The 980,518-nt window shown below is 33.7% G+C and overlaps 26 protein-coding genes and 1 long non-coding RNA gene across 65 annotated transcripts; 14 read left to right on the top strand and 13 right to left on the bottom strand.

Annotated features, from left to right (window-relative positions):
- The first annotated feature begins 45,854 nt into the window (after positions 1-45,854).
- LOC143342311 (neuroligin-1) lies at positions 45,855-134,964 on the top strand. The gene is made up of 8 exons (XM_076766038.1): positions 45,855-46,403; positions 55,008-56,732; positions 90,085-90,231; positions 110,364-110,552; positions 116,182-116,438; positions 117,647-117,793; positions 127,120-127,544; positions 133,867-134,964. Exons 2-8 carry the CDS (start codon positions 55,901-55,903, stop codon positions 134,954-134,956), a joined length of 3,087 nt encoding a protein of 1,028 aa, XP_076622153.1. The 5' UTR covers positions 45,855-46,403; positions 55,008-55,900; the 3' UTR covers positions 134,957-134,964.
- A 3,803-nt stretch (positions 134,965-138,767) lies between these two features.
- Nha1 (Na[+]/H[+] hydrogen antiporter 1) lies at positions 138,768-711,702 on the top strand. Of its 4 annotated transcripts, none has more exons than XM_076766050.1 (7): positions 144,091-144,151; positions 165,949-166,066; positions 261,712-262,086; positions 325,951-326,215; positions 347,908-348,108; positions 420,685-420,849; positions 458,633-460,550. In XM_076766050.1, the coding sequence occupies exons 2-7, from the start codon at positions 166,041-166,043 to the stop codon at positions 459,158-459,160; spliced, it is 1,560 nt and encodes a 519-aa protein (XP_076622165.1). In that variant the 5' UTR covers positions 144,091-144,151; positions 165,949-166,040; the 3' UTR covers positions 459,161-460,550. The 4 variants fall into 4 exon arrangements, 3 of the variants coding, with proteins under 3 accessions (XP_076622164.1, XP_076622165.1, XP_076622163.1); XR_013079781.1 differs by lacking the exons at positions 144,091-144,151; positions 165,949-166,066 and adding exons at positions 249,661-250,991; positions 711,693-711,702 and having other exon boundaries at positions 458,633-460,323; XM_076766049.1 differs by lacking the exons at positions 144,091-144,151; positions 165,949-166,066 and adding an exon at positions 138,768-138,899.
- On the bottom strand, positions 475,823-536,835 carry LOC143342312 (G-protein coupled receptor Mth2). Of its 3 annotated transcripts, none has more exons than XM_076766040.1 (10): positions 534,782-536,835; positions 531,790-532,251; positions 528,248-528,628; positions 505,438-505,726; positions 503,791-504,022; positions 497,177-497,412; positions 496,133-496,211; positions 481,540-481,718; positions 478,100-478,268; positions 475,823-477,136 (listed from the first exon to the last, which is right to left on the bottom strand). In XM_076766040.1, the coding sequence occupies exons 2-10, from the start codon at positions 532,045-532,047 to the stop codon at positions 476,800-476,802; spliced, it is 2,160 nt and encodes a 719-aa protein (XP_076622155.1). In that variant the 5' UTR covers positions 532,048-532,251; positions 534,782-536,835; the 3' UTR covers positions 475,823-476,799. The 3 variants fall into 3 exon arrangements, with proteins under 3 accessions (XP_076622155.1, XP_076622154.1, XP_076622156.1); XM_076766039.1 differs by having other exon boundaries at positions 531,790-532,181; XM_076766041.1 differs by having other exon boundaries at positions 528,248-528,625; positions 531,790-532,181.
- Positions 586,575-588,368, top strand: LOC143342513 (uncharacterized). Of its 2 annotated transcripts, none has more exons than XM_076766480.1 (4): positions 586,575-586,964; positions 587,230-587,411; positions 587,513-587,714; positions 587,884-588,368. In XM_076766480.1, the coding sequence occupies exons 1-4, from the start codon at positions 586,887-586,889 to the stop codon at positions 587,890-587,892; spliced, it is 471 nt and encodes a 156-aa protein (XP_076622595.1). In that variant the 5' UTR covers positions 586,575-586,886; the 3' UTR covers positions 587,893-588,368. The 2 variants fall into 2 exon arrangements, with proteins under 2 accessions (XP_076622595.1, XP_076622594.1); XM_076766479.1 differs by having other exon boundaries at positions 586,582-586,964; positions 587,513-587,693; positions 587,880-588,368.
- Positions 590,494-593,298, top strand: Cpr4 (cuticular protein 4). The gene is made up of 2 exons (XM_076766696.1): positions 590,494-590,840; positions 592,339-593,298. Exons 1-2 carry the CDS (start codon positions 590,829-590,831, stop codon positions 592,702-592,704), a joined length of 378 nt encoding a protein of 125 aa, XP_076622811.1. The 5' UTR covers positions 590,494-590,828; the 3' UTR covers positions 592,705-593,298.
- On the top strand, positions 599,247-601,267 carry Cpr3 (cuticular protein 3). Its single transcript, XM_076766695.1, has 2 exons — positions 599,247-599,314; positions 600,320-601,267. The coding sequence occupies exons 1-2, from the start codon at positions 599,303-599,305 to the stop codon at positions 601,265-601,267; spliced, it is 960 nt and encodes a 319-aa protein (XP_076622810.1). The 5' UTR covers positions 599,247-599,302.
- On the bottom strand, positions 610,830-611,747 carry Cpr2 (cuticular protein 2). Its single transcript, XM_076767586.1, has 2 exons — positions 611,710-611,747; positions 610,830-611,582 (listed from the first exon to the last, which is right to left on the bottom strand). Exons 1-2 carry the CDS (start codon positions 611,719-611,721, stop codon positions 610,830-610,832), a joined length of 765 nt encoding a protein of 254 aa, XP_076623701.1. The 5' UTR covers positions 611,722-611,747.
- Cpr1 (cuticular protein 1) lies at positions 615,316-616,371 on the top strand. Its single transcript, XM_076767587.1, has 2 exons — positions 615,316-615,364; positions 615,745-616,371. The coding sequence occupies exons 1-2, from the start codon at positions 615,353-615,355 to the stop codon at positions 616,369-616,371; spliced, it is 639 nt and encodes a 212-aa protein (XP_076623702.1). The 5' UTR covers positions 615,316-615,352.
- Positions 621,598-628,205, bottom strand: Smc6 (Structural maintenance of chromosomes 6). The gene is made up of 19 exons (XM_076767585.1): positions 627,828-628,205; positions 627,550-627,742; positions 627,299-627,451; positions 626,964-627,208; positions 626,775-626,894; positions 626,558-626,688; positions 625,531-625,731; positions 625,264-625,460; positions 625,013-625,159; positions 624,752-624,936; positions 624,372-624,682; positions 624,064-624,283; positions 623,808-623,978; positions 623,547-623,734; positions 623,144-623,309; positions 622,654-622,767; positions 622,374-622,571; positions 622,162-622,295; positions 621,598-622,068 (listed from the first exon to the last, which is right to left on the bottom strand). The coding sequence occupies exons 1-19, from the start codon at positions 627,933-627,935 to the stop codon at positions 622,026-622,028; spliced, it is 3,225 nt and encodes a 1,074-aa protein (XP_076623700.1). The 5' UTR covers positions 627,936-628,205; the 3' UTR covers positions 621,598-622,025.
- LOC143342961 (uncharacterized) lies at positions 628,977-633,666 on the top strand. The gene is made up of 3 exons (XR_013079885.1): positions 628,977-629,096; positions 631,486-632,025; positions 633,388-633,666. It is a non-coding gene; the product is annotated as an uncharacterized LOC143342961 (long non-coding RNA).
- On the bottom strand, positions 633,178-650,880 carry LOC143342958 (antitrypsin). Of its 6 annotated transcripts, XM_076767319.1 has the most exons (9): positions 647,004-647,076; positions 646,852-646,920; positions 642,319-642,437; positions 641,953-642,135; positions 641,631-641,841; positions 641,229-641,443; positions 640,934-641,119; positions 640,718-640,853; positions 634,945-635,155 (listed from the first exon to the last, which is right to left on the bottom strand). In XM_076767319.1, exons 2-9 carry the CDS (start codon positions 646,859-646,861, stop codon positions 635,001-635,003), a joined length of 1,215 nt encoding a protein of 404 aa, XP_076623434.1. In that variant the 5' UTR covers positions 646,862-646,920; positions 647,004-647,076; the 3' UTR covers positions 634,945-635,000. The 6 variants fall into 6 exon arrangements, with proteins under 6 accessions (XP_076623435.1, XP_076623434.1, XP_076623438.1 ...); XM_076767320.1 differs by lacking the exons at positions 634,945-635,155; positions 647,004-647,076 and adding an exon at positions 633,178-633,506 and having other exon boundaries at positions 646,852-646,987; XM_076767323.1 differs by lacking the exons at positions 646,852-646,920; positions 647,004-647,076 and adding an exon at positions 650,859-650,880.
- On the bottom strand, positions 651,899-657,415 carry LOC143342960 (uncharacterized). Of its 2 annotated transcripts, none has more exons than XM_076767326.1 (3): positions 652,791-653,011; positions 652,501-652,709; positions 651,899-652,255 (listed from the first exon to the last, which is right to left on the bottom strand). In XM_076767326.1, the coding sequence occupies exons 1-3, from the start codon at positions 652,840-652,842 to the stop codon at positions 652,058-652,060; spliced, it is 459 nt and encodes a 152-aa protein (XP_076623441.1). In that variant the 5' UTR covers positions 652,843-653,011; the 3' UTR covers positions 651,899-652,057. The 2 variants fall into 2 exon arrangements, 1 of the variants encoding a protein (XP_076623441.1); XR_013079884.1 differs by lacking the exons at positions 651,899-652,255; positions 652,791-653,011 and adding exons at positions 655,843-656,070; positions 657,284-657,415 and having other exon boundaries at positions 652,405-652,709.
- Positions 654,250-666,885, top strand: LOC143342957 (farnesyl pyrophosphate synthase-like). Its single transcript, XM_076767317.1, has 7 exons — positions 654,250-654,694; positions 662,985-663,153; positions 663,703-663,843; positions 665,092-665,295; positions 665,666-665,830; positions 665,953-666,165; positions 666,242-666,885. The coding sequence occupies exons 1-7, from the start codon at positions 654,525-654,527 to the stop codon at positions 666,440-666,442; spliced, it is 1,263 nt and encodes a 420-aa protein (XP_076623432.1). The 5' UTR covers positions 654,250-654,524; the 3' UTR covers positions 666,443-666,885.
- On the bottom strand, positions 666,775-668,771 carry LOC143342959 (putative RNA-binding protein CG14230). 2 transcript variants are annotated; one of them, XM_076767325.1, is made up of 6 exons: positions 668,492-668,771; positions 668,229-668,405; positions 667,927-668,156; positions 667,403-667,662; positions 667,112-667,318; positions 666,775-667,038 (listed from the first exon to the last, which is right to left on the bottom strand). In XM_076767325.1, exons 1-6 carry the CDS (start codon positions 668,630-668,632, stop codon positions 666,890-666,892), a joined length of 1,164 nt encoding a protein of 387 aa, XP_076623440.1. In that variant the 5' UTR covers positions 668,633-668,771; the 3' UTR covers positions 666,775-666,889. The 2 variants fall into 2 exon arrangements, with proteins under 2 accessions (XP_076623440.1, XP_076623439.1); XM_076767324.1 differs by having other exon boundaries at positions 667,112-667,321; positions 668,492-668,757.
- LOC143342338 (condensin complex subunit 3-like) lies at positions 671,386-675,658 on the top strand. 3 transcript variants are annotated; one of them, XM_076766109.1, is made up of 9 exons: positions 671,386-671,914; positions 672,004-672,178; positions 672,306-673,102; positions 673,185-673,728; positions 673,816-674,121; positions 674,188-674,226; positions 674,293-674,553; positions 674,628-675,140; positions 675,214-675,658. In XM_076766109.1, exons 2-9 carry the CDS (start codon positions 672,071-672,073, stop codon positions 675,325-675,327), a joined length of 2,682 nt encoding a protein of 893 aa, XP_076622224.1. In that variant the 5' UTR covers positions 671,386-671,914; positions 672,004-672,070; the 3' UTR covers positions 675,328-675,658. The 3 variants fall into 3 exon arrangements, with proteins under 3 accessions (XP_076622224.1, XP_076622222.1, XP_076622223.1); XM_076766107.1 differs by having other exon boundaries at positions 674,188-674,553; XM_076766108.1 differs by lacking the exon at positions 671,386-671,914 and having other exon boundaries at positions 671,922-672,178; positions 674,188-674,553.
- LOC143342314 (sodium-independent sulfate anion transporter) lies at positions 680,601-688,003 on the bottom strand. Its single transcript, XM_076766047.1, has 11 exons — positions 685,512-688,003; positions 684,900-685,095; positions 684,324-684,544; positions 684,080-684,260; positions 683,730-683,894; positions 683,348-683,509; positions 682,536-682,676; positions 681,756-681,901; positions 681,476-681,649; positions 680,969-681,122; positions 680,601-680,897 (listed from the first exon to the last, which is right to left on the bottom strand). Exons 1-11 carry the CDS (start codon positions 685,737-685,739, stop codon positions 680,713-680,715), a joined length of 1,953 nt encoding a protein of 650 aa, XP_076622162.1. The 5' UTR covers positions 685,740-688,003; the 3' UTR covers positions 680,601-680,712.
- Positions 688,146-712,243, bottom strand: LOC143342320 (uncharacterized). Of its 9 annotated transcripts, none has more exons than XM_076766061.1 (12): positions 712,103-712,243; positions 707,542-707,644; positions 701,547-701,638; positions 696,006-696,115; positions 695,813-695,935; positions 695,568-695,726; positions 695,308-695,489; positions 694,461-694,757; positions 694,204-694,394; positions 693,356-693,544; positions 690,317-690,373; positions 688,146-688,523 (listed from the first exon to the last, which is right to left on the bottom strand). In XM_076766061.1, the coding sequence occupies exons 2-12, from the start codon at positions 707,633-707,635 to the stop codon at positions 688,290-688,292; spliced, it is 1,728 nt and encodes a 575-aa protein (XP_076622176.1). In that variant the 5' UTR covers positions 707,636-707,644; positions 712,103-712,243; the 3' UTR covers positions 688,146-688,289. The 9 variants fall into 9 exon arrangements, with proteins under 9 accessions (XP_076622176.1, XP_076622174.1, XP_076622170.1 ...); XM_076766059.1 differs by lacking the exon at positions 712,103-712,243 and adding an exon at positions 709,893-710,049; XM_076766055.1 differs by lacking the exon at positions 712,103-712,243 and adding an exon at positions 709,189-709,422.
- Positions 711,795-725,317, top strand: Npl4 (nuclear protein localization 4). 5 transcript variants are annotated; one of them, XM_076766044.1, is made up of 14 exons: positions 711,795-711,908; positions 712,389-712,488; positions 713,110-713,190; positions 713,268-713,472; positions 713,550-713,691; positions 713,762-713,899; positions 713,959-714,262; positions 715,036-715,173; positions 715,264-715,411; positions 715,514-715,674; positions 722,831-722,982; positions 723,062-723,200; positions 723,284-723,600; positions 725,035-725,317. In XM_076766044.1, the coding sequence occupies exons 2-14, from the start codon at positions 712,468-712,470 to the stop codon at positions 725,123-725,125; spliced, it is 2,037 nt and encodes a 678-aa protein (XP_076622159.1). In that variant the 5' UTR covers positions 711,795-711,908; positions 712,389-712,467; the 3' UTR covers positions 725,126-725,317. The 5 variants fall into 5 exon arrangements, 4 of the variants coding, with proteins under 4 accessions (XP_076622159.1, XP_076622157.1, XP_076622160.1 ...); XR_013079780.1 differs by lacking the exons at positions 711,795-711,908; positions 725,035-725,317 and adding exons at positions 712,179-712,318; positions 723,954-724,229 and having other exon boundaries at positions 723,284-723,876; XM_076766042.1 differs by lacking the exon at positions 711,795-711,908 and adding an exon at positions 712,179-712,318.
- LOC143342319 (uncharacterized) lies at positions 715,876-722,693 on the bottom strand. 3 transcript variants are annotated; one of them, XM_076766052.1, is made up of 4 exons: positions 721,157-722,693; positions 719,903-720,220; positions 719,451-719,600; positions 715,876-719,322 (listed from the first exon to the last, which is right to left on the bottom strand). In XM_076766052.1, exons 1-4 carry the CDS (start codon positions 721,157-721,159, stop codon positions 717,991-717,993), a joined length of 1,803 nt encoding a protein of 600 aa, XP_076622167.1. In that variant the 5' UTR covers positions 721,160-722,693; the 3' UTR covers positions 715,876-717,990. The 3 variants fall into 3 exon arrangements, with proteins under 3 accessions (XP_076622167.1, XP_076622168.1, XP_076622169.1); XM_076766053.1 differs by having other exon boundaries at positions 721,823-722,692; XM_076766054.1 differs by lacking the exon at positions 721,157-722,693 and adding an exon at positions 720,440-721,124.
- On the bottom strand, positions 724,178-725,025 carry LOC143342324 (EKC/KEOPS complex subunit TPRKB). Its single transcript, XM_076766074.1, has one exon. The coding sequence runs from the start codon at positions 724,824-724,826 to the stop codon at positions 724,287-724,289; it is 540 nt and encodes a 179-aa protein (XP_076622189.1). The 5' UTR covers positions 724,827-725,025; the 3' UTR covers positions 724,178-724,286.
- Positions 725,318-726,170: 853 nt separating the features above from the next.
- LOC143342310 (uncharacterized) lies at positions 726,171-731,398 on the bottom strand. 4 transcript variants are annotated; one of them, XM_076766037.1, is made up of 5 exons: positions 730,697-731,398; positions 730,365-730,499; positions 728,924-729,930; positions 728,099-728,849; positions 726,171-728,011 (listed from the first exon to the last, which is right to left on the bottom strand). In XM_076766037.1, the coding sequence occupies exons 1-5, from the start codon at positions 731,031-731,033 to the stop codon at positions 727,128-727,130; spliced, it is 3,114 nt and encodes a 1,037-aa protein (XP_076622152.1). In that variant the 5' UTR covers positions 731,034-731,398; the 3' UTR covers positions 726,171-727,127. The 4 variants fall into 4 exon arrangements, with proteins under 4 accessions (XP_076622152.1, XP_076622150.1, XP_076622151.1 ...); XM_076766035.1 differs by having other exon boundaries at positions 726,171-728,849; positions 728,924-729,309; positions 729,373-729,930; XM_076766036.1 differs by having other exon boundaries at positions 726,171-728,849; positions 728,924-729,297; positions 729,373-729,930.
- Positions 731,399-732,194: 796 nt separating this feature from the next.
- On the top strand, positions 732,195-734,986 carry Car (vacuolar protein sorting-associated protein 33A). Its single transcript, XM_076766051.1, has 8 exons — positions 732,195-732,471; positions 732,669-732,865; positions 732,951-733,435; positions 733,519-733,639; positions 733,698-733,858; positions 733,950-734,495; positions 734,564-734,686; positions 734,769-734,986. Exons 1-8 carry the CDS (start codon positions 732,367-732,369, stop codon positions 734,855-734,857), a joined length of 1,827 nt encoding a protein of 608 aa, XP_076622166.1. The 5' UTR covers positions 732,195-732,366; the 3' UTR covers positions 734,858-734,986.
- A 1,705-nt stretch (positions 734,987-736,691) lies between these two features.
- Positions 736,692-742,924, top strand: Tao (Serine/threonine-protein kinase Tao). Of its 4 annotated transcripts, none has more exons than XM_076766449.1 (12): positions 736,692-736,998; positions 737,943-738,386; positions 738,497-738,845; positions 738,954-739,129; positions 739,262-739,424; positions 739,531-739,880; positions 740,260-740,505; positions 740,614-740,841; positions 740,956-741,195; positions 741,284-741,541; positions 741,785-742,041; positions 742,292-742,924. In XM_076766449.1, the coding sequence occupies exons 2-12, from the start codon at positions 738,081-738,083 to the stop codon at positions 742,410-742,412; spliced, it is 2,694 nt and encodes an 897-aa protein (XP_076622564.1). In that variant the 5' UTR covers positions 736,692-736,998; positions 737,943-738,080; the 3' UTR covers positions 742,413-742,924. The 4 variants fall into 4 exon arrangements, with proteins under 4 accessions (XP_076622564.1, XP_076622565.1, XP_076622566.1 ...); XM_076766450.1 differs by lacking the exon at positions 736,692-736,998 and adding an exon at positions 737,048-737,322; XM_076766451.1 differs by lacking the exon at positions 736,692-736,998 and adding an exon at positions 737,400-737,652.
- Positions 742,925-750,273: 7,349 nt separating this feature from the next.
- Nipsnap (protein nipsnap) lies at positions 750,274-752,128 on the bottom strand. Its single transcript, XM_076766953.1, has 5 exons — positions 751,826-752,128; positions 751,531-751,713; positions 751,132-751,300; positions 750,786-751,053; positions 750,274-750,623 (listed from the first exon to the last, which is right to left on the bottom strand). Exons 1-5 carry the CDS (start codon positions 751,906-751,908, stop codon positions 750,475-750,477), a joined length of 852 nt encoding a protein of 283 aa, XP_076623068.1. The 5' UTR covers positions 751,909-752,128; the 3' UTR covers positions 750,274-750,474.
- A 33-nt stretch (positions 752,129-752,161) lies between these two features.
- On the top strand, positions 752,162-754,267 carry Slx1 (structure-specific endonuclease subunit SLX1). The gene is made up of 3 exons (XM_076766959.1): positions 752,162-753,266; positions 753,366-753,417; positions 753,565-754,267. The coding sequence occupies exons 1-3, from the start codon at positions 753,088-753,090 to the stop codon at positions 754,105-754,107; spliced, it is 774 nt and encodes a 257-aa protein (XP_076623074.1). The 5' UTR covers positions 752,162-753,087; the 3' UTR covers positions 754,108-754,267.
- Positions 754,268-754,403: 136 nt separating this feature from the next.
- Positions 754,404-761,366, bottom strand: LOC143342749 (transmembrane protein 53). Its single transcript, XM_076766952.1, has 5 exons — positions 760,870-761,366; positions 759,617-759,824; positions 759,387-759,539; positions 757,073-757,198; positions 754,404-756,668 (listed from the first exon to the last, which is right to left on the bottom strand). Exons 1-5 carry the CDS (start codon positions 761,082-761,084, stop codon positions 756,399-756,401), a joined length of 972 nt encoding a protein of 323 aa, XP_076623067.1. The 5' UTR covers positions 761,085-761,366; the 3' UTR covers positions 754,404-756,398.
- Positions 761,367-763,547: 2,181 nt separating this feature from the next.
- On the top strand, positions 763,548-927,957 carry LOC143342733 (uncharacterized). 4 transcript variants are annotated; one of them, XR_013079855.1, is made up of 14 exons: positions 763,548-763,745; positions 817,681-817,792; positions 826,240-826,424; positions 833,046-834,123; positions 837,634-837,887; positions 841,507-841,629; positions 843,649-843,906; positions 849,465-849,644; positions 881,848-881,973; positions 903,537-903,770; positions 909,878-910,129; positions 915,351-915,481; positions 924,695-924,892; positions 924,980-927,956. XR_013079855.1 is itself a non-coding variant. In XM_076766912.1 (13 exons), the coding sequence occupies exons 1-13, from the start codon at positions 763,667-763,669 to the stop codon at positions 924,803-924,805; spliced, it is 3,123 nt and encodes a 1,040-aa protein (XP_076623027.1). In that variant the 5' UTR covers positions 763,548-763,666; the 3' UTR covers positions 924,806-927,956. The 4 variants fall into 4 exon arrangements, 3 of the variants coding, with proteins under 3 accessions (XP_076623027.1, XP_076623028.1, XP_076623029.1); XM_076766912.1 differs by having other exon boundaries at positions 924,695-927,956; XM_076766913.1 differs by lacking the exon at positions 841,507-841,629 and having other exon boundaries at positions 924,695-927,957.
- The last annotated feature ends 52,561 nt before the right edge of the window (positions 927,958-980,518 follow it).

The raw sequence follows: 980,518 nt of genomic DNA, 5'->3' as shown, positions 1-980,518 counted from the left end.
TATACAAATTGGCCTCTTTCCGAATCGATTAATTATGAAGACAAATAATTCGCCGGTCTGTTATATGAACGCGCCAAGTTTTTAAAATTGTAATCGTGTTCCCTATCGTTCACGATCCAGATGATTGTGGCTGACCTATGTCGACCAGGAAAACGGTTAATTAACACTATGCAAACGGTTTGTTTGACGAGAACGAGCAGATAGGGCACGGTCGTCGTTCGGTTCAGCGCGTGTCACCACAACAGGTGGGTACCTCGAGAGAATGGCATCGCAATTTCATGTAAATAGTCCTACTATTTTCGGTATAGTGCTATGCAATTAAACGTTGGTTGTATGATTTCCGGTTCCGCAGCATGGCGAAACAGTCGAAATTGTGAATTTTCAGCAGTAGTCAATTAGGACGTTGCGGAAATACACTGGACAGTCGTGCAAGCTATTCCACGAAACGTGAATATAATTTTAGAACCGCATTCGATATGAAAACTGATTTTAAAAGGATTTTAGACATTATCACATCTTTATAAATGCCATCGTGACCTAGTTGACACTCATAGTTATCGTTCAAATAATTCGAAGGGGATAAGAAACACACGTTTCTCAGCAATTTCACGAAGCTGTCGAAATCTCAAAGTCATTTCTTGAATCATTTCTTTCCATTGTCGTCTTCAACGAAAATAGATAAATCGCGCCTCTAGTTACGCTACTGCCGTAAACCTCCCTATCTTGTATCCCCCTTTGCGGTATTAAGCCATAAATTAAAATGGACGATCCACCGAGCGTCTCTCAATTAACTAAGGAGGACTGCGGAATTTAATACCGGTAGCAAGGGCGACGTTTGATGGAAAAAAATCAAAAGCAGGAGCAACGGATATGAGAATCTCTCGATGAAGAATGATGAAAAATAATACGATTATCGAGCATTCCCGTAGATCTAGAACAGCTACGAGCGGCTCGTCAAGGTGGAGGATCTTATAGAAGGAACGTGTCTGAGAACAAAGGGGGATGTTTCCCGGTAAATGGGCTGACGAGTAGACGACGAGGCGTAATACGCCGAGCAAAGTCGAGAGAGAACCTTACACGATGAAGGTTGCTGATACGGTTAATACCACGCGACATCCAGGAATGCGATTTTCCTCGAGACGAGAAGCCCGGGGAGCAGCTATTTCGAACAACGACGAAAGCGTAAGAGGCGAGAACGAACGATAACTCGATAGAACTAACGCGTGAATGCGCGGCTGACGTGCACCAGAAATAATTCGACGACGGCTTAATACGGATAATTGTAGCGCGAGCTTGTATTTTCTCCCTTGTGTGGCTCTAGGTGAATCTATACCCCTGGGATGACGCTTACAAGGGAAGGTCACAACCTGGACGGGCGATTTTTAAACAAGAATGGACCAAAAATGTCGGCTAGTAATTATGCAAATATCCTGCATACAAATTTAAATTCATTTTCAAATAATAAACAATTTATAATCCAGCTTTATCGTTCACCAGTCGTATAATCAATACGAATTGCTGAAACTTCTTCGCGCGCATAGAGTCAAAGCTGATTTCAAAATGAAGATAGAAGACAACATAAATAATAATAGTTGAGATATTCAATGGATAGAGGATAAAACCCCCTTTAAAATGAAACTCGTTTCAAGTCGATAGCGTAATTAGTTTCGGAGATATAAGGGTTTGAAGCATTTGTTTACTTTTCATTGTGATGTTTTCAAAAATGATTTGACTTCACTAATTTTTTCGCGCAAAAAATTCTCGATGGACCGATTGAACTATACGTTGGCCTTATTAGCCATCTATTATTCGAAGAAGGTTTTTATCCGCTTCTGTAGTTAGTACAGACGTATAAATCGATACGACTGTCGTTACAATTCGTACGATAAATCTGTATATGTATATCGACTTCGCGATGACAAAGTATCTATTCTATTGCGACTGACGCTTCTGTATTCAATGTAGCATTTCGACATTAGGAATTAATTTTATGATTGAGTTAGTATAGCGCCTGAATTGCCATTAAAATTTCATAGAAGATGGTATCAAATCAAAATTGATACATTATGGATATTCGATTAAAGTTTGTTTAATTAATGTTACGAGTACTTTGATTTCGAATGTGAAAAATAACTTTGCATCGTCTTTGAAACATCCGCTTTCCATCGATTCGCAGTATTTTCGAGTTAACCCTAGGACTAAACAAGTTTCTTGAAGCCCATTTACGTTGTTGTAATGTATTTTATAAGCAATATTAGTTTTTTATACTAGTAAAAAAATATTAACAAAATAGAAATAATAGAAATATCCTAATTTTTTAATAAATTTTATCTTATAAATAACTTGCAATTATTTAAAGTAAATTATGTAAAGTTATATTGTATAATATTAACAAATTTTGTTTAATATTTTTCCTGACAAATGGAAAACCAGAGTAGTATATTCCATATTCAAGTCTGGGAATCCTGCTGATATCAGAAACTATACACCTAGTTGCAAATTGGATATTATCCTAAGAATTTTTGAGATTCTTGTTGATGCTGTAACTCTGATCAATTTGGGCCTTTGTCTAAGTGGGACATAAATAACAGATTGAATAGGTGCAACATAGATTCCTAAGATTTACATCCCATAAGCTGGACTGTTACAAGAGTATTTACAACCCTGACTATGAGCCTGTTCAATGTATTCTAAATCTGAAATCTTTTGAATTTAAGAGATTTGTAGCTGACATTCTGTTTCTTTTTAAAAATATTAATGCTCTTGTACCCTGTCTACAACTGTTATCCTGTATAAATTTACACATCTCATCCAGAAATTTGAGAAATTCTTCCTTCCTGATCTGCATACTATCTTGACTTCTCTCTACCAACCTAATTAACAGGATTTGCACACCAGCTAATGAATATACAACAAGACTTGAATTATTTTCCATTAAAATTTTTTCATTAAAAAATCAGGTTTACAGAAAAAAGAACCTGGTTGCAGTACTATGGATCTACATCAATGATAGAAGTTATAATATTTATTCAATAGTTTTATGCATACTTTGAGTATTATAACCAAGTTTCTTAGATAGAGTGTACTATACGTTATTGTTAATTAATACATTCAAGTTTTATTTCTATCTTGATCATTATTAGTTTACTATTATTAAAGTTAATTGCTTAAAGCATGGGTTCCTAAACTTTCTTAACTATGTACTCTTTGCATTATTTAACTTGCTCAAAGTACGATGGGATTAATATAAATAATGGAGAAAACTATTTTGAAGAAATAAAATTGCTTTGTCTCAAATTTCTCCCAGAAAGTATTGCAGAGTATTTAGTTTACTGTGCCATCATCATCGATCATAAGAGTTTTCAAACATAGGTATTTGTACAAATACCTTATAAATACTGGAATTAGTTTTTAAACTTTAGGTTTTTATTGACTACTTTATAAATATTCTATTTTTATCCTTGACAATTTAATCTCAGTAGCAAATTTTCTAATCTTTATTGCATTTTAATTTGTAGACTTTATTATTGTACATAAAAGAATAGTACTCCAAAATTGGTATACCCATTGTTGTTATCACATCATATAATACACTATCATTGTACATACACACATTATGTAGCGATTAGCAAGAAAAACTGAGCAAGAGCTTTGTTGAATTTAATTGTTTTTCAACTTCTGCAGACTCTTCTATTGCTAATTTTTCATCATTGGAATATACTTACTTTAAATTGTGGTTTTAGTATTGTAGTAAAACTGTTAATTGTTCTCTCTTAACTAATTTGCATTGTTTTTAAGGGTCATTACTAGATCATGTTAAAAGTTTTGCAAATAATAAAATGCTAATTTGAAATTTTAACATTCTTACATTCGTTTTATCAATTTTATCAAATTTGATATCACTTACTAGAAGTGCTTCTTTATATAAAATTAAACAGGCGTGGAAAAGACATTTTGATGATGCTTTGTGGCTATTAAACCGTTTTACGAGGTACTTAAAATAATTTACATTACTCTATTTCGTTTCAAGAATATCAAAGAAACTTCCAAATTATCTTCAATGGAATACAACGTATTGAAAGTTGGTAGGTGGATAAAAATGTAGTTTTAACACAAAATATATATAATCCTGATTGTATTTACCACTTGCAATGCTGTTGAATTCACTTGTAAACGTAATCCTTTAAATAAAGCTATGCTTACTTAGTAAAATCCTATATAAAATTCCATTTTGCGCTTGGAACGTTACGCGGTTTATTCGTGTAAGCATAAAATTCGTACATATCAATGCAGATATTTTGTGGTAATACGTACTAATCCGTAATTTTGGAGGCGGATTCGCGGCAAAGCTGTTAACGTCATGCACTTAATCTCATTTCCTACATTTCGATGCTAAAAATACGTATTGCGCCAATTAAAAAGCATGCGAGCTCTTGGCGAGCCTACTCGTTTCTTGAATTCTGTACGCGTTTCGAGTTTTCTATAATCCGGAAAATAAAGACAACAGATTACAATAGAGCAAAGAAATCAATAGAGTATTAAATGCAAAATTATTATAAGGTAAAGTTATTCAAATTTAATGTATCGATCATTTTATTCTGGCCCTCTTCAGAAACAATATGTACAATCAATTTAAGAGAACAACATGGTATAATTTTAAGATTTTCATTGATCCTCCCTATTAGGAAGCGAACAAGAAGAAATTATTTTAGTTTAGTACTACAACTCAATTACTACCTTCAAATAAATTTTATATAATATATACTTTTATAATTTCTTCTCATTCCATTATACAATTCTTTTAATTTATTACTATCTTCATTTGTTTGATTAATTATATGTACAAAAAGAAAAGGAATTTCTAGTTAAATACGATTAATATTGGTAACAAGCAAGTAACTAGGTGGGGTCAAGCTTTTGAGACTGAAGTCCGTCCTAAAATCAAATCGTCCTTAATCTTGAACAAAAATTTGTGGTTTAAATATGTACAGACTATAGTCACTATAAAATTAGACCCCAGATTTTCAAGGACCTCCAAACTAATAAATACAAACAGTTTAAACACAAATTCATGCCTTGTATTTATTATACACCTCGTTGCGAAAGAGAGAATGATAGTTGAGCAAGAAGGAATAGGTCAAGGACCTGGTGGTGTTAAAAAAATCAGACTCGATCGGAATAAAAAGAACTAAGAGAAAACGTTCTTATAGACAATTTTTACGTGGAGTCAAAATGGATCGTCGAATATCTACCCTCGGTGCTATGAGAAACGTTGAGAGGTATAGTAATTCGGAGTCATGGCCCCTGGTAGATGTGTGGAGATAGGGGGTAGATGTTTATGAGGTCTTTGGATCATGGTGGTATAGGTGTATAACCCAAGGAACACCGAGAGTGTCGAGACGTGAAGCAACACTAACTGTAAGATGGCTTCTCATCAGTCCCCTTCTCGAAAATAAAATATTGGTTACGGATCTGCGTGATAATTTATTTATTTAGATACCCTACAGTGACCCAAAGTCACATGTCAATAGGATCAGGATTAAGTAAAATAAAAGTTAAAATTAAAATAACACAAACGTTCGATTGCAAATATATATTTCGAAAGAATCAGCAGCGATTTTGCTAGGTCTCGATTATATACCACGACGCATTTACCGAATGCAGCTGTACGAAGCCAAAGGGCGAAGGGGGGTGAGGGAGAGGTTGGAGCAGGACTAATTACTCCAACCCTCGAAAGAACCCGAGAGACTGTCGGATAGTTAGAAGACCATTCATCCGACCCACGCGCGAGTTAGGTATACAATACGTATAACAGCGCGTGATATAAAGCCTAGAGAGAGAAAGATAACGGGGGTTGATACAGCCTCGGAAAAGAGGCCCAGAATAATCGCGGCGACGTGTACCGAATACGAAGGGAGGGGGAAGGGTGGCAAGAGAACGTAGGGGATGCCTCTTTACTAGGCTCACGGGGTTGTTTTTCCATTCCGTTCCACGGTGTTCTACGGTACACGAACGCGTGATTAAGAATTAAATATTTACGGAAGATCGCGTCGCGTTGATGACGTCGCTCGTCGTGAATAGATGTCGGTAAAAATCGCGGGACAGAGACTTGAAAAGATGACGGAATTTCAAGGGACTTTCCTGTTTCCGAACTTTCAAAATTACGGAATTTTCAAGAAGTGTTTTAACTTTCATACTGCGAACACGGGTAAAGTTATTTCTATATTCTTCGTTCAAGTATGAGTGAATGTTTACTCGAAAAAGGGAGAAAGTTTTACGATTTTAAATCACTAAAGGGTAAGCCAATTTACAGTTTGCGACAGCATATTTTTTGTTATGCTTCGTTATAAATCGTTCTAACACTTTAGTTGAAGAAAATTCATTTTATTTCTATTTCACGATAAAGTTGAAACGTCAAACGGTTTTCATACACAACTACCAATCTTCAGAAACATAAATACATAGTCTAAACTCTGAATCATTCGGTAAAAAGGAGTGACTCGATACTAAGAACTTCTGTTTTATAACCAACTAGAACAGAATACAAGTATCACCGTAAATAATCATTTTCTCTTTATTACTAGCAATAGTTTTAACATGCTTAATTAAACATTATTTTATCCAAAACATAAAAGTGTCCCACGTTTTCTCGTACATCGTGAATACCGAGATTGTAACTTTATCAGCTCTATTTAAACGTCCTTCTGGTATAGCAAAAGTTACGTATGGCAATAGTAGAATCACCAACATTTGATTAATAATATATATTACTTTTCGTGCATCTACTTCCCTCTCGTGGTTGTTGATATAATGTACATTTTGTGCTTTAATTTGACTCGATTTGATTGGAATAAGACTGTATTTCTGTAAGCTTTTAGATCGTCTTTCCGTTTCGTTTTGGGGCGTTTGCCAGTGTACGAACGAGCCTCGTGATTAAAAATTAAATATTTATAGGGGATCGTGTTCGCGGCCCTTGGCGGGAATTTGAGTCGCGTTGATGACGTCGCTCGTCGTGAATAGGCGACGATGAAAACCGCGGGACAGAGGGCTGAAAAGGGGATGGAAATAGGTGTGGTTCTTCGAGGCGGTACGAAAGCGTCGACGTGTCTTTCACCCTTCTTTCTATAGCCACGCTGCCGGGAAACGATGCGTCGGACTGTCCTCGGTAAGACGATCCTTAAGAGATCCTTAATAATGAATTCCCTTCTGAATACTGGCCCGTAGCAACACCCTCTTACGCGAACCCGTATATTTACGTGGCTCTTTTTCTTCCCTGCCGCGGCGTATGAGCGGATTCAATGTATGAACAACTGCGAATATTAGTGCAGATGAGTACCGATGAATGATGGATATCTGGGGCTCTGAGCATACTTTTGGTTTGTTCTTGGTTCTCTTTTTCTTTTTCCTTCCTTTTACGAGAGCTTCTCGACGCTTAAAGAGGTACTGATAAAGCGACGACCTGCCGTGGAAAATTATATCGTTAGAAAATAGGTCTGGGACCATTTCGGGCGTCAAAATTCGTAGATTATTCCTCCTTTAAATCGTTCAAAATATAATTATCAATGACAGACGGTCGCCGAGCGTCGTTTATCTTTCAGGTAAAAATCACATGCAAACGATATCTATTGCTGCCTATCTTCAACAAAATTGTCAACTTAAAGCAACTCCTTCTGGTTGTAAAAGCAATTGACCGTAGTTTGTTGCCTCATATACAAAGAATGTTAATAAACTATCTATTGTTTTAAATGAGGAGATACTAATGTAATAAAAATCTTTTTTGGCAACTTTGTGTTACTCGTCGAGGTAATCTCCCAATACGATATCCTCAAGAGTTAATATTAATTGATTTCTCGTGTTTTCACGCGATCATAGGGACGCGGAATTTGTCCGGAATCCCGGAAGTTCATCATCGTTGGATGATTGTACGCGCCTTATACAAACGCGGTCGTGTAAACAAAGATCTAAGATCAAGGGTGATTGCAAAAACGAACGAAGAGGGCATCACCGAAATAAACGCGTTCTTTGCACGGCTCGTACATAGAGGACAGCGTTTCCGCTGCGTTTAATCAACATCTCACTTCGGTTCCTCCTATACGAAGACAATGTCAACAAGTCGACCGAGAATATAAGCGGTGCGGTCCTCGTTTCACGCGAGTTCCTACCGCCTACATAAATGATCGCTCCTATTTCTTTGCCCCTATCATTCCGCTTTTCATCGTGCTCCTTGTCCCTTTGATGCCTCGTCTCCCTTTCTGTTTGATCTCTTTCGTGCTATCCATGTGAGTCCATTCACGACTTTTAATCCTTTCGCGAGCATCTGTCCATCGTCTCAGTGACTATTCACGAGTCGGCAGAAAAAGAGACGGCATCGAATCGTCGAATTTAACGAACCAAAGGAATCCGTTTACTATCGAGTATTTATTTATTATACCGCGGTTAATGGCGAAGATTCAGCTCTCTTCTGGTTGTTCTTTTTCCATCGACCCTTTGGAAAATCGCTTTTCCTTTTTATCGAGAGCACTACGGCGAACCTTTTGTCTGGAAATAATTATCCTTTTCGACGGTAATTGCTCTGGAATTGTTGCATCTCGTTAGTTGCACGGTATCGGTCGTTCGGTGCTCCTGGTTGAATTGTTTCTTGACTGTCTCGATGTGCAGGACAAACTCTTTTTGTAGTACTAGGTTTATGAATAAATTCCTTCCTGATTTCAGTTATCAACTTGTGAATGAACATCGACTCTTCTCAGAACGAAGATTTTTAATTGAAACAAGCGTTAAGTTTTTTTTAAAGAGAATCTCTTCTTCTCTGCGTCGACTATTATTTATAAATTCCTCAGAAAGCACTCGTTATCTTTGTAACAGGACGACATTTTAGTTTCTTGATAATTAACATTAGTTTTTACTTGCAATTCTCATGTATAATTTCTAGTTACAAGGAGAGATTGCAACTGTGGGATCATCGATTTTATTTAAACATTTTCTGACAATTCTATAGCAAAAATAAGCAGACATATATCCAAGCTTTTTTTTAATGTTCGTTATTTACAAAAACACTTAATATTTAGTTTTCGTATTTATGTATATGTATATGTAGTCTCTTCAAGTAATTGCAATGGTTTTAACAGTGATGGTGAATAGTAGTAGATTTATACCCCAAGGTGTTCTGGTTTTGAATCTCACACGAAGTAAAAACACTTTTATCCTTTTTTTTGCTTTGTTCTTTTATTTTTGTTTCTAAATTTGTTTGTTTTCTTACTTATCTTCTACCATATCTCGAATGATATGTATCATAAAAACATGTGAAACATAAATTTTTTTGGAAATGTGAACATTTTGTGGAAGCTAAATGAATTATTATGTATACAGGGTGTTTAGCCGCTCCTGGGAAAACTTTTAATGGGAGATTCCATATGCCAAAATAAGACGAAAATCAAGGATACTAATTTGTTGATTGAGGCTTCGATAAAAAGTTATAGAAACATTTCCGGCCACACAGTATATTTTCGGTAAAGAATTTTTTTCTCGAAAGTGCGTAGGAATTCGGGGGTATATGTATTCATAAAAAATGATTGTAATTGACCCTTGTAACCAAAAATAATTTTTCCAGAACGATTTGAAATTTTTTAATTTTGTCGACTTTGTCCACCTACTCGAATTTTTTTCTCGAAAGTGCGTAGGATTTCGGAGGTATATGTATTCACCAAAAATGACTGTAATTGACCCCTGCAACCAAAAATAATTTTTCCAAAACGATATGAAATTTTTTAATTTTGTCGACTTCATCCACATACTCGAATTTTTTTCTTGTAAGTGCGTAGGATTTCCGAGGTATATGTATTCACCAAAAATGATTGTAATTGACTCCCGCAACCGAAAATAATTTTTTCGTGAATGATTTGAAATTTTTTAATTTAATTTTTTAATAACTTTTTAACGAAGCCTCAATCAACAAATTGATATTCTCGATCTTCGTGTTATTTTGGCCTCTAGAATCTCCCATTACAATTTTTCCCAGGGGTGGCCGAACACCCTGCATATAGTATAGCAATTCAAAAATTAAATTGAGCATTGAACGAATTTTTGAATAATTTCTGTCTATTTTTGTTATATAATTACCAGAAAAAGTTTGAATAAATTTGGTGGCACCACTGTTGCGACTTCTCTTTGTTAGCGTTTCTCAGATGTTCTAATTTTCTGTATGTTGGCATGCACATTGCTTGTAGGGGGTTCATAGCGCAATAAATACTAAAAATTATGTACAGAGAGAGACAGAGAGAGAGAGAGAGAGAGAGAGAGAGAGAGAGTTAACTGCAACAGGTGGCATCAAAAATTCATTCGCAATGCTCGCTATCGACTACGACGGACACCTGTTTCTGGGGATCGATTGGCGCTCTTAATTGTAATCTCGAATTGTCGACGACACTCACGTTATCGTTCCGTTAACTGTGCCCTGTTGTGGCAAATAGTCGATTATCCTCCTCAAGGGACATCTAACGTCAGATGGATGCGTTTGAAAATTTAGTAGTCAGTTTCAGGCTGCGGGGAATCACAGCTAACGCACCTAATTTAGCTGCTTCGTGATTCATGGATACTACCCTGAAAAGCAAACGCGAAAATATAATCGCAACACTAAAAGCAATCACGATCAAATTCATATTATTTGCAAAGGAAGATTAATATTTATACGCAACTCTACTCTGGAAATTATTTGTAACTTTAATTAGATAAAGAAACGCGAATAATTCGTACTTCGCAACGCTAATAGCAAACCGCTTTCAGTTCTTATACGCGACACTACTCTGAAAGAAAACGCGAAAAAATTCAGTTCGAAACGTTAAAAGTAATCGCGACAAGTTTATAATATTCGCAACGCTATCATGAAAGCAAACGCGATCATTCGTAATTCGAAACACTAACACAAAAAAATACTGAAAAATACTGGACGTTGTGGTACAAGTACCATCTGAAAAACTACAAATACTACAACTACAGACGAGTATAGCGACATAGTAACATAGAATGATTTTCCATCCTCATCCGAAGATGAAAATGAAGAGCCATTTGTTGCAGCCCATTTTTGAGACAATTTGTCAGGGCCTTTCTTCGGACGATCCTGTCCAAGCCTGAAACTTAATCCTATGAGCTCGAGATTCCATACAATACACAGTCCTTCAATGATTCTGAGAATCGTTATCGGACCAAGTGTGAAGAAACTCGAGCCCGACGAACGTTTCGAGGGGGGCTAACCACGACCGCGAGCGCGAAGAGCGACTTTAAGGTCGCGCGATTTCAAGAATCGAAAGTGAAACCAAAACAAACGGTACAATCCGTTTGGATCGGCTAACGTTTCGACTCTTCAAACCGAACTACAGATACAGGACTGTCGCGCGAAAACGCGCCTACCCGAGAAAAGACTGCAACAGCCCTGCTCTGGCCCTGCCTACTTAGATCTAATACACACACACCAGAAGTTAAGTGACCTACCTACCTAACCCTATATTTAAAAAATGGCAAAACGCATTCTCGCAAACAAACACTCCACGGTTCTCACACATAATGTTCGGGCGCGACCTAAACTAGGGAGGAAGTCCCGGGGTTCCTCCGACACCCAAACATTGCAAACATTCACACTCTAAGGTACGTACCAGACCCTGAAATCGACTGACAAAGGCTAATGACCTTTGCGTACTTATACTATAGTATTATGTTATTTTTATCTAATAAGAACTTTGATAAAATATATTATGCAGGGTGTTCAGTCACCCTTGGGAAACATTTTAATGAGAGATTCTAGAGGCCAAAATAAGGCGAAAATCAAGAATATCAATTTGTTGATCGATGCTTCGTTAATAAGTTATTAACGTTTAAAGTTCTGCCTGTAGAACAGCAATTAGCGAACAGCTGCGCACGCGTAATAGTGGTTCTCACTCATAAAACTGTAAGGCTGTCGATACGTCAGTAAGTAGAGTTTCTTATGCTGAGTGAGAACCACTATCGCCTGCACGCAGCTGTTTGCAGACTACCGTTCTACAGGCGGAACTTTAAACGTTAATAATTTTTTAACAAAGCCTCGATCAACAAATTGATATTCTTGATTTTCGCCTTATTTTGGCCTCTAGAATTTCCCATTAAAATTTTTTCCCAGGGGTGGCCAAACACTCTGTATAAATCATCATAAATCATCATCAAGAAGCTAATTAATTAGTTTTGTACTTTGATCTTGTGTATGCAAAAAGTATGTATTAAATTATAATGGATTTTTAAAACGATGCAATTCCACAGCCTAACCACACACACACATGTGGAAATTGCATCGTGCACGATTCACCAACTCAATGTCAGTCGTAGATATATATTATTAGAAATTCTTATAAACTAAATCATCGTGCCCATTGTCTTCGCTCATGCAAGTAGCACCTGGGCACTTGAATGAGTTTAGGCAATGAACACGGAAAGATACCCTGAAAATCCTGAACTAGAAAAATGGTTATAGTAAAAGCTAGCGAATAACGAAATAATACTTCTTTATTTCTTTTACTATACTTTCTATTTATGATAAATAATGAGCATGTTTAATATACATTAATAATGACAAATATTATTAGAAAAAGGAAATTATTCTGATTAAAATTGAGTTATTTAAAAAGAATGATTTTAATCGAGACTTTACTATAAAATAATTTACTTTGAAAATATAAGGGAAAATTATTGAAACAAAGTAATTAATATATTTTACCCTCGGGCAATTCTATTGTCAAAGCGTATTTTTTAAAGATGAAAATATTACACAATGCATGTTACTTTGACTCAAGACTTTATCCGTCGCGAAATGTCTTCTTGTACATGAATTTAAACATCATATTTTTCAATAAGTAAGGAAAGACTTTAGTATCTTTGATACAAAATCATCAAATTATATTTGAATGTGAGATATGAATAATATAAAAATCAATTACCATTCAACATCATATATTCAATAATCGTCATTTATAAATCAAGGATTTTTTTTATTTTTTAATTTATATTATAAGCATTACACTATGATTACTTTACACAATAATCGCGGAGTACAAAAAGACCCTAGCCTGAACTACAAGAGAAAACAATGTACATATGTATGCTCTTATTCACGAGTATAAAAAATACCCGCGGTCGCTATACTCGCTAAAAGTACTACGTATACAACTGGATACCCGTGTTGGTTCGGACCTTTCGTCCTACAACATGATTGGGTACCAGAGGAACGAAAATAACATGCGACTCACCAATGATGAAGTAGTACCTCTGCGACGAAACCATGACGATGTTTTTGTCCAACGAAATACATCAGCGAAATCACCTACATGGTCCTGCTGATTTCTAGGATATAGCGACGAGATTCACAAACTGTAAAGAAAAAGAAAATAATTATAATCTACCGTGAAAATTATAGATACATATTTCGTAATTTAATATAAAAGATACAACGTTCAAAACTAATCAGAGAGTTTTGAGAACTTAAAAAATTTTAATTCGTTAACAAAATTTGAAAACATTTTTTCTAGACGCGCATAGAATAAGGTAGGATGATACTTACATTTTTTATTCATAGACTTTTGCTCAATACACACTAATCTTCAGAGATGCACTGACTTTACACCGATAACGAGTATAGAATTTTATTTTTTTAAGAAAAAATAAAAAAAAAATAATAAACTAACGCGAATGAAAATCGACATCGGCGAACAAATGACTCTACGGTCGCGATTTGTAAAAGAAAGAGAGCCCCGATGCTCTGTAAGAAATTTACAGGTACGCAATATTTATACACTGACTCGGCCTTCGCGTGTGCTTAAAGTATAAACGAAACTCTACGAAGTCACTGCGCTTCGAAAAACAATAAACTATACTACGCAACAAGCACTGACTCTATCGACCGCATTGCACGCGGTTATCAAAATTTCTGAAAAAAAAAACTGGCGTTAGAAATGAGAAATAATTAAGTATTCATATAGACTTGTATATTTATCGATTTAGTATTAAATTTAATCGATAAAAAACAAAAATATATAAGCATATACAGGTACATACTCACTTGTTATAATGAAGTTGACTTCGCCAATATACAATTTCGAATTGAATGACGAATAAATATGGCGTCGATTGCATGTCGATAGCGTCACTTCCAGTCGAATTGAAACAACCAAAATCTCTAACAGCAAGAAAACACAAATTACGATCTAATACGTTAAAATAAATGTACCTACAACTTAATTAAACGTCGACTAAATACGAAATATGCTCTGAGTTGATAATTTCGTTTTGAAATATCATAATTGACAACGATTAAATGTGGAAGAAAAGGCGCGGAACAGATTGAACATTTTTCGCGATTTCGATTCAATGTATAATAGACACGAGTTTATATTAAACAAAAATACCAACACACAGTGACGGAGAGTAGTGATAGCGATTAGAAATATTTAAATGACAATAATTAAAACGTACGTATCTCATTAAACGCGAAGCTCGTCAATGTACCCCATCACACCAGTTTTCACAGCACGAATGACGAACACAGAGAGAGCCGTTAACCGATGCGAATTAATAGGTGGCGGTGGGGTGAGGTTTCAACGTTTCGATTTTCGATCTATATTTACAAAGGAAAGGTTAAACCCTATATTTCGTATAACTGAAACTAAATAAAGTAAATATATAAAATAAATAAAATAAATACAAAAAGATATCAGACAAACAATTAATTAATAATTTATTATCTTTGTACTCCTGTGACGTCATAATTCGAATCAGCCAATCACTGGCTCTGCTTGAACATTAAATTTCGATTTGCTACGGGATACATAAGTAACTAGATCGATTGAAATATATTAATTCTAACCATAGAAACATATAATGTATAAATATTGACTTTCAACGTAAATTTTAAGAAGTTTCTCGTATAAAAGGTTCTTATATTTATACTAAATCTCTTAAAGATATTTGTTTTAATTCTCACTAGATTTACGTACCAATCGTTTTTCCGCGGTGTCGATAACATTGAACTTGACACAGTTGTGGTAAGGAGTCTGGTCCAGGCATAGACGAAGTGTGCAGTAGATGTCACACGCTATAGATTTTACGTAACACACGGATTAAGGGCACAGACAATGCATAGTGAAGACGTGTAATGCAATACTTTTTCGTGTCAGGAATTCGTCAACCCAGTTGCAAGGTGAAGTCGAGCGGCCGGCAGCCGAGAACGTAAACACAGACTTCAAAAAACAGCAAGCGTATCGGATAACCGACCCTGGCGTAGGAATTCTACCCATCGTAAGGATAAAATTATTTTTAGAAAATACTATAGGATACACAAGATGCAGGTACAGACGAATAATAGACTAGGATATTATTTAGTGACAGTCAGTGTCTTACGACGCAAAGTAAAAATATCGTGAAAAATAAATGTTCTCGTGTATTCTAGAAATATTATTTGTCTGTTGTTGTTGCATTCATTAAATTTATATGAAAAGCATTGATTAAAATTTCGTTTAAAAATTAATGTATTCACATTTCATTACGTATAGATTTCGATCAGCCGAGTTACCTACGTTTCTATGGTTAGAATTAATATATTTCAATCGATCTAGTTACTTACGTATCTCGTAACAAATCGATATACAATGTTCAAGCAGAGCCAGTGATTGGCTGATTCGCATTATGACGTCACAGGAGTATAAAGACAATAAATTATTAAATAATTAATTGTTTGTCTGGTATCTTTTTGTATTTATTTTATTTATTTTATATATTTACTTTATTTAGTTTCAGATATTCGAAATATAAGGTTTAACCTTTCCGTTGTAAATACAGATCGAAAATCGAAACGTTGAAACCTTACCCCACCGCCACCTATTAATTCGAATCTGTTAACAGCTCCTCTCTGCGTTCGTCATTCGTGTTGTGGAAACTGATGTGATGGGGTACATTGGCGGGCTTCGCATCGAATGAGATACGTACGTTTTAATTATTGTCATTTAAATATTTCTAATCGCTATCACTACTCTCCGTCACTGTGTGTTGGTATTTTTGTTTAATATAAACTCGTGTCTATTATACATTGAATCGAAATCGCGAAAAATGTTCAATCTGTTCCGCGCCTTTTCTTCCACATTTAATCGTTGTCAATTATGATATTTCAAAACGAAATTATCAACTCAGACCATATTTCGTATTTAGTCGACGTTTAATTAAGTTGTAGATACATTTATTTTAACGTATTAGATCGTAATTTGTGTTTTCTTGCTGTTAGAGATTTTGGTTGTTTCAATTCGACTGGAAGTGACGCTATCGACATGCAATCGACGCCATATTTATTCGTCATTCAATTCGAAATTGTATATTGGCGAAGTCAACTTCATTATAACAAGTGAGTATGTACCTGTATATGCTTATATATTTTTGTTTTTTGTCGATTAAATTTAATACTAAATCAATAAATATACAAGTCTATATGAATACTTAATTATTTCTCATTTCTAACCCCAGTTTTTTTCCAGAAATTTTGATAACCGCGTGCAATGCGGTCGATAGAGTCAGTGCTTGTTGCGTAGTATAGTTTATTGTTTTTCGAAGCGCAGTGACTTCGTAGAGTTTCGTTTATACTTTAAGCACACGCGAAGGCCGAGTCAGTGTATAAATATTGCGTACCTGTAAATTTCTTACAGAGCATCGGGGCTCTCTTTCTTTTACAAATCGCGACTGTAGAGTCATTTGTTCGCCGATGTCGATTTTCATTCGCGTTAGTTTATTATTTTTTTTTATTTTTTCTTAAAACATTAAAATTCTATACTCGTTATCGGTGTAAAGTCAGTGCATCTCTGAAGATTAGTGTGTATTGAACAAAAGTCTATGAATAAAAAATGTAAGTATCATCCTACCTTATGCTATACGCGTCTAGAAAAAATAATGTTTTCAAATTTGGTTAACAAATTAAAATTTTTTAAGTTCTCAAAACTCTCTGATTAGTTTTGAACGTTGTATCTTTTATATTAAATTTCGAAATATGTATCTATAATTTTCACGGTAGATTATAATTATTTTCTTTTTCTTTACAGTTTGTGAATCTTGTCGCTATATCCTAGAAATCAGCAGGACCATGCAGACGATTTCGGTGCTGTTTTCGTTGCTGATTTCTACAATTGAGTGAGTTGCATATCATTGTTGTATTTGCGTTATAAACAATCGATGCTATTTGCATATTTTAAGACATGGTTTAAGGGACTGTTGCTACTAATGTTTTACGAACGTTGCTGATTAATAATTGTTAATCTTTATAAATGTTCAATGTATTTTATTCGGATGTGATTGTATTGTAAGAAGTTGTAGAAAATATATGATAACGTTTTTAACAATTGGTAATATATTGTCTGATAGCGAAGTGAGTGAAATTGTGCGGATTTATAGAAAAAGAATAAACATTTATCAATACATTAGTTTATTTAGAATACTGTTTCACTAATAATTGTAAGCATATACTAGACTATAATTATTAACAGAACATACGTTATATTAATCTTTTTTTCACATATACAGTTTACTATCTATAAATAAATTTATGTATGCGGTAATGATATTTTATGTATCATTAAGTTATACAAAATATAAAATATCACTATTTACAGATCAAACAATTACTAAAATTTGATATATGAATTAAAGTTACATCCTGAAAGGGTTAGCGGTTGAACTCATTCATATAAATGTCCCCAAAAAAATAAACGAAATCGAGGCACAATAATTTCTTATACTGACCTAAGTTATTTGCTGGCATCTTCTACACACATAAAGGACGTAAAAAGTAAAAATAGAATAGTTCAATTTTCGGTGTCCTTCCACACCAGAATCTTCCCTTAACAATGTATTTCATGAAGAACGAAATCCGTTTTGGACGTTTTGGTAGCGTCCCTTATTAGCTTAAGAATCTATCCATTGAACAGCTTTGCCCCACAAATAATCTTTGGTGCAGGCAAGCGCCGCGTTAGATTCTACGTAGTCTATAATTTGTCTACCCACTTGAACGAAAAATCCAAGGTTCCTTAAAAACACCATAAATGCCGTACGAAGATTGAATAGTGTGGCCATCGCCCTACCAAGTCCACGTGCTTCGACGACGTTATTCGAGGATCGTCGGCCTTGATCTTTAGCTTCTGACGATCGACTTGGTCTCGAATTCCGACTTGTTCCGCTCGTTGGGTTCCTATAATCCCCCATAAATCGTTGGTAGCTGACAGGAAGTAACGAGGGTCGTCCTAGGGGATCCCGAGTAGGATCCTTTCTTCCTGTTCCCTCAGGATCTGACTTTTTCAGAGGAAAATGCAGTTCTGTTTTTTGATAATCGTTATCGTCCGTGGTCAATAATTGCTTAGAATTGTCTTGATTTTGGTTTTCTATTGAAATTTTCAGGTACATATAGTTTTGCAACGGACGAAACGTCCAGTGATTACTTATAAGTGGCAATAGGACATTGTATAAGTTTTTGAATGTAACAGGTAATATCTGGGTATCTATAAATATGGACGATCGATGTGTGCTTCTCCGAGAAATATTCTCGTAATACTTTGAATAGAACGACGATGACTTTACTAGAGGTTCATACACGGGGTCAACGATTTCTGTCCCAGACGTGTGTCCAGTGTTGTTTTCTACCTTCCAAGTTCTTCTTCCATTGTTTCTGGAGCGAAATGTTCTCCGCGCAGTGCTCTTTGGCGTTGTGTACACCGACGACGCAAGAAATCTACCAGTTTTGTTGGAAGACGCCATAGCAGAGGAAGGTAATTTTGTTTTTGTCAGAGCCTGGAGCAGGTTTTCTATCTGATTATTTGTATCGCGTTTCCGACGTATACGTTGGTAATTCCTTTCTATTGGACGTTGTTTTGCTTTTTGGAACTTGGGATTCAACTTCTTCTTGCAACGAGGAATTTTTGTAATATTATCAAAATTTGTAATCGTATCATCGTCCTTAAATTGCAAATGAAGAGAAAGCAAACGGTTGTCGAGTAAATTTTGGCTTTTCGAAACGGATAAAACTTTACGACGCGCATTCACTTCGAGGCCCTTCGAATTCCCGCCAAGTTCCCGATCGCTTTCTGCTCTGTTTCCCTTAAGTTCAGAATCTAATAGGATTTCGAGGATCTTTCCGCCCTTCGAGAGCGTCGAACTACCGTTGAGGATGAAGATGTTCAACGACGATGGAAGGGAAGACAATCCCGCGACGTTATTGTCGTTTGAAAGATCGCTAAACCGTCGAAACGCGCGTTTGTGGGAGTCTATTAGATCGTGCCACGTTCTGATGGTTTTAGGATAGATCTCCAAACTTGCCGATCGTTGGATAGAAAGTTCTTCGTTGGCATTCTTTGTCGAGTTCTTCCTGAAACGAAACTCGTTTGGCAACGATGGAAGAAAAGACACATGATGCATGTGTTTGCGATGGTTTATCGATTGCAATTCGCCTCCATCTTCAGGCTTTTGAACAGAAACTTTCTCCTGATCGCATTCTCCCACTTGCTTCTTACAAATTGTCGAAATATCTCCTTTAGACGACAGTAATGATGACAATTTTTTAACACCCTCGAAACCTGTCCGAAACGCTTGTTTGTACCGACTTAGGAGTTTTAGATCGTACTTCGTCTTGAAATAGTTTAGGTAAACCTTCAAATTTTCCAACTCTTGTATAGAAAATATCCTGTTGCCGTTCTTCAAACGGATACTGTATAGCAAAGATGGAAGAGAATAGAAAGAAAAATGTCTACTTCTTTGATCACACAACATATGTATACGTTGGTTTGTCGATTCTAATTCATCGGGAGCTCCAAACTTTTGAACAGAAACCTTCTCTTGATTATGTCTACCCACTCTTTTCTTATAAATAGTCGAAATTTTGTCTCTAGATGCGTTTAATGAAGATGGGAATAATGTAAACAACTTTTTGACATCTTTGAAGCTCGTGTTTCTCCTTAAATCGTGCCACGTTCTAGACATTTTTGTGTGGATCCTCGAACTTGCAGACTTTTGAACGGAAAGTCTTCTGTTGTCATTCCTTGTCGAGTTTGTAGAAATCTTAAAAATCTTTGAAAGGGACCCGTCCAACAAGTATGGAAGAGAGTGGACAGATCCCTTGAGTTCCTCTACGCCTGTGAAGTTATTTCCCTTTCTTTGACGACGAAACACATGTTTCAGACGGTTTATTGATTGTACTTTATTTCCAGTCGCAGATTTTCGAATAGAAACTTCCCCCTGATCGTGTGTTCCAACTTCCATCTTATAAATCGTCGAATCTTCTTTAGACGACAGTAATGATGACAATTTCTTAACATCTTCAAAATCTGTCACCTGGTTGCTTACGTTCCTTCCAAACAAGAGTTCTTGCCAGTCTATCGATATTAAATCGTGCCATGTTCTGTCTTTTGGGTAAACTTCAAAACTTCCTGTCTTTTGAATAGAAATTATCTTGTTTTTATTCAATAAAAATGGAAGGAGATGGAAAGATCTTTTGGGGTTCTCGGTACCTGAAAACTGGTGACTTTTCTTTTTCCGTTGACGAAGCGTATGTTTGTGACGGTTTATCGATTCCAATTCGACTTCAGTTTGAGACTTTCGACCAAAAACTTTCTTCTCTTCGTGTCTTCTTACTCCTTTCTTAAAAATCATCGAGATTTCTTCTCTTGTTGCGTTTGATAAAGGTGGAAGAAAGGATTGCAAACTGAACACTTGGTCGTTCGTGGTTCTAAGCATGTGTTTCTTCTTGGAGATTTTTGGGTAGATCTTCAAACTTCCTGTGTTTTGGACAGAAAGCCTATTATTCGATGTAGTTCCATTCAACAAATACGGAAGAGGATAGAAAAATCCATTGCGTTCATCGATCCTTTGGTCCATCGATTCCAAATAATTTTTGAACGCGTTGAAGAGACGCGTGAGTATCGATGATAATTCCCTGTTATCTTGGAATATCGACACACGGGCGCTTCCGTTCTTCCGAAGCTCGCGTTTACGACGGTTGATCGTCTCGGGATTGCACCCATTTTCGGAGCACATCTTCGAAGTAGGCGATCTTTGCGCAGAATGTTTCCCCGCGCGATTCGTTATCGCGTCGTTCTCGGTGCTCGAAATTTCGTCCACGTCTCCGTCGGCTGGGTTCAATATTTCGTAGGAACGTTTGCGACGAGCGTGTTCACGGCGACTATCCGACGAATGAAGCCAGTCTTCTCGCGTCTCCGTGGGCAATTGGTCCTCCATGGGTTCGAAATTCGACCAATCGAGAACCAAGGAGCGCAACGTCTGCACATTGTTCGTGCCGTTCTCCGACCGCAGGAAATACTCTGTCCAGCAATAACCGAGAGCCACCTCCTCGTGGTACATCTCGTAGATTCTGCGCCAATATTTGAGCGTCTGTCGTATCAGCGCTAACGGATCCATCATTTTCTCGGTTTTCGCCAACGGCGGGAGTAGCAGGAACGACAGCACGAGAACCGGAGGAATAGTCGGCGACATTGATCCTTATGTAAATTCACCGACTGGTAGAAATAAATGGCCAGGAACGAGCCTCGTCAGCGTTCCTTTTTTCGTCACTTAAATCGCGAATCCCTCGGCTTTCGACCACCTTGTCTTCATCCTTTCCTCAGCTTCTCGTATCCGTTCCGTTTGGCGTCTCTAATGACTCACTGCCGCCGCGGATTCACGGTCAACTCCGAACCGATTCTCGTTCGAGAGCACTTTCATTTTAAACGTCGCGGACGTGTCGTTTCCCCGGCTTCGATATTTTATGGTAGCTTTCAGTTCTAACGCGAAACTTGCCCGTGGTACTTGTTCGAAATTGTTTCTTCAGCTTCTTGCGCCACGCCGTTACGTTTTCTTTCTCTCATATTTCCACGGCTCAACTTTCGTTGGTGCTCGGGTAGTTCGCGACTGTGAAAAAGAAAAGAATCGATAAAACTTCGATACGATGATTTAAACGATACTTCCTTGCAGAATTCTCGATAAGAGTTCTTTTTTAATAGAACCTTACGATTTTCAAAGACGCTTGCCAAGTTTACGGTACTCTGGACAGAGCGAACAGAAGTCTCCGCGTCTGTTGATATTTGTTTAATTGTTTCGTTTTCATTAATTGCTTCGAGACATGTCCGCGAGACTTTAAACGAAAACGCAACTGAAGGGATTATAATACTTTTACTATTTAAGAATGAATTTTTCAGTACTACCTTCGAGAAACGACTTACCAAATTTTGCTGTCATGTTGTTGGCTTACTTTCCTTGGCCAATTTTATGCTCGTCGTGACCTCGTTGCTGCAGAAGCAAAAAAAATAATTTAGGAAGCGAGGAAAAGTCTCGAGTTTTAAAGAAGAAATCAAAATAGACGCGTATCAGGATGCAGGATTCTATATTCGAAAAATAGTAAACAAGATTAATAGATCTACAATTACGTGACAAATATGGTAAAAATGAATCTGAATTAATAGCCAAAGTATTCTATTGACTATCAGTATACATTTTTTCACGTTTGGTATGCGATTGCCCCACTGTGCGACCCTTCGTAAACAGCTACTAGAAACTTTTACTTTCCTTCATAGTCGTTCCATTTATCAGAAGTGTACACTTTTTGAAATACTATCTAGGCTACGATTTAGTATTCGTATGCAATCAACGCGCGTCAACGAGCTTGTTTGGGCAACGACACTTGACAGAAGTAATCGAATAAAAAGGAAATTTATAAAATTACATACTATCGATGGCACGCGACGACAGAGAACACTATTGGAAAATAGATCACCATGTGTTGCTAGCGAAACGGGTCAAGTAGTCGTCTTTGCTGAACTGATCCCAGCGCGTGCAGAAGTATACGTTTCCAGCGGATTTTACTCTCTGGAGGTCGAACGAGGAACTGACTAGCTTTTGCGACAAGCCGCTAGTATACTTGTAACAGGTAATTAGTGTCCGTGCTAAAAGCACAGAAAGTGCATAACCTGCCTCGTAGAATTTCCTGTGTCGTGCAGTTTATTTTTTCAGCTCTGTTGGTATGCACAGTGTTAGGTACGAGGCATAGGTAACGGGATATCTTCGGCAGAAACGAGGATCAGGACAAGCTACATTCCTTTCTTAATCTCTAGGATCGTGAGTTACGACTCAATTTGGAGATCGGTTGAATAAATTTCCAATTTGGTTCAAAATGGTCCCCTCCCCTAAGAGAGTGTTGCTGTTCAAACTGTCATTTTGTTGGACTTTTTCATGATTTTTTTGTTTAATGGTTGGTAGGCTGCTTTGTATCGAGGTTTTGCAAATATATTTATTCATCTTACAAGTATACACAGTATCTTTTTCATTCAAAAATATTAAAAATTGTGAGAGTTGTAATTTTTTGTTTGATGATTTTTCTACAAATGGCTTGCATCAAATAAGGAGTTTGAGCACAAACAGACATTGCGACATCACAGCGACTCTATGTGTTTCCTTGGTTTCAAATTAAAACAAGGAAAACAGACAATATCGACGTTTTTATGTCTGTCTTGGTTGTTTTTAATCGCTGTGACGTTACAACGACAAAAGTCGCTCGTCTGTTTCCAGCCATAACTGATCTTCAAGAAAATATAGAGAAAAAAAGTCAATTTTTCGAAAGGTTTACAGTAGAATACACCTTTAGACAAAGAAAGTCCTTTTCTAGACAAGTAACACAGGCGTTTATGTTTATGAAAAAAAACTATCGAATACTTTTTGTTCTCTGTAGTCTATTCTGGGGAGAATTTTTTTTTACGTTTATAAAATATAAAATGTTACATCGTCCGCCGCGCTACTTTCCAAGATATTTCCGTTGCCAGTTTGAAAAATGCTGTTTTAAGAAAAACAGCTTTAAAGTTTCAAGTTAGATTACCGAGAACATAAAATGGATCTCTTAAAATAGCTCCGCAGGTCTCGATTTTTCGAAATTTTACTTAAAACTTTATAAACCCGTTCGTAAGCTTAATGCTTCAAATTTTTAGAAAATGTTAAAAGTATCGATTTTTTCCCCCAACATGGTAGAAGCGCAATGTTAAGGAGCAATGTGCGTCTAAAAATAAAGTTTGGGATTTATTTTCGTAATTAATTATTAAACGAAACGTTTAGATTTTTTCAGACAACGTTTTATTGAAATTGTAATTATTTGTTCCGATATTTAAATGAACTGTTCGCATTATCAAGATAATGTTGCACTTGTTAAAGGTACTAGCAACTGTATGTATATGCTGGCACGATAAATTCTATTTTTTCCTATTTAAAGCGATTATAATCTTTTTTGAGATTATTTTTCTTGTTCTACTTCGAAAATTTTTTTGCTTGCAAGCAGTGACACTCTGCATTTACTAATTACAATCTTCCAATTATGATTCCTCTTTTCAGGCGCGCACTTGTTTATTTTATTTCGTTTTAATTTCCAAAGATTCTAAACATATTAAAATTTACGAATATATTCTAGTTTCCGCTAAAATTACAATTTAAATAGCAAATGGTAACTAATTTTACGCATGATGGATATAGAGGTTATGACACAAAATACTGCCATTTCTCTATGACGGATATACATAGTCGTCAAACACAGCTGACTGGTTAAATGATATTTAGAATAGGATAAAGGTCTTCGTTGAATATTGCTGAAGCCAACTAGGAAGCGATTTCCTGTTTTGGAAATGTTTCGGAGCCAGATGCTAAATAGTCGAATTAAAACTTTCATTTGTATTCTGGGTATGCCCACCTTATCACAGGAAATCGACTCTTGATAAATCCTCAAAGATAATTCGAGAAATTTTCCTTTCGCTTCTGCCACTCACAATTTGCACCAGTTTATACATAGACAAGTCGACCGTTTGTCTCCTCGAACTCTGACGCATATCATATAAAAATAAAATTGCGCAGGACGTATTATGCTATCGATTTTTTTATACCTGTTACGCGAGATTCCTCTTTAAATTAGACGGACGGAACGATTCCTTTTAAAATCATCAGGCTTGTTCGCGTGTCTCATTTTCTATCCCTAAAACCCCAGACCTACTTCGTGATTCATCGTTCTCCGCGGGCTTCGTTCGTCGAAAGTCTGACGCCCTTCCCGCCGGAGTTTACGACGGCCAATCTTCTGCTTGGAAAATCCACACCGGGAAAACCGGGTGCTTCCTCGTTTTTTCTCTTCTTCTCGTCGGCGAGCAGAAGGAGCGGAGAGATGGTCGGAAAAACCGGGCCACGGAGAGCGCAACCACACTTGCCCCGATCCAGGGATCCCCCTTAACCTCGTGGAACGCCAGTGAAAACGATAGCTCACTCCCTTCTGCCATTCCACCGAGATCGTTTCTTCCTTCTTTATCGTCCACTCTCCGCGCTCGCCCTTCCCGCGGCCCTTTCTACACTTTGTCTTCGGCTCGACAGTTACACCGACACCCACTCGTCCGAACTCTCTGGGATGAGCCACCACCCAGCGTTCTCCCTCCCCGGCGATGGCGATTCCAGAACTAGCCCCCGGGCTTCGAAAAATAAAGAACTTTCATCCGTTTCCACGCGAACCGTTTCCCCCTGGTCAACAAACCGATGCCCAGCACCGTCATTACGGGGGTAAAATTACACCGCGCTGGGAACGAGAGGGACAGAAAGACCCGATGGACCACGGTCGAAACCGTGTCTTGTCTTTCGAATCGATTGGCCCCAAATCGACGATTAGGAGCGGTATTAAGCGGCATCGGAATTCGATTCGAACATGTTTTACGTACGTGATGACTCTACCAGATACCGGGTAATAGTGTGTGAGATAATAAAGTGATAAAGAACGTGCCCATAACGACGCACAGTGGGACAATCGCATACCAGACGCGGTAAATAGTTTTGTTATAGATCTAAGATAGCTACCTCTTTATCAATTTTTAAATATGTTACGAAGGACGTTATTTTTAACAACTTTTTCCTTTGATACGACGACCGAGTTTAGTTTTAGAGATATTAAGAAAATTTGTTTCTTGTTACTAGACTGCGGATGCTTATGTCAATAAAATATGTCAAAATATGTAAGTGACATATGTCAAACAATATCCACAGAAATCCACACATTTTCCGCAATATCTTCTGTAATATTATGTACTGCCAAATTATAACAATCATCAAGGTAATTCTTGCGTAGTCGATTCATCAGGAATCATCTGATTTATATATCTTGCTAGGAAACTTTGCCAGATTTCGTTACCAAGACTTCGCCAAGGTAAATTAATCACCACCATTGCTTTACACATGTCCATATAAAAATTGTTTTTTATTACTACTATCTGTTTACTCACCTTTTGATTGTGGAGATTCGTCTATATTATTATTTTGTTTAACTTTGCTTCTGTGTCCATTAGTATTTAAATGTTGTACTAACTGTGACTTTTTATTACAGTGAATTTCTTTGTCACATATTTGATACTTGATAATTTCTCCATCACTCATAAAATATTTTTTTACTATTGAAGAGATTCAATTCTGTACTTTTATACATTTACTGTTTTGTGCTTTAGGCATTTTGCGTATTTCGTTTCCGTAGAACCTATTTGCCAATAATACTTCAGAATAACTAATTAATACTATCTATAGCATCTATGAACTGTTACCATTCATGATTCATCACAAGTAAACACGACATGCATAAATAGCTATATTGAGATTTCTGTTACAACTATTGTACATAAATGTTGAATTAGTAAACTGAAATAAATATTCGGAAGCCCATATAAGCATTAATTTTATGAAAAGAAATGCGATAAATATATATGAGATATGCAGTATATTTCGACATATGTTTTTATAAAAGATATGTAAAACATATGCCATATGCAAAATATATTTTTAAAAACATCTAGTGATGAAACAAACTTTTATTTAGGTTTCACTCTTTTATCTATTTCCTACGAATATATGCATTTGCATAAACATCCGCAGTCTACTTATTACAGTGATAGTAAAGGAGATGTTCGAGAATTGTCGACTCTTATCTTTGTTAGGTTTGATCGTATTGTAGGTGAAAATGAGAAATACTGAGAATGAGTGGAATAGAAAGAAATGTTCTTGTTTGTTTTACAGATTCTAAAATCGTTTACAAATTAAACTACATATGTAGCTTTTTTACAAATTACATGGTTTTCGTATGGTAATTGAACTTAAAAATAACAAAGGCAGACGTGCTAATAACGTTACGCCTTATAACATTCGCTAGCGATTATCAGCCAATTCTTTTATTGAGTGCATTATTTTTGAACTTCGTTTTTCGTATTTTCGAGGAAGTTTGGTAATGACCAAGCTTGTAATATTCATCTCATCGATGGAGTTCCAGTAATTAGTGGGGATAACTTCGCGAACAATATCGAGGGAAAAAGTAGCGAACATTAACGAGGAACTACTGTATTATATTGATTTCAGGATCATACATTGAAAAGTATTCGAACGATATTAATACATAATTATAGCTAAAAATGGGACACAAATTTCTCAGTAATTTTAATGTTGGGACAAATGTATAAAAAAGTCTAATAATAAAAGAGTCAGTTCCAAGGTGAGGGTTATAACCAGTCAAGTTTCATGGCATCACTGTACTTAATCTAACATTTCTTGTAGTATTTATTTCTGTAATTTCAAATTCACGAGTTTTATCCAGATTTATTTTCATTAACATCTAAGTTTGAAAATTAATTTATTTACTTCCTTGGTGAAAAGTATTGTCACCCACGTCTGCATGATGTGGCAGTAAGTGTGTTAAAGGTGGCGCACAGTTTACTTCCAGGTCAACTTCTAGGGTTTTAATCCCTCGTACAATTTGATGTCGAAATCTAAGTAAAAATATCAAACGATTCTACCATAAACTCAGGTTTCGAAGTCCAAACAGCATCCTTTTTGTATTGGGTCCCAAAAGTATTTCAATTTTTTTAAATATTAATACTCTACCATTTCTGTTGTAATATTTCAAATAATTCGTTTCAATTTTTTAATTTTTTTGCTTTCAAATTGTATTTCAGATGTCTCCAAAGGTGTTCAATCGTATTTATGAAGTTTCTTTTGTAGTAACCAATTTTTGACAAGACTTCATTTTGATCTCAAATTCGTTATTAGTAAAACACCGAAAACTGAAAAACTTCGATTACCGATTTTCAAACGTATCGATTCTTTCGTGTTTTGTTCACGATTTCGGGAAAATTCACCGCTGGGAAACGTGTCGTCATATTAGATCGGATAAAGAAGTTTTACTCTACTTCGATAGTCCTTTCTACCTTTCCGTTCTTAAATTTGTTCACCGGTTGAATAGTTTCAAAGTCGTGGAAACAGTCGCTTGGAAGAATCCGTGGAAAGTTGAGCGGATGCGACATAATTCCAAACAGTAATTCTCTGTTTCTTATGCAGGTTCTTTTGCTGTGTGTACTCTAGCATTATCAAGGCACAGTAAAACCTGTTTCCACTATACGAGGTTTAATCTTTTTTATACATATGTATTTAACGATCATGCGATGACATTTTTAGGTCAGATAATAAGGTGTACTATTTTGTTGGTTCAAATAATTTCTATTACTAGTTCTGCGAATAGGAAATTAAACATAGAATCGCGAGCTAACGTGACAGTACGAATAATAATTTTATTATAATTTTTACTTACTGTATATTCGATGAAAATTTGTTTATTTTGTCATGTAGAAATATATGTTAGAAGTAGTAGACAATTTATGACAGAAAATATATAAGGAATTTTATCAAGTTTTCAGAAATTGTAGTTCAATTAAACGTGGACATTTTTAATTGTTTGAATTTCTTGTAGTTTTTAGAGAATTTGAAATTTTTGCATTTTTTATATTCCTTTTAAACATTTATTTCCTAAAAGAAATTATAATTTTACAGATAAAGTCTATAATTAGTAAGGTCATATCTAGTTATTAACAAAATCTCAACAATTTTAATACTTTGGTAAATTCGCTCTTTAATAATAGAATAATAACAATTAAATAACTATCTATCTAAAAAATAATCATCCGAAATTTGAATTTTAGCGAACAGTGTTTTAAATAAATATCATTTCGATGATATTAATAACTTTTCCTGCTGGTTTTTTCAGTAATTATTATCTTTGTCGAAATAATCTCAAACAGGAATAATACTTTTCATTATAGTGATGTAAGATCGAATCAGTTGTTTTAATACCTGTCGAAACTAATGAACGACCAGGAATTATTGGTAATAGCAATGTTAAAAAAGGTACATGGATATAAAAGTATGCGAGAAAATGGGAAAGTAACGAAGCATAGTAGGATAATGGAACATACAGAAGATAATGGATAGTGTCAGTTGCATCGCGTGAGGGATACCAAAGTAACATACTTAATTCAGAGATTTCTTCCGTTTTCTTCGTATTCTATGTCTTGTTTCGATAGTTACATCGAGGTACATATCCAGGACGAGTTTGACCGGCTTTGCAAGGCCTTGGATCCTTTAAATACATACAGATGAGGCTTACTCTTCATCTTTCAGCTTAGTAGTTGTTGAATCGCGTAGCATGTGTTGCTAGGATATAATTGTGCAAAGCACTTCGTAGATTCGTGCACTCACGCAGAGACGACTTCCATACTCATTCGATAGAATGTTAAGTGAACAGTAAATTATTTTCGACGTAGGTTTAATACGTGGGCTGCTCAGTGTGTAAAGATCAACGATTATAGTTAAGATTATAATTAACATCAAAACAAGTGTGAAACCATCTGGAATTTAATCTCGTACAAGTTGCATTATCTGTACAAATTTTTACAAGCGATTAATTCTCTAGACCAAGAAGAGCTATAATTCTTTAACAGTTAATCACAGTTTTATGAAAATTGAAATTACTTGCAATTGAATTTTCCGTTTTTAAATGCAATCGATTCTTCGACCGATCGAATAACTTACGAAATTTGTAAGAGACAAGGAAGAAATAAATTAATATATTTCTAATAACGTAAATCAGTTCAATGGTTATCGAAAGAATTTTGAACACTGTACATAGAATTCTACAGTTCTGCGTTTCACTTTGCTTACCATTAAGCCCTTGCAGCATCTGTCAGTGATCACCTCTGTTTCCGTTCGTTGAAACGGTGTCGATACGTTTCCGGAAACTATATCGAGTGGATAACGATCCATGGCTTATCGCTGGTGTTCGACTGAGTATTACGAGCACTTGCGAATTGCTGTGGATCAATGTGGTACAGTTGCTGCTGCAAATATCTATAGATTTCTATATATCAAATATATGTGAAACGTTTGAACGAGTGAAAATTGAAACATACGAGGATGGTCCCAGAAGTACGTGGCCTGAGATATAGATGGTGGTTATTGTTTAAAAAAAATGACTATGGTCGGAAGTACCTACCTTACAAAGCTTAAGTTTCAAGTTTGAAGACGCTACATTGTTTAGTATTTGTTTGACAGCCATTAATAGTGAACGCTCTCAGTGAGTTTGTAAACGTGGAAAAAATTGGTCATCGTTATGTGATACAATATTTTCATTTGAGAGGTCTCAGTCCAACCAATATTAAAATTGAGCTAGATTCTACTCTAGGGGAGGCTGTTCCTTCATTTACAACAATAAAATATTGGGTGGCAGAATTTAAACGAGGCCGTACGAGCTGCCAAGATGAACACTGTAGTGGTCGACCAAATGAAGTGACCACACCGGAAATGGTGAAGAAAATCCACAAAACGGTATTGGACGATCGTCGACTGAAAGAGCGCGAGCTTGCAGATATGGTAGATATTTCAAGAAGTGCTGTACAACGCATATTGACTGAAAATTTGGATATGAGAAAGCTGTGCGCAAGATGGGTACCGTGCTTGCTCACAATGGAACAAAAACAGCGTCGTGAGGATGTTTCAATCGAGTGTTTGGCGATGTTTCACAGGAATAAAGTCGAGTTTTTGCGTCGATTCATAACCATGGATGAAACCTGGGTCCATCACTTTACATCTGAGTCGAAGGAACAGTCGAAACAATGGACTGTAAGGGGAGAACCAGCTCCAAAGAAGGCGAAGACAGTTCCATCTGCTGACAAGGTCATGGCATCAGTTTTTTGGGATGCGCGTGGAATAATTTTCATTGATTATCTTGAAAAAGGAAAAACAATCAACGGCGAGTATTGCGCGAATTTATTGCAGCGTTTGAGTGACAAAATCAAGGAAAAACGGCCGTATTTGGCGAAAAAGAAAGTGTTGTTTTATCAAGGCAATGCACCAGTTCACACATCCGTTATCGCGATGGCCAAAATCCAGGAGTTAAAGTTCGAATTGCTCCCTCACGCACCCTATTCGCCAGATTTAGCCCCCTCGAATTATTTTCTCTTTCCAAACTTGAAAAAATGGCTCGATGGTAAAAGATTTTCCAATAATGAAGAGGTGGAGTCTGCAGTTAATGACTATTTTGAGGGGCTCGATGGTTCTCACTATAAACAGGGCATCGAAGCTATTAAACATCACTGGGAAAAGTGTACCCAGTTAAAAGAAGATTATGTTGAGAAATGAAGATACTTGTTCCCAAATTTCTTGTGTTTTTTATGTTAGGTCGGGTACTTCTGGGACCACCCTCGTATGTCTGACGTTTGAGTAACGAGTTTCCAGAGCGTAACAAAATAAGCCAGACGCCGAAATCTATGGGAAGACGATTCCAGGTTTATCGAAGACTATCCATGAAGTTTACACGGCTTTAGCTTGTCCTGCTCCAATAAGATAATTGTAATTCTTGGTTTAACGCTCATCTAAGGAGCAGCGTTTACCAGGCACACTCGAGAAGCTGCATAAAGGTAGTGTTCGGATCGATGCAGATTGCTTTAGAAACGGCTCGAAGGAACGTCTCGTCTCTATTGACGCATTGCTGACTGCTCTTATCTAGGAAGCCGTCTGCAGGTGAAGAAGGAAAGCACTCATCGATTCGAGGATGAAGCCACGATTTCACGAAATTTCTTAGCATTTGACTTGTCGGGGTACTCGTTCTCGTTTCTTGATCCAGCCCTTTTGGATTCTTCCTTCCCTCTTTGCAGGTTTCTTGTGGCAATTAACACTACATCTACTTCGACTGGTCAAATGATCGTTTTTAAAATTTTGTTTCGAATTTCTAACATCCAATGTTATTTTAGCGCCATTTAACTTCACGACTTTTCTTATAGTATACGTAGAATGAATTTTTCAATATTCACTTCTAATCTTATTGTTTGTTTTCTGAGAAAAGTAGGTAGTCTATTTTGCTTACTACAATCGGTTATCTGACCGGTTGAACGATTTATATTTTCTTGTAAAAAACCGCACAAAATTTGATATCAAATTCTAGTTAGCTTCCAATGTAACTACGAAATTTGTAGCGAAGATGAAAGGAGAGAATCTTCAGTTTCCATTGTCTTAGAGGAGTTTAACAACGCGTATTAAAAATAGTCAAACTTTACATGTGTGCAATTCTGAAATTACTAGTGTTTTCCCCATAATTGAACCACTGTTAGAAATGGCAAGGCCTCCCCTCTAAAGTGGTTTTTAGTTTATGGCGATCCGACTTTCCGTTTTGGAGATATTATAATTTAAATGAAGGGGGCATTTTTAAAATTCAACTATATCTATGTCCGTCTAACGCGTCGGGCCTCTCTCTCTCACATCGTGACAATCATGATCGAGTGACGTAGTATTTTCAAGAATTTACTATTAACTATTTACTACAAGTACGTGCGGTCAATGACTTCGCGCCGACGTCAACAATGAAAAGTAAACAAACGCTTCGAACCCTTATCTCTTCGGAACTAACCATACTATCGACTTGAAACAAAAATCGTTATTATCTCCGGAACTAATAAAGTTATCCACTTGAAACAAGTTACATTTTAAAGGGCTCTTTATCCTTTATCCGAAGAATACAACTATAGTAGACTTCCGATTATCCGGTACCTGGTTATTCGGAATGTCTGTATAACCGGCACATTTTCCTCGACTATTTTTCAGTAAATGTTACGGATTATATTTCACACAAACAAAGAAGTTATAGCCGCATACATTCAGCAGTGACGTCGATACTAAACAGTTAACGAATAAAGCGTACGAATTTTATATATTTTATTTTTTAGTAATAAATTTTATTATTACATTACCCATGGTTGTGTGAATCAAAAATTAAAAACGAATTTTTAAGAGAAATCGACAGGGGGTAACTGCTGAAATTTTTCGAGGAAAAAAAAAATTTCAAATCGTTCTGAAAAAAATATTTTCGATCACGAGGATCAATTACAATTATTTTTGGTGAATACACATACCTTCGAAATCCTACCCAGTTCCGAGAAAAAAATTCAATAAGAGGATAAAATTATCGATGAAATTAAAAAATTTTGTATCGTTTTAAAAAAATTATTTTTAGTTGCAGGGGTCAATTACAATCATTTTTAGTTATTAGACATACCCCCGAATTCCTACGCATTTTCGAGAAAAAAATTCCTTACCAAAAATATAATTTCTGGTCAAAAATGGTACCCTGAAATTTCATGCTTATCTTTAAAATGTCATAACTCCTGAACGGATTGGACGATTTTAAAGTTTAAAAAAGCAAACAACGCGTATTTTGGCGTAGAATATGTAGAAATTATAAAAATATTCGAAAAGTTGATCCTTGATCCTGCAAAATGAGAAAAACCCCATAAAAATGGTTCAATTTTCAAACAGTCATAACTCCTACAATAGTGAATATATTTCAATGAAACTTTTTTCTGAAGTAGAGCTCATGGGTACCTACAAAAAAGTATTAGACAACTTTTCTGTAGGGCGTCAAACAAAATTACTAAAAATGAAAAACGAATTTTTAAGAAAAATCGACAGGGGGTAGGTGCCTAAATTTTTCGGCGAAATTGAAAAGTTTCAAATCGTTCTGGAAAAATTATTTTCGATTGCGGGGGTCAATTACAATCATTTTTGGTGATTACACATACCTCTAAAATCCTAACCATTTTCGAGAAAAAAATTCTTTACCGAAAATATGATGTGTGGCCAGAAATGTTTCCGTAATTTCATTTTTTGTCCTACTTCCTTTTGTGTTCATTTCTATAATCTGTTGATAATGTTGCGAATAACACGAAAATGTTAATGAAAAGTTGGTCGAAAGAATACATTGGATATAAAATCATAGAGATACAAGCTGTGATATGTTGTCCAATATTTTTGTCGCATTTTTCATTTTTTCTACGCGGAAAATATTCTGTTGATTTCTTCGTTTCAAGCATATGAATTTCTTTGAAATCTTCTGTAAGTTTCAACCTCGTTCCGAAGGTATTTTATATTTCTAGAATCGTTTATCTTCGCGGTTATATCGGTTTCGTTACTGCATTTCTCACGGCGAGAGTGCCCGAAAACAACTGTCAAGACCAGACGACCTAGAAAATGATGATTGTCTTCATTCTGCAGCACACTGCAGCTGCGGAGAAATTTTATTGTAGGAAATTGCCACGTTGAAACTCACCGTGGAATCGTTGCCTCGTAACAATTTATAATTACAGTTCTGAAGATACATTTAACGTTCCCTGGAGTGGACCTATTTCCTTAACTTTTCTCAAGTATCAAAGTCTTTGCGTGGATAGTATTTTCTATCGAATGCAGCGATAACAAATTTATATTGTGAAAATTAATAATTTTTAAAATTTTATTACGAAGTGAAGCATAGAAATATATTCATCCTTTAATCCGTTTTATTTTAATCCTCTATCGTATGAAGTTTATTCTTTCCTTCGAAAAGAAAGTCCTTAGTCAATTTTCCTGAAATTCTGCTTTATTGAACCATAATATACTCTTTTCAATCAAGCATGATGGACGTTTAAAGATTGTATTGAGACATTCTCTTAAAAATTTATTGTTTTCTATTTTTTACATTTTTACGTAGACATTTACCTCGTCAAAGATGAAGCAAAGTTTAATTATTTGAACGTTATTCAGATGATATTACAATAGATTAAAGCTTTGTAACATGTAGAATGTACAACACAAGTGTCATTCGATAGAGAATTCTTTGAAACTAATTAGAGCGCGTGTACTCCGTTTGGTCCATTATTTCCATTAAATCATGTTTCCGTTACCGTTCATATTTTATCGTGCCTTTTATTTTTGTTAAGGCATGTCCTCGACTCCTCGTCGTTGACGTATCGAATCCTGAATGGACGAGCGGATGCACCGGGTTAGAAATAAATCTCGATCCATGCTGGTTGACTTTGACCATTTACCATTCGAATCAGACACGTTGTCTATACCGTGAAATATGCAGTTCGTTGGATAAACGTATAGGTGTACTCTGCTCTATTCTGGCACATTCCACTTTGAAACCTTTCCCAGATGCGATGAAATTAGATTGTAACGCGTGCACTTTGATTATAACCATGGGGCTTCTTGCAAACTAATTTCAAGAAGTATTTTTTGACGATGGAGAATCCTTTGTAATTTGTCCATGTGTTATCTCCACACATTTTAAACATAGGTTGTATGGAAATAATCTTTTCGGATATTGTAATTAACAAAATAAATTCAATTGTAATTTGAGGGAACTCTGTTGAAGCGAGAAGTGTTGGAATAACTCTTTTAGACACTGTAATTTGCAGAGGAAATGTCAAAGTTTTAAAAAATTGTTTTGTTATCGTAAATTTTACTTGACAATTTTTGAGAGATCGCTCCAAAAATAACGAGGCATATATTTGTTAAAAAGAAGTATAAATTCTGACATTTCAGTCGTTCGTTTCGAGTATTGTTTCGTAAATTTTAATGGAAGTGTTGAAATAACTCTTTTAGAGTGCGTAATTCGCAAGGGAAGTGTCAAAGTTTTAAAAAATTGTTTTGTTAGCATAAATTTTACTTGACAATCTTTGAGAGGTCACTCCAAAAATAACGAAGCATACATTTGTTAAAAAGAAGTATAAATTCTGATATTTCAGTGGTTTGTTTCGAGTATGCTGTTCAAACTACTCGATATTATTATAATTTTAAAAAAACAATTTTCATTCATTAAGAAAATTATTTTCTCTGTTTATCAAAGTATTCTTGAACACAATATACGCGTATAAACTAAACATCAATTTTGATCAAATAATTTGGTACTCAATGGGTCAACAAATTTTTAAATTTCATTTATTTCCAATTGATTCTCGTCTCATGAATTTCCTCGTTTCTCAAATTTGCTAATTAATTATTTGTGGTATGTGTTGAATCTACGTGAAAGAATTTTAATGTGTTAGAACAGGATCATCTTGAGAAATTTAAATTTAATCGGTTAAGGAACAAAAGTGACTATTCCTCTTCTAGCCATAAGAGTTTGAACTTCATGTCGTATAGAGTGGCTCAAAGGAGCACTGGACCCGCGAAATATTGATTTTGCGCTTACCGTGTTTTCCGTTCAAATATGGTCTTGTCGGAGGGAACGGAGAATGGATCGCGATTTCGTTAAATCGAATCGTGCGAGTTCACGTTTACCCTCGCGAACCGTATCCGGCACTTCTTCCGTGGTTCGATAGGATTCGTTGATTAGATCTATCGATTCTTCGCGTTTTACGCCACGTGATTCCAGAAATACCAATTAACTATGTTATTTCTGTTACTGAATTTTAAATTCTCATAATACTGTGGTAGAATACTGGCGATAAAAGTTCCGGGAAACGTGATAAAACTTCAAGTGTGATGTATACTTTATTTAATACGTGAATTTACTACCGTTATGTAATTAGAAAACCATTCGTGACAAGCAACGTTATATGTGTAGTATTATCCTTAAAAATATATTTAATAAACCAACATGACAATTATCGATAGTTTATATTTTATTTGTTCGTACTTAAATATAAATAGACAACCATTGCTGTTACAGTCGCAGTATAAAATTCCATAGCAACAACAGCATTTCATATGTTTAAAATTTTTTGAAATGTTTGTAAGAGATAGTCTTCAGAGAAAGTCGAATAAAAATAATTTCTATCCAAGTATAATAGTCAATATACACATATCAATAAACATATAAGGTACGAGTTGTGAGGTTGAAAGGTTGTCATGAATATTTACAAATAAATGATTTAAGCTCTTCAATTTTACAACAAAATTGTTTGTGAAAATACAAGTTCCTTATCATCATAATTAAACTGCGGAATAATTAAACGTCTATGCAAATTTTGATAGAATAAAGTTATTGTTTAATGACAGTTGACTTGTAGAAATGTGACGTTGCCCATCACCATCTTTCTTTGGCGCCAAATGCGCGCGCAGCATTCTGGTGCAATTCGGCAAAGTTTTTCTATGTCCTAACTATAATAATGTTTAAATAGAATTATCGAAAAGTCGATATCTGAAAGCTATACAGTCAGAAAGTTTTTCTGCCCTATTTGTGTGCTTGATTTTGATAATAAATCTCACTATCATCTGTACACAGAAATTGAGGTTTCGTCGTAACCCACGAGACTCATCAGTCGTGTTTCGTTCGTTGTTTTGACGACATCGTCACGTGTTCAGTCGTCGCGTAAGAGTGGACTATCGCGAATTTGTTGTTTTTTTTTCTACTAAATATTGTAGAAGCTTCCGTGTGAGATTTGTATCGAAGAATACTTGCTTTCTTACGATATTTTAAACGCATCTATCGTGGTTGTTAGAATGCATCGAAGTTATTTTGAAGATTCATCGAATAGTTCATAACGTTGGACTGTGCACTGAATGGTGAGCAATAATATTTTATTTGTTGTCCTTCCTTTTAACGACTGATTTTAATCGAATGTTATCCGTATTGCGTATGGTTTTTATGTTATTATTTCAGATTACGAATTTAACTAACTTTGTCAAACGGTGTCATTCATATTACAAAATTATCTGAATAATGGTTTAATATTTACTCAAGCCAAATGCATAAATTATTTGTATAATGAAGATTCTATTTTTATATAAATACAGAAGAAATATAATCGATCGCACAAACTTATACATATGAAGCATACGTAAAACAGTAATTTTTAACGAAAACTCTTAATCGTATAGGTCTCATAGATTTTCCAATCTGGATAAAAGAGAGTTTAAGAATCTCGACGCTGGAACAATCGTATATAGAAAGAATTCCGTGCGTCCATCCGGAACAAGACACGCTCGAATGTTATTAGTATTAAGCTAATGAAATGTAAATGAGACAGTCTTGTTCTAGAGCGACTTATTCCCCTCTACTAAATTTCTCTTCCGATAACTGTGCTCCGGATACACCTGCTTAATTAACGGAGCGTTTCCTTAGCGGGCAAACAAGGAACGGTCAATCTTTCCTTTTTCTCTCTTTTTTTTCCTTCGGGTTGGTTGCTTCATAAGTTACGGTTACTCTGGTGTCGGTTGGAAAAATTCGATCTATTTGTTTGCCAGAGAAGGATCCGCATTCTCTTGGATTGCACAGGATTGAGAGGATCTAATTAACTGCGACGGGAATCGATCGACCGCCTTTAAAACCGAGCTGCGCGGCTTAGAGGGTGAGATATTTTTTTTAAATTCCTCGCGCCACACCCCTCTTAGCCCGGTATTTGTTTCTTTGGCTTTATAGAGGCGAATTTACGCCAGGAAGAAGAAACTTACTGCATTAGTTTCTTCTCTCATTTTTAAGTGACAGCAGGGCAAATGATTCATTTATTGTCACCTTGGACCAGCGATTTTCAACCTCTTTTATTTCTCGGCACATTAATCACTGAATTTCTGCGACACGCCAAAAAATATACTAAATCTTTTTATCAATCACTGACGAGAAAAGTATATATTTTTACTCGATTAAAATCAAATAATGGTCTTATACCGTTTTTGTGAAATTGTTTATATTGTTTTCTTGAGGAAGGAAATTAAATACATTTAATCTTATATCAATGGGCCGAAACGGTTTCACTAGAAACCTACTCAAACAAGGAGAAAGCTTTTTAACCCCTTAATGTACGATTTAATGTAACTTTTCAACCGTATACTATTTAATTTGGCTTGTTTGTACAAGTAATGGCCACGAAAAAGAATATTTTACGACTACCTGGTGAATGTAAAAATGTGTTGATTTTAATTTATAAAACTTGATGACGAGTGAGTAGCCTCATAATTGTAAAACTTGACATCAAGAACTTGCGACGTGTCAGACTCGTCATTGTGTGGCAAGGGGTTAATAATAAAAGTTGCAACTCACGAGAGAAAACATGGCGATACAGCTGCCATTTCGTAGCGGTACAAACAGATGAGATAAGCATTTAATGAGCGAGAAATTCGATGAATTCGTCGGTGAGGAAAACAGAAATAGAATAACCAGAGCAAAAACATTGTCGATAGGGAACAGGGAATTAGGGCCGTTGACGTAATTAGTGGAAAAAAGGTGACGGGACATGAATACCAATTAACGGTTCGACAATTAAGAGGAGCGTGTAAATTATACTCGCGGAAAATGTCGATATTGAAAGCGCGCGAGTGGGATTTCATTTGTGCCATATAGAAGTTAATTGGAAACGGAACGGCGAACCTGAAAAAAATTTGGTAACATGGCGGAGAAAACGGCTCGGTATCCAAGTTTAGTTTAACGGGTATGATGGGGATCGAATGCAAGTATGTAAATGGAAACGTGATTTAAAAGTGTAAAAGGTATTACAGAAGCAAGTTCGATTTGCAATGGTGTGGAACGAAAATATTAGTTCTTCGCAGTATTATTCGCGATTAAAAGACACGCGAAAGAAATGATACGAAAAGTGGATATCGGTTAGCAATCGTTGACAGAATGGAATTAAGGCAGGGAAATTTTGTATTGACAAACTCACCGGCTAACTGGAGATAAAACTCGTCGGGGTTTGCAAATAGCGGACGCAAACATTTTGTTTTTGAAAATAAATACAACTTTCCAATTAGCCTTACCGACCAATTCAGAAATACCGTCAATCAAACAAATTCATTGTTTTTATAGATGGTACAAATAGCAATTACTCAAACGATTAATAGAGTCGAATGGTTGCAATACTTTCTGATGCGTCACTTAGCGTTATTTTCATTGAATAAGATAGAAATTTTTAAATGTAAATGAAGATAACGAAGAAATTAATGTAACGGTATTTGTTTCTTTCTCGATTACAATATCTTCCGTTCATATAGATCAGAAAATACAAAACAAAGAAAACGTAAGAAAAATTTAGATTAATGCGAAGTATGTTTGTAATGAAGCTTGAAAAAGGTGAAAGTGTATTAAGAGGATAAAAGCTTGATTTATTCGTCCATCATGGAGGAAGATTCGTATACACGCCGGCTGTACCGAATTGACTCATTGTAATTAACTTTTATCGATTTTATATAACGAAAATCGGAGTTACGAGTTGAAAGAGATTAAGTATCGTGACGAAATACGGTAGTGTGGATTGAATTCGTAGATAAAAATCAGCTTTCAGTATTTGGAATTTTTTTAGGACAAAGATACATGTAATATATACATACTATTCAAATTTTCAATGTTCAAAGTACAAATTTAACGAAATAAATGGTAATAACCATAATTCAATGAACCACTCACTCTGGTTTTTTAAGTGCAAATACGAACATTCATGATGACTGGGGGCATTTTCTGTTTATATTCGCGCCGACATTATTCAATTCTTTTGTTTTCGCATCGCTCCGCGTAAATTGAAAACCAATTATGTTATTTAGAGTATTATATTAGCAATAGAACGTGATTATGAATAAATTTTGATAGAAATACGTGCGCGATGGAAACGCGAAATCCATCGACCACGCATTATTCATCCGAGAACCGAAATTATTCGACGCTTTATAGAACGGAATATATCTTCGTTCTCGTTCGCGGTTCATTCGCGCCCGATTTCCTCGTCTATCGATTCAGAATGCTGATTTTTGCGTACGAAATCACAGAATGAATCAATTTTTACCCTATGCTATTCACTCACACGTGTCACCTTATAGAATTGGTTATAGAAGATTAAAATAATAATGGATTTTATTTTTCGAACGAATCTAAAATTTTTATTTGTCATTGGGAAACAAAATTTTCTCAATTCCGACCGGAGCAGAGTTTTCACATAATTTTGATTGGCTCATTTTGAAAAGGGAATGCAAAGATGGCGCGTGACGAGAACATAGAAGGGTCGCTCGTAACTCGTTGACTGGACATACCAGAGAGAAAGCGTAAGTTTTCGCTCGTTAAGACCCATAAATAATAGCGACGTCGAGGACAACGCGGCAATTTCCGGGCAGGCTGTCGCGGCCACGTTTGTATTTTGGCGGTGTGGTCCGTGGCGGCGATTTAAATATTCCATGGATTTTTACTGCCTTTTGGAATCAAGCACGAGAGAGGGTGTAAGTTTCAAATCATCAGCCGTGCCACTTGTCCTGAATTTTCGCATTTCAGCCTGATTGGAGATGAAGCTCCATTTGAAAGGGTACGAGCAGAGTTAGCTCTGCATGTATCGTGTTATGCAGCTATGCACAGCAATGTACAGTCGCTCACAAAATTGTTTCGACAGGTCATAAGATCACGACAAAGTGCAATATTAATAATTATAGCTTTAAGAGAATTCAGAGTGGCCATGAATTAATTCCTTCTTGGTACCTAAGTACAAATTCAGTCAAAATAGTTTGATTACTCGATTCTGACGTTTTGGTCACTTTTCAAGAATGATATTAGCAAAAATTATATGCATATATAATGACTTCTGAGAATTTAAAATCATAATGTTTTTAATCGAGTTACATTTTGTTATTTTATTTAATCCTTGCCACGTGAAACCAAATAAAACTAAATTAAATTTAGTTATAAATGATTTGAGTATTATTATTTATTTATTTTATTTAATCCTTGCTACGTGAAACCCAGATAGATAGAAATTGCTATAACACAACTAATGTTTATAAATTTCAAAATTGAAGAAGTGAACCCATGCACAGGGTCGAAATATCGAGGAAAAAGTTCAGTTTTTCTTAGCGCCGCTTCGGCGCTCTTATCCCCATTTGTTTATAAATGATGAAAGCTTAGCGAACGCTGAGACATTCTAGCCGTTCGCGATATCAATATTTTATCCGCTTCCATCGAGTAGCTTGTGTTTTATAGTTAACGGATTCACGGTTGATCTCCCGCAATCGTTAGTCTCACGAAGGGGAGGCAATGTTATAAATTTACCGAGTATGTTTCAAAACTTTTTCCATAAACGAAACGCGAAAATTGGTAGTGTTTACAGATCCATTTATTCAGCTCGACAGGAGCGGTTCTTCCTCGTTCAATCTCTTCTCCTTTAATAAACACATAATTCTTCAACAAATATTTGAACTACCGCGTTTGTCTATCCATTATCAAAAGATACCGCGAGTCAGGTTAACTCAATTTCTGTTAAAAGGGTTTCTTGGGTCGAACAATGGACAATAGTCGGATTTAGGAAACAAATATGTGTATGTGGCACTGTGAACTAGTGTTACAAATTAGTGGGTGCAACCTTTAGAAGAAGGTTTAATCACCTATTTGTATTAATGCATCATCGAATTTCAGCAATTGTAAGAGTGATTCATGCAATTGTAACAAGTTGTATCTTCATTATGGTTGGAATTAGAAAGAATTTTGGGAAAAAATTAGTGGTTTCGAAGAGGTCTTAAGATAATCTCAACAGTTTTCCACAAGTGGATACATAGTGGTCATTACCCAAATACTTTTTCGAGCTCAATTATATAAAATTTATGTTCTAACTAACAGAAATAAGTATTTTAATATATTAAAAGGCAACCCAATCGATAACTTTATTACAAAGAAATACGTAGGGTAATAATGTTTCGAAATCCTAGTCTCGAAATAGTAATTCGTTAAGAAGCTGAATTGGTGCCTCCCAACAGCATACTACGGTTAACAGGTTCATTTATTTCGAACGATTTCTTCGATGTTTACTAATTTCCGAGCTTTATTTATCCGAGCGTCGTGGTCGAAAACAATCGTGCACGGTATGTAGACCTCACGGTGGTCGGCTTTGAAAGTGCAATTGATCGCGAGGCAACCTCAGACGGTTGCAGCCGTACGATCTAAGGCGTACGTCGCGGAACGTTCCTCCCTTTCCAGCCAGAGGGTTGTCTGTTGCTGCCAACTTCGACAAAGAGAATGTCTCCCATCTCCGTTTCTATCCTCGTTCGTCGTAGATCCTTGTTCCTCCCGTCGTAGCCGCTGCGAAAGAGGCGAAGGTGCAGCGGCAACAGCGAGACCAGCATCTAGGACAGTGGTTCTTAACCTTTTTAAACTCACGGTACAGATTAGTAGAAGATTCTTAATTTTTCTGGACTCGCAGCACGTTTTAGAAAAAAAAGAATTGGCACAGTTTTGTAATCACGAGCAATTGTAATATTTACCAAGAAATGAATTTGATATACAATTAACCCTCGTATCGACAACGATCCTTGGTCGTTTATGATCCTCTATTAAAATTGTACGTTATTATATTGTACAATAAAAAATTATTCAGGAAAAATGTATTATAAAATTAATAAAGCAAATTATAGGTCAGTGTTAGTCACACATGATAGGCTAAAGTTATCTTACAAGTAGGCATTAAAAAGTAACAGTAGGGACATTGAAAAGTTTCTGAACCGATTCCATAAATAGTGACGGATTAAGCCGGGGTTTTAGTGGTCATAATCTCTCTCAAAGTAGCCCCTTTGGGAGTTGATGCAACAACCCCAACGTCCTCCTTTTTGCATGCTGTTCAGCGCTGCCCACGTTTGTTTCCGAATCTCCTCACTTGTGCCAGATCTTTGGCCTTTGAGCTTTGTCTTCATTTTAGGGTAGATGATACCCTCTCTATTCTCCTGATATGCCCATCCGTGATTATTTCATTTTCCCTAAAACGAAGACAAAGCTCAAAGGGCGGAGATTTGGGACAGTTGAACAGATGCAGGAAGAGGCCAGGCTTGTGCTAAACAGCGTAAAGAAAGAGTCTTCAGAAGACGTTTCAACAATGGCAGATTCGCGGGGACCGTTGCGTTGGCTCTCAAGGGTAATACTTTTGGGGTAATGGTGGTCACTAAAATTTCAGGTTAGTTTCTCAGTTTTTATAGAGGCTGATCGAAACTTTTCGAAACATTCACGAAACAGTAGCAATTACAGTGATAATAAATGTATAGATTATTGGTAGTTTTTACATTTTTGTTCTTTAATGACAAAACAAAATAAAAAATAATGGAAGTATGAATTTTTTTACTCAATGTCAAATATAGTTAACGTCGATCCAAATTTCCTTTTAATTAATTTATTTGCAATTTATTTTATTACCAAGTTGATTTGAAAGACACTTAGAAGATTAAGAGTATATTATTATTCTTTGTTTCCACAACTTCCAATCATTTTCTTATCTAATTAATTTTTGTCAACTATATTGAATATTTATAACGTTTGTTTCTTCTTTTATTTGACTCTGTAACAATTTCTAAGTAACGAAGTTCTACGTATATGTATACGTAAAGGATTGAATATTATTTGTAGGGTAAGTGCATGGTTATTGATTGTGTTGTGTTGGTCGCTTTTCAACTTTGGTAGTAAATTTCTCTATATTGAATAATTTGCTTGCTGTGGTCTAGTATCTGTGCGTCATTAATCCAATATATAGGTTCGTGTAATAACATTTACTGTATACGTATGAGGTACTACAACTATTTACACGTTTATCACTAATTAATTCTCACTATTACCTTTAAAGTATGTTTATATCGCAGGAATTATTTTATCCCTATATGAAAAATTAAAATTACGTACGTAGCGTTGAAAGATTGTATGAAAAGAATAAGAATGAAATTGTAAAATAGCGGAAAAGACATTTGTCAGAAATGAAATATTATAGGTAAAGACATATATTTACAGAGTGGTGATTTTAACATGGCAATGACAAATGGTCAAGTTGAATCATTTAAACATTTGTGGGATTACGTTGGACGTAAGCTGCGAAGTCGTTACTTTACCAATAAATGGAGTTAGTGCAAAAAATTACGAAAATGTAATAAAAAATAATATCCAAGTTTCATGTTCGATTAATCGAATCAATATCACGCAAATGTCATGCAGTCACAAAATCTAACGTTTAATTAACGTTTTATTTGATTATCACAAGAATTACAAATCATTCACGCAACATTATTTTTGTTAGAAGTGTTTATATAATTCAAAGTATGCTTCACAACTTTGGTTATAAACCATTTGCTTAGTTTAGGCTTTATACTGGTATATTTCAAAAAGAATTTATTGTAATTTGTATGCCACGATCGGTGATATCTATTTTGCTAGTTGGTAATTTTTTAAGAAAAACAAAAAAAAAATTGGGTTATGGAGAGTTAAGAATCACTGATCTAGGAGGATGAGGAGCACTGGAAGAGTTGCCGTAGGACGTGCTGGAATCGGAGGATGAGACGGTGAAAGAGGAGGAACGTTCGAGCGGAGGAAAGCGTAGCGCGATGAAAGGAAGAAGGTGGATCGAGGAGGAAAGACGGTGGATGGACAGGGCTCGGGAGAAAGAAGAGAAGCGGAAGAGGAACACAGGGGGATGAGAGAGGGAGAAAGTCGCGGAGAAGAGCGTCGGATAAGGTGAAAGAGGGAGAAAATCGTATAGAGAGAGGCAGAGGAGAGCCGGAACGACCCGGGGGTTGCCGTGGCGTTATCGACCGGACTGGTGGTCGGTACGAAACCAGGCGTCGGCGCCGTGGATGCCCCGGCTTCCTCGAGTGCCGGACCATCCTCCACCTCCATCGGTGCCTCCACCGCCGTCTCCACCACCACCGTCGGCAGCAGCACTAGCAGCACCAGCACCAGCACCAGCACCGCCACCTCCATGGAGGTCGCGCGGCTGGCCGTCAGTGGAGCCTGGGACAGACAGCCGATCGCACGCACGAAGGGTGCGAGTCGTCCTTGGGATTGCTCGGATCGGTTCTGGTCGGTTGGACGGTTGGTTGCACGTTGCTAGCGGTGGTATATGGTCGATTGACATGGGATTTACCTCATCCCCCATCGGTCCGTTCCCTCGTTAAACGCTCGCCGATGTTGGTGGCTGTTAGTCGACCGTTTGGAATTGCCGCCGCGACGCGGTGAAAAGATTCCCGAGCGTAGCGACCGGGAGGCGCGATCGCGAGATGAAGACACCTTGTGGGTAGTGGTGGTGAGGGTGCAGGTGGTGGAGTGGTGGACGAGTTTCTTCGCGAGCCGAGCAGACGGTGCCTGAGCTGCACGAGTGTCGTGTGAACTGGACCGGACGTGGATATGACAGCGGTCTGTCGTTGATTGGATTTCATTGCCGCGATGTGCCGGGTCTGTGCGACGCCTACGACACTGGACCAGTGGATGGAAACTCCCGACGTGCTTACGAATCGAACGGAGTCGGCTGTTCGCGTCGAAACTGGTACGGAAGCTTTCGTCGGGCTCGACGAACAACTTTTTTTTAACCGGGCACATCGGATGCTGTCGCGTCGCGCGACTGTTGTTGTTATCGTTCGCTGCGTTGACGGCGGATTTGTATCCGCGGCCGTATTATCGTCTCCTAATCGCGTAAATTGCGAACAAGTTGCTCCTCCGGGCTTACGGTTTAATAGTAAACTACTTAGCGAAGTGTTAACTTTGTTCCACGCCTGGAAGCCGTTTAAGTTAGGAAGATATGCAAATACCCGACGGATAGGGAGCTTTCGGTTTGCTTGTGGTTTGATCACACTCGTAAAGGTTTTCCCTCGTTCCGTTTCCTGGTACAGAACAAACATCTTGTACGATAAATTCTCTTAGAAAGCAACAGTTTTACCTGTTATCCTCCCAGGTATTTTCAGCAACTCGATTACGTCTATTTATTTTTGTTTAGTGATTCGAAACTGATTCCACAGTTTACCATTGACACGATTCGTATGCTCTGTCGACTATCAACCGTACAAATTTTTATCGGTCGAACGGTTATTCGAGCAACAATCGCATTTTCCAATAGGCATCGTGTATTGCCCTATTAGCACCCACTGGCGCGGCGCGGGAGCCGTCGAACGAGTTAATGCAGGGACGTGATTTTCGTTTTCCGGACCGTTCGAGATCCAATAATCCACAGCGGTTAATCGCGTTCGAGGAATTACTTTCGCAGTTTTCCACGGAACGTAGGTCGAGCGTCGCCGGGTCGTAGACGGGAACAGAAGTTCATAATTCCGCCCTAATCCGACTGTCGTATCCGTATCTCGATAATTCTCGGGGGATTGATCGCGGCGGTGTGGAAGTTTCAGCGGACAGCTTGGCTCGGCGAATTATTAATCGTTCTGTTCGTCCCCTGCAATTAGTGCGAGCTAGGAATTTAATTTCGCCGCGAGAGACTCTTCTTCTCCCTTTCTCCCGTTCCGTCTGTCTCGATGATGGCCTAGTTATCCATATTCGAATCGTCGGCGGGAGCGGCAGGGTTTGACGGACGCGGGGATGTACGTCATCGCGAATCTAACACGTAATCCGGCGACACTTTGATCCTCTTTTGAAGTTGCAAAGCCTTACCGACACCGGCCAATTCTCGCGTTGGAAGCCTTCGATAGGCGACGAATCACCAAGTAGTTATCCTCTCGCCGATCCGCGTTTGCACTTTGATCCAACTTGAGGATCGGGATCTTTCGCGGATAACTTTTCTTCGTACGCGAATGCGATCGTTGGTCGAACGGAATGTGACATAATCGACGACCGTCGCACGGTTGCTGAAAAATCATCGCGTTAACGTCTCGTCGCTTTTCGTTGGAAGAATTGTGGCTCGCGAGTATTTTAGGTCGCAGGATTCGAGTTTTTGGTTAAGATACTTGTTAGGCCAAAGTTAATCCTTCAGGAGCAACGATTCTTCGATCTCTTTTACTTTCTGAAACGAAAAGGATATATTTTCGGTTGATTGATTTTCATCTTCTAAACAATAATCCTCTTGCTAAAATATGTGAATTGATATATTATAATACCTCCATATACGCTATAAATGTTTTTCGTAGTTTTCGCCAGAACTGACTAACTCTGTTCCCGTTCATAATTTCCCACGTACATAAAATAATTCTCTAAGGATAATATACTTCTGTCAAGTCAAACCTAATAATTAGGCGATTACGTCAAAGTAAAATTAAAAAGTATCGATAATCGTCATTTAATCACAATAATAAATCGTCTTCAAACTTCGGTTCGAATTTTCGAGGAAACAGAAAGTTGCAACTAGTATCAGGCTTGAGACAAATTAGAATCATTATTACGATTAATATTGCAATATCTTACATCTATCAATTTTTATTTAAACGTATAGTTTATAGTATATTTTTGTAATTTATATCTGTCTGTTTGTTTGTTGTTCGATTAAATTACCAGTGTTCTATTTCGTATATAACAGGTAATAAAATAGAATATTTTATTTCATTTTCATCTCAAATGTTAAGAAACGGTCAGCAAAAACGACTTAAACGCGGGCAAATTTAAACGTAAAAGTATTCAGGAATATTAGTACACGTCTATGTACCGAATCTAGTCTTTATCACTGTTTTTAAGCAAACCATGTGATCAATTCTTTGCAAATCAGAATTTATCCATTCGAAAATCGAGATCTTTATTTATTGTTTTCGCAGTTCTTTCTTGCCTACTTTTTTCTTTTCTTCCTTTGCCTTTTCTTAAATTTTCTTCCATGAGATTGAATTTCATATTTTGCAGCAGTGAAAGTTAAATTATACTTTTACGAATGTCTATTGCTACTTTCTCCAACAAGATTGTAACAGAACAGCAAGGTTACTTTGTTTTTATAGTAATATTGTTGCAGAACTATGCTTAAAACAATACACAACAAATTACTAGGTTAGTTTTTTGGAAGTCAAAGATTATTCAATCAATGAAAATTGCTAACTTAGAATGTCAGCGTGAAAATGCAAATTTATTACGCACCGAAGCTTTTTGTTCATAACACAATTTTTTTTGTGACAATACAGTGTCTATCCAAGTTCCAACAAAACACTACTCCAGTCTGTGTTAGTCATTTATTATTTCTGTCTCTTTTATTCGTTTCATGAGCATAATGGAACTCCTGTGGCGTGGGACAAAAAAAAAGTATTATTTGGGATTCGCGATGTTTAAGGGCTCGCAATTAAATTTTCTTTGAAAGAAATTCAACAAACGTTCTTTTTGATAATGGAAAATAATATCGTATCAACATTCTTGAAAGTGTAAATTTGATTAAGAGTATAATTAATAATACTTATAAATAATCTTTCTTAGTTTTAAAACGAGTTATTTATGTAGCAGTTAGTGACTTCGTGTATAATAGCATCATTGATTTCGGAGGATGAAAGTTGGGAAGATGCAATTTTAATTATTATTAATGCTATTTTTATATGTTCTGCTGCATGAACCTTTTCATTTAATTTAAAAAATAGTGCTTTTTTGTTGTAATTTACAGTTATTTCCCAAATGATGCCATACTAAGGGTCGAACGTCAATGCAAGTTGGAATTTAAAATTGAAATCTTGGACCATAATGTAAAATTTGGCATTTTTAATTCATTCTGGATAAGTTGGACAATTATGTTTCATTTAATGCCATAGATTTTGTTCGTATAAATTTTCGTTCGAGCAGTAATTTAAACGCCCCTTAAATTTTATTCGCCTCAGAGGCACCGTGTCGAATATTAGCCGTATAAATTTTTATCAGTAAACAGTCATTCGTAAATTTTAACGGTCGAACAGTTATTTGGGCAACAATTGCACTTTATAATGGACGTCGTTTATTATCCTCTTGTTCCCTAATAGCATTCGCGAGAGTCGTTGAATGAGTGAATGCGCGAACGTGGAAAGGACCTCGTTGTATAGACCACTAAAGGCAAATATTACCTAGTAAACTTTACATTAGTATCGCCTAGGTTCAGGGGTTGTGTTAGTTTATTGCATCTTATGCTTAGGTGCCAAGATGGCTACTCCGGTACAACAGCCTATAATGGAAGAGTAATGCCTTTTTGTCGTAAGATTTTCCTGTGCTTCAAGAAAGAAAATTGCGACAAAAGCCAGTTACTAGTAGCTATTCGGACAAAATTTTGGAAATTTGTAGTTTTATGTAATTTTTGTTTAACCGAATGGTGTATATATTAATTGGATTTCTTGAGTATTACATTAAATTTTTGAAGATATATTTCAAATTCGCAATATTTTATCATAAAAAGTAATACCAGATTCTTGATATACAATGCAAGATAAACATTTTTGTTCGGTAAATATTTCAGTCAATGTTATATACATATGCTGTTTTTAATACCTTTGTTGGCATATGCAGGGTGTTCGTACTCCCCTGGGAAAAATTGTAATGGGAGATTCTAGAGACCAAAATAAGACGAAAATCAAGAATATCAATTTCTCGACTGAGGCCTCGTTAAAAAGTTATTAAAAAATTAAATTAAAATATTTCTAATCATTCTGGAAAAATTATTTTTGGTTGCAGGGGTCAATTACAATCATTATTGGTGAATAGACATACCCCCGAAATCCTAAGCATTTTCGAGAAAAAAATTCGAGGTGTGAAATTTTAAGATAAAATTAAAAAATTTCAAATCGTTCTAGAAAAATTATTTTTAATTGCTGGAGTCAATTACAATCATTTTTGGTGAATACACATACCCCCGAATTCCTACGCATTTTCGAGAAAAAGATTCGTTACCGAAAATATCATTTCTGGCCAGAAATGTCTGCCCGAATTTTCATGCGAATCTTTAAAACGTCATAACTTCTGAACGGATTGACGGATTTTAATGTTTAAAAACGCAAACGACGCGTATTTTAATGGGGAATATGTACAAATCGCAAATATATTCGAAAAGTTGGTCCTTGACCCCGCAAAATGAGAGAAACCCCATAAAAATGGTTCAATTTTCAAACAGCCATAACTCCTACAATAGTGAATATATTTCAATGAAACTTTTTTCTGAAGTAGAGCTCATAGATACCTACAAAAAAGTATTAGAGAACTTTTCTGTAGGGCGTCAAACAAAATTACTAGAAATGAAAAACGATTGTTTAAGAAAAATCGACAGAGGGTAGGTGCCTAAATTTTTCGGCGAAAATGAAAAGTTTCAAATCGTTCTGAAAAACTTATTTTCGATTACGAGGGTCAATTACAATCATTTTTGGTGAATACACATACCTTCGAAATCCTACCCACTTTTGAGAAAAAAATTCAATAAGAGAATAAATTTATCGACGAAATTAAATAATTTCAAATCGTTCTGGAAAAATTATTTTCGGTTGTGGGGGTCAATTACAATCATTTTTGATGAATAGACATATCCTCGAAATCCTGCGCATTTTCGAGAAAAAAATTCAGTACAGGCGGAATATTAAACGTTAATAACTTTTTAACGAAGCCTTCATCAACAAATCGGTGTTCTTGATTTCTTTTTTATTTTGGCCTCTAGAATCTTCCACTAAAATTTTTCCCATGGGTGGCCGAACACTCTGTATAAATGAAATGAAATGAAGATTCATCAACCTATCTAGTTCTGTTTAAAAAGGTACAATAATAGACAGAATAATAGAACCTACACTTAAATAAAAGCAATTAATTAGTGATATTCGATGATTCGATTTTGTAGATCCAAATTAAGTATCTTTTCATCTGCAAATGTAACCTTTTACTATTTTGCTCTCATATTTATATGCTTTTCTTCAAATTCTAAGCGGTACGCTTTATGCTGCTTGTTTAACCAATGTTCCTTTTGTAATTCTCTTCGTACTACGTGTTTGCATTTTTGTAAAACCACGATGTACGTTCTTTATATTAGTGTTTATACCAACATTTTTAACAATTTTAAAACAGACTTGCCTCGCAGACATCTTAAATTTTATATTGCTCTCAACATTTACACTCTCTCAACAACAACAGTGTTGTACGCATTGCATCATATGACATACACACTTAATGAGACATTTGCACACATTATATAACAGTATTATATCAAAGGGTGTAATAACCCGTAAATAAATAAATAAATAAATAAAACATTCTACGTTTGACGCAAGCAGTTTTCTTTTCATTCATAACTTTCTCGACTACTATTCACAACTTTTGATATTTCTATAGTCGCTGTACAACTGAAAACTTTACATTAGAATTTCATTGAAACAGCTTCGACTTAGAAATTAGAAAGATTCCCAAAGTCGTAGTCTCTTAATGGAAATGTTTTCGAAATCACTAGCAGTGGTAGGTTCGATAATCAAACAATAGTCTTACGCTATTTTGCAATTCAATCGTTGACAAATATTAGTCATGATTAGGTTCTGCACTATTTATACTTACTCGTTTATGCAACTTCAAATGTTTACGAATGCTTGATGAATGCGTTTGTAGGGTATGTATTGTTTAATAGACCCCCCTATTGAACTCGCAATATTAATTGTTTTCGTATTGGAGCTGGGCAAACGTACGTAGGGTAATTGCCTTCGACGAAACTGGTGTTTGGTAATTTGCGCTCGCTTCGATTCCCTTTGGCGAAGAGAGTTGTCGAACCAGCTTAGGTTACAGGACGAACTAAAGGATTGCGTTTAAAGTGGCCTGGCAACTTGGAAATTGGAAATTCTCACGTTGCCGTGGTCCGGTATTATTGGGTTTCGTGTCATTTATGGGCTGCAAACGGAGCATGTTACAAATTGAGTTGTCCGACGTAATGTTGGATAAACGGAAAAAGCACGCTAAACGTCTGCAAAAATACAAAACAAAAGCAACTTGTTGGCTTTTGGGGACAGATTATTGTTATTACTTCATTTATTTTCATGTAACTTAATTTTCAACACGCAACTCATTTGTTCGGTAGTGAACACAAGGGATTCGAAATTCAAATTATTATTAACCAACAGTTTACATACTTGAACATTTTTTATACATTCGTTTCTTCGGTTTCAATTTCCTTTGTACATTATTTCTGATGTATTTAATTTTTTTCCTGGAACATATCATTTGTCATAAAATTACTATACATAATAAATAATCATTCGGAGATGAAATAAATAAAAGAAACTAGTAACTATTATTTCTGTGTTTAAATTTCTTTTTTCAGTTTTTGTTTTCGAAGCGACACTTGTAGCTAATTGGCGATTATGGTAGCTAATCAGTTAAGATAGTTTTATCTTGTGAAGGCTGACTATGTCTGACCAATACTACTTGCATGAAGAATCGTTTTTTCTTTGTCAAATGCCCCGAAGTTTAGTAAGATTTATAACATTGAACAACTATAATATTATATATAATATGTAAAAACTTCTTTTCGATAATAATAATTTCGGAAAACGTAGATTTATTCGTCGATGTTTTGGCTTATATTAAAGGCTTCAGGGTATCATATCAAACATTTTTCAAACGTGGAAAAGTGAATTTAGGGAACATATTACACCTATCTTCTTCTATGTTCCCTAAATTTAATTTTCCACATTTTAAATATTTTTGATATATCTTGAAGCAGGCCTTTAATATAGACTGAAATGTCGACGAGTAAAATTACATTTTCCAAAATTGCTCGTACCACCAAAAAGGAATTACTGCATGTTTTTCTTCTACCTTCGGGACTTAATTTTATATTATCGAACATAACAATCATTTTCGATCGAGGCAGAATAATATTTTGCTCCAAACTGTAATAAAATTTGCCTGCGCACAAATTAAACAGAAGAAATTAATCGTATTGGAACAAATATTGTGTACGAGTAAATTTCCTAGTAATAATATTGAAAGATTAATAGCGAGCAACCGAGAAAATTCGTATTTCGGTATAATTTATATCGCTGTGCGTGTTTGAATCGTGAAATCATTTTTTATACACTTTACATTCGAATTTTTACTGGATTTTTACCCAGTACCTACTGCTTAGCTAATACAGGTAACCCTTCTATAACACGGTAGATAGGTTCCTAGAAAATGCCGTGTTGTGTGAAACCGTGTTATATGAGACCAAAAGCCAGTACAAAAAGGGGTTTACATTCCGAAAGCTTATTAAAAACAAATATTTTTTTTTAATTCTATATAAGCAACTTAATTTTTATGAAGAATATAAATGTATGCATAACACAAAACAAAAAAAAAGATTAAAAAATATTATTTTAATTTAATACAACCTTAATTTAATAAATTATAATTTGTTTATATATTTTCATGTAAAACCACTATAGTTCATTATTTTAAGGTAATTTAGTTTTTAAATATGTTAAGCAAAAATCATGTTATCCAGTGCTGCAGAAGTACAATGTTCTATAAAGGTTTTTGCAATTTTCTTATCGTGTTAGAGCGAAACCATGTTATAGGATGCCTTGTTGTAGGAGGGTTACCTGTATATCGCTTTGAAAATGACCAAAGTCGGCCATTTTCTCGAAATAGGTTTCATTAAAGTATAGGATAGCGTAATGCTTTCAACGATTGATGAACCATCAGTAGTGTGTTCTACAAGTGAAACTACTAAAATGTTATGTAACAAAAAATCTATAAATGCTTTGTTAAGAAATTATAAAAAGAATATGAATTGTGAAACTCGATTGAGATTCAGGACATTAAAATAAGAAAAAAAATTTATAATAAAATAAAATCAATCTTTTGCAAGCATTCGATATCGTGAGTTTCATTCCAAGTTACTGAATATAAACTTGAACAATAGTTTAAAATTTTATGACAACAAATAGTTATCGTAGAAAGAATACCTCAACACCCAAGATAAATGATAGAAACTAAACTCTGATAAAGAAATGTTTAAGTTATTAACATAATTCTACGTTAAAAATATGTTTTCGTGCCTCAACCAGCAGTTGCTCTCTTTAAACAAAATGTTAGTAAATAAAAAAACATTACATTTCATATTTTTGTCATAACTTCTTAACAAATCGTTTATGAATTTGTTGTTATATATTTTAGTTGTATTTTTACTTGTAGAACACACTGCTGAAGTGTGTATGAAAAAATGCGGAACATATGCATATTTTGATGTCCCATCTAACCGTCGAATTTATTTTTGTTTCAGAAAAGCGTGAATAAAGGAAACGTAAGAAGAAGACTGCTTAGTAAACAAACTAGGAACGTAGAAGCGAAGTCAAGGAATTGATTAATATCTTATTATTTTGCAACCTGAACGAATCACGGAAGAACAACCACCCTGGAAACTGTTGTCGAAACGTTTAGCTCTGCGCCACCGGAAACTAGAAGCAAAACTCTTTCTCTGAACTAGAAAACTAATCAGCGTTAGTCGTCGCTAGATTTTGAAACTCCGTTCGCGCACGAGGGGTGGAGACGTGTATCGTCGTACACTCGTCGCCGATGCTTCCCTCAAAATTACTCGCCTGCGTCGAGCCGAGCTCGTCGTTGATCGCGCAGACAACGAGTGCGAAAGGTTCAGGGAACGACGGCTACGTGGCAACGTTGAGGCTCGTTGCCGGCACAGCACGTCCTCGAGGATGGAACTGAGAGCCTTGCAGCCAATCAGCGCGCTAGCAGCGAGTTTTTGCGAGTTCACGGCGAATCGTTTGAGGATCGCGAAGAGAGAAACGCAGCGACGCGGGGAGAGTAGCGGGTTGTTGCACGCGTATCGGGATCCGAGCGTGGAGACGAACCGTGAAGAGGAACAATATTGGAAATTGGCTGAGAGACGGAAAAGGGTTAACGAAGAACCAACGGATAAGAGTTCCGGGGAAACGTTCTGTTCCGAGGAAGAAGGAACCGTGAACGAGAGTCCCGAGGGGGAAGTGCATTCGAAGGAAGAGAAGGCGTTGGAGGAAGTTCCGAAGGAAGTGAAATCCGCCGCGGAAGGAAAGGACACAGCCGCAGAGGGAGGAGAAGAGGAAGAAGAGGGTCGTCCCTTAGCAGGAGGGCCCCACAGATGCGGGGCCCGGAGGGGCCAGTCCGCGGCGGCGTGACGCGATGCGGACGTCCTCCTCCTCGTCCCCGAGGAAGAGGAAGAGGAAAGACCTCTCGCCTCTCGACCCTATCGAAAGTCTGCCTTCCTTGGACAATAGTTCCGGCCGATCGTCTGTCTTCCGCGATGCTAGTCGGCGACGCGGTGCGTGGTACGAGCGTCCCTATTCGCCGGAAGCCGCTAGCGCCGAGAAACGTCGCGCGACCGTCGTCCTCGAAGGTCGTTCATCGGCGAACCGTGACTCGGAGAACGAGAGGTTGTGCAAAGTCTGTGACGAGGGGGGGAACGCGAGGAAAAGGGGCGACGTTTGCCTGGGAAGAAGCGAACGAGGGTGCTTGGGAAAAAGAGGAGGGGAGGCAGCAGAGTGGACGGGAGGGGTTGTTCAGCGACATAGCGATAATAGAGCAGACGGCTCGAAGAAGCGTCTGGCGACGATCGTCGTGTTCCTTGGGCTTCTGTGCGGACATTGGTGCCCTGTCGGGGCGGAGGCTCTCCCGGGCAGCCAGAAGTACAGCACTAGGACGGTCAGAACCAGGTACGGCACTCTGCGCGGCGTCGAGGCCAGGTCGTCCACGTCCGTCGAGACATACTACGGAGTACCGTACGCCACGCCACCAGTCGGAGGGTTACGATACATGCCACCGGTCACGCCGACGCCGTGGCGTGGCACCAAATTGGCGGACGCCATGCCACCCGCGTGTCCACAGAAACCACCGGAACCGGATGCGAGTCTGCCACGGCCCAGGCGCGCCTACCTCGAGAGGCTAGCGCCGATGTTGGCCAACCAGAGCGAAGACTGTCTATATTTGAACCTCTATGTGCCCAAACCTCCTCACGGTGAGTTGATTATACTTTTATCATCATTAGCCATTTATTAACGGGAAGAGAAACCCTTTAGTGCAAAAGATGTGATATGTAAGGAACGACAAAATATACAGATAGTTCATCCTAATTGTCGCCACGATTTTTTAGGCATTTACGCCGATCTGATAAAAAAATGTTTCGAATAAAAGTTATTCGATACTATGATGAGAATAAGGTGCAATAATACCAATTTCGAAACATTTTTTGATTTGACAAAGAACTGAGATCATCTTGACTTTTTTTAAATAGCATTACGCGTTTTTGACTTTACGTTGTTATAGTTGATGAAAAAATGAATTCAGCGACTTGCCATACAATGGCCTTTGGATGGCCTTTAGTTCAGAAATTCACAGTAATTAAAAAAATAAATTTCCTACGCGTTAATGAAATGTAAACGTAACTCATAGTCAATGATACTTTCCAACTGTATGTAAACAGTTGTAATGTAAACACTCTTAACTTTGATTTGATCTTCTGCTGACATAGTATTCCTAAAGTCGCGATAAAGATGCGAGAATATCTATTTAATAATGAATCGCAATTCGCACTCTGAAAAGCCGAAGTTTCTCAACGAAAAATAAAAAGGTATTTAGTACAATAGATAAATAAATAAATTAAACAAGTTCGAAACCTACGAAATTAGAACTTAAACCCGTCCCAATTTTACGTCGACATATTTTAATTCGAAGTCTGTGGTGTCGAGAGCAGAAAGTAATCGGTTTCTATTAGATTTACACGATGATTATTAGATTGTGGATCTTTATGCAAATTCATATTTTCATTAATAAAACTAATGGAATCGAAGCTTTGCTCAACCCCTAAATATAATAATTCGTATCTTGCTTTAAGTATTTCTCACATTTTTGCATATTAAGTGCACTCTGTAGTTTTTTGAAAATTAATAATATCTTCTCTGTTCAAGCGTTCCGTCGTCGCATTGACCGTGAACTTGAACGCTAAATAACGTAGTGCACGTCATAGGCCGTACAATTTTGCACGATAACATATTACTCGGTCACACGCGAGCCTCGAGGTGGAATTTTATGAATAACAGATTCGTCTTTGCATGTCTGATTGCGGCCACGAATATCCTCGTCGTTCACTTTTCTGGGCGACCGTGTGTCGTTTATAACCGTGATCATTTTAACTTGTAACGTGGTCACGGTCGCGGCGTGCAACAACATTCTCATCTGTTTTCTATCGTTTGCATAATTTCTGTGACACAGTTGGCAAATTTGTTCCTTGATTTGTACGACGATACGCGACGAGAAAAAAAGAAACGTGTTTCCATGCGCAACGTGTTAGGTCTGTGGAATCGGACGCGAGCGGCGTTCGACGGGACGCAGAGATTAGGCGAAAATGGAAAGCAAATCGAGCGGAAACGAGGTGACGCGAATTGGCTTTACAAAATGCAGGGCAATTTAATTTCCCGTTTGCGCCGAATGTACACGTGCAGACTGTTTGATTTTTCACGATGTTTCGTTGTATAGTGACAGCTAGCGACCAGACAAATCCAATGACACACTTATTAACTTTTTTAACGACCGGAGTCACGAAACGAAAACTTCACCGCGAGGACGGGAACAAATAACTTGTTTCAGAAATTTAGATTTGTGTGCAGGGGTTGAGAAGGTTCCAAAAATAGCTGTTAATAACCGTTGTGTGAAGGTTTCGACTGAAACGGTTATGAAGAACCGAAATAATAACTGTTACGAGTGAAAATGGTCACAACCAATATCGATTCCGGTTATATTGATTCTGAAACGGTTTTATATCAATTCTAAAAGGGGTTTACAATATTATATCAGTAATATAAGAATTATGTTTAAATCGTTGGCAATTATTTTACCGCCAATGTTTACATTACACTCATTTCATCGATGATTTTAATACTCCATATTGGATTAATTGGATATTAATAATTGTTTTTTGGAGCACTCTGTACGAATTTGGGATAAACATTGTAAAAATGTTTCTTTTATCATATATATCTTTAAAATTTGTCATTCGCCATTTTGAATATGGTAATTTTAACTTCGGTTTCGTAATCATCAACCTGAAAATTCCTGGAATAATAACTTTCACCACAATATAATCAAAAGAATAATTTGTGCAACAAGAGGTTAAAGATATTTCCTGACATTTCGGGTCAAAAAGTGAGCAACATTTGGAATTTTTTCTGAGAGATGTACGAGACATAGAAAATAGATACTTCGTGTGTTAATTCGTATAATTATAAAGATACAATATGTATTGTTTCATGTAATTTACTACAGTAATAATTGAATTATTAATATATCAGCGTTGTATCTCGTATTGTATCTAGTTTACTAACTGAAAACGAAGAACGAAACATTGTTATTATCCATACGAGCCAGTATTATTATATGACTATACCTCTTGTATTCAATTTTACATATAAATTGGAGAACTCCAAACTTGATATACAGCCGGATACGAAAATTCGTTTCATAAGGATTTTCATACTTTATTTCTCCATTATAAAAATATGTTAATACTTTTACACCAACCATCTACCGTTTATTTTTCTTAACAGTAAATTTTTTTTAATTTTCGAAATGTTTAATCGTTTATACTGTGCTCACCGTCGATTGTCGCTATTTTGTCGAATTTTGCCTTTCGATAACGTAAACTTGCTACAATGTTTGTCAGCGTATTTACAAATTTTCTAACTTCTCGGAGGAGATAAATATTTCGCTTCGTAGTATGCAGGGGCAAACAAAGCAAGATTGAAATTTTCGGAAAATTTACTTTCAATTTTGTCGCTGGCGCCGTACCGGGAATACCGGAAGTTTGCAAATTAGAATGTGTCTTGCAGGCGAGTATATATGGCCACTTCGTTTTATAATATTATGCGCCGCGGTCCGAATAATACGCTCGAGAACGCCGGCTGACGCGTCGTTGGGTTATTTCGCGTAACGGATTAAAATCGATGCGGTTAAAATAAGTTTAATCGGATTACGTTCGTCGGGGGGTATCAATGATATCACGCTGGTAAGCAAATTTTTCAATCAGTCGGTACACCGGTGTACGGGGTGTACCGAATTTTCTGCATAGTCGACGGAAATGCACCGGCTGGCGAACGACGATGGAGTGTTTTCGGCAAAGGGCTGCCGAGTCGTCGATTGCAGTGTTGGCAATTCCACTACCTTCCTCAATTTTTCTACTCTTATACAATATTTGGAGCAAAAAAGAAATGTTCCTTCCGCGTCGATCGATCACGGAACCTCGAAACTCAGTTTCGTGGAAGAATAAATTTCGTATGGATTTTGTATTTTCTCATATAAAGAGAAACGTATTTCTACTTAACTTTTATTTTTGGCAGCATATTAAATAAATAGAACTTTGAAAAAATAAAAAATATATTTTGTGAAGTCGATTCAAAATGAAATACATTTTTATTTGTTATTTATTCTGAGGAAGTAAGATTGAAGGACCTTTCTACCTTTTGGGATTAAAAATTTTTTTTTTTTGCGTTTTCTTTTAATTGTCTTTTAATTAAATTGTTTTCTTTTAATTTCTAATTTAATTCAAATGCGTAATTTTCTTTTAATTGAAATGTACCACGCGCAGGTATAAAAACTGGACGTAAGACTTTAAAGCTGTTTTTCTTGAATTCTCGACACTGCGTAGACAATAGCATGAAAACTATTGAAGATATCAACATCAAATTTATAGAGTATCTTTAGAACTGGCCTCTCTATGGCACGAACTAGGATAATTGCGATATATGCAATACAAAAAGTACCTGAATACTTGAAAATATTCAGTACCTTGTCGTAAAATAACTACCATTGTGCCATTTTTCGTTTCTTTGAATATATCTTAGTTCGTGATAGAACCAAACTTATCTATATTAAGAATATCTTTGGTTTCTGGATTTCGAATAACTTGTTCACGAAATATTACCTACGCAATCGGGTGCTGTACGTAAAAACTGTTATTTGTTGATCAACAAAAACTGCATAATCAATAGATATTATGTGTTGCAAAAATTCGTAAATATAGTTAAATATATAATAAATATATTCACAAAACCCGGAATTAATCGCATTTTAATAGCCCGCAAAAAAAATCACAGGGAAACATCTCTTTTCCTTGACTGCAAGATAGAATGGTCCCTTAACGTTCATGCACGAGTCTGACTGCTTTGAAACACGATATTTGTTTAATCTAATGGTTTAAGTGATGATAATATTTGTTTTCATTCAAATTACACGTTGGATACAACATTGTAAGTAACAAAAACCGCATGTTTAGAAAGAAATCCAATAAAGAAAACTGATCATTCTTGGTTAACCCAAAAAATATGAGCGTTAAGAGGTTAAATGAAGATAAAATGTTTATAAAGTAGTTCTCTCTGGTAGAGAAATTTAGGCAGTTAGAAAATTCCGAACACTGATCGAAAAATGTGGGTAAAGTAGCGGTATAAGTTGCTCGCTCCAAAGACATTGCAAACGAGTTATGCGAATCGAAACGTAGTTTTTCCCTTAACGTTAGACAGAGGCCGATGAAAGTTTGATCAAAGGGGAGCCCGGATAAAACGTTTTGCACCGTAGACGAAAAATGAGTCGGTTGTTGACTAACGGGGGTGCATTTTGTAGCAAGGTCTCGGGGTGGCGATTGCCAAGCTCTTGATTCCCCGGCGCTGTTTCGACGTTGCGTTTCCTTTCTTCGTCACGCCCTTTTCTTCTTTCATTTTTTCGTTCTGATTCTGTCGGGTTTGGCGACAGAGAGAGAGAGAGAGAGAGAGAGCGGCGGCGGAAGAGAGAAGCTCTGAATGAATGAAAGAAAGCAGAAGAAAGGAGAGGAACGCCTACGACAAAAGAACGCATCGATCGGTCCGTCGCGACGCTTTTCTGATTGCGAGCCAAGCGAAACGAGGAGACGAAGCGAAAATCTAGACTACTATATCCGCCGTTAGGTTGGAACCTGCTCTTTAACCGATTCAAGGAAGAGAGTAGTCCTTGGAGATAGCAATTCTTATACCTGGAAAGTCCCTTTTGTACCGATTTTCCATTGTATATTAGTATAACACGCGTATAGGTCGTTACGTAACGGATTGATTTCCACATTGGAGAAATTATATCTGTCTGATTATTATGAAAAATTATGTATTAATCGGTAAAATAATAAACAGGGTGGTCCACGTAACTTATGCAGATCGATAACTTCCAAAATATGCACGAAAATATTTTGTGTAATGCATTTACTTTTTTTTATTGGTGGAAGCGTTTCGAAGATTTGGAGGTCAACTTTGTTTTTTTAAGTAGAATGCTATATTTTTTATATCAAAGTATGAAAGAATATCGAATTCTGAGTAAAAAAGTATTGACCTTTATTAACCCTAAACCTAATAGCTAACGAGTAATTTCACTTTATTCCTTGATTATTTTCACTGTTCTATAGAAATCTGTGGTAAGGTTGAGTCTCCAATTTGATATTACGTGAAGAAAATTGTCAAGAAATGAAGTGAAATTACAAGTTCGCTATTAGATTTTGTACTAATAAAGGTTAATACTTTTTTACTCAGAATTCGATATTCTTTTATATTTGCATACAAAAAATATAGCATTCTATTTAAAAAAACGAAGTTGACCTTCAAATCTCCGAAACGCCTCCACATATAAAAAAAATTAATGCACTACAAAATGTACCCCTTTAAACCATGCAACTTTTGTATGCAAAATTTTTTCGTGCAACACATAGTTTGGAAGTTATAGAGCTGCACAAGTTACGTGGACCACCCTGTATAATGATTGCATCTTTTTTTGGTTCAACCAAACCTGTTTTATTCATCGATAACATAGAAATTTCATGTTCGATCATTACGGTTTCGTACTACTTGCAACGATCAAACGTGCATGATAATTGTTGAGATTTTCACGCACTGGAGAAATTATATCTGTCAGATTATTATGAAAAATCATATTTTACTCGGCAAAATAGTATATAACGATTGCATTTATTTTTGGTTCAACCAAACCTGTTTTATTCATCGATAATATAGAAATTTCATGTCCGATCATTACGGGTTCGTACTACTTGCAACGATCAACCACGAATGATAATTGTTGAGATTGCATTAAACCAGATTCAATGTTTAAAGATAATGTTATTATTCTTTCACTGCGACAGATTTCTATTCTCCCAAAATCCTTTTGTTAGTCTTCGAGTGGATGAAGCATCCCTTTCGACCAAAATCCATCAAATTCCCAGGTAATTATCGTTTACAGCGTGGCCAGACAATTTGTCGTTTCTGGGGGCACGGGCGAAAAAGCGATCAATTAAAAGGGTAGTTTCTTCGTAGTTAATTTTTAGATACTATCGCCATTCAATTTATCGGTAATAATGATAGCATTCGTTTATGAGAGCGGACGCACTTGGGCTTCTTTCGAATTGCGGGGAGAAAGATAGATCAGTCCTAAAAGGAATTACGTTTTTAGTCGACTTCTATAAAAAGTGCAATTAAGCAAAAACAACTCGACGTTGTCCACGTTTTACTAGCTCGCGACACTAATACCATTAACTTGAGATTGATTCTTAACAGTGAGATGAATCCAATATTCATTGGTATCGAAATTACGTACAGGGAAGAAAACTATTCTCTTTTTTCGGTTCTCTAAGTACAATATATTAAAATAAATATAAACGTAATTAAATATATATACTACGAAAATAAAAATTCTGCAAATAAGTGTAGAAAGAAGAAGTATAGTTTGTATGATAGTTTTCAGTTGCATCTTTCGTTATTATTTAATTATATCAACAAACATATTTTTTAATAAATTGTAATTAATTAAAAATGATATCAATTAAATGATATTGTTACTTCGTTACTTTGATTTATAATACCATTATGGTTTATGTATGTAAATGATTAGTTTGCCATTCTTTCATTTTTCAGAAATTTTAGTGCGAAATTAAATAAAGTAATGGAGGAAAAGTTCATCTAGTATGTTTGTTAAAAATGATATTGAAGTTTCGCTAACAATGGTGTAGTAGTTTGAAAAAAATATCGCACTGATAATTAATTGGAAGCTGAACGATAATAAAAGACCGAACAAAGAACTCAGTTAAATTAAAATCAGCTATATTCCATTAAATTGGTCAGGTATTCGACTTTATAGCTCTATAGATCCGTTCAGAATCGTGTTATTACGGTACGCACACAGATTTACATTCGCGCATCGAAATATTTTCTTTTTTTTCATAATGTTTCCGGTGTATTTGTATATTGAATCGCACGAACAATAGTTTTATAGGTTTTGTTGCGGGCGAATTTTTCTAACGTAAAAAATTTCCCGGTGATTTACCAGCGAACGGTGCGCGCACATAAATCCGTATTTTATTATTATTTGAAAAACGAAATAGCACATTGTTCGCGCGAAATGAAATTGGCCGCGATCCAATATTTGAATCGCCATGGAAGGTGGAAAAAGGGAACGAACGCAAGAACGAAAATAATGCATATTTCATATATAACCGTTTGAAAATCAAAATAACGTATCATGCAAAGCTATTGAAGAAAGTATCGAGGCGATGAGGGTTGCTCGGAAAATTTATTCATGGAACGCATGAGCGAATTCGTTTGCCCGAGTCGAAGTAATTTAAAAAGTTTTCCAATGCCCGGGATTTTAATTACACGATTATGTCGTCGTAAAAATTTTGCATCAAATAAATACAACTTTCGTAATAATCGTAGGTTCTAAAATAAAATATAATAGTGTCATGCTAGTGTCACCAAATGTAATTTCGAACATTTTGTTTTAATTTATTTCAAACTTAAGCTCACTAAATTTTATGATCCTTTATAGCACCATAAATGTTTGGACATCAATCATATTGTTTGATAGATTGACGAAATTGACAAAATGTCAAATTATTTTTACACGTAATATCTTTTAAATTAAACGCGACAAATATACGTACAAGATCGATAATGCTTCAGTAGCAAGGTATTTATATATAAAGCTATAAAAAGGTCATTCTTAAAATAAAATAATTCTTTATTAACTTCTAACAAGTTAAAGAGATGGTAATCATCAGTTTATTTTACGTTGTTTCGATAAATTTAGCATCGTAGATCCATTTTCTACAGCCGTTTAACGCAGTATAGTACTAACGCGATTTACAAGAAAGGTCAACATCAACGTTATTGCACATTACAGTTAGAAATGTAACATTTTCTGGTATTTTCTCGTTTTTTTATCGAAAAAGATGATATGCAACAAAGCATATTTATCAGTAGAGGATTTATGAAACAATCTTTTGCCTTTCAATGCTTTGAAAAAATCATTGATCTACAATAATTTGTTGGATATTGGAAATTGCATGGAACATCTGCAAAATAGTATACAGAGCTTTCGGCTACCCTTGTTAAAATTTTAATGAGAAATTCTAGAGGCTAAAATAAGACGAAAATCAAGAGTACCAATTTGTTGATTGAAGCTTCGTTAAAAAGTTATTAACAAACTTATTAATAAAATTTGTCCACCCACACGAATTTTTTTATCGTAACTGCGTAGGAATTCGGGTGTATGTCTATTCACCAAAAATGATTGTAATTGACCCTCGCAACTAAAAATAATTTTTCCAGAACAATTTGAAACTTTTCAATTTCGCCGAAAAATTTAGGCACCTACCTACCCCCTGTCGATTTTCCTTAAAAATTCCATTTTCATTTTTAGTAATTTTGTTTGACACCCTACAGAAAAGTTGTCTAATACTTTTTTTTAGGTACTCGTAAGCTCCCCTTCAAAAAAGAGTTTCATTAAAATATATTCACTATTGTAGGAATTATGACTGTTTGTAAATTGGACCATTTTTATGGGGTTTTTCTTATTTTGCGAGGTCAGGGACCAACATTTCGAATATTTTTGCGATTTGTACATATTCTCCACCAAAATACGCGTAGTTTGCTTTTTTAAACATTAAAATCCGTCAATCCGTTCAGAAGTGATGACATTTTAAAGATTTGCATGAAATTTTGGAGTGATATTTCTGCCCTGAAATTATATTTTCGGTAATTAATTTTTTTCTCGTAACTGCGTAGGAATTCGGGTGTATGTCTATTCACCAAAAATGATTGTAATTGACCCTCGCAGCTTAAAATATTTTTTCCAGAACAATTTGAAATTTTTTTTTTCACCGAAAAATTTTCTGTAACTTAATTAAGTTCTTAACTTTAAACGTTAAGTTTTTAACGAAGTCTCAATCAACAAATTGGTATTCTTGATTTTCCCATTCAAATTTTTCCCAGAGGTGGCTGAAAATCCTATATAGTACAACGATCAGTTTGTTTATATCGTTGCTCTAATAAACTCCTTTCAAAGTGTCACGCGTTCGAATAAGTTTCATCGACGATTAATTTAACTTCCTAGTGAAACAAGGACACATAAGACCGCGTTATATAACGTGTGAAGAAATCTTGAGCACTATTCGCTGCAGGCAGCTTCTTCATGCTATGTTCTCTGCTTGCATTACCGATGCACCGGAGCATCTTGCAGCAATGCAATTGCCGCAGTGCAGGTTCTCGGAACAACCCCATTCGAAGGGACGCAGCAGTAAGATGAACTTTTTTTCGTTATAGAAGAAGTTTTCGATCGAAACTGTATCATTCATGTTATAAATTTATCGAAGGAGAATATAATTTACCGAGAAACAATTTTTGCAACGCTAAGATGTCTGTTTCGCTTTTACGGATATTGAGCCATCGGTCATTTTTAATATTCCGGAAAACATTCGAGTTATTAAAAAATTAATTAAAATACAGGAAAAAATCTCTGAGATTGTATCGTTGTATTAATATAAATTTTTAGGTTATGAAAATATGTTTGCACGCGCAGCGTAGAGCTTTTTTTTAGAAAATAGAAGGTTTGTGCTAACGAAAGGGTTTCATTACAATATTTAATTCCATGAAACTGACCACTGAATATTCATAGATCCCTTTTTTGTGAAATATAGCCATGCGTTTGGAAATGAATTTTGTATCGAACGAACACGATGGGTGTTATTTAAAAATGTTATGTTTGTAGTAGTAGTAGTATTTATTGTTTTCTTTCGTGTTATAAAGGTTCCATGTCAGTAATATTTTCTTATAAGCTATTATATGGTGTCTCAGCATCAATGGTTCAACCGGAGAGGGAGTGATTTTACATAAAGAAATAAATCGCAAATAAAGAATAAAAGTTTTTTATTTGAGGTTTCGTTGCCGAGTTCACCGAGTACGCGCGCATTTAATTTACTTAGATAAATAGATTTCGATGTAAGCTTTTATTACGTTTTTTGCACTTCTATACACTCATGTTGACACGATTTCTTCGATTTGAACTAACCATGGTCTCCAGATTTAACACCCCTTCATTTTTATGTATGCTGTCATGTTAAAACAAACGAATATTTATGCATTTCTCAATTAAAAACTACAATCATTTTGCATTTGAAGAATTAAAGATACAGAACAAATTAGAATGCGTTCATACAAATTTAATTCAGAGAGTACAGTTGTGTATGCAGCACAACGGGCAATTTTCAACAATTTTTGCATGAATTAAGTCAGTTTAATAAGTAAATTACATGTCTTATTTACATTTAAATCCACTCTAAATCTATAAACAGAGGAAACACAGCACATCATGTCGATACTAATGATATTGATGATATTTGTATCGAGATCAATTCAAAATTTCTCGACAACGAGATCTCAAATGAGAAAATTTTATTCTTTATTTTCGATTTGTTTTTTCACATAGAATCACATCTCTAGAACCTATATTAAAATTACGTATATTTATCTATAAATGTCATTTTATTAATCTCGAAATTGCAGAACTTGTAAAGGTATAAGTTAAACGATGTATCGTCGGTGTGAAGCGTTGGTGAAGCGTTAAGATTCTTAGGAACATGTTCCCTGAAAAACTTCGGTTGCCAGACAGGTCGACAATTGGCCAATTTCTACGACGATCCTTTCTCGGCTACTTAGTATCCGTTCACGCAAAGTAGATAACCTTGATACGCTTTACCCCGGGGGATTCTCATTTTGAGCGATATTTCAGCCTGGTTTTAGGCGGATGCGCGTTGCACCAAAACGAGTGCTGGCGTTGGGAGCTTCGGTTCTCTAGCAGGTCGTCTACACGTAAGAGGCTTACCATCCTGCGTTTCGTTTCCCGATATAGCCAAGGAAAAACCAGTCAGCCGTAGAGATTCTGGGCTACATTTCCGCCCGAGATAGTTTCTTTCCCTCTTTTGCTGGCATTCAACGGCCGAGACGGGATATTTAAATGAGATTCCTCGAGCAAAACGTATTTGACTTAACGCCCAGGGGATTCTTTTTCTTGCACGGCCGAGGCGTGACACTCTTGTAAATGGGCTTGGAAACGCGATTTAATGACAACAATTAACGAGCTGGCCAGTGACGCGTTGCTAACGACGCGCACCATCGGGGAAACGAGGATGTTGAAAAATGCCCATTTTTGGCATCGCTTGGAAATGAACATTTCACGCAGGCTCCTTCTCAGTGTTACAACGAACAGAAAATATTCCATTTTCCCGAAAAATGATGGAAAAGTTGTTAAAAACGAGTTCTCAGCTATATGTATTTTGTTTCATCGTCTTCTTCTTCGAATATCGAACTCAGCGGGCAGATGAATGGAGGCTTGAAATCGAGCAAACCTAAAGTACCATATAATTATTAACAACGCGTTCTCCGAGTTTGTTCGGTTTCACTTTTCTTAATACACGTACAAAATATTTGAAACTGTGTGAATATCGTGAATGTAGTTTCATTTTTAGTAAAAGTTGTCTAGTTCCTGTAAAACTACATTAATAATTCACCTTAATTTTTTCACAAGTTGTCATTATTTCGAAAATATAAAAATATATGTATTTTGTTTTACATATACAGACAATGTATCGCGAACAAATATTTTCGAAATGATTAAGTAGTGTTGCACACACCTTCGCGATTCTAAAAATATTTTTAAAAACTCTTTTTTTGTTAACCTTTAAAACTCGCGAGAGTTCTCCGCCGCAGTCTGTATAACAAGTTATTTTGAAATAGAGCTTTGGTTAAAAAATAGCTCGACCTAATATGTCGTTTCGACAATTTATTTACTTCTTAATGCTAGCCAGAAATACTTAACGGAAGAATCGATGGCTATTACGGTACGTTTTACGTCAACGAGTTTGACATTCGAGGCAGGGTGAAGCAGTTAATCAGCGAAGAGGTGGGATCCGGTTGAGTATGTACTCACGAATATAATTAATTCAACGCCTACGGTTCATTTCACGGTTCATGAATTTGCGAAGTGGTTGGTATCATTCAGTGATGGTTCTAAATCCACGATAGAGGGCGTCCAAAATGTTCTTGCTCATTTTGCCCAAACCGATTACAAAGAAATTTTCTAACGATTTGTTTATCTGTATATTTATACAGTGCTTCACACTCAGGAAAGAATAACACGTCTAGTAAAATTTTGGTAAATTTTAATCGTAAGTAAAATTATAGAAACAATCTTGATGCATTGCAAATATTTTTGTTCAACAAAGAAAGAATATTTCTTGCGTGAAAACGCGATGTGCCCTCGATGGGTCAGCACCCGAACATAAACATGAATTGAGAACTCGTAGAAAACTATACATCTACAAGGCTGTAGGGTACCATCTAAAAGAAGTCAAGGTGATCTTTTGTCGAGAACGAATTGTTTGAAAAATTTTTTACAATAATGCAAACTGATTAACGTTCGTTCGAAACAATTTTTGGCTTGTAACTATTATGAAACTATTTGTAGAAGTTGCGATAATTCGTTGAAAAGCACACGTACAAGGGCATTAATCGACACGGTCGAATGCGTTACCGCTAATGTCGGGGATTACGTAATTTTCCGTGTTCCTGCGGCCATGTATTAATCGCTTTGATGGATGAGATATTCAATATTTCATGAAAATCACTGTCACGCATAATGCACCGCATTTCGGTTTCCGACGCGATTACACGTGATATTCGGGGGAGCCTGTTTGCGGTTTACCGAGATCTTTCATGGTTACGGAATGATTATTCGCGTTCCACGAGACGGAAAAGCGACGGAAATAAGGAGATCTGTTTGAGTGGCTCGGCAATTTCGAAGGGGCAGCCGCTGATGTGTTCCAATTGAACGTCCTAATGAAATCATTCCTCGTGGATTGGTCTCACATGGTCTGCGTTCATCGGAATTAAGTAAAGAGAATTTCGAAACGTAAATCAAAGTGTCGGGCACGTTAAATATTTTTAATTTATCACCTTTTCCTTTCCATGTGGGCAGCTTCCATGCTGGCATAATGTATTTTCGTTCTTTTCTCATTACTTTATACATATCCGACAGGCTCGTTATTGTAGGAAGAAGCGAGTGAAATAGCTGGAGGAAAGAATAGGAAAGGAGAGTATAGAAATAGGTGGTCGGTCGAGTACTTGTGAGAAAGAAAGGTTTGAGCGTAACCCTCTGTTGGCGAGTGTGAGAAATGTCGTCACACATACAGGGTGTTCGGCCACCCCTGGAAAAAATTGTAATAGGGGCTTCTAGAGGCCAAAATAAGACGAAAATCGAGAATACCAATTTGTTGATGGAGGCTTCGTTAAAAAGTTATTAACGTTTAAAGTTCCACCCGTACTGAATTTTTTTCTCGAAAATGCGCAGGATTTCGGGGGTATGTCTATTCACCAAAAATGATTGTAATTGACCCCCGCAACCGAAAATAATTTTTCCAAAACGATTTAAAATTTTTTTTTCGCCGAAAAATTTCAGGGAAACATGTCAATAAATGGTCAGACATTTTCGGTAAGGAATTTTTTTCTCGAAAGTGCGTAGGATTTCGAGGGTATGTGTAATGACCAAAAATGATTTTAATTGACCCCCACAAGTGAAAATAATTTTTTTAGTATGATTTGAATAATTTTTTTTTTCATCAGTTTCGAAACAAATTTTAGGAAGATTGGGGCTGAAAGTAACAGATAGGCCATAATATTGTACTATAATTGTAATGGCAATTTATGTTGCTAGCTAATCGATTTTCATACGTCGATAAAACCAGTTTTATTCAGTTCGTAGTAGATTGATATTTATTGTAATGATTTCCAGTTTCTTTTTGAAACTGTAAAAGAAAGTGGATCTAAATAAGAAAAACACTTTCGCCTAATCAGAGAAGAATAGGTGCAATGTAGTCGATGTCTTAATTTTTCAAGAACTAAAATTTTTTTGTTTAATAACGATCCTTTGATTTCATAATCATCGTACAACTCTTTTTTATCAATGTTGATCCAATCGTTTAGGAACGTCGATAGTTTTTGATCCGACTAGAATCACTGTCGAGCGAGGTACCCTGGAATTAGGGCAATAAACCATCAGCTTGGCAATATACGATAACGATAAAATCCCTGAACTGAATGCTCATAAATTTCCCAAGTTCGAGATCATGAGCTCACTTTACGTAAAAGCACCGATAAAAGTTACTGCATCACAGGACGTCTCTCGAATACTTTTATAATCTTATTTTCTGTTGGCCGCGTTTACGTAATGATGATGTAAATTCGTGAGTTCCGGTATGGCTTTGCCCCGAACGGCCACCTTAAAATGATACTCCTGAAACCATAACCGTCTATCACGTGTACCTTTGTACGTGCGATACATCATACGTGATAGAGCTATCTCTGACCATTTCGTTCCTACTTGCCCCCGTTCTCGTCTATAATGTTTGCTACCTTACTCGATAAAAGTAGCTGGAGATGCGAACAAAATAATGGCAGAGATAAACTGGCCGCAAATAATAGCAGCAATGTTAATAAATAACGAGTTTATACACGGATCGCGCAAAATTTTCCGCGGCCCGGGATCGTTTAGCTTAGAACTTCTCGATGGCGGAAGCACCGTTGGCCGATTAACGTTTTAAGGCTGTATTAATGCGATATAATATTGGGTTGGTCTATAAACTCGTGCGGTTTCTATTTTATATCCAGTGTAAATGGTAACATTTGACCGTCGACTATTATATTATAGTACAGTAATGATTAGACTGTGGATCTTCATGCAAATTCATACTTTTTATTGATAGGATTAACGAAATGGGAGCTTTGTAGAGGGTTGTCTCAAGTATGTCTCATATTTTTACATATTAAGTGCATTCTGTAGGTTTTTGAGAATTATAATTTTCCATAAATGCACAAACATCCGCAGTCTGGTAATGATTCTTAAAATGAACATTGCTCCGGGGTTGGTATGTTTATCTTTCGTTCAGCGGAGGAGACAGATATTTATAATACAGAAATATCGTAAAAAAGCGTTGTCTTTTATATAAATCCCAATTGGGAGGGATAGAAATGTTCAACTTACGAATCAGTCTGGATTAGATGTTCATTTTAAGAATCACTGTACACCATTCGATAGCTTTCGGTTTCTTCTTTTAAGTTATTAAGAAGTTTCTTATTTATCTAATATATGTGTAATAGTATCAGAAATTAAAATAAGATACGTTGTCATAAGATTATTTATGTTTCCAGTAGTAGACCAACATAATATTAATTTTGTACTTATTAATCTATCCTTGTAATCAAGTTCGATAAATATTTTTGTCCTTTTTGAATATTTCTAACTTTAACCGGTAAATCTTGAATACCTATAGAGTTATCGAAATTTTAGTATTATCTATGATATTGCAAGTTTATAAACTTTAGAAACTGTAGACTTTAGTAATTGATCGTGGATAATAAAATTTTACAAGTCCATGCATAATTTACAAATGCTCACAAATTACATATTTGAATTTTTCGTTTCGAAATAATTTGCATACTTTGCCCGTGAGTTTAGGGTAAAATTTTTACTTAATTACGTTTAAAAGTTTTATAAATATTTCATCAGAAAATCATTATCTGTTGGTCGCTGTTCGAAAAGTAGAAGTAATTAGAAAAATTCAGAAACTAACACTTTTCTTGTGTTTTTAAGTTGTAATTACCTATTCTCTTTTAATATTTCCTAGTTTCATTTGCTGTATTCTACATTATCGTAGGAAAATCTTGCACGAACGCGGGACCAATTATACGATTCGAGATAGGAACGGCTACAAACGGTTCAGTGTCTCGTAACAACGGATATGTTCTCTGTAAAACTACTGTAAGACCATAGTAACAAGACAACAGTCATGACAATTATTATGAGCGTTGCTTGGCTTAGCCCGCCTAATCCCTAGGGCATCATTTGGCATCAGGATGCGTGCAGTAGTCGCAGATTCGAAATTAGTTCTGAAGTTTTGGTCATTGGAGGATTAAGTTTTCGTGCTGTCTAAATTATTGTGCCTTCGTTGAACTACACGCTGCCTCCCCTGAGTATGAATATTTGTTGTTAGTTAATTAGTATCTACAATTGCTAGGAAACGCGCACCAAATCTTGAAAATTAGCATACTCGACGGAATTTTCGATTCAAAAGTCTTTTCACACTTTTATAAGAATCTTTGCAAGCTGTTCTATGATTTTAACGGATTTAAACTGTTCTCTTAATAATTTACCTTTCCGAGTTCATATTTCTCGAATAAAGAATTTGAATGTACATACAGGGTGTTTCAGTTTTTATAAATTAAGACAAAACTGCTGTGTAAACGTAGGCTATTGATTGCTTTATTAAAAAGTTATAACAAAAATACAAAGGCATGAACACAATGTCCATATTTACTTGTTTCATATAAATTGCAATATTTACTTGCTGAGATCACTGATTTCGTCGTTGCGGATAGGTGTATCTAACAATAGAATACTTTTTACCCGAAAGATTGCAGAACAGTTTCATTTTCGATTTTCTACAAAATAAATTTGACACAGAAGTGGTGGATAGATCACAATGATGGATAGATAATCTCATGGCTTTCCAAGTTCACAAGTCCGTAACTACACTACCTTTTGTCATGTTCTATATGCATATATTATAAGCAGGTAAATTAAGATATCAAAGACTTGAGTAAGACCTTTATCTGTTACGATATCTTTAAAAATGGCAACACTAGATAAAACATTTCTTCGTACGGCTCTGACTATGGTCTAAGGCCCTTAGCTGCTCGTATGCCTGTCAATTCACTTGTTTCGAGGGCTGAAACGTGTAAATTTTGACACCTACTCAAGTTTACGACCTCGTCATATCGTGGTCCGGACTATAACGTTTCTTTTTTAGTTTCGCTTATAGTATAGCGGCCATTGTATAGCCACTACGTCCTTGCCAGTGTATGAATGGGAATGGAATGTAAGGATAGTTTTAAGCTGTCTATTTTTCCATTTTCCCAGGGTCTCGTGCGAGCCTGGTCGTCCTGTTAAACACTTGGCGACCAGAGCCGTGCGAGGCGCCTGTTTTCCTTCAAGGGTTCGCCTTTCCCTACGCTAAGTGTTTTCTAGTTTCGTTTTTCCGTCTTCCTGTACTGTCTCTTTTTCTCTCTCTTTGCTGTTAGGTTAAGGAAATGTACATATTGAGGAGAGGACGAAGGAACGAGGTTCAGTCTGGTAAAGACGTCGTGGCATTGTACAGTCTGCTAGAGACGCGTTACGTGCAGTCTGATCAAGACGTCGTCGTGATACAAGTCAGTCGATTAACGACGTAGTAGTGTCGCTGCAAGATTAACCTATGTGTGGCTACGTGTGACCCACAACCGCGGAAATAAACATTAAACAATTGTGGTGTAGATCGTGGGTTGTTATTTGAATTCCTCAGCCTCCTCAGTAGAATGTGCTGGCAATGTTTTGCAGGGGAAAAACTGAGACACCCTCTGTATGTCTATCCACGGTTGGAAATTATTTCCAATCCATTGATCGTGTTGCATGTTCTTGAACTATAATTTCGTCAATCGTGTTGCCGTCGAACGATTCAATTCCTGAACTTCCATTCTGCTTGGTCGCTTTCTAATATTCCCTTCGTCCGCATTGCCGCAGCAGGTAAGCGTGAATGGCTGGAATTGAAAGGGTTAATTCACTGTATGATTCATGAAATCAGTCTGTCATGAATTGACTTCGTATTCCAGACGCTACGCAAGAGATAATGTTGGATTCTGAAGGTACTTTGGAATAAGACCGCATAATAGATCGCATTCACAGCTATGCGGTGGTAAGCTGCAGCTACGCCATTAAGAACTTTCTCGACGCACTCGTCATTTTCTGCTGGAACAAATTCATGTCAAACAGAGCTTAAAAGTCGGTCTGATGCGCTAGTGTGAACAACAAAAGGCGTGCATGTTCAAGAAAGCTTAAATTGTTACAATCTTGAGATAGTCGGATGTCGAATGAAAATTAAAGGAAGTTTTCGGTCACGCAATATATGGGGTGGTCTATGCAACTTGTGCATCTCTATAACTTTCAAAGTATGCGTTGCTCAACAAAATTTTGTATAAAAAAGTAAAAGTATTCTATAGGTGAGGGCGTTTCGGAGATTTGTATACCAAAATATGGAAGAATGTCAAATTCTGAGTAAAAAAGTGTTGATCTGTATTAGGCCTAAATCTAATAATTAATGAGTAATTTCACTTTATTTCTTGACAATTTTCTTCATGTAATATCAAATATGAATAATAATAACTAATGAGTAATTTCACTGTATTTCTTGATAATTTTCACTGTTCTGCAGAAATCTGTGATAAGGTTGAGTCTCCAATTTGATATTACGCGAAGAAATTTGTCAAGAAATAAAGTGAAATCACAGTTATTAACACTTTTTTACTCAGAATTTGATATTGTTCCATATTTTGGTATAAAATGTATAGTATTCCATTTAAAAAGACAAAGTTGACTTTTAAATTTCCCAAATGCCTTCACCTACAAAAAAGACAAATGTACTATACAGTGTGCCTCTTTAAACAATGCAACTTTTTTACACAAAATTTTTTTGAACAACGTGTACTTTGGAAGTTATAGAATAAATTGTAAAATTTATTTCAGTAGCAGTTTATTATAGATTCTTAGATTAAATATAGGCAACATTAATCAAACTTGCGTGTCGTTTGAAGTTTCTTCAATTCTGGTGTTTTTGTAATTTTTCAAAACGTAAAATAAATGTAATCCGTGAAGTATACTGGAAACATCAATTACCACTACTTGCTATTTTTGAAGCATTTTAAATTAAAATATTCATTTCTTTAACGTTTTAGTTTATGATTTTTATAATGCGGAGAATTAATTTACGAGGGTTGATTAATTATATTGAGTACGCTTTTGAGATAGTATAAAAATATAAACAAATTCCAATTAGTAGCCAATTGACTGGCAGACCAAACCCCTGATATTATCCACGACATCGAAACTTTGTTTTTAGACAATTGAAAACTAGCATTCCCGTAATTTGTCATATAATTTATTTAGATTTATTTTCTTTAACATCTAATCTGGAGAATTAATTTTTCTATGTAAAAAAAACTCCTTATTAAGAGCAAGAAATACGATTATTTTTGCCTGTAAACAGAAACTTATTCAATATTTTTCTGTAGACAAATTCTTATTTTTCAAGCGAATCTGAAACAAGAAATAGCAGAACGAACAAACAAACAAAGGAAATAGGCAATGTATACGCGTGAAAATTTAATTTTCGATGGAGCAATCGAACAGTATGAACGCTGTTTTCGGCTATTACCGATTCGTTTAAAAAATCGTATCATGCGAACGGGCTGTTAGCGTTTAAGGTAGGGTTTGAGTTGATTACGCGAACAATATACGTAGTTTGCAAGCGTTCGACGGAGGGAAAAATTGGTTAAAAGCGAGCAATTAAAAGTGATATCGTTTTGTGCATACCGTTGTCGAAATAAAGTTTTTTTTTTTTTATCGCGGAGAATTAACTGTTGAGACGAGAGTGTGTCGTGAGTACGCGTATAACATGCTGGAAAAAGCGTGGCCGTCTAAAAATTTGGTAAATTAAGGGAGTTGTCGTCACAACGTTACATAGAACGCAGCGAATACAGCAAAAATGTTCTGAACCACAGATGACGTTACGCAAAGAAAATGAGAAAAAGTAATAACAACCGCAAATGTAATTGTACGAAACTTGTGGTAATTACACAAACGCATGTTTGAACATAGAAAATAGTTTGTAGTACGAGATTGTAATGGACGTTGCGTTTCAGCACGAAAGAACGAGTCGTGTAGAAGCAGTTTTTCGTTTCCCATGAGCTTTATTTCCTCTTCGGTTAATTTTATATTGCAACGTAGAATTTTTAATTGAAATTCTTATCTACCGCCGGAAAAGGGCCGTGGCTCGACAAATAAGTATGCGGAGCCTGTGTCGGAGCAATTTCCTTAAGCTAATGCTTTCTTTGACGCCGTTTTACGAAAAGAGAGGGAACTTGAGAATATTTCGCGCGCACGACCTTGTTATTGCTGAAACACGAGTGCCTTGTTATGAAGCGTAAGGAGAGTTTAGTGCGTTTTAATAAAGTAATTAGAGCACTAATGAGAGAGATATTTTATGAAAATATTATCGGGAATTTTGTTCCCAAATACGACGAAAATATTAGAAAAGATTGTTAGAAGTTGCAGAATTAAAAAACGAAACAGTTAAAAATTGTGGTTCTGTGAATTCATAGATAAGAAATGTACAATACTCCGTACGTAGTTTAATAGGTTAATAAAAAACTGACGAATACTATTAGGTCATTTTATCACTTTTTTTGCTTATGCCAAAATTCGTTTATATTAATTATCATCTACAAAATTCCGTCAACTTATAAGGGTTTCTATTTTGATTATAATTGTAATACACATTATATCCACTTATATTAACTAGTATTCATTTTTGTTTAAAATTGTTAATCTAAAAATAAAGGAAGGAAAGGAATCGTAATGCAAACAGTTAGAGAATTCATAATTTAAATAGTAATATAAATAGTAGATTGATGAACTGACCTGATATACAGGGCGTCCCAGGTTTTAACGTTCAAACTTTGTCAGTACATTCAACGGCATTAAATAAAAAAAAAATGTTTATAAACATAGATCATTATTAAAAAGTTATCGGTATCAGTAAATACATATTTTTGATTTTTAAATACTTGTGGCATTTCTATATGAACTCCAACAACTTGCTAATAGCTATTATTAATACTATTACTCGCAGTAACAGTAAGCATTTATGTTATAACTTTTTAATAAACCTTTAAATGACCTATGATTATAAACACTTGTTTTCTCATTTAATATCATAGAATATACCGACAAGATTTGAACATTAAAACCTGGGACAGGCTGCATAAGAAGTGTAGTCTCGTAAAAAGGTATAAAATTGGTAAATTCAATGCAATAAAGTAGTAGTTAAATATTGTCAGTATACAATAATGAAGGTAATCAAATCTAATAAAAACTACATACTATTGCCGACAAATCTGTACCACCTCTAGTCGCACCATTGGGCCACACTCTGCACATCTATAGTCATTAAGCAAAGTCTGTTTCGTTTAATTACGTCTATACTATATACTATATAAAATAGTTCCCAAAGCAAGTTGCGTAAGTTTAATCAATTCGAATTCGAATAATCTCTGTATCGCCGGAAGAAGACGAGAAACCAGTCTGGTCGAAACGTTCATAATTAACGTAAACGAACCAAACGTTCGAGCGGAGATTGTAGTTTAACGATTTTTCGAATCATGTCCCGAAAACAGAACATCGAAACGTCAAATTAAATTGGCTCGTTAAAGACGATTGAAGTACTTCACGGGACGTGTTATATTCCCGAATCTCTATTTTACTAGACTATTGAGAACGGTATTACGTAGTTACTTTGTTAAGGCCAACTTGTATACGCCGTTATTTGAGTTTGCTCTTGGCCCGAGCGTAGCCCAGGCTGGATTTGTCTTCTGCAAATGCGCGTGTCAAAATTCGCCGGCGTAAAATTTCCGTCTCGCGAACTTCGCGTTTAATGACTCGCGTGTTATTTGACTGCGGGTCCCTTTCCCCCTCTCTGTCTCTCTTTTTACAGATATTCCCCCGCGCGTAATCTCCCCGGCGACAATGCATGCATATCCTCTTTCGCGCCCGGGATATCGTTCAGCGACATCAAAGGGAACGAAGAAGATGGAAAAAAGAATGAAAGCGGATGAGAGGTCGGGCTTATCTGAAAAGCCGGCGAAAATTGCTGCCCTCTTCTCTCCATTTATAACGTCAGAATTGAACGTCACCGACCAAGAATGCCCCGGGTCATGGACGTGAAAGGAGACGCTAAACAGAGTGGCAAAAACGAAGAAAAGCTGAGGAACGCCGGCCTCTGAGAAGTAAATGCGCGTGGATACGTGGGCGGGCGTGTGTATGTGACCGCGTTGCTTCTTCAATTCCGTAGTGCATTGCAGTCGATTATTCGATTAACGAGAGAAAACCTGCAAGCACCGCGGGAGTGAGACAGCCTCGCGTCGAATCGACTTTACCCACGCCAACGGACGACGGATGATGACGCAGATCCCTGGAAACACTCAAGAGGAGAACGAGCAATACATGTATCAACGAACGCGCGTGTATTGCACGAGGAAAGAAAAATCAGCCCTACCCTTAAGGTTCCATCACCCAACAGAAGTAGCAAAATATATCATCAAGAGTTTCGTTTTAATCAAATATGGGGTAGAGTACTCAAATGTTTACACTTATGGTTAACGTACCCAGCAGTAACACCAAAAAAATATCACGATGAGTTTTTAACAACATATCAGAAATTGGTCAAGGAAGTTATTTAATAATACTAGTGTTCATACTTACGGTTTAGGCACTTATATGGCCCAGTAAAAGTCAATTGAAACGTAATTTATATTTTTCAATTTATTTGATAGGAAAAGAAAGAAAATTACGAGTAATACCACAAAAATATCACGATGAGTTTTGTTTTAATAAAATATCAGAAATTGGCTAAAGAACTTCTTTAATAATACTAGTGTTCATACTTACGGTGTAAGCACCTATATGGCCCAGCAAAAGTCAATTGAAACATAATTTATATTTTTCTATGCAAAATATTCTTCTTATGCTCGTTTGTTTTTAACATAGCAACATATATCAAAATGAAGGGGTGTCAAATCTAGCGACTATGGTTAGTCAAAATCGAAGACACTAACATATTAAGACGACAAATGAAATTGTAATACGTGTTCAGGAAATCATGTCAACATGAGTGTACAGAAATGCAAAAAACACAATAAAACTTTGTATCGAAATCTATTTATCCAAGCCATATTTAGAATATTCACAGTTGATTTTCTCGAGAATGTAACATCAAATGAAAAAATTTCATTCTTTATTTTCGATTTGTTTTTTCGTGTAGATGGAACCGGTTGTACCACCGACGCTGAGACACCCTATATAATGAAACGGAAATATGTATTCTGTAAGAAAGTGTAATGCAACTGTTGGGATTTATTAATTCCTTATACAGTCGAAATTAGTTAATTCCTCAGTTTCGGTGTGATGTAACGAAGTCTATGTAATTACTCAAGGAAAAACTGTTGGTTATTTAAGCCATTAACCTTGACCACTAAATTATCTTTAATATATCACAAACTAGACTGGAATTCACATCGTGACAACTATTATGATTAACCAACAATCTTTTTAAACTATCACAACTATATTTAATAAAATATACCTTTAATTTTCAAACCAGTATCACTACTTATCATAATATTTTCTTTAGTCGTCAAAGATAATTTAAATTGTAGAGGAGTTACTTAGAGTTCTATCTAACAAACTTACAAATTACAAATATAATATAAAAATCAGAAATAAAGAAACTTATACAGGGTGTTCGGCCAACTCTGGGAAAAATTTTAATGGGAACTTCTAGAGGCTAAAATAAGATGAAAATTAAGAATACTAATTTGTTGATGGAGGCATCGTTAAAAAGTTATTAACGTTTAAAGTTCCGCCCGTACTGAATTTTTTTCTCGAAAATGTGCAGGATTTCGGGGGTATGTGTATTCACCAAAAATGATTGTAATTGATCCCCGCAACTAAAAATAATTTTTCCAGAACAATTTGAAACTTTTCAATTTCGCCGAAAAATTTAGGCACCTACCCCCTGTCGATTTTCCTTAAAAATTCCATTTTCATTTTTAGTAATTTTGTTTGACACCCTACAGAAAAGTTGTCTAACACTTTTTTATAGGTACCCATGAGCTCTACTACAGAAAAAAGTTTCATTGAAATATATTCACAATTATAGGAGTTATGACTGTTTCAAAATTGGACCATTTTTATGGGGTTTTTCTAATATTCCGGGGCCAAGGAACAACCTTTCGAATATTTTTATAATTGCTACATATTCTACACTAAAATACGTGGCGTTTGGCTTTTTGAACATTAAAATCGTCCAATCCGTTCAGAAGTTATGGTGTTTTAAAGATTCGCATGAAATTTCGGGGAACGATTTCTGGCCTGATTTTAGATTTTCGGTAAGGAATTTTTTTCTCGAAAATGCGTTGAATTTCGGGGGTATGTATATTCACTAAAAATGCTTATAATTGACTCCTGAAACTAAAAATATTTTTTCCAGAACGATTTGAAATTTTTTTTTTTCGCCGAAAATTTGGGTACCTATACAAATTTTTTTCTCGAATGTGCGTAGGATTTCGGGGATATGTCTATTCACCAAAAATGTTTATAATTGATCCCCGCAATCAAACATAATTTTTTCAGAATGATTTGAAATTTTTTAATTTAATTTTTTAATAACTTTTTAACGAAACTTCAATCAAGAAATTGATATTCTTGATTTTCGTCTTATTTTGGTCTCTAGAATCTCCCATTAAAATTTTTCCCAGGGGTAGCCGAACATCCTGTATATTACAAGCTAGACTGGAATTCGCATCGCGAGAACTATTATGATTAACAATCGATCCCTTTAAATCAACCATTACAAGGTTGTGTTCAATCAAATATACCTTTACTCTTCATACCAGTACCACTATTTATCATAGTATCTTTTCCAGATATCAAACATAATCTGAATTATAAGTAGGTTACAATAACCTACAAATCTTTGTGTAAGGTTTAGCGATAGCATTTCAATTGATCGATAACGAATAAATACTCTAGGGAAACACGAACCAAATAATTTATACAGTTAAATACGTGATATACAAAATATGGTCTCAAACAACCGTATTCTATCGCAGTAAATTAATCGAGAAACTAGTTAGTGGGCCGTGTCTAAAAGAATATAATTCTCAAAGGAACGACGTTATACGTAATTTTTATTCGTAGGATGTAGTTTTACCCGGAAGGTTTCTTCCTTTCTGAAGGCAAGCAGCTCGATAAAATCCAGCAGACGTACATACGTACATGGAAGAGGTCAGGGGCTGGAAGGATTAATTTTTCCTGGAAAGCACTCTGTCCATTCTCTTCCGCTTCTGCTCTCTATTCTTTCCACCGGACGTTCTTTTTTCTTGCATAATACTGTGAAAGGTAATTAAGGGAGACCAAGGTGATATACTCTTTCCCTGAGCGAGCGTCCGACTCCTTTGGGATATTTTTAAATTCGAGCTGCGCCTTCTTTCCTGCTAACGACTTCGAGATCTCTCGTTAAGATCTCAAGACGACGAGACTTCCCCGGCGCAACTTTTCTTACTCTGATGGATACTAATCGTTCCGTTCGACTTTCCTCCTTCCTGCGTATCGCGGTAAATTCGGCGAATCGAATGCAAATTTACCGAATTAAAATTTCAAATTGTTTCGCGGATCGGCCAGCGATCAATAATGTTTTTGCGGCGTTCGGTAAAAGAAGATTCATTTTATAAACCGAGAGGAAACTTCAGTCTCTAGAAAACCTGGGTTTAATAAATGTTTACTTGGATCTGGAAAGATTACGGTTCAACGAGCAAATATTGTTAAACGAAACAATCATATTTTTGTCTAAATCGCCGTCTGTTGAGTTCTGAAGGTGACTCGTATCGCGTGTAATAATTTTCTTTTCTCTATTAGTCGGCTCTTTTAGCATTTTGTTTCTTTAACAATGCCTAATAATTTGGCGATCTATCTGTATGATTTTCCATTTTTGTGCAGTTTTATTATTAATTCCCTCTAATATCTGAATTTTTGATTTGCTGGAACTTACTGAAACTTGCTACGCGATGTTTTTATATCAATCGAATCCATCAATGTTTCAATGCATCTCTCAGTGAATATTTTATAACTTCAACGAATACTACCGACATAGTTTTACTATTTTCATACATGATTTTGTAAGATATTTTTCCTTTAACACTATACCTACCGCGACCGGTCAAATGACCGGTTGAACCATTTATGTTTTTTTGTAAAAAACTGGACATTTGATACCAAATTCTGGTTAGCTTCCGATGTAAATAGGAAATATATGTATAATAAAGACGAAAGGAGAGAATTTACAGTTCCCACTGTCTAAGAACAGTTTAACAACGCGTATTAAAAATAGTTAAACTTTAGACGCGTTTAGTTTCGAAACTGTTAGTGTTTTATTAATTATAGAGGCATTATTAGAAGCGGCAAAACCTCCCCTTTAAAATGGTTTTTGGTTTTTGTCGATCCGACTTTCCGTTTTCGAGATATCGTAATTTATGTAAATGGTAATTTTTTTTTAATTCGACTGTCTCACTGTCCGGTTCGCGTATAATAGCCTATTCACGCGCATTAAAAATAGTAAAAGTTTAGACGCGTGCAGTTTCGAAACCACTAGTGTTTTATTAATTATTGAGGCATTGTTAGAAGCGGCAAAGCCTTCCCTTTAAAATGGCTTTTGGTTTTTGTCGATCCGACTTTCCGTTTTCGAGATATCGTAATTTATGTAAATGGTAATTTTTTTAATTCGACTATCTCTGTCTTCGTCTAACGGAGTCGGACCTCTTTGTCGCACGTGCTTGGTGCTGACCTACCCTGCGTACGTGACTGTCGTGACCTAGTCTCGGCGTAGTATTTCCAAGAATTTACTACGCACTGTTTACTATCTACGCGCGCGGGGGATGAATGAACTCGCGCGAGCGGAACAAAAACGTAAATAAACCCTATCTCCGAAACTAGCCACCGCAGCGACTTGAAATTAAAATCGCTATATCTCCGGAACTAATGAAGCTATCGACTCGTACAAACGCTCATTTTAAAGGGGTTTTCATCCTCTACCTAATGATCATATCACCTACTACAATTTTTGCTATCTTCTATATTTATTTTGATATTTACTTTGACGCTACATACCCAAAGAAGTTTTAGCAATTCCTACTGATCGTGCGACTAGTGTACGATAAAACTGGACCATAAATTGTTTATTTAATTGAAAATTAATTTAAATACAGGATGTTTGCGTAATTACCAGCTAGCAATTTTTCTTAAATAGTTCTTTTCTCTAGAACTAACTACGGTATCGACTTAGAACAAAATTCGTTTTCAAGGGTGTTTTATCTTCTATCCGATGAATATTAAAAAATTTTTTCACATAAAAGAAAAGAACATTTTACGAATGAACATCAAAACATAACTTTCTATACATATGTAAAAATTAGAAGTACGTTGCCTCGTTAAAGAAAAAAAGAAAGATCGTGGTAGGAATGGGTATACATGAAGTGCCGGTAGGTTTAGTGTTAATATTTAAATACAATGGTTCATACGGACAGCTAACTCGGACGTTACTAACGAAATTATTATTAACAAGTGACTAACTAAATGAATAACTTTTAAATGCAAACTTCACGCGACATACACACACATACTCTGCAATATAATTTCACATGATATAACCGTACGCACTCATTACGGATCTAAAGGCTGCTTACAATTTCGACTTGTGTCTCATAGTAGTCGCAACGTAACCTCTAGAATTTAAATTTTCATTAAAGTTTCAGCGTAGATATAAATTCATTTGGAAAGCGCGAAAAGGCGATGGAAAATAGATTGAACGAACGTCGTTCGATCCAGGTAATCTTAATCAGGAAATGTAGCCGTGGCGTATCTGCGATCGCGAACCGTGATATGGGAAAGCTGGGTGGCTCGAGCGTTGGAGGTAACGCAAAATGTCGAATCACTCGTAAATTTCGGTTGGATAGGATCTCTGATTTGCAAGTGTCCATGATGGAGAGTCGAGACGTGCCACAGAGATGGAAGGCTGCTCTGCACACGCCTATACGTCTGTTCGGGGGCGATAGAACAGCGTCGTGTCAAAATTCGCAACAGGTGGACGTCTCGTCTGGTCTGGCGTTGCTTACAGCGGCGCCGTTGTGGCTCGTTCGCGGACGATTGTGATTTCATGAATCGCGGACGTGCCAATGCATCCCGCGGGAGAATAACTCAGACTCGAAGCAACGCGTTGTAATAATTTAGCGAGGTCTCCGGGCAATTCCTTCCGTGAGTTTTCGTTCAAGACAACGTAAATACACCACTGGACAAACGTACGCTGCGTATATTTCTATGTTTTTTAAAGGAAAATATTTTACAATTTGAACGAACGTCGAGGACACCTTTAGATATGGAAAACTCACGTGGCAGTTAACTTCTGTCATAATACAGAGTGTTTGGCTACCCCTGGGAAAAATTTTAATGGGCGATTCTAGAGGCCAAAATAAGACGAAAATCAAGAATACCAATTTGTTGATGGAGGCTTCGTTAAAAAGTTATTAACAATCAAATTAAAAAATTTCAAATCGTTCTGGAAAAATTATTTTCGGTTGCGAGGGTCAATTACAATCTCTTTTGATGAATGCACATATACTCGAAATTCTATCCTTCTTCAAGAAAAAAATTCGGGTAGGTGGTGAAATTTCTCAGCGAAAAAAAAGTTTTTCAAATCGTTCTAAAAAAATTATTTCCGATTGCAAGGGTCGATTATAATCATTTTTGATGAATAGATATACCCCCGAAATCGTACCCAGTTTCAAGAAAAAAATTCGAGACGGTGTGAAATTTTTCGACAAAATTAAAAAATTTCAAATTGTTCTAAAAAAATTATTTTTGATTGCAGGGACCAATTATAATCATTTTTGGTCAATAGACATATCCTAGAAATCCTAACCATTTTTGAGAAAAAAATTCCTTACCAAAAATATAATTTCAGCCCAAAAATGCTTCCCGTAAATTTTATGTGAATCTTTAAAACACCATAACTTCTGAATGGATTGGACGATTTTAATGTTCAAAAAGCCAAACGCTGCGTATTTTAGTGTAGAGTATGTAGCAATTATAAAAATATTAGAAAGGTTGTTCCTTGGCCCCGTAATATTACAAAAACCCCAGAAAAATGGTCCAATTTTCAAACAGCCATAACTCCTATAATAGTGAATATATTTCAATGAAACTTTTTTTTGAAGTAGAGCCCATAGGTACCTATAAAAAAGTATTAGACAACTTTTCTGTAGAGCGTTAAACAAAATTACTAAAAATCAGAAACGAATTTTTAAGAAAAATCGACGGGGGGTCGGTGCCTAAATTTTTCGACGAAAAAAAAAAATTTCAAATTGTTCTGGAAATATTATTTTCGGTTGCGGGGGTCAAGTACAATCCTTTTTGGTCATTAGACATACTCCCGAAATCTTACCCATTTTCGAGAAAAAAATTCAGTATTGTCGGAACTTTAAACGTTAATAACTTCTTAACGAAGCCACCATCAACAAATTGGTATTCTTGATTTTCGACTTATTTTGGCCTCTAGAATCTCCCATTAAAATTTTTCCCAAGGGTGGTCGAACACTCTGTATATTTTTAAAAATGAATTTGATATTTTATATCCGTATATACTCCCACTTTGATTCAAAACATGACCCAGAAATATTATTTTACTTTTTCATAAAGGGCGAGATTCAGTTATTAGAAGTGTCTTTAAGAGTTTATAGAATAGTCTTCCTATTGCATTTTCTCTTTGTATAGATTGAAACCACTTTCGTCGAAATCTAACACGTTTCTCGCTCCGTAAATTGTTAAGGTAGGCTTTACGATTTCAATGACATGATCGATTGTCATAGTTACGTATTCAGTATTCTGCCCGTGGGGGCGAAACACGGAATATTTTACACAAATTCATACCGCGTCCTTTATTAAAGTTGAACACCCCTCTACAGTATTGTCCGTTTATATGACATCGTGTTGGGTCCATACTATGAAATATCCGGAGAGGTGAATTTCTAAGCATTGTTCGCTCGATGTCATATAAGCGGTCACTACTATACGTCACGCTCTAAGTATGGAAAAATTGATATTTTCTTCTACTTTTAACGTCCATCTTCGAAAATCATGGATTACTTTGTAAGTAGAACAGTTTGAAGTAAATAATAATTTATCTCTCTCACTTCTGGTTTCTTCTACATATTTCTTCTCAATCGTACAATGATCTATGCGAGTGAAATTAATTATTTTATCAAGTATTTGTAACCCACACATTTTATCACTTAATTTCATTCTGTGTTCAAGTGTATTTTGTACAATTTGTCCAGTTTTGTATTACGAATTTCTTAATGTCGTGTAAAATTGAACTCTGGGTCCGTTTGTACATTATTCCATTTGTGGCATATTTTTTTTACAAATCACGAAACCTCAAAATTAAAAATGCGTATTATTAAATTAAAATATAATCTTTTCCGACCAGAATGAAAGATGACTTCGAACGCTGTCCGTTCCAAATATCGAGGGTAAAATTTTAAAAAATTTCGAAAGATTGCTTCGTGTCGAAGAGCAGTCAATTTTTTACGCGTCAGAAAAGCTCATGGATAAATGGATTTCGGGACGAAGTATTCAGCGAACGAGAATATCATTCTCGCAGTCACAGAATATGAAAGGTTAGCAGGATTTTATTTCAGCTGACGTTTACCTATCGGTTTAGATACGCTGCGTAACATTTTCTACGATTTGTGCACGCGGTATGTGCAACAATATACTCAATACGTAAATGTATACATTACTAAATAATAGTCTGCTCGCGCCATCCATTTATAAATTGGAAAGGCGGGACAATATTTGGTTGCTTGTGATGTGTTGCAGGAACGCAGAACCGTGTACGTTATTTGCAATTGCACCTGAGTGCTTCGCTTGCTTTTAAGTTAATTGCTGGCCCGTATTTTCTACGTTAAAGTTGTTGGTGTACATTTACGCGTGCAGTTATCAAGGACTATATAAAAAGCAAAAACTATCACGTGATGGAACATTCCTTTTGCCTTTCATTAATTTCTGATTTCCATTGCACTTTCTCTTTGATAATCTTCTATTTCTTATTCAGTTTTCATTGTTAACATTTGAATATTGCAACTGGGATTACGCTGTGAACGATGCCATTTTTGAGAATCTCAAAATATAATATAAAGTTATTACCTTATTGTACAAAATTGAGAGAGTTTTTAAACAAACTCCAAGTACAAACGTTTCACCAATGATCTACGAAGATAAACTATAACATGTCATATATATTAATTAATGATTTATATTCACGTCATTAATATATAAATTATAAATTTGGAGTGTGTCAAATGTTTATGGGACCCAGACATAAGATAAGTTCAACTTCAAAGTTTTCCTTTTACATGACGTTTATATATATTTTAAAAGATAAAAATAATATTGTTTGGTCATGTATATACGTTAAAATGGCACCGTACCAAGTTGATTTGAGGGCCATTTTTAAGACGTACTAAAATAAAACTTGTAAAATTCCGTTAGAGATAGTAATTTTTTATCGAATTTGTGAAAATAAAAGTAGAAGAGTATTATTAAAATAGCTACTATAAAGCAATGAAGTTTTGTTTTTTATGGAAAAATAAAAGTTTCTGATCTTTTTTCTACATTTGATCAGCTACTAATATATAAGATATTTAATACACAGATTGTTTTTATTGAACCTTTAATATTCAAGATTATTAATTTAAGACATTAAAATCCTTTGTGTGATTATATTATTCAAGATATGGAACTATTACAGGGAACTATCAGACATTAGTAGTATAATGCAAGTTTAGTCAGACATGGGAACGATTGGGAAACTAGAGTGTCGATTGCAATTAGCAGGAACATTTATATTTGTAATACTGTCAAACAGAGCAAACAAAGTGAGTTAGTATAAAACGAATTGTGTTAAATACATGAATAAGTATTACAAATCAATTTACGTTAATATCGATGCATGTAAAAATTAATATGGATATTGAACATATATTGTAACAACAGGATTTTCAACTACTAAAAGTAGCACTATAACATTTTCGTTGTTTAAAATATTATGAAGCGTTGTTTACAGAAAATGGTTAAAGGTAATATAACATGATCGTCATAGGGTTCTGTAGCTCGTTAGTTTAAATAGAATGTTTAATTTTAAAGGCATTGCATGTTCTACATATCTGTGTCACTTTTATGCATTCTTGCGCAAAGTGCAAATGCATCTTTTTTTAAATGGAACTAGGTAGTTTTTCATGCATGAAACAATTTCTTGGATCATTCCACGTGTAAAAGTGGTTTGTAGTATAAACGTGAAGTAAACATTTGGCTAGATATTTCAATTTTTCTTAGTAATATATGTGTTATGATAGTCAGCGTGAATAAAGTCGTAGAGATAAGGAAACGTTTAAAGGTGCGCGTTACTAAGAAAGTTGAAAGATCTCGTGAACTGTTCAGTTTACGATCGTATTATCATAAAACTTTTATACGTAGGATGACCCGAGGAGTCGATCCGTGTAGAAAGAATTATATAGTTTCGTTTAATAAAAGGGTACAGTTGCGTTTTGCAAGTGCACCAAAATGCATAAAAGTGGTACAGAAACGTAGAATGTATGTCATTCAATTTCGCGTCATTCCATAAGATAGATAAAATATTTAAAGATGCTAGTGTGAGTCAGGACATTATTTTAACATTATGACAGAGATTCAGTTACTGAAGAGGACACGTAGTATACAGTATTTAGAAGTATAATACATTTCATGATTTCTTTGATAAGTAGAGCACACGACGAGGTCGTAAAGATAGCAGTTATTGCAAATTGCGGAATATTGTTACGTAAAAGTTTCTGCAATTAAAAATTTCCATAACAGTATAACTGTGATTCTATAACACTATCTATTTAGCTTCATTTACGGGAAAATGAGAAATGGCGCCGCAACGAAACGATCGCTTAATTTTGATAATAGAAAAATTACTTTATAATATTTTTTCCTAAAATAACATTTGTTTGCAAGATGACAAGCAAACCTGCAAGCATCCACTTTCATGTGAGAAACTATAAATTAGTTATTATAAACATACTAAGGCGTTAAATTAAATTAAACTTAAAAACTGTAGATAATGACAAAGCAATGTCTAAGAAATTTAGAGAGTAACTATGAATTCTTATAATTGTGTAATGTTTCAGGTATTACTGCAGACTTGTTACCAGCCCTTCTTCTTATTCACGGTGATTCCTATTCATGGGGCGCTGGTAATTCCTTCGATGGAACCGCATTGGCTGCTTATGGACGCCTTATCGTCGTGTCTATTAATTTTCGTCTAGGCGTACTGGGTGAGTCAACGACTCTTATTGGTTTTCTTTATCACAAAATGTTAATTTTACGAGGGTACTTACCTAATAAATAAATAAACAATCTCTGAGTAAAAATAAGGGTAACTTAGGACCTCTTTTTTTAGTTATCTTCTTTTTTAACATCAGTTGTTTCACATATCGATTATAATACTTTCAAATATGTGTACACAGTGTCATAAACATTACCTCACGCTTCTTCCATTTTTCTATTCGGTTATCTCGGTCTCTTTAAAAATTTGCACACTGGATTAATACAGTGAACGTGAAAGGTTCGATGTAAATTTTAACTTTGTCGAGATTTAGTCACCCGGACGAAAGTAAACTATAAAGGAATTTATTTTAGAGACACAACGGACGAGAAATTACTATTTAGTATGGAAATAAACAATCTCTGGACCCAAACAATTTAAGAGAGTAAACACGTGGGAAATTTCACGCTCCGCGAAGCATTCCTCCTATTTTTACTTTCGTCGTTTTATACGCTCGGTTTGTTTCGTTCTACCAAATATGTGGCGCACGTGAACAATCTGATTGTTACGGTATAATTATTTTCTTTGAATGGGATATCTTTTATCCGGTCAACTTTTCCATTTAACTTGAAAAATAGCGCAACGCGCTAAATTAGAAAAGCGGCAAAAATAATCTTTGTACGTCGAAAGTCTTTTAAAGCTTCATTGTTTTGTTCGATAAAAGGTTCACGAGCCTCTAGGTTCATTCGAGCAATGGAGCTTAACAATTAAGAACTTGAACGAGTTGTGTAAATTTCGTAATGTTTGTAAATCAACGAATACACGTGCAAGTGTATTTATAAATTAATAGAAACTGCGTTCTTATTACAACTTCTAAGTTGTCAATTGTTTTTTTAACATTAACGATTCATGATTTTACTATTACACAAAATTCTAGAATTTTCTGAGTATTTCAAACGTTACATTCGCGTTTATCGTATTTTCTTCCACCAGCAACCGGATTTCTTTCTCGACTTATATTAAATTCGTAACAATGGTCTCAACTTCGAAGTCGGTCAGCGGCTAGTATGTTCTCGAGCAGAAAACGCTAATCGATGCGGAAGAAACTTCTGTATTCTTGCCGGGGAAAAATAAGACAACGAGAAACGAAGGCGCAGCTGTCTGAATTCTCGATGGAAGGAATAGTTCATTTTTTTTTGTTAACGTTTCTCCAACTGGGAACATTCGCAATGCGATAATGTTTGTCCGTTGTACGTATATTTCTTCGATTATACCGTGTTAATTCTTATTCAACTTCTAGTAACGTATTTCGTAGAAATCGTTAAAATTTTTTAACAGCTGTTCAAGTTAAAAAGAAATATTAGATACCTAAACCTTTAGTATTTTTACACGTTTTTTTACATGCATTTATAGGTATACTTATTAAAATAAATTTAGTTTAGAGGCTCTTCAACCACCGATTAAGTCAGCAATGAAAATCTTAACGAAGAACATTCTTATAAAATAACTTATTTTATTTTTGCGAATTTCGCGTACCAAGTACCGTTGAGGTTATAAAAGCGCATCCGGTCGCCTCTTTGTAACGTGTCTTTTCGTGCAAAAAGTTGAAACAAGCACAGAAAGGCAACGTTCTTTGCTCGAATCTCTTCTTGTGCTGGTCGGTGAAAAGGTTTTTGTTCTGAATTTGCATCGGTCGTTTAAGAGAAAATGAGAATTCCTTCTCTAGCACACGATTAAACTTCTAATTATCCACGGTCAGTACATTCTAAGTGGTCTCCACAGACCAGTTGAAAAGTTTCCTGTTCGTTCTTGAAAAACAGGAGGATGAAAATTACGAAACAGCCTTTTTGCCTGTTAACGAGCCCAGCACAAGATGGAAAACAAGATTTTAAATAGCTTACCCCTTCGTATACAATATTTCTGATTATATAATGTCCAACGTATTTCTATACAATTTTTATTTCCCTTTTCTCAGCCCAGTTTCCGTGTTCCTCTATCAGTTTCTCGACTATTCTATTTCTCTGCCTTTACACTTTTCTCTTTCTCCATGACTGTTGTATCTATTTCGATCATTGTATGCCTGAAACAAGGTTTATTGCCATACTGGTCTCGTTACTTTTTAATTCAACATAACAACAATAATAATAATTTTTTGAGAACAAAGACTGTTTGCTATGAATTTCGTCGCGCCGTGTGTAGTACTTTTTAATTAATTTGCATAGGAAAGGGCGGTAAACTAAATATTCCATGGCATGGTAAAAGTAAAGCAAACCGAGTGAGAAGTCTTTGAAGGCAAATTATTTTCTGAAAAGGAACTCGTCTCCGACCATCAATTCGCGTCCAAGCGCTCGTGCTCCATCCCGCGGTACGAATTTTCATTAAAAACACACGCTCGAGGAACGACGTATCATGGCCGTGGACATAACCGTTGCAATTTCCCAATCTGAGATCTCGAGTGAACCGCAGCGTCCAACACGCAGACGTATACATCATCAGCCAGGATGCCGTAACCGTCGGTTAATCGTCGTGTGAATATTTCACCGAGTAATTTTCCCATTGAATAAGAGCCAAAGGGAGGAATCTGTTGCCATCTATACGCGTGCACGTCGAGACTGCTTCAACGGAGAACGTGCTTTTCCCTCTCTTCGGAATCATAATCAAAGCATTCGGGGTACCAAAACCACCTCTTCAGGAAGGGTTTTCAGCGCGATAGGCATCTAAATTTCAAGGTGTACACGAACTCTTTGGTATGCAACGATGATACGTCTAGTACGTATCGGGACAAAGGGCTCTGATTACGGAGAAAAGGGAAAAAGAAAGTGGTCTCCTTTGAGGGAAAGACGGCTCGGGATAAACGACGATTTGAATAGCAGTTTTAGGAGCGTTCAACGCTGCAAATGAACCCGCGAATACGAAACGGAGGTGCTGGGTTAGAAATATTGACAAAGGGGATCTGTTAAATTGCACGTATTATTATCATTTATAGACTGCGGATGTTTATACATTTATGGGGAATTTTAATTCTCAAAAGACTACAGAATGTGTAAAATATAAGAAATACTTAAAGTAAGGTATGAATTATCATATTTAGGGGTTGAGATGATTCTCTACAAAGACTGCGGATGTTTATACATTTATGGGGAATTTTAATTCTTAAAAGACTACAGAATGCACTTAATATTCAAAATATAAGAAATACTTAAAGTAAGGTATGAATTATTATATTTAGGGGTTGAGATGACTCTCTACAAAGTTCCCATTTCATTAATTCTACTAATAAAGATATGAATTTGCACAGAGATCCGCAGTCTAATCGTTTATTATCGACGGGACAATATCCGCTAGTTCATAATATTTACGTTTATAAATATATAATTAGACGTCAATATAAATACAGTAAAATTCTGATTATCCGGCACACTCGGGACTGGGGCAATCCCGGAGAATCAAATATGCCGGATAATCGGATTATACTTATACATATGAAGTGATCAAAATGAGGAATATAATCAGAGACGAGAAATTCGAGTAGACTTTACATGTATTTTTTCGACCCCTTTTTCTGGAGCTCTAGAGCCCCCTTGCCATTTTTGAGTCACTTGCAACATTACCAATAGGTTACAGAATTGAACACAAGAGGAAGTGAGACAGAAAATAAAATTATATAAACATTTCTGGCTACACATTATATTTTTGGTAAAGAATTTTTTTCTCGAAAATACGTAGGATTTCGGGGGTATGTGTATTCACCAAAAATGATTTTAATTGACCCCGGCAACTAAAAATAATTTTTTTAGATCGATTTGAAATTTTTTGTTTTCGCCGAAAAATTTCAGCAGCTATCTGTCGATTTTTCTTAAAAATCCGTTTTCGATTTTTGATAAATTTGTTTGACGCATTACCGAAATGTTGTTTAATACTTTTTTGTATGTATCTATAAGCTCTACTACACAAATAAATTTCAATGCAGTACACTCACTATTGTAGGAGTTATGGTCATTTGAAACTTGGCCCATTTTTATGGGGCTTTTCTCACTTTACGGGGTTAAGGAACAACTTTTTCAAAATTGTTAGAATTTCTACATATTTTCCACTAAAATACGCGTTGTTTGCCTTTTTGAACATTAAAATCGTCCAATCCGTTCAGGAGTTATGATATTTTAAAGATTTGCATGAAATTTCGGGCAAACATTTCTGCCCAGAAATTATATTTTCAGTAACGAATTTTTTTCTCAAAAGTGCATAGGAATTCGGGGATATGGGTACTGAACAAAAATGATCATAATCGACCCCTACAACCGAAAATAATTTTTTTAAAACGATTTGAAATTTTTTAATTTCGCCCAAAAATTTCAGTACTTACTCGAATTTTTTTCTCGAAAGTGCGTAGGATTTTGAAGGTCTGTCTATTCATCAAAAATGATTGTAATTAACCCCCACACCTGAAAATAATTTTTCCAGAATGATTTGAAACTTTTCAATTTCGCCGAAAAATTTCAGCACCTACCCCCTGTCAATTTTTCTTAAAAAATTGGTTTTGATTTTTAATAAACATAATCATGGGTAGCGTAATAGTATACTTTATTAATAAAAAATAAAGTATGTAAAATTCCTACTGTCGTGTACGTCGCGACAACGTTGAAATAGTTGGCTCACGACGAAGTAAAAAATGCTGGTTGGTTTAATAACTTATTTATTTGTGAAGCGCGATTGAAATTAGTCCACGGCGAGGACCTTTACAATAATCTCGTTCGGAGTTTTTAGAGTAAATTCTCTGTCGGATTTTTGGAGTAATCTCTCGTCTCGTTGTTCGCAGTTACTTTATATATCTAATTTTAGTGGGTGGAGACGCCGAAATTGGAATGGAAAATTGGGAGTGGTTTATCAGGCATTGGCTAGTTGGGAAAAATGTAGGCTGGGACCTAGGGAAAGGAGTGGAGGTATGCATAAGGCTGTTTTGGAAAAGGAAAGTCGGTTAAGAGGACACCAGGGTGAATCTAAACATATTGGAAATACGGGTGGTCGAGCAGCGCCTCCAACCACCTAGCAGACGTCTGGTCTTAAGGGTACCACTTGCCCAGGCGACGAAAAATTCGTAATAAAGAGGCGAGCAAGTGGTTGGGCCTACCCTAACACTTGGGCCTTTCCTAAGTGTTATATTGCATCGCGACGGGACGCTCGAGGGTCTGCGACGCAACACCTACGCTTTATTCGTCAACTGTTTAGTATCGACATCACTGCTGGATGCTTTCGGTTGTGACTTCTTTGTTTGCGTGAAATATAATCCGTAAACAGTTTAATAACATGCACCGTTTTTACGAACAAGTCTCTCAAGTCAGTCGTTTATGATTGCAATTTGAACAGATTTCTTAAGTACAAGCTTCGTTGTCGAAGTAATTGATTTTGAACAAGAGTTGTTCAGGCACGTCCGACCATCGATCAGTATTTCTACTTGTGCTAGATTCCAAGCTAATAATTTATATTTTTGAGGTCATTGAACATACACGGTGTCCCAGTATAGGCAGTACAACCGAGAAGTGACGGATGTTACCTAAAAACAAAACAAATGTAAAATAGAGACTAAAAATTTTTCTATAACTTGAAATATTCTTCATTTCCCTTCAACTCGCATTTATCGAAGTTCGACGGCCGTTTTGAACACGAGGACAGTAATCGTTTTGTTTGTCCAACAGTGAACATTCGTCAATACTCGACTGTCCTTTCGTACACGCTGGGAACAACGACAAAATCGGCGGAAAGTTATTTTTCCGATTCGTGTCACGCGAACTGTAAACAACATTAACTGTATCCGTACTTTCCCTTTGCGTATCCAGTTTCAACCTTTCGCCCCCTGGAATCAAAGCGCTACGGTAGGAAAATCGAGCACAGTTTTCCCCGCGGTGACAATAACTTTCCACTCCCCCGAGGCTGTTTCTTCTTTTTATCCCATCTTTTCCTCTCGAGTTGAATCGCGCGGTCGCAAAAAGTGAGCGTACTTTCGTTCGAGAACCACAATTTCCAACCGTACCCTCGGCTCGATGTCGGTGGTTTTTGTTTTAAACGCGAAGTTGCCGGAGTAAAAGAGTAATCAGCAGCCGTGGGTTGAATAGGACCGCTATCGGTATCGGGTTGCCAGAGGACAGAAAACAAGGGAATCGTCACTTGTGTCGTCCGCTCTGTTGAAACATTCCGCGCGCGAAATTACGCTCAGGCTCGATTTCATCTGCAGCACGGAACCGTTTGCGTCTATGCGAGCCAGCTGATCGTGGTTTCCATTTCAATTTACTGTCCAACCTGGAATAACGTCTCGTTTTGTTACGCCTTGATAACCACCGCTCGCCTTACACAGTTATTTTTTCCTGTCTTCCTCTCCTTCCTGGAACGCAACCATAGCGGATCGGGTTGATAAAATGGTTGTTGCTGTCGCGTAATTAGTCATAGAACTCGCTCGCCAGCCACTGTATCATTACTTGTAGTAATCAAACTAGAAATGTGAAAAAGAAGGGTATTCAAAAATGGGCAAATTTTGTATGGTTCCTGAATTTACACTACTGATCAAACATCGTTATTCAGGACTCGAAGGTATGCATAGATTTACCGCACATATGATGGGAAATATTGATTAAGGAAAAGAAACTTCATGTTTTAAATACGAATTGTTTATTAAGTAAACTTAAAGGCATAGTGAAGTATATAATTGTACAAAAATGCAGCACACAAAAACATGTAATAATATAAGTATATATTTTGCTTAAAATCTCTATTTTTAATTTGCCATTCAGAATAAAAAATTCATTCGTAGCATGATTCTACACGTTACAAGGAAGTTATCTCAACCCTTAAATATAATAATTCGTATTTTACTTTAATTAATTTTTATATTCTTGATAATTAAGTGCATTTTATAGTTTTTTGAAAATTCAAGTTTCCTATAAATACATAAATTTCCGCAGTCTAATCATTATTATAGACATTGTTTTGTCTTTTTGAGGATGTTGGGAATTCCAACATTTTATCAGCGGACGCATCATTTAGTTAAAATGACATGATTGATAATTTGGCAAGTATTATTCAGAGATGACTTGTTGGCTAGGCACCTATAAACTAAACGGGGCAAGGGCAAGGCTTATTCCCACCATAGAGGCCCGCTCTGGCGTCATACTACATAATAGTAGGATCTCCATAACCACGAGAGATACATTCTTGTTCTATTCATGGCTAGTATTTTGAGCGTACGGTTACGCCAATGCCTCTCAGTCTTGTCTTATGTTACTCTGCCCCTATACGTTTCGTTCGCGTCCTTTGTCACGCGATGGAATTATAGTTGCGAGCAGCCCTATTACGCTACGGCCAATCGGTGTGCCTAGCCAACAAGTCATCACTGGACAGTACTTTATGTACAAAGGGAATTGACGTACCATTAAGCCATTAAGCACACCGTATTTTGGGACCATATCTGCCCCTTAGGACCGCAGACGCTCACCCCCGTACAACCCTCAGTGAATGGGATTTCGAATTGTCGGGAGGACTAGCCCACGAGGGACGGGAAAAGTTTTGATTGGTCAAATAGAATCTCCACCTATTTTAACATAAGTATGTCGGAATCCATTAAACAGTTTTTTTGTTCTCAAATTGAATGTTACTTCACATTGTGCAAATAAAGTTACGTTGGCTGTAATCGATATTTAAATGTAATCGATGCAAAGAATGTCACCGGAAACGCAAACGTGCGTCTGGTTGGCGTTGACGTTTGGATGTGGCCTTTGAAGGTAGTCGAGTTGGTTGTCTGGTTACCCGAACGTTTGAAAAAAGAAGGATTCGAAAAAGAAACGAACAGATTTAAAAGGGTTTCCAGACTGAAAAGATGTGTGGGAAAAATTAGAAAAAGAATCCCTGCAAAGGACTCATCGGTTATCGCTGTACATTCTTTCGTGTTGTTTAAGTGTTCGTGTTATAGTTATCAGTTATAAGTTTATTTAGTTAAAAGAGTTAAAAAAAAAACAAGAAATGCATAGAGCGACGAGACAAAGGTCGCCCGAGAGGACCTAATACAAGTCGCCCTAGAGAAATGGTCAACGATAATGTTTCTCCGACAAGTATATAATCACGAGACAGAACATTGAACAAGTTAGATTACGCACAATCGCAAGAACATTGCAACGTTACAGTTAGGACATTTCAAGTTATATTAGAACACTTAAGAGAACAGAATGCAGTTACATAAGAACATTTGAAACGTTAATTGTCAACACACGTGTATACAGCGTGTTCGGCCACCTCTGGGAAAAATTTTAATGGGGGATTCTAGAGGCCAAAATAAGACGAAAATAAAGAATACCAATTTGTTGATGGAGGCTTCGTTAAAAAGTTATTAACGTTTAAAGTTTCACCTGTTCTGAATTTTTTTCTCGAAAGTGCGTAAGATTTCGGGGGTATGTGTAATGACCAAAAATGATTGTAATTGACCCCCGCAACCGAAAATAATTTTTCCAAAACGATTTGAAATTTTTGTTTTTGTCAGTCACGTAATTAGATTTTTGGTAAGGAATTTTTTTGTCGAAAATGCGTAGGATTTCGGGGGTATGTATAATGACCAAAAATGATTGTAATTGACCCCCGCAGCCGAAAATAATTTTTCCAGAACGATTTGAAATTTTTTAATTTTGTCGGAAAATTTGTCCACCTATTCGAATTTTTTTCTCGAAAGTGCGTAGGAATTCGAGGGTGTGTCTATTCACCAAAAATGATTGTAATTGACCCCCGCAGCCGAAAATAATGTTTCCAGAACGATTTGAAATTTTTTAATTTTGTCGAAAAATTTGTCCACCTATTCGAATTTTTTTCTCGAAAGTGCGTAGGAATTCGAGGGTGTGTCTATTCACCAAAAATGATTGCAATTGACCCCCGCAATCGAAAATAATTTTTCCAGAACGATTTGAAATTTTTGAATTTAATTGTTAATAACTTTTTAACAAAGCCTCAGTCAAGAAATTTATATTCTTGATTTTCGTCTTATTTTAGCCTCTAGAATCTTCCATTAAAATTTTTCCCAGGGGTGGCCGAACACCCTGTATATTTGCAGATAAATTTAAAGTATTGATAATTAGGTATTAGATTTCTCTATTACTAAATATCACGGCTCCACGAATCTTGTGGGAGTCTACAGAGGATTTCCTAGTCACCTGCTCGACTGATCGTGTATCATACGGTTACGAAATTAAATCAAAATTGATAAATTCGATGAAAATCGAGTATTGAAAAGGACGTTCTCGTTGCCACTTCTTTGCCGGCCGGCGCACGTAATTGACCTATTGCGGCATTAACGCGATGCAGATAGGGGCGCTATAAATTCAGGGTAAATCGAGCGGGAACGTTCGCCGTGTCCTCCATTCAGAGCAACCCGTTTTCGCTGCACAATGCGCGGTTGTTTCGTCGACTCGTGTGCCGTGGTTTCGGGGACGTGCATGTGCGCAATCCGCGGGAGCATCCATTCGGCAGCACGCCCAGGGCGATTCGCGGACGAATTTTAAATATTGTGCTGTCGCATTTTCGCGACAAAAAAAAAGCAGCCGAGGACTCCGCCAAGCAGGAGGAAACCTCTGAAAACTACTGTCTTTCTTTCTTTTCAAATGTCTTCCTTTTCGCTTGCCCGTAGTCGAATGGATGCGGCAATTTTGCGAACGAGTACCTTCCTCTTTTTGTTTTTTTTTCTTTTTAACAAGGATTTCGTGCGTGGGACACGATTTCGTGCGCCTGTCCTCGCGTACGTGCTCGACGAATAGTATCTGCTCGCAAGCTTTTCAGCGAGTCAAGAATCCTGAATTCCTATTTGTTTTTGAATCGGGAATCTGATAAGAAGATTTTTACCAAGATAAATCGTCGATTTTAGAACCAGAAATTTGATAGAATCGAAATCGAAAATGTCTCTGGAGGTTCTGTTGTTTCGTGTAAGTTTATTTTTGTCTTACGGAACGATCTGTGCAATTTTTCACACTGTTTCGTGGGCAAAAATAATGCTAATTGTCATTTTTAGTTAGTATTACACTATTAAATTACAGTAAAATGTATAAAATACTCGGCACTGTTTGATAAAGTGTGACAATATTTCATTCATCTAAAAATTACTTCGATCTTAGTTTTTCATATGATTGTGTCTTTTGTCACATTACTTAGAAGGAACTTTCACGAACGGTCCGGCTTCGATTTTGATGAAACTTTGTACACTTATAAAGGGGTCAAAAATAATCGACACGTATTTTTTTTTAGCTGCGGTAACTCGAGTTTAAGGGGTCAAACCACCCCTTGAATCGCTCCACCTTTACCACGATATCATAAAAAGAATTAATCTTTTCATTGCTGTTTAGAAACTTGTTACTTGTTATTGTATAATTTAGTGCAAGCCTACAATGCTTCATTAAAATCAAAGTTAGAACGGCTATTATCATAGTGGATGTGCGCGCAAGATGTAAATCATCAAAATCTGCAAAACTGTAAGAGGCAATTTTAAAATATTACATAGCAATGAATTTGGAATAAAATTTCAATAAAATGAAAAATTAAGTTAATAAATTTTTTTTTGTTATAAACAAATTGTATTTTGTTAAATTTTTTAACACCATGTTATTGTACATAAGAAACCATTAACTTTGCCCATTAATAATTTTTTCATATGTCTTTCCGTTTTCAAGATAGCCGTTTCGAGCCAAAATTTCAAGAGGTGGTTTCACCCCTTAAACTCAAGTTACCGCAGCTAAAAAAGAATACGTGTCGATTACTTTTGGCTGCTTTATAAATGTACAAAGTTTCATCAAAATCGAAGCTGGACCGTTTGCGAAGGTTCCTTGTTAATCTTTTATAATTTGATGACCATGTCATATTTGTTATATTATGTTATATTATGTTTGTGCATGGATCCTTATTAATACATACAATATTTGCCTCTAACTCCTCAATAAAGCGTTTACAAAGAAGCTTCACTTAAAATTAATTCCTCAGTATCGTATGCTCCAAGAATATGATCGAAAAATCAAGGAACATTCCGCATAATTGCAATGGAAATGAATTTTGGAAAGTTTCGCGTACAATCAACACGTTTCTTCCAGACAACAGTGCCAAACTTTCCATTCATTCCGTACAGACGTTTCATACGGTGGAAAAACTACGCAGACTGATAACGCGAACACCATTTATATTATTCTGTTGTTTCACTTATCGCGGCAGTAAAAGAGAGCGTGAAAACGGCGTAGAAAAATTGTACGGTGCGAGCAGGAAGTTGGAAAGGAATCGAGATATCGTTCCTGAGCTTCACCGTACACACAGACACGCTGACTGTAACACAGTTCTCCAGCGGGGCTTGTTTCGTTGCCTTTGTTTGAATGGAAGCCGTCTCGTGCGTTTCGTTTGCCATCGTCGAAGCGAAACAATGCGCCGACGGCGTTATCCGATATACCAGCGGACGGTCGATTCGATTTCTTCCTGTTTCTTTTCTGACCCGTTTTCCACTCTCGTTTCCGCAACGATGTCCGCGGAATTTCAACCTATGTGTACTTATAGCGTTCTTTTTGGTGGTCATAACGCGTACGTTCCTCGCGAAACGTTGCCATTTCTTACACAGCTAATGAAATTATCACTTCTTTCACCCACAAGCAATTTATGAAATATGAGAGATCTTACCAAAATAATTCATACTCATTCTTTTTCTACAATAGTCCATAAAGAAGGGAAAATAGACCTTAAGTTGGGGGTCGAAAATATATTTTTAGCGTTCTTTTTGGTAATTATAGGCGTACATTCCTCAATAAAAGGATGGTACAATCATAAACATTGCCATTTCTCACACATCTCATAAAACTACCATTTCTTTCACCCACAAGGAATTTATGAAATTTATACGAGGGATCTTACCAAAATAATTCATACTCATTCTTTTTTTGCAATAGTCCATAAAGAAGGGAAAATAGACCTTAAGTTGAGGGTCGAAAATATATTCTTAGCATTCTTTCTGGTGATTATAAGGCGTGCGTTCCTCGATAAAAGGATGGTGCAATCGTAAACATTGCCATTTCTCACACATCTAATGAAACTACCATTTCTTTTACCCACAAGGAATTTATGAAATTTATACGAGGGATCTTACCAAAATAATTCATACTCATTCTTTTTTTGCAATAGTCCATAAAGAAGTGAAAATAGCCCCTAAGTTGGTGGTCGAAAATATATTCTTAGCATTATTTTTGGTGATTATAAGGCGTATATCCCTTGATAAAAGGATTGTACAATCATAAACATTGCCATTTCTCACACATCTAATGAAACTACCATTTCTTTCACCCACAAGGAATTTATGAAATTTATACGAGGGATCTTACCAAAATAATTCATACTCCTTCTTTTTTTGCAATAGTCCATAAAGAAGGGAAAATAGACCTTAAGTTGAGGGTCCAAAATATCTTCTTAGCATTCTTTTTGGTGATTATAAGGCGTGCGTTCCTCGATAAAGGGATGGTGCAATCGTAAACATTCCCATTTCTCACACATCTAATGAAACTACCATTTCTTTTACCCACAAGGAATTTATGAAATTTATACGAGGGATCTTACCAAAATAATTCATACCCATTCTTTTTTTGCAATAGTCCATAAAGAAGTGAAAATAGCCCCTAAGTTGGTGGTCGAAAATATATTCTTAGCATTATTTTTGGTGATTATAAGGTGTATGTCCCTTGATAAAAGGATGGTGCAATCGTAAACATTGCCATTTCTCACACATCTAATGAAACTACCATTTCTTTCACCCACAAGGAATTTATGAAATTTATACGAGGGATCTTACCAAAATAATTCATACTCCTTCTTTTTTTGCAATAGTCCATAAAGAAGGGAAAATAGACCTTAAGTTGAGGGTCCAAAATATCTTCTTAGCATTCTTTTTGGTGATTATAAGGCGTGCGTTCCTCGATAAAGGGATGGTGCAATCGTAAACATTCCCATTTCTCACACATCTAATGAAACTACCATTTCTTTTACCCACAAGGAATTTATGAAATTTATACGAGGGATCTTACCAAAATAATTCATACCCATTCTTTTTTTGCAATAGTCCATAAAGAAGTGAAAATAGCCCCTAAGTTGGTGGTCGAAAATATATTCTTAGCATTATTTTTGGTGATTATAAGGTGTATGTCCCTTGATAAAAGGATGGTGCAATCGTAAACATTGCCATTTCTCATACATCTAATGAAACTACCATTTCTTTTACCCACAAGGAATTTATGAAATTTATACGAGGGATCTTACCAAAATAATTCATACTCATTCTTTTTTTGCAATAGTCCATAAAGAAGTGAAAATAGCCCCTAAGTTGGTGGTCGAAAATATATTCTTAGCATTATTTTTGGTGATTATAAGGCGTATATCCCTTGATAAAAGGATTGTACAATCATAAACATTGCCATTTCTCACACATCTAATGAAACTACCATTTCTTTCACCCACAAGGAATTTATGAAATTTATACGAGGGATCTTACCAAAATAATTCATACTCCTTCTTTTTTTGCAATAGTCCATAAAGAAGGGAAAATAGACCTTAAGTTGAGGGTCCAAAATATCTTCTTAGCATTCTTTTTGGTGATTATAAGGCGTATGTCCCTTGATAAAAGGATGGTGCAATCGTAAACATTGCCATTTCTCACACATCTAATGAAACTACCATTTCTTTCACCCACAAGGAATTTATGAAATTTGTACGAGGGATCTTACCAAAATAATTCATACTCATTCTTTTTTTGCAATAGTCCATAAAGAAGGGAAAATAGACCTTAAGTTGAGGGTCGAAAATATATTCTTAGCATTATTTTTGGTGATTATAAGGCGCATGTCCCTTGATAAAAGGATGGTGCAATCGTAAACATTGCCATTTCTCACACATCAAATGAAACTACCATTTCTTTTACCCACAAGGAATTTATGAAATTTATACGAGGGATCTTACCAAAATAATTCATACCCATTCTTTTTCTGCTATCACCCATGAAGAGGTGAAAATAGCTCCTAAGTTGGGGGTCGAAAATATATTCTTAGCATTCTTTTTGGAGATTATAAGGCATATGTTCCTCGATAAACGGATGGTACAATCATAAACATTCCCATTTCTCACACATCTAATGAAACTACCATTTCTTTTACCCACAAGGAATTTATGAAATTTATACGAGGGATCTTACCAAAATAATTCATACTTATTCTTTTTCTGCAATTGTCCATGAAGAAGTGAAAATAGCTACTAAGCTGGGGGTCGAAAATATATTCTTAGCATTATTTTTGGTGATTATAAGGCGTATGTCCCTTGATAAAAGGATGGTGCAATCGTAAACATTGCCATTTCTCACACATCTAATGAAACTACCATTTCTTTCACCCACAAGGAATTTATGAAATTTATACGAGGGATCTTACCAAAATAATTCATACCCATTCTTTTTTTGCAATAGTCCATGAAGAGGTGAAAATAGCTCCTAACTTAGGGGTTGAAGATATATTTTGTGAAATATTTTAGGAAACAGGACACGAGAAATTTTCCTTTTAATATACGTTTTTGTACTGGAAATTCAACCATGCAAACATTCGTGGAAAGTAATTATTTATTTATATAGTATATTCGAAATGACAATTTTTGTGTTAATTTGTCCTACTCAAGGTTGATTCATATAAATCTGTAGATATGTGTAAAGTATAGGTGAAAATTGGGTAGATATGTTTTTAAAGTTTTCTATTTTTTTTTATCATCAAAAAACAACATCATACCATATACTAATCAGCATTAGTCAAAACGTTGAAACATTTGATTATACTTCTACATATCTGAATACTTCCTGATACAAATTTAGATTGAATGAAAAAGAAGAAAGAATAAAAATAATTTGTTTCAACAAAACGGAGTGTTTATTTTAACGTTTCTTTCTCGAATCTTACACTATAATATATTGTTTTTATCACTATCAAGAAACAACTAACGTCATACTATATACTAATCAGCATTAGTCAAAACGTTGAAACATTTCATTATACTCCTATATATCTGAATACTTCCTGATAAAAATTTAGATTGAATGAAAAAAGAAAAGAATAAAAGTAATTTGTTTCAACAAGATGGAGTGTTTATTTTAACGTTTCTTTCTCGAATCTCACACTATTACAGCCACGCTGGCATACAAAACACAGAGTCGTGAGCAACTAAGGGATAAAATAGATTGTCTGGACGAAAATGTTAAAGTGCTCGAAACACCGGTCTATTGCAATTCGAATTGATTGCACAGTCAAAGCGTAAATCACAGTCAGCAGTAAATCTAAATGAAAAGTTGTTCTTGTTGAAAGGAAAATTCGAACAATCGACTGGATAGAACGTAGACCGTGAATTCTCGTTTTCTTGTCACGTCTGTTCGTGCTAGTATTGAACTTCGAAACATGACCGATAAAATCAGATACATGAGACGTCGGGGTACCAAATTGTATAAATCCACGGAAATAATTCGCTAAGTAGACGGTCTTCCGTTTCTATCGAACAGAATCAATGTTTGAGCATGACTTTTAGACTCGCGAAACTTCATACTATCCATTGTACGAAGTCTTTGTACTTTTATTTCCTTGTGCAACCGTTTGATAAATTAGCTTATTTTAATTAGAATGAAATTGATGATTAAATACTAGCGATGAATCGTTTTTAGCGTACGGCCTGGTTCTTACAAAGTTTCTGAAGAATTTATTTTGCAGGTATTATTTATTGATTAGTGTTGAGAAGATCAGTTTAAAATGGTATGTAAGTTTTATTAATTTCTAGACATGTGTTTGGTACAAACAGAAAGAAGAAAAGTACTTGTAAAATGATCAAATGATAATAAAATTTGTATATATGCCTCTGTCGAGGCAGGAAAATGATCAATTACGTTAATAGAAAATACCGTTAGCTGCAATGGGAAACGATGAAAGATAATTGAAGTGTAAGTTCCAACGATACGAGAATTTCCATTTATATCGAAAAGTTTGCGTGTCAGCAATCAGTTTGGAAATCGACCGCGAAATACGTGAAGCAATATCTCCGCGTAACTCGAGCGTCAAAGTTTTTGATTGCCAAAGTCTGTGAATAACCTTAGCTAGCTGCTTTGGCGTATCGAGCTGCGGTTAAATATAACGAAACCAACGATAAGCTTTGAGTAATTACGGAAACAATGCTATATAACATTGTTTGGGCAAAGACTAGAAGTAGTCGTGCTCGTGTCTCTGCTATGCTCGTAATTAGAGCAGCTATGCTCCTGTGCTTTGTGGTATTTGCATAACACGTTAAGGAGGAACAGGAAAGTAGACGGAAGTGGCGAAAACATTACGTTATAATTTCACGAAGAATTTTTCCGTAAATTACTAAACTCATATTAAAAGCATTAGCATACTGTCATTTCAGTGTTCCTTTTGAATAAATTTTCCATTGTAAATTAATTTAAAATGAGTTTTCCAAACACATGGGTTAACATTACAATAAAATTAATGAAGATTTCCTATTTATAAGAAAAAAATACTATTGTGATTGAGAAGAATTAAAAAGAAATTTGTTTCATGGAAAAGACGAATGCTTTGAAGACATCTTCGTAGTATGATTATTTAAAAAAAATATATTTGAGAAGTTGCTTAGCGAGTCTGACTAGTTATAGTCTGATCTTCTTTCTGTGGATTTATTGTCTTAGGTTTGTGCAAAGTAGATTGTACTACAACTAGTCAGACTCGCTGCTAAAAAACATCTCTCAAACCAATTTTAAAGAGAATTAAATTTTTCATAAAAGAAATAAACGTTCTTTCTATTTTCCTTCAGTAAATAAAGAATCAATTGAAATCTTATTCATTGCATACTTAAATCACGTTATTAACATATATCATAAACGATTTAATTTATAATTTTTAAATCTTCAATTAAAATAGTATTAAAGTGATGTATCTGGAAGTATTGTGACGTATTCATTATTTGTAATTTCCTATAATCTCGAATCGTAATTAAAGATTATAACTATGAGTCTTTTTTGCATCTAAAAATATTTTCAGAATTGTAGTTTACGTTGCATTGATTGATAATGTTCATTTTCAATTTTCTTTTTCATTTCTACAACATTATATTATTATAAGCATTACGAAACTTTCAAACTACGAATTTATATTTTTTTCTGATCGACTCACAGGCGAAATTTTTAATTTAAATCTTTTAGATTAAAATTTTTAAAAGTAAAGTCTCGAACGTTGTTTCATAAACAATTAATCCATCACTATTATACGCTGAATTATTAAGTCACAGTATAGTAGAAATGTTAAAATTATACACCCCTCTATTATAAATGTATTTGTATTATATTTTAAAATAAAGATTAAATATAAAATGAACAATTTCTGTAGAAGAAAGCGAAAATAGCTTGAAAGAAAGTTATTACTTGCTTGATACGCGACGCAAATAAACCGTACAACGTTTATCATAAATACCATAAATTGACATTCATTTCCGTTAAATACAATGATCTTTGTGTAATCTAGTTCTATTAATAAATAAATGAACAATCGGGAGATTAAAGGATAAATTGGTAAATAGCAAGGCAGAATCGATGGTTGTTTATTTTCATCGAAATAAGAAGAGAATCGTATTACAGGAAACTCGTTCGACCAGATGCAGTCTATTTTCTCGATAAAGGTTTCCACGCTGTGACATTAAAGAACAGGAAGTACGACTAAGTAGCGTCGAAGAATTGAGCCTGTAAACCCCTTAGACAGTGAAAATACAGCGCACAGAGCATGCTGTAAAACATCTGTTGGTTACAGAGCGTAATTTGTTACTGAAACAAAGCCTTCCTCTTCTTTACTAAAGCAGTAATTCAATTAATTAATTTTCTAGTAGCATTTCTAAGAGTAAAGAGGAAAAATAAGTCAATGAACAATTAAACATCACTGTTACTTTATAATTATATACGAAGCAAAACTATGGTAGAAATTTGTACTTTGAATTCAATAAAGTCAATTTTAGGCGAATGCTGTGTGACTTGCAAATTTTCTTTCGTTTCAAAAATTATAATACGAAACTGTTTTCTTTACGCGGAAATTAATTTTTGTACAATTTCATTTTTATTTTGCATCTGTTTGTAGATGTCTTTGTTTCTCAATAATTATATTGCATTTGAAAATTTACTAATACAGTTAATTAATTATATTTTGCTATGACTGAATTCAGGGATTCAAGTATATTTAATTTAATTTAATTTGTTTACATTCTAAGTATAAATGATTCTCCATAAACACGATTATCTTTCACTGGCTTGTGTTTCTTGGTGTAAGACAGAAGAACTGCATTTCACGGCGAAAAGTTAGGGCTCGAGACTATTGTTTAACTGCCGCATCAAAACAATCCCAAGAACAATCGAATGAAGAACTGCTCGGGTTTATTTGAAGTCCCTCGTAAAAGATTCGCGTGAACGCGAGAAAAAGCATAAAGGATCGCTTTATGCCCCGCAATGAACTTTGCATTCATGGAATTCAGAATTAACCGACTCTTCAGGGTCTAACGATTCGAATGAAAATTACTGCCATCTAGTATTTGTGGATTTTTAAACGGAGCTTCGAAATGACTTTCTCCTCACCTCGATCTGCGGAGCTTTATTTACTTTTTTCCGCAGAAAAACCGAAGTTGTTCAACTTTCATGTTTTTATATCATAGTATTTTCGTACGAGCTTCTAAGATAGCAGTTATAAATCTTGTAGATTTCAATAGTCGTTGGGTCTTCCTCGAAAGATATAATCTTAAACGATAATACAAAATAGATATTCATAGTAATCTACAAAATTGTATGTGACCAAAGATGAATCGAAGTAAAAAATTACATGACTATTTATAGAGGGTGTTCGGCCACCCCTGGGAAAAATTTTAATGGGCGATTCTAGAAGCCGAAATAAGACCAAAATCAAGAATACCAATTTGTTGATTGAGGCTTCGTTAAAAAGTTATTAACATTTAAAGTTTCACCCGTACTGAATTTTTTTCTCGAAAGTGGGTAGGAATTCGGGGGTATGTGTAATGACCAAAAATGATTGTAATTGACCCTCGCAACCGAAAATAATTTTTCCAGAACGATTTGAAATTTTTTAATTTAATTGTTATTAATTATTCGAAATAAAATTATTCGTCTTATTTTGGCTTCTGAAATCTCTCATTAAAATTTTTCCCAGGGGTGGCTGAACACCCTGTATAAGTGGAAAGAAAATGGAAACATGATGCCTTTTAGTTTAATCTCAGTTTCAGTTTTTATTCTTAATGTTTCATGACACGACACATACTATTAAATAATGGAAGAATGACAGCATTGTAAACTTTGGCAGACTCCCTAACTTTTTCTTTATCAATTCATGTTAGGTTAAACCATGTTTGGATATTCTTACCCTTAAACTGGTAATCTGTGAATATATTTCATAAGAGCAGGTCGTCGTTCATTTTTAGTTTGACGTTTATGTTAGTTTTTCATAACAGAAAATCGAATGCTATTTTCCCTCTGCGATTATAAATAATCAAATCAAATAAAGATGATTCGAGTTATTTTTAACCGTCGTCTATATTTTCTCCGAATAAATATTTTCGCCCATTCATTATTCGTCAAATATAGATGACCAGTGTTATTTTTATTCAACGAATAGTAAATACAAATTTTGTATCTTCTGTTCGATGCTTGAGACTTTTATTCAGATCAAAATATTGCCCATATCTGGTTTTTCTGGTAAAGAATCCCACTTATTGCCCATTTCTCGACTCGAGACAACCTCTTAAATTGCAAATTGGTCGCGTCGATTTAGCCAATCGATAAATTCGTTGAAAATGACAATTTAATGGCACGTGCCCGATACGCGGGGATCTGGAAAGATTTAGGGGTTTCCGAAGCGTCTGGTTTTAATTCAGCGATGGAAGCTTTTTGAGTTATAGCTCGCTGGAGATTGCTCGGTGTCGCTTTATGGCCAGGCCGTAAATTCCGTGTTTTAAGAGCGGCAATTGTTTAATTCTCAATTGAACGAACGGCTGCAGTTTGCCCGCGGTTCCAAGGAACACGTACTAATGCGTACAAATTGCTTGCAGGCTTTCTTAAAACCGGGACGAAGGGGAGCGCGCTAGGAAATTACGGCTTGATGGATCTGGTGGCGGGCCTTCATTGGCTGCACGAGAATCTCGGCGCTTTTGGCGGCGACCCCGGTCGACTGACTCTCTTTGGCCACGGAACTGGAGCCGCGCTCGCCAATTTTTTAGCCGTCTCGCCCATGACAAAAGGTAATGTTAGTTTACACGGTTTTCGCAAACCCAATTATTTACCACCCAAAAACTGATAACGTCGTTGCGGAACTGTATTTTCTCGCTTTTAATAGTCAAAACTTCTGTACGGAAAATATCAGGACTAATTTTTTCTCGTCAAATAGCCTCGTACGTACTGTGCGTTCACGAGAAGTTGGTCAGCGGGGCGGCACAGGGGGCAGAGGAGTAAATCATTTGCTCCGCCCATCCCCACTTTCGTCGTTTCAGCCACTAGCGACAAACTCCAAGTTAGAATGGGGAACCAATCAGACCCGCATTCCTTTTACTAGCTAGCTTCTCGTTCATGCACAGTACAGCCAATTTTATTAGCAAACCACCTTAGATATAGAAAACAACACTTTCTTTTTCTATTAAACTTTATCAACTTCAAACGTCAAACTCATCTATTGTCATCCTTAGATTGACGCGCCGTCTGCCAGACCGAAATCGTAAAATTGTTTACAAGACCGAAATTTTGATTTTAGACACTTGTAAACTACGTCACTTAAAATTTGTCTTAGTACTTGTTTTTGTAACGCCACTAAAATTCATGAATCCTATTCAAATTTATTTCTTTTAATATTTAAACTTAGGAATTGATTGTTTTAGTTCCATAGTATACTTTGATTTTAGACAATTGTAAACTACATAATTTAAAATTTGTCTTAGCATTTATTTTCGTAACGTCTCTAAAATTCATGAATCCTATTCAAGTTTATTTCTTTTAACGTTTCAGTTTGAGAATTAATTGTTTTAGTTCCATAGTACTTTGATTTTAGACAATTGTAAACTACATAACTTAAATTTGTCTTAGTACCTATATTTGTAACACTACTAAAATTCATGAATCCTATTCAAATTTATTTCTTTTAATGTTTTAACTTGAAAATTAATTGTTTTAGTTTTATAGTGAAAAGTCCTGTCATCCATATACATTAAGGTGAACCTTATTTATATTTGATGAAAAATTTTTTTCCTAATTTTGTTTGTGATACCCCCTGAAATTGTGACATTAGAAGAAGAAATAACCTATGCAAAATCTGAAATTGAATACCAATTTCTTGTTTGAGGCTTCGTTAAAAAGTTATTAACGTTTAAAGTTCCATATCGGTCGGAAAATGTTTCAGCGAAAAAAAAATTTCAAATCGTTCTGGAAAAAATATTTTTAGCTACGAGGGTAAATTACAATCATTTTTGGTCAATAGACATACACCCGAATTCCTACGCAGTTTCGAGAAAAAAATTAATTACCGAAAATATAATATGTGGCCAGAAATGTTTACTCGAAATTTCATGCATATCTTTAAAACACCGTAACTCCTGAACGGATTGGTTGATTGTAATGTTTAAAAAAGCAAACTACGCGTATTTTGGCGGAGAATATGAGGAAATGGCAAAAATATTGGAAAATTTGATCCTTGACTCCGCAAAATGAGAAAAACCTTGTAAAAATGGTCCAATATTCAAATGTTCATAACTCCTACAATAGTGAACGTATCTCAATGAAATTTTGTTCTGAAGTAGAGCTCATAGGTACCTACAAAAAAGTATTAGACAACATTTCCGTACAGCGTTAAACAAATTTATTAGAAATGAAAAACAAATTGTTAAGAAAAATCGACAGGGGGTAGCTGCCTAAATTTTTCGGTGAAATTGAAAAGTTTCAAATCGTTCTGGGAAAAATATTTTTGGCTGCGGGGGTCAATTACGATCATTTTTGGTCAATAGATGTACCTCCGAAATCCTACGCACTTTCGAGAAAAAAATTCTTCTACCGAAAATACAATGTCTGACCATGAATGAATAATTCCCCTAAAATAGCATGCCTACGTTTCAAAAGTCATAACTCTTCAATGGATTGGTCGATTTTAATGTTTCGAAGTGCAACCAACGCGTATTCTAGTCAAAAATATGTAGAAGTTCAAAGAATATTCGAAAACTTGTTCCTTAACTCCGTAAATTGAGAAAAACCCCATAAAAGTGATCGAATTTTCAAACGCCCATAACTCCTACAATAGTGAATATATTTGTCCCCGAATTCCTACGCACTTTCGAGGAAAAGATTCGTATAGGTGGACAAATTTTATTAATAATTTTTAAAAATAATTTTGTTAATAACTGTTTAACGAAGCCACTATCAACAAATTGGTATTCTTGATTTTCGTCTTATTTTGGTCTCTGGAATCTCTTATTAGAATTTTTCTCAGGGGTGGCTGAACACCCTGAATATATATGGGAGTCAAAATATTAAGTATCTCACTGCGTTTAAGTTCGTGATATTTTCGTTCATTGGTCGAAGGGCGTTATCCCGTGTATAAATAAATAAAATTCAACCGTGTTTTGCGTATCACGTCGTATGCGTTGCTCGAGTCGAAGGTGTCAGGACACAGGGAGCAGTCGAGGGGATATTCTTCGAGGACGACGATGCCATCATCGTCTCTGTTGTCGACGGCCACTAGAGGCCGTAACAAGCTTCCTCGAGTGTAGCCTTCTTCTCTAACCCCGCGATAGAGAACACGGGGAATAGGGGCGACTAGAACGCAAGGGGGAAAAGACTCGCACCTTGTACCGCGTTTCTAAATTGCACCGCCATTCCGCTAACGAACCCACCTCGTGTCGTCCTTAATGCCCTTCCACAATACGTTTTAGCCTCTCACGCTTTCGGTCGGATTCGCTACCCTAATGGCAACCCTCTCACCCGCAAGTATTCTCCTCGCAAGGTGACGAGTCGAAAATTCTTGCACCACTTGCGAAAACTATCGCGCAACTACTATTTCTCGTTGATTATGCACGTGGGAATTTGCGATTCTACCTCCGCGGGAAGCTAATATCGCTCAACGAACGATCTGAGGAGCAATTTTTTAAGCGTTGGACGTTCGATAATTTAGAAGAGTTTCGCTTACAATTAATTGTGTTAAAGAAAAGAGATTTACGTTAGAATTCTCGTACGATGTAGGGTAGAACATCGATCATTCGAAATAATAGGGATTCCTGCCTGTTAGGGTTTATTTATTCGCTAGTTTTAAGTGGATACGAGTGTAAGTATTTACGAGGTTGCGATTGGAAAGCGAATTTAGATGCGTAAAAATAATAAATACAATTGTGAAAATTTTGTTTAATTTAAATTTAATTTATGCTCGTATACAAAGACTAGGAACACCCAAGTTACAATCGAATGTCAGGAAATAAAATAATTTTTAGAGATATATGTTTACTGTACGAAGGATCACGCGTACGAAAGAAAACGTGTACTAATAATTCTTGGATTTAGTTAGTTTTTCATTTCTTCTAAAAAGAATATTTGAAAGGCATTTATTTCTTTTTGAACTTTCGTTCATTCGAATGCAGCTTCTGCATTGGCTGGTGTAATTGGTGGCCGGTCTTTTTACAGTCCTTTGAGAATGATCATTAGCCTGATCACTCACCCTTTCTCTCAAATCTTTATAGTTCTGATTCATTACTTTTAATTCCAGTAACCATAGACTTTCCAACATATTTCAGGGCTGGATTAAAAACTTTCTCTAAAATTTTCCAATTCCAACACCAATATTTTCCTCATATTATTCGTAGTGTAAACAAAACATAACTTTAATTATGTGTTTATGTCTAATATTTGTGAGACAAATATACATTTCAAAGTGTGAGTAGTATTCTACTGTATTTCATATTTCTGTGATATTACTATTCTTAAGCAAACCAGATACAGAATTCTGATTAATTTTAAATTAAATTACAGTAAAAGATAAGTTGAAACATTTAACAAACAAATGTAAACCTATCTCCGGATTTGCTACATTCATTAAATTGTATTGAACAATTATAAGAAGCATTATTTTTATACTTCGAAATAAGTTTACAAAGTCCAGTTTTTAATATATTTAACTGCACGAGTTTGCATATCTTTCGTGTCTCGTATGTCTGTGGACGGTTTATATAGCTCTGTAGGTTTGTGCAGCATACACAAATAACTGACATGTATATATTTTTAGCTCCAGTAACTAAAGTTTAAAGGGTGAAACTACTCTCCGAAGTTTCACCCCTCTGATGCTATGTTTAAAATCGTTCGAGATACGAGCAAATTCTCGAAATAAATGTTGCACGACTTTTGACCGGAAATAACACGATACATACACCAGTGAAACAATTTTATTCCTTTAAAATTAGGAATTGATAATACAAGATGTAAAAGTAATTCTATGACTTTCTTATTAATTTTTTTTCCTCTACGTTTTAAATTGTTCCGAGAAAAAGCGAAATTTAAATTGTTTTGTACTTTTTCTGTACAGTTTTACCCGTCAGGCTTTTATGCACGTAGTCGTACGTGCTTCATGTTTCACAGCATTCACATTTGCACCCTCAGAGTTCGTACTTGAAGTTTTATGACGTTTTCGCTTGTATTTCCGGAACTTCTTCATTTTCGAATACGGTTCTTTTTCTTGTACAGACTAGGACTTTTTACTATTTAATAGCGCTTGTAATATTCGATCGAATTCTTCATTCTCACGGTCACATGACTATAACACGGTGTACATCATAAATTAAATTTTTTACAAATTGTAGGATTCTCGAATGCACATTTTCCACACGCATGCTTTTTACACTCGAAGCAGAGTGTAATTAACTTCATTGTCTCTGCAATATTTTATTTGACAAGCTTTCCGTCTATTTTCTTTGGCATTCCTCCAGGAATTTGATAAAAATCTCATTCTCTTTTGTCCTTTACGTCAAACAAATCATACTAATATCAGCAAAGATTATCTCACGAATGTAAATTTAATACAAACCTTGTGATACTTAAAAATAACAATTTCTTCATTGCCTATAAGTAATGTAGAAGAATTACGGTAGGAATCAATGATTCGTAGATGTGAGTTTTACAACCGAGGGAAGAAACATGGATCATTTACTGTAACAACCAAGATTTGTATTAAACTTGAATCTATGAAATAATCTCTACCGATATACAATAATAATCTTGTGTTGATAACCTTAAACGTTCTTCTGAATCAATTCCTATTATTTACATTCAATTTTGGTAATAGAAGTCGATGTTACGTCAAAATATTAACTTTAAGATCTATATTGATTTAATCCTCTCGTCGAGTACCATTACTTCTTAAAGTCTTAAACCTTTCTTTTAATATGCTGTATATTAAGGAATAATCAGAAATAATTATAAAACGCCATTAACAGGTGTAAATGAATTTTTGCAATGTACTGTGTATTTGTCAATTTTCTAGACGTTTGGTTTCTTTTGTATTACAGAGCTAATCGAGAGGGTAGTTGTCTTTAAAGTCTTGAACCCTTCTTTCAACATGCTGTATATTAAGGAATAATCAGAAATAATTATAAAACGCCATCAGCAGGTGTAAATGAATTTTTGCAATGTACTGTGTATTTGTCAATTTTCTAGACGTTTGGTTTTTTTTGTATTACAGAGCTAATCGAGAGGGTAGTTATCTTTAAAGTCTTGAACCTTTCTTCTAGTATGCTGTATATTAACGTATGATCAGAATTAATGATAAAACGGTATAAATGTGTGGGTGTAAATGGACTTTGACTGTGTATTTATCAAATTTCAAGACGTTTGGTTTCTTTTGTATTGTAGACCTAGTCAAGAGGGTAGTTTTACTGGGTGGCTCGGCCTTGTCACCCTGGGCCGTCCAACGAGATCCGTTGATGGTGAAGCGTCGCGTCGCTGAGCAGACCGGATGTCCTGGCGACGCCGAGGCAGATGATATCGCACCGTGCCTTCGTTTGAGGAACCTGGAACAACTTCTCGCGGTGGAGTTGGATATACCGAGATTCACTTCTGGGTTTGCACCCTTCATGGATGGGGCGGTCATGCCTCAGCCTGTTAATCAGGTATCAAAAGTCTCTCGATCTTTCTCTTCTTTTATATAAACACAGTAGAAACATAGAAAATAAACAAATAATAAACGAAATACTAGTACGTAAGATATTCATAGCGAACAGTACAAGTGCACTTCTTCTTTTAAGAAATTTAAACGATGCATTGACAAATTATTATAGATAATAAATTTGCACGTTGAAGATCGAGATTATGCACGATACATGACGATCCATTCGGAAGGAATTATATAATTTCTTTCGGGTTTGTATTTCAAACAAAAGAGTTCGCAAAAGTAATTACGAAATATAACCACACTTAGGATTAAAATTAAAAAAAATACCTAACAACTAAATTATTGTATTTGGAGTTTTGTTAACCGCGTCTTTTATCATTTTCCGTTTTTTGTAACGTGTAGAATCATGCTACAAACGAATTTTCGATTCTCGATGAATTACAAAATTCATTCATTTTAACCCTCGAACACTCAGTCCATTTTGATCCAAATCTGAATTTTATTATTCCGTATTCCAATACAAGATTTTTAAAAAGTCACTTATCTATCGAGACAGAAGTAAACAGTTCGCATGAGTCGAAAAGGACTCGGAGTTCGCCGGTCGAGGGTTAAACGTTTCGTTCGGACCGTTTTCTACGATTCTTCGAAATCGACGATGAATACCAACGTGAAAAAATTCTCCAGTACCGATCAAATATTTTCGGGACGGTACGTTGCCATCGGTTGCCGCGTCGCGTGGCCCTCTGAGCGCGGAAATCGTTCGAAGTTTCGATTTTGTCGGCACAGTGGACCAGACAACTGGTAAGCGATGAGTTTGCTAATTGACCCGACAACCGAGTGACAGACGTCGAGCGGTAGGATCCCGATGGCTGTGCTTCGAAGCCGGTATTAAGTTCTGAGCTATGGCCCCGTAGTTGCCGTTAATCACACTTCGCTCGTCGAACTGATGCGTCTTTTTCTGAAAACCGATCGAGAGTATCGGGGAGCAGAATTGCTTGTCGGGGAACTTTTAATTAAAAGCCATTAAGTATACGGTACAATTGCAATTACTGCAAGTTTCGCAATTGAACCCCTCGCTCGGAATCGATAGTTGCTCCCAACTTCTTCTCGCGTTTACTTAATTGCGCGACGAACGGTAGGCATCGATTCCGTCGCCTTTTCGCTACTCCTGGTTTAAATTGCGACCTTTTCTTCTGTTCTATGAAGAATTTTCAGCCCACTGCCGCCTCATCGGGACTGATGCCTCTCATGCCCGGCCCGGGCACCGAGTTCGCCGGATTCGGCGATCGCGATCTGCTGCTTGGTTTAACGTCCGAGGAAGCCTGGGTCACTCTCACCGACGACGATGTACAGGTAACGAGTTAAACGAACTATCAATAGACTATCATTCGCTTTCACCGTTTAAATTGATTAAAAAAACTATATTCAGTGTTGGCTCCCACAAAGTTCGTGGAGTCGATTTACATATACAGGGTGTTCGGCCACCCCTGGGAAAAATTTTAATGGGATATTCTAAAGGTCAAAATAAGACGAAAATCAAGAATACCAATTTGTTGATGGAGGCTTTGTTAAAAAGTTATTAACGTTTAAAGTTCCATCCGTACTGAATTTTTTTCTCGAAAATGCGCAGGATTTCGGGGGTAGGTCTATTCACCAAAAATGATTGTAATTGACCCCCATACCTAACAATATTTTTTTCAGAACGATTTGAAATTTTTTCATTTTGTTGAAAAATTTCACACATTCTCGAATTTTTTTCTCGAAAGTGGGTAGGATTTCGAAGGTATGTCTATTCACCAAAAATGATTGTAATTGACCCTTGCAAATAAAAATAATTTTTTCAGAACGATTTGAAATTTTTTAATTTCGTCGAAAAATTTGTCCATCTACTCAAATTTTTTTCTTGAAAGTGCGTAGGATTTCGAGGGTATGTCTATTCACCAAAAATGATTGTAATTGACCCCTGAAACCAAAAATAATTTTTCCAGAATGATTTGAAACTTTTTAATTGCGCCGAAAAATTTCAGCACCCCCCTACCCCCCGTCGATTTTTCTTAAAAATTCGTTTTTCATTTTTAGTAATTTGGTTTGACGCCCTACAGAAAAGTTGTCTAATACTTTTTTGTTGGTACCCATGAGCTCTACTTCAGAAAAAAGTTTCATTGAAATACATTTACTATTGTAGGAGTTATAGCTATTTGAAAATTGGACCATTTTTATGGGGTTTTTCTCATTTTGCGGAGTCAAGGATCAAATTTTCCAATATTTTTGCAATTTCCACATATTCTCCGTCAAAATACGTGTAGTTTGCTTTTTTAAACATTAAAATCGTCCAATCCGTTCAGGAGTTATGACGTTTTAAAGACTCGCACGAAATTTCGGGGTAACATTTCTGGCCAGAAATTATATTTTCGGCGAGGAATTTTTTTCTCGAAAATGGTTAGGATTTCGGGGGTATGTATAATAACCAAAAATGATTGTAATTCAGCCCCGCAACCAAAAATAATTTTTTCAGAATGATTTGAAATTTTCGAATTTAATTGTTAATAACTTTTTAACGAAGCCTCCATCAACAAATTGATACACTTGATTTTCGTCTTATTTTGGCCTCTAGAATCGCCTATTAAAATTTTTCCCAGGGGTGGCCGAACACCCTGTATAGCAAACAAATAATTACAATAACTATTTACAAACACATTAATTTATTAACAAGTATATAAAGATGCACGTGTCAACAGGAAAATGTAACAATGATATACATGGTTCGTAAAAGTTCTTGCAAATCTAGTCCGTTCAAACTTGCATTCTGGTACTCTTTCGCGCTCTATGTTCTGTTGTATACTCTCGTAACTCTGTTCCTTGATTAAATACGAAGTTCAAATATGGGAGGTGATTCAAGTCGCAAATCAGAATTTGCTCATTCCTCGTGGATCAGTCCTCCCGAAACTACAAATCCCACTCACTGAGGGTTTGTACAGGGGTAGTCAGCCGCGGTCCCAAGGGGTAGGTACTTAGCAGGGCCCACATTACCCCTTGAAACTAATTAAGAATGCGCCGGTTTAATGGCTTTATCGCTATGGCTATGGTTTTTAGCATATTGCAATTCCTATTGTCAAACTAGGTAGTAGAGGTACAGTTGCCAAATGACCAAATTATGTGCATTCAAGTAATTTAAGTAATATTGAAAATGAATGACGCGTCCTACAATATATCATGTTTGGAATTCCAAACATTTAGAGTGGTAAAAAAGGGTCCGTTTAACACTAGGTTTACGGACACTCGTTGCGCATATTTTTATTGTAATTCGCTCTGTTAACAGTTGCATTAAAATGCAATTTTTCTTTTAATTAGAGTGTATATTCATATCATTACATCAATTAAATCCAACATAAATTGCTAACAAATAATATTTATGAGTTCTGTAACGTTAGGTTTAGAATCTTAATGCGTCAAATGGACGTATTCCGTAAACCTAGTGTTAAAAGCGTGTGATACAGTAATGATTCGTAAATTGAACATTTCTGTCCCTCCCAACTTGGAAGAAACCCCTTGCAACACAGGAAAGTGGGAAATATACAGGGTGTTACCAGACGGGTGGTACTACCGGATAGAGGGTGATTCTACGTACGAAAATAAGTCGAGGAAAAGGAATAAAATTTTTTCGTTTGAAGTTTCATTTACGAGAAAGTCGAGTTTGAAGATCTTTGTCCTTTGTAATGTTTACATTCTGTCTTCAGTAGTACGATTACCGGTTACTTTTATTGTTAGTCTGTTTGTATCAGTCGAACAGCAATCGTGAATACGTTGACATGATGAAAGCTTTAAGAGCTATTAATGGGAGGGCAAAAGCAGGACCTACATAAGTATTACAAGCAACGATTTCGAAATCATCGCCATCCAAACAAAAGGGTGATACAGAAAACAGAGTAAAGATTAATTGAGTGCAGTGCATTTCATAATTACCATAAATCTGGTGGTCGTAAAAGATCTGTAAATTTTGATACAGCAGTTCTTAAGACCGAATAATAATAAACGTATTATCAACACATTTTCGAATTCGATTTTCTCGTAAACAAAGCTTCAAATGAACAAATTTTATTTCTTTTCTTTTGACTTATTTTTGTATGTAGAATGGTATCACCTATCCAGTAACACCCTGTATAATGCTTTTAAAGACCACAACTGGCATTTAAAGATCACAGTTTATTAAATTTAGAAAAGTATTCTTAAAAATGTGCTATTCATCATGTTAAATTATTTAATAATTTAGTAATATAACAGTATACGTCGAATGTGTATCATCAGATGAAATTTAAATAAATAATTGCAATAAAGTTGTTGCAATTTTATAAATTTTTACTAATACAAATTTATGGATTTTCCGGAAAGAAATATTGTTTTAATCCCTTTAGGAAGGAATGTGCAAACAGTGGTATAATCATCTGCTGTTGTACGAAATATGAACATGCTAACTCCGAAGCGATGTTTATTTTAAGAATCATTACTGTACTCGTCGAGAAAAGCAAAAAATGTCTATTGAACATAGGTCCTAAAACTAATCCTTTCGGTGCAAAATTAACTTTTAATATTTATTAACGTAAAAGTTACTTTTTACATGGAACTAACGAAAACAGTTGAAATTTTGTGGCCATCGCGAAAACCTAACACCATTTGACTTTTTCTTATGAAAATACTAGAAAGATAGAGCGTAACTAATGTTTGAAACAATTAACATCGTATTTGTTTAGAAATATTGAAAATTACAAAAAGAAACGTAACAAAAGTGTTTTCAGTTTTATTTATACAGATTTGTTAATGAGTTTAAGAATATGCGGAGGATATAATCGTGACCTGTTACGGATGATATAATGACCGTACTCTGAAGTACGCAATTATTGTGGTAGATATATGTTTATCGAAGTAACGTACGGCACAAGTGTCATCCATATTTTCATTAATTAGGTGAGGAAGTAAGAATTGTGTCATCCTACGGTACATCGATCATTTAGTACGGTCGATGTTAAGGATCTTGAAATTGAAGTTGACTTTATTAAGGGCCACGAAGAAACACTATTTTTTATGTGTTTTGTTATTATATATTATTGATCATCCGAAGAATCCTTATATTTTTAAAATTACTATTGGTAAAAGTGCTTGCACACAATTTTTTAAAATTTAAACATAGAAATTTATTTGTGCAGTCTGTTTTCATTTAAATTGGTAGAGATCACAAAATTAAAAGTTCTATGTTTTTTGAATAAATTCGAAACCAGCAAAATGATAGTTTTAACCCTCTCCCCTGAATTTTACATGGACTACATTATATTTGAATTCCAACAAAATCCTTGACATGGAGCGCAAGAAGTGATCGATTTGAAGCGAAATGACCCAATCTTAACTAGGTCGAACGAGTATCATTCAGTTAACGGGAAGCACTGTTCTCTCTTCGTATCTTCGAATTTCTTGTAACTTGTTCAGTTTAATGGAGTTTCCTTGGGACTCGGTTCAAACTTTCCGATGCGCTTAAGGAAGCAGTCTGCTATTTTGGGAGGAAAATTAAGAGTTTTTTTACGTCAGGTGCAAGAACGAGCTCTGTACTTTTTGAACAAAATTTAATTCTCGCTCTAAGAAAATTGTGTAACTTTGAAGCGGTTATTTTCGAATGAAGAATTCCTCATCAGTTAACAATGACAGTTTATTATATTTTTCTGCGATAACATGATTTTTCCTATATATTCTAATGTAAAAATTATGTTATTCCTATGGTCAAAAACGTTTGTTTTTACATTGTGACTTTTAATCGGAGATTACATCTATATTAAATATTTCTCGAATTTTTCGAATTCTACATCCAAAAATAAATCGATGATATAATATAATTTTTTCATTTAAGATTTTGTATCGATGACGATGCAGATCGCGTGTCATTTAAAATTAATAACAATCAATTCTTTTTTCAAAATTAAATTAAAATGATCGAGAGAATGTTACTTCTGTAGCCACTTGTTTGTGATTAAATATTAAACTGACACCGCGATATTATTTTTTATACATGCTAAATCATTCTCCAATCGCCTTATTAGCCTTACAAAGCACAGTGCGCTTTTTTCCTATTTTTGTACACGGGAATATCGAGTGAATCGAGGCGACGAAACAAAATTTATTACACAAGCCAAGAATTGTAAAAAATGATACTTCGAAGGCATTCAAATAGATATTGTTGAATAATTTTCGGCTACGTAACATGTTAATTTAGCGTCAACGGATTAATCGAGTACGATCAGAGATTGAGTTACGTAAACTATATATTTCACCTGGCGTTTGAACGAGGTCAAATTGGCCACCCTACCATTTATATAACAGGTATTACGCTCGACCAATTGAGAGTTTAGAGCACATCAGTTCCATGAATTTATGTTTAATTATTCTAGCTACCATTCTTTCGAGCAAATACGCAAGACTATGCGGACGATAAACGTGTAATACAGTAATTTGTTCGTACAAAATTTTTCTATTTACTCACGTAGTTCTTTTATTGTTTGCAGACTGTTCGTCTATGTATAGAAAATTCCCTAAAAGTTCTTCCACTGGAAAAAAGCGTTTCCACAACGTTAGAACACTTTATTCTATTTTTGTGTACATAATACTCAATGAATCCAAAAATAAACAGTAAAACCCAAGTTACGGTGTTAGGAAATGTCTGAAAATTGGCACAGACGTCAGTAACAAATGTTTTTACCGAATGTTCCTTACGTGAGAAATTAAGCAATTACATTTTTTGATCACATCGCGTATATGCAGTGAGAAAAAAAAGAAACCTAATCAAGAAAAATAATACGTATTTAAATGACAAAGTCACATTCGCAGGGGACATATCCAATTTCACATCTACATACGTACACTTACGTATTTTATTTCAGTAATAATATCTACGCGTAGTATATACAGGTGGAGGAATAACAGATAAACGATAAATATTCAAACGAAACACGATATTTCTCTCTATAAAATATTTTTCCGCGAGGTTAATATTTTATGTTGAGCACCTACTGTAAAACATGCGTTGTATTTCAGAATCGAATTCCATTGGAAATTGCGATTAATGACCAACATAATACCTACAAAACTAATATTTTACGTAGTTTTTACAACGATATACATATTTTTGATTTATACAATACATTTATTTAAACTCTTAATAAATATAGAAAACATTTCGTGCGTATATCTGTTAACACGAAGACAAAATTCGACTCTGATGAGAGATATAAGCGAGATCTTTATTTATTATACATATTATTATTATACTTATCCATTCACGCAAATCGATACGAGCAAATGGAATACACTTTATGCAATTAAACATACATACCATTGTGCTTACATCAACTAAATTATAATTAACTTATGAAACTGAATAATTGCAAACTTAACGCGTTGTCAACGAATACAAAACAGTTTATGCAATCAACGGACACATTTCTGTAATTTATGCTATAACAACTGTGCTGTGGTCGATGAACCTTCGTTTCTTTCTACAAATTTCACCGTGTTGTTCCGCTCGTTTTCGTTGGAAATTAAATCCGTACGTTTTAATCGCAAGTTGTAAAATTGATACATTCGAATGGTGCGGCACCGCGTTCTTCAAATTAGCCTGAATTATTTTTAATCGAGGCAACGAATTTAACGAGTCGCGAACAGTCTGCACGCAGCCGGCACACCGATAATTGACACGAAGCCAATAAATTACTAATTACCAGGTGCAGTGCTGCAAAACGTGTCCACTGATCGTGCCGGACATTATCGACAATCCGATGGTCACGGTAGGTGGACGCCTTGTAAAGCGTATTTCCGCAGCTCCTTGACAATTTGATAATGATCGGAGGTTTCGTGGTATCGTCTAAATTGTTCATTTACATGCGCAGCGTAGTTACCAGTCAAAACGAGGTTCGTTCCGTTTAGAAATTTCCACTAATTACTGGCTACCGAAAGATCTTCGATTATGTCCAACTCTTTGATCGAAGTGTGTCAGTCAGGTAAAGATATTGGAACATAAGATTTTATTTTATTAAACTAAGATTTTTAAAATTTTTTATAGAATACGGTATTTGATAGTAATTTTATATTCAAATCTTTGATCGAGGTGTATCAGTCAGGTAAAGATATTGCAACATAAGATTTTATTTCAGAAAATAAAAGAGATTTTATTTTATTAAACTAAAATTTTTTTAATTCTTTATAGAATACGGTATTTAATAGTAATTTTACTGTACGTGATCGTAAACTAATATTCAAATTAATTTTCGTTGGCCAATTGAAAATTAATCAAAATAAGAATTTCGTACCTGATTTTTTTTATTATTTAGTAATACTTTTTATCGAATACAGTATTTAATAGTAATTTTACTGTGCTTGCTCGTAAACTAAAATTCCAATTAATTTTCGTTGGCCAATTGAAAATTAATCAAGATAAAAATTATTTTGTTATATGTTGTAAATTAACCTCATGTGACTGTGATGCAGTAATGATTCTTAAAACAAATATCGCTCCGGGATTGGCACGTTCATCTTTAAAAATTTATAAACTATATAATATTGAAACAACTTTATTGCAGTTATTTATTTTAATTTAGGCAGAATTTAATGTATCTGATGATGTTCATCGTATTCTATATTATTCAATAATTTAACGTGATAAATGGCATATTTTCAAGAATATTTTTCTAAAGTTAGTAAGCTGTGGTCTTTAAATGCTTTTCACAAAGCATTGTGTTTCACGCTTCGCGGCTCTAAGAGGAATCCCTCAAGTTAGAAGGGATAGAAGTGTTCAGCTTACGAATCACGTCTGGGGTTTATTTTAAAAATCATTACTGTATTTATTATCTATGTTTTTGACGTTTGATTTGCATGACCTACAAACGATCTATTTACAATTACTATTTTACAATTTCTCGTCCTGGAATGGGTACAGTTGACAGTTTGCGTTTAATAAAATCTACCTAATCTCACTTCTGGCATCAATTGTAAAGGAACTATGAGCGTTACTTCGGCCTCGTCGCGACATCATCGGAATATAAGTTTTAATCGCAAGGAATGGATCGATGAAAACACGTGTATCTCTTTCAGTGACTCGAAAGCAACTGTCGTTAAACTTTCTTGTCGACAATCGACAAATGCCAAGCTCCATTTATTAACATACTCTATAACCTCAACGTGACTATAAAGTTATACAGTATCCAAAATATTTTTCAAAAATAGTTGTTCAAAATAATATATTTGGCAATGTATTTCTATCTTATAAAATTCGACGAGGTGGTTCATTTTCTAAACAACTACCCTCAATGTTTTCAATTTAAGTTTCGTTTCAATATCTTTCATGGTTTTAAAATTATAAAAAAAAGTAATAAAAAAGAAAAGTGTAGGAAACAGTTGTTCAAAATAATGCCCCTGACGATATATTTCGATCTTATAAAAATCGACGATGTGCTTAATTTTCTAAACAACTACCCTCAATGTTTTCAATTCAAGTTACGTTTCGATATATTTCATGGCTTTAAAATTATAAAAAAATGTCACTAAAATGTTCGATTATATTTTTGTGCAATGCGTTTAACACTATACCTACGGACACTTCGTGTATACCCATTCCTACTATGACTGGTCAAATGATCGATCTTTCTCTTTTTCTTTTACGAGGCAACGTACTTCTAATTTTTGCATTATATCTATAGAAAGTTGTGTTTTGATATTTATTCATAAGATATCTTTCTCTTTTATGTTGCATATTTTTTCTTAAAGCATGCATTTTTAAAATCTGTTTGTTTATGTTTCATTGTTGATATAGCGAGGTCAATGAACTACGGTCTTGGCAAGGTCGTTGACCACACGTGCTCGCAGTAAATAATAAAACTAGGTTATTCGGTCTCGTTTGTCCAGAGATACATTAAAACTACGATACTTCCAAAATGGAAAGTCGGATCGGCATAAATCAGAAATCAGTTTAAAGAGGAGGCCTTGTTGCTTCTAATAGTGGCTCAATTATGAAAAAAATAGTTTCGGAACTGTACGTATGTAAAGTTTAACTGTTCTAAGACAGTAGGAATTGAAGATTCTCTCCTTTCATCTTTGCTACATATTTCCTATTTACATCAGAAGCTAACCAGAATTTTATAGGCCTTTTGTCCCGGTTTCTACAAAAAAAGACAGGCTACCTACTTTTCTCAAAAAACAAGCAATACGAATAGAAGTGAATATCGAAAAAATCATTGCACATATAGTATAAGAAAAGTCATGAAGTTAAATGGCTCTAAAGTAACATTGTATGTTATAAATTCTATAAATTTTAAAAACGATCATTCGGTAGGTCTTGGCAGGTTTAGCGTTAATGGACGTTGTATTTCCCTCCGATAGGTAATGCCATTTTGCCGCGATGGCGTCGATTCGTATGATCGAATTTCGAACTTTTTACCATGTCGGGGACGCGGCGGTATCAAGAACGAAAGGTAAAGAAAGGATAACCATAACATTACCGACTTATCGTTCCACGGGGATCACGGTGGTCGATGTAGAGGCGAAGCTTTACGAGCACCGCGAACAATGCGGAATTTTTACTCGTCGTTCGCGAGACGAGCGGTATAGGTTATCGAACTAACAGAGAATTCCACTCGCTGTGATTGCAGAACGGCTTGAACGAGACCAGGAGGGATCGTATTCTACGCACCTATGTGCGAAACACCTACCGTTACCACCTTCACGAAATTTACTCGACCCTCCGTAACGAGTATACGGACTGGGAGAGAGGCGAGCAGAGTCCGTCGGTCATTTGCGAGGGCCTGCTATCCCTCCTTGGGGATGGTCAAGTTGCAGCACCGCTTCTGAGGCTGGCATTGCTACATTCGGCCTCTGGGGGCCGTGGCTACTTCCTCCATTTCCAGCTTGGTGATCGACCGAGCCAGAGGGGCGAGGAGATACCTTATCTCCTAGGGATACCTCTTCTCCGAGGAGAGGTCGTGTCCGTTTTGTCCGCCCCGATCAACTACACTTCGGCCGACGAGAACCTATCCAAACTGCTGGTCCACTACTTGGCTAACTTCGTGAAACGCGGGTGAGTCTCTTCGCCTTGTTCTTCGCTTCGTCCTTTTTACCCGTCAGGATTGCGTTCTCGTAGTCCCTGCAGAGTTGCAAGCAGAAACTCAGACTATCGTTTCGATAATTGGATTTCTCAACGAAATAATCCTCGATCGATCGTTCGGTTTCCTGGCTCCCTCCTCTTCGAAGACTCAAAGATACTAAATATTTCGTCCTTGCGCGTACAATTTGAGACTATTTGCTCAAATGAATATACTTAATATTTTCATCAACTAGTCTATAGGGGAACTAGTCTATAGTCAATCCTGGGAAAAATTTTAATGGGAGATTCTAAAGGCCAAAATAAGACGAAAATCAAGATTACCGATTTGTTGATCGAACCTTTGTTGAAAAGTTATTAACGTTTAAAGTTTTGCCTTTAAAACCGCAATCTGCGAACAGCTGTGTGCGCACGACAGTAGTTTACACTATAGACGAGGAATATATACGAGTAGATCTTACACTTTGTGGACTTTCGAGGCCCAATTTGACTGCCATACCGATTGGAAAAGTCGACGAAATTAAAAAATTTCAAATCATTCTGGAAAAATTATTTTCGATTGTAGGGGTTAATTACTATCATTTTCGGTCGATAGATATAACCTTGAAATCCTAACCATTTTCGAGAAAAAAATTCCTTACCGAAAAAATAATTTCTGGCCAGAAATGTTGCCCCCGAAATTTCATGCGTATCTTTAAAATGCCATAACTTCTGAACGGATTCGACGATTTTAATGTTTAAAAAAGCAAACTACGCGTATTTTGACGGAGAATATGTGGAAATTGCAAAAATATTGGAAAATTTGATCCTTGACTCTGCAAAATGAGAAAAACCAAATAAAAATGGTCCAATATTCAAATGTTCATAACTCCTACAATAGTGAATATATTCTAATGAATTTTTTTTCACAACTAGTGCTCATGGGTATCTACAAAAATGTATTAGATAACTTTTCTGTAGAGCGTCAAACAAAATTACTAAAAATGAAAAATGTATTTTTAAGAAAAATCGACAGGGGGTAGGTGGAGAAATTTTTCGACGAAAATGAAAAGTTTCAAATCATTCTGGAAAAATTATTTTCAGTTGCGGGAGTCGATTACAATCATTTTTTATGAATAGACATACCCCCAAAATCCTATCTATTTTCGAGAAAAAAATTCCTTGCTGAAAATATAATTTGAAGCTTGAAATGGTACCCCGAAATTTCATGAGAATCTTTAAAATGTCATAACTCCTGAACGGATTGGACGATTTTAATGTTTCAAAAAGCAAAATACGCGTATTTTGACGGAGAATATGTACAAATCGCAAAAATATTCGAAAAGTTGGTCCTTGACCCCGCAAAGTGAGAAAAACCCTATAAAAATGGTCCAATTTTCAAACAGCCATAACTCCTACAATTGTGAATATATTTCAATGAAACTTTTTTCTGAAGTAGAGCTCATGGGTACCTACAAAATAGTATTAGACAACTTTTCTGTAGAGCGTCAAACAAAATTACTAAAAATGAAAAACGAATTTTTAAGAAAAATCGGCAGGGTGTAGCTGCCTAAATTTTTTGGTGAAAAAAAAAAAATTTCAAATCGCTCTGGAAAAATTATTTTCGGTTTCAAGGGTCAATTACAATCATTTTTGGTGAATAGACATACCCTCGAAATCCTACGCACTTTCAAGAAAAAAATTTGAGTAGATGGACAAATTTTTCGACGAAATTAAAAAATTTCAAATCGTTCTGAAAAAATTATTTTTATTTGCAAGGGTCAATTACAATCATTTTTGGTGAATAGACATACTCTCGAAATCCTACGTAGTTTCGAAAAAAAAATTCATTACCGAAAATATAATGTGTGACCAGAAATGGTACCATGCGTATATTTAAAATATCATAACTTCTGAAAGGATTGGATGATTTTAATGTTTCAAAATACAAACAGTGTGTATTAATGGGGCTCTAGAGCTCCATAAAAATAAGCTCATAAAACTGTAAGACTGTAGATACGTGAGCAAGTAGAGTTTCTTGTGTTGAGCGAGAACCATTATCGCGCGAATTCAGCTGTTCGAAGATTGCCGTTATTTAAACGTTAATAACTTTTTAACGAAGCCTCAATCAACAAATTGGTATTTTTGATTTTCGTTTTATTTTGGCCTCTAGAGTTTGCCATTAAAATTTTTCCCAGGGGTGACTTTATTCTTTATTATCTATTCAATTGTAAAATGAGAAAATGTTGAGGTTTACAAAAAATAAACATAACAGAAATATTCTGAGCGAATCAAAGTATCAGAGATCATTTTTTAAAGTTATGAAATTTCTTTCCTATAAAAAATATCGAGCCAGCGTCATCGATTTCTGGACCGCGATAGAGTATCGAAGAGCGATGGAATGAAATTTAACTAGATTAATGTTAAAACGTATTGCAGCAGTGTTAAAAGTAGAAGTGAATATCAGTGAATATTTCTATATTTGCTACAAGAAAAGGAAAAAATGTTTGCAACATTAAAGAATTGGTTATAATACTGATCATGCTAAGTGTTGACGCTAATAATAACAAATTCTTTGTAAGAAATATATGCTGTTCATTGTACGTCAATCAAAATATCTTCCATCGTTTCTGTCAAAGAGACAGTATATCGTTTTAATCCCTTTTTAATGAATTTTTGTGTCCTACAATTAACAAAGTTTTCAAAAGCGTCGACGACCATAGCTCTTCGGATTATGCCTCGGAGCTTCATCGCGATTTAACCGCTGTGAAAGTTATAATGCAATTCAGAAAATTATCGTATTTGTGCCGAATAATCAGAGACGAGCAGACCTCCATACGCCGTTTTGTTGCTTTTCATTTCATTCATGCGACGCCCATTCAATCCATTTTTTTGTTCACTTCCTCTATAACTTTTAAATGGTCCAGAATAATTGAATTGCCCACTCAGAATTGTGATGCATACCCTCGAATTAATTTCCATGGGCTTTCTTCTACTATTATATTATATCTATATAATCTACTATTATATTTCTTTGAAAACGTCTTTATTTGGTTTCTATTCTCAACATTTTCTATCTTCGAGACTTGTGTTCCTCGAACGAAATTTCTTAATCTTTTGCGTGGTCGTCCTAAGATTTTTGTAGCTTGTAAATAACTTTTACAGTGTTATGACATGCTTTGAACTCACAAAGCATATTCGTAAATTGCAATTGTTCGTGCTCCAAGACTATTTCTGCAAACGATATATTAGAGTAGGGAAGATATTCTGCTCAGCGAGGACAATACTTTACTGCTACGTAAAAGCAGTATTACAATAATTGTTGCTATAGCAACGTTTCAATTGGCCATTCGTTTCTTACCAACCGGATGCACATGAATTTCCAGGCAATTAAAATAAATCGTTGTATTTAGCGATTAGGTTTCGCGACGAATTCTCTTCTCTCATTTAAAATGATTTCACTTAGTTAGTTTCTGAAAAAACAGTTCGTAATACTATTTTTTAATAAAAATGCATTAATTTCTATAGACTTATCTCTGTGTCCCTAATTCACAGTAATCTGAAACTTGTGAAATATACATATGTAAATAATAACAGTAACTAATGATCACTGCTACGACAAGAAGCATTAATATTAACCAACTCTGTTTATCACTGGAGCATAGTTTCAATTAGGTATCATCTTGCTTGATACGTATGTAATCAACAGCGTTCAATATAAATTGATAGTAAACGCGTTGACTAGGAAACACGAGTAAACTTGTAATTAACGATCTGTCAGTGTGGACAAGAAAGAGACTTAAATGAAGAAATCGATTAAAATCGTGATTTTTCTCATTTAAATGTTAATATATGTATCCACACGGAGCAGAAAATAATAGATTTGGTTTCCGCGTTCAAAAATGAACCAGTTTCTTCTCGAAAAATTCAGTTCATGGTCCTGTGTGTTATTTAACAATTAAAATTTATTTCTAGATCTAATAGATTACGTTTAATTAATCATTAAAGATCGCTGTTTGCTTCGATCGGAGAATGGTTTTCTTTTACCCTCGAATCGGTGAAATTAACGTTTTAGTCTTTTCTTTTTTCGTTTCCTTGTCTATTTTTTCTACCTTCACAACCGAGTGGTTGTTCGTTTTTCACGAAAGGAAAATCCCGAGTGTGCCTGGCGTGGGTGGACATAGAAAACACGTGAAACGGCTGCGCTAGCATCCTCACCATGTCGTAAGATACCTGCTGGTTCGATGAAAGTTGGCATCCCCGGTAAACTCAATTTCGAAACGCAATTTCCGTTCAAGTTTCTGGTTCTTCGTTTGGCATACAATGAAAGACCATCAGCGGACGCGAAGTAATTAAGGGAGCATTCCGATCTAAACAGACAGCTTTAAGGTCATTTCTGAGAATTTATTTTGTAGAAACTAGTAATTCTGCGATATTGATACTTTGTATACGGGGTGTATGGCCACCACTGGCAAACATTTTAATGGGAGATTCTAGAAACCAAAATAAGACGAAAATCAAGAATATCAATTTCTTGATTGAAGCTTCGTTAAAAAGTTATTCTAAAAATTACATTAAGAAATTTCAAATCATTCTGGAAAAAATTATTTTTGGTTACAGGGGTCAATGACAATCATTTTTTGTGAATACACATACCCCCGAAATCCTACGCAGTTTCGAGAAAAAAATTCGAGTAGGTGGACAAAAGTCGACAAAATTAAAAGATTTTAAATCGTTCTGGAAAAATTATTTTCGATTGCAGGGGTCAATTATAATAATTTTTGGTCAATAGATATACCCTCGAAATCCTAACCATTTTCAAGAAAAAAATTCCTGAACGAAAATATAATTACAGGCCAGAAATGTAACCCCGAAATTTCATGCGAATCTTTAAAATGCCATAACTCCTGAACGGATTGGACGATTCTAATGTTTCAAAAAGCGAACTACGCGTATTTTGACGGAGAATATGAGGAAATGGCAAAAATATTGGAAAATTTGATCCTTGACTCTGCAAAATGAGAAAAACCACATAAAAATGGTCCAATATTCAAACGTTCATAACTCCTACAATACTGAATATATTTCAATGAAACTTTTTTCTCAACTAGTGCTCATGGGTACCTATAAAAAAGTATTAGACAACTTTTCTGTAGAGCGTCAAACAAAATTACTAAAAATCTAAAACGAATTTTTACGAAAAATCGACAGGGGGTAGGTGGAGAAATTTTTCGACGAAAAAAAAAAATTTCAAATCGTTCTGAAAAAATTATTTTTAGTTGCAAGGGTCAATTACAATCATTTTTGGCCAATAGACATACTCCCGAAATCCTACGCATTTTCGAGAAAAAAATTCCTTACCGAAAATATACTGTGTGGCCAGAAATGTTTCCCCGAAAGATCGTAACTTCTGCTTGGATGGATGGATTGTAATCATTCCAAGTTAAAACAACGCGTAGCTTTTCGCAGACTAGTGTTCTACTGGCGGAATTTTAAATGTTAATAATTTTTTAACGAAGTCTCAATCAACAAATTGGTATTCTTGATTTTCGTCTTATTTTGACCTCTAGAATCGTCCATTAAAATTTTTCCCAGGGGTGGCCGAACATCCTGTCTATACTTACTAACGTTCTATTTATACGTATGCACAAACGTTTATCATCAATCGCAAATGTTGGGCAAAATGGTGGCTTCGTAATATCTGGAATTTTGCGTTAGTTTTGCAATTTTCTTCCATTATAAGAAACAATTTCTATTATATTTTTTGTTGGAAATGATGATCTCCAAAAATTACATTCTAGGTGTCCATCTATAGAAGAACTACTCACAACAGATTGTGTCTCCTAAAATCTATTAAATTCTCATGCAAACCTTATTTTATAATAGGTAGTTAACGAGTTACATTTATGGATTAAAATCGGAAGCCCTATAAAATAGCAATATTTAAGCGTGTGTCGGATTACACAATTCTAAGTGTCCATCTACAGAAAAACTACTCACAACAGATTGTGTCTCCTAAAATCTATTAAATTCTCATGCAAACCATTTTTTGTAGCACTTACAAGTTACATTTATGGATTCAAATCCGAAGTCCCATAAAATAACAATATTTAAACGCGTGTCGTATTTTTGTCCCGTTATGAACGTCGTTATAAATCTGAAAATAACAGAAACAAACATACGAAACACGAAGATACGCGTCCTTTAAATTCTATCTCTCGTGTATCGGAGCACGATTGGCCTCGAGTACGATTTCCAGCCCAAAATCGTATCATCCAGACGCGTATAGCGCGGCACGTCCGTGCAATGAATGTTTCAGGGACCCGAACGGCGCCAGCCCGCTGACATCGGGATCCGACGGGCTTCCGACCAGTCCGCCGTTCTGGGATTCGTACGATTCAATAAATCAACTTTACCTGGAGGCAGGTCGTAGCACGGAAATGCGGTCGCATTACAGAGGCCACAAGATGTCCCTGTGGTTGAATCTGTTGCCCCAGCTTCATCGACCGGGCTACGAGATCAGTATGCGTCACCATCACTTGTCCGAAAGTTCGAGTCTTTACGAAGGCGCGGTGCGTCCGCAAACTCTGGCTCTTCCGCTACCGGCGCCTCCGTTGCCGATGCCATCGCCGACGGAACCGTCGTCGGTGTCCAGCGTGATATCGACCACCGAGTGCACACCGAACGCGACGGTCGCGACCACGGTGACCACCACCTCCAGAACGTTGCAACATCCCAATCTGGGCCCGGGACCCAACAATCTTCTGAGGAAGTTGGCGTCGAGTCATTACCAGAGCTACACCACCGCGCTTACGGTCACCATAGCGGTCGGAGTGTTTCTGTTGCTGCTGAACATCTTGATCTTCGCTGGTATTTATCACCAGCGCGACAGGAACGTGTCGAACGCAGCTGGCGGTCTGTCGTCCGCGTTCGGGGACAAGAAGAAGGAGGAGTTCTTGGAAGCCGGTTGCTCGGGGATCGAGATGTCGTCCGGGAAACAGAGGCTGTCCTCTCTGAACCTGATGAACTCGCCGTCCGCGAGTCCGCCGCCTCACAAGACGAAACTGGCGCAGGAGCTCGAGCTGCAGCTGCAAGAATTCCAGTGTTCGCCGCCGCCAGGGGGCGGGAAGAGGATACTGGAGCCTCCGTTGTACACAATGAGCCCCTGCGTGCAGCGAACGCGAACGCCGTCGCCGTGCATCGACGCGACCACTGCCAGGATGGACGACGACGACGACGACGGGAACAGCAGCGACGACGACATCGACGACGATAATCTACCGGAACCGCCGCCGCCCCCGAAGGTACCGGCGCCAAACGTGGCGCTGTCCTGCCCGGGGATTCTCAGGCAGCCCGGCACGCCGGGCAGCGCCAAGAAACGTGTTCAAATTCAAGAGATCTCGGTTTGAGCGAGACAAGCCGCTTATCGAGCCGCTACTGCTGGCAGTAGACGATCCATTGATTCTGGCTGCGAGTCGGGGAGCTCGTTGGAGTAGAAATCGATAGAGATGAACCCGAAAACGGCGTCATCCAGTTGTTAGCAACGTAACGTGCCATGGATTTGAGAAATTGTTAAAAAAGTTTTTCGACGAAGACGCGCATAGGCCTACGGTGCACCCGACGAACACTCGAGCGATAGTCGAACGAAGAGTACAGCGCGCAAAAGTCTCGAAGATACGGCGTCTGTACTCGCGATTTCTTAGAATTTTATCGGAGAGAATCCGTAGCTGAAGATTATACCGTTAGCAAACGATAAGGAGAAACGCAACATCGTAGCGTGATTGAGAATTGTACGTTAACTGCGATTCATCGGGAGATTCGAGTGGCGGGTTAATGAAGACACAAGTGTACGACTGCAAACGAAAGCACAATGGTCTCGAGAGAATCTCGATACTCGGTGCTAGGGGCTCGATATACTGTTGAGAGACGATATGATGCCACACTACCAACAAACTGAGCGACGCAAGGGGCAAGGGGGATCCATTTAATCCCCTCCACTTGTTAGGTTCTTGGTTATTATTGGGTAAGTCGATCGTGAATCAAGGTCGAGTCAAGAACTTAACAGTGGAGGGGATTAGGTGGATTCCACTTGCCTCTTGTGCCTTTAGCTTGTGGGTAGTGTGTCAACGTTTCGTCTTCCAATAGTACAGCGATGTTCGTTTTAATAGCCCCGGATATACTATGTTATTTTATATGAACAATAAGAGGTTTTATAAGATGTTTTTATCTTGTAAGATAGATATGCCTCTGCTAGCAAATAGCAATGGCTCGTGTTGTCGTAAGTATTGCAAAAGAAGTTTCTAACGATCACATTGATAAGTAGACGAAAAAATTGTTTGCACGACTAACCTCGCTAGTTATAAAGTACAGTCTCTTAACAATTGACATGTTATTCTTGACAGATTGTTTTGAATATCACTATTATGGAAAGCAACAACTTCGACGGGAATAAAATATTACAAGAAAAATTGGTAGAAATGTTAAAGTTATTAATAGTTTGTATAGAAATGTTGACAATTGGGGGAAACTAATTTAATCGGAGATGGAAGTTTTACTAAAATTTTTAATTCGACGCATTCTGTTAAATGAATTTGATTTTAATCAAAAGGTGTATTGTATATAAATTATGGACAAAATAGGAAACGTACATCAACCTTAGAAAGACTAAGGGACAGGTGAAACGGAGAGGGGGTCATTTCTTCAAAATATTATTTATTTTTGTTCGTATTTCTAAGATTGATCGAAGGAGAATATTTATGTAAATATGGAAGTCAAAGGTAGCTTCCATCGATGTTTCATACATTAGTAAACATTGTTGCTGTAAATACGTATTATTTGTTTACGATAGCTCGAGGGAATGTTTCAAAGAACTGAATAGACGAGAAACGTGTTTACAAGAGCCTGTCAATGAATTAATTGAAAAAGAAAATCAATGGTAGAAGTTAAACTACGAAAACTAAACGGTGGAAGGAATTGATATTTTAACAAGGAAGAAAGTTTAATCATGAATCAAGATATTATTATCGTAATCTGCAGGAAAAATAAACATTTTATTCGTTGACTCTGTTATGGATTATAATTTTTTACTTATTGATTCAATAGAGATTCGGGAAACAAGACTCAGGAAAATATTGAGTTATAACACAAATAAGTTTAGTTACGTTCTATATTTTTATTTAATAACAAAGTGTATAATGTCTATTATTATTTATGACATTTTCCCGTTTTAAAAGCAATTAATTAATATCGCCAGAATAGCATTTTAAAATTAAAAAATTTTTATACTTGAACCGAACTTATTTGCGTTACAACTTAATATTTAAATATTCCTGGGTACATATTAGAAAATATTGAAAATATTACCGACACAATTATAACAAAGCTGCAGCAATTTACCGGGCATGCATATCGAAGGTTTCATAAAAGATATATTAAAGTCATCGTCTGTTTTTCGTTTCACCGAATTTAAATTTCGTCGACAATCCATGGAGATTGTTTTTTAGACAAATTTGCAGTGATGAAAGGCAATATGAAAATATTCTGCCTTTTATAAGTGTTATGAAGGCAGCTTGAATGAATATCACAGAATATTGGCATTTTATAAAGAACAAAGGGCAACGTATGAAATATATATTAATACACAACACAATTGAATAGCGAGTGTATTTTCAGTCATTTTTTGGACGAGGCTATTATTCAACCTATACGTGTCGCCATGTTTCGTTCGTAAATTTCCATTTTCTGTGAATTCGTCACAAGTATACTAAGGTGGTCCATGAGCTTTTCTGATTTTTAAATTGGAAAATACAAATCTAACCTTTGTCCAACAAAAAAAGCATTAGTATTCAAAAATGACTCCTACACACAATTTTATAATCATGTTTAATATTCTTTTTCCGCTGTAATTTACGATATTTCTTGATTCGAAGGTTGCCAAGGCTTTCAAAATGATATCTCAACGATAATAAACAAAAAAAAAAAAATGGAAAAAGTTATGAACCACTTTAGTGTGACAAATAATTAGACTGCGGGTCTTTATGCAAATTCATATTTTTATCGATAGAATTAACGAAATGGGAGCTTTGTAGAGTTGCCTCGACCCTTAAATATAACAATTCGTGTCTTACGTATTTCTTGTATTTTTGCATATTAAGTGAATTCTGTAGTTTTTTGAAAATTTAAATTTCCCATAAACGCATAAACATCTGCAGTCTGCAAATAACAATACTCGTTACTTTTCATATTCGTGCGTATAATTTCTTAATGAAAGTAATCCGCCGGGGCTATTGAAACGAACAGCGTTGTACTCGCGAGGAAACACTCGAGCGAACGCGTTACACCGTTCTTCGATGTTCGAAGGGAAATTCGATTAAAACATTTTTCAGTGTTTCTTACAGCGTGAAAAGGATCAGCCCGAGACGGGAGCGTCTCAGTGTTGGAAAGGATTCTAGCCAACGATGTTATCGTCGATCGTTAATCGCGCGCAAGTGTTTTGGTACCGTTCGACGGTTATCGTGAAAACGATACGGCCGATTTCAAGGTCCTCAGCTGCTCAGAGCTCTTCGGGATTAACGACATCGAGAACGTTGACCTTTATCGAGCTATTGGGATCCTTTAGAGAACTTCCCCCCGTTAAAGGACTGGGGATTGTACGAAAACCTCGACGGAAGCATCGACTCGTCGACTTCTTTCGACGCGCGAGCGACGGTGGGGTAGGGGTACGGGGAAGTTTCGTAGAAAACGGGATGTCGAGAACTACGAGTTCGGCTCGTCGAGCATCCATACAAGAAGTTCAATCGTCGGCGGAGGTCGTCGCGACGCTCGACGCTGTGAAACGAGGGGATTGATATAATCTCAGGAACCAAAAAGACAACGCGCTGGAGGCCTGGGCTTCCTCGGGCTTCCTTTATCCGGATTTGTCGGAGCACTAAGTGGAATTATTCGAGGAATTGTAAGGTCTGACCTCGACTTTTCGGGATCTCGTGACGCGCGAGAGAGGAAGTCGAACGGAGGACTGGACCTGATCAAGCGAAACCGCAGGTTAAGGAAGATGGAGCCTGCTAGCTAATGAATTTGGTGAATTGTCGAAGTTCTTGTCAGTGTAATCGCGCGTGTCCTTAGATTCGAGAGAGTGAGAGAGAATCGCGGAATGCGTGCGAGAAAATGGGGATCGAGCGAACGGAAGAATGACAGCGAGACGAAGAATGGCGTAAGACAGTGGACGAAATAAAATGTAAATTATATTCGATGTGGGAGACGCTTGGAACGCGGAGAGTGTCCGGGTCCATCCTAATTCTATTCTATCTTTCTTCTTTGGAGGATGCTTACAAGGACGATTCTCGTCAAGCTTAGGTGAGTCACATCACGTTTATTGACACATTACGTACGTCTGACATTTTCTTCCTACGGAAATTGTTCTTCTCTTATCGTGTAATTAATACCGTTTACGGCAGTGTTTCTCAAACCTCGTATTTTTAACATCCTCATAGTTTAATTCAAACTTTTTAAACGTGAATACAAAACGAATTCGCGCGGAATTTCGTTGTATTTGTCTTAGGTCAAAGTAGAATTAAATTATTACATTTTTGAACTATTTACAACAATTTTCGTGTGCTTTAACAATTTCTGATTTATTAAAATGATTTTATATTTTACCAAAAGTAAAGTAGAAGAGTAAATATGGAGTGGATTCTAATGGGTCTTGTTGAAATTGAATTATTAAATTCTTTATACGCTGTTTATTAAACCAATACATTAAAATAAATTGAAACAAAATTTGCAGGCTCGCATGTGTCTCGTTGGAATTTATTTAGTATTATTTAATAACAGAATAATTTATTTATCGAGTAGTATCAATTATCCATATTACTTGTATTTTATGTTTGTACTTCACACAAATTTTATTAACTATTCTTTTATTCCACTATACTGTTAAATAATTAGCGTTTGAGAAACACTATTGTATTTTAAATTACAGAAATTTATCAATGATTTTCTTGATAATCAAGTATTAAGTATTTATAAGTTAAAAATACTTAATTCTATGGATATTTCCATTTCGAACTTTATTTTATATCGACCAGTATAGTTTTAGTAAATTTTCTACATTTTTAACGAAAATTTGTTCGCTACACGGAATATAAAACGAATCGCTGTTGGCTGAAACGCGGTTTCTCATCGCGATTTCTTCGCAGCAGTTTGAGTTTGAAATCATCGAAGGGTTCAACGAGAATTAATTTGTAAACTTAGTTTTTGAACGCGAATGGAATTTCCAATCAGTGAATTCGACGGTGTTTTGTCTTTGTTTCGAGAGTCGCGCCACTCTTGTCGACAAATTTTGCCCTACACGAAAACTGTTCCTCATTGTCTTACTGTCTCTCGAGCAGTTAGCCTTGATTACGTTTTACTGAATGCAGGAACAGTGTTAGGCTCTTATCAAGCTGAAACAAAAATTCGTAACGCCTGACCTACATACGAAATGTATAGTTCCCAGGGAAGCGAAGCAAGTTTCTCTGTTGGATTAAATTTGCACAAGAAAACTCGAGCAATGAACTGTGCATTTTAAATTCGTACTTGGACGTTTCTTATTTATATGATTTTTTTTAACGGTTCGAAGGCTTCGCTGAATTTCAGGTTTAATATGGATTATTTCTTAATCGCTTGACTCGTTGGGATTATTTCATCTTGGAGGAAGTAGAAAAGGAAGGCGATGGTCAGACGCGAGGGAACTGAATCTCTCTAGTGATAATAGGAACCATTTAACGGAGGTTATTTTCCTTTTTCCGATAAAGTGGTATTCGTCACGGTGGAACGTCCGTGTTTTACATTTTGATTGCAAACTTTGATAAGAGAATAATATTGGAGAACAAGGAATAAATTGAAGAAAAGATGTATATTAAAATATTTGTCAAATTCGAGGGTGACGTTTTCATAATTTTCAAAGAATACGATAAATATTTACCAAACAACCATACGATTAAACGTAATTCTTATTGTCTAATTTGTTAAACTGCTGATTTTTCATTGAAGAAATATTACATTTGAAATTTCTTAATGGAGATTAAATTTCTAAAATTGGAAAGTCTTCATCGAAAAAGAATTATGTGGTTTCTTCTGTCGAATATAATTTTCGTCGAAGGATTTTAAATGTCTTTTAAATTTTTTGAAATACGAGAATATTGTTCCGGAAGCACTACTAAATCTATTATTATTATTTTCAGTAAACGATTTTTTATTCATTTAAAAATTTTTTAAACGATAAGATTCGAAAGGATGTTTTAGTACTTTTAAATTCGTTACAAGTTCCAGACTTTATTGTTCACACTAATGTTTCTATTATTTACTTACTTAGACGTTCTATTTCTAATTAATCGACGAACTATAATTTTTGTTTAAAATCTTATTAACGCACATGTTTGCAGAAACATTTCACATTGTCTTTATGAGCTTCTTAGAAGTTGCGCGTCCCTCATTTTTTATACAATTATAGTACCGGCGTAGAAATTGTTATAATTAAAAAATGCAAGGAAGAATACAACGGAATATCCGTTGTTCGAACTAATAAAGAGATTTGGGAACGAGAATTTTCAAACAACACATTCGCTATTCTGGTGTTGATTATTTAATATTTTAAAGAGAATAATAATTATTAATATCAGAAATACATGAATAACGTAAAAAGTACTTAAAACATAGTCTTTTACAATAAATTACAAATTATGTACATTTTTTCATGCCATGAATGCTTTGCAGATGTACTATTTTACATTTTTAAAATCTATGCTTCATTATTTAGTTATTTATTATGAATATTTGTTAAAATTCCAGTACTTTCATAAATGGAGCTTTAGATATAAAGGTTTGCTCGAACAAGTAATACAATTTTATAAATTCTCTGTTGAAATTTTTATTCGGATTTTCTAACAGTTCCCGAGATATTGAAAAGTTGTAGGCTGTTTTTTTTTTTACTTCGCGTTTGAAGTTGACATTTTTTCAATTGTACCGTTATGCATACATGTATACTAACAAATCTATGCAATTATATTTTTTAATATATTTACGATTGGCAAAATTCCTTTGAAAGGATTATTTTATTTTCCTGTACTGTATTATATAGGGTGATCGACCAACCCTGGGAAAAATTTTGGATTTTGGAGACCAAAATAAGACGAAAATCGAGAATACCAATTTGTTGATTTAGGCTTCGTTAAATAGTTATTAAAAAATTAAATTAGAAAAATTTCAAATCATTTTAAAAAAATTATTTTCGGTTGCGTGGGTCAATTACAATTATTTTTGGTGAGTAGACATACCCCCGAAATCCTATGCACTTTCGAGACAAAAATTCGAGTAAATGAACAAATGTCGACAAAATTAAAAAATTTCAAATCACTTTAAAAAAATTATCTTTGGTTGCAGGGATCAATTACAATCATTTTTTGTGAATAGACATACCTCCGAAATCCCACCCATTTTCGAGAAAAAAATTCTTTACCGAAAATCTAATATGAGGCCAGAAATGCTTCCCTGAAATTACATGCGAATCTTTAAAATGCCATAACTCCAGAACGGGTTGGACGATTTTAATGTTTCAAAAAGCAAACTATGCATATTTTAGTGTAGAATATGTAGAAATTGTAAAAATATTAGAAAATTTGATCTTTGACACCGCAAAATGAGGAAAACCACATAAAAATGGTCCAATATTCAAACTTTCATAACTCCTACAATAGTGAATATATTCTAATGAAATTTTTTTCTAAACTAGTGCTCATGGGTACCTACAAAAAAGTATTAGACAACTTTTCCGTAGAGCGTCAAACAAAATTACTAAAAATGAAAAACGAATTTTTAAGAAAAATCAACAGGGGGGTAGCTGCCTAAATTTTTCGACGAAAAAAACAATTTCAAATCATTCTAAAAAAATTATTTTCGGTTGTAAGGATCAATTACAATCATTTTTGGTGAATAGACATACCCTCGAAATTCTGTCCAGTTTCGAAAAAAAATTCAGGAAGGTGGACATATTTTTCTGCGAAATTAAAAAATTTCAAATCGTTCTGAAAAAATTATTTTTAGTTGCAGGGATCAATTATAATCATTTTTGGTGAATAGACATATTCTCGAAATCCTACTCACTTTGGAGAAAAAAAGTTTTTACCGAAAATATAATCTGAATCTTGAAATGGTACCCCGAAATTTCATGCGTATATTTAAAAAATCATAACTTCTGTACAGATTGAAGAATTTTAACGATTCAATATTCACACAATGAAAAAATACATCTGATGTGTGTATGTCTACTTGCGGAACTTTAAACGTTAATAACTTTTTACCGAATCCTCAATCAACAAATTAGTGTTCTTGATTTTTGTGTTATTTTGGTCTCCAGAATCTCCCATTAAAATTCTTCCCAGGGTTGGTCGAACATTCTGTATGCATACTTAAATAGGGTTAATAAATTATGAAATTATAAACGTGGTAAAAAATTTTACAGTGATAGGAAAATTCCTCGTATCTCGAGAAGCTCGATTGTTTAGTTCGAATAACAGAAGTTCCAGTGTAATCGATAGAGAAACAGAAGGAGGTAATGGGCAGTTTAAAGCGAACAAAGTTGTTGTAAGCATCCGTGCGAGTCTGAGTGTTGCGAAAGAGTGAGGAACCCGTGCGAGGGGCCAGCCGTAAGTAACCTAACTAATAAATTTAGTTTAGCCGAGGAACGCTCGCCATCGTAAAAGAATTCGTGCGTCTTAGCGCCTAAGGGAAGTGGGTCGATCGTCTCGGGACGTTTGTCGAATCAAGGCAATGGCTTGAATTTTCCACGGACGAGAGAAAGAGAGAAAGAAAGAAAGAGCCTGTGTGAAATGTTCGAAAAAAGTCTTGTCGTTGAAAATTCGTCAATTCATCGACGGATCCTCGATTCGTGCTATCGACGCGTTATCCGTTTCTTTTTCACATTTCTGTTTCCTTTGATTCGCGAACAATGATTTTAAGCGACGTGTACGTTCGTTTCGAATGAATCTCATTAGTTCTAAGATTCTCGATGAATTAACGCGCGAAACAGCGACGTCTTCAGCGTCATTTACATACAGAATTAAACAAGAACACGTACACGCGAACACACACATGCACACATACACATGCACACGTACAACTATCAATGTTTGGAATGTTGGGATTTGTTTAAATAAATACTTAAAGCATTTAAAGCGTACGTATTGGTGCATCGATTTCGCTCCTAGTTCCGAAGTTTAGATTTTTCATTTTGTTTCTTGCAAATAGCGTTTCGTGCGAGACAATTGATCTGTATTTAAATTTAATTTGATTTTATTCCTTGATTTTTGTTGTTTATTGTCGTATTCACCATTCGAATGGGTTATTACCGCGAGTTGGAGTTTTTTGAAAAAGTCTAGTATGGTTGAAAAATTTTTTAAATGTTATATTTTAGGATGTTTCAAATTATTTTCGATTGCAATTCATTAAATAATTTTTGTTCGAGTAGTTTCGTATGATTTCTGTAATTTGATTCTACAGCTCTGCTGATTCCTTACTTTCGAGTTCCTTGACGTAGTGACCTCTGAATTATCCGTCCTATGCCAGAAGAGGTAAGTTGTAATTTTATTTTATGAAACTACAAATGTCATTAACATTCCTCTTAATAACAGTTGAAATTAGTAACAATAAAATAGTATTATTAAGTAATATTAAGAAAATCACAATTACATCAAAATATTTAAAATAAAATTAAATATTCTTTTAATTTTCATCTGGAAAATCTTCTGCATCTTCTCTATATTCGAAATTTCTGTAACAATTTTTGTATTCTTCTGGTATCCATTGTAAGAGCTTCATTAAGTCATTGTATTTAGAAGTAGATATCTTTTCCTTGTGCATTCTAAGTTGTGGTAAGGTTTTAAGGACACTTATTTCCGGTTGTAAACAACTATTTGGACATTTTCTTCACCGAATGAATTTTTAAAACACAATTTTCCAATGCTACCTTTTCAAATTTAAAACTAAACAACGTTCGAAATTTTGAATGGCTCATTTTCTTCGGTCTTGTTTTGGAATACAAAAGGATTTAAATTTATTTATAGTTTTCGTTTTGTTCCACTAAAAACATCCTAAATATTATTATTAATAATAAATCTTTTATCTTTTTTAATATGGTAAAAACATCAATTTTTCTAATAATAATAACTATATTTATGTGGATATTACAAATTTTTTTAATAATGTTGTTAATCAGTAAATTAGTTAGATATAAATAAACTATATTATTACAAATTTGTCTAATAACCAGTTCTAAAGATACTGTATAAATTTGATGTTGACATCGTCTACGCTGTGTCGAAAAATGTAGTTTCGAGAAAAACAGTTTCAAAGTTTCACGTCCAGTTGTTATACCTGCGCGTGGTATATTTCATCTACAACTGCGTTAGTTTTCCAAATTTCAATTTAATATTTGCTAGATATATTTTCGAGACTACATACTAAAAGAAGATGCAAAAAAAATTCGATTTTTTAAATCCCACAAAGTAAAAAATCAACTTAAAGTTTTACGTCCAGTTATATCTGCGCGTGGTACATTTCAGCAGACTATAACTTCGTTACTTTTCCAAATTTCAATTTAATATTTGGTAGATATATTTTCGAGACTACATACTAAAAGAAGATGCAAAAAAAAGTTCGATTTTTTAAATCCCACAAAGTAGAAAGGCAACTTAAAGTTTTACGTCCAGTTATATCTACGCGTGGTACATTTCAGCAGTCTATAACTTCGTTACTTTTCCAAATTTCAATTTAATATTTGGTAGATATATTTTCGAGACTACATACTAAAAGAAGATGCAAAAAAAAGTTCGATTTTTTAAATCCCACGAAGTAGAAAAGCAACTTAAAGTTTTACGTCCAGTTATATCTGCGCGTGGTACATTTCAGCAGACTATAACTTCGTTACTTTTCCAAATTTCAATTTAATATTTGGTAGATATATTTTCGAGACTACATACTAAAAGAAGATGCAAAAAAAAGTTCGATTTTTTAAATCCCACAAAGTAGAAACGCCCCTTAAGGTGGTTAGCTCTGTTTGGCGCAATAATTGGACGTCGGATGAATTTGTTCCGCGACACACCCTGTAGGACGAATACAGGGCAGAATCGCGCGCGCACATTCACACATAGAAGGCTGTCGCACGTGCCACTTTGGCAGGCCAAGGAGTTGCGGTATATAGCTTACCCAGAAACGATCCTCGAGATTGCTCGTTCTCGAGGAGCCGCGAGGGGACCGGAATTTCCATTACCCTAAAACATCGAGTGTCTCCGTGGTTTTCACGGCATCTGGCATCGCCGACGGTGCCAGATCTTCAACGAGGAATGCTCCGCTTCTCTGTGATCGAAACAGAGCGAGTCTTGCGAGGGAAACGGAGCACTGCCTCGAGGATAGGATCTTCTCTAGCCCGTTTTCGTGCACCTTTTACGCGATGTACACAGTACTCGAGCTGCCTCGCGTGGGATTTTATTTGCTATACCGTCTCCGTATCGGCTCCGCCTAGTCGTGTAATTGTTTACCCACGTGAAATTACTGTTTACTCTGGTCGAAATAAAAACGTTAGATTTTTATCAAATTAAACTTCTGTTTTTATCCGGGGTTTAAAGTCAGTTACGACATTTATTGACGACTGTGCGGAGAAGTAAGACACATGACTCGTTCGATATTTTTTTGGTCACACGATTCTTGAATGATTTAATTTTTTTAAAAATTCGAATGGAATTTTATTAGTGTCTTTCGTATTAGAAAATAATCGTCCATCTTTGTAACGATCGATCAACTTTTAACAACTCTATAAGAATGTTTTGTAAACTCAAATTTTTTTGGATAATATTCAGCTTCTTCAAACTGCTAATCAGAGATTTGTGCATCTGATGAATTCAGTTCAATTTCTGATTCTGTACAACACTATTAATTTTTCTATCACCCATATATTAGGATTGAAATATCTATAATATTAATATGAGGATTACATGTTGAAGAAGCTTATGAATGTTAATTTCATGTACATATGTATTTATTTCAGTGTAGAAGTAATAATACTTGATAATGGTGTCTTAGGAAAAGATAATTGAATAGATTTGCATTTTTGGTATATTGTTCAAACCTATTATATTGTTTTCGTAGAATAATTAAGAAATATAGCCATACAACTTTTTATTCAAGATAAACAAGTGAATCACTATAGTGACGTATACACAGCTTGAATACACATCAATATACAACATAAATTCCTTTTAAACTTACTACCATTGGATACTCGTAAAACTATTGCAGACATTTTCTTTACAGTTTAATCAGAGACATAAGATATCTCTCTTAGAATTGCTAAATTTCTATTCACCTCAGAGATCTTTTCGTTTCACACGTATGTATTTTCATGCTACCAATTTATATTTTTAACACTAAACCTACTGCGACCGGTCAAATGACCGTTTTTAAAATTTCGTTGAAAATTTTCAACACACAATATTATTTTAGCGCCATTTAACTTCTCGACTTTTCTTATAGTATACGTACAATGAATTTTACAATATCCACTTTTATTCTCATTGTTTGTTTTCTGAGAAAAATATATAGTCTGTCTTGCCTACCACGACCGGTCATCTGACCGTTTGAATGATTTATGGTTTTTTGTAAAAAACTGGACAAAATTTAATACCAAATTCTGGTTAATTTCCGATGTAAATAGGAACTATATGTATAGCAAAAACGAAAGGAGAGAATTTTTAGTTTCCACTGTCCTAGAACAGTCTAACAACGCATATTAAAAATAGTGTAGTTCCAAAACTATTAGTGTTTTATTAATTATTGAAGCTGCAAAGCCTCCCCTTTAAAATGGCTTTTGGTTTTTGTCAATCCGACTTTCCGTTTTCGAGATATCGTAATTTATGTAAAAGGTAATTTTTTAAATTCCGCTGTCTCCCGCTATTAACGCGTATTAAAAAATCATAAAACTTTAGACGCATGTAGTTCCGAAACTACTAGTGTTTTATTAACAATTGAGCCACTGTTGGCAGCAGCAAAGCTTCTCCTTTAAAATGGTTTTTGGTTTTTGTCGATCCGACTTTCCGTTTTCGAGATATCGTAATTTATGTAAAAGGTAATTTTTTAAATTCCGCTGTCTCCCGCTATTAACGCGTATTAAAAATAGTAAAACTTTAATTACGTGTAGTTTCGAAATTATTAATATTTTCTTTATGATTGAGCCATCGTTGACAGCGACAAAGCTTCCTTTTTGAAATGGTTTTTGGTTTTTGTCGATCCGACTTTTCGTTTTCGAGATATCGTAATTTATGTAAAGGGGTATTTTTCTTAATTTGACTATCTCTGTCTCCGTCTGATGCGTTGCGTCGTACCTCCTTGTCGCGCGTAAGTCGAGACAGTCACGTGACCAGGAAGTCGTAGTATTTCCAAGAATTTACTACGTACTGTTTACTATTTTCATGCGCGCGAACTCATTGAGCTCAATGAAATGTAAACAAACACTTCGGACCCTTATATCTCCGGAACTAGCCACCGCATCGACTTGAAACTAAAATCGCTATATCTCCGGAACTAATAAAGCTATCGACTCGTACAAACGCTCATTTTAAAGGGGTTTTCATCCTTTACCTAATGATCATATCATCTACTACAATTTTTGCTATCTTCTATGTTTATTTTGATATTTACTCTGACGCTACATACCTAAAGAAGTTTCAGCAATTCCTATTGATCGTACGAGTAGTGTACGATAAAACTGGACTATAAATTGTTTATTTAATTGAAAATGAATTTAAATACAGGATGTTTGAGTAATTACTAGCCAGTACTTTTTCTTAAATAGGTATTTTCTTTAGAACTGACTACGGTATCAACTTGGAACAAAATTTGTTTTCAAGGGTGTTTTATCTTCTATCCGATGAAAATTAAAAATTTTTTTAACATAAATGAGAAAGATATCTTACGAGTAAACATCAAAACACAAGTTTCTATACATATAATACACAAATTATAAGTATGTTGCCTCGTAAAAGAGACAAAGAAAGACTGGTCATTTGACCGATTATGGTAGGAATGGGTATACATGAAGTGCCGTTAGGTTTAGTGTTAAACATGTAAATTCCAATCGAATAACCAGAATCTGCATAGCAGCATACATTAGACTTTTTTTCAAACTTGCCAATTGAGAAAAGATTCGTTAACCTTGTAATAAACCATACTATTTATAATTCTTATTGATTTATTTTTCTGCACTATATCAGACACAGGGTGTTCTGTTTAAGTTAAGATTGTAAAATATCTCGGAGACATGTGATTTAAAAGAAACAAACTGTCACATGTCCTTTAGTGTTTCGAGGACTCAAATGAAGCTACTAATTTTTTAATGCGTGGGCGTTTTCAAGGTTATTTCAAGGTCATTTCTTCTTTTTTATCATTAATCCATACCTTTTATTTCGAAATCGTATTCTACGAAAAAAACGCACAACTTGTGTTTGAAATATTCTTTTGTGAGATCATCAACTATTATTATTTATGCTGTGTTCTGTATTTGTTTTCAAATTTAATTGTCAAATAATTTTCAGTTAGATTTTATTTAACTTCAGAAATAGCTTTATTCTGTCATTTAAATTCTAATGTTTATTTAACGTTTGATGCAGAAAATGTTGCTTACAGTTTGCATATTATTTCAAATTTAGACTTTACAAAATATTATCGAGTACACTGTTCAACAAATCATGATATAGAAAGTTCAAAGAAGTAATGTTTATCCGTTTATTACAAAACTCAGTTCGAACTTATGGAGCGACCTATTTAGCTTCATACTTGACGATGCAAATTATTATTTATGCTATGTTCTATGTTTGTTTTCCAATTTAATTGTCAAATAATTTTCAGTTAGATTTTATTTAACTTCAGAAGTAAATTTATTCTGTCATTTAAATTCTAACGTTTATTTAACGTTTGATGCAGAAAATGTTGCTTACAGTTTGCATATTATTTCAAATTTAGACTTTACAAAATATTATCGAGTACACTGTTCAACAAATCATGATATAGAAAGTTCAAAGAAGTAATGTTTATCCGTTTACTACAAAACTCAGTTCGAACTTATGGAACAACCTATTTAGCTTAATACTTGATGCTACAAATTATTATTTATGCTATGTTCTATGTTTGTTTTCCAATTTAATTGTCAAATAATTTTCAGTTAGATTTTATTTAACTTCAGAAGTAACTTTATTCTATTATCTAAATTCTAATGTTTATTTAACGTTTGATACCTGTCGATACAATCATTTCAAGAATAATATCTTGATTTTCGTCTCATTTTGGCCTCTAGAATCTCCCATTAAAATTTCTCCTAGAGCGGGCCGAACACCCTGTATACTTATTTCTGACGAAAGACGAAGAAGTCGAGAGATAAAGCAAAGGAAATATGCCGTGTAAAAATAAGAAAAGGGTGACACGAAGGTTGTAAGATCGTATATCAAGATAGTGGAGTAGGTAGGTAGGTTGCAGAAGAAAAAGAATAACGTATGTTCGCAGCCTCTATCTCACCGTTCCTCTTCCGTGTTGCCTCCTCACCTTCTGCTCAGCGTCCTCGTCCTTCCAGCCGGTGGGCTCGTATCGGCGTCTCGTGGTCTTCCTTGTGGAGGAGGGTGGCCGAAGCTCGAGCTTTAATGGGGTGCTTCCCGCCTCTTGAGGGCCAAGCCAACGAGATCTGCCGCGGGCTGAAGTATAATTAGTCATGCCATACAGTCCATGGCATAGACCGAGTGTACCGACAAATATATACCGGCTATATTGCCGCTATAACACCGGTGACTCGAATGTAAATGAGCGCCGCATGTGCACCGGAAACGTTTCCCGCGTGCAACCGCGTTCCCTTCTATCGAATCCGTCTTAACAGGAACGTTTATTCCGCTCTCAGGATAATTGAATCGGGTCGCGCGATTTCGGACGAAATCAAATTCACAATGAACACCAACGGAACCGAGGAAACACGATTCATTCGGTTGGACATTCGTTGTTCGCTGAACTAGCGACTAATGTTGCCTTCCACGAACCTCCTGGTGCTGAACTCTGTATGTGAGAGTTACGCTAACACCAAGTCCATTTTTCTCGAAATTGAACTATACTTATCATTGCACTACCTTTTTCATAGTTTATCAGAACGATATAAACTCGTGTTACGTATTGAATAATAAAGTTTTAAAAGTATGGACAGCTTCGAGTCTAACGTTACCATAGAACCAAACAAACTCAGGTTTATTCATGTATTCCTAACTTATTTCAGTGTAATTTGTGTTTTTTTTATTGGATTATAAAAGACAAAGGATTTATTATAATAGTAATATTTAGGATGTGTTCAATGGAACGAAGTGAAAGTTATTCGTCGAATTTAAGTCATCTTGTATACCAAAAGAAGACTGAAGGAAATAAGTCATTACAAATTTCAAACGTTGTTTAGTTTTAAATTCATTTTAAATTCGTCTTAAGTGGATGTCATTTTTAGAGACGGATTAACCAAAGTTCACTTTAACACATTGACATTCATGTCACCCATATATGAGTTTACTAAGAAGCTAAGAGAATTAATTCTCAAGATCAGATGTTAAAGAAAATAGATCTGGATAAGACTCTTGAATTTTAACGAAGTTGTGAAAATAAGTTACTATGACAAACTGTGGGTATGCTACTTTTCAATTGTCTAAAAACAAAGTATCGTTTTCGTGGATAATTTGAGAGATTTGGTCTAACTCATAGCTTGTTACATATGACAGTAGTTTCAGCACTATTCAAAAATGTATTTTACTACATTTTAAATTACTAGTAGTAAGATTATTCAATTTTATACGAACAATGTATGTTTACTGCAGTTTTTCTGCTCTTCTTACAACTGACGAAAATTGATTTGGGTTATATTGGCTCTGAGGTATTATTAGTACACTTGATTGTAACGTTGTCAATATTTGGACTATTCTGACTTTATTCATCAGATATCTTTCTCTTTTATATCGCATATTTTTCTTAAAGCATGCATTTTAAAAATCTGTACAAAAATATTCAATACTTTTACTCTAAATGTGTATACTTAGTATTTTAACTTCATACTGAAAATTGACAAACTACATCTTTTTTAATTTTCATTGGATAGAAGATAAAACACCGAAAATGTATTTAGTTTCAAGTCGATACCGTAGTTAATTCTGGAGAAAACAATTATTTACGATAAAATGCTGGCTTCTGTATACAAATTATAATTCAGAAAACGAATTTTGTTCCATCTTCTATCCGATGAAAATTAACAAATATTTTAACATAAAAGAATATCTTACGAATATACATCAAAATACAACTTTCTATACATATAATGAAAAAATTAGAAGTACGTTGGTACGTAAAAGAGACAAAGAAAGACTGGTCAATAGACTGGTCATGGTAGGAATGGGTATACATGAAGTCGGTAGGTTTATTGTTAAGTTGAATTTCCTCATAGATCCATTTATACTAACAAGGAATATTCTTTAGGTGTCCACCTCTGATTGTTCTGAATTTTGAATATATTTTAAACGAACAAAAAATAAGATACACGTATTTTTCTATATCAACCCGTTTTCATATTTAGGGGGTGAAACGACCCCCTAAAGTTTCAGCTAGAATAGGCTATCTCAAAAACTATCATAAATAAAAGAAAACTTCTTAAAGAAAAATTTCATAGTTTTTTATGTACATATAAATTCTGGTCACAAATTTTGTAAAAAATAATTTCAGAATAAAATTCAGAATAATCGGAGGCGAACTTAAAATAACTTCCCTTTATTTTGGTTATAAAAGCTACGGTTTTTGATTTAAATAAGACTATAATTTACAAAATTTGTTATTAATTTACAAAAATAGGTGCGCCGTGGTATCCTCGGAAAGGTTGATTTTTCGAGCGTCATCGCGTGGTTCGACTTTTCCTGAGAAAAACGCGAATCTCGACGATACCGTGACACTCGTCGCATTCTCTGCATCTCTATTTGAACAGCGTTTCGGTTCCGTTGGTAGAAACAATCGGAAAGCCCGTCATGGGAAACAGGAGCAACGTACATAGGGAAGCGTTTCCGCGAAGGTATTCGTTTCACGTACACTGGCGTACAATTGCGAGGGCTGAAGCATTTGACAGTCGTTTACGAGCAACATACTGGGCGTACGGCGATAACGCCCTGCTATGGATATCACCAAGTTTTACGATCGCATGAAAGGCATTTTTTAAATAAAATCCTCGCGCTTTACGACCGTTAAAGACTACATAGTGATTTTTATATGGCCAGTCCGCCACGGTAGTCCCTTAAACAGAATTTCGCGCGATCATAAATAACTGAGAATAAACTAAAGGGCCGAAGACTATCATAATTCGCATAATGTTTAACATTAACGACCTGGTCGAACGTTTGCCATTTTATTTTTATTTTCTTGTAACTTTTACGACGACTGATTGCGATTCTCCCCGTGAAATTTAGATAATTACTTTGGAACGTTTCGCGGAGGCGAAGTAAATCCCAAAGTGTTGCAAATTGTTTTTATTCAATGGCGATCCGAACGGAGAATACGGCTTGCGACGAGGCTCGTTGCTCGTGCTTTAACGGCTTGAATAAACATTTCCTTCAAAGTATTCTCTCTCTTTTTGCGAACAGAGAGAGATGAGAAGCTGTAACGCTCTGCTAAGAACATAGACTCTTTTTACGATGGTGTAAAAAGCACTTTTGACACGAAGTTTTTATACTTTACGATTATGAAGCAGTAGAATACTGTGCTCGGAAGTTCATTTCATTTGAGGTTTTAAGAAAACATGAAAACGACTTTTCATGGTTGGATGTCTGGGACGAGGAAACTTGAATCGATTCTTGTAACAATTATGCGTGAATAAGCAAGTAGAAAGTGTAAAAAGTAGATTTCAAATGTTTTGAGAGGAGGAAAATCCTGTATCGAATATAGAATATGATTTCACTAATTATTCTGACGAATTTACTATTATTTGGTCTCATCACAATGAGATAAAATTTTTAGTTTCTGTACATATAAAATTTTATGCGTGAAATCTATTGGATTGTTTCATATTTTATGTCAGAATCAAGTTACAACCTACATTCAATTTTATACTGATTAAATTATTATATTTTCAAGGAAGGATCATAAACAGAAATACTTGTGTCGACTATTACCTGCATAATATTATTTTTTATTTACGCAATAAATACTTTTAACGCATGGTTTTAGTAAAATCTTGAATACAGAATTTTAAAGATTACAATATTTCTAAAATATTCAACTTTACGATCACAAATAATACACTTTTGACACTTTTGACATCTGATTTTGACACTTAATTCTGATAAAGATTACAATATTTCTGAAATATTTAACTTTACGATCACAAATAATACACTTTTGACATCTGATGCATATTTCGGGAAAATAGCAACATGTCCTCGTTTTATTCTATGCAAATTGTATTTCGAAGCAGCGGGGATGTTTCAACAACGTTGACAAACTGTGTGTGGAAGTTTGCTCAGAGATAGTTGGCAGCGAGGCTCGAAACACGTTCAATTCGTAGATTGCGGCTTCCTGTCGGTCGGTTTTGCAATTCAGGAGAATTATGTTTGGAGCATCGATTGTATAACTAGCCATTAGTAACGCAGTTGGGAATAATTAGACAATACATACACATATCGCATATTATAGAATGTAAACGAAGTTACATCGCGTTACGATATTTGTGTAAATGGTATTACAGTTGCGAGACTCGAACAGAATTCTTGGATCAAATATACACAAATTCCAACTCTTTTTTCGAATAATTTCTAAAGTTTATTCCAAAATTCTAGTTTACATTTTTGGCTATTCGTTTGTTTGGTAAATTCGTTGTGTAATGTTATGTGTCTGAATATTCTTTCGTCATCAAAATTGGGTTTGTAATTTATTATGTGTCAAACAATAAGAAACAAAGTAACTAATTTCACGTATGTATTTGAAAACTAGAATTTCGATCCATCACAGATCAGAAAATTCGATAACACAATTTCAAGAACAGTTACTCTGAGTCGTGTTCGTACAGTATAATGATGATTCACTATAAATGGGGAAAAACTTGTTTCTGATGAATTGAATCGTTGTTTTTGAAACTGGTACAAATTTATTTTGTCATGCATTGAGATATTTAAGGATTTGTGTTTGAATAAATTAACAACAAAACAAAAAAAGTACTTTGTAAATAGAATTAACACAGTAGTGTAACGAATAACACCAGTTCTCGTATTGTTTATATTATATCTCTCTATCGATTTTGTAATTAGGTATTATTTGTTTGTTAATATTAAAAAAACAAAACAAAAGGGACTACTTTGTAAATAGGAGTAACACACTTGTAATAAACAACGTCTAATAAAAATAAATGGGAAAGAATTCATAAGAAACAAGTGTGTCTGTCCATTTATAATGAATCACCATTATAGTATACGAATACGAAGTAACTATACAGGGTGTTTGATCACCCCTGGGGAAAATTTTAATGGAAGATTCTAGAGGCCAAAATAAAACGAAAATCAAGAATATCAATTTCTTGACTGAGGCTTCGTTAAAAAGTTATTAAAAAATTACATTAAAAAATTTTAAATCATTCTGAAAAAATTATCTTTGGTTGTGGGGCTCAATTACAATCATTTTTTATGAATACACATACCCCTGAAATCCTACCCAGTTTTGAAAAAAAAATTTAAGTAGGTACTGACATTTTTCGATGAAAAAAAAATCTCAAATCATTCTGGAAAAATTATTTTCAATTGCAGGGGTCAATTACAATCATTTTTGGTCAATAGGCATATCCTCGAAATCCTATTCACTTTCGAGAAAAAAATTCGAGAAGGTGTGAAATTTTTCGACAAAATTAAAAAATTTCAAATCGTTCTAAAAAAATTATTTTCGGTTGCAAGAGTCGATTGCAATCATTTTTGGTCATTACACATACCCCCGAAATCCTACGCATTTTCGAGAAAAAAATTCCTTACTGAAAATCTAAAGTGAGGGCAGAAATGCTTCCCCGAAATTTCATGTGAATCTTTAAAACACCATAACTCCTGAACGGATTGGACGATTTTTATGTTTAAAAAAGCAAACTACGCGTATTTTGACGGAGAATATGTGGAAAGTGCAAAAATATTGGAAAATTTGATCCTTGGCACCGCAAAATGAGAAAAACCCCATAAAAATGGTCCAATTTTCAAATAGCTATAACCCCTCGAATAGTGAATATATTTCAATGAAACTTTTTTCTCAAGTAGAGCCCATGGGTACCTTCAAAAAAGTATTAGACAACTTTTCTATAGGGTGCCAAACAAAATTACTAAAAATCAGAAACGAATTTTTAAGAAAAATCGACAGGGGGGTGCTGCTGAAATTTTTCGACGAAAAAAAAAAATTTCAAATCGTTCTCAAAAAATTATTTTTAGTTGCAGAGATCAATTACAATCATTTTTGGTCAATAGACATATTCTCGAAATCCTACTCAATTCCGAGAAAAAAATTCAGTAAGGGGACAAATTTTTCGACGAAATTAAAAAATTTTGAATCATTCTAAAAAAATTATTTTTAGTTGCAGGGGACAATTACAATCATATTTGGTTATTAGACATACCCTCGAAATCCTGCGCACTTTCTAGAAAAAAAATTCAGTACGGGCGGAACTTTAAACGTTAATAACTTTTTAACGAAGCCTTCATCAACAAATTAGTATTCTTGATTTTCGTTATATTTTGGCCTCTAGAATCTCCTATTAAAAATTTTCCCAAGGGTGGCCGAACACCCTGTACAGTAATACTGTTAGTGCCCAAATAATTAAATCGAATAACTGATATTCCTTTCGTTTAATACTTTGACTGTCACGTCAGCCATGTATGGATGACAGAATTTATCACTATGGAGCTAGAAAAATTAATTCTCAAGTTGCGACGTTCAGGGAAATGGATTTGGATAGGATTTGTGAATTTTATCAAGGTTACAAAAAATAAATACTAAAACAAATTTTGAGTTATGTAGTATGCAATATTCTAAAATCAAAATCTTAGTCTTGCAGAATATTATACAGTTTTGATCCAGCAGTGGATGTGTCAAAGTTTTAATAACAAGCGTTTGTATACTATCCTGACTGTACATTAGGGTGGTCCTTATTTTTCGACTTTCGATTATTTTTTGACGCACCACTTCAGATTCTGACGCTTGGTGAAAAAAAGTTCAGTGCAAAATTTCAGCGAGATTAGACAACAGGAACACGTGCAGCATTTAAATTAGAATTTTGAAATTTTTATTATTTTGTATAATTTTCATTGTTATATTTAGAATCCTATACAATGCAGCGTCTGGAATAGAAAAATATAGTACATATTAGGCTGTCCCCTATTTTTCGACTTTCGATTTTGTTCGATCTTACCCTGTTAAATTGTGACATTTAAAGAGAAAATAAATTCTGGCATAAATGATTTCTTCATCAAGTGTCACAATGTATGGGGGTGCGTCAAAAAAGAAGTAAAAACAAAATTTGGTCCTTATAGCTAAGGACCGCCCTACACAAAATTAGATACTTTTGCTCGTTGTTATTTTCGTGCCAGATAGCAAATATGCATAGAATTGAATATTAAAAAGAAACTTTAGCGTCGTAACTCAGCCCAGTAATAGTCTTATGGTACTTTTTAAAACTCACGCGGCCGTACTAACGGATGGACTGTGAATCCGGAAAATAACTAAATAATCGTAAAGTGGTTGGCGAACGTGAAGGGGGCTCATTGCCGGTGCTTGGGCGATTCGATAAAAGCTGAGAGTATAAACCGCGCCCCTCGTTAGAGCTAACAAAGTGGATTAACGCGACCGATGGCGCTCTCAGCCTTCCATCGAGCCAGTCTCACCCCCGCCGGGGGTTGGCTACGTTTCCCAGCTTCCATTCGATACTTGGCGCATAACCGGACAAACTTCTCAGAATGCTATTTTCAGTTACGTGGCATCTTCGTGCGGCTAATTCTGCTTAACGGAGTTCGAGGAGTTCGCGGCGAACCTTTGAGGTACGCGATTCGTGGCTTCAGAGAGTCGTTGCTCAAGCAAACGTTTCTTCACCTCGGCTTCCTTAATAATAAATTTTTGCTAGATTGGGTCCATCCATGTCGATATTCTTCAGGGCAGAAGGCTTTCAAACCTTTTGAAACGTGTATGACGTTAATAAACGGGCGAACAATCGTTTAACTTGTTGGATTCTTTCTTTTTTAAGCATTTGAAACCATACAGATTTATGTCCTCCACAATGGCGAGAAGAAACAGCACGACGAAGTTCTTAAATTTGTAGTTTAGATTCTTCGAGGAAGGGGAAAATAATTTTACGAGTCTTTATGTTGATCTGACATAGATCAATGCTTATTGGTAATTGGAAACCTAGAGCTATGAGAGTCATAAAGCTAATCATTCAATTCACAAAAATAGATTGTCTTCGTCTTGACTCTCATTCAATTGGATAATTTTTCGTAATTTTTTCTTCATACATGTGATTCTACGTGAAAAAATTCTTTGTATACATGTTAATTGCACTTTATATTAAATTTCCTTTCAACATTGTTAAATATTTTTTGCTTTTCAATGTGTCATTAATGGGAGCAAATTTTCACGCTCCACTGTTTGATATGGAACCTCGATTTACAGCATTTCAAAATTGACAGCTTTTTTTATTAAACTCGTTCATTAAAACAAGAAATGAAACGCTTTTCCTATTTGCTCGACTATTACATGGCCTCTAAATAGCAATGCAGATTCGGTCATATTTTTAGTACGAACGGTAACTCCCGTGCAAATCATTCATTGTAAGACTATCAATAAGCATCCTGAAACGCAGAATGACAACTTGTTTCAAGCACTGCTAGATATAGACTGCAATATATCCGCTTATCGAGAATGTGACTGACAAAGTTATGGACGTATCTAGAGTACATGCTTAAACACACGTACTTGAGTTCAGAAGTATTTGCAAGAAACACAAAGACACACTCGCGATTAAAACTTTAAAAATGTACACGTTCGACTTATGTTCTAAAGGCAATGTTGCAATTAATACAAGATACAATTACCGAGATTACTTACATGCAAGGTGTTCGGCCAACCCTGGGAATAATTTTAATGGGGGATTCTAGAGGCCAAAATAAGACGAAAATCGAGAATACCAATTTGTTGATTGAGGCTTCGTTAAAAAGTTATTAACGTTTAAAGTCTCGTCTGTAGAACGACAATTTGCGAACAGTTGCGTGCGTGAGATGGTAGTATTCGAATTTTTTTCTCACAAATACGTAGGATTTCGGGGGTGTGTCTATTCACCAAAAATGATTGTAATTAACCCCGTCAACCGAAAATAATTTTTTCAAAACGATTTGAAATTTTTTAATTGTTGTTAATAACTTTTTAACGAAGCTTCAATCAAGAAATTGATATTCTTGATTTTCGTCTTATTTTGGCCTCTAGACTCTCCTATTAAAATTTTTCCCAGGGGTGGCCGAACACCCCGTATATTTGAAACGAAATTTCTGCTGTATTTCTTTCCGAACGAACCCAATTAATTAAAAAACCGCGTTGTCAAGTAGTTTTTTGTCGTCGATGGGAATAGAACGGAACGATCGACGATGAAGAATAGAAACGTCAAACCGTTCGTCTACTTCACACGCAGAATGACGGAAGTTCGATGACGGCGGGCCGATATCGGCTATTCCCGCGATTTATATCGCGCGAAAATGAAAATTCTCTTTTCGGTTACGTTCTTTCACAGCCAGTCGTACTGTACCCAACGTTGGCCATTCGAATCCCAGGGCGAACGTCGATTTTTGGATCTGTGCACGAGGGAAAATGACTGATTACCAGAAATATATCAGGTGGAGCGCGCGTCCCCGGAATGGAACGCTTCATTCGTCAAACGGGGACAATATTGTTCCGAATCCGAAGGACTCGTGTGCTCCCCTTTTCCGCTCCAGATTTCAATCTGAAATACGACCAAGGGAAATTCGTTTGCCCCCTTTCTTTTTAACACAAATTTTCGAACCTTCGCTACTGATAATCGTTACTTCGGTCGAGCGTCCTTGTTTGCTCAACGGGCGAATCCGAAGTAACGGATTTTTCAACGAGGGCGACAGAACTTCGAATTGAAATAAAATGACTTATACAAAAAATAATTTGGTGCTCACGGTTTTACTTTGACGTACATTCGATGAAATTATACATGAAATATATTATTTAAACGACATGCACTTTCATACACTGCAATTTTAGAAAATCTTCTTCAATAAAAACGAGTGAACTTCGAAAAGTAAAATGACTTCTACGGAAGATAATCTAGTGCTCATGGTTTCATTTTGATGTACATTTGATGAAATTATAAACGAAATATAATATTATTTAAACGACATGCATTTTCATACACTGCAATTTTAGAAAATCTTTTTCAATACAGACGGGAGATCTTCGAATTGAAATAAAATGTCTTCTATGAAAGATAATCTAGTGTTCATGGTTTCATTTTGATGTACATGCATTGGACGAAATTATACATTATTTAAATATAATATTATTTAAACGACATGCACTTTTACACACTGCAATTTTTGAAAATTCACTTCAATGAAGACGATAGGACTTCGAGTTGAAATAAATTGACTCCTACGAAAAATAATTTGGTGCTCACTGTTTTATTTTGACGTACATTCGATGAAATTATACAAGTTTATTATTCATGGAGAACTGTAGGTTTTGCGTCGATGGAGTTTTCTCGTAAATATGACACCGAGAATTTGAGGCCAGATTTGTCAAACCATTTCAGAAAAGTATTTTTAGTCGACCGTAATAACTCCGTGATTCTATTCAAAGTTTTTTTTTTACCGCAAATTAAGATCATCCGTGAAAAAGTTAATGAATGATATCATTAATTTCTGTCTTGAGTAACGTGACGCCAATTACAGAACCTCGAGAGTTTCCAATTTCGATTTCAGTTGATTCGAAGAGGGTTCCATTAACTCTGACTTGGATCGATCTATTTTCAAGGTTTTTCATAAAGGCGCATTGAAATAAAATGTCTTCTATGAAAGATAATCTAGTGTTCATGGTTTCATTTTGATGTACATGCATTGGACGAAATTATACATTATTTAAATATAATATTATTTAAACGACATGCACTTTTACACACTGCAATTTTTGAAAATTCACTTCAATGAAGACGATAGGACTTCGAGTTGAAATAAATTGACTCTTACGAAAAATATTTTGGTGCTCACTGTTTTATTTTGACGTACATTCGATGAAATTATACAAGAAATATAATATTATTTAAACGACATGCACTTTCATATACTGCAATTTTAGAAAATCTTCTCCAATAAAGACGAGAGAACTTCGAAAAGTAAAATGACTTCTACGAAAGATAATTTAGTGCTCATGGTTTCATTTTGATGTACATTTAATGAAATTATACATGAAATATAATAATATTTAAACGACTACTACGTTGTTTGCTCTGAGCTCGTCAACAGTTTGTGATTTATTAGAATAAACGATCCAATGCACTTTCGTGCACTGGAATGGACATTTTTGAAAATGTTGAGAGAAAAAAATTCGGATTTGCACAATTTTAAACTAAAAATGGTTGGGTCGTATATTTTACCTTTGTCAGAAAGGCAGCGAAGTTTTATATAAAATACTTCACTCGTTAGCTGCTGTTCGATAAGTTTGTCTTAACGATGGGAATCTTGATACTTTTTTGCAGTTTATATTCTTCGTATCAGCATGTCATTAAAGTTTTATGCATTCTCACATTTTTCCCCCAATCGCGTTGTAAATCTTCGCTGCACGGATGGAGACTTAATAAATGGGAAAGAATATTATCCATCTGCGAAAGAATTTGCTACCTCTCTCTTGAGTAATTCCTTTCTTAGGAGATACTCCTTGAAGATAGACGGTTCTCACAATCGATTTTGCTTTACCGCAGAATTCACGAGTCATCAGTACCTACCGATAAAACCCCAACGACTTATCTGTTTTACGTGAAATCTCCAGTCTCTCGTTTACTTTCTCATCCCGTTTCTTTTCTTTTTCACTTTTCTCAAAGTGAAATTTAGCAAGAATTGAAAATATATTAATTAATTTACTCGTTCAGATCCTTTAATTAAATATATATTGTAACTTCTGTTGTCAAAACAATTTAACTCTCAATGCAAAGTCATTCTTGATTTTCGTTTTATTTCTACTAATTTTGGGTCTCTGTAAATTCATATCAAAGTTGGTCCAAAATTCCACTATACAAACTGTATAAAATTTTCACACCATCTGCATTTCTATAACATAAAATATTTGAAGTTTTTGTATTAAAACTTTGTTCGCAAACTTTTATTTTGAAAACGCAGATCAACGTAGAATCACCAAAAGAATTATCCAGATCGATTTGACCTTTCCAATGAGTACACCAAAAATAAGTAAATATTTTATTAAGGGTTAAAAGAATATTCTTTTTGAATATTAAAATGTCAAACAAAAAATTTCAATTATTTAATTACTGGTACCTATAAAATTATCGTGCATAAATAATTTGTATTTACAATTTTTACAAATATTTAAACGAAATAATATACCCAATGTATTTGAACGAAATATTCGATTTTTACCATAAGGATTAAAGAAGCAGTTTTTGATGTTTGCACCATTCTTTTCGAATATTAAAATATCAGATCAAAAATTTCAGTTATTTAACCAATGGTATCTATAAAATTATCGTGCACAGATATTTTGTATTTACAATTTTTATAAATATTTTATCGATGAAGAATTTATTCCGAACAAATACCACCATTTCTTCTTCTATCTTCGAGCAGAAGATACCGATTTTCCTTGCTCCTTTTCGTTTTTCCCTTTCTTTCCTTCCATGAGACCGAGTATCTCGGCAGTGCATCTTCTCGAACTGACATCACCTTCGACTATCTTGCCACCGTATCGTTGGGGGAGGGTATCGTTGGAATTTCTCGAACATCGCTGCGAATCTTATCGGTTTTCCTGGCCGGTGCCAGCGGTGCGATTTCCAGAAATTCCAGTAGAATGCAGAATGGCCTGCATCTTCGGCGTTCCTGCACCTGTTGAATTAGGACATCGATCCGGGGCTCCTTACGAGCAGATGAATACCAGCGAAGGAAGGTGGGTTGTCTTGCATCAACTCGAAGCCACTGAATAAAGTGATAAATTTAACAGAATACGAACTTTTCGACAGTTTTATCTGGTTCTTTCATAGCTCTCTGTTTAGGGGGTCCTGGAAAACGGCTAATGAGATTTTCTCACGCCATTTTAAAATAACAAAGTTAGAATTTGAAATGATACATTTAATACTAACTCCATGTTCTTATTTTTTAAAAAATAAATGAAAGAACCAGGCGTGCTTTGAATGCATCAACTGTTGAGTGGATACAAAATTTCAAAATGTATTGTCTCATGGAAAACGGCTAATGAGATTTTCTCGCGCTATTTTAGAATAACAAAGTTAGAAATTGAAATGATACATTTAATACTAACTCCATGTTCTTCTTATTTTTTCAAAAATAAATGAAAGAACAAGGCGTGCTTTGAATGCATCAGCTGTTGAATGGATAACAAATTTTAAGTTTTGATGTATTTGTAATGTTTACATTGAAGAACCATGGTGTTTGGATCTACGGGAGGAGGAACGAGTGAGTTTATGAAAAACCCAGAACAGGGAAAAAGTAAAAGAAAGACTGCGATGTAATGATAGAACACGTATAGTTCATTCATAATCCTCAGTGGTTAAATATTTATCGCGATTATGATCACGGTTTGTAAAGCTTGCATAAATAACAAGGCGTTACCGTAACGTGGATTTTGCATGTCAGACAACAAAGATCAAATATGTATCTTCCTATCATATTTAATCAACTGGATTGTTCAAATAGAGGGGTAAAGCGATCGAATTTACGTGCTCCATATGCAAATCTTAGACAGGAATTTCGCGTTAGTTGTGTACGAGTACAGAATCTCTTAGGCAAGGATAGTACATAACTTCAGCATAATCAAATACAGAAACGGTGGGAAACGGAGGAAGAAGTTTCTGTTGACGGGGTAGGAAATGGAAAAACTAACATAGACGAAGAATAGAATAAACAACTCCAAGTTTAGTAGTAATGTTAGATTCAAAATTCCAACATGTTGCTTCTCTAATGTCCAGTAAACTCTTGAAAAGATTTTGAAACATTGATCAAAATATTGAAATTACAAATTTCTATGCAATTTCATATCTACTCTGCATACGTTTGCTATCTTTGAGAAGTGCAATAACAAAAGTTTTTTAACAAAATTATTTTTAATGCATACCAGAGCAAAGAAACTCGATATTATTATTTTTTGCAGTTACAGTGGTACTTTAGTTTTGATAAGTTTATCGCAGTAAAACTTTTAACATCTCGTAAAGTGAAATACAGTTTCTTCTTCTCGAAACTTGTTTAAAATATTTTATGATAAAATTCTGCAAGTGGAAAAAGAATATAAAAGTACACGTTAACAGAACGTAAGCCAGAAGACCAGAAGACTCAAAAAAGACAGAACGTAGGTGACATTCTCATCTGAAATAGTGGTACTTAAAATATTAACAAAATCTATATCAATTATTTAAACGAATCCTGTTAAAAGTAAAGCCAGTTTGAAAATATCGACTTTTCTATTTTTGCCGAAGATTGTGACCCAGGCATTCTCTATTCATTGTGCATATGACAACAAAGGCGTTCTGCGGAACACATTTTTGTGGTTGGTCGCAGTACTTCCCATGTGTCGTTTTAATACCATTTTAATGAAAGGAAAAATTCGAAATTATTTTAATTAAACGATATGATATTGACGAAAACATTTATGACGTATAACTTTTTGCAAATGAAAGAAACCTATACAGGGTGTTCGGCCACCCCTGGGAAAAATTTTAATGGGGCATTCTAGAGGCCAAAATAAGACGAAAATCAAGAATACCAATTTGTTGATGAAAGTTTCGTTAAAAAGTTATTATCGGTTGCGGGGGTCAATTACAATCATTTCTTGTGAATACACATACCTCTGAAATCCTACCCACTTTCTCGAAAAAAATTCGAGAAGGTGTGAAATTTTTCGATGGGAAAAAAAAATTTCAAATCGTTTTGAAAAAATTATTTTCGGTTGCGGGGGTCAATTACAATCATTTTTGGTGAATACACATACCCCCGAAATCCTACCCACTTTCGAGAAAAAAATTCATTACGAGCGGAACTTTAAACGTTAATAACTTTTTAACGAAGCCTCCATCAACAAATTGGTATTCTTGATTTTCGTTTTATTTTGGCTTCTAGAATCCCCCATTAAAATTTTTCCCGGGTGGGCCCGACACCCTGTATAAAACGCGCGTAAAATTAGAATCGTAATTATTTGGTCGAGACAAAAGTTTTTATTTTGCAAATATGTTATACATTATAACTTATAATTTTATAAAGCTTACAAATATTTGTTGAGTCTTTCAACTTAATATTTATTACCAGATTTATATTTTTTTAAATTCTTCATAAACTATTTACGATTAAATACATGAAATAACTTTTAAATTTTTACTGATAGACTTGATTTATGTAATTTTTTACCATCTAAATCTACATATTTCGTCATAATAACAGTTTCTTTTTAATTCTTTCGAGATGACAATAATTTAATGACATAGAATAAATGACCAGGTAAAACCTGACGTGTAATATAAAGTCGTATGCTGTATTTTGCAAATGCAATGACTTTATACCTAATTGAAATTTTTAATTTCTATTCGAGAATGTCGATTACGAATTTTAGATTCATTTTTAAATAAATTTATTAACGAATGTTTTAAATTAACATCGAAGCAAACGAAGCAGCGAGGAAAAGCTATTTCGCGAAGGAGTCTAAACTTTTCGCTAGTTTTTCGTGAATAAAATTACCCCGACCCTGTCTCTGCCTATAGACAGGTAAAAAAAATTTTAAGACTGTTAAATGTTTACGGTCGAACATGACAAGCGTATTGATTGGTAGTTTCGCTCGTGTAACGCTCAAGTTGAATGGTTGTTAACGCGAAGAAATATTTCATTGGTCAGGGGAATCGATATAACCTAACGCCATAAGCTCGAACCGTGTACCGGTACGATCCGCGTCAGTGTAAATCGCGACAGCATGTCGACCGCTGTCGCTCTGTTACTCGTGCATCTGGAAATAAGTGTTTGACTCTATTTCCGATTCCCACGCGGTCGAAATAATGCGTCACGCTTCCTGTCTTCAGATCTCGTTGTTCAAGTGCGGCAGATTCGTCAGAAAACGCAGGAATCTCGGACTTAGTGCGCGCGTCTCGACGAGGCGAGCTGAAAAGAGGTTATGGTCTTCCTTTGGATAGCCGAAGAGTGAGTACTTTGACACCTTCTATCGACAATTGTTGTAGTTTGTTCTGCTCGTATGCTCGAAACAAGTTCGATAATACAGTACATTGTCGCGGAAGGGCAACAACCCGTCTCCGTGTATGACATTTGTGCATGTTTAGTCGCTTGGCGCGTGATATATTTGATAATTGGAACGCGTCGAGAAACTGAATTTGTCGCGAATCTCGAGTCGTTCGTTTCATCGTCGATTATTTCGACGATGGAAATGCGTTGGGGAATCGTGGTCAATAACGTTCATCGCGTATCTGTCGTCGCGAAATTGTCCGAAATAAATTTGTAATTTAGTCACGTCCGTCGAATTCAAAGTTCCGGGCAGATGGCGCGCCGGTCGCGGCGCTGAATTTAAAATCGTTCGTGGTGATGACAGCTTTATTGGAATTGAACACATAAATATTTCGTGTGTTCTTTAGCTCTAAATTGCTTCGACTTTCATATGTACACTTTTAAACCGTCTATACCTGTCAATGTCAATCAATCAATGTCAAGAATACACTCGCCGTTTATAGAAGCAAAGCACAATGTTAGGTATACCTGGTATTAATCTTCTTAAAATCAATATTAAATTACTCTATTAAAATGACGTATTATTACCCGGAACTGCGACGTAATTTCTGAAAATAGTCTGCAATTGGATGCTGAGGATGAAATAATGAAACTAATTAAAAATTCTTGGAGAAAAATTGAATTGCATTATTTTAACAAAATTGGATTACTGATTTTTTTGGCACTAACTTCCAATTTATTTGTAATCTGTTTTGACATTAAAATTGCACAGGTAATTTGTATTTTACAGATACAATTTGTTTGAGAATTATAGTACCTGCTAAATTAAATTGCTCTATTAAAATGACATATTATTACCCGGAACTGCGACGTAATTTCTGAAAATAGTCTGCAATTGGATGCTGAGGATGAAATAATGAAACTAATTAAAAATTCTTGGAGAAAAATTGAATTGCATTATTTTAATAAAATTGGATTACTGATTTTTTTGGCACTAACTTCCAATTTATTTGTAATCTGTTTTGACATTAAAATTGCACAGGTAATTTGTATTTTACAAATACAATTTGTTTGAGAATTATAGTACCTGGTTTACAATGTAATTAATAAATAGGTGTTAATAATGAAAATAATATTTTTAAAAGTGGAACACTGTAAATAATACGATAAAGGGAAATACATTGATAAAATTAATATGGAATTAGTGTAAGGAATCAACTGTAAGTAAATTTCTTGACAAATATCTTGGCGATTTTGTACGTTTTCGATCAATCGTCACACGATTTGACGAAAATATTCGAAGGTATTTGGCGAATCTGGCCCACGTGTTTGGGTCATGGTGTAGTTTATGCAGTAAGAGCTTACTATCTCAATCGTGTCACGTTTTCAGTTACCGAAACGATACTCCAAGTTCAAGTTATATCAACAACCACTTTGCTTCGAGTAAATTCGATTTGCTCCGAACCTCGCTACTCTTCGACGTAATACGATCACAGTATGTGAAAACGCATCGCGCTGTCCAATTTTTTCGAGGCTTTACATTTACCTATTCATTATTATTTCGTGCATGCCACTCAATTCCCCCAGTCGCTTTAGATTTAAATCCATTTTTCTTTATGTATTATTCATGGAGAACTGTAGGTTTTGCGTCGATGGAGTTTCCTCGTAAATATGACACCGAGAATTTGAGGCCAGATTTGTCGAACCATTTCAGAAAAGTATTTTTAGTCGACCGTAATAACTCCGTGATTCTATTCAAAGTTTTTTTTTTACCGCAAATTAAGATCATCCGTGAAAAAGTTAATGAATGATATCATTAATTTCTGTCTTGAGTAACGTGACGCCAATTACAGAACCTCGAGAGTTTCCAATTTCGACTTCAGTTGATTCGAAGAGGGTTCCATTAACTCTGACTTGGATCGATCTGTTTTCAAGGTTTTTCATAAAGGCGCACACGTGTCCATTAATTTTTAGTTTAACGTTTAATGATTGTTGGCCTCTATATCGTATTCTGTTATTTTCCAAGCATTAAGATGTTCCGAAAATCGTACGATATTTGCAAGCAAATTTACTTGAACTTAAGGACTTGGCCAAAGTTCTGTTTGTCAGCGAACATAGTACAGGCATTGTTGTTATGCATTGAGGGCATAGTGGAAGACAGGACCTCGATGCCCTGGGACAAACTTGGTTATTGGTCGGGAAATCAATTAGAAAATAGTTGTCAATCAACAGTGGAATGGAAAACATTCGGGCCCTCAAAGTGTTATTATCAATCAGTTTTTGATTAGAATCGTGGCATTAGGGTATTCAAAGATAAAATTTGAAGTAGGTATTCTGAGGCAAACTTGAAATCCATTAGATATCCAAAGAAGTTTTTTACATAAATTCTATATTTGTTTAACAAGAAATGTGTTTTAGGTATCCGCCTCCGATTGTTCTGAATTTTGGGTGTTTTAAAGAAGCAAAAAATAAGATATACGTATTTTTTAATAAAAAATACTCTAAAGTTAACTAAAATATCCTAAAGTTGCAGCTAGAATAGGCTACCTCAATAACTATCATAGATAGAAGAAACCTTCATAAGGAAAAGTTTCATGGTTTTTTATGTGTATATAAATGCTGACCATGAATTTTGTAAAAAATAATTTGTTTATAACAAAAAATTTGTGTATAACATTATTTTAAAAGCAATCACAATTTGCATAATAGCAAGAAAAAACACAATTTTTTTCTGAATTCATTGATATATCACATAGTATATTTGCCTCTTACAATTTTGCGTATTTCAATATTATTATACCGGTCATAGCAGATATGACGTGTGATCAATATCTCTCTTGGGACGATATTTTTTGGCAAACAACATATATGATCAACTACACATTATTTCTTTCTTTTTCTTGATTTTGTCACACTAGAATCTATACATGTATCATATGACCAGGGAAGTTCTGTGGACCGAGCATGAGACATATCATTTGACTCGAAATCGATATTAACGCAATAAAATTGTGTGATACACCTCCACAAAAAATCTCAAAATATTATATATTTATAATGGTATCAAGCTATTAAAATTATAACAATACGAACATGGTCACATCAAAAATTAAGGTAAAAATACAAGCAAATGTCGGTTTTTGATTTTTCAACATCGTTCCCCCACTTCTAAAAATCTGAGAAACTTACAGATTAATAATCATAACAAGACACTAACAGTGTAAAAATACAAACGTAGTCATTCAATAATTTCAATTAAAAAAAGATATTTTTAAACTTTTCGACTTTTTTAAAAATCCATTTTGCGATGAAACGTTCTGAAAGAATTCACAAACGCGTACGCAGTAGAGCAAAATACCCCCAATTCTTTACTGAATTTTTAAAAAATTCCTTACCGAAAATTTAATTTCTGGCCAGAAATATTTCAAAATTTCGTGCGTATCTTTAAAACCTCATAACTTCTGAACGGATTGGCGGATTTTAATGTTTCAAACGGCAAACAACGCGTATTTTAGTGAAGAATATATAGAAATTGCAAAAATATTGGAAAATTTGACCCTTGACTCCGCAAAATGAGAAAAACCCGATCAAAATGGTCCAATTTCGAAATAGCCATAACTCCTACAATACTGAATATATTTCAATGAAACTTTTTTCTGAAGTAGGGGTTGTGAGAACTTACAAAAAAGTATTAGATAATTTTTCTGTAGGGCGTCAAATAAAATTATTAAAAATGAAAAACGAATTTGAAAGAAAAATGAACAGGGGGTAGGTGCCTAAATATTTCGACGAAAAAAAAAAATTCCAAATCGTTCTGGAAAAATTATTTTTAGCTAGGAGAGTAAATCACAATAATTTTTGGTTATTAGACATATCCCCGAATTACTACGCATTTCCGAAAAAAAAATTGGAGCAGGTGTGAAATTTTTCGACAAAATTAAAAAATTTCAAGTCGTTTCAAAAAAATTATTTTTAGTTGCAGAGATCGATTACAATCATTTTCGGTCAATACACATACCCCCGAATTCCTACGCACTTTCGAGAAAAAAATTCTTTACCGAAAATATAATTTCTGGCCAGAAATGTTATCCCGAAATTTCATGCGAATCTTTAAAATGCCATAACTCCTGAACGGATTGGACGATTTTAATGTTTAAAAAAGCAAACTACGCGTATTTTGACGAAGAATGTATGGAAATTGCAAAAATATTGGAAAATTTGATCCTTGACTCCGCAAAATGAGAAAAACCTTGTAAAAATGGTCCAATATTCAAATGTTCATAACTCCTACAATAGTGAATATATTCTAATGAAATTTTGTTCACAACTAGTGCTCATGGTTATCTACAAAAAAGTATTAGACAACTTTTCTGTAGAGCGTCAAACAAAATGACTAAAAATCAAATACGAATTTTTAAGAAAAATCGACAGGGGGTAGGTAGAGAAATTTTTCGACGAAAAAAAAAATTTCAAATCATTCTAAAAAAATTATTTTCGGTTGCAAGGGTCAATTACAACCATTTTTGGTCATTAGACATACCCTCGAAATCCTACCTACTTTCGAAAAAAAAATTCGAGTAGGTGTGAGATTTTTCGGCGAAATTAAAAAATTGCAAATTATTCTGGAAAAATTATTTTCGACTGTGGGGGTTAATTACAATCATTTTTGGTCATTAGACATACCCTCGAAATCCTACCCAGTTTCGAGAAAAAAATCCAGTACGGACAGAGCTTTAAACGTTAATAACTATTTAACGAAGCCTCCATCAACAAATTAGTATTCTTGATTTTCGTCTTATTTTGATTTCTAGAATCTTCCACTAAAATTTTTCTCAGGGATAGCCAAACACCCTGTATCTCTGAAAAATTGAACTTCTATTTAAAAATATTTATTAATACTTCTAAAATAGCACAATACAATTATGTCCTCAACTGACGTGAAATCACCTATAATTTAAAAATTTTAATTCAAATGTTGCACAGGTTCGCGTTTTCCAAACACTCTCAAATTTTACACATGCTATTTTCTCTTTAAATGCCATAATTTAAAAGGGTAAGATCGAACAAAATCGTAAGTCAAAAAATAAGGCTCCAAACACTGCTTTATATAGGATTCTAAATATAACAATGAAAATCACACTCACGTAATTGTTTCAGACATAAGGAATTATAATTTCACTAAAAAATATCAGTCGAGAACTTTGGTATAAGATGGTACAAGTGCATCCGACTCTAACGCGAAATCCTAAAAATGTCAAAACTCTAATTTAAATGCGACACGTGTTCCTGTTATCTAATCTCGCTGAAATTGTAGAACTTTTTTCACCAAGTGCCAGAATCTGAGGTGGTGCGTCAAAAAGTAATCGAAAGTAGAAAGATAAGGACCACCTTAATGTTCAGTGAAGACAGTATACGAACGCTTGTTATTAAAACTTTAACACGCTCGCTGTTAGATCAAAAAGTAATCGAAATTTGAAAAATGAGGACCACCCTAATGACCACACTCTTACTATAATTCTGTTTACCCGCAGTCCCTACGTAGAGGGAGCAGCGAGAGTGAGTCCAGGCACCACTCGAGGGAACAGAAAGGAGCGAATAGGGGTGGAATGGTGCCTGAATAAAGGAGAGGAACGCGCGATATAGTGCGACGTCGAGGCTGCCGCGGAATATTACGATGGTAAATCCGACGTTAGATATCGGTAGCCCGATAAAATGGAAATACCGTAGACGGCGGTGAACGCTATAGGTCGCAGCGGGCTCAGTGCCGTACACAGCGAGTCATCCGTGTCTTTTCCGGAACACGGGAGACGTCTTGAAATTTTCTGAAAGGAACGTTTCGCTAAACGGCTCACCAAACAAATTCCAGATAAGCTAAATGTCCTACTGGTTGCCAGAGTCAAATTTCATTCGCAAATAACGAATCGGGGAATTTTAGATTCGTTCGTAAACTAGCTTCTCGCTCGATCGTCGGTTCAACCCTTCGACGTACGATTTAATTTCAAATAATCTTTCAAACTTATACATATTTTGTTTAAATTTGTTCGGGCAAGGAATGGCCACGGGAAAGAATACATTTGTTTTACGAATACCTCGCGAATGTAAAAATGTGTTGATTTTAATATAGAGGGTGTCCGGCCACCCCTGGAAAAAATTTTAATGGGAGATTCTAGAGGCCAAAATAAGACGAAAATTAAGAATATCAATTTCTTGAATGAGGCTTCGTTAAAAAGTTCTTAACAATTAAATTAAATAATTTCAAATCGCTCTGGAAAAATTATTTTTGATTGCGGGGGTCAATTACAATTATTTTTGGTCATTATACACACCCCTGAAATCCTATCCACTTTCGAGAAAAAAATTCGTTATCGAAAATATAATGTCTGATCTTGAATGAATGATTCCCTTGAAATTTCATGTGTTTCAAATCGTTCTGAAAAAATTATTTTCGGTTTCGGGGGTCAATTACAATCATTTTTTATCAATAGACATACCCCCGAAATCATGCGCATTTTCGAGAAAAAAATTCAGTACGTGTGGAACTTTACACGTTAATAACTTTTTAACGAAGCCTCAATCAACAAATTAGTATTCTTGATTTTCGTCTTATTTTGACCTCTAGAATCCCCCATTAAAATTTTTCCAAATCAGAACACTCTGTATAAGGCTCGATGACGAGTGAATAGTCTGATGATTGTGAAACTTGTTATGATTACAATTGAATTTTTATTAGTAGTTGAAAATTAAATACTTCTTAATGAGTAGTAAATTAGTTTATTGGATATGAAGTAATCCTTTGATATACTTTGGTCCTGTTAGGCTAGCATCTGTTATGTCAGGTCAGCATTTTCAAAATCGCATATTGAGAAGTCTTATCGACCAATAATAATTTCACATTATTTGATAACTCTTCTTTCAAGCAAACACGCCCTCTCAACAAACTGTTATAGATAAACATTTCTATTGAAATATATTTTATTATTTTTGTTTTCTGTTGGCCTAAAATTCATATTCCGTGTATGTCTACATTATTCAAGTACTAATTGAACCATCCATGAAAAGGTACGAAGAATACTCAGAACTTTTGACGATATTAAATTAAGCGTAACTTTCATTCGCCATTACACGCCGTAGAAAGAAATCCTAATGAAAATTAAATAGTTAGAAACGAACTCGTTCCGAAGGAAATGCTTCAAAGTAACCGTCCGTAATTTCTGCTAATTGTAAGATAAAAGTGTTTCCTTTTAGCCGTTATAAGTAGCTAAGGTAAAAGCTTTGTATTGACTTTAAGAAAAAGAACATCTCGCTGACTTGTTATAGAAGTTATAAATTGAAGAATTTTAATAGTTCTTAGCCACTTCGTCTGTATTAAGACGATTCTTCAGACCATTCGTTAACATTGTTGGATTTATCGTGCAATGGAATTTTAAGTAGCTCCTTTCTAGTTAAAAAAATACGCTATGCATAAGATTGTTAAATTTTAATAGCCTTTCTAGTATTTGTCAGTGAACCTATTATCTATTCATTTAGTAGTTACTTAATCGCATAAACTTTGACTATTAATATTTAATGTGTTTCATAAACATCAGATACTAAAACAGATGTCCACTGTAACATTTTAGTTGTTCGAGTAATTAGGGTAAAATACTACAGCCATTAAACGAACGAAAAACACACGTTTTCGTTGAGCAGATAAATATAAAAATATTTGCTTGAATACATATTCCGAACGATCCATTTTTAAACATAAATTTAGATTGTATCGTTCTAATAAAAGGCCATTAAAATCGTATCAGTAACGATACCTCACTATAAAAAATTAAAATTAAAATCACTCGTGGGATTCGTTTACGCGATCGGATTATTCAATGTATCAATGAACCGTACAGGATTTAATTATTACTCCAGGATGGCAAAATCAATTAATGGGCATTTCATTAATCGGTCGTTCCTATCGATCAATAACGTATAATTCACGGGCACGACTGCGTTCCAGCGTAATTAGTTCACCAAAAACTTGGAAATCGCTTCATTATTTCGGTTTTAAAGCGACGCGATAGTTTCTCTTTCGGGCGAAATAAATTCCGCTCGCTAATTTTAACGGCCACCGACTGTCGAGGATTTCATTGGCAACGATTAACGTTACAAAATGGTAGACGAAAGCAATTGAAGTAATTATGATGCACGGAAGCGGATCCGGGGATGCAATTTCGCAGAGATCGTGAACATTTAAAATATTTTAAATCCAAATCGCCGACACGAAACGAAAAGTAGGAATTTTCGATATCTTCGTTGATACGTCCATTTTACCATTGGACAACATTTTTGAAACAAAATTTACAACTAATTAAGGACCTTTTGATGGAGTTTAACTTTCCAGATAAATGTACGTGTGTACAGAGAATATTTAACAATTTAAATACGGTATAAGGGTCATTTGTTGCCCTTATACAGGGGTGGCCAGTATGTTCGGCCAACCCTCGGAAAAATTTTAATGGGAGATTCTAGAGGCCAAATAAGATAAAAAACAAGAATATCAAATTCTTGACTGGGGCTTCATTAAAAAGCTATTAAAAAATTTCAAATCTTTCTGAAAAAATTATTTTTGGTTGTGGGGCTCAATTACAATCACTTTTGGTGGATACATATACTTTCGAAATCCTACCCATTTTCGAGAAAAAAATTCGTTACCGAAAATATAATGTCTGATCATGAATGAATGATTCCCCTGAAATTTCATGTGTTTCAAATGGTTCTGAAAAAATTATTTTAGGTTGCAGGGGGCAATTACAATCATGTTTGGTCTATAGACATACCCTCGAAATCCTACCCACTTTTGAGAAAAAAATTCAAGTAGTTATTGAAATCTTTAGACGAAATTAAAAAATTTCAAACCATACTGAAAAAATTATATTTAATTACAGGGGTCAATTACAAGCATTTTTGGTGAATAGGCATACCCTTGAAATCCTAACCATTTTCAAGAAAAAAATTCCTCAACGAAAATATAATTATAGGCCAGAAATGTAGCCCCGAAATTTCATGCGTATCTTTAAAATATCATAACTCCTGAACGGATTGGACGATTTTAATGTTCAAAAACGCAAACAACGCGTATTTTGATGTAGAATATATTGACATTCCAAAAATAGTCGAAAAGTTGGTCCTTGACATCGTAAAATGTGAAAATCCCCCGTATAACTGGTCCAATTTTCAAACGACCATAATTCTTACAATAGTAAAGGTATCTCATTGAAATTTTTTTCTAAAGCAGAGACCATAGGTACCTACAAAAAAGTATTAGATAATTTTTCTGTAAGGTGTCAAACAAAATTATTAAAAATCAAAAACGAATTTTTAAGAAAAATCGACAAGGGGGTAGGTGCCTAAATTTTTCGACGAAAAAAAAATTTCAAATCGTTCTAAAAAAATTATTTTCCATTCCGGGAGTCAATTACAATCATTTTTTGTTAAGAGTCCTACCCCCGAAATCCTACTCACTTTCTAGAAAAAAATTTAATAACTTTTTAACGAAATCTCCATCACCAAATTAGTATTTTCGATTTTCGTCTTATTTTGGCCTCTAGAATCTCCCATTAAAATTTTTCTCAGGGGTGGCAGAACACCCTGTATTAAGTAGATAATGGTGGAAAAAAGTATATTGTAAAGTCTCAGAAAAAAATATAATCTCTAAAGCACTAAACATTTTCGATGGTATTGTTACGATTGGGGGCACTCATCCTTTCGTTTGCCATTTTATTGTACATAATAAAATATGCAACTCTGGATTTAACAACGTAATCTTTATTTTATAAAGAGTTATGACTCTTGGTAATGTGTCAATTGATCTTGCAATTGAGAGTCTTTGTAACGTGTCTTTCCTGTTGGAAGGTCGATCCAGTTTTGACAGTAAATCGATACCGATGTTCGTCGGTCAAAACCGGCCGCTTTCTTCTACCAACTGCGAGCACTAGCAGGCCACGAAGTTTGACACGGTGCTCGTAACAGTATTATCAAATTAGGGGAAGATAACACTGACTGACAAGCTCGATCGAATGGATGTTCTTCGCAAAACCAATTGCAACGATGCCAAAGTTCTTATATATGCCAGATAAACCGCCTGAAACTATCGAACAGACTAAATCAATCAGTCTGTAACAAAGGACCGATCATTTTTACAGTATAAATTGGTAGCAGATTCGAAACAAATTATCACACAAAATTATTATATATATTTCACGAAACATACAGAGTTCGTACAAACTTGTCACCTTTTTACCTCGTCCCATTTTTCATATTGCGTTAACAAATTTGAATCTTCTAAAATCACAAAATCACGTTAGATTTTTATTCTTGAAACAATTTTACGTTGATTTGTGACTACAAAATAAAAATTCACGGAGAAACTAATGAGTAGTTAGATTTGTTGTAAACAGTGGCATGAGAACGTTTTCTCAGTAAATTGTACGGTGTATAAAATTTTTGATTAAAATTATTTAATTAGCAAGAACAGCAGTAGCTCGCATTCCTTTTTTGTCAGTTTCTCTGAGCATTTTACCAAACTTTCGAAATGTATATAACCATTTTGTCATCATAGAATTTTCCTCGTTTGCATCATAGACGAGGATCGTATCTCGCTTTTCACTGTTACTAAATTTCATCGTTACGGTTACTGACTTCATTTGCCTCTACGATGAAACTAATATTAGGTTACGTAGCTGTAACTTCGGCCATAGTAGCCATGTTCATAAACACTTTGTATTTAGATTCGGGGATCGGTTGGAGGAGTGTTTCTTTCTGAGTATTTTTTAATTTAACAAATATAATATTGATATACGTTTTTGCTCCAAATTAAAACGTTACACAATACGGTAATTCTTTCGTTACGTAATAAACTAAAATTTTTTAAGAGTTTCTATAAACGTATACTTTTTATAAATATAAAAAAGAATGATTTTTAATGTAATTAAGTTTACTTTATCTCCTCTAAATCGTGCAACGATCGAAATGAAGAAATTATTTTTCATTGAGAAGCTAAAAAAATTAATTTTTTAAATTAGATGTTAAGAAAATATGTCTAGACGAGACACTCGATTGTAGAAATAAATTCTATGATAAATTGTGTCTATGCTAAGTATGCTAGTTTTCAGTTGTCTAAAAATAATGTTTCGTGGACAATTTCAGGGGTTTGTCTAGCAGTTAACGTGATAAAAATAAATCTGACATTCTAGTCTCGAATAAACGATCTAGGAAACGAAATATGCAATCGATTCGTGAACAATTGCATCTCATTAAGCGTTCAAATTGCGTTCCGAATTTGCGAGTCAAGAAGTCCGAAATCGTCGGGATTGCAGTCGATTCAATGGCGATGCAGTCCATCGGGGCGTTAAAATCGATAATTATTTGGCAGTCGTGTATCGTGGCATTTTAAAATTCGAATCGAATCAATAAATCAATAAATGTGGCGAAACGATACGAAGAAATTTTATTTCAGTAGCTGAATTGGTACAGTGTAATCATTGTTATTATTATTATTGTTAATATAGACGGGGGTGATCCTTTTAGACATAAAAGGTATAATATAAAATGGAAATACAGTGGTTGGAAAATTTAAAAAACAAGCTTTTAGTATTTAAACTAATTATTTTTCTACTCATGTACCAAAAGAACTATTTTATAAAGAATAGAAAAACACAATGGGGTGTACGATAAAGTAGGGGTAATTTAGATCGAAGAAATACTTTCATTTATAAAAATATTTCTATTCTCGAAGGAAATACGTACAAAATCATTATTCTGTTTTTTAAAGTTATGGTCGGTCAAGTTTCCGGGAACAGTGTGTACAATGCGCATTTTGCCTTTCCAGTGAAGCTCGTAATTTAAGAAACCGGAACTAGGGACGACTTCTGATTTCTGCCAAATTACACGAATTCCGAATTACGCGGAACCAACCACTGGGAACGATGCGAAACAGAGTTGGGGAATGCATCACGCCGTAATTCACAAATACTATTATACGTTCGCCGGGCGAATCGAGAATTATGCGATCGTAGGTGACCGACTGTGCGCCGAACGACTAAGAATCCACCAGTGCATTAGACTAACAAAGTGTAAAGCGAAACGATCGCGTAAGCCACGGCATTCCAGGACGGAATTCCCGAGAATTTGAACATAGCTGCGCACACGTGAATCGAGTGTCGATATTGGCAGAGACCAAGAACTGCGGAGACCGAGAAGAGAGGCAGTCAGGAGGGTAGCTCGCCATTTGTCACCCTAATGCTCGGGGACAGCGGGCGAGAACCGGACGAGAGGAGGGGGTGGGTTCGAGCCTGTCGCAAGGGCATTTGAATCGGATATATCCGTGTTTCCGATATGGGTCTATGGGTATTCGTGCCGCATTGAGTTCTCACCTCGCGTGTACATTCCCGCTATCCCGATAGAACGCTGCCAGTAGGGTCTTACCGGATGAAGAATATCCTGTGAAATATCATGGTGCGATCATAAACTGCGACACGGTCCCCTCCGGGGCTAAAAAATTGAATGTCGAAAGATTCGAGGCTCTGATATCGCTTTTTTGGGGGGGAGAGAAACTTGGTAAATCGATATACAGTGATCCCTCGTTATGGTTCGCTACCTCGCGAACGTTGTCGAAGGAGGTACTAGTGTTCCAAACATTGTTATTGTCGAACAGCTTAGGACGCGTTCTTTGTTCCTTTCAAATATTAATAGTACGAGGGTTTAAGTCCAAATTATTTAATAGCACAGAATTTACTGGACTTACTTAAGGAATTTGCTACTTTACCATCTTACTGGCTCACTCGACAATAGGAAATATACGTATACTAAAGCCATTTATGTGACGCACACGATAATTAATTTTCGAGGACATTTTCTAACTCGTTTTGTGTTTATACAGGTTGTTAAACCTGGGGGAAATTTTAATGGGAGATTCTAGAGGCCAAAATAAGACGAAAATAAAGAATATCATTTTGTTGATTGGGGCTTTGTTAAAAATTAATAAAAAAATTTCAAATCATTCACGGAGAAATTATTTTCGATTGCGGGTGTCAATTACAATCATTTTTGGTGAATAGACATACCCCAGAAATCCTATTCATTTTCGAGAAAAAAATTCGTTACCGAAAATATAATGTCTGATCATGAATGAATGATTCTCCTGAAATTTCATGTATTTCAAATCGTTCTGAAAAAATTATTTTAGGTTGTGAGGGCCAATTACAATCATTTTCTGTGAATAGACATACTCTCGAAATCCTAACCATCTTCGAGAAAAAAATTCTTTACCGAAAATCTAATGTGAGGCCAGAAATGCTTCCTCGAAATTTCGTGAAAATGTTTAAAATATCATAACTTCTGAACGGATTGGAAGATTTTAATGTTTCAAAAGACAAGCAACGCGTATTTTAGTGAAGAATATGTAGAAATTCCATGAATATTCGAGAAGTTGTTACTTAACCCCGTAAATTCAGAGAAACCCCATAAAAGTGGTCCAATCTTCAAACCTCCATAAATTCTACAATAGTGAACATATCTCAATGAAATTTAGTATGAAAGTAGAGCTTATGGATACATACAAAAAAGTACTAAACAAAATTTCCGTAGGATGTCAAACAAATTTATTAAAAATGAAAAACTAATTTTTAAGAATAATCGACAATGGGTAGGTGCCTTTTTCGGTGAAAATGGAAAGTTACAAATCATTCTGGAAAAATGATTTTCGATTGCATGGATCAATTACAATCATTTTTGGTGAATAGACATACCCCAGAAATCCTATTCATTTTCGAGAAAAAAATTCGTTACCGAAAATATAATGTCTGATCATGAATGAATGATTCTCCTGAAATTTCATGTATTTCAAATCGTTCTGAAAAAATTATTTTTGGTTGTGAGGGCCAATTACAATCATTTTTGGTGAATACGCATACCCTCAAAATCCTAACCATTTCTGAGAAAATAATTCCATTCCGAAAATATAATTTCTGGCCAGAAATGCTTCCTCGAAATTTCGTGAAAATGTTTAAAATATCATAACTTCTGAACGGATTGGAAGATTTTAATGTTTCAAAAGACAAGCAACGCGTATTTTAGTGAAGAATATGTAGAAATTCCGTGAATATTCGAGAAGTTGTTACTTAACCCCGTAAATTCAGAGAAACCCCATAAAAGTGGTCCAATCTTCAAACCTCCATAAATTCTACAATAGTGAACGTATCTCAATGAAATTTAGTATGAAAGTAGAGCTTATGGATACATACAAAAAAGTACTAAACAAAATTTCCGTAGGATGTCAAACAAATTTATTAAAAATGAGAAACTAATTTTTAAGAATAATCGACAATGGGTAGGTGCCTTTTTCGGTGAAAATGGAAAGTTACAAATCATTCTGGAAAAATTATTTTCGATTGCAGGGGTCAATTACAATCATTTTTGGTGAACAGACATACCCTCGAAATCCTAACCATTTTCGAGAAAAAAATTCCATACCGAAAATATAATTTCAGGCCAGAAATGTCACTAGACATGCGAATCTTATCTCTCTATACTATCTTTAATTGTGGATCCAATCTTATTTTTCTTACGGTAAACATTCTACTGTCTACTGAGGTTGGAATTTGGCATAATTCACTCATTATTATACTGGATGTTACCCTACTGGTGGCAAATAGTTTAGTTAAAATAAGACAAAATTGCGAGTTATTAATTTCATCTATTTAAGTACTTATTAGTTATATAACTTGCTTCTCCTGAAAGGGGCGAAATGTAGAGAGAAATTTTTCACGAAAAGTGAAAACCATTTCCATTATTTTTCTTTTTGCTTGCTCTTTTTACGATCAGATAGAGAGACACACTCGACGCGATACTATGACAAAATATTCTTTATTTTTCTGTTCCAAAGGTTGCGTTTTCGTGTCGAACTTGTTGGTCGAGTTCCTCTCTGAGCGAGTGTGAAAATTTCATTGACGTTTGAGTGGCGGAAAAATTGATCGTATTGAATACAAATCCTCGCTCTTTGAAACCCGTGTGACGAGTATCAGATCGATAAATGCAACACAATACGTTCGGAGACGGTTCAGGATTGCAAAATGTCTATTTTACGTTAACAAGTCATTACGTTATTCAAATGTTTTAATAAAACAGACTGTAATTTAAGTTGGATAATAACTGAGAGCTCGTTTCTCGTAATATCGATACTCCAAAGTGTTCCAGAGTTTCTTTTACTTCTTTAATAAAGAATTGTGAAATTTTCTTTAGAGAGAAGTGAAGTCTAGTTGTATTATTACGAATTATAGTTACCTTAAAAATTTTTCTATCCTATTTAGAAATAATCGATTCAAGGCCTTTTTTCTTTACAATTTTAGATCGTCAAGAATAATATTTGTTATCGTGTTGTGGCTATAATTTAATCAATTTCCTATATTTCGAAAGTTTTCTTTTCTCCTGGTAATAAATTATCGAGCATCTTAAGTTTCTTTCAGAAAGACAAGTTTTAAAGACGCGACTCCCGCCAAGTTGCATGAAACACTACGTATAAAAACTTTATTCCATGTCAATCGAATAAGTAGTCTACGAGAAAAGTTACCCACCACTTTAGGATACCTATTTCGAGAAAATTGCATTTAAAGTTTAAAGGATCGATTACTTATCGCTGGAGTGCGTTCTACGGGGAAGGTTATACCTTTGCTAATATTTGCGTTTTCTTAAAATCTAACATTTCATGGATACTGGCTTATAAACGTTAAGACTATGTTCGAAATATTTTTAAACAGTAAAAGTAGCGTTTCTTTGTTAATTATACGTATGTGGCAACCAGAAAATTGTGGTCTAGTGGGACTCACGCGTGAAGTAAACGTGGCACTCGATGCGTTAAAACCCAGCAATCAAACAAACATCTGGTATACAAATTATAATTCAGAATTATCGCACTCGTACGATCAGTAGGAATTGCTAAAACTTGATTGGGTGCATAGAGTCAAAAAAGATTTCAAAATAAACGTAGAAGACAGCACAAGTAATAACAGTTGATATATTCGTCGGATAGGGAATGAAGAGCTCTTAAAAATTAAATTGTATCTATTCGATAGCGTAATTAGTTCCTTTCGTAGATATAATAATTTTTGTTTCAAGTCGATATCTTTATTAGTTCCGGAGATGTAAGATTTCGAAGCTTTTGTTTACTTTTCATTGGTTACGTCGCGAGGTCATTGACCGCGCGTACTCGTAGTAAATAGTAAATTCTTGAAAATACCACCTCACTCGTTCACGACTGTCACGATCTTGGGGTAGGTCAGTACGATGCATTAGAAGGGACAGATCGTTCTAATACTGTGTGTGTTTCCATCTTGATAGTTTTGTTTCAATAATAGATCAAAGTACACCCGTGTTTGTGAGGCAAGATAATTATCGGCTCGTAGGTAATACTGTTTACGAGGGTCCCATTGAAACGTCCGACACAGATTTCGCCAATCAGAGTTTGCATTATTAACGGGGAGAATCCTTTAATACAAAAAGATGCAATGTGCAAGGAAGAACAGAATACAAATTATACAAGAGAGAATATTATTGCATATAAAATTTAATAAAATAATTAATGTACAATACGTTCCAAAGATAGTTTTAGACTTGTTAAGGATTATTCAGTTATATTTGTTTTTGTGATTACGGAATTTAGCATGTATAATTATTCTATTTATACAATTTTGAGATCCATGTGTATAAAATAGAATGTGGTACATGCAAGGGGAATTATTGAATAATTGTTGAACATGAAATATGACCAACAACAGTATTAACCTGTTCGTTATTATTATTGAAATAATTTGTGTTAGATAATATCTGCTATTACAGTGTCATTCCTCTTTAAGTTGTGTTTTCCATTCTTTTTTTGAAGTTATAACATGTTTCCTTGTTAATCCCATAACGATGAGTATTTAAAACGAAGCAACTACACAATATTCTAGCGAAAATTGTTGCAGAATGCTTTCGTTAACAAGTTCAGAGCTGCCATTTCTTTTCCTCAGTTCCAATTTTCGCCACCTCTAATTCTCCTCGTTACGTTTTCCATTTCGCGCGCGTTAAGACGCTGATAAAAAAGATGTTAAATGGACGACGAGTTCGTTAGTATAATGTTAGCCGGTTTTTCGATCGTACGTTTTACGTTGAGTGGAAGAGGAAATGGAGAGCATTTGGAATAGCGTGAAACCATTTAGCTAGTCTGTTTGCGAACGAACAGGTAGAGAAATGGATGCGTGATTCTTCGGTGTGTTTTACAGCGAAACTAATTGTTGCCCGATGGTCATCGATCATTCGAGACGAGAATTGCAGAAATTCTGAAAAATCGTATCTTCCTTATAATTGGAGATATCTTGTTTATTTTTGGCTTCGAAATTACTTTTGTTCCTAATTTGTCTTTTCTGTAATAGTTTTTCATAGGTTAAAAATATTCAAAAAGGTTCAGATCTAGTTTATACTACATATTACTGAGGTCAAATAGAGGAAAAGATATAAGCTTCCAAAGATATTTATGATTTATTGAGATAGTTATAAGAATATTTAAAATGCATTTATTATTATTTCCAATACAGATGGAATATTTGAAAAAGTTCGATGATCACTAATTCGACCAATAGAAGCCAGTATTTTTGCAGGGGGAGGCATTTTCGATCATTTCTTATAGCTGCTACAATAAATTGTAAATCTCTTTAAAAGCTTATATCTTTTCAATAAGGCATTTTCGAATATAAGTTTCTATGAACCTTTTTCATCTATTTGATCTGATTTCTGGACAATCTGTACAGACATATCATGTGTATTATGTCTCTGAGTATGAGTGGTTGGTCAGAAACTTTGCATTCCAAAATCCTCAGAGCAATTATAAAACACTCAACAATTCGGTGACATGAAATGTTTACGCCATCGGAGGATTTCGTTAAAGCTAATCGCAGTTTTTCTGGAACCACTTTTCCTGTAATTTTGAGGCCAGTATCGTAAAGAAATCGCTATAATTATAGCGAAAAATTCTCGCGATCGATCCTCGAATTAATTTTTTACGCCGTTCCATAAAGTCTAGCCGTTCGCGCTGGAAATTCAGCGATATCCTTTCTCGAAAGGTTCTGAAATTGCTTCTCGGGCGAATGTTTTTCGTGTAGGAGAGAAGATAGAACTGTCTACGTATCGTTAGCCGGATTCCGGGAATCGAGTCTCGGCTCTGCCCAGAACAGTCCTTTTACATTTTCTCCGCGAGACTTGGAAGTTCCCTTTGTGAGCGTACTTCTTTCTTTTAACCGTGTTCCTACTTTACAGCAGACGGATATCGGAAACTTATCTTCAGAGTTCGGTTGGCGCGCGTTTCGAGAAATAAAATGAAAGGGAAGCGCGAACTGGAAAGTTTAATTAACTGGCAAGCCCCGTCACATTTCACACTTTCGTTCGGTTTAACGAAGCACGACTAACAACTTTCGAGACGATTTTGATGTAAGGTAGTTGTCCGAGTAATCGGACATGTCCCAGTTATCGGACGCTTGGCACAGTTTCTTTTAATATACAGAAAACTGATTCCACTTGACGATATCTGTGAGCTTTTAATGTAATATTGTTCGTTCCATACCTTATCTTTGTTTGGAAATATTTTTCCATAGTTTTCAAATGTTTTTCAATAGTTTTCAAATAGTTTCTCCAAATGTCCAAGAAAACAGGTTGTATTTGAGGATATCTTTGTGCTTTTAATGTAATATTGTCCATTCCATATCTCATTTCTGTTTTCAAATGTTTTGCAATATTTTTCAAATATTTTTCACTAGTTTTCAGATAGCTTCTTTTAATGTCTAGAAAACAGGTTGTATTTGGGGATATCTGAGAGCTTTTAATGTAATATTGTTCATTCCATACCGAATCCCTGTTTCCAAATATTTTTCCATAGTTTTCAAATATTTTTCAATAGTTTTCAGATAGCTTCTTTTAATGTTTAGAAAACAGGTTGTATTTCACGATATCTGTGAGCTTTTAATATAATATTGTCCATTTCATACCTCATTTCTGTTTTCAAATGTCTTGCAATAGTTTTTAAATATTTTTCAATAGTTTTCAGATAGCTTCTTTTAATGTTTAGAAAACAGGTTGTATTTCACGATATCTGTGAGCTTTTAATGTAATATTGTTCATTCCATACCTCACCTCTGTTTTCAAATATTTTTCAATAGTTTTCAGATAGTTTCTTTTAATGTTTAGAAAACACGTTGTATTTTTGGATATCTGTGACCTTTTAATGTAATATTGTCCATTCCATACCTGACTCTTTTATTCAAATATTTTTCAACAGTTTTCGGATAGTTTCTTTTAACGTTTAAAGAACAGGTTCCTCTTGATGATATCTGTGAGCTTTTAATGTAATATTATTCATCCCATCACTTGTATTTTCAAATATTTTGAACCCCAGTGATTATTATAAATTTTGTTGTTCAATTTTACCGCGCCTGAGTATCGGTAAATATATCTTTGATGAATTTCTTTAATATCAGTATACTGAATTGTATTTTTTTTTTAATACTTTTACATAGTTTTCAAGTAGTTTCTTTTAATGCCCAGAAAACAGGTTCCACTTAACAATATCTGTAGTGTTCATTCCATACTTCACCTGTTTTCAAATATTTTTCAATAGTTTTCAAGTAGTTTCTTGCAATGTTTAGAAAACAGGTTGTATTTTGATCGATCAAGTCCAATAAATATAACTTAATTTTATGTGAATCGATAGTGAATTAATAGTGACCACGATTCGTTGTGTATAAAATATGGTAATTTTCGTTGAAATTCTTTCATTGTTTAGACGCACTGAAGAATAACAGCGTGGGTTTGAGTTTCTTGCAATGTTTAGAAAGCAGGTTGTATTTTGATCGATCAAGCCCAATAAAGGTAACTTAATTTTCTGTGAATCGAATTAATCGTGACCACGATTTGTTGTGTATAAAATATGGTAATTTTCGTTGAAATTCTTTCATTGTTTAGACGCACTGAAGAATAACAGCGTGGGTTTGAGTTTCTTGCAATGTTTAGAAAACAGGTTGTATTTTGAACGATCAAGTCCAATAAATATAACTTAATTTTCTGTGAATCGAATTAATCGTGACCACGATTTGTTGTGTATAAAATATGGTAATTTTCGTTGAAATTCTTTCATTGTTTAGACGCACTGAAGAATAACAGCGTGGGTTTGAGTTTCTTGCAATGTTTAGAAAACAGGTTGTATTTTGAACGATCAAGTCCAATAAATATAACTTAATTTTATGTGAATCGAATTAATAGTGACCACGATTCGTTGTGTATAAAATATGGGAATTTTCGTTGAAATTCTTTCATTGTTTAGACACATTGAAGAATAACAGTGTGGGTTTGAGTTTCTTGCAATGTTTGGAAAACAGGTCGTATTTTGATCGATCAAGTCCAATAAATATAACTTAATTTTATGTGAATCGAATTAATAGTGACCACGATTCGTTGTGTATAAAATATGGTAATTTTCGTTGAAATTCTTTCATTGTTTAGACGCATTGAAGAATAACAGTGTGGGTTTGAGTTTCTTACAATGTTTAGAAAACAGGTTGTATTTTGAACGATCAAGTCCAATAAATATAACTTAATTTTATGTGAATCGAATTAATAGTGACCACGATTCGTTGTGTATAAAATATGGGAATTTTCGTTGAAATTCTTTCATTGTTTAGACGCACTGAAGAATAACAGCGTGGGTTTGAGTTTCTTACAATGTTTGGAAAACAGGTCGTATTTTAATCGATCAAGCCCAATAAATATAACTTAATTTTCTGTGAATCGAATTAATCGTGACCACGATTTGTTGTGTATAAAATATGGTAATTTTCGTTGAAATTCTTTCATTGTTTAGACGCACTGAAGAATAACAGCGTGGGTTTGAAAACCACTGTTACGAGGGAATATCGAGCAGAAGTGTAAAATCTCTCTGTTTTCATTACGTTAAATTCGCAATATCTGCATCTCTGGGAAAAATATTTCCATCGACACCGGATGATTGAAATGTTATTCCAAGCAATGGCTTGTATTTCCGTTATAACCGCATTTTCCTCGCGACAGGGAGGGGAATGCGTTTCCCAATCCTACGCAAACTCTAAACGGAAAATTGCTGTCTGGTTGAATAAACCGGAAAAGATTTCGAAGCCCGCATCCGGAATATATTTTATATCTCGAAGGAGAACCTCGAAAAGTATTTAAATGAGAGTCTTGACTCGCGGTAAATCTCGCGCGGTAAGAAGCAGTTGCATAGAAGCGTAAACTTCCTTTTTTCCCTTCTGGTTTTTCTTCCCTCGCGTAATATAACTTTGAAACTGATTTCTTTTCTATCGTACGGTGGTACAAGACCCGTAAATATATACAGTCAATTATATTTCTGCCAACGATGTTAGAATTGTTGGTTTGCGAGTGCAAACTATGGATATTTCAGTTCACGTTCTATATCTGAAAATAAGACGAAAATTTGTTGGATAAATTTTCATTTAATATTTATTAACACGCAATTTCCTCTCAAAATTGTTCTATTCGATTCCATCGATCGCCGGTAGATCCACTGCTTGTTCAGTAGCTTAAGAAATAATTGGATATTTTCGAACCGGATACACTCGATGTCAGTTTTCCCCCTTCTAGTTTTCAGTTACTTTATATCGTAAAAAATGCGGTTCGCGCGAAAGTTAAATGGAAAGAGGGAAGTTAAGCTGTGCTTAAAAATTTAAATTACAAATTTCACTCGCCCCCTCGGTCAGAATTTTACGTAAACTCGATTTGCGTAAGTACGCTTAACGCGAGCAAACATGAAAAAAAAGAGGAAGAAATAACATGCACTTAAGTATCCAGTAATTATGCAGCCTGTTAATGGATGTTTCCAATGGCGTGATTACGCTTTATCGCCAAATTAAGGGGAGAATCTGCTAATTTCAGGCAATAACATCGATTTGCTTTTTTCTTCGTATTTTCTTAAATGGTTCCAAGAACGATGTTTCACAATTTTTTCTGGCTTCTAATTCGCTTTAAAGAATTTTCTTTTATCGAATACGGTATTTAACAATAATTTCGCTATACCTGATCGTAAATTCATATCCAGATTAATTTTCATCGAGCAATTGAAAATTATCGAAATAAGAATTTCGTACCTAATCTTTTTTATTATTCAGTTGTTGGCTCCCACAAGGTTCGTGGAGCTATTTATTTATGTGGAGATAATACTATTTACAAATACTTTGAATTTATTGACAAATATACAGGGTGTTTGGCCACCCCTGGGAAAAATTTTACTTGGGGATTCTAGAGGTCAAAATAAGACGGAAATCAAGAATACCAATTTGTTGATAAAGACTTCGTTAAACAGTTATTAACGTTTAAAGTTCCGACCGTACTGAATTTTTTTCTCGAAAATGCGCAAGATTTCGGGGGTATGTCTATTCACCCAAAATGATTGTAATTGACCCCCGCAAACGAAAATAATTTTTCCAAAACGATTTGAAATTTTTTTTTTCCGTCGAAAAATTTCACACCTTCTCCAATTTTTTTCTAGAAAGTGGGTAGGATTTCGGGGATATGTCTATTCACCAAAAATGATTGTAATTGACCCCCGCAACCGAAAATAATTTTTTCAGAATTAATTAAAAATTTCTTTTTTCGTCGAAAAATTTAGGCACCCCCTTGTCGATTTTTCTTAAAAATTCGTTTTTGATTTTTAGTAATTTTGTTTGACGCCCTACAGAAAAGTTGTCTAATACTTTTTTGTAGGTACCCATGGGCTCTACTAGAGAAAAAAGTTTCATTGAAATATATTCACAATTGTAGGAGTTACGGCTGTTTGAAAATTGGACCATTTTTATGGGGTTTTTCTCATTTTGCGGGGTCATGGACCAACTTTTCGAATATTTTTGCAATTTCCACATAGTCTCCGTCAAAATACGCGTAGTTTGCTTTTTTAAATATAAAAATCGTCCAATCCGTTCAGGAGTTATGGTGTTTTAAAGATTCGCATGAAATTTCGGGGAAGCATTTCTGGCCTCACATTAGATTTTCGGTAAAGAATTTTTTTCTCGAAAGCGGGTAGGATTTCGGGGGTATGTGTATTCACAAAAAATGCTTGTAATTGATCCCTGTAACTAAATATAATTTTTTTAGTATGATTTGAAATTTTTTAATTTTGTCGATAAATTTGTTCATCTACTTGAATTTTTTTCTCGAAAGTGAGTAGGATTTCAGGGGTATGTGTATTCACCAAAAATTACTGTAATTGACCCGTGCAATGGAAAATAATTTTTTCAGAACGATTTGGAACACATGAAATTTCAGGGGAATCATTCATTCATGATCAGACATTATATTTTCAGTAACGAATTTTTTTCTCGAACGCGGGTAGGATTTCGGGGGTATGTGTATTCACTAAAAATGCTTGTAATTGATCCCTGTAACTAAATATAATTTTTTTAGTATGATTTGAAATTTTCCGTCCGCGGTGGCTTTAGGGTATGTCAATTCCTTTTGTAAAATAAGGTACCTTGCCAGATGACCAAATCAAGTAACATTGAACTAAATAATGTGTCCTATAATATAAATTGGTGGAATTCCCAACATTAGTAATCATGAAATAAAATTAGTAGATTCCACCGTTAAAATAATTTTGTTTTAATGTAAGGAACGTGATCGGAGAAATATCGTTTGAAAATTTATCTTGGGCACGGCGCTTTCGTTCAATGCGTTAAACGTGACGTTGTGGCGATCGCGATTCCGTATTGGAAAATGAAATTTGTACACGGCTCGATACTTGGCGGGTTTCGAGCCGATCGTGCCTTGTTTGAAATCGCTGATGAAATATATCGCTCGGTTGACTTGAAACGTTGAGATACGCGGCGAACGCTCCGCGGAATTTTATCAGCTTCGTGAGAGGAGAGCAGAGAGTAACGCTTGGCCTGTAATGATTTAGGGGATAGTATCCAATAATACTCCGCCGTAACTGGATATATTACGCGAGCGAGAAATCGTTTGGAACATTTCGAATTTTCGAGGCCGTCGCGATTATATTCCGCGTCGAATTCGCGTTGCATTTTACGCGCGATGCGTTTTAGTTTAATGCGTATGAAAAAGTACGTTCGTTCGGGGCTGGCGAGTTTATAATACTTAGAATAAATGCGGCTCGTTTGGAATTCCAGTTTGTTTATGGGAACGACTAAAAGCTGGTTAATATCGTTGGGGAATTAATAAACTTTCGTATTTCAAACTGGCGGTTGTAATGAGAGGGGGGAAAATAATTTGGAACAGCAGTGTTTCAGTTTGCCTTTATTTTATAAAATTAAACAAACGGTAAAATTTTTCATGGTTGCGTGGGGAATGTTTGAAAATTATTATATCGCTAAAATGGTTCGTGAAAGTTACGTATATAAAATTAAACAAACTATATATATTTCATAAAATTAAACAAACGATTAAAAAGTTTTTTATGGTTGCGTGGGGAATGTTTGAAAATTATTATACCGATAAAATGGTTCGTGAAAGTTACCCTTCAGAATATTTCTTTTAAACATAAATATACTTCCAAGGCCTTTTTATGGTTTGGATAATATTAATACGTTTATGTCTACTGTATTTTGGTTCAGACTTTTATTTTTCAAGCTCTTCGGTAAAACTTGCTATATCAGAAAATAAATTTAATATTAGGGTCAGTTGCCCTAATACGGAATACTTTTTTTTTATGTTTCACTTGCTTGCAGAGCTTTTATAAAAATTTAAATATTATGAATTTATAGGAAATTTTATGCTCTTTTGATTGGTAACAGTCAAATTTAATATATAATAACGGTTTGGGAAATGTTTACTTTTTTTAGTGAGGTCCTCATTTTCCGTATTAGGTTCATAGTGCTCGTAATAGGGAATATTATATTTATATATTATATATTAATAAATAAATATATACAGGGTGTTCGGCCACTCTTGGGAAAACTTGCAATGGGAGATTCTAGAGACCAAAATAGGACAAAAATCAAGAATAGCAATTTGTTGATTGAGGCTTCGTTAAAAAGTTATAGAAACATTTCCGGCATATTTTCCAGTATATTTTCGGTAAAGAATTTTTTTCTCAAAAATACGTAGGATTTCGGGGGTATGTGTATTCACCAAAAATGATTATAATTGACACCTGCAATCGAAAATAATTTTTTCAGAACGATTTGAAACACATGAAATTTCAGGGGAATCATTCATTCATGTTCAGACATTATATTTTCGGTAAAGAATTTTTTTCCCAAAAATACGTAGGATTTCGAGGGTATGTCTATTCACCAAAAATGATTGTAATTGACACCCTCAACCAAAAATAATTTTTTCAGAATGATTTGAAATTTTTTAATAACTTTGTAACGAAGCCTCAGTCAAGAAATTGATATTCTTGATTTTCGTCTTATTTTGGCCTCTAGAATCTCCCATTAAAAGTTTTCTCAGGGGTGGTCAAACACTCTGTATAATTATATTAAATATATTTATAATTGAAGAAATAATCGAGCTAACATAAAGCTGATGCACTCACCTTATTATGTATAATATTAGGTCTAAAATCACCTTGCAAAAACTCAGATTGCGATATTTTCTTCAATATTCTTTTACAAACGTTGCTTTGGAATTCAGGCATGTACGCTAGTTGCAACAAATGACGATCGTAATCAATTGCATTCATCGCCAATAGCAATATTGTGATAATTGCTGTAATATTGCGGTGTTCCAAATTAGGAACGTATTCCATATTAGGGCAACTGACCCTATATTTTTGAAATATTTTTCTCACTCATGTTTCACACAATGCAAAACTTACTTAAAAACTTAATATTAATTTTTGTTTTTCTCTCAAGAAGCTATCGAATTCTTAATAAATCTAGATTTTGTCTTCAATTTTTGCGTAATCTTCGTAAGAAATCATTCAAGTTGACAGAACACGATAGATCAATGAAACAGAACAACTAAACGTCCGTGTTTATGCTCCTAAATCGCGCAATACTGTTTTTCGATCGCCAGCTATAAGTCGGGAATGAGAAACAGCCAGGCACATCAGTTTTAAAAAGCAATCATTTCTGTAAATAAATATTCATAACCGGATGAAATAAAGTGGTCGATTGGTAAATTTCAATCTCTGATCGTGCGATATCGGCTTTTTCCGAAATCTGATAAAACGTTTCAGTTCCGCAGCTGCATCGTTCGCAGGCTATTATCGATAATTTGTACGAACTAAAAAATCCCGACTTCACGTGATTAATTGCTACATGGCGTCGAGTTTTTGGTTCATACTTAAAAGGACAGACGAGGAAAGAATAGCGTACTTTTATGTCTATATTTCACAACAATGGCTGTATAATTTTTGAACATTCAACAGGAACAATAATATTTGATACAAGCAGTACGGCGTCCCCATTAATTTTATACTCAATTAACTCGATTTTGAAAAAGAAATTCCCGTTTTTTCGTAAAATATGTTCGTGACATCGATACGAAATAATAAATTAAAATGTTGTCATTTATTTGATGACTTATTCTACTCAGGTACATATACGACAGTTTTTGTTGTTTCTAACATTAAAAAAAAAGTTTTAAAAATTAAGTAAATTGTATTTTTAGGCTGGCAATATTTACAATCGTAATACCGGAATAATTCTGATATTTATTAAAAATTAAGTCCTTGATCTAAAATAGCATAAGTCAGTAGAAAAACATTTTTCGTTAGAAGTATTCTTGAATATTTGGATAGAATATTTTTTGAATGGTCGTTAAGCGTTTAATCCGCGCGCGAACGTGTTTATGTAGTTTGTGCTTTTGTTTTAGCGATTAATTTTAATGGTACGCGAATGCAGAGCGAACCTATGGGATGGCACGCACGTTTGACCAACAACGAACGATCTGTAGTTTGAATTGATTATCGTTAACAAACAATTATTGAGCTTTAGCTTTAATTATTAATATCAATGAAAACAAATTATACGCAATGGAGAGTAGCAAAATTCACAATCAATGAAGCTCCCACAAATTGTGTGGATCAATTCGTTCGATTGCGCCGGAGTTCTCGTTTCGTATAAATTTCCTATTCATCATCCCCCTTTTCTCCTATCTCCTCGAAGGAATGGTCGGAAAATCCGTCTGGCACGCGCGAAACAGAAGCTTTCGAATTCTTTTTCTCTTTCTTTTTGCCTTTTGTTATCCTTCGCGAGATACGAAAATTGCATATTAGGGGGAAGCTCCGATCCATCTTTGTTTTCGAAAGATTTCACGGAAAGATAAACCTGGAAAAGCAATGCTAGCCTGCGGTACGAACAACGTGACTGAATATTTTATTGGTTTGTATCCTGTGCAGAATATATTTTTTTTTTTAATTGAAAGTTTAAAGTCTCATCAACTGCAAAGATTATTAACGACTGTGCTTAGAATTGCGGGATGTTAGGGGTAGGTGATTGGGTGCTGTGCTGTCAAGAGAGTCTTCATAGGTTGTTTAGTAATCCAATGGTGTACAAATTTATCACTGCGTCTTAGTGTGATGACGATGCAAGTAGTTCCGTGAGGTTAGCCGTAATTGGTTGCTGTGCTGTCAAGAGAGTCTTCATAGATTGTTTAGTAATCCAATGGTCTTGCACCAATTTATCACTGCGTCTTGGTGTGATGACGATGGAAGTAGCAGTGATGTTCAGTTTTCTCCTTGTTTGCCTATATTTTCTGCATTCGATGATGACGTGGTCGATGGTTAGGTGTGTGTTGTATATTTCGCAGGTACTGAGAGGACTATTGTTCAAGAGGTGTGGATGGTGAAGTTTTGAATTAAGCTTGCTTTGTGGTTTTGTCATATCCGGTTCCAGGATTCTTTCCACAAGAATACGATGTGTCTATTGATATCTGCGGACGTGTTGAGTATCGGTCGGTTGTTGTTGTCTGGGGTTGATGCAATTTTCGCTTCCAGGTCGACCATTTCGATTCCAAATGTGTCTTTGTGAGATGGAATTCATGCTATTTTGTTGGATTTGACCAGTTGGTCGTAGGTTTCTTGGATTGCGGTGGTTTGTTTTGTGTTTTGTATTTTCACAATGCAGAAAAGGGAGTCGGAGAAGATGATTTTAGGTTCAGGGGAACTGTCTATAAGATTAAAAGCCGAGAGAAGTGTGTATGCTTCAGCTGTGCGTATACTGTTGATGGAGTTTAAGTATTTTGCATTTCTGCCCATTTTATCCAGTTTTTTACAATAAAAAACATAAACTACATATTTTTCTCCGAAACAATAAAAATACAAGTGAATATTGAAAAGTTCACTGTACCTATACTATAAGAAAATTCGTGAAGTTAAATGATGCTAGCATATCATTGTACGTTAGAAATTCTAAAGGAAATTTTAAAAAGGGTCATTTTTGCTATGTTTCATGAAAATCATGGTTACCGTTTTTGTTACATTGTTAGATGAATGACAACTTGAACGCAACACGAATAATGGAAACAAGGGAGTATTTAATTAAAACATTGGTAACGATCGTCACTGCGTTTCGTGAGCGTTAAAATATCATAATCGCTATAGGTGACAATGAATAGCCGTAAGAATTCAATCGGTTTGTACGAAAATATATGTGGAATTTAAATTTAAGGGATAAAACGAAATATACGTGCCGAGACATTAACATTCGCAAATATAACATCAATGTATCGTGAGTCTGAACTGTGCTGGAACAGAACCGGCAAATCAATGATTTATCTCTGACCTATTTCAAGTTTATAATCACGGCGGCCCGTCGCAAACGACGTGTTGCACTTTAATTCAAATACGTTATCAGGTGCAACGTTAGCGACGCGTATGATGTCATACAATTCGATATTTTGAATATATCCGCGGTCCATCCCATAATATTGGAATTGGAGTTTCACGTGGATTGGAATCACGAAGAGAGATATATTAGTGGCTTTAATCTAGTTGGATGTTTTTCGGTTTTAGATCAGGTATTAAGGTGTGGCCCGACAGTAATATAAAATGTAATTTATTCAAGACTAATAAACCATACAGCGAAATTACAAAGGTAGCGAAGAAGAGATGTTTCGTAAAACTGTTTCGCTAGTAATACACAAGCACGGGAAATCCCCGCGACCGACTGGCCAGCTTCACTTGGGGGTTCCCCTTTGACCAGTACTCCAACGTAAAGCGCCATCCTGCGGCCATAAGCGTGCCACATAAGAGGCCATTCTACCTTGTGGGCAAGAAAAAAAAAGATTTTTTATGATTTTTTTTTGCGGGCTATTAAAAAGCGATTAATTCCGGGTTTTGTGGATATATTTATTATATATTTAACTATATTTATGAATTTTTGCAATGCATAATATCTATTGATTATGCAGTTTTTGTTAATCAACGAACAACAGTTTTTACGAACGGCGCCTGACTGAGTAGGTGATATTTTGCAAACAAGTTATTCGAAATCCAAAAACCAAAGATACGTATACGTATACGTGACTTTGCGAGCTAACAGACGTTGGCCACTGTCACGTGTGCGTGATCTACTGTATCAGTCACCATTTCATCATAGATTCAACTTATTATGTTTGTTGAGGTTACATTTATCATTTCTTATAATAATATTCCTAGCATCTTCGTGTATTTCACTTTGGTCTACAATATCAGTGGTGACGGACAACGGTCTTCTTATAAGTTTACTTACAGCATGAACTAAGATTTTTTCGAAAAAACGAAAAATGGCACAGTGGTAGTTATTTTACAAAAAGGTTCTGAATATTTGCATATATTCGATTGCTTTTTTGTTAATAAAAGAAGTAGTATTGCATATATCGCAATCATCCTAGTTCGTGTCATAGAGAGGCCAGTTCTAAAGATACTGCATAAATTTGTTGTTGATATCTTGAATAGTTTTCATGCTATTGTCTACGCACTGTCGAAAAATGTAGTTTCGAGACAAACAGCTTTAAAGTTTTACTTACTTCGTTAGTTTTCCGAATTTCAGTTCAATATTTGAAAACGCAAAAAAAAATTCAATTTTTTTAATCCCACAAAGTAGAGAGATTCCTTAAGTATCGCGTTCTGCTATTTTTTTATACGATTACTCAAGTTTTGTAAAAAATCACGAAATCACAAAATTTTATTCTAATAATAGGTGATAGATAAAAACACCATAAAGTGATTCATTGTTTAACGTTACGTCACGTTTGTTTCATTGCATAGTTTTACAGATAATCGTCTCTATTTGTTCAACGTAAAATATACAACCGGAGCTGGCTAAAATTTATGAAGAAAATATTTTAAATAATAAACTATTTACGATTCATATACATATTTTAAACGAGGAGCAAAATTTCTGAGAATAACATATTTTTATTTCTGGGATCCACGACAAAATGTTTTATTTTAATAATTTAGATTGGGTATTCAGTAGATAAAATAATAACAGATGAAAAAATGCTGAACGTAGATAAATAACGAGTATTTAATTTGTATCGAAAAGCTATTATATCAATGTGACTTTAATAAACGAGATGTTAAACAAGCATTAAAATTAATATTATCAACGAATTGAAATAAACAGTATAATGAATTTTAGTACCGTTATTGAAGCGAAATATTCGTTTATTGTTTGCTAAAATTCTATTTCTTCGTGCTCGTTCTGTATTAGAAGTTCTGTAAAATATGGCGACAGTTTCTAAGAAGTTTTCTCATCGAAACTGAGATATATCTTAGTGCATTTCGTCAGATAATTATTCATTTTAGCCTTAGCTTCGCCGCGGCGTAAATTTCAATGAAAGTGCGTCGAAGATTATCCGAAAATTAAAATTAATGGTTCGCATTTGCATTTTCACGCCGATGGGAAAGTTTACCCACAGGAGAATCTAACGCGAAGGAAGCTTTCAAAGGTTTATCAATTTTTTACCTCGACGATGTAAACTAAAACAGTTTTTACGGTCGTAACGGTTTTTCAAACGTATTGCTACAGCTGTTAGGATTACCATAAATTTGTAATGCTCGAATAAATGGAAGGTAAATATAAACTTCGACGGTGTGAAATTCGAATGAAAATGAAATTGTACATATTATGATATAAAATCTTTTATATTAATACGATGAATTGCATAAAGTAATCAAATTTGTCATTGTTTTCATCGACTAACAAGAGTTAATTGGAAAACGGATTTTCATTAGATTAAATCCATTAAGAAAACGCGAGGAATATATTAAAGTTATAATATTTCTGTCATAAAATAGATTTGAAAAAACAATTATCAAACATAATTTTTAATTCTCATACATTTCTACTGGTATTTCTGTTTTTCGTACGCAGTTAATTATATAATTTCAAGTTGAATAATTAACGTAAAGAATAAATATTTTGGACGCTGTAATTTTCAAGCTTTATTATTCGATTTGACTCTGTGTTAAATTAGTAATTTATACGAATGAATGTTTATTGGTCGGACCGTTGCGGTTAAAGCTGTTTCGCATAAAACTCGCGCGAATTACAAACTTACCATCGCAATCTTTAAATTTAATGACGCCACTTGACACGATTTTAAATTAGTGCGAGTTTAAGCGCGATAATTTACGCTAGTGTTTCTGTAACTGTGGCCAGTGGAGGTCAGTGAACGTGTTTGAAAATTCTTATTCGTATAAAAATCTCAGCTACGCCCGTCGTAATATTAAAAACATTTAGAAAACACGTTTAAAAATAGATTAAGAAATTTGATAAAAGCAACGTTAGTTTTATTTACAATTTATACATTACTCCCAGCAATTAAGTGGTCTAAATTACGTTTGTTTGGTTGATTGTCGTTCAAAGAGGGCCGCAAAATTTTCTTCGTTCAGGTACTTCGCGGAATAATAATCACTGATTTTTCACAAACGAATATCCATTTGCTGGAGTGTCGTTTAATGTAAAGCAACGCGATTTTAACATTCGATTACGTCACTTTGCAGAACGTTAAGTGTAATTTGAAAAAATTTTCACGATCCACTCTCATCAAATCCGTCGAAGCAGCGAAGGAATTCGTGCTGGTGGAGAATGATGATTTGTTCGCGTCAGAGATTTCGTACGATCCCGGCTGCGTTCGCAAGTAGCCTCCGTCAGTGTCAATTAGCCGTCATTATCGCGGTTTCAGCGTAACTCGCAGGAAGAAGAGAACTCGAGACACGCATCGACGAAGGAAGGAAGGAATGACGTCGAAGCAAGTGTAACCGAGATTCTCTTCATCACGGACATCTGATATTACGAGAAGGTCGTCGCTTAGAACCTAAAAACTATCGAACGACACTTGTTTGTTTCTTCGATCCACTCTCGATCACCTTAAACCACCCCTCGATTAGATAAAAACAATTTTTACGGTAGAATAATCTAAGCTGATCGCGTTTAACCATCCACCTTTATCGATCTACGTTACTATCGATGTAAACTCCCGATCAAAATAATTATTTTCTAGTATTTTTTCCAATTAATACAATTTTAATATTGTTGTAATATTGCCCTACGAGTCCTTCGATTTCAAACGCGTTGATTTGCTTTCTCGTACAATTTTACTGAACAAATTTTAGATGAATTAAATAATAAAGAATTTATGGGCAGTAGTGTATATTCGTGTTACAAATTAGTAAAATCTCTGGATCTCTTTTCTTCCATAAATAGAAACTAATTTTGAAGAATTAAGAGTATTAAATTTTGTGATATTCGAAACTTAAATAAATAAATAAATATTCGAAAAATAATCTAAGCTGATCGCGTTTGACCATCCACCCTTATCGATCTACGTTACTATCGATGTAAACTCCCGATCAAAATAATTATTTTCTAGTATTTTTTCCAATTAATACAATTTTAATATTGTTGTAATATTGTCCTACGAGTCCTTCGATTTCAAACGCGTTGATTTGTTTTCTCGTACAATTTTACTTATTGTATATTTATTTTAATTTCATACAAACTTTGTGTTTACAGTAAAGTTAAAATCACTGAATATAAGAAAGCAAGATAATAAAGTAGATGAACTAAATAATAAAGAATTTATGGGCAGTAGTGTATATTCGTGTAACAAATTAATAAAATCTCTGGATCTATTTTCTTCCATAAATAGAAACTAATTTTGAAGAATTAGGAGTATCAAATTTTGCGATATTCGAAATTGCATTGAAATTGGTGACCAAAGCGGCCATCAGTAATAGTAACGCGAAACTGAAACCGCGTGATAACTCACCTGTGGATATTTTGGACTTCGTGCGTTATAATTGAAACACATGCGCTGAGAATAGGTGGTTTCATATTGTTGCGTATAATGTTGGGGAAATTATTACCTGGCGTCACAGCTGTATTTCTGTAATAAGTCAGAAATAAAATTTGAACGTCGACAACCAGACATTATTTGTTAATCACTACAATGTTTGTTCGTGAAATATATTTTGCTATTCTTGGATTACCTTGGGAAAAATGTATCGTTTAATCATTTTCAATGAAAAATAACATCCTTCACACTTAACTAAAATAAAATTAATATTAAAATATATTTTATTATTCTTGGACTACCTTGGAAAAAATATATCGTTTAATCATTTTCAATGAAAAATAACATTCTACAACACTTAACTAAAACAAAATTAATATTAATAGCTTCTTCGTCCAAAAAATTACATAGATTGCGCATTTTACTAACTGTCCATAAATTAGTTAATAAGATATATAAATATATAGATATTAGGTGATTATAATCGCTCCTGAAAATTTTCAAGTTGCTAAAGCAGCCAAAGATATTTATTACTTTTCGATTTTTAAGGGTGGAAAATATTGTAATCGAGCAAAATGTCAATTTTTATGGAAGGGAAACTAAAAAGTTCACTGAAATAGAGAATTTTATTGACATGCTAGAAACTGTATGTAAATAAACACGGTCCAAGTTTTTAAAAACAGATGTACTGTCGTTGGATCCCCATCGGTTAAGTGAAAAGGATCGTTTTCATTCTGCAATTTATACTGCAGCTGAAATAAATATAAATAATGCCGCACAGATAAATGTTGGAATTGTTAAAAGGCGATTAAAAGATTTCCATTTGAATGGTTGTATATCCCGTAAAATGTTAACGCTTAATTTCATAAATGAATAAAATGAAACTTCCATTTGTTTGAGCACGCGAAGACTGAATTCGTGCTTTTTATTTGCCATCGAGGAAACGATACACAAAATGCATAGTCGAAACCGAGAAAAATTTTATATAAATGGAAAATATTCGCTACCATGGCGGTTGCAATCGCCTGACCTAAATCCGATTGAAAATTTGTGGAGCATAGTACAGAAAAACGTGGAAAAATATAAACCAAACATTTTTAACGATCTCTAAGTGAACAAAATTAATAGATTTTAATGGCAATAAGATGCGCCGAGGCGATCAAAAATTGAAGATTTTTAACAAAATACTAATTTGTGACACGAATTATGTTTCATCTTCGTTAAAAATTGCTATTTTAGAGACGATTGTATATTACAATAGTAAAATAAGATTTGAATTTATTGTTCACATAATTCTTCGTATAAAACAGTCTAAATCCCGATTTTTTAATTTGCATGCACAAATGATTAATTAGTTACTACAAAAGAAAATTAATAATTGTTGTTTGTCTCGTGGCTTTTCATTTGAGATTTTTCAAGATTTCTTGTTTCTTATTTTTACATGATATAATCCTTTAATACTCTAAAACTAATGTGTATATTAGTTTACTTTTTTGATGACGACGAATAGATTGAACTTTCATAAAACAAGCAGTGTTATATCTAAACAGCTGCAAAGTGTGCTTCTCCCTTCTTAAAGTGTTTCAAGTAACTGCTAGTCTAGTAAAAAAGGAGAAGAAAAAGTGAATCCTCGAGTTGGAGAAAGTATGTGCGAGGTTCTCGCCTCGCATAACTTCTCGCTTAAGGGGTACGTAAACGCGTTTCCCATTTAAGAAGAATTCGTTAATTGCGACACGCGTTTTGTATGGAAGTTTAAGTGAAAGCATATTTAGGAAAAATTTGCAATTTTATCAGTGACATTAACCCAACAAGTTTCTGACAGAAACTAAATTAGTTTATATACATTTTTTTAAATATTAAAAACAAATTATAAGGAATACATTTTTTATTAAAATTAATTATTTCTAACTAAATTATAATAGTTATGTATTCACAAGACTAATTTTGCAAATTATTCATATCTAATTTAATAGAATAATGTTTTGTGATTTGAGAGTTCGATAATCAACATTCTGTTATTGGTAAAACAAGATCTTCACCTAATTGTTGCAAGAACACACGGCAATTATTTGTTTTTTATATTTTTCTTAACAATCTAGTGTCTATTTACAACAATAATGACCCATTCTATTTGCATCGATTATGTTCGTAGATAAAATTTTCTTGCCAAACAACGACGTAAGTAATTATTCTAAAACAATCCACTAAACGCGTCATTGCTCGTGACTAGTCGTTAGTCCATCTTTCAAAATTAGTAGTTCAAACGAGATCTCGCGAAGCTTGATAATAGATTCTATCGTGAAACGATAGTTTTTCCAATTTTCATGATTTTCCCATCGCGCGTTAACTTTTTCTGCAAAGTTCCGAGTTTTCGCGCGGAATTGCGTCACAAAGACGAATGGTTCGGAAAATAGGGGAACTTTTCTGTTTCGTAACAGATTTACGCAATAATACTATAAAATAGTGTTTTAATCTTAGAATTACGCACTGTCTTTTCGATTATATTACATAATATATAGTCTTTTAAGTTTAATCTGATTTTTCACAAAACTTTAATACAATATTTATGGAGCTCCTCAATTTTATGAATTTGAAATCCCATATACAGGGTGTTCGGCCACCCCTGGGCAAAATTTTAATAGAGGATTCGAGAGGCCAAAATAAAACGAAAATCAAGAATACCAATTTGTTGATGGAGGCTTCGTTAAAAAATTATTAACAATTCAATTCAAAAATTTCAAATCGTCTTGGAAAAATTGTTTTCGGTTGCGGGTATCAATTACAATCATTTTTGGTGAATAGACATACCCCCGAAATCCTACCCACTTTCGAGAAAAAAATTCGAGTAAGTGCTGAAAGTTTTGGATGAAAAAAAAGACTTTCGAATCGTCTTGGAAAAATTATTTTTAGTTGCAGGGGCCAATTGCAAGCATTTTTGGTTAACAGACATACCCCCGAAATCCTACTCAGTTTCGAGAAAAAAATTCCTTACCGAAAATATAATTTCTGGCCAGAAATGTCTGCCCGAATTTTCATGCGAATCTTTAAAACGTCATAACTTCTGAACGGATTGGACGATTTTAATGTTTAAAAAAGCAAAATACGCGTATTTTGATGGAGAATATGTACAAATCGTAAAAATATTCGAAAAGTTGGTCCTTGATCCCGCGAAATGAGAAAAACCCCATAAAAATGGTCCAATTTTCAAACAGCCATAACTCCTACAATTGTGAATATATTTCAATGAAACTTTTTTCTGAAGTAGAGCTCATGGGTACCTACAGAAAAGTATTAGGCAACTTTTCTGTAGGGCGTCAAACAGAAATACTAAAAACGAAAAAGGAATTTTTAAGAAAAATCGACAGGGGGTAGGTGACTAAATTTTTCGACGAAAAAAAAAAATTTCAAATCGTTCTGGAAAAATTATTTTCGGTTGCGGGGGTCAATTACAATCATTTTTTATCATTAGACATAGCCTGAAAATCCTACCCACTTTCTAGAAAAAAATTCGAGAAGGTGTGAAATTTTTCGACGGAAAAAAAAAAATTTCAAATCGTTTTGGAAAAATTATTGTCGGTTGCGGGGGTCAATTACAATCATTTTTGATGAATAGACATACCCCCGAAATCTTGCGCATTTTCGGGAAAAGAATTCAGTACGGTCGGAACTTAAACGTTAATAACTGTTTAACGAAGCCTTCATCAACAAATTGGTATTCTTGATTTTCGTCTTATTTCGACCTCTAGAATCCCCCATTAAAATTTTTCCCAGGGGTGGCCGAACACCCTGTATAGCGTAATACAACTCATAAATATTATTTGTTAATAATTTACGTTGAATTTAAGCATTGTAACATGTATGCTCTAATTAAAAGGAAAATTACGTATTAACGTAACTGTTTGCATGACGGATTTTAATCAAAATGCGTGCAATTAATATCAGTAAATCTAGAATCAAAACGTGTACTTTGAGAAAGTGTTTGTCATACACTGAAAAAATGGCTTCGAAAGTAAAAATTTTCCTTATTGTTTTTCGTTTTGCTTTATCCATTCTTTTTCCTCTTTTGCTGGGCCAAGTTTCGTTGAGTTCAAGACTCTGATCGATGCACAGTGGAGTATTTTTCCGGATAAACTGGTCAAAACTATTTTGACCACTTCGACGCAACGAATTACAATTAAAAATAACACAGTGTGTAATTGTGTTATTTAATTAGAAAATGAATAGGAAGAAAAACATATTAGAAATAGTTTATTTATTTAAATAATATTTTTATTATACATTGTCTTTTTATTGTCAATATATACAAGTCAAAGTTTTTAAAATTTGAGTGTATCATCTATTACTTCTGATGCTTCTTCATTTGAATCATCTATATTATCTCCATTTAGAGAAGACTGCGGCTAAAAGTTTCGATTTTGGGAATACATAAAAAATCACTAGGAAATAATGTAGTTACTTTTTTCACTCCTGACTAATTTCTTGTTAAATTTATTATATTTTAAGATTTTTAGCTCAAATTTAATAAATTGCAATTACTTACCCGTTGTGGGACAAGTTGTTACTAAGAAATAAGTTTTACTTTCTAATGGGACTAATTTTATTAATAAGGTTTGTTTATCAACTTCGAATTAACATAAATAACCTATTAATCGAAAAAAATGCAACGCGATACAGAATGTTCGATCCATACATTGCAATACAAAAAATAGTGTAAAAGTCGTATCTCACTTGGAAATCTAGAAATTTCTTCCATGAAAATTCTACAAATGGGAAATATCACACTAAATAAGAGATTATCTTCAAACTCGAATAATTGCAAGCAGATAAACAATAAGAAATTGAAAAATACTGGAAAATGTGATGTATACTTACCTAAAAAGTGTCTGTAAAGAAAAACTGATCATAACATCCTCATCACACATAAACTGTACTACAAAAGTGTTTAGTTTCGATGCAAAACAAAGCAAAAAGGTAATACTGATACAATGTTGCTCATATATTCCATCAGCTCAGACAACGAAAATTTTACATCTTACACAAGATTTGAAAAATCATATTTTGGCCAGTTTTTCGCCCCGAATGCTCCACTGCGCGATGGAGGAACAGCAGGGATGAATCGTGGAAAGTTAACCGTGCAATTTTTTCTTTCTATTGAGAAGACCATTTCACATGTTTCAGAATAAAATTTTGAATTTTCTTAGAAACTTGGTAAAGTTGCCCACTTTCTAAAAGTTGTTTTTTTACAACTCGTTCCGATGATCTATAGCGATCATTACGTTGTAGTCATAGCAAGTGTCGATTTTTCGAATTGAATGCCAGAGTAGTTTTCGTGTGTTGAATTCTTACCAAGAAAAAGTTAACCGTGCATTATTTTAATTCGTCAGAATCACAAAAATTATTGAAGTTTCTTTACTAGGAGCATATTCGATCGATATCTTTGAAATATTTCGAACGTTCGAGTACAGAAAAATTGGGCAAGCCTCAGCCCCGGCTCGTAATATGTATTTCGCCGTGGCGTGCCAACTTCTCCCTTCTTATTTCTCTTTTCCCTTTCTCTCGCGCGTTTCTATTTGCCCGCCACTCGAAGCTCGCGGTTCGGCAAACAAATCGCTGGCATATTTTTACGTCGCATTATCGCAAGAGAAATATAGGTTATTACCGCAAGAAGCGCGTTAACCGTGGCCGTGTTGTTCGGATTTGTCCGAGTGAAAAACAGTTCCCGCCGGGGCAATTTTCGTAGCCGCGATAATGAGAGGTAATAATTGGTAGTAGTCGTTAGCGGAAGTCTGCGACAGAACGATCGCGACGAGGAATAATTCTCTCTCGTGATTATTGGTGGGCCGCAGCTACGCGGTGTAACAATTTCGCTCGTTAAATTGCTCGTTTCATTGCGAGAACGTCGAACAGAGATTAATGACAATGATAAACGACGGTCCCGCCACGATTCTCGCTCTATTTCATTTTTTCTTTCCTTCAGTGATCTATCCGATCGCGAATAATCACTGTTGAAATTTCTCTATCGAATTTATGGCGATTCGAACGACGTTTAAGCTTCCACTTTTATTATACATTTTATAGTGAAATAATCGGATCGTCCTATATGTTCGTGTTTTGTATTACAACTTTAAGCAATATTTTAAACATATAATGGAATTTTATGAAAACAGTGAATCTCTTCTCCTTGGACGACTACCTCCCCTTCCTTTGAGAAACTCATTGTATCATTGCTACAAAATTTGTTTGATTTTTTACTAAAATGTAGTTCAGTTTTATTAAAGATTGACATTTTCAAATTGTTTACTCAGTTATGAATCTGGAGACTTGTATTTTATTTCTTACAAGAATCGGTTTTCTTATTTGCTAACAAAAATATTCATGAAATCTGGCTCAAGTACGGTCAAGAAAATTTCGTTCCAAAAGCCAGTGTGGAATCCAAACTTCGAGCTTTGTTTCAAATTTGTATTTTTATTAAACCATTGACCTTTTCAAATTATTTCCTCAGTTATGAACCTGAAGATTTGTATTTTATTTTTACAAGGTTCCGTTTTCTTATTTGCTAACGAAAATATTCATGAAATCTGACTCAAGTACGGTCAAGAAAATTTCATTCCAAAAGCCAGTGTAGAATCCAAACTTCGAGCTTTGTTTCAAATTTGTATTTTTATTAAACCTTTGACATTTTCAAATTGTTTGCTCAGTTATGAACCTGAAGACTTGTATTTTATTTTTTACAAGGTTCCGTTTTCTTATTTGCTAACGAAAATATTCATGAAATCTGACTCAAGTACGGTCAAGAAAATTTCGTTCCAAAAGCCAGTGTGGAATCCAAACTTGGAGCTTTGTTTCAAATTTGTATTTTTATTAAACCATTGACATTTTCAAATTGTTTACCCAGTTATGAATCTGGAGACTGTTGTATTTTATTTCTTACAAGGTTCGGTTTTCTTATTTGCTAACAAAAATATTCATGAAATCTGGCTCAAGTACGGTCAAGAAAATTTCATTCCAAAAGCCAGTGTGGAATCCAAACTTCGAGTTTTGTTTTAAATTTGTATTTTTATTAAATCATTGACATTTTCAAATTGTTTACTGAGTTATGAATCTGAAGACTGTTGTATTTTATTTCTTACAAGGTTCGGTTTTCTTATTTGTTAACAAAAATATTCATGAAATCTGACTCAAGTACGGTCAAGAAAATTTCGTTCCAAAAGCCAGTGTGGAATCCAAACTTCGAGCTTTGACACAATATCTATTTTTATTAAACCTTTGACATTTTCAAATTGTTTGGCCAGTTATGAACTTGGAGATTGTTGTATTTTATTTCTTACAAGGTTCGGTTTTCTTATTTGCTAACAAAAATATTCATGAAATCTGGCTCAAGTACGGTCAAGAAAATTTCATTCCAAAAGCCAGTGTGGAATCCAAACTTCGAGTTTTGTTTTAAATTTGTATTTTTATTAAATCATTGACATTTTCAAATTGTTTACTGAGTTATGAATCTGAAGACTGTTGTATTTTATTTCTTACATGGTTCAGTATTTGCTAACAAAAATATTAATGCAATCAGGCTCAAGTACGGTCAAGAAAATTTCGTTCCAAAAACCAGTGTGAAATCCAAACTTCGAGCTTTGACACAATATCTATTTTTATTAAATCATTGACATTTTTAAATTGTTTACCCAGTTATGAACCTGGAGACTTTTATTTTATTTCTTACAAAGTTCCGTTTTCTTATTTGCTACCAAAAATATTCATGCAATCTGGCTCAAGTACGGTCAAGAAAATTTCATTCCAAAAGTCAGTGTGGAATTCAAACTTCGAGCTTTGACACTAAATCTATTTGTTTCAAATTTGTACGAATCGTTGGCGTTAATATGTTTAAAATTTTAGAAACCTCCTAAACTGAGACATTTTGTTTGTTTTTTATTAAATTATACATTTTATCCTCGTCAAGTTCAGAATATCAAACGGCACAAACTTATGGGACGACCTAATATTATTTCCCTGTGCTCGATATCGATTATTACTTATTACACGATCGTATTTGGTCATTTTATTCTTCTACTCTTTTTTATCAAGGATTAATTTTTAGAAACGTCAAGATTTTCCACACTGTTTTTAAAAATAATTCCCAACGATTTAAACAGTTTTCTCCCTGAAAATACCGATCCAGATAATTTTGTTATAGCAAATTCAATAATTATACCAAAACGTATTAAACCAGAATGATATTTTTTATTTGCATATTCTATTTTACGTGCTATTCCAAATAAATTAGGTGAGGTATTAATATTATTTATATCTATTTTAATTTCATATTTTATACCAATTATTAATAATTATAAAATTACATCTAGTAAACTTTATTCAATTAATAAAATAATGTTCTGATTATTTGTTAATAAATTTGTTAATAAATAAATAAAAATTTAATATTATTTTAATAATGAATAAAATATATTAAAATAACATTTTATGAGCTTGAATAATAAGTATATATTTTGAAAATATAAGATTTTTAATCTATAAACTTTTAATAGAATTTAATTTATTATATATTATTAATTTTTTATTGTTCAAATTAATATTTATTATTTATTTAATTTATATATAACATTTTTATTAATATTAAAATAAATTGATTGAATTTACATTTATAATAATATATTAGAAAATTGTTTAAATAAAAAAATAAAACAAGATAAATTAAAGTTAAATATATTAATTCATCATATCGTATACGAGGTAAAACTCCTCGTATTCAAATAACAAATAATATATGAAAATAATAAATTAGTAAAAATTTTATCAAATCTCTTTACAGTTTAAGACTCAAACGAGACTGCTAATAAATTAATTAATCGTTTTTCTCTTCACAATACGCCGATCCAATTATGTTATTTGGACGCTGGTTTTGCATATTTTTAAAAATAATTCCCAACGATGTAAACAGTTTTCTCCCTGAAAATACCAGACGAATTTTTCCTTTAAGCAAAAAATACAAATTCCAACACAATTTTATTAACACTCGTCGCAGTTTAAGACTCAAACGATACTGCTAGTAAATCCATTAATCGTTTTTCTCTTCACAATACGTCGGGGGCCAATTATGTAATTTGCACGTTGGTTTTACAAACACTCGAATTTTTCGCAAAGTTCGTAACGAGTTCGAAGTTTTAATCGATTCAAAGTCTGTGAAGTTCGATAAAATTGAAGCACGTCGATGCGTTCGGTTCGGAAATTCAAAGTACTCGACAATTCCGGAGCTACAATAGTTCGTTTCGCGACGTTCCATCGATTCGAACTGTTCGAAAAGTTTTCGATTCCCGGCGCTGATTTTGTGCCAAGTTCCCGGCTTCTTCCGTGCAAACACAAAGGGATGTTTTTGGTGGAGATTCGCGGGGAACGCGAAACCGTGTGTCTTGCACGGGCAAGAACGTTCTGCACACCCTTAATTTTGGAAACTAGCCCGCAACTCTGCGGTCTTCGTCTTGGGTCTCGTGTTCTTGCAGATTTACGATAGGTAGACAAGTAATTAAAGCCTTAATTAGAATTCGAAATTCTCAACGCTTAAACAACTAAATTGCAAAATGTCAAAGCGACACGTGGATTCTAACTCGAAGAGACAGCTGCGATTTCGTGCAACAAAATTCAAAATTTAAAGACGCAAGTGTTTCTTCTTTTTTTGCTTCTACGTGAGCAACATATTTTCTGGAAATTATTTACAAAATCGCCGTCACGAGTCAACAGAATTTGTTTTTCTTTTAACTCAAATTTAGCAATATAAAAAAATTTATAACCATCAATAGGTTTATTCTACTTATTTTAATTCTTTCTAGAATTAAAAAAACAAAATTTTATTCGTGAATCCATAATAGCATATTTTTTAAAAAGAGACGATGAAATTTAGCAGCGTTTAGAGTAAACAGAAACTTTTTTTCTTTTTTAATTTAAATATAGCAATATTAAAAAATTTATAACCTCCAGTAGGTCTATTCTACTTATTTTAATTCTTCCTAGAGTTAAAAAAGTAAAATTTTATTCGTGACTTCATAATGGTATATTTTTTAAAAAGAGACGATGAAATTTAGCAGCGTTTAGAGTAAACAGAAACTGTTTTTCTTTTTTAATTTAAATATAGCAATATTAAAAAATTTATAACCACCAATAGGTCTATTCTACTTATTTGAATTCTTCCTAGAGTTAAAAAGTAAAATTTTATATTTTTTAAAAAGAAACAACGAAATTTATAGCAACGTTTAGAGTTTCGACGAAACCGTCGATTCCACGATCTTTCATCTTTCTCGCAAGACGAATCGAACTTTTAGGAGTCGAAAGCCGATAAAGTCGCGGGCCAACGCATTTCAGCCATAAATTTCGAAGCGCTATATTTGTTGCGCTCATTTCGCAGTATCCGCGAAAATTTATGGAACGATCTCTTCGCGGGCACATTTATGAATAATGCGGTGTAAATTGCATCCTCTTTCGCGCATAACAGAACAAACTGGCAGTGTAAATTTCCGGGCTGGATCTGTAAATTAGTGCCCAGGGGGCGGCATTAAAGATTACTTTATCGAAAACTCTTGAGTTAACGCCGTAGCTCGTAAGAAAGTCTTTTACGATAAATAATAACTTCTCTAATAACGAGGAAATTTACGATCGACGGGGGGTGGATCTGACGAGCGTCGATATCCTCCGCGCCAACCTTTCCCTTGAAAAAACGGTAACAACGAGAAATGCCTGCAGTTGAATTTCGAAAATCGTAAAGCACACCTGGTTGTGCTCGCGACTCAGAAGTTGCCAGATGTTCGGAGGGAATTTCGTAAAAATTTTTCCCTCGCAGCACGCAAACCTTCAGGTGGAGGTACAATGAGAGGGATCGTAGATTCTCTCCTCCGAGGAAACGACACGGTAACGGCGGAGTCGCGTAAAGGTAAAAATAAATTCGTGTGCTTAAGGTAAGGAAGACATTAAGGAAGTTTCGGGGGCTTTAAACGTCCTATTCTTTCCCGAACGAGACGAAAACGGGAGTGAAAATGCACTTTGTGTCTTTATACGAAGCAAAAGTGACTGAAACTTTCCATAATGGGCCTCTATTTTTCTAAAGACGTTTCTCATTCCCAAGGAATAAAATGGTTTAATATAGAGGGTGTTCGGCCACCCCTGGAGAAAATTTTAATGGGAGATTCTAGAGACCAAAATAAGACAAAAAACAAGAATATCAATTTCTTGACTGAGGCTTCATTAAAAATTTCAAATCATTTTGAAAAAATTATTTTTGGTTGCGAGGCTCAATTACAAGCATTTTTGGTGAATAGACATACCCCTGAAATCCTACCCACTTTTGAGAAAAAAATTCGAGCAGGTACTGAAATGTTTAGACGAAATTAAAAAATTTCAAATCATACTAAAAAAATTATATTTAGTTACAGGGGTCAATTACAAGCATTTCTGGTGAATAGACATATTCCAAAATCCTACGCACTTTCGAGAAAAAAATTCTTTACAGAAAATCTAATGTGAGGCCAGAAACACTTCCCTGAAATTTCATGCGAATCTTTAACACTAAACCTACCGGCACTGCATGTATACCCATTCCTACCACGACCGGTCAAATGACCAATCTTTCTTTTTTTCTTTTACGAGGCAACATATTTCTAATTTTTATATTATATGTATAGAAACTTGTGTTTTGATGTTTACTCGTAAGATGTTTTTTTCTTTTATGTGAAAAAATATTTTAATATTCATCGGAAAGAAGATAAAACACCCTTGAAAACGAATTTTGTTCCAGGTCGATACCGTAGTTAGTTCTAGAGAAAAGAACTATTTAAGAAAAAGTTCTGTCTAGTAATTACGCAAACATCCTGTATTTAAATTCATTTTCAATTAAATAAACAATTTATGGTCCAGTTTTATCTTACACTAGTCGTACGATCAGTAGAAATTGCTGAAACTTCTTTGGGTATGTAGCGTAAAAATAAATATCAAAATATACATGGAAGATAGCAAAAATTGTAGTAGGTGATATGATCATTAGGTAAAGGATGAAAAGCCCTTTAAAATGAGCGTTTGTACGAGTTGATAGCTTCATTAGTTCCGGAGATATAGCGATTTTAATTTCAAGTCGCTGCGGTGGCTAGTTTCGGAGATAGGGTTTGTTTACGTTTAGTTGTGCGCTCGCGAGTTCATTGATCTCGCGCGCGCGTAGATAGTAAACAGTGCGTAGTAAATTCTTAGAAATACTACGCCGACACTGGGTTACGAGAGTCACGTACGCGGGGTAGGTCAGCACCAAGCACGTGCGACAAAGAGGTCCGACTCCGTTAGACGAAGACAGAGATAGTCGAAGTAAAAAAATTACCATTTACATAAATTACGATACCTCCGAAACGGAAAGTCGGATCGAGAAAAACCAAACGCCATTTTAAAGGGGAGGCTTAGCCGCTTCTAACAGTGGTTCAATTATTAATAAAACACTAGTAGTTTCGGAACTGCACGCATCTAAAGTTTTTAGTATTTTTAATACGCGTGAATAGGCTTTCATAAGGCGGAGAGTCAGACGTAGCGGAATTTTAAAAATTACGATTGTCTTTACACGATGATACCTCCGAAACGGAAAGTCGGATCGAGAAAAAACAAACGCCATTTTAAAGGGGAGGCTTTGCCGCTTCTAACAGTGGTTCAATTATTAATAAAACACTAGTAGTTTCGGAACTGCACGCGTCTAAAGTTTTCAGTATTTTTAATGCGCGTTAATAGCCTTTTCTAAGGCCGAGAGCGGAATTTTAAAAATTACCTTTTACATAAATTACGATATCTTGAAAACGGAAAGTGGGATCGACAAAAACCAAAAGCCATTTTAAAGGGGAGATTTTGCCGCTTCTAATAATGCCTCAATAATTAATAAAACACTAACAGTTTCGAAACTAAACGCGTCTAAAGTTTAACTATTTTTAATACGCGTTGTTAAACTGTTCTAAGACAGTGGGAACTGTAAATTCTCTCCTTTCGTCTTTATTATACATATATTTCCTATTTACATCGGAAGCTAACCAGAATTTGGTATCAAATGTCCAGTTTTTTTACAAAAAAACATAAATCGTTCAACCGGACAGATGACCGGTCGTAGTAGGCAAGACAGACTACATATTTTTCTCAGAAAATAAACAATAAGATTAGAAGTGAATATTGTAAACTTCATTGTACGTATACTATAAGAAAAGTCATGAAATTAAGTGGTGCTAAAATAATATTGTGTGTTAGAAATTCTAAACGAAATTTTAAAAACGGTCATTTGACCGGTCGCGGTAGGTTTAGTGTTAAAACATCATAACTCCTGAACGGATTGGACGATTTTAATGTTTCAAGCGGCAAACAACGCGCATTTTTGCAAAGAATCTGTAGAAATTCCAAAAATATTGAAAAAGTTGTTCCTTGATACCGTAAAATGAGAAAAACTCCATAATAATGGTCCAATTTTTAAACGGCCATAACTCCTACAATAGTGAACATATTTCAATGAAACTTTTTTCTAAAGTACAGCTCTTAATTACCTACAACAAAGTATTAGACAACTTATCTGTAGGGTGTCAAATAAAATTATTAAAAATCAAAAACGAATTTTTAAGAAAAATCGACAGGGGTTAGGTGTCTAAATTTTTCAGCGAAAAAACAGATTTTCAAATCGTTCTGAAAAAATTATTTTTGGTTGCAAGGGTCAATTACAATAATTTTTAGTGAATAGAGCTACCCCCGAAATCCTATCTTCTTCCTAGAAAAAAATTCAGTACGGGGGGAAATTTAAACATCGATAACTGTTTAACGAAGCCTCCATCAACAAATTAGTATTCTTGATTTTCGTCTTATTTTAGCCTCTAGAATCTCCCATTAGAATTTTTCCTAGGGGTAGCTGAACACCCTGTATACAGAGTGAGAATCGTGGCACAATTAAATAGGAGGTAGTCCTTCGCACGAAAATAAATTGAAAATCTTTTATGGGTGGGTTTATTTTCGAGAAAATTAATCTTTTAAATTCCTCAAATGTCTCTTTATACCGTTGTATTTGTTAATTCTTTTTTTATTTTTATTTCATGACTGTGATTTCAAAGAGTACGAAGAAACATTTAGAATTCATGCTCAATAAATCAGAATCTATACGTGTATGTATACGTAAGAGTTATAACAGTTTGTTTGGTTCTCATAACTGTTTGAAGAACTGAAACCCATACTGTAATTGTTTCCAACTCTTGTTATAAACGACCACAGCAATTCTCTAATGTGTCGTTTAACAAATTGAGTCACAGTCGAGTGCTACATGTACACTCGACGAGCTCTGAAAACAAATTTTCTCGAAAATGAAACCTCGTAGTTTCGAATAAAATTTACCCAAACATGATTTCAAAATTGAATTCAAATCATAATGTTTGGACACCAAAGAACAGAAACAAGGGGTTGAAAGATAGAAACATTAGTATAAATTGAATGGTGTTGGAAGGAATGAAGATTTCATTCATTAAAATTTTAACCTCTGCAATATTATTGTTTATAAGCTGGTGTTGCTACACATTGTTATTATTTTAATCTAATATCTGAACGAGTATATTTTCTATATGCTACAGAAATTTCAAATGGAAAGCTTCATTAGTTTACAAAATTGGATTTGCCTGCTAGATAATGAATATACAACAAGGCTTGTCATTAAAATTTCCTTGTTCAAAAATTGGGTTTACAATTTATAATTAAATTACAAATCTCAATATTAATTCTATTTCGTTCTAAACGTACTTATATAATATACACGATACGTTATTGCCCACTAATGGGCTTTTATACGTATAATAAATAAATAAATAAAAAATATTACGTTTCCATCGAATCAGTAGTCGAACCAGAATGGTTTTGATATCTTTCATCCAGAATTTCCGACAGTTGAAATACATCAGGACCATTTCAGTCAGCAGACAATTGTCCCAACGTAACTACCAACTAGAAATAAATTTTGTTTATCTTGTAACGAAGCTGAATAAGGATTTCAACGCCTCTCAGCCCCTATTTCCAATCGTGCTGTCTGCTGAATAATTACGAAGCGCAACAGCTGCAACGCAAGATATCCCAACAGTGTCTCTATAACTGTGTAAAAATATAACGATAAAATAGTCTAAATTATCACTACGAATATTACGAAACTAATTAAATGGTACGAGAGTAACGCAAAATAATTTTAATTAAAGCTATTCGACGGGGGACGACGAATACTCGAAATACAAATATACCATTTCCATGTAATTTTTTTTTTTAAAACAGTTTATGAAAAAATATGAGACTCGAAAAGAAAATTTAATTAACGCGTGGCTGTGCGCGGAGGATGAGCCGCTTAACGTTGAACCTTTTACCTCTTAAATTCTGCCAAACGACCGTGAAACGGTCGGCTCTGTCCACGACGAATGTCGCATAAAAATTCTTTCCACTTCAGAATGATAAAACAATTGAGATACAAGCCTCGGGAGAATTGTTGTTTCCCACTTTCGGTTAATGAAAAGTGTTGCTTTCACGTTACTGCCTTGCTTAAACGGTTTTATCTTATCTATTGCGCGAAACATACCGCTCGAAGCAGAATACAATTTAATTCTTGGCGTAAATTCGCCGCCATTTTTTTTTTCTTTTTTTTGCTCCAAGTGTATCGCGCGAGTAAAAAAGTTCCGCGATATTCATTACCTCTTTATACCTAATACTGGCCACCATATAAAAAGTTCATTTGCGAAGATGATAAGGCGAATAAGAAGGAGAATTCTCGAGTGGTGCTATAATACTTCCTTGACCCAGTTAGGGTATTCTGTGAGAGGACTAAAAAATTGCGATATTAATACCAAGCTGTTATTTTTCTTAACCAAGTACTTCGTTGTTTTGAAACTTTATCGATATTTAGTTTTATTGCGAGCATGAACATTTCAAGAGATTTCTCTGAGTGAGAGTTGAGTTCGTTTCGACATCAGCTACAATACTATGAAGTTAAAAATATAAGAGTAATCTTAATTTTTTATCGAAAATCAATTTGTTTTTAAATTTAATTAACTGTAATTTCTTGTCTTAAATACTAATTAACTTCGATAGGAAACATTGTTTTGTCAGATTATCGAAAATGGCTGAAATACGTGGTTGATCGAGTACTTGTGAGAGAGAAAGGTTCGAGCGTAGCCCTCTGTTGGCGAGTGCAGGAAGTTCTATTAACGTAATGATCAAGGTTTTCGAAACAATTTGGATAAGTATTTTACAGTATTTAATAGTAACGACACGCTAAATTGTTATTTGGGAACGATATAAATAAAGCTGACGAATTTTCTCAAGATAGCGCAATAAGCTCCAGGAGTTTTGTTCCTTTTTGCCATTTTTTCTAGTTGTTTCGTATCATGGGATCTTCTTACTTTATTTATAGTAAACCTAGGCACGTTAGAACTTTACAAAACTGGGTTTATGTCTCATGATATACTTGAAACAATTACACTGAATCTTGTAAAAACTACAAGGACGTACTAAAAATTACAGTAGTGTGACGAACTTAGTCGTAAGAAGAAGTAAGCGAGATTGCAGGAAGAAAGAAAAGGAAATAGTGAGTACTTGTGAGAGAGCGTAGCCCTCTACTGGCGAGCGAGAAAAGCTTCGACAGAATATATCAGACTGTTTAAGCCTGTGTGAGCATTTTACCTGATTGCCAACTTACTAGCAACGCACCATACCTATGCAAACTATTTGGATATTTGTGTCTCTTCCGACCAGACAAAATGGCCACCTTCCAGAATTGTTTCTTTTCGTTCTCACGAAACAAGTAACGAATCAGGCGTCCAGTACTCTGTTCGTTATTCCGAATTTTGGTCCAGAGAACGGATTTTGGGCATCTTCGGTGGGAACGACGCTGGTCGTAGATTGGAACGGCCGAGAACCATGAGACAGGGTTTCCGGCGGTGGACAAAAAGGTGCGAGCAAGGTGACGAGAAGGGCTCGGTGCAGTTGCAGCTGGCGCGCCTCGAATTAGCTTAAAAGCCCGGGGCAACGAGCGCTGTAACGCGCGGAGAAAAGCGCGGCTCGCTCTCGTATATCACTCGGAGATAAAGGGCTGCCAGACGACGACGGAAAGTATAGTGGTTTCGGCGACAAGCTACCTATAGCTGGCATACCGCGCAGCTGCTGCACACCATAATCATTCAGTTCGCTCGCAAGATGGACACTAGGGTGGTCCTTAGCTACAGGGGTTACAATTTTTGTTTCAGTTCCTTTTTGACGCACCCCCATAGATTGTGACACTTGACGAAGAAATCATTTATGCCATGTTTTAGCCTGATTGACCAACTAGAACACGTGCCGCATTTGAATCGAAGTTTTGAAACTATAATGTACTTGTATCGTCTTATTCGAAATTTATTAACCGATATTTTTTGGTGAAATTGTTACTCTTATGTTTTTAAATGAAACTAGGTATTTTTAACTTCATAGTATTGTAGGTGATGTTGAAACGTATTCAACGATCTACTACTCGATGACTTTTAGATAACATTGAAGGAAAAATTGTCATGAATCGATTGTCAGAATATTTGAAATAATTCGACGATGGATCACACTAAGGCCTCGCATTTGGACGTAAACAAATGAACGTAAACATTACGAATCATTTTGAAAAATTATGTTTGGTTGCGGGGGTCTGTGATTGTACTTTGAAGTATTGATTATTGAGGATCACCCGACAGCTAGATGCAATTGGAAAACATTTTTGATCGACCAGCTTCACTATAATAAGTGTATGTTCACTTCAATTTCAAGTTCACAGATGAGTTGCTCGACGCGAAAGCTTTGTTAGTAACAGCTGCAATGTCGAGATCTCTGACGGTCTCGATAGTACAGTTTTTAGATCTCCAAATTCACTGTTGGTATCTACTATAAAAGCAACAAAATTGTAAAGCAGGTATCATATACAGAACAAAACTGCAATATTAATCAAAGATTAATAGTTATTATACAAAAGATAAAAACTAAAAACTAACAAATGCAAATTGTCCAGATTTTTAAAGCTGCAATGTCGAGATCTCTGACGATCTCGATAGCACAGTTTTTAGATCTCCAAATTCACTGTTAGTATCTACTATAAAAGCAACAAAATTGTAAAGCAGGTATCATATACAGAACAAAACTGCAATATTAATCAAAGATTAATAGTTATTATACAAAAGATAAAAACTAAAAACTAACAAATGTAATTTGTCCAGATTTTTAAAGCTGGAACTCGAAAACTGAACAGTGATACTCGTGTCCTTTCAATGATAAAAGTTACATCGGGAAATGGAAAAATGGTTTACGAAAAGTATATCCTGGACTTTTTCCCATTTATTAAATTGAAATTCCTTCGGGGAGAAGATAGGTTTCGTCTGGAACGGTTGTAGAAATAGTGAAATTCCGGAGTCCGTATTCTGCATTATTCTGCTAGATTTATCAAAATAAGTCGAACGTACTTCCTACGAGGAAATTCGGGAGTTTCCATCGTATGGGCGATTCTCTGCACTCGAGCGAATATTATTTCTATAATAAGCTTTTATTTTTCGAAAATTTGTTATATTATTAAAATATATCGAATGGAATATAATATGAGAATGTACTTGCGATTCTTTCATTAAGGAGGTATTGCTGTCTAGACTGTCAATTTCACGGCCCTTTTTGTGTTTTTTTTTTTTAATGATAGGTAGGCTGTTTTGTACTGAGACTTTGTAGATACAGGGTGTTCGGCTACCCCTGGGGAAAATTTTAACAGGAGATTCTAGAGGCCAAAATAAGACGAAAATCAAGAATACCAATTTGTTGATGGAGGCTTCGTTAAAAAGTTGTTGACGTTTAAAGTTCCGCCTGTACTGAATTTTTTTCTAGAAAATGGATAAGATTTTGGGAGTATGTCTATTCACCGAAAATGATTATAATTGACCCCCGCAACCGAAAATAATTTTTCCAGACCGATTTGAAACTTTTCAATTTCGCCGAAAATTTAGGCTACCCCTTGTCGATTTTTCTTAAAAATTCGTTTTGATTTTTAATAATTTCGTTTGACGTCCTACAGAAAAGTTGTTTAATACTTTTTTGTAGGTACCTATGGGCTCTACTTCAGAAAAAAGTTTCATTGAAATATATTCACTATTATAGGAGTTATGGCTGTTTAAAAATTGGACCATTTTTATGGGGTTTTTCTAACATTACGGGGCCAAGGAACAACCTTTCGAATATTTTTATAATTGCTACATATTCTACACTAAAATACGCGACATTTGGCTTTTTGAACATTAAATTCGTCCAATCCGTTCAGAAGTTATGGTGTTTTAAAGATTCGCATGAAATTTACGGGAAGCATTTTTGGCCTGAAATTAGATTTTCGGTAAGAAATTTTTTTCTCGAAACTGAGTAGGATTTCAAGGGTATGTTTATTGACCAAAAATGATTATAATTGGTCCTTGCAATCAAAAATAATTTTTTCAGAACGATTTGAAATTTTTTAATTTTGTCGAAAAATTTCACACCTTCTCGAATTTTTTTCTCGAAACTGGGTAGGATTTCGGGGATATATGTATTCATCAAAAATGATTGTAATTGATCCTTGTAATCGGAAATATTTTTTTTAGAACGATTTGAAAAATTTTTTTTACCGAGAAATTTCACCACCTACCCGAATTTTTTTCTCGGAGGGTAGGATTTCGGGGATATGTGTATTCATTAAAAATGATTGTAATTAACCCCCGCAATCGAAAATAATTTTTCCTTCATCTTATGAGCATGTACAATATTTTTTTCATGGAAAAATATTAAATATCGTGGGAATTATAACTTCTTGTTTAATGGCTCTTTTGGAAAAGGTGCTCCAATGACTTCCAGGATCCCAGATAATTTGAAACAGAGGGGGTTAAAGTATCTTCATAAGGAAGGTTGTAGTTATAGCAGGAATTAGGGAGAAGTCAAAATCCTGATAAATAAAGAAATGGCGACGCTTCAAGTTTCGAATTTCTATTTGTTAATCGTTCTTTTGTCTTTAGCGTATCAAAAAAAATAGTAAAACTCAATATTTTTTTAAATCTCTACTTCCAACGATAAATGCGTGTCTGCTGAATATTCTCTCCAAATTTGAAGTCAATCGGTCTGCTAGATCTTGAAATATCATGTAAGCCAGTTTAAATGCGTTTTTTTAAACAAGAAGCTATAACTCTCGCAATTTTTAATATTTTTTGATGAAAAAAATATTGTACATACTTATAAGACGAATAAATATATCTGCAAAATGTCATTACAAAACAATCTACCTGTCGTTAAAAAAAAAATCACAAAAAAAGGCCGAAGAAATGACAGCCTAGACAGCAATACTCCCTTCATGATTGCAATTTCCTTTTCGTGGTGGACAAAGAGAAATCAATCTTTGAACGTAATAATAGTGCTATCTAAAAGTGCAACGGGTGATCGAGGATTAAGAATCGTCAGATTTACGATCAAAGCACGAGTGTGAAATATATCTGCAAAAATTTTAATGGTATAATATATTACCTTAATGCCCCAAGGGTTAAGGATCGTACCGTGTGGTTCACTCATAAATCATACCTGATTTGACAAGATCATCGCGTTTTCCGAAGCACTCCGATCCATCAAGAGTTATTTCTCCAAACATGCCTGATCCTTTCAGATAATCTCCTCACGTAACTCGCGAATACAGGAGCGGAGGAAGTCGGTGAAATTATTTAGATTTAACTGGCTTTTCCTCTAAGTCTCCGTACATGATGGAACTTTCGTGATACTATTCGGGGGAGGAACTCGTTCGATCATACATGGAAAGAGGACAAGCATAGTTGGAAGTTGTTTCTATAGAGGCATGTGGCGGTGTATAACTGCAATCTTGAAATATATCCCTCCTCTTCGAAGTTGCATTGCCCCCAACTCTCGAAACTAAGTGTTAAATGTACTGTTCGCTTCGCAGAGAATATCAAATGCGATCTACAAATCAAGATTTCGTGGCATATTTTCGATGAAACTTTGTGCGTTCAAGCACGCTCAAAATTTGTTATGTAAAATGGCTTATTTTACAAAGATAAGTACAATTGAATACAACCATGAGGGATCGATACTGGTGAAGGGGTGCTTATACGCAAACGGGACATAAATTACGAAATTTTCATATAATCGATGGTATTGGGGATAAATGTTTATCTACAGTATGCGACAAAAAGATAGCACACATTGTAATTTAAGTAACAATTCTATATGTAGTTGAGAATTATTATTTCTGATGCGTACTAGCTGCAAATCTTTGCTGAAACTATTTCTGTCCAGATTGTAAATAGTAATCTTCGCAGATAGCTGAATACGTAAACAAAGCGGTCACTGCCGCGAAGAAAAGATAGCACAGTCTAAAGTTTTTCTATTTAAGTTGACTCTGTGAGTCGTGGAACGTAACATTACATCGTATTCACATTGTTACATTGTGTAATTTGTCTTTGCAGTATTTATCTAAAACATTAAGCGTGATTGGTCCCGGTAAAAAATTAAATGACGGAAAAATAAAAACTGTGGCGCTACTTTGCTGCAGTTAGGAACTGAGAATTGAACCATTGTTCATATAATTTCGAACAAATCTTGATTATTACTGCAGTCATGCAATTTTTTATTTTCAAAATTTAATTCTTTAATTTAGAATAAATACAATTGGAGCTCGTATCGTTATTGGTAAAACACAAAATCGCTGTGGTGGTAAAACAATGAGCAAAATTATAGTTGTAAGTAATTATAAAGCAGCGAAGAAATACAGTACAAATGGAAACGTATTCCAATAATTAATTTTCATGATATCAAATTATCCTTATTTACGAATCATTATTTTAACGCAAGTATTGTTGTGTTTACATGGAAACGCTTCATTATGAAAAATTTGACAATCCAACCTTCAGAAATTACTAATTATATTAATGTTAACTTCCATTCTTTATGAGTTGTAAATTTAATCAAACGGGTATCAATTTGGTAGATGTATGTCTCATTAATTTTCAAATAGTTTGATACAAATCGATCAATTTCGAGTTAGAAATATATCAATTGTATCGAAACATGTTTAATTTTTCTCACTATATATAGCAATTGCAGTGAAATTAAATTGATAAATAAAAATAAAAATTTTGAGAGTCGCGGTAAATTTTCTTAAATTAAAAATATCGAATAACAAACAAGAAGGCTACGCTTTCGATTTATAAATAAAAAATAATAATAATGCATTATTTAACACAGTAATTGGCTCTTTTAACCCAAATGTCCCATACTTAACGTGTATTTTTAAATTTTAAAACTGAATTTTCTTTCGATTTATTTTATCTCGTGCTTTCAAAAATTACCAAACGTCTTCAAGATATTTTAGCGAAAGAAACCTGATCCTTTGCAAGAATGTAATATACGATATACGTTTTGATTTACAGCTAATTATGTTGCTCTCGCGTGTTTCACACTAGTCATCGAGTTACTTAATTTATGATATCGTTACGCAGGTTTAATTAAAATCCGAGTACCTGTAGCGCGCAATAAATATTTAACGGTGAATTGTTTCTGGCTTCTATAGCCTTGCGTACGCGGAATAATTTTTGTCTAAGGTATCGTTAAAGTTGGATAGGAACAACGATATGGATTCACGAGATATTGAAAATTATGCAAGTTAGTTCAAATAGAGCAACGATCGATCGAGTGCTTTTCAGTTTTCGCAACGCTGCAGCTGCACGACACATCGCCTGATTTAAAGGGGGTTGATTAGAAACTCCATTCTGAGACGTTCTTAGAAAGTTTAATGTCGTGACGAGGAATATATCAGCGTCGATTAGTGATCGATTCTCCCGTTTGAACGGGTTTCCCGGATTTTGCGTCTTTCCAGCCGTCGAGCTGCACGTTTGTGGGCCATTGACGCACAAGTTGCGAGACGTTTGGACAAAACCGGTCCAAAGCGGTTAGTATTACTGAATTACTGACTCTGTCAATTCTAACGTGGGTCTACGACGTGTCTGTCGTTACTGAGAAGGAAAGAAGACTTTGGAACCGAACCTTTGACGGGCATTCTAAAGCCCCAATCAATTACAAAGAGAAAATTCTACAGAGGGTACAAAAATGATTGAATATATTAATATTGTACATACAGGGTGTTCGGTCATCGCTGGGAAAAATTTTAATGGGAGATTCTAGAGGCCAAAATAAGATGGAAATCAAGGATTCTAATTTGTTGATAGAGGCTTCATTAACTAATATTTATTTATTCATTATATTACGAAGGAAATGTAACTCATATTGCATGTCAAATAATTAAAAATTTTCGTTTTATCAGCCCTGTTTGAAAACGATCGTTTTAAACATAATTCAAATTCTAACATACACGGTGTTCGGCCATCCCTGGGAAAAATTTTAATTGAACATTCTAGAGGCCAAAATAGGACGAAAATCAAGAATACCAATTTGTTGATGGAGGCTTCGTTAAAAAGTTATTAACGTTTAAAGTTCCGCCGATACTGAATTTTTTTCTAGAAAGTGTGTAGGATTTCGAGGTTATGTGTATTGACCAAAAATGATTGTAATTAACCTCTACAACTGAAAATAATTTTTATTTGAATGATTTCAGCACCTACCCCCTGTCGATTTTTCTTACAAATTCGTTTTTGATTTTTAATAATTTTGTTTGTCGCCCGACAAAAAAGTTGTCTAATACTTTTTTGTAGGTACCTATGAGCCCTACTTCAGAAAAAAGTTTCATTGATAAATATTCACTATTGTAGGAGTTATGGCTGTTTGAAAATTGGACCACTTTTATGGGGTTTTTCTCACTTTACGGGGTTAAGGAGCAACTTTTCGAATATTTTTTCAATTTCTTCATAGTCTTCACGAAAATACGTGTTGTTTGCGTTTTTAAACATTAAAATCGTCCAATCCGTTCAGAAGTTATGACGTTTTAAAGATTCGCATGAAATTTCAGGGTACCATTTCAAGCTTCAGATTATATTTTCGGCAAGGAATTTTTTTCTCGAAAGTGGATAGATTTTTGGGGGTATGTCTATTGACCAGAAATGATTATAATTGATCCCTGCAACTAAAAATAATTTCTTTAGAACGATTTAAAATTTTTTAATTTTGTCAAATAGTTTCACACCTCCTTGAATTTTTTTCTCGAAAGTGCGTAGGATTTCGGAAGTATGTATATACAGCAAAAATTATTGTAATTGAGCCCCACAACCGAAAATAATTTTTCTATGAATGATTTGAAATTTTTAAATTTAATTTTTTAATAACTTTTTAACGAAGCCTCAATTATCAAATTGATATTCTTCATTTTCGACTTATTTTGGCTTGTAGAATCTCCGATTAAAATTTTTTCCAGGGGTGGCCGAACACCCTGTATGTTCCGATATCCTGAAACATACAAAGTATATTTTTTTTCGAATTCGAAATATTTCTGCGAAAAGGAATAAAAGAGGAACGGAAATTTTGTACATTTTCAATAATTACAATGTTAACGATGATATATGGTACAAAAGGGAACGCATCGGAATAATTAATTTTCGAAATATTAAATTATCTTTGGTTACGAATCATTATTTCAGCGGAGGTAGTATATTTGTTATATTTTTTCTCCGTCATTAAATCTGGGAAATTCGTCAGATTTTAATCTTAAAGAATGTTTTACAAAAACTGTCACGAAATATAAAATAGTTTGATAGAGAAGTATGTTTCATTTCTACCATTATATGCATCCGGGTAGCAATAATAAATATACGGAAAACATATAAATTATTAGATAACATATTTGAAGTGGGAGTTATATTGAAAACAAACTATACTTTTATATAAAAGGAAATAAGTAATTTGCTCAAAGTATATTCTAATATTATATTAACACTTTATCTCTTATTCTCTAAACAGTAAAACAATTCTCTTCTTTTAAAACACTATAATTTTATCGTGATTTATAATTGTGAAAATATAATTGAATCTTCATTTTGTCAAAATGAAAACCGATCGAATAAACACTGCCATTCAAAAGTCGATTGTTAGTAATAAATGTGAATTCTCCAATATTCACAGTGCTATTATTATAAATAAATTACTGATTTATTCTATAAAGCTACGTCTGTTGACATCTACATACATATTTAAAAATATTACTGTAATCAATACGTATAAACAACCGATATGAAAAGGGAGACAGTAACCATTATTTTATTCAAGAGTTACATATTTATTTATTTATTATTCTCCTCTCATTCAGTAATCATTAGACTGCGGATCTTTGTGTAAATTCATATTTATAATTATTATTAATAATTCGTATCTTTAAGTATTCCTTATATATTTTCATATCGAATGCATTACGTAGTTTTTTGAAAATTAATATTTCCCACAAATCCATAAACATCCCCAGTCTAATATATGGAAGGAATTAGGTCTGTTATAAATAATTCAAGTAGTTAACAACGAGATACATATATATATTTAATATTTTTGTAACACAATTCTCTCCGCGTGCACACTACACTCTCTAGACAAAAAAGGGACTGCCCCGCAGCTCGCCTCGCGTACCAGTGCTGCCACCATTCATTCTATTTCACACCACGTTCACATACCAGACATACAACTTAATAAAAATAACCCCACATAATAATCAGTCTCAATGATGTTATATTAATCGCGATCTTGAGTCGTCAATTACGTTTCGCCCAACTCTGAATATGTACCCCAAAATCGAGTCGTCCCCAAGCAGCGAAAAAGTTTCCCCAGTCGAAAGGGTTAATTTTCACAGCAAAATGGACGCCGCGGTTTCGCGTTACGTACCGTAACTTATCAATCATTGAAGCGTCGACTGATCTAAATACTTACGCGACCCGGTGTACGTGCGCGTACGTGTGCGTAAGGGTCAGCACGAGCGGACGAGAGGCAGAAAGATAGATCAGAGAGACCAGAGAAACGTGGGAGAGGGATATTTGCAATTCCAATCCCATCTTCGACCTCGTCTTTCTCTCTCTCTCTCGCCCCGAACCTCCATATTCATCCGTTCCCCCGCATGCACGATGAACGCGGACGATTCTCGCGTGACTGCGGCGGCTGCGGAATGCTCGATGAAGGACGGAAATTCGCGTGCTCGCGATCCGAAGCGTAACGCGGAAGATCACGGGCAACCTCTTACGAACTCCGTTTCTTTGCTACCGGGGAGAATTTGGAACTTTGCTGCTCACGTACTCTGGGCCTGGGCGAAGACGTGTGCACTCGGACGTGGCGGTTTCACGTTCCTGCGCGAAACGACGTCGCGAACTTGAACAAAAACTGCCGTCTGCAACGGAAAATCCAATTTCACCGGAAAGCATTTCTACGCAGTTCCTAACAAACGTCTTCTATTTCACTCTTAATTATTATTATTCACTGACACTTATGGATGTACAAATTTCATGTATTAGATCGATGCATATGGGATGAAGGACTTTGTAGAAACACTTCTTTTAGTTTGTTATGAACGTGTTTAATCAAAATTATTATTATTCACTGACACTTTTGGATGTACAAATTTCATGTGTTAGATCGATGCATATGGGATGAAAGACTTTGTAAGAAAACTTCTTTTAGTTTGTTATGAACGTGTTTATTCAAAATTATTAGTATTCACTGACACTTATATATGATGATGTATAATATGATTAACTTATACAGGGTGTTCGGCCACCCCTGGGAAAAATTTTAATGGGGGATTCTAGAGGCCAAAATAAGACGAAAATCAAGGATACCAATTTGTTGATGGAGGCTCCGTTAAAAAGTTATTAACAATTAAATTCAAAAATTTCTAATCGTTCTGGAAAAATTATTTTTGGTTGCGGGAGTCAATTATAAGCATTTTTGGTGAATAGACATATCCCTGAAATCCTACCCACTTTCGAGAAAAAAAATCAGGTAGGTGTTGAAATTTTTTAGCAGAAAAAAAAATTTTTCAAATCGTTTAAAAAAAATTATTTTCGGTTGCAAGAGTCGATCGCAATCATTTTTGATCATTACACATACCCCCGAAATCCTACGCATTTTCGAGAAAAAAATTTCTTACCGAAAATCTAATTTCAGGTCAGAAATCGTTCCTCGAAATTTCATGCGAATCTTTAAAACGTCATAACTTCTGAACGGATTGGACGATTTTAATGTTTGAAAAAGCAAACTACGCGTATTTTGATGGAAAATATGTACAAATCGCAAAAATATTCGAAAAGTTGGTCCTTGATTCCGCAAAATGAGAAAACCTCCATAAAAATGGTCCAATTTTCAAATAGCCATAATTCCTACAATAGTGAATATATTTCAATGAAACTTTTTTCTGAAGTAGAGCTCATGAGTACCTACAAAAAAGTATTACACAACTTTTCTGTAGGGCGTCAAATAAAATTACTAAAAATCAAAAACGAATTTTTAAGAAAAATCGATAGGGGGTAGGTGCCTAAATTTTTCGACAAAGATAAAAATTTCAAATCGTTCTAGAGAAATTATTTTTACCTAGAGGGGTCAATTACAATCATTTTTGCTCAATAGACATACCTCCGAAATCCTATCCACTTTGTAGAAAAAAATTCGAAAACGTGTGAAATTTTTCAATAAAATTAAAAAATTTCAAATCGTTCTGGAAAAATTATTTTCGGTTGCGGGGGTCAATTACAATAATTTTTATTGAACAGACCTACCCCCGAAATCCTACCCACTTCCTAGAAAAAAATTCAGTACGGGCGGAACTTCAAACGTTAATAACTTTATAATGAAGCATCAGTCAAGAAATTGATATTCTTGATTTTCGACTTATTTTGGCCTCTAGAATCTTCCATTAAAATTTTTCCCAAGAGTGGCCGAACACCCTGTATATATGATGTATACATTTCATGTATTGGATTGATGCATGTGGCATGAACGAATTTGTAGAAAAACTTCTTTTAGTTTGTTATGAACGTGTTTAATCAAAATTATTGTTATTCATTGACACTTATACGTAGATGTATAAATTTCATGTATTAAATTGATGCATATGGGATGAACGAATTTGTAGAAAAACTTCTTTCAGTTTGTTATGAACGTGTTTAATAAAACTTATTATTATTCACTGACACTTATGGATGTACAGATTTCATGTGTTAGATCGATGCATATGGGATGAAAGAATTTGTAGAAAAACTTCTTTTAGTTTGTTATAAATGTCTTTAATCTAAATAAAACGTTGACAAACTCAATTTACTTCTTCCAAGACACAAGTGAATTAATTTCGGTATAGTTAAAATGGTCCAAAAGTGGTTCGATTGTTTGAATAAGTAGTGGTTTGATTGATGCATTTGAAATGAACAATTTTGTAGAGAAACTTCTTTTAATGTATTATAAGTGTCTTTAATCAAAATTAAACGTTAACAAACTCGATTTACTTGTTCCAAGATACAAGTAAATTAATTTCATTACAGTTAAAATAGCACAAAATTGATTCGATTGTTCGAACAAGTAGTGGTTTGATTGATGCATCAGAGATGAAAGATTTTGTAGAGAAACTTCTTTTAATTTGTGATAAATGTGTTTAATCAAAATTAAACGTTGACAAATTCGATTTACTTCTTCCAATGAGATACAAGTAAATTAATTTCGTTACAGTTAAAATAGCACAAAATTGATTCGATTGTTCGAACAAGTAGTGGTTTGATTGATGCATCAGAGATGAACAATTTTGTAGACAAACTTCTTTTAATTTGTGATAAATGTGTTTAATCAAAATTAAACGTTGACAAATTCGATTTACTTCTTCCAAGACACAAGTAAATTAATTTCGGTATAGTTAAAACAAGTAGTGGTTTGATTGATGCATCAGAGATGAAAGATTTTGTAGAGAAACTTCTTTTAATTTGTGATAAATGTGTTTAATCAAAATTAAACGTTGACAAATTCGATTTACTTCTTCCAATGAGATACAAGTAAATTAATTTCGGTATAGTTAAAACAGTCTCAAAGTGGTTTGAATGTTCGAACAAGTAGTGGTTTGATTGATGCATCAGAGATGAAAGATTTTGTAGAGAAACTTCTTTTAATTTGTGATAAATGTGTTTAATCAAAGTTAAACGTTGACAAATTCGATTTATTTCTTTTGAGCCACAAGTAAATTGATTTCGGTATAGTTAAAACAGTCTCAAAGTGGTTTGAATGTTTGAACAAGTAGTGGTTTGATTGATGCATTTGAAATGAACAATTTTGTAGAGAAACTTCTTTTAATTTGTGATAAATATGTTTAATCAAAGTTAAACGTTGACAAATTCGATTTACTTCTTTTGAGCCACAAGTAAATTGATTTGAAAAATTAAACGTTGACAAACTCGATTTACTTGTTCCAAGATACAAGTAAATTAATTTCGTTACAGTTAAAATAGCACAAAATTGATTCGATTGTTCGAACAAGTAGTGGTTTGATTGATGCATCAGAGATGAAAGATTTTGTAGAGAAACTTCTTTTAATTTGTGATAAATGTGTTTAATCAAAGTTAAACGTTGACAAATTCGATTTATTTCTTTTGAGCCACAAGTAAATTGATTTGAAAAATTAAACGTTAACAAACTCGATTTACTTGTTCCAAGACACAAGTAAATTAATTTTGTTACAGTTAAAATAGCCTAAAAGTGATTCAATTGTTTGAACAACTAGTGGTTTGATTGATGCATAGGAAATGAATAATTTTGTAGAGAAACTTCTTTCACTTCGTTATTAACTTTTTTAATCAAACTTAAGAGTCAAAAAAGTTCGATTTACTTCTACCAAAGAAACACAGATAAATTAATTTCGGTATAATTAAAAAAGTCCAAAAGTGATTCGAATGTTTGAATAAGCTGTGGTTAGATTGATGCATATGTAATGAGTAATTTTATAGAGAAGCTTCTTTTACTTTGTTCTAAACGTCTTTAATCTAAAATAAGTTGACCAAAAGTAATTTGAATGTTTGAGTAAGTAATGGTTAGATTGATGCATAGAAAATGAACGATTTTGTGGAGAAGTTTTTTTAATTTTTTTGTAAATTTTTTAAATCAAAATTAATCATTGACAAATCCGATTTATTTTTTCTACAAAGACGCAAGTAAATTTATTTCGTTATAATTAAAATAGTCCAAAAATGATACGAATTTTAGAACAAGTACTGATTAAGTAATAACGATTAGTTTGATGTATATAAAATGAACGATTTTGTAGAGAAACTTCTACTTTGTTATAAAGTTTTTTAATCAAACTTAAGTGTCGATAAATTCGATTTACTTCTTCCAACGAGCCGCAAATAAATTCATTTCATTAAGTTAAAATAGTAAAAAGGTCATTCGGATGCTTGAACAAGTAGTGGTTAGATTGATGCATACAAAATGAACGATTTTGTAGAGAAACTTCTTTCACTTTGTTATAAACGCCTTCAATCAAAATTATATATCATAGAATTCGATTGAAAATTATACCTCGATACCGTATAAAATTTTGTCTGTTTTTCTTAATATTTTCAAGTAGAATAAAATTAAAAATACTAACGACGCTGTTCCAATGCTGTGGAATTTTACAGAATTTATTGGACAGAATTGCTAGTGGCGATTAAAATAAAATCTACTAAAAAACATTAATATATTCCCTTCTGTTTATATAATTGACGTAGAACTGCGTTTTTTCGCGAGGTAAATCGCTATAATTCCGAGGTTGCTTCTCGCATAGCAAAAAACACGCATATTGTTGAACAAAGCAAGGACGACACTTTGTGGCAATTATAAACAGTTGATCGCATGATTCACTGTTAATATGTGTCAATGCGCCAAAGTTGTCGGTCACTTGGTGCGTCGTACGATAACGTTAATTCGTTTACGCGTACTGTATCTTTCTGAAAGGTCCCTTATGGTAACTCCAGATTCGGTTCTGTTATAAAATTCAATAATTTCCAACTTTCGACATCTACGTACATTTGCATGGAATATAAATAAAGTGAAAAAATTTTTACATGATTTCGATGCTACCATTTCTTTTCTTTATTAATCCTCTTATATAAAAATTATATTTTTCTTTTTTCTTTGCTACAATCATTGATAGAATTAACACACGTATCTTAGTTATTCAACAACATTAAGTATTATGGTTATTGATATAAAAGTTAAGAATACAATTTTCAAGCAGATAATCTCGTTTTAAATGTTCATTATACTCGAATGTAACGTCATTTGCATACTAAATAAATGAGGGATGAATAAAATTCAATAATCTCCAACTTTCAACACGTACGTACATTTTCATGGAATATAAATAAAGTGAAAAAATTTTTACATGATTTCGATGCTACCATTTCCTTTCTTTATTAATCCTCTCATATAAAAATTATATTTTTCTTTTTTCTTTGCTACAATCATTGATAGAATTAACACATGTATCTTAGTTATTCAACAACATTAAGTATTATGGTTATTGATATAAAAGTTAAGAATACAATTTTCAAGCAGATAATCTCGTTTTAAATGTTCATTATACTCGAATGTAACGTCATTTGCATACTAAATAAATGAGGAATGAACAAAAACGACCCCGGCTAGTTATTTTTCGTTCTACAGAAAAATTGTCTGGTGTTCGAGAACGATGTGCGTTTAATTGCCAGCTAATTAATTAAAAATTTGTACGGGACCTTCGGTCGAAGCGCGAGATTAAACACGATTCAGTATACTAAATAGAATCAGTAATGAACGCGAATGCTCTGACCAGTGGTGCAGCCAGAAATTTTGCAAATGGGTTGCAATTATAATTGAAACAAATACGTCGAAATACTTTTTGACACTTCGAAAAATTTCATTCGGTATTATTGTATGAAATATCACGTCGACAAAACTGCAATTTTTTTGCGAAGTTTTCTTGCATTATTTGTGACAAAATTCACATTTAATTCAGAACATTTTCTTCAAAACTTAGTTTACTCTATATAAAAATGACACAAAGAAAAATCGAGAAGTGTATTTCGTAAAAGAATATATTTCGATTTCATTGATTTTTAGAAAAAGGAATTTGCAGATAAATGTTCCTCACTTCGATATTGATATTCAGAGATTATATGATAATTTTTCTCTAAAGTGTGTCAGATAACAAATTATAATATAAAATTTTATTATAATAGTAATAAAACGTTCATACAATAAATTTATTTGACCAAGAGCAGCGTCCAACCACTGTCGAATGAATGTATTCAATATTATAATATTGTTTATATTGTAAATGTCTAATTTTTTGTACAAATTCTATTAACGTTTATTGCAAATACTTTGTTAGAACTGTTTATGTTGATTTTGTTTTGAAACGTACTAAATTAAAATTAATATTTTATGATGTAAGTGACACTTTTCCTTAAAGTGCCAATCATCGTTCGCCCCTATTTCGTCCATAATTGCGAAACGGTCAAATCTAGTCGGGCAAAGTGTTCTGAAATATTTGATCTAAAAACGTCACAGCGGCGCGAAAGAATTCACGACTAACGAAGAATGAAAATTCGGTACTTTCGGGAGCTCGAGTCGCGTTGGTATGCGAAATCATGATTAGGAGAACAGCGATTCGCGGCGCGTGAGCTCGTCGCTCGATGAAAAATGCCTGTTCCGCGTGACAGTGATGGGAAAATATGGTTCGAAAAGGGACGTTGCCGTGGATTCGTCTCGGTTGGATCAAATTAATCCACTTATGTCCAAAGTAAAAATATGAAACCTTGAACAGAAGCTGCATTATGTGCTAGTGTTTGTTTTTAAACGTTATTACAGAAAAACGCAAGATTTTATTTATATTATCTAAACTCCCATTAACAGCTAAGGCCACGAGGGACTATCAATAACTTGCATATTTTTATTTTAATGTCCTTTAGAAAACTGATTTTCAATATGGTTTCAATTCAGTTCACTGCCTCGATCGTATCATTTTTAATCAAAGTGTAAGATGTAATGATTTTATTTTATCGATTCCACTATTTCGTGGAGATCGAGTGGCTGATAGGTGATCAGAGAAAAGTTTTCGAGTGCTAAGGATTAATCGCGTATTTAATTTCATTATGTTACCAAATAGCGAAACACTGATGAAGCAAAAATTTCGTTTGCAAATTTTTACGATACTCGTTTGGACCTCTTTATCTACGCAATTATTGAGTATACTAAAATATTCGTTGTAACAAATTGGCAATATTCGAGGGCCCGTTTCACAAAATTTTCATCGATATTTTGCTAGTATCGCGTGGTTACATTTTTTAACTTTTTCCTGCGGGTTTATTTCCATCTGATATTGACTCCACGACACGAAACGAGTTCCATTCGCCGTTTTATTTCTCGCAGTTTCGAATGTAACTGCGTTTTGCACTCATCGCTGGACGTATTTTTCACTGGCAACATCATCGTCAATAATGTATTCGATCGACCCGCGACAAACAAAATTTAGTGGTGTTGCTCCATATAAAACACGAATTGCCACGCTTTGCAACGTTTCTTTGACCGAAAAAATGGGAAACGTAAACGTTTCGAGTGATTCGCGTGTTCGTTCGGTTGGTTTGGAAATTTTACAAAACTATTTTCATCGGAATCGCGTTTCACGATAAAATGGCTTCCCTGGAAAGCTAATAAATTTACGATAGCGACGGTGAAAATTATTGAGAAAGTAAAATATGAGAATAAATATTTTAATCACCGATGTTCGTGCTAATTTTCACGTGAAATTTTATTATTCCATGTTACGGATTTACTTGCAATTCCTATAAAATGTATTTATGTTTTAATTGCCAATAGATTGTGAAGTAGAAAACTGCGATACTTGTAAATACTACAAATTTAAGGTGATATTGATCCGTGAATTGTGATTATTTACTTGCAATTGTATAAATATAAAGGTAAGCTTTAAGGATTGGTAGGTCGAAATTTATTCAATTACTATTGCAGTGGATATAGTGACTAATTAAAAATCCAAATTAATTTTAATCTAGTGATAACGCATGTCGAAAGATTTGTCAGATTTACCTTTAAAAATATTGATTAAACGAAAATAATATGAAATGAAAGTATGAGGAAACGTTAAATTACAATTTGCGACTTGAATGCTGTATAGCGGCAACAATCTACACGATTAAAAATCTATTTGAGATTCCAAGAGTATCGTTAGATATCTTAAGAAACAGTCTGACCGATAAATAAATGATTAATGCGGTCATATGATTCAAGTTATCTCGCTTTTGTATCTCTTCTCGAAATCAGTTATCAGACACAACTTATTCTAAAATGTTTTCTGTATATCATTAAAATAGTTTCTACGGACAACAGTTTACTTTATTCGTTTAGTTTTATATCTAAAGTTACATTTTTTTGCTTTTTTTTTAAACGATGTACCGTCAAGAATATACAGTTTAAATATTATTAAAAAAATTCGAGAAATTGGTAGTCACTATGCAAACTGAATTACAGAAATTTTAGATATGTTTTGAGAAAACTTTGAATTTGCTGTATTTTTTCTTTTTTTTGCATTGTAACATGAATTACCGTGTATTATTTTTATACAATTGTTACATACAATATTTCTTTATTTACTCGTACCCTTTTATCATCGATGATCGAATAATACAAATTAACACTTTGATGCTATTTTTAAATATTACTTATATTAACAAAACAATATTTATTTATATTTATATTGAACATTATTTCTATATATTTAAAACAGTTGTTATATGGATCATGAATATAAAGTTTCACCGAAATTTATTTAGTCATTTAGATACGATCGTGGTAAATTCACACACATATTAAAAACAAATTTGAAGCACTATCACGTGGTCTTTAAACGTCTGTTGTTCCTTCCTTATAAAAAATTGAAGACTCGTTAAAATTGTTCAAAGACTCTACATTTCCAATTATTTGTTCCGTTTTTGTTATCGAGAATTTCTTCGTATACTCTTCCATTTTGTTTAGGAAGAGAAGTATCTCGACAGAGTTTGTTTCATTGCTGAATTCCATGGATAATTTCTTCTCGCGATGCAGCGTTTGTTCTACTTTAATGTTTCAGAGTATCCAAGGCAAATGTAAGTGTCTTTCACCGTGTTGGAGAATAAAATTGTCCAGAGTAATACGCCCGGGAGTTTCGAGACTTTCAAGGTGTTGGAAATTTCTAAAATATTCGTATTGTTACATCCGGGGTGTGAAATTACGGGTTCTAAAAATGTTCCGCGTTAGTCTCGACGCTTCCGCGCGCAATTTTAAACCCAACGAATTACCTTCTCGACAGTTTGGTGCAAGACAGGGTCATTTTTTAGTCGACGCTAAAAAGAGAGTAAACTTTTTAAAAAAAACTCTTTGGTATCATTATATTTAGTTAACCATTATTGACGATCGAAAGGAAAGGAACACGAATGTATTTGTAAAGTGAGAATTAAATATAAATATTGAATTTATTTACAAAAGAGTACACAATGTTAGTATTAATGCGTCATTTAACTTTCTTCTTTACATTTACGGCGCCCGATAATTTTTTTCTATCATTGTCCGATTCAGAACAGAAGTTTGAGTTTCTAGTTACTCACAGAAGAGCACACCTAACCGTTGTTGCTCGATTTAACGATTTTAAATGTCCATAGGTGTCGGCGAATAACTTCGTTACTCATGTACCACGATATTTGCTGAATTTCAATATTTGAGTTACTGGCTCAGCCCTATAACTGCCTCGCCCATGTTCATACAAATTTCGGTAGCACTTCGCGTACGAATAGTGTGTTTGAAAGCTTTAACTATATTTACCAAAAACTCCACCCAGGTTTCTAATTTTTGTCTCAGTTAGTTGCGTTTGATTTTAGCGATTACTCACAGCGATATATCACCGTCTAAACGTTGTTAATCTTTGGATTGTTACAACTCCAAGAAGAGAAGTTGTCCTATAATCTTCCTGTGGTCATTTCAAGGGATGAACATTCCACTTTTGCACCTCTAAATCCAATTCTCTTGGAGACTATTTTGCTCTAAAAGATGTTTCTCGTCGCCATCTAAACTTTTGAGGGCTGTTTGAGTTTCAAATACTTTTTATACTACCTGCTAGAGCTACTCATGTTCATACAAATTTCGGTAGCACTTAGCGTACGAATAGTATGTTTGAAAGCTTTATTTATCAAAAACTCCAACTAGGTTTCTAATTTTTGTCACAGTTAATTGCGTTTGATTTTAGCGTTTACTCTCCGCGATATATCACCGCCTAAACGTTGTTAATCTTTGGATTGTTACAACTCCAAGAAGAGAAGTTGTCCTATAATCTTCCTGTGGTCATTTCAAGGGATGAACATTCCACTTTTGCACCTCTAAATCGAATTCTCTTGGAGACTATTTTACTCTAAAAGATGTTTCTCATCGCCATCTAAACTTTTGAGGGCTGTTTGAGTTTCAAATATTTTTTATACCACTTGCTAGAGCTACTCATGTTCATACAAATTTCGGTAGCACTTAGCCTACGAATAGTGTGTTTGAAAGCTTTATTTACCAAAAACTCCACCCAGGTTTCTAATTTTTGTCTCAGTTAGTTGCGTTTGATTTTAGCGATTACTCTCCGCGATATACCATCGTCTAAACGTTGTTAATCCTTGGATTGTTAGAACTCCAAGAAGAGAAGTTGTCCTATAATCTTCTTGTGGTCATTTCAAGGGATGAACATTCCACTTTTGCACTTCTAAATCCAATTCTCTTGGAGACTATTTTGCTCTAAAAGATGTTTCTCGTCGCCATCTAAACTTTTGAGGGCTGTTTGAGTTTCAAATATTTTTTATACTACCTGCTAGAGCTACTCATGTTCATACAAATTTCGGTAGCACTTAGCGTACGAATAGTATGTTTGAAAGCTTTATTTATCAAAAACTCCAACTAGGTTTCTAATTTTTGTCACAGTTAATTGCGTTTGATTTTAGCGTTTACTCTCCGCGAGATATCACCGCCTAAACGTTGTTAATCTTTGGATTGTTACAACTCCAAGAAGACAAGTTGTCCTATAATCTTCCTGTGGTCATTTCAAGGGATGAACATTCCACTTTTGCACCTCTAAATCGAATTCTCTTGGAGACTATTTTACTCTAAAAGATGTTTCTCATCGCCATCTAAACTTTTGAGGGCTGTTTGAGTTTCAAATATTTTTTATACCACTTGCTAGAGCTACCCATGTTCATACAAATTTCAATTGGACTTAGCGTAGGAATAGTGTGTTTTAAAGCTTTAATTATATTTACCAAAAACTCCGCCTAGGTTTCTAATTTTTGTCTCAGTTAGATGTGTTTGATTTTAGCGTTTACTCTCCGCGATATATCACCGCCTAAACGTTGTTAATCCTTGGATTGTTACAACTTCAAGAAGGAAAGTTGTCCTATAATCTTCCTGTTGGCATTTCAAGGGATGAACATTCCACTTTTGCACCTCTAAATCCAATTCTCTTGGAGAATATTTTACTCTAAAAGATGTTTCTCGTCGCCATCTAAGACTTTTGAGGGCTGTTTGAATTTCAAATACTTTTTATACTACCTGCAAGAGCTACTGAATACTTTTTTGGAAGATGTAGCTTGAAACTTTCGCGGGACACTAATGGATGGGGATGTGTCTCCCGTACACTGGCAGTACAAATTATACACACAGTTTTCAGAATTAATTTCACGACGCAAACTTGGAACAATTGTTACACTCGACAAAAGAAACATAAACTTGTCGGTATACTTGGCTCTGAATGTCGCTGGTTCCACACCGTAAAACAAAAACACATTTGGTGATGAGTTTTAATAGTTGAATCGAAGATCTCATCATTGATACTTGTAGATTCGAACACATTTCTTTACTTTTCAGCATCGATGAATGAGATTTACGTGGCTTCAAAATTAGTTTTGTATTTGAGCTTCCTCCTAACATTATTAATAAGCAAAGGTTCCACATTTGTTTCGATAACGTTATATTTTTCTTGCTTTCACGAAATTCGTTTGCGATTTGTTCCTCTTCGTGGCCAAAAAGAAATAAAGGAAACTTTTGTATTTCTTTTGTTTGATTTTTTAGACCGTCGAGTTTGATGGGATTTAATGAATTTAAGGATTCGATATAACCGAAAGGATAAACACAGCTTCTTGACCCGGGGCATGGTTCTCTATAGGGCGAAATTAAACGTAGAAATGGGTATAAAGTTTTAATTGCAAACGTTCGCAAATACTTTCGTGACTCGTTGCAGACACTCGTGCAGCGGCAGACGAGTAATTAATTCTCAACACTGACCGTAATACCGTGCAATCGAGCCGCGAACACGCATCGCGTTCCAGCGTGGCAGGAAGATGAATCGCGTCACCGGATTAGAGCCGACGACCGCCTACGACCACTTTCAGTAGTTCCGCTATCGTTTCGTGTCGCCTAGCCGCGAGCCGCTGTATCGGCCAAAAGCAATTAGATACGGAATTTAGGCAACGTTACCTCTTTAAATCGCCACGGAGTTTCTCTTTCGAATGAACACGTTTAACGTTAGTCGGCGATCAAACGCTAACAGACGCGAGACAGGTTGCTGTTTGTTACGATTTGTCTCACGAAATCTTATGAAATAGAATGGTCTAAGTCAAAATTGAAAAAAAAATAAGTTCGTCAGTTATTTCACGCCACGTTATTTTAAACTAAATTAGTTCAATGTAATTTTTACGATATAAAAATGAATCATTAGTAGTTTTAATTTCAACATTACATGGAATTCATTTAGTGTTAATTATGAAAGTGGTCTGAGTAAAAAATTTAAAGAAATTATATAAACATAACCTTAAAACGTGGCCCTCTCATTGCTCAGTCATCAAATAATAATATTGAAACGATAGACCACAAATTTTTGGTGTCTGGTCATTCCTTTCTACCGAATGACCGTGATTTTGATAGAAATGCAAATAAAAAGAGCAAATTACTTATACAACCCTGAGCATTGTTACGAATTGATGGAAGAAGAAATACATTTTCGGTAAAACGATGATCGCAGCCGGATCTGACTCTTGGCTGCAAATTCAATGGATGAGATTCTTGAAAGATGAGCCTTATGAAAAATGGTTTTTAAATACGAATAAGATGGTCTAGGAGCAAGGACGAGTAGTCGAGAATATACATTAAGAATGTAGGAACTTGCGAACTGCTCGATTCTTTTACAAATAGGTGGAATTCTGAAGGGATTGCCTCTAGTGTAGTGTGATGTTTTATCATCGGTGTGCTTTCTAAGTGAATTCCTCATCAGAAGGAAACACCCATGGGAGACCACTTTTTTCGGATGCTATGCTAGGAAGAGGTATAGAGAGGTCACTGCAACGGGGACGTCGATTTCAATCGACTCTTTTGGTTTTGGGTCACAGATCAAAGGTCACGTGTCTTACTGTAGCACAAGTGCAGTATTTACACAGGTATTTAAAGTCGATTTTGAATCATTACTTGGTATCGATTGGCCTATTCCATCACGATTCAAAGATCATAAGGGGAAAAACCTAGAATTACTAGCCCTTCCAACATTTATCATCGAAGAATACTTAAACGACCCAATCTTGACTTGGAATACTATTGTATCTAAGGACGTTTTCCCTGTGGTCTGTTTTATGTAATTAGAGTTTATAATATGTCAGAAATTCAACGAGGGATTATTTTCAAACCTCATTTAGAAGTGTCTTCATTTTTTGAAAAATCATCCATATTAATCCCACGAGAGTGGTCGGTCCTGATACTGCCACTAATAGGCCGCGCACCGTAGTTTGGGGGCAATTTATAGACTCACCCTCCTCCCAATCTGGGCTGTTAAACCAAAGCTCCCGTGCCTCCTGTTGTCACTTGCCACTCAAAATCAGAAAAATAATTGCGAGTGGGTCACTGTGACGACCAACAGGATGCTTACATCGCGATTGAATAATGAATTGAAGACTTGTTTGCCCATTTTGACTTTGGGGATCTGAGATATAAGAATTAAGGACAAATAGGTTAGCCATTTTTGCTAGTTTACGTCTACTATATCTACCAGGAGTCAAAGATCCTCGTTACAAGTTCCCCCACCACGACAAGTGTCCAAACAATGAGCCTGCTAGCTTCGGGGCCTCGTACGAGGTTTCCCCTACTCCTATCCCGTTAGTATGCGCGCGCCACATGCCATGCGCAGCTGTCTCGTTCTAACGACACGCAATCTGCGCAGTCTTGCTCTGTCAGCCATAGTGTGTAGAAGGGGCCTCATCCGTTGATATGTCCGGCTATTAAACGACATAGATTTACTAATCTTGGACTGTAACGATTTATTCTTTTCGTCTCAGAACAGTCCTAAAGGTAAGTCGCGGACCAACGCCTCATTTATCAATAAAGTTTTAAATTTTTACGAAAAGAAATTCATTTTAAATTTCTTCCAATCATATTTTTGTAAATTAATACCTTGAGAAGGTAATTTGTTTAACTTTACTTTTTAACCTTGCCTTGTATTCTGTCTTACGAATCTTTGACTTTTAAATATCGTACAAAGAGGACATAAACATTAGTTACACGAGCTATATTTCATTTGTTTTATTTACACGTTGAAATGCGACATTCTGTATAAGCATTCCTAAAATTGAACATTTGAATTGAAAATTTTACAGTGGATCACAAAGAATTATTACTATATTTTTGTGTTTTAAAAAGATTTCTACTGTCAACTTGTCAGGAAAGCACAGTATAATCAAAGAAAGTATCTACAGTAATGAATATTTAGTACAAATGGGTAGATTTCACATATTTTCCAAATGAAGGTTGTACCTAATCGACGATGTATGATAAAGTACACATAACAAAAAGCAATGGTTGCAGGACCAACTAGAATTATTCAAATAAAGTGTACTACAGTGCAAACCTGAGAAGTTGACAACATGATCGGATCTAAATTCCTCTCTATACACTTACTTCTACCACACGTGTTTCTTATTAATCGAACAACATGACAAATTTGGATCTTAAATAGAGTAATTGCGGTACTCATCTTGCTCCTATGACGATTCCAGTGTTGACTTTTCAGCTCTACACCAATGTTATCAATCATTAAACTATAGGTGATTATACAATCGTTCAAAAAGTATCTTACAAAGATCGAATATGTTTAACACAATTCTATGTTTGAACGATTTGCTACGTTTTCTAACAAAAGGCAATAGTTGCAGGACCAACTAGAATTACTCAAATAAAGTGTACTACAGTGTAAACCTGAGAAGTTGACAACATGATCGAATCTAAATTCCTCTCTATACACTTACTTCTAGCACACGTGTTTCTTATTGATCGAACAACGTAACAAACTTGGATCTTAAACAGAGTAATTGCGGTACTCATCTTGCTCCTATGACGATTCCAGTGTCAACTTTTCAGCTTTACACCAATGTTACCAATAATTAAACTATAGATGATTATACAATTGTTCAAAAAGAATCTTACAAAGATCGAATACGTTTAACATAATTCTATGTTCGAACGACTTGCTATGTTTTCCCTTCTTTTGTTTTGGTAAAAGGATTTATTTTGGCCCGCTAGCAATATGAGATCTATCAAATCAACCGTACAATACTGCCTTTTCAAAATTCATTTAATTTCTAACTTTCCGTACAACTGTCGAAGTTGCTCTGGCTTTTAATCCGGTACCGTTTCATTGCATCGTAATGAAGAGGACGTCGATTTAATTCACAATCGTTTCCGCGGTGCAAAAAAGAAAATGGAAGGAAGATTAATTATGCGAAAAGACAAACGTTTCCAGTTTGCCAAGTTTCTTCCAGCGATTCCGTTTATGCCGCATCATTTCGTTTGAAATATCTGCGGAAACAAGCAATTAACTGCAAAGCTCAGGTGATGCGGCGGAATGTAATTTGCGCTGAACTTTCTCATAATCGCTTTACGAACTCTTGCGCCCCTTCAGCGTTTCGCGTGATATTCCTTTTCGCTAACGGAACACGATACGTGACTTTCTAGCCGCCCAAAAGAGAAATTGGGGATCTCGAAGCTGCTTCGCGCAAACTTCTATGACAAATGAATCGCGCCCAAGTGTTTTACAATTACGCGATATTTAAACGTATCGCCAGACCTTCGTCGATAAAGTCAAATCGGGTATATTATTGAAACGGTACGTTGTTTATTTAACAATTTTATTCTCCATAACGAAAAAGAAACGTGACGAATTTAAATACGGTAGTAATAGTAATTGTTACTTGATTACATTTAAAGAAATCTAGTTTAAATAAATCTTGGGATTTGTTTTATCAAAGCTCGTATACAGGGTGAAACGTCTCAAACAGGCCACCTGAATAACTCGGTTGCTTGTAGTTGTAGAAAAAAGATAGTATCAAGGAAAAGTTGTCAACAATTTTTGTCTACGTGGACGCGTAGAGGAGATGTAAAAGTCAAATTTGTTTTTTTAAACGATATAAGTTTGTATGTTTGTTCTGATAGAGCTTTTCAAGACGAATACAATGACTTATAAATGAAGGTCATTCAAGGTCAACTGTAATGTCTTACTAATTTACTTACTGCTAGAACAATTATTCAAAATGATGAGTCATTACTCTCATACGCTCTATCATATCTTCTCTAGATGTTAACATTTCGTTGAATACTTGACGCTAGGACTTTCCCCATAAAATCCATCCAAAATAATATTTTCATATCAACGTACTTTGATCAATCGATAAATTCGAATTAATTAGTACGCACAGATAATGCTATGTGTGATTCAATATTTATTTACATTCAGTGATACGCCCCAACGATTACAAGAGCGATATCAACAAAGCAACAAGCAAAGAAGACACATGATTTAAGCATAGAAGTGACTTGAAAGGATTTATTTTCTATTACAGTTGACCTTGTGTAACCTTGAATAACCTTCATTTATATGTCATTGTATTTTTTGAAAAACTCTACCAGAACATACATAAAAACTTGTATCAATTAGAAAAACAATTTTTCCCTGATACTTGTTTTCCTATAATTCCAAACGAACGAGTTATTTAGGTAGTCTCTTTTAGGTGCCTCACCTTGTATATCGTTCCCTACAAAACTCACAAAATACGGTGCATGATAAACCTGCACAATAAATAATTGATTACCACGAAACTTGCAAATTGTAATTATTATTGAATATATTTCTTCAAAATACTTCTTCATTTTCTGGTTGTGAGACTAATATGATAAACGTGTCCGTACTGAAGGTTCCCTTCAAAATTCTTGGTACACATTCCAGAAGTTAATAAAAGTACAACATTCTTGCATCAGCTTCCACTGAAACTACCGTGCAAATGACAAATTGAAGTAGTAACTTGATACATAAGAGCACCGAAGATACTTACAAGTTAATTAAGCAACAATTATCGTGCAATTATTCGCATCTCTAAGGATGTTTAAGCTAATAGCTCATCTCTGAGCCTGTACTTTTTGCCAGGAGCGTGTATTTACACCGTTGAAACAGTATTTGGTTACTCAATTATGTTCGTTCGAGCACATGACAGGCAAGTAGAATGTCGTAGCTAATTCGCGCGCTGCAGCACGCGTAAGATTCCGCGCTTCAATAATTATCCCTTCGTAATCAGCGCGATTAATCTATCGAAGATATGTTGGCCGTGGTATACTTTGAAGATAGGTTATCGTTAACTTATTACGATATCCGTGATATCCGTATGCGATCGAAATAACGGGCGTGTGACACGCTTCGAAGTCTCCGTCGACTTGTTTCCCGAAAAATCATGTTCTCTTTGTCCGCGTGTAAAAATAAACTGAGAATTGAAACGGTATCCAAAGTTCACTGAAATTAAAGACAAGGACGTCCCGATCCGAAAGACGATATTAGTTTCGAATTTTAAGCCAGATTTTCGCTAGTGCTGCGTTGTTTTATTAAAATAAAAATGATTCGGGAATAAATTGTGTTCCTTATCAGCGTCAATATTTATTTGTTCTTCGTTGCTGGTATTCTTCTGGACAATAATGACAAAATTAGTCAGTGAGTAAGACAATATAAATTATTATTTATAAATCATTATTTATGTTGTCGTATTCACTGACTAATAATTAACTATTGGTCTTCTTCTGGACAATAATGACAAAATTAGTTAGTGTATACGACAATATAAATTATTATTTAATAATTAACTGTTGGTTAAAGATTGGTCCTGGACAATAATGACAAAATTAGTCAGTGAATAAGACAATATAAATTATTATTTATAAATTATTATTTATATTGTCGTATTCACAGACTAATAATTAACTGTTGGTCTTCTTCTGGACAATAATGATAAAATTAGTCAGTGAATAAGACAATGTAAATTATTATTTATATTGTCCAATAATGACAAAATTAGTCAGTGAATAAAATAATATAAATTATTATTTATATTGTCATATTCATTGATTAATTTTGTCATTATTATTCAGAAAAAGACCAGCAGTTGAAAATAAATAAATATTGACGCTGATAGGGAACACAATTTATTCCTGGACCATTTTTATTTTAATAAAACAACGTAGCATTAGCGAAAATCAGGCTTAAAATCCATGATATAAAATATGATATAAAATTATTTATTTTCATTTGAAGAGAAGTAGTATGCAGGCAAATTCAAAATCTTGATCATTTTTTTGTGCACTAGACACTCCTCCATCGTGTGATTAATCGTTAGTATTTTATTAAAATTTAAACGTTAGAAAAGTGTGTGTTTTGAAAATTTGTATGTTTGCTGTGTGACTATTATTCCATTGCACTAAACTTTTCAGATTCGAGAGTCGTCAGATGCTTTAATATTCAACGTTTACAGCGAATTACAGAATTATTATTGCATTAGCTACAGATTTCATTGTGCATTGTTGGGTAGGATATAATTCTTAGATTTGTTTAAAACTCGTATATCGTGTTCTGCGACGATCGAACATCGATATTTATGTATTATGTACTCATTCATACCGTGGAATATTAAACGATGCTGTAATTTGTATTGGACGCGTCGTTAAACATATTAAAAGACCATTTCCACTTCTCGATCCACGCGCTGTGAATATTTAAACAATGATTCTATTTTTCATAATTTGAACAATTGTCGGGGACACACCCACGCATGCAAAACTGGCACGGTGATAAAAGCGTTAATGCGTCGAGGATGGACAAAATTAATTTTAGAAAGTATATGAATTAGAAATAGCTTTCTAATTTGTATTCCGTTTGAATACGCAATTATCTTACAACTGTTAGCATTAAACGAAAAATAAATTATTTGCTTTTCCTAAACCAGTACATTTTAATCCAGATAACGAATAACGAATAAAAGTAATTAAATGTGTGTAGTAGTTCCGAGTGTATAATGCCAATATTGTTCTTTTAATTTAGTCTAAATAAACAATTTTATAATAGTATAGATTTACAAATTACATACACTGTTTACAAATTTTCCAGCTCCACTAAATATAATTTATACATGCATTTATAAATGCTGTATCGATTTGTAAATTACTTTGAAGTCTACCTTTCATCGTCATAAGCGTTTTAATTACCATGAATGTGAAAATATTATTCCGTGTAGCAATGAAGAGTATTAATTTTCTTGTAATGCTGGAATTGCTCGAATCGTGATATCATTAGAGAGTAAGTGTTTTGTAAACGATCTGTTTGCAGAGTACCTGCAAGTATTGGAAGCGAGGCAGCGCGATTGAATAGCTTTGACCCAAAGACTAACGCGATAACGATTGTTTTGTCGAGGAAAATTCTTCGAGGAGGTGTACTTAAGTTCTAACGTTTAATGCTCTAAAATATACATGTCCACTTCATTGAACAGTACAATACAGGAAGAAAATGTTTTGCTTCCCTGTTTCCTTAAATTCCTTTTGGTATTCGATGATACTTGATAATTAATCGTGTTAAATAATTGAAACACAATCGAACCAGTTCAGAAGATCGATAAAAACAATTAAATCGAATTAAATAAAATTTCCAAACGACATTTCTACGCCATCGTACAAATCGATCGAATTGAAAAATTTATAAGTAATTTTATCTGTAAAACAATGTCTCGATATGAACACAATTTATAAGTCAATCTCTCAAAATATAAATTGAATATTGAAAATACTTTTAAATCTGACAGATATGCATCATTTGCAAAATGTACGATGCATTGTTTAATATTACTATTTTTGTAATCCTCAGATTATTGGTAATGAAAAAAATGACCTAAAAGCGTTATTTCCGAAAGTATTAATGATTTGGTCTATTATTTTTTATCTTTCATATTTTGATAGCTTTATTTTAAGTAAAATTGGAAATTTCATCATATTTCGTTCGATTATTCTTGTTGATAGTATCGACTGGTTCGATTAATTTTTAGAATTTTTTGACATGAAGAATTCAATTTATACGTGGTAACAAAATTACTGATAATTCTTCGTTCGTGTTAAGGAATTAGATTTTTTACTCTTTGTATTGAGATGAGTCTTTGAAGAGGGACTGTACAACTAGAAAAATGATAAGATATTGATACTAATAGTGCTCTCATGAAACCATTGATACTTTTAATAACTAACAATATGGTCTTGTAATTTCTTTAGTGTTTCAATGATAATGATATCATATAACGATTACAATATCTCATAGAAATTATTAAAAATGCGAATGCTGTTAAAAAAAGCTTTACAATATTGAAATAAACTCGATTATTTTTATATTCGTAAAAAAGATTACTTATTTTTATTGCTCGATATTAAATATTTTTTGCGAAACTCAGGAGGCTCTGAACATTGCTTTTTTATAGAGCAAAATAAAAAGAGAGTAAATGCTCCTGGAGTCGTCTGTTCACTAATTTTCTTTCCAATATCGCTTTTTAATAGCAACTTCTGTTACTGTATATTCTATTGACTGTTCCTCCAAATACTTACATCGTCCGTGATTAGGCAATATAGCCGACATCCTCATACTAATCACGTAGCCTATTAGGCATCGATCGTGTCATTCGAATTCTGGTAACGTTGCAGTCATAGTTTAAGCAATGATTACCTCAAACATACAACTTCTACACAGTACACAAACTTCCACCCACTACACGATTCAATAGCAAACATTGCATACCCAGTTAAGCTTCAGAAACAATGATCAAGCGATTACAACGAAGAGATGGTACCTACGAGTGGAGATCGGATTATCGAGGAAAATGACAGAAAATCCCCGGCGCTCCGGAATCGCATAATCGTCGTTCTCTTTCGTGTCCAGTAGACACACAATTCTCGCAACAGAAGTGTACGATTTAATAGCGAACATTGTAGACGGAGTTAAGGGGTTAGGTAACTCTAGCGGTTTGGAAAACAAGGCAATTTTTTAAGCTACAATGAAGAAAAAGTAAGCAGTCAATTATCCTGAGACTTTGCACTGTATTTAGGTATAACAAGTATTGAAAAAAACTCTTGGCAATGTTTAAAAAATATTTATAATTAAGCCTACACAGCGCCATGTTCCCGAGCCACTAAATTTTTTGATGCCTAACTGGTGTGCAGGATTATGGTAAAATGGTTGTCGAAATATTCCATTAACTATGATAAAAGTCCTTAGCATTGACGATGAGACATTTCAATTTGTATAAAAATGAACAATATGGTAGATATTTGAAACCTGAAATCGAATTTTATCAAAAATCGAGTTTTTATTACTAATATTTTGCAGAATTATTAGACAATTTTTTAAAAAACGGATCGTCAATGCTTAGTAAATATAATAGTAAAGATAGCTATAAATTTTCAAAGCAATTGATTAATTAGAACTGGAGTAATTCTGCACACCGTTTTGTAGAACATAGTTTCGAGGAAAATGCATTTAAAGTTTGATATACGCAGATATAAGCAGATATACGTCATTGTTTGAGGCTCTAAATTTTCAGCAAAAACATTGTTCCGACACTGAGACTTTCGCATAATGAATTCAAACTATTATTTAAGCCAAAAAACAAAATATCGTATTTTTCAACATTTTAGAGTTACCTAATTCTTTAAATCACTGAAAAGAATAATTAATCGATTACAACGAAGAGACGTTACCTACGAACAAAGATCGGATTATCGAAGAAAATGAATGATAGAAAATCCTCGAAGGTCATCATTCGTCTTCGTTCGTCGATTATACACGTTCGATCTTCGTAATAGCTTGGACGTTTGTTTATATTTGCTACCAGTTCTTGATGAATAGAATATAATCAAATCCATTATATGATTCCCAGAAAAGGCGTGTACAATTTAATTGTGAGCATTGTACACAGATTCAAGTGTAAAAAATGATGATTAATCGATTAGAATAAAGAGATGGCACCTACGGACAAAGATGGAGCGATCGAGGAAAATGGACGATAGAAAATCTTGGAGTTTTATACTGCAGTGTGATTCACAAAAGCTTGATATTTGAGAAAGTAATAAGTACATTGTGCATCTTTGTGCAAATTCATATTTTTATTTGTAGAATTAATGAAATGGGAGCTTTGTAGAGGATTGTCTGAACCGCTAAATATAATAATTCGTATTTTACTTTAAGTATTTCTTATATTTTTGCATATTAAGTGTATTCTGGAGTTTTTAGAGAATTAAACTTTCCTATAAATGCATAAACATCAATAGTCTAATGATAAGTATTTTTGAAAAATTCAAAAATAGGTTTAAAGCACACATATGTGTGGACAATAAGTCTGATAACGAGTTGACATGTTTTTGACAAGCTTTTCCACGTAGTGTTAACTTGATAATAGCTCACACATTTTCTTGTGAGGGCTAATCTAAGATATTGATGCTTTGGAATGTTTTTGCGAAACGCTGAACGCACAAAGTTAAAAACATATGAAAACTGTTTATTAAAGTCTGCAAGAGTGTGATTTGATGAACACGTGGGTACTCCAAGAAGATAACGATCCAAAACATTGGAGTTATCTGTGTTCCACATAGAAAAAAGAACATCAGTGTCTTAGATTGTCTTTTACAGTCACCTGATGCAAATCCTATAGAAAATGTGTAGACTATTATGCAGTTAAAATTACGTGGAAGTCATATACATATTTTCATTGGAACAATTATGTCGAATAAGAAGGATGTGGAGAAAAGTTTGTCAGAAATATGCCAACTCGTTGTGAGGCTATACTCCAGAATAAAGGAGATTTTACATAATATTAGATAATTACGTTATATTAGGTCATCCTGTATGTTCGTGCCAAGTTTTGTACTACAACTTAAAGCAATATTTTAAACATATATTTTATGAAAAACAGTAAACCTCTTCTCTTCCCTTTCTTTGACAAAGTATCATTCCTACAAAATTTCTGTTATTTTTTAATAAAATGTAGTTCAATGCTTTTCATTAAAACGTTGACATTTTCAAATTGTTTATCCACTAATAAGCTTAGAGATCGTTGTATTTTATTTCTTAGAAGGTTTAGTAGGCCAGTGTTGATTCCAAATTTCGAGCTTTGAATGTATTCGTTTGTATGAATTGTGGACATTAATATGTTTACAATTTCAGAAATCCGCTGAACCGACCTATTAAAGTACAAATTTTATACATAATATTATTATATGTACACTCTAAACCTATTTTTTAATTTTTCAAACGAACTTATTACTTTCTTAGATATCAAGCTAAGGTTCTTACGAAACATACTGTACACCTGTCTTTCTCCTCCTGTGACTATGCACGCCCAATCTGTTTCATCGCTTGAGTATTTCTTTATATTTTCCACCAGTTCTCGCCGAATATAATCGTCAAATCCTTGTATACGATTCCCAGAAGATTGTCCAATTTAATGGTAAACATTGTACACATAGTCAAGTATAAAAAACAACGATTAATCGATCTATTACAATCGATCACAAGAAAGAGATGGCACCTAGGAAGAATAGAAAATCACCAATAGAAGGGAATGTCATAATCGCGTTCTTCTGTTATTCAGTGGACGAACATGCGTTCCTTGGCGTTTCTCGCGGTTCTTGCTAAATCAACGTGTCGACCTAGAGCACCGAGACGATCAGGGGCACAACAGGTCGGTGGGTTAGGCCCGAATGGACTGTCAATGAGGTTTCCAGCTGTGCCCATCCTGTGCAACGCGATAACAATTATTACCGCGGTCCCGTAACAGTCCCTCCTCGTGTCCGTGTTTCCAGCACTTTTTACCAGCCCCACCATTCGCATAAACACAGCTGAGAGCGATGCACAGTTTGCGGCGTTTAGTCGCTAGTTAACCGTGCTCGTTCGCCAGCGTCGACGGACGAAGCTTTCGACGGTATTTGCGAACCGCGGTGGACCGAGATGAACGCGACAGCTTCGTCGAGGCTCGATCCGTCGGGACTTGGCAGTCGCGACGATCGATGATCGTGAAAATGGCTCTGAGCTCGGGTTAGAGACGCGTACGGAAAGCGAGCGGAATCCGACAGAGGGAAGTGAGTTAGAACCGGGTAGAGTCAACCTTGATTCGCGCGCTAACGAGGTGAACAAAGCTCTCGGTGAGCGTCGCCGGTGAGGATCGTCGCGTGAAAAGCGGGTCAAGGTGTCAATAGACGTTAAGGCAGCCGTCAAGATATCGGCACAAGGTGTTAGCGCACCGATTCCCGTAGGAAAACAAACCGTCACGCGACACTGTTAACGATCGACGGGCCCCCTATCAGCCTCGTGATCGTTAATCAACGATCGGGGATCATCGTGTTTGGACTTTCACGGAGTCATCGTCACGCGACTCTGCTGTCAACGATCAACAGGGACCCGTCCGGGGCTACGATCGCGAACCGCCTCGATCCCATCGACAGTCAATCGCGGAAACCGATCGCTACACGACCTGGTGCCTCGAACGATCCAACGAATCGCGCTCCATTGTGCTTCTCCGCGGTTCTTTATCCAGTTTTTCAGTTTCGAAATTTTACTCAGACTTCTCGTACGACTACGGAGAATTCGAAACTCTGGTGGCTCGAAATCTTGTGATTATCTGTTGTTTGAATCGGCGAACGTGGGACACGTTTGATACTAATCGCGCGATTTCGCATGTCCCGTGTTACTTAATCGACAATCGAGGCATTTTGATACTTTGCGTTTCGTTAATTTTCCCCGGTCGCGATATCGGTCGTAAATTAATCGCCGGGTGAGTCAGACGAACTCGTTGCATGCGGCATTTCGGTGGTGTGTTCTCGCAGCAAACATCGTTCCCGTGACGCGGGAGTAGCTCGATATGGAGATCGACATGGGCGGCAGGACAAACAAATCGACGGAGGAATTAACTAAAAGACGCGTCTCCATCAGCGATCAGATCCTGGGGACGGATAATCCGACCTTTGATCATCATCGTCGCATAAGCGCCAGCTCGGAGCATAACTCCGATCAGGGTCGTGGGAAATCGATACTGGCCCACGGGGGCAGCAACCACGGAAGCGCGGAGAATATACCGCAGCACAAGTTCGATCTCGAGAATGGCAGGATCAATGGGAACAGGAAGAAGTCGGCTTACAGCCTGACGAGCTCCATCAGGGACAAGATCGAATTCTCGGAGGAACTCGAACGGTGAGAATCGCCGGGCTTTCTTAATTTTCGCTGGACGGTAAAGTGAAACGTGATCAAGTTTTGGAAGCACGCCACGGGGATAGGAATTGGTTCGGGATCGATCAGAACCGGCGAAATAATTAAAACTGTGCGTGCAATAACTGTTTGATCCCCGCGTGACTATAACTAGATCTTTTCTGACCCAATCTTGGGAGATTCAATTTCACGGTTGACGCATGGCAGAATGGATGGCCAGATTACTGGTTACCATATCGGATTATTAGTTAGACGAGCTTGAAGTATGTTTTTCAAGCTATCTTGCATATTAGAACGGTTAATGTATGTGGATTGTACCAAACGAAATTTAGTTCAGAAAAGATACGTGTTATATGTTTTTAGAAGAATTTATTACTATATATTTAGAACTACTTAGAATAGTAAATATATGCCTTTTACTGAATATAACTTATTTGAGGAAAGGGACATGTTAAACATTTTTAGAAGAACTTATTAGTATGTTTTTACAGGAATTTTATACATTTAGAAGAATTACATTTTAAAATAGTAAATAAATGGATTCTTACTGAACGTAATTTATTCGAGAAAGGATAGATGTTAAATATTTTTAGAAAAATTTATTAGTATATCTTTACACAAATTTTAAATATTTAGAAGAACTACAGTTTAGAATAGTAAAATATATGGAATTTAATAAACATAATTTATTTGAGGAATGATAGATGATAAATATTTTTAGAAGAATTTATTACTATATAATTAGAAAAAGTACTTAGAAATTATTTATTTGAGGAAAGATAGATGTCAAATATTTTTAGAAGAATTTATTAGTATATATTTAGAAGAACTGCAATTTAGAATAGCAAATGTATGGATTTTATTGAAAATAATTAATTTGAGGAAAGATAAATGTCAAATATTTTTAGAAGAATTTATTAGTATATATTTAGTGGAACTGCAATTTAGAATAGCAAATGTATGGATTTTATTGAAAATAATTAATTTGAGGAAAGATAAATGTCAAATATTTTTAGAAGAATTTATTTGTATATATTTGGAAGAACTACAATTTAGGATAGCAAATGTATGGATTTTACTGAAAATAATTAATTTGAGGAAAGATAGATGTTAAATATTTTTAGAAAAATTTATTAGTATATCTTTACACAAGCTATAAATATTTAGAAAAACTACAGTTTAGAATAGTAAAATATAGGCATTTTACTGAAAATAATTTATTTGAGGAAAGATAGATGTTAAATATTTTTAGAAAAATTTATTAGTATATCTTTACAAAAACTATAAATATTTAGAAAAACTACAGTTTATAATAGCAAAATATATGGATTTTATTAAACATAATTTATTTGAGGAAAGATAGATATTAAATATTTTTTAAACAATTTATCAATATATGTTTATAAGAACTTTGGTGTGAATCGCAACTTCGATCCCATTTGATCCATTCCAAACATATATTTTATAGTAACTTTTCAATTTTTTCGACAGTGTCATTGGTGACATTGTCTTTTAAAAGCTCGCAGGCAGCTCGTAGTTAGCTTACATAATTTTTACCCCATTTAGAATGTCTATGTTATAAATTTTTTATTATAATTTTATCGCATCTAACTATTAGAACGAATTTCTTTGTCGACATTTTTGTTTCGAACGATGAAGATCGTTCTTCGAACCAGTAAGGTAAATGTGCTAATTCTCGACACATTTTTTAACAACCGTTACTTCGAATGGCAACGAAAAATAGAAGAATGGAAAATTTTTTAGAGCACGAAAATTATTATTTTCTTTGTAAAAGTAACAGTTCGTGTTATGATTTAATCTTTAAGGAACATGCCTTTATCATATGTATATAAAATTGCACAACAATGTAATAAAAAGCATAGTAATTGTTTTGTTAACATTTATATAGAAACAAAATTGTGTATAATTTTTCTAAAAATCACTCACAAAGATCATTATTCTGATTTCACGTCAAAATTAGTCACTTTTTTCGCAAATTCTTGCATAATTTGTTGGTAATTTTGCTTCATTATCGCGTGTGTAATATTGCCATTATCAGTAAATTTAAAGTACACAATTTACCAAAAATAAGATCATAATGCTTTTACCACACTGATCCTGATCGTATTAATGAAATGAATTGAAAGCGTCAATGTCTGAGTGTAGTATTGAAATTAGGTGTATTTACCTAATACAAGCGTGGTATATTATTTTAGCCAGTGGAAAATTATACCAAAATCAAAAAATACAGTTGTTTAGAACTTAGAACACCATTGTTTATGGTGTTCAAGGTTCAACAAAAATTTTAAATAACATTTTTATAAATATAACCGAAAAAATGAAGAAATTTTATGAAGTTATCAGTAATTAAATACTTTATTTAGCTTCGACTCAATTATATTTTAAAACCATTGTTTATGATGTTCAAGGGTCAGGCTTTTCAACAAAAATTTTAAATAACATTTTTATAAATATAACCGAAAAAATGAAGAGATTTTATGAAGTTATCAGTAATTAAATACTTTATTTAGCTTCGATTCAATTATATTTTAAATCACTTCTGCCTCGTCATAAAAAAACTGGATTTTTTGATACTGAGGTCTAAGTGCCGACAATTATTACTTAATCACGATGATCGCTTAGTAGAATCCACATACCAAACTGGAGTTTTTCATTTTCCTTGATTGGGTATTCATGTATTATGTATTATTCTTACCTAGCGTTTAAAGTCAAATCGACTCCAAAGATTATTAGCGACTATTCAGTACAGTAAGAAACACTATACTCAAGACACTATACAAAACAATATATCATCTTACCTTTCTTTTTTCTGATTTTATTTCTCATTAATATTGTTCAATTTTTTGAATCGTTTACAGTTATTTCAAAATAATTTAAAACGAAAATATTCATCCCCCCAAACCATTCAATTAAACAAAATATATCTTCATTGGCTTCTGAGAAAACATTTGTAATATTTTATTACCACACGAAGAATTGCAATATTTCCACTAAACTAATAAGTAATTATCAAGAGAAGCTACAATTCGTATACTGTTTTTCACTATAGGGTAGTGCTTGATAAGAATCAATATTATAATGAAAAACGCGTATCGAAAATGATTTTCCCGTGTTTCCTGAATTGCTGATTTCTGCAAACACAAATTAAGACGTATTGGAAGTAGTTATTCCGGATCGATTCGATGACAACGAGTCGAAACTATTCGAGGTAGGCGATTCAAATAAAATTGATTGTAACGGATCTAGGAAGCGTTGCAGGGATTGTGATGTAACAGTGGCAGTTACAAAGCCTGTCATTTCGAATCGCCTTGATAAGATCATAAAGTCTAATGAGATTAAATCAACCGCGGTACCGCGTTTCCTATGGATTTCATTATGTCCGCATTTCAGAAAGTACGCGTTGTACGACTTTCTGAATCTCCAACGAAGTTTTTCCCCCGTTCGCTTCGGCCCGAGAAGCTTGCCCGTGCATGAAAAACTCATTCAACTGACATAAATCACGCAACTGAAAAAGACGGCGCGCGTGAACCGAAATCCCGGAAAATACGACGATCTTGCCAATTTCTTCGTCGTTTCGTAAATCCGTTGCCTCGGAGAACTTTGAAAATATAGTGTAGCGAATAATGCAACTGAAAACGGAACGATTGTTCCACCAACAGTCTAAATAAAACTACTTTTCTAATTCATGTGAAAACTCAACTCCTTGCGTACATATTTTTAAATTTCAATTTTTTTGTGATCATGATGGCCTAGAATCGATGGAAAATTAAATACGAAATATTTGTGTGTCTTCCAAGAAATTACAAAAGTTACCAAAAGTCTAAATAAAACTACTTTTCTAATTCATGTGAAAACTCAACTCCTTGCGTACATATTTTTAAATTTCAATTTTTTTGTGATCATGATGGTCTAGAATCGATGGAAAATTAAATACGAAATATTTGTGTGTCTTCCAAGAAATTACAAAAGTTACCAAAAGTCTAAGTAAAACTACTTTTCTAATTCCTGGAAAAATTCACCTCCTTGGGTATATATTTTTAAATATCAATTTTTCTTGTGATCATGATGATCCAGAAACGATGAAAAATTAAAGACAAAATATTTGTGTATTTTCCAAGAAATTACAAAAATTGCCAAAAGTCTAAATAAAATTACTTTTCTAATTTGTGAGAAAATTCACCTCTTTACATACATATTTTTAAATTTCAATTTTTTTTGCGATCATGATGGTCTAGAATCGATGGAAAATTAAATACGAAATATTTGTGTGTCTTCCAAGAAATTACAAAAGTTACCAAAAGTCTAAGTAAAACTACTTTTCTAATTCCTGGAAAAATTCACCTCCTTGGGTATATATTTTTAAATATCAATTTTTCTTGTGATCATGATGATCCAGAAACGATGAAAAATTAAAGACAAATTATTTGTGTATCTTCCAAGAAAATGCAAACGTTAACAAAAGTCTAAATAAAACTACTTTTCTATAGAGTTCCTGAGAAAATTCATCTTCTTGCGTGCATATTTTTAAATTTCATTTTTTTTGTGGTCGTTGTGATTTAGAATCGATGAAAAATTAAAAACAAAATATTTGTGTACCTTCCAAGAAATTACAAAAGTTCGAAATCACAATGTGAGTTATTATTAGTATCTGTATCTATGTCTGAATCATAGTTAGCATCAGTATCTATTTAAATAGTTTAATCAATTGTGAATCACATAGGTTTTATATTAAAAATTGTATGTTGCAAGGCGCCTCTAGAATCTGCCAAGAAATTTGAAAAATTCAACGTAAGTTACATCCACCTGGATTGTCAAAGGCTGCTACTGTATAGTCAATCATTTTTAAATGAACGGAGTATATTCAATATAAAAGTTCTTGTTACAAAAAAAAAAAAGAATAAGGGATAAGATCTAAGAGAAAGTTGAAAAATGCTTTAACGTCGGGTTGCAGCTTTTTCAATCAACAAACCCTTCTGTTGGGAACAGCCACCTATCTCTTAGATTAAAAGTTCCGCGGCAACGTAAACTTTCTGCAGAATCTGTCGGGCACGTAAGAAGAAAGAATATCACGCAAGAATATCGACAACCGTAATTACTACACAAAGCCAAGATACTAAAGCAAAAGATTTCTAAAGAATTTGCAACAATAGCGGGATGATTGAAGAACATTTACTACGCCTAGGTGTCGATCTATGCAGTCTGTTAAATCATCTCGAAGAGGCTGCAAGTAATATTTTCAAGGCGTCCACATTGTGTTTTTAAATAGGACTGATTGCGAGTTGGTAAAGTGTGCAATTCGTTTCGCGTATATTTAAGCACGCTGGCGTATTTCCAGACGATAAATTGTTAAACTGAAAAAGAAGCGCCGCTTCGAAATAAAAGGAATATTTGTTCGTCTTCCGTTGTTTTTCCTGGTTTAAATTTCATTTCATGTAAGGTTTTGCCTTGTAAATATAAAGTAAAGGGGGTGAGTCTGTGTCTAAAAGTGTTTTGAAAGTGTACAGTAACGTTTACCTGCGATAACAAATGTTTATTGATAATGGTAGTCAAAGTTTAGCGAATGGATCAAATTCACATTCAATTGCTACAATTTTTACTCGGTTTTTTTTTAATAAAAGCGAAAGAAAAGAATTGTTTGATTCTCTGTTTTTGATAGAATTGATCTTTAAGCATTTGTGCATAATACGAGCAATCAATTGTTCATAATCTTGTACATTTTGTTTGATATAAACTTGATCATTTAATACAGAGAATTCGGTGAAGTTATTTTTTTACATATTATAGTATTGCTTTTTTTTAGTTATATTGCTTATTAGAGAGAAAGGTCAATTTTCTAAATAATTGTTGTCAGACATTTTAGCCAGCCTCTGTGAGACCCGTGACTAATAAAAAATTAATAATTTTCTTTACTCGTGGTACCTTGATTTTTCAGACAATTACACATTGTGAAAAATCTTTGTTCTGTCGTAACAATTGAACTTTAATTCGTTTCAGCGAGTACTGTATTTCCGAATTCTAAAACTTCGACACTTTGTGTAATAATTTTTCCAGGACATAATTTTTAAGAGTTCTTTAAAAATTCTTTGATTTGTTGGTTAATCGTTATCAGCAATAAAACATAAACGTTTTCGATTGATATGATCAGGTCTTCTTCATACTCGTACGAGTAGTATAAAAAGCATATAAGAAGCGAATGAAATTAATTATAATGCACGAAGAAATTGCATAAAATTGGTTACTGATATTCTATGTTCTTCAAATAATTATTTTGGCATTTCTGATTGAATTCCTTTGTTGCTTTGTAAATGCAAAATAATTCTAGTGGAATTGTGCGATTACTACAGTTGCAGCATTAATTTAAGCAATAGTGATTAGATAACCCATACAACGACTCAATCATAAATGACAGAAACGTTTAATTGCTCGTGAAGACATACCAAGTACATTTTCTAAGAAACAAGCACAACACCAAATTCTTCTCAGTATTTTATAAATTTTATTAATCCCGAAAAAAATGAGTCGTACTAGGTCAGACGCTTTAACGTGAACTGATCTTTCTTTTTTCCAACAATAACTGTCCCGAAATGTTTGCATACCACTGTACATACTTGTCCAAAAGTTCACACTTAAAGCAGAAGGTGTTAAAGACGTCTTAATTTTAATAAACAGAAAAACCTTGTTTCTTTTATTTCACGAAGTTGATTGCAATACGAACTCGCGCTAGAATAAATATAGCATCGACGTAGCTATTTCACAGCAAACCACCGAATACATAATACTTTATTTACGGGCATCTGATCATTGAAAGATAGCTCGTCATGTAATTTTATTAATTTTATTGTTATTATTAATTAATTAATTCTTATTAATTAATTCTTTATACAGGGTGTTCGGTCACCCCTGGAAAAAATTTTAATGAGGGCTTCCAGAGGTCAAAATAAGATGAAAATCAAGAATATTAATTTCTTGACTAAGGATTCGTTAAAAAGTTATTAAAAGATTAAATTATACAATTTCAAATCAGGCTGAAAAAATTCTTTTCGGTTCTGACGGTTAATTACGATCATTTTGGTGAACAGACATACTCCTAAAATCCTACCCATTTTTAAGAAAAAAATTCGTTATCGAAAATGTAATGTCTGATCATGAATGAATGATTCCCCTAAAATTTTATGTGTTTCAAATCGTTTAGAAAAAATTATTTTCGGTTGCAGGGGTCGATTACAATCATTTTTGGTGAATAGATATACCCCCAAAATACTACGCACTTTTGAGAAAAAAATTCCCAAACGAAAATATAAAGCATGGCTAGAAGTGTACCCCGCAAATTTCATGGGAATCTTTAAAACGTCGTAACTTCTGAACGGATTGAAGGATTTTAATGTTTAAAAAGGCAAATAACGCGTATTTTGGCAAAGAATATGTAGAAATTCCAAAAATATTCGAAAAGTTGTTCCTTGACACCGTAAAGTAAGAAAAACCCCATAAAATTGGTTCAATTTTCAAACTGCCATAACTCCTACAATAGTGAACATATCTCATTGAAATTTAGCATGGAAGTAGAGCTCATGGATACCTATAAAAAAGTATTAGATAACTTTTCCGTACAACGTGAACCCAATTAGTTACACATGAAAAACGAATTTTTAAGAAAAATCGACAGGGGGTAGGTGCCTAAATTTTTCGACGAAAGAAAAAATTTCAAATCGTTCTGGAAAAATTATTTTCGCTTACGTGGATCAATTACAATCATTTTTGGTGAACATACATACCCTCGAAATCCTACCCACTTTCGAGAAAAAAATTCGTTACAGAAAATATGTCTGATTATGAATGAATGATTCCTCTGAAATTTCATGTGTTTCAAGTCGTTCTGAAAAAATTATTTTCGGTTGCAGGAGTCAATTACAATCATTTTTGGTGAATAGACATATCCCCGAAATCTTGCGCATTTTCGAGAAAAAAATTCAGAAGAGGCGGAACTTTAAACGTTAATAACTTTTTAACAAAACCTCCAACAACAAATTAATATTCTTGATTTTCATCTTATTTTGGCCTCTAGAATCCCCCATTAAAATTTTTCCTAGGGTTGGCCGAACATCCTGTATACAATGTAAGCTTCTATTTTATTCATTGGCTCCATTTGAAATTGAAACCATAAACAGTAGCCATCGCTGAAAATTGTTTCTGACATTCAAGAAAGTAAAGTATAGTTGAAGAAAATTTCAAAAAACTGATTTTAAAATAGTTTGAACTATTAAAAATAGAATTTTCTTTTCTTGAATGTTGGATACGAACTTTATATTTGATTTTGAGAAATGTCTAATAGGTTAATTGATAGTTACGATTGTCTTTTGTGAATGGAAACATTTCGAGAAATATGATATTCTTGCATTAGAGATTAATTTTGTAATAAAAACGTGGTATAACTATAATTTAGTGTAGGGTTTCGTTCTGAAAGTTATCGTTTCGCTCGTTGCGCTAGGCATATTGGCTTTGCTGCTTCGTTTTCTTTCCATCTTCTTCTTCCGCCGCGTCTTGCTTCGAACTTTTAAATCAGCACTCCACACTTCGCACAATTCATTTGTATTTCTTATTTCCGAGTCCTTCGTACACGTCTCTAATTTCGTGACTTATGATTTTGCGGTACTTTGGGCTGCAAAATTGTAAGACGCGACTCGAATGTCTGTAGTTTTCGTTATAACACTTGTTTTTTTTTACTATGCACTAGGATAAGAGACCCTAATCAATTGTAAACATTTTTGAAATGAAATTCAAGTGTTTCATTGCGTATGCAAATAAAAACTAAATCTATAATCCGTTTGCAAAATATGGAAAATAATATAGAAAAATAGGCATTTCACGTTTCCTAAAATTTGTCTGCTTCTACTGTTTATAAAATAGTAAATTTATTATTCTTATAATAAATGTTTCGAAAATAAAAAATCCTGTGTTTCTGCTTTAGTTTTGACGATACGAAAAGAAATATATCAATCATCGAATATATTACGTGTACGATAAGTTTTCTTTCTCACGTCACTTTCTTTTAAGTTTTTTAAGATCATCGATATTTAATTTGTGTATATTTTTATATTGAATTTAGAATGTCTCGAAAATTTCTGGCTTGACAATTAAAGGACATCTTGATGTTTCATAGTAAATCGAATAATCGTTTTATATTAGTCTATTGCACGAATAAAATTTTTCCAAACTCTGAAACAACCAATAACAGAGACCTAATAGCGAATATACATAAATATCTCTATAGTGAGACAATAAACGCGTCAGTTTAGGTTCACGAATATTGTCATTCGTTGTGGCTGAAATCTACAAGTCCGAGGAGAACGTTAAATATTTCACGTTTGATTTTATATTCTGACGTTTTAGGTCGTTTTCGGGTCACGTTTTAACTGCTGAATGCATATTAGTGTCAAGTACAACGTGCAAAAAAATATATGTTCTTACACGTAAAACGAATCGGTGATCTTGAAAACCGGGGAAAAAACACTGGAAAGAAAATTTTTCTTGCAACGTACTTCAGCAAGTATTCGCGGTTTGGTTTAGAAACAGCACTTCAGCTGCACCTTGCCTTCTTTGCACGCCTTACTTTATTGTCTTTGCTTCTCACGAAACGCTTACATTACTAGTTTAAGAGATTAAACGAGTAAAATATTTACTGGTTGTTCGAAACCATTCAAATTAAGCGTGAAATATTTTCTGAAAAATTAGAGCTTCTACGAGCAATGCTTGATGAAAATTATGTATACTTGTTTTAAAATGAAATTTTAATGGTAATGGGGGTAAATTTCTTTGAGATCTTGCTGATTCAAGTTCGATTGCTCAGCAAAATAGGAAAAGAGTTTACAGTCGAACTGGTGTAAATTCATTAAACTGAAAAATTAGAGTTTGTCGAGGATTATTTGAGAAAAGTCAAAAACACTGTATAAACGAAAATTTTAATGGCTGTGGGGTTAAATTTCTTCGTGATCCTCAAATTCGTAATCAACGACTCTAAAATCCTAGAATAGCAGGTATGATTTGAATATATTTGAGAAAAAATATTGTGCAACAAAGGATTAATATATACGTTGGATTTATACAAAGATTTGACAAATATTGATATTGGAATACTTAATTCAAATTTTATTTTGGTGGAAAGACTCGTCAAAAGAGGGTTCTTGTAATTTTTTTGGTCGAAATTTAATAACAGTGGGATTAAATTTCTTCGTGATCCTCAAATTCGTAATCAACGACTCTAAAATCTTAGAATAACAAGTATCACTTGAATATATTTAAAAAAAAATATTGCAACAAAGAATTAATAAATACGTTGAATTTATACAAAGATTTGACAAATATTGATATTGGAATACCTAATTCAAATTTTACTTTGGTAAAAAGAGGGTTCTTGTAATTTTTTGGTGTAAATTTAATGGCAGTGGGGGTTTCGAGATCCTCAAATTCGTAACCAATGACCCCAAAACTCTAAAATAACAATTAACTTGAATACATTTAAGAACGCTTAATTCAAATTTTGTTTTGGCGAAAAGACTCGCAGAAAGTTCTTATAATTTTATATCGAAAGCTTCTGTCTCACAACCGTGAAACGAGGAGAAAAGAACGCGAGCAACAGGTCAAAAGGAACGACAGCTGTAACACTACTTTTCCTTAATGTCCCTTTCAGGTCGTGGTTGTACGTATTTTGCTCGCGATGCCACGGTCGCGACGACACGCCATCGTGGGAGCCACCCGGCTGGAAAAGAGCCTGTCCGCAGCCATTTTGCCCCAGCTACAGAAAATTCGCCAGACTTTTGTGTCTCTTCCTGTTAGGGCTGTTACTCTGGGGTATCGTCTATTCGGTGATCGGCGACGACGCAGCCCCTGGTGGCCAGCTCTTCGGTCTTGCTGCTCTGTCTATAGTGGCACACTTCGGGGGATGGCTGTTCTCCTTAACCACCCTTCCTGCCCTGATCGGCATGCTGATCACCGGCATTATACTTCAGAACGTTGGCCTGGTCAGCATTGAGGGCAACTACACCGTCGTCATATCCAATCTGCGGTGAGTTTTTTTGTCATCTACTGTTTCATCCCTTTCTTAAAAGGGAAACTAGCGATAGTAGAACGTGGCAATTGCTCGATAGATGCACCGTTCATTCTGTAAAATTAGAAAACTTGCAAATAAATAGTGGATTTTTACTTTTGAATTATCAGTCGTCATATACAGGGTGTTCGACCACCCCTGGGAAAAATTTTAATGGGAGATTCTAGAGGCCAAAATAACACGAAAATCAAGAATACCAATTTGTTGGTTGAGGGTTCATTAAAAAGTTACTAAAAAATTGAATTAAAAATTTCAAATCATTCACAGAAAAATTATTTTTGGTTGTGGGGGTCAATTACAATCATTTTTGGTCATTAGACATACCCTCGAAATTCTACCCATTTTCAAGAAAAAAATTCGAGTAGGTACTGAAATTTTTAGACGAAATTAAAAAATTTCAAATCATGCAAAAAAAATTATATTTAATTACAGGGGTCAATTACAAGCATTTTTGGTCAATAGACATACCCTCGAAATCCTAACCATTTCCGAGAAAAAAATTCCTCACCGAAAATCTAATGTGAGGCCCAGAAATGCTTCCCTGAAATTTCACGCGAATCTTTAAAATGTCATAACTTCTCAACGGATTGGGCGATTTTAATGTTTAAAAAAGCAAACTACGTGTATTTTGGTGGAGAATATGTAGAAATTGCAAAAATATTTGAAAAGTTGGTCCTCGAACACGCAAAATGAGAAAAACCGCATAAAAATGGTCCAATTTTCAAATGTCCATAACTCCTACTATAGCGAATATATTTTAATGAAACTTTTTTCTGAAGTCGTGCTCATGGATACCTATAAAAAAGTATTACACAACTTTTCTGTAGTGCGCCAAACAAAATTACAAAAAATCAAAAACGAATTTTTAAGAAAAATCGACAGGGGGTAGGTGCCTAAATTTTTCGGCGAAAAAAAAAAATTTCAAATTTTTCTGGAAAAATTATTTTCCGTTGCGGGGGTCAATTGCAATCATTTTTGATCAATAGATATACCCTCGAAATCCTAACCATTTTCGAAAAAAAAATTCCTTACCGAAAATATAATTTCTGGCCAGAAATGTTTGCCCGAATTTTCATGCGAATCTTTAAAACGTCATAACTTCTGAATGGATTGGACGATTTTAATGTTTAAAAAAGCAAACTACGCGTATTTTGTTGGAGAATATGTACAAATCGTAAAAATATTCGAAAAGTTAGTCCTTGACCTCGCAAAATGAGAAAAACCGCATAAAAATGGTCCAATTTTCAAATGTCCATAACTCCTACTATAGCGAATATATTTTAATGAAACTTTTTTCTGAAGTAGTGCTCATGGATACCTATAAAAAAGTATTAAACAACTTTTCTGTATAATGTTAAACAAAATTACTAAAAATAAAAAACAAATTTTTAAGAAAAATCGACAGGGTGTGGTGCCTAAATTTTTCGACGAAAAAAAAAAATTTTAACTCGTTCTGAAAAAATTATTTTCGGTTTCGGGGGTTAATTACAATAATTTTTGGTGAATAGATCTACCCCCGAAATCCTACTCACTTTCTAGAAAAAAATTCAGTACGGGTGGAACTTTAAGCGTTAATAACTTTTTAACGAAGCCTCCATCAACAAATTTGTATTCTTGATTTTCATCTTATTTTGACCTCTAGAATCTCCCATTAAAATTTTTCCCAGGAGTGGCCGAACACCCTGTATAATCTGCGGTGAGTTCTTTTGTCATCTACTGTTTCATCCCTTTCTTAAAAGGAAAACTAGCGATAGTAGAACGTGGAAATTGCTCGATAGATGAATCGTTCATTCTGTGAAATTAGAAAACTTGCAAATAAATGGTGGATTTTTTATTTTGAATTATCTGTCGTCATATCCAATCTGCGGTGAGTTCTTTTGTCATCTACTGTTTCATCCCTTTCTTGAAAGGAAAACTCGCGATAGTAGAACGTGGAAATTGCTCGATAGATGCACCGTTCATTCTGTGAAATTAGAAAACTTGCAAATAAATAGTGCTTTTTTCATTTTGAATTATCAGAGAATCATCGTTTTCTTTAAAAAAAGAGTTTTAGTATCTTTAAAGTGTAAATATTGTGATTAAATGTCAATTGTTATGTAATTGACCCAAGTCACATCTTTCCTTCTTCGAAATATATATTACGTTGGACCATGTTAAGAAATACTTTTTCCAGCTTACATGAAATTAGAAAATTTACATATAAAGGATGCATTTTTCATTTTGAATTATCACAGTATTATTATTTTTTATTTTTTAAAGAATTCTAATAACTTTAAAGTAGAAATTCTGCGATTAAATGTCAACTATGTATTATGAAATTGGCCCAAGTCACATCTTTTTAAATGAATCATCATTTTTTTTTAAATCGAGTTCTAGTAATTTTAAAGTTCAAATTCTACGATTATATGTCCCAATTATTATGAAACTGGTCTAAATTACATCTTTCATTTTTCGAAATATATATTGCGTTTGACCATGTTAAAAAATATTTCTTCCAGCTTGATGCAAAATGTATCAATAAATAAATATTCTGCTAATGTAAAATTTATCCAAGATTGTTAAATTTCATGAATAACTTGAAAGTGCAAACTATCATTTTTCAAGGATGTTTTCATCGCGTTTCTGCCCGTTTGAGACTGTATTTCGGGTACAATAGCTCCAAAATGGATCTACTTACCGCGAACGTCCACAACGTCGATTTTTCAGCCATCTTGGTACTTGTTTTACTGTGCAAAAACTATTTTATAGCGTTCGAAAAAATTTGTATATATTTTTATACTATTTGATACTACAAAAAAACCGCGAAACGTAAAACAAAATCTCCCGATGGATGTTTACTTTATCGATGGACTTATTCATACTACGACAGTAGTTATTTATCTTTTACTTGACAGATACTACACTTTGAAAAAAATCTTTTCCGTATCTGACGTTATAAGTATCGTATGATAGATGGCTGTATTTCCGTGTTATTTTTTCCAAGAGATTAAAGAGAAACGTGCAACAATAAAATGTATAAATTTATAACATTATATTCAAGTAAAAAAGATTAGTTCTAACGACAAATCAGAAGATTATTTTGCAAGGATAAAATGTATAAATTTATAACATTATATTCAAGTAGAAAAGATTAGTTCTAACGACAAATCACAAAATTATTTTGCAAGGATAAAATGTATTTTATGATCTATATTCAAGTAAAAAAGATTAGGTCTAACGACAAATCAGAAAATTATTTTGCAAGGATAAAATATATAAAATAATATTATATTCAAGTAGAAAAGATTAGGTCTAACGACAAATCAGAAAATTATTTTGCAAGGAGAAAATATGTAAAATAACATTATATTCAAGTAAAAAAGATTTGGTCTAACGACAAATCACAAAATTATTTTGCAAGGATAAAATGTATTTTATGATCTATATTCAAGTAGAAAAGATTAGGTCTAATGACAAATCACAAAATTATTCGAATTATAAATATCTATAATCAACTATAAAGATTTCCTTTTTTAAAGCTATTTTTCATGACATTTAATATTTTGTTGATCTGTTAGTAGTAGAGATATTTTGTTTTCTGCAGTAGAGTGCACTTTCGAAGCGGTTCTGTTACGCTATATTCGATGAACGCGATTAATAATGCGACTTAAAAGCAACAGGAGCGCGTCGATATTATCGATGAGTACGATAGAATTTATATGTACCATTATCAGTTATAATTTACAAGTGTAAGACATTGAGGCGGAATGTCTCTACTTGGTTGAACGACACTGTTAACCCAAGCGAGCTAAAAGGTTAATTATTATGCTGTTGCGCGTGACTACAGTTAGACTTAACTGAACACGTGATTAAAATCATGTGCTCTTACGCACACATTACTTCTCATACTGAATTTGTAAATGGAACTCCATCATTTCCTAATTGAAATTTATTCCTCCGCGTCATGTGATGGTATTTATTTGTCATCGTCACGTGTGTTTCGCCGGTTCGAATTATTAGTTTGGTTTCCGTTTCGGGAGTGGCTCGAAACGTTGCCGGAGCATTAAACCAATCCCTATATAGAGTAGAATACTAAACGCTGGATGGAAAGAGCAATAAAATATGAAAAGTGATAACAAAATGGGAGCCAACGTGAAATTCTCGTAATAATATATCTTCGTGTAACGTATTTCAATATTTATCGTTATTTTTAATATTTTTACAAAACGTATTCTGTACTTGTACCCCTTGTGTTTGTTTTATCGTGATATAAACAAGTACTTTACTAAATTTTTCAGTATTGTTTAATATTCATTTTTCGAAATGAATATTGAATGAATACTAAAAAATCAGCCACGGAAAGTTTCCGGTAAATGGAATGGAAAGTTCAAAGGTATAAATCAAGCATTTTATGATATAAGAGAAAAAGTACTTTCAAACAATTCATTACTTTGAATAAAAAGAAACGAATCTTAATTTTCATTCCTTATTTTGTATTTCTTTTAGTAGAAATTGTGTGCACTTGATTTCTCGAGGGCATTTACTTCGTCTGTTGAAACGTTTGCATAATATTAGCCTAATTTTTCTGATACTCTTACATTTGTTTTATTATTTCGTTTCGAGAATAAAAGTTTGTTTTGACGGAGACAAACGGTGGGCCATACGAACGACCATTTTCATGGCGAAGTTAAAGATTGATCCGTCGGATAAACTGATGGATGGAAAGGGACAAACCCTCGGGTAAAAATATGAAGAAAACTGAATAAAACTCGCTTGTATCGCAGCAAACTCGTAGCACTCAGAGATAAGATATAATACAGAGATATTCATTCGTCAGCTATTTCGTTGGGATTGACAAATCACGCGAAAACGATATCGAAGTTTCAAATCACAGTTTTATGAGCAGCACTTCATCCCTCTTTCGTGACAACTATATAGTATCGCTTTTGCTCGATGGGAGCACCGATAATTATTAAAAGTTTCTCTATTCAAAGTAGTATACATAATCCTGTCACATAAAAATAACACAGAACAATCTTCCTCGAAGCTTTTTTTATTTTCGTAACCACCTCTGGGAAAAATTTTAATGGAAGATTCTAGAGGCCAAAATAAGACGAAAATCAAGAATACTAATTTGTTCATGGGGGATTCGTTAAAAAGTTATTAACGTTTAAAGTTCCGCCCCTACTGAATTTTTTTTTCGAAAGTGAATAGGATTTTGGGGGTAGGTCTATTCACCAAAAATTATTGCAATTGACCCCCGGAACCGAAAATATTTTTTTTAGAACGATTTGAAATTTTTTTTTTTCATCGAAAAATTTAGGCACCTACCCCCTGTCGATTTTTCATAAAAATTAGTTAGTGATTTTTAATAATTTTCTTTGACGCTCTACAGATAAGTTGCCTAATACTTTTTCGTAGATACCCATGAGCTCTACTTCAGACAAAAGTTTCATTGAAATATATTCACTATTGTAGGAGTTATGGCTGTTTGAAAATTGAACCAGTTTTATGGGGGTTTTCTCACTTTACGGGGTCAAGGAACAACTTTTTCAATATTGTTAGAATTTCTACATATTCATCACTAAAATACGCGCTGTTTGCCGTTTGAAACATTAAAATCCTCGAATCCGTTGAGGAGTTTTGATTTTTTAAACATACGCATGAAATTTAAGGGGATTAGGCATGAAGTTTCATTTATGCTCAGACATTGTATTTACGGTAAAGAATTTTTTTCTCGAAAGTGTGTAGGAATTTGAGGGTATGTCTATTCATCAAAAGTGATTGCAATTGATCTCTGCAACCAAAAATAATTTTTTCAGAATGATTTGGAATTTTATTTATATCTATTTCAAATTGTAACATTTTCTGGGCAAACCATTTGTACGACGAAGAAACCAAAAATTCACGATTTTTAATGATTAAACAAAGCGTTTAATTTATAATCATTATTTATTAAATAAAAATATATTACTGTGCTCATGTTCAAATTGTCTTCGTCCCAAAACAATGGTTTTCGATCAGAAATCTAGTAACTCTACCAATGTACGATTTTAAACAATATTCTATTCTCTCGTGAAACAAATAATCATAGTTGATCCTGAAGATACCAACGTAGATGAAATCATCTTGAATTAATAATCCCATTAAAATAGAAATATACCAAGAAACAAAAAAAAAAGTTGACCTTGAACGTCCTAATGTAGATGAAACCATTTTGAATTACTTTTTATTCCACGTCATCGTGTCGGAAGACTCGCCCAGTGTATTCGACGATAGAGCAATTTAAAGTGTCGTGGCCTTAATAGTTGTCGCTAAATAAAGTGTGAAATTCGTGGAAAAGAGCGACGTTCAGTAAACAGTCTCTGGTTAGTTTTGCCGCCGACAGCAAATTAAGGCTAGTAGCACACCTTCGTATGCTACGCTATGCTTTCAGCGCTGACAAAAGTTGGACCACATTATGACATTTCCGTTTACCATTGCGTAGCGCGCAATCGTAGTTTCCACTCACGCGTCAGCCATGGAAAGCGCTGGCGACAAGTAATGGAATGTCCCCAGAAAGTCCTCGAAGCAACGATCGATTCATCGCGATCGTAAGGTGGCCGCTTTTTAATGTCGAGGCCGGGCAATAACGATTCGTCGTAGGCACACACGGCAATGCCCGGCCAGCATAGTAATCGCGGTTTCAAGAGTAGAGAATTCAAGGTGCATCTTCCGCGACAACTTAATTCGACTATTTGTCAGAAAGTTTTACGTGCACGAATTTCGAATATTTCAACAGAAATAAACAATTTTTTAACGTTCCTTTCTTGGCTTCGTGGGTCCTTCTATCATTTATTTATACAGGCTCGAGTGTTGTTAAAATGATATATTGTTCTTATTTGGCTGGATGGTATTCACAGCAATTAGTTTATTGTAGTGGAATGACCTTTCTCTAGATCATTTCGTTGACTCTCAAATGAAATTATTCTTTATTTTATTCTTTACTTATTCTACGGCTTTCCAATCGTGTAGTGTCATAGTGTTGTAAAAGATTCTAAAAAAGATGACACTATTTTGGATTAATAATCCTATTAAAATAGAAATATAGCAGGGAATGAAAAGAAAGTTGATCTTGAAAGTCCTAAAGTAGATGAAACCACTTTGAATTAATAATTTCATTAAAATAAAAATATAACAAGAAATAAAAAAAAATTTTAACAAGAAAAAAAACTTTAATAAGAAACCATTTTGAATTAATAACTTCATTGAAACAAAAATGTAACCAGAAATAGTTTTATGTGAACGATCGTGGAAACAGGTAATATTGTTTTACAAGTAAAATGTTAATTTAATTCTGCTTTGTTTTCGAGAATGTATGTGTCCTTATAAAATGGCAGCCTTTTGCCTTTGTACGAAAGTAGAATATTTCAACCGTAATAAAAAATTTTGTGCATTCCTTGGCTCCCTTGGATCTTGTCACTTTTGTTATTTATACAGGTCTGAGCATTGTTAAAATAATATATTATTCTTATTTGCCTGTATGATATTTAAACTATTCTCTACATTGCTTCGTTATTTGACTCTTAAATGAAATCATTTTTTATTTTATTCTATAAAGTAACAATTTCAATACATTTTTTAAAAATAATTTCTCAAATAACTCGATCTTCTCAAACTTTGATCTTTTTCATCATTGAACATCGGATATTTTATCAATAATGTGTAACGTTTCTTTATGAGAAATATACATTTTTTTAAGATATGGGTAACTAAATATACGAAGTCTGAAATATTATAAATTATGCTGGAGTAAAATATTCAGAAAGAGATGTCTTCTTTTTATTTTTTTATTTTAATGCAGTTTCAACTTCTAATAGGGATTACTCTGTGACATAATTCATAGTACTGTCTACATTATATGATACAAAGGGTACATTCTTTTAGAAATGAATTAAAATTTAAATAAAATCAATGAAAGTTGAATAAATCCTAGAGGTTGAATCTAAGATTTACGTTAACTTATGTAATTAAATCTTAATTTTTAATCTAAATAAAACACCCTACTACGAATAATTGCCTTTAAATTTCTAGAGTAGAAAACTTAACTAATAAATAGAAACGATCCACCAAACCTTCGTTTAAGCCCCCGTATGCTTGTCACAAACGAATTATTTCAATATTAAAAGAATGAAATACCCCGTTTACAAAACAAAGATTATATTCTCGACTTAAGAAAAAAGATCCAAGAACGTTAATCGTTTTATTTTTTATTACAACTATTCGAATTTACTTTCCTCGAGTTAAAGTTTCAAAGCTTAAAATGTTTACAAAGTCTTCCTTTTCAAAATTTGTACCCAAACAAAAATCAAAAGAGTGCCGAATGCTCGTGGAAGAATTGAACCCGGTAAACGAAGTTCCAAAATAATGATTTATGGGAGTTTAGAAAATCGAGTCAAGTTCATTACTCGACCGAATGTTTCTCGCGCGCATCTTCGTCTTAATCACGGAGATGAACGGAAAATTAATTAATCTTCCTATTCAACCTCCAACGCGGCAAAGCTTGCGTGAACGGTTCTCTGTTCTCAATTTCTAAGCAACGTTGCACATCACTGACCAAACTGTCGGTTTAATCCGGCGAGCTTGACAATTTCCTCGAACTCGCGTGTTAGCCTCGATCTAATAACAGAGCTTCGTTACGCTCTATGATTAAAGTTGCTCTAATAAAGCGCGATACCTGGTGTAACGCGGCCGTCTGTTGCATTTACACGGAATGAACGTTCGAGTAGCACCTGTTCCGAAAACTCACGGTTGGACAATTCGAATGGTTCCTCCAACACTGCCAAACCAAATCCACGAGAGTTATCAACAGTCCAGAAGACAGCAATTTTTTGCATTTATTTTTAGAGGAATTACGCGAAATAGAATTATTCAACTACTTCTTATAACTTTTTTTCAGTTGTGTGAGTACGTATAGAAAGCTTTTTAAATTTAATTTTCATCGAATTGTGTCATTAACGCATAATTTTGTGACGTTGTGTAGTTGGTATTTTAAATTAGTCTGTTTTAGAAATGCATACGTTCTAAATTTCATACTTGCTTGATTAAATTTTATTTATAATTGTCTATTTTTTTTTTATTTAATTTTTACTGTTGCATCAACCTATTAGGGTAATTAGCAACCACAATGCCTTACAACCGTTAGATACAGAATTAGGTTAAATTAAATGACAAACTTTATATGCTTAACATAGAAATATAAGGTACGCTAGAAATACTGAAATAAAAGCTAGAACGATTCTTCGTGCAAAAATGAATCGAAAATTTTGAATTAAATTTTTGTCGTACAATGCGTTTCATTTTTGAGAATTTCGAAAATTTGTCGTATATACGTGTGCTTAACTACGGTTGAATTTGTTAAATAATACTTTAGAAAACTGTTGTAGTATCGAAGTATTATAGTTTCATGAAATGCAAATGCCTGAAGTTCATGCACAGAGTGATTCTCTAGTTTCCATAATTATCCTGAATTCCAATTTCATAAACTTCTGAGCGAGGTAAATTACATATACAAAGCACCGTAATCTATAAAGTGAATATACGTACTTTAATAATGGCGTAACGACAGAGTAATGATTATTGAAAAGTTTGTTCTGTTAAATTACCAAAATGCTGGCATAAAAATATTTTAGACTTTTCACAAGGTTAAATACAGACACTTTTCTCTGTCGAGGGAATATTTTTAACAAATATGACACTGTATTTGAATCATATTTTCAGTTTCAAGTGCGACGTCTTAAACGTTAAATGCAAATTTAACGTCGATTGTCTTCTTTGAAATATGGTACGCCGCAAGAACGAATTTATATCCTCCTTTACGTGATTTCATGATTATAAATCATCATTTACGCGCTTTCAGATATTGAACTACGCATTTTATGTACATATACACAGCTGTGCTCGAATGCCCACCATATATTAATCCTATTTAAATTGTAAATACATCATTGATCAATTCTGTGATAGAAAATCCCTAATGAAATTACATTTTGAATTTAGGATTAATTTCTACGTAATTGAATAATTTAAAAAAGAGATATCAAATATCAAATCGTTTATTCCTTTCGATAAAATGGTCAAACTATAAAAAATATATGGAGTATATAAATCATACACATTTATTTTATTTTACGGAAATCATGTGTCAAGAAATCTTGTTTCTTTAATCAAACGAAAATAATAAGTTTGCATACCGTTCATTAATTTGCAATATAATTTCCATAATCGTTAACGATCTGTTTCCATCTTGATGGCAAAAAGAGAAGACACTCTTGGTATAATACTTTTTCGAGTATCCTTTATAATACACGGTTAAAACCCTATGTCAACATAATCTATACAGGGTATTAGGTCATCCCTGGAAAAAACTGTAGTGGGAGATTCTAGAAGACGAAAATCAAGAATATTAATTTGTTGATGGAGGCTTCGTTAAAAAGTTATTAACGTTTAAAATTGTGACCGTTCTGAATTTTTTTCGCGAAAATACGTAGGATTTTGGGGGTATATCTATTTACCAAAGATGATTATAATTGACCCCTACAACTAAAAATAATTTTTTCTAAAACGATTTGAAATTTTTTAATTTTGTTGAAAACTTTCACACATTCTCGAATTTTTTTCTCGAAAGTGGGTAGGATTTCGGGGGTATGTGTATTCACCAAAAATGATTGTAATTGACCCCTGCAATCGAAAATAATTTTTTCAAAACGATTTGAAACACATAGAAATTTAGGGAAATCATTCATTCATGATCAGACATTATATTTTCGGTAACGAATTTTTTTCTCGAGAGTGGGTAGGATTTCGAGGGTATATATGTTCACCAAAAATGATTGTAATTGATCCCCGTAAGCGAAAATAATTTTTTCAGAATCAATTAAAAATTTTGTTTTTCGTCGAAAAATTTGGGCACCTACCCCCTGTCGATTTTTCTTAAAAATTCGTTTTTCATGTGTAATTAATTTGGTTCACATTGTACGGAAAAGTTGTCTAATACTTTTTTGTAGGTATCCACGAGTTCCACTTCCATGCTAAATTTCAATGGGGTACGTTCACTACTGTAAGAGTTATGGCAGTTTGAAAATTGGACCAGTTTTATGGGGTTTTTCTCACTTTACAGTGTCAAGGAACAACTTTTCAAATATTTTTAGAATTGCTACATATTTTTCATCAAAATACGCGTTGTTTGCTTTTTTAAACATTAAAATCCTTCAATCCGTTCAGAAGTTATGACGTTTTAAAGATTTCGATGTTTCCAAGCTACATTCCTAGTCATGCTTTATATTTTCGTTTGGGAATTTTTTTCTCAAAAGTGCGTAGGATTTTGAGAGTATGTCTATCCACCAAAAATGATTGTAATTGACCCCCGTAACCGAAAATAATTTTTTCAGAATTAATTAAAAATTTTTTTTTTCGTCGAAAAATTTAGGCACCTACCCCCTGTCGATTTTTCTTAAAAATTCCTTGTTCATTTTTAGTAATTTTGTTTGACGCCCTATAGAAAAGTTGTTTAATACTTTTTTGTAGGTACCCATGAGCTCTACTTCAAAAAAAAGTTTCATTGAAATATATTCACATTTGTGGGAGCTATGGCTGTTTGAAAATTGGACCATTTTTATGGGGTTTTTCTCATTTTGCGGGGTCAAGGACCAACTTTTCGAACATTTTTGCGATTCATACATATACTCCGTCAAAATACGCGTAATTTGCTTTTTTAAACATTAAAATCTTCCAATCCGTTCTAAAATTGTGACATTTTAAAGATTCGCATGAAAATTCGGGCAGACATTTCTGGCCAGAAATTATATTTTCGGTAAGGAATTTTTTTCTCGAAACTGAGTAGGATTTCGGGGGTATGTCTGTTGACCAAAAATGCTTGCAATTGACCCCTGCAACTAAAAATAATTTTTCCAAGACGATTCGAAAGTCTTTTTTTTCACCCAAAACTTTCAGCACCTAATCGAATTTTTTTCTGGAAAGTGGGTAGGATTTCGGGGGTATATATAATGACCAAAAATGATTGTAATTGACCCCTGCAACCGAAAAGAATTTTTTCAGATTGATTTGAAATTTTTTAATTTGATTTTTTAATAACTTTTTAACGAATCCTTAGTCAAGAAATTGATATTCTTGATTTTCATCTTATTTTGGCCTCCAGAGTCTCCCATTAAAATTTTTCCCAGGGGTGGCCGAACGCCCTGTATATTTGCAATTCAATAATGGACGAATAGATTTCTCCAAAACGATGCATTTTAAACATGTAGCTGGCAGTTTGCATGCGTCGGTCGTTCGTAGAGTAATTTTTCATTTATCACAAAGGAAGGGAATCCACGGGCACCATGCGGAAAGAAACGATACAAAAAATATTGTACTTCGCACATTTTAATGTACAAATATGACGATGCTCTCGTTCCACGATTCATGAAATATTAGCCGTCAAGAACGGAGAATTTATGTCTTTGACGCACGGTATTCGTATATCACTTCCCATTGGTGTATCGCTGCTCGAGCTTCGGCAGAGAAGCGTTGCATTGCGAGTTTATACACAGGGTGTCCCGATAACAGTGACATAATCATCGAGAAGTTCATTCTTTGTGCGAAGGAAAAAGAATAAATCGAAAAAGTCGATTGAAACTTTTTTCTACGACCTTCTTTCATCGACGAGAACAACTTTGCACGTATATACAGTTTCATCGACTGTTTAAAAAAGTATCGAACTCGCTATATTAGTAGTAGAACGTGTCTGAGTATTTTGGAGCAAAAAATAGTCGATTTTTCTTAGTTTTCGAGAAATAATTATTATTGTAAGGTTTAGCAAGAATTTACGCACCTTTGTTGTTATACAAAAGAGGAACAAACATTTTGTCGAGATACAAATTCCGAACGACAAATAAAACAGTAAAAATAGATATTTAAATTAATTTCGATTTTATTCGTTGTCTGTTATTTGAAATTTTTACTATTTCTGCTTCATAGTCGATGTTTTGACAGTTTGCCTGTTGCCAGGAACGCTTTAATAAAAAGCATGGATAAATATTTGTTATGTACTTTGAGCAAATAGTTTCCTAAACCCAAATCATTACGAGCGAAAAATAATGGTCTGGGTTGCTCTGATTTTGTTTCTAAGGCAAATTTTTGATAACTGATATATTTATTTTACTAGCGTCTATAGTTCTAATAGAAAGCAAAATAAATTTTTGAAAAATTGAAATCATAAAATACGTTAGATGTAAGTTTAAATTGTCAGTAAATTAATCCAGAAGTATAAATATTCTAAAACTTTTAAAAGGGTTGAGTTCGTCATTTTTGCGAACATTTTTACGAACAATTAAAGAATCTACGCGATAAACAAAGGACGTTGACGAATAAAAAAATTGAAAAAAATTGTCATACGACGCGTGGATGTAAAATAGTACGTCCATATCACAATACCATTTTTCGCAGAGCGAGATTGGTCTATAAAGCTGTCTATTTATTTATTCGCTAGTCCGTAACAAATATTTTCGATTTCCATCGGTCATTTTTAGATACAAAAGAAAATATAGAGAAAGGCACAACTTTTGTTAAAATGTTTTTCAATGTTATTCATGGCTCCAGATATATTCCACGAGAAGGAAACATCTGTATTTTTTCGAGGGACGATTTTTATATTTTCAAACCGTATTATAGCGTCAACGAAAAATAGTTTTGTTTTATGGAAGAACCACTCTGCTTACGCACGTTTCTAAATTTTCTAGTTTCGCGAAAGTCCCTTATGAATAAACCATGGATCGAGAAAGACAGTTAACTTTTATCTTTTTTTAAAGTCTTTTCAAACTTTTTCTTTAAAGAAATATTTGTTCTTAGGATACTTTTACAAGAAAAGCTTTTACTTTAAGTACTTCTACGAAAACTGTTCTTACGGGACCGACATTTTAGGGCTCGGAATAAAGGTTTTGTGAAAATAGTTTCAGTGCTTTTATTAGGAAACGTTTCATGAAATGAATGAAATTCCATGTATGTAGTACATGATAGTTTCGATGACAATTTATTACATTATTTCCTGAAGGAGGCCATCGATATAGACCGAAACGTCGAGTAATAAATCTACGTTTGCAGACATTGCACTTACTGCCATAAAAGGAATCTAATTACTATAGCAACTTGTCGGTACAGTATACACGTTCCCATTTGTAATTGAAAATATTTCAAAAGGTTCTAATTTTTTATATAATATTATAATAATTAAGGAAGTATTCGAACGTTTTTCTCCAAAACGAGAAATCGCATAGAAATATTTTGTTCCACATTGACGGTTAATTTTTCCACGGAAAAGTCTTCTCTTTCCATTCGTTGCTGTTCGTGATTTCCAATACACCCAGTATGTACTCTGAAACCGAGCTGTACCCGACTCCCCAGCAATGATATTCGTATCGATATTCACGTAACTATTCTCGAACTCGCGAAAGTTACGAGTGGTTGGAAACGTAACAAGAATCTAGAATTCTGATAATAGAAATGGGCGTGGTCGGGGTGAAAAAATTGAGAAGGTTTGTATTATGGAAGAAAATTGATATAAAAAACGTATCGCAAGCTTCTTGGTCCCCGAGTGCATCGATAGATTAAATTAAAGTCTTCGAAAGACTGTAATTGTGCAATAATAATTCGAAAAATACAAATAGAAGCTTGTATTCGTATGTTTTGTTTTGATTCAAATTATCTGTTACTTGTTAATAGGTAATAATGTTATAACAGATAATTTGAAACAGAATAAAATGTACGAATACTTGAGAGCTCAAAAGAATCCAAGAATTGACCATTTAGAAGTGATAAAAAAAGTACTTGTCTGTCTCTCGTGCATATTAAATGACGAACAAGTGATTTATGAAAATAAATTTACATCCTGAAAACGTTTAAATTTGCATCGTGAAGTTTTTATATGTAATAAAAAGGCTTTGTCATGCCTTTGGTTCATAAATCCACGTGAAATATTTTAAATATGTAATAATTTTCAAGATTCAAACAAGAATGCATCATCGAAAGACGGATGAATTTTTTGTATCATTATTTAGAAAAAATCTGTAACTTATCCTAGTTTTTTTATATGAAGAAGGTATTGTTTTTACACTATCTTTTAATCGTTACTGAGAAGAGCAAAAATTCTACCGTTTTAAGCTTCGAAAATAAAGAGTTGCTGCGTCAGGTTAACAAACTAGACAAAAAAGTAGAATCTCCTTTGTGCAACCTGCTGGCGTCTACAAAGACAGAGAAATATTAACACCAAAGAAAGAACAACAGATTCTGGTACGCTTCCTGTTCTCTCGTATCAAACTCGCGTTAAAAGTGTAGTTTACAAGTAACAAGAATTTGATGAAGAAACATTGATATCTAACGTCGAACTGATACCCCTAAATTGTTACTGCAACTCTGTACTAATCATTCCACCATTATGAACATTAACCCCAAGACGTACGATTTAATTTCAAATAATTAGTCAAACGTATACTATTTAATTTTGTTTAAATTTCTTCGTACGAAGAATGACCACGAAAAAGAATAAATTTGTTTTATGAATACTTTGTAAATGTACAAATGTGTTGATTTTAATATACAGGGTGTTCCGCCACACCTGGGAAAAATTTTAATGGGAGACCCTAGAGGCCAAAATAAGATGAAAATCAAGAATATTAATTTCTTGATTGAGGCTTCATTAAAAAGTTATTAAAAAATTTCAAATCATTCTGAAAAAATTCTTTTTGGTTGCGACGGTCAATTACAATCATTTTTGGTGAATACACATACCCTTGAAATCCTATCCACTTTCGAGAAAAAAATTCGTTATCGAAAATATTATGTCTGATTATGAATGAATGATACCCCTGAAATTTCATGTGTTTCAAATCGTTCTGCAAAATTATTTTCGGATGCAGGGGCCAATTACAATCATTTTTGGTGAATAGGCATACCCCTGAAATCCTACGCACTTTCGAGAAAAAAATTCTGGAAGATGGACTTTTCGTCGAAATTCAAAAATTTCAAATCGTGCTAAGAAAATTATTTTTAGTTGCAGGGGTCGATTACAATCATTTTTGGTGAATAGACATACCCCCAAAATCCTACGCACTTTTGAGAAAAAAATTCCCAAACGAAAATATAAAGCATGGCTAGGAATGTACACCGCAAATTTCATGGGAATCTTTAAAACGTCCTAACTCCTGAACGGATTGAAGGATTTTAATGTTTAAAAAAGTAAACAACGCATATTTTGATGAAGAATATGTAGAAATTCTAACAATATTGAAAAAGTTGCTCCTTGACCTCGCAAAATGAGAAAACCCCCATTAAAGTGGTCCAATTTTCAAACAGCCATAACTCCTGCAATAGTGAACGTATCTCATTGAAATTTAGCATGGAAGTAGAGCTCATGGATACATACAAAAAAGTATTAGACAACTTTTCGGTAGAGCGTGAACCAAATTAGTTACACATAAAAAACGAATTCTTAAGAAAAATCGACCAGGGGCAGGTGCCCAAATTTTTCGACGAAAGAAAAAATTCCAAATCGTTCTGGAAAAATTATTTTTGGTTGCGACGGTCAATTACAATCACTTTTGGTGAATACACATACCCCCGAAATCCTACCCATTTTCGAGAAAAAAATTCGTTCCGGAAAATATAATGTCTGATCATGAATGAATGATTCCTGAAATTTCATGTGTTTCAAATCCTTCTGAAAAAATTATTTTCGGTTGCAGGGGTCAATTACAATCATTTTTGATGAATAGACCTATCCCCGAAATCCTACCCACTTTCTAGAAAAAAATTTTGTTCGAGCGGTACGTGAAACGTTAATAACTTGTTAACAAAGCCTCCATCAACAAATTAATATTCTTGATTTTCGTCTTATTTTGACTTCTAGAATCTCTCATTAAAATTTTTCACAGGGTTGGCGGAACACTCTGTATAATACTTGATGACAAGTGAGTAGCCTTATGATTGTGAAACTTGAAATCAAGAACTTATAACAAGTCAGACTCGTCATTATATGCTAAGGGGTTAACGTAACCTTATGATCGAGAAAAGTCTAAAGAAAATCTTTTACCAGCCATTTTTGGGCAGGATAGTGACACGAGGTGAAAAATGGATATTATATATGAACATTAAGCGCAGGGGATAATAGCTAAATCCGGGAGAACCATGGGCAAAACCATCATGGAATCCAAGAGAAATGGAATCCTCGTCCATTTGGACAATGTACGACCACACGTGGCAAAGTGGACATTGCAAAAACTGAGACGAATTTGCTCGTGAAAGGATGATTCACCCAAAATATTTCTGGAATGTTACTTCAACCAGCCAGCGTCTTTCTAAAAGTTAATAACAGTACATAGAAGAAGAAAAATGATTAATTTCTTTTTTAATAACATTAACGAAAACGAGTAGGTCGCTGCAATTCTATTTTGAGATAATAATTGTTTAAACGAAAGAATTTTTTGGTCTTTTCTTCGCGTAGATCATCTGACTTATATTTAAAGTCAAGTCACGTACCACTTTGTAGATGGTCTCTATTTGTACCCACGAAAGCACTTGTTATTAGAAAATGTTGCATGCAGAATACAAAAAGATTACTTACCTTCCTTTCCTCCCCAGAATCCATCTCAAATCTCTTTTCTCCTCTGCCATGAGTCTTAAGGAAAGTTATGTAAATAAAAGAGGGTCCCAAGCTTTGGCTCAGGGGTAAAAAATTAAGATCGGTAAAAAGGGTTCAATTTCAATTGGTTTCATTTATTAAAAATAAAACTTACGATAGATATCATAAAATTTAATCAGAAGATAGAATCTGTATTTTAGAAACCAACTTTGTTATAGTATTGCCATAGTATTGTAAAAGAATACAATAAAAAAGTTAATTCTGAAGATCTTAAAATAGATGAAGCCATTTTAAATGAATACTTCCATTAAAATAAAAATGTAGCAAAAAATAAAGAACAGATGATTTTAAAAATCCTAAAGTAAATGAAACCATTTTGAATGAATAATTCCATTAAAGTAAAAATGTAGCAATAAAAAAAAGTTGTTCCAGAAAATATTAAAATACATGAGACCATTTCGAATAAATAATTTCATTAAAGTAAAAATGTAGCAAGAAATAAACAACAGTTAATCTTGAAGATTCTAACGTAGATGAAATCATTTTGAATTAATAATTCTATTAAAATACAAATTTGAGAAAAAATAACAATTGTGAAGAATTGTGGAAACAGGTAATATTGTTTCACAAGTAAAATATTAATCTGATTGTGCTTTGCTTTCAAGAGTGTTTGTGTCTTAATAAAATGGCAGCCTTTTGCTTTTGCCTTGACCTACCTATATTGTTTGGATTGAAATGCTAGTTAGTTAATGTTTTATCGATGTAAAGGCCGTAACGATTGATCGATCGCAGTTGGACACAAACACGTAACGAAGATAGATGACTTGTGTTCAAACAAACTAATCGATTGTTCGTGACAACAAAGATAAGACATTCTTCGTAATTTTATCGGTATTTGCGACAAGATCCTCTACCGTTGCACGGTTATAAGTGTTCAACGATTCGAATTAGAGGCTTATGCGACATACTAATTACACATGATCGACTTCAGTCAACAGGAATCTTGATTGATTGAAGAACGTATTGCAATACCTCTACGTCTGCTAAAAAGACGTTCCTTATCGCGTAGCTTGATACTTTTGATATGTTACGAAACGTTCTAGTAGTCTTTGTCGAGTTCGACTTTTTCAAACACACTATAAAATTGTATTTACCAAGAATTTTTTTTTAATTTGTCAAGTTAACGTAACTTCACTGTGTGAAGTTCGATATTTAAAATGCTTGAGTATCATATTTGGAAGTAGTTTAAGAAATGACAAGGGTGATTAGAAACATGATTCTGAACAAATAATATTATACAAACGCAAGATTGATTTTGCATATTCATGAAAGTGCTATATGCATAAGATGAAGTACCGTCCAGTCGATTTTATAAGCCAAACGGCTCTCTGAATAATTCTCTTTGTCCCTCAAGCTATTAATCGTTTGCTACTGACAATGAATATTTTAGTTGCTAGCTGAAACAATCAACGCTTTAAAGGATTAATTTTTTCCATTTTGGTAAATTGTTTTTTAACGACAGGACCGTTCGTAAGATGTATTGGACAGGGAGGGGCACATTTAAGGGATGAAATACAACTGTTTTATGTAGTCAATTTTTATGTGGCATAAATACAACCCTCAGCTGGTAGGGTTAATTATACACAATATGTAAATATATTGTTATGTAAAGTGGAAATGTTACAAATTGTACTCACACCTTATTATTTCTTCTAAAAGAAGTAATTTTAGTATTTAACATAGTTTTATATATTCATTAGTTTCAGTGATATTTGGTAAAATGGACTTTTTACCCTAAAAATCGTGAATTTGTGCAATTAAAGAAATATATTTTCTTTTTTTCTGGCAATGGGAGCTCGTAGGAACATGTTGTCGCGTCTTTTTATGTGGCATAAATCCAACCCTCATTGGGGGGATTAATTACATTATACAAAATACAGATACGTATATTGTATTAACACCGTATTATTTCTTATGAAAAGAACAGTAATTTATGCATTGAACATTTTCTTATATATTCATTAGTTTCAGTGATATTTGATAAAATAGATTTTTCACCCCCTAAACTGTAAATGCTATTTTCACCGTAAAAATCGTGAGTTTGGACAGTTAAAAAAATACATTATTTGTTCTCCTGGCAATGGGAACTCGTAGGAACACGTTGTCGCGTCTTTTTGGCAGGAAATACCCAAGGGGATGATGAACAATCCACCGTTTACTGGGTTAGTTTTTCCGAACGCGATACGCGGGGCTGTTAATTTCCGCGTGGCACGCGAATATCAGGAAATTTGCGAGTGCATAAGCTCGTTAAACGCGAGCCAAACGACGCAAGCGGATCGACCTAAAAACTTGGGGACTTCCCGGCGTTGACTTTAACGTCTTCGTACATAAAAATGTCCTCGCAACACGCAAGGAGCTGGCAGTTTGGCAAGCTGTTTTATATGCGCAATCCTACAGCGATTATGTCGTTACGGGACGACGCAGAACGAAATTTCTTACGGTACGTGTGCCACCCATGGTGAATAATTTCATTAAATCGGTGTTGCAAAATTGAAATGCATTTTGATACGATATATCGTGACACGCACGAACGATGCGAAACTCGCAAAAACACATTACTGATTATATAATACTAGTAATTTTTATTTCTTTTCAGAAATTGAAGATTTTATTCCTTAAACATGAATATCAATCGTTAGAACAATTCGTGTATCAAGTTATATTGAAATAGTAGATTATGCATTGAACTGTGCCACTCGTAGTATACTTTTTTTATTAAAAAAAATCGAAATTGGTTTTTTGATATTAAGAAACTCAATAAAATTGAATAAAAACTTTCAATACGAGTATTTCATATTAAAATTACTCCATGTGTTCTATTGTAATTTACGCGATACATATTTCATTATTTTTTAGACATCCCTTGTACTCATATTGTTTAGTTCGTATCGAATTTTCGTTACTATTATTCTATCCCCATCAATTCTAACATTCGTAACTGTAAATTTAATAGGTTTTCAATTTACAATTACGTTGAAGATGACAAATACAGACTGTTTAAAATGACAACTAGTCGTCGATATCTATTAGGTACTTATTTTAACAGAAATTGATTAATCAGCCACGTGTCAAATTACCCCATCTGTCCTATTATAATTAACACTTTATACATTTTATTATTTTTTAGACATCCCTTGTACTCCTATTATTTAGTTCGTATCGAATTTTTGTTACTATTATTTTATCCCCATCAATTCTAACATTCGTAACTATAAATTTAATTTCATATTCATAAGTTTCCAATTTACAATTGTGAATGACGGATACAGACTATTTAAAATGACAATTAGTCGTCGATATCTATTAGGTACTTATTTTAACAGAAATTGATTAATCAGATACGCGTCGTGAGATGAAATCAAGTCAAATTATCCCATGTGTTTTATTGTAATTTACACGATAAACATTTTATTATTTTTTAGACATCCATTGTACTATTATTCCATACCCATCACTTCTAACATTCGTAACTACAAATTTAATTTCATATTTATAGGTTTCCAATTTACAATTACGTTGAAGATGACAAATACAAACTCTTTAAAATTACAATTAGTCGTCGATAACTAATAGTTACTTATTTTAACAGAAATTGATTAATCAGCTACGCGTTGTGAGATGAAATTCTATTGTAATTAACACTCTACAGATTTTATTATTTTTTAAACATCGTTTTTAGAATGTTCCTTACTATTATTCTATTCTCATCACTTCTAACATTCGTAACTATAAATTTAATTTCATATTTATAGGTTTCCAATTTACAATTACGTTAAAGATGACAAATACAAACTCTTTAAAATTACAACTAGTCGTCTATATCTATTAGGTACTTATTTTAACAGAAATTGATTAATCAGCTACGCGTTGTGAGATAGAATTCTATTGTAATTAACACTCCACACATTTTATTATTTTTTATACATCGTTTTTAGAATGTTCCTTACTATTATTCTATCCCCATCACTTCTAACATTCGTAACTACAAATTTAATTTCATATTTATAGGTTTCCAATTTACAATTACGTTGAAGATGACAAATACAAACTCTTTAAAATTACAACTAGTCGTCTATATCTATTAGGTACTTATTTTAACAGAAATTGATAGCTACGCATCGTGAGATGGAATCAAGTTTACAACAAATTATTATTTCACGTAAGAAGTATTTTATTAGAAGTTGTTGGTAAAGATTGTCTATAATGTGTTTAGTTTCTTGTAGGGCACACGTATGAATTTCATACGAGATTACGCCCCGGAAAGCGGAGTCTATACGTTTGCGCCAAACAGGTGTATGGAAAAAGGTATTACTCCGAGGAACACGTTGTGTCATTCCAAAGCAATCTGACGACATTTTAAATTCACGTCGGAATCTGCTGTCCTTCCAGGACATTCTATATGAAAATTCCCTGTGGGTCCCGCGCGTTCTAAGAGCTTCCTGAGGAAGCGCGACTCCGGCTTCCGTCTCGATGCAACATGTATTCCGCGTATGCGTGATACACGGAAAAATACATTGAAATTGCTGGTTGAGATTTTTCTCGTAAGATTAATATTGGGAAACGTGCCACGCAGCATCCACTCTTACGCATGAAAAGTTTATCAAGGCGGCCTCGTACGGTTACGGAATAATTTTAAAAATCTGTAGATACGTCACCCTCGACATTAATTATTCTGGAAATAACAGCGACCAGATATCTTTTACTGACATTCTGAAAATTCCGCTTTTAAAAAGGAAATTGCTCGTCCCAGTAATTAATTTAATTTCTAAATAGATGTTTGATTCGTAAATATATCGAACGTTTTTATAAAATTATTCGTAAAAATAGACACTGTTAATAGAATTCATTTCTTTTTAAAGGCGTATTTATTAAAGTATATTAATAACTTTATTGTACAGTATTTCACTGTGAAATATATACAGTTTATAAAAAAGTGTATCGATCTCGACTCCATTTTAAAGTGCCTCGAGATCCAAGATTTTTAAATACATATTCACAATAATATTTCCTTGTTTTTCTTATGTCGGATGATTCGTTCGCTAGATACGTTTTGTATCGAAGTGAAAAAAATTTAATTTTCAGTTTAATATATGCAGTTTTACGTAACGGATAAATGTTTAATAAAATTACAAACCCATCTTTGAACGAAGTTTCCGAAACCTGCATTCTAAATTAACAAATAATCCCTTAAGAAAATAATAAATTAATTCGTACAAAAGTTATGTGGTACTAAGGAATACAATACATGGTGGAATTATAAATACTGATAATTGTTTCTGAACGAGGACACGACGAAAATTACGAACCCAATTATCTCCGAGTAGATTTTAATCCATTGTGTCCCTTCGCTAAATTTTATTGTATTGCTGTTTATTATAAACGTGGAATCGGAACCACTTTGCTGAGGGGATTAAGGGGCCACGTGTTGGGAGTCCTTTATGAACATTTTGTAACGTCCTCGAAGTTAGACTGACCAATCAACCTTTGGACTTACTGTTAGTTTTCATCGTTTTTAGGACGCCAATATCGAAGTAACCAGTTTTGTGATAAAAGAATCTTCGACTAGTCGAATGTAAGCATTTTTAACCAACTCTAAAACTCGTTAAACAAATTTATACGCTTGAGTACTATTAAAATATTTTCTCTAGCATATCTTGGTATTTGGCTATGAACTAACTTCTAATTTTTTAAATGAATAAATTCCTGTAGAAATAATTTTTCAATTTTACTGTTATAGAGAAAGTTAAATAATGGGAATAACAGATAATCTCACTATGATCTTTTATATCAAAATATTTGTTTGTGTCAGTGCATTGATTAAAATACATAATTATTTGAAAATCATTTGTGTGTATCGAGCAAGAATTATTGAATTTTATCATGCCAGTAACGGTGGGTATTTGGCTATGAACTAGATTTTAATTTTTAAATGAATAAATTCCTGTTGAAATAATTTTTCAATTTTACTGTTATAGAGAAAGTTAAATAATGGGAATAACAGATAACCTCACTATGATCTTTTATGTCAAAATATTTGTTTGTGTCAGTGCATTGATTAAAATACAAAATCATTTACGTTTATCGAGCAAGAATTATTGAATTGTATCATGCCAGTAATGGTGGGATCGATGCATTAAACCAGATGTGTCGTAAAAATATTCTTAGACGTAAAATTCTACGGTGGCCACATTGTGTGTTCTCCATCGTGTTGAATATTGCATGAGTATTACATGTTAGTAAACTGCTATCTCCAGACGAAGTCAGTACTTAATAAAATTAAGTCAACAAGTGATAGAACTATGGCTGAAGTATTACCACGATACTCCGTAGCATAATCGAATCGATCCTTAAATCTCCTAGTGAAACAGATTAAAAGTCAAAGCTACCTTTGTGCAACGCACAATGTGCGCAATATTGTGTAACAGAAACAAAAATTTTTTAACGTTTATATTTAACAAATATTAAATAACGTTCGTGTTGTAAGATTAAATGGATGATTGCCGCGAGACGTACGTTGGTATCAGATTTTAATCCTGATAAAGTTAACTGCAACGCTTGCAAAACGACAGGGCACTGTTTCAAAAAGGAAATGGTTAACATCCGGAAGCCTGGAGCAGTATTAATTTGAAGATAGCATTACGATTAGCGAATTGCTATTCAGTAGGAAAATCTAAGCTCTAGAATATCTTAATTAAACATTGAACATTTCGTAAACTAGTGATCTGTTGCCAAATATAGGACGTTCACTAGATAGCGATTTTATTCGAAAACTATTCCAATTGGAAAAAAATGAGAGAGAAAAAAGTTTTACAGTTTCGTGCGAGCGATAGTGTTTATCGATTTTGTGTATTTACGTTATTTTTCGAGAAAGGAAGTAGGTCAATTAATGACATATACTGCATTTCTAAAAAACTAATGTAAATATGCAAAATTGATATACATATACTATCCTATCGGTCATAAGAAATTGTGAAACTTTTTCTCTTTCATTTTTTTCTAATTAAAGTAGTTTTCGAAAAAGTCACTAGTAATGGCGTGAATATTCTAATATACAATTTGATATTAAATATGAATTTGATATAAAATATCGAAGCAGTGTTCTCTAACGAGCTTTATGATCGATTTACGATTGATTTTTCTTGAGAATACTACGTGGACCATTTAACGGCAACTGTTGTGGACATTCTAACCTAAAAACTAGATTCTATTTCTATTATTATTACCCTTTATTTTTATTTCTTTTTCAACACAATATATTTATACAATAACGAATCTGACACGTCACAAGTTCTTGATGTCAAGTTTGACAATTATGAGGCTACTCATTCGTCGTCAAGTCATGAAGTCAACACATTTCAAATTCACGAGGTAGTCGTAAAATAAATCTATTCTTTTTCGTGACGATTCCTTGTACAAACAAAAACCAAATTAAATCGTACATCAAGGAGTTAAACGAATATATCTACATGAGGGTAATCGTGAGCAGAAGCTAGCTTGTAAATTGAAGAGCATCGTCAATTTCCAGCGCCATTTTGCAGCAAAATGGAGTCCCGTGAAAGCGTTCGGGGTACGGTTTCGCGATGACACGCCGCACAAAAGTCACCGGTAGGCAACAGAGCGAACAAAATGCGACATGGGAGCAGTCTATAAAATTTCTTCAGAAGCTCACCCTGGAGATGCCCAACCGTGCCGTTTTATCGCGAACTTTACACGGGAACGTGGATCGGAACGACAACGCGTCGCAGAGGACGAAGATAGAGCCGCCGAACTATGGCTCCCGCGGTCTGGCTTCTCGCGATTTTATTCTTGCGGCTGGCTACTCTTCACTCCGTGTTATTGAAACATTCACACGCCGTGTGGATCTCGTGAACCTTTGATTCGCCGTATTTTTTCTTCCCTTGTCCGTACGCTTTCACCCCAGCAAATTGTTTCCAGTTTCAACATGGCTGACTAAAGTTCGTATCATGAAATAGTCCACCTGAAAACTTTAAGTCTAAATATCTCGAAGACAATACACTTTGGGGAGAAATGTTTAATACAAAAGTTACTCAGTTTCGAGGAGAAAATACAACTATTTTATTTATTTTTTATTTGTTGATCGTTTTCAAAATTATCGTTATTTTTATTCTACGCGAAAAAGGAAAAAGCTTTTGCGTGAAACATTTTTGTACCAAATTTTATCTTACAAGAATATCAAATACAATAAAAAATTTGTTTTCTTGTGAAACTTCTTTGTTTTTTTGAATGAGTGACTTTTGTATTTAACATTTTTCCCGACAATGTGTTGCTTTCGAATTATTTAGATTTAAAGCTTAGAAAATTTAGTGAAATAGTTACTTAATTTATTTAATATTACAGAATAGGTATTGTCAGAGTGCAATAGAGCATTTTGAGTGTATCAACATTCTTGAAGAATTTGGAAGTTACGTCCAATGTCTATTTACCTCTTTTCCAAGTACTTTTTAGGTGTAGTAACTTTTTTTATACCGAAGACGACTCGAAAAATTATATCGTAAACGTTACATAAACCTTCGAGTGAAGTGGGTTCACAGGCGTACGCTAACGAAGCCGAATGGTTGATCTGAAACAAAAATCTTTAGCTAACAAATATATAGACACATGTACCTATCGTATGATTATCTGTAAACTTTGACAAATTACACGTGGCGACACAAGAAATTTTTAAAACTAATTTGTCTCGTTTTCGTTGAAGTTTAGAATCAGTTCTGCTAACAGAAACTGTAATGTTCCTTTCCGTGATGATAATGTAACTATTATTGTTATTGTTCGATTGATAGAAAGGACAGTTTCCTTAATCTTAATCTTAGTTTTTATTAATAAATCTTGATTTATTAATTTTGGATGAATAAACCTGTGTTTATATTTCAGTATTCGATTTCTTCTTGTTAAAATAATGAAAGGTATGTAATGAGTCGGTATAAGCGGTCGAAACATTGTCAAATTAAAGTTTCGACTTTAAAGTACTTTTTCAAAGATAGTTTAAATTAAATTTATTAAGCTGATCAATTATACGCAGTGAAACAAGATCCTTTTGTTACACTCACATATTTCGATCGATTAGTTTTGTAAATATTCTCATGAATTCTTCCAGTTATACCAGAAACGTACCGATTTTTAGCACAAAAGTTCCCCCTTAAACATAGTTACCGAATAATTGGACACAATTTGAAATGCATTCATGTAAAATTCACAAACTTCGTATTCTTGGAGTTCTTTCCTGTATCCGTTTCTTTGTGTAGAGGATTCTACAGGCATTCATGCATTTTTGACATGGGAGTATTATACTATTCCATTGAATTTTCGAAAGTAGACTTCTTTGCGAAATTTTATCATTGAAATCAATAATTTGTATTTGCCACAAATCTTTCTTCTTTATAGTATATGTACCAGTATAATTACTTATAACTCCTAAATTATTACGAAATCTTATTATAATATTACGTGAGAAATAATCGAGTTACGAAAATGGTTTGACACCTTGATTGAGAATTTTTTTTCGTTCTATTTAAAATTCGAAAAATTCATAAAATAGCCTATCCTGTTCTCTATCTGTGGAATAGAATAGCGATTAATTAGACAAACAAACAAAAAATTTTAAAAATCTATAATTCGATTTACCTTATAAACTATACACCTAACAAAGGCCGAAATTACCTAAAAATTGTACAATTTCAACCATCCATTTTGTTCAACGACTTTAAATATGTAGGAACGAAAGCTGTCCACGTCAAACAATTATTTTGCAAAATAAAAACAATTTCTCCGAAGCGCAGAATTACCTCTGGATGGAAAATTTCCTGTCCTTGTAAAACGATCTCAAACACGTTGCTACACAAGTGCTAGGACACGTTGTATCTGTTAGAGACTATCGTTAAGTGCTCGAATCAATAAATGCTCGCGTTCGAACGATCGTTTCATTAGGAGCCGGAACTTCAAAGAAACGGTACGACAAATTTTTCAAGCGTCAACTTCAGAATGGACGAGCCCCTCGAAACGTATCGGAAACCTCCAAAGGTTGCTGCAAAATAAAATCAATAATAAGTCTGACGCCGAGCGTTTAATTTCTCTGCCCTTCGAACGAGTGGTTTCGATTCCGAAAAATTTAATTCACAGCTCGTCGGGAATGTTTAATTAAACGTTTAAGTTAAACGTTGAACTTCGTGTTTATTAGAAATGTAAATTCTCAAACTGTTCGACGTTTGCTGATCATAATGTTCTTAAATTTGCAAGCTTTATGTTGATTTATTTGTTCGATGTCTCATCGGTTTGTTCTATTTTATTTAAGGTCAGCTAAGGTTGTATATTTTCTTATTTTAGATCCTGTTATATACATTAATGTTCTTTAAAAAACTGATAAGTTTCATTATGTTTTCAATATCATTTCTGATTTTATGTTTTCCTCTACTATGATGAAATACTGAAACATTATAGTGGACATTTTGGAGAATCTTCCTTTGTTATTAAATGTGAATGAGTTAATTTATTTTGACTTGGTAATTTCTTCTTAATTTACTTAATCTATTCTATGCTCTCCAGATACTAGAGAATTTAGTTTTTGTTTGGAGTAAATTTCGAAAATAAATCCAGTAAATTGTTTGGATTTGTTGAAAGTCTTGGATTAACTAAGAAAGTTGCTCTTTTAATGTAGAATACAAAAATTCTGTCCACTTAGATTCAATATTTTATATAATTATCTCAAGCATGGAGTCAAGTAATTTCACTAATTTTATTACAAAACATTTTCCCGTTCTCATTTTGGAATCCAAGTGGAGTAGTTGATAGCCATCGCTGGCTGACACGATCGTAAATAAATGGAATGCAAACAAATTAAATTCTCGGCTCGTTTCAAGTCCGTTGTGAAAGATTTTGTTTCCCGTTTACGAGATAAATCACCATCGTTTCGTCGTTACACACCCGCGCGTTCGAACGCTTAACCAGACATTTCACAAATTAGTGTAAATGCAGTTCCGTGTTTGACATTCGACCGATATTAAACATCCGTGTCAACGAGTGCTCAACTTCGATTCAACAACGTCGTTAGATACGATTCCGATGTGCTCGGCTAAATTAGATATTTGCGTAGCTGGCTAGCAAAAAGGAAGTGTCAACTTCATTAACTCGTGTCTCTTTCGTTGCATGTCACCGATGGTTCTCGTAAACTTTTTACTACTAACGCGTATAAAAGCCTGATTCGTTTTTGCGAGATGACTCGCGTTCGAGACTCTTGATTAGAGACTTCCGTCGAGATTATGGATCCAACGGGGAAGAAAACGCTGAAACGTTCATTTTTCCCGGGGTTTCAAATCGATTAGGGAGGTCTTCTTGATAAGGAATCTGTTGATAGGTACTCTTTTTAAACGATAATGTCAGACCATAGTATAGTAGAACTCCGATTATCCCGGCATATTTACCCCGACTATTCTTCGATCAATGTTACGGATTATATTTAACATAAACAAAGAAGTCACAGCCACATGCATCCAACAGTGACGTCGATACTAAACAGTTGACGAATAAAGCCTAGAAATTTTATATATTTTATTCTTTATCTATATCTGGCGCTGCTTTGCTGCGGCTAGGAACTTGGGAAATTCGTAGGAAGGTTAAAAAGGAAAGAAGGGGGCGCGTTTCTTCCGGGTCTGCTAGAAAACCTTACTGACGAATCCGCTAGCAGACCTTGCCTTAGACGACTGGGATATTGGAAAGTGTTTTTTTCTTGTTTTATCTCGTTCTCCTGATTTTTCTGTAGTGCCCTGGGCTGGAGCCCTATAACCTGCACTTAAAGTGTCTGTTAGTGTCTGTAATGTTTGTGTAAATATGTTATTGTGGTTTTCCTTGGGTTAGAGCTCAAAAAGTGGATGGTTAGTTGATGATTAGTCTGGAAGTTTGCATTCGTATCTTTAATGGTATATCTTCAGGATCATGATTCCCTAGTGTCGCTACTAGTGGGTTTGAATGCTGGGAGTTAGTAACTTGACCTGCAGCGGCCAGCTTCGTGACATGCTCGCGGATATACTCGATTTTTGCTTTCTCGTGCAGTGAAGCAGTTGTGTGGTAGCGCGTTTTGTTTAGTATGATACGGAGTAGTAGACTAGGAAGTGGACTATTTAGCACTAAAAGTGGGTATAGTGTGCGGAGTATTCCAATGCCTTTGCCCTGTCTTTGGTGTTATTTTGCCACTTTAGTTTGTTGACGAACCAGTTGCCCAGGTATTTAACTTTTGTGGACCAGTTGATGGGGTGGTTATTTATTGTGAGTGTGTCGGGATTGTGGAGTCTTTTGGCAATGAAGATAGTTGCTTCTGTTTTGGTGGACATTGGAAAGTCGGTCGAGCGCTTGTGAGAGCGCGAGCCCTCTGGTGGCGAGCATGGAAGACGACGCCACAAATATATTGTATTACTACATTACCCATTGGTGTGTTTATTAAAAATCAAAAACAAATTTTTAATCAAAATCAACAGAGGGTGGAGACATTTTTCGACGAAATTTAAAAACTACAAATCGTTCTGAAAAAATTATTTTCAATTGCAGGGATCAATTACGATCATTTTTGGTGAATACATATATCCCCGAAATCCTAGTCACTTTCGAGAAAAAATTCTTTATCGAAAATATAATGTATGGCCAGAAGAAATTTCATGTGTATGTTTAAAAAATCATAACTTTTGGACGGATTGGAGGATTTTAAGGTTTCAAAATGTAAGCAACGCGTATTTGTCATTTCTGTAACCTCTTGATAATGTTACGAGTGACGAATGATAATGGGGCTCCAGAAAAAGTACATTGGATGTAAGGTCTACTCGTCTGTGATTATATTCCTCGTTTTTATCACTTATGTAGGTATAGTCCAATTATTTCTCCAGTCCCGAATATGCCAAATAATCAGAATTTTACTGTAAATAGTATTGAAAAAATAATTATGTAAAGAATTTTCTTTACTTTGTTTCAACTTTCATCTCACACGTTGCAACACTACGTACAAAGTATAAAATTAGAAAGTGCCAGCCTACTGAAAACAATATCGACGTTTTAATGAAAAGTGTATACAATTCGAGACAAATTTACGAGACGACCTAACGGTTTCTAAGAGAACGTACGCCGGGTCTGGGTGCGTTGGACTCCGTTGGCATTTGCATCGAAGCTATCGAATCGTCGTCATTGCTAACAAACGTATTGAGGTTTCGATCGTCTGCATTAACCGAACAATCGTCTCCACGAACATTGTTGTGGCCAATGGTGTGCTCAACGCGCGCCACGCTCCATTTTTCCAGCATTCAGGAAGATCGCTTCCGTTCCGAATCTCTTGTACGAATACAATGTTCTATATCCGCGAATGACCGGAGTTGAACGTTCGAGTCAATAAGTGTTCGGTCACGGTTCGACCACTTTGTTGGATTTGCCAGCCGGTGTTTACGCGGCTATATACCACGGTTTGGTCTATCTAAGCTACCGTGCTGGCAAATCGCTTACGACGCCGTTGTATTGGTCGTGTTTGGCCAGGTTTGGCTGCCTACCTATCCTCTATCCGACGTAAACATCCGGTTAAAGCCCGTATTATGCTTAAAGAGGGACCCGAAATTCTCCAGAGCCCGGTCTTCTGGTGACGGCCTACTTTGCTCCCATCCATGTATATTCAACCCTGTGAAACGGATTCGTTCCGCACAAGCACGAACGCACGAGAACCGAACGGCGACGGCGGCACACCTTGGACGCGTTCCAACGACTCGGGAGATTGATAATGTGCTGACACGATCGTAACTTCGTTGGTCGATGGTAATTGACACGAACCCGTGGAACTTGTTACGATATTTCACTTGATTCCGTCACTGAAAAACGCGTTACACCGTTCCGACAAATTTCGTTCCCTTTGAATGGAGATCCTACCCCTAGCGTTACTGCTAAGAAGCTAAAAGAGGGGTTTTCTAGTGGGAATTAATGGGAGATACTACACTTGCGTTGATTAGTTTGTTGATGTCTAGCCAATGAATCATCTTTGTATGGTATCTGGGTCTTGTTAGTTTGGCGCAAGTAGATTTTAGTGCAAAAAGATTAAATTCATGCCGATCAATGTATTTTGTATAAGTTTAAGTGCATTAGGTATTTTTTTCGTCAAATTTGGTTGCACAGGTATGTTGATGGGGCTCATCATAGAACTAGTTGAGATATTTAATGCAGAGGAAAAAGGTGAGAAGTTTGAGATTTTTTTTCTGAAGCAACTAGCTAATGAAGATTAAATTCATATCGACCAATGCATTTCGTATAAGTTTAAGTGCATTAGGTATTTTTTTGATCAAATTTGCTTGCACACGTATGTTGATGGAGCTCATCATAGAACTAGTTCAGATATCTAATGTAGACGAAAAATGGGAGAGATTTAAAAAATTTTTTTTAAAGTAGCTAGTGAATGAAGATTAAATTTATATTAACCAATGCATTTTGTATAAGTTTAAGTGCATTAGGTATTTTTTTAATCAACTTTCGTAGCACGGGTATGTTGATGCAGCTCATCATAGAACTAGTTGAGATATTTAATGCAGAGGAAAAAGGTGGGAAGTTTGAGATTTTTTTTCTGAAGCAACTAGCTAATGAAGATTAAATTCATATCGACCAATGCATTTCGTATAAGTTTAAGTGCATTAGGTATTTTTTTTGGTCAAATTTGCTTGCACACGTATGTTGATGGAGCTCATCATAGAACTAGTTCAGATATCTAATGTAGACGAAAAAAAGGGGAAATTTGAGATTTTTTTTCTGAAGCAACTAGCTAATGAAGATTAAATTCATATTGACCAATGCATTTTGTATAAGTTTAAGTGCATTAGGTATTTTTTAAATCAAATTTGGTTGCACAGGTATGTTGATGGAGCTCATCATAGAACTAGTTGAGATCTTTAATGTAAACGAAAAAAAGGGGAAATTTGAGATTTTTTTTCTGAAGCAACTAGCTAATGAAGATTAAATTCATATTGACCAATCCATTTCGTATAAGTTTAAGTGCATTAGATATTTTTTTGGACAAATTTGCTTGTACAGGAACTTTTGCAGCGATACGTTTACTTGGTTTGTGTTACTCATGCGACGTGTCTGTGCATGATTATTTTGATTGCAAAATTTCTCTAGTGATGAACCTACTGAAGTAAATGTGTTTTTAACAATATAATGACACTTTAAATAAAATTTGAAATTTTCCAAGAACGTTACAAACTTAATTTATTTTTAAATAGTATTAAATCTCTAAGAAGACAGAATTCACTCATTTTCCTTTATACAGGGTGTTCGGCCACCCCTGGGAAAAATTTTAATGGGAGATTCTAAAGGCCAAAATAAGACGAAAATCAAGAATATCGATTCCTTGACTGAGGCTTCATTAAAAAGTTATTAACAAATTAAGATAAAAATTTTCAAATAGTTCTGGAAAAATTATTTTTGGTTGCAGGGATCAATTATAAGCATTTTTGGTTAATAGAGATATCCCTGAAATCCTACGCACTTTTGAGAAAAAAATTCGAGTAGGGGCTGAAATTTTTCGGCGAAATCAAAAAATTTCAAATCGTTCTAAAAAAATTATTTTTGTTTACAGGGGTAAATTATAATCATTTTTGGTCAATACACATATCCTCGAAATCCTAACCATTTTCGAGAAAAAAATTCCTTACCGAAAATATAATTTCTGGCCAGAAGTCTGCCCGAATTTTCATGCGAATCTTTAAAACGTCATAACTTCTGTACGGATTGGACGATTTTAATGTTTAAAAAAGGAAACTACGCGTATTTTGATGGAAAATATGTGCAAATCGCAAAAATATTCGAAAAGTTGGACCTTGACCTCGAAAAATGAGAAAAACCCCATAAAAATGGTCCGATTTTCAAACAGTCATAACTCCTACAATTGTAAATATATTTCAATGAAACTTTTTTCTGAAGTAGAGCTCATAGGTACCTACAAAAAAGTATTAGACAACTTTTCCGTAGCACGTCAAACGAATTTATTAAAAATGAAAAAGCAATTTTTAAGAAAAATCGACAGGGGGGGTGGGGTGGTGCCTAAATTTTTTGATGAAAAAAAAAATTTCAAATCGTTCTAAAAAAAATATTTCTGGTTGCGGGAGTCAATTACAATCATTTTTGGTGAATAGTCATATCCCCGAATTCCTACTGATTTCCTAGAAAAAAATTCGAGAATGTGTGAAATTTTTCGACAAAATTAAAAAATTTCAAACCGTTTTGGAAAAATTATTTTCGATTGCGAGAGTCAATTACAATAATTTTTGGTGAATAAACCTACCCCCGAAATCCTACCTACTTTCTAGAAAAAAATTCAGTACGAGCGAAAACTTTAAACGTTAATAACTTTTTAACGAAATCTCCATCAACAAATTAGTATCCTTGATTTTCATTTTATTTTGGCTTCTAGAATCTCCCATTAAAATGTTTCCCAGGGGTGGCCGAACACCTTGTATATAGCAATGCTTTAGCAAGTAGAGTATAAAGAATTTTAATTAGAAATCATAAAGCAATTAACATGATATCACAAAATGAAGAGATATTTTTCTAAGTCCTGTTCCCTTTTTTTACACATTTTTCAACATTATTTTTTTAAAATTCCTGTTACATTTGAACAGAATCAAGGTCGAAAATATTTGTGTGGTATCGATAAATATTACTATAAAGCTCGCAAGAGTTGTACGTTGTTTTGTTTAGAGTAATAATAATAAATTTAATTCCACTGCGAGGGCTGTAGTAAACGAATTATTTATAATGTGATGTTTGGGGAAACACTATGCTGGAGGATTGTCGTAACATACTTTTCGTGGGAAACCTTTGTCTATCTACTCAACCGAGGACACGTGTATAGGTTTGTGCGATGTGTCGCGAAATACTTGTCCTCATTAACTACCGTATATTAATCCATTTTAAAATTCAAGCACTTAATCCGTACATATCGTGTGATGTGTATATCCACTTGCTCGACGCACGAACGCTCGAGGGGCTCTTTATCTCCGTCGACCTCGTCACGAGTTACTCTTCAAAGTGCATTTTGAAAAGCACGAGGGTACGTTTGAAGCAACAGTGATGTCTGATAGGATGCTTCAACGTTTAAAATCAATTTTAAGAACGGCGATGAGTCTGTTGACAAACGACTATGAACAGAGGCCGTCTTAGGATTAATCCATCAGAATTTCAATTTTAACAAAGGAATTTCTTATATTTAAGAAAAAAGTGAGAAATTCTCTTGTACTCTATTATGTATTCAATCAGTGGTTATTTTTGAAAATAATAACTTAGATGAGAGGTTCAAGAAGTCTTCTTCGAGCGAATAATCAAACCTCGAGAAGATACAATTATACAGGGTGTTTCGTAGCATGTGGGACCCACTTCAGAGATGAATTGACGATTAATATTAGGAAAAAGTATAATTTATAACATATCGATAATTAAACTTTTAATAGTTCCAAAGTACAGAAAATTAAATGTTAGTTTAAGGGATGAAATTGTTCTCCACAGTTTCGACTCTTTAATGTTACTCTGCAAATTGTTGGAAATATAAAAAAATGTTTCGATGAGATGTTTTATTACCTTTCACGTAAATTAATGCTACGCGTACACTCAGAAGAATATAAGGGAAAGTCCAAACAACGCTTTTGAATAACAATTTCCTGACACGAATAACAATACTCAACTGTCGCTGAACGATTTATGTATCCGTCCATTGTTACCATGTATGCAGCTGTGCATACATATTATGCACGTATGAGAAGTAAAAGATAAAGCAATTGATCAGGATAACGGCTATTTGTCATTAACTGACACTTCTATAGAATATCAGTGGTGAAAAATCTAATTTATGAACCTTTCGATCATATTTGACATTTTTCCAGGTTCTCGTATAATTAACTCGAAACAATCAAACGTGATAGTTATAATATATCTCTAATTTGAGAAATATTGTGATAGGAACTTCTTTTTCGAGGCAAAAATGATTTACCTTCGCAATTATACTGTTTCAATTTGAATAATGATTGTATGTATTACGTACTGATATTTTTGAAAAAGTGGGCCATCTCTTTCGACGTTACCCTATACGTATTAAATTAATTCATAATAGAAAATTTATTCGAAACTAAATATTCTGAATCACAATATTTAATTACAAATAAATTTCTTCTATTAGTTACTAACTTTCTTACGAATATACAACCATTTAATTATACACATAAAATAGATATTTCATGTATATTGTCTATTTTATGTCGAAATTACGATTGTTCGATAAATTCTGAAATTCGAAATTCTGGCATTTCTAAACTGGACATCTCACATTTATGATTCTGGTATCAAATTAGAAAGAAAGTAAGACATTCAACGATTCAAAATACATTTTCATTGCAAAAGGTGAAAATTGACATGCTTATGGTTATGGCATAAAGAGGATTGAAAGAAATTTTGGCAATATTAAAAATTCAAATACTAGTAATGATTTTGTGAATATACAGGGTGTTCGGCCACCCCTGGGAAAAATTTCAATAGAGGATTCTAGAGGCCAAAATAAGACGAAAATCAAGAATACCAATTTGTTGATGGAGGCTTCGTTAAAAAGTTATTAACAATTCAATTCAAAAATTTCAAATCGTTCTGGAAAAATTATTTTCAGTTGCGGGAGTCAATTACAACTATTTTTGGTGAATACACATACTTCCGAAATCCTACCCACTTTCGAGAAAAAAATTCGGTTAAGTGCTGGAAGTTTAGGGTGGAAAAAAAAGACTTTCGAATCGTCTTGGAAAAATTATTTTTAGTTGCAGGGGTCAATTGCAAGCATTTTTGGTCAGCAGACATACCCCCGAAATCCTACACAGTTTCGAGAAAAAAATTCCTTACCGAAAATATAATTTCTGACCAGAAATGTCTGCCCGAATTTTCATGCGAATCTTTAAAACGTCATAACTTCTGAACGGATTGGACGATTTTAATGTTTAAAAAAGCAAACTACGCGTATTTTGGTGGAGAATATGTAGAAATTGTAAAAATATTCGAAAAGTTAGTCCTTGAGCCCGCAAAATGGGAAAAACCCCATAAAAATGGTCCAATTTTCAAACAGCCATAACTCCTACAATTGTGAATATATTTCAATGAAACTTTTTTCTGAAGAAGAGCTCATAGGTACCTACAAAAAAGTATTAGACAATTTTTCTGTAGGGCGTCAAACAAAATTACTAAAAATGAAAAAGGAATTTTTAAGAAAAATCGATGGGGGATAGGTGCCTAAATTTTTCGACAAAAAAAAAAATTTTTAATTAATTCTGAAAAAATTATTTTTGGTTGCGGGGGTCAATTACAATCATTTTTGGTGAATAGACATACCCCCAAAATCCTACCCACTTTCTAGAAAAAAATTTGAGAAGATGTGAAATTTTTCGACGGAAAAAAAAATTTTTCAAATCATTTTAAAAAAATTATATTCGGTTGCGGGGATCAATTACAATCATTTTTGGTGAATAGACATACCCCCAAAATCTTGCGCATTTTCGAGAAAAAAATTCAGTACGGGCGGAACTTTAAACGTTAATAACTTTTTAACGAAGCCTCCATCAATAAATTGATATTCTTGATTTTCGTCTTATTTTGGTCTCTAGAATCCCCCATTAAAATTTTTCCCAGGGGTGGCCGAAGACCCTGTATAGAAGGCCAAGTAATGGAGGATTGTGACTTTTTAATATACATATGATTTACTGTAAGCGTGTTCTTGTGAAATTGTAGAAATTCTTTTGAAATTAAGTCTAAATTTCGTTTATTAGCTTATTTACCACAAAAAGTAGTCGTTTAATTATTTCTTTTTTGTTCAGATGTAACGCGTTATGTTTTGTTACATAACAGCAATGTCTTTAAAATAACATTAATTATCATTTTGTAAATTATATTACTTTTTCACGAGAAAATGTATCGATCAATAGCAATTTCGTCGTTCTCGAATAGATCGACAGAATCGATTACAAAGTGTTCGATTTCGCAATTGCTCGATTCGTTCACTCTGTCGCATTAAAACTCGATGACGTGTCAAATTAATTGTCCGAATGTTGTCACTTTGTGCGTTTCCTAACGCTTCAGTTTCGATATGCAACGCAAGAGACGAAAGAAAGAGTCGAAGTAGAAAAGCGAATGATGCAATAAACGAAAATGGCGTAGGCTATATCGGACGAGAGCAATAATCGACGACGCGAAAACGACGCGGAGAAAAGGATCGTCGAAACGAAGAACAACTTTTATCGAATCAATTAGAGAAATGGAGTCAAAAGAAGCGTCGCGCTCTCGATATTATTATTATTATCGTTCCCACGTGATTTCATTAAGAGGCTATCGAGAGATCGATTCGGTTCGAGACTCTCGGAGCAATAAATCGAGTGGGTCGAGCTACGACGGCGAAGGCGTGCAGGTTAGACCAATGATTTTCGGTTTATCATCGATAAACAGACTTCCGCCTGGTAAATGGCACCGAGAAAACGAGCCACTATCACGTTGTTGAATTTCACCGTGAAATGGCACTGGTCTTTCGTAACCCTGCTAAATTTTCTGTATGAATAAATAAACAGTGGTCTGTTATATAAGGTTTTAATTATAATGGGAGATTCTAGAGGCCAAAATAAGACGAAAATTAGGAATATCAATTTCATGACTGAGGCTTCATTAAAAAGTTATTAACAAATGGAGATAAAAATTTTCAGATAGTTCTGGAAAAATTATTTTTGGTTGCAGGGGTCAATTATAAACATTTTTTGTGAATAGACATATCCCTGAAATCTTACGCACTTTCGAGGAAAAAATTCGTTACCGAAAATATAATGTCTGATCATGAATGAATGATTCCCCTGAAATTTCATGTGTTTCAAATCGTTCTGAAAAAATTATTTTCAGTTGCAGGGGTCAATTATAATCATTTTTGGTGAATCAACATACCCCCGAAATCCTACCCACTTTCTAGAAAAAAAATCGAGAAGATGTGAAATTTTTCATCGGAAAAAAAAAAATTTCAAATCGTTTTAAAAAAAATTATTTTCAGTTGTAAGGGATAAGTACAATCGTTTTTGGTGAATAGACATACCCCCGAAATCCTGCGCATTTTTGAGAAAAAAATTCAGTACGGGCGGAATTTTAAACGTTAATAACTTTTTAACGAAGCCTCCATCAACAAATTGGTATTCTTGATTTTCATCCTATTTTGGTCTCTAGAATCTCCCATTACAATTTTTCCGAGAGGTGTCCGAACACACTGTATAATTTATGTGATAATGAAATATAAGGTTTTGAACAATACAAAATTGAAATCGAGAAGATAGAAGAGCTCAGTGAGCAGAAATTTCAAGTCTTTTTATTATTCATATTGGTATAATAAATAGAATGAACAATGTTTATTGATAAACTTAATTCATGACAATGCAAAACTCAATAATTATACAAACTATTAGACTGTTGTATATTTTGCAAAAGTCAATTTGCGAGAATCATAACAATTTCATTTGTAAAAATTGTTGTTTTCCATAAAATTTATTTGTGGATTTAAAAATCATACTTTCTTTGCGAATAAAATGACATACTTTTACAACTATATTTTGTTAAATGTAGAAGAAATAACAAGGTAACTTAACTATATCAGGTAAATACAGTGGATCTTCTGTAATTTGTAGATTTTATAACATACTTTTACAACTATATTTTATTAAATATAGAAGAAATAACAAGGTAATTTAAATATATCAGGTAAACACAGTGGATCTTCTTTAATATGTAGATTTTATAATATACTTTTATAACTATATTTTATTAAATGTAGAAGAAATATCAAGATAACTTAACTATATCAGATAAACACAGAGGATTTTCTGTAATATGTAGATTTTATAATATACTTTTATAACTATATTTTATTAAATATAGAAGAAATAACAAGGTAATTTAACTGTATCAAATAAACAAAGTGAATCTTCTATAATATGTAGATTTTATAACGAACATTTACAACTATATTTTATTAAATATGGAAGAAATATCGAGGTAATTTAACTATATCAGGTAAACACAGAGGATCTTCTATAATATGTAGATTTTATAACGAACTTTTATAACAATATTTTTTTAAATATAGAAGAAATAACAAGGTAACTTAACTATATCAAATAACCACAGTGGATCTTCTGTAATATGTAGATTTTATAATATACTTTTATAACTATATTTTATTAAATATAGAAGAAATAACAAGGTAACTTAACTATATCAAATAACCACAGTGAATCTTCTGTAATATGTAGATTTTATAACATACTTTTATAACTATATTTTATTACATATAGAAGAAATAACAAGGTAACTTAACTATATCAAATAACCACAGTGGATCTTCTATAATATGTAGATTTTATAATATACTTTTATAACTATATTTTATTAAATGTAGAAGAAATAACAAGGTAACTTAACTATATTAAATAACCACAGTGAATCTTCTGTAATATGTAGATTTTATAATATACTTTCACAACTATATTTTATTAAGTGTAGAAGAAATATCAAGTTAACTTAACTATATCAGGCAAACACAGTGGATCTTCAGTAATATGTAGATTTTTGTAACACTATTCTTTGTCCATCTGATCCAAAAATGTTGAATACGATCGAATAACCAGAATCTTCACAACAACATACATCAGACGTTTCTTCAAATTCGCCAATTCAGAAAAGGCTCCTTAATCATATTACAAACCATATTAAATTCTTATTAATCTATTTTTCTCCTCCGTATTACATGCACTCTCTAACGGGGTAACCCGTACAATAAATTATCGATATTATTTTTCAAAATGTTCGAGTCAGCGGTAGAAACTGTATCTCTGGAACGAACGCGTAACGCGGACGAATATTATTTTCCCCGCGGAATCGTGCTGTCAGATTGCCGTGTGGGCAGCTCCCGACGTTTTACCTCGCGAATAGATACGCTTTAGCCTTGATTTTGCGGTACCATCGCACTTGTCCGCGTTATGCGGATGTCCTTTGATGCCGGCGCAATTTGCGTTTGCGGCGAGATACGCGCGGTAAAAAATTCCGCTAGCATTTGCATACACGTGTGCAACGTTCACGCAGAGCGACGGTGTCTTTGAGTGGCCATCGTGCTGGGCGTCCTTTTGATCCCGACGTCGTCGCAAACACCGCGTGTTTACCATCGTTTCTATCTTTTTTTTTGTTTTTTCTGTTTCACTTTTTACGTTCGTGCCTACGAGTAATTAGTTTTAATTGCTGCGGAGGCTCCTCGCTCGCCGCGGAATACGAAAAACGCGAAATATGTAAGGGGCGGTTATGAACCTGCCGCACTATGTTAATTTTCGTGTTCCCTTTGTGCCGTTGCGCAGCTTATGCTTACCGGACGCTTATTGGGCGTGCTTTGAATTTCCTTTGAAAATAAATCGTCTTGCGCCGCTCTCGTAAACGAGATCACCTTGAGGTCGTGATTTCGAAAGTCTTTGTGAAACTCAAGCACTTATCACTAGACTGCGGATGCTTACGTCGATAAAACATGTCAAAATATGTGAGTGACATATGTCAAATGATATCCCAAAGTATACAGGAATATGCAAAATATACTCAAAATATGTTCAAATAATTTTATTATTTAAACATAATAATAATCATTTATAATTTAAATTACAATGTGTTACGAGTAGAGGTAACCCTCCTATAACATGGTAGATAGGTTCCTAGAAAATGCCGTGTTATATGAGACCCAGTACAAAAAGGGGAGTTACAGATGCACCATTTCATTAATTTCTATATTTTCATGATGAAAAGTACGCAAAAATCGACTCTCAGTATGATTACAAACCCAAATATGCTGCATTTTGACTACAGTGGTCACAAAAGTCTTTAATTTTGAATCTCACTTAAATTCAAAGACGAATTAAAATTGTTCAGTATTGTGGGAATATGTATTAGAAAAATGGAACGAATGAAGTCTTGAACGATGCATAACACTTGTGAAAAGTACATTCAGAAGAATTCAAGCCATTATTAATGCGAAGTGTGGATACATTAAGTATTAAAATTTGATGTTAAGTTGTATTATTGATCATACCCAACGTTACACCTATTGTTCAATTATTGTTCTAATAAATATTATGTTCAATATATTTTTTGTATTAGTGTAATAGGGTGTACAATAAATTTATAAATGCTTTGTTAAGAAGTTATGACAAAAATATGAAATGTGATGTATTTTTATTTACTAAGCAAACACATTTACTGAAATTTTGTTTAAAAAGAGCAACTGCTAGTTGAGGCACGAAAAAATATTTTTAACGTATTTATAATTTAAAGAAACTTAACCTAATTAACGTAAACTTAACAAACGTACTTATAATTTAAAGAACTATGTGAATAACTTAAACACTTTTTTATCAGAGTTTAGTTTCTATCATTTATCTTGAATGATGAAGTATTCTTTCTTCGATAATAACTTTCTATTGTCACAAAATTTTGAACTATTGTTTATATTCAGTAAATTGCAAACAAAATCACTATAATACTTGCAAAAGATTCTATTTCATTATACATTTTTTTTCTTATTTTAATATCCTGAATCTCAACCGAGTTTCACAGTACATATTTTTGCTATAACTTCTTAAAAAAGCATTCATGGATTTTTTGTTATTTAACATTTTAGTCTTACTTTTACTAGTAAAACACACTTCTAAAGTCTATACGGAAAAATTTACTCTAATAATTAACTCTGTAATGAAAAAAAAAAATATAGCCAGCCAACCAGATTCAAAAGACAACTTCGTCAAGTTTCTAAAAGGATCCAGCAAACTTCCGTAATAAATAAAGTGAAAATAATGTGAAGCAGTCCAGTCTCTCTCTCAATAACCGAGCAGTGGATGCAATTTTAAAACTCGATGGAAGAAAACGGAAGTGAAAAACAAAAGCAGATGAAATAGGGATGGAACGCACACGTATTTCAGAACTCGTTTCGAAGCATCGATCCAGGATATATCGCGTTCCTGGCTAAAAGCGTTTTTGCGCCGACCAGCTCGCCAGGGTCGTGCATTTTTCTGTCTCGGGCATTTAAATGCAAAACCCTTGCGCATCTAGACCGCTGCAGTCTGAGCAGCCGAAGAATTGGTTTCACGGACGACTTTCGAGGAATATCTTTGCTACGTTTCGCAGTGATAAACGACTGTAAGTCGTATGTAGTTTCACGATTGCGATGAATACATATTTTTCCTGCTCGATCCGTCCAACTGGGAGTTCCCCGGTGCTCGGGTAACTTGTACGTCGCGTTTGCCAGCAATCTTTGCATCTAGACGCAATCGAAATTCTTTCGCGATCATTTTCTTGCGTCGCTGACTTGAGTTACTCGAATGACTAAAACATAGGATAATTTCAGAAACTTTTTACGCATTTATTTATTACTCTAACGGAGAAAATCTTTAGTGTAAAGCAAAAATAGACAGACGAGAAAAAGAAAAAGTTTGTATATATTAATTTAAATAATCGTTTTTATTATTATTTTTGCAGCGTCTTATTTGTATATTCCATTAGTTAAAATAAGTAAAATTAATATAATTTTAAAAGCTTCGTAACGATCATCGTCAAATGCATCTGTGGCGTCGCCTCCCATGCTCGCCACCAGAGGGATTCGCGCTCTCACAAGCGCTTGATCGACTTCTCTGGGCCTGCTAGAAAGCCTCACTGATGAGTCTACTATCAGGCCTGGACGAAACGCCCCTCCTTTGCCTTTTCTACGAATTTTCCGAGTTCCTAACCTCAGCAAAGCAGCGCCACACATTCTAGTTTCTTGATATTAAATAAAACCTTCGCCAAGCGTTCAATTACTCAGCTACCCAATGTGTGTATAAATAAATGAAACGAATGAAAATACGAACAGTTGATAAAAGATAAGAGAAAAAATACGAAACCAAAGTTCGTTGTAATTTGAGAATTTATAAATTCCAAGTCTCGATATAAATATGAGAAAAATTGAAAAGGAATATATTTCGCTTTGAAACAGAAATTAATAATTATACTTTCTGCTGTAATATTACTGATATTTCTAATGAAGCAATTTATGAAGCGTTCACAACTATTTGCGAATAAATTTATGCACGTACCGGAACTGGAATTCAACGGGAATAGATTTCATGAACGTAAATTACGAAATTCTAGAAGACGTCCTACGAAGTTTTCGATATGAAAGGATTCCTTTGATCCTTGGAGATCGATTGACGCATCGAAGACGCTCGTTAAACGAACTCCTCGGTTCCTTTCCCGATCGACGCTTCCTCGAGGGATCGTAAATCAATTCCTATCGATGCTTATCTTTGCCTTCGATCAACGCTGCAAAGAGGAAAGTAGATTCTAAACCATGGCGTAAAAGGCAATGCTTAAATTTAGAGCTTAAACTTTTTACTATATAGTCGTCCAATATGTGATTTTACGTTTGGATTCTGCGAGATTCTTTTTTAAATTGCGTGGAAAATGTAATGAAATTGGAAGCTGGGGATCATTAGAATACACAAATTTCATGTGACCTTTCTGTGACAAATATTGTAATTTTTCGTTTGTTATTGAATCTTCTTTTTAGTATTGCTGATGGATTGGCTATGTTTCCCTCATAAAAACGAATCCAAACACGACTACTTTCGATTATAGATAATTGAAAGCTATTTTTTTTTTAAATAGTCAGGATTAAGTCGAGTTTGGACTCATTTTCAGCGTATCAATATCGCCAATTTCTCGATAGACTCTCATAAACAAGAAATAAAACGTGTAAAAATTGTTATTCAACATTAATACTTAATATACATAGTCTTTGGACATTGCTTTGTGACGATATAAAAATTTTAATTAATTTTTGGGATTATAATGTCGGAATGATTTTACTAATCCTGACAGGAATGGATTATATTTAAGGTTATCTTATCTAATACAAGTAAAGATGTTATATATTTTGATTTGATAACGTAATATATTGGATTCGCGTGTTTATAATTCATAGATATTTGTTACCATCAACACAAGTGACTACGTAAAGATGCAAAGATTTATTTTGATATGCAGGAATAATGTAGTTCATAATTTTATCTAAACAAAACGTAATAAACGTGTAACATTTGAAAATGTTTAATTTAGCGTAAAATAAGTTCTGGCCTCTGTATATTATTTATAGTAAATGCATTTACAGAACATGAATCTTTCATGATTTGAAAGTTGGCGAATTTCGAAAACTTTGATTTATGGGTGTTCAGTGTTCTAGCAGTGGTCTACAAATTTTTTTTTTTAATTTTGACACAAGAAAGTAGTATTTTACCTTTGACAATACTAAAATATATTAGAACTTTAATGATCGATGTATTAATATACAAAAATATTCAAGTTATCCACATGTGTCTATAGTTAACATTCTTTTTCACATTTTTTTTTTTTAATTCTAAAGTTTTAGAGTTATGGAGATTTAGGCTTCCAAAAGTTTATTTTACCGAAAAATGCAATTGGAAGTACCCATAATAACAGGTGATCAAACTTTTCATACTAAATGAGAAATAACAAAAATCCTTACTTATTTTGAAATTCAGCAAAGTTTACTTCCCTTATGACAATTTGTCTAGCTCAACTCGTTAGAGTCTGCAGATGGGAAACGAAAGATGTTAGCTGTCGTTATACAAGTAATAATGTGCTTGCAGCGTTACGTAATAAATTATCTCCGACTTTGCGATGACATGTGTGCATAACTATACAGTGGGTGGTTATAACTTACGTTCTTCGCTTGAAATATTAATATTATTGGGTCTTCTATAAAACGAATAAAATCTTCTCGATAAGCAATACACAGTATAACTGTAACTATAATTGTTCCATTACTTGAACTAAAAAAAATCAATTTCTCAAACCATCACTTTGAAATATAAGTTTGAAATGAACCGACAATTTTGACTATACAAATAATCATCACAAAATTCATTAGCATGCAAGCCTCAACAATAAATTTATAAACATTTTCTAGCTCTTGTAGACCACTTTCGGATAACGAATCAAAAATATTAATGGAGAAGAAATATAACTATGTACATAATGTAATTTATATTAAAGTACAAAAAATATAATTATATGGATCAGATGAACACAGTGGATTTTCTATAATTTGTAGATTTTATAACATACTTTTCTAACTATATTTTGTTAAGTGTAGAAGAAATAACAAGGTAACTTAACTATATCAGATAAACACAGTGGAGCTTCTATAATATGTAGATTTTATAACATACTTTTACAACTATATTTTATTAAATATAGAAATAATATAATAATATAAAAAAATATATAACCATACAGACCACGTGAACACAGTGGCCCTTCTATAAAATATATAGCTTCTACAGCATAATAATAACCTGTAATATATAATATTTCTTTTCAACTCTGCAACAAAGCGTCTACCATAAATCTCTATATAAAATCTCTTTCCTCGTCGTTGCCTCCAGATTATGTCTTCGCAATATATTTTTAGAAATTAATTTTGTATTATATCAATCTTTGTTAATTTTCGAGAAAGTTTGTCCACCGCTGGCATTTGAGACCTATTTAAACATCAATATCATAAATCTCCGGAACATTACGCGCGCTGGTGGGGGAAGATAAGGAAAAACTGGTGTTCGAATCCAGAACCGTACAACTGTCGGATTAGTCGCGTGGGTAGGGCGTGTACGTGCGATTCATGGCCACCCTGTACATGCACGTTCGCGATTAAGTACCGTGGCTGGAGGATAAGTCTACGGCTCGCGGATAAGCGTCCTCTGGGCAGACGCGGCGAACGCGCGGAGAAGTTCCCGGAGCACAAATGCGCCTCTTGCGCGAATCGAGATTATCGAGGGACGCAGAGGCATGCCAGGAATCCCAGCGTTTCTGGGTTAGAGGCGTTAAGGCCGATTCGTACGAATGCATGTAGAAGGAGCGCGTATAACCCCCCCTCGTTCGATCGATAATGCTTGTCTCCGTGGACTTGATTCCGGAGCGGATTTATAGTCCATCCCTCTCTTCGATTATCGGGACGAATCGAGGGAGGGTCATCAGATGCACCGTGTGTTCTCATTAACATCCTAATTCGATGGTTCGATAATTCTTCTTTACCTTTTTCTGCAAGAAATATTCCCTCGATTTTGGGCGTGATTCTGAGATTGTGAATTACTGGTAGTTATACGAGAATAATATTTGAAAGTATATATAGTTCCTCCCCTACTCGTATTCCTACATTATAATTGTGATTTGCTATGAATGGAAAGAGACTTGTTTTTTATGAATGTTGTTTATTATATAGTGTTACTTTCATCTACGAAGTGATTTTTTTAATATTAATAACCCCAGTAATGCCCAATTACAAAACCGATAGAGGGGTTCAAATAATATAAACAGTATACAAATTAACATTATGTAGCGTTTTTCTAAGCGGTCACCCATCCTGTACTGATCGCGACCAACGCAACTTAACTAATGATCGGACGAGAACCAGTGTTTTTTTTTTTTATTGAATGTTTATTGCATCAAAAACAAGTATAAATGTACAGGGTGTTCGGTCACCCCTGGGAAAAATTTTCATAGCAGATTCTGGAGGCCAAAATAAGACGAAAATCAAAAATACTAATTTGTCGATGGTGGGTTCGTTAAAAAGTTATTAACGTTTTAAGTTTCGCCCGTACTGAATTTTTTTCTCGAAAATGCACAGGATTTCGGGGGTATGCGTATTCACCAAAAATGATTGTAATTGAACCCTGCAACCGAAAATAATTTTTTCAGCATGATTGGACACACATGAAATTTCAGGGGAACCATCCATTCAAAATCAGACATTATGTTTTCGGTAACGAATTTTTTTCTCGAAAGTGGTTAGGATTTCGAAGGTATGTGTATTGACCAAAAACGATTGCAACTCACCCTTGCAATCGAAAATAATTTTTCTAGAACGATTTGAAATTTTCTTTTTTTGCCGAAAAATTTAGGCACCTACTTGATTTTTTTTCTCGAAAATGCGTAGGATTTCGAGAGTATGTGTAATGACCAAAAATGATTGTAATTGATCCCAGAAACCCTAAATAATTTTTCCAGAACGTTCTGAAATATTTTTTCTTCGCCAAAAAATTTCAACACCTACCACCTGTCGATTTTTCTTAAAAATTCGTTTTTCATTTTTAATCAATTTGTTTGATGCCCTACAGAAAAGTTGTCTAATACTTTTTTGTAGGTATCCATGAGCTCTACTTCGTAAAAAAGTTTCATTTAAATATATTCACAATTATAGGAGTTATAGCTGTTTGAAAATTGGACCATTTATATGAGGTTTCTCTCATTTTGCGGGGTCAAGGACCAACTTTTCGAACATTTTTACGATTTGTACATATTCTCCATCAAAATACGCGTAGTTTGCTTTTTTAAATATTAAAATCGTCCAATCCGTTCAGAAGTTATGACGTTTTAAAGATTCGCATGAAAATTCGGGCAGAGATTTCTGGCCAGAAATTATATTTTCGGTAAGAAATTTTTTTCTCGAAACTGAGTAGGATTGCGGGGGTATGTCTGTTGACCAAAAATGCTTGCAATTGACCCCTGCAACTAAAAATAATTTTTCCAAGACGATTCGAAAGTTTTTTTTTCACCCAAAACTTTCAGCACTTACTCGAATTTTTTCTGGAAAGTGGGTAGGATTTCGGGGGTATATATAATGACCAAAAATGATTGCAATTGACCCCCGCAACCAAACATAATTTTTTCAGAATGATTTGAAATTTTTTAATTTAATTTTTTAATAACTTTTTAACGAAGCCTTCATCAACAAATTGGTATTCTTTATTTTCGTCGTATTTTGGCCTCTAGAATCCCCCATTAAAATTTTTTCAAGGGTCACCAAACACACTGCATAAATACGAGTGGTAATAACTGTATATTTCCTTAAAGTTATCCATTCCCATTGCACAAAGTGACAAATAAGGAAATGAAAAATATCTAAACACACGCGAGAGAATAATTATTGATGTAAGCCCTCCACAGTGATATCAGCACTTCTTTGTAATAGAAGATAACGATAAATAACAATTCTATATGAAAGAATTTTTCTAGTATATTTCTATTCAAATAAATTATGTATAGTAACATGATGTATGATCAATCAAACGAATTGCAGGTATAAAACACTAAAAAAATTATACATTAGAAAAGTATAAAATATAAACCTTTTTTCACGAATGAGTTCTGTAAATTGTAAGGCATAGAATAAAATCATACAGTGTTATACCATATACTGCTTGCTTCGAACCGTTATTTAGAAAGTCATCGACACGGATTCCCGGACAAAATGAGTTTGACACGATTGCTCCGCAATATAACGTTACGTTGATAAAAGTAGAGAAAAAATTTTTTCTCGTCTCCGTGCACGACTTCAAAGTCGAGGAATTTTAAACGATTCGACACGCCCGTCTTGGAAGTGGTGCTACTGCTTGGGAAAGCGTCGTCGCAAGGGAAATCGCTCCATAGCATTTGAAAGCTGTGACTTCAAGCTTCAGAATACCTTCTTCTTTTTTTTTTCTAAATCGTTGCACGGCTATTTTTCACAAAATCACAGAACCTCGAAATTCGTTATTTTCCAGGCAATTTAAAGTGCTCCTTTAATTTTACCGAGGAATTTATGTTTAAAAATTTCCAACCCCAGGTTGAGTTCTTTTTGATTAAAATGTAATAAGCAGCGGTGCAGGAAGAACCAGACGTATAAAAATATGACTAACTTCTGTATGAAAAAAATATTTGAGATCAGCAATAAAAATGAAAAGGAAGATTTGAAACTAAAGTCGAAAGATTTTAATATAGAATCGTGAGAATGATGATTTTTGAGAAAAATTTTATACAATAATAATTCATAGTAGTGCATGTTTGACATAAAATGTAAATAATTGCTGAAATGTGAAAAAGGAAATGATCGATCGGAATAAATACATTGCATCTAAATACTCTAAATTTAATCCAAGTTCGAAAATATTTCATAACTTTGTCATTACATTATATCAAGTCACAATTAATAATAAATTCTTGATATACAAAATGATGTGCGCGTAATCATATAAGTTCAGAGAAAAAGAAGGGAACACCGTGATTTTTAAACATTTAAAATAAGAATTGAGAAACGAGTTTTCAAATTTTCTGAAATGCTGAGAAAGTATATTTTCGATTTTTTTGCTCTAACAACGTGTTCATTCCCCTTATGCGCATAATAAAGTGCATTCGCGTGTACATAATCTAAGAGGAGCATTGACCTGAAAAGGATTTCGTAAAGGATCGATGGGCCGAAAAAAGTTGGGAAACACTGATTGAAATTATGCTTAAGTCGACTATTATCGTTTTATTGTTTATCTTTAAAATGAAAAACAATTTTCATACGAATAGCGTCTAATGCATCGTAAACCTTGAACACAGATTTACTAATTTTAGTAATAGTATGTAAGGAAATACGTCGTAACTAAAAAAACTTAGATCATTCATTTTCATATTCCAATTTTCTTAGTATTTTACTGGTTTTAATTAGTTATTTACTATTGTGCTCCTTTAATCGAAACACGAAGATCAATTATGAATTTCTAAAAAATAGTTACTCTATTTAAATAATAATTTTAATTTAATTATATGTAGCTTTCTCTCAAACAATGACGAAGACGCTCAAATCGAATCAAAGACATAAATTATTATCTTTGACATTGGATATCTGACAAAGTACTGTCATTTATATTTATATCTACAGAAAGTATACTTATTATTAGAATTACAAAGCAAACAATATATCACTTAGCCAATCGACCCAATAATCGAAATGTGAATTTAATGAGTCACTTTTATCGGTGCCTTCGTGACTGCAGAAAAGAATTTGAAATATACAATCAGACAATGCAGCAATCAATTAGTATTGCCAGAGAATATTTCACATTACCATAGAAATGTTACGTATCTTTAGACAAGTATTTTTCTTCGAAATGTGAGAACAATTTTTGGAGACAAATTCAATACGCAAGAATATTCTTATTTAATTTCATAATATTACCGTAAAAATTCTTTTTATTCTTTTTACAATCATAGAACGTACTCTTACCAAAAGATATACAATAACGTTCTTTTATAATTACTATTGTAGTTACTTCAAAAACACTGATGGGTTAACAAATAAAAACAAATTTATCAATATCCCAAAGTTGAGGAATATTCTACAAAATTTTAACTTGCCTAGGTAATTCATTGCTTCGTTCGATTGTCAAAGAATAAAGTTTCTATTCTTACCAAAAGATACACAATAACCTTCTTTTATAATTACTGTCGTAGTTACTTCAAAAACACTGATGGGTTAGCAAATAAAAACATCGATATCCCAAATTTAAAGAATATTCTAGAAAATTTTAATTTGTCTATCATCTTTCAGCCAACATCATAATTCCATGTTTATAAAAGTTCTGGTTTTTATCGGCAAAAAACTAAGCCAACTGTGATTTGATATCATCGTCACTATTGAAATTTACACCATTCAAGAAGCTTTGCAAAGGACGAAACAAATGATAATTTGACGATGCAAGGTCAGGACTATACAGGGTATTCGGCCACCCATGGAAAAAAATTTTAATGGGAGATTCTAGAAGCCAAAAGAAGACGAAAATCAAGAATATCAATTTGTCGATTGAGGCTTCGTTAAAAAGTTATACAAATATGAAATTAAAAGATTTCAAATTGTTCTGGGAAAATTATTGTCGGTTGCAGGGCTCAATTACAATCATTTTTGGTGAATAGACATACCTTCGAAATTCTAACCATTTTCGAGAAAAAAAATCCTAAACGAAAATATAATGTATGGCTAGAAATGTACCCTGGAAATTTCATGCGAATCTTTAAAACGTCATAACTTTTGAACAGATTGAAGGATTTTAATGTTTAAAAAGGCAAATAATGCGTATTTTGGTGAAGAATATGAAGAAATTCTAAAAATATTAGAAAAGTTGTTCCTTGACCCCGTAAAATGAGAAAAACACCATAAAAATGGTCCAATTTCTAAACGGCCATAATTCCTACAATAGTGAATACATTTCAATGAAACTTTTTTCTGAAATAGAGTTCATAGGTACCTACAAAAAAGTATTAAACAACTTTTCTGTGGGGCATCAAACAAATTTATTAGAAATGAAAAACGAATTTGGATAGATGCATAAATTTTTCGGCGAAAATGAAAAATTCTAGATTGTTCTAAAAAAAGTATTTTCGGTTTCTGGGATCAATTACAATCATGTTTGGTCATTACACATACCTTCGACTCCTACGCATTGATGGGTTAGCAAATAAAAACATCGAAATTCCAAATGTAAAGAATATTCTACAAAATTTTAACTTGTCTAGGTAATTCAATGCTTCGTTCGATTGTCAAAGAATGAAGTTTCTACTCTTACCAAAAGATACACAATAGTCTTCTTTTATATTTGCTATCGTAGTTACTTTAAAAACACTAATGGGTTAGCAAATAAAAACAAAATCGATATTTCAAATTTTAAGAATATTCTACAAAATTTTAACTTGTCTAGGTAATTCAATGCTTCGTTCGATTATCAAAGAAAGAAACTTCTACTCTTACCAAAATATACACAATTCTATTAGCCTCCTTTCATAATTACTATCGTAGTTGCTTCAAAACCACTGATGGGTTAGCAAATAAAAACATCGATATTCCAAATTTAAAGAATATTCTACAAAATTTTAAACTTGTCAAAGAAAGAAGCTTGCGTGCAAATACTTTTTCTTTGGATCGTTGAGAGTTTTATCTTACACGTTGTCACATAATAACCCGTGTTAATTTGCAAAATTCAAATCGAAGCATACTGTGATCTGCGAATGCTTCGATTGGTAATTATTACGTGTTAAAATTGGAACATTCTGTTAGTGCACGAAACGCAAATGTACACGTCATATAATTAATAATTGAGTAGTTGATTCTTCCATTTCGTAAGAATACCAAAATACTTTGGTTGAATACTGTCGAGTAGAATTCGTATTTAATGGAACGTTTGTACTTTTTCTTTGGATCGTTGGGAGTTTTATTCTACACGTTGTCACATAATAACCCGTGTTAATTTTCAAAATTCAAATCAAAGCATACTGTAATCTACGAATGCTTCGATTGGTAATTATCACGTGTTAAAATTGGAACATTCTGTTAGTGCACGATACGCAAATGTACACGTCATATAATTAATAATTGAGTAGTTGATTCTTCCATTTCGTAAGAATACCAAAATACTTTGGTTGAATACTGTCGAGTAGAATTCGTATTTAATGGAACGTTTGTACTTTTTCTTTGGATCGTTGGAATTTTTATTTTACACGTTGTCACATAATAACGTGTGTTAATTTTCAAAATTCAAATCAAAGCATACTGTAATCTACGAATGTTTCGATTGGTAATTATTACGTGTTAAAATTGGAACATTCTGTTAGTGTACGAAACGCAAATGTGCACGTCATATAATTAATAATTGATTAGTTGCTTCTTCCATTTCGTAAGAATACCAAAATACTTTGGTCGAATGCTGTCGAGTAGAATTCGTATTTAATGGAACGTTTGTACGGAACTGGTAAAAGATGGAGTTCGATCAACGATATGGATGTGTCGACGAGCAAAAAGATTAATGTCGAAATGGAGAACAGATTTATAATTCTCGCTGGTTCCGGAGAACGGGGTCGGGGCCAGCTGCAATCGAAGGTCGAGCGATTAAATTCGGTCGCGTGTAAACTTCAACGCGGGCGATGTTGTTTTGTGCGCATTACAGTGAACCATTGATTCAAATTAGAGTACATTTCGCTGGTTTAATCGCGGCCTGGTCGAAATATGGGTCAAGTTTCTTTCTTCTGACAGGTTTTGGCAGGAAAACGGCAAGCTCGTCGATGTACGTCCAGAAGATAATAATTTCTTCTGAGTGGGGAGGTTTCCTCCGAATGCAACTTCGCGCTTTCAAGCACTTAATCGAAATCGCGAGCTCCAAGAAGCATGTGTCCATTCTTTTACGCTGTACGAGTTGTTTGTGCAACTGTTTCCAGTTCGCTCGCGTCTGCGTAAAATATTCGTAATAACTGAAATTCAGAAAATGTGCTGTTTCGTGACAATTATCAGCACGATATTGTGTGTTTCTGAACGGTACGAGACCTAATTCGAAGCGTTATTAACGTACTTGTTATCAGAAAAATATTTTCTACTGATATAAAAATTGATTTCAATATCGTTGTGATATATATTAATGGTTTATTGAATATGAGATTGAATAATCCTGGCCTTACTTTTCTCGAGAGACGAATCAATATTCAGAATAAACGATACTATATTATATGATTAATAAAAAAATTTATTTTCAAAAGGGCGTTTCAAAGAGTTGTGTATGGTTCTTAGAACTTTCGATGAATTAATTGTAACAAATACGAGAGGTGTAAGAAACAATCTGTTACGTAAATCTACGAATTTCTTAATGTTCTCTCAATTAATTTAAACTAAAATCTGGCTTAAGTTTCAAATTAATACCTATCATTAGCGAAGTTTTATTATGTTAAGATACTTTTAATCTCGTCGGTCGTGCTGTTGAGCGTAAGAGGAAAGTGTAGTTTGTTTGCAGCGGGATCATGTTGCACTAATTAAAATTAAATTAAATTGCACGTTTGAGCTCGGACGATTACCGAGGCAAAAAAAGAAAAAAAGACGAATAGAAAAGTAGAATTATAAATACGTAAAACGTTTCTCCTGTGGACGCGTCTAAGTCGCCGAGGCACGTATCTTGAAAAAGAAAATACGTCCCAAGAGGATGAAATTTAAAATATTTAAATAATCGCGTGGCCGGAAGCTAAAATGGACATTTTCCACCTGCACGCCTTTTAAATAACTTATTTCCACTGTGCGGTGGAAACTCGATACGCTTTTCGCATTTACAGCTGAGGCCTGTCCCACGGGAAACGACCGATTCAGGAAATAAATCAGCAGAACCTGTTTATTATATCATATCCACCGTCAAAATTCATATTTCCTACGCGATTGCTAACCATCGACTTATGTGCTACAAAATAATCAGAGAACACTATCCTAGAACAATGATAAATTTAGATATTAGATGAAGGATTAATTAGAGATTTGTAGGATGGAAAAGTGTTGTATAAATTGTTGAAGATCTAAGTCTATTGCAAAATATTATTATTAACATAAGAATTCAACTGTATACATTGCAATGAAGATCAAAGTATTTGTAATTATTGTATATAGTGATTTTTAACCATCCACTTATGTGCTCCAAAATGATCAGAGAACACTATCCTAGAACAATGGTAAATTTAGATAATAGATGAAGGATTAATCAGAGATTTGTAGAATGGAAAAGTGTTCCATAAATTGTTGAAATTCTAAGTCTGTTCCAAAATATTATTATTAACAGAAGAATCCAACTATATACATTGCAATATAGACTAAAGTATTTGTAATTATTGTGTATTTCATATTTCATAAGTATATTTAACCATCCACTTATGTACTCCAAAATGATTAGAAAACACTATCCTAGAACAATGATAAATTTACATATTAGATGAAGGATTAGTTAGAGATTTATAGAATGGAAAAGTGTCGTATAAATTGTTGAAATTCTAAAACTATTCCAAAATATTATTATTGACATAAAAATTCAACTGTATGCATTGCAATATAGACTAAAGTATTTGTAATTATTGTGTATTTCATATTTCATAAGTATATTTAACCATCCACTTATGTACTTCAAAATGATTAGAAAACACTATCCTAGAACAATAATAAATTTACATATTAGAGGAAGGATTAATCAGAGATTTATACAATGGAAAAGTGTTTCATAAATTGTTGAAATTCTAAGTCTGTTCCAAAATATTATTATTAACAGAAGAATCCAACTATATACATTGCAATATAGACTAAAGTATTTGTAATTATTGTGTATTTCATATTTCATAAGTATATTTAACCATCCACTTATGTACTCCAAAATGATTAGAAAACACTATCCTAGAACAATAATAAATTTACATATTAGATGAAGGATTAATCAGAGATTTGTAGAATGGAAAAGTGTTCCATAAATTGTTGAAATTCTAAGTCTGTTCCAAAATATTATTATTAACAGAAGAATCCAACTATATACATTGCAATATAGACTAAAGTATTTGTAATTATTGTGTATTTCATATTTCATAAGTATATTTAACCATCCACTTATGTACTCCAAAATGATTAGAAAACACTATCCTAGAACAATGATAAATTTACATATTAGATGAAGGATTAGTTAGAGATTTATAGAATGGAAAAGTGTCGTATAAATTGTTGAAATTCTAAGTCTATTCCAAAATATTATTATTAACATAAGAATTCAACTGTATACATTGTAATATAGACTACAGTATCTGTAATTATTATATACTTAATATCTACGGATCTAAGCAATAAATTGTTAAGAAAATGTGAACAATGACCGTACTAAGAAACATAAATCAGTTTGATACCTCACGGGAGAGTTCTCAATTTTCTGTACCGAAGAATCGATTTTTTTTTTTTGCTCTTTCATATAATTTATAGTCTTAGAAATGTCTCGACAAAATGGTCGAAATTCTAAGAATTGACAAAGTTACGAGAGTTTGAAGAAGACGTTCTAACAAAGAGCGAAGATCGAAAACTTTAGTTTCTTCTTTCGAAATCGCATTTTTCATGCTTACCGTAGCGATATCTCAGAAACTAATAAAGGTTTCTTGAAATTTTAGCAGCTTGTAGAAAACGTGTCCGCGCATTCGTTGGAGTAGAATTACAAAAATGTGTCCAACAATCTTTTCCTCTTATTGGCAAACATGGACGATAATTTCCCTGCGTTTCCTTTGAATTTCAAATCGAACTTTACACGCTTATTTTACGCGAACTGATAACCAGTCCCGAAATTAAAAAATTTTCTAAGACGATAGTAAAATAAAATTTGGTTCTAAAGTAACTATCGATCGTATTAATACTAGAAAATTTGGAGATAGCGATGGTTACTAAGTACACGTGACAAATTGCAAAATGTATGGAGCATTATTTCTCAATATATTAGATCGATTATCTTGAATGGAAGCTTAACGCCGGGAGAATCCCTAAAATCACGAGATTCTGATAAACCATCGCTGAACACAGATCTACACATGATACGATATTTATCAGTGGAACGATAAGAAGTCACAAGACATGGTTGTTTCACCTTCGATCTCTAATTGTAATCGTGGACATCTGTAATACGCGAAAAGTATCGAAACGATGATCATGAAATCGGTACTCAAACGTTTCAAACTGTCTCGAACAATGTTAAATCAATTTTATATATAAGATCCTACAGAAAACTTTAAAATGCGTACCATGCATTCGACGAACGATGACATTTATCTAAAAAGAGTAATAAAATAATTCTAGTTTGGTCAAACTGAAAGAAATTATGCATTGATTCAACATTATTCTGCATTAGTTTACGAAAACTAACAGTAGAAGCTCGTTCACTCATTGTTTTCGTATTTTCGTTACAAACCATAAACTAATTTAGGATATTGTTTTCATTAAAGTTTTTAGAAAGAAGTCCGACAAATTCTAACGAACATTTATTCCAAACTTTCCTCTCATCGACGATCCTCGACTAAGTATTTGCAAGCGTTTCGACTTTGAGGAAAAGTTCAGCCATAGCGTTCGATCAGCGAATTGAAATTGTCTTTGTTCTTTATCCCGTTAGTTTCTCAGAAACTCGATCGAAATTTCTTCCGATATTTGGACCTCGTAGCTTTCTGGCCTTGTCGACGCTGATTGAAGAGTAATATTTGTTATTACATAACTTTGTTATTAAATAATGGTACGTTTGAATGAAAGAATCGTGTAGCTACTGAAACAATTTTTGTTTTAACGTATAAATGGAATAAAGTGCTCGTAAAATGAAACCAATATCGCTTTACAAAAGTATTGTTATTAAAATGTTTTGATAAAAGTTTAGTTCTCGTTACTGCATATATAAGATTCGTTACTCGTCTATTAGAAAATCGTACGAAATTTAAACAATGTGAGCACAAGTTTCTTCCAGTAATCGTTAAAACTTATTAAGCATGTTAAAGGTCTGATAAGTAGCTTCTGATAAACTTACGATTAAGCGAATTAAAATCGATCTTAGATACGCTATTGAAACAATCTGTCAGTTATTAACTTCGAGATCCTCTTCTTTCTCTTCTTTATTTATTTCTTATTTTCTTAATGTTATGAGAAATATAGAAATATGATTACGAGTTTATAATTATTCACAGAAATCTAACATTTCATGTGTTCTAGTAAATAAATTATTGTGTTATTGATTCTTGAACAGTATGGGATCTAACGAATAAGTCATTGAATTTATTCCTCTCCACAAATTAATACCAACGTTAGTATCAACAGTGTCTAAAATTTGATACGATTTTGTAATTAAATTTTCATACATCGGTTTGGCAACTAAAGAATTGCGGATTATTTAAATCAAATTAAAGAGAATTTTTTCATGGAACGAAATAACTTTATGTATTAATGTATCGTACATTTTTAACAATAACCTTTTGTCATCGTTGAGCCAACATCATAATTACATGTTCATAAAAGTTCTGGTTTTTATCGGCAAGAACCTAAGCCAACTGTGATTTGATATCATCGTCACTATTGAAATTTTCACCATTCAAAAAGTTTTGCAAAGAACGAAACAAATGATAATTTGACGATGCAAGATCAGGACTATACAGGGTATTCGACCACCCATGGGAAAAATTTTAATGGGCGATTCTAGAGGCCAAAATAAGACGAAAATCAAGAATATCAATTTGTTGATTGAGGCTTCGTTAAGAAGTTATTAGAATATTAAATTAAAAAACTTCAAATCGTTCTGGGAAAATTATTTTCGGTTGCGGGGGTCAATTATAATTATTTTTGGTGAATAGACATACCCCCGAAATCCTATCCACTTTCGAGAAAAAAATTCATTACCGAAAATATGTCTGATCATGAATGAATGATTCCCCTGAAATATCATGTGTTTCAAATCGTTCTGAAAAAATTATTTTCGGTTGCAGAAGTTAATTGCAATCATTTTTGGTGAATGGACATACCCCCGAAATCCTACGCATTTTCGAGAAAAAAATTCCTTATCGAAAATCTAATGTGAAGCCAGAAATGCTTCCCCAAAATTTCATGCGTATCTTTAAAATGTCATAACTCCTGAACGGATTGGACGATTTTAATGTTCAAAAACGCAAACGACGCGTATTTTAGTGTAGAATATGTAGAAATTCTAACAATGTTGAGAAAGTTGTTCTTTGACACCGTAAAATGAGAAAAACCACATAAAAATGGTTCAATTTTCAAACGGCCATAACTCCTACAATAGTGAATATATTTCAATGAAACTTTTTTCTGAAATAGTGCTCATGGATACCTACAAAAAAGTATTAGACAACTTTTCTGTAGGGCGTCAAATAAATTTACTAAAAATGAAAAACGAATTTTTAAGAAAAATCGACAGGGGGTAGGTGGAGAAATTTTTCGACGAAAAGAAAGAATTTTGAATCGTTCTGAAAAAATTATTTTTGGTTTCGGGGATTAATTACAATCATTTTTGGTCATTACATATACCCTCGAAATCCTACGCATTTTCGAGAAAAAAAATCAAATGTGTGCCTAAATTTTTCGGGCGAAAAAAAAAATTTGAAATCGTTCTGGAAAAATTATTTTCGGTTGCAGGGGTTAATTATAATTAATTCTGATGAATAGACCCACCCTCGAATTCCTACGTATTTTCGAGAAAAAAAATTCTTTACCAAAAATATACTATGTGGCCGAAAATGTTATTATAACTTTTTAACGAAGCTCCAATCAACAAATTAATATCCTTGATTTTCGTCTTATTCTGTCCTCTAGAATCTCCCATTAAAATATTTCCCAGGGATGGCCACCCTGTATAATGGCAACACATCCCAACCATGCCCCAATCATTTTTTCCAAGTGATCAAATATATGTGTAGCCTTGCATTGTCATGGTGGAACACAATACCTTTACAATTTATCAATTCTGATCGCTTTTCTTGAATCGCATTATTCATTTTTGTTAGTATCATAGGAATTAACCCTTCTTATTTCCATCTAACAACGGAAAATATTATTCCAATCTTGAACATGGTGAATCTACATAAAAAATAACTCTACAGCTGCATTTAGGTACACCCGAGTTAATACATTTTTATCTTAATTCATGCAATTTTCAGAATATCGATATTAATTTACGAATTCTCTATTTTGATGTGAAACAATTTTTCTCTAAATTGTCTGGCCATCTATAATTGTGGTTATACGCTTATCGTAGATTCGAATCTATCGACCTGTCGAAATTTCGATCAAAGTCTGCACGGGATCACAAGGTTTGAGGCTTCCGTTGTCAGGAACATGCACACACGTCCGATCAGGAAACAGGTAGAACAGTCGGTGTTTCCCTGGGCGAAATCGTCCGTCCTCGTCGCTATGTAAATGAAAATCACCGTGGTTCTCCGAATCTGGAAAACGTGGAACGTACTCGATGAAAACTCGGTTCCCGTGGATCGTTAAAGACGGCCTGGTCTCGAACTTTGCGAAACCGGTTCGTGGAGGCAGGCAGACCGTTCGAAACTTATCCTATTACGAGTTTCTCGGGGCGAGGGTACGGTCCCGGTCGGGTAACCGAGTGCTTCTGCAAGCAAGGCATCGGCAATCTGGAGGAGGGAGCACGTCGAATTTACACCGGGAAACGCAAACTCGAGCGATAACCCCCGCGCGCTTCTACTTCGCGACAGAACACGGGGGACTCGTCTTCAAAGCGGAGACCCAGACCACAAGTGACCCCTCTTCCTTCAAAGCTGATCTGCTTGTCGAAGGCTTCGGTCGAGAGAAATTTCCTTCCGCAACGGTTCCCCGTACATCTTCAACGAACTTCGAGCTGGCATCTGTTGATGGCAACCGGTGTGAATGTTCCTCGACATTTGAAAGACGACATCGTTACGCGATAAGGCGCGTCAGGTCTTTTCGAAACTGGGTACATGGGTACGTCTACTGATATACTCGATGGGAACAATTATACCGATCTTGTAGAAACTATTAGTTTCAAGGGGTAATTTGGGCCCATCTAGCTGCCCCTTGGGTACAAACCCTCAGTGTGTGGGATTTGTAGTTTTGGGAGGGCTGGCCCACGAGGGATGGGCAAACTTCTGGTTTGCAAATAGAATCGCCTCTTATTTTTGAACTCGGTATTTAATCGAGCACAGGACGAACTCAATTACAAGTTACAAATTACGTCAGCTACAGTTACAAGAGAAGAGTTACATCAGTCAGAACAGTTGCATCAGTTACATCAGTTAGAACAGTTACATCAGTTACATCAGTTACAAGAGAATGGAACATGGAGTACGAGTTCGAACAGTATACAAGAGTGCAATAGAACACATTTTGAACGGATTAGATTTCAAAAATTTTGCAAACAATTATATCATTGTAACATTTTCCTGTTAACACGTGTATCGTTACATCTTTGTTAATAAATTAAAATGTTTGTAAATAGTTATTATATCTATTTGCTATATAAATCGGCTCCACGAACTTTGTGGGAGCCAACAGATAGTGTGCGAGATAGCAAGAGTTCTGAGCCTGTTAGTGGAGTCATTAGTAAGGCAAGACTTGCAGACTCTGCTTTAGATACTGTAATATATACTGTATTAGTAAAACAACATAATGATGTACTGTAATAATATTATAAAACATACGCAAATTACTTTCGTCATAGTAGTAGAGAATCGACGAAACAAAAATGTTGTATTTACGATTAATTTCTATCGTTTCATTGATTTCTATTTGTTCAAATTTGTACTAGATTTCAGAGAAAAGTTTTGGTAAAAAAAGAGGGAAAAGACAGTGGATAGAGGCTTTTGTGCAAGGCAAGCAATGTCTGCCACCTTAGAAGGTATTAATCACGAGAGATATATGAAGGATCGCCGTGAGGTTACTAGGTCTAGCTGAGAAGGTGGAAACTACTTGGCCTTGCACACACTTACGATTAAATTTCTGTTCCCCATAATAGTGAAACATCACGTTCATGCAGAAAATAATTGTCACGAATATTAAAGAAAATATAATCTAGATAAGCATAGGTTATTCACTATAAACGTTTTAACTCTTAAATATATTTACTGTAACATTCTTTCCAAATATGACAAGACACACGTTATACATACAGGGTGTTCAGCCACTTCTGAGAAAATTTTAATGAGAAATTCTAGAAGCTAAAGTAAGACGAAAATCAAGAATGGCAATTTGTTGACTGAGGCTTCGTTAAAAAGTTATTAACGTTTAAAGTTCCGCCCGTACTGAATTTTTTTCAAGAAAATGCGCAAGATTTCGGGGGTAGATCTATTCACCAAAAATTATTGTAATTGACCCCCACAACCGAAAATAATTTTTCCAGAACGATTTGAAATTTTTGAATTTTGTCGAAAAATTTCACACCTTCTCAAATTTTTTTCTCGAAAATGCACAGGATTTCGGGGGTATGTCTATTCACCAAAAATGATTGTAATTGAACCCTGCAGCCGAAAATAATTTTTTCAGCATGATTGGACACACATGAAATTTCAGGGGAATCATCCATTCATAATCAGACATTATGTTTTCAGTAATGAATTTTTTTCTCGAAAATGGTTAGGATTTCGGGGATACATCTATTCACCAAAAATTATTTTAATTGACCTCCGCAACCGAAAATAATTTTTTCAGAACGATTTGAAATTTTTGAATTTAATTGTTAATAACTTTTCAACGAATCCTCAATCGACAAATCGATATTCTTGATTTTCGTCTTATTTTGGCCTCTGGAATCTCTCATTAAAATTTTTCCCAGGGGTGGCCGAACACCCTGTATAGGTATTTAAATTGATTTATTGAATTAGTACTCGACAAGTAATTTATTATCAAATCGTTGAAAATAAATCTTCGTCTTAAGAATTTATTTACAACCTCGTTTTATGACAAATTATCAATCCCTAATCTGTAGATAAGTTGTTAACAAATGTGTTTGAAATCTCGTTGGTTTATTTGATTTATGGCACCATACGATATAAAATTGCGAATCACGACTTATCGCGTATAATCCCGTAACGTTTTTCTCCGACAATACTATCATCGTAAGATAAAATGTTATTAAATCAAATCAAACAACATTCTGCAGATTTGTTTACCTGCTGCTGTGTAGAATAGAACAAATTAAACAAGATAACAATTCTATATATTTCTTCTTCAAGAAGAAAGGAATTTCCCGATAACTTCCAAATAAAACTTGCATCCTCTTATCTTAATACGAAACATGGCGATTTTAAAATATTCCCAGTTAAATCTTACAAATATATCTACCATCTAAAAAAAATATATTTAGAAAATTTAGAATCTTCTGAAATAAATGGCAATCGATTACTTGCACAGAAACAGTCAATAATTATATGTGTTAAAACATTGATTGCCACATCACCCACACATGGATCACATAAATTTTTCGCTGAGGAGTTAGAAAAATTAATTCTTAAAATTAGATGAAAAAGAAAATAAATCTAGATAGAACTCTTAAATTTTAACGAGGCTGTAAAAGTAAGTTCTACGACAAATTGCGACTATGCTAGTTTTCAACTGTCTATAAACAAAGGTTCCAATTATCTAAAAACGTATTAAAAAAAAAGTAACGATCAATGTATCGATTTATTACTCGCTTTTAATTCCAATCAACCAATCTAAAATCTTACTGAAAATCTCGCGTTAAACTTTTAACCTTCAAATTTAAAATAGAAAGAGACGAACTGTTAATTTTTAACATAATTCTTGATTCGAAGAGGGTGAAATATTTCACAAAAATTTCTGAACAAATTTAACAACGCCATCTCGCTGTTTGCTGTTCCAGAAAAATCGCTCTGGTCATCATCCTCACCAGAGCAGGTCTCGATTTGGACCCGAACGCCCTGAAGAGGTTGAAGGTCACTGTACCGAAACTCGGTTTAATTCCATGGCTCGTCGAGGCAGTTGTGGTAGCCTTGCTGACAAAATATCTGCTTGGCTTGCCCTGGATATGGGGTTTTCTGCTCGGGAGTGTCGTAGCTGCTGTTTCACCAGCTGTCGTAGTGCCTTGTCTCTTCAGGCTACGTGGCAAGGGTTACGGAGTTGCCAAGGTAAGATTTAACGATCTAAACGTAATTCAAATTCTAATATAAACGATTTTAATCGATGCAAATGTTAATCTGTTTCGTTTCATATTTTTCAATAAGATCTTTGTGCAGAGTGATTCTAGTAACTGGCTATATTGAAATTCATGCAATTCAAAATACTTTATTTTTTAAATGAAAACTGTTCTTTCATTCATGAATGGCAAGAATATAACATACAAAGTATATACACTTCATAATTCAACTCCTAATATAAACGATTTTAATTGATGCTAATTGTAATCTGTTTCGTTTCATATTTTTCAATAAGATCTCTGTGCAGAGTGATTCTAGTAACTGGCTGTATTGAAATTCATGCAATTCAAAATACTCTATTTTTTAAATTAAAACTGTTCTTCCATTCATGAGTGGCAAGAATATAACATAAAAAGTATATACACTTTATTAGTCATAGGACACTTAATAAACGTGGAATAAAAATGAATTAACACTGTGAGGAGATGTATATTATAAAACGAAACTAACATTTATTTATTCATTACATTACGAAGGAAATGTAACCCATATTGCATGTCAAATAATTAAAAATTTTCGTTTTATCAACCCTGTTTGAAAACGATCGTTCTAAACATAATTCTAATTCTAATATAAACGATTTTAATCGATGCAAATGGAAATCTGTTCCATTTCATATCTTTCAATAAGATCTTTGTGCAGAGTGATTCTAGTAACTGGCTATATTGAAATTTATGCAATTCAAAATACTTCATTTTTTAAATGAAAACTGTTCTTTCATTCATGAATGGCAAGAATATAACATACAAAGTATATACACTTCATAATTCAACTCCTAATATAAACGATTTTAATTGATGCAAATTGTAATCTGTTTCGTTTCATATTTTTCAATAAGATCTCTGTGCAGAGTGATTCTAGTAACTGGCTATATTGAAATTCATGCAATTCAAAATACTCTATTTTTTAAATTAAAACTGTTCTTCCATTCATGAGTGGCAAGTATATAACATAAAAAGTATATACACTTTATAATAGGACACTTAATGAACGTAGAATAAAAATGAATTAACACTGTGAAGCGATGTATATTATAAAACGAAACTAACATTTATTTATTCATTACATTACCAAGGAAATGTAACTCATATTGCAAGTCAAATAATTAAAAATTTTCGTTTTATCAGCCTAGTTTGAAAACGATCGTTGAAATCGATAAAATTCTATCGACAATTGCTCTTCAATATTTTTTTATAATTTTTTCCTAATATTTTCCACAAGATCTTCGATTTTAATCACGTTTTCCCCCAAAATTGTTTCTTTCGTATTATATAGTTTGAATTACTTATTTATTTTAATTTCATACGTGCATTATAAAATTTACAGTAAAGTAGAAATCTAAAACGAATAAATGGAAGATAATAACATTGCTTTAGAAAATTGTATCTGTGCCTAAGAAACGGAGGTACGCGTCCCCGAACAGTGTTATCCGAGTCTCTAATAATTAATTCGAACGATCGATACGGTCGAGAACTAATTACGAAGAAAATCAAGTCGTTGGAGGAATCGCGGCCGCATTGTTTGACGGAAACATAAGTCGCCCCGACACAGGATTCCACGTGTCCAATTAGATCCCTTTAAAACGCGGTACTTTTGCTCATCGGGGATGCATTCGTAAGTAATGTAACGAAGTTGAATCTGTTCGTCGCAGCGTGACACGCGGAACACCGTGCTAAACTTTCCGAAAGCGACTCCTCGACACTAATTAAGTTTCTTTTGAACACTGGTTTGCTCTGCCGGTGTAATTTCGCGTTTGCTCGGGGCGTAATTGCGCGCGGGAGGATGCAAGAAAAATTTGCAACAAGGTTAAAACAAAGCAAATTGCTTCTTTGTGAACGACATCGTGTTACGCAGCTTACCAGCGTATGCTATTAAGAAATTTTCTGGCAAAAGCGCTTCGAGCGCTGCGTGTTTCCCCGTTCCGTTTCAAAAGACGTCAATAATTCTCATTCTCCTTTCCCTTTTACGTAGAAAAACACTGATTATTGCATTGACCGTCGACAATGTACATAGGTACAGCTTCTAAGCAGTCCAGACCATCACAAAATATTTAAAACTAATGGTTCAATCTAAGTTATTAAGAATCTATTCGCTAAGTTAGTGTTCAAACAATGAGACTAGAGGTTGAACCGAGATTTATTATTAAACTCAATTTATTCGTTAAGTTAGTCTTTAAATGATATATTCATTTATTTTGGAACTTTTAATCAGGAATGGTAATAGTCATTTACACTTTTGATTGAATTATTTCAAACAGTAAATAGATCTATGTTATTCGTTATCTTGCATTTATTCTTTGAGTTATTTGTTTGACATCTCTAATGAATTGTTTTTCAGAAATTGATTATGTCTTTAGTCTTTAAAGGTAGAAAATTAAGGCAGAGTATTTTATAATAATAAATGCCTCGTTTAATAATACGAATTATTTCAAACAATAAACAGATCTATGTTACTCTTTATCTTGCATTTATTCTTTGAGTTATTTGTTTGACATCTCTAACGAATTTTATTTTATTAAATATTATACGTTATAAGCCACAGATGATTTAGAAGTTGATTTTCGTCTTTGAAGGTAGAAAATTAAGGCAGAGTATTTTATAATAATAAATGCCACGTTTAATAATACGAATTATTTCAAACAATAAACAGATCTATGTTACTCGTTATCTTGCATTTATTCTTTGAGTTATTTGTTCGACGTCTCTAACGAATTTTATTTTATCAAATATTGTACGTTATAAGCCACAGACAGTTTAGAAGTTAATTTTCGTTTTTGAAGGTAGAAAATTAAGGCAGAGTGTTTTATAATAATAAATGCCTCATTTAATAATACGGACTTAATAATTCTTTCTCGTGTGAAGTAGAATAAAATGACGACAAAATTATACGTCAATTTTTAAAGGGCTTGATGTAAAAGAAAGGATTTTATAATTCAGTTTACGATAAGAATAAATTTGTTAAACTTTTGAATCCTTATACTAATACTGATTCAGCCTTTAAAATGACTTTCGATAAATTGTTGCACGAAGTAAACTAAAATCTATTTTCGCAATAAATACACCAAAGTATACTTGTTACTCTTGTGGGCTACTTTAAATCTCGAAAACGATATAATTTGTGGCCCCCAAAAATTTTTAGAATTTATGTTCGCGCGTGGTACTTTTGCGTCAGCTTTAATTCGAGGCAACGAAGGAAAGAGAGACAATTTTCGTCACGGAAGAGGCGCTCGTCGAGAAACGGCGAGAAGCATCCAGCGAAATTAGTTCGAATACGGTCGAGATGGTCCGATCTGTATTCCTTCGACACGGTTCGTCGCGTCTCCATAATCGATGTGGAAAACGAACGCAACCAAAGAATGGCCAGCTTTATTCCGCCTCGATGGACGAAACGAGAGGACCGAATGCGGTTTGTCCGCGTGGTCGAGCTAGGTGAAATACGAAAATCGCGAAGGGGCAGCTCCGACGAGGTATAGGGGAAACGCTCATGGTACAAACCGATAACAATAAATTCGGCAAAAGGTACGCTGGCGAATTAGATGGGATCGTGGTTCAAGCAGTGCTTTGTAATTGCGGCGAGTTACAACGGTCGCGCTAGATCCACTGAAATTTCCGTGGACGGAGTCCACTGTGTTCCATTTGGCCGAAATTGGGAACACCGAACGGAGAGGAATCGCGTGTAAGAATGTCGAGATGCTCGGTAAACTTTGGATTAGATTTAATTCCGGTAGATCTCGAGCTATCGACTGAATTCTTATTTGAAACGTTGCACTAAATGGAAATATTTTATTCTTTTATTTCGTGTACACTGCTGGCGGAAATTATGTGTTCGATACATCATTGGCATATTTATTGTCATGAAATTATTGCTTAGACGAGAGTCTAAGTTACAAAAATTTTGAAAGCTAAATTCTTATTTGAATCTGTGGATAGTGGAATATTTACACTCAAAAAATGAAAAGAAATATTTAATTTATTTCGTGTACACTGCTGGCGAAAATTATGTGTTCGATACATCATTGGCATATTTATTGTCATGAAATTAGTGTTTAGACGAGAGTCTAAGTTACAAAAATTTTGAAAGCTAAATTCTTATTTTAATCTTTGGACAGTGGAATATTTACACTCAAAAAATGGAAAGAAGTATTTTTATAATATTATTCTTTTACTTCGTATATACTGCTGACCAAAATTGTATGTTTAATACATTTTTGACATATTTATTATCATGATTGAAATAATTGCTTTCCCAATTTGCAGAATTAAGAAACATAAAAGATAAAGTCATAAAAGAAATTTTATAACGTAAATAATTAAATACTAGTCTTTTTCAGAGAAACGCTGTTTCAAAATTGGATAAATCAGTTACAAAAATTCTAAAGCTAAATTTTTATTTCAACTGTTGCACAATGGCATATTTTCACTCAAAATATGGAAAGAGACATTTAATTCTTTTATTTAGTATACACTGCTGAACAAAATTATATGTTTAATACATTTTTTACATATTTATTATCCAAATTGAAATAATTGCTTCCCCATTTGCAGAATTAAGATACATAAAAAAAAAATTCATAAAAGAATTTCTGTAACATAAATAATTAAATGTTGGCCTTTTAAATGCTATTCTCAAATTGAGCAAAAGTATAACTTCAGTTACAAAAATTTTAAAGTAAAATTCTTAATTCAGTCGTTGAACAGTGGAATATTTGCACTCAAAAAATGGAAATAAACATTTAATTCTTTTACTTCTTATACACTGGCCAAAATTATACGATACATTTTTGAAATATTTATTATAAAATTGAAATTATTTCCCTCATTTGCAGAATTAAGATACATAAAAGAAGTTTTGCAACATAAACAATTAAATATCAACTTTTATGAGAAAAATATTGTTTCCAAATTGAACAACAGTGGAAACTTAACTAAAAAGAAATCACTAATTTGTAAAGTAGTTATAATAAAAATTGTTGTTATCAATTTCTAGTTAATTCGTAATTAAATGAGTAATCTTGAAATTTGATTTCGAAACAGGAACGTTGAAAATTTTCATCATTAAGAGTGTATCAGCATGGTCGATGTATTTCAGCGTAATCTAGAAGTTGGACAATTGTTAAGGTATCGATTAAATTTCATTGAAATTACTATAATTAAAAGTTTTACTATTTTCGTGGAAAGTTCGATTTAAGTTATAGGACAAGTCAATGAAAACATCGGGGGAGAAAAAAATTGATAAGGAGCGCTATTGAACTTCGACAGCGATCGTTTCTTAAAATTGCTAAGGTATTGAAACTTTCGACTAGCTTCCTACACAAACAGTTACGCGAAACGAGTAAAGTGCTTCTCCTTACCGCCGACGAAGTTTCCCTAATAAAAACGAAATCGACTATAGCGAAACATGAGAAAATTAATTCACGGACACTCTTTGAATTTAGGACCACTCTGCCTCAAAACTTCGTTGAAACACAATCGCGCTATGGACCGTCCAAAATTAGATATTAAAAAAGAATGTTTATTTCTTAAAAATACGAATTTAAATAATTATTATCAGGAAAATTTTTAATAATTTCTTTCTGACTGATTTTCAAATTAAGAATTCGCTTGTATGTTGAAATTAATTCTGTAAACTGATTCCCCTGAAGATTTAGAAATTATTGTAGGCACATCTACAAAATTAGTGGCAAAATTTGAAACATAAATATAAATAATTTCTTTCTGACTGATTTTCAAATTAAGAATTCGCTTGTATGTTGAAATTAATTCTGTAAACTGATTTCGCTAAAAATTTAGAAATTATTGTAGGCACATCTACAAAATTAGTGGCAAAATTTGAAACATAAATATAAATAATTTCTGACTGATTTTCAAATTAAGAATTCACTTGTATGTTGAAATTAATTCTGTAAACTGATTCCCCTGAAGATTTAGAAATTATTGTAGGCACATCTACAAAATTAGTGGCAAAATTTGAAACATGAATATAAGTTTGTGAAAAAAATTATAAGAAGGATAAGCAATTCTAATTTAAATATGACTTCATTAAAATAAAGTCTTAGAAGCATTGCATTAAGTTTTTGGAAAATTTCTCTTAATAATATCGTTATTATCAAAATTGTATAGCAATTAAAGAAGCTTTAATCCGTATTTGAAATATATTTTCATTGCACTGCACGTCGTGCACAATATTCAGCATCGTTAGTGAAACAAATTAAAATTTGTTTGTCTCGAATAATTTAATAAACGAAACATTACCAACACCAAAGACAAAGCATTTTTCTCCGAGAATTTAAAACTTTCATTTCGTCCAACAAAACATAATAGATTTTTCTGTTTGTACTTTCACGATCATTAAAACAAATTTAACAAGCAGAATATATAATAGATTTACAAATAAACTTAGTTAAGTAAGCAGATTGGAAAAATCATTCGAAACATAAGTATAATTAATAATAAACAACGGTATAAAATACTATAATTGTTTAATTCAAACCAGCTAGCAACACGATTGTGTTCTCACGCAGTTTCAAGAAGAAAGGTTTCAAATTCAAAGGATCTCTGTTAATTTTCCTCGAATTAGATTGGATTAAAGTTCGAACAACGTTTCGTAATTGCGGAAGATTACCGTAGCGGTTGGATTTAACTAGATCTTTATCGATAAAATTTACTGTACACCAACCGTGTACCCAGCTATTATGTGAATGTCCAGGGGACTGCTTTCGTAAAGAAAACTGAAATTTCTAACCGGTAAAACCACGAGAAGCAGTGTGGGATTAGGGAAATAATCAGAGTTTGCAGATTTAAGATCGAATTTATTTGGATCGTATACGGTTTTATAAATTGGTGATTAGGTTGTGGATGTAATCAGAAATAAATTTTCTCTGTGATATAGAAACGAATGATTTTCCTAATCTCACACTGCTTTCGTAAAGAAAACTGAAATTTCTAACCGGTAAAACCACGAGAAGCAGTGTGGGATTAAGGAAATAATCAGAGTTTGCAGATTTAAGATCGAATTTATTTGGATCGTATACGGTTTTATAAATTGGTGATTAGGTTGTGGATGTAATCAGAAATAAATTTTCTCTGTGATATAGAAACGAATGATTTTCCTAATCTCACACTGCTTTCGTAAAGAAAACTGAAATTTCAATCCGGTAAAACCACGAGAAGCAGTGTGGGATTAAGGAAATAATCAGAGTTTGCAGATTTAAGATCGAATTTATTTGGATCGTATACGGTTTTATAAATTGGTGATTAGGTTGTGGATGTAATCAGAAATAAATTTTCTCTGTGATATAGAAACGAATGATTTTCCTAATCTCACACTGCTTTCGTAAAGAAAACTGAAATTTCAATCCGGTAAAACCACGAGAAGCAGTATGAGATTAGGGAAATAATCAGAGTTTGCAGATTTAAGATCGAATTTATTTGGATCGTATACGGTTTTATAAATTGGTGATTAGGTTGCGGATGTAATCAGAAATAAATTTTCTCTGTGATATAGAAACGAATGATTATTTTCCTAATCTCACACTGCTTTCGTAAAGAAAACTGAAATTTCTAACCGGTAAAACCACGAGAAGCAGTGTGGGATTAGGGAAATAATCAGAGTTTGCAGATTTAAGATCGAATTTATTTGGATCGTATACGGTTTTATAAATTGGTGATTAGGTTGTGGATGTAATCAGAAATAAATTTTCTCTGTGATATAGAAACGAATGATTATTTTCCTAATCTCACACTGCTTTCGTAAAGAAAACTGAAATTTCAATCCGGTAAAACCACGAGAAGCAGTATGAGATTAGGGAAATAATCAGAGTTTGCAGATTTAAGATCGAATTTATTTGGATCGTATACGAATTTTCTCTGTGATATAGAAACGAAGGAAACGTGCTTAGATAGAAACAAGCGTAAATTCTTGACGTCAATCGTGTAATTTTTAAACAATTTTATATAAAACATGTCGAAGAAATCTGTTGTTGGGGCGATGTCGGTAGATATTCAAATGATACCTTTTGTTCGTAAAGCGTGGGTGTTGAATAAGCCTGTCAGTAACAATTGTTATTTTCTATCCGACGTATTGTTGAAATTTTCGAACGGTACGAGGAATTTTCCACGAACGGTTAATTCTGTATTGCCAGCGTCTGACCATAACGGTCCGTGACCACTGGTTACCACACGACTCGATAAACAGTAAAACCCGATAAAATAAATATATAAAATATAAAAGCGCAAATTATACTTTATAAATCTAATTTAAATTCGTTATAAACCAAAAAAAAGAATAAGACACAGATATCTATCTATTTCAAAATATAAAGAACTCAGTTTATATGAATTTAAAATAAATAGTATTCGTAACGAATAATGCTTTGCAAATGATAAGTATTTTCATTATCTGTTTAATGAACACCGTGGAGAATATATCCTTCTTGAAACATTATTAAATAATATTTATATTATAATAATACTATAAAACAAACGTAAATTACTTTCATCGTAGGTAATGGAGAATCGACGAAACAAAAATGTTGTATTTACGATTAATTTCTATCGTTTCATTGATTTCTATTTGTTCAAATTTATACTAGATTTCAGAGAAAGGTTTTGGTAAAAAAAGAGGGAAAAGACAGTGGATAGAGGCTTTTGTGCAAGGCAAGCAATGTCTGCCACCTTAGAAGGTATTAATCACGAGAGATATATGAAGGATCGCCGTGAGGTTACTAGGTCTAGCTGAGAAGGTGGAAACTACTTGGCCTTGCACACACTTACGATTAAATTTCTGTTCCCCATAATAGTGAAACATAACATTCATGCAGAAAATAATTGTCACGAATATTAAACAAAATATAATCTAGATAAGCATAGGTTATTCACTATAAACGTTTTAACTCTTAAATATATTTACTGTAACATTCTTTCCAAATATGACAAGACACTCGTTATACATACAGGGTGTTCAGCCACTTCTGAGAAAATTTTAATGGGAGATTCTAGAAGCTAAAGTAAGACGAAAATCAAGAATAGCAATTTGTTGACTGAGGCTTCGTTAAAAAGTTATTAACGTTTAAAGTTCCGCCCGTACTGAATTTTTTTCTCGAAAATGCGCAAGATTTCGGGGGTAGATCTATTCACAAAAAATTATTGTAATTGACCCCCACAACTGAAAATAATTTTTCCAGAACGATTTGAAATTTTTGAATTTTGTCGAAAAATTTCACACCTTCTCAAATTTTTTTCTAGAAAGTGGGTAGGATTTCGGGGGTATGTCTATTCACCAAAAATGATTGTAATTGACCTCTGCAACCGAAAATAATTTTTTTAGAACGATTTGAAACACATAAAATTTCAGGGGAATCGTTCATTCATGATCAGACATTATATTTTCAGTAATGAATTTTTTTCTCGAAAATGGTTAGGATTTCGGGGGTACATCTATTCACCAAAAATTATTGTAATTGACCCCCACAACTGAAAATAATTTTTCCAGAACGATTTGAAATTTTTTAATTTTGTCGAAAAATTTCACACCTTCTCAAATTTTTTTCTAGAAAGTGGGTAGGATTTCGGGGGTATGTCTATTCACCAAAAATGATTGTAATTGTCCTCCGCAACCGAAAATAATTTTTCCAGAACGATTTGAAATTTTTGAATTTAATTGTTAATAACTTTTTAACGAATCCTCAATCGACAAATCGATATTCTTGATTTTCGTCTTATTTTGGCCTCTGGAATCTCTCATTAAAATTTTTCCCAGGGGTGACCGAACACCCTATATAGGTATTTAAATTGATTTATTGAATTAGTACTCGACAAGTAATTTATTATCAAATCGTTGAAAATAAATCTGCGTCTTAAGAATTTATTTATAAACTCGTTTTATGACAAATTATCAATCCCTAATCTGTAGATAAGTTGTTAACAAATGTGTTTGAAATCTCGTTGGTTTATTTAATTTATGGCACCATTCGATATAAAATTGCGAATCACGACTTATCGCGTATAATCCCGTAACGTTTTTCTCCGACAATGCTATCATCGAAAGATAAAATGTTATGAAATCGAATCAAACAACATTCTACAGATTTGTTTACCTGCTGCTGTCTAGAATAGAACAAATTAAACAAGATAACAATTCTATATGTTTCTTCTTCAAAAAGAAAGAATTTTCCCGATAACTTCCAAATAAAACTTGCATCCTCTTTTCTTAACACGAAACATGGCGACTGTAAAATATTCCCAGTTAAATCTTACAAATATATCTACCATCTAAAAAAAATATATTTAGAAAATTTAGAGTCTTCTGAAATAAATGGCAATCGATTACTTGCACAGAAACAGTCAATAATTAGATGTGTTAAAACATTGATTGCCACATCACCCACACATGGCTCATATAAATTTTTCACTGAGGAGTTAGAAAAATTAATTCTTAAGATTAGATGAGAAAGGAAATAAATCTAGATAGAACTCTTAAATTATCTAGATAAGCATAGGTTATTCACTATAAACGTTTTGACTCTTAAATATATTTACTGTAACATTCTTTCCAAATATGACAAGGCACACGTAATTATACATATAGTGTTCGGTCACCCGAAAAATTTTAATGCTAGATTTTAGAGACCAAAATAAGACGAAAATCAAGAATACCAATTTGTTGATTGAGGCTTCGTTAAAAAGTTATTAACGTTTAAAGTGCCGTCTGTAGGACGACAATTCACAAACAATCGCGTGCGCGTGATAGTGGCTCTCACTCAGAACACTGTAAGGCTGTCGATACGTCAGTGAGTAGAGTTTTTCATGCCGAGTGAGAACCACTATCACGCGTACGCAGCTGTTCGCAGTTTGCTGTTCTACATGCGCAACTTTAAACGTTAATAACTTTTTAACAAAGCCTCCATCAACAAATTGGTATTCTTGATTTTCTTCTTATTTTGGTCTCTAAAATCTCCCATTCGAATTTTTCCCAAGGATGAGCCGAACACCCTGTATAATGCTTCGAATTTGTAGTTGCAAATTTAATTAATGGTAGAACACGTAATACGCAACAGAGAAGCTTCGACAAATAAGGAGTTAATTATTTTTGAAATTAAATATCAATGCTAAATGAATATTTACTATAATGTTTGATTTTAGTTTACATATAAGGTAATTTCATACTTACACAGTCATCAATAACTGTATACACATTATGTTTTAAATTTGCAGTTGTAAATGTAATTAATGATGTAACACGTAATAAGTAACAGAGAAGCTTCGATAAATAAGGTGTTGTACATTAATTATTTCTCAAATTAAATATTACTACCAAATAAATATTTGCTATAATGTTTGATTTTAGTTTCTGCATAAATTATTTCTGAAACCAAATATCAATGCTAAATGAATATTTACTGTAATGTTTGATTTTAGTTTACATAAAAGGTAATTTCATACTTACACAATCGCTCAAAAGTGGTAATTAATAACTGTAAAAAATAGGTAGGATTGTACACGATGTGTTTGAACTATTCTATCGGAGAAACGTACTGCCCTGTCGTCGTGCCAATAGACCACAAGGGAAATCATCCTTTCGCGGATTCAAATCGTTCCTTGGGAGTCTGTTACAAAAGGAAAATAATTTCATGCGTACTCGAACGATCCACAGTGCAAACAAGGAAGATTCATACGATTCTGTATGCAAAAGGAATCTGTGTAGTTGAAACTTTTCATCTATAGTAAAATAGGTACGATGAGCTTGTCATGCAGTACTTTACAAACCAAGAAATATATTTACATTGCAAATTAAAGTACTGCGACAAACTGTGTCATATCAAACCATATCGTTTAAACAGCAGATGGGGGAACGAAATTCATTTTTAGAACACGAAAACTATTTTACTTGATCAATACTTCTTAAAATATAATTGTACACTTTTTTATTCTCTATGAAAAAATTATCAAGCTACAAGGTATATAAAAAATTTTTCAACTTGGACCTGAGTTCAAGCTTTTCTTCTGTATCTTAAACTAATTATTTTTCGACTCACATACTTTTGTACATTTTTGTGCAGAATAAAAAAGCGTATTATAAAAAAATAAATAATTTCATTTAGATGACTAGAAACGATCCACAGACGGAGAAAGCATTTAATTCTTAGTATCTCCTATTATAATGTTATTAACCGAAATTGGTCCAGTTTAGAAGGGCGTCCTATACATGCTGGTACAGCTTGCAAGCCACTGTGAATTTCTGCACGCTCGAAGCATGCAATTCGTCTCGACGAGGACACCTCATCAACGTGTGGTCTACATTACATTTCCTATTAATTATCAAGGTATATTGAGAAATAATGAACTTATCGAAGAAGATTGTCCTCCATTCAGACGTTGAACGTTCGATACCGAAGATTGTTAGGAGACTACGACCTAATCAAAGTTATTTCCTGCGGCAACTAAATGCTCAACATCCGTGTTACAATATTATTTTCTCGACAAACGTCCTAAATACACAGCCTCTGTCGATCCTACTTTTATATTCGCGGACTCTTTAGACTTTACAATTTATCACTCGAAGTGAGTCGCTCTGGGAAGTTATTGACCGAGGCAGCAAGTGCACTGACTGGATTCTTGGAGTTTACGTGACACAGTAAATAGACACTTTACTTTACGGAAAACCCATTTCGCGAAGGAGTGACACCATCTGGTGCACTGGCGAAGAATGGACCGGTCAATCGTTTGAAAATCAAAGCAAACCCCGCACAGCCTGCAGAAAATTTCTCTCTGTTGCTTTCCGCGGGAAGATCATCCATCTAATCGTAGAATTTCATCGTCATCTATGAACGCTTCTTGATAAAATTGCAGGATTCGTCGCATTTTTTGATAAGTCGAATTGGCAAGACAATCAATATAAAAAGATAGGAAGACATTTGATGCTTCTTCTTGTTTGGAATTCCTTGAATCATAGGATATTTCAACTTGTATAGAAGAATGTAGTGTGCATTCGCGAGAAAGTGGCTAGTGGGACGGCACTTCAGTTGCACCGCCCATCCCATAGAGTGGGGAACCAATCAGACCCGCATTCCTTCCACTAGCCAACTTCTCGCGGTTGCACACTAGATAATCTTTTACATTGGAGGGTGCAGTGTTGGGCAAAATATAGTGTGATTACATTTACATTTCTTCTACAATTGCAGCGTAATTGCATTTCAATTATACGATAATTATCAATTGCCTTGGAATCATAACCGTAAATTGTTAAGCCATATCATTACAGTGTAATTATTTTGATTATCTAGATAATAAAAACAAAAACACAGAAGCTTCACTTTATCGCGATATCATTTAATCAACGAAGTTAAAAATTAATTTATGAAAGCAGTTTTTATAAAAATGAACTTCCTTTGAACCATTAGGAAAGTAACAAAGAATTATGCCTTAAGCTTTATCACAATTTCTTGCGGACTATAACGTATTTGAAAATCATGAAAATTTCTCGTTTCGAAGTACGAATGTGATCGATTCGACGTGGAATGGTACGTGCGCGTTAATAAATTAGGACGTTGAAATTTAACCGGAGAGAGCGTCAACCAGATTCTCCATCATCATTTGATACGTCGTCCAATCCGAATTTTCCGCCAATAGGTATTAGTTTACACGTTGGACCGAAATTTTCGTTCGGATCACAAATGACCTAGTCTTATCGGTTCACAGTTTGTCGCCCAATGATTCACAGTCTGTCGATACATTAGTGCCTCCACTACATGCAAAGATTTCACGTTGTATATTACACGCTGACACCAATGCACGCTCTCTGTTACAAATTTTGATAGGGCTGCGTTGACACTCGAGGTATAATCAGAAAAACTGGCTATTCTGGTTTATTGTATGATAAACAATGAATATACAATACAGCAAGTGGGTATATTTAAATACACGTAAATCAATACATTTTTATTTTAATTAACGTAATTTTAATTTACAAATAAAGTTTATCAAATTAGTTCTCTATTTTGATAGAAAAAATATTAACACATTAGTCCTTTTATATCAAAATAGAGAATTCCTAAATTAATATCGATATTCTGAAAATTGCATGAATTAAGATGAAAATTTATTAATTTTTTTGTAACACGAAAATTTCCTGGTTAATGAAGTGATGAAAAAGTTTATTTTGAAAATGGCGTAATTCCCATTGTGAGAGTTTCAAATGGATGTGCAAAATATTGTTTAATAAACATTATTATTCAGTATTTTAGTCGTAATTAATCATTGCACGAATACTTTTTATACCCACTGTATGTAGAATATTATTTAGTATTCTATATTAACGTTGATCTGATTTCTATATTATGAGGAATTATCGTTTACGAAGTTTGAAACGGTTTGAAGCGGTACAGATTTAAAGTTGGCGACCACCGACGCTTCAAATATTGTTAAATATTCTATATTAACAATGATGTGGTTTCTGAATTATGGAAAATTTCCATTTATGTAGTTTAAAGTGATTTGAAACGGTACAGATTTGAAGTTGGTAACCACCATCGCTTCAAATATTGTTAAATATTCTATATTAACAATGATTTGATTTCTGAATTATGAAAAATTTCCATTTATGCAGTTTGAAGCGGTTTGAAACGGTACAGATTTAAAGTTGGCGACCACCGTCCCTTCAAATATTATTAAATATTCTATATTAACAATGATGTGATTTCTGAGTTATGGAAAATTACAATTAATGTAGTTGGAAGTGGTTTGAAACGGTTTGAAACGGTACAGATTTAAAATTGGTAACCACTATCGCTTCAAATATTGTTAAATATTCTATATTAACAATGATGTGATTTCTGAATTATGGAAAATTTCCATTCATACAGTTTGAAGTAGTTTGAAGCGGCTTGAAACGGTTTGTAGCGCTTTCATTTAGTCAAAGTTCTTTTCTTTTTGACAATGAAATTTACCAGATGCTGGAAACTCGAAGATCTTTGCAACGTTGTACCGATCCCGTATCTGGCAACGTAAAGGAATGAAAAAAACCCGAGTTGGCCAGCAGAATACGCGTGGTTTGTTTCCCGAACACGAACAAAATTGATGAGAATCGGCGTGAATTTTACAAGTGTTTTTAACAACTTTCGCGAACGCGTACGCGAGTGTCTCGAATATTTGTCGTAACACGGCAATACAGTCCCGTTTAAAATGGTAATGGAAGAAATAGTAGCGAGGGTACGCGAGGGGTAGCAGTAGAGAAAGCGTAGAACTTAAATAATTCAGTTTAGAAAATGGAGTGGAAGCTGTTTGAAGAGTGCCAAGGCCATTCCCGTGAATGCGATATTCATGAGACGAGACATCTAGACAGAGTTTTTTTGTTTATTTCTTGGCCAGTGGTGACACAGTGAGCGCCAGAGAAGGAATTGAATGGTCTGTCAGAAGTAAGCCGAGTAATTTGCATTATTCGCGGGATCAAAGAAGTTTGTCGTGTTTGTTTCGAAAGTCGAAACGAATCGAATGGTATCGGCCTGATTGAAAATTCGATGGAGATGCGTCGCGAACTGTTCCCTTCGTTCTTTGCTTTCCGTCTTACCGGGGACGTTTCTCGTTGCTTTCGTAAATAGACGTATCTCCCGAGACGTATCTCTCGAGTGCGTTTCTTTTCTCGTGGAAAAGCCGAAATATCCCGGGGAAAAAGTTTACAGAAGCAAAATTCAACTTGTGCTTCTTTGGTTTGCGCGGAAACTTTTCCTCAGACAATAACGATTTCCATAGGACGATACAGCCAGACAATTTTTCTTTCCTCGCAGCTGGTGTTTACTGCACTAAGAATAATTTAAACGCTTGGTTATTCTTTGTAACTACCATCGTTTCTTCGTACGAAGAGTAGCATAGAAATCCAGGAGTTCTGGGGAAAAATTATCTATTGTACACGGAACAGTTTCAACGTATCAATTCGATGGCACTTTACGTCAAATATCTTCAAACATCTATTTTAATATTTAAGATTACAAGTTTTATACTTGCAATGTTCAAATAGTTTTCAAACTATTATTCTCTTTACTCGAGGATAACTGTTTTAGACAGAAACGTTTATGTACAAACAATACTCTTGTGCCTTCAATATTTAGTGCTTAAAACTGTACGATTCTATTTTGCATCGACGTGGAAGAGGTAAACATGTCACGAATAAAAGGAAGCTTCAAATTTAAATCTCCATAGAAGTATTCATACTGCGCTTAATACCTGCTGGAGTGCAATACAAAACTCGACGATGTTAAACAACGACAAATGATTTTTCGATGCTTAACGAAGACAATGTCCGTTCGAAAGATGAAACAATAATCTCAATTTAAGTAAAGGAAAGTCAAACTTCCTAATACTTACAAAATCTTCGCTAGTAATAAGTTTTGTGGCGTTGCCTCCCATGCTCGCCACCAGAGGGCTCGCGCTCTCACAAGCGCTCGACCGACCCCCTCCATTCCTTCTCTGTCCTACGATTCTCACGAGTTCCTAACCGTAGCGAAGCAGCGCCACAAGATTTACAAACCGAAAGATTTACTGGGAACGTTAATGTCATAATTTTTGTGATACTTATTCAAACTGCTCTTAAACGCTTGGGTGCAATAAGTGATACAAAGCTTCAAACACTCCTCAAACGTCATCGTTTCGATGTGTAATCGAATGTTGGACTGTGTTTATTGTTATGCAAATGGTCCTCATCGGTGAACACGATGATATTTTATGGTTTGTGCGTTTGTTTTGAGAACTTGTCTTTTCGATGGACGATTTGTATCTGTTTGACTGATGTGTCGTCGCTACTGACCATCAATACCTTCTTACATTTTTCTAACCTTCTCTAATTGGTCCTTACTAAATATTAACGATTACCAATCAGTGAATTTAGAGTATCTCTCCCCCAGTTCTTAGAATGTTGCAGTTCTTAGAGTGTTTGACGAGGTTGGTGGCAGTTTGTCGACATTGGAAAATTCCTCCAGGTGTTCTTAAGAAGATCTTTATGGCGCGTCTTAGGCTATTGAAGACGAGAGAAGCGAAGTTTGTAGTTATAGGAGCTATAAACTGCGCTTACTCTCGTTACATGGTTTGATGATTTAATTATACGCTGAACATAAATGAAAATTTCTAATCTCAAAAACACCCTTCTTACTACCTTCGTGTCATAAATTGTATTGTAGAGGTTAACACTGTTCTAAACCTTCCAATTGTTTTTTTTTTTTTAAATACATTCTTTTATTAAGAATATCACAGTTAAACGAAAACGAAGTGGCAATCCAATTCTACTTTAGCATTTTGTAGTTCTACTACGTTTCTTCCGCGGATGTGCTTGGAAACTGCTGCTTAAAGACAAAACTTGTAAACCCCTTTGATAATTCCACTTCGTTATTCCTTGCATCTTCCCATTTCCCAGAAAGATATAACGAAAATGGAGAAACTAGAGTTACTTCATCTACAAAGGACACGAATTACCTTTCACGGAGTCGATCGGTTTATCTCAAAATTGTTTTTAATGCAGCAAATTGAAAGCTGAAACGATTATGGTTTTCTTTAATTAGTTGAAGTAGATATTACGATTTGACTTTGGAACACGACTATTTTATAAACAATTGTTATTTGCAATCACAGTGTTAGATTACGAAACTATATTTAGTGATAACAAAGCAGTAAATTCATAATTTGGAGCCGCTTGCGTTTTTCAAATTATAGGTAATATGATTAGTACGATAGCACGGTTTTCTAATTTTTTCAATTATGAGTTGTGAAATGAATTATGAAACTATTTATGAAAAATATTTTTGAGGTACGCGTTTCCTATTTATTATGTATAAAATAATTACGGAATAAAAATTGAAATTATTAGGTTAATTGACGTGAACAAAAGAAATTTAAATTACTTCAGTTTGTTTTCTTGGTAAATAATATATATTTAAGAATATCTTTCTAGAGATTAATAAACTGTGATCTATAATACAAATTAGCGGGATCTTTAGAGGGACAGAAATGTTCAATTTACGAGTCACGTAATCATTTTACGAATCATTACGGTACAATGGTGAACAATAATTATCCACAATGTTGCTATCAATTTTATTTGAATACAAATAGAACGTCGATAGTAGCATTATTATTCAACATAATCTCGTTGTTTTTAGTACAACGTAAAATCTTAACAAACATAATAAATTAACTGTATGTATAATAACATTGAAACTAAAACACTAAAATAAAAACTAAAAAGTTAGCCGATAGCTAATTGGCGAAATCACGTATACGGGATAGAAATGTTCAATTTACGAGTCACGTAATCATTTTACGAATCATTACGGTACAATGGTGAACAATAATTATCCACAATGTTGCTATCAATTTTATTTGAATACAAATAGAACGTCGATAGTAGCATTATTATTCAACATAATCTCGTTGTTTTTAGTACAACGTAAAATCTTAACAAACATAATAAATTAACTGTATGTATAATAACATTGAAACTAAAACACTAAAATAAAAACTAAAAAGCTAGCCGATAGCTAATTGGCGAAATCACATATACGGGATAGAAATGTTCAATTTACGAATCGTGTATAGTTCATTTTACGAATCATTACCGTAAAACCGTATAAAAACTGTAGTTGAATGGTCAGAATGATGGAAAATGGCCCGAGTATTTCTATCATTGTCCTTTGACGTGTCGAATGTGGGTCACGCATAGAAAAGTTATATCAGTAAACTGATCGGGAAAGTGAATGCTCGTCGATACAAAAAACGTACGGCGACACAGAGCGTCGCACAAACCGCTGACAATCTCGAACGTTTACCCAGGGACCTCTTTCCCGGAGTTGCAGTTTGATTCGACCAATCGTGGAATCACGATAGTCGGCAGACTTAAATCCCGCACGAGCTATCGTTGCCTGATAGCTTTTCGAAGCTATCGGTTCCCGGCTGTCGTCGTTCTCGTTAGATCTTTTCCCTTATAATTCTCTCCTCTCCCCTCGACCCCTGTCTACCAATTTCTCTGGCCTTCAGATTATTTTTACTGCCCTCAAGAACGTTTCAGGCGAAGTTTCCCCGCGATGGTTTTGAAGTTCCTTCGATGAAATCTGATTGCACTCGATAATGAAGTTTCCGCGAATCGCGGATGTTGTACCTGTCCGAGGGAAATAAGAAAAGTACGAGAAAACGTTAGGAAACACGGAAAAGTCTTTCGTAACGATCGAATTCGGAAGGAAGATTGCTCTCTGCGAACGCTTAATAACTCCTTCCGGTAATTTTGCTCTGCTAACGGACCCTTTTCCGATTCAATTTCGCCCCGCTACGTGTTATTGTTTCGCTTTGAATTTCTGTGGAATCGAAATTTCTTTCAAATTTCACCGTCGAGGTTTCCCCTCGTTTAGCTCGCAGAACTAATCGAACTTGTTAAAAGTAAAAAAGAAATTAAGTATCCTTCTTTATTTAGTATAAGGAAATTATTTATTTACTTTTATTAACCATTTTTCTCCCAAAAATTCACCATTGACCTACGGTGACATATGTGTGACCATAAATGTCGTAATTAATATATTTATGAAAATACGGTTTCGTTTATAGGATTATTATTTTGAATTAAAACAGTATCAAAGTGTCGCGACTGGTTTTTGTTAACTTAATATTCAGTGTTACAATTTCCCTCTTTTTATAAATCGTGTCAAACTTTATGAATCAATGAATTATTGTATATAACTTCTTTATATGCAGTTAGGACGAAATTGTGCTGGTATTCTTTATGTAAATAATTTTTCAAAATTGTTAGACATTTGAATCGAATGGCGTTTATATCTTTTTACCAATATAAATTGCTTTTGATATAAACACTGATATATTTCTTAAATAATTAATAGAAAATACCAAGGATGAATGTATCGAGTACTATGTATTGGCTGAACGAAAAATCTTTTTTTTTCTTCATTACATGAAAGGGTATAAATATAGTAAAAGTGGCCCCAAAATCAAATTCAACTTTGGACGTATCAATGGATAGACCCTCCAAAGAAAATTCTTTCTGCCACATATTAACTCGCTACCCCCACTACTAGAATAATTATAAAACAAAATGTAATTAACAGTTTAACTTCCATTTCTTTTATCATATCGAATCAAAAATTATGAAAAAAATCGTGGATATTTTACCTGAAGGCGTACGCGTTTAAAATTTTTTTCACAATTTTTAGTTGGAAAACGGAATTGTAAATAATTAAAAAAATTTTTAAACGTCGATTTTATATTGAAGTTATCAAGTGACCACGTCTATATTTTTACAGTTTCTGTGTCTTGTTATAATTATTAATGTTTAATTTTTTCAAATTATTCGACGTGGTATAACATTGTTGAAAAAATCAACTGTCTGTACCTCGCTCACAAAATTAAAAATCAAGTTTCATAAGTTCGTAAATGGACAGTGTACATGTATGTATGTGAGTCTATACAGGGTGTTCGGCCACCCCTGGGAAAAATTTTAATGGACGATTCTAGAGGCCAAAATAAGACAAAATTCAAGAATACCAATTTGTTGATGGAGGCTTCGTTAAAAAGTTATTAACAATTAAGTTCAAAAACTTCAAATCGTTCTGAAAAAATTATTTTCGGTTGTAGGGGTTAGTTACAATCATTTTTGGTGAATAGACAAACCCCCGAAATAATTTTTTCGGAACGATTCGAAATTTTTTTTCCTCCCAAAAAATTTAAACACCTACCACCTGTCGATTTTTCTTAAAAATTCATTTTTCATTTTTAGTAATTTTGTTTGACGCCCTACAGAAAAGTTGTCTAATACTTTTTTGTAGGTACCCATGAGCTCTACTTCGGAAAAAGGTTTCATTGAAATATCTTCACAATTATAGGAGTTATGGCTGTTTGAAAATTGGACCATTTTTATGGGGGTTTTCTCATTTTGCGGGGTCAAGGACCAACTTTTCGAATATTTTTGCGATTTGTGCATATTCTCCATCAAAATACGCGTAGTTTGCTTTTTTAAACATTAAAATCGTCCAATCCGTTCAGAAGTTATGTCGTTTTAAAGATTTGCATGAAAATTCGGGTAAACATTTCTGGTCAGAAATTATATTTTCGGTAAGGAATTTTTTTCTGGAAAATGGTTAGGATTTCGAGGATATGTGTATTGACCAAAAATGATTATAATTTACCCCTGCAACTAAAAATAATTTTTCCAAAACGATTCGAAAGTCTTTTTTTTTCACCCAAAACTTTCAGCACTTACTCGAATTTTTTTCTGGAAAGTGGATAGGATTTTGGGGGTATGTATAATGACCAAAAATGATTGTAATTGACCCTGGCAACCGAAAATAATTTTTCCAGAACGATTTGAAATTTTTGAATTTAATTGTTAATAACCTTTTAACGAAGCCTCCATCAACAAATTGATATTCTTGATTTTCGTCTTATTTTGCCTTCTAGAATCCCCTATTAAAATTTTTCCCAGGGGTGGCCGAACACCCTGTATATGGAAAGAATGAAACGAAACAGAAATATTAAAGCTAATATCAACGTCAGTAATATCGTAATTCTGCTTAGTTTTAGCTAATCGTTAACGAAACAGTTTATGAAGTAATTTGTTCAATAAAATCGACCTATTTTTTTCAGGGTATTCCGACCTTAATCATTGCTATTTCTGGGATCGATGACGCAGCGTCAGTGGCGATTCACGGAATCGTCAAGAGTATCATGTTCTCCCATGACGCGCTATGGTACCAAATCCTCCAAGGTCCCATCGCCATTATCGGAGGCTTAGGATTCGGTGTCCTGTGGGGCTGGTTGGCCAAATACGTTCCAGAAAAGGGCGACGTAAGTACTCTCGTTTTTTAGCAAGTTCCTTTCGAAGAAGCAATCTTACGACTGCTATTCCTGTAAAATTCGAAAACTGTGAGATCGACACTTTAAAAGTGTTGCACGAATATAACATTTTCGATTACCACCGATATTTAAGAATTGGAAATGCAATTCGCAATTTTTGTTACGTACTTGGTGGTTACCTATTCTTCGTTGAAGATGACCTGGGATGCAGTTATAAAGTATGATAAAACTGTGTACCTAGAAGACGGTTATTATTTATTAAGTTTCAGTCAAAAATGTTTCACTTCCGTGTACCGTTACTTTTCCATCAAATTAAAGCGAAAGTATATTATCTTATATATATTTATATAAGATAAGATATTTATTTCACTTTGCTGGGTATACTTTCTACAAAAAAAATTGTTAAATAAAATGTAAACATTAGTTACAAATACAAACTCAAGGGACTCAACACAGTTTATAAATGTTATTAAATAATCTGTATTAAGAACTGTTTTATTGAGCTATGTTAATTCAAGTTACAGTACAAAGAATATTTAAAATGTTTATTGCATCTATTTATGTATATATTCGACGACTTTATTGGACTACATTATACTAGGTTTCCTCATTTGACCAAGAATTTTCGTATAATTATTTAATAACTGCGTCAAAATTTAAGTAAAAATTTGTTATGTGATATGTTTGGAAATATCATAAGTCACACAGTAAAACTATACATACAGGGTATTCGACCATCTCCAATTTTAATGGAAGATTCTAAAGGCCAAAATAAGTCGAAAATCAAGAATATCAATTTGTTGATTGAGGCTTGGTTAAAAAGTTATTAAAAAATTAAATTAAAAAATTTCAAATCATTCACGAAAAAATTATTCCTGGATGCAGGGATTAATTACAATCATTTTTGGTCAATAGACGTACCCCCGAAATCCTAACCATTTTCGAGAAAAAAATTCGTTACCGAAAATGTAATGTCTGATCATGAATGAATGATTCCCCTGAAAATTCTTGTGCTTCAAATCATTCTTAAAAAATTATTTTCGGTTGCAGTGGTCAATTACAATCATTTTTGGTCATTATATATACCCCCAAAATCCTACGTACTTTTGTGAAAAAAATTCCTAAACGAAAATATAAAGTATGCCCAGAAATGTACCCTGGAAATTTCATGCGAATCTTTAAAACGTCATAACTTCTGAACGAATTGGACGATTTTAATGTTTAAAAAGGCAAATAACGCGTATTTTGATGAAGAATATGTAGAACTTCCAAAAACATTCGAAAAGTTGATCCTTGACCCCGTAAAATGAGAAAAACCCCATAAAAATGGTCAAATATTCGAACGACCATAACTCCTACAATTGTGAATATATTTCAATGAAACTTTTTTCTGGAGTAGAGCCCATAGGTACCTACAAAAAAGTATTAAACAACTTTTCTGTAGGACGTCAAACGAAATTATTAAAAATCAAAAACGAATTTTTAAGAAAAATCGACGGGGGGTAGGGTGCCTAAATTTTTCGACAAAGAAAAAAATTTCCAATCCTTTTGGAAAAATTATTTTCGTCTGCAGGGGTTAATTACAATCCTTTTTGGTCAATAGACATACCCCCGAAATCCTACGCACTTTCGAGAAAAAAAATCAAATGTGTGCCTAAATTTTTCGGGCGAATAAGAAAAATTTCAAATCATTCTGGAAAAATTATTTTCTGTTGCAGGGGTCAATTACAATTAATTCTTGTGAATAGACGCACCCTCGAAATCCTACGTACTTTTGAAAAAAAAATTCTTTACCAAAAATATACTGTGTGGCCGGAAATGTTTCTATAACTTTTTAACGAAGCCTCAATCAACAAATTAGTATCCTTGATTTTCGTCTTATTTTAGCCTCTAGAATCTCCCATTAAAATTTTTCCCAGAGATGGCCGAACACTGTATATTGTGGAGTTGCAAACAACATAAGATGAATAAAATTCAACGAGACCCATATATATTGTTTATTGTATCCATTTATGCATTTATTTGACGATTTTATTGCATTAAATTGTACTAGGTTTTCTCATTTACCCTAGAATTTTCGTATAATTATCTTATAACTGCGTCAAAATTTAAGTAAAAATTCGTTGTATCGTACGTTTAAAAATATCACAAGTCACAGGGTAAAATTATACAAATATTATGGCGTTGCAAGCAACGTGAGGTGAATAAAATCCAACGAGCCCCATCCACGGACAAAGATTGCCCATCTTTTTCTCACGGACTGTATAGTCCGAACGTAGTAAAAGGAATCGTTGCCAAATCCTCGAACATGTTTCGTCACCCCCGGCCAGACTAATAGGTCTTTTAATGCCGTTGGCGTTGTTCGCCGCGAAGTTAAACGCGTTTAACGAAGCATGCGACTTTCAACTTTTCTGATTTATCGACCAAGAAGAAATTCTTCTGACAGATTGCTGGTCGACGATAACGAAATAACTGCTGATTTTATGGAAACCATACGATACTGCCAAACACGATTCTACGTTTAGCATTTATAAAACGGAAACTACAGTAACGTGGATGAAGCAAATTTAACTTTCAGTACATCAATAATATGCGATAGAATTAGAAACAGAAATATGAATATGTTTACAACCTATTGAACCTATATGACGCTATAAAAAAAAATTTTTTTTAACATCTAAAATAATTATATGAAAGTTCGTGAATAAATAGGTAGATAGAAAAAGAAAAAACTGGGATAACTATATTATTAATAAGAATTAAATAGTACGCGCAGAAAGTTCTTAATGCAGTTGATTCAAAATAAAATTCGTTGAATCATATCGAATTTAAGTTGTCTTCTATTACTCTAAACAAAAACGTTGATTTTAGTTCTCAGTTTCTGAATTTAATTTATATAGACTTATTTGGACGTAATTTATTTAAAAGATACTTTCCTAAAATTTTAATACAACTGGTTTAAAGGTGTAATTTCCATGGCTGAAATTTATCAAACGCTGGACAGCTTCACAAAATTGCAATCTCTTCGTCAAGTTCACAAGTTCATTTATTTAGGTTTAAGGATTCAATTAACTGAGAAGTTCAGAAGTGCGACGAGTTCATTTATAACAGTCCAAGAGTTCAATTAGTTTACGTTAATAATTCAAATAGTTCATAGTTCAGCTTCTGTCACAAAAGTTCAGATAGTTCAGATGCTTGAAATTGACCTAATGCAGTATCTAATTTCTAACTTCCCTATCCAAGATGTTATCGCAGTTGAGTGTCACAAGTACAGTTAAAATCAGGAGGATGATAATAATTGGATGATCTTCAGAACATAACGCTTCGTCCATAGAAATCTGGTCAAACTTATTTTACAATTATATTGTTAAAATTAAAATATTTTACAATTATATTGTTGAACTCTATTTGAACAAATTTTCTACCGATACGTTCGTATTCAGTCTAAGAATCAATATTAACAGAAAAATGTCAACAATTGATTGTTTTATATTCAGAGAAATTTTTTATTTAGCACAATATGAATGATATCTTATCGAGACATTAAATTCTTTACCTGTTAAATTCTTTACTAAGTTGTTAGTCGACTAAATAACGTTAATCGTAATTTTGAGTTTAGGTTGTGTTATTAAATTACAGTAAAATGTATCAAATATTTCTCACGGTTTAATAAAATGTGACAATATTTTGTTCGTCGATTTTTTACTTCGATTCTTACTACAGATTGTTACATTGTTCTTTTTAGGAAGAAGTCTAATTTTTGACATTTTTGAGTCTTTTGTAAAACATCATAGTCATTTAAAATTTGACAATGATGTAATTAGTTTCGAATTTATACATATCATACATGATCTACAGCATTTGCACAACTGATTGTTACTTGTTATAATATGTTTCTGTGACTTACGTTATTTACAAAATACTAATTATGTATATCACCATTGGTATCCCCTTCCAATAATAATAAGAATTTTTTAGTTTTCTAAAAACGAACCATCTGAAATAAAATTATTCATCGTTCTAGTAGTAACAGCCAGTGTTCGATCAGACAGAGGTAAAATCACAATACCGATAAAACGGATAATTAAAAATTGATCCCCCTTTCAACGGCGTAATATCGTTCCCATCATAAACCGAATCGACCACAATATTTAATTAAAAATTAATTTTGTCCATTCTTTAGTAATTCTTTTATGAATATAAAACCATTTAATAATAATGTAACTACAACAAAATGGGATACAAGGTGTCCAAAAAGGTTTTGAACTTAAAACTGCGCGTTACTGGGATCAAATAGATCAAAATAAGTTCATATAAATGTCCAAAAATAAAGTTTCTAAAGATATTTATGATTTATTATGACATTCGTCGAATCACTGATTGTCGAACTCTTTCAACCATTCAATTTGTATTGATCAAAATGAACTCAAAATTTTTATTTTTTATATTTTTTTAGGCCCCCGAAGTTAAAAAAAAAGAAACACGAAGAAGTCGATAATGTTACTTCAAAATGTTGCCTTTGAAGTAACATTAATTATCGACGTTTCTCTTTTATTGTGCTACCGGCTATAGCCAAATTTAATTAAAAATCTTTCACGTTGTTTCATTTCAAACAAATAGAATTTTAGAACATTACTAAAAGCAACTATATTTGAGAGTACGCAGTGCTACCAATTTTAACTTTCTCTCGCTGAAAACATTTTAAACTATCACTAAGATATGTGTAAACAAACCTTGTAAATTTGAGTGCAAAAGGTCTCATAAATTATTCACAAAAAATTCCTGAAGTAAGCCTGAAAAACGCGCTTCACGCTGGAAAACGTTTTTCAACTTCGAGCGTCTCCGAGACGTCCCCGGCATCAAGCAAACGAAATTACAGTTTCACGAGCGCGCTGTAACGTTTGCCCCCCATGAAAATTTATTAGCGACATAGAAACGACACAGCTATCGTTGCTCTATCCGTTCGTCATTTACCGAGTGTCGGCCATTTCCATGATTCACGGTACCGTAACGCTTGACCCGATCCCTAGGGTCTCGCTAGCGCAATAAAAGACAACGCTTTTGGCACGCGTCCGCTACGATTCCGCTCTTTAACACCGGCCGGCACATTCGAAACAACCAGCGCGAACGGTTTTGATACAATACGAGCAGCAATTGTCCGTTACAAGTTGGTTACGTGGAAAACACGAGCAGCGTCGTTTCTTCTTTTCTTCGTGGGCGAGGCGGAAGGTTCAGAATGGCTCTCGACGAAAATTGCGCGGCTGCTTTATTCTGCGCTTTTTAACTCCGCGATTCGTTTCGAGAGAAAAGCGGTGTCGACTGGGGCGGCGGGCAAGAATAAGGGCTCTGTCCAATACCCTAATACAACGTTCTTATGCAGGGTATTCGGCCCTGAGAAAAATTTTAATGCGAGATTCTAGAGGCCAAAATAAGAGGAAATTCAAGAATATCAATTTCCTGACCGGGGCTTCGTTAAAAAGTTATTAAAAGAGTAAATTAAAAAATTTCAAATCATTCTGAAAAAATTATTTTTGGTTGAGAGAGTTAATTACAATCATTTTTGGTGAATACACATACCCCTGAAATCCTACTCACTTTCGAGAAAAAAATTCGTTACAGAAAATATAATGTCTGATTATGGATGAATGATTCCCCTAAAATTTCATGTGTTTCAAATCGTTCTGAAAAAATTATTTTCGGTTGCAGAGGTCAATTACAATCATTTTTGGTGAATAGACATACACCCGAATTCCTACGCAGTTACGAGAAAAAAATTAATTACCGAAAATATAATTTCAGGGCAGAAATATCACTCCAAAATTTCATGCAAATCTTTAAAACGTCATAACTTCTGAACGGATTGAAGGATTTTAATGTTTAAAAAGTCAAATAACGCGTATTTTGGTGAAGAATATGTAGAACTTCAAAAAACATGCGAAAAGTTGATCCTTGACCCCGTAAAATGAGAAAACCCCCATAAAAATGGTCCAATTTCTAAACGGCCATAACTCCTACAATAGTGAATATATTTCAATGAAATTTTTTTCTGAAGCAGAGCCCATGTGCACCTACAAAAAAGTATTAGACAACTTTTCTGTAGGGTGTCAAACAAAAGTATTAAAAATTAAATGCGAATTTTTAAGAAAAATCGACAGGCGGTAGGTGCTTAAATATTTCGATGAAAAAAAAAAAATTTCAAATCGTCTTGAAAAAATTATTTTCGGTTGCGGGGGTCAATTAGAATCATTTTTGGTGAATTGACATATCTCCGAAATCCTACACACTTTCGAGAAAAAAATTCTTTAAAAATCGGTAAGTAGGCTAATTTTATGGCGAAATTAAAAAATTTCAAATTATTCTGGAAAAATTATTTATAGTTGAAAAGGGTCAATTACAATCACTTTTGGTAAATAGATATATCCCCGAAATCCTACGCATTTTCGAGAAAAAATTTTCTTACAGATAATATAATTTCAGACCACAAATGTCACACCAAAATTTGATGCGTATCTTGAAAAAATCATAACTTCTGAGCGGATTGAAATATTTTAATGTTTAAAAAGGTAAATAGCGTGTATTTTGGTGAAGAATGTGTAGAAATTCCAAAAACATTCGAAAAGTTGATCCTTGACCCCGTAAAATGAGAAAAACCCCATAAAAATGGTCCAATTTATAAACGGCCATAACTCCTACAATATTGAATATATTTCAATGAAATTTTTTTCTGAAGTAGTGCCCATGAGTACCAACAAAAAAGTATTAAACAATTTTTCCATAAGGCGTCAAACAAAATTACTAAAAATAAAAAACTAATTTCTAAGAAAAATCGATAAGGGGTAGCTGCTGAAATTTTTCGACGAAAAAGAAAAATTTCGAATCATTCTAGAAAAATTATTTTCGGTTATGAGAGTCAATTACAAGCATTTTTGGTGAACAAATATACCCCCAAAATCCTAAGTACTTTCGAGAAAAAAATTCTTTACCGAAAATGTACTGTCTGACCATGAATTTATGATTCCCCTGAAATTTCATGCATATGTTTAAAAAATCATAACTTCTGGACGGATTGGACACACACTTAAAATACTAATTGTTCAAAAATTATGTTAATCTTTTGGATACTCTTAATCTGAATCTTTTAGGAATTTCATAAGAATTATAACATTTATCACGGATATAGTTATATTTATTGTGCAGTTATGTGTATGGTTCTTCTCTTGGGAGTTTAATTTACTGCGAGAGGTCAGGGTTCTTGTTTAATCGTGGAGTTTTTATTATCGTCGAAGAAATGTCTGGGGAAAATTAACTTTAATGAAAACTCCGCTAAAAGATGGCGGTGGTGCTTTAAATAAGGCGGAAGCCTCGTTTGGAACCTGTTTTTGGAGTTTCTGCGTCCTGAAGTTTTTTTTATTTCAGGAAACACATATATTTTCTGTAATCTTGATACCGGTGTGCCACTTTGTGGGGCATTTTGACGGAACAAAACTTTAAAGTGAATAAACGGTGCTCGTTTACAAGAGTCGTGAAAGATTAATTGAAACCATTTTGTCAAGAGAAGCCTCTATGTTTTGTACTTAAGAAGAGCATTAAATGCAGTCCAACTTGAATACGTTGGAAGACAATTAACAGTTAACTTCGTTTAGATTCATCTCATAATTGCTATTTAAATTATAGATAGAATCTACGAACCTAGATCGTCTTGATAAAATTGAAATATTAGGTAACGAATACTTTAAATCTTAGATAATGAATTTTCTAGGGAATTTATTTGCAATGAAATTAAAGCAGGATGAGCTGGAAATTAGAATCTTTAGTTTAAGCTCAATGCAATTCTAATCAGTCATAATATCTTAATTAGATTGAAGTTGCAAAATAAATATTCCAGTGTAATTCGTGTTTGTCCTATTTAAGTAAATAAATCTTTATCTCGATACATGGTTTCGTAGAAAGCAGTTTCTAAGGGTTTATCAATCTAGTTAAGTTGAAACATCTCTATCTTTCTGTTCTGTTACTCTCGCGAGCCTTCCAATTCGCAAGCCTGGATCGCTGCAAAACACAGGAGCGAACAAAAATGCCAAACGCATTCCTCGTGTTCAATTAATCTCAAACACTGATACATCGCCCCGAAGCTCGCCATTTAGAAACAATCAGACGTATCTTCCGCGCGCGTCCGAGCACTTTACACTCGCAATCATACGCGAATCACGTGCATAGAGCGACCTATTTTCACGTATGAACTTATATGTTGAATTAAAATGACAAACGATGAGAACGTGGGTCTTAAAGGACTTGGATGAGAAAAATTAAAATTTCACAAAGAGAAGTCGACGAGTATCTTGGAAACGTCACATTGATCATTTTAAGTGAAACCACTAACATCATTGTTGCTGTATTCTCTAAATTTGCTAGATGACGATCTTCTAAAAAGAAAAGAAAAGCTTCCCTAGATTTATAAAAAGAAATGTTTGGAGAAAATCGTATGGCAACGAGTACGATTCCACATGTCTGACCATTAATCATTGTTTCCACTTTCATCCGATGATTGTAAACCGTGATACGGTGTTATCTATTTCAATCGATTCTAATTAATTGGAAAATAATCAAATTTTCAAGACCCAATTTCTATGATATCACCGTTAGTGTTTGTAAACACGAACACAAGTAGAAATAATGGCCATTGGTCAGACATATTAGCCGCGTTCATTTTCTCATAACAGACGCCTCGATGGGAAAAATTTTACTTCGCAATTTTTATTTAGTTTCAATGAGAAAGAAATATAGTGGGCAGTGGAAGTTCAATTTACGAATCACGCCATGAGTTCATTTTAGGAATCATTGCTGTTATCGTCAGATCAATATTCTTTTTTCTGTTTATTTTATAAATGTATAACGAAAAGTATTTAAATCTGTATTGGAAATAGTAGTAAATGCATTTTAAACATTCTTATAACTATAGTGGAAAAAAATATAGTGGGCAGTGGAGGTTCAATTTACGAATCACGTCATGAGTTCATTTTAGGAATCATTGCTGTAGCTGTTATTGCTGTTATCGTCAGATCAATAGTCTTCTTTTTATTTAATTTGTAAACGTATAACGAAAAGTATTTAAATCTGTATTGGAAATAGTAGTAAATGCATTTTAAATATTCTTATAACTACTACAATAAATCATAAATATCTTCGCCGTAATCTATGTAGAGATTAAATGAGAAAGAAATATAGTGGGCTGTGGGGATTCAATTTACGATTCATGCTAGGAGTTCATTTTAGGAATCATTGCTGGTATTACTGTTATCATCAGATCAATATTCTTTTTTCTATTTAATTTGTAAACGTATAACAAAAAGTATTTAAATCTGTATTGGAAATAGTAGTAAATGCATTTTGAATATTCTTATAACTGCTACAGTAAATCATAAATATCTTCGCTATAATCTATGCAGAGATTAAATGAGAAAGAAATATAGTGGATCGCGGAGGTCCAATTTACGAATAATGGTAGTAGTTCATTTTAAGAATCATTACTTTAGCTATTATTGTTATTATCGTAAGATCAATATTCTTTTTTCTGTTTAATTTGTAAACGTATAACGAAAGGTATTCAGTGAAATATGTTTATAAGAGTGTAAAATTTTCAAGCCTGATATTACAGGAAAAAAGTGAAAATGGAAGTTCTAGGGCGTCTCACGTCTGAATTAAATATGTTTAGCTCCACTATAAAGTTTCACGAGTTCCCGCTAAAAGTCTTCTTAAAAAGTACTATCGTTGGTTAAATTTTGATCTTGGCCGTATTATTATTATTCATTTATTAATAGGAATAAACCCTTTAGTACAAAAGATGTAATATGTAAGGAACTACAAATGTGGATTTTACATAGTCAAACATTATCGCGTATAAAATTTTAACAAAATAAATTAATTTACAACACGTTGCAAGAATAATTTTAGACTTTCTAATGATTGTTCAATTAAATCAGTTTTAGTGTGTACAAAATTTGCATAACTAATCATTCTATTTACACAATTCTGTGATCCAAACGTTGTGCGGTAACTTTCAGAATAAAATAAAAAGTGGTTAGATTTATTAAATATTAGCCATAAGACTAGAAATAATAAAATTACAATATTAGAATATTGTCATATCCGGGACCACAATTATTTTTGTGTAAATATTCACCAATATCAAGAGAAAGGTTAAAGATATTTATACTAAACGGGTATTCGAAATCAGTAGAATTATTATAAACAATATCCTCTGTATACACTTCAGCAAAGGCATTCGCCAACGATAAATTATACACCAATATATTTTCCTTATAAGTATTTATAACACGAGGCAGGTGACTTCGATTTCTTTAACGAATTAACAAAATTATTCTATGCATTCTATGTAAGCCCCGATCAAAAATCAGATGATAAAAATGGCTCGCGTTGCAAGCGAGAAACTACACGGGTGGCGGTTCCTGAGACGGTGGGTTCGCTGCCGTGCATTATCGCGACGGTGGATCGATCCTGGCCGATCGAACGATCCCTAAAAAACCGTTTGCAACGTTTTGCAAGCAACCCGCTCGACTCGACGGAACCGTTTTTCATCGGAACGTAGCGTCGTCCCCATCTTGGCAGTTCCCAGCAGGCTCGCCGCGCGCACCGCAAGATATCCGGGCGAGCCAACGGGAAGCAGCTACCACTGACAGAATTTATTATTCGCATCGTGTTTCAGCATGATTTACACTCGTGGCCCGCGCGTCTGCCTTTCTCCACGAGTTGACACAAATTGTACGTTATCTATCTTAAACTCTGTGCGCCATGACTGAATTATCAATTCCAAGGTGGAAGTCGCCATGGCGGCTCGCCGCGTTGTTACCTGATAATTATTACCTGCTATTTCTCGTAATACGGGTAGATATGTCCGAGGGAACGCGGTTCTTCCTGGTGTTGCGGACCAACGACCGACTTAACACTAAACCTACCACGACCGGTCAAATGACTGGTTTTAAAATTTCGTTTAGAATTTCTAACATACAATATTATTTTAGCGCCATTTAACTTGACGACTTTTCTTATAGTATACGTACAATGAATATTACAATATTCACTTCTAATCTTATTGTTTATTTTCTGAGAAAAATAAGATGACCGGTCATCTGACCGATTGAACAATTTATGTTTTTTTGTAAAAAACTGAACATTTGGTACCAAATTCTGGTTAGCTTCCGATGTAAATAGGAAATATATGTATAGTAAAGACGAAAGGAGAGAATTTACAGTTCCCACTGTCTTAGAACAGTCTAACAACGCGTATTAAAAGTAGTTAAACTTTAGAGGCGTTTAGTTTCGAAACTATTAGTGTTTTATTAATTATTGGGGCATTATTAGAAGCGGCAAAACCTCCCCGTTAAAATGGTTTCTGGTTTTTGTCGATCCGACTTTCCGTTTTCGAGATATCGTAATTTATGTAAAAGGTAATTTTTAAAATTCCGCTCTCGGCCTTAGAAAAGGCTATTAACACGCATTAAAAATACTAAAAACTTTAGACACGTGCAGTTCCGAAACTACTAGTGTTTTATTAATAATTGAACCACTGTTAGAAGCGGCAAAGCCTCCCCTTTAAAATGGCTTTTGGTTTTTCTCGATCCGATTTTCCGTTTCGGAAATATCATCGTGTAAAGACAATCGTAATTTTTAAAATTTCGTTACGTCTGACTCTCCGTCTTATGAAAGCCTATTAACGCGTATTAAAAATACTAAAAACTTTAGATGCGTGCAGTTCCGAAACTATTAGTGTTTTATTAATTATCGAGACATTGTTAGAAGCGGCAAAGTCTCCCCTTTAAAATGGCTTTTGGTTTTTGTCGATCCGACTTTCCGTTTTGGAGATATCGCAATTTATGTAAATGGTAATTTTTTAATTCGACTATCTCTGTCTTCGTCTAACGGAGTCGGACCTCCTTGTCGCACGTGCGTAGTGCTGACCTACCCCGCGTACGTGACTGGCGTGACCTAGTTTCGGCGTAGTATTTCCAAGAATTTACTACGCATTGATCAATGAACTCGCGAGCGCATCAGTGAAACGTAAACAAACTTGGAACCCTTATATCTCCGTAACTAGCCACCGCATCGACTTGAAATTAAAATCCCTATATCTCTGGAACTAATTAAGCTATCGACTCGTACAAACGCTCATTTTAAAGGGCATTTCATCCTCTATCTAATGACTATATCAGTTACTATAATGTTTGCTATCTTCTATGTTTATTTTGACATTTACTTTGACATTCGACTTGAAACAAATATTATCATATCTCCGGAACTAATTAAGCTATCGACTCGTACAAACGCTCATTTTAAAGGGCTTTTCATCCTTTATCTAGTGATCATATCACCTACTACAATTTTTGCTATCTTCTATGTTTATTTTGATATTTATTTCGACGCTACATACCTAAAGAAGTTTCAGCAATTTCTACTGATCGTACGACTAGTGTACGATAAAACTGGACCATAAATTGTTTATTTAATTGAAAATGAATTTAAATACAGGATGTTTGCGTAATTACTAGGCAGCACTTTTTCTTAAATAGTTCTTTTCTCTAGAACTAACTACGGTATCGACTTGGAACAAAATTCGTTTTCAAGGGTGTTTTATCTTCTTTCCCATGAATATTAAACAATTTTTTCACATAAAAGAAAAGAACATCTTACGAATAAACATCAAAACACAAGTTTCTATACATATAATGTAAAAATTAAAAGTATGTTGCCTCATAAAAGAGAAAAAGAAAGATTGGTCATTTGACCGATCGTGGTAGGAATGGGTATACATGCAGTGCCGGTAGGTTCAGTGTTAAATGGACACGTGGATCGACTTCTTTATTGGTTAAACGTTTCCGTTCATTGTCCAAATTCAGTGAAAATTTGTTGATCTTTGACGCATTCACTGTCAGACCAAAAACGTAAAATTTTTTACGCGACCACAAGATTGATTTTAGGCAATTGTAAACTACGTAAATTAAAATTTGTCGTAATACCTTATTTTCATAACCTCGATAAAATTCATGAATTAATTGTTTTAGTTCCATAGTGAATGGTTCCCTGTCACCAACTGTGTATTCAGCCACCCACAGGAAAAATTTTAATAGGAGATTCTAGAGGCCAAAATAAGACGAACATCGAGAATACCAATTTGTTGATCGAGGCTTCGTTAAAAAGTTATTAACGTTTAAAGTTGCGGCTGTGGAACGGCAATCTGCGAAGAGCTGCGTGCGCGTGATAGTGGCTCTTACTCAACATTAAACGTTAATAACTTTTTAACGAAGCCTCAATCAACAAATTGGTATTCTTGATTTTTGTCTTATTTTGGCCTCTAGAATCCCTCATTAAAATATTTCTCAAGGGTGACTGAACACCCTGTATAGACGATGTAGCAGTCAAAGTGTTAACCTGCACATATTTATGTAAATAATGTATACCGTGGAAATAGTGTATACTGTGATCATCTCAATTATTTACAGTATGGTTCTTTTTCAAACAAATTGTGGGGACTTGGTGTTGTAGAAAATCGCAAGCGACAGAACAGGAGCATATATGTAAGAATAAATGGTCGATCGAGTACTTGTAAGAGAGAAAGGTCGGGCGTAGTCCTTTGTTAGCAAGTTTGGAAACTGTCGTAACACAGTAAAATGGAAATTGAAATTGGTAGTAATACCTAGAAATATAGTTCAACTTCTTTATTAGCTAAATGTTTCGATCCATTGTCCAAATTCAATCAGAATTTGTTGATCGTTAGCCCATATATTTGTATAAATACTGTATATCTTAACCCTTATCACTGCAAAAATTTTATAGAGTGATTTGTAGCCAGCTCCAGACAAAATTTTGTTCATTTCGAAGTGATTAAAAAAGGCGTTGCATACATTTTATGAGGTAATCTTTTATTAGCAATAATATTTATAAATATTGAGTAAACACAACAAAGGAGTACAAAATAGATTTTTATTCATATTTTACTACTATTTTCACATCATTTTTTCACAAATGTTAGTTTAAAAGGAAATAAAAATGTGTTTGTTTGTTTCAAAATGCAAAAATAAAAAGATTTGTGTAATTCTTATTTATTTGTAAATGTAATATATTGTTTATATTCCTCTTTTGTGTGATAACGAAGGAAACAAATTAAACGCAATATTCATAACATTGCGAAATTCTAGCAGTGATAAGGGTTAATATCTTAATTATTTACAGTGTTGGCAAACCAATACAAATTATTTTAATTCAGAATAGCCTACGAACTAATCAAATTGCATTTTTTTAGGTTTTAATGTGCACTACGTTTCTTTTAACGAAATTACTAGATTTTTAAACAGAATTCGACATATAGAATTCTAGAGTTATTTTCCAAGATATTTGGATAGCAATAATGAAAGTAAACATGGACCTTTAAGTAAATATCGATATGTCACAGACAAGTTTGAGATCGTTTGATGGCTTTCATCGGAATGCTTCGCCACAGAAGTACAAATTTCAAACGCAAATGTAACGACAGTATCGAAATACCCCAAAGTTCCACTAACCACCGCTAACCACTAAAAAAAAAAGAACCACGCGACACTGACGGCTGAACAAAGTAAGCAGACTCTGGCCCCGGGTGGACAAATCGTGACAAACTTTTCCACTGTGATGGTCGACGGGTGAATGGCCGCCGGAGAGACAGGGAGAAATCGATTTCCCCAACAATCGTCGAAATTCCCTTCCGGTTCCGACGGAGTGGCTTGTCCGACGTGGGTTTCGGGGTTTAATCCGTGGTTGAGTTGCTGACAAATTATAGATTCGAACCGATGGAATAGGCTCAAGAAAAAACGTCCTTACTCCGGATTCGAGGTTGGATCGTTCGAGTGCTCTGTTTCGATGATACACGAAGAATGTTGGAGAGGGTTGGTAATTCTGGGTCCTCCACCCTTGGTGTGGTCGGGCCTGGGGGTTGAATTCTCTTTGCAAGTCGAGTTGGATCGAGTTAGACTTGGTTGAAGGGGATGTAGTACACTGACAGTGAGTCGAGAAACTCCAAGAATCGTAAGAATTTACTTAATGAAAAGTAGACTCGATCCAAAGTGAAAGATCCAAGAGGAAATTCTGGTGGTTTGCTAATGTTCTAGGAAGTAGTAAGCGAAATAACAGGAGGAATGAAAAGGAGAGGAGAGATGGAGCATCTCGTAGTGGGTCTGTTAGTCGAGGAGTGTATACAGGGTGTTCGGCCACCCCTGGGAAAAATTGTAATAGGAGATTCTAGAGGCCAAAATAAGACGAAAATCAAGAATACCAATTTGTTGATAGAGGCTTCGTTAAAAAGTTATTAACAATTAAATTCAAAAATTTCAAATCGTTCTGGAAAAATTATTTTCGGTTGCGGGGGTCAATTACAATCATTTTTGGTCATTATATATACCCCCGAAATCCTACCCACTTTCCAGAAAAAAATTCGATTAGGTGCTGAAAGTTTTGGGTGAAAAAAAAGACTTTCGAATCGTCTTGGAAAAATTATTTTCAGTTATAGGGGTCAATTACAAGCATTTTTGGTTAATAGATATACCCACGAAATCCTACTCAGTTTCGAGAAAAAAATTCCTTACCGAAAATATAATTTCTGGCCAGAAATATCTGACCGAATTTTTATGCGAATCTTTAAAACGTCATAACTTCTGAACGGATTGGACGATTTTAATGTTTAAAAAAGCAAACTACGCGTATTTTGATGGAGAATATGTACAAATCGTAAAAATATTCGAAAAGTTGGTCCTTGACCCTGCAAAATGAGAAAAACCCCATAAAAATGGTCCAATTTTCAAACAGCCATAACTCCTACAATTGTGAAGATATTTCAATGAAACCTTTTTCCGAAGTAGAGCTCATGGGTACCTACAAAAAAGTATTAGACAACTTTTCTGTAGGGCGTCAAACAAAATTACTAAAAATGAAAAAGGAATTTTTAAGAAAAATCGACAGAGGGTAGGTGCCTAGATTTTTCGACGTAGAAAAAAATTTTTAATTAATTCTGAAAAAATTATTTTCGGTTGCGGGGGTCAATTACAATCATTTTTGGTCATTATATATACCCCCGAAATCCTGCCCACTTTCGAGAAAAAAATTCGAAAAGGTGTAAAATTTTTCAACGGAAAAAAAAAATTTCCAATCCTTTTGGAAAAATTATTTTCAGTTGCGGGGGTCAATTACAATTATTTTTGGTCATTATATATACCCCCGAAATCCTGCGCATTTTCGGGAAAAAAATTCCCAAAAATTTTTCCCAGGGGTGGCCGAACACCCTGTATATAGGAATGGTTGGTGGGTCGAGTACTTGCGAGGAGCGTAGCCCTCTGTTGGTGAATGCGGGAAGCATCGTCAAAAAATGTCCTTACAATCAAATACAGTGGCTGGAATAATTGGTTCACTATTCACAGTCGTACATTTTCTGCTCCTAAATATTAAATACTGTTTGTTTTTATGTATTAGCGTTATTTTTTTGTTAACTTCTCAAATATTTGTTCATTATTTACTAAAAATATATAGAACCTATATTTATTTCATTCAGAAATATCAGCTATTTATAACGCAAGGTTTGTTAACATTAATAGGAATTTTTACGTTAAACCAAACTATATTAGTTATCTCAAAAATAAATAATTATAATAAATAAAATACAAAATGTTGAAAAAAATGCACCTTTATATTATAAAACTGCAGTAAATCTGATGTTAGTAAGATGAACCTACCATTATTTCGGCCACTGTATACTTAAAGTCAAGATGGCGTTGTCTATGTACCCTTCTTTGATCATCTGTACACTGATAACCCTTTGGTTTTGGAACGGTTTATGTACTTAGAAATGTTAATAAACATACAGATGAATAAATATGCAGATATAATTTCACTTATGACAAAGAATAAGGAATAAAAATAACAATAAGTACAGTACAAATAGAAATATTTATGTTTTATGAGAATTAAAAACAAACATGGCCGCATTTGTATGATACACTGGAGACGTAGGATTAGAATTCTAAATATCGATCAAGAAACCTTAGTTGAAACAGCTGTCACGGTCTGAAATATCGAATCGAAGAAAGTATTGCGTCGTTTGCAACTTTCACAGAATCAACGACCGGATTGTGAAAAATTTTCAATCGGTTGTAAATCAACGGCGTCCTCTATATTGGAGATAAAAAAAAATCCTCGATATTCGTGAACCATATTTAACTCACATTGTTCTAAATACTTCGGAATCGCGACAAAGGTGTAGTATTTGCAATATTTGCAACTTTTATCTGGTACGTTGAAAATCATAGTTTGACAAAGTTCATTTATGTATTTAACAATACGAAACACTAACGACAAGCTCGTTTCGTGGAAAATCTCGAAACGAGATATCGGGAAACTTTCCAAGAATAAAAAGTACAAATACTAGTTGCTCGGAATAATTTTGCATTCGGTTTAACCAACTTGGTCACTCTGCATTTCTTTGCAATAGAATATTTCAATGACAATGTCCATGTGACACTGGATCTTTAACTAGCACGTTTCCAAAGAAGTTAGTCTTGTTTATTAAGTGGTAACGATTGACACAGATTCTGAAAAAGTGTAGTTATTATCAAATTCAGATATACGATATTGTGTCTATTTACTATGAATTTTTAAATATTTACAATATGTACCAACACGAACGAAACGTGTTTATACCACGAAAAAGGACAGTTTCTGAACCTATGTTCATATAACATTTTTCATCCTTCAAATGGATGATAAAATCATAATGGATAAATTTATAATTTTATTTAAAATACACACGGTTCGAGTAACCCATCATTTTAAAATTTAATCAACTTGATATCGTAAATAGTTTTTTAACTTATTATTCAAATATCAATTTCCACAACGCAAATTAATAATTTGAATTTAAAACACTGTCGATCAAAAATTCTTTTTCTTTTTCTTAATTTTACCGTGAGACATAACTGCCTTCTATTTGAATACAAAACTATTCGTACTTTAGTATCAAATTTACCGATTTGTTGCGTCATCAGTGAGGGATATTTATCGTGATCTTCTCATGATGTCATAGCTTTTGTCAAATTTAATTTGTCCAATTGAAATTTCAAATAATTTTGTCAAACATTTCTTGTTTATTTAGCGTTTCAAACGACATCTGTTTCTCCTGGACAGCAAAGTAGAAACCCCCCTTAAGGATAATGTATGGCGACCGTGTCGAGCGATGTTTTATTACTCGACTGGAAGGTAATAAACACACCAAGCCCGAAACAGCATGAACTTTCTGTGCGACCTAATATAAATCCACAACATAGTAGTTGTAATCAGTAGTTCTAAATAATATAGCTATACCTCGTGGTTCCAATTCTCTTGGAATCTTCTGTAAAGCAAACCACACGCAACAAGTAGAACGGGAGTTTGCAATATAGGAAAACTGGCCAACAGTGAACATTACGGTCACTGACTCGATAATCGCGTCAGCGCTTAGTAACGTGATTCCGTCTTAAAATACCTTCATCTTGAACGCTTGAACGATCGAAATTTTTCATAAGACTTCGTAAATCCTATCTAAAATTTCCTTTGACTCAATTTGAGAATTTTTTTAGTCCTACATATATGTAGGAGATCTGTATTGAGTATTTGTGCAGTAATTTATGATCGAAAAAGGAAAAAAGTCATTAGGTATGAAGTAGATAGCCTTGTAGCAAAGGATAGAAAATTAAGATAAAATAAAGTTACGAGCGAAGTATCTAGATCCATATCGTATTATGAAAGTTAAATGTAATAAGACGTATGACGTAGAAAAAGTTGGTTTCTTACCGAAAATATAATTGCAGGCCAGAAATGTCACTCCAAAATTTTATGCGTGTCTTTAAAACGTCATAACTTCTGAACGGATTTGAAGATTTTAATGTTTCAAAATGCAAATAACGCGTATTGTATCGAAGAATATGTAGAAATTTTAACAATATTGAAAAAATTGTTCCTCGAGCCCGTAAAGTGAGAAAACCCCCATAAAAATAGTCCAATTTTCAAACACCCATAACTCGTATAATAGTGAATATATTTCAATGAAATTTTTTTCTGGAATAGTGCTTATGGGTACTAACAAAAAAGTATTAAACAATTTTTCCATAAGGGGTCAAACAAAATTACTAAAAATAAAAAACGAATTTCTAAGAAGAATCGACAAGGGGTAGGTGCTGAAATTTTTCAAAAGAAAAAATTTTAAATCGTTCTGGAAAAATTATTTTTGGTTGCGAGGGTCAATTACAATCATTTTGTGTGAATACATATACCCCCGAAATCCTACGCACTTTCGAGAAAAAAATTCTTTACCAAAAATATACTGTGTGGCTGGAAATGTTTCTGTAACTTTTTTAACGAAGCTTCAATCAACAAATTAGTATTCTTGGTTTTCGTCTTATTTTGATCTCTAGAATCTCTTATTAAAATTTTAACAAGGGTTGACCGAACACCCTGTGTATGAATAACACGGCAATCAAAAGAGTCAAAGGATATCGCAAAGTGTACAAAGTAAAACTTAGATTTTTTGGTTTCAATGAGGGTATCATTAAGTAAAGGAGACAGCTTCTCTACTTACATATGTATGCGTGCACCTTAGTTGCGTAAATGTGAAACAGTGTAACGACTAATAGATAGATGTTCCTGTAGATGTTGCTTAAAGTCACTTACTTACGTAAGTTACCAAGCTAAGTGTAAACTGAGCTAGTTTACATTTAACGTTTGATATGCGTGCCAGGTATTTGATTCGTATCAAACGCTCGGCATGAACGGAGGCGTATCAAGCTGTTAATTATCGTAAGTCTGAAGATGGCGCATCGAACCAAAATCCAACGCATATTAACCCTAGAAAGACTAATCTAGCTTTGAACAGTTTTAAAAATATGATATTGATTCCACGCAAAATATTTTCAAAAAGTTAGCAATTTCGTCAATGTATTTGGTGTTAATGTTTACAGTCAATTTGACGCTTCATACAGATTCGAAACTTCAAGTTAGAAAACTTGTAAATAAACTGCAGATTTTTATGCAAGTTCATATTTTTATTAATAGAATTAATGAAATGGGAACTTTGTACAGAGTTGTCTCAACCTCTAAATATAATAATTCGTATATTACTTTAAATATTTTTTATAGTTTTGCATATTAAATGCATTCTGTAATTTTTTGAGAATTAAAATTTGCCATAAATCCATAAATATCAGCAGGCTACATTTAAATATTACTAGTTAACAATTTATGTTGAAATTGTGTCGGATTGGTTAAGTGAAATGTATACAGTTAATATTAAAAAAAGTGAAATATACACAAATTCCTACGCTTTATTCATCAACTGTTTCAACGTCACTACTGGATGCATGCGGCTGTGACTTCTTTCTTCGTATGAAGTATAATCCCTAACATTTACTAATGAATAGTCAGGGTAAATATGTCAGTTATTAAGACATTCCGGATAATCAGGAGTAAATGTATATTACAAAATGACACTATATTATTCATATTCGATATAAACGTTCCAAAGTTAGAAGATCTGGCACGCTAAGTGTTAAACACGGTGCAACTTGTATTTTAAACTGTTATTATCCTCGAGAGTCGGTTAATCAGTACGAAGAACGCAGAGACAAATTCACTGGAAGTGGTGCCGACTGAGCCACAATTGCCACGCTTTGGCTTGAATATTACACGTGGGTGTCAGTTGAAGGTGTTAACAAAGTTGCACGTTCCCCGGTTCAAGCACCACAGTTGACAGGCTGCATTGTCCCCAGAGTTAACATGTTGCAACCATGCATGGCATATGTGTAACGCACGAATTCTCACGAGGGAACAACGTCCCCCAAAGCTGTCAACGATAGCTTTGTTTTATCTAATTATGTAATTTCTTGATTGCATCGTAACGACACGGTACGCAAAAACTACAAAATATATATACCTGCACTGAAAAATTAAATAGTTTTAATCGGATACATTTTACGTAAATTGCATTTCTAAGTCGATGTTCTGCTTCTGGGAATTATGACCTATTATGTTACAAGTACGAATTATTACAGACAAATTACATCGTTTCCAGCTAATCAAAATTGATTTGTACCGTCACGACTAAAGGAAAGTAGTCGCATTATGCGAAATAGCCAACCTATTGCAGCGATGCAGCCATGCAAACGACGCGACCAATTGGCTATCGTTGCACGCAAGATTTCCATGGTTGTTCCACAGGCTGCTTCTGTCAGAACGTTTTTCAGGCCAACTACAATTTGTAATCATTGTTTGAAGAATAAAACTTCTAACCTGACAGAAAAACCTCCCATCAAAACCCGACGACGTGTTCGTTTATGCGGAAAAGGTGTCAAAGGCGGGGCCAAATTTTGCCAAAAAGATATGCTGGAAGGTACAGTAAAACCCCTGAGTATGACTCTCTTTCAAAGGCAGAGGTGGAGTTTTCCAACAAGACTTCGCCCCAGTTTATAAAGCAAAAACAACTCGAGAGTGGCTACGGAACAATGTGCCCGAGTTCATTTCAGTTGAAAACTGGCTCTCTGGTAGCCCAGATTTGAATTCGCTTGATTATAAACAGAGTTCAAAGCTGGAGAATATGACCTATAAGACTTCTTAGAAAAATTTCGGTACCCGACGGAACGCTTTGGCAAAAAGTAGTCTCTGAAATTATTGGGTTGAACGGAAGGTTTGTGCATGTTTGATGAGACGTCTCTATATTCTTCTGTTACATTATTTATTTGTAATTAATTAACGAAGAAGCTTCTAACAAGCTATACCCTGGAAGGAACGTTGATCTTTCTAGACTGAGGAATTAGGAGACTAATCACATTTGACTAACCCCCATACTACCATCACCAGAAAGGCGAAAAGGGTAAATACTGGTCGTGGCCATTTTAAATATTCTAAAAGTCTTATAGAAAATTCGAAGTGTGCAAGTTTTGACATTTAATATTTTCAGTTGTTATATCCAACTTATGATAGAATAATAAAATCATTAATTTATCATTACATCACAAAAATAATATATGTGTTTTTCAAACCAGTTTTGACCATGTTTAATATCATTTCTGACCACCTCGAAAATTTAATATTACACGTATCATAGATTTGTAATAAACAGAAATATAAGTGATTAAAATACAACGTAAGTTTTTAAATTACTCCTTTTTTTATTTTAGTTTGCAAGATTTGAAACACTTGTCGTTTGTACATATATAATTTAATATGTAACAATATATAATAATAAGGTATAAATAATTTTATTTCGTTAATATTTTCTCAATTCTTTTTTCATTGTTCACTTATTTTTTTTTCATTTCACCTGTTTTATCCTCTCTGCTGCTAATTTCATTTGCATTGCATTTTCTGTTTCCTCTAATTTGTTTTTCTTTTCCACCTCTTTCCTTTATTTTTCATTTTCCTTTGCTTCCATAATGCCCAACCATTTGTTTAATGTTACGACTGAAGGCAAACGCTCTTTCTTCGCGTTGTGTTTTTTAACAACTCTTGGTTCAAACCATGTTGAAATATTTTTTTTAATGTTTACAGTATCAACATTGTTAGAAACTGTACTATCATCGTTACTACTACTGTTGCTACTGTTATTAATTTTATTATTAATACTATTATAATTATTTTTATTATAGTTAATGTCAACAATATCATTATTGCTATTGTTATTGTCAAGACATAGAACATTTACGAAAAAGGGATTTTTCCGAGACTCAGTTGGCAAGTGTTCCGAATTTATAATAGGTTCTATAACTGTTGGAAATTTCTAGTTTTTTAATTTTTGGATGGCATTAATGTTTATCCAAGACTTGAGCAGTCTATGATTCCTAGAGCTTTTTCTTTATTGGTGTTAGATTTATCTAAATAAATTGAACAACTAACTTCATTAAAATGTATTTAAGGTTAATATATTTTTAATAATTTTATTATCAACTGAAACATAATTTACTTACCTAAATTTTCAAAATATGTTTTCTAAGTATCGTTTGCTTGAGAAGTTGAGAAGTCATGGAAAGAAAAAATTGTACTATTTTACTATTTTACTCTATTTCTATAAAATCGTCTGCCAGTTTTGACCACTCTAAATTTTTCGTATTTGTAGTTTCAATTTTATAGTCTTACGCTTTCACAATAAATTTGAGGCTGTGTTTAAGTTATGTGTATTGCAATTCTACATATTTAGCTCGTTTAATTAGTAAATAGATAGTAAATAGCTACACTTAAGCTATTCTATTTACTTTGCGTAAGAATACTCTTTGGTATAAAAAGAATGGTTTCACAGGAAATGATATGTACGTATATAGATACATACTTCTTACTTGAAAGTTTTGCTAATCGCTGGAACTATAGCCAACTTTGAAGAAGGAAGTATGAATAATATCACAGATAGCCAGAAACGATTCACTGAACACAATTTGTATACCTACGTTACTAACAAATCAATATTCACCTTTACTATTTTAAAGTTGAAGTATCATACGAGAATCATGCAATTTATACAGAAAACTACGTATATACTTTAATTACCGAACAATATTGGAATATATAGAATAAACAAACGTTGAAGCCTAACAATTAACAACTCTTTAGTACCCTCCTCAATAATATTCGTGGTTTAGCGAACATTAACGAGGGATCACTGTAGTTTGGATTTGAATTCTGCTACTCATTTTATGGTACGTATTTATAATAAATTTATCATAAATACAATATGCACGATTGAATTATTTTCTAATTTTACAGGTACAATTTTGGGATTTCCGTATTGTAGACGCCATATTGTTTTAAATCCTACGGTTTAACCCCTTGACGTACGATTAAATTCCAAATAATTTTTTAAACGTGCATTATTTAATTTTGTTTAAATTTGCTCGTACAAGAATTGGCCACGAAAAAGAATAGTTGTTTTACGAATATCTTGTAAACATAAAAATGCATTGACTTTACAGGGTGAGTCATTTAACTCTTTCAACTTAATTTTTCTTGTAAACTACATGTTGCATAAAAACATGTTTCGAACGAAAGTTATTTGGTATAAAGAGGAGCATACACATTAATTTTTTGCTGTTTTCCTTTTTTATCAAAATATGAAGGACACCTTGAGTTCTTTAACTATAATGTGCAACATTTAATCATGCTATTCGAAAGTCTATTGAATGTCAGGGATGGTTAACTGAAATATTCGTACACTTTTAACTTGAATATATAACTATATTATTTAATATTGCTATAACTATTTAACGTAAAAGAACATAAAAAGGCATAAAAACGTAAGCGTAGAAACCATAAGTGACTACTTTCAGCCAGAGTTCGATGCAGAGTATCTTTCTTCTGTCGAAGAGCCTCCCATGCTCGCCACCAGAGGGGTCGCGCTCTCGCAAGCGCTCGACCGACTTCCCAATATCCCAGTCGTCAAAGGCAGGGCTTGCTAAGGAGCCTTACTGATGCGTAAGCCCTGACGAAACACGCCCCCTCCTTTCCTTTTCTGCCCTCCTACGATTCTCACGAGTTCCTAACCGCAACGAAGCAGCGCCACAGTTTGATATTTTTTAATGTTTCGCGTAATGTAATTAAGTATAACTACATTTTAGACACTCTACATATTAGTAATATCCTTAGAGGTGAGCATAATTAATCTCAAGTTCTATCTACATATTATAAACAAATGGGGTCATCGATACGGAGGACCCCTTTTACTACGCACGTTCAAGGAGCAAAACCCCAAACGCATTTCGACCTAAACCTTAAATACTTCCATCGACGCCAACGATAACGTATTTCCCCGGTCCAAACACATATACACTTCTTACAATATAGAATAAAAAATTATTAAGGTGCATGTGGTCAGAAATTAATAGTTACTGAAGTATTCTCCAGTGAAGGATGGTGAAACTTTTGTCTATGAGAATTCCACACAACATTCCCCTCGAAAAATCAATTGAAAAAGAAATTCCTAGTACCCTGTATAAGACTTGATGAGGAGTGAGTAGCCTTTTGTAATTGTGAAACTAAATCCAAACATTCGAGTACTTTCGTTAGCCACTTTCGTTTCTTTAATTTCGTTTTTCTAGCTTTAATTTCGATTCCTTTGTTTATGGTTGTTAATGTTGTTAACCTAGGTAGTGTGGTAATATGTTTATCATAAATTGTATGTATTGAGAAAATATGAAAGTGAACGTTATTTGTATGGAAGGATGAGTGATTGAAAACAATGTCGTGGCCTGGTGTTCATGTTTGGAAGTAAGTGTGGCAATGTGTGTTATGGTTTAGGCAATGAGTAACCGAACATTGTATGTAACAGTCAGTCGTGACACCCCTACACGAAATTATAAATGAACTAAAACGTCCAAGAAAACGACAGATTCAGATTTACACTTATATTCGACGATTCGAATATAAATATAAATAAAGTTATTGGTTGTTACTGTTAATCACCTGATTGTGATTAGTGTATGCCTTTCGTATCCTATAATTTATCATGAAGTTGGCGTGTGAAATACCTGAAAGATTTCTTTCGACAAATTAAATCTATTTGCTCAACCCCTCAACATTCATAGTGTTTGTATCGTAATCCTCGTTGTGAAAACAAATTATTTCATTGTTCCTTTTACTCACAGATAGGAGTTGATAATTGTTCCAGGAATCTAACCTATAAAAATTAAAAGACGTAACAATATCTAAGTGAAGCATCGCAGTATCACAAAAATGCAATAATCCTGAAAAGGGGAGGATCCTGTAATTGAAAGAACCCCTCGATTATACTTTGCCAGCGAGCATTCGAGTAGATCGTTCCTCGTAACAGACCCTTAACTGACCAGGCGGATCAGGATACGATCGCGTGAGCAAACAGCTTCGCAACGTTCTTGAAGATCACGCGTCAAGGCCTCGTTTCCGAGGGAAAAAGCAGGATATGCAGGGCAGCGGGTCAACCGTGAAGGGTTCGTTCATCCCTGCGCGCGGCGGACTGCGCGTCGCTCGTATTTACGAATGCATCCCTCGCCGGCGGGACCGAATAAATCCACTTTCCACGAGATAAATGTACCTTTATCGCGCGGGGTGAGGGCGAAAGAAACCTCGCGAATCGATCGTAAACTGCACGTGGGCCAGCAACGTACACGGACGCGCGGACATCAAAATGTATTTCCGGTTTGACTGGTTCGAAGTTCGCGCGGTAAACGTGCGATCCCAGCTGCGCGTCTTAGCGATTCATCGAAAGGCGCTACGTGACGAACATACTTGGGTAATAATTCCGGGAGGACGTGGAATTTAACGGACTGTAAATTGCACGTGTCGCGAATCCTGACGATAGTTGGCTGGGCGGAGAGATCGCAGGGAATCCCAGGAAATTTTTTCGCTGTCTGCTCGTTTGCTGGATTCTAACGAGAGAAGAAGAGTCGTTAGTGAGAGGCGTCGATGTCAATAAAATTGGTGCATAGGATAATGGATCTACAAGGAAGTGTCTTGTTAATGTTACAAAGAAATTCAATACGAGATATTTACGAGTCTTTGAGCCTTTAAAAGCTACAAGGAGCGTGTAAATTACTTTTTTTTTTATTCGTAAGTTTTTCGAGTTACGAGGATAGACGTAATATTTTTTGTAAAATATTCAATGAACGAAATTAACCCCTCGAGTACGACTTTCAATTTACATTTTATTGATTTTTGAAGAAACTACGTTAAAACACAGAAATGATGTTAAAAATAATTAAATATGACATCTACTGCGTGGTTTCTAAGTGATAAAATTCAATTCGTAAATATAAAATTGCATGGTTAGTTGAATAACAAATAAAGAAGGAAATTTTATTCATTGCTCGAATTTCTTAATTGTTTGAAATATTTAACGAATGAAATTAACCCCTCGAGTACGAAGCGACTTTCAGTATAAATTTGAGTAATTTTTGAAGAAACTACGTTAAAACGCAAAAACTATTTTAAAAATAGAGTTAAATATGACATCCACTACGCAGTTTCTAAGTGATAAAATTTGATTCGTAAATATAAAATTGCATGGTTAATTGAATAAGAAATAAGGAAGGAAACTTTATTCATTGCTCGAATTTTTTAATCGTTCGAAATATTTAACGAATGAAATTAACACCTCGAGTACAAAGGGACCTTTAGTACAAAATTGAGTAATTTTTGAAATAACTACGTTAAAACGCAGAGACGATATTAAAAATATAGTTAAATATGACATCTATTACATGGTTTCTAAATGATAAAATTAGGTTCGTAAATATAAAATTACATGTCATATTACATAATATGACATCCACTACGCGGTTTCTAAGTGATATAATTTGATTCATAAATATAAAATTGCATAGTTAATGGAATAACAAATAAGGAATGAAATTTTATTCATTCCTCGAATTTCTTAATTGTTTGAAATATTTAACAAACGAAATTAACCCCTCGAATACGACTTTCAGTTTAAATTTTATTGATTTTTGAAGAAACTACGTTAAAGCACAGAAATGATGTTAAAAATAGTTAAATGTGACATCTACTACGCGGTTTCTAAGTGATAAAATTCGATTCGTAAATATAAAATTGCATGGTTAATTGAATAAGAAATAAGGAAGGAAACTTTATTCATTGCTCGAATTTTTTAATCGTTCATCTATTACATGGTTTCTAAATGATAAAATTAGGTTCATAAATATAAAATTACATGTCATATTACATAGTATGACATCCACTACGCGGTTTCTAAGTGATATAATTTGATTCGTAAATATAAAATTTCATGGTTAGTTGAATAACAAATAATGAAATTTTATTGATAGCTCGATTACAATTTCTTAATCGTTTGAGAGTAGATGCATAAAAAACGACCATCTGCGTTTCATTATTAGCTTGAATAGACCTATATAGATCTGTTATCATCGATTGTTCGGCTAGCTAACAAAACGCTACTGGAATTTATTCGTTGCTCATGAACGCTTAAGAGTACAAAGAGTTAATGAACTTCGACTACTTTAACCACCCGTGGCTCTAAAACTAATTCCGAACTCAATCTAAAAGTTTATCGCGACCAATGTTTCGTTATAACCTACTATTTGGCAGAAAATTTTACTTCGAAACCGTCAATCCAAAAACGATTTTTACTATGTAGCTTTATAATACGTGTCGGGAGAAAAAACATAAAAATCACTGCGTTTTAAACATCCGAGAAGAGATGATTTTTTATTATAAATTCACATAATACGCCTACGTAATAAATTTTTCTATTAGTACTCGACTTTATTGTTTTCTCTTATATGTAGATTATTTGCATATAATTTGCCCGTTTAAATAAAACAAATTTTGTAAGAACACTTTTTTGATACCTTAAATACCTGTGATATTCCACCATTCGCACTTAAATGTAACACCCTGTAGATTATTTGGATTAGTCGAGCAGTTCTGTAACCAAAAATAAAAATATTATCAAAGAACAATTCTTAAAATGCACAAAATATAGGCTTCATTTTTGTGCATGACAATTCTACCGTAATCTGGATTGTTTTTGCCAGATCAGGAGCTAATCAAAATTATTCGCGAATTTCTTTCGTTTCTGTCACAGTTATTTACGCCGTTAAACGTTTCTGCGTGTCTACTTTATGCTAATAATCTTTTTCACGAACCCTTGGTTCGAACTTTTCGTAGACTTGCAGTCCTCTACCAACTTTATTCAAATCGATGCCTCTTACTAATGACTTACCCCTTGAAAGACGAGTTCCCGTTGAATTTTCTGATTGGAAAATTGGAGTACGTACCTTGGAGCAGTAGTCGAGATTTGCGAACCAGCTTCGAGCCGATTCGATCGCCGGTGTCGTTTTTGAAGGATGAAAGGGGGAAGTTAAAGTGATAATGTTGGAAATCAAGTTATTGCAGCATTTCCCAGTCGTTCGAATTTATATTTAATAATTTTTATTACGGTGTTTCATCACTTACAATTTTATAAAGTAGCATTGTCGAAACAGAAGTTCATTCTTATTTGACCTAATAATAAACATGTTACCTTAAATATATACAGGATGCTCGGCCACACCTGGGAAAAATTTTAATGAGAGATTCTAGAGGCCAAAATAAGACGAAAATCAAGGATATTAATTTGTTGATCGAGACTTTGTTAAAAAGTTATAGAAACATTTCCGGCCACACAGTATATTTTCGTTTAGGAATTTTTTTTTCGAAAGTGCGCAGGATTTCGGGGGTATGTGTATTCATCAAAAATGATTGTAATTGACCCTTGCAACCGCAAATAATTTTTTCAGAACGATTCGAAATTCTTACCCCCTGTCGACTTTTCTTAAAAATTCATTTTTCATGTGTAACTAATTTGGTTGACGCTGTACGGAAAAGTTGTCTAATACTTTTTTGTAGGTACCCATGAGCTCTACTTCAGAAAAAAATTTCATTGAAATATATTCAATATTGTAGGAATATTGGCTGTTTGAAAATTGGACCATTTTTATGTGGTTTTTCTCATTTTACGGGGTTGAAGAACAACTTTTTCAGTATTGTTGAAATTTCTACATATTCTACACCAAAATACGCGTAGTTTGCCTTTTTAAACATTAAAATCGTCCAATCCGTTCAAGAGTTATGACGTTTTAAAGATTCGCATGTAATTTCAGGGAATCATTTCTGGCGTCAAATTAGATTTTCGCTAAGGAATTTTTTTCTCGAAAATGCGTAGGAATTCGACAGTATGTCTATTCACCAAAAATGATTGTAATTGACCCCCGCAACCGAAAATAATTTTTTTAAAATGATTTTAAATTTTTTAATTTAATTTTTTAATAACTTTTTAACGAGGCCCCAATCAACAAATTGATATTCTTGATTTTCGTTTTATTTTGGCCTCTAGAATCTACCATTAAAATTTTTCCCAGGGGTGGCCGAACACCCTGTATGTGAATGAACATGCGTCAACATGAATGTGGAAGTATCAATGATTGTTCGATTACTAGTAATTATATACGTATAATACATTCATTAATCTCGTCAGTAAAGTCACTAAAGTCTAAGAATAATACAGTGGAAATGGTCTTAGATTGATTTTGCTCTCTTTGCAACAATTCTTAAAGTTTAAACTAGTTACTTTGAAAAATATATTTTAGTTCGTTCGTTGCTTCCCTAGCAATCAATCAATTATTGATAGGCAGTGGAAGTACATTTATAATAGTAAGTTTTTAGATATATTGATTGTAACGCGTTCAACATTTCCTTGACAGGACTAGACCACCATAAATCATTACTGTGTGCACTTAACGGGCTGAATTGGGTCAGGTTTTGTTTTGAACAATATCAAATAACCATCAACGACGAATATAAAATACTCGTTCCATAAAACGAACATAGAAATACACTTTCTTATATAATTTTTTTTATTTGAATCTTTTCGAAGCGCGACCCAAATAGCATAGTTTGATTTTATGAATATCTGTTATTTCACATAGTATCATCTTTCAACGTATAAATCGATCTATTTCGAGACATAAGTTTATCGAAAAAAAAAAGAAAAATAGAACTCAATGAATGAGCGTTCGAAAGATATTTACGTTTCCTTTCGATATTATTTTACGAAAATTTAACTTCGCAAGAGAAATGGAGTACGCGAATGATCATACTTTGAAAAATGCTAAATATATATATGAATGAACATTCAAACTAGGTAACTAACAACGAGGAGTGAAAATGTGTGACCACTAGTTGAATTAGTAAACATTCAGTATATCCAGTGACCTTCCACTTTCACGAAAGAATGTTAGGCTTTCGAGTGGGTCTTTCATCCAATATTGTACACACAAAAACAGACTAAACAAAGCAGAAAAAATTCCTAACTCTTAAAGCTCTTCAAAAACTCTCTAACTTCACACTGAAAACTCCATCTTCTTAACTTTCTAACTTTCTCGTCGCGAACTGACTAAACTTTGTGTCTCCGCAACTCTTTATTCTCAACTTACTCTGGTGCACTAGTGACAAATACTCTTACACGCTCGTGCCACGTTCCACCGGGTATCCTGAACTCTGAATACATCCTTAGAATTTGTTCCCTCACTTTCCACGACCGATACATCCACGTAAACAATCGTACGAATCTTTACACAATTATTGAATCAACCTAAGTATGTCACCCTGGTTGTTTGATGCTACTTTTTTTATTTTAAATGCTGTTCTTATTAGTATACGTTCATTATTAGTGTACATTTATGTGTACACTTGTTTAGCACGGTATAGAGTATTTCCAAAAACAATAAAATGATACGTAAATAAATTTAAACCATTGTAACAAAGGTAATGTAATTTTATAGTTCTATTTATGAGAGCTGTCCATATAACATCAATCCATATAACAAACTGAATAACCTATCTACCACTGAATTGTGATAGAAATACCATAAACAGAGTCAGTAAAATACTTAGAAATGCATTTAGATCGAAGAATGGCCTGGAAATCACACACATGGAGCAAGCTTAAACAATTAAGATACAGGCTACAAAAAATGTACTGACTTTTGGGACGTAAGTCGAAGCTCTCGACAGAAAACAAACTGTTGCTCTGTAAATGTATATTAAAGCCAATCTGGACATACGGGATACAATCGTGGGGTTCATTCAAATTCTAATATAGAAATTCTTGGAAGATTTCAATCTAAAGTTTTAAGAACAATAGTATTATCATGTAATATCACGCACCATGGTTCGTCACGAACGAAATTATAAGAGAGGACTTGAGAATTCCAACAGTGAAGTCTGACATAGCTAATTTCGGCTGTAAATATACAAAGAGACTCAGCTGTAACTCAAATTAATTAACAATAATTAGCAAAAATTTGTTAGTTGAAAGAATCGATAAAAGAAGACTAAAACGCAACAAGCCACGAGACTTTGGCAGATTCTCTTAAATAGGCTCAAACCATTGCACAGGCACGTGTTATTATTAATCATCAGCTATTCAATTTGTCTATTGCTTATAGGCAGATTGTAAATTTTATGAGAAAATAAAAAAACAATTTATGGAGCTGTTTTGTGAATCACAATCCCCGTAAATGAGCTTCGAAAGAATTAGATGAAGAAAAAATATGATTTCATCCCAATTTTTAACAAGGATTCCATCTCACATGGCAGAATTTTCAGTTTCCACTGTCTCAGAACAGCCAAACAACGCGTATTAAAAATAGTTAAACTTTAGAGGCGTTTAGTTTCAAAACTATTTGTGTTTTGTTAATTATTGAGGCATTATTAGAAGCGGCAAAACCTCCCCTTTAAAATGGTTTTTGGTTTTTGTCGATCCGACTTTCCGTTTTCGAGATATCATTGTGTAAAGACAATCATAATTTTTAAAATTCCGCTACGTCTGGCTCTCCGCCTTATGAAAGCCTATTAACGCGTATTAAAAATACTAAAAACTTTAGATGCGTGCAGTTCCGAAACTATGAGTGTTTTATTAATTATTGAGGCATTGTTAGAAGCGGCAAAGTCTCCCCTTTAAAATGGCTTTTGGTTTTTCTCGATCCGACTTTCCGTTTCGGAGATATCATCGTGTAAAGACAATCATAATTTTTAAAATTCCGCTACGTCTGGCTCTCCGCCTTATGAAAGCCTATTAACGCGTATTAAAAATACTAAAAACTTTAGATGCGTGCAGTTCCGAAACTATGAGTGTTTTATTAATTATTGAGGCATTGTTAGAAGCGGCAAAGTCTCCCCTTTAAAATGGCTTTTGGTTTTTCTCGATCCGACTTTCCGTTTTCGAGATATCGTAATTTATGTAAAAGGTAATTTTTTAAATTCCGCTGTCTCTCGCTATTAATGCGTATTAAAAATACTAAAAGTTTAAGCGCGTGCAGTTCTAAAACTATTGGTGTTTTATTAATTGTTGAGGCATTGTTAGAAGCGGCAAAGTCTCCCCTTTAAAATGGCTTTTGGTTTTTGTCGATCCGACTTTCCGTTTTGGAGATATCGCAATTTATGTAAATGGTAATTTTTTTAATTCGACTATCTCTGTCTTCGTCTAACGGAGTCGGACCTCCTTGTCGCACGTGCGTAGTGCTGACCTACCCCGCGTACGTGACTGTCGTGACCTAGTTTCGGCGTAGTATTTCCAAGAATTTACTACGCATTGATCAATGAACTCGCGAGCGCATCAGTGAAACGTAAACAAACTTGGAACCCTTATATCTCCGTAACTAGCCACCGCATCGACTTGAAATTAAAATCCCTATATCTCTGGAACTAATTAAGCTATCGACTCGTACAAACGCTCATTTTAAAGGGCATTTCATCCTCTATCTAATGACTATACCAGTTACTATAATGTTTGCTATCTTCTATGTTTATTTTGACATTTACTTTGACATTCGACTTGAAACAAATATCATATCTCCGGAACTAATTAAGCTATCGACTCGTACAAACACTCATTTTAAAGGGCTTTTCATCCTTTACCTAGTGATCATATCACCTACTACAATTTTTGCTATCTTCTATGTTTATTTTGATATTTATTTCGACGCTACATACCTAAAGAAGTTTCAGCAATTTCTACTGATCGTACGACTAGTGTACGATAAAACTGGACCATAAATTGTTTATTTAATTGAAAATGAATTTAAATACAGGATGTTTGCGTAATTACTAGCCAGCACTTTTTCTTAAATAGTTCTTTTCTCTAGAACTAACTACGGTATCGACTTGGAACAAAATTCGTTTTCAAGGGTGTTTTATCTTCTTTCCGATGAATATTAAAAAATTTGTTCACATAAAAGAAAAGAACATCTTACGAATAAACATCAAAACACAAGTTTCTATACATATAATGTAAAAATTCAAAGTACGTTGCCTCGTAAGAGAAAAAGAAAGATTGGTCATTTGACCGGTCATGGTAGGAATGGGTATACATGCAGTGCCGGTAGGTTTAGTGTTAAAATGACTTATGGTTTATGTAGATTCGACTTTCCGTTTTGGAGATATCGCAATTTAAATGAAGGGGCAATTTTTAAAATCCCATTCTCCGTCCTACAAAAGTCCATTAACACGTATTAAAAATACAAAAACTTTAGAGCGTGTAATTCTGAACCCACTCATGTTTTCTCCATGATTAAGCCATCATTAGAAGTGGTAAAGCTTCCTCTTTGAAATGACTTTCGGTTTTTATCGATTCGACTTTCTGTTTTGGAGATATTGTTGTGTAAAGGGAAGTGTAGTTTTTCAAATTCATCTAGTTCTGTCTCCATCTTATTACATGAAAGTTCATTGACCTCGTGACGTCAACAATGGAATGTAAGCAAACGATTATATCTCCGGAACTAATAAAGCTATCGACTTGTTCGAATGCTCGTTTTGTCAATGAATGTAACAACTATTATAATTTATGCCATCTTCTATGTTTATTTTGAAATTTACTTTGACGCTAGAAGAAGTTTCAGCAATTCCTATCGATTATACGACTAATGTGCGATGAAACTGGATTATAAATTGCTTGTTTAATTGAAGATGAATTTAAATCGAGAAAAAAGAGTTTGTCGGTTGAGAATAATGACAATACACGATGGACCGCCTCGGGGATTTTGTGCTTCTATAAATTTCGACGGTCCGAGCGGACGGATTGTCTGGCAAGAAACGCGATTTCCATTCGGGGTCTCGAGCCAATGGCAAAAACACAAGGTTGGAAACGCGCAGAAATGGGCCAGTAGGTCGATCAGCGAGGCGAGTTGTTCGTGCACGATTATCTATCCGAGTGCGTTTTCGCAGCGCTACGGCGTCCTATGTGCCACGTCCGATGCAATGCGGAATGCAACGAACCGTGAAGCGAAGAGACCCTCTATCTAGTTCCACGGCAAGATTTTCCCCTACATATTCGGTCTACAATGCCGGACATACAGAGTAAATGTACCGTACACTGCTCCCGTTTATGTTAACTGTCAAAGTTTTTGTTAAATTAACACCAGATTTACGAAATTCGTCTATTCAACTTCATACTTAACGTTACGGAAACAGTATTTGGTAGCAATTTACGTTGAATTTTATCGATACGATGATGCAAGTATATGTGTATTCTAATCAAAAGAAAAATTACATTTTCGTGTAACATGAACACGATGAATTTAGTATTAAACACGGAGCTGTATCTTTACCATTTTCGAACGTTTTAAAATTTTTATGAGGAAAACTGAACTTCATATATTTTTATAAATATAGTGATATAAATTATTAAATGTTGGAAGAGTCGCGTAACTATATTGCCAGAATTATTTGTTGAAATGTTTCAAATGAAAGTTATTTGACATCGTTTACGTTAGCTGTCAAAGTTTTTGTTCAATTAACATTAGATTTACGAAATTCGTCTATTCAACTTCATACTTAACGTTACGGACGCAGTATTTGGTAGCAATTTACGTTGAATTTTATCGATACGATGATGCAAGTATATGTGTATTCTAATCAAAAGAAAAATTACATTTTCGTGTAACATGAACACGATGAATTTAGTATTAAACTCGGAGCTGTATCTTTACCATTTTCGAACGTTTTAAAATTTTTATGAGGAAAACTGAACTTCATATATTTTTATAAATATAGTGATATAAATTATTAAATGTTGGAAGAGTCGCGTAACTATATTGCCAGAATTATTTGTTGAAATGTTTCAAATGAAAGTTATTTGACATCGTTTACGTTAGCTGTCAAAGTTTTTGTTCAATAAACACTAGATTCACGAAATTCGTCTATTCAACTTCATATTTAACGTTACGGAAACAGTATTTGGTAGCAATTTACGTTGAATTTTATCGATACGATGATGCAAGTATATGTGTATCCTAATCAAATGAAAAATTACATTTTCGTGTAACATGAACACGATGAATTTAGTATTAAACAGGGAGTTGTATCTTTACCACTTTCGAACGTTTTAAAATTTTTATGAGGATAATTGAACTTCATACATTTTTATAAATATCGTGATATAAATGATGAAATGTTGGAAGAGTCGCGTAACTATATCGCTAAAATTATTTATGGTGCGAAGAAATGTTTCAAATGAAAGTTATTCGACATCGAGAAGAATACACAATAATTATGTCTTCGCTTTTCTATTGACTCAGCTTGAATTTTTCGATCGTAATATTCAACTAAACACTTAGAATCGATGCTTTGTATAATTGAAAATTATCGAAACAAATTTATTTTGCAACTAAATTGCAATCTAACCCAGAATTACTTGTACGAAGAAATGTTTCAAACAAAAGTTATTCAACATCGAGAAGAATACACAATAATTATGTCTGCGCTTTTCTATTGACTCAGCTTAAATTTTTCCAATATACAACTAATAGTAATATACAACTGAATACTTAGAATCACTGCTCTATATAATTGTAAATCATTAAAACAAATTTATTTTGCAATTAAATTGCAACCAAACCCAGAATTACTTGTACAAAGAAATGTTTCAAATGAAAATTATTCAACATCGAGAAGAATACACAATAATTATGTCTGCGCTTTTCTATTGACTCAGCTTAAATTTTTCCAATATACAACTAGTAGTAATATACAACTGGATACTTAGAATCGCTGCTTTGTATATTTGTGAATCATCAAAACAAATTTATTTTGCAATTAAATTGAAAGGTCTGCTGCAAAATTTTGCCTACCGCTGGCCGGAAACGTCTGCCATTGTACGTGTGCACGTGTGCGGGAGTCGCGTTGTGTCGTCGAATTTGAAGTAGCGCGTGTAAATCCCCCATGGGGGAGAAGGTGTTTAGGGTCGATCGCGCGGAAATGACGCCGGAGTGGATCGGACGGTATCGGGAAACAGTAGGTGGTAAATGGCGAAATACGGGCGGATTTTTACGAGACACTAACGCGCGATGCCTCGAGTTAAAACTATGACCGAGCTGTTTCGTACCTGTTAAAATAAAAATACACTACCTCGGAATGGAGTCTGTCACTACGGCTTCTTGATCCTTTCCACGCAAAATGTGTCTTGAAACGACGCGGCGATCCGACGGAGAAATTGTGTCGAACACTGTATAATTTAAAAAGAGAAAGAAAAACTGTTAAAGAAATATATCATATATTTGGAACGACTAAGTATCTAAAAAAATTACTAACTTCATTTAATTTGTAAAGAATGATATTCCTAAAAAATCCGTAATTTTAACGTTTCAGTTTGTTAAAGTTTTTACGGTTATCTCTATGGTTTCAGTTTTGCGATCATTTTGAGTTAGGTTTGAATGCCGTATTGCTAATTTTGAATATCGAATATAATGTAATTTTGAATATTCCAACGCGTAGTGACACTTTCCTGCTATGTGAAGGATTCCCATGTATGAAATGTTTCTTGAATTTTTGCCAGGCCAATTTGAGTATCTGTAAAGTCAAGATGGTACATCACTCGAAGACAGAATCAAAAGTCGGTACTTGTTGTATATTAGATAGCGTTAAATGTTATTAAATTGTAAGCCCCGGTGTTATGTTACGATTTAATAACCATGATTTTACGGCGAAGCCAGCTTCCGTGGAATTAACTTGACTGGACCCGGCCCATTACATTATAAACCCTGAATTTTCATTCCACTCCATAGTCGGAAGAAGTCATTATATTATCTTGCGCGGAACAATGCTTGCGAATTTCGAGCTCCTTCAGTTCTACTTTCTCTAAAATTTCACTGCTTTCGAAGATATTAGACACCGAATCTGATCTTTCTTTTTCGTTATAAAGAAAGATGTTAAAGGAATAATATTATTACCGACTTAACACTAAAAAGATTAAAATTAAAATTGAAATTAAAATTGTAATCCCCAATTATACGTAAACGAATATGTATATTTGATATTACGTTTTATGAATCTAATTTTTTTTTAAATAGATTACAATGTTCATATTAAAAGAATTAGTCTATTCGTTGGAATGAAGTGATAATTTATAAATTGCAGGGAATTGTAAAACCGCGATGGAAGTTGATGGTATTACAACTCCATAAGAGTATCGAATTCGTGGAAACCAAATTACAATCGCTGCTGTATCCACGGTAATATTATTACCATACAACTGTATTGATCGCATCACAGTGACTGTATTTTGGTTTCCATGTGTTGATACTTTTAAAGAACAAAATCACAACACCAGTGATTTCCATTATAGTTCTACGATTCCTTATAATTCATAGAACTACAGTAACGATTATTAATACGCTCCAAAAAGTGGAATATACAGCGTGTTCGGCCACCCCTGGGACAAATTTTAATGGGAGATTCTAGAGGCCAAAATAAGACGGCAATCAAGAATATCAATTTCTTGACTGACGCTTCATTAAAAAGTTATTCACAATTAAATTCAAAAATTTCAAATCGTTCTGGAAAAATTATTTTTGGTTGCAGAGGTCAATTATAAGCATTTTTGGTGAATAGACATATCCCTGAAATCCTACCCACTTTCGAGAAAAAAATTCATTACTGAAAACATAATGTCTGATCATAACTGTCTGTTACCCTGAAAATTGAAAGTTTCAAATCATTCTGGAAAAATTATTTTCGGTTGCAAGAGTCGATAACAATCATTTTTGGTCATTACACACACCCCCGAAATCCTACGCATTTTCGAAAAAAAAATTCCTTACCGAAAATCTAATTTCAGGCCAGAAATCGTTCCCCGAATTTTCATGCAAATCTTTAAAACGTCATAACTTCTGAACGGATTGGGCGATTTTAATGTTCAAAAAAGCAAACAACGCGTATTTTGGTGTAGAATATGTAGAAATTCTAACAATAATGAAAAAGTTGTTCTTGGACCCCGTAAAATGAGAAAAACCACATAAAAAGTGTCCAATTTTCAAACAGTCAATACTCCTACAATAGTGAATATATTTCAATGAAAATTTTTTCTAAAGTAGAGCTTATGGGTACCTACGAAAAAGTATTAGACAACTTTTCTGTAGGACGTCAAACAAAACTATTAAAAATGAAAAACGAATTTCTAAGAAAAATCGACAAGGGGGTAGGTGCCCAAATTTCTCAACGAAAAAAAAAAAAATTTTAATCGTTCTGGAAAAATTATTTTTAGTTTCAGGGGTCAATTATAAGCATTTTTGATGAATACACATGTCTTCGAAATCCTATCCACTTTCGAGAAAAAAAATCGGATAGGTGTTGAAATTTTTCGGTGAAAAAAAATTTTTCAAATCGTTCTAAAAAAATTATTCTGTGTTGCAGGGGTCAATTACAATCATTTGTGGTCATTACACATACCCTCGAATTCCTACGCACTTTCGAGAAAAAAATTCGAGAAGGTGTGAAATTTTTCGACCGAAAAAGAAAATTTCAAATCGTTTTGGAAAAATTATTTTCGGTTGCAGGAGTCAATTACAATCATTTTTGGTGAATATACATACCCCCGAAATCCTGCGCATTTGCGAGAAAAAAATTCAGTACGAGCGGAACTTTAAACGTCAATAACTTTTTAATGAAGCCTTCATCAACAAATTAGTATCCTTGATTTTCGTCTTATTTTGGCCTCTAGAATCCCCCATTAAAATTTTCCCCAGGGGTGGCCGAACACACTGTATATTGAAGGGAGTTTTAAGAAAGACGCTCGGTCTGTGAAAGACGTTGTTATAGCCAGTATGAAAAGACGCGTACGTAACATCAGTCTGGTAAAGACGTCGTCATGTTACATAGCCAGTCTGTTAAAGGCGTTGTCGTAACGCAGTCTGGGAAAGACGTTCGTAATATTAACCTACGTGTGGCTACACACCCACACTCGCGAATGAACAGTCAATTATTGTGGGGTAGATCGTGGAGTTGTTATTTTAGCCACCAGCTCCCTCAACAGTAACGATTATTAATACGCCCCAAAAGGGGATCATATTGTAAATTCGTTTCGATTCTAAACAGTATCACTTTACAAAATATATTTTATACAAATAAAAGTTATTATTCGAAGAATATTTCTTGAAAAAATTAGTAAGTTCACAGAGTAATCTAATAATTAAATGCATTAGAGGTGCCTTAGGTTTTCAGTGGTGGATTTTACTAGCGCGATGAAATGACACCAGTGATTTCTATTATAGTTCTACGATTCCTTATAATTTATAGAACTACAGTAACGGTTATTAATACGCCCCAAAAGGGGATCATATAGTAAATTCTTGTCGATTCTAAAGAGTATCACTTTACAGAATATATTTTATACAAATAAAAGTTATTATTCGAAGAATATTTCTTGAAAAAATTAGTAAGTTCACAGAGTAATCTAATAATTAAATGTATTAGAAGTGCCTTAGGTTTTCAGTGGTGGAATTTACTAGCGCGATGAAATGACACCAGTGATTTCTATTATAGTTCTACGATTCCTTATAATTTATCGAACTACAGTAACGGTTATTAATATGTCCTAAAAAGTGGATCATATAATAAATTCTTTTCGATTCTAAACAGTATCACTTTACAGAATATATTTTATACAAGTGTAAGTTATTATTCGTAGAATATTTCTTGAAAAAATTAGTAAGTTCACAGAGTAATCTAATAATTAAATGCATTAGAAGTGCCTTAGGTTTTCAGTGGTGGAATTTACTAGCGCGATGAAATGACACCAGTGATTTCTATTATAGTTCTACGATTCTTTATAATTTATAGAACTACAGTAACGGTTATTAATATGTCCTAAAAAGTGGATCATATAATAAATTCTTTTCGATTCTAAACAGTATCACTTTACAGAATATATTTTATACAAGTGTAAGTTATTATTCGTAGAATATTTCTTGAAAAAATTAGTACGTCCACAGAGTAATCTAATAATTAAATGCATTAGAGGTGCCTTAGGTTTTCAGTGGCAGAATTTACTTGCGCGATGAAATGGCACTTTAAAAACTCGTATAATTTCAATGAAATCTGATACGGCTACGAGGGTGTTTACCGTGCTAAACGAAAGCTGCATTAAAGTAACATTTACCGTTAAATCTGGTGTCAATAATATCGATGACGAAGTTTAGGAAAACCTACGTCAGCGGCACCTGTCACCGCCGGGATACGAGATTGGAATCTGTCGAAGTAAATAAATTCCGGTCCGCACCTCGAAAACGAATTAAAGATTGATAGGACAGAAAAATGGATGAAATTTTAATATGTTCGCGGAGAAAATTATCGTGACAAAATTCGTTATTAACGCTGCACTTGCGTTCAGGAGAATTTACCAAGAGAGAAAACGAGAATATCCAGGCTTTATTTTGCTTCCAATAAGTCATGAACATTTTATAATGTACAGTATGTTCCTAGGTTAAATTGCCAAACTTAAAATATAAGTTTAGGATTTTGAAACAAACAAAAACTAAAGTTATAAGACTATAGGGGTGAATCGAAATATCTGGTTCAGCTATGTTTCTGTTTGAGCTCTTTCCATTCGTGTTGGATAATTGTTAGTTGCTTAAATGATTTTGTATAATGAACTATTTGTACTGAGCTCGTTCTCTTGTCGATAGGTATAATATCTTTTAAGAAAATATTTAATAATTACGTTTTTGTAAAGCAATAAAGGAATTAAATCGAGATTACTTCAATATATATAGTCTTGTAATTTTCAAAATCAATATTTCTTGAATGTTCTTTATTCTTAAGTCCTACATTTTTATATTAGGTTTGAATGCTTAAGTTTGAGTACCCTGCATGCTCAAACTTTGGATGAACATAACACAACGTATGTATCATTTACCATGACAATATTGAAGGAGGGAGGTTGTTGACAAATGGATCAATGTCATCGAATTCCCTATTGCTGACCGTGACTAATAATTAACTAGATGTTGCGATCCACTTACACTATAAATCAATACTGTTATGGCAGAAGATACATACGTTGTATTATTTCATCCAAAGATTGAATATAAAACGTATATTACTCATCGAAAGCAAAATGGTGATACATCTGTTGCTTCTTCTGTGGCAATACAAAATATACATCGCATGGATTGATTTAAGACCTAATGGAAAATTAAAGAAAAACGTCCAACTTGCAAACTAGATTGACAAACAAAGTGATAAATCGCCTAGAAAGCTTTCAATGCGTTCATTGCCAGATCAAACCCGTATAATATTCTGCAAGACTAAAATTTTGACACCATTACAAACTACATAACTCAACTTGAGAATTAATTTTTGTAGTTCCATAGTGGTGAATATCACCCATATATGGATCAAGTGACAGTTAAAGTGTTAACAGAATAATTCTTCAAAGGAAGAATTATAAGTAACATTTTTAACGTTTCAAACGTCTTATTTTTCCCCTCTTTAGAAACAATAAAACTGTCGAGTGGATAAGTATAGCAATAACATTGAAAATCTGTGATGACACTGCCCATACTCGCCAGTAGAGGGCTACGCTCAATCTGTCTTTCTCACAAGTATTCGATGGACCAACGCGTTCACTTCTAGATCAAATCCGTATAATATTCTGCAAGACTAAAATTTTAACACCATTACAAACTACATAACTCAACTTGAGAATTCATTTTTGTAGTTCCATAGTGGTAAATATCACCCATATATGGATCAAGTGACAGTCAAAGTGTTAACAGAATAATTCTTCAAAGGAAGAATTAATAATAACATTTTTAACGTTTCAAACGTCTTATTTTCCCCCTCTTTAGAAACAATAAAACCATCGAGTGGATAAGTATAGCAATAACATTGAAAATCTGTGATGACACTGCCCATACTCGCCAGTAGAGGGCTACGTTCAACTTGTCTTCCTCACAAGTAGTCGACAGACCACCTATTATAGTTGCTGTACCGATGAGTCCACTATTTAAATAAACAATATTTCAACAGCAATCTATTAATTAAACGATCCTTTTTGAAATAATGTGTATTATCATTGCAATTTTCCTGACATGGTTTTCTCGAAATTTATGACTAATGCAAAGTCTTGAAAGGAAAATCCTGCACGCTCCAGTTTGAGGATTATAATTCTTCCTGTACGCAGATCGTTCGTTTCGAGTCTATTCTGTAAACTCCCCGATATCACCCGAGCCTCTCTCGACTCCGGTGACTTCGTTCAATCACCGTCAGTTTGCGCAAAAACTGTTGTCTGTGATTTGTCAGGAGCTCGAGACGGCACCTTATTCGAGCCACGTAGCGCAGACACGGGGACGAAAGGAGCATTTCGCGTGCGCGTCTTTTAAATTCAGCGTCGTTTCGCACCGCGACGCGTGCAACGGGATCAAGGAGTTTCGAAAAAAAAATCATCGGTTTTAGTCCTCCAGAAAGGGGGCCAGCAATGAAAAGGCCCGATCTCTTTGTGATTCACGGTAGTGCACGCGATATCGAACGCAATATCGCTATTTGCAAAATGCATCCCGCGATGCCGCGGAAGTCGAGCCAGCGTCGTTCGTTCCGAATAAAACATTACGCGAACCTAAATGCGAACGTACGACCTAATTGTGTCTGGCTTTTACCCCTGTTCGCGAATTTCACGGACAGACGAGACAAATTTCATGCCTTTTGTGTCAAAGTTGCATCAATTTCTGTCTGGATAAGGGTTAACGAAGGATTTTGAATTTTATGAAGGTTACTTCCCGATGGAGAGATTGTAAGATCGAACCTTTCTTTAAATCTAGTGATTTTTGCCCATTAAAATTTTTTCATTGATCAGATTTGTAATTTGTAATTAAATTAATAGTTTCGATATCAATTTCTGGCGCTGCTACGCTGCGATTAGGAACTCGTGAGAATCGTAGGAGGACAGAAAAGGAAAGGAGTAAATCTTCTTATCAGGCCCTGCCTTAGACGACTGGGGTGTTGGGAAGTCGATCGAGCGCTTGTGAGAGCTTGAGTCCCTCTGGTGGCGTGCATGGGAAGCGACACCACAGATTCTATTTTATTCTATGCGTATTTCTATATTATACAGGGTGTTCCGCATTTTTCCGTATACACTTCAACAGTGTGTTCTACAAGTGACAATAAGAATTGTTCCTGAGAAGAGTATTGATACAAACATAATTACCTATTTAGTTAAATAAGAATTTTATTCTACCAATTGGGGGTTAAAGGAACCACCAAAGTAAGCACAGGCGTATAGTTATTGATAATAAATACATATTTGTGGATATAAGGTTTGAATGAATCGATCTACAGTAGAATAACAGTTAAGGTAGTTCGATAAATCGGTGATATCTGTAAAATATTTGACTATAGTTCTGATTACATATCTGTGTATTGGAAATTCAGAAAACCAATATCACTGTTATTGGTGTTCTACTATATTTACGAATATTTGAATTGTATTCGACTATGTTTTTAGCAAACATGGCCCTCTGTTGTAGATAATAGACAGTCTGTAGATGTAGTTATTTATTTAAATATTTTATGAGAGGCAACAATTGAGAATGAAAATGAAATTCTGTGAGTCGCATCGAATGTATGAGCAAAGGACTGAACAATGTAAGTTATTATAGGTTGTAATCGAAATATGTTTAACTATATTAATTTATTTTAATCTTTCACGAGAAAAATTAAGCAAAAAACAAATGAAGAAGATTGAGAAGAAAGAATTAAAAAGAAATCATATTTACATTTTGGTAAAGGTAAAATGTAAAGAAAATTGTCAATTACAAAGGAAACATTTTTTAATAGCCATATACTTCAACTTTTCGTATGGAATCTTATACGATAGTATTAAAATTGGAATCATAAAAGAAAAAAAATGCTAGAGTGACCATAACGCGCGTAGGCAAAGTCGCGGGCCCGGCAGTACGCCTGAACAAGAATAAAGTATTATATAACAAAAAATTCATAAATTATTTGTTAAGAAGTTATGACAAAAATATAAAATGTGATGAAATTTTGTTTAAAGAGAGCAACTGCTAGTTGAGGCACGAAAAAATATTTTTAACATAGAATTATGTGTATAACATAAACATTTCTTTATCACAGTTTAGTTTCTATCATTTATCTTGGGTGCTGAAGTATTCTTTCTTCGATGATAACTTTTTGTTGCCATCAAATTTTGGACTATTGTTCAAGTTTATGTTCAGTAAATTGCAAAAAAACTAACGATATCGAATGCTTACAGAAGATTGATTTTATTTTATCATCAAAATGCGAAACACCCTGTCTATGTGGGAGAAACTACTTCATTAGAAATTACTCTTGAGCTACTTCTGTCAAGTCCTCTCGGGCGACCAAGCCTTTGTCTCGTTATTCTTTTCATGTTGTTTAAAACTTTCAACTATTTTAACGATTAACTAATAATTGGAACACACACATTATTAACAAGAAAGAATACTCAACGAAAATAAATGAGTCGTTGGAAGGAATTCTTTTAACTTTTCTAACGCACGTATTTTCCATCTGGAAACCCTTTTTGTTAATTATTCAACGTAAAGTAATATGAATGTCTATAATAAAAACTTTCTAATGGTTTACGACATATATATTACCTATATGCACAGATCTCTACCTCAACTGTAAAAATATTATATTTTCTCTTGTACATCAATGGGTTTTTACCCATATAATAAATAAATAAATAATAAAAGCAGAAGATAATTTCTGAAGTATCAGTGATAAATTTGCTTTTAACAAATTTTGTAAACACAACTTTTATTATCAAAATGCTTGCTATGGTTCTTTGTAATCCATTAAATAATTAAATATATTAGAGAATCTATGAAGAGCGAAAACGTTGTAGCAGAAATGAAAGTGGAGGGCGATGTTACGAACGACCGAACGCGATTTTTCGAAAAATTTAACTCCGACCGTGGAATATTTTAGTTTGGACGAAAACATTTTGTGACCATTTTTATTCCACCGACTGAAACTTCTGCACGGTTTCGCCTAATGGAATGTCGGATGGTCTTGGCAGAATTGTTTCAACCAGCATACATACGAGTGCCTCGCATTATGCGAAACGCTGAAAATTATTTTTTACCGTTCGTAACATCGTAATTTAATTAACAAGTTGAACGGATTCTATTTCCGTGGCCCTCCGCGATAGTGGAATTTAACGTACAGAGTTGCAGAAAGTTTCGACGGAATTAATTACAGCACTTTGCTATTATGTTTTAATATCATTGCATTGTTTATTAAGTACGGAAAACTGTGTTAAATTATTTACACGGCCACGCTTCTCGTAGAACTGTTTAATGTTCTGTTTCACGAGCAAACTTGTTAACGAGTAGTACAATTTTATAAATTCCGCGCGAAGCGAATTCTCGTTTAATGGAATAGAAATAATCGTAAGTGATCTCGGTAAAAATGTTTGCAACGTAAAAAATTCTTATAGTTAAATTATTCCTCGTTTAAGAATGGGACGAATAAAACTGGATATAGTTTACGATTACGATTTCTGAATATTTTTCTCGTGAAAGGCGTGAATAGATAAACTTGGACGACGATGTTGTAGCGATACTTACCACACTCGCCAGCAGAGGGCTATGCTCAATCTTTCTCTCTCACAAGTACTCGACCTATTCCTATATAAAGCGTGTTCGGCCACCCTTGGGAAAAATTTTAATGGGAGATTCTAAAGACCAAAATAAGACGAAAATCAAGAATACCAATTTCTTGACTGACGCTTCATTAAAAAGTTATTAACATTTAAAGTTTCGCCGGTACTGAATTTTTTTCTCGAAAATGCGCAGGATTTCGGGGGCATGTCTGATCATCAAAAATGATTGTAACTGACTCCTGCAACTGAACATAATTTTTTTAGGACGATTTAAAATTTTTTAATTTCGCCAAAAAATTTGTCTACTTACTCGAATTTTTTTCTCGAAGGTAAGTAGGATTTCAGGCATATGTGTATTCACCAAAAATGATTGTAATTGACCCACGCAACCGAAAATAATTTTTCCAGAATGATTTGAAACTTTTCAATCTCGCTGAAAAATTTAGGCACCTACCCCCTGTCCATTTTTCTTAAAAAATCGTTTTTGATTTTTAATAATTTTGTTTGACGCTCTACAGAAAATTTGTCTAATACTTTTTTGCAGGTACCCATGAACTCTACTTCAGAAAAAAGTTTCATTAAAATATATTGACTATTGTAAGAGTTATGGCTGTTTGAAAATTGGTCCATTTTTATGGGCTTTTTCTCATTTTGCGGGGTCAAGGATCAACTTTTCGAATATTTTTACGATTTGTACATATTCTACACTAAAATGCGCGTAGTTTGCTTTTTTAAACATTAAAATCGTTCAATCCGTTCAGTAGTTATAACGTTTTAAAGATTCACATGAAATTTCAGGGAAGCATTTCTGGCCTTAAATTAGATTTTCGGTAAGGAATTTTTTTCTCAAGAGTGCATAGGAATTCGACGATATGTCTATTCACCAATAATGATTGTAATCGACCCCTGCAACTGAAAATAATTTTTCCAGAACGATTTGAAATTTTTAATTTTATTGATTTTGTCTACCTACTCGAATTTTTTTCTCAAAAATGCGTAGGATTTCGGGGGTGTGTCTATTCACCAAAAACGATTGCAATTGACTCCCGCAACCAAAAATAATTTTTCCAGAATGATTTGAAACTTTTCAATTTTCAGGGCAACAGACAGTTATGGTCAGACATTACATTTTCAGTAATGAATTTTTTTCTCGACAATGGTTAGGATTTCGGGGGTATGTCTATTCACAAAAAATTATTGCAATTGACCCCTGCAACTGAAAATAATTTTTCCAAAATGATTTGAAATTTTTTAATGTAATGTTTTAATAACTTGTTAACGAAGCCTCAATCGAGAAATTGATATTCTTGATTTTCGTCTTATTTTGGCCTCTAGAATCTCCCATTAAAATTTTTCCCACGGGTGGTCGATCACCCTGTATACACTCCTCGTTATTTTTTTTCTGTACTCCTCCTATCTAAAAAATATATTAACGTACAAAAGACCCGAAGTCATCACACTATAAAATTGAAAATATGAAGTTAATAAAACTGATTTTGGCAGGAAGAACTGAATTAACTACGTTATAATATTTCATATCGTCCCTATGAGCATCACTAACATTCATTAACGGATTTTCAATTAGTAGCAAATAAAATTTGCCTCGACTGACCGAGAAAAATCACCGTTCGATTTCGAGCACAGTCGCGCAGAGTGTATAGACCAAAGCAAACAAGCAGAGTTTGAAATCAATCCTAGAAAGGAATTGCTACAGCCGGCATTCATCGGGAACTGAAGGCTGATACTGCGAGCCGTCGCGAGAATAGCGGGCAAGCAATGACCCAAAGCAAACGTAAAGAGAAAATAGAGTCCTAGGCGGTACTGTGTGTCGTGGATGATCATTGGGGCTGGTCGAAACAATCTCTTCGGTTCGAAAGGAATCCACGCGGTTAAATAGAGGCGAAACGATAGCAGCGAGACGCGACTTACATGCAGACAGTAAGACATGGTTGACATGCGGCTGGAGCGCGTAAAAAAAAAAAAACGAAGCGACCAGAGACAATGCGCTTTTCCGTGAGATCGTTCCGCAGCCGAGATCCTGAATGCGTGGCTCGCGAATTCAGCGTCGGTCGAGGGTAAGGAGAGATAAAAGGTGAGCGGGGGATATCGACTTTCCACCGTGAATTGAACGTTGTTAAAATGAGCCTCTCATAGAGACGCTATAAAGCAACAAACATGGGACCCTCCGTATAGGGTGTTTCAAAGATAGGATGATTTGACCAGCGAACGATCGCTTGAGCTACGAGCCGATGAATAGTTCACTTCGGGAATTGTATTTTAATCTTCTGAATACTGTACAGAGTGTTCGGGCAGTCCTGGGAGATTCTAGAGGCCAAAATAAGACAAAAATCAAGAATACCAATTTTTTGATTGAAGCTTCGTTAAAAAGTTATTAACGTTTATAGTTGCGTCTGTAGAACGGCAATCTGCGAGCAGCTGCGTGCGCGTGATAGTGGTTTTTACTCAGCATGAGAGACTCTACTCACTGACGTATCGACAGCCTCACAGTTTTCTGAGTGAGAGCCACTATCGCGCGTTCCCAAATTGCCGTTCTACAGGCGGAACTTTAACCTTTAATAACTTTTTAACGAAGCTTCAATCAACAAATTGCTATTCTTGATTTTCGTCTTATTTTGGCCTCTAGAATCCCTCATTAAAATTTTCCCCAAGTGTGGCCGAACACTGTATAGCAACCGAGGGGTCGGTCAAACGCTTGTGAAAGCGCGATCGTCAAGTTCAAACAAAGTTTCTAATTACTGAGTCTTTTCAAGCAACTATCGGTTCTTGATTGTTCGAGTCTTGATTAATATGTCGGATCTTGGAAAAATTGCAATGCTCTAATAATCAACAGAATACATATACGCTGTCGTCATTTACGATCAACGCCACGTTCTATTTAGAGCTGATTAGAGAACATGTTTCGTCTATTTTATTTTAATCGCTGCACATCGGTGGCGTAGATATTCCTTCTGCATTTACACCATATATGGTAATTAAGTATTTCGTTTCCCCAGTAGGTTTCAAGCCTTTGCATCCCACTGATGCCTCTACGGTACATATTTTATTTATGTAACGCAGACTTAAATTATAAGTATTTACAAATTTTTGTGAGAAAATTTATCGTCGATAAAATCTTTTCAATAGATCATTCAAAATTACCGAAGAAATAATTATACGCAGATCTGAACATTTTAATAAATAAAACGATGAGTGATGCAAATCGCCCGATTTGCAACTGATAGAGTCTCAATTTTAATTTTATTCAAAATCACTAGAAGATTACAGTCTTCTATCGAGGCAAAACCATTGTGTACGAAAATAAGATTCCCGTTTAATTTTGCGCGAACTCTGTTCATTTTAATAGACAGTAGTTTACGTAAGTGGTCAGTTATGCGATTTGTACTTTATGTACCCAGAGGATGTAGTATAGATCGTTAAGGGGCTACTCACTGTGAAGCTATCCAGTATGAAGCGGTGAAACACGCTTAAACCTAAGCAAACTTTGATCCTTGATTAAATTTGTACGTTTTCCTCGACTGTACAGCTACGAGGCTTAACCAAACGTTTACCAGGATTTATAATTATATTTGCCGCTGTGAAACACGATGATTAACATTTTGCGGGTGAAAGAATCGTTTCATTCTCTCTCTGGTGGAATAGAAATTGGAATCATTTGGCCCGTTGCCTTGTTACACAGATCGTTTAACACAATAATGCAAAATTGAAATTTCCTCGTTCTACGAAAGTAACACTGTTGTTTAACTATCAATCAACCGATTACTGGCAAACAGATAATCGATGTTAATGAAATTACAGGAGAATTAGTTCGTTATTTGCATTGATTACATGGCTGATTCGTCGCTATGGTCGCTGGTCGTCGCAATTTGAAAATTTCAGCGTCTTACAAAACAGCGTTAAACTACATTTTAATACAAAATCAAATTGTTTAAACATTTGTAACCCTGGAGATTTTTATACAAGCTCCATTTCTTATCTTCAGATAAGCAGTTTAGGGAAGGTTCAGTTTTATAATATGCTAACAAAAATATTTTGTTTCATAAGCCAATGTGGATCCCATACTTTGATCTTTGAAATAATACCTATTTGTTTCCTATAAATTGTTGATGTTGGTACGTTCAAAATTACGGAAATCTTCTAAACTGACTAATTTTGTTGTTTTCTACTAAATTACAAGTTTTATCCTCGTCAATTTGAGAATGTCGAAGGGCACAAATTTATGGGACGACGAAATAATTACTAATAATTTTATTGTAGTAGGGGAGACCGGAGTAGACCAATTTTTCTGATCATATATGCCTTAATCACTTATGCATATGATCTGCTAAAGAAGGGCCCTCCTTTAGAATAGAGGAATGATTCTTAAAATGAACTAGAGGCTTGATTCGTAAATTGAACATTTCTATGGACCATTTCTAACTTAGGGGACGGAATTTAATTTTTGAGGAGGAAGAAAAAATATTATCAACATTTCTATAATAATAATTCGTCTCCAATAGATTTAAAGACAAAATTTATTTCAATTGCATACTATGTAATAGTAATAGTAGATCGGAAAAAGAGTCTATTCAAAGAAAGGCCCTGCTTTCGAATAGAGGAATGATTCTTAAAATGAACTAGAGGCTTAATTCGTAAATTGAACATTTCTATGGACCATTTCTAACTTATGGGACGTAATTTAATTTTTGAGGAGGAAGAAAAAATATTATCAACATTTCTATAATAATAATTCGCCTCTAATCGTTTTACGGACACAAGTTATTTGAATTGCATACTCTGTGTAATATGAATAGTAGATTCTAAAATCAGAAATAGAGACTATTCAAAGAAAGGCCCTCCTTTCGAATGGAACAATGATTTTTAAAATAATCCCCATACGTGATTCGTAAATTGAACATTTCTATTCCGCCAAACTTTGAAAATCCACCTTAGAGCCCAGTGAAACATGAAACACAATGTTTTATGAAGTGTCAACCCCAGAGCAATGTTCATTTTAGGAATCATGACTGTAACCACTAAATTATTCACATAGTAAATTTACTTACAAACCCTAGAATGTACTTGGTCGATAACCGGAAGTTGCAGTAGAATTAGGATTAATGACTAACCCCGTGTAATACGAATAGTAGATTTTTAAATCAGAAATAGAGACTATTCAAAGGAAGGCTCTCTTTTCGAATGGAGTAATGATTCTTAATATGATCCCCATTCGTGATTCGTAGATTGAACATTTATATGCCTCTCAACTTTGGGGATCCACCTTAGAGCCCAGTGAAACATGAAACACAATGGTTTGAGAAGTGACAAGTGTTCATTTTAAGAATTATAACTGTAACTACTAAATAATTCACACAGTAAATTTACTTACAAAACCTAGAATCTACTTGGTCGATGACCTAAAGTTGCAATAGGATTAGGATTAATGACTAACTTTGTATAATACAAATAGTAGATTTAAAAATCTGAAATAGAGACTATTCAAAGAAAGGCCCTCCTTTCGAATAGAGGAATGATTCTTAAAATGAACTCCAGACTTGATTCATAAATTGAACATTTCTATTCCTCCCAACTTTGAGGATCCACCTTAGAGTCCAGTGAAATATAAAACACAACGTTTGTTTTGTTTGTTTTTTACAACCTAAAGTGGCAAGTGTTCATTTTAAGAATCATGACTGTAACCACTAAATAATTCACACAGTAAATTTACTTACAAACCTTAGAATCTACATGGTCGATAACCCAAAGTTGCAATAGGATTAGGATTAATGACTAACCTTGTGTAATACGAATAGTAGATTTAAAAATCTGAAATAGAGACTATTCAAAAAAAGGCCCACCTTTCGAATAGAGGAATGATTCTTAAAATGAACTCCAGACTTGATTCATAATTTGAACATTTCTATTCCTCCCAACTTTGAAGATCCACCTTAGAGTCTAGTGAAATATAAAACACAACGTTTGTTTTGTTTGTTTTTTACAACCTAAAGTGGCAAGTGTTCATTTTAAGAATTATAACTGTAACTACTAAATAATTCACACAGTAAATTTACTTACAAAACCTAGAATCTACTTGGTCGATGACCTAAAGTTGCAATAGGATTAGGATTAATGACTAACTTTGTATAATACAAATAGTAGATTTAAAAATCTGAAATAGAGACTATTCAAAGAAAGGCCCTCCTTTCGAATAGAGGAATGATTCTTAAAATGAACTCCAGACTTGATTCATAAATTGAACATTTCTATTCCTCCCAACTTTGAGGATCCACCTTAGAGTCCAGTGAAATATAAAACACAACGTTTGTTTTGTTTGTTTTTTACAACCTAAAGTGGCAAGTGTTCATTTTAAGAATCATGACTGTAACCACTAAATAATTCACACAGTAAATTTACTTACAAACCTTAGAATCTAGTTGGTCGATAACCCAAAGTTGCAATAGGATTAGGATTAATGACTAACCTTGTGTAATACGAATAGTAGATTTAAAAATCTGAAATAGAGACTATTCAAAAAAAGGCTCACCTTTCGAATAGAGGAATGATTCTTAAAATGAACTCCAGACTTGATTCATAAATTGAACATTTCTAGTCCTCCCAACTTTGGGGATCTGCCTTAAAGCCCAGTGAAACATAAAACACAATGTTTTGTGAAGTGACAAGTGGTCATTTTAAGAATCATGACTGTAACCACTAAATAATTCACACAGTAAATTTACTTACAAAACCTAGAATCTACTTGGTCGATGACCCAAAGTTGCAGTAGGATTAGGATTAATGGGACGAAGGAATAGAGTAGAGAAATTCCCGGTAACGAAGCTGGTTGCAACGCCGCCGAAACGTCCGATTGTCCTTTTCGAAGGACGCTGGTTCACGGAAGCCTCGAACAGTATCATCCGGTTTTGGTGCCGGTTAATCGTCCGGATCGCGAACGCGCGTGTCATCCGTTTGAGGCAGCCTGTCCGAGGCACGGTGATTCGCGTCTGGATTCAACGGTTTCGCAAAAAGAGGGGCTCGGTTGTAAGGACCGGCGGATGTTTCGGGGCAGGGGGTGGAGAACACGAGAGGCAATGCAGGTACCAATGCGGCAACCAAGTGCTGGCCGGCTTTCCGACCGAATCCGTACACAAACATTTAATTCGCGCAAATCGATAGACGGCCGCTAGTAGCTCCGTAGCCGGGCCCTCCGGCCGAACTCGCGTCAATTGAATTTCAAATCTTTCGCAATCAATATCCCCGCGGACAGCCGCGCGTACGCATCACGCTTGCAAATTGAATATTGTTCTCGCTATGGCGCTGTAGGGGATGTCCTGGGTCCCTGTCATATTCTCGCCTTACGCCCCACGCTCCGTCAAAATCGAATTTTAGCTGCTCAGACTTTCGACTCGACGGCGTTATTCGATCATCGAAACAATCAATTTGTATTATTTTGCTATTATACTTGACCCATTCGCGAGGGGAATGCGACGTTGGCTTTATCGAAGAATCTTGTTAACGCGTTAACTGCCAGCTTTCCATGTCAAAACATGTTCTCAATATTTACTCAAATTGTAGCATGAAACGTAGAGATTTATTTTAAAATATTCTGAATTAAAATAGCGTTATTTACTATTTTACACGTTGTAAGTTCAACGTGTTAAAGTAATTCGACTTTGTCATGTAACACAGTTTATAATGATAAATTATACTTTTAACGTATTGAGTTGTTGGGTCTGGGTTAGGATGTCCTGGGTTTCTGTCATATTCTTGACTTACGCCCCACGCTCCGTCAAAATCGAATTTTAGCTGCTCAGACTTTCGACTCGACGGCGTTATTCGATCATCGAAACAATCAATTTGTATTATTTTGCTATTATACTTGACCCATTCGCGAGGGGAATGCGACGTTGGCTTTATCGAAGAATCTTGTTAACGCGTTAACTGCCAGTTTTCCATGTCTAAAGAGGTCCTCGATGTTTATTCAGATTGTAGCGTGAAACGTAGAGATTTATTTTACAATATTCTGAATTAAAATAGCGTTATTTACTATTTTACACGTTGTAAGTTCAACGTGTTAAAGTAATTCGACTTTGTCATGTAACACAGTTTATAATGATAAATTATACTTTTAACGTATTGAGTTGTTGGGTCTGGGTTAGGATGTCCTGGGTTTCTGTCATATTTTCGCCTTACGCCCCACGTTCCGTCAAAATCGAATTTTACCTGCTCAGACTTTCGACTCGACGGCGTTATTCGATCATCGAAACAATCAATTTGTATTATTTTGCTATTATACTTGACCCATTCGCGAGGGGAATGCGACGTTGGCTTTATCGAAGAATCTTGTTAACGCGTTAACTGCTAGTTTTCCATGTCTAAAGAGGTCCTCGATGTTTATTCAGATTGTAGCGTGAAACGTAGAGATTTATTTTACAATATTCTGAATTAAAATAGCGTTATTTACTATTTTACACGTTGTAAGTTCAACGTGTTAAAGTAATTCGACTTTGTCATGTAACACAGTTTATAATGATAAATTATACTTTTAACGTATTGAGTTGTTGGGTCTGGGTTAGGATGTCCTGGGTTTCTGTCATATTTTCGCCTTACGCCCCACGTTCCGTCAAAATCGAATTTTAGCTGCTCAGACTTTCGACTCGACGGCGTTATTCGATCATCGAAACAATCAATTTGTATTATTTTGCTATTATACTTGACCCATTCGCGAGGGGAATGCGACGTTGGCTTTATCGAAGAATCTTGTTAACGCGTTAACTGCCAGCTTTCCATGTCAAAACATGTTCTCAATATTTACTCAAATTGTAGCATGAAACGTAGAGATTTATTTTAAAATATTCTGAATTAAAATAGCGTTATTTACTATTTTACACGTTGTAAGTTCAACGTGTTAAAGTAATTCGACTTTGTCATGTAACACAGTTTATAATGATAAATTATACTTTTAACGTATTGAGTTGTTGGGTCTGGGTTAGGATGTCCTGGGTTTCTGTCATATTCTTGACTTACGCCCCACGCTCCGTCAAAATCGAATTTTAGCTACTCAGACTTTCGACTCGACGGCGTTATTCGATCATCGAAACAATCAATTTGTATTATTTTGCTATTATACTTGACCCATTCGCGAGGGGAATGCGACGTTGGCTTTATCGAAGAATCTTGTTAACGCGTTAACTGCCAGTTTTCCATGTCTAAACATATCCTCGATGTTTATTCAGATTGTAGCGTGAAACGTAGCGATTTATTTTACAATATTCTGAATTAAAGTAGCGTTATTTACTATTTTACACGTTGTAAGTTCAACGTGTTAAAGTAATTCGACTTTGTCATGTAACACAGTTTATAATGATAAATTATACTTTTAACGTATTGAGTTGTTGGGTCTGGGTTAGGATGTCCTGGGATTCTGTCATATTCTTGACTTACGCCCCACGCTCCGTCAAAATCGAATTTTAGCTGCTCAGACTTTCGACTCGACGGCGTTATTCGATCATCGAAACAATCAATTTGTATTATTTTGCTATTATACTTGACCCATTTGCGAGGGGAATGCGACGTTGGCTTTATCGAAGAATCTTGTTAACGCGTTAACTGCCAGTTTTCCATGTCTAAACATATCCTCGATGTTTATTCAGATTGTAGCATGAAACGTAGCGATTTATTTTACAATATTCTGAATTAAAGTAGCGTTATTTACTATTTTACACGTTGTAAGTTCAACGTGTTAAAGTAATTCGACTTTGTCATGTAACACAGTTTATAATGATAAATTATACTTTTAACATATTGAGTTGTTGGGTCTGGGTTAGGATGTCCTGGGTTTCTGTCATATTCTCGCCTTACGCCCCACGTTCCGTCAAAATCGAATTTTAGCTGCTCAGACTTTCGACTCGACGGCGTTATTCGATCATCGAAACAATCAATTTGTATTATTTTGCTATTATACTTGACCCATTCGCGAGGGGAATGCGACGTTGGCTTTATCGAAGAATCTTGTTAACGCGTTAACTGCCAGTTTTCCATGTCTAAACATATCCTCGATGTTTATTCAGATTGTAGCGTGAAACGTAGCGATTTATTTTACAATATTCTGAATTAAAGTAGCGTTATTTACTATTTTACACGTTGTAAGTTCAACGTGTTAAAGTAATTCGACTTTGTCATGTAACACAGTTTATAATGATAAATTATACTTTTAACGTATTGAGTTGTTGGGTCTATATATACAAGGTGTTCGGCCACCCCTGGGAAAAATTTTAATAGGGGATTCTAGAGGCCAAAATAAGACGAAAATCAAGAACACCAATTTGTTGATGGAGGCTTTGTTAAAAAGTTATTAACGTTTAATGTTCCGACAGTTCTGAATTTTTTTCTCGAAATTGCGCAAGATTTCGGGGGTATGTCTATTCACCAAAAATGATTGCAATTGACCCCCGCCACCGAAAATAATTTTTTCAGAATTAATAAAAAATTTTTTTTTCGTCGAAAAATTTAGGCACCTAGCTTTGTCGATTTTTCTTAAAAATTCCTTTTTCATTTTTAGTAATTTTGTTTGACGCCTTACAGAAAAGTTGTCTAATACTTTTTTGTAGGTACCCATGAGCTCTACTTCAGAAAAAAGTTTCATTGAAATATATTCACAATTGTAGGAGTTACGGCTGTTTGAAAATTGGACCATTTTTATGGGGGTTTTTTCATTTTACGGGGTCAAGGACCAACTTTTCGAATATTTTTGCGATTTGTACATATTGCCCACCAAAATACGCGTAGTTTGCTTTTTTAAACATTAAAATCGTCCAATTCGTTCAGAAGTTATGATGTTTTAAAGATACGCATGAAATTTCAGTGAAACATATCGACGCTATGGTCAGACATGAACTTTTCGGTGATGAATTTTTTTCTCGAAACTGAGTAGGATCTCGAGGGTGTGTCTGTTGACCAAAAATGCTTGCAATTAACCCCTGCAACTAAAAATAATTTTTCCAAGACGATTCGAAAGTCTTTTTTTTCACCCATAACTTTCAGCACTTACTCGAATTTTTTTCTCGAAAGTGGATAGAATTTCGGAAGTATGTGTATTCACCAAAAATGATTGTAATTGTCTCCCGCAACCAAAAATAGTTTTTCCAGAACGATTTGAAATTTTTGAATTTAATTGTTAATAACTTTTTAACGAAGCCTCCATCAACAAATTGGTATTCTTGATTTTCGTCTTATTTTGGCCTCTAGAATCCTTTATTAAAATTTTTCCCAGGGGTGGCCGAACACCCTGTATGTATATTCGGGCCGGTTTTCACAGAATTATCCGCTATTTTTTATTCTAAATTACATGTATTCCAAAGTTTCTGCACTTTTTCTTTTGTATCGTGGAACGATGTACCTTCTCTATTTATAGCGACTTGCTGTGACACTGAATGGTCGATCGAGGAGCATATACATATATAGGAATAGGTAGTCAGTCGAGTACTTGCGAGAAAGGTACGTTAAGCGTAGCCCTCTGCTGGCAAATGTAGGAAGCGTCGCCAGAGATTAATTCACGAGTTGATTGTCATGAATCATTGAAATGTTCGTTTTTGTTAACCTGCAATTCTAAAGTTATTTACCACAACGCGTTATTATTAGCACAAAGCTGTAAATTTCACAATAATTCAAAAGAAAAAGACAGAAGCTATCGGAGTAATGTATAATACTCATCGCGATAAAATTATAAGACACCCCCCGATTTTTAATGTTCTGTAGAACCAAGTATACGTTTAAAGGTTTTTTTTACACAAAAAACGTTTCGTGGTTTTGTAGAAATTGTAACAAATTATGAAACTTTTACAAAATTAAATAATATATAAAATTAAAAAGGGAATTTTGCAAACGATCAACAAAATTCATGATATCTCAATGATGTGTTACCTTTATACAATCTCTAACATTCTATTAGAAAGATATTTATATAATTTCTTAATTATTTTTGCGTTATTCTGAGTGTCTCTTAAATCATAGACCAATATTGTGAGTTACATCCAATATCAAATGAAAACTGTTTTATAAACCCTTCAATTTGGGAACAGAATAATAAAAACAATAATTCAAAAGAAGAAAACAAAAGCTATCAACTATAATATACAGGATGTTCGGCCACTCCTGGGAAAAATTTTAATGGGGGTTTCTAGAGGCCAAAATAAGACGAAAATCAAGAATACCAATTTGTTGATGGAGGCTTCGTTAAAAAGTTATTAACAATTAAATTCAAAAATTTCAAATCGTTCTGAAAAAATTATTTTCGGTTACGGGGCTGAATTACAATCATTTTTGGTGAATACACATACCCCTGAATTCCTATCCACTTTCGAGAAAAAAATTCGAGTAAGTGCTGAAAGTTTTGGGTGAAAAAAAAGATTTTCGAATCGTCTTGGAAAAATTATTTTTAGATGCAGGGGTCAATTGCAAGCACTTTTGGTCAACAAACATACCCCCGAAATCCTACGCACTTTCGAGAAAAAAATTCCTTACCGACAATATAATTTCTGGCCAGAAATGTCTGCCCGAATTTTCATGCTAATCTTTAAAACGTCATAACTTCTGAACGGTTTGGACGATTTTGATGTTTAAAAAAGCAAACTACGCGTATTTTGGTGGAGAATATGTACAAATCGCAAAAATATTCGAAAAGTTGGTCCTTGACCCCACAAAATGAGAAAAACCCTATAAAAATGGTCAAATTTTCAAATAGCCATAACTCATACAATAGTGAATATATTTCAATGAAACTTTTTTCTGAAGTAGAGCCCATGGGTACCTATAAAAAAGTATTAGACAACTTTTCTGTAGGGCGTCAAACAAAATTACTAAAAATAAAAAAGGAATTTTTAAGAAGAATCGACAGGGGGTAGGTGCCTAAATATTTCGACGAAAAAAAAATTTTTCAAATCGTTCTAAAAAAATTATTTTCAGTTGCGGGGGTCAATTACAATAATTTTTGGTGAATAGACCTACCCCCGAAATCCTACTCCCTTTCTAGAAAACAATTCAGTACGGGCGGAACTTCAAACGTTAATAACTTTTTAACGAAGCCTCCATCAACAAATTAGTATTCTTGATTTTCGTCTTATTTTGACCTCTAAAATCTCCCATTAAAATTTTTCCCAGGGGTGGCCGAACACCCTGTATAGTCAATAAATAAATATTGTGTATTACATCCAATATAAAATGAAAACCGCACTGTAAGCTCTTGAAATGTTGGGTGGAAACAGGAAATAAGATAACAGAAGAAACAAAATTACTTCTTTCATTTGTTCTTTTGTTCTCAGACGAACGATTTTACTTTTTCGAAAATAGTCTAGCACCAGGAACGTAAAATTGTTATCCAGTTAGCGACGTTCGCGCGTCTGGAGCACAGTATCGAACATAGTATCGGCGAAAGAATTTGATTTCACCTACCGGAATGATTGCAAATGAAATTTACCTGTATTTCCAAAGACGTATATTATATTTGTTCGGGATACTCGTCTGGCAAACGATTTCTCTTTCGTGCTCCTCTGTGCCTTCGGTTTCCCGTCTGCAGGATATCGAAAGCTTTCGATAGGTTCGGGGCACGAAGAAATAAAACGCCGAGGCATCAGCTCGCTTTCTGTCTTCTCCGTGGATTTCGAAAGGCAAAACTACAGGCCGGAAACGAAATATCATTTCGTCGATGATTGCAATGCGTTTCTGTCGCTTCCAAAGGAAACGTGTCCTTGTTCCGTTTGCGTCAGACGCGATGGAAGTTTGAAATAAATGTTACTCGATCGTCTCGTTCCGACGAAGAATAATTACTTCTTAGGAAAACGAGGAGCGATTCTTCTCGTAGCTGTTACCAAAATTCCGTGTAGGTAAGAGAAACTTTAAGAGAGAGGTTATACAATTTATTATATGGTGAAAGTATAAAAAAAGAGATTCTAAAGTCATTTATTTCGATTGTCAACTCGCTAGTTCCTATTAAAAATTCCTATTAATTAGGGCTGAAATAAGTATTTAAAATTGTTATCTGGCATAAGAATCTATTAGATAACAGGAATTTGATTTAATTAAATTAATATTATTTTAAATGTTCTATTATAAATTTATTTTAAATGCTTTTTCTAAACACGTAGAATTTAACATAATCATCCATTTTTATTCATATATTTGAATTATTATTAAATGGTTTTGTATTCGTAAAGAAATGACTAAATAGCAGGAATAAATTTATTTTTAATTACGATTGAAAATATTTAATTTTAAGTGAATTTTCTATTATAAATTCATTTTAAATGCTTTTTCCAAACACATAGAATCTACTATGCATCAATTATCCATTTTTATTTGTACAGTTGAATTATTATTAAATGGTTTTGTATTCGTAAAGAAATGACTAAATAGTAGGAATAAATTTATTTCTAATTACGGTTGAAAATATTTAATTTTAAGTGAATTTTCTATTATAAGTTCATTTTAAATGCTTTTTCCAAACACATAGAATCTACTATGCATCAATTATCCATTTTTATTTGTACAGTTGAATTATTATTAAAAGGTTTTGTATTCGTAAAGAAATGACTAAATGGTAGGAATAAATTTATTTTTAATTATGGTTGAAAATATTTAATTTTAAGTGAATTTTCTACAATAAATTCATTTTTATTCATATATTTGAATTATTATTAAATGATTTCGTTATGATTCACGGTTGGTGGCGCGGAGGAAGGTAGGAGGTTGCATCGCGAAATTGCTAAAAATTTCAGCGGGTGTATCGATTCCGGGCACGCGTTCCTTCTCCCTTCGTCTGCATGTCTACTTCTCAAGGATCCTGAATGCGTGCCACCGCGACAATAAAAAAGAAGTCAGCTTCCTCCGCGGAGTCGGTGAAACGTTGAAGCGAAACATCGTTTTCCTCGCGGCGAATATTTCGCGTCGGCTGGAACGACGAAGGATTAACGAGAAACGGATATCCGCGGCGTAAGGAAATGCCCCATAGTATTTTTCCTCTTGTTTCCGTCGCACGTTCCCCCCCCGTCGAGTGTCTGATCGCTTTGTGATCCGGTAATTGATTATCCGCGGTTCGTTTCCAAAGGAGATTCCTTCGAAAAGTTCGGCTGGTTTGGGGATAGAATGCTGATGAGGATGGATGTCTTTGCAGTCTTCTTTGCAAGTTTGTCGAAAGTTCGGATGGGGAACGTGGCTTTCTACTCTCTCCAGATGAAGATGTTGCTGTGAGTGATTGTGATACGGAGTTCATTCCGTAATTCTGCGTCGAGATTTGATCAATCGCGAAACCAATCCTTCAGAGGACTTTCGACCCCTATTAGTGCACTCGAGGCTCGCTCGTGGCGTGAATTATACTGTAATATTTAATATTTAACGATACCTCGTTGTCCATTAAATGAGTGAAACTTGGAAAATCCCAATGTGCCGTGCAAAAATTTTGCATTCGAAAATATTAAAAGTTTATACATTTTTAAGAGTCGATGGCCACCCCTAGGAAAAATTTTAATAGGGGATTCTAGAGGCCAAAATAAGACGAAAATCAAGAATAGCAATTTGTTGATTGAGGCTTCTTTAAGAAGTTATTAACGTTTGAAGTTGCGGCTGTAGAACGGCAATCTGCGAACAGCTGCGTGCGCGAGATAGTGGTTCTCACTCAGCATGAAAGACTCTACTCACTGACGTATCGACAGCCTTACAGTTTTCTGAGTGAGAGCCACTATCGCGCGTACGCAGCTGTTCCCAAATTGCCGTTCTACAGGCGGAACTTTAAACTTTAATAACTTTTTAACGAAGCCTCAATCAACAAATTGCTATTCTTGATTTTCGTCTTATTTTGGCCTCTAGAAGGCCTGTATACTTGGAAATCTGGAATATTTAATAACACTTGCCTCGTTATCTATTAAATAAGCAAAACTAGGAAGACTTTAAAGTGTTATGCAAGACTTTTGCATTCGAAAATATTGAAAATTTATACATTTTTGAGAGTCGATGAATTTCTTGAGGAGTCTGAAAAAATATGAACAGTAAAATGGACGTGTCTATCACTCGAATTCAATGTAAAAATTTTTATTTGGAAGCCAGAAATTTATATAATACTTGGTAATTTGAAACATTTAATAATATTTACCTAATTGTTTGTTACATTATTAAAATTCAGTCAACCACAAAATTCAATGTAACATTTCTACATTCGAAAATATTGAAAAGTAAATTTTTAAGAGTCGATGGATTCCTCGAGGCGTTTGAAAAAAATATAAACACTAAAATGGACATTTCTCGAATCTAGAAGAATACATAAGAGTAGCTTGCGTAATACTTGGATAACTAGAATTGAATATACTGACTAAAATTCTATTGTTGGTCCACGATGTGTTTCAGTTTCGCTTGTTATTTAATTCCACGACTCGACGCTCGTCAAACCGTGGCAAATGAGAAACGCGGGAAAAAAAGGAAGACGCGTCATAGGGGAAAATTGCTTCCTAGTTTGCAGAATGTTAATTCATTTAATAAGCTCGTTTATCTCTGCGTAGCAACGAGCTACTTTCGTATTATGCCCCACAGGTAAGCTAAACGAACGATTTCCGTTTCATTGGTTTCGAATCGTGAGAACTGTTCCCGCTTGGGAAATGAAAACAAAGAGTTTTCGATGCTTCAAAAGCTCGTATTCATTCCATCTACTTTCCACTGAAGTTTTTTAAGCGAACGTTTCTTTCCGATTGCATCCTTTATGTTAAGTCCGAATATTTCCCTCTTCTATCATGTTTTAGTCTTTGCATAAGCAAAAAAAGAAATAAATAAAAGTTTGCAAAATTAAATTTAATACGAAATAATGCAAACTCTGAACGTTTCTAATTAGCTTCACCTTGACAGAAAATAAAAAATTATAACTCTGGTATTCAGAAATATTTCTTGTGAATATTTCTTATGTGAGAAATTAAATCAGCATATTTTTATTCTTAAATAAATTTATTCGGATGTTATAACGATTTAATAACTTATTTAATAACTTATCGATCTTTAGAAGATTCTATTTTTTTTTACCCAGAAAGATCATGACACTTCCTTTTTCAAAGCATCTTTTCTCTATTATGATCAACAAAATCTCATATTTAAAATATTCATATAAGTTTATTTTCTTGTTTCGTTTAATAATTGCATGTACAATTTGATCTATTCGTCGATATCATAAATGGTTGTTCGTTATTGCGTTGATAAAATTTGTTAATTATTAACGCGGATGTATTATTCCATCCAATTGAAAAAAGTACCAATAAATTTTCTACGCTTCTCGCATGCCAATGCAGCGACAAAAAACGAAGAAGGATCGTATGCATAGAGGATACCGTGTGAGAGAAAAACTAAGGCGATAGATATTGGAATCGAATTCTTCTCGCTGCGTTTCTTACTGGGGATCGATTACGAATAGGAAAGTGGGGAAAAACGAAGACAACTTCGTATCGTGAAACTCACCCACGTGGTAGTGATAGAGGTAAGACGATTCGAGTCGTATGAAACCCGCAAGTTATTATTTCTTAAACGGTCGAGAAGCTCGAAAAAATTGTAAATAACCTCTGGTTCTTCGAAATACTAAAATGTTCTCAAATATACGAGATTCGGTTACAAATGTAAAAAAATTCGATGGATGCTTAATAGCAAAATTGTGTTCGTTTTTTATCGTTAACACTAGAACTAATGAAGTGGTCAAAATTACCTATTCGTAATTTTTAGTAAAAATTATAAACAATTTACTCGACTGGAGTTTTGAAAATTTACATTCTCATTGAGAATGAAAAAACATTTATTTCCATTGCATTATACATTTCTTCAAGTGTCTATCACTTTAATTTCTTTGATATAAATAAATATACCATAATTGTTAGTAGTTATAGTCTTAGGAATAACCAAAGAATAATTAAAATTTTATTTAACCTTTGCTTTATTAGAGAAGATACAAGAACTGTAGCTAGTATTTTTATGTGAAATTTAATTCCCCTTAAAATTTATATGTAACACTTTTTTAAATGTTTAGAAATAGTAAACGAGATGTTTTCGAGAAAATTAATTTTGAAAATTCATACTGTGTATAACTTGGTGAATATGTCTGATGAATACTTTGTATTTCTACTTGCTCTTGAGCGTGTCTGACTAATACTTGGTATTTCTACTTGTTCTACGTGTTCTTGAACTTCGATTGCGGTATGACATTATCACTTTTCTGTTGAATTTATGTCTTTAAATTAGTTAAGGCTTATTGAGAATCTGAGAATCTGAATATCCAAGCTTTAAAGATATTAAATATTTGTTATATAAAATACAAATTCTATTTGACTATTCGAATGTCATTAGGATATTTGGCCATTCCAATATTACTCGAATACTTAATTACAATGGGATTTTGATTAATGTGAGCTGAAATTGTCTGAATAAATGAAAAATTTTAAAAACTATGTTATTTTTTAACATACTCGTATAGCTAAATAAGCATAGTAAAAGTGTCCCCAACCCAAATTCAACTTCGGACATGTCAATGAATAGGCCCCCAAAAGAATACTTTCTCTATCAAATATTAATCCGCTACCCCTACTAATAGGGTAGTTATAGGATAAAACGAAATTTACAGTTTAAGCTCCATTTCTTCTGTTGTATCGAATAAAAAATTATAAAAAAATTCATGGATATTCTACTCTAGGGCGTATACGTTTCTGAATTTCTTTAGACCTCTTGGTTGTAAAGCGGAATTTTAAACAATTAAAAAAGTTTAAAAATCCCAATTTTATATTAAAGTTATCAAGTGATCACGTCTATATTTTCACAGTTTGTCTTGCTATGACTATCAATGTTTAATTTTTTCACATTTTTCGACGTAGTGTAACATAGTTAAAAAAATCAACAATCTATACCTCACCCACAAAATTAAAAATCAAGTTTCATAGCATGGACCATCTTCTTTTATTTCATTTATAGACATTGCAAAATATTGTCTAAACTGACCAACATGATACACAAAGATTTCGATGTAATGTAACAGTTTAAAAAATCAACAGTCTATACCTCACCCACAAAATTAAAAGTCAAGTTTCATAACATGGACCATCTTCTTTTATTTCATTTATAGACATTGCAAAATATTGTCTAAACAGACCAACATGATACACAAAGATTTCGATGTAATGTAACAGTTTAAAAAATCAACAGTCTATACCTCACCCACAAAATTAAAAGTCAAGTTTCATAGCATGGACCATCTTTTATTTCATTTATAGACATTGCAAAATATTGTCTAAACTGACCAACATGATACACAAAGATTTCGATGTAATGTAACAGTTTAAAAAATCAACAGTCTATACCTCACCCACAAAATTAAAAATCAAGTTTCATAGCATGGACCATCTTCTTTTATTTCATTTATAGACATTGCAAAATATTGTCTAAACAGACCAACATGATACACAGAGTTTAATAAAATATGAACAAAATACACGTCAAACATATTATTTAATATCGTTTTCAAGTGTCATTGATCATTCTAATACTTCTTTCAAACGACACTATTTTCGTCTTTAACAAGTTATAACTAATAAAATGTTCGTTCTAAAATTCTGTAAAAGTAACCTTTCGTTATTAAAATTTCAATAACCCAGTGGAATTTCAAACGTTTCCGGGTAGTTTTTATTTTATTCACTCTGCGAGAACTATCTACATTTCGCCCCCCGTGCCCCCTTCCGCCTTAAGAGCATTACTAGGATGAAAACGCATTTTATGAACGAAAAGACGAATTTCTCTCACATCGTGAACATCGCTCAGATCTTTGTGACTTGGTGCGGTGCACACGTACGCATTGGTCGCAACCGGGACGCAATATTCAGCGACTTATGGCAATATCGCGACGCATTTCCGAGAAGCCACAGGATCACGTGTAACCACGCCAACTGATCGCTACGAACACGTGCGGGCTACGTGCGCGTCTGCGTGATTTGTGTGTGCACGAAAATCTCATAACCGAGTCCGGCGGGACAACGTATGAAACTTGGAGACAGTACTTTCCACGCGCGGTTGAAATATCATCCGATTTAGTTCTCGTCCTCGATAACAACTCCTTTCTATCCAACCGAATTCGTCGCGTTCCATCCATTTTTTAATGAGAACCCAAACGAAGACGACTCCACATTCATAAAGTTCTTTTGTCCTATATAAATTTTTATAATTCGTCGATTTTTATTACCCGTAATCATTCAAAGGTAATGCAATACGTGGTTGAATTTGTTTTCCTTTTTGCTACACACCTTTGAGCATAACATAAAACAATTGATTGTTCATTTCTTCTATTTTTTTTGCTATTTTTGTGGCATCTCAAGGCGTCTGAAAAAAATATAGACGCTAAAATTCCATTACACTGATCCAATGTAAACAATTTTACTTGAATGTCAAAAGCTTATACAGGGTGTTCTGGGGAAAATTTTAATGGGAGATTCTAGAAGTCAAAATAAGACGAAAATCAAGAATATCAATTTTTCGATTGAGGCTTCGTTAAAAAGTTATTTAAACATTACATTAAAAAATTTCAAATCGTTCTGAAAAAATTATTTTCAGTTGCAAGGGTCAATTATAATCATTTTTTGTGAATAGACATACTCCCGAAATCTTAACCATTTTTGAAAAAAAAATTCATTACTGAAAATATAATGTCTGACCATAACTATCTGTTACCCTGAATATTGAAAAGTTTCAAATCGTTATGAAAAAATTATTTTCTGTTGCGGGGGTCAATTACAATCGTTTTTGGTGAATAGAAATACCCTCGAAATCCTAATAATTTTCGAGAAAAAAATTCCTTACCGAAAATATAATTTCAGACCAGAAATGTCACTCCAAAATTTTGTGTATATCTTTAAAACCTCATAACTTCTGTACGGATTGAAGGATTTTAATGTTTAAAAAGGCAAATAACGCGTATTTTAGTGAAGAATATGTAGAAATTGTAACAATATTGAAAAAGTTGTTCCTTGACTCCGTAAAATGAGAAAAACCCCATAAAAATGATCCAATTTTCAAACAGTCATAACTCCAACAATAATGAATATATTTCGATGTAACTTTTTTCTCAAGTAGAACCCATGGGTACCTACAAGACAGCATTAGACAACTTTTCTATAGGGTGTCTGACAAAATTACTAAAAATCAAAAACAAATGTTTAAGAAAAATCGACAGAAGGTAGGTGCTTAAATGTTTCGACGAAAAAAAAAATTTGAAATCGTTCTAAAAAAATTATTTTCAGTTGTAGGGGTCGATTACAATCATTTTTGTTGAATAGGCATACCGTCGAAATCCTATGCACTTTCGAGAAAAAAATTACTAACCGAAAATATAAAGTATGGCTAAAAATGCACCCTTGAAATTTTATAGGAATCTTTAAAACGTCATAACTTCTGAACGGATTGAAGGATTTTAATGTTAAAAAAGGCGAACAACACGTATTTTAATGGAGAATATGTAGAAATTCCAAGAATATTGGAAAAGTTACTTCTTAATCCCGTAAAATTTAAAAAACCCCATAAAAATGGTACAATTTTCAAACAGCCATAACTCTTGCAGTAGTCAATATATTTCAATGAAACTTTTTTCTGAAGTAGAGCTCATGGGTACCTAAAAAAAAGTATTAAACAAAATTTCTGTAGAACGTGAAACAAATTTATTAAAAATGAAAAACGAATTTTTAGAAAAAATCGACAGGGAAAATGGGGTAGGTGCGTAAATCGACGAAAAATTAAAATTTCAAATCGTTCTGGAAAAATTATTTTCGGTTGCAGGGGTCAATTACAATCCTTTTTGGTCAATACACATACCCCTGAAGTCCTACGCATTTTCGAGAAAAAAATTAATTACTGAAAATATAATGTCTGACCATAACTGTCTGTTATCCTGACAATTGAAAAGTTTCCAATCATTCTGGAAAAATTATTTTCGGTTGCAGGGAGCAATTACAATCATTTTTAGTGAATAGACATACCCCCAAAATCCTGCGCATTTTCGTGAAAAAAATTCAGTACTGGCAGAACTTTAAACGTTAATAACTTTCTAACGAAGCCTCCATCAACAAATTGATATTCTTGATTTTCGTCTTATTTTAGCTTCTAGAATCGTCCATTAACATTTTTCCCAGGGGTGACCGAACACCCTTTATACTTGAAAATCTGAAATATTTAACAACACTCACCTCGTTATCTATTAAATAAGCAAAACTTGGAAAACCTTAAAGTGCTATGCAAGACTTTTGCATTCAAAAATATTGAAAATTTATAACTTTTTAAGAGTCGATGGATATCCTCGAGGCGTCTGAAAGAATTTTATCGATAATAACTTCTTTCTGTACAACCGAATTCGTCGCGTTTCATCCATTTTTTAATAAGAACCCTAACGAAGACGACTCCAACGTTCATAAATTTCTTTTCTCCTATATAAACTTTTATCATTCGTCAATTTTTATTATTCGTGTTGAGGCTTTTACTGCACAATGTATTATTTTAATTATATATGTTTTATTTATAACAAGTAATGAAAAAACAATTAACTGTATGAAACGTGTTACATTACACAATGGCCTATAATCAATAAGTGATCCAGCAGATGGTGATCGATTACCTGGTGTACTTTTTTAACATAAGTGAGATTTACGATTATGTTTTGTTTTGTTACTCCTAACAATTCGTAATCATTCAAAAGCCAACATATAATACGTGGTTGAATTTGTTTTTCTGTGTGCTACATCCCCGCGTTAAAGACAACCCTTGAGCATAAAATAAAACAATTGATCGTTCATTTCTTCCTTCTTTTTTCAATTGTCCAAAATTAGTAGAATTAATATCCTTCTACTAAAAAAATGAGTTTATTGAAATTCACCCTCTACCTATGAAAACATAAAGCTTCATAAAAATGATTTATTTTCGCGTTGCAGCGTAAAAAATAAATAAAGTTTAAAAGCACGTAGCATCAAGTGTAACTTTCTAACATTAATCGGTCGCATCTTCTTCATTTTGCTGTTGTTGGAAGACCATATAGTATCGTTAGATCGAGCGGCTAAAATGTGGTCGAATATTCTGCAAGCAGGGCGCACGAATTTTGGTCACTCTGACGTAAATAATTAAGGGTAGTCTCGTCCCCTGTGGTCGTGGACGAACTGAAACCTCTACCCAGGTATCGACGAATCCTAAAATCTACAACAATGGGAGTAACAAACGGAGCGGGTAAGACGACGCTAAAGCGTCATTGAATTAAACGCGAAACGAAAGCGAAAGCTCGCGACTTCGATCTCTTCGAAAGGGCGGGAAAGGGGAAGGAAGGAGTGAAAAAAATGGGAAGGTATCAGCGTCTTATTCCGTGCAGTTTCACAAAGTACGGCTTAACCCTTAACGACTCGCTCGTTAAAAGCGAGTGGATTTACCTTGGTCGCCGACGAAATTGCCTGGAGATGGAGCAGGGAACAAGACGCGAACGAAAAGAATTCAAAAGGGCGAAGAAAAGAGGACGGGCCGCAAGGGGTGAAGCACTTCGAAGGAGGTTAAGGTGAATAATCTAATTGTCGGCGCTGACGGAATCGCGGCTCGATCCTTTTGACTTCTTTTAAACAAGATTAATTGAACCTCGATTCGACCGGAACCGATCCGATTTCCTGTCGTGGTTGCTCGCCCAATTAACGGGTTAACCCAGCTTCGAGACGTAAAATATTCAGGATTCTAGCAAATTTATCGAAGGGAGACTCGAGGAACGCGCGTATGCAATGGCGACCGTGAATCTTTTAAGTCGAGTCGAAGTTATCGACGTATTAACACTAAACCTACCTTCGTGTATGCCCATTCTTACCATGACCAATTTTTTTCTCTTTTATAAGACAACGTACTCCTAATGCTTGTATTACATGTCTAGAATGTTATGTTTTGAAATTTATTCGTAAGAAACCTTTTATATCGTATATATTTTCTTAAAGTGTGCATTTTAAAAATCTATACAAAAATATTCAATAATTTTACTCTAAATGTGCATGCCTAGTACTTTGCCTTCGTACAGAGAATTTATAAACTATATTGAAATGTTTTAATTTTCATTGGATAGAAGATAAAACACCTTTGAAAACGAGTTTTGTTTCTTTCAATTAAATAAACAATTTATAATCAAGTTTCATCGCACACTTCGAAACTTCTTTAGGTATATTGCGTCAAAGTAAATATTAAACAAAATGTGGACTACAGCATAAATTTAAACTGTAATTTCGTCGGATAGAGGATGAAATGCCCTTTCAAACGAGCGTTCGAACAAGTCGATAGCGTTATTAGTTCCAGAGATATAGGGGTTCGAAGCGTTTGTTTACATTCCATTGTTTACGTCACAAGGTCAATGAACTCTTCTTGGAAATACTACGGTCTTGGCAAGGTCGTTCACCGTACGTGCTCGTAGTAAATAGTAAATATTACATCACGTGCGAATCAAAGGGGTCCAACGCGTAAGACGAAGACAGAGCTAGTTGAATTTGAAAAAATACACTTTCCTTTATACAACGATATCTCCAAAACAGAAAGTCGAATCGACATAAACCGAAAACCATTTCAAACAGGAAGGAATTCGACTGACCAACGAATATCCTGGCTTCTAAGATAGGGCCAGGAGGATTCTGTACAAAATATTAAATTTTGCCTGTAGTATAAATAATTATTCTTAAAATTATCTTGTGAGTAACATTAAATACAATGGGCATTCTCTAATATTAAAATTACGCATTCTTTATGTTGAGCTATTAGTCTAAATATATTATACTTCATAAGATAACCATTTATACGTTTATGTTTATTATACATCCCCTTGTATACAGGTTGTTCGGCCACCCCTGGGACAAATTTTAATGGCAGATTCTAGAGGCCAAAATAAGAAGAAAATCAAGACTACCAATTTGTCGATTGAGGCTTCGTTAAAAAGTTATTAATGTTTAAAGTTCTGCCTGTATCCTCCATTAATCTCCATTAATAAGTTTTGTTTGAATTTTGAATCATTGAAATCCTTCAATTCGTCCAGAAGTTACGATTCTTTAAACATACATATGAAATTTGGGGGAAACATTTCCGGCCACACAGTATATTTTCGGTAAAGAATTTTTTTCTCGAAAGTGCATAGGATTTCGGGAGTGTGTCTGTTCACCAAAAATGATTGTAACTGACTTCTGCAACCGAAAATAATTTTTCCAGAATGATTTGAAACTTTTCAATATTCAGAGTAACAGACAGTTACGGTCAGACATTATATTTTCAGTAATGAATTTTTTTCTCGAAAATGGTTAGGATTTCGGGGGTATATCTATTCATAAGAAATGATTGCAATTACCTCTCGCAACCAAAAATAATTTTTCCAGAATGATTTGAAACTTTTCAGTATTCAGGGTAACAGACAGTTATGGTCAGACATTATATTTTCAGTAATGAATTTTTTTCTCGAAAATGGTTAGGATTTCGAGCGTATGTCTATTCACAAAAAATGATTGTTATCGACCCTTGCAATCGAAAATAATTTTTCCAGAACGATTTTTGTAATTTAATTTTGTAATAACTTTTTAACGAAGCCTCAATCAAGAAATTGATATTCTTGACTTTCGTCTTATTTTGGCCTCTAGAATCTCCCATTAAAATTCTTCCCAGGCGTGTCCCAACACCATGTATATATTTATAATTATTGTTTGGCACAATAACCATTCGTTACAAAAAAAAAAAACAAAGACCAGAACGAAATGGTCCCCTTTCTTTTCCTGTAGCAACAAGCAACCCCACAGAAGTGTTCATTTTATTTCAATTTTAGATTCGTCAATTACGATAAAAGCGAATCCAATAGCACCAGCGAGTCAGTGCTAATTCGATATCTTTGATTACAGTCTGTTAGTGGATTTTATCGCGTGCCACTTGCAGGAATCGTTAGTCAGTCAGAGATTCAATATGGTTAAGCCAGAAGCAATCGTCCCCAAAGACCAGGAATCTAATCGATTCTTCAATTCGTAACGTTTCAGCCGTACATGGTGCCCATGAGAGTACTGATGCTATTAGGAGGTGGACTGCTGGCAGTGTTTGGAAGCGAGGCAATAGAGCTTGGTGGCGCTGGACCCTTGGCAGTGGTTGCGGCCGCCTTTATCAGCTGTTACTTCTGGCAGAAACAGGGCTGGGAAGTCGACGATGTAAGTACACTTCCGCATGCGCGATAATAAATTCAACCAAGTAACTCTTTAATCCGCACGCGCCAACGCTGAAGGTGCAGAATTATTTAAATTGACACAGGAGCGTTGATTAAGAGAACCTCGGTGTTTCCTCGTCGAGTGCTTCATTTAGAAGAGTAGATACAGGGTAAAATAATTATAAAAAGGAGGGTCTGAAATTCTGAAACTCTAGATTTACGGATGTTAATTGCACATATTTTTATTCTAATTCGTTGTGTTGACATTTACATTAAAATGCGGTTTTTCTTTTAATTGGGATATACATTTATATTATTACATCGATTAAATTCGACATAAATTGGTTAAGAGACCTCAGTGTTTCCTCGTCGAGTGCTTCATTTAGAAGAGTAGATACAGGGTAAAATAATTATAAAAAGGAGGGGCTAAAATTCTGAAACTCTAGATTTACGGATGTTAATTGCACATATTTTTATTCTAATTCGTTGTGTTGACATTTACATTAAAATGCGGTTTTTCTTTTAATTGGGATATACATTTATATTATTACATCGATTAAATTCGACATAAATTGGTTAAGAGAACCTCGGTGTTTCCTCGTTGAGTGCTTCATTTAGAAGAGTAGATACAGGGTAAAATAATTATAAAAAGGAGGGGCTGAAATTCTGAAACTCTAGATTCACCGATTTTAATTCCACATATTTATATTATAATCCATTGTGTTGACATTTACATTAAAATGCGGTTTTTCTTTTAATTGGGATATACATTCATATCATTACATCGATTAAATTCGACATAAATTGGTTAAGAGAACCTCAGTGTTTCCTTGTCGAGTGCTTCATTTAGAAGAGTAGATACCGGGTAAAATAATTATAAAAAGGAGGGACTGTAATTCTGAAACTCTAGATTTACGGATGTTAATTGCACATATTTTTATTCTAATTGGTTGTGTTGACATTTACATTAAAATGCAATTTTCCTTTTAATTGAGATGTACAGGGTGTTCGGCCACCCCTGGCAAAAATTTTAATGGGGGATTCTAGATGTCAAAATAAGACGAAAATCAAGAATACCAATTTGTTGATGGAGGCTTCGTTAAAAAGTTATTAACAATGAAATTAAAAAATTTCAAATCGTTCTGGAAAAATTATTTTCGGTTACAAAAGTCGATTACAATCATTTTTGGTCATTACACACATCCCCGAAATCCATTTTCGAGAAAAAAATTCCTTACCAAAAATCTAATTTTAGGCCAGAAGTCGTTCCCCAAAATTTCATGCGTATCTTTAAAACACCATAACTTCTGAACGGATTGGACGATTTTAATATTTAAAAAGGCAAACAACGCGTATTTTGGTGTAGAATATGTAGAAATTTTAACAATACTGAAAAAGTTGTTCTTTGACCCCGTAAAATGAGAAAAACCACATAAAAATGGTCCAATTTTCAAACAGCCAATATTCCTACAATATTGAATATATTTCAATGAAATTTTTTTCTGAAGTAAAGCTCATGGGTACCTACAAAAAAGTGTTACACAACTTTTCTATAGGGCGTCAAATAAAATTACTAAAAAGCAAGAACGTATTTTTAAGAAAAATCAACGGGGGGTAGGTGCCTAAATTTTTTGACGAAAAAAAAAAATTTCAAATCGTTCTGAAAAAAATACTTTTGGCTACAGAGGTCAATTACAATCATTTTTGGTGAACAGTCATATCCCCGAAATCTTACTCATTTCCTAGAAAAAAATTCGGGAAGGTGTGAAATTTTTCGACAAAATTAAAAAATTTCAAATTGTTCTGGAAAAATTATTTTCAGTTGTGGGGGTCAATTACAATGATTTTTGATGAATAGACCTCCCCCCGAAATCCTACCCACTTTTTAGAAAAAAATTCAGTACGGGCGGAACTTTAAACGTTAATAACTTTTTAACGAAGCCTCCATCAACAAATTAGTATTCTTGATTTTCGTCTTATTTTGGCCTCTAGAATTCCCCATTAAAATTTTTCCCAGAGGTGGCCGAACACCCTGTATATTCATATCATTAGATCGATTAAATTCGACATAAATTGGTTAAGAACTGTTGTCATGGGAAGCCGCCGCGTTACATTGTATTACGAGACGAAAGCCGTTAACGGTTCGCCTTGCACACGGCGTGGTTTGCACACGGCGTGGTTTGCACACGGCCTGGCCTGCACACGTGGACCGATCGCGTTCTAGCTCTTTCGGCGATCGGCAATTGTCAAGTGAACCGCTACTTAAACGAAGCTTCGCGGCGTGCGATCCCTAGATCGTCTTGAGCTCTCGTAGCGACACGTAATGTATTCTGTTTTGTTATAATAAAGTTATTCTGTTACTGTTATCTGTGGGTATACTTTCCAATGTGGACCACTGCGGATCTCCTATTGTCCTCCTATTAACAATAGGTTATGGGCCCAGAATATCGTGTCTTTCGGAAAGCCCAGATAACGAAATAGGTGTCGGTCACCGCGTGCATTCTCGTTCGAGTTCAGTGTAAGTGATTACGAATATCAAGTGAACAATGGCGAGTCTCGTGAAGATCGAAGCTCTCAACAAGGAGAACTATGACACCTGGAAAATTCAGATGCGAGCATTGCTGATCAAGAACGATGCTTGGTGTTACGTCTGCGGTGAAAAGAAAGCACCAACAGTGACGGCCGACGATCCAGCAACAGAGGCAGCTTTTCGCAAGTGGGTTGAAAACGATGAAAAGGCAATGTCTGATATAATACTCTCGATCAACCCGTCGGAACTGAAGCAAGTGAAGAACTGCAGTACATCGAACGAAGTATGGCAGAAACTTGGGCAAATATATCAGTCACGGGGACCTGCGCGCAAAGCTACGCTGCTGAAGAAATTAACTCTGCAGCGTATGAACGAGGGCGAAGATGTTCGCGAACACCTCAGGAGGTTCTTCGATGCCGTGGACAAGCTTAGTGAAATGGACGTCGAGGTAAACGCAGATTTGTTAGCGATTTTGCTACTATACAGTTTGCCGCACAATTTCGAAAATTTCCGTTGCGCGATCGAGTCACGCGACGAGTTGCCGGCCCCCGATGCTTTGCGAATAAAAATTATCGAAGAAAGCGATGCGCGTAAAAATGAAGCGCACGATATGGTGCCGAATGCCATGATTGCCGGGAAACATGCGAAGTCGAATCACGGTAAGAAAAACTTTAACACAGTGTCAGAAAATACCAGTGATGGTCGATCGCGAGTGAAATGTTTTCGGTGTCGAAAATTTGGACATATAGCGTCCGAGTGCCGCAAAAGTGGTGGAAACTCGAAACATTCGGCCGGTAGTGCAAATAGTAATTTTTCGTTATATACTTCGGAATTCGGACAAAACTGCGAAGTGGCGCGATCGATATCTGACGCGAGCAGCGAATTATGGTGTTTGGATAGCGGCAGTACATCACATTTGTGCAAAAATTTAAGCCGTTTTGAGAAAATCGACAAACGACCACGCGGAAAACTAAATCTCGCGAGCAACGCGTCGACCGACATTACCGCGAGTGGAACTGTGCGCGTAGTTGTCGATCAAATGGGTTCGAAAAAGAACCTTACGATGGAAGGAACCTTGCACGTACCGGATCTCCGAACGAACCTATTATCGGTCGGGAGAATTACGGATCGTGGATACAAGGTGCTGTTCACAAAGGATCGAGCGACAGTCATCGATGCAGCGGGCAACGGCCAGCTGATCGCCACTCGCAGGGACGGCCTATACTACATGGAGCAGAAGGGCCTTCCGAATCGAGCCATGGTAACGGACGAGGGTGCGACGAAATCTCAACGCATCGATGCAGTCGAGATGTGGCACCGGCGGCTCGGGCATTTAAATCAACAAGATTTAATGGAGGCGAGACGCAGACGCATCATACCGAGCGGTAATGTTAAAAATTTTAAACGACTATTGCGTTGCGAGGTCTGCATCGAAAATAAAATGACGCGAGCACCTTTCCCCGAAAAATCGAAACGCGCGACGGACATTTTAGAAATAATTCATAGCGACGTATGCGGCCCTATGCGAACGCAATCGCGTGGGGGGAACAAATATTTCGTAACTTTTATCGATGATCATTCGCGATGGTGCGAAATACGATTTGTAAAATCGAAAGATCAGGTTTTCGACGCATTTAGGGACTTCAAAACCTACATCGAAAAGCAGACTGATCGGAAAATTAAAATGCTCCAGTCGGACAACGGGAAAGAGTATGTAAATTCGCGTTTCGACAAATTTCTAAAGGATAACGGTATAAAGCGTAGGTTATCGGTCGCGTATAATCCACAGCAAAACGGAGTAGCCGAGCGAAAGAATCGGACAATTATAGAAACAGCGAGATGTCTAATCGCGCAATCCGGTTTGCCGCGATCGTTCTGGGCGGAGGCCGTATCGACGGCAAATTATATTCGTAATCGATGCCCGTCGAGAGTATTAGTCGGAAAATCTCCATTTGAAAAACTTTACGGGAAGTTACCTAATGTGAGATATTTTCGCGATTTTGGATGCGACGTTTATTTCCTAAACAGCGATCCGAACAAGGGGAAGTTTGCACCGCGATCGTTAAAGGGTACTTTTCTTGGATACACTGAAAATTCGAAGGGATATAGAATATGGAATAAGGAAGACAAGCGAGTAGAAATTGCGCGCGACGTAAAATTTCTCGAGAGTTACAATGTAAATAAAAAGGAAGTAGACATTAATTCTAATTTAGAAAACATCTCTTCCGAAGATGTCCCAGCGGATAATATAGATTGTGAGAAACGGGAAAATAACGCGATTTTTGACGTTGATCTATCTTATCGACGCGATGCTATCGATAACGGGGACGACGCGGGCGAATCAAGCGACGGCTCAAGCGAGTCAAACGCGAACCGTAATAATCGCGAAGATGTACAGTCTCGGAGAGGTAAAGGCCGACCGAGGAAAATACTTACAGGCTTGAGGGGAAGACCCCGAAAAGAGTATAGCACTGTACAAGTTGGAAATACCGCGGTAGAAGCCTTAATGACCGAGATTTCTTTAGAGCGAGCCATCGCAGGCCCGGATACGGACGAATGGCATCAGGCCATTGCCACCGAGTTAGGATCGATATTAAAAAACGATACCTGGAAAATCGTCGAGCGTCCAAAGAATGCTAAGGTAATCGGAAGTCGTATCGTACTACGAAATAAATATAAGCCGAACGGTGAAATCGACCGTCGGAAAGCGAGGATAGTAGCGCGCGGATTCTCTCAACGTTACGGGATTGACTTTTGCGAAACTTTTGCCCCGGTTGCGCGTTTGGAATCAGTTAGAATTATGGCTGCCCTTGCAGCCGAATATGGTATGAAAATTCATCAAATAGACGTGACATCAGCATATTTAAATGGTAATCTCGACGAAGAGATTTTTATGGAGGTTCCCCGTCACGTTGAGAAAGCCTTAGACATTTTAGCTGAAACCGGAAAAGATAGTGGTGTAAAAGCAAAAGCTATCGCAATGCGGCGTAGTCTAAGAAACGGAAACAAAGTTTGTTCATTGCGAAAAGCTTTATACGGTTTAAAACAGGCCGGTCGTAGTTGGCATTGTCGTTTAGATAAAGAATTAAAAGAATTTGGATTAATTCCGAGCAAGGCCGATCCTTGTGTTTATTATCGCGGGCAAGCGGAAGATATTTTGATAGTTCTCGTTTACGTGGACGATATCTTAATAGTTTCCCGCGATCTTGAAAAGATAAACAACTTCAAGTCTCATATTAGAAATATTTTCGAAATCAGGGATCTAAACGACGTAAAATGCTGTCTAGGAATAGAATTTAATCGTTCCGAACAAGCGATAGAAATGCACCAGCGAGGTTATATAGAAGACCTACTGGAACGTTTTGGTATGTCAAATTGTAAACCGGTATCGACTCCGTTAGACTTAAGTAGAAAGCTGCGAAAAGAAACTGAAAATTCGGGCGAAGATCAAAAAGATTTGCCGTTTCGCGAACTATTAGGTTCACTTATGTACCTGGCAGTTGCTACTAGACCCGACATAGCCCACGCGGTTGGCGCGCTAAGCCAATTTAACAATTGTTTCAACAAAACTCATTGGGTTGAAGCGAAGCGTGTTTTGCGTTATTTAAAGGGTACCTCCGACGTAGGCCTTAGATACGAAGCCAGCGGCGCGCCAATAAATGGATACGCGGACGCCGACTGGGGAAACTGTACGGAGGATCGAAAATCCTTCACGGGATATTGTTTTAATCTCGCAGGTGCCGCGATTTCTTGGGTATCCAAGAAACAAAAAACAGTTGCTCTCTCTTCCGTTGAGGCAGAGTATATGAGCATGAGCGAGGCCGCAAAAGAGGCCATATACTTGCGGCGTTTTTTCTCCGAATTAGGTTTCGAATCAAAATCGAAAATCGATTTATATTGCGACAATCAGGGTGCGATTAGGCTCGCGGAAAATCCTGTATTTCACAATCGTACAAAACATATCGATGTAAGGCATCATTTCGTCCGTGACGTTTTGAAAGAGAAAGAGATAAAATTAAAATACATACCAACCGGCGAAATGATTGCCGATGTGTTTACGAAAGGACTACCGGGTCCGAAACATAAAGAGATGTCCAAAAGACTTGGATTAGACTTCCCGACATAAAGCGAGACCGTCAAACGTTTCCGTCTCGAGGGGAAGTGTTGTCATGGGAAGCCGCCGCGTTACATTGTATTACGAGACGAAAGCCGTTAACGGTTCGCCTTGCACACGGCGTGGTTTGCACACGGCGTGGTTTGCACACGGCCTGGCCTGCACACGTGGACCGATCGCGTTCTAGCTCTTTCGGCGATCGGCAATTGTCAAGTGAACCGCTACTTAAACGAAGCTTCGCGGCGTGCGATCCCTAGATCGTCTTGAGCTCTCGTAGCGACACGTAATGTATTCTGTTTTGTTATAATAAAGTTATTCTGTTACTGTTATCTGTGGGTATACTTTCCAATGTGGACCACTGCGGATCTCCTATTGTCCTCCTATTAACAATAAGAACCTAACTGTATTTCCTCGTCGAGTACTTCATTTAAAAGAGTAGATACAGCATAAAATAATTATAAAAAGGAGGGGTTGAAATTCTGAAACTCTAGATTCACAGATCTTAATTCCACATATTTTTATTCTAATTCGTTGTATTGACATTTCCAATAAAATGCAATTTTTCTTTTAATTGAGATGTGTATTCATATCATTACATCGATTGAATTCGACGTAAATTGGTCGAATTTATTTTTGGAATTAAATTCGAACAAATTTAGGCAATACGTTACAATTGTTAACGATTCCGAAATTAAATAATTTTCGTGAACGATAATTGGATAATCTGTTGCTAATTCTAGTATACGAGGCATTCGTTGTTTTCGTTGTTGTAAATCAGTTTACCAATAGTTTGTTAGCCGTGTAAAACGTAATAATATTGCGGACGCGCGAGGAATCGCGGATGCGAGTAAAAGGTGATAGTAATTTGCCGTTTCTAACAAATTGTCGTTCCTGCGAATGTTTATTCCCGTTGGTAAATAACGTAATTTTATTCGGTTGAAATGTTGTGCTGCGTGCTGATATAACTCTCGTCCTGAAATTCGATATTTCAATTAACTTAAATGAGCAGGACGACTACAAACTGATTTGAGTTCTGAACTCGTGAAAGTGAAATCTCTTGTTCAGTGCGAAGTCAACGATGAATAATAAAGTACTGTTTCGGTTACGTTAATTGAATTTGCGAAGCATATTTAACGCGAAGCAGTAAACAAGCGTGGATAATTAAATGAATATAAAATGTATGGAAAAATGATATATTCGTACGTGTTTAATTATCTATAATTACAACTATATTGTTGTTGATTATTAATTATTAAGTTTTAGTCATTATTCTCTTTATACGTTTAAACATATTTTCGAACTCTAATATTGGAACCTTAACTAACAGGAATCGAATTTTCAATTCCTCATTTTCAATATTGATTATAGTTTTTTAAAGTTGATCGAGTTTTCAGTCGACTACAAAGTACATACAGGTCAGACAGTTTTATCGCTAAAGACATTTCTCTTATCAATGTCAATACATTTATTCAAATGGCACCTCATTTCCGCCTTGGCAAACTCGATACCTTATCATAGTTTAAACTATACACAAAGGAATATTACTTGTTTCAAGGCGTTTAATTACTTTGGTTGGAAAGTTCGGTAACGCATTCAATAAACAATGTTTCCTTATTAGTGGTTACTTTAAGGGTGACTTTGATAGTTAAAAAATTTATACAAATAGAGGATGGTCCATATGCCATTATTATTTAGCGTACAATCTTAAATAATCGTTACTATAAAAATGAATTACATGATTTAGTTTCGAGCTGCTAAGATATTAACAAGAACATTTGTGATTATATATTATCACATATAGACATGATTATTGACACTCACAATGGATACGAATACACAGACATAGGTATTGTTACATATAATCACATACAGAGACAAACGATTATTATTGTATATATTCCTACATATAAACACGCATAAATTTGATTATTGTTAGTTGTGATCACATACTGTCACATATGAACACAATTGTTGCAACTTATAATGAATATAATCACATATAAATAGACACAAACGATTATTGTCGCATATATATACATGCAAACACATATAAATACGATTATTCTCACTTGCAATCACATATTATGACATATAGACACGATCGTTATCACCTATAATGAACACAAACATATAAGCATAATTATTTTCACATATAATCATATGTATGATCAAATGTACAAACTTATTATCACGAACTGGGCCACTCCTGGAAAACATTTTAATAGGAGATTCTGGAGACCAAGATAAGGCGTGAATCAAGAATATCAATTTGTTGATTGAGGCTTCGTTAAAAGGTTATTAAAAAACTAAATTAAAAAACATTAAGTGAATCGCGGAAAAATTATTTTCGGTTGCGAAGGTCAATTACAATCATTCTTGGTGAATAGACATACCCCCGAAATCTTACGTACATTCGAGAAAAAAATTCGAGTAGGTGACAAATTTTTCAACGAAATTAAAAATTTTAAATCGTTCTAAAAAAATTATTTTCAGGTGTAGGGGTCAAATACAATCATTTTTGGTTATTAGACATATCCCCAAATTCCTACGCACTTTCGAAAAAAAATTCTATACCGAAAATATTATGTCTGACCATACATTGATATTTCCCTGAATTTTCATGCGAATCTTTAAAATGTCATAACTTCTGAACGGATTGGAGGATTTCAATGTTTAAAAAGGCAAACAACGCGTATTTTAATGGAGAATTTGTAGAAATTCTAAGAATATTGGATAAATTACTTCTTAATCTCGTAAAATTAAAAAAACCCCATAAAATTCGTCCACTTTTCAAACAGCAATAAGTCCTACAATAGTGAATGTATCTCATTGAAATTTAGTCTGGAAGTAGAGTTCATAGATACCTACAAAAAAGTACTAAACAAAATTTCCGTAGACTGTGAAACAAATTTAATAAAAATGAAAAATGAATTTTTAAGAAAAATCGACAGGGTGTAGGTGCCTCAATGTTTCGGTGAAATTAAAAAGTTTCAAATCATTCTGGAAAAATTATTTTCGATTGCAGAGATCAATTACAATCATTTTTGGTGAATAGACATATCCCCGAAATCCCACGTACTTTCGAGAAAAAAATTCGAGTAGGTTGACAAATTTTTTCGCGAAATAAAAAATTTTGAATCGTTCTAAAAAAATTATTTTCAGTGGCAGGGGTCAATTATAATCATTTTTTGTCAATACACATACCCCCGAAATCCTAACCATTTTCGAGAAAAAAATTCTTTACCAAAAATATAATTTCAGGCCAGAAATGTCACTCCAAAATTTCATGCGAATCTTTAAAATGTCATAACTTCTGAACGGATTGACGGATTTTAATGTTTCAAACGGCAAACGACGCGTATTTTAGTGAAGAACATATAGAATTTCCAAAAATATATAAAAGTTGATCCTTCACGCCGCAAAAAGGATAAAACCCCCATAAAAAAGGTCCAATTTTCAAACAGCCATAACTCCTACAATAGTAAATATATTTCAATGAAACGTTTTTTGGAAGTAGACCTCATGGATACCTACAGAAAAGTATTAAACAACTTTTTTATAGGACGTTAGCCAAAATTACTAAAAATCAAAAACGAACTTTTAAGAAAAATCGACAGGTGTTTAAATGTCTCAACGAAAAAAAAAAATTTGAAATTGTTCTAAAAAAATTATTTTCAGTTACAAGCATCAATTAGAATCATTTTTGGTTATTGGACATAATCCTGAGATCCTACGTACTTTCGAGAAAAAAATTCTTTTCTGAAAATATACCGGCCGGAAATGTTTCTATAACTTTTCAATGAAGCCACAATCAACAAATTAGTATACTTCATTTTCGTCTTATTTTTTTTTTTAATTTTTACCAAGGATGGCCGAACACCCTGCATAATCACATGCAAACAGAGACAAACACCCATAAATATGATTATTGTTACTTGTGATATACATACTGTCACATATAAACACTATTGTCAGCACTTATAATGAATATAGTCACATACAAACAGACACAAACGATTACTGTCTCATATATTCATATACAAACACGATATTACCAAACGTTGCATTCGAACACTTTATTAAAATCTATTCTACTCTCTTTGTAATTAAGAATTGCGAATTTTATTATCGTTTTTACATCTCCTCGTTACCACTGGCATCGACTGATGTTAATTAACGCACTGTGTACGCTGGCGTTTCAATTGGTAAGCTATTGAAATTGTTTACTTCGCGTTTTCTTCAATCGATCGTCGTCGTTCCGAGTGATTTCAGACAAATTAACGTCGAAGAACGTTGGAATCTCCTTTAATAACTTCCCCTTTTCGTTCTTTTTATTATTTCTGCGAACCGCGTACCGCGTTACGGACTAAAGCTATTTTCTCGCGGCGTTTTATTTCCAATAAACCGGTTGCGCATGACTCGACAGAGTAAAAAGCAACCCTGTCGCTTACCGTTGACCTCCATAACTCGAGCGAAAAGTCAGACGCCGGTCACCGGTGGTCGCCATAATACCGAACGTGTTAATATTTTCCGTAGTTTACTCGTAAATCCTTCGACCACGTGACTGGGCACGTATTCTGCGCCGCGACCGCGACCGATATCGGAATACGATTTCTAGTTTTATACACCGGTTACATTTACGTCGGTGTCAGCGTCGATGCTCGAAACTCAAAATTGATTCTCGCGTTTCGATGCGTGGCGAATTTTAGAAGCATCTTGCTGTCTGCACGAAATAACGAAACGGATATTTTGGTTTTCACCTGGCCGTTGTGGAAACGTGACACGGTAAAAAAAAGAAAAAAAACCGAAAAAAATATCGCGGATGATTAAATTCTGTTGATTGAACGCCGTAGATTTGTTTTCGCTTTTCGTATTCGACGATGCAATTAGAGGAACGATTGGGTCAGTTGGTCCAATAAACAACTCGATCCCGGACAGGAAAACGTATACTATGGTACGAAGTTTTGGCCAAGTGCTCTCTTTGGTGCAGAAGTTTAAAAGATACTCTGTAATTATGCAAAATAAAATTTAAAGATTGATTAAGTACTATTCAGTTTAATAAGAATTGTCTTTTGAAGATCTTCCGTTTAAAAGAATCTAGGTGACACATTCTTCCTTCTTGCAGAGAAAAGAGATTAGAGATAAAATTTTTAAAAAATGAAGTCAATATTTCCCATTAGTTTCCGAGAAAACGGCTGGTAACTGTTTCTTTGGTCGTTTCTCTTCCTTTATTAGGGTTGACACAATCTTTATGTTTTTCCCACGAATGTGAAACTATTACAGTAGTTCCTTGTTAATGTCCGCTACTTTTTCCTGGAACTGCATCGACGGGGTGAACGTTCCAAAGCTGATGATTAAATGCTCATACGTAGGAGTAGAAAACTTTGGAAAATGAACAAACTTCCTCGAAAAGATGGAACACGAAGTTCATAAATGAGGAAGAAGAAATACACAAGGATCTAATATCAAACGAAAACGTAAAAGAATGGACTGATGTTGGTGCAACGTTATTAACAAATCAACCTTTATAATTTTAAAGTTCATTATTTTAAGCCTCCTCGAAAACATGAAAGACAATGTTCAGTAATAAAGAAGAAGAAATACACAAGGACCTAATATCGAACACAACGTACAAGAATAGATTCATAATAGTGCAATGTTATTAAGGAATCAGCCTTCAAAATTGTGAAGTTCATTATTCTAAACTTCCCCAAAAACATGAAACACGAAGTTCATAAATGAGGTAGAAGAAATATACAAAGACCTAATATCAAACGAAAACGTAAAAGAATGGACTGATGATGGTGTAATGTTATTAAGAAATCACTCCCCAAAATTGTGAAGTTCATTACACTAAACTTCCTCGAAAACATGAAACACGAAGTTCAGAAATGGGGAAGAAAAAATACACAAGGACTTAATGTTGAATACAGCATAAGAGAATGGGCTGATGATGGTGTAACGTTATTGACAAATCAGCCTTCAAAATTTTAAAGTTCATTATTCTAAACTTTCTCGAAAACATGAAACATGAAGTTCAGAAGTAAGGAAGAAGAAATACACAAGGAGCTAATATCGAACACAACGAAAAAGAATAGATTGATGATGGTGTAACGTTATTAACACATCAGCCTACAAATTTTTAAAGTTCATTATTCTAAACTTCCCCGAAAACATGAAACGCGAAGTTCATAAATGTGGAAGAAGAAATACACTAGGACCTAATGTCAAACACAACGTAAAAGAATAGATTGATGATGGTGTAACGTTATTAACAAATCACTCTTCAAAATCGTAAACTTCATTATTTTAAGGTTCCTCGAAAACATAAAAGGCAAAGTTCAGAAACGAGGAAGAAAAAAAAACACATGGACCTAATAGCAAACGAAAACGTAAAAGAATGGACTGATGATGGTGTAATGTTATTGACAAATCAGCCTTCAAATTTTTTAAGTTCATTATTCTAAACTTCCTGGAAAACATGAAACACGAAGTTCATAAATGAGGAAGAAGAAATACACAAGGACCTAATGTTGAACACAACATAAAAGAATAGATTGATGGTGGTGGAACATTATCAACGAATCAGCCTTCAAATTTTTAAAGCTCATTATTTTTAGCTTCCTCGAAAACATGAAGGACAAAGTTCATAAATTAGGAAGAAGAAATACACAAGGACCTAATGTTGAATACAACATAAAAGAATAGATTGATGGTGGTGGAACATTATTAACGAATCAGCCTTCAAATTTTTAAAGCTCATTATTTTTAGCTTCCTCGAAAACATGAAGGACAAAGTTCATAAATTAGGAAGAAGAAATACACAAGGACCTAATGTTGAACACGACATAAAAGAATAGATTGATGGTGGTGGAACATTATTAACGAATCAGCCTTCAAATTTTTAAAGCTCATTATTTTTAGCTTCCTCGAAAACATGAAAGACAAAGTTCAGAAGTAAGGAAGAAGAAATACACAAGGGCCTAATATCAAACACAACGTAAAAGAATAGACTGATGATGGTGTTACGTTATCAACAAATCACTCTTCAAAATTGTAAACTTCATTATTTTAAGGTTCCTCGAAAACATAAAAGGCAAAGTTCAGAAACGAGGAAGAAAAAAAAACACAAGGACCTAATATTAAACGAAAACGTAGAAGAATGGATTAATGGTGGTATAACGTTATTGACAAATCAGCCTTGAAATTTTTAAAGTTCATTATTCTAAACTTTCTCGAAAACATGAAACACGAAGTTCATAAATGAGGAAGAAGAAATACACAAGGACCTAATGTTGAACACAACGTAAAAAAATAGATTGATGTTGGTGGAACATTATTAACGAATCAGCCTTCAAATTTTTAAAGCTCATTATTTTTAGCTTCCTCGAAAACATGAAGGACAAAGTTCATAAATTAGGAAGAAGAAATACACAAGGACCTAATGTTGAACACGACATAAAAGAATAGATTGATGGTGGTGGAACATTATTAACGAATCAGCCTTCAAATTTTTAAAGCTCATTATTTTTAGCTTCCTCGAAAACATGAAAGACAAAGTTCAGAAGTAAGGAAGAAGAAATACACAAGGGCCTAATATCAAACACAACGTAAAAGAATAGACTGATGATGGTGTAACGTTATCAACAAATCACTCTTCAAAATTGTAAACTTCATTATTTTAAGGTTCCTCGAAAACATAAAAGGCAAAGTTCAGAAACGAGGAAGAAAAAAAAACACAAGGACCTAATATTAAACGAAAACGTAGAAGAATGGATTAATGATGGTATAACGTTATTGACAAATCAGCCTTGAAATTTTTAAAGTTCATTATTCTAAACTTTCTCGAAAACATGAAACACGAAGTTCATAAATGAGGAAGAAGAAATACACAAGGACCTAATGTTGAACACAACGTAAAAGAATAGATTGATGTTGGTGGAACATTATCAACGAATCAGCCTTCAAATTTTTAAAGCTCATTATTTTTAGCTTCCTCGAAAACATGAAGGACAAAGTTCATAAATTAGGAAGAAGAAATACACAAGGACCTAATGTTGAACACAACATAAAAGAATAGATTGATGGTGGTGGAACATTATTAACGAATCAGCCTTCAAATTTTTAAAGCTCATTATTTTTAGCTTCCTCGAAAACATGAAAGACAAAGTTCAGAAGTAAGGAAGAAGAAATACACAAGGGTCTAATATCAAACACAACGTAAAAGAATAGACTGTTGATGATGTAACGTTATTAACAAATCAGCCTTCATTATTTTAAAGTTGTATTACCATACCGAGAATCACACAATGTGCAAAAGAAATTTCACATGGACTTGTAATATTCTGCAGAATAAACAATGCGATTAACCCTAGTAATTTTGAATTCCCTAATACCTCCCTCGATAAAGTTCGCATCGCGGACCCAAGGAACCATTATTGAGGGATTGCTGCACATATTTGCTCCTCGCCTGAATCAACAACATAACATAAACACAAACCACCTTAATCCATTTTAATTTTACAACATCGCAAATATTGACGGAATAATTATGTTTTGCATCGAATCACGATATTACGAAGAGATAGATAGAGCAGTAATAAAAAGAATTCTATGTTTATTTGAAATTGACACACAGACCAGCCGGAACGAAATACAATATCGATTTCTGATCGACATAGAACCGCAAAGGATTAATCTGAACAGCAACGCAGATACTGTAGTGATATCTGTTTGACGTAGTCGTCAGTGAGATTATTTGAACGTGCTCGCGTACTCCACAAATCTTCGGCAACGATTTATTTGGAAATGATGTTTCGTACGAAAAAAATATCACTCTGCGTTCTCGACAAATTTTTCCTCCCCGTAGATTCGCTGTTTTTCAGGCTGCACCATCAATTGGGCCACGCCTTGTATAATAAACGAGAAAAAATAACATGTATTCGCATACGTCGGCCCGGGTTCCCTTATGCAACCACCGAAAAATAAATTACTTTAGAAGAAAGAGTACTCTTTTATCGGTCGTAACATGATTTAGTGATGGCTACGTACACGCGTGTTTTTTTTCATGAAACAGTCGCGAAAGGCAATGGTCGTTACTGCCATGTCGCATTTATCGTGACGTGTTACACCCTCCACCCTTCATCCCATTTTATCGTAGTGGCGTTAGTTTTATGGGACGCTAGTGGAAATTGAAACCCATCAAAATTTCCACCATTTCTCCGAATCGAGTAGCGGACGTCGAAAAGGATTTGCTATTAAAAGATTTCCAGTATACTTGGTACTTATAAGCTTTTACAGGTTCATTGAACACCATTTCAGTAATGTTCAATGGTGTTAAATGACACTGCATACGTTGAAACGATGTTGGAATCAAAATATCTCCAAAGATAAACTTGAGATAGTCGAAAGTATACTCTGGATACAAAATTCAAATCTCTTATCGTCAAGTTCTTAAATTGATTTTTTAACGCTATTGCTTCGGTCGGAATATAAAGAACTTGTGGCACGTTTATGGCCGCAGGGTGGCGCTTTACGTTGGAGTACTGGTCGACCGTAGGAGAACCCCCAAGTGAAGCTGGCCAGTCGGTCGCGGGGAATCCCCGTGCTTGTGTATTACTATCGATAATTTAACAGAACGCAAATTGCATGGAATACTGTTATTCTTAAGTAACGAACAACGTTTCTTTAATGATTCTTTGCATTTAACTTTTAACGTTCAGAGCAAGCATACGAATGCTCGCTTTTTCCCTGCTGCAGATAAATTTAACACGAGCATTCGTCGATTGCTTGCAAATTCAGAAATGGAACGTGTCCAAATGCTCCACGAATGCTCTATGTACGCTCGATGGAAAAAAGGGAAAAAGAAAGCATTTCTTAAAGCTCGCTTGCAATTGTTCGGTAAAATATAACTACAGTTAATCTTTGTATAGCTATCGAATGTTCTTAATATTCGTTCTAATCTTGAACAAACTGTTCGATGACCGTTTACACAAAATATAGTAATGATTCGTAAAATGAACATCGTTCAATTTACGAATCACGTCTGGGGCTCATTTTAAGAATCATTAATCTTACTCTATATTCCTGTTCGATTGTTCTGTTCGATGATCGTTTATACTAAACGGTAATTTTAATAAAAAAGTAATATTAATAAGAAAAGAGAGATTTTCGACTCGTGAAGACCCTGAAAGTCATGATACTGAAAGAGAGGAGGTAAAAGACAACAGTTTTCGCCAACGGGGAATGGAAATATTCCGATGGTTTGCGTACGCGTTCGAAATGGCTGAAATTCGCACATCGACCGATATTTACTGCCGCTGTTTACCTGCAATCCAGATTACGTAACGTATCTTCCTACATGTTGATTTATTTTATTTAATTCCGCGCCAATCCTCGCTATGCTAGCCAGGTGATTCCTCGTAACATAACACGGCGATCCTGCGGATATTGTTCTCGAATGGCGAATCGTTAAAAGCGTCGAACAGGATCCACGATATCAATAAACAATTTCTCTGCATGGACAATCGGGCGATGTTAAGGTATCTTTAGAATCCTTAACAATTTGCATAAAGCTGGATTCAAAAAGAAGCTCGATGTTTGGGTGCCGCACGAATTGATGGATCGAATTTCCATCTGCGAAGCCTTGGCCAAACAGAACGAAATCGAATGGCAACAAATTATAAAACAAAACGGTACATATTTCACCCAATTCGGACAATCCAAACCATGTTAAATAAAGTCTTAAAATAAACGTGAAAATAATAGATTTATTTTTCCCCGACATAATATCTTTTGGTCACCGAAAAATAATGTTCTTAAGGTGGAGAAAGAGGATTTTACGCGCAATGGACTTCTACTAGTTTTAATAATACTTTAACACTAAACCTATCGCGACCGGTCAAATGACCAGTTTCAAAATTTCGTTTAGAATTTCTAACACACTATATTATTTTAGTACTATTTAACTTCACGACTTTTCTTATAATATACATACAATGAATTGTACAATATTCACTTCTATTCTTATTGTTTTTTTTCCGAGAAAAATATGTAATCTGTCTTGCCTACCACGACCGGTCTGATGACCGGTCGATTTATATTTGAACTGGACAAAATTTGGTACCAAATTTTGGTTAACTTCCGATGTATCAGTTTCCACTGTCTTAGAACAGACTAACGACGCGTATTAAAAATAGTTAAACTTTAGGCGCGTGCAGTTCCGAAACTATTAGTGTTTTATTAATTATTGAGGCATTGTTAGAAGCGGCAAAGCCTCCCCTTTAAAATAGCTTTTGGTTTTTGTCGATCCGACTTTCTGTTTTCGAGATATCGTAATTTATGTAAAAGGTAATTCATTAAATTCCGCTGTCTCTCGCTATTAATGCGTATTAAAAATACTAAAAGTTTAGACGCGTGCAGTTCCGAAACTATTAGTGTTTTATTAATTATTGAGGCATTGTTAGAAGCGGCAAAACCTCCCCTTTAAAATGGCTTTTGGTTTTTGTCGATCCGACTTTCCGTTTCGAAGATATCGCAATTTATGTAAATGGTAATTTTTTTAATTCGACTATCTCTGTCTCCGTCTATCGGAGTCGGATCTCCTTGTCGCACGTGCGTGGTGCTGACCTACCCCGTGTACGTGACTGTCGTGACCTAGTCTCGGCGTAGTATTTCCAAGAATTTACTACGCATTGATCAATGAACTCGCGAGCGCAACAGTGAAACGTAAACAAACTTCGAACCCTTATATCTCCGTAACTAGCCACCGCATCGACTTGAAACTAAAATCCTTATATCTTCGGAACTAATTACGCTATCGACTCGTACAAACGCTCATTTTAAAGGGCATTTCATCCTCTATCTGATGACCGTATCACCAACTATAATTTATGCTGTCTTTCATGTTTATTTTGACATTTACTTTGACTTTATATGTTTAAAGAAATTTAAGAAATTCCTATTGATCATACGATTGATGTGGGATAAAACTTTATTATAAATTGTTTATTTAATTGAAAATGAATTTAAATACAGGATGTTTGCGTAATTACTAGCCAGCACTTTTTCTTAAATAGTTCTTTTCTCTAGAACTAACTACTGTATCGACTTGGAACAAAATTCATTTTCAAGGGTGTTTTATCTTCTATTCGATGAAAATTAAAAAATTTTTTAACATAAAAGAGAAGGATATCTTACGAGTAAACATCAAAACGCAACTTTCTATACATATAATGCTAAGGTAAGGAAGTGCTCCAAGGATTCCAGTTCCGTGTGAAGTTTGGAGGTTCCTTAATAACCGTAACGTAATTTCCAAGTAAAAATACCTCGAAGTCCTAATCTTCAAAAATAGCGGAGAAGTCACCTCCGTATCATAAACCTCGCGATGTTAAGGTTCCTTTAGAATCCTTAACAAGTAGATCGCTTCATTCAAGTTAGATATGCAAACGTCATGCACGGGAAACATGAATATACATATGTACGAAAATACAAGGCCGACAGATTCGCACGTTTCAACGGCTAAACGACTAATCCGTTGTTCGTTAACTGTCTTCGAATTTCGCTTCTATTACCGTACGATTACTTTTACAAAATCGAAGGACAATATTGAATCGAGACCAGAAACAATATTTAATAATTTTCTGATCGCGCTCGATGGATAGGAACGAATGTTAAAGTAACATTTACATATTATACAAAAATTATTTCAATTAATCTTGGTCGACCAGGATAAAATTAATGACACTGTACGCGATATATGATGTAAACGAAATCAATTTATTTTAATAGCAAAATATGAAATATTTGAACAACTCGCAAACCGAGCATGGGAAGCCCGTGATCCAAATCGATTTAAGATCTAAGATAATAACAAGATTATATTGTCAATTATATTAAGATCGAAAGAGTGGACTGGCCACTCGAAAACTATCATATTTTTAAAATTGAAAATATTTTAATTGTTTTTGCAGTGTGTATTGCAGCATTTTTCTACAGAAACATGCAATTATTGCCTTGCAATTACTTAACTGATCCATTCTGTCAGAAGCATTTAAAAATATCCAACGTCCTATCATTTTGTCCGACACTGTACGAAATAACAAAGGTTAAGAAAGCTTGAATTTCGATTCGAATCGTCACAAAGCCATTCAACGGCGATTGAAATAAACGCAAATCGAGCATGGGAAGCCAGTGTCTATGAAGTTAATCAACTCGATCTAACACGAATTCAATCATACCGCGGAATTAACCACAAAAGCTGCGATTCTGTTGAACGTCGAACGTGCCATGTCGCTGGGAGCTCGGGAAGCTATCAAAACTAGGATTGGACGGAACGTGAATGTTTAATAAATGCGTAGAATAAGCGAATCCGGGGTCCATTTTCTGGTCGATACCGCGGTCGAAGTTTTCACGTGTCTCCGCGAGCGCGATGAAATTGCCTCTGATAGAAAGTTGATTAAAAAACTTGGATCCGTCAGAAGTGGCTGGAATTTTCGGCACTTTTTTTTTCGTTCGCCGCGCGACTATTTCAGTGGTTTCGCGCGTTAATTGCAGGCTACCGGCACGGAACACTATCCGCAGAACCGTGACCTTTCAGAATTAATTAGAGTCTACTGTACAGATCAAAGAACGACCCTACGGCCCTTCACGCTTTTACTCTCTATCTCTGCCGTTACGTCGTCGAGGTATAAACTCTGATGAAAGGACAAATGGACTTGGACGTTTTCGAGTTGCCCCCCAAACGCAAGGACAAAGCTGCACGCGGGTGGGCGAAAAGTGGGAACAGAGATGATCGTGTTACGTTTTCAGGGAGAGTGCACGGCGAGAGTGTTCGCTGGGAGAAAGATTTTCGGTGTTGCTGAAACTCAGAGAGAACGATTTTCCTTCGCAGAAAATGCTGGATCGAACGTTCGAATACGATTGAAAAATTTTAATCGCACAACATTGCGGAGAAAATTGTCGAAAATGATACATAGTGCTATACAGAGCGTTCAGCCACGCTTGTGAAGAAATTTAATGGGGGATTTTAGAGGCCAAAATAAGACGAAAATCGAGAATACTAATTTGCTGATTGAGGCTTCGTTAAAATGTCATTATCTGGTCACACAGTATATTTTCGGTAAAGAATTTTTTTCGCGGAAGTACTTAGGATTTTGGGGGTATATGCAAATGAAAATAATTTTTTTAGAACGATTTGAAATTTTTCTTTTTCGCTGAAAAATTTCGCACCTACGCGATTTTTTTTTCGAAAGTGGGTAGGATTTCAGAGGTATGTCTATTGACAAAAAATAGTTGTAATTAACCTCCGCAAACGAAAATAATTTTTCCAGAACGAATTGAAATTTTTTTTGTCGCCGAAAAATTTCAGCAACTACCCCCCGACGATTTTTCTTAAAAATTCGTTTTTGATTTTTAATAAATTTGTTTGACACCTTACAGAAAAGTTGTCCAATACTTTTTTGCAGGTATCCATGAACTCTAGTTCTCCCCAAAATTTCATTGAAGTATATTCACTATTGTAAGAGTTATGGCTGTTTGAAAATTGGACCATTTTTATGGGGTTTTTCTCATTTTGCGGGATCAAGGATCAACTTTTCGAATATTTTTGGAAATTCTACATATTCTCCACTAAAATACGCGTCGTTTGCCGTTTGAGACATTAAAATCCTCCGATCCGTTCAAAAGTTATGACATTTTAAAGATTCGCATGAAATTTTGGAGTGATATTTCTGCTCTGGAATTATATTTTTGGTAAGGAATTTTTTTCTCAAAAATGGTTAGAATTTCAATTATGTGGGGTATGTGTATTGATAAGAAATGATTGTAATTGACCCCTGCAACTGAAAATAATTTTTCCAGAATGATTTGAAACTTTTCAATCTCGCCGAAACATTTAGGCACCTACCCCCTGTCGATATTTCTTAAAAATTCGTTTTTCATTTCTAATAATTTTGTTTGACACCCTACAGAAAAGTTGTCTAATACTTTCTTGCAGGTACCCATGAGCACTACTTCAGAAAAAAGTTTCACTGAAATATATTCACTATTATAGGAGTTATGGGCGTTTGAAGATTGGACCACTTTTATGGGATTTTTCTCAATTTACGGGGTCAAGGAACAACTTTTCGAGTATTTTTAGAATTTCTACATATTCTCCACCAAAATACGCGTTGTTTGCATTTTTGAACATTAAAATCCTCCAATCCGTTCAAAAGTTACGACGTTTTAAAGATTCGCATAAAATTTCTCAGGGTACATTTCTAGCCATAGATTATAGTTTCGTTCAGGAATTTTTTTCTCGAAAGTGTGCAGGATTTCGGGGGTATGTCTATTCACCAAACATGATTATAATTGACCCCTGCAACCGAAAATAATTTTTTTTAAATGATTTGAAATTTTTTAATTTAATTAATAATAACTTTTTAACAAAGCCTCAATCAGGAAATTGATATTCTTGATTTTCGTCTTGTTTTGGCCTCTAGAATCTGCCATTAAAATTTTTCCCAGGAGTGGCCGGACACCCTGTATATACTATTAACACAAACATTTGCAAGTGTGGGACTGTGTATCGTTCTATTATCAAGGTGGATAGACATAGTCTCACGTACGCAACACAATAAGAATTATTTGTAAACTACGGTAGATGTTGTAATAATTCGAACTTTAATTCCATGATTTTGGCCATCGAAACTGCACAGGTGTGCATCCGTGCATTGTCTTGATACAAGAGAAGATTTCTTACTTGAATCGACAATAATAATGAAACTAGCCTTTGACAGCTGTCTAGTGAACCATAATGCTTACTAAAAACAAACCATTTTCGATGCTGCGAGCGCCAGGTCTTGGATTTTCTAAGAACTAACGATCCTCGTAACTCCACAAGACTCTGTCGTCAATTTAGAACAACTTAAACAATTTATTGTTTGTTTTAATAAAGGTCTCTCGTACAGATTCTTGCAGGTTCCTCCGAACATTAGATATTTTAATGCCCGATCCGGTTGAACCGGATTCCAAACAGAAGGGCTCTCCTGCGAGAAACGTAAACAAAACGATGCAAATATCCACGCAAAGCGTTTGTCGCGACGGTTCTCCTTTTCGCGAGTTCGGATGTCTACTTTCCAAACAAACCACCGCGTTAAACGCTCGACTCGTCGAAAGCAAACGCCAAAGAAATCCGAAGGAAAAACAGAGCTCGTCGTCGTTGCCGCGAGGATGCAGAATCCGGTCTAGATCCGAGGGGATAAATCATCTATTTGCGTGGCAAAAATAGCGCGCGAGCACACGGGGCAAGCTTGCAAAATACCGGACGGGAAATGGCGGAGGAAGGACGTTTAGTCGTCGCAGTTACCGTTGCGTTACAAGTTACAACCGGGCCAGTACCCTTTTCCTTCCCTTATCTCAAACTCGACGAGCAACTACTACAAACTAAGTTTACCTCCGTTTATGCGGTGGCTAAAAGCACGGAGGTAGGTGGAGAGGGGTCATCGGTCCGTGCATCCATCGTCAACAACAAGGAACGCGGAATGGACGACTGTATTCAAATGCGTCCCCTTTATGCAGCAAAGATCCGTTTTTGGAGTTTGACGAATTCCCTCGAACACGCTTCCACCGGAGCAACCACTCCAGGTTCCTGGCAAATCACGCCCGGGTATGTTAATCTTGCGAACGTTCGTGTTGGAAGTTTCAAGATATCCGATTTCGACGAAATATAGGGGAAACTCGGATAATTTTACGCCACTGCTAAGTCGTTGGTAATTTGAATAAAGTCCATTCATTAGATAATGCTGTTATCTTCGAGAACACTCCCGAAACAATTGGTCGACGGGTATGTGGAGTTACAGTGAGTAAGATATTCGGACACCGTACAATTTTTACTTTGTCGCGTTGTGAATTTCTTCACGATGCACAATGTGTCCAGCAATGGGCAACAATCAAAAAACTGGAATCTATGTTTTATAAATTTTTATATTCCAAAATGTTAATAAAGGAACGTGGATTTTAACACTATCCATAGCTTCGACTGAATTTACCAATTTATTGTTGAAAATGAAAAATTTATCGCAATTTTCGGTGAATTTTCTTAAACATGTGCCATTTATCTAAAATTTGTGTTTTTTAATTTGATTTTTACATGTTATGTACAGTATTACCTTCCAAACTGCTGAACAATCTTTTTACAATATTGACAATTGGTCCCAATTTTGTATGTTAAATGTTTATTAACTTTGAATTGAATTAAAAAAAGAGAAATACCAAAAGAAAGTAAAAATTGATTTCAGAAAATCATAACGTTATTTTCTTGAAATAAATATAAATTAAATTAAACCAAAATACTACAACTATTATGCACTTAAATTTTATATATTATATATCTTTATGGTACATAGATTATTTAGTGAATAATTTAAATTAATATTTACGTTTGCGTTGAAATAAGGTATATTTAACGAGAACGTTGCTTGATTGTCGAGGGACAAAAATAAGTGGGCACTCGTTCAAGGCTTGTTTGTCAATCTGTATCAGAATGCCAATTCCATTCCACGAAAAACATTCCCATAACATTAATGATCCTCTACCAAATTTAACAATTTACGTAATAATACAAAACGGCTGTTTGTATGTTTTATTTCTTTTTCTCCATACATGAGGCTTCTTATTTAATTGCTGCAGTTTAAATTCGTTTTCATTTGCTCGATAGTATTTTTCTCTAGAACGATACTGGTATATTTATATATTTTTTAGCAAACGCTCGTGTTGATGTTGTTAATGCGCGGCTTAAGTTTGGATTTATAGTATCTTAACTCCGTTTCCTGCAATCTTCTACTATTTTCAATGGCGTACTTAATTTAAACATTTCAACGATATTTCGCGCTGAGATTCTTGGGTTTTGTCGACATTTACAACGTTTACGTCCGCAGCCTCTTAAATTTTCAGCAGTGGTATGTAGTAAATATTTTTTTATAAACTTTGTCGATCGTTTTTAGAAAAAACACTACTTGTTTGGTACTGTACGGTACCTTAATTTATTTTGACAGTTCACTATAATCAAATTACCAATTTGTATCCTTACAAATAATATGTTTTATGGGAGCTTACACACCAACCAAATAGTTCATTTGAGATTATTGTGTGACACGATATATACACAATGATACACGAGGATATGATATTCATATTCCAAAAACAGTCAAGAATTGCTTGTACTGTATTTAAGAAATATTTTTCGCATTATATCGAATATGCTTTATTTCATTCATTGCATACCACTTTCCTATATTTATTTTATTTTTCAAAGAAAGAATTTGTTAAAACTCTATTTCAATTACCCTTAGGACCCTTCACAGATCCCTAATTAAGCATCCATTTGAATCAATGATGAATTTAAAACCCCTAGTTTACCAAATGTCATGCACCTTCACCTAAGTTACTACGATCCAATCTCTGGATATCCCCAGTTGAATCTCTAGTGGATCTCAAGTTCTTAGTTGCACCTGGAATATTCCTGAAGTTTCTAATTCAACTTCTACATTGCTTTGCATATTTATAAGACCCTCCTAGAATTTTAATGTGTTTGTTTCTAAAATCCGTAATCGTGTGTTAAGCAAACGATCTAAATTACCCTTCGCTTAGTTTCTAAAAACGTAATTTCTGATCTCTCATATTTATAAGACTCCCCAAGAATATAAAATAACAGTTATTCTAACAAATTTTGTGAAAGATCCATCACTTAATTTGGGGATAATAATTGTGAAGTCTAAAATAAATTCAAGTAGCAATAATTAATTTCATTATATTATAAGACCCCTAAAAAATAGAAAATAACAGTTATACTAACAAATTTTGTGAAAGATCAGTCACTTAAATTGGGGATAATAATTGTGAAGTCTAAAATAAATTCAAGTAACAATAATTAATTTCATTATATTATAAGACTTCTCAAAAATAAAAAATAACAGTTATTCTAACAAATTTTGTGAAAGATCCGTCACTTAAATTGGGGATAATAATTGTGAAGTTTAAATAAAATTCAAATAGGAATAATTAATTTCATTATATTATAAGACCCGTCAAAAATAGAAAATAGCAGTTATTCTAACAAATTTTGTGAAAGATCCATCACTTAATTTGGGGATAATTATTGTGAAGTCTAAAATAGATTCAAGTAGCAATAATTAATTTTATTATATTACAAGACCCTCCAAGAAGAAAAAATAACAGTTATTCTAACAAATTTTGTGAAAGATCCGTCACTTAAATTGGGGATAATAATTGTGAAGTTTAAATAAAATTCAAATAGGAATAATTAATTTCATTATATTATAAGACCCGTCAAAAATAGAAAATAGCAGTTATTCTAACAAATTTTGTGAAAGATCAGTCACTTAAATTGGGGATAATTATTGTGAAGTCTAAAATAGATTCAAGTAGCAATAATTAATTTTATTATATTATAAGACCCCCCAAGAAGAAAAAATAACAGTTATTCTAACAAATTTTGTGAAAGATCCGTCACTTAAATTGGGGATAATAATTGTGAAGTTTAAATAAAATTCAAATAGGAATAATTAATTTCATTATATTATAAGACCCGTCAAAAATAGAAAATAGCAGTTATTCTAACAAATTTTGTGAAAGATCAGTCACTTAAATTGGGGATAATTATTGTGAAGTCTAAAATAGATTCAAGTAGCAATAATTAATTTTATTATATTATAAGACCCCCCAAGAAGAAAAAATAACAGTTATTCAAACAAATTTTGTGAAAGATCCGTCACTTAAATTGGGGATAATTATTGTGAAGTCTAAAATAAATTCAAGTAGCAATAATTAATTTCATTATATTATAAGACCCCTCAAAAATAGAAAATAACAGTTATACTATCAAATTTTGTGAAAGATCTGTCACTTAAATTGGGGATAATAATTGTGAAGTTTAAATAAAATTCAAATAGGAATAATTAATTTCATTATATTATAAGACCCCTCAAAAATAGAAAATAACAGTTATTCTAACAAATTTTGTGAAAGATCCTTCACTTAATTTGGGGATAATTATTGTGAAGTCTAAAATAAATTCAAGTAGCAATAATTAATTTCATTATATTATAAGACCCCTCAAAAATAGAAAATAACAGTTATTCTAACAAATTTTGTGAAAGATCCTTCACTTAATTTGGGGTTAATTATTGTGAAGTATAAAATAGATTCAAGTAGCAATAATTAATTTTATTATATTATAAGACCCCTCAAGAAGAAACAATAACAATTATTCTAACAAATTTTGTGAAAGATCTGTCACTTAAATTGGGGATAATAATTGTAAAATCTAAAATAAATTCAAACAGCAATAATTAATTTCATTATTTCTAAGGGTAAAATGAACAGAACAGAATACATTTGAACTAGTTGCAATATTCGCATCTTGGGGATTGCAGTTCTCATAAATAAGCAAAGCTGGTCTCGAGTCCGTTTGAAATATAAATCAATCTCCTACAAACGTTGCAAATTAAATATTCTGATGGGCACGCTTAAATCCACGCACGTACGTACCACCGTATTAAAAATGGTAACGTTCACGATCGTCTGTAAAAGCTCAAACGCACGAATATTACGAACAGTAATTGGTTATCTCATCAGAGTCTGTTGGTCTTCCTAACGAGGGAGTATTGAAACGAAACAGAGTCAACTTGCCTTCTGTGGTCTAATTAAAAGTTTCAGCTTCGCCAAGTTGCTTTATTTTTTTCGGACGTTTCGCGGAAATGAAATAAATCTCTTTAAAGGGGTCACCAAAATACATTCCTAGTTCTTTATTTTACACAGCGTTGTTAAATTCTGTTCTGAGCGAACGAACCCTCTGTTGTGCAAATGTTTCCTTGGCACAGGTGTTTGGCCTGGATGTGCCAGTAGGTACACCACCGAGTATTCAGGGCGCTGAATACAACGAAGTTTATGATAGAAACGAGACTGCGACGCTGTTTTGAAGAATATATATCGTTCAAGATCTTCTCAATTTATGGTTCGGAGATGTTCAAATATCGCTAAGGCTCCCCTAAAATTCAGCTTCTTGTCCCAACTACTGATCCACGCAGTTTCGTACAGTTTCCAATGAAGTTGGGCAAATTTTATTCACAAATAACGAGTAAAATTCTTAGATTTATTAATAAACTAGTTTTCTTTAGTTTCAACCTTTTGATTACTGAATACTCCTGGCCAAAGTGTTCATTGAAGACGAAATATTATACTCTAGCGTAGACTCTGTCGATGAATTCTACAAAGCGCAAGTTATAAATGTAATTAATGAATCATTTTTTTACGATACAATTTAGAACATGCCTTGACATAAGTAATAAAATTTATTTTTAAAATACTGATAACTGTGTTGCAGTTCAAAGGGTTGAAGCTATGAATTAAACGTAAACGGTAGTTCGCGAACGAAGCTGAAATTAGTATTCGTTCTTTGTGAACAAATTTGCCCAATTTTGGTCTCCAAGGCCAATTGGTTTAAGGAAAAGCGTAACTGTAGTAGAATTAACCGTCTAGTTTCCTTTAATTAGGATTCTATGCAATCTGGAGGATAGGGTTTGCTTCTTCCAGTCACGTTCCAACTTACTTCTAAGCTTTGATAAGACTGAGACTTTCCGAATAAAATCCTGAGAAAACCTACTTTTACAATTGTACATGTGATAAGATCAATATGTCAGCGATTGAATAATAAATATTATGTATTATTGGAATTTTTGTATCGTTTTTCTTTAATATCGTTCGTTCTAAAAATTTTTGAAAATGTTTCATTCTCAATGTGACAAGCCTAAGGATGAATACCATATACATAGAAATACACACAGACAAAATATATACAAAATATTAAATCTTTCCTCCAGTATAAATAATTATTTTTAAAACTATCTTGTGAGTAACATTAACTGTGACAAACTTTAATCTAAACAGCATTATTTCATGTATGTGACGTTTATATTTATTGTATCCCCTTGTAGATATATTTATAATTATAGTTTGCCACAACAACCATTACTCTTCTTTCCTTTCCTTCCCTCCTGCTATCTCGCTTACATACTTCCTCCATACAACAAGCCGTCATGCGTTGTTTTATTAAACCTTTAGTATTATGATTTGTTGGTCAGTTTAGTCGATAATATTTTGTAAAGTCTGAATTTAACATGAATATATAAAACGTGACTGAAACATTGAATTAAAATTAAAATTTGAATAACAGAATAAGGTTACTTACGAAATTAAATAAAATCTAACCGGAAATTATTTAATAACTAGATTTCACAATAAACGTAAAAGACAGCATAAATAATAATAGTTGATATATTCATCGGATAGAGGATGTAAAGTCCTTTAAAATGAATTTTGTTTAAAATCGATACCGCAGTTAGTTCCAGAGAAAACAATTATTTAAACTTGTCTTAAGTATTTTGGTATTCTCATAAAATGAAAGAGTCAACTAATCAATTATTTATTATATAACGTGTAGATTTGTGTCTCGTGCACTAACATAATGTTTCAATTTTAACGCGTAATAATTATTTTATACTGTGGAGACACCTCCTGCACTCGCCAGTAGAGGGCTACGCTCTCGTCTCTCTCACAAGTAGTCGATGGACCACCTATTCCTATAAATACACTTCTCAACCAACCATTAAATTTCCCAGCGTTTAAGGCAAGGCCTGCTACACTTCTTCCCACAACTTTTCTCCGTTGATTTTCTCTTCTCTTCTCTTCATAATATGTTGTATTACAAATACAGGGTGCTCGTTATTAAATAATCGATCATTTATTATATAATGCGTAGATTTGTATCTCGTGCACTAACAGAATGTCCCAATTTTAACGCGTAATAATTATTTTATACTGTGGAAACACCTCCTGCACTCGCCAGTAGAGGGCTACGCTCTCGTCTCTCTCACAAGTAGTCGATGGACCACCTATTCCTATAAATACACTTCTCAACCAACCATTAAATTTCCCAGCGTTTAAGACAGGGCCTGCTACACTTCTTCCCACAACTTTTCTCCGTTGATTTTCTCTTCTCTTCTCTTCGTAATATGTTGTATTACAAATGCCAGGTGCTCGTTAATAACCTCGTCGAAATCACCACTAACGTCGGCATGGTGTTAGCAAAGTATAAAGAGAATAAATAGAAAAAGGAATAATCGTCGATAATTTCTATACGCGGAACGTGCAAGCAAGAGAGTATAGAGAGGAAAAATCATAGACCCAATCGCATCGCCGTTTCACGTGGACACGAGCGTCGAGGGAGTAATTAACAGGGAAAGCTGGCGAGACCCGGGGTCCCTTTTCTCTCCGAAGATCGGTAAATAAACGATTTTACACGATAATGCAGCCTGCATATAAGTGCAAAGGGTGACGAAGACAGGGAGCAGAGAGGTGAAACGAGATGCAAAGCGTCGCGATCGACGGAGAATGGAAGCGGTTCGTAATTAAGTAGTGGAGGTTATATAATGAAGTTTGCCTTCCACGAACGACGATCGATTTCATTAATTATGCGAAATACCGAGGGTTGCTCTGGTTACAGGTCGCACTGAAAGCACTCGCGGAAATGCCTCCCTGGTAAGACGAAGGGGGAGGGGAAAAAGAAAGAGAAGAAACTCCCCGCGATTCGGCGGAAACGGAAAGAACCGGCAACCCCTAATTAACTTATTCGATCGGGTCGCGTTAATTAATGCATGTCGACCGTAGAAGCGATGCAATTCAATTACGTGAAATCAACCGGGGCTTTCGGAATTGTATCTCGGCTTATTGCGGACACACGATGTTGCGGAGAACTGCTCCACAATTTGGCAGAATTATATTTCGATTTCGAAACCGAGCGATCCTGACAACGCCGGAGCTGTTTAAGCACGTTTCCAGCCAGCCTCCTGCGAATAACAGGAGGGTTAGGCTATTCTAAACTAGATTATTGCAAAATGCATCCAATTAATGTCGACCGACAAGCCGACTCAGACGAAGCAATATCAAATATATGTGTGATTCGAATAATCTACTGCCAGTGTAGCAACGACGACAGAAAAATAATTATACGGTCAACCCTTGTACAACGCGGTTAATTTGTTCCTCGTTGCATCGACAACCTTCTATGAGAAATTCTAGAAATAATATACGAGGCTGAATCAATGATTGTCTGCAATGTTGTTATCAATTTTATTTGATTACAACTAGAACGTCGACATTAACATTGTTATTTTTCAACGTGATCCCCCTGCTTCTCAACAGACTTGGCCAATCGTTCCTTATGACTTCGAAAAAATACAACATAAAATCGTAACAAACATAACAAGTTGACTAGATGACAGTAAAATCACGTGTACGTGACAGTGGACAACGTTAACGAACGTTCCACTGTGATAATTTTTCTTGCTCTATCCTCATTTTTCCCTATTGCTTGAATTATAGCTTCGTTTAAGTTCAATGAAACTCAGACCTAACCCTTATATGAGGAAAACGTATTGAACAAAATTTAAAAATAATATACGAGGCTGAATCAATGATTGTCCGCAATGTTGTTATCAATTTTATTTGATTACAACTATGAACATCGACATTAACGTTGTTATTTTTCAACGTGATCCCTCTGCTTCTCAACAGACTTGGACAATCGTTCCTTATGTCTTCGAAAAAGTACAACATAAAATTGTAACAAACATAATAAGTTGACTAAATGACAGTACAATCACGTGTACGTGATTCATTTTCCCTATTGCTTGAATTATAGCTTCGTTTAAGTTCAATGAAACTCAGACCTAACCCTTATATGAGGAAAACGTATTGAACAAAATTTAAAAATAATATACGAGGCTGAATCAATGATTGTCCGCAATGTTGTTGTCAATTTTATTTGATTACAACTAGAACGTCAACATTAACGTTGTTATTTTTCAATGTGATCCCCCTGCTTCCATTGAGAAAAATGGACTTGACCCATCGTTCTACGAGTTTCAATTTTACCCTCATGCAAAATAAACTTCTTTTACAATATACTACATTGACATTTGCAAAAACAGTAAAAATAATTCTAATTCCATTTACATGCGTGCTTTTTTGCAGAACACATTTTTCAAATAGTGATCTATTAAGGATACAAAAATGTATTTTATCTCGATATTGCGTTTACAAATTTTTGTTCGCCATTTTACTATATGTATGATGTATAATGTACGCGAATAATATAAAAATGTATGTGGTAAATGAAATTAATGCGTTCGTATGTTAAACAGACATTTCTTGTAACTACTTTATCCACTTAAATTTTTTAGAACTTTATTATACACAGTCCATAACACATTGCAAAATTAATACCCATTAAAGCGTTATGCGTATTGCTTTAAGGCAACTGTAAACATTCTATGAGTTTGAAACGCGTTTATAATAACATGGTAATATACTATAATAGTTGCATTGTTCTTCAGGATAATTATACGACTTATTCATGCATGGCATCAATAATAGTCGATACAAGTTCAAATTGTTCGGCTGAAAATGCAGTATGAGCGCAGACAATTAAACGGTAATTATTGAACAGTAATTATGAAGGGTTCCATAACATTATTTATGGAGACATTATTGTCCTGTTTCCCAATATTAAATAGATTGATGGCCATCGATTATTGCACCATGTACTTCGTTTCAACAGTACCTCGTTAATAATATGTAATATAATAAACCATGCAATCCATTCGATATCTAGTTTTCCTAAACAATGACCGAAATGTTACTAATTCTGTGATACATCTGTTATGTCGAGTTAGTTTTAATTTTTTCGTATAATGCTTCGTTTCCACGATAATTCAATAACATTTGCTTGTCTGTCCATTACTCCACCATTTCTACTTATACTGAAAGTCGTAAGCTATTGTAATAGTTCTTAACCTTTATTCTTCCAAACTTTTCGTATAACGTTCCTCAAAATAGTGTTTTTAAATATTAGTTACATCAATGCTTTTTAACCAGTGAAACTCCTGACTTATTTATATTTTCCAAACGAGAACACTTAACACTAAGCCAGCACTTCATGTATACTCACTCCTACCATAACCAGTCAAATGACCAGTCTTCCTTTTTCTCTTTTACGAGGAAACGTACTTCCTAATTTTTGCATTATATGTATAGAAACTTGTGTTTTGATGTTTATTCGTAAGATATCCATCTTTTGTGTTAAAAAGTTTCTTAATTTTCATTGGATAGAAGATAAAACGCCCTTGAAAACGAATTTTGTTCCAAGTCGATACCGTAGTTAGTTCTAGAGAAAACAATTATTTGAGAAAAAATGCTGGCCAGTAATTACGCAAATATCCTGTATTTAAATTTAAATTAATTTCCAATTAAATAGACAATTTACAATCCAATTTCATCGCACACCAGTCGTATAATCAATAGGAATTACTGAAACTTCTTTGGGTATGTAGTGTCAAAGTAAATGTCAAAATAAACATAAAAGATGACATAAATTATAATAGTTGTTACAATCATAGGATAGAGGATGAAATGCCCTTTAAAACGAGCGTTCGAACAAGTCGATAGCTTTATTAGTTCCGGAGATATAAGGGTTCGAATCGTTTGTTTACATTCCATTGTTGACGTCACGAGGTCAATGAACTTTCATGTAGTAAGATGAAGACAAAACTAGATAAATTTGAAAAATTACACTTTCCTTTACACAACGATATCTCCGAAACGGAAAGTCGGATCGACAAAAACCAAAAACCATTTTAAAGGGGAGGTTTTGCCGCTTCAAATAATGCCTCAATAATTAATAAAACACTAACAGTTTCGAAACTAAACGCGTCTAAAGTTTAACTATTTTTAATACGCGTTCTTAGACTGGTCTAAGACAGTGGAAACTGAAGATTCTCTTCTTTCGTCTTTGCTATACATATAGTTCCTATTTACATCGGAAGTTAACCAGAATTTGGTACCAAATTTTGTCCAAAAAACATAAATCATTCAACCGGTCAGATGACAAACAGAAACAGAAAGCAAACAATAAGAATAGAAGTGAATATTGTAAACTTAATTGTACATATAATATAAGAAAAGTCGTAAAGTGAAATGGCGCCAAAATAATATTGTATGTTAGAAATTCTAAACGAAATTTTAAAAAGGGTCATTTGTTAAGAAACGTAAATAAATTCGGTACTTTTCGCGTATAAACTGGATAGACCTCCTCAACACTTTTTCTTTATTATTTTAAAATATTTTTCTCTGATTATCTTTTTTATTTGCTTATTATAGGGCTTATTTAGTTGTTTTAACGATTCGAGGTGACACGACACGCCGTTATATTGGTGTCGATATTAATGGTGTTGATTTACAACAAGAAAAAGCGAGGTCGTTAAGTCGGGGTTATTAAGTAAGGCAATATCTGCAGTGAAATATTAATGATATTGACGGGCTCTCATAGTTGAGGGGAGGCGGCAGACAGGGGATGAAGAATAACGACGCCGCGCCAACCTAAGTGGTAATTGTGTGGGCGTGGTTAAGCAGGAAACTTGACTCATGACAGATTCGAAGCCTATTTCACTCGGAGATTTCGCCCGGAAAATGTCTGCAAAAGATATTAATTATCAACCGAATAATGAAAGAGAAATAAATCGTTCATACTGGATTTAAAAGAAAACTATTCTCTACGATGAAAACTATATTAGTTGCACAAATTCGGATGAAAATCGAGAATGGTTGATTAAATAAATAATTATTATAGACCAAAGTAATTTTACTAGTGGAAATGATATATGTACGATACAATATTATATTTAAGCGACCCTTAAATAAATGAATAATTATTATAGATCAAAATAATTCTACTAGTAGAAATGATATACAGGGTGTTCGTCCACCCCGGGGAAAAATTTTAATGAGAGATTCTAGGGGTCAAAATAAGACGAAAATCAAGAATACTAATTTGTTCATGGAGGCTTCGTTAAAAAGTTATTTACGTTTAAAGTTCCGCCTGTAGAACAGCAATCTGCGAGCAACTGTGTACGCATGATAGTGGTTCTCACTCTCAAAACTGTAAGGCTGTGGACACGTTAGTGAGTAGAGTTTCTCATGCTGAATGAGAACCATTATCACACGCATGCGCTGTTCGCAGATTGCCGTTCTACAGGCGGAACTTTAAACGTTAATAACTTGTTAACGAAGCCTCAATCAACAAATTGGTATTCTTGATTTTCGTCTTATTTTGACCCCTAGAATCTCTCACTAAAATTTTTCCAGGGGTGACCGAACATCCTGTATATACAATACATTATATTTAAGCAGCCCTTAAATGAATGAATAATTATTATAAACCAAAATAATTCTACTAGTGGAAATAATATACGTATGATACAACATTATATTTAAGCGACACTTAAATGAATAAACAATTAAACTAGTGGAAATGATATGTATAATATCATTGTTAAATAGAACCTTTTTGTTAACCGTATTGTATTTTACTTATAAATATTGTTCAACGAAATATATTTCCCTCTTTCTGGTCTAAACAGTTTGGAGATTCGACGATAAATATTTATTTTAATTTTCTTCTTGATGGAATAATTGTTCTACAGAAGGAAAGAAAACAGGAAACAGCTTTCGCGCGTATACACGATGTAATTCTAAAAAGGGATGTAGGGCATAAACTCTAGTCACTCTACGCGAACTTTTGTTTCCGCTATTGTTCACGATACGATCGTTGCACGCTTAGAACATGTCATCGTTACAACAGCAACAGTATCGCATAAGAGGATTAGTCCCCGGGTGTTCGTGCAGTGTATTCGTCTGGCAGCAAATGGCACAGCGCCGTCGATCAAACACCGAAAACTTGAAAACTGTACATCGTAAATACCGGACATACTCGAAGTCAACGACCACTTCAATGTGTTCGAAATACTTCGTTCGATAGTAAAATAATAAAATAAAAGCACACGCGCCCGCTGCATTTTCCGAGCAACCTATAACGGAGAGAGAATCACTTTTTCTAGGGCTTTTCAGAATTATAAAATTAAATTTTCAATTAAAAATATTAATTATTCTATCGTGTAATTGTTAAAATAAAATATGCATTAAATCAAAAAGAAATCCGAATGTTCAGGCTAGATTTAAATATGATAAACTTTCTCTACAATTCAGAAATGAATTAAAATTGTTTTTCATCGAATTTCCGGACTTGTGATATATGGTTGAACCCCATTTTAGTCGAATTCCTCGATTAATATGAAAAAGATGACCACCATATGTATCCTTGATAATGCAATAATCGCGTGTGCAAAATATTACCAGTATTTTCATATTTTATTATGTGTACTTAGTTCGAAAAAATTTGTTGTAACAACAAGTTTGTTGGATCGAGTGGTTTTCATATTTGTTGAATTTATCTGTATATTTGAATAACATAAATAAATGTATGTATACATATATATTTAATAATATTTGTGTTATTGAATTAATTCATTGCAAATATGAGAGGTTGTATCATCCCTGAGTGCAATTAAATAACACCAGATACATTACACAACATGGACACTAATCTATTGATTCAGAAAATGTGATGTAAATGGTCGTTACAATAAACCTTTCTTCTAAATAAAATCATTACAACATTAACAAAAGAGTCATGATATCCTAACAACATTAAAATTAAAATATCTCCTAAACTAATGATTTTTTAACACAAATGAGTTAATACTTTTTTGCAAACAATTTCAAGATGCATCAACTGATGGAATAAAAAGTATATGATTCATACATATATATCCTCTACTCGTCAACCTATAAGGAAAGTAATACCATCAGATGTGGTGGCCCACCCTGCATATAAACCATCTATTATAAGACACACAGATATACATAGAGCAAGTACTGATATACTAAATGTATACAGAGTATTCGACCACCACTGGGAAAAATTTTAATGGGAGTTTCTGGAGGTAAAAATAAGACGAAAGTCAAGAATATCAATTTCTTGATTGAGGCGTCCCTAAAATGTTATTAAAAAATTAAATTAAAAAATTCAAATCATTCTGGAAAAAATATTTTGAGTTGCGGGGGTCGATTACAATCATTTTTCGTGAATAGTTATACCCTCCAATTCCTACGCACTTTCGAGAAAAAAATTCCTAAACGAAAATATAATGTATGGCTAGAATGTACCCTGGAAATTTCATGGGAATCTTTAAAACATCATAACTCCTGAACGGATTGGACGATTTTAATGTTTAAAAAAGCAAACTACGCGTATTTTAGTGTAGAATATGTAAAAATTATAAAAATATTCGAACATTTGTTCCTTGACCCCGTAATGTTAGAAAAATCCCATAAAAGTGGTCCAATTTTCAAACGTCCAGAACTCCTATAATAGTGAACGTATCTCATTGAAATTTTTTTCTAAAGTAGAGCTCATGGATACCTACAAAAAAGTATACCGTACCGTAGACAATATGTAAAGTGTACCGTAGACAATATATCCGTACAGCGTTAAACAAATTTATTAAAAATGAAAAACGAATTTTAAGAAAAATCAATAGGGAGTAAGTATTCGTGCCTAAATTTTTCGTCAAAATTGAAAAATTTCAAATCGTTCTGAAAAAATTATTTTCGGTTGCGGGGCTCAATTACAATCATTTTTGGTGAATTGATGTAATCCTCCAAACTTGCTCATTTTCGAGAAAAAAATTCTTTTCTGAAAATATACTGTGTGGCCAAAAATGTTTCCCAGGGTATGTTTAAAAGATCGTACCTTCTAGACGGATTGAAGGATTTTAATGATTCAAAACTCAAACAATGCGTATTAATGGAGCTTTAGAGCCTCAGAAAAATTGGATGCAAGGTCTACTCGTATACCTCGCCTGTGATGAGAACTACTTTACACTTTAACTTTAAACGTTAATAACTTTTTAACGAAACTTCAATCAACAAATTGGTATTCTTGCTTTTCGTCTTATTTTGGTCTCTAGAATCTCCCATTGAAAGTTTTCTCAGGGCTGAACACCCTGCATATGTATAATAGACAAAGTTCGACATATTTGGATAATCAAAGATTGGCTCGAAAAAGAAATGAATTTTGATTCGAATTCGAAACACTCTATTTTTAATCCCGCGAACGTTTTGTTGCAGAACCCAGTGGCGACGGCCTTCGAGATTTTCTGGATGATCTTCGAGCCGATCCTGTTCGCCGTGACGGGCGCCCAGATAAAAATCGACGAGCTCGATGGAAGAACTGTTTACATCGGGCTCGGCTGTCTGCTGACGGCCATCGTGATACGAATCGTGACGACGGTTCTAGTTGGAATCGGATCGAAGCTGAACCTGAAGGAGAAGATCTTCATCGCGTTCGCCTGCATGGCGAAAGCGACCGTCCAGGCGGCCCTGGGATCCTCCACCCTCGACAAGGTCGACCCTAACGACCCGCAACAGGTGATGTACGCAGAGACGGTGGTGACGATGTGCGTGCTCTCGATCTTGCTCACAGCCCCGGCGGGAGCCATCATTATCACGCTCTCAGGACCGAAGCTCCTCACAAAGACCACAACGCCGGTCGCTCCACCGGAAGCTTGGAAAGCGCGCAGACCATCCATTCGAGACATTTCCATCATCAACGAAGACCCCGATCTCGAGGAGACCGCAAACGAGAGGAAACCCTGAGACGAACGTGATCCGTGTTCACGTTGAACGTTCTATTTCCTTAAGGTCATGCAACACTCAGCAAAAGAATATTTTCTGAATCTCCATGCAAGGTTCTGTCGTTTATATTTCATCCCTTCGATTCGAATATATTCGTTGCCATGTTCTGACGCTGTTGTTATGGCGGTGCCTGCGATCGATGATTGGAGAGTTGAATGCAAGTTCTTATAGCGTTTTATCCTGTTTCACGATCATGCAACGTGAGTAATAAAAGAATAGTTTCTCAATCTCCATCCAAGGTTCCGTCGTTTCTGTTTCATACCCTAGATTTAAATATATTCGTTGCCATGTTCTGACGCTGTTGTTATGGCGGTGCCTGCGATCGATGATTGGAGAGTTGAGTGCAAGTTCTTATAGCGTTTTATCCTGTTTCACGATCATGCAACGTGAGTAATAAAAGAATAGTTTCTGAATCTCCATCCAAGGTTCTGTCGTTTCTGTTTCATCTCCTAGATTTAAATATATTCGTTGCCATGTTCTGACGCTGTTGTTATGGCGGTGCCTGCGATCGATGATTGGAGAGTTGAATGCAAGTTCTTATAGCGTTTTATCCTGTTTCACGATCATACAACGTGAGTAATAAAAGAATAGTTTCTCAATCTCCATCCAAAGTTCTGTCATTACTGTTTCATCCCCTCGATTCGAATATATTCGTTACTGTTACGGCGGTGTCGGTGGAGACTTGTGATCGATGATTCGGAAGTCGAATGCGAGTTCTTAGCGTAGCGTTTTACCCTGTTTCACTCGAGCAATAAAAGAATAGTTTCTGAATCTCCATCCAAGGTTCTGTCGTTTAAGTTTCATTCCCTAGATTTAAATATATTCGTTGCTATGTTCTAACGCTGTTGTTATGGCGGTGCCTGTGATCGATGATTGGAAAGTCGAATGCAAGTTCTTAGCGTAGCGTTTTATCCTATTTCACGATCATGCAACGTGAGCAATAAAAGAATATTTTCAGAATCTCTATCAAAGATTCCGTCGTTTGTATTTCATTCCCTTGTTTCGAACATTCTGCTGTTATTATTATTAGAGAGTTATGATCGATGATCAGAAGTTGAATGCGAGTCCTTTTCGTTCCAGGTCGTATCATCCGTCGTAAGGGGAATAAAAGCAGTTATGCGTTTGTGGGATATTTTAATTTTCAAAAACCTACAAACTGCACTTAAGATACGAATCTGTTATATTTAAGGGGCAACCCTCTGCAAAGCTCCTAATTTGCGTAAAGATCCACAGTCTAGTAATAATGTTTACTTAATCATGAACCTTACAAAGGCTAATTGAAAACGTCTGGCTCGAGGCAACTCGCAATTCATTCTAGGAATAATGTTTCTTTCTAAAATGGTTCTGATTCGAATCGCTGAAACGCGCTCAAAGAAAGTATTTGGAGAATCTAAATTTTCGATTGAGCGCAAGTCCCTGTGCATTTCACCTAATATCTGCCGATATCATACAGCGTGCGTCGAATAAAAATATTTTTCGAGTCCATCGAAGGTTTTCTCGTTCGTATTTTACCCTTTTATTTCAAATATTCGTTGCTATAATCCAGTCTGTGTTATCATAACGGTATAAATGGAGGTGATGGATGGTTGTAATGCGAGCCCTTAATGTACGAATCATTCCTGCTGTAGCATTACACGCTTCAATAATTAATTTCGTGTCGTGAAAGTTTTTAACGGCCAATGTTCCTACTAGTAGTGGAGAGTCTCACCGTTTCTCTATGGGGTATTGTTCCAATACAGGGCAGCTTCGTCCACCTTAAATGTCCGTTATTCGGAACAGTGGGAAAGAATTGCAATATATAAATGTGTTTTGTTCTTTTAAGGGGCGCACAATATGGGGGACAATAGACACCTTGTGAATGCAGGCACGAAAAAGAGTTCTAGTTCAACTTATTTCCTTCTTTTTTTGGTACGATTCAATGGAGTGGCGAGTTAAAATGTTTAATTCTCGGCTGGTGCGGTGTCAGCATTTCTTTCTATTTCATTTATTCACCACATTGAAACGAAAATGTAAAAATATACAAAGAAACTATTCTACAACTTAAACCAAATTAATAATATCGGTAGCATGGTAATTAAATATGGTTTAACGTAGAGATAGTATACAATATTTCGGTTCATCGATTTATGCAGAGTATCCTTTCACATCGAACATAAAAAACTAACCAAGCACGGTAGAATATCCATTATAAAAACGTTCAAAGTAGAATACATCTTTACAGAGTATACAGGGTGTTCGGCCAACCCTGGGAAAAATTTTAATGGGAGATTCTAGAAGCCAAAATAAGACGAAAGTCAAGAATATCAATTTCTTGATTGAGGCGTCCCTAAAATGTTATTAAAAAATTAAATTAAAAAATTCAAATCATTCTGGAAAAAATATTTTGAGTTGCGGGGGTCGATTACAATAATTTTTGGTGAATAGGCATACCCCCGAAATTTTACCCACTTTCGAGAAAAAAATTCGTTACCGAAAATATAATGTCTGATCATGAATGAATGATTCCCCTGAAATTTCATGTATTTCAAATCGTTCTGAAAAAATTATTGTCGGTTGCAGGAGTCGATTACAATCATTTTTGGTAAATAAACATACCGTTGAAATCCTACACACTTTCGAGAAAAAAATTCCTAAACGAAAATATAATGTATGACTAGAATGTACCCTGGAAATTTCATGGGAATCTTTAAAACGTCATAACTCCTGAACGGATTGGACGATTTTAATGTTTAAAAAAGCAAACTACGCGTATTTTAGTGTAGAATATGTAAAAATTATAAAAATATTCGAAAATTTGTTCCTTGACCCCGTAATGTTAGAAAAATCCCATAAAAGTGGTCCAATTTTCAAACGTCCAGAATTCCTACAATAGTGAATGAATTTAATTGAAATTTATTTTTGAAGTGGAGCTCATGAATACCTACAAAAAAGTATTAGACAACTTTTTTGTAGAGCGTCAAACAAAATTACTAAAAATGAAAAACGAATTTTTAAGAAATATCGACAGAAGGTAGATGTCTAAATTTTTCGGCGAAAAAAAATTATTTCAAATCGTTCTAAAAAAATTATTTTTAGCTCGGGGGGTCAATTACAATCATTTTTGATGAATAAACATACCCTCGAATTCCTAACCATTTTCGAGAAAAAAATTCCTTACCGAAATTATTATTTCAGGCCAGAAATTTCACTCCAAAATTTCATGCGAATCTTTAAAACGTCATAACTTTTGAACGGATTGAAGGATTTTAATGTTCAAAAAGGCAAACGTCGCGTATTTTAGTGTAGAATATGTAGCAATTATAAAAATACTCGAAAAGTTGTTCCTTGACCCTGTAATGTTAGAAAACCCCCATAAAAATGGTTCAATCTTCAAACAGCCATAACTCCTACAATCGTGAATATATTTCAATGAAACTTTTTTCTGACGTAGAGCTTATAGGTACCTACAAAAAGGTATTAAACAACTTTTCTGTAGGGCGTCAAACAAAATTACTAAAAATCAAAAACGAATTTTTAAGAAATATCGACAGAGGGTAGATGTCTAAATTTTTCGGCGAAAAAAAATTTTTCCAAATCGTTCTAAAAAAATTATTTTTAGCTAGAAGGGTCAATTACAATCACTTTTGGTGAAAAGACATACCCCCGGAATCCTATGCACTTTCGAGAAAAAAAATTCAGTACGGGCGGAACTTTAAACGTTAATAACTTTTTAACGAAGCCTCGATCAACAAATTGGTATTCTTGATTTTCGTCTTATTTTGGCCTCTAGAATCTCTCGTCAAAATTTCCCCAGGAGTGGCCGAACACTTTCTCAACGGATCATATGTCTACAACCGTACAAATTATTTATTACATTAATTTAGGAATAATAATAGCTACAATTAAAGCAATAAAAATGTTTTTATTGAGGAGAATTTACCAAGCATTTAATCATCTAAGATGCGAAGAAAATGTAATTTTGCTAGGCAAATAAAAGTCTTATATCCAGAAATCAATGAAGGATGAAATAATAAAAATGGATTATCATTATGCATTTAAAGAGCAGATAAAGGATCCTTCAATTTTAATCTAAAAATTTCGTTAACTGTGTCCCTATACTATAATTATGATTATGGAAGCTCTGAAGCATAAACACAGTTTAAATCTTTTAAATAGTCATCTTATATGAGAAAATTACGTTGACTTTAAAATCTCCTTCACGGCGAAACTATTGTTACCAGATGAGTCCCTTAAAACCCTAACCCCCCTATATCTTTAATTTTTTTCATTGTTTAGTATAACAGAGGTATTTCAGGTAGACAAAACTAGCGAAACACGCTGTATAATTTTGCTGACGTTGCCCAAGGTTTGAAGACACTTCGATCCGATCTTTCGTTGCAGATAGTTGATCTGTCGCCTTTCGACTGATCCAAATTGGTTTATCTAATTGTCTCTGTTTTATAAAACAGGAAATCAAACGAAAAGTATGATCATTGATCTGGAAGATAGACGAAGGTATACAGGGTGGGGCACTTGAAATAGGTCACCCGGATAACTCGTTTATTTTTAAACGTAACAAGGAATATTTGGGGCAGACATTGTTCAATTTTATAGGTGACATAGTTTGGTGACATTTTTTTGGTCACGGTACATTTCAGGGTGGTTGCATTGTCTTAAATATAACAATACGTCTTGTGTTCCTTCTAACAGTTCAAGATCACTGTTTGGAACCTAAATTAAAATTTGTCACGTAAAGATACAAATTCCTGAGCTGTTAGATCTGATTCTGACAACAAAACGTATTATTATATTTGTAATACGAGTCATTGTTAGAAAATAAATAAACATATATATATTTCCATTAAACAAAACTTAGTGACATTGAAATTCTTAGTTACGACGCTACATCCCTCCCCCCAATGAAATCAAACATATTTGGTCCTCAACGTTCTTTTCAATCCTCAAAAATAAGCAAGTTATCCAAACGACGCTTTTTTAAATGTTCCATTCTGTTTAAACGGATGAAGTATAATTGAGTATGAGTGTGTCTTTGGGCACGAAACGCTAACAAAATGTCTTCATAATGTTCTATAGACAGGCGACCTACGTCTGGAAACCTCGAGCGATAATTGAACAATTTGTCTGCGAGCTTCGTTGTCTAGATGGGAAATCTTGCCCCGGTTAGAGATTTCAGAACAATGGCGTTGGCGTGAGTTTATTTTCGAGGTTTGTTAGTTGCTGTGTCCTGTTTGAAGGATGGATGAATGAGAAAATAGAAAGGGGGAAGCGACGTATCGCTTTTTAACCCATTTGTGACTACAAGTTCAAATTCGGGATCTTGTAAAGTGCAGGTTCCAATGTTTGGACAGGTTTGACGATAACTTGGATGCAAACAATACTGTTTTATCCACAAAGACACCCTCTTTCTATGAATACTATTGTATTATAGGGAGCAAGAAGGATCAGTTTTAATCATTTAAAAATATGGACAATTTTGTGTGATTTTTATTTACAATTAGTCGTAAACCTTTCGAAGACTGGCTGATACGACTAGCAATTTCCACCAGAACTTGTCTTTCTTTTTCCTTGCAATACATTTAGTATCCAATATTAGTATAAAGTACTAAGTATATCGTATGAAATGCTAGAGAATTATACTTCTTTATGAACTAAACTACTAAAGAAGAAAATTCTTGGAATTTGAAACCTAGGTGTAAACCTAAATCTTGTATAAATAAGTCGCGTTCTGTTTGAATGGAAAGTCTAGGTTTCGTTTTAATGTTTAATGCAACTATCAATATAAGTTCACGCAATGAAATATTATTTTATTAATAGTGTACATGAAAACGAACGTCTTGTATAACGAACTGAAGCAACACATGCGTCGATTATGTTTGAAAGCTGTCCAAGCTTGTTTGTACATAGATATCCAACAATTCTTGCTTGGACGAAAGTGTGTCGAGATTTATTGGATGTAAATAATTTTATTTACAATACGATGCATTGCTTTATGGGATCGAAACGACGATGAGAATATGGAAATGAAAAGACTGCCACGGTCTCACCCGAAATTTTTCGGCGACCGAAGATAAACCTGCTTTTGAAAATTTTGCGAAATTAGGTTCGTTCGTCTAAAACAATAATTAGTGTTCCGTCTTCTGCACGAATTTATCAGAATCAAAAATAAATGTGGACAATTTCTCATAGTAGGTAAATGAATAATAACAGAGTGAAAAATATTAATAAATAAATTCTAAGCGAATTTCAAATCGTGCAAAATAGAGTTTGAAGATGTACTAAATTAGATATACTTATATTAGAAGGACGAAATATATTTTTATCGTGAAAAACTTCTCAGCAAATTATGATTTTTCTGAATATAAAATGTATTGTTTTTCCAACGTGCCTTTGTAGTTTTCTCCACAATGATATTTGTTTTCAATTCTGGGAAAAATTTTAATGGGGGATTATAGAGGCCAAAATAAGACGAAAATCAAGAATACCAATTTGTTGATGAAGGCTTCCTTAAAAAGTTATTAACAATTAAATTCAAAAATTTCAAATCGTTCTAAAAAAATTATTTTCGGTTGCGGGGGGCAATTACAATAATTTTTTGTGAATAGACATACCCCCGAAATCCTAACCATTTTCGAGAAAAAAATTCATTACTGAAAATATAATGTCTGACCATAACTGTCTGTTACCCTGAAAATTGAAAAGTTTCAAATCATTCTGAAAAAATTATTTTCGGTTGCAAGGGCCAATTACAATCATTTTTTGTGAATAGATATAACCTCGAAATCTTGCGCATTTTCGAGAAAAAAATTCAGTACGGGCGGAACTTTAAACGTTAATAACTTTTTAACGAAGCCTCGATCAACAAATTGGTATTCTTGATTTTCGTCTTATTTTGGCCTCTAGAATCCCCCATTTAAATTTTTCCCAGTAGTGGTCGAGCATCCTGTATACTTTTTATATTTCCTTACTATGTAAAATTGTTCACTTAACATAAATCAATAAAAAAGGAGACAGAACACAAAAGAATTAAATTATACTTTAAGCAATATTATCGCAAACCGCGATGTGCCTTTTCACGAAACATTTGTAGACTTAAATTCGAAAACTCGTAGCAAATATTTACAAAATCGCCAACTTTTTGGCAGGTCTGTGTAAAGAGCGATTGGTTCTATAAACATTATTTGATATTCATACTATTATATACGTGTGAGCTGTTGACGTTATGAAAAAAGTGTGCTTAAATTGATTGCGTTGAGCGATGGAAAGTGATCGTGTGAATTAATTAAGGAGAAACTTTTTAAAACTAGAAAAAACGATTAGATTCTCGTAATAAAATAATATTTAAAGGCGAATGAATATGTTATAATACCGATTAAAATTTATTCGAAAACTGTTCTATTTGATCAGGATTCCTTTGCGTAAATTAAACTTATTAATTATAGTACAAAACTCCGTTAATTCGAAATGTTGGAAATAATTATGAAATTATTAAGAGAAACGATATTGGCGATTGCCGTCGTCGATGAGGAACGTTTTAGTGACAAACGTAATCGATACATGTTTTTACGTTATTATAGACATTGTACACATTTTGCAAAATTGTTCTGGAGCTCTTTACTGTAATTTAGAAACGCGATGAAGGAGTGAGTGCGAGTACTTGTACATATTTTGTGCCTGTATAATTAGCTTTGATTACGAGTGTAAGAGAGTAATGTGTAAGAGCCAGCGAACTGATTAATCGATCGATCGAAATTTCGTGTGAAGGGCATCTGCGCGTAAATTAATCGATTAATTAATTAGCTTCGAAGGGTTCTTACATTAATTTGCCAGAGGGGAGAGGATGACTGTATAAGAACAGAGTTTTACTGTTAGAGACTAATATCTACTGTATAAGTATTAAAGATAATAATTAGTTGTTAATTCTATTGTCCTTTTTATTTTCCAGTTACCATTGCCCCTCGAAAGAACATTCTAACTTACGAGTTACGTTCCCTTTTATTACCCTGCAAAAGTTTCTTAGTAGAAAATTAATTTACAATTTTATGCCACAGTCTCGTTTGCTGAAAAGTTTGTGTATTAAAGTAATAAGAAAGCGAAAGATGTGGAGTGGAGAAACGTTGGAGTTCGTATTCATTTTTCTTTTTCTGTTTAGTTTTTATCATATCATTGTTTGGAAAAGATGGATGGAAAGTAAAATGGCCGAGCGCCGAATACGGTGAAAGAAGCAGCCGCAAAGAAACAGGAAAATTAGTGAGGGGAAAGGGACTTTTCGAAACTGCGAATCTTCGAACCGGTAACTGGGACGGAAGTCTTTGGGTATAGAAAAAAAATGAAGGCAATAAAACAACAGAAGAAGTAATATCGATTCTTCGTATCGAACCGAAGCAAGTTTCTTCGTTCTGGGAATAAGAAAAATAAATAGATGGTGTAGAAAAAGTAGCGTCACTTGAGTTAAAAGTATACAGAATGGGTCACGACATATTTAGACTCATTATTATTACACGTAGCGAAAAATATTTCATACGAAGTTAAGTGTTCTCAAGAGGGGCACATTTTCTTGTAGATGGACGTGTAGAAAACGTTTCTTTAAACGGAATTATACAGTGGACGAAATTTCTGTAACAACAGATTTTCTAGAAAATATTCCTTTATTTTATAAATATCTGATACTGGTATGAGGAAATCTTTCACCAACCACCGTTACTGGGGTATAATAAATGTAAACAAACTCGCGTGTTCAACGCTGGGTAAAGAGAAATAATAATATGCTGATAGAGACAATGGCGAAATTTCTATAAGAACAGCAAGTATTTCTCAGTTTTACTTCATCATACATGGAAATAACCTTTTGGTATTGCCTCCCATGCTCGCCACCAGAGAGGTCGCGCTCTCATAAGCGCTCGACCGACCTCTCAGTTACTATTCTCTTCGAACGACTGCCCAATATCCCAGTCGTCTAAGACAGGGCCTGCTAGAAAGCCTTACTGATGAGTCCCCACTAACAAGGCCCAAACGAAAAAACGCGCCCCCTCCTTTCCTTTTGTCTGTCCTCCTACGATTCTCACGAGTTTTCCATACCACAGAGCCACAACCTCGATCTCATCTTATTAGGAATAAGTATTGATACTGTTAAATAATTCTATTGTGTATTAAAGTGCTAAAGTAAAATAAATAAAAGTAAAATATTTTTATTGAAGCACCTTGATATTCTTTACGAAAAAGTATTAGCCTATTTATGTTAAAAGATAATTAGTTTAGGAAATATTTTAATTCCCCCTGATAGTAATATTGTAATATATCTCTTTTAGATTTCCAGACGAACAAAAATTTGTAAAATACAGTTTAGATGGTCTAAAAAAATCACTTTCTGTCCGAATAGTTTTTCTATAAATTTACAGCTTTATTCTTTAAATATCGATATCGAACCAAAACGAAACGCGTATCATAATACGACCTCGAACTAATCCCTTTACAATTCAAGAAATGAATCGTCGAGCGTGCAAAGATAATTTTCAGGAACTCATAAATTTTTTCATCGCGAAACTTTTTAATTAAAGTAAAGTACATAGAGGAAGTGGCCTCTTTGCAAACACCGCTGGCAGATATAAAACTTGATTTTTCGTTGACTCTTTAAAAAAAATTAGTAATATATTTCATTACGATTTTTTATATACGCTAAACCGAGACAACGTATACTTTTTATTTTAGAAACCGTGTAAAGATATACTCGAAAGTCTCATAACTTTTGCTTGGTATGCCTCTTTTGAATAAATATGTGAAATCAGTGCTTTTAATTCATTAGAACTTAAGATGTAACTGTTTAAAATTAATTAAGAATATGGAACTTCTTGATTCAATTCTTAAATAGAAAATTCATTTTCTAATTAATTAATTTAATTTTGAATTTGATTTTAATTTAACTTAATTTTGTCGAATTTAATATTTTATTTTGGCAAAATTTCATAATTTTTTCAATGTAGAATGGGAACCTGATTAGCTGCTTCTTACAAGCCCCTTAAGGAAACTACTTTATACAAATGATTCTCAAATAGACCAACGTTTTATTTTGCAAAATTTGAGTAATCGAGAAGATCGACCACAAGCATAATATATAGAATATTTTATTTTTGCCAGATTTCAAATTTGTCTGAAAGATTTTCACCGTAAGCTGAAATTATTTTTGCAACGAAAAGGAGTTTTTTTTTTACGCCAAATTGGTTTGAATCAAACGCATCTAACGGCAAAGAACTGAAGAGATTTTACGAGAGGACTGTAAACTGTCAAGTATTAATCGAATCGAGTCAATTAGTTATTAACGAAATAATGCGATTGGGGTTTTCGATGGAACCTGAGGGAAGTTTAAGAGATAATAATTAATTTCCTTGTAATCATAATAATAAGGGGTAATTTTAGCTTTTCGACACTCTCGAAAAACACTAGCGAATCTCTCGTCTTTGAGTTGACTCCGTCGAGGAGCACAAGTTCCCCTCCCCCGCCCCCTCTCTCCAGATACGCATCCAGTAAACTTTTACGACGAGGAACGTCTCTTCGTACCGATTACAAAGACTCCCTCGTTCCGTGCACCGACAATGAACAACGTAATAAGCTTACGGATCCTACCAACGGCATCATCGGCTTACACGCGCCAACGGAAGCCTGCAAGCTCGCGATTTTGTCTTCACGAAATCCGAAAGGAACGTCACATTCCAGAAACTTGTAGATTCCGCCTCGCGAAACAAATATTCCAGAAACTAGCAATAAATTTTTCGAATCGTTTTGAATATTTTCGTACACGTAGCGATAACAAAAAGAACAGATTTTGTTCTGTTTAAACGATCAGAGAACCCTTACTTGACTCTTTGGGGCACGCTGGGATTAAAAGTGTCCCGCCTTTTTGATGCGTTGTAATGCATGGTGGGACATTTTTAATCCCACCTCGAAATATTGCAGTAGCTGCATGCGCATAGGTTTATATTTCGTCTTACTTACGTAAAGCAGTTGGTAAAATCTTCAACAAATGTTACAAATTTATTCACTTGTGTTGGCAGCATTCAACATGCCAATGCAGAATACAGGTTCGTCAATTGTTGCAAGCGGAAGGTTTATTGAGACAACTATTACTATTTTTTTTTTTTAATATTTTTACATTATGTGATACCTTTATTAATGAAAATATACCAATTTTGTTTAATTTAAAACGCAATAAAATTTCTATGCATCATATGGTCTATTTTGTTGTCTGAAATCCTGTGCCGCAAAGAGTTAATCCCTCGCTTTGAATATTTTCGTTCATGTAGTATTAACAAAAAGGACAAATTTTGTTCTATTTAAATGATTAGACGACCCTTATTTAATCCCTCGTTTTGAATATTTTCGTTCATATAGTATTAACAAAAGGACAGATTTTGTTTTATTTAAATGATTAGAGAACCCTTATTTAATCCCTCGTTTTGAATATTTTCGTACAGGTAGCGATAACAAAAGGACAGATTTTGTTCTTTTTATTTTGTTCTGGTAGTAAAATTTAATCCGTGATAACAGACTTTCATTGTTGTTTAAACTATCCGTGCTTTTATTGCTCATTATTAATTACGTCCTTGTTTGCAACGGTTCTCGAGTGTTCCATTAACGAATGGCTAATTAAAAGCAATTTAAGTACTCGATGCCAGTCGACGACATTTGAGTCGCCGTTTTCCAAGAAGCTATCGGTAACAAATTAAACACCCTGAAGAATAACGCCCTTTGCAGTTGCATCTCGCGGTAAATGTCAATATTCGCTTAAAGGAAGATTGATCAGTAATGCATTAAACTAGGAGTAATGCATATTAATTCTCAGGGGCATCGTCGTCGATATCTCGAACGTCAATATTTATTTTCGCCTCTCAGCAATTAAACTCCAGCGATTTAAGCCCTTGGCTATGTGTGTGTGGGTGAGTACATTTCTATTCGTGCCTTGGAACACTGAAGCTCCTAAACGATCAGTTTCGATTTCGTTAAACGTCGATTAAATTAATCTACGAATACGTTAATCTGAAAAATAAAAAATTTGAATTATTTGGGACACTTCATTATTAAAAGATTCAATTTAAACGTTTCCCATCTATTATCTGAATAATAAAATTATATACTTACCGAGTTGGGTATTGCATCGATAATTACATTTTTCCAAAACACTATATTTCTTATTCCACTTAAAATAAAATACAAATAATTTTAAATGTTACATTACAATTCCCATTTTCTATATTAATTACGAATTATTTAAAGTTGAAAGCCAAAGTTGCTTATATGATGTTTGTTACGAATAAATTTACACAATTTGTGTCCATTTTGTTTCACTTTAAACGTTTCCCATCTATTATACGAATAATAAAATAATATTCTTAACAATTTTGGTATTGCATCAATAATTATAGTTTTCCAAAATATTATATTTCTTATCCTCTCTTAAAATAAAATACAAATAATTTTAAATGTTACATTACACTTCCCATTTTCTATATTAAGTACGAATTATTTGAAGTTGAATGCCAAAGTTGCTTATTTATTGTTTGTGATAAGTGAATTTAGACAATTTCTGTCCACTTCGTTTAACAGTGGATCCTGGAAATATATATAGGTCGCGGATCCATGGATAAGTAGTTCTTACGATGGACCTATATTTTAGATCAGCATTTTCCAACTTTCCTCCCATAAAAGATCTCTTAAAATAAGTTCTCGTATTCCGGAAAACTCCTTAGTTACGAAAACAAAACGAAACCAGGGAAATTTTATAGCAGAGGACGAAACTGCGGCAGTGAATTTTAAAAAACGCCCGAATAACGGCCGGTTATCTAATATTAATAAACCAAATTTCATGCTGTATTTAAAAATATTTCCATTTTTCACGTAACGTCCCAAATTTGTATTTTATCTTCCGTATACGTTCTAGAAAATATTACTCGTAATAAATTTCAATATTTATCGATGGACTACTGATTTTGTTCGTTTATCGCGTATGCTAATAGAAATAAATGCAAAACGTACGTAGATAAAAATTTGATATATCAATATAACAATAATAAATTGTTCAGTTTACATTCAGTTTACATGAGTGCATAAATTCTGCTTACATTTTGCACGCGTTTCTCGTATTCACGTACGAGAGTATTTTATTGTCTTCGATCAATTTCACTCATTACTTGCATTAAGGTTTATTATTTCCATGGAAAACTTAATATGTTTCAAGCTTTACTATGCAATGGCCATTAAAAACATTACTGTTCCTTAATTGGAACGTATTTTAAACAAATAATGTGTTCAAACAAAAATAAATTTACCGCAAACTTTTTATTGTTCTATTATTCTAATGTATTATTGTATCCCGATGATCTGATAAGAAATAATAATGTCAAATAATAAACCTATAGTGTGAAACGGAAGATGGCGTTTAAATATTAACAAGATCCTCTTGCTCGAAGGAACAAATTAAACTATGACGAAGAAAATAAATTACGTTAAAGGTATTTATCAAAACTTTGGAAATTTGTTGGGGAATGTTGTGGTGTACGACAGGAAAACGTGGAATTTTCATGAAAACTCGCGATTCTCGGTAGTTTCACGAGGCGTTTGTGGAACGTCGAGTCTCGTATTTCGCGATTATTTTCCCTCGGAGCACAAATAATCGGCACAACGTTTCCTCGGATGCCGTGAGACGGATATAAAGCTTTCGAAAAACCGTTTATCGCGCTTCCGCGTGATTTAAGGCAGATTTTAAAACTGCTAGCAGATTTCCGGACGCTGCTTTTGTTCCCGGAATTTAGAAGAACGTTTCGCGCTCTGAACTTCGGACGTGAATGCTTAAGCTTTTTCGTCGTCTGTGTTGCAATTAGTGGCGCGATAAAAACGAGACGCAGAATGGAAGTTGCAACAATAATTGCGTAATATCATTTTATGTTGAATTATGATATTTTAACATGGTTACGTTAAACACATGGGACCGTCACAGGCTATAATTTACGTTAAAATTTTTGTTTTAAACTAATCTCTGTTGAAAAATAACAGGTCCCGTTTCATAGGAACTGATTAAATAAATATATATAGACAATATTTAAATATTAAACACAACCACTTTAATTATTCTTTAGATTTTACATAGTTTAACATAAAGTACATTGCATGACGCGACTCGAACCGAACAGAAGTCATGGGAATCCCCCGTACGATCTTCAACCTTATTATAGGGGGCGCCATTTTGGCCACGAGATTATGAACGGCTCAACGATCTCCTGCGGTGCTTTAATTTTTATTTGATTCGCTTAATTTATTTGTTATATTAAATTTGTTACTCGTTCGTTTATATTATCTTCACGAACAGATTTCAATCACAATAATCTGTTTAATTTTAAATGCAATTTCTAAACTTATATACAAAATTTATTAATGCGTTAATAATTTTTCTCAACTTCCACAATTAATTTACGTGCTCTGAAAAGTCTAGGTTCTTTGAACAAATGCATTGTCGATCGATACTCAATTATTTTTTGCATACAAAAAATATTTTGAGAAATATCAAAATTTTAGTTGCTGTATCATTCATGGTTGCATGTCACTGGACGTTGGTAATGTGACACTCGTTCCATATTGATCTCTCTCTCTCTCTGTCACACTCTCAGTAATCCCAATGATACACGATAGGCTTGATTTGAAGATAAAAAAGTCGATTCGTAGAACAGAAACGCTATCACACACGGTTATGTGAAACCGAGCGAAACTGATTCAATTTCATATATCCAGAGACTACTGTGTCATATAAACAAGCCTTCTTATTGGATCGAAGCACGAATCTCGATGTTTTCAAATATTTCCAGCACCGTTTCAAAAGTACAATTACTTTTGTTTGGAATTTGTTTATTCAAACTTTTTTTTCGTTTCTGAACTTCATCACTAATTGTACAATTTTTCAGCAACTTCGTTTTACATTTATAAGGTATCTAAACGTAATTATAAAAGTTTAGAAATTTTTATCTCCTCCAATCCTCGACTTCAATATAACGGTAAAATTTACAAAATTGTTCGTTGCCTCCTGTACTATGTTTATTCAAACTTTTCTTTTCGTTTCTTTGCGTTAACGCGTATTTTATTTTAACGTTGTCTAGCTGGTAAACGAGTTGTATTTTTTTTATCTTGAATTTTGACATCTTCTTCTGTTTTTTTCTTATAAGATAGTGTGTCGAATTTTGATCCTACGACGATTTTTACCGTCGGAGCGATCATTCGGAGTCGAGCGGACTTAGAAAACTCTATCACTAACTGTACAATTTTTCAGCGACTTCGTCTTACTTTTATAATGTATCTAAACGTAATTATAAAATTGTAGAAATCTCCTCCAATCATCGACTTCGATGTAACGGTAAAATTTGTAAAATAAGCTCGATAAAATGACGTTACAAATTTGTTTGTTGCCTTCTGAGCTATTATAAGTTCCAAATTGAGAACTTCCAGCATTTAGTTAAATGCTCACTGTACTGTTCAGGAATGTCAAATGCAAATTGCAAATTGTTGATCGATTTTTAACAGAGTTTGGTTCCAAGAATTTCTGCGTGAATCGCAACGGGCGCGTTTAAAATTTTAATGCTCGCAAAATTCGGGAATAAAGGCTGTAAACGACAAAGCGTTTCCGTGGTTCTACTTTTTTGTTGTTTCCGGTCGACACCGCTCGTCTGAAATATTCACGCGAATTCCGCCGCTGATGGCGAACGAAACGCAAAATTGTCGTTGCTTAAATAACCCCGTGAACGTTTCACAAGCTTGTCATTAACTACAGCCACGACAAAGCAGTCTCACGAAAACGAAATAGCCAGCTGCGAATTTTAAATTTCTAGTGTCGAAACGGGCAAACGAGTAGACGGAAACCGTCAAATATTTAGCTTCTTAATTGCGTCGTAATGTTATCTTAAACTTCGAGCGTTATTAAACGACTGTTGTTACTTTGCACAAATGTTTTTTAGACTTTTAGCTAATACAGCAACGAAGTAGATTGCATTCCAGCCGATGGAGAAACAGAGACGAAGAAAATAAACTTCTTTAAACGCTAAGTGCTCGAAGCGATTACTCTTACACGCCAGTATTACATTTCGAGGAGAAAATTATTAGTAATTTTTTTAAAACAATTTTTGCGTTTCGTTAAAATTAATTACTTCTATTCTTGATTCGTATATGGAATATATCTTCTGAGTAATTTTAATCATTCGGGCACAAAGCCTCTTAATTTTCGTCTTATTTTAACTCGTAGAATCGTATAAAAATTTAAGATTAAAAATATATTACTATTTAAATTGAGTAAAAACTGTTAAAAATAAGTGCATTTCTTTTATAAATAATTTTGACACTTACGAAATAAGAATATAATTTGATTCTGAAGATATGAAATATTTTTTTATTTATTGGGGGGGTAGCAGGTCAAATGTAAAACCAAAATTGTAACACTCTGTAACAAACAAATTAACAAACCGTAGAATATTATCAGGATAATGCACGATGCAAAGAAATTTCAAAGAATATAAAAAGAAATGCAATTCATCATAGTGCGAATCACAAATTTTTATTAATAATATTTTAATAATACAATACATCGAGACAAGCATTTCCAGGAAAGTTTATTTTCAAACATCTAATTTGGACAATATTACAGCAATACATAAAGACAAGAGTTTTCAAGAAAAATTATTAGAATCTATCTATATAATAAGAGAATCATACAGTTTACAACATGGCACTTCTTACTTCTTACATCAAATATAGATTTTATCCTATTTAGAATCTGTGAATAAAATTGAAAATATCGTTCATATAATAGTGCAGTTTTTAATATTCTATAAAGACGAGAATGTTTAGAAAAGGTTATTTTTCAAATTTACCCATACAATTAATAATAATACATATCCCATCTGGAGTATAATTTGAATAATGAGTATCCCAATTAAGAGATTATTAGATATAAAATAGTATATAAAAATAAAATTGTCACAAAATATTACTTTTAAATTCCCCCCGTACAATTAAATTAAAAAAGTGCATAAAATCCTTTCGTGGAATTAAAAATAATATAATTTTGACTATAAGCTTGATCACAAATTTTTCATCCGAGTAAGATTATAATCTTTAACACAGTCAGTTCCGTAGCATCAAACTTTTTATTTTGTACCATAACTTTCCGAAAAATTCTACTAATGTCACATTTAATACATATCTATTCTACCAGTCATAGCAAAAATATATTGTATAAAAAAAAAAAATTGAATTCGATCAAGTTTTGTATCGAACCAAAGTCATGCTTAAAAAACTGAGTTTTGAAAAAAGACATTCATACGTAAGTACAGTTCTCTTTTAATTAATATCGCTCCACACGCTCAAAATCAAGGACTCGTGCATTCATTCCATTTTCGAACGTTTAATTAAGTCGTTTAAGTACAAAATACAAAAAGAAACGACGATAGCGCTAAGAAAGGAAATAACTAGGACACAAAAATAATGTATTAAAAGGTACAGAATGTATTTGTTCTTGACTCGGCGCGGAGACCTCAAGAAACTGTTTCCGGAAACGGAGAACCTACCTGTTCCGGTCAAGGTGTCGAGCTAACAGCGTAGCTAGAAGTTAGCGTGCTGCTGCTAGCGCTTTTTTTCACTTTGAAGGGATCTTGGGGCATGGAGATTCCCTGGTTGGAGGATTTTTGTTTCTTATCGTTGAATCCACATCGATTCCTCAGCGCCTGATACACTCGTGGCTTCATTACGAACAGGATGAATATCAGTAAACCCTGAAGACAGTTTATCACGTCGCTCGGATAAAATGCTTCGTATCTCCAGGAAAAATTGGTGTACATATTCATGATGGAAGACACTATTTCTAAGATCCAAAATATCCCCATGACGACGAACAGTTTTACGATCATGATTAACCTAAATTGGTGGAAGAGAATTAAAGACAATTTAAATTAGTATCTATTATTTCATATCTTGGATTAACGTTCGTCAGCGTTTTATTATTCTTAACCTCGTTCAGTCACGAGTTTATTTTATGATTTATAGTAAGTTTCTGGCGCCTATCTTAATAAAACTCGATAGATTTGTAGAGCAATCAAAAATATTCTACGTGTGCTTTTTTATTTACCAAATTTTATTTTGAATAGGTGATACTAGAAATTTAATGATCTATATATTATCCATGGGTTTATCGAATAGATAATTTATCTATAAATATACAGAGTGTCCGGCCACCCTTGGGAAAAATCTTAATGAGATTCTAGAGACCAAAATAAGACGAACATCAAGAATACCAATTTGCTGATCGAGGCTTCGTTGAAAAGTTATTAACGTTTGAAGTTCCGCCTGTAGAACGGCAATCTGCGAACAGCTGCATACGCGTGATAGAGGCTCTCACTCAACTTTAAACGTTAATAACTTTTTAACGAAGCCTCAATCAACAAATTGGTATTCTTGATTTTCATCTTATTTTGGACTCTAGAATCTCCCATTAAAATTTTTCCCTCAATTAATATACGATAAATTTATACTGTATAGATCAATAAATATTTATATTAAATAGAACCATCTTATTAAACGTACTCCGTCCAATAACTCAGGAATCGTTAAGTTTAGACGAAACGTTTAAATTCTATGTTCGAATGCGTGAATTTAATTGCACAAACAATTCAAGAAAAGAAACTACGACTAAACTCAGGTTCTCCACCGATTCGAAAGTGTAGAATCCCTGAAATGATGGCACATAATTGCCTGACACCCTGTACAATGCTTTTCTTTTAATTGAGTGCTGTACCAATACTTTTTAGGCTGACTGTATCCCCGTCAAATTCGTGGGGTTTCACTTATCCTCGGTATTTAAGGGACAGCCGATAGACTCACTTAGTTTTGTCGGCGTGAAATCGTTTACTCCTGGGATCCGAGGGGTCAGCAACCCTTCTTATCTCGGCTTTCACCTTGTTACAGTGATCTGCCGTGAGAATGAAGAACACCACGTTGGATATCAGTTGAATCCCGACTGGCCCTCTGAAGAAAATCAGTTCACCTTTGCCTGTAACATGGACGCGTTTAAGTGAACCACCGCCATCGATAACACCAAAACGGCATCTCGCTGTAACACTAAACCTACAACGACCTGTCAAACGGTCGTTTTTAAAATTTCGTTTAGAACTTCTGACGTACAATGTTATTTTAGCGCCATTTAACTTCACGACTTTTCTTATAGTATACGTACAATGAACTTTCTCGATATTTACTTCTATTCTTATTGTTTGTATTCTGAGAAAAATATGTAGTCAGTCTTGTCTATCATAATCGGTCATCTAACCAGTTGGACGATTTATATTTATAAGTATTGAGCCACTTATTATGAAAAATTATTGGTTCAAAAAATATTTCAATTTTAGTATTGGATAATAACGGTAGTATTTTGTTCACGCATTATGACTTTTATGTAGTACCACGGACAAACGTCACGGCAATTTAGTTTGTGAAATTGTCAGAATCGTTAATTATATTTTTGGAATTGTCATGATGGAAACGCAATGAAACCTTCCAGACATACTTTCATCACGACAATATTCGGTCTAAGTTTTCTTCATTGTCTCGCTAAACGAGTGTCGGCTATTCGACTAATTACACTAATTACCTCGTGTTGGTAAACAATGGTTTTGTACGAAATCCAGCTTTTAAGAGTCGGCTCGTTAAAGGCGTCTAGAAGCTAAGTTTTTTATAATACAAACGTTTCGTGGCTGTTTCGTTGGATATTTTATTGCAACCAAAGTCGAATAGCAAGTACCACTTAATTTTTTTCTGCAAGAGTTTTTTATTGCTTTGAACGGAGTAGATATGCATTTTGACAGGAATTCGTCTTTATAAGGAGACGAACTTTAAGAATTTCTTTTCTGTCTGTAGTAAGCAACGGTTAGCTAAATCTTTTATACGATGTTTATATCCTGAAAGTGTTTATAAATATAATTAGTTTAGGTTTTCTGTGATTTTTCGTTCAGCTTTAAAGCTTTTATTTTGTCAGAGTGCTTTTTCGAATGTGATACTTTAGACGTCATTTTAAAGAATACGGTTAAAAAGGATCGAAGTCCAATTATTCGAGAACAGAGAAAATTGATATTTACTTTTCGACTATTCCCTAACATTTGAAAACATTGGATGATAAACGTGGCCACTTATGGCACATATTCAGGAAAGATCGTCTGCACTCCAGAGGGGGTGGTATTCTCATTGTAATTCGCAATAACTTAGCTTAGATGGAACTTCAAAATCTGAAATGTCCTGATCAACCTGTAGAACTAGCTGGCATAAAAATTGTGGCGCGCATATGGCCGCACGATGGCACTTTACGTGAGAGTACTGGTTGACCATAGGGGAACCCCCAAGTGAAGCTCGTCACGCAGTCGCGGAAAATTTCGTGCATGTATATTAATACCGAAACAGTTTTATCACTTTCACTGTATTGTTGTAACATAAATATAAAAAACATAAGTTAACATGAATAAATTACATTCTATATTATTATCGGACCACAAAACTATATAATTTAATTACAATGAATAGGAATATAAATAAAAAGTCGATAAAAGTATGTTTCATGGCTAGTAATTATTTGAAAAAAGCAGAGAACCATTACGATTATTTTTGTGATAGAACAATATAAGAAGTTTCTTAATAGATTAAAACTTATGGCGCACATGTGGCCGCACGATGGCGCTTTACGTGAGAGTACTGGTCGACCATAGGGGAACCCCCAAGTGAAGCTCGCCACGCGGTCGTGGGAAATCTCGTGCGTGTGTATTACTATCGAAACAGTTTTACAATTTCACTGTATGATGTACTAGATTTGAATAAATTACATTCTATATTATTATCAGACTACAAAAATTACTAACGTAAACTCCCCAATCGAAATATTCGTATGTTATAGAGCTCCCCATTTAACACTCTCACAATCTCAGTGGAACGAAATCTTCAGCCAGGTCGATAAAAGCCAATATGCAATACTGATGGGCGACTTCAACGCCCATCATACAAGTTGGAATTGCAATACCAATGATACTAACGACGAAAGACTTCTCAATAGTTGTATCAAATCAGGTTTATTTCTTCATAATTCAAAATCTACTACCTATGTTCAATATTATAACGATATTAGGTCCAATTTAGATCTTATATTCTCATCAGGAAATAAAGCTTACAAGATCAATGTAGAAGTAAACGATGAAACTTGGAGCTCAGATCATTACCGCATATTTATAACAATATCCACAAAAAAACAAGTAAAGAGACAGAGTGCTACACGCTTGAAACTACTGTCTCGGTGTTTCAATGACCTTCTTTACTCGCAAAACAATGGAACTTCTTCGGTGGATGGCTTTCGTGACAGCCGTGAATGTAATGCGAGAGAAATTCTGCAGAAGTGCGCGCATTAATTCAATATTTGATCTGGAAAAGCGCAAAATCCGCGGTCGCAATTTGTGCTTCCGCCGGACGGAAATCCTCGAGGAACTTCCAAGTTGTTCTTTTAGCGAGATCCCCGTATTATATCGCTTTAATTCGAGAAATTTAAAGACACCCAAGAGAAAAGAACCAGGGAGTAAAATCTCGCAAATCGCCAGACAAAAAAGTTCCCAGACTCGACCTAATAATCTTATATTTCGATGCGTTCCTTCGAGATGCAAAACTTAACTTATCCAAAAAAAAAATGCTTTGTAAATTATTATACGTTCAAGTAAAAATTTAAAATGTCAAAATAACAGTCGTGACCTCGAATTTTTAATCTTTAAAAGTTATTTGGGATTCGATAAATATAATTAAGTTAAAAAATAACGATATATACGTGAATTGTGATCGATAAAATTATATTGACTTGCTTCTAGACAAAAATTTACTAAACTAAATGTAAATTAACATATTCCAGATGACGAATTGAAGGTCTCTGTTCTATAACAAATTTTGCATTTAACCGTTTTAGACGTTTACCTTCACGTAAAAGATGTTGAAATCGAATCCAAATGTCGTTTAAGTACTTTGTTTTCAAATTTGCATTCTCTAATACAAAACTGATTGTTTGAAGCTCCGTCACCGAAGTTCGAGAAGAAATGTATTGAAAATAAATCCGGTACAACGTTGAATAAAAAGCCGCAGACTGCAGCTGTCTGAACAAATCGAAGCAGTGCTGGTCGTGCTGTAGAAAGCTCGTGGAATTTTTGCTCTTTTTTAACCGATTCTTCAAATAAACATATCGAACAATGCGAACGTGGGATGTATCGTGGCGAACAAGAGCTTATTGTTTCTGCTCGATAACTTACTTGAAAACCAGCAATTCAACGAACCAAAATTCGGTTTCAAATATTCCGGTAGAAAATAGAGGTTGTCGCTCAGAATGGCGAATAACGTGATGGATAGCGCCAGGCCCCATGCGTACAAACAGTAGAGCAGGAACTTTTTGTTGTGAGATCGTCCCCTGCCTACGTTCCCACGCAGCCTCCTGAAAAAAAAGAGTGTTCCTTTTGTAGAGAATGTATTAAACAGAATGGGGCAAAATTTTTATACGTATAATAAAATTCAAATTTGGTCCACCAAAAAAGCGATAGATTTGGACAGAGCCCGACATATCTCGGGCAACTGTTTTGGAACCGTTCGACATAATTCAGCCCGAGATACGAGGTCTGTTCAAAAAATAACCAAACTATTTTTAAAAAACTTTTTTTATTTAACGTACAACTTATTGCTCTTTATCTCCTTCAAAGTACTTCTCTTCTCTATTCACACACTTGTTCCAGCGATGTTTCCATTTTACGGTGCATTCCTGGAAAGCTTCTTTTGGAACATCCTTCAATGCCTGTGACGAATTTCTCTTAATGTCCTCAATTGAGTCAAAACAGCGTCCTTTCAGCACTGATTTTAATTTTGGGAACAAGAAAAAGTCGCAGGGAGCAAGGTCTGAGGAATAGGGAGGTTGGGGGAGGACAGTCATCTGATTTTTGGCACAAAACTGGCGAATTAACAAGGCTAAGTGGGCAGGCGCATTGTCATGGTGAAGGAACCATGAGTTGTCTCGCCATAACTGTGGTCTCTTTTTGCGAATTTTTTCGCGCGACCTTTTTAAAACGCCTTCGTAGTACTGAGCGTTGATTGTTTGACCTTGAGGCAAAAATTCAAAATGCACAATTTCGTTGAAATCGAAAAAACAGTGAGCATCATCTTGACAGAGGATCGAACTTGTGCTTTTTTTGGGCGTGGAGATCCTTTGTTAACCCACTGTGATGACTGGACTTTCGTCTCAATGTCGTAATCCATAAACCCAACTCTCGTGCCTCGTGATGATCCTTTGAATGAATGTTTCATCATCGTCGGCTTTTTTAAGGAGTTCCTGGCAAACGTTCACTCGATGTTCCTTCTGCACTTTGGTCATCAAACGAGGACCAAACTTTATTGCAATTCGATGCATGTTTAATTTTTCGGTCAAAATCTCATGACATGATCTATTTAATACTCCAACCTCTTCTGCAAGTTCTCTGATAGTCAGGCGACAGTTAAAACACACAAGATCTTTGATTTTCTGAATGTGAGTGTTGTCAGTTGAAGTCGAAGTCCTTCCTGATCGAGGATCATCTTCAATTGATTGACGACCATTTTTAAATCTGGTAAACCATTCGTAACACTGTAAGCTTGCTTCAAAAGTTCAAACGATTCCGTGAATGTTTTCACCAATTTTACGCAAAATTTCACGTTGCATCGTTGCTCTCGTAACTCGGACATTGCGAAAATCGCCACGAACAGTGAAGCACGTTGCACTCAAATAGCAATAACTCGGAAACTAAACAGGATATAAACAATTTTTAAAAAAGTCAGTTACACGGAAGATTATGACAATTGCAGTGCTGTCAACTGTTCATTGCTATGACGATACACAAACACACAACTAAAAAAGTTCGGTTATTTTTTTAACAGACCTCGTATATCGGGCTCCGCTCTAATTCCCCGATTTCTTGAGAACTCAAATCTGCAGATCTCTAATAAATACCAATAAAGCCAATATTTTGTAAAGTATTTGTGGCGCTCATTCGATCAAATATTTTATAATTGAGGTTTTAATTTCAACGCATAACTGAACGTTTGGAAAGGAAGAGAAACTAGTATGCATGAGAGAACTGAATATTTGTCTGTTAAATAATAAAATATCAATGTATTAATAGGAATGATGAAGAATCCATTGTAATTTTGTGAAGAAAATGCAATGAAAAATACAAAAATTTTAATTTTCAACAGTAAATCTAATTTTAATTTCGTATTTCATAATTTTAATTTAAAAAATGGCCAATAGAACAAACGTTTTTTCAAAAAACAAATTCCGAGATTACCTTTCGATATAAAACAGAAGAGACAAGGAAATAATTATGTATTTTCTACATAACACTATATCCGGTGTGGATCGCGATACTATCGTAGTAAAGATACACACGTGACTCAGTCTTCTTATGCAATTATTAACACAGCTTGGAATAGTTTATCCAATCCCTCGCAAAAGTTGAGAATTATGTTTTAAGAATCCATTTTACGTAGAGGTAAAATGACTTTTTAATAAAATACGTTCGAAATGTTAGCTAAAAGCGTTATTGATTACAATACTAGTTACTTATAGCAATGAAAATTTATTATTCTAGGAAAAGATAATAAAGTGGGCTGTCGAAGGCAATTGATTGAAATTTTAAACAAAACTTCTTCTTCCTTTTGTAAATTTTGTATCTTTTGCATGCATATATATTATTCAGAAATTGACTACAATGCTTGAAATTTTCTTTATTGTTACGAAAATGTCCAACAATTTCTCGTAAAAAGAGAAAAAGAAAAGATTACTTGAATACTAAGAATATACAGAGACTTGATCCATTATGACACAATTTTGGCATAAATTACTTAACATGTTTTGAAATAAATTGTAAAACAAAACTTAAAACAAAACAATTGACTTACTTGCAATTTAAATATAAAAGTTATAAAAACAGAAGATTAAAAGAACGTACACTAAAAATGTTAATATTCAATAATATCACGTGTCATAATCGAACAAATAATTATAACTGTCTTCTTTTATCCCTTCTACATCCGCGTAGCATCTATTATTATATACATATAGCCTTGAAATCATCGTGATTGGTTGCACAACACAAATTTTATATGCACTTCCTTTCACATCGAAGAAGAAGCCATTAATAGATTTTGCTGGAATTCGGCTACAATAAATTTTAACTTGTAATTGGCCTGATCCTTTTTGTCTCAATAAAAAGAAAAATATTCTTCGCGTGACTTAAGTTATTCGACGTCCAATAAATTTGAAACTTATTATTTAATTAAAACTTACAACATATGCGTAAATTTTAATAATTACAACGATATTTATACATAATATATAATAATATAAATTGATTCATTCCTAGTGAAAATGTCCATCTAAATGTAAATTAACACATGTCAGACTATGGCTTAAAGTTTTACAGCAAGAGAATAGAAGAATAATAATAGAGTATTAATTAAGGATATTAGTTAAAAATATAACATTTAAATTGCATTTAAAAATTTAATCCATAAAATTAATATCTACTATTTTAATTGAAACCAAAAATAGAGATAAATTATTGTTAATAATTTAAATGAAATTTATTATTTCCAATTAAAATATTTATAAATATATTCTTAATTACATTATTTTTATATATAATATTTTATTTAAATTATATAAATTGTATATTCATTGCCCTTTTGATTCCGATTGACTTCCGATTCATATTCATTACCTTTGATTGCGTGTTTATCCACGCCTTGATTATTTAAATACGATTAATTGCATAATTTTACGTTGAGATTTTCCATAATCACAATAATAGTTTCCATTCTTTCACTGTAGTTTGTCTCATTACGTCCTCCAATTTATTGAAAACGAGTAAAGTATTATTATTACTATTGTTAACCGTCTCTACTGTATTAATTTGTACAACATAGATATATTATGCAATATGAAAGAAACGAGTAATTTGCACAAAGGAAAAATACGAACAGCTGCTTCTCAACCTAATGCCAGATGCAACTAAATAAAATAATAAAACAAAAATACACAAACCACGTGTTTAACGAACAAAAATATAAAAAAATAATTGCATATATTGTCTAAAGATATTTAATGCAATATTTCAAACGTACTATTGAATTTTAAGAAAAACTGTATTGCTTTCTCGTTCAATAACTCCCACCCATTATACCGTCACTATAAATCTTCTTTGATTTTTCATCAAAATATTATTCAATACTGTTTTTAGTATATTGGTATTTTTACATTTGTTTATTATTTAAGCATTATCTGTAGAATAAAGTAGGTGTGATAAAATTTTCCAACCAAATTCACATACTTTTTTATTACTTCTTGCCACGTGTTGTCTAATATTATGGTGCCATAATTAAATCCTGAGAGTTCTATACGTACCGATTCTAACAATTTTTGTAATCGGTCAAAATTTGAATTAGACGAAATAATTCCAACATTTGGTCTCAATTCAAAATACGAAATATCTTTATGATCCCACCAAAAACATATAAAAATTTTACGAGAACGTAAACCTATCTTGGAATATCGTTATAGTGGTTCTTATTTAACAATCAATAATATTTTTACCCAGTATCGTCGTATAAAATTCATTTCTCAACTCCAGTTAGCAAATACAAAGTTCTTTTCTTCCTATTTTTTCTCGAATCTTTATAAGCATTGATGTTGGTATTTTATAACATCGAGTATTCTCTAATAAATTTTGTTCTTCATTCTACTAACAACAAATTAAGAATTCCATCCTCGCCGATCCAATATTTCCTTCATATTTGTATGTTCAAGAACAAAATTTTATTGGTAAATATGCCAACAAAGATTAATTTATCATCAACAAAGAAATCATTTATTACCAGAAAAGGACACTATATACATATATGGTTCTCAAGCAAAATAAATAATTTGTTTTTATCGTAATCTATCGTCCACTACTGTATATTATTATATATTACAGTTCTGGTCGAAAACCGTTGGCGTGGGTGTTACTCAAAAATAACTTCCACAAATATACAGTATTTTTTTGGTTGTGATATTTGACTCATTCTCTGCTCCCGATGGTCTTTAATTATTTTGAATTACGTGTTTGACACGCGTGAGACGTTACTTGGATAAAAAAAATTGACGCGCGAGACGAATTAGTAAACGCTTCGCGGAAACAAGGGTGGGAGAATGTTTATTTGCAAGGAAGAGGTTTGATTAATATTCGAACGTTTCGACGGATGATGCGTTCGATGCTCGGAACACGAATATCGAAGAATCCAGGTGCAAAGTGTAATTGTCGAGACAATGTGTTTGTTCTTCGAAGTACCGTATTGCAAAACTGTTTTCATCGAATAACCATCAATCACTGTTCTTAGATACTTCTTAGAATTATCTTAAAATTAACTTAGAATTCAAATATAGTAATAAATTTTTATATATTATTAAATTATAGAATACATTTAAATTGATAATTGTTTTGCTTGTCTGTGCTTTTTAATACACGTTTTAATTTGATCTTACGAGCAAATATTTATTGACAAATAATTTATATAATTGTTTACTATTCTGAGACTACTAACCATGTGTAAAAATTTCATACTACTACTTTATTTTACTCAAAATAAAAGAAAAAGGGTATAGAAAGATTTATTGCTTTCAGTAAATGCCTTGAAAGGGCACTTAATTAGAAAATGTACTTTTCTTTCATTTTTCTTAAGAAAGTTCAAGCAAAATGTTGTACCCAGATGAACCAATCGTTTATCGATAAATAGATCGAGTAACATTAGCATATTGAAATACGTTCCCAAATAAAAAGAAAAAGATCAATTTGTTATGTATACCATCCTATTCATTAATTGTCAAACGCTTAATTAATTATTAATCGTTCATGTATTCCGCGTGACGTTTGTTGCTCGATGCTTTGATTCCGAAACAATTTGCGTTTATGCGCTCATTGCGAATAACCGGTTAAATTGACTAAACAAATAACACGTTGCAGCCATTGTCATTCTGCTTTGGATTGATGATAAAAAGACATTTGTTTCGAACAATGGCGATTTAGATTTCGAACGAACTCGCAATGTTTCCGCCAGAACGCTAAAATTATGCTTTTCGTGACACCTGACCGAAAAACATATAAAAAGGAAGAATTGCTTGCAATGTTAAAGAAGACAATGAAGCGTTATGTACGCCCAAAAGTTATAATTCGTTGAGGATTGAGAAGATATGACAAAAGAAATACTTGTGGATAGATTAGAACTGTACGATTTAATTACAATGAATAAGAATATAAATAAAAAGTCGATAAAAGGATCTGTTTGTTGGCTAGTAATTATTTGAAAAAAGCAGAGAACCATTACGATTATTTTTGGATAATGATGTAACTGTGACAGAACAATATAAGAAGTTTTTTAATAGTAATTTGACGTAGGGACACTATGCCCAGAAATGCAGTCCATAAGCAATTTATTATTAAAATTGAAACATCATATGCAATGATTTGATAGGATTCTAATAGTACAATGAAACTTACTTTCAGATTTCAAGGTTGCTTGAATTATGAGCCAACAATTAAGTGATTCACTCTATTTTAGAATGGTCCACGAGACTAATATAGCGATTGTGCAAAAGGAGGAGTAACGTACGAAATGGGCTGTTCAAGAAAATAAATAAATCAAAGTAACAATGAAAGATTGTATACAAAAGTTTCAGTAGCAACTCGTTCGAAATATTACATTCGGTGCTATATTGAATCTTCTATTCATGTAACCTTTGCAGAGATATGACAAGTTTAAAAAATACTTGTGGATAGATTAAAACTGTACGATTTAATTACAATGAATAAAAATATAAATAAAAAGTCGATAAAAGTATCTGTTTCGTATACTTTCATTGTGAAATTAGTTGTGAATAATCATGAATTAAAATGAAAAGAATAAGAGAGAGTTATGGATAAACGAGATTTTGCAATTTTCCCAAGGCCAACAAGAGAAGCAAAGAACGTTACCGCGACGATTCTCCATTCGTGTAGATCTATTTTCTCCGCATATTTACAAACCTAACGGTTAGAATAGCGCCTTAGAAACACAAACTACCACGTTGGGGATGAGAGGCACAACGTGGGAACCTTCGATGGATACTGATCGTTCGCGAGACGATCGAGAATCGATCGAACGAAAGATTCGTTAAGTTTTGAGCTTAACTGGCAGATTGTTATGTATATAAATAAAAGGAAAGAGAATATCATGGTTTAACCGAAGACTTGTCGCCTTACGTTGAAGAAAAGAAGTAGGAATGTTGAAGGAAATGACACGAAAGAGATAGAATTGTTTTAAAACTGTGAAGTTTAATGACGAATTATAAATGTTTCGTAGCACGAAACGCAACCTTTTTCAATTTATCATTTCACGGGAAAAGATTGAAACGACAACCCCCAACAAATCAGTCGAGGATAGAACACAATAGATCGATTAATCTTCACCTGATAACAAAAGACGAACTTCCCTGGTGCTAAAAATTTAACCTTCCGTTGTCCCGAATGGTTTTCAAGCCGACGAGCCATTAAATGGACGAACCAAAAAAAAACACTCTCCGAATAAATCCGGTTATTCGTAAAATATCGACGGGATTACAGAACGATCGATATGTATATAATATTAAACACATATATGGTCGTAGCACGTATTGTTTGGTAAAATAAATGGCGGTACGTATAAATGTCAATATAAGAAACGCTCGGGTTGGCCCTTAAATTTCGCGTAAATCGGGAATTCGTCGTGTTTGCTGTTTTTGTATGCAGAATTTCAATTCAGTCGAATCAAGAGGCTGCAACCACTGACCGACGAATCAATAATTAAATTTAATGCATCTATATTTTAAGTGCCAAATGCTGAGGAAATAAAGGGAGCAGAGAAAGAACGAAGCTGTGACCTACATCGACATGAGAGTGATTTAAATATTTACCAAAAATTATGTACGGAAATTAAATTGCAACCTTAAATGCTAACGTTACATTTTATTTTTTTTTATTACGCGTTGCTTAAACTCTCGAGGATTATTTATGGGTAAAAATATTATGGGCAGAATCAGAAAATGGGTGATCCTGTAATTCAAAATGTATTTGCGTAATCATTTATCTTATTGGAGATCTCATGTTTAAATGATTCTCGTTGCAATCTCGACTAGTGAATATAAGTCTATTTTCTGCATTAAAGCGTTAATATTTTATACGAACGCAGAAACGACAAATACGCATTTAAATTGTGGTCTCGATGATTGCAACGATTGTTTTGATAAAACATCTACACGCGGAACTTTTCACCGATAGACGATTGCCAAATAGGAAAACATTCGAAAGGATACACAGACGCCTGCGGGATACGGGCATGAGCTCGTTGAAACACGTATTTCCATCGAAAGAGCGAGTCATCAATTATATTGGACAAAATAATAGCGATGATGCTCGAATGATTGTAAGAATGGAAAACATAATCTAAGTGGCTTTCTTTTGCAAGTGACTTCACAATTAGGCTACAGTAGAGCTCTGATTATCTGCCACCCGGTTATCCGGAATGTTTAAACCGACTATTTTTCGGTAAATATTACGAATTATATTGCACATAAACAAAGAAGCCACAGCCGCATGCATTTAGCAGTGACGTCGATACTAAATAGTTGACGAATAAAGTATAGGAATTTCATTTTTTATTAATAAATTGTATTACTACATTAACCATGGTTGTGTTTATTAAAAATCAAAAACGAATTTTTAAGAAAAATCGACAGGGGGTGGGTTCTAGAAAAATTATTTTTGATTGCAAGGGTCAATTATAATCATTTTTGGTCAATGGACATATCCCCGAAATCCTAACCATTTTCGAGAAAAAAATTCATTACTGAAAATATAATGTCTGACCATAACTGTCTGTTACCCTGAAAATTTAAAAGTTTCAAATCATCCTGGAAAAATTATTTTCGGTTGTGGGGGTCAATTGCAACCATTTTTGGTGAATACATATACCCCTGAATTCCTACGCACTTTCAAGAAAAAAATTCTTTATCGAGAATAATAACTCCTGAACGGATTGGAGGACTTTAATGTTTCAAAATATAAACGACGCGTATTTTGGTGAAGAATATTTAGAAATTCTAAGAGTGTTGTAAAAATTGTTCCTTAACCCCATAAAGTGATGAAACCCCCATAAAAATGATCCAATTCCTCGTTATTATCGCTTCATACGTAGGTATAGTCCAATTATCCGGCATATTTAATTTTCCAGTATTGTCTCAGTCCCGAGTATGCTGGATAATCGGAATTTTAATGAATTCTACATTCAATACGAAGCTTCCTTCTGCAGATGATTCAACTATTTAAAATTTTTTACATTCACTATTATTTATTAACGAAACTTCTTTTTTGTACGTAGTGAAAGTATAATAATTTTCTACGTTTAACAGAAGTTTAATAACGATGCTTTCTTTTGTACTATTATTTTCTACATTCAACAATTTTTTAGCTGGTTTTGATAAAAATGCGACCAATTCATAAAACATTCGATGCACATCTTCAGTACACGCTCGTCGTTATAACCCACACTAGAATGATACTAGAATTTAATATTCTGTTCCTTTGATATTATTATTTAATAATAAAAACCATTAAAAAATCGATAATTAAACTTCAAAGTGTTATAATTTTTTTAATTATCAACTTTTACCTTTCATTTTAATACCCAATATAATCAAATGCATCCTAATTAAAAATCTTCTTTCATTTTTCATTTCAAATGTATAGAATGACTACGTTTCAGAACATACAAAATGGACAATTATAATTATTTTTTAAATTCTAAAACGTGTTTTTAATCAATTGTAAGAAAGACTAAATTCTCTAGTAAGAAAGAAATTAGCGCCTTATGTATGTCGTAACTAATGTATTTATGAAAATATAATTTTGCTCGTAGAATTATTATCCTTAATTAAAGTAGCATTAAAGAGGCGTATTCGAACAATTTTGCTTGTAAAATTTATTCATTGGTTTAATCGTAGATCAACTTTGATCAATTTTCAGCACAAGTGGTTAATACAATGGCGGAATAGTTCAACGTCACCTACCACCATATTGCATATTACAGACTTCAAGTGAGCTCGCGTGCAAAATTCCATTGGGATTTAAATTCGGGCATCGTAAAATATACCTCAATTACTCTGACATTCGCCATCGATAAAATTACGAAGCGACGAAGTGAGAATTGCAAAGTCTCTGAATATTAAAGTTATCGTAGTTCTTCTCTTGAAAAACCTGAACAACCAAAACTATCCCCTTTAAACTATTCGAGAAACATTTTTGAAAATTCCTGAAAAGGATAAGAAAATTATTGCGTTAAAAATAAAAGAATAAGGAAAGAAAGTAGATATTATTGTAACGATTATTTTAAGTTATCGTAGTTCTCTTGAAAAACCTTGACAACCAAAACTATCCCCTTTAGACTATTTGAGAAACACTTTTGAAAGTACCTGCAAAGGATAAGAAAACTATTGCGTTGAAAATAAAAGAATAAGAAAAGAAGGTAGATATTATTTTAAAATTTATCGTACTGAATTAAATTTTTAATTAAATGTAAAATTCGAGTATCTATTTATTTCTATGTGAGTGAACGAGTCCAATGAAAAGTGTTACAAGATCGAAAGAGAGTGGTTTTTTACAAAAAACACGGGAAAAATTACTTTACGAAGAACGAAAACGGTCGAATGTCGTGGACTGGAAATTCGCTGATGTCGATTACAGCGTTTACGTTCAACGTCACGCTAGAATCGTGTAACCTGTCCCCCGTTGACACTTTATCGTAGTTTTAACAGCGGTGGGTGTAATTTTGAGACTGAATCACGGTAAACATATCAGGGTCGCGTGTGGAGAACACGGCCAGGATTATTGTTGTTAGCGTGGAGAACGACGATACGCCGGAATTAGCGAACAGAGGGATGAAAGTTTACGTACCTCTCAAATTATGAACCATGCCCGGACCCGCTAATTCCCACGAGGTGAAATAGAATTCGTTCGAAATTCGTTGTGAAGCCGTATGCCAAGTATTACAACCGCATATTCCTAACACATTGATGAACTTTTCGACTCGCGTTACACGAATTACGACCTGGATTCACTCTACGATGTAGTCGTTCCTCGATTTTGGTATTACGAGATTACGTTTATTGCGTTGGTTACTTATTACAAGATCGAAAGAGGACTCTCGTTAGGATCGGTGATTATTTAAGTAATTGTTTGAATTTTTTAACACGATAAGTCCAAGGAATATATGTAAATTCAAAGTTTTATCGTTTATTAACTTTTTAATGCAGTGTCTGAATTTTGTCAACAGGTTCTAAAACATACTTTGGTACTATGAATTTATTTATTGGATCGATGAAGTACTTAGCACAAGATCAGGAGTGGATTCTCGTTAGGATCGGTGATTACTTAGGTAATTGTTTGAATTTTTTAATACGATAAATCCAAAGTTTTATCGTTTACTAACTTTTTAATGCAGTGTCTAAATTTTGTCAACAGGTTCTAAAACATACTTTGGTACTATGAATTTATTTATTGGATCGATGAAGTACTTAGCACAAGATCAGGAGTGGATTCTCGTTAGGATCGGTGATTACTTAGGTAATTGTTTGTAGTTTACTTCGTTTTAATGAATATTTTAATACTATCAATTAATATACCCTTTCTTTGTACTGATGCACTATTTTCAGATTACGCAGGAATTTTTATAACGAAGGTGAGAGTTTAAGTAATTATTTTGTTTCTTTCAACTGGGATCGTATATTTTTCCCCCACTAATCGATGCATATGGCATTCTCTATAAAAAGGTATTAGTCTATTTATGTCCAGAAATCTTTAATTTAGAAGATACTTTAATTTTAATGTTGCTATGAAATCATCCCTTTTTAATACAATTACGAGTTCAATAGCTCATACGATGCTCATCAGATACTATAACAATGTAAGACAAAAAATTGGGACACACATTGTATCAATAAAGATATATCAAAGGTATTTCTGCTCTACTCTAACAAAAAAGATAAATTAGATTTCTTGCATATTAGTCTGATCAGAAGAGCAAGAGAACTATACAGGGTGTTCGGCCACCCTGGAAAAAATTTTAATGGGGGATTCTAGAGGCCAAAATAAGATGAAAATCAAGAATACCAATTTGTTGATGAAGGCTTCGTTAAACAGTTATTAACGTTTAAAGTTCCGACTGTACTGAATTTTTTTCTCGAAAATGCGCAAGATTTCGGGGGTATGTCTAATGACCAAAAGTGATTGTAATTGACCCCCGCAACCGAAAATAATTTTTCCAGAACGATTTGAAATTTTTTTTTTCGCCGAAAAATCTAAGCACCTACCCCCTGTCGATTTTTCTTAAAAATTCCTTTTTCATTTTTAATAATTTTGTTTGACGCCCTACAGAAAAGTTGTCTAATACTTTTTTGTAGGTACCCATGAGCTCTACTTCGGAAAAAAGTTTCATTGAAATATATTCACAATAGTAGAAGTTATGGCTGTTTGAAAATTGGACCATTTTTATGGGATTTTTCTCATTTTGCGGGGTCAAGGACCAACTTTTCGAATATTTTTGCAATTTGTACATATTCTCCATCAAAATACGCGTAGTTTGCTTTTTTAAACATTAAAATCGTCCAATCCGTTCAGAAATTATGACATTTTAAAGATTCGCATGAAATTTTCGGGCAATATTTCTGGCCAGAAATTATATTTTTGGTAAGGAATTTTTTTCTCGAAACTGAGTAAGATTTCGGGGGTATGTGTAATGACCAAAAATGATTGTAATTGACCCCCGCAATCGAAAATAATTTTTTTAGAACGATTTGAAAAATTTTTTTCCCGCCGAAAAATTTCAACATCTAACCGATTTTTTTTCTCAAAAGTGGATAGGATTTCGGAGTTATGTGTATTCACCAAAAATGATTGTAATTGACCCCTACAGCCAAAAATAATTTTTCCAGAACGATTTGAAATTTTTGAATTTAATTGTTAATAACTTTGTAACGAAGCCACCATCAACAAATTGGTATTCTTGATTTTCGTCTTATTTTGGCCTCTAAAATAATTTAAAATAATTTAAAGCAAGTAATTTTATATATTTGTAACGAATAAACCCAAGATTAAAGATAGACGTATGGAAATTTATAGAACTAAAATTGAAATTGAGTAGATATTTACACGACGAAGAAATGAAAGGCATTGGAAAAGAGAAGTTCGTTCCCGCGATTAAAATCAAGACCTTTTACGCGATTGTGAATCGCAGTGGCCTTGGGCAGCCAGTTGATTTTGATCTGACTATACAACGTTCAAGTTTAAACAGGGAACTAGGAGACTGCGGTTCGGTTTCCCGATTTCCATTACGCGTTTCGTGTCACGTGGGATAGCGGTGACCCACAATGGACTTTTCTTTTATGGAGTTTACAATTTTTACTATTAAAAGAAATATCGTTGTGGAATAGTTCATACTATGATTAATTGATGCGTAATCAATAGGTGTAACGCGATTATGCACTGTAATTACAGTTCACGCGACGCGTAGTTTGATACTTTAGTAATCTAGTTGAGCAAAACTATTAATAAATCAACGACAAAATATCTGTTTCGTCAAGAAACGTAAATATTATACTAAGAAATAACGTGTAAATAATTGTTGCAATCAAAGCCTAGATGGATTTTTCGTTACTTTTCGATAAATTTATATTTTCAAGTTCATCGAAATGCTTCTTTTCGAATGATGGATGGTTGGAAGCGGATATTACGTAACTTCACACGTAACTGGTAACTGTGTACACCTGGGTCTCCCACACGTTGGATGCGTACCGTGAAAAAAAAACATGCAAGAATAGGTCTGTGTAAAATAAAAGAGTCGAGTAAAAAAAGAAATCGTATGTACTTTACGGGGAACTAAAAAACAAACATAGCTGCAAAGTGCAGAACATTGGAAAAAATAGGGAGAAATTCAACAGATTTTTATGACGTTAAGCATTTACAAATGAATTATTGTATGATTTTGCAACCTTTTTAAAGTAAACAAAACGTATTTAAATATGTTTATATATATTCATGTATATCTATATTATTTAACCATGTTATGTACATCATTTAAAAACGTTTTGCTTTCTTTAACAGGGTTGCAAAAATACATACTAATTATGCTAATCTAATTCTAATCAAATTTATATATTTATATAAGCATTTGCGAGCATATTAACACAGGAAAAATTTGTTTATCTGGTCCTAAATTCATACCTAAAGTTTTGTGATTTAACCCGGAAACACCCTATATATTCGACTTGAAAAATTTTAAGAGAAGACACGACGCAACTCGCAAGATTGTCTAGAAGAATAAATTACGTTTGTAAGTACATATTCTTAGAAGCTCTATCATTCGGGTAATCTATTACGCGGACGACACTTGAAAAATTACAACGTGCAAAGTACTTTCCTTATAACTTTTGAAAACTTTTAGATAAAGATCCTTCGTTGATCTCGTCCCTCATTGATAGGGTCGATTTTTCTCGCATTAGTCACCGTGTGCTTAAGTCACTTTACATCCAATTTCTTTTCTATTTCGCGCAAATTAAAATCGAGCGGCTCGCTCCACGTTGGATCGCTTTTCGACAAACTTTCTTCCGCGATAATTTAGCAGTTTAAGTTCGAGAGATAGAAAGAGTGGAAGCGAAGTCCGATGAAAAGGTCGAATCTCTTTCTCCCCCTGGGATGGAAATTTAAATCGTTTAAAGTATCTTACCCAAAGGTCCGCCATATATCGAAGCACATGATGTTCAGCCAAGAGAAAGTCGACAAGAAAGAGAAATACATGACGATTCCTGAAATCAAAAAATCGTTTCGTATACTGTTTTTGGATTTTTAATTAGTAATGTGGAATCAGCGATGTAATTAAAATTTAATGATTTTGCGTAACTTCCCTAATTTTAGATGGAAAAATCAAACTTGAATACAAGAACTGCAAATGCAATTTTATTGGATTTCGAAATTGTTTCTTAGCACGAAAGAGTCATGCTCACCAAACTGTATCAAACCTTTCATAGCCTATCATATTTCAAGATACGTAACAAATTTCCTAATAGAGGAAATAATTAGTAATAGAAAAATTACAGAAAAGTGTGTTCTTGCTTAGCACAAAGCAGTCGTGTTCATCAAATTGCATCAGACCTATCATATTTCAAGATACGTAATAAACTTCCTTATAGAGGAAATATTTACTAATCGAAAAGTTATAGAAAAGTATGTACTTGCTAAAATTCATACGACTGAAAGATGAGATGTTGGAAACTAAGAAAAAATAATTATTTATTTCTTATGTAATGTGAATTACCGAATTTACACTCGAATAATAAGGGGTTTTTACCAAGAAGTTTATGTTCTATGACCAAAATATTTCAAGAAATTCGTTTTTAAATGAAACCAAATTTGGAATTTACGTTCGTGTGATAGTACGTATAAAACAAGAGAAGTCTGAGAATAACTCGTGAAGATGAGTCGTTCGAACGTAATCGTACGCAGCCTGAAACGATGCACCGTCCACGTTGTATATTTACAGTTATAAAACATAAATAACCCGGTGTGGGAAATGACGTCCAACTACTGATTTACACCAACGATGTTTCATTTTCGTTTCAATAATGTCACAACGCGACTAAAGCGTTCAAACATTAAATGTGATTTCTGTTCGATGGACCAAGAATAATTGCAAATTGCACTGTAGATGATTATGATTAGTTATAATTACAAGTACATGCACATAGTAGATAGTAATGGTGCAATAACATACCCAGTACCGTACAATATTTAGAGCCTCCATGTGTATTATGAGGAGTCCGAGTCGGTGTCAACCAAGGCATTATGGCAAGACAAACGTAAGACATTAGGAGACTCGCAGCGTGGCACATCAACGTTTTTCCATGCAGATTTTGAAGTGTGGGCAGACAAATGTACACCAACAACGTCAACAGCAAAAAAAAGCAACTTATCATCTCCAGGATGCTATTAACTTTGAATCTGAAATCACTAACGAAAAAAACAACATTCGATGATGCTTTATTAGATTTTATTTAATACGCGATGCATTAAACATATAATAGCATGATCGTAAGTTTATTGTAGTCCATAATTTACGTGCTCTTAAACTGCAGTCTGATACTTTGAACCAGAAAATTTAGGGATACTTGTAATTTTTCTTTTCTATCAAGGAATAATTTAATCTGTATGAAGATCAAGAGACGCATATTTTGTATAAAAAAAATTTGTAAACTTTAAAGTATAACCATTTTTATATTTTCACACTCTTTCTAACGTGAAAGGATTTTCAAAGAATTTTATCTGAGGTGTGTGAACGCAGTGGACTTATCCTTCAAAATCGTTCCAGAAAAATAATTATAATTCTTTCACGAATTTACAATATTTCAAACATTAAAAACGTTTCGACCAAGTGTCCTAATGTTTATGTGGTAGAAACTTTCTTTTCACATGCCATTAAATGCTCAGTCGTTACTTTGTTGTCAATTTTTAACAAAAATTTATTTCAATCAGCCAGAAATATACAGGGTGTTCGACCACCTCAGGGAGAAATTTTAATGGAAGATTCTAGAGGCCAAAATAAGACAAAAATCAAGAATACCAATTTATTGATTGAGACTTTGTTAAAAAGTTATTAACGTTTAAAGTTCCATTCCAACCGGAAAAATTTTCAACGAAATTAAAAAGTTTCAAATCATTCTAGAAAAATTATTTTCCGTTGTGAGGGTCAATTACAATTATTTTTGGTGAATAGACATACCCCCGAATTCCTACGCACTTTCGAAAAAAAAATTCTTTACCGAAAATACAATGTCTGACCATAACTGTCTGTTACCCTGAAAATTTAAAAGTTTCAAATCATTCTGGAAAAATTATTTTCGATTGCAGGGGTCAGTTACAATCATTTTTGGTCAATAGACTTGCTCTCGAAATCCTAACTATGTTCGAGAAAAAAATTCCTTATCAAAAATGTAATTTCAGACCAAAAATGTCACTCCAAAATTTCATGCGTATCTTTAAAACACCATAACTCCTGAACGGATTGGACGATTTTAATGTTTAAAAAAGCAAACTACGCGTATTTTGAGGGAGAATATGTGGAAATTCTAAAAATATTCGAAAAGTTGATGCTTGATACCGCAAAATGAAAAAAACCCCCAAAAAATGGTCCAATTTTCAAACAGTCATAACTCCTACAATTGTGAATATATTTCAATGAAACTTTTTTCTGAAGTAGATCTCATGGGTGCCTAAAACAAAGTATTAGACAACTTTTCTGTAGGGCGTAAAACAAAATAACTAAAAATCAAAAACGCTGATCCTAATTACTTATCTTTTCGGATTAACCACCTAGGAGCGAATATTTCAAGAATTATAAAAATGATAATGAAACAAATGTTTCGATACACGTTGAAACAGTTTCGTTTAGCGCATAATTCGTCGAGATCCTCTAATTAAGGCAGATTTCGCCATTATTTCACGTTTCTTTAATAAATCTCGATACCGTGCGCAGAGTGCACGTGGTTTTGAAGGAGTAGCAGCCCTGATAAAACGAATTACTTCGACTTCCTCAGAGAACGTTAGGAACGCGAAATTTCCCCTGGTAAAATGAACTTTATCTCGTCGTTCCTAAGTAGAGGTTGGTACTAAGAAACGTCCTCGCTACAAAGGGAATCGTGTCTACACGTAAGTATTCTCATTATCACGAACTCCGAATATAAATTGACTCATTCTGACTATTGCCGTGTCTTCTCGACATTAACAACTTCATTAACGTTGGTTGATCTTTATTTACGTCCGAAATTAAGGAAATTCTGTAGTCTCGTCGTGATTTCCTTCACCCAACTCGATCGACCTGACTAATTTCTCTAATAAAATCGTTTGCTACGAATGTGTCGTAAAAATTTGTTCATCTTTATCTTGGGATACCATCGACTGAAAAATACTTACAAACCTTACACGACTTTAAACGTTTGAAACCTTTAAAGAACGTGGATATTACCAGAAGAGTAGATAAATATGTCTCTGGTGATCAGAAGTGGACTTGTAATTTCATAATTGAATAGTAAACAATGTTATCAATGTTTAGAGGATAGCAGAAAAACAATTAACCGCGACAGACTATTTTTTCATTCTGAGAGTAAACAATAATTCATAGTGACCACAGTTCCACTTTGATACTTGTGTTCCAGGGGGTGAAAACTACCCTAAATATTTTAAAAGGAATAAATATTTCGTTAAACGTTTCTGAAACTAACGGAGATGGAAGAAGGTATCGAATACGAAGCAAATTTATTAGGAACGAAATGTTCCATTTCCCAACTTCAAGAACCAGCATCGATGGTTTCGAATCGTGAAATCGGAATAACCAATTGGCGTCGGAAACAGATGCGCGCAGCATGAAAAATCGCAGCAAATAATCGGAAAAGATGCACGCTACAAAAGATGAATATTCAAACGAATATGGAGCCGTTTCGTTACGACTTGTCCTGGTCAATGGCCATTTTACATTCATCAGACAGATGGACTTGCGCCATTGTTATTTATTCTTCGGCTTGGAAATACAAGAGTGTGCACAATGTCCGTATCACTGGCACACAACTTGGCCATTTGGCATTGTTACAGGCACTGCATACCGTCTATAATTATTCCAACGATTCCATGTGCTGAGAAACGAAACCATCACATTTTCGATACGAATACACACATTAGTTTTTAACGTTTGTTTTCTAATAACTTGAGTAGGTAATTAGGAAAAAAGAAAATATTATTCCTTCTGTAGTCAAGAAACACAAACACAAAAAGTGGAATAAAGTGATCAATAAAAAATACATACAAACTTTTGAATAGGTCGTAGTAAAGGAGACACTTTAATTTTCAAATTCATAGTAGGTTTGGATGAGTACAAAAAATCAACTTAGGAATATGAAAATAGAAGATGTAATCTTTAAAATAATCGCAAAAGCATTTGCTTCGAGTAATAGTAATTAAAATATTAACATCCTATCGGACAAGAGTTCTAATATTTATAGCCTGGAATTGTATAAAGGGTGTTCGGCCACCTCTGGGAAAAAATTAATGGGAGACTCTAGAGGCCGAAATAAGACGAAAATCGAGGATACTAATTTGTTGATTGAGGCGTCGTTAAAAAGTTATAGAAACATTTCCGGCCACACGGTATATTTTCGGTAAAGAATTCTTTTCTCGAAAGTGCGTAGGATTTCGTAGGCATGTGTATTCACCAAAATTGATTGTAATTGACCCCCACAAAAGAAAATAATTTTCCCAGAACGATTTGAAATTTTTTAATTTTATCGAAAAATTTGACCACTTTCCTCAATTTTTTTTTCAAAAGCACGTAGGATTTCGAGGATATGTCTATTCGCCAAAAATGATTAAAATTGACCCTTGTAATCAAAAATAATTTTTCCAGAATGATTTGAAACTTTTGAATTTCGTCGAAAAATTTCAGCACCTACCCCCTGTCGATTTTTCTTAAAAATTCGTTTTTGATTTTTAGTAATTTTGTTTGACGACCTATAGAAAAGTTGTCTAATACTTTTCTGTAGGTACCCATGAGCTCTACTTCAGAAAAAAGTTTCATTGAAATATATTCACTATTGTAGGAGTTATGGCTGTTTGAAAATTGGACCATTTTTTGGGGGTTTATCTCATTTTGCGGTGTCAAGCATCAACTTTTCGAATATTTTTGCAATTTTTACATATTCTCCACCAAAATATGCGTAGTTTGCTTTTTTAAACATTGAAATCCTTCAATCCGTTCAGAAGTTATGACGTTTTAAAGATTCGCATGAAATTTTGAGGTGACATTTCTGGCCTAAAATTATATTTTCGGTAAGGAATTTTTTTCTCGAAAGTGCGTAAGAATTCGGGAGTATATGTAATGACAAGAAATGTTTGCAATTGACCCCCGGAACTGAAAATAATTTTTCCAGAACGATTTGAAATTTTTTTTTTCACCGAAAACTTTAGGCACCTACTCAAATTTTTTTCTCGAAAGTGAGTAGGATTTCAGGGGTATATGTATTCACCGAAAATGGTTGTAATTGATCCCCGCAACCGAAAATAATTTTTCCAGAACGACTTGAAATTTTTTAATTTAATTTTGTAATAACTTTTTAACAAAGCCTCAATTAACACCCTGTATAACCAACATCGAATTGATCCACTGTAACTGGTCGACGATAAATTGCGAATAGTCTGCGATAAGTTTCAAATGACAACAGTATTCAGCACTATTTAATTACAGCTGAAATATTGTCCGACTGTAATCGAGGCGATATTGCGAATATTCCATTTATTTACCGCTGTAAATTCGCCATTTGTATTGAAACGTTGATAGTTGCCCATTATTCCAGCTTCTGCTGTGAATATTGATAAATCTTCAGGACGATTATACGATTATGTGAAAATTTAACTTAACTTTCTGTTTTTTCCCCTATAAAAAGAAAAATCAAACGTGCCTGAAGAGAGAACATCATAGTAAAAGATAACTAATTTTATTCTCCGTACCCACGATTTAAATTAAAGCCGGAGAAAAGTTTCCGGGAATCCGAGCAGTTCGATTCGATAGAAACCTCGAGTCTATCGATAAATACGGCGGGTTAGAAACGAAATGTAGAATTTTATCCAGAATGATTCACACGCTGACGTTCGCTCGGACCACACACATTCCGTCGAACAGAGGCCGACGAATACGAAAGTTTCAGCCAGAGCCTCTATTGAATCTCTCGAATCTCAACTGGCTTTACTTGTTTAAACTTTGCGAAGTCAAACAAACTGGTTCGGAGGCAATAAATGGCAGCCATTCATTGGCTTAAAAGTTTCAAACACACTGATTGATGGCCGCGAAAGACGCGGCAAAGCGAACGACTTCAAATTGGATACAGTTCTTTTTTTATTTTTTGCCCATCGACGTTCTGATAGAATGCACGGCTAATAATCGACAGAATTTTTTTGTTGCCTCGAGAAGCTCGAACTTCGTCAGGGCTACGCGTACAGATTATTCCATGAAACGATTAGTGTTGGGAATTTCAACATTTATTAACGGACCTCATCTAGTGAATATTAGTTAAATTACTTAATTATCAATTTAGTTTAATAGTAGCTTAAATTACTTAATCAGCAATTTGGCAACCTTTTGTACCTTATGGTACAATGCAAATTGCCATACTATAAAGCCATAAACGAACCATACCTGCCCCTTGAGACCGCGGACAGCTACCCCTGCACCACCCTCAGTGGGTGGGATTTCGAATATCTGAGGACTAGACCACGAGGGATGGGCAGGGGTTTGATTGGCGATACCGAATCTCCACCTATTTTGAAATATGTATAAAATCGCGGGGCATGAGATTTTAGAAGTTAGAGCACTATCAAAACTCGATAAGAACAAATCAAAACATTGAACACCGTAAGAACATCATTAGAATCGAACCACGAACATTAAAATTTAAACTGTTAACACATGCGCATATTGTAAATAAATTCAGTTATTGTAAATAGTATTGGATTTCTATTTACTAAATAAAACGGCTCCACGAACATAGTGGAAGCCTACAATTAGAGATCCAGAAAAATGTGACAAGAAAAAATTAAACGATATGCACAAACTGAACGACTTCTTTCTCCCTTGAGAAACGTTGAACCATCGAATATTTCTGTTTTCATAATTATAGAGATGGGATTCACGCATTCGTGAAATTTTGAATGTTTTTCGAGGGTTTTTTTGGAGTCTACGAGCAGCTTTAGCAACGAAACGAACATCCTCAGCGAATTTCAAAGAAATTGTATTCCATCGCGATAACGCTAGGTCGCACACAGGAGGAACAATAGTCGAGGAAATGAAAAATTTTAATTAGGAACTTGTGCTACCACTTTCCCCCGTACCGAACAATTACCACTTGTTCTAAGTGCTGCAAAATTTTTTAATCCTTTGCCATACAATGACGAGTCTTGTTACAAATTCCTGATGTCAATTTTACACAATCATGAGGCTACTGGTCATCAAATCTTACATATTAAAATCAATACATTTTTATATTCACAAAGTATTCGTAAAACAAATCCATACTGTTCCGTGGCGATTCCTTGCACGAATAAATTTAAATAAAACTGTATAGTATACGTTTGAAAAATTATTTGAAATTAAATGGTAGGTCAAGGGGTCAACTGGCAAAAATAACAATAACGAACCATCGTCGAATGAGTTTTTTAATTCAAAATCCATGAAATGTTTTGAATATGGAATCAGTAATTAATAGATGGGAGAAAGTCATAGAAAACGATGATTGCGAAAATAAACTTGAGTTACTTATGAGATGATCTAATAGAAAAAAGTGCTCTCACCCGATCGCAGGTTCTTTCGTTGGCTCCGGAAAGCACATTTTAGCTAGTATATGCGTAGTCTCGTTCAAACTGGTCCCATTGTGGACCACTTCCAGACAGTACTCGTTGTGGAAAGCTATCGAAGATAGTGAAGACCATACCAAGTATCCTTCTGGTGTCAAACCGAATATTTCGGATCCACTGATCCCGTACATCCCAAACTCGCACTTGATTGCGGGCCATATTCCGCTTCCTTGTAAACAAAAACACAGACACGAGGATATATATTATTCAAAACATGAAGAAAAGGGAACGCAAAGTAGTCAAACGTGAAAAATTCAACGAATTTAAATCACGATAATGGATTGAAATGTAATTTAATGTAACCGTAGGATGGACCTTTCAACCATCGAGTATTTTATGGGACCTACAATTGTGCCACTGTATGAAAAAACGGTGTGTGCAAAAGTTTAGTGCAAATTGCACACTGGGAAATGGTGCCACATCGAATTTGAAAATTTTTTATTCCTATTAGGTCATTTTTCTCAGTTTTAATTTGTCTTGTTACGCTCAATAAGAGTACAGAAAAAAAAATATATGATTGCGTTAAAAACGAAATTGTAACTGTGGTCCAATAGTAATATAAAATGTAATTTATTTAGGTATAATAAATTATACAGCGAAATTACAAAGGTAGCGAAGAAGAGATGTTTTATAAAACTATTTCGATAGTAATACACAAGCACGGGAATCCAACGTAAAGCGCCATCGTGTGGCCATAAGCGTGCCATAGTAACTTCGAAATTTCAAAAATTGACATTGAAAAAAGTATTTTTTTCTCTGAGATTCCATTTGTTTTATCGAATAGTACGACTTCTATCTCACGAATTTTTTTTATATATTCATAAATATTTAGATATTTCTATTTAAAAGATCTATTTATAGTAGAATATATAATATAAAGAAAGCAATCCTAAAGAAATAAAGGAATATCTAGAGCAGTGAACAAAAATTATTCTTATTGCGTTAAAATATCTTTTTAGTAAACTCTACTGAATATGAGTTACATATCTTTCTTTGGAGCACGTTATGTCACATTAGGAAATTGTTTTCTGTGTTCCAAAATTATTTGTAATATATATTGCTTTTCTTCCCCATTTTTTGATAACAATTGATGGTATTTTTCCATAAATTTAACTTCACGTTCAGCAGTGTCCGAATTTAATCTTTTCTTTATAAAAAGTCTTTTTCCAAATCAATTTTTGAAATTTTAAAGTCAATTTTTTTTTTAATGCGATCATATATTTTTTTCTATATCCTCATGGAGCGTAAAAAATGAATTTATCGGTATACAAAACTGTATAGAAACTGGATTAAAACGAAAAAAAAAACTGAATTTTGCATACACCATATTTTCATACACTGGTACAGTTTTAGGGGCGTCCCAAAAAAAATCGCACAAAAGATTTTTACCAAGCATAACTATGATCCACCCTATGTCACAGTCTAACTATTCAGAACAAACAATAAGAAATTGCCACAAAAATATTCAAGTCGTTAATTGTATTCACTGGTTAAATTTAAAAATGCATCGACAATACAATTCAATTTGGGAAAGTTACGTTTAGCTAGTCGTGATAAAATCGAATTTCTTATCATGAAACTAACCTGTGTCGTTCCATGTTCCGTTCGTGAGCCTCGAAACTGTCTGGTAAAAAATTGACGGAGAATCGGACGCGGCGATTTTGGAACAACTCGTCCAACTTTTGGTGAAACCTTCGTTCTCTGGACAACACTTCTTTACGCAGGAATGGCTCTGGCACGATTTCGAGCTTCTGCAAACGCGAACCACGAGTTGCCGTTTCCTCCGTGAATCCTTCGTCAAATCCACGCAGCTATTCTCAGCGGTTATATCGAACCACTCGTTGGATTTGTTGTCCAACGACGGCAATTTCACCTGCAAATTTGCTCCATTAATTTCGAGAATTTACGGATAAATTATTACGGATTAGAATTCACGACTGTACAGAAAAACTGTAAGTATTTACACATTCGTATACCATTTGTATTCGTGCACTATACTGGTGATTCGCTATAAATGAAAAGAAACTTGTTTTCCTACGAATTCTTTGCATTTATTTTTACGAAATGTTGTCTATTCCAACTGTATTACTTTCATTTACGAAATAGATTTTTTAAATTTTGTTTTAAATATTAACGAGCAAACAATGTCTTATTAATAATCCAATAGAAAGGTAGAAAAAAATATAAACAGTAGACAAATTAACAATACGTAATGTTTTCCCAAGCAGTTATTCATCCTTGATGAATGTTTGTGGCCAAGTTGATAAACCTTAAAATATCTCAATGTAAACGGCTCAATTCGTAAGAAACAAATTTTATAGTTTATCACCATTATAGTGTACGAATACGAGTGGAAGTAACTGCATAAAATTATCAAATACTGTCGAATATCTTTAGCAGACAAAATCTTAGTAAATTAATATAGCTTCCTAATTACTAAAAGAATGGTTCTTATTTGTCAATTTTCGATATTCTTTACACACATTCCAAGAATTTTGACACTCGATGAGAAAATGATTTCTTACTTTTTAGAGAGATTCTATAACGAAAACATTTCTTTTCACGAAATTACAATAGTTCAAAGATCGACAACGTTCCGAGGAAATGTCCTAAGATAAAACTCCTGATGCTTATAGTAATCTTAGTACTGTTCGTGAACAAGACAATAAACAACAATAAACATCGATAAACACAGTGCTGCAAATCACAGCCAATTTCAAGAATTCCTTTCAGAAATGTCATTTCTCGTGTAGGTGTTAAATAGTTTAACAAAGGAAACACGATTTTTGTATTGAAAAGTGAAATATTTACGGTTGAAAAAGTAAAGAGGCGAATCGATAAATTCGGCATAGCTTTTAGAGTTAGCATCTTCTATAGTAGATATTACATTTCCATTAAATGAATTGAATTTGAAACTCCGAAGCAAGGATAAAGTAATACACAAGGCTTTCTCACAGATCAAAGCAATTGAAATGAAAATCAAGTTATTAAAAAATGACATAATAGAGAAGAAACTACACAATTTGTCGCTTTTGCAAACTGATATTTAAAAAGGAAGACACTTTAGCAAAAATTTAGCAGAAACAATTGAATCGTTACGAAATGAATTTTAGATTTGCAAAAGGAATTTGAAAGAAATTGGACTTTTCCAAGATACATTCGTCGTGGATATTTTGAACGGTCCAATTTGCAATTTGAATTAATTAATTTACAAACAAATGATATGCTGAACAATTCTTTTCTCTTTTTAAAAAAATCTGTAACCAAAATGATAACTGTGTTTGCATTGAATCATTGATATTGATTTTATAAAATTATTTTCAGTTTAAATAACACTTTAGTAAATTCTCTTATTTAAAATTTACTTTTGTGCCTGTGCACTGAGAAAAGAGAATTTTTTTTTGTCATATTAACTTTCTATTACATAAAAAGCATCGTTATTCTAAATAAAAAATTTCAATGCGAAGGAATTTAATTTATTTTCAATCTTTACAGTCGCTTTTTCTTTTCATAGTCTATTTCGGCGTAACTAAAGGCGATAACCCTTCATGTGACCGCCTTGTAAACTTTATTATCCCAACGTGGCCCGTATCACTATAAACTTGCCAACCTCTGGCCTAGAAGATCCGGTTCCGGTGACCAAGCGAGTGCTGGTCGAAAGCATTTACTAGAAACTGAAGCCTTTTATAGCGTGCAACAATTTAAAAATGCAAAGAATTGGAGACTACCTTCAAAATCAATTTATATCAAGAATTCGTTTCTTCTTTTTAATAGTATTTGTTAAAATTGTTCACGAAATTTCAGATTGGTATAATGTACTTTAATAATGTACTCTGGGCACTTACAAATGGTATGTTGTTGCTGTCTGATTTTCAAATTTTTTATATCACTTATTTTTTATTACTTTTTTCGCATTTTATTAATATCTATTCACTAATTTTTCTATATTTGTAATTGCTTTTAGGTAAAATAACAATTCTATCTCGAACGAGCACCGATACTTCGCCAGTTTTTGAAGCCATGATTTCTCTTTGGTTTTCAAACACAAACTGCGAATTAGCAACAAATAGTATGAAAGTTTATTTATAGAACGTAGAAATGATTATTTTCGAATGATAAATTCGTAAAATATCTAAGCAAACATGTTTTTATGTATGATAGATTAATACAAAATATACATTACATTAACGTGCTAGTATTTCGAACCACTGTAAATCTAAGAACGTATTTTGGTTAGTAAATTGACAGTATTGACTGGAACAATTATTCGAGGACATTCTGCATTGTTAATGGAACCGAATCGTCGAATATCTACGGTTAAAGATCTGGAACGAATCCGAACATTCCTTCGAGACTGCGAGAAATTCGATGTCTTGAGAACTTTGAATTGTTTTGACGTCTCAAGGAATAGCTCAAGTCCCATAAAGTCTACGAATTCTTCGAAAGATCTGCTCTCTCGATATGCCGCGAGCTTTGGTAAAATCGAATATTGAAAAGGAATTAACCCTGCGTCAGAATTTGACATTCAAGTCAAATTCATTCGACATTAAGTAATAGAAGTCTATGAAATTAATTCTGAAATTATTAGTAAACATATTCCGAAAATTTTAGCAAAATAGTTGTGTATTTTTCTATTCCTTTTACAGGCGAATCTTTAAACACCTTTACATTTTTAATAATTGGTCGCAATGAAACATTCGTGATCTCAACAATTTTCACGTCAAAATTGCTAATTGAAAACTTATTTGAGACAGTTTATTACCAACTGAATTAATTCCATTATTATTTGTTTTTAGCTAAATTTCTCGAGAAATGAGAAATGAGACTTAGATAGATCAAACTTTTTCTGGAGAAGCAACGCTAAGTACAAGTAGACACTAAAAATGGCAATAGAGGTATAAAATTTAGTGTCTGGTACACCATAAATGTAAATATCGGTCCTAAAATGTTCACATTTGTCGGGAGAATACTGTATCTTGTAAACTAAAAAATATCCTTGACAATATATTTCAGGATAATTGAAATCGATGCTGAGGACCCTATTCCCAATAATGATTATTACTTCTAATGTATGTTAAATAAACAGGGCTGGGGAAAATTTAATTTTAGTAAACATTGAAATATTTGCATAAATAAATATTAGTTGGAAATACTATTTCATTTAATGGTTAAATCATGAAAAAATAATATTTACTACTTACACTCGGATTCAAATATAGAAAATAGTGAACTGAAAATACTATAAGATATACTAATACTAAGTTATACAAATTTTAAAACTAAACATATTTTGTAACTGTCACTTGCTATCTTCTATTCGAATAAATATTTCTGAACCCAGACCTCTTATGTTATCAATAAAAGTACATGGTACTATAGAAAGTTAGAGGACAAAACCTCTTATTTGCAATACTATTAGTTGCAATACCATTGTTCTAAATACTATCCTGTGTTACTATTTAATGAAATATTATTATACTATTTAATGAAATATTATTTCCATATGCAACTGCACACACGAGAGAAAAAAATATTTACATTCTATTTACTATTTTTCCATGACCCTGTAAATAAATAAAACTTTGTTCCTTCCAGTTATTCTTCGACAAAGATGTTCTTACCTAAGAAAGAAATTTATCTAAGAAAGATGATATTCGTAGATTCCACCTGATAAAAGTACATGGTACTATAGAAAGTTAAAGGACAAAAACGTCTTATTTGCAATACTATTGTTCTAAATACTATCCTGTTACTATTTGATGAAATATTATTTTCCTATATTTTTATGAAATACTTATTTCATTACACTATTTCCATATGCAACTGCACACACGAGAAAAAAAAATATTTACATTCTATTTACTATTTTTCCACTGCCCTGTAAATAAATAAAAATTTATTCTTTCCAACTATTCCTCGACAAAGATATTCTTACGTAAGAAAGAAACTTATCTAAAAAAGATGTTATTCGTCGGTCCTGCCATCGTTCTCCAGTAAGAATAGACGTTTTTTGTAAAGAATACTCGAAGATTCGTGTATCGTGGAACGGTACCAGCATTATGTCTACAAAAACGTCCAAGTGACCGTGAAATTTCTTTAGCGTTTACCTGACGACGAGGTCGGCTCCGAAGCCCATTATCGGGCCATTCCACCTAACCTGTCGACACATAGTTCGTCGTCTATGTCATTATTTCGCAAACGTCGAAGGTGAATGATCGAAAAACGAAGTCCCGGAGATGGCGTCTATTGATGTCGAGATAACGAGCGGAACACCATATCCCGCGGAAATAGGATTTACCTGTTAACGGTACAAAAGATAGAGAGACGAGAGAATGCGACACAGTGCAAATGTCACCAGGGTTATCAGATTTGTCAAATACTGGCAGAATAGCCTCGTAAATCACTGGCAGATCTCTTTTATTTCTTTTCGTGAAAATCCCCACAACAAGTTTACCATTTGTGATCTTTTATTTTTCCTTTCTCGCGCGGAATGCTCGTTGTCGGCCGTTGCTTTTAACATTCCTTTCTTCGCGAACCTCGTAATGTAATTTCAATTTTTATTTTCTTATTCGCCTTCTAAGATTGTACACGATGGAGACTTCCCAATTAGCCAAATATTGTGTTATTTCTACAGTGTTCGTATCACGCTGTTCGGAAATAATTGGTCTTCGGGAACGGGAGGTTTTATATTGGTTTGCAGAAGACATTTAAAATTTGCATTAAACTTTTTCCTACTTCGTGTGGACAGATTCAAATTAAATTTGCATGCCTTTTAATATGTATCACAGCACCTGAAATATTCAAGAAATTTTTTTGACATGTTGATGAATATTTATTACATTAAAATCTCTCCTCTCTGTGGCGTGCTCAACTGAGAAAGGTAAAAATGGTAATAACAAAAGGCGAAGCAGATTGGATACAAAATCGTCAAAGACCAAGAATTTAAACTATGTTCGCAGACGTCTAATAAACAATTATACATATTTAGAAAACTTACGAAGTTTTTAATGCATATGTGTTTGCATTTTAAAAAATTTATATGTAACTACTGATATAAATAAATGTGTGATTATAATTTAAATATATTTATCAATATCATTTCAAAGAATTATATCTAACAATGTCGAGATACATATTTGTAATAATGAAATAAAAATTGAATAACTTCTTTAATCCCCCGTGAATTAATTTTATATGTAATCTACGCTGCCAATATTATACATGCCACACACGCATATCTACAACTATATTTGGGAACAGTACAATCACAATAACCGACGATCTAAAAACAGCTAAAAAATCCGCTAAGAATACCTCAATAATATTCAAGCTGGGCTAAGAAAATATATTCACATAAACGAAAACAAATCTACTCATGTCATATTCGCTTTACGAAAAGCAACGTGCCTTCCTGTGAGACTATACAGCACCTCTATTCTTGAAAAAGAAACAGTGAACTATCTACATAGACGTGTTGTTAGACGAAAGACTGACACGAAAAGATCATATTCAAACGTAACTATTTCAAACAAAAAATTAAAAATCTCTACTAATTTCGTGGGGAAACTTAAAAATAGACTGCTCTTGTGCGGTTCTAAAGCCAATACGGACCGAAGTACATATAATACTTCGTTTAACTTACAGTATGTCCTTGTATAACTTCGTATCTGTTCGTACAGGCGAAAGATAATTAACAAAGAAGCAAGATTAAGCTGCAGTACTGTTTAAGAGACTTAAATATGGAAGATAATTTAAATACGAGGAATGTTGAAATATGCAATATTAAAGTTTAGCGTTAGGAATGCACTGTATTTCTGGGAATAAAATGGTGACATGATGGTACTTCTGCAGATGGAAATTGATATAATCAATTTTGATGATGATAATGAATTTTGATAATCAAAATTGATATAATCAATTGATATAAACATATTAATTTTTTTAAATTTGTTCGTACAAGCAATGGGCACGAAAAAAGTAGATTTGTTTTACGAATACCTCGTGAATGTAAAAATGTGTTGATTTTAATTTATAAGGCTTGATGACGAGTGAGTGGCCTCATAATTGTAAAATTTGACATCAAGAACTTGTGACGAGTCATACACGTCATTGTATGGCAAGGGGTTAAATGGGTTCCAGAATTCAACGTGAAAAGCTTTGACGTATGTGCTGGTAAACACGATGCAGAAAATGCTCTTGTTCTGTTATATATAAAACGAGGCTAATGGTTAACACGTTGACAGTCTAAAACTTTGATTTTAGACAATTGTAAACTGCATAACTTAAAACTTATTTAAAAAAAATTTATTTCATTCAACATTTCAACTCGAGAAGTAATTGTTTTAGTTCCATAGTTCAGAGTCCTGTCACCCATATTAGGTGACGTATTAAAAAACAATAATAGCATTTAACTGTGTATGATACGTGATTATCAGAGACAATAATAGCGTTCTAACTATGTCTGTACTGTGCATCCGCGAGAAGTTGGCTAGCGGGATGGCACAGAGGACAGGGGAATATTTCGATTGCGCCACCTATCCCCACTTTTCGTACGACGCATTGTCGTTTCGGCCAATAGGACTGTGGACTCGTCAAACTCTATAGTGGGGAACCAATCAGACCCGCATATCTTTCGCTAGCCAACTTCTCACAAACGCACAGTGGATGATTACAAGTGACGACAATCGCATTTTTGCGAATTCGTGTGCCCCCAAAAACGAAAATAAAAGAATTTCTATATTCGTACGTCGTTATAAGTAAGAAGACGAGGGTCGTTTGAAAAGTTCTGAGCCTCGACACGAAGGTAGCGTTTCTCGTCAAAACCATTCTGGTGGTACAATGGTATATGCTTTGACAAATGTCTGTGAAAATTTCTGCAATTTTGGACGCTCAGTTGTTGTTTGGGAGTCGTTTGTGTCAGTCGATGTTAGTATTCTTGTGAAGATGGACCAGCTCACACTTTGGAGGTTGCCATGACCAAAATTCACGAATTGCGTTTCGAATTGGTCGACCACCCACCATATTCACCAGATCTGGCCCCCAGCGACTTTTTCCTCTTTCCTAAGCTTAAAATATCGCTTGGAGGACGGAGATTTCCATCGAACGAGGAGGTCATCGCAAACGTAAATGCCTACTTTGCAGGGCAAGACACCAACTACTATTTGGAAGGGTTAAAAGGGTTACAGCATCGCTGGGAAAAGTATATCGACTTAAAAGGAGATTATGTTGAAAAGTAAAGCTGTATTTAACCAGAAAAATACTTGTTTCTAATATTCAGTTATCACGGTTTGCGTGCTCGTACGATGATGAAAAAAAGAAATTCATCCCCTAACGAAGACTTGATTGACGAAACAGCGAGAGGCGGTATTAGAACGATGTATTGCAGTTATCGACTGCAAGTGCAAGCTCGATTGAAACCAAAGACCGTTTCTAACCGACACCCTCCGCAATGCGGTCCTTAATTTCACCAGCGGCGCACCGTTCGTAGTCCATTGCACACCGGTGTGCTACCACCACGCCCCGTAGATTCTCTGGCGATGAGTCGGATTTATTTACCGTGCTGCATCCTTTTGCTGGCTGGAATAAAGCCCGCACCACCTAGAACCACCCCCGTACGCGAGAATGCGCGCGCACACACGCACGCCAAAAAAGGAATCGACGATATTTATTACGAGCGGGCCGATAAAACAACGCAGTACAGGGAAACGCGACGAATACGAGCTGTATCGTGCGTATTGTTGCTGCGATATCTCGTAATATCGACAAACGAGGGACGCTGCGAATGTTTAATCCCGCATGAGTCACGTCGCAGTAGTAAAACGGACGCGTAATGCATTCCATAAAAATATCATTGCCGTGAAACGGGGTGACACGGTACAGATTTAATCTTCGACTGAAAAATTTCACCAATTTTTTTCATTAATCGTTAATTTAACCCTTTGCACTGCATAATTGTGTATGTACCAAAGCTAGAATTAAGATTTATGCTTAGTAACGCATGCCTAGTTAACGAAACGAATGAAGAAATTTTATGTTAAAAACATTTCTAAATTTCTCTGGGAGATAGGAAAATTTTAATATTCTTTAAAATCACAAAATTGTTACTCAAGTAGCCAGTTACTTCTATTAAAATGATTTCTTGAAGCGTAAAGGATTTAATATTTGTTAACTTCTAATCTATATGTATCTAATCTGATTCTCGAAATGGGATATAAATTGAAAGGTGAATTTTAATACAACGTCCAAAGTGTAAGAAATTGTAATTAAATGCAACATTTCTGTAGTATGTTTTCTTTCGATGGGACTCCACTTAAACTTCTAATCTATATGTATCTAATCTGATTCTGGAAATGGGATATAAATTGAAAGGTGAATTTTAATACAACGTCCAAAGTGTAAGAAATTGTAAAATAAATACAGCATTTCTGTAGTATGTTTTCTTTCGATGGAATTCCACTTAAACTTCTAATCTAAATGTATCTAATCTAATTCTAGAAATGGGATATCTATTGAAAAGTGAATTTTAATAAAAATAAACTTCAAAGTGTACAAAATTATAAAATAAATGCAACATTTCTATAGTATTATTCTTTCAATGGGTTTCCACTTAAACTAATAACCTAAATGTATCCAATCTAATTAGACTTAACCATTTGCACTCCAATGCTGTCGCCACGATTTAAGATTTATACATACTAACGCAAGTCTAATTAACAAAACGAATGAAAAAATTTTATATTAAACACATTTCTAAATTTCTCTGGGAGAAAGGACAATTTTAATATTCTTTAAAATAACAAAATTGTTATTCAAGTAGCCAATTACTTCTATTAAAATGAATTCTTGAAGGATTTAATATTTGTTAACTTTTTGGGTCACTGGTAGTCAGAGATCGTCGTCTGTTTTTGTAAAACTAAAGTTCCAAAGAAAAGACACTAATTAAGTAAACTTCGTTTATTGTACTGTTTTCAGAGTGACAAGACTTTTCGCTTTGGAACTAACAATTCTCAAACTGAAATGTTAAAAGAAATAAATTTGAATGGAATTCATGTATTTTAATGTGGTTACAAAAATAATTACTAAGTTTTAGTTTATGTAAGTGACAATTTTTTTATATCAAAGTTTTGGTCTAATAACAAATTTTGCGGTTTTGGTCTTCATAGTCAAGTCTGAGAATCTTTTTTGAGATTTTTACATGTATCAATAGTCGCAGTTAAGTAAGTAATTTTCTGATCTTATTTGAAAAATATTAAAATATAAGTGAAAATATGGGTTACTGTACCAGTCAAAAACGTTCCAATCTCCAAACATAAAATAGAACATTCTTTATTATGTTTTACCGTGGACATGTACAAATGATATAAGGTCGAAATGTTTAAAATACATTTATATTTAAATAGATGCTTGTTTCGGACTAAAGTTCCTTTATTCAATGCATGCACCAAGTATTAAATACGTGTTACTATAATTATTCATGAGTAACTCTAAGACACTATCAAAAGCCACTACCTGATTGTCAATAAACTGTAATTAATTGATAATACTTTCGTGCTGATTAAACGTGCCTAGTCGCAAATTATACTGAATTATTTTAAACTCTACCGAATCGATCAAACTTGTAACGTAGAGCCAAACTGCCAGCCTAAAAGACTGAAACTCCACTTTTAAACTGTGTCGTGAGCTCAAGAAAGTTAAGAGTCACTGTCAAAATTGTCAAAATTATCACGAAAATGAAAAACATATTGATATCAACTCTGTACCTCAACTTGCTGATTATTCAAAAACTAAAATCACGTTTTTATATAATAAAAAATATTGAAAAAAATCAAAAGCATTTCAATTGCCGAGAGACGTATTACGAAAAATTTCCCAAATATTTTAATTTAAAATCAAGTTATAAAACATGAAAGATGCAAAAAAAATGCTAAAAAATGTTGGCTTTTTAACGAAGCTATCGCAAAGCTTGATTTATATTAGTACGATAACTAGATATTATTATTACCTTCTGTCCTCAATTTTTTCAGACCATTTTTACCTTGATACAACGTAATCAAAAAACATGAAAAGCAATTTTTTCGTCGTTTTTTGCGCGTCAGTGTAACTTATACGTCGAACTTCGATACACCCAACACCATGGTATTCCGCGGTCGTTCACCGCGGTAAAAAGTAGCACACCAATCAACCTCCCCCTCCCTCTCTACTATAATATCATCCACCCCGTGTGTTCTCCTCTGTAATCCACACGCGGTTAAACATTCGTGGTGTCCTTTTTCTATCGATAGTACGAGGTACTGCGGCAACAATACGCGCGATATCGGTCGTATTCATCGTACTTTCCCACACCGCAGTATTTTATCGACGCTCTTCTAATAAATATCAGCAATTTCTTTCCGTTGTGGTGCGTACAAAATCTGTAACGTCCGTGGATTCGAAATATTTGAAAGGTTTTCAGAGGGAAATTGTTTCGATTAGAAATTACGTCGGAAAAAACGTTGCCACCTTTCTCCTCCCTTCGACGCGCGGTCGATAGAAGCATCGTCTACTTATGAAAATTTTCAGATAAAAAGTGACGTAGATACACCTTCTGGTCGTTCATCGATTTAGCGTCATCGAACAAAGAATAGTAATCGGACAAATAGAAAAGAAAAAAATATTTTCCCCTAATGCACGAATAAAAATATTAACCCCTTAACGTACGATTTAATTCCAAATAATTTTTCAAACGTATACTATTTTATTTTGTTTAAATTTATTCGTACAAGGAATGGCCACAAAAGAAAATAGAATATCTCGTGAACGTAAAAATGTATTGATTTTAATTGACGACGAGTGAGTAGCCTTATGATTGTGAAACTTGACATCAGGTACCTGTGACAAGTCAGTCTCGACATACTTTTAAATTACCTGGACAGAAGTTTTATATTGCATCTGACCGAAGAAACATTGGTACAAGTAATATTAACGTGGAAATTAGTAATAGATCTTGTAATAATAATAAACAAACTGATATAATAACTGAAATGGTCTACGTGAAATAACTACTTTATTGATTTTTGTATATTTATTTTACCAATAATAAGAAACAAACAGTCGATGACAAGAGTTGATTTGAACAGTGTAATTCGAGCCTAATTGGTGAATTAATGAAGCTATACTGTCCTGAGAAAGTGAAAACAGCTCTAGAGTTAATTGATTGACTGAATCCATTAACTGGGAGCTTAATTGCTTTCATGTACTAAGTACATATATATTCATTACTACACGCTAATTGAAACTTTACTAACAACGTATTTTTGCATCAATTATGTTAAAGGTATAGCAGTTTCTTGATTGCACTCAGCGTCGCTTGAATCACTCTAAATCTCTCAGCCCAAACCAAACACAAATAATTTGGAACACGAATAACATTGAAACGATTATTACAACAATATTGGGTCACAATGAGGTGATAATACTGATTACATTACATAGACAACTATATTTACACTCTGAATTAGCTATTTGCTTAACTGACAGATTCCTTGATTAGCTATTTAAAGCGTGAGTACTCTTGCTACTAAGTGGCCGACTAATTGCTTCGCAAGTGATAACTAATCACTGAACGTTAACTAAGATCTTACTAACTATGTAGTTTACATGAAAATATTACAACGACCAAATTGACAAGAAATTGGAAAACAAATTTTTTATTTTTTTCCAAAGAAATAAATTTTTCAATAGCAGTATTCCAATACTATAATGTTTTTACATATACTAATTTATGGAACACATTAAAAAACAAAATAAATACATTTCTGCAGTAATACTCTTTCGATGAAATTCCATTTAAACTTCTAATCAAATGTATCTAATCTAATTCTAGAAATGGGATATCAATTGAAAGGTGAATTTTAATACAACGTTCAAAGTGTAAGAAATTGTAATTAAATGCAACATTTCTGTAGTATGTTTTCTTTCGATGGAATTCCACTTAAACTTCTAATCTGTATATATCTAATCTGGTTCTAGAAATGGGATATAAATTGAAAGATGAAGTTTAATAAAAACTTCAAAGTGTAAGAAATTGTAAACTACTTGTTGCAGACAATTTGTAAGCCATACTACCTCTTGCATTAAATCTGTCAAAATTTATAATAGGATTAAATGAAAATTTATAACTGTAACTGCGCACCTATACCTAGATAATGGGAATATTCCCAGATAATGGGTTAGTGATTTAAGAGACACACGAGATTCTAGTGGGTTAAGGTATAACATAAATGTGTGGTGTAGAATTTTCAATACGTGTCTTATCAGCCCTTCTTTCCCCTTTAATGCATTAAACTGCGTTTCATGTACTGACATTTAAAGTATTATCAATGAAATGCAGCACCAACTGGTAACGTTCAGATTACAACGAGAATATAAAATTTTTAACCAAAGAAAATCGTTTATCTAGCGTTTCCAAAAATAAACTTTCCATTAAGAAAATTTGAGGCGAATCTGTTTCTGCTAATATAAATTCAATCGTAGTATTGGCACACTTTTCTATCGTAAAACCATCACGGAAGTAAATATCCGATTTTTTAGTTCAAACTAGCGCACGAATTAAAATGACCTAACGGAAAGATTTCTTTATCGTGTTCACAACTCGCTGCCAAATATCGAAGTTATGAAGCACGAACCATAAAGTTCGAAAATCAAATCCTGAATCGTTTTTACCCCTATTCTAGATATCGAGCAAAGATAGCGAAGCGTATATTACAAAATAGCTGACTAAGCATCGCGTCATTTTCCTTTTCCGGGCACAAATCTTTTCCTCGACTCTTTATGAAGTTAATTCGAAGGATTTAATACGTCGAAAGTTTTCGAATAACTCGTATATTGGATGTCGTGGTGTATATTTATTGGTGGTTTTACGTCAAAAAATTTTTCTCTAACTTTGAGATATTCAATTCTTTAGTCTTTCGTTACTCTATTTGAATACGTACAAGTCACTATTAATAGGCCTAGGCACTATTCATATAACGTTGTTCTAAATATTATTTCAAGTGTCAAGTATTTTATTTCTCAGTTATTTTATTTTTGAAAGTACACGTTCCAATTATAATAAGAAATAGACTTTTATTCAAAAAATTTATATTCATTTTATTTGTAAATAACAGCAAAGGATCATGTTCAATACTGATATAGTAAGAAAATCACCATTGTAATTTTAATGCTAACAGGCTTTATGTTATGTCATTAAAAAAGGTTGTGAAACACTATTATAAACATTCTTTTAGCTTTGTTTCCTTATCTGTGTACTTTACACAGACAGTACATAGACCAATAAATGACATTTTATTTTCATTTCACTCAGAATCTTAGTCGATTCGTCTTCTAAAGGATATGAATTTCCTTCGTCTGACGTCTCACTTTACGTGACAAATTGAAAACTACGATTTGCACTAATAGAATCCATAGACTACGACCGTTGAATATCGAATTGTCACAGTAAGACCGATTCAAATATTTATGAAAGCACAATCTAACAGCACTCTGTTATCGATGCAGCTTACACTAATCAATAATTTGCATTTAAACAAGTCTGAAAGAGTCTTTTAATTTCCTAAAATGTTTGTGAATATTTAAAAATTAATTCCTGAAACAGAATAACACTATTGTGATAAAGACAAATACTATTTTCAGTATATAGATTCAAAATCGTTTCAAAACTTGTATGAAAGCTGATGGAAGAACTTTAATTTAAACCGATATAGTTCGAGTTTCTTCAGTAACAGTTATTTAAAATAGAAGTTCTTTGTAACAGTTTCGATCAGGACTTTTAAAACAATTATTTTCGAGACCTTTGCAGGCCTTGTTTATGAGTTACTTCAATTGCAAATCGCGTGGCGTTTCGCGCGATCGCAAAGCAGCGAATAAGAGCAACTCAACTGAAAAGGTGCAGGCACTTCAACACGTTCGACGCCATGGGGTGAGCGGTGATCAGGCACGTAGCCAGAATTTTATTTTAGGAGCAAAAGAAGTCCGGACGAGAGCCTAAAGAAAGGATGAGAAATCTGCAACCCAAAGGCCGCATGCGGCCTTTTCAAATGTTCAATGCGGACTTTTCCCATACATTATCAGTCACAGACAATTACGACATCAAGCGAACAAACAGTAGAAATGGTTATCGTTCAATTGTGCTCGACGTAAACTTAAATTTTATTTTGTTATACAGTAAGGAACGTAACTGAACCAATAACCACACGTTTTGAATAAATTCTTATTAAAAATACTGAAGAATTTTATTTGTTATACAGTAAGGAACGTAACTGAACCAATAACCACACGTTTTGAATAAATTCTTATTAAAAATACTGAAGAATTTTATTTGTTATACAGTAAGAAATGTAACTGAACCAATAACCACACGTTTTCCATTTTATTATTAAAAGTACTGAAAAATTTTATTTGTTATACAGTAAGGAACGTAACTGAACCAATAACCACACGTTTTGCATTTTATTGTTAAAAATACTGAATAATTTTAATCATTATACAGTAAGAAACGTAACTGAACCAATAACCACACGTTTTGCAAAAATTTGTTGTTAAAAATACTGAAAAATTTTATTTGTTATACAGTAAGGAACGTAACTGAACCAATAATCACACGTTTTGCATTTTATTGTTAAAAATACTGAAGAATTTTATTTATTATACAGTAAGGAACATAACTGAACCAATAACCACACGTTTTGAATAAATTCTTATTAAAAATACTGAAGAATTTTATTTGTTATACAGTAAGAAATGTAACTGAACCAATAACCACACGTTTTCCATTTTATTATTAAAAGTACTGAAAAATTTTATTTGTTATACAGTAAGGAACGTAACTGAACCAATAACCACACGTTTTGCATTTTATTGTTAAAAATACTGAATAATTTTAATCATTATACAGTAAGAAACGTAACTGAACCAATAAACACACGTTTTGCAAAAATTTGTTGTTAAAAATACTGAAAAATTTTATTTGTTATACAGTAAGGAACGTAACTGAACCAATAATCACACGTTTTGCATTTTATTGTTAAAAATACTGAAGAATTTTATTTATTATACAGTAAGGAACATAACTGAACCAATAACCACACGTTTTGAATAAATTCTTATTAAAAATACTGAAGAATTTTATTTGTTATACAGTAAGGAACGTAACTGAACCAATAAGCACACATTTTGCATTTTATTGTTAAAAATACTGAAGAATATGAGAAAATAAACATTATATGTATTTATATCTCGATTAGAAGTAACATAAGAAAAAGGGTCAAAAGTACCGCTAAATTCAATTGGATAGTTTATAACAAAAGTGAATTTGAGACTAGTACCAACGAATTAAAGAGCAACAATTGAAAATCCATTTTTACTCAATTTCTCCTACCCCGTTAATACGAAAATGATAAATGAAAATAAAATTTTACAGCGAACGTTGAACTTAAGGAACTTGATTGATCGCTCTATTAAAATACTACGAATATACAGATAATTAATCAGTGCATAGAGTATTCGTCGATTAAGTCCAGCCTCGTTTGCAACTGGAAAAATGGACGTATCGAATTGTGAAATACCTCTAATATCTATTTGATCTATTAATCTATTAATATCTAATATCTATCTCTTCGCTTCGTGCGTAAATACGGTCGAAGTTCGTCAAAAGTTTCGGGAAGAGAAAATATCTGACGAATCAGCAAAAATAAGTCTACGAATACGTTATCGTGTATTTCGGAAACGTAAGTAGAGAAATAAGTACTATTTGAAAAATATAAAATTTACGATTGCTTTCGTTTCGCTCATAAGCGAGGAAACAGATTGCAGACACAGCTTTCTAGAAGTTAACAGAATCGCGCGTCATACCACGCAACTAATTTGCGTAATGGTTTGTTAAGCACGCATCCATGTCGAAACAACGTGCACAGAGGTCTAGTTTGTTTTTTGAATATCACTCTTGGGAAACAGAAAGTATATAACCGCTAATTTCTTGAAGATCCAATCGATCAGAAGCTATTGTGGTGGAAAATGAAGAGGCATAATTGAAACTATACCGTCGAGACTTTAAAATCGTTAAAAGTATATGAAAGGTGAACAAACCTAACAGTCGGGCCAATAAATATCCTTTGATATTTTAGGTCTTTAACAAAAAAAAGAATCGTTAAAAGTCTATTAAAATCGCGACGCGACGAACAGATTAAAACTACATTATCAAAATTATGCAATCACCGTGAAAATCTGAACGTCCAAATTGATTTATAATTTTATCGATGACAAAACAAACATGGAAGCGATGGAATTTTTAGTGACCCTAATTCGATAGATACATTCTACAAACACGACCAACTTCAGTGGTGAACAGATACAAAACCGTATAAACATGCGTTATATTTGATTCCGTTAATGAATTGCAGCTAATTGTGTAATCTGACAATTCTCAAACGCGAAACCAATGAATATTCTATTTACATTCTGCGAAACGTTTCGTTCTATAATTCAATAATGGATAGAAAATTGATTAATTTGTATTTCTTTATACGAAGTCTCATAAACTTAGTATGACTGATTCTACAAAACTGTACGTGTACAATGTTAAATAACTACTTTTCGTAATAAGATCTTAGGAGACCATTCTTACGACAATTTTTTAAATAATCAATCGAATAATTTATCGAAATAAGTTTTATTAGATGTTGCACGTCGCGTGTAATTTATGCATGACTCTCGCCGCCCCATTTCACCCGAATAGCCTGACAGTTTTTGAACGAACGATATTTTAACAGATGGATAGGTCCTGCGAGACCTATTGTCTGACCTGTTTGTTCCCTAAATTCAAATCTGCTAAAGTCTGTTTTCAGAGCGATTTAAGAACCTATGTTTATTCAACATCCATCACTAGTGTTGACATGTAATATTTGAAACGTTTGAAAGATTTAAAAACTGTGTAATAAGTTTACTTGTATTACAGACGAAGGTAGCCATTATATTATTGGAGTATAAAAAAGACTACAACCTTGGTATAAGGTCAGAGGAACAAATTGTTGCAAATATTTTTCATTGTTATTGTCTTAAATCGTCAAACTAGTTTCTATTATATCCACTTTGCTTCTGCTTGTTATAACTCTCTTTCTTCGTCAAGCAATGTTTGGATTCAGTTTTACAAAAAATACGCCTAAATCTGAAGAAAGTTAATCGTGCATTATTGTATTAGATCGTCCCATAAGCTTGTGTCGTTCGGCGTTTTCAAATTGACGAGGATAAAATTTGTAATTTAGTAAAAGACAAACAAAATTCGGAGTCAATATTTTTGTTAGCGTATAATAAATTGGAACCTTCCTTAAACCACTCAAAATCTTAAAAGGAAATAAGAAATGGAGCATGCATAACAATCCCCAGGCTATTATTAGTGGGTAAATAATTTGAAAACATTTTAAGGAACAGCGTTAAAACATTTTAATAAAAAATCAAAGAAGTTTTGTGGCAATATAATGACTTTATCAAAGTAAAGAAAGTTGCGAAACGAGAAAGGGTTTATTTTTTTTCGAATTGACGAAGATAAAATTCGTAATTTAGTAAAAGATAAATAAACTTCGACAGTCAATATTTTTATTAGCGTATAATAAATTTGAACCTTCCTTAAACCACTCAAAATCTTAACAGGAAATAAGAAATGGAGCATGCATAACAATCCCCAGGCTATTATTAGTAGGTAAATAATTTGAAAACATTTTAAGGAACAGCGTTAAAACATTTTAATAAAAAATCAAAGAAGTTTTGTGGCAATATAATGACTTTATCAAAGTAAAGAAAGTTGCGAAACGAGAAAGGGTTTATTTTTTTTCGAATTGACGAAGATAAAATTCGTAATTTAGTAAAAGACAAACAAAATTCGGAGTCAATATTTTTGTTAGCGTATAATAAATTGGAACCTTCCTTAAACCACTCAAAATCTTAACAGGAAATAAGAAATGGAGCATGCACAACAATCCCCAGGCTATCATTAGTGGGTAAATAATTTGAAAACATTTTAATAAAAAATCAAAGAAGTTTTGTAGCGATATAATGACAAATGAGAAAGGGTTTATTGTTTTTCATAAAATTCCATGATATGTTTGAAATATTACTTTAACTTGTAGGACAAAACTCGACATGGCCTAATACTACCGAAGGATTAAAATTCAGGTGATAAGGAAAAACTTGCAAGAACTGATGACGTAAATTTCATTGTCAAGGATGTTCTGTATATAGTAATCCTGTAATTCATATCTGTTGTAGAGGGAAACGAGAAAAAGAAAAACCGCGTCCACGCACGAACGTTTTATAAAAATTAAACTCTGCTGTTCCAGATAAGTCGTCATCGTCCGTGTGGGCATGTAAGGAAACGCCCTCCGCAATAGCGTGTTGAAGAGATAAAAGACAAGCATAAACTAGTTCCTGTCTCGTCACGTGGTGGAGAAGATTAACGCATTTGCGACAGCTTTGTTTATTATAAACAAACGCGTGGAACACCGCGTAGCATGACTTCATCGTTTGGAAAGAGGAAATCCCAAGCATTTGTAGGATAAACTTGTCAAGAGTACATCGTGTTGATGATGAGACGAGATTAACCGATCTTCGTGAATAGTCGTGTTAACAGTAGAAGCATGAAAACCAGATCTATTCAATTTTACTATTCTATTATACACATTGAATATTCTTCTATAGAACACTATTCAGCATTTGTATGATAAATAGTACACCCCTGTTCATAAGTTTCCAGATAGTTTATTTTATTACGTTGTCCTACAAACTTAATGTTATTCTTGAACGTCAATATTTATTACCAAATAATATTATCTTAATTGTTTAAGCTCAAATTAACGAAAAGATGTATGCATCATATGTATTATACAAGGGTCGATTGATAATCAAGAACTCTAATCCTATAAAACATGTTTCAGATAAGAGGAATTAATATTTTTCTTGTTCTCAAAAAGTTTAAAAATAAGGTTAATTTAGAAGCTTTTATAACATTTTGGATTAACATTTAATATCACCTTTTGTAACTGAGAGCATCCCAGTAGAAATTAAAAATCAGTATAAAACAACATTTTATAGCTAATGTTCGACCAGACTGTTAAAGTTTTAGTAGCAATAATTGAAACGTAAAATGCTAGATCCATTGTTAAAAATTAACACCATATTTAAAGCTGCATTCATAATGGAAATATTAAAATGAATACGACGGGAATAATATGATGTTTGCGTAGAATCATAAATAACAACCCTTGTCGTAGGTCGCGTTTGCCGTGCTTCGAGCAAAATTTACCAGAATTTTTACTGAAAACAATCCTCCGGAACCGTCCATAATACAAAATTAATGTGTCATGTTAATGAAAATATTTCCTTTATACCGGACAATTTACAACGTTTTCCGTGAAAACCGCATTTTCTTGTCCACTGTTACGTACACGTGTCTTGTCGCGTGGAAACATGTGTTTCATCGTCAACATGTTCGGAAAAATACTCGGAATAGCATAACTATATTTCTTCTCCAAAACAAACGAAATAACAGAGACATAACATTTTTGTTTAAATTCATATACTTTAACAAACAACCTTATGTACACGAACAGTTGATGTGTCAAGAAATATGATAAATATCTAGTATGAGTGCCCATATGGTACCTACGTGGAAATTCAAAATCCAATTTTTGAACTTGAATATCTAAAAATATTTTTTATTTTTCAACGAAATAGCAACCCTTGAGAGTTTCGAAATCCAAAAATATTAATAATATAATAGAAGTATTTTCATTCGAAATTGTCGTTTTTGAAGTGATCTTTTGTATAATGTATTTTTGATGATTATAGATCAATAGTTTTGAAAATTTGCACACATGTTTGGCCATGTTTTTAGATAACACAGTTAAATTCTTTTATTATTATCTTCGTTATTACACGAATAATTGCATGTTTCCTGCAGTATGGTATTTAAAATTTTATCTTTATGTCGGTTATGTCACTTTATAGAAACTCCTACATTTAGGGAATAAACCAAGGTGGGTCACCTATTGACCCTTCGTGCAAGGAAGCCATTGTAATAAATGGGTTATTAGTTAAGCCGCTATACTTCATAGAGCAGAAAATTATCGAAGCCTTCGAATGCTATAACTAAGCATTAATACTACATTAGAAAAAAACGGCACGTGGGATAAATTTTCCTATCAATGTGCATAATTTTTAACGAAATAGCTGTCATAGATTGAAACAGGAATTATTAAACTTGTTATTAAACTATAATTTTCAAGATTTTTTACTTGCAAAAGTCAAGTTCCTCCGAATATTAACATTGCATGCATTTTTACTTTTTATATTCTTGAAGTTGATGGATATTGTCTATTCAGGAAACGTACAATAATAATAAATTCTGAATGTACATTGACAACTTAATTAATGGATCCACTGCTTCTGAATTAGTTATAGATTATCCAACTTACAAGGAATAAAATCGTGTTTTATTACGATAACGCCAGACAACAGTATTCTTTATTAATCCGACCAGACTCGCTAAAGTTCCATTAATTTTGAGTTATTAAAATTCATTTAAAAATATGGACAATGACAGTAACGAAAACTTTCACGCCAATGCATGAACGAATTAAAAAGTTACGAAAAATAAAAAATCATAACACAAAAATAAATTGGTGTCGAAGAAAAATTTCAAACAAACTCATTACATGATCCAATAAATAAATTAAAATACCTGTCAATGATGTATATGTATAAGAGAACACTAAAGTTTACATCATTTCGAATGGATGGGAGGCTGGTCGGGGAATGTAAATGAAAACCGTTAAGTGAGAATTATGATAGTATCGAATAATGTTTAATAACACTGATGAGCACGAACACGCCCACAAATGATAACAACATCATCTATCATGAATGAAGAAAACTGACATAAATTTAAAGGGTGCGTCCGACAAATGTACGACCACTTTATAAATTACCTTCTTATCGTTAGAATTTGTTTCCCTTTTCACGAAGAAACAATTTTTCTTTCTGTTTACAAGATTTTCCGGTGAATTTATTTCTACACCGTGCACCACTACCAAGAATAATTGCATCAAGTTTGCTAGTTAGATGGAAAAACTTTTTCTGGATAATGGATGGTTTTTCTGCAACACCTACAATGACATTCATCGGAAACTAGTCCCACGTGGCATAGGCGTGGTACAATATATCACAAGTTCAGATAAGTGTATGCAACCTTCAAGGTAAATTGATAAACCTCGTTAACTGTGCGTTTTTAAATGGTGAAATGCAAGGTATCTCAAAATACACGACACGATTTGAACATAAATGGCTCTTCTGTCAAGAAAATATTGAATGGGTGAAGTAAATACCCTATATAATTTCAAAATTAGTTTTTTCGAACACGAAAGCTCGTACGAAAAATTTTATCATAAATTTTTTACTTATTTATTCAAGGGTCGTATCACGAATTTTTTCAAAGCCTTGTATTGAATTAACGAAGAAAGTTAAATTACACTGGACACAAATTTTTTAATACAAATTGTTAATATTTTCTAATGAATTTGTCTCGTTGTCCCCAGTTACTCTTTTGCGCATAAATTAACCCCCCAATAAAATTACAGCGCGGCAGAAATTTACAGTACAAATCTCCTACATGAAATTAGAGATATTACTCGATTATACTTTATTTTTTTAGGAACGAAATGTGACATACAAATCAATCCCTCGAATTAATTCGCTCGTCGTACATTCGTTTTAACTAGTGAAATGAATAATAACAAATAAGAATAAGTCTCTCACAAAAAAATAAAATTGATATAAAAGTGTAGCTTGTGGGAAATACATAAACATCTTCGTTACATAATGCGTGAGCCTTTGACATTATAATATCTACGCCACTTCCACGCTTAGAAATTGTATGCAGCTGCAAGATATTCCTGTTACTGGAAGTTCTAGACAATCTTAAACAATTCCTAAGTTTAGAATCTGCAGAGACTTAGAGCAACTGTAAACTGTACAATATTGTAGGTGTTGTCAAAATTCAAGGAATAGAAATCTCCCCAAAAATTCTATAAAATCATCGACACACGAAGCATTAACTGATTTCATACAAAATTATTTTGTTAACGAAATATATTATTTTTACTATCGACGACGTTCTTAAGTTTTCGTAAACAAGTATGTATTTCGGATTCTTGAAATACCATAGAAACATATCCTGTAAAAAATGTTCCAGGCGAAAATTGGTCCACAATTGGCCAATTGTTACCACATTCCATTTAAACTACTCGATCGTTTAGGTGTTTTCGTGACACTGAGTTATTCGTAAAGTCGTTAAATACGAACATCCACTCACCTTTATTAGTCCATTCTCGAAAATAATGTTTTTAACGTTGACTTCGTAGGTGAACATCGCTTCTCTTCCACAATCGGGTGTGCCTTTGAAGACGTTAAAAAAATCCACCTCGTTCGACACTTCTGGCAGCAACGATATAAACTCGTCCACGTTCGAATAATTCCCGTCACCGATAACGTCGAACAACGACACGCAGCTTTTCGTGGCCACGTCGAAAACTGTATTTTTTGGACAGCACCTCCTGACGCTCAACAATCGTGGCAATGGCACGACCAATGGTATATATTCTTTGGGACTATCTTCGTTCGATTGACAACCCACGACTATCAGGTCGCTCTTACGCGTGTCTCGTTGGTACAGAATTTCGAGACAGGATGGCTTCTGTGAATTAAAATAAATAAAAGCTGCTTTTATTCAAACTACCGCTTTTACGCTTTTTAATTCAAAAGCAAAACACTGGTGACTGGTAGGGTAACTTCGATAATATTTATCCACTCCATAAATATTTATCTTGGCGAAAATTGATTCGATCGACTATATCGATTTCTCTCGCGAATTCAGAAAACGAGCTAGCATTGGATCCAAGCTGATTTTAAGAGAACAACATTTTTTTAGATATATCACAATAACATTAAGCCACGATTAGGCATTTTCAATTGGCTGGGCCTCTTTTCAAACTTAATTTAGCTCCTGACACGAAATATCTGAGAGACTATCCATGACTCGATCTCAACTATGCACAGGGTGTTTGGCCACCTCTCGGAAAAATTCTAATGGGAGATTCTAGAGGCCAAAATAAGACGAAAATCAAGAACACCAATTTGTTAATTAAGGCTTCGTTAAAAAGTTAATAACGTTTAAGGTTTCATACCGACCGGAAAACTTTTCGGCGAAAAAAAAATTTCAAAACGTTCTGAAAAAAATATATTTGTCTGCGGGGGTCAATTACAATCATTTTTGGTGAATAGACGTACCCCCGAAATCTTACGCGGTTTCCAGAAAAAAATTCATTACCGAAAATATAATATGTGACCGGAAATGTTTACTCGAAATTTCATGCGTATCTTTAAAACACCATAACTCCTGAGCGGATTGGAGGATTTTAATGTTTAAAAAAGCAAACTACGCGTATTTTGATGGAGAATATGTGGAAAGTCCAAAAATATTCGAAAAGTTGATGCTTGACACCGCAAAATGAAAAAAACCCCCAAAAAATGGTCCAATTTTCAAACAGCCATAACTCCTATGATAGTGAATATATTTCAATGAAACTTTTTTCTGAAGTAGTGCTCATGGGTGCCTACAAAAAAGTATTAGACAACTTTTCTGTAGGACATAAAAAAAAATTACTAAAAATCAAAAACGAATTTTTAAGAAAAATCGACAGGGGGTAGTAGGCTGCTGAAATTTTTCGACGAAAGAAAAATTTCAAATCGTTCTGGAAAAATTATTTTCAGTTGCATGGATCAATTACAACCATTTTTAGTCATTAGACATACCTCCGAATTCCGACGCATTTTCGAAAAAAAAATTCCTCACCGAAAATATAATTTCTGGTCAGAAATGTCTGCCCGAAGTTTCATGCAAATCTTTGAAATGTCATAACTTTTGAACGGATTGGAGGATTTTAATGTTCCAAAATGCAAACGACGCGTATTTTAGTGAAGATTATGTAGAATTTCCAAAAATATTCGAAAAGTTGATTCTTGAGCAATTATTTTGAGCAATAAACATATTGTTAATAATTCCATTTGGGGTTCATGGCGTGATTAATAAAAGAAGAATTGTATAACGCAACTTTAAATATTTGTATCATTTTTAAGTTTCCAAACCCTCTGAAGGTATATCAATCCTTTCTTAGCATTAGGATAAATGTATCGTACGTGTATATAAAAGTAGACAATGATATAAATCTTAAGTCATAGCTACGTATCTACGCATGTATAAACGATTATAAGTTTAACGTAATAAAACGTGAATTATTATTTATTGCGCCTGATGCAGCTAATCATATAAATATAATTATCTATCGTTTATATTGGTAGTTATGTATATTATTATTTATGTAAAAAGTTTATAAAAAAAAAATGCAAAGATCTTACCATATTTATAATATAGCAAACGATATTCACAAATTGTTATTCGCAGATAAAAGTTAATGCAGCGATTTAATGCAAAATGCAATACATGACACGAAGGTCGTTTAAAAATCGATACTGTTTGATACAGTCGCTACTTCGATGATATTTACAAGCACCGTTATAGGATAAATTATTCAGTTTCATTAAAATATTGAAAGCGATTTTGAAACACTGCAGACTACGTGCACACGGTAAAAAATCACGGTTTTCGAAATAAATACATGTTCGACTCGATGGATATATTTTACTATTAATGCACGAACAGAAATCACGTTGAAAGCAGTTTTTCGATCGGAAACATTCTTCCCCCCCATTTTTACGACTTTAGCAATTGGGGAAACCTTTATAATGCTCTCAAGAAAATATAGTCGAAGGACTTTTAGCGTACAAAGGCACCGGTGAGATCAATGGGAATCCCGCCATAATCTTCCGCGATCTTCTTGCCAGAATAGTCATTTTTCTCTCATTTATCTTAACTTCCTCCGCGCTTTTCGATCGAAATTGTTTAACCGCTCTGTTAAAATCCGTAAACGATCCATTTAAATCTGCCAATGAAAGCAATAAAGTTGGAATTATAACAATTTCAGAAACGTCCATCGATTGCATTCCAGCTTTGATCGCGTTCTAAAGTTGGAACATTGTCGACGAGCTTTTTAGCTTTCAATTAAATGCATTTTAAGATTGGGAATTAATTGGCGACAGTGATTGAATATATTTCAAATTATTTGCATACCTTTCAGCTCCTAACATATCGACTAAATTCTTTTTAAGATTAACAATAAATAAATATTGTGTCGTAAAATTCTGAACACGCTCGACGAAATCGATCAAGGAACACAATATAGTAATAATTATACCAGCAACGTGGTTTTGGCTAAGTTCCCAATCGTGACCGTGTCCTTTCGTAAAAATTGTCCACGTGTTTCTTGGCCGTCGATGGAATCAATTTTTGAGCTTAAAAAAACCATTTGTGGAGCGTGATAAAATAAAGTTAATAAATAAAATAATTTCAAAAACACTTTGTACGACAGGGTTTTCCACTATGAAACTAAAACGATTAATTTAAAAATTGACTAAAGAAAATAAGAAAAAGTTAAAATTGCGTGTAAATTGATTTGAATCAAAGTTTTCGAAAACGTCGCTCGCCAAATTTTTCAGGCATTTATTCTCAATAAAAATTCACGCTTCCGTCGAACAATTTCAAGAATCCAAGTACAATGGATCGCGTGAGAACAAAGATATAGTGGATCGGTGGTAATCAATCGGCCACGGCGGGGACGGAAATTATAGAGAGAAGAAGCTAGGATGAATCAAATCAATCCGTCGCGTTTCGTTCGCTGGAAAATTTACGACTGGCGGCGATTTAATAGCAAAACGGAGGATCCCGTATGGTTTCCGTACCCGCAGGTAACCGGTGGCCTGCATCGAGGAGAGGAGCTTGATTCTGATGTCGTCCGCCACCGTGCAATTCGGAAACGACGTATCGTAACCGATGCTGTAAAGTTCCATCGCGTTCGATGGCGCCGGGACGCACGCCTTCCCCTTTTTATCGGAGAAAATCTCCCCGTGCGGACAACATTTGTTGAACGTCGTCTCCGTGGCTGATAGAACCGTTGACACCCAGACGAGCGCCAAGGGGATCAGGCTTCTCATCGTCATCGCGGGACCCGTTTCGTGGCAGTCAAATTGCACTTGAATGGCCTCGAACGGGAGGAATGTGGCCTTGAACGATTTCACTTCACTCTGGTTCCAGCGAACGTCGTTTACCACAGAGTCCTCGTTCACGATTGTAGCTACAAATTAATTGGTCCTCGTCGCTTGATAACGAATACAGTGGCGCACAAAAGTTCCCAAACGGTTACGCTTTAGCATTCAAAGTCGAAGAGATTGGTGGATGGAATTCAAATAGATTGATCAGAATTTTTCAAAAATATTATTTCAACATTTCAAGTTTCGCGCCAAGATTTTCACGAGAGTTTCAATCCGATGAAAGTTATCTACTATTCAATTTTGTTTAAATTCATTCGTAACGTGCGATACCAACGAAAAAGAACAGATTCGTTTTACGAATAACTCGCGAATGTGAAAATGTGTTGATATTAATATACGAGATTTAAACGAGCGAAAGGCATAAAGAACTTTATGTGCCCATGCCTATCGTAAATCTACATAAAATTCTTTATGTCAAATTTCGTAAATTGTAGATTTACAATAGTGTGCATGGGTACATAAAGTTCTTTATGCCAAATTTCGCTCGTTTACGAAATCTCGTATATTAAAATCAACACATAGATAGATTTACAATAGTGTGCATGGGAACGTTTATCTTTAAAATACAATGAAAATTAAACACTGAATACGAAGAAATATTGGTTTCGCTCATTCGGATTTTAACGTATGGCGCGATTGCGATTTCCGTAGCCCCTACTTCGAAGATTAAATTTGTGTTCTTCGGATCATTTTAAAAAAAAAAATTATATATGTTATAAGTACCAAATTGGCCTGGTTTAGCCGGTAAATTGGTTTTTTTGTTTTTTATAAATCTGCAAATATCTCGGTAACTATGCGAAATATGACAAAATATCAAGAGACCTTTTTTGTAGGACATTGAATTTCCTATAAAAAACATTAAAATGATGTTTTGTGAAAAAATAACAAATTATTTAAACAACATTATTATTTCACGAAAGCGTTGCTAATATATTAACCCAGACCTAACCCAATACGTCAATAATATTCATTATTAATTAAGTTTTAATACATAGACATTTCTTGAGTCTCGTATAAGCAGTTGTGAACGGAGTCTTTACGTTCCCTCGACCATCATTTCGGGGAGGAGGGGGGAGTTGTTTTGCAACTTCACCGAAATATAAATATACTCGGAAACTGTGCAGTTAATAAAAAAATGTCATAGGACATAAATTATTTTCCGACTAAACCACGCCCATTCAACACCTGTGACATATATTTTTTTCTTAGAATAACCCCAAGAACACAAATTTAACCTTCAAAGTAGGGGCCACGGAAATCGTAATCTCCGCGCAGATTGTATAAAAAATTAAATGTTCTACTAATGTAAAATTTACATAAGGTCATTAAATTTCATGAATAACTTATATGAAAATGCGTGATTTGGACAGTGGAATAACATATACCACTTTCAAAATTAATAATATATCCTAGATGTTGATCTACGATAACACATAATTAAAAATTTCATTAAGAACAACTTGAAAAAAAAATTACTTTTAGAATTGTATTTTTTATTTTATGATTGCAACTTTATAATTATTTCAATGAATATTTATATACTGTTTGCTTCGATTACAAGATTTTCTGTATTGCACACTTCAATAGCTTTAAAATATTCGTCATAAATTGGAGGAATTTTGTATACTTTTGTTTTGTAAGTTGTCTTGAAGTAATGAATAATGGAGGCAATTACAGTTTATAAAATAATTTTGGTCCCCTCCTTCTTGACAAATGATCTAAAGCATGAAACTCCTCCTTAAAATCCATTGATGTTTTATAATAAATTTTATTGTATCATACGATTTATTGCACTTTTCCATTAATTTATAATATTCTTTGGTTTTGTAGAGATAATTATGTTTTTCTGCTTATTTTATTGCAATTTGACAAAAGTTCTTTCATAAAAATGAAATATACTTGATAAGACATAATACTAAATTGAAATCTCGATTTTTTTGGTTTCGTGACTTAGATTACTTTCATAATAACCGGCTCATGTAAGAAATGACTAAACTAAATTACAAAAATGTTATACAACATAATGAAGACAATGAAAATGTAATCTTAAAAAATAAATGAACAATCCACGACTTTCGTTTTAGAAAATAACAAGAAAAGCCTAAAAAATTACATATCTAAGAATAACCCTTTAAATATCATTGCTCTAAGGTGTTGCATCCCCTATTTTGCAAAGTACTCTTTTACAATTGTCCTTCAAATAACCTGCTAAACCTAAACGCTGAAAATGAGTTTAGATAACCTATATAATGATTCGAGATGCCTTCTCTATCCAAATTGTCTCAATTACTGTGAATCATAAAAATTGATAAATCGTTTTTCCACTGCTCTTTTTATAAAAAATTTATCTCTCATGTATAGTAACAGCACAATTAATCATACATAGAAACGTATAAAATAAATATTACTTCAAATAAACAACGTTTCCCTGTCCTTCCCGTCACGCTTGAATCGCACGTGAAAATTTAAAATACACATTTCCGCCTCGAAAGCTGAGCTGTAAACGCAACTGTTTGGAAACTTTCACACGCCACTGTATCGGAATAGATGCAGACAGTAGCTAATTGATACTCGTAGCTTCCCGAATGAAAAATATTCCTCTTTCGCGTAAACGAGGACTTACCGCTCGATAGATACTTCAATTTTTCCCCGCTAAACTGCACCGACCACAACTTCAAATATTTGTACAAGGTTATTGCACACGGATCTCTGCTCCTTTTCGCGGTTTTCACTGCACCATTTTTTGCCGTGAAGTTTGTTCCCGGATAGGAACGCCGGAAACCCGACTAGAAACGTGATAAAATAGTCGAGTATCGATACGAATCACGCCGACTGTTGATCCGCGCAACGTTTTCCAACCAACCTACGAGCACGGCGTCGGCACGACAGCTGGAGGATTCTTCAGCGGTTGTTTAAACTTGACTCATTCGATCTCCCTCGACGCACGAACACTCCAGGAACCGGCAACTAAAATTGTCTTCCCGGTCCACGCGGGATCGGAAACTCAACTGCTCTACTTTTTCTATTTTTATATCGTTTCATTAGAACTCAACCAAAATATCCCCCTTTCCATCGACAGTGTACGCTCGCAATTGCATCGAGACACACGATGATTCACCGTATCCTAAGAGATCGTGTCTAAATACAACGAGTTAGCGATCGTCGGTTTGCTATCTTTTCGGTTCGGATCGAGGGTTTCGTGGCGATCGTTTATACAACGTTTTAACGTTTGCCAAGCTTCTTTGTTGGGTCTAACTCGGTCCCTGCGGTAATCTTGTAGTGATTCAGAGCGAGCAGTCTCTGGTCGATTAAATCGTTGCTTCCGTTGCATAATGCAACGCGGGGCACGCACGCAGCCGCATCCCGGCAGTAATCTCTAGAGAGGGTCCGGGCAATCACAAAGGAGCTATTACTCGAAATTAGCTGGCACGTTCCGTGGAAAGTAATCTTATCGGTGGCAGGACCGCGAGATTCAGGGAAGCTTTACGTCTTCTAGTTCGATCGGCTCTGACGCCTTCCGATATCTTATCGAACGGTCCACCAAATTATTATTATCATCCCCTCGATTCATTTCAAAGACAGTTATATTTTTTTCTCTCCTCTGCCTTTGTCCATCGATCGCTTGCGTATTTTAATCCCCTCGAAACTTATTAACGAGACGCTGATCGATCAAATGCCAATTAAACTCGCCGGGGAAAAAATATTCGCTTCCTCCAATTTGCTATTAACGCCTAACTTATTATTTCTTTGCGCTCTTTTGCTCGATTTTCTACGATCGTCTCCTCCCTTGGCTGCTCTTACGTAATTCCTTGATCCAAGATCCAAGTTCTCTTCCCGAACGTAATTCTCGTTCGAACGATTTCCCTCGTCACGAATTTATTACCCCTTTGCGCCCTTTCTCGCGACGCACTTTCCCTCCCCCTGAGTTATGATTCCACTGCAAAGCGACTCTACAGCATCTTAGGGGTTGCAATTGTCTCGACGACACATTTGCCGCCTATCTCGCGATTCTGAAGCTATAAAACAACGCAAAATTATATTTATCCCTCCTGTCGATTCCCGAAATCTTTGTCCAAGATCCCTAGATAATTCTAATTAGTATTTCTTGATTTAGCCTTTACGAATCAATCACTCGAAGGAACTCGTCGCTCCCCAAAGTTCCTCGTTCGTTTTATTCGCCCTATTGGGAAAAATCAATCCTTCGGCTAAGGTCGAGTCTTCGATTTACGTTTACGTACTTCGTCTTCCCTCCCGATCTCTCCTTCGGCGCGGAACGCCCGTTTTGCATTCACTTACGCCGATGAAGCACTCTTTCGCGCGTGCACGTCGCGCTTCGAATTCTGGCGGCAACAATGAGAATTCCGGACGCCTCGTTCGAGGCTACGGACTCATCGATTCACGCCCGGGACGAGAGATTACGACGAAATCGAATCGCTTCGCGTTCTACAGCGGAACAATTACAGCTTCTTGTTCGTACGAATATTCATCGAAATTAGAGAAAGAGTTCTACGCGAGAGGATATTCGCGAGAATCGTGATTCCCACCTCCTTATCGTTTATCTTCGATCAGGTTTGCCCGAACGATCCAACATAACGAAGACACAGAACGACGCGACGAATGCGAACGCAGAACCGCGACTGCTCGCTCGCACGAACGGACAGTTGAGATCAGACAGAAATTCGACTAGGCTTGCCGCGAGAACGACAAGAAAACCAACACGCGCCTCTTTCCGCTGGCGCCTAGTCTCCCTCTCCTGGCCAGGATTCCCCTCTTACGGGACTATCATCGGTTTTTTCTTTCTTCGTTTCGTAATACCTCCTAGCGTTTAATCGGTTAATTAACGTTCCATCGCGTGCACTCGCGAGACGAGAACGAGAAAGGAGCATGAGTCCTAGGAGGACTTACTACGAGGGTTTAAAAAAATTCAATTTTCTCTACATGTAGGCTCCCACAAGATTCGTGGAGCCACGTTATTTAGTAATAGATAAATCCAGTACCTAATTATCAATACTTTAAATTTATTAACAAATATATTCACGCTTGTTGATAATTAACGTTTCAATGTTCTTATGTAACTGCGTTCTGTTGTCTTAAGAGAAATTTGATGTAACTTGAAGTGATTATATACTTATTTCAAAATAGGTGGGGATTGTATTTAATCAATGAAAACTTTGCCCATCCCTCGTGGGCCCGTCCTCCCGACACTCGAAATCCCACCCACTGGGGGTTGTACGGGGGTGAGCATCCGCGGTCCCAAGGGGCAGGCAAATGGGCCCCAAGTACGGTGTGCTTAATGGCTTAATGATACGTCAATTCCGTTTGTAACATAAGGTACTTGCCAGATTACCAAATCAAGTAATTTAAGTAATATTAAACTAAATGACATATCCTATAAAATGTTGGAATTCCCAACACTACATTTTCTTATGGTATCGAGTCACGATGGACAAAAACCTACACTCGCGTCGGGATTTATGTTGACATGTAAGGTTCTATTATGAATGATCAAAAATAAAGTTAATGATGTAAGTGAAAGCGCTTATTTATCGTGTAGATGTGTTTATTGGAGTTTAACAAAAAGAAGAAAATATTTGAAATGCAAACTAATTCCTATACAGATACAAAATCATGTAAAAAAAGCAAAATTTTTAATATAACTTCAGGACGGAAAGTATGTTGACATTGTAATTTAACATCTTACATTATTATAATTTTTTTAGTATGAAGTTTGATATCCTTTGGCTCTTATTACTTCTAAAACGTGACTTGGCATACTTCTAATTAATTTTGTCAGCATAGTGGAGCTTAATTCGTTACAATTTTTCTTCGATGCTTTTATAAATTTTAATTTTGTGTATCTTTCAGATACAGTTATTTGGCGATCTAAATCCTCCCGCAAATGCTCGATCGGGTTCAAATCGAGGCTTTGTGACGGCCGTAGAAGCAAAATATTGTTGGTTTCAACAAATTCTTTCAATCCTATTTCTTTCTTTATGGATTGTAGAATAAAAATTTTCCTGTAATAATTCAACACACTTGGAACCGGTCAGTTTCCCTTCAATTATTGCTAAATTTCCAATTCGATCGTTATTAAAACAAGAATTGATTTAAACGCATCTCTTACTTTCCTTCATACATATTGTCTTCGTTTACTTGAGTTCATTTCAAATTTCAATTCATCGTTCCAAATAACTGTTTCCCAAAATAAAATTGGCTTTTTATAATATTTCTGAGCAAATGTTAAATGATATATGGCCATGCAAATTGCCTTCTTTTATACGAGATTTTATTTGCGTAATTCTAATGGGCAAACATACATTTTCCATTAATTCTCTGGCACTTAAGAAATGGATATTTTTTAACTTCCCAAACTATTTGTCTATCTTGATGTATGGTTGTCTTTTTCCTTCGTCCAGTTCTAGTTAAATTTTCTGATCTTCCAGTAAAATTTATTTTTTTAAATATCTTTCTTACATCTCTTGAAGTGCTGAAGTACAGAGCAATTTTTTTCAAAGATTCGCCATTTGCTCGACAATTTTAAACCCGTTCTGTTGCACTCAATCCTCTAACTTTTAGCATTTTGTGAGAAATTGCCGTTTTGCCGAGAAATTTACATCATAATATAAAATATATACACAAAATATATCGTTTCAACTTCTTTAGATATAAAACCATACAAATAACTAACTACAAACCTAATATTCTAATAAAAATTTGAAATTTAATAAATATCAACTTACTTTTAATTTGAAAATCTAGAACAACAAATGCAAAGTCAAATTTTAAACCAAAGGGAAATAAACGACAAAGGTATGTAAGAATACCTAAAAATTAAAGGTGTCAAACATAAATACCGTCGTGTACGACAAAACTTAACTCATAATCATTACCTTTTAATAATATAATATTTAATTACAAGAGTCGTTGTTCATTGTGGGTTTGTGTATTTAGTCAAAAACATATAAAATGAGGTAGACGAAATAGTACGTTTTAAAAAGTGAAATACATTTTTGTAAAAGTCTTCCTGGCAAAAAATTCAATAATTTACGAATACTAATAATTTAGTAATAATTTAATGTTTTGAAATTACTTATTTTTTTTGTGGACTGTTCAAATAAGATATTTCCAATATATTATTTTCACTTACAGTAACTCTAATATTTTATCGTTTTGCCATTTGCTTCGATGATTATTGTACGTCTTCTATATAATATATAATAAAATAATTATATATTTAGTGTATTCGGCCACTTCTGGGAAAAATTTTAATGGGAGATTCTAGAAGCCAAAATAAGGCGAAAATCAAGAATATCAATTTCTTGACTGAGGCTTCACTAAAAAGTTATTAACAAATTAAATTCAAAAATTTCAAATAGTTCTGGAAAAATTATTTTTGGTTGTAGGGGTCAATTATAAGCATTTTTGGTGAATAGACATATCCCTGAAATCCTACCCACTTTTGAGAAAAAAATTTGGATAGGTGCTGCAATTTTTTGGCAAAAAAAAAATTTTTCAAATCGTTCTGAAAAAAATTATTTCTGGTTGCAAGAGTCGATTACAATCATTTTTTGTCATTACACATACCCCCGAAATGCTACACATTTTCGAGAAAAAAATTTCTTACCGAAAATCTAATTTCAGGCCAGAAATCGTTCCCCGAAATTTCATGCGTATCTTTAAAACACCATAACTCCTGAACGGATTGGACGATTTTAATGTTTAAAAAAGCAAACTACGCGTATTTTGATGGAGAATATGTACAAATCGCAAAAATATTCGAAAAGTTGGTCCTTGACCCCGCAAAATGAGAAAAACCCCATAAAAATGGTCCAATTTTCAAACAGCCATAACTCCTACAATACTGAATATATTTCAATGAAACTTTTTTCTGAAGTAGATCTCATGGGTATCTAGAAAAAAGTATTAGACAACTTTTCTGTAGGTTGTCAAACAAAATTACTAAAAATCAAAAACGAATTTTTAAGAAAAATCGACAGGGGGTAGGTGCCTAAATTTTTCGACGAAAAAAAAATTTTTCAAATCGTTCTAAAAAAATTATTTTCAGTTGCGGGGGTCAATTACAATAATTTTTGGTGAATAGACCTACCCTCGAAATCCTACCCACTTTCTAGAAAAAAATTCAGTACGGGTGAAACTTTAAACGTTAATAACTTTTTAACGAAATCTCCATCAACAAATTAGTATTCTTGATTTTCGTTTTATTTTGACCTCTAGAATCTCCCACTAAAATTTTTCCCAGGGGTGGCCGAACACCCTGTATATATACAGGGTGTTCGGCCACCCCTGGGAAAAATTTACATGAGCGATTCTAGAGGCCAAAATAAGACGAAAATCAAGAATACCAATTAGTTGATGGAGGCTTCGTTACAAAGTTATTAACGTTTAAAGTTCCGCCTGTAGAATGGCAACCTGCGTACAGCTGCGTTCGCGCGGAAGGTTGCGGCAGACCAGTGCTAGTGGTTCTCACGCAGCATGAAAAATTCTACTTACCGACGCTATCGACAGCCTTAGATTTTTGTCCATTTAGGGAAATGCGAACACCTTACGTTGAATAAGATTCAACCTGTCTTATGAAAATCCAGAAGGGCATATCAAAACTCGCCCGACGAGATTTTCACAGAGAAAGGGTGAATGTCACTTCCGATACCATAACGTTGTGCACAAAAATCACCCACACGCGATCATACACGCCCCACAATCGTCCACAATGTCCGTAAGTATCCACAAATAATCCTTTCAGGCACTAACCACTATGCAATTAAATAAACACGCACCGCGATTACGGTATTCGTGAGTGAGTATGTGTACGTGTATCACGATTGTTCCGAGTTACTTACGAATAGAAACGTTCTTAATTTTTCAAATACACTACAATTTAAAAATGTAAAAAGGAATCGTAGGATAAATGAAATTTTCCCATCGATTTGCGTTCACGTCGAAGAATGTAACAATACTAGCAGCTGACTGTGCCATCGATCGACGAGGTTCTGAGAAACAAATGCCGAAAAGGACCCCGATTCTACGTCACTCGTCTCGCTTATCTCTCTCTCTCACACACACACATACACACAAACACATGCACTCTGCGCTCAGTGGAGACAAAGGGCAACATCGGCACGTGTTTGGCCAGCTAGTTAGTCGTAAAAAAGAATCAGTCAAGACAGTTCACGCGACACATTTTAGAGATATTTCATTCAGTTATGTATTATCGAGCATGTAAGAAATACAGTGATATAAACAATCAGCGAATACTTATTAAATTCCTTTTTACATTTTTAAATTAAAGTGTATTTGAAAAATTAATAACAATTTTATTCGTAAGTAATTCTGAAGAATCGTGGTGCACGTACACATAGTCACTCACGAATACCGTAATTGCGGTGCGTGTTTATTTAATTGCATAGTGGTTAGTGCCTGAAAGGATTATTTGTGGATACTTACGGACATTGTGGACGATTGTGGGGCGTGTATGATCGCGTGTGGGTGATTTTTGTGCACAACGTTATGGTATCGGAAGTGACATTCACCCTTTCTCTGTGAAAATCTCGTCGGGCGAGTTTTGATATGCCCTTCTGGATTTTCATAAGACAGGTTGAATCTTATTCAACGTAAGGTGTTCGCATTTCCCTAAATGGACAAAAATCTAAGGCTGTCGATAGCGTCGGTAAGTAGAATTTTTCATGCTGCGTGAGAACCACTAGCACTGGCCTGCCGCAACCTTCCGCGCGAACGCAGCTGTACGCAGGTTGCCATTCTACAGGCGGAACTTTAAACGTTAATAACTTTGTAACGAAGCCTCCATCAACTAATTGGTATTCTTGATTTTCGTCTTATTTTGGCCTCTAGAATCGCTCATGTAAATTTTTCCCAGGGGTGGCCGAACACCCTGTATATATATATATATAAGTGGAGGGTAAAATCTTAAATTTAAAAACTAAACAAGCGGTCTTTTAGGTTTCCTTTTTAAAAAATAACAAAAGAGGTTTAAAAGTTACCCTTTAACCCTTTTTTACCCTCCACTTTGAAAAACACTGTTTTACAATGGTGTTTGATAATTCTGAAGTACTTTATATAATGTATACTTCAAGCATATAAGAAATAAAGTGAACTAAATTACAAAAGAGGCAATGAAAATGCAATCTTAAATTTAAAAACTAAACAAGCAGTCTCTTAGGTTTTCTTTTTAAAAAATAACAAAAGACGTCTAAAAGTTACCCTTTAAATACCGCTGCTCTAAAGGGTTGCACCCTCTACTTTGAAAAACACTGTTCCACGATTGTCGTTCAAACAGCCTAACTTATCGGTACAATAAATCATTACGTTTGTGACTTCTATTACCAATTCCATCTTGCCAGTAATTCGTTCCTTTTCATCCATCCTCATAAAAAGTGACGTTCAATTGAAACGTAATTCTGTTGAAGGAGGATACAAATTAATTTCCGCTGCCAACGTCGTATTTACCACTCTGATTAATCACCTTCGTTGCGGGAACATTGTCGTTTCCCTTACTTCGCCCTCGACCCTCCGGTTTGCGATCCACCCCCTCCCCGAACTCACCGTGTCCGTTTATCTCGCGCGAAACAATTTTTTAAACTCACAGCCTCATTTGTTAGTCGCGGCGGCAACGATACGCCTCGAGAAACGAGGATAAAACTTAATTCATAGCCAGTACATAACCTCTTAGTCAGGATGAACGTGAGGCTTCTAATTAATTTTCAAAAGATCTTCATCCCGCGCGGCCCACCGTAAAATATTACACGAATGTTTCATTTCGGACACAAGCCTCGGCTATAAACGTCAGACTCTCGTTGCAACTATTTCCCTCTCCGCTTTTCACTTTCAGCGCGGTTCTTCTTTCGTACCCTTTCCGTCTTATTCGTCCGCGGCAGCTCGATCCGTTGCTCTTATTTCCGCTTTCTACGATCTTCTTTTTTATCATTCGCGCCCAGCCTTCGTCTCTTCTCTTCCTGTTACTTCGCGACGACCCGTTCGTTCCTTCCGTGCCTCGGGTTTCTTTACCCTGACACGTCTAACCTTTTTTGCGCCGGTGTTTTCGCTCCCTACGAAAATTATGAATCTTTTTAAGGCACTTTTCTTCTGGATTTTCGCGAAATCATAACACTGGCGTTTCTTTCCTTCTTTCTTTGCCCCGGGACTGCGAATCCCCTGCTCGTCTGATATTTCTTAATCTTCCTTCGCCCTCGCGAGCACATTCTTTCCAATCGTCTTATACACTTTCTTCGATTTCTTCCAGTCCGCTTGAGTGCATTTTCCGCGATTCTCTCCCTCGAAATAGCCGCATTATTTTATCTTCTCACATATAAATCGACGGATTTGCAGCAATATGATGGCAGCTTATTTTCCTCATACGTGTATGTTTGCTTTATTAAAATAAACGTCAACTTTTTGCGACAGATAGCGTTTAGTTTAAACAGTCCTTGTTTTTTAATTACGTTTTGTTGATTTATTCAAATTACCCGTGAAACTGCCTCCACTTTTGCAACCCCCTCGATTGTTTTATTAAAAATTAATATGACTGGTATTTGTTCATTTCAATCATCTTTGGGTAAACAAAACAGTTTAACAGTAAAGTAAATCATTAATTTCAAATTAAGTTTCTGGCTAAATAGCTTTGAATCCTTTTATTAATTGATGTTCACCGTATTTGAACTCATAAGAAATAAATTCTCAGATCTAAAACGATTAGAAATATACAAAAATGTCTTTAAAAAAATTTTAACATCAAATAATGCACAAATTAAGAAATGCAACTACATCACTCAATAAAAGCACTATACGGTGCAAAATGACACTTCTGCGTTTGCAAGGGATGACATCTCTCGCAGGGAAATTTTCATTCGACGCTCATAACTTCATTCGATGTCTTGTCTCGACAATATCAATGTCAACTACCCGGTAATTTTCTCGAGTGGAAACTGCATTGAAATTTATGGTATCCTTATTAACGCCGTTTCTCTGCTCGACGCATAAAGACGCGTTCCTTATGATACTACTGACTGCAATAAGGCTACAAACATCGAAACTATACGTCGTTTGGAACGCAATAGCCTCCCACGTTTTAATTAATTCGTCCTATTGCGGTGCACAAGACTGTTTTCAAAATTGCTCTCACGTTGCCTCTTTCGAAATTTATGCGTTAGTAAAGATATTCAATTTTACGTAAAAGAAACTAAATCTTTAATTGTGGCATGCTTATGGCCGTACGATGGCGCTTTACGTTGGAGTACTTGACCGTAGGGGAACCCCCAAGTGAAGCAGGCCAGTCGGTCTAGGGAAATTCTCACGCTTGTTGTATTACTATTCGAAACAGTTTTATAAAACATCTCTTCTTCGCTACCTCTGTAATTTCACTCTATGGTCTATTAGACCTGAATAAATTACATTTTATGTTACTATCGGGCCACATTAATTCTAACTTTTTCGTAGCTGTACCTTTTCCCCGAATGCATATTTAACCCCTTGCCATATAATGACGTGTCTGACTCGTCATAAGTTCTTGATGTCGAGTTTCACAATTACGTGGCCACTCACTCGTCATCAAGTCTTATAAATTAAAATCAACACATTTTTACATTCACGAGGTATTCGTAAAACAGATCTATTTTTTTCGTGACCATTCCTTGTACGAATTTAAACAAAATTAAATAGTATGTGTTTAAAAAATTATTTGGAATTAAAACGTAAGTCAAGGGGTTAAAATCGATTTCCACGCAAATATAAATGAAAAAGATTTCTACAAAAACGAAGCAGTTTCGTATATTAAGTAAATCAATTTTTAAGAGTAGACCTTAAAGAGTAGACTTTAAAGAAGAGTTTATCGTTAAATAAACATTGTGAGACTAATTTCCATATTCTCCTATTACCCTGTTCTCATTTCAGTAATTCGATAGCCAGAAAATTTGTTAATCGTGAACGTTGTGTCTGTTATTTCCAATAATCGACGTTCAGGTATATTTCATTGCTACGAAACGAACGTAGCCAGAAATTCTACACTCGTCAAATTTGTTAACGTTTAATTAGAAACTTTCGCGCGCGGGACTGACGATACTCGTCTGAATAGTCTGTGACACGTTAATTCCGGGATCCTGGAATTATTTCCCATCTCGTCCTTCCACATGGTGTTTCATTGTTACGACCGTAGTCAACATCGCCATTCAGTCGCGATACGACAACTGAAACGGACGATAGAGACGTGACAAAATTTCCACGAAATTCGCTTGGATATCTCGTTGCATTTTCTTCGTAACTGCGTCCACATGATTCCGCACGAATGCCGTAGATAAACGAAAATTCGTTTTGCGATACCGTATCCAAAATTAGTCTGTAATAGATAAATTTGCACTAAAGCGAAGGGAATTTTCTTCCAACCTTCACTCGTGCATGACATAGAATTTCAGACTTTCCGATAACTTTATCAGGTTTCCGTAATTCAGCTGGCATATAAAATTCGTTTGCATTCTTTATATCCACTATTGTCGACGGAAAAGTCTACAGATTCCTTCGTTTCGATTCTGAAAATTTGGTACTCTCAGTTCGTATCAAAGACGATACTTCGATACTTTATTGTAAACTTTTAATCGAATGTTACACTTACTCTTTCAAATTTATGAATGTTTTCGTATTTTATGTAAGTGAAATCAAATTGTGAAAATCGAAACAACGAAAATAGTTTATAATATGAGTTAATGGTAGTTTTAGTGAGATATAGATATCCTCTTTTTATATTTGGAGTCACACATTCAATGATGTACGATATTCTCATAAATTAATCAAAAGAAGTTTAACTAAAACGTTATCGCAAGAATGTGTTTTTGGGAAAAGTGGATTAAATCCATTGAAAATCTCAAGTTATCAGTTTCTGTTGGATACAATAAGCGAAATATGTATGTTATTAACGAAGGTTTTCATATTTTTCATGACGACAAAGTTTATATGTATGCGTGAAAGGAAACTGTAGCATCTTATTACCTGAAACACAGTTAATATATTGCATCGATGTGGTTAAGAATTGTTCAATCAGCTGATTATAACATAAATGATATTAACCACGAATTTCTGTTGTCGGATTCATTTCTTCTTAACGATAGGGATTTTGGAGTTTTGGAAACACAAAATAGTTTCCTTTTACATGAAATGAAACGAGAAGATTTTGTCTCAACAAAATCCGTAGAAGAGGCAATATAAAACAGAGAAATTATAAATTGACTCAAAATATGCTGGTTGAGGTTTAAAAGGGATGAACTGCACGAAACTTTCTACAAAACCTCTATGAAAGAAAATACGCAATTTAAACTGTTTGATTTGTTTGGAAAAGACCTAGGAATTTTAGCAAAATTACTATGTCGCCACTGTATATATACATCTTCAAGACTTACCTATAACAAGAGAGAAATATAACGATATGCTGAGTTTACAGAGTAAAGTAGAAATAGGATTAAAATATAAATAAGTTTGTTCTTATTAAAGAATACATTTCAAAAAAACCAACTTCAAATATAAATTTTAAATTGCTATTGTTTGTATTTTTCAAAATGTATTATTTGTTATAAAAAATCGTTTATTTTCTTTAACAAGATTACTAATCATTATTGAATAACGAAATTTAACAAAGCCAATATTCTTAAGTTGATTCAAACGCAAACTTTTGAATATCTCGATGTATGAAAACACAATTTTCAAAAAGAACGACTCTAATTATCCAGACGCGAAGCTTTAATTATCCAGAGGAAAGGCAATTTTCTTCGCAGCGTTATCAACACGGTTATAGATTTCTCAAACGATTCCTTTAGGATGTCATTGTACCTCCCACCGAATCGACGACCACGCTGCTCTCGCATTATAAAATTTTATTGCGAATAAAATTTCCATCGCGTTCGATTATAACTGCGGGTCGTGCGGTAAATTGGCATGCCGTCTCGTTTCTTCTCGCGCCGGCGGGTTGGCCGTTTTCGTATTACACCGACCGTGAAACGGCACGCGAAATGGACGATAGAGACGTGTCAGAAGGGTGGATTTCACGGAATCTCATTACACTTTCTACTAACTTCCTTCTATCTCCTTCGACCCGCGCGTGGACAGTCGCCAACGAGCGTCGCGATGGTGATTTCAAAAAATTTCATCGTACTACGTGCAGCAAACTAGTTGCACGGTAACCTAATCAGTTGGTATGAGTTCCATTACCATACCATTTTTATCAAAGTAACGTAAAGGGATGCAGGTTATTTGGGTAAACGTGATCGTTCTAGTTTGCAATTAAATTCTCGACGTCGAATTTTCTATACTGACACTGTCGCTCATAAATATTATTATACAGGGGGTTCCGCATTTTTCCGTGCACACTTCAGCAGTGTGTTCTACAATTAAAAATAAGACTGAAGTGTTATATAACAAAAAATTCATAAATGCTTTGTTAAGAAGCTATAACAAAAATATGAACTGTGAAACTTGGTTGATATTCAGGACATTAACATAAGAAAAAAAATCTTTTGCAAGCATTCGATATCGTGAGTTTCTTTTCAATTTATTGAACATAAACTTGAACAATATTTCAAAATTTTATAACAACAAAAAGTTATCCCAAGCTAAATAATAGAAACTAGACTCTAATAAAGAAATATTTAAGTTATCCACACAATTCTAACGTTAAACATATTTTTTCGTGTCTCAACTAGCAGTTGTTCTCTTTAAACAAAATTTTAATAAATAAAAAAACATCACATTTCAGACTTTTGTCATAACTTCTTAATAAAGCATTTATGAATTTTTTGTTATATAACACTTTAGAACATCCTGTATATAGACTGCGGATCTTTATGCAAATTCATATTTTTGATTGAGGATCTGTCTCAACCCCTAAATACAATAATTCGTATCTTACGTATTTCTTATATTTTTGCATTTTAAGTGAATTCTGTAATTTTTTGAGAATTAAAATTTCCCATAAATGCATGAACATACGTAGTTTAATTATAGATACAAGAAAAGAAGCTACTGAATAATCTTCCTAGGGTTGTATCGAGAGTTGAACTTTCTACTTTCGCGTTCCCAAGTTAAATTTTTCAGACAATTCTTTTAGACTAAGAAGTGAGTGAAAAAGTGAAAACGATTTTACCATCTAAAATATATTTAAAACTCGACCAATCTCCAAAAGTTTAAAAAATGTTGAACCCGTCTGAAACTATATGAATTTGAAGATTAAAATCTCTTCTTTGCAACGACCTTTTAAAAACTTCAGAAGAGTCAGAGTTTTACAATTGAAAATTTGAAAAGAATTATTGTAACTTACTGGAGAATAAATAAACTTTTGTACATATATTTTGCACGTATTTAGCACGTTTCTACCTATTATATGAATATAAAGATCCCATGGTCTTATCAGGGTTGAATTATTAAGTACCATTTAATGAAAAGGAAAAATAAAGAGTACGTTTGCTCCTGATTCTCTTTCTTCAACCGAAAGAAACAGTTTTACAATTGAAAATTCGAAAAGAATTATTGTAACTTACTGGAGAATAAATAAACTTTTGTGCATATATTTTGCACGTATTTAGCACGTTTCTACCTATTATATGAATATAAAGATCCCATGGTCTTATCAGGGTTGAATTATTAAGTACCATTTAATGAAAAGGAAAAATAAAGGGTACGTTTACTTCTGATTCTCTTTCTTCGACCGAAAGATCATTAATAAGCTACAGAAATATCGTAGGAAGTTGGACGGTCTTATGGAGCACCCTTTACCCTTCCTCCAACCCCCTCCGGGTCTTGTTCTTTCAGCGGGCGATCTCTAAAGGTTGATTAATAAGTCGCTAGGTCTTCGTCTGCCACTCGTGCTTATTGTTCCGCTTTTCCACTGGCCGTCTTCCTCGTGCACTGGCCATGAAATGGGACACGAAACTGATGACAATGTAGACGCGGAACGAGCAATCTTCCCCTTCTCGCCCTTCCTTCATCTGACTTTCTTGCGCCGGATAATAAAACGGTGGTCGTTTATTTAATATCCCGATTGCCTTTCCACTCATCTTCACTGAGACTTCTTCGGTACAGTGCTCGTGGCCGCGTTTTATACACCGGAATAGAGCTTCTCGGTCGAAGTAACCCCCCTAAAAAAGTCATCGTTTCTGTGCGTCGGTTGCCCCCCTTTCTATCTCTGGCTCCTTACTTGTTTTTCAGCGTACAGTAGGATTCCGTTTGTTTAAACGAAATTTTCTGCTGGACTCTTATTGTCTAAATTACTTCTTACAATTATACAAATTAAAATGGGTAAATAAAAATAAGCCTGAAATGTGGACTGACGTGTTTTTGTACAGAGCTTCTTTTTCGAATAAAGTGAAATGTGCAATCAGGAAGCATGTAATTGGTAACAAATGCAACGATTGTTCAAATGAAATTTGCTGCTGGACTCTTATTGCCTAAATTACTTCGGAGTATTACTCCAATTATACAAATTAAAGTGAGTGAATCTACAAAAATAAGTCTGAAATGTGGAGTGACGTGTTTTCGTACAGAGCTTCTTTTTCAAATAAAGTGTAAAATGTGCAATCAGGAAGCACGTAATTGGTAACAAATGCAACGACTGTTCAAATGAAATTTCCTACTGGACTCTTATTGTCTAAATTATTTCAGAGTATTATTCCAATTATACAAATTAAAGTGAGTGAATCTACAAAAATAAGTCTAAAATGTGAAGTGACGTGTTTTCGTATAGAGCTTCTTTTTCGAATAAAGTAATTGGTAACAAATGCAGCGACAGGGAATAAAATATATTTATTTCTAAATGAAAGAAACTATATTTTTTGTCACCATCAAACTGGCTATTGTCTGCATTCTACATTGCGAAACATACGTTTCTTTAAAGACTGGTTATGGTAGGATATACATGAATCGTCGGTAAATTTAGCGTCGAAGCATCTGGTACGCATTCTCGAGTATACAAGTTACCACGTAGAATAAATATTCATCAGTCTTGTCTGAAATCCACAAGAGTACAATTCACAAGTATCGCGAGCAAGAAATGGCTACAGGCAAGGAGCCAAGTGTAGAAAGTAGAAGTGCCGTTGTCACGTTTTGAAAGGAGGAAACGTCGATTCGATAAATTGCGATGAAATTGAAATTGTAGCAATGTGCCATTCCGATGTTGCCGTGGAACGACGCGAAAGTACCGTCAGTTTACGGGCAAAAAAAAACGATTTGTACGCCTAAAAGTGTATAACAATTCGAAAGGTTCGCGAATTCGAGCGACGTCGAAGATGGATCGAAAGCTTACGATGGCGGAAAGTGCAAATTTAAATACACGGAGAGAGAATCGAATATTCATAACCACAATAAAACGTCATTTATTTACAATAGTATCAGACGAACGTGTTGTAATCTGCAAACTGTTACTACGAGCTTGAAACATAATTAAAAAGTTGAAATAAAAGTTATACGAACAAACTAATGAAAATAATTTCCACTGTGCCCCTTAATTGTTTTCAGGACTTTTGGACTGGAAATCTTTGCAATATTTCTATGTTTGATTCGCACGCAGAACCTCATAAGTTCACACTAGACTGCGAATATTTACACATTTATGGTAAATTTTAATCCTAAAAAAACTACAGAATGCACTTATGCAATACACAATGTACAACAATACAAATTATGTATACACAATGTGCAAAAATATAAGAAATACCTAATGTAAGATATGAATTATATTTAGGGATTGATACAACCCTCTGCGAAGATTCCATTTCATTAATTCTATTAACAGAAATATGAATTTATTAAGATTATATTTATATATGATTTTGTCTATGTGCATATTAAGTGCAAAATTATGAATGAATTTTACACTTAATATACACAAATATAAGAAATACTTAATGTAAAATACGAATTATTATATTTAGGGGTTGAGACAACCCTCTATGAAACTCCTATTTCATTAATTCTATTAATAAAAATACGAATTTGCATAAAGGTCCGCAGTCTAGTTATTACTATATAAACTAGTATTTTGTTATCCATTGTTAATTCTTTTTTCTTAGTCATAAGGTTCAGCTACTTATTTGATTTCTATGTGTTTTTTCACGCAAAACATCTATCGAGACAAATATCCAAGTATTTAATTTCTTCTGAGTTTTATTTTTACACTTGTCAGTGTAAGATAAAGAATCTTACACTGTAGTTTTTACGAAAATATTGTGTTTCTGTCAATTGAGACTAATAAAAAGTCGAGAAATGTTCTCCCTTCGAGAAGGAAATTTTGCGTAATATGGAACTTCAGTTTTTCGACGTCTCTTTTGTTTAACGAACCATGAAACAGCATGTGAGCTGCGAGTAAAAGATTAATTTGACCTGCGCAGCCTCAACGATGAAAGCTCGCTCCGAAACCCTATGAATCCTTTTTCGTACAAAGTTAACTAAACAAGGATGCTGCAATAAATGATCTAACAATCCAATTTGGTCAATTGCGGCAATTTTTATCGCCCCGTTCTCGTTATTCGTTATTACATTCGATGCTACCCACAACTTTTGGACGTTTATATCATTTTATCAAATATAAATTACAATGAAATTCAGTTAAAACCAGAGAACCGACAAAATCTGCTCGTTTTAATCATTAACTATCATATATACCATGCCTTCTGAAATCGCTTTTCCTCTTTTTAATTAAATTAAACTTTAAATGCTCAAAAACATCATTTTGAACATTTAATAAAATAACACTGCATATTATGATATTTTTTATTTACTTCGACGTCTTCTTGTTCTTTTTTCATTTTCTTCCAGAAAAAATTCTTTGTCATAAGTGTTTAATTATGCATAATTTTTAAAAAATGGTTGAAGTAAATGTTAGTCAATTTGGTAAGAGCTATTGAAATGATTAAAAATTGGTACCAATTTCCATTGAAAGATAAATTACGTTTAACGTTGAATGTGTGGCTTTTAAATTATAAGATTAATTGTATTTACTATTTTTCTCTGTGATTAAATACTATATTATACGATAATAATCATAATTTCAATTGGGTACACTTTCTATTTGTGAATATCAAAATTAATATTTACTTTAACGATTTCACTTAATAATTCTGCAATTTCGTAAATATGCGGTATATACATATTACGTATCGTACGCTCGTTATGAAAATTAGTAATTCTATACGAATCCGCACAACTTCAATATCATTACTGCTTTTTATTCGTTAAAATCTGGCTTCATTATATTATTTTTATACAAATTTATTTTCCAGTAATAATTTTTACTGTCGAAACATTTATGCTCGTTTTTAATAAGAGTCCTAACATTGTAAGTTCCAAGAAAGAAATAAATAATGATTTAAGGAAATAAAAGTTTTCAATGGAATGGAATTCGCACAAAATAAAAATAAAAATTCTTGTGTCAGAGAAAGAGAAATGTTGTCTGTTGATTAACGTTGAGTTTAAAATCAACAATTCATATGCTAATTTCTGCAAACGAATGTTTACCTTTTACGTACAGCATTACAAACTTTGTCCACTAAAGACGTTAAATAAATTCAATAAATAGATAAAATCGATATCCACATTCTCTTGATTAACTGATTTACATTTGTAAAAGTTCTTAATTGTGCATATTCTAATCAACATTAGAATATTGTTTTACACTCATCGTCTATTACATGTTAATTCCACTCCCGAATCATTTCACAGAGATTTATAGAAGAAGGGTTGACGTGATCGTGCCACAGAAATAAAAATGAAAATGTAAATTTCTTTGCTCTTCTTAGTAATGTCAGAATTTAATACGTACAAAGTTATATTTTCGAAACTAAAAATGTACTAAAAAGTAGCAAGAAAAATGTTGGAATTTAACATGAAACTAATTAAAAAAAGGAAAAATAAATTTGATTTACCTTATGACTTTATTCTTTACTTTATGATGTTCGAAGGATTAATTTTCTAAGAGACTGTTTAATTTTATAAAAAGTTTTAAGCATCTGCAAGGGACATTTTCTGGAAACTGTCCGTGGGAAAGGCACGTGAGAAAGTTCTGTTCTCAAATCGATACAGGGTCATCCATGGTTTATGTGCATAACTTATAATTTCTTACGAAACGAAACACTTTTTCATGAAATTTTACAAAGTGAGGATTACATGGCAATCTGTACTTTTGACACTGTATATTTTGAGTGTCGCATGAGTAATGAAACGGCAACAGCTGCTTATGATTTGTGTAGCTGTTATTAAATGTTTGAAGAACCGTTTTTATCCTGAACGTTATTATCAACGAAAAGTGATTTCTTCTAGAAAATGGAATAATTTGTTTATTCTATCGTTTGTTTTGGTGGTCACGAAATATCTATAATATCTTCAAATGTTGGATGCACTCTTTCTTGTTAAAGTTTCGACGGAATCATTAGTCTTTTAACTTTTCTCTCCTCGTTATACTTCTTTCTATATAACTTACAATCTTCAAAGTTTCCTAATTGAGATTTATTTCAGTAAAACACAATGTAGTTCTAGTCGTGCGGTAGAAAGCAAAATAACAAAGGTAGAGGAAGTGAAGAAAGTGTCGATAAATCTGTGTACTAAAAGCAACTACATCGTACAGTGTTTTCAAAGCAGAGAAGCGAAATAAATTTAAATAACTTAAATATTTACTTCTGTTAATATATCGATTTTAACCTGGATTATAAGTTTCGCTATTGGAAATTTTAATTATGAATATTTAGTCAAAATCATAGTGTAAATTTTAAGCTCTGAAATTCTATACTCTTTTTAAAAGGAGGAGATTTTTTTCAAAAAGTTTTAAAACCATTTGGTCTTTATCATTTAGTTACAATTTCTTCCTAAATATTAATAATATAAATGATCAGTAATTTTTGTAATTATATTATTAAAGAAGATATTCCCCAAACACAGACTCGTTAATTTATCATTTAGCTTTCTCGGAATTTTTTTTCATCACATTCCTCCTACGGCTACCAATCAATATCTGAACGTTGATTAAACCATTCATTTAGCCGACCACCATTGTAACGAACTCTCAATGTTCTCGTCGTATTTTCTATTTTTATGTCCTGCTGCGGTTCCTAAGGGTCCATTTTTATGCTACGTTTATCTCCATTTAAGAATTTTCTTTCGAGTCTTGTACCGTTTATTTCTATAGATTACCGAGTTTTATACTCATTGTAACTGCTACGTATTTGTTGAAATGAAAGTAAAAAATATTGCTATTTCTAAGAAAGAATTTAATTATCTTCGCCAAAAATCCTTAATAGACTGCTGTTTTCCTAATTAAATAATTAACATTATTTAAACTTGTAAAAGGTACAATTTATTATAATTGGTTCAAAATCATTACGTAACAAATTATTGAAGATTGTTACGTTCAAAGTATAATGAAGTACATTTCGTAACTAAAATTACGTTATAAATAGCTACCATGAAAAACCTTTAGAATAGTAGCTAATTCTGTTCGTCTAAAGCATAACATGTAAGTTATAAAATAGTTATTAATCGGAAGTGTCGAAATATAAAAACAAATTTTGTTATGAATAAATGCGGCACTCAGGATTATTTAATTTCGTTAAATACTTTATGTATACAGATGAAGTTGCTGATTTTTCATTAATTATTTTTTAATTTCTTGAAATTCTTAAAATATTCAAACCGTTTCTAATTAGTGTTTCTCCTGGAATTAATTTTTTCACTCTATCAATTCGTGTACGTCTTACTTCGAGTAGCGTGAAGTAGTATCTTTATGTAAATGGTTTTAAGAAGGGAGCTGCTTCAAGATCTCGAAATTTTCCGGCAGATTTATGACTACAAGCACTCGGTAAATATAAATAAATATTATGCAACAAGTCGTCGCAAACACGTACTGTCGCATTCCTTAAAAATTCTTTTGAGGGTTTACGTGTTTATTAATAATTCATTTTTGTCTGTCACTACGAACGAAGCTCCTCGCTTTACTCGGAGTACCGACATAATATATGCGGAGTTGCGTAATACATATTAAAGAAGACTACAAACCGTTGACTGATACGAAATATGGGATATTGCAGGAATTTCCAAGCCATTGTTGACCGGAGGAAAATATCGATTATTAAGGAAGAATAGAAAACTAGTGAAGAAGAAAAATAAACTTAATCCTGAAAAGAAAATAATACACGACTCTGAATATTTCAATAGAAACAAAATTTTAATAGTAAAAATATAATCAAAGGTAATCTCTACAAATTTATATTTGCAATTACATAAATTTTTAAAATATTTCAAATCAAATATACTTCAGATCACTTTAGAAACCTTATTTTTAATCACATTAAACGTATCTGTGAAATTAACAAATCTGAAAACATTTAAAATATTAAATTACTTTTAGAAAAATTTTTCCACTCTTCCACTTTTTTAAACGTCGAAAGTTATTAAATATCTTTATGTTATAGGATAATCGTGTTCTAATTAAAATCTAATTAAAATCGTCAATATTTTTAGTTAAAAATTCACATGTAATTTGAATTTTTAAATAATACAAGTAATTCACTAAAGAGAAATAAATATCCTCGAATGCGTTCATAAATACTGAAATTAGGATAATTTCAACGATAATAAATATGTTATTAGGTACGGGTAAATTAATTTGGCAATTAAAATGATTTCATTAACTGGCAGACTAAAATTATCATGTGACACGCTATGAATATTTACGAGAGAAAGTTACATTATCGATATATTCACAATTAATGATGTCAGCTGATACCGTCGCATCCAGTAAAAAACGTTCAAAAACCAAAGTATGTACTTTATGTACGAAATAAATTATGCTTTGATTCGATTTTCCGCGTTAGTAATATCAATTTAATAACATTCCAACTTGTTGCTTTTCCACAAAACAATTTGACTCTCATAACTTTCTTAGTTTCTCCGGAAATAAATAACAAAAATTCTTTTTCTCTGCAATTATCAATGATTGCGTTCGAAAGTACATTTTAGAACAAATAAAGTTTAAAAATTTCCGATAAATATTTACTTTAGTAGTTTTGTCCCAAATTTGTTTATTTTTGGGGGATTCTTTCAAAAAACCTATATTTCAGTATTGAAAAGAAATATAGTTCTCGTTATTTGTTCACCTTCCTCCAATTTATATTTCTTTTCAATGCTGAAATATAGGCTTTTTAAATAAATATGTACCAATTTTCTTTGTTTACAATGTATGTTCCTTCTGTATAGATCAGAAAGTAAAAATTTTAACTTTGACATCTCTTCTATACATTTACATAACATTTTTTTTCTGTTTTTAAAAATAACGAAAATATTTCAAAATCGACAAAGTTTCTACCCCAACCTGCATATTGCCAAAAATTTTAATGATCCTTAAATTTAATTATATTTCGGATTTAAAGATTCGACGATGCGAATCCCGAGAATTTATACATATTTTATTCTGTATTACTCTATTTCAATTGTAATTTTGTCTTTTATAACGCTAACAAAAGAATTTTATGCTTTTGTACAAATGCACAATAATCACGGGTGAAAGAAACATGGATACTGGGCTCATTAAGATTCTGGATTTCACGCAGTTAGGAGTTAAATCCTTGCGCTCCAATTGCTATTGTCTCGTCGCAACAATGAGAATAAGTTTTATAACTAAAACAATAGCGAGACATTTATGGTTACAGTTTCTCGTTGCCTAGGAAAAATAACATATTCAATATAAATTATTAAGATGGAACGTTTGAACTTGCAATTCTTACACGTTTTCATATTGGCAAAAATTCATCGAATTAGTATTCTCCACAAAATCAAAATAAAATTCAGGTAAAAAGAAAATATCGTTTTCGTTAAACCAACGTCAGCATGGGGCATTAGGAACTGCTGTTATCTTACATAAACATAAAATTTCCTTCATCAATCAATATTCCATGTGGATTTAAGTAACCATCATTTGGATATAATTGAAGCTAATCATCTTATTTGAAATAAAAACTATGGAAAATTTTTAATGCGTCAAAAAATAAGTAGAAATCATCAGATAATATTGCAAACCGATATTTCGTTACAATCATTCACGAGAAGTACGGAACGCTCACATTTTGAAGGTTGATATATTTGTATAAATACTTCTAATAAATAATTATCTTCTTGATATTGAATTTAAAACTTACATTTCAAATATTCCGAATTTTCTACAACATACATTTTTACAAATTCGTATGTTGATTCTAGAAACTGGTATTCCAGAGGCGTCGTACCTCGTTTTTGATTGCAGAAAGAACATGGTAGCGGAAAAAGCTGAATGATTAAAGGAGTTCTAACTTTCTGTGACCCAACTTCTCCCGCAAGAATGCAGAATGATAAAGAGAATCGATTTATCTACGAAAAAATGTGCAGTTTCAAGTAAGAAAATGTGCATTGTCACACTTGTGGAAAAAACTGGGTCACAAAAAGTTTAACATTGAATCATTCGACTTTTTTCTCCACCATTTTCTGCTAGTTGTATAAAAAAAAAATACGACTTGAATCAGTTTTTAAAATCACCTTGTATAGCAATGATTCTCAAACTTTTTGTTAAACAATCCCTTATACATAAGTTTTTTTTCTTTATTTTATTATTCACTGTGGTAAATAAAGTATCAGAATTATTTCATTAACAACATGATTTTTTATCGTCACGATAGCTGATAATTTTATATCAATAAATAATTATTATAGCTAATATTTTTACAAATTAAGTAGCCTACACTTTCCATCAAAACATAAAGAACAATTAAATAAAATATCATCTAGACTAAACAAAGATACTAGGAGTTATAAAGAAATCACAAATGCACAAATTTTTAATTTTACATTACAATTTCAAATTCATTTCTAAAATCTCTGGCATTTCTGTGTTTTTTCATAGTAACAGGGTTGAAAACCAGAAATCCGTAAAAACCGCAAAGTTTCATGTCGTCCTTTTTAGTACCATGTTCACGCAATACTAAATCTCGATTCTGGTGGAAATTTTTTACGTTCAAAACTTCGCGACACGCGCAGCAAGGATTTCTCGACAAATAATGCCAATGTTTGGCTTCGACTCATCTGTTCTGTGGTCATGTTCGCCTAACACAAAATCTTAATTATGGCAAAACTTTGTTACTTGAAAAATGCAATAACAGAGAACTCAGTTGTAATTTCAATTAAAATATGTCTCTGGACTTCTTTTAGGTAATGAGCAACCGTAGAGTGTACGATGTACATTAAAGCAACTCAATTTCACAATTTTGAAACACTTTGTTTCTAAAAATTTGGAAATACTTAGAACCTGGGCAGTTAATAAATTTCATTTTTAAAACACAAGATATATTTCATGACGATCGTAGAAATCAGTATCTCCCTTATTGGACTATCGTCTGAAATAATGATCAAAATGTAATTTATTACGAGCCTTACTTCATTTAAAATTTTAAGCATAATATAGTATTGAATCATCTTCTGTTATATTTTATTTCATTTAATAACACAAATGGAAATCTATTGCAGTTATTCTATACGAACTTTTGCGTTTTTATTTTATAAAATATTTTTATTGCAAAATGTTCAATATTCGTTATTCATCTTGTTCTGAAAAGCAGTTTTAATTAGCCGTTATTACTTGATTATAATTAACAATTGGAATATAAATACTAAATTTAGAATATAAATATTTTTATTTTTATATTTATAATTAAATATATTTGTTTACTTTTAATTATAAATATTTTATATTTAAAGGGAAAAAATATTAAACTTAAGAACGTATAATAATTAAATAAAATGCTGCAAAATGTAATCAAGATCAGAACATTAGTCGTTAAAAAGAAATTAAAACAACGACTTTCAAAGGATGATTAAGAACATTCATACCTCATTCACGCGTAAAAGTCTAACAAAGAGCTCTGATATATACGTCTGTATATGATTATTTCAATTCTACTTAACACTTTTATAGATCTTTTTCCCATATAAAAGTTAAATTTAATTAAAATGAGATCCTAAAGGATGTTGATCATTGAAAATGAAATTAACAGTCTAATGTTGTACAATAAAAACTGTCCTTATAAAATTGTCAATATATTCTCAGCTCTTCGTGGTTCTCAACCGCCTGTCACTATCAAAAGAAATTATTGAACTTAGAAATTCAACAAATTTTTATACTTGACCTGCCCCCAGAGCTAATCACCACTAATACAATACGTATCACAACATTTTGTTCAAAGACATTGTTCATAAATTTACAATGAATCATAATCGTGCAAATGTATAGTCTGAACAATTTATAAAAGTTCACTCAGATGTGAAAACGTATCAATCATTTGTTAAACGAGAAAGTGTGCTCTACTAACTGACACACGAATGTAGTTACGGTCCATGGTGCTTTCAAGACCCCAACATCGCAGGTGATTAATTATAAATCTCATCGACACGCACACTACGTAACACGTCCTCGCTGGGATAATGTTATCACAAAAGGGACAAATGTTGACTGACTTCGACTAATCGTATGTTTATAGGCATAGGTGCGTGATATACAGTGAATGTGAAAAGTATTCGTACAGTGACTAATTACGACTAAAATGCTGAATAATAATGTTTATCAAACAATATTTTTTCAATAAGCAAGTTTGTAGATCAACAATATCAAATAAACGAAAAAAATATTTATATCGTTCATATAAATGAACATAATGACAGAAATGAACGTGTAATAAGTATTCGTACAGTTCTGTTGCCATTATCAAGTGTACAAGTAATGTAAACATTTGTAATAAAAGCAACAAATAATTGTAAAATTAATATTTACAATTAGTATTTAGTAGGGTTTCTCTGTACGAATACTTTTTACACTCACTGTATTGTCACATAATTCCATGAGTAAACATTTGATTTATTGGAAATTAAATCCGCTCTTAATTCTCATAGACTTTATTTTACTATAAAACATAAATGCCTTGTACGGTTACTGTATTAATGTTACTATATTAATATGAATTGTCTTACAAATCACGAAATTATCACATTTAGTAGAGTTTCTCTGTACGAATACTTTTTACACTCACTGTATTGTCACATATTTCCATGAGTAAACATTTGATTTATTGGAAATTAAATCCGCTCTTAATTCTCATAGACTTTATTTTACTATAAAACTTAAGTGCCTTGTACGGTTACTATATTACTATGAATCGTCTTACAAACCACGAAATTATCACGTTAAAATTATACAATCGAATGCGTGTATCAAGTTTTTAGTAAGGATCGTATGTTTCGAAAATACAACAGCCACAAACTCGATGCTCGTTTCGACAGCGTGAAAGAGTGGCAGCGTATCTGTAAAACCTAGAAACAGGTCACGCTTTTGTCTTTCGAGATGCGAGCGCAAAGCTCGAGCGCAGGTTGATTTCATCCAATTACACGATACGTTACTGGCATCAATGTTCCATAGATTAACTAGAAACGACTGAAAATCGTGGAACACGGAAAACAACATTCGAGCTGGCGATTGTGCTCGAGAATCCTAGGAATTTTTTAATTTTCCAATCCAGTTTCTTGAGAAAACAATTTTCAAATGTTTCGCGATTCGTTATCTCGGAAAAGAATTTTGAATTGTTGTGTGACACATAAGTAACTGGATCGATCGAATTACTTTATAATATGGAAATATATTAACTTTCAAGCAATTGTGATTAATGTAACAGCGGACAAAACTTATGCATTTGCTAGCGTCGTCGACTATGGTAAACAAGAAACATTAATTTTACACGATATTTATAACTTAACTTGTAGAACACAAACTTCCACTAAATGACTGGTCTAACTTACTTAGTACTTGTCTGCGTCTATTCCTTGCGTATTCTAGAATTTTTTCTAAAGTAATTTTATTCTTATCATTAGTATGTTTACATTCACAGCCGCTGGTTTTTCGACCTAACTTTGGAGCTGAGCTCAGAAACTATTCGCCCGTGTGACACAGAAAAGAATTGCTTGCAACGCTCACTTTGCATTACATACAGTGAGTAAAGAAAATATTCGGACACGGTCTTAATTGTTTATGCACAAAATCAATTTATTCTTTTCCCATGTGAGAAGTCATTTATTAGAGTTATAAAATATATAAAATTTTAACAATTTTATAAATATTATATTCTAATTGACAGTAACTGAAAAGGCACTAGAATTCCCTAATGAAGTCAACTAAATGAGATTTTGTACAATTTTGAAAAACTAATCATCCAAAACTTATTATGGTGGAACCAAGAATGTGAGGGTTTAATAAAAAAAAGAAAAAAGCCTTTAATAAATACAAGAAATATTAAACTGATATTTATCTAATTGCATTTAAATGAAAAAGAGCTCATGCAGGGAAAACACTGAAGCAAGGAAAGAGAAGTTCGTGGATTAAATATATCTCCTCATTAACAAGAAATATTTCTACTAATGAAATGTGGTCCAAATTAAAGAAACTCAACGGCCAGAAAGCCAACATCCAAATCGGCTTCATTAACAGCTCTGAAAATCTATTACAGACTCCAAGGTAATAGCTGACCTACTTGCTAACACATTTGCAAAAATTCCGGAGACGAAAATTTTGAATTAGGGTTCATTTAAATTAAAAAGCACTTTGAAAAGACTTCCAATAATGAGACAAATATATCTGCAGATAATAATGAGCCTCTCAACTCCATAATATTAAAAACAGAACTTCCTGGCTCTGATAATATTCCAAACATATTTATCAAACAATTACTATAAAAAGGCCTTCAATATCTTCTGAAAATATACAAGATATTCCTATATTTAAATCAAATAAAAGCAAAAATCTTCCTGACAGTTATAAACCGGTCCCCTTTACATGTTGCCTTCGCAAATTATTGAAGAAAACCATAAATAACAGATTGAAGTGGTACCTAGAGATCAATAACCTCCTAGATACAAACCAGAGCGGTTTCAGACACCATCGATCTACAGTCGACAGCCTGTTACGATTGAAGTCTAGTATATGTGAAGCAATCTGTAAAATACAACACCTCGTAGCCATATGCCTTGAATTATTCAACTCTTATTACAACAGAACATCAATAGGAAACATGCTCCAGTTCATATATGGGTTTTAAAGTAACAGATCAATCTTTGTCCGGGTTAATCGACACCCTTCAAACAAAACAGTGACCCTAAATGGAGTTCCTCAAGATTCGGTCTTAATGGAGATTCCGACTGAACGAAAAAAATTCTCAACTTTGCCAAATTATGCAATCTTTATTACATCATGAAAACAAATTTTTCTTCAAATAAATGGTATTTCTTTTTACAAGTTCCACCATTTTTACAATTTTAGTATTTTTTACATTTTCTTAATACAGTCGGTGCGCAATGATATGAACTAACTAAATGTTTTTGAATTTTTCATTTCGAACGATTTTCAAGAAATCTAGAACTTCCACTGTTTGACGCATCTGATGTCAGAGTCAACTGTATACAGAATGTTTGACCACCCCTGGGAAAAATTTTAATGGGAGATTCTAGAGGTCAAAATAAGACGAAAATCAAGAATACCAATTTGTTGATTGAGGCTTCGTTAAAAAGTTATTAACGTTTAAAGTTCCGCCTGTAGAACAGCAATCTGCAAACAGCTGTGTGCGCGTGACAGCAACTTTAAACGTTAATAACTTTTTAACGAAGTCTCAATCAACAAATTGGTATTTTTTATTTTCGTCTTATTTTGGCCTCTAAAATCTCCCATTAAAATTTTTCCCAGGGGTGACCGAACACCCTGTATAATGTAAAATCTATTTATACATATAGATGATTAAACGTAAATAAATTTGTATTCTATCTTTAATAAATATATAAACATATGCAAAAGAATTTATTATATTTTATTCAAACCTCTCTTCAAAAAAAAAATCCTAAAGAATAGCTTTATTTTAAGCATTGAGACCAGGATCTCCCCTTAAGTGCGACCTTATTTTGTACAAAAACTAGTCAAATTCTCCTTGTTTATGTTATGTTATTTGTAACTCTCGCCATATTCGGTCACTAATTTAGGCTGAGTCGCAGAGAAAAGCTCGATTGAAATTGATGACCTGCTTCAAAGCGGAAATTAAAACGCGAATTCGATATACCAAACGTACGAGCGGCAATCTTTTTGAGGAACTCGATAACCTTATTTCGGTTAGAACGTCGATCGCTTCAGCAAATTACCGCATAATATCGAACGTTCAACGCCTTAATCGTTCGCATCTGAATCACGACAGAGTCGACTATTTCGCGGTTCAACGATAACAGTTCAGAACTCCGGAGAAAAGCCGAGCAGCTCTGATTATTTAAACAAACGACGGAAGGAATTAGCACTAAATACAACGCCGCAAATTTTCTGGCAGACGGTCCGATAATGCAAACTATAATCCTTTACAAGCTTAAACTGACAGAAACAACTGCTCCCTACCGAGTTTCAGTGTCGCGACCGAGTTTAGCCAAACGTATAAATTCACATGTTTCTCAACAGATCTCAAATATAAAATTTTAGTTTCGAGTATTTTATAGTTTCCGAGATATTAAGTTGTTTTTCGCTATTTCTCATTTCACAGTGTTAAATTGGTCACAAATATGTATATGTTTTTAATTAAAAAATAAAACTGTTCACTACAAAAATGAAACCCTGTTTAATGCTGAGCATACTTGAGTGTTTTAAAATTCATTATAGTTGTGAGAACGTATACATTCACATGTTTCTCAAGTGATCTCAAATATAAAATTTTAGTTTCGAGTATTTTATAATTTCCGAGATATTGAGTTGTTTTTCGCTATTTCTCATTTCACAGTGTTAAATTGGTGACAAATATGTATATGTTTTTAATTAAAAAATAAAATTGTTCACTATAAAAATGAAACCCTGTTTAATGCTGAACATACTTGAGTGTTTTAAAATTCATTATAGTTGTGAGACGTGGAAAATATTAATTTATCACGTAAACAAAATTGTAGTCCTGACAGAGTCAAAGAACAAGTTACGTATAAAATAAACATTATCTAATATTATCTTGCATGCAGCACATATGAATCGTGAAGCGTCAAATAAACAAATTAATATAGAATCACTTAATGAACGCTCATTAAATTTCAATTCAATTACAATGAATACTATATTTCAATAGAACTGCAACTCTATATATGGATATAAAATTTTAATAGACTATCGATTCGGTAATGAATAAATAACTAGACTTCGAGTGCTAATAATACGTTATGTACACATTTCTGAATTCCTATAATAATAACCAAATGAAATTACCTTTTTCTTTCTTTATCAACATACTAATTACTACAGTATACCTTCCATAAATTCCGATAACCTGTGAAAACTTGAAAAGTGAAATAACTACTAATACGACTGAATAAATAATGTACATTTTGTTTTCTCTACGTTCTTGTCGTGCTAATAAAGCTGACGCTGTTCAGCGGTGAATAAATGAATAAACACACTCTTAAACTGTAAGTAAATGATATTAGAGCTTATAGTATGAAATCCAAATTCAATGATAAGATCGTTTCATAAAATGTATCTGTCAACTGGTCATCAAAATCTTGGACTTGACGCCATTAGTTTATTCTCGAAGGACAATGTTAAATTTTTTGTTCCTTTCAACAAGTCACAAACTATTATTTCAAAGCAAACATCATTCGTGTTATTGGTGAGATACAGCCCCGATTTATGTGATTTAATAATTGTAATATGTGATTTATATTATGTTACGAATCAAGAATCACATTCAAAAATGGAGTTAGAAAATAAATATAGTGCTTCACCAACAACGATAACTGATTTGTGGCAGAGTGCAAGAACAAGGTTAAAGGTTTATGGACAATGTATTAAGTATTAAGTGTGCCAAAATCTGAAACGTTCACTCAAAATTAGTTGCTGTGCAAAATCGACTATACGAAAAAAAATTGTACGAAGTAAAGTAATAATGATATTGAAAATGTTAAATTTGTTTTGAAAACCCAGAAGATTGTAGATAATACCAAGTATTTTGTTTCTCTTGTATTCTACGTGCAAATATTGAATAAAAAATTATTTTTGTTAAAATGTCGCATGTGTGTTCAATTTTGGTTCTTTCTGTATATTTGAACAATTATTACGTTCTTTTAGAAACGCAAGATAGATTGACCGGGATAACGTGCGATTTATTTTTACAATTACCCTTACGTTGTATGCTCTGGACTACAAATACCGCAATTACTTTCTGGGGACAGCGTGCGTTTACACGCTTCTAATTAGGTCGAGTAAATAAATACACACACCTCGTCGCCAAACAGGCGTTGTCTAACAATAATTGCGTAATCGTTTAAGTATAGCCACGACCGGTGCGTAAATGTTGCTGACGTCCATCGGTCCGAAATCGCATTGGCCTTTCAGGGAAATTACGTGAACCGCGAAATTACCCCGTAATATCGTAGTACCGTGGCCTGTCCGTCGAGTAGTCAGCGAAAAGAGAGTCACGAGGGGTATGAGAAAATCAATGGACCGCCATAACGTGTCACTCAGCTACGCCCATAGTATACATTGTGCCACTCGACGAATCGTACGTTTTTGTCCCTCTACGGCTAATTTATCGGGTTTGTTTGCCGTGTCGTGGCATGTCCCGCGCCACGTTCCTCTACCTCCATTACAGGAAACGGAAAAGGGTGACACGCAGAGCAAACAGTTCGTCCTCCGCTTATTTGGCTTCCCTGCATAAAAAGATTGTCTCCAGGACGCGACTGCTAGTTAACGTCTCGTAATCATACTAGAAAACCAATATCTCGCATTCTTCGCTTCGCAAACACGTTGTTTCATTAAAATCTATGCCCGGCGCCTCCGATGTGCGATTTGTTAGCTTTGGAGGGCGAGAAACGATAATGCTTGGCACCGATTTTAATCGAATTCGTATGAGACGAAAGTGTTTTTGGTCTGGGAAGAAAAAAGCTCTGAAGTACTTTGTTCAAAATTGTGAATTAATTCGTTACTAAGCAAGCACGGTTAATACGAACAAGTCAAGGGATGTTTTACAACTTCCAGGTGGGTACCGGGTGCGTGCCTCCGTAGAAAAGCAATTTGATCATATTGGAAATTGTAAGAAATAGTGTATGCATGTACAGTGGCTCACAATGAAAATCGTCCACCGTGGTTAAGTATGTATCAATCTTTATAAAAGTCTAAATACGAGTAAAAAGTATGTACATGTTGTGAATAGCGAACTATTTTGTTTTTATTATTACGTAATATAATCCAAAAATACAAAGTTTTGTAAAATAATAATTACATTACAGCATTTTAAATGTACATGTATGAAATGAACCTCGCAATGAAAATCGTCCATCTAGTTATAAATCAAAAACTTAAACACTAATTATAAAAAGTTTCATTTCTAATATTTGGTCAGGTTTCCTTTACTGTTCATTACTTCCCTAAGCCTATTATTAATCGATTTAACTAATTTTTCGGTATATTCAGAAGAAATTTTATTTAATATCGTTATAAGTGATCTCCTACAAATGTATGACCTGAATAGCGACAACGTGAAATCAACAATAGCATTTGCAAACGATTTATTAATACAAAATAAACCCCCTAAAATACAGAATTCCAAAAGATTATTAGTAAAATTGTACAATAACTACAAACTCTACGAAAACGGTAAAATCAAACGCATAAATATGTTCGTTTTAAAATTAATTAGAAATCACTGGTGAAACATCCGTAAAATTCATTTAAATAGCTTAATCTTTGGTTCCACGTATCCAAATTCAGTATACCTTGATAAAACAAGACTGACAGGCTACATTCCTCTAGAGTCATTCATACACAGCGAAGACTACATACAGAATAAAGACAACACCACATTAATATACCACACCAAACAAAAAAAAAACGACAAGACAATACTCGACGACAAAAACCTACCACACGTTAGCGTAAACATACGTTACCACTACAGATTTTCAAGCATTAACGAAAAAGACAAACACGGACTCAACACTGACAAGTACTGGTGGTTGCAATGAATTTAAATTATCTAAGTATCACGCAGCTATAACTAGAATTATAAACAAATATAAGATTTATAAAACTCACCACTCCTCAATGCAACATAAGCTGTCTTACTTTTAAATAACTCTCTGTATGTAACTTGATTTAATTATGCTTTGTAAAGTTCTTTTTCGTGCCACTTTTCTGTACAAAATATTAAATCTGTCCATTTTACAAACGATCTGTCTAAACCATTGCAACTTCTTGATTATGCAATGCAAAATAATCTCAAGAGATTAAAATTGTTTGAAATAAAAAAAAAATGATATTGTATTTCACGTATAATGTCATCGAACGTACATCAAAATAAAACAACGAACACCTGATTATTTTTTGTAGTTTTCATTTTATTCCAAAGTTCTGTCGTTTTTATTAGAAACCCCGGTTACGCATTTGATCCAGTTTATCGCGTTCCCACGGAGCGATCGCGTCTTCGAATAAAACAGATCTCGACGCATTGTGCCCGATCCAGAGTAACGTGTCGCTCTGTCATCGCTGAAGGAACGTTTCTGCGTCGAAATCGAGCGAACGCGTAAAAAAAACAGAACACGCGAACGAGAAAATTCAAAACAGCGCGACTTCAACTGCGAACAACTTTTTGCTCGAACGCCGGATGGCAACGATGAAACTCATTCGCTCGACTCGACAGATTTTATTCGCGTCCCTTTTCTACGGTCGGAAAGTCGAGAATTTCATGAATGGAACTCGTTTTGGTGTCTAGGGGACACGACGTCTGGGGACAACCGACGGACCGTCTAAAAAATGGCTTCAAAAAATGTTCCGGAAGCTAGGTAGGAGAGAATAAAAAAGTGCGTTAAAGCTAGAGCCAACGGGGACCACTTTGCAGGGGTGAACTGAGAACTGAATAATTTCACGGTGATAAAAGTTTCGCCAACTCGGTGTTGGATTCTCTTTCTTTATTTGTTTTCGGTCATTGTCGGGGACGTGATCTATTCGAATCGAATTTTCAAACTATGACCGTTCCGTATGCTCCTTCGAGATATTCAAAGTTGACCCTTTTAGCCCTAATGATTCGATATGTCTCACAATTTTATATATTCGATTCCATCTGACATTCTTCAGTTTCAAAATATGATAAATAGTAATATTTGAAAACTCGAGTTGCTTCCACATTATGTGCATATATTAAATTGTACCTAGTCTTATTCTAAAAGTAATTTTTACACTCGTGGACTCTTCTTGCAATAATACATTTATCGAAACATTCGGACATACGCAGAATTTTTAATGTATTAAGTACATTTAAAGTTTTCTTACAATATATCATAAGAAATAATTCTACATTCACAGTTATCAGCTCGGTGTAACGCCGATTACCATTCTTATAATCGATATTACTAATCTAGGGAAATGAAATTAAATATCCTTTGATCTCCACGTATAGCTTTGCCAAGCAATTATAGTGGGTGTGAAAAGTATTCGTACAGTAACTAATTACAGCTAAAATGCTGTAAAACATACAATTTCATCTAAAACAGACTTAAAAAATGCTTCAGTCACCGAATGGAATAACATTACTAATAAAATCACATCTAATTTAGTAAATTCAATACCTAGAAGGCTAGCCGCAATAATAAAATCACTACTAAATACTAATTATAAATATTAATTTTACAATTATTTGTTGCTTTTATTACAAATGTTTAAATTACTTGTTCACTCGATAATGGCAACAGAACTGTACGAATACTTATCACGCGTTCATTTCTGTCATTATGTTCATTTTTCTTAATATTTATACAAACAATATGAATATTTTTTTTATTTATTTGATATTGTTGATCTACAGACTTTTGAGAATGCATGTGACATGCTTACTGACAAAATATTGCTTAATAAACATTATTATTCAGCATTTTAGTCGTAATTAGTTACTGTACGAATACTTTTAACACTCACTGTATTTTATCAAAGAAAACGAGGCAAAATTGTAGTCGTCTACATAGAGAGATATTTTAACGTTATTATTTTTGGTTATGTCGTTAATGAAGATGTTGAAGAGCATTGGACCTAGGACAAAGCTTTGTGGAAGTCATGTCTTGACTAGTTTGTGGCTGGAATGTGTTCCATTGAAGGCTACTGTTAATGTTTGATTAGTGTGGAAGCTATAGATTAGTTTGATGATGTGCAGTTTGAGAAGCAGTCCTTTATGTCAGACGATATCAAATGCCTTTTGAAGGTCCACTAACACCAAAACAACAGATCTGTTTGTATTGATCTTGAAGACAATGTCCTCCTAGAGTGTAGGAGCTTCTAGGAGTATATCATTTGTTTGAATGTGTTTGAAGAATTGAGCTAGAATGACCTTTTTGTGTATTTTGCCTAGTAGACTGATGGATCTGTAGTCGTTGGGATCGTGGGAAGATTTTCCTGGTTTGAAGAAAGATATTACCTTGGCGATTTTCCAGTTGATGGGAAAATAAGCTTCAAGATAGGATTATCTATAGATATTGTGGGTGAAGGAGGATCATTTTCTGTGTGATGTGTTTTAATTGGATGACTGAGATATGGTCTATTTCGGGGGATTTGTTGTTTTTAAGTTTACTAATTTGTCTGCGAATGAGCTGCGGGTTGATGAAGGAGATGTCTTGGGGGGGGGGGCTTGATTAAATTGTTGACTTTATGTTCTAATGATGAGGGATTGAGGTAAGTGGAAAATATTCGCCAGCATTTCTGCTTTTCATACATTGGCGTAGGCTGTTGTGTTTCCTATTGTGAATTTCTCGTTTTTGAGGATTCTGCAAGTGGACCAGAGAGAGTTGAGGTTTCCCTTTATTTGTAGTTATTGTTGCCATGAGTCGTTTTACAGTTCGTTGATTTTGGTTCGGACTTGATCGATGAGTGAGTTTTTTACGTGTTTGAGGAGTGAATTAGATGTTCTTTGGTGTTTGCGTCGGAACCTGTTGCGAAGTTTGATTAGGTTCAAGAGTTCGTAGTCAAGTTTGATTGTTTCGGCGTATATGTGGGTACTGGTGCTTTGTTGAAATTTGTTCTGATGATGGTTTGTAATCTGTTGCTTTCACTGTTAATTTCGCTTGTTGTGTCTATGTAGGAGTTAGTGTTTGTAAGTGTGCAGTTGGTGAAATGTGTATTTTTGACGGGAAGGTGGTTGGGGGAAGATCCTGATAGGATTATGGAATGTATTAAAATTTAATCCATGATTTTGTCCAAGATATTGTTCCACCTCGTATCTTATGTTATAAGACACGTGTGATTTGGAAGTTAAACACGTATTTCAATCAAAACTAGAAAATAAAATAAATGTCTTGTTGGGCCAACTATCCGGAATATCCGGTTATAAATGTTAATTGTCCCGCAGTAAATATTAATATCCGCTTTATATGAATCTCATATATTTCTTGCCCGCAAGATCACATTAATCTTCTCACATACTTAACTGTGTTAAATGGCATCCATTAAAAACTTGAAAAGAGAAATCTATCCTGATATATATGATGTTTTTTGCTTCTTTCAAGCAACTATAATGTGTTCCCAAAGTTCGCCCACTTATTTCAAGAACTTCTTCTACGAGGCGTATCCAGCAAGTAAGCGCCATTTATAAATATCGTACTGATGATCGTTTATTTGTAGCCAACCCACTGAATACCAGTTTGATGCAATTAAATCATGGTTAGAAAAAAATGTACATTTTTAACATGTTCAAACGTATCGAACGATTCGCCACTTGTGAAATGAAATCTATAATTCGTTTCTTAAACGCAATATGAAACCGACAAAGATCAGTCAGAGTGAAGTGTATGGAGAACTTGACATGAGTGATTCAACGATAAGAAGATGGGTTAGAGACTTTAATGAAGGTTGTGAAATGCCCATGATGATGACATTAAGATTTATAATATGAAATTTACTTTCTGAGTACGCCTTGTACATGTGAACCGTTTAATATAAAAGTGGCATAAATCCATATTTTAAAAATTAGAGTTGGTACCAGTAATTCCTAAAATAACGAAATAAAATTCCTTGATAATCATATTAACTTAAGTCTGGTTACTAAATGGAATGAAAAATACATTCGCTATAAAAGTGGTGTAACATTATTTGTACATTCCCTTTTAGGTAGCTAATGTCAGTATTCATTACGTACGAGATTAATGTCGATAATTACCGGAAGCAAATAATGCGTCAATTAAACTTTATCAATATTTTCGAATCAGCTGAAATGCAAAACCTTTTATGTTTCAAAATAAAGATAAATGGACTTGCATCGCTTTTATACTGAACGCGTATATCAACGCATTTAAATCTAGGAAAATGGGCCTTGGACTTATCGAGCTCATCAAAAATATTCTATTTTTCAAGAATTTAAATAGTGCAATAATAATATACAGGGAACAAAAAAAAACACAGAACAAAAAAAAAACGAAAATCAAGAATGACGATATTTCGTCAGAGACTTCATCTTAAAGTCATTAACAATTAAAGATCCGCCTAAACCACGACAATTCACAAACAACTACACACCATGAATTTACCATGTAGAAAGTGTACTTATCAACGTATTCGACAGCATTACCACATTCGTATCACTCGCAACATTACCAACTGGTTATAGAAATTATCAGAAGAGAAAGTGAGACCACCGACGAGGTATACCTCATCTGTGCTTTCATCCAATGTATTTTTTCGACCCATTTTTCGTGTCACTCGCAACATTACCAACAGATTTAAAAATGAATTCAAACCCCTCCCTATAGTAAACTGTCTGCCCATCAATACTAATTCAGTGAATAGTTTCTCAACTGACGAGGACGCTAAAATCGCCTCCGAATTTTTCGCTCGGTATGGCAATTGTTCGGACTGATGTACAAAAAGACTCGTATTGATAAAAATTAACGAATAGAAAATGAGTAATATTACAGATACGGAAGTTATACATGTGTGTGTTGATAAATCTAAACATATACCCCTCCATTTACTCACACTAATCCACAGCCATGTGTACATGAGCTTAGGTGCTTTGGACAGCTTCAGGAATTCAAGAAAGAAGGCGGATGTGAGTCTTTCTTTTTTGCTTTCGAAACAGCTGAAATCCAATTTGTGTCAATCTGCATACGATTTTGAGTCTCAACTGCCCAGGCATTTTTATTTTCCAACCCATGTATACCTATTACACATAAACAAGGTAAAGAGTAGACCTATCGTTAGTGGGATGAACGCTATCGCTGTACCACGAGTGTCTTATAACATGAGATACATTCTTCCAAAGTGGAACAAAATGTTAAAAAGATCACGCATCAAATTGTAAGGGGATCCTCGTAAGAAAGCTTTAATCTTCGTAATAGTTTTAATAGGTCGATGATCAACAATGACTAGCTTATGGCCACTGGTGGTCAACAGTGAGGTTGACATCAAGGTCAGCGGTCCAATGAAGATTCAGAAATGGTCAAGAGGTGGGACCAATCGAAATAGTGTTCTCTAGACCAAGCGGTTCTTAACTCTTCACGTTGACACTGTCTCCCCACTCTTTGACTTCCCCACTCGAAGACTACTGCTGGACAAATTCTTCAGTACCCCTGGAGCATCCAGGGGACTCGGGTCTCGCGGGCTGAAGCCAGGCCATTCATGGAGTGCTGACCATTGGGGACCAGGAGTGACCAGGACTGACCAGGACTGACCAGGACTGACCAGGACTGACCAGAACTGACCACTACTGACCAGTGCTGACCAGTGCAGATCCGACTACTGACCACTACTGACCACTACTGACCAGTGCCGGACCGTGATGACCACTGGTAAGAACTATTTAAAATTCCTCTCCCCACTTCTATTTTGTCGTTTGATACCAATTGAACGTTATGGAACTGTCCAACGCTTTTGCTAAATTACGAATCGTTTCTTATGTTACAGCTGGACCTTTGGTGCTTCCTTGGTAATGGTAATTAATGTTCAACAAGTAGTAAGTCTACTTTACTTATTTGTATTATTATCACAAAATTGACCAGTTTATTTTATTTGTTTGGTCATAATTCGGTATTGTTTTAGTGTCTGGGTTAGGTCTGGTTATTATGTTTTCCTCCTCTATTTCTACTTCTGCCTTATTTTTTGAATTGGCATAATTGTCTTGAATCATGTACCATTTTTGTTTGTATATTATTTGATGTATTTTGTTTGTATATTATTTTATGAATTTCGATGTCACTAATTAGAATAAGATTTTTATTCTTGTTCTATTTCGCTACGATATTTTGTTTAATTCTTGGACATCTTCATTCTTTGATTTCATCATTGGATTTTCAATTCTGCGTTGGATTTTCAGTTCTGCGTTGGATTTTCAATCTTTGTTTCTGTTCGTCTTTGAAATTTGTATGGTTCTTTGGACAATTTTTGGAATCATTTGCTATTTTACTTCAATTCTGCGTTGGATTTTCAATCCTGCGTTGGATTTTCAATCTTTGTTTCTGTTCGTCTTTGAAATTTGTATGGTTCTTTGGACAATTTTTGGAATCATTTGCTATTTTACTTCGACATTATACTCTCGTTACGCAAGTATAGGTAGAATACTTTGTTTGTAACATGTGTAAATTTTGTACATTTCCTTAGGTAGGTCTAGCATCGATAATCTTATGGATTCTCACTCTTCGGTACATCAGCACGACAAATTATTCCATCGCTTCGTCTAGTTTGCATGGTGTTTATTAAATTTCCTTTCGTATGTCACTAATATGTGTATCAATTTTAGTTTCAGGTTATTCGCAGGGACATCGAAGTAAGACGCCACAACCGCCGATGGACATTTAATTCTAAGTCGATTAGATTTAAGCTTCGTCGCGAATCTTAAAATTAACGTCGAAGATTTCTTTATTGTACATATTTTCGCGTTTTACCAAGCAATTATTCAACAAGTAGCTTCTCGTTTTCTCGTTCCCTCGTTCCTAGCTTCGGTCACCGCTGTTTCATCGATTGAAACATGTGATCGGCCGTGTATCTGGTCCGAAAGATCTAATCGCCTTCCCTTGGTAAGCTTGATTGAGGGAAAACGGCACTTCGTTGGAAGGTGTGGAGTTTCCGTATTCTGCGGAAACGCATACCTTCCAGCGGAAGTCGACACTGTTTCAGGTACTCTCTCTTTGTCAGACAGCCTAAGTCGGGTCCTTCGGGCTCCCGGCGGGTTGCGTTGGAGAAATGGAGACCTCGATTCGGAGTTGCAGTTCTCTGTTTTCTTGTTGAGATTGAGTTAGCAAGGGCAGTAGGTTCGATCCTCGGATCCGCTGCACGGTTCAGCGTCGCGTCGCGTCGCGTATCCCACGATTTAGCTTCATCCCTCTTTTTAACCACATAATTGCTTGGTACAACTAAATCAAGGAACTTTGTTTCCTTCTATCGTCCGAATTTTAGCTTCAACTTAACTAGACTTGAGCTTCGACGTTAATTTTAAGTCTCTAGTGTATCTGCGTATGCCAAGTAATTATTTAACAAGTAACTTCTCTCGATTCGTTTTCTCGTTTCTTGCTTCGGTCACCACTGTTTCGTCGAACGAAACATGTGATCGGCCGTCCAGTTTGTCCGAAAGATCTAGTCGCCTGCCAATGATAGATCGATTTCTAGAAATAGAAATTAATCTACCAAGGGCAGTGTCGATTCGATCCGAAGATCTGATGCACGGTTCAGCATCGCGTCGCGTCGCGTCTCCCATAATTTAACTTCACCCCTTTTTAAACGAAATAATTACTTGGTACAACTAAACTAGAAGATTGAAGGAACATTGCTTCCTTCTATCTCTCTAGTTTAGTAATCTAGTTTGTAAGAATGTAAAAGGAAGATCGATGGAACTTTGATTCCATCTATCTCCCTTCGGGTCTCCACTCGCAGCAACCTCCTCGTGGTGAGACCTGGTAATCGGTGTCATCCACGATAGAAAAATTATTCTTCGTGGATGACACCGAGCTAATGGCTGCGAATTTAGAATTGTTTCTTGATATAATAAACAAATTTAGATTTATAATTAGGCAGGTGTTTGGTTAACCATTATGTTAGGCAGGTTATTTTTATTTGACGACAAATTCTTTTGAAAACTCTTTCAACTTCGTTGGTTGTGCATCTTTTATTGATTGCACTTTCGTTTGTTTCTTCCTCGACCAACAATCGTTGGTCACAGAAGATATTTATTAATGGAAGGTGGTTGGGAATCGATTAGTGCGAGTCTCCATTCGCAGCAGCCACCACATGGTGAGACCTGGGTAATATTATTTAGCGTTTAATAAATAATCGTACCACTCCTAGCTGGGTAATGCAATTACTAATTAAAAACTAAATAATATTAGCAAATTGGCTGCAATTCACCTTGCATAGGTTATCATAAATATAGACTTTCTTCACTAGGTTAGTTTCGATTCTCATTGATTCATCAAAGATTCTAGAGTATTGTCTCAGATGAGGTATACGAATAGATCTTTCACTCAGTGTACTTTTCCGACCCATTTTTATCGGGTCCCGAAACCCCATTACCATTTTCGTGTCACTCGCAACATTACCAACAGGTTTAGAAATGAATTTCAATCCCTTTCATAGTTAATTCACATGTATTTACGTACACACTACAGCTGTCTGCCCATCAATACCAGTGAACAGTTTCTTAACTGACCACCAACCATGAGAAGAGGACGCTAAAATCACCCCCGAATTTTCAGTCGGTATGGCAGTCAGATTGGGCCACGAAAGTCCATAAGATGTAAGGTCTATTCGTATACCTCGTTTGTGCTTTCACCATATGGACTTTCGTGGCCCAATCTCACTGCCATACCGACCTGAAAATTCGGGGGTGATTTTAGCGACCTCTTCTCATGGATGGCGGTCAGTTGAGAAACTGTTCACTGAATTACTATTGATGGGCAGACAGTTGTAGTGTGTACGTAAATACATGTGAGTTGACTATGGAACAAATTAAAAAACGCAATTTTCAAATGACCATAACACCTACAATAGTGAATATATTTCAATGAAACTTTTTTCTGAAGTAGAACCCATAGGTACCTACAAAAAAGTATTAGACAACTTTCCACAAAATTGAAAAGTTCCAAATCACTCTGAGAAAATTATTTTCGGTTGCAGGAGTCAATTGCAATAATTTTTGGTGAATACACATACCTTCGAAATCCTACACATTTTCAAGAAAAAAATTCTCGTCGAGGTTATCCTAGGTAGAAATCGCGATTAAAAGAAATGCAATAAACATTCCAAGTTACCGAAAATTTATTTGAAAATCAAACGCGAAAAAATAATCGCAACACTAAAGACAATCGCGATTATATATATATATTATTTACAACTTGCAACGCGATTAATATTTGTATTTCGCAACACTACTGCAAACCAAGATTAATGTTTACACGCAACTCTACCCTGGAAAAACAAACGCGAAAATTTTCATTATTCGCAACTCTAAGTGGAACTATACAATTAATAAAAATTATTTTCAACTTTAACTAGACAAAGAAATGCGAATAATTTATACTTCGCGACGCTAATAACAAACCGCTATTTGTTCTTAATCGCAACACTACTCGTTGAAAACACTACGCGTTTGAAAAAAAACACGAAAAGTATTAATTGTTCGCAACTCTAACAGTAATCATGATATATTGATATTAATCGCAACGCTATCCTACAAGCAAACGCGATTAATATTCATATTTTGCGACACTAATAAAATCGCGTATTAAATAATGCGCAACGCTAACTTTATTAACGATGACAGCCGTTCCAGGTTGGATGAACTGATGCTGAAGCAGGTAGGTACCAGTGTTATGTTTGAGGCTTTCTCTATATCGCAACACTACATTAAAACAAACGCGATCAGTGATTATTCGCAACGCTACACCAAAAGCAATCGCGAAGAATATAACCGATTGCAACTCTAAAAGTAATCAAAATCGGGATATTTGCAACGCGATAATAGCTACATTTCGCAACACTAATGCAATCCGAGATCAGTCTTCATACGCAACTCTAAAGTTAACTATAAAACTAATTATTTGCAAAAGTAACTAACATTCATGTTACGTAACTCTAATGCAAACCACGATCAGTGCTTACTCGCGACACTACTCTGAAAGCAAACGCGAAAATATTCAGTTCGCAACGCTAAATGGAATCGCGATCAGTTCATAATATTCGCAACGCTATCTTGAAGGCAAACGCAATCATTTGTATTTCGTAACATTAATGCAAACCGCGATTTGCCCCAAAATATTGGATGTTGTGGTACAAGCACCATCTGAAAAACTACAACTAACTACTATGACTACAGACAAATACAGTGACTAAGTAGTAACAGAGAATAACTTTCCATCCTCATCCGAAGATGAAGATAAAGAGCCATTTGTTGTAGCCCACTCTTGAGACAATTTGTCAGGGCCTCTTCGACTCCGCAGAGCCTTTTCTCTCTTCGGCGGTCCTGCCAAAGCCTGAAACTTAATACTAGGCTCAAGATTCCGAACAACATAGAGTCCTTCAACGATTCTAGGAATCGTTATCAGAACAGATATAACGAAACTCGAGCGGGACGAGCGTTTCGGGAAACCTACCGCGAACGAACGCGACCGCGGAGGGCGACAGTAAAGCCGCGCGATTCCAAGAATCGAAACTAAAACCAAAACAAACGGTACAATTCGCTTGAATCAGCTAACGTTTCGACTCTAAAAATCGAACTACAAGAATAGGTCTGCCACAGAAATAAAATCTGTAACAGCTCTATCCTGACCCTACCTACTTACGACTAACACACATACCTGAAAGTTAAGTTACCTACCTACCTAACGCTATATTTAAAAAATTCCAAAACTCATTCTCGCAAACATACGCTCCACGGTTCTCACACATAATGTCCGGGCGCAAAAGCCTACACTAGAGAGGATTCCCCGGGGTTCCTCCGACACCCGAACATTTCACACAACATTCACTCTCTAATGTACGTACCAATTTCCTGAAATCAGCTGACAAATCCAAGTGGACATTGCGTATTTATATTATATGTATTACGTTATTTTTATCTAGTAGAATTTTTGATAAAATATATTATTGTATAAATGATCGCAATCGACTTTCATTCTGTTATTTAAGACCAAGAATCTAATTGCCGTACATATTTGATTAAATATTTCATACTATAATCTTTGTGTATACAAAAAATATGTAAATGATGAAATAGAATTTTTATTGTAAATTATTATGTACTTTTAAAACGGCGCACTTTCACAGCCTAACCACACACACATGTGAAAAGTACGTCGTGCACGATACACTAGTATTGCCAGTTGCATATATATCGATTATTGTTATAAATCTAAGTCATCATGCCCGTTGCCTTCACTCACCTAAGCAGCACCTGGGCACTTGGGTGAGATTAGGCAATGAACACGGAAATGTAACCTGAAAATCCTGAACTTGAAAAATGATTATAGTGAATACTAACGACTAACGAAGTAGTATTTATTTATTTCTTTTACTGAACTTTCTATTTGTGCTAAATGAGAAACAAACATTTAATATACATTAATGATGAAAAATATTATTAATAATGAAAATTACTCTGATTAAAATTGAATTATTTAAGTGGAAATACTTTAATCACCATTTTACGATAAAATAATTTACTTTAAAAATTGAAGATAAATTATTGATGCAAACTAATTAAAATATTCGACCCTCGGGCAATTCTGTCATCAAAGCATATTTTTTAAAAATGAAAACAATTCATAATGCATGATTCAAGAATTTATCCGGTGCGAAATATTTTCTTGTGCATAATTTGAAAAATATTTTTCAATATGTAAGGAAAGGCTTTGGTATCTTTGATACAAAGTTATTAAAATATATTTATATGCGAGACATGAGTAATGTAAAAAAATAATCAATATTCAAAATTATATATTCAATAATCATTATTATAGCAAATGTAATTATGTTAATACAACAATTTACTTAAGTTATAATTCAGTTGTCTAATTAGAAATCGCGGTGCACAAGAAAACCCTAGCCTACACTAAAAAACATATAATAGTAGTACATGTTACTACTCACGGGTATAATTCATACCCGTGGTCACTGTATTTGTCAAAGATTGCACGTATACAACTGGTCACCCGCGTCGATTCGGACCTTTTTGTCCTACGACGTGATTGGGGACCAGAGGAATAAAAATTGGCATGCAACTCACCAATTGTAGAATGCCAGCACCCGCACGACGATGTTGGCTAGTAGGAGTCATCAGCGATGTCATCACCGAAATCAGCAAAGTAGTCAGCAAGCGAAATCATATTAGGATCCTGTAAAAAGAAACAGCAAATATAACACTCTATTTCATAAATTGTAGAGATTTTCATTTTAATAAGAAAATGTCTGTTAATATTGCAAATTTAATATAGCAACATTTCGAAGAAACAATTTTTTTCTAAACGTACTCGGAACAAAGTACGAAGATACTTACATTTTTTGCTCCTAGCATCGCCAAATACTCCTGTTCATGTACGCACTGACTCTACTATCGCGATTCATGAAGCAAAGAGAGCCCCGGTGCTCTGACTAAAATTCACGAGAGCTCAATATACACTGACTCGAACTTCGCGTGTCCCTAAAATCGAAACAATGATTTACTAGAAGCCACTGTGCTTCGAAAAACAAGAAATTAAACGACACAAGCACTGAATTTACTGACCGCATTGCGCGCGGTCGTCAAAATTTCTATAAGAAAAAATGAAAATTTGGGATTAGAAATAAAAAATAATTTAATAAACACACAGATCTGACTATTTATCGATTTAGTATTAAATTTCATCAATGAAAACACAAAAATTGGTAAACATATATAGGTACATACTCACTTGTTATAATGAAGTTTAGTTTGCGAACATTGAATTTCGTATTCCCCCGATTTGCGATTTCCCAGCATCAATGGCGTCTATCCATTGTATGCCGGTGGTGTCCCTTCCAGCCAAATTGCAGCAAAATCTGTAACAGAAATAAAACAAAAATTACAATCCGATGCGTTAAAATAAATGTATCCACACCTTAATTAAAGATCGTCTGAACCCGAAATATGGTTTGTGAATTGATAATTACGAGTAGATATCATAATTGATGTCGATTAGATATGTAAGAAAATGCACGAAACTGACTCGACTTTTTTCGCGATTCCGGCAGAATTTCTAGTTGATACTTGTTAATATTACATGAAAGCACCAACAAAGATTAACGTAGAGTACTATGAACGATTTGGGACATTCAGATGACAATAATTAAAAATTACGTACCTAATTATACGCAAAACTGTCAACGCACTTATCACCCCACTTTCCAGACGAAGAATGACGAACAGGATCAGGCACGTCTACCGCGCGAGGAGTGGGGAGTGGGGTGAGGGAGTCACGTACACCGTCTCAATTCTCGATGTATATTTTAAAAGAAAGATTAACCTTTATATTTCGAATAACTGAAAATAAAGTAAATACGGAAAATAAATAAAATAAATACAAGAAGATACCAAACAAACAATTAATTACTTAATTGACGTTATACTCTTGTGACGTCAGAATGCAAGCTTCTCATTGGCTCTGCTTGAACATTGAATATCGACCTGTTATTGGATGCATAAGTCACTAGATCGATTCGAATATATGTATTAATTTTAATCATAGAAACATAGAACGTGTTGATATTAGTTTTTACCCTAAATTTAAATCAGTTTCTTATATAAATGTTCCTTTTGTATATAGTATATTTTCTAAAGTTATTTGTCTCAATTTTCACTAGATCTACATAGAAACTTATCGTGATTCTGTGACGATACCATTGAGTCATCTGTAGTGCAGACAGATGTCAGCAGCAATAATTTTTTCGTGACACACGGATTAACGACCCAGACAATGCATCGTATAGACGTGTAAAAAACACAGTTTCCCGTGCCACGCGACCAAGGAATTACGAGCCCAGCTCCAAGGTGAAGTCGAGAGTCCGGCGACCAAAGATATAAACACGAACCGATCGAGTTTCCAAAGCACAAGTGCTACAATGCTAGCAATGGTAGGAATAAAATTACTTTTAAGAAATATCTTAGAATACACAAGACATAGGTACAGACGAGTAATAGATTGGAACGTTTTTCCAAAATTGGATGTTTTTATGTATTCTATACATAAACTACAAAATTTACATGAAAAACATTGATTAATTTTTCGATAAAATATTAATATATTTACATGTTATTAAGTACATATTTTCATCAATCAACTTCCATGAATAGTATAATACATCAATATGTCATTTTTAAGAGACACTATCGAATTCATCGAATATATCGATGTTCAAGCAGAGCCAATGAGAAGCTTGCATTCTGACGTCACAAGAATATATCGATAATACATCATTAAGTAATTAATCGTTTCTCTGATATCTTTTTATATTTATTTTAGAGCCACAGATCCTAAATATGTATATCATCAATGTTATTCGAAATATAATGGTTAATCTTTCCTTCGAAGTATACATCGAGAATCGAGACGGTGTACGTGACTCCCTCACCCCACTCCCCACTCCTCGCGCGGTAGACGTGCCTGATCCTGTTCGCCATTCTTCGTCTGGAAAGTGGGGTGATAAGTGCGTTGACAGTTTCGCGTATAATTAGGTACGTAATTTTTAATTATTATCATCTGAATGTCCCAAATCGTTCATAGTACTCTACGTTAATCTTTGTTGGTGCTTTCATGTAATATTAACAAGTATCAACTAGAAATTCTGCCGGAATCGCGAAAAAAGTCGAGTCAGTTTCGTGCATTTTCTTACATATCTAATCGACATCAATTATGATATCTACTCGTAATTATCAATTCACAAACCATATTTCGGGTTCAGACGATCTTTAATTAAGGTGTGGATACATTTATTTTAACGCATCGGATCGTAATTTTTGTTTTATTTCTGTTACAGACTTTGCTGCAATTCGGCTGGAAGGGACGCCACCGGCATACAATGGATAGACGCCATTGATGCTGGGAAATCGCAAATCGGGGGAATACGAAATTCAATGTTCGCAAACTAAACTTCATTATAACAAGTGAGTATGTACCTATATATGTTTACCAATTTTTGTGTTTTCATTGATGAAATTTAATACTAAATCGATAAATAGTCAGATCTGTGTGTTTATTAAATTATTTTTTATTTCTAATCCCAAATTTTCATTTTTTCTTATAGAAATTTTGACGACCGCGCGCAATGCGGTCAGTAAATTCAGTGCTTGTGTCGTTTAATTTCTTGTTTTTCGAAGCACAGTGGCTTCTAGTAAATCATTGTTTCGATTTTAGGGACACGCGAAGTTCGAGTCAGTGTATATTGAGCTCTCGTGAATTTTAGTCAGAGCACCGGGGCTCTCTTTGCTTCATGAATCGCGATAGTAGAGTCAGTGCGTACATGAACAGGAGTATTTGGCGATGCTAGGAGCAAAAAATGTAAGTATCTTCGTACTTTGTTCCGAGTACGTTTAGAAAAAAATTGTTTCTTCGAAATGTTGCTATATTAAATTTGCAATATTAACAGACATTTTCTTATTAAAATGAAAATCTCTACAATTTATGAAATAGAGTGTTATATTTGCTGTTTCTTTTTACAGGATCCTAATATGATTTCGCTTGCTGACTACTTTGCTGATTTCGGTGATGACATCGCTGATGACTCCTACTAGCCAACATCGTCGTGCGGGTGCTGGCATTCTACAATTGGTGAGTTGCATGCCAATTTTTATTCCTCTGGTCCCCAATCACGTCGTAGGACAAAAAGGTCCGAATCGACGCGGGTGACCAGTTGTATACGTGCAATCTTTGACAAATACAGTGACCACGGGTATGAATTATACCCGTGAGTAGTAACATGTACTACTATTATATGTTTTTTAGTGTAGGCTAGGGTTTTCTTGTGCACCGCGATTTCTAATTAGACAACTGAATTATAACTTAAGTAAATTGTTGTATTAACATAATTACATTTGCTATAATAATGATTATTGAATATATAATTTTGAATATTGATTATTTTTTTACATTACTCATGTCTCGCATATAAATATATTTTAATAACTTTGTATCAAAGATACCGAAGCCTTTCCTTACATATTGAAAAATATTTTTCAAATTATGCACAAGAAGATATTTCGCACCGGATAAATTCTTGAATCATGCATTATGAATTGTTTTCATTTTTAAAAAATATGCTTTGATGACAGAATTGCCCGAGGGTCGAATATTTTAATTAGTTTGCATCAATAATTTATCTTCAATTTTTAAAGTAAATTATTTTATCGTAAAATGGTGATTAAAGTATTTCCACTTAAATAATTCAATTTTAATCAGAGTAATTTTCATTATTAATAATATTTTTCATTATTAATGTATATTAAATGTTTGTTTCTCATTTAGCACAAATAGAAAGTTCAGTAAAAGAAATAAATAAATACTACTTCGTTAGTCGTTAGTATTCACTATAATCATTTTTCAAGTTCAGGATTTTCAGGTTACATTTCCGTGTTCATTGCCTAATCTCACCCAAGTGCCCAGGTGCTGCTTAGGTGAGTGAAGGCAACGGGCATGATGACTTAGATTTATAACAATAATCGATATATATGCAACTGGCAATACTAGTGTATCGTGCACGACGTACTTTTCACATGTGTGTGTGGTTAGGCTGTGAAAGTGCGTCGTTTTAAAAGTACATAATAATTTACAATAAAAATTCTATTTCATCATTTACATATTTTTTGTATACACAAAGATTATAGTATGAAATATTTAATCAAATATGTACGGCAATTAGATTCTTGGTCTTAAATAACAGAATGAAAGTCGATTGCGATCATTTATACAATAATATATTTTATCAAAAATTCTACTAGATAAAAATAACGTAATACATATAATATAAATACGCAATGTCCACTTGGATTTGTCAGCTGATTTCAGGAAATTGGTACGTACATTAGAGAGTGAATGTTGTGTGAAATGTTCGGGTGTCGGAGGAACCCCGGGGAATCCTCTCTAGTGTAGGCTTTTGCGCCCGGACATTATGTGTGAGAACCGTGGAGCGTATGTTTGCGAGAATGAGTTTTGGAATTTTTTAAATATAGCGTTAGGTAGGTAGGTAACTTAACTTTCAGGTATGTGTGTTAGTCGTAAGTAGGTAGGGTCAGGATAGAGCTGTTACAGATTTTATTTCTGTGGCAGACCTATTCCTGTAGTTCGATTTTTAGAGTCGAAACGTTAGCTGATTCAAGCGAATTGTACCGTTTGTTTTGGTTTTAGTTTCGATTCTTGGAATCGCGCGGCTTTACTGTCGCCCTCCGCGGTCGCGTTCGTTCGCGGTAGGTTTCCCGAAACGCTCGTCCCGCTCGAGTTTCGTTATATCTGTTCTGATAACGATTCCTAGAATCGTTGAAGGACTCTATGTTGTTCGGAATCTTGAGCCTAGTATTAAGTTTCAGGCTTTGGCAGGACCGCCGAAGAGAGAAAAGGCTCTGCGGAGTCGAAGAGGCCCTGACAAATTGTCTCAAGAGTGGGCTACAACAAATGGCTCTTTATCTTCATCTTCGGATGAGGATGGAAAGTTATTCTCTGTTACTACTTAGTCACTGTATTTGTCTGTAGTCGTAGTAGTTAGTTGTAGTTTTTCAGATGATAATTATATTACAACATTCAGTATTTTAGGATAAATTGCAGTTTGCATTAGTGTTATAACTAATTTTATAGTTAACTTTAGAGTTGCGAATAATGAAAATTTTTGCGTTTGCTTTTCCAGTATAGAGTTACGTATAAACATTAATCTTAAATTACAGTAGCGTTACGAAATACGAATATTAAGTGCGTTGCAAGTTGCAAGTAATATGAATTTGATCGCAGTTGTCTTTAGTGTTGTGATTATTTTTTCGCGTTTGATATTCTGGGTGGGATCCAAGAATCAGCTGTGAATCTCCGCAGCCTGATCTTCTTTCACTCCGTTGGGAAACAAAAGAATTCTTGTAATTTCATTTCCTGCCATAAGATGTGCTATAGTCGCTTTCTCTAACCTGTTGGCAATGTTGTGATCGACGCCGAAATGATAATGGAACTCTAGAGACCCAGAAAAATGGGCCAAAAAGATACATTAAGTGAAAGGTCTACTCGTATACCTCGTATGTGATGCGAGTAGATCTTACACCTTATGTACTTTCGTGGCCCTATCCAACTGCCATACCGACCTGAAAATTTGGAAGTGATTTTAGCGTCCTCTTCTCATGGATGGCGGTCAGTTGAGAAACTATTCACTGAATTAGTATTTATGGGCAGACAGTTGTAGTGTGTGCGTAAATACATGTGAATTGACTATGGAAGGGATTGAAATTCATTTCTAAATCTGTTGGTAATGTTGCGAGTGACACAAAAATGGTAATGGGGTTTCGAGACCCCATAAAAATGGGCCGAAAAAATACGTTGAGTGAAAAGTCTGCTCGTGTACTTAATCTGTGACAATACTCTAGAATCTTTGATGAATCAATTGTGTAGTTATTTTACTGATTGTAGTTGGTAGCGTTGGAACGTAGATATGAGGGGGAATACCGGAGTAGAGCGCCCGGTAGTGTGTATGGTGGTGTGAGGAAACACGTGTAGAAATATCTGTACGCTGGGTGAAAGATCTACTCGTATACCTCGTCTGAGACAATACTCTAGAATCTTTGATGAATCAATGAGAATTGAAACTAACCTAGTGAAGAAGGTCTATATTTATGATGACCTATGCAAGGTGAATCGCAGCCAATTTGCTAATATTATTTAGTTTTTAATTAGTAATTGCATTACCCAGCTAAGAGTGATACGATTATTAATTAAACGCTAAATAATATTACCCAGGTCTCACCACGTAGAGGTTGCTGCGAATGGAGACTCGCCCTAACCGAATCCCAACCACCCTCCATTAATAAAAATCTGTGACCAACGATCGTTGGTCGAAAAAGAAACAAATAAAAGTGCAACCAATAAAAGATGCACAACCAACGAAAGAGTTTTCGAAAGAATTTGCCTGCCTATCATAATAGTTAGTCTAAACAACCAAACACCTGCCTAACTATAAATCTAAATTCGTGTATATCCTACCTATCTAAATTCGTCTATATCACAATTCTTGATCTTAATTAAATTACTTTTGATAAAATACTTGAACACAATCTAACTATGCGCATTGCTATTTTGCGATGCGCATGATCGAAAAATACGCTTTTGGCAACCATACGATTTGTACATGATTACACTCTTACTAAATGTAAACAATGAATGTACATGTACAGTTGTTATCGAATGTACATGTACAGTTGTTATCAAATGTGCAACGCATTTTATTTTAACATTTAAATGACACCAAATACTGGTTGTGTTTAAAATTTGTGTTTAAATTACATATTTACATATATACAAATATGTAATTTGCATCTTACTCGAGAGTTACAAGGTTTACTTTATGAGTTTATGCAATTGAATGCATAGCATGAATATTTATATTCATGGCGTCTGTCAATTGATCATTTGACATTGCACAGTATTTTTTGTTAAGTAACGAAACAACCAACAAAATGTTGACACTAGGAATGTATCAATTAACTCATCCCGAAGTACTGTCAGAAGCTGAGCTTCGTGAAATGTTAGAAAATGTAAGTGAATGAGGTTATGTTCAGTGACTTTTATGTCCAGTGAATTATTATTTTATGAATTAAACTGTTACATATTTAATTTCGAATATGCTTGATGAAGTATGAAGTTCTTTGTTAGATGTGTAATTAAATATTGCATAACCTTGATATACAAAATTTACTTTATAACTATTATAACATCTTTTCTTAATATACACATTAAAAATACCGATCACTGACATTTATTATGATTATTCACATACATATTTTCTTAATCTGTTCATAGACTTGTATTGATTTCAATAATTATAAACATTTATCAAGATCCAAATTAATAGAATTATATAAACGAGTAGCAATGCCACTACCTCAAAGACAAAATGAAGAAAAATCCCAAAATTCAGATTCAAAGAAAAATAATGAAGGAAAAAGCCTGGTTAACGAATCGCATACAAATTCTGTTTCTTTGTAAGTAAAAATATTTATATGTAATCAAGAACATTTTAGATACTGAACATTATTAACCTTTAATATAAAAACAAATATAAAAACACTAACATTTTTTATAGAATTAATGTCAAGAATATAAGTAAAAATATAGATGAAACAAGTCAGCCTTTTTATGTGGCAAAATCAAAGTCTCCAGTAAACGACCTTAAATATATATCTAAGAAATCATATTTATGTAATTCAAATGACATTAAAGGCCATAATAATACTGACAAGCGTGTCAACAATGAGAAGCATGAAGTATGTATTTTTAATATATATGTATATAAGATTAAAAATTATAGAATTATAAGTAAATTAAAATGATTTATTAATAGAAATTACATTACCAATGAACTCATTTATAAAAACATTAATAAAACTTGTGACTGTTTATGAATTAATTAATTTAATTAAAATTAATTTAAAAACTATTATGTATTTTAGGAAGCTCCACTAAAAAAAAGGCAAAAAATTACATGGCCATAATAGTATTATGATATCAAATGTTTAAGGTAGGTAAAAATTATTTTCTTCAATTTACTATGAAGCAGACACAAGTTTTTATCAACTTTTTCTATGTAATATTGACACAAAATTGTAATGATAAGTAAAGTAAATTATATCAATAGGAAAATTGTAATTTAGTAATAATTTCCATTAAGTGAAATGTATTTTATTGGCTAACAAATAACTAAAACAATTTTACTTACCAGTGTCAATAAACATGTTTGTAGTATTACATGGATTCAAAGGTACAGAAATAATTTTATATATTTGAATAACATTTAAGTTACTTTTAATTGATTATCCGAAAATGTATTACTTAGAAGAAATATTTTATCTATATTTGCTAGTTCTATTTTAACCATAATATTGTAATTATCGATCAAGGAAACAGCAATTTTTTATAAACATATTAGTAGAGAAGAATTCAATTATAAATCTTTTAAGAACAGAATAAAAAGTGAAATAAAATAAATTAGAATGAACTTTTGATTATCCAACCTACTGATGTTTCTGAAGTAATATTACGCTCAGAGTAGGCGGGCTTTAGGTTGTCCGTGGACTGAGTGTTCTCCTTCTCGTTAACATCCAGAACGAAGATCCTGACGTTGATCCTTCTGATCACTCGGTGGGAGCCTATGTATGGTTGCTCCTACAACTTTCTGATCTTTTCTAACATGCAAAAGAAGTGCGTGCAGGATTGGAGATTCCTAAGATGAAGGGTCGTTGAAGTAGGTGACTTGACGTTGGGACAGGCTTGATCGCTCTGAACAGGCTTTTTAGCAAAAAGGCTCCCCTGGAATGCGAAGCGCCGCACTGAAAAAACTGCAAGTTCTCCTTGAAGGACCAAGGATGCGATGTAGCCGCCGTGCTTAGGCTTAAAAGCATCGTGAGCAGGATATCTGACCAGAGTATCTCTAGTGTGTACCTCAGCGCTGACTTAAGGATGCAATATAGCCGCTCCATCATACCGTTCGATTGGGGGTGAACCCTTGAATCCTTCCTTGGAGACGCGGAACTCCGTGAATGTCATCTCCACCGCACTGAGGACACTCTTGTCGAGGTTGAAGCATAGGTTAGCGGCTCGCAAGGTCTCAAACAGCTGCTCGAGTTGCTGCAGGTGGCCCTCGTGTAACGCCAATACTATGAGGCAGTCATCCACGTAACACCTGACAAACGGTAACTTCCTCAGAAGGTGATTTATGATCCTCTGGAAAGTCTGGGCCGACTTACTCGAAGAGCCTAAACAGCGTGATGACGGCTATCTTCGAGATATCATAAAGTTTAGAACAATGGAACTTTTGTTAATTGAAATTGATTAAAAAGTGGTTCACAGTTTGGTGATTGATGTCCACAAAAACCTATGAAAAAGAGATAGAATACTGAAGCATTAAAAAGGAAATCAAACAGTTTTTACACAAAATAGGTTCTCATAGAACTAAGGAATTTTGTTGACTATAGCTGTTTGAAATTCCAAACATTTTATATTATAGGACTCGTCATGTATTTTCAATATTACTTAAATTACTTAATTTAGTCATCTGGCAATTGTACCTTTTTTGACAATAGGAATTGCCATACCCTAAAGCCATTTTTACCTGCCCCTTGGGACTGTGAACACCTACCCCCATACAACCCTCAGTGGGTGGGATTTAGAGTCTTGGGAGAACTGGCCCACAAGGAATGGGCAAACTTCTGATTTGCAAATAAAATCACCGCCTATTTTTTAAATCAGTATATAATCACGGATCAGAGAAGTTACAAGTTACGAGTTACGAGTTACAGTTACAATAAAACAGAACAGTGACAGATACATAGACCACAAGGTTACAAGTTACAAGTTACAGTTACAATAGAACTCAGTTACAAGTTACAAGTTACATCAGTTACAAGCGAACAATTACCAGAATATACAAGAGAATACAAGTGTGAAGAGAGTAGACTTCAAGAACTTTACGAACCATTGTTAACACGTTATCTTTGTATACATTTTGTATATATTTGTATATATTTTGTTAATAGATTTAAGGTGTTTGTAAATAGTTATTGTACTTATCTATTTATTACATAACTCGGCTCCACGAATTTTGTGGGGGCTAACAATAGCTGCGTTTTAATATTATTGTATTTTTTCAATGAATCAACGAACAGGCGGAAGACCAAATATTGTAATTTTGAATTTGAAAGCGAAATACAAGCATTCTTAAATGGATGTTCGGTCTCGGCTGCTTTCGATTAGTATTCGTCGGGCTTCGTGCTCACATGACGGAAACGTTACACTTACAACTGAGCCTAAAACTACATTGGATGATGCAACAGTGAAAGCAATAGCGAGATGGAAGAATTATCGACCGTTTTCATCTTTCTTTTTTCTAATGTTTCATATTTGATGACAATCCATTACGAAATTTAGGCCCTTCTAAGTTCTCGGTCGATCAGTGTTTTAACTGCTATGAACTCCTATAAACGTTCAGTAAATGTCTCTACAGATATATAAATACATTATTTATACAGATGTATAAATAAAATTGTAATTGTATAATTTCAGGGCGATTTGTACTTAGACGTATATTTTATAGGGCATCTGTATAGAATTATACACTCAAAATTTTTGTCTGTGCCCACTCTTTCGTGGAAAGCTATTTTTTTAATGCACACGTGTTAGAGAGTTGAAAACGAGAGCGAAACTTTTGCCTCGACAACGGACGCGTGTCACGTACACGACTTCGAAACTGTTTACAATGCATCGAGGATTGCGATGAGCATCGATTCACACACGATAAACGACCACCCTGTGGTTCCTATAAATACCTTTGTCACTGGAACTCGAACAATCAGTTCAATTCTTGACTTCTGTCCGACCGCAAGGTTACCTTAAACACAATCATCATGGTTATGGAGGTGAGAATATTATTCGGTCGTTTGTTTAGTTATTGAGTTTCGTACAATGTTACATATCTCTAAGCTAATTCATTAGCAAAACTAGCTAATATCTTTTGTAGTATACAGAATATTCTTAGATTGCCTAGACAAATTTTGTTAGGGGACATTTTAGTGGGAAATTCTAGAGGCGAAAATAAGACGAAAATCAAGAATATCAATTTCTTGATTGAGGCTTCGTTAAAAACTTATTAAAAAATTAAATTGAAAAATTTCAAATCGTTCTGAAAAAATTATTTTTAGTTGCGGGGATCAATTACAATCATTTTTGGTGAATACACATATACCTAAAATCCTATGCATTTTCGAGAAAAAAATTCCAGCAGGTACTGAAATTTTTAGACGAAATTAAAAAATTTCAAATCGTTCTGGAAAAATTATTTTCAGTTCCGGGGGTCAATTGCAAACATTTCTTGTCATTACATATACCCCCGAATTCTTACGCACTTTCGAGAAAAAAATTCCTTACCGAAAATATAATTTTAGGCCAGAAATGTCACCTCAAAATTTCATGCGAATCTTTAAAACGTCATAACTTCTGAACGGATTGAACGATTTTAATTTTCAAAAACGCAAATGACGCGTATTTTGATGAAGAATATGTAGAAATCGTAAAAATATTCGAAAAGTTGATCCTTGACCCCGCAAAATGAGAAAAAGCCCATAAAAATGGACCAATTTTCAAACAGCCATAACTCTTACAATAGTCAATATATTTTAATGAAACTTTTTTCTGAAGTAGAGCCCATGGGTACCTACAAAAAAGTATTAGACAACTTTTCTGTAGGGCGTCAAACAAAATTACTAAAAATGAAAAAGGAATTTTTAAGAAAAATCGACAAGGGGTAGGTGCCTAAATTTTTCGACGAAAAAAAAAATTTTTAATTAATTCTGAAAAAATTATTTTCGGTTGCGGGGGTCAATTACAATCATTTTTGGTGAATAAACATACCCTCGAAATCCTACCCACTTTCTAGAAAAAAATTCTGTACGAGCGGAATTTCAAACGCTAATAACTTTTTAACGAAGCCTCCATCAACAAGTTAGTATTCTTGATTTTCGTCTTATTTTGGCCTCTAGAATCTCCCATTAAAATTTTTCCCAGGGGTGGCCGAACATCCTGTATATCAGTGTTTATTGAAACGCATACAAAGACTTACCACATGTATAGTAAAATCATATAAATGAAACCTATAGAAATTAAATGCTAGCCATGCTGAAAATACATAATACATATGTCATTAAAATGATCTTTAATTCCCAAAATTAAAATGAAACCTAAGATTGTTGTCTTTCGAGATCGCAGATCATTGGTAACAATACGACGTTAATTATTTTCTTCTTGAAAAGAATTTGTCCATCCCCGCTCTAGATCAAAGTACCTTCTTAAGTACTTACGTAAAATGTTAAAGTTTTGACTGCGTCAAACGATTAATGTTATTATTTCGTGACGTTACAGAAAGTAGTAATCGTGATAGCGATTGGAGTACTCGCAACGTGCAAAGGTTCCGCGATACCCGTGCCAGCTTTGCCAGTGGCAAAGCTCGCACCTGTACACGCAGGTCTGGATTACGATCCCCATCCGCAATACACGTACGCCTACGATGTACAGGATAGCCTGACCGGGGATTCGAAAAGCCAACACGAGAGCAGAAACGGCGACGTTGTTAGCGGTAGTTATAGTTTTATCGAGGCTGACGGCACGAGGAGGATCGTCGAGTATACGGCAGATCCTGTAAATGGATTCAATGCCGTTGTTCACAGGGAACCAGTAGCAGTTATCAAACCCGCCCTTAAAGTTGCTCCTGTCTTTGCTCACCTCTAAGCAATTCTTAAACTACGCTCAAGACTACCGTTATTACCACCATATTGTTTGGTTACTCTCACTATTCTATTTTTCATCTCACCGCAAAAATATGCAAATTGGTGTGATGTAAAAATAATAATCGTTCCTGATGTGATTCACGGTTAGAAAAGTGGCCTTGAGAGTCCATTCAAAATGGATCCAACTGTAGAGTTATCATCGTTCATTTTTATATTGGTCCTGTATTTATATTTGTGACATTATGTTGTTTGCCGATAGCAAGATAAGGATATGATCATCCTGGTTCCGTTCATCGTATTAATTTTCTTCGACGAAGATATTCGATCTTGACTTATTGTACTATGCATTTGTGATGATAAAGAACTACGTAATTTTTATAATTACAACGGTTGTTAATTTTGTATGAGTTTTAAAGTAATAGTAAATTGAATAGTAATAACAATTGAATAAGATTCCAATAGTATTCAATAATTATTGGAAAGAAAATGTATTTGCCTTTGTATACTCGACTAGTCATCTCATAATGTACATATTGTAATGATTTTATAATTAAACGTTTGTATTAAAGTATTTTGTAACATAAATGTATTTACCACGTATCTTCACTCCCTTTCATTCTACCTTTAAGTTTAAATGTGAAAAATATTATTAGATAAATATTATTCATTTCGTATTACTAGGATATTGATGATGATATAATATTAATATCAACTATTAACATCGGTATACCGCATAGAATTGTGTGTGTAGAAAAATTGCAATTTAGTAACATATTTATAGATAAACAAATATTATTATTTTTCGGTGCATATACAGGGTGTTCGGTCACCCGTGGGAAAAATTTTAATAGAGGATTCGAAAGGCCAAAATAAGACGAAAATCAAGAATACCAATTTGTTGATGGAGGCTTCGTTAAAAAGTTATTAACAATTAAATTCAAAAATGTCAAATCATTCTGGAATAATTATTTTCGGTTGCAGAGGTCAATTACAGTCATTTTTGGTGAATACACATACGAAATCCTACCCACTTTCGAGAAAAAAATTCAAGTAAGTGCTGAAAGTTTTGGGTGAAAAAAAAGACTTTCGAATCGTCTTAGAAAAATTATTTTTAGTTGCAGGGGTCTATTGCAAGCATTTTTGGTCAACAGACATACTCCCGAAATCCTACTCAGTTTCGAGAAAAAAATTCCTTACCGAAAATATAATCTGTGGCCTGAAATGTCTGTCCGAATTTTCATGCGAATCTTTAAAACGTCATAACTTCTGAACGGATTGGACGATTTTAATGTTTAAAAAAGCAAACTACGCGTATTTTGATGGAGAATATGTACAAATTGCAAAAATATTCGAAAAGTTGGTCCTTGACCCCGCAAAATGAGAAAAACCCCATAAAAATGGTCCAATTTTCAAACAACCATAACTCCTACAATTGCGAATATATTTCAATGAAACTTTTTTCTGAAGTAGAGCCCATGGGTACCTACAAAAAAGTATTAGACAACTTTTCTCTAGGGCGTCAAACAAAATTACTAAAAATGAAAAAGGAATTTTTAAGAAAAATCGACAAGGGGGTGTGCCTAAATTTTTCGATGAAAAAAAAAATTTTTAATTAATTCTGAAAAAATTATTTTCGGTTGCGGGGGTCAATTACAATCATTTTTGATGAATACACATACTTCCGAAATCCTACCCACTTTCTAGAAAAAAATTCGAGAAGGTGTGAAATTTTTCGACGGAAAAAAAGAATTTCAAGTCGTTTTGGAAAAATTATTTTCGGTTGCAGAGGTCAATTACAATCATTTTGGGTGAATAGACATACCCCCGAAATCTTGCGCATTTTCGAGAAAAAAATTCAGTACGGCCGGAACTTTAAACGTTAATAACTGTTTAACGAAGTCTTTATCAACAAATTGGTATTCTTGATTTCCGTCTTATTTTGGCGTCTAGAAACCCCTATTAAAATTTTTCCCAGGGGTGGCCGAACACTCTGTATAGTCAATAGGAATAATATACGAAAAGTAACGATAAATAAAGTTTTCATTAATAACGATGGTCTGTCTTCGTAACATATGACCGAATAAAATCCATGTAAGGCATTCGCTTAATTGTAAATTAATTAACCTACATATTCCGACATTAATTTCTTGGTAATGTGTAAGAGTTAATAATAACCTTGGTTCGATGCAAGTCATATGAGACCTTCAGCCTTTCCTTTATCCGTATTCTCATTTTTATTACTTGCAACAATTAATAATTTAACATGTACCATTATAAATGAGGATTGAAAATGTTATTTTGTGTAGGATATTAAATTTTTTAATCGGTCGAACAAACAGTCAAATTAACTCGGTAGCGTGATTCTTCCCCACCGTCTCGCTTACCTCAAAGAAAGTATAAATAGGACCACCACTACCGAACATTTTTATTCTTTCAGGGTCATCCGAGGTGAAAGGACTTCTGAAATTGGGTTCACCTTGTGGTAACTCCTGAACTTTCAATGTACACGCTACCCCTTGCTAGCAGTGACCACTGAAAATCAATATTATTTAATATTATTTAACCATTTGACAATTTTTGTTATATTCTTATGATCTATCCTTTTGTATTCCCCAATTTATTTTCTTATTGTTTTATTCTGATAAATCTATTTAACCGTTTTCAAATTCTTCCTCTATTACTGTGAATGCTTAGTTACAATTACAAAAATCAAAGAGAATTTATCCTCCTGTATAGTGATGTGAATGATTAGAAACTTAATAGTAATTTTAATTATTTTTCATTTGATAATTAGTACATTTTTCTTTATTTTTTTTTACGCATCAGGAATATTATCAGTTAAGTTATTTAGAGTTTCGTTTGGAATATCGGACCAAGTATACTTTGTTCATTTTTTAAATATAAAGACATTGTTATTGATTTTGATAGATATAGATATTGATTAGTTCTTTTTCATCGTAAACTTTCCTTGCAAGATTATTTGACACGTTCTCGATAATTATTTCTAAAATTCTTGTAACATTTTCATTATGTGTAACATTAAAAGGAGATTTGTAATGTGATATTTTGTTTAATACTGTTTTATATAATATAATTAAGTTTTGTTTTTCTGTTATCTAAAAGTAGATTTCAGTTTAAGTGCAAGCTTACTTTCAAATTCATCGTGAGAAAATCCACAGAACACGTCGTCATCCGCCAAGTGATTTGTACATTAATAAGTATTTTAACTTTGTATTAAGTTAGTATTAAGGCCATAATATACGAATGTCTACTCTGCCAAACAATTGTTGTGAAAGTTTTTTTTGATAAAATAATTGCTTAACAGTGTTAAACGTGGAGATCGAAGGGTCTTTAATTCCTTTTATCTCCTTAATTTAGTAATCTCAATTATAAGAATGTAAATGGGAAATCGATGGAACTTTGATTCCATCTACATATCTCTAACATCCTCCTCGAGTTGAGATCTGGAAATCTAGTGGCTATTGGCTGCAGAATAGTTTAAGATATGAAGAAATATTATTCTCTGTAAATTTTTGTAAGACTTAAAAATATATGGAACTTTAAATGTTTTAACGAAATTAAAGATTCTATGAATCATTCATGGATTTCATCAAATGTTGAGACTAGTTCTACTTCGTTCAATGGTGTCTTTAGGTGTTCATGTTGAATGAATGTCTAAATACAGATGAAAGTTATCTTTACTCCCTTCACTGCAGACGTAAAAGCATTCAACTTCGTTTTGAAGAGGACCATGTCTATGTTATTTTTCAGAAAAAAATATAAATATTATTCTAAACCCAAACGGAATTTTTAGCAAACAGCATTATGTCGGTCATGAAAATGAAAAGAACTCTTGTGCAGAATGATTTCCATAATTAACGTTATATAGAAGTTATGTTTCGAATGAAAGAAAACTAATAACCGTAAATGTAGAATTTTTATTAAAAATTTAAAACCAGTCATGGTAAGGTTACTATTAGATTGCAATTTCCACCGTATATGGCGCGACTATCTGTTTCTAGACTTTGTCGGTCACGTTGTATGCGACACTAAAATGGTAATGGGCCCTAAGGCCCCATAAACTGTGGGCAGAAAAATGCATTAAATGTCAAGTCTATTCCATACCTCGTCAATACTAACGTCTTATTAATTGTAAAGAAATTGCTATAAAGCATAGTTGTGTACAGTTTATTGATCGGATTAAATTGTAGTTTCAACAAATTTCATTATGATGAGTCCCATGTCTCTTGAAAGTTGCAATTTCTAAAAAATTATTGAATCGGTACGAAACACAGAGGAATGCATTTTTGAATCATATTCTTACTTGTGAAGAGATTTGAATGTATCACTATATTCTAAAGTAGAACCAATCCAGTATGGAGTAGCAAAGAAAAGATGAAACATGTTCAATGAAGGTTAAAACAAAGTTGTCTGCAAGTAAAGTTCTTGCTACAGTGTTTCAAAGTCACAAAGGAATTTCAATGATCTGTGGCCAATAAACTTTTAGCAACAAAAAATTATTTCCCAGATCTCAATACGTGTGACTTCTTTTTACTCCCCAAGATTAAAAATTATTTTAAAGTTTGCCATTTTCATACAATTGGAAACATTCAAAAGGACGTAATCGACACAGTGAATGGTCTTAATAATGAATACTTTCAGTATTGCTTGAAGGAATAGTAAAAACGTCTTCATCGATGTATCGCTTTCCAAGAGAACTACTTTCAAGTAAATCACTCTAATTTGTAAAAATTAAACATAAATTCGCTACAATTAAAATTAGAACAGTCTCGGAGGATTCTCGTGATTTTTGTAAGATTATCAAGTTTTCATTCTGTTCTAAGCAAGATATTCAAGCAAGTCAACATTTATTGAAAAACATTAATTTAATTAATACTTAAAAACGTTATTCTAAGAAATTGTACAAAAAGGGTCCATGAATTCTATCAGACTGCCAAAGGGGATCCATGAAAAAAAGATTAAGAATCACTGGTCCAGAGTAGATTATTCTGAAGACGATGGCTTCACATTCGTTTAATTTTCAAAATAACATTTTTTTAACAAATTATTCTCGAAACTTTATTGTCACATCTCGTAAACGATTACGTATGTACATTTGCGGCAATTTGGTTCGCTATAACATTGCGCGTGAAATTTAGGTGGAATTGAATTGTAAGTGGTCGAATAATTTGTATGCCGATACGTCAAACAGCGTCATCCGAGGTTGTTCGCCGAAATTACGAAAGGGAGTGAACTCTATGTATACGATCATTGTATCCTTTCTTTCCTTTCCCAATCTCTACATTTTCATGCCATCGACACATCATGAATTTCAAGAGTGACACTACAAACAGCGACAGGAATAATACCGATTCGATAGTATCGATAGCAGAGAATGAAAAAAATGATAAGAAAAAGAGAAGTCTTCTTACTTCGCATCTCCCAACATTTAATAATTATATCAAACGGCAATTACCGCGGGATGCCCCAGGAAAACTTAGGGGAAAACACGTTAACCGTTCTACTCCGATAGTTTTATGTGATTTGAATAAAATTTTATATTCCTTCTGAAGATCTGGGTTAGGATAAATTTTGCTAAAAATCTGAAAATGAATAATGATGATTATGTCTTGTTTTTTAATATGCATATTCATTATATTCTATTCAGTTGATCAACGTTAGAAAATGTGAATTCCTCGGAAAAAGGAAGCAACAATGAAAGAAGCAATATCTATAGCTTGACTATTAATAGTCATTTATGGATTTATCAAATCAAAAATTGGTATATGGATATACAATTTCAATTAATATACATAAGATTTAATTGTTTACGTTTATGAAATTACGAAGCCAGAAAATAATTCGAGAACGGATCTTGAACTGATGGTTAAATGGCGAACAATACAGAATACAAATTTCGCAAAATGACGGAAAAACTATTTACGAAGATGGTTGACATTGCCAACTTCATAACGAACCTATCGAGAAACTCTTTGCAAGTAAACCCTTCACAGAGAATATTCTTAAAACGATCATGTCGCGAATTAAGAGTACGATGCTCGATAGAGCCGCGCGAAGTAGATTAAAAAGTGTCGTAGCATGATGTAAATGTTAATCGATAATGATCGCGCAACCAACGTAAACTTTTGGCAACAGGGACTGTTTACCAAGGTGGAGGGTTAACCCGAGTTGGTAGGTGTGTAGCGATGTTCGCGGTTTCGTCGTACGACCTCGAGCGGCTCCTATGTATCTTCGACGTATTGGCATACAAGTCGCGTGCATACGCGCGACGATATGAAGAAACATAAGCGCGCATACTCATCGGCCGTTGCCGTGTGTAACATCGCAACATTTATGAGGAGGTCATCAGATGGTTAAAGAAAGAGGAATCGCCAGGCCGAATGAAAGAAGGGGACAATAAGTGGGGGCGGTGTGTATGCGTATGTAACGCGGGTGTCCGGACGCGAGTTTGGGTGCAAGGAATAGCACGGTTATTGCTGACGGATGACACGAAAACGACGACGGTCATCACATGTATAAAAGTACGAGGAATCTTACCCCGAGGCATCAGTCCTCTGGCGATCCTCATACAAACCAACATGGCTGGAAAGGTAAGGAACGCATACCCAACAGTACAACACAGATCTCATCCTGGACTTCACTCCCTTTGGTAATCCGACGATCGGCTTTCTGTAACAAAGGGATGCACTTTCCGGGTGGCACCGAGCTTGATCGCGAGCCGTTTATATTACTTCATTAGTTTCTTTTTAACATTTATCTTAATGAAACGCTTGGCTCAGGAACAAGTAACTTGGAAAAAACAATAATTAGGGGATCATTTATTCGAATGATTCTATCGTTTGATAAGTGTACAATTTTTTAAATCTTACCCAAACAGTCGAGTTTGTTATTTTTAAACTTCATTTATATACGCATCATTGAGCATTTATACAATATGTACAAAATTAGCGAAGAATTAACGAATAGGAACCATTGTCCTTGCGTCAAAATCACTCACTCACTGTTTTTGCCTTCACAACGTTTTATAACAGTGTTAACAATGTACAGAATATACAGTCTTTGTTTTTGATGCGCCAGTGTCAGTGTCATTCCAATGTACTCATGTAGAGAACAGCATTGTTCCGCACAAAATTCAGCCGTGCCTAAGAAGTTAATTTGCTTCATTCTTCTAACTTGCATTGAGATGCATTCATTTGCACCTTTGCCACCGCAACGGCTGACCATTTGAATTCTACTGAAACCAAGAGAAGAGTCAGTAGAGAAGACACAAACGTTTAGTCATTTTTTATCAAAATTACTTTGTTGTTAGCGGTCAATATTCTAGGATTTGTTTATACTCGTTTGCCTGTAAGTACAAAAACTTTGACATAGATCTAGAAAAGTTCATTGATTTGAGGTAAAAAAGGAATTTTCTAACATCTCGGAAAGTTGATCAACGACGTTTTAAAATTTAATAATTTAATAATCTTTTCTAGATCTTTACCGAAACATTCATCCAAGCATCGTTATCGATGCAGAGCATCCAAAAACAAGTTCACGGTTCGCGTTTAAAGCGTTTGGACATTCCATAAAAGCAACATTGTTTCGTCTTTCAGCTCGTCGTATTCTTAAGCGTGGCGGCTCTTTGTAAGGGAGCGTTGGTGCCCGCGGTACCAGCGGTGCCTGCTCCTGTTGTTGCGGCTGTACCAACAGCGAAGCTCGAAGAACTGGACTCCGTGCCCCAATACAGCTTCGCGTACGACGTGCAGGATGCGGTGACAGGCGACTCGAAGGCTCAATACGAAACGAGGAACGGCGACATCGTGCAAGGCAGCTACAGCTTGATCGAGGCGGACGGTACTCGTCGTATCGTCGAGTACACGGCGGACCCGATAAACGGATTCAACGCGGTCGTCAGTCGCGAACCGGCCACAGCGTTGGCCGCCATTGCTTCCCCGTTGGTACCTTATTCGCCTGGTATCATCCCTTCGGCTCCAGTTTCCCCTATTTTGCCAGCAGCCGCTGGACCCTCGCCCGTGATTCCCGCCAGCGGACCAGACTCCGACGTGGAGGTCGTCGAGGCCAGATCCGGCCCTCTGGTCGCGGTCTCGCCATCGACTCGCGATCAACAGCTCCGACAGCAACAGAAACAACAACTGCAACAGCTGCAAGAACTCGAAAGGCAACAACAGGAACAACAGCAGCAGCAACTCCGACAGCTGCAGCAGCTCCAGCAGCAATCCAGGCTGCAGTTGCAGCAACAGATTCAGTCGCGTCAACAAGAGAGGCTGGACCGTGAACAGGAGAAGAGACAAGAACAGGAACAACCGCGACGCCTGCAGACCGCACGATTCCAACAACAGCAACAAGACGCGCCGGTGAGAGCCGTCGCTGCCCCGGTACAAATCGCACCGAAAGCTCAACGACTGGTTGGACTACCCGCAGCTAACGCCATCACGAGTTACAAGAATTATCCTTTCGCGTACGCCTACACAGCTGCCTATTCCTCGCCCCTGGCATACGCAGCGCCCCTCTCTTACGCACCCGCCGCCCCGGTCCTCTAAAGTATTTGTTAATTTGCATTGTTATCTGATGCCCACCTAATTGATATCGATGTTGCCGTTGCAATAAATCTGTGTTTATGACGAATTATGGAGAAGTTGATTTCTGTATTTTCGCTATGATCGCTAAACGAATAAGTGGTTCTTTCCAAGCTTTTAGTGCACAAATTCAGAAATTACAAAATTAATAAACTATAAATATCGAATTTCGACTATATACTTTTAGCTCTGAAAATATTTCTAAAATGTGGACTAAGTATAATCGAAAGGATCTTCTTTAATAGTTGCACGAGTTACCTAACATTTCATACCGATGTAAAAGAATTAAGCAACCTCGCGCTACAATATTTCAAGACGCTTTCATAAGTAATTCGAAATTACTTAGAAACTAGCTCACAGTTTCTACGTTCGGTAGATTTATGGTTCCAAGAATTCGCGATATTGTCATGATATATTCACGAGCTTACAACGTCTTGAGCAACGATCAAAGTAAATCTTTTGCATACCAGCGCAATGTTCGTAACTTTTTAACGGGGATAGGTTGATAATCAGAACGATCGATACACGGTATTCGAAGAAAGTTACGAAACACGTATTTGCGACACTGTGCGTTTGTTTCGCCAATACTAATTGATATTGGGTCTACATTCGCAACGTTAACGCCGTCGGAGTATTTTTATCCGTTCGTCTGGTTGCCGTATGCTACGAACAGTACGTCGTAAAAAGGAGACGAAGATTTATTATTCAAGAGGATTCGCGCGACTGTCGTTCCTTTCGAGATTACGTAGAAGTTCACGGCGGGGCCAGTGTCCTCATAATTTCTATACCGCCGACACAATCGATTACATCGCGCGACCTACCTGACCGTGCGTAGGCGTAATAAGTAAAAGCGTCGTGGATAACGTCGATCAATGTCACAGATGGACAAATCGATCACTCGTCGTGTTCATCCATGAGCTTCGATTCATCGTCGTTCACCATTACGCAAGCTGCCGTTACGACGCCATTATGCAACAAACATAGTGCGATACACTTGGCCAAATAAGTATCCGTGCATCCCAAATTAATTTATTACATTATAACTTTAAATATAATAGGAACGGATGAAAATTCTTTCGAGTATCTTCAAAAGTATCGTGTCAAATATAGACACAACAAAAATAAAAGATCTTTGACATTTAATTAACACAGAAATAAATTATAAATAACAAGTGAACAGAAATTAAGCCAAGAAAGTCTCCGTGTACACGTAAATTAATTTATACTAAACAAAATCTTGCGTTTCATTCATAATTAACTATTTGTAGGATCTCCTTTGACCTTGAGTACTTCCCTCGCACGTTTTTGCATGGATGCAACTAATTTTGTTGCCGTTGCAGGTTGAATCTTGTTTCATTCATCTAATTCTTGTTTTAGTTGTTTTTTGTTTTTAATTTTATGTTAAACGTCCATAGTGCAATCAATAAATTTTTTATTTCCCACTCCAATTGCGCTCATGCAACCCTAAACGAGGACATTTAGTTTTCATATGAGTATTTGGTTTCCTCTAAACTGTGACACGTTCATCTGAAGCAAATAGATTAAATTTACTTTCGTCACTAAACAATACTGAATTCTAAAAACTTATTAATTTATCCACACAAGTTCTTGCAAAATCCATCTGTTCCCTCTTATTTTCTTTACTAATGAAAGGCTTTCTCCTATCTACGCGACCATTATATCCTGCTTGTCTAATAACAGTACGAATTGTTTCGGGTACAACTTTGACTTAATAATCAGTTTCAATCATGCTAGCCACTTGCTTTTGGGTCAACCCTAATCGTTCTTAAAATTGCACGTCTATTTCATTTTGTCTCTTATTTCCTTGTATCTGTTTATGATGTATTGGATCGTAGAATGTGATTTTGTTATTTCTTGAAGCGATTTTCTTTCTTCTCTCAACTTCACTATTAATTCCGGTTTTCTAATTAATTTTACGTTTAATAAACGTTTAATTTACTTTCTTTGCTTCCAATAATGATACTGACTGCTAACTGCAACAGTCTAATGTATTACTACATTGTTTTCATACATTATCTGATTATATTGTATGTATATTGCAAATGATCAAATCCAGTTTTTTACAATCCAAGGTGTAGGTTTGATCGTTATCTTGCTGGAAGTGAAAGTCTTCCAGTAATACCAATTATCGGGAACTATCTTCTTAATTATTTCTTAAAATATTCAAACATTTATATTTATCAAGTATACTATCGATAAATCTTACATTTCAGATTCTATTAGTTGTTACGCAGTCACCTCTGTGTTTTATTATTTGACGTAAATGCTTTGCTTGCAACTCTGTATTTAGTTCTCTCAACTCATAATTTCGAGCATTTATATTAAATTTAGATTCATCGAAAAATATGAACTATTTCAATATTGCCTAGATAAAAATTATATATTCTTTGTAATATTAATTATTCCCTCACATTTCATCAAGAAAATGTGATTATTGATTATACATTACTAAAGAAAAAATATATGATAATCTGTTTAACCCAAATAAATATTTACCTCATTTTGTAAATGAATCTGTTATAATTTTGTTGCAACGTACTTGTTCTAATGATTTTGGAAGGGACAAACTACATACACATATGGCAGTCTGACATATTACTGAGCGTTACTACTGTAACTCTTTCCGATATTGAATCATATTGCCAGACAATGGCTGGATTATTCCACTTCATATCGTAGAACATTTTATGTCACAGTCACTGATATTTTTCAAAGTAGCACTCATTAAAAGCATAGAAAAACTAATTCGTCTAAAATTATGTTTTTAAGGCGAATAGTTTTGAAAATATTAAATGTTAAATATATAAAAACCACGTTTGATATTTAATTTATACATCGATACATATCTCGATATATTTTCAAGATGACAACTTATATTTATAGCTATTTTTCAGCTGGGATAATGATCTTCTAATTTATGTATAAACAATATTAATATAATTACAAATCGATCACTTAAAAGTGAACATAAACGTATCCTACAAAATCAATTTTCTCGAAACGAAAGCTTGTGTAAAAACAATTTAATCTACATTTTCAATTTATTTTTGCACGAAAAATCACTCTCTATTAAAAGAAAAAAAAATATTCAATACATTTAACAGTTTCGGAGGTAAAAGTTCATTTGTATAGCCTGTTTTCACGAAAATAAACATAAATCGTAAACTCTAACGTCTTATATTTCCTAAACGTACTCGAAACTAACAAAAAGAAACTACTTAACCCGTTTCTTCTTAATTTCATGCGAACTACTATATATTTCAATTTCACTAAAATCCCTTCGAGTTCAGAAAGTGATCGATTTGGTCAATGTCTCATTGAATACTAAAAATTTGTTAACTTCAAAATATAATCGACTCGATTCAATTAATTCGCAAAATAATATTAATAAGTTATTAATTTTCTTGTACTTTACCGATTTACCAGTAAGCGTATTTAACAAGTCTATTTAAACTCGATCTAGTATTTTTAAATATATTTATCTTACAGTTCTTGGGAATTAGGACTAGATGCAAGAATTTCGTTATCTAAGTATATTATAAATAGCAAACTGCCCATAATTGCCTGAGGTATTACTAAAAATATATATGATTATGTATATATAATATTTAATCTAATACTATTATGGAAATGATGAAATTCCAACGATTTTGGACCAAAGAAATATTTATGCTAGAGTATTTGTAGCGAGTATTGATAGAGAACCAATCAGAGCCAGAGTTAAGAGAGGAATAGATTAACCATAAACAAATATGCAAACGAGACAAATTATAGGGTACAAAAATTAATCATATGTATGTGTGTAATTAGTAATAAATAAACTTTGCTACTAGAGTTTGCTTATCCTTTTCAGTTTTACTAAAAAATCGAAAGTGGGAGGAATAGATGGTACAAACCATAGTTAACGAAGATATATTATGTAAGCTCTTATTTGTTCAATCGATTCCCTCGATATTTACAAAAATTTATTGAAGATCACCAGCGCCAACGGAAAATGTTCTGTTTTCGTAAGTTCCTTTCCGAGAGAATATTACTTTAAATACGATAAAATGCGTAATTGGAACAGGCAAGAATAAATTTTGAACTATGATAAAGCCGTTACATAATTTTACGCAACATTCGCGTAATTTATTTTCACTTTAAAATTGTACGACATTCCTAGGACAAGTCGCAATTGTCTTCTGACATAACCCAGCGACAATTTCAGCTGCTGTTAATAAATATGTAAAAAGGCATATAAAATGAAAGGTAAAGCAAGGACGCGTGGTGATCGAGGAAGAAAGGAGGCGTTTTTGTACGCAGGTATGTAATGTTTATCGCGAGACCCGTCGCCACACTTTCAATTCTTTTTCACCAGGTGATCCTATATTTTCTCTTTTTTTTCGCACACATCGACGAAACAAAGAATTTCATGAAATCGTATAATACAGATTCAATAACACAAACAGAAGTGAATTTATGTTTAAAAAGAACATTTAGTAGAAAATAAAACTTATTGAATCGTTAAAAATTTTTCCTGCGCTATATTTTTCCATCTATCACGATACGGAAAGTATTACCATGTGTATTTAACCTTAATAATTCCTTGTAAAAGATGTACAATTTAAATGTGAACACCTACATATTTCCGTTTCTCATGGATATAAACAAAATTATTCTGAATAAAGCTAAACTGTACAAAGTACCAAACATGGTAATAGAACAACGATTCTTCTTAAGTTTTTTAAGTTTTTCTTGTTATTCAACAAATAAAAATATAAAAAGTTAATACTTTACAAGATAGTTCAAACGAAAGACGTAATGAAATGTTTAGAAAATATTTATAATGCAAAAGTGAAACGTTTAACCATCTGTTTGAATCATATAGTTGTACATGTATAATAATGGAAAGAATCAATTTATTATAAAAATATGTATGTAGCCTCATAAAAGACACGAATGATTTTGAAATCCAGAGAGAAAAAAATAACTTAAGTGAAAAACCTTTTCTTATTACTACGTTTGACACTTAAACCAGTTTAATTTTATACGAAGCGATTTTTTCATATTTGCATAAATAACGAAGATATTTAAATGTTCCCAATTAAATGATTCATTCTGTACATATGTATGTATAAAGTATCCTTGAACTAAATGGTCTCCATAAAAGAGGTGATTCAGGCTGTAAAATTGTGTGAAAAACACATAATTAATATGTTAAATGTTAGCAAAGATATCGAACAAGGTATCGATATCTAATGTAATCTTAACTGATAGACTAGTATCGATCTCCAGTCTACAAAAACATAGTAATCAGTAGCCAGCCTACAGAAACATTTTCGAAAATTAAAATAAAAAGTGAAATTTTGCAAATATTAATTTCACATGTTACAAGAAACACATCGAACACTTTCTTGTCACGAGTTAATTTTTGTTAATTTTGAGTCTCCTCAAAAATTTTTTATAGCTCGTTCATGTTAGTATCGATACCTTTCACATGAGATAATTAATTTTTCATTAATTATGCATTTTTTGCGGAATGTTTATAGGATTTTTTACTCAATTTCACCGCCTAAATCACCTCTGCTAAAGGAGACCATCTAATTCAAGGACACTCTGTATATAAGATAAGATACACGTTTCTTTTATTTTATGTGACACACATTCTAATAAAAAGAAATAATATTAAATTGCATATTTTCCGATTTGCAATTTTTAACTTGGAGTCCTCGTTAGTAAGTACTATAACAAAAATCATCGTATCAGCAACGTGTCTTATTCGCCAGAAATAGATTTCCAAGCGTCGTCCAAAAGGAATCGACCCCTATTGGAAAATAGGGCCACTTCCAGCATGCTTTTTTTATTTAATATTAAAATAAAATAGGGAATGATTTTCACAAACATTTGTCTACTTATTATTTATTGTATCGGGCAATCTACAAGAAAAATATATTCTATTTAAGAAATGTCCAGCATACTTTTTTTATTTAATATTAAAACAAAATAGGGAATGATTTTCACAAACATTTATCTGTTTATTATTTATTGTATCGGACAATCTACAAGAAAAATATATTTTTCTATGTGTGTGTACGCGTATGCTAGACGTACACGTGCTTAAAAATTACACGTGCAAAGCCATGCTCTCTAGTATGGACTGACTCGATGGGTTTAAATCGATTAATCGTCGTGGTTGGATTCTTTCCGTGAAATTTAAGAAAAAGAAACGAAAATAAGGTGTGGGTGTGCAAATAGCATTTTGTGCCCACTCTTTATAAGGACCCCCGATGTCTTACAATTAGCTTTGCGTATTCGGTTACATACCTGTCCGTACAGACAAACTTTCACCGAACGAGCCAGGGTTGCAGCCGCGGCCGTCAAAGTACCGCGCCCAATGTCACGACGCGGCCCCTCGTAATCGCGCCCCGTATTACGTGGCTCGCTACACAAGAAACCGGTTCACTTTTGGTAGACCGGTTACGGAAGAATTTGACTGCGCGGCCGATGAATTGCCTTGGCCGAAACCGTCGATCTTTTCTTTATTGATTTCTATTCAGAAAACGAACAATACCCTTTCAATCCTTATCGCTCTCTCTCTCTTTCTCTCTTTCCGTTTCTCTTGCTCCTCTCTCTCTCTCTGTCTCTCTCCCTCTCTCATTCTCTTTGTCTCTGACGTTCGACAATTTTTATCCGTTACATTTCGAAGCTTACGACTACAATAGCACGCCCACCAAACGAATAACTAATTCACAGGAGACATCGCGAGTCGCTGCTAGCGCGATCACGCGTCTAAAAATTAACCGCGTCGCTCGAATACCAAAATTCTAGATACCGCTTAAAAGTTTCAAAGTCAACGTTATTGCACGGGCGAAAGTTTGGCGAGCGAAAATCTTCGAAAGTAAGAAATATCTCTTTGACTTCGATTGTCGAATTTGTCAATTAGTTTCGTATAGTTGGCGAAAATGAGCAAAGTTATTCTATGGAACACAATTATGAGATACGTTTCAAGTCATTGTCTTTGGTCGGTTTAACAAATTTTGGGTGCCAGCAAACGTTGAAGACTCTTTTTTTTAAATATACCCATTCTACGAACATTCAATCTTTTAATTCAGCTGGTGGAATTAATTACACAGTCGTACAGATTACATATCAATTTATTATAACATCGGTTAGGTGAGTTACTTGAGAGCAGCGTGTATAGCATACGTAATGGTATGAGAAATTAAGAGAATTAGTTTCGTATAATTGGCGAAAATAGTCAAAGTTATTCTATCGATTGGGTTCACGAACACAATTATAAGGTACGTTTTAATTAATTGTCTTTGATCGGTTTAACAAATTTTGGGTGCTAGCAAACATTGAAGACTCTTTTTTTTAAATATATCCATTCTATGAACATTCAAGTTTTTAATTCAGCTGGTGGAATTAATTACACAGTCATACAGATTACATATCAATTTATTATAACATCGGTTAGGTGAGTTACCTGAGAGCAGCGTGTATAGCATACGTAATGGTACGAGAAATTAAGAGATTGATATAACGGTTGCAGAGCAGCTCGTTCGATGCTCGTATCCTTTCCAATTAAATGCTGTTCCAATTTATCAGCCAATTGTAATCTTTCATCAATGAAACTTGCAGAAGACAAAGTATTTTCATTATCGTCATTATTGCTTTGGGCAGAATCGTTTAAGACTTCTTCGACAAACTCTTACTCACGAGGTATCAATCACAACTCATAATCGTGAATAAATAAACCATTAAAAAAAAATTGTACAACTCTGACCGAATGATAAAACCGTATTATAAACGTGTTATACATTACTTCTGTCTTTGGTAGTTTTGCAACTTTCGAGACCTTAAATTTTAAAAATATATAACATTCCAGAAATAGATATTTGGAATGTTATCCATTCAATTATTCACTCAACGAATTAACGCTATCGAAACGTTGCGTAGAAATTGTTTTCGGCGTAGGTTCAAACAGATTTATTCGAACACTGATTTGTATTGTAAAGCGAATGTGAAATCACGCGGTCCCGATACCTCATTGCCAGCAATCAAACGCTGCTTGATAGCCGAGACACGTAAACAGTAGAGACAACTGCAAGTGCTATCGTGACTGGGGTATGCCTTTCTTTTAAGGATTAAAAGGTTACAAGACATTTTTACGCGCATGACAATGAAAAATGGATGTGTCTATTACAAAAACATGTCTTTCGGGTTCAACGAATACATTTGCCCCGAGAAATAGTTCGTCCAGCAACAATTGTTATTCCGACAACTCTGCGAATAAATTATCGCCCCTGCGATTAAGCAACCCAAACATTATGAAACTTCGTCCGATCTCCAAAATGATAATACATTCGAAAACAAAGTACAACAAGAGTACATTTTCTACCTTTCTAACGTTATAAAAAAAAAAGATTATTATTAACATTAACAATAACTTCTTTATTTTGTCATTATACTTTGTCGCCTAGTTTAGCATTTATGTTTATTTATACCCGAGATCTGTCTATTCTATATTCCCATACGTTCACTTCTTACCCTTTGCCACCTTCTTTAGCATCGACTTCCGTTTTGTCGTGCATCGCGTTAAATTGTATTAAGATATCTTCTATCGATTCTTATTTTTAGTTATTTTTTTTTCGCGATGTCGTAATATTTTTCGCGTCACGGACCGTACGTACGCGTATCGAACATTGTATAAGGAGTCCATCTCACGTTCCTCGCGTCCGCTTCCAAAAAACTTAATCGTTCTGGTTCACTTTTATTATGCAATCATTTAAATCGAGGCCTGGAATTCGGACGCCTTTCTCCCTTGGTAATGGATTCAGTCCATGTAATCGAGATAAATTTCGTTATACGCGAGTCCTCTGTTTTCCTCTTTTTATTAAACGCCTTTAAAATATATTTTGCAACTTAACGAGACCAGCATATCCTCCGCGGCAAGCGTGTTTACTTGAATCTTCCTTCGCTAATGACGTTTGTAATTATTCCGTGAACGTTCGACGCTATATTTAAATAAATACCGCGCAAGTTAGAGACAGACACATTAAGCTTGTTGCTATTAATCCCGAGTTTCCTTAGTTTTCGTTACACGGCGTACGATCGTTTCGTAACGGTTGACAAGTCGGGACCGGACCACGTAGAAATTTGACAATTCTGCTCGGTTTGCGAAGCACTTGAGAAACAAGTACGAAAGTAGAGAGTAGAAAGTGGGTCAGTTCGGGCGAACGTCAGAAACGGCTCGACAGGCAAGGACGCCGGAATGGAAACGCTACCCTATCCTCAAGGTTGCGCGTGGGCGGTTAGTTCGAACGAAGGAAGTCGAGAACGCTTCAGAAATTCTAAAAGATTTGTTAGTTTCATTGTAGGATCGATGAAGATGCGGTGGTACCGCAGTAAGGCGAATATCGTGATACATTTGTAACGAGTTTAATTAGTCACAAACAAGTCTGCTAAAAAAATAAATAAAGTTCAGCCTGAGTCGACACCGTTGGCAGCGAGGCGGTAGCGCGCTTTAGAGGTAGTGTGCGGGGGCGGCGTAGGTCAGAGCTGGAGCAGCCGCCAGCTTGGCGAAGGGTGCGGGGTGAGCCGAGTAGGCGATGGAGGCTGCTGGAGCGACGGCGGCGTACGGTGCAGGGTGTGCAACGTATGGGGCGGCTAACGAAGCGGCGTATGGGGCGGCTAACGAGGCGGCGTATGGGGCGGCGTGGGCGACGGCGAGCTTAGCTGAAGGGGCGGCGTAGTAGGCCGGAGCATGCGCCAGGGGGGCAGCGATCTTGGCAACCGGGGCGGCGAGAACTGGTGCGGAGGCTGCGTAGGTCAAAGGTGCGTGGGCGAGGGGAGCAGCTGCCACGGCTTTCACGGCAACGGCGGCTGGTTCCTTGCGTACTACGGCGTTGAATCCGTTGACTGGGTCAGCGGTGTAGTCGACAGTGCGTTTCGTTCCATCGGACTCAATCAGAGAGTAGCTACCCTGGACTACGTCTCCGTCGCGGCTCTCTTGCTGGCTCTTGGCGTCCCCGGTCAAGCTGTCGTGCACGTCGTAGGCATAGCTGTACTGGGGATGAGGGTCGTAGTCAGCATCCACGGTCTTGGTCACCACCGCCTTGGCTACAGGGGCTACAGCCACGGTCTTCGCTACGGGGGCCAAAGCCAGAGGAGCTGCCGCTGCGTAAGCGATGTGCGCCGCAGGGGCGTACGACAAGGGTGCGCTCGCGGGCAGTAATCCGGCGTTGGCGGCAGCCACGAAGGCAACGAACACGACTAACTGAAATATCGATAGAAATCGTTAGAATTTTTACCTATTTTCGGATGGATCTCGTCGAACGGTCACGATCGATCTCGCCGATGCTGGAACATCGAGCGAGAAACGATACTCAGGACCCTTTACCCACCTTGAAGGCCATTGTTGAGATGATTTGGTTGGTTTGGATCGACTGAGCGACTGATGATGCCAAACGTTTATTCGGTCTGCTTTATATACCAACGATCGGGCCACTACGAGACCATTTTCTCCCACCAATCTGCTGAGGTTTTGCCGGACTTTCAAAGTTTGGCAGTAGATCGTATCAACCGGCCGCACTTGAACTTGGCCGGTACAGGGATATTCATACGTTCACCTTCGTTTAACACTAGATCTATCAAGGATGTCAAAATTGCTTGTTTTATCGTTTGTTAAAATGATTTCCCATTTTCAGTACATCCTATTTCTCTGAAATTATGACTTTATTAAAATATATGGATGATTTAATTTTATAAAATAGTTTTCTTTTCTTATTTCTTGATCGTTTTCGCCCCTTACAGAATTTAGATAAACTTTCAATTTCGTTAAAATTCGCATCGTAGATTTTTTATCGCGTCACCTGAAAATAGTTACGAGATATTTGTAAGTGTTAGAATGTATTGTCAAAATGTTTCCTATATACTTTTCAACTGCATGTATCTGATTTAACGCTTCTTTGAATAATTAAGACCCCGCATTGTCGTATTTCTATTTAGTCCAATTTGGTATACTCATGAATTTGGAAACGAATAAATTTTCAAGATTTAAATAACCAGTTTTATTCTGTTTTTATTGATTCCATATACGCTTTACTTTTCAGTCATTTCTACAAGTTCAAGGTAAATGAATAGTAGCCGAATTTTTAATTAAATTCATTAAAATTTATCGGTTCAACACTCTTTTTATTCGAACGTATAAATTGGTTTTTTCACTGCCTATAGACTAATAAATAGACTCCGAATGTTTATGCAAATGCATATTTTTATAGAAAACAGATAGAGCAATAGGACCTGGATAGAAATACGTTTTATGGCTAAAGAATTCTAAAAATATATTTTTTATTTTATCTTTTTGCATAATGAATATATTTTGATGTTTTAGGTACAAAAGCATATGCAATATGTTATACCATATTTTCTTTGCGTTGCATATATTCAACAAATTAATTTAGTCTAACCAGGAAACTTGTTACTTACTATAATTTGAATTACAATATGCCATAATAATTACAAAATGTATTGTTAATTTTGTATATTTTTCCTGCATTCTAGCATATGTTTTATACATAAATAGCATATGTTTTTCGTATATTTATTGTGCATAAACATCCAGAGTCTACTAATAAATAATGAAATTAATTAACATTTCAATTATGACTTTCAATACTGACAACAATATTTCACGAACTTCTTTTTTCAATCATATCGCTTTTGCTATTATTTAAATTATGTAAATATCGTGCCTTATTTAAATTTTACAGACATTATAATAAATAATATAAATGTTGCTATGATTTGCTTTCAATTAACAGTACAGTACCTTTTATTACACGGTGTTCGTCCTCTACATAGATATTTTACTAATAATGTTAATTCATTTCATCTACTAACGTAGATTTATCATATCGATTGAAAACATATCGTGTAACCATTAAGTTTTCTTCTGAAGAATAGATTCTCGTTTTCCAACAATTCGTTTCATTACATTTATTTATTTTATTTTCAACGAATAAAACAGGCTTAAAAAGGAATAAATGATTCTGTAAATTAGCTTATTTAATTTACAATATTCTTCTGTAAATAACCGATCATTTGGCTTAATCAACGTTTCTTTTCTATGAAAAGTAGGTTGTACGTAAATAGTACGCGAACGATCGAACGAACAGCTGCGAAACAAACGTAGGAACGGGGCGCTGGTTTCGTCGATCGCGAGTCGTACGGTCGATCGATTTTCGAAATTTCTCCAAATTTCGAGACGGTCGTCTGGTAAAAAGGAGAATTCGTCGGTAGCAGCTCGTCGTGAAACTTTCGAGCGATACGTATTTGGATCTACCTCGTTCGTTGCGTCACATCTAACGTTACCCGGCAAACAGAAGTGGAGCACTTTCATAAAGAAAAAATAGCCGGCTCGCCGGCCCCTGCCGAATTGCGAGGCCCGCCTCGATCGATCGATCGATCGATAGCCCCCGGGCCATCGGGGATCTATACCGATTCAGAATCAAGACCTCCGACTCGCGTCAGCTTCTGTCCTCCTGCGCCACGCTGATCGAGCAACAGTCTGCGCAGCAGTCTGCGTGAAATCAATGTCACAACTTGTATTTAGATCTTCCGCACTTGTTACGTATCGATCAATGGAATTTCAACGCGTCCTATTCCTATTCTTCCTCTTACGAATTCCACGCAATTCCATCGGCTAATTGGGCGACGAATTTTATGCGAAAACGGACAACATTTGCGAATCGAAGTTTGAATTCCGTCGATTCAATTTTTTTTTTCAAAGTTTCTCGATTAGAAAATAGCGTGCAAATAGAAAAGAAAAAGTTGAAGGCATTTTGTCACCGCGACATAAATATTTCTATGCCCGCTAATCGAATGAAAAAATCGATCAGTTTTGCGCAATCGTCTTCTTACATCACGTGTACGTAATCTCATCCCCTTCTTATTTCTTTGTACCACGAAAAAACCAGTCGATTCTACCAATTATGGAAGAACTCAAGGTCGCTGCCCGAATTTATACGACACTTAATTGTAATAAATTGCTCCGAGGACGATTTGCTAACTCTGCACTATATTCTGATGAAAATAATCCTCGTCTATAGATTTCGGACTAGCGTTTTAACTAATGCAACGAAAATATAGACAACTTGTAAAGCTTGTTATAATTCTTTAGTTAATACATTAACCTCCTTAAAAATATATAATTTAGTATTAACCAAGTATTAACATGAAATTATGAAAAAGCAAATATAAAATTAAATCGATTTATTTAACGAATAATTGACAATGAATAACTTGTAAAGCTTGTTATAATTCTTTGTTTAATACATTAACCTCCTTAAAAATATATAATTTAGTATTAACCAAGTATTAACATGAAATTATGAAAAAGCAAATATAAAATTAAATCGAATTATTTAACGAATAATTGTCAATGAACAAGATCTATGGTGAACATTTATACTAAATATTATTTTATTTTAAGAAAACAGATTGGGTATTACCGAAACAAAGAATAATAAAGAATCACGAGTAAGAAGTTTGATATGTGAATCGAAATCTTATTAAAAAACAACTGAAATTATGTTAATACATAATATGTACCAATTAAAAATTTAACCGAAACGTAGATTTGTTCCTTCGATGTAACAAAAATTCGTACTGATTTTATCATCAGAAAATCTAGTCGGTTTGCCTATAAAGCGACACCGTGTTTTCCTCTAAGAAAAGAAGTTGCAAATTAGATTAAGTAACTTGTCGCAAGGAACCGACCTAGTCCACCGCGACGATGTCCACAATGGTCCAACGACCATCGTCGCTCTTCGAATTGTTCGTGTTGGGCGTGGTCCGATTTCTTGCTCAATTTTGTGCCACTCTGCGGCCGCGAATCGGGTGACCGTCGAAGGTACCGTCACCCAGTTACGTCAGCGTGCCCGTGGGTCCTGTTCGCGCGGTATAAAAGCCGAAAACCACCCGACCGTGGTATCATTCGCATCACAGACAGACAGATCAAGAGATCTTCCAATCAAGCAAGCTACAATGGCCTTCAAGGTATAAACCAAAGAGAATACGTAACTCCTTTCGTAGGACACGTTTAAACTTACCATCCTACCGTATTTCGATTGAAATATTCGTTGTGATTAATATCGAGTAATCGTGTTTAAAAATAGCAAACAGAAAAGCTCGTTCTTTTTCACGATCGACGCTATTTTCTCACTCCGAGCGCAGACTCGAAAGTGGAACGCGCGTTTCGACAATTCCATCCGATTTCGATAACGGTACACCACCATCGACGATTCAAGAACGCGCCCGTTTCGAGTCTAAAAATACGTTGATCGAAGACACTTTGCACAACTTTGTTTATCGTCCACGCGCATTTTGCAACTGATACGTCAACAGAAACTAACGAAAACGATTTTTTAAATTCGTAGTTCGTCGCCTTCGCCGCTCTGGTCGCAGCTGCCAACGCAGGACTCCTGCCTGCGTCCGCACCGTTGACCTACGCACCTGCAGCTTCGCTCGCGTACACCGCAGCAGCCCCGTTGGCAGTGGCACCAGTGGCCAAGACGCTCGCTGTAGCCCCCGTAGCCAAGGCAGTGGACGCCGACTTTGACCCCAACCCTCAGTACAGCTACGCCTACGACGTGCACGACAGCCTGACCGGAGACGCCAAGAGCCAACAGGAGACCCGCGACGGAGACGTTGTACAAGGCAGCTACTCTCTGGTCGAACCTGACGGTACCAGACGCATCGTCGACTACGTCGCCGACCCGGTCAACGGTTTCAACGCCGTCGTTCGCAAGGAAGCAGCAGCCGCCCCCCTGGTAGCCGCCGCGCCTGTAGCTAAACTGGCCACTCCCGTTGCCTATGCGGCGCCAATTGCCAAGATCGCCGCCGCCCCCGTTGCCTACGCCAAGTACGCTGCAGCTCCGGTTGCCTACGCGGCCCCCATCGCCAAATACGCCGCAGCACCAGCCGTCTCCTACGCTGCACCGGTCGCCAAAATCGCCGCATCGCCTTTCGCCTACGCCGCCCCTGCCCAGGCTCTCATCAACTGAACCCGATCTGTCGTTTTTAGGAATAATGCTCGTCGAATAAAGTGATTTTTTTTTAGCAAGTATAAAGAACGGTCGTCTACTCTTGCCTTCTTCGACCCCTCTTCGCACTTAACACATCGACTGTCACGTCATCCATATATGGGTGACATGATTTTTTTTTATGATTTTTTTTCAGATGTTAAAAAAAATAAATCTAGATAGGACCCTTGAATTTTAACGAGTCTGTAAAAATAAGTTCAATAACAGATTATGGGTATGCTAGTTTCCATTTGTCTGAAAACAAAGTTTCGTTTTTATGGACAATTTGTCGGGTTTGGTTTGGCAGTTAACGTGTTAACACGTACAAACAGAAAAACTTTCGAATCAGCACGTTTTACGGTGGAATTCGAGAGTGAAGGACTCCCCACCTCCCCAGAACTACATTTAATCTCGATTTGATTTTCCTTGTGCTTCTTCTCTTCGAACGAAACAAAGATGGCCGCCCAAATTTTGTTTTTATTCATTTTGCGTAGAAACGAGACTGATAAATTATTGCAAAGATATGGGAATAGTAACGAATGATACTTAATGATATTGTAAAAGTTTTCAATCCGCCCTCAACAATGTAAACTTTGGACACTGATAGAATTCAACTCTTTACAAGAATATTCTATTATAAGTCGGAAACTCAATATTTTTCGAATCATTTACGTGTAAAGTCGAATAAAGGGATCGATAACTAATGTCGTGGTTTAGTGGTAGCAAACTGAAATGCTCCATTTTTTTTCGAAGAAGAAAATTGTACGTGCACGCTTAAAATAATTCAAACAAAGCACACATTATTGATGCAACCTTACAATGTTAGTTTCGTCGTCCAATATAAAATCTTATCAAAGAAAAAAATATTTCATAGAAAGAGAATACAATTACCATACAGTAATACATCATCAATTATATGCACCAATATTTACGCCATTGTTGAAATATCTATGCAGAATTGGGCAAATTTTATTCGCGAAAAACAAATACAAATTTTAGATTGGTTGGTAAAATAACTTCTACGTACGTTTCATTTATATATCATTAACCCCTTGACGTACGATTTAACGTAATTTTTCAAACGTATACTATTTAATTTCGTTTAAATTTGTACGTATGGTCACGAAAAAGAATAGATATGTTTTATGAATACTTGGTGAATATAAAAATGTGTTGATTTCAATTTATAAGTCTCGATGACGATTGAGTAGCCTCATAATTGTGAAATTTGACATTTAGAACTTGTGACAAGTCAGACACGTTATTGTATGACAAAGGGTTAATGTTTTAAATTAATATTTAGAAAGGTAAAACCGTGAACAAAAGTTAGAATCTAACATTTTTAATCGAAAATAGAATTTGCTCTACACTAGCGGTATGCAGTGGCAGAACTCTGCAAAGAAAATGAAAATTTCCAAAATATAAACCAAATTTGCTTTCCAATGGGAGCTTTCCCCCACTTCATGATATTTCTCGTGCTGGACGACCCGATAAGTTCCCTCATTTGGTTTTGGGCAGCATCGATCACAGTTGTCGAAGTAGAGTCGCTTTGAGTGACATAAACGAAGGATACCTCTGTCAAGAAATATTCAAAAGCGGGAAAAAATTGGTTTCTCTGGTATTAAACAAAAAGTGGTCGTGTAATGAAACTGTATTAATTCGATGTGCAAGATGTGTCTTGAATTTATGTTTTTTTTTTTCTATCGTCGTACATAATGGTGAGTCCTATAGTTCTGTATACAATATTTTCTTCTATTTCAATAAGAAATAAGATTTTCATAGATAGCGATATGAATTATTTTTACAATTTCTACGCCACAAACAATTCTAAAGTCTACTGCAAATAAAAGCGTGTGTACGGAAATATATTTGCAACAAAATTCATTTAACGTTTACGTATTTTTGCAAAAATTATTTCTGTTCGATCGAAAAATTCGAAAAATATTGAGTTTCTGTGCAAAAATATATACAATTTTGCTAATCTTTTGCAAAGCCTGTGAAAAATCAAATTGCGACTGCAAAGGAATCGTTTGAAAAAGCTTCAACTATTACAAAAAATATTACACTCAATTTTTTAATTAACGAAGAACAGAAAGATCTTTGATCTAATTAGAGAATGTCACTAAAAAGGTATCAAATCGTTCTGGAAAAAATATTTTTAGTTGCGGGTATCAATTACAATCATTTTTTGTGAATAGACATACTCTCGAAATCCTAACCATCTTCGAGAAAAAAATTCTTTACCGAAAATCTAATGTGAGGCCAGAAATGCTTCACCGAAATTTCATGCGAATCTTTAAAATGTCATAACTCCTGAACGGAATGGACGATTTTAATGTTTAAAAAAGCAAACAACGCGTATTTTGGTAAAGAATATGTAGAAATTGCAAAAATATTCAAAAAGTTGTTCTTTGATCTCTTAAAATGGGAAACACCCCATAAAAGTGGTCCAATTTTCAAACAGCCATAACTCCTGCAATAGTGAATATATTTCAATGAAACTTTTTTCTAAAGTAGAGCTCATGGATACCTATAAAAAAGTATTAGACAAAATTTCTGTACAGCGTCAAACAAAATTACTAAAAATGAAAAACGAATTTTTAAGAAAAATCGACGGGGGGTAGGTGCCTACATTTTTCAACGAAAAAAAAAATTTCAAATCGTTCTAAAAAAATTATTTTCGATTGCGGAGGTCAATTACAATAATTTTTGGTGAATAGATATACCCCCGAAATCCTACCCATTTTCTAGAAAAAAATTCGAGGTGTGAAATTTTTCGACAAAATTAAAAAATTTCAAATTGTCCTGAAAAAATTATTTTTGGTTGTGGGGGTCAATTACGATCGTTTTTGGTGAATAGACATACCCCCGAAATCCTGCGCATTTTCGAGAAAAAAATTCAATACGGGCGGAACTTTAAGCGTTAATAACTTTTTAACGAAGTCTCCATCAACAAATTGGTATTCTTGATTTTCATCTTATTTTGGCCTCTAGAATCTCCCATTAAAATTTTCCCCACGGGTGGTCGAATACCCTCTATGTATACTTGTAGTGACAAGTTCTCATTATGTAACATTAGTCACACTATGGACGTGTTCTTATTTTTACCACCCGAGAGAACTTTTAACACCGCATAAAATGGCACTACCTCCATACGAAAAGAAAACATAATTTATGGTACTTATTATTACACCTGCCTAAAGCCACTTGCAACGCTGTCTACCTGAATCGACGACCTCCGCAGCCATTGGCCATCGTGCCTCAGCTATATCATTTATAATGGCAATTGTGATCAAGCGGTTATAAATAATATACATTATAACGATTATTTCATACAGTATAGAATTTTTAAATTATTTCATATATAACATGTGCCACTTATGCTTTTAAAATATATGTATATTGTTGGAATATGGAAATTCGAATAAAAGGGTTAATCGCGACATCTATGTTATACAATAGACATTGTATTGCTGCCATCTAGGCTTTGTACAAGTGCTGTGCAAGTGTGCACATTGTCGACCTCTCTGTAGTCTTGTATCGGCAGCTAAGGCGAACATGTCTTACTTTGTATACAAATTCTTGTGAATATACAACTGTGATTTTGTCAATTATTATTTCACCAACCACATATATGTATGCATGAGACATAGATATATGTATATATAATATATATTAATCTACACTAAAATATTATAATTTGCGTCATAGCAAACAATAAGCAATTTTTCTATATTTGCATCTGTCAACTCTTGACAAGTTATATTTTTCATTCGTGAAATGGATACATATAATTCTTGATGCGTATTTAGTATTTCCGCTATTTTATTATTTATCATGCAGCAAACAAAGTCATTGGAAACATCGAATACGCGAGACGAAACGATAACAAACACATCCTCCCTCTCGATTTAATAAATTCTTTCTAACCCATTAACGATATGCCAATTTCGATAATCTGAGAAAAAAATGTTTCGAACAAAAAGGTGATCAACCTTCGATTGGCTACAGATTGCAACAGATTTCCATCTATTGGGAAGAAAAGCAATCACTTTTTGGCCAATCCAATTACGATCGCTGACACGGCTATTGTATTTATACTTAAGTCGTTCTTATCGTTCGTCGAAGAGACAGTTTTTTATTAACAATTCACGGACAGGCGTCGCGTTCTCAAACACTTTCTCCGCTAGTGCCAGTATTGCGGGTTACACAATACAACCACGCCTCGTACGCATCAAGCATCACGCGCAATGCACGTAATGTGAATTGTTGCGTTAATCGGAAACCCCAGGCAAACCAGATTCGTGCAATGGTACAAACCTTGATCCACTTACGATCCAGTATATGTACCCTCCTCGGTAAGCGTGGTTATACCTTTACTGTTCGTAAAGTTCGTAATTGATCGTAAGGTTGTATTTGATACACGGTTGCTCGCAAAATTTTATATACACCTACGTTGACAATAAAAAATAATTCAAAATTGAATTTCGACAAGCGTACTTGCGACTGAAAGAACAATATAGAACAGATAATTCGTAAAATAACCTCTAAATAAAATTATTGTTCAATAAAACATGAAATGGTACACTTATTTTAAAATGTAATAGTATATTGTCACAGATGTGAGCGTACATATACATATGTATTGCTTGAATGATAGTGTAATTGAAATGGAAGCAATAAAAAGCAAATTACTGTCTGGTAACAATATGGCTAATAAGAGAAAGCAACTTGATATTTTATATAAAATATTGTATTATAAGTCGAATTACTAGCAATACAATGTGAAATCTATGAATCAATTTTTCAAAACTAGAAAAATGGTAGGGACACGCATGCTTCGATACGATTTTGCGAGAGCAACAAGTAGTATCTGTGCGCACGCATTTCCGGTTCAAAATGTCGCGGAGAGAAGACTTCGTCGTCTCCGTACGTAACAGTCATGTATGGTTTAAAATTTTCTATTTCGTGGCTTACGCGACTAATTTCTGTGTCTATTACTTTTGTACTTTCTTTGATAACTTGGAATTGAATAGATCGCCAGAACTGAAGCGAGATTCGCTTAATATACCATCACAACCCCATTTGCATATGGAAACTAAGTTTTTATATTCTATTACTTTTTACAAACTTTTAATAATTTTTTATTTTGTACATCTTGCATAAAATTTGTGTTATTACGGAAAAATAAATTGTATTAAACATTCATATTTTATAAGAAAAATATAACATGAACAAACTTTATTTAACGTCACTGTTATTAAAAATATATTATTTTCACTTAGAAAAATATGTTTTACAGATCTTGTATATACCTATGAATGATATTTTACATTACATACGTTTTTGAGCTAGATATAGAAATAGATAAGTAAACATCTCCTATAAAGTGACTAACAGTAAATTTCATTAAGATATTTGAGTATCAAATAATTCATATTATTTATGAAGTGTAATACTTATAAATAACAGTTTATCAATGTTAATAGTAATACAATAACAGAAATATGTATATTACTTTTACTCGACAGTACTAATAAGCTCTCTCAAGTTTTGACAGAATTAGCTACACTATTACATTTTAATTATATCCTGAGAAAAATAATAAAAATCGTGTAAAGAAATATTAAATTAAATTATGCTTGTTGATCCCGACTCGCTCGTTCTGGTGCTGCTAGCCTGAAAATTATTTCGTACAGTATTATACTAAAACTATACAGTATTACTTAAATTCTAGAGTTATCATTTCTCTTCAATTATAATTATGCTTACTGATGAATTGTTACATAATCTTCTGCAAGGACATTGGATGTATCTAAGGGAGTCAGAAACGTAAACTGGCTTTGCGGATGTGTTTTGGTATGATCCAAAAGAATATCCATTATAACTCGTCGATTCACCTTATCCTAATTAAAATAGTCATCAGTTAAATACTACACTCTGCATGCATGTAATGAAATCTTAATTTCACCATTAATATATACCATGAAAACGTCAAATTCATCGAGGAAATAAAAAGGCAAACCAGTACAATCCCAAAGTGCTAAAATGAAAGCAACGGTCGAATAAGACCTTTCACCGCCTGATAATGATCTTGCATCATTCTTTGTCTTTTTACTGTCATTCAACGCGTTCACTTCAAGTTCAAGTATTTTCCGCGCATGATCAATACGTATAGTACCCTGATTCAAATATTTAACGAGGCATGATAACGTGAAAATATAAATATTTGGCATGTTCAAGTAAAAATTCGGTTATACATACTTTTTTGTTCCGTAAAGCAAGTACGTTTGAAAATGAATTTTGTATGCTTACTCCATACGTTTGTTTCATTTCAGAAAATAAGGTTTTCCGATCTTGTAGTCGCTTAAGATGTACCTGCAACATACATATATAAATGTAAATAAATATTTTAACTATTACGTAAATATTATTTACGTATCAGGTACTCCGTTTATCACGATTGCATTAAATATCTTCACAGTGTTTAATACTGTGTTATAACTGTTAAAGAATAGAAATATTTGGTACGATCATGACAAGTGTACTATCCTATCGTCCTTCCACGAGAAGAAAGCACAGCGTGTTTACATCCCCACTCCTGTTGCAGTCTGATGACTCACAAGTATTGGTCGAATGACGAAGATCAGTGACAGCCAATCAGCGGACTGCAGCAAGAGTGGGGATGTAAACACGCTGTGCCTTCTTCTCGTGGAAGGACGATATATACAAAAAATGAAATTTTTTAACTTACTTGATAGCTCTTTTCAATTTTCGAAGCTAATTGCAAATCTTTTCCACATTTTGCTTCTTTCTCTTTTAAATCTTGCCGTAATTTTTCTATGGTACCAAATTTTCGCTCTATTTCGTGAATTTCTCCTTTCAGATCTTTGGATAACCTTTCAAGTTCTTTGACTGATCTGTAAACACAGTTCAATTTTTTCTCTTTACGAATTACATATTTGAACAACTAATACAATTCACTTTCAGCAGATTCATTTTTTTTATAGATGTATCAGAACTATAGGTACAAACTTGATCGATTAATAAAACTTATAAAAAAATATAAAAATTTTTGAAAAACATAAATCTAAAAATTAATAATTTTTTTAAATATTCAATTCTTTAGTTTGTACATAACATTGTAAGTTAATAACCTTTTTGCTTCTATTCTATCGCATTGCATTGTAGCATCGGACACTGCCTTTTCAGTAACTCTTTGTTGCATTTCTAATTTCGCTGTTACAGTTTGCAAAGACCGACGAAGCGTTTCTAACTTTTTTATAGCGTGTCGATTCGTTGTATTTATCGTTTCCTTTTCATTCTTTAATTTTTTTATATTTTCCTACATAAGAAAAACACAAGTATATAAGTATAAAACACAAAGATACGAACATAATCTCTAACATTAAAAATACCTTCAGTGGGTTAATTTTCAAATCTAGATTCTGCCTCAATTCTCTATGATTTTTAACTTCAGTCTCTAAACATTCAATCTTTTTTTGTAGTTCAAGAACATTTTCATTCAAGCGAGATTCCTCACATTTTTCTTGATCCAACTTTTTTTCTAATTCAGTTAATTCGTTTTTCTGTTCACAGTAAGATTGATGTAATTTCTTAATAATTAACAATAATAATTACTATAAACAAGGGAGTTTTCAATTAAACACTTACATATACAATAACAGACATAGCCTCGGTAGCTTCAATTTTATCCTTTAGATCATCAATTCGCGTTTTATATTGACTTTTAGCAGTATGAAGTTTCGCGACTGCTCCATTAACAGACATTAATTCTGAACTCATACGTTTCTCTTTTTCGGCGGCCACCCTACACGATTGCGTAACTGCACTTTTTTCATTTTCTATAGTACGCAACTCTTCTTCTAATGCGCTAATAAAAAAAAACCGGAAGTAGAATACAAATTTTATAACGATATTGAAGATATTTTTATAGAAAAAAAAAAAAACAGAAATCATACTTAATTGCATCACTAACGGAAACTTGGAGAAATTTAGCTTTTAAGCCGCGTGGTCCACCGTAAGACCTATAATGTGGATCTGGATAAAACATATCGCCTTGCTGAGTGAAAGCTCTTTTACAATTCCGTGGAACTCTTGTAGCATCAGACATAATATCAGACGCTTCCTTGCTAGTTGGAATCAGTAAAATACATTCAACTTCACGCCGATCGATTAGACAATTAGCAATTACAGGATCTGATATATCCATTGCATTTAAGAGATTGGAATAATTTGGCGATCGAGTACAATGAGCATGAACATCATGAATCTAGAAAGACAAATATATCTTTGTAAATTTATATTATCTTTAAAAAATTGTATAAAACAATTGTCTTACTTTACTGTAAAATTTGCTACATATTATCTGTGGAGTTTTTTCATTTAAGTAAATCTCCTTCATAATTGCATTTAATACTTGGGCATCATTACTATTATCTGCGCAAAATATACTAAAAGTATTAAATCCTAAATAATTTTCGACGGCAGCGGACCATGCCGGATCCTTCATTTTTATACATGCCCCTAAATACAAGTAAGATTATATACCACATTTAACGAAAATATTAGTACATAATGAAATAAATAATTGACTTCATACCAAGTGGGCCACGCGGTTTCTCTCTAAAATGTCCATTATTATATTCTTCTTCGATTCTTCTCAAAAGACGCGGTATATTTCGTCCAAATACAGTCAATGCATTGTCAGAATGTTGCTTGCGTGCACTTATTTCTCGCCTAATTTTCTCTTAAACAGTCAAGTTAAATTGATTTATTCCACATAATTAAATTCCTTTAAACATAAATATATTTTGTAATCCTTAATTATTGTACGAATAATTAAATACTCACGCATACGAATTTCATAGTTGCTTATTTCAAGTTTTGAAGCTTTAATTTTTTCTAAAAGTCGCACTTTATCAGTTTCCAAGTGTGTTTTATGAGTCTGTTTAGTCCGTAACAACGCTTCAATTTCGTTCAACTTTTGCTCAAAAAGTGTTAACTGATCTTTTATTTTATTTCTTTCATTTTGTTCTACATTATCATCGCTAAAATAAATATATAGTCATATTACTTGTTTATTTAATTATAAATTATACGAAAAACTGTATTGCGAACCTTTCTAATCGATGTATTTCTTTTCTGATCATACTTATATCATCCTCCAATCTCTTAATTTTACTTTGAGTAGAACGCCACTCCCTTACTTTTGTGGAATGTACATCCTTATTTACACTATATTCTTCTCTTACTTTATTGTATACTGCAGAATTATTGGTAACTTCCTGTTCTACTTGTTTAATTTCCTGCTCTATTTGTCTATTAAAAAAAGGTAATAATATATGTTATCTTTTGATATACAGGGTGTCCCAGTATTGATAGTACAACTGAGAAGGGGGCGATTCTACATGAAAAAACAAACCGAAAATAAAGAATGAAATGTGTTCATTTAGAGCGATTAATGTTATATAGCTTGTTCACGCTATTAATAGTAGCCAGTGTTTTTTCAAAAACTATTCTAATTAGAAAGAAATGAAAAATAGCGGTAGCGATTAAAAACGTAATCCATAGAAGTGAAATGTGTATTCGTACACAAGGAAATCATATTGAGCATCTTTTGTAATCTTATTCATAGAGTTCTTATAAACATAATGTTAAGAAATATTCAAAATCTTTCTTTTATTCCCGGTCTTCTATGACCTCGAAGATCATTATATAATACACGCATGAACTCATCTTGACAAACGCTTTTAGATGGGCATAAAAAGATATATGAAACTCCACTTAAAAAATTTAAGGTCACCTTCATTTCTCGAAAAATAATGTAAATACGCAAAATTGATATCTATTGTCCGATTGGCCATACGAAACTGTAAAACTCAAAATCGGAGCCTTCAGCCCTGAAGATGCAGACTGCAACATCGGCGAATTTCTGAAGATAGACGTGGCATCCATCCGGAAGCCTTGAACTCGAGTATAAACTCAGACCGCGAAAGCCCTAAATCTCACATATAAAACTTTTTCTTTCTTTCATTTTTTTTTTAATCAGAATATATTTCGAAAAAATTGCTGGCTAGTAATAATATGAACACTCTGTATACATACATATGCAATAAATAATTAAATAGTTATTAATGGTTCATACCGAATTTTATTATTTATTTCTTCATCTTTTGATTCTGTAGATGATTCTGCATCCTGAAATTGTTTAATACTATCTTCATATTTCTTAAAATCATCTTCAATCTCGTGCAACTTTATTTCTTCTGTTATAGCCTTCATGGTGAAATATAAATTTTATGATATTAATTAAAGCAATGAATTATTTTATAAGATGTTCATACATTAAATTTTTAACTCACAACTGCCCAAATCAATTCCATTTCTAAACTAGTTAATTCATGTCGTAATTCATCAATTTCTTCTACTCTTTTTATATTTGTTTTAAGCTGCTCAACTTCTTTCCTTGCATCTGACAAAATCTGTAAAGATTTCTATTGATATATACGAAAGAAACTAATCATTACAAGAAAATTGTAATACAAACATACTTCATTATATTGTTTTAATTTTTCAAATTCTTGCTGACATATTACTTCAGCATCTTTATAATTACTACCAATTACATCTAAAAATGTAGCTTTCATAAAGAACTCGTACTTTTCTTCTGGCTTAGACGAAACTAAAAATGTTCTTGATATATCTTGATTTAGAATAGAAATAGGATTATCTATTTGAATATTCATTGCTCTTAATACATTATCAAGCTCGTTTCGTTTTGTTGAAATCACTTCGCCTATTAAACATAATTCAAAATATATTTATCTCAAATATTTAAAAATGTAAGTAAAACTTAAATTAATGAGCATTAATAAACAATAAATACCTTTCCAATTTTTTATTTTATATGATGATGAATTTCCAATATTACGGAGAACTGTTATTGATTCACCATAAATGTCTGGTTTGTATGCCATGGGTCCTTTATTCAATAATGTTACTTCAACCATTGCTGAATGTTTTCCTTTTTTTATAAAACCTACATATTAAAGAATTATATTACTAGAATAAAAAAATATCAGGACACAAAGAAATAAAGAATTATTAATAACTGTATGTTGTATAATGTGTTTATACTTTTCACAGATGCCCCACGACTAGTGATGTTTGCTCTAGCACCAAGACCAACCGTTAAAGCTGTCAATATTGCACTTTTGCCACTTCCATTACGACCAACAATGAAATTCACATTTGGATTTAATATTACTTCCATGGCATCATGACACATAAAATTTCGCACTAAAATTCTTTTTATTTTACCAGCTTTACACTGCAAAGTACAGTATGTACAAATGTATCAATACATATAAAATATTTAAATGAAGCTATTTAAACAATTAAATCTAACCACTTACTTCCTGCGTAAAATCAAAAGAATTTTCCTTCCCTTTTGACCGTTTCGATTGATGTTCGTCTGGTTCTCCGGAAAGCCTTTTTCTTCTAGTTCTCGTATCACTTTCCATAATTTCCAAAATGTTTGCGATCGCATACAAATTGTACACTCATTCAAATAACCGCGCAATAGTAACTGCTAGGAACACCATTTTTTTTCTACAGATATCTTATCGATTTTATTACAAATTACTTTAAATCGTTAAGCAAGTTTTTTATTTCTCTGTAAATGAAAATTTCAGAATTGTTTCTTTCAATCAGAAGCCTGATAATTTCAAGCACTTCAACCACTCAGTCATCTCTTTATATATGCGTGCTAATCTTTCCCGCCAGAGATTACATTTTTCTGATGCTACAACCATTATACACAAAACATATAGATTTCTCATGAACTATATCTTTACTCTCCATTTTAACCAATAATATTACAATAATAGAAATACAATATACAATCGTAAAATAGAATTTAAAAAAATTAAAAACATATGGGGGTATTTTTACGCGTATATTTTTTCAAGAAATAAAACTGTAAAATACGTTTGTCAACGAGTATTTTATTTACAAGTCAAATTGATACAAATTATTTTAGTACTTATGTTCTAGGGCATCTTGTAGAATATCTACAGACTGATAATATTAATGAATTTGTATGTGAAAAGTTGGGGGTAATAAACATTAAAGATGCCGACGAAGTGTCACCTCTGCGTATTACTTTGTGTCTATGGCTATGGTCCTCTTGGGGTTCGTGAAATTTCCGTTAAATTTACAGGTTTCAAATTTCATACTTAAAATTACAGAACTTATAAATATTATTCGCGTAAAAGAAACCGCATTTTAATCCAATTGTCGGCATAAAGGCTAAAAGTCACTAGATACGTGTGGAGTTGCATTTAAGCTATCCCTATCAACAACTTGACGCTTTCTATGCAAAATCCATTATTCCCCACCACCAGTGTTGCTAAATGGACCGAATATTTTTACACATGCGCAATGAAAACAGTAGCGTATATACTCAACGTCATGGAAACGGCAGCAACAGGTGAAGCAAGTTTAGGCATTTAAAGTAAGTGCGTATCTATTATTATTTTTTACGTAAAACTGACATTCTATGTAATTATTCCAATATTCTTACATGCTCCTCTATTTCATACGACTATTTCATATAAATTATATTACAGTTCGTCGTTTTATGGGTATAAAATTATTTTTAAATAAGTACGCATATACAGGGTGTCCCGTAAATAGTGTAGGAGCCGGAAATGTGGGGTAGCTGAGACGATTCTGAACAACAATTTCCTTTGCAAAAATGTCGGATGGAGCTTCGTTTTTGAATTATTAACGAAAAACACTGACGAATCACGGCGCGTGCCTGCCGCGCGCTCAGGGCCGTCCGAACTAAGAGAGCCACCGTGTCGGCTAGGTAGCAAAATGTGCATCGGAGATACGTCGAGGAACGAATACAAATAATTAAAAATACTACCACTGCAACTGTTACCTCTGCGGATTGGATAAATCAGTCAGATAAATCGAATTTATTAATTATTTGTATTCGCTGTTTCCAAGAAAGAAGAAATAAAATGTGGGAAGATGCTCTCGGAATTTTTAGGAAATTAATTCTTCGCACCTGAGTGACGCTTCTCGCCAGAGTGTGTTAAAATTAAAATAAGAATTATTTTCAGAAAATTAAAATAAATACGGTAAGAACCATTTGTAATCGTTTGTTATTAAAAACTGTACTGGAACAGCAGACTGGATTTGTGCGAACCGAAACATTTTTCGCATGCAAGGGGTTAATAGAGAATTAATTGAAATTCGCCTTACCCATTTACTTGCAAGTTGCAATAGGGCCAGTTAGTGCACCCCTGTCGATCATGGAAAGGTCGAAGACCCCAATAAAAATCAGCTGATGGGACGGCCCGGTCACTGCACCCGCTTCTTACCCCGAAAATGTAAAAGTGAAAAGTGCTAGTGACCGTACTGTAAAGTGTTTTCGGGGTAAGAAGCGAGTGCAGTGACCGGGTCGTCCCATCAGCTGATTTTTATTGGGGTCTTCGACCTTTCCATGATCGACAGGGGTGCACTAACTGGCCCTATTGCAACTTGCAAGTAAATGGGTAAGGCGAATTTCAATTAATTCTCTATTAACCCCTTGCATGCGAAAAATGTTTCGGTACGCACAAATCCAGTCTGCTTTTCCAGTACAGTTTTTAATAACAAACGATTACAAATGGTTCTTACCGTATTTATTTTAATTTTCTGAAAATAATTCTTATTTTAATTTTAACACACTCTGGCGAGAAGCGTCACTCAGGTGCGAAGAATTAATTTCCTAAAAATTCCGAGAGCATCTTCCCACATTTTATTTCTTCTTTCTTGGAAACAGCGAATACAAATAATTAATAAATTCGATTTATCTGACTGATTTATCCAATCCGCAGAGGTAACAGTTGCAGTGGTAGTATTTTTAATTATTTGTATTCGTTCCTCGACGTATCTCCGATGCACATCTTGCTACCTAGCCGACACGGTGGCTCTCTTAGTTCGGACGGCCCTGAGCGCGCGGCAGGCACGCGCCGTGATTCGTCAGTGTTTTTCGTTAATAATTCAAAAACGAAGCTCCATCCGACATTTTTGCAAAGGAAATTGTTGTTCAGAATCGTCTCAGCTACCCCACATTTCCGGCTCCTACACTATTTACGGGACACCCTGTATAAAGTGAAAAACCCATTTACTGCCATTCTGAACTGTTTTACTTCAAATATCGAATAATCAAAATGTAACATGCAGCTATAGATGTCATTAATATTAAGACGTAATTTCTCGTCATTAATTTTTTATAAAATAATAAAAATATGTGAGGGGTTAGAAGAGTAAAATAACAACTTCTTTATTATTGAAAGAAAACATAAATACAAAAAAAGGCTATTATTGTAATAATTGATTTATAAACATAATAAAATATGATTAGTTTAGAATATATACATTTAATATAATATGTACATATAACGATTGATCAAGTTTTTTTATTTATCGTTTGGGTATCAGTGATGTATCACACAGTGATTTAGGTTTTACACATTTTGGAATTACTATCATGACGGTATTTTTTCATAAAAATAAATCTGTACACTGTTACTGTTAGCTACACTATAGTTTGCATATACCTAATCTAACTTTTCATATATATATTATAATACAATGTTTTTAATATTATCAGTATGTGATACATTTTCATTTATACATACACGCAACACAAAAGTATTGTTGACTTCATTGTATATAAATTTGATTCTTGATTAAAAGGATAATAATTGAGTTTTTTAATATACCAATAATTGGAGTGTCAGGCAAACATATTTTAAGAATTAAGGGAATAACTCTCAAAACATTCTTCTTACATTATTGAAGTTATAAATAAAAATAAAGATTTTGAGAGCCGCAACATTGTTTTTTTAAATTAAAAATATTGAATAACAACAAATAAATTGAAAAACCTATCTGCTTTAGATAAATAAATAAACGTTAAAATAACATTGTCTAAGAAGATAATAATTAGGTCTTTTACTCTATAACTTACGTTATGTTTCTTATTGATTTTTCAAAAACTTTATAAATTTTCAGAAAAAAAATCTGGGGTTCATACGATACCTACTTTCATTTAATCAAAGCACTTCACTGACGCCGTTTTCGACGCGCATGCGCGAAAATACTTTTCCTGTCTGACAACGCAGCTCACTACCTGTTACACAATAAAATTTGAATTGTGACGGTTAGTCCTATTAACTTGTAATCATACAATTAGATATAAAAGGTACTTGTTGAAAAATGAGTGATTCTGGAGACAATGTTAAATATAAGTGGACATCCGAGGGCACCGCATTACTTATATCAGTTTGGTCAGATAAACAAGTTCAGGAACAATTTGAATGCAGTTCAAAACCACAGCTTATTTGGGAAAGCGTTGCACGTTATATGAAGAAAAAGAGACACGAGGTTTCTAATGAATAATACCTATCTCGGATGAAACAGGTTTTTGTGTGTTACCGTGAAACTAACAGAACTGATAATCGAACAACTGTAGAACGCAAAATGAATCAATTGATCGAGCTCTTAAAAACAAGGGTTTGGAAGAAAATAACATCAACGGCAAAGACACTTTAGGTAAGGTTATTGAAAATGAACGAATGTTAGATTAATTTGTATTTCTGATTTTTATTTATTTATATTTGTATTTTAACTATTAAATCAAGTGTATCATGAGTATCAATACTCGTGAAAGTATTTTTTTTTACTTCCGATCCATTTAGAAAGTGCCCTCGTTTTTCGTAGCAATAAATGCATGGTTATCTGATAGATTTTTGTATTGATTCTTCTCATAATGTTATAAGTCAATTGATTTTGACACGCTTTAGAAAACAATTTACGAGCTATTAGTTCATTGACAGGACAAACATTTAAAGGAAATTTTATTAACGTTCGGAGTTCAGATGCTTGAACAGCAATGTGGAATCCGAATGCCAGATCACTTTGACTCATAAAGAATATTCAGATACACATGTATATACGTTTTGAAGGACGATTTTAACATTCTTTATTATTTTTTAACTGCTTAATGAACAGTAATAAGAACAAATATATATAATATACATGTGCACATATTTGTGCTTACTGTACTTCTGCACACATATGCTTTTGTTAAATTTCTGACATTCTTCGCTGTAGCTCTATTGGATAATGAATACTGATTCATTGAGTTTCTGCCATTGTGCTAGAATTGACATTGTTTTGTTTTCTTAAGTAATAAAATGCTAATTAGCTTATAACGAATAGGCTAAGGGCTAGATGAAAGAGACCCAGCATTCGTACTGTGAGGATTAATTAAATAGCTAATACAGTAGTGCCCACATAAGTGACCATGCTCGGGTCTAGCCGCGGTCATTTATGTGGGCATAGTTAGTTCTTAGAACTCAACAGAGATAAGGAAAGAGGGTAAGTGCGAGTAAGATACAATAGCTGGCACCCGAAACCATATATACAATGTATCGATAACGACCGGCGTCAAGTTACGCTCGACAGGCTCGATGTTCGAAGCTGCTTGGCTTCTAAGAATTGGTGGGGATAACCGCGGTCACTTAAGTGGGCAAAAGTGTGGTCACTTATGTGGGTACTACTGTAATTTTTAAAAAGGTGTAATCTTCATTGGTCGCAGTTATATAAATTATTAATTTGTGAAATGTTTTTCAAATGCATAATATCAGTCTCACTTTTGAGTCCTCCAGAAACACTATCGTAATACAATTGGCGCTCAAAGTGTTAGCAGACTAGCAATTCTTTATTTACAAGTTCATGTTAACTCAGACTGCATATATGTCCTTTTATTGATAAAATTTTAAGTTTACTAGGAGATATACATAGTAATTAACAAGAGATTAAATGTAATAGTTAATATGAATAACATTATATTTTTTTAGTTTTGTTTTTACTTTGAATCTATGGTTCATTAACATGTCCCATAAATATTAGTGCATTTTCAGAAATGTCACATGCATCATTGTGAAATGTTTTAATGATGCCATACATAAATGGATGGTTGATTCTGATTTCCGGATGGACCATGATAGAGCAGCAACGTAGTTGTATCGCTGTAACAAAATCATAAAGTAGCAAAAATATTTCATTCTTCATCATAATGGACCACAAATGCACTATAAATCCAGGACAAAGCAGTATTAATAAAGTCGTCACGATAACACAAACGTAAACTTGTTATAAAAAATATGAATAAATTTACAATTAAAATCACTTAAGCGTGTCTATTTTTTATTTTTATGTGTTCCATTTTGTTAAATATTTAGTTGTAAGGTATCAATTTTGAAGTACTTCAGATTATACATAAAGTTACTATATTTAAGACTAAGGTTCATTAACGACTCCAGTGAATATCGATATTTCGTTAAAAGTGCTGGTTTCGTTATTGAACACTGTTTTAAAAATGCTAAAGAGGAAGAATGATTTACTTCAATTTTCGCCTGGAAGTTTTGCAAGCATAGAAATATTTGCATTCCTGTAACAAAATTATTAACGCTAATAATTAACACAATATGAAGAATGGATTATCTTATAAATGTGTGTAATGTAACATATACACTGCCGGCGGAAAATTTCCGACCACTTTTCTTTTTTTTCAATAATAGAGTTTAACATAGCTGAAAGTCATAAAAGTAGCAACTTATTGTCCATTCAGTTTTATGATAGTTCCTCTTGCTTCGATGCCTGTTTATACCATCTGAAAATCTTATAAGCCTTAATCAAAATTACTTTTAGCTATATGAGCGATAAAGTATTAAACCCTACCGAATGCTGATACCTAAATTTGAGTACATACTAGAATAGGTAATTAAGGATAACTATTATCTAGGCAATATAGACTAAATTTTGTTTGAAAAACTAATTTAAAAGCTGAATAATCTGTGACGAAGCTCAGAACTGCAGAGAAATTTTACAAAAAATTGTTTCTGCAAATAGGCAGAAGTAAAATGTTTATTATATCTTGTATCTCTATTTTTATGACGTTTTTCAAGCTAAGTAATGCTTTCTCATTAATTAAAAGCAAGCAGATAAAATCATGAACCACTGTGAAAAATCACCATGATTAGGAACGAACGTGATCGAATCACTTGTGATTCACAAATAATTGCTGTTTGTTAGTAGCGGTTCTAGCTATCTCTACTAGCCACAAACTGAATGATGCAAGGAGGTACAGTTGTTAGAAAAAACCTGACTTGCAACTGGCTCCACAATTCTCTATAAACTTCATGTTCCCATCTCACTAAGGTATTGTAGAGAGAATGATGGGGTATTTAAAGGCAACGTGTCGCCTAATTACCTAGTTACTCTTCGGCTATCACTAATCATTCATTACTGGACTATGACTTTAACCTTTTACACTCGGAATGACATTAATTTTACTTACCGAAATCAGCAGCGCGGAATATCCTAAGTTTATTTTTCCTTCGACTCGATTATAGTTACATTTAAGAAAATGTTAATTATATTTCTAAACCGCCGGAAGCACATATATTTTCGATGAATGATTCCATATATAATTTATTGTTCAGAGACAATGCATACAGTTTTTATACTTTAGGCTCGTTAATATGACCAGTAAATAATGAGACGAAATTAACTATTTTTCCTTCGTGCTTTGTGGTTTTTACGATACTATACAAAAATGGATGTGTAACAGCGAAATCCACAGGAAAGCTCAAAGACAATTTCATCATAATAGTACCTGGAACAAATTACAGTATATAAATCACCATACACAGTGTATCGCATGTACGGGAATTCGGAGCAAATTATAACTTCCAAACTAATCAATTTTCAGTATCGGACCCCTAATATTTTTTTAAAGACGATACAATAATGCGTCATGTCAACATGTAATGAGCAATAACAGCAGAGAATCGGTCTCGGACCATGTTGCTAAACAATTCGTAGCTAACTAGGATGCGACGGGGGACTCTGTGACGCCTCATTAGAGTTCCCAGTCACTGTGGGGTTTTAGCCGGTAAAAGTCCGGCACTACCCCAAGGCCCTCCCCTATTTAAGAGCCTCGGGTTGTCCATGAGGATTTCCCCATGATAAAAAAAAGAAAAAGTAGCTAACTAGGTAACGTTTGCTCCAAATATCCATCACTCCATCTTTACTATCTTAACGAGAGAGAATCATGAAGTTTGTTGAGGATTGCAGATTGCATGTGGTAAGGGGAGGCTGCGATCAGGTTTTCTCTGGTAACGCTAGATCTAACAATGAGTCGCATTCTCAATAGTCATTAATTGTCAGTAAAATTTTCGAGAAACAATTTGATCATACGGTTCCACGGTTGGAAAGTATGGTTGTTTCTTTTGACACCTCCTACCTAATCTGGAGATCCCAAGGGTTAGGTTCATTATTTCTATTTGGACGTGGTCTACTCGGGGACCTTGTACAGGTCGCATGCTCGTCTGGGGGATATTGTTTTACAGTCCTGTGCCATCAAATTAGGGCCATCCAAAATTTTCAACTGTTTCTAATGCTTTTAATGAAGTTACAAGTTAAGTGTGAACTTTAATCAAATGTTTATGAAATAATATTACCCTTTTTTCCGTTTGCTTCGATTAATGCGTTTATTCTTTTTAGAATATTATGTATACATCGTTTGATTATATTTTTTATATATTGTAAATATTAAGAAATTAGAATTGTGTAAAAAAAATTTAATTGTATATAATAAGTGAGCTATAACAAATATAGAAAGAAAAATTTCATTGTTTTAAACAGTTTCCTTTAAGTAAACATAATTGGTAATTTGTTAATATAATTTAGCTGTGTAATTTATTCATATAAATTATTAACAAATTACCATATGTAATTTATTAATGTAATTTAATTGTTCTTAAAATCTCATCACTCCATCAAAAAGCGAAATTGTGTCATGTTTAATTGCAAAGTAAAAAGGTTTGTCAATTTTAAAAACTAAGGGTGGATCTCTTGGAGCTGGGGCACAGAAGTACACGAACATACCTAAAAATAAATATATACGTACATATGAATTAAATTAATTCTTTTAAAAGAGATTTACATGAATTGAATACTATTTTAACAATCATGAAAATAATTAATGAAATATTAAACAAATTTGTCTTTAATTTGAAGATTTCTTTTCTTTCTATAAATGATTGTAAAAACTTCCAATAGAAGTTACACATTTTTCCTACTATAATGTCTTCTACAATCCTATTTAAAATGAATATAAGAATTCGGGAAAAAGGCAGAATTACCAAATTCAATTAGAGCTAAAAGCAACGAAATACAATTAACTATAATCATGTATTAAATTTTAACATGCATCTTAGAATCACTTTGTGCTTTCATGTTAGACAAGAAATAAAAATTACTTTTACATTAAACGAAGAACTTCAATACAACAGAATTGAAGTAGAACATTAACTTCGAAAAGAATACTGTTTTTAAAATATTCTGTTCATTCAATTTTGTCTAAAACGTATTTAGTCGATGTTTAAAGAAAATAATGTTGAATAGATTGTCATGAATGTAAATAATCGTGATATACACGAGGCCTGAGGAAAATTCGACGAGAAAGTTAATCTTCAATTGATCGATATTAGACGTGGACAGGTGTTTAAAAATCTAAGCGAAATACGTTAAACCGCATAACTGTGAAACGATTTACTTGTGAAATTGTACGTATATCTATATCGTAAACCTAAAGTGACGAACCATTTCGACTGTGACAAGGACGGTTTTTTGTTTGAACGTTTCAAATATAAGCAAATCGACGGTAATCGGTCACGGATTCCGGTTGAATAAACATCTTCATTTTTGTTTTGATATCATTACTTATATAGAATTATGAAGAATAGAAACACATGTATAGAATACACAAATTATGTATTTACAATTAAACTGACGATTCTGACGACGCGTGTAAAGAACAGTTATACTCTCCACCAGCGATTACGGAAAATCACCGTAATTGGAAACGAACGTGATTTTCAAGTAGCAGTTGTAGTCATCAACTAATCGATACCTGCTATTAAATACTTCAGTAACAAATTAATTGAATATCATCAATAGTATCGGTATCGATTCTGAGCTGGCAGACAGGTTATACGTACTATATGTACATACAATTACTGGCTCTCTTAAGGTATTATTACGTGCCGCCATATTTGAAAGTTATAACTGCGTTTTAAGGGGACATTTTGTTTTACAAGATTTGGGACTTGTACGAATCTTTTTGTTTTTACTGCTTGGAATTCGGAAAAAATGTTTGATAACTCTTGGAAATCTAGTAAATTTCGATATACATACTAAAGACTGAACATATTATTTCTATCTACTATGTTTTATAATTGCACATAATTCTTAAATACGAATTGTAAATTTCTTTATTGTTTATAAAAAAACACAACAAGGAAAGCATTATAAAATGTATTATACAGGGTGTTCGGCCACCCCCCGGGAAAAATTTTAATGGGAGATTCTAGAGGCCAAAATAAGATGAAAATCAAGAATACAAATTTGTTGATGGAGATTTCGTTAAAAAATTATTAACGTTTAAAGTTCCGCCCGTACTGAATTTTTTTCTAGAAAGTGGGTAGGATTTCGGGGGTAGGTCTATTCATCAAAAATTATTGTAATTGACCTCCACAACCGAAAATAATTTTTTCAGAACGATTTGAAAAATTTTTTTTTCGTCGAAAAATTTAGGCACCTACCCCCTGTCGATTTTTCTTAAAAATGCGTTTTTGATTTTTAATAATTTTATTTGACGCCCTACAGAAAAGTTGTGTAATACTTTTTTTGGGGATTTCAGGGATATGTCTATTCACAAAAAATGCTTATAATTGACCCCTGCAACCAAAAATAATTTTTCCAGAACGATTTGAAATTTTTGAATTTAATTTTTAATAACTTTTTAACGGAGCCTCCATCAACAAATTGGTATTCTTGATTTTCGTCTTATTTTGGCCTCTAGAATCCCCCATTAAAATTTTTCCCAGGGGTAGCCGAACACCCTGTATATCAAATATCACATATCCCATATCATTTTAATCGTCTTGTTAATATTCCGCGACTTTCGATAATTTTGAGAATCCGGAAACCATTGTGTCTAATTAATTTTTTTCTACAGCATTTTTATCTTTCATTTTCTTTCATTAATCTATTTTTTTATCAATGATGGCATTATTATCTACTTAACGTGCTCAATGAAATGCAATAGAAGCATAACAATATTTATAACATGGAAAAATATATTTATTCAAATCAGTTGAATCAATCAAGCAACTTATATTATAATTAGCAAAGATTGGCAAGATAATGTGTACGAAGTATATTGTCGTCTCTAATTTAATTTCTAGAATTGTAGACGTAGAAAGAGAAAAGGGAAATATTGTTTAATGTTGGAAATCTCTTTCAATTTAATCATAGAATATTATTTAAGATCGAGTTTGATTGCGTTCTTCTTATATAACATGAGAAAAAAAGACATCAAGATATCACAGTTGCTAAAAACAAAGATACGTGGTTATGCTTAATGAACAAAAGGAATGGTCGATTGATGCGGAACTCAATGGGCTTCGGCGGTGACCAAGCGCTGGAAAGAGGCCTTACACCAAGACCTGCCACAAGCAATTAACAGTGAATTACTCGGTTGTGCCACAAACACGAAATTCGTCAGAAAACAATTAGACCTATTACATGTATTTCTACCGAAGATACTAATCTTGGTACAAAGTGAACGCGATAATAGTTAATACAAAAAATTTAACCATATGAAACCGAAAAAAGGAAAAATAATAAGAAAGTTAATTATATAGCTACATTTACACAGGGTGATCGGCCACCCCCGGGAAAAATTTTAATGGTAGATTCTAGAGGACAAAATAAGATGAAAATTAAGAATACCAATTTGTTGATGGAGGCTTTGTTAAAAAGTTATTAAAAAATTAAATTAAAAAATTTCAAACTATTCTGAAAAAATTATTTTTGGTTGCGGGCCTGAATTACAATCATTTTTGGTGAATACTTATACCCCTGAAATCCTATCCACTTTCGAGAAAAAAATTCGAGTAGGTACTGAAATTTTTAGATGAAATTAAAAAATTTCAAATCATATTAAAAAAATTATATTTAGTTACAGGGGTCAATTACAAGAATTTTTGGTCATTATACATACCCCCGAAATCCTACGCATTTTCGCGAAAAAAATTGTTTCCCGAAAATCTAATGTGAGGCCAGAAATGCTTCCCTGAAATTTCATGCGTATCTTTGAAATGCCATAACTCCTGAACGGATTGGACGATTTCAATTTTCAAAAACGCAAATGACGCGTATTTACATGAAGAATATGTAGAAATTGCAAAAATATTCGAAAAGTTGATCCTTAACCCCGTAAACTGAGAAAAACCCAATAACAATCGTCCAATTTTCAAACAGCCATAACTCCTACAATAGTGAATATATTTCAATGAAACTTTTTTCTGAAGTAGAGTTCATGAATACCTACAAAAAAGTATTAAACAACTTTTCTGTAAGGCGTCAAATAAAATTACTAAAAATCAAAAATGAATTTTTAAGAAAAATTGACGGGGGGTAGGTGCTTAAATTTTTCAACGAAAAAAAAATTTTTCAAATCGTTCCGAAAAAAATATTTTTGGCTGTAGGGGTCAATTACAATCATTTTTGGTGATTAAACACCCCCAAAATTCTACCCACTTTCGAGAAAAAAATTCAGTGCGGGCAGAACTTTAAACGTTAATAACTTTTTAACGAAGCCTCCATCAACAAATTGATATTTTTGATTTTTGTCCTATTTTGGCCTCTAGAATCTCCCATTACAATTTCTCCCAGGGGTTTACGAACACCCTATATATAATAATATAATATAATACATATAAAGACAAATGATATGGGATATTAGCAGCAAACCAGACATAAGCGAGCATTTTGAAGCATTTACACACTCGCAGATGTTCAGAAAAAATGAAATAATAAATAATTGTTCAGTTTTCTTATCTACACTCTTTAAAAGCAAAAGAACATCATAAATAAAGCAAAATATTATTTGAACTAATAATGAATGTGTTCGTTAAATTATTATCACTGTAATTAAAAGCGAATGATACACAGAAATAATTAATTAACATAGAACTAAAAATCTTGAACAATGATTGAAAACTTGACAGTTTATATGTATATATATATTTATTTTTTTCATATTTTAAAACAACATTTTGCTTTACTTTAACCCGAATTCTGCAAAAAAAAATGTTTATTGACTCACCAGTGGCAGCAGCAGCTTCACTACCTTCTTCGTTCACTTCGATAAAAGCTTTTTGTATAACTTTGCTAACAGCCAAATTGTCATTAGCAATGCCGGAAAAATTAGCACGCGCAGTGAACATGTCAGTTAAACCCAACTAAATACAATACAAATTAAGAGCATATCAAAAAGTATTTATTTTTATATATATAGTTACATTATTATAATACAACATACCTTTTTTAGAATACTGTTGAGCTCTATTTTACTTTCGATTTTGAATTTTGGCATATATAATTGCACATCGCCTGTAAATCCTTGATTTAAAATATCGGCAATATTCATATCTTGTAACTTCTTTTTAACCTCTGATAAACCATTAATTTCATTTGGAAGAATTATGACCATACTCAATTCGTTTCCCTATAAAATTAGTTTGTTTATCTTTGTAACTTAACAATTTTTTTCTTTCTGCCATATATGCAATAAACAAAGTTGGTTTTAAACGTTATCGATTCGTTCAAAAAATTACCTTGTATGGTATTTCAATAAATTTCGCGTTCAAATGTGGGAGTTCGCCATACTTATAGGAACCTTGTCTGTACATAGTAGGAACATTTTTTACTGTATTCTCATTAACGTGGAATGGCATTTCCTTAGTATCCTCGGAATTAAATTTATTTTTCCACTGCCCCTTGAAATATACTGCATTAACAAGTACTAATGCTGTCATATCATTAAGATCATCTGTTTAAAAAAAGCATACTCAATAAATTTGAAGTTTTTTCATTTATTCCTGTAAAATGTTTATTAATTGCATACTAGAGAATTCATTACATTTAGTAACTTTCTTTTCTCTGTATTATAATAATATATAGAAAACATAGTATAAATACTTATAAATCTCAAAAAATTAGTATGTAAATTTACTAACCAGAGGTAACAATGTTCTTGATGCGATCATTTGTATTTTCCTGAACCCATCTGTTAACTATATTTGCAGCTTCTTGAGATTTAGAAAAGTTTACTGCTTGAGTAATAGAACGAAAGTAATTTTCTGTTAATTGTTGATAACCTGGCTCTATAGAAAATTTGTTTGCTACAAAGACTTTATTTGCAAGATTAAGTTTATTTTCCTTGACATTCTATAATAAAACATATACACTGATATGATACAATATAAAATTAAATTTAATTCTACATACATAAATAAAATAAAACACAAATTTAAAGCAAAAAAAGAAATTCATACTTACATTTAGAGTATCAATTAGTGCTTGATAACCAGATGTACCAAGACTATCTGGAGATGGCAGATTGAGAACTCTTTTAAACTGGTTTTCTGTTTCTCCACGAGCACCATATGCAGCCATAGCAAGAACAATAGCTGCACTAAGAGGAGACATTATAAGATTGCCTGGATTCTCTTCTAGTGCAGTCTGAAAAATAATTGTATTTTATACCTTGTATACTTTTAATAATTTAGATTAATAATTATTTATAAATTATTAATTAATCAATTATTAATTATTTATTAAATATTAATTAAATAATTATTAATATATATTAATGAATAATTATTTGACTTGAGATCTTTCCATATCGCTATTACATTCTCTTACCTGAAATAATGACAATGAAAATTGATTTGTGCCTTGTGAAACAGCAGATAGTGCTTCATTGCAAGCTGCCTTTGTTGCCATTGCTATTGAAATAAAGCACGCTACCAAAAGATGATTTCCTTTAATTGAAAAAATTCACGTATAAATTGTAGGTGAAAATAATTAATTTTCCTTCGGCAAAAAGTTATAATAAATATTAAGGTAAATATTTACTTTAGTGGATCTGTCCTAAATTTGTTTATTTTTTAGAACTTTTTCAAAAAAGGCTATATTTTAGACCCGATGTGTTTATAAAAACACGGCAAGCGGCGATCCTTTGCAGTTCAACGCGCCTACGGCACACGTACAAGCGAAGTGAATGTGTAGTACAATATTTACAAATATCTAGAAAGCTGAGGCCGAGCGACAATTATTGTTCAGATAAATAATGTTCACAATCTCGTCCTCTATAACATACTCCAAAATCGTCAGGATCACTCCACGCATACTGCAGTTTCTTTGAATTCTAAGTCCTTTTTTGTTAAACAAAATGCAAAAACGCATTACTTGTTCACCTTCCCCTAATCTATATTTCTTTATAAAAATCAGATGTAGTCTTTTATACAAAATCCGAAGAAAAATAAACAGATTTAGAACAAAGTCACTAAAGTAAATATTTACTACAAATGCTTATATTGTAAATTTAAAAAAAAATATAAATTTTGTTATAATAAACAAAGATGTGAATGACAAAGGATTTGGTTTAAAACTATCTATTTACATTTGCCCAAATAGCTTCGTTTGGTATTGCTTGTGGGCGATTTTATATGGTATAAATCATAATTGGTAATTTGTGTTTTATATATCACATAGAACCCATGGTAGACAAACATTTTGTTGGTGTTTTGCAAATGAGAGTTTGCAGAAATATCTTAGAATTGTTAAGCTCAAAAAACGAGGATTTGAAATCTTCGATATTGAACAGAGGACACGAGACGTTTTTGTTTGCCATTTTGATTATTTTAGCGAAAAGCAGCACTCACACCTTTCTGTATTTTCGTCACATGTTCAACTTTCAAATATATGAATTAACTGATTCACTGTAATGTGTACAAGCTTTTCTATTTACACTACAGCAAATCGATCATTGGCTACATCAAGTGTTTTATCGTCTTACGTAATACAACATATACATGATACGAGGGTGTACACGATAAAATAATTGATTCTATAAATGTTGACATTCAGTTTTATCAATGATTGAAACGACAACCATATTATGTATAATAACATGAAGTACGATTAAATTAGGTAATAACAAAATCATACCGGAATTCAAATTTTTGGGGGGAAAAATCTCGAAAACTAAGGCTGACCAACATTAAATGGAAGAAGGAAAAATTGGTAAAAATGTAAATTTCTACAAGATATCGAAAAATCATCGAAATCTGAGTTAAGCAATTTATCAATAAGTTTACAAAAATTTTAAATAACAAATATATTGGACGTAAATTTTTTTAGTAAACTTTTAACAGTAATAGATTTCGAATTATTAGGTTTAGGGCATAAGTATGTACTTCATCACTTTTTTGTACAGACTGCATCGAATAATACTGTTGAAATTATAAGTTCTATTTAAAGAAAAGGTATATACAGTTACATTTTTTAAATATATCAATACATAGAAAAATATAAAATTATATTTAGATTTGTTGGAATAAAAATCACCGCATTCGTTAACCTAATTTTATGATCAGTAGTTGATACCCCTGTTTGGACGACACATGTATAAATACGGGGAATCACCGTGTGTGCGTCCTTTTCTAGAATGTTGTATCGCGAACCATAGTGTAAAATGGACAAAGAGAAAGTTCTTAGTTAAAGAATTAAAAATTACGTTGGACTATATTCTCGTGTGTGTATAACTAGAGTTACACGTATTTACATGTACATTTAGAATTATAAGTTTAGTGTTTAGTATTAATAAAGTATAATGTTTATTTAATATACCACAACCACGTGCTACGCAAATCTCGCCAGTTAACAAGATTGTGCACCATTTGATACCATTTAATTTCTTTTTATATTTTCATCTATCTTTGACCGTTTTGAAGATACAATTTTTCTCCAGGTACACATGTATGTACTCGAAGTACAGGTAGCCCTCCTACAACATGGCATTCTATAACACGATTCATAAATTGCGAGAACCTTTGTACAACACTGTACTTCTACAGCACTGGATAACATGATTTTTGCTTAACATATTTAAAAACTAAATTACTTTAAAATAATGACGCGGAGGAATAACGAACTATAGTGGCTTTGTATGAAAAAATATAAACAAATTATAATTTATTAAATTAAGGTTGCGTTAAATTAAAAAAATATTTGTTTTTTTTTTGTTTTGTTTTATACATACATTTATATTTTTCATAAAAGTTAAGTTGCTTACGTAGAATTAAAAAAAAATATTTTTGATAAATTTTCGGACCGTATCTCCCCTTTTTGTACTGGCTCTGGGTCTCATATAACACGGTTTCACACAACACGGCATTTTCTAGGAACCTATCTACCGTGTTATAGGAGGGTTACCTGTACGTGGTTTTTTCGTGACCTTTGTAGTCACCGCGTTCTTCGGCCTTTGTGTGATAGAACCTTAAGGACTGGTACATCACAAGGTGAACAGGCGTGTTGCCAGCAGTACAAGCTGTATCGCCAAATAAAGTTACCATACATTCTTGTACAGAAAAATTTTTCTTCAAAAGCATAAGAAAACAAAATTTCACAAAAAGTAGAAATGAACATGATACAAATCCATTAAACACATTTTGCAGCTGGTACCCAGTAATGGTATCACTTGGCAGACCACTCGATTTAAGTACTTAAATCGTTATGTTTTTCCATCGATTATGTACATACTTATCGTATTATATCGGCAAACACTAACTACGTTATTAATTATTTTACAAACAACGATCAATCATATATGTACGTAACAGCCAAACATAAGATATTTTTCGTTTCTCCATTTATCAATGAAGATAATTAGTGCATAACACGCGTCTTTACGTTTTACTTTTTTTACGACCTCAATATATATAGGTACCTTTATCGACTATAATCGGACTTACTCGAAATACTAGAATTCTTTCATGTTACGGATGTCCGTTCGACTTTCTTGAGCCTGGCTCGAGCCCGTAATGCCAAGTACCAACACATCCCTACTTATTATGCAAGACCCCATACACAGTTTCAAACTTCAAGGTCTCCAGGTTCATTGTTAGCGAAAGGTTAAAATATCCAAGGATGAATACGTGAAATCATTAACGAATACCGAGACAGAATATCAATGTATAAATAAAAGTAAATCGTAAATTCTAATCGATTTATTTTCCATTAAACCAAATATGTTTATAATAAAGAAAGACATAACTTCGACATAAACAACGCGATGAGAGAAGCTGTTAGGCTTCTTAGAAAATACGTATGATACTTCTGTATACAGTTCACACATTTCTCGAGGCATCGGGAAAAACCCAGTAAGACGTGAACAAGAATTAATAATAATTTGGTTGCTATCGACGCGATTAATGATTCATGTAATTGGGAACATTTGGTAAATAAACTGTCGAAAGGTCACTACATACGAACATTTAGGTTGACATTTTGTTGTTAAGCACTTCGTAAGTTGATTTAAAAAACGAAAGAAATATTACAGAACAATGATAAAATGAACCATCGAAATCTTCCGTTTAGTATCTACAGTTTAGGATTCTCGTTTTTTAATTCAGAGATGAATAAAATTTTATATGAATAATAGATAGTCAACAAGATCAATATGTAACAACTTATTTGTGACGTTACACGATATAGTATATAACCTTACGACACTATAATATTAATATAAAAATGCGTTCCAAAGTATTAGAATAATATACAACATTATTGCATAACAGAATTTGAATAGATATTGCAAAAAAATTTAGCACGAAGACGCTAAAATATAATTTATCTCTTGTTATTTGTATTGCGTCTTATGACGTGATCAAATGGAAATACCAAGAAATGGTATTTATTTCATATGCACACAATACATTATAGAATTTTTTACTTTCTCAATACAGTTGTATTTTTCAACTATTTCTGACTGTTAACCCAAGCTTTCGCTTTACTTTAGTGCCGAAAGTCACGATTGCTTTAAAATATATCAGAAAAGAAAAATTTACCTTTCAAAGCATAAAAAATAATAACAAAACAATATATTATTAGTATTTAATTCATTTAGATATTAGATTCTTTTAGTCGTTACGATATGGTCAAAATGTTTAACACATATATACTAATTATGAGAAACTTGAAATTTCAATGTGAATTAACAATTGTTACGCAAAATTTCTAGCCAAAGAAAATTCAGTAAGTTTCACAATTCGTTCAGTTATCAAAAGTAAATGGCGTACTATTTAATTTGAAGCAGAACCTACGATTGTCCGGTTATCATTAACTTGTCATTATAGCATATACATAGCCATATACAACACACGAATTACTCACGTGTACACATGTGTACTGTCTGGTTCTGCCCTTTCTACACGTTAATCTTCTTCGAAAGTTAAACGTAGACTGTAAGAAGAAACTACCGATTCAATATAAAAGCACGACAAACAGCACCAGGAAAGTCTCAACAGTAGAAAGAACGAACCTACCAAAGATTGTGACGAATGAACGAACCAATCATCACGAAGCGCGTATTCTATTGACTGCATGGTCATATTTGTCGATCTTTGGTTAATGAAAATTACAAACCATTGGATCCGAAATTCGATAGAAACAGAACGATGCCAGCGATATCGATGTTACCAATAATTATGTTACTTTTTCTTATTCTTCAGGGAAGAAATATGAAATGTAAAAAGAAGATTTAATCTGATACATTATAACAGTTTTTTATTTCTCTCAAACATTATATTATTAATTCAAAGTGTAATTTGGTGTAATAAATCGGTTAAAATATATGATTATAATTTCGTAGTGACTCAGGGAAACAAATACCACAGAAGTACATACGTCAAAACATTTTAGGTATAAATTTTTTGCCTTAAATGGTAGCGATTATTTTATTAATTATTTCTGCTATTTATCATTTAACTCTTTGCGAACACACATTTTGAATTAACCAACACTAGAATAGCATAGAACAGTATCGTATATTTGAAAATGCCATATAAAATTCCTTAATCCCGTATTTTAATTACTTGTTACATATGTACGTATTTAGAAAATTAATTTTTGTTGATTTGTGCTGTCGGATTTTGTTAAAAGTTTCCTGTTGTATGCTCACAATGGTAACAGTAACCTATCTATTGTATGCAAATACTATTCGTAAAGGATTAAATTGTACATACTCCACGGCGAACTGATTTGTTAGGAATACACGTTAAATACGCCCAATTCTCCTTTGTGCAAACTTTTAACTGTTGAGCAACCACATCGCTAGATGGAGCAAGGATACACACACACGGTTCCTTTCGTTCCTGTTTTCGTTCCTCAAAATTGAGATGTTATATGGTGAAACGTGCTCTTTGGTTTTTTGTTCCTTTCTTTTGTGATTTGACTAAAATTCAGTTCTATACTCTATTATTTATACTTACTAATAGATAGCTTTAACTTTATTGCCGTAGTTAGTGAAAAGGTGTAAGAAAGTTCAAATAAAAGCCTAGGTTATATCATAGATATAGACGACTCCATGTCGGAGAAACGTGATTCGTTGTTCACTCAAAAATAAGTGATCACACCAAGAGAGAAAATCAATTGAAGAAAAAGAAATCAGATGGCCCAGAGAATGTTTTAAATTTAAAAAAGAAGAGGTCTTCCTCTAATGGTACAAGGAATATAAGAAACGTGTCAATTTATGCTAAATCACACTTAGGACATGCATTTTTGGAGGGAAAATTAACGACGTCTAGAAAAAGAAAAGAAGAACTTAAAACTTCATATATATTGCAAACACTGTTAGTTCTCTTAAGGTGCTACATAGACATGAAATTAAAAGCACACGAATGAGCAGAATTAAGGTCTTAAAAGATAAAGGAGGGTTTCCAAAGTATAGTAGTATATAATTTATTAATTGTTTTTAATCTTAAATAGGTATAAATTAACCCTTTGGCTGCCAAGCTTATCTGCAATATATGCAAAAACTATCAAGGTCAATTTGATATACATGCTTCTATAAATTGCTTTATACAGAAAAAAATGTCAATTTATGTCAATTGAAAACTTTCTGAAGGACAATTGTAGTATGATACAATATTTAATAATAAATAATATAAACTTTTATATTTAGATTATGTACACTATGCTTAACAAATTATTTTCTATAGTAATTTCTCTTACGTTATAAACCAGAAATCAGTAAAAATGGACAGTAAGGAATATCAAAATAATAAAAAAGCTGGTTACCTTACATGCAAACACTTTCTAACCTGGTTTAAAATTTTATGGAATATTCAATAAAGATAGAACAGCCTTTGATAGTATCAAATTACAGTTACTCTGAAACATTCTCCAATCCCAAATCAACACTTTTTGAATATTACTCATTATTATTTCTTTAACCATATTTTAGTATTCACAAATGACTCTAAAATGAATAATTAATCCCTTTGTTGTCTGTCACCACAAGCTAACTTCACAGATATTGGTTTTACTTTTCAAAATTTCCTTAATATTCACAGCTGAATGTGCTGTCATGAAGATGGTAATTGATTTTGCAAATGGAGACAGAACTTCTTCCTATTTCGTTTGTATAGATTTTCTAAACCTGATACAAAGTTTACAGAAAAGACAATTTAATATATAAACCAATTCCTACATAGCTACTTCTGCTCTATTCTGTTACATACATTATTTTGTACATTTTTCATTTTATACTCTACATTTCCTGTTCTTAAACGTTTCTAGGTTTCAATAGATTATTATTATCGAAAATGTTGTGTATTTTTTATATATAATCATTTTTTTATATTTGCATTATAGTATTACTTTTTTCTTACTTTTATTGGTATTTCTCACCTTGCTAATATTACTGTCATAAAAAGTGCATAATTTATTTTGCATTTATTTTCTAATTTTTATCTCTGAGAGCAAGTATGGCCTTGTTTGGTATCATTTCCATTAGTAAAAACTCAAAATTTTTAAATTGAAGAATATAAAAATTTTATGTTTGTTCTTTGATGATTCATGTAGTTGCGTCATTGCTAATCGCGAGTTACAGGCAATCGCTTCCTCGTAGTAGTTTTAGGAATTGGTGAGGCTGATTACTTAGCAAATAATGTCGAGGAAAAACGTAGTGTATATCATCGAGGGACCACTGTCCCTTCAGCTGCGGGTATTTAATAGTTTTCGAGGTGTTAATGAAAAATTTTTGGTACAATACATTGAAATGGGCTTATGCAGACGAAATTAACAGAACTGTTTTCTTTGTGGTAATCGTCGCCGCCTGCATTCAAGTAGCCGATGGTGTATAGGGATATCGAGTCTTAAATTTTGTAGGATGTTCTATTAAAAATCTACCGGTCTTTTTTCAAATTGCACAACAGAGTTTAAATCAATTAAGTCGGAAGTTTGTAGTGGATGTGGCAACACGCGTGGAACATTGTACAATACCCATTGTTCGACTGAAACCAATAATTACTTAGTAAATTCAATTTTGACATACTATTTGATTTTTTATATTTTAAATTTTATACTTTGATATACTATTTTGATCATATTGTCATATAAATTTTCCTGTACGACTTTTGATTACTTCGTTGTATTCATTATTCCATCAATGAACAAGGTTTCCCATTTCACTAGATACCATGCAACTCCAAATTAATACCGGTCCACCATTATGTTTTAGGCCGAGGGCACACGAGCATCGAAGCGACGTGCGTTTCTATGTTCTTCCTTGTTTTGCAATTGAAAACAACGAAGACAGACAAGATCGGCGTTCCTATGCTTTTCAATTGTAAAACAAGGATGGGCATAAAAATGGACGTCGTTTTGGCGCTCGTGTGCCCCCGGCCTTATAGTCGGCCATAAATTTCGCGGTTCTAATTATGTGTTTTGTTTTTAACTACTACATTTTCTAGGTACAAACTACTAAATGAAAACAAAGTAAACTTAAGTTTTTCTTTTATCTATACTAGAAAATATTGATGAAACTATAGTAATTCCACTTACTGTACTTGATAAAAAGAATACAAGCGATCCGCCGGATTGGGTTACATACAAGCCGCAGCAGAACGCTAAATTACTACGAGACATACTAATACTAATTGAAATTGAAGTATTAATGGATCAAATAAAAGTAATAACCAAAATCAAAAGACATCTACCAGAAAATACAGGAAATTTTTAGAAATAATGAAACACCCTAACAACATCAATAGAACTTCTTTCTTCCATTTTTTCGATTGTTCAGCTGAACAATTAAAACAGCTTTAATTAATAACCAGTGAATAGTGATATAAGTTCGATGATTGGTAACAAACGAAACATGACAAATCCATAAATACCTTAAATAGTTGACGAAATAGCGGAACAATTTCCTGCACGGCTCGGCTTACACCCGGAAACTATTTTCAATTCTCAAAACTCATGACGTAAAAATCTAAAATATCTTACTTATCATGTGATCTGTACCAGGCCTATTCATGTCATAATTTAAGTGCACACGTACTTTCAGAATATACAAAATCGATTTTCTCAAACACGAAGCTTCAAGTGGAAAAATGTTATTCCATATTTTCGACATACTCTTTCGCATATAATCACTCCATTCTTGCATTGTATAATTTATATTTCTGATATGTTTAGTAACAATAATATTTAATAATCGATATTTTCGCAGCTTGCATATTTTTCATTAACAAAAAGAAAGAATCATACTTTATGTTATTATATACATGTATACATATAATATACATAGATAATATTATAAAAATATGTTAAAAAGTATAAATCTTACCTTATGAAAACTGTTTAACGTCCCACACTTAAATTGTATGTATATAACGAACACGGCAAGTTGGAAACTGATTGTGAATGTGCTGACCATACGTATTGATAGTTACGGGACGATAAGATTATACGTCAGGTCTCGTTCTCAAAATTGTAACTGTAGTTCCCTTTCAGTCCACTAAGTATTATAACGTTGATAATGATTGTAGCAACTCCACAGCAACCTTCTTTACCATCTAGGCACAGGCGCCAGAGCAAAATATACGTATATATGTATATAATGATAAGTGAAGAATGCCTTAAAATAAAACAGAATTATTTAGATATAAAGATATTCTTCACACATTTAATACGGCATTATCAAATCATTATCAAAAGCTTTTGATAAGGGTATAGATTGGAACGTGATTAAAAAATCGACTAGACGATCGGAAGACTCGTTGTCATTTTCCAAGTTTTGTACAATTACAGTTGTAATCGTTTAAGTTCGTTTGATCTCTAATTATTTATGAAATTTCTAATGCGTAAATATAACGATCTAAATCGTTCTCCGCCTACGCAAAAAATACTAAACTTCTAAAATGTTAAATTCATTTTCAGTTTTATGGTAAGTATTTACTACACGTTCGTAAATTTTACGTATGTTAATAGCGAGAGAAAATAACAACGCATAATTCATTATTTATTTAGTTACATAATTTTGCATTTTTATAACTATAATTATATTGTTTTGATGCAGTTTATTCGAATATATTTATGCTTTCTCGAAGTATCTAGGATCGATGGTTATATTGCGAAAAGCTGTGTTTCTGTCGCAACATTTCTCATTATCAGGATTTTTTTGACAAAGATCACATCCACACGTTGACTGACGTGGTTTTTGATATCCACTTCTAGGTGGGCAAGGTGGTGGTGTCGGTTTCATCTCGCAACAACAGGGTGCACACGGATCCTATAAATATTTTTCGATAGAAGCATTTTGATATTCACGAATTTAAAAATAATAAATATGCTGAAATAAAAATTTAAAGAAGTTAACATAAGTATAAAGAGAGCTCTATTTGTGCTTCTCCATTCCAGATATAACGTATTGACCGTCTATCTGCAGGTTGTTAAGAACCAATAGGAGAATGAGGATCGAATAGCCAAAGATACGATAACGATAATCCCTCAGTGACCTTGAATCTACTGTTTTACCTGCATTTTAATGACGCAACAAGATTTAACGGTTGGACAAATTTCACTAGGAGATGTGTATGGTATTTTTTTTTTATCAGCAGAATCAGCGTCGTCTAAACCTTCGTCCAATGATTTTTTACTCTCTTCAATTTTGTCTTCGGTCTTCTTCTTTTTCGGAGGACATGCTGATTTAATTTGATTGATATTCCAATTAATCCCAGAATTTACTAAACAAATAATAAATTAGCTGAAAAATTTCAAAATGCAATTCGTCTCTACTTCGTTATAAAATAATAACTATTGTTTACCACAGCCAAAAAGTTTACCCAATGTAGACCTGCATGGGCCATTATCGGTCATAATTTACGTTTTAATTTTTCAATATGATATTTTACAAGTATTAAAAAGATGTTATCTGTAATTCCAAGAATTTTGTGGATAATTTAGATGACTTTATTCTAAATACTAGTAATTGACATTACAAATAAATTTAGGTTAACTTAAATATGTATATTATGTACTAGATGTTCAATCGTTATTTTATCATGTTTTTATTTTTAAATTTCGAATAGAATACAAATATGTACTTTGAATATTACAACGTAATTAAATATGTACAACAGATATTGTAATCAAACAAACAGTAGTTTTACATATATTCTGGAATGGGTGTAATTATCGATGCAAACGAACTCATTATACAATCTAATACTGTATTCCTTAATATGACGTTTTCTAAATGCCATACTTTTTACAAAAAAGAACAAATGATATATAAATTCTAAAAATTATTCGTAACCTTACTTTCGTCAAAATCTATTGATATTACGAATATATTACTGTTTTAAAACTTATATTTAGAAATTTAAATAAAACTAAAAATGCAAAAACGAATTTATTTAACGAGAAATTTTAATTAATGTTTGATACTTAAGGAGCAAATTTTAATATGTCTAAACTCTATTGATACCAGAAATTAAGTGTCTTTCAATTTGTTTTTTCATTTCTGTAATAATTATTCGTAACATTGTCTATTTTTAAATACAAATTATAAATATGTTCACATTTGTTCGTATACGCCTATAGCACGCTGTTGCTCTTAATGAGTCGAACACATTTAAATGATTCGATTTTCCCGCCTTTAGAATGTGGTAATGGCGTTTTTCCCTATCATGTTGACCAACTTCACAACATACGTAAGACGAATCGAATATTACGTTTTATTATTAACTTATACTAATAATAAATATAAAAATCTTATATATAAATTATTCGGATACACAATTAATGTACAATTAAATAGCACAGGAGTGGTGTAGGGTTAATATTAATTTGATAGTAAGATAATATTAAAAATATGAAAATTTCAATGTCACACAGTTTTTTATTATTTTTGTAACATTAAAAAATTGTAAATAATTTAAGTAACTTTTATTAAAATCAAAAATCGACCATTGCTAATTTTCTTTAGCTGAATCAGCTTGCGCGTCTAACTTCATTTTCTCCAATCAAAAGTCGAAGCTTGCTTAGAATTTGTATAGTATCGACAAATTTTTTACAACCAGTATAATATGGAGTATATGTATGAAGGTATATAAGAAACGATTGAAAATGTCCAAGAATGGTGAATTGACGTATAGAATAAATGTTACACAATGACACAGATTTGAATAAATAAGTATATATGCATATTTTGTTACATTGGATATATTATCACGGATTCAGTAGTGGTATAAAAGCATGCGTCTCGTTTGGACTGACAGTACATTAGTATATATATTGATTATGTAGCGCGTGTTAGGTTATGCGGCAACCGTCTTAGATTTTGACGTTTTCTTTTTCACGTCTGAATAAATTGTTGGTAGTTCTGTTTGAGATAATAATCTTTATTTTGGATTTACGTTTGCATTTTTTTCATCAACATTTTTATAGTACGCAACGTCCATGCTTAACGTGCAAAACGATACACACAAGGAGTTCGTTATTTTGTTACATAAAGAGGTTATTAACAAGACATTGTATTATACTTTATATACGCAAAAATGTCTTTCACTTTACAAAAATATGTTCAGTCTCTGTTTAAACGAAATTTTTCGCGTAATTTCATTGATTCTATACATATTAAAGATAATAATTCGCGACAATTTAATCAAGCATCCAGCACATGCTTTTTACATTGTAAGACAAATACATCCATCTCGGAATCTACTAGGTAAGTAAGAATCTGAAAAATTTCATGTTAATTAAGAGCCATAAATGTATACATAAATTGAAAAATATAAAAGCGCAAATATGTTACTTAGTTTTAATACTTTAAGAGGCGTAAATACTCGATGTATTTATTATTTACATTACACGAGTATTCCAAATAATCAACGTCTAATAAAAACACACCTAATAATATAGTAACTATACTTTCTTTTTCTCTTTATGTATATATATGTAATGGCAAGGAGGCATATACAAGTTTACGAAATATTTATTAAAATTGTACACCTCTGTACTATAAATAAATAAATATTTGATAAAATGATGATAAATCATAATTTACTAGATATATTTATATATATTATATAGTAAATATATACTTCTTATGAATTATAAGTTAATATCGAAATATTAGTAATAATAAAAAATATATGCATATGCCTACATAGTATATTTATTGAAACTAATTGAATAAATATATTTTTAAGTACAAAAGTCATAAGAAATATCGAAAGATTTCTTTACATTTACTTAATTTTTATAGAAGCTATGTTATAGTAAGGTTATATTGTTATACTTCGTGTTTACTTAACAATTTGAGACATTTTACATTATTTTGAAAACTTGATTTTATTTTCTAAAGCTAAATATTTGTAAGAATATGTGGAATGGTAAATATTAACATATTTATTTCTGTTATGCTAAAAGTCATAACAATAGTCAAGGTAATAAAGGTTGTCGTATTGTAACTATTTACAATTACAATTATCGATGCACGGCGGTAGTAGTACAAATATAAAGAAAGAAATAAAGATTTACATATGTACATAGATGTAGATCAGTGCACGTATCTCACCGAAAATATTTTCTTTCTTATCGTAGAAATGATAGGTTATGAACATCTTCATACAACATATTACGTTAATTTATGTGTACTTGTTCTAAATTTTGATATTTATATCATCGATTAAACAAAACTCTTAGATTTACTGTATAATTATTCAGTAAAATTAAACATTCAAATTAAAGATTTTCAAAAATCATGTAGATGTCGGTGTACGTTTGTTATATTTAGAATTTCGGTAAACAAATATTTTATATACATTTTAATCTATTTGTTCGAAGCTAAATTAAATATGTAAATCCACTAACCTGTCACAAATCCTTAAATTTGTTGAAATTAAACGTATTCTAGATAATGCACGGACAGTGGGATTATATTGTTTTTTATATTTTTGTTTGAACAATCATATCGATGAAATTTTGTTTGGTCTCGTCAGGTTTGCAATGTATTATCGTTTGCGTTCCTCGATGCGTTATCGCTTTTAAAATTACTGTAATGGATGCACTTATTTTTGAGCCCAATTCTTCTTTATCACTCTATGGTTTTATATTTTATGGTCTTATAAATTTGTTTCATATTTATATATGGCTTAGATACAGAACAAGATAAGGCAGAAATAACCACGCTACTGGTCGAATATAACCGTATCGTTTACAAAAATTTGAAATTCAATTTTTATTATGAATAATAGTAAAACAAGATAAAATTTTGACTTAGAAAAATGTAATCGTGAAATTTAGTCTGTTGGAGATATTTAGACAGTTCTAATTAGTTTGTTTCGTCCTGGATTTACTGCAGTCGACACTAATTTTTAAATAACTGATCGCTAATAACGTTTACCTCTCTGCAATACCAACATGTTTCTCTGTTAGATAAATAGAGAGCGTATGTCTAGAAGTTTATCCAAAGAGACAGAATATATAGAGTGTCCCAAATGTTAATAGCTAACTTTGTTTATATATTTCATAGGATTAAATATATAGATCGTTTAAAATTCTATTAAAAAGTTACGACAAAAATATAAAAAACTAAGGGAATAATATTGTATACTGGGATACAATGTAAAAATAGATTAACAATATTTACATTTAGTCTGTTTATGAGAATTGTGTTTATTATCATAAATTACTTTGAAGGTAATCTTCACTAATACCATTAGTACTTTGTTAAGACTTCGTACCGAAATGTCGTAATTATTTATGCGATATTAAAACGAAATATACACCTTGTTTACGGTTTCTGCAATGGATTTAGCCTCCGGAATCGTCCAATCTTTAAAAGAAAAAGTAAATTAAATAAGAATAAATTTGCATAATGAATTGATATGAAAACTTAATTATCGCATTCAATCGAATGAAACAAAATAAAAATGAAATTCGTAGGGTAATAAATACGATTTCCAACCTTTATTAATCTTGTATCGTCAAGTACGGTGGACATTTTGAAATTGAGCTTCAATCATTTTTGGAAGTATTAAAAGTATCGTGCAACTTTTGAAGGCTAGTAAATAGTTTTTCGGATAGTAAATACAGCTCATATAAACAAACTAAACGTAAATATTAACGTATTATCTTCGTATTCTGTATTTTTGTCATAACTGTTTAATAAAGTTTTCAGGGACCTATGTTTCTATACCATTTTTTTTATTATTTATCGTCAACATTAAACGTATTAAGTCGATGTTATACTCTATTTAAGTGTTAGTTTTTTGATCGCAGCAAGTAATACATGTAAATATGTGTATCGTACCTTCTCCAGAGTGTGAAGGTCATTCTTCGCTATTTCTGATACAGAACCTTTTGGCAGAGATTCTTTTGACAAAGTATCTTCTTCAAATGTGGACATGTTATGAAGTATAACTAAACGTGTTAGCATATGAACGAAACTACGTCATGTAAAAGCATTTTATCATTTACATGACAATTGACTGACTATAGTAACCATTCCATGACTGACTACGTTGACGTGTGTTTTCTATACGCGACGCAACAAAAATACTGACACAATTCAAAAGTTTTGTACGCTTTATTTGAAAACCGGTTACGCCACATTTGATTACAATAAAATAAATATACATCGCCTCGAAGTAACAAACCCAACTCGTTCTTTAACAATAAATTATATTATTAGACATGCTGTAACTCTTACGTCTTAAGACAAGATAAACGTACTAGGATGAAATTTTTTTTTTTGTAATTACTAAATGGCGAGAATATGTTCTGGTGATACTGTTCCTATGATTGCAGTGTATATCCCAGTATCGATGGTACAACCACAAAGGGGGGGGGCCCTATATGAAAAAAAATAAATAAAGAATCAAGGATACAATTTTTTCATTTAAGACTTCGTTTTTGAAATAATTGAATTTGAAAATTTATTGGATATACGTGCGATTGAGTACGAGTTATTCTGGTATGTCTGTCCCCATTACACACTGTTTTTACTTATGCTAAAGTCCAAGCCAGTACTCCATTGCGCGCGTACACAATGAATTGTTAAAGTTGATTTTCTGAAAAATGAATTCTCAAGTGAAATAATTGTATTTATTAATAGAATTGTAAAATTGTAGAATTACGTCTAATGACATAATTTTATTGATATATTATGTATTTGTTTATATTTGATTTGAATAAAAACTTTGAACATTGGAGTGATCTTTGATAATGTAGTATGCATATCGTATCGATCATCCAATCTATTTCGATGTTTTGTTTTGATGGTCACGACCTTTACTAGAATAATTTGAATAGCATATTAATTAAAAAAGGTTTTAGAAATCTACGGTTTAGTTTCAACGTCATCAAGATAAGAAAAATTCTTAAAATAGATCTGCACTGTTTTTTGGTGTTCGCAAGTTTCGTTTTGTAAAAAAAGTTTGATAGAGAATCTTGAATCTTAACGCTGTCGCTTTTAAAATTTTTGTAAAAATCTCAGGCTCTTACTTTCTCTTCTGTATCAGTAGTTTAGCTAAAAAAATTTATAATTTCACGCTACAAGAAATAATGATGATCTCAGGGTCTACATATTTCGAACTTAGAATTTCCCTGATCATATTTGTACCACTAATCACTCTGTATCTACATACATACACTTCAATATAAAATAACTAATCACCTAGCTAAGAACTACTAGTCTCACTTCTTGAGATTAAATTCAATAATCCCAATAGGTAAAGACAAGCTTAAGCTTTTAAGAGCTATCGAAGATGGCCTGAGAAAACTTCATCTTGAATTTGAACGAAAATTTCAAGACTTCACAGCCATTGAAAATGATTTGGATATTTTTAGCATGCCTTTTATTGTAGACCATGAAATAGTGAGACTGGATTTACAGCTTGAATTAATGGAATTGCAATCTATCAATCATTTCAAATAGTTGTTAGGCGAGGTTTATGATTAGGCAAAAACTCGTCGACAATGTGCAAGATCAGGATTCCGACATCTGCTTGCCAGTACATAGCCCTTCTATAAACTTCAGAATTTCGAATCAAGAGAAAGTATTACTTGCATGCCGTCAAAAACAAGAAACTTCACTCCCACAAGACACGTACCCCCTTCCAAAGATATCAACCTAAGGGCTGTTTAAAAGGGAGGATACTCACAAATAAAAAACCAGAACTCCGTACAAAAACTCGGTAGAACTTAAAAGGAAAGGGCAAGGCCTTCGGGTTACCAATTTTGTTAAAACTTTGTACACTTGTAAATTTAATTATCCGGTTTATGAATATATGTATAACATTATAGGGACAGATACTCAATAATTTTTGTAGATTAGTGATTAAAGTTTCATTATTATCTATAAATATAATTTTAATTTACTAAATGTCAATCACCACTATCGAGCGTGATAGTAAAGTAAGAGACTATTACCCAGTAGGTCCAAGTTCGATTCCCAGTAACTACATAAGTTCTTTTCTCTTAATATAGATAAATTTGAATAATGAAATTCAAACATAAAAGTGCTAATTAACTTCTAAATGAAGTGTCTTTGTATTTATTAAGATAAGTAACGTATATAAAGATATAAAAATTTGATATTGATAATCAGGTGAAATTCTCCATCCTCACAGTAGCTGAAAACAAAGAAATCATTGAGAACTATGTTGTACTTCACAAATGAAGAAATATTAATGTTAATTAATGTTAATAAATAAAGATATTTGATTTAAAAGGTAATTAATGTTTTTATGTGTGAATTTGACTATTCAAGTTTATTTATATTAATGGGAAACAATTATGTAGTTATCGGGAATCGAACTTGGACCTATTGGGTAGGAGTCTCTTGCTTTATTATCACGCCCCATGATGGTAATTGACACTTAATAGATTGAAATTACATTTGTAGATAATAATAAAACTTTAATCATTAATATTTTTAAAATTATTGAGTATCTGCCTCTGTAATGTTATATATTCTTAAACCAGATAACTAAATCTACAAATGTGCAAAGTTTTAACAAAATCGGTAACCCGAAGGCCTTCTCCTTGTCAGATCGCTTCACTTCGCTTTCCAACACAACATAATATAACAAATAAATTAAAACTAAATGATTCTCAACTTCTTCAATCCTCCATCCGGGATTATTAATTTATTCCGGATTTATATTTATCGGAGCCGGATATCAGTGTTGTTAGAAGAAACAGCGGTCCGGAAAAATGAAAAATCTCCGCGAATATCGAAGTGATATCCTGACAATGAGTGTCACTTTCGAAAGAAGAGGAACAATTGTCGAGATGAATGACATCTGGAGTGTCACCGTCGAAATTGAAGATCGCAACATCATCGTCAACAGAGTCAGTTACTCAAGAAGACTGACATCCAGAGGCGTAAGCAACTAGACGAGTCAAATTCAGCAGGAGGAAAGGATATCTGTCAGAATCAGTGACGTCGAAATGCTACATTACAAGCAACCTTTTTCAGCATCCTAGTATATTACACATCAACTAGCGTCACTGCTTTAACCGGTAAGTCGCACATTGCTTTGTGAGTCACTATCAAATCGTATTATTTCATTCCGTGTCGTCCTCTCCAACTTCTATTTGAAAAAACACAATATGTAAAATATATATAATATATAAAATTTTGAAAGTGAAGCACGTAGCTTTTCAATTCGAATTAGAGACATTCAGATTGTTACTCGAAACGTATGAGAAAAGTACATCTGCGACCGCCATCAAACTACAATTAAATGAGTTAGACGAGAAATTTCCCACGTCAATAAGGCGTAAATTAGACCATTTAGAAAATTTTTATTTTATTATTATTATTTACTATTATTTTTTGTTGTTTTTAGTATTTAGATCTTGTATTCGTTTCCATCCTTCATTTATTCTTTCTTTATTCGGATTATTGGAAGCCATCTTAAACTCAAGACACTAACTCCCTTGTCTCTCGATCCTAATGACTTTACACCCTCGACGCCAAGTCACTTTTTGATAGCTGACTCACTAACGAGCACATCTGTGTGTGATTTTACCGAGTTAAAAGTAGATCGACCACCCTCGTGGCAAGACACTCGGCAAATCAGGTAACATTTTTGGAAAAGATGGTACAAAGAGTACCACAACGACATCACTGTTAAGAAGAAATGGCACCAGACGAACAACACCGAGATAAAGGAAGGGATGTTGAAACGCATCACGACAATACATCAAGGAGAAAACGGCATTATTCGCGTCGTAACGATCAGAACTACGAACGGTGAATAAAAACATGGTATTAGAAAAATAGCCCCATTACCAATCACAGATCTTACCAGTGAACCAAACAAAACACTAAATAATCACATATCTGTAATCTGTACATAGCATTGTAAATATCTTAATCAAGTAGTCTATCATATAGTTTATACCCTTATTCAGGGTGTTCGGCCACCTCTGGGAAAAATTTGAATGGGAAATTCTAGAGGATAAAATAAGACGAAAATCAAGAATAGCAATTATCGTATGCACGCAACTGTTCACAGATTGCCGTTCTACAGGCGGAACTTTAAACGGTAATAACTTTTTAACGAAGCCTCAATTAACAAATTACTATTCTTGATTTTCGTCATATTTTATCCTCTAGAATTTCCCATTCAAATTTTTCCCAGAGGTGGCTGAACGCCCTGTATATGCATAATTTAACATAGATATAGTCCTTAGTATATTAATAAGTAGTTACATCACAAAAAATCCCATATACACGTATATTTATACAAAACATTGTACATAAAAATTAATAATATCCAGTCAAACCGGTGTAAATTTTGTACAATATTGTAATTAGTAATTAGTTAGTTAATAAAATCGTAGATATTAGTCACATTACATTTTTATATAGTTTAAAACTACATTAGGTATTATGATAATCATTGTAACACCCTACACAATTGATCACACGCTAATTCATTTTGAACGTGATGTTGCTTAGACTCACTGTTAGGCGAACCTCGCTAATAAACCTTATGCTAGGGCGAAAATGTTTGATTCATCCTATGCATATGTGAACAGGTGTTTTCGACAATGAATAGTCACAGCTTCATTTATCGTATTAGTGTTAAAGAATTTTCAAAACTTTCTATTTTTTGAGTCTTTATTGCTTTTTATAATGATTTATATTGATCTTTATTTTGGTCGACCAAAATTTTTTCTCTTTTTTTTTTTACCCTCTCTTAAAAATGTTTGCCCATCTTTAGATGAAGGGAAAAACAAGTATACTAAGGCGTTTTTTGAACTTGTTTCATCGAGAATTATCTATTGAATATATGCATATTTTTCTTTTATGAAGCAATAAGAAGCAAGCTACGTAATACATAATACATAGAGTTTGATAATAGGTATGCTTGAACTGCGACCTCGCTGTCAAATTCGTCATTGTTGTTATTGTGTAAATATACAGGATAAATCACACAAGGTAGTCACAGCCTGCTTTTTTTGAAGAAATAAAATATAGTTACGAAATTTGTTATCAAATTTTAAAATTTATTAATTGTTCACATTCAACTGAAAACTTATTGTCGACAGTTATCATCATCCTCGCTGCTTTTAAAGAAATTACATAATGATAAGACCCTTAAATTTTAGGGAGAAATAAATTTCACGTAAAAATGTTAAATATTCCCTACCTTTTAATACTTTTGGTAGAAATAATGTTGATTTATCAAGCAGTGGAAAATCGAACGAGATTTTCACCGCAACAACCATTTTACTTTAGTATCTTATCGATGCACAAGTTTTTAAATTTGCCAATGTGTCTCGATCTCAGTTTCTTTTTCCTTTTGACGTATTGTTTTTTTCTGCATTTAACGCTGTTCACAAAATATAAAGAACGTAGTTCCTCTACGACAAATGTGACTCTTCAGGCCCGAGGAGTTCACGTTTATCCCGAGAATATTGTAATTTCAGAAAATTAATTTAATGACCGTTATATTTTCTGATTAACGAATATTATTAAAACTTTCATTCTTCAGATTAACGAAAGCTGCCGCGAGAAAATTGTATTACATTCCTCATTCCACATTCGTGACAAACAAAGATGAAAGTCGAGAATTGATGGCTGTGTGGCCAGACATTGTTCGGGATCTCACAGACGCTGGTCGTAATTTAGACATACCGGACGTTACAAAATGGACGGCGAAGGTATTCTTTCTATAAATTGAAAATTATCACGTAAAAGTTTATTTATATCCACATAACGAGCAAACCAGACTACTCATGAGACACGTGACGATAGTATTTTTGTTCATTATACATGCAAAACTCGATGCTGAATGCACTTCGCTCAATTGCACAGTCATTTGAAAAAAAAACTAATTTTGCAGTTATGTTCTTCAACGAGTGCACTTAGTCCTCGTTTGACGTTTATAATATTTAAAAATGAGAAGTGAAAAAAGAAGACAAAAAATGAATAGAATTGCTGAAAGAACACAATATTTTTGTTGACTTGCCACATGCAAAATATATAGATCCTTTACACGATTTATTACCTAAAACAAGAAATATGCAAATTCTCTGCATAAAAATCTCACTGTTCAACTTTCGAGCACTGTTAATTAACCCTTACTTATGTCTTTATAGTTGTTTATTCTAATGTTGTGTAATGTGAAAAAAAACATTGTTTGTTGCTAGAAAAATAAAATTATTTAATAATAAATGTTAATCAAGGGTATGGTGCTTTCCCATTTTTAGGTATTACAATATAATGTTCCTACAGGGAAAAAAAATAGAGCATTAGCGGTTATACATGCATACAAACTATTGGCTTCTCAACATCAGTTAACAGACGAAAATTTACGTTTAGCACGAATATTAGCCTGGTGCACAGAGTTGGTATGTAATTTTTTATTATATTTTACATTGTTTTCAAGAATAATTAATATTTAATTAGTAGAATAATATAATACAATTCATGGCTTTCGGGTTTCGATGTGAATGTGACAGGATATGAGAAAGAAAGTGGTATAATTGGTTGGCAGGGAAGATGAACTAGAAAGTGAACAAGGGAGAGGTGGTGTGTGGTTAGGTCGTTGAATTTGTCTCGACAAACGCTATCATGTTATTAACAAAAAAATATATTGTTCCATTTAAAAAAATTAGTTTAACCTTGACATTTCCCCCACCACTCAACCAACGCAAAAATTATTTATATCACATAATATGCCCTTTTAAGTAAAATAACTATTATTAGAACACTTTTGATAATTTTAATACCTCGTGAGATATTCCACCTTTCACACTTAAACGTAACATACATACATATATTTAGAGATTCTAGAGGCCAAAATAGGACGAAAATCAAGAATACGAATATGTTGATTGACGCTTCGTTAAGAAGTTATTAACAAAATTATTGTTAAAAATTATTAATTAAATTTGTCCACCTACACGAATTTTTTTCTCGAAAGTGAGTAGAATTTCAGGGGTGTGTCTATTGACCAAAAATGATTATAATTAACCCTTGCAACCAAAGAAAATTTTTTCAGAACGATTTAAAATTTTTTTTTTTCGTCGAAAAATTTCTCGGTCGGTATGGAACTTTACACGTTAATAACTTTTTAATGAAGCCTCAATCAACAAATTACTATTCTTGATTTTCGTCTTATTTTAGTCTGTAGAATCTCCCATTGAAATTTTTCCCAGAGGTGGTCGAACACCCTGTATAATTGATCAAATTTGCTGATTAAGTATAAACAAAATTATGCAGTAAAAACAGTTTGAATATTGAACAATTAATAATAATGTGTGAAATCTTTATATTAAGTCGTTTCATATATTCGTACTGAGTTTTGTACTAGAACTTGAAGCAATCTTTCACATAAAATCTGTAAAAAATGTTTGATGTTAATATGTTTAAAATTTCAGAAATCCCCTGAACTGACAAATTTTATTTGTTTTCTATTAAATTACAAATTGTATCCTCCTCAGTTTCGGAATATCGAACTGCACGAACTAATGGGACGACCTAATATTAATCTCACATTCTATGTACCACTTTTCTGATACTTTATTGATATGAAAGACTAAGAATTTAATGTACTTCGTTTGCATATAAAATACTCAAGAAATATTATATTACAGTTGCAAGCATTCTTCTTAGTAAATGATGATATTCAAGATCAATCAAAAACTCGTCGCAATCAACCTTGCTGGTACTTACATGGTGAGATTGGATTGACAGCTGTTAATGATGGCATGTTGTTGTCAGCTTGTTTATATCAACTTCTGAGATTACATTTTAAATCGAAAGATTATTATGTAAACCTTCTAGAGCTATACCAAGAGGTGAGTAGCAAATTTCTGTATCTAAATAGACAAATTTGTCTACCATTGAAACGTTTTAATGATAGTTCTTTTTGATTATTTGTATATTTTAATATTTTCCATTATATATTAATATAAATTTTTAACTGTCTTTCGTATTAAGAAGAACACTTTCATTGGAATTCTTTTGCCAGAGATACACATACTTACAAATTGTCAGTAAATGTGCAAACATTCTTCTAAAAAATAAAGATTTGCATGCAAAAAATGTGTCCTGTTTATGATTGTATGACTTACAATTTTTTCTCTATATATTTTTTAATGAAAGGACACTATGTTTTACATATATTTATGGTAAAATTTATCTTGTATAATAGAATGTTAATTACAGACTACATTAAAAACGGCATATGGCCAGTGTCTGGATATATTATCAACAAACTTTGGGAAAAAACCAAATTTAGATCTGTTTACAATGGATCGATATAATTCCATTGTTAAATACAAAACAGCTTACTATACATTTATACTACCAGTTACATCTGCTATGTATCATGTATGTGCAATTTATTATATAACTTTAATACGTCATTTATAAATTTACATGTACATGCTTTTCAAAAAAAAGTTTAAATTTTTTCAATTTTTCTTATGTAATATTATTTTCATAATTAATAGGCTGGCATAAAAGATCCAGAGATGTATAGACAAGCGGAAACCATTTTATACGAAATGGGTCACTTTTTTCAAGTTCAAGATGATTATTTAGATTGTTATGGTGACCCAGGAACTACTGGAAAACATGGTACAGATATAGAAACAGGAAAATGTTCGTGGCTTGTCGTTGTAGCCTTGCAACGCGCTACACAAAAACAAAAGAACATTTTAAAGGTAAATATGTTATCAATAAGATTTTAATTTGTTTATCAAGTGAATTTAAATATTAATAATTTTTGCTAACACACAGGAATGTTATGGTGTGCCAGATGTAGAAAAAGTGAATCGTGTGAAACAACTTTTTGACGAGTTAGGTTTACAAAATACCTATCCTATTTACGAAGAAGAAACGTACAATTTATTACACACGCACATACAACAGATATCGCGTGGACTTCCCCATGAACTCTTCTTAAAATTATTAGAAAAAATATACCACAGAGTAGCTTAATAAGATCAACTACATAATTTAAATAGACTGATTTATTTCTAACTTTGACAAGACATACTTATGACGTGCTTCCTTTATTCTATAAAGTTATATTTGATATATATTAGGAATTTATTGATCAAGGATGAAACGGACCAATAGTAAATGCATTTGTTTTGTAATAAGTCCATGAATATATACTGTTAAATCGTCAAAATTCGTTGTAATTATTATTAAATAAATCATACATAACATCTATATGTATGATATCAATAGTAAACAATGTATTAATAAATCTTAATTTCATAGTAAGAAGGTAGGATATTTTATACAGTATACACATATTACATATATATATTCGTAAAATTTTATTTTTTCTTTCCAGAAATATTTGTATAAATTTTATATTCATATTTATATGTTTGAAGGATTAAAAAAACAATTAAATAAATCTTTTAATTTAATTCCCTAATGTTTAATTTTCCTTTTATGTCCACCTGGTTGATTTTTTTTTATATTTCTTTGAATTTTTGAACGCATAATTTGTTTCAATTTCTGCCTGAGATTGCTAAAATTTTCACCCGATTCAACTCCTTCAGAGAAAAATTTTATTGCCTCTGAAATTTTGAAAACATTAAAATTTGTTATCTTACCTCTTGTCACAATTTATTTTTTATAATGAATATATACCATTAAACCGTGCATCATTAATGTCAAAGAAAAAATTATTTGTCTCTTTAAACATATGATCGGGTGTAGATTCATTTTTTTGTTCTACTTCTTTATTGTCTTTCTCATCGTCAGAAGAGTCATACTTGAATGGATTTTTTGTATCAAAACTAAATTGAAATCTTTTGTGTTTTGTGGAGTCTATGGTAGACATGTTATATTCTGGATCTCCTAGAAGTATATAAAAATATAACACTAATAGTTATTATAAAATAATTATTATATTTTAGTTATTATAAAATAAGAGTTAACCATTTTCGTTGGTTTCTTCTTTTTGACACGTTTTTAGTAAACTAAACTGGCCTCCTTCTTTCAAACTTTTTGTTAATGATCCTGACACTGAAAAGTATACATCTTTTGATACTTCTGCCTGTGAATTTTCAACAGTATTTTCATTATCCTTAGATCTTTTTTTCTTTTTAACATTTTTAGTATCAACTTCCAATTTTTCTGCAATAATTTCATATTCTTTATGATCGCTTTTTGTAGGATCGTATCTTATCATTTGTTTCCTGAAAAGTTTTTTAACATAAAAGTTACACACAATAGTATTTATACAGTGCGTTACTGGACGAGTGGTACCATCGGGTGGGTGATTTTCACATGTGGGTGAACACATTTTCAAATTCGATTTTCTCGTAAACGAAACTTCAAATGGAAAAATGTTATTTCTCTTTTTTGACTTATTGTCGTACATAGAATCACCCTCTGTTCGATAGTACCACCTGTCCGGTAACACGCTCCATGTATCTGTTGTATATTATTTAAATATATACTTTGCAAACTTTAAATCCTTGTTCATTTCTTTGCTTTTTGAAGCAGTCTGAATTGGCACTCCTAAAATATTTTCTAAAATATCCATTTGCCATTCTTTCTCCTTTTGTAAATCAGACTCATCATTATTTTCTGTTGTATTATTTGTATCTAATACATGATCATCTTCCATGAAACGTTTGTCAATTTTAAACCTTTCATCGTTTCCTAAAGTAATAATTTCTTTACGAGGCTATAATTAATAAGTAATTAATACTGACTATTATAGTTGCAAATTTCAAAAACAATAAATTTGTCTAACAACCTTCTCTGTAATGTCAAATTTACTATCATCCCAAAGCGATACATCATTGTCCCTATCATTATCATCATCGTTGAACAAACTATGTCTCTGCTTTCGTAATTTTTTTTTAATCTTAGGTTGATCCACTTTATCGATATCTTCATCAAATATTATTTTATTATGATTCGATTTATTATCCTGTACAAATAAATATATAAATATGTCACGTTGAGTAAAAGCAAAGAAAGTTTCATGATATAATTTAATTTAAATACAATATCTACCAAATTCTTTAATGCATTTTGCACCATCAATTCTTTAGTCCTAAATGCTTCTTTCTTTTGCTTCAATGATTCTAGCCGCTTTTTTTCCGAGTCATTAATACCATTTGTTCTTACTTCTTTATATTTTACAGTATCCATCATTTTGGTTTTCTTAATAAAATTTTTAGGTTATATTTTTCATCATAGAGTATTCCCATCAGTGCAGAGATGCCAAATTCAGTACCTAGTGCATTACTCACACATGCCAGATCACGCATACGTGAGCTAATAGAGTTTCGGAAAGTCGATAAAGGCACACTGACACATGCCCTCTTTCTCGATTATTCCGAAGCTGCCCGAAGTAATTTCGGACCGCCTCGTGGGAGTTGAGAGAGAAAGGCTCACATTTGTCTTCTCGCTCTTAACAACTGAAATCCGACCTCCCGTCTAAGGCATACGATTCGGAATCTCGACTGCCCAGGTATTTTTACTTGTCTTTCCTAGAGTTCATTACTGAACTCTGCAAATTACTCCTGGTTTCTATTTGCCTTCGATGACCTCTGATGACCAGTGCTGACAAAAGTACAGAACTCCCGACAACTTTTGACACCATACAGCGACTGTTCCTGACTGCTCCTGATTACTGCTTGCCTCTGCTGGACTCTGCTGACCATCGCTTATATTTCTGACAACCTATAACGATTACTACTGACTTCTGCTAACCTCTGTTGGTCTTTGCAGATCTCTGTCAGCGTGTGCTTGTCTCTGCTGAACTTTCCTGGCCTCTGCCGAACGCTACTGACCACTGCAGGTATTTCTGATAATGTATAACGATTAATACTTACTACTGCATGCCCCTACAAGTCTCTGCTTGCCTTTGCAGGTTTCTGCTTGCCTGTGCATGCCTTTGCTGGCTTCTGCTGAACACTGTTGACCACCCCTGATGCTTCTGACATCGTATAACAATTACTACATGCTACTGTTCGCCCCTGCTGATCTCTGCTGGCCTCTACTGACCACCGCTTATATTTCTGACAACATATAACGATTATTACTGACTTCTGCCTGCCTCCGCTGGTCTCTGCTGACCGCTGCTGACCACTCCTGTTACTTCTGACAACGTATAACGATTACGACTGGCTATTGTCAGCCTCTCCCAGCCTCTGCTGACCTCCGCTGACCACCGCTGATATTTCTGACAACGTATAACGATTACTACTGACTTCTGCCTGCCTCCGCTGGCCTCTGCTGACCACAGCTGACCACCCCTGATGCTTCCGACAACGTATAACGATTACTACTTGTTACTGCTTGCCCCTGCTGGACTCTACTTGCCTCTGCATGCCTCTGCATCCCTCTGCTGATCTCTGCTGGCCCCTGCTGACCACGCTGACCTTTGTTAACAACTTCTAACATGATGTACATGTATTAAAACTTTGTATAATGTAAATCTATGACAATAAATGATATAATTTCAAAGAATTCTATGTGTTCTCATCACTTTTAGCTTTCTTTTCCTCTTCCCATTATTCCCTTAGTTATAAGAAACCGTTTCTCTACTTAAAACTGGAATTTCAAAGTGCCCGGAGCGTTTTCTGAAATGCCGGTGACCTTGACCCACTTTCGAAACTGGGTCAAGGCCAAATCCTGATTCTCAAAGCGCCCGGAATTTTTCTAAGATTCGATGGCCTTGACCTACTTTCGAAATTGGGTCAAGGCCAAATCCGGATTCTCGAAGTGCCCGGAATTTTTCTGAGATTCGATGGCCTTGACCTACTTTCGAAATTGGGTCAAGGCCAAATCCGGATTCTCGAAGTGCCCGAAATTTTTCTGAGATTCGATGGCCTTGACCTACTTTCGAAATTGGGTCAAGGCCATCCGGATTTCCAAGTTGGCCCAAAGATTTCTAAAAATTTTGAATGGCCTTGACCTACTTTCGAAATTGGGTCAAGGCCAAATCCTGATTCTCAAAGCGCCCGGAATTTTTCTAAGATTCGATGGCCTTGACCTACTTTCGAAATTGGGTCAAGGCCAAATCCGGATTCTTGAAGTGCCCGGAATTTTTCTAAGATTCGAATGGCCTTGACCCACTTTCGAAACTGGGCCAAGGTCAAGGTCAAATTCGGATTTCCAAAGTTCCCGGAACATTTCTAAAATGCTGGTGAACTTGCGAAGAAGGTGGTACGCATCTTATAGATAAGAGAATGATTTGGAGAGGAAAAGGACGGTAAAAAATGATGAGAACACATTGAATACTTTGAAATTATATCATTTATTGTCATAGATTTACATTATACAAAACTTTAATACATATAAACATATTATATCATGTCACAAGTTGTCAGCAACGGTCAGCAGTGGTCAGCGATGGTCAGCTGACGTCGGGAGATGTTGACAGAGGCCAGCTTAGGTTGGGAGATGCTGGCAGAGGTCAGCAGAGGGTGGCAGTAGCCAGTAGTAATCGTTGTACATTGCCAGAAATATAAACGGTGGTCAGCAGTGGTCAGCAGCGGTCAGCAGAGGCCAACGGAGGCCAGCAGAGGCATGCAGAGGCAAGTAGAGTCCAGCAGGGGCAAGCAGTAACAAGTAGTAATCGTTATACGTTGTCGGAAGCATCAGGGGTGGTCAGCTGTGGTCAGCAGAGGCTAGCAGTGGCAAGCAGTGGCAAGCAGAGTCCAGCAGGGGCAGGCAGTAGCAAGTTGTAATTGTTATACGTTGTCAGAAGTATCAGGAGTGGTCAGTAGCGGTCAGCAGAGTCCAGCGGAGGCAGGCAGAAGTCAGTAGTAATCGTTATACGTTGTCAGAAATATAAGCGGTGGTCAGCAGGTGCCAGCAGAGGCTGGGAGGGGCTAACAGTAGCCAGTCATAATCGTTATACGTTGTCAGAAGTAACAGGAGTGATCAGCAGCGGTCAGCAGAGGCCAGCGGAGACCTGTTGACGGGAGGTCGGATTTCAGTTGGTTAAAGCGAGAAGGCAAATGTGAGCCTTTCTCTCTCGACTCCCACGAGGCGGTCCGAAATTACTTTGGGCAGCTTCGGAATAATCGAGAAAGAGGGCATGTGTCAGTTTGCCTTTGTCGACTTTCCGAAACTCCACGAGCTCACGTACGCGTGATCTGGCATAGGTGAGAAAGCAGCTTCGTTGCTGAATCTGGCATCTCTCAATTTGATACAGTTAGTGCAGATAAATATACGTGGTGTTGCGTCGCGTGGTTGGTGGTTTACTGTTTACTAATTAATTCCCATTGTGGCGCTATGTACATCAACCCTACTTTCACGCGAATGCGTAACAGTGGCAAACGTTCGCAAAGGGTTAAATAAACTATTAAAGAAAACATTTAATCACAGATAGAGATCATTGGCGCCAATGGGAAAAAGTTTGTAGATATAAAAGAACGTAGATGCTACGCCATTGGAACAAAGTGCAGGGAATTCTGTATAACCGTTAGTTACATTTGTTGTTAAACGTTTAACCATACTGTTCACAACATATTTGAAAAATGAAACTGTTAGAATCTTACATGAATTTACAGATCTGTGTACGCAACGTTACTAAGTACTCGTTTATTTAAAGCATTAGCGGCAAAATTTGGAACAGATATGAATCAAAATATAGATGCACTTATGAGGAAAATATTCTACGCTGTTCAATTCTCTAAAACTTGTCATAAAAGTAATATAAAAAAGTTAATAAAGCACTACGAGCAGGTACAAACTCTTATTGCTACCATTTCATTTTTGTTATCGCGAATGGTTAATTATAACATTCGTTTGATTTAGATATGCACGATGTAAGTTTAATATAATTGATGTACCGATTCTTTTCTTATTTTAGTACGAACTGTCAGAATTTTGGGCATCTTTTGTGTCGTGCTTTAAAATTCCACTTACTATCGCACAGGACCATCCACGAGTCGAATATACTCTTCAATTTGTTGCTAAGTTTGCTGTCAGTTTATTTAGTGTCACAAATGAAGAGTCTGAGGAATCACTGTGTCCTTTCTTTAATAAATTACTTGACTTTCTGTTGAGTAATCTTTGTGCAAAAGATCAAACTGTACGATTTCGCATTTGTAACTTTTTACACATATTACTAAATTCTATGGGTGATCAAGCTTTTTTAGATGATACTCTTTGCGACAAGATTACTGTTTCTATGATGGATCGCTTGTTGGATAAATCACCAAAAGTCAGAGTTCAGGCAATTTTTGCTTTATATAGACTTCAGGATCCCATGGATGATCAGTGCCCAATTATAGAAATGTACATGTATCATGCTTCCAAGGATCCAAAGGTAGAAGTTCGCAAAGCAGCATTGATGTGCATGGGAAAAAATCAAAAAACATTACAGGTAGCATTATCACGTACAAGAGATCTGAATGAAAGTGTACGTAAAGCTGCATATGAATTTATTAGTAAAGTTACAGTTAGATCTTTAACTATTATGCAAAGACATCAATTATTAAATGATGGTCTGCTAGATAGATCTGAAAAAGTTAGAAAGTATGTAGAAAATGTTCTATTACCATCATGGTTAGGGCATTTTAATGAAGATTTCATAGATTTAGTGAAAGCTCTTGATGCTGAAATTGATATGAATGCATCTGTTCTTGCTTTAGACACTTTATTTAAGTAAGTGTTTAATCTATGCTTTATTATGCATACAATTAAGTGTTTCTTTCAAGTAATAAATATTTCATTTTTATTCAATTAGGAGCAGTGAGCTAAACACATTGATAGAACAATTACCAATAGATAAAGAAACAAAATTAATTCCATTAGATAAGTTAGTTACAGAGAATGTATTCTACTGGAGATGTTTAGTAAAACATGTTTCTCGTGAAAATCATACAGAAGAATTGGAAAGAATTATACCTGAATTATCCATGTTTTGCACTTACATCTCCGATTTTCTAACACTAATGTCTGCTGGTCAAACGGAGACATGGGTCAATAATATGCAAAAGTTCATTCTTTTACGATTATTCGAGATAGTAACAACATATGATTTATCCGATGAGCTCGGACGGAAAAAATTGAACGAATTAATATGCAATACCTTGATAAGTAATCACTGGTCTGAAAAGATCATTGAATGTATAGTCTCACATTTACAATATGTTATACCAGATGTAAATAGTAGAGTAAATGTTTTATGTACTGTGATCAGGGATATTAGAGCGCCTTTGATAGAACCTTCACAATTTGAGCAAGTTCCTCAACTCTCCAAATACCAACAAGAAAAGATCAATGTACAAGTAAGCATGTAATCTAGAAGTAACATTAAAATACGTTGACGCTAAATATTTGAACTATATATGCCCCTAATTAATAGTATTTTTCAGATAGCATCACTCAAGGTAAAGTTGTTGGAATTAAAAGAAATAGAGTATCAGGCTATACAAGACAAGGAGTTTTTGAAGGCAGACAGTTTACAGAAAGAAATAAATGAATTAACCGAAGAAATAAAAAACTTTTCGGTAAAAGTTTCTCCTCCTTCTTTGATGATCGTCGAACAAGAGATCAAGGAGAAAGATGATCCGGAAACGATGATTAAATGTCTAAGCATCATATGTACTGTACTACAATCTGTAACTTCGTTAACACCGACTCTTAGAGATTTGATGGAAATAGGTTTTGTCAGTTTAGATGTAAGTACTTGTTTTCTAATTTTTATTTTACTCCTCCGATTCGTTCAATGTAATTTTTATTTGTAGCATTCAAACGACGACGTTTACATGCTGGCACTAAAAACAGTCAGTATCTGTTGCATATTGGATAAGGAACTAGCGAAAAAACATATTATAATATTGCTTCTACAGTTCTCTTTGGAAGAAGAAAATTCCGGAATTTGGGTCATAGCTTTAAAGGGAATCTTTGATCTTTTATTGTTATACGGCCTCGAATATTTTGGCATCGTAGAAAGTCAGGAAGAAACCACCGAACAAAGTAAAAAATCTTGCAGCAAACAGTTATACACCGATAGTGATCGTGAAGCGAGTCTGTCGTCAACACAGAGGCCTGAAATAGAGGGGAACAATTGCAATTTTATCAAAATTCTAACGGAATTATTAGATAACGCGGTAAGTATATATTTCGCGAAATATTCATTTAAGTTGAGAAAATTATACGTGTATTTTCTTTAATGAAAACACAGAATGAAGAAATAAGAACGATTACCACCGAAGGTATCTGCAAGTTGTTAATTAATCAACGAATCAGTAGTATCGGTTTATTATCGAGATTAATCATTTCATGCTTCAATCCTGCGAATGATAGGGACTACTATCTTCGACAATGTTTAAGTACTTTCTTCGATAACTTTGTAACACGCGTACCCCAGGCGCAAGAAATGTTGGAAAAGGCGTACTTGCCGACATTAAAAATTTTGTATAATGCACCAGAGACCAGTCCCTTGCAAGAAGTTGATCCCTACGACGTGTCCAAATTTATATTGCTTATGACTAGGCATGGGTTTTGTAAACCTTTAACGGAAGATTACCATGCGCACAATAGTCTTGTGTATACTATATTGACGGAAATACTAAATTTACATAGCTGTATTGATCAACAAGTGCTCGTTAAATCTTTGCAAAACTTGTATCCGGATATAAACGATAATGTGTCGAAAGAAAATTTACATCGGACTATAGATAAAATTTCGGAAATGGTAAATTATTATTTATCAGAATCGATCTGTTATTATTTATAAGTTGTAAGTGTATAAACTTATTTTTTTTTAGATACAAAGTTCCGGAAAACGATTCTGTAAATACATTGGCATTTTCAAACGAAAGTTAGATAATTCAAAAGTCGACACTGCGTCAGAAGATGAAGACACTGAAACTGATGATTGAAAATTATTTTACAATTTATACCGAGTTTTGTATTTACAAAAGAATAATTGTAGTCTATATTATATACAGTTTAAGTATTTATCTATTTTATATACAGGGTGTCCCGTATTTGGTGGTACATGCAAGTGGAGGGAGGAGGGTGATTCTACGTGAAAAATTGAATCGAAAATATAAATTTCCAGACTTTGTCTAATTTAATTCGTCAATTTTTCACGTAGAACGTACATTAACATTATTCTGAAGTCCATTATACTCCTAAATTATTTATTATAAAAAATTTCTAGGCATGTTTTTATTTAATAGAGTTGCAAATGTGTAAAACATTCCTTATATTTATATTAATAAAAAATTAAAATCATACATATTTTCCATGCTTTTTATTTGCATTCTCCTCTATCTAGACCAGGAAACAATAAAGATCATGTTGGACATTATTGAAGCTCCACCGAAGAAGAATACGTATTAAGATCTGAAAAGAGCTCTCATCGAACGGTTAGCCAAATCGGATAAAGCTAACGTAAGACGTCTTCTTTCGGGACTCGAATTGGATGACCGAAAACTGTCCGAATTGGCTAAGGGAAATGACCCAACTAGCGGGAGTAACCATTCGATTAAGGTTATTTAAAGATTTCAAAATTATTAAAATACGTAAGGATGTACCTCATTGACAACTACATCGAAAATCCTCTATTTTTCATTTTAAATTGTAATACATCATTTATTTAAAGAATAACTCGGTATGGCAGTCAGATTGGGTCATCAAAGTCCATAAGGTGAAAGGTCTATTCGTATACCTCGTCTGTGTTTCGCATAGCATCAAAAGAAAAACGGTAGCTGGAAATGTTTATTGTATTTCTTTTACAATCGCAATTTCTACCTAGAATAACCTCGACAGATGAACAGCATCGATAAGAAGTCCTACGTATGACTGTATCGTGGCCCGCGTTATGTATCACGTCATAATACACGCTGATAGCAATATGCACTTTCGTTCGAGAGGATGCCACCTTCCGATATGTTGGACTCGACCTTGCAGAGGTCCACGTACCGCGAGGAACTAGAAAGATTGACCCCTGAGTGATGTTCGTGATGCAAGAGAAATCTGTCTTTTTGCCCGTAAAACGCGATTTCGCGATGGTAATGCTATTAATCATTGATTCGTGCGATACGAAATCTTGACAAATATTGAAATAATTTTTTTACGAAAATACTAATCGTTGCATGTGAACTCCATACAGAGTACCTATTTGACGATGGTGTGAATTAAGCAATTATAACTAAAACTTAGCATTGTTTAACATTCCAACTCAATAGTTTAAACAATTCTTAACAATATGTGGTATATGAATAATGAAAGGGCCCATCAGTATACGTAAATAATAATTTTTCGTGAAATAATTTGTCCACCGGACGGGTTAAGATGGCTGACGCACGCTGTGTTCTCCCCACTCCTCCATCACTAACTTAGCGGCTCATGTGGAGACTTGCATGTTTCACTTTCTCGGGGGAGTCCGAGGGTGGCGGACCTCCTAACTTGGTGGGTATCCCGGGATCATCCTAGGCTGACCAGTGGGAACCAGGGAGGACCAAGGCTGACCAGTGCTGATCACTGCTGATCTGCTGACCAGCTGACCAGTGGTGAGCATACGATGACCAATAGTGACCAGTTACTGACCAGTGGTGAGTCTTGTTTAAATATCCTCTCTCTCTCGTATTTTTTTGATTTGAAGCTTGCTCGTTCATTTTTGACTACCGTTTGATGAAAAATTGGGTTCGTTGAATTTATCGGTTTTCGTTTCGTTACTGTGAATGTTTCCACCATTTTGACATACAATGAGATATTCTATTAACTGGTTCTTCTATTATTTCGGCAATTGTTGCGTTACGTTGACCATATAAGACTCTGAAAGAAAATGATTCTCTATGGGGTATTTCCTTCGATGGTTTACTGTTTCTGTTTCCAATTCTTTCCTGAACTCGTATCTGTCTTTGTCGATTAATCTGAATTTTTATCTCGATTTTGTTTGCGAAATTGCTTTCTCAATTTCACTACTTGTGGTATAAATTGAATCTGACTTGAAGATATTCCTCATTTCGTAGAATATTTTTACTGGTCAGCTAAGTTCACCAGCATCGTCTATCAATTAATCTGAATTTTTATTTTGACTTTCTTTGTGAAATTGTTCTTTCGTTTGGACTGAGCGTATTTAATATATTTTGACTGACATTGTTTAATTTATTAATATTTTCACTTCCTTATCACGTGTAAATTTTGTACATTTCTTTAGGTAGATCTACCCATCGAAAAATATTTATTCTGTATAGGAATATTTCAGAATTTCTTAGCTTGTTCGATACATCAGCTGAATAAATTATTTCTCCACTTGTCGAATTACAGATGGATTGGTTAGGGTTTATTAAATTTTCCTCAATATGATACTAATACAAGTATTAGTTTTTGTTTCAGCTCAGATCTATTACAGATCAATTCTAAGGACATCGAGGGAAAACGCCACAACCGCCGAGGGATTCATCCGCTGAGGGAGTCATCCGCCGAGGGACATATAATTCCAAGTATATTAGATTTAAGCTTCGTCGCGAACTTTAAAATTAACGTCGAAGATTTCTTTATTATACGTATCACCGCGCTCTACCAAGCAATTATTAAACAAGTAGCTTCTTCTCTCGTTATCTCGTTTCTTGCTTCGGTCACCACTGTTTCATCGATTGAAACATGTGATCGGCCGTGTGGCTGGTCCGAAAGATCTAATCGCCTTCCCTTGGTAACTCGATCGAGGGAAAATGGTTCTTCGCTGGAAGGTGTGGAGTTTCCATATTCTGCGGAAACGCACACCTTCCAGCGGAAGTCGACCTTGTCTCAGGTACTCTCTCTATGTCAGACAGCCTAAGTCGGGTCCTTCGGGCTCCCGGCGGGTTGCGTTGGGGAAATGGAGACCTCGATTCAGGGTTGCAGCATCCGTTTTCCTATAGAGATCTAGTTAGCAAGGGCAGTAGGTTCGATCCTCGGATCCGCTGCACGGTTCAGCGTCGCGTCGCGTCGCGTATCCCATGATTTAGCTTCATCCCTATTTTTAAATACATAATTGCTTGGTACAACTAAATCTAAGGAACTTTGTTTCCTTCTATCGTTCGAATTTTAGTTTTAACTTGACTAAACTTGAGCTTCGACGTTAATTTTAAGTCTCTATCGTAAGCGTCTCCCAATATTGCCAAGTAACTATAAAACAAGTAGCTTCTCGTTCTCTCGTTCTTTCGTTTCTCGCTTTGGTCACCGCTGTTTCAACGAATGAAACATGTGATCGGCCGTGCAGTGGTCCGAAAGATTTAAAATGGTATTTCGCTGGAAGGTGTAGAGTATCCGTTTTCAGCGGAAACGCATACCTTCCGTTTCGCGGAGTATCCGTTTACCTATAGAAATCGATCAATCAAGGGTAATGTCGATTCGATCCTAAGATCTGCTGCATGGTTTAGCATCGCGTCGCGTCGCGTTTCCCTCACATTAGCTTCACCCTCTCTAAACAAAATAATTACTTGGCAAAATTAAATTAGACTTAAGCGTCGACGACTACATTGTACGCGAATGCGCCAAGTAATTGTTTATCAAGTAGCTTCTTTTTCCCTCGATCTCTCGTTTCTTACTCCGATCACCACTGCTTTGATGTAGAAAGCAAGTGATCGGCCGTTTAGCTGGTCCGAAGGGTCAGTTGCCGTCCTCTGGTGAGACGATCCAAGGGAAAGGGTATTTCGGCCGCAGAGGGGATCAGGGACTGTTCCTGTCTGCGGTAGCCCCGACTCAGGATCCCTCTTTCTGTTAGACGTCCCGAGTTGGGTCCAGCTGGCTACCAACAGGATGCTTGGGGGAAATGGGGAACTCCTGTGTCGGTTGCGTCGATTCACTTCCCCTTCGATTGGACTCGCTAAGAGGCAACGAGCTGACCTTTTGGACCTTGCTATTCGATTCGCGTCTCTCGTTCCTTGCACCTATTGCATGGTGCATCGCGTTGTATCGCGTCACGCCACCCACGATTTAGCTTCACCTTTTTTTAACGAAATAATTGCTTGGTACGACTATATCGATTAGATATAAGCCTCGTCTCTGTACGCGTCTCCGTATAATGTCAAGCAATTATAAAACGAGTAGCTTCTCTCTCTTTCGTTCCTTCGTTCCCAGCTTCGATCACCACTGTTTCATCGATTGAAACATGTGATCGGCCGTGTGGCTGGTCCGAAAGATCTAATCGCCTTCCCTTGGTAATTCGATCGAGGGAAAATAGTTCTTCGCTGAAAGGTGTGGAGTTTCCGTATTCTGCGGAAACGCACACCTTCCAGCGGAAATCGACCTTGTCTCAGGTACTCTCTCTATGTCAGACAGCCTAAGTTGGGTCCTTCGGGCTCCCGGCGGGTTGCGTTGGGGAAATGGAGACCTCGATTCAGGGTTGCAGCATCTGTTTTCCTATAGAGATCTAGTTAGCAAGAGCAGTAGGTTCGATCCCAAGATCAGCTGCACGGTTCAGCATCGCGTCGCGTCGCGTTTCCCACAATCTAGCTTCATCCTTCTTCTAAATAAAATAATTGCTTGACATAACTAAACTAGAAGATCGAAGGAACTTTGCTTCCTTCTATCTCTCTAGTTTCCCTAAGAATACAAAAGGGAGATAGATGGAACTTGGATTCCATCCATCTCTCTTTGGGTCTCCACTCGCAGCAACCTCCACGTGGTGAGATCTGGTAATCGGTGTTACCCACGATGAAGAAGTTCTTCTTCGTGGGTAACACCGAGCTAATGGCTGCGAATTTAAAACTGTTCTTTAAGATACTAGAGAAAATTATACTGCTTAAGGGGGGAAATTTTTCTTTTTTATCCCTTTTAATGTTTGGGGGTTTAAGAATTAGTTACTAAATCTGTTTTCCTATAGAGATCGAGTTAGAAAGGGCAGTAGGTTCGATCTTCGGATCCACTGCACGGTTCAGCATCGCGTCGCGTCGCGTGTCCCTCGATTTACTTTCATCCCTTTTTAAACGAAGTAATTACTTGGTACAATTAAACTAGAAGATCGAAGGAACACTGCTTCCTTCTATCTCTTTAGTTTAGTAATCTAGCTTGTAAGAATGTAAAAGGGAGAAAAGTATTTATGCACGCTACATTCGTTCGCCGCATGGCACAAACCCATCGTTCAACCCGTTGTTGAACTTTTGTCATTTGTGTTACTAGCTTGTTATCGATAAATTGTTATCGTATAATTAGAACAGACCGCATTTTTCGTTAAGAATAAATATATTTCTAAACCAATCGATATTACGCGTAAAAAGAGATAATTATTATTGAAATATTATTTACACATGTGTTGTTCTTGCAAGATATTTTTATTTCGCTTTCGACGATAACGGTGACATTAATGCAATTTCTTCGGTATTGTCGTCAGGATTTGTAACAATTTTTTTATGTGTCTCTGAATACCTCTTATCATGCACAGTCGCAACCGTTGCATTTTCCACCACGTTTTCTAAGAGCTCTTCCTTCGCTTCTTCTTCATTTGTCAAAATACCGTCTGGAAAACGTATATTTTACAATAGGTAGAATAAAAACAATCGAAAGTGCTGATATGAATGTAACGTGTACCATAAAACATGCATATATTATCTTCTGCGTCGATGAAGTAAAAGTATTTATCATTACCAAAAGTTTGAATACTTTTAAATATTTCCGAATTAACATGGAGGAAATACAGTTTCTTTCTTTCTGCGTTCATATTTTTTGATAACACCTCGATCCCCTGTAATAGAATGGTACATAAAGGCAGGAAACAGATTATTGTCTGGTTAGGTGTGGGTTAGATTAAACTTTGAAACCCGTGAATTACATCAAGAATGTCACAAGTGTCATAAGTGATAACTTAGCAATAAAATAAAAAGCAAAAACAAACAGGCTTTAAAACATCTTACTCGACATATTCTCCACCCAACTTGAACACTTTGTGACAACAGTATACTTGATGGTAACAACGTGTCTCAAAGCAACTAACGTTTCCAATGACTTCGTCGATTCATATAACGCAACAATAATTTTTTTTCGCCTTGATTGTCACTATGAAATATTTCATAAATAGTGAAATTACTATGTTTATACCCTTATTGCTGTGTAATCAATATTTCGTATCTTTTCGCAATTGATAACGAATAGTGTGTTATTTTCATCGTATTTTTGAACGATATCGATGACTGTATTGCAAAAATAGTTCGCAGCAGGGTAAAGAAGCCCATCGTCTGGTTTGAGCATTATGTATTTGTTTCCAACTTGTGTCTAAAAATGTGAAAAAATATTTTTTCGTTGTGTAATTTAAAGGAAAAATCATTTCTTTCATTCATGTACTCGTGAGTTGTAAGTTACGAAAAACTTATCTTTTTACCTTGCATTGAATTACTTCAATGTGTGGCCTTGCAGTCGGTCGAAGGAGAAAAATGACATTAAATAGGGCACCGGTCAAAAGTCCTATTTCCACGCTGCAAACAATACTAACTAAGAATGTAACTATCGCTGCAATGGCATCCTTTTCTATAATAAACAATGAAACAGAACTTTTTGGAATTTATTGTACGGTATGCTCGATTTTTTAATGTTCTACACTACAGTTACTATGAATTCGAGATAAGAAAATATTAAAATATTTAACGTTAAAAGTGGTTCTCTTCTGATGAATACTTAACGAACGAGAATTCCCATTAATATTAAGGCGCTAAGTACAGTCAGATCAATTGGTTGCTAAGTTCACTTGCCTGATTAAGAACACGCCAGACACAACTCTTCCTTTTTTTCATAATATTGTATACGGCGTAATTCTAGAAACTGGGATAAGCTGTAACACTTTTCAAAGCGATAATAAAATTAACGGAGACGAATATGTCACAATACCTTTCGATACATTACTTTAATATTATTTTAATCAAAGAGCAAAATTTATATTTTTAAATATAATGTATGCAACGAAAATAAGTATTTAATATTTTCTTAAGCAAGATTGTAGACCTCCCAGAAATTTATTTACGGATTTTACCGGGGTCTGTGGACCTCGTGTTGAGAACCACTGTAAAGGCTTATAAGCATTTTAACACCTTTAACTGTCGAGCGAAAATTGTGTATGTCTCATCGTTGATTTAATTATATTAATTGTATTAAGTATGACACCTACTGCATCCATTCCAGAGTAGTTTTACTATCTTCAAATCAATCATGAAGACAACTGCGCTTATCAATACTGCTGCAAGCGTAGCGCGTGGAATGTAATAAAAATGCGGCGTCAAGAAACTTAACGCCAATAACGACATAATACCTGGAACGTTCAATCTCCTTAGTCGAGACTTTATTATAGACAAAATATATTACATTTGCTTCAAATATAATATTTTCCGCTTGATAAGGTAATTGGTTAATACGTTAAACACCAAACTAATTTTGTTTCATTTTCTATTTAGGTGGTATGAAAATACAGAACGTACACCTATTTCAAACAAAAGATGAGCTGGAAACCTCACTTTTGTTTAAAATGTTTCAACAAAATTCATTAAAAAAGCGTAAATATAGTTTTTAGTTTTATACAGGGTGTTCGGCCACCCCTGGGAAAAATTTTAATGGGAGATTCTAGAGACCAAAATAAGACGAAAATCAAGAATACCAATTTGTTGATTGAGGCTTTGTTAAAAAGTTATTAACGTTTAAAATTGCTATCACGTGCACGCAGCTGTTTGCAGATTGCCGTTCTACAGGCAGAACTTTAAACGTTAATAACTTTTTAACGAAGTCTCAATCAACAAATTGGTATTCTTGATTTTCGTTTTATTTTGGCCTCTAGAATCTCCCATTCAAATTTTTCCCCAAGATGGCTGAACATCCTGTATGAATTGTAAAATATTATTAAATTTGATACTGTCGGTCCCTAAGTACCATAGCGTTTAATGTATTAATCCACAGTAAATATTTCTAAGCTTGAAATGGAAATATTACCAACATATATGCCAGCCATAGGTGTTCGAACACCGCTGGCGGAAACCACGGCACTTCTAGTGAACGCTCCGGTACTTGGCATAGCTGAAAAGAAGCTTCCAAGTATATTGCATAAGCCGAGTGTTAGCATCTCCTGCGTCGCATTTAGGGTTTTACCGCTCGCTAAAAATAAGTTATTCATCATGGTTATTCATTTGTTGATACATAAGAATTCTGAAATTTCAGATTCGTATTCAAAACACTATAACAAACACATAAACCCGACGACAAGAGAAAATATTAAACCTTACAAGGTAGTAAATGTAACTTTTAGATTTTATACATTTGTTATAGTGTAATATGAATACAGGCCTCTATTTCTGTAATAGCTTATACTTTTTACCAAATGCTTTAGCGATAGCTATGTTCGCTAATACCGACACGAGAGGCAATACGATTATCCCAGTTCCATAATGGTAACACATATCTACGAAAGTGTAAGTTTGATTTCCCACCTGAGACGAAAATGGTGGCAAAGACAGCTTTGGAAGTCCCGATTCCATTCTTCCTTTAAAGTGAAATAAACGAATATTAATGTATAAAACTGAAACTGAGATAGATCTGGGTTTCGTGCAAAGGAAAAAGTTGCTTAAAATTTTTAAAAACCATGCAGATTGATCATCGTGTGAAACTTCGACAAGTTTATCTTATCGTAATGCTTCGATGATAAAATAAGGAATCGTAAAAATATACCTGAAAGAATAAATGGGGTCGATCCTGATTTCTGTAGGTAGAAAGCTATCGTGGAGGTTATCAGGATCACCAACGCATTGCGACCAATAGATAAAAACCACAAGATCTTCTTTAAAACGACGATTTTGTCATTTTTGTTTCTTTTGTTTTTCGCAAAACAACAATCCGTATCTTTTAGTTTCTGCGAATATTAACACATTTCTCATCTATTTTCGTTGCTAGTACGATAATTGGATAAACTTACTCTGAAAGTCAAAAGGAAAGCAATGCTGCAAAGCCCAAGAGTCAGGTCCGGTATACGAACGTTTTTAACGTTCTTAACTATTTTTATTAGATCGCCAGCGACGTTGGATGCTCTAAATTTTAATCCTAATAGTCCTTGCAGTTGAGCCACGATTATAATAATCGAAGTAGCTGAAGTAAAACCCGATGTAACGGGTATGGATATAAAGTCTACTAAGAATCCTGTATAAATGAGTTGAACCCTTTATTTACATTGCATCTCAAGAGAAAAATGAAGAACTACAGTAGAACCTCGATCATCCGAACTAGTCGGGGGTCAAGTTATACTGTAATAAAATACTTATAACAATTCGTCCCATAAACAATGCTGTTTTTTTATTTTATAATTTATCACAAGTCATACATTCCATTCAAATATGGCAACGTATCCCCTTTAAGAGAAATTGTAAATAGCATTATTATGGAAAAAATTAATTTTCAAAGAAAAACATTGTTTATGAACTAATCCGATATAAACTAGATTATTGTAATTGTTTAAAGAGAATTTTTATTCTTTTTAATGTTTGTCGATACAAGCCTAAACGTAGTACACCCATCAGTAATTCTACACATCCAACCAGAAATGTAAATAGCACGATAAAGTCCACTGGCATGTTCCTAGTATATTCTAAAGTTAAGAGTGACATCAGGGACGTGGGTCCAATCGAAACTTCTTTAATAGATCCAAAAATAAGATATATAAAGGCGCCCATGAAGCAAGAATAGAGACCATACTGAAAGGAACGCGTACAAGAGGAATTGTTAAGTTAATACAATTTAACATTTCAGAGAAAATTAAATGGGTTTTTCGGGTGAATTTATGACACGTGAAAAGAAACTTTAGCGTTTGAAAGCTTTGAACGTCAACTTTTACGCTTTTCTTCTATATTAGCTGCTTAGTTAAGAAAGCTAGTAATATTTATTTATTTCAGTCTGATAGCTATCATAATGCCAAAGCTGAGGCATAAAGTATACAACATATTTTTAGACATAAAGTATACAACGAAAACAAATATTTAAAGTTTCTATGTGCAAGTTCGCCAGCTCTCAGGATTCTAGCCACGGTCCCCTAAGAACTACTACAGTAACGAAATAAAAATAACAAACGAAGAAAGAAATACTTAACAATTTTCAAGATCGAATGACATACCTGTGCCGTTAAACCTGCGAGTGCAGCGTACGCGATACTTTGTGGAATTAAAGTTAATCCTAGAGAAATTCCAGCAACCAAATCCGAAATAGCATCCAACTGGGTATACTTCGGCAACCAACTTAATACAGTTACATACTTCACTATTGACCAATTCCGTTTATTTTGTTCTCCCGTCGACGATAAGCGTTCTTCCAACGAAATAGAATTCTTCTTAGATACTAACATACCTTTGAAATTGAATACAGTATTCCTGACAAATGCTTATAAGATCCTCACGATACGTCCTCAATGATATTAACCGAAATTACGGAAGCAATTAGTGCCGTCGACTACGTGAAACTATATCGCATACTGATATCAACACGTTGCCATACTATATCCATGTACTGCAAACATGAATGCGGTTCTATCCTCCTATCAACATATTTTCACGGACTCGAAATCGTTATCGCTTGATTGTGTCTCTTCCCAAAGCTTAGAGCAAACGCTTGGCGCCAGCAAGAGAGAAAGCTGAATCACTGGAATTCGTTACTATCAAATCACACGTCCACAAACGTTTAATGGTTAAATAAACGCAATTGCATTCGACGTTTCAAGATATGTTTGTTTTTCCAGGTAGCGATGGATTTGAATTACTTCGAATCAGTTTGAACGTGATTGAAGCTGGATCATTGATTAGTGACAATTAAAAGAAATGTACAATTTTACGTAATATAATGAACAATGAAAAGTAAGATCTTCATCTGTTATTAATATTAACTACTTGTTATATCGATAAATACCAATTGTAAGGAATATTGCTGGTCAATAATGGGGGCACAAGACGGTCGATAAATAGTATAAGCAGGTTAATAAAGGTGACGCGAAATCTAATACAATATTCATTATAATTTTTCTATAAATAATCAAATAACGCTTCAAAATTAATTCATTTATAAAATTAAATACTTCGATAAGTAAGAGATTACATACTTTACTTAGATATCATTGTATATTAGTAAAAATTAATTTTAAGCAATCAATATTTTTATGCGTCCACTGATGAGCACATGTACTTTTTTTGCTGCTTTATGTTTGCGTGGCTGTGGTAAAAAGTGAATGAGGGAATTGACAGTTTCCCACGAAGATAATAAATTTCTTTACGATATTACGATTCATGAAAGAGAGCAATAAAAGTATGACTTCGAATACGACCGTCTCTAGACAGCGTAAGAATTTCATGTTGCTCAACAGTTATGAACAGACAGTCAATAAATACTAAGTATCTTAATCCGTGCAAAGAAATATTGTTCTCTGATTCTTTAGACTTCCCACATTAATCTCCACCGTATCCAAACGTAATTTATATGACATAAATAACTACTTGATGCATGTCGACCTATTTAATAAGGTTTGTAGTTAAAGATAGAACAACATTATACGCGATTCCACTATGTGAGAGATTGATCATTACCCAAGGCCTCGCCTTGTTTCGTGATCTTTATTTAAGTATCAACAAGAATCGCACGTGGAATGAATATACGTAGACGACAACAGCATTTCTCGTAGATCATCGTCAAAAACTTCGAACATTGTACAATTTGTACTTTATTATGGTAGAATTTTGATCTATGAGTGTTCTTAAAGTGGTAAGTACAATCGTCAGTCAACGCATAGTATCGCGTATTCTTGCATTTGTCAGTTCTACACACTGTCTTCCAGAGGCTATAAGTTTCGTGTTCAGTCACGAAAGTTGCTGCATCCTCTGAAATGATCCGACTTGTAATTTTGCGCAGAACGATCTTCAAAGTCTTTTCACGATAGCAACTACCTGAGTTTCGACGATAATTGGCACTTTTAATTTCTGGGGGGAAGGGGGGGGGGGGGGGGAGAATGATGGTTTTTTCAAAACAAAACGTATATAAGTCGCTGTCATTAATTAAAAGGGACAATTTCTAGAACTGACCGCGTCGGTTGTCGGCGTTCGTTCGATCAGGTATCGTTTTATGATTGTATTGTTCCGCGAGTCAAAGGTCAATGTTATATCGTAAAACGCACTTAATTAGTATCTGGACTGTTCCAACTACGGAACAATACGAGGGATTTTCCGTCTGGAATAAATTAGTAGATTAGAGTCAAGTCCGTTTATAGAAAATTAGAGTTATAGTTAAGTTTGAGTTAAAAACCGTTTTGTCATCTTTCAAGAGATGGAATAACTATTATACATATAACTGTATATTCAGAGCTGGGTAAAATACTATTTTATTTAGTAAATAGTAAATAAATATTTTATTTTATGGCTTAAAATAAAAGATTCTATTTCATGCTATAAACTGTTGAAATAAACTAGAAGAATTTATTATTTAAACTAGCATTTAACACATTTCCTCTCTAAATTTTACCCAGCTCTAATACTATACATATGTAGTTATCTTTTTCCACGCAAAAGAATTAAGTAAAATATTATACTTTGAACGAAGAAAATGGGTATCTCAAACAAGAACTGCTATTACAATTTTTAATAGCTGTAATATAATTATAATAATAATAATAACGTTAATAATGAAGATGATGATGATAATAATAACAATAATAATGATGATGATAATGCTAATAATATTAATAATATTAAATGACAACAATAATTAATAATAATTGTATAATAATACATTATATGCAGTTTATTTCAATAAAATCTCTATGTAAAAATTCAGTTATAACATAATAACAGCGCTCCGGATCGCACCGCGCTTGGAATTCAGGATTTTTCAATGCGATTGTTTCATATTGTGTACCTTAACGCAATTTTTTATTGATTTGATCAATTTGCTCATCGATCCTCTCGGAAACTCCACGAAACTTATTTGGCTCTGGCCCAATCATTTGTATAAGTTGTGGTACCTCCTGGCCGCTGATTTGCGTGAAACGCGCCAATGATTTCATGCAAGCGAACAACTGTTCCTCGGCGGGATTACCATTAAAATATTGCAGCAACGCCATTGTCAGCTCTACGGCAACATCGTCGAATACCTATACGTTTCATAGAATATAAGATGATTAGACAAAGATTATGATTGTTCGATCATATAGCTTTTGCGAACAGCTCATAAAATAATGAACACTAACAGGGGACATTAATCAAATATCCCGAAACGATTTTATTTTGATCGAAACATATTATTAAATATTAAGACCTAAGATATGTAATAGCTCATCAAAGTAATCGAACAGTATACAAAAAACGTTTATGTATAAGATACAGTATCGTCAAAAATGATTTGCATAACAGTGTACTTTGTTGAGCTGTTCATAATATCAGGGCAATAAGCACGCGGCCAAATGGCGACACCTATAAGGTTGAAGATCGTGCGGGGATTCCCGTGGCTTTTGTTCGAGCTCCATGATCGGCATTACTGCAATTTATTTATATTAACCTATGTAATATGTAAAGAATAATTAAAGTGGTTGTGTTTAACACTTTAATATTGTCTATATATATTTATCCAATCAGTTCCTATGCAAGAGGACCTGATATTTTTAAACATACTTTAACTTTATTTCAGCTATGTAAGTACACTATCGCGCTTATACAGTAGGATACATGGTCGAAACGTTGTCACTTTTTGGACTAATGCAACGTGTATAAGTTTGTAGATGAAAGTGTGACACTAGGATGCAAAGAATTATAAAAGTAGAGATATTATAATGAACATATGACATAAGACTTTAATCTGAACAAACTCAATAATATATGTAAGAACATATATTAGTGACCAATAATGGTTGGCTAGCAGTCATGTACATATGTGTGATAGAGTTTCTCAAAGTGTTAATAACAATTGCCTTGCCTGATGCTTTGTAATTCTCTTAAAAAAGGAATATTTAGGGGTTGCTATAAAGTTTATTTCACTTTCATGCATTGTAACCAAAAGAAGAAAGAACAGGGCAGAGTTAAGTAGACAAAATTGTAAACTGGACCTACATTCTGAAACATTTCCGTTTGGACATATTTATCTTAAAATGTACTTCTTGGGAGTACTTCCTTTCTTAAATTTAAAATTTAATAAAAATAATAAATACGTATTTCTTAGATTTTACTGATTAACAGTATACTTCAAGAAAAATAAACTCGGTTATGAACACTTGTCCCTTGAAAGAATCTATTATGTTGCTTTGACACTTTAAACAGCCAATGAATAAGTAAACATCTGTCAAATTACCTCTTTTCTTAAATACTTACTAATGTAAAGTTAAATCGTTTTATATTATATAGTCAGTACCATATGTATCTTCGTGATTTTCAAAAGAAGTATACGAAAATCATGCAATCATCATGAAATTTTGCAATACATACTGATGTATAATTAGTTGTAATATACTATATTCTGTGTTCTTTCTGAAGATCTAAAATTGTAGCAAGGGCAAATGATGGATTTAGAAAATTTCAAGGGGAAGGAGTAGTAACAAAAAATTGACAATCCAACCCAATCCTCCATTTTGGAGAACATTGGTCTAGATATTTACCTTATTGGAAATTTATGGGCAGAAAAGATACAAGAACTGGAAAATGTGAAGTTTCTAACACGTAGACATTGGTAAGTGAGATTATTGAAATACGAAATAGTATAAAACCATATACACATAATATAACATATTAACAAAACATTTATGAATGTTTTGTTAACAGAAATGTGTGGGACACTTTGCATATGAGATTGCACGTATTCGTAAAATGTACAATTTGCGTGGCTCATGGAAATCGATTGTAACGATGGACGACTTACCGTAACGTACGGTTAAATTATACGTGTTCAGATAAGTACCTTAGAAATGCTGCCTTTTGGTAAAAGTCGCCGCAGATTTTTACTTTTGTTCATTTTCTGAAAAAACAGTATCCGATCTCTCGAAAGATATCCATCCTTGTCAACTGCAATGCGCAGTATCGTGTACATGTAAAATACAGATACAAACGAGCAACGAGACTGTTTATACATTTCTTGATTTATTTTTATCGATATAATCAATTTGAAGTTGTCAACAATATCTCGTTGCTCGTTGGTAAATCGGTTACGGGGCTCAATACGGAGTTAAGAACCTCTAGTAAATTTGACAATTACAGCTGATTTATTAATAAAGGCAGCACTTCTATTCGCGAAAATAATAAAAGCGTGACCATCTCTGCTGTGTTGTTTAATTAATAGTACTAGGCGTAAAGCGTTTGTTAAGCAACATCGCGAATAAAACATCTTCCATTTTAGATTTCCATATCAAAAATACAGGGCAGTTTCGTTTATATCGACCATCCCCAATTAAGGTCATCGACATTTAATAATCCTAATAGTATATTATTTTAGTACTATAGTGTTGCGTAGCTGGCAAAAAGAATAATTTCATACACGTGTTACCACATGTGGTTCAGTTTAGCATTTTGTCAGCTACAATAAAATGATAATAAAAATGTTGATGGCTTTGAAATTAAACGTAACAAACGATTTTGAAAAAAAAAATCGTTGTCATACTATTTATCTTTTCAAAACAAATGCCTTGTTTCCTACGAATATTATCGTACTTGTAAAAATAACGAAGATACTAAAGTAGTCAAGATGTACGAAACAACCTACACTGGATGATTCTAGAAATTGGGACAAGTCATACCTCTTTTTTAGTTATAGACAAAAACAAATGACGCAGGAAAAAAATGAATGACTTAAAATAGATAATTTAATCTTTCTACAACAATAATTTTTTCATACACGAAACGTTTACTGTATGATTCCATTCAGGCAAATATTATCGTAGAAAAAAAACATATGAATGTTTATATACAGGGTGTTCGGCCACCCCTGGGAAAAATTTTAATGGGGGATTCTAGAGGCCAAAATAAGACGAAAATCAAGAATACCAATTTGTTGATAAAGGCTTTGTTAAACAGTTATTAACGTTTAAAGTTCCCACCGTACTGAATTTTTTTTCTCGAAAATGCGCAGGATTTCGGGGGTAGGTCTATTCACCAAAAATGATTGTAATTGACCCCCGCAAGCGAAAATAATTTTTCCAAAACGATTTGAAATTTTTGATTTCCGTCGAAAAATTTCACACCTTCTCGAATTTTTTTCTAGAAAGTGGAGAGGATTTCGGGGGTATGTCTATTCACCAAAAATGATTGTAATTGGCCCCCGCAACCGAAAATAATTTTTTCAGAATTAATTAAACATTTTTTTTTTCGTCGAAAAATTTAGGCACCTACCCCCTGTCGATTTTTCTTAAAAATTCATTTTTCATTTTTAGTAATTTTGTTTGACACCCTACAGAAAAGTTGTCTAATACTTTTTTGTAGGCACCCATGAGCTCTACTTCAGAAAAAAATTTCATTGAAATATATTCACTATTGTAGGAGTTATGGCTGTTTGAAAATTGGACCATTTTTATTGAGTTTTCCTAACATTACGGGGTCAAGGACCAACTTTTCGAATATTTTTGCAATTTGTACGTATTCTCCACCAAAATACGCGTAGTTTGCTTTTTTAAACATTAAAATCGTCCAATCCGTTCAGAAGTTATGACGCTTTATAGATTCGCATGAAAATTCGGGCAGACATTTCTGGCCAGAAATTAGATTTTCGGTAAGGAATTTTTTTCTCGAAATTGAGTAGGATTTCAGGGGTATGTCTGTTGACCAAAAATGCTTGCAATTGACCCCTGCAACTAAAAATAATTTTTCAAAGACGATTCGAAAGTCTTTTTTTTCACCCAAAACTTTCAGCACTTACTCGAATTTTTTTCTCGAAAGTGGGTAGGATTTCGGAGGTATGTGTATTCACCAAAGATGATTGTAATTGACCCCCGCAACCGAAAATAATTTTTCCAGAACGATTTGAAATTTTTGAATTTAATTGTTAATAACTTTTTAACGAAGCCTCTATCAACAAATTGGTATTCTTGATTTTTGTCTTATTTTGGCCTCTAGAATCCTCTATTAAAATTTTTCCCAAGGGTGGCCGAACACCCTGTATAGCGAATCAAATTAATATTCGGGTACTATAGAATTTTTACTTTATCCCGATGTGATTTTGTCCATGACAAAATATGTAAATATTTTGTTTTATACTGTACTTCTACTTATATCAAACATCGACGTAATTTCTCTGTACTGGATTTTCCTTTGTTGGCAAACGTCGAATGAAATATTACGTCCACGTTCTATTATTTATAAATAAGTTTGATAAATAGAAAGTACAACTAATCCGAAACTCAGAATGCTAGGTACAATGCATAATGTTTACAAATAGACCTTCCAGACGAAGTATAGTGACACCTTGGAAATTGGTTGGTTGCTATGTCCGCCATTTCTGGGAACTCGCTTCCTGTTTATTCCGGCAGCCAAATATGTTTATGCTTTTAAATCTACTGTGAGATATCGATATGTCGCATTATGCATTTCTATTTTACTCGGACTCTCTGAGAAAAGACACACGGGACGAAAGATCTACTTCCCTTGAACTTTAACCAATTTCGATCCCGAACGTCAGCCATCTGTCTAATGTTGCTGAACATGTACTAACGGTATAAGTACTAAATGTTTATGATTGAACCAAACCGTTTCGTAAACATTCCATATCTGAACGGATAATATAAATCGATCCTAATACGTTAGATTCCCTCCACCATTCAACTTTTCTCTCTATCATTTGTTTCTATCTACAACCAAGGAGGATATACGATTTTTTTTAGTTTGAGGATCTATTTTTGTTCTATCGAAGCAAGATGCATAAGATAGTGACTGCAAATGTAAGTTTAAACGTATGCAAAAGAAGAAGCTCGATTGTTAATCGGATAGGAAAGATACAGACCACAGTTTTTACCTCCTTGCAGGCAAGATTGTGGATAATAGCCGTTCCACGAGTCTGCATGTCAACCGAATTCGAAAGCAACGAATGTACCGCAACTTTGGTCGTCACCCTTATATTGCTGATATTCTGGTTCTGGTGTTGCCATTCTGATATGTACAATAGCCATTCCGAACTACTTAGATTTTCGAACATATTTGCCAACTGTAATACAGAGTAAAAATGAATTGATTACAAATCCTATTAATGCTGTAGAACGATAACCGATGGAGGTAATTATGATCTACAGGAATGCTGTTTAGATGAATTAAAACATAACTTCTCCAGAATTTACTTTATGAATATTAATACGTTCCGTATTGCAGAGAGTGCATATATCTCTTTGCGGCACAAGATTTCAGATAATAAAATAGACCCATGTTGCATAGAAATTTTATTGCGTTTTAAATTAAACAAAATTGGTATATTTTTATTAATAAAGATATCACATAATGTAAAAATATAAAAAAATAGAAAACCAGGAAAAAATGATTGTCGCAATAAACCTTCCGCTTGTAACAATTGATGAACCTGTATTGGCATGTTGAATGTTGCCAACACAAGTGAATACATGCAACTATTGTAATATTTCGAGGTGGAACTAAAAATGTCCCACCATACATTACGGTGCATCAAAAAGGTGGGACACTTTTAATCTCAGCGTGCCCCAAAGAGATATTTCACGCTGAACTTTCCGTTCAAACTGTTTGAAATTTTCATAGTAAAATACAATTTTTGGGAGTAGATAAAAATGATCGTGTAGCTTAATTCAAAACTTGTACGTTCTGTCGATGATCTCCTATTGTAAGTTTTATTTTACTTACGAATTGCGTGAGAGGGAGTTGTTCTTCCTGGGGATGACGATCAATGTCGAAAGCGTAATTCATAATAATATGTTCTCTTCTGTCCTGGTGCAATAAAAGAATCACGTCGTCTTTTAACGCAGCAACGGAAAGTATGTTCAACAATTTCACTCTTATATCGCTCGATAGGGATTTGTCGTATAGAATTCGCCCTAAATATGTAAATATTGTTCAGCAAGTAGCATTTAAGCGGCAAACGCAGTTACTCGAAGACTTACCTACGAAATTTAAGAAATTATCCCCAAGTGCCCAAGAGCCCTCGTTTTCTATAATATACTGTTCGAGTTCCTGCATGCACACAAATTCTTCGTCGTTTAACTTTCCTTCCAATAAACTAGATAACGCCTCGTATTCCGACTTCACGTCTATTAAATCTTTAAACACTATGGGGGGGTCACGATGACGTTTCCGTTCCTCCAGTTCCATCTTCTCCTCGTTTTCCATTTGCAGGACTCTATCGGACGGTAACATGTCTGTGGTATCTCCATTAGTAGCTTGCATCTCACTCAATACAGCTGCGTATCAAACAAAAGAAAGTGTATATAGAAACATATTATTGCATATTATGCTCCTTTTATACAAATAACAGATATATTAAACAACGACCTCGGAATAAATAACTACGATTTCGAAGCAAAAATCTGTTTCCAACCAATAAATAAAATAATGAATGTAAACAATTTTTTGTAAGATACATATACTGAAACTTATAAGTTGGAGAGGAAGAATATTGACAAACATATTTTTACATCGTACATTGCAGAGCATAACTGTAGCACAACCCATACTTTTGAATAGAAATGCAAACAAATCAATTATACAGGTTTTGCACCTCAAATTCAACTTTTTTCAAATCAAATTTATCCTTTTTCGGTTCTGTTTCGATTACGTAGAACCGCGTTCAAATCGATATAAGAATGTCTATACATAGAATTGAAATCGATATATCTGTAACAGTTATGCCATTTTCTTTGTTCTCATAATTGTTTTAATTCAAAATCGAAATGTAATGTAATTTAATTAAACGAAATGCGAGTGAATCCTGAAAAAAAAATTTGAATATACTTTCACTTTCCGCCATGTCTGCACAATTGCTCGGACCGGTACTGTTAGTGTCGCTTGCGGTGCTGTCCCTACTTCCTTTCTGCTTCTTCTCCTTCTTCTTCTTCTTTTTTTTCTTCCGGTCCTTCTTCGCAAGTTTTTCGTTAAGTTCGTTTCTCCTTTCTTCTAGCGCGATCGAGTTCAGCCTACCGTAACGCATATTAATAATACCGATAATAACGATATTCGTACAGAAAAAAGTACGATAAATAAAGTATTGTTACCTTGCTTCCTCGACAGCCTCATTTAAAAGCTCGAATTCCGGCGAAACTTCCCTCTGATTTATCGAACCAAGGAATACTTGACCGACTGTAAATAACACTGATCCACTCGAGCTGCTGCTTAAACTCCCAATCAACGATTTCAGACCTTGTCCGATCGGACTGTATGGAAACACGAACAACGATAAGATCATACGTATTAACAAATTCGCGGCATCTAGTTCTATTTATCGTTTCAGCGATCTTACGTTTGAAATATCTCTTCCGGTAAATCAAGAATGTACTTCGGGATACCCTTGCCTGCCAAGAAATTGCTAACTTCCTCCGTGAAGCAGTTGCAGTTGTGTTTGAAGAGATTGTACGTACCCGGGCTGCAATAAAACGAATTTCCCGAAACCGTCGAACGATAAGCTTAACGAAAATATTGCACCGTGAACTCACGCGAACTTGGACGTTCCCAAGCCGTGTATATATTCCAGGAATATAGAGTACGGCAAGTAGATATCACCGATTTTCTCCACCTTGTTTGGCTCCCCTAACACTGTGCCGCCCTGAAATGGAAAATGAATTCCTCAGGAGGAAACTGTACATTCGTAAGCGCGTCAATGTCAATTTTACGACAGCATCCCGAATGCCTCCATCGTTCCCTGTCCCCCCGCTGACCAGCTCTAGCGCACGTAATTTTAGAACCACGACAAACTTGCGCTTCCCTATAAGAAACGCTCGAAATAACTGCACCGTGTATCGGAGTTGCGCCCTCTCGTCGAACGTAGAAAAAGAAGAAACAGGAACGACGTGAAAATGAAAGGAAAAGAAAGGAAAAAAAACGAGAACACGAACAGACCGAAACGTGGCTCGAAACAACTAAATTTAAACGATTAGCCGAAACTCTGATTGGTTCGATTCCGCGGTAGCGAGGCGAACATAAACAGCGGAAAACTTTTAAAGCGGGCAACGTTTAAATGTTACGATAAGTTTTACGGGATGGAATCGAATTCCCGTCACTGATAAACGAACGTCGACACTCGATTTCGTTTCGACGACACCGTAAAGCGTTGTTGCACCTACGTTGAAACGATCGAGGGACGGTGGAAGACGAACAGCTTGGATCGGCGAGCGCGGCGAGACGTTTCTCACTTCGTTTGCGTTTCGTCAACGAACCACTCGCATACGAACTGACGTCGCGGCGCCTCGCGATTCGGCACCACGCAACCGGTAGCGTAACTCAAGATAAACGATATTCGGGTTCACATGGTAGCGCGCACGCTCTTTATCGATGCAGCTTTCCGTTTGCTTTTTCCATCGTATCCACGCTTATGCACGACGAACACCATCCGCCGACTGATTGTCCATCGCGGCCTCGGTTGTTGTCGATGTCGATCACGGCCAGGAAAGCGGAAGCCATGCCGAGCAACACATTAGAAGCCATCTCGAACGATGGTGAATCGATATTGGAATTAGGATCAACGTACTTTGTTCGAACACGATACGTTACGGTTTATTAACTTCGACTTCGCTGCACCTAAACCGCTGAGAAAAAGGAACTGCTATTCGGTTCCAATATGGCGGTTGTTCTTTTTACCACGACGAGAAGTTTGGGTCGAGAATATATTTTGTAGTTAAAGAGTGGACGCTATACCTGTTTAACTAAATTTCTCGATGACTAATATAGATACGTGTTTTGCTCCCCAAATTAACCTTCTTACAAATCAAATTCACTTTATGGATGATTTAGAAGCAATGGAATGTCATTTTGTTATTTTTTACGATTTTATTCGTAATTACTTGTGCGGTTGTAAGAGCTGGTGTTAAATAAATATTTTATATTAATTTGATACCATTTCACGTTATTTTTTGCTGAAGTATTATTATATACATACAATAAAATTTTTATTTCTGAATAATAACTTTACATAGGATTTCATTTTTGTTGCAATGACTTAAGAAAACAAATTTGTAGAAAAACTTGATTTGCAAAAAGATTAATTTGAAGCACAAAACCTGTAGAACTAAATATTCTATACGAACATTTTCTGTAGTAAGGAAGATTTCAAATTTCGTAAGAAAGAGTCGATGTTCCTTATTCGTATACCTTACGAAGGCTGATTAAAACGACTGACTCAATACGACTAGCGATCCCTGCCAGGATTTATCCTTTTATCCCTATTTGATATACAATATTCGTATGCGAATATATACATGCATACGAAATAAGTTTAAGAACATAAATCGTGTAATAAATTGAATAGAAACGATAGACTCATATATTTGATCTTCATCGAGGCTTTAATTAATAATCAACCGATAATCTATTTCTGTACAACAGTTAGCTGTTGTTTTTACATTAATAGGAAGTTTGATTTAATAATGTACTTCGACCAACAAGTGACTTCTTCCTAGTTTGATTGTTACACCTTAATGTTTAGATTAGAAAAATTTTGCATTATATACGCGAAGTAAATAATGCCATTTATAAAAAACATTGATTACTCTTCGTTGAAAACATCCTGGTCTAAACGATTAATCCAGAGTGACTCTAAAAATAAAATAGAATGGTCTATGTCTAACGGTATCGTTTCCGCGTTTATATGTAAAGATATTGTATCTATACTTGCTCAAACATAAGAAGCTATTTGAAATTAATACAAGATCGACAAACGTCCGCGGGATAATATTACAACAGTATCGGGCAAAATGAAATTTGATTAAATTTGCCACGATTATTTCTATAAAGTAAATTTACTATAATTATTTTATTTAATTTTACTAATTACACGATGGTTATTGTATAATTGTTGCGTAATTATAATCGTAAATCACTAAACCATACGATTACTGTACAATTATTATGTATCGCTTTAATACTACTAAATAATATTTAAAAATCTAATCTATCTACGTCGCCGAAGAAAATCTATCGACTTACAAGCTAAGAAACGATTAGTTTGCGAACCTGTGTTTACTTTTTGTGAAACAAGCTATATAACCATTAACGAATATTTTTAATAGAATAAGATCCTCCCCAACGATTCGGTATACTTCGAAACGTAATGATCTATGCAGCTTCGTCGGCTGATCGATGCTGGGGTGCGCGAAGAAACTCACCGGCAGCTTTCGCCTTCGTAGAATTTGGACGACGGACCATAGGATAGAAAGAGCCATGAGAAAGAGGGACAAGAAAGAGATTGAAGTAAGGCAGGGATTATTTTTGGAGTCAACCGGACCAAATTTAGTACCCACTCGTGTCTAGCGTATCGTATGGCCAGAATGACTCGCCACTGGCTGGCTATATAGCGCGTCCAATGGGTCACGATTCGGATAGCAGAGATGCACCCTGGACAGCCTAACATTTCGCACGGTGCAATTTTTTTCTGCCAATAAATTGTGCTTGCCAGAATTTTATTTTCGTCCGAACGAGCAACGGGGGCAGAAATTAAGTTTACGCTAGCCAGTAAATTTGATTTATTATTATAAGATTCAACGGCAGCTTATCTTTGTCATCTCCGGCTAACGTTTTGGAAAAACTATCGTTCATTTATAATTATCGAAACAGAACATGTTTAAAAATTAGGAACAATTTAATAAATAAAATCATGTAAAAAGAAACTTGTTAAATAAACGTAAATATTATATCAAGTATATAGATGTATAGTAGCGGACAAAATTTCAAGACGACCATATTCTTGATAGATTATCATACTCTATTATAGATACTAAATAATCAACAATTAGTTGGTCTTGCGATCATAAATCTTACATCTTGCACAATAGTTTCAGAATAATATTGTAGAGAACAAAGTTTTATTTAACGAGAATTTATTCCAGGAACACAGGATTTTATAAACCACCCAATCGTTACACTCCGCTGCCATAACTCCCGTAATGTGTATGCTTATAGCACATCAAAAGGCACGTAACTCTAATTGTTTATATCTTTAAAACTATCAAATTTTACACATCTCAATAGGAACGTGAATATTCTATTAACGCGCGAAAGTTCAATGCAATCGAAATCAGACAATTTGGGCCTTTCCCTTGTTAGATAGTAAATTTCGTGAACATTTGTTGAAATTATGGGAAAAGTATGAACAGGAATAAGATAATGAAAAATTAGATTAATTTCGAAGCGTGTTATCTTTTTGTCCCGCATTGTACCATGATTACTTCAAATAACTCATAGATTATTTGCTATACGAAAAAGTTACGAACAAAACAGGTTTTTGTTGAAGGTTTAATCTCTTTCACGTATTATTGTAAAATTACTTGCAATGTATAGTCGACGGTACAAATATAGCGACTCTCGTAAGCGCAGCGCAGAGCCAAGACGATAGTGCGCCTAACGCTAGAGTGCCAGCAATTCCGGATACGTTTGACGACATTCTTTTTTGGCGCTAGGACCTTAAGGCCCTAGACGTCCCACAGTAGTTTGGAACTCAGAATACTTGGCCAGAATTTTGAAATATAGAATCATCGAATATGGTCTTCACGCACCACTACCATTTTTGTCAACTGTCTGTTTAATAAACGCCAATAATTAAAGGCAGATGAGTTTGTCAATATTCGTTAAAGCTCACTCTAGAGTTGATTTTACGACGTTCTCAGAACGTAAAGACTCAAGTCTTCATCCTTATAGCGTTTGAAACGCTATCACTATCTGTAACCCAACATATGTCAACTTCCAATATCAAATCTTCACGTAGCTTGAAAGAAGACGAGCCCTATATTACATAGAACGAAACTAAAAGGAAATAATATATTATTTGTTACAATTGGTTTACTTACATATTCAACGAAACTACTTTGTTAATTTACATATTCAATAAAGTTTGGATGTACGACGATTGTCATCGATGAATCAAATTACTTTTGTTTATTTATTACATCTGCCTACTTAATTTTTCCCACGATTGTATGTAAAATATCGTTCTATTACGGCATGGGTGATGAACTCGTGAATCACAAACCACTTCCCCTACTTTCTTGTGTTGTACAAGCATAGAACTATACTCGCTATGGGGACCTAACTAGTGTAGAACGTGATGGTGGTAGAATCGGTTGGCTGGTAGTGGGAACTCTTGTGGCTCTGATGAACAAGTTCGTCACCCCGGGGATACTCTATAATTTATATTTCAAACTCCCAAGTTTAAAGAACTTCCTCCACTTCCATCGCCTTGAGATAAAACCGATGACAGTGAATGATGTGACTTCATTTTTAAACTATTTCTGTTTTTTTTTAATAAGTAATGATAGTGATGAGTGATTAAACGACGTGAGGGGCCTGCTCTATAGATGCTGAGATTAATATCGCTATTGTATTATTGACTACTCCACAGTCGACAACAACTACAGCAAAGATAGTTATATTAATAACGTCTGTATATATAAAATTCAACGTATAATATGTTTTTTATTAATATCTCGAAAACTAATAAATACCCAAAACTAAAATTTAACATTTCAGACCTCCTTCCACCTGAAAAATTTCTATATACTTGTTTTATAATCATATATTCATAATGTGCTAAATTAAGCATAACTTATAATTGGCAAACGAAACAACGCAGATTTGAGAATAACACAAATTTGGAATAATTTAATGGCCTTGTACAACAAATACCAATTTTATTTCATAAAATGGGAAATTATAAAAGTGATGGTTAATAAAATATACCTGTTCTTACGCTTACGCCATAAACATTTAAATCAGACCTTGAATTATGTGCGAAATTAAACAAAACACTTACGTACGTTCGTATGTACTGACATACTGCTCGTTTGGACCAAAATAAAATTCTGGCAACTACAGTTTATTGAACGCAGCCCAAGCAACAAACAAAAAGTTTATCTTCTTTTTCTTAATTTAAATCGTGTATACATATAATCTATGCATTAATAATATTAATAGTTAATTTATCTAAAATTGATAATAGTTTCTGAGTGTTAGAGTACTTTTGTAATTTTATAGTAGAGAACTATACTTACGGGCCTGGAACTCTGAATGCCATTTGAACAGAAGTAGTATTCCCTTCCATAGGCGACGATCGCTGTATGCCATATTCCCTCTATGTGTCGACCTACGTATAAACCAACATTTCTTTGTTATTATTAATAATAATGTAATTTAAATAATTGAAATAATTATCCCTGAACATGTCTTAATTGTGGCACAATACATAACGAAAATAGTAAAGAACTATGTATGTCGATTCTGGGCCAGTTTGACGGTGGGGGGTAGGTAACTAATTCATTGTCGATAAGTTAGGGGTATTCTACCATCGATAAAGCAGACATCGTCGTGATCTCAATTATTTTGTATTTCAATCTAGCATATGCAAATTCTGGATCAAGTCGACTTCTATTATATTATGTTCTAATCAGAAAAAAACATAAATAAAGTGGCACGAACAATTATTAACCTTGAAAATCTATGTTGAACTTGAAGTTTATCAATAAAATTTTGATTTATTCATTACCATGTGTGTGGTTGCATTTTCTAGTTGACTTGCTACAGATTTCGTATAGATTTTGTCATGCTGAATGAAAAAAAAAAGATTAAAATCTTAATTTATCTTTGTTTAATTTCTCAATATCAACAATCTCAGCCAAAATCCAAAGTCATCCTTCATAGAAAGAAGATTCTTCTTTGCGTATGATGGGGATCGAAGAAAAATGACTCATTATGAATTGTTGAAACGCAATCAAATAGTTATAGCAGCCTTGTATATTAAACAATTGACCAGAAAAACTGCAAGAGAAACGACCAAGACTCGTCAGTTCTATAGACAAGAATTCAATAACGACAACCATGTACAGGAATTTACTCAAACGTTTCCATCAAAAGAAGCTCATATTTTTGCATCAGAAATTATAATAACGGAGAATATGTCTTAGACTAAATTGTTCTGTAACTTTTTAAAGAGAGTAATAAAGTTGTTTTATTACTCCACTAAATAGAATTCGAGGATCACAATAGATATTCCGATCCAAGGACTTACAAACTTCTCAAGTTGTACAACGATATCGTGCACGTCCTTGCCGTGTAAATTCGTTCGCTTCTTAGTTGGTAATGTACATACAATTTCGAGCTTAGTCGCCCGGACGAGTCTTGAATTTGTATTCGACGATTCGAGTCTTCTCCGACCTAGTTTCTCATCGCGGGAATAGCCAAGCATATCTGCGATTTTCTTATTGCAACGCGTTTCTGAGAGGGCCATCGTGGCGAAATAACCGCGAGAAATAGCTACTACCGGCCATCCAACTCGACGATTCACTACTTTCAAAACTTGTGCAACATTTCACAAATCAAGCCGACGCTTTAAGCGTTCATAACACATAAACAATTTCTGTAAAACGTCTCCCAAAAATGAAGCAGCTTATTATAACAATATTTGAAAATTTATAATCGAAAAGAATACGTATAATAATTTTTGTCCGGTTTTTCGTAACTTTACTTGTTTCCATGTTTTAACCACAGTTTAAAATAGTATTATTGTTAAAGTAAAATAAAATTGCCATGATACTAAAAAAAAACTTGTGCATCGATCCAATACTTACTAAATACATAATTTCAAACTTAACAAAATCTAAACCATATTATTACAAATATTTTCACTATATTTCACTCTTACGATAATAATAATAACAACGACCGTAAGAATAATATCTTTATAACGCAACAATTAAAAAAAATACATGCAACCACGATGCTGTTATTAAATCTAACTTCTACATATACATGTAATCCATATTTTCATTCGGCGGTTTTCTTGTTCTAAGAGAAATACATAAATTTCTATTTGAAATTTATTGCTTTGAAACTCGGTCGTTTCACAATTTTAGTAGATCTGAATGAGTAAAAATCGATGTAAATATTATAGGAAGGAAGAAACATTACAACGAAAATGTTACGATTTACGACTACATTTAATAAGTTTATATTCCAGTTAAACGAAACGAAAAGAAAATAAACACTAAAACAATTATAAGAAACTCTTATTTTATTCTATACATTTCCATTTAATTTAATTAAGTCCTAGTATTTTACCTTCCACTCTGAACTATTAAATTGTGTACTAAGTTCAACCGCGTTTCTTTTGGATTTTTTAGCATTACTAAAATGTTGAATTTTTGTTTATATTAAATGTACGAACTTCTAAATTATAAAACATACTTGGAATAAATTTATTCCCCTTTTATAAACGTAAATTTATGTTATGGAATGGCATCTCCGTTTTTGTATGATTTTAATATATTTGCAATTACTCTGAAACGTTGTATTGAACACATTTATACCTCCTATAAACTATTAACATCTATTCTATGGATTTGCAGACTTTTCTCGAATATACTTTACTCAAACGAAAGAACACAAAAGCAATTCACGTATTTGTTTGTTTGCAAAAAGAATTATATGCAGTGTGAAACATCAAGCGCGTGAACAATTACGAATAGCGCTTTCGAAAATAGACTTGCAAGCTCAACTGAGTGGCGAACGAACCTTGGATGAACATGACGTAAACTCTCGCGGAGACACGAACGCGCTTGTGTGGATTTTATTTTACACATACCGTTTCTGTGTAATTTCGTACAAATTCAATCCTTTCTCCTCCCCATGCTTCCGCATTCTACAGCGTAGAGAACTGTTCAGATTTTCCTCGAACAACCGCCACTTTCAATTTAATTTTACTTTACTCTCAACGCGTCGATTTTATTATTCTTTTAGCATAATTGTTCTTTTTTCAATGTTCAATAAATACCTAAAAATGTTCTACGAAGACTTTACCAGCGGTATCACGGAAGTAAATTAATTATTAAAAAAAGAGAATTTTGTGTATATTGTCAAGAGATTTGAATTATAAGCTCATGATATTTGGAACAACGGTATTCAAAACAATTGTTTTCAATAGTGGAAACGTCATCAAGGAATCTTAGAATGTATTTTTTTTTTGTAAAAAAAAATTTTCAACACATTTCTTCATTGCAATACTTTTCCTCTTTATAGGTCGAAGAGTAAAAATAGATATTGCGATATGATCATATGGCCAAATTAAACCAAAGAGTATTTATAACATATAGTCTAAAAGTCGTAGGACGGATTGAACAAATTTGTTACCGTTAATACATAACTGGTAAATATTTACTTAAATAAAACTAATCGCTTAGATATTACAATCGTCATTTGATTTATAATTTTCTTACAAATACCTTAAAGTTATTTGTTTTCGACGTATTTAGTTTTTTGCACTAAAATCGACGTATTCTTTGTTTCGCTACGAATATTAATAACATGAATTAACTGTATTACCTACACTAAATCTTCTGAATTAATGACAAAATTTTATATATTTTCGAAAAAAGTGATTCTATATAAATTCAGAAAGCACATTGAAATTCGTTTGTATTAAATTTTGTGTTCGAGGAAATTGACCACGGTTTACTGAAATTCTATTTAATGATGATGATGCTGCACACATCTATTATGTTTGTAAACAATCTATAGAAACAACAATTTATAATCGGGAGTATTATTTATATGCTTGTGATTGACGTATTTTCAAAATTACTTTTCTTGGAAACGATGCCCGGCATAAAGACAATTCATTCTATGTTTCCAATCTATTTTTAAAAGAGAAATTATCTCTATCACCTATATACCCTATTATACAGGATGTTCGGCCACCCCTGAGAAAAATTTTAATGGGGGATTCTAGAGGCCAAAATAAGACGAAAATCAAGAATACCAATTTGTTGATAAAGGCTTTGTTAAACAGTTATTAACGTTTAAAGTTCCGACCCTACTGAATTTTTTTCTCGAAAATGCGCAGGATTTCGGGGGTAGGTCTATTCACCAAAAATGATTGTAATTGACCCCCGCAACCGAAAATAATTTTTCCAAACGATTTGAAATTTTTTAATTTTGTCGAAAAATTTCACACCTTCTCGAATTTTTTTCTAGAAAGTGGGCAGGATTTCGGGGGTATGTCTATTCACCAAAAATGATTGTAATTGGCCCCCGCAACCGAAAATAATTTTTTCAGAATTAATTAAAAATTTTTTTTTCGTCGAAAAATTTAGGCACCTACTCCCTGTCGATTTTTCTTAAAAATTCATTTTTCATTTTTAGTAATTTTGTTTGACACCCTACAGAAAAGTTGTCTAATACTTTTTTGTAGGTACCTATGAGCTCTACTTTAGAAAAAAGTTTCATTGAAATATATTCACTATTGTAGGAGTTATGGCTGTTTGAAAATTGGACCATTTTTATTGAGTTTTCCTAACATTACGGGGTCAAAGACCAACTTTTCGAATATTTTTGCAATTTGTACGTATTCTCCACCAAAATACGCGTAGTTTGCTTTTTTAAACATTAAAATCGTTCAATCCGTTCAGAAGTTATGACGTTTTAAAGATTCGCATGAAAATTCGGGCAGACATTTCTGGCCAGAAATTAGATTTTCGGTAAGGAATTTTTTTCTCGAAATTGAGTAGAATTTTAGGGATATGTCTGTTGACCAAAAATGCTTGCAATTGACCCCTGCAACTAAAAATAATTTTTCCAAGACGATTCGAAAATCTTTTTTTTTACCCAAAACTTTCAGCACTTACTCGAATTTTTTTCTCGAAAGTGGATAGGATTTCGGAGGTATGTATATTCACCAAATATGATTATAATTGACCCCCGCAACCGAAAATAATTTTTCCAGAACGAATTGAAATTTTTGAATTTAATTGTTAACAACATTTTAACGAGGGCTTAGTCAAAAAATTGATATTCTTGATTTTCGTCTTATTTTGGCCTCTAAAATCTACCATTAAAATTTTTCCCAGGGGTGGCCGAACACCCTGTATATATAAATGGACCCAGAGATTATTATATTGCAAAGCGAAATTATATTATTATAAAGTAAAAAAAATCGCTTCTATATATTTTATCAAATATACAAATTTTAATTTAAAAAATTGTTACGTATGTATTAAAAAAGTTAGTTTTCATTGATTTGTGGCGACGAATTTGATGAAAATTTCCCAATGCGTGTCCAAAATACTACGTTGTTTAGTATATCCCAATCCTGTCCACAAAAAGTTAATATAAACGAATTTCGAAAAAATCAAAGAATTATTGCATCAACCAGTAATTCTTTATCGTTTTAATAACCAGAGGAAATTGTAGCAGAAAGGTTATTAATTAAATTTACTTTATCATTTATATTTTTTACAAGATTTAATTTATTTTTCTCTAATGGTATAACACGTTTAATATATTGCAGAAATTAGCAAAAAATTTTGAAAATTGATGTAACCTAATATAAGAATATCGTAACATTAAACTGAAGCATGTATATAAAATCCGATGAATATATTACATCGGTATTATTAATGTATGAATGTTTCATTAATAATTGGTCAATTAAAATCTGCTCGAGTCACACGTCTATTGATGATTCATATATTAGTGACGTAAATTAAATACAATGACTATGTAGTAACTTTTCATCCTTGAATATAGTTTTAAGAGATAGAGATAGAGGTTATACATATGCCACCTCCATTATTCATGACTTAAAAATACTTAGTTGTTACTGTTTACTTCGAGCGTGTGCAGCAAAGAAAGACGCAACATGTCTTTAAATAACGTACTTCAAATTTCAGACAAAAGAAGCCTTCTGGTTCTTGGTTTGTTTATATCCGATTAAGACGTGTTCAACAAAAAGGGTTTTACCGAAACAACTACATCCTCAACAATTTAAAATATTTTTATGTAAAAAAATTATATATACTTTTTAAATATAGGTCAAAACGGTATGATGAAATCCGATATAAAAATGTCAGTTTTTTTTTTTAATTTAAAAAAATATAAAAAATTGACGTTCAGACTAGAATACCCCCTTAAGGTGAGCAGAAATTGGTAGGGATAGCTTTGTGACTCAATAAAAGAAGACATCACGATACAATGAAAACATTACTTATATTAATTTACCTATAGCGAGTCTGGACATCGTAGCAGCCATGCCCTTCGAAAGGTCGTAAATGTACAATTCGACTGTAGCCCTGACATCTTCCGCGTTTTCCATGTCGTCTAACTGTAACACGAAACAAATAAAAAACAATTATCTTTACACATTGACTGCCACATTACCTAAATATAAGTGACAGAACTTTTCAGCGAAGAATTAAACAAATGAATTCCCAAGCTTAGATGTTAAAGAAAATAAATCTGACTAGAACTCGTGAATTTCGACGACGTCGTTACAAAAGTAAATACTACAACAAATGTTAGATTAAGTAATAGGAAAAAAATAGTTACAACAGTTACGACGATTCTAAATGCAATTAAAACCGTGTGAATCAATTATTAAATAATTTGCAGAATGATCGATTAAACGCACCCTATCTGTGTATAACTTTTACAGCGCGCCAAACAAGTGATAGGTGTGAATGGATCGTGTTGATTGACCAATTCAAATCCACCGACCAATCAATGAAAAATCTAGATCGATCTCCCGTTTTCTTCGCAATCAAAACAAAACTCGCGCAGCAAGGCAGCAACAACAACATATGAATATTTCTTTAAATATTACTTGTTTCTATTTTGTATAACTGCAAAAAATCGTCCAACGTTTTTTGTATCAGCTCTGAGGGATGGAACAAATCGAGGACGTAAATACACACAGCTATAACCGTTCACTTTGACACGAGTTTCCTAAAAACTCTCGCGTGAACAGCGAAAATGCAACGTAAACGAGTAATCAAACGATTTCGGAAAACGTGCGCTGAGAGAGTAAAACTATTGCAAACATGGTTGATCACTATCGGGGTCCGTCACTTCGAACGTACAAATCTAAATTCAACTGTCGCATGGACGTTAGAATCTGTTGTAATTGACGTTTTTCTCGTTGTGCATCAGATGGAGCGCACCGTCTACACAAAATGGATTTGCATATAACTAATGCGTTCAATATCTCCACGCGATAGCCGCGAATCAACAGTGCATATGCGCATATGCACAAGTGCAATATCCATGTAAGTGTTTCAATTTATCGGTTTCCCAATGTTTATAAACGTGATAAGTAAATTCGATGGTAAAATGGAAAGGATTCATTTAATTCGCTTTACTTGCAAAACTATGGGAACGTTTGTACTGCACAGAACATTTTAGAACTTACGTTGCAAAATTTATAAATACAAGTCCCGTTCTAAATATTTACATTGTTACGATAGTTCAAAGTTTTCTTACCGCCATAACGAAATCAGACTCATCGTAAAAGACAATAAATTCTAATCACCTAAAATGCAATAAATAATAAATCATTGAATTGGTAATAAATTGACCTTGTAATTTCATTATATCAGTAATAAATCTTAGAGTCGTTGGAACTACATAAGCATCAAAAATAGAATATAAAACTCGGATGATATTTTTTACTCGATAATCTTCACGATCTTTTAATTTTTTACACGCGTTTTGAATAAACAATCTATTTGCGTATACACAATTCTTCCGAATAGAAAATGAACTTGTAAAATTACAAGTAGAAACGAATGATGAATAGCAGACGATAGATTGAAGCAATGACTAAACACATTAGACAAGGTATACGAGTCGACTGAAAATTTCATCACCTACCTTATTACTGACGATGATCCGTTAACAGGTGGATCGATTATTAGAATACAAAGACAGGCATAGTGGAGAAATGAATTAACGAACGGAGAAACGAACGTTATTGCAGGATAGTTTGACGTTGGTACGTCAAAGCAGTTGAACGATAACAGCCACCGAACAGAGGTACCGCGAATATGAGATCTATGCCTCTGGTTAGACGAGACCTAGCTTAGCAAATGCAATCACGGACACCATCCAGTATGACCAGATCGCGCAGAATTGAGAACAACACTAGTAACGACGAATTTGCTATAGACCCTAGCGAAGCGGTGGGGAGAAAGCACACTATGACACGGGTCGCGCGCATGTGAGTTCGACACTTCGCGCAACTTCAGAGAATCGAGAAAGAAAGCAAGTGTGAGTCTTTCCTTCTCGCTCTCGATACTGAATCTAGTCATTCGATCAAGAAATTTTAAGTTACTTCTAACGAAATATACTCTGAAAGTAGGAGGATTACACAAAGGACGAGAACCATAAAATATCACCATTTCAGGGAATGCTGTACAATCAATATACCTATTAATGATATTAAATAAAACTGTCAGATCAAACATTTTCCATTTGTCTTCAAGGGTTAACATTTCCAAAGTATTTAACATGAGATTATAATTATGGTCGATGCATTTACGAGCTTAACAATCGAGATGTAAATCTAAGGAACTTACATATGTTGAATTCTCAATTAAATCACTATTCTTTGATTGGTAAGGGGTCCAGATGACACTAACATTAACCAAATCATCTTGTATAATAAGATAACTGTTTCCAAGTAATTTGTAATGGCTTTGAATATTTCCAGGTCATCCTTTTTATTTATTTGTAAAAATATTCACCAATTTTTGTAATAAATCTGAAAGAGAGTTAAATTTTACATAAAAACGTTAAATAAATGTTTTCTTTACTTGTACTAATAATAAAATGTGTAATGAAATCTTTATTTGTCCATCTTCGATTATAAAGTATTCATCATCAAGCAGTTTTTCTTGTAATTTTATTTTTTTTCCATTTTCAATTAATCTCTATTTATCATCGAGCCTCTTTTCTTGAATTCACTTACTTTTTAATCATTTTTTATTTTTTCTAATTTTGCCAAACAATAGTTAACATAAATAACGTGACGACAAGTATTCTGACGTGTTAAATTTTTTTCCATTATGGTACTTTAATTATTTGTACCTACATAGGTCGGAAAGTAAAAATGCCTAGGTAGTTGAGACTCAAAATCATACGCCGGTCAACGCAAAGTCAGATTTCCGTTGTTTCAAAAGCGAGAAGGAAAGACTCACAATCGTCCTTTTTCTCGACCACCCGAAGCTGTCCGAAACGCTGGAGTTCACGTACACACAACCTGTGTAGCATGTGCCTGGTTTCCCCACCGCTCCACTAGTGGCTACAGCAAATTCATTGTTACTATTGTCATTCTTGACGCACCCAATTCTGCGCGTCTGACGACACTAGCTCCATCTCATGTGTTATAAGTTGAAGTCAAGTTTCTAACACCATCTATCCGTCTTGCACTAACTAAAATGTGTAAACGGATGCATATAGTAATGGGATTTGGAACGCTTCGAATCGATTCGAACCTGTAAATGGCGGATAATATAAATTATTACGAGTCTGATTCGAACAGTGGTTGAAACGGTTCCATAAATTCGAATCAGATGGATATTATGTGTATTGAGGTTTTTCGTTCATGGAAATCTTATGATACTTTGCCTATATAGCCTTCTTCATTTCTTTGCTGGAGTTGCAATATCGACATATGTATAGTTAAATTTGTAGTAGGTCGACAAATCTTTCATCGATTTATTTGTTAATTCAACTTTCTGCAAACCTAGTTTTACCCTATTTTCTTGATGCTTTTTTGTCTTCGTCTTTACGAATGCTTCTTTACATATAAAACGCACTTCTTTTTTTTTACGATATATCATTGCCGTAAGGTTTTTTTTTCAAGTAACATTACGTATCGCCTGAATGGATAAGTTATGGTACATGAAATTTGATTTTTTTGAGGTTTCACGTAAGAGTGACTCCTAACATCTTTGAGTTTTTAACTAGTTTTTCAAAATGATGCCCTTGACAATATATTAAATTTATCCATATCGTTATTAATAGAACAATACAATTTATTGTAATTGCTCGAATGTTAAGAAACTAATATACTAAAATTACAAAAACATAATATCGCATCAATATTCTATTTTATAATGAAAATATTACTAGTAGCATAGTCTGATGTATTTTTTTGTTATATATATATAATTACTTTAAATAAGTTTACTGTTAGGCTTATTTATAACCGAAGATCATCTGGTAATTGGTAAGCATCGCCCCCGTGGTCATGACCGGATACAAATTTACGAAAGGTTCAGTAACCTGCGTCTCTGTTCTACAATTCCCATCCTATAGCTCAATTATTTAAAATAAACTGGTACGAACGAAAATTATATACTGCTAAATGTCAGTTAGACTGCGTGTCGTTCACTTACATTCGAAAGGAATCCGCGTAAACGAGAGTGCTGAAAAATAAACGCAAGAGAGCCAATAGCACAACACGAAACAGTTCGTGTAACAAAAAGAGATTACTCAGCGAATACGAGGTGATTCAAAAGAGTGGAAAGGGCACGCTTGTTTTTACTGCATTGTATAGTTGGAACGTACGAAAATCGGACAAAAATAAAGTAGGTTTATGGTAACAGGTTGTCGAATTCATCTTTATACAGATTAAAAATTAATAACTGGCGATCGCACTGCTAACTTTCGTTCGTGTGGGGGAAAAAGGGTGCATACGTATAACATTGAAAACCGAGTGAAAACTTCCTTTGTATAAATACGTACTTATCTAATTTGTATTCGTAATCGTATATCTACTTACTAATTTGTTGTTTGCTAACAGCAAAACGATGATGTGCAATCGACTAAGTTCTATTCAAATTTTTTGACAAGCGAGGACAAAGCACGAAACTTATTAATATCAGAAAAGTAGTTTTGCACTTCATCTTCGATTTAATGTCAGAGAATTTTGAAGGAAAAAGCCACTAAACTTAAAGTAAAAGTGAAAAGAAAGCACCGTACTCAACAATATCTTTTGGTACTTGCACAATTTAGCGAAGAGGTTAGGATACTAGACGTTGACTCAACAATTTTCTTTCATTTTCTAGGGACTTTGGCAACATTGTGTTACGATCAAGCAAACAGAACAACGAGTTGAACAGCTGATACTTCGTCGACACCGGCGAAATGTCAAAGTCCAAGCAAATTGTAAGTTATCTGCTAATAAATGAGTAGTGCTCATTGATTATTTCGTATATTCTGCTCAATCAAAGTTGATTTATACTTCATTCATAAAATGATTCGTTCTCTTTATAATTAGTGAAAAATTTGCATTTCACGCGGTGATATTGATGTAACTTACTAAAAGTTCCCAGATATTAAGAGTTCAATTGGGTATATACTACGCGTTTGTTTTTCTTTTGCTATTTTTTAAAACTTAAATGATAATACTTTCAATAATATAAAAGTGATACTAAAAGCTTAACTTCATAAATGTCTTTATATTAAATAGATTATAAGGTTTTGTTTATATAAGGTAGCCTTTGATTTGTTATTTATAATATTTTCTTATGTAACTTTTTACATTTATAGATATATTATGATTATGTTAAAATATTATTTTTGATAAAGGAAGTTAATACTTTTTTATGCACTATTATAAACTTATATTGTAAGTGAAATATTTATATAATTTAATCTTTATAGAGATAAAATGATGAACTACATTGATATAAATTAAAATTTATAAATTTTAATAAATACAATGAAACTTATCTCGTTTTGTTTGTATAGGTATAACCATATATTAATTTTGGTTTTTGATTTTAGACTCTACGTGTGCAATCTTCAGAGGGAACAAAGCGCATAGATGTATATCCATCTGATACAATTTTCGAATTATTTGAAAAGGTATATACTATGATTGCTATTAAACAGTATTTATATAATTAATACTATATCAATTTATAAATCTTGTGTGGTTTTAGGTTTTTGATGCTTTCAACTCAAACAGTTTTGGATTTGGGCTCTTCAGGCAACGGAATCATAAAGATGAACTTATATCTTCTCGAAGTAGAACAGTTGCTGAAATAGGTCTCTCTCATGGAGATATGTTATATTTGGCACCTCTTAATGGTGCACAATTATGGAGTGTTCCATCAACAAGTAGTGCCTCCACCAATGCATCTCAAGGTTGTAATCATGTCCCTTACTACTATTCTTTTACTTCTTTATTGTAGTAATCCAATTTGTTTTTGTTTTGACAATAGAATCTGGACCAACGGATGTAGCAGCAGTTGCCAATCGTAACACCAATGCCACTCGATCCATACCAAATGTAGTTGAGGATGAAGTTGATGAACAACTGTGGAAGCTTGATAGTAAAATACAGAGAAAACGTGATGAGAAACTGTAAGTAAATATAAATGTATGAAACTTCTTTACATAAAATTGTATCATAAGTAACAACTTTCTCTAACAGATGTAGACATGGCGGAAACGGATGTTGTGTTCATTGTTCTCCCCTAGAACCTTTTGACGAAATTTATCTTAAGGAACAGAATATAAAACACCTGTCTTTCCATTCATATCTCAGGAAACTCACTGCTGGTGTTGATAGGTATGTTCAGCTTTATACTGTATTATGTCGTTTAAGTGCAATTTTTGTATCTTTTATAGAGGGAAGTTTATACAATTAGATGATATAAGTTGTCGTATAAAGACTGGTTGTAAAGATCATCCTCCTTGGCCACGAGGTATCTGTAGCAAATGCCAACCGAATTCTATTACTCTAAATCGTCAAACTTATCGGCACGTGGACAATGTTATGTTTGAAAATCCAAGTTTAGTCGAACGCTTTCTCAATTATTGGCGTAATACTGGTCACCAACGTATCGGGTATTTATATGGAAGATATGAAATTCACACAGATGTACCATTAGGAATCAGAGCTGTTGTTGCAGCTATTTACGAACCACCGCAAGTAAGTCGACTTAAATAAGAAATACAGTGATCCTTTGGAAATTGGCTGATCGCTAACCTCACTAGTTCTTGGAACTGGCTTCCCGCTTATCCCGGTGGCCAAGTATGTTTATGTTTTTAAATCTACTATCAAATATCAATGTGCCGTGTTATGCATTTCTATCTTACTCGCACTCATTGAAAAAAAAGATACGGGATTTCCTGGAAGATCTATCTTTCTTCAACTTTGACTTGTTTCGATCCTAAACGTCGGTCAATATCCAATGCACCACTGTAGATAGTAGGGGTGGGTGGGTACCCGACATTTCGGGTTTGTGTCGAATCTCGAAAATTTGTGATACTTGAGTATCCGAAAATCTCAGGTACCCGAATATTACGTCGCGGGTCGGGTGATTTTTCAATCGGATTCTTGCACTTATTCTTTCTTCAATATTTATTGGATTCAATTGTATTTATAATATTGCTGCCAGTGTCAATTGCAAAAAAGCAGGTGTAGTGTAAGTATTCAACCCGCGTTTATTCAACAACGTAATCAATGCAGCTTCTATGCGATTCTGTTAAATGAATACTTGAATCATGATTCTCGATTGATTGTAAATTGTAAATCGATTTAACCTACCTGATCCGACTTCGACGTCAGGTACCCAAGTATGTGATGCTATCAGGACCCGACTCGACCCGAACTCAAAACGTCGGGCACTGCACACCGCTAATAGATAATAGAAACAGACGTAGAAATGATCCCATAAATTACGGTTAATATGATTGTTTTAGGAAAGTGAAAAAGATACTATACGACTTTTGCCAGATGAAAAAGAAGCATTAGTCGATGAATTGGCTCATTTACTTAACTTAAAGAAAATTGGATGGATTTTTACCGATCTTATAGTTGACGACGTCAAAAGAGGAACGGTAATTTACTTACAACCAATTTACATTTGTTTTTCTTTTGTACAATTAAACTTTTTCCATTTATTAATAGCATTAGTTTAATTTATTCAGGTAAAACACGTTCGAAACGTAGAAAGTCACTTTTTGTCTGCTCAAGAGTGCATTATGGCTGGCTATTTTCAAAATCAGTATCCAAATCCCTGTCGTTATTCTCCTAATAATTATTTTGGCTCAAAGTTTGTTACTGTCTGCGTTACCGGTAAGTTAATTGCATTGTATCATAGTATCATATCTATTTCAACGTATTCTATACGAAAATAAAAATTATATTAAAAACATAAATATGCGTTAATGGTTACAGGTGACGGTAAAAATCAAGTTCACATGGAAGGTTATCAGGTATCTAATCAATGCATGGCATTAGTACGAGATGGCTGCTTGGTTCCTACAAAAGATGCACCAGAATTGGGATATGTAATTGAGTCGACTGATAAACAATATGTTCCAGATGTCTTCTACAAGGTGAGTACATTGACTTTTTTTAATTTTAACATATTTAATTATTTTCTTGCTTCGAATTAAAATGGCAATTTAATTTGAAGAATTATTGTAAATGCGTATTGCGTTAAATGTATACATATGAGACTGTAGTGTTACACCGTTTTACATCTTTCGTCAAGAGTATAGAGAAAGGTAAAGGGATGCATATAAAATATACACGAATGAAAGAGAAACAATTTATAACCCAAAATTGATTGATTAAAAGTACATTTAAATCGGGCAACGAACTTCATTTCATACATGTATAATGAAATAAAACTGTTTAAGCGAGTGCACTACGGATGTGCGCTTCCGTAGGCTACAAACAAAATGATTTCAATTTCTCGTATATAACGATGATTACGCCTTAACTTACAAGACGTGGGATGTACAAGGACAAAAAAAAAAGAAAAGGAGACGGAAAAGAAAAAATAAAAAAATGGAAAGGAAAAGCTTATCGAAACTTGTAGCCGCTCAACCGTTTAATTCGAACGCGAGGGGCAAGGTAAACCGTCTGTTGTTAGAATCGATATTACAAGCTATGCGTTGTTACCTCATCACGTTCATAAAAATATATGTAGTATATACGCGCGCGCGTGGGTATTGTGTGTATACAGGTGGGCTTCTAGGTTCGCTCGCTTCGCTCGGTAAACATGAATTTTATACGTGTCCTACATTCGAAAGTTTCGATTCAGTTGTTTTCGCACGACCGAAACGAGAGAAATTCGTTCGAGCTCGACCACCATTCGATCGTCGTACCTATTACGTAATTTTACACTCTAACGGCGATTGTTATGTTTATCCGTGATGCGACGAGTCTTCATCGCAAAACGCATTATTAGCTAATTAACAAGTGTTAAAACTTTCAAGTTCAACATCGAATGAGGCTTTCTTCGAAAAAGGCATATCAGCGACGTCGAGGGCGTGCAATTTCCTACGAATACGTGCGAGTGCGCTTCGCATCGTCTCTACGCGCCGGCCGATTTACAGAACGCTTTTCGACTGTTCGCTTCTGTCGCACACGTACCGAGTACATCATGATAATATGATACATAACGATGGGATTTACGACGAGTAGTATAACGCATTACATTATATCGTACTACTTCGACATACAGCATCGAGGAATGATTCGTGTAATATATATTCACTCATTTCGTTCGTTTTCTGATCAGACGACGAGGCTTACAATCTACATAGTAGTAGTTAGGCCTTGCATACATTTCAGTGTTGAGATCTAATCTTAAATACAGTTAATTCACGGCGGCCTTCTAGACCAGCAAAGAGCAAAAAGGGAAGAAGCATCTTCGAGTCGATTGACAGGAACATTCTCGCGCTATTTTCCGCCGACTCGCGTTCCCTTTTGGCTCCTTTTTCTTTCCTCTGGAACGGAACGATACGTGATCGTTGATTGGACGAAACGGAATTGGCCCTTTACGCACCTACGTATCGTTCGGTGAAACTTCTAAACGACCTGCGTATATGGAATCACGATTTTTACAAAGTAGTCGCGCGTTTTGGTTATAAAACGAAAAAGTTCCGGCCTGTACGTGTTTCTTCTTTTTTTTTTTTTACAAATATATGGATGTATGTGTATACACATACAAGTTTGCCCCCATTTTTCGTACTTATTCCTTATCTACACGTTTCTTTTTTTTTTCTTTTTTTTTTTTGTGTTTTGTTTTTCTGTATTACCTACAACCTAAAACATCAGCGCCCATAGGGCGATGCCATTCATACAGCTCTTCATAAATCCCGTGCGATATTCACTATCAACTATACGTAGCAATACGCCAATAGCCAAAATAAACGTCGAACTTCTTCTGAAACAAACGTCGTACAGCTAGAAGTCGTATCGATATCACGATCGATCTGAGGTACGTATTTATCGATCATCGTCGTTATTGTAGATACAGAATCTTATTGATTCCCAATCAATAGCAAAATATGGATCTTTATTTCTTCTTTCTTCTCTTATGCGTCCACGTTTAAAAATAGATTCAACATCTTTAGAATTCTATTGTTAATAGTTAATTAAATTGTGTGACTCGTACCGGAGTGTCTCGCAATTTGTGGAGCTTTACGTCGCGACGATGTCTTTCGAGTTGCAGTAATATCATTTCGGATATTATGCGTACATGATTTTTTCCACTTGAACGTTCCTTTTACCCATCGAACGCAGAGGTTAGGGGTGATACCGTCGCGACTCGTAAAATTTTAGTTATCTAGAGCAGGAGAACGTAAAGTATACGGGTACTCGATGTACCCTTCGGTATACTAACCGCAATAGCGTCGTCGTTACAATTTACCACATTTAGTTATTAGAATATTCTTCGTAGGCTTGCCAGTTTGATCGCCAAATGTAGATATCTTCTCGACTAGCTCCAAACCTTCAACCACGTGTCCGAAGATTCCCGTGAATCCGCGCATCTCTTGTAGTATTATACGAAACTGTGAGCCCACCATGCCAAGATTATCGTGCCGCTTTTGCGTTCGTCGCATTCCCACTGCACCTCTCACCGCAGGGAATTTAGTATCATCCGGCATAAAGTATCCATCTTCGAATATGCTTCTCCCTCCACGGCCGTTGTTCAACTCGAAATCGCCCGTGATCACCGACTCGCCCTCCCAGCACTGAAAGATCGTACAACCTTTGTAACCAACTCCGATCTCGCCGGTCGCGAGCACACTAAAATTCTTGGCCATCTTCGGCGCCGCGTCCGGCCTCACTTCTATTACGATGCGCCCATGTGGCGACCCATTCACTTCGATGTTGAAATAATATAGAGGATAAGGATTCGAAGGTCCTCGAAGTGATGCCGCTATTCCACTGGACGGTGGTTGAGAGGAGGAGTGGACGGTCACCAAACCGCCACCACCGGTACCGACTCCTTCCGGTATGAATGTTGATTGTTGTTGTGGATGTAACATCGCGTTCGGGGGGGCGGTCGGAACAGGTTTAACGGACGGTGAACCAGGTGGGATGAGAAGTTGCTGTGGGGTTGACGGTGGCGGTGGACCTTGGTGTACGTGAACGGAGCCCGGCGGAGCTGGCTGCGGCTGCATCATGCTCGAATGATACTCTATAGAACCGTTTTGCATGTGTTGCTTACTGACTACATGCCTCGAATATAGCTGCGACATGCAATAATTAGCGAGGAACAATATCGGATTTTGCGAAGCCGCCAAGTGATTTGGTAATCTGCCGCCATTACTCGTTCCTTGCGAGACTATCGGTTCACCCGTGTGTATTCCAGCCAACGCTTGTTTCAACAATGCAAAATCAAAGACTACTCCCGAGTTGCCTATCAAGTCGTCGAGCTGACACTGCAGCATCATCTCTTGATATTTCGATTGTAATCTCTGTTTCTCTATTATCAGCTGCGAATGTAAACTGTACACGTCACCGGGACTGTCGATCATTTGCAGACTAGCTTTTGCTTTTCCAAGCGTTTCCCGTGCGTCGGTTATTTCGGGGAAATGACTCCAGCCGTTCTGAAGGTCCGTTTCGACGTGCGTTTTCAACGTTACGCAAGCTTCCAACACTTTTATTAAGAACTCTCGTTGCTGCATAGCCAGTCTTTGAATCTCGGTCGATAACTTTCCCATAGCAACCAACTCCAATTGAACCTGCGAAACAGGTGCCACCTTCCCAGTCACGATCGATAATAAACGACAATCATCGTCAATACTCATACACGATTTAGAAGATTACGTTGGTACAAGTGTATTGGCGAATAAAATACTGTGATACTTACGTCGGATATGAGTTGTTCTTTGGCATCAGTTTGCGATTTAATCTGGTGACCCGGGTGTTCCTGTGGAGTCGCGCATGCTCTACAGAGGGCCGTACAGCACGTCGCACACCATAATGCTAGAGGCATTCCATGCGTGTGACAATTTTCACTCTGTAAATATAGTGCTGTAATTAATTTCCTGCATCTTCATTTTGTTCAGTACACGCTCCATATTTTCTACAAATATCTTTCGTAACGCGTCGCGAAAAGTCGCATTAAAAATTGATCTATAGATTTTGAAAGGAAACTATTACAGACCTTATGACATAATCCTATTACTATCGGAACCTATCTTGGTATGGCTTCATAGCTGCATGCTTTCTTTACCATTTTCATATGAACTCGCAATGCGAATAACCAGACGTCGAACTCGAAATCGTTTTGAAACTAAAATTTTTCGTTTGATCGTATACCTTTCTCTCCTTGTCGTTGGTTTTCCCGGATGTGTTGTTCGTCGTAATTTTTAAGTGAGACAAATTGTTCGCAAGCGCGAGGAGAGAAGAATGCGTCGGTAGAGCATCGGGCCCTTGATCACCCAGGTCCGTCCTTTTCCAACAGTGCGCACAGAACAACTCTCGTCCCTTTAATAAATTGTTTTCTATGCAACGCAGGCAGAAGTAATGTTTACAACTAAGGTATTTTGGGCATTGTTCGGCGTCATTATACTTCTGCTTGCAATAACTGCAAAGCGTCAGTTCCTCTAAATCCGTTAGCACACTCGGATCCAGCATCTGAAAAATAGCGAAAATATTGTTTGAAGAATTGCTTTTACTCTTAATTAAATTTTAATTGTTCGAAAATTACAAACTGAACAAAAAATAGCGAACGAAAAATATTTTCACTAAATTTGTTGTTTGGTATATGGATAAAAATATGTTTTCAAAGAACGTGTATCGTTAAATATTATCGCGTTATTTAGGTAAATAATAGAAAGGTCATACTTAATATACCTATTCGTAACAACACGCGGTACAACGTTTGTACGTTACATTGTTTTCTTTTTGCTTTTTTTTCTCTACCTTCTTGACTCTTCGTGCGAATAACACGCGTCTTTGTACAATAGAAATATGTGACTTGTAGAAGAATGTTGATTTTAAGACGGATCTCATTTTATTACGCAAATTGCGTGTGTGTATCAACCGATATATTTATTTAATTATCGGTACATACATATTTACTGACAAGAATTTAAATTGCTTATAATTTATTACTCCAATTAAATTTTTCAATCGTTCAGCGTGACGCGATTTTCCACATAAAAATACTTCAAATACAATTTTATCAAACAAATGTATTGACGCAAAAAGGAGCATCCTTTTCTACCGATTGATGCGACCAAACACAAGGCGGGAAAACAACAAATTACTGAAATTTATGGAACTCAGTTTATATCAATGTTTGTGAAACTTTTTCTTGTTGTAAAATCACTTTTATTACATGCAACACAATACGTTCTGATTATATCGCGATATTGTTTGCCCGTGCACGAACTCGATTATAGAGGTTAGCTTCTTTTATCGAATACATATCAGTACTATGGCACAGTATGCAATAATTCGACCAGCATTGATGAAATACAAAAAATGACATTTCATGCGAGAGCGCGCATGCGTGCGAAATCCCGCCAAAACCCCAGAGGGTCGAACAGTCGAAGTTTTGGGATTTACCATTTTCTCCGGGAGAAAGTAATCGATGGGAGAGGTGGCCAATAGTGGAGGTCGTGAGAAGTAGACACATTTCTTTACGAAACGTTTCAGACACCAATACGTTCAACCGATAAAATTACTCGGTTGTATGATATATAGATTCTTATAACTTATCGTCAAGTCTTTGCGCGATATTACACTGTCACTGCTCGTGACAAAACCAGGTTCTGGTCAAAAACGACTCGTAAACTACAATGCACTGTTAGGCAAATTCCGCGGGAATATCGTGGCTGTTCTTGCTCCACCATCTCGATGTTTGCGAACGCACACGCTTGCCTTTTCTTTCTTTCCCGTTCTCGCTCTCGTTTGTCAGACCTCTATTCTTCTTTCATTCTCCCTCTTTCTGCTGTTTCTACGTACGCACTCATATACTCTATATACACTACGTGTATACGCACACTCGTTTTCTGGCCGTCTCACACACGCGCGCGCGCGCGCACTACACATATACACGATGTCATATAATTTTTCTTATCACACATACAAGCACGCATCTCGCGCGCGCGCATACACAAATACACAGCACGTACACACATGCTCACTCACTCTCTTTCTCTCTCTTTCTTTCTCTCTTTCTCTTTTACTCTTTCTTTCATTTGGATCGTAGAACCGTAAATGCTTCTGTACCGTGTATACGATTCGTGATAGTCTCCTTGCCGCGCGATGGAGGCTGATCGTTGGCACTCGTCACTCCCAACGTGTATCGTGACGACAATTACTTCGTAACGTTTGCTTGGATGTACGATTCGATTTTAATTTACATCGGGATTGGCGTAGTGTTGTGCAGTTCCGTACGCAGGAATCGAGCACTTCGACGTTTTCAATGCCGCTGTCGCCGTGAAGCTTTTACCAAGCCTTTTGTACTTTTCACGTTACGTGTTTACGCTTATCAAACGTCGTGAGTTATTATGGATAACATAACGACGGCGCGCCGGTAACGCGGCGTTACTTCAGTCTTAGCTCGTGCGAACGTTTTGCCACATCATGATGTTTGGTTCACTAAACTAACCACTAGCATGGCGGCGACGACCGACCGACCGACACACACCACAGCGCGCGCTAGTCGCTTACGCTGTTGCTCTCCTCTCCTCGTCCCGTATCTTCCCCTTCCAGAGGATCTCGAAGCTCTCTCTTTCTCTTTCGTTTCGTATTTCCCCTCCCTCTTTTATTATACACTTTTAGTTCGACTCGTGGCAAACGATGCCGGTGTCGTCTGCGGCTTCTATCACTGCGCGCGCATTTCTCCAACGATTGTGAACACGAACATTATGGACCTGCCTTTATAATTTTTCTTGTAAACCTCATTATGCATTTTTCAACCGACCAATGAAATTATCCAACCGACACTTAAGCTCGAACACGCGCCATTGCCATTTTAAAATACTTATAACATATTGTTTTTCTTCAATAACACATGATATTAAAAATAACATAATTCCTATTAACAATTATTTCCACAATTATTTGCATCTAAATGCAAAGGTGTCAAAAGACACCTTTTGGTTGAAATTCTTTAAATTCATTTATGATTAATAATGAGAAATTTCACTGGATAAATTAAACAGTATTTAAAATAAGATAAAAATTTGAGGATGCAAAAATACTGTTTAGATTTCATCTTTTTGTTGTTATTAGAAAAAAGACTCCTATGGAAATGAAGTGCCAAGGCTAGCAAGACCTTTGCCTGTAGAATATTTATTGGTAGACATACCTGCATCTACACCACTTACTCCACAATTTACTTTTTATGTTAGCAATAATATTACTTCTTTTCCAATTGAAAATAGGTATGTAAAAAAATATTGATGAAGTATTCTTTGATTATTTAGATAGTATGAATTATGATAACACAAACTTTGATTTTAGACATGTTGATGGACAAGTTCAAGAATTTAGTTCACTTTGTTCTTATATGCAGCAATTTCATGTAGATCAATTCTTAGAAGCAATTTCAGATTTTCATTTGTTACTTTTTATTGCAACAATGGACATGTTACCAATGAAGGTATAGCACATTTATTTTTGAAATAGTTACTTATTTAAATACGTGTATTTATTGGTATGAAATATATTTTCCTTCTTCTTTAGGATCACATGTTACCACTGTTAGAAGCAGTTCGTAATAAAGACAAGAAAGCAGCATTAAAATGGTCAGTTTCTGAACATTGGGGAACAGTACAACAACTTATATCTGCAACTACAGCTTCTACAGTATACTCACCACAAGCATCATTCAATAGTAGCATAAGAACGCCATCTTCTTCAGCTGTAGGAGGTAGCGGAATAGGAATTGGTACAGAACCAACTGAGGATTCACCTCCTGATCAAACGCTTTGGACTTGTTCTTATTGCACTTTTCTCAATACAGCAGATTTTTCAATGTGCGAAATGTGTACTTTGCCAAGGTATATGTAACAAACTGTCAATATTAAATTGCTTCTGTATGTATTTAAGGGTGTTATCCATAAGTTGCTACTTTGCTTCCACAGGATTTGACGCATACTGTGTCCTTGCAGATGTAACGATTATTTTCTGCGCATCTTTGGCCTTATTTATGAGTGAAAAAAACCAAAGTATTTTTCACTGAAGTATATAATATATTCTCCAATTTTCCTCTGTATTGCAATTTTTTACTATGCATTTATTCATAACTCTTGTGGAAATGCAAAATGTAACAGCTGGTACTTTTCATATTATCATTATAATTTAAGTATATATGAATTACTTATAAATATATTGTAAATTATTATGTTTACAGAAATGATAACATTGATTCCTCATAGAAAAAAAAACTTGAAATTCAACACTAAATATTTGGAAAAAATTAATTATCATAGTTTCTAAGTTACCACCAAGTTTACATTAGTTTGTGAAAATAAATCAAAGTAAAGTAGTATAAATGAATAATGACTAATAGGTTTGATGCAAAAAATTATACTGTAATTATAATGATACACAATTATAGAAAATGATTGGCAGAAATTTAAAACATAACATATACTATTTATTTAAAATAAATTGTATTGAATTTCCAGCAAGTTTAACAATACCATTACCGACAAATTCGATTTAATATACAATATTTCTAAGTTTACTTTAACAATGTAAAATCTTTACAACTAATTCTAGATACAATAGAATTAGTTAAATTAGAAACAGTTTGTTCGTCTTTATCAATTTTATATGTTTTTTTTATCAACTCAAGATTTGAAAATTCAGCTAGTTTTGAAATTGAAACTTTTACTCCCTTTACATTCTTCATAAGTATTTGCGACATCGATTCCTCATTGTTTTTGTATATCTGTATTATCAATATATTTTTATCATTATCATTAATACCAAATTCCATTAATGAACGTGATATGTTTTTTGATATTGACAAATTAAATAAAATTTCAGTATATATGTTTTTTGTAATAAGCTGATTCATCTTTGCACTAATTGCTGCTTTATTGGCAGCTACTAATATATGAAAGGGATCTGTTATAAGTGCTGCTTTTATAACAGCACAACAAAGTTTGCCATTCATAATTTTCTCACGTATTTCATTACAATTTTGCACATTTGTAAATAAGTATAATGAGCAAAACAATTCAGTCTCAGGATCTAGTGGTACTATATAATCATCCATCTTTTACCACGTAATTCGCAAATAAAAGTCATGAATTACTATCCTTTTATAATAATTACTATTTATAGTATTGATAATTTCACATTTATTTTCATGTTTAGATGTTTTTCATTTATTGTTTCAACAAATTTTAGAAAATCTCATAATTTTAAACTACATAACCACTGAAAAGACTTGAGTATACATTAATTATGTATATCGTACATAGTGCAGTGATTTGGATGCAGTGGATACGGTGGCGACCTCTTTTAAATGAATTCCAACACCAGAGGGCTATAAGCAATACTTTACTAGGTTAATATGTATGGATTAGTTTTTTACATACGCTTAATACTCTTTTTACGAAGTTTTTCTTTATACGAATACGATTTAATACGTTCTAAAAAATGAGAACTGATTATATATCTGTGCATTAATTTTGTATTTTAATACGGTTTTGAAAATCGATTTTTTTTACGTTTTCTATGCATACTGATATACATAGATACATACATTGGTGACACTGGTAACACTGTTCAACAAATTAAATTCCTAGTAGAATTTCTCGTCTCAATCACGAATCATTAAACAGAATTGCTTACTGATCAATAACAATTTGTTTTTGAGAAACACGAATTATTGTGAAAAAGTACGATTTTGGACAAAAATGAAATATTACATAAAAACTACAAATGCTAGTAAGTTTCAGTTTTCAAATCCTTTTTGAGCTCATCTAAATCCGCCACTAAATATTCTCGCTCCATTAGAGGTATTACTAAGGACATGTTTCATTTGAATTATGATGTAGGTGGTTCATTAATAATCTTGTTATCCCACTACATAAATTAAATGTAAATCATTACACAAAGTAACAATACAAACAAAAATAATTTCTGAAATAAATAGAGCAATAGAATATTGTATCTTGAAATAGGGTATTAATAAAATAAAACATGCATATGATTGATTATATATAATAGAATATACAAAATTAATCACTTTTCTGGAAAATTTAAATTTGATCATTTACACTTTTTATTTGCTAACTAAAAGTCTTTAATTTATATTTTTGTAGAAGTGATATTTCTATTCATATCTAATTGATTATTGTTCATATTTGTTACATAATAATTTGGTATAATATTTAAACAAATTATAAAATAATTTAAACAAAATATTGCGATAATCTTGACCAGAAAAATATGCTTCCGAAAATGCTAAAATTGTTATTTCAGTTAGGACAGAAAAGTCTTCTCTTTGTAAATGATTAAAATATACAATTTCTAGAGTTTTTTCTTTATTTTTTTTATAATTAATGATTTACAGATATTATAATTTTAATTAAATCATCTGAAACATATTCAGGTAAATATTTTTAAATATTTCCAAAACACAAATTACATCAACTCATAAATGACTAAAATCATTACTATTCTTGACACAATACTGTTAAAGAATAATAAACTCTTTTTGCAACTCATCATTTTTTAAAAATAAACAAACAAAAATTGTTTATGTATGGCAATAAGAAGATTTTGTAATAATACATCTAACATCTCTAAAAATGTACTAACATTTATATGATATATGGATGAACCATAGATTTAAAGTAAAAACAAAGCTAAAAAAAATTGAATAATGTTATGTATGTCAACCATATAAACTTTCATAATATAAACTATATATATGTATAATGCAATTTAATAGAAATTATTATTTAACAGCATACACGAAACAAAGAATCAATTAAAAAAGCATTTGTGATTTTATTGTTGAAGTAACACATGCATCATTGCTGATAATTAAAGAAAATCAATTTCTTATTAGTATAGAAAAAAGTTATCCCCTAAAGTAACTGTTTTATCTTATAATTTTTTTAACACTTTTACCGTGTATCAGTGACTTGTAATTTTTCGAATGAATGTAACGAGTAAATCCTCAATCTTTGTTTTACAAAGCTGTAATATTATTACTGATTTAATTTGAACACAAGCGGGATTATTTTATACTTGAAATGAAACACCGGAAATCGAAATACACAACCGACAGGAAAACGAATTTGCTACCCGCGGTCATCATACGCAGTGAAAGTGTTAAATACCTTTTATGAAACAAAAATTATTGCACATATACGTATACGTATCTGACCGACTGTCAAATGTAATATCAACTCATATTTCAAAAAATATGATTTATATTCTAGAAAAATAATTATACGTTAGGAAAAGTATTATAATTTTACTTTTTCCCTATAATCTCGTGTATTGGCTGGAAATTTTTAAAGTATTTATTTTACGTATTGTCTATATAATGTTAATATAATTAACTGATTATGCAGTTATCTGGCTTTGAGAATTTTATGGAATGTGTAGTTCCCGTTGATCCAGTACCAGTAGATGTAAGGGATCCTCGACGTGGTACAATTGTGGGCATAGTAGCAGTAGTGTCCAAAAATTCATCGTTATCTGAATCAGTATCTTTGTCTTTATCTCCGAATTGCTTTCTAGGCATTATTTCATGTATATACTTTTCAATCATTTGTCGATTTTTAACTGAAATAGTAGTGTTACCATTACCTGTTGCATATGGTAAACTATCATTAATTTCTTGTTGCTCTTTGGAAACTCTTTCCATGTACATACGATGTAATTCAGCTAGTGCTTCGTCCATGAAACGAACATTTTGTTGTTTACCACTCGGTAAAACATGATTGTTATAATCAAGTGGTTTACAAACTTCGCTATTAGAATCTTTCTTTTTCGGGTTTTCAGTGTCTAACATTGTAGTTGTGAAACCTATAGGGAATTTAGTATTTTTATTTACTGTATTACATGATGGTCCATACACTGTTTTCTGTTCATTTGCTGTAACGCCATATCTATTCAACATCCAATCTCGAACATAACTTTTGTCATCTTTAATTTGATTTTCTTTTAACATAGTATTAGGTTGTGCGGTTGGAAATTCTTCGTTGTAACCAACTGCACGAACGTTCTCATGTGTTCGTACATTTGCTTGAATCGTGCGCACAGAATTTTTTTGTTCATTTTGTGCTGCAAGATCTTTCCACCTTCCAGTATTCATTACAAGCTGAGCCAATTGTTGAATTGTTTGTTTTGGGACTGCTACAGATGTTTCTTGTCTGTTATTAGAAACGGTCCCTAATTTTGCTGGTGTAGAAGTATCACAAGGTTCACCGGGTACGTCTGTAGGTTGAATAGTTAGTTTTCGTAAATGTTCATAGCTTTCTCCTTGGCCAGCTAATAAGTCATCTTCAATATTTTTTAAATTACCTTCGTTTATATTAAGAATGTCGTAATTATTCATAATTTGTTCTGAAGTGCGACGTTCATTTTCCAAAAATGCTGCAGTCAATACTACAGCAGCAGTAGGTTCTCTTTGTATAAATAATTGTCTACGCGCATGTAAGGTCTGACCTATTGTCATTTCAAGACGAGCATTTTCTATTGTCTCTTCTAATCGTTTTTCCATTTCTAAGAATTTCGTAGTTTCAAATTTTATAGCTTGCATATTCATAGCAATGTTTTCCATTTCTCTAGCTATACGTCTTTCTGCGGAGGACTGAGTGCGAGTGTTTGTAGTTGACGCAGATTGGTAGCCTAATCGTTGTTGAGCTTTCACAAAAGGAGATTGCGATACTGGTCCTAATTTTGACCATATAGTCCCAGGCTTTTTTACTGGACTAGTTATTGGTGAAACAACACCTGGTCTTGTTGCTATAGGGTTTTGATTGATTAATTCAATATTAGAATTTGGCACTGTACAAGGAACTCTGCATGGTTTTGGAGGAACTAAGTCCAACTTTGGAGGAGGTGCTCCAGGCTTTGGAGGAGGCACTAAAGATGTTATTATAGGTTCTACCTGTGGTGGAGGTATTTCGACATCTGTTTCAGAATTTTGTTTTGTATGTACAGAAGTATGAACAACTTTCAGTAAATCATCTAATCGACATTCAAATCTATTTTGACGATCTCTATCTATATCTAAGAACTTTGTTAGTATATCATTTTGTGCTGCAAGGATCTAATATAATATGGATTAATATATGCATCAATTACCTAAAAAAGATTAAAAATAAACACTAATTTATATCTTACCTTATTAACAACTTCGTTTTGAGAATTAATTGCACTCAGAAAGAGCTGCTCTAATTTTTGTGCTTTCTTTTTTCTAATTGGAACATGTGGAATATTTTCTGTATTAACTTCAGCATCCTTTGATTTGTTATCACTTTCTGACGGAGTCGATGAATTCAGTAAAAATTCCAATAAAAGGCTATCATCGTTACATGTTGCATTATTTGTTATTACAGAAATCTCAGGGTTTGCTACTTGTGTAGATTGATTATAATTTTCATTTAAAGTGCGTGTTTTTTCATCGTTTTTTAACTCGCAAAAAGCGTCATTTAAATTATGTGTATTTTCATCGTTCTTTGATTGGCAAAAAGCATCATTTAAATGTTGAGATGCATCTGGTATACAATCTGGAGATAAACATCCACCATTTTTTGTATCTATTACAGCAGGCATATGAGTTAATATATTACCATATTGTTGTTTATATGCAGCTCTTAAATCTCGGCCAAATGCAAGTTTTTGTGGTTCTTGAGGCATTGCACGATTATTTGCACGCGTTATATGTTGCAAATTATTTCGTTGCTGCATTACATGTTTTAAATTGCAATTTTGTACTGTCATTGGATTAACTGGTATATTTGCAAATTGAGTTGTTAAATTTTGATTCAAGTTATGTAGATTTTGTTGAAAACCTAGATTATTTACTAACATATTTTGTTCATTGCATATCCCAGTTTGTTGTAAATTTTGATGTTGCTGCATATTTTCTTGAATTATATGATTTCGTACATTTTGCACTGTATTTTGAAAGGGTATTTCAACATAAGGATAACCAGGCAATAAATTTGAATCATAATTTGGACGCAATATTTCTTCAGGAAAAGAATTGCATTGTGTGGACTTGCCAGCCATTTGACCTAATTGGTCGTCAGTATTAATAGCTACATCTCTTGTAGGAGAAAACACTCTATAAGGCCGAGCTATAACAGTTTCATTTGACTCAGGAGAATCAGGATATTCATTTTCACCTACAAAATAATATGTATAATAGTTATTACACAAACATTATAATACTCAACCTTTAAAATGACACTCAGAAGATTATTGAATGACTTCTTTTCTTGGAGTTATAATAGTCCACAGAATGACTATATTTTGGCAAATGTTCTAATATTTATGAGCATCAGTGTATAATTTGAATAAATTTAAAAAAAGAAATACTTTCTTGAAATTACACATAATTCTTATGAAATTGCATATTTGTTACTTTATTTTTAGTAAATTATTCTAGTAAATATAATATCTATTAATGGATACATAGATTTATTACTAATAATTAATGTTATTGAAATACTTTTGTAAATATTTTTATGAGAACCTTGAGTAACTATATGAATTTATTGGTAAATATGTAATATGGTTGTTGTCAAACATTATTAAATACTTAAAACATAATTCTTACGTCCTAATGTCCATACAGGAGATAATGCTTCTGTATGATGGAGCGACTGTGGAGGCTCTTGAAATTTATATCTCATTTGTAAGTTTTTATTTGTTTTAATATCTTTTGGTGGAGATTTAACATTTATCATTGCATCTGAGAAAATAACAAACAGCATAAATTGATTTCTTTGATATTTGAAAAGTATACTTATAATATATTATTAAAATTTGAAACCTTAAATTATTGAATTTAATAGTTGAAATACAAATGCAAATAAAACAAATAAAACAAATAAATAAAAGTCAGAAATACAAATTTATCAAGTGAATGTTCATTTTCAACAGCCTTACCTACAGTGTCTGTACCGTCGAAGTTATTTTCTTCCAAACGCTTGTTTTTAAGAACTCGATCTATTGATTCATAATATTGTTCTACACCTGCTCGAGTACCAGCTCTTTTAGCTTCACGGTAACACACCAAAACCTGTTTCATTCGAGATCGGCATTGTTTAGCAGAAACATTATATCCCTTTTTCTTCATATAACGTGCAACGCTTTCCCAAATCAATTGCGGTTTTGAAGTATATTCAAATTGTTTCTGTACTTGTCTATCTGACCAAACTGATACAAGTAATGCAGTGCTCTCGGGGATCCACTTATATTTAACGCAGTCTCCAGAATCACTCATCTTTTAATAATTAACTTTTATGACTAATTAAATGATTAAAAGTTAATATAAGAATTGGAGTATAATATACAAAAGAAAGCACCTATGCCCATCACGTAATAATGTTAACTTTGTCAATATGCAACGCATACACTCGGATTAACCGACACTAACCGACACAGTTCAAATTTCATTGTGCAACAGGTGGTGGGGGTGGGGAATATGTCAGACTCAGTGTACTCTCAGTGATAATATATTCTGTACCAAAGGTGCTGCTGCAGCGCCATTGTATTGCTTGCATGTGGCAGGGATAGCTTAAATCACATTGATGTAATTTGTATTATTTTAATAATATAAATGAGATTTTATAATTATACATGTAGCTTTTTGGTAAAATTAAAATTTAGCGAAAGTTCTGAATTAAAGGAAATATTTGTTAAAATGTGTTATTATTATGATATTTAATACTGAGACCTAGTAACTTCATTCTATTCTGACCTCAGTGTAAAATAAGACAAAATAGAACAATTATTTAAAAAAAAGGACAAAACTAAGTTTTAATGAATTAAATAAATCCAAAAGACAGTTATTTGAAAGAAAAAGGCGAATGGTCACCGTACGTATAGGCCAGCCATGTCTACTCACAATCAATAAATTCCATTGTACAAATTTCGGGTATCTAGTGTCTCTACAAAGTTTGCCATGGCAAAAATATTGTCTTAAATCAGTGTTGGACAAGTAACGTTACAGTAAGAAATTACGAATAGGGATCACTACGTAATAGGGAGACAGTATGTTTCAAGTGCTAAGATAGTTATAATTTGGAGAATGTTTTTAATGCCATATACCTATTCTAGCGATTTACTAAATTATTGTGTTCCAACCAGTGGTTGGAACGGTTCCGAAAACAACTGTTTCAAACTACTTTTCAGCTATTTGCGACCATCTGATATTTTATAAAATATACGTATTTCTTTAGATACTTATAAGTATTAAAATAATTTGGTAGCATTGAAAGTATCGTCCTTCCACGAGAAGAAGGCACAGTGTGTTCACATCCCCACTCCTGTTGCAGTCTGCTAACTCACAGGTATTGGTCGAAAACGATGACGAAGATCGGTGACAGCCAATCAACGGATTGCAGCAAGAGTGGGGATGTAAACATACTGTGCCTTCTTCTGGAGGAACGGTGGAAGGACGATAGTGTCAGTATTCCACGTACAATCAGTACGAATGAAAGATTTGTGGGTTTTTAAATGGATAAACGTCATATAGAAATTATAAAATCAGCTTAATGTACATGAAGTGACAGGAATACTTTTAATACTTGTGTGTAAATGATATCATTAAAAATATGTCATCGACATATTTATCAACTGGCCGTTTAAACGTGGGGATTATACAAGAACAAGCTAGAAAAGAATTACTTTGCTTACTCGAAAAATGTGATGGTACAAAGGTATTACAATGACTTTTTCAATTTTATTTATTAATTTAACATAAATTATTCTTCTTTGGCAAGTGAAAATGGTTACAGATTTTAAATTGCAGTTGTTTTGAAACATAATTTTATATTTTGTAAATATTACATATGAATTATATATATATATATATATATATGTAATGTTAAAAACATTTTTAATAATATTTTAATAGGCAATTATATGGGATGAATCTCTTGCTGGGCCAATTGATCTTGTTGCAAAATACAGTTTGCTCGAGGAACATGATGTGGTTAAACTATATTCATTACGTAGTGGAAGTTTAAATATACCATCAAATGTTATGAATATAATATTTATTACTAGAGCTCAATTAGATCTCATGGATTTAATTGCTGAAAATGTTCACAAGTATGGATAAAGTAAAAGAGTACTTTTAATAATGAATTTCTTTGCAATAGTATATAAAAATCTTATATATTATATTAATTTACAGTGAGAATGAAAAAAGACCACGCAAAGAATTTCATTTATTTTTTGTACCTCGAAAAAGTCTTGTTTGTCTAAAGGAACTCCAAAATCGAGGAGTTTTTGGTAGTTTTACGTTAATAGAAGAATTTAAATGTGACTTATTTCCTTTTGATAATGATCTTCTTTCTATGGAACTTAGTGGATCATTTAAGGAATTTCATTTAGAAAATGATCCAACCAGCTTGTATCAAGTTGCACAAGCCATTCATGGTTTGCAAAAGTTATATGGGAAAATCCCAAAAGTTACAGGGAGAGGATGTGCTGCTAATAAAGTTTGGGAGTTATTAAAAAGATTAAGCAGAGAAGAAGAAGAAATTAAAGCAACGTCTACACAATCAACTACTATAGAATATTTATTATTATTGGATCGGTCTATAGATTTACTTTCACCTCTAGTTACACAGTTAACATATGAAGGACTAATAGATGAAATTTTTGGGATTGAATGCAGTGAAGTATTTCTAATTTCATAATTGATAGCAATTTCACTGCTATTATATTAAAATAGGTGATTTTATTTGTTATAATTTCAGATGCTGTTAAGTTGCCAGCAAAAAGATTTTGTGATTCAGAAGATTCTCCAACAACAATATCTCTTCATGAAAAAGAAAAAATCATACTTAATTCTGGAGAAGAATTGTTTGCAGAAATTAGGTGAATATTTGTATAGTTTAATATGTCTTCATATTTTATAAATTTGTATAATTTTCAGGGACAAAAATTTTAATGGTGTAGGTCCTGTTCTTAGTAAAAAAGCTAAAGTTATTTCATCACAGTTCGATGAAAAACATAGAGATAAAAGCGTACAAGAAATCAAACAATTTGTAGCACGCTTACCGCATATGTTGGCCACCAAGCAGTCATTAGCAAAACGTAAATTCTTTTGATTCTATTTAATAATATTAAATGTGTCTCTAATTATACATTTAATTTATTGATAATGTATTCTATAATTTATTTTCAGATACAACAATAGCAGAAATGATAAAAGAAGTAACAGATTCAAGTAATTTCCTAGAATCGTTGCAAGTTGAACAAGAATTATTGAATTGCATTGATACAGACAAGCCAAATGCTTATATAGAAGATATGATAGCACAACAACAACCACTTATTAAAGTTTTACGGCTTCTTTGTATACAGTCCTTAACAAATTCTGGACTCAAACCAAAATTACTAGACTATTATAAAAGAGAAATAATTCAAACGTATGGGTATCAACATTTACCAACAATATTAAATTTAGAAAAAGCTGGATTATTAAAGCAACAACAATCTGCTCGTCAGTATGCAGTTTTACGGAAAGCATTACGGCTAACGGTCGAAGACGAAAGTGAAATTGCACCAAAAGATATTAGTTACGTTCATTCTATATATGCACCACTAACTGTTCGATTAGCAGAACAACTTGTACAACCAACTGGTTGGCAAGGCTTAAATGATGTAATGGGTTTGCTACCAGGTTCTACTATTGACAGCGTTCCACCTAACATTTTGCCAACTGGAAGAAGTAAAAAATATATAAAAACTATTTTTCGAGTTGTAAGTAGCATAATTAATAAATACACTAATTTTTAGGAAATTCTGTTACTAGTGAAGATTATAATTCTGAACCACCAAAGCTGGTAATGGTTTTCTTCATTGGAGGGTGTACATTTGCAGAAATTTCTGCTCTCAGATTTTTATCTCAACAAGATGATTGTATGTAATATATTACCAAAAGGTTAAAACTAATTTCCAGTTTCCATTTATATTATATTTTATACAAAATTTATTTTTTCAGTAAATGTAGAATTTGTTGTTGGCACTACAAAGCTAATCAATGGAAACACATTTTTAACATCATTAATGGAAAATTTAGAAAGTACATAACTTATTATATGTAAATATATTCATATTAAATATTGTTATTAAAATTTATATTTATATGTTTATAATTGTGTATACATATCTTAAAAAACTGTATGTAAATTTCTACAGTGATAAATGCATTTATACCTATGTATGAACTTTTATCTTTTAGCTTTTTTTGTATTTGTCTTCTTTTATACAATTACAAAATGTATGAACATATAATTTAGACTGATTGTTGCATTACTAATTAAATGCATTATTAATATATTTTGTTTACATATGCTTGTAATTTATTGAAAGTTTATATTAAAGAGTAATTATATAACATATTTTTTGTTTATACCTAATATCTAAGAGTATCTAAATGAATTTTTATTATACTTTAATTTTTATTACACATATGTCATTAACAAGTTGAGTGAATAATAATATTAATTATTCCTTTAATTGCATAAAACAATTGGTTTTAAACTCTAGAAGTATTTACTTTGATCATCCGAAGTAAGTAAGAACTATGTTTCGAATGTTACACTTGAGCCGTATCAAACATTACTAATTGTAAGAATATTCAATAAAAATTAAATAATAACTTTTTATTTGTAATCTTAAGAGTGGTTTTAATCGAAGATTGTATTAATGTAACCTGCTACGGGAACAAGTTAACCATGTTAAATAGGTTAACCACACCTCCATACATTAAATAAACCCGGTCACGCGGGTTAGACTGCAACAATGCATGAGTCCAGTCAGATTTGACATAATTGAATGCATCGACGTCGACACTAGTAACGACGAACTTCCTTAGTATCTAACGAAATGGTGGGGAAAGCCGCATATTTACCGCATGAACCACATATACGTGAGCTCGGCCCTTTGCCCAACTTCGGGAAATCGAGAAAGAAGACGAGTACGAGCCTTTCCTTCTTGCTCTTACAACAGCTGAAATTCGACCTTGCGACAATTGGCATACGATTTCGAGTCTCGACTGCCCCGACACTTTTACTTTTCAATCTATGTATCGTATGTATGAAGAAAGTACCACAATGAAAAAAAATTTTGAGAATTTTTTTACGGAAATACACGTTTTAAGACTATTTCATATTTAACTATCATATTTTAACTATTGAAAGAAAAGAAATTTTTTTTATTATGGTACTTTCTTCATATTTGCGATACATAGATTGAAAAGTACAAGTGCTCACACTCACACTCATCTTCTTTCTCGATTTCCCGAAGTTGGGCGAAGGGCCGAGCTCACGTATGTGGTTCATGCGGTAAATATGTCGGCTTTCCCCACCATTTCGTTAGATACTAAGGAAGTTCGTCGTTACTAGTGTCAACGTCGATACACTCAATTATGCCAAATTTGGCCACACTGGTCACTGCAAGATTGAGAACCGAAATGAGTTTGGATTAGGGTTAATAATAATAATAGAGTTGGGATTCCTAGCTGCGACTGTGTACGTTGCTGTTTTTGGTTGCGCATGCTCGAAAAATGCGGCCCATTTGGCAATACATACGTACTAGGTGTATAGCGTATATCGGTGTACGCGTGAAGACGATTATTGCAATAAATTAGCAAATTTCATATATTATTACTTTACTTTTGAATAATGTAAGTCGTTTTTTAAATTAAAGCTAAACTTTAGCCTCGATAAAGAAGGCAAGATTGCCAATTTAGCCGACATTCAACTTGGTAATTAATAAAATTTGATCAAAATTGTTTCGTCAAATTAAAATGCAACTGGTAAAGATGTAACTCGTAGTTACCGGTGGTGATGTTTATTAGTTTAGAACTTGATCGACACAGAGCGCCACTTGTCATCGACGGAGAACTCGCCTGTCGTAGAGTACACCCAGGCCAGGCGAAAAGGCGTCAAAAAGTTTGCGAATTTTCGTGTGTCTGGGCTGACGGTGGGTGCCGTATTGTTGCGTTGCCGCGGATTGTCGCGTCTCGCGCGTGTGTGCGTACGTGCGTGACACGTACGAGGCGTGTACTTTTCCGGGGTGCGGTGCGTTTGCACGACGAAAAATTGTGATCCTCGGATCTTAATATGCTTGAAGGATCGGCCAAGTTCAGGAAAAAGAGGTGCTGCGCCTGAAGAGAGTGCTCGGAGCTGCGCGCATGCTTCCGTACCTGCTCCCTCGCCATTTTGGAGGTGAATATCATTTTTTTTCGTTGCTGCCGGAGCTCTGGATAAATTTCAGTTGATACACCGGAATCCGAACGCGATGTTGTACGCTCGATCCAAACACGGCAAGCGCTTTCGGCTACGGCGACAATGTTCCTCTGCTGTATTTGCGGGACCAATCTGACGCGATTGCTTCGAGTCAGAGACCCAACCCTCCTTACGCCCGCATTTCTACCTCCTGCGAATTTCACTCGACCGCCTTCTTTGCTTACCAACCCCGATTCTACGATTATTTCTGTTTCTCTCGCGAAAATACTTGTCGTTTAATAGTCTGATAGTAGTACTGATAAGGTTCGTTTCAATGTTCTCTGTGTATGTTCCTTTTAAAAACATACGATATTTATTCGAGTCAGATGAGTTTCTCGACGGATAGAATGGTGTGATTTGTATCCAGGACCGCGTGATAAGTGTCAAGCTCGTTTTAATTATACAAAGAAATATTCTATAGAGGCATGAGTTTAATTTCACTTTAATTTAGTTTTACGTTATACAAATTAGTGGAAAAAATATATGCCAAACATTGTGTATTATCAAGGTATTTTTTAATCAAAAAAATAACTTGTTACTCTTAACTTGTAAAAAAGTGAATCTGGAAAAATATGAGATCAAGATATGCAACATGTATTGTATCGTTTCATTCACTTAATATTTTTTTTTATATATACATTTATTGAAGTGAAATTAACATACTTTTTAACATACTAAATTTTATGCATTGCTAATTATTTCAAATTTGTTTCTGTTAATCAAAAATTTATTATTTGTAATTAAAATTGCTGTACAAATAGTGTCTGCATTTTGTACAATTTTTGTGTAAAGAAAAGTTTAATTAAAATACAATTAATATTATACGAGACATATTCGGTTATTAATAATTAATATTAACATTTGTAACTTATATCTTTTCACAGATAGAATGTTAAATTTTGGAATGGACTGACAAAGGATTAAGTAAAATTATAAAATTTAGGGTAGAAGATTGAAAGGCAAGAAGACGTCTAACGGTGTCTGAAATAGGCCTCGGCCATTTAGTTATTAACACCTTTACTATGCCAGCTGTTCCAAGGCCTGGTAGCCTTAAGGACCCAGAGATTGCTGAATTATTTGAAAAACATGATCCGGAGAAAATATTTGAGGACTTGCGCGAAATCGGGCATGGCAGTTTTGGGGCTGTTTACTATGCACGATGTTTGGTTACCAAAGAAATTGTTGCTATCAAGAAAATGTCATATTTGGGAAAACAAACTGTTGAAAAGTGGCAAGATATCTTGAAGGAAATTCGATTTCTTAGGCAACTAAATCACCCCAATACAATAGAGTATAAGGGTTGTTATCTCAGGGACCACACTGCTTGGGTATTTACATTTCAAAATTATTAAATATCAAACTATGCGCATAGTATTATTGCATTATTTAATATTAATTCTATTATTAGTATGTATATAATCTTATTGACTTATCACAGTTGGTAATGGAATATTGCCTTGGATCTGCATCTGATATTATCGAAGTTCATAAAAGACCCTTAAAAGAAGATGAGATAGCTGCAATTTGTGAAGGTGTGTTACGTGGTTTGCATTATCTACATTCTCTTGGAAGAATTCATCGAGATGTGAAGGCAGGAAATATTTTACTTACCGAAAATGGAACAGTAAAATTGGCAGATTTTGGGTCAGCCAGTATAAAGTGTCCAGCAAATAGCTTTGTAGGAACTCCTTACTGGATGGCACCAGAAGTGATATTAGCTATGGATGAAGGCCAGTATGATGGAAAAGTAGATGTATGGTCTTTGGGGATAACATGTATTGAATTAGGTACCATGATTTTCTACCCTTTTGTTTAATATCTATAAATGAATGAAAAAAGTATATTAAATATTAATTTTATAGAGGTGTAATGAATTATAACTACTGCAATTTCAGCTGAGCGGAAACCACCGTATTTTAACATGAATGCTATGAGTGCTTTGTATCATATTGCTCAGAATGATACACCAACTTTGAATTCTCCAGATTGGTCAGATGTTTTTCGTCACTTTGTTGAAGTGTGTCTTACTAAAAGTCCAACTGAAAGGCCAGCCTCTGGTAGACTATTATCAGTGAGTCTTTTATACAGATTTCTATTTCATTTGCGATATATAACTTTATTGTTGCTTTTATGTTTGATTTTCATATAAAAATATATACTGTTGTCTAGTTAGTTGTCGTCTTATAGGCTTTCAATTTTACAGCACCAATTTGTCACCAGAACACGTTCTCCTCAAGTTCTAATAGATTTAATTCAGAGAACCAAAGCTGCTGTGAGAGAGTTGGATAATTTGAATTATCGGAAAATGAAAAAGATCTTAATGATCGATGCTTGCGAGACTGAAAGTACAGTTGGTGATGCTGATGGTATGTTATATATTAAACTTCAGAAAACTTAGTTTTGTACTTGAAATTACAATATTTGTTTATAATTATGTATTTGTTGATTGATATTCTTATTTATATTTTACAGATACTCCTGATGAACAAACAGGTGGTGACAGTAGTAAGAGTAATTCAATTACCTCTGAGCATTCAATCCACTCGATGGGTGTTTCTGCAAGTTCTCAAAGTTCATCCACCAATAGCCTGCCACGGCCGAATGCTGATGCAAATGATTATTCTACTGGATCTGTACGAAATCGGCATAAAATATCAGCAGGTGGTGTTACTGCCAATCTTCTTGAACATGGTGCCAATAACTTTGCAACAATTAGGACGACATCAATTGTGACTAAACAACAAAAAGAACATATGCAAGAAGAAATGCACGAACAAATGAGTGGATATAAAAGAATGAGACGGGAACACCAAGGTGCTTTGGTGAGTCTCTAATTATTACTATTTTCTGTTTTCTATTGATGTATTAAAAAATTGTGCAGGCAGGATGAGAAAATGATATGATGAAATGAAATGAGGATGAATAAACTGATTACATTTGTAACAATATGATTACATATAATCGCACTGTAATCACGTGGTAATTACACAATAATTAAACAGTTATTACACGCCTTAAAGATTCATGCTTATGTTTATACCGTAATTAGACAGTAATTATTGCTGGATTATATTGTGATTACAGTTTGATTATATGTAATCTTATCATGACAAATGTAATTGGATTACATTTTGCTCAATTCTGTTGTACAATCTCAATAATAATTAATTACATAATTTATATTATAAATTATTTAAACAGGTAAAATTGGAAGAACGTTGTAAAATGGAAATGGAATCCCATAAACAATTACTAGACAAAGAATATGAAACTCTTTTACAACAATTTAGTAAAGAATTGGAGAAACTTCAATTAAGGCATTTGCAAGAATTAGAACGTAAACTTAAACAAAACCAAAATGCAGAGAAGAAGCTTCACAAAGAAATTACAAGTAGACAAGAGGCTGATCGAAAAGGATTAGAAGCACGGCACAAGAGAGACTACAAAGTAAGTATACTAAGCTGATAATAGCTTGTTACCTAAGTAAATTAAAAATATTTATTTAAAAATTTTCGTAATAATTTTTAATAATTGAAGATGTTTTATTTTGTCCAGGCTTATAAAGAGAGATGGAAAAAAGAATTATCTCAAGATGAAGTTACACCAAAACGACAACGAGATGCTACGCTTCAAAGTCAGAAAGATAATTTACGACAGATGGAAGCTCAAGAAGAACAACGGCTTGCAAGAGGGCAAAGAGAATATCTTGATCTTGAAATTCGTAAATTCCGGAGAAAAAAGTTGCTCATCTTCCATAGTTTGGAACAAGAATTGCTACGGGAAGTTAGTATATTATTACTTTTATTTTTTAATGTTGTAATTTTACAGATATTTAAAGAATTATTTACTTATGTTCAAGAAAGGTATATTGTTCTTATAATGTACTTCTACATATAGGAATTAAATAAGAGGCAACAGCAATTGGAACAAGCACATAATATGTTGTTACGTCATCATGAAAAAACGCAAGAATTAGAGTATAGACAACAAAGGGCTGTTCATGCCCTTCGAGAAGATCAAGTTCATCGGCAACATGCGACTGAACTTTCTAATCAACAAGATTATATGCAAAGGGCAGAGCGTGATTTACGTAAGAAACACGCATTAGAACTCAAACAACAACCGAAAAGTCTCAAAGTAAGTTACATATTCAAATTCCATAAAATAATATTCTCAGTTTAAACATGAAAATGAAATAGTATATTATGTATATTTATTATTTCAGCAAAAGGAAATGCAAATTCGGAAACAATTTAGGGAGACATGTAAAATACAAACATTGCAATATAAAGCATTCAAAGGTCAAACATTACAAACAACAGCGAAAGAAGAGCAAAAGGCGGTTATTAAAAAATTAAAAGAGGAACAAAGAAGAAAGCTAGCTTTGTTGGGTGATCAGTATGAACAAAGTATTGCAGAAATGCTTCAAAAACAAAGTATACGTTTAGATGAATCGCAAGAAGTTGAATGCCATAATCTTAAGGTAAAATAGTGCAAAATTTTATAAAGAGATCATAAGATGCTAAACATTTTTTATTTAAATGTTTTGGAATTAGCAGTAACATCCACGAATATCATTTTAAAAATGTTTTTCCACGCGGATATATACAAATAATTCGTTCCAATAAGTTTATAATGTGATTTTAAAATTTAGTTAGAATCTAGAGTGAACAGATAAATGTACTAAAAGAATCATAGTACATATTATTTTTTTGTATATTTATAGGAAAGATTAAATTATGAGTTAGAAATTCTAATGGCATATCAGTCTAAAAACAAAATGCAAGCTGAAGCGCAAAGAAATCGAGAACGCCGCGAATTAGAAGATCGAGTATCAGTCAGGCGAGCTTTGCTTGAACAAAAAATGGAACTTGAAACTCAGGAATTTTTACGTGAACGTAGTGAACGGATACGTCTACTACATGAAAGACAGGAACGCGAATTACAACAATTTGACGAGGAAAGTGCAAGAATAGGATTCAGGTATGTAATTTGTGATCTGTACTTTTTGCATGAATGTATTTTTGAAAACATTAGAGGGTGGAGAAAACTTGTTCGATTATATTCCCTTTTTAATTATATTTCTTTAATCATTTAAAACTACAGTTATGCTAAGCTGGCCATTAGAATTTTTTGGTGCATTAAAGATATGAAGATAAATTTAAGAATTGAAGAAAATGCCATTTTGCCATATATATATAATATATATATATATTTTTTCAAATTATTGCAGTGCTCTGGCGATAGCTGAGGCATCAAAAGAATCTTATCCAGACGATGAAAGCCTTAGTGGCTCAATGTTAAGTCTGGCTCACAGTAATAGTTCTACATCCTTCCCCCCTAATAGTCTTTAATTTTAATCATATTAATAGAATATGTATGTATGTACGTTTGCCTGTAGTGAGTGCATAATGAGTCTACCGACGTTTAATTCAATGACTTACATACATAGCAGAAGTTGGCTCGTTACGTGCATCGACTCAAACCTAAGAGGTTTGTTAGGGTTGGGAATGTGTATTGGACTGAAATTAATGTAACAGCATATTTTTTAATTATCAAAATATGTCAACGTGATCTATCTGGAAAGAGAGCTTCATATTGAAGAAGAACTTAGATGCTTTTTGCAACGTTGTAATATTTATTAACCATATCCAAATATCTTGTGAAGTAAATAGAAGTAAAAAAGATAAACCGTTTAAGTATCAGTCTTATCTACTATACTGAAAAATGAATCTTAACGTTCTTGGGTTTAAAATAAGCCAATTATTATAGCATACGGAAAATTTTATATGCGACTACAGAAAATGTTTAAAGACATTTATTTATCAATATCTTGCAATTATAATAAAAAAAAAAAACAATATAATCATAATGCTCGAATTATTATATGTTTGATTTTGACTAATTGAAGATTTGAAATAAGAACAACACGGAACAATATTTTCGGTAAGATTCTAACTTATCGAAGATCTAGTATTAAATGATCTTATCGATAATGACATGTGTTGACCTTTGAAATCTTATTTCAAGCTTTCGATAATACTTAGTCTGATTTAACAAAAACTCAGTGAATCGATCTATTTATTTAACTGCATTCTTAATGCAATTATTCAATTTACAAAATGACAAACTAATGAAAAATTTATTTACAGTATCCTATGTTGTAATTATGATATTACATTCATGTTAGTGGATATTCGTTATTTCAATGAAAGATTAAATTCTAAAATTGAAAGACACTTTTTTACTATTTTATACAATTTGTTTTACATTATTAAGAAGGTATGTCAATATCAAAAATTAAATTGATAATAAAATTATTGTTGAATTACCAAAATATGACAGTGTCCACTTCAAATTCCTTTCAACATTGTTCTTCTTGGTTTTAATTTGACAACATTGGATATGAAGCCGCGATACAATCCTCTGTGAATCATATATATAATTATCTTAATTTTTGTATTCATGTAATATTTTTGAATTGAAAAATTGATATATACTTTTTAAATAGCAATATTATAGTACGCGTGAAATAAAAACGAAGTACTTTATACAGTATACAACACATAAAATAGGTAACTCAAGTAATTTTTGCATTTTTTGAGATGAAAGATAATGTTACAATTAAAAACTATTTAACATCATGTTTGAATATCTTGTGGTGGTTGGTTTTCTTTTCAAGTAAAAATATGGAATTTTTAAGATTATAACGATTTCTTTAAATATAATTGTATATTTTTATATTTATACTTTATTAGGATGTATAAAGTTGCTTGCAATCAATTATGACCTTGATTGATTGATGTTTCATGTATAGTTGTACATGCTCTGATCAAATTCATTTGTGTTCACTATATAAGAAATATTAACCAATTAATGCGTTTGTTACATATTTTGGAATTTGGAATGCCTTATAACACATATTGTAGAATTTATTTTAACATTCCTCAGCTTATTCCTTATTTACAAAACTCAATGTGAGTTTGAATCATGTTTCTTATTTTCACTTAAAAAGAATTACAACTACAAGACATTAAAAGACGATATTAAATAACTTTTATTGGAAACTTCAAAAATGTGAAAAGTATCTTAGATAGCCTTTCTTAAGTGTCTCGTCCTGTATATGTGCATATATAAATTAAGTATTCAGATTTGTAATATTTTATATGAATGGAATATGAGATAAACATTAACTCGTTTTCATTACAGTACAATTTAAAAATTTCTTGCATTAAAATTATAATAAAAATGTAAAACACGTATAGAAGATATGTTTTGGTTATATTTGTTTCTTACTTTCTGATAGATTGATCTTCAAAAATACAATTTTAGATATTTATGTTTAATAAAAATAGTATCATTTTATTAATACTTACTATACTTAGCACGCATCTCAGCTCAAATTATTCATTTGTTCAAAGATAAAAGTGATGGATAAAATAAATGTCATTGTTATTTATGTAATGTGATTTTAAATTATAGATTACAAATTGTTTAAAGAAAAGTATTTTATTGCTGCATTCAACGACTCATTTGATTTTGCATGTCAGAAATCAGAAAATTTATACACAATTACCTTTACTTGCCAAAATGAATCTGCAAATGTTATTCTAGTCTGTATGTTGCTTTCAGTATACCATAAATCTTTTTATGTTATTAATTTTTCAGGTATCAATACGGTACTTCTAACTTCACTGTTTGTTAAAAAAATTATGATATAGCATTATTATTATTCTGCTGGTATTATCAACATTTCAGTTGTGTTATATTCTGTTGTGATTGTCTGAAGTTTCCATCCAGTACACATCCCAATGTTGTACTCTTATAATGTAGTATCTAATTTGTTTCTTCATCCTTTTCAATTAATACATTTCCATGTACTTTTTCGTTTTATATGTCTTCATCTTCATTATGAAGTATTGAATTAAAAGTCAGATGATTGTGACTGCTCTTCTTATTGATATTTAGCCTTTTGTAATGATGTTAATGATATCTTCCTTAAAATATGATAAACGAAAATAACTATATTATTTCAAAATATAATTGTTCATGTTAAATTCAAAATGTTTTCGTTGACAATTACATATTTTCTTAGAAAGTTTCTACTATGTAACATATAGTATATAGTTATCTACTCAATGTTTTAATGCAATAAAAATTTATATCTTTACATAAATATAACAATTTGTATAATACATAATAAGTTAAGTTTAATATATCTTAGAATATTTCTTCCACATGGAAATAACAAAATAATTATGTAATATAGTAAACATAGTAAAAAGCTTTAATTTGAAAATAGTAAAAACTTATCTTGAATTATTTGTCTTTTTAAAAACTACTTTGCAGAATTTGAAAATTTAGATACATGTCAGGTAATATTTCTGTAATGTGTCTTAACATTATTTACATAATGTAGCCGACATTCCAATTTTTCTTGTACAATAACATTATTTATTGATGGTGATTTAATACAAAAAAATCAAAATTCACAATAAATAGATTAAATTAAGAGAACCATTAAAAATGCGTTCAATTACAGTAATTAAAATGATCAAAGTTGAGGTAAAAAAAATATTTTTATAATTATGTGTTCAAAACTATTTAAACGAAGATAGTCACAATCAACTGAAATATTTCTTTTGTAATAATACAATATGTAAATATATACACATATTATACATCAGAAAAGAATGTAGCGAGTAACTACAATGAAGCCTGTAGAATTACATGCGTGTACTACATTTAAATTCTTCCTTAGACAGTACTTTTAGAAAGATGTATGAATTTAATAGACACATTTAGCAAACTACTCTAATTGATACTCAACAATGCAGACTAATAGAAGCGTTCGTGCTACATTCTAAATTGTAATATAATTAAGCCATAACTTTTTAATCCTAGTCTGCTTGCAATCCATACATCATTTTATAAAATAATCATAAATTGACAAAGAATTATAACATTATGGATAATATTTTACAGCCAAATGATTTTGTAAAAAATATAATTCTAAATTTCTATTTGCATATACAGTTGCTATTAATATTTATATAGGGTATCTTCATTTAGCAATTTTTATTTGAAAAAATTTAATTATATAGATAATTTTAAATAAATAACTATAGCGTACGTAGACTAATATGATTGATATATCATTAAGAATATGCCCAAGAATAATGCATTAAAAAAAATTTTTAAGTACAAGGCACCTTCACATATGGGTCTGCAAAGTTAGTGTATAAGATTTTTAAAGAAAATCGAATTCTTAGTTCACATATTATTGAGACTAAGGTTCATATATTTTAGACTGTGTCCATGAATTATAATGATATATAAAACAAGAAAAAAATTTGGTAAGAAAAATTACATTTAAAAGTAGCAATTCTAAAAATATTTTCCACATCACAAACTAATGTCACAAGAAAAAGTTTTGTATTGCTGTTGCCAAGTTTTTTAGCTTTTAGAAGTTGTAAATGTTATTGTCTTTCAACCTGGAAAGTGCATTAAATTTGTTCATAATGTATAAGATTTTACAGTATCTTCATTGGCCTAGTATATATTATAAAACATTTTCTACAGCCAATATTTTAATAATATAAATCTAAAAATTTATGGATTGCATACAAAGACTAATGTATAATATTTTAAAACAGTATGTAACATAAAATACAAGTTTTCATACTAGACTGCAAAATTGTAAATAAATGCCAGTTTTTCCAATTTTTTTTAAATATAAAGAATCAATAATATTATACTCTAAGAAACATGTACATTGTAGTATATGACAAGTAATTGATAAAAGAAAATCCTTTTTTTTATAAAGAACAAATAAATAAATTATATTCCAAAACTTTATATGAAACAAACAGGTATACCAAATGAGTAATGTCAGGTATACTATATTATAAATAAATTTCATCAATTATTATCCAATACAGTGTCTAAAAGTTGTAACAAATACATAGTATATGTAATGATTTCATTAATTCTCTTTAAATTGTTATTTAAAATTCAGCACAATTTTAGTTGTGAAATTTTGTATTTATTTTATAAATGTAGCACGAGTTCTCTATAAGTCTAATTGTAGGTATCTATGAAAACAAAAAAAAATAAGAAAAACGCAACTGTTGACCATAACTGTGTGACTTTTATCACAAATTACTGAACATTAATTTAGAATATTACTTTTTCACTGTTGCTAGCATTTTGTAAATATTCATTCTCTATGTGTAAAATTTTGAAATTAAATTTTAATTATAATGACTAGAATTTAGTATGATAGAATTTATTGAATTCTCCAAAGCTATGGCTCCTAACTTGGTAATTTGAATTTGAAACGTGATATATGAGCTAGCCAATTAACTATAGGCATGGCATATCAGTTATCAACTACTAATTAATACCTTATAAATATTTGACCAGCTTATTTTTCACTTATTTCCATCTATGTGTGATTTCAGCGTTTTTATAGCAATTTTCTTTATTGCATATTTATATCTATTAAATTAAAACATGTAACGTTTTACATCAGTAATTTAAAAATGAAAAAGATATAAAAACATTATTCTTTCTTATATTCTCAGACAGTAATGAAAATATTGTCCTTGCTGCATAACAAATGTATTGATGAATATACTAATATATACTGTAGATATAACTTTTTTGTTTAACTAGATACATGAATAATTTTTGTTTGAAGCAGTATTATTTTGTAATAACAAAAATCTATAGTGTAATAGTACATAATATGATCATTGTTCAAAGAATAACACTGATCAAATTATAAAAAGTAGAAAAACACTTCAGAACACACATAGACGGAGATTTATGAGAGATTTTGTGGCAATACTTGCACACGTTTTATGTGAATAGAAAAGTAAAACTGTATGCAAAGTTGATAATGTAACTGTAAAAGTTTTTTATATAATTATGAATATTAATGGAACAATGGAAGGATGTTTGTCTGCCTTCCATTTAATAATGAACTAAACTTCTTCTAGTATTATATTAAGTCAAGTTGTTTTATCTTACCTTTAATGAACATGTATGTATGTCTATAATGTATTTGCAGTATCATTTGATATACTATATGAATGCCAATTTTTAATAGAGTTTTAATCCGCAAGAGTTTTGCAAATGAAATTATACTGTCATATATAATTCCTGATAACTTAATGTTATCATTAATATAGTTAAGCTTTTTAAATTGATATTATATCGTTTGTATTTCATTTAGTACAGAACATTGCGCATGAACATAAAATAAGGCTAATAAATTAAAAAGATAATTGATTATTAATTTTAATAGTTTTTGTTTGAAGTTAAAAAATTAAATGTTTTAATAAAACCATTCTATGTCAAATGATTATGTTACAAAATTTTTCATAAGATTTTAAGATTATTTTAAAGAATAAAAAAATATATTCCAAATTGTTTGAGAAATTATTGAGATTTATTAGTGTTACAATGTAAACATAAGTTTAAATATATTTGTAAAAAATCGTAATATAGAAATTGTAAATATTGTGGTGAAACTAAAATTGAATTGTCATTCTCAATAATTTACTTAAGAGTCTAAATTTATGGAGTTTTTCTTATTATACAGTATACTTCTATGTATAATACTTTTAACAGTTTAGTTCACCTTGATATCTGCAATACATTAAAAGTTACGAATTTTTTAACAAAATGTTGTTTAACAATTTGAACCATCATAATTGTAAAGAAACTTAAATAAATTTGTCAAATAATTTAAAATATACACTCTTACCTAAAGCAGTATCATTTATAAATTATATTACAATCAACAATTATGTATATCATCATAGTCACTTGGCATAGAGTGACTAAGTGTCAAAACTTTTGTATTCGCACAGAATTCTATTCTGTCATATTTTATTTTTTTTTTTACGAAGTAAAAATGTTTGTCTACATCTTGTACATATACTTGTATACTGTAAATAATCGTAAAAAGATTTCGTCGATATTTATTTCTCTGTTCTAAAGATGCTTTCTATTTTCAATACTATCAAGCATATGCATTTTCTAATACTGCGTCATTCTTGACACGTTTATAGGGGAAATTTACTATAATTCAAATTTAACTTCATTTTCTACTTTTTCTATTTTCGAAATACATCAGCATTTTGAAGTCAGTGCTACATGAATCACAATTATTGTTAAGTGTATCAAAGGAATGAAATTTTGATTGTATGATATAAAACGTCGTACAATGTACATTACATATATGTACATTAATGCAATAACTTTTAATAAAATGAGCGTTGTAGATCATATAATAATCGTCCGTTACTCACTGACTCCATGTGTATGTATGCGGATGAAAAAATTATGTATTTCATTATCAGTAAGATAACTCTAGCTTCCAAACTTGATAGTGTTTAATAGGAATAAAAATTAATTTTACAATAATATTGTAAAAATTTAAGTAATGCTGAAGTGTTTTTAGATTAAATTGAGCATTAAATGCATCAATGAATGATTAGAAAGTTGAAGTAAATAATATGCTCACATAAAACACTTTTCTGTAATATGAAATAGTAATCTATAATAATAGAATTCTTTATGATAATTACGATTATTATTATTTTATTATATGAATATATTTATAAAATTTAACTAATAAATATTAGTATCTTTATAAAAAAAATTGATTTCGAAATGGAACATAAAATGCAAATAACAAGTTATAATTAGTTTTTATTATTATTATTATAATTACCTTCATTTTTTAACCTGACTAATGTACATTCTTTAACTAATGACTGAAGAAGAGAAAATGTAATATACTTTTTGCAAGTTAAATTAAGGCTTGAAGTAACAGCTCAGATTAATTGAATTTTAATATATTGATTAGATAATAAAAGAAGGATGTTTAATTATATGCACTTCCTAACCCTTCCATTTCTTAAAGCAATTTCTTTGTTATTATAAAATATTTTCTTTTAAAATTTTTACCAAAATGTAATTATTCAGCTTTTGTAAACATTGTCTTAAATAAAAATAAATTATTAATACCAAATTATAGATAATAAAATTAACATCATTATACAAACGTAATTATGAATGGTAGAATTTAATCAAGCAAGACACGAATATCTGTAAATAAAACAGTCAAGTATAGAAATTTATCCACATATAAATATTGTGCTTTAATTGATAATGATATGTTATATTAAAAACTCACTATAGTAACAAAGAAATTTAAATTTTATTAAAATACATTTTAATAGCTGTAATACAATAAAATGCTACAACCCTTTTCATATTGAGCGCTTACTTTACATGATTATAAATGTAATGGGTATTATAACAAATATTTTTACAATGTTTTCATCATATAGACATAAGAAATAAGTTGTAATATACAAATGCATTTATTGGAGCAAAATTTTATTTTGTTGGTGAAAAGCTAGTAGGTCTTAAAATACGGGAATGCGTTTCTCTGATTAATGGTACAGTATATGCAACACATTCATCCCATCCTGGAGATCTCCATGCACTCTCCCGAGTTTCCATTCGTGCTTGGAGATTTTTGTAACCTGAAATTGAAATAGTTTTTACTTTTATGTATTTTCAATTATTTGCAGTCTGAAGCTGGGATATTATTCTTTTGAAACATGAACATTGGTTTAATATAATGCAAAATTAGTTTCAAGATGAAATTATAAGAAAAAGGGATTCAACATTAATTTAATACCTACACCAAATGTGATGAACATTATACAATCGACCAATCTGCGAGAAGAAACCAGCAAATGGTTCATTGTTGTTGCGTCTATAATTAATAGCCTTTGCCCAATTATTGCCCCATTCTATCATTGTGCCAGGTTGTAATCTATAACTACGTATTTCATATATATTTGAACCATCACGTTTTGTAAGGGTAGGCCAGTAACTAAATGCCAATAAATATTGCAAGTAACGAGATCGTAAATATTTGCCACTTTCTTTGAATAACTGTTGATATACCTAAAAATAATATTAATGTGTCATAAGATTTGTATTTTGTACCATTGTATACAAATAAGTTTTTCAACTATATCATACTTTGTCCTTAGACAATTCGATTTGTGTGCGATCAACACTATCATAACCACCAGTATATTGCCAAAGGTGTAACGCTTGATCAATATCACCGGCCAAGACAGTCCATGAACCAACTAGTTCCAATTTTAATTCAGACTTCTTGGAGTTAATAACGTTAACAATCTCTTCACTGTAATATCCCAAAATACAAACATGTACCAATATAATTTTCCTATTATAAAAGAATTCTCTGCACTTGCTAATTTTGCGACATAAATAAAATCTAATATTTTATTAAAATTGTAAAAAATCTTTAAAAAAGAAGTTTTGTACAGGTATTCTAAATATATTTATAATTTAAAGTAACAGCTTGGTACTGAAAGGAACTGTGAGTAAAAAAAAAATCATAAATTCACTCACTAATTGGCCACGTATTTGTCAATGGAGTCAGGTCGGATGTTGTGTGTATGCAAAGCGTAAATAACTCCTTTGTCTGACAGCATCCGCGAGTGAGATTCTTTGGTTGGCTCGATTTTTCGTACGAAAAGCTTGTTTATCCATCCTTCGCTGATATCCTGTTGGATCGATGACCTTGCAAAAGATCTACAACACACACGATGTGGCTATTGCCCTAAAAAGCCGCCGCTTAGACTGGCCGCGTAGTTTATACGCGAAACATATGAAAAAAGGAGCGCTCCTCATGGTGGTCGCCTACCGGCTGATAATCAATGACAGTAGTTTAGTATTGCCGATCACCGTGATCTGTGTGGTTCTGAATCTTCTGAAAACGGCAGCCATTCTTACTGGATCCTTGTGCAGAGATCTCTGTTGGTCTGTGCCCAATCAAGATCAGAGTTCAATTTTGATAACGTTAGAATTAAGTACGCGGCGCTCTCGATTAAGCTCTCGGTGTAATCGCCGATTAATGTTGATTTATTTTTATTCATAATCTCCATTCGCGACTTTTTCTTTCTACACGGAAGAAGAGTTACGACCATGGAAACTATACGAGTACTGGTATGATATATATACTCTTGACAATTAAGCTTGTGAATTTCAGTATCATAGCGCCTGCGTATTGCGATTAATTTTTTTATTTCTTTGCCGTGTTAAATAATGGTGGTTTAAGCTTAATTTTGATTATTGGTCAAAACAGGTGGACAATTTTATATCGATAAATAATATTTATGTGACGCTTACTGTAATTATTTAATATGCCATTGGAATACTATATTTTGAATAATATCAGAACCAAAGAGTATCTAAAAATAAACATGTATCGATTTCGTCATTTAAGTAATTATTATTATATATCATAAATATAGGTAATGCATTCATTTAAGCTTATACATTTATTATACGGATAATAAATTACTAATAAAAATAGGAGTTAAAAAATGGCAACTTAATCATTTTTACTTAGAAAATGTGCCAATTTTTATATTATATTTAATGCATTGAAATTATACATGATTTTATAAAGGTACGCGGGTACTCTCATACTATTACTGTATTTAATTAATTTCTTTAACCATTTAAATCTTATAATAATTTTAATTATGAATTTTATAATTTTGATATTAATTTAATTGATTTGTTTTTCATAAAAAGAGGTGAAAAACGTTCTCTTCGGGTACTCATACAATATTTAATAATCATTTTTTAATAACTATTCTTAATTTTTTTTTCATACATTTCATTGGACATTAAGACGTCGGAAGTGTCGGAACTCGGAACTCAAATTTCGGAACCGCCATTTCAAGTTAGGTTAGGTTAATTTCTATTTGAAATAAATGTTTGGCTACGTGAAATGCTGATCACTTAAATTAATTTTCATAGTTTAATCATATCGCATATTAGTGATGTTAGTTGATATGTACGATTAACTTGATATAATATTTTTTAATAATATATTGAGTGTAATATATCAAACTTGTCTTTTGCGAATGTGTTGTATCATACTTTGTGAACTGTAAAATGGATGATACAGAAGTAATAGAACACTTTTTTGGTGTGTATTTGTTATATTGTACAAATACAAAATACAAAGGAAGAACATATATAGGATACACGGTTGATCCTCGACGTAGGCTTAAGCAACATAATGCTGGAAAAGAACATAACGGAGCTTGGAAAACAAGTAACAAAGGACCGTGGCAAGTATACACTTATTAATTGATCATAAGGTATTATTTTTATTGCTGCATTAACTGCAAATTAATTTTCTAAACTGGACGTAACCTTTTTATTCTTAGGAAAATGGTATTGATAGTTCATGGTTTTCCAAATAATACGTCTGCACTTAGGGTATGTTTTTCTAACTCTAGTTTATTAATTAAAATGTCTATATAGAGTTATATGTAAACATTTAGTTTTGTGCAGAACTTTTTTAAAAATATTTATGAAATTGGTCCTAATATTATATCAAGTAATAGCAATTAATTTTATTTTTAGTTTGAATGGGCATGGCAACATCCTCATGTTAGTCGGCGTCTTAAACATGTACCTAAAAAAAAGTCAAACCAGAAAATGTTTGAATTTTGTCTATTAGTGTTAACAGAAATGTTGAAAGTTGGGCCATGGTGTCGTTTGCCCTTAACAGTACGTTGGTTAGATTATGAATTTTTTAATGAATATTCCAGTCATATTTCAGCTCCAATGCATATGCCTATATGTTATGGAAAAGTGATTTCTCAAAAGGTCAAAAAGACAGATGATGGAATGGAAACCCTAAATGAATCTTCTATGTCTTGTTTTGTATGTAGTCTATCTTTAGAAAAAGAAGAATTAGTTAGTTGTATAAAACCTAGTTGCCCATTAGTAGCTCATTTAATTTGCTTAGCAGACATATTTTGCAAAAATAGCATGATTTTACCAATTGAAGGTACTTGTCCTGTTTGTAATACTAATGTTTTATGGGGAGATTTAATTAGAAAAAAAGTTGGTTGCTATGGAAATCTTAAAGAATGTTCTTCTAGCGATGATGATTATATGTGAATTTAAATTTTTATGTAATTATAAATTTTGCATGTAGCATATTATTTTTCATAAAAAAAACCATAAAGAATTTGTATAAAAAATATCTTTTATGTTTTAAATCTCCACTAGCTTTTGAGAAATCATTGAAGAGTAATTTCACCTCTTAAGTATGTTAACTTAAGTTAGCATTCTTAAAAAACAAAGCGTTTTATTTTTGGTAGTTCTTCAGATCTGCAGTTTCGTCAAAAAGGGGGGGGAATGGCGGTTATTTCGGTATCAACTATATATTATTTATAAAAAAGTAACGAGGCATGTATATTTATCAGTCTTTATTTGTAACTAATCGACAGATCAAAATATATTTATATATATATACATATGTGCATGTAAACGTAACATTATCTGATAGGGAGAGATACAAGAAAATTCCTGTTTCGTCGATATTTAAGTACGCCGCAATTAAATTGAAAGCTAAATCAAGACCAGCTTGATTCTTTTGTGCGAGCTTGTTGTGCCGATACTTAAACGTTGTGAACCGTAGTTTCAGATTTTAATCATCGACGTATCTATCTCGCACGCATTTTGATCGTATCATCAAGCGTCTAGGTTTCTAACTTGTTAAATTTTTTTTTATAATTCGCTGTTAGTGCACCTACAGTCTTTATCAATTCACTATACGAGACTACGTAATTCCAAATGAAGAAATTCAGAGTTTATCGCAACGTTATGTCGTTTGTCAATTGGAAATTCAGAATTGTACTATTGTAAGATGAGATGTTAGTACACTACCCGCAAGTTAAACGACGCAAGGGACAAAGGGAATCGTCCGCACGCTCCATCTAATCCCCACTACTGTTTGGGTTCTTGACTCGACATTAGTTTTTGATTTGTTTAGGGGTTTTGGTCCATGATCGACTTAACCCAATGATAACCAAGAACTAAACAAGTGGAGGGGATTAGGTGGGTCGTGCAGGTGATTTCCTTTGCCCCTTGTGTCATTTAGTTTGTCGGTAGTATGCCATCATATCGTCTTCCAATAGTTCTTCTGTACATTTGTATATACACACGTTCGAACTATAGATCGAACGTACAGTTTTCTGTTTATTCGCGACATGAACGCAATTCTATCGACTTGCGAAGTCCAGGTACATCGACGTTCAAGGACACACAACGAGGGAAGAAACTGGAAGATACAAAGAAAACAGAAAGCAGAAATGGAACAAGTATAAGAGGACAATTGAAGGAAAGAGAGGTCGAGAGTCAAGGTCTCCAGAATTTATGGAAAAATTTCAATATTAGTTTAGTTTTACGCGGAGTTGATCAGTGTTGAGTCTTGTTACATCAAACAAATTATACTATTCTATGAATTGTAAACAGAGTTGGGCAAACTTTATTCGCGACTAACGAATACAAATTTTAGATTCGTTTGCTAACTAGCTTTTACCTATAGCTTCGCTCGTCTGAATGTCAGTTTAAAAAATCCGTGGACGGATTCTAATTTACGAATGAATAAATTGCAAAAGGAAATTAGTTTACGATGTATCTAAACTTTGTATTCGTTAATTATGAACGAATATTTGCCCAACTCTATAAGTACTAAGAATAGGATAGAATGTATAACTATGGTTACACTATTAGGTATAAACCAATTCTTTGTTCACAGTAATTGTTTCGACGATAGGTAAAATGTAATTCATAGGTGGATAAAGCAAACCGATGTTATGATTATCATAATACAAATTTATGTAGGATATGGAACTTTATTATACCAAGAGATTTAAAATACACCAGTTCGCTTTTCACACTCCAATCGCTTCAATCGCTCTTTTTTCTCTGCCCTCTCGTCGCTTTTCATTTCCTTAATTACACATACATACCCACACATTCGCCTTAGAACAAAAACCGCACGCATTCTGCATTCGTCTTCGCGACCCCGGAATCAATCGATTTGTTTCCGAGGCTCGCACAGCTGACCCTGGTCACTCACCTCACGCATTCACACACACACGCACTCATACATTCACACCCCACATTTATTTTGCATTAGATTTTACTTAAGCATTTTGTCATATCGCATGACAATATAAAAGAGGAAGTAAGCAACACTCAACGCTGTCTAAGAAACTTATTTCACGAATTCTAATATACAAGTCTGAAAAAGAGAAAATCAAACAATATGTCGATCCTCTTAGTCTTCCAGTTTGTCCACTTTCTTGCTCGCGATCGCACGCGCGAGACTGTACGACAATACGATCCTCTCGTCGACCACGTTGCTAATTTGTTATCGATGCTTTTTTCTAATTTAGCTGTTAGGTGGCCTCGTGAGGTAGCACGACCCTTTTAGTGAGACTCGGCAGAACATCGTATTTCCGTGAGCTATTCTCTTCGCCGTGATCTTGAAGTGATTCCAAACTTTCTGAGTTAGAAGACGTCAGACATTCATGGATAAAGCTACAAACCGTGTTAACGTAGACGTCACGGTAAGTAGCATAATGCTTCACGTGCGGTGAATTCGTAAATAGCACCAACTGCACTCGTACGCCACGTTCTGCTCGTCGACTGGCGAACTTCTCGACGTCCTTGAAATACGAACATATCAAGTCATTCGAATTTTCTTATAGTCCGGGCCACGATATAGCGAGGTCGTAAACTCGAGTAGTTTTCAAAGTTTACACGTTTCAGCTCCCGGAACAAGTGAATTGACAGCCATTTTTAGAGGTATCGTAACAGGTGAAGGTGTTACTCAAGTCTTTAATATCTTAATTTACCTGCTTATAATATATGCACGTAGAAAATGAAAAAAGATAGTGCAGTTACGGACACAGAAAGACATTCAGAAAGACACCCTCAAGCAATATGTCATATACGACCCTAAGTGTCGCAGCAGTAGTCGGTCCCAACCCTCAAGAGCTTACGACCTCGCTATATCGTGACCCGGACTATACAACCTATGGGTTGAGAAAGTTTCTTCGAAATCACTTACCGATGCCGGTATTAAAGTGTCAGCGTTTGAGTAAAGAAACAGCTGGGGCCATGAATGGGTTTCCTCTGCCAAAGCGATCGGATTCGTCTGAACTGGATAACCACGTCCAAACGCGTGAGCAATCACCTAAACGAGCAGTTTTTATTTTAATTGAAAAAAATTTTTTTTTAGCTATCGGTAATTTTAAAAATAAAAAAATTTATTGATGTAAACGATGACGATCTTTTGGTCACAATTGTTTTGGTTCGTATTGGGCCAACAGTGGCGGCCATTTATTAAATATTAGGACATTTGGACGAAATGTTTTCAATGTTTGGAATATTGTAATTTCCTAAAAGAAAGTTGTATAATAATCTTCTTAAAGTGATTTTGAAGGTTAAATGCTTTACTTTCACACCCCTAAGAAGTAAAATCATCTTCACTTTCACAAAAATGTGAAAATAGAAGGTTCAGCTTTCAAAATGGCTTAATCTACGTTTAGCCCAAGTGTCTTAATACGTATGCCGTATACAAGTTATATTTTAATTTCTAAAATATTGTTCTGGAAAGTTTATGAAAATATTTAACTATGTATATTATAGCTTGAACTTTCTTCTATTACCTAACAAAAAGGACTTTATTTGTTCCAAGAGTTTAATTAATTTTTGTGTATTTTATGTAAAGTAAGTGTAAATACACGGTGAATTGACGTACAATAATTACAGTACTTGTGGACGAAACGTCTTTACCGTTCATATCAATAAATTATTCAACTGTTCATCCTTCTTAAGACCGACATTTACAATTTTTATTTAACATAACTCTGTACTGTGATTATGTAACGCGTGAAGCGAAATGGATACTTAAATATTTTATTTTTATAATCGCTCGTAAATAACTGAATGAAAACAAAGTTTATGATTTTTTTATCTAGGTAAATAAGTGTCGTTATAATGACAAGTCAAATAATGTTTTACGTGAAAGAAACTCGCAAACGTAAACAACAACACAATTGCGGGAATGTTATAGTCTGGTCGAACTAGACATAAAAAAGGCAAATCTGTAGATAAATCTATAAAAATTTTATTACATAGGAGTGTTGAGAATACTATTTAGAATAAAATAAACAAGTTTCAAATACGATTCGCTATGTATAAGATTGGCTAGAAAAATCTAGAAGTGGAGAATTAAATAGTACATTAAGATTGCAGAAAAAATAAACACCATGAAAAATTGTCTTTTCTGTAATTATTTATAATCTTTTCAAAATTAAAGTAACGGAGGTTTAAACTTATGTACAAGCATATCAAACTTATTTTAATCTTTGGGTCAGTTTGAACTTTGTTACGATGACGCTGGTCGCAGATGTGCTCAGGACAGTCAAACATATTTTAAATATTTTATTTCATAGTTATATTACGAACGCATACGTGTACGATCAGAAAAAAATCAATAAACTATTTATAAGAAGACGTAAGAATATTAAACAAAATTCTTCTCTTAAACGATAGATCACATGGTTGTATATATTTTAAGTAAATGTATCTTTTGTTTTTTTTGTATTTAAACCAAAAAATCTAATTTTTTTAACAGTTTCTGTTTCAATTCATTTGTTACTTAAAAATTTAAAAAAAGACCTATTTTTTAGTAGTAAAAGAAATTATAATATTATCGAATAATTAACTAAGTAAAAGTAATATTTTTTAATCATAATTTTTTAACGGTATGTATGTATAATAAAATTGTTTCAACAGAATAGTGAGATAAAATGGAATTTTCATACAATTTTAAAACGAATACCGTTAAAAAATGTTACTTTTAATTATTTACTCGAAATTATAATCTCGCAGACACTAAAAGCTTATTCATCTTTAAGTCTTGTAAAAACAAATCTTGAAGTTTATTTTTACATTGTGAAAGGCAACTTGGTTTACATTTACTATCCTCTTCGTTTACGTTAGTTCTCATGATATTTATTTTTCTTACTACGTAACCAATGATGCAATCATAATGTACTACATCTCATCGAATAAACTATTTCACATTTCCTGTTTGATAACTAGATTCCGTTATATAAGCAGGTTTCTGGAAAAACCGCTAATTTGTTCACTAATGGATTCTTTTGGTCGATATTGTACAGCGGATTCTGCCTGAAACTTGTTTGTTTTATTATAAACAGTGTTCCCGACGCTGTTATATAATAAAAGTTTAACAATGAATTTATCTAACTCAAATATGTACTTTGATATGACCGTCACGAGTTTGTGAAAATTATTGAATCAGATGCAACGCTGAAGGCGAACGAAATTGAAGAAGTAAAATGTCAGGTTCGTACCTCGAGGAACCAAAGTACAGAGAGGAAAATCGTAATGAAGAAGGACATAGGTATGTTTGTAAGCGGATGTCCTCCAATGATCGCGCTGATCGCTCTGAAAAGCGCGGTTAATCTTCTCTCGCCAGGTGCGCTGTCAAATATCACTCCTTTGACCTGTAATTTTCCAAATGCGCGTCAAGTGGTGGAATAACAATTCTTCGAAAGTTGTAAATCTAAAAGAATTTTCGTACTTTGATCGGTTTGCTGGCCTGCTGCATCGCAAGGCTTACGTGCTGATATAGAAATGCGCCGCCGTTGCTGAATATGTGGAAAAATATCGGGTGCTGATCCAGACTCTTATCCGTGATCACCTGGATCAATCGTTTCCCAATGTAAGGCATCTTGTCCCTTCGCCAGAACAGGCATTCTACCGGCGCCGTATATCGCAAAGTGATGCAGCTTAGAAAATAAACATTATTTTTCTATGTAAACATTACTAAACAATTTAATAATCTCAAGGAATACTCGCGAAAAGTAAGAAATAAATGGTACGCATATATTTTTTTTTGCTTCTAGTTATAAGTCTGAAACTAAGCAAACAATTTTATTTCATTACAGCGAACGTTCAATGTATTTTTCGTCCATTTTGATGCATACGCCGATGCGTTTTTTCATCGAGGTTCGTATACATTCAAGAATGCATATAGTAGCGTTCAAACAAGCAAAACAGTGTTGGTAAACCTTGAATTAGAATTTAATAGTTTTCAAGTTACGATGCATGCATTATAAGGCAGTTAAGATAGGAATCTTCTTTGGTAGCAATTATTATTGAGTCATCCTTCTGTCACTGGGAAATAAGGAAAAACTTTGAATTCTTGGAATGGGCGTAAGATATTTCGAACGCCTACTCACGCTAAACGAGACTTTTCATTCTTACTTGGAAACTGTTCATTTTTTGACCCATGTACCGCATATACTAACACTTTTTAGCTTATTTTGACGAGTACCATATGTATCCAAAGTTTGAATCATTAATTTTAGCACACTCTATATAGTAACGTGAACGAGTTTGTCTAGGTATACGTGGCGCTTTATATTCAGAGCTTACGTTCACGTTGTCGATAGACAGCGGCAAATGGTAATAATTTTAGAAAATTCGAGGCGTCGTAGGAATCCGGCGTTACACACGGCGTTTGAATTGTTATTGATTAAGCAAATAGGTACTGTCGTCACGATTTGCCGGCACAACTCGCTGCGTCTATTCCGTTCCACCGGTTTTGCGTGAACGAAGGTAATCTATTTTACTCGATTTTGATGTGTAAATTGATCTCATGCAAGCGAATCGCGATCGTCGCGCGCTCGACAGCTTACAACATCCGTCGTTTACTACAATTAGCTACAAAAAGTTCAGACAAACATCCGGTCGAAGCTCGATTCACCGCGAATTCGTGCCTTTGATGCAAATAGGCGAATGGGAAGTATTCCGTTTGGATAATTTCAGTACCTTTTTTCCTCGTATATAGCGCTGTACTTGGCCAGATATCTGTCCTGACAGCCGGCCCATCCTAGGAGTACGACTACCGGTCGTTTATCTTCCTTGTAGACGAACACGAACTCCTCGCGCTGATTCTGACCGCTGGTGGTCAACGTCGGATCCTTCGGGAACGGCGGAAACGACGGGAACATGATATAGTAGTCGAGATCCTCTTGATCGCTCATCTTTTCTACTTCTCGTCCTCCTTCCCGCGAGGATGCGAGAGAAAGAGGGCGAGAAAGAACGACAAGGTGTAGGGGAAACGGAGGTGCAGGGAGGTGGGTAACCAACGGTAGCGAGAGGGAGGATAACAACTGCCCCTCTACCTCGACGGATCCTCGTTTTGAGTTGAGCTTGCGTCGTCGTCGAGAGCACTAGCTGGTGATCGATACCAAAACGCCTGTACCAAAGTTAGGTCGTGTCACGGACGAGGGCAACGATGTCTACGACCGTGGGACTCCCTCTGGAGAGAGTGTTTTCCTTTCTTTCCGATATCAGTGATCACGGGATTCCGGGAACGTTTCCGCCGATCGATGCGAACAGGCGATACCAGCCGATTGGCCGGTCACGATAGTTGATAATAGACAATCGGACCTGCGTCCACGTTCACGATGGTAGAAGGTCGTTAAATCCTGGTGGTTCGCGTGGAAATGTTACGCGTTTTAAGGCCTTGAAAGGCCTGTAGTACTATCGTCGCATTTAAATAGCTCGAGCTCCGATGACGGCGATCATACTATTTGTTACATGCTAATACTGCGTAACGCGTTAGATAATTCGAAATTAAGAAAGGAGTTCTAACAAACGTGAATCCGCAAGCTAAATATCACAGTTTACATGCAACTGTTGGCAACATGCACTGCTGTAGCATTGTATTTTTGTGCCCGCGTTTCACTAATACTTTTTTCATTTCACAATGACATGGTTACATTCTACACGAGGTCTAATATATTAAAATCAACACGTTTGATTGTTTATGTTCCCATTACTGATCGAATCCCCATTAGAGACATCTTACTTATGTATGTTTTGTTTAAAGCAATAACAGGGAAACTATGTCCTACAAAAATTGCGAACGTTATACTTAGAAGCATACACATATGTGTCATTTCTTTTTACTAGTACAATTGTTGGCTGACTTTCGTTCCGGTGGACGTACAATTTTCGACTTCTTTTATATCATCTCGTAGTACTTAACGAGTATAATCAAAAATGTATGTTTTAATTGGTGGAAATCATCCTTTTTCGAGTTTATTAATGGTATAATACAATTGTATTTCAACTATACGTATGTTTTAGGAAAAGCAGTACTTTTACTGAGAATTCTTCTCTACAAATGTAATATTCTGTTAATATTCTGTGATTAATATTAGCACAGACGAGGCATACGAATAGACCTTACATCCAATGTATTTTTTCGGCCCATTTTTATAGGGCTCTAGAACCCCATTACCATTTTCGTGTCACTCGCAACATTACCAACAGGTTACACAAATGAGCACAAGAGGCAGCGAGACAGAAGATAAAGTCACAGAATTATTCTTGGTCATACATATTTTTAGTAAAGTAAAATGATTGTAATTGACCCATGCAACCAAAAATAATTTTTCTGTATGAGTTCTGGCGCTTCGTATAGCTTTGGGGATTCGAGGAAGAAGTAGTTGATTCTAATGGCCTTCTACAGTAGTGAATGTATCTCATTGAAATTTATTTATGAAGTAGAGCTCATGAATATCTACAAAAAGTATTAAACAACATTTCCGTAGAGCGTTAAACAAATTTATTAAAAATGTGTATTTAGGTGAAGAATATGTAGAAATACCAAAATTATTCGAAAAGTTGTTCCTTAACCCCGTAAAGTGAGAAAAATCCCATAAAAATGGTGTAATTTTCAAACGACCATAACTCCTATAATAATGAATGTATTTAATTGATCTTCACAGGACCGCTGACCTTGATGTCAATCGTATTGTTGACCATCTATGACCATAACCCAACTCATTAAAACCATTACGAAATCGAAGATTAATTCCTTCTTACAAGGATCCCCTTAAAATTTGATGCACGATCTTTGCACTTTTAAGAAGTGTATCTCAAAATTAGGAAATAAAAGAATTAATCGATTGATGCCCAATTCCAGACCGTACAGCTTTCATCCCGTTAAAAACAATAAAATTACTGTAATTTCATTTTCTGTCTCACTTCCTCTTATGTTCATTTTTGTAACCTGTTGGTAAAAAATACATTGAATATAAGGTCTACACCTCGTCTGTGTTACAAATATTATCGTGTTACCAATTTGTGGTGTAAACGGTAACTGTTAAAGCTATCTGTTTTACCAACATCGGTTCGGAAGGAATCTCTAAATCACGTTAATTGACAATTGTGTAACATTATCTAGACATTTTTTTATGCGGTATAGAGTAAGATAATATTTTATTAACGGTAATTAATTGTCCAGGTAGCTGTTTATAGAAATTTCTAAACTGAATTGAAAACTGCTCGTACCCATGACCTGTTTTGTCGCGTGCGAGTTCTAGGAACTATCTGGAGAGTGGCGCCGCCTATGACGAGAAGTTCAGGCATGATATTGTCAGCGGGCAGGCGCTGGACCGCTTTCGGTGGCTGCGTGCGGGAGGAAGAACGAAAGACAGAGAAAGACCGAGATTCAAACTCGAAATCTAACGAGGAACTCTCAGAGCCACGCGAGTGGCCGCGCGATACGGCACGGGTGTTTGAAAACGGCTGATAACAGTGCATACCGCGCGCCATGTGTACTAAGAAAAGTGCAAGCTTTCCGTGGGTCCTTTGTGTTGTTTCGCTTTTCGTCGGACTTGGCCCGTCATTCGGTGAGTAAACGGATCAGATTCACTGAATTTTAATCGTCGCAAATGGAATGTCATTAAAAAATCGGACCATTCACCGGTAGTCCGTTAAAGGCCGTCCAGTGACGCACGTTTTGTTCTTGCGTGGCTCATTGTATATTTGCGACATACACGTTTTATGGAAACTAACCCAAAAAATACGAAGTTCGTTTTAGCCTAAAAATTGAACGCGAATGTTTTGAATCAAATAAATGTTGGAACTTTTTAAAACACAAGTGTATTGGTAGTTCGTGGAAATGTTTGTTTCGTATGAAAGGATATATGGTCGAATAGTGATTTGATTGTTAGAAAATTTCACTTGAGAGTCTCTCGGGTACAACCGAACAAGTACGAAAGTGACAATTGATACTTGAGCCTGTTGCTCTCAGAAACTCGAGCTTTATATCGATATATAAGTTTACGATTCATATTATATTTATTTCAATATTGTATTCAGATCCAATTTACGGCAAAGTGATCGTGAAAAAGTTTTTGAAAAAAGATTTTATAATAAATTTGCAATCTAATAACTGCAATAAAGGAAACTTTTTTTTTACGTTTCTTTATTGAAATATACGGTTAAAAATTTCTAAATAAATCATTTCTAAAGTAAGTGTTTCGATCATTCTATTTTAGATTTCTTCTTTTTTCGAACAAAACGGAAATCATGAAATAAAAATGCAATTGTTTTCTGCGATAACAAATGTCGAATAATCGTAAATAATTTTAAATATATAATTTTCGTTAAATTTTAACAAATACTTTTATTAAATTTTAATATAAGTTTTATAAGACTATTACTTATTTAAAACTAATTTTAAATAAGTAATTTTCGTTAAATTTTAACAAATACTTAGTTCGTTTAAAATTTTCAAGTTCTCATTTTTGATTTTCCCGCATTTATACTTTGCAATTGTTTTTAATGGAAACAAAGTGAATAATATAAAACAACTCAATAATGTATTTGTTTTACATGAAAGTGATCGTGAAAAAGTTTAAAAAGATTTTATAATAAATTTGCAATCTAATAACTGCAATAAAGGTAACTTTTTTTTTACGTTTCTTTGTCGAAATATACGGTTAAAGATTTCTAAATAAATCATTTCTAAAGTAAGTATTTCAAGCATTCTATTTTAGATTTCTTCTTTCTTCGAACAAAACGGAAATCCTGAAATAAAAATGCAATTGTTGTTTGTTTTGAATAATCGTTTCGTCAAATTTCAACAAATACGTATTTCGTTTAAAATTTCCGAGTTCTCATTTTTTATTTTCCCGCATTTACACTTTGCAATTGTTTTTAATGGAAACAAAGTGAATAATATAAAACTACTCGATAATGTATTTGTTTCACAGCAAAGTGATCGTAAAAAAGTTTTTGAAAAAAGATTTTATTAAAAATTTGCAATCTAATAACTGCAATAAAGGTAACTTTTTGTTTACGTTTCTTTGTCGAATTATATGGTTAAAAATCTCTAAATAAATCATTTCTAAAGTAAGTATTTCGATCATTCTAGTTTAGATTTCCTCTTTCTTCGAACAAAACGGAAATCATGAAATAAAAATGCAATTGTTGTTTGTTTTGAATAATCGTTTCGTCAAATTTCAACAAATACGTATTTCGTTTAAAATTTCCGAGTTTTCATTTCTGATTTTCCCGCATTTATACTTTGCAATTGTTCTTAATGGAAACAAAGTGAATAATATAAAACGACTCGACAATGTATTTGTTAATTCCAACGGAGGAAAGGTGAATGTGATCGATTACGTAACAATAAACACGAAGTTTCGCGCCGTTAACTCGTACTTTGTCATTCGAATACGATGTTCACGATGTCAAACAATATTCTCTTTGGCAGGGTCGTGCAATATTGCCTTTGTAACCGACGAAACCGTTCGAATTTCCGTCGTTTGTCGAAAGTAACCCGAATAACGGAACGCCACTTCGCGGGTGTCGAGCTTCTATAAATTTTTCATCTGCATTATTGGCCAACGAATTAACGACTCGAGGTCGAAGTGCCTCGACTAATTATCGCAAAACTGGGCCATCGGTATTGTCATCAATTTAATATCGCGATTCGATAATAAATCAAGACATTTCCAGGCACGTTTCGTTGTTTTCCGTCTCCTAAGAGTAATTTGGCTAATTGTGGGAATTTCAAATTATCATTCGTTGTCTCGATGCACAGTGGGTCACAGAAAAATCGTCCACCGTGTTTAAGTATATACAGGGTGTTTGGCCCTGGGAAAAATTTTAATGGGGGATTCTAGAGGCCAAAATAAGACGAAAATCAAGAATACCAATTTGTTGATGGAGGCTCCGTAAAACAGTTATTAACGTTTAAAGTTCCGACCGTACTGAATTTTTTTCTTGAAAATGTGCAAGATTTGAGGGGTATGTCTATTCACAAAAAATGATTGTAATTGACCCCTGCAATCGAAAATAATTTTTCCAAAACGATTTGAAATTTTTTTTCCCGTCGAAAAATTTCACACTTCAAATTTTTTTTTAGACAGTGGGTAGGATTTCGAGGGTATGTCTATTCACCAAAAATGATTGTAATTGACCCCCGCAACCGAAAATATTTTTTTTAGAACGATTTGAAATCTTTTTTTTTCGTCCAAAAATTTAGGCACCTGCCCCCTGTCGATTTTTCTTAAGAATTCCTTTTTCATTTTTAGTATTTTTGATTGACGCCCTACAGAAAAGTTGTTTAATACTTTTTTGTAGGTACCTATGAGCTCTACTTCAAGAAAAAGTTTCATTGAAATATATTCATTATTGTAGGAGTTATGGCTGTTTGAAAATTGGACCATTTTTATTGAGTTTTCCTAACATTACGGGGTCAAGGACCAACTTTTCGAATATTTTTGCAATTTGTACATATTCTCCATTAAAATACGCGTAGTTTGCTTTTTTAAACATTAAAATTGTCCAATTCGTTCAGAAGTTATGACATTTTAAAGATTCGCATGAAAATTCGGACAGACATTTCAGGCCTTAGATTATATTTTCGGTAAGGAATTTTTTTCTCGAAACTGAGTAGGATTTCGGGAGTATGTCTGTTGACCAAAAATGCTTGCAATTGACCCCTGCAACTAAAAATAATTTTTCCAAGACGATTCGAAAGTCTTTTTTTTCACACAAAACTTTCAGCACTTACTTGAATTTTTTTCTCGAAAGTGGGTAGGATTTCGGAAGTATGTGTATTCACCAAAAATGATTGTAATTGACCCCCGCAACCGAAAATAATTTTTCCAGAATGATTTGACATTTTTGAATTTAATTGTTAATAACTTTTTAACGAAGCCTCCATCAACAAATTGGTATTCTTGATTTTCGTCTTATTTTGGCCTTTCGAATCCTCTATTAAAATTTTTCCCAAGGCCGAACACCCTGTATGTTGAGACAAAAGGAATTGTATTATAAATTAAGCATCCAATTTTTACGTTCCGTTACATACCAGTTAGTTTGGAAATTTTAATTGTTAATTAAAAGTTAAGCAACTTTATTTTTCGTAGTTTTGATATCGCCATTGATACATGGCCATGCGTTTCCAATATTCGTAAATTATATTGTACTAAACAAATTTTTCTCTATATGGTTCTGCCCGTTTTTCTATTAAATATTTAATTTCATTTTTAATAATCTTAGATTATTCGAATAAAAATTCAATAATAAAAGGAATTGCTTGAACCAACTTAAAAAAATTATTGACGTTTAAAATGTTTAATAATGTATGAACGTTTACGTTCGATGTTTGTATTAGAATGTAATTTTTTAGCAAACATTTTATCCGCCGTCGTTTCAGAATTTTGTAAAGCAGATCCGTAATGTGTGCAAAGAGCGTTTTATAATTCATAATTCCATCGTTAAAACGGAATTCGGAATTAAACGTGCGTCGCAAAAAAGCTGCCCTTTAGTTCTTCGTTTGAATAAATTTGTTTAAAATTCGATGACGAAAGTAAATATATTTCGTGCTTATTGGAGAGACACGTATTTATGCCAGTTCGATTTTCGTTGAAATAGCAAAAACGAATCGTTATCAATGACAAAATAGTCTTTGACGGTTGTGTTTGAGAGTGCATTAAAAAAATAATGTCGTTCTGAATCTTTCATACTTCTGCGACCGTCTACTTTGCTGTATAAAGACGCCATTTCGTTTTACTCCTCATTGTTCTTCAAATAAAATAGCACTCGTAGAAAAAAATAAAAAATTTATTTGGAAGAAATATAAAGTATCTCTTCCTTCAACGATAAAATGTCTAATATATTAATTGTTATTATTTTTTATGATGGTTATACACTCTAAACAAATCATATTTTATTATGTTGAAAATACATATGCTACAATAGTCTTTTTTTACTATTCCTTTCCACTTATAAGGAAGTCGTCGTTTTCTCTCTTCTATCTAACAAAAGCTTTTTATCATTTTATACAAAATTAGGTGTATTTTATAATTGTACGTTAGAGTTTTCCTATGTATAATTTTTGTAAGGTTCATTCTGTATTTTAAGCGAAAGAGTTCAGGGTGATGGTAACTGGATAGGTGGCAATAAATGGGTCCTCTGCCCTATGTAATTAGTAAACAGAAGACTGGATAATCGAGATCCTCGATAATCGAGACCTCAGTTGATCGAGATGACGGTTAATTGCGATCCAGTTAATTGAGGTTCTACTGCAATGGTTCGTCCTTTGTGTTGCAATATTTCCCCACGATCGTCTTATTCTCGTGTAAGTCAAAACTTATGTAGATTAGTAAGTCTGAGTCTCCTTCTTTCAAGTTCAAGGAGGTATTGCTGTCTAGACTGTCATTTCTTCGGCCTTTTTTTGTGATTTTTTTTTAACGACAGGTAGGTTGTTTTGTAGTGACATTTTGCAGATATATTTATTCGTCTTATAGGTATGTACAGTATTTTTTTCATCAAAAAATATTAAAAATTGCGAGAGTTATAGCTTCTTGTTTAAAAAAATGCATTTAAACTGGCTTACATGATATTTCAAGATCTAGCAAACCGATTGACTTCAAATTTGGAGAGAATATTCAGCAGACACGCCTTTATAGCTGGAACTAGAAACTTAAAAAAATATTGAGTTTTACTATTTTTTTCGATACGCTAAAGATAAACGAACGATTAACAAATAGAAATTCGAAACTTGAAGCGTCGCCATTTCTTTATTTATCAGGATTTTGACTTCCCCCTGGATCCTGCTATAACTACAACCTTCCTTATGAAGATACTTTAACCCCCTCTGTTTCAAATTATCTGGAATCCTGGAAGCCATTGGAGCATCTTTTCCTAAAGAGCCATTAAATAAGAAGTTACAATTCCCACGACTTTTAATATTTTTCCATGAAAAAAATATTGTACATGCTTAGAAGATGAATAAATGTATCTACAAAGTTTCAGTACAAAACAGCCTAACTATCATTAAACAAAAAAATCACAAAAAGGGCCGTGAAATTGACAGTCTAGACAGCAATACCTCCTTAAGCGTGTAAGCTAGTGTTTGAAACAGCGATCGATCGATATAGGTGAATGAATACTGCACTCTCCATCGCGGCCAAAACCTTTCGTTGAAATGTCGTAAATTGTACAGCGATCAACTTGTCAAGATGTTTAACGTTTCGTGCTGTTCTAATACGAATTCCTCGATGGTTCGGACAGTCTTCTCGAAACTCGCGTACTCGCACGAGCGAACTGTCAGATGCAACAACGACTCCCTTTGGTATATTACGCGCGTAATACGTACGAGCTCTCAGATGAATGAAATTCCGTGCAAAGTGTACTCCGGAGAATATTTTATCGCCCTCTGGATGCCACGAAATACGGAGAACAGCTATTTTATGCAGTTTTGGCATGCACCGTTGCTCGCGCCAACCCTTCCCGTAGAAAATATCGTTTAGATGGGAATTTTCCCGGGATCTAATCGAAGCGACTCGGCCCCGGGTCGAAAATCTGATCGCCGAGTCAAATCTCAATTCGGAAGCTGTCTCGTGTAATCGAATTTTAGAGCTCGTTACGTCCGATTTCTTTCCCGAATATCTCCAAAACTTTTCACGGTGCCTCTATTTTATTACCTTCGTACGAGCCGAGGAGAACGAATTTTCGTTTGCGTTGTAATTTAATCGAGCTGTAACAGCACGATAGTAAAGCACAAAATTTGTAAGAAATAGTTGAGATGATATGAGTTGACATTAATTCGGTACTTCATTTATTTTAAACCAAAAAACGTTTTCTCCTGTGGTCTCGAACACGAACCTAATATGGATTATTGAAGCAAAAGTTCTTTAAATTGATAGAATTAGATTCAAGAATTAAGTTGGAAACCACGATTTGTGAATGGAAAATTACAAGTTTTTTAACCCTTGACTGGTAACAACGACTATATTTATTTGATTTATTATTAATTGTTTCGTATAACCAATTGCATAAAAAATGATGATTGTACAAAGGTGTCGATGGTTTTCATTTTTCGACAGTATATTTTCCGGTGCCACTACTAGTTACGTTTAATTTGTGTTTAACCATAGATTAAAATCAAGCAAATTCCGAACGACCCAATTTTTTCAATCGTTGATAATTTGATAAGCTGATAAAAACTTCTTTGGTGGGAGATTACGATTCGTTGTCATCGTCATTAGAAAAAGATACATGAGCGACTCTTGACCTAGATCGTCGGTAAAATAACAATTACACAAAGCAACATTGATGTTGATAAATTTATACGAACGGGTATACGCGAGGGGCCGATAATTTGATATTCACACACGTGCAGTTTCTTCCGTACGCAACGTTCCCTTTCCAAAATTTTCTCTAATTATTTCGATTACACCAAATAAAAGGTTCCAGCGCATCGATCCGTTTAATTGGATTTATTTGATTTGAATGCAGTGCCTGTAAATATTGCATCATTTACGTGTAACTTTTACAATTTCAATGATTTAACGATCGCTCGAGGCGCAAACATTTTCGCATATATTCGTTCGAAACTATTGACGACCCCAATAATTGCACGATTCCGTGTCTCTGACCATACTTCCCTCAGATGTAACGTAGATTAACCATAGTTAACCAATCTAACATGCACCTAATCAATCCTAACTCATGCTAATGGTATTAGATTGTAGCGTGCAGTCGAAAACGCGAAATAAAAGGCTTTCGTCGTTTTAATGGGAAGATTACTTCGAATCAAATAATGATACTTTTATTTGAAATGCTTCCAATTCTATTCAAAGTTATCGCAAATTTTATAAACAAGTATTTCTCTAATTTGTTGGCCCGAAAAGTGAAAGTAACAATTCTTTTCTAATTATTTTAAACTTTATAAAGAAATCAAAATTATTATTATTAGTTCGACGTTGTATAAGTGTTATTGAAAATGATAGCCACACTGAATGTTTTACCAATCTCTGACAATGGAAGAAAATAATACACTCAAATAAACAATTCCCTGAAAAAATCTCGTGAGAAAACATCGTTTAATTGCTCTCTAATTGCTTAGAAAGGCATCTTTTTATGCATTGTTTGAAATAATTGGAGAATTACTCGCAGAAGAAGACATTCGAATAATGTTAAAATTTCTAAATTTCTAGCATGAACTGGCTTTTTTATGCAAACGTGATTTAGTTAATATCGGATACTTGATTCTTAAAATTTACAAAAAACTGAGTAGTCTTCTCTCGTTCTGCCGTCATATTGTCTTTTAATCTTCATTATACAGGGTGTTCGGCCATCCCTGGGAAAAGTTTTGATGGGGGATTCTACAGGCCAAAATAAGACGAAAATCAAGAGTACCAATTTGTTAATGAAGGCTTCGTTAAACAGTTATTAACGTTTAAAGTTCCGACAGTACTGAATTTTTTTCTCGAAAATGCGCAAGATTTCAGGGGAATGTCTATTCATAAAAAATGATTGTAATTAACTCCTGCAATCGAAAATAATTTTTCCAAAACGATTTGAAACTTTTTAATTTCGCCGAAAAATTTAGTCACTTCGATGAAATATATTCACTATTATAGGAGTTATGCCTCTTTAAAAATTAGACAATTTTTATGAGGTTTTTGTCAGTTTTCGGGATGAAGGAGCAACTTTCCAAATATTTTTGGAATTTCTACATATTCTACATCAAAATACGCGTTGTTTGCTTTTTTAAACATTAAAATCGTCCAATCCGTTCAGGAGTTATGACATTTTAAAGATTCGCATGAAATTTCGGTGAAGCATTTCTGGCCTTATATTAGATTTTCGGTAAAGAATTTTTTTCTCGAAAATGGTTAGGATTTCTGGGGTATGCCTATTCACAAAAAATGATTGTAATTGACCCCCCAAACCAAAAATAATTTTTCTAGAACGATTTGAAATTTTTTTTTTCGTCGAAAAATTTAGGCACCTACTCCCTTCGATTTTTCTTAAAAATTCCTTTTTTCTTTTTGGATAATTTTATTTGACGCCCTACAGAAAAGTTGTCTAACACTTTTTTGTAGGTACCCATGAGCTCTACTTCAGAAAAAAGTTTCATTGAAATATATTCACAATTGTAGGAGTTATGGCTGTTTGAAAATTAGACAATTTTTATGGAGTTTTTCTCATTTTGCGGGTTCAAGGACCAACTTTTCGAATATTTTTGCAATTTGTACATATTCTCCATCAAAATACGCGTAGTTCGCTTTTTTAAACATTAAAATCGTTCAATCTGTTCAGAAGTTATGACGTTTTAAAAATTCGCATGAAAATTCGGGCAGACAAAATTCCAGAAATTATATTTTCTGTAAGGAATTTTTTTCTCGAAACTAAGCAGGATTTCGGGGGTATGTCTGTTGACCAAAAATGCTTGCAATTGACCCCTGCAACTAAAAATAATTTTTCCAAGACAATTCGAAAGTCTTTTTTTTCACCCAAAACTTTCAGCACTTATTCGAATTTTTTTCTCGAAAGTGGGTAGGATTTCGGGGGTATATATAATGACCAAAAATGATTGTAATTGACCCTCGCAACCGAAAATAATTTTTCCAGAACGATTTGAGTTTTTGAATTTAATTGTTAATAACTTTTTAACGAAGCCTCCATTAACAAATTGGTATTCTTGATTTTCACCTTATTTTGGCCTCTAGAATCCTCTATTAAAATTTTTCTCAGGGGTGGCCGAACACCCTGTATAAAAAACAATTAGGTACTTCTTATAGTAAAAATATGACTACTACAATAATCGTATTATATTATTTATATTTCACGTACGTACATACGTATGTCATGTTTCATGACTCAACATACCCAATAATAAATCATGTAACAGTAATACTTTTTAATTTACTTGCGTTATAATATTTAACTATTTCACTAAAAGAAAGACACTTCATATTTCGTTATACTCGATAGACGTTCCATATTAGTTACTCGTTTATTCTATACTAGAGTTTTCAATGGAAAATTGCAATCGAATCGTTGAAAAATTGTTGGCAAGCGACACTTTTATCCATATATGTGAACGTTATAAGAGTACGTTCAAGCGTAGATTGTGTTTGACCTAATATTTGATCGGTTAGCGACTTCTAAGAGACGACGGCGTAGCGTCTCATTACGATCGTCAATGGAACGATGTCAGCTTGATACCTCTCAACCGTCTATGTTCGTTATCCATCGTCTCATTAATACTTCACGACTCACGGGAGAAGTTACTCTTAAGTGGAGTAAGGGAGTCAAGATCAGACCGAACAGTTAGGCAACCCATCTGAGATTGTCGAACCGAAGTGGGTAGCTGATCGCAAATAAGACGATAAAAGGGACCAAGTGGAAACGGAGGGTGGCTTGGCCAGGTTTTAGTGTTTTCTCAGATAACAGAAATTGAATTCCCAGATATTCCGACGAGATTCGAACAAGCACGGACTTCGTTTTATTTTTAGAATCCTGAACATTAAGTTTTAATTATCATTTGAAATAAATATTATACTTTAAATTTGTCGAGAAAAATTACACAGCTGGGAGTTACTTGTTTTAATAACTACTTTTAATTAATTAATATTTTGAGAGTTTTTAAACATTCCGTAGAAATATGATTGTATTAATGTAGAATGGGGAGGAGAACAATTAAAAATAATGAGGTACAATTATGAAAATACGTTATAGAAACATGGGGCAAATGACAATGTGTGCATTTAGTTTTTACTATATGATGGTTATTTTAATTTTGAAATATTTGCACACTTGTTCTAACTATGAGTATATCTGGTTCATTTTTTTGGAATTTTTGTGAATATATTATTGTAATAGGTAGTTGGTAACAACTCAATTTTATTCGTGGTCTACAAACAAGAAGTTTTGCATTGAAAGTTTTAGAAAATATTTCATTTTAACGATGCATTTATTATATTCATTTTAAATCGTTACAAAATCACATAGATTACCTTCTATTTTAGTATGCCAATGATTTTGTAGAATTATATTTGAATATTTTAAGTCCAATTTTAAGGACTGTCGAGTATTTTATTCTCGGTTTAATGACACGCGTATATTCTTATTTCACCATTTGTATTTTCCAGTTTCATATCAATGACAAAGGATTTTTAAAGTATGATTAATGGGTTTTATTCTTGTAGAACAGTTTTTAATTTCATGAAATCAAAGAAATGCTCTTACTTTAGCAAATAATTATTACTGTTACTTAATAATTGTTAGAATATACATTTAATGTGAATTCAAGAATAATGATACAATGGTTTATCAGGTATCGATTATCGTAACAAAAGGAATTTTTTACTTTTAGAATCCAGATTTCAGTTACTGTCATGTCATTTATTTCGTGTTTGGAGAGTCGTGTGTAACACGTTTCCTTTGTTACTGAAATGAATTTAAATAATTATACAAGATTAATTATTCGTCCATTTTACGTATTCAGTGGACATTTATTATCCGAATTAACAAAAAGGCACGGTGGTTTTCAGTCGTTACTCATTTTATGATTCAGGAAAACCAAACGAACTTTTTTTCGATATAAAACAAAATAAAATAAAATACGCAATATGTGCTGAAACACGCATGCACACGGAACTTTCTAACCGGTATTTTTGCACTCAGAGTGCCTCAAAACACCGAGGAATGCATAAAACCACAGTGTCAAATTTTGTGTGTTTATACAGGGTGGTCCACGCAACTTGTACAACTCTATAATTTCCAAAATATGCGTTACACGATAAAATTTGATGTACAAAAGTTGCATGGTTTAAAGGGGTACATTACGCAGTGAATTTACTTTTTTTATAGGTGCAGTCATTTCTGAGATTTGAAGATCAACTTTGTTTTTTTAAATAGAATACTATATTTTTTGTATGAAAATATGGGAGAATATCGAATTCTGAGTAAAATTAGCTAATAATTTCACTTCATTTCTTGACAATTTTCTTCGCGTAATATCAAATTGGAGACTCAACTTTATCACAGATTTCTGCAGAATAGTGAAAATTATCAAGAAATAAAGTGAAATAACTAGTTAGCTATTAGGTTTAGGGCTAATAAAGTCAATACTTTTTTACTCAGAATTCGATATTCTTCTATATTTTGATATAAAGAATTATTCTATTTAAAATAACAAAGTTGACCTTCAAATCACTAAGAAGTCTCCACCCACAAAAAAAATAAATATTCTACGTAATGTATCCCTTTAAACCATGCAACTTTCGTACATAAAATTTTATCGTGTAACGCATATTTTGGAAATTATAGAGTTGTACAATCCTGTGTTTAATAACAGTCCAGACGATAAAATAGATAGAAAGCAAAGCGACTGAAATACGCAATATTTTCCGAACCGCCTTAATACTTTTCCACCGTTTCTTTCGCTTTTCGAAGCGCACTCGCGAATGCAAATTTCCAGTGCGTTTCATTTCGCCTATCGAGAACATCGACGGATATCAAGCCCCTTTATTGCGAATCGATCGGATGTGCCTAACCGCGTGATACACGTTATGAAGAATATCGAAAATAACAAGGGAAAAAAAACTGTCCATTCGCTTCCATCCCCGACCGTGAGCGTATCAATCCTACCGCTGGATCGTTCGTTTTATCGTTGCGAATGCGCACAAATAAGACGACGGTGACGAACGAGGGTGGGCGTGTGGGGGTTTGCAGAGAACAGAGTCATTCGAACAATTGAAAACGGTAATACCCTCCGTCGGCGGGGCTTCCCGATTCGTTTGACGGAATAAACATCGGAGATTGGATCTCGGATTACGCGTATCCGTGCTCCTCGGGGCACGGGGTGTTGGAAGCGCGAAAAAGGTCACGGAGATGCGTTGGAAGACGCAAAGCTGACTCGTTGACACGGAAAATCCATATTTTTATGCCGGTGACCCGCCGCAGAAATTTCCACGACCTTTTTGTTTCCCTTGCTCCTCTTTTCATCCCGAGAATCTTTCCTCCTGTTCGTTCGTGGGTGTCATCGAGTCGTTCGGCTTTGTCTGGCGACCGAGCAACTTGAATCGCGTTAGGATTTGTTCGTAAAAATACAGGGAGTGAAAAAAGTTATAATAACGGTTTCAGTTTTTGAAATATGTATGAGAACTGAAAAATATTACAACTGTTATGGATATATCGGTTCTGATTTTAAGAGGGTCATCGCGAAAGGGGGGTTTTCATCTTCGACCTTTTGAACTCCACTGGCGCTGCTATGGCGAGAAATATGATACGTACCATAGATCGATACGAGTTTTATTTCTGATAACAGAAATTGAATTTAGAAAATATACGAATAAAATTTTAATTGTAATATTTTTCTTCATTTATAAAAATTGAATCACAAAAGTGCAATTGCTGTTGCTAGTTGTTCGTATTAATAAAGACCCTCGGAGTGCAATAAAACGCCCCTGAAAACGAATTTTGTTTCAAGCTCGTAGTTAATTCTGGAGAAAATTATTTACGAAAAAATGGTGGCTAGTAATTACGCAAATATTCTGTATACAAATTTAAATTCATTTTCAATTAAATAAATAATTTATATTCTAGTTTTATTGCACACCAGTTGTATAATCAATAGGAATTCTTGAAACTTCTTCGGGTATACGTTCGGTTTGCGTAGTGGAAGTTCATTGACCTCGTGACGTAAACAATGAAATCTTCGAATGAGAGCTTCGAAATCTTTTATCTCCAAAACTAATCACGCGATTGACTTGAAATTACTAATATTTTCGGAACTAATTATGCTATCGACTTGTATAAACACTCGTTATAAAGACGCTTCTATGTTTATTTCGAAATTATAGATATACATATAGGGTGTTTGACCACTTCTGGGACAAATTTTAGTGAGAAATTCCAGAGGCCAAAATAAGACGAAAATCAAGAATACAAATTTGTCGATTGAGGTTTCATTAAAAAGTTATTAACAAAATTATTGTTAAAAATTATTAATAAAAGTCCACCTATACGAATTTTTTTCTCGAAAGCACCTAGGATTTTTGGGGTATGTCTATTCACCAAAAACAATTGTAATTGACCCTTGCAACCAAAAATAATTTTTCCAGAACGATTTGAAACTTTTCAATTTCGCCGAAAAATTTAGGCGCCTGTCGATTTTTCTTAAAAATTCGTTTTTGATTTTTAGTATTTTCGTTTGACGTCCTACAGAAAAGTTGTTTAATACTTTTTTGTAGGTACCTATGGGCTCTACTTCGGAAAAAAGTTTCATTGAAATATATTCACTATTATAGGAGTTATGGCTGCTTGAAAATTGGACCATTTTTATGGGGTTTTTCTAACATTATGGGGTCAAGAAACAACTTTTCGACTATTTTTATAATTGCTTCATATTCTACACTAAAATACACAGCGTTTGGCTTTTTGAACATTAAAATTGTTCAATCCGTTCAGAAGTTATGGTGTTTTAAAGATTTGCATAACGGGAAGCATTTCTGACCTGAAATTATATTTTCGGTAAGGAATTTTTTTTTGGAAAATGGTTAGGATTTCGAGGGTATGTCTATTCAGAAAAAATGATTGTAATTGACCCGCGCAACTGAAAATAATTTTTCCAGGTCGATTTGAATTTTTCTATTTCGTCGAAAAATTTAGGCGTCTGTCGACTTTTCTTAAAAATCCATTTTTCATGTTTCATTACTTTGGTTGACGCTGTATGGAAATGTTGTTTAATACAAAAAAAATTTCAATGAGATACATTCACTGTTGTGCGAGTTATAACCGTTATGAAAATTGGGCCATTTTTATGGGGGTTTTCTCACTTTACGGGGTTAAGGAGCAATTTTCCAAGTATTTTTGGAATTTCTACATATTCTACACTAAAATACGCGTTGTTTGCTTTTTGAAACATTAAAATCCTCCAATCCATTCAGAAGTTATGACATTTTAAAGATTGGCAGGAAATTTCAGGGAAGCATTTCTGCATGCGTCTAAAATTTTAGTATTTTTAATACGCGTTAATAGACTTTTGCAAGACGGGGAGTTGGATTTAAAAAATCACCCTTTCATTTGAACTACAATATTTCCAAAAGAGAAAGTCGGATCGACATAAACCAAAAACTATTTTAAAGGAGTGGCCTTGTTGCTTCTAACAGTGGCTCAATTATGGAGAAAACATCTAGTAGTTTCGAAACTGTACGCGTCCAAAGTTTTACTATTTTTAATACGCTTTAAATTACGTTAAATTAACATTTACGTTAAAAATTCTAAACGAAATTTCAAACACATTTGACCGGTTCAACCTTTAAAATGGCTCTAGAAAAATTGTTGTACGACTTCTTGTTACAATGCTACGGTAGTTTGAAAGATTGACAATATTTTGAACCTATGTTTATGAATAGTATCGTGACATTATTAAATATCATAATTTACGATGGTTGTTTTATAGAAGTACCACCAAAGTACAGTATTAAAGATTTAACAAGGTAGGAGGATGATAGTATCACGCGTAAGAGGAAGTTCACGGCATAAAATTCATCGACAGCCCTAAAACTTTTAAAGCGTCTTTGCTGAAACAAGTACGACGTCTGGATAAAAATTCTCAGAACTCCTTTAAGACCAACGCAGCACCCAACTCACTAGAGTTATAAAATATTTATAACTATGGAAGACTACAGTCGATAAAGTGCAACGTATTGCGATGTTAACGCGTTACAATGTGTCGAATGAATAACTGTGAAATATATTCTTGAAATTGCCAAGTTTTTTACAGAATTTACGTGACTTCAGACTAGTTTATCTTTCATTTGATCGCACGAAAATTTGTTAGTTATAACAAGTATCACAGTAACAAGAAATTAAATTAATGCAATTATATAAAATCCAGGTTAGAGTTTGTATTTTTAATGAGTTTCGATATACAGGGTGTTCTGCTACCCCAGGGAAAAATTTTAATGGGATGGCGAAAATAAGACGAAAGTCAAGAATACTAATTTGTTGATGGAGGCTTCGTTAAAAAGTTATTAACAATTAAATTCAAAAATTTCAAATCGTTCTGGAAAAATTGTTTTCGGTTGCGGAGGTCAATTACGATCATTTCTGGTGAATAGACATATCCCTGAAATCCTACCCATTTTCGAGAAAAAAATTCGAGTAGATTCTGAAATTTTTAAACGAAATTAAAAAAATTCAAATCATACTAAAAAAATTTTTTTTAGTTACAGGGGTTAATTACAATTATTTTTGGTCATTACACATACCACTGAAATCCTACCCATTTTCGAGAAAAAAATTCGAGTAGATACTGAAACTTTTGAACGAAATTAAAAAATTTCAAATCATACTAAAAAAATTTTTTTTAGTTACAGGGGTTAATTACAATCATTTTTGGTCATTACACATACCACCGAAATCCTACGCACTTTCGAGAAAAAAATTCTTTACCGAAAATCTAATTTCAGACCAAAATGCTTCCCGTAAATTTCATGCGAATCTTTAACACACTATATCTTCTGAACGGATTGGACGATTTTAATTTTCAAAGAGCCAAACGCCGCGTATTTTAGTGTAGAATATGTAGCAATTATAAAAATATTCGAAAAGTTGTTCCTTGACCCCGTAATGTTAGGAAAACTCAATAAAAATGGTCCAATTTTCAAACAGCCATAACTCCTACAATAGTGAATATATTTCAATGAAACTTCTTTCTGAAGTAGAGCCCATAGGTACCTACAAAAAAGTATTAAACAACTTTTCTGTAGGACGTCAAGCGAAATTATTAAAAATCAAAAACGAATTTTTAAGAAAAATCGACAGGGGGTGGATACCTAAATTTTTCGGCGAAATTGAAAAGTTTCAAATCGTTCTGGAAAAATTATTTTCGGTTGGGGGGGTCAATTACAATCATTTTTGGTGAATAGCTATACCCTCAAATTTCTACCCACTTTGGAGAAAAAAATTCGAAAAAGTATGAAATTTTTCGACGGGAAAAAAAAATTTCAAATCGTTTTGAAAAAATTATTTTCGGTTGCGGGGGTCACTTATAATCATTTTTGGTGAATAGACATACCCCCGAAATCTTGCGCATTTTCGAGAAAAAAATTCAGGTAGGTCGGAACTTTAAACGTTAATAACTTTTTAACAAAGCCTCCATCAACAAATTGGTATTCTTGATTTTCGTCTTATTTTGGCCTCTAGAATCCCCCATTAAAATTTTTCCCATGAGTGGCCGAACACCCTGTATATTTAAATACGTTAATGTACATTTAAGCAGGATGTTAAAAAATAACATAATATAATATAATATAATAAGTATAATATAATTGAGTAAAACTATGCAGAGGTTGTTAAAGTATCTAATATGGTTATCGCAAGAAAAATTATCCTTGTCAGAAGCGACTTCTGATTTCATTATGTTAAGAAATTTCTAAACGAAATGTTCAATATATTCTTTCGGAAGTTTGTGTTTTAGGTTATCCGTTAAATTCGTTAATATTAATAGAATTGTAAATTACATTAAAGGTTATCGATACACCTGTTATTTATTCTGTAATCTCTGATTTCATTCCTGATAAATTCGTAAAAGACCCAAGCTCCACTCTTAGCAAATCAAAGTCTTCCGCGAAACCGTATTTCAAAGCAAATAACATTCCGGTGGATGAGAATAGAGGATCTGAATTGATAATGAGGGCACCTTTCCTCGTGGAAGCTGGCCCTCATTGTGGACCATCTACTACCTTTCGCTCTGAGGGCTGCTACCACTTGGAACCTAACAAAATTAGCAATGTAAAGTTGATGTTTTTAACGTACGAAATCGATTCGTTCTCTTAACGGCACAATGTTTAAGTACAATCGCGATCGAATCCTTGAAAAGTGTTAAATCGATACAAATCGTTGGTTGGATTAAACAATGGAAAGGTAAAATGAAACTGCATTATTTTGAAGTAATTTTGTTAATCAAAATAGTCAACGACACGCAAACTTTTCTTCATTAAATGAAATAGAAAATAAAAATAGCTTTTGTATTTTTCAATTGCTTTCAAAGAAAGTAACAGGGTTCCATAGTGGTAATCTATCCCTACATTTCGCTCCATAGTTCTAAAACAGTTTCTAAACAATGTGTCGTTTTCAGTACATCAACAACAAACTAATGTAACGTTGGTACTATTTTGATACATGAAAATAATTACGTGAATAAAATAATATTTTTATAAATTAAAACATTTATGGTGAACAAATTTCGTTTCATAATTTTTTTTTTATCTAACTCTGCCAAGTTATTATTATACTCAACAGGGCGTGTTTTTGTTTGTTATATGTGTATTTATGTAACAGGAATTTGATCCAAACTAATGTTCTGTGCATTGAAAAGAAATGAAACCAAATGTATGAGCCACATTAAGAAAAAAGACAAAGAAAAAGAAACATCGTTCGTAATATAGAGGTGTTTTTAAGAAGTTATTGTAGAAACAAAATAGAAGAACTAATTAATTGCGAAAACGTGTTGGCAACGCGTGCAAAATAACGCCGATAACAGTTCAACATCGTACTGTAATTCACTGGGCGCGTTTCAGCGATGAGAGTTGCAAAAATTCCCGTAAGCCACTTAATTTACTCCCTATTACTGCGTCAATGGATATTGATTACATTACGGCGAGCTGGTGCGTTAATGACGCGTGCTGATGTGTTTTTGCTTCAGTCAGGTAATCAATAAAGGTCAGTTGTAATTTGGCATTAAACAACGTGTGTGTTTTTCGAGATTACTTTTTGCACTCTCGCATTTTATGGTCCCCCTGCAGATCGAATTACAATCGCATGAGAATGCTCTCATGATTTATGAACTGTGCCACTGTAGAACATTAATTATTCGAACTAATAGTAACACGACGATCTTATTAAAATAAAATAACGAGAATAATGTAATATTAAAAAATAATTTAAAAATTATATTAAAAACGTATTTTCTTTTCTACTAGGTTTAACAAGTTTTTGTAATTTACCTACATGAAATTGTATATTTTCTATTCCTTAAACCAGGAGTTCAATGTAATTGTTGAAATTAGTTATGAAATAATAATAATTTATTGATTGTTATTTTTTCTGTTTCTGAGAAACAGTTAGAAAATGAAGTTTATTCACTGAAATTTTTTACTCGATACATTTTTAAATAAATTTTATTTTTTTGAAGCAGAGCAAAATTTTCTTCAATTTACTATTTAAATTAGTTAAACAACTATCAAATCTAAAAAAAAACTCTTATATATCAAACAATCATTTTTATTTTTATATACAATATTTTTTACACTTACGTGAGCTTTTCACAGCCCACTGTGCGCCGTAAGGCGGACTGTTTTTATTTCATTTCTATTCAGTTAAATTTAATTAACGTTTCAAATGTCACAGTTGATTGAAACAGAACTTAGAAAATTAAACTCAAGTTCAGTTAATTAATTGATTCAATAATTAATATTTATTTCTCTTGTAACCAATGTTTAATTGATCAAGTAATTTATATAGTTATTAAATATAGCATTTCTTAAATAATTGGTAAGAAATCAACGTACAATTAATGTGTATGTTAAATTGTTCGATATCCACGACTTTGTCCGTGTTGAAGCCATTTCTGCTAACATTTTTTTGCAAGTTGAATTGATAAAGAATAAAGCTTTTAAATTTAATTTTCAATGAATTATGTCATAAATGCTTTTGCTGGGAAAGCAAGTATAAACGAGATATCGTACATTTTATAATTGACGTCGACGAAAAGTCTCCCTCTCCCAGCAGGAATTTTGCGACGTTATATAGTTTATATTTTGACTTGATCTATTTTAGAGATACGTTCTAAATTCCATCATGATCCCACCAGCCAATTTTCCGTGAGAGACAGGCACATTATGAACGTATAATATTAACAACTATTTCCAAACGTTTTCTGGTTCGAATAAATAAATATTTAAAGATGATTGTTTTTTAATTAGACGCAGCCTGCGTTGTCAGGTGGGGGGAAAAATACTTCGTTGCAGATTGTTTCCGCCTTATACATAGAATGGAAAACCGTGTTTCAGGCTCTATACTCAGCGAGTTTCGGTTTGCCGCCTCAAACCACGAGCGACTTGACACGAACTCTGTTAATTTTCGCGGCACACACTAAACCGAGGGGCTACAATGAAATACTAACTCCCCCGTTTGTCTCGACATCTTTCTATACTGCACATAATTAGTTTTGCTGTTCTAGGTGCCGGGTGATTTATGAATTTGCATTAACTAAAGTTCCGTGTTACGATTATTTCGTTAAAAACACGCGAACGTGACTGGATAAACGTGTTTGCTTTTACAAGTAATCCCGTCATTTTGTTTTTTTACTCTGTTGCGAGTTCTGACGGATACATGATCGGTACAAAATAATTACTTGCGATAGGTGTGTTTCCATATAATAATTGTATTTCATAAAATATTGCATTCATTAGTATTAACGAAGCTATTCGTTATACCTTCGTTAATGCAAATTAGATCAGATTTCAAGTATATTTTATTTGAATAGGACCATGTGTAAGGTCCTATAAATCAACATTTCCAATTTACGTTTCTGTTATTTTATACTTTTCCTTACATTTGGTTTTAGATCACAATACTTCTTCTTTATCTTTATCAATTGCACGATAGATATGTGCTCTTTCGTTATATTTTTAAACACAATGCAAATTAGAAAAGTAAATTTTCTAGTTTCGTATATCAATATCAGCCATAAAGCTACGAACTGTATAACATTAAATGAACGAAATGAGAAGTATAATAATAATTTACTGTATTCATACTGTACATATATAATTGACAAAATATTTGGGGAGGTTATTTGCAAGGATGGTTTGTAAGAAGCATTTGTTTTTGTACATTTAGTGAAATGTAAAAGGTCATAAAATAATTTATGTTGGGAATGTTTACAAACAGCACAAAGAGGGATGCCAGAAAAGGTATGGAATATGGTGGGGGACTTATTCAACGTAGCCAGGTAGTCTTGGAAATATTTTCGAGAAGAGTCAGTCTTGTCTAAGCAAGAGCAGTGGAAGGACATTGTGTGAAACATTCGTAAGGACTCGGGAGGACGAAATGAGCTCGTGAATTATGGATGTGAGTGGTGCTAGTGTTCGTTATTCGACGTATATATTTATTTCTGTTCATTTTGTGCCATACATTCTATAGACATTTCTCCAAATACACACTTTATAATTTATACACTGTTCTATGAAATAATTATCAACTTATGATACCAACTGATACGTAATTTGATCGTTGAGAAATATCTCCCATTATAATATTTAAGTATATGTAGTAAGATTTCAATGTCCCATGCGCGGAAGAAAGTAGAGACAATTCGAGATAAGCCATGTATCCTAATAAAGCAGGGAAATCATTGAACTCGTGGGACACGATAAGCACAACCCCGGTATAGTGGAAAGCAACATAAACATCTCCAAACACGTAGAACTTCGTATAGATACATATTATAGGACCAGCGAGACACGATAGGGGCGACCTCGAACACATGACAGTTGATAGAGAAGACCACGGTTTCTTGAAATACGATGCAGACGATGTCGAACTCATAGAACAAGACAGATATAATACTAGACTTGTAACTTCAGCTGCGGCGAAACCCTTGCTCTTTGAACGCGATACAGATAATATCAGATCCAGGGAACACGACATAGTCGGATATGTAAGGGCTGATATAGATAACCACCCGGACACGTGTGGTTCGATGAAGGTGACTTTCGAACATTTAGAACGTTGAATCCACGAAGAACTTGTTTAGAAAATATGGTAGAGGTAACCAGTCACGATCGAGTCAATCCTTGAATTCGTTAGACTCTGTATGAGCGATCTAAGAATCCTCAGAACGGATAGGGATAACCCCGTGCTGGTGAAATCTAATAGCGACAACACGCGAACTTCTTGAACCCGGGGAGGACAACTTCTGGAAACATGAAATCCAATAGAAGTGACATCCTACCCGTTGGAATAGATAGAGAGAACGAGTGGATTCGCGGGGCCCCACAAAGGCGGCTATTACAGCTACTGCTAGGTAGCAACAACCTCTGAACTCGTAAGATCTAAGTATCGAGCATCATTGCACCCATCGAGATGGATTTGGACAATTAGGAAACTCTTGGAACACAACAGCAACAAAGTTTGAACTCATGAAACAGATTCATACAATCAACGGTTTTCAGATGGTGTAATATTTAAATTTGTCATGGATACAATCATATTGTAACGTAGTAAAACGATTAAACTGGGAAAAGCAAATTCAACTGTGACACAAATTCTGGCTTAGAATACATGGCACTGGAGATTTTGTTTTATGTATTGTTATTTAAAATTGGTACGCTATTTGTAATCGTGTTAAATCTGATCATCTCACTCGTTATAATTGTAACAAGACAATTGATGTGCAAATGAATTTATGCAAACTCATATTTTTATTAATACAATTAATGAGATGAGAGCTTTGTAAAGGGTTGTTTCAACCCCTAAATATAATAATTCGTATCTCACTTTAAGTATTTCTTACATTTTTGCATATTAAGTGCATTCTGTAGTTTTTTGAGGATTAAAATTTCTCATAAATGCATAGACATCCGCAGTCTAATTAGAAATTAGAAATAATGTTCCATCTAGGTTTAGGCACAGACGGATTAATAGTGGGTGTTAGTATAAATAAGCGGATGGATCTACTGGGTGTAGTGTTATTCGTTGTACGCAATTCTAGTAGGCTACGTGTATTTAGCAACAATCAACAAAATATGAAGTAGATTGTATAACTGTGTCTGTGTAGTGTTTGATTCGCGTGTTTGGCTGAATTGCATAAATGTTTGTTTCTATCTGTTTGACTGCTGCGTGCTCTCAAAGGGGCTCTTTCAGTAACATTTAGGTATTCCCATTGGTCAATGTTACGCGGTGAAGATAAATGTGTTTGTATTCGTTTTAGTGGTGCATGTCGTTTGATGGGATAGTTTTTCCTTCTACCAAGGAAGTATTCTGGGATTTTTTTAAACCAGATTGCAAAATAATAGGTGAAATATCGTCCATCTTATATTTCGTATTTAAAAATGTTGACAAAATAGCATTTACGTGACAAATTAACAAAATAACAAATTAGTCAGTTATTTTTATTTTATTATTTGGATATACATTTGGTATACATCGAGTGGTATAAATTGTGGTATACGTGAGATAATAGAAATTCTGTAACGCAAAATAAGTGGAAACGATACTATTACTTTTTGTCATTCAAAACGTCACTTTCTCAAAAAAATGAGTTTAAAATTCAGTCGAATACGCGAGTGCATGACTAATGATTAGACAAAACGTAATCTAATTAATGGCTGAAGAATATAATTAAGGAGGTATTGCTGTCAAGACTGTCAATTTCACGGTCCTTTTTGTGATTTTTTTTCTAACGACAGGTAGGTTGTTTTGTACTGAGACTTTGTAGATACATTTATTCATCTTCTAAGCATGTACAATATTTTTTTCATGGAAAAATATTAAAAATCGTGGAAATTGTAACTTCTTATTTAATGGCTCTTTTGGAAAAGGTACTCCAATGGCTTCCAGGATTCCAGATAATTTGAAACAGAGGGGGTTAAAGTATCTTCATAAGGAAGGTTGTAGTTATAGCAGGAACCAGGGAGAAGTCAAAATTCTGATCAATAAAGAAATGGCGACGCTTCAAGTTTCGAATTTCTATTTGTTAATCGTTCGTTTGTCTTTAGCTTGTCGAAAAAAATAGTAAAACTCCATATTTCTTTAAATCTCTAGTTCCAGCTATAAAGGCGTGCCTGCTGAATATTCTCTCCAAATTTGAAGTCGATCGGTCTGCTAGATCTTGAAATATCATGTAAACCAGTTTAAATGCGTTTTTTTAAACAAGAAGCTATAACTCTCGCAATTTTTAATATTTTTTGATGAAAAAAAATACTGTACATATCTATAAGACGAATAAATATATCTGCAAAATGTCACTACAAAACAACCTACCTATCGTTAAAAAAAAAATCACAAAAAAAGGCCGAAGATATGACAGTCTAGACAGCAATACTCCCTTAATATAAAATTATACTATTAATCATGATTACTGATTATTGATATGACAAAAGATCGTATGATAATTAGATGGAAAAACAATGATCTAGGATTTGACGGCAAAATATATCTACAGTGGTGTGAAAAATTTAATGAACCAACAGTTAAAGATAGGAATCTGTTGAAGTTTATTCTCTGACGTCAGAAGCGATCCGACTGTAAACGATAGACGCTTAAACCGATTTTAATCGTTAATCGCAACGCATAATCGAGACCACGTTCATCGCACTAATCTCATCTTCGAACCCAAATTAATTAATCGATTTCCGTATTCGACCTGCGAGCGTCTCATTAGGTGAACCGATATTGGTGCAGAGGGTCCGTCCACGGTTTTCTTCATCGATCGTTGACGCTCGTAAGTATTCCGGATACATCGACAAAGCCCCGCCGGCTATTCGATTACTCCCGCTCCTACGCGAATGGTAGATCCTCTTTTTTTCTCTTTTTCCCGCAAAATGAAATTTCTTTCCTCGGCGGTGCAATACAGCTAAAAATCGTAGCTCTTGGACGTCACGACGTAGAAGTAAGACCTGATAAGGGGTATGAAGGGGATTTTTAGTCCACCGTGTCAGTGGAAAACCTCACTGATGAAAAAATTCCATTACGTTGTCTAGCTCGACGTTCTTACAAAGAAAAGATAAATGCCCCGCGCTGCGTCGTAGGCTACGCCAACGAATATAGTACAAGCGCAACCGGTTGAAACAATCCGCGGAATAGAAATTGCTCCTTTTGTTCGTACAAAAATGCGAGCAAGGATATCATTCTTTAATATGTTCTCAGATTTACGACCAATTCTAGACTCGTTCTTACGCAATGTGTAGCCATGACCTTTCGCCGAAAGGAATTCCTACCTTGACAAGATCGGGTATCGCGATATTGCTCAGAGAATATCAACGATGAAACGAAAATTATTACCATCGAGTCTCGTACTTTCGAAACTGATGAACGAAACTAATAAATTTTCGGCGAACAAAGGAAGAAATTCGATAGCGAGTAGATATCAGATTTTTCGTTCTTGTGAACTATTTCTTATTTTTTGTAAAAGGGTGCACATATACGAGACGTTTATTATGAAAGTGGCCTAAGTCCATCTTCGATATTGGCTGCTTGTGTTTTTTGGGTAGTTCTAACTCTTCAAATTTTTGATTCTATTAATGAATCTTTTAAAGAAAAGGAAAAGAAAAGAAAACAATTATTCTTTGCGTTCGATACATTACTTTCTGTTTCGCAAGTAAATTATAGTTTAAATATATTTTCTCGAGTATCTGTATCGTAATTTTTGTCTACAAAGTAGAGTTTAAATTTAAATTCTCTTATTTATATCGTAAATAACTCTACATTTATACATTCGATGCATTATTAAAATTTCTTCACACAGTTTTATTTTACATCGAAGCAGTACAAACCAATTTTTAAGTCGTATCAACTTATTTTTCGAGGCGACTGTAGGTAGAGATCGAAAATCCAGATCGAGAGGTTCGAGGTTTATTTTGTCAACATTGTTCTTTTTATTGAGATACTTGTGAAAAAACCAAAAGTTGTTTCTCGATCCGTAGATATTTGGCGTGTCTTGCAGTGCCTATATATAGAGAACAGTACCGAGAAGTGGACGACAAAATCGAACACACGCTATTTGTGAGGCACTCGGTCAATAGTGTTTTTAAACGTTTAGGTGCAACACGAAAGTAATGTTCTACTATTTAACCTATCAACGAAATTCTATTCGATTATTTAGCTCTTCAAGCAGGGGATATCCTCGAATTATTTTGAAACTGGGATATGTGTATATTATAGTTTTATAACCATTTAAAATTGTGGGATACATGTTGATAAAAAGAACTACTTGATTAGGAATTCTGAACATAATGTCTTAAATAGAAAAACGAAAACAGCGAGCAATTTTAAAATATTTAGAATTATGCATACGTATATCATGAATAATTTATTTAAAAAAGGCCGGTATTTTGTACACAGTCACTTTCAACAGCGGACAAAAGTGATTTAGTAGAAACGAACAAATCAAAAGGAAAATCTTTTCTAAAGATCCTAAGAAAATTTCAATTTAATCCTTTCATTCAATATTTCTGCTCTTTCTTCCTTATCAGTGAGTTCTCCAACTTTTCATGAAAGCGTCAGCTTTTACACGAAAGTTTTATCGTAGGATAATATACGATAGGTAAATGACTGCATAAAATTTCAATCCTTTGCTGAAAGAAACATGGAACTTTTAAACAGTCTTTTTATGCACGAGTTAGTAATTTATTTAAAATTTTAATATTTGTGCGAACAGTACAATATTTTAACGCTTTTGAGCCTTTCTTTTTCAGTTAATTCTATATATTTTATAATTATAAATATAATTATAAATTTTACTTACTTTGCATACATGTGTGCATTATGTTTGTCTCGATTTACGTCTTTTTTCAACATTCTTATAATTAACACGTAAGTTCGGGGTATGGTTGTGCCAAATAATACAGAATTAGAGGAATACAATTTTTGTACACACATATCTTCATAATAGAAATTATTGCAAAAATATTATCGCTCGTAGTTTTAGAATAATGCAAGAAAAACGTATTTCATTATTTGATAAACTTCGATGATACGAATTAATATAAAGAAATATTTAAAATATCCATATCTTCTAAAAATTTTATTTTGTGCTGATCAATTTGAAAAGAGTTGGTTATTATTCTTTTTCTTGCTATATGTATCGTATATCGAATAGATGATTCGTTTCCGCGTGACAGTTTGTATGAACTCTACGCACGAAGTTTCGCCATTGTGTTTCACATTTTTCTTATTTTATTCGAAAGCGATACGTTTAAGAAGAGTTGTGTTTTATATTTATTTGTGATATATAGGATCGGGGGAGGTTAAATTTATAGTACGATATTGTGAAACGATTTCACGACTTTAAAAGGAGACCTCATCGATCCGCGTTGAATGGTGATGCGAAAATAACGCAGACTGGGGAAACCTTCAACGCGTAGGCGATATGAATTATGTCCATCTTTTTCTTTCTTCCCTATTCAACCCCTGTATTCGTATCCAGTAAGAAAGATTACTCGCGATAAAAAGAGCTAACGAGTTGAAGGGCAGAGTTAGATTTCTACCACGTGGCCATTACGCCAGTCTTTTGCAAGTGAAAAAAAAAGGTGAGACTAATTTCGTAATTTCTTTCGTCGGCTGGTCAGTGGGGACAGGCTAATTACGCCCCTGGCTGGTTTGCACGTTCGTTCACACCTAACCAAATCTTCTCGGTGACGCATAGTAGTCCACACCAAAGAATTTAGTAACATTTTGCCAAAAAGTCAGCTTCTTCATAACGATATTTATTGAATTTGTATTATTTTCTAAATGTTGATCGAAAATGTTGAAATTAATTCAATTTGGTAAAAATTATAAATGAGATAAATATATAAAATTGAACATTTTAAAATAGTATGTTTTACTTAGCTATCTTAATAAATTTCTATTTTATTTAATCGTTTTCAATTCAATAGCTTCAATGTATCATATACTAAATTTCATAATGTTTTGACAAACTTCTCGTGAAACATAAAATTTATAAATAGAGAATTTTTAACTGATTTTTTTCATTTCTGGACGCATAACACTTTAAAACATCGAGAAATGCAGGAACCCAAAAGTAGGTTCAAATTATTAGTACGATCAGGGAACGTAAAATGAATCGAGAATATCGAATCAACTTTTTCAAATGCGTTATCATTTTCAAGAAAATAATTTTTCGTTAAAAACACGCGTACGCGTGGTCTGAATCGACGAGTGAGTTTTTGAAAATAATTCTGTTACTCGTTTGTTTTTCATTCTGTTGGATGTTCGGATCGTTGCACAATCAGCGTAAAATAATTACGCGCGATAAATGTGTCACGATGTAATTGTATTTCGTAAAAAATTATAATCATTGTATTAGCGAAACTTCATTAGTGTAATTTTATAAATCGAATTTTACAGATTAGTTTTCGAAATTTTTAGTATAGCGGAAGTGCAACTTTAATAATATTCCAGAATCTCAAACTTTTCAGTATTAATTTTGAAACTATTTTTCAGGATATTTATTTCTTCTTTTTGTCAGATCCAAAAATATTGTATTCTCCTAAAATGAAATTGGTGTATTTACATAATTTCTTACCAATTGCAGTTTTTTTCTATAAAAACTTCTTCGATGCATTTTTTTTGTGCGTACATCGATTTCAGTATATTCTTTCAATTCTCTAGCAATGTCTGTTGCATTGATAAGGGGATTAACTTTTATATATTGTGAAAAAAGTTTTCCTTCCTTATTCTAATCTATCTTCCTTAGCACCATATTCTTCATCTTTCTACCTTTTTTCAATATATTGTATCGTTGAATGGAGTTTCCCAATGTCTCTAACAGATTTTTTTAAAAGTTGGATATTCTATTTAAACATTTTACTTACTTCTACTTCTTCTACTTTATATTTGGCTAGTACAATTTGTTGTTAGTTTAAAACTATATTAAATTGCACATCAAGGACCCTAATTTCTATGAAATATTGTAAAAGATTATTTTCTTAGATTTTCGTATATTCAACGAGTAAAATGAAATTCAAAGCATTCTTATTAATTAACTTTCTTATTATTTCTCTAACATAATACCAACAAAATTGTAGTCAAATAAGAAAACAAAAAAAAATTATCGATAAGTTCCGATTATATCGCTATTATAAAGCAATTGATTTAACAGGGAAAATATTATTGCAGTATGGTAGGGAAAGTTGAACTTCATTTGTCAAACTCGAACGAACTTGTTTTACTACGTGTTTCAGACATAATCAATGGTTTATTATTTAGCTGGCATATTTGTTTGATAATTTCACCTATTGTTATCGTTATTGAACTATCGATACTCGTTGATTGAAGTTTAATCAACATCTCCGTTCGTGTTTATCGAACTTATACGAGTGCTCGCATAATGCAGTTTGCTCGGAATGTAATTTGCATTGAGAGCTGCTGATAAATAAGCAGGAATGTTTCCTCGATATCGCTTCCGCGCACAAATATCACAGAAAATCTTCCGGGACAGATTTCGTAAATGAAATGAAGAAAAAATTGTTATTCACGTTCTGCGCATATAAATGGTTTTGTTTAACGAAACTAAATAATTACTGTGACAAAATCAAAGCGTTGTATCGCGAACGCGACAGAACTAAACAGAAATAAAATACAAGCAGTCCCATTAAATATAACATAACGAATTTCTCAAATTTAACCACAATATTTTCAGGATAATGTTTTTAAGATTTGAATCCGTAACAAGAAAATAAAAAAAAAACGAATTTTGTTACTTCCAAATGATCAAAATGAGTGAAACGTTGAATCGAAGGAATAAAAAGAATCAAACGGAAATAGAAAGACAAGCATTTATAACAGATTTCGTCGAAAGTGTGATTGAGATGACTTGTTGAATTTTTTTCAAACAATTTTGTAACTAAAATATCCGTGATGATTTTTTTCCAGAGTCACCTTCCCCAAAGGCATTTCTACCGCTAAAAATACGTTGTAATGTCGCACACGCATAGAGATCCAACCCTATCGAAGATCGACAGACGCTCTACCCCCTTTTGTCGGTGGTTTAATTAAACTTTCGTAACGGATTCGCCACCCTCGCACAGCCCCTTATAATGGAGAAACGAACGAATTACTCTTCTATCGCCGGAGGCGTAGCTTTGTTGGCCGCTTTAATCGCTTTCATTTAGAACGATTCTTTTTTCTATCGCCCCGGCTCCTGGTGTTTCTTTCTCTGGCCACGTTCCGTTAAAACGCGAGTATCTCTTCGTGAGCCTGCAGTCTGATAATTTCTGATCAGAAAGTCGATTAATATTGGTTCTAACATATTTTAAAAGTACACAGTCTACAGAAACTTTTCAATTTTATTGCAACATTCGACCAATTAACGGTTCTCCGAAACATTTAATCGAATTTCTCAATTCCCGATTCTTAAAGCGTATAGTTTTAGGATTATTTCAATTTTTATCGAGGTTTCGATCATTGAATTTTCGGTTTACAAGCCATGCCACCTTACCATCGGGCAACTATATTCATAGTGCATCGCTATACTCCAGTCAACCATACGAGTCAGGAAATATAAACGAAACGTTCACGCGATCGGTGCTGCAACTGCAGTGGCTGTCAAATGTTGATGTTGAGGGACGAATTTGTAATAGACATTCTGCCATTGCTAAACTGGACAATTATTCACATTCATAAGTATAATCACCATTGTTATCTAACGTACACATTTATGGTTTTGGGTATCCAATTAGAAACTGAAAGAAGACTTCCAATGGTTTAAAATACATCATTACTGTAAAAGATGAAAGTTTTCATATCCATGGTTCTGGCACTAACGTTTTAATACGTATTTTGTTGATTAGAAAATATAGAATGAACAAAATAAAAGTTTTAATTTAAAATGTATTGGACGTTGCAAGTTTTGCACCTCATATTTAACATTTTGCAAATTAAATTTTCCTACAAAATTGTTTTCTCGAACCTTTTTAATGAAAATAAAATTCAGTGTAAATTAAAATATTCCAAATATTACTGTATGCAATGCAAAGCTGTACATGAATTATTTATTTAATAGCAATTATCAATTCATTATCTGTGTGATTTATAATTATGTACGCGTATAGTATGGAAACTGTGCAACTAAGAGTAATTTTATATATTGTGGAAATTCGTTGAGGGGTAATAGTTGCAGGAGTATTATTAATTGCCTACAGAAAAAATAAAGTTTGCATTGTCTGACCAACAAGATCACGTACTTTAAAACTTTAAAATTTACTTTAAAATTTGATTTGTAGAAAGTTGAATTTGGAGTAAAAAACCTGCAAGTAAAATTGTATTTAATTGAACATATCTAATTTAAATATCTTCCACTTTCATAAAATAAAATATCCTAATAAATTAATGCACACGTATCATTTTCTGTGTTTGATATTTGGTGCTATTATGAGAATCGATTCTGAATCGTGAGCTTTAGTGTTTCTGTCCAAGAGTGGGGATAATGTTCGCGCGTAAATTAGGGGAAGTAAATTAGGGGAAACAGCCCTGTTCAAAGCTGCTCTATTGAGAGAGGACTGTATACACTTTGAATGGGGATACATATCTGCAGATATTAAAGGAGAGCAATCCTGTAAGATTTAAAATACTACTATATTACTATATACTATATACTTAATGGCGCCCATATAAGTATAAGGGTTTAAGATGCAATGTAACTGTTGATAATGAATTTTCAAGTGTTTCTCTCGCAGTACATCTATTACAAGAAAATCTCATTGATGTTGGGATGCTGAGAAGAAATAAAAACTCACAGAATTCATTAGAATAGATAAAGAAAATCCGAAGTCTTTCATTTATTAAGAAACATAAAAATATATTACTTATTTCCACAATGTATATTTGTATCTGAATCAATAATATGTGTTCACATGAAGTCCTATAATATGTAACAATATATTTTTGTTTCACTGTTGACAATAATAGAATTTTTGGTTCGCATTACTAGTAATCAATATCAATAACGTAAAACGAGTCATAGTAGGGGAAAGTAGAGTAAATTAAATAACATTCCTACAATTACTATGTCTCGTCGACATTTATAATCGTTATTTCTAATAAAAAACTTTTTGATCGAGAAAATGATTGTCATTTTTTAACTTTTCTCTATTTTGCTCGCAACACTTAGGGGTTCTTGTTTAACACTAAACCTATCAGCACTTCATGTATACCCATTCCTACCATGATCGGTCAAATGATCAGTCTTTCTTTCTCTCTTTTACGAGGCAACGTACTTATAATTTGTGCATTATATGTATAGAAACTTGTGTTTTGATGTTTATTCTTAAGATATCCTTCTCATTTATGTTAAAAAAATTTTTAAATTTTCATCCGATAGAAGATAAAACGCCCTTGAAAACGAATTTCGTTCCAAGTCGATACCGTAGTTAGTTCTACAGAAAACACTTATTTAAGAAAAAGTACTGGCTAGTAATTACGCAAACATCTTGTATTTAAATTTAAATTAATTTTCAATTAAATAAACAATTTATAATCTAGTTTTATCGTACACTAGTCTTACGATCAGTAGGAATTGCTGAAACTTCTTTGGGTATGTAGCGTCAAAGTAAATTTCAAAATAAACATAGAAGATAGCAAAAATTATAGTAGGTGATATGATCATTAGGTAGAGGATGAAATGCTCTTTAAAACGAGCGTTCGAACAAGTCGATAGCTTTATTAGTTCCGGAGATATAGCGATTTTAGTTTCAAGTCGATGCGGTGACTAGTTTCGGAGATATAAGGATTCGAAGCGTTTGTTTACGTTTTATTGAGATCAATGAACACGCGCGCGTGAAAATAGTAAACAGTGCGTAGTAAATTCTTGGAAATACTACGACTTCCTAGTCACGTGACTGTCTCGACTCACGCGCGACAAAGAGGTCCAGCGCGACGCGTCAGACGGAGACAGAGATAGTCAAATTAAGAAAAATACCCTTTTACATAACTTACGATATCTCGAAAATGAAAAGTCGGATCGCCAAAAACCAAAAACCATTTCAAAGAGGAAGCTTTGTCGCTGCCAACGGTGGCTTAATCATGAAGAAAATATTAATAGTTTCGAAACTGCACGTAATTAAAGTTTTAGTATTTTTAATACGCGTTAATAGCCTTTTCTAAGGCGGAGAGCGGAATTTTAAAAATTACCTTTTATATAAATTACGATATCTCGAAAACGGAAAGTCGGATCGACAAAAACCAAAAACCATTTTAAAGGAGAAGCTTTGCCGCTGCCAACAGTGGCTCAATTATTAAAAAACACTAGTAGTTTCGGAACTGCACGCGTCTAAAGTTGAACTATTTATAATATGCGTTGTTAGACTGTTCTAGGACAGTAGAAACTAAAAATTCTCTCCTTTCGTCTTTGCTATACATATAGTTCCTATTTACATCGGAAATTAACTAGAATTTGGTACCAAATTTTGTCCAGTTTTTTACAAAAAACCATAAATCATTCAACCGGTCAGGTGACCGGTCGTGGTAGGCAAGACAGACTACATATTTTTCTCAGAAAACAAACAATAAGAATGGAAGTGGATATTGTAAAATTCATTGTACGTATGCTATAAGAAAAGTCGTCTAATTAAATGGCGCTAAAATAATATTGTGTGTTGGAAATTCTCAACGAAATTTTAAAAACGGTCGCGGTAGGTTTAGTGTTAATAATGAAACGGCGATGCTTCCGTATACGATAATTCGTCGTTACATTTACGTGTCAGGTGTTTGAGGCTTTCACAGGCTAGGTGCTTACAGTTGAATCTGTTTGAAGCTTTAGGGAGTAAGCCGTGTTCTTTGGGAGAGGGTTCTCCAACGTTTCGTCAGCATTGCACCCTCGTTGGGGATGTGATGATGCACACATACTGATGCACATTTTCTGATCATAGCAGAACTTCGATTACTCAAATAAATTGGAGAACAGGATGTTTGAATAATCGAACGACCATGTTTCGAAGCAAAGAAAATCTCGTCTGATATTCTACGAACGAAGCAGCATAGAAATTTGTCGTGACATTATTATCAGAGTTAAATAATTTATTACAAAATGTGTTGTATTTCATTAGGTTCACGGGTTGAAAAAGATTTATAATAAATTGCTTGATTCATCTAATAATATCTAAATTCATTTTAATAACACAGAACAAAAGTGGAAAAAATGGGTTAAAAATATTTTCAGTATTTTCTTCGTCCTCCGTTCTATTTTCTTAGCTTTTTCCATCAGTAAATTTGCATATTTTTCTTATTTTGGCTATTTCAGTGAAATTGTTTCGTACCATCTGAGGTCTGCATCCAACTTTGGTTTCACTAATGAAGATTGATTTAATGTTTTTCTTCCCTAGAATTCTGCCGGTGCGTTCAGTGGTGTTCCCTACTTAGAAAAGAGAAGGAATTCTCTTTGCGTTTATGTCTTTGCTTGTGCCATTTTATTTCGATTACTTACTTTATTCTATTAAGAGTGCATTCAATCCTCTTTCGCAAAAAGCTAGTCTGTATCAAATCGTTCTTGAAATGTTTCAATTTTCAATCGAGGTTTTAGGTGTTCATAAATAATAAGTTTTCCAATAGAACATTTGCATTGACATGAAATGAAAAATTTAAAAGATAATTCGGTGTTTATCAAGCTACTTTCTTTTTATGTCCTTCAACATATTAGTATACAATTCAAGAATGAATGATCATTAGTAGAAATATATGCACATTTAAGTTTAACTCTATTTTTTTAATTAATATGCAGAAAAAGTATCAATTTGTATTGGATAGATCAAACTACCTCTTTAAACTGTCATGTAGGAAATAAATCAAAATAATAAAAGATAAGATATAAAACAATGAAAATGATGTAAATATACGTATGTATCTATGTTTATACAGGATATCCCAATAATCGTAGTATAATCGGGAAGATGATAGTGTAGAATTCAATCTTTTTGTAACACCTTCCATTATCGAGAAGAAAAACTTCGAAAATCTGTAGAATGTGGAACACACAACTAATTGTGTCTTTAGTCATAGCTCTGTATATTGTAACGTGACAATATTTTGAGCAATTACTTTAATAATACGTATCTTAATTTCCGGAACCATTTTAATCAATCACAGTCTATAAATACTAAAATTCGTTATATTAAGATTTATGAAATAACTGTGATAATTTATCATTATTTATTAATTGTAAATCTTCGTACAACAGAGTTGATTAGAATCTTTTTACATATGTATATAAAACAGTTAGTAAAGTTTATTCTTCTAAAAAATTGGTTAATATAGTGAACGTTGGAGATTTGCAGATGGTTATGTGCACAGAATCTTACAGATTTTCTCAATATCTGAAGGTCACACAAAAAATTGTATTCTACATTTTTAACTTGTTTTTGCACAAACGTTTTTCAACTTGTTTTGCTACTTTTTGGTTGTACTACGATCATTAGGATCTATATATCCGCTGAAAAGGCAATATTTAAAGTACATAAGCCTGACGAATCATACGAACTGAGTACGTTTGATTCTTCCCGTAATTCGAAGAGCTTGAGTTCCGAAGTTTGCGTTTTTAGTTCATCAAAACTTGGTACCAGCGCAAACATTCCATAAAATTTGGAACGGGATCGCAGCTGCGTACGAATGCGTCCGTAAAATCGATTTTGTCGGTTCTCCACGATCCCGTAGCACGAAAGTATCCCCCGCTTCGGTCTTAATTACATGTTTGGCTAACGAAGCCAGCTCTTAAATCAAGTAAACCGTGGCAAATGTTGTGGATGTGGAAAGTCTGTACTTTCCGGCCATCGGATACTTGGAAACCACTTTCAACTTAAACGAGAGATGCGCACGTTTCTCAAAATACACACTAACCCGCGAAATTAACTTGGAGATGTGCTACAATTTTCCATTCGAACGTTACCCTCTGGAACGAAGGATCGACGAATTCTTTCGAGTTTGCGGAGACTACGCAATCGAGTGATTTTTATCGAAAGAAATCGTAAATCTATCGACATTGTTGATACCCCCTCCCCCCAATAGACGGCTCTTTCCTTTCTCTGTGCAGAATTCGTGAAGAGTTCCAGGGTGCTGACATTTTTAGGTTTCTTTGTAGAAAACAAGAGAATTCGTGTTCACCAAAAGATTAGTGTCCTTCGAATTTTCTGACACATACAGGGTGTTCGGCGATCTCTGGGAAAAATTTTAAGGGAGATTCAAGAGGTCAAAATGAGGCGAAAATCAAGAATACCAATTTGTTGATGGAGGCTTCGTTAAGAAGTTATTAACGTTTAAGGTTCCGCCAGTACTGAATTTTTTTCTCGAAAGTGGGTAAGATTTCAGGAGTAGGTCTATTCACTAAAAATGATTATAATTGACCCCCGCAACCGAAAATAATTTTTTCAGAACGATTTGAAACTTTTCACTTTCGTCGAAAAATTTAGGCACCTGCCCCCTGTCGATTTTTCTTAAAAATTAGTTTTTCATTTTTAATAATTTTATTTGACGCCCTTCAGAAAAGTTGTGTAATACTTTTTTGTAGGTACTCATGAGCTCTACTTCAGAAAAAAGTTTCATTGAAATATATTCACAATTGTAGGAGTTATGGCTGTTTGAAAATTTGACCATTTTTATTGGGTTTTTCTCAGTTTACGGGGTCAAGGATCCACTTTTTGAATATTTTTAGAATTGCAACATATTCTACACTAAAGTACGCGGCATTTGGCTTTTTGAACATTAAAATCGTCCAATTCGTTCAGAAGTTATGGTGTTTTAAAGATTCGCATGAAAATTCGGGCAAACATTTCTGGCCTCACATTAGATTTTCGGTAAGGAATTTTTTTCTCGAAAATGCGTAGGATTTCGGAGATATGTGTAATGACAAAAAATGATTGTAATCGACCCCCGCAACCGAAAATAATTTTTCCAGGACGATTTGAAATTTTTTAATTTTGTCGAAAAATTTCACACCTTCTCGAATTTTTTTCTAGGAAATGAGTAGGAATTCGGGGATATGACTGTTCACCAAAAATTATTGTAATTGACCCCTGCAGCCAAAAGTATTTTTTTTTAGAACGATTTGAAATTTTTTAATTTAATTGTTAATAACTTTAACGAAGCTTCCATCAACAAATTGGTATTCTTGATTTTCGTCTTATTTTGGCCTCTCTTCGAACACCCTGTATACATATACATTGGCAATTGATTTTAGAATGAAACTATATTACAGAATAGTTCAATAAATCATGAATCCTTCAAAAATTGTATGTGCTATGTTATACAAATGGAAAATTAAAATTTGTGGAAATTGAAAGCAAAACTATAATTCTATATTTGATATTGCCAATATAAGGGTTAAAGAAACTTTTCATATCAACATACAGGGGTAAATAAAGATTATTATTAAAGTAAAAAGATGCAATTGAAACTGTTACATTAATTGATAGACTGCGGATCTTTATGGAAATTCGTATATATATTAATAGAATTAATGAAACGGGAGCTTTGTAAGGGGCTGTTTCAACCCCTAAATATAATAATTTCTATCCTACTATAAGTATTTCTTATATTTTCGCATATTAAGTACATTCTGTAGTTCCTTGAGAATTAAAATTTCCCATAAATGCATAAAAATATACGTCTATTAATCGATTATCGAAAAACTTCTTCGTAAATAAATCTACTGGCGAATAAACAGATAGAACGAGTATGGATCGTTTAGGAGAAAGATGAAAATACTTAAAACGTTATTCTGAATATTAGTAAAGGGACGATTTTCTCGAATAAAAATAAACTGTTATGAAAATGAAACGCGCTCGAAGCGTTAAATTGTGACCCGTTCCACGGTAAGCCTCTTTCAGAAGAACATTTACCTTCCACGGTTCGTCGTTCCGATGTTATAGAGGGTGACCGTATATTTCACGGCATCAAGTTCCCTCGCGCTAAAACGAAGAATAATTTCGGTATTCACGGTTTTCCGAGTCTGCGCCGGCACAACGTCTTAATTACCCGCTCAGGTAAGCTGGTGAAAAGAAGAAAAAGGTGGAGGGTGCATGCGAAAGAGGAACGGAAAGTCTTACCTCGGCATTTTCAGGAGCTTTAAGTACTCTGAACTCTCTTCTAAGTAAAGTACGGAACTATACGTTTCTTTGCGTAGTTCGCGACCCTGGAAGTTAATCTACAACTTTAAGAGCAAATGAGAGAAAGAGGAAAGGATGGCACGAAAGGGCTGAAAAATATCTTGGGTTCTCGCCGCTTCTGTAGAGATATTACATCTTACTGCGTCTAATGGCTATGGGAAGGGTTTGTAATTTACCGGTGTTCGACTGCCTTTGAATTGGGTACGAATTTCCCTCGGTTCTCCGTTATGACGCGTTCATCCTCGCTCTCTTAATGAATCCGTAATTAATAAATAGAAGGTGTCCGTCGGAATATCTGTCGCGCGACTGACCTCGCAGCGATTGAATCGTCGAAAGTGTTTCGCGCGAAAATGGAAATATTTCTAAAGGACAGAACGTTTTATCGATAATTAAGTAATATCTTACTAGGTTTAGAAATACATTATAAAAGAAAAGTAACGTTCAGAGAAAGAACAGTTAATACGCCAGAACTATTGCAAGAGAACAGAATTACAGAAAAAGAACTATACAGGGTGTTCGACCACCCCTGGGAAAAATTTTAATGGGGGATTCTAGTGGCCAAAATAAGATGAAAATCGAGAATACCAATTTGTTGATGGAGGCTCTGTTAAAAAGTTATTAACAATTAAATTCAAAAATTTCAAATCGTTTTAGAAAAATTATTTTTGGTTGCAGGGGTCAATTATAAGCATTTTTGGTGAATAGACATATCCCTGAAATCCTAACCACTTTAGAGAAAAAAAATCGGGTAGGTGTTGAAATTTTTTGGTAGAAAAAGAAGTTTTTCAAATAGTTTTAAAAAAATTATTTTCGATTGCGGGGGTTGATTACAATTCTTTTTGGTCATTACACATACCCCCGAAATCCTAACCAGTTTTGAGAAAAAAATTTCTTACCGAAAATATAATTTCAGGCCAGAAATGATTGCCCGAATTTTCATGCGAATCTTTAAAACACCATAACTTCTGAACGGATTGGACGATTTTAATGTTCAAAAAGCTAAACGACGCGTATTTTAGTGTAGAATATGTAGCAATTCTAAAAATATTCGAAGACTTGATCCTTGACCCCGTAAACTGAGAAAAACCCAATAAAAATGGTCCAATTTTCAAACAGCCATAACTCCTACAATAGTGAATATATTTCAATGAAACCTTTTTCTGAAGTAGAGCTCATGAGTACCTACAAAAAAGTATTACACAACTTTTCTGTAGGGCGTCAAGTAAAATTACTAAAAATGAAAAACGAATTTTTAAGAAAAATTAATAGGGGGTAGATGCCTAAATTTTGCGACGAAAAAAAAAATTTTAAATCGTCCTAAAAAAAATATTTTTGGCTGCAGGGGTTAATTACAATTATTTTTGGTGAAGAGTCATATCCCCGAAATCCTACCCACTTTCTAGAAAAAAATTCAGTACTGGCGGAACTTTAAACGTTAATAACTTCTTAACGAAATCTCCATCAACGAATTAGTATTCTTGATTTTCGTCTTATTTTGGCCTCTAGATTCTCCCATTAAAATTTTTCCCAGGGGTGGCCGAACACCCTGTATAATAATAACAACGATATTTTTATTGAACCATATTGAAGAATGTATGTAAACATATTTTTATGTCCCTGGTGGGTAACAGTAGAAATTAGTTATTAAATAATCCATCGAATTTAGTTAAAGAATGTTTGTAATTCACTGAGATTGAGGATTCTCGAGCTGTAATGGATACTTTCAAGGCTACACTTGCTTTATTCTAGTTTAAATATAATTTTTAATTATTCCTGTATCGTTGTATTTTAAATCCCAATGAAGATAAAATTTTATTTTAGTGGATGTCCAGAATCTTTTTATTTCTCGAACTCGATGATACAATATTTGCAGATATATAGAAATGCATAGGGAACATTTACTGCATGATTTCACATAAACAGCGTTCGAATCGTCGAAAATGTTTCGTTCGAGAATAAAATATTTTGAAAGGAGAAAACGTTTTACAAATCGCCAAAGATATTCTTCAAATTTAAGGAAGAATTTGAGAAATTAAATATTTTAGGTAAAATATAAGTTCTGAATCTCGATTCAGAGTTTAATTAAATCGGTGATCTTAATTTAGTGAATAAGAAAGTTTGAAAGAGAGGAATGAAACGGTGAATATTTTCTGTCGGAGGAGAACGTCTTGAAGGATGTTATTTATTCAAACTTAAATACTTTTTTTAATTATTTCTGCAACGATGCATTTTACAAATTAGTGAATACATAATATATTTCTGGGAATAATAATTGATTAAGCTTTTACAAAAGAATTGCGAAAATCGATTCCACAAAGTCGATTAAAAAGTTTCTCGATGCAATCGACTAACTTTTGTGTGTAAACAAATACGGTCGATTCACCGTGTGCGATGGGCTTTACTATTCTTCTGTTTTCCAAAATTGCAAAACATTCGTTTGACTTGTCCTCATTCTCTTTTGTATTTTCGATTTAACGTTTAAATCTTTCGAGGCTTTAAAATGAAACTGTTGTGGTGTTTACTGTTATAGCACTGTATTAGCTTGCCTGCTGAATTGGAAAAAAAAAATAAAAAAAGACTAATTTAAGGGAGATTTCATGGAAAATAATTGAAAACTTTTTTCTTTACTGTGCTGTACTTTATTGCTTTACCTTTATTTTATTCACCCTGTTGGATTATTTGTCTCAAGTTCGTTTGACATATAATAGCGATTACATAGTAGAGGAAAAAATTAGTAATATTATTGTGCTACTTAAAATAGTTAGAAAAATACATTTTAGAATAACTCTAGAAAAAAATTAAATTTCTCGGGTCAAACGTATATTACATATTTAGTGGAGTAATATTTTTATTTTTTAGCGACCAAGCAATAACTTATATACTCTTTTGAAGCTTTTAAAGTTTTCGATACCTTATAGATTAATCAAATTTTTTAAATACGAGGCATTTTTCAAGGTATTTCTATGAATTTAATTGGATTTTTACTTTATATATTTTTATAGTTCCTATGTATATAAGTAACTGAAAGTAATATAATCTCCATAATTCTTAATAGTGAATTTATTAACAATGCTTTACGTATAAAGTACCATTAAGTAAATATCATTTATATATAGGGTGTTCGGCCACCCCTAGGGAAAATTTTAATGGAAGATTTTAGAGGCCAAAATAGAACGAAAATCAAGAATACCAATTTGTTGATGGAGACTTTGTTAAAAAGTTACTAACGTTTAAAATTCCGCTCGTACTGAATTTTTTTCTCGAAAATATGCAGGATTTCGGGGGTACGTCTATTCACCAAAAATGATTGTAATTGACCCCCGCAATAGAAAATAATTTTTTCAGAACGATTTGAAATTTCTTTTTTTTTTGCCGAATTTAGTTATCTTACCACCCCCTGTCGACTTTTCTTAAAAATTCGTTTTTCATGTTTCATTACTTTGGTTGACGCTGTATGGAAAAGTTGTTTAATACTTTTTTGTAGGTATTCATGGGTTCTACTTCTGAAAAAAATTTCGATGAAATATATTCACTATTATAGGAGTTATGGCTCTTTAAAAATTGGACCATTTTTACGAGGTTTTTCTCAGTTTTCGGAGTGAAGGAGTAACTTTTAGAATATTTTTAGAATTTCTACATATTCTACACCAAAATACGCGTTGTTTGCTTTTTTATTCATTAAAATCGTCCAATACGTTCAGGACTTATGACATTTTAAAGATTCGCATGAAATTTTGGGGGAAGCATTTCTGACCTCACATTAAATTTTCGGTTAGGAATTTTTTTCTCGAAGATGGTTAGGATTTCGAGGGTATGTCTATTCATCAAAAATGATTGTAATAGACTCCCTCAATAGCAAATAATTTTTTCAGAATGATTTGAAATTTTTTAATAACTTTTTAACGAAGCCTCAGTCAAAAACTTGATATTCTTAATTTTCGTTTTATTTTGATCTCTAGAATCTCCCATTAAAATTTTTCTCCGGGGGTGGCCGAACATGCTGTATAATAAATGAAACAAAAAAATATTTACTTGCAAAAACATAAGATTAATAAAAATGTTATTCTTTAATTCTTGAAAATTTATAATCATGTTTGAAAGGTTTAACGAATATTTATGACAAATCTTTCACGAAACGAGTTCGTTCGATTCACCCTTGGCAGCTCTGGTCTGGAAGCAAAGCAGAGTAGATTCGCAATTGGGATCTGTTTGGGACGGATTGTAAATTAACTCCTACGCGTAGAACGAGAGGAAGGAGGGAAGTAATTACGTATGAATAAAAACGCGTAAGCATTTCGACATTTCCCGGAGGTGGATTCGTTTAGCGCAACGTCTCAGGTCGCGTAATAAAACATAAAACTGCGGCCGTTGTGCGCGCTGACCTGAAATTTTCTATAAACGCCGCTTTGTCAATGAAGTTTTATATAAACCGGTGATCTCAGACAAATTTCTTGACGGGTTACGACGCGCGACACGTTTTTCGTTTCTCACACTCGTTAAGGCGATGTATTAGGAACGTCAAGCATGCACATTTTCCCAAGAAAAGAACAACTTTTCACGATGCTACAAAAAAGTTTCGAAGCATTGTTTCGTTGCTTTTAGCGCGACTTTCCTCGGTAATCGCATTTCGATGGTTCTTTCTGTATTTCGGGGAGTAAATTTTCAAAAGGTCTTTATGCAACAAATGTTTAACTATAAAATGCAATATTTCTTTACGTCAGCTGAAAATGAAACAGTAATTCAAAAAGTATATATATATCTGTAAACTTGCAGACCGATACAAAAGAATCAGGTTGAACGTATAATAATTTTGTTCTACTTTCTGTTAATACCTTCTGTGCCATTACTGTCGTTACTAAAATTTTATCATATTTATTCCTTTCTAATTTTTCATTTTCAAAACTTAAATTTTTCTTATGAATGATTCTATGAATCGAGCTATCACTTAAAATGCATCACGTTCTTCATTAAATAAGTTTTCTGGTTTCAAATGTTACAATTAAGTTGTTATTTAGTTTCACTTTCAATAATTCCAACATTAATTTAAATAAATTTTCTTCCTATAATAGATATTTATATTATAAATAGCTTGTGATCGGTGATTATGTAGAAGTTGTTCATTTAATATTTCATATTTAACAATAGAAGAAGAATAGAATTTTAAAAATTAAAAAAAAAAGACATTACACTCGGAAAAGTTATTTCAATCAAGTTTATCCGCAAAGTCACAACTTCTATTTAAATAAATTTTCTTCCTATAATAGATATTTATATTATAAATAGCTTGAGATCGGTGATTATGTAGAAGTTGTTCATTTAATATTTCATATTTAACAATAGAAGAAGAATAGAATTTCAAAAATTAAAAAAAAAGACATTACACTCGGAAAAGTTATTTCAATCAAGTTTATCCGTAAAGTCACAACTTCTATTTCCACTGCACCGCGGTATTTTCCTTTTGATTGTAGTGGAATGGTGAAAAAAATACATTACGAGAGGTTTTTCTTATTTTTATTTCCTTTTGCTTATCGTTAGAAATAAACCCCACGAGATTCGCGGTTACCGGTAGAATGAGTAGAAAACGATCGATCGACTTCAATGATTTAAAAACTTTCCTGTCGAACCACGCGCTCTTGAGGGAGAACAGTTTTCTTTGCGGGTTCATTTGGTGACGAATAATTTATTTGATTTCTTATGAATTTTTTATCGCAAAGTTTTTAGTCGCACGAAATGTCATTCGAAATTCGATGCTCAAAAATTCGAGACAAGTTTGGAATATAAGTACGTTTAAAAATTAAAAATTACATAGTCGATGTGGATTATTCGTTCCTGGGATATAAAATTAGTATTGCTTATTTGCGATTAAAATAGAAATATACAATGCTACGTATATAACGTATGAAATTCTACATTTAGGGCGGTTCATAAGTTTGTAGTTTTTTTTATCAGAAATCAAAACATAAATCAAGATTATTGTTTGATGTAAAGATCTATATTAAAAAGAATGCGTTGTATTACGTGGCATTTATATAATTTTTATTTCTATTTCTATTTTTTCCAGTGGCGTAAAAGTATTGAATTGGCCACAAAATCATTTTCAGTAAGAAACAATACAAACGACAGAATTAAAGTCATTCAGACAGAACTTCAATAAATAATACGCTACTGGGACAATCCTCAGACAAAATTACATTTTGAGAAAATCAAAATAGTTGTCAATATATCTACTAAAAAATAAGTGATCAATTAAATGCCTACAGATTTTTAGAAAAAGTTATAGAAACATTTCCGGCCACACAGTATATTTCCGGTAAAGAATTTTTTTCTCGAAAATACGTAGGATTTCGGGGGCATGTGTATTCACCAAAAATGATTGAAATTGACTCCTGCAACCAAAAATAATTTTCTCAGAATAATTTGAAATTTTTTAATATTGTTGAAGAATTTGTTCACTTTCCTGAATTTTTTTTTAGAAAATGAGTAGGATTTCGGGGGTATGTCTATTGACCAAAAATGATTGTAATTGACCCCCGCAATTGAAAATAATTTTCCCAAAGTGATTTAAAGCTTTTTAATTTCGCCGAAAAATTTAGGCACCTACCCCCTGTCGATTTTTCTTAAAAATTCGTTTTTCATGTTTCATTCCTTTGGTTGACGCTGTATGGAAAAGTTGTTTAATACTTTTTTGTAGGTATCTATGGGCTCTATTCCAGAAAAAAATTTCAATGAGATCCATTCACTATTGTGCGAGTTATGGTCGTTTGAAAATTGGGCCATTTTTATGAGGTTTTTCTCATTTTACGGGGTTAAGGAGCAATTTTCCAAATATTTTTGGAATTTCTACATATTCTACACCAAAATACGCGTTGTTTGCTTTTTTAAACATTAAAATCGTCCAATCCGTTCAAGAGTTATAACGTTTTAAAGATTCCTATGAAATTTCCAGGGTACATTTCTAGCCATATATTACATCTTCGTTTGGGAATTTTTTCCTCGAAAGTACGTAAGATTACAGGGGTATGTCTATTCACCAAAAATGATTGTAATCGACCCCAACAACTAAAAATAATTTTTTTACAATGATTTGAAACACATTAAATTTTAGGGGAATCATTCATTCATGATCAGACATTATGTTTTCAGTAACGAATTTTTTTCTCGAAAGTGGGTAACATTTCGGGGGTATGTCTATTCACCAAAAATGATTGTAATTGATCGTTCTAGCTAAAAATAATTTTTTTAGACGATTTGAAAAAATTTTTTTTCACCGAAAAATTTAGGCAGCTACCCCCTGTCAATTTATCTTAAAAATTCGTTTTTGATTTTTAATAATTTTGTTTGACGTTCTACGGGAAAGTTGTCTAATACTTTTTTGTAGGTACCCGTGAGCTTTACTTTAGGAAAAAGTTTCATTGAAATATATTCATTATTGTAGGAGTTATGGCTGTTTGAAAATTGGACCATTTTTATGGGGTTCTTCTAACATTATGGAGTAAAGGTACAACTTTTCGAATATTTTTATAATTGCTACATATTCTATACTAAAATATGCGGCGTTTGGCTTTTTGAACATTAAAATCGTCCAATCCGTTCAGTAGTTATGATGTTTTAAACATACGCATGAAATTTCGGGGAACCATTTCAGGCCTCAGATTATATTTTCGGTGTGGAATTTTTTTCTCGAAAGTGGTTAGGAATTCGAGGGTATGTGTATTGATAAAAAATGATTGTAATTGGCGCCTGCCAATTTTAAAACGAATCCCTTTAAAAGTTAACATTTCATTTCCATATTGGTAGTATTACTTGATACAGAAGTTTTCATCGAACGTAAAATACATCGATTACAATCGAACGAGTTTTACTAATCAGCGCTGATTCGTCAAAATAATTTAAAATTCAATTAAAACCGATAAAGTTTCCAGCTCACGTAAGTAAGTTGGCCGCAGTATCGGTGCAAAAATTTCACCCGCGGGGCACCAAGGTTCAATTAAACGGGATTAAATATATTATCTGACCCTTTGTATTTTTCTTCTTTCTTCGCCGCGATGAATCAGTAACAAGCTTTGCGCGGGGATTTTGGTTCATCCACGTTTTGAACGGCTTCGTGGCATTTGCTCTCCGCGTCGGTTTCCCGGAATTCGAATGAGATCGCCGCCATTATATTTCCGGTTCACGTAGAATCGATGGTGGGAGCGTTACGGCATCGGTTAGAGTGAGTTAGAGCCGGCGACTGACCTATCCTGTGTTGAACGACCTCGACGAGCCTCGAAGGCCAATGCACCGTAATTCATAACTTTATCAGACGTTTCTCTTGTAACTCCGCGGGATTCGCAAACTCTGTGTTCCACTTCGGATCGAACCTTTATCCGCGTTCTATTTTCGAACAGCGAGATTAAATACGCGAAAGGAAAATTTAATTCACGGACGGACTCGGTAGTAAGTACATTTCGTATATTATTTACACTCGAGCAGAGGAATTGAATGATGAAGTAACTTCATTGATTTTACAAATAATCTTACGTTACCTCTAGCTATTTATTTTTTTATTTTATTTATGGATGCATCAACAGCTATGGTCACCTTTATAGCCCTTTAAAAAACTCATAGAAGTTTCATTATGTTTCCAATTGAGTTATATCATTTTTAATTTTGTGTTTTCCTCCACTATGATGAAAATCATTGCATTCGAATACAATGTGTTTCATACTGACAAGGGACCATCTCGAGGTGTAAATCTCCAATTTTGATGAAACTTCGCAATTATGTAGTTCTCATAAATCTATTAGACAGGTATTTTTTGTAGCTGCTAATATTCACTTTAAGGGGTTGAAATCAGCCCTCAAAGTTGGGGGTTCAAAACATACTTTGTTGAATATCTCGGAAACTATTAGAGATAGGGGTGTGCTTCACATGGATGAAATTTATGTTTTTAAACGGCGAATTTGATGGTGTAAAGAGATTTTCAAAACTTTTATTTGTTTAAACAATATGTTAAAAAATAGCACATCTTTTTATTTTTCTCGTTGGATATTAATGATTTTTTTTTCTCCATTTGTACAGAGAAACTACACATCCATGTACAAAATACGGATAAATTGGAATTTTGATTTTTTCGCAATAAAGAAAGATTTTATATTTGTAATTTCTTTCGTATTTCGTGTTGTACGAAGTACTAGATCGCATACAGGGTGTTCGGCCACCCCTGGGAAAAATTTTAATGGGAGATTTTAGAGGTCAAAATAAGACGAAAATCAAGAATACCAATTTGTTGATGGAGGCTTCGTTAAAAAGTTATTAACAACAATTAAATTAAAAAATTTCAAATCGTTTTGGAAAAATTATTTTCGGTTGCGGGGGTCAATTACAATCATTTTTTATGAATACACATATCTTCGAAATCCTACCCTCCTTTGAGAAAAAAATTCGGGTAGGTGGTGGAATTTCTTGGCGAAAAAAAATGTTTGAAATAGTTCTAAAAAAATTATTTCCGATTGCAAGGGTCGATTACAATCATTTTTGATGAATAGATATATCCCGGAAATCCTACCCAGTTTGGAGAAAAAAATTCAAGAAGGTGTGAAATTTTTCAACAAAATTAAAAAATTTTAAATGGTTCTAAAAAAATTATTTTTGATTGCAGGGACCAATTATAATAATTTTTGGTCAATAGACATACCCTTGAAATCCTAACCATTTTTGAGAAAAAAATTCCTTACCGAAAATATTAGTTCAGGCCAAAAATGCTTCCCGTAAATTTCATGCGAATCTTTAAAACACCATAACTTCTGAACGGATTGGATGATTTTAATGTTCAAAAAGCCAAACGACGCGTATTTTAGTGTAGAATATGTTGCAATTCTAAAAATATTCGAAAGGTTGTTCCTTGGCCCCGTAATGTTAGAAAAACCCCATAAAAATAGTCCAATTTTCAAACAGTCATAACTCCTATAATAGTGAATATATTCCAATGAAACTTTTTTCTGAAGTAGAGCTCATGAGTACCTATAAAAAAGTATTAAACAACTTTTCTATAGGACGTCAAGGGAAATTATTAAAAATCAAAAACGAATTTTTAAGGAAAATCGACAAGGGGTGGATGCCTAAATTTTTTAGCGAAATTGAAAAGTTTCAAATCGTTCTGGAAAAATTATTTTTGGTTGTGGTGGTCAATTATAATCATTTTCGGTGAATAGACATACCCCCGAAATCTTACCCATTTTCGAGAAAAAAATTCAGTATTGGCGGAACTTTAAACGTTAATAACTTCTTAACGAAGCCTCCATCAACAAATTGGTATTCTTGATTTTCGTCTTATTTTGGCCTCTAGAATCTCCCATTAAAATTTTTCCCAGGGGTGGCCGAACACCCTGTATGCGATCTGGTACTTCGTACAACACGAAATACGAAAAAAATTACAAATATAAAATCTTTCTTTATTGTGAAAAAATCAAAATTCCAATTTATCCGTATTTTGTACATGGATGTGTAGTTTCTCTGTACAAATGGAGAAAAAAAAATCATTAATATCAAACGAGAAAAATAAAAAAATGTGCTATTTTTTAACATATTGTTTAAACAAATAAAAGTTTTGCAAATCTCTTTACACCATCAAATTCGCCGTTTAAAAGCATAAATTTCATCCATGTGAAGCACACCCCTATCTCTAATAGTTTCCGAGATATTCAACAAAGTATGTTTTGAACCCCCAACTTTGGGGGCTGATTTCAACCCCTTAAAGTGAATATTAGCAGCTACAAAAAAATACCTGTCTAATAGATTTATGAGAACTACATAATTGCGAAGTTTCATCAAAATTGGAGATTTACACCTCGGGATGGTCCCTTGTGAGACTTACGTTACATTTTGAACATTTTGGAGCATAGAGCTGCCAAGGTTATAATCATACAAAATGACGTCGTGCTTATATGAGCAATCCATTGTTAGATATTGAATGAAATTTAGAGAAAACTTACGACCGTGTTCGACTGATATTTTACCTTCGGGGTTTCGTAGGTGTAGGATCTACCATCGCGTATCAATTTTATTGAAATTGACTTCTGCCACTACATATACTCCCCTTGCGAGAGACGAATGCAAAAAGGGTCGTCATCGCCACGGTGCGTCGAATTACCACGTTCGAAACGGGATGGCTGTCGGCGTCAGGGCGATCGTTACAAAAGATAAAAGCATATGTCTGTATTTTTCGTCGAATGAAGTCGCGTTGTGAACCCGGTGGCAGACTCAGCAAAAGATGGACGGGGCTAGAGTAACCAATAGTTTCGTGTACTCGAGTCCACGTACACTCTACGACAAAACTATAAGACACCTATGATTTTGGAAAATATCATGATTCATACTTATTCTTTTTATTATTAACAAATTATGCAATCAAGTTGAGATTACTTAGAACTGCAAATTCTATACAGCAGAGCAGGGTGACAAAACTATAGTTTACATACTTACTAATCTGTAATATTTTTGACTTCTGAAAGTGAAATACCAATTTTGTTCTTGTATGCAATCAAATTTTTTTCTATTTACATAAACATCACGTGCAAACATTCCCCAATATTTTTCAATCATTTTGAAGTCAGAGATCAAATAGGTCATTGGTAAAATTTCGATCTTTACTTTTACAAAATTGTTAACATATTTTGCAGCGTGTACACCTCGCTTTATCGAGTTGGAATATGAAATTTTTAGAAGCAATTTCACGGGTGTGTTTGGTCGATTGTTTCTAGATTGTTCGCACATACATACAATGTACTATTCACTTTTATCACGATAGACTATTGTTGCCTTTTATTGGATTTTTCTGTTGTGAAAGTGTTTCTCAAGTCATAAAAATAGTAGTGTAATCTATTAAAACCATTTAACTTAAACCGTTTTTTGTCTGAAAATATAATTTTTATTTACATCGTTTATTCCACCTTTGTTTTGTAAAAACTAATCGAGCTTTTGTGTTTGTTTAATAGTGGTGGTTTCTTCAAAAGTTTGTATCCTTTTAAGCAGTCTGTTTCTTTTATGAGACATTTGTACAAACTTAGAAAAAAATTATTAGTGAAATACATTTTCTGACCATATTTTTGCATATCTTATAGTTTTGCCACGGAGTGTACATGGTTCACAGGTACACGTAGGACGAGAAATTAAACTATGAAATAAAAAAGAATATATAAGGAAGCTTGGCAAATAAAGGAAGGCAGATTTAATGTCTTTGTGAATACTGTCACGTTTAATGAAGTCCATTTTACACGTGCAGTGTTGCATCCATTTATTAACTTCTGTGATAATGCATGAATGAACGAAAGGTATTAATATGTCTCATACTGTAATTTCCTTTTTATATTACTTTTATTCTAAAATATCTACACTATCAAATTCACTTAAAAATAATTCCTCAAACTTCATTTACTGTACTTACTCTTTTCATTTTTGTATTATTAAAGATTAGTAAGAAAAAAATATTTGCTCGTATCTTTGTGCTTACTATATGACACATAATTGACTTATAAAATTAATTTGGTAATTTTGAAAACGTTTAAGGATTTTTATTATTGTAATGGCTCCTTAGCGAATGATGGTGATATATTCTGTTTTAAAAATTATAGTAATATTTTATCCAATAATTTTAAACGTAATCATGTGACTACAGTATTAGAAATACACAAGATAAGCTCTTGTTGTAAAATTTTAAAAGATAAGAAGTCTGAAATAATCTTTAATGGCTTATTAAAGAAATTGAATAATTTTAAAAATAGTAATGCACTATTTCGATAAATGTTATCTAGGAAGAATGCATTGTTATTGCAACAATAATCGTGAAAAGGTAGTCTTTCTCCCACCATTGTTTGCTCAAAATTTGCTTATATTGTTCAAGGAATGCAAAAATACCAGCAAAAAGGAGAGAGTCTTTAATCGTTGCAATTATTCCTCACAGAAAGGCAGAGATATCTAAAATGGCAAATGAAAATGTTGCGTAGAAGAATCGCTGCGACGCGACGCGATATCGACTACATTTGCATCCATTTAATTTACCGTGGCAAAAAGCTCGAATGAAGCCGAATGTAATCGCGAGAGGCTTTCGCACGGGTCGCAGAACTTTCCAATATTTTATTTCAAGTAACGAGCACGACAGAAACTTGGCATTTAACGTTTATTTATCAAAAATCAGCCTCATCGACGGTTCTGATGGATAACGACGGATAAGTTGCACGATCTCTAAATTCATGATTAGTAAAATTAAAACTTTAATCCTTTTTCCGCGAATTTTAATTTTCAATTACAATTTAAAAGAAGCCATTACTTTTTAACTTTTCTTGTATTTTACAATGTTATAAGATTCGTTTCATTAAAAAATAAGGGGAAAAAATTATTTTGGAATAATTACTATTACTGTTGCTGTAATTATTACTAATACTTTTACAGTTCAGTCTTTGTGAGTAATTGTTCTTCCATAATTTACTTGCACGAGTATTCTTTTGTATATCCTTTGCGTACACAGTATGTATCGAAACGTTTATTCATCACGCTGAATAGTGTAAGTCTTTAAAGTCTTCAAACATTTTTCTCTAACAACCTGTGTATTGCCTTTTCTGGTATTATTTAACACAATGTTTATGTTGAAACAATAGACGAAAATTTTAGATCTTTGTAATCCCAATACTTTGCTTTAGATTTATGGTGGACTTAAATTTAAAATTAAATCAAACTTTTCGTCGTCCATACGCAAATAGTTAAATAAATCTAATTTCGCCGCGATTCTGTTAGTTGTAAGCGAGAAAATTTATTCCCATCAATCAACCACCTTTTTTACCACTTTCTTTTCTTCCTCCTCGAAGCACAAAGCAATTGCTACACCGATTGCAATTGTTTTTCGTTTCGAAAGATTCTGATACACCGTTTCACCATTTCCGGGTTGTGCACGAGACTGCTCGCGAACAGATACGAGCAATCAAAATATCTCGAACCTATTGCTTGTCTCGGAGGTAAGTATCATCGTGTGGGACCCGCTTTAGAGTTCGCCCTAGTTCTATAGTTTCTCGGCAGAGTTTATCAGCTTCCTCCTAGATTTGGTAAGATCCTAGCCACATCCAGCGAGGTTTGGCCGAATTCCACTGCACCTTTTTGCATATCTCAGACCAGAAACGTCAGACATAGCCAAGTTTCTGTTTTGCTTTCGACCTTAACGATTATCGTGCAATTATTTGTTCGACGCAATAGATGAAATATTCTCTATTTTCGTTGCCAATTTTCTTAGATTTTAGTTTTATCGACTAACGATGGTTGCTTTTTAGTTGCTAGTAAATACTCGTATTTCGTGAAAGCATACTGTTACGTTGTGTATTTAAATATGACCGTACTGCAACACTAAAAATAAGTTTTAACGATTTGATTGAAATATTGAATTTGGTGTCGACGATTTTAAATACTGGAAAGATATTTTTCTATCTGGGTCAGATTTGTATTTTGCTTTGGTCTAGAATATTATAAATATAAGAATAGAACACTATTCAAATTTAAGTTATTTATAAGTAAAATTGATTTTTACTGATGAGAAGTCAGATATAAGTATATTAATATCTATCGGTTATAGGCACGATCGACATTTCAAAAGCAACGAATCAATGGTCTCACGCAAAAGAAAACAATATTTCTATAGTATTTAAAATCGTTCGTAATCTCATAAGTTCGTGTGGGATTTAGTACTAGAATTTAAAGTTTAAAAGTTGTTTATATCTTTAAAGTTATCAATTAACTACACCTAATATTTTATCTCACAAAAACTGGATAAAATCACATTCAGACAATTGGGGTCCCCTCCTCAGCATATGATATTAAGTATGGTCGAAATTAACTTAAATTGCATACAGGGTGTTTGGTAACCCCTGCGAAAAATTTTAATTTTTTTAAATAAGAGGAAATTCTAGAGGCCAAAATAAAACAAAAATCAAGAATACTAATTTATTAATTGAGAAAAAAAGAATTTTTTTCTCGAAAGTACGTAGAATTTCGAGGATGTGTGTATTCACCAAAAATGATTGTAATTGATCCCTACAACCAAAAATAATTTTTCCAGAACAATTTAAAATTTTTTAATTTTGTCGACTTTGTCCACATACTCGAATTTTTTTCTCAAAAGTGCGAAGGATTTCGGGAGTATGTGTATTCACCATAAATTATTGTAATTGCCCCCCGCAACCGAAAATAATTTTTCCAGAACGATTTGAAATTTTTTTCTTTCATCGAAAAATTTCAGCAACTACCCCCTGTTGATTTTTTTTAAAAATTCGTTTTTCATTTTTAATGAATTTGATTGACGTTGTACGGAAAAGTTGTCTAATACTTTTTTGTAGGTATCCATGAGTTCTACTTCCATACTAAATTTCATTGAGATACGTTCACTATTGTAGAAGTTATGAACGTTTGAAGATTGGGCCATTTTGATAAGGTTTTTCTCACTTCACGGTGTTAAGGATCAATTTTCCAAATATTTTTGGAATTTCTACATATTCTACACCAAAATACGCGTTGTTTGCCTTTTGAAACATTACAATCCTCCAATCCGTTCAGAGGTTATGATATTTTAAACATTTGCATGAAATTTCGAGGAAGTATTGGTCAGAAATTATAATTTCGGTTAAGAATTTTTTTTTCGAAAGTGCGTAGGATTTCGGGGGTATGTCTATTCACCAAAAATGATTGTAATTGACTCCTGCAACCGAAAATAATTTGAAATTTTTTAATAACTTTTTAACGAAGCCTCTACCAACATATTAATATTTTTGATGTTCGTATTATTTCGGCCTCTAGAATATCCCATTAAAATTTTTCCCAAGGTTGGCCGAACACGCTGTTTATTTTACATTCGACATTTCTAGGGGTGTTTTCTCGCGTTTGTATCGTCAGACTTCCTATTCTGTGATTTTTTCGTGAATAAAAAACTTTCGTCGTCGTAAACAATTCAGTCAGTTTACGCGTCTCTTAACATTCAGCATTAAAAACTGTTTCTATTGTAGTTTCGAGCAACGTATTCAGTGAAACTAACGCAACGGTTTCCTTCTGTTTGTTCGAAGTTTCCCTCGGAATGATTGCCCATTATAGTGTTACGTTCGAAAAGATTGCAGCGGGGAAAACTCATAAGCAAATTGCATCGGTTCGCGAAACGCGCTGAGCAGCGATTTCCGCGGGCATCTGTACGCGAAACGACCATTGCGAGCTGACGTTTTGTTTCCGCGGAGCTCCTTTCGCTTTAACCGTTCGTTCCCCTCCCCCCCTTTCGTCGCGATAAAAAGTTCAATATCGAGCTGAAAAGCTGGCGAACAGAGTGGCGTGGCGAGGGGGCGTACGCAAGTACTTTGCCCGGCATTGCAAAGTGGCGCGGGTTCCATTGACTTCCGGTCGAAGTTCGAGCGGAACCAAAGCGAAGTTCCAAGATCTGGAACTGGGAAAACTTTCCACCTCGTCCAGGTGAAACTTTCTCGAGCCCCGGAAATGGAAATTCCTATGCCTCTGTTCCGACGTGGACGGTGTATCGCGGACGGATCTCGTTTCCGTCTCGCGCGTTTTCGATTTATTTCTTTCACGTTTTTGGACGTTTCCTGCCTGACAGAAGGTGAATACGGTGCGATTTTGGTGTTTTCAGGACGCTGTCAAAATGCAGAGCCCCGGGAACCGTTTAACGGCAAAGCTAACGCTAGGAAAATAGGCGTTTTGCGGGACGAGCTGCAGGCTGACGATTCCGATCAGTCGTACGCGTAAGTATATTGTTTATTTTACGCGATGGAAATAGTTTCTTCCGGAGTATCGACTATTCTAATAGTTTACTATTTGGACATTTGACGAATATTCAAACGGTGCGAATCTAATTCGAACATCTAAGTACTTCAATATTATTAAATATACATTCCCATCCATAAGTGGGATGAAAACGATTAATAACACACTGAAGCTATGTATATAACGAAAATTATAAAGAAAACGTAACTTACATGTCACGAATTTTATCGAAACGTTAACGAACAATTTTAAATTTTCTTTTTACGAGTGTATCAGCCTTGCTTAAAAACAAGCGGTCAAATTAATGATAGAATTATTTCGATAATTTTTTACTATAATTTTCATTGTTTTCATTCCAATCTGTAATATTTTCTACCAGTTTTCTTACTTATTGCATATTTGTTTTGATCTTATAAAACCAATTGATGTAACAAAGGAAGACAGTAAGATTGCTCCAGAAAATTGTATCTGTACCTTGTATTTGCATTTTGCAAAACGAGCAAAATGATTTATGAATGGAAGTGTATACATTTTCTCTGTTGGTGGTTAGAAGTATTGCTTTCTTCTTTTATAGAATTATTACATAATTCATGAAAGATAAAGCCATTCAAAAAGTTTTGTAAGATTTGTATAAAGAATTATTAACCCTTTTAAGAATCAATTCTTCTGTTAAATTACTGTAGTTATTTGCATAGTCAGTATACGAATATTTGAATCACTGAAGCGTTTGAATATTCGACAAACAAATAATTTAACAAGAAGCTTTAGCCCTAATATCGAACGATTTTACACTTGAGAAAATATGAGGAACATTAAAGTAAATACGTCTACTTTCGACTTTAATCCAAAAAATATTATTTCATTACAGTTATCTATTATGAATAATTTTTTAAAAGCATTACTTTTTCCAATATGCAAACACAGAGTTAACATAGTGATTCTAGCGACAGTGTTGCTTAAAAGCTTAAGAATCTTGCTTTAATTTTTTTTCTAATTGAATATTAAGAAAGCGATTATTATGTTTTTTTTTATTATTCTGTCGAGTACTTTTACATTAATCTGATGATAAGTTGACATGGGTGATTTGTTCTTTAAGAATTTAAATGTAAAATAACGTATTAATTTTGTAGAAAAAATAAAAGGTATTGTTGTATGACATACAATTCCCTGCAGTCTCATATTATAATGTAAGCAAAAAGTAATATTTAGAGTTTTCCATTATTGTTTCAAAGCGACAATTGTCAACGTTAAATTTATTAATTTTAAATCAATCGAAGGCAAGCTTTCAGGGAAATAGTTCTTCATTATTTTAACAGTGTGAAAATTGTGTGCCATTAGGAATTTAAAGCGGGTTTCTAAAGCGGGGCGACGTTAACCCAGCCTCCTTCAGGAATGTGTAACTCGTGTACGTGACAAATGAGTTAATAAGTGAATTGACACGCTAATTACCAAGGCCGACCGTCGTATCTGTGGAACAGTGTCAATTGCTCTAAGCAATTTTACTTTAATATCGATCTCAAAATAACAAATACTTTACTTTCTTTCGTTAAATATGGATGTATTTATAAATCCATCGAAAGTTAAATATTAATAATATTAGCTTATTTCTGAAGAGATACGTTATTTTCGTGTTATGAAATTCTCACTTAATAAGTCTTAACTACGCAAACTATTCAATGTAAAGTATACATAGACTTAATTCTATCAGATCAAAACAGGAAATGTCCATCGAACGTATACATATTCAGTCTTTCACCAGTCGCTGAACTGAGTTTAAATAAGGTGATATTTTTCAGTTAAAAATAAACCTAAAGAACTCTACTAGTCTACTTTTCGAACCTTATACAAGATACCATATTCTTCAGACTGTTGCATCAGTAAAATTTATCGCAGGATTGATTACAAAAGTCAAATAAAATTTTGGAAACTAATACCACTAACAACGTTGGTATATTGAAATTAATAGTGGACGAGTTTTAGAAAAGAAATTGTCTGATTTGTATACAAGTGACAAAGACACATTAATTTAGCAACAGGATGCAATTTTACAAAAAGATGGCCGCTTTGTAGGTGATTAATACTTTCGAACCATAAATTATTTCGTTGATTTTTTAAATTGTGCAGACGTTGCTACTATCCAGTTGCGATTTCTCGTTAGAAAAATAAACTGAAAAGTGGCATCGACTACGGCAGTGTATACTTCCTTTTATCGCACGGGGTGTTTTATAAAGTGAAGACAACTTCGAGAGTGAAGTCATTAAAAAAAAAGTAATAAGGAAAGTTCGTGTTAACATTTGTTCTATCTGAGCTTGTTTCCGAGTTACAGTCATTCTTGCATTGTGACAGTTCGCGTTTCATCGCACAAACTGCTATTATAAACTTTCTACGAGCACTTTCGTTATCAGGAGAATGAACCGAAACGGTACATGCAATTTTATAAAAGTATTTACAGATAATTAGCAGGACTGAGGAAAGATTAAAAATCCCCATTCTTGCAGCTTCTCGATTGAAAATAGATTTTTACTTCTAGATTATTTTCTTAAACACCTAATATTTCTAATAAAAACAAGATTTGCTAAATAAGTTTTCTGATAAGTATACTATATTTGGGGTTCAATTAATTGGTTGCTAAAGGTTTCTTAACTATCATCCTTGTTTAGACAATTCTATTTCCTGTTTCCGGTTTATACATAATTATAAACAACCCTTTATTTTTTAATTTCACGGTATAATCATTTTCTCCTCTCTGGGCATTAACTTTTTTGGATTTTTTTCAATTTTTGATTTTTTTTGTATACTATGTACTGTAGATTTACTTCGATTTAATAATTTAGCAATTTTAGGATAAGATTTATTTTCATTATGCAACTCAATATTAATTCACGTTCACATTTACTGGTTTCTGACTTTTTCGTGCCCATGATTAGAATAATTATAAAAGATTATACTCTACGAAATTTGTGTGAATGCACACAATGTCTCGGAATCGACTAAAGTGTAATGTTTAGATTCCATTCATTAGAAATACGCTTCTTGTCTACGTGTTTGAATACTTCCGTGACGATCGAAAACGGTATATTTACACTAAATGCCCTGAAAATTCTGCATGTGTTGTCAGGTGTGTTTGTAATTTTACGTATGCATTCTCAAGACTTCTATCTAACTTTACTTGTAATCTTATTTCGAAAACTTAAACCTAACGTGTGTATTTTATTTGTTAACAACGTAGATTGAAAGCGTTCCGTTGGAATATGAAAACTCGAGCATGGGGCTAATCGCGATATCCGTTGCCATAGACATTGTATTAGTACCATCTAGGCTTTATAAAAGTGCTGTGCACGTTGTCGACTTCTCTGTTACAGTCTTCTGTCGGCAGTCAAAACGAACACGTCTTTCTTTGTACATAAAGTGTTATTGTTGTACTGTTCTTAGCTTGACGGTTTTCTGTTAATTGAGCTTGAGGCTCGGGGGGAAAAAATGAGACGCTCAGGGGGTGCAATAAACGAGTGTCCTCCTCAGGTACTGACCTTTGCAAGGGAGGAGGCTGCACCAATGGATACAAATTTTTATTAAAAACACATGCATGCAATGCTTATTCTCAACAGTTGAGATCTTGTCAATTATTTCACCAACCAACACGTTTGAATACTTTCGTGAGTTACCGTGCGTCGACTTTAAACCGAAAACGATCGAAACGCTTCAGAGAATCGCGACTCGGTAACAAAGTCGTCCCCGTGCGCCAAAGTTGCCCGCGAAGTCGCATTTTACGAACCACCCTGTGCACCACACTCGCAGTTACTGTCCGACACAAACAACCTTGCCAATTAAGGAAGTAAAAAGGGACAAACGAGAGGACGTCGCTCACGTTTCCTGACCCCGGTAACAAGCTCTCCGCGCAACTTCAGCGAACTCCGATCAGGCCGTCGCGGAATCGTCATTAAACCGCAACTTCGACTCCGAGTTGCCCGGGGCTGGCCGTGGATCAAACGAACGGACGCCCAATGTGTGGAGAACCGATAATTACGCTCGGGACGAAATAAGGGCGGTCGCATTACACACACTCGAACTTTCTAATTGGTGTAACACAGCCGGACCGCACTTGCGGAAACGCGAGTCACGCGTTCGCCATACGCCCGTCTCGGTTACCCGGTGGCACGAATCGTAATTACAGAAGCGACGCAACGAAGGTCTCCGCGAGCGACGGTGAAACGATCCGCGGGGCCCTTAGGCGGTCGTTTGCGGAGAGAGACGTCGCCTCGTCCGCTAATAAAGGAATCTCTCTACTTCCTGCGGTATTTTCATTTACAATCGTCGGAATCCCCGGGAACAATGGGAGCAACGTTTCGCCCCGTTCGTCGTTATCGCGATTGTCGGGGACACCGAGGCTCTTTAGGACCATGTCGATGTTCGTACGAAATTATCTCCTGTAATCCGATCGAGAAGGCCTTTGTCGTCGAAACGATAATTGAAATCTCCATTCCGTTTCTAGCTCGGATGCATTCGCGACTACCTTTGCAAACGTTGTTGAGTTTACGACGCCGGAGGAACAATGAAAGAACAAATTATTTATCAGTTTCGCGTACAATAGCGGGATTTGTAAACGAAAACTTGAATCGAACTCTTCGTGACAGAGAGCATCACTCGTTTTGTAGAGAATTACGAAGAGCAGCAGAGCGATTGGGATTTCTTTGTGGCGATCACAAGTAGTCAATCGACCTTCCCTATTAAGCCCTTGCCCTACGATTTAAAGTTCCACGGTGGTACATGGTGTTTACATTTGGTTCGAATACCTGACCACGAGTCTCACACGTGGTTGTAGGGCAAAGGGTCGATATTAAAATATTATTATAAAAAATATTTGAAACAATATTATCTCACAGGATGAAAGAAACTGTAAAAAAATTCATTTCTGAGCACGAATAGTAAACGGTATAGTGGAAACGATAGAAACGAAAGAATATTGTACAAAACTATTCCTCGATATAGAGAAGACTACAGATATACAAGGTGTTCGGTCACCCCTGGGAAAAATTTTAATGAGGGATTCTAGAGGTCAAAATAAGACGAAAATCAAGAATACCAATTTGTTGTTGGAGGCTTCGTTAAAAAGTTATTAACAATTAAATTCGAAAACTTAAAATCGTTATGGAAAAATTATTTTTTGTTGCAGGGGTCAATTATAAGCATTTTTGGAGAATAGACATATCCCTGAAATCCTACCCACTTTCGAGAAACAAATCGGGTAGGTGTTGAAACTTTTCGACGAAAAATAAATTTCAAATAGTTCTGGAAAAATTATTTTCGGTTGTGGGCATCAATTACAACCATTTTTGGTGAATAGACATACCTCGGAAATCCTACCCACTTTCCAGAAAAAAATTCGAGAAGGTGTGAAATTTTTCTGCGAAAAAAAAAATTTTTCAAATCGTTCTAAAAAAATTATTTTTGATTGCAGGGGTCAATTATAAGCATTTTTGATCAATAGATATACCCATGAAATCCTAACCATTTTCGAGAAAAAAATTCCTTATAGAAAATATAATTTCAGGCCAAAAATGCTTCCCGTAAATTTCATGCGAATCTTTAAAACACCATAACTTTTGAACGGTTTGGACGATTTTAATGTTTAAAAAAGCAAAATACGCGTATTTTGGTGGAGAATATGTACAAATCGCAAAAATATTCGAAAAGTTGGTCCTTGACCCCGCAAAATAAGAGAAACCCAATAAAAATGTTCCAATTTTCAAACAGCCATAACTCCTACAATTGTGAATATATTTCAATGAAACTTTTTTCTGAAGTAGAGCTCATGAGTACCTACAAAAAAGTATTAAACAACTTTTCTGTAGGGCGTCAGACAAAATTACTAAAAATGAAAAAGGAATTTTTAAGAAAAATCGAAGGGGGTAGGTGCCTAAATTTTTCGACGAAAAAAAAAAATTTCAAATCGTTCTAAAAAAAATATTTTCGGTTGTGGGGGTCAATTACAATCATTTTTGGTGAATAGAAATACCCCCGAAATCTTGCGCATTTTCGAGAAAAGAATTCAGTAGAGAAGCCTCCATCAACAAATTATTATTCTTGATTTTCGTCTTATTTTTACCTCTAGAAACCCCCATTAAAGTTTTTCCCAGGGGTGGCCGAGCACCCTGTATATTGAAGATTAAAGGACAGTATGATGGCAGAACGAGAGAAGAAGACTACTCAGTTTTTTGTAAATTTTAAAAATCAAGTATCCCATATTAACTAAATCACGTTTGCATAAGAAAGCCAATCCATGTTAGAAATTTAGAAATTATCACTCCTGTAACTAAAAAATATACGTTTGTTGGGCTTATGAAACAAACTACGTTATAAACCTTTAAAACTGTGAATTACAAATATTACCTAAACTTTTTAACTTTCGTGCCAAACCATTTGAACTTTACATGTTTCACTTGAACTCTAAACTATTCAAGTAGTCAAGCATTGAACTATCAGTTTTTGTGTTTACAAATATTATATTTTTTATTCGTTGAATAATACAGTAAGAAGCAAAACTGAACACACATACGACACTTTAACAAAAATAATTTTTTATTCAATATTTGCATACTAGAATACAAAAAAGACAAAATACTTAATATTATCTACAATCTTCTGGCTCTTCAAAACAAATTAAAATTTGTGATACCATTATTATTCCGTTTTGCATCGCAACTAATTTTGAGTAAACATTTCGAATTTTGGTACAATTGATATTTTATTCATAAACCTTTAACCTTGATAATTGCTTCAGTATGTTCAGACATACTTAATACAACATTTTCGTGATACTCTGGTGTAATAGAATACTATTGTTCTTGTACTCTATGACACAAACCAGTTATCGTTGTTGAGGGAGTACTATATTTATTTTCCAACTTCATTTTTAAGTATGTCCAGACATTTTCAATCGGGTTTATGTCTAGGCCTTGAGCAGGCCATTCCATGGTTTTAAATAGTTGAGTTTGCAGCCAATTGGGCACGTTGCCATGTTGGAATACAACATCACACTCTATTACCGGCATATTTTCAATTGTTTCTAGTAAACTTTCTTCCAAAATATCCTTATACGTATACTGGTTCACCGTATCTTCTATTCGATGTGCTGAACCTACATCGTACGCAGTAATACACCCCCATATTGTAAGTGAACCACCACCAAATTTCATTGTTTGCTTCAGATGACGCGATAAAAGAGATTCGTCTTGCTTTTTCCAACACCAATAACGTCTATCCGATGAAATTCGATTAATTTTTAAATCGTTAGAAATAATTACTTTTTTTCCATTGCTCCATATTCCAGTTTAAATGTTTTTTTGAAAAATTCAGTCGGGCCTTGACATTCTTTTTTGATAGGGCAGAATATTTTTTCATCTCAATTGCTGTAAAATTGGCTTCTTTTAATGCTCTTCGAGCTCTCCACTTATTAGTTTCCTTTCCAATATCGCTTTTTAATAGCTTTGCAGTCATTGATGCTGTTGTTGCAATTTCTGAAGTAACATATCTTGTCAATCTTCCCTTTCCCTGACAAGATAGTAATTTTGAATGGCCTTCAAAAGATGCAGGGACTTCATTACATTTTCTCCGTATTTTATGTACAATTTTCTGACTAACAGCCAATTTTCTAATAATCACTTGCATTCATAAACTCAATTTTGATTGGAAAATGATATTATTCTTTATATCTTTAAATAATGGTTTAATGACATATTGATGCGATTCTATTGCACCAGAGTATTGCGAAAATGTAATATTAAGTATGTTTAAACATATTGAAGTAATTATCCAGGTTATTATGGATGAAATATTGAGTGTAGCAAAATCTGAAATGTTTACTCAAAATTAGTTGAGGTGTAAAACCAACTACACGAACAAAAATTGTACGAAGCGAAATAATAATGATATCACAAATATTAAATTTGTTTTGAAAAGTCGAAAGATTGCAGATAATACCAAGTATTTTATTTCTTTTGTATTCTACATGCAAATATTGAATAAAAAATTATTTTTGTTAAAATGTCGTATATGTGTTCAGTTTTGCTCCTCACTGTAGCTATCGTGTATTTTGCGAGAGCTCTGACGCTGTTCCATTCGCGATTAAATCGCGTCCAATTACCACGCGCGGAAAACGAAAACGTTACAAGTTTTTAAGTTGATGAAATCGATGCAAGACGTGCTCCGTGAGCGCGACGAACGATCAGTTGTTTTTGGAGAGAATTTGCAGTAAGCTGTTGTCGCGACAGTATTTTTAATACAGGCACAGGGGTCGATAGAGCAGAGGGCGACTTAGAAAGGTATACGATGTTATGCATGCTGAAAGGAGGATGGTCGGGGTTGGGAAGTATGGTCTTTTCATTTTGTCGAGAGAAAAAAAAAACCGGTTGGCTGTATTGTCCATTAGCTGGGATCTGTCTCGCGAGGGCGTTCTCGATGAGAACGGCCGTTCTCTCTCGTCCCGGAACGCGGCAGAGGTGCCGGAGACGGAAGCGGAAACGGTACTTCGGGCTGACGGAAATAGGGACAAGGTCCTCGTTTCACCAGAAGGTGCTTCGTCCAACTCATCCATTCGGTCGGCTCTAAATATCGGTGAGTATACATGTTTGTTCTTCAAATCCAACCAAATATGATTTCTGTTGCTTTCTAAATGGACTCGTAATACACGCAAAGCACGTTTTCGCATGTAAAATATCCATAAGGTGGAGGTAATCTTAAAAATCTGTACAAAAATATTCAATAACTTTACTCTAAATGTGCGTATTTAATTTTCATTGGATAGAAAATAAAATGGCCTTAAAAATGAATGTTGTTTCAAGTCGATACCGTAGTTAGTTCCAGAGAAAACTATTATTTACGAAAAAATGCTGGTTATTAATTATGTAAACACCCTATAAACAATTTATATTCCAGTTTTATATCACACCATTTTTTGGATGCATAGAGTCAAAGTAAATTTAAAAATAAACATAGAAGGTAGCATGAATAATGATAGTTGATATGTTCATCGGACAGAGGATGAAAAGCCCTTTAAAACGAGTGAACATTCAAGTCAATAGCCTAATTAGTTCCGGAGATATAAGGGTTCGAAGCGTTTGTTTATTTTTCACTGATGATGCCACGAGGTCAATGAACTTTCACTACGGCCTTAGCAAGGTCGTTGACCGTACGTGCTCGTAGTAAATAGTAAATACTACGTCACTCGGTCACGATTGTCACGACGCACATGCGAGAGAGAAGTCTGACGCGTTAAACGAAGACAGAGATAATAGAATTTGAAAAATTACTCCTTCATTTAAATTACGATATCTCCAAAATGGAAAGTCAGATCGACATAAAACAAAAATCATTTTAAAAGAGAGGCCTTGCCACTTCTAACAGTGGCTCGCTTATGGAGAAAACACTAATAGTTTCGGGACTGTACGTGTGTAAAGTTCAATTACTTGTAATATATGTTGTTAGACTATTCTAAGACTGTGGAAATTGAAGATTCTTTCTTTTCGTCTTTGCTATATATTTTCTATTTATACCGGAAACTAACCAGAATTTGATTCCAAACTTTATCTGCTTTTTTACGAAAAAATGTAAATCGTTCAAAGTCAAATGACCGATCATGGTACGCAAGACAGACTAAATATTTTTTTCAGAAAACAAACAATAAGAATAGAAGTGAATATTTAAAAATATGTTGTACATGTCGTGTACACGTGCATTGAAATTATATTTAATTCCAAATAAAAATGAACGTGTACGTGACAATTAACCTTGTGTGACTAATTGTAAATTTCGGATAATAAATTGGATGCAAGGATTGGTTTAAATATTGTATTTTCAAGAAAGCAGTTAACACTTAAATTCTAGCTAACTGTGTGCTTGATCATGGTAAAAAAGAATTTCATCCACAAGGGTGAAAAACTCTACCAATTAACCTCGCATGGTTGCTTCGTTACGCACAATTTCGAAGGGGGCGGAGGTGCCAAGTCAGCGCTCGAGAGCGTCACCCAGAAGTTTAACAATTTTGGGGTTTTTCTCAACTTTCGTTCGGGGCCTGGGTCGTTCGAAATATTTATTAAAAATGCTAAACATACGCAGGCTACCTGAATAAGGATCCACTTGAATAAGTCGCGCCATTTGCAGAAAAGAAATTATTAAAAGTGAACGTGCTTAGCGTCGCGACAGTACGTATGCTATAAGAAACATTGTGAAATTAAATGACGCTAAAATAACATTGTATGTTAGAAATTCTAAACAAAAATTTAAAAACGGCCATTTGACCTGTCGTGGTGGGTTTAGTGTTAAAAACAAATTCCAAGAATGATCTCTCCTTTGGACTTGGCACCACAGTTATTCTCCTGAAATGCGAGTCAATTTTAGAGAATTATACTACTCGAAATAGTTACACGATCACTAGTTTAAATAACTGTACAATTTAGTAAAACATCTAACATTTAACAAATTCAAATATTATATAAATTTAATATTCATTAAAAGTATTGTAGTATGAAATGCGAGATATTTCTGTCGATTCTTATATAATTGGCTCATTTTCCTTAATTTTTCGGAAATATACTTAATTGTTTCGGGTAGTATTAATAATTTTAATTGCGTGGTTTTATATACTTTTTCTTCGTTAAATCAATTCGGATTTATTGATTGAAACGTATGATTTCTTTCTTTCTTAATAAATCAATCGGTATTTACTGACGGTTAATTACTGAATAACGTTAACACGATCAGAATTATCAAATTATTATTGCATATATTATTACATTAGAATTCTTTGTAATTGAAGCGTAACTGGTTTAAAAATTGATTTTTACTCTAATATAAAATGAGATTGCAAACGATTAAATACCATTTATACTGTATCAATAATTTACTGTATTATTTATTTTTTTTTGATTAAAGATCAGTTTTGCAGAAAAATGAATTTGTTAAATGTAAACATCGATATGAATATTCAAAAATGTTCATTATTTGTGCTATGTCATTATGAAAACGAATGAATGCACAATAGGGATAATTGAGAATAATTGAGAATACAATAAAAAAAATGTGTGTTTCAACCTTTCATCATATTGTGCTGTTTTATTTTCGAAGCCAAAGTTCATTAACGATTGTTTTAAATTGTCATACATTCACCTTATCGAAATAATTATAATATTCTGGAACTATTATTTTAACTTTATAAATAGCTATTTCACCATAGGATATTTCGTTAATATCAATTTAGAGAGATACCAATATTTACTAAGTAAATGCAATGCAGTAGAAACAGATTTGTAACTTGCAGTGATACAGAGAATTTCACACAAGGCGATACGCGGTATTATTTGAATTGCGAAATTATATTTTACGATAAATAAAAATCCTTCTAACTTATTTAATAATAAATAACAATGCTTATAGAAATGCAAGTAACAAGTTGAAAGAGATGACAAGTTCAGAAAATAAGAATAATTTAATCTTTTTTGAAGCAATTCTAGAATTTAAGATAATAATTATAATTATTTGCACCCATTATAGCAAGTCTAATTTCACAAATTTTAATTAATATCGAAGTACCGTTCTTGCTACTATAACCAAGTTTGACTATATTTAAAACTTTTCTACTGAGAATGTTATATTTTACCTCTTACTTTACTCTTTATTATTTTATTCGTTCAATATTATTTCAGTTGTTCATTCGAACGATCTGTTATTAAGTAGTAATATCGATTTGAAATTATTGAATCAGTGTTTATAACGAAATCGTGTAAAAAGTAATTCGCTTTATACTTTATGCTTTGGTATTGACCACCTGTTATGTGGTATCAACAACAATGATTTTTACATCAGTCATGGCATGTTTTCAACGACATAAAACATAATTACCGTATAAAAGCCCGTTTCGAACCAGAAAACTGAAGTACAATTACCTTGACCCTATAATTCAGGCATGTCAAACTCGTTTTGGTTCGAGGGTCAATATGCACTCTGCCATCATGTCGTGAGTTGCAGATTTAACATTACTTTCCTAGTTTAAAAAATACATTAAAAGGTCGTTTTTTAGTCATTTTGTTCAATTACATTAAAAGCAGAATATATAAGCAGAAGGGTATATTTATTTAGAAAAAAGTTGTACACAACAACACATTCTCTTCTTAAACAACATAATTTCATATTTTTTAATATACTTGGCACCATTTTACAGAGAAAAGATCTACCAGAGTGTTAGAATTCGGTATGAAATCTTGAACCGAGGTTATTTTCAAAATTGTAGAATGATGCAAGGATGTGGAAGATGCATGGAGCGAAAAATTGGAAGTCGTTGACTTCAAATGATCATAACCGTGAAATGAATATATGAAATGCAAAAATTCAAACGCCCTTTTGTAGATAAAACTCGATACCTGTATTTTGTGGAAGAATATTATGATAATATATAGGTACGAAACATCAAATTCATCGCGATACATTTACAAGAAAATAATACAATATAGTATAATTACGAACATATTTCCTCGAATTTGTACATTGATATTATTATTTTTATTTTTCGCTTTCTATGGTTCTGAATTAGCACGGTCGCTACCACATGTCACACATTTGTAATGTGTTAATTTTCATGACAGCCCAACGTCACGTTACGTGAAATACTATATTCAAAATATTCAGTTGTGCTATTAAATATATTTTATTTGTGCATAATTGAAAGCATGAAAGCATTGCATTGAATAAGCTTACAAATATGACTCGTGATGGACGGGTTTCCAATTAAATGGTCGTAGCAAATATTTTAATATTTCTGGAAATTTATTTTTATACACAATACAATTTTTTCTACAAAATAGCCTTCGAATTTTTATACTTCGTACATTCATTTCGGAGTTTAAATCATTTAAATGCCTTTCAATACGTACCGTCCGTGTTATCTGTTATTTTCATAACTGTCCTACCATATTTTTAGTAAATAATACTTTTGCATTTCTTTGGGCTCTACAGAATGATGCTTTATTAAAACTTTTTATCACCCTCCTATTGATTCAATATTCCTTCCACTCTACGTTATTATACACCTGCTATATTCACATCTCTGTATGTACTATTGATAGACGAGATGATGCCACACTATCTACAAACTAAACATCACAAGATCCACGTACTGTGCGTACTCTAAACTAGAGTGGGGGATCTAAGCAGATTAGACTCGCATTCCTTCAACTAGCTAACTTCTCACGAACGCATAGTAATCCCCTCCACTTGTTAGGTTCTCGGTTATTGTTAGTTTAATCGATCATAAATCACGGTTGAGCCAAGAACCTAAACAGTAGAAGGGATTGGGAGGAGCGTACAAATGATTTATTTACAAGGGAAGGACCCCAACTATCCAAGCTCGAGTTTAACGGGTCTTTGCAAGGTGATAGTACATATGTTCTTAATGATATGCGTAAAATATTAAGCGTAGATACTTAATAATTTTAAAGATATAAACAATTAAAGTTATAAACCATATGTCTACACCATTAGTATAGACAGAAGATATTGAAGTAAGAAGGTGAGAAGACTATAGATAAATACAAGGTTATGTATGGGTTCGATTTCCGGTTAAATGGTACATATTTTTTTCTATTGTAAAACCTTATTGTATTAATAAATGCATCTTATTCAATATTTAAAGCAACGATTCATAACAATATACAATTAATATAATGCTAAAACTCTCTTATAATATGGGCAATTTTTATACGCTTTAGCAATTATTGTTATCATCTATGTTTCTCAGTATTCGTGTTTTTATTGCATATATTACAATTATCGTCCAGCATCATGTGCACTGTAAACGTAACAAATTTTTACAATTGAAACAAAGTATATTATCACTGAACCGGAAATCAAACCCATAACCTTGGATTTACCAGTTAGGTATTCCTCTCATCCCCTCAACGTCACTTCCACATCTAGTTTTTATACTAATGGTATATGGATATGGTCCATAACTTTAATTCTTTATACTTTAAAAATTTTTCAGTATCTACGCCCAATATTTTACACATATCATTAGGAACATCTACATACAGGGTATTCCCTATCACCCCTGGAAAAAATTTTAATGGGAGATACTAGAGGCCAAAATAAGACGAAAATCAAGAATACCAATTTGTCGACTGAGACTCCGTTAAAAAGTATTAACGTTTTTAGGCATGAAATTTCGGTGAACCATTTCTGGCCACAAATAATATTTTTGGTAAAGAATTTTTTTCTCGAAAGTACGTAGGATTTCGGGAGTATGAGTATTCACCAAAAATGATCGTAATTAATCCCCACAACCGAATATAATTTTTTCAAAATGATTTGAAACTTTTCAATTCCGCCGAAAAATTTCAACACCTACCCCTTGTCGATTTTTCTTAAAAGTTCATTATTCATTTTTAATAAATTCGTTTGACATCCTACGGAAATTTTGTTTAGTACTTTTTTGTAGGTATCCATGAGCTCTACTTCACAACTAAATTTCAATGAGATACGTTCACTATTATAGGAGTTATGGTCGTTTGAAAATTGGACCATTTTTATGGTTTTTTTCTCATTTTACGGGATTAAGAAACAACTTTTCGAACATTCTTGGAATTTCTACATATTCTTTACCAAAATAGGCGTTGTTTGTCCGTTCAGAAGTTATGATTTAAACATACGCATGAAATTTCAGGGCAACATTTCTACCTTTACATTATATTTTCGGAAAAGAATTTTTTTCTCGAAAGTGCGTAGGATTTCGGGGGTATATATTCATAAAAAATGATTATAATTGCCCCTCCCCAAACCGAATATAATTTTTCCAGAATGATTTAAAATTTTTTAATTTTGTCGAAAAATTTGTCTATCTACACAATTTTTTTTCTCAAAAGTGCGTAGGATTTCGGGAGTATGAGTATTCACCAAAAATGATTGTAATTGACCCCCGCAACCAAAAATAATTTTTTCAGAATGATTTGAAATTTTTTAATAACTTTTTAACGAAGTCTCAATCAAGAAATTGATGTTCTTGATTTTCGTCTTATTTTGTCCTTTAGAGTCTCCCATTAAAATTTTTTGCAAGGGTTACCGAACACCATATTATCACCTTGCAAAGACCCGTTAAAATCAAAGTCAGTCAGTTGGGATCCTTCTCTTGTTAGTGTGCCAATATCTCGTCTCCCGATAGTACGTCAGACGAAAAACGGTTCTTTTCAGTGACAACATCGACCAGTCGTCGAAAGGGAAATAGCGGCGACAGGACGCGTAAGAAACGTCGCAGAGGCAAGGAGTCAAAAGTCACCGACGTGGACCGTCAACGCGAACCCGGCGAGTCCGTTCGCGAGAACGAAGTAAGAGGGAAAAGGGGTGGCAGCCAGTCGAAGAAGTCGAAGGACTCCCAATGGAGAAGGTATCGCGCCGAGCGACGAAGAAGGAGGAAGAATCGCGATCGAAAACGCGGACGGAAAAGGTCCAGACAGAACGAGGAGAAACTCGGGGGACACAGAATCACCAAGTTCAAGAGACGAATGAACGATGCACCGGCGGCACTGCTCCTCGGGAAGCTCGAGGACAACGATTCCAACTACAATTTTTCGAACATGACTTGGAGAAACGACCAGTCCCCGTTGAACGGTTCCCTGGCCGACGTCACGAACGTCACCGCGTCGTCCAATCTTCAGGATCAATTGACCACCGAAGCGACCAAGCGATCGTTTCAGACGACCTCGCGTTACAGGAGCTACGAGGACACGGTCGAGAGGGAATTCTCCAAGCAGCTGGAGAAGGAGATCTCCCGGACGCAGATGGAGGACCCGGCGAGTCTGGAGAACCGTATTCTGGGCAGCACGTTGACGAGAACGTCGAGCAAAAGTTCCGAAACGAAGGCGCAGGGTCAGGGCAATCGGGCGGAGACAAGGTTCGGTAGCTCGAGGTACGACGCCGAGAAGATGCTGGGTTACTCGCGAACGGAGGAGGATCTGCCGATTCTCGACCTGGAGAACGAAGTGCTGGCGAGGACGCTGAAGGATTACAACGCTTACATGACGTCGGGCTTGAAATTATCCGTGTTGCCGCGTCACGGGGAAATCGAGCGACGGAATTCCGGTGGATCCCATCTTCATGGTAAACCCATAATTGACGGAACGGAGTTCGAAAGGCTGGGCGGAAAGAAGAGCACGGAGATGGCGAATGCCACACCGACGTACGACGACGACACCAAGGGAGATTTGTCATGCATAAACGGGACTTTCCTGCCCGCGCCCCTCGCACGGCATGCACTGATCAAATATGTAAAGTAAGTGGCTTTCAGTATGAATAATTCAACTCATCCTAAAACGGCGACGAGGGTGGATTTGGTCGAAGCGATTTTCCTTATAACGATGGATTTTCGGTGCGCTTATGAAGTTGTCCCGCGCTTTATGCTCTCTTGTGCCAGCACGGGGATAGAGCTTCCGGGAATTCAGTTACGTACGACGAATAGTGATTTATCAGTGTGTCGCTCTTTTATACTTTTCGCTGGGGGGGAAATTTCTCTATGCAGGTTGTTCTATTTCGATCACCTTAGGGATATATTCTAATCTAGAGTTTCGTTGTCTTCGTCTTTTTTTCTAACAAGAATCCCTAAAAAGGTATAAGGTGTTTAATTTCGAAATTTTGCATATATATTTATTTATATTTTATGAATACTCCAAATTTTTTTTAAGTGAAGATAATTAAAATTGACTTCGAAATAATTAAAACTGATTTCGATCACTTTAAGGGGATATTTTTGTCTGGAGTTTCATTGTTTTGGTTTTGGATTGTGATTATGATGTAAATCAACATTATAAAAAAAAGAATTTTTTTCATTTTTTTTTCTAGCTTGTTAAACATGAAAAAAGTCAAAAAGATCTTCATCTAAAATTCAAAATGTCTTCATTTTGTAAATTTTCACTATATTCTTTTCATTTTGGTTCATACCGTAATTACGATCTTGATTTTTTTTTAGAATGATCGAAATTGTGTCTCAGCCAGTAGCATACATATTTAAAGGGACCTTGTTCAAAAAATTGTGAACATTGATAAGACATAAATAAGCAAATATGTAAAACGTAGAAATTAAGAAACATACTTTTTTTAAAAAAATTTGAAGAAACAAGTAAAATACTATTATTACTGATAGTATACGATTTATAGACTCCCAGTCGATAAACAATGACGGTATGGTGCCTATTTTTCTGGTTTCAATAAATAATGTATTAAGGGGGTCTCCTAGTGCGAAGCGCGTTTTTTAAAAAAAAGTTAAAATTGGTGGCATTGCATACTCTCAAACACAGTCGTTTTTAAAAAAAGGTCCTCCCACGGTGACCATAATTCCAGCTATTTGTTTGAAATGAAATAATGTGAAAGTTTTTTAATTAGTATGAGTTTGGTCATAACTGATAGAACAAAAGAAAAATGTCGATAATTAAAAAAATAGCAGCACTTTGAAGTTAGATCGATGATTCTTTCATGTTTTTTTTTAACTTCGGGGGCCTAAGAAAATATAAAATATAAAAATTTTTAGTTGATTTTAGTAAAATTTGAGATACACATTCAGTAGATATATGGCTGACTATAGCCATATATCTACTGAATGTGTATCTCAAATTTTAAGCCAATTGGTCAAGTAGATTTTGTTGTATCGTGGACACCGTTTTGTAAAACATGATTTCGAGAAAAACGCTTTAAAAGTTTTGTATCCCTATAACAATAACGTTAACCATCGTGTCTTTGAACAGCCATAATTTCGTCAATATTAAGAGTGTATGCCTAAGGTTATGCAGATATATTTTCCAAACTATATTCTTTAAGAAAATGCAAAAAAAAAAGAAATGGATTCTTTTAAAGGTTCACACTAGAACACCCTCTTAAGGTCACTATTTTCGAGATTCAAAGCATCGATATTTTCTATATTACATAGTCATACTTTTCTGGAACTATGTATCATATTCGAATGATGTCACTTCGGAGATATTAATTACTTTCACAAACAGAGATTGAATCTCTTTTGTTTTACTGAACCGTTTGAACGAAGCGTTCGATCGTTGAAGGAAAGAAGACTCGATTTTTAGAAGCAATCTTTCAATCAGTTCTATTATAATCCACTTTCCAGATTTCTTACGTACTTTTCAAAGAAGCAATGCTTGGTCGTTTTCGAGAGGGGAGGTGAAACGTTTATAATTGCTGTTTCCGTTCGCCCGTTCCGTTTAGTACTTTTGCAGACACTCGTGAAAGGACCCTTTGAAAGCCCTTCATTTGTTCTCTAATCGAGCACATACTCGCCTATATACTGCGAAGAACGTGTCGCTCTGTTGCCGCTTGAAATTTCCTCTTTTCGTTAGAAAATTGAATTACTGCAAGCAACTTCGAAGCTGAATTGTACGAGAACCAGAAAACGTTCGGATCGAAAAGTTTGAACTTTTCAATACCCGGACGTGCTGGAATTACTTCGCGGTGCTATGAAATATAAAAGAGTTGAAAAAGTGAAGGAAAAAGATACGATGAATTTTCAATAAAAAGTGTAAAAAATATCGGAACTTTAACGTCGACACGATATTAGAAACGAAAACAAAATAAAAAGAAACATTAGACAAAAAATAACGCTAGATTTATTGAAATCCGTCATGTTGTTGTTTATTTTAAAATGCTGTTTCTATTTTAATGAGGATATATATACATATTATTACGTTAATTAAATTCGAATACAATTACTGACATTTAATATTTATGAGTTCTGTAACTTGAAGTATGGAATCTGAAATTCATTAAATTGACGAGTTCCTTGAGTCTAGTTTTTAAGATTTTAAACTGTAGATGTTATATTCGTTTCTATTTTTATTTTATTGTCGTAAATATAATTATTACAAATATTAAGTTTATACAGTTCGGTTAGTATCAGGGTAGTTTAAATTAAAAGGGGTACTATCGATATATATTTCTGTATTAATGTTTATCGATAATTTCTCGTTAATATCGTCAACACTTTGAATGCCAAAGGTATTTTGTATATGTCTCCTACGAAACTCAAAATATTCGCGGTCACGATCGCGTTTGCAGCATACAAACAAAAGTATTGTGTTATCTGTTATAAACATAACAGTGCAACACTAATTTTCAAACTATACGTAATTTTCGATGTTATATTATACTACGTGTACCTTTGCAAAAGAAAAAGATGGTCATAATTGAAAGTAGTGAAAATGATACTTACATCTAATAAAAACAATAGTGTCGATTAAATAATTCCAATAAAGAAAAGACTCTGATGCATGTGATTCATTCATAACTCCCGGCAATAAGCACGCGGCCAAGTGGCGCCACCTATAATAAGGTTGAAGATCGTGTGGGGATTCCCGTGTCTTTCGTGCGAGTCGAGTCGCATGGTCAGCATTACTGCAATTTATTTATATTAACCTATGTAATATGTAAAGAATAATTCCAGTGGTTGTGTTTAATATTTAAATATTTTCTATATATATTTATTTAATCAGTTCCCATGCAAGGGGACCTGATATTTTTCAACAGAATTAACTCTACAAATTAAGACTTCGTTATTTATATTCGGTATGTTTACTAACAAATGTGAAAATCTATTTAAGTAAATAAAATTGTCTCCCAAAATTGGGAGACGTGTTAGTAATAGTATTTCTAAGATCCAAGTTCAAATTCCACTTCTCTAACCTTATTGTATTTTTTTCGCTGTACGAACATTATTTTCATTCGATTCATTTTTATTTTTCTGGTAACTTTTTAAACATTTTCCGACTGTTTATATTTCTGTAAGGTCATCGATACCGGGCCACGAGTATTTGGAAGCCGATTACGAGTGCGCTCCAGGATACTACATGGTAACCACGACAAGCAGATTGCTCTGCAGAAATCGTCAATGGGTCGGGCATTTGCCACAATGTAAAGTCAAGCAAAAACCAGAGGGTGTATGTATTGGGGCCTCCTGTGATCATGTTTGCAAGGACACCGATGGCAGACCAAGATGTTACTGTTACAAAGGCTATCGACTAGAAGGCAATTCGTGCATTGGTAAGTTTTGTTTTTATTGTTTCTTGTATCACTGATAAGAAAAGGATCGAATCTCTTCGCCTCTGATTTTAACATGCTTTAGATAGAATACATATTCTTGTTGAAATGTGCGAAACATTAAGTCCAGACGATTCATAATTTTAGAGATGTGATAGATAAAATTGTAAGATCAACACAAAAATTTAGACAAAATCCTTAAGTTGGAAATTTATGTGTCGGGGTTGAAAGTTTGATTCCTGTTTACCGAATGTTTTTCCTGTTCTGAAATTGGTTTCAATTACAACTGTGACAACCAGTAAATGTCACATTTTATAACAAATTTTAATCCAAATTTTGTTACTAATTCTGATCTGGCTATGAGTACCAGGTAATTGATGGGTCAATTTTATTGCATCAGCCCAAAAAATCCATGGAAAATTCATGGAAAAATACGAAAAAAAGTCAAAACCTTATGGAGAACCTTCTTGTTATTAATGTAGAACATATTAAAGTTTCCTGATTTTAATAGGCAAACTCTTAATAAACAAACATTTATTTGAATATTTTTTCTAATGTCAAAGCACCAAATATCATGATTTTTTAATTAATCACATTAAAGATATAAAGCAAGACAGAGACCAGTATATACATGTATGTAAACCGAAAGTTGTTTGGATTTAGAGCATTTTTGAAACATTGAGAAAATTGTGGGAATCAAATTTTTATTTCTGTGAAAGTAAATACATATAACACATTTTTATATAAACTTTAATAATTGTCTTTGGAAAATTACTACCAAAGGAATTTCAAAAAAGAAATGTTACATTTAGGGTTTATACCAATGGGCGTCGAATGTTTTTCTATTTTTAATATATCGCAGATAGGCTACAAAAATAACACCATCTCTCAAAAGTATGTTAAAATTAGAGAGGAATAAATTAGGTTCTTTCATCGATTTCTCAAAATTTCCACGTTGCATCGATAAACTATTGAGAAATTTGTTTCGTTAAAAAAGTTCTTGCTTTTTCGATAAACGTAATTGAGAATTAAAGTTTGTAATTAGTTATCGATGATAATAGTTGAAGATTTTTAAATATGCTATTTTTAAATAGCTTTTAAGATTATGTTTAAATAAAAATGTATCGTATAAATAATCGACAGATATGCGGTGTTCGTTAATTGGTGGTATAAGCGATAATATAGTGATTGTCATGAGAAAATGAATCGAAAATATGGAAGTAAATTTTCTTACACGAGGCTTTGTTTTTTGGGAAGAAACGATTTTGAAAATTTCTTGGGTATTCGCGAGACCATATTGATTATTTCAATTTAGCTGAATGATCCATGATTTTCTCTAAAAATGTTACGAATGAAGTCAAGTTTACAAAAAATGGGACGTTTAAGATCCATAAGATGTATAGTTTTAAATATTCAACATTAATATTTATTTATTTATGACATAGCAGATGAAATTCTAGGCACCTATGCTTTTCAAGTAACTTAATGTTAACGATATGTCTGCATTTATTACGTAATATATTATCTGAATTGTTACAAGATATTCCACTTGAAATTTGATAGAATTTTAATTTCCGGTAGTATGTAACTATCATATTTTAGCCGCGGAGCCATGATGAAGTCATGTTTATAAGAGATGGGACGGTTAATGTCCATAGTATGCACATGTGGGCAATCCACGTGCTACTTTATGAACAAAGTTTCACACAAGATAGCTACGAACGTTTCAGAACGCTAGAAGAAATTTTAATTCCTTATTCTTTTCGATTATTTATTACGCAATGTGCAGACTGAATTGTTACAAAAGGTTCCTCTTTTCTAGTAGAATTTTATTTTCCAGCAGAATGCAATTACCACATTTTAACCGCTAACGAACATTTTGAATAATTAAAAACAGAAGCTGTTACATTTTAAATTTAAGCAATTTCTTAGAATTAATCTGAGTAGAAAACCAAAGCCTCGTATGAAAAAATGTTATTCTTAATTTTCGTTTCATTTTCTTATTTAGAATAACTATTACTCTTTGTACTCGAAAAAGGTAAATCCAGTACAAAAATGCTTTGCTATATCGATCTTCCTCAAACTCTCCAAGAGGTTGAATGTATTTACAAATTTTTTAATTTATATTTTCTTGAATTGTTTTATTCTTTTTTTCATTGTACGTATCTTTCATTTAGTTTTTAATTTTAATTCGTTGATTATTAATTTCGTTATAATTGAATATGGAACTCGCCACGGTTATGGATTCACTCGATGAATAGGTTTTCTGTGAAATACTGCAATTTGTTCGGTAACGACGTACAGGAAAAATTACCGTCACTTTTCATAATCTAATAACGTTCTAATAGTTAACCCGGTATAAAATTTCCTTATTTTTAATCAGTATGAGCATTAAACGGAATACGAACGATATCGTTTCCCTGTGTAAGGCCGCAGCTTGTCGAGTCGGTGGAAAAGAAATTTTTCGAGTTGAAATATCGACAGAATACTCGTTGAAATATTGACAGCTTCTGTTCTGCGATCGACAAGTTTTTCCTGCCAGTATTAAAATATCAACGATCTCGCACAAAATCTTTCATCATTTTTGTTCCCGCGTCGAACGTATTACCGTTGATCTTTCACAAAGGTTAAGGAGGATTACGAAACGTTATTTTAATGTTCGTTTCTGAATTCGGAACACGAAGATTGGAAATGAGACGTTGCTGAAATTTTATTCCTTTCTGCTGTTTGATCATTTTTCTAACTACTTTTGAAAAAGTTCTATTATCGAAATTCATCGAAACGATCGTTAGCTCTTAAATACAAATTTTAAATAAACTTTATGTATTACTTGTACGGAATATACGAATTCTTAATTAGAAAATGAAATAAATTATTAAAACGATTCAAGCCTGATGTAACTATTACAACGAAGAGTCGATTTTGTTTATGCAAGTATGAAAATTAAAAAACAAGGAAAATGTAGATCACGGCGAAATGGTACCGGAAAAGGTATACGAAAACAAAATGCAATTAAACTTTGTTAATTTGATCGAGTTAATGGGAATGGTTAGAATTAAACGAAAGTTCAGATTAACGAGTCTCGGGTAAAATAGTCTTTTGCTACGCAACAGCAGAAAAACGGAAGAATAAAAATGCAGTAAAATTACGTTAATCCAGATGAATTCGAAGGATAAACAGTCCGTCTTGCGAGAATGTCCGGGTCAACGGAGCTCTGAGAAACTAAGCTGCAGTTTGCCGCGCAAGGAATATGAAAATAAAATTGGAGCAAATCTCTCTGGAACTTGATCGTTTACAAAAAACGAGTAACGCGAGCTGAACAAACGTAGCTCGAATTAACGTGGTTTGCTTCATTTACATGTTTTCCAGCCCCTCGAACCACGAATTGTTTCTGTAAATAATATTAGCGAACGTTTTTTTCCCATCGTCGTAACGACGAGTTTATAGAAGGAGCACAGCACTTCCGTTCGTACAATATTTTTAGACGAATGGAATTAAAGTAACAGTTTCGAATCGTATCTTTTTTTTTGTCGAACCTTTTACGTGGTTGCAATAAGTCGGGAACGGCGCGTTGCGGGAGTTGGCCAAATTTTCTGTATTACACGTACTCGTTGAAATTCAGATGTGGACGAATGCAAGGATAATGAGGGAGGTTGCGAGCATAAGTGCGTGAACACCCCGGGATCCTTTCGTTGTGAGTGTCCAAAAGGAATGAAACTGCTCCAGGACAGGTTCACGTGCGGGGGTAAGTTATTTGCAACGGAACGTACATAGTTCCCTCTCAAAAAGCAACAAGTGTACACACGAACGCGTATAAATTCATCGTTTCATCGATGATCACCGACAGAAACTGCAGCCTTCGACGTTGGTCAGTTTTTTGAAACTATTAAAGCTGCCATCGAGTATTCGATCTAAATATTATTTCATCATATATAATTTTCATTTCATATTATTTTGAGTTTTTATTCTTGTTTGTTTAAATTTTCATTTTTAGAATTTATTAACAACAGTTGGAAACTGGCTTAAGTGCAGAGTATCGATTATAATTATTCAAATGGTTGCATATACCAAGGAAAAGATTTATTATATTTTCGATATAAATGAATTTATCTAAATATATTAAAAACATTTGATATTTTATAACCGACTGTTTTGGATATTCGAATTGATTACATTTGGAAATTAAGGGATACATTAATTTTAATCGAAAACGTTTCTTTACAAATAGTAATATTTACTTTTAAATGAATATTCAATACTACTTATTTATTGAAGAAATAGGTTCCATTATGTCATTCAATGTTTTCATATCTTCGTTTAAAAAAGATTGTTCTAATTTCTAAAATCAACTAGCGTGCACGACTCGAGTCAAATTAAAAGACGTTATCGTTTGAATGATTACTATCAGTACTGTGCATAATGGTCACTGATAAACTAAGAATTAATTTAAACATTCTATCGAAGTGAAATTACGCTAAAATTGCTTACGCTATGGACGAACGTATGTACGTCCATCAATACAGGGTGTTCGACCACCCTGGGAAAAATTTTAATGGGAGATTCTAGAGGCCAAAATAAAACGAAAATCAAGAATATCAATTTCTTGACTGAGGCTTCATTAAAAAGTTATTAACGTTTGAAGTTCCGCCTGTGCTGAATTTTTTTCTAGAAAGTGGGTAGTTTTTCGGGGGTAGGTCTATTCATAAAAAATTATTGTAATTGACCCCCGTAACCGAAAATAATTTTTCCAGAACGACTTGAAATTTTTGAATTTTGTCGAAAAATTTCACGTCATCTCGAATTTTTTTCTAGGAAATGAGTAGGATTTCAAAGATATGACTCTTCACCAAAAATGATTGTAATAGACCCCTACAGCCAAAAATATTTTTTTTAGAACGATTTGAAATTTCTTTTTCGTCGAAAAATTTAGGCACCTACCCCCTCTGGATTTTTCTTAAAAATTTGTTTTTGATTTTTAGTAATTCTATTTGACACCCTACAGAAAAGTTGTGTAATACTTTTTTGTAGGTACTCATAAGCTCTACTTCAGAAAAAAGTTTCATTGAAATATATTCACTATTGTAGGAGTTATGGTTGTTTGAAAATTGGACCATTTTTATTGAGTTTTTCTCAGTTTACGGGGTCAAAGAACAACTTTTTCATTATTGTTATAATTTCTACATATTCTATATCAAAATACGCGTTGTTCGTTTTTTTAAACATTAAAATCGTCCAATCCGTTCAGGAGTTATGGCATTTCAAAGATATACATGAAATTTCAAGGAAGCATTTCTGGCCTCACATTAGATTTTCGGTAAGGAATTTTTTTCTCGAAAATGGGTAGGATTTCGATGGTATGTGTAATGACCAAAAATGATTGCGATCGGCTCTTGTAACCGAAAATAATTTTTTTAAAACGATTTGAAAAATTTTTTTTTCTGCCAAAAAATTTCAACATCTACCCGATTTTTTTTCTCAAAAGTGGGTAGGATTTCGAAGATATGTGTAATCACCAAAAATGATTGTAATTGACCCCCGCAACTGAAAATAATTTTTCCAGAACGATTTAAAATTTTTGAATTTAATTGTTAATAACTTTTTGGTATTCTTGATTTTCGCCTTATTTTGGCTTCTAGAATCCCCCATTAAAATTTTTCCCAGGGGTGGCCGAACACCCCGTATATTTTTGCGCGCCTGAATAACTAATTAGTGGATCGAGAAAAATATGTAAAGTGGTTCCTTCATTTTCGTGTCCATTATTCAGACATCAACGAGTGTCTGTTGAACAACGGACACGGGCCCTGTCAGGATACGTGTCGGAATACCATAGGAGGCTACGAATGCTCCTGCGACGGTCTACAGGATACTGTCCTCTCAGTTGACAACCATACGTGTCAGGATGCAGGTCCGTGCAGCAATAACAACGCTGGATGCTCCCATACCTGTCTCTCGACGAAGGGTCGGGTGTTCTGTCTCTGTCCTGACGGTTTCGTCCTGGAGGACGACTGGAAGACTTGCCAAGGTAATAGAATTCTGCACTCGTTCTTTTTCGTCAGATTCGCGCAGGAAATTCAATAACCCATATCGATCGAAACGCGAAGAATATTGAGTCGCCGGGTGTCCAACGATGCAACATCGGTAACTTGACCGCACGAGTTTTAAATTTAATAGTCGAAACGATTCTTTTTTTACTTATGAAATGTACAATCTGCCTACAAGCAATAAGTAAATTGAATAGCTGGTGATTAATAATAAATGATAAACGGTCTTATTGAAACTGACGCACAATTCCATTTAACTCTTACAATAACTAGGCATCCTTTTCTATATCTCATTAAAAATGATTAAGGCAAAACTTACTTTCTTAAACCGAGTCAAGTATCTGGTTATCTAAGTAGCTTGAATATTTAATCAAACTTGAGAAAATTCAACCTGCTCAAATGTTTGAACAACTTGATTGTTTATACGAAATGTGAGGATGATTATAGTGTAATAAGTTAAAAATGTATTAAGGTTTTCATCCTTGTTCCAAAATCATCTTATTCTAAACTCAAAGTTTATAATTTTTAACTTTGAATCGTCCTTTAATTTTTGCTAGTATCAAACCATCCCAAATTATTTAAATGAATAGGTATTCCTTTTAAATTTCTAAAATTATCATGATTATTCTTGATTTTATCTAAACTTATACAAATCTTAACCAAGCAAACTTTATTATTCAATTATAATAATATAATTAGGTAAGAATGCACAATTAAGTTTGTTTGAATAATTAAGTATGCTTAAACGATCAAATACTTGATCTGATTTAAACAATTCAAGCTAAGTTTGACTTGGTTTAAGTACAATCAAGTTTGTTTGAATAATTAAGTATGCTTAAACGATCAAATACTTGATCTGATTTAAACAATTCAAGCTAAGTTTGACTCGGTTTAAGTACAATCAAGTTTGTTTGAATAATTCACTATGCTTAAACAATCAAATACTTGATCTGATTTAAACAATTCAAGCTAAGTTTGACTTGGCTTGTACAATATTTTCAAGTATTTGGACATCTCTAGTTGTAATATTGAAAAATCGCTTTGGATTTTCAGTCTTTAGACAATTCTACGTTGATTAGAGTTTTCGAAACAAAAATTTATGGAGTAACTGTTCAGTACGAGGATTTCAAATATATTTATATGCTTGCTCGATAACTAAGGTACTGAGTATCTATATAATGCAAAATATAAATAGGTTTATTACTGTATAAACTCTAGTATAAAAACATTTTATTAGCAAATTCTTTTGGGCTAATTCCAATATAGATTGCAATGATTCAAATTGACTGGTTTGATTGTGAGAGCTTGATTTACCAATTGCTGAGTTAGCATATGTGGCATTCTTCTTTATTAAGAAGAAAAGGGTATTTTCGATTATTAATCGAATCGATCAATTATATATGATCCCCAAAAATAGTAATGATTATTAAAGTCATAATGTGTTTTACATAATTTATATCCATACAATATAAGGTAATGGTTTGTTTGTCGTTTTGTCAAAGGTTTTAGAATTGTAAATATTCTTTCGCTAAAATCTTTGAAAATGGAATGTGGTTCATCGTTGGAGGTCAGAATAGTATTTAGGGGAACTGCATAACACATTACCAACGGGAAACGAGTATTCTCGTTTTTTGACAAATGTGTGTTTTTCTAGTAATTCCTCCGACAATACAATAAAAAAATTCTATTATCCACGTATAACTTCTGAAAATTTTAATAAACTATATTAATTACAAAAACACTTATCACATTTTTAGTATACACATGTTGAAGGAATTCTACGTTATTAAAATCATCCTATAGTAAAGTTTTAATGAAAATGCCCCGTCGTTAATGTGTTAATAAGAACGAACATATAAAATGAATTTTGTGTTCCTTATATTTTCGTGAATATCAATTTATATCAATATTGGCTGTTAAAATGAATGGTAATCTAGAAAGATCCGTTGCACGTATAACAAATATCATATGTTGATTTACGTATAACGAAATATTTGATTAACACTAATTAATTAATTCACAGTAATTAACTACGTTCGAATATGTAAATACAATTTATTCAACGCCTTGCTTGAGAGTGGGTTTATTTTGCTCTCCACCTACTTTTACAATGCACCAATTAAGAATGCAAGCTCGTCGTTTCAAACGCTTGTGTAGTTGAAAACGACATTCTATAGCCAGTCGACTCTTAATTAGACTTGTCAGAGGAATCGAGAACGCCTGCGATGCGTGTATTTAGCACGGTTATGAATGATGATATTAGTCCCCTTCGGGCTTTTACCGTGTGTCCAAACTTATTCACAAAGGTTTGCATTTTTTAACAACAGACCGTTACTAAAGATACAAGAGGCACCGATGCATTCGTTAGTAGGTAATTTTCTCAAAAGATGTTTTATTCTTTGTTCATTGATACGAGCAAACACATCTGTTAATATTTTCTCGTTTCCTTTGACACGCTCGCGGGCAATAAAAATTTTAATGAGCTGCAGAAATGGACGGATCAAGTGTTGCAATTTTGCTTAATTTACGCAATGTGCTGGTTAAAAGGAATTTTTAAATACACAATGACAAAATGAAATGAAAATATTCGATGAACCAGTAAGCTATTACATTAAAGTGCATAATAATTTAAAAGAATAAAAACTACATAGAATTGAATGCATGATAATGAGGCTTATAAATTTGAATGTTATAGCATTCGTGTCATTTTGCACCCATAATGAAAATGAATGCTATAGCAGCCACGTCCGAGAACGTGTTAATTGTGGAATTAAAATTTAACGCTAGATTTGCAGAACTTAGTATGATTTATGTGGAATTAGATTGTTGCAATTATATAAATATATATCTTAATTAAAAGAAAAACACGATTTCAATGAAACTGTAAAATACGTGCGATCAATGTCCAGAAATTTAGTGTTAATAAACCTGTAGCAAGGAGCAAACAGGCATAGATTGTATTTCATTTATAAATTATTTTTTTAAGTATTCTCTGATATACTCGTATTATTTTGATCGTAAATATATGTGCAGTAAAATTCCGATTATCTGGCATACTCGGGGCTGGGGCAATGCCGGATAATTGGACTACATATGAAGTGATAAAAACGAGGAATATAATTACAGACGAAGTATACGAGTGGACCTTACATCCAATGTATTTTTCTCGACCCATTTTTCTAGGGCTCTAGAGTCCCATTACCATTTACGTGTCACTAGTAACATTACCAGCAGGTTAAAGAAATGAACACAAGAGGAAGTGAGACAGAAAATGAAATTACAGAAATATTTCTGGCCACACATTATATTTTCGATAAAGAATTTTTTCTCGAAAGTGCGTAGGATTTCGGGGGTATGTTTATTCACCAAAAATAATTGCAATTAACCCTTGCAACTGAAAATAATTTTTTTAGAACGATTTAAAAAATTTTTTTTCGTCGAAAAATTTAGACACCTAACCCTTGTCGATTTTTCTTAAAAATTCCTTTTTGATTTTTAATTTATTTGACGCACTACAGAAATGTTGTCTAATACCTTTTTGTAGGTATCCATGAGCTCTATTTCAGACAAAAATTTCAATGAGATCCATTCACTATTGCACGAGTTATGGCCGTTTGAAAATTGGGCCATTTTTATGGGGGTTTTCTCAGTTTACGGGGTTAAGGAGTAAATTTCCAAATATTTTTGGAATTTCTACATATTCTACAGCGAAATACGCGTTGTTTGTTTTTTTAAACATTAAAATCGTCCAATCCGTTTAGGAGTTATGATATTTTAAACATTTGCATGAAATTTGGAGGGAGCATTTCTGGTCAGAAATTATAATTTTGGTAAAGAATTGTTTCTTCGAAAGTGCGTAGGAATTCGAGGGTATGTCTATTCACTAAAAGTGATTATAATTGATCCCTGCAAACAAAAATAATTTTTTTAGAGCGATTTGGAATTTTTTAATTTTGCCGAAAAATTTCTGCACATACCCCCTGTCGATTTATCTTAAAAATTTGTTCTTGATTTTTAATAAACACAATCATGGGTAATGTAGTAATACAATTTGTTAATAATAGATAAAATATGTCAAATTTCTACGCTTTATTTATGAACTATTTAGTATCGACGTCACTGCTAGATGCATGAGGCCCGAGACTTCTTTATTTGCGTGATATACAGGGTGTTCGATCACCCCTGAGAAAAATTTTAATGGGAGATTCTAGAGGCCAAAATAAGACGAAAATCAAGAATTGCAATTTCTTCGATAAAAAGTTATTCAAAAATTAAAATAAAAAATTTCAAACCATTTTGAAAAAATTATTTTTGGTTGCGGAGGTCAATTACAATCATTTTTGATTAATATACATACTCTCGAAATCCTACCCATTTTCGAGAAAAAACTTCGTTACCCAAAACATAATGTCTGATCATGAATGAATGATTCCCCTGAAATTTAATGTGTTTCAAATCATTCTTAAAAAATTATCGTCGGTTGCAGGGGTCGATTAAAATCATTTTTGATGAATAGACATACCCCTGAAATCTTACGCACTTTCGAGGAAAAAATTCAGAAAGGAGGACTTTTTCGGCGAAAGTGAAAAATTTCAAATCGTTCTAAAAAAATTATTTTTAGTTGCAAGGGTCAATTACAATCATTTTTGGTTCATACACATACCCTCGAAATCCTACGCATTTTCGAGAAAAAAATTCCTTACCGAAAATCTAATGTGAGGCCAGAAATGCTTTCCTGAAACATGCGTATTTTTGAAATGCCATAACTCCTGAACGGATTGGACGATTTTAATATTTAAAAAGGCAAACAACGCGTATTTTGATGTAGAATATGTAGAAATTCTAACAGTAATGAAAAAGTTGTTCTTTGACCTCGTAAAGTGAGAAAACCCCCATAAAACTGGTCCAATTTTCAAACAGCCATAACTCCTACAATAGTGAATATATTTGAATGAAATTTCTTTCTGAAGTAGAACTCATAGGTACCTATAAAAAAGTATTCGACAATTTTTCTGTAGGGCGTCGAACAAAATTATTAAAAATTAAAAATGAATTTATATGAAAAATTAACAGGGGATAGGTGCCTAAATTTTTCAACGAAAAAAAAAATTTCAGTTCGTTCTGGAAAAATTATTTTCGGTCGCGGGGGTCAATTACCATAATTTTTGGTGAATAGACATACCCCCGAAATTCTGCGTATTTTCGAGAAAAAAATTCAGTACGGGCGGAACTTTTTAACGAAGCCTCCATCAATAAATTAGTATTCTTGATTTTCGTCTTATTTTGGCCTTTAGAATCTCCCATTAAAATGTTTCTCGTGGTCTAACACTCTGTATAATCCGTAACATTTACCGGAAAACTACCGTACTACTTAATATTGAACGAAATTATTAAAATTTCTATTAGTTGTGAAATGAAAGTAATTCTTTGTTGTATTTTCTGTCATAACGATTTCTTTCGAAAAAATGTTTAAAACAATTGTTACCGATAGTCTTTGATTTTGATAAAAAAAAAGGGGAAAATATGGTTCTTTTTGTAGACGTGGACGAGTGTGCCCAGCCCGACTTACAAACGGAAATGTGTCGCTACGGCTGTATCAATACTCCAGGATCTTATCGGTGTGCCGAACCAATGGAGCTAAAGGATCAACCGATACTAGACAGCCTGTCGATCACCTGCCTCCCTGGTTACGAGGCCACCCCTGATGGAACTTGTATCGGTAAGTGGTTTAATCCGTACAAGCGATTTAACAGGAAGTCTGATTTGCGGGTATAATTCTCGAGTGGACAGGTCTCGTTGTAACGATTCGCTATGATGGAAATTCTATTTCAACGTTGCGTTACGATTTTTACTATTTTGGGGGGTATTTTCATTTCACGAAACGAGCATCGCATTTCTCGCGCAGCACAGTTCGTCCCGTTTGCACGCAGTGAATTAAACTTCTCGTTAGTTGGATCACGAACGCTGGTCCTGCGGAAGTATCCGTTACGTTAGGACGCCCCTGAAAATATTGCGTAGACACCAGGACGATGGTAACAAATTCTAGTGTTCACGAATAACGATCCGCTACTTTCTATACGAAAAAATTCGAACCACACAGACGAAAACGTAGAATCATGAGAATCACATCTTCTGTACAAAATCTTTGAATCGATTGTTTTTCATCGTGTGCGACTCTGTGCACTACGAGATTAAAATTAAAAGCTTTTGCCATAGTTCACGATTTTCTATTAAAAAATTTGTGGCAAAGAAATCATGAAACCAAGAAGGGGTTGGTTGTAATATTAAATTAACGTCAAATTAAGATTTCGTTTCAATTTAAAGTTGAACAAAAAAATGAAATAAAATTGTGGACAAAAATTAAAATTGCAAATATTTAAAGAAAACATAATTTATTCACTTTCTCTTTGATTTTATTTTTGGCTTTGCCTTTATAGATGTTTTTGTTGCTTAGCTTTTTTATGTATGCTGTACGTGTAATAAAACAATGATTCCTAATTTTGTTTTTTAAAATAAAGTTTTAAAATGTAAATTAACTGTTTGAAACAAGAGCTTCGGCAAATAAGATTTTATATTGAAAGATTGAGATATTTTTAGATGTCTTTAAGATTTGTTTTCTGGAGAAATTGATAAAGAGAAACAACGTCATAGTATCGATTCCTCAGTACAAGATGGAGATTTAAAAACATTGATTTATTACAGTTTAACAGCTATCGTCATTTTAAAGTATTAAAAGGATTATATTAACATTTTTAAATGTGACGTATGCAACAAAATTAAATATTCAAAGGAGTATGTAATGACCGGTGTGTTAGGTTTACGAGGATTCTCGTTTTTTGGTAATTTGTTCTTCAAAGCTGCTACAGACCCTTTGCATTAAATGGTTATCTGAGAGTAATACGTCCGGACAAGGTAAGTCCTGTGTCATAAATGAAATTAGGTATCCGTTTCAAAGGTAATCCTAACAAAGAGACCTTATTATTGCAATTGAAAATAATAAAGTAAACGTTACAAGTGGAGTTAAATCTACCAAGTCGTACATTTTATGGATTTTTATATTCCAGATGTTTTCGACAATTATTGGTCATTTTTAAGCACAAGGAAAATATTTTTTTCAATTTATAAAATGAATAAAATTATAATGTTATGAATACACATAACAAATGTGAAGAAAGTATAGTACAAGTGGAGTGATTTAGTGTTAAAACATATACATAAATTAATTCTATACTATTTTTATATTCGGTACATATGTTCATTGCATCATAATTTTGTGTACGTTTGTAGACTTAAACAAAAATTGTACCTGAATAGGACTGAAGAAGATTGAAAATGTTTATTATGCCAAAAACTTCGTGTGTTTTTCAATATGCAAATGGAAAGTAATTCTTTTATAGCAAGAAATATATTCATCTAATGAATTTTCTGTTGGCATTTATAACCTATTTCTATCTTTCGAAGCTCATAATTCCCCATTCATCAAAGTCTCTTTTTTTCCCCGTAAAAAAATTAATCCAGAGCCATTTTTTAATAGCTTCTTAGGAGCTTTGATCATTCAAGGGATTTTGTAGAGAACGAGAGAGATGGCACAAAATTATTATTTCAAACAAAAAGATCACTTCTGGTATATGCGTTTTTTGATGACATTTTCACCGTGCATTTTGCATAAAATTTTAAATATCTGCGTTTCGTTGTTACTTTTTTCACAATATAACATCGTAATATGCCAAAAATGCTGCTTTCGAAAGTTCGTTTGTAACATTAAGCTAAAATTATAAACCAAATCCTTAAATATTTTTTTACAGTATACAGTTAAATGTTAACTATCGAATGACATTATACTTTTAAGATTTGAACTGAAATTAATCGCAATAAAATGTCTGATCGTTGTATTCAATATCTTAGTTCGAAATTCATCTAATTATATTTCATCAAATAACGTAAAAACAATTTTCAAATATTTTCCTACAGGTCAATTAATCGATTAATTAACCCAGACTTATCCCAGACTTTGTACTTTTAAGATTTGAACTGAAATTAATCGCAATAAAATGTCTGATCGTTGTATTCAATATCTTAGTTCAAAATTCATCTAATTATATTTCATCGAATAACGTAAAAACAATTTTTAAATACTTTCCTACAGGTCAATTAATCGATTAATTGATCCAGACCTTGTACTTTTAAGATTTGAACTGAAATTAATCGCAATAAAATGTCTGATCGTTGTATTCAATATCTTAGTTCGAAATTCATCTAATTACATTTCATCGAATAACGTAAAAACAATTTTTAAATACTTTCCTGCAGGTCAATTAATCGATTAACCTATTATTTTTATTATCAGATATTATTTTCAATAGTATCGTGTACATTAAAACATAAAATGCTTCGAGTCTCAAATATATCGAAAAAAGACCAGTTACAGACACTTATATTTTATTGCACATTAGAAACAACGATTTGTCAGCGTTCCCTTCTTATTAAAAATAATTGGCTCTGTTTGTAGCCCCTTCGCTAACGAAAACGCAAGGTTGACGTATTTCGTGTTGCATCCTTACGGTTTGCGGAGAAATATATTGCAGTCTTATGTTCCACGGAATGCGTCTTTCGTGGCTGTAACAACGATATTCTTCTTTGACCGTCGTAATTGTGTTTGTCATTCATTTCGTAGCGCGAAATTTCCGGACAGCGAACCGATGGGCAGCACGATAACAATTCCCCATAGGGAGATGAGCGTCCTAACGAGATTCAGGCACCCGGTCCTAGTCGTGCCCCATAATACTGTTCTAGCCGATCCGAGTACTTAATCGTATTAGTTTGCACATAGATCCACTCTGTAGACCGGTGGCTTCTCCATTGCAATATTGCATCGAGATTCTGGATCATCGCTATCTGGAATATCGTCCAAGTTAACAGCACTGTCACGTCTTTTTCGTTACATTGTAATGATTCTAGTGAAATACGTTATTATTGCAAATGAAATGGCCTTTCGTTCATAATTCAAATCTCCCGCCCTTGTAACTTGACTTCTACTTCGTAGATCGTATTTTGTTTGATCTATCGAAAAGTACATGCCTCACGCGTAGATTACTATACGTAATTTTATTTACGTCACACGTCACATTACCACATATTACGGAAAAAGAGAGAATTCGAATAATTCTACGAGTTCAAAGGATTTATTAGTTTCTATAATTTTTATAAGTACACACTTGTGAGTTGAGTCAATTTTATCTTCGATTCGTTTATAAACTAGCTTTCGTTTATAACACGGGAATTAAAATTTAGTTCACGGGAAAACTAGTTTACGAATTAATTAAAAATCTGTATTTGTCAGTTGGAAATAAAAGCCCAACTTTTCTTCTCGTATCGTATCCCTAAGGTCTCTGCAAACGTTCACTTGTTGGTCGTATTGGAGTATTGTTTAACTTCAGGATGACTTCTGAGTTTAACTTTTGGGGTCACTTTAGGCTGTCGTGAAACATAAGTTTGATCAGCATTGCATTAGACTTAATCAGTTCAATGCGTTCATTGAATTAGATAGAGTAATATTCGCTTAAAATAAATAATATAATTTTTAAAGATATTGATACATTTTTAAAAGTGTAGAAAACAGAAAATTCACGAATGCTATTAAGTTTCCTGAGAAATACGTTAAAGATGGCAAAATTAATTTTAAATCTTCGTTATAATTAATTAGGCTAGTGCTTCTCAAACTTTTATGACGATTTCCACTAGTTTCTGAATATTGTCCTGAAATTGCAAAATTGTTATTCGGTAAATTTTACAAGTATTGCCAGCTTTGGTGCTAGTTAATAATTAAGACAAATAAATATTTGATTCAGAACGTATTTCTTTCCAGTCACATCGATTTACAAATAAAATTCATTCTAATTGTGTATCCAACGTTACGTTTGGCAACTTAGCATATTTTAAAGCACATACAAGCATACAAATATTTTATATCATCGTGAAAATTATCGAGAAAATCAAGCATTTTCAGTAAAACTATGTTAGGCTTCACAGTACAATATTTACATTTATTGTTTTCCTAATTGTCAACGTAATAATAATTTACACGCTTTAAGAGATTTATAATTAAATTTCGATGAAGGTAAAAGTTGAAAAAAGTAATTTATTGTAAGAGAAGTTTCTTTTAAATTAAAAATAAACTTAGATAACACGTTTCCAAAAGTGTACCAGTAATAGAATTAAACATAATGTTGAATATTTATACAGTGAGTTGATATTTTGAAACATCTTGTTTATACATTTAAGTCTCTAATGTGTAACAATATCGAATAATTGTTAGAAGACACGATGAAATATAATCAACCACGACGTGCATAAGGACCACCAGGAATATTAATATTATAAAGAATAGAGGAAAAGAACGAAAGAAAAATAATAAAATAATAAAATGATGACAATATTAAATTTTATAAGTCAGTTTCGAAGAGGTACAAAGATGGGATGGGTCATGATTTTTCTTAGAATTAATTATTACGTTGATTGTAACATACATAATAATTTTGTCTGTAGATGGTATAAATAAATTTCTTAAAAGTAATATAATACTCGTAGAATTGGTTTAGACGCGGAAGAAAAGAAAAGCAAATTATATTTTGTACAAATTAGAATAATTTGGTAAATTTTGTTAATCCCTAGCAGGTGCATGTTGTGTTTCTAAAATATATTTAAGAACTTGTGCATCTCATATACCTTGTTATTCAGTGTTATCCTACAATTAGAGCTTTTAACGAGATAAACGTTCTAACAAGGTCCCATTTCCGCCTTTGTTGCCTATCGTAACACCTTTCGAAGCGATTAGTGTGTGCAATCATGTTGTGGAATTGATTTCTTGCATTCGTGTCAAGCTAGTTGATGTACTCTTGCTGTGAAATTATTTTAATTGAGAAATGTTTCGTCGTAGACAGAGTTACAATAATAATATACACGGCTCAAGTTTTCCATATAAAAATATTTTAAGATGAAACGAATTATCAAAAAATTACATTTTATTGTAAATTAGAAATCGATGCAATTACAAATTATGGTGTAGTAATTTTATAAATACTTATTAAAATTAAATTAATTGGGAATTTCAGATTAACTGTTTACATTGAAATTATTTTTGTTATAACTAGTATGTAAAATTGTATACCATTCATGAAGGATTTTTCATACTTTTTAGTTTTATTCTTACTGATTATAAGGGATAAAAAATTGTGATAGATCCGATTCAATTTTACTTTTCTGACTTTAATGGCTTCGTAGTTTCTTCGCATACAGGGTGTTCGGCCACCCCTGGGAAAAATTTTAATAGAGGATTCTAGAGGCCAAAATAAGACGAAAATCAAGAATACCAATTTGTTGATGGAGGCTTCGTTAAAAAGTTATTAACAATTAAATTCAAAAATTTCAAATCGTTCTGAAAAAATTATTTTTGGTTGTGGGGGTCAATTACAATCATTTTTGGTGAATACACATACTTCCGCAATCCTACCCACTTTCGAGAAAAAAATTCAAGTGCCGAAAGTTTTGGGTGAAAAAAAGACTTTCGAATCGTCTTGGAAAAATTATTTTTAGTTGCAGGGGTCAATTGCAAGCATTTTTGGTCAACAGACATATCCCAGAAATCCTACTCAGTTTCGAGAAAAAAATTCCTTACCGAAAATATAATTTCTGGCCAGAAATGTCTGCCCGAATTTTCATGCGAATTTTTAAAACGTCATAACTTCTGAACGGATTGGACGATATTAATGTTTAAAAAAGCAAACTACGCGTATTTTGGTGGAGAATATGTACAAATCGTAAAAATATTCGAAAAGTTGGTTCTTGACCCCACAAAATGAGAAAAACCCCATAAAAATGGTCCAATTTTCAAACAGCCATAACTCCTACAATTGTGAACATATTTCAATGGAACTTTTTTCTGAAGTAGAGCTCATGGGTGCCTACAAAAAAGTATTAGACAACTTTTCTGTAGGGCGTCAAACAAAATTACTAAAAATGAAAAACAAATTTTTAAGAAAAATCGACAGGGGGTAGGTGCCTAAATTTTTCAGCGAAAAAAAAAATTTCAAATCATTCTGGAAAAATTATTTTTAGTTTCGGGGGTCAATTTCAATCATTTTTGGTCATTAGACATATCCTCGAATTCCTACGCACTTTCGAGAAAAAAATTCATTACAGAAAATGTAATGCAAGGTCAGAAATGGATCCCCAAAATTTCATGCGAATGTTTAAAACGTCATAACTTCTGAACGGATTGGACGATATTAATGTTTAAAAAAGCAAACTACGCGTATTTTGGTGGAGAATATGTACAAATCGTAAAAATATTCGAAAAGTTGGTCCTTGACCCCGCAAAATGAGAAAAACCCTATAAAAATGGTCCAATTTTCAAACAGCCATAACTCCTACAATTGTGAACATATTTCAATGGAACTTTTTTCTGAACTAGAGCTCAAGGGTACCTACAAAAAAGTATTAGACAACTTTTCCGTATAGTGTCAACCAATTTAGTTATACATGAAAAACGATTTTTTAAGAAAAATCGACAGGGGGTAGGTGCCTAAATTTTTCAGCGAAAAAAAAATTTCAAATCATTCTGGAAAAATTATTTTTAGTTTCGGGGGTCAATTTCAATCATTTTTGGCAAATAGACATACCCCCGAAATCTTACCCACTTTCTAGACAAAAATTCGAGAAGGTTTGAAATTTTTCGACGGGAAAAAAAAAATTTCAAATCATTTTGGAAAAATTATTTTCTGTTTCGGGGGTCAATTTCAATCATTTTTGGTGAATAGACATACCCCCGAAATCTTACCCACTTTCTAGAAAAAAATTGAGTACGGTCGGAACTTTAAACGTTAATAACTGTTTAACGAAGCCTCCATCAACAAATTGGTATTCTTGATTTTCGTCTTATTTTGGCCTCTAGAATCCCCCATTAAAATTTTTCCCAGGGGTGGCCGAACACCCTGTATAGTCCCAAGAGTATGATACTTAAGTACATCGCTGTTATTCACTGTTACGTAGGGAGAAACTTCTCTTTGTTGTGAAATTCTTCCTAGGTGTCTGTTTCGAGATTTTGTCAATATTTAAGAACACTTGTCATAGTTTGCATATTTAAAACATGAAAACTTAAAAGTGAGTTGAATTTGATAATTCTAACAAGAAATAATTAATGTATAATATTACTTTTCTCTCGTATTATCATTTCTATTAAATTCTCAATTCCTTGATGTAATTTTGACCCAAGAGGTAACATTAGGCTAACTATAATCTCTAATTTCTTTAGTCAATTCTAGTTTTTACATGTTTACAAATTTACAAGTACAATAAATGTGTATTATTATTATAGTTACTATTATATTCAACATTTTAATTAACACCTGTATTAGAAACTTTAAAGTTCTTTCATCACACTGAAGTTTGTTTTACGCCACGTTAGTTCGTTTTCCACACTTTAAAAAGTAGTAGAAAATTTTTCCGAGTCAAATAGGAAAATTCTTTCCGTGCAACGTTCTTTTCTCGACTGTCTCGATCCTCTAATATCTTCTAAAATTGACAATCTAATTTCGTCGGTCGTAAATCTTCCTGTCACCAAATGCAGTATTCGGTCCCGAACAATATTAAACTCCGATTAAATTCATGACGCTCCTCGAATAACTCTTCGGCGTGCTCCTCGTTGCATTGCAACCAACTCCGAGATGCCATGAGCGTAATCGAATTATGTTTATGACTTAATAAACGTTTGCTTTCTGCTAAATTTAACCGAGTCGTTATGTTTGCATAATGGCTTTTACACCGTAAAAGAACGTCGCTGTCAGTATGAGTAATTAAATAAAATTTTCAGATTCCGTGTTGCAGTCTCCTTCGTGTTTAAATTCAGTCGGAATTCAGAAAATCGGAACAGACATTTCGAAATCAAAATAACTGTCAGTTCATGGACACTCGATTAAAATTTTCCAGGTTATTTTTCGACAAATGTTAAGTATATCGATGTTTACAAACTCAGTAAATAAATGAATGTAATATTAATTCCCAATGTTTGGGAGGGGAATAATTAATTAACTAGGCAGTTACTAACACACGAGCAACTTTTTGAAACGTCTTATAATATAATTTAAATACCTGTATTAATCGAAAAATATGAAAATTTATATAAAAACGTCTATCGACTCTTACGATACCCAGATAAATTTGTGTACGTATTGGGGAGAAAATAGACAACCATGTTTGATTTCATAGAATATTGTTACAGTTATTGGGAATGCAAACACGAACGAAGTTACTGTACTACAATTATAGTAAATAACAGTCAGGTAAACATTGTAATTCGTAGACGATGCAATTTCGTTGTATTTGTTAGTATTACGGATCTGAACAATGAGTATTTGAAGTTCAATTATTGCACAAGATTTTCCAGTTTATACTACGATTCCCCAAGCACGCTGTATAAACACTTTAAACATTTTCTTGTCTACATTTCTCTACCTCATTTTCATATTATTGCACATTCATTCCGTATCCGTTCTAAACACACAAACCTGTCATTACCTATTCTAACCGTAATTCCAGCTCTCTGCATTCCCCATTTCAGTGTTTCTCAAACTTAACCTTCCAGCGAACCCGCCTGGCTAATTAAATTTTCATTTATTAAATATACGTGAAAACTGATTTTCAACAGAATGTATTCTCGTTTAAAAAATGTTAATTTAATCGTTAGATGGTCACGTATTTTCTGAATTTAGTCTACCTATACAATACACAAACATAATCACGGAACAAAATTAATAGGCTCATGTAGGTCTTCGATTATTTATTTAATACCACTTAGTAATAAATTAATTTTTTTACGGAATATTATTAGAAAATTCATATTAGTCAACTTTCTGGAAAAAGTATTTCATTGCAGACGAAAATTCCAAGATTTGTTATTTAATGCTATTTAACAAGTAGAATAAAAATTATGAATATGTTGTTAGTAGAAAGCAATATCGACGAAATTATATATGTAATAAAAATGGTTTTATCCAGTGTTTTTAATAAAAATAAAATTGTATGAGAAATTAAAGAATTTTTTCTCTTCTGAAGAGTTGATTTTTCGTATCTGCGAGCTATAGTATGAGAGATACTGCCATATTCTTACATATTTTCTCTTCCATTCATACCATGTGTCGTGACATGGGTAATATGTACCTACATTGAAAGGAAGATTGATGACTTTAAAAAATCTATAAAAAAAGTCACCTTGGACAGAAAATGTTTCTTGAAACGTATTGTAAAAACTAAAAGGGATAATTTGGTGTTATTTGTGGGATAACCTGTTGTTGAAGCAAGCCCAGTAATTTATCACGTTCTTCTGAAATTATTGGTTGCATTGAGGTAGCATTATAACTGTCGACAATTTTCATGCTTAAAATATGTCATTTCTAATTTATTATTTATACGAAAACATGTTTAATTTTATACATAATATTATAATTTTTTAATTTTACACGAGTCTATATTATTTCAATAAATTATATCCATTTCTGTTTCTTCTATAATTAATTTCTTTCAGTTTTTTTTCATAGTACTATGAAAACATTCAGAATGGTAAGAGCACAATATTGTATTGAAAAAATATTTAATTTCCCGGTCAAGTTCTGCGGAATATTTATTTACTTCCTGTATTCACTTTTCTTTCTTTAAAAAACTGTTTTAATTTTCTCTGTAAAATTTCGTTATTTTTTCTTTATCAAATTGTCATCGTTTAAACAATTTGCAGTGTACATTTGACAGCATTAAATTACGTTAAAGGTAGCTATAGTTGACCATGTATATACCAGTAATTGACAATAACAATTGACAAAAGCAGTTTCCTTAGAAGTACTTAATTATGTCTTTCACGAAGAACTTAAAATAAGTTAATTATGTTTAACTTATTTACTTTCTTTATAGTTTGGATTTATTATTCTTAATTTAAAAGCAGTTTTAAATAGATTATGCTATCTATCAAGAATCAAAAGTTTCCTTAGAAGTACTTAATTATGTCTTCCACGAAGAACTTAAAATAAGTTAATTATATTTAATTTATTTACTTTATAGTTTGGATTTATTATTCTTAATTTTAGCGATTGTGGACTTTCTAACGTTATACATATTCAATGGTTAAACTAGAAACTCTCCCCAAAACTTATTTTCCAATTCCAACATTATCATTATTTTTGCCTTATTTACTGCATAAATACTGTTAAAATGTAATTTTAACTATGGGTTTTATATCTAACGTTTGTGATTATATTTATATGTCCATTTGTGTTCTGATAAATAATCGACGTTCTAACACAACAGTTTAAATTATTAAATTATTATTATCAGTCGTGTTTTGAGAAAATAGATTTGAAAGTAAGTAATCTTTTCTCTTTTAACGTTTCCCCTGTATCATAAACGTAGCTTGAGACTACAGAAAGTGCCGATATATCGGACTTCATGGGAAAGCGAAACGTCAAAACTCGTGAAAAGCCAGTTTTCTTTTTGTTCGTCGTTTTCTCAATTTGCCGCTGTTACTTTGCATTCAAAACGGATCTGTCGAGAGAAACGGTGGAAGCAGTCGTCAGGCGAACGAGAATGATTTAAGAGGCTACGTTTAAAAGCTCCTCCATGCTCGCAATTCCGATTACAAGTTGACAGTTTGCCGGAATTCCCTCGGGGGATAGGTTGTATAAACGCTCGCGGGGGTTAAACGCAATGAAGAAACGGAAATAAATGTGAGCTTGTCGGTGTACTGAGAGAATACGATGAATTCATTAATGAAATTATGCTTGGATTATTATGCAACTTAAGAAACAGCGTTCTAGATCAAATTAATCTTAGAACATCACGTTTCATTTTCAGGCGGTGACGTAAATTAATTCGAGTTCGGAGCATTATTGTTTTTATTCCTTAACATAATCTCTTTCAACTTCAAATTTTATCTAGCGATATTCCAAAGAATTTATGCTATTTCGGGAATTCATTTCTCGAAGGTCTTCAAAATAGAATCGTCGTTAAAATCAATGACTATCGAGAAAGTTTTTTGAAGTCTAAGGTGAAAGTCTGAAGATGCCAAATCTGGCGAATAAGTAGAATGTGGAAGCAGAGTGTCTGGGTGCATTTTCTTTCCAGATTCTCTGAATAATTCAAGTCAGATTTGGCACTTTCTTTAACATTTTCTTTTATTTTCCTACAAGGTTTGCATTCTTCTCCGATTCGATTCGATCTCTAATTCACAATATTACCTACCGTTCTTTTACTTATTTTTACTTTTTATAGCGATAAATAACTAGTTGGCTATTTTCGAAACACGTAGTTTTGCCTTTTTAATAACCATACGGAGCCTCGAATGTACATACGTTAAATGTTAAGTTTACAAACAGTATACAAACTGATAATTTCAGATTAAATAAAACAATTCATTACCATTAGTAAATATTTCCACCCGAATATAATAAGTTATCGTTGCACATCTTTAAAAAATTCAGTACATTAAAGCAATGAAATTTTAATAAATGTTTCTTTAGATAAAATGGTATTTGTTATTCGTTGCATACATAAAACTACCACTAACTCTGGTACGAATACAGAAATTTGTTCCGTTTAAAATTGTTCAAAAGAAAGTTTTCATTTGACTTGAGGGTTTATCGTCTTGTAAAAAGTTTCGTACCGTTACCGAGATTCTTTTATTCGACTTTTAATACAATAGAGAATACTGTTAACTTTCGTGAAATTGGATTTCGTCAAACAAATATTCTTCGTTTCCAGGGTACATTTCTAGCCATACATTATATCTTCGTTTGGGAATTTTTTTCTCAAAAGTGAGTAGGATTTTGGGGGTATACGTATTCACCAAAAATAATTGTAATCGACCCCTACAACTAAAAATAATTTTTTTAGAACGATTTGAAATTTTTCAATTTCGCCGAAAAAATCCACCTTCCTGAATTTTTTCCTCGACAGTGCGTAAGATTTCAGGGGTATGTCTATTCACCAAAAATGATTGTAATCGACCCCTGCAACCGAAAATAATTTTTTCAGAGTGATTTGAAATACATCAAATTTCAGGGGAATCATTCATTCATGATCAGACACTATGTTTTCGGTAACGAATTTTTTTCTCGAAAGTGGGTAAGATTTCGGGGGTATGTCTATTCACCAAAAATTATTGTAATTGACCCCTCTAGCTAAAAATAATTTTTTTAGAACGATTTGAAAAAATTTTTTTTCACCGAAAAATTTAGGCACCTAACCCCCTGTCGATTTTTCTTAAAAATTCGTTTTTCATGTATAACTAATTTGGTTGACGCTGTACGGAAAAGTTGTGTAATACTTTTTTGTAGGTACCCATGAGCTCTACTTCCGTGCTAAATTTCAATGAGATACGTTCACTATTGTAGGAATTATGGCAGTTTCAAAATTGGACTAGTTTTATGGGGTTTTTCTCACTTTACGGTGTCAAGGAACAACTTTTCAAATATTTTTAGAACTTCTACATATTGTTCACCAAAATACGCGTTATTAGCTTTTTTAAACATTAAAATCCTTCAATCCGTTCAGAAGTTATGACGTTTTAAAGATTCCCATGAAATTTTGGAGATCCATTTCTGACCTCGCATTACATTTTCTGTAATGAATTTTTTTTTCGAAAGTGCGTAGGATTTCTGGGGTATGTGTATTCGCCAAAAATGATCGACCTCTGCAACCAAAAATAATTTTTTCAGAATGATTTGAAAAACACTAAATTTTAGGGGAATCATTCATTCATGATCAGACACTATGTTTTCGGTAACGAATTTTTTTCTCGAAAGTGGGTAAGATTTCGGGGGTATGTGTATTCACCAAAAATGATTGCAATTGACTCCCGCAACTGAGGATAATTTTTTCAGAACAATTTGAAGTTTTTTAATTTCGCCGAAAAATTTTCCGGTCAGTATGGAACTTTAACGAAGCCTCAATCAACAAATTCCTATTCTTGATTTTCGTCTTATTTCGGTCTCTAGAATCTCCCATTAAAATTTTTCCCAGATGTGGCCGAATACCCTGTATATTTTAAATCGTTTCTCATAATTTCATTTCGTTTGAATGGTGTCTGCGTTATTCCTTCTTACAATACATCGTCTACTTTGTCGTTTTGTTGGGAAGTGGAACATCGATTTTGATTCCCTTTGTGGGAGAAGCGAGCAACTTAGTGAGCTATGAATAGCCTTGCTCATCGAAAAGAATTAACGCACAAAGCTATTGCTTATAAGGGTATTGTGTTAAAGCAGACTCGGTCCAAACAATTCATTGTTTCGAGGATCGTTTCTCGTTCGGTTTAACTGTAATTTTGGTTTACCGGTACTTCTCGTAAGAAGCTTTCATTATCGCAATCTCGAAACTGGCACGAAAGAAAATAGACTAGTTCGTATAAGTGAGTATCCTCCTTCTTTCTGTCAGCAGGCGACTTTTATGCGAAAAAGTGAAATACGCGAAGAACATCGTAAAAGTCTTCGGTGTTCCGCTGCAAGAAATTCCGAATTAGTTTCGTTGAAGTCCTTTATCGTGAGTTTTCTTACTGTTCCCAAAGAAAATGATCATTTTTTGGTATCCAGGCCAGGCAACGCTCGCTTTTTGTTCAGGCGGAATAGGTAAAAGCGTCGCGTCCGGGTAAACTATCGTTCTTGTTTCTTTTATTCTTCGAAGTTAAGGTTTCGCATAGGTTTTACCACTTGGACCGTCTTACCATTACGATTGCTCTCTTACAAGTGATTTTTTATTCGACATTGCGTAAGCACAAATTCTTTAGCTCGATGTTCCTGTTAATTTACCTATTTGATAAAATTAAACTGTACTTCTATATTGCCGCTAATTTAATTGTGCTAGAAACAGGGTGCATACTTCAATATTGTTTAATTTAGAATTATACAGAATAATGTTGTTTGAGTTCTTTATATCCCCACTTGAAAATATGATTAATTACGAGAAAAATATTCCTTGTTTGTAACAATTAAAAAAAATGTTTTACACGGATATTAACACTTTAATGGCCGCACATAACACGCGAAGACCGTTGTTCGTCACCACTGTACACTGTGATACATGAAGATGCTAGGAATATTATTATAAAGAATTATAAATGTAATTTCAACAAACGTAATAAGTTGAATGTACGATGAAATGGTGACTGATACAGTAGATCACGCACACGTGACAATGGCCAACGTCTGCTAGCTCGCAACGTCACGTATACGTGACAGCGGCCGTCAAAGTCTTAAGCAGAATGAAATTCTAATAAAAACAATATGAAATTCATTGCATACTTAAGTCAAACTTATAACGTAGAGTACACATGTTTTAATAAAACTATTTACGAAAATATCGTTTCGATAAAATAATTATTTTGTCTTCAATTATAATATTATTAAATGTATCAGAAAATGAATCAATTCTGCTAATTTAAAATAGGGTTACAGTGATTTCACCACTTTATTTACATTATAATAACGATCACTAGATTGACCGAGGATTAACAAACACATTGTTTACTTCGTTTATCAAACTACCGCTTCATCAATCAAGCTGTTCGTTCCGTTCCCAACCAAAACGATTCGCCTTCAACAGTTTTTACGCCGTTTCTCCAACTCTCGCCTTGATCTACTCAAATCGATATTGTGATAATTGAAAAGTTCGCCAAAGCTTAGTTCGAGCATTACTTCCAGTTTTGTGTCGGGCCAACTTCCAACAAGCTCCCCGAACTTTCTGTAATGTTGGCAAATTTTTATAATAGCCGGCGCTTCGAAGAACGCGCAGAAAATTGTCCTTCCTCGAGGAAAACTTGCTTTTATCACCAGCGTATTTTTGATATTTCGAAGTAGGAATTCCATCAAAACTTTCACAATGTCGGACAATTTTTAAGTGTCACTTAGCCTTTCCTTTCCATTCTTCGTTTCTTTCGAACACGATGTGTGTGTGGTTTTTTTTCACTAGCGAGATTTTCCCGTTGTCGTTACGGAATTTAGAAAATTGTTATGACAATAATGTTTTTATTATCGGTTAACTTGCAGTACTTTTCGCGGCGAGTTTTTTTTATTTAAAATGACAGAATGCAAAGCAGGCACGCAAATATTTAAATATTATAATACACCGGATCATGTTACATTAGGGGATCCCCCTAGTAGTGGGGATAAAATTTTACTACTTGTCGTACAATGACGAGTCCGACTTTTCATGTCAAGTTTCACAATCATAAGACTACTCATTCATCGTCAAGTTTTATATATAGGGTGTTCGGCTACCTCTGGGAAAAATTTTAATGGGAGATTCCAGAGGCCAAAATAAGACGAAAATCAAGAATACCAATTTGTTGATTGAGGCTTCGTTAAAAAGTTATTGACGATTAAAGTTACGTCTGTAGAACAGCAATCTGCGAAGAGCTGTGTGTGCGCGATACTTTAACTTTAAACGTTAATAACTTTTTAACGAAGCCTCAATCATCAAAGTGGTATTCTTGATTTTTGTCTTATTTTGGCCTCTAAAATCTCCCATTAAAACTTTTTCCATCCAGTATATACTAAAATCAACACATTTTTACATTCATGAGATATTCGTGAAACAAATCTATTCTTTCTCGTGGCCATTCCTTGTACGAACAAATTTAAACAAAATTAAATAGTATACGTTTGAAAAATTATTCAAAATTAAATTGTACGTCAAGGGATTAAACGATATATGGTATTACGACAAATACAAGTACGATATAAATAAATTGCTTTGGGTCGCATAAAAGTATAAATTTTGTTGCTGAATATAATAATTGTTTGCACGATGCCAATAGTAATCCGATTATTTGTATCAAACATATTAAATTCGTATATTAAATTCTACGGATGTTTTTATTTTCAAGTTTTTGTTAAAGTAATGCGATTAGAATATTTTTCTGGTCAATTTATATAATTGCTGCCACTGTTTTTTTTTCAAAAATCGGAACCAGCAGATGCACATAAACATTTGAATGTTTCTTCCTGAAAGATTGAGAATAGAGGCCAAAATATGACGAAAATCAAGAATACGAATTTGTTGATGGAGGCTTCGTTAAAAAGTTATTAACGTTTAAAGTTCCGTCCGTACTGAATTTTTTTCTCGAAAATACGCAGGATTTCGGGGGTATGTCTATTGACCAAAAATGATTGTAATTGACTTCCGCAACTGAAAATAATTTTTCCAAAACGATTTGAAATTTTTTTTTCCCGTCGAAAAATTTCACACCTTCTCGAATTTTTTTCTAGAAAGTGGGTAGGATTTCGGGGGTACGTCTATTCACCAAAAATGATTGTAATTGACCCCTGCAACTGAAAATAATTTTTCCGGGTTGATTTGGAACTTTTCAATTTTCAGGATAACAGACAGTTATGGTCAGACATTATATTTTCAGTAATGAATTTTTTTCTCGAAAATGGTTAGGATTTCAGGGGTATGTCTAATGATCAAAAATGATTGTAATTGATCCCTGCAACCGAAAATAATTTTTCCAGAACGATTTGAAATTTTTTTTTTTCGTCGAATTTAGGTGCCTACCCCCTGTCGATTTTTCTTAAAAATTCGTTTTTGATTTTCAATAATTTTGTTTGACTCCTTACAGAAAAGTTGTGTAATACTTTTTTGTAGGTACTCACGAGCTCTAGTTTACTACTAAATTTCATTGAAATATGTTCGCTATTGTAGAAGTTATGGCCGTTTGGAAATTGGACCATTTTTATGAGGTTTTTCTAACTTTACGCGGTCAAGAAACAACTTTCTCAATATTGTTATAATGCCTGTTAAAAATACCCGTTGTTTGCTGTTTGTAACATTAAAATCCTTCAATCCGTTCAGAAGTTACGATATTTTAAAGATTCGCATGAAATTTTCGGGCCATAAGTTACATTTTCGATAAAGAATTTTTTTCTCGAAAATGCATAGGATTTCGTCGATATGTGTAATGACCAAAATTGATTGTAATCGACCCTTGCGATCGAAAATAATTTTTCCAGAACGATTTGAATTTTTTTTTTTGTCGAAAAATTTTAGTAGCTACCCGAATTTTTTTCTCGAAAGTGGGTAGGATTTCGGGGGTAAGTGAATTGACGAAAAATGGTTGTAATCGACCCCTGCAACCAAAAATAATTTTTCCAGAATCTGATCTGATCAGTTATTGAGTTTTTGATTTCATTGGACTGGGGAATTAATAACGTTGATTTGGAACGCAGAAAGTAGATGATCTACAATTTGCGAATTGACAAGTGGGATACAGTTAAATGTTATTTATTAGCAGTTGAGTGATCGTCAATCATGGATACTAGATAACATGGAAGCTCGTTCCGGGCTATCGATTTTGAAAAGTGGTGGGGATAATTGTACGGTAGTTAGAGAGGCAGAGTTCGAGTTAATTAGAAGAGGATATTGTATTAGAAACGTCATATGCTTCAAGATACAAACACAATATTTTTTCTCTACATATATCAATTGAATTATTAAACTTGCTTTCGTTCGAAAAGATTGCGACTTTTCGAACATCTGATTGCTTATTTGCGTAAACTTTAGTCCATACATTTTTCTTCTATTTAATATGCTGATATACGGTTTCATTTTAACAGTCCGTGAAAAAATATCCAATTTCTGTAAGTTTATTTGATATTTTAACGTAACCTTACTCATGCTCAATTCATCGACTTTTGCTGTTTTTTTATTTAATATTTCAACGCTCGTAAATATTGCAATTTACTAACAGAAAATTTTTTCTATTTTTCGTCGTTTAAGAGCTATAATTGAACCAAATTGCGCGAAACATTCTAAAAATATAGTTGTTATCATCGAAGAAGATTTTTGGTTTTAATTTTCATTTATCTATTTATCATTTAATTTTTTCCAGAGAAATTTTGAATTTTATACGTGAAATTTCTTTCCATAATGAAGCGATATACTGTTTGCTCACAGTTCGACAATGTTGAAATTAATGTCGGTCGTTCGGTTTTCCAATCACCGAATCAGATGAATTGTAATATTAAACCGATCGAACGTATCAACGTACACCAGTAACCTATTTTGGGAACATTATATTTGACATCGCGAAGCGTAATATATTATGCATATACTCCATCATAATCACTGGTACAACAATGAATTTTGTAATCAGTTTAGGCAGGAAACCTCAAATATTGGTTAACATAATTGATGTACTGTAATTAAATCAAGAGTCCTCAATATGGAGTTTATGCATTCATGTTGCACGCGATGTTTAATAAATCGAAGCGTGAATTACAGGGATCGATATCCAAACAGAAATAAGTAAAGAGAAACGTAAAACACATTCTTCTCTATTCACAGTTCAGAGTCAGAAAAAGAGTTTTAAATATAAAGTTACTTAGACTCAAGTTTCGTTTATTTCTTTAACTTTATTAAAACGTATCTTAGACAAGAATATGTAATCTCGTTTAAAAAACACAGACGATTTTGAAATTCCTGGAAAAAAGAAATTGTGTAAAAGTGTTGTCGTCTTAAAAATATCTTTGAACCATGTTATTATTAGACAAATTAAATTTTTGTTCGGCCTATTAACAGCAGAATAATCTAAGCTGATTACGTTTAGTCGATCTTGTATAGAAAGATAACAGCATTAAGTTTCAAATAGTTTGTGTTGAAAAGTGTATTTTTATTTTATTATATAGACTAGGATCGTATGAACTCCATAGTTATTAGCGAAGTTTGTTTAATAACATTTGTTCTATATTTGATTACGATTTTCGAGTCAGTATCAATCCATATAATGTGTAAATAATATTGCTATTATTTCACGTGTATTAACATTATTATTTGGTATTTCAATGACCATGCAATAATGTACCGTCGTGTAATAACATAGAATTATCAATTATTGACAGTTTTCGTACTGTACTGAAAATTAATACAGCTACCAACAATGATAATAATAAAAAACACCGTCGATGAAAAATAAATATTACAATATTACTTTAGAAAGTTAGTTAAGCATCCTTTAAGATTGCTTACATTTACTGAAAATATTATTTAAGAAAGCGTGAAGTTAGTAAACTAATTCTAATATACAGGGAGTTCGGTCACCCCTGGGAAAAATTTTAATGTGAGATTCTAGAGACCAAAATAAGACGAAAATCAAGAATACCAATTTTTTGATGGAGCCTTCGTTAAAAAATTATTAACGTTTAAAGTTCCACCTGTAGAACAGCTGTGCGTTCGCGATACTTTAACTTTAAACGTTAATAACTTTTTAACGAAGCCTCAATCAACAAATTGCTATTCTTGATTTTCGACTTATTTTGGCCTCTAGAATCCTCCATTAAAATTTTTTTCAAGGGTGGTCGAACACTCTGTATAGAAAGTATAAAATGTAATGAAATTCAAAGTACTGAAACGTCGATTTCAGATACATATACGTGGACAATTTTTTACACACAAATATCCTTCATTTTAACTTTCATAATTAATACATAATTAAATGATTAAAAATTATTTGTTGCCAAATTCGAAAATATGTATCTGGTACCAGAGGATTATAAGTTTCTCGTTGTACGGAGAGCTTATTAGCATAGTTTCCCGTATTTTGCATAATTGGTACTCGAAATAATGCTTATCGATTGAAAAGTTTGTACTTTGTCAAAGAGAAATATTAATATGTTACGAGATGGAAATATACATACATATGTATAAAGGGAAACTAAATGCAAATTTAAAAATGTGTCACGACGCTCTCACGCGCTTTGTGCGAGCAAGTGAAAAATATTTTAAAATAACTTCGTGGGACAAGACACTGTAATCGTAGCTTCTGCTTTATAATGCATTTTCTCCAGACACCTGCTATATGATAGTCGGATCGATGTCTGCCATATGTGCACACAAGGCACAAGGAACAATATAAAAAGCTGTCTAGCCTACCCGAGAGTCCTCAGATTTCCTTCGAACTTTCACAATGAATAACGTATAACGCGAAGATATTAGATACCTATGCAGCTTTTATTCCTTGTTTTACCTATGTACAGCTTAGACAGAATTTCTGCTGGGACGTATATCTTGAGAAACATCTTTTGTGCATAAACAAATTTTCATTTTAATATCATCATGCACGCTAGAAAAAATGAGCGAGTAAATTAGATGGTTTGGTAGTTTCAAGGGACGCATATTAAAAATATAGTTTTTATTTTGTAATGAAAAGGTATAAAGGTCTATTTTATTCAATATCAGAAATAGAAGTTTCTTTTTTGAAATATTAGAATTCGAAAATATGAATATTAAGTACTACTAATTTTATATAGAACTTACTTGGTCAATGACACACATGCCATTTTGTCCTATAATCTTCAGCCATCTTTTGGGAAATTTAGACATTTCTTTTCAATAAAATAATCGTTTTATTTATTAAAACATCCAGATACGAGTATATTTATTTCTTCGGTGTTTTTCAATGATCTTATATCGAGAGAATTTTTAAACGTAATAAATAAAATGAAAGGGGGTCTGCTCGTCCTACTACAGCGCCATGTCAGTGGTGGTCGCATGGTTTTTCCGGCGCCATGTAGTCATGCTTAGCCAAATGCTTATTTGAGTTTGTATTTTTATGCTTATATATACATAATATATCTGTATTATGTGTGATAACCAAATATATATTGAATTATGTGTGCAAGTTGAATTATTTAACATCTCAACAGAAAAATCAGACGAAGCAAGGTTTATTGAATACAATGATTAGGGTAAAACATCTTAACGAAGCTGCAATAATTTATTATTAATACATCATCGTGATGGAAAACAACTTCTTTTTTAAATACGAGTGATGGCGGTCTTTCCGTATGGTTGGTTGTAATTTATACAATTCAAAGTTTATAATAAAGTATTAAAGTACCGTTATCGATACAAACGTACTTACTACACAATCTAATATTTAAAACAGCAAAATTGAGCTTTATATGTCCTTTCGATCACGTGCAATAATGCTAGTTGTATCAAACTACTTCTTCGGTATATGTTACGCATTATATTTTACACAAACAAGAAAATCACAGCCGCATGCATCCAGCAGTGACGTCGATATTAAACAGTTGACGAATAAAGCGTAGGAATTTTATATATTTTATTTTTAATAAAATAACGTAGAACGTTATTAAATTTATTAAAAATGAAAAACGAATTTTTTAGAAAAATCGACAGGGTAGGTACAGAAATTTTTTGGCGGAATTAAAAAGTTTGAAATCATTCTGAAAAAATAATTTTTGTTTGAGAGGGGCAATTATAATCATTTTTGCTGAATACATATATTCCAGAAATTCTACTCACTTTCAAGCCAAAAAGCCTTTACCTAAAATATAATATCTGGTCAGAATTGTTTTCCCATTTTATGCATATGTTTAAAAAATCATAACTCCTGAACGGATTGGAGGATTTTAATGTTTCAAAATGCAAACAACCCGTATTTGGATGGAGGATATTTAAAAATTCTAAGAATGTTCGAAAAGTTGTTCCTTGATCCTTTAAAATGAGGAAACCCCCATAAAAATGGTTCAATTCCTCGTTTTGATCACTTCATATGTAGGTATAGTCCAATTATCCGACATATTTGATTTTCCAGCATTGCCCCAATCCCGAGTATGCCAGATAATCGGAATTTTAATGTACAGCGATCTTTCGTTAACGTTCGCTGGCTCGGAGCTGCGAAACGAACATGATCGAGGGAAGTACTATCGAGTTGTCGAGTGTTACCTTTTTGCAAAAAAGGCAAATGTGAGAAACGCTTAGAGTGAGTGAAATAGAGAGAAATGTTCGTCTGTTCGAATCAAAGTATATATATGTAGTTCTTTCCTTACAAATTGCATGATTTTTCTATGGCAGCTCAACTTTAAAATAGTGAAAGCTGATTTGTTAATAACATTACGCTTCATAACATCAGTGTATTCTTTTGTATCACATTTTCAATCCTCATCTTTTTGTTACGTTCAACGTCTAGTCTTTGTATATTTCTTCTTTCTTATTTTCAAACTTGATTCACACGTTTTTGAAGAACTTTGGTTAGTCTTACGTACAAACATTTAATCTCCACTGGAACTATAAAAAATTAGTCCGAACAGTTTCGAAAATATCTAACTTTACATCTTTAACAGATTCACTTTGATCACAAACGCGATCAGAGTGCCTAGAAACGTATTTCTCCGGAAAATAAAATTATTCTAAATTTGTTTCTATTACGATGGTTCACCCATTTCAGAGAGTCTAGAAACGTATTTTCCCGGAAAAGAAAATTATTCTAAACTTGTTTCGATCACGATGGTTGCCCTCCTTGCACGTTGTAAAGTAAAACGATGGCCCTTGAATAGGAATTCTTTTCACGTTCAATGTCTCTTTCGACAAGAATACACGCGGAGCCAACAAAAGGGAACACAAGTGACAGAGATCAAAAGCCGTATTGTATCGATTTCACATAGATCGGTAGGGAGTCGAAGGTACGCGCGAAAAGGAACGTTACCTTCGGTCCTCCATTCTGTCTGAGCATCATTATCGCGCGAATACTCTGCGTCGCGTCGTATCCAACCGTGCATACGTATCTGCGTGTCGTGAAAGCGACGGAAGTCGAGTACTCTTGGCGGTCATTGAAAGTGCTCGAGGCAATCGCAATCTGGCCGACCCTTGTACATCTATTTCGGTCAATTTAACGCCATCGCGTGGACAATTGACCGTCCAGCCGGGGCGGCTCTCCGCTGAAGAATGCGGGACCGTTCACGAGAAGTCGTTATACCGCGAATGAAAGAGGCCTCGACGTTTTTATCCGTCGATTAGCCAAGATATCAGACGTTGCGTGTCATTTCTCGCGTGGAACTTGAACTTCGCGGGCGTCGATCGGTACCACTGACGTACACAGTGCGACAAAATGTGCATCGAAAATCGATTCACGTGGTATTATAGTCGGTCTAAACAGTACAGTACTGATTTATAACGTTGTAGATACCTTTAGATATAATTATCATTAAAAAAATCATGTCACTCCCATATCTGTTGACAAATATTCAAAAATTGGTGGAAATACTCCCACTCGAATTCGTATATTATTATGATGATTTAGCACTAGCTTTACGCGTTTAGAACGCGTCAATTTGACGCATTAAGGAGGTATTGCTGTCTAGACTGTCAATTTCACGGCCCTTTTTGTGATTTTTTTTTCTAATGATAGGTAGGCTGTTTTGTACTGAAACTTTGTAGATATATTTATTCATCTTATAAGCACGTACAATATTTTTTTCATGGAAAAATATTAAAAATCATGGGAATTATAACTTCTTGTTTAACACTAGATTTACGGAAGCCGTCAGTTTGACGGATGTCAGATTTCATATTTAAAATTGCATACGCGTAAATATTATTTTTCGCGTAAATATTAAAATCACAAAAAAAGGCCGAATAAATGACAGCCTAGACAGCAATACTCCCTTAAGATTCCAAACCTAATGTTACAGTACTCATAAATATTATTTATTAATATAATAATGACTGTCAACACAGCGAATTACAATAAAAATATGCGCAACGAGTGGCCGTAAACCTAGTGTTAATAAATTCATTTTTTTATACAGGTTGTTTCGTATTTTTCCGTACACCCTTCGAATCGATATATTTTTATCATCAACTTACGGTTCTTGTAATGCCGTTTACATGGAACGTCGGGTACCTGGACTCGATAAACTCAGAAAATATGTAACCATAAACGCGAACGCGATTTTCCCGGAAAACTACGTTTTCAGAAATGGGGAACGTGAAATATCGAACACGGGTCCAACGATTTTCTTCAAAATATGTCCACTCACACCTAAAAAGACCATCTAAAGCGTGTCAGGATTCGAAAAGAAATTGTAAAAAGTAAAAAAGATATGAAAGTCGAAAGAAAAGGAACAACTTCGTGATTTTCCAATAAAAAGGAAACATTCTTTTCTCATACTTTCCTTCCGATATAACTTTTTAAATTATAAATCCGCCGACAAATACTTCTTCGGATTTTCCATGAGTTCGGAATTATGTTCATCACTGTTTAAAATCGCACATTTACGTAATCGGATCCAGATTTCGTGATTATTAATATTCTAAAATATTACTTCTCATGATTTAATCAAACATATATTTTATTCATTAACGAGAACGAATTAATCGTATGAAATGTAAGTACGATATAAAATGTAATATATAAAACATAAATGGAAATGTATTATTTAATTATATATAAATTTTAGATTTATTAATCGTGAATTTATAAGTTCAAACCATCATGAAACATATATTATACTTTTTATATTTATGCTTCTGCTTTCGTACAATCAATTCGTAGATTTATCAATTTACGCTCGAAGGAAACTGGATTTAGGTCAAAAACGTTTGTGTTTGTCCATGTTAATGAAAGGGTGTTCGGCCATCCCTGGGAAAAATTATAATGGGAGATTCTAGAGGCCAAAATAAGACGAAAATCAATGATACTAATTTGTTGATTGAGGCTTCGTTAAAAAGTTATAGAAATATTTCCGATTACACAGTATATTTTCGGTAAAGAATTTTTTTCTCGAAAGTGGGTAGGATTTCGGGGGTATGTCTATTCACCAAAAATTATTGCAATTGACCCTCGCAACCGAAAATAATTTTTGCAGAACGATTTGAGATTATTCTTTTTCGCCGAAAAAATTCAGCACCTACCCCCTGTCGATTTTTCTTAAAAATTCATTTTTCATGTTTCATTTCTTTGGTTGGCGTTCTACAGAAAAGTTATCTAATCCTTTTTTGTAGGTATCCAAAAGCCCTAGTTCAGAAAAAAATTTCAATGAGATACCGTTACTATTGTAGGAGTTATGGCCGTTTGAAAATTGGACCAGTTTTAAGGGGGTTTTCTCACTTTACGGAGTCAAGGAACAACTTTTCAAATATTCTTGGAATTTCTACATATTCTTCGCCAAAATACGCGTTATTTGCCTTTTTAAACATTAAAATCCTCCAATCCGTTCAGGAGTTATGATATTTTAAAGATTCGCGTGAAAATTCAGATAGACATTTCAGGCCTCAGATTACATTTTTGGTAAAGAATTTTTTTCTCGTAGGTGTGTAGGATTTCGGGGGTATGTTATTCATCAAAAACAATTGAAATTAACCACTGAAACTAAAAATAATTTTTCCAGAATGATTTGAAATTTTTTTTTTCGTTGAAAAATTTACCCCCTGTCGATTTTTCTTAAAAATTCATTTTTGATTTTTAGTTATTTTGTTTGACGCTCTAGAGACAAGTAGTCTAATACTTTTTTGTGGGTACCCATAAGCTCTAGTTCAGAAAAAAGTTTCATTGAAATATATTCACTATTGCAGGAGGTATGGCTGTTTGAAAGTTGGACCATTTTTATGTAGTTTTTCTAACTTTACGAGGTCAAGGAATAACTTTTCAAATATTTTTAGAATTTCTACATATTCTTCGCCAAAATACGCGTTATTTGCCTTTTTAAACATTAAAATCCTTCAATCCGTTCAGAAGTTATGACGTTTTAAAGATTCCCATGAAATTTCCAGGGTACATTCTAGTCATTCATTATATCTTCGTTTGGGAATTTTTTTCTCGAAAGTGCGCAGGATTTTGAGGGTATGTCTATTCACCAAAAATGGTTGTAGTAAACCCCTGCAACTAAAAATAATTTTTTTTAGAACGATTTGAAACACGTGAAATTTCAGGGGAATCATTCATTCATGATCAGACATATTTTCGGTAACGAATTTTTTTTTCGAATCTGTGTAGGATTTCGGGGGTATATCTATTCACCAAAAATGATTGTAATTCAGCCTCGCAACCAAAAATAATTTTTTCAGAATGATTTGAAATTTATTAGTTTAATTTTTAATAACTATTTAACGAAGCCTCAATCAAGAGATTGATATTCTTGATTTTCGTCCTATTTTGGCCTCAGGGGTGGCCCAACACCCTGTGTATATTTGATTAAACCATGAAAAGTTGTGCTTAAGACTATTATACTGATTGTTTTTAATGAAAATTTGATAGAAAGTTGGTCGAAAAACGAGGAATAAATCGTGTGAATTTCAAATAACTGCGGTGACTCGTTTTTTGAAAATGCGAGGTCAAAGGAAGGGTGATATTTAAAATTTTGAGGCTTGACTACCACCTTGAGGGCAAATAACGGAAGCACGGCAATGTCCCCGATATCGCTGGAAATCCCTTTTCCAATTTCGCGGGAAATATAACGGACGGTAACTCTGTCCGACGCGTTGTTACGTCTTTCGTGTACGTTGGCGAAATAAAGCGATGTAATCTGAAACGAGGAAAATATCGTGCGTTTGTTGTCGCGTGAGTTGCTAGGGGAGAATTGCAAAAATCGTTCCACTATTTTATCTTTTACAACCGGTCCGGTACAACTCGAAAGCCTGTTATTCATTTCTCTTTGTAAATCCTCGATAATTCAACAAATAAACAGAAGTGAACTCGTAGCTGCGCAGTTAGCCGCTTAGCGTTTACAACTCGAATCTATAAAAATTGACCTCTATAACTCGAAACGTAATACGTACATCAACTTTTTCACATATAGATACCTTGATGACCCGTGGAATTTTAACGGTTCAGACACCAGTCGACTATAATTTGCTTCTGTTCTTTTTTAGTCATTTTTATTCTATATTTTATGGTGCGGATTTGGACCAGTGATTGAACAAAACTGTTCAAAATATGTATTTATGAAATGACTGGAAATTTTTAACTGTTCTCATTTCTATTCCAAGAAAACAGTAATAACGTGAAATGTATTCACTGAAATTTTTATGTATTCTTTTATATTTTTAAGTCAGAATAAATGAAAATGACAGTAATTTGATCACGTTAATGGGGTCAGAGATAAAATCGGTATCACAAGTAGTACGAAAACTGGCATTTTTATAGTATTAGGCTGTCACTTAGCTATGTTATTTTCGCCTTGTTTTTGGTAATATTGGAACGAACATTAGTCAAGTGATATTGGAAAATATTCTATTCCTAAAACTAATCTCTGTGAATACGTATACAATAATAAAATTCTTTGTTTATTCAATTTTCCTGTTATTTTTAGTCAAAAATCTATTTTTTTCTTTCACGTTTATTCTATTTTTCATTTTTTCAATAATTCTAACTGAAAGAAAATGCTCTAAACTTTTATATTTTACCTTATAATATCTGTATGTTCTTTCAGAACATTTTCTAGTCGAATAAAAAAATAACTGTTAAAATTGAATTAGTATCAATAGAAAAGAAAATACACGCAAGCGAATAAAACAAGGTTTTTTATTATTCACTATATTTGTAATAAATTAAAATTGAGGATAATTAAAATTTCATTTTGTATTTTCACAATTTCCATTTATTACAGTTTGGAGCTAGTTCATTGTTCGTTGTTATAACAATCAATTATAAATGCTCATCGAATAAGGTTGACTTGCAACGAAATTGCACGTATATATTTACATATATTCACCGTTGAAAATGTCTTTTCATACTGATAGGTTCTGTCAAACATTTAAATTAATTCATGTAAATACACTCACGGCAATATACGGGCGAATGGGCAGAGCTGCATCATGTTAATATTACTTTATGGATATTGGAGCAGCAATCGTTGCTTTCGACCAACTTTCTAGATTACTTTAATAGTATTAAATAAAACTTAACAAGCAATGCGAATGATATATTATAAATGTATATAAGGTAAAAAGTGTACGGAGTTTTGCTTTGTAGATCTAGAGAAAAATAATAATAATAATGCATTCAGAAATTTTCCTAATTTCAAACGGTTATCATTTAAGAGAAATATTTTTTAATTTTTGATTTCATCAAATGAAACGTAGTTGCTGCTCTACACTAAGGTGTGAAAATCCAGAGCTACTATTGTCCAAATTATGTTCTGAACAAAAATGATACAATATGAGCATTGGTATAATAGTACTACATAAAATATAAAAGTACTAATAACGAAATATAGATTGGAAGGTAAATTTCAGTAAACACAAATTTTCAACTGTACTCACCCTAGTATAAAATATTGTAAAGTAGTTTTTTGTGCTGATTGTTCGTAGGTCATATCATTGTTTCAATGCTTTAATTGATACATACTGACACTATTATTAAATCAGACTTAAAAAATGTAAATAATGAAATTAAATTTCTATGAATCAGACGGAGAGGCATTTGCAGGGAAACGAAATCGAGTTGGCGAGTATGTACATCGAAGTTGGCGCATAATTGTTGTTTATGCATAAGTGAAAATTAACATTTTCTCGCTCGACACAGAGGTAAAACGTAATAGTATCGTCTCTCGTTTGCTCTGGCGCGTACGCATGCAGCTTCATTGTGAAACGTTAGCAAACCGAGCACGAGGCGGTCGGTTGTGATAAATTTATAAATCGTTAGAGAACAGAATTCGTGATTCAGTTCGCGTACCCGTGACGGTTTAGAGCTCTTGTGTTTTTAATGCGTGAAAGGAGAACTTTATTTCGTACTCTGCCTAACATTGGGAACATTAAAATAATTAAAGCAGAAACTTTTGTTTGCATTGCTTTCACGATCGCATCTATAAACAGACTCAGTTTTGCATATAATTATTGGATATTGAGAACTTTATTATTTTCAGGCTGTTTAATTTATCATGTACGTTAAAATATCTGTGTTATTTCTGCTAATACGGAAAAATGTGACGGGACAAATTTGTTTGATTCAAAGGACACTTTTTCGAGTATTGGCAAACGTTACGGGATTATCCACGATAAATCGCTACTCACACTTTTATATCGTATATAGACTATAGTGACCCACTTTTATAAAAGTACATTACATTCGTATAGTAACAATAAGCATTGGTGATAAATCATGTCACACTTAGAGTGGGTGTAAAAAGTATTCGTACAGTGACTAATAACGACTAAAATGCTGAATAATAATGTTTATTAAATGATATTTTTTCAACAAACATATTACATGTATTCTCCAAAGTCTGTAGATCAATAATATCAAATAAATAAAAAAAATATTCATATTGTTTATACAGGGTGTTCGGCCATCCCCGGGAAAATTTTTAATCGGAGATTCTAGAGACTAAAATAAGATGAAAATCAAGAATATCAATTTCTTGATGGAGGCTTCATTAAAAAGTTATTAAAAAATTAAATTGAAAAATTTCAAACCATTCTGAAAAAATTATTTTTGGTTGCGGGGCTCAATTATAAGCATTTTTGGTGAACAGACATATCCCCGAAATCTTACCCACTTTCGAGAAAAAAATTCATTACCGAAAACATAATGTCTGATCATGAATGAATGATTCCCCTGAAATTTAATGTGTTTCAAATCATTCTAAAAAAATTGTTTTCGGTTGCAAGGGTCGATTAAAATCATTTTTGATGAATAGACATACCCCTGAAATCTTACGCACTTTCGAGGAAAAAATTCAGGAAGGAGGACTTTTTCGGCGAAATTGAAAAATTTCAAATCGTTCTAAAAAAATTATTTTTAGTTGTAGGGGTCGATTACAATCATTTTTGGTGAATACGCATACCCCTAAAATCTTACGCACTTTTGAGAAAAAAATTCCCAAACGAAGATATAATGTAGTGCTAGACATGTACCCTGGAAATGTCATGGGAATTTTTAAAACGTCATAACTTCTGAACGGGTTGAAGGATTTTAATGTTTAAAAAAGCAAACTACGCGTATTTTGGTGGAGAATATGAACAAATCGCAAAAATATTCGAAAAGTTGGTCCTTGACCCCGAAAAATGAGAAAAACTATATAAAACTGGTCCAATTTTCAAACTGCCATAACTGCTACAATAGTCAATATATTTCAATGAAACTTTTTTCTGAAGTGGATCTCATGGGTACCTACAAAAAAGTGTTACACAACTTTTCTGTAGGGAGTCAAACAAAATTATTAAAAATCAAAAACAAATTTTTAAGGAAAATCGACAGGGGGTAGGTGCCTAAATTTTTCAGCGAAAAAAAAAAATTACAAATCGTTCTAAAAAAATTATTTTTAGCTAGAGGGGTCAATTATAATCATTTTTGGTGGATAGACTTACCCCCGAAATCCTACCCACGTTTGAGAACAAAAATTCGAGAATCTGAAATTTTTTGACAAAATTAAAAAATTTCAAATCGTTCTGGAAAAATTATTTTCCATTACGGGGGTCAATCGCAATCATTTTTGGTCATTAGACATACCCCTGAAATCCTAACCATTTTCGAGAAAAAAATTCGAGAATCTGAAATTTTTTGACAAAGTTAAAAAATTTCAAATCGTTCTGGAAAAATTATTTTCGATTGCGGGGGTCAATTGCAATAATATTTGGCAAATAGACCTACCCCCGAAATCGTACCCTCTTTCTAGAAAAAAATTCAGTACGGATGGAACTTTAAACGTTAATAACTTTTTAACGAAGCCTCCATCAACAAATTAGTATTCTTGATTTTCGTCTTATTTTGGCCTCCAGAATCTCACATTAAAATTTTTCCCAGGGGTGTCGTTACACCCTGTATAAACAATATGAATATTTTATTTATTTATTTCATATTGTTGATCTACAGACTTTGAAGAATACTTGTAATATGTTTGTTTAAAGAATATCATTTAGTAAACATTATTATTCAGTATAAACTATAGTAACACACTTTTATAAAAGTACATTACACTCGTACACTAAGCATTGAGAATTAATTTTTACAAGCTCTTTGGTGATCAAAATTTAAAAATAAGAAGAAATATATAAGGACCCAGTCATCGAACTTACTAAGAAGATGCGAAGGAATTAAATTTTGATTGCTGGTGAATGTGTTAAAAGGCGTAAAGTTATAAATAAATCAACCAAGAACAGTTACAAGTTACACAAGAGCAAGTTACAAGTGACAATTAGAACATTGAACACTTAGCTAAAACAGAACATTGAAAAGTTACACAAGAGCAAGTTACAAGTGACGATCAGAACATCGAAAACTTACGAACAGAACTCAGATACATACTATACGAGAGTGTAATAGAACATAATTAGTACAGATTAGATGTCAGAAATCTACGAACCATTTATATATGTATAATCGTTAACACGTGTATATATATTTATTAATAAATTTCAAGTGTTTGTAAATAGCTATTGGACTTATCTATTTACTAAATAACTCCACGAATCTTGTGGGAGTCTGCATCATCTGTCCACTTACTTTTATCCTTAACTATATGTAGCAGTCAATATGTTAAACATGTCTCTATCGTCTCAAGTCTCATAAACTTTCACAAAACGAACTATTTATATATGCATAATCGTTAACACGTGTATATATATTTGTTAATAAATTTCAAGTGTTTGTAAATAGCTATTGGACTTATCTATTTACTAAATAACTCCACGAATCTTGTGGGAGTCTGCATCATCTGTCCATTTACTTTTATCCTTAACTATATGTAACAGTCAATATGTTAAACATGTCTCTATCGCCCCAAGTCTCATAAACTTTCACAAAACGAACTATTTATATATGCATAATCGTTAACACGTGTATATATATTTATTAATAAATTTCAAGTGTTTGTAAATAGCTATTGGACTTATCTATTTACTAAATAACTCCACGAATCTTGTGGGAGTCTGCATCATCTGTCCACTTACTTTTATCCTTAACTATATGTAACAGTCAATATGTTAAACATGTCTCTATCGCCCCAAGTCTCATAAACTTTCACAAAACCTTCTATGGCATTCCGTGCGTATGAACGAAATTGTATCGACTAAAATTGCTGTCCGCCAGCGTGTAGGTCGCCTACTGTGTTTGCATAATCGCTCTAAGGAGAACTTGATTTTCTGTGCAGACATCGACGAGTGCACGGTCGACAACGGGGGATGCATGGAGGTCTGCGAAAACACGGACGGCAGCTTCTTCTGCGCCTGCGACGGTGATGAGAAAGTGCTGTCATCCGACGGGAAGTCCTGCGTGGGTGAGTTCTCCTAGAGCCAGGGAGAAACGTTCTCCTTGGACCCGTACCGTCTGTTCCTTCCATTTGACACCCGGAGGGCAATGCATCATACGCGCGTCTGGGAAACGCAATATGTCCCGGGCGACGCGAGGGAAATTTCACGAGTACATCGTAATAACGTTATCGCGGGCACACGTATTCGCGAGGCGTTCCAGATAAACGGGGCCGCCCGGTTTTTCCGATTAATTCGTACAACGGTTGAGTAATACGTTCCCTTTATTATGCCATATCCTCGAGACAACGATAAATTCGTCCGTGTTTCTTGCAGCCCGGATTAAATTCACCGCGAGTTCGCTATCGCGTTACGGTTTCAACCCTTAACGGGTCGTGGAATTTTTTTCTTTTTGTCTACTTTGTTCCGTTGAACGTTCGCAGGGCGCGGCGCACAGTGGAGCGGAACCGTCCAAAAACGGTCAATAAGCGGTGATAATTGCCTGAGCGTTTAGTTTACGCGTGTTCTGTTGCTCTTCACAGTTTCGTCTGTCATAAAATATGTTGAGCAAAGATGTTTGACGAAGTTGGCAGAGTGAAGAAACTCCAATAGATTGGCATAGATCGATTTAGAGAACTACTAATATTGAACAGAAGCTGTTGAAACTTTTCTATCATACTATGCAAATATATTTTAGATAATTAACACGTTTGCTACCACGCGTCGGTGATTGTCTATTTTATGTCTGTATATACAAATGGAGTATGGACCATCGATCATCGTTCACATTGTGCAGGACATTACATTCAAAATACTCGATTAATATGTTTTATTTATACGTAATTAAAAGCACTGAGTTAAATATAGTTACTAGAAATGTAGTCTCTGGGGAAACAGTATGATTAATGAGGTCGTGAGATTTGTTTTTTTTTTTAATGCCCTATAAGGAAATTTAAGAAAATATCGATGACTTTAAATTTTCATGAAAAATACCCTTGCAAAGTGAGTAGAAATAAGAAAATAACATTTTCTTTGTTCGAAACCTTGTTTTCGAGAAAATCGACTTTGAAAATTCATAGTGTACTTGAGCACAAGTAGAAATAGTGATTAATGGGCAGACACGCCAGGTAAATCGTATTCGACAAATTTTCAAATTAAATTATCTCAAAAACAAAGTTTTGCACGAGAAAATTGTTTCTTTTTTTCGATTTATTTTTAAACGTAGGATCACCCCTGTCCGGTTGTACTACTCGTCCGGATACACCCTGTATAGCCTTTTAGATACAGTACAACATGTATTTCAATTTCTTAGAAATTATTCATTATAAATAAAAGGGGGGACTCTGATAAAACGGAGTATTTTTAAGTACAAAAATAACATCAACCAAATATGAAAAATAGATAATTGTACAAAGTTTCATTAGAGTCAATTTGTATCATTTACAATGTAATATATGGACAATTAATAAGTGAGTTATATCTCTTTGAAATGCAACATCAATTATAATTTTATAGATTTTATTTTATCATTTACATTCTAATAAATGTGTCCTGTAATTTATAATAGATTCGTAATAATGAAATTGTTACGAATTAATAGAAACGTTAATTATACGGAAATAATTCATATATTGATTATGAAAATAATGTTAGTAAATTATTTATGAACAGTATATAAATTCTTCAATTATTATAAAATCAATTTTATACTTCGTATGCTTGAAAAATATAATTCGTGAACAACAAAGAATAGTTGAATTATATGTCGACGACCGATAAAAGAGGCATTTGCCCCACTGTGCGACGTGTTGTTTTAGACTCTGTTGTTGTGAACAAAGCATTTCTTCGCCAGTGTGAATCTTTTTTATTTATTCCATGAGACGAATGTTTGAATCGACGCTTTCTAATACATTAAACAAAAAGTTGACCCGGCATAAATAGAATATCCAATTATCTCTTTTGCTGTTGCAGACGTGTTCCGGAATAGTAATAACCCACCTGTGTGCTCTGATCAGTGCAAAAGCAAAACAAGTCGATAAAAGTCGTCAATTTAAGTAATTATTGTAAAACATGATATTAACCGTTTTAAGAATAAAGGATGTGTGTCGTAGGTTGTTGAATTTGTCTTCGAACAACCTCTAATCCCGTGCAAAAAGAGACACGATTTCGTGTGGAGAGGTATTGATAACCTTGATGACTTTCGAAGAAACAATTTTCATCTTATTCATATTATTTTAATCGATTCATATATCAGAAAGTGTTTCTAATAAAAGTTGTGATGCTTTTTATAATACAGTGTTCGGCCACCCCTGGGAAAAATTTTAATGTGAGATTCTAGAGGCCAAAATAACACGAAAATCAAGAATAGTAATTTGTTGATTGAGGCTTCGTTAAAAAGCTATTAACGTTTAAAGTTCTGCTTGTAGAACGTCAATCTGCGAACAGCTGCGTACGTGTGATAGTGGCTCTCACTCAGAAAACTGTAAGGCTGTCTATACGTCACTAAGTAGAGTTTCTCACGCTGAGTGAGAACCACTATGGTGCGCACGCAGCTGCACGGAGATTACCGTTCTACAGGCGGAACTTTAAACGTTAATAACTTTTTAACGAAGCCTCAATCAACAAATTGGCATTCTTGATTTTCGTCTTATTTTGGTCTTTAGAATCTCCCATTAAAATTTTTTCCAGGAGTGGCCGAACACCCTGTATATTCATACTGTTTTAAATGGATTTGTGCATTTTTGTATATAGTATTCTACAAAGGTTACTACGGATACTGTTACATTACTCTTAACTCATGTCTGATCTTTATTTCTCTAAGCAATACATTTTTACAAATCTCACGAGCGAGTTAATCGCATAAGTGGTGGATTTATTATAGTTTCAGGAAATACAAGCATTTCTAAACAGTAAACTCACGTACAATTGTCTTCGTTATTTATTACTTAAAAACGACAGACAAAGAAAAAGTATAAAGATTTAATAAATTATCTTACATTCCACGAATATTATGAATGTTTTCAAAGTTACTTAAACATGCAATACAGAAAATGAATAATACAATTCTAAAAATAAATTTGTTTCGCCGATAAAGTTAATTATCTTTTGTTATCGTAAATATTCGAACGTTTAAAATACACGTTTTCATAATAGTTATTCAGAATAAAATTTAATGATCTTCGATAAATTTTCCATCAGCAAGACACTTAATTTTTGATCAATTTCACATCACGTTGGGGAAATATTTTGTAATTCAAACCGTTTAGATAACTCGAAACGGGAAGTACACGATTAGGCCAGTTTCGATAATAATCAGCACATATACCTGACGGAGAATTGGAAATTTAGTTGAACAAATTCGAAACGCGATCGTTACCGACGAATTTGGAATATATTTCCAACGGATTGAGACTTAAGTACTTTAATTATTATTACCATTTTGTTCTACGTCTGTTCGAATTCTTATTGCGCCAGTTTATCTTAGTTTGCATAAACCTATCGTGCAATAAGAAGGATACAAGAAGTTTCGCCGTGAAATTTACATCGTTCAAGAATACGGTAACGTTTTACAAGTTCCTCGTAGAATATGGAATCAAGTGACCCAGATTGCGATTGTTTGCACTGTTCCGACGACTCAAAGTGCGCGGTTATACATTTCTCAGAGAGCCGATAATTGCCGAATTCCATTAAATAACCGATAAGGATAATTTCTTGTATAAATTTGGAGAAAGACGATTTGTTATTATTCCAGTCAGACTTTCGTCTTGGTAAACATTTCAAATAAATTCTTCTTCCATTCTAAAATGAAAAACACGTATATTCTGCAATATTCTACGGTAAATTTTTTCCTTAATAATTCGTTCTTGAGTTTCACACATAGGTAAATTTTATATACGTGTTAAGTAAGTTTCATTTTCGAACTTTTTAATTTATTCGTGAATTATCGTTTACTCGCGATTTCGCTTGTCTGGATTTTAATTTAAAAATGCGAACAGAAGCTGGTTTACGAGCGAATCTAACAGTTTCGATTTCTATTTGGAGAAAAAATTTTCTTAACTTTGACAAAGGGTGAATCTTGAAACAATTATAGAAAGGAAGTTTATTGGTAACTAATTAAGAAAATATTGAAGTAAAAAAATCTTCAATAGAATGCTTTTTTCAATATATATTCCCAAATTACATAATAAAACAATTTATTAATATAATACTAAAGTAATTTAATTTGTTATATTTTCACTATGAGGAAAACAATTGTCATATTTGATTCATAATATATGCTGTATCCAATGAATGTGGTTCGCAATAATAAGCATTGTTAAGGTAACACATTCATTTGTTTACGTTTCTCGACGACCAGCTCGTACATTGTACAATATTTCATGCATAAATTAATATGACACTAGATATTATGTTACTGAATAAATATGTGATTCTATTTAAATAATACAAGGTGACTTTAATTTAACAGTTTCTTTTTCGCGCTCAAAATTCTTCACTTGGTATCAATAAACTTTACTCAAAAATATTTTCATCCCAAATACAATGTGTTGCAGAGTGAAAGAAAGATCAGTGCCGGGTTAAAAATAATATAGTATCGTCGGCGAGAGAAATGTGGACAATGTCGATGAATAATTGCTCAGTCAGAAGTCTTACGAAAGCTGACTAAAATACATATCTGACTCAGTACGACTAGCAACTCCTGCTAAGACTGATTTATTTATCTTTTAATATACAATCTTCGTTGTAAAATTAAACTGAAGTTAAACAGATCCACGAGAATACCTTTAAAAAGAGATATGAAAAAAGAAAAGGAAGGCATATTTTATATGTGACAGCACACAGCCATAGAAAATAAGTAGACCGTGCAGGAGAAATCACAGTATTTCTAAATATAACTATATTTCCGTAATTGTGTTATGATTGAATTTTTTTGTAAATTCGTTCAGCACGTTAGTAAAATTTCATAAAATTTTCCTCGGAAAATATCTCAACGTATTCTCATAATTTATACTTTTGATCCAATATATTTATTTTCATCGATTTAGCCAGAAGTTTCTGCAGAAGGTTTCTAGCATCAGTCAAATTAAAATAAATGTAACGGTACGGTAATTGAAAAATTAGTGACATACATGAGTACAGTAGCATGCCAAGACATGGTATCATACCATTTTTTTGTGAAAACTTCTAAATATGAAATTGTGCAAGGAATTTGTTAATGCATAAAGAGACGTTATACATTACTGGTGACGATGTAACAATAGATATTTATTATTACCTAATATCTATGTGTGCTTATGTATGGGACTACTTGGTTTCATAGTAATTCATCGATAACCTGTTGCTCTATATCAGTATCTTCCAAACTAGGAGACGTAACACTAAAAATATTTAATATGGAAAAACCGAAAATATTTAATATGGAAAAATATACTTTTAAATGTCTCTTATTAATACATTTATTATTAAAACATAGTTACTTGAGGATTTTATTTTCTCTGTATCAAATGTAAATAAACCATTTCGTTTACCCATTCTCAAATTTTAGTTCAAGAAAATTATACAAATATGTTGAATTTTCGTATTAATTGCAGTACATAGGGTGAAAGAAATAACTTAAACATTCTGACGTAAGAAATGTCGGACGTAGCTTGATTTAGAGGACCAATTATTTTGATATACTTCAATGTTCAGTTTAAAGTTATATTTTTTTAGATGGGCTATCGAAATTGTTTTCGATGAAGTATTTTTGTTATCGTTACGCGATAACCCAGGGCAAGATCAGTTCAATAACCTGGATACTCTAAATTTCACATGACCTAGAATGTGAAAAATTCAAAAACGTTTTCCTTAAATAATAAAGCACACTCTATATTTTAAAAAATTTCCTTACTCAGAAGTCATCACAAAAAAATGTTATTGATTTCAGGACGATATTTTCTTCACAGAATTCATCTTCCATAGACTTATTTTATGTCATTTCGCTTCATCAGTTTGAACATACAGCGGGAATAAAATTAAGTGTGCAAACAGTGGAAATGGTTGTTATTCAAACTTAATAAAAATGTATTATTGATGAAATCTTAGTGGAAAATGTCGAGAAATGGCCTTTCTTGACACTGGTTGGAAAATAACAATTTCTATACAACGTACATTTGTGCATCGTAATAAGTCAGGAATAAATAGTTATTTAATTAACGTATAGTAGGGAAAAATTTGTTAAAAATAAATTTAAATAAAAAAATAATTTGATAAAATTTCAATTTTTATAAGAAACTTGCGATACATATGTGTAAACATTAGAATTCATAGCGAGCAAAACACAATTATTTTGTTTTACAAATCACAAAAGTAGATCACATCTTATATTTTTTCGCAATTTAGTGCTATACAGTGAAGATAATAAATATTTTAATGTGTCAATTTAATATGTTTCTTACGACGAAATTCTAGGAATATAATTCTAAATATTGAAGTTTATAAACAAATATTTATTGTGAAATTGATAAAGTGCTATTTAGATTCTTATCTTCCTTATTTATTTGTTGAAAAAATATTAGTGAAATGTTAAAAATGGAACTTTTAATGAATGTGAAATATATATACATCGTATCAATGTTAAAGGTAGATTAATATTTAATTGCAGAAATATCAAAAGATGGAAATAAAAGTCGAAAGATTATTGAGAATTTATTAAAAAATTCTGAATATCACGGAAAGAACAAAAGAGTACTTGGAATTTCATTTCATTTCATTTCATTTCATTTCATTTCATTCGTCAATAAAGGAATCCTATACAAATTGATACGTGTATAACACGTGATGTTCAATGAACAAAAATTAAATTTTCGTAAGCGTGTTATCTTTTTGCCCTGTAGCGTAATTACGAGGGCTGTTCGAAAAGTCCGTGCAAAATTCGAATCGTAATGGGAATCGTAAAGAGCAACGAAATGGAGGAAAACGAATTCCGCGTGTTAATAAAACATCATTCGTTCGAGACGGGAAACTGCATTGGAAACCAAAGTCGAACTTGATAAATATGATAGTTTGCACCTTCGATCAAAGTGATTTATAAGTGGTTATGTGATTTTCGGTGCGATCGAATGGGCACAAATATCTCTGAACGCACCGGTTGCTCTGTCGAGGTCACAACACCGGAAACGATTTAAAAAATCCATCATACGGCGACAGGTGATAGAAGTTCAAAAGTACGCGAAATTTCTGGGGCATTTCAATCCACCGCGTTTAGAATAGTTTGCACGAACCTTTGCAAACGAAAATGTTGTTCCCAACATGGGTGCTATGTTTGCTCACGATTGAACAATAGCGTGAACGAGTAAACGCCTCGAAGCGCAATTTGGAACTTTTACACGAAAATCCAAATAAACTTTTGCGTTATTTCATAACAGCAGACGAAACGTGCATCCAGAAACGCAAACAGTGGGTTAAGCCTGAAAACATTCGCCAAAGGATGGAAAGATTGTTTTATTAGCGAGGAAGGTTATGGATTCTGTTTTTTGGGATGAGTATAAATTTGATTGATTGCTTCAAAAGGGCAGAATAATAACTAAACAATACTAAGAATAAGTAGACTATTGGAGAACCAAGGTTGATCGTTTAAATGTTGAAATTTAGACAACAAAATATCTAACGAAAAGAAGTTTCTTCCTGCGAGGATAATGTATCGTTCATTTGCATTTGTAAATTATAAAATTGTTTCTTACTTGCTTCAAAAGGGCAGAATAATAACTAAAGAATACTAAGAATAAGTCGACTATTGGAGAACCAAAGTTGATCGTTTAAATGTTGAAATTTAGACAACAAAATATCTAACGAAAAAAAGTTTGTTTCCTCACCAAGATAATGTGTCGTTGATTTGCAATTGTAAATTATAAAATTGTTTCTTACTTGCTTCAAAAGGGCAGAATAATAACTAAAGAATACTAAGAATAAGTCGACTATTGGAGAACCAAGGTTGATCGTTTAAATGTTGAAATTTAGACAACAAAATATCTAACGAGAAGAAGTTTCTTCCTACGAAGATAATGTGTCGTTCATTTGCAATTGTAAATTATAAAATTGTTTCTCACTTGCTTCAAAAGAGCAGAACAATAACTAAAGAATATTCAGAATAAGTCGACTACTGGAGAACCAAAGTTGATCGTTTAAATGTTGAAATTTAGACAACAAAATATGTAACGAAAAGAAGTTTCTTCCTACGAGGATAATGTGTCGTTGATTTGCAATCGTAAATTATAAAATTGTTTCTCACTTGCTTCAAAAGGGCAGAATAATAACTGAAGAATACTAAGAATAAGTTGACTATTGGAGAACCAAGGTTGATTGTTTAAATGTTGAGATTAAGACAATATCTAACGAAAAAAAGTTTGTTTCCTCACCAAGATAATATGTCGTTGATTTGCAATTGTAAATTATAAAATTGTTTCTTACTTGCTTCAAAAGGGCAGAATAATAACTAAAGAATACTAAGAATAAGTCGACAATTGGAGAACCAAAGTTGATCGTTTAAATGTTGAAATTTAGACAACAAAATATCTAACGAAAAGAAGTTTCTTCCTGCGAGGATAATGTATCGTTCATTTGCATTTGTAAATTATAAAATTGTTTCTTACTTGCTTCAAAAGGGCAGAATAATAACTAAAGAATACTAAGAATAAGTCGACTATTGGTGAACCAAGGTTGATCGTTTAAATGTTGAAATTTAGACAACAAAATATCTAACGAAAAAAAGTTTGTTTCCTCACCAAGATAATGTGTCGTTGATTTGCAATTGTAAATTATAAAATTGTTTCTTACTTGCTTCAAAAGGGCAGAATAATAACTAAAGAATACTAAGAATAAGTCGACTATTGGAGAACCAAGGTTGATCGTTTAAATGTTGAAATTTAGACAACAAAATATCTAACGAGAAGAAGTTTCTTCCTACGAAGATAATGTGTCGTTCATTTGCAATTGTAAATTATAAAATTGTTTCTCACTTGCTTCAAAAGGGCAGAATAATAACTAAAGAATATTCAGAATAAGTCGACTATTGGAGAACCAAAGTTGATCGTTTAAATGTTGAAATTTAGACAACAAAATATGTAACGAAAAGAAGTTTCTTCCTACGAGGATAATGTGTCGTTGATTTGCAATTGTAAATTATAAAATTGTTTCTCACTTGCTTCAAAAAGGCAGAATAATAACTAAAGAATACTAAGAATAAGTCGACTATTGGAGAAGCAAGGTTGATCGTTTAAATGTTGAGATTAAGACAATATCTAACGAAAAAAAGTTTGTTTCCTCACCAAGATAATGTGTCGTTCATTTGCAATCGTAAATTGCATATTTCTCGAATACTGGCACCTTCTGTTTACTTATTTCGAAATTTGAAAAAACTGGTCGGATGTTTAAGAAAGAAATTTGTAATAATAAGCGAAACAAATACCTATTTTGCAGAGTTGGACAGATAATACTGTACGGATGGAGTAAAAGTCTTAAGAATCGTTGGACCAAGTTTACTTTAGAGGGGACTATGTAGAGAAATAAAAATGATTTTTGTCCAAATAAATGTTTCCTTCATTAGTTTTGCATGGGACTTATCAAACAGCCCTCGTACTTCGGAAACTGAACGTCATCCGAAGAATACGAGAGTAAAACGCATTAATTAGGTGAGTTACGTTCGCTATGAATTCAAATGTTTACGCGTGTTCGTTACATCAAATTATAACTATAGTTTTCTGATGTTTTGAGACATAGAGACGCATGCTATGTAGATGTCTTGTTGGACGAGTGTCACAACCGAGTATTTTTCGACATTGTTTTCGTAGTGGTTGAAAACGATTGCTGTATGTTTTACACCGGCGAGATTAATTCTATTCGTGTTACAATAAGTCTCTAAGGTCGTAGACTCTTTTTTTTATCACCTTGTAAAATGAACAAAGTTTAAACACGTTTTTCTCGAAATGTTATTTTCTTAACTGGCGTTCATAAAATCTCAAAAACTATACATTCGATTGCTTTGAAATTTTTACACGTTGTTCCACATACTAATAGTTCTCGCCCGAACCAAAATCAAATTGTTATAATGAGTTTATCATATCTTTTTTATTAAAAAGTTGCAAAAGAAACGACGAAATTTTGCAATTTTTACTTTAAGCTTTCACCATTTTGTTAATTTGCAACATAAATTAATTATTTTGGTCCGGGTGATAACTGTAAACCCACCGAATAAAAATCTTTTTGATTTTTCTGATTCGGTCATCCTTGAGAGCTGTAATCACGTACGCCAGCGTTTAAACACATGTTTATTGCAGACGTGATAACAACATTAAAAGTTAATAAAAATTAATAAAAAAATTATCTTGTATTCCCAAAGGATAGCTAAGTAAGCTGCATAAAAGAATCATAGCGTCAAATTTAAGACTTCCTTAAAAAAAATTAAGAAAAATGGTTCAATTTTCTATCATTTACATGAGACTCCCCCCTTAAGTTTTCATCGGTAGTGCTGTTTCGATTAACCCTTTGGCGCTTGAATATTTAAAAAATTGCAATAGTGTCACAAAATTAACAGGGTTATTTGGTAATTAAATTTTTTAATTTATTTTTTAAAAACAACAATTTAATATTCCTCAAAAACTTTTTTGTTTTTCTTTTAGCAGTATGACTGATGTCGTTAACGTTCGATTACATAATGTTCTGCCTTTCCTAAATTTTCGTTTATTATTTCAATATATTTGTTTGCATTCATTATTCAATTCGCCAAATCCATTCAGAACATTAATGATCCTGCACCAAATTTAACAGTTGACCTAATAATATAAAATGGCTTTTTGCATGCTTTGTATAAATATTAATTTCAATTATTCGCTAAATAATCTATGTACCATAAAGATATACAGAGTGTTCCGCATTTTTCCGTACACACATCAGCAGTGTGCTCCGCAAGTACAAATAAGAATAAAGTGTTATACAGGGTGTTCGGTCACCCCTGGGAAAAATTTTAATAGAGGATTCTAGAGGCCAAAATAAGACGAAAATTAAGAATACCAATTTGTTGATGGAGGCTTCATTAAAAAGTTATTAACAATTAAATTCAAAAATTTCAAATCGTTCTGGAAAAATTATTTTCGGTTGCAGAGGTCAATTACAATCATTTTTGGTGAATACACATACTTCCGAAATCCTATCCACTTTCGAGAAAAAAATTCGAGTAAGTGCTGAAAGTTTTGGGTGAAAAAAGAAGACTTTCACATCGTCTTGGAAAAATTATTTTTAGTTGCAGGGGTCAATTGCAAGCATTTTGGGTCAACAGACATACCCTCGAAATCCTACCCACTTTCGAGAAAAAAATTCCTTACCGAAAATATAATTTCTGTCCAGAAATGTCTGCCCGAATTTTCATGCGAATCTTTAAAACGTCATAACTTCTGAACGGATTGGACGATTTCAATGTTTAAAAAAGCAAACTACGCGTATTTTGGTGGAGAATATGTTGAAATCGCAAAAATATTCGAAAAGTTGGTCCTTGACCCCGCAAAATGAGAAAAACCCCATAAAAATGGTCCAATTTTCAAACAGCCATAACTCCTACAATTCTGAATATATTTCAATGAAACTTTTTCTTGAAGTAGAGCTCATGGGTACCTACAAAAAAGTATTACACAATTTTTCTGTAGGGCGTCAAATAAAATTACTAAAAATGAAAAAGTAATTTTGAAGAAAAATCGAAGGGGGTAGGTGCCTAAATTTTTCGGCGTAGATGAAAAGTATCAAATCGTTCTGGAAAAATTATTTTTAGTTGCAGGGGTCAATTGCAAGCATTTTTGGTCAACAGACATACCCTCGATATCCTACCCACTTTGAGAAAAAAATTCCTTACCGAAAATATAATTTCTGGCCAGAAATGTCTGCCCGAATTTTCATGCGAATCTTTAAAACATCATAACTTCTGAACGGATTGGACGATTTCTATGTTTAAAAAAGCAAACTATGCGTATTTTGGTGGAGAATATGTTGAAATCGCAAAAATATTCGAAAAGTTGGTCCTTGACCCCGCAAAATGAGAAAAACCCCATAAAAATGGTCCAATTTTCAAACAGCCATAACTCCTACAATTCTGAATATATTTCAATGAAACTTTTTCTTGAAGTAGAGCTCATGGGTACCTACAAAAAAGTATTACACAACTTTTCTGTAGGGCGTCAAATAAAATTACTAAAAATGAAAAAGGAATTTTTAAGAAAAATCGACGGGGGGTAGGTGTCTAAATTTTTCGGCGTAGATGAAAAGTATCAAATCGTTCTGGAAAAATTATTTTTAGTTGCAGGGGTCAATTGCAAGCATTTTTGGTCAACAGACATACCCTCGATATCCTACCCACTTTGAGAAAAAAATTCCTTACCGAAAATATAATTTCTGGCCAGAAATGTCTGCCCGAATTTTCATGCGAATCTTTAAAACATCATAACTTCTGAACGGATTGGACGATTTCTATGTTTAAAAAAGCAAACTATGCGTATTTTGGTGGAGAATATGTTGAAATCGCAAAAATATTCGAAAAGTTGGTCCTTGACCCCGCAAAATGAGAAAAACCCCATAAAAATGGTCCAATTTTCAAACAGCCATAACTCCTACAATTCTGAATATATTTCAATGAAACTTTTTCTTGAAGTAGAGCTCATGGGTACCTACAAAAAAGTATTACACAACTTTTCTGTAGGGCGTCAAATAAAATTACTAAAAATGAAAAAGGAATTTTTAAGAAAAATCGACGGGGGGTAGGTGTCTAAATTTTTCGGCGTAGATGAAAAGTATCAAATCGTTCTGGAAAAATTATTTTTAGTTGCAGGGGTCAATTGCAAGCATTTTTGGTCAACAGACATACCCTCGATATCCTACCCACTTTGAGAAAAAAATTCCATACCGAAAATATAATTTCTGGCCAGAAATGTCTGCCCGAATTTTCATGCGAATCTTTAAAACATCATAACTTCTGAACGGATTGGACGATTTCTATGTTTAAAAAAGCAAACTATGCGTATTTTGGTGGAGAATATGTTGAAATCGCAAAAATATTCGAAAAGTTGGTCCTTGACCCCGCAAAATGAGAAAAACCCCATAAAAATGGTCCAATTTTCAAACAGCCATAACTCCTACAATTCTGAATATATTTTAATGAAACTTTTTCTTGAAGTAGAGCTCATGGGTACCTACAAAAAAGTATTACACAACTTTTCTGTAGGGCGTCAAATAAAATTACTAAGAATGAAAAAGTAATTTTGAAGAAAAATCGAAGGGGGTAGGTGCCTAAATTTTTCGGCGTAGATGAAAAGTTTCAAATCGTTCTGGAAAAATTATTTTTAGTTTCAGGGATCAATTGCAATAACTTTTGGTGAATAGACATACCCCGAAATCTTGTGCATTTTCGAGAAAAAAATTCAGTACGGTCGGAACTTTAAACGTTAATAACTATTTAACGAAGCCTCAATCAACAAATTGGTATTCTTGATTTTTGTCTTATTTTAGCCTCTAGAATCACCCATTAAAATTTTTCCCGGGGTTGGCCGAACACCCTGTATAACAAAGAATTCATAAATGCTTTGTTAGCAATGAAGTGTCGCTTTAGTCTTACTTTTGCTTATAGAACACACTGCTGAAGTGTTTACGCAAAAATGCGGAACACTCTATATAATATATAAATCTTAAGTTACATAATAGTTATCGTACTTCGATTAAATTTAATTCATTCCTATTTTCCCTGCCTGTCTACTTAATTTTGTTCGCAACTGTATCGTTATTTCGATGCATAGTTGCATCAATGGCTACCGTAAATCAACCGCCTGTTAAGGGGTTGCACAAATTGGACGTTTCGACGCGGCCGCGTATATTACGGGCGATGAGCGTTAAGGGGTTAATCTTGAACGATAACCGTTTCCATTCATTGGCCGTTTAACTTTGTCCATGGTTGTATACCAGCATCGTTTTGATTATTGGCCAGCCACTGTTTCGTTTCCTTTCACCTTGCTTTCGCGTAAGGTAATGCACCCACACGGCTATCATGCTGTTAATTAATGCATGCACGAAACGGTCGTTCAATTAAGGATGCAGAGGCGAGTCGCAAGATTCTCGCAAGATAGGATATGCGAAGTCAAGTGGCCCGGATTACACGGTAATCACGTAGTAAACTCCTGGAGCGTTACATCGAAACAAGCGGCGGTTGGGCAACGGGACGCATCGATATTTGCGGCGCCATGCAAACCCGCTACGGGGGTGGTTCTCACGGATGCGGCGGAGTCGATACCGCGTCTTCCCGTCGTCATTAGCATTCGTGATTCATATATTATGCAAATATCGTGGATAATACCGCGTAAGCATCACGGTCGACAATGGTGCTTGGTCGACGTCGCCGATTTCAGGTTACAGTTCGCGTATCGTCGTCTGGGTCGCGTCAGCTTTCGAACGCAGCCGATTGATGATGACAGAAATTTCCGTGGTGGAGCGCGTATCGAGCGCGTGCCAACGAAAATCCAGCCGGTTGTAATCGGATTAAAGGATTTACGAGACGATATCGGTGATCAATGCGCGCGCCACTAATCGCTTTTGAAACAATAGGAATTGATGAAGTCAGGGATACGCGGTAGACGCGACGAGTCGAATGTCTCTCGATCGTTCCCTGGTGATTTCTAATCGCGATCTGCGCAATGCTCGCACGTTCCGTCGTCTGTATCTCGTTTTCAGGTTAATTCGAACTGGAAATGACTGACACGATGGTACAGATATCATTAATTATTTAGAGAAGTATTGGGACATTTGTTTGCTGTTCCAGCAATCTGAACACGTAATCCAAATATCAGATATTTGTGGATATTCAACGATATTGAAATTGTATTTTCAAACGAGCATATTGTTTAATTTAATAATTTGGATATAGTAAGTCCTCAACCTAGCTTTCCATATAGGTCGAATAACGTTCAAGCTGAATTGTGTGAAGATCAGTTCCAGGTTACTAAGGAGAATATGGGTCAGACTAAATGTGTAACTGCTGTCAGGACTGCTCTTCTGTTCTTCTTACAATTCATTTGATGTACATATTTCGTTGCAGAAGATCATTAAAATTAAACAGCTGCATACGTACACCTTTGCGTAGAAAAGAACTTTACATACACGCATATAAAATAGGAACAAGACTATAACTAGGGGTATAACCTATCTACGAATCCGTGTAACTCGAGGACTTACTGTACACTTGTGGGGGTATTTTGGTTTAGCACTTTAGAAATCAAAATTTTGATATTTGTATACCAGAATACCCCATCAATATATCGAATTAGTTTTAATAATTTTATTTTTAATTTCGTCCTAATTATTAGGTCGCCCCATAAGTTCGAGTTTTGTTGTAAACGGATAAGCGTTACTTTATTAAACTTTCTATATTACGATTTGTTGGTTAGTTTAGTCGATAATATTTTATAAGGTCTAAATTTAACATTATGTGTAAAACGCAAGCAACACTTTCTGCATCAAACGTTAAATAAAAATTGGAATTCGAATAACAGAATTAAGTCACTTTTGAAATTAATTAAAATCTAACTGGAAATTATTTAATAACTGGATCTCAAAATACACATAGAATACAGTTTAAATTATAATAGTTGGTATATTATATTATTATATATATGGTATAATATTATTAATATTAAGGGATACATTAATGAATCCGGAGAAAACAATTATTTACGAAAATATGCTGGCTAGAAATTACGCAAACATTCTGTATACAAATATAAATTCAGTTTCAATTAAATAAACAATTTATAATTCAGATTTATAGTCATATAATCAATAGGAATTGCTGAAACTTCTTTGGGTGCATAGAGTCAAAGTAAATTTAAAAATAAATATAGAAAACCGCATGAATAATAATAGTTGATATGTTCATCGGATAGGGGATGAAAAGCCCTTTAAAACGAGTGGTTATTCAAGTCGATAGCTTAATTAGTTCCAGAGATACAAGGGCTCGAAGCGTTTGTTTACTTTTCATTGATGACGTTACGAGGTCATGGACCGCACGTGCTCGTAGTAAGAGTAAACACTACGCCACGATGCACGTGTGATGGAAAAAGAGGGAGTCTCGACGCATTAGACGGAGACAGAGATAGTTGAATTAGAAAAATTATCCCCTCATTTAAATTACAATATCTCCAAAACGGAATGTCAGATCGATATTTACTAAAAACCACTTTAAAGGGGAGGTCTTGCCACTTCTAACAGTAACTCAATTATGAAGAAAATACTAGTAGTTTCAAATCTGCATGTGTGTAAAGTTAATTACATATTCAATTAAATAAACAATTTTTAATCTAGTATTATCGCACACTAGTCGTATAATCTATAGGAATTGCTGAAATTTCTTTGGATGCATACAGTCAAAGTAAATTAAAAAATAAACATAGAAGACCGCATGAATAATAATAGTTGCTATGTTCATCGGATAGGGGATGAAAAGCCCTTTAAAACGAGTGGTTATTTAAGTCGATAGCTTAATTAGTTCCGGAGATATAAGGGCTCGAAGCGTTTGTTTACTTTTCATTGATGACGCCACGAGGTCATTGACCGCATGCGCTCGTAGTAAATAGTAAATAGTAAACATTACGTCACGAGGTCACGATTGTCACGATTTACGTGCGAAAGATAGAGAGAAAGAGAGGGGGAGAGGAGATAGTTGAATTTAAAAAATTACCCCTTCATTTAAATTACGATATCTCCAAAACGGAAAGTCGAATCGACAATAAACAAAAACCGTTTCAAAGAGAAAGCTTTGCCGTTTCCAATGATGTGAACTGTTTATGGAGAAAGCACGAGTGGTTTCAGAATTGCGCGAGTCTAAAGTTTTATTACTTTCAATACGCGTTAATAGGGTTTTGTAAGACGCAGAGATAGAGATATAATGAAATTTTTAAAATTACGCTTTCATTTAACTTATGATATCTCCAAAACGGAAAGTCGAATCGACAAAAAACAAAAACCGTTCCAAAGGGGAAGGTTTGCCGTTTCTAATGATGGATCAGTTATGCAGAAAGCATGGTTTCGCAACTGTACACGTTATACTATTTTATTAAAATCCTAAAACAAGTAGTAAATTATTTGGATAATTTAACTTGTGACAATTCTATTAAATGTTTTTTTTATATATTCAACTGTTCAACAATTTTAGGGAATCGTTAGATTCTAAAGAAGTTTGTAAATAATATTAACACTCCTTTTTCTGTTTTTGGATGATTCTGGAATAACCGAAGTAGAATGTTCTGCACTAGGTCCGACAATAATACCACGAACTACTTGTATTGAATCAGACCAAACTAGTCTTAAGTATTTTGGTATTCTTACAAAACGAAAGAATCGACTAATTTAAAAATAAATATTAGTTACATATTTCTGATCGTTCTGTTAGTGTGACAAATTTCATAAAAATTAGCGATCGACAGTTTGGTACGTTCCTTTTTAAGGAGGTATTGCTGTCTAGACTGTCAATTTCACGGCCCTTTTTGTGATTTTTTTTCTAATGATAGGTAGGCTGTTTTGTACTGAGACTTTGTAGATATATTTATTCATCTTATAAGTATGTACAATATTTTTTTTCATGGAAAAATATTAAAAATCGTGGGAATTATAACTTCTTATTTAATAGCTCTTTTGGAAAAGGTGCTCCAATGGCTTTCAGGATTCCAGATAATTTGAAACAGAGAGGGTTAAAGTATCTTCATAAGGAAGGTTGTAGTTATAGCAGGAACCAGGGAGAAGTCAAAATCCTGATAAATAAAGAAATGGCGACGCTTCAAGTTTCGAATTTCTATTTGTTAATCGTTCTTTTGTCTTTAGCATATCAAAAAAAATAGTAAAACTCAATATTTTTTTAAATCTCTAGTTCCAGCTATAAAGGCGCGTCTGCTGAATATTCTCTCCAAATTTGAAGTCAATCGGACTGCTAGATCTTAAAATATCATGTAAGCTAGTTTAAATGCATTTTTTAAAACAAGAAGCTATAACTCTCGCAATTTTTAATATTTTTTGATGAAAAAAATACTGTACATACCTATAAGACGAATAAATATATCTGCAAAATGTCACTACAAAACAACCTACCTGTCGTTAAAAAAAAAATCACAAAAAAAGGCCGAAGATATGACAGTCTAGACAGCAATACTCCCTTAAGTTACAAATTTTATCCCTCGTTGATTCGAGAAAGTCGATCGTACTTATGGGACGACCTAATAATCGAAGGTAATTGATCGTACAAAACCCAGTTTTGCAAAGCAATAGGGAACACGAGGTGTGATGTATACACGATTTGTTCTCGTAAATCGATTCGAATACAGTAGTCTCCGGTTATGTGAAATGGAACCACGCCCACTCGAGTTCCTCGTAACCGGGTAAGGTCGCGTTTCTGAACTGCGATCGACCTTTTTTTATCTCGGGTCGAGGCCGAGTTTTGCTCGTTGAGGATCGTGAATGGGATTCACCGCGAGTGAGCGCGATAAAGTAACAGCCAGTGAGTGTCAGATTACCAGTGCCCGATGGCTCGCAACCGCGAACGATAAGGCACGCGCGTGGGATGAGTTATCCATTAGTGAAAATTAAAAGTTTGATATTATTCCGCATATCTCCGTGACAGTATACCTAATGGATTGGTGAGGTTTCACCGACGAAAATTAGCTCAATTTCTACCTCATACGGATTATTTTTAAGCACACGATGCTCGAATCGTTTTGAAAAATTAAAAAACTCTAATTATTTAATTTTTTAACTCTCTATAATCTGGCTTACTTTTGGCTTCTGGGGAAAGTATAGGTCATAGATATATCCAGTAGATAAAAAATAATATTTAATTATACTTTGCATAACCCATCAAATTATTATAAGAATGTATACTTAATGGCAGTTACAAGGAAAGTTACAGAGTCTTGAAACTCCTTTCATTTATTGACTTTTTCGGTAATTTTTCGAATAGAAGATCGCGCTTACTGATTTGCATCTATTTTTGCTTTCTCTTGCGAAGACAAAACTTTTCCTAGCGGCACTTTAATACACCATAGAATTATTTAATGTTTTCATATGAATATTGTATTTCAGTATCAATACTTATTCTTAATAAGATGAGATCGAGGTTACTTCTATGTATGATGAAGAAAAACTGAGAAATACTTGCTGTTCTTATACAGGGTGTTTGGCCACCCCAGGGAAAAATTTTAATGGGAGATTCTAGAAGCAAAAATAAGACGAAAATCAAGAATATCAATTTCTTGATTGCGGCTTCATTAAAAAGTTATTAAAAAAATAAATTAAAAATTTTCAAATCGTTCTGGAAAAATTATTTTTGATTGCGAGGCTGAATTACAATCATTTTTGGTGAATAGATATACCCCCGAAATCCTACCCAGTTTCGAAAAAACAATTCGTTACCGAAAATATAATGTCTGATCATGAATGAATGATTACTCTGAAATTTAACGTGTCTCAAATCGTTCTGAAAAAATTATGTTTAGTTGCAGGGGTTGATTACAATCATTTTTGGTGAATAGACATATCCTCAAAATCCTGCGCATTTTCGAGAAAAAAATTCCTGAACGAAAATATAATCTATGGCCAGAAATGTACCCCGGAAATTTCATGTAAATTTTTAAAATATCATAACTCCTGAACGGATTGGACGATTTTAATTTTCAAAAACGCAAACGACGCGTATTTAAATGAAGAATATGCAGAAATTGTAAAAATATTCAAAAAGTTGATCCTTGACCCGTAAACTGAGAAAAACCCAATAAAAATGGTCCAATTTTCAAACAGCCATAACTCCTACAATAGTCAATATATTTCAATGAAACTTTTTTCTAAAGTAGAGCTCATAGGTACCTACAAAAAAGTATTAGACAACTTTTCTACAGTGCGTTAAACAAAATTACTAAAAATCAAAAACGAATTTTTAAGAAAAATCGACAGGCGGTAGGTGCCAAAATTTTTCATCGAAAATGAAAAGTTTCAAATTGTTCTGGAAAAATTATATTTGCTTACATGGTTCAATTACAGTCATTTTTGGTCATTAGACATATCCTTGAAATCCTACCCACTTTCGAGAAAAAAATTCGTTACCGAAAACATAATGTCTGATCACGAATGAACGATTCCCCTGAAATTTAATGTGTTTCAAATCATTCTGAGAAAATTATTTTCGGTTGCAGGGGTTGATTACAATCACTTTTGGTGAATACACATACCCTCGAAATCCTATTCACTTTCAAGAAAAAAATTCGAGAAAGTGTGAAATTTTTCGATAAAATTAAAAAGATTCAAATCGTTTTGGAAAAATTATTTTTGATTGCGGGGATCAATTACAATAATTTTTGATGAATAGACCTACCCCCGAAATCCTACCCACTTTCAAGAAAAAAATTCAGCACGGGTGGAATTTTAAACGTTGATAACTTTTTAACGAAGCCTCCATCAGCAAATTAGTATTTTTGATTTTCGTCTTATTTTGGCCTCTAGAATCTCTCGTTAAAATTTTTTCCTGGTGTGGCCGCCGTACAGCCTGTATAAATTTCGTCTTTGCCTCTATTAACATATTAATATTTTTGTTTACCAAGCGATGAACAACGCGAGATTGTTTACATTTATTTTACCCCAGTGGTTAGCGAAAGATTACCCCATACCATTACCAGATATTTATAAAATAATGGAATATTTTTTTGAAAATCATAGTGTTCATATAGAAATTTCGTCCACTGTACATTTATGTAAATTGAGATGGAATTTTTTAATGAAATTAGCCTTCCAAGAATATTCATTCTGGTCAACATAAACGGTAGTAGGTACACTGTTTTTTTATCGAGCGGAAAAACAATTATTTTATCTAACCGGAAGCTACTGTATTGCTTCTGCCAGGATTATACGAGGGTCGTTCAATAAGTCATTAGAAAACGATAGAAAAACAAATTATTTTAGGTAGATTTTTTTGTTATTTTTCAACATAATCTCCTTCTAGCTCTATACACTTTTCCAAGCGTTTCTCCAACATTTTTAAGCCATCTAAAAAGTAAGATTTCAGAAGGTCCTCAAAATAGGCGTCTGTTTGGGCGGTGACCTCCTCGTTCGACGTGAATTGTTGTCCGCAGAGGCATTTTTTAAATTTTGGAAATAAAAAGAAGTCACTGAGGGCCAAATCCAGTGTATACGGTGGATGTTATAATAATTCAAACTCTAATTCCATGATTTTGGCCATCGAAACTGTACAGGTGTGCACCCGTGCATTGTCTTGACGCAAGAGGAAGTTTCTTGCTTCGATCGACAATAAAAATAAAACCATGCGGTGAATATAACTGAGATTATGACAGCTGTCTAGCGAGTCATCACGCTTGCTAAAAACAAACCATTTTCGATGCTACGTGCGCCAGGTCTTGGATTTTCTAAGGGCTTATCAAACGACCCTGGTATACCGTTTTTTAATTGTATTCGATGCGTAGAAAAATTGGGAAATGCGTTCCTTTAATAATACAGACAGGCGACAAACACGTCGAGATACTTTTCTTTATTTTCTCAGATATAAACAGTATATCCTGTCCACCGCTAAATCCAGAGGGTCGAGGGTATTTAATATGTTCTCGTATGGCGACACCAAAATCGTGGAGGGGTAGAGTTAGACGAAAGGTGACCAATCGACCAGGTACCAAGTGTTTCTTGAAGTGTCCCCACGGGTACCAACTCCACGGAGAATACGAATTAACTTGTCGGTCGGATGGCACGTGGGACGGGCCGAAGCACGGCGAATGTGTCAGTGAGTAAAGCGATATCATGGAAAATAATTTTCAGTCACTATTAACCTGAAAGGGAGCGATCTCTTGCTTAATTTCTAACTATTACAACGTTTTTTATGTGAATGATTAATATTGTCCATGAATGTTTGATCAGATATGAAATTCCAGTGTCATTAATTGCCTTCGTATTAATATATCACCACGATGTAATCATTTCGATTAAAACAGTCATGCATAATGTATGTATGCTTACTCGTATGGAAGATGTGAATTTTGAAATCGTCCATTGTATTAATGCTAAAGAAATTTTTTTAATCAATTGTTTTTTAATCTCATATTTTTATCTCTCCTTCTAAAATACATACGCAAATCACTTTTGTTCCTTTCACCCCTCTTCATTGTACGTGGAATATTTATTTATTACGTGGAATTATTTCTTTGGTATTAAACAAGGGAGTATTTACAACGAGCTTTTCAGAAGCTTTCCTTTTAAATTTCATGGAGCGTAGAACTCGTATCAGCGATGAATTTTGCTACCACGCATAACGCTACAATTGTAAACATTTCTGGCTTTGCATATTGATGATATTAGCATAACATCAATACAGTCCAAAATTTCCCACAGTATCGTCTCTGATTCTAATTAAAGCAGCTACAATCGCGGAACGTATTAGTGTACAAACATTGCCACACGTTTTAGACTGTTCGAATGGTAGAAAATAAATTTTGCTACAAGATTGCATCAACACGACTGCAAATGTAACATGTATGAAATTATTTCATATTGGGAATGATAAATGTAATCACATACAGAGTGTTCGGCCACCCCTGGGAAAAATTTTAATGGGAGATTCTAGAGGTCAAAATCAGGCGAAAATCAAGAATACTAATTTGTTGATTGAGGCTTCGTTAAAAAGTTATTGACGTTTAAAGTTCCGCCTGTACTGAATTTTTTTCTAGAAAATGAGTAGAATTTCGGGGGTAGGTATATTCACCAGAAATTATTGTAATTAACCCCTGCAATCGAAAACAATTTTTCCAGAATGATTTAAAATTTTTTTTTATTTAGGCACCCTGTCGATTTTTCTTAAAAATTCGTTTTTCATGTGTAACTAATTTGGTTGATGCTGTACGGAAAAGTTGTCTAATACTTTTTTGTAGGTATCCATGAGCTCTACCTCCATGCTAAATTTCAATGAGATACGTTCACTATTGTAGGAGTTATGGCAGTTTGAAAATTGGACCAGTTTTATGGGGGTTTTCTCACTTTACGGTGTCAAGGACCAACTTTTCAAATATTTTTAGAATTTCTACATATTCTTCACCAAAATACGTGTTATTTGCCGTTTTAAACATCAAAATCCTTCAATCCGGTCAAAAATTATGACATTTTAAAGAATCCCAGGATACATTTCTAGCCATACTTCGTTTGGGAATTTTTTTCTCAAAAGTGCGTAGGTTTTTGGGGGTATGCGTATTCACCAAAAATGATTGTAATCAACCCCTACAACTAAAAATAATTTTTTTAGAACGATTTGAAACACGTGAAATTTCAGGGGAATCATTCATTCATGATCAGACATTATGTTTTCGGTAACGAATTTTTTTCTCGCATGTGGGTAAGATTTCGGGGGTATGTCTATTCACCAAAAATGATTGTAATTGACCCCTCTAGCTAAAAATAATTTTTATAGAACGTTTTGAACAAATTTTTTTTCGTCGAAAAATTAAGGCACCTACCCCCTGTTGATTTTTCTTAAATATTCGCTTTTTATTTGTAATAAATTTGTTTGACGCTGTATGGAAAAGTTGTTTAGTACTTTTTTGTAGATATCCATGAGCTCTACTTTAAAAAAAAATTTCAATGAGATACGTTCACTATTGTAGGAGTTATGGCAGTGTGAAAATTGGACAACGTTTATGGGGTTTTTTGCATTTTACGGGGTCAAGGAGCAACTTTTCCAATATTTTTAGAATTTCTACATATTTTTCACTAAAATACGCGTTGATTGCTTTTTTAAACATTAAAATCGTCCAATCCGTTCAGAAGTTATGACGTTTTAAAGATATGCATGAAATTTCAGGGAAGCATTTCTAGCCTCACATTAGATTTTCGGTAAACAATTTTTTTTTCGAAAATGCGTTGGATTTGTGGGGTATGTATAATGACCAAAAATGATTGTAATTGACTTCTGTAACTAAGTATAATTTTTTTAGAATGATTTGAAATTTTTTAATTTTGTCTAAAAGTTTCAGTACCTACTCGAATTTTTTTCTCGATAGGGGGTAGGATTTCAGGGGTATGTGTATTCACCAAAAATGCTTATAGTTGATCCCTGCAACCAAAAATAATTTTTCTAAAACGATTTGAAATTTTTGAATTGAATTATTTAATAACTTTTTAACGAAGCTTCAGTCAAGAAATTGATATTCTTGATTTTCATTTTATTTTGGCCTCTAGAATCTCCCATTAAAATTTTTCCCAGGAGTGGCCGTACACTCTGTATTGTTGTATAATGTCTCTGTTTCGTTGTCTCTGCACTTTCGCAGTCCAATTTTCATAACTTTTTACGTAACTCTCTGTTGCGAATCTCTATCAGATCAGGCAATTGTGTTTTTCATTTCTAGCACGGAAGGCTCGTTTCACAATTAGCACCGTTCGCAATAACTTTCAGCGTTAGCAGAAAATAATTGGCAGTAGAGTTTATGAGGCACAATGAACAATCCAAATTTCATGTTTTTAGTCGAGGCATTTATTCTATAACGTTTTCACCCTCTAGTTTGGAAATATCTTCAAAATTATAAGTATTAAATTTACAAATAAATAATAAATCTATAAATCTATAATAAATCTATAAATAAATCAGAAATCTGTGCAGGAAAAAGTTGAACAATATGGTAATATCTGTTTTCCTACGAATTCACTTTTTTTGTAAACAAAAGATGCACTTTTAAAAAAAATGGAATCATATATTTTTTTATTCGTATCAATTCCTTGGAAGATTTTACGAAAGAAATTGTTGGAGTAGAGTGTTTAAAAAATTAATATTTCGTGAGGTATTTTATATTTTTAGAGTTTCATACTTAGTTTATTAATAGTTAGCTATTATTCTCCGCCTACGTTGAATCGATAGGCCAATGTCACCGTATGCTACCTACGAGCAAATGATAGGCGTTTCAAAGAAGAATACAAATCACTAGCATTAGAGATCCGAATTATTCATGAAAGAAAAGGTATAAAGTTATCTTGTAGCTAACGTCTGTGCAAAGAATTGTGTCGTGAATCATTTTGTTCGAAAAGACTGTGATAGTAAACGTGTTGAACGTATCAATATTTTAAAAAATCTATAACGAAATGGTAGAAAAATTCATCTGTTCTCTCTAAGAAATTTCGGTAATGAGGTACAAGAACATTTATATTTTCCATATAAATTAACATTCATTTATGAAAATTAGCAGAAAAATCAGTTAAAGTATTTATTTCAATCATATGTATGAAATATCCATATAAAACGTTTTGTATTGTCAGAAGAAATTCTCAAATTTTAGCACTTTTGCGGCCCAATGCGTGGTATTCAAAAAGGATCAAATTTATAAATCTGTGGATCCCTAAAATTTCAATAAGGCATACTTCTATAAGTTCCAAGTATCAAGAAAGTAGAACTATTTTTAACAAATGTCACATGAAAATTATGAAAAATGTAGACGAAGTTTCATCATGAAATTTTGAGGCAGTATTTCTATCCTCACATTATATTTTTGGAAAAGAATTTTTTTCTCAAAAATGCGTAGGATTTTGGGGGTATGTCTATTCACCAGAAATGCTTGTAATTGACCTCTGTAACTAATTATAATTTTTTTAGTATGATTTGAAATTGTTTAATTTCGTCCAAAAATTTCAGTACCTACTCCAATTTTTTTCTCGAAAATGCATAGGATTTTTGGGGTATGTCTATTCACCAAAAATGCTTGTAATTGACCTCTGCAACTAAAAATAATTTTTCCAGAACGATTTGAAAATTTTTAATTTAATTTTTTAGTAACTTTTTAACGAAACCTCAATCGAGAAATTGATATTCTTGATTTTTGTTTTATTTTGGAATCTCCCATTAAAATTTTTCTCAGGGGTGGTCGGACACCCTGTACACACTCCTCGACCGACTATTCAACGACCCCTCTCATTTTTTTTAATTTCCTCTTACTATTTCGTTCGCCACATAGGTTTCGCCATCTGACCATATATAACAGGGTGTTCGGCAACCCCTGGGAAAAATTTTGATGGGGGATTCTAGAGGCCAAAATAAGACGAAAATAAAGAATACCAATTTGTTGATGGAGGCTCTGTTAAAAAGTTATTAACAATTAAATTCAAAAATTTCAAATCGTTTTAGAAAAATTATTTTTGGTTGCAGGGGTCAATTATAAGCATTTATGGTGAATAGACATATCCCTGAATTCCTACCCACTTTCGAGAAAAAAAATCGGGTGGGTGTTAAAATTTTTTGGCAGAAAAAAAAATTTTTCAACTCGTTTAAAAAAAATTGTTTTCGATTGCAAGAGTCGATCGTAATCATTTTTGGTCATTACACATACCCCCGAAATCCCACGCATTTTCGAGAAAAAAATTCCTGAACGAAAATATAATCTATGGCCAAAAATGTACCCCGGAAATTTCATGCAAATCTTTAAAACATCATAACTCCTGAACGGATTGGACGATTTTAATTTTCAAAAACGCAAACGACGCGTATTTAAATGAAGAATATGTAGAAATTGTAAAAATATTCAAAAAGTTGATCCTTGACCCCGAAAACTGAGAAAAACCCAATAAAAATGGTTCAATTTTCAAACAGCCGTAACTCCTACAATAGTCAATATATTTGAATGAAACTTTTTTCTGAAGTAGAGCTTATGGGTACCTACAAAAATGTATTAGACAACTTTTCTGTAAGGCGTCAAATAAAATTATCAAAAATGGAAAAACTAATTTTCAAGAAAAATCCACAGGGGGTAGGTGCCTAAATTTTTCGACGGAAAAAAAAATTTCAAATCGTTCTAAAAAAAATATTTTTGGCTGCAGGGGTCAATTACAATCATTTTTGGTTAAGAGTCATATCCCCGAAATCCTACGCATTTTCGAGAAAAAAATTCCTTACCGAAAATCTAATTTTAGGCCAGAAATATTACTCCAAAATTTTATGCGTATCTTTAAAACGTCATAACTTCTGAACGGATTGGACGATTTTAATGTTCAAAAAGGCAAACGACGCGTATTTTAGTGTAGAATATGTAGCAATTATAAAAATATTCAAGAAGTTGATGCTTGACCCCGTAAACTGAGAAAAACCTCATAAAAATAGTCCAATTTTCAAATAGCCATAACTCCCACAATAGTGAATATATTTCAATGAAACTTTTTCCTGAAGTAGAGCTCATGAGTTTCTACAAAAAAGTATTACACAACTTTTCTGTAGGGCGTCAAATAAAATCACTAAAAATCACAAACGAATTTTTAAGAAAAATCGACAGGAGGTAGGTGCCTAAATTTTTCGGCGGAAAAAAAATTTCAAATCGTTCTAAAAAAAATATTTTTGGCTGCAGGGGTCAATTACAATCATTTTTGGTTAAGAGTCATATCCCCGAAATCCTACTCATTTCCTAGAAAAAAATTCGAGAAGGTGAGAAATTTTTCGACAAAATTAAAAAATTTCAAATTCTCAAATTATTTTCGGTTGCGGGTGTTAATTACAATAATTTTTTATGAATAGACCTACCCCCGAAATCCTACCGACTTTCTAGAAAAAAATTCAGTAGGGGCGGAACTTTAAACGTTAATAACTTTTTAACGAAATCTCCATCAACAAATTAGTATTCTTGATTTTCATCTTATTTTGGCCTCTAGAATCCCCCATTACAATTTTTTCCAGGGGTGGTCGAACACTCTGTATAATAAATTCGATCCTTTTCGACCATCCTTCTGTGTTTCTGTTATCAGCAGATTGGACACGCACGGGTCGCAACTAATAGTAACATAATGGGCAATTGACAACTTGTAATACGAAAAGAAAGATTTAATCGGAGCTCTAAACGGTCCCTGAATATACGTCCTGTTCACCTTCTCTTCCAGGGTACGGCAAGCCTCGTTTAGAGTGTCCAAAGGACGTCGTCGCCGAGCTACCGCCAAGTCGTGACGAGGCGTTCGTGACGTTCGATCAACCGTCGACGGATCTCGATTGGTTCCGGTACGTTCGCTCGAAACCGTCCTGGGGGACCAGGTTGGAAGCAAGCCTGTCGCCCGGAGTGCACGAGATCACGTTCTTCGCACGACACCCGGTATCGAAGAAGCAGGCCAGCTGCGTGCTGCGTATCATCGTTAAAGGTGATTAATTAATGCATGCTCACGGAATCAATGCGTAACGTGTAAACTCCACGGATCATAATCGATATTGATCGTTAAACAGCGCTATTAATCAACGCGCGATTCTGCTCCAAAGTTTGCATTATCGAGGGACAGAATCAAGGGCAATTAATCTTCTCAAGTTAAAGGACTGCGCTCGGAGTAACGTGAAAATAGTCTCCACGGCCTTTTACAGGATTGGATTGTTCTTATTGTAAACGCTTCTTCCGCGTCTCGTTTTTCGCAGCGTTGTTGAACGGACGGAGGAACTTCATTAAGTGGATACAAAGTAACGAGACACTTTCTGACGAAGTACTTAGAGCAAAGGAGGGAAGAGTTTATTGCTCCGTTTTTCTTTTTATTTCACAGTCGCGTAGATCGGATTTATTTGAACTTTTAGCTGGAAATATTAATAACTTTTACAATTAGAGGGGAAAAATATTACGTATTCACATTTTTACTTTACTCATATTTTTATTTGTACGTCAAAGTCACCTTGTATACACTGTACGTCAAGAAAATGATAGTTTCAGACAAATTGTTGGGCAATGTAATTTTTTACGCGAAAAATGTGTTAAATTGACTAAAGGGATGGACGACAGTTGGTACGTTGACTGGGTTACGACGATCTTGACTCTCAAGTACGCTGAATATGGAACAAATATTATCTAAAAGATTTTTTGAAACTAAAACATGTAGCAACGATAGTCAGAAAAGATAATCGGATATTTATTATTAGGAGTTTCGAAAGTTCTCGTACAAATTTAAGTCTTTATCGTGCAGGAGTTGGATCGCGGAAGAAAGAAATTCAACGAAATGATTCACGCGTCAATAAATTCAATTTTTCTTTCTACCACTTTAAATTCATCGCAACGAGCGACCGGTTGCTCAACAAAAAGACAAATAGACGACCACCGTATTCATCAATCTACATTTTAAAGGCTCCCTAATTCACCGTTATCATTTAATTAACTTATCTTTCACTTTCACCTAGTCAGATGACGGAGGATATATTAAAGTAACCCGTGCCTCGCGTCTGTTAAACTAAACGAAACTTTCCCCTCCTCTTGCGGGGAAGACTCGGAAACGTGGATCGTCGGATACGCATAAGTCGACGTCACAGCGAGTTTAGAGTCACAGCGAGTTTAAAGCAACTAACCTATATTGTTTTCTTGTTGTTTGGTAAAAAAATTGTATCGATTAGTTATTTAGTTTCGTTTTTATCTCAATTTAAAAATGGAAGAACGAGACGAGCATTTCAGACATAGTTTATTGTATTATTTCCGGAAAGGCAAGAATGCATCACAAGTTAAAATATGGTCGATCTTTAGACTACCGTAACTTCTTTAAAATTGATCTAATGTTGATAGAAAGAAAACAATTTTAAAGCTTGAACCTTCTAATTTTTACCCACTATAGTTTAAATCGGTGTCCAGGGGGTAAAAATTGCCCTTACGGAGAGGTAAATCTAGATTTTGGGGAAGGTTTAAACTATGATAACTTTCTTAAAATTTATTTGATGCTGACAGAAAAAAATAATTTTTTAAATTGAACCTTTTACTTTTCGAACTTACGATTTGTTATAATTTAAATCAACGTTCAAGGGGTACAATTTGTAGAAAAAAGAAATGCTTAAATGTTCTTTTAAGTTGATTACAAAATTAATATAATTCGTAATTATAATTTATATTAGAATCAATATAATTTTAATCTACATGCGCATAGAAGCGATGCGGTGAGATTATCTGAAACAATTTTATAAGAAAACAAATACGAAACGAAAAATTTTAAAGACGATTCCCTTTATTTCTTATTATAATAAGGTTTTTCGATAATTTAACTTTATGTCACATTTGTGGATTATTGCTATACAATATACATTTATTGCTAACACGTGAAGATTTGGAGATTCATGTACGTTTATTTATGTTAGTAGAATTATGGTTCAGAAGTGTAGATGATTAGTGAATCACAAAAAACTAAAAGATATTGATAACAACAAGTTGCTATAAAATCATTGTTTGCAGTGGAAAACGTGTGCTACAAGAACTTGTTATTCGATTCAATGTGTAAACGAAAAAAAAAGAAAATATTAGTAAACTGTTTTCTATCGATCGAACTGTCTCGAGGAAGAGAAATTTTAGATACTTTCATAAAACAAGAATTTATACCACTTGATTACAATTTGTAAAAATTATTAACAAGCGAATGATGTTTCAGAACATGGTTAATTACACATTACTTGTTATTCGATTTAATGCATAAATGAAAAAAAAAGGAAATATTAGTAAACTGTTTTCTATCGATTGAACTGTCTCGAGGAAGAGAAATTTTGCAGCTGAAGCGAAATTGAAAAAATTCGACTTTTGGCCAACGTTTCGAAGCAAATACTCCAACGTTCGGCGTCGACGTCGTATTTTCGCGTCGCGTTCCGTCCCGGTGCCAAGACGCAGGGGCGAAACACGCTTCGCTCGAAGGCACACTTGGTCTAGCGCAGTCGTCGTATGCAAATTTTGCATTGCGGCTCAAAGAAGTTCCCTCCGTCTCCTGGAAAGCCAGCCGACGCTTTAATTAAATGCGTTTCCGGGATAGGGTTCGCCACAATGCTATATAATCTACGGATCGCTGGCCCTCGACCCGCAAATTAGATTATTCGACTGATCCTGCTAAATGCCTGACTGATTCTTGTTATCAACCGCCGAGCCATTTACTGTGAAATTCTCGATATTTGGTCGAATCTATGTTTTTCTTCGAGTCGAGGTGGAAGGATCTTAGCGCAGTAGATCTTTCACGGCCCAATTTATAACAGTGCTGGCAAATGTATCAATTATATCGCGCGAGAAGATTTTAGCTTATTTTTGCTTATATAATACTTGTACAGTTTCACGTTCTCTACCTGGTAGGCTAGTCGACTTTTTTTATCTCGAAATTTGAGACTTTTTTTCTCGAAAACGAGCACAATCTATACTATTAACAACGGTGTCGTGTTCCTCTGTTGTTGTCCTACAGGGCAGCCTGTCGAAATTTTGTCCTACGATGATTTTTGCCGCCGGAGCGATCGTTCGCATCAGTTCTTCGTTAATAACTCGAAAACAAGCACGTTAACGCTTATTTTTACTTACATGATACTTGTGCAGTTTAACGTTCTCTACTTGGTAGAATAGTCTTTTTTTTTATTTCGAATTTTGAGCTTTTTTTCTCGAAAACGAGAAATAGGAAAACGTAATTCCACTTTTATTGGAAATTGGCTAAATAATGGATAACCGTTTCTGCTACTTCGTTTGCTTGAAATTTTATTAACCCTTTCTTTAATATGCTGCTTCGGTTCAACATTTGATATCTATTTTGTGTTATACAGGCCACATTTTTTCGTACTCACTTCAGCAGTGTGTTGTAAGAGTAATCTAGTAGGTATGCATAATTGTGCGTATTAACATTATCGATAACTCCATTGGAGGTTGAGTAGCATAATAAAGAAAAATAACAAACAGGATTCTTGGAAGTATGAAATATATCTAAACATTTCACATTGCTTTATTATCTACAGTTCTCAAATCATTTTTATAGTACGCAAGAATATATTCATATTTTAAAAAATCAATAGGAGGATCGGTGCAAAAATAACTTGAAACAGCAACGAGTATTCTTTCGTTTACCTAACTAAGCTTCAGCAATGTAAAATTAATCCCAAAATGATGATGTAAATTATTTATTATACATGCATTTAAAAGTTTCATTATAAAAATTTGTGTTAATTATTGGTTTCTTATTCAACTTGTACAGGACTAATATATCTTATAAATACATGTCAGAATAATCGAATTTGGAAAATTGTTTAATAATATATATGAAATTTTAACGATTGACTGTATCGTCGTTAATATCGAAAGGGTTAAAAACATACAAAGAGTTTATTTTATTCTCCAGTCACCAATAGTCGATTTACCTCCGTTCAAATTAAGGGCAATCGACTATAATGATACTATTCTTCGCAGAGTTTCAATTTTCCTTTCTTATCAGCAATCGATGGAACAATTCAATTTCTAGTGTGCTGTAGAATTATACCACGCTAATTTTCGTGGCGTCGAGTCTATATTCATTTTGTTCAATCAAAAACACATTCCAATAATCGTAATACAACGATTTCTACACCAATATCTGCAATTCTGGAAATAACTTAAATTGTAATAAATTATACTGAATATCATTGCGATCCAAATCCAGTATTAGAACGCTTTTCTAAGCAAAGTCGACAGTACTCTCAGCGCGAAAATTACACACGTCCTTGGTCGCTAATGTTACCGATCATTTTCGACCAGAGGTATCCGCCGCGTTACTTTCTGCTTCGATGCAGGCCAGTTTCGACGCAAATTGGACGTAAAATATAATTTACCCGGTGTTTCGTTCTGCCGTAGAATTTGCCTTAGGTGTCAGATACAAGGCCGCAATTTAATTTTCACGCTTTATACCGAACAGGTAATTATACGTGCGTTTCTGCATACGGTAACACTCCAAATACGTGAACTTTCCTGAAACGCAACGGAGAAACGAGTTCGTTCTCTTTACGGAAACGCTCATTGAACGATACTTGAATTCGCGTTGATACCGCAGTCCTTTAATTAAAATTAATTTACTGGAAGTAATTGAACTCGATCGAATAAAGTTACTACTGTCTACAGGAAGTTGCCCACCAGGAGGGGGGAGAGTTTCGTAAGGTGGTAGTGTGATATTTTTGAAACGAGAAACACTACGTTGATCCATTAATTAAGTTTTATTAATGTATTAATCATTTGAGATGTAGTAGACTAAGAGTGTCTATTGTTGTCAGGCAATTTAGCTAAAATGTCTTTTATTTATTTTAATGACAGATTTACGATTCACAATCTTTCACCAGTAACTCATATGAATAAAGAGACTAAGTTAAAAGTTTAAAAGAAGGAAAAACTGGTGAAATTTTCTATTTAAAGTAAACATGGGCAATATAGTTTGATAACAATCGATATTGGACGGAATACTTAATTTTATGAGTATTCTTGTTAAGAAAATTCGTTCCAGAAATCCAGGTGTACGAATATGTCCTGCGCGAAATCATGGAAGTCGACATCCAAATTCCTGGACTTGATTTCGATGATTCCAGAAACGTAGGAGCCGCCCGGTACGAGTTCGAGTTCAAAGTCTTTTGATTAGATTTGTTCGATTTCAGGCGGCGAAGCGCCCAAAGTTAAAGACTGTCCAAACGACATAGAGGTCATCGGGAAAAATGGGTCAGCGATCACGTGGACCGAGCCAATTTTCACGGACAATGTGAAGGTGACCCAGATTAGAAGCAACGAGGTCAGTGTTAATTATAAAGTATGTAATATCTGAACGATGTTCGATTCGACGTTGGGATCGTCGAATGTGTGTCATGTTCATTATAGTGTGCTTGGTAGCATGGAAATAATTGTGCACGTTACGCGCAGCTGTAACAGTTCATCGTTCAAGAACGTATTTCTAAAGCGTTTTAAATTCAACGGATACAAAACTGAGAGGATCATGATTTTCCGATACTTACCCAAAACATACATTTTAACGAGTATTATATTATTAATATTAAAGGACACATTAATTAATCCGGAGAAAATAATTATTTACGAAAAACTGCTGGCTAGTAATTATGCAAACACTCTATATATAAATTTAAATTCAATTAAATAAACAATTTATAATCTACTTTTATCGCATAGTAGTTGTATAATCAATACGAATTGCTGAAACTTCTTTGCGTTTATAGCGTAAAAGTTAATTTCAAAATAAGTATAGAAAACAGGATAATTTATAATAGTTATTATATTCATCAGATAGAGGATGGAATGCCCTTTAAAATGAGTGTTAATTCAACTTGATAGCGTAATTAGTTCCGTAGATATAACGATTTTTGTTTCAACTCGATCGCGTGGCTAGTTCCAGAGATATAAGGGTTCGAAGCGTTTGTTTACTTTTCATTGATGACGTCACGAGGTCAATGAACTTTGACTACGGCCTTGGCAAGGTCGTTGACCGATCAAATGACCAGTCTTTTTCTCTTTTACGAGGCAACGTATTTCTAGTTTCTGTACTATATGTATAGAAAGTTGTGTTCCGATGTTTATTCGTAAGATATCGTTCTCTTTCATGTTAAAAGATTCTTTAATTTTCATTGGATAGAAGATAAAACGCCTTTGAAAACGAATTTTGTTCCAAGTCGATACCATAGTTAGTTCTAGAGAAAGCAGTTATTATATATACAAACAATTTATGGTCCACTTTTATCGTACACTAGTCGTACGATCAGTAGAAATTGGTGAAACTACTTTTGGTATGTAGCGTCAAAATAAATTGCAAAATAAACATAGAAAACAGTATAAATAACAATAGTTGATATGTTTATCGGATAGAGGATGAAAAGCCCTTTAAAACGAGTGTTCGTTCAAGTCGATAGCTTAATTAGTTCCGGAGATATAAGGGCTCGAAGCGTTTGTTTACTTTTCATTGAAGACGCCACGAGGTCATTGACCGCACGTGCTCGTAGGAAGAGTAAACATTACGTTACGATGCACGTGCTAGAGAGAGTGAGAGTGAGAGGTCTGATGCTTTAGATGGAGGTAGAGATAGTTGAATTAGAAAAATTATTCCTTCATTTAAATTACGATATCTCCAAAACGGAAAGTCAGATTGACAAAATTCGAAAACCGTTTCAAAGGGGAAGCTTTGCCATTTCTAATGATGCATCAGTCATGCAGAAAACGTGAGTGGCTTCAGAATTGCACGCGTTTAAAGTTTTATTACTTTTAACCAGAATACGATACCAAATTTTATCCGCCTTTTTACAAAAAAAAGTAAATCGTTCAACCAATCAAATGATCGATCGTGGAAGCTTTAGTGTTAAAAACATCTGTTTCAACTCGATATCCGTGCATGCAAATTGCTTCCCTATACGCGAGATTTAATTTGCTTAATGGATATTGACAGTAAAAGATTTCCCTTTATTTATTTTCTATTAACAAATCTTTCTCTACATCTTTAGTAATTAATCGATTTTTCATGTTCTGTGTTTTGTAATTTCTAGCATAATTTATATTCTTTACTTATAAATATATGTTGAAAACATTTTATAAACTACAAAGTATATTAATGTAAATTAGTGTATTTGTATTCGTTAATTAAACACTTATTTGCATCGATTTACGTTTCATTGGTGAAAAATTTGACAAGCGTTTTGGAAATTTATAATCACTATATTTTTTGCAACGCGTTTGCTTGCGCACTTTTTAATCAACTACTATCCATATTGAATGTAAATAAAAGCATACTGCCGGGAAATTCAACTACAAACATCATTCTGGGGAAATAAAACAACACATTTTTGGACCTCGAATGCGTCAATTTGAATATCGACACGACTCTAGGTGTACCATGCTTGACGGTGGTATTCACAATTTTGACATTTCCCTTGTGGTGCTATATTTTTTAATTTTTTTAATGTTTTAATGTAAAACATTTTTCTAGACGTAGATTTGTAATCTTCAAGATTTAAAGAAAGAAACTAACCCTGCCAAGTTATGATCCACGATATTTCCATGATATTTGAAAATTACAGCGATTTGAAAAGATATTAGCTGTACATCATTTTCATATTGACATTCTTTTTCAAAGTTATTGAACCATGAAACATACTTACTGTGAAAATTATTTACTCGTTAAACTGTTGACGATGGTTATGGTCGTTAATTCGTTTTTTATATGTTTACCAATTATGTTTTGTAGAAGTAATATTCGCACGCCTATTGCTTGTAGACAGTTTCATAGCGTATTAATAATTAAGTTATTACAAAAAATTAATAATTACTGTAGATTATTGATTTTCTATATTTTATCATGGATAATTGTGTAATGGCATAAAATATTGGTCTGCACTTAATGGATACATGAATCCTAATCAATGTGAAAATTGCATGCTGTGATCATTAACTTTGCACAAATTTTGCCATTTGGGTAATGCGTTCCACGGGGCGAATGTATTGCACAAAGCGTTCATGAATATCTGAAAAATGTATGAAATATTTCCACGACTTTAATGACCTCGCCAAACTGTATTGGATTTAAACTTTTCTATCAGATCACTTTGTTGCAAAAATTAAAGAATTAGTGGAATAAATACAATTACGAATGTTAAAATTGAAGGATATTACAGTGTGGAGATTTGTGAAAATATTGAAGTAAAAAACTTAGTAAATAATGCGTGAAATGTGACAAAGTTTCATGCATTCAATTCTCGATCGATTCATTTAACTTCTGAATATTTTCAAATCATTTCTTTGGATAAAAGAGAAAGATATTTTTCGCGTGCCTTAAGTTATTCAGAGCTTAATAAATATAATTGAATTAAAGAAGTAGAATATATCTGACTCTAAAACAATACATTTCAGTACAGAATAAATATGTTTATTTTATATAAAGAAATCGTATGTATTGCAAAAAGTATATTATTTTAAATATTCTTAGTTGCAGTTTCTTTTATGAATCGGTTGGATTAATTTCAAACTACCTGTGATACGTTTTCGTGTTATTAATCTTTAAAAAAATACGTTTAAACATAACTTAGTTGCGGGTGTTTGAGATTTAATAATTAAAAAATTTAATTACATCGCTGGAATCGAGTGGATGAAAATTCAGATGAGAGTTCACCGTCAAATATGACAGTAATTTCATATCGCTCGGAAGGAAACCTTACAAAGGGAGGGAAATTCACGAAGAAAGAAGAAACGTTAGGAAAAAGTAAGACACCAGGAGGCAGCAGACATGCATACGGAACCGCAGTTCAGAAATGCTTCTCCTCAAGTAAAATTAGTACTGAAGAATTTCTTCCTTCAGAATGCGGTAGTTCCGCGTGGCCAGCAGAGAAGAATATTTAAGAAAATTTCATTAGAATGGAAACTTGAGGCGCTTAGCTTTTCCCAACAGTCACATCAGAATTCGTTTCAATATTCTCATACTTGAACCTGAAAATGCGCCATACCGTTAAACTTTTACATACGTTCTATATATTTTTTTATTAACTGCAATGTAGTTTAGAATGCTTCATTAATTATAATAGTAACTTAACAAGCGACAGTAAAAAGATATGCACAGTTGCGGCTTACTTTTTTAATGAATACATGATATACCACGTGAATTATTACTATATACAGAGTGTTCTTGTCATAACTTCTTAACAAATCATTTATGAATTTTTTCAGCATCTACTGTCAATTTTTCTTAAAAATTTGTTTTCGATTTTTAGTAATTTTGTTTGACGATGTACGGAAATTTTGTCTAATACTTTTTTGTAGGCATCCATGGGCACTACTTCCATACTAAATTTCATTGAGATACGTTCACTATTGTAGAAGTTATGGACGTTTGAAAATTGGACTATATTTATGGGGGTTTTCTCACTTTAAGGGGGCAAGGAACAACTTTTTCAATATTGTTAAAATTTCTACATATTCTTCATTAAAATACGCGTTATTTGCTTTTTTAAACATTAAAATTCGTCAATTGATTCAGAAGTTATGATGTTTTAAAGACACGGATGAAATTTTGGAGTGACATTTCTGGCCTGAAATTATATTTTCGGCAAGGATTTTTTTTCTCGAAAATGGTTAGGATTTCGAGGGTATGTGTATTGACCAAAAATGATTGTAATTTGCCCCTGCAATCAAAAATAATTTTTCTAGAACGATTTGAAATTTCTTGATTTCGCCTAAAAATTTCAGCACCTACCCCATGTCGAATCTTCTTAAAAATTCGTTTTTCATTTTTGATAAATTTGTTTAACGTCCCACGGAAATATTGTTTAGTACTTTTTTGTAGGCATACATGATCACTACTTCCATACTAAATTTCATTGAAATATATTCACCATTATAGGAGTTATGGCCGTTTGAAAATTGGACCATTTTTATGGGGTTTTCCTCATTTTGCGAGGTCAAAGAACAACTTTTCGAATATTTTTAGAATTTCTACGTATTCTCCATCAAAATACGCGTTGTTTGCCGTTTGAAACATTAAAATCGTCCAATCCGTTCAGAAGTTATGACATTTTAAAGATTCGCATGAAATTTTCGGGGTGCATTTCTGGGCATAGATTATATTTTCGTTCAGGAATTTTTTTCTCGAAAGTACGCAGGATTTTGAGGGTATGTCTATTCACCAAAAATGGTTGTAATCAACCCCTGCAACTAAAAATAATTTTTTTAGAACGATTTGAAACACATGAAATTTCAGAGGAATCATTCATTCATGATCAGACATTATATTTTCGGTAACGAATTTTTTTTTCGAAACGGGGTAAGATTTCGGGGATGTATCTATTCACCAAAAATGATTGTAATTAACCCCCGCAACCAAAAATAATTTTTCCAGAACGATTTGAATTTTTTAATTTAATTTTTTAATAACTCTTCAACAAAGCCTCAATCAAGAAATTAATATTCTTGATTTTCGTCTTATTTTTGCCTCTAGAATCTTCCATTATATTTTCCCCAGGGGTGGCCGATCACCCTGTATATTTCTATACATGAATTTTAGTGAAAGAATAAGAACATAGCCTCTTACAGAAATTAAAAAGAAACAAATCTGTAACTTTTTGAACATTGTTTGTAAAACGTTAAAGTCATAATCCCTTTTTGTTGCAACCAGAGTGCTGTACTTTGAATGTTGATTCGATTTACGCATTGGTTCGAATCGCTCGTGTAAACTGCTGAAAGTTTGCCGAGAATTTAAATTACCCAAAGTTTACACAGGAAACGATCTATGTTTCTATGCAAATATAGTGTAACAATTTTGTTTACCAACTGCTTCTCTATGGTAAGTCACGTTTCGCGGCGCATTGTACATAGAATATAAGGCTGTCAAATAAATACTGTACACGTTTTACCTTCGCGTTGAATTCTAAATCTCTTGCCGCACCTTGCAGACATTCCAAAGATATCAAATTCTAACAAAAACCCAATGTAAAAGAGCGTATCGTTTGAAAGTAGAAAAATCATTTCAAGAAGTTCGTACCATTTTTATATTTACGGTGAATTCTCTATTTAATTTTCTTAAACAAAGAAAAAGCCATGCATAAGAGGCAACGATTTTTATAATCGAATGTTGCACAATTTCGTTGGTGGGGAAAATAAAAAAATAATATATTTGTATTTAACATAGTATGTATACATATAAGCTCCAATTCAAATAGAGAAATTGTTTACGAGACAACAATTTTTTTTTACACAATTGAAAAATGCTTTCCTACAATTTGTTGTAGTACTTATTTTTATAATTTCATTAAAATTCAAGAGTTCTATCTAGATTTATTTTCTTTAATACCTTATCTGAAAAATTGATTTGTTTAGCTTTTTAGTGAAATATATATGGGTCACAATTTAGTTTTTAATGTGTCAATTTTGAAAATAATAACAAATTTTGAAGTTGAAATGTTAAAAGAACGTACTTGCGTTAATGATTGAAATTGTCGATTGTATTTTGTCGAAGTATCCCGCTTTCCACCATCTTTTTGTGGTCGAGGATGCTTGCGAGGTCTAATATTGAATCTTTAACGAAGTTGTAATAAGTTGCATAATATTACCAGAGTTTCGTTTCTCTTTAGCTTCATAATCGCGAAATCTTGTTCGGAACTGTAAGTATTAGTGAATATACTTGCCGAGGGAAGTGCATTGTTTAAAATATTTACACGTGGGTCGAGAGTTATGTTTTTATAAAAGATTATAATATTCTTTGGTTTAAATTTACCTAAATACTAATTTATTATCAGCATTATCTTGTATTGGACAAAGTTTGGTTGAATGAATTTCACGTAGATTTTCAATTAATAATGCTACTTCAAATCGATTTTATTCTTTTCATTTTATTCCTCCTTTAATTATTTTATTTTTAGTAATCCTACATTTATTTTATTTACATGTGAAAGGATCAAATTGACGGATCATTAATGGATATAAAATGTAATTTCATCTTTATTTTATAATTAAAATTTTACTAAAATTTTTCTTTTAATTATGAAGAAGCTTTTGCTTAAGAGTAAAAACATATAAAAAATTAAAATCATATTTAAAGCTAACCATTATAAATTCGAATTATTTCTAATTCATAAGAATTATTTAGAATTATTTCTAATTCATAGAAATAATAGAAATAATAGAAATAATTCTGCCATTAGAATTATTAGATAATTTAGATTTTAAATATCTGAGAATGAAGAAGATGCGGAATAATAATAACTACAATAATCATAAAATAATTAAAATTCTACTTATTTCAAGAATAAGACGATAGAAAAGCTAATGTCTTGTTATTATGTTCTACTGAACTTCTAAATACAGGGTGTTCGGCCACCCCTGTGAAAAATTTTAATGGGAAATTCTAGAGGTCAAAATAAGACGAAAATCAAGTATACTAATTTGTTGATGAAGGCCCTTTTAAAAAGTTATTAACGTTTAAAGTTCCGCCCGTACTGAATTTTTTTCTCGAAACTGAGTAGGATTTCGGGGGTAGGTCTATTCACCAAAAATTATTGCAATTGACCCTCGCAACCGAAAATAATTTTTCCAGAACGATTTGAAATTTTTTAATTTTGTCGCAAAATTTCACACATTCTCGAATTTTTTTCTCGAAAATGGTTAGGATTTCGGGGGTATGTCTATTCACCAAAAATAATTATAATTGACTCCTGGAACCGAAAATAATTTTTACAGAACGATTTGAAATTTTTTTTTTCGCCAAAAATTTTAGGCACCTACTCCCTGTGGATTTTTCTTAAAAATTAGTTTTTCATTTTTGATAATTTTATTTGATGCCTTACAGAAAAGTTGTCTAATACTTTTTTGTAGGTACCCATGAGCTCTACTTCAGAAAAAAGTTGCATTGAAATATGTTCACTATTGTAGGAGTTATGGCTGTTTGCAAATTGGCCCATTTTTATGAGGGTTTTCTCATTTTAAGGGGTCAAGGAACAACTTTTCGAATATTTTTAGAATTTCTACATATTCTACACTAAAACACGCGTCGTTTGCTTTTTTAAACATTAAAATCGTCCGATCCGTTCAGAAGTTATGACGTTTTAAAGATTCGCATGAAAATTCGGGCAGACATTTCTGGCCAGAAATGATATTTTCGGTAAGGAATTTTTTTTTCGAAACTGAGTAGGATTTCGGGGGTATGTGTAATGACCAAAAATGATTGCGATCGGCTCTTGCAACCGAAAATAATTTTTTTAAGACGATTTGAAAAATTTTTGAATTTAATTGTTAATAACGTTTTAACGAAGCCTCCATCAACAAATTGGTATTCTTGATTTTCGTCTAATTTTGGCCTCTAGAATCCCCCATTAAAAGTATTCCCAGGGGTGGTCGAACACCCTGTATATGTAATAATACTATTTGAGTAAAAAAATGTTCTTTTTTTGCCGGAACATAGCAACGTATAATTAAAAATAGTACGTATAACGTCGTAATCGAATTGATTTTCATCGTCAATTCATCAGCTTTTTCATAAAGATATAATGGAAAATATTTCATTAGTAATTAATACATCGACACGCACGCATCGCTTTGAAGTTTAAACCGTCAAGAGCATCTAATATGAGATTCGATCGTTATTTATTTCGTTCATCCCATTTACTTCCCTCGTCTGATGCCACACGCAAAGGTTGGCCTCTGCTCAAGATCAACATCGCAGTCCCGAGCCGCTTTGAAGCGATCCGATTATCTAGATTTTGTTACACAAAAGCATGAACTACTCTATTCATTAGATGAGCAACTATGGAACGCTTTTATAGAAGTACAGTCAAAGTAACAAACGGAACGCTATAATGATTTCAATTTACGCATACTCTCATTCGATCGTTAATTTTTATAACGAGACGTAAGATTATTAAACAAATTTCAACAACCTAATTACTTTATGTTTCTCTCCAAACTGTTAAAAAATTAATTATTCGGTAATTATAAGATTGATCACGGTAATTGGCTCTCATTTTAAGGGGCTATTCTAAACTGTCATTTTTTCAACCTTATTCGTTATTCTTTTTTTTTTTTGTGGTAGATAGGCTGTTTTGTACTGAGATTTTGCAGATATATTTATTCCTCTTATAAGCATGTACAGTATTTTTTTCATCAAAAAATATTAAAAATTGTGGGAGTTATAACTTCTTGCTCAACACTAGATTTACGGATGTTGTTATTTTCCACTATTTTTGAATAAATATTTTCTTTTTAAACACTTAACGACATGGTTAATAACTTTCGTGAATATTATTATCCTCTTACTTTTTCATCCATCAAAAGAAAGAAATCGCAAAAAAATGCTATATCTCAGGTTTTTATAGTGGCCTTATCCCTTAAGTAGTGGGGTTACCTCGATTACTGCAAGACAAATCCATGCAGTAATCAAGGTTTAACCTCGTGTCGAGGAAGCAGGTTAGGATCGTAGCTTTAGAGATTTTTCAGGTTTGATCGTTCGAGTTTTGCCCGCATGTTTCAGAGTCCTGGGCGACGTTTTGACTTCGGTGGGCACAGGATAGAGTACGAAGCCACCGACGAGGCCGGCTGGTCGAGCAAGTGCGTCTTCACCGTGGTCCTCCGGCAGGAGTGAGTCCAGGCAAGCATGATCAAGCGAGCGCTAGAGAGGTGGGGTAGAGAGGAGGAAAAGAGAAGAAACGCTGCAGAAAAGGAAATCCAGGTAAAAATGGGACGGGGGTGGTGTGGTGGAGTAAAGGTAGCGAGGTGGAAGAATAACGATAAGGTAATATAAATGGAAATGCTCTAGAGTCGTGCGCACCCACCCTTCAGCGTGTGTAATGGATTCCGTTTTATCCGGAAGGTTAAACGCGGACGAGACACGGATATCTTTTCGCGCTACATTCGCGAGCGTATGTTTGTACCTACGTGTATTGCATTTTAGCGAGGAATCGCAGTATACGGGAATCGTCATCTTCCAGAGTACCGAAATAAATTTATTTCGACTTGATTTAACTCGTTATTATGAAAGATACTGGTCCAGGATTCGATAAAAGTCTAAAGTAGGACGTTATTCCATTAAAATAAAAAATTATGCAGGAAAAATACGATTAACAATTACTGTCGAACAGAATGAGCGTGTCAGTATACGGGAATCGTCATCTTCCAGAGTACCAAACTAAATATACTTCGACTTGATTTAACTCGTTATTATGAGAGATACCGGTCCAGGATTCAATAAAAGTTTAAAGTAGAACGTCTGTTTATTTCGTCGAAGTAAAAAATTACGTAAGAATTATACGGTGAACAATTACTGTTGAAGAATGAAGGTGTCAGTATACAGGAATCGTCATCTTCCAGAGTACCAAACTAAATATACTTCGACTTGATTTAACTCGTTATTATGAGAGATACCGGTCCAGGATTCAATAAAAGTTTAAAGTAGAACGTCTGTTTATTTCGTCGAAGTAAAAAATTACGTAAGAATTATACGGTGAACAATTACTGTCGAAGAATGAAGGTGTCAGTATACAGGAATCGTCATCTTCCAGAGTATCGAAATAAATATACTTCGACTTGATTTAACTCGTTATTATGAGAGATACTGGTCCAGGATTCGATAAAAGTCTAAAGTAGGACGTTATTCCATTAAAATAAAAAATTATGCAGGAAAAATACGATTAACAATTACTGTCGAACAGAATGAGCGTGTCAGTATACGGGAATCGTCATCTTCCAGAGCACCGAAATAAATTTATTTCGACTTGATTTAACTCGTTGTTAGGAGAGATACTGGTCCAGGATTCAATAAAAGTTTAAAGTAGAACGACTGTTTATTTCGTCGAAGTAAAAAATTACGTAAGAATTATACGGTGAACAATTACTGTCGAAGAATGAAGGTGTCAGTATACAGGAATCGTCATCTTCCAGAGTATCGAAATAAATATACTTCGACTTGATTTAACTCGTTGTTATGAGAGATACTGGTCCAGGATTCAATAAAAGTTTAAAGTAGAACGTCTGTTTATTTCGTCGAAGTAAAAAATTACGTAAGAATTATACGGTGAACAATTACTGTCGAAGAATGAAGGTGTCAGTATACAGGAATCGTCATCTTCCAGAGTATCGAAATAAATATACTTCGACTTGATTTAACTCGTTATTATGAGAGATACTGGTCCAGGATTCGATAAAAGTCTAAAGTAGGACGTTATTCCATTGAAATAAAAAATTATGCATAAAAATACGAATAACAATTACGGTCGAAGAATGAGGGTGTCAGTATACGGGAATCGTCATCTTCCAAAGTACCGAAATAAATATACTTTGACTTGATTTAACTCGTTATTGTGAGAGATACCGGTCTAGGATTCAATACACGTTTAAAGTAGGACGTTATTTCATTGAAATAAAAAAATACGATTATCAATTACGGTTGAAGAGAACGAGCGTGTCAGAATTTTGTTCTAAATTACTCTAGAACAAAGAAGAAAGTTAAGGAATCGTGTTAAGCGTCATGTTTCGTGTATTTACATTCACAAATGAATAACACGTTCATTTTCTTGATTTTTTAAACTAATTCAGTGTTAGTACATTTACAGTTCGTTCTGTGTAATAATAAGGGATTGTATCTTGGAAATAAAAGAATTTCAGAGCCTCATTTGTTAGGTGATTCGATCTTGTTTAGTATTTTGAATCATAAAATACATACACACGTGTCTATCAATTTTTTGACGGTTGATCTGGAATATGCTGTTTACGACAAATACGAGAATTATTCATTAAAAGAGATACTGTTATTGGTAATTTGGGAAATATTAATGTTAAAATAGAAATGATACTGAAATAATAGTTGAACCTGCAGTGCTATTAAATATCTTCACAAGAAAATATCTTATGCAAATCTCGTAAATCTTCCTCAGAGAACATTACAGAGAATATTTTCGTTGGATTCCCAATCGATGTTTTTTATTATTAGTAAAAAATAACAGCCTGGTGTTACGAATAAAAATGTTATATCTCATTATGGCTCTGAGATCAAGATCTCAATAATAGGAAGTTAGTAATGGATCATGTAATATTGAAAGTTATTAATTTCCTATGTCATGTATTTTATTTTATAACAATAACAATCTTCATTCTACCAAACTTGTATGCAAAGTATGCAGAGAAAAGAAAAATTGAAAACAAATGTATAGAACTAAGAATAAGTATATGTTAGGTACGGATGCTCTTATTAACCAAGCTGTAAGAAAAGTAAAAGAGAAAGTAAGAAAAAGTGTAAAATAAAGGGCTAAAAGAAAAAGAAGAAAACAATAAATTGAGCTGAAAATAAGAAAAAATAATATAAGTAGCATTGCAAATTATTAAGGAAACAAAGTTAGTAGAATAATAATAAATAATTATTATTGGTAATGTTCGTGCTTATCCGTTACAAAAAAATAATCATTTCACGATTATTTATTAATTGTGACTCAATATTTTGTCGCTCAACGAACATTAATAAAAACTGAAGATGGCGATTTTCCCGTCGAAATACAATGCGTGTAACCATAGATACAGTTACTCCAAAAAATATTCGAACACGAGATAAATATGCAGTGATTTATTTGAACTAATTCTGAAAGAAGTGGATTTAATCATTTGTTATGCTCTAAAAATATATAATCTTAATTTAATAAATTGTCATGCATAACCTTATGGTAGAAACGAATCGAAACCATGTTCAATCATTCTGTGAGAAAGGTATTCACTTATTCGAAATTAATATAGTTTTTTTATGTTTTATCGAATAAAAACAACTTTAATATTTCATATATTATTTTCTTCGAATACTCTATACTCGAATGACATTCTTCTGTCAAATTTATCTAATTTTCATAGAAATCGTAGACAAATACTTTAGTCACGAAACAATTGAACTCCATTAATTTATATTACGCGTTATTGCATAAGAAAATTTATCAAACCAACAACGCATATATACTTTTAACACTAGAACTACCAAATTGACCCATTCATAATTTCTGTGGCACGCTTATGGCCGCACGATGGCGCTTTACGTTGGAGTACTGGTCGACCCTAGGGGAATCCCCAAGTAAAGCTCGCTAGTGCTTGTGTATTACTATCGAAACGATTTTATAAAACATCTCTTCTTCGCTACCTTTGTAATTTCGCTCTATGGTTTATTAAACCCGAATAAATTACATTTTATATTACTATCGAACCACAATTTCTAATAAAATTAGTAACCAATTTACTCGACTGAATTTTTGAAAAATCGCACTTTTCTGCAAGAAAATGAATAAACACTTATTTCCAATGCATTATACATTTCTCCACGTATCTATTGTTTCAATTTCTTTGGTACAAATAAATACACTATAATTGGTAGTTTTAGTGCAAAAATACAAGGAAGAATGTTTTGCAAAATACAAAGTTCGATCCTATTGCACAATTAACTCGGATAAATCACTGTGTAGTTTCATTTTAATACTTTTGGGAGTAACTGTGCGCAATTTACTCGTTTTCTTTGAGCGTCTCGTCGATGTACTCGCGGTTGATTTTCCGGGCGGCTCTCGACGATCCACAGGTTTCCCCCTTGCGCTTTCGCGTTTTCCATCTCGCCTTTCTTCGCCGTGGCTACACGCGGCCCGCACACAGTGCACCCCACAGCGAAGTGAATTTATCCTGGATTCCACGGAGAGGCTCGATCCACCGGCGTTACAGCGATCACGATCGACACGCTCACGGAGATCTAGGAATTTCCGGACAATACGCGAACGGTCTACGAAATTACGTGTTTCCAACCGTCGATCGTGACTGTCGTGTCCGCGTTGCCAAGGACGAAAGAAGGGAAACGTCGATGGCAATTTGCACGCACGACCCATGTACAGTAGAACCTCCATTATCCGTACTAACAAGATTATTCGACGTATGGAAATTTTCTGATAATAGAATACACGCTTCTCTCGGATCGATCGTTCTATATTTCGGGCCACACGGTAGAATTATTCAATTCCACCATAATTATTCGTCATTTTTTTTTATTTGCTTCGAAACGATTCCCGAAATTAACACTAGATTTACGGAAACCGTCAATTTGACGGATGTCAGGTTCCATATTAAAAATTGCAGAACGCGTAAATATTATTTTTTAATAACTTATGTTGAATTTGATCGATGCAAAGACACGAATATATGTTCTAATTAAAAGAAAAATCGTATTTTAAGGTAATCGTCAACATGAAAGGTATCCATAAATATATGTGCGATCAATACCCGTAAATCTAGTGTTAAACAATCCATACGTTTGTAACGATCTTCAACTTTTTTATATATAAATAACTTTCTCGAGTACACGTTTTTTTAGTGTGAAAAATGTTTTTTTTTTTTTGAGGATGATGAAAATAGAGTTTGTAAATATTTAACTGTTTGGAATTAAACTAATTTCTTTTTTTATTGGGATGAGTGTTTCAATAATTCTTCAAGTTAATAAACGTATTCTTTTTTGCGTCGTACATTTCTGGTAGACGTATGGAACTTTTAAAGTGAACTATTTCATATATAGTTTTTTCTAGGACATTCTAAATTGTGTCGATCAAAATTGGTGTGGATCATTTAATACGAGAACCTGCTATGGTCGAATAATAGAAAGTTTGAATAAAAAGAGTTCCAATATGAACAGTATGAAACATTTAAAAAAGGCTTAAAAATATCTGTGTGACTTACTTGCTTTTGCACATGCTGCATATTTCGAGCAAATCTTGATTTTAGGATATAATCTGACATCAATAGTTTCATTTGATATTGCTGATAGGGAGAAGGAATGAAGATCAATTTCGTTTCTCAAAATGGAATGATATATCTTTTTACTTCAAAAAAAGTTTAAAATTCGGACTTGTATACAGGCTGTTCGTCCACCACTGGGAAAAATTTTAATGGGAGATTCTACAGGCCAACATAGGACGAAAATCAAGAATATTAATTTGTTGATGGAGCCTTCGTTAAAAAGTTATTAACGTTTAAAGTTCCACCTGTATTGAGTTTTTTTCACGAAAATGTGCAGGATTTCGGGGATATGTCTATTAATCAAAAATTATTGTAATTGCCCCCCCCCCCCCCCGCAACTGAATATAATTTTTCTAGAACGATTTGAAATTTTTTAATTTTGTCGAAAAATTAAGGCACCTACCCCCTGTCGATTTTTCTTAAAAATTCGTTTTTGATTTTTAGTAATTTTGTTTGACACCCTACAGAAAAGTTGTCTAATACTTTTTTGTAGGTACCCATGAGCTCTACTTCGGGAAAAAGTTTCATTGAAATATATTCACTATTGTAAGTGTTATGGTTGTTTGAAAATTGAACCATTTTTATGGCGGTTTTCTCATTTTGCGAGGTCAAAGAACAACTTTTCGAATATTTTTAGAATTTCTACGGATTCTACATTCAAATACGCGTTGTTTGCCGTTGAAACATTGAAATCCTCCAATCCGTTCAGAAGTTATGATGTTTCAAAGATTTGCATGAAATTTCCAGGGTACATTTCTGGCCATAGATTATATTTTCGTTCAGGAATTTTTTTCTCGAAAGTGCGCAGGATTTTGAGGGTATGTCTATTCACTAAAAATGATTGTAATCAACCCCTGCAACTAAAAATAATATTTTTAGCACGATTTGAAACACGTGAAATTTCAGTGGAATCATTCATTCATGATCAGACATTATATTTTCGGTAACGAATTTTTTTTTCGAAACTGGGTAGGATTTCGGGGGTATATCTGTTCACCAAAAATGATTGTAATTGACCCCCGCAACCAAAAATAATTTTTTCAGAATGATTTGAAGTTTTTTAATTTAATTTTTTAATAACTTTTTAACGATGCCTCAATCAAGAAATTGATATTCTTCAGACCTAAATGATCTTTTTCAGTGTGCAAACTTTCTCATAAGGAATAAAGCAGAGGCGAGAAAAATTGTATTCGAATAATACATGACGAATAAAATCAACGTATCGTGAAATATTTCATTTTACAATTCCAATTTTAACGAACAGTTGTTTATACTTTATTCGTTATTTGTATTTAGATAAAAATTTTGCTGTTTTTGCGAACCAAAGTAGTATTCAGACGATGAGTTTGTATTTAATTTAAAATACTCGATTTAGGAAGGACTTAGTAAACAACTAATAGCAAAGCAATACGTTTCGATTTAGTATAATATCAAATTTATTCAATAAAAAATTTACAGGTAAAAATAAGACTAAAGTGTTATATAACAAAAAATTCATAAATGCTTTGTTAAGAAGTCATGACAATAATATGAAATATAATGTTTTTTTATTTACTAAGCAAACGAATTTACTAAAATTTTGTTTAAAGAGGGTAACTGGTAGTTGCGGCACGAAAAAATATTTTTAACGTGAAACATTTCTTTATCAGAGTTTAGTTTCTATCATTTATCTTGGGTGCTGAAATATTCTTTCTTCGATGATAACGTTTTGTTGTCATAAAATTCTGAACAATTGTTCAAGTTTATGTTGAGTAAATTGCAAAGAAGTCCACGATATCGAATGTTTGCAAAAGATTGATTTTTTTTCTTATTTTAATGTCCTGAATCTCAACCGAGTTTTACAGTTCGTATTTTTGTTATAACTTCTTGACAAAGCATTTATGGATTTCTTGTTATATAACGTTTTAGTCTTTACTTGAAGAACACACTGCTGAAATGTGTACGGAAAAGTGCAGAACACCCTGTACATGTATAAGATTATTGAAGCACCGTATCAAACTTAGATATTTGTGTCTAAAACTTGTGTCGACACCTGATTGGTGAAATATACATCACCAGTGTCTTCTACTAATCGGAAGCCATGCGCTTTCCTTGCATTTGCGGGGGTGTGAATAAGTTTCTTGGCGTCCTCAAGCGAGTCCCTCGGGCGCAATCATCCGAGCTTCTTCGTAAGCTATTATAGTTCGCCTTTTGTTAGCTTCTTAAGGTCCAACAAGTATGTAAAATCTAACTTTGGATCTTGTACACAAGCTGCTCAGCATTTAGCCTCGACGAAGCCGTTGAAAGTTGCAGAATAACATTCAGATCTTCGGTCTTTGGTTGGTTCTGTTTTCATTCGTGTTCAACGGACAGTAACATTTTGATAATGTAATATTGTATGTATGTTTCAATTTAATTAGAGTGGGTGGCCCATGCAATATGAGTTGCTCTATGAATTCCAAAGTATGCATTGCTCAACAAAATTTTGTATAAAAAGATGGTTTGAAGGAGTACACTATTGCATAGTGCATTTATTTTTTTTCTATAAGTGATTATTCCATTTGAAAAAACAAAGTTGACCTTCAAATCTCCGGAATGCCATCACGTATAAAAAAAATAAATGCACTGAGCAATAGTGTACTATTTCAAGTCAACTTTTTATATAAAATTTTGTTGAGCAATGCATACGTTGGAATTTATTGAGCTGCACATATCTCGTGGACCACCCTGTATAATTAAATTGAAACATACGTATAATATCACATTATCAAAATGTTTTCCACGATTTTTAACAGTAGGTTTACGGACACTCGTTGCGCACATTACTATTATAATTCGCTCTGTTAACAGTTACATTAAAATGCAATTTTTCTTTTAATTAGAGTTTATATTCATATCATTACATCAATTAAATCCAACGTAAATTGCTAAAAAATAATATTTATGAGTTCTGTCACGTTAGGTTTAGAATCTTAATGCGTCAAATTGACGTATTTCATAAATCTAGTGTTAAACATCCATCGATCCTTCCATATTATTCCAGTTTTCAATCATCCGATCCCAGTCTCTGTCCACAATTATTTCGGATAATCGAGTCACTGCTACATTGCATGGGCCAACCTGTACAATTAAATTGAAACATACGTATAATATCACATTATCAAAGTGTTTTCCACGATTTCTAAACATTCATCGATCCTTCCATATTATCCCAGTTTTCAATTATCCGGAACCAGTTTCTGTCCACAATTATCTCGTATAACGAGTCTCTGCTTGCATGGACCAACCTGTACAATTAAATTGAAACATACGTATAATATCACATTATCAAAATATTTTCCCCGATTTCTAAACATCCATCGATCCTTCCATGTTATCCCAGTTTTCAATCATCCGGAACTAGTCTCTGTACACAATTATCTCGTATAATCGAGTCTCTGCTCTATTCTAAATGATCGACATCGCGCATTACGTCCTCCCCCGGAACGCAGCATTTGTCCAAAGTGTTTTCGTCTATCGCCGGGCGGTAAACTCGTTATTCAGGGGTGGTCCGTTTCGAGCGCCTCGTCCTGTACGTACACCGAGATAATCTATCGGTGGATTTTTATTCAAATCTCGTGCCCGGTAGTTGTCATTTGCGCGAACGAGTCTCGTCGGTTACAGGGCCCCGGTCGAAACGAGGATGGCCGGATCATTTGCATGCATTGTGGCGCGCCCCCCGCGAATTTTGCATTCGTTTCTTTTCACGGTACAGCGATCGCGCGCGGGCGTCGAACAGAGCGCGGTTCCGATTCGATGGAAGTCGAGGGTCGATCGATGCCTCGGATGTTTCGACGATGTTTCTACGGGGCTCGCGAAACCGCTCTGCGATTAATTTCGAAATTGAACGCTTCGCCGGGCGCGCGTTGCAACCGACAGCCGGAAACAACGATAGTTTTAGTCTTGTCCGTGGTCGTGTAAAGGGCGGTTCTGGTATCCAGTTCTGGAACCGGATTTATGGAAATTACAAAGTTCGCGAACATCAAAGCTACGCTGAGTCGATGTACGTGTTACGCGTTTCGCCGAACGGGCTCCGATTAACAGGTTAAGCGCCACGGGTCTTTAATTCCCGCCGATTTACATTTCGGTTTAACACGCAAATGTAATCTTCGACTCTCTGCGAATTACGCTCCTGATTCGTTTTCGAGCGCGACACAGCGCGGCGAACGTGTACCGTTCCGCGGATGATTTGTTGGCTGGGCGCCTGCGATCTGAACAGCTTCTAACTTCTCAGCTACATGGTAGTAGGATCTTCGTATCCGTGAAAGATACATTTTTGTTCTATTCGTCGTTAATATTAATTTTATGCCAACCAGAATCTGCATAACAAATCTGCTAGGTTAGACAATTATTTAAATTCACCGAGCTAATTCTGAAATGAGGGGATCAAATGTTGCCCTTAAACCAAATTTCACGTATGATCCATCGATAGAATCAAATATTCTGTGCCAAGTTTCAACCCTGTTCGCAAGGGTAGTTATAGGGAAAATTAGGATTGTCGTATTTAATCTAGTGCATTCTAGTTATCGAGACATGTGTTCAAGAATTTTGTTCGATTTTTCGCGAAAATTAATATTATTATAAATCATACTGTTTGTAATTCTGTTCTATTTTTCTGTGCAGTGTTATATGTATACTCAAATAGAGTTACAAATACAATAAGTTATCTTTATCAATATTCTGAGCTTACGACTATGTCAATGTCGTTCAGTATGGTTCTATTCTACTCAGCCTCGATACGTTTCGTTTGCGTCCTTCTCAATCAATAATTTTTTTCATTTTTATTAATATTAAATTACACCTACACCTAGCTTCATTCAGCAAATTTGACGAACTAAATACACGGCTTGCATGTGATGTTCCTTCTTTTACTTAATTCTGCAAATCGGTCGGTTTGTTCCTTTTCAGTCTTCTGTGTTGTGGTGCCTGATTTAGATCCTTGACGTTATCGTTGGGGTGATTTAATATTCGTTTCTTGTGTGCTGTAGCAAATTTTTCTATCTGTTGTTTGATATCAAATGATACCAAATCTTTATGTAGAGAATCTGAGGTGATGTACCATGGGACGGCAGTAATAGTTCTCAGTGCTCTGTTCTGGAACCTTCGGATGATATCTATGTTACTTCTCTTGACACATCCCTAGAGTTGTATTCCATATGTCCAAATTGGAATAATGGCGACCTTATACAGGAGTAAGGACCCAATACATGGTTCATTTTGTGGTTAAGTTGCATTCTTTTCTTTTTTATGTGGTCTTTTATCTATTTGCAGACCAAGATATCTGACACGGTTCTTGGTCTCAAGCTATTCGCTGTTCAGTTTGACTGCAGGGGACGTAATATATCTGGTAGTAAATGTGTGCTCTCAGCCAATAATGACAACGCGTATTATGTTACGGCCAATCAGCGTGCCTTGCCAACAAGTCCGCGAGAACGCGCATCGAGTACGACGCATCGTCGTTTCGGCCAATAGCGACAAACTCTAAGCTAGAGTGGGGAACCAATCAGATCCGCGTTCCTTTCGCTGGCCAACTTGTCGCGGACACGCAGTACTTGTTGCTTCACGCTATAGCAACAAACAAAACGGAACATATTGTACGTTATATTTCCAAAAGTAACAATACGCAATAGTCAAGAATAATACATAACGTAGATCAGGGTACAAAGTGCCATTTTGAATATTCGTTGTTCTAAATCAGTGCTTTTCAACCATTTTTACGTGCAATTACAAGGAAACCTTTTGTTGGGATTGTGTTTGGTTCATTTGAAACAATTCTAAACAACTCAGTATTATTTCATCACATTTATTTCTATTTTAACAATGAACGTACATAGTTCCCTCGCAACGCCATTACACATTACTGGCCACTCTACCACGGGATTCCCCTTCATATTCCCCGTTCCAACGCTACCAACTGCAACCACTAAAAATTACTACATCTTTGTCATTGATTTAATCGAAATTTGGTACACTAGTAGACTTCGATACCTTTTTTATGAACATTATTAGGTCCAGTACTCAATATTTCTTTAGTCGTGAGTGTTTTAAGTGTTTCGATAGCTTCAAAAACTTTATCGAAGGAAACTTACTGAATGGACATGTAGATTTTTTGATCGGGGTTTACTCAGTGGTAGAGCTTGAAAAACTGAAATTAATAATACCCAATTTTGAAATTGGGGACAGATGATTCATAGTTTTTGAGAATTTTAGTGTTAAATAACCCACTTGTCTTGTGTAATTATGATCATACGAATTCTGATTCAAACATTTTTTATAGGCTCTTTTCTTTCAATTTTTCAATTTTTAATCATAATCTTCGATATAATGTTCCATTTTAGTCTCACCTTAAAATATATTTTTTTAAACAATGAATTTAATGTTTGAATGATGCCTATAGAATGTTGAGATTCAATAAACTTACGGGAACTCGACAAATTTTCTAATTTATCGTTTGAAGCATAAATAATATTCTATGAAAATTTTAACTCGATTAATAGTTTATTGAGAAAACAAAAAACTTTGTGTCTTATACGTGAGCCCGTATGAGAGAAGCAGTGGAAATTACATTAAACGACGTTAAAGAGACGTACAAAACAAACTAAATAAATAAAAAATCAGATATTCTTGGCTAACAATATAAAGAATATCATGTATCGACAGTGTTTGGATGAATAAATAAATAAAAGGTACGATCGGATAATAAAGGTTCTACTGTACTACGTTTCTAAGTAAATTAAGTAAATTAATATTATTTCCTGAATAATTATCGAAGAACAATACATCCAATAGCACTACGTTGTGACTATTACGTATAACAGTCAGATCATGTAAAACTACGTATTAGTTAAACGCCAAATGTTACAAACTGATATATATTATATTTTCTTTTCGAACAGTCGCGTTAATTATAGTGTCCATCGTGTAAATTGTTTAACAACCTTAAGACGAATTATGTAATTCTACGTTTTAGTTTTGATATTTTGCAAGTCATGGCAAAGTATGTTTACTTTACAAGATCCATACGATACGTGTAACACACATTTCTACGTTTCTCGTCAGTTACGATACCTCTGAATTTTGTATCGCCGATTTTGTTAAATTTATTACTATTTATTACGTCGACTAAGTTTTATTTATTTATCCATCGATTAATTGGTTTGTATGTGCATCCATAACCATTGTGTAAAATACGTATTAAACGGACGATGTTTACAGAAAATTCTTATTTTTATTTCCTCTGTGGCGCTGCTTTGCTGCGGTTAGGATCTCGTGAGATTCGTAGGAGCGCTTGTGAGAGCGCTGTCCCTCTGGTGGCGAGCATTGGAGGCGACGCCACACCTCGAACGAACTTTTTTATAAAAATATCTTTCAAAGTATGCGTATTCTATCCTTTTTTACTCGTACCTGGAAATGAATATAAACGAACGATGAATTGAAAATCAGAGTCGTGTATAAATAAAAAAACACGGTTACTGATGCGACAATTTTTGCGAAAAATCAACACGAACGCTCCGACATCGCGAAACGACGCGTTTTGTCTGTGATTTTTCGCGATGGTAAAAGGAAGCGTTCAAAATTATGAATAAAATTTTTGAATCTGCGAAAATAAATCGTGGCGTATAAAATCACACAAAAAATACACGTGACGTTCCTCGAATGTATGGTTGTTTGATTTCGATTTCTGATTTCAGAAGATTGTTTAAGGTTAATAATGATATTGATATAATTTTGGCAATAAAGAGAAATCATATCAAATCTTTTGTTGTTTGCTCTTTAAAGGAAAGTTCAGTCGTGGGTTAATGGGAAAATCAGTAAGGAAACTATGAACAAGTGTATTTTGTCGCAGACAATGTTGGGTAAAGTGTAATTTGATTACGTGTAAGTAATTATGTTATAATTACTGGGGTTGAGTTGTTAGTGCACAATATCGCATAAATCCCATAAATGTGAAGTGTTCCTTATTGAAAGATAATTTTCGTGGCTCGTTTTTGCATTCCTTTTCTTGGGATTTATTTTCATTTTTTAGCAATGGTGTCCGTTCGATGAAACCTCATAATGGTATCTATATTTGAACCGTGTGGAGTTTTTAGAAGAATTATGTTTCGTCCATTCTGTATTACGGTACAAATACTGTGTGCATTAATGCATCTCAAGGGGGCCATAAGTTGGTCGAAACATCGAATAAATACATATATATCTCCGAATTGTGTTGTTTTAATTCACTTGCAAGTTAAAAGTAAACTGCAAGCGCATATAATATTGGGTTATTGTTTAAAATATGTAAGTGGGTAAATTAGCCTAATTTTTTTTTGAACATTAAGAATAAAATAACAAGACTCTCTTTCGTAAAAATATTGGAATTCTACGCAGTGTAATACATTGCAAAGACTTATAAAATTTATCGTTCAAAAAGATTAGTGATTTGAAAATTTTCAAGAAAATCATTTGTTATTGAGTTTGTCATTTTAGCTTAAATGGGGGCTGGGAAAATTTATTTTTCACAATATGTCACAATTTCATATTTTTCCATATACTATACAGGGTGTTCGGTCATCCCTGGGAAAAATTTTAATGGAATATTCTAGAGGCCAAAATGAAACGAAAATCAAGGATACTAATTTGTTGATGGAAGCTTCGTTAAAAATTTATTAACGTTTAAAGTTCCGCCAGTACTGAATTTTTTTTTAGAAAGGGAGTAGGATTTCGGGGGTAGGTCTATTCACCAAAAATTATTGTAATTGACCCCCGAAACCGAAAATAATTTTTTCAGAACGATTTGAAATTTTTTAATTTTGTCGAAAAATTTTACACATTCTCGAATTTTTTTCTCGAAAATGGTTAGGATTTCGGGGGTATGTCTATTCACCAAAAATAATTATAATTGACTCCTGGAACCGAAAATAATTTTTACAGAACGATTTGAAATTTTTTTTTTCGCCAAAAATTTTAGGCACCTACTCCCTGTGGATTTTTCTTAAAAATTCGTTTTTCATTTTTAATAAATTTGTTTGACGCTCTACAGAAAAGTTGTCTAATACTTTTTCGTAGGTATCCATGAGCTCTACTTCCATGCTAAATTTCAATGAGATCCGTTCACTATTGTAGGAGTTATGGCAGTTTGAAAATTGGACCAGTTTTATGGGGGTTTTCTCACTTTACGGTGTCAAGGAACAACTTTTCAAATATTTTTAGAATTTCTACATATTCTTCGCCAAAATACGCGTTATTTGCCTTTTTAAACATTAAAATTCTCCAATCCGTTCAGAAGTTATGACGTTTTAAAGATTCCAATGAAATTTTCAGAGCACATTATATCTTCGTTTGGGAATTTTTTTCTCAAAAGTGCGTAGGATTTTGGTGGTATATGTATTCTCCAAAAATGATTGTAATCGACCCCTACAACTAAAAATAATTTTTTTAGAACGATTTGAAATTTTTCAATTTCGCTGAAGAAGTCCAGCTTCCTAAATTTTTTCCTCGAAAGTGCGTAAGATTTCAGGGGTATGTCCATTCATCAAAAATGATTGTAATCGACCCCTGCAACCGAAAATAATTTTTTCAGAATGATTTGAAACACATTAAATTTCAGGGGAATCATTCATTCATGATCAGACATTATGTTTTCGGTAACGAATTTTTTTCTCGAAAGTGCGTAGGAATTTGAGGTATATTTATTAACCAAAAATGCTTGTAATTGACCACTGTAACTAAATGTAATTTTTTAAATATGATTTGAAATTTTTTATTTTCGTCTAAAAATTTCAGTACCTACTCGAATTTTTTTCTCGAAAGTGGGTAGAATTTCCGGGGTATGTGTATTCACCAAAAATGATTGTAATTAAGCTCCGCAATCAAAAATAATTTTTTCAGAATGATTTGAAATTTTTTAATTTAATTTTTTAATGACTTTTCAACGAAGCCTCAGTCAAGAAATTGATATTCTTGATTTTCGTCTTATTTTGTTGTGTATACCCTTAATTCTTTTACTTAATATACTAAATAAATTATAGAAAGACTGACAAACAATTGTAAGTACGACTAATATGAGAAAGCACTGACTTTTTTTGTCATTCATCTTTTATAAAACAATAACAAATCTGTATAGTGTTATATAATGTATAATACGTTTTCGTTTATAGAAACATGCATTACAAAAGTATTGTAAGACTTCATTAATACATGAAATTGAAAACATGAAGGGGACAGTAATTCGACCACTCACATTTTAGAGATTACAGTAACAGCCCCTAAACATCCTTCTCAAATTAATGATATTGGAACAGTAACAGTCAAGAAGGAAAACTTATGCTTCTGATAAATAAATTAAAAAAACAGTAAAATGTTACCAGAGTGGATCGTTCAAAGTTTTTCGTTGTACATCTAAATTTATTGCAAATGTCAAGCACAGAAAAAGGGGACACTAATTGGAATGTCAGTAATTCGACCACTCACATTTTAGACATTACAGTAATAGCCTCTAAAACATCCTTCTTAAATTAAAGATACTGAATAGTAACAGTCAAGAAGAGAAACCTATGCTTCTGATAAATAAATAAAAAAAACTGTAAAATATTACCAGAGTGAGTCGTTCAGAGTTTTTCGTTGTACATCTAAATTTATTGCAAATGTCAAGCACAGAAAAAGGGGATACTAATTGGAATGTCAGTAATTCGACCACACATTTTAGAGATTACAATAACAGCCTCTAAAACATCCTCCTCAAATTAAAGATATTGAATAGTAACAGTCAAGAAGGAAAACCTATGCTTCTGATAAATAAATAAAGAAAACAATAGAATATTCCTAGAGTGAATCGTTCAGAGTTTTTCGTTGCATATCTAAATTTATTGCAATTGCCAAGCACAGAAAAATGTTTAATTCTTATTACACTTCTTCCCGTGAACCCTTAAAATATGAAACGATCGAAGTGAAAAAAAGAAGTGGAATCTAGCAGATAAAATCAATAGCTTAATGATATATAATTAAGAACAAGTGTTATATTGTTCGAAAATTCTTTTAATTTTAATTTGTCTTTCTATATGATCGGATAACGGAGATTTCGCTGTGTATTTCACGCGATCGACACCTTTGAAGCAAACAACAGAAACGAATAAACGATTTGTGTAGCCGTACGTGAAAATTAAATGGCCATTTTCTTGCCAGAACCGCGTAATTTGTACGAGAAATCGATCTCTGCGTCGCAGTGATGTTAACGCGTTGTTTAATTACACTGGTGCAAACAGCACGGATTCCGATATCGACAATGTCGTTGATAATAGAAGCGAAAATAAAAACGCCAAGGAGGGGAGGCCATTAATAATCGGGCGAAAGAATCAGAGGATCGATAAGAAATAATAATCGATTTTCGCGAGCGAACGTGTTGGCGAATCATCAGTTTCGCGGAAACGTTGCTTTAGTACGGCTGTAACCGCTAATTAATCTTTAAAAACGTCTAGTTGCTGAACTCCAGCAATAATATTGTAACAGGTTGTACGAACATTATTTAACCCTTCGAAAATAATGAAATGTAAAATCAATTTATTATTTGATCGATTATATGATAATAAAACTTCTCAAAGTTTCGTCGGATTTGGTTTCTGTTTTGTCAATCAGTTTTGTTGATTTTTATTCTTCTTTCTAATTTCTATTATGCATTATTTAGTCATAGACGGCGTACAGTTATAAGTGCTCAGTTAATTCGTAAAAGTTTTGAATAATAAAAATAGGATATCTGTACCTAGAAATAAAGATTACAGGATCAAGTCATAAACAGTATGAATTGTAGGAAATGTATGATACAAGTGCAAGTAAAAGATGGATGTAGAATACATAATCGGTTTTTTAATACATACTGATTTTTACTCTTATTTTAAATTTCTATTATGCATTATTTAGTCGTAGATGGTTCAGTTAATTCGAAAAAGAAAATAATAATAAGGAGATCTGTACCTAGAAATAAAAATTACAGGCTCAGGTCATAAACACTATGAATTGTATGCAATATATAATACAAGTGCAAGTAAAAGATGGATGTAGAATAAATAATCGGTTTTTAATACATACTGATTTTTATTCTTTTTTCAAATTTCTATTATGCATTATTTAGTCGTAAATGGTTCAGTTAATTCGAAAAAAAATAATAATGAGGAGATCTGTACCTAGAAATAAAAATTACAGGCTCAGGTCATAAACACTATGAATTGTAGGAAATATATAATACAAGTGCAAGTAAAAGATGGATGTGGAATGTGCAATAAGGTGTTAGAAACAATTCAACATATACGACGTCCCAAAAGTTATACACAAGCACCAGGAGGTTCCTTATAAAAAAATATGAAAAGAATATAGAATAACTTTTTTCTTTAGAGATTTAGTCCTCGAGAAAATTTGAAAGTTTGAAAATCCACTTCGTACGTATGCTGAGCATTTGAAATCTTAAAGAGTCAAAGTATTTTTATAATACTTAAAATGATAGAGTACTCAAATGAGTATTAATTGAGTATTGAGTAAATGAGTATTTAAATGATATTTTCATCATTTTTATCAAATATTTTTTTGTGTATTTCCATGAATGCAATAACCTGTAAATGTTGCACAGATATTGTTTACGAACACGATGAGTATTATAAGTTGCTCGACAAACAGTATTTTATCTTCAAACTCGATTATCTCAAGAACTAAGCTCCAAACGAAAAAATGTTACTCTATATTTTTTAGGGATAAATAATAAATGAATAAAGGAATAAATAATTTTTAGGAATAGCCTGTGTATAACAGGTGCATGCACAGCAGTAGCTGCGACAGAATGCAAACACAGACACAACTAGTAAACATCATGCACCAGTAACTAGCAACGACATGTAAATTAGTCATAGAACACATCTACTACAAATACAAACAAGAGGGAGTGCTACAAAATGAAAGCTATATCCTGTACTGGAATAGAACGATAATAATGCAGAATAGACGAAACTGTTACGAGTTAAGGGTGGAAGCAACGATCGAACTACTGAACGAGAAATAATTATCGAAATTATCGGTTAACCATTTAACAATATATGGAAAATGTAATTAGAAGTCATCATAACTTTCAAAAAGTTCGAAAACTTTTTGGAAGACGAGATGCACTGTGGGCACAAAATTTGTATTATAAATTGCAGTAATTAGTATAAAACTAAATTGTTCTCGTCGAGATCAACTCGACTGGATTTTTGACTCAGTAAATATAAAATACGTTATTTTTTACATTATTACAGTGACACTTTTATTTTTTATATAGAACTTTCTAATTACCAAAGGTAAAATTAATTTCTCAATGTGAAAGGATCCTTTCGTTAGTTACCTAAAATTTTTTTTAAAATCCTTGCAAAAGATTATAATAGGAGATATTTTTAAATTTTGAAAAAAGTGGATTTCTCGTGCATGATTATTTGGGAAGAAAATTGAGATTGCTTGAATATGGGTCACTTTTTGAACATAAAAAGCACAGCACAAAAAGGATGACTTTCAAAATACTGAAACTATACCAATTTAATTAAACAAAATTTATTGCTCGTATATATATATGGCTTTCGTAGTTAAAGGGTTAAAATGTAAACGTGTGCAGTTGAAAATCGAAGCGTTGAGCGAGCTGAAGATGCTAGCTTAAAGATTTAACGCGGAGGCGACTTACTTTTTGGTATTCTTATTCTCATCTAACGAAGGACGTGATGTGATTATGCTAATCGCTGAATTTTATTAGCGAACTTGATTACAGTGAACACAATTACTCGCGCAGGTGGAACGGTCGTGTCACAGTGTCGAACTTTCATGCTGTTTTTCTCGAAACTACTTTTTTCCGAGCTGGTAGTGAACCGATTTTCAAGAAACTTGGTACACATATAAAGGAAATGTGTATTTATTTATGGCTGCAATCAGCACAATAATGATAATCGTGTTCCTTTTTTTTTATAAAAAAAATTCAATTCTTTCCTGTTAAATTTTATTGCTTTCTTTTACAGTGATTTATTTAAAATTGTGATTTCAAGAATTTTCAATAGGACTGTCGTCTGGACCATAGCAACATTTATACCTAACATATATTTTGGATTAATAGAGTTTAAAATATCAGGGACATTAGAAACTTGTTTATATATTTATATTTCTTTATGAAACAATATATATGTCTACTTGATATATGTAAGGTTTGGAGGAGCTATTGTTGGTAGTGTTTGAGAAAAGAAATTCATGAAGATCCACTTTTATTAGTATTCTAAATTCGAGGATTTCTTTAAAAAAATAACTTCGACTTTTTCTATATTCCTGCAGTTGTTAAACTCTGAAAATAAATGTATCGATAGAAAAGAAAGGATATTTGAGTTATTCAGCTTTTACTATGTAGAATAGTAACGCCCCTTCCCTCATAGATTAGAAGATACTGATTCAGGAGAATGAAAAAAAAAAAGGATAAAAATCGAAGATGTGTTATTTCTTCCCATTACAAAATGTATCGGTTATCAATCTATTGAAGTGTTCTATGGTTCGATTACAAATGACGAGCGAACGCAAGGATGGGATATATTTTCGCATTCATGGTCGATGAGAGCTCGTCGTGTTAATTAGCGCACGTTTGTCGGTGTCGTGACGTTTTCAGACGACGCTTCTGTCATCGCCAGACTTCTCCTTTACCGAATAATATTGTCGCGAAGGTACTGAATATTTAATAAGCACGTCGCTAGACAATAGGCTATTAAGGACGCGAACCAGTAGAGTGAGTCACGGGGGATACCTTAACAGACAGCTTATATCGGTGGACTAGATTCTGCTTATTGTTGTTTCGTCTAATGCAGTTAAATCGGGTCACCTGAAGCGACTCCTTTATTCCGAATCAAAGATAACGATATACAGATGTTTTAAAAAGTGTTAAGGACACCACGAAGTCATCAGGTGTTTCAAATTGGAACATTTTTATCTAACATTTAACGGAGAATTTCAATCGAGTCAAGAATAACACGAAGTCAATCAAGTTCAATACGAGTCAAAAACACCACGAAGTCATCAGGTTCAATATGATTCAAGAACACCACGAAGTCATCAGACGTTTAAATTGCAATATTTTTATTTAACATTTAACAGAGAACTTCAATATGAGTCAAAAACACTACGAAGTCATCATGTTCAATACGAGTCAAGAACACCACGAAGTCATCATGTGTTCAATACGAGTCGAGAACACCACAAAGTCATCAGGTGTTCAAATTGCAATATTTTTATCTAACATTTAACAGATAATTTCAATCGAGTCAGGAATACCACGAAGTCAATCAGGTTCAATACGAGTCAAAAACACCACTAAGTCATCAGGTTCAATACGAGTCAAGAACACCACGAAGGTGTTAAAATTGCAATATTTTTATTTAACATTTAACAGATAATTTCAATCGAGTCAAGAATACCACGAAGTCAATCAGGTTCAATACGAGTCAAAAACACCACGAAGTCAGCAGGTTCAGTATGACTCAAGAACACCACGAAGTCATCAGGTGTTTCAAATTGCAATATTTTTGTTTAACATTTAACAGATAATTTCAATTGAGTCAAGAATACCACGAAGTCAATCAGGTTCAATGCGACTCAAAAACACCACTAAGTCATCAAGTTCAATACGAGTCAAGAACACCACGAAGTTATCAACTGTTCAAATTGCAATATTTTTATCTAACATTTAACACATAATTTCAATACGAGTCAAGAATACCATGAAGTCATCAGGTGTTCAAATTGCAATATTTTTATCTAATATTTAACAAATAATTTCAATTCGAGTCAAGACAAACAAACAATAATAATAGAAGTGAATATTGAAAAGTTCATTGTACGTATATTATAGGAAGTGAAGTTAAATGTCGCCAAAATAACATTGTATATTAGAAATTATAAAACAGAAATTTTAGAAACAGTAATTTGACAGGTCGTGGTAAGTTTAGTGTTAATTAGTTAACATCAACACTATTAATGCAATGTCTCGTCTTACTCGAAAACAGTTGTTAAACTTTTATTTGTTTCGTTCTAATTTTAGTGATATTTTCGTTGACAAAGGGAATTCGAGAGATTTTATTGTATCAAATAATTAAATATATTTTTTTTTAATTGAGAATGTCACTAAAAATTATCATCATTTGCGAGTGTTTAAGATGATTACATCTTCCTCTAATAGCATTTTACGTAGGTTTAATTATGCAAGGTGTAAAGTGTTTTAAATGTTTTTCAGATTCATCTGCGATTATCGTATCGATACCTATCAATTGCAACAGCCTTGATATTTAATTGCATTCACGACTCATTAAAAATAAATGGAACAATAGCAACAGATCGATAGTTAATCAGAACGTTAGATATAATTCTTAACTTTGAGACTGGAATTTGATGAATGTTCCGTAATTTTTTATTGATTCTTTTAAATTTGAAATGTCAACGAGTGCAATTGGATCAGGAATTTGTGGCGCGATAATGAAGTTTCAAGAATAATTGAATAAAAATTTCATTGTGAAAATTAAACAGATTTCTAACTGAATTCAGCTCTGTGTCGCTTATCGAAGTTTACGAAGCGACGGTATTCTCAAAAGAAAAAGCTAAATTGGTGATTCGAACTCCATAGAAAACCTTTTTTGTTGTACGGTAAGGTCAGCGTATTAAAAATGGATTGCACCGCTAAGAAAAAAATGACAGAAGCAGTAAATCAGGTCCAGCAAATGTTGGAAAATTGTCAGAGGTTAATTGATTTTATACTGGAATTGGTGCAAAAATTCGCTCATGTCGAAGGACATATTTCTTATTAGAATTCCCCCATAAAACTTCATCCATGACAAATAAAATATTCTTCTAATGGAAAAATATATTCTAAACATTCAACAAATAAATAGGTTCCTGATTCCTATTTAAAGTTCAATCTAAAACCGACTGCATTGCTCGTGATCTTCTAAAGGAACCATTTTCTTATCGTCTACTAGGCGACAAGTAGATTCAATAAAACCATCAAGTGGCAATAAAGAAGAAGCAATGAAGAACATGTCCAAGTCATTGATTCAACATCGATGATATAAACAATTTATCAATTGTCTGGTAACAAAGACAGGTTCACTTTCAATAAAATCAATGATTCATGCTCGCACAGAATTGACTGTTTGAAAATTATTAAACGTTATCAGGAACACTGTAAAATAACAGGCATTATCGAATCACTTACATTTTTCGCGCTATAATTTGAGGAAATGAAGATATTTGTGGATACGAGAAACTGGAATGACAGTCAACGTATCAATAAATGTGCTTCTGGTTTGGTTTCATTCCTTTCCAGATGATCGATCGATCTTTTTACCGATAGTTTCTTCATTATCGTTCACCGAGGTTCGAAGAAATTACACGTTCCCCCGTATCCTTATTTCTCGCAAATTTACTGCCATACTCGCTGACAATAGACGCAGCCCAACGCAGTCAATATCCCTGGAGGTAACGATAGCCAATTATTCCATCAACCATTCACGGCTGGTATTTCAATGCCTTCTATGGGGACTACACCCAAGATAGGAATCCGTCCATGGAGGCAAAGTCATCCAGAAACATCGTGACTGCATCATTGATGAAGTAACGCGAAACTTATGCGAGATTCGAAATGGTAATGTGATTCGTTATAAGGCAGACATTCTCTTGGTGTCAAACACACGTTTAAGTTCTCTTTGCTATTCTTCGTCGGTTTACAAAGTAAAATTATGGTTTCATCATCGACTGCATGTTCATATCTTACGATACACTTTGTACAAGAGAAGTTTAAAAACCCTGATCGAGTCAATAAAAATTGCTTGAAATCGTCATCAGCCGTTACGATAATCTTCAATTATACAGGATGTTCGACCACCCCTGGGAAAAATTTTATTGGGAGATTCTAGAGGCCAAAATTAGACGAAAATCAAGAATATTAATTTCTTGATTGAGGCTTTGTTGAAGAGTTATTAAAAAATTAAATTAACAAATTTCAAATCGTTCTGGAAAAATTATTTTTGGTTGTGGGGGTTAATTACGATCATTTTTGGTGAATACATTTACCTACGAAATGCTACTCACTTTCGAGAAAAAAATTCATTACTGAAAATATGTCTGACCATAACTGTCTGGTTACCCTGAAAATAAAACATTTCAAATCATTCTAGAAAAATTATTTTCGGTTGCGGGAGTCAATTGCAACCATTTTTGGTCATTAGACATACCCTCGAAATCTTACCCACTTTCGAGAAAAAAATTCGAGAAGGTGTGAAATTTTTCGACAAAATTAAAAAATTACAAATTGTTCTGGAAAAATTATATTCGGTTGCAAGGGTCAATTGCAACCATTTTTCGTGAATATATATACCTCCGAATTCCTATCCATTTTCGAGAAAAAAATTCGAGTAGGTGGACAAATTTTTCGACAAAATTAAAAAATTTCAAATCGTTCTGGAAAAATTATTTTTGGTTGCGGGGGTTAATTGCAACCATTTTTCGTGAATATACATACCTCCGAATTCCTATCCAAAATCACAAAACGTCGAAATGTAAATTTTTATTTCGGTCGTGAATATAGTGGAGAGAGTGTGATCTCTGGACTTTGAAAATATCTGATAATTTTAATAAATCCTACTATTTAAAGGAAATGTTGAAATCATAGCCTATTTCGTTCTTTGAATTAATTCTTTATAATTACAGAAGAATCTTATTATTACAACGATTGGAGATATTAATTTCAATATTTTGGTTAGATCGAGAGTTCTCTTCTTTGGGAGTATCCAAATGTATAAAATGAAATACATAGGTATAGAGTGTATTTATAAAGGATTAATTTAGGGAAAGAAATAGACATTTTGCGTTTTTGGGGTGTAATAATTTTGGATAGTGGGATTTATTGAAATTGTCAGATATTTTTAAAGTTTCTTCTCTGCATTGACGACTGAAATAAAAATTTACATTTTGTCATTTTATTATGTCCTCTATATAATTGAGGGTTGTTTTATTTTAATGATTGTAGATGATGATTTCCAGAAATTTTTATTGATTTCATCAGAGGTTTTTAACTTTTCTTGAGTCATTCATTAAGAGCTTTTTCTTAAAATATGATATAAATATGAATAAATTTATAAAATGGAATACATAGATACTCTAGAATGAATAAATGTATAAAAAATGTATCTAAAAATACGTAAATCATAATACATTTTCTTTTGTAAATTAATTTATTTTTAAATACAATATGCATCTATTATGATTTACGTATTTTTAGATACATTTTTTAAATTCAGGGCTCATAAATTATTTTTATTTCTACATTCATCGTTGAATGAAAAGACTATATTTTAGTTAGAGGTATGTGAAAATGAGGCTGAAATTCTTTTCCTTTTTAAGTGTTCCTAGAGGCTCGGATGAAACATGAAAATGGCTTTATGCTTTTCTATTGCTTGTATCTATTCATATTTGAACATTTTTCCGCGCCTTATGTATGTAGATCATGCGTGAATGGTCCTAAATTTTGAAGAAAGTATTTGTTTAAATTAGGACGTCTGAAGCATCGTAATAAATAAAAACATTCAAAGTATCTTTCTTATTCTTTTTATAGGATTGTTCCTTCGTTATTGACATCCGATCGATGAATCGTAAAACAAACGTTACAAAATGAACGTGCCAGAAACAGTCGTAGTAGAAGCACGTCCAATTACTTTCCTCGTATTCCTAATTTAAAGCTTTTAATGAGAGTTCGATGTTTCGCGAGAGACGGTGTCGATAGAATAAAAATTTTTACAACAAAGGATATATTTAACCTTCAATGGGAGGATTTTTTTATTAACAAATTACGAAAATTAATTCTTAAGATGACAGATTAAAAATGACGATATTTTATATATTTAGACTTCTAATTTATAATAATGCAGAATATTTGTTTTAATTGTTAGAAAACACATTCACCCTAATTTTGTCCTAAATATTTCTGACTTTTATTCTAGAATTTTTTTATTAAACCCTTGCTCTTAAAATACCAACGAAATATAAAGTCATCGATGCATAACGTATACCAGAAATATTAACATTTTAGACAATAGCAAAAAAGAATGAATGAGATGAATGAGATGAATGAAATTGATGAAATCAATGAAATCAATGAAATGAATTAAATGAATGAAATCAATGAAATCAATGAAGTGAATGCAATGAATGAAATCAATGAAATCAATGAAATTAATGAGATGAATGAAATGAATGAGATGAATGAGATGAATGAGATGAATGAAATCAATGAAATGAATTAAATGAATTAAATGAATGAAATCAATGAAATCAATGAAGTGAATGAAATGAATGAAATGAATGAGATGAATGAAATGAATGAGATGAATGACATGAATGAGATGAATGAAATTAATGAGATGAATCTAATGAATGAAATGAATGAGATGAATGAAATGAATGAAATAAATGAACGTTGTCTGGTTCCAAAAAGACCCATAAAAATATATCACGATGGAATTCATGAGTTTCGACGAGGTTACAAAAATAAATATTGCGACAAATTTTTAATTAAATAGTTTTCTTAAGCCCAGGTAATTGATAAAAAAAGACCAGACATAGGGTAAGTGAAGTTCTGTTTATTATTTATTGATATCCCTCCACGCCACTCGCATATCATTATTAAAAATTAACGATCGATTACCGTCGTACGACGTTACAATAAATGTATAAAATTTATATATCAAATATATGTATGTATATATATAGTTTTTTTTACAAAAAAAATAAAACTAAAAAAAAATAAAAGCCTGAACAATTCCTCTTCCGAGCTCCTGTTTCGATCTTACACGATTAAAAGGCAGTGCTGGATGGCAATTTATCGTATGGCAGTTGTAAGATCTACGAATGTACAGTCTAATTAATATATTTTCTCGCAAAGTATTGTTCGATTCGTGATCTTTGCAGATTAACCCTTCCAGTTCGCGAGATTTAAACGGCTCATCGAGCGAGAAATCGTTTTCGTCGAATTAACGATACGAATTAAACGAATTTCGTTGGAATTGCAAAGGCGCAAGTTGTTGCTCGACGAAGCGGCGGTGTTCGAAACTTAAACGTGGAAGATATTTTAATAAATCGACGCTTCAAAATTAATATGGAACGATACCGTGTAACATTCAAATTGTATGAATACAAATTAATCGAGAACCCTCAGCGAAGTATAATTAAGCCCCAATCGTACAAAATCTGAAATATGAAAATCGAGTGTCTTAATTCTACCTGTTCTCGAAGTAGGCCAGGAATATACATGTCAGATTGTATACTAATTACGACAAGTAGCGAAGACTACTTGTCAAAATAATTTCGTTTTATTTTCATCGTACTGAAATCAATATACCCTTATATTGCATTGTGACACGCTTATGGCGCACAATGGAGCCCAAGTAGAGCTCTTCTGTCAACCGTATTCTTATCTCATTTTCACAGAAATCGTAAACAAATACTGTAGTCACTAAACAATTGAACTCCATTAATTTATATTACGCGTTATTGTGTAAGAAAATTCATCAAACCAACAATGCATATATACTTTTAACACTAGAACTACAAAATTGACTCATTCATAATTTCTGTGGCACGCTTATGGCCGCACGATGGCGCTTTACGTTGGAGTACTGGTCGACCTTAAAAAAAGATGTTAATAGAGAAATACAGTAGAACTCGAATAAATTATGAATATTTTACTGTACTATAACAACCCAATGATTTGCAAAAATGAAAGTATAAGGAAATATAAGAGAAATATATAATTTTAAGCACTTATAGAAATTTATGTAAATTATTATTATTTGAATTTTATAAATTTTAAATAGGACGAATCACGAGACACAGAATACCTGGATACCATTTGGATTTAAAAGTACTGCAAATTGAGCAATATAAAATATAAATTTTTAATATAAAATCTAAAATCTAAATGCTACAAACTATTTTTGTTAAAACAAAATTTAGGACAGTTTGAATTTTCCCTATTTAAAATAATAGGAAAGGAAAGGAATTTATTTTACAATTCTCAAAAAGAGTAATCTAGGAAATCCATCTGATATCATTTGTAAAATTTTAAAAACCAGTCAATTAAAATTTTGGCTATTTGTGAGAAAAAAATCATTGTTTCATGACTAAATTAAAAGAAGTGTCTAATATTTTTGAATATTTAATATTTTACCTTAATTTATCAGTGATGAGTTTAATATACATCCTATGTTTTAATTGCATAAATATTATTTGTATCGATTCACATGCATAAAGTACAATACATAAAATCATAATTTCAAACACAATGTATTTTTCCTTAATTAAAAAACCATATGCATCTAATAAATATTATTTAATGATACGATTTCAGTTACGAGTTTTTACTAAAAAATACTGAAAATTAATGTTTGTTTCGAAGATTTCAGTTTGACGTTTCTCAAATTTCTCCGAAGCTTGTAATGTGCGTATACCTGTGCAATATTCTGGTTATAAAAATGAATAATTATACTGGAATACGCGTAAATTAAAATCATAATGGCTTTCTGCTCATTACAGCCGCGATCTTGCTATAACCAAGTGCTCGTTAGAGCTTGTTATAACCGAGTTCGATTGTATTTATCGAAGCCAGGACGTGACTTACTGTTGTAAATATTGTTCTACACAATTTTTCCGTGTGTCTTCGTAATCCGTGGAGATATTTAGGTGTTCTGTTTCTCGTAATGCGTCCCGTGCATTCTCGAATCGACTTCGCGTGAAATGAGTTAAACGAGGCAATCATGGACATTTTAACCCGAACAATGGAAGAAAATTTCCTTCTCTCGTCAATTACTTCTAATGATCTCGAGGTTCTGCTCCAATGGTCGCCAATCTTTGAGGTGTACGAGTTACTATATAAATATTTCATAACTTTCGGTGGACTACTCGTTCAAATAATATAACTAGACTGCAAGTTTCAAGTAGTTGATATTAATGTGGACAAAATATATTTCACAAAATAATATAATAATATTAATATTTCATTTTACATAAATGCAAGTTTAACATATTTCATATTTGCACATGTATATGTTAAACACAGAGTCTAGTTATATAATTGCTTTATATACAACATATAAATATATAAATGACGAATAATGAAAAAGGTACTTTTTCTTGAATAACAGTACATTACTTTTATACGTATATTTAAAAAAAGACTCCCATTATGCGACTTTCGAAATGGTAAGCCTACTCTTATATTTGTTTTTGGCTATTTTCATGTTCATGTAAACAGAATTAGATAAATTTTATTTCCAAACAACGAATAAAAATTGCAGATTCATAAACTAGTTTTCGTTTACATTGCATTCGTACATTAGTGCCTATTAATGGACTTTTTGAGATCGATATCCAGGCGAACGAAATTGTTGTTAAAACTTAGTTTAAGAATAAATTAAAAATTTTTATTCGCTATTCTAAAATAAAATTTGCTCGAATCTAGAAGCAAGAAGCCAAATGCTGCTTTCAGAAGTTATAATCACTGCAACGACACCACTTAACCTACGATTGCTCTTAAGAGCTGCCAATTCCATTTCTGAAGACGGGGCCATCTTCTTGAATGCAGTTGGATATATTTTCAATAGCAAAGTTCATGAAAGATAATTAATTAAATTGAGCAGAGTAACCTCAATATTTCTTTCTGCAACTTTAAGTTTACAATTTTGTGTGATTTTGTTAGATTTTGTGTACTTTCTTTTGTGCAAAACTGGAGAACTTGCAGATAGGTTAAACATTGGCTATACTACAGTACTATGGCATATGCATACCGAATGTAAAGTTTAAAAAAATGAATAAGTGGGTAATCCATGAGCTTTCTACCACTTTTGTACCAAATAGTAGTATGTGATAAAAAATGGATACTTTATGACAATCGTAAAAAGAACATTTCAATAGCTAGACACGAAAGCTTCCATTTCATCCACGGAAAATTCATATAACAATTTGGCAGATTATATGAAAATTTAGATGTTCAAAAAATGGTATTTATGCCTTTGCTAGTGAGTATTTGCAATCCAACATTATTTGATTTAATAAAAATTTCTTTTGTCATATTAGAATATAAATAATTACTGTTTTGGATTTATATTAGAAAATGCTTTAAGAACTTATCGTCATAACTAGACAAAAATTGATTTCCTTAATACATACAAAATAAAATATATATAGCGAATGAAGACTTTCCTGTGACGTTTGTTTCAAAATGGTCGTTCGTAAAGGATTAAAACTATAAGAAAATAATTTCTTTCAGTAGCTAAATATACTTTGAGTTGCAGAGTTGTTTCTTCGTGCCAAGTTGCTCAAAGACTATTTTTAAAAGAAATCTATTCCTCTTTCGTGGACACTATGCGTACGAATATATTTAAAAAAGTAAAATAACAAGTCGATTGGCGATTGGCGACCATGGTTATACTACATTTAATAAAATGCTATCGTGTAACCAGAGATCACCGTTGTCCTGAATATTAAACAATATTGTTGATTGGTTCGTTACCGATCGTCCAATGTCTTCCAGAAATTTCAATAGACGAACCCTGAATATTAAACAATATCGTTGCTTGGTTCGTTACCGATCGTCCAACGATTCTAGAAATTTCAATCGATGAACCCTGAATATTAAACAATATCGTTACCAATCATCTGACGATTCCAGAAATTTCAATCGAAAATAGTAGTATGTGATGAAAAACGGATACTTTATGACAATCGTAAAAAGAACATCTCAATAGCTAGACACGAAAGCTTCCATTTCATCCACGGAAAATTCATATAACAATTTCGCAGATTATATAAAAATTTATTATTATATAAAACCCTGAACATTAAACGATATCATTGGATGGTTCGTTAACGATCGTCCAACGTCTTTCAGAAATTTCAATCGAACCGGTCAAATGACCAGTCTTTCTTTTTCTCTTTTACGAGGCAACGTACTTCTAATTTTTGCATTATATGTATAAAAAGTTGCGTTTTGATGTTTACTAGTAAGATATCCTTCTCTTTTATGTTAAAAATTTTTTAATTTTCATTGAATAGAAGATAAAACACTCTTGAAAACGAATTTTGTTCCAAGTCGATACCGTAGTTAGTTCTAAAGAAAACAACTATATAAGAAAAAGTGCTGGCTAGTAATTACGCAAACATCCTGTATTTAAATTCATTTTCAATTAAAGAAACAATTTATAATAAAGTTTTATCCCACATCAGTCGTATGATCAATAGGAATTTCTTAAATTTCTTTAAACATGTAACGTCAAAGTAAATGTCAAAATAAACATGGAAGACAGCATAAATTATAGTTGGTGATACGGTCATCAGATAGAGGATGAAATGCCCTTTAAAATGAGCGTTTGTACGAGTCGATAGCGTAATTAGTTCCGAAGATATAAGGATTTTAGTTTCAAGTCGATGCGGTGGCTAGTTACGGAGATATAAGGGTTCGAAGTTTGTTTACGTTTCACTGTTGCGCTCGCGAGTTCATTGATCAATGCGTAGTAAATTCTTGGAAATACTACGTCGAAACTAGGTCACGAGAGTCACGTACGCGGGGTAGGTCAGCACCACGCACGTGCGACAAGGAGGTCCGACTCCGATAGACGGAGACAGAGATAGTCGAATTAAAAAAATTACCTTTTACATAAATTACGATATCTCGAAAACGGAAAGTCGGATCGACAAAAACCAAAAACCATTTTAAAGGGAAGGCTTTGCCGCTTCTAACAATGCCTCAATAATTAATAAAACACTAATAGTTTCGGAATTGCACGCGTTTAAAGTTTTATGATTTTTTAATACGCGTTAATAGCGGGAGACAGCGGAATTTAAAAAATTACCTTTTACATAAATTACGATATCTCGAAAACGGAAAGTCGAATTGACAAAAACCAAAAGCCATTCTAAAGAGGAGGCTTTGCCGCTTCTAACAATGCCTCAATAATTAATAAAACACTAATAGTTTCGGAATTGCGCGCGTTTAAAGTTTTATGATTTTTTAATACGCGTTAATAGCGGGAGACAGCGGAATTTAAAAAATTACCTTTTACATAAATTACGATATCTCGAAAACGGAAAGTCGGATCGACAAAAACCAAAAGCCATTCTAAAGAGGAGGCTTTGCCGCTTCTAACAATGCCTCAATAATTAATAAAACACTAATAGTTTCGGAACTGCACGCGTCTAAAGTTTAACTATTTTTAATACGTGTTGTTAGCCTGTTCTAAGACAGTGGAAACTGATACATTGGAAGTTAACCAGAATTTGGTACCAAATTTTATCCAGTTCAAATATAAATTAACCGGTCAGATGATCGGCCGTGGTAGGCAAGACAGATTACATATTTTTCTCGGAAAAAAGACAATAAGAATTAAAGTGAATATTGTACAATTCATTGTATGTATACTATAAGAAAAGTCGTGAAGTTAAATGATGCTAGAATAATATAGTGTGTTAGAAATTCTAAACGAAATTTTGAAACAGGTCATTTGATCGGTCGCGGTAGGTTTAGTGTTAAACAATATCGTTGGTTGGTTCGTTAACGATCGTCCAACGTCTTCCAGAAATTTCAATCGAACCCTGAACATTAAGCAATATCGTTGCTTGGTTCGTTACCGATCTTCCAACGTCTTTCAGAAATTTTAATTGAACCCTGAACATTAAACAATATCGTTGCCGATCGTCCAACGTCTTCCAGAAATTTCAATCGAACCCTGAACATTAAACAATATCATTGGTTGGTTCGTTAACGATCGTCTAGCGTCTTTCAAAAATTTTAATCAAACTCTAAACATTAAACAATATCGTTGCCTGGTTCATTACCGATTGTTCAACGATTCTAGAAATTTCAATCAACGTACCCTGAATATTAAACAATATCGTTGCTTGGTTGGTTACCGATCATTCAACGTGTTCCAGAAATTTCAATCGAACCCTGAACATTAAGCAATATCGTTGGTTGGTTCATTACCGATCGTCCAACGTCTTCGAGAAATTTCAATCGACGAACGTCTTTCGTTGCCTATCTTCCATCGCTTCCCAGCTTGCCGGTTTTCTCGGTAAGGGTTAAAAGCCAAAGATCACTATCGATCGGCGCCATTCAACGGCAGAAGAAATATCGGCTGGATCTCGGGATCCAGCGGATCTCGGCGGATCGAAACGGCGGTCGACTCGTCCGCTCGCGCGAAATCGATCGGCTTTAATTAGACTTAATTAAAGCGAGGAACGAACTGGTAACGCCTTTTTCCTCCCTCCCCTTTCCCGTTCATTATGCCCTCCACTGTCGAACTCTTGACATAATTTATGCGCGAGCCGCAGACCGGCCTTTCTTCGACAGTTAAATTACTTTCGGTTTTTGCGGCTCGTTGTGGCACGGCCAGGCCGATCCTTTACCACTGACAACTGAACGTCCGCGAATGTTCCTCACCCCCACTACCAGTTCTATTGAAACTTTGCAGGATTATAAAATTGAAAATTCCTACTTCGTAATGTTCACTTACGTACACAGTTGGTTACAATATATTTTGAGTAGTAGATCAATATTTGTCAAATTAAAATTTTGCTGGATTAAAAAATTGCAAATTCGTTCTTCGTAATGTTTACTTAAGTAGACAGTTGGTTATGATATATTTTTAGTAGTATATCAATATTTACCAAATTGAAATTTTGCTGGATTAAAAAATTTAAAATTCGTTCTTTCTAATGTTTACTTACGTAGATAGTTGGTTCAAATATATTTTGTGTACTGGATCAATATTTGAAAAATTGAAATTTTGAAGGATTAAAAAAAGAAAATTCGTACTGTATACTATTCACTCACGTAAATAGTTGGTTCAAATATATTTTGACATGTTGGTTCCTAGATCAATATTTGGCAACTTGAAATTTTGCAAGGATCAAAAAACCGAAAATTCGTGCTGTATAATGGTCACCTACATACACAGTTGGTTCAAATATATTTTAACGTGTTGATTGTTAGATCGATATCTATCAAATACTCGACGAGAATTAAATTTTATTTTGAGACAATTGAAAATTATATATCAATATCTCTCAAATTGAAATTTTACAGGATTAAAAAATTGAAAATTCGTACTGTATGCTTATGTAATTAGTTGGTTAAACTATATTTTAATGTGTTGATTATTAGATCGACATCTGTCAAATTCTCAACGAGAATTAAATTTCGTTTTGAGACAATCGAAAATTATACAACAATATCTCTCAAATTGAAGTTTCACAGGATTAAAAAAAAGAAAATTCATACTGTAGACTATTCACTCACGTAAACAGTTGGTTCAAATATATTTTGACACGTTGATTGCTAGATCAGTATCTGTCAAATGGAAACATTGCAGAATTAAAAAATTAAAAATGCATATTTGGAATGTTCGCTCACATACATAGTCAGTTCAAATATATGTATTTAACGCGTTCACTACTAGATCAATATCGTTCAAAGGATGTTAAAAAGTGCCCATTTTTGGCGTTGCCAGCGAACAATTCATATTAAATTAATTGGAAACTGTCTGAATGTCATGAATGTATTATAGTTTCGTTTTTAACAGAAGTTATTATTGTAATTTTAAAGCAATTAGAACAATCACTTTCTCTTTTGTGGGCGGTTTAGCGTCGCATTAACTACACGGTTAATGACGGAATAATTGTTACGTTATAGTAATTGATTTATAATTTTCGGTTTCCTCAATGAATTTGAGTAAGTCCCGTATTTTATAGTTATTACGATTAATCTTTAGTGTATTCCCTAGTTCATATTTTTCGCGTATCGTTTTATATTTTGGGAATGTTTAGGATAAGGTGTTCAATTGAGATTGGTCTGGGTTGTAAAAAGGCAAATTTATAATTAAATCAGATTTCAAAATAACATTGAGAATTGCAATTTTTAAAGGTAATTTCACCGTTTAAATTTTTCCCGACACAAGAAAATAAGTATTCTCTATTTTTGATTGCTCCAAAAGCCTGCAAAGTTTCATTTAAATTGGGGGGAGGGGGGCACTTCGCGGATGTTGCTTGCGAGGAACGCAAAAACTGCGTGAACCTCGTAGATGAAGCGTAGTTTCGAAAAATATAATACATTTCAGATCATCAAATAATAAAGATTGGTAAGTTATTTGTGCGTTATAATTAAATTTTCTCTGTTTCCAGCCTTTTCGTACAGGGTGTCTCAACAATCGTTGTACAATCGAGAAGATGATTCTTTGTGCAAATAGAAATGAAGAATATTGAAATTTCGACCAGAGATGGACAAAATTTATTTCAGATGCCAGATACAAAATAAAACCGACGTCTCATGCAATCGAACAAATAAAATTTCGATCTGTTCGTTATGAAAAATCTCTATCTGTAAATATTTTCGAGTTACACTGAGTCTTACGTAATTCTTTCGAAGGAAAAAAGTGGTCGAACTAATTTCACCTAACCATTTAAAAACAAAATTCGATACCTGATATTGGACATTGTATTCTAATTATGAAAATGTTTTTTTACCCCCAGATGTCTTAATTATCGAAATAGGTAGTGTGTAAAAACGTTACACTGTTAAATAGATAGAGTCCACGTTAAAACATTTGCAAACTTCAAATGCAAAGTCATTTTGAAGATAAGCAAATACAACGATCCCTCGTTAATGTTCGCTGGAACGTTATCAAGGGTGGTACCATTGAATTGTCGATCGCTATAATCGTTTTTTCAGGCTTGATCGTGAGACAAAAGTGAGAAATAGTCAGAGTAAATGAAATAGAGAGAACTGTTCAACATTTGTTCGAATCAAAGTATATGTGTAGTTATTTTCTTACAAATTGCATGATTTTTCTATGGTAGCTACACTTTAACACGTCGACTGCCACACTAAAATCTTTTACGAGACTAAAAGTTCGATATTAGTCAATTGTAAACTGCATAATTTAAAATTTGTCTTCTGTACTTAATTTTCGTAACCTCGCTAAACTTCGTCCTATTCAAATTTATTTAACATTTCAATTTCAATTTCAGAATGAATTGTTTTATGAAAGGGGGTTTACTCGTTTCACTGCAGCGCCATTTTAGTGGTGGTTGCATGGTTTTTCCGGCGCCATGTAGCCATGTTTAGTCGCATGCTTATTTGAGTTTGTATTTTTTATGCTTATATACGGGGTGTTTGGCCATCCCTGGGAAAAATTTTAATAGAGGATTCTAGAGGCCAAAATAAGACGAAAATCAAGAATACCAATTTGTTCATGGAGGCTTCGTTAAAAAGTTATTAACAATTAAATTCAAATATTTCAAATTGTTCTGGAAAAATTATTTTCGGTTGCGGGGGTCAATTACAATCATTTTTGGTGAATACACATACTTCCGAAATCCTGCCCACTTTCGAGAAAAAAATTCGAGTAAATGCTGAGAGTTTTGAGTGAAAAAAAGACTTTCGAATTGTCTTGGAAAAATTATTTTTAGTTGCAGGGGTCAATTGCAAGCATTTTTGGTCAATAGACATACCCCCGAAATCCTACTCAGTTTCGAGAAAAAAATTCCTTACCGAAAATATAATTTCTGGCCAATTTCATTTTCATGCGAATCTTTAAAACGTCATAACTTCTGAACGGATTGGACGATTTTAATGTTTAAAAAAGCAAACTACGCGTATTTTGGTGGAGAATATGTAGAAATTCTAACAATATTCGAAAAGTTGGGCCTTGACCCCGCAAAATGAGAAAAATCCCATAAAAATGGTCCAATATTCAAACAGCCATAACTCCTACAATTGTGAATATATTTCAATGAAACTTTTTTCTGAAGTAGTGCTCATGAATACCTACAAAAAAGTATTAGACAACTTTTCCGTATAGTGTCAACCAAATTAGTTACACATGAAAAACGATTTTTTAAGAAAAATCGACGGGGGGTAGGTGTCTAAATTTTTGGACGAAAAAAAATTTTTTCAAATCCTCCTAGAAAAATTATTTTTAGTTGCAGGGGTCAATTACAATCATTTTTGGTCATTAGACATACCCTCGAAATCCTACGCACTTTCGAAAAAAAAATTCATTACGGAAAATGTAATGCAAGGTCAGAAATGGATTCCCAAAATTTCATGCGAATGTTTAAAACGTCATAACTTCTGAACGTATTGGACGATTTTAATGTTTAAAAAAACAAATAACGCGTATTTTGGTGAAGAATATGTAGAAATTCTAAAAATATTTGAAAAGTTGTTCCTTGACATCGTAAAGTGAGAAAAACCCCATAAAACTGGTCCAATTTTCGAACTGCCATAACTCCTACAATAGTGAACGTACTCATTGAAATTTAGCATGGAAGTAGAGCTCATGGATACCTACAAAAAAGTATTAGACAACTTTTCTGTAGGGCGTCAAACAAAATTACTAAAAATGAAAAAGGAATTTTTAAGAAAAATCGACAAGGGGTAGGTGCCTAAAAAATTTTTAATTAATTCTGAAAAAATTATTTTCGGTTGCGGGGGCCAAGTACAATCATTTTTGGTGATTAGACATACCACCGAAATCTTACCCACATTCTAGAAAAAACTTCGAGGTGTGAAATTTTTCGACGGGGAAAAAAATTTCAAATCGTTTTGGAAAAATTATTTTCAGTTGCGGGAGTCAATTACAATCATTTTTGGTCAATAGACATACCCCTGAAATCTTGCGCATTTTCGAGAAAAAAATTCCGTTCAGGCCGAACTTTAAACGTTAATAACTTTTTAACGAAGCCTCCATCAACAAATTGGTATTCTTGATTTTCGTCTTATTTTGGCCTCTAGAATCCCACATTAAAATTTTTCCCATGGATGGCCGAACACCCTGTATAATATATCTGTATTATGTGTGATAACCAATATTGAGTTATGTGTGCAAGTTATTCAACACCCCAACATTTTAGTTCCATAGTGGAAAAGTCACTCATATATGGGTGACATGGCAGCTAAAGTGTTAAAATAGCGAAGGCTGATTTGTTAATAACATTACGCCTCATACCATATACTCATCAGTGATCAATCTACTCTCTTGTATCACATTTCTAATTCTCATCTTTTCGAGAAAGCTTGGTTAACAGATTCAGTTCCACGAATTGGTCGAAACATCGAAGGGAAAAATAGCGAACATTAGCGAGGGACTACTGTACGTAGCGTTAAAAAAGAAACTCGCTATAATTCAAGAACAAAGTTAAATAAAACATACTTTTTCTATTGTTTTTAAATGCAAAATCCATTGTTGAGGTTCCCACACGAAAACGAAAGAAAGGATCACCGAAAAACACTTTCGTATGTTTCTGACAGTAGATATATTCTCATCGCGACGAGGTTTGGCCACCGTTAGGCTAAAATACTATCGACGAGCAACGAAATTTGCACGAAACGACGCTTCGATCTGCGGTTCAAAGGATGAGACGCGCTAGCATTTGACGCTGCGCCGCGTTATGCTGCATTGAATGATCTTACGCGCAGCATTTACGCCGTGGCAGTATTCTAGTCTCGACGCGGCCTCTGCCGTAATGGATCGTCGGAGAAGCTACGTGATCGGTCCTCGAGGAGAGCTGCTGCTGTTGCTGGCGTTGTTCCCGCAGTTGCTGCAGCTGATACTGTCTCGTGTGTCGATCTGCGAACAGACGGGCGAATTATTTGAAACGAGCCTGTCACGGGCGTCTGTCGAGCGACGCAACGAGAACTCGATCGACCGTGGCTCGATCGTCGTCACGCTGACTTCCCTCTGTTTGGGATTAATGAGACAGAGCGACGCCTCGTTTGCGCCGCGGTTCACCGAGGCCCCCGTTCGACGATAGGACGAGCTATGATTTTCAATACGATTACGGGATACTCGAGGAGCATAAAGAGTGACGATAGAATCGAGCATAACCCTTGGATCAGTGCTTCCCAACCTTCTCGCAACTCAGAACGATAGCGAAAAATTTATAGTTCTTATTCTATGTCGCTATTAAAACGATAAAATTGTATAAGTGGAAGTTATTTTATAGACTTGTAATTTTTAAATTGTTTGTTTTCCGTTTTCTAACGAGTCTGTATATTGACGCTTTGGTTTTGGAATAAAAGTTTATTTTATAAGTGTTATTCTTTTAACGGAACAGTAAAATTGTATGAATGAAAGTTATTTTATAAACTTGTAACTTCTGAAACACTTCTTTTCTGTTTTAAGATGAGTTTGCACACTGACACTTTGATTTTGCAATAAAAGTTCATTTTATAACTGTTATTTTTTGACAAAACAGTAAAATTGTATAAATAAAAGTTATTTTACAAACTTGTAACTTCTAAATCATTTCTTTTGTGTTTTAAAATGATTTTGTACGTTGATTTTGCAATAAAAGTGCATTCTATAACAGTTATTTTTGAACGAAGCAGTAAAATTGTATAAATGAAATTTATTTCATAAACTAGTAACTTCTAAATCACTTCTTTTCTGTTTTAAGATGAGTTTGCACATTGACACTTTGATATTTGCAATAAAAGTTCATTTTATAACAATTATTTTCGAACGAAACAGAAAAATTGTATAAATGATAGTTATTTTATAAATGTGTAATTTCTTAATTATTTCTTTTCTGTTTTAAAACGAGTTTCTACTTTCATTTGTCAATAAAAGTTTATTTTATAACACTTATTTTCGAACAAAACAGTAAAATTGTATAAATGAAAGTTATTTCATAAACTTGCAACTTCTAAATTACTTCTTTTCTGTTTTAAAACGTGTTTCTACTTTGATTTTGCAATACAACTTCATTTCTAACAGTTATTTTCAAAGGAAACAGTAAAATTGTATAAATGATAGTTATTTTATAAATGTGTAATTTTTTAATTATTTCTTTTCTGTTTTAAAACGTGTTTCTACTTTGATTTTGCAATACAACTTCATTTCTAACAGTTATTTTCGAAGGAAACAGTAAAATTGTATAAATGATAGTTATTTTATAAATGTGCAATTTTTTAATTATTTCTTTTCTGTTTTAAAACGAGTTTCTACTTTGATTTTGCAATAAAAGTTCATTTTATAACAGATATTTTTTGAACAAAACAGTAAAATTGCATAAATGAAAGTTATTTTATAAACTTATAACTTCTAAATCACTTCTTTTTTGTTTTAAAATGAGTTTATATATTGACACATTGTTAAAATTGAACTTCTATAATGTAATCAAAGTGTCAATGTAAAAATATTTAAAATTTTTGAAGATACAGTTGTTTCGATAGTTTCATTAAAAAATAATTGTTCAAATTGAACTTTTATAAGAGAATCAATTATTTTCGAATCAAATTATCGAAACAACTGTATCTTCAAGAATTTTTAATATTTTTACATTGACACTTTGATTCTGTTATAAAAGTTCAATTTTAACAAAGTGTCAATATATTCGAAAATAATTGTTAAAATTGGAATTTTATAATAGAATCAATTATTTTCGAATGATACTATCGAAACAACTGCATCTTCAGGAATTTTAAATATTTTTACATTGAGACTTTGATTCTATTATAAAACTTTAATTTTAACAAAGTGTCAATATATTCGAAAATAATTGTTAAAATTGGGCTTTTATAATAGAATCAATTATTTTCGAACGATACTATCGAAACAACTATATCTTCATGAATTTTAAATATTTTTACACAAAAAAAATTGTGTAGATAATATTGCAGTCTTTCTTTTTGTGTTCCAAAGAACGAATCACTCTCTAGATTAAAATGCCACAATATTGTGCACACATAATACGTAGAAATGTTTGCATAAATATTTCACTGAATGGAAACCGAGCACAATAAAACACAATTTCTAGCCATCCATATATAATAATGTGTTATAAATAAAACGTTACAACGTTGCAGTAATCTATAACGTAACAGTACGACAGAAAAAGCTACGCGCGTACCACTAACGAGGAACGTAATAAGGCTTTATTCAAAGATCCACGCATCGTTCACTGTCGTCGCTGTAAGTATTAAAAAGAAGCTAACTAATATCCCGGGCAATTACGAAAAAATACGTGCAATCAATTACCGCAAACGCTTCCTCGAATTTTTAATCAAATAAATCACTGTCAATTCTCGTTCTCGTACGCAGATGAAAATTAACGTTTACCGAAATGGAAAACGGTGAACGGAATATTAACTTTGGTAGAGAAATATAAATATTTTATTTCTCGCGATAGGAAAAAATGTCAGAGGAAAAGTACATTTGTTTAGAAAGTCAAATATTTCGAGAATCTATCAGTTTTAGAAAGGTCATCTTTTTTATATTTTTTTATTATAGTAAAAATGTTATTATTCAATTAATATTGAAAATTCATTGTGTATGCGTGGTAGATACGATTTGGATTTTAGTATAAGTTGAATCAATGCGTAGAGGACAGTATTTGACAAGTTTTTAAATTCAATTATCTCGTAAACAAAGGCTCGAACGAAAAAATTTTATTCTTTATTTTTGATTTGTTCTTTAATGTAGAATCACTCCCATCTTGGTTGTAGCATCGATGATAGGATATCTTGCATAAAAATGAGTCATTTTTTACATGATCTTTGCTCTTCTTTAGTTTGATTTTGAAGCATCGTATGTCAGATTTTATTGACCGTAGATTATGAGATATAGTACAAAAACTACATTTTTATTTTTTATATATTTCCTGAATTCATCCCTGCAAAATGGAACGCTCTAAATTGTCACCTGAATGCATCCATTCGTGCAAGAAAATATCTACTTTCAATTATTGCACTTTAGCTGCTTTTAATTGTTAAAAAACAAATATAAAAACTACTTGACATTGTGTGTACTAATAAAATGAGACTAGAAACTCTAATGTGAAATTAATTAATGATTAATTGTTTTCTATTTCTGTATTATATAGTATATTATACAGGGTAAGGCATGAATTAGTCTCCATGATTTTTGTGGCACACTTATGTCAGTCAGTCGCGGGGAATTCCCGTGCTCGTGTATTACTATTGAAACAGTTTTATAAAACATCTCTTCTTCGCTACTTTCATAATTTCGCTGTATGGTTTATTAGACCTGAATAAATTACATTTCATATTACTACTGGACCACAATTTTTCAACCCCTTTCGATGGTCTGACAAAAAAATGTTTCCTATCAAAGTTAATCAGTATTTAATCGATAAGAAATTGCAGTTGCTTACATTTAAAAACAAATTGATTTTCGATAAACAATTAAGATCACTGTTATATTTTTAAATGAAACTAGGTATTTGTAACTTCGTAGTATTGTAGGTGATGTTGAAACGAATTCAATGACCTGCTACACTATGACCTTCAGATGACATTGAAAGAAAAATTACCATGAATCGATTGCCACAATATTTGAAATAATTCGGCGATACATAACGTAAACAAATGAACGTAAACATAAGACTTTATTGTAAAAAGTAGAACTTTGTATTCCAAAAGGTGGAATGCAGTTCGAACTTATTATTTTACTTATTATTAAGATTAACTTTGACAGGAAACACTTCTTTGTCAGACCATCGAAAGGGGTTGAAAAATCGTTGGGGACTAATTAGTGGCTCACCCTGTATATTGTTTATCAATAATCATCTCTATCTCAACTATAAAAATACCACTATCTAAATCCATCGAACATCTATCGATTTTTGTTACATGATAAGTGTAACGACGCAAAATAAACATTTATTATGGTCGAAATTAGAAAAACTAAAATCGTAAAATTATAAATGTTTCGTTTCCATTAATTTCTAGTTCTAGTGAAAAGGTTAATCGCAAAAATGCAAAAGATTAAGTGATCTCTAGCAGGAGTAAGTTTAGGAAGCTATTGAAACATTTTTCACCTTCCAATTCACTTTCCAACTGCCCTTTTTGCTAAACTCCAGGTATAGGGAAATTCCCAAATTTCGTACTAGCGTTATCTGAACGTGACCACTACCTTGGAGGTTGGCCATCCCTTACACAAGATTCAGGTGGGGAACCACCGAATCAAAACGATTCACCCCTACCGTGACACCTCTACACGAAATTATAAATGAACTAGAACGTCCAAGAAAACGAGAGATTCAGATTTACACTTATATTCGACGATTCACAATTGTTACAATTTGGGAAAGGCCACCATTAACACGAACGTATTTGATGTAGTTATTATTTTAATAATGCCTTAATACTACATAGCGTAACTTTTACGGAAATAAAAAAGGGGCATGATGTTTCACCATCGAATATTACGATCATTTCAGACGTCGCGCGGGGAAGTCCCATTCGGATAAGTCTAATAGATGGCGACACTGCATTCCTCAACTATTATATTCAATATTCCAAGTGTAACTCATACATTTTCGGCTTTTCGACTGAATACAAATAAAGTTATTGGTTGTTACTGTTAATCAACTTGTCGGAAATCGGTCAATAACGGGCGAACTCCAGACCCAAATTAAATTGGTCCGCGATAACGACGCCATCTGGGGCCTCCTCGCGGGCCCATGATTAACTCCTTAACGTTCATGCCCGAGTCTGACTGCTTTGAAGACCGATATTTGTTTAATCCAACGGTTTAAGGGATGATAATATTTGTTTTCCTTCAAATCATACGTTAGATACAACATTGTAATTAACAAAAACTGCATTTTTAGAAACAAATCCAATAAAGAAAACTGATCATGCTTGGTTAACCCGAAAAATATGAGCGTCAAGGGGTTAAGTGTGCACATGTGAGATGTAACCGTTACGCGGAAATAACTATTACACTTGTATTCTCTTTATATAATAAAGTACTATTTTTCTTTGGATATGAAATACGTTTCATGAGTGACTTCGTTTGAAGGAAAACGCAACACAACTGACTGTGATTAGTGTATACCTTTCGTATCCTATAAACTATTCATTCGTCATTAAATTGACGTGTGAAGTTGGGTATGCTTGAAAGATTTCTTTCGACAAATTAAATTTATTTGCTCAACCCCTCAATAATAAGTAATTTATCGATAATCGTCGCGACGAAGAACGATCTTTAGTGGCCAATTGACGAGAACTGGGTATTGCCTGATCAAGCCCTATCGACAGTTTCTGGTATTCGTTTAACTAGAATCGTCCGTGGGTCGCATGTCGCACGATCAGAAATAAGTAGAACGGAATGTCGGGTCTATCGTCATAGGCCAAGCTACTGGAATACTTTCCCAGATGGTCTAATGCAGTGTCTCCCAAAGTGGGGTTCCATGAAATAATTTTGGGGTTCCGCGAGACAAGTTGTGATATAACATTAAAATGAGATTAGCTGCATATATTTTCATAGAAACGCATTAAAATATTAACAAACTACTATTATTAAAAACAATTGCATCCTTCGCACTGAACTTGGGTTTTTTAATTAAAAACATTTCTTTGCGATTTATTACAACATTTAATATAGTTACAACGTTTTATACGAATAAATAAAATGACATCATGATTTTTGTTTTATTTAATATTATGGTAGTATTCTAAACGCTATGTACACGAAAATCACTCAGATGTAAACGTTAATATCTCTGCTTAGAAGATTAGGTATGACAAGGGTTCCGTGATCCGTAAAAAGTTTCTTAAGGGTTCCACGAGAAAAAAAGTTTGGGAAACCCTGGCCTAATGTATGTCAGGCGACGTCGATGACAGTGTCACCCTGACACAGAGCGCGACGCAGTCAATTTGAATACGGACGAGAGTCAATTTTGAAAGTATTTCTGGAACACGTTGGAATTTCTTGAAATTTCGGTCAATTGAGAATAATTAAACGCCGCGAATGTATTCGGACGATTTCTTGAGATACTCGTTAAACGGCGCGACATTTGGTAAATTGATTCACGACCGTTTCGAGTTCCTACGAGATTATTTAAACATCGAGGGAAAACGAATCGCTTGAAATAATTGCGGAATCAAAGTTAACTCGTTCACATCTAATAACAAAGGAAGATGCTCGAAAATGTCCAAACTATAAAGTAAACGGCATGAAATATATTATATTTGAGTGCAATCATTGTTATCATATTTTTATTAATAGAATTAATAAAGTGGGAACTTAGTGAGAATGTTGAGAATTTTTTTGAAAATTTAAATCTATAAATGCATAAATATTCGTAGTCTAGTCATCACAGTAGAAAAAAATATAAAATTAAAAATGATATGAGCAACGTAATGACCTCGATTCAAATCATAATGAAGCTTATCAGTTTTTTAAAGGACATTTGTATAACATGATCTAAAATGAGAGTACGTGAGTTACTGATGGTCACTCGTGACCTTAAATAAAATAAAATAAAGAAAATTAATTAATCGGAGTAATTACGGAATTATATGAAACAAGGTAAACGTACTATTATCCGGACAGCTAAGATCAAAATGAATTTGTTAATTTTATTTTTATAGAAAAATTGACTTTACCAAATCGAAAGAGAATAGGTTGCGTAAAAATGTATATTTAGTAATTTGCAAAGGAATTTTAAGCTCAGCTACACGTAAGTTGTAATGAATTATAGTAAACGGAGCCAAATAGAAAAATTCGGAGATAAATCTCAAAAAAGGTTTCATGCAACAGATGCATATACAGGGTGTACGGCCATCCCTGGGAAAAATTTTAATGGGAGATTCTAGAGGCCAAAATGAGACGAAAATCGAGAATACCAATTTGTTGAAGGAGGTTTCGTTAAAAAGTTATTAACAATTAAATTCAAGAATTTCAAATCGTTCTGGAAAAATTATTTTTGGTTGAAGGGGTCAATTATAAGCATTTTTGGTGAATAGACATAACCCTGAAATCCTACGCATTTTCGAGAAAAAAATTCTTTACTGAAAATATAATGTCTGACCATAACTGTCTGGTTATACTGAAAAAGAAATTTTAAATCGTTCTGAAAAAATTATTTTTGGTTGCAGGGGTCAATTACAATCATTTTTGGTCAATACACATACCCTCGAAATCTTACGCAGTTTCGAGAAAAAAATTCCTTACCGAAAATATAATTTCAGGCTAGAAATGTCACTCCAATATTTCGTGCGTATCTTTAAAACGTCATAACTTCTGAACGGATTGAACGATTTTAATGTTTAAAAAAGCGAACTACGCGTATTTTAGTGAAAAATATGTAGAAATTCCAAAAATATTCAAAAAGTAGTTTCTTGACTCCGTAAAGTTAGAAAAACTACATAAAAATGGTCCAACTTTCAAACAGCCATACCTCCTGCAATAGTGAATACATTTCAGTGAAACTTTTTTCTGAACTAGAGCTTATGGGTACCCACAAAAAAGTATTAGACAACATTTCTCTAGAGCGTCAAACAAATTTGTTAAAAATCAAAAACGAATTTTTAAGAAAAATTGACAGGGGGTAGGTACCTAAATTTTTCAGCGAAAAACAAAATTTCAAATTGTTCTGGAAAAATTATTTTCGATTACGGGGGTCCATTACAATCATTTTTGGTCATTAGACATACCCTCGAAATCCTACTTATTTCCTAGAAAAAAATTCGCGAAGCTGTGAAGTTTTTTAACAAAATTAAAAAATTTCAAATCGTTCTGAAAAAATTATTTTCTGTTGCAAGGGTCAATTACAATTATTTTTGGTGAGTAGACAAACCCCCGAAATCCTACCCACTTTCTAGAAAAAAATTCGAGAATGTGTGGTTTTTAACACTTTTTTGCCATATCGTTCATATATGGATGACACGACTTTCCACTTTGAAACTAAAACAATTAATTCTCAAGCTGAAACGTTAAAGGAAATTTTAAACAGAATTCATGAATTTCAACGAGGTTACGAAAATACGAATAAAGACTTTTAATTTACGCGTGTATTTTACAATTGTCTAAAATCAATGTTTTAGTCTGTCAGTCAACGGGTCAAAGAACATCGTTTTAATGTTATTAACGTATAATTATACGAATTTTCATACTTTAGTTAAACAGCCATTATTTCACTTATTTTTCTAAATTGAACTTATATTATAAAACTTTTTAAATTCCATAAAATTCAGGTCTTCTAAAAAAAAATTCCATTGCATAATGGAATGATCATATAAATAATTCACCTCTGCAATTTAAACTAAGCTATCATTAAATTACGAAGTATTTATAAATGCAATTTAATAATATTGACGCAATGGTTCGGATTCAAATCGCTGCTAAACTCTAAATAACAATTCTTCTGGAAAATGGCGGCTCTCCGCGGAAAGCGAGAAATAATTCATCGAGATACACGTCACGAATATAGAATGCAACACCGTTCATCGAATATCGATTTCGTATCACGAAGGGGCGACTCTTCGAAATCAACAAACACCGAAAGTCCTCGGCGTTCGATGACTCGAGCTTTTTTCTGATCGTAAATCATTAAACGTCAATCGATATCCGATTAGCCATTGTCGTTCGTAAATCAAACAGATACCTAAATCCTTCCCGAACTGATTTATCCCCACGAGATACTACCGTTGGTGTTTCAATCCCCCTTCGTACTCTCTTCTTTTATTAATTCGAAAAACGGTCGGTCTCGTTTATAAACTTTGCAAACGATCCGAATATTTGGAGCGCTGGAAAATAATAAAAACTTGGGCGTTTGACCAGTCAACTGTTTCGACCTCTTTGGAAAATGCGTATCTCAATTGCGTCAGAAAAATTTAGCGATGACGAATATACTCGTCAAACACAGAGTATGTGTAATATGAAATTAGATTGTAATAAAATGATTTTTATTTTTTTATTAAAATTACATACATTTATTTATTTACTTAAATTAACATAAATATTTTGCATATGAACGAAAGAAAACATGAGAAATCAATTTCTTACTTTAATTTGCTGTTAGAGAATGGTATTGAGCAAAGCATGGTGCAATGCATAATGGAACTTTGCAAGTTGAACACCAATATATGAATCCGTAATTGTTTCTTTGATAAAAGACAACGATACATTTACAAAAAATAATTCGTACTATATGTGGTTTTTTTATATTGATTATTTGTAAACTTTTATTTGTTCCTTTTATTTTGACGGACCTCAAAATATTTCAAACACCTCGAAGTTTACGAATATATTTTAGTTTTCGATAAAATTGAAATTTAAACTGCAAATTGTCACCATTTATTACTCATGACGAATATACTCGTCATAACACAAAATTTTACACTTGTTTCATGACGAATATACTCGTCATAACACAAAATTTTACACTCCTTTCATGACGAATACACTCGTCGTAACACAAAATTTTACACTTGTTTCATGACGAATATACTCGTCACAACACAAAATTGTACACTTCTTTCATGACGAATATATTCGTCAGAAACAATTAACTGGTTAATAACGCGGCAGTTCCGTAAAGCAGACGATAAATTGTAGTCTTTTCGAAAGGAACTCTAGTGTGTCCATTTTGTCGATTTGGCGCTTCCTAATAATTTAGAAAATTATAGAAATTGCTATTGGCACGGAGAATCGATGACAGTTCTATTATGGTAATTGAAATCGACGATAGTTGAGGTTGACGAATATACTCGTCGTAACACAAAATTTTATACTTCTTTCATGACGAATATACTCGTCATAACATAAAATTGTACACTTCTTTCATGACGAATATACTCGTCATAATACAAAATTTTACACTTCTTTCATGACGAATATACTCGTCAGAAACAGTTAACTGAATCTCAACCGAGTTTTATGGTTCATATTTTTGTTATAACTTCTTAACAAAGCATTTACGGATTTGTTATATAACATTTTAGTCTTATTTTTACTTGTATACACCCTGCATATTTCTTTACACCCTATAAGTGAAACTTCAATTTCACAGTTCTCCATAAGTGGAGAATAATATATGTAAATTCTGATGGCCGTGTGGGACAAAGGACTATGTTGCCCTTCACGGTCAATTTATGTTTAGGCATAATTAACAACATCGTGGAAATACACAGATAAGATAGACATGATTGACTTTCTATACACTATAATGGAAAATCCGATGTTACGGATTTCATGATGCGTTCAATATTTGCATGTAACGTAAGCAGAGAAGGGCAACATTTTATTCAAGTAATAGATAACTATTAAAACCATCGTACACCAAGTTATTCATGATATTTATTAGATCAAGCAATTTCTATTTACTCGTTGTAAAATATTTCATTCTGTAATTGAAGTTTTTATTTCTCATTCATGAGTTATTAACAGTTGTTTACCTTTTATTCGTTTATCGAAATTTTTATTTAAATAAGAATGTTGACTGTCTTTTTCTGTAATAAAACGTAGAAAATTAGAGTTTATTCAAATAATAGATAACTATTAAAACCATCGTACAAGAATTTATTCGTGATATTTATTCGATCAAGCAATTTCTATTAACTCGTAAAATATTTCATTCTATTATTGAAGTTTTTATTCCTCATTCATGAGTTTACCTTTTATTCGTTTACCGAAATTTTTATTTAAGTAAGAATGTTGACCGTTTCTTTCTGTAACAAAACTAAGAGTATGCTTTTCCAGATTGAAAAGGAAACTTCAATGAAATATTCATTGTTTAATGCTTTACCTCGAGAATAATCGGATACATCTTGTAAATTTTCATAACTTGATTTGAGCCAGGCAATTGAAGAAATGACAAATATAAAAAGTACTAAAACCAAACAACAAAAATATATAAAAAATGAATATTCTTATTGAATTTTTTAATATTTTAAACCGTCACTAACTATATCTTTTATAATAATCATACCTTGTTATTTTTTGTTAAATGAAAATATAAAGCCAAGTCGTTGAAAATAAATATTATTGTGCGTGTAACGATTGAAAACTAATGAATGTTGGATCTTATGAGTGCAAATGAACTAATGAAAAATTGTTAAAATAAATGATACGCCATTTATTGATATTTACTAACAAGAGCATAAATTTATGATTTCGAAGAAAATCTGGAATAATAAATAAAGATGTGGTCTATCATTTTCACCATCACCTTACGACTCATTAATTAATTTTACTTTCAATTTCAACAAAAAGGAAATATTTTTATTTATCATTTATATATCAATTATCATCGAATAGTTTTCGAAAGATCTATCATTTAACAAAAATGATAAAAAAGTAGTCTAACAATTACGATATGATTGAGATTACAAATCGTACTTTTGTATAAATCAAAATATTACGACAATAACAATGATTTCTATTAAACATTCAGCACTTTGTCAAAGTTCTGTTTTTGATTTATACTCAACAATAAAATAAATATTATTTGGCATACTTTTTTAAATCTGTGACGCGTGGAATGGCACACGAAACTTGCGTTGAAAGAGAGTTATGGGTACAGATTATTTTGGAGCACACTGCGATTACGCTTTCAAAGTTAATCGAAGCAATTCGCACATGGTACAATTTCTGTTTTACTGGCTCGTGGGTAATTGGAATTATTTACAGTGCGGAATTTTCGATGGTCGATAAAACGCGGTTATGCTCGGGCTTGAACACGTGTTAGCGATTCATTTCGTGGGAGCGTTTGCAATTAGCGGCATTATGCGACCAGCGATAGAAATAAATGGTTTGTTACATTTTGTAATGCCGTGTGAAAGTTCCGAAAATAAATCGAGCGATCGTAAAATATCATCGAACAAACTAATATGTAACATCAAAACTACTATATTTACAGTAGTTTTCGCTGTAAACCGTATCTTAAAATAAATTCATTCAAGCAAATATTAAAACTAAGCTCTTTGTTTGTCAATAGAGATTTTCAAAGTTCTACCAATTCAATTTCTGCAGACTGTAATGCATTATGTGGAATAACCCGAGAGCAGATGATTTTACGTTTACAAAGAAATAAAAAATGTAAAATAAAATTTGGTTGCACGGTGATTTTCGAGTGAATCGACTTTGAGAATACACTAACCTCATATATATTTAAAAAGGTCAAGCAGCTATTAATATTTGATTTAAAATAATTGGAAGGAAGTTAATAATCTTCTCTCATTCTACTGATGTATTCTATTCGAAAATTTTTTAAATCGCTTTTCAATTATATATTTAAATAAAAGCTCTTCAAATATATATTTAGTGTAATTGGAAGGAAGTTAATAATATTTTCGAACAGAATACATCGATACAACGATAAAAGGATATTATTAACTTCCTTCCAATTACTTTAAATCAAATATTCATAGCTGTTTAACTTTTTAAAATTTTAAGGCTGTTCACATATCAATGATTTAATATTTACAGATAACCATCAACATGTATATAAATTTGGAATTACATTAGACACAAATACTATCAATGGATGAATTTCCCTGATTTTTTGCTACAGGATAGCTTGTTGAAATTTTGCCCTACGGCGATTTTTGCCGGCGGAGCGATCGTTCGCATCAATTTTTCGTTAATAACTCGAAAACGAGCACATTAACGCTTATTTTTGCTTATATAATACTTGTACAGTTTTACGTTCTCTACCCGGTAGGCTGGTCGTTTTTTTTTTATCTCGAATTTTTACACATTTTTTCGTTAATAACTCAAAAACTAGCACGATCTTCACGTACGTACACGAGTCTTAGACTCATAATTTAAAATTAAACTGTAACCCGAAGAGGGTTCGTAAGAAAAAGGACGAAACGTCATCACTGTGCAAGAACAAATCTCTTAATTTACATTTCTCTGCAAGTTGGTCGTAAATATCAATAAGACATGAAAAATTAAGAAACTAATTCAACTTGATACTTCTGGTTTCCCTTCAAGATACACGTAAATTCCTAATAAAAGGACTAGCTTTCACACCTAACCCTTACGTTCATCATCATCAAGTTTCATCACCTCCAACGCCAATATAATCGATCAGCAACGCGTTAGATGGCGAAACAAAAATTCATAATCCATATTCCGATCGTTTCCGATATAAATCGTTCGCGTTGAACGCCTCGACGTATCCACATTCCGATTCGCCGTGCAAAATTATTCACGCTGAACGCTCCGACGGGGAATTTATCACGACAGAGAATTACAATTTGTTTAATGCAATTGATCGTCGAAACACCCTTCAGCCAACGGCAACTTCCAGGTTCGTCCAATTTGCAGTACGCCGCGTCGTAACTCGAATACAACCGATACTATTGCCGATCCGTAATTTCGGTCATCTCGCGGGCGATACTTTATATAATCGATAATAAAACCAAAAAAAAAAAAGAAAAAAAAAAGAAAAAAAAAAGATACCGCGAGTTCCTGAAATTGCAGCGTCGCGAGAGACCTGTAACGACGGCAAGAAATCGGACGACGCGAATATCGTTAATGGTCCCGTCGTAAACCCCTCTGAAGTGAAATTGCGTACTGCGCCCGGACGCGAGAATATAAATCAGCTCTTCCGTAAACGGGCGCGCGAATATTAATCAACGTCATCTGAATTCAAGCTACGAGGAGCCGTACTCTTTATCGTCATCGGGTCGTTGTATCAATTACGATGGGGGCTAATTCGTTTCCTAGTCGCGGGGTAGTGGCATCAATTTCTTCTAACAAAGGAACCTTACAGTCGTGGAAATTGCTTTTAAAAAGATAACAGGTATAATAGGGAGGCAAAATTTTTTTTTTAGATTCTGAGACTTGAAGAAATCATTTATGGCAAATTTTAGTGTGACCGGATGATTAGAACACGTGTCGCAATTTGATTGAAGTTTCGAAATTATAGTGACTTCGTATTAGAGTCGAATGTACTGGTATCGTCTTATTTTATTTTTATTAACTTAGAATAAGATTAGGAATTTTTTCACACTTTGACCATTTTATTGCATTAAATGTTGCAGTTTCTTGATTTCCCTTCAATTGAAATCTGTATTATTTAAAAATCCTTTATTCAAATTGAAACTCCTACTATTGAAAAATCAGAATTTGGATTAGAACCCTCAAGAAGATAAATATGTCACTAATGGTGTTAAATATTGTGGCGCAACTGCGTGCACTAGGGTAGTCCTTAGCTACAGGGGTCAACATTTTTTTTTACGCATCCTCATAGATTGTGACACTTGATGAAGAAATCATTTATGCCAAACTTTAGCGTGACTGGATGATTAGAACATATGTCGCAATTTGATTGAAGTTTCGAAATTATAGTGACTTCGTATTAGAGTCGAATGTACTTGTATCCGTCTTATTTCATATTTATTAACTTAGAATAAGATTAGGAATTTCTTCACATTTTGGCCATTTTATCGCATTAAATGTCGCAGTTTCTTGACTTCCCTTCAATTGAAATCTGTATTATTTAAAAATCCTTCATTCAAATTCAAACTCCTATTAATTATTAAAAAATCCTTAATTTAAATTCAAACTTCCACTATTCAAAGATTCTTAATTTAAATTAAACTTCTCTGGTTCGATTATTCAGGGCTAATAAACCATACAGCGAAATTACAAAGGTAGCGGGGAAGAGATGTTTTATAAAATTGTTTCGATAGTAATACACAAACACGGGAATTCCCCGCGACTGACTGGCGAGCTCTACTTGGGGGTTCCCCTACAATCAGTACTCCAACGTAAAGCGCCATCCCGCGACCATAAGCGTGCCACAACTTCTATTGTTAAAAAATCCTTAATTTAGATTGTACTTCCTACTGTTAAAAAATTCTTAATTTAAATTCAAACTCCTACTATTGAAAACTCAGAATTTGGATTAGAACCCTGAAGAAGATAAATATGTCACTAATGGCGTTAAATATTGTGGCGCAACTGTGTACACTAGGGTAGTCCATAGCTACAGGGGTTAACATTTTTTTTACGCACCCTCATAGACTGTGACACTTGATGAAGAAATCATTTATGCCAAATTTTAGCGTGACTGGATGATTAGAACACGTGTCGCAATTTGATTGAAGTTTCGAAATTATAGCGATTTCGTATTAGAGTCGAATGTACTTGTATCCGTCTTATTTTATATTTATTAACTTAGAATAAGATTAGGAATTTTTTCACACTTTGGCCATTTTATCGCATTAAATGTCGCAGTTCCTTGACTTCCCTTCAAGTGAAATCTGTATTATTTAAAAATCCTTCATTCAAATTCAAATTCCTATTATTCAAAAATTCTTAATTTCAATTCAAACTTCCAATATTCAAAGATTCTTAATTTAAGTTGAACTTCTCTGGTTCAATTATTCAGGTCTAATGAACCATACAGCGAAATTACAAAGGTAGCGGGGAAGAGATGTTTTATAAAACTGTTTCGATAGTAATACACAAGTATGGGAATTCCCCGCGACTGACTGGCGAGCTCTACTTGGGGGTTCCCCTACAATCAGTACTGCAACGTAAAGCGCCATCGTGCGGCCATAAGCGTGCCACAACTTCTATTGTTAAAAAATCCTTAATTTAGATTGTACTTCCTACTGTTAAAAAATTCTTAATTTAAATTCAAACTCTTACTATTGAACAATCAGAATTTTGAATAGATTGACCTCAAGAAGATAAATATGCCACTGTAATTTATTTACGTCTAATAAACTATACAGTGAAATTATACCATACTAAACCTGAATAAATTACATTTTATATTACTATTGGATCACAGTTATTAATCCTGAAGTCTATAATTAATGCTTCGACGAGAGGAACCAAACGAAGAATGCACGAATTAAAACGTTGCAGACTAAGAAAGAAACTTGAATTATACGGGGAAAAAAGAAAGCTATCATCCCCTAGGGAGTACAAAGGTCAGAAGGGTACCAATTATGACTCAGAAATAAGTAATTAAACACAAGTCGAAATTGAAAGATCTTAAACCAATGCACTTGTGTAAAATTTTAAACGCTTTGTTCTTAAAACATACTCTTTGGAGATTGTACGATGACTCTGTCAATATTCAATATTTTGTCGTGATATTTGACAAACACCTGGGTCCCATTTTACTCGGTATTTTTGTTCATAGGTTGTTATATCACGTTTTATTTATTTTTACACGGTTTTTAAAAACACGTTTTACTTATTTCAATATGAGTGAAAAAATGCACCCCAATTATTTTACATTCATTTTTAAATGTTTCTTAAATACGATGTTTTTATTTTGCACTGTTCATTTTTTCATATACAGGGTGTTCGGCCACCCCTGGGAAAAATTTTAATGGGAGATTCTAGAGGCCAAAATAAAATGAAAATCAAGAATACTAATTTGTTGATGGAGATTTCGTTACAAAGTTATTAACGTTTAAAGTTCGCTCGTACTGAATTTTTTTTTAGAAAGTGGATAGGATTTCGGGGGTAGGTCTATTAACCAAAAATTATTGTAATTGACCCCCGCAACTGAATATAATTTTTCTAGAACGATTTGAAATTTTTTAATTTTGTCGAAAAATTTCACACCTTCTCGAATTTTTTTCTAGGAAATAAGTAGGATTTCGGGGATATGACTCTTCACCAAAAATGATTATAATTGATCTCTACAGACAAAAATATTTTTTTTAGAACGATTTGAAATTTTTTTTTCGTCGACAAATTTTGGCACCTACCCCCCCTCGATTTTTCTTAAAAATTCGTTTTTGATTTTTAGTAATTTTATTTGACGCCCTACAGAAAAGTTGTGTAATACTTTTTTGTAAGTACCTATGAGCTCTACTTCAGAAAAAAGTTTCATTGAAATATATTCACTATTGTAGGAGGTATGGCTGTTTGAAGATTGGACCATTTTTATTGGGGTTTTCTCAGTTTACGGGGTCAAGGATCAACTTTTCGAATATTTTTGCAATTTCTACATATTCTTCATTTAAATACGCATCGTTTGCGTTTTTGAACATTAAAATCGTCCAATTCGTTCAGGAGTTATGACATTTTAAAGATTCGCATGAAATTTCAGGATAGCATTTTCACATTCGATTTTCGGTAAGGAATTTTTTTCTCGAAAATGCGTAGGATTTCGGGGGTATGTGCAATGACCAAAAATGATTGCGATCGACTCTTGCAAACGAAAAAAATTTTTTTAAAACGATTTGAAAAACTTTTTTTTCTACCAAAAAATTTCAACACCTACCCGATTTTTTTTCTCGAAAGTGGGTAGGATTTCAGGGATATGTCTACTCACCAAAAATGCTTATAATTGACCCCTGCAACCAAAAATAATTTTTCCAGAATGGTTTGAAATTTTTGAATTTAATTGTTAATAACTTTTTAACGGAGCCTCCATCAACAAATTGGTATTCTTGATTTTCGTCTTATTTTGGCCTCCAGAATCCCCCATTAAAATTTTTCCCAGGGGTAGTCGAACACCCTGTAGATATCGTACAAACAAAAATTTAAAAATCAGTTTTGATTGGAGACTAATTGGCTTTATAAATTACATTAATACATTTTTAGCAAAACAAAGATAAATTATAAATTTAATTATCGTCTCGTCGTGGTGACTAATTCGGTCCTTAGCTATGGTCAATTTATTTTAAGAGGGAAAAACCTTTTTCGGCGAGATCGATTTTTCATTCGGTACGGGTAATTTCCTTCGA

The sequence above is a fragment of the Colletes latitarsis genome, chromosome 6, assembly GCF_051014445.1.
Source record: "Colletes latitarsis isolate SP2378_abdomen chromosome 6, iyColLati1, whole genome shotgun sequence".
Classification (NCBI taxonomy): domain Eukaryota; kingdom Metazoa; phylum Arthropoda; class Insecta; order Hymenoptera; family Colletidae; genus Colletes; species Colletes latitarsis.
Note: the sequence above shows the minus strand (reverse complement) of the source record. Positions and strands in the feature narration are given on the sequence as shown.

What these genes read in the sequence shown, in the direction of transcription:
- LOC143342311 (XM_076766038.1), top strand. Translation starts at nt 55,901, where the DNA reads ATGCGGACGTCCTCCTCCTCGTCCCCGAGGAAGAGGAAGAGGAAAGAC. An exon ending in TGTGCCCAAACCTCCTCACG is followed by an intron (nt 56,733 to 90,084) that starts GTGAGTTGATTA and finishes GTAATGTTTCAG; the next exon opens with GTATTACTGCAGACTTGTTA. An exon ending in CGTCTCGCCCATGACAAAAG is followed by an intron (nt 110,553 to 116,181) that starts GTAATGTTAGTT and finishes TTTGTATTGTAG; the next exon opens with ACCTAGTCAAGAGGGTAGTT.
- Nha1 (XM_076766048.1), top strand. Translation starts at nt 250,663, where the DNA reads ATGGAGATCGACATGGGCGGCAGGACAAACAAATCGACGGAGGAATTA. An exon ending in TTCTCGGAGGAACTCGAACG is followed by an intron (nt 250,992 to 261,711) that starts GTGAGAATCGCC and finishes TGTCCCTTTCAG; the next exon opens with GTCGTGGTTGTACGTATTTT. An exon ending in GTCGTCATATCCAATCTGCG is followed by an intron (nt 262,087 to 325,950) that starts GTGAGTTTTTTT and finishes TTGCTGTTCCAG; the next exon opens with AAAAATCGCTCTGGTCATCA.
- LOC143342312 (XM_076766040.1), bottom strand. Translation starts at nt 532,047, where the DNA reads ATGACGATGAGAAGCCTGATCCCCTTGGCGCTCGTCTGGGTGTCAACG. An exon ending in ACGAAAGAACCTGCGATCGG is followed by an intron (nt 497,413 to 503,790) that starts GTGAGAGCACTT and finishes TTTTTTCGTTAG; the next exon opens with TGATTTCAGATTCAAAGTTA. An exon ending in GATATATGGCGGACCTTTGG is followed by an intron (nt 481,719 to 496,132) that starts GTAAGATACTTT and finishes CTTTTTTTTCAG; the next exon opens with GAGGCTGCGTGGGAACGTAG.
- LOC143342513 (XM_076766479.1), top strand. Translation starts at nt 586,887, where the DNA reads ATGTTGACACTAGGAATGTATCAATTAACTCATCCCGAAGTACTGTCA. An exon ending in CATACAAATTCTGTTTCTTT is followed by an intron (nt 587,412 to 587,512) that starts GTAAGTAAAAAT and finishes CATTTTTTATAG; the next exon opens with AATTAATGTCAAGAATATAA. An exon ending in TCAACAATGAGAAGCATGAA is followed by an intron (nt 587,694 to 587,879) that starts GTATGTATTTTT and finishes TATGTATTTTAG; the next exon opens with GAAGCTCCACTAAAAAAAAG.
- Smc6 (XM_076767585.1), bottom strand. Translation starts at nt 627,935, where the DNA reads ATGGAAAGTGATACGAGAACTAGAAGAAAAAGGCTTTCCGGAGAACCA. An exon ending in CTATGTCTGTTATTGTATAT is followed by an intron (nt 623,979 to 624,063) that starts GTAAGTGTTTAA and finishes TACTGTGAACAG; the next exon opens with AAAAACGAATTAACTGAATT. An exon ending in GATAGAATAGAAGCAAAAAG is followed by an intron (nt 623,310 to 623,546) that starts GTTATTAACTTA and finishes CTGTGTTTACAG; the next exon opens with ATCAGTCAAAGAACTTGAAA.
- LOC143342958 (XM_076767319.1), bottom strand. An exon ending in TTTCATTGTCATTATTTCAG is followed by an intron (nt 642,136 to 642,318) that starts GTAAGAGAATGT and finishes ATTATTTTTCAG; the next exon opens with ACTGCACTAGAAGAGAATCC. An exon ending in CACTAATTGATACTCTAAAT is followed by an intron (nt 641,842 to 641,952) that starts GTAAGTATGAAT and finishes GTTTTATTATAG; the next exon opens with AATGTCAAGGAAAATAAACT.
- LOC143342960 (XM_076767326.1), bottom strand. Translation starts at nt 652,842, where the DNA reads ATGACCGATAATGGCCCATGCAGGTCTACATTGGGTAAACTTTTTGGC. An exon ending in GGGTAAACTTTTTGGCTGTG is followed by an intron (nt 652,710 to 652,790) that starts GTAAACAATAGT and finishes TTATTTGTTTAG; the next exon opens with TAAATTCTGGGATTAATTGG. An exon ending in GTTGCGTCATTAAAATGCAG is followed by an intron (nt 652,256 to 652,500) that starts GTAAAACAGTAG and finishes AAATATTTATAG; the next exon opens with GATCCGTGTGCACCCTGTTG.
- LOC143342957 (XM_076767317.1), top strand. Translation starts at nt 654,525, where the DNA reads ATGTCTTTCACTTTACAAAAATATGTTCAGTCTCTGTTTAAACGAAAT. An exon ending in TAGCCTGGTGCACAGAGTTG is followed by an intron (nt 663,844 to 665,091) that starts GTATGTAATTTT and finishes ATTATATTACAG; the next exon opens with TTGCAAGCATTCTTCTTAGT. An exon ending in AACAAAAGAACATTTTAAAG is followed by an intron (nt 666,166 to 666,241) that starts GTAAATATGTTA and finishes GCTAACACACAG; the next exon opens with GAATGTTATGGTGTGCCAGA.
- LOC143342959 (XM_076767324.1), bottom strand. Translation starts at nt 668,632, where the DNA reads ATGATGGATACTGTAAAATATAAAGAAGTAAGAACAAATGGTATTAAT. An exon ending in AATTTGACATTACAGAGAAG is followed by an intron (nt 668,157 to 668,228) that starts GTTGTTAGACAA and finishes TATTAATTATAG; the next exon opens with CCTCGTAAAGAAATTATTAC. An exon ending in AGAAGAAACCAACGAAAATG is followed by an intron (nt 667,322 to 667,402) that starts GTTAACTCTTAT and finishes ATATACTTCTAG; the next exon opens with GAGATCCAGAATATAACATG.
- LOC143342338 (XM_076766107.1), top strand. Translation starts at nt 672,071, where the DNA reads ATGAATCAAAATATAGATGCACTTATGAGGAAAATATTCTACGCTGTT. An exon ending in TAATAAAGCACTACGAGCAG is followed by an intron (nt 672,179 to 672,305) that starts GTACAAACTCTT and finishes TTCTTATTTTAG; the next exon opens with TACGAACTGTCAGAATTTTG. An exon ending in AAGAAAAGATCAATGTACAA is followed by an intron (nt 673,729 to 673,815) that starts GTAAGCATGTAA and finishes AGTATTTTTCAG; the next exon opens with ATAGCATCACTCAAGGTAAA.
- LOC143342314 (XM_076766047.1), bottom strand. Translation starts at nt 685,739, where the DNA reads ATGTTAGTATCTAAGAAGAATTCTATTTCGTTGGAAGAACGCTTATCG. An exon ending in TATGGCTGGCATATATGTTG is followed by an intron (nt 682,677 to 683,347) that starts GTAATATTTCCA and finishes TGAACGTTCCAG; the next exon opens with GTATTATGTCGTTATTGGCG. An exon ending in TTGAAGTAATTCAATGCAAG is followed by an intron (nt 681,650 to 681,755) that starts GTAAAAAGATAA and finishes TCACATTTTTAG; the next exon opens with ACACAAGTTGGAAACAAATA.
- LOC143342320 (XM_076766061.1), bottom strand. Translation starts at nt 707,635, where the DNA reads ATGGAAAACGCGGAAGATGTCAGGGCTACAGTCGAATTGTACATTTAC. An exon ending in GATGTCCAGACTCGCTATAG is followed by an intron (nt 701,639 to 707,541) that starts GTAAATTAATAT and finishes GTTTATACGTAG; the next exon opens with GTCGACACATAGAGGGAATA. An exon ending in TAATTTCTTAAATTTCGTAG is followed by an intron (nt 694,395 to 694,460) that starts GTAAGTCTTCGA and finishes TTACATATTTAG; the next exon opens with GGCGAATTCTATACGACAAA.
- Npl4 (XM_076766044.1), top strand. Translation starts at nt 712,468, where the DNA reads ATGTCAAAGTCCAAGCAAATT. An exon ending in ACGACGTCAAAAGAGGAACG is followed by an intron (nt 715,174 to 715,263) that starts GTAATTTACTTA and finishes TAATTTATTCAG; the next exon opens with GTAAAACACGTTCGAAACGT. An exon ending in TCTTTTCCAATTGAAAATAG is followed by an intron (nt 722,983 to 723,061) that starts GTATGTAAAAAA and finishes CTTTGATTTTAG; the next exon opens with ACATGTTGATGGACAAGTTC.
- LOC143342319 (XM_076766052.1), bottom strand. An exon ending in CCAACGACAAGGAGAGAAAG is followed by an intron (nt 719,601 to 719,902) that starts GTATACGATCAA and finishes CTATATTTACAG; the next exon opens with AGTGAAAATTGTCACACGCA. An exon ending in AAGAACAACTCATATCCGAC is followed by an intron (nt 719,323 to 719,450) that starts GTAAGTATCACA and finishes CCTGTTTCGCAG; the next exon opens with GTTCAATTGGAGTTGGTTGC.
- LOC143342324 (XM_076766074.1), bottom strand. Translation starts at nt 724,826, where the DNA reads ATGGATGATTATATAGTACCACTAGATCCTGAGACTGAATTGTTTTGC.
- LOC143342310 (XM_076766033.1), bottom strand. Translation starts at nt 731,033, where the DNA reads ATGAGTGATTCTGGAGACTGCGTTAAATATAAGTGGATCCCCGAGAGC. An exon ending in CGACGGTACAGACACTGTAG is followed by an intron (nt 730,500 to 730,696) that starts GTAAGGCTGTTG and finishes TTATTTTCTCAG; the next exon opens with ATGCAATGATAAATGTTAAA. An exon ending in AAAACGAAGTTGTTAATAAG is followed by an intron (nt 728,850 to 728,923) that starts GTAAGATATAAA and finishes ATATTATATTAG; the next exon opens with ATCCTTGCAGCACAAAATGA.
- Car (XM_076766051.1), top strand. Translation starts at nt 732,367, where the DNA reads ATGTCATCGACATATTTATCAACTGGCCGTTTAAACGTGGGGATTATA. An exon ending in AATTTTTGGGATTGAATGCA is followed by an intron (nt 733,436 to 733,518) that starts GTGAAGTATTTC and finishes TTATAATTTCAG; the next exon opens with ATGCTGTTAAGTTGCCAGCA. An exon ending in TTTATCTCAACAAGATGATT is followed by an intron (nt 734,687 to 734,768) that starts GTATGTAATATA and finishes TTATTTTTTCAG; the next exon opens with TAAATGTAGAATTTGTTGTT.
- Tao (XM_076766449.1), top strand. Translation starts at nt 738,081, where the DNA reads ATGCCAGCTGTTCCAAGGCCTGGTAGCCTTAAGGACCCAGAGATTGCT. An exon ending in CCTCTGGTAGACTATTATCA is followed by an intron (nt 739,130 to 739,261) that starts GTGAGTCTTTTA and finishes TCAATTTTACAG; the next exon opens with CACCAATTTGTCACCAGAAC. An exon ending in GGGAACACCAAGGTGCTTTG is followed by an intron (nt 739,881 to 740,259) that starts GTGAGTCTCTAA and finishes TTATTTAAACAG; the next exon opens with GTAAAATTGGAAGAACGTTG.
- Nipsnap (XM_076766953.1), bottom strand. Translation starts at nt 751,908, where the DNA reads ATGGCTGCCGTTTTCAGAAGATTCAGAACCACACAGATCACGGTGATC. An exon ending in TCGAATTGTCTAAGGACAAA is followed by an intron (nt 751,054 to 751,131) that starts GTATGATATAGT and finishes TATTATTTTTAG; the next exon opens with GTATATCAACAGTTATTCAA. An exon ending in TAATGTTCATCACATTTGGT is followed by an intron (nt 750,624 to 750,785) that starts GTAGGTATTAAA and finishes TTTCAATTTCAG; the next exon opens with GTTACAAAAATCTCCAAGCA.
- Slx1 (XM_076766959.1), top strand. Translation starts at nt 753,088, where the DNA reads ATGGATGATACAGAAGTAATAGAACACTTTTTTGGTGTGTATTTGTTA. An exon ending in ACAAGTAACAAAGGACCGTG is followed by an intron (nt 753,267 to 753,365) that starts GCAAGTATACAC and finishes TTTTATTCTTAG; the next exon opens with GAAAATGGTATTGATAGTTC. An exon ending in ATAATACGTCTGCACTTAGG is followed by an intron (nt 753,418 to 753,564) that starts GTATGTTTTTCT and finishes TTTTATTTTTAG; the next exon opens with TTTGAATGGGCATGGCAACA.
- LOC143342749 (XM_076766952.1), bottom strand. Translation starts at nt 761,084, where the DNA reads ATGAGCGATCAAGAGGATCTCGACTACTATATCATGTTCCCGTCGTTT. An exon ending in GCTATATACGAGGAAAAAAG is followed by an intron (nt 759,825 to 760,869) that starts GTACTGAAATTA and finishes TTATTTTCTAAG; the next exon opens with CTGCATCACTTTGCGATATA. An exon ending in ACACTTTAATACCGGCATCG is followed by an intron (nt 756,669 to 757,072) that starts GTAAGTGATTTC and finishes TCGTATTTCAAG; the next exon opens with GACGTCGAGAAGTTCGCCAG.
- LOC143342733 (XM_076766912.1), top strand. Translation starts at nt 763,667, where the DNA reads ATGTGTACTAAGAAAAGTGCAAGCTTTCCGTGGGTCCTTTGTGTTGTT. An exon ending in GATTCCGATCAGTCGTACGC is followed by an intron (nt 817,793 to 826,239) that starts GTAAGTATATTG and finishes ATTGTCCATTAG; the next exon opens with CTGGGATCTGTCTCGCGAGG. An exon ending in CGACTGGAAGACTTGCCAAG is followed by an intron (nt 843,907 to 849,464) that starts GTAATAGAATTC and finishes TTCTTTTTGTAG; the next exon opens with ACGTGGACGAGTGTGCCCAG.